A 1,035,494-nucleotide genomic window follows, 5' to 3' on the forward strand; every position below is an offset into this window, starting at 1 on the left:
CCTGTGTCTTTTGATTGGGGCATTTATCCCATTTCATTCAGGGTAACTATTGAAAGATATGAATTTAGTGCCATTGTATTGCCTGTAAGGTGACTGTTACTGTACATTGTCTGTGTTCCTTTCTGGTCTATGTTACTTTTAGGCTCTCTACTTGCTTAGAGGACCCCTTTCAATATTTCTTGTAGGGCTGGTTTTGTGCTTGCAAATTCTTTTAGTGTTTTTGTGTCCTGGAAGATTTTTTCTCTCCTTCTATTTTCAATGACAGCCTAGCTGGATATAGTATTCTTGGCTGCATATTTTTCTTGTTTAGTGATCTGAATATATCATACCTGTCCTTTCTGGCCTGCCAGGTCTCTGTGGATAGGTCTGTTGCCAATCTAATGTTTCTACCGTTGTAGGTTACAGACCTCTTGTCCCGAGCTGCTTTCAGGATTTTTCTCTTTGTCTCTGAGACTTGTAAGTTTTACTATTAGGTGTCGGGGTGTTGATCTATTTTTATTGATTTTGAGGGGGATTCTCTGTGCCTCCTGGATTTTGATGCCTGTTTCCTTCCCCAGATTGTAGAGTTCTCTGCTATAATTTGCTCCAATATACCTTCTGCCCCTCTCTCTCTTTCTTCTTCTTCTGGGATCCCAATTATTCTAATATTGTTTTGTCTTATGGTATCACTTATCTCTCAAATTCTGCCCTTGTGATCCAGTAGCTGTTTATCTCTTTTCCTCAGCTTCTTTATTCTCCATAATCTGGTCTTCTGTATCACCATCTCTCTTCTGCCTCATTTATCCTAGCAGTTAGAGTCTCCTTTTTTGATTGCCTCTCATTAATAGCCTTTGTGATTTCGACTTGTTTAGATTTTAGTTCTTTTATTTCTACAGAAAGGGTTTCTTTAGTATCTTCCATGCCTTTTTCAAGCCCAGCTAATATTTTTATAATTGTCATTCTGAACTCTAGTTCCGACATCTTACAAATGTCCATATTTATTAGGTCCCTGGCAGTCGGTACTGCCTCTTGTTCTTTTTTTTTTTGAGGTGAGTTTTTCCGTCTTGTCATTTTGTCCAGAGGAGAATAGATGAATGAGAGAACAAAATGCTAATCAGGTAACAACAACAACCCCAGAAAAATATACAGTAAACAAATCAGAAGAGACCTGAAATCGGGGGAAAAGAAAGGGAAAGAAAAAAAAAGAGAGAGAGAAAAAGAAAAAGGAAAAAAAAGAATATGATCAAATATGATCAGGCTGGTGAACAGATCAGTGCCACACACTAGATTTTGGGTATACTTTCGTCTATTAGAAGAAACAGCCTTCCAAAACTGTAAAGAAAGAACTTATATATGTACAAAAATAAGGGTAAATACGATGAAGGAATGGAATATGACTGTAAAGATGATAATTATAAAAGATTTTATAAAAGGAATTGATAAGAAGTTGGTTGAAAGAAGAAAGAATAGAAATTTAACAAAACAAAACAAAACAAAAAAAGAATGTGATCAGGCAGGAGACTAGAACAGAGCCATACACTAGAGATTAGGGTATATTTTGTTCTAAGAAACTGTATCCCAAAATTTTAAAGAGAGAACAACTTATATATATAGCAAAAATAAGGTTAACTACAATGAAGGGATAGAATATGACTCTAAAAATGAAAAATAAAAAAGATTTTTAAAAAAGGATTGATAAGATGTTGGTTGAAAAAGGGAAAAAAATTTCAAAGAAAATACGAAAAGAAAAAAAGAAAATTAAAAATTTAACTTTGAAAGACTAAAGGATCATGGGAAAAAAGTCATGAATTCTATGTGCAGTATTCCTCTCGCATTGGAGTTCTGCCATTCTCATTGATCAGTAAACTTGGTCTTGGCTGGCTGTTCTTGCTGATCTTCTGGGGGAGGGGCCTGTTGCCGTGGTTCCAAAATATCTTTGCCGGCGGCAGAATTGCCCTGCCCTTACGGGGGGTCAGGCTAAGTAATCTGCTCAGGTTTGCTCTCAGGAGCTTTTTTTCCCTGCAAGCTTTTGGTACAGCTTTGGAGGATGAGAATGAAAATGGTGGCCTCCCAATCTCTGCCCCAGAGGAGCCGAGAACTCGGGGCCCCACTCCTCAGTGAGCCCCCAGAGAAAAGCACTCAATCACTCCTGTCTCCCTGGTCTCTGGCCACACTCCGTGCTTACCTGGCCTGTGACCAAGCATTTCTATCTGCGGCACCCGACCCCGTGTGGAGTCTCCAAACCCAGCAGATCCCTGCTGTGCGCTCTCTTGCCTCTCCTCCTGGGTGAGGAATTGGAGTCTCCCCGGATCTGCCGCTGGTTGGGTCCCTGCTGGTGGAGCAGTGGCCTGACTGTGCTGCGGACCACGGTTTATGGCAACCCTGAGCTGAGAGCCCATGGCTCAGCTCCATCTCTGCAGCCGGCTTCCCTGCTCTGATACCTGGGAGCTGTGCTACACTCAGGCACCCCCAGTCTTTCTGTGACCCAGAGGGTCCTGAGACCACACTGTCCCAGCAAGTGTTCCACCCCCCGCTTAGCCACTGGAGCGACATCCCTCAGCGGAGCCAACTTCTAAAAGTTCCAATTTTGTGCTCCGCTGCTCTATCACTTGCCAGAAGCGGTCGATGGAGGCCCCCTCCCCCACCATCTATCTTCCCAAATATAGCCTTGGATTCACTTCTCTGCACATCCTACCTTCCAGAAAATGGTCGTGTTTCTGTTCAGAGAGTTGCTGCTATTGTTTTCTTCAAACTCCTGTTGAGTTCGTAGGTGTTCAGAATGGTTTGATCCCTATCTAGCTGAATTCCTGGGACCAGACGAAATTAGGTCTCCCACTCCTCTGCCATCTTGCTTTGCCTCGAGTTGAATTTCCTTTTGTGATCATTGTTCAAGTCGTTTACCTTCTCACATTTTATACTCCCAGAGCTTATTTTGCCTTAGTATTCCAAGTTTAGATATAAAGACCTAGTCTCTATGACCTTAAAAATAAATGTTATTCACTCTTTCACTTAAGTGGTCTCATATCTTGCAGCTCCTCTACACTTAGCTGATATTACTGTATTTAACCTTACATTGTTCTGACTGAGAAGTGACAGGACTTTGTAATATAATCTGTATGTTGGCGACAGGAGAGGAATGACTTGAATTTGAACTAATGCCAACACAAAGCCAAAATACCCAATTACAAAGTACAATTTATATCACCCCAAAGTATCCAAACAATATAGAGAATAGTTTACTAATACACAGATTTATTATTCAAAATGGGTCTATGGAACTTAACTCATTGGTCAAATTCTTAATTTTGTTTGTGTTTCACTTCACAGTTGACCAGATGATTCATATTTACAGACCTTTAGAACCATGTCTCTCTACTTGGTTTCTGTAAAACTATTTACATTCAGACTTCATGGGTCTTGATTCCTGTGAGTGTATTTTTGGCCACCAACCATATTGAATCTTGTCTGCCTAACTGAACCTAAGCACTTTAAAAGATTTTCCTCACTTTCAAATATTTTTTTTACAGTACTTCTAGCTTTTTTAGTCCTTTTTAAGATTAAACATCATCCTTTCCTCTCTTCCTTTTCTCTGTCTCCTTCCTGCCTACTTCTTTCCCTTCTACTCTCCCTCTTTCCTTTCCTCCTTTCTTTCATTAGTTCTTTATTCACTTAACCCAACCTAGGTAGAGGCTTTTTTGGTGCCAAGATGTTTTTGTCAAAATTGAATTCTCATTTGCGACAGTCTCAAACCTATATACATGGAGTATCTTTTCTGTGTTCCAGTAAATAGAGATAGCAACATAATTCACCCAAAATTACAGGCCATGTAATTTATCCCATGGTGGCTAAGTGATGCCAAACACTGATAGATCTCATTTGCTGAACATTCCTTCCTTGGGAAATGGTTGATTTGCTCAATTTTATAAAACAGTAGCTATGCTGAATTGTCCCATTCTGAAAGTCATGTCTATTTTAGTCATCTCAGATTTTTATAAGTAGAGGAGCTATTGCTCTATTGCCTATGTAAATATGGGTTTTATAAAGTTTATTTTTATAACATATAGTAATTAGCCAGTGGAGACTTTGTAAAAGGGTACACACTTCCAATATAACATGAATACATTCTGGGCATCTCATGTACAATATGGTGATTATAATTAATAATACTGTATTGTTCCCCTAAAATTTGCTAAGACAGTAGATCTCAAGTGTCCTCACTACATACACAAAGGTAACTGTGAGGTAATGAATATATTAATTAGCCTGATTGTGGTCACCATTTCACAATATAGAGGTATATCGAATTACTATGCTGTACATGGTAAGTCTATAAACTTTTTGTCAATTATACCTTAATAAGGCTGGAAAAAAATCTACCAGACATTAAAGTAGTGGATATTGTGGTTGTATATAGAGAAGTGTGCTCAGAGGAGTTACTGGGTGAAAAATGTTCTATAATAGAAAAGGATAGCTCTGAATTAAGAAGCCATTGTTGAGGGTGAGTATTCTTTATTCAACAGTGAGAGCTGGAGAAAGCATCTGAATAATTTGGCCTGGGGCACTCAGAGAACAACATAAAGCGTAGAGATAGCCATACACACAGACACGAGTGCACACACACCTTATAGTCATGTACACACATACCATGTGTCCATGTGTCCATCAAGACAGCGTAGAGAAGAAAGGTGGGCTATCAGTTGCTAAGGAAAATAGTTTCAGCCTCAGTCTGAACTAACCAGTCAGAATAGCCAGGGTTTCCTTAAGAATCAGAGATTTATACAATTAGAATTAGCTCAGGTGACCTACCTATGGTCAAGAGGATGAGAATTTAGACTTCTCTCTCTAACTTTCTTTTCCCTAGATTCCTTATCTGGAAAACTAGGTAAACTTCCATATCCCCAATACAAGCTGAATATGAGGTAAAATCACCATTTTACCCTAGAGACGAGAGAATTCAAACTTCAAACTTCAGACTTCTTTACTCTATCTTGCCTACCCCAAGATACCTACCTAGAAAATAAAGCAGATTTCTATATACTAAATACAAGCTGAATTTGCAGTGAAATCAGCAAATGCAAAGGAGAGGAAAAGGGGAAAACGCTGGGGTCCCAGAGCCTCAGGGATGATGGTGATCATATGTATCTGGGATGATGATATGAAGAAAGCTCACCAAGAGCTATGGTGGGCCTAGAAATAAGGCTTATGTTGACATGATTATAGATGGTTCATTAGAGAAATAGAATTGACAGATAACATAAAAACATTTCTGCACTATTTTGCCAAAGAGTACTTAGATTTTTTGGATTTGTAAAACAATCTCAGTTTCAATTTTGGACTCCCTTAAATTATTTCTTGATATAATTCAAGGTCAATCTACAGATAAAGAATAACAATTTATGAGTTTATTCAATTTAAGATCCAGAATTTTTACTTCTAAAATTTTTACTTCTAAAATTTTACAAATTTTATTTGAGGACAGCTAGCACAAGGAATAATTCTAAGTTGGCATGGGATGAGCAAAGTTTGATATTTTTTATTAGGACTTTTGAACTCTTACATTATTGTAAATAAAAAGATTTTATTTTTTTTTTTTGAAATTTGCAAATCCTTTTAAGAATAGCAAGAGTCGAAGGCCAGAAATACAGACTCAATTCCAGAGATCCTAGAAATACTAATATTTCCTATCCTTCTTTAGATCTTCTATTCATTGTTGAAATAATGCATACTATTTTTGTATATAAAAATGAGGCATGAAGAGAGTTTTTTGCTGGATGCTCCTTGACTGCTCAGTATTTGTACTGGAGTTGGAACTTCCCAGCCTAGCAACCCTGCCTGTCATAACATACCCATGATGACTTGATGACTTGTTACTATTTGTTCTTTCTGCTTTATGCAGACATCATTCTTTCAGACATTCATCATCACTCTAATGTAAATAAGCATCCTCTAAAAGCTAAAGCTCCAATGGTTTCATTTGATCAGAAACCCCTCAGTGATTAACATAACAATAAAAAATAAAAAAAGAAAAAAAAAGAAATCCCTCAGTAGCAACCTCACCTGGGTTGTAGAAGTTGATTCAGCATGAAAGCCTATTTCTGCTCTTCAGCCCCTGTGACCTGCCTGTGTTCTGAATGGAACATTCAATTACTATTACTCTTCCTGTTTTCTAACCTTTGCCCATTGTGAGCCCTTCAATATGAATAAAAACTTCAGTGTTCCAAAGAGAAAATAATGAGTCCTAAATGTATCCATCAAGTACAATGTAGTTGCCTGGCCAGCTCTAGGCATAGAAAAAGAAGAACTCCCTGCTGTGCCCTCCTGTCTGAGAAAAGAGTTCACTGACATCTTTTAGTCTTTTCTCCATGGGAGCTTATTTCCTTTTCTCCATCCATGGCATTTCTAAGATCCACATCCTCAGAAAAAGAAAGGGAGAAGAAAAAGACAAGCATGAAATGCAACTGTAAACTGCATCTTGAAATTTATAGTAATAATAGCATAATAAGGCAGAGGCTCCATGGCCTCCTATCAAGGTTTAGTTTCAAGGGATGACCTGTATATGCCTGAGACTTTTGCTGCAACCAGGAGGATCCTACCCATCAATTTTCAGGCATCAAACTGCAGCCCTTTCTTTGATCTCAGTAATAGATGACTAGGAGGCAGTTTAGGTGGAGGTTGAACACCGTACATACTTTGCAAAGCTATGTAACCTTGAAGTTTATGAGTGTTTGCCTGTGTTGGGGAGCAGGAAAATATGGGCTACAATTAAATGCCCTGATCAAAACAAGTGGGTATCATAATACCCTTTTCCAAATCTCATTCTTCTAGTATTATCCATCTCAATGAATGGAGACCCAAGAGTAACCTGTAAACAAATTGTAACCTTCCTCTCTCATATTCCCTGAATTCAAACTTCAAATCCTACCATAATTAACTCATCTATTCACATTTCTCCACCCCATTCTCTAACTCAGGCCATCACCAAATCTTGCCTGGATTCCTAAAAGTGTCCTGAGAATGATCTTCTTAGCTTCAATTTTGGTTCCCTCTCATGTATAGTCTACACCTCAGACAAAATGATCTTTCTGAAAGGTAGAAATCCTTACAGTACTCAATGGTATTATTGTCCTCAAAATCCCAGATTCCTTAGCATTGGTTTGCAATACTGGGCAGTATCTATTTCCTACTAATATCCCCATCTTTATCTCTCACCCTTTATCTGTACTGAACTAAATGATCCCCAGGTTCTTCCACCTCTAATCCTACATTTTGACACATGGTTTCTTTTTCCTATAACGCAGTCTTGCCTTATTGGCTTCCTCCCACTTATCTTTTAGTTCTCAGACTTCCCTGGTCCTTGGACATGGTTAGGATCCTCTACTACTATCCCTTTAGTTCCTCTCTCGTTACCCTTATTTACATTGTTGTAATCACTGCAGGTATATCTTCCCTGTTAGGAATGAAAACTCCATGATTGCTCTGAGGACAGGGAAGGCACCTCAACTTTTGTTTACTGCCATATGCCCATGACTCCATAATGTTTGTCAAATGAAAGTTTGCATTAACTTTTCTATACCCTCTGAGATCCATCCTTCCTTCCTCCTTTCCTCCTTCCTTCCTTCCTTCCTCCCTTCCTTCCTTCTTTGAGTTTATGGTGAAAACCCTGGGAAGCCATTGGAGGGTTTAAAGGAGAGAGTTTCTTGATCTGTAAGAGGACCTTTCAGGCTGCTGTATAAGAGGTTTGGGGGTAAAAGCAGGGAAAATGGTTAGGAGGCTGATACAATAATCTGGGCATAAATCCTGGAAAGGGTGGTAATAGTGGAGATAGGGAGGCTTCACATACAGGGAGATGTATATTCTTTACTGAAGAAATAGATAGGAGATAAAAGTAAAAGTAAAGGAGGCTCAAAATTTTTTGTCCTGAGTGATATTGGTGCTACCATGAGATGGCGAAGATTTGAAGGCTTGTAGGGGATATCAGATAAAGAGCTCAGTGTGGGTAAGCTAAATTTGAGGAGCTAAATAAGTATGTCACTTGGGAAGTTGTATATGTTACCATGTAGCTCAAGGGAGATGTCTGAGAGGGAAGGAGTTACTTGAGAGTCATTAGAGTGTAACTAGTACTTAGAGACAGGCCAAATTTCCTCCAGGGTATGAAGGTAAGAAGAAGAGGTGAACACTCATTTTTTAAATTTACCCCTAACTGATAAATCTCTATTCACTGACTCATCCTAATATATTTTTTAAATTTCTCTGGATTAATAGCTACTCACTTTTTCTTTGAGTAAGTCTTTCTTCAGATGCATCCAGGACTAAGCAAGTGCTGTAAGGCCAGAGCAAAGCAAATGTGTTAGTCTGTTCAGGCTGCTATAACCTGAACAGACTAACCAGTACCATAGACTGGGTGGCTTACAAAGCCACATTTATAGAAGTTTATATCTCACATTTCTGGAGGTTGGAAGTCTGAGATCAGAGTGCCAACATCGTCGCATTCTGGTCAGATCCCTCTTCGCAGATGCAGACTTCCAACTTCTCGTTGTATCTTTATATGGTGGGGAGTGGAGAGAAGACACAAGCCCTCTTGTGACTCTTGTAAGGGCACTGATCCCATTCATGAGGGCTCTACCCTCATAACTTCTACTAATAACCACCTGAAGATCCCACTTCCTGATACCATCACACTAGGTGGTAGGGTTTCAACAGAGAATTTGGGGAGAACACAAACATTCAGTCTATAACAGCAAGGGTACTGAATAGGTTTTAAAGAATGCATTTGATATTTCAAGAATTTATGTGAAATACAAGTAACTGGAGAAATTTCTCAACCTTATTTTACAATTTAGTATTTTTTAGAATATGTGTAAACATGAGGTAGAAGACACTATAATTTTCAGTCTTAATACTGCCTTGGGCTGACTCTGAACATGGTACTGGCCTCCCTAAGAAACAAATGTCAGTTCATCCTGTTCATTTTTCATCTGTATTTTTTATTTTTTTTAAGTTTTTATTTAAATTTCAATTTCAGTTTGACTCTCTGCTGATTTATTTTGTTTCTTAAATTCCACATTTGAGTGAACTCATATGTGGAATGATTTCTCTAACTGACCTATTTCATTTAGCATAATATACTTTAGCTCCATCCCTGTCTTCTCAAATGGCAAGATTTCATTCTTTTTTATGGCTGAGGAATATTCCATTCTATGTGGGAATATATATGCGGTATATACCATATACCGCATATATGTTTCATTGTAATATTCCTTTGTGTGTGTATACACACACACACACACACACACACACACACACACACACACACACACACACACACACACACACCTTCTTTATCCATTCATTAGTCAATGGACACTTGGGCTGTTTCCATAATTTGGCTTTTGTAGATAATGCTGCTGTTAACATCAGGATGCATGTATCCCTTTGAATTAGGATTTTTGTGTTCTTCGGGTAAATACCTAGTAGTGCTATTGCTAGATCATAGGGGAGTTTTATTTTTAACTTTTTGAGGAACCCGCCTACTATTTTTTAAATACTTTTTTAAATTTCAGCATTAAATAAAGTAAAAGTGACTATGCATAAATGTATAATGCTCTGCATTTAGTGGACATTTTGCTTGTTTATTAACCTTACTCAGTGGTGGATGAAACTCAAGGGACTTTAAAAATCATATAAATCCAGATGAGCTTCACAAAAGCAACTTTTTCACGAGGACTCTAATATTTTGTCCTCAGATATTTTATTTTTGTGAGTTTTTTCCTACATAGGTGTTGAGAAGTTGTCAAATACAAGGTCAGACAGGAATATTGAGAGTCTACTACATGCTTGGCCTGGTTCTAAATGCTGGGGTTATAATAGCTGTTTATGACATGGATAAAATTATTTGCTCTTAATGCAGCACATATTCAATAAACTAAATGAACAAATGAAACTTGTATGCTAAATAGTAATGGATGCTACAGATAAACACAAAACTGTGTTGAGGAAATAGGACTGGGTTGTGGGTAGGTTTGCAATTGTAAGTGGAATGATCAGAGGTGGCCTCAATGAAAATATTTGAGTAAAAGTGTGAAAGAAGTAAAGGAGTAAGCCATGTAGAAATCCCTAAAAAGAGCATTGTAGGTGGAGGGAATGGGGAAAACAGAATGATGAGGCTGAAACATGTCTGGCATGTTTGAGAAACAGCAGAAGAACAGCCTGTCTGGAGCCAAGTAAAGGAGAAGGGAGAGCAGTAGGAAAGGAGGTTGGAGAAATGGTGGGGGCCAGATCATGAAAAGCCTTTAAACCATTGTGGTGATTTGGCACTGAATTATTGGAAAACCATTAGAGGTTTTATTTCTTTTTTTAAGATTTTATTTATTTATTTGACAGAGAGAGACACAGCGAGAGAGGGAACACAAGCAGGGGAAGTGGGAGAGGCAGGCTTCCCGCGGAGCAGGAAGCCCAGTGTGGGACTCGATCCCAGCACCCTGGGATCATGACCTGAGCTGAAGGCAGACGTTAACAACTGAGCCACCCAGGCGCCCCCCATTAGAGGTTTTAATCAGAGGAGTAACATAAGCTCACAATTTGAAAGGATCCCTTTGGTTGCCTTGTGAGAATGGATATCAGGAACAGGGGACGGGAGAGAAAGCAAGGAGAACTCTAGAAGGTTATTGCAATAATACAGGTGAGGTAATGATTAGCAATGACAGCGCACCATAGGTGTTAACAGTGGAGGTAGTGAGTCTTGACCAGAAGCATTTTAGAAGCACAGCTACTAGGACTTGCTAAAGCAGTGTACGAGGATTGTAAGAGAAAGGAGTCAAGAATGACGCGAAGGTTTTTGGCCAATAAAATTGGAAGAAGAGTACTACCATTTACTGGGATAGTGAAGACTGTAGGAGGGACAGGTTTGAGGATGAAGATCCTCTTCCCTTGTTTTTAGAATTAAGATATGAAAAAGGAGGTGAAAACCTACCAGGAGCTTAGCTTCTTCAGCACTAAAATGAGAGTAACGAACTTAACATTTCAGGTCCCTAAAAGTATTAAAATCCTATCAATTTTTAATACACATTAATGATTTTATCTCCTATGAACTATCTACTGATTCAAATATGGCTAATCCTTTTTTTTTCAAGATTTTATTTATTTATTTGACAGAGAGAGAGAGTGTGAGAGCAGGAACACAAGCGGGGGCGTGGGAGAGGGGGAAGCAGGCTTCCCACCTAAGCAGGGAGCCCGATGTGGTGCTCGATCCAGCACCGTGGGATCATGACCTGAGCCAAAGGCAGATGCTTAACAACTGAGCCACCCAGCGCCCCAAATATGACTAATCTTTTTGTAAGTTTGACTCAAATAAATAAAATGTTTAATTGTATTTGTTTTCTTATGTAGAATCATTAATCATTTTCAAAATGTTGAGGATAAATACTTATGATATTCCATCATGGTGTGGCTTACATATAATTTTAAGAACATTTTATTAGGAATAGCTTTACATAAGATTTCAAACCTTTTTCTTATCAACCCATTAATTTTTCTAAATACAAGTAAACTCTACAAAATAGTGATAACAACAAAACTGAACTATGAATAAAGAATAACTACACACGGAACTTTAAAAAAAAAACCTTCAATGTTTTTATTACATTCTATTTTTTGACTCTCCCGGAAAATGAAGCTAATGCTTACATATGATTTTAAGAACATTTTATTAGGAATAGCTTTACATAAGATTTCAAACCTTTTTCTTATCAACCCATTAATTTTTCTAAATACAGTAAACTCTACAAAATGGTGATAACAACAAAACTGAACTATGAATAAAGAATAACTAACTACACACGGAACTTTGAAAAAAAACTCTTCAATGTTTTTATTACATTCTATTTTTTAACTCTCCAGGAAAATGAAGCTAATGTGCATTCATATTAGAATCCAAATTCCTTTGCAAACCAGAGTGAATGTATGAATTGTTCATTATATACTAAAATCTAAAATAGATGAATTTTTATCATCCTTAGCATTCTTCAACTGTTCTAAATGGTCCCTCTGGAGATCTATCTTTCTCTCTTTCTCTCTCCTCCCACTCGCCCTTTCACCTTTTTCTTTTCTTTTTTTTTTTTTTGTCCATAAAGAGCTGTGAATTCTATTGTCTCTTAAAAACAATTTCACTTGCTATCAATTTTCTTACCTGAAGACTTCCTTGATACTATAATCACTAGCAAAAACTTCAATCTCACATTTTATGTGTAACAATTCAACACTTTTTTTTACAGTTTTTCAAGCACAGTTTCTCAAACATACCTGCTGTATGTGTGACATTGATAGGTTCTCAGAAAAATGGCTGGACGGTCAGCAAATCTTTGACTCTGCTCAGTACTCACAACACCCAGTATGTCAAGGCTTATTGGCTCTTTCAAGCTTAAAGATTGAAGAATTTCAGTGTATTTTTTGGCAACCCAGCATATAAATGCCAAATAACTAGTGAGGTCATTCCCAGACTGGACTAGACATTGGGATTGGTTTTTAAAAATGTGTTCTGTGGCATTTAATTATACCCCCGTGATCTTCCATTACAAACCAAATCAAATTAAACCAAACAAAAATTCTCAAAATTTTCTTTCAGCCCAGCTGTCACTCTTTTTCCCTTTAAAGCCAACCTCCCTCCCCACAGAGTCTGCTGAAACTGTTTTCCTCACAGTTGATCTCTGAATTGCCAAATCCAGGGAGGCCTCTTCTATCCTTTTCTTTTTTTTTTTTTAATTATTTTTTAAATTTTATTTTAAGGAGGCTCCACACCCAATGTGGGGCTTGAACTCATGACCCTGAGACTGAATTGCATGCTCTACTGACTGAGCCAGTCAGACACCCCTATCCTTTCCTTTTCTGTGACCTGAGCATTTAATTCTTTTGGTCCAAACACATCTAACCAAACTCATCTTCCCTTCGCTCTCATGACATTATGCTGTCTTTGTTTTATTCCTCCATTTAGTTCTTTTATTTTTAGGGTTCCCTAATTCTGCCTTTCCTTAAATAGTGATATTTAATTCTTCTTCCTGACTCAGAATTCTTCTTGACTTTTCAAAAGAGTGACCTTAGAAGTGCTGACTGCAGGTCAAAGACGTGAGAGCTAAAACTTTAATCAACTGGCATTTTAATATATGTAGAATTTTGATTATAATAGGACAAATATGAAAATAATTGAGAAGAGAATAAAGCAATAAATAGATCAGAGGAAGCTAAGAATGTGGTGTGGTCACAGTACAGGCTTATATGCTAACATGTGAAATTAATAAAATGCTTGACAGTCAGTGACTTGGAGTATTGAATCCCTATCCTCTTAAATTTTGTAATTCATATGTAAGTTATAGGCTGGCCTTAAAATTGCTTTTTAAAATGGATATGGGTGCCTGGGGGGCTCAGTCGGTTAAGCGTCTGCCTTTGGCTCAGGTCATGATCCCAGGGTCCCGAGATCAAGCCCCGCATTGGGCTCCCTGCTCAGTGGAGAGCCTGCTTCTCACTCTCCCTCTGACCCTAACTGCACCCCCCATCCCATGTTCTCTCCCTCTCCCTTTCTTGCAAATAAAATCTTTCAAATGGATAAACAATTATTTTGACTTTTGATTTTAAGTTGAAATCCATGACAGAAATTGGGTTTGGGTCACTCACTACTCATTCTAAATCAAAGCAAGAAAGCCGAAGGCTACATTTTCCAGATTCCCTTGCAGGTATGGTTTTTGCACACAAATGAGATGCAATCTTGAGTAAGATTTGGGTTCATAACTGAATAACCTGAGGTTGAGGGGCTTCCATTGTGTGGGTAAAGATATTAGCAGAAGCAGCGTGGTCCTGGAGCCAATAGCCCCTAACGGTGGCTTCCTGATTCAGCAGATAGCAGCTTCATTGTTTGGCATCTTCCTAATGGTGCGGCTTCCTTCAAGGGTCAATACTGGGCAACACCTTCATGTTTCTACATCAGCCATCTACAGAAGCAAGAGCAGCAGCATCCTATTCTTTTTTCACTCTCCTGTGTCTTTAGCAAGCTATACTCTGCATCTGAAAGACCTTTCTTTTATCTGCCTGAATCACATAAACTTGGCTTTCTAGACTCAGTCAATGTATCAGTTTATCATAGAAGGTTTTCCTAGCATCCCCCATCCTTACACCCCATTGTCCTGGATATTAGGTCACCCTCCCTCATGTTCTCTTTTATACCTTGTTTATCCCCAACTTACTGAGCAGCACCCACCATTATATTCACTGGCTTATTTATAGTTCCTAACCATATAGTAAAAGACTTGTGAATAGAAACTCTTGTTTTTGCTTATGTTTTAACTATAAAACCTTAGCCCCAAGTATGATATTTGGTACATAGTAGGCATTCAATACAGGAATTAATGAAGTAATGAGTAAATGGATATCTGAGTGCCAGTGAAAGGCTTTAAATGGTACTTTGGCCTTTCCATTAAAATAATTATTTCTAAACACATATGTGAAAATATTCCCCAAAGGAGAAACCTAATCACTCTGTAATTCATATGAAGTAGCAATCTAATCCACTCTTGTACAGAGCTTTCATGAATATCAGATCCATGAAGCATCATTGAATTCCCTAATTCTTTCTTTCCTGATAAGAGCCCATTAATTTAACTGGAAAAAAGGGCTTGCTGCCAGGCTCTGTTTTGGTGTAAGGCAAACATTTTACTACCAAAAATTTTAAGAGGGCATAGCAAAATTGAAATAACAGGGCTGATTGGTTTCTTTAGTAGCTTTTACCCTCATAATTGTTCTATCTCGTTTGTTCAGTTACTACCAAAGGAGAGACAGAATATGGACTCAGGTGGTTGGAAGAATTTCTTTAAATGTTAGATTCACAATATAGACATTTTAGAATTGCAACACACTGATAAAAGACCTTTTCATTTATAGTTCTTTTACATGTGATTTTGGCAATGGTTGTAGGTTTTTTATATCAACAGTATTGTCACAAGGGAAACATAAAATAGTAATAGAGGGAAACTTCGTAGTTGTGTTTGCTGATGACAATACCTGGTAAATCAAGTATAACCATCTTTTAAAATCTGAGTTAATTGTGTTTATGTCTTCCAAACATCTAACTGCATAGGTAAAGATAACTGGTAAGCTTTTCTTTTTCTGATAAAGTAGGAAGAATGTTTGTATGTGCTGAATTATAGATCATAAATGAAAAAAGCATGAAACCATTAAGATATTATTATACTGCTATGCTGTCTACAGAATAGGAATGAGGAAATTTTTTTTCTTTTTTTAAGTAGGCTCCACACACTGGATGTGGAGCCCAGTGCAGAGCTTGAACTCAGGACCGAGATCAAGACAGGAGCTGAGATCAAGAGCCAGGTTTTAACCAACCGAGCCACCCAGGCACCACTTTTAACCTAATATAGTTACTGTGGTACAGTGAAAATCTTATTTTCGATTAAAAGAATTTTTTTATTTTCTATGTTTGTCAACTGGCTTTCACTGGATGTATGTTCTCCATCAACAAAATACAGTACATTGCTCTGAACACCATTCATTCATTCGATAAAGATGTATTTAGCACTATTGTAGACACTAAGGAGATAGTGGTAATAAAACCATGGACATGGTGCTGGTATTGGCCTCATTCAAATTTATAGGTGGTGGCTAGAAAAAGGGTATACAAGTAACGTTAAACAAAGAGAAGATAGTAATAAGTGCTGTGAGGGAGATTAACAGTAGACATGGCTACTTCATGAGCTCTCATGAGCTCTCAACTCACAGTGTCTTTGCACACTGCTGGGCATCTCCAGACTGCCCCCCAAGATTCCCATGTTGTTGTTGACAGTGTCCCCTACCCAGCTGTTAGCATGCTAAATAACCCTTAGGTCATGCTGGGCAGGCTTTTCTGAGAAGAGCATCTTGCTCCCAGCTTTCCAGCACTTAATGGTCCTCCAACTCCCTTCTCTCTTACAGAACTTTACACTTATTACAGAATACTTAATACCCTAGTCAGAAGTATTTGCATTTGACTGATTTCAGTGATCTGGGCTTTGCCGACAACACATGTGAATATTTGTTCAGCTGTTTATAAAACTAAGAATCGCTCGTGGTGGTGTCGCTTAGGTAGAGAAAGTAGTTCTGCACCAAAACAGTGAATATGTCACTAATTTTATGTGGACAAAAATTAGGAATTAGGTAAATGATTTAGATTTGGGAGGATTTGTAGAACCTCATTAGCAGCATTGTAGGGCCATTTAGCTAGGACTCTGAGGCGTGGCAGTGTTCTGGGTTTATCTCAGGAGAATAGGTTCCAGGTGCTGCTGGTCACCATCCTGTATGACATTGTGCAAATTATGTTTCCGACACCTGGGTTCATCCCTGATAATTCCAAATAGAAACAACTGCTTTACCTGATTTCCAGTAGACTAGGAGGTTTAAATGGAAGTGTGCCACAGGATTATATACTGATAGTTTTTCCCTAAATTTAGAATTAAAAAAAAGTGACTACAGTAATACTTATGAGAATAAAAAAAGAGAATGAAGTAATACTTATGAGGACCAGCTAGATGCCAGGATATAATCAATGTAAGCAAAGTTGTCCTTAAGTTACAGATGAGGAAACTAATAGAAGATAAGTGATTTACCCAAAGACACATTGGTAATAGGTATTACCGAAATGAGAAGCCATTTGATACAATGTCCTATTCTCTTTTTCTTAAGTAGAAACATTTACAATGTGACTTGTATTTCATGTCCTTAGAAGATGAGTATTCAAATGTGGTATTCAAACCCCATTCTTTAGAGTGGAGACCTTCAGAATGGTTTGGTTCTTGTTCTTATTCACCAAAATGGGCCTATTTTCACCGGATTTACAGACTGTCCTCTTTAAAAAACTTGAGTTCTTAGGTTAACATGAATGAGTGAATGGTGAATAAATGAATGCCCCTCATGTAGGCTATGGTAAATTGGCAAAATTTCTTGAGAACTAGCCAACGTTTTGCTCTCATAAGGAAGGCTGCATAGATTCCCAGGATAATTTTCTTAAACAATTGGGTAAAATACCCAAATGCTTAAGAATGTTGGTTGGTTTATTCAGTATTGTCTCCAAGGAAACTCTCTCTCTCTCTCTCTCTCTCTCTCTTTTTTTTTCTGTAGCCTGAGAATTAGTGTGTAGGAGGGATCCTGTGGAAGGACCTGTTAAATTATGTTAAATATTCATTTCCTCATTTTAGCATCTGGATAAAGACTTTTTTACACTTTGGAAAATGCATATCCAAAGGAAACTTAATTGACTTGGCAAACTATCTTTCTCCCAACAAGAAGGATAAATAAATTGGAACCATATATTTTCTCACATTGTAAAAACATAAAAATACCATAAAGGGAAATCAAAGTAATAATGGGTTGGTAGAACTGCCGAAATAGTTGTAATATTTTTTCAAACACTTTAGCATAGTAGTATTGATTTTTTTTCTACTTATGTATGCAGAAATATACAGGTGTTTACAATCTTGCTATAGTTTGTAATGAATTTTAAAGGTGTTACAAACAACAGCAGCAACCCATGAATGATTAGCATTTCAAATCTAAGGTGGATAGAAGGTATGATGAAACAGCAAATTATACTTTTTAATAAGTGCATTGTTCTACTGAAAGAGATTATTGTATTCACTGACAGCCAATTCTGTAGTGATGAATTATTGTTTAAAAGCCTTTCCTGGTGATATTTTTGGTAAGCAGTTAACAAATAACTGCTCAGCTAATTTTTATGTGTGCATTTATAAATCTTTGCTTCACTTAAATTGCACACCACGTTAGTGGATAAATGTTTTTGATAGTATATATAACTTCCCTACCTTCTCTTTCACTTAAATTTTCCCAAACAGAACAATTTTCCCAACCATGAAAATGGAACATAATATGAAAAAGTGGCATGGTGATGGTATAATTTTGGGTTTTATACCTGTTGCCCTTTCCAACAAAAGGCACTAATCACCACCTAGAATCCCACTGTTACCTTGTCTTCAAATAATGAAACATTTGTTACAGTCCCTCAAATTGTGATTAACCCAGGCCCAAATTTCTATCTTATTTAGAACTTCTCTCTTCAGGTCTTTAAAAATTAAGGAAATTCTTCAATCCCTACATATTTTTTGAATCCCAAGGTAGATTAAGCATAAGGGAAAGCTAGCTTGTTTATTTTTAAATCAGAACAAATTAAAAGTTTACATGGCATTGAAGTTTTATGTTTAAAAAGTTTTACTTTTATATACTCTTAGGGTTCTGGAGTATATAATCAATAATCATTATGGTTTTCTGAATGATCAATAGTTTCAGATTAGTCACTCATATAAGCTGTTTATTTCTGCATAAAACATCCAGTGACAAATAGGTGACATCAGAGATGATCTGGTTATTGAAATTTAAGGTGCACAGAAAGGATGCCCTCCAAACAAAATGGTCTCCTTCAAAGACCTGAAAGATAAACATTGGATATTTTATTTTTTGCTTTTGAGAGCCTTTTGGTCAATAAGACGCTCCAAATGAATTGCAGATATCCAGCTAGTGGGATCAGGCTGTGTCCTTCCCAGAAACAGCAGGAGAAAAGAAGACCAGTAGAAAGGGACGAAGGTTAGTTAGAAACTAAATTGATTTACCTTAAAATTTTGCCTCCAGTTGCACTGGAAATTCATGGCTGCATCATGTCATCTTCTCCTTCACATCAAGTTGTTTAAAAATTTTTTGGAATATTTTTCTTGTAATGAATTTCTTTTTTTTTTAAGATTTTATTTATTTCAGAGAGAGAGAGTGAATGAGAGAGGATGAGTGAAGGGAGAGGCAGACGGAGAGGGAAAAGCAAACTCCCCACTGAGCAGAGAGCCCAATGTGGGACTCAATCCCAGGACTCTGGGATCATGACCAGAGCTGAAGGCAGACATTTAACCGACTGAGCCACCCAGGTTCCCCTTCTTGTAATGAATGTCTATTATTCGCCTTTGGGTGATTTCATCTTGAGTTAACAGGACAATAGTAATTATGCATTTTATAAGTTTTTTTTATCATGTAGTTTTAACAATAATGACTAATGTAAGGCATGGATACTTAGAAAAGTTTACAACTTTCTGTCCTCATTTATCTCACCAATACCTTTATATTCATATATATTTAAAATTTTCCTCTACCTGCAGAGGGAGTCTGTAGAAAAAGGACTATTCTATAGCATTAGTAAATTAATAGTGTATTGAGGATTAAGAAAAAAAATAAAAGGCAGAATAGTCTTTTATTATCGACACTTTGCCCAGTTTTCTCAATATTCTTTTATCCATTTTATTCTTTAAATATCAGTAAATTATCATCCACCTAAAAAGGAAGGAGGAACTACAAAAAGAGTTTTGCTTACAAATGAAGTTCTGTATAAGTATACTTATCTTTGAAGGTACAGGTCTTTTATGAAGATTATTCCTTGGTTGATAAGGATTTCTTACTTTTGGTCCTACAGAAAGTAGTTTGGACTGATCATTGTGTGGATTGTTGTTCACCTGGAAATAGGTTAGACTAAAGTGTAAAATTATGATCTGTGGTTGACTGAGCTTCTCTTTTTTCTGGGCTGTCCATTCAGGAGAGCTGCTTCCCTTTCTCCCCTATAGAACCCTTACTGAAATCCAGAGCTGGCTTAGAGATTGCATATTCCTTCTTTCAATTTAGTCAAGCCTCTCACCTTTCAGAAGGCTGTATGAGGTGATTCTATTTAAATAAACTTTCACTGACAGAAGAGTCCCTGAGGCCAGCTGGTTAGCCTGGATAAGCTACAGCTGATCACTGTAGACAACAGAAACAGCAGTTCAGAAAATGATTTTGGTGGGGGGTTCTCTCTGGGAGCATATCTTTCATTGCATCAATGCAAAAACTGCAATGGACAAAGTTAAGCAAGGAAGACTTTTTCTGGTTATTGCAGTAGGGGAAAGAAACTGAACTCACTTCCCCTGAAACAAAGGATATGAAGATTGTATATATATACCACATCTTCTTTATCCATTCATCTGTCGATGGACATCTGGACTCCTTCCACAGTTTGGCTGTTGTGGACATTGCTGTTATAAACATTGGGGTGCAGGTACCCCTTTGGATCAATACATTTGTATCTTTGGGGTAAATACCTAGTAGTGCAGTTGCTGGGTCTTAGGGTGGTTCTATTTTTAAATTTTTGAGGAACCTCCATACTGTTTCCAGAGTGACTGTACCAGCTTGCATTCCTACCAGCTGGAGAGGAGGTGGGTAGGAGGATGGGGTAAATTGGGTGATGGGCATTAAGGAGGGCATGTGATGTGATGAGCCCTGGGTGTTAGATGCAACTGATGAATTACTGAACTCTACATCTGAAACTAAGGATGTATTATATGTTGGCTAATTGAATTTACTTTTTTTTTTTAAAGTGTATGAGTTTTTAAACACTGGAGTAAGTTTGAAGGCTGTAAGGGAAGGAGATCAATCCGTAAGATATGTCCAGCACATTGAGTTATTCTTGAATTAGGAAATGTTTTTTTCTGGGGCGCCGGGTGGCTCAGTGGGTTAAGCGTTGGCCTTCAGCTCAGGTCATGATCCCAGGGTCCTGGGATAGAGCCCCACGTTGGGCTTCCTGCTCAGCGGGGAACCTGCTTTTCCCTCTCCCTTTGCCTGCTGCTCTGCCTACTTGTGTTCTTTATCTCTCTGTCAAATAAATAAACAAAATCTTAAAAAAAAAAAGGAAATGTTTTTTCTTTATGATTAGATCATCTGTGTTGGCTAATCGGTGCCCATCTAAGTTAGGCTCCTTCCCTCCCACAGAAACTCAGGTATAGGGTAGTTATCTTCCTTGATTATATTTCAAAGAGTTGGCTCTTAGATCTTGGAGAGAGACATTCCTGGATTATAAAACTAGCAAGAGGATTTTTAAATGATTTATATCTCAAAAGGGCAGAGAAAGAATTTACAATTACAAGTTTTCTAAAGCAAATGCTCTAAGAAAAGGATTGCCAGAGGCATAAGGTTAAGAAAAAGCTGGTTTCAAGTTTTGTTAAGCTGAGGGGGATGTTAAGGCTTCTTGATCAATAGTAAACATGATTCTGTTCATGCTAAATGAGCCATAAAGTCTTGACTTTCAAGAATTTGAAATTTGATTCTGCTCATACTAAACTAGCCATAAAGTCTCCTTGACTTTCAAGAATTTATTTTATATTGGACTAATTTATATTATTTTGGACTAACCTTGAACTGATTTGCATTTCTATAATCGATCTATAAAATATTTTAAACAAATGAATAGTTGAAGTTAAATGATTGAAAGCACTTTAAAATTTCTTGAAAAACATTTTTAAGTATATTTTAAATTCTTAAATTGCACCCAATATTACATTGCCATTGGTTTAAAAATCATAAATCTTTCCTATCCATTAAAACAAATCACTTAACACCTCTACCAGTCATTTTCATTAAATTTATTTATCAAAGAACTGATGAATACTATATGTTGGCTAATTGAATTTAAATTTAAAAAAGAACTGATGATTTTTTGAGTAATCATATAATCTCTGATTTTAGCTATTCACTAATTCCTCTAAATTAGGAATATATTATGGGCTCTATTTGTGATCACAAGATAGCTATAATATATGTATTTGTAATATAACCCAGATAGTTCAAACTTGAAATATTAAGTATTTATGATTTAAGGGAGAGAACAAGTGAGCATCTAATCTATTAGAAAGTTTAGGTTTGTGAATAGAGGCCACAATGGAGTGTTATTTTAATTATTGTACTAATATTCTACTAGCTAACATGACATTGTTCATGAATATTTAATGATAAACACTACTGCGCAGCTGCTGAGTTTGATGTTCCTCCTTGAGTGAAATGAAGATCTTAGCACATTCTACCTTGCTCTCACACTCTTTTAGTCCTTGGAAGCGGCTCTTAGTATGATACTCTGCCTAACATTTAATACAGTGGCATTTTGAGTACATTGCCATAAAGAAAAGTGATTTGCATGTTTCATTTTATTACAGTGAAATTCAGGTCCCTATAGTTTTTTTCCCCTAGTTATTTAACCATATAATTATCTATGCTCTTGGGGTTACTTATATTTATTTTTTTCCAATTCCTTTTTATTGTGCTAGCATACACATTAACATAAAATTTATCATCTTCGCCACTTTTAAGTGTACAGTTCAGTTATATTAAATACATTAATAATGTCGTGTTTCTGTCACCAACATCCATCTTCAGACCCTTTTTCTTCTGTAAAACTGAAACTCTATACCTATTAAACAGTAACTCCTGATTTCCCTTTCTTCCCAGTCCCTGGATACCATCATTCATTCTACTTTGTGTCTCTATGATTTTGACCCTTCTTAAGTACCTCATGTAAATGGAATACAGTATTTGTCTTTTTGTGACTGGCTTATTTTACTTAGCATATGATGTCTTCAAGTCTCATTCATGTTGTAGGTTATGTCAGAATTTCTTTTTCAAGTTGAATAATATTCCATTTTGTGTGTGTGTGTGGGTGTGTGTGTAATTTTTCTTGCACACACACACCATATTTTACTTGACAGTTCATCCAGAGATGAATGCTTGGTTTGCTTCTACATTTTAGCTATTGTGAACAATGCTGCCATCAGCACAGGGTGTACAATGTCCATTATTTCTTTGAATTCTTTTATGCATATAGCCAGAAGTGGAATTGACAGATCATAATGATAATTCTAATTTTAATTTTTTTTAATTTTTTGAGGAACAACCATGTTTATTCCCCCCACAGTGGCTATATCCTGTTACATTCCCAGCAACAATGCACAAGGGTTCTAAGTTCTCCACATTTTTGCCATCATTTGTTATTTTCTGTTTGTTTTATAGTAGCCATCCTAATGAGTATGAAATGGTATCTCATTGTAGTTTTGACCTTGCATTTCCCTAATGATTAGTGATGTTGAGCATCTTTTCATGTGCTTACTGACCATTTATATATCCTCTTTGGAAAAATGTCTATTCAAGTCCTTTGTCCATTTTTGAATTATATTGTTTGTTTTTTGTTGTTGAGTTTTAAGAGTTTTTTTTTATATATTCTGGATATTAATCCCTTACCATATATATAATTTCCAAATATTTTCTCCCATTCTGTAGGTTGCCTTTTCACTCTGTTGAATAGTGTCTTTTGATGTACAGAATATTAAATTATCATTAAGACCAATTTATTTTTTCTTTTGTTGCCTATGTTTTTAGCATCCTATCCAATTAATCACTGTCAAATCCAATGTTGTGAAGATTGTGCCATAGGTTTTTTTCTAAAAGTTTTATCATTTTAATTCTTGCATTTAAGTCTTTGACCGATTTTGACTTAATTTTTCTATACAATGTTAGCTAAGGGTCTACCTTCATTCTTTTTGATGTGGATATCCACTTTTCCCAGCACCATTTGCTTCCAAGACCCTCCTTTCCCCACAGAAAGGTCTTAGCAGCTTAAATGATAATGTATATGAGGGTTTATTTCTGGACTATTTTATTCTATTGGTCTATACATCTGCTCCCCACTGTTCTGATTACTGTAACTTTGTAGTAAGTTTTGAAATCAGCAAGTGTGAGTCCTCCACCCTTGTTCTTCTTTTACAAGACTGTTTTTGGTTATTTGGCATCCCTTGAGATTACATATGAATTTTAGAATGAGTTTTTGTATTTCCTCCAAAACTTTCATTGCGATTTTGATAGGGATGGCATTGAATCTGTAGATCACTTAGGGTAGATTGACATCTTAACAATATTAAATCTTCCATGAACATGGGACTTCTTTTCATTTATTTATATCTTCTTTAGTTTTTTCAGCAGTATTTTATAGTTTTCATTATATAAGTCTTTCACCTCCTTGGTTAATTTATAAGTATTTTATTCTTTTTGAGTCCACTATAAGTGGAATTGTTTCCTTAATTTCTTTTTCAGTTGTTCATTGTTAGTATATAGAAATGTAACTGGTTTTTGTGTGTTGTATGTGTAACCTGATACTTTGCTGAAATCATTGATTAGTTTTAACTTTTTTTGTGGAATCTTTAGAGATTTCTATGTTCCTGATAGTATTATCTATGAACAGAGATAATTTTACTTCTTTCTTTCTGATGTGAATGATTTTTTTTTTCTTTTCTTACCTCTGGCTAGAACTTCCAGTACTTTGTTGAATGGAAGTAGTGAAAGTGGGCATTCTTGCTTTGTTCCTGATCTTAGAGGAAAAACTTTGTCTTATATCATTAAGTATGATGACCACTGCATATTTTTCATACATGACTTTTATGTTGAGGTAGTTTCTACTCCTAATTTGTTGAGTTTTCTTTTTTTATCATAAAAGGATGTTAAATTTTGTCAAATTCTTTGTTGCCATCAATTGAGATGATCATATGGTTTATTTTCCCTTCATTCTGTTAATGTGGTGTATTGCTTAGTTTTTGTAAGTTAAATAATATTTGCATAATAGGTATAAACCCCACTTGATCTTGATGTAAAATCTTTTTAATATGCTGCTGAATTTAGTTTGCTAGTATTTTGTTGAGGATTTTTGTATCAGTGCTAAAAAGGGATATTAGTTTATAGTTTACTTCTAGTGTCTTTGGTTTTGGTGATAGGGTAATCCTGGCCTCAAAGGATGAGTTAGGAACTATTCCTTGCTCTTCAATTTTTTGGAAAAGTTTGAGAAGTGTTGGTGTTTATTCTTCTTTAAATTTTTGGTAGAATTTACCAATGAAGCCATCAGACCCAGAGCTTTTCCTTATTGGGAGAAGTATAACTTAGTCAATCTCCTTACTAGTTGTACGTTCTGTGTTTCTAGGAATTTGTCCATTTCATCTTGGTTATCCAATTCATTGACATAAAATTGTTTATAATATTCTCATAATATTTTTCATTTCTGTAAAATTGGTAGTAATGTCCTCACTTTTATTTCTGATTTTAGTAATTTGAGTCTTCTTTCTTTTTTTTTTTCTATCAAAATCCTTGAGGAGAACACAGGCAGCAACCTCTTGGACCTCAGCTGTAGCAACTTCTTCCTAGAAACATTGCCAAAGACAAGGGAAGCAGGGGCAAAAATGAACTATTGGGACTTCATCAAGATAAAAAGCTTTTGCACAGCAAAGAAAAAGTCTTCATTCTTTTTTAGTCTATCTGGCTAAAAGTCTGTCAAGTTTGTCCATTCAGATCCCTGTAGTTCTTAGAAGCTATTTCCAGCTTGATCACATTCAAATTTTGAGTGCCTAATATATGCCAACCAATATATAAGACATGGGGCTTTGTTTGTAAAACCATGAAGACTGTCTATATCACTTTGTTTTATCTTCACAATGACCCAATGGGGAATAGTATTATTATTTCCCTTATATGGATTAGCAAACTGAGATACAGAGAAACTTTTCCAAGGTCACAAAACTTGTAAGTAGCAAAACCAGTATTTAAATCCAGTCAGTCTTCCTGCAGAGTGACATACTTAACCACTGTGCCAAACAAGTAAATATAAAAATAAATCAATAATTATTTCTTCTGTTTTTGATTTTAGCCATTTTTGATTTAGCCATTCTGACAGGTGTGAGTTGATATCTCACTGTGGTTTTTATTTGCATTTACCTGATGATTAATGAGCATCTTTATGTTGAGCGTCTTTTCATGTGTCTTTTCATCATGTGTATGTCTTCTTTGGAGAAATGTCTGTTCATGTTTTCTGCCCATTTTTAAATTGGATTATTCTTTTTTTTTTGGTGCTAAGTTGTATAAGTTCTGTGTGTGTGTGTGTGTGTGTGTGTGTGTGTATAATATTAACCCTTTATCATATATATAAGTTGCAAATATCTTCTCCCATTTGGTTGGTTGTCTTTTTATTTTGTTAGTGGTTTTCTTTGCTGTACAGAAGTTTTTATTTGGTATAGTCCTAATAGTTTATTTTTGCTTTTGATTCCCTTGCCTTAGGAGATATATCTAGAAAAATGCTTTTAAAGCTGATATCAAAGAGATTACTATGTTTTCTTCTAGGAATTTTATGGTTTCAGGTCTCACATTTAGGTCCTTAATCCATTTTGAGTTTGTTTTGTGTATGGTGTAAGGAACTGGTCCAGTTTCATTCTTTTGTCTGAAGCTGTCCAGATTTCCAAACACCATTTGTTGAAGAGACTGTCCTTTTCTCATTGCATATTCTCTCCTCCTTTATCATAGATTAATTGACCATATACTCATGGGTTTATTTCTGGGCTCTCTATTCTGTTCCATTGATATGTGGGTCCTTTTTTGTGTGTGTGTGCCAGTACCATACTGTTTTGATTACTACAGCTTTGTAGTATATCTTGAAACCTGGAATTATGATATCTCCAGTTTTGTTGTTCTTTTTCAATATTGCTCTGGCTATTTGGGATCTTTTGTGGTTCCTTACAAATCAGTATTTGATAAATTCTAGGGGAGAAAAATGCTGGCATGAAAGAAGACACAAATAGGATTCTCTTTTAGAATGGGTGGTCAGACAAGGCCACTCTGAGTGAGGATATCACATTTTAGTTGAGTTTTAAGCTTTAACAAGAGTGATCATCTAAAAGACTGAGATCTCAGTAATCTTTTATAGTAATTAAGCAACCCAGCCATACCCCTCCAACCACCCATGTTTGTTCTTCTCCTTCCTGCTTTCATGATTTGGCCTATGCCCTCCTGCTCTTTCCTCTGTTGTCATCTTTTCCACTTAAGGATCATTTTTTGGGGATCCCTGGATGGCTCAGCCAGTTAAGCATCTACCTTTGGCTCAGGTCCTGGCGTCCTCAGGTCATAATCCTGGAATTCTGGAGTCCTGCATCAGGCTCCTTGCTTAGCAGAGAGCCTGCTTCTCCCTCTGCCTGCCGCTTCCCCTGCTTGTGGTTTCTCTCTCTGACAAATAAATAAAATCTTTTAAAAAATATTTTTATATATAAAATTTACCTTCTTATTGCTCTGATATCTTATAACATATAATAATTCATGTGCAAGTTGCCTGATAGTCCCTTGTCTTCTATTATTGGTTATATGTTTATATTCAAAGAGCCATACAAACACTGGTCAGTTACATGACCCCTCCATTTACTCTGAGAGGTTCATTACCTCTGTAGGTCATGACATGTAATACCATGTGAACATTACCATGCTAGTTACAGGTGCTAAAATCAGGGCTCGACCTCTGTGCTGAGAGTGGTCAGTCTTGAGACTGTTACATGACATGGCAACATGAGGAATCTCTATCATCAATCTCTCATTAAGTCCTGATTATTCACTGTTTGAACCAACCTGACTCTTCCTTTTGCGGAATTTCAGCAGAAAGCATAAAGATAGAAGGTCATTAATTTTTGTTTTGTTTTGTTTGTTTTGCCTATAGACTTTAAGGAAAAGCAAAAGGAACCTTTCTGAAAACATTTCTGTCTCTCAGAGTAAAGAGATACAATGTTGGAAAAAAAAAAAACAGACCTGAGAGAGGAGAAAGAAGACTTTCCATTTGATATGAGCCATCAGTCAGTAAAGTCTGTAATTTATCCTAAAGAAGGAGCACTAGGGAAAGAGGAAGATTGAGGGAAGAGTCCTTGTGCTAAGAATAATCACATCAGTGCTAGGGACCTGAGAAAGGAGAGCCTAGGGAAAGACAAATGAAGTCTTTGCTAAATGTCAGTTGAGGACCTGAAGTTTTGGAACTAGAGAATGGAAGGAAAAATATCTGCATGTTGTATAGATCATTGCTTTGAACAAAATTGAGATCCAGTATCTGAGAAAGTATATGAAAAAATTTTAATCTTGCCTACATAAGTGACGGTAAATCTACTGAGATGAAAGAACTATAATCCACGAAGTTTGGGTACCCATCACCCAGCTAGACCAAGCTCTCTCCATCAGATTTGACATCTAACTTACCTGGCTAGAGACCAGTTTTACTCAAGCTGAAGCTCTAGAATTTAAACACTTTTTAGTCTCTCATTCACAGTGATTGTATATGAGAGAGATCTGGGTTCTTGGAGTACAGTCCTCACAGAACTTGAATGGTGCTTTTTTTAAAAATCCCACAAAAATTATTAATTTAAGAGAGCCATGAGAGTAGTAATTTTTCTTTCACTGAGTATTTTCAAACAGAAGCTGTTGCTTGAAGGAATGCTGTAGAGGTTATTAATCAAACATTAGCTAGATGTTGGATTACTTGACCTCTTAGAATCTTTCTAGTCTTTAACTCCGTTTCTTTGAAATAGGTAGAATTAAAACAGAAAAGGGGGCAAATTGTTTTCCTCTCCATCCTATACTAAAATTCTGGTATATCAAAATGAATAGATAAAGACCCAGCTTTTTTTCTGATACTTTATTGACAATGATTAGAGAAAATACAACTGCACATTTGGTTCAATTTTATTTCTGAAAATTAGTTAATTTTGCTCTTTTGGAAAAATTTCTAAGTTGAGTCCATTAAATAAATAATTCAGAAGCTTAATGAAAAATATTGGTCTTTTGGAAGTCAAACATTATTTACAGATCATTTGCTGAATTAAATTTGCTATAAAAATTGAAAAAAATTATTTATAAAGCTCATTTTTTGTATTTAATGTTTGCATTTTAATGTTTTATAGGAATATTTGCATAGGATATTAACCTAAAGCCTAACACCTGTAATTAAGGTCTACTTTGGAAAGTCTGTGAATCTATCTATCTGATCTCTTGCATCTCTGTATTCTTCTAAGTGAAAAAAAAAAACATTGGGAAAACTTAAAATATTCAAAAAGCATACATACAGGAAAAATTAAGCTAAAAATTATTGATGAAATAAAAAATACAAAGACTGACATGATCTATTCAAACTTCTGCTGAGTAAAAATGACTAGTGCACTTAAGGGTAACGTTTAAAGATAGTTAATTTTTTGTTTGATGGGGTAAAGAAAGAGATTGATAGTGAAATTAGATATTCATCTTGACCATTAAGGTTTTAAAATCATGCATAACTATAATGCAGTGCTATTGAACATTCTATGGGTTAGAGTTAAATAATATATTGAACCCAGATTTTAGAGGTTGGCTTCTCTTATACTCATTTCTTCTTAGTGTCACTCTCACTCTCTTTTCTCTCATTATATTATATACATGCCTATAACACATGCCAGAAACACACAAAGACAAAACCACATACTTTGAGCACACACACAGACGAAGAACACAAGTATGTGTGGCATGTGTGTGTGAGAGAGAGAGATGGTTAGCTGTATACTTTCTACGCTCCCCCAATTTTGGCAGAAGAGGTTGAAGACTAGAAAATCTATGATAAGTAGGAAGTATGTATGTAAGGGGCATCAGTAGCCCAGGTAATACAAGTGCTAGATTGCCTATGGGTTGATATGTGAACTCACTCTCAAGGAGAAACTGTTGTCTGATGTGAAATAGACATGATATATGGAGTAGAAGCTGATCATTGAATTTGGGCTTCTGGCAGGTATATGCACATCCTGTGTCCTGTCACTCCAGAATAGCTAAAATAATGTGTTATCCACTATTTCAGCTGAGTAACTAAGTTTACTTCCTTGAGGGAAAGCCTCCTGTTTACCCTTAAGGAAAAATTACCCTACCAGCAATAAATGTTATCAATTTAATACATACCTATGACAAACTCAAAATTAAAGTAGAAATAACTTTATATAGGTTGGTTTTAAAATACCTAACATGACTACCAAAAGGCCCAAACTGATTTTTGTTATTGTGGAACTGAATTTTTTAAATGGATCAAATTTGGGAGGCAAAGAGCTGGAACAACTTCCCACTACCTTAGAGGGAGGAATAGAATTAGAAACCAAAAGAGATTATGAAATTTGTCTACCTGGAAATCTTTTAGGAAGTCACATCCACTGCCAATCCCTTTAGGGGAAAGCTACCTGTAAGGCAGAGGGAGAGAAATACAAATCAGGGATTAATGTTCATCTTTATAAAGCCCCTGGCCAACAGGAATCACTTCCTTTCCATTCCCTACCCCTAGCTTCACTGAGGTATGACTGACAAATAAAAATTAAAATTGTATATTTAAGGTGTACAATGTGATGTTTTGATATACATTGTGAAATAATAACCACAATCAAGCTAATTAGCATACCTAGCACCTAACATAGTTACCATTTCCTCCCTTCCTTCCTTTTTCAGTGGTAAAAACACTTAAGACCTACCTTTCAGCAAATTCCCGGATACCACACTGTGTTGTTAACCATAGTCATGTTGCTATAACAGTATCTCCCAAACTGTTTCATCTTACATGACTGAAACTTTGTTGAAAGGCCAGAGGGAGTAGGGATTTCAGCTGACTCTAGTGAGCCATGAGCTAATACAGTCTCACTTGCAGTGTCCTTCAATCCACCTGGGCTTTGGCATGAGGTAGTCCAATTTGTAAGGATTAGGTCAGAGAATGCATGTGAGGCTCTTAAGTACAGTGAATGTCAGGCACATAGTAAACGCCTTACTAAATGATTGCTAGGGACTGGTGGTGCCAGTGGTGATAAAGATAATGGTGATGGCGCCACACACGTAAGGGGAGGTTCTGCCAGCCAAGCAACTCAGGTGCTGACGCATTGCATCACTGACATTTTGCCTGACCCAGGGCAGAATTCTCCTGTGGACCAAAACACTGTATAACTTGTGTGTGGCCTAAATGATGATTGCTCACCTTCAGGTGAGTTACTTATTAGCAGATGCCCTGGAAGGGTGAAGTAGAATGTACTTAGAAGTAGGATAAGATTTTCTTTTGGGTAATAATCCTCCGTCTAAGTTTGCTGGCTTTCCTCATTTCAAGCATTCTACTCCATTACAACATTTAATATCTCTCACTTTAGGATGGTCCTTTAAACACCTAATCAAATCCTCTTTTCTCACCTTTAAGTCACTTTCTTTATTCTCTCTGAAGGATCCCCGAGAATTGCTGGACAACCTTCTTGATCAAATAGCCTTTCCAATACTTGCAGTCACTCATGAGGTGACCCCTTGACAATCTATTCAGGATAAATAACTTGTTTCCTTCTAATGTTTCTGTATAGATTTTATTTTATAAAAAAAAAACTTTGATCAATTTTTGTGGCTCTTCCCTTGATCTCTAAATAGTTTTCTTAAAAATGGTCTTCCCATTGTAAGATACCTTTTATCTATAGCATCCAACACAATGCCATGCACATAGTGGATGCTCCATAAATAATAGTTGAAGGAAGGTAGGCAGAAAAGAATAAAGGAAGAAGGAAGAAAGGTGACAGCAGGGTGTAAGTATTTGCTTGTGTTGTGTAGTTTAAAGGATTCTGAGAGGGACCTCTTTTAAAATACTCCTCTAAAATATCTGAAATTCCATCACGAAATTTATTTCTGAATATTACTCATTTCTGTTTTCAGATACACCTAGAATGAGTCCTTAACACCTTAGTGAGAATTAGTTCATGAGACACTTTGTTTTTCCTCTTCTAGAAAAGGCTATAATAGTGTCAGAATATCTGTTCCTGTAACAACTGTGGTCTTGATGTCTTTTATAAATATGGGAATGATGTCAACATCAAGGTAAAGTCACATTGACTGATAAGTGACTAATTCTAGGCAAAGAGAGCTGCTGTAGCAATAATTAGAAACTTCTGTAGGAAAAGAAAAATGCATCCACTAGAATGCTACACCAATGGGAGTCCTTTTGGCTATATTTTAAGGCAATGGAGAATGAGCTCTTACACTTTGGAATGCATCTCCAGAAAGCTGAACCCCTCTTTTACCCAGCTTTCCACTTCTGGCAGTTCATTCATCCTCCTGTGTTCCATCCACAGTGACTCTGCACCTGTAAGCCAGCATTCCTACTTGATTGTTGTTTGTAAATTTTTCATGTCCTCAGAGCAGCGTCTCGTCATGCTGAGTGCCTGTGTAGCTGTCCAAATTATCTCTGGAAGTACCCGTTACGGTTTTGGTTAGAGCCTCTGCTTACCAAGTAGCCTAGAATGTGAGCGGTCCTCCCGATTCCATTTGTCCTCACCAACCCTGACCCTGTTACTTTAGTACAATTTTGAAGAACATGCATTTGGGGGAATACATATATAGGATTATAGTAGAAGTTTTCTTAAACGTTACCAAGGTGTTAATAGGGGAGCCTGGGATGCTGTTTGGAGGAGAGTACACATAAAGCAGGGCTTCTCAAAATTTAAAGGTGTTAGAATCAGCCTGGGATCTTGTTAAAATGCAGATTCTGATTCAGTAACTCTGGGTGGGATCCAAGATCTTGTCTTTCTAACAAGCTCAGGTGATGCTTGCCAGTGTTCCACGGATGACACTTGAAGAAGCCAGAGCCTGAGGACAGGTAGCAATTTGAAGAGACATCATCTGGGACTGGGCCAGTATGGAACATATTTTTTAGGGAACTGTGATGTGTTTTTCTGACTCACAAACCAGGATCATTACTAAAAACCTCAGTTAAAACTAAAAATAAATAAAAAAAAAAAGATTAGCCAGTGTTCATGTTCCTTTTATTTTCCTCACACATGAATGTAGAAAGCCAGGTTTATCAACTGGTTGTTAAAATATTAATACTCAGAAAGAAATCCGTTCTTTTATCTTGGTTAGAAACAGCTGAAGTTATAACCTCCAAATGTCTCCTGGGCTAATGAAAGAGGCAGGGAAGATAACCAGGTCCAATCACTTTTATTGACTAAACAAAGTGAGTTCCCTGCCTTACTTTCAGTACTTGACATTTTAGTTTTACTTGTCTGGTTTCACAATAACTGTGCTATGTTTTCAATGACCGTCAGCACTATGGAAGGATGCCACAATATAAGTTTAGGCTAGCATTTTAATAAAAAACAAAATAGGGCCTACAGAAGCTTGAAAATAATTCCTTCTGTAAACTACAAAGTTTGAAGCCATTTAGCACATAGATAGATGCTGCATGGATATATATATATATATATACATATATATATATGATTTCACTAAATGAGATCCACTTTCGATGACAGGCAAAATATTAATAATTTAAATAATTAAAATAATAATTGAAAAATAATTTTAAAATACTAATAATTTAAAAATATTTAGTTATCATTTGTCGTGTTGTTTTACATATGTTATCTTATCCAGCCCTCATGAAAACTGTGAGATATTATTAGCCTCATTTCACAGAGAAAGGAACCCTTGGAGAAGGGAATAACTCAGTATCACACAGCTAGTGAGTGACATGCCAAGATTCAAATCTAGATTTGTGTGAGTCCAAAATTTATGATCTTAATCACTAAGCTCTCAATCCATTTGGAGCCACTAAAATTTAGGTGGAAATTATGTCTGATTTATATGTTATGACAAACAAAAAGAGCATAAAATTCTCTTTGGCATATGGCCCTTCTTCTCTGGCAGTTACCTAAAGTCGTTTTTGGAAGTAAGTGGTGTGTAAATTTCAAATAAATAAAATTTTAAAATGCCTTCTGCTCACCCCCAAAGACATCTTAAGTACATTCTTTCTTTTTGGAAGAATAAGTGCCATTAGCCCACGACCCCCCCCCCCCCACATTCGATGATCAATATAGTATGTGTCCTTGAGGGTTTCTGTCCTGCGAATGTAGAAAAGCACCTGAAGAAATAAGATCCCCAAGCTCTGAAATATCTGGTACTATATAGTCTGTTCTACAATCTATTCTTTGAGTTGAACTGCCTTGTGTGCTATTGGTAAATTAGGTTAATGGCATGACTATAATGTTGGTTATATATAATTTATGTTGGTTCATGCACAATTATGCCCAGCCTGTTAGTCTTTTGAAGCAATCAGGGGCAAGCTTCTCAAAATTAAAAAGACCACCTTTGCAATATATGAATACATTCATTTAGAAGAAGAAGTAGCTGTTTACTTGCTTCAAGAACTGTTAGGCTTTCCACAGTGTTCAACTGTCTGGGGAAGTGCAGATGAAGCAGATATGGAGACATTTCACCTTAATTAAGAAAATGTAGCAAAGGAGAATTCTGATGAAAAGTCTCTATCATAAGTGAATGCCTTCCAAAATCTGAACATGGAAGCAGGAGGCACAGATAAAACATTGCGAAGGATTTTTGGGCAATGAAGCTAGTAGAGATTTAATTTTACTAGGATGCTTTCCTATATGTGTAATTAGGGGATTTGTGTCCCTCATATGCTTCAGCTCTCTTTTGTATCCTACACATCATAATTTTCTTAGCCATGATAATATTTTAACATGGTACAGATACATGACATTACCAATCTAATTCTATGACTACAACTAAATCTGTGATATAAACTATAGTCTAGAACTTAAATTAATAAACTTTTTAAGAAAAATAAATGCTACATTTACTCTACAATGTAACTCTACCTGTAAAATACATTAAATGTCAGCATGTTTTAAGTATCAAGGTGTAGGTATAGTAATTATCTCAACCTAGGAATGTAGAAGCTGAGATTTAGAAAAGTTGAGGAACTTCTGGTTTATGTAGTTCCATAAGTGGTGGAGCAGGATAAGCACCAAAGTCTGTCTACCTCTGAACTGAATGCTCTTAGCTGCTCTAGGCTCTCAACCAGTTACTTCAAGAACACATGTTCTAACACTTTGGTTTGCTTCACTTCTAAACCAGTACCATTAGTAGTGTTCATAATCTCTGAATCTTCTTCCAGCTCTGACTGTGTGGCTTTGATTCATTATTTACTGTGGTTAAGAGATAGTTATTGTTTGGGGACACTTGGGTAGTTCAGTCAGTTAAGCATCTGCCTTCAGTTCAGGTCATGATCCCAGGGTCCTGGGATCAAGTCCCACATTGGGCTCCTTGCTCAGCGGGAAGCCTGCTTTTCCCTCTGCCCGCCACTTCCCCTGCTTGTTCTCTCTCTCTGGCAAATAAATAAATAAAATCTTTAAAAAAGAAATAGTTATTGTTTAAATACTATTGTAGACTAAGCTTGATGCCCCTTGAAAAACACATCACCACTGTAGGATTTCTTTTTCCTGATGAAACACACATAGTCAAATTGTATCATATTTTTATAGGCTACATTTATTGTACTAATATAGCTACAAAGTAATTTTTCTTATTTCTACTTAACTGCCATTTATAAATTATTATTTTCTCCCCAAATGATCAGCAACAGATTATATATATTAAGCTGTATAAAGGGGACATGTTAAATGAATGATCAAGTTTTGGACATACAGCATAGTGGAACTTCTGGATATTTTCCAATTAAAAACAGTATCTCCCCATGATACGTTTTCCATATCATTGAAACTTCAATGTGTATTTCCATTTCAAGATATAAGGTTGAGTGAAATGAGAGTAATAATATATAAAATAAAGTTCTGGCAATAGAAGATGGGGACATGGCATTAGTGAATTGGGGACTTTGTCTGATTCCTGTAAGAATGACAGCAAATAAAATCCCACCAAATTGTTTTTCACCTTAAAAGTATATGTGAATCTTTTTTTCTCTGGCTGACTTACTTCACTTAGCATAATACACTCTAGCTCCATCCATGTCATCACCAATGGCAAGATTTCATTCTTTTTGGTGGCTGAGTAATATTCCATTTTATATATTCCATATCTTCTTTATCCATTCATTAGTCACTGGGCATGTGGGCTCATAATTTGGCTGTTCTTGATAATGCTGCTATAAACATTGGGGTGCATGTGCCTCTGAATCAGTATTTTTTATCCTTTGTGTAAATAGTAGTGCAATTGCTGAGTCATAAGGCAGTACTATTTTTAACTTTTTGAGGAACCTCCATACTGTTTTCTTGAGGGGCTGCAATATATCACTCATATGTGGTATTAAAGAAACAAAATAGATAAATGGGAAGGGGAAAAAAAGAGAGGGAAGCAAAACATAAGAGACCCTTAACTATAGAGAACAAACTGAGAGTTAATGGAAGGAGGTGGGTGGGGGATGGGCTAGATGGGTGCTAGGTATTAAGGAGAGCACTTGTGATGAACACTGGGTATTGTATGTAAGTGATGAATCACTGAATTCCACACCTGAAACCAATTTTACCGTATATGTTAACTAACTGGAATTTAAATAAAAACTTGAAACAAACATATGTCTATATCTATCTATATGGATGTGGATTTTGTGTTCTATTTGGTAATATAGCTATGGTTGTTTTAATATAAATATACTTTTTAAATTATTTACCATCAGTTAAAACTGACACTCCAAAAGTTTCTCATCCCACGACACCATAGGTGTGTTCCAGTTTGAGAAATAGAGAACTAAGGTAAAGAACAGTTATTTCACATACAATTAATGTTTAATATCAGTTTGCTAATCAATTCTTTTAAATAGTCCATTTCTTTGCTTCCTTCTTGGGACTACATAGCCTCGCTTTCCTTTTCCTTTCACATTCCTCAGGGATTCTTTGGCAATAGGCTACTCTTTCTCCATGTACTTTGTTAGTGCTGCTTTTATAACTTAATTGCCTGCCATCCCACTTTCAAGGATCTGTTTCCTTTACTGTATGGGGGGTGGGTGGATTTTGTCATACATCTGTTCCTTCTTTTGCCTTTGCTCTAGCTAGTTTTTCTGTTCTTGTCCAGTTCCTATCTGTAACTCTGAGCTTCACAGTGGTTGCTAATCAGTCCCTGAAACTCTAGGCTAGCCATCGGTCTTCCAGGAGTATCACTGATGACCTCGGTGAATGTGTTTTCCTTCATTGCAGTATCCCCACATTTCAGCTAACACAGAGGAATAAAGAGTTTAACAGAGGATGATGATGGTGTGGAAATTCATGAAAGAGATTACAATGTAATAAAAAGAACACTCTTTAAACTGGAAACTAAATACAACTTTTCATCAAGTCCAAAGGGAATAAATGAAATTCATCAAAGGGTTCCCTCACTGAAGCATTTGTGTTTCTCTCTGGTTCTACCTAGGGCTCTACCTACTTAGCTATCTGTGCCAAAACAAGAAAAAAATGTGAGAAGAGTGGTGTTATTTTACATTTTTTCCCCAAATCTTTTATTTTGTCTGGCCTAACGGAAGACAGCTAGATTCTCATATTTACTTCTACTTTCAACACATTGCAATATCATACATCATGTTGCCTCTGGAAAACTCAGCTGTACATTCATGAGACAATAAGGAGTGAAAATGTCAAATAATGTTTTACTATTATTACGGAAATAAATTGGAACTTGGAGATCCATCAGGGTTCCCTTGATCATACTTTGAGGACTGCAGGTAGAGAGTATTTAAAGCTACCTGACATAGAGTGAATCTAATTAAATTATTATTATTAACTTTATTTCTAAAACTAATAGGAATATCTTAGCTAATATCAGTTCACATTTTCAGTACCCCTTGCCCGTATCAATTATCATATTTCCTTTACCTCCCTGGCTTCTCTGTTTTACCTTCTCTCTCTAGGTCTCTTTTTTTAGTCTATCTTTTCAAAATTGCAGACTTTCTTTTGAACTATTCTTGGACTTTTGTTTTCCTTTGAAAACAAAGCTGCTAATTACTCTCACGAATATTTGTAGGGGCCCCTGGACTTTCTAATTCATTAGCCTATCCTGGGTACCCAGATAAACCTACCTTTCACCTGGTCTTCCAGCTTGGGAAGGAAACCCTATGAAGTTGGTCTGAACAGGCCACCAAAATGGAAGAACCAAAGCACAGATTAGGAGGTACAGTGAACCCATATTGAGATGTCTATGAATGGGACCCATATGAAGATGTACTTTGCCCAGGGTTCATACAGTGCGTCTGTGGTCTGATACAAAGGCTGAGGTAAGACCAGGTGATCATGAAAGGGAGGAGGGGAATGATAAAAAAAAGAAAGTAAGAATAAATGGAAATGCTAATATATGATGGGGTAAGAGGAAATAAATAACAAATAAGAATTATTTGTGACCTAGAAATAGGCAAAGATTTCTTAGACATAATACCAGATGCAGGATCCATAAAATTTTAAAAAATTGATTAGACTTCATAAAAATTAAAACAACAAAGCACTATTGCTCTGCAAAAGATCCTGTTAAGAGGGTGAAAAGAGAAAGAGGATATAAAGTTTATCAGCCACTAGAAAATATTTGCAAATCACATATCAGGCAAATTGCTTACATACAGAATGTATAATGAGCCCTATAAACTGAATAGTAAGAAACCAAAGAATCCAATTAGAAAATGGACATAATTAAACAGACACTTCACCAAAGATGAAATATGGATGGCAAATAAACACACAAAGATGCTTAACATTGCTTGCCTTTAGAGAAATGAAAATCATTGCAAGTTATTACTCTAAACCTATCAGAATGGCTAAACCAAAAGAATATTGATAGTAGCAAATGCTGGTAAAGATGCAGAAAAACTATCTTTCATACATTGCTAGTGTAAATGTAAACTACCACAGCCACTAAGGAAAAGACTTGTAGTTTCTTTAAAAGTTAAACATACACCTACTGTATGACCTGGCACTTCCCTCCCTTTCTCTTTCCCTCCCTCCCTCATTGCTTTCCCCAACCTCTCTTTCTTCCTTTCCTCTCTTCTCTTCTCCCTTCCATTCTAATCAATATTTATCCGTTAGTTTTGGTTCTATCTTAGGCAGGTAGTTATTAAGTAACTGTAAAGCATACTTATTTTATTTTTTTATTATGTTAATCACCATACATTACATCATTAGTTTTTGATGTAGTGTTCCATGATTTATTGTTTACATATAACACCCAGTGCTCCATTCAGTGCGTGCCCTCTTTAATACCCATCACCAGGCTCACCCGTCCCCCCACCCCCTCCCCTCTAGAACCCTCAGTTTGTTTCTCAGGGTCCATAGTCTCTCATGGTTTGTCTCCCCCTCCGATTTCCCCCCCTTAATTTTTCCCTTCCTGCTATCTTTTCCTTTTTTTTTTTTAACATATAATGTATTATTTGTTTCAGAGGTACAGGTCTGTGATTCGACAGTCTTACACAATTCACTGCACTCACCAAAGCACATATGCTCCCCAATGTCTATCAACCAGCCACCCCATCCCTCCCACCCCCAACCACTCCAGCAACCCTCAGTTTGTTTCCTGAGATTAAGAATTCCTCATATCAGCGAGGTCATGATACATGTCTTTCTCTGATTGACTTATTTCGCTCAGCGTAATACCCTCCAGTTCCATCCACATTGTTGCAAGTGGCAAGATTTCATTCCTCTTGATGGCTGCATAATATTCCATTGTGTGTGCGTGTGTGCGTGTGTGTGTGTGTTTGTGTGTGTGTGTGTGTATATATATATATATATACACACCACGTCTTCTTTATCCATTCATCTATTGATGGACATCTTGGCTCTTTCCATAGTTAGGCTATTGTGGACATTGCTGCTATAAACATCGGGGTGCACATGCCGCTTCGGATCCCTACATTTGTATCTTTGGGGTAAATACCCAGTAGTGCAATCGCTAGGTCGTAAGGTAGCTCTATTTTCAACTTTTTGAGGAAACTCCGTACTGTTTTCCAGAGTGACCGCACCAGCTTGCATTCCCACCAACAGTGTAGGAGGGTTCCCCTTTCTCCACATCCCCGCCAACATCTGTTGTTTCCTGACTTGTTAATTTTAGCCATTCTGACTGGTGTGAGGTGGTAGCTCATTGAGGTTTTGATTTGGATTTCCCTGATGCCGAGTGATGTTGAACACTTTTTCATGCGTCTGTTGGCCATTTGGATGTCTTCTTTGGAAAAATGTCTGTTCATATATTCTGCCCATTTCTTGATTGGATCATTTGTTCTTTGGGTGTTGAGTTAAGTTCCTTATAGATTTTGGATACTAGCCCTTTATCTGATATGTCATTTGCAAATATCTTCTCCCATTCTGTCAGTTGTCTTTTGGTTTTGTTGACTGTTTCTTTTGCTGTGCAAAAGCTTTTTATCTTGATGAAGTCCCAATAGTTCATACTTAAGTTATTTTAAATAAGCATCTATTCACCATGTATTTGAATAATGTTGGCTTCAAGTAACAATTATTTACTCACATAAATATAAGTCTAGGGGCACCGGGTGGCTCAGTGGGCTAAGCGTCTGCCTTCGGCTCAGGTCCTGATCTCAGGGTCCTGGGATCAAGCAGGTGGGGGTCCTGGCTCCCTGATCAGTGGGAGGGTCTGCTTCTCCTTCTGTCCCTCCCCCAGCTCATACTCTTTCTCTCTCTCTCAAATAAATAAATAAAATCTTTTAAAAAATAAATAAGTATAAATGGCAGACAAGGTTTAGGATCAGCAAAAATTCAATGACTTCAGCTTCATTTCTTTGTGGTCCGTTGGTTGTTCATTACCGGTTTCCTTTGCGGCTTTACAACCATACACCACGGTCCTGAGAGGAAGGGAGAGAGTTGTTTAAATAAATTCCAACAACAGTGAGAAAAATATTCTTTCTAGAAGAACCCAGGAAGTCTTTTCTTGGGTCTCAGTGTTTTGGGATGAGTCACATGTCAATTTCTCAAGCAATGCCTATGTAAAGGAAAATTCCAAGTCTAGGCATTCTTAAATAAAATACTTTAGCAAGACCCATGAGATTATCCTGACTACCTTAGGTTAATCAGAGCTTACCTCTGGAGGTGGGAGGTCAGTCCCCCAAGCTGCATATTACAAAGAGTGGGCAAACTTGAAATAGATGTACAGTTGTAAATCATAATGTCAGCTGCACAATATGTAAATCCTTTCTTGTGCACATTTTTGGAGGAAGCAAAGCATTTTATATCAATCATGTAAGCTACATTTTAGAAGATGACAAAAATGCTTAAGCTTGTCCTGCAAGCTGATATGACATTAGTTCTATTAAAATACTACATTTGCTTATATCAAGCCAAGGAACATCACATTAGAGAACAAATGTGAAACATTCATCTATTTGAGAATTCTGTAGTATCTATGCTATCCACCTAGGTAGCACTTAATGTTTTTGACAATTGAGATGTCATCTTTATGGTAATACACATAATATAATTTTCTGCAGTGAGAGCAATATTCTGGCTGAGATATCCATCTAGAGTCATTATTGAATGATAAGGAAGAAAAAAGATTGCTTTGTAATAATAAAACTCATTGCCAATTCATTGGTTTCTCTTTTCCTCAAGTCATAATAAATGTGCTTAGAGACATTTACACATGGGGCCAAATTTTGCCTAGATTTCAGTTCTGGCATAAAGTTTGACTAAAGGCTTTTTCTATTTCATTGACTAACCTTATTTAGTGACCCAGGCCTTCCTTGCTTTGTGATTCAATGTCAAGGCATAGATTTCCCACTGGGTAAGATAACAAATCAAACAAAAGTAGACTTGAGGCAGCGAGCTGGGTGAACAAACCTGTCTTCTCTTGCAGTACCTTCCAGAAGATTAACTACCTGCCTTATCTTTTCAGTGTGTCTACTCTCCTCTGGATTTTGGCCAGTTTGAGTCTTTTAATATTCTCTTTGTCATGGTGCTTTGGAACTGGTGACAAATGCCCAGCTCTCTAAAGATCCTTGCAGTAATTGTGCACACATACATACACAGTAAATTTAGAGTGAGACTTTCTATAAGAATACATTTAAAGCAGCAATCTTGGCGATCTTGGAGTTGCTCCAAGGGAATCATGGAAATGAAATGAGATCTTTCTCCTTGTGACCGTCAACATTTTCAGCATGGTCGCCTCACCTCCCTGTTACCATCTGTTCCTCACCTCATTGCCTGATTGTCTCATTTTCCACTTTGTCATTATTTCTTCCATCTCTCAAATCTGAAAAAAGAAAGACCATAAATCTAAGTGAATAACAGTATTTACTAATTTTGTTATTACCTTCTATGTTAGTGATTCATTCTGTCAATATTTACCGAGCACTTCTATATGCAAGGCTCTAGGAAGGTGTTTCAAAAGATACAGAAATGAGACCTAAAACTTCAGAAAGCTTTGCTAGGGAAGGCTTATTTCAGGCTTAAACATAAATGCCATGTGAAAGGAGTAGATAAAGCACTATGGCCACTCAAAGGAGAGAGAGTGAACATGTAAATGGGGAGATAATGGTATCAAAATTGATCCTATGTGTTCTAGGGTCGGTGTGGGGGAGACAGCCTGTTGCCCCAAATATTTTTTCCATCTACTTTTTGATGCTTAACATCTGCTGTGCCGCACAATGATTCTCTTTAATTATAGGTTTGATCTTTACTGAACTGCTCATTAATGCTTAAATCATTTCTACCTCAGGGCAAACAATTGGGAGTTATTTAAGCCCACCTGTTTTATTCCTTCTCTCTGGCTATCAGCAAATAGAGCAAGCCTTGAAACTGCACTACTCTTCTGTCACCCTCTCTGCCTTAGGAATATCTTCATGGATACAATGGAATAGTTGCTTCTTCCTCTAAGCTCTCCGTAGCATTCTACATGTTTCTCTGTTATAGATTGTAGGGCATTTTACCGTAATTACCTACTTCTACATTTATCTTCCTCATTAGATGGTGAGTCCTTAAGGACAGGGACTGGATCCTGAGCATGCCTGTTTTCTCAGCATTCCTACAGAGCCTGAAAAACAATAGGTACTCAGTAAATGTTGGTTAAATGAATGAATGAATAAGCAAATTAATAAAGTAGCCTAACCTGTAGTCTATACTTATTGGAATCCATGACCTGGAACTTCATGATACAGAGATAAAATGAATAATGCTTTTCAACGGCTCCTTGCCAGTTCTATGGAGCCGGCAGGGCGGGGCTTTCCATTGCTGTCACTCTGAGGGGAGCTGTAAGAGAAAAAAGGAGCATCATCGTCCCATCTCGGAAGAACTCCTTCCAGTTTGAGAGCACACACAGTTTTCATTTTCCTTGCAAAGACAGTGTGCCACCCACTCAACACTCCCCACTTCTGTTAACTTACTGATGCTCCTTTTTGTCCTGAGACTTGCCTACACATAAATTTATTATGACAGAATCTCAAACATGCACAAAAGTGAAGAGAATATTACAGTGAATCTCCATAAACCTATCACCTTGATTTAATAATGAGCAAGACTTTGCCAAAAAAAATGGCATAAATGATTCTCTTTCTGAAGCCCCATACCCCAAAAGTAGAGAGGTGTAAGAGGGACTTCACATCATTCCAACTTTCCACTTAGCACAATTTCCTTGTATTTTGGTGATAGTTTCAGGACCTTAATCTATTCAGAATTTTTAAAAATCCTATCTGGATACCTATAATTTGTACGGATTCACCCCAAAATCCTGAGATCCTCAGTGTAACTTAGATTGAAATAGGCTCAGAACCATTCAAAAGTTTTCAGCCTTCCCAAGGGCAGAAATAGTTCCCAAGTGCTAAAGTGCTGGGAAAGCACATGGTGACTCTGAACTTTCAATGCCATGATTCAATCAGGCAAGGTTTGTATAATCAGAATTTCAGTTGAAGACAAACTTGGGCAGAATTCCTAGCATTTCCTTATAGGGTATGGGTGTTTCGTTGTAGGATGTGACAGAGAAAATTTCTTAAGTAGATCCAGCATGCATTACCTAATAGTTACTGAGAGACCTCTTTAAAATAAACTAGTACCCGTAGAGTGGTTTCACCCAAGGACAGCAGGGAAGAGGATCAACTGTGGCCGGAGTGTCTCCACACTGTTTAGATGCAAAGTAGACCAGTTCTCTGCAACTCTCTGGGCTTGGCATCTTATTCTTATCTCACCAGTATGTTATAAAGCTAGGCTTCTTTTCTATTTATTATTCTAAATTCGAAATCAACCTCTTACTAGATGAAATAAAAGTACTAAATAAGATTTAAAAAAATAATAAAACAATCTCTCTTGGAACTATAAAACACAGTAGTGAGAGAGAAAAAAATGGTAAATAGCATATATACTTATTTACCTAATGTGAAGATTCTGTTTATAACCAAGTAAAAAGGAAAAAATGTCATACTTGGTACAGAATAGGAAACAGAGACACGAGTCATAGAAATACAATGTTATATTTAATGTACTAAAACTTAAATTATAATCAGGAATAAATGATTTTTTATTTTAATTTTAAAAGAATTATATGAACTAGAAGGTGAAATCCTTCTATCGCATACTGTAAAAACTTAGTCCCCCACAATTCTTGAAAAGGTGATCACTGGTAAAAATTTGATACGTATTCTTCCATACCTATCCTCTCTTCTTATGTGTGTGGGTGCACATGCGCATGTGCGCGCACGCACGCGCACGCACACACGCGCACACACACACACACACGCATACACACAGGTTTTGATTTGAAGTTTGTATATATTGGAGGGCTCTCTCTAAGAAAAAGAACACAACATTATAGACACAAAATTAGGTACAATGATAAAAACTTTTAGAATGAGAAAAGGAAATACAGCAAATTAAAAAAAATTAAATCTAACAAATACCACAAAATTATAAAATCCAGGAAAAAATGGTTTGATTAATGTCCTGACACACCTCTGTAATACTTATTCCTACATATTATTGGGAGATAAACAAGCAACTTTTATTGTGAAGTATAGTTGACACACAATGTTACATTAGTTTCTGGTGTAAAATATAGTGATTCCACAAGTCTATATGTTATGCTATGCTCATGACAAGTGTGGCTACCATCTGTCACCATGCAGTGCTGTTACAGTATCAATGACTATATTCCTTATCCTTTACCTTTCAACCCTGTGACTTATTCATTCCATAACTGGAAGTGTGTCTCTCCCACTCCCTCTCACTCATTTTTCCCATACCCCTACCCCCACCCCCATAGTTATAGCCTCTTCACATTATGTTTTCTCTCAGTAAGAAGTATACTCTTAATAGTCATGTATAATCCTGATGTTATTTAGAAGGAATTTTTAAATCCAGTGAGAAAACTTTCTTCATTTCTCTGAGGTGTTGCTAGGTTCTACCTGAGTACGGTTCAATAGTCAGAGATAGAAACCCTTCCAAATGAGATAAAAGATGAAAGTAACTTGCTGCTTAAAAACACAAAGGCAAATTTGTCATTAAACCAAATTGGATTAGAAGACTACATCTTTCCTCATTTTTTCCCCTCAGTATTGGGAGAGAAACTTGGGAAGCTACACAGAGAGAATAAAGGTTACATGAAAGCCTCTCCTTTAGGGAAGGCTTGAAAGAAAACTTTCTTGACATTTTTCTCCCCTCCTTCCCGTATGTTGAGTTACTTCAGCGCTCTGACCTGGGACCACTGCCTAGGGATTCAGTCGTGGCTATGATCATGTTTGTCAGAGGTCTGTCTTATGTCACTCTCTTCAAAGAACTAGTGTGTGAATTTATTCATCCATAGTATTGCTTTTAAATTTTTTTTGTACATTAATTTAAGCTTATGGTTCTTCTGGTTCTGAGTGAAACACTTAATAAATTTCCTCTATACATTTTCTTTTTAAATATTATAAAAAGAGTTATAAAAATTTTCCTCTCAGCACACTCTGGTTGCATTTTTTAATTTTTATGTATACTGTTTTATTTCAATTATATTCTAAATTATATTTATATATTTCTTCACCTCTAAGTTTAGGGATTTTTTTCTTTTTTATAAGGTTAGATTTTTTAGGTTCCCAATTTGCTCAATATGTGTATGTGTGTGAGCATGTGTATATGTAATTCTGACAACTAGAAGCTTTATTAAATTCTTATCAGAAAATGTGATTATCATAATTTCTTTTTGGGGAACTTGTCCATGTTTTCTTTATAATGTGTGGTGTGAGTAACTTTTAAAAATATTTCTTGGACATTTGAAAATAACATATTCTTCTCTGGTAGGGAATTAGCGTTTGGCCTATGAATTATATTTTTTAGAGGAAAAAAGTAATAGTTTTTATTTTCTATGTATTCAGTATTCCAGTTCTTGGCAAATAAAGATTTAGACTATGAGATGTGCATTAGGATGTGCCTTCTATTAATATAAAACAGCTGTGAGCCATTTAGTGTTTTGGGGTCTTGATTGGACCTTATATAAAGACAATGAGCTTGGAGATTTCAGTGCTAAGTTAATGGAGAAACTGCTCTACTCATAATACCCCTGCATGCTGGCAGAATAGGAAGGGCATGGGAAAGACCGTGGAGAATTCTGCAAAAATAATGCTTTGCTTTTCAGAAAGGTGTTAGATTCCAGAAGGGATCAGCCTCACAAGGAAGTGAGACGATTTAGGCCAACAGTCTGCTCTCAAGGTATCTTTTGATGGAATTTTAATAAAGAGTCTTAAAAAATTATTTTCTCAAAATTCTGTAGCAAGAAAGGAATTTAAACATTTTATCTCCTGAAATTCTCTGCTCAAAGTATCTCAAAATTTTCACTATTAGGATTATATATATTTTTAGAAACTCCCAATTCTCTTACCTATAATATCCTCATATATTTTTTCTACATCACGACTACCAAAATGCCTTTTCTTTCTAGATGGTCAGGACTTCTCTAGTTGTATAATATCCCTCTTCTATGTGTTGACTGCCAACTTCTCAAAAGAGCACCAGAAAAACTTGATTAAACAAAGCCACACCTGTAGAGGTATTGCAGTAAGGGAGAACAGAACTTGCCCAAAATTTTATTAGTGAGATTTCAAAATGGGGACATTACAAGAGGGTATTTAAAAGTATTTGGGGGTGCCTGGGTGGCTCAGTTTGTTAAGCGACTGCCTTTGGCTCAGGTCATGATCCCAAAATCCCGGGATGGAGTCCCATATCAGGCTCCCTGCCCAGCAGTGAGTCTGCTTCTCCTTCTGACTCTACCCCCTCTTGTGCTCTCTCTCTTTCTGTCTCTCTCTCTCTCTCTCTCTCTCTCAAATAAATAAATAAATAAACTCTTTAAAAAAATAAAAGGATTTGGGACGTGGGATGTATCACTTTAAGATGGATCTGACAAGAAGGGGGAACTTCTTGGGACTAGACAGGATGACATAATATGACATAATAGCGTTAGATTAGTGGACAAAGCAAAATGACAGTCTTGAATTAGTCTTGATGAGCAAGCTGTCTGGTCGGTTCACCATCTTAATTTCCAGAACAGTTACTGCAACTATGTTAACTTTTGCTCAGGCTCAGTATTGTTTAACCCAGGGATGGGGAATTAGGCTGGTTTCAGTTCACACCAGTCACTGTTTAAAATGCCCCCACCAACTTTCTTTCCATTACCATTATTGCCTTTTTCCCCCTGCCAACCTCAAATCTACCTCACTTTCAAGATGTTTCAATTCCTCTTTCTGATCACAACCATTTATACCCTTTCCCCTCAGAAACACAAAGACAATTTAGGACAGAAAGAACTCTTACGACTGAGGGGACTATATCTCATCTCAGAGAGGAAGACTTCTTAATAGTCCTACAGAATCTAAAAATCATTCACTTTCCCTCTGACTGCACTTGTTACTCTGTTAGTCTTTTCTCATCCTTTCCCCCTCCTTCCCTGCTTCTACTCACTGTTCAATTCTCTGTATCTGAATTCCACTGTTCTCCACTCCACCTGTCCCAAACCACGCACAGAACAAATGAATGGAAGCCAGGCAAGAGGGAAGAGTAAAACATAGATAGAAAATAGAATCATGAATAGTAAGCACTCCTGGAAGCTTTTCTAAAGAATGGTTTTTTTTCACAATGGATTCCCCTTTCCCAGTTTTCTATCTTGGTTTTTCTTGCAGATGATATATGGAAGTAATTAGGAAGACTTACTTGTTATAGAAGGAAAAGAAAAACCAAAATATAAACTAATCCCTGAAAGAGCAGCATGGAGACTGTACTGAAACAGATTGCAATATCATTGTCGTGGTGTTATTTATACTTTTTCCAGGAAGGTGTGGAGGGAGAGCAGTAAAGCAGAAAGATCTTGCTTTATCCTTATTTCTTATATCCTCCTCCCCACTCCCATTTTAAAAATATTGAAAACTTTCAAACCTATAGAAAAATTGAAAGAATGATGGGACGAGCACCTATATGCCCCTCCCTTACATTCAACAATTTAAACATTTTTATAGAATACCTAGACATAACCCCAATAGTATTTAGCCCTAAATACCTCCACATGTATTTCCTAAGAATAATCACATCTTCCTACGTAGCCACAATACACCTCTCACCATTGTCCTTACGCTGATGATTGGTGGGGGTTAGCACAGAATTAGACTCATTTCTCTATTGCGCATGTAAGATACCCTACTAAAAAAGGGCTTGGTTCTTTACATTTAATTTAAAAATATTACGGGAATTTCAAATTTCTTCACTCAGAGAGTGTTTTGGAATGATCTTGTCTCTGGAAATAAGGTTTGAGAATATTTTCCAGGTGATTTTAATACTCATATCTAGTTTTGAAAAGTGAAAGCCATTTTTTACTGTCCATTCTTTTATCTTTTTTTCCACTTTATTGAGGTATGATTGGCAAATAAAAGTATATATTTAAGGTGTACAGTGTGATGATTTGATATACATAGACATTGTGAAATAATTACCACCATCAAGCTAAAAAGTTTCTGCATAGCAAAGGAAAAAAATCAAAATTAAAAAGCAGCTAGTGGAATGGAAGAAAATATTTCATAATGAATTATTTTTCTAGTTGTAATTCTCAGATGGCTCCAGGGTCAAAGCATCCTGAGCAGAAACCCTCCTCTCCCCCAGGCTCAGAGATCACTAATGGGATGACTGTACATAAAAAAGAAGACGTTGAAAGATCCCTAGAGGATGCTAATAGTGAGAAGATGAGAAGGAACTTACCAAGGCTACTGGGTAGCCATTTTTAGTGAAGTATAGGGACACCAAGAAATACTTCCCAGGACGCAAGTGAATAAAATCTATAAGGGGAGAGAACAAAAAGCAGTATCAAATTGTTAAAAGGTCAAGTAAAATGAGAGCTGAGAATTGACTTTGGCATACTGGAGTTTTCAGTGACCTTGACATGCAAGATTATAGTTGAGTGGTGGAAGTCAAAACTGGAATGGCGTTGGTTTCAAAGGAAAGAGTAGGGAAGATACTAGAGACCAGGTGTGTGAGCAACTCTTTTGAGGAGATGTTTTATAAAGGGAGAAGAGATCTAAAACAGTGACTAGACTACAAGGGGCATGTGTCAAGGGAAAGAGCTGCTAGATGAGAGAAACTATAGCATATGTATATGCTGATGGGAATGATTAGGAGAAAAGGAAAATTGATGATATAAGGAAGAGAAGCCAGTTACTGGAGGAATTTCCTTGACTAGGTTAGAGGGCTTGGATCTAGTACACGTTGGACATAAGATAATCCTTATATATACATTTTTTTCAAGTAATTTGTACTGCAGTCTGGATGTATGTTCAAATTTATCTTCCCAGCCATGAATTTAATTTTCTAAAATGGAAAAGTGCATTCTAATTAGTTTATCCATAAGAACAGGAAGGAAGCAGAGTACATGGATTCTTCTTATTCTTTATATATTCTCATTAGATTGAAAGCAAAGTCATTGTTTAAGGGTGAGCCTTAAGAGAGGTGTAAAATGTTTGTGAAAGAAGGTATGAACTCATCTCTTAAGAAAGTGAATTGGATAAATATAGTGGGAAAGGAATAGAGATATGTTGTGGTTTGGAGTCTGGACAGCATTTTCATCTATGACATCTGTCCAGAAAGAGTAATGCTCTGGATAAGGAAGGCAGAAAGGGTAGCAATATGAGAAAATTGGTGAGAATAATTTTGTTTTTGCAGAAAGGAGGAGTGGGGTTGGGATGATCTGAAGGGAAAATAGGTATGCTTAGTACCCCATTTGCTTCTGCAATCTTGGAGAATTGTCAAAAAGTCAGGATATGTTTTGTGAGAAGAGTGAAAAGAGTGGAACTGGTGACTTGTGTTAGAGAATGTCGGAGGGACCTTACTTATTTTCACCCTTTGGATGCTGTGTTTGGAGATGAACTCTCTGGTTAGGGTCCTTAGGTTCTTTGCATGTACTTCCAGCTCTGTAATGGGTAAATCTGGAATCTTTGCATCTGGGGATTGGATGCTACCTTCTTATGCTCTTAATAGGACTGAATAAAGATTTGCTAATCTTGTGATTAAAGGTATATAAAGCAATAATAAAATTTCTATAACTTCAACATAAATATGAGGTCAAATTAATGTGGAAAACAAGCTAAATCTCTGTGATCATGTAAATTATTCAACATAGACACTATTTCTCCTGAATTTGTATATATTTCCCCAGTGAATTTGATACCCTTCCCATTTTGTCCTGCCAAGTGAAAGTTCACATTCTATTATCTGTCCAATTGTGTATATATCAAAATGGTTCAGAATGGTGACTTGCATATTTGAAGATCAAAAATTGAGAAGCTGATTTTCAGACTGAAAATGTATATAAGGTTTGTTATCAAATTTGGCAAATGGAAACCTTAACCTCTTAAGGATGGACATGATAGTCTTGGCCCAAAGCAGAGCTGACCCAAAGACAATTCTTTTTAAAGCTACGCTAAGAATTTTTTTTCTGCAGAAACCTTTGTTAATTAACCTACATTAATTAGGGTAGACTTGGTTGTGCGAACAGATTTCACCATTTCAGTGATTTTACACAATAGAAATTTGTTTCTTTCTCACTCACTGGTACTGGGAGGAAGTTCAAATTGGGTTTGTTCTATTTCAGATGATCATTCAGAGACCCATACATTTTTCCATAGTGTGTTTCTGTTACCATTAGGGTCCCACTGGAAGAAATGGGAAAAGCCTGGAGGAGCTCATGAGAAGTTTTACGTCCCAGGTACATTACAGTCACTTTTAATCATAATCTGAGTTAGCAAGAACTCAGAAACATGGTCATAACCTACAAAACGTAACTCTGATATTTAGGAAAAAGAGGAAGATGATTTTGGTGAACTGTTTAGTCTCTGCCATACCAATGAAGGAGAGAGTGAGGATTTTGTTTATCAAAAGCCACTTGTGAAAGTTTCTCAAGAGATTTCTGACTTTTAAAATACACATTTTTAACAGAGGTTTATTCTTAAAGCTTTAAGGAGAATAATGGGTAGTGTTGGAGGGTGGCTCTTGCTGGAAAATCTGTAGTTTGGTTCACTTCTACCTCTTGGATTTAGTGGGAGAGGAGAGAATTATAGGATACCAAGGAATGAAGACCCAAACTGGCGACCCTGATGTCTCCAAATTGTTTTTTTTATTATTTGAGGTATAACTGACATATAACAATGTATTAGTTTCAGATGGGCAACATAATTCAGTATTTATATACATTATGAAATGGTCACTATAATAATGTCCATTTCCACGTAAAAAATTTTTTTCTTGTGACAAGAACTTTTAAGATCTATTCTCTGAAGCAACTTTAAACATGCCATACAGTCACCATGCTATACATTACAACCCTATGAACTATTTATTGTTTAACTTGAAATTTGTACTTTGGACCTCCCTTTACCCGTTTTGCCCATCCCCATGCCCTGCCAACACACCAATCTTTTCTATCTGTGGGCTAATTTTGTTTTTGTTTTGTTTTCAGATTCCACATATAAGAGAGATAGTATTTGTTACTCTCTGACATATTTCACTTCATATAGTACAGTCAAGGCCCATCCATGTTGTCAAAAACAGTGATATTTCCTTCTTTTTATGGCTGAATAATATTCCATTGGATACATACAACATATTTTCTTTACCCATTCATCTATCATGGACATTTAGATTGTATCCATGTCTTGGCTACTGCAAACAATGCTTTAATGAACATGGTTGTGCTTATATCTTTTCAAATTAATGCTTTCATTTTCATCCAATAAATTCCCAGAAGGGGAATTTCTAGATCATGTGGTAGTTCTATTTTTAATTTTTGGAGGAACCTCCATACCGTTTTCCATAGTGGCTGCACCAGCTTATATTCCTACCAGTAGTGCACAGGGTTTCTTTTCTCCACATCTCCATCAACACTTGTTATTTCTTGTCTTTTTGATTCTAGGCATCCTAACAGCTATGAGGTGACATCTCATTGTGGCTTTGATTTGCATTTCCCTGATAATTAGTGATGTTGAGCATCTTTCCATGTGTCTGTTTGCCATCTCTATGTCTTTAGAAAAATGTCTGTTCAGATCCTCTGCCCATTTTTAGTTTTTTTAGATTTTGCTTTGTTTTGCTATTAAGGTATATGAATTCCTTATATATTTTGGATATTAACCCCTTATCATATGTATATGGTTTTCAAATGTATTCTCTCATTCAACAGATTGCCTTTTTACATTGTTCATGGTTTTTTCTTTGCTGTGGTCCCACTCGTCTATTTTTGCTTTTACTGCCTTTTCATTTGGTGCCAAATCCAAAATATCATCACCAGTACTGACATCAGGAGCTTATTGCCTATGTTTTCTTCTAGTTTTACAATTGTAGCTCTTATGTTCAAGTCTTTAATCTATTTTGAGTTAATTTTTGTGCATGGTATAAGATAGTGGTCCAGTTTACTTTTCTTGCACATGGCTATCCAGTTTTCCCAACAGCATTTCTTGAAGAGACCTTCCTTTCCATGTTTTATATTATTGGATCCTTTGTTAGAAAGTAATTGACTATCTACGTGTATGTTTAGTTCTGGGCTCTCTGTTCTGTTTCATTGATCTATGTGTCTGTTTTTGTGCCAATACTATAGTGGTTTGATTACTATAGCTCTGTAGTATAGTTTGAATCAGGGAGCATGATACCCCCAGCTTTGTTCTCCTTTCTAAAGATTGCTTTTGGCTGTGGGGGGGCAGAGGGGTATATTTTGTGGTTCCATACAAATTTTAGGATTATTTGTTCTATTTCTGTGAAAAGTGCCATTGGAATTTTGATAGGAACTGTATTGAGTCTACAGTTTGCTTTGGGTAGCATGAACATTTTAACAATATTAATACTTCAAATCTGTGAGCACGGAATATCTTTCCATTTATTTCTGTTTTCTTTTTCTCTCATCAGTGTCTTACAGTTTTTAATGTACAGAGCTTTCATCATTTTGGGTAAATTTATTCCTAAGTATTTTATCCTTTTTTGATACAATTGTAAATGGGATTAAACAAATTGATAGTTCATTATTAGTGTATGGAAACAATGGATTTTTGTATATTGATTTTTGTATCCTGCAACTTTACTGTATTTGTAGATTAATTCTAACAGTTTTTTGGTGCAGTCCTTAGGGCTTTCTATATATATAACAATCTATAAATAGTGACAATTTTATTTCTTCCATTCTGATTTAGATGCCTTGTATTTATTTTTCTTGACTAATTGCTCTGGCTAAAACTTCTAATACTATATTGAAAACAATGGAGCGAGGGTGGGCATCCTTGTCTTGTTCCTGATCTTAGATGTTTTCAGCTTTTCACCATTGAGTATGATGTTACCTGTGGGCTTATCATATATGGCCTTTATTATGCTGATACATGTTTCCTTTATGTCCACTTTGTTGAGAGTTTTTGTTATAAATGGATGTTGAATTTTATCCAGTATTTTTTCTGTATCTTTTAAATGATCATATGATTTTAATCCTTCATTTGGTTAATGTCATGTATTAGATTGGTTTGCAAATGTTAAACCAATTTTGCAACCCTACTTGTTTACAATGTATGATCCTGTTAATGTATTGTTGAATTCAGTTTGCTAATATTTTGTGAGGACTTTTACACCTATGTTTATCAGAGATAATGACCTGTAATTTTCTTGTCTTGTGGCATCCTTGTATGGTTTCAGTGTCAGGGTAATACTGGTATTTTAAAATGAGTTTGGAAGTGCTCCCTCCTCTTCTATTTTTTAGAAAAGTTTGAGAAGGACTGGCAGTAATTATTAAATGTTTAGTAGAATTCACTAGTGAAGGTTTCTGGTCCTGGACTTTTATTTGTTGAGAATTTTTGATTATTGATTCCATCTCCTTGCTAGTAATTGATGTGTTTAGATTTTCTATTCATAATTCAGTCTTGGTAGGCTGTATGTTGTTAGGAATTTATCAGTTTCTTTTAGGTTGTCCAATTATTGGCATATAATTGTTCCTAATAGTCTACTATGAGTAGGTCTGCTTTTTCATTTCTGATTTATTTTATTATGCAATGCCCTTCTTTGCCTCTTATTATGTGTGTGTGTGTGTGTGTGTGTGTGTGTATGTATAAAGTATGTATAGGAACCCTGGCTTTCTCTTGATTTCCATATGCATGAAATACATTTTTCCATCCCTTGACTTTGTGTGGGTGTGTGTCCTTAAATCTGAAGTGAGGGGCGCCTGGGTGGCTCAATCATTGGGTGTCTGCCTTCAGCTCAGGTCATGATCCCAGGGTCCTGGGATCGAGCCCCGCATCGGGCTCCCTGCTCGTCGGGAGGTGTGCTTCTCCCTCTCCCTCTCCCCTTGCTTGTGTTCGCTCTCTCACTGTCTCTCTCTCTCTCTGTGTCAAATAAATAAAATCTTAAAAAAAAAATCTGAAGTGAGTCTCTTCTAAGCAGCCTATAAATGGGTCTTTTAAAAAAAAAAAATCCAAGGGTGCCTGGGTGGCACAGTTGGTTGAACATTGGACTCTTGGTTTTGGCTCAGGTCATGATCTTGGGGTCATGAGATCAAGCCCCACATTGGCTCCATGCTCATTGCAGACTCTGCTTGGACTCTCTCCCCTCTCTTTTTGCCCCGCCCCCGACTTGCTCACTCTTCTCTTTCTCTAAAATATTTTTAAAAATCCATTAAGCTACTCTGTCTTTTGATGGAGAATTTAATCCATTTACATTTAAAGTAATTACTGGTAGGCAATGTCCTTACTGACATTTTATTTTCTGTATGTTTTGTAATTCCTTTGTTCCTTTCTTCTCTTGTTCTCTTCCTTTGTGATTTTATGATTTTCTTTAGTGGTACACTTTCTTTTTATCTTTGGTGTATCTACTATAGGTTTTTGCTTTGTGGTTACCATGAGGCTTATATATAACAACTTATATTTAAACACATTCTAATGCCCTACATTTTCACTTTTCCCTCCCCAGGTTTTACGGTTTTAATGTCATATTTTACATCATTTTACATTTTTATCTTTTGTATTCCTTAACTGATTAATAATAAAAGTAACTATAGCTAACATATTGTCTTTTAACCCTCATACTAGCCTTAGAAGTGATTAATCTACCACCTTTTCTAATATTATTCTGGATTTTATCTTTTTCTTTATTTAAGTAATCTCTACACTGAACATGGGGCTCAAATTCATGACTCCAAGATTGAGTTGCATATTCTTCCTACTGAGCCAGTCAGGCACTCCTGGATTTTACTGTATATTTACCTTTACCCATGGGATTTGTACTTTCACATTTTCCCATTACTAATGGGTGCCCTTTTATTTCAGCTTGAATAAGTCCCTTTAACATTTTTTGTAAGTCTGGTTTAGTCTTGATGAACTCCTTTAGCTGCTGCTTGACTGGAAAACTCTCTCCCCTTCAATTCTGTATGACAACTTTGCCAAGTAGAGGATTCTTGATTGAAGGATTTTTCTTTCAACACTTTGCAGGCCAGAGGGAATGAGATGATATATTCAAAGTTTCTGCTGAAAAATCTGATGATCTTATGGATTTCCTTGTTTGCAATAAGTTGCTTTTTCTTGCTTCCTGTAAGATTTTCATCTTTAACTTTGACATTTTAATTATATGTGTCTTGGTGAGGGTCTTTTTTGGATTCATCTTCTTTGGAACTCTGAGATTCCTGGATCTGGAATTCTGTTTTGTTCCATGGGTTAGGAAATTTTCAGGCACTGATTCTTCAAATAAGTTTTCTGCCCATCTCTCTCTTCTCCCTCTGGGAGCCCTATAACATGAATATCAGTCCATCGGATGTTGTCCCATAAATCCCTTAAACAAGCTTTTTTTTTAATTCTTTGTTCTTTTTCCTGTTCTGATTGGATGAGTTCCATGACCTTGGCTTTGATTTCATTATTTCTTCTGCTTTACCTAGTCAGCTGTTGAAACCCTCTAGTTTATTTTTTCAGTTCACTTATTGGATTCTTAAGCTCTGTGACTTCTGTCATTATATTTTATTTTCTCTTTGTTGAATCCTCAGTTGTTCATGCCTTCTCCTGAGTTCAGTGAGCATCTTTATGACTGTTATTTTGAACTTTTAACAAATCAATCTCTTTCATCCAGGACTTTTTATGAGGTTTTTATCTTTTTTCATGTGGAACATATTCCTGTTTCTTCATATTCATGACTCTGTTGGTTTCTATGCATTAGCTGCCATCCCTCCCAGTCTTGGAGAGGCCTGTTTAGGAGATGAACCTTACCATCCTACCCTTCTCTAGCTCTTGGTTGTCTCTCAAACCTTTGTGATTGTCCAAGCAACCTATTTTATTTCTGGTGGTTCCCCGTATTTGAAGGCCTGCCAAGACCTGTCATGGCTCCTGGGGTGGGGAAATCTTAGCACCTAGATTCAGGCTCTTTGGAAGCCAAACCCTTAGGGAGCAGCTTTTGAAGTATGCAAATGTGTACAGTTCTATGGGACCACAAGTATAATCTTGCTGGCCACAACAGCCAAACAATGTAGAAGTGTCCCCTGGGTGTCAGTCATAAAAAAATGGAGCAGCAGCCAAACATATAATTTCCTTTCTGGGAGCTGCTGGAACCCTGGAGTGAGGCAGAGGGAGAGTGCAAAGATGGTGTGCACTGACCTCTATCCCTGGCATTCCTACCTCTTTAGGACCCTAGCTCTGTACCAGACCATCTGTGTGCCCCTCTGGCCAAAGCTGCAGGACAAGCAAATAGGCCTCTTTTACAAAAGAATGTGGTGTGTTTCAGTCTGCTACCTGTGTTGCGTCCTAGGGGTGTAGCCAGACAAGAACTCTTTCAGATTGTTACCACAGCTAGGTGATCAAGAAGTGTCTCCTGGGCAGCAGCTACCAAAAAAAAAAAAAAAAAAAAAAGGCACCAGACATGTATATAGGCTTCTGTCTGGGAGGTACTGGCACTTTGGAACACGGCCAAAGGTACAAAGATAATGCCTGCCCTCTGAGGTCTCTGAAAAGGATCAGTCAGCCCTGAGATGTGTGTTTAATTTGAAGATAAGCTAAGAGGCCTTTTTCATAGGAAGATTGGGCTCTCGGGTCTGTTGCCTCTCGCTGTGTCCTGGGGGTGGTAGCTGGGGAAGAATTCTTTCTCCATTGGTTAATAATAGGTGATTGATACACTTAGGAAAGTATATACTGGACAACACAGTGATTAAGTTCGCCTAGAGTTGCATTTTTGAGGAGGTAACTTATAAGCTGAGTTATTCGACAATATTACCTCTGCTGGTGATGTGTTAGATGGCTAGAGAATATGAAATCAAAGAGCTTTTATCTTCTCTCTGAAGATTTACAATCTTGAATTAATAGGAATCACACAGGTAGTGAGTGAGGTGGCAAGGAGGATAACCAGTGTGCTGAACTGTTAAAATAGCAAATTCTTCACCAGGTAGGAAATAGCAGTTATTCCCAGAACTGCTCTATTTGCTCTACCCTGCCTGCCCTCAGTATCACCTCCAAACCCCACTTCTATGGGCCCCAGAATTTACTATTTTCTAGCAACTAAAGGGTCAATGCCCTTATGCACTCAGTATTTTACATATAATCTCAGAGGATGCAGTTTGCCTAGAGACAAAAGTTATAAACCTTGAAATAGTAATGAGTATTCAGTAAACTGGAGTTAAAGGCCAGAGCATGAAATACAAGTTGGGGAATAGAGAGAAATGGAATTGAAAAGGGTTCAACAAAAGATTTTAAGCCAATCCGCTTTTAAAAACAATACTTTTGATTGTACATAACCTTAGTACATAAGTACTCACTGATATTTGTTGAATGAGCTACTATAATGCTAATTATTAGTAACAGCTGCTGTTAATATGCATATGGCTTTTTACTCTTTTTGCATTCCTGACCACTAAGGAAGTTTGCATCCACATTTGCAAGAATAAATATAGACTTGACTTGTATGAAGGAATTTACCTCCTTTCCTCTGCAGTTACAGGATTATGTGATTATCCCACTTTATAATCGGTGATTTCAGTATTTACAGATGTAAACACTGAAAATCATTGGGGGGGAATCAAACTTGGTCAACAAGGACTGACTTTTTTTCATTTCACTCGGAACATTTTACCAAATAGTGACTGAATACTGATAAATAGTTTCATTCATCAATGTGAACAGGCAGGCAAGAGATAGCTCAGAAGTTTTGATTTAAAAGGGCTAATAAGAAAGGTTTAATTGTATGGAAGTATTAATGGAACTGGTTCTCCTTAGTTTAATTCCTTGCTTAAAAAAAAGATAAAATATTCCTTATTAATGGAGGTACAGGTTAAAGGATAAATACCCAAAACAGTACCTGAGCAAATCACTATTTTTACATCACAGTGTACTGTTCTTCCTAACCAGGAGTCACTGCATTGTATATACTGTCAATTGCAATATAATTCCCATCACTATGTTTCTTCATGTTCTCTCAAGAGTAAATGACATTACTGAATTATTTTCATTAAATGTTAATTTTCATACTCTTTCAGCCAAGCACTAAAAACCAACAATCGATGGAATAAGTATATGTAACAAATTCCCTGTAAGACATGGGAATAAAGTTTTCATATTCCCAAAGGTCTGCAATTTTTTTGGCATTAAACAATAGGGTATTACAATTAAACACAAAATCAGTTGCTATTTAATACTATGTAATATTTTAAAACTCTTTATTAATGTGGATCATTTTTTGCCCTTCTAAAGGCTCCTCCTCTCCACCCCTTCTGCAATGGGTGGTGGGGGCCTCCCAATGCCAGCAGCTGAGGGAGCTCCATGCCATCATTCCTCTTCTCTCTGAACTGGCAGGCGCTCTGGAGGAAGAGCAGATTCCAATTTCTGCCAGCGCTCTGGAGGCCACAGGATGTGTGTAGCATGGGCATGTAGAAGTCCTAGGGAAACCTAAACCCATGAGAGACACAAAGCAAGAAATTATTTTATCAGAATTATCTAATATCTTAAAGACAGAATTTGATCCAGGTCTGAAATTCCTTGGAAAGATGATGATTAAAAATAGTAAACATTTATATGGCACATTTCTAGGTGCTTTATATACCTAAATGCCTTTAAATCCTCACAACCATTTGAAGTAGGTATTACGCCCATTTTGCATATGAGAAAACTAAAGTCGGGTTGGTTAAAGAACTTGCCAAAAGTCCTACAGCAACCAGTTGGTGGAGGCTGGCTTCAGGGCTGAGCTGTCCAACCCCAGGATCTGCAACCCTAACCCCCATCTTCAGTTTGTATATACCCAAGGAGCATAAGTCTGGTTTTCATTCTTGGAATTTCCTATGGAGTTACTAGTATTTTAGAGAGACTTTACTTTGTAGATAAATCAGAGACATGAAAAAAGTATTGTCCCACCTACTGACTGAGCAGCAAGAGTTTGATGTAAGACTAAAGGCCTTCCTTGGAAACTACATGGAGCAACAGGGAACTGGTGATCACAGAGGGAGGTGGAAAACTAAGGGAAAGCCAGCAATGGGGGATAGGAAGCAAGGAAAAAGAATCAAGTATAAAGATGACAGATGGCGAAGAACTCCTCCTCAGCAGATATGTGCCCATTTAGGAGAAGGAAACTAGAGCGACACTACGGCTGAGCCCTGAAAAGGAGGGAGACCTTAAAGACATTTTAGGGCCATCAGCTGCAGTGAGCAGAAGAATGCCAGCAAACCTGTCTTTTGTTGTTGATGCTATTGTTGTTACTATTCGGTAACGTTAATAGTATTTAAAAACTTACTTACAAAGTACACTTAACCAGACACTATGGGTCCACTTTTTATTTTCAAGTGTTTTTCCTATAAATTGGAGCTCCATAGAGATTAACAGACAAGTGCTTTCATTGAAGTTCTATTTACTAGCATATGCATGCAAGAAATCACATTGCACAGAGAGTTAAAGAACTGGATGTCAAGTGAGGGACTCTAAAAAGATAACTAGAAACACATTTTTTTTTTTTTTTGAAAAACAAACACACTTCACAACAACGTGGAATACAAATAAGCCCAAAGGCTATCAAGAAGCCCAGGGGCCCAATAAAGAATATTACTTTGAAAATCAAATCTACAGAAAATTTGAAAATGTGGTAGGGAAAAAAAAGAGCAAGCTCTATTCATCCAAATTCACTATTTTTATTTTGTTACTTTCTCCTTGGATGCCTGTCTGTATACATATACTTTTCTAATGAACTATTGAAATTTGCTGACATTCCGAATTTACCCCTCTAAGACTCTTTCCTACATAAATACATTGTAAGTTATTAACAATACAATATTTATATATAGCCAATATTCAGAATTTTCCAATTGCCCCAATAATGTCTTTTATAGCTGTTTTTTAAATTCTTAATTAAGGATCAAAAATTGCATCATAATTGTCATTATTTTTGTTTAGGCCTGTTGCCTTGTAAGATGGCCCACATTTATAATTGCTTGATTTTTTCCCCTCCTGAAAAGATTCAAGTTAAATGTTCTTGGCAAGAACACAATGTACTTGATAATGCATTCTTCCTACTCTGTCATATCAGAAGGCACAAAATATCTGTGTCCCATTCTTGTGATGTGAAGTTTGATCACTTGATTAAAGTGATATTGAACAGATTTCTCCTCTGTAAACAAATTGTTTTCCTTTTATAATAACTAATCTGTGGGATGATATTTTGAAATATGTAACTATCCTGTGTCAACATTTCATCTAATTGTTTTACTGTCTCTCAAGGAAGCTGGTTTCTAAACCATCTAATGATTTTAACATCCATCCATGATCCTCCCTGAATCAGTTATTACATTGATGATTACAATAGTGAGTTTCCATTTTTATTATTCCTTTTATATTTACTAGCTGTCATTCTTCTCTAAAGTGATTCCCCTTCCAACCCCAAATGCCTCCTTTAATATCAAATATTTCTTCTTTATTTCACAATCTCTTATGAGTGCTTGGTTAAACTTGGACAGGTCTCCATCAGTCCCTGAGCACTTCCTTACTTTTTGGTACCAACTCGATGTTGCAGGCTTACTTATACTTTATACCTGTCCAGCCTGAAATCAGACATCTCATTAAGGAGGGTTTTCCCTCACCTTCCCTCATTCCATATTTTTCTCTCTCTTCTTCTAGAGTTAGCACTCTGGCTCCCAAACACAAATTTACTGAGTAAACATCAAAGTTTCTTTGCAACTATTTTAATCCTTAAAATACATCTCATTTAAGGTTATATTTATTGGAATTTGTCCTTTTCCTCCTCCACAGTGTAGCTGTATTAAGTACTGTTAGGTTTGTTTCTATTTGTAATGAGTTTTAGTGGTCTTTTGTTATCCTTTTTGATTAAATGTTATTTTTGAATATATAAAGATTTGCATGGTTAAAAAGTCAAAATTATTCTTAAAAGGTAAGGTAGGCAGAATGCCCCCTCTAACACACACTCCAAACATGTCCACATCCTAATCCCCAGAAGGTATTACTACACAATGCTACAGAGCAAAGAGGATTAAGGTTACAGATGGACTTAAGATTGCTGATTAATCAGTGGATAGTAAGATAACGGGACTATCCTGTAACATTCCATGAACTGAAATGTAATCATAAAAACCCATAAATGCAGATGGGCTAGGCAGAAGGGTTAGATTCAGACAGAGATGTTATACTGCTGGATTTTGAAGATGAGAGAAGGGCCATGAGCCAAGGGATGCAGGTGGCCTCTAGAAACTAGCCAGGAAACAGATTATCCCCTAGAGCTTTCAAGAATAAATGAAGGCTTGCTGACACCTTGATTTTAGCCCAGTGAGATCTATATTTGACTCATGACCTCCAGAACTCTAAAATAAAGATTGTTTTAAGGTTTTTTTTTTTCTTTTTATTTATTTATTTGACAGAGAGAGACGCAGTGAGAGAGGGAACACAAGCGGGGGGAGTGGGAGAGGGAGAAGCAGGCTTCCCGCCAAGCGGCGAGCCTGATGTGGGGCTCGATCCCAGGACCCTGGGATCATGACCCGAGCCGAAGGCAGACGCTTAACGACTGAGCCACCCAGGTGCCCCAAAAAATAAAGATTGTTTTAAGCCACTATATTTGTGGCACTTTATTATACTAACAGTGGGAAACTAATACAAAAAATATACACAAATTACATTCCTATCCACTACCACACCTCTAAATGATTAACTGCTTTCATCAGAATATTTTTCTTTTTTGGAAAAAGAAACCGAAATATACACTCCTATTTCCCTTTTTTCTCACATACCAAAGGTAGAATATTATGCATTCCCTTTTGCACCTTGCTTTTATTCTCACCAGTATCTCCTAGAAACCATTTCCTAACACTTCATAGAAAGGGAGTCTATGGTTTTTATAACTCCCCTCCCTTTAGTGATTCTGATTAACTTCAGTGAAAGTCCAGGATCTGAATTTGCCACTTAGCATCACACCCAGAAAAAGCAAACTTAACCAATTTTAAAGAATCCTTTAACTATATTCTGGAACATGCTATGTAACCATTCCAACCATGTTAACTGCCAGGAGCCTAGGTCAAATGGTCTGTCATAGTGAAGTTTTTATCTATATCTGTTTTTGTCTGGCCTCAGTGGAGCTATAGGACAGCTGGTATCCATCCTCTCAGTCACCCTTTTTAGATTTGATAGCTGCTACTTGGTTGTTCCTCAAGCCTTTATTTGCTGTTCCAAGTTGTTTAACTTTTCTCATATGGTTGATTTGCCAGGACTCCTGCCAATATATTTGCTTGTTTGCCTGGTGATTCAATTTTTTTTAATCAACCTTCATTTTACTAAAACCTAGGATTATTTTATTCCAAACATTTATTAGGTACACTACGCACTTCCTGAAAAAGACAAAAAATCTCCCAGATGTAGAGTATTAGTATTGTATGCAAAATTTAAGCATTTCTTTAAGAGAGACTAATAAACAGAGTGCCTATGTATTCTAGCAGTCTTGTCACAGATCTTTATTAGTATGTATACAGACATGTTAAGAGCATAGTGAATACAGGACAGAGAAAATCCAGAAATAATCCAGAAGTAAAATAACTTAAAAATTAAAAGCTATACTAGCTTTGGTTTCCACACATACTGTATTAAGCAGGGTCCTCCAGAGAAACAGAACCAATAGGATATGTGTTTATATATAGAAATAAATTTATTTAAAGGATTTAGGTCATGCAATTATGGAGGCTTGGGGAGTTCAAAATCTATCTAATGGGGAAGGACAGAAGGCGGAAGACTCAGGAAAGAGTTTCAGTTTAATTTCAAAGGCAGTCTGCTGGCAAATCGTTTATTGCTTGGGGTAGGGTAGCCTTTTGTTCTATGCAGGCCTGCAACTGATTGGATGAAGCCCACCCACCTATTGGAGAACAAAATGCTTTACTCAAAGTCTCCTAATCTAAATGTAAATCTCAGCCCAAAACACTCTTAAACCTTCAAAGGGCTGGGCACCAGAGCCATCTAAATTGATACATAAAATTAACCATCACACCTGACAAATACAATCCTCCTCCTTCTGCTTACTCAGGGTTACATTCCATGCTTACTACACCCAGGGCAGTGTTCTGAATGACTTAGGCATCCTAATGCAATTAATCCTCACAATAACTCTGTGATGCAGGTTCTATTATGATCTCCATGGTGGAGGAAACCTAGGCATAGCATGAGATTTTTTGAGCCAAGACTGAAGTGTATGCCCTCTGGCTCTTGAACCTCTTTTATCAGGATCCGTCTTATTATTTACTTTCCAAATGAGACACTTTGACCATGAAAGGGGGCACTTTTTAAATTAAGTAAGGATAATAGTAAAATGGAGCTGTCCTGGACAAATCAAGATCAGGTCAACTTAATCATATTGCTGTCCCACATACCTTCCTGAAACACCTAGATTGATCAGAAGGAAATGACTGTTATGAGCTGTATTGTTTCTGCAAAAGTCATATATTGAAGCCCTAATCCCAGTACCTCAGAATAGGACTGTACTTGGAAATTGTTACCTCTTTAAAAGTTGTAAATTAAAATGAGGCCATTAAGGTGGTCCTAATCCATTCAGGCTGGAATTTTGTTAGGACATTAAGAAACAACTTGCTGACATTTGACCTTGGACTTCTAGTCTTTGGTACGGTGAGGAATTTTCTGTTGCTCAAGCCATGCAGTCTATGATATTTGGTTATGGCAGCCTCAGCAAACTAAGACAGACATGAATAAAAAGGAATACTGTGCCAGAAGCTAGTTCCCTAAGCTGTGCCAATACTCATTCAAAATTGGGAAACAGAGAAACATGTTAAAGAAAAAAAAAGCATTTGTTATTAAAAAGAGAGATGCTTAAGCATGTATAGGCATACCTAGTTTTATTAAGCTTGGCAGCAACACTGTGCTGAGCAAGTCAATCAGCGCCATTTTCCAACATCATTTGCTCATACGTGTCCATGAAATAATGTAAGCATTATCAAAATGTGACAAACTTCTTTATTCTATTGGTTATGGTGATCGGTGATCTTTGATGTTACTACTGTAATTGTTTTGGAGCTCTACAAACTATGCCTGTATAAGATGGCAAACTTAATAAATAAACATTGTGTGTGTTGTGACTGCTCTAGGAGCTGGCTGTTCTCCCATGTCTTTCCCTCTCTGCAGACCTCCCTATTCCCTGAAACACAGCAATATCAAAAGTAGGCCAATTAATAATGCAAAAATGGCCTCGAAGTGTTCAGGTAAAATTAAGAGTCACAGGTCTCCAACCGGGAATCCAAACTATAGATCTTTAAACTTAGTGAGGAAGCATGTCAACAGCCAAGATAGGCCAAAAGCTAAGCCCCTTGCACCAAAAAGCCAAGTTGCGAATGAAAAAGAAAAGCTCAAAGAAATTTTAAAAAGCTACTCCATGAACACACAAATGATAAGAAAGTGGAACAGCCTTACTGCTGATGTGGAGAAAGTTCTAGTGGTCTGGATAGAAAGCTCAAACCAGCCACAGCATTCCGTTAAGCCACAGCCAGACCAAGGCCTTAACTTCCCTCAGTTCTATAAAGGCAGAAAGGTTCCTTGAGGAATCTGCAGAAGAAAAGTATGATTTAGTAGAGGTTGGTTCATGAGGTTTAAGGAAAGAAGCCATCTCCCTAAGGAAAAAGAACAAGGTAAAGCAGCAAGTTATCCAGAAAATCTGAGATCACTAATGAAGGTGGCTACCCTAATGAAAAGATTTTTAATATAGATGAAACAGTCTTCTGTTGGAAGATGATGCCAGCTAGGGTTTTCACAGCTAGAGAGGAGAAGTCAGTGTCTGGCTTCAAAGAACAGGCTCTCTTATTAGGGGCTAATGCAGCTAATGACTTTAAATGGAAGCCAATGTTCATTTACCATTTCAAAAATCCTAGGGACCTTAAAGATTATGCTAAATTTATTCTGCCTGAGTTCTATAAATGGAACAACAAATCCTGAATGACAGCATATCTATTTACAATGTGGTTTACTGAATATTGTCAGCCTTCTATTGAGACCTACTGATTAGAAAAAGAGAGTCCTTTCAAAATATTAGTGCTTATTGACAATGCACCTGGTCATCCAAGAGCTCTGATGGAGATGTACAATGAGATTAATGTTTTTCTGCATGCTAACACAACATCTATTCTGCAGCCTGTGCATCAAGGTCTCATTTTGACTTTCAAGGCTTCTTTAATAAATACATTTCTTAAGGCTATTGCTGCCACACATAGTGATATTACTGATGGATATGAGCAAAGTCAACTGAAAAGCTCCTGGAAAGGAGTCACCATTCTAGTTGCCATTAAATACACTTACAATTCATGGAAAAAGGGTCAAAATATTAACATTCACAGAAATTTGGAAAAGGTTGATTCTAACCCTCATGGATGACTTTGAGCAGTTCAAGACTTCAATGGAGAAAGTCACTACAGATGTGGTGGAAACATCAAGAAAACTTGAATTAGAAATGAAGCCTGTACAAGTGACTGCATTGCTTCCATCTCAAGATAAAACTTTAATGGATGAGGAGTTGCTTGTCATTTTATGAATGAGCACAGAACATAGTTTCTTGAAATAGACTCCACTCCTGGTGGAGATGTTGTGAAGATTGTTAAAATGACAACAACGGGTTTAGATTACATAAGCTTAGTTCATAAAGCAGCAGCAGGGTTGGAGAGGACTGACTCCAAGCTTTGAAAATTCTATCAAATACCATCACATACTACAGAGAAATTGTTCATGAAAGGAAGAGTATATTGTTGTGACAAACTTCACTGTTGTCTTATTTTAAGTAACTGCAACAGCCATCCCAACCTTCAACAACTACCACCCAGCCATCAACACTGAGGCAAGACCCTCTACCCACAAAAAAAAATGACTTTTTGAAAGCTCAGGTGAGGATTCAATAAAAAATATCCTCTAAAAAAGGCTGAAGTATGTACACTGCAATAATGTTATATCTAAAAAAACAAACTTAAATGAATCTTGTTTTTTCAGTGCATATATGTTATATTTACATTATACTGTATTCTATTAACATGCCTTATTGTAATATTCACTGTATTGAGAGGATCATATGGTTCTTGTTCTTTCCTTTATTAATGTATTGTATCATATTGATTGATTAGCGGATGTTCAACCAACCTTGCAGCCCAGGAATAAATCACATTTGGTGTGACGAATAATCCTTTTAATGTACTGTTGGATCCCACTGGCTAGTATTTTGGTGAGAATTTTTACATCCATGTTTCAGAGACATTGGTCTATAGTTCTCCTTTTTGATTGGGTCTTTGTCTGATTTGGGGATCAAGGTAATGCTGGCCTCAGAGAATTACTTTGGAAATTTTCCTTCCGTTTCTATTTTTTGGAACAGTTTCAGAAGAATAGGCATTAATTCTTCCTTAAATGTTTGATAGAATTCCCCTGGGAAGCCATCTGGCCCTGGGCTCTTGTTTGTTGGGAGATTTTTGATTACTGCTTCAATTTCCTAAGTGGTTATTATGATCCTCTCAATAGATGCAGAAAAAGCATTTGACCAAGTACAGCATCCTTTCTTGATCAAAACTCTTCAGAGGGTAGGGATAGAGGGTACATACCTCAATATCATAAAAGCCATCTATGAAAAACCCACAGCAAATATCATTCTCAATGGGGAAAAACTGAGAGCTTTCCCTCTAAAGTGAGGAACACAGCAGGGATGTCCACTCTCACCACTGCTATTCAACATAGTACTAGAAGTCCTAGCCTCACCAATCAGACAACAGAAAGAAATCAAAGGCATCCAAATCGGCAAAGAAGTCAAACTCTCACTCTTTGCAGATGATATGATACTCTATGTGGAAAACCCAAAAGACTCCACCCCCAAACTGTTAGAACTCATACAGGAATTCAGTAAAGTGGCAGGATATAAAATCAATGCACAGAAATCAGTGGCATTTCTCTACACCAACAACAAGACAGAAGAAAGAGAAATTAAGGAGTCGATCCCATTTACAATTGCACCCAAAACCATAAGATACCTAGGAATAAATGTAACCAAAGAGGCAAAGGATCTGTACTCAGAAAACTGTAAAATACTCATGAAAGAAACTGAGGAAGACACAAAGAAATGGAAAAATGTTCCATGCTCATGGACTGGAAGAACAAATATTGTGAAAATGTCTATGCTACCTAGAGCAATCTACACATTCAGTGCAATCCCTATCAAAATACCATCCAGTTTTTTCAAAGAAATGGAATAATCGTAAAATTTGTATGGAACCAGAAGAGACCCCGAATAGCCAGAGGAATGTTGAGAAAGCAAAAGCAAAGCTGGTGACATCACAATTCCAGACTTCAAGCTCTATTACAAAGCTGTCATCATTAAGACAGTATGGTACTGGCAAAAAAAAACAGACACATAGATCAATGGAACAGAATCGAGAGCCCAGAAATGGACCCTCAACTCTATGTTCAACTCATCTTTGACAAAGCAGGAAAGAATGTCCACTGGAAAAGACAATCTTTTCAACAAATGGTGTTGGGAAAATTGGACAGCCACATGCAGAAGAATGAAACTGGACCACTTCCTTACACGACACACAAAAATAGACACAAAATGGATGAAAGACCTAAATGTGAGACAGGAGTTCAACAAAATCCTAAAGGAGAACACAGGCAGCAACCTCTTCGACCTCAGCCACAGCGGCTTCTTCCTAGAAACATCGCCAAAGGCAAGGGAAGCAAGGGCAAAAATGAACTATTGGGACTTTACCAAGATAAAAAGCTCTTGCACAGAAAAGGAAACAGTCCACAAAACCAAAAGACAACTGACAGCATGGGAGAAGATATTTGCAAATGACATATCAGATAAAGGGCTAGTATCCAAATCTATAAGGAACTTACCAAACTCAACACCCAAAGAACAAATAATCCAATCCAGAAATGGGCAGAAGACATGAATAAATATTTTTTCCAGAGAAGACATCCAAATGGCCAACAGACACATGAAGAAGTGCTCAACATCGCTTGGCATCAGGGAGATCCAAATCAAAACCTCAATGAGCCACCACCTCACACCAGTCAGAATGGCTAAAATTAGTAAGTCAGGAAATGACAGATGTTGGCGAGGATGCAGAAAAAGGGGAACCCTCCTACACTGTTGGTGGGAGTGGAAGCTGGTGTAGCCACTCTGGAAAACAGTATGGAGGGTCCTCAAAAAGTTGAAAATAGAGCTACCATATGACCCAGCAATTGCACGCCTGGGTATTTACCCCAAAGATACAAATATAGTGATCCGAAGGGGTATGTGCACCCTGATGTTTATAGCAGCAATGTCCACAATAGCCAAACTATGGAAAGAGCCAAGATGTCCATCGACAGATGAATGGATAAAGAAGATGTGGTGTATATATATACATGGAATATTACGCAGCCATCAGAAAAACCCCAAATCTTGCCATTTGCAATGACGTGGATAGAACTAGAGGGTATGATGCTAAGCGAAGTCAATCAGAGAAAGACATGTATCATATGATCTCACTGATATTAGGAATTCTTAATCTCAGGAAACAAACTGAGAGTTGCTGGAGTGGTGGGGGTGTGGGAGGGATGGGGTGGCTGGGTGATAGACATTGGGGAGGGTATGTGCTATGGTGAGCACTGTGAATTGTGTAAGAATGATGAATCACAGACCTGTACCTCTGAAACAAATAATACATTATATGTTAAAAAAAAAAGGGGGGGAAGGGAAAATGAAGGCAGGGGAATCAGAGGGGGAGACGAACCATGAAAGACTATGGACTCTGAGAAACAAACAGAGGGTTCTAGAGGTGAGGGTGTGGGGGGATGGGTTAGCCTAGTGATGGGTATTAAAGAGGGCACATATTGAATGGAGCCCTGGGTGTTGTACGCAAACAATGAATCATGGAACACTACATCAAAAACTAATGATGTAATGTATGGTGACTGACATAACAATAAAATAAAATTTAAAAAAATATTCACTGTATTGCAGTGATCTAGAACGAACCTATAATATCTCTAAGGTGTGATTAAAATTTTTCTAATAGGTTAGATTACTTTCACCAACCAACCTAGTATTTTACTGGGACTTGACTCTTCCCTATGCTCTTTTGTGTCCCATTGTAACTGTGTCTCTTCTTCAATGCATTTGCAACATTTTTAGGCATAAGGAATCCACCTTTACAGTAAATTTTAGAACACAACAGAATCATATTAAATCATTATAATCCCTTAGCAGATCATTGTATTTTTAGTGTCTGCTGAATGAGAAAATAGTTCCACATATATTAATGGGCCTCTTACAATAACTCTGTTGCCCACAGATTGGGAATCAATGATCTAGAATAATCTATTTTGATTGTGCACCCTAACAGCAAAAATATTGGTGAATTGACCTCGATATTTATATATTTTAAAATTATATATATATGTATATATATGTATGTATGTAGTAGTATTAACATTCCATAAAACCAAATGTTAGTAAAGCTCAAACTCTTATTTTTTCAGTTCAAGAGTTCTATTTTTTTCTTTTTGCATCTGGGGGATCATTATACACACACCCTTTGCCTATTCCTGCTCCCCTCTGCTCTAGGAAACATCAAAATTACTAGCTGAAAATTGATCAGTGCTATTAGTCAACTAGTTTGTTTTATCCACACAATGCCAAGGGGCACATGGACTAAATTTACAGTGAATTGCCTGTCTTTGATTGAATTGGCTCCACTGAGAAGTTATGTTGGCATGTGGTAGACACAGCCTTCATGAGCCCAGACTTTTCTTCAGGTGCCAGAGGCACAGATCTGTGTTACCATGGTTCCCTCCACCCCCTATTCAATAGCCTATAGTTTACAGAACACCCTTCCAATTCTTGGCTTCAGGACACCTTCTCTTGAAGGAAGAGCTTGCAAAGGTAAGGACAAGCAAAGCGCAAGAGTTCAAAGGTAGGATAGAGGGAAAAACACAGGAAAGAAGAAAGATGATGATTGTAAATGGGAGCAAAGACTTTTTTAAAAAAGACATTCAGAACTAGAGTCAGGGTCAGAAGAGGATCAGGATTAGAAACGAGAAGAAGCACAAAAGTTCATTTGATTAAAATATTTTCCAAAAAGAAAATACGAACACTTTTTTAATGCACTATTAGGAAATAAAATCTGTCTTTAATGAATTTACTGAGCAGTGTAAGGAGAAAAATTTCCACATAAACAAGGCAGCAGATGACATTTATTCTATAATATTAAATTACCCACAATTACTTCTGAAAGTCAAATCAAACTGGAACAATATTGGAAATGGGAAGAACACTGTTTAAAAGAAGGGCTGATTTGCCAGAGCTTAAAGAAATCACTCAGCTTCCCACTCTGCCATACAAAGCCCTTTTCACCCACATCTTTCCAGCTTACCTGCATGATATCTCGGTATGCAAGTTCTACTCTAAGGGCTTCTCCAAGGTACACCCAACAGTACATGCCATGTCCACCTTCCTGCTTCTGATGATTGCTGTATTGCCAGTTTCAAATCCCCTTCCTCATACCTCTGGGATCCTCCTGTAAAACCCATTTAGTCCGAATTTTCCATAGAGTCTTTCCCAGCCACCCCAATTCTCATCCATTTGTTCCTCTTTGCCCAAGGAATCCAGATCTGGTCTTGGTCTACCCAACATCAGGTTCTTAAAAAGAAATTGGAAAAAAAAAAAAAAGGACCAAGGGCTTCTGGAGAATATGGCAGAATAGGAGGACCCTAGACTCACTGCCTCCCATTGATGCAACTAGATAACACCCATATCAGTGTAACTTACCTAGCAAACAACCTGAAACTGGCAGAACAGACTCTCCACAGCTAAATGCAAAGAAGAGGCTACATCTACGAGGATAGGAAGAGCAGAGACATGACTGGGAGCTAAGTGGACTTGCAGGGACTGTCCACAGGAGGGAGGGACACCTTAGGCATTCTCCCCTGGAGAAAGGAAAGAAAGAGACCCTCACAGCAGGCACCCCAGGCATGGGAACCCTCATGGGGAAGATAAATTCCTGTAACATTTAGCTTTCAAAACGAGAGGGGCCAAATTTCATGGGTTCTTACAGTAAGTGGGGCTTAACACCTGGAACTTTCAAAATCAGCAGGCTCTGCTCTGGGAGAGTAGGGAAGGCTAGAGGAAATGGAGTCCATGCCTTTCAAGAGATAGCACAACAAGGAGCCTGCAGAGAAGCAGCAGTTTGAAAAATGCCTGGGGTATAAAAGGAGAGTGATTTGTTCACTAATCTCAGAGCATGTGCTGGAGGGGGAGAGATCCTCGGGAGATTTCTCAAAAAAGAAAAGTGCCGGCAGGAGCCATTTCCCTCCCCCATCGCCCAGCCTAGACACACAGGTATCTGCAGGAACCAGTGCCAACACTTGCTACCTAGCTTGCTAACAGTGTGCTCACACCTCCATCCTCATGCTTTTGCTAATCCACCTCCTCCAATCCTGCCTGCCTCAATTTGGGGCAGCTGTAGGTCCCCTCGAGCAGAATGCAAACTGTGAGAGAAGAGAACAAGAGAAGAAAGGAACAGAACAACAGAAACAACCATAAAGCAAGTAACAAAATGGCCATAAGTACATAACTATCAATAATTATTTTGAATGTAAATGGACCAAACACTCAAATCAAAAGAGGATGATGGAATAGATTTAAAAAAGAAAAGCAAGATCCATCCATACATTGCCTACAGGAAACTCATTTCAGACCTAAAGACACATGGAAATGCAAAGTAAAGGGATGGAAAAGCATTTATCATGCAAATGGAATTAAAAAAACTGGAGTAGCAATACTTAGACAAAATAGACTTTAAAACAAAGACTCTAGGAGACAAAGAACACTATGTAGTCATAAAGGGAGCAATCCAATAACAACTGTAAATATAGGACCCAAATACATAAAGCAGCTAGTAACAAACATAAAGACCTAATCAATAGTAATACAATAGGAGGAGACTTTAACACCCACTGATATCAAAAGACACATCATCCAAACAGAAAACCAACAAGGAAAGAGTGGCTTTGAATAATACACTATACCAGATGGATCTAACAGATATATTCAGAGCATTCCATCCTGAAAGAGCAGAATACACATTCTTTTCTTGAAAATGTTCCCTGTGCACTTTAATAGATCACATATTAGGCCACAAAACAAGTTTCAACAAATTAAAAAAACTGAAGTCATACCAGTACATCTTTTCTGACTACAATGCTATGAAACCAGAAATCAACGACAAGAAAAGACCTGGAAAAAGTACAAATACATGGAGGTTAAATAACATGCTACTAAACAATGAAGGGGTCAACCAAGAAATCAAAGAGGAAATAAAAAAATACATGGAGATAAGTGAAAATGAAAACAGAATAGATGAAAGTCTTTGGATTGCAGCAAAAGCTGTTCTCAGAGGAAATTTTATACCGGTATAGGTCTGCCTACCTCATGAAGCAAGAAAAATCTCAAACAACCTAACCTTACACACGAAGGATCTAGAATAAAAAAAATCCCAAACCAGCAGAAGTAAGGAAATACTAAAGATTAAAACAGATATAAAACCAGGAGCTGGCTCTTTGAAAAGATCAGGAAAATTGACAGGCTTTACCCAGACTCATTAAAAGAAAAACAGAAAGGACTCAAACAAAATTACAAATGAAAGGGGAGAAATAATGATCTATACCATAGAAATACAAAGGATTGTAAGAGATATTATGAAAAATTATATGCCAACAAATTGGACAACCTAGAAAAAATGGGTATATTCCTAGAAACACATAAACTCCAAAAACTGAAGCAGGAAAAAACAGAAAATTTGAAGAGACTGATAGCCAGTAATGAAATTGAATCAGTAATCAAAAAACTCCCAAGAAACAAAAGTCCAGAATCAGACAGTTTCACAAGTGTATTCTAGCAACATTTAAAGAAGAGTCAATACCTATTCTTCTTAAAGTATTCCAAACAATAGAAGAGGAAGGAAAGCTTCCATATTCATTCTATGAGGCTAGCATTTTCCCTCATACCAAAACTAGTTAAGGACAATACAAAAAAGGACAACTATAGGCTACTATCTCTGATTAACATAAATGCAAATATCCTCAACAAAATACTAGCAAACCAAATCCAATATACATTAAAAAAAAAATCATTCACCACGAACAAGTGGAATTTATTTCTGAGATATAAGGATGGTTCAATATTTGCTAAATCAATATGATCACATCATGTCAACAAGGATAAAAACAATATGATCATTTCAGTAGATGAAGAAAAAGCATTTGACAAAGTACAAGATTGATTCATGATTAAAGCCCTCAATATAATAAAGGCCATATATGAAAAGCCCACAGTGAACATCATACTCAATGGTGAAAAACTCAAGAGCTTTTCCCCTAAGATCAGGAGTGAGATAAGGATGTCCATGCTCACCACTTTTATTCAACACAACACTGTTAAGTCCTAACCATAACAATCAGACAAGAGAAAGAAATTAAATTAGCATCCAAATTAGCAAGGAAGAAGTAAAACTCACTTTTTTGCAGATGACATAATACTATATAGAGAAAACACAAAAAACTCCACCAAAAAACTACGAGAACTGATAAATTCAGTAAAGTTGCAGGATACAAAAATCAATAACAGAAATGAGTTGCATTCCTATACACTAATAATGAAGCAGCAGAAAGAGAATGAAAAAAAATCCCATTTACAACTGCACCAAAAATAATAAAATGCCAAGGAATAAGCTTAACCAGAGAAGTGAAAGACCTGTACTTTTAAACTATGAAACATTGATGGATTTACAGAATATTGTTAAAATGCCCTTACTACCCAAAGCAATCTATAGATTTAATACAATCTCTATCAAAATACCAACAGCATTTTTCCAGAATTAGAAGAAGTAAGTCTAAAATTTGTAAGAACCACAAAAGACTTTGAATAGCCAAAGCAATCTTGAAAGAGAAAACCAAAACTGCAAGTATCACAATCCCAGATTTCAAGATAAACTACAAAGCTCTAGTAATCAAAACAGTATGGTATTGGCATAAAGGTAGACACAAAGATCAACAGAACAGAATAGAAAGCCCAGAAATAAACCCATTATTTAATCAATTAATCTTTTAATCTAATTTCGTCAATTTAATCTTTGGCAAAGGAGGCAAGAACATGCAATGGGAAAAAGACAATCTCTCCAGTAAATGGTGTTGAGAAAAGTGGCCAGCTACATGCAGAAGATTGAAACTCAACCCTTTTCTTATACCATGTACAAAAACAGACTCAAAATGGATTAAAGGCCTAGAGAAAGACATGTATCATATGATCTCACTGATAATGGGGAATTTTTAATCTCAGGAAACAAACTGAGGGTTGCTGGAGTGGTGGGGGGGTGGGAGGGAAGGGGTGGCTGGGTGATAGACATTGGGGAGGGTATGTGCTATGGTGAGCGCTGTGAATTGTGTAAGACTTTTGAATCACAGACCTGTACCTCTGAAACTAATACATTATATGTTAAAAAAAAAAAAAAAGAAAATAGTAGGAAGGGAAAAATGAAGGGGGGTGGAATCGGAAGGGGAGACGAACCATGAGAGACTATGGACTCTGAGAAACAAACTGAGTGTTCTAGAGGGGAGGGGGTGGGGGGATGGTTTAGCCTGGTGATGGGTATTAAAGAAGGCACATATTGAATGGAGCACTGGGTGTTATACGCAAACAATGAATCATGGAACACTACATCAAAAACTAATGATGTATGGTGATTAACATAATAAAATAAAAAAAATGGATTAAAGACCTAAATGTGAGACCTGAGACCATAGAAATCCTAAAGTGAGAATAGGCCCTAATTTCTTTGACATTGGCCATAGCAACATTTTTCTAGATGTATCTCCTGAGGCAAGGGAAACAAAAGCTAAAATAAATTTTTGGGACTACATGAAAATTAAAAGGCAACCTACTGAATGGGAGAAGATATTTACAAATGACATATCCCACAAAGGGTTAGTATCCAAAATATATAAAGAACTTATACAACTTAACACCCCAAAAACAAATAATCTAAGTTAAAAATGGGCAGAAGACATAGATATTTCTCCAAAGAACACATCCAGATGGCCAACAGACACATGAAAGGATGCTCATCATCACTTATCATCAGGGAAAGGCAAATCAAAACCACAATGAGCTAGCACTTCATACCTGTCGAAATGCCTAAAAGCAGTAATACAAGAAACAACAGATGTTGGGGAGGATGTGGAGAAAAAAGAACTCTCATGCACTGTTGGTGGTAATGTAAATTGGTACAGCCATTGTGGAAAGTATGGAGGTGCCTTAAAAAATTAAAAATAGAAATACCATATGATCCAAAAATTCCACTCCTGGGTATTTATCCCAAGAAAATGAAAACATTAATTTGCAAAGATATATGTACCTCTATATTATTGCAACTTCACAATAGCCTCTTTATGTTTTTGCTGCATAATTAATGTGCTTGATTATAGAAACTTCCCCAGACTATACTGGGAGTGTTATGTTACATATGATATAGACATTGTATACAGACACTGTTTATAGACACTGATATCACCTTTCCAAAATCTGCAACATCTGAATTCTGAAACACATTTGCCTTCCAAGGTTTGAGATAAAATATTAATATCTTTAAATATCTGCAAAGGTATTTATCAAAGAGGATAAATATAACCCGAGTTATGGATTTAGTCCTGGGCAAGATGGGCACTCTGCTAGATGCTGGAAATATACACAATAAAGATGACCCCTGTCCTCTAGGATCTCAAGATCTGGTGGGAAGGACAGATGTTTCAACAAACCATCAATATACAAACTGACAAGGTAGACATACAAACGAACCAAGTACCCTGAGCAGAGACTGTGGCCAACCCTTAGGAAGGCCCCATGAGTGGGTGCATTTAGGTGGGCTCTAAAGGATACTGAAGATTTCCCTCTCCTGAAGGCAGATCTTCATTCATGATAAACCCTTGCCAGATTTTTATCTAGAACAGTCTCCAAGTCCTCCTTGCCCTCCACTGATTTTTCAAATTAAGACAATGTGATAGCTTTATACAACCTAATATTTTGCAATGAAAAAGTAAAGCCATATGCTTTACAAAAGACTCAAAATGAGATACTCTCTTTTAAAGTCCTCATTCTAGGACAAGTGCTTCCTTCATTACCAACAATTTTAACTTTAATCATTTCAAAGCAATTTTCCTGTTCAAGACTTAGCTTTAATCAGAATGCATTTTCAGGTCACTTCATGGCCTCTTCATGATTCTCTCTAGATAACTACAGAATCATGCATAATCATTCTAGTTCCCCCAAGACACCTTCAGTAAGTAGTTAGTTCAACATTTTATGCAAAAATAGATACAAAACATGCCTCTAGGGGTATCTTCAGCTAATTTTCATGAATTAATTTCCCAGGATTAATGTTTATGCACCACTCTCTTTACCACATAATCAAATCACTGGAGTTGAAGTGGTCTAACTCCTTATTTTGCAGCTTGATTAAGCAGGTGATGAAATACTTGAATATCATTTGGATAGTTAGCAACTCAGTATCCACAATAATCCATAGTAGATGGATGACATTACTGATGTCTCATTGTTGACTTGTGTTCTTTTTAGTAGCTGATGTCCCACATGCTATTTTTATGTAGGAGATAAAACAGTTCATGTAAATACATGAGGGGAGAGGTGTGAAAGTCTTTGCTGTTGACACTGTTTTCAACCATATTTAGACCAAGTGGACAGGTGGCTGCAGAAATAGACTAGTTTGCCCTGGGTAAGAGAATTCAGGACTGGTTTTCATTGTCAGGCCTGTTGCTATGATGGATGCAGCCACTTCTCTGCCATGGTTACTTCTGTCCACTGGGTGGCTGGCATCCATCTCTCCCTATTTCCCATCCCTCTTTTATTCCTTCTTTCAAAAAGAATGTGAGGAGCTTTACAAAATCAACAACCAGGAACAAAAGAAGGTAAATAGAAATGATAACTACAAGGGCAAAGACAGTTGCTGTAGAGAGCCCCACACTTGATTCTTCGCTAAGAGCCAATGTGAAGAGCAGAACATGCTAACTTACACAGTTCTTATAGGACCAGATGAAAGTTTTCCTCTGATTAAATTTGTGCAAGCTATTTCTCACATCAGATCTATGACAGCATACTCTAAGTATCATAATGGACTATGTTATTGCAGTAGGTTCCCCCAGAAAGTCACAACAGAATTTACCTTGCAGGCAATTGGGTGAATGTTGTTCTGCAAGAGACTAAAGCAGTGTAGTCTTGTATGTAATCTAGGGATCTAACTTGTTCCAGTGATAGGAATTTACATTATCTAGAAGCCTGGATAGATAACATGCCCTTTAAATGATCTTTTCTAAATATTATGTCCTCAACTGTGTTTTTCTTCTACAGGATCTATTCTGGGCTCAGCCAATTGGATGCCCACATGTGGGACTCTGAACACAGAGGGAGTGATGCAGAGACACAGCAACCATCAGAGTTACTGGCAGAGAGATGAATGTCAGGAAGTATCCAGTGACACCAATTGCCAAACTCATCACCCTGTTCCCATGTGAACATAGGGGTACCCTATGTTGCTGTCAAATTCCTCTGCCTGGTGTTCATCCCATCCATTTAGTGGATTATTCAATATCCTTCCAATAACACCTTTTCTGTTTAAATGAGTCAAGATGGAAAAAAAAGAAAGTCAGGATGGCTTTGTGATTTTTGTTCCAAGATAACTGATTGATATGCTACCATGAAAATACTAGTAAAAGAATGTTGATAAGGACATTTGGAATTAATTCTAATTACTAATTCCAAAGGTGAGGAAATCAAGGCTTAGAAATGTTGCCTACAGGTACCCAGTTAGTTAGGGCTGGGACGCAAATCCTAGCTCTGGCTCCTAGTTCAAAGTCCTTTTCAACATACCTGTCAGTGAAATGAGGTGTAGAGCCCTGGAAATTGTAAAGGTTGGCAAGGGGCCCTGCATCAGTGCTTTCTAAACCTGCTTTTACCCCAGGGAAAAGTGAGGCCTTTAATTTTCTGCAGACAAAAACAAACATTGCACATTAAGGTTTGTACACATCCATGCCACTCTGTTTGGGAACTGTTGCTGATATGTAGCAGCAGGGCATGTTACAAGCCACTGGGCTGTAAGGAACACTTGCTGGCAGGGACAAGAAAGCCGGTGCTGATTACAGCAATGTGGTTATGTTGATGTGCATAAAAGCACTTGGAAAGTGAAGAAATGTGGAAAGACTCTAAACTGTATTCCTTTTGCTCAATGCAACAGATATATAAAAGCCTACTATGTACAAAGTATAGGGCATGGGATTCTAAATTTACTGAGATTGATGGGCCATAGACTCTGGCCTTACAGAGTTTATAACTTAGAGGGGAAGACAGTTGTCACAGTCTTGATCCATGGGATGTTTTTGGCACGGGGGTGGGGGGGGTGGGGGTGTTGCAGAAGATGAGTGTAATCTGGTAATACAGGCCAGTGAAGAATTAGGAAAGAGAAAGGTTCTAAACTCTAACAGGGGTGCCATCTCTGATTGCAATCTGAAGAAAGAAAAGGCAAGAGTAGAGAGCAATAGAACAGTCAGGAGATTTGTTGGCTTAGAGTGCTGATAAGAGAGATGTTCATGTACAGGGGAAGAAGAAAGAAAGGATACTTTGAGAATGAAATCCAAATTTCATATAACAGTGTACACAGCCCTTCATAAATGTGCTTTATTTCTTGGCACTCCTTAATATGTACCTGGATCACTCTTACACCTCTTTGAAAAGGCCTTGCTCTCTCACATCTCTGTACCTTTGCACATACGACTTTTTCTACCTTCTAAAGGCATTCTTCTGCTCTTTACATAGGTCACTCCTCTTCATCTTTCCAGATGTAGCTTACATATCACTTCCTCCTGGATGTGGAAGGCTTCCACCTTCTCCTCCCCATCTCAGCAACTGGTGCTTAGTTAATGACAACTAGTAATTATCATACTGTCCATTGATAGTCTATTTCATTATTTCTCTTACAAGGAGTGAGCTTCTTGAAGTGGACACTGTCTCATGTTCTAAATCCATGGCATGAGAGTACAAAGAAGCTCAAAAATGTTGATTAAAGGAGTGAAAGTAGACGCGATATGCATTTAGGTTGGATACAGTTTGGCAACTGATTAGACATGGGGGCTGAGAAAAGAAGGAATTATGAAGATGACTGATGGTATGAAGATGGTATGAAGATGATAATTCCTTTAACAGCAGAGGGTTCATGGCAGAAGGAGAAGATTTGGGAGACAACGAGTTCAGTTTTGAATTATTCAATCTGAGTTTGCTATTGAATGTCACAAACCATTCTCTGCAAGAGTTCCGGCAAGTGTGTGAAGTAGAACTTAGAGATCTAGAAATCATCTGATTGCATTCATGGGAGTTAAGGTCCTTTCCTAGAGAAGAAGAAAGTAAGAGTGCTAAGGACAGACACCTAGGGGAACACAGCATTTCAAAGATAATGCTAGAAAGCTATCAGCTATATGCAAGAATAAACTTCCTTGAGCTGTAACACATGCACCCCTAGACCGGAGCTCATGAGACTTCTGTGCAAGTAGAGCCATACTGCACAGGTGTAAAAAGGTGAGCATTGGCATTAGGCACAGCCGAACATAACAAAAATTAGGGGAGGAAATAGCTGCGGTTTTAAAGGTGATTTACAACTATTAGTTCTTCCTGAGCCCAGAGAACCTATAAAGATCCAGACAAAAACCTATTAAAATTTCTATATTCCAAATTGCTATTTGCTTGATTAAGTAATTCTACATCCTGTCTCTTTTCTTTACATTTATGTATCTATGCCTGGGAAAAGGTTGATAACTTCAATAGTCGCCTAAGGAAAATATAACAGAAACAAATTTATTTTTTCCAGTATAGTGTTACGAATTATCTAGAGGTTATCTACTGCTATGGATTATACATGACTTGATTCCACTGACTCAGATAATGGAATGCTGACGCTAATTTGCAATTTTTTAATAAAAGAAATTTGTTGTGTGATACATAGATTGATTTTGATAGTGGAATAGACTGAGATCTACAATTAAAACTCTTGATGCTTTATAAATCCATGGATAATATTAAATTGTCAGGACTTCATCCTGAAGAGTAAGGAGGGCTTAGCCCTTACGGCCACACTGCTGGGTAGAAACACTTACTGCCCTATGGAGAGGAAGAGAGGTTTGGCTGATGATGAAGTTTCCACAGATTTGGCACTCTTGTCTTCATGCATGCTATGTGCCACCCTCCCACTGTTAGGAAACTGTCATCAATCGTTTCCTCTAACAAACTGGAGAGGAATATGGTATGCACAAAGCACCAGGAGTAGACCCTGCCCTGCCCTTTGATGAAGTCTCGTCATGAAAATTCCTGGCCATATTTAGCCCACTGCATTGAGTACTGACATTTGAAACTACAGTTTCAATTAGCTTTCCTTTGCCTTTGCCTTTCTTTTCTCTGTTGGTTTTTTTTCATGTCTTCCATAACCTGAAAAGACAACTGCTTCATTACTTCAAAGAAATTTTAACTCAATGGGATGGAGGGGATTGATCAACCCAAATTTATTCTTCAGTCAGAAAGTCAAAAGAAATCCTAATTATCAGAAACCCTGATAACTCAGCATCAACAGCACACTGCCCCTATTCCTGGAATACCACGATGTACATATGGTCCAAGGAAGAGGGGTGAGGAACCATCAGTAAGCAGCACGCAGAGAGCATAAGCTTTGGGGTAAGAAAACCATATAGGTATCCAGACTTAGACAATTAATAGCTGTATCATCTTTGGTAAGTTATTTGGCTTCTTCTAGTCTTTACTCATTTTTGAAACGGGAGCAACAATATCAGCTCTGTGAAGTTGCCACAAGAATTAAAGAGTGTAAAGTTTGCATTGTTCTAGCACAGAGCCCTGCTACATGCTAACTGCTCTGATAGCCCCATAGTAAGTCAGGTACAGATGAAGCCTGAGTGTAATACATTAATAACAAGAGATAAAAAGATGAGGTATTGAAAATAGCTACAATATATTGTGTCCCATTGGTAACTGTTAATGGTATCCAATTAGGAGTTTTGTCTTTGAGAAAAATTCTATTCAGGTAACTTGTGATACTGGTTTATAACTATAAAAATGATTGCAAGAAATCTTGTCCCAATAAATTTCCTGCTTAGGAACTCTGTCTCCAACAGCAATAAGACATGGCTGTTGTTATGTTTCATTTTTTGATGCAGAGCTGAACTTTGAAGGAGTTTTTCTATGAACCAAGATGAGCTCAATAAAAACGAAATCCTTTGGGGATTAAGGTAACATCCCTAAGAGACCTCTGCCTCTGGTAAAGGCATTCGCAGTAGTGAACAACAACAATAAAAAAAGAGTGGAGGACTCCATGTTGCTCTAAATTACATATCTGACAGATCACAAAAAAAAATGGCTTTTAGTTAAATGAGCATTATTTTCTTGATTTTCTCCCAGCTCCACAATACCAGTTAAAAGGTCCACCAGAAATAGGAATTCTCTTAGCAAAATAAAGCATTATAAATGGTGCCAGCTCCTGACTACGGACTCATTCCTTAACCCCTGCTGGCATCTGTTTTCACTATTCAACGGAATTGTGTTTTTAAAGATCACCAACATGTCCAGGGAATGTCTTCAGTCTCCACCTTCCTCTGCAATATTCAACCCCGCTGACCACCCCAGCTAGAAGGTCATGCTAATGACTACCTTACTTCTCTTCTTAGTGCTCTGAACACACTGTGAAGTTCTGCTCACTCATCATTAGCCACCTGTTTCCTGAATGTAGATATTCCCCTAAGTTAGGTTTTCTTTGTTTTTCTCCTCTCTTTTATATTTTTTTCCCTTGGTGAACTTATCCTCTGCCATTTCTTTAACTCCCACTATGGCAAAAATCCCTTAAATCTCTATTTCCATCCATACCCTTTCTCTTAACCTCCAGATCTGATTCTCAGTGGCCTGCTGGACATACTCAACTGGGTATCCTCCTTTTTACACAAACATGATGTACACAATATACCAGCTCATCATCAATTCTCTCAAATGAGTATCTTAACCTAGCTTCTCAATTTGGGGGTCTCCCTCGGTGCCCAGCTTTAACTGCAACTTTAGATCCATAATTAGACTTCTGTCTTTGCTTTACCACCTTCTTATCAAATTAGTTGCCAGATTCCTCCTTGTTTGAATTCCTCTGCTCCTTTCCATTCACAATGCCATCATCAAGGGACAGGTTCAGATCTCCTTTTCCCTGGGTGAATTCAGTCATCTTTATACCAAATTCCCCAATTTCAACCTTGTTTTGCTCCATCTGCTATACTCGCTGATACCAGATTAATTTTCTAAAGCTTGGCTTCAATCAGGTCATTCTCATGATTAACCCCTTTCAGTGTTCCTCACTTCCTACTAACACAAAAGATGTGCAGCCTGGTATTCAAAAACCATCACAGTATTATGGCCACTATTGATCTTTCTATTCTTTTTGCTCATGATTCCTTTACCATGTACCCTATACAAGCTCCATACAAGTTCTCCAGGGTGACTTGAATGTCCACAAAGCCTGAGCACTACTGCTCTAAACTACAACCAAACTGAAATGGTCACAATTATTATTTGGTTACTTTGTATTTATGCCTTTACTCCTGCTGTTCTAAGTATTCATCATCATCCCCATATCCTCATTGTACCCATCCCTTGGCATACAGTGACAGTTTCCATAAAGCCTTTATAAAATGCCTCTCTTCCATTCCCAATTCTATGTTTCTCTCATTACCTTATTTATAATTACATATTATGCCCCATCTGCTCTAGATTTCTATAAGGTCCTATAAGGCAGAACTCATGTCTAATTTATCTTTTATTCCTTAATCTCAATCTAACATTTTTTCCTAGTAGAATGTCACAAATGACATTCCCTTAGACAAGACTAGGTTAGGAAGAAACTACCACATGTGCATGGCTGACAAAGGAACGTGTTATTAATTTTAACATAAAGTATATTTCATAATATTATTTAAAATTTAGATGTTTATTAATCATAGCAATTTATTTTTAAAAAACTAAGATTTTACACTTTTTGATGAAATAGCCAATGCATGTATAGACAATTCTACTTATATATGTAAACAATCTAACTTGTGGCATGTTGTATTTTTCAAAGATGACGACAAAAAATACCTCCCAACTCGTGGATGGAACTGGAGGGTATTATGCTGAGCAAAATAAGTCAGAGAAAGACATGTATCATATGATCTCACTGATATGAAGAATTCTTAATCTCAGGAAACAAACTGAGGTTTGCTGGAGTGGTGGGGGGTGGGAGGGTTGGGGTGGCTGGGTGATAGACATTGGGGAGGGTATGTGTTATGGTGAGCACTGTGAATTGTCTAAGACTGTTGAATCACAGATCTGTACCTCTGAAACAAATAATACATTATATGTTAAAAAAAAAAGATAGTAGGAAGGGAAAAATGAAGGGGGGGTAATCAGAGGGGGAGACGAACCATGAGAGACTATGGACTCTGAGAAACAAACTGAGGGTTCTAGAGGGGAGGGGGTGGGGGTATGGGCTAGCCTGGTGATGGGTATTAAAAAGGGCATGTACTTCATGGAGCACTGGGTGTTATACGCAATGAATCATGGAACACTACATCAAAAACTAATGATGTAATGTATGGTGATTAACATAATAATAAAAAAGAGACAGTTAATCATACAAAAAACCGCTATGTTTGCGATCTAAATGATGAATAAAACTGAATACTGACCAATTTACTAACTTTCCTTTAATTTTGTCCTTAGCAAAAAAAATCAATCAATAGGAAAGTATTAGAGATACTTAGTCGTATTTTTCAAAGTCAAGCCCCCATTACAGAAGTTACACTAAAGAGTAAATTACACAGTAAGCTTAAGACTATCCAAGAAACATAGGATATAAGTAAACAATAGGGAAAGTTTGCAAAAATGTATTCTAAGTCCATTATTAGTTTATATAAATTATGATGTATCCTAATACTGAAATTCTATGTAGCCATTAAAAATGATGATATTGCTATAACGATAATAAAAATGTGTACTATACATTAAATACAAAGAGCCAATTACAAAACTGGATGAACACTATGATGTCGTTTTGGGTTACTAAAGAAAAAATACATATTGGTCCCCTCCCCTCCACCTACACACACACACACACACACACACACACACACACACACACACACACACACACACACACACACACACACACACACAGAGTTTTTTTTTTTCTGCAGGAAAAAAAGTCCAGAAGGATGTACATCAATATGCCATTATCTTTAGGGGTGGCGTTATAGGTCATCTCTATTTTCTTTTACTTTATGGCAGTGGTTCTCAAAGTATGCTCCCCAACTAGCAGAATCAGCATCACTTGGGAACATGTTAGAAATGCAAATCTATAGGCCCTACTTTGGGCCTCCTGATTAGAAACTCTACATGTAGCGTTCAGCATTCTGTGCTTCCACACTACCAGACAACTAGGCTAAAAGCTAAAGCTTGAGAACTACAGTTTTACTGTATTTTCTGATTTTTAATAAGTCAATATGTTTCCAGCATTGCCTAATTTTTAAAAAAACATTTTAAAAAGTGAGGTTCATGGACTGCCGAAGAAGATAGAGTGGGAGGATCCTAGGCTCGCCACGTCCCACCGATACACCTATATAACACCTACATCAGTGAAATGACCCAGAAAACAACCCGAAGACTGACAGAACAGCTAAATGTAGATAAAAAGTCACATTGAAGAGGGTAGGGATGGCTAACATTTGGTTGGGGACCAAATGGACCCATGAAACAGTCCACAGGAGGATGCCACAGGCATGGAGACGGGCAAGGAGCAGACCCCACACCAGGCACCCCAAACATGGGAAACCTGCACTGGGAAGATGAATCCCCATAATATTTGGCTTTGAAAACCAGAAGGACTTAACCTTCTAAGTTCTTACAATTAGTGGGGCTTATGACCTAAAACTTTAAAAATCAGCGGCTTGGCTCTGGAATAACAGGAGGGTGATAGGAAAGTGAGTCCCTGCCCTTAAAGAGAGAGCATAACAAACAACCACCCTGAGATACAGCATAGAAATAGCAGTTTGAAAACTGCCTGGGGTGGGGCGCCTGGGTGGCTCAGTTGGTCAAGTGTCTAACTCTTGATTTCAGCTCAGGTCATGATTTCAGGGTTCTGACAAGCTCCGCACCCAGCATGGAGCCTGCTTGAGATTCTCTCTCTCTCTACCTCTGCGCACCACCTCCCCCCCACCCCCCCCGCCACGGCTTGCATGCTCGCTCTAAAAAAAATTAAAAAAAAGAAGAAGAAGAGAATGTCTGGGGTATATAGGAGGGAGATTTGTTTATTAACCTCAGAGCATGTGCTGGAGGTGCAGGTATCTTTGGGAGACTTCTCTAAGAGCAAGAGTTGGTGGGCAGCATTTCCCTCTCCCACCCCAGCCTCGATACACTAATACCTACAGGAACCACTGCAGCACAGTTGTCAGCTGGTGTGTTAACAGTTTGCCCTGCCCCTGCATTCTCCTGCAGACTTGCCCCCTCCAACACTCCCTGGGTAGGAATCCATCCAAATAAGCACCACAAGCCTGGCAGTGTGCAAGCAGTCTGGACAAGGTCAGCACTCCAAGGGCTCCTGCCCCAAGGAGAAGAAAAGAAAACCACACATAGCAGTTCAACTGCAGCATCAGCAGTGGACTTGGGGCAGACATCTGGTCTGATTTCAGGCCCCACCCACCAACAAAAGCTTCCAGGAACAATACAGGGAGAACATCCTGTAGTTTGGAGTTACTGCAACTCTGGCAAACTACTGTTCTGATTCAGCTTAAGACCAAGGCAACCCAAACTGGCCCACTAACAACACAGGGATCAAACCCTGCCCACAACAGGCAAAGAGAGCTATTGCAGATGACCCAACTGAAGGCAAACATAGATCAGCCACATTAGCAGGGTGCACACAACACACACAGGAGACATCCCTCAAGAGTCAGGTTCTGGTGAACAGGGAACACTGCATGGCATGGCACTACAGGACCTCTTCTTCACAATGCCATTACTTAGAATAGCAGGAGATGTAGCTGACTTTCCTAACACATAGGAACAGACACAGCATGTTAGACAAAATGAGGAGACAGAAATATATGTCCCAAATGAAAGAAGAGGACAAAATTTCAGCATTAGAGCTAAACAAAATGGAATAAATAATATACCCCATGGAAAATTTAAAGTAATAATCATAATGATACTCACTGGACTTGAGAAAAGAGTGGAGGATCTCAGTGAGACCCTTAACAAAGAGATAGAAAACAAAATAAAGAGTAAAGGATGGGCACAAGCTTAAGCAACCATCAACGTAATACAAACTGTTTGCAGAAGATGTTATATACAATACCTAATGGTAACCACAAATCAACAACCAGTAATAAATATAGAAAAAAAAAACGTGAAAGAAATCCAAGTATATTACTAAAGAAAGCCAACAAACCATGAAAGAGAGCTAAAGAAGAAAGGATCAGAGAAGAAATACAAAAACCACAGAACAAATAACAAAATGACAATAAATACATACTTATCAATAATTACTTTGAATGTATGGACTAAATGCTCCAATCAAAAGACATAGGGTGATGGAATGGATAAAAAAAAAATCTATACGCTGTCTAGAAGAAACTCATTTCAGACCTAAAGACACATGCACGCTGAAGGTGAGGGGATGGAGAAACATTTATCATGTAAATGGATGTGAAAAGAAAGCCAGGGTAGCAATACTCATATTGGACAAAATAGGCTTTAGAGCAAAGACTGTAGCAAAAGATAAAGGAAGACACTATATAATAATAAAGGGGAAAATCCCACAAGAAATAAGAATTGTAAATAATTATGCACCCAATATGAGAGTACCCGTATACATAAAACAGTTAATAACATATATAAAGGCACCGACAATAATAAAGTAATAGTAGGGGACTTTAACACCCCACCTACATCAATGGACAGATCATACAAACAAAAAATCAACGAGGAAAAATGACTTTGAATGACACACTGGACAAGATGGACTTAACAGGTAGATTCAGAATATTCCATCCTGAAAGAGCAGAATATACATTCTTTTCAAGTGCACATGGACCATTCTCCAGAATAGATCACATACTTGGCCACAAAACAAGTCTCAACAAATTCAGGAAGACTGAAGTCATACCATGTATCCTTCCTGACCACAGCACTATGAAACTAGAAATAAACCACAAGAAAAAACCTGGAAAGAGCACAAATACATGTAGGTTAAATAACGTGTTACTAAACAATGAATGGGTCAACCAAGAAATCAAAGAAGAAATCAAAAACTACATGGAAAAAAATGAAAATGAAATACAATGGTACAAAATCTCTGGGATGCAGCAAAAGAGGTTCTAAGAGGGAAGTTGAAAGCAATTCAGCTTTAGTTCAAGAAGCAAGAAAAATCTCATAACCTAACCTTATACCTAAAGGAGCTAGAAAAAGAACAAACAAAACCTCAAACGAGCAGAAGGAAAAAAATCATAAAGACGAGCATAGAAATAAATTATATAGAAACTAAAAAAATAATAGAGCAAATCAATGAAACCAGGAGTTGATTCTTTGTAAACATCAACAAAATTGAGAAACATTTAGCCAGACTTATTAAAAAGCGGGGGGTGGGGGGAGGGACTCAAACAAAATCACAAACGAAAGACGCCACAGAAATACAAACAATTGTAAGAGAGTATTATGAAAAATTATATGCCAACAAATTGAATAACCTAGAATAAAATGGATAAATTCCTAGAAACATATAACCTCCCAAAACAGGAGCAGGAAGAAATAAAAAACTTGAACAGGCCAATTATCAGCAGTGAAATTGAACCAGTAATCAAAAAACTCCCAACAAACAAAAGTCCAGAATCAGACAGCTTCACAGGTGAATTCTAGCAAACATTTAAAGAAGAGTTAACACCTATTCTTTTCAAAATTTTCCAGAAATTAGAAGATGAAGGAAACCTTCTAGATTCTATTCTATGAGGCCAGCATTACCCTGATACCAAAACCAGACAAAAAACCCACCAAAAAAAAAGAACTACAGACCAGTATCTCTGGTGAACATAGATGGAAAAATCCTCAACAAAATATTGGCAAACCAAATTCAACAATACATTAAAAAAGTCATTCATCATGGTCAAGTGAGATTTATTCCTGGGATGCAAGGATGGTTCAATATTCACAAATCAATCAATGTGATAGATCACATCAATAACAGAAAGGATAAGAATCATATGATCATCTCAATAGATGCAGAAAAAGCATTTGACAAAGTATAACATCCATTCATAATAAAAACCCTCAACAAAGTAGGTCTAGAGGGAACATACCTCAACATAATAAAGGCCATCTACAAAAAACCCACAGCTATCATCCTCAGTGGGGGAAAAAAAAACAAGAGCTTTCACCCAAGGTCAGGAACAAGTCAAGAGGCCCACTCTCACCACTTTTATTCAACGTAATATGGAAAATCCTAGTCATAGTAGGGGAAATGAAACCAAAAAAAAAAAAAAAAAAAGAAAGAAAAAAGGAAAAGGCATTCAAACTGGTAAGGAAGAGTAAAACTGTCACTATTTGCAGATATGATACTATATATAGTAAACTCTAAAAACTCCACCCAAAAACTATTAGTATTGATAAATGAATTCAGTAAAGTTGCAGGATACAAAATCAATCTACAGAAATCTGCTATACACTAATAATGAAGTAGCAGAAAGAGAAATTAAGAAAACGATCCCATTTACAACTGCATCAAAAAGAATAAAATACCTAGGAATAAACTGAACCAAAGAGGTGAAAGACCTGTACTTTGTAAACTGTGAAACATTGATGAAAGAAATTGAATATGATACCAAAAAATGGAAAAATACTTTTTATGTTGTTAATCACCATACATGACATCATTAGTTTTTGATGTAGTGTTTCATGATTCATTGTTTGCATATAACACCAGTGCTCCACGCAGAACGTGCCCTCTTTAATACCCATCACCAGGCAAACACATCCCCCCACCACCCCCCCTCCCCTCTAGAACCCTCAGTTTGTTTCTCAGAGTCTCTAGTCTCTCATGGTTCATCTCCCCCTCTGATTCCCCCCCTTCATTCTTCCCCTCCTGCTATCTTCTTCCTCTTTTTTTTTTTTTAACATATATTATTTGTCTCAGGGGTACAGGTCTGTGATTCAACAGTCCTACACATTTCTATGCTCATGGAAGAATACTGTTAAAATGTCTATACTACTCAAAGCAATCTACAGATTTAATGCAATTCCTATCAAAATGCCAACAGTACTGGGGCACCTGGGTGGCTCAGTAGGTTAAGCGTCTGCCTTTGGGCAGAGTCCTGGGATGGAGCCCCGCATCAGGCTCCCTGCTTGACAGGAAGCTTGCTTCTCCCTCTCTCACTCCCCCTGCTTCCGTTCCTGCTTTCGCTATCTCTGTCAAGTAAATAAATAAAATCTTTTTAAAAAAATGCCAACAGTATTTCTCACAGAACTAGAACAAGCAATCCTAAAATTTGTCTGGAACCACAAAAGATCTTGAATAGCCAAAGCAATCTTGAAAGAGAAAACCAAAACTGGAGGTATCACAATTCTGAATTTCAAGTTATATTACAAAACTGTGGTAATCAAAACAGTACAGTACTGGCACAAAAATAGACAAACAGATCAATGGAACAGAATAGAAAACCCATAATTAAACCCATGATTATACAGTCAATTAATCTTTGATAAAGGAGGTAAGAATATGCAATGGGAAAAAGCCAGTCTTTTCAACGATGGTGTTAGGAAGATGAAGCAGCTACATGCAAAAGAATGAAACTGGACTACTTTATCACACCATTCACAAAAATAAACTCAAAATGTATTAAGGACCTAAATATGAGATCGGAAACCATAAAAATTCTAGGTGAGAACACAGGAAGTAATTTCTCTGACACTGGCTATAACAACATCTCTCCAGGTATGTCTCCTAAGGCAAGGGCAAACAAAACAAAATTAAACTATAGGGACTACATCAAAATAAAAAGCTTCTGCACATTGAAAGAAACCATCAACTAAAATACAACCTACTGAATGGGAGGAGATATTTCCAAATGACATATCTAATAAATGGTTTGTGTCCAAAATATATAAAGAATCTATACAACTCAATACCAAAACAACAAATAATCCAATTAAAAATGGGCAGAAGACATGTACAGACATTTTTCCAAAGAAGACCTACAGATGGCCAACAGACACATGAAAATATGCTTAACATCAGAGAAACACAAATCAAAATCACAGTGAGGTATCACCTCACACCTGTCAGAATAGCTCAAATCAAAAACACAAGAAACAACAAATATTGGCAAGGATGTAGAGGGAAAAGGAACCCTCATGCACTGTTGGAGGGAATGCAAACTGGTGCAGCCACTGTGGAAAACAGTATGGAGATTCCTCAAAAAATTAAAAATAGAATTACCATATGATTCAGTAATTCCACAGAGTATTTACCCAAATAATACAAAAACACTACTTTGAAAAGATATGTGCACCCTTACAATTTATTGCTGCATTATTTATAATAACCAAATTATGGAAGCAACCCAAGGGTCCATCAATAGATGAATGGATAAAGAAGATGTGAGATACACACACACACGACCATTACTCAGCCATAAAAAGGATGGAATTTTGCTATTTGGAACAACATGGGTGGATTTAAGGGGTATACTGCTCGGTGAAATAAGTCAGTGAGAGAAAAACAAATACCATATGATTTCACTCATATGTGGAATTTGGGCACAGGGCTTGATTGCAGAACCCCAAGATCATGACCTGAGCCAAAGGCAGACAACTGAGCCACCCAGGCACCCCTAGAATTACTTTTTTTTAAAGCGAATATTTCCTTTATAAAAAGTTTAAATAGCTATTTAAAACAAAATCAAAGTAAAAGAAGGTTAAGGTGATATGCACATGAATTTTTTCCCTTTTATTCTATTGTTCATACACTTTAGCCTTGTTATTTCACAATCTTTCATCTCTCTGTATTTAGTTCCCAGTTCACTGATTTTTTTTTTAGCTCTAATTTGCCTGTTTAACCTGTCCATTAAGTTTTAATTTCAAGCTGTTTTATCTTTCACTTCTTAAAGGTTTTATTTTGTTTGAAGATCTGTCTACTTTTTTTTCATAACAGCCTCTTTTTCCCTTTGCGATGTATCCCTTTTTTCCATCTCTTTCATCATTGTAAGTACACATTATGCTAGTCTTTTTGAGATCATTCTTGTACGTTAAGGTCTTTTTTTTTTTTGTATGCTAATTGTCATGTTTGTTTTACCTGCTGAATCACCCTCCTTCATGGTGGATGTTTTCATCATATAGTTTGTAATTTTTTATTCTGAGGTGCTCTTTAGACTATAGAGTAAGAGCGAAGGCTCTTTTTCTCATGGGAGCCCTGTTTAATTATTATTGTTCAGTGTCCCAGGTCAAAAGAGCTGAGTTAGTTGTTGTTTCCTTCTGTCTCAGGGAAATTTCCTGCTTGGCCCTTCGGTGAGGAGCCAGGCCCTTCAGACCACAGGTCTGATGTGGAGGTTCCTGGCTCAGGTGTCACTTATCTTTATCCCTCAGTTCACACCATGCTACATGGCCCACCCTGTGATGCTAGGACCTGGTCATCTTCCAAACTGATAGCTTCACATCTTGAGTTCACCCCTGCTGGTTTCATGTCTTCTCTTTGTTTTCTCTGCACACATTTTTTTTTTTCCCTTCAAGGTCAAAAATTATTAAATGCTTATGGTGGGGGGAAATTTCATATGAGTTCAGTCCGTCATATTGATGGAACCTCCACATTTTCTTTACTGTTGTTATACTGCTCTTGCAATTACTTTTTTAAATTCAGTTATTAAAAATGGGCTGAATATAGTATCTCAGATTCAAATCTATGGATTGTTAATTAGAACAGCTGCATTTGATTCTAGGAGCTGAAGTCTTATTAAAGCAAATAAGGCTCAAACCTTGATGATAATTTAGGATTTTATTTCATTTTATTTTTTGGTATAGATTATTACTAGCGGGTGCAAATAGCTCTTTCTAGGAAGAGTTACAACAGAGCAATTTGAACCAGTGTGAAAACCGCTAGAAGCAGAACATTAAAATATCACTTATTCATATGAAAGGCAAGTGAGTCTATTAGCTATATTAAATGCCACTCATAATCACTTGGTAATCTCTTTGTTAGTTGCTAGCAATATGGTAATTTATTAGTTTAGCAATACGGCACAGAAGAACTAGCACTGTTTAAGAAGTAGGACAGAGTAGGCTTGAATACTAGATCTGCCTGTTACTAGCTGTGTGAACTTGTACAAAACTTAACCTGATATTAACAATACATTCTTGCAGAGTTATGACAATCAGAAGATAGACACTGCTTAATAACCATTAGTTATTTTTATTGGTTTTGTTATTAATAGCAGATTGGGACTTAGAGAATAGGGCTAAGAGCAGCATTTCTCAAAATGCAGTCCAAGACAGAAGCATATGACTCTCCCAGGATGCTTGTTTGAATCTTCATTTATTTTTTTAAAAGATTTATTTATTTATTTGAGAGAGAGCACACGCACAAGCTGGGGGGGGGGTGTTGGGGGGGCAGAGGGAGAGAGAAACTCGAAAAGACTCCACACTAAACACGGAGCCTGATGGGGGCTTGATCTTACCACCCTGAGATCATGACCATGAGCCAAAACCAAGAGTTGGATGCTTAACTGCCTGTGCCATCCAAGAGTTCTGAATCTCCATTTTAAACAATCCCTACTGATGACGCTTCTTCACATTCAAGCCTGAGATTAACTGGTTAAGTGTGTAAAAGTAACAATTTTTATGAGAAAACATAGGTCACATCAAGAAGAATATAAGTTCCATTTGTGACAAAGAAGAATGAAAACCAAAGACACCTTATATCAACTACAGGATATGTACTAAATTGTCAACTTCTCAAGAAGGGCAGGAGTTTTGTGCGCTGTAATGGTGAGTGATACCCGAGCTTTAAGGGAACACAGCAAAGAAAATCACATCTACCCAACCACTCTAGTCTGAGACACCATCATCTTTTACCAGGACTATTGCATTAGCCCCCTGATTGGTTTCAAATGTCACCTTCTTAGAAAAGCCTTCCATGGCCTTCATATTTAAAATAGCATCATCTTGTCTCTCACTCTGTTTTCCTTACCCTGTGCTGCTTTTCTCCATATTAAGTATCAATTATCATATGTACTCATATGTAAATATTACATGATAGATAATTATTAATTTTCCAGGGTCTATATCCACTTACTAGGCTGTAAAACTATGAAAACATGGACTTTGTTTTGTTAACTGCTGTATACCTAGTGCCTAGAAGACTGCCTGGCACATGTAGAGGCTTGACAAATATTAATTGAATAAATAAATGAAAGGACTTAAGGAAGGCCGCTCTTCTTTTTGGATTATTAGAAAGGATAGACGATTCCTAAAGAGAACAGGAAAATAATCCAGAGAGGAAGATGCCCTATGGATGTTGCACAAATCAAACCAATGTCATGAGTTTGATGTGGGGAAGAATTTCCTAGCAAAGGGGGAAAAAACAGAAGAACTTCTGAGCCTCTGGAACTATTTGACAGAAATCAGTTTCTTACGATAGAAGGTCAAACCAGGCCTTCAGTCATAACAGCAGTAGCAGTAATACAAGAAAAGCTATAGGGACTCCAGCAAGTAGGAGTTCATGTACTGGTGATGGATGCTTGAGGACCATTATCTCTACTAGGTGCTAGGTTTCCTACCTGGGACAAGTATCCCCAATATAGGAGACTACAGCTATCACAATTTCTGATGACTGACCCTGGGAGATAGACATATTTGTAAAAATATAAAACAATTTCCCTACAGACTTGTGAAACCCTGGCATACCCAAGGAGTAATTTTTTTTTTCTTCCCTTTTTTCCAGTTAAAGTACTAGAGTTTGAAAAAGGAAAGATCACATACAAATGAATAGCTGGCTAAAAAGAGGAATAGACTAGAATTTATTTTTCTGGATGATGACTAATTTTAGAATAATTGGCTCCTGGCAGGGACAGAACACAATCTCAAGGAGACAAAGAAGAAAGTGTTTGGCAGCCTTGTCCACTGGATGAAGATGTTGTAAACGCAGATAAAATCAGTTACGAAAGAGAACATCAGATGGGGTATAGAAAAAAAGAACTGCAGTGGAGGACAGGGTTCAGTAAGGGCCCAGGAAAATTAAGGGAAAGGGAAATTAAGTCTATTATTTAGATCCTTAACTGCCTGTGAATCAGAGCATACGTTCTGATACAGAAGAGTAAATGTGAGCTCTTGGATGTTATCAAGCCTTTGCAAGAAGGTACTCAGGACTGAACACATACTGATTAAAACAGACAGAGTGTTTGGTGGTTCCTCCAAAAGTTAAACATAGAATTACCTTGTGACCCAGCAATTATACACCTAGGTATGTATCCTAAAGAATGGAAAATAAGTATGTATTCAAACGAATACTTGTTCCTATTGTATATTACAATAGGACCTCTATTCATAATAGCCAAAAGTGGAAACAACCCCAAATCCATCAGTGGGTGAACAGATAACCAAAATGTGATATATACATATAATGGAATATTACTCACCTATAAAAAGGAATCAAGTAGTGATACATGAATATGGATGAACCTCAAAAGAGAAACCAAAAATCACTGTCCTAAGTGAAAGAAGCCAGACACAAAAGGTCATATACTGTTGGGTTTCATTTATATGAAATGTCCAGAATAGGTAAATTCATGGAGACAGAAAGCAGGTTCATCACTGCCAGGGGATAGAGAGAGGGAGAATGGGGAGTAAGTAAGTGGGTATATGGTTTCCTTTTGGGGTGATGAGAATGTTTTGGAACTAGATAGAGGTAGTGGCTGCACAGCATTATAAATGTACAAAATGTCACAAATTGTTCACTTTAAAGTCATGTGAATTTCATCTCAATAAAGAAAATAAATACAGTCTGAAAGGTTAGAAAAATTCTTAAATTTTTTAAAGGTCAGGGAGGGAAAGGGTACAGAGGGAACATCAATACATGATAGGAAAAAGTAATGTAGGGTACTTCAGGAGGCCAACAGCATAGAGACAAGACACACTGAAGCAATAAAATTATGAAAGGAAGACACAGACAACCTAGTCAGACAGACCACTAAGAACAATGCTTTCCAGTTAAAGAGGCAAAACATAAGGAAAAGATGAATGATGTCTTACCCAGAGGACATATACTGTGGGTACACCAAAGGGGAGGTCACTGTCTCCAAAAGCTAATGCTAATATAATTGTGACTTTCAGAAGGCCGTGTGCCTTGGTAAAGTAAATATAGATGTCAGGATCATTTGGAGAAAACAGAGCTTGCTTTTCAAAACTGGGAACAGCAAAAACTTCATCAACATTTGCAATGTCCCTTGCTGATTGATCAGAGGTGGGGGTGGGGGAAAGAAGGGTGAAGGAGCACATGGAGACACAGAGACTCTATAAGCAATGAGACTGGCAAGGAAGGCTGTGTCCAGACTAGTGTCTAAGTGCCAGGCTGAACAGTTTGGATCTTATTCATTAGTTAATGGGGAGCCATGCAGATTGCTAAGTAGTGAATGACATAAGCTGTGCTTCTGGAAAATTAATCTGGCAGGCATGTGTAGTGTTGATGAGAAGGTAAAAGAGCAGTGAGAAGTTGACTATAATCGTCAGGTAAGAGAATATTACACATGCATTGAGAGAATGACCATGGGTGGAGAGAAAATCACGCATTAGAAAGGTGATGAGAAGTAGGGGACAAAGACTATACTCCAAGATTTTGATTTGGGGAGACTGGGAGGGTGAATGGATCATTAGCACTTTAACTAGAAGGCAGACATGGCACTGACATGAGTTCCATTTTACATGTATTACATTTGAAACACTGGGAGAACATGCAAGGGAAGATGCCTAACAGACAGCAGTAAAGCCTGAGGGAGATCAGAAAACTAGTAGACATCCAAAAAGCCTTAAAGGTTGAAATTTGATTGAAGTTTGTTATGCAGATGGTCAGTGAGCTCTTGGGAAAATGAAAGCAACCAGAAGCAAGTACAAGTTTGCTGCCAACTAGTCATGCCAAATCAACTTCAATTTCTTTGTGACAAGGTTTCTAGACTATAAATCAGACAAGTGTTCTAGACATAGTATATCTTGATTTTAGCTAAATATTTCACAAGTATTTTGTGATTACAGCCAAAATGGAAACATGTCAGGGACAACAGCAGATAGGGATAGAATCATAGTGGATTGAGTAATCATACTCTGATTATGGCATTGGTACCAACATAACCACAAACATCAGAGAGCCTAAAAAAGTATTAATTTTATTTATTTATTTATTTTTTAAATTTTATTTATTTGAGAGAGAGAATGAGAGACAGAGAGAGAGCATGAGAGGGGGGAGGGTCAGAGGGAGAAGCAGACTCCCTGCTGAGCAGGGAGCCCGATGCGGGACTCGATCCCGGGACTCCAGGATCATGACCTGAGCCGAAGACAGTCGCTTAACCAACTGAGCCACCCAGGTGCCCAATGTTATTACTTAAATAAATGGCTTATTTATCTCATTGGATACTTGAAACGAAACTCCAATAGAACTATAACAAAATATTTTGTTGGTTTAAAGTGCTATTTGATGGTTTGGAATTTTCACTAAAACTGACCACATAGATAATTCTTATGAAATTATTTCAAAAGGATAGAGTTCCTTGTGAATATTACGTGGAAGGAAACTGATTTAAAAAAAAAAAGCATGCTGTTGTCTTTATACAGTGTACACACAAAAGTTTTCTATCTAATAATTTGGGAGGGCTAAATGTTTTGCTGTTAAAATAACATGGCTAATTGTACATGTCATTGTATGTTAATCTCTGTTAAAGTATGCATGCCTTTCAATATTGTCATCAGCCATCTCCATTTGAAGAATTCATTGTTCAAATTCCATGAGGAAGTGGCAGGACCTGGGAATTAAACACAAGGGAAGATACACAGAAGTTCCTATCCAAACTCTCCATAGTCAAGTGTCACTGACTCTGTGTACTGGCAGGAAGAGCCAATATATAATTGCAAGATACACTGAAAATAAGGTGTTAGGAAAATGCCTAACAAAGACGACATGTTCTCTGCAAAGAGAAATCCATAATCTCTAACTGCTGCCCAATAAAATAAATAGGTTCAATCATTATGTAGTCTTGAGATATTATGTCTTCATACAGGACATAAGCTAATTTTGTCTTACAAAGCTAATACTTAACTAACGTCGTTACCCCTAAATATATAAATTGTACTATTTCATTGTAACTCAACCTTTAAAATACAGAATTGTAAAACAACGGATGGCCGGAGGGACAGACAGATGAGCCTTTTCCCAGTTCAGACACTACTGCACAGATCATAGTTTGTACTATGTTGGAGAGATTGCCACTTGTATAACCAACATTTTTTTCTATTTCAATAACCCTGATTTTCTTCCTATGGCAACCAGTAAAGACTGCATTTCCCAGCCTCCCTTGTTACCAAGGTTGGCCAGAGATATAAAAATGGAAGTTAATGGGTGGAACTTCCACAAAGGACCTTTAAGAGGGGATTGAGAGGACACTCTTTGCCCTACCTCCCACTGCCTTCCCCTTTCATCCTTTCTAGAATTCAGGAGTGATGGCTGGCATCAGAAACTCAGCAGTCATAGAAACTGACATTGCAACTTCAGTTGTCTTTAAAAGTTGTGCTCTGAGGATGACAGGGCTGAAAGAAGATGTTCTGGAATTTTCAGGAATGGGAGAAAGCCAAATGGATGGTCTGTTATACATAGCTAAATTTAACCACAACTAATGCACACTGTATCCAGTATTCTGTGCTCACCTTTCCACTACACCCCTCTCATCTTAAGATGTTGCCTAATTCAAAGTTATAATGTTTGCAATTTATTCACAGGTTTTCACAGACATCAAAGCAGAGAAAGATACCATCACATGCCTGGATAGTCTATGGCCTTGTGTCCATCGGAGCTACTTTGAGACTATTTTGAATTTCCAATTTTTAAGCAAATTTTAATGACATGGTGATTGTTTTTATGAATTTCCAGTGAAGGGTGAGATGGTGTGACAGCTGTCAGCAAAGTGTCAAATAGACTGTGGCAGTGAAGGTGAGAAGATTTAAAAGCCTTTATTCGTGATAGCCTTTATTTGGTCTGATACCAAGCTGATAAAAATTGGTATCCACTGAAAAAAATCATGTTTACCCATCCCCATAATCCCTACACTTCCTATTGTTTTTTCTGGCCTCAGCTCTCCCAAGCTTCTTTCAGTTGTTTTGAGAGATGATATCAATTGTAGAAATGATTCTGCCCTAGACTTGTGGCAGTCCCAATTGAGTTTTGAAGTACTTATCATTTCTAACAACCCATTAAATGGGGCCCAAACTATTAAGTCACATATTAAGACCTAGGGCTGCTTACCCCTAGGAACATCACTGAGCTTACTCCATGTGGTAGGAGGAATTCTGAGATGGACCTTTATAATCTCTAGTCACTAAGCAGCCTCCCTCCCTTGAGTGCAGGTGGAACCTGCGACTTGATTCTAATCTAGGGAACGTGGGAACAGTGATGGGATGTGACTTCTATGACTACATGACACTATGTATATAAGAGTCTGTCTTAGCGTGCTGGAGTGTAAGGAATTTTTCTGGTGGTCCCAAAGTAGCAATCAGCCTTACTATAAACTGCCAGCAGAGAGGGCCACATATTAAGGAACTGAAAGTAACCTCTATGACCCAATGGGGGCCAATAGTTGATATCCAGTAAGAAGCCAAACAGCCACCAAGAAATGAATTCTGCCAACAACCTGAATGAGCTTGGAAACTCATTTGAGTTTGGAAAACTCAGTTGAGTTCCAGATAATACCACAGCCCAGAGAACACTTTAATTATTTGAGAGGCCTTGAACAGAGGCTCCAACTAAGTCAGTCATGATTCCTGACCCACAGAACTGTGAGATAATAAATATGACTTGTTTTAAAATATGAGCTTGTGGTAATTTGTTATCTATCACAGAAAATGAATACACTCCCAAGCCTCTTTTTCTTTCAGCTTGACCTGGACCAGGCACCCCAGGGTTGATTTTCTCACTGTTCCTAATTGAAGCCCTTTGAATCCAAGAGCTCTAATCCACAGAATTGAAGCTTCAGCTTTGGTCACTTTTCTAAGAACCACTCCTCCCTCCATGCCTACACAAACACACACACACACACACACACACACACACACACACACACACACACACACACACACACAGCTTTCCACATACTTGTCAACCTGTAGATTTGTTGAGCCTTGTAGATTCCACCTTACTTTGGTGAATCACATATTTCTAAATATACAGGTCTTAACTACTGCAATTCTCATATCCCTCACAAAGATTGGCACAAAGACTGTCTAGTATTCAGACATTACCCATGAATGGGTCTCCTGATCAATAACCACCTGCCAGCCTGGATTACTAGAAATATTGCCCTGAATCCTCCCATTTCCCATTCCTTGTATCACTACCTCTTAGGTTATCTTTTCCCTTATTGTAGACTCTCAGTGTTGATAGGTTTACTTAAACTCTAACTTGAGATTACAATACTTATTGGATACTAGACTTTCTTACTTGGTCATTTATTTCAACCTCTACTGCCTTCTACATCTAAAACAAAACAAAACCAACAAGATCAACAGCAACAAAGCAAAAACAAAGGCCCGCCCATTAATCCTAAGAATAAAGCAAATTCAGTATTAAATGTTTATTTAGTACAGTCAGCATATTAGTACTTCTATATACTGATATGGATGTATGATTTAATTTTGTGTATGTTTAATTTGGGGGCAATAGAAATGAATTGTAATGTCAAAAGAATATGTGCAAAATGTTTGCATCCATTTTATAGGCCTTGAAACAGTTTTTTTTAAAAAAGGAAATCTATTATTTTTAACAGATCTAAATTGTTATGAAGTATTATAATTAAAAAATCCGTTTTATGATGTATGTTATACTTCTGATAAACTTGAGGCCATCATGGGGCTATCTTGAACAGGTAAGAACATTCCTTACCAAATTCATGTGAGAACGTTATGTGCTTTAATCTATCATACTATAGTTTTTATAAATTAATTGCAGTGAACATTGGGTATTTTCTGTAGTATATAATGTAATGTATACTGCCTTTAATAGATCATTATCATTATCAATAATAAAAACTATCAACTATTTAGTGCTTACTAAAAGGAAGGCATTATTTAAAATGCTTTATGTACATTATCTCATTAAATCTGGGCAAAACATGATATCAAAGGAGTGATTAATCCCATTTCATAGATGAGAAACTAGAAGATTAAAGATACTAGATAAACTTCAAAAGATAACACAAATGTAAATAAGGATTTAAACTCAGGCTTTTCCGACATGTCCTATTATGGTGTGCTAGTCTAATTCATTTCCTTTATCTACACAGTCAAATAAACTGTGTTGCTCTAAGGTTTCTAAGTTTTAAAGTTGCACCGAAATACAGCGTATGTGATTAACCTAAAACAAAAATCTGCATTCTTTTCGGCTCACATCTTATTTGGATTTAATATATACAAGCGCATATGTGTGCATGTGTATTACACATTAGCACATTTTCGATTCAGCAATTACTTATAAATAAAAAGTGCTAAATATATCATAGATAACACTTTCAGGAAAACAGCCAATGCTAATCATAAATATTCAAACCAGACTGACTGGGATTTCATTGAGTCTGTAAATTAAATTATGGATAATTGACATCTTAACAACAGTGAGTTTCCAAGGACATTATATATTTTTCTATTTTCTTAGGTCTTAATTTATTTCAGCAGTGTTTTGTAGTTTCCAGAGTGTAAGTGTTGTGCATATTTTACTAAATTTATCCCTGAGTATTTCATGGTTTTGATGCTATTATAAATAATTTTAAAATTCTAAATTCCAATTGTTCATTCTCAGTGTACAGACACAACTGATTTTTTTGAATATCGGTCTTATATTCTTCCACCTTATTAAAAGTGCATATTAGTCCTAGTAGTGTTTTTGTACATACCTTAATATTTTATATACATATAATCATGTTGTTTAAAAACTTTTACTTTTTTACTTACTAATCTGTTTAACTCTTATTTTTCTTGTAGTATTGTACTATCTAGGACATCCAGTACAACACTGAAAAAGTGGTGAGGTCAATTATCCATGCTTTGTTTCCTATCTCAAAGAGGAAGCATTTTGATGCTTTATGGTTATGAAATTCTTTATGATTTAGGAAAGCATCATGGTTAACTATGTGGTTACTGTAGGATTTTATAGATAACTTTTCTCAGAATAATGAAGTTCCCTTATATTCCTAGTTTCCTCAGAATTTTTATTATGGATGTTCAATTTTGTCAAATGCTTTTTCTGCATCAATAAAGATAATTGGTTTTGCTCCTTCATTATGTTAGCATGATAATTTACATTGATTGACATTTGAAAGTTAAACAATGCTGCATTTCTGAAATAATCCCCACTTGGTCATGATATATTATCCTTTTAAAAATATACTGTTGGATTCAATCTGCTAATATTTTGGTAAGGATTTTGTTCGTAGGAATATTGGTCTGTCGTCTTTCCTTTTATGGTCTTTGTCTAGTTTTGATATCAAGTAATTACTGCCTTCTCAAATGAGTTAGGAAGTGTTTCTCCTCCTCCTCCTTTTTATATATGGTTATATTTAGAAATAAATGTCCAGAATTCAGTAGTTTTACCAGCATAATTTCTGCTTCACTTCCCCACACATCCATCCCCCAGAGATAATTCCTTTTACTTATGTTGTTTCAAAACCTCAGTGTGTAGCTCATTCATATTTTAAAATAGATCGATATAAAATCAGTTGGCCTTGTAGAAATAATTTTGTAGAAGTATGAACTATGAGAAGCAATGGGGTGCAAAGAAATTCTATGTATCGTCAGAATACTGTGTTCAGAAAATAACTTTGATGTTTTCAAATAAGTCTTTGTGTGATGAAGACTACTGCTTATAATGATTAGGTTTCAAAGTAAAACACATAATATAGTCAAGATCTTATTGAATTCTAATTATATACAAAAGGATAGTTTTCTAATCGCTCTCAAAAGGGCTTTTTTTTTTTTAAAGATTTTAAGAGTCACCTCCTCAAACTCCTAATATTCTTAATTGGTTTTATAAATTCTAAGGAAAAGAGTCAAAGTAACTGTATTTGTTAAATGTGTGTAATGGGAAAAGCACCAATTTAATGTGTTAATAACAACCTTTAGATTGCTGAATAAGAAAAACCAAGCTTAAGTTACTTCAAGTTGAATAATTTCCCTTAGGAATATCACTCCCTTCTAACATTTCTAAGTTTCTCTTACAGTATTATCACACCTATTAAATAGTGCAGCTTTTCAATGCAATGCAATGTAACTATCAATTATTCTCAGAAATAAAGCTCTCATCTTAATTGCTAAGAGACTTTATCCTAACCATTTGTTATGTGGTGAATTCAGCATCATGGAGAACCACTACTGTGGAAATGTTCTCTCACACTGTCCCTACCAGAACTCAGGTGACAACATGGAACATTAGACCACAGGGTAAGCTATTTATTAAGCAATTAACTTTGTCTGACTCAGTCTGTCAAATTTTTGTGTTCTAAATGTCCATTTCTATTCACTTGATTTCTTTCTACTTGGTTTTGCTAGGCTAAGAATAAATTGACTTTTTCAAGGAAAAGCAAAGGAAGTAAGACTATCAGGAAAAGTAAACTCAGAGGACTCTTGGGGAAAAAATTAAGTACTGATGAGAATCATCTTTAGGTTAATTAACCAGTTTGGGAGGTAATTGAGATTCTTCATCCTCTTGCCTAACACTGCCCCCTCCCCCCGCATTTTACACTTGGGTACTTACTACTGTTTACCCTGATTCCACAGCACATGCTAAATCTAAGAAAACTTTCAGTAAAGCATTTGCTGAGACCAGATTCAATTTCTTCAACCTAAAAAAAAAAGTCAACTTACTTTATAATCTAGTGATAGAAAGTAAGTAGTTATTATTATACATAATCAGTTCATTATTACTATTTCCATCGGAAATAATAGAGAACTAAAAGGGGATTCAACTAGACACAACTTTCTGCTCTTTATTAGCATGCATCATGAGGGATTTAGTGATCAAGGAATTTATATCTACTGGCTGAAAAGACAGTTTAAAATGATCTGTGAATGTCTTTCATCCATGCTGATCCATTACCAAGGATAATCAAAAGTTGGCTAAAAAACCTCCAACACCTCATCAAATACATTATTTTCAGCAGTTGGTTGACTTAAAGGAGACTGTTAAATGGTTTCTAGTAATCCTTCAGGTGAAAAGAAAGTAAATGATTATATCTCAGACTGGGGGGAAAAGTATAATTTTAAACTTCTTTCAAGGTACTTTTATTATTTACTAAGAGCACCATATCTGCTTGTTGTGAACTGATTTATCCAAGCCCTAAAAGATATTCTCTAAGGTAATTAATATTGCCAACCTAAATTAAAGGTTACAATATGTCAAAGCAAATGCAAAGGGCTGAGGAGGGTAAAAATATTTTGTTTTGTAAGTTTTCAGTGTTATGTCAGTGCAGTCATTTTTAAAAATCCCAGTATTTCTGGTGTTAATATTATCAAAGAAAGGAATGATCAATTCTGGGAAGAGAAAATGGCTGTCAGAAATGTTAAGGATAAAAGATTCATAATCTGTAGAGTACCTTGACACTGAGATGTGATTTAAAATAAGAGGAAGTGGGTAAAGAGTCAAAGATCATTCCCAAGTTTCTAATATACAACAGTGTGCCAGTCATTGAAAATGGAAACTCTGGATAAGTAGTAAGTATTTAGAAATAGGGAATTAAGGCTCATGATGATGTCTGGAATGAAGAAACATTTGAAAGTCATGAGAACATGAGAAACAGAAGTTGCTGAAGATTTGGGTAAGTTTTTTTAGGAGATGACCTGGAATGTGTAAGAAGACAGAGGAGGGAATCCTAACGGTCAACAACATCTAAGGGTTTATTTGAAAGGTGAGGAATCATCTAAATAGACTTGAAAGGCACAGTCTAAAAAATAAACAATACATGGGTAAGCTCTCAAAGGGCAGGCATGATGTCTATATTGCTTGCCATTGTATGTATTCAGGGCACCTATTACACTACCTGGAACACAATGGGTCAACATTCGTTAACTAAATGAGCAAACAACCGAGAAAGTGGTGTCCTGTCAAACCAAATGCATAGAACATGTCAAGGAGAAAATAATTTACAGTAGTGACTACTGGATTTGGCAATTAGAAAGTCATTAAAAATCTTAGCAAGAACAACTTCCATGGAGGGGTGCCTGGCTGGCTCAGTCGGTAGAGCACGTGACTCTTGATCTCAGGGTTTTGAGTTCAAACCCATGTTGGGTGTAGAGATTACTTAAAAACCTAAAAAAATAACTTCTGTGGAGTTTTGCTGGTAAACTGGAATGCCCTGAGGGGCAAATGCATGATGAAGCCATGGAGATGTTGAAGACTGATGTCTTTTTCAAAAAGAATGGCAGAGAAGAACAGGAATTATTAATAGTTAAATCTAAGAAGGAAATATTATTGAGAACTTTTTCATAAGTTGGGAGAGATCTGAGCAGGTTTATGTGCTGGGTAAAAAGCCAAAAGGCAGAAGAAATTGAAAAGGCAAAAAAAAAAAAAATGGGGGGGTGATTAATAAAGTATGGTCCCTGGGACAAGGGGAATGAGTTCTAGATCAGAGATGGGGGGAAATCAGTCTAAGACCAGCGCAAGATCCTCTCTATCTGCAGAAGGAGTAAATGTGGGGAGTGAGCAGAAAAGAAGAGTCAAGGATAACACTGAGGTTTCCGATATAAGATGGTGATCTGTACCTCTTACCTCTACACCTACATAAATAGGTGAGAAGAGTGAATGCAGGCATGCTCATTAGCATAGAAATAGGAAGTCTGGGGCTTTTATGCTTCCAGTTTTTCAGGGAAGTAGAGTGATGCCATCTTTTTAGAAGGGTTAGGAGTAAAGTAGGGATTGTGAAAAGAGCAGTGGATATTTGGGGCAAACTCTGGTCGTAGATAGCGAATTAAACGGGGCTACACGGACAGATATGGCTGGCACTGTCCAAATGGAGAGGAGATGATAGATTTTGGTTAGTTGTACCAATGTGATTCAGTGGTTTAATTTTCTAGAGCGGCACTCAGCAGTCCTGTAATAAGAACCAAAAAGTGAAATAAGTCAATCAGAGAAAGACATGTATCATATGATCTCACTGATATGAGGAATTCTTAATCTCAGGAAACAAACTGAGGGTTGCTGGAGTGGTTGGGGGTTGGAGGGATGGGGTGGCTGGGTGATAGACCTTGGCTGGGTGATAGACATATGTGCTATGGTGAGTGCTGTGAATTGTGTAAGACTGTTGAATCACAGACCTGTACCTCTGAAACAAATAATACATTATATGTTAAAAAAAAAAAAAAAGAAGATAGCAGGAAGGGAAAAATGAAGGGGGGGAAATTGGAGGGGGAGATGAATCATGAGAGACTATGGACTCTAAGAAAAAACTGAGGGTTCTAGAGGGGAGTGGGGTGGGGGGGATGAGTGAGCCTGGTGATGGGTATTAAGGAGGGCACGTCCTGAATGGAGCACTGGGTGTTATACGCATACAATGAATCATGGAACACTACATCAAAAATAAAAAAAATAAAAAAATTTAAAAAAAAAGAACCAAAAAGTGGATGGCAGGTTTAATTCAAGGCTAGAAGTTGACAGAAAAGTATGACAGAATGGATAGGAACCAGGGAGGTGACGGTGATAAAATCGATGTACTTGGAAGTTAGACTGTGTGGAAAGGGAGGAGAGTGGTAATATTTTAAGTTTACAAGAAAGGGTGGCAGTGATTGAAGTGCTTCAAGAGTGTGAAGGGGAATAGAGGGAGTAAAGGCGTGTGGGAGCCATAGAGCTAAGGGATTATGGTCCTGAATCCCTCCATCAGGCTGGGAGAGAAGGGACTCAAAATACAAGGCAGATTTATCTGGGTATGGTTCCATACCGAAATGGAATCATCCAGTGCTGACCTTAGTCAGCTCAGATGTTTACATGAAAAGGCCAGAAGCGGCAAGAACAAGAGCACAGGTGTAAGCACCCTAGGGCAGTCAGGGTACACATTGAAAAATGCCACTGTTTGTGTGGCACACTGCAATAAATGAGGCTTCCTGAAGCTGTCGATGACTGGATCAAGGGGTCACCTACTGCCTGACACACATCCCAGACACACCTATCACCCATTCTAATCCATTCACTGCCTGTACACCAGAACACACTCCTTTAGGAAAACTCTGCCTTAGGGAGCCCTGAAGGACAAAATCAAGAAAATCAAACGACTAATGACATAGGTCAGAAAGTTAAGGATGAGAGGTACAAAAAAAGATAATACGATCTGAATCCAGGCAAACACTGGACTGGACGTGGGGGAAAAGAGCAAGGATAGGAATGGAGGAGGAGTCTTCAACTCTTGTGTGCCATCTGACAAGAGCCTCTGATACATGGATGACTCAGCATAGAAGCTGGTGAACATGAAGGTGATATCTGGAGCCCCTAACTCCAGGAATAGGTATTTCAAGGCGATAAGCAGGAAGGTTTACTTCCACTAGTTTTAATTATTCATATAACATAAAACCAAGTATTAGAGGCAGTTAATCAGGAAATTTAAAAACCTAGGTAATTTAAAAGAGTTTTTATGAATGAAGTAATAGTGCTCTGGGGGAAGAAGCAATCCAACCCATTATTTAAATACAAAATTTTACTTCTAAAAATATATCCTAATATTTTTGTTTGGCAACTGCACAAACTAACAGGAAATTCATTTAAGTCTGGGATGCTTATAAGTATAGCCTTGCCTGTGTGTCAGTATGATACAAGATGCTTTATTCTGCTTGAACATCTTTGAAGGAATGATCAAACAAGCAGAATGTCATTTGCATTATCAAATGACCTTCATCTGTGATCTTCATAGAAAACAAACAGCTTTAAATGAGAAGAAGCTGTTAATCTGGCCATATTACAATAACAAGAGTTCATCACATGCTCTATCCTATAGTTCTGAATTATGGCCCTCTTTTATGTAGTTACACTGTAAATCACTATTTATGGCATTTCTGCACTTCTAGCCAAAATATCCAGTAAATCAAATTGGAGATGAAATATTTTTGGCTTAAACTGATTCAATATGTTCTCACTTCTGACAGCTGTAAAACTCAAGAGTTATTTTACATCTCAGTGTTTGAAGTCTAAAAATCACAATTTTGGATGACCAGATGCACTCCAACTAAAATCCTGGAAATCTCATGATGTCTGGGAAATTAGCTGAGGGTCATGAGTAGGTCACTGTTACTGGATGAAATTCACAGGGGAATCATAGCAAGGGACCATTAACTACGAAGTCAAAAGCAAGAGATTATAAACAACAAAATTTTAAGAGATACCCCAATTGGAATTAAGGTGTGCCTGTTAACAGGATGATGAAACAAACATATACTCTATTTTATTCTAGCTAGTCAGCTAATGGGGCTCCTGGGTGAGTCTGCCTTCGGCTCGGGTCATGATCCTGGAGTCCCAGATGGAGCCCCACATTGGGCTCCCTACTCAGCGGGGAGTCTGCTTCTCCCTCTCCTTCTGCCCCCCCCCCCCGCTCGGATTCTCTAATAAATAAATAAAATCTTTTAAAAAAAAAAAAAAGAAAGTCAGCTAAGGATAGAGTTAGAGCCCCAGTTGAGTCTGGTAATTATTCTAACAAAACATTTATGTAGAAGGTAATCATTCTTCTTCAAGGCTATTTTAACAGTAAGAGAAGTAAAAGAAGACTGAAGGGATGAGCTAAAGCAAGGAAATAAACAATAATGGAAGAGTTCACCACTATAGGGGAATGTTGTCGTGATTCTCTGAGGTTTTCCAAGTAAAAATGGCTATGCCAGTGTTATTTTAAAATAATTTAGTAAAGCCACAGAATTATTTATGCACATGTACTAGAACAATTTAAATTTTGAAACATAAGATTTCATGTAGTCTTTGCTCTATTATTACTGGTTGAGATGATGATACTGGCTGCAACCACAATGTGGAGCTGAGCCCGTGGCCCTTCTGTTCTTATGTGAGCTGTCTTATATTCACTGGAATATAACTCTTGGAAATGCAGCACTTATGCTGAGTATTTTTGAAATCTTTTAAATGCACTTCACTTAGTGGCTATGACTAGTACTTTAAAATAGCAAAGAAGTATTTTTGGTTTCTTGCCACTCTGTTTTTCCAGAATAGGTGGAATTCAAAAGTGAATTTTCATTCACAGATACGTTAGAACACAGACTTCTTTCCCTTTGTGGTTGTGGACTGTTAGCAACTGTAGAACCAAGTGATGCTTTGGGAGGGTTTAGCCCTCTCTCTTTCTCTTAGCAACCCCCTGCCCCTAGGCACCATTAAGATTGATGCATGACATGCAAAAGTAGTTTTGTTACACCAGATCAGCTTCAGGAAAAATTCTCTTGCTTCTCTTCCAAAGGAATCGCCACCCTATACCCATCCTATTTCTAGTGTCATCACTGAGTGGCAGCACAGTGTATTCATCAACTACATGGATTTGAGCATCAAACAGACTCTGACCCATGCCAGAGACAAGCTGAAAGGAACAGACAGTACCTCCTTCTATGTGTTTGACTTTGGGAAACTTAACACCTCCCTAGGTCTCAGATTTTTTAGAGTGGCTACACTGACTAAATGAAATTATGCATTGTGAAGTGCTTCGGTAGTATCTAGCAGATATGAAGTGTTCAATTAAGAACAGCCTTTCTTAATATTATTGTTACTGGTATTATTACTGTTTATTGCAAATAGTTTTATCCAATGAAAATATCCACAATAAAAACCATAAGAAGTAATAGGAAATGAAGAAGATAAGGGGGTTTTGCTCACTAATAAGCAATACAAAGTACTCCACAAGTATTCTCTTCTATTAATTGAAGATTTCATTTGTGGAGAATTATAGGACCATATGTTATATTTTGAGGGGGACTAATAATCAGGAAATGAGATTTTCTTGTTAATCAAAAATCCTGGTTAAAAATGAGCTGTCATTTGTTATGGAATAAACTATGTTCCCTCAAAATTCCTGTGAAGTCTTAACACCTTGTACCTCAGAATGTGACTGTATTTGGATATAGGGGCCTTAAAGAGATGATTAAAATAAAGCTCTTAGGATGGGCCCCAATCCAACCTGACCCATGTCCTTCTAAGAAGAGGAGACTAGGACAGACAGACACCCCCTGGTGTACACATGCACAGATGGACAACCATGTGATGAAGCAGCAAGAGGGCAGCCATCTGCAAGCCAACGAGAGATGCTTCAGAGGAAACCAACCCTGCCAGCACCTTTATCTTGTACTTTATCTTGTACTTCTAGCCTCCTGGAGCAGGAGAAAATAAATTTCTGTTTAAGCCACCCAGTCTGTGGTATTTTGTTAGGGCAGCCCTAGCAAACTAATGTACCATCTATGGTTGACCAACTAGTGAAAGAACAGAATATTACAAAAACAATTCTAAAACATGTTGAATGTGATTTGATTATTTAGAGAACATTTCAGTGTCTCATATTGCCTCAGAGTTATCTATATGACCATCAATTTTCATTTTATTAGCAAAGAAATGCTACTAGAGAATTCTGTATAACAATTTAATTCAACAAATATTGATTGAATTGTGACCATGTGGAAAAGACTTGTGCTCATTGGTGAGAATTGTATGTAGTATGAGAAGATAAAGATAAGCAAGAAAGTATTTCAAATACCTTACAATGCAAGGAGAAAGAGAGAATTGTAGACAGCAGTAAGATAAGAATGAATTAAAGTGTTATAATAAAGGTGAAAACCAAGGGATTTGAGAGCATAGCTGCGTGAAGGACTGATTTTAACTGAGTACACTGATAAAGATTTAGTGAGAAAACACATTTGGGCTGGCACTTCAAAGTAAGTAAGATTTTAATAGGTGAGAAGCAGGAGAAAATTCCAGGATGGACATAAATACAAACATATTTTGGATATTTGGGAAAACGTAGGTAAGGGCAATAGTCAAGTAAGGAGAATAGGGTGGGGTTGGAGCAATGGAAAGTCTGAAGGGTTCTGAATAGTGGAGTGGACTGATAACAAGTATTAATAGAAATATAGTAGTAGGAGCAACATCAGGAATTATATTAGTAATAGTAGGATTTAAGTAGCTAATACTTATTTAATACCCATTAAGTGCAGGGCCTCCTAATAAGCACTTCATGTTCATGATCTTGTTTAATTCTCAAAAACAAGTCATTAAGATGTGTATCACCTGTTTTGAAAAATGAGAAACTGGGTACAAGGAAGGTAAGGAACTTGCCAGAAGTCATATAGATAATAAGTGGTAAAGTCAGAATCCCAAAAGATCTTGCTGACTTCAAAACCAATTCACTTAATTCACATGAATATTTTCTAAGATAAAAACTAAGTGGGGCACCTGGGTGGCTCAGTCATTAAGCGTCTGCCTTTGGCTCAGGTCATGATCCCAGGATCCTGGGATCAAGCCCCATGTTGGGCTCCCTGCTCAGCAGGAAGCCTGCTTCTCCCTCTCCCGCTCCCCCTGCTTGTGTTCCCTCTCTCACTCTCTCTCTGTCAAATAAATAAATAAAATCTTTAAAAAAAAAAAAAAACTAAGGGGGCACCTAGGTGGCTCCATCAGTTAAACGTCAGACTCTTGACTTCGGCTCAGGTCATGATCTCAGGGTCATGAGATTGAGCCCCACGGCAGGCTTGGCTCTCAGCATGGAGTCTGCTTGAGAGTCTCTCTTACCCTCTCCCTCCCCCGGCTCATGCTCTCTCTCTAAAATAAATAAATAAAATCTTAAAAAAAAATGAACACTAAGAAATCATATAATCCATCTCCTCCACATAGTTGGATCTATTTTTGTTTGTTTGGAAAATAGATGTCATACTTTATGATCAACGTGAACATCTATTCAAACTTTTGTTTCTATGGAAAATGTTAAGAGTTTAAAAGGCAAACTTAAAACATTTATCATTCTTCCTGGCAGGAAATCAAGGCCTGTCTTCTAAGTCTTTCTTATAATAACAAGAGAGGAGCTCCTAACTCAGCCAGCTTTTCCTATGAATTACCAATTGGGATGGTTTGAAGATAAATGCTAGGAGTATAGGGTGGTGCTGTGAAGCAGAGAACTGTGTGAGCAAAGCAAGTTTCTGAAAACAGAAGTTCTTCATTCTTTACTATCATGCTTCTCTGGCCACAAAAACCTGGAGTTTGGTATAACCGGGGTGGGAAAAAATGGTATAGGGCGCAGGCAGCCATGGCAAACTCATCAAAGCTCTGTGTCTTAATCGTCTTCATTAAAAGAAAGATTTCCTTGTACCTAGGATATTGCATTGCATTTTCTAAAATAGATACACCAACTCTAAGCTAAAAATATTCTTTTATAAATAATAAAGAATAAAAAAATGGCCAATACACTATAATCTGAAACCTTGGTCACTGGACCATAAATGGGGACGTCAAACTATATTAGAGTAAGGACTTTGAGGTAATTCACCAATAGGGACAGAAATCATGTGTGTAAACATTTTCCTCCAAGCAAAAATGATGGCTGCAAGTCACTGTCACACCAGCTAATGGAATAAACTACCACCAGTCTGATACAAAGCCCTGACCTAAGCTTTTGTTCCTACAGTTGCGATGCTCCTGCCACAGGGCAATCCTACTCAAATTTAAATCCACATGTGTGTGAGTGTCTGGTTTTTAAGTTTTTGAGACCAATATCACTTTCATTGACCAAAAGGAATAAAAGGTAACAAAGTGATTCATTCTTGAGTGTTATTTTTTCATCCTGTTAATGAACCTTTGCTGATTAACAACTGAAGCAGTTCTAAAAAGACACTGATGGAGAAAGACACAGTCTATCTGTCTGGTGATGTGTTTTAATAAAATGCTTTTTGTAAAAAAAAAAAAATTACAACTCCCACAGTATTGGGAGATACTTACTGGAAACTTTATTCTATAGCTTATGGTTATGGTCATGAAGACAAACGAGTTAGAAAACAGAAGTAATTATAGAGATATCCTGTGTAACCCTCAGCTATGATCTCAAATATTCCCACCCCGAAGAACAGATATTTTGGATTACTAACAAGGAATTTAGGAGGGAAACACTACTTAGAAAATATTTAGCAGACACATTTGTGAATGCTGAAAAGGGCCTATAAATAATTTATATGAATAATAGTAGTTACTCAGGTGTTTATGCTAAATTTTGAGATCTTACTTTGACTAATATCTTTTCTAGTTATTTTCTGTGCCTTACCTAATTCTTATCAACAAATCCTCAAAACATTGTAGAACACTCAGGATATTTAAACTGATGTGTGATGGTATCAAAATATCACTTCATATTTTAAGCATGGATAATATTGTGAAATTTATTAATAGATTTCAACAGATCAGCATTTATTTGGTTTCAAATATAGGGAGTGTGCTTTGCCATATGAAAGAGAATTATGCTTCAGTAGAGTGAAGAACTCTTAGCGAGATCTTGCCCCATATCCAACTCTTGGCAAGCTAAGCTTAGATGGGGAAAACACTAGTGTCAGAATAAATGCTTTAACTGCCAAAGTGGATCCCTTCAATAACATCTTTTGTAAAGCATCTCTATGGAGAAATGTTACTGTGCTTCACTCAGGAACAATCTGGAACCAAAGTATCTATTTGTTTTAGTGTAGGAAAGCAATAGTCCGATACACTGCCATTCCTTTTTTTTTTTTTTTTTTAGATGCTGGTTTTAATCTGCTTTTTAAATTTTTCCCTATTTATTTATTGAGGTAGTGTTCCATGATTCATTGTTTGCATATAACACCCAGTGCTCCATTCAATACGTGCCCTCTTTAATACCCATCACCAGGCTAACCCATTCCCCTAGCCCCCTCCCCTCTCGAACCCCTCAGTTTGTTTCTCAGAGTCCATAGTCTCTCATGGTTTGTCTCCCCCTCTGATTTCCCCCCTTCATTTTTCCCTTCCTGCTATCTTTTTTTTTTAAACGTATAATGTATTATTTGTTTCAGAGGTACAGGTCTGTGATTCCTTTTTTGAGAGTAATGCTACCAGTTCTTGAGGAATGTTGGGTAGGTGTATCGTCAAGGTTGCTAAGTATTAGGGAAAATGTCCTACCCTCTTTTTGTGTCAGAGAAGAGGTGTTTTAAAAATTAGATTCAGAGAAGAAAAAAAAAGCCGTTCCAATCATTCCAATAGTTTTGTAAATGTTTTCATAAATATGGTTCTTAGCCTTTAGAGCTTTTGTTTGTTTTGAAACAACTATCCAAATTCACAAGAACTAAACTAAGCTTCTTACCATCAAGAATCACCTGACCTCTCCTCTTCATCCATGATTTGTTAACATTAAGGGCATCATATACCTGTGAGTGGCTTATCAAGACTTGGCTGTGAGATGTTAAAACCTTCACGACCTTCACTAAAGTGAAAGCATTTCCAAGTACAACTCATTTAACTACACCGTTATACTGGATGACAGGTCTGAGACTGAGGGAGTACGAGAATAGTAAAGCTCCAAGTCCCCTGGGGTAGACAGATAAAATGAGGCAGAACCTGTCTAAACAACACGTTTGTTGTAACTAGTTGTGTTTTCAAAGTCTTTGCTCTGGAAACTACACTGATTGTGCCAGAGTTCACCCTCTCACTTCCGCCACAAAAGCATTGCAGATACAGAACAGACTTGTCCATCTCTATTAAACCAGAAATGACAATAGGTATAAACTACTGAATCCAGATTCACATTTTTCACTAATATGTAACTTGGTTACTAAAGAAATTCTTGTTCTAAATATTTGCTGTTCTATTTCTTTTAAGAAGTCAGTGCTTTGTTAAATTTTGCCTTTTGTTACTCTAAGTACAAAACAGAATGTTTTCTTGATCCAATATCAATTGCAAATATATGGCAGACTTTATTAATAATTACAAAACTGTTTTAATTTACATGGTATTTGCCTTCTACATACTTTTTAAAAGAGTATTCTTACTTTATAATATTCTTTAAATATTATAAATTGACTTCGATCTTAAGAGTTAGATTTAACCACTCAATAAAAATGAGAAGGGAAAGAAACTGTTTGCTGACCATGTCTACTATGTTTAAGCACTGTGCCCAGGAAGAAATACCATGACCTTGAAAGGATCCCTGGCAAGTGGCAAAGGTGACCTGCTAACATTGACCTTGTTACCCTAGGACAAGGGTGGTAGTACAGCAAAGAAAGTGTTTTATGACAACAGATTAAAAGCAGGCTTAGTCTGATCAGGACAATCAGTGTAATTTCCAGTTCCAAAAGATTTCGTAAAGTAGGTGATATTACACTGAACCTTAAGGGACAAATAGTAGTAATAATAATAATAATGATAATCACAACTCCTGCTGCTGTTCACATAGCACTTGCTATATGGTATGCATTGTTCCAAGAGCCACGCATATGCTAGTTCATTTAATTTTCACAATAACTCTGCAAGGCAAGTACTATTATCCTCGTTCTACACATGAGAAAACTGAGGTTCATAATGATCAAATGACTTGCCCGATGACACACAACCAAAAAAGTGGTGGAGCTTAGATTTGATCCAGATGATCCAGCCCTAGAGTCTGCACTTAACTGCTATATCAAACTGTCTCCCATATAGAAATTCATGAAGGAGAAAGCTTAAAAGGCCCACCCAACAGGGAATAATAACACAGCATGAAGTTAGGAGGTAAATGATTATGCTGTCTTAATTCAGTGGGCTCCTTGAACATCTTTCTCACTATCTGAGTAGATATGTGAGATATACAGCACTCCCTTATTCCTCCCACCATAGGCCTCCATTTCAGTTTTTCTAATAGGAAAGACAGAAAGAGAAGAAAGTGATACAAAGCATACAAAGCATGGAAATCCATTTTATCTGGAATTATTATATACATAGAATATTAAAATGGAAATCCTAGCTGAAACACCAAGACAATAATTAACACATTTCAAAGGAGGTGTTGACCATATGCTGAATTTCCAAAGCAGGATTCTGAGAACCAGTTACACAATTCTTAAATGCTGCATCCACACCAACATTTTGAAGTCAGAAATTAGGGAGAAGAACTTATTTGGACTGAGAAGCTGTGAATTAAACTCTAAAGGATGGGAAATGCCTGCTGGGGGAGAAAGACTTTGCCAGGAACTTTTGGAGACTTTAATGTGTCCCCTGCTCTTTGATGGGCATGGGGACGAGTGTCTGATTTATGCATGAGAAACCTAGAGGCCAAGTGATTGGTTAGTTCCATTTGTGGTGGAACAAAGGGGAGATCACTATATTGGGAATCACCTAATTCTTAGAGTATATTGGGGTTACAATGTGTTTTTTGTGGATCAGATATGGGCATTTTGTAAGAGGGAATTAGAATGAGGTCACCTACAGTTATATCCAAGACCACCTGGATAAGGTCAACAGATCTCAAAAACTAAAGGGAACATTTGCTTTCTTAGCCAGAATAGGGATGTTTTGCTCCATTAAAATGACTGCAGAGGTGTGGGTGCCTGGGTGGCTCAGTCGATTAAGTGTCCAACTCTTGATTTTGGCTAATAATCTCAGGGTTGTGGGATCAAGCCTGGCATTGGGCTCCACGTCGGGCATGGAGCCTGCTTGGGATGCTCTCTCTCCTTCTACCTCTGCACCACACCCCCCCCCAACAGACACATACACACACTGCTCACACGCACGTGTGCTCTCTCTCTCTCAAAATTAAAAAAAAAAAAAGCTGCAGAGGGAAGAGTCTACAAATAACCAATAAAAGCATTTAAAATTTTATATAGTCAATCTATGACAAAGAAGGCAAGAATATACAAAGGGGAAAAGACAGTCTCTTCAATAAGTGGTGCTTTGAAAATGGGACAGCTACATGCCAAAGAATGAAACTGGACCACTTTCTAACACCATACACAAAAATAAACTCAAAATAGACTAAAAAACCTAAATGTGAGATCTGAAACCATAAAAATCCTAGGAGAACAAAGGTAGTAATTTCTCTGACATTGGTTGTAGCAATATTTGTCTATGTAGGTCTCCTAAGGCAAAGGAAAACAAAGCAAAAATAAACTATTGGAACTACATCAAAATAAAAAGCCTTTGCAAGGAGAGGCAAACCATCAACAAAATAAAAAGGCAACCTACTGAATAGAAGAAGATACCTGAAAATGACATATCCAATAAGGGGTAATATCCAAAATATATAAAGAACTTATACATACAACTCAACACCAAAGAAAGCAAAAAATCTGATTTAAAAGGGGGCAGAGGAACTGAGTAGACATTTTTCTAAAGATGGCCAACAGACACATGAAAAGATGCCTAACACTAGTCATCGGGGAAATGCAAATCAAAACCACAATGAAAAATCAACTTAGATCTGTCAGGATGGCTAACATTAAAAAAGACAAGAAACAAGTGTTGGCAAAGATGTGGAGAAAAGGGAACATTCAGGCACTGTTCAGGGGAATGTAAATTGGTATAGCCAATGTGGAAAAAAACAATATAGAGGTTCTTCAGAAAATTAAAAATAAAAGTACCATATGATCCAATAATTCCACTACTGGATATTTACTCAGAGAAAATGAAAACACTAACTTGAAAAGATACATATGCCCCTATGTTTATTGCAGTATTTCTTACAATAGCCAAAATATGTAAGTATCCTAAGTGTTCATAGATAGATGAATAAGGAGGATGTGGTGTGTATGTTTGGGTATGTAGATACACACCCATACACACACACACACACACACACACACACACTGAACTATTAAGCAGACATAAAAAAGGATGAGATCATGCCATTTGTGACAACATGGATGGATCTAGAGGGTACTATGCTAAGTGAAGTAAGTCAGGCTGAGAAGGACAATACCATATATCTCATTTATGTTTGGAATAAAAAAAAACCCAAACGAATAAACAAAAAGCAGAATCAGACCTATAAACACAGAGGACTGAAGTTTGCCAGAGGAGAGGGGGTGGAAGGATGAGAAAAATAGGTTGAATGGGAGTGGGAAATACAACCTTCCAGTTACGTAATGAATAAGTCATGGGACTAACAGGCACAGCGTAAGGGACTAGTCCATGATACTGTAATAGCGTCGTATAGTGAGGGACGGAAGCTACGTTTGTGGTGAGCAGAGTATAATGTGTAAACCGGTCAAATCACTATGTTGTACACCGGAAACTAATATAACATTGTGTGTCAACTATACTCAAAATCTTTTTTTAAAAATCAACTTATGTACGTATTTTTGTCACAGATGAATATGATCAATAAAAAATTTTCAAGCATCACAGTAAAAAAAAAAAATCTTTAACATCCCAAATACTAGACCAACACTCTAGTAGTTAAGGAAGAAAGTCCCTATCTCTTCCCCTCTCTTTCCATCCATTTAAACCCAGAGGAGTCAGAATCTGATGTGAGCAAACAGGATGGAGGAGCTGAAGGCCAGGTGGGGAAAGAGGAGAGCAAGTACCCTTTTCCCATGGCAGGCTTCCTGCCTCCAAGAGGCCTGAACTTAGAGCTCAAGGGGAGAGGCTTTAAATAAAGTTTAGAATATTAAATATTACACAGCCTGAATATTTAAATTATTAAATTGAATCTGTGTTTTTGCCCAATAAGCACTACAGGACATATATTATCCAGAGAAGTCATGGAGCCTGTCTGAACTTATATTAAGGGGCAAGGAAAGAACTTGCTTCACAGAGTGGATTTAAAGGGATTTAAAGTAAATTTAATCTATAATGACATTCGACAAACTGCTCTTAGTCAACCTAACAGCTACATACATGACAATCTCTACACTGGGCATCTGCACATGTGTAATTCTGCTCACTTCTGTTCAAAGTGTAAAGGGCAGCACAAGGAGCTTCAGGGGCTGATCTGTGGAGCCAGCATGCCTGAGTGAGTCTCAGCATCTTCATCTGTAAAACAGGAGTAATGACACTAGGTACTTCATGGTGTTGTCGGAAGGACTGAACAGAATAGGAGAAAGCTTTTAGTATAGTGCTTTACCCGTAGTAAACACTCTATAAATGGTATTTGCCACACTAGTTGTTGCTATTATTAGTAGCATTGAAAGGTTCTTTCTGATCCACCTTGACTACAAAGAACAACCAGGGCAGGAAGCTCACCACTGTTATGTTTTTATGTCTGATCTAATCACCTTCTCATTACTTTCAAATCAAAAGATCCTAATATTGCCACTGTAGCTCCTCCCATCCAACAGTGAGTCCAGCCTCAAAAACATAAACAGAAACCAAAGCAAAAATGACAACTAATGTTTACTGAGAGCCTCCTACAGCCATGCATTGTCCTCTGAGTTCTGAGCACAGTATCTCATTCATTCCTCACCACACTCCAGTGGAAGTGGTTATACTTGCTATCCCCACCTTATTGATGAGAAACGAGGACTCTGACAGATCAAGGACTTTGTCCATGCTAACACAACTGGTATGTAGTAGAACCAGGATAAATAGTTACTGTGGACATTTTGCCAACTAAGGATAATCAGTTTATTAGTAAAAACTTGTTTCATCTTGGGATCAAGTATTCAATATGCTACATGTCAAAGGGGTTTCACTAAAGACCACTAGTAACTCCAAAGCAATGCATTAGGAAGAAGCAATCCCTCTTTACTCATGTTCTGTAAGTCTTTTTCGAATCTATTCAACTTTGTATAGTTCATTTAAAGACTTCCTTTTAATTTCAAGTTAAAGATTTTCATGTTAGGACACATATAAAACCAAATAATTTAACATACTGCAACTGATGGGTTCACTATTTAATAGGTGTGAATAGAAAGAGGTAGGAATTTAAATGAGCTTCAAGCACAATATCCAATCAGATGAACTCTTCTGGACAGTCATGTTTTATTTCATGTCTTCTTTGACCTCTTAGCCTCAGATCCCTGATATCTAAAATGGGGCTATGTTGTAAGAATTCAAGGACATTATATATGCACGTGTAAAAACTACTTTTTTCACAGGAAAAAGCTTTAAAATGTTATCACTATGTTTATTATGGACATTACAAATATGCAAAATATCAACAAGAATTTAAAGATAAATATTTAGCTGCCCAAATGCATATGGTGCTTGACACACGGAGGGTGCTCAAAGATCGTTAAATAAATGTCTATGTTCTGAGTTCCTTATTAACAGCAAGATAGGCAAATACACAAATACAACCATGAAAAGTAACATTAAAAATAATACCTTCTAATAATTAGGTGAAGAATTCTTCACATGTTCAAATTTTATGGTCTCTGTGTCATGACTATGAGATCAAGAAATTTATTTTCTCTGCTGACATCAGAATGAGACAGGTAAGGGAACCACAACTAATTATATATCATGTAGTCATCATTCTGTTTTTATTGAGCACCTGCTCTGTTCCAGGTACTGAATGAGGTGCTGAATAAAATGTGGCCTCTTTAAGGAGTTTTTTAGACTAGTTAGGGACACATACAATTCACCAGCACTTGGGAAAGAGTAGATGAGCTTCTAGGAATGGGAAGTAGTGGAGACTATGAGAACACACAAGACAGGCATTTTTCAGAAGAGTGCCCTGTGCATAGCAATGTCAAAGCTGAACCTTAGGTGGGGGCTGTGAGGGGCATTGTCCCAGGGGGACAGGTATGATGGTGACATTCAGAGGACTGAAGAGCATGAAGAACTCAGTGGCCCCAGTTAGTCAACAGGGTGCTGAAGAGGTCACCTGCAGCAGATCATAAAAGGTCTTATGAGCTAGGACTCCTCAGGAGAAATATTAAGAGTAGTAATACTGCATAAAAAATATTTCCTTGTGTTGCAAGCATATTTATTTCTTTCCCTCTATTATTATTAATAGCTAGTTGTTTTCTAAGAAGCTTCAAAATTTAATAAAAGAGAGAGCACTAATATCTAAAACAATCTACTCTGAATCCTTCTTAAATTAACAATAAAGAGATCTTTGGAATGGCCTCTCTCCTTCTCCCCTCTCTCTGGCAGTGTGCATTAGGAGAGCTTGGAAAAGGCTACTGATTCACCTCTGAGAAAGAATGGACACAGAATGCAGGAAGATTTTTCCTTTGGCCTTATACCAGTTTGGTTTTTGTTTTTTATTTTATTTTATTTTATTATTTTATCTTATTTTATTTAATATTTTATTTTATTTAATATTTTATTTTATTTGACAGAGAAAGAGAGACAGAGAGAGCAGGAACACAAGCAGGGGGAGTGGGAGAGGGAGAAGCAGGCTTCCCGCCGAGCAGGGAGCCCGATGCGGGGCTCGATCCCAGGACCCTGGGATCATGACCTGAGCCGAAGGCAGACGCTTAACGACTGAGCCACCCAGGCGCCCCATACCAGTTTGTTTTCACAAGGGTTTAATACTCTGTCCATGAACACTAGAAACTCATGGGAAAATCAGTGTTCCTAAGCTAAATAACTGACTTTTAGAAACACGTCAACAGGTTGGGTTTGCTGATAGTGATATCCTAAGGGCAGGACAAGCACCTAGATACTCCTTACCTATTAAATGACCCAGGCATCTGGTCTAAGAGTTGCTAAATGCACAGGATGAACACTCAAGTACAATGGACTCCAACTTTGATACCTTATCAGTTAAGACTGTATTTGGCTGCAAGAAAGAGGGGTCCCCCAAACAGTGCTTAAACAAGATACGAGTTGTACTTATGCTGTCCAGTGCTAGTGTGACAGTTCCACATGGTTATTAGGGACTAGTCCACCTCTATCTCAACTTTCTATCATAGTAGCTGCTATTTATTCCTCTGATGACCTCAGAGTCCAAGCTAGCTGCTGAAGTGTCAGTCACCACACTAGGGGTTTAAGATGTAAGATGGAGGAAAAAGGTGAAGAATGTCATGTTTTCCCCCCTTTTAAACCATTATCTGAGAAGTGTACATAGTTCTGCTTAAATTTTATTGACCAAAATTTAGTCATGAGGCTCTGCCAAACTGCAAAGAAGGTCAGGGAATGTAATTTTCAAGATAGGTGGCAAAGTGCACAGCTGGGGCGCCTGGGTGGCTCAGATGGTTAAGCCTCTGCCTTCGGCTCAGGTCATGAGTCCAGGGTCATGGGATTGAGCCCCACATTAGGCTCCTGGCTCAGCGAGGAGCCTGCTTCTCCCTCTGCCTCTCTCCCTGCTCATGCTTTCTCTCTCTGTATCTCTGTGTCTCAAATGAATGAATAATAAAAAAAAAAAATCTTAAAAAAAAAGAATGTATATCAAAGTGCACAGCTGAAAAAGTGTGGTTTTTTGAGGGAAGAAGGAAGAAAGTAAGACGGGATGGATGGTTTTGAAAGGCAATTCTCAATCTCTGCCATAAGTATACACTCACAAATTAAAAAAAATGTGAATTTGTAACCACAACATACAATGGCTTATTTATAAATTTTATAATACTCTATTGCACTACTACTTTATTGAAATTATAAAATATGGACAAATAATTTAAAGTATAATGTAAAAAATATAAATAACATTTTCGGTGTTAATCTTTCAAACCTCAGGGTGGGCTGAAGATGCACTTTAAAAATCACTGCTCAAGCAAACAATTAGTAAAAACACTTAGGATGCTACTTCTATGGATTGGCAAGAAAACAGTCACAAAATCTACAGTCTATATGAGCTATTCCCTAGTTTATTAAGGAAAAAATCTATTTCCACTAGGCCTACCACTCAGACAGCTGGACTAATTCTGACTATTGGCAAGACTAGGAGCTTTAATATAGCCTCAAGAATTATAACTTTAACATATGCAGCAAATGTCAGTATTATAGAACAAAATGTAAAAAATGAAACAACATAAATTAATAGGTATTAGTATATGAAGACTTTGAGGTTATTTTTGTATACTTCCTTTAAACTGGGACTTTTTTTTTTCCTAAAAATGTAATTATACCAATGTTTTTGGAAAGTACAATGGCAATATGTATCCAAAGCATTAAGAATGTTTATATTTCATGAGTAAAACTGTAAGAATTAATCTTAGTGAAACGATCTGAGATGTAAGTTTGTAAATAAAAGGTGCTCATTGTAAAATAATTTATATCTAAAAACAGGCAAAAATGGTTAAGTGAATTATGACAGAGCCATACAATGAAACATTAAGTAACTACTAAAAACTGTATTTTCAAAGACAATTTTATGACATAGAAAAAATGTCCATGATATATGTAATAGTAAGTGAGGAAAGAAACGTAAGAAATTCATCCATACATACACCTCTTTCTCCCTCTTACCACCCACGTTCCTATATAGATCACACAGGTGATAGCCTAAAATGAAGCACATTCAAATTTTTATGTTGCCTAGGGAATTATATTAGTGATGATTATTACTACTCTTTAGAGTTATCTGTATTTTCCAAATTTCCTAGCACAAATACATGTTACATTTATAAAATCAGGATTCAATGTTACTGAAAATCAATCTTATTGAAAGTTATTTTGATAGGAAATACAAGTATGTAGATTTTCAAGATTAATCAGTATTAAAAAAAGCCCTATAGGTATATGTGCAAGCAATAGAGATACACACAGTCCTTGGATTTCAGAAAGGTAGTTTGAAGGACATTCAGGTAGTTAATTTCATTTCATGTGACAGGAAACATCTAAATTATAATTTAGACACCAATTCTTCATATTATAGAGATAATGCACTATCAAATAAAGCATTTGAATTTGAATATGCAGAATTCATAATTTGAGTGTTAAATAAAAGTCAATCAAAATAAAGTATGCTATTTATTTAAACCATTATGTTAAACAATTGTCATTACCTTAAACTTCAGATCAAAGCAAAGTTTGCAGCTAAGATTCAGCTCCCAGAAAGCAATGATTTTATTTAGAAAAGCTTCCAGGACCAAACTATAAGAGCAAAAATAAGTCACTAATATAAAAAATTTCCAAAAGATAAACACTACAAGGATTACCTGGTTTAAGTTTCCAAGTGCAAATTCAATCTGAAATGATATTGCCAAAAATCTCTGTGGTCTAAAGGATTTTTTTTTTTTAACATCTACAAAGAGAGTGTGCAGTTATAGCTTCTCCTCACTGATCTGGGCCTTCAGAAACACATCAATACATGCAGTACATAAGAACCAGCTGTAAGAGATTTTTCTGTCAATACAAAGCAAGGTCACTGCATTATAGGAAGACTCAGCCCTGTTCATTTCACTTCCATAAAGGGATTGTTCAAGGGCAAATTCTAAAAGAATGATTCTGAGGAGCAATGAAACCCCTGGAAAGACAGACAACTTTGGGAAATCTCTGAATATCTACTGGACTATTTTTGGGTTATGTTACAAAGAGAAACAAAGAGCGCATTTAAAATATATATATTTGATACATATATTTAAATATACATTATGTTGCCTTTATCTTTATATATTTCAACTAAATGTTCTTAGTCCTTATTTTATAGCAATAGAAAGGAACATAAATACCAAGAAAATAATAAATTGATGGCAATTATGGTGATTCATTCAGTAAAGTTTACAATAAAAAATAAGAAAAACTTGCAAAAACTAAATGCTGACCAAAATTTTAATCCAGTTTAATGAGGGATGCTGGTTGCTGATGTCCACTGTTAATTCTTCCTAAATACTGTACTTCCTCTCTACACAGCATATTAATAATAGGGAATAGGGCCAGTCTAAAGGGAGACCACTTAGGCATTTACTTCAGGCACCAAATTTAAGGAGGGACCAAAAAACCCTTCTTAATCAAGATAAACAACATTTTAATGAAATATTTTGAACTCTGAAAAACAAACTGAGGGTTCTAGAGGGGAGGGGGTGGGGGGATGGGTGAGCCTGGTGATGGGTATTAAAGAGGGCACGTTCTGCGTGGAGCACTGGGTGTTATGCTCAAACAATGAATCATGGAACACTACATCAAAAACTAATGATGTAATGTATGGTGATTAACATAACAATAAAAAAGAAAAAAAAAGGATGATAATCACACCCAAAAATTTTTGAAAATAGAATTAATGCAAAAACCCATGATGAAAACAGCAAAATTTTAACTTAGATGAGATCTGTCAGAAAGTATGCATCAAATATTACTTGGTTTGAGTGGAAATAATAAACAAATTCCATGTTAAAAAACAATTTTAGGTATAAACTTCCAAGTATAAAATAAGTAAGTCATGGGGATATAATGTACAGCATGGTGACTACAGTCAATAATACCATATTGCATATTTGAAAGTTGATGAGAATAGATCTTAAAAGTTCTCATCCCAATAAAAAAAATGTGGAGCCCATGTATGCTGACAGATGTTAACTACACTTACTGTGGTGATCATTTTGCAATGTATATAAATACCAAATCAGTATGTTGTACACCTGAAACAAATATAATGTTAATTTATGTTAATATATGTTAATTATAACTCACTTTTAAAAAGAGAGAATTTAACATTATAGGAAAAAATGTTTTAGAATGAAAAGAAGACAAATCTTTTTTGTAGACCATCTTTACTTTTAATACTTTAGGATCTCTACCTAGTTTCCTCTTGAGAACATCATGACAAAACACCAGCCAGAGTATTTCCTCTTTGTCCCTCACTAAGTGACTGAAAAAAACTTTTTGTGTGTGAGACACAGATCTTCAGAAGAAAGCCATTATAGAAAAATAATGCAATGGTATTTACAAAGCAAATCTCATTATATATGATGGACTGTTAGAACAGAGAAAAAAAACTTTTAAAAAATCATATGATCTTTAGAAACATGTATTAATATTTGGCTAACCTCCTTTTTTCATTGTCTAGACATTTCAACTTATTTCCCCAAGCCTTTTACAAACAATCTTTTCAAAAGCCAACATTCAAGCAACTCTAAGAGGCCTTCAGGAAATAAGATGAAACATTCACAAGAAACAAAAGCAAGAACACTACAGAGAAAAAAGAATAGCCCTGATAACCAGTCAGGGCTTCAGGAAATTTTCTTTGGAACATTGAAACACGATCTAGCTCTAACATAATAAATGGTAATAAGGTAAAGAAGGTAACCTTGTAACTGTGACACAGCAACTTAATAACCAGAAAACTCTGATATTTAATGAACTGAAGACTAGTTGTTTAATCCTGTGCTCCATTCTACAAATGAAATACTTTCCAAATTAATAATTCAGTGATCACATGTAACATTAAAATATTCTATATCCATTTATATTGCTATTGTTATAATATACATATTATGTTAAGTTATATAATTATGTCTTAAGAGTTTAAAAAGTAAATTAGTACTATTTTATTAATACTATTTTAAAAGAAATGAATATGCAGACATGACTTTAGAAGATTTAGAAAATTTGATTAACTTCTGAGTGGCTCTATTCCACCCTAGATTCTCATCTCATAAATCCTCATCCTCTTGGTAAAGGCAGATTATTGAAATTGATGATTCTTAAGTCCCACATTAAGTTTTCTAAAGCACTGTCCTTAGGCCTAGGGCCCCAGAAACTGCATTTTTCAGAAGCTCCTCTGGTCATGCGTATACGTCCAAGTTTGAAAACCACTGTTGAATGCAGAGGTTTAACTGGGGATTTTAAAAAAAGAGCTCATAGGATAGATTTAAGGTTCAGTATTACAGAAATGATCAGCCATAAAACACTTATAGGCCAAAAGATCTCTTCTTCTGATTCAGTCAAACTGAGGCTGACTCATGGAATTACAACAGCTTGCTTAGGGCTAATGATTGGCCATTACTGCAGGAGAATACAACCACCACCACCAAAAGCACATTTCAATGTCTGTCTTAGGATGTCTAAAAATTAGTTTATCTGACTTTTTAAAAAATTTTATTGTTATGTTAATCACCATACATTACATCATTAGTTTTTGATGTAGTGTTCCATGATTCATTGTTTGTGCATAACACCCAGTGCTCCACGCAGAACGTGCCCTCTTTAATACCCATCACCAGGCTAACCCATCCCCCCACACCCCTCCCCTCTAGAAACCTGTTTGTTTTTCAGAGTCCATCGTCTCTCATGGTTCGTCTCTGCCTCTGACTTACTCCCCTTCATTCTTCCCCTCCTGCTATCTTCTTCTTTTTTTTTCTTAACATATTTTGCATTGTTTCAGAAGTACAGATCTGTGATTCAACAGTCTTGCACAATTCACAGTGCTCACCATAGCACATACCCTACCCAATGTCTATCACCCAGCCACCCCATCCCTCCCACCCCCCACCACTCCAGCAACCCTCAGTTTGTTTCCTGAGATTAAAAATTCCTCATATCAGCGAGGTCATATGATACATGTCTTTCTCTAATTGACTTATTTCACTCAGCATAACACCCTCCAGTTCCATCCATGTCGTTGCAAATGGCAAGATCTCATTCCTTTTTATATCTGACTTTTTTTTAACATATCAGTGTCCTATATTATAAAAGCTTATGGTTATTAACTTCTTCCCTATTTATATTTATATATCTCATCATATATAAGTAAAACGTACTTTAAAACTTTGAATTCCATTAAACAACAGAATGACTGGGACACTCTCTATTGTTAATGCTGCCATTGTTTTCAAGTCTAGCAATCTAACATCTTTGGATTCTCCACCCTCCACTGCGATGCAGCATGGCTGTTCCGGCACCATGAAGATTCTCTGATACACCTTTCTCTACCACTTCAGGGAGGTAGCAGGCCTACCTTCAACCAGTGAAGGAGGAAACCTCCACACTGTGAAGGGAGGTGGTGGAGAAGAAGGAACAGCTTGCCTAAAGAAGAGGCTGGGTTGAGAATACATTTTAACCCATTGCTGGAAAACAAGGAGAACTGAATCTGCAGCAAACTAAATATCACAGATTATAGAAGATTAAAGCGAAAAAAATTTGACGGAAAAATAAGACCCTTCATTTTACCAGTGAGGTAGTAAAAAGCAAAGAAAAGTTAAATAAATTGTTAGGTCCTTTAAAAGAAAAGGTCTTGTGGATCATCACAGTAACACTACTATGTTTTCCATGAAGTTTCTTTAACCCCTACTGGAATATATAAGCTTTTTCTCCATAGTAGTTATGCTCTGTGGAAATGCTTGATTCATCTTGGGGAAGCTGAAGGTAAAGAAAATGGAAGAAAAGACTGCAAATATTCCTAAATCCATTATCTTATCATAAATCAACAGTTACTTTTTAAATCCCCTCAAATCTTTCTCCCTCCAATAGTCTGGTTAAAGAGTCTGGTAATCTTTCAAACTACCTATTCAAATAGAAGACTTGACTCAAAAAGATCTTAGGAAAGGGAGTAAAGTATGACTGTCCCATGGTGGTTTCCTTTGATCACAAAACTTCTTTTCATTTGCTAATTTATAACCAAGAAGCCAAGATCCAGTTTTTTTCATTACTGACCCCTGTTAAGAACTACCTTCTGACACTCTTAACTCTTATGACAAAAATCCCTCACAATATTATAACAGAATTATATATAAAGAATTTCATGTTTCAGTGAAATGTTAAATCCTAAACCAACAGGGTAATGTCGATACCTCCATTTTCTAACCACACACAGAAGTCACAACTTATTCATGACTAATGTCTCTTAAATGGACATTCATACTGGTACATACCAAGGACATGTGATAGTACATCATGTTTGATTTTTCAAAGGAAAACAGCCAAAGGCAAATGGCAACAGAAGTAAGAAGCTTTCATTTGCGTGTGTGTGTGTGTGTGTGTGTGTGTGTGTGTGTTTAGTTAATGGAAGAGGAAGAGCAATAAAATAGGAAGAGAATGTAGGCAATAGAAGGAAATTGCATTTAAACATCATTGTAATAAACTAATTGCCCATTTTGATCTTGAGTTACTTTGTAATGGATATGGATGGCCAAATGGAGGCCCAGCTACATTTACTTCTTGTCATAAAGGTTTTGGAGTACCACCCAGGCTTCCCAGTAGACTGGTCTTGAATTTCTTTCTACAGTATCTGGTACATAATATAAAACCACCATCAGGTGTATTCCAGTAGGAGGGAAGTTCTTCTGGGTCACATTTTTCCAATCCTCTCTCCAAGCTTACACATCCCCATCAAATAATGTATCTCTTTTTGAAGTCTGTCCTTAAAAATGGGGTCAAAGGGTAGAAGATATCAACATTCAATTCACAGTACCAGAGAAGAATAAAATGGGTTTCTACTTCTTTTTCTATATTTTACTGCTGTTTTTAAAATAATATTTCAGTTAATTAATCAGTAAATACTGATGCTACTACAAGATGAATAATACCTTACTTCACAGATGATGAGGGTTAGCTAGATTGTCTTTGTTCAGAAAGTCCAGATTTAATAGCCTGTAGATGTATAGTTTTTCTAATTATGAACTGTACTTTTTGTAGAAAACTGTCAGCTTTACTCAGCAGCTATCTCTACCCAAAGGCGTATCTATTCTAGATTAAATGTCAGTCCTCTCTTCTCTTCTTCCTGCTTTTCTATGCGCAAAGAAATAGTTTGTAGAAAGTGAAAAGTTATTTTTGGGTCTAGTGATATTAACTTGGATTTTGATTTTGGAAATTCAATTTAGGATTTTTTAAGTGTACACGTCTGCTTATTGCTTAGTATAAAGCTAATAATCAAGCTCATTAAATAACATGTAATAAAAACTAATATACAAAAGGAAATTTTCATGGTACTGTAACATATTTGCAATAAGAGCTTTTTGCTGGTAATTAGAAGATTCGGCTTCACTTCACTGTTTAATCACCCACAAAACTGTTTATTGCCCTATATATTCCTCCAACAAGAACATTATCCTTTTAATGTGCCCCTCAGAAAACGAGGGAAGACTGCACAGTCACAGCACATGCTACTCTTTTCAAACAATATAGCCAAATTTTAATCTGACCATCAGGCTCTGATAATACATTCTAAAATTAGTATATATTTGAACAGAATGCAGCTATTATTTGATGCAGAATGGCACAATTTTGGAGTTAAGACATATATAACAACTGCAACATAAACTGTGTGTATAAAATATTAACTTTTAATTAAAAATGGTTGATCCTCAGGGGAGTGGGAGAGGGAGAAGCAGGCTTCCCACGGAGCAGGGAGCCCAATGCGGGGCTCAATCCCAGGACCCTGGGATCATGACCTGAGCCAAAGGCAGACGCTTAACGACTGAGCCACCCAGGCGCCCCTGATCCTCAGTTTAGATCATAAAACTACATTTTTTTAAACTCCTGATATATTTTATTCAAAAGTGTGATTAAGTATTGAGTACTTGTGTATATACAGAGAAATATATTTATTCTCCTTCTGAAGCTTTTCAATAAACAATTACAAACTAGTAATTTTTTACTTATAAAGCTACTTCTCACAATCATTAGAAAAAAATAGAACTAGTTTCCTTTAATACTTCATAGACAAAAATAATTAGTTAATAGATTATTTAAAATATTGTTTAAAAGACTTTAAAACTTAAGTATTTAAAGGTAAGATTGTCTAGTTCTAGCCTGTGGTTTTTATTTCTGCACTAAGATGTATATTCTATAATAGCCAAAAATCTAAATATAGCATCTGTTTATCTCATATTTGTTGAGCACCTACCACATACCAGTCACTGTGCCAGGCACAGGGATACAAAGATAAAAAGATGTCTCTTTTACATAGGAGTTTAGAACCTGGTAAAGAGCAAGATATCTAAACAGATCATTACAATGTGCTGTGCAAGGCTATCATGGAGTTGTTACAAGGTGCAGTGGAAATAGAGGGGAGGGAGGTGAGTCTTCTTGGGGAAGCATAAGTTTGTTGGGCTGAGGAGGGAAAGCATCCTCCACAGGATGAACAACATTAGGTAGAATGGAAAAGATTTGGTTAAGTACAGTTGCCTGCTAAAGTAGCGTAAGTTGAAAAGACTTTGAGAGAATACCTTGGAGGATTTTATTTGCCATCTAAAGGATCTCAGGTTTCATGCTATAGGTGAGGAGGAGTTACCATACAAACTTTATAAATAAGAGACACGGTAAGATTTTCATGTGAGGTCACTTTAGCAGCACTGTGAATGTCAGAATTAACAACATGTTGTCGGCAAGAAGACCACTGAAGGAATCACTGTCAAAATGAATTGGGGCAAGAGATGCAAAGGTGAGAAGGAAGACAGAAATATGTGAGCTATTTAAGAGGTGAAGAGCAATAGTCTCTGGGGTTCATTTGATGGTGCCTGAGGAAGAGGGAGAAGCCACCAGTGAGTCCCAGGTTTCTGACACCATTCATGGGGGATAAAGATCCTATCCTCAGAGACAAAGCAGGAAGAGCAGGCTGTGGCTAAAGTGGGAGAGAGGATATGCAATTACATCCCTTCTGCATGAGTTTGAGATCTCTAGGAAATCTTCAAGTCATGATATGTGGTAGGCACTTACACTGTAGCACATACACATCAAAGCTTATGTGGAAGATAGAGGCTAGAGATCATGTTAGTGCCCCATTTGCTTAAAGCGCTGTTTTGATCCCACTGTTATAGGGGGCCTTGCTGCAGATAGAGCATAGTGAGAGAAGAAGTAGGCCAACCACTGACCCTGACAAACACTGATTGTGGAGTGAGTGCGAAAACCACAACAAATATTAGCTAAGTTCATTCAGAGAAATAATCCTTAGAAAACTTAAAAATCATATTCATGTGCACCTTTTTATTCTAAATATCAACCATTAATTTGTCGGAGACCTTGTTTTGATTACTGCCTTTATATAGGAAATTGTTAAGACAGAGGACTTTAAATACTGAGAGTTTAAAAAATTACCTTTTCAATGTGAGATACGGGCCTGCACTTAGCTTTGAGTTACAGTTAGTGAAGAGAAAGAGTAGGGCTATTTACCAATATAAATCATTAGATGATCCCTTCTAGTAGTCTTTCTTTCCCTTTTCAGGAGAATGGTTTATTCATGCAAATTGTATTTATTTACACATATTTATTGCATTTACTATGTATCAGGGAGTGTTTGAGGCATTATATGCACAATAATAAATAAACTAAGTAAATTAAATTATATAGCATTAAAAGGGAGACAGGTATAATGGAGAAAAATAAAGTAGGGAGGAAGAGTAGGAAATTCAGCCCTGGACTGAAGGACTGAAATCAAAGCTGGCTTCATGGATATGTGGCCTATACTGTCACAGAGGACCTCAGACTCAGAAGGGCTTTACATTGTCTGTATGCTCCACTGTCACCATCTTGAACTTCCTAATTTTTTAACAAGTGGCCCTTTAAATGATATAGTCAGACCTGGTTGTAAATTTATATATGGTGGATGAGGAAGCCCTTTGTGTGTGATATCTTTCATTTGGCTCACCAGATATACTCTCCACCTTTCTCTAAACTCTTCTGTTCAGGGGGCTGACCACATAGACTGTATCAATGAACTCCTTTGCCTTCTGGCTTCAAATTTGGTTTGAATAATAAGGAGCCTAAGCAGGAGTTCAAAAGTTTGTTGCTTCTCTCAAGGGGCCCTTGTCTACCCCTTCTGTTCTAGGTTCTACAAATGTTCCCACTCCTTGTCCACCTAAGGCCCATCTAAGGCTCTGCGATACCAGGTGTGGCATATACATAGCTCTCCTGGTCTCTCTACTCTCTGCCCACATCATTGTTAAACTTTTAATTTTTCCTCATTTGAGCATGCCATCTGTGTTTTGCCACTACTCTGACTGAAAAAAAAAATCTCATTAAGAAGGTGCCTTGAGTAGATCTACTTGAGTAGATTTCAGTAAGAGTTGAAGGAAAAGCCATGCAGCTATCTGGAGGAAAAGGATTCCACGCATTGGGAACAGCCAGGGTTCTTTTATTTTTAGTATGTTTATTTATTCATTTGAGACACAGAATACAGAGAGAAAGAGCATCAGCAGGGGGAGAGGGAGAAGCAGGCTTCCCGCCAAGCCAGGAGCCTGATGCGGAGCTCGGTCCCAGGACCCTTGGATCATGACCTGAGCCGAAGGCAGATGCTCAACCATCTGAGCCACCCAGGCACCCAGAGCCAGGGTTCTAAGGTAGGGGTTTTACCTCATGAATCGGAAAGGGTCTATAAACCATAATGAGACAACTCCTGGCTGTGTCTTCTATTGTAAATGAAGTTTAATTGGACACAGCCAATTACTATTATCTGTGGCAATTTTTGTGCTACATCAGAGTTCAGTGGTTGTGACTGAAACCATATGCCCCAAAACCTGAGTTATTTACTCTTTCCCTTTGCAGAAAAGACGTGCCAACCTCTGAATTAGGGGAATAGGAAGGAGACCATAGAGTCTAGAGTTTCATGGGTGAAAGGAGAGGAATAGAAGATAATGTTACAGAGATCACAGGAGGGTGGATGATTTAGAGCCTTATGAGCCACTGTAATGGGAAATTGGGAAGTTTCGAGGAGAAGACTTTTATTTCACCAGGATAACCCAGACTGTTGCCTTAAGAATAGTCTGAAGCAAGAACAGAAGCAGAGAGATCAGTAAGGGACTAGTGTGAAGGCCAGGACTGAAATGATTATAATTTAGACCAGGGTGGTAGCACTGAAGCTGGTGAGAAGTGGTCAGCGTTTAGATGGATTGTGATGGTAAAGTCAAAATGGTTTGCTGCTGGACTGAATGTGAGCTGTGAGAGAAAGACTAACAGTTGTTCCTATATGAGCACTGGAAGTATGGAGCTGTCATTAACTGAGTTGGGGAAGCTGGTGGGAGGGACTGGGGATGTAGGGGTGGGAGTGGCAGAACTCATCAGTTCTGCTTCAGACGTTATAAGCTTTAAATTTGGATTACACACCCAAATAGTTATGACAAGGGTGGAAAACATGTTGTCCTGGGAGCTAAGAAAATGTTTCAAGGAGGAAGGAAGGAGGGATCTACTGTGTCAAATCAGCTGGAGGTCAATTAAGATGAGATTGAGAAAAGATCCTGACATTAACTACCTGAAGTGCACTGATAATCTTCCCAACAGCAGTTTTGGTGGAGTGGTGTGGGTGAAAGCCTGACGAGATGGGGCTTGAGAGAGAATTAGAGGAGAGGAAATACACACTGGGTATAGCCAACAATGTGAAAAGAGTTTCACAGTGAAAAAAGAGAGAAGTAATAAGTTATTAGAGGTAGAAGCTGAGGAGACTTTTTTTTTTTTTTTTTTTAACAATGGACTAAGGAACAGCATGTTAGTATGCTGTTAGGAAAGATCTATAGACAGGAAAATATTGATGATGCAGGAGAGAGGTTAAGAATTGCTAGAGTGATGTCCTTGAGGTGAAAAGGGATGGGTTCTAGTAAGTACGTACCAGTCTTAGCTATAAGCAGAGAGAGTTCTCAGGGCATGTGACACTGAGCTATTTAGTAAATAATCAATCAATCAATACTGACTTTCAGTCTTCCCACAATAAAACCTCCTAATACTTTGTGAACAGTTAGGACATTAGTGTATAATTAAGATCTTGAAATTCAATTTACTGTTTTGTCACTGATGAGCTCCAAGACCCCAAACAAGACATCCAACCTTTCTATGACTTTGTTTGCCTTTGATTATGAAATATAGTATCTACTGGTCATTGCAGTGCCTGGAAAAATTAATAGGTTACATAAGTAAACCTTCCCAGGCTTCAAATCTCTGATGTTTGCTGCTATAGAACTGCATATAGAGAAAAAAATGAAAGGTACTTACAGACTCAGATGTCTACCTACTAGCAAGAGTCATGTGGAAGTCTTTTCACAGTGCATTATTCCTATTTTGTGGATCTTCTTAAATTTCCTCCAAATGAAAAATATTTACTCTCTATGACTTAGCACTCTCTAAGTTTCATTTCTGAGAAGACTTATCTTTTATATAAAAGCATACATTTAATCTAGTTGCCATTATTTCCACAATAATCTTGCACGCTATGCTTGACTATGGATTCTAAATACACGCTTTTCATCCTTAGAGAGACAGCTCAAAGGTCATTGCCACTCAGAGGCATTCCATTCTCCTTGGGGAGAGTGTCTCCTTCTGTGTCCCCATTTTGTTCTGTTCATCCCTGTGTTGCAACACAGATCAGGATGCCTTGGAGTGATCTGTTGACATTTCTGTCTCCTCCTCCAGACTATCAGCACCTTATCTTATTCTCCCAAGTTCTCAGAGACTTCCACAGAGTAGATATAAAATAAATATTTGCTGAATGAATGAATTTCAGTGTATACATTTCAAGATGGAGGCTAATCAAATAAATGGAATGATATGCAAGTCAAGAAATGGAGTAAGTGGGTACAAAGACAGAAGGTGTGTATAAGTGTTCATGAGAGAGACTCATAGTACATATACTTACCAATTCTGAGTATTTTATAAAAAGACTCTAGTTTTCAAAGATTGCTTTGGTAAACAGAGTCAGGGAACACTTTCTTGACTAGGCTTTTTAATATTAAGAATGTATTTCTGAGCTGTTCTGCTTCCTCTTTGTAACACATGTTATGTACACTGAGGGATTTACATGTTTCTTTAAGAAAGTACATAAATGCCCTTATCCAACTTTTATTTTAGGGAAATATTGATAGCAATTAACTATTGAAGCCATAGCTCTAATATCCTCAAATAAGAGAGCATATAAATGAACTGACTTTACATTAGTCAATTTTCAGCATTGCACTCCCTGGCAGAACTAAAGTTGTTTAGCACTATCAGATTTACTCTTTCTCAACCTAGTTACTCTCTTTCTTCTGCTGTGAGATCTCTGTCTTTGAATTCTCTATTAAGTTTTTAATAGACAATCTGCTTCAGCACTTTCTGAGGAAAAAACAAACAAACAAACACCTTCCTTTTTCCCCCAACAATGGCAGTTAAGCCTTCCATTTAATATGAAATCTAGCAGAGATATCTGTGCTTTGTCATCCACCCCCCCCAAAAAAAACAGTTTCATTTCTCTAATTATTATCTACTTATCAGCCTTGGGTTAAGAATTCACTTGCCTTTGCACCACCTTGAGAATTCAGTCTTAATTTTCCACATCCAGGCCTAAGATAGAATCATTCCTTTTCTGTGAGCTTTTATCTGCATCTGCCTCAGAGAAGTTGTTTATATCCAATGTTGGACCACCCTTCACATTAAGTTTAAATTGGAAACATTTTTCTCTAATAAAGATAATCTGTATCCCATTTGTCTTCAGGAAACTATAATAATTCAAAAATAGATGAAAATGTTTCAGAGCTGTGAAGGGCTTTGAAGCTGATGTTTTCCATTATCAGTTGCTTGTGTAGGTAAATACGTTAAAGGTCAGAAATGAAATGCCCACACCAACCACTATGAAGTCAAAGCTCTCATCTATTACGAATGGCTTTCAGCTTATAAAAAAAAAAGAGTTGTTGTTGTCCCCAGCTCCCGGGAGGGCAACTACTGGGAAGGAATAAAGTGCCTAGAAGGTACCAGATTACACTGAAGGAAAAAAAGAAAGTGGTTTTGTTTTCCTCCAAATACACCACAGAAATGGACTTTTTGTGTGTGCTCTATTTTTGTTTTATACTATGTTTATTTGAAAATTTCTCATAGCCCTCAATACCCAGAAAATCCCAAAAGCTTTGCTGACTATTATATTTCTGACTGAAGACTGATTTCTTACTACAAGTGTAGACCACCACCTATGGTCACTGCCACTGGCACCTTAGAAGCATCTTGCAGATCCCAGAGAAAATCAGGGCCCAGCTAACCACAGGAGCCAGACCATAAGTCAAACCAGATTTCTGAGTTACATAAATGGGCCTACTGCAGTGGAGGAAGAGAGAGAGCATATACTGCAATGCACTAATGGCAAGGAAAATTAGTGAATTAAAAGCATTTGCTGCCAAGCACGGGACTTGCTATTGAGTCAGGGAGGAGAAGAAGAGCTGTTGGTGGAGTCACAGTAGCTGTCTCTCTGGACAGCTGAGATCCCAAGGTAGTCCAACATTCAACCAATCACATCTTAAATGTTTGGTCTTTACAGACCTAACACGGTGGTGTTCCACATGGGACTGCTAGCGATTTCTCAGTCTTTGGGATATCCACCACTCCACCAGGAAAACAATCGACTGCTTTAGAAGAAATCATGACATCTTGAGGAAGGAAGTGGTAAAAAAGAGAAAAGTATAACAATTCCCTTTCATTCACCTTACATCAAGCCCGACTGATTAAATAGAGAATAAAGCTTTCCAATGATCAATGATGTCATTTCCATGACAGAAAAATCTTGACTTCTTCACCTAGATTGAGATATATTATTAAGGTAGACTTAGACCCAGCTACACTGGTTATAAGAAATCAAGAACAATATACTTGAGCCCTTCCTAATGATCTCCAAAACTCAACATATTCTATAGAAGAACCACAACACCATAAAATTGAAGTAGATATGCATTCATCAGGTAGATCTTGAATTTTTACAAGAATAATTATACTCTTCAGATACTTAGTCTAGGCTTGGAACTATGCATAAATGGCTAACTTTATTTACACGTATCATCTAATTTAATCATTACAACTACCTTATGAGGTAAATACTATTATGAATCCAATTTCACAGATGAGGAACTTGAGGCTTAAAGAGTTTAAACAAACACACCTAGCTGTTAATTGGAAGCCTGAGCTCTTAACCTCTATGCCATCCTGACTGTAAGTCAGAACCTGTTAATTTCTCTAGCTTTTGACCCCTGGTGTCGTAATGACAATTGTCAGGTCTATTTGACTTACTTCATGTTCAGTTTGTTCTAAATCTAAATATTGCCCATAGTCCATCTGGCCAATATTAGGTCCACACCTCAGCCCCCAGAACATTCATGGAGCTTTTGTCTAGAGCGATGACCTCTCAGTAGAGTCCTCTAAGCCTTGAATTCTTTCTCCAACAAAGACATCATCCCCTCACCTTCCAAAGAATCATGAAACATGAAAATATCTTAACAACTATATTAAAGCATTTTAAAAGATTTAATTGTGACTCATTTCATTTGCCTCTTAATGTATTTCTAAATTTTATTTCCCCTAAAAGTTGTAAAAATTAACTTTTCAGAGTTTCTATCTGAGGGGGAAAAAGGCTTTTGGTAAACATACCACTTTTTTCATCATTAATGTACTTCAAAGTGGTATAAAATGTACAAAATACTTGAGCTATAGTACAATGGAAAAAATCTAAATTGCTGTAATTGTGGGTGGGCCCAGAAGAACTATAAATCCCGATCTCTCAATCCATGGAAGTAAAACAGGTTACAGCCTTCACAGTAAGGTCATTACTGGCTGTAAAGTGGCAGGTTATGTGTATGATACAGACCTTCATTTGGAGAATTTATCACATTGCATCAACATGCCCTCCAGATTTGCATTCGTGTCAGGGTTACCTTCATTCTCCAAGTCACCTTTGCCTCAATATCTTGTATTTATCCTTCATTCCTTTGGGTGTATCTTAATCTACACACAAGCACCAAATCTTATTTTTTCTTTAAGTAGCTTTGTCTGAGAGGGCACAGGTCAGAGGCAGGTTGGTAGAAATGAATTAGTGAAGTCTTCTGGAGGTCTCTAAAGAAACCTTATTTGCTGAATTGAGTTAATGTCCACTTGTATTTTGGACATTTGCCCAGAAGCTAGTGGACAGCAGGGACTTTTAGAAGTAATACAATTCCCAAAAACATAAAGCAAAAAATAAAAGGCAATGTATGGAGATCAAGGGTGGCCATAAAAATGTTTTGTACTCCACATTATATTTGATTTGGAAAACATTCTTCCCATGTCTATTATTAATCAGCATTTTTTAAGGTTTAATTTTAATCATTCTCTTTTCCTGTAACACTGTATGTAATAAAACCATCCTGTGAGCTGGGAAATAGCTCCATGGTAACAGAGTCTCAAACATCAGTACAGGATGGAGCTTTCAGTGTGTGATCACAGTTCAGAAGAGGGGGAGGAGAAAATGATAAAATTCCATATTGAGTCTCCTTCCTTCTTTGAGATAATATCCTGAGAAAGAAGTCCACTGTCTTGTGAGGTAATTGGGAGTGAGGGAAAGGGATATGGAGTCCAGTGAAGGACCAAGCTTAACCGTTAATAGGCTAGTTATGGGATTTCAAGGTATAAAATAAATCCTTTATTTTAGTCCCCTAAAGAGATGAAAAATGCATTTGCTATTCAATAGAGCAGAAAAGAATTCTCTACCCTGATGCCACACTTTACAGCATATACTGAAATAGATCCATTCATTTATTCACTCATTCAAAATCCAATGGCTGCTTACTATTCACAAGCAAGGCCCTTTGGTAGGCAGTGTGCTAGGGTCCAAGGCCATGGACTTTTGTATGGCCAAATTTTTTGTGAAAAACTAATGTACAGCATATTCAGACAATGGATTATTACTCAATGCTAAAAAGAAATGAGCCATCAAGCCATGAAAAGACATGGAAAAAACTTAAATATATATGGTTAAGTGTAAGAAGCCACTCTGAAAAGGCTATACACTGTATGATTCCAACTCCATGACATTCTAGAAAAGGCAACACAATGGAGACAGTAAAAAGATCAGTGGTTGCTGGGTGAAGGGGAAGAGATGAATACATAAATCATGAAGTATTTTTAGGGCAGCAAAAATGTTCTGTATGATATTACAATGATGGATATAGGTCATTATACATTTGTCCAAACCCACAGAACACACAACACCAAGAATGAACCCTTAGGTAAACTACGGTCTTTGGGTGATGATGATGTGACAATGTAGGTTCATCCTTGGTAAAACATGTACCATTTTGGTGAGTAATATTGATAATGGGGAGGCTAGGCATGTGTGGGGACAGGAAGTACATGGGAAATCTCTGTACCTCCCTCCTAAATTATTGTAAACCTAAAAACTGCTCTGAAAAAAATAAGGTCTTTTAAAGAATTAAAACATCTAAAAATGAGTATTATACACAGAATGAACTGAACAGTCCCCTTTAAAACAGAGGGCTGTTCCAGAAGCTGGACCCCAAAGCCGGACCTGAACACTACTATCAGGAAGGATCTTCTCCATTTGTCTAGTCATCGTTATGTAAAACTGACAAGAAGCCTAATCTTTATAAAACTTCCTAATTTGCCTGCCCAGTTCAGCTAAGCCTCACTAATTTGGAATAACTGGGTTTAAAGCAGGGGAATGGTGAATTAAGGAAGTATCTCAAAAAAGGGCCATTTTAAACTCTCAGCATTGCTGCTGGACAGAAATCCTGCTTTAAACAAGTGGGAATATTTTATATTTTGAGTTCAGTCTTTAGGTATATGGGTGCTTCTAAAATGCTTCAGGGGGTTTAATACCATTTGCTCTTCTAATCTTGTTTGCACTATTAATTTGGTTAATAGGTTAGTAATCCTTTCTTTATAGATAGCAGGAAAGTAAACTTCGGCCCAGCACTTTTCTAAATTATTACATCCTCTGAACAAATGGGGTACAGATTAATGAGGTTTTACTCAAAGCTTTGAATTCCCTGGAGCCTTAAATGAAGCAATACGTCCTTGTTTCCATTTAATGAAAATAACAATAAAGAAATGTAAATCTGATTTGAATGCAGGGTAAAAGAACTGGGTAACTACCTGCCACCATTGAAATCACCTTCAGAGTGGATCTTCGGGCAAAATGAGAGGACTCTGACCACCCGCTGACAATGCTAACCACAATCATTTAAAGAAAGGAGAAAAGTCACACATCTTCCCTTCTTAGTTGCAGTGAGGCTCACAATATCACATAAAAATGTACAAGGTTACTGCATATTAACAATAACCAGAGTTGGGGCGCCTGGGTGGCTTAGTTGGTTAAGCGTCTGCCTTCGGCTCAGATCATGATCCCAGGGTTCTGGGATTGAGCCCCGCATCGGGCTCCCTGCTCCGCGGGAAGCCTGCTTCTCTCTCTCTCCTGCTCCCCCTGCTTGTGTTCCCTCTCTCGCTGTCTCTCTGTCAAATAAATAAAATCTTAAAAAAAAAACAACAATAACCAGAGTTTCTGATTTTTAGGTTTTTAGTTCAAAAACTTAAGAGCCTTTCCTTCTCCAAAATGCCAAACATTCCCATTTATTTCACCAAAAGGAAAATGAGTAGTGAGACAATACAGTTATATAAAATATTTTCTATCGTATCAGCATATCATGTTCAAGCTTTTAAATAACTCATCAGTATTGGGAATTCTCCATATAAAGCACAATTTCAACAAAACGTGTAAAAAAATTGTGAACTTGCCAAATCAACAAACATGTATTTTGAAACACTTGTCCATAAAGTAGCACTTCATTACAATAAAAAATTCAAATGTAGGAGAAATAAGTACGTTGATGAAAGAGTTATGACCCCAAAGAGGAAAACAAGCATCTAGCTTTTTTTGTGTTGCTAAATTACTTGAGAAGAAAATGTTAGTATTTAAATAGAGGAACACTATCCTTGAAACACAGTACTCATAAGTCTATCAAACTCAAAATAAATGCTGCTATCCCTTTACTTCTAATCTTCTAGCCAACCAAGATGTTATTAAAAATATTAAAAACTGCTTAATAACTTTGTGGTTTCTTGTATTGATCCAAGGTGACAAAGGGAAGAGCTACTGAAATCCACACCACTCTAGTAAAGGCTCAAACTCAAATCCCAAACCATAATCTTTTCATCTGTAAAATGAAAAAATATTACTACACTAGATATTACATTGGTTTATCCTTAGTCAGCAATCTGAAAAGATAAAGCTTAGGGTCTGTAATACAATGCAGTGTCAAGGTACAAGATAGTTGGTACACTTGAGGGTACATAATTCCAATACAAAACTAGGTAGAATAAGAGGAATGGTTTTCTTCTCCCTTCATAAAGCATTATATGCCTATAGTAAATCAGATTGCTAAGGTTAATGATGAATAGAAGTTTCTAACCATAAACATTATCATAGGAAATTAAATACTTACAGAGGAGAGTGATAGGCATATTTATACCCCTGAAGAGAAGGCAAGATTACTAATGAGATCCCAAGTTTGCAAAAATTATGGGTAGGCTGCAGCAGTTATGTATATGTCTATTGAAAGTGAGGTGGGGAGTCAGTATTGACAGAGGAGAATGCTCAGTATTTTTCAAATGATTTCCTCAACATGACATTACCATAATCACTTTATAGTTAAGATTTTAGTCAGTCCACAGTATTTTGCCTATAATTAGGGTATCTGCCAATAGATGTTTGTAACGGTTAGGTCATAACCACTGCAGATAGAATTCATTCAAGGTTATCTTTAAAGTACCTACTAACATTATAGTTGTTTATATACATGTCCTCACACTACAGAAATCTTACTTTAAAAAAAAGATTTTATTTATTTATTTGACAGAGAGAGACACAGCGAGAGAGGGAACACAAGCAGGGGGAGTGGGAGAGGGAGAAGCAGGCTTCCCGCAGAGCAGATAGCCTGATGCGGGGCTTCATCCCAGGGCCCTGGGATCATGACCCAGGCCGAAGGCAGACACTTAATGACTGAGCCACCCAGGCGCCCCCAGAAAGCTTACTTTTAAATAAATCTTCATATGACAGCTAAGCTTTAAGATAACAAATTACATAGTACTAGAGAACAGTTTAAAAAAAAATCCAAATACTGATTTTCACCTTTATTGTCACTGGTTTAATCCAGTTTCTAACAATTTTTATATATTAATCCAATCTAACCATTTTTATGCATTAATCAGAATATCAGGGACTTCAGGGTATTTTGGTATCAAAGCTATTTCTGCCAATAATATTCTATTTATTTGAAGCATTTTTTCATTTTGTCTACAGGATGCTTATGCTGATAAAATTGTTAGAATCACTTTAAAGGAAGGGCTTTAATTTACATTTTAAGGCTTCTTAGGAAGTTTAAATATATTTTTAAATTTTGTGATATATGATAGTCTATCACTTATTTGTATACCTAATATGGGGGATAATAAAAGGATACCCAAGGTCTCATCATTCTATATCAGAATTAGATGATGGCAAATATTGTTTATGATGCTTCATCCCAATTCCATTCTCTGTGGTCCTTGCAAGAGATCATTTCTATCCAGCCTTTTGTGTTTATCACTTTCTTGATTTCTCAAAAAAAAAAAAAATCTGGGTTTCCAACTGGCTCATTTTAGTCTAATTTATTTTAATTACTGAAACATTTAGATTTCTTTCCAGTATCTTTGTGTGTGTCTGTGTGTGCACACACACAGACATGAATGCATTTGAAATCTGTTCTATCTTTTCTATTTTTTTTTTCTTGGTTCTTTTGCCCTGATAGTTGACAATTTTGCTTTTTTTCCTTGACTAGTTTGACAGTTTCCCTCCTATATGTTCTCCTTTAGTCATTTCCCTAGAATTTCAATATGCTTATTTATTAGTTTTTCCTTTCCAGTTCTTTTATTACATTCTTTTTTTTTTTTTAAGTCTAAGATCTATATTACTGGGTGAACGGAAGTGATGGTAACAGATACTCTGATCTTCTGACTGTGAAAGGAAAGGTTTCTAACTTTTTACCTTAGATTGGTATTTTGTTGTTCACTTTTGGTTAGATACATTTTATTAGGACAGCAGAGTCCATTTCTATTATTCTTAGTTTGTTTGAAGAATTTTTAAGAAAATAACTGAAGGTAAAATATTATCAAACATTTTTTCATCTGAGATAAGCACATCGTTTTCTCCCTTAATCTGTTAATAACAATGAACTAGATTTTATGTTTTCTAGTGTTAAACCCTGCATATATGTAATAAACCCCTTTGGTCATATAATTATATTTTATATATTGTTGGACTTGGTTTACTGATATTTAAAGAGTCTCACAATATGGTTATGAATTTTTTAACTTGTGGAAATTTCTCATTTACCTCTAAGTCTAGAAGGCATTATAAATAATTTTTGGTGCACTTTTTCCACATCTAGTTATACTGCTATAGATGTCTTTCAGAACTTAAAGAGTTCCCTATGCTTCCAGAAGCAAAACTCAGGGAGGTTTTCATTCTTTGTTTTTTATTATTTTTAGGGAGGGTGTTGTTTAACTTCTGGCTTTTCTGGCCTTCCTGCAAAACTTATGGCAAAGCAATTATAGTCCTAAGATTGTAAAGCAAAATTCCATCATTATTAACTTGGTGAAAAGAGATATTCCACTCACTGTATCATCCTTTCAGAAGTGAAGACAAGAAAGATCTCAACGGTCATTTCCTAAGTTTCTCTTCCCCCACCGCCTTTGGGGGGTGGAGGAAGGACTATGTTATAAAGACCTCAAAATAGCTAAATTTACTACAAAAAAGCAAAGTTTGTTAAATCTAGACTCCCCCACCCCCGCTAATTTTTCTAACTCACTGTGAAGAAATGCCACAAGGGAATCCATCATTTTGAGGTGTTCAGAACTAGCACCCATCTGGATGTCTTCAGAGACCTAACCTGTTCCTTTGAGAAAAGCCTTTGGTGCTAAGTTGACCAGGATGACATCTGCTGACTGAAAAGATAGAACTTCTCTAAGGAAAGGCCTTCTTTAAGGTGAAAAAAGAATGTAGGCAGTTTAAAGGGCTGAATGTCACAAAGGGTTTTTATTTAACCATACCAATGTACTTTATGGAGCACTTCCTGTGTGTCAGCTACTTTGGCAAGCTCTTGTCCCACATTATCTTCTGTAACCTTCACAACAACATTGAAAGCAGGTGATGTCATTAGCCCCATTTTAAAGACAAGCAAGAGAGGGCTACAAGTCATGTAACTTGCCCCAGACAACCCAGATTGGAGGTAGAAGACCCTGGACTTGAAATCAAGTATTTTGTCTCTAAAGGTAATGTTCGTCTCCCTGAAGTCAGAAGTTATAACCCAGGGATCACTAGAAAAAGCTTTATAAGCTATATATTTAAAAATTATCAATTGGGCAGAAATTCTCATTATAGTGTTGTACCATTTACTTAGTTGCAGGTATAGTCTCTTCTGCTAAGGAATGAAGTCAGAAAAACATCAATGTAGCATAGTGTCATATGCAGTTTTCTAATATTTTTCCCAGAAGAAACAGTAGCTAAACACATCTGAATACGGTACTGTGCGCAATGCCCAATCATCTCATTCAATCCTTCCTGGCTCAGGTTGTCTACCCTAACTGTCTCGAGAAGAGCTTAATGCAGTTCTCCCGTGCACGTGTTCATTTCATCTTTGTCTTGTTTTATAACGCAACAGCTTCCAAATTCCTTTTGCATCTTCCATCAGGCTACCTTCAGTTTTCCTTCAACACTAAATCCTATATTTACTATAATATTCACCTACTTGTTAAATAGGAGTTTCACATGTCTTTTCAACCAGGCTAGTATTTTTTTTTTAAGTGGGCTCCACGCCTAGCATGGAGTCCAATGCAGGCCTTGAACTCACAACCTTGAGACTGAGACCTGACCTGAAATCAAAAGTTGGACCCTTAATTGAGCCACCCATGTGCCCCAACCAGGTTAGTACTTTTATTAGGTTTCTCTCAAATTTGTTTTTGCAAGTGCTGTGGTGGCAATGCTGTGTAAGTTTTCAGAGGTCTACCTCATTTCCCCGCAAAACCTGGTTACTTTCAGAGTGTGGTTTTGTCAGTTTTATTTCAGGACCACATGTACAAGGTTACAGCAAAAGTTCTGTATCACTTGGCCATAATTTATTTGCCATATAATTCTTGGTTCTTATGACTTTATTAAATACTAGAATTTGTTGTGACTATATTGACTATTGAGTTATCTGCAAATAGAATAAACATTGCCAAACAACACAGAGATCATTTAAATGAATTAGTAAAACACAAGCTAAATATAGGCTATTCCCAGTTATTTTCTGGCTCGTAATAAATTATATTTGACTCCAATTCTGAAGGGCTTTAACTTGTCAAGTATCAGTGAAACAATACAAATGTATGTGACCTAGAAAAACAGTTTTTCATTTCTTATTTGGGAATAAGAGATTTTCATGGTAGGGATGAGGAGAGGGAATGAAATCACATTTTCATTTTTTAATCCCTTTTGAACTCCGTTTCCCTTACGAAAACGGAGAATTTACATTTGCTCTAACTTTTTATTTCTTCGAGAGAACATGCTTACTATCTTGGCTTTCGAGTCTCCTACAAAGAAGACAGAATCATAACTAATTAGGAATTCTGATGCATTCAGAGAAACTGTAATCAGTAACTTCAGGCAATAAGTATTCAGAGGGTAGGACCTGGTGTTTGAATTCCCGGTGCTTCTGATAAAATTTCTGGCAGTTTTCATGCTTAATTGGGCCACTGGATCCTGTCTGTGTGAAGGGAGGAAAACAAGGTCCTGCTTGTTTGGCATTTTAAGATGACCTGATTAATGCTTACCTGGAAGCATTAACGTAGAGTCATTATAACGCTATCAGTATTTCCTGTTTTTCTTGTGCTAGTATTTATTTTGGCAAGATGCAAAACTGACCTTTCAGTCTGTCATATAATTTATTTATCCTATTAACCCATATTGTTGTTGCTTATGAGTCAGGTAGAATTACTGTCAATATAACCTTACCTACTACAGAACTAGTTTACCTGTTTAGCAAAGTTGAAAATATTGACCAGAGACATAAGCAGACAGAATCAGAAAGAGGCTTCACACAAGGGATGAATTACAGCCTCATGCCCAAATTTTCTAATTACTTTACATTTGATATGGGTTTAAAGAAAAAAATTTTGATTTTGAATTTATATGTGTACCTCAGAATTTCAGCTTGAACACTCTCCTGGTCTCATATTTTCTACCCTCTCCCTCCAGGGTGATCTCACCCAGGTTCATGGCTTCATTTACCATTCATTTGTTGAGGACTCTTATTTCCAGATCTCCCGTGCATACCTCCCTCTTTATTCAGTTATGCAAGAAAAATACCTGGATATCACCTTGACTCCTCTTTCTCCTTTCTAGGTTTATCAGATTCCAAAGCAAAGGAAACAGAAGCCAAAGTAAACAAGTGGGATTACATCAAACTAAAAAGCTTCCACACAACAAAGGACATCATCAAAGCAAAAAGGCAACCTATTGAATAGGAGAAGATATTTGCAAAGCATACCTCTGATAAGAGGTTAATATTCAAAATATATAAAGAACTTATTACAACTCAACAACAACAAAAAAACCTGATGAAAATGGGCAGAGGATCTGAATAGACACTTTTCTGAAGGCATACAGATGGCCAACAGGCACATGAAAAGATAGTTAACATTAATAATCATCAGGGAAATGCAAATCAAAAATCAAAACCACAATGAGATATCACATAACAGATATTAGATTATGATCAAATACATAAGAAGGGCTATTATCAAATACACAAGAAATAACAAGTATTGGAGAAGATGTGTTGAAAAAGGAACCCTCGTACACTGGTGGGAATATGAATTGGTGCAGCCACTACAGAAAACAGTATGGAGATTCCTCAAAAACTTAAGAATGGAACTACTATGTGATCCAGCAATTCCACTACTGAATATTTATCCAAAGAAAACAAAAATAGTAATTTGAAAAGATGAATACACCATGTTCACACCAGCATTTTTTATAACACCCAAGATATGGAAACAACCTAAGTTCCATGAATGAATGAATGAATAAGAAAGATGTGGTGTGTGTGTGTGTGTGTGTCTGTCTGTCTGTGTGTCTGTGTGTCTGTGTACAGAGAGAGACACAACAGAATACTACCCAGCCACTGAAAATGAAATCTTGCTATTTGCAACAACATGGATGGACCTTGAGGGTATTAGGCTAAGTGAAATAAGTCAGAAGGAGAAAGACAAGTACCGTATGATGGCAAGCATATATGGAGAACAGATCAGTGTTTACCAGAGGGAAAAAGGATGAGCAGGCAAAAGGGGTGAAGGAGGTCAACTGTAGGGTAATGGGAGGTAACTAGACTTTTGGGGCAATCACTTTGTAGTATATCTAGGTGTTGAATTAATAATGCTGTGCACCTGAAACTTATTTAAAAAAAAAAAGGCTGGAGGTATACTTCTTGATTTCAAACTATATTACAAAGCTATAATAATCAAAACAGTCTATTGGTGTAAAAACAGACACAGAGACAAATGGAACAGAATTGAGAATCCAGAAATAAATCCATGCATACATGATCAACTAATATTTGATAGGGGAGCCAAGAATACTCAATAGGGAAAGAATGATCTTTTCAATAAATAGTGTTGGAGAAACTGGATGCCCACGTGCAAAAGAATGAAATTGGACCCCCATCTTATACCACTCACAAAAACATATCAAAATGGATTAAAGACTTAAATATAAGCTGAAACTATAAAAGTCCTAGAAGATGACATATGGGGGAAAAAAATCTCCTTGACATTGGTCTTGGTATGATGTTTTAGGCATGAAATGACATCCAAAGCACAAACAACAGAAAAAAAATCAGTAAGTGGGAGCACAAACTAAGAAGTTTCTGCATAAACAGTCAACAAAATGAAAAGGCAATCAATGGAATAGGAGAACATATTTGCAAACCATAAATATGATAAAAGGTTAATATCCAAAATATATAAGGAATTCAGACAACTTAACAGCAAAAGAATAATGTGACTATAAAATGTGCAGAGAACTTCAACAGATATTTTTCCAATGAAGACACACTAATGGCCAAAAGGTACATGATAACGTGCTCAACATCACTAAACATCAGAGAAATGCAAATCAAGACCACAGTGAAGTATCACCTCACACCTGTTAGAATGGCTATTATTTAATAAAAACAAAACAAAAAAACAGAAAACAAGAGATATATGTTGGTAAGAATGTGGAGAAAAGAGGACTCTGTGCAGGTGATAGGAATGCAAAGTAGGACAGTCACAGTGGAGAACAGTATGGAGGCTCCTAGAAAAATTACAAGTAGAACTATCATATGATCCAGCAATCCTACTTCTGGGTGTACACCTGAAAAACATGAAATCACTATCTCAAAGAGGTATCTACACTCCCATGTTCACTGCAGCATTATTCTCAATAGCCAAAACATGGATACAACCTAAGTGTTCGTCAGTGGATGAATGAATAAAGAAAACGTGGTATTTACAGCCCATGGAATATTATTCAGTCATAAAAAGGAGGAAGCCTATCACTTGTGATAACATGGATGGAGCTTCAGGGCATTATGCTAAGTAAAATACGTCAGACAGAGAAAGAAAAATACTGTATGATATTACTCATATGTGGCATCTAAAAATATTGAACTTACAGAAATAATACCGTGAATGCCAAGGGGAAGGAGGACTGGGGAGATGTTGGTAAAAGGGTACAAAATTTCTGTTATAAAATGACTAAATTCTGAGAATCTAAGGCACATAGTCAACCATACTGTGTTGTGCACATGAAAGTAGCTATGAGAGTAGATTTTCAATATTCTCCATAGCAACAACAAAATGGTAGTATTGTGAGGTGAAGGATGCATTACACAACCTCATTGTGGTAAACATTTCACAATATACACATACATCAAATCATCACATTGTACAATTTAACCTTACACAATATTGTATGCCTGGTATATCTCAATAAACTTGGGGAAAATATATGTCAAAAAAAAGTTCCCTTGAGCCCTCTTCCCTTTCTTATCTCTCATGCTATGCCGTCGCCATACTGAACTACTTTTGGCCCCACAGATTTCCATGCCCTCTCTCCAGGCATGTACACATGCTCCTCCTGCTTGGAATATCCTCACTGATGTCTCCTTCCCTCCCTCCTTGCTTCCACTTACCCTTCAGACCTCTCAATCAGGTATCATTGTATTGAGGAAGGCTTTTCTCCCTCCCAGACTGAGGTAGGCATCCTTCCTTCCATTTTCAAGCTTTAGCATCATAGCACTTATTTTAACATGCTGAGTTGTCTATGTCCCTCACCAGATCATCACCTTCTTGAAAACATGCCTTGCTTAGTTGGTTACTGTTTATCTGGCACTAGCACAGAGCTCTAATGTAGAGCAGACATTTAAAATACATTTTTCTGGAAAAATGAAGGATTTTTTTTTTTTAGTGACTATTGAGTGCTTACAGTAGAGATAGATGGCTTTAAGGAAACAAACACCCAAGTATGTATGCTTAAAATTTTTCAAAGAAAATAAACAGAGTATGTTCCTAAAATCCTTATACATGTCCTGGTACCTCTTTGTCTGATATCATAATTTCATAAGTACCTTGATCCCTCTGACCTAATCTTTTGAATGCATTTTCATTTTTCAGCAAGCATTTCTAAGGTACAACTGTATTCTTCCACTCTTTTCTGCTATTTTTCTAATTATTTTTTGATTACAAGTGCTCTTTGTTCTTTTCTTTACCTTCTTAGACTATTATCCACTCTTTCCTAGTTATATCTCATATTTCATGCCCAGCTTCTTTGGCTTATCATCTTCCACATTCACTTCTGTGCCATTTTGTATTCATCCAGCATAAAAGAAATGACTTCTTGCACAGAAAAGATGCACACTGCTATATACCACAAACCATTTGCATATAGGTTTGTAATTTAGTAGTCAGCTAATTCCTAATTATTCTGAGATTGATTATTCAGTTGATAGATTACCTAGGTTTCCTCCTTCATTCCCTCTCACAATCCATCTTTTGGCCCTAGCACTTTTATTTTTTCACTAGATAATATGCAGAGATGTACGGCAGCAGTGAAATGCAAATGAATCAACTCTGGTCATTTTGAGCAGCTCTCATAAAAAGATTTGATGGAAGACAACGTTGAAATTATTGGCTCAATTGAGAATTATAAACTGTCCATGAATGTCACTTATCCATGCTATTTCTAGTTACCATTCAGTATGTATAATTGGAAAGAAAATGGGAAGAAGAAAAACAAAACAAAATAAAAGTTAGCGATAAATGAAAAGTAAGAAAAAAGAGAGCTAAAAGATAGAAGTTATACTACAAAATGGCTCATCCAAAGACTGCCCTGGATTTGAATTAGTTTCCACTGACTGTAGCTCATGATGGGGAAACAATTCAAATTTGCAGACAGATAAACAAGCATATGATTATTAAGCACACTATAGACTCAAAGACCAACAGGTTGACTATCTGAACTGTTCTGCTTTATCACGGTCTTCTTTGTTCAAGTAGATACTAGTCACTGCAGAGTCCCCAGCTCCCATACACTCACACAGACATAGACACACAACTGGATGGCATAAAGTTAGTTCTTTCCTAATCTCACAGGAATCTAGAGAGTCAAGTTATAAGAAACTCTACAAGAAAAAGCTACTAGTGCTATGAAATCTAAGGCACTTAAGTAAACAACAACTTTTCTGTCAAGAACTCAGCGGATGAAGGTTCTCATCCTTAATTCCCTGATAGTGAATGTGAAGCCATCTGCATTTATGAAGGGTCATTCTTGCATAAATGCAATCCTCTGTGTGCAATGTGCCCCTCAATATAATGGCACTCATTAGTGAATGTACAAACATTTCTGTGAATATATTAAAAGGTTTAAGAGAAATTAGCCTTTGTTTGTAATTAGAAAACATCAGTGAAAATGTATTTTATTTCAAAGACTTTTCTGAGTACATTAAAATTAACAACAAAATAACCTCTATCACACCTCCCAAACTTCTTCATAGAAGTACAAATCCTTACATTGTCATGCATTGTCTTGTTCCTGCCAAAATCCTTTTGATGTCTTGTGGTAGATTTTTCTAGAGTTATTTTTATACATATATGGCAAATGTTACTTTGGAGCTGTTCTGCAATTTCAAAGTAAGGTATTGAAAGTTGTACTGATGTTCTTATTTGTGTAATTATTACATTAGTGATGTACAGAAAAAGACAGTTGTCGGGTTAAAGACGTTTACCTGAAGAGACTGTGTTATCAGGTGGATATAGCATTATTGGAACAACCGATTCCCTATCAGACATTCCAGGAAGATTGGGAACTCCTGTGCAGAACATGTCACTTTACGGTAAAAAGAATATCCCTCCGGCAAATTCACCATGTAATTAACATTAATATGGTTCCCACAGAGCCAATTTCTCCCTGGTGGAACTTACATGACACTTGCTCCATGGGCCTGTGTTGTCCTCATAGGGTTCATACCCAGAACTGGCTTAACCATCAAGGCCTGAGCACGAGACTGAACGTGGACAGTAAGAAGGAAAAGAAAACATAGGACAATGGACAGTGATACTTAATCTTTGGAGGATCCTAATGGTAAATACCTAGAACTTCTTCAAAGAAGGAATAGTGATTTTGTGGCAAAATTACTACAAGTTGGGAGGTGAGATAGGTCAAGAAAGACACTTGGGATGGAGATACTGGATGAGAATCTCAACAAGTAGTATCCAGCAAAGCATTAGTTTGATATTAGTAAGGAAGATGAGGAGGGCTTCCTTGATAGGGGCCAGTGTCTCCGCTATACCTTTGAGAAGTACTGGGGAAAAAAACAAGAGTCATCTTCATAGGAGAAAATGAGGCTACTGAGTCATGGGAAGGCCTTGGAAATGAAGAGTTAGTACAGCAGAATGGTTAAGAGCAGTGACCACCAGACTGCCTGACACCCAGCTCTGCCACTTCCTAGCCATGTGCCCTCAGGCAAATTACTGACCCTAGCTGGATGTCAGTTTCCTCACCTGAAAACAAGGGTAATAGGGCACCTACTGCTTAGCTTCGTCATGATGTTTAAATGAGGTGAAATATAAACACCTTGAATGGTGCCTGATACATATTCAAAGTTACAGAACTGTATGAGAATAAGGTTCGCTAGAAGGATGAAAACAACAAAACCCAATTAAGACTAAGACTCCTATGGCACATACTATATGCCAGGTATTATTTGAATGGTTTAACATGTATTGTTCAACGTAATCCTTATAATGACCCTAGAGCTAAGTAGTCCTACAATGTTCCCTTTACAGATGAGGAACGTGAGACCTCTCTAAAGGTTAAGCAAGGTAGAGAACTAACATCTGGACCCAGGCACTTGATTCTAAAATCTGTGTTCTTAACCGATATGCTAGACTTCTTCCTCTTTATTGTTAAGGAGAGATTTTAGTCATGACCTTTTGGTAAGCAGGGGTTTCTATAGGGTCTAACTCTTACAGATCTAAGGATATTTGGCAGTATATTGACCCTTACAAAGCTTCCTGGTCCCTTGTGGATGATGATCAGTTTTTAATCATCAGAGTTAAGGGGAAGACAGTGGTTCTGGATCACTGAGATGGTAGAAAAATGAAAAATCCTGCCTAGTTCTCCTGAGATATTCGGCCTTGAGACTTGGCTCAGCCTACAAATTGAGAACGGTGATTCCTACATGCTGCATAAATCTGGGTAGTGTTTACAGGATACAAGGGCCCATGTCTAACCATGATGCTAGAGTACAGCCTTCTCTCTTCTCATCCAATAGGCTATACTCTGGGGTTTGGTCACAGGATTCGGTTCCTGCCTGCTGGATCCTTCAGGAGAGCTTCACTCAAACACAGGCAGTCACCCACCTCTCCTGACCCACAGCTGCTCCACAGCTCACATTTCCATAGTCTCACCTCCACACCATGACCAGCTTGGCTGGGAGTCCCCTCAATGAATGTGATGCTGAGGAATCAGCAAATTCTCTCTCAAAGAGAATGATGCTGCTCTAATATTTGTAGGTACCACTGGAGGGGGCATTTTTTCTTCAGCATTTTTAACTTTGGACAAAGTTCACCAAGGTCAGTTTCTATTCATTAGCCGGGGCCTCCTGACTGCTATGAGATGGGACCAAGTCAGTGTCGACTCCCTTTTATTTGTAAGCACATACAACTCCAGGGGTACAGAGCACCAGGAGGGAAAAACCCGGACTTCTGGGCATCACAGTGTTACTAGAACAAGGCCTTAGGCACTGCATTCCAGGGACTAACTGCAATAAATTACTTGCACTCTGATTTGTGTAGAGCAAAACCCCAGTTAGAGCCAGAAACACTATCTGCCATTCTCATTTCTTTTTCCCTTTGTCTTTTCAAATGTGTGCTACTCTTAAATTGCAAACATGGAATTTTAGAAAGTAATTAAACCTTTATGTACATACACACATATATACACGTATACATACATACACACACACACACACACACACAGAGGCATATGTGTGTATACATATTCCCAAGGCAATACATAAGCTCCAAATACCAAGACCTAAAAAGGTTTCTGATCATTTTGGAGCAAGATTTTATAAAAGTCTGTTGAAGCAGAAAGTGGTATTATTAGTTTAGTCAGGGTATGTTAGAAAACCAAGGATTTTCAACTGTATAAACAAATGAAATATCGGGCCTTTCAATATTTCAAGGTCTCTATACTGACAAAATGTTCACAACCTGCCTAGGGCCATAATCTTGCAACTCCTTTAGGCAAAGAGCACTAAAGCTACCTCCTAATTGGCTGAAACACACAGAAAAAATTCAGGTGTTTCAGGAAATAGTAAAAATGATTCATTCATTAGATCACTCTTATCAGAAGACATTCTGAACCAGCATCTCAACTTAATATGATGAAACATTTTACATCAGGGGTCCTGCTTATAAGGTTAGGAAAAGCAGTCATTAAGTGTCAGGTGCAGAAATAGATTAAATTTGGAATTTTGGCCAAATGCGGTCTTACAACATAGAGCTGTAAGAATAATTTTTCTTAGACTGTATTTCCCAAAGAACTACAAACATAAAAACACCAACCACAACAAAAAAACTATACTAATATTATACCACCTGACCAGTTTGTTCAGATACAGATCTAGCAACTTGGCCATGTGAACCAGAAGCTGTAGGTTAAAATGAACAGCTTAATTAAATCATCCACTTCACTTGAGGGGTTAGATGGTCCTGCAGGGTAAACAAGCTCAAAGGCAACTGAACAGGCTGCTTTTAAAAATATATATATTTTAAAAAGCTTCTGCATGAGTATTCTATAAACTATTTTCCACTAGTTCCAAGCCATAACACTGGGGAAAGAATTTGAAAAGTTATATGATTAGCCATTTCAAAAGGGTAGTATTGGAAATAAACACATTTACTTTATCTTTACAAGTGAAATCCTTCCTTTTTGTCTTTGCTGTCACTGTTTGAAAGGTTGATATTCACAATGCTTTGGGAATGGGACAGACTGAAGAACTGTATGTGTGCCACATAAAGATACGGTCTGCTGTCTTGTAGTTTCATCAAACTTGAAAATAACTAGTCCACATAACTGTGGAAAACATTTTACAAGGGAAGGAAAGTAAAATCAGTGATTTGTAAATCCTCAGGTACACAGAGTTTGATCATGCTCTGGTTGGCTAGTAGTTGAAATTGTTCTTCAGAACGGCTACCCTGACCCAGCAAAGATGAGAAGAGCAAAATTCATACATACACGTTACTAGGTGAGTATCACCAGCTACTTGGCCTGGTCCCAACGCAAATGGTCATCTATAATAATATTATTATATCTCTAAAGATGATTTTATTACTTTTATCTGGATGCAAACAAAAAAAAACTTTACTGTATCAAAATAATTTAAATCTTGTTTTAAAACGTTTATAATCAACTTAAATATATGTACACATATTTAGAAAAGAAATTTTAAATTGTAAACCAAAAACCCCAAAGTTTCAAAAAGAATAGCAAAATGGTTAAATAAATCATGGTAACGCCATAGGATAGAATATTATACACCCAAAAAATCATACCTACAATGATTATTTAGGGATAGATGAGCATAGCCAGTGAAATGGAAGATATCAAACTTTATATACTGTATTATAATTTTTAAATAACAAAGTATGCACATAGAAAATAGCAGGTAACATTAATACCTCAAACATTAACCATCTCTTGATACTGAGATTGTGCACAGTCTCTTATACTTTTCTTTATTTTCCAACGAGCATGTAATGCTTAAATCAACCGTGTGTGTGTGTGGTTCTTATCTAACATCAGCTAATACTTCTAGCTTAAAATGAAAACAGTTTCAAAAACTGAATTGACAGTAGGTTGAGTTCGTTACTACAAGTAATGTCTTCCGAGTAAACACCTGAGAGTAATTGGAAACCTAAAGAAGAGGACAGTTGTATGAAGTCTTTTCTCGACCTAAACTGGTAGAGAAAACTATTACTGAAGAAAAGGCCATGTGGATTTCATTCTGATATTCCAAGAAAAAACAATGTATGCTGAATGTTTTCAAGTTTCATACAAACAATACAAACATATTTATCTTTAGTTCAAAGCCATTTGTTGGGAAACCCTTAACCACTTTCATCTTGTACAAGTGCTATTCTTTCATAATTGAAAGCTATGATGAAGAAAAATTTATTTTGCTTTTGTTGAATCTAATGTTACTCTTCTGTACTTGGAAGACAAAATATTAAATGTAGAGGAAATATAGAGTAAAAGCAAAGCTGCCACCAGGGACAAAGGGATCTCAGTTTCTCCTACAGAAAAACAACAACAACAAAAAACCCCATGGGAGCTGTTCCTGAACAGGAAAACTGTTTCTCCTTGTTAGTATACCATGCCCACACATCACCCTAGTTCTGTGCAAGCCTGGAGGTAACAAAGTCAACTTGCTGTTAAGAAAACAAAAAAACAAAACACACACACACACACACACACACACACACAAACATCTGTGAAAAAATAACTTCTTAAGAACCTATAAACCTCAAAACAGAGTTAAAACAGCACACTCTGGCCAATAATAAATTGTTACTTATAAGAAAGATTTCATAATAAACAGGGACTGAGTATATATAAATTATCTCTAATCTACACCCTGTTAAGTTTAAACCTTTATTTTATTTTATTTAAGATTTTACACCCTGTTAAGTTTAATGAACACTTAAGTACTCCTAATCAGTAATTCACACTTCATGGTAGTTAGCATGTGAAGATCATTATCAAGAGTCCACACTCTAGAGAGGACTATGTCATACACTTAAAATACCACCAGTATATCTACACCACAGGGTGAGTTAAGTGGCTTAAGCAATGTTAAAAATATTCTTTAGTAAAATCAGTGATATTTATGAGAAGTGGTTTCCTAGAAAGACTGTACAGGTATCTCTGCCCTTCCGTGTGCAAAATATGAACACCCAATAGGTCCACTAGCCAAAGAGTACTCAAGGTCTAGAATTTCTTTTAGCTGTGTGCTCCTTTAATGGAGGACCCTATCACCTGAGAAAACTACCACACTATCCTTTGATCTTCTTTAGAAGGAAGCTTTCATTAAAGCTTCTTTTTGGGAGGTTTTTTTTTTTTTTTTTTTTGACGATTTTATTTATTTATTTGTCAGAGAGAGCACACAAGCAGGGGGAGCAGCAGACAGAGGGAGAAGCTGGCTCCCTGCTGAGCAAGGAGTCCCTAGTCGGGCTCGATCCCAGGACTCTGGGATCATGACCTAAGTCGAAGGCAGACACTTAACCGACTGAGCCACCCAGGTGTCCCTTTCTTGGGAGTTCTTTAATGGGTCAAGAGTAGACTGGTTTTGTGCCTGCATGCTAATAAAATATGCAAGATTCAGACTAAGACTTTCTTTTAATAAGGGGGAGGGAATCCTGTATCTCCCACTCACCCTCAATTTCTGGTAGTTACTGGTATTCAACAAAAGAGCCTGACAACTATAACCCAGTTCAAGGGTCTCCTTCTTTGCTAAGCTTTCTATCTTCTCCTTTATGCTTTCCACTGTATATGGTAGTGTGTTTATCATATTGAGAAGTATTGACTTTTTGAATTTGTGTCTTTCCCACTGATTATGTGTTTCTTTACACTTTAAAATTTAGAGTAGGGGCCATTTTAACTTCATTCCTCTTACTTCGCAGGATGGTGTTAATATTTGTAGCTCTAAATTTGACAGAGGCATCATGTTAAACTTGGGTTTAAAAAAAAAAAAAAAAGTAGTGAGGGCTTGGTTTCCCTGGAAGTTCCTGGGAATGTCTCAGACCTTCTTCCATGGGTCTTTTCTTCAGCAGACTCTTCTGGACTGTGGGCTTCTTGGATAGGACTCCCTGTGCAACTGTCAGAGGGACCCATGTCAGTGGGTGTGCCTGACAATCAGCCAGGCAGGCCACATTTGACAAACAGAGGGAAAAAATAAATATGAACGTGACTCTTCTGAGCTATGACAGCCCAGGAAGCCATTGTTTCCTGAGACAACAATGGCCTTGTAGCAATATTAATAAGTAAGATGCAATTATTTGGGACAATTTGGGAGCTATCAAATCTGCCACTCATACACATTTCTCATGCTACATTTTTCCCCAGGAAAAAAAATTGTTTAAACCTTCTGCTCCAATAAGACCCCATAAATTGAAGTTTCTTTAGCCCATTAATTTAATATGAATGTTCTATACCAAAAATAATTTTGAGGAACACTGCTGAGAAAGCTGCCGAGCTAGAGAATGAACACTGCTTCTAGAATAGGATGTCTTATGTTATATAAGCTTCATTCTATAAATACATTTGGCAGAAGTGTCATTCTGCATTATTTTTGCTACAATATGTGTTATTCTGAGGATCTGTTATAGTGGGGGCCTGCAGATCTACTATGCTAAAACTTCCATATTGACAGTTACAAGAGAGAAAATAATCCTAATACAAAATAAACTGTCAAAAATATATAGTTTGGTGGTTATATATGCAGTCTCATTTTAAAACTAACAAATTATTTTAAGAGGCTGGAAGTAAGTCTTTCCTGTTCTAAGACTTTGACTTGTTTTTCATTTATTGTTCTGGCAGTCTAAAAAAGGAAACCTAACATTTTCTAACTGATGGACAGCAGTGAATTTTTTTTTTTTTTTTTACTGAAACACCCACACTTAAAACTTCTTGGCTGTCTTTAAGGCAGTGCTTACTGGGTTAGGAAGAAGAAGAAGAGAATATGTCACCTTTACTAAGATGAACATCTGGCTTCTAAAGCCACCAAATGAGGGCAAAAATGTAGGATTTGAAAAATATTTTGTCATATAAAAGTTTTCCAGTGGAGAAATTTAATGGACACAGAGTCTAAAAGCATTTGTGAATAAAAAAGAAAAACACAACTGAAATTTGGTAGGTGTTTTCACATGTGTAAGTACGAATCTCAAAGGAAACAGTGTTTTACACACAATATAGCAAATAGAGGACATAAAACAATCCAGAATGTTGTGTTTAATTCAAGGAACATCTATCTAGCATCTATGCAAAAAATTGGAAGAAGCACTAGAGATATAATCTCTTAGGATACATATATTCATCATCATTTACTTCTCTTTAAGTTAGTGAATGATTTTATTCTTACTGCTTTTGCACTACTGTTATGTGAGTTAACCTTCTTTTTCAATGTAAAAATAACCTAAAATAGAGCAAAGCAAAATTATTATTACTTCAGCCATTATTTAGAAAGCTCTGAGAGAGCTCTCAAAGTTTACCATTTAAAATAATTTACTTGCACAAAAGAACTGAGACATTCAGGGGTGGAACTAAAGAAACTACAGTTTTAAATAAGCCCAGAAGGGGACAGTAACATAGGGACTGTGAGAACCACTAGAAATATGCCACCCTAAAAACTGTAACAGCACCTACCTATTCTTTTCCAACAAAACTCAGCTGTAAGGAGTGGTGTGTTGGAAAATATTCAACAATGGACTCTCAGTGGGATGGGCTGATATTAATTTGTAGTGTCTGCCTATTTCCATGGTGTAATTACCCCCAGTGTGGCCAGTTTCAAGCTACCAACATGAAATCACTAAACATGGAGGTGGGGAAGATATGCTCAGTAGCACTCCATTAGGTCCACCATATGTAATAGTCAAATGTACTCAAAAAAGATAGAAAGCGAGGTTTTAAGGACTTACTACTTTCCTTTTCAGTTCAGTTGATTTGTAAGTTTATAAAATATAACTATTTTTTTAAAGATTTTTATTTATTTATTTGACAGAGAGAAAGAGACAGCGAGAGAGGGAACACAAGCAGGGGGAGCGGGAGAGGGAGAAGCAGGCTTCACACTGAGCAGGGAGCCCGATGCGGGGCTCCATCCCAGGACCCTGGGACCATGACCTGAGCCGAAGGTAGACACTTAATGACTGAGCCACCCAGGCGCCCCTATAAAATATAACTTTTAAAGATGGGTGTTTTAACAACCATTCACAAAATTTCTGAAAATTTTAATAATTGGCTCCCACAAGCCAGTTCAAGACAGCTCTGGCACATATTGGCTGTAAGAGTCCTTATTTTGTCTACTTAGCATCAGTTTGATACATAAGTAATAAAGAGAAAGATTCCACTATTTGCCTTATAGCTGTTTCTTTATGCCAACACAAATGAATTGAAATTATTTTTATAATGACTGTAATAAATTTTCCTTTTAGTCAAACTTCAACATCTGAAAGATACAGTGTTACCACAAATACATCGTGGTGGAGGCAAAGCAAATTTGGGTGCCTAGGGTCTGTCTTTACTAAACTTGAACAGTGGAGGTTCAGATACTGAGAAGGGCATGACTTGGAATGAGGTATGGCAGGGGCAGTATGGTACTACTATCTCATGGGCATTTTTGGTCATGTGTTAATTAATGTATGCAACTAGTTCTTAAACTGTCAACAATATATGTAGTAAAATCGTCTACAATGTACACACAGTGGCATTTTGGGAATAGCCTGATGGCTTATTTAAGACTTCCCAACTTCTACTTCTAAGTAAGGAAACACTGTTTAAGAGGTATATTATCACTTCTCAAGGCCATAGAACACCATAAAATGTTACTGAATAAATGTTACTCAAGTGATCTACAAGAGTTGATGTTTCTTTCTTTTCCTGGCAGGATCCTATGCATTAGTTGTCCATGGGCTGTGGTAAAGGCAATAATTGCTACTGCTCTTTCTACAGTAAGAGAAACAGAAAAATAGAGTTCCTAGAGAACTTTCTACCCATGATGTTAGTAGTAGACCTGGACTTACGTCCATTTATTTTTTTCTTTAAACTGCAGGCTGGCTATAAAACAAATACATAAAATGGACATTTCCCACAAGCTTTTTAGCTTGGATACTACCAAGAATATATCCTCTAATTCCAATTAAATAAAACCAGTAGGTCATGTTTTTGTACTTTTTGTACTGTCTTGAAAGTCGTCTTTGACACACAAGCTATTTATCTGGCTGGCGTAATAAGAATTTCCTGAGCAAGTGCTGAGATCTGCTTGTTCCTTTCTCTGCTTTATTATAATAAAGTGTTTTGCACCAAAGCTTCAGAAACAAGGCTGATCCAAATCAGCATTCAGAAAATTAAGTGTACCATTCAATTCCTATAATTGAATTAGAAACTGACTCTCTGGGTTATCTTCCTATATATTAGGTAGAAAACGGTATTGTGTTAAAAAAAGTCAAATATTATGGTTTACACTAATGTTGAAAAGAGAATTGAGAAGTCGCCATTGACAAAGTTAAGGAAGTATTACTTAAGAAAATCATTTCCCAATATCTCTATCTATCTGCAAATGTTGTAGAACTAACTCCCATGTAGACATCAAGACTATATTCATGGGTGAACGTCTGGACTCCTATTGATCTGAACCTCTACCACCTCTCCTTTCACAACTCTTCAAGCACACAACCCTGCCTACCCTGACAGTGTCTCCCCATTGCCACTGCCCCTTTCCTGCTGCCAGTTCTACTCCATATCCATTTCCATTATGGTTTTTGTTCTTGATCAGGAGTTAATTACTTCTTGAGAAAGTGTCAGCTGATCTAAAAAAATCTACAAGTCTTACCTTAAAAGTTCTCTGCATTTAAACAGGAGACTTTTACTTACTTAAATTCAAAAGTGTATAGTACTGACCCACAACTATATGGTCAACTAATCTTTGGCAAAGCAGGAAAGAATATCCAATGGAAAAAAGACAGTTTCTTCAACAAATGGTGTTGGGAAAACTGGACAGCCACATGCAGAAGAATGAAACTGGACCACTTTCTTACACCATACATAAAAATAAATTCAAAATGGATGAAAGACCTAAATGTGAGGCAGGAAACCATCAAAATTCTAGAGGAGAACACACACAGAAATCTCTTTGACCTTAGCCATAGAAACTTCTTATTAGACACACCACCAGAGGCAAGGGAAACAAAAGCAAAAATGAACTATTGGGACTTCATCAAGATAAAAGGCTTCTGCACAGTGAAGCAAACAATCAACAGAACTAGAGGCAGCCTAGGGAATGGGAGCAGATACTTGCAAATGACATACCTGATAAAGGGTTAGTATCCAAAATCTATACAGAACTTATCAAACAACACCCACAAAACAAATAATCCAGTTAAGAAAAGGGCAAAAGAAATGAATAGACATTTCTCCAAAGAAGGCATCCAGATGGCTAACAGACACATGAAAAGATGCTCAACATCACTCATCATCAGGGAAATATAAATCAAAAGCACAATGATATACCACCCAACACCTGTCAAAATGGCTAAAATTAACAACAGGTAACAACAGATGTTGGTGAGGATGCGGACATAGGGGCACCCTCTTACACTGTTGGTGTGAATGCAAACTGGTGCGTCCACTCTGGAAAACAGTATGGATTTTCCTCAAAAAGTTAAAAATAGAACTACGCTATGATCCAACAATTGCACTACTAGGTATTTACCCACAGGATACAAATATACTGATTCAAAGGGGCACATGCACCCCAATGTTTATAGCAGCATTATCAACAATAACCAAATTATGAAAGGAGTCCAAATGTTCATCCGATGATGAATGGATAAAGAAGATGTGGCATGTATACACACCCACACACGTACACACATATATAGTGGACTATTACTCAGACATCAAAAAGAATGGTATCTTGCCATTTGCATGAATTGATAGAGTTCAAGTGTATTATGCTAAGTGAAATCAGTCACAGAAAGACAAATACCACATGATTTTACTCATGTGTAATTTAAGAAACAAAACAGGTGAACATAGGGGAAAGAAGAAAAGAGAGGGAAACAAACCATGAGAGACTACTAACCACAGAGAACACACTGAGGGTTGCTGGAGGGGAAGTGGGCAGGGGATGGGTTAAACAGGGGATGGACATTAAGGAGGGCACTTGTTGTGATGAACAGTGGATGTTTTATCTAAGTGATGAATTACTAAATTCTACTCCTGAAACAAATATTACACTATATGCTTGAATTTAGAAGATGCATGATACAGTAGTTTTACTAGTGTGGGCTTATTATCGGCTAATGCCTACTTTTCACTAGGAGACTAAGAAGTTTGGAGTTAAGGTTTTATATATATGTACCACTTGTTAACCTTGTAAAATAAAAGGATAATTATGGATTATAATTTTACAAGAACTCATGGATCAGTAAAGAGGCTTTTAGTTATTTATACCATGTTTGACATTAATAGGGGGCAAACGAAAAGTATGCACATTTTCCTGAGTAATGTATTTGATCTCGTGCTACATAAAATCATCCATTTATTAAATCAACAGTTGAAGAACTATGCCCCTTTCTCTTCTCAAATACTGTAGAACAGCTACAGTCACTATACCAAGTAAAAATTCTCAGCACAGTGCAACATGTCTTTTTCTATATGTTGTATATATTATTGGAATTTTAAAAATAATTTTAAAATGAATTAAATGCATTGATTTGCCCGTAAGTACATTAAAATGTATTTTCCAACTTCAAGATGTCATAAAATAAATTACTGAATTTTAATTTGCCATCCTAGAATTATCATTTGGTTATCAATAATACCAAATGTCTACTCAATTCATTATTTCTAAGATAAAGACAATTTATAATTTATCCCAAGAAAACCATGCATAGAATATGTTCTTAAAATGAACCAAAATATTCATTTTCCACATTCAAATATAATTTAGGCAAGATATAAATGGAACTTATCAGACATGTTATGAATTGTCAAAAATCTTCATCCAAAATAAAACAGACCCATATAAAATATTAACAATAGCCTACGCCTGAAATAAAACTTTAAAGAGATAATTATAAGGGAAGTCAGCCTATCTAATTATACTTATTTTAATAACAAAAAGTACATATAAAGTTTCATTATAATTATATACTAAGTTGATATGCTATATAACCCTTAAACTTCTTTGAAAAATAGGCAATAGAAATCAAATTCTTTCTTCCAATAAAGGAGAATAATCACTTTATTCAATTAATTTAAAGCCTTCTCCTTGAATATAAAGTAAGAAAAGATTAGCTTGTTATCCCAGTTTCTTCCTAACCTAGTTGGAAGGTAAAAGAAATGAGACTTGAAGATTAACTTAGCCACTGGCTGAGTCAGCCCTATTAGTGTGTGGAATGGGGTACGATCTATTGCAGGGCAGCTCCCTTCAGCCTTGCTTCAGTAGGACTCCCTAGCCATCTCTAGCCTTTAAATCCAGACATACACAAAAAAGAGATTCGGAGACATTCACTGGACTTATAATTTATGACTGCAAACATATTTTAAGCCTCAGGTGGACAAGGTACAATTTCAATCCTCAGGAAGATTATATTTTCAAAGACAGGCAATGCACATGACTACTTTAAATTAGAATTAACAGTAGGGGGAAAATCAAACAGGATAAGAGTATAACCTGCCATGTGATTCTGACAGTTTTAGGAGGTTTTACATTAGCATTTCCAATTTGACAGCTTCCTTTTCTGACAATATGTTGTTTGCTTAAATGTGTTAATGCAACCTAGCTGGGGAGGGAGAACAGATGGATAGACACCTGTATGAACCACGTAAGCGCTTTTCAAAACTTTTTTATACTGTGTTGATAGTCTTTAAGGAAATTGCACACAGTATTCCCTTTATGGCATGTTTATTTGCACATATTCAGTCCCTTCAATTAAAAAAATATACATAACCAAATTTTGTTAATACCCACAAGAACCTCAAACTTAAAGTAGGCAAATTATTATGTGCTAGGCACTGCACTAGCTATGTCCATATGAATTTGTTTCAGAGCACTAGATCCTCTAGCAACTCCTGGTTTAGAACTGCATTCAGTCTTCAGGTATGTATAAAACTATCACCTGCCGTGGATAGAGAGAATGGTTACGCGGTATTTGCAGTAGTGTGGGAAGTTATTGCCTCCTTGGACTAAGAGAAGAGGTTCAAAGAGGAGGGATATAGAAAAAACAGCAAACACCCTGAAAATAAAGCTTCAGAAAGGACCAGAAGCTCCAGTGAAGATAAATTTTAGCATGTAGTTTCTAGTCATGAAAGAGTAAGAAATAAGGGATAATGTAACTTTTCCTGGAGGATATAGGCTGGAGATGGGAGCTCTTGAGTACACTGCCATCGGAGCGGGGACAGGGACTATGACAGGGGTGTATGGCAACAAATTTCCTTGTTCTCTGTCTCAGCTCTAATGAGCTTAAACCCAGCTCCCAGGAACATGCAAAACAGGGAGAGCTGTGATATGCTATAACTCTGGGACAAATAAATATTTTCCTCCCAAGGATCTTAATGAGTCATGAGTACAACAATCAAGGAATTACTCTCCAATTTGCCTTTCCCTTGGATAACTTACCTTCTAGGTAATAGGACTAGAACAAGTATTATGTCTCTGTAATACAATTCTTAAAGGCCTTCAGTGTTATAGTTAATGAATTAAATATGTGGCAGCAAAACTTCTGGGCATCTTCAGCAATGGAAAGATCTTATTTCACCTTTGTAAGTGTCTGGACACATGGGCTCAAAACTCACGACATGCAAAAACTTGTGGGTTTGACCTTTTAAAATCGTGTAACTTTTCCATCTTCTTGAAGCATCCACCATCACACTGAATGAATAGCATCTCTCCCTACTGCTCCACACTTAATGTGTAGTCAAGACTTTTCATTTTTTAAATGATTCTTGATTCCACCTCTGTCTACCATGAGGCCATCATCTCTGAACTGGGCTACTGCCAAATCTACCTAAAGGATCCACTAGCATTTATATATACTTTATTCCCCTCTAATCTGTTCTGTGATTTCATCAGAGAGATCTTTTAAAAAATGTAAACCTACTTATGCCATATCCCTACTTAAGACTCTTGAAAGACTTGTCATTGTCCTAAAATAAAAGCAAAACCCCTTAACAAGGTCCTCAGTCCACACTGGTCCTCCTATTTGGCTGCAGATTGAAATCACTTGGCAAGTTTAAAAAAAAAAAAAACCTGATCCCTGGGCTCTACCCTCAGAGATGATGATGTAATTGGTCTGAGGTGGGGCTGGGCAGCCAGATTTTTTAAAGTTCCACCGACAGCCACCTGTGCCACTAGGGCTAGAATCGGTGGTTGAGAGCTACATCATCCAATATGGAAGCCGTTTGCCACGTGTGGCCATTATGCACTTGAAGTGTGGCTAGTCTGAATACAGACATGCTGTTACTGTAAAATGTACACTAGGTTTTAAAAGACTTAGTATGCAAAAGAGTAAAATAATCTCAAATCTTTTTACATATCAAAATGATAATATTTTGGAAATATGTGTTAATTAATATGAAAATAAATTTTGTTTCACTTCTTACTGTGGCTCATGGAAACTTTTTAAATTATGTATGTGGCTCCCAATACTTTTCTATCAGACAGCATTACTGTAGAGCCTTACCCAGCATCACATACCCACTTCTTCTGCTTTACCCTGGCCTTCTCTTAGCTTCTGACACTCATTTTGTTCCTTCCACCACAAGGTCTTTGCCCTCTGGCTGGGTTGCATTCTTTCCCTTCTTTTTTTTTGGTAACTCCAAGTTATCCTTCAGATCTCATGTGAAGAAGTAATAGTCCACATCCCTTTACAATGGGCAAACGCACACACACACACACACACACACACACACACACATTTCTGAGACCACATAGTGTCCATTTCTGCTGTAGTAAGCCCTGGGAAAACAGAGGTTAATATCTGCTTTGGCACAATGACTGGATTTATATATCTGCTAAAAAAAGTCCTAATACCAAAATAAGAAGCATAGAAATAGTCATATTAGATACACTGAATCTTATAAAACATTTGTCCACACACCACAAAGTCATTTGTGTGTATACATACACACACACACAAAATGTATAGTAAACTTTAGATAACTTTCTGGTCTGGGATACACACACACACACACACACTCGTGTATATATGTATATATTCTCTACCTCCTCCTATAGTGATACTCTGGGAGTGTAAGTTAATTTTGTATTATGTACATATTACATATGTACACACATTTATGTACATATAGACATATGTATATATGTGTTCTTAATGCTATTTTTTCCTATTTTAATACGTTATTGCTAAAATCTAACCATGGGGATAAAAATCTGCTTTTAGTGAGGCAAAAAGGAACTATATTATTTGTAAAGATGCTAAAGAAAAACACTATTTTCTATATGAAAAGAAGGAAATATCTCAAAGAATGCTGCTCAATTCTTCAGAATGTCTGTAACCATTTCTAAGTGAAAAACACATAGTTCTCCAACATTTTAGTAAATAATTCCTTTCTCTTTGCCTGAGCAAAATATGCTCATGAATAACCTCAGTCTACATTCTTTTTTAGTGCCAACCATTAGTTGGCTTTGTAGTTTACTACCAAATATATATATCTTATATATATGTCATTAATAATTAACATCAATGTTTTAACTGTTACAACATAAATATAAAGCAAAATAAATAAAGCATTATCCCTATGCTTTTATGAGACATGCTACATTGTGGAAGAGTTACTGTGGTCAATACTTTAGATGGCTAATTCAAATCATGTTGATATCCTCTACTGTTAGAGAAAGAGCATTTTAAAAAGAGTTTAATTTTATTACAATTTAAATACATAATAATGGTATTCAATGCAAAAAGAGGCTTAAAGAAAAGTTCATATGACCCTCATTCCCCAGCCTTACTCTACAAACCAAGCTGAGCCCCAGTCAACTCATTCTTGGATCCTTATCATTGCAAAGTGGGTTTCATGAGGGAGGCCAATGGGGTGGGAGGCCTTTTTCTTTCCGAACTGTCCACTCGATAAGATCCAAATTTTCCTATTTTAAGAGTACATGATGTTACTCCCAAGAGGGTGATCAAGCCAATTAAACTAAAGTACATAGTTCATTGACCTAGTTGGAGAAATACCTTGTCCTGTGTAATCTCAAATAACTGATTTTAAATTTTCTTTTGAAAATTAACCTTTCAACATTTTTCTTTAAACATGATTCAACTCAATATGATGATTTAAATTAGAGGTCAGCGAACTTTTTCTGTGAAGAGCCAGAGAGTAAATATTTTAGGTTTTGTGGGCCATATAGTCTCTGTTGCAAATATTCATCCCTGTCATTATGGCATGAAAGCAGTCATAGACAAGGCATGGCTGTGTTTCAATATAACTTTACGTCAAAGTAAGTGGCGGGCCAGATTTGACCTGTCAGCTGTTGGTGACCAACCGGAGTTAGAGGAAAAAAAGTAAATGGCTCTAAACAATTAACCATGGAGTCATCAGAAGTAAACTAGGCCAACAACTCCCCAACTGAAATTTTATTGTAATACTTTTGTTCTTTGAGGTCGATATTTTTTCTTCCTGTAACTGAGTGTTGCTTTGTAATTTACATAGTTGCCTATTTACCTGATGACTTCTTACAAGAACCATGCAAGGTAGCTCTTACTGTTTCCCACTTAATAATTGAAGAAACTGAGGTCAGCTATATGAAATTATTCTAAGATCATACAGGTATAAAAAGCAGAGCTGGAAGTCACATGGTTCTATATTCAAGCTAGTGTGTGTGTGCATGCACATGCATTTCCCTACTAGAGATCACGGATAGGTTTGAAAATTGTAATTATTTCCACGTTAAAGTCATAATGCCTTTTCAGTAGGATATTAAAAACATATTTGTAGTATATTTTCTGAACCATGACAGCAGAAGTTATATTTGTAGTATATTTTCTGAACCATGACATCAGAAGTTATATTTAATCAGAAATAAACCAACTATAATTTGCCACTAATTTCATAATCTATTCCTTTTTTTTTTAAGATTTTGGTTTTTTTATTTGAGAGAGAGAGAGAGAAAGAACAGGAGTGGGGGCGGGGAGAGGGACAGAGGGAGAGAGACAGGAAGATGCCCCATTGAGCAGGGAGCCCAACACAGGGCTTGATCCCAGGACCCTGGGATCAAGACCTGAGCTGAAGGGCAGGCACTTAACTGACTGAGCCACCCAGGCACCCCTCATAATATATTCCTTTTAGAGCAACAGATTCAGATATAAGTAAATTTTGGTGTTAAGGTTATAAGTTAAAACATATAATGGAAAATAATGCAACAAAACAACTTTACTCCGACCTGTAACACTTGTTTGTTCCACATAATTTGTCAGCTTCACATTGATGTCTTTTTTCTTATGTTTATATCTACTTTTTCAAAATACTTTCAGTTCCTTGAGAGAGAAGAGAGGTTATCTTAAGTGTCTCTCACATTTTCCACAAGGCAGCCCAAAACTTGGCATATAATAGATGTACCATAAGTCCATTTATAAATGAAATTAAGGAATTCAGCAAAATGATACTTATTAGATTGTAATATTTTTGTATATTGAGTACAAATATGTCCTTTTAAACTAACATAAGTTTCCATATTTGCTCCATATTTGCTATGATGGAACTAGGCACATAAAGAGAAAATAATTATTTTAGTATATTGTTCCTAGAATTATTGTTCTAATAAACTGCATAAAATATAATACATGGTTACTTGAATCTAAATATATATCTTGTCATAGAAAACAGATCAGATGGAATTTTCAGACATTTAAATGCTAGCAAACATTATAATTTGCAGGAGTATTATTCCTCTGGAGACTCATGAGAGTTCAAATACGATCTGTTCTATCTTTTTACAGAGTAAAGATGCTAAAAATAGCATGGGCTTAAGCTGGGCCAGTTTTGTGAAATTGCTATCACTTCACTGGAAAATGCCGGAAATGAAAGCAGTCTGTTCTGGCGGGCCTCCTGTAGATGATGGATTGGCACTCACACACCAGCCCTTCAGTGCTCTTACAACAAAGGCCTTTTACAGTTTATGGTTAAACTTAACACTAAGTATAATCTAAATATATGACACCTCATTGTACTTGCATTACAGTATGCAAATATAAATAAAGTTACCACAAATTGGTGAACAATTAATGAGATTCATTGCAGGGATATTTCATCACTGAATGCTATTTTCCTGCCAACTGAGACATAACGTATTTAATTCTAAATGACACCACCTGCTCCCACCTCTAAGTGAAATGAAAAAGCTGCCAAAGGGCATGTTGGGAATTAACTTGCAGGCTTCCTTTTAATCAGGCATTTCTCCGTAATACTGAAAGCCAAAAACATAATGTAATGAAAAATAACACAGCTTTTTAAGTTGATAGTTGAATTTGGAGTGCTTGTTAAATAAAAGAAACTCAGGATATACAGCATGATATTCCACGGCAACAGTATTCTCTTGCTGTGAAATTATTTTCTTATTCTAATGTAGAAAAAGAAAAAAGATGTGTAATAAAATACGGTATTATCTGACATGACACCAATATGAAGTGACTTACGTAAGCGAAGAAAGTGAAGTGAATGTTTTCTTTTGTCATAGTTACCATGACAATGACAACTGTGAACTCAGAGGGTCTTTTATCAGAGGATTTGAAAGTGCTTCCGTAACATTAATTGATAACATTTCAATACATAATCCCTCGTGAAGCATCAGTGGCTTATCAGGCACATTTTCCAAACAAGTAAAATGACTTAGAGTATGGACAGGTACTTTTCTAAGAACCTTGCAGTACCTTCCTTATAACTTTTGATTTTTAGTCCTCTCTTCTGAGCAACAGTACTGCTCAGCTTGAAGACTAAAGGGTGGCAGAAGACACACACACTTGCTTTACACCCATTTATTACCTAGGGAGCCTGTGAAATGAGGATTCATTTTCAGAACTCAAGTTGCTAAGGATGAACTTAGAACTAGGCAGTATAACATCTGCCAAATGATTTTCCCATTAAGTCCTGTTTTCATCCTCAGAAGTCTCAAAATGGTGCCCTAATTAAAAAGTGATGTCAAAATCACATTTGAACTGCTCATGTTTGTAAAATAATTTTGAAAAGTGCTAAACCGAAACAAAGTGATTCATATAGAAATATGCACTCTCCCATTCATTCAGCACTCACTCACTCAAAACATTTTCCTCAGTTCCCTCTATATGCCAGCATCTAGGTGCTAGGAATAGGTCAATGAATGATATGGCCAAAATCCTTGCCCTCATGGAGCTTACAATCTGATGAAAAGATAGAAGACAAATGTCTAATGGCAGAATGCCATGAAGAACAGTAAAGTAGGTAAAGAGAATGGGGTAGGAGATTTTAGAGAGTAATTAGAGCAGGTTTCTCTGAGGAGAGGACATTTGAACAGGAATCTGGATAAGGTGAGGAAAGAGATCAAGCAAATATTGATTACACTGCATGCCTTCCCTTCTTGCCTGCTCAAGGACTTTGCTCCTGCAGGTGTCCACCCCCGATCATTATTAAGTCCACTTTCTACTTTTTTCCTCACCAGCATACAAATATGTTCTAACATATTCCATCCTAAAAATAAAATGCATAAATACTTATTTTATATTTGACCTGATATCTTCCTCTAAAATCCATCCCACTCCATTAATCTATTTCCCTTTACAGCCAAAGCCCTCCAAATAGTTGTCTATACCCAAAGTCTTTTTTCCCTCCCATTTGTTCTCAAACCCACATGGAGCTGATTTTGAGCTTCACCACTCAAGGAAATAGCTTTTCAAAGTCATCAGTAACCTTCAAATTGCCAAAGTCAATTCTCAGTCTACATCTTCCACCAGCACTTGACACAGTGGATTCTTCTTGAAATACTTTATTCTCTTGGTTTTGAGCACACCACTCTCTTAGCAGCAGTGGCTACCCATCTCAGTCTTCTTTGCTGGTTCCTTCTGATCATCCTAAGGCAGATCATGGAAGTGTTTTGGGCCTCCATCCTTGCAACTTCCCTTCCCTGTCTACACTCACCCTGACTCATCCGGGCGATGCTTTTCAACTGATAGAGGACTTCTAAATGTACCAGGAGCACAGAACCTTTCCAGATTCACATATCCAACTGCTTACTTGACATTTCCACTTAGTTGTCTAATAGCTATCACAAATAAGATGTCTCAAATCTAATTCTTAATTTTGCATTCCCACACACACTTGGTCTTCCTCATTGTGGAAAATATGGCTGCCACATCATCATCCATCCCATGTGCTCTTCTTGCAATGTGACTTTGACATGTCCTCCATTGAGTGGTAATGTGTCTGTCTCTCCCCCTTCAATCTGGGTGTACCTTTGTGATTGCCTTGTCCAATAAAGTATGGAGGAAGTGATGTGATTTTTAAGACTAAATCATGAAAATTCCATGAACTTCCACTTGGTTCGCTGGGGTCCCTCACTCTCAGAACTTACCTGCTGTGCTATGTAAAAGCCTAAACTGGCCCACATGGAAAGAGTACCTGGAGAGGTCATGCTGTGCTATGTAAAAGCCTAAACTGGTCCACATGGAAAGAGTACCTGGAGAGGTCAAAGCTAAAGTCCTAACCCAAAGATAGTGTCAACTGCTAGACAAGTGAATGAAGATTGGTTCCAGAGAATTCCAGTTCTCCACTGTTGAGTCAACTCTAGGCTTTAAACCTTCCCAAATGAGGCTTCAGGTATTGTAGGAGACAGGGCTCCCCTAGACCCTGTTTGAACCTAACCCATTGAACCTGTGAGCAAAATAATGTGGATATTTTTATGCCACTAAGTTTAGTACAACAACAGTAACTGGAATGGATTCACCAGTTGCTCAGAACAAAACCGTGAGACTCACCTTTAATTTTTTCCTTTTTCTCATAAACACATTCAATCTATCAGCAAACCCTACAAAAATGAGCTCTTCCTTTGAAATATATCTAAGATCTATGACTTCACAGCACTCTCTCTTGTTTGGACTATTACAGTAGCCTTGTAACTAAGTCTTGCTTCTCCCTTCCCTCTCATGCTATCTATCTTCCACATGATATAAAGAATACTCTTCTAAAAATATATCATGTCACTTCAACATTCAAAACCCTCCAATGGCATTCTCTGTGATACAGCTTAAAAGTTAAAGTCCTTACAGCCTATGTGGCACTTCATGATCTGGGTCTCTAGCAATTTGCTAACCTTCTTCTTCTCCACTCTCCCTGCCTTGCTTGTTGCATTCTAGGTACAATGGCCTCCTCACTCTTCCTTAAAAACATCTGGCACACTCATGCCTCAGGACCTTTATACTTGCTGTTCCTTCTGCCTGGAATATGCTTCCCCCAAACAGCCATGTGACCACTTGCTCATTTCTCCCAGGTTCCGGGGTCAAAAGTCACCTTATCAAAGAGGTCTTCCTCAAGCAATTTGCATAAAATAGCATACCACATACCCATCATTCTCTATTCTTGTGCTGACTTACCATCACCTGAATGATTATACATTTGATTTTTTGCTTATGGTCTCTCTCCTAAAGGAGGAAAGCTTCCTGAGGACAAAAACTTTGTCTTATTGCAAGTTTTCGTCCCCAGAACTACAGTGGTCCCTAGTGACAACAGAACTTAATAAAAATTGCATGTTGTTAAGTACCATTCTAAGCAAAGGGAAGATCAAATATAAAGGCCCTGAAATAGGAACCAGTTTGACTTGCTTGAGAAACAGTGTGAGCAGGACAGAGTGTGCATGGGGCAGAGCAAATCAGGTGAGGCAGCAGCAGAAGTCAAAGACCAGAACACGTAGGTCCTTATAAGGCTGTGGCAAGAATGAAGGGGAAAAAACTGAAGGGCAGTGATGTGATCTCATTGACATTTTAAAAATCTAACTCTAGATGTCTGTGGAAGATACCCTGTATGAAGGCTAAGAGAAGAACTATTAGGGAGATCAGTTCAGATGGTTTTACAGTAATTCAGACAAGCAGGATATGATAGTGGCTTGGTCCATGACGGTAATGACAAAGGACCACTAGGTGGTCAGATACAGGATGTATTTTGAAAGCAGAGCTGAACAGACCTGTAGTTTAGATAGAAGATGATGAGAGCAATCAGAGAGTTTTGGCCTTAGCAAATGGCTAAACCATGGTACTGTTTTAGCAGAGGTTTTACTTTAAACAAGGGTCCTGGGGCACATGGGTGGCTCAGTCGTTAAGCGTCTGCCTTTGGCTCAGGTCATGGTCCCAGGGTCCTGGAATCGAGCCCTGCATAGGGCTGCCCGCTTAGCGGGAAGCCTGCCTCTCTCTCTCCCACTCCCCCTGCTTGTGTTCCCTCTCTCGCTGTGTCTCTCTCTGTCAAATAAATAAATAAAATCTTAAAAAAAAAAAATAAACAAGGGTCCTGTTTCCATAAGATGAATTCAGAGGTGGCAATCAAGTCTCAAAGCCATGTTCAATTGTATGATGGTTTAGATAAACAGAAGTTCTGAGAACCAGTGGGTAAATACTTTGATTCTCAGAAAGCCCCAGATACGGTACCTACACTGGAATAAAATACACCAAGAGGTTAACAGTGACACCCTCACATAATGGAGACCCATGTATGCCATTGCCTTGGAGAAGCACCCCCAAAACCTGCATGCATAGATGGCCTAAAATAACATAAAGACTGACAGACTTGGTATCTGACAGGCAAGTCATCCAGAAAATTCCACAAAGACTTTTCTGCCCATGGAGACATAGCCCTTCAGAACATTTACAGATGCTCCAGGAAAAAAAATTACACTAAAACCCCAATATGGAACTACTCATATAAAGAATTAAGTACTTACACATCTTTCTCCCAACATGCACATAAAACAAATTTGTAGGACAGCTGCTGACGAGGGCTAAAAAGGAATGTAAAATATTGAACCATGTATAAGAAGTATAGCTCTGTAGGGAGCAGCCATTAAATGGGCTCTAGTGACTTGGCACTATCTGAGTGGAAAAAGTAAGCTTGCCCAAATATCTCTTCTCTTCCATAAACTATTAAGACTTTTAACATATTTGTCATTCAGTTCCCTGAAAATATTTTGGCAGTCATTTTTCTTCCTCTCTTCTCCAAAAGTAGAAATGAAAACTATTATTGTACTATCTTTAGTAATAATTATTCTGATAAATATATATATATATACACACACATAACTTTTTTTTTTAATATTGATCCTCTGGACTTTCTTTGTCCTAGCTATTCATGAATTTTTCAGTGGCCAAAAAAAATAAAATGATTTTCTTCTCCTAGTCTGGAACCAACTGGGAGATAGACAAGAGAATCAAATGTTAGCTTTATTACCAATAAAGCTAATCAAAGAATGTGGCTTACAGGTGCAACGACAGTGAGCCCTCTAACACCTTCTAATACCCCTGAATTGGACAGTTGCCAGCAATACTGATAGCTGCCAGCCACTCAGGGGAGATCCTGTCCTGAAAGCTCACTCACAGAGAATGTCGGTCTCAGAGAGAGGAAGGAGCCTAAAGGAGCCCATCTGTGCATAATCATTTCCTTCTGCCAAACTCAACCCTGGAAGGAGGAAATAATGAGGTGGAGAGAAGCAGACATCTTCCTCCCATGCTTTTCTCTCCTGGAGAATGGAGTGGAAATTACTCTCCTCCCTGAAAACATGAAGAGTTAGGAATAAATGTTCCTCCATCTGACCCTCCTGAATTGGACAAGGGAACTAAATTTTATCTTTAATTTTGGAGCTGGATTTAAAACAAAAAACAAAAAATCTTCCACATTTATTTTCCGCTTTCATTATTTCTGACATACATGAATGAGGTGGCTGGTGGCTACTGGCTGTAGATGCAAAAGGAGAGGTTTGCAATCTACTCCCTCCATCTCTAGCTTATGGAATTAAGCAAAAACCTTTTTGTTTGTTTTACCTGAAAAGTGCTATACTATCCGCTAGGGTTTTAATAGAATCAAATGGAAACAAATTTGAAGGGCTTGGCATATGAGTGAATTATAATGCCATCTTCTTTTTTCTAAACCTGATTCAAGACTAGTATAGGAATTAACATTTGTTTTGAATAAAACTTCACAACTTTGCCACTTGGTTGATCATAACAGTTACTGGGACTAAATCTCAGGTTTATCAGGTCTTGTTTTTCAGTGCTGATTAAAGATTCCTTTCTAAAAACAACAACAAGAAACTTCCATTGTTCTCACCCGTTGCTTAAATTCTATGAAATACACACACACACACACACACACACACACACACACACACACACACATCATTTAAAACATCAGTCTTCAAAACATTACACACGCAACAAAACAAAAATGCCACCACAAAACAAATATCCCCAGATCCTGACAACTCTACCACAGTGCATGAACATGGCTAACATCACCTTGGGGCAAAGTGCTTTCCAGGTTTACTTAGTAGGGCATGTGGAAAGCATCAGATGTTTTGATCATGAGATGAAGATCCTTTAGAATCATATATATTAATAGCCAAAAAGAATTTTAGTATACTTCCAACCCTTTTATTTTAAAAACATCTCAAAACCAAGATAAAGAAAGGTTAAATTACTTGAAGTTGCACAATCAGTGTTCTAAATAATTGTGTGCAGATTCCTGGTTCTGTATTCCTTCCTCTCCTTCAGACATATGGAGGGAAACACAGAGGAGGGGATGTGGTGGGGATGCAGGATGACTAGAGACAACAGAAAGAATGAGATGAGATGAACACAAAAAGTGGCCAGAACATTCTGAACACAAACATTGCTAATTTTGTGATAAGGTCTCAAACAAAATGTGTATTATGACTACATCATGCTCTTGAGTTTACTGTTTGCACCCTAGCCCTATCCTGATCACAGAAACAAGCTTGTAGAGTTTCCCTGGCCATTCACTCAGTATTTATCACATCGATTCCATATTTCTACTTAGTGATGATTAAAAATCTAAAGCAATCACACCATTTGTAAAAATCAGTATCCTATCATGGTTTAAATATGAATATTGAGCAAATGGGCCAGAAATGGGCATGGGATTTTCCTGTGGCAGTAATAATGAACACAGTCATACAATTCTCTCGAGGGCAAGAGAGTGTGCTGACAATGCTTTTTACTTAACAACCAACTCAAGCATAAGCATAGCCCCCATAGAGAAACATCTGCTGAATCAGAAATATGGAGACACATGAAATCTGTGACCAAAAGAGAAGAGAGCACTGGAAATGTGACCGCTCTGCGATTTAAGTCTATATCCTCTTTTTTAGTCCTAGAGCTGGTGCCCTGTACATTGAATCAAGGAATCACTCTAACACTGATCATATATGTGGGAAATCAATAGGAATCAACCAATATTCAAGAGGCAGCTACTAAATCCCAGGTTCTGGGATACAGAGGATGAACCACCTTTCTTACCCTCAGGAAGAACGTACAAAGAGCCCTACAAAGCAGAGAGACAGAGATAGATAGACTTAGAACTCATCCAAGGCTTCCCCGGAAGCCAAGACACAGAAAGGTAATGAGTTCAAGGTAATGGCAAAAATAGACCACCTGGCATGGTGCGGTTTCCCACATAACAACTCAAAATGAAAATCCTCTATTTGACTCCATTTCCCCCCTCTCTTTAGGGTTTAAAAATCTTTGTTTCCAACTTTCAGAAGGTTTTCTAGCCAAAACTTTCTTTTTTTTTTTTTTTTTTTTAAAAGGATGTTGCAGTCTTTTTTTTTTAATGATTTTATTTATTTATTCATGAGCGACAGAGGTGGGGAGAGAGAGAGAGAGAGAGAGAGAGAAGCAGAGGGAGAAGCAGGCTCCCAAGGAGCAGGGAGCCCGATGCGGGACTCGATCCCAGGACCCTGGGATCATGACCTGAGCCGAAGGCAGACGCTTAACCATCTGAGCCACCCAGGCGCCCTAGCCAAAACTTTCTAATTAAATATCATTGAACCATGTTCCCATGTGATGATAGCTTAAAACACAATCTCAAATTGAGAGATTTCTCCCAAATACTAAAAATATACACTATGTTATATTTAGTTATAGCACAGTACGTATTTTATTTTAGTTATATGCAACTAATAGAATCATTGAACACTACATCAAAAACTAATCATGTACTATATGCTGGCTAACTGAACATCATAATAAAAAAATAAAAATAATCTCTATACCCAACATGAGGCTCGAATTCACAACCCCAAGATCAAGAGTCACACAATCCACCAACCGAGCCAGCCAGGCATCCCAGCACAGCATTTAAAGTGAAGAGAAAACCATTTGAACTAGAGAAGGAAGAACCTGAACAGATTCTGCAGACCAACTAGAATGATGGTGTCACAACCCACAGCTCCAGTTATCTCAGAAGCAAGCCCTGCAATGATAACAGGTGAAAAGACGGGCTTTCTTCTTTGAACATTTGATTGGCTAAGACTGCCTACTTATACGGTGTTATCTGAGACCTCCAGAAACCACTGCATTTACAGTGCATACATGTTAAAGGCCTTAACCCACATTAGCTACTCTCTTGTTGAGAATTAGGAGCTCACCAAATAATGAGTTAGCTCTCTACAAGCACCCCCCGCCCAAAAAAACCCACTGATGAGGTCTCATTTTTCTTACCACCTTTAAGTAAACAACTCCTTTGGAACTATTAAAATGCAGGCATCTAGAGAGCTTCAACTTTCCATGTAAAAGGCAGAGAGCGAGGTTATCGTTCACGATCCTTCTGCTCAGGGAATAAGTTGTCTTTGTTTCTGTCTCAGCATATACCAAAAAAAAAAAAAAAAAAAAAAAAAAAAAGAACACCTGCTATGAAACTTACATTTTTATCTAAGTTCAACAAATGGAAAAATCTGAGTGAAAAATAACAACAACAAAAAACCCCTCAACTTTAAATGGAACATCTCACTTAATCTGAAGCCTCACCAAAATCACATGATATGCCTTATATAAAATACCAGAGGCAGCTTGAGGGGATAAATAATGTTGGATTTTAAAAAAACTGCCTTTATGTAAGAATAAAAAAAGAAGACAGTTTGAATTTTTAGAGTGAATTAAAACATAATCTTCCTATCTTTCTCATCCTTTCTGTAATTAACTAATTCAGACAGGTAAAAGTTATCTTATTTTAAAACATTTAAATATATTAAGTTTGAAAAATAAAAGGCAATCAGTTAGACAACATAGTTCTGTTGAGCCAGAGCAAGCTCATGCTTGTAAGTCTGAACACAGTAGGTTCAAGCGTACCTGCCATTGCACACTCCTACATTGTGCACTGGACCTAATTTATTCATCTGTTATTTATTGGTTACCTACTATGGGGAAGAGACTCTCCTAGACCCTATGGGAGATTCAAGTTACAAAATAATCCCTGACCTCCTGGAAGTTGAAATCTAATGGAAGTAAAACACATATATCAATGATTACAGTACATGTCCACATAAATTAAGGGTCATGTCTGCATCAAGAAATGCCAAATCACCCAACATAGGTTATTCGCCTTTAAATAAATTCCTGCATTTGCCTATGAAAAATTAAATAACTAGGAAGACAAATTTAAAGAATAACTATGATGCCTGAGAATAATAGAAAGGCAAAACAAGGGCTACTTAAGACACAAGAAATATCAAGATATAGAATCAGGTATGCTTTGCAATTAATCACAAAGTCATAAAAACTCTTTGGATGTCAGAGTTTATGACTAATTTTTACTAAACAAAATATAAAATATTGTGTTCCTCATGTAACTAATTATACCTGGACACAATTACAGGTGGGAAAAAAATGCAGACATTTTAAAGTGTTATAATTAACTAATTCAGGCAGATGAAATTTATCTTATTTGAAAACACTCAAATAAATGAAGACTGAAAAATAATTAGGAGAAGAGGCAGTTAGATAACATATGCCTGCTGAACATTTACTCTGTGCTTGACATTATGGAAGGTCCAAAGAAGAATCAGAAGGGAAGCTCCCTGAAGGTAGGGAATATACCTCATTAACAGTTCTACCCACAGTGCCCAGTGCACTCCCTGGCCCAAAGGAGATAGTCAATTAATACTGTTAAGAAATAAACTTAGAGAAATAACTGAATAAATGAATGATAGACTCCCTAACATTTGACATTTATATCAGTTAATTTATTTCAACCTACTCCTAGAAAAAAAAGCACTAATTTGCAGTGGGGCAGCTAAGAATAAAGCTAAAAAAAAAAAAAAAAAAAAAAGAGAGAGAGAGGGAGAGAGAATAGAAACCAAATAGTGAAAAAATGGTAAAAGTGGAGGAAAGATGGTTAATGTCAACACAACGTCATACCTATTTTTGAGTTTCCTAGCAGTCAGGAGAAAAGGGAAGCAATTAATTTTGCAGTTCTTACTGTCTGACTAAAGGAAGCACCAGTCTGACTAAGGGAAAGCACCAGGCTTCATAGAAACAGATATTTTCTTGAAACTGTATTGTAAGAAAAATCTTTCTTATATAAGGTTATATAGAGAGAATTTATATATAAGGAACTCTAGATATCTTAATGGGCAACGATGGCAATAGCCTCTTGCAAAAGATGAACAAAAGCTCTTCCTGGGGGCCTTTGTTTTAACGGACTTGATAAAAACCTAAAGGATGGGAATAAACTGTAACTCAAATGAGGCATTTTTATTGGCAGTTACGCTTGCTGCTTTCTGATGACTTTAACATAAATAAAGTTTGGAAAAATGTTGAGGAATAAGTGTTGAATACTACCAATCTCAAGTGCCAGTCATCTCCCCTTGATGCTACTGGTAGGAACTGGATAGTAGTCAATTCAAGGTTAAGGTCTTTGCAAAGACCTATAGACTCCCATGTTTCTTAATTGGATACTTACCATATGTATTCTAAGGCTTAGAATTAGGAAATAAAGGTCTAAATTTGAGGAGGTTAAAACCAGTTTTAAAAAAGGGGACTCTCACTAAAATCAAGTCAAAAGGAAACTTGAAGATAATTCAATAAAAATTAAGTAGACAACTTGCTTTCAAATTTTTAAGACTACTTTATTGAGGATATCGTAAGACTAATTTAGATTTTAAGGTTTTTATTTTTTTTAAGGTTGAAAATTATTTTTATAGCTTTGAACTTGTTTGTGGAAGCAGTTCATGTAAAGTATGGATTATCATCCATTTTGAATTATCTACATAATTTCTAAAATATTTTAGTAAGGAAGAACATACTAGAGTCATGTTTACTTAAGGAACTAGAATATATGATTTCTAGAAGATCAGAGATTACAAATTTACCATTTTTCTTTACCAACAATCATTTTATTTCTCCAAACTAAAGACAGAAAAGGTTCAGTAGTAGCATCTACAAGCAAAGTCAAGACATCACAGGCTTGGCAAGTATTAATAGTTTTGTCTCAGTTATCAATTCCACTGGTTGAAGCTTTGTTTCAGTTCACGCAGGAGTCTCTAACAACTAGCTTAGCTGTATGCCAGTCCAAATCCATTGTAAATCATCCCATGACAATAGGGGTGAGACTTGAAATTCATTTTCATAGAAGTTCCTTGAAGATGTGCTATAAATTATTTTAATACAAAATTGACCTTAAAGGTCTGCTAAAATATTAAATGCATGTTTAAAATATTAACCATTTCTTTATTGTAAAATCGTATCTGTTCAAACAGAATTCATGCACAGAAAGAAAAATCTGACTGCTTTTTTTCCTAATCCCCATTTTCTTATCACTTCCGGTTTCTAATTTGTTATGGTTGTATATTCCACAAAGCACTTAACTAAAAGAGATCATTAGGAAATGTGAGGGAAGTATCAAGCAAGAAGTCTTGAGGAATGAGCTATAACTGGAGTTTTAGAAGCAGTTTGAAAACAAGTACGACATTACAAAAAGCAAATAGTCAAGCTTCCTCCCACCCACAGCTGAATAGCAAGTACATCTGATCTAATGATGTATCTCTTCTGTGTAAGCTGATTTTTAGTGTTTACCATGGATCTGTAGGGAATTTCTGAATGACCAACTAGGGAGATGGAGAACAAAACCAGAAAACGTGCAAATACACATTAAGCATCAAAAATATCAAATCAACAAAAATCTATAAAGTATCCCCTATATGTGCATACCTGACAACTCCGTGAGAGATTATGAAAAGAATGAATGAAAAGATGGGTTCTGCCCACAGAGTTTATACTCTTGTTTGGATGAAAATATATATAAATCACTTTTTCTCATAACAAGTTTTCCCTAATACTTTAAAAAAGTATTATACTATTTTTACTCATCGTTACAGAGGGCATCTGTACATTTTCTTAGAAACAATAACAGGTTAGAATCATTTGGCCCTAACTACATTACCATTTCAAGACTCCTATGCCTGGATTATTAGATGATAGCCAATCATAACTTTTTCTCATGGTGCCGTCGGTAAAGGGCAGAATGCCAATTATGTGGGGTGAAGAAGTGGCTCTAAAGATGAACCTGCTCTGTTTTACTGCCTTAGCCAACTAGCTAACTACCTCATAAATGAGAGCCACTAGTCATAAGAGGTACCTTAATAGGGAATGTGGATCAAGTATTTAAAAACTCTAATCAAATAAAATCAAAGCACATGGCGTACAGACTGTGATTTAGTAGATTCATTTTTATATGTGGATGACAGCATGCTATTATCTGCGATTCCTTTTAGCTCACTGACTCCACTGTACATAGTTGAAAATGATGCCAGTCTGTTTTCCTGTAGCTTTCTAGGTCTGCTAGAAAATCAAAACCATGCATAACCTCTGACACAGAGCTCGCACATGTTACCTCCCCCTTACAATGGATGAAGTTACCCCTTTGGGGATGTGTTGCTGTTTCAAAATACTGTTTTGCTTAGATGGAGCCTTTTCACATATTGCTTGTATGAACTTTATTTGTACTGTCCAAATTAGAAACGTATGCTCTGTAGACCTTGTTCCCAAAACTGGATTTTCCAACCACGTGCTTGACTAATATTTTTGTTATTGTTCTCATGAGAAGTTGGTTGACTGAGATTTTGAATAAGGATTTCCTAAACAAACAAAAAAACAAAAACAAAACCATAAAGAGTAATGCCCTTTAGTTAGATGCTACAAGATGGTTAAGAGAATGATACAATAGATGCTACTAGATGGTTTATTTATGCTACTTAAAATTCTAAGTAGAAGTAGAAATTGAATAGGGTGATAGAATGTGAAGACAACTTTTGCTCTTCAGTAAGTCCAGCTGAAACCCTCTGAAACTAGAGATGTAAATGGCTAGTGATGTCCAAACAATGTCCCATTATGGATATAAATGAAAAATACCTAGGCCCTGTACACATGCCTTGGTAAAGGACAACTTCCCAGTGCTGACACAGCAAGACTGTCAAGGCTTGGAACACTGGGTAACAGATACTGGGCTGAGTGACATGACTTGTTGACCAGCAGAATTACTGCTTTGTATGGCTCTGTCTGGTGCTGACAGGCTGGGTGGGAGAGAAGGCAGCAAGTCCATAGTTTTAGGATCCTCTGACTGGGCAAAGAGGTCTCTCATTCCATGTGGCAGCCAAGATCACCAAAACCTCAGGTATGTAGCTATGAAACACATGAAGTCCTGGGCATACACCTTGCAATATACTTTCTTTGCTGTGTTAGAAGTGAACCAGAGTATCAAACTGAGGGTTTCAGAGGGGAAGGGGGTGGGAGGATGGGTGAGCCAGCTGATGGGCATTAAGGAGGGCAGGTATTGCGTGGAGCACTGGGTGTTATATGCAAACAGTGAATCGTGGAACACTACATCAAAAACTAATGATGTACTGTATGGTGCCTAACATAACAAAGAAACAAACAAACAAATTCTTAAAAAAAACTGAACCAGAGTAAAAGCAAATTTGAACTAACTCCAAGTCAATGATCTTGCCCACCTTTGAATCTAAATAAGGCTCCTTGGTCTAGCCCAGCAGAAATACAAAGTAGGATTTAGAATTAAAGTTAAAAGCAGGTTGCTAAAAATTATTTTCTGAACTCTCATGAAACTGGAAGACTTGAGGTTAACTCAGTGGTGTGATTACACTTAAAAGGAATTTTTATTTTAAAGACAATTTGTGTGTGCGTGCGCTTGTGTGGCTTGGTAGGTGTAACACTGCTTTTTACATCTTTTCCACATTGTTAGGTAGAGTGCTGTGGTTTACTTCAAATTAATATCCTATAGCATTATTTTATAATTTTATCTATATATGCACTATAAAATACTTAGATTACAAAGAGCTCATTGTCTTTGGATACTATGAGCACTCAAATACTAAGAAATGTGTAATAAATTGTAAGACATGGTTTTCTATTCAGAATACATATTATTAGCATGTTCTTTGTTATGGGCCATAAAAACCACTAACTATACCAGCTTCCTTTATTCACTAAGTATTTATGGAACGTCTGCTGTATTCAAAGCACAGCACTCAGAACCATGAGAACATAAAGCCAAGAACCAAAGCCGGTCCCTGGGAACTTGTAAAGGGAATGGGGTGAAGACACATACGGAAGGCTAGTAGAGAAATTCCGAGGCACACAGGCACATTACTCAGCCCTGCACAACACCGCAGGGCCTATTTCTGGACCAGTTCGCTGTTGAAGGAGAACTACAGGTATGTTCCTTGCCCTCAGGGAGTTCACAGTCTAGAATGATAGATAGGAGTCTATTAAAAATCTTCATTTTTCATTACTACATGATGTTCTAGAAGGAGGCACAAAAATAGGTTATAAACATAATTACTAGGAGAATGTCAAGATCAGCTCTACAGTGGTTTTATAGGGAAGACCTCTTCAAATAAGGGAATCTGGATCTGAGCACTAAAGGGCACATGGGATTGGGACAGGAAAAAGGACAGCATTGCAGAGGCATTTGGGGGGATGGGAACAAGACGCACATAATCCCCGAGACAGGAATCCATCGGAGGAGCTGGGTAGGGCTGGTAAGGGTCAGACAGACAGGAGATGGGGGACAGGGAAGCAGCAGTGAGGCGTGAGTTGCAGAGTTCAAGGATGGTCAGTTGAGGTCAGACTTGAATATCAAACTGCAGAGCTGGGACTCCACTTGATGGCCACAGAAACATACGAGGGGTGGAATCATTACTGTTGAAGCGTGAGATCTCTACAAAACAGACTCTGAGACAAAGTCTAACGTTCAGCATATTTATTAGAGAGTTCTCTTGGGATCAACACCTGGGCAGGAAGCGGGGAGAAAGTAGAATGGGGCCCCGGGAGAAGCCCGCTGACTCCACAAGGAGCTCTGCAGCAGAAATGGCCATGACGCCAGGAAGAGTGTCCGGTGTTGGGTCTTTACACTTCTGCTGCAGTCTGTCATTGTATGTGGGCCATTCTGGGAACAGGTGTGACCTTGGACCAGGCAGCTCTCTGCCACCAGGGCAATCCCTGAAGGGACTGACAGGCTGTCCACTGGTAGCCCTCCCAGGAGCTGGGACAAATCATTCCTTGAAAGAGCATCTGGGGAATTACAGATACCAGTTTAATTTAACAGTGCAATGCAGTGGTTCTTGTACTGTGGACCTGTTGCCAGCAATATTCCATCACTTGAGGACTTGTTAGACATGCAAAATTTCCGACATCACACAAGACTTAGTGAAACCATCTCTGGGAATGGGACCATCCAGGAATTTACTTACCTAGACTTCCAGGTGCCTAGGATACACACCGAAAAATAAATCAGTGAGTAAATGAAGGAATAGTCTCATTTCCCTGCATCCCACTTCTTAGTTGTACTGCTTTGAATCTACACGTAAACCCTCTTAAAAAATAAAAACAATGAGTTACAAGATGTCCTATTTATATACTAATAAACTTAAACATCCAGGATTGGTAAACACTCACAGTATGATCATGCTATTGGATATTTCATATTTAAATACTATCCTTTCACTCCAGTTACTATTTTCAGATAAAAAAAAATTCTGCATAGTATTCCTAAAAGAACCTTCTGAACACTGACTATGTGCATGGCACAAGTCCATATCACCCTAAACTCTTCTGTTACAGGCTCTTCTGGGTTTCTGGAGCAAAGCCTAATTTCATGGAGTCTGATGTCTCGAAGAGGAATGGTTCACCTATCACTCATGGGATTGACCAAATCCAGTAAGAAGCCAGGGTACTTTGGAACTCTGGTTTTCAATGTACACTAAATCCTGTGGTACACTAAGCCCCAAATGCATTCTCCTATTCTTTCTGGGCACATGGTGACTCAGCTAGAGATGACACTTCCCAGTCTTCCTTGCAGCATGGAATGGCCATGTAAGTCTGGATCAGGAGAATGTGAGAAAAGTGAAGCATGCCATTTCTGGTTATCTTCAACGGAAAGGCAACCAGCTTTCCCTGAACTTCTTTCCCAACCCACTTCTACCAGGGGCTGGAATGCAGATATGGCAGGAATCTAGCTTTGACTATGCTGATGAGGGTAACTTAGAAGATATAAATACAGCATACAAGGAATCTGGGTCTCCAAATGGTGTAAACATGCAGAGCAACCCTGCCAGTCTAGGACTGAAATCTGAGAAACAAACCTCTCCCATTTTTGTTCAACTGCTTTACCTTTACCCTAACTTGTACATTGATAGCTAACTGTGTCACAAGACAGCATCTGTGATTAAATAAGGAAATGAGGTCACTGATGTCCTTCATGTTCCTGAATGGCTTGGAAATAATTTTTTTTTGTAAATATTATCATGGATGCCATATTTAAGTGTTTCCTATTCTTGAACAGAGTATAAATAGGTCCCACCAGTTTTTTCAAAGATACAAGAGTAATTCAGAAGTCCTAGAGAATAAGTAACACAGATACCCAGGAAGTGCTTCATCTACTACTGACATAATGTAGGTTACTTAAAGTTTAACAAAAAACTTAAATTTATAAGGCCAAGACTTACCAGAATGGTATCTGGTAAGTTTTTGTCAATAGTACAAAATCACTAGTAGAAGGTAAGCTCCGTGAGGGTAATGAATGGCATATTAGCTGAATCCACAGAACCCAGAAAAAATTCCTGGCACATAATAGGCACTACTTAAGACTGTAGAATGAATGAATGATTTCTTTTGTGCTCTGGTACCTGAATGATCAGAATAATTAAATACAGAGAGAATATTCAAAGATTTTCACATATCCTGAAATACATTAAACCTTCTCAAAATAAACTATAAACAAGTATTTATTACATAAAGAAAAATCCCATGATCCTCTAATTAACAAAACTTTTGCTATTAAACTTACTGATTAAATTCAAAATTTATGAACATTTGTGTCAAGGGAAAAATATAAACTCCTAGAGCTATTAAGAAAAATATAGAATATGAAACTGCTTTTTATCACAACCAAATAAATACAGTGAGTGACCTTATAACAATGGAATAACACCAGCCTTACAATGAGGCTTGTTATGTTTTAGAGACTGGATCTTGAAAATTAACTTAAATCTATAAATTAATGAAGAGGCATAATGCTAAACCCAGAGCACATATTTTATACCAGGTAAAAAGATCAAAAAGACTTTATGTTTGGCATTATCTAGTCTGTTTTCAAGCTCTCAGTAAACTACTCCAGCTGGATCAGTTGCTAAAGTAGGCCAACCATTAATCCAATAAATCAATTAGTGAACCAGTTATCTTTGTTCCATTTCAAGGAAAAAGACTGCACCCTTTACTAGGAAGGCTTATTATTGATCACTGAGAGAGTCATAAGATGGATAGGTTAACCCATAAAACTATGCCCTAGAAAAACAGTGCAAACATTGTATACATTCAAGGCAAGGAGTTCAAATGTCAGTGTTCAAGGGAGTTGGTTCATGTTCTGGCTCTGAAGTTCATTATTCTGGGTGACTCACTTTAGATATCACTATACCATAATTTTTCATTATATCTATTGCACATGTTATTTCCCATCCATTTACCTCACTGAAACATTCCCAGACTAACATGATAAAATATAATAAAATAGAACAGAGACTATGGAAAGAAGATGTCATATGGATCCAAGATAGCATTAAACCTATTTTATTACAAGATTTATCCATAGTGTCAAAAGTATTCCATGTCTCAGCCCTTATTATCTGTGTGCTTTAGAAGATAATCCTCTTCATTCTATGTTAAGCATGAAGAATTTTTAATCTTAGGAAAAAAAATGGTTGGCCTCAAAAAACATATCCAATTAAAGGGATACTACACACTAAAATAGCAATTAAGATAATAAGATATTTCTGTGCTCTGATCTGTGCCTGCCAAATTTCTGGTTAACTTCCCAATATAGAAATATGATCCAATTCAAATGCTTTTTACTAAAAAAAAAAAAACCTCACATTTTCTGGCATATTCAGAGAATGGTGATGTGAAAGATGAGAAAATCTCAATCTTGCCAGAATTTACAAGAGAATCTGAGAAAGTAAAAAGCATTAAAAAAAAAAGTTAAATATTTTCTTAGGATGAATTGCTCCCATAATCAAGTAGTTGGTATCCATCTCTGTATCACTTCTTGATCACTACTGATTGGCTTATTATGATTCTAGGTTTTAAAATTTTTCTGTGTGCACATTAAAGCCAATAATATGCTCTAATTTTATACATCCTTGAAGACACTTACCCTGGTTTTCCCTTTTCTGAGCAGCTTTATTCTTGGAGCAGATTCTTCTAGTCCTCGTGGAGTTCTGCTCCATTTAAAAACTGATAGAGTTAGTTCCATTTTTTTTTTTAAGATTTTTTATTTGACAGAGAGAGACACAGCAAGAGAGGGAACACAAGCAGGGGGAGTGGGAGAGGGGGAAGCACGCTTCCTGCCGAGCAGGGAGCCCGATGTGAGGCTTGATCCCAGGACGCTGAGCTCATGACCTGAGCCGAAGGCAGATGCTTACTTAACCAACTGAGCCACCCAAGTGCCCCAGAAGCCTCTTCCTTATTCTCAACCCAGAAAGACATTTCTGTTTAGCCATGAAAGAAAACTTAGAGGTGCATCTAAATTTTCCAACATGTATTCTAAAAAACTCTTTTACTCAATCTCCATCTTGGACAAAACAAAAAGAGGAAACAAACAGATCATTAGCCTGTGGTGGAGGCTCTGATTTCTGTATGATTTCTTAATGATTTCCCTTTGTTAGTGGTACCTTCTGCCTTGTAGTCACCCAGGCACCAAGTCTAAGTTCTGCGAAGGAAGTACTTGATAATTTGAAATCAATGACTTAGGACTCACATGAAAGCAACTGCCATTTCCCAAACAGTAATCTGAGAAAATCATTTAAATACACACACGCACGCACACACACACACATTTTTAAAACGATTAAAAGTTAATGTTTATAAATCTTTAAATTCATCCTTTTTTATGCCATCTCATTAATTTTATAGTTAAAGTGTCAGCCCATCTAGTAAACAACAAATTATCAATTCCATATGGACATTCTGTCATCTTCACAAAACTAACCCCCCCCCCCCCCCGCTAACCCACTGACTCATTCTAGACCTTCCTTCAAACCTGATATAAGTCAGAGGAAATCAGTGTAACTTCTGCCCCAGTTGATGATATGCATTGGCTTAATATCCATGTGTTAGGATTATAATGGTTTCTAGAGCTACACATGGCCTAGACGTTCTTGCTTAAGAAAAAGTTAACAAGCGAGTTAGCTGAAATATTTTCAAAGGGTTTTAATTTTACCTTAAAAAAAAAAAAAGGATTGCTAAGGTAAGGACAGGGAGTTGTAAAATAATGATTTTCTTACAATAATTACATTTCACTACATGTTCTTCACTCAATGTCCGCTTAAAATATATATTTGGATAGAGCTATAAGCTGTCTTAAGATAAGTGAAGGACTGTAAAATTCCATTTAAATGCCTTACGTTGAGAATAATTTCATTTTTATTTTGTGCCAGTATCCTAGCACACACTTAGGAATGTGGCATGGTGGTAGGCTACAGAAATCAGAGCCTCCACCACGGGCTAATGATCTCGTACATTTGCTATCATCCAACATTTCAAATCTTTAGTCTGCAATTACAATAGGGGCAGGGAATCAAGTTTCTTTATTTTAGGCCACACTTTATTAATGAACGCAGTCACTAAAGGGCTAATTGTATCTTCTGAGCTATTAATTGACTTAGCTCCAAAATGACTGTATAAAACATATGGTGCAAGATCCAAGCAACTGTCCAGGGCTGTGCACAGGGGGTATTTGGCCTCTTTTTGAAAAGAAGAACCAAAGGTAATCACTTTGCAGCTGCAGTGCAGATGGTTTTCTTTACACCATTTCACTGAATACTAAACAGAAACTGGGAAAAGTTTGAAAACATAATAAACAAACAGCTGAGTGTTAGCTTAAATGCTCTTTGCATCTATCAGAGAGAAGCATTCAGACTCTCTGGATGTTTACCAGAGAGTTGAAAAGAAAAACAGAGATGTGAAAACTGAATGAAATGATTTTGAATTTGTACCTAAATATGGTTCTGCGTGGTTTTCTTCAAAGTAACAATACAATTAAATCTCTCTGAAACTTCATTTATGGGTGTCATGATTCATAATCCTCGACATCATCAAAAGTTTAGGTTTTTCTGAAAATATGCTGAGATGAGTAAAGCTGAAATCACCTTTCCCTAAAGGAGTTACATGAAAATCATGGAGACATCTGTTAACCTTCCTTCTTTCTCCTTGGTGTGTCAACCTAACACAATGCCTTGCCTTGAAATAAAGATGTACAATGAAGCTCAGTTACCATTTCAACTTCACACTCCATTATTCTACTCTGGCAGAAAGAAAATATTAAATAGAACACTGGTTAGACAGGAAAAGAGCAAAATCCTATCAATGAATGGGTGTGGCCTCTTAAGAGCCTCACAGGTAATAATGGTATATTAAGTCTAATAAAGACCACTAAAATATTAATATTAAAAACAAATCTGGTTACACAAATACACATTTGACACTCCTCTAGACATTGGGGTTATAACAATAACAATAACAAAATACTGTCATGCACATAAGCATACATACCCAGGACTTCATATATAACTAGAAAGACCACCAAAATATCACCACTTTTAGTTTCTGATTATGGATTAAACTAAGAATAGGATTATGGCTACTATTTATGGATAATTTTTCTTTGGTTAGATGCTATCTGGATTTTCTAAAACTAACATACATTACTTTTATAAAAAAGAGTTTTTTAAAAGACTGGTATATTCATTATTAATAGCAAGCAGTTTCCAGTGAAATTAGGGTATTACTCTGTAAACTTACGGATTAGGTAAATACAGTCCTTTCTTTCTGTGTTCTCAAACCTCCTAGAAAATCAGATACTAAAATAAAGACCATCAAAAATTGAAATAAACCATTACTGCCTTTCTCTAACAGGGCAACTAGGTGCTTCATCACTGAGAGAGTTCTTGAGCTGCAAACAGCAAAACAATTCAGTCGAAATATGTTCTGAAGCCCTGCTGGCCAATGGCATCACACCCAGAAAAACCTCAAAGAAAAGAAAAACTCTACCTCTTCTCCACTGCTCTCTTCTTCCCCATACTTGAGCTCCATACGCTTTTCACACACTTTGCAAAACAGCAGTAGCCTCGCATTAGGGAAAAAAGCAAAGACAAACCACGCCAACGCCAGCTCTAAGTGGTTGGTCGCTGGTGTGACGTCTTTTCTCCTAAATGCCTGCCATCTGGAGCAGGCATCCTCGCCGCTCGGCCGTGCCAGCACCCCTCTCATTCCCGACACTCAGCTCAAAGTGTGTTTGCTTATCCCTTGTTTAGGCCTCTTAATTTCTTTCTTCTCACTTGCTTGCCTTTCACTTAACTTGGTAAAACACTACAACTGCTGCCTTTAAATCACTTATCAATGTTCAGCTAAAAAGGGACTACACAGAATTCCCATACAGCTGCAGCTATCCCTTCCAGCCCAACGAGGAAGAGGACCCCATTCAAATCCTTCAGGCAGAGAAGCTGGGCTGTGCTACACTGAGCAAATAATTGGTGAAAACTTTGACAGCATAGGTTTCCAAAGGAGCTCATTTTTTCCCCCTCCAAAAAAATCTTAATATACTGGGAAGCATAGGACCCCTTTCTGGATATCGTTAGTTATTAAACGGCCTACAAAGATACGTTGAATTTTTGACATGAGGATGAGGGTTGAAGTCTAAGATAGATACCCAGCTGCTTGTCAGGACCTGGGCTGTGACGAGAGCTTGATGGGCCTCCAATATCCCTAGGATGCTACTGTTCCTCAGCAGCAGAGCTTGAAGCTGAAAGAGAAAGAGCCTACAGCCTAATTTAGCTTGAGAGTGGATTAGTCATGATGAAAGATACTCGAATTTGTTATATACTACTCAGAAGTTATTTGGGTCTCAAATATGTGCTTTTCTTTAAAGTAATAATCCAATTAATCTTCTCTCAAACTTCAATTATGGGTGCCACAGCTCATTATTATAAGCTTAGGTTTCTCTGAAAATGTTCTGAGATGGGTAAAGCCAAAGCCAATTCCATTTCTGTCAGGCCTGCAACACAGAGCAGCATGTACATTCCCTGGGAGGACAAAGGGGCTGAGGTGGGTGACAGGGGACAGAGGCGGGGGTGAATGACAGACTCCCAGACCCATTTCTGAGGATGAGAGTTTCTCCCATAGGCTTGGATGTTTTTTACTTGTCAGGTAATGAGACCAGTAAAATTTATTAGTTCTTTACTGGACTCCTAGTCCTTTTTCTTAAGGAACATTATTACTTCTTGGCAATTTTCTCCATTCCTGCAATATTGCAAAATACTTTAATTTCTGCATGGAATCCAAAAGCACCGTAAGGTTTAAGGAAAAAACTTTTACTTTGCAATTCTAGAATAAGCTTAGTGACTATAAAAGATGAGGTCACAGAAAATCCTAAAATTCACATCCATGAAACCTTAAAGCCAAGCATTAGTCTAGTGAGAAATGTGGTAAAGGGTAATTTATTTGTAAATAAATGAGGGTGGCAATTTATTAGAAATAGCATATGGGGTTTATTCATCAATGTGTACAGGTGAGGGTTGGGTATACAAACAACTTTACATTTTCTTTACTGTTTGGTTTTATCCCTATGAATTCTGGCATAAAGAGTAGTTCAACTTCTATGACAATTTAATTAAAATTGAAAATATTCTGTGTTTTGTATTTATTTAAAAATTTACCATATGTAGCTTTGATTACTGAAGTAGTACACAAATCTTGTAAACAAATCAAGAAATATGGGACGTATTATCATGGACAGCTGCTGTATTTACTGTCCAGCATCCAGTGCCCTTCCTTTAGGAAAAGCCACCCTTCCCCAGCTGCGAACACGTGTGGTTTGGGTGGACCTGATGCCACCTAGGAGCTTTAGGGTGAGCCCACCCACTAACAGTAAGCTAACCATCTGACCACAGAGATTGGCTCAGATACGCCAATAACCCAAACCATTTACCGGGAGTCATGTTGAGAGTTTTGCTGCCACTTCTGCCTCTACTTCTCTTATGTAAGGATAACCATTAATACCAATTTGGTAGGTTTCCTTCCAGGCTTATTTTTGTCACATGTAAGCCTATATATACATATATGCACATATATATATTTATATGTACTGATACTTATATAAATACCAATATATAGGGGTGCCTGGGTGGCTCAGTCATTGGGCGTCTGCCTTCAGCTCGGGTCATGATCCCAGGGTCCTGGGATCGAGCCCCGCATGGGGCTCCCTGCTCAGCGGGGGGAGGGAGCCTGCTTCTCCCTTTCCCACTACCCCTGCTTGTGTTCCCTCTCTCCATCAAATAATAAATAAAAATCTTAAAAAAAAATACCCATATATAGTTTCTAATTAGAGTGACAGAGTATATGAAAATAATTTACTTCTTTCTTTCACACTTAGATTATTCATATCTTTCCATTTAAGGGCAACAGAGGTACCTTAATTTGCTTAATTACTACATAATATTCTACCATATACAGGAAACAATTTATCAAATAACCAGTAGTATATTCTATCCCACAGTGAGCTATTAAAGGAGAAAAAGACTGGCTAGAAGCAATAACCTCATTTCTGGAACACAGTCTGTATCATTATTTGCCACCGAAGGAGTGCCACAGACTTAGAAGGAGCCATTGCGGAAGGGGGAGTCCTGTGGAAGAAAATGGGGTTGAGGAAAACGAGAACAGAAACTCAGGACAACTGAGAAAAAAAGAATGCAATCAGAACCAAATTTCATTGCTCTCTTCACAGATTCTCATCTGGGAGGGTAGGATCTAGTATCAGGAGGTTTTCTTTATTATCAGGGAGGAAAATGATCATACACTGGTTGTAGTAAAACCAAGCTCAGGTTGGCCTTGGACCTGAGCTAGGACTTCTGGATCAGGAGTGGAAGATTGCAATGGTGATTTCTGTGGACTCACAGAAGATGGAAGTGGTGGGAGGGTGGGGAGGTGGGGGCAGAGGTGAATGAAGGCAGCAACCAGGGAAATTGTAAGTAAGTGAAGACAGAGACCTAAGACCACTGGCTCTTCATGGGCTCATATTTGAGCTTATGAAAGCCCAAAACTGCACAGGTTCATCCAACCGTCCAGTACACAGAAAATGTCCTTTTGTGAACCCTAGCAACTAGTACGTCTTCAAGTATCAATTCCTTAGGTCTGGAACCATATTTACTCAATACTCCACAGACACAAATTTTTATATACACTCATTCTATTGTATGCAGAGTAATTACTGAAAATTGATATCCCTTCACCCTTCCTAGTTTTGAAAATTTAATTAACTGTAATAATTAGCTAAAAGCCTTTTTTTTTATTATTAGAGTTTAAGTTCCTTAGGGACAGGGACCACATCTTTATTCTGCTGTGTATGCCTGGCACATGTGGCATAAGCTTCACCTAGCCAATACATTTCGTTCAATGTGTCTATGAGCAGTGAAGCCTGTGGGAAAGGAGGAGACAGGAAAAAAGAGAAGGAAATGAAGGAAGGAAGTGATGCAGATAAAAAAAAAAACTCATTTCAAAATCATGTACATTCATCGGTAAGAGTATTCCATGAAGAGATCTTTTTTTGCAAAGAATAGGACACAGTTTGAAAAGAAGGAGATTATAATGGCTCCATTTGGTTTTTCTTCCATTCTTACCTAAAATTCTATATATAGATTGTACTTCCTTACACATTTCTCCCTTCTTAAAAAGCCAAGTCAGGCAAATGCCAAATCTATTCTTATTGTATCAAGATATATGTGCACTCACATAACTGGCATTTTCAAATGCTATTGTTTTTCTTAAGCCAGCTAGTTTGCTTAATAAATCCCCCCTGGCAGACCAAAAGCAGCCTGAAACGGAGTAAGAGTTACAAGAAATCACTCTGCAGTTAAAGTGTTTTCCCCTTTATTTTAGGGCTATGCTTTCTTATCAGGATTAAGTACATTGTGAAAAAGTTGTCATAAAATCAAAGGACATTGAGTGCAAAGAAGTATCTGAAGAGTTTTTCTAACTCATCTTATTTTTGCACCTTATTCAATAACTAATTCCCATTCTAAATGAAACTTTTCTCATTTGAGCAAAACATGAGATCAAACTACTTTTCCTTTTTGATTGGGTCGTTTCAGCAGGAAAAAAAATTTGCAGAATTACTTCAGGTCTGGGCTGAATATGATAATTCTTAATTGTAGATTTTGGATTATTTAAAAACATCAAGGTAAAACATTTTTAAATCAAAGTGGAGCTACCAGGGGGAATGGGAGAAGGATGTTTGACTGTAGTTAAATTGCAGATCTGACATAAGTAAGCCAAGGTTTTAATTCTGTACAGAAAGATAAAAAATTCCAGGTAAATACTCAAGATTTCTTCATTTCCATATAGATACTGCCCTTGGCTAATTTAATATTTATTAAGTCTCTACTAAAAGACATTTTTAGTGCTTTATCTGAGTTTAAGATAAAAAAAAAAAGAGAACACTTTAAAATTACACCCAAAGGAAAGTCATTTTATTGTGCTGTTTCTGTAGGTAAAATATTTTCATCTAAACTAACTTCTTAGACAGAAAAATATTTTCTGCACTTAATTTAGAACATAATCTATACTCAAAAGCATAAAAAAATAGTTTAACTAAAGACCTTAATTCCCAATGAAGCAAAGAGCACTCTTGCTTTGATTGGCAGGACTAGGCTCTCTCTGCTTATGAAATTAGCCAGGAAATTGCTACATTTCAATTCCACTTTTTTTCTTTTCAGGACCAGCTCTAGACAAAGAGTCAAGCACCCTTCCAAATGCCATTCCTGCTTTTCCCCAATGGAGAACTTTTCCTATGTCCCAGAAATGGGGTATGATGTTTTTATCTGCAATTGCCATTTTGGGTTGGTAGCACAATCATTAGGTAGGACCCTCTTGAATTTTATATTTCCATCAGTTTTGCATATTTTGGCACAGAAGTCTCTTTATGATGACTGAACAAAGACTGAACAACAATATCCTACCTTACTTCCCTCTAAGATTGAAATATCTAGGACCAAAGTAAAAGAGTTTTATATAGAAAACAGCAACAATGCATTATCAGAGTATATGAATAGACAAAGAATTAAAACAGGTAGTGCTTAGGTCTAAAACTACCATCACAAACATATCAACTGTTTTGGTTGTTATCTGTTCTACATTTACCAAAACAATTTGATTTCTTTTTCACCAAAAACTGTGTCATGTATAGAGTTATATACAATTAACATGTAAGTTTATATAACTTGCTAATAATTGATAGCTCAGAAAAAGTTTAATCTCACTATAAACAAGTATTATAAATACAAAATGGACTTTTCAAAGCACAGTGCAATCACAGTACTTAACTTGTTAACAGGCATTTATTATGATGTTTAATCTATTTTCTCCTCACTGTGCTGGGTACTATGCAGGTTACAGAAATGAAACACACGGTCCTTTTCCTTTAGAAGCTTAAAATATAATTGAGACAATAGCAAGCCTCATAAAACCACACTGAACAATAATTGCTCAACTGTGAGGTGCCAAGAGAGAGTGCTCTAGTAGCAGATCATAAATCAATGTGGACCGGAGAAGTCCACAAAGGGCTCATGAAAGAACGGAGACTCGTGTGGGACCCTGATGGAAAACAGGGTAGAGAGGGAGGCATCAGAGAAGAGAAGCAGCTTCGTGTGTGTTTGGAGAGACTACAAGGGCTGCAGGAAATGAGGTTATGACAGGGCTGAGAAAGGCTTTCAAGCCAAGGCAGTCAGTGTGTGAGCTGGACATTACATGAAAATGTGAGGCACTTGTTCTGGCTGATATGCAGAAGTAGGCCCATGCAGGAACACAGGAGGACTGCTTGGGAGGCCAGGTAGAGATGTGGTAGAGGTAAGAACAGGGTAAGAACGTGAGTGTGTTGATGAAGGGTTGCTTTCACCCACTTTTTATCCACTTGCGCAAACCCAGGGTGCCAAAATCACAGAGCAATAAGACCAGTGACCACAGTAGCATGAGGTCACTAGATATTCACCAGGAACTTTTCTTCCCTCCCAAGTTTTTACTTAAATTCCAGTTAGTTAACATACAGTATAATATTAGTTTCAGGTGTAGAATTTAGTGATTCAACACTTACATACAACACTCAATGCTCATGACAAGTGCCCTCCTAATACCCATCACCCATTTAATCCATCCCCCCGCCCACCTCCCCTCCAGTACCCCTCAATTTGTTCTCTATAGTTGAGAATCTGTTTTCTGGTTTGCCTCCATTTCTTTCCTCACCCCCTAAGTTCATCTGTTTTCTCTCTTAAATTCCATATATGAGTTGAATCATACAGTATTTGTCTTTTTCTGACTTATTTCGCTTAACATAATACTCTCTAGCTCCAACCACATCATTTCAATTGCACTAGGTATTTACCCAAAGGAAACAAAAATACCGATCTGAAGGGATACATGTACCCTGAGGTTTATAGCAGCATTATCAACAATTGCCAAATTACAGAAAGAGCCCAAATGTCCATTGACTGTGCACCACCCACACAATGGAATATTACTCAGCCATCAAAAAGAATGACTCTTGCCATTCACTATGAACTTCTTAAACTAGACAGCATGATTTTTGTTTTAGAAGGTAAGCCTCAATGATTTTTACTAAATAAAATGTCCTACTGGAAAAAAAAGTGAATTTTAGAGCTAAAGGAACTCAGAATGGAAAAAAATGAATAACATAAAAGGAAAAAAGAGAAAACTCCAGTTATAAAACACACCTTGCAAGCAAAGCTATAACTATTCATTTTCATAATGTGCTTAGATTAAGGCTGTGTAAGCATGTGCTGAGATCAATTCCATGTTTTAATTTCTCTATACCATTTAATTAGTATTTACCTTATTGTTCATTTTGTTTTGTTTATTTGCCACTTTTATCTTAGTTTGTCATATTTAAGGTCTGACAATTCAGCTATTGTCTGGTAACACTCTCAAAGGTTTTATTTGGCACCACTTATTATGGGCAGATGATAAAAGTCTGTGCTCATTTTTATCACTTCTACCTAACTCCTGAAGTAGACTACACAAATTCAATAAGAATCCAAATCTACTTATCTTCAGGGTACAATACAAAATCCATCTATTTATTCAAGTCTTTGATTAACAGCATCTATATTTATGAAATGCTCTGGGCTCTGCAGGTGAAAATCTTTTATATGAAACTCAAGTATTATTAAATAATATTCTTTGATGCTATCAGTGTTTTATGGGCATATGTGCAAGTTCAATAACTTTAGCCTCAGGTCTAGTATTTTAAGTTTGTAAACTTAGAAAACAAGAAAATATCCTCTTTAAGTAGGAGTTAAACAATAAATCAGAAAAATTTATAAAATCAAAGTTATATCAAGAAAATGTCTCCAGTATCTTGGTCTTTTGTTTCCCACTGAAGGCTGGGAAGTCTGAAACTATTACTGAGTAACTATTAATTATTTGTATGTGTTTATTTTCTGAATATCCAATATTCACACGTATATGCCCCCATAATAGTTCACGTTCGGCTTGAAGTAACATCAATAAACAAGGAACTCTGACAACTGGCAAATTCACTAACAAAGCCTAACATTTCCAACTCTATTGTGCCTGAGACCTGCAAATTACCAACTACAATTATATTTTCTTTTGACCTACTGATGAAGGCACAAGGTCCTACTTTAACAAAGGGTGTCAAGAAATGCCTAAGCTGGGGCGCCTGAGTGGCTCAGTTGGTTAAGCGGCTGCCTTCGGCTCAGGTCATGATCCTGGAGTCCCGGGATCGAGTGCCGCATCGGACTCCCTCCTCAGCAGGGAGTCCGCTTCTCCCTCGGACCCTCCCCCCTCTCATGCTCTCTCTATCTCATTCTCTCTCTCAAATAAATAAATAAAATCTTAAAAAAAAAAAAAAGTGCCTAAGCTGAACAGTACTTGAGCTTCAGTCCTGGCGTTTGCTAGTTTGTACATGCTGGAATAGATCTTAAGTATTCTGGGCTTCCTTTTCCTCATCTCTACAACAGACATAATTATCTCCAACATCCCCCCTCTGTCCCCCATACTAACATCCTGCCAGTTGATGGTAATGAAGGATGAGGACACTATTATGGCCTCTGATGAGGATAGTAACAGTATCTCTTACACACGGAGGACTTAATTGCAGGTTGGTCCCTGTCCTGTATACTTTATATACACTCATTTAACTTTCACAACAACCCATAAGTAGATACTCCAATTATTTTCATTTTAGAACAGAGATTAAATAACTTGCCCAAAGTCCAAGAGGTAAGGGGCTGGTATCCAAAGCCACGCAGTTTGACTCCAAGCTCACACTCCTAACTGTCATGCTACTTTATGAAAAGTGGTGTTTTACAATATAACTATAAACTGAGATTTCAATCAATGAATTTACTAATAATTCCATTTCTCCTGACCTCAATCTAAATCTTTAATTGCTATTTTTGTCATTCTCTGGTTGTATGTGCAACACTTTAAAGGGATTTGGGGTATCAAAAACGTGATCCCTAAAACCACCTTGTGAAAAACATTGAATAGTTTTTAATTTGAATTTCCTTTATGAGAAAATTTAGAGTTAAGACCCCAACACTGAGGAGACTTCTTAATTACAAAGTTAAGTTGCTTTTAAGCTCTCACAGAGTAAGGTAGAACAAAGCCAATGGATAACATAGCCAGATTAGAAATCTTTTCAAATCTTTTCTCCAACCTAGGTCTCTCTCCAAAGGTCTTGACAAATCAGATTTAATAAAATGAAATAAAGTTTATTGTTTTCTCTCAAACCTACTTCTCCTAAATTCCTTCTTCTGATTAATGATACTAATAATTACTTGCCTAAGTCAAAAATCCGTAAATCTCTTTTCCCCCACAAACTCACATGGTCACTCAATTCCATAAAATCTACCTTCAAAATACTGCTGAAATCTATTCATGTCATTCCTATTGCAACAGATCACTTAATAGGATATAAAATGTCCTTTGTGATTAAGGACAATTAACCTACCCTTGTCATTTCAAGTCTTCTGTACCTTAGGCTACAACCTCCCAACAATTCACTGTTCCTTATACTTTAGCACAGGTTCCATGCCTGTGTGCATGAAAAGTTCTCTGCTTGGAATTCTTCCATTTCTTACCAACACCTCCTTATCCTGCATACTTCTTCCTCTAAGAAATTACTCCTTACCTATCCCCATCTTTGAATTCATAACTCTTTCTTTCTTGTATATGCCCATATTATAGTAGTTTACATATTGTAGGTGAAGGGTAACAAGTTCATTCCTTTTGTGAGATTTAGATCTAGGTTTTGTTCTTTGAATAGGTTTTAATTCCCCCCCCCAAAAAAAAACATGAAATGGAAGTATTATCCCCATTTTACAGTTGAAATCCTTGAAGCAAAGAGAGGTTAGAAGACTATAATCCAGATGGGGTGAAGCCAAAAAAAATAAAAAATAAAAAAATAATAAATTTGTTGATCTCAACCGCATACTCTTCCTATTTTACCATAGTACTTTCTTACGTGTTTATACGTCTGTCTGCTCCACTGGCCATTGAACTCTTAAAATGCAAGGAATTGATCTTATTCAACATTGAGGCCTTAGGATCTGGCACACGGTCTGGCATGCAGCAAATGTCTGGTGAGTAAATGAATAAACCCATGTATTGTTCGGTTCACTAAAATCCTATTGTTATTAACTACGATTTAAGAAATGCTCATTTCATCAACATAATAGGGAAAGAAGATTTGAACAATGTTTGAGTTTTTAATGTAATTTTTATTGAGTTTTTGTATCCTATTTCATTAATATAAGAAATAAAGAATAATACTGGTATGCTTTATCCCCGAACATTATTCAAATTGGCTTTTTCCTTTCAATAAGATGCTTGGGATAAATTATTAATTTCTGTTCTTCCAGAAAGGTCTATTCATTTTTTCACAGAATAACCTAAGCCTTAAATGTTTATAAAAATGTTTTTTTCATATAGTCTGTACACATTTGTGCAATCATATTTTGACCCTTCAAAAACCAGTATTGGTAATCACTAAGTGATTTTTAAGGAAAACAATAAAATCTGGAATGCTTTTTAAGAAGGCAAATGTATTCTTTTTAGCCTAAACTTATCTTAAAGATAAGCTTATCCTAAGAACAGGGGCATCCTACTAAACAAGTTCTACTTTACGGAATTAGCTATTATGAAACAAGTATACTAAAATGTCCTACATTACAAAGGACAGTGAGCTTCTTACCATGGCAGAGCACCCAACTAAGTGTGTATTAGTCTATTTGTCCCAGTAGCCCCTCCAAACTTTGAGTACAAAATTGAAGGGAAAAAGTCAATGCTATGAGAATTAATAGATGGAAAGGAAATTATGAAGATTTTTAAGGTAGCTCAGAGAGAACCTTTTGGTGGAAGATGTTTGGTATAGAACTTTCATCATCAAATTACTATGGCTAATCTTTCATCAATATGGAGATCAGGGAGTAACAATTCAACCCCAGAAGTCAGTTAGATATACTCAGACAAAATTCTTGTCTATGACCCTTCCGTCCAGCTATTATTTAGAAATTTCTTGGAGAATGCTCTACTGATGGCACCACACAAATACATGAAGCAGTCATTCACTTGTCCAGCCAATACTGAGCATATTTTATAAGCCAAGAGACTTAACATTATCTCAACTAGTTTTCATTATAAGTATTATCACCTCATTTTGTTTTAAAAGAAAGCGCATGTGATAAAGAATTAAATAATATGGAAAGGGATGAAGTGCAAAGTGAATGCCCCCTATTACCCCTTCCTCAATCCCTCATCACTGCTTCCCCAATACAACTCTGGTTCCTAGTTTCTGGTCATTTACCTCTATAGACAGAAATATGCAAATTATATACACAATGAAATCCTACTAAAAATAATTCTCTGCATCTTTAAAAAATACTTTGTCATACTTTAGTATCTTGAAAATATTTTCATAGTTCCACATAAATACCTATTTTTTAATGTCTGCGACATATAAGCTACTTCACTGTATAGGTGCACTTATTTAACCTGCCTCTATTATGTTTTTTTTTTTTTAAGAGCAGGAAGTGGGGGGCTGGAGGGCAGAAGGAGCGAAAGAATCTTAAGCAGGTTCCATGCCCAGTGCAGAGCTGGATGTGGGGCTCAATCTCATGACCTGAGGTGAAATCAAGAGTCAGATACTTAAACCACTGAGCCACCCAGGTGCTCCTCCCCCCCCCCCCCCCGCCCGCCCCATTTCCTTGTTTGGCTGTTACAAACAACATTGTATTACATTGCTGACTCAATGACCATGTGAATTTAAGTTCTGACAGACACTGCCAAATTGTTTCCAAAGAGTTAATACAAATTTACACTCACCACAAGTTTAAGAGAATGCCTGTTTCCCCCACATCTTCTTAGGACCCCTGCCTACTCTTAAAAATGCAGGAACTCAGTTTTTATTATGTGAGTTTTATCTACTGATATAAAACAAATTAGAAATTAAATGTGAAGTATTTACCTAAAATGAAAACGATAACCCCATTTTCATGACAACTATAATCTCAACTGAGGTTCATAGATTAAGTAACCTAGTCAAAGCCAACCAAAAAATTAGTGAAAACAGCCGTTTTAAAAAGATCTACAAAAAAAATGTAAATGTCAGCCTTAATAGAAAACCCCTGGATTTTCCTATCTGCTCCAGCATTCAGTCTGTTACAAGATGCTGTTTTGCTTGAAGTATATGAAGAAAAGTGATCTCAGATGCAAATGTGTAGTTAGAAAAGGGCGGTGCACTTTACTAGCCCTTTCACATATTTGCAGATACTCTTCTTTGATACCATACCAAAACCTGACAGTGGTATTTTCTAAAAGAACCATTGCAACGTAAAATTTGAAACCCTATCAAAACCCTTAGTATAATGACTCTTACATTAAAATCTATTAACTGAGCCACATCCATATTGTACTTTGAATGGATCTTTACCTGTGGAGGATTTTGTAACCTCATGCACTGGTCATTTGGAAAATACCAGTTCCTTAAATTAGGAAGATTTTCCAAATACTGTCTTATTATCCATTATTCTAAAATCCCATTTACATCACTACCAATCTCTTCAGAAAAGTCTAAGTATTGAGAAGTTCTCAAGCTTGTGGTGGAAGACACAAGTTTTCCAAAATTCAGAATATTGAAAAAAAGCTTCATTCCATCATTGTCAACAAGTATTATTAGGTGTCTTCCTTGAAGTGATAAGTTCACATCATTAACTTTTGAGAAGATACCTGCCAAATACCATACCCCCAAAAACTATAATTTGTTAGTGATTCTTCCAATAAAAATGGCATTCCACGTCAAAACAGTGGCTAGTTCAGCTGGCAACTCAATAGCACAAGAACTTTTCAGGACCACAACTGTACCTCAAAATGTAGCAAAACTGATTGATAAGACTTCCCATTTCATCACACAAAATAGATCACACTGTATCCAAAGGCTAAAACTTAATAAAATTAGTAATTTTACTCCTTCATCAAGGACATTCTTATATTACATTACATGCTTTTTTTCGGCCAGTGTGTAATGAAAAAGACAATAATTACTACAAATTCAACTTGGTTCTTTTATTTGTGCTAAGGCACCAGTAGGTTTCCTACCATTGCTTTTGCACTACCAATGAAACTCAGTGAAAAAGAGAAATAAGGTCTTAACATTCTTGTAAAAATAGTTTTGACTTCACAGACTTCTTAAAAGGATCTTGAGGATCCCCAGGATTCTACAGACCATAGTTAGAAAACTGCTGCCTCTTTCACCTCCACTTGGAAGGTGAGGAAACTGAGGTGCCGACAGTAGGTGATCCACCCAAAGACAAACAGTAAACAGCACAGCTAAAATTCAAACCCAGGCATTCAAACCTGAAGTTCTGGTCTCTGAGGACGGTGCAACTTAGGACATCGTTCTATCAGTTGCCAGTACTGTTGCAAAGTTCTTTATACTAAAATGTCACATTGGTCCTTGCTTTGCCCTCTCAGATTATAATATATATTCATTCATCAAGCATTTAGATCGACTATAAGCCAGAGACTCAGCCCCATGATGGGGATACCAAAATGAATAAGGTATTGTCTTCACTTTCAAGGATTTCACCATCGACTGGGGAGACAAATGTGTGAACCACTATCTGTAATTCAGTGTGATAAATGCCTTAATAGTACTCTGTACTGGTTTGGAAGTATTTTGGAAGTGCAGAAGAGTGATTAATTCTGCCCAAAGAAGGGAGAAGGGGGATCGGGGACTTCCCCAGCAGAAGTGCATTTTAGTTGGACTTGAGGGACAAAGACATGTGCAGGACAGTCCCGCACATACCTGAATACAGCTCTTGTGTTTCCTGCGTAAGTTTCCACTACTTCGAATTAAGTATCTCCTGGCTCTCAGGAATATGAGAGGAAACCAATCCCTGTATTATGGGAAAGGCCTTCTGAACATATGTATTGACCTTTCTTTCTCAAGTATATATTCACATTTGTTAACATTAACTTGTAATTAATTGTGAGCCAGTTTTATCTAATAGCCAAACAGCTTATTCTAAATTACAATTAGGACCAAATGTGCAAACTGAAGAAGCTGTTCACAAAGTGCCCCAACCAGAACTTTTAGTCACCTTTTTTTCTAAGACAGAGTGCAGCAAACTTTTTCTGCAATGGACCAAATAGTCAATATTTTACACTTTATGGATCAGATGGTTTCTGACCCAACTATTCAGCTCTGCCCTTAGAGTGTGAAAGCAGCCTTAGACAAAATGTAAATGAATGGGCAAGGCAGTGTTCCATTAAAACGTTATAAAATAGGCAGTGGGTCCCATATGACCCATAGGCCATCATCTGCTGGTTGCTGCTGTAAGCCATGTTTCTGTTTGTACCCTCCTTCCTACTACATACTGGAAAGCACATTAGACTCAGAGTTAGGAGAATTGGCTTTTAATTCTCCTTGCTAAAAACCAGCTGTGTGAGCTTAATCCAAATGCCTGACCACTCTGTTACCTATTTCTTGATCAAATCAACTCTTTAGATTTTATGATCAGTAATGACCCTTACTAAAATCTGAAGAATCGCTGCAAAGAAATTCTGTTCCCCCAAGTATTCCTAATTCATTACATCATGGAATCAAAAGAGTGACAGTGATTAAAAAAAATGAACGTGGCCCTTGGTGATTTTAATAGAAATGTTTATCTCAAATGAAGAGGGGGCAGCTCTGCTTCATGCTACAGAAGTCAAGTTCAAGTCTGAGGAAAATGCTAATAAAACTGTCCAGGGGAAAACAACCCACCACCTAAAAATTTTTGGAAGTTTTAGCAAAGCAACTACGCTTGAAAGAACTGGGCAACGAGTGGAAAGCAGAAATTCAGTGGGCATATTACTTCTTAAATGCTTGGAAGCAAAGATTAGAACCTAATTAAAATATTCTAGATTGGAATGATCTCTCTGGTTCCTGGATTCTGACCAATTATCAATTCTGTGCCTTCTGAATTGTAAGTCTATAGAATTATTGCTAATAACAATGTTTAAATAGCATCACTAATCCGTATATTTGTATCACTATGGAGTTTACATCCTTAAGTATTCTATCATTTGAGTTTCCTGACCCCATGAGACTGGCAAAGATAAATATTACCTTCTGGCAAATAAGAAAGCAGAAAATCGAAAGGCTGATTGTCCACCTAGAAGATTCTTGTCTTAATATCCTAAAAGGGGGAGGGGCTAGAGCTAAGCTCCCAAATCAGCTTAGAAAACGTAGATTGAACACTGAAAACAGCACCAAGTATTTTGTACAACATCGTCCCCTTTATATCCTAGGGGGAAGGAGAACTTTGGGGGAGTGAGATTTAACAACTTAACAGCTTCCAAGCACTTTAAATTTGGAAATAGTTGCCCAGCATTTCGCTTTAGCTTTTGGTGTTCAATTTACCTGGTTTTTCTGTTGTGCTTCAACCAAATGCTTTTTAAATACACCTCATAAAATGGACAACGTGGGGGGGTATTCTATACTAAAATTCCACTGGTAAGGACTCTAAAAGTCACTTCCTTCAATGTGATTGGACTCATAGATAAAAGCCATATTCTTGTAAAAATAAAATGTAAGTTGCTGTGAATAATTTAAATCGCTAAATGGCATGAATGGATTAATATTTTAATGTTATACTTGCCTTCTATCCAGACACAACTTTGAACATAATAAATTTGGTTTTAAAATGGAAATCCTCAAAATTCTGAATTTGGTTCCTTCTTTTAATATGTATAATTAAATTCACCCTTGAAGGCTCCTGAAGGTTGTTGAGGGCAGAAGAAATGCATTTTTATTAAAATGAGTCCATCTGTGGGAGACCTACAAAGAGATTTGAGAAAGCAGCAACACAGGAGCTAAATCATACAAAGACACAATCTATTCTGTCTGAGGAAACTCTTCCTCAGCTTGTTGTTCCCTGGTGAAAAAGATACTATGGGGGAAACTACACTGGGGCAAATCACAGGTATGCTCGCTCTTCCACCCTCTCCCTCATCCTCCATTCTGTCCATAGACTGAATCAGATTCCTTATTGCTAACACCTCACATTACCTTGTGTGAGAAAAAAGATTAAAAAGAAACAGTTAGCGGTGTGCTTAGAAAGGAGAAATGTACGGTAGGTCTCCCACAGATGGACTCATTTTAATAAAAATACATTTCTTCTGCCCTCAGCAACCTTCAGGAGCCTTCAAAGGTGAATTTAATTATACATATTAAAACTCCTACTTTTGTTTCGACAAAGTTGAGGGAATTCATGTGCTGACCCGGTACACAAACTTCAGAACTTTCTAGCAACAGAGGGTGAGGCTGCTTCACTTTCCTGCGGACAGCCTCCTTCTAGAACCTCAAATTCTCCAAAGGCTGTGGCTGGAAGAGACAGCATGTGGGACAATGTTCTTATATGCGAGTTTGTTTCTAAAATCAGCCTAGAAGGCAAAATGATCTAAAATCAAAAGATCTTTGAAGATCCCTTATATTTTTTTTAAAGCACAGCAAGTACGGTTTTGCAACTATAACCCCGTACACATAAACAGAATGCACTAAATGCACAGTTTATAATAAAGAAGGCCATCTTATAACAAAAAGCGACTGAAATATTTAAGTATTAAAATTACACTCAGTCCTGTGAGAGACGAATACCCTGAGGCATGCAAAAATCCTTAAGAACGGAGACTAACTTGCTTTCATTGTTCTTAACATTAGACCCCTTCTCTCCTCTTCCCTTTGTCCTCATTCTTTCTCTCTTCCTGACTACTTTTAGTTGAATTCAAGTAACCCTGGACACTGAGGTACCCCAAGGCATTCTGAGTTTTACACATATGAGGTTTTGTTTTTATTGCTACTGTAACTAATTACCACAAATTTGAAACAACACAGATCTATTATCTTACAGTTCTGTAGATCAGAAGGTGGGAGGAGCTGCCGTAGGTTTCTCAAGGCTGAAATCAAGGTGCTAGCAGAAAAGGCTCTGGAGGAAAATCCATCTGAAAGCTCATTCGGTTGACTGAATTCAGTTCCACAGAGCTGGAGGACTTGGTCTTTTATTTTTTTGCTGGCTGAGTGCCAGGGGTCTTCCTAAGCTTCTAGAGGCTCCTAACCCCACTTTCTCCATCTTTTAAAGCTAGTGACATTAGGTTGAGCCCTTCTCATGCTTCAAATCTCTGTCTGCCTTCCTCAGCAACCAACTCTATCTGTGCTGCATACCAGCCCCCCTCTGATTTGAAAGACCCATGTGATTATATTGGACCCACCTGGAAAATTCCAGGCTCCTTGCCGTATTTTAAAGTCAACTAATTACTAACCTTCATTCGGTGTTCAAAGTGCTTCCATAGCAATTGCTAGGTGAGTCTTTGATTAAATAGCAGGAGGATGGGAGTCTTGGGAGGACACCTTCAGTATTCTGCCCCCCACACTGTGAGAACAAACTCTTGGTCTCTCACACATACTTTCTTACAGCTCCTAAAATATATCACACATCCAGCCACAAGTTGCAGGCAGCCAAACTGGTAAATAAAAGTTTGTTTGCAAAATGAAGACAACATGATGAGACATTACAAACATTTCAATAAAACCATAAAGAGTTTCAATACCAAGTGTAAAAATAAACACACACTAAAGGAAGAATGCCCTGACCTGACAAAGATACCACAGAGAAAGAGCCTGCAGAAGCTTCATTGTTCTCTGGACATTTGGGGGTCACTGATTTATTGAGAGGTGCCCAGGTATTACTTCTTGCCAGGCGAAGTCTATCTAAAGTGCTTTGTGCTTTGAAACAAACAGCGTTCTGAGTCTTGTTGAAGGCCTCACTGAAAGTCCCTAATTGAATCTAAAGATCCCAGCTGGAGTTTGAGAAACTTGCTTCCGAAATGACTTAACTTCAAAATCAAACCTGTCATTCTTAGCCAGTATTTGCGCTGTGCCGTCTCTATCCCGGCATATTCCCACGTTTGGCTAAGTAACATCTGAGCAAAGGAAGCCATCCAAGAATGCAGGATGCCCAGTAGTTACTGTGTTCCTTGTCCTGTTGCCAGTGGTCAGAGGTTTGACCGCTCTCTTCAGCAGACAAGTCAGCCTCCATTGTTTCACCATCACTGGTGACGATTTGTAGCTTTCCTTGGTCTGGCTGCCATTGGTCAACTCAGAACACTGTGAAACCCAAGCCCTGTGCTGTGCAAACTGCTTCCTGGTCACCTGGAACTGAGTCTCTATCCTGTGGCCTGCAGTCAAGCCTGGAAAGGGATTTCACAGAAATTTGACACTGTTAATGGTGAAAAGTTTGCTTTTTCACAAGTACCACCAGGCAACTTAGAATTCTTCATAGGGATTCTAGAAAGCAGAAATTACTAAATAGTAAGAGAGTGCGGGGGCCGGGGGGAATTCAAATGACACAACCATATGTAACATGGAGAGAACCTTTTTTTTTTTTTTTTTTGACCTGAAACGCTAACTTTGGGTAACCAGGCCAGTAGGAGATAGGATTAGAGGAGCCTTTTCTGATCCTTCTAGTCCATTTCCTGATCTCTTTTCCTCTGTGAACTTTATAGATGATGTACAATGCTCCTCAAACACAAGATGTAATCAAGACACCTCGAATGGCATTGCTTCTTATTTAACCCAAGGGCTGCAGAAAGTTGTTGGTTTGTTTTTTGTTTTTTTTTTTTTTTTTGCGTTGCTAACTCGCGGTAATGAGAGATAGTCACTCCAGCGCAAGGAAAACAGGAGCTCTTAGAAGTGCTCTTGTCACTAAAGCGAAGTATCCTTAATTAAGTGTGTCCTGCCACCTAGGGGCATTCTTAGGCCACTTTGGGGCATATTAAAATTCTAGAGACTTCATAGGATATTCACTAAGGGAAAATAATAATATTAAATCTTAAGCTTTTTCAGAGGTTCAACTTTAGAAAGATCCTTTAAAGCAATGGCCATTTCTGTGCTTTTTCAATAAAATAACTTATGCATTATCCATTGTATTTTATTTTACAGAATGACAAACAGACCCACGTGATACATTTCTTCTAGATTTCAATTGTAGCTAAAGAGTTGCTAATTAAGGTCTAGCCCCATCCCCATCTCTGCTTTTATTCAGCCAGCAAGGATTTTGTTCCAGTTTGGTTTTAGTTTGAATTCCTTTGGATGGGACGAAAAGAAGCTGTACCATTCTCTCTGGTTCACACCCAGCCTCTTCACTTATTTACCTACCAGCCTGGGCCCTGAGGGCCCCTGAATAAATATGGGAACTCTCTTTAGTTAAACAATGAGATCTAGATAAAGTATAATATTTTCTTTTTTGCTTTAGCTGCCAATAACTTCAGAATTCAGCTTAGTGCTCATCTACATTAATAAATCCATTTGAAGTTGCTTCTAACTCCTTTCTCCTTATACTTTCCTTGTTCTGAATTTATTTCAAATTTTCTGTTTTATTTTACGGCAATTTAATTTTAAAGCTTTCTCAAATCTTCTTTATAAATAATAAATAAATCTTACTTGTATTTTTAAAATAGGGGCTTATACAGAAATAGACCAGATACAGGTTTCTTGCTTTACTAGAGGCCACTCCCTATCCAAGCACAACTGTCTATATATTTAAGAAATGGCTGCTAGACATCAATCAGACCTTATCCATCATATTAAATCAGAAATTTAAGTGGGGTTTAAGCCTACATTCACATTACATACTGAAGGAGATCAGAACATGTCACACCAAAATACATTGCTTAGGTATATTGATTATTTTGAGCTCAAGACACTTAAGAGGCAGCAGATGCAGGAAGGGCTCTCTGACCTCCCCCTTTCTACCTAAAGGCACATCAAGATTATCCCATCAGACACGTCCACTCTCTGTACCAGAGAACATTCTTAACATTAGAAACTGGGAATCTTTGCCAAAATAGATCTATACAAAAACAAACAAACAAAACCCTATTAAAACAACCCTTCTCTTTCATTACTTTTCCCCATACATTTCCTGGTAACATTCCCACAATTTACTGCCCCCAACCCAAATCCCTTTGTTTTGTCACTTCTCTGCAAATTTATCATCCTTTGATTGAAAAAAAAAGTATATAAGCTCTCAGTTCTAATTGCTTCTTTGAGTCTTCATTTTTCTTATAAGGACTCTCCTGTGTCCATCAAAGTATTGAATAAAATTTGATGGTTTTTTCTTGTTGATCTGTCTTAGGTTAGTTTAATTCTCAGGCCCAGTCACAGAACCTAAGAGGACAGAAGGAAGATTTTCCTCCCCTACAATAAACATATAAATTAGCCCAACTTAGTCCTGCAAGGAAGTGTCTAATCATTGTCCTTGCAACCAATCTGATTGACAACAGAATAGGAGACAAGTGCTGGAGAGAAGAAAGTTTTGTCTTCCTTCTAACTGTGTCACCAGTATAACATTTTGGGACAAAGAACTACAACTTTTGTCACTTAGTGTTTATTATATAATCAAAAACTTGTGAGTTCCAGCTAGGTTGAAGAAGAGAAAATTATAGCATATGACAGCACATGGCATGGGCATGAAAGTAGACTAGGGTTGGGGCTTCCATCTGCTACAAGAAGATACTGTAGAAATTAACAAAAACTTAACAGAAAGCACTGGAAGAATCGATTAGAGCCAGCTGTGGTGATCTTCTCAGAGATCCTGACGTTATGGAGCAAAGCAGACCTGGTTCCATGACATAAGTGCCTTTGCCACCTGCCATAAGGCCACATGCTTACCATATAACCAGTCAGCCTCAAAGAACAGACTAGAGATCAACACTCAGAGCCATCTGTAGGGTGGGCTTCAGAGGGAAGCACTCACTTGGAAATTTATTCCTGGATATGGACATGTCATCTGGGCTCATAACATTACCATAAGAGTAACTCAGGAAGGAATAAGTACGTAAGACAGGTAACAAATCACCTCCAGCACTCGGAGCAGGAAAAGCATTTGCTTCACCAAAGAAACAGAATAAAAACAACAAAATCTTGTGGCAAAAGGCTCAAAAAAGATAGGGCCCAGGGACGCATTTTAGGGAACATTGTGTAAGACTGTGCCTGGATAAGGGTAGTATAGTCATACTATACTATTGTTGTATGCTGAAGAATAAAGGTGGTTATTACCTTAGACCAAAGGTCTGGTCACCTACATTACCTGGGGTATGGCAGAGCTTTTTCTAGACTGTGAAAATTTTTGTCCTTAGAAGTCTCAGATTATCAAACAAAGACTCTTAGAAAAATGCCAAGAAGTTAAGTGTCTCTGGCTCATCAACCTGTTCTCCCCAAACACATAGAGAACCCTGGGGCCAAGAACAACCAGAAACTGAAGAAAATGACCAGGGGTAGCAAAGCTAGAAAAACTAAGCTATGCAGCTATAAATTTCTAATTATTTCTCCAATTGACATCCTTTCCTTTGTTCCTAAAGATAGTTTTGTGCTAAACTTAGTAGCTGTTTTTCTTTTCCTAAATCTTTTTTTCCCCTTTCTTTGTGAATTCAACTGGATAGGAATGAGATCTATGATTTTTGCATATATGAAAATGTATTTAATAAATGCTAAATAATAGATTAGAATTTTTTAATAACCCTGCTTGTTATTCTCATGGTCTATTTTCTCTTGTTCTTATCTTTAACAAATCTTTCTTTAAATGATCACATTGGGGGGTTGCTATCTACCCTGATGGGTTATTGACTTTGTAGAGCATGGCATATGCTGAATTGAACACTGTAATTACATTTAGATCCAAGGCAACACCCAATTGTTCATTCTCATGTGAATCTGGAAGCACCTACAAATGACATATATTAATGAATTACAGATCCTGTGGTGAGTTAATAGGATAACAAATCTCAGTCAGTATTGCATAAATTGGGGTGGGGAGAAGCTGAGCTCTTTGTAAACATATGACCTGGTGGGATGGAATTCCTCTAGAAGCAGCTAAGAAATGATAAGGCTGAGTTAATATCAGTCCCTGTAGTCTCATTGTTGTCAACCTACTCGATTCATATGTTCCAACTGGTTGTTTCCCTGAATTTCTCTGAGGGTAAGGCCTGAATTTACAAGTACTGTTGTAATTTGGGGAGAGGGGGCATACCCATGAACACACATGGCAAAATTCTCTCATGCATCATGAATTATTAAAGATCCCCTTAAAAACCTCTGTGACACTAGGTCTTCTGTTTACTGCCCTTGTGTTTCAGGTGGCTGATATGGTATAATGAAACATAAAGCATTAATGGAATCCTATTTTATTTTTATCCATCAAATTGGAAACAAATGGAAGAGACTGATAACATCCAGTACTAGCAAGGGTAACTAGGGAGGCAGGGAAACTCTCACTCACTGCTAATGGCCATGTTTACCACCACCACCTTTCCGGAAAGTGATATGGTAATATATACTACAATTTAAAGGTAGAAGTACCTTTTGAATCAGCCATCTCAGGTTGGGAGATTTTTTTGTACATATTTATAGGCACATACATAAGGATTCAGGTACAAAGTTGTTTACTCCAGTACTGTTAATAGTGGCACAAAACTGGAAACAACCTGAATGTTCACAGTAGAAGAATGATTAAATATGGAATGGAATATTATACAGCTAGTAAAAAGAATGAATTAGATCTACAGGTATGAGCATCAGGAGAATGTCTGTGATACATTGTATAAAGAGAAGCAAGTTACAGAATATGCGTATAGTATCCTTACAGTTTAGGATGGGGAGGGAGAAAGGGGGGAGGAGGAAAGGGTGGAGAGTAAGGGGGGATGTGAAGGAGAGAGGTTAAGTGTAGGGAAAATGCAAAAATCTATTTATGTGTGTGTCTGTTTTTATATGAGCTGAGAGAAGGAATGCTATGTTGCAGGTAACCATCTAACAGTGGGTATTCAGAGAAATAACACAGTAGGAGGGAAGGTGAAGTTATTTCTTAATACAGATCTGTAGGGTATGATTTGGTTACAAAGAACATGAATAACCTTTGTTGTCTTTGTTGAAAAATGGCAGTAATATAATCTGAAAAAGACAGAGTGATGTAGACCATGTAGGGACCCCCAACTACTTGGTGAGAAGGAACGAGTTTTTAGTTCAGCGAAGCTTTAAGATGGCTGGACTGGAGTTGAGGGTGAAGACTAAAAGGGGTTTTCTTTTCCAGCAGGAAGTCCAGCATGGTCTGGACATGAAAAGACCTGGAAGGACTGGCAAATAGGTCTTCAATTTCTACCTGTAAATTCCAATTTATAGGTTACAGAAGACTCTTTCTGAGAGGCCAGCAGACCATGTAAGACCATGCTGCTTCTGGGCCTAGACTAGGGACACCCAGATTGTTTTTGCCTAACGACACTGAGATCAAGGGTTGCGTGCTCCACTGACTGAGCCAGCCAGGTGCCCCTGTCAATCAGTAATTTGACTTAATATTTGATGAAGAGAAATAGTTGATATTTTATTATTTTTTCTTAATCCCTTCCTTGTGGGCTTCAGTTTTGCAGTAGCTGAGCTCCTCTAAAGGCCACAGCTCATACCAGCAGTTCCTTCCTTTAGCTACAGCCTCAGCTACAAGTCTTGCAGGTCTCTCCCCCAACTCTGACCTGTCCGACCAAGGTGCAGTAATAGCACCCTACTTTTGCTAGCCCAAGAATGCTTCGCTGTCCTTGTTGCTCCCCTCACCTCAGCTCCTACCTTTGTAAATAACCCCCTTATTAAACACTCCACAATTACACCAATTGAGCATGCCATCTATTTCCTTATGGGATCCTGACCATACATATATATGCAAAAAAATCTACGAAGGGCTCCAGAACAAATAAAAGTAAATTAGAAATTGATTCACTCTCAAACAGCTTATAATCTGGTATAGGTAAGTGTGGTTCTTCTGATATCACTGGTTAAGGTCTATATAGATACAACTGAGAAGGTGATAGTATTGTCATATTAATGTAGGTGATAAAAAAGGTAGAAAAGTCCATGGGATGGCTTGTTATCTATAGGCTGGATTACAATAATTCGTTTACATATGACAGAATGAACCTGTATATAGAAACACTTTAACAAGACTTTAAATGTCTTTAAAATGCAATGTGATATTTGAAGGGGCAATTAAAAATTATGTGCCTTGCCCCAAATAATAATTTAATATATACTTATATGAAAAAAAAATCTTGTTTTCCATATAATATTTGTTTTTTTAAACTTCTGCATACAAGCCCACAGACTAAAAGTTTCTTTCATGGGATTTTAAAAATTATCTGGAATTAACAAAATGATACATTTTAGCAATTTGGTGGGGATAGGCTCAATTTTGGTACTAATTTGATTGTAACAAACAATTGGCTGTGTTCTTGTAGTAGAAGACACTAAGCTTTCAAGCAAAAAGGACACTATTTAATGTGCTTGTTTAATTCAAGGGTCCAGTCAATAAACTGGAAAAAGTAGCACATTTACATTTATAGTTAGCTTCAGATTTTAAGGCCCCAGTGGTAAATTAGCTGGGTTAACAAGTATATAATACACACCTCTCAATAGAACATTTACTTCAAAAATTTTAACTGACATTTATATTTTGTCAATATGTAAACAATAGATGAGATGATTTTTTTTTAAAAGAGACAGCTCGTATCCTTAAAATTTATAACAGGAAATCTATATTTGAAAATTACTGATAGATTACAAAGTAGGATCATTTCTCTCTAGGTATTTTTTTTTAGACAACTAGTAAGGCTAATCTAGAATCATTTAGTTTAATTGGAATTTAGACAAATATTCCTACATGAAAATGTTACTGCATGCCTTCGAGCTTCCAGCTTTTCCTTTATCATAATAGATTTGTCATTCATGCTGCATTTCAAATCAAATTTTACATGACTTCAAATAGATACACTAGGGAATTAAAAATATTGACATACTATCACTTTTATCTTTTAAAAACTAGAGTTTAGGAAAAACTAATGTTTAGGTAAGAGCTACTGAGTACAAGTTAAATTATATCTGTAATGGCAAAGGAAAAGTATTTAAGTACTTGCATAAGTAACTGTAAAAAACAATGAGCACATAATCAAATAAGAACAGATGTAAGATTTTAAAACTTGCCTCTGTCCCAACAGCCTGGTTTTCAAAAGGGCACACACATAAATATGTCTTAGTTAAAATAAACACTGGGTCAATAAATCTCAAATTCATAAAATACACTCAAAACGTCAAACTGTTTAGCCTCAAGTGATACATTAGCAGTACAGACATACATTAGAGCACTTAGCATGAAAACCATCCGCTATAAAATAGGGCAGAGACACATTAAATATTCTTATCAATCTCAAATCCAAAAGGATTACAATTTAGAACATATGCAGGATCAGTTATGCAAAATGGACCCAATACCTTCTCCAATAATTTTCTCACTATTTGGGGATGGATTTTCCCCCCTATACTTTTGAATCAGCTGAACAGAACAAACAGAAAGGAAATATTTCAATAATTTATTTTTGTTGATTTGGCTAGAAGAGCAAATCATGAAACACTCACTGAACATAATGAGCTCCTCTACACTGTGATTCCAAATCTCTTTGAAGATGGGGCCAGCTGACCAGATGGTGCGCTGTAACATAATGCCTTTGAAATAGAGGCTTGAGTTCAGGTTCATAGGCCACAGGACAACAGAGGCAGATTGCGACGTGCAAGTGAAATATTCAACTAGGAAGACCGGGGGCTGCCCAGAGCTGCTGTATTCTGTTGCCCAAGGGCAAGTCAAATGCCAACTTCCTCATGCCCCTGCTCTATCTTAGTATGTGGCTGCTTACTGTGTTTTGAACCTTTTGGGGGTGGGGAGGGTGGGGCAATTTTGAAAGGTCAGAGAGACAAAAGAGGTGAGGAATCAAGTTTCCAAAAATCAGTTTCCAAAATACCCATAGCCTGCTATGCTGAGAAAAGAATATATGGGCATTTGAAAATGATAGGCCATTCCTCTAAATTACCTTGTATACAAAGGGATTTTCTTAGAAATCTTATATTGCTCTTAATTAATGAGACTGATTGGTTAGCAGTCTGCCTTATGACTAAGTCTGACAGAGCTTAATGGAAGAGAAGCTTAATTGCAGAAAAGCAATGGAAGAAATTCATTAGAGAAGTCTTGAAACCTGAAAATTATGGGCAAAGCAGGCTATCCAAATGGAAATTGAGCAATTTAAGATGTCTTAATTAGATTTAAAACCAGAGCTTAGAAAAACTAAATTAGCTCTATCGAATCAGATAAAAAAAATCTAAGATAAAATGCATGGTTATTATTGGATTACTCAAGATAATCTGTATAGCACTATACTGATGATTCTACAAGTTAGCCTTTATGAGGAGTAATAACAACAACAAAAGGCAAAGAAGATACTGAGCAAGAACTTTAAATAGTATTGTATTTGTTCCTAACCTCACAGTATAGATTTTAAGATGTTTTAATAACTGCCCCCTGCCAAAGTATCATTAAGGAAAAAAAAAAAAAAAAAAGCAAAGGAAAACTTAATTTCAACTCTGTTGGGCAAAAAAATAGAGGAAACAAACCAAATATTCCAATTTATTATTCATTTGAGTTAAAATTTATGTAAAACAGTCATGATTCAAAGGTGGTAACAATATGAGTATTGAGAGAGCCAGCCAAAGAGTCAAAAGAATATTATATTTACTCGAGAAGCATGGGACATCAGGATTAAAAATAAAGGGAGAGGAGAGGAAGAGAAAAATATCTGCAGTATAGACAATCCTAGAGCTTGTCATTTGGTCACTCGTATTCACTGGACAAATAAGTCTCAGGCACCATGCAGAGAATACATCTTAAAACAAAATACTGAAGGTCCCTGCTGTAATGGAGAATAAAGGCTAGTAAACAAGATAGGCATTAAACAAAAATAATGTAAATATAAATTATACACGGAATTGAGCACCATAAGATGTATAAAGTCACCAGTGTAAGGTGATACTAGGGAAACTTGATTTGGATGAGGGCCTAGATGAGGGAGTGATGTTCAAGCCAAGAGACCTGAAACTGGAGGAAGGAAGAGCTAATCATTCCAAAGGAAGAATACCCCTCAGAGGGAGCAGCCCTGGTTGGAGGCGCCATGTATTTGAGGCAGGAAGGGGGGTGGGGTGGCTAGGCATGCTGCATGAGATGCATGGAGGGAGGGGAAGAGAGATGAGCCTAAAGAAGGGTAAAGGGACCCCAGGCTAGTAAAGATTGTGGATTTTATACCAAGGTTTAGAATCTGCATGAAGCATGGAGACTTTGGATGGATTTAAGCAGAAAGGTGACATGATTAGACGTGCATTTTTAAAAGAGTGCTGTCATTGCTGAGCCAACAGTGTTGCAAAGCAGAGATCACTGGATTCCCAGAGCACACTGGTTAGTGTATTCATTTAACACTCATTTAAGAGGGCCGCCTGTGTGGTTCAGTCAGTAAGCCTCTGCCTTCGGCTCAAGTCATGATCCCAGGGTCCTGGGATTGAGTACCACAGGGAGCCTGATTCTCCCTCTCCTTCTCCCCTTGCTTATGCTACCTCTCTCTCTCTGTCAAATAAATAAATAAAATCTTAAAAAAACCCACTCACTTAAGAAACACTTTTCAATATCTATTGTTTGCTGGTTCCACTGAAAAAGAGAGAAATGCAAAGACTGATAAGGCTTGAGATTTTGTTTTCAAGAAATGTAACAAATCATTAAATAAACATGATTAGAGGTAAATGCATATTTAGAGGTATGTATAAAATGCTAAGGGAGACCAGGGAACAGTTCACAAAAGTGATAAACTTTGACCTGGGTCTTGTAAGACAGTAAGAGAGGAAAAATATTCCAGGTAATAGAAAAATGAAGAATATGGAATGGGGGCACCTGGGTGGCCCAGTCTGTTAGGTTAGGTCATTATCTCAGTGTTGTGAGATCAAGGCCCACATCAGGCTCCGTGCTCAGTGGGGAGTCTGCTTGAGATTCTCTCCCTCACCTTCTGCCCCTCCCCCTGCTTGTGTGCTCTCTCTCTCTCAAATAAATAAATCTTTAAAAAAAAAAGAAGAAAAATATGGAATGGAATGGAATGGAATGGAATGGAATGGAATGGAAACCAAAAAGTTTCAGCAGTGCTGGATCTAGAGAAAAGTATGGAAGAGGAAGCTGGGAAATGGGATGGGGGTATTTTTGATACTAAGGGATTTGAACTTTATTCCATGGTCAATTGAGGAAACCACTGAATGAATTCAAGCCAGATGAGATGTTGTATTTTAGAAGGATAATTCTAGGCCCTTGTGGAGGAGGCTGATGGAAGAGGAAGGCATGAGTGGCAAGGAGGATAGTTGAGAAATTTTTGTAGTAGTCCAGAGAAGAGATGCTGTTACCAACTGAGTGTGTCAGTAATGAATTCACATGTTGAAATCTAATGTCCAATGTGCTAGTATTATAATATATAATATATAATATAATAATCTCTACACCCAATGTACGGCTTGAACTCATGACCATGAGACCAAGAGTCATGCACTCCTCCAAATGAGCCCAGGCGCCTCCCCCTCCACTGTGATGGTATTAGAAGGTGGGGTCCTTGGGAAGTGATTAGGTCATGAGGTTGGAGCCCTCATGAATGGAATTAGTGCCCTTAAAAGAGGAGGTGGGAGAGATAGGTAGTTCTCTTTCTGCTATGTAAGGACGCATCAAGAAGTTGGCAGTCTGAACCCTGAACCCAACCATACCAGCACACTTCATCTCAGATTTTCAGGCTCTGGAACTGTGAGAAATAAATTTCTCTTATTTATAAGTAACCCAGTCTATGTTATCTTGTTATCACAGCCCCAGCTGACTAAGACAGGAAAGACATGACCTAAGGGAGAGTATGGAGATGACGAGGATGGGCAGAATTGCTCTCCCAATTCCTTCACATTCATCTTGGCTTCTCCCACAATGAACCTATAGCCAGGAATTTTACCGGAGAGCCACGAGGTTCACTAACCTGCACACAGCGAGGGCAATGTAAGAGCCCCTGGAGTCTGTATGTAATAAGGAGGAATGGAAGAGGGGTCCCAGAAAAGGAGACTGGGGAGCCAAAAGCACGAATTTCCTGACTTCCTCGTTTTATCTACAAAACTGGATGGCTTCAGCTTCTATCTGCAAACTCTCATCAGCTGAGATGTTAAAGTGGCATGTGCCATAGTGTCATCATTTCAACCTGACATCCAAGAAAGCAGCTGCTTCGGTGCCAGAATGTGCTCAGACTTCTCTCTCTTACCTTCCTTTCCCCTTTCTCCTTCATTCATTGTCTATTATTTATTTGCATATCTGTCTTCCTCAGCACCCAGCACAGTGCTTCGCAAGTAGTACACACTGAATTAATATTGCTTTAATGTCTATTTATGAAGACGGTAATTGGTGACTGAATGGATGAATGGAAATACATGTAAATTATTTATTTTTCTTTCAGTCCAAGAGCTTTTGAAAGTTCTGCTCCCCAATCCCCAGATTCTGATTTAATTATCTAGGGTGGGGTCTGATCATCAGTGTTTTTTAAAAACTCCCAGGTCATTCTCCTCTGCAGCTGGGTGAAGATCTCCTATCCTATAAAATGACTGTTAGATCACATTCTCAAATATTGCATTTTTATATCTCTCACAACATAGGCACAGAAAATGTTGCTTGTCATACATACTAAGGAAATACTTGTTGAATTGTACTGATCTTTAAAAATCAAACCACATGCATTCTAATAAATTAAAATTATAGGATTTTTCCAATGAGGTTTAGGAAAACCTAAGCCATTATACATTAGAAAGGTTTGTTGAGGGGCACCTGGGTGGCTCAGTTGGTTGAGTGTCTGCCTTCGGCTCAGGTCATGATCCCAGGGTTCTGGGATCAAGCCCCACATGGGGCTTCCTGCTCAGCAGAGAGTCAGCTTTTCCTTTCCTCTCCTTCTGCCTCCCCAACCCCCAGCTCTTGCTTTTTCACTTGCTCTCTCTCTCAAATAAATAAAATCTTAAAAAAAAGAAAGAAAGAAGAAAGGTTTGTTGAAAGGCTTTTAAAATGTACAGCATGGATGTGGGGACATGAAATGTAATATATGCAAAGCAACTGATTTCTGCTTGTATTTTTGCACTAGCATTTTAGATTTTATTTTAAATATATTTCTTTTAGCCTGATTATAATAAATGTAGTAAATGCTCATTTGAAAAGAAATTCAGATAATAAAGTATAAAGAGGAAAGTAAAACTCATTCCTTTCTCTAATCACTTTGGAATATTTTGGCATATATGTTTTACAATTTTGTTTCTTTGTAGTAGGGCAATGAATGAGTCATGGTCCAGAATTAATGACGAGGGCCGAAAGTTGAAATTAAGAGAGGCTAAGTTCTCAAGGGCATGTCTACCCTATAGCAAAGGAAAACCCAAAAGTCAAGGAAAGAAGTAAAATAACTATAAGACTCAAAGATCGGGGTGGAGGTAACGAAAAGGCATATTATTAAGCGAAAGAAGCCCATCTGAAAAAACTGAGAACTGCATGATTCTAGCAATATGACACTCTGGAAAAGGCAAAACTATAAAGACAGTGAAAAGATTAGGTTGCCAGGGGTTAGGAGGTAGAGAGGGCTGACTAGGTAGAGCGCCGAAGATGTTTAGGGCAGCGAAACTATTCTACATGGTACCACAATGGTGGATACATGTCTTGATACATTCATCAAAACCCATAGAATGTACAACACCAAGAACAAACCCTAACATAAACTACGGACTCTGGATGATAATGATATGTCAATGTAGGATTGCTGATTGTAACAAATGTGCCACTGTGGTGCAGGATGGCCATTTGGGGGGAGGTTGTGCATATATGGTGACAGAAGGTAGATGGGCACTCTTGGTACTTTCTCTCCCATTTTATGTAAATACATATTATGTATTCTAGAAAAGTTTTAACTTTTCTAGAATATAATTTTTTTAATTAAAAAAAGCAATTCAGTGTGTCTATCTATTTGACTTCTTGACGAACTTGCAAGAAGCAAAAGAAATCAGAAAGGTAAAATAATCAAGAGATTTGACCATATTAAAATAGGAAGTATACATGTATATGAAATGAAAAGGCCAACTATGAGGCAGAAAAAATACTTGCTCCCAAATTATAACTCACAATCTATTAATGTTATTATATAAATCAATATGAAAAAAACACATTCAGAATAAAAAATGAACTAAGTTCATGAAAGAAACATAATGGCTGACACACAAATTACTAATGAGCATATAAAAAATGTTCTGTACAAGCAATCAAAGTAAAATATAAATTAAAACAACAATATTTACCATTTATCAAAGTAATAAAAATTAAAATAAGTGATAGAACTCACTGCCCATAAGGTGCAGAGGTGAGAAGGGTGTTCCTATACACTGCCACTAAATTATGTAGCAGTTCGACAATATGATAGCATGCATGAAGAGGCTTAACCCACCAATTCTACCTCTAGAAATCTGTTCCATAGCAATCATCAGAAGTGTAGAAAAAATTCATTTATAAAGATGGTTATTATAGCATTACTTGTAAATGTTAAAAAAAATACAAATGACCTGTGGTGTCCAAATTAGATCAAGCTACACAGGTAGAAATAATTCAGTAATTTAAGGCAAATTTTTTTAGTGGTCTTAGAAAATGTTCATAATGTAATATTTCATTTTGGCAAAAAATTCAAAATATACGCATGAAATGTATTTAGAAAATAGTGGTATTTGAAGATGATATAATTATCTACTTAGAAATTCAAAGAGAATCAGTAGGAAAACCACTAGAACCACATAGTGTAATGCAGAATAAGGAAATAAATTCAGGAAAAGAAGATATATAAAGCAGCTAAAACAAATCAGAAAATACAATATAAAATAAAACATAAGACTGAATGCTCAAAAGTTAGAAACTATAAAGCAAAAGACAGGTTTTTCATCCTCTGACAAAGGAGATGATAAACAAAATTCAAAGATGAATGAAAACTGGGAAATATATTTGCAAACTTAGACAAACATTTCTTGTTCATAATCTGTATAGTAAGCAAAAACATCAAAAAGAAAATACCCTCTATGAGAAAAACACAAAAAGATATGAAAAACAATTTACAGAAGGGAAAATGAAGATGATCCATAAGCATGTGAAAAGATGTTCGTCCTGACAAAAAAAAAAAAATCAAACAGACACTAGGAAAACAAAAAGATTTTTTTTTTTTTTCATTTGCCTATTAGGTTGGCAGTAATTAGGACACTGGTTAAGCCTAGGGTATGAAATTAAGTTTTCTTTTTGATTCCTTGGTAGAGCTTAGATGTGTATAAATTTTACAGAGAGAAAATAAGTAACATTTGTCAATAAATAAAATTTAAAATATATTCAGTGATCTTGAGACTGCAATTCTATAGCTTATTGTAAGTATGTAATTTGGCAAGTACACATAGATTTATGTAGCTAGACAATCTTCCACCAGAATTCATGATGGTAAAAAAAGAAACGTTCAATGCTTCTCATAAGCCACTTCAGATTTACTAAGTTTGATGCAGAAGAGGCATCATCCAAGTAGTTCAAGATGCAGAGAAGAATGAATGTCCAATGAGGACACTTCGACCAATGGGGGATGAGAGTCAACAGTTGAATTACTCTCTCTTCCCTCCTTGTCCTGAGACAATGTTTATGTCCCCTCTTAGGATACATTCTTGCCAGACTGAGTAATCAACTGTGCCAGATACTGAGTGGTCAGCTCAATGCATCATCCTCATTTTGGTTCTTCTTGCCACCTTTGTCTCACTCCCTTTATTCTCTCTCCCACTTACCCTCAGGGACTGGACTAACCCATAAAGTTATGGCACAAAAGCCTTTGCCTTATACATTGCTGCCTAGGAATTTCCAGGCTAAAAGAACAGTGGATAGTCTAAATGTCCATCATTAGGAATTCAAATGATGTAGAAGTTAAAAAGGATGAGATACCTTCATTTATTTTCATATGTGTGGCAGACTGAATTTTCCAAAAATGACCTAGCAATATTTCAGTTTCACATTCTCTTCCAGAACCTTGCCCTTGTCCTATTGAGACTTAGAGTCTACTTCCACTACACTTAAACTTAGGCAGGCCTTTGTGAGTGAGCGACTGATGAAATCCAGTAAGACTGACATAGTGAGGCTTCAAGGCAATGAAAGGGGACACATCTTCTACCTCGTTCTGTCTCTCTCTCAAGAGATATCATTGCCTTTTGAAGACAGCCATCATTTTGTGAGGAAACTTATGTCAGAAACTGTGAAGGGTCTGAGATTTTACCTACCTGCAAGTAAACGATTTAGACTGCCACAGTATGTATGTATGTATGTCCGTATGTATGTATACAGATATATGCATATACACATATCTATAATATTATGATTATCTCACACACACACACACACACACACACACACACACACACACACACACACAGAAAATATGAGGCCTCTGGGTTAGAGATGAAAACTATTACAGCAAAAGCAGCAACCAGAGCAACATCTTGCATGAGTTTTCCAGCTCCGGTCCCATCCTGCTGGATGAAACAATAATGGCCAGATGGTCCCTGCATATGCAGTGGGGTGTATTATAGGATAGAAACCCCCAAACCAGGAAACTCTGATCTCGTATAGAGCTGCTGGTGATATGCCAGTCTTCCCTTCAGGAGAGAGAGACTGGCTTTATCTCTGTTCTGGAACATAAGCAAATCTTCTGGGGAGGAGAAAGACAAGTTTTTATATTTACTACCCTGATTATCTCCAGAGAGGGAGATGTCTCTAAGCTTTACCATCTCCTGGAATATCTGCTTATAAAAACACTTCTCGGGGCGCCTGGGTGGCTCAGTCATTAAGGGTCTGCCTTCAGCTCAGGTCATGATCCCAGGGTCCTGGGATCGAGCCCCGCATCGGGCTCCCTGCTCAGTGGGGAGCCTGCTTCTCCTTCTCCCACTCCCCCTGCTTATGTTCCCTCTCTAGCTGTCTCTCTCTCTGTCAAAAAACAAAACAAAACAAAAAAAACACTTCTCAATTGGCTGTTATTCTCTTTGTTCAGAGGACCAGGGCCATGTAGAGACATGAGATATTCATGGATAATTGTCCCCAGGCCATGGGAGACCCCAAGTGGAGACATTCCAGGGGCAGGCACAGCCAAGAGCCAGAATCGATTGCCAGACACATGAGTGAAGAAGTTTTTCACTTGTCATCCTTAGACTCAGCCCTTCCAGCTGATGCCAGGTGCAACAGACAGGGACTGTCCCTGGTGAGTCTTACCCAGGCCTGAGGACACTACTGTTGTTTTTAAGCCTTAACTGCATCTTGAGGTGGTTTGTTATGCAGCAATAGATTGCTGATACAAGGGCAAATGTCCCTGACAAATTAAACTACATAAGCAGTTGCAGAACGAAATGAGTAACTTGGTTTCAATTAAGACATGTATCTGAGTATGTATAGAAAGACACAGAAAGGGAAAACAAGCAAACACAAACACAAAAATATTATGATGATATACCAAATGGGTTCATTTTGGTGGGACTTGAAATTTCTGCTTTGTACATATATGTATTAATGTTTTCTTTAAAAAAAAACAAAGACATGTATGAGTTTTATCAGAAAAAAAAGATTTTTGCTTTTATAAAAGTGCATATACACCTTAATCTCTGGAGTGCGTGTTCATAAGTTTTTAGTCTTTATATTTTCTACCCCCCACCCCATCAAGTTTCTATAAAGAGTAGGCATTGAGTACATATACAGTGATGTGAGGTAATTAGGATAGCAGTGGGTATGCTTTTAGACAGTAAAAGCTGGTTTCTTTTAAAGTAGAAATGTCAGGCCATTTTTCTACAGCCTTGGGTACATGGAAGATGATAGGACCTTCAGAAGACTTTTAAAGAAGAGACTGCTTTCCCGTATATGAAGATAGATAGCACTTGTTCTATTATTATTTTAAAACTTGATCTTAACTATCATGTTCCTATTTTTCTCTCTAGAAGTACCTGTTGAGAACAGATTTAAGAAATTCTAAAAATTGAAATTATAATTGTTGAAGATAAAATGCTAGATACAATCATTTTACATAGCATTTTTCATGAAATAAAAATTCACCAGAGAGAGTTTAAAGCAAAATAGTCAATAATGACTATTTATGTAGGTTATCTAGCAAAACTGTAGTTCATTGGACAATGTACTTTATTATGAAATAGCCAAAGAAACTATAACTTCTATAGTAAATAATAACACAAAAATCTATGGACTTCAGTACATATTATAAATGCTGTTCTAACATTAGGCAGAACTGTTTTCCTCTTTAAAAGTATGACTCATTGGGGCATCTGGCTGGCTCAGTTGGTAGAGCATGTGACTCTGGATCTCCCAGTGATGAGTTCAAGAGCTTACTTAAAAAAAATAATAATAATAATAAAATGTATATTAAAAAGTCTAACTTATTTTTACTAAGAATATTATCAAATCAAAATGAAATGGATATATGTTGGATATAGAGCTTACTTAAAAAAATAATAATAGGGCGCCTGGGTGGCTCAGATGGTTAAGCGTCTGCCTTCGGCTCAGGTCATGATCCCAGGGTCCTGGGATCGAGTCCCACATCAGGCTCCCTGCTCCTTGGGAGCCTGCTTCTCCCTCTGCTTCTCTCTCTCTCTCCCTCTCTCTCTGTCTCTCATGAATAAATAAATAAAATCTTTAAAAAAAAATAAAATAAAATAATAAAAAAATAATAAAATGTATATTAAAAAGTCTAACTTATTTTTACTAAGAATATTATCAAATCAAAATGAAAACAAAAGAATATATTTCTTATAATCACCAGTAAATACTCCCAAATTCTTAAAACTAATTAGTGTTACTCAGGTAGGTGCATATGTATTTTAAACATATGCATTCTAATGTTCTACAAGTAGATAACATTACCATAAATTTAGAAAGAAATAATTAACTACCTACTTTTCCACTTAGCACACTTATACTTACCTTTTTTTAGAAAAATTGACAATCGTTATGTGTCAGCAAGAAACAAAGAATAAATGTAATACTTCATTTTACTATGCTTTACTAAATCCCTCTGGAATGAATCCTGTGGGACAGTAACAATGAACACATATTTACTCTGAATAATTTTGGAAAATCCACAGGAAAGAACTATGTAGTCTTTCTTACTATTAATATAAAATACTGCTCTGTAAAATTACTATACATTAAGGTTCATTTTATCCAAATAATACATATATGCTGTTTGCTCTTCCATCCTAATAATATTATAACTTGAAAAGTACACTTAAAACACTACTGAATTGGACACAGTATTACTAGACCTTGAATTCTATGACAATCTGGCCAAATGAAATAAAAAGAAAAGATAATTGATATGTGGACATGCTAAGATTCCAAGATTATCATTACTTTAAAAGATATGCCTAAATCACACAGACTCTGAAGACCAATACATAAGAATTGGCTAAAGGGATTTTTATCAAATGATCAGACCTCGAATTACATGACACAGTCTTGAAATAACAATGGTTTGCCTGAGTCTCTAGTATCTGTTAGCTTACTCAGACTGTTCCCTACACGACTGCAATGTTCTGGGATCAGTGACCACATACAGCTTTGTATTCTCCATGCTTAGACCATGCCTGATATGTAGCAAATGTAAAAAAAAAAAAAAAAAAAAAAATTGCTCTTGAATAAGACCAAAAAAATCAGGTTTCTAGAGCTGTGAGGTTTATTCTCTAAAAAAGTATCTGTCATGTTCCCAAACCCATGTTAATGACGAATCCCATGAAAGGATGGTTACATCTTTTTAAGGCCAGTTCCATCACAATTTAAGAAAACACACCAAGATGAGAACAGTCCGAAAATATTCAGCCAATTTAAGAACACACACTAAGAAGAAAACCGGGAAAATTTACCACTGTAATAGAGAATCAATCTTATCTTAAATGATTACTAAAGTTTCTGCCCAGGGAGAAATAGCTTGAAATGGGAACAGAAAAGATTAAATGGGTAATGAAAGTTATATAACCTAAAGTCTTGCACACTGGGCACTTCTATCTTCTCTGTAAGTCTACAATGTTTAGCGTAATCGACATCCGGTGCCTGTGGGGTGATCCAGAGGTGCGGTGTAGTGTAATGAACTCTGTATCAGAAATTGGGCATTCTTGGCTCAGTCGTTAAGTGTCTGCCTTCGGCTCAGGTCATGATCCCAGGGTCCTGGGATCGAGCCCTGCGTCGGGCTCCCTGTTCGGCAGGAAGCCTGCTTCTCCCTCTCCCACTCCCCTTGCTTGTGTTCCTTCTCTCGCTGTGTCTCTCTCTGTCAAATAAATAAATAAAATCTTAAAAAAAAAAAGAAATTGGGCATTCTGGCTCCACCCTCGACTGTTGCCAGTAGTCTGGCCCATAGGAAGTGAGCTCACTTGTCAGGGCTTCATTTCATAAGGGGCAATATACAGGATACCTTAGCCGATCTTCCAAGTACTTCTGATTCTATGCTAAGAACCAATCTGAGCAGAAGCAGACCCTGAAAAAGAAGGGAGGTCATTCTTCATGCTCCTAAAGAGAACACTTAGTATCCCTTGTACCCTCGCCACCTGTCCATTTATTCAACTTGGATGGTATTTCTATTTTCTCAGTCCAAATTTGCCCCTCCTCTTTCTTTCAAAATCTGTCAAAACTCATCTTCTTCAAGATTCCTTGCCAAACATCTCACCTTTATTTGATCACTATAATCAGTCCCACAATAGTTCAATTAGCTATGCCACTCCTTAAAGTTAAAATTAAACAGGCACTTGTCAATCTGTGTCTTAATTTATATAGGGGCACCTATCTGGGTAATCTCCTCAAAAATTATACTTAATATAGGAGCATTAACTAATCAATCAACTCAATGCTCAAAAAAATAATGTGATAGGCACAACAATGGAAAACTGTGTGCTTATAGTAAAATACGTTTTAGAAAAAGTTTTGAAAATACCTCGTCTCAAATTGCCTCTTTCACATACTTTTTATGAGGTTTGAGCTGCTCATTCACTATAGCAACCGTTTTTCTGACTTAATGTATTTTTTTCAAAACTATCACATTTATAAAACTTTCAGTACAAAACAGAGCTGTATCAAAACTACCACTTAAAAACACTCATAATCAGGTCTGTTAAAGTGAGATTATAGGAGAAAAGGCAGTTTAAGGAGTTTTATTGTTTTAAGGCAAGGGTCCTTTTTGTGTCAAAAATATTTTAACTCCTCAACTAAAACGCCTGTACAGATTCTGGAAGTTAATAAGTACACTTAGTTAAGGGCAGAGTACTGCCATTTGCCAAGATATGTAGAAAACCCATGTTAATTTCTAGAAGGGAAACCAATCACCTAGAGCATGAGGCAAGGCACCTAGAAATTAAAGCAAGACAAAAGCAGTCGTCCATAAGTCTAGTGATGTATAGTGGAAGTGACATTATTTCATCTGATACGAATTCATGAAAAGGGAAAATCAGGCTATTTTCTTATAGGAGATCAAAAATTATATGTGTCTTGAGCAGCTAGCAACACCTGACATGGCAACTCAATCTTCCACTTAAGGGAAATAGATTTGAAAAAGGGAGAATGTCCATCTCATCTTTTTTTCTGGTACAAAACACAATAGTGGTGTTTAATGAACACTCACATCTTGATATGCATAAGAATGTTACCATCATTCTAAAGTTAACCATCAGTGGCTGGGACCAGGGGGCTTTAATGAATAAGAAATAAAGACTCAGTATTTTAGGTCTCCTAAATGCTGATGAAATGGCTTGATGTTCATAAAACAGGAGTGGTTTGAAGAGACAAGGGGTTCTGGGACCCACCAGCTGTTTAGAAGAATCGTTAACCTTGATGAAACAAAAACCACTGCTCCTGGCAGACATTTCCACACAGTCCTCTGATTGATATTAAATAGCACCATATAAGAGGTCAATGTGTTCGACTGTCTGGGGAACATTTAGCAGCTTACTCATCCTGGCAGATGTATCTGGAGACTTGCACAGGGTCATCATTAAGCCTTTTTGGACGGCTGTAGTATCACACAGGTAACACTTTTTCCAAAGATTTCCAAACAAAAACTATCTCTGACTGGTTATAACCTGCCATTTTAATTCATTAGTGACCTAAGTGCTGGAGCAAACTCAAAATTATTTCTTGAGAAAAATCTGGCCTTGACCAGAAGAAACATATGGGTGGCTGGCCTCTTGTTTAGCCAAGGGTGCAGGTCTGGCTCTATAATTTTTATAATAGAATAAAAGTCCTATCATCAGCATGATCCTTTACAGATCTGCCCTTAATCAGCACTATACAATACCTGCCATCTAGCTGTCTACAGATAGTATCACACTGAATTATTTGTTATCTGATTCCTATAAAAAATGTTGACTAACATAAAAGAAATTTGAAAAAGAAAGTCCAAGATAATGGTTTTCAAGCACTAGTTCGACTTGTTGAATTACAGTTGTATCATGGACGTGTTAAAAATACAGACGGCTGGATCTTATCTCAAACTGACTAAATCAGACATTCCAGGAAAAGAGCCCAAGAATCTCTATTTTAAACAAGGACTTTATTAGATTTTCATGAACACTGAAATTGAAAACCACCAGTCTAAGGAATTCAGAATTCAGTCAGTCCTCAAGGTACCGGAGACTCTTCTGCCTTTGAGTTGCATAAACCTCTGCAGAGGTTAACTACAACTTCATCATATGAAGTTTTATAAATTTATAAATGTTCCAATGTTAAAACATCATCTTTTTTATTTTGGTCACCATCACAAACAACTATGTGATTTCTGCTTCTGTCTTTGCTATAAAGATGTTAAGAAGGGCATTGCTAATATAACACTTAGTGTTAACTCTATCTCATTCTAATAAATCATTTGAATTCATTTTCCTAATTATAAAAACTGTTACTCAGAACATCTCCCTTTTCTCCTGGGCTGCCAGGAAGCTCAGAACCAAACCAATGCCTAACTATAGCAATCACATTAAATGCTTTGGCCGAAATGACAATTTCATGATAAAACTGAGAATGCTCATCAAAATTCTGAGGATTCCAAGGTCTCTTTAAAGCCTTTTGACTGAGGAAACCATATTAAGAGAATTTAGAGCTTTTGAAAATCCTTTTTTTTTTTCAGTCTTTAACTATGGCAGTCTGATATCTGCTACACAGAAAACCCTAAATGCAAAATGTTAGAAATTCAGATAAGGTTCTTAGAAAACATTTCAGGGAAAGTATGATATTGAAATGTTTAGTCCACAAACTGATTTTTGCCAATAGAAATATGACATTACAATATATGGTGCTCAGACAACTGGCATTCACATGCAAAAAGGTAATTTAGACACATACCCTAACCCTTTATAAAAATTAACTAAAAATGGATCATAGACGTAAATGAAAAACTCAAAACTATGAAACTCCTAGAGGATAACACAGGAAAACATCTAGATGGCACTGGGTACAGTGAGGACTTTTAGATATAACACTAAAGCCACGTATGATCCATGAAAGAAATAATTAGTAAGCTTAACTTCATTAAAATTAAAACTTCTCTGTGAAAGACACTGTCAAGAGAATGAGAAGACAAGCCACAGACTGGGAGAAAACATTTGCAAAACACCTCTTTTATAAAGAACTACTATCCAAAATCTATAAAGAACAGTTAAAACTCAACAAGAAAACAAACAACCTGATTAAAAAATGGGCAAAAGAGCTCAATAGACACTTCCCAGTGAAGATATATAGATGGCATATAAGCATATGAGAAGATGTTCTGCATCAGAGTTATTAGGAAATTACAAATCTAACCAATAATGAGATACCACCATATCTATTAGAATGGACCAGATTTCAAGCACTGGCAGCGTTCAAATGCTGGAGAGGATGTGGAGCAAAAGGAACTCTCATACTATTGCTGGTGGAAATGAAAAATGGTAACAGCTGTTTTGGAAGATAATTTGGCAATTTTTTACAAAACTAAACATACTTTTACCATATGATCCAGCGATTACCCTCCTTGGTGTTTGAGTTGAAAAGTTGTGTCCACACAAAAACCTGCACATGGATGTTTATAACAGCTTTTTTCAGAATTGCCAAAACTCAAAAGCAACCAAGTTGCCCTGTATTATTAGGCAAATGGATAAATAAACCATGATACAACTAGAAAATGGAGTATTCTTCAGCACTAAAAGGAAATGACCTATCCAACCATGAAAAGACATGGAGGAACTTAAAGGAATATTACTAAGTAAAAGAAACCAATCTGAAAAGGCTGCATACTGTATGATTTCAACTATATGACATTCTGGAAAAGACAAAATTGTGCAGATAGTAAAAAAAAAAAAAAAATCTGTGGGTGCCAGGTGTTAGTGGGGAATGAGAGATAAATAGGTAGAACATAAAAGATTTTTAGGGCAGTGAAACTTCTGTATCATGGTGAATACGAGTTTTTATACATTTGTCAAAACCTGTAAAATGAATGTATACCACCAAGAGTGAACCCTGATGGAAACTGCGACCTTTGGGTGATAATGGTGTTAGGACAAGTTCATTGATTGTAATAAATGTGCCATGCTGGGGTGGGATATTAATAGTGGGGGAAGCTCGGAGTATGTAGGGACAGGGGCTATAAGGGAAATTTCTATAACTACTGCTCAAGTTTGCAGTGAACTCAAAACTGCTCTAAAAAACAAAGTCTATTAAAAATATGTCTTTGAGGAATAAAGTATCATACAATCTTCAAAACTGTCCCCTTTGCCAGTGGCATAGTTTTTCCGTTTTAAACTTAGAAAATGCAAAGTATCTAAGTTATTAGAGATCATTCTTCATAATCATACTTATATAGAATTCTGAACTATAAATTTATGACTTGATCTTATCTTCAATGGACTTAAATGGCTGTTACATCTTTGGTTTAAAATACTGATATTAGGAATTCAGGAACAAATCTGCAACACACATCATTGTTTATTTTTGCTATTGTTATATTCAATATTTAGTCTATTCTGAATTGATTAAGTAGAGATCAACATCAATGTTTCGTATGGTCAGAACAACCAAATCAACTGCTGGGCAGCATTGTGTTCCATTTTGTAGAGCAGGCAAAGTAAACAAGCCATATTGGGGGGAAAAGGAAACTATTAAAGGATTAAACTACCTAACTTTTAAATAACACATTTTCCACTTTCCCTCATATTTCTAAGCTATTTCAGTCATTTGAGTATGCTATGAATAGAGGAATAGTTGATAAAGAATATTGTTTCCTATAGAGAGGCGTTTCCATATATAGTGTGTTCTTGGATTTCTGAAGATTAGTTAAAAAGCAATGTCAAGTTGAGGGTAATATTTTTTATTGGCCAATTTAATGTTGATAGACACACCTACAGAAGTGAAAAATGTACTTCCTGGAAGCCAAAGAAAAAAATATCTTCTTCCCTGAAAGCATGTCTATCGCTACTGTATAGTTAATACAGTGAAGGTATTATCAGAAGCTTAGCTTTAAGATTCATGTAGCTGGATTAGTGCTAGCATCATTTTCTATACAAATGGGGAAAAATAATTTATCCTTTCATTGATGCTACAACTCTACTGACAGCCCACTAACACAGATTAAATTTACAGCAGCAGCCTTTACATCTGTCATCAGTACCTCCAAAATCACAATGTGCTCTCTTCCAAACATACTTTGTGAGTGAACTCATCTACTTCCCTTTGCATTTCTCAAAGAAATGCAAACAACAAACTAAGAAAACTAAAACAGAGGTTAACTTTCTTTGTTAGTTAAAAAAAAAATCAAAACAGTGCTTTCAATTTTGAAAGCTCAAATAGTTACACTTACATGAAATTAGTCATATTAGTAATATTAAGCAATTGAAGTGTATATAAAGGATCCAATCAAGTACGGAAAAATACTGACATCAATATTTTCTTTCTTTCTTTCTTTCTTTCTTTCTTTCTTTCTTTTTCTTTTTTTTCTTCTTTCTTTCTTTTTGAAAGGTGGCGGAAGGTACAGAGGGAGAGGGAGAAAGAGAATCTTTTTTTTTTTTAAAGATTTTATTTATTTGACAGAGAGAGAGAGCACAAGCAGGGAGAGTGGCAGGCAGAGGGAGAGGGAGAAGCAGGCTCCCCACTGAGCAGGGAGCCCACTGCAGGGCTTGATCCCAGGATCCTGGGATCATGACTCTGGCCCTAGCCGAAGACTTACGCTTAATCCACTGAGCCACCTAGGCACTCTGGAGTGAGAGAATCTGAAGCAGACTCCACACCCAGCCCAGAGCCCAACACGGGGCTCGATCTCATAACCCTATGATCATGACCTGTGCCAAAATCAAGAGTGGGATGCTTAACAGACTGAGCCACCCAGGCACTCCTGAAACCAATATTTTCTGATTACAAAAAATTTACAAATAATTTGAAGAGATTTGGTTTTTTTTTTTTTTTGCTGTGCCACTATTCTTTTTTTTATTAATATTATATGTTAATCACCATACATGACATCATTAGTTTTTGATGTAGTGTTCCATGATTCATTGTTTACATATAACACCCAGGCTCCATGCAGAACGTGCTCTCTTTAATACCCATCACCAGGCTCACCCATCTCCCCACCCCCTCCTCTCTAGAACCCTCAGTTTGTTTCTCAGGGTCCATAATCTCTCATGGTTCGTCTCCCCCTCCGATTTCCCCCCCTTCATTCTTCCCCTCCTGCTATCTTCTTCTTCTTTTTTTTTTAACATATAATGTATTATTTGTTTCAGAGGTATAGGTCTGTGATTCAACAGTCTTAGACAATTCACAGCACTCACCATGGCACATATCCTCCCCAATGTCTATTACCCAAGATTTGTTTTATCTCAAAGTCAGGAACAAAAAGAATGATGAACATGTTTGGGGCTTTCCCACTGATGGTTTTACTGTGTGTGAGGAAAGGCTCTACTGTAAGAGAAAAAGAAGACAAATGAGCTAAAATCAGTTTGGCTAATTTAGTTTCCATCAGGAGGAGGAAATCAACTATATTTCTACCAGTAAAATGCTTTTTGGTGGTTTTCATTAAGGAGAAAAATCATTTTTTAAAAAATAGGAAAGGCTTTACATACCAAAATATTGGCAAAACTTTGGAGAGGTAATTTTCTTACACTAATTATTATGAGCTTGAATTTTGATAATCTGAAAATATAATTCAAAAGTCCCCAAAAGCTTGTGACTTAACCATAGGCCAGAAAGAAAAAAAAAATCAGAAATACATATTTCTTATTTCTCAACTAATTCTAGAGTTTGACCAATTGTAAGCATATTTCTAATAAAAATTTTAATATAATGACCAATGTAATGTAAAAATGTAAGTATTTATTGTAATATCCAAATGTCTAGAGCAGATTCAGAGAACATGGAAAACAAAGTTATTGTTTTTATGTTAATTCAAATTAACATTATCATACTACAAAAATTATAAGTTATGTCCTCATGACCAGTATGATTTATTTCTAAAATATGTATATTTTATGTGGTACATGTATACATTAACTTATGTTGTAGAAATTGTTTCATCTCCAGTATACCATGTGTCTTCTTTTTTTTTTAATTTTTTATTGTTATGTTAATCACCATACATTACATCATTAGTTTCTGATGTAGTGTTCCATGATTCATTGTTTGTACATAATACCCAGTGCTCCACGCAGAACGTGCCCTCTTTAATACCCATCCCCAGGCTAACCCATCCCCCCACCCCCCTCCCCTCTAGAACCCTCAGTTTGTTTTTCAGAGGCCATCGTCTCTCATGGATCGTCTGACCCTCCGATTCCCCCCCTTCATTCTTCCCCTCCTGCTATCTTCTTCTTCTTTTTTTTTTAACATATATTGTATTATTTGTTTCAGAGGTACAGATCTGTGATTCAACAGTCTTGCACAATTCACAGTGCTCACCATAGCACATACCCTCCCCAGTGTCTATCAACCAGGCACCCCATCCCTCCCACCCCCACCACCCCAGCAACCCTCACTTTGTTTCCTGAGATTAAGAATTCCTCATATCAGTGAGGTCATATGATACATGTCTTTCTCTGATTGACTTATTTCGCTCAGCATAACACCCTCCAGTTCCACCCACGTCATTGCAAATGGCAAGATATCATTCCTTTTGATGGCTGCATAATATTCCATTGTATATATATACCACATCTTCTTTATCCATTCATCTGTCGATGGACATTTTGGCTCTTTCCACAGTTTGGCTCTTGTGGACATTGCTGCTATAAACATTGGGTGCATGTACCCCTTCGGATCCCTGCATTTGTATCTTTGGGGTAAATACCCAGTAGTGCAATTGCTGGATCATATGGTAGCTCTATTTTCAACTTTTTGAGGAACCTCCACGCTGTTTTTCAGAGTGGCTGCACCAGCTTGTGTCTTCTTAAACAAATTGTGTGTAGGTGTAAAAACAGCATACATTACACATTCATACATACATATATGTGGATTTTTACACAGCCACTGTTCCTCAGTGGGGAACAGGAATTTTTTTTTTTTTTTAGGATTTTATTTATTGATTTGACAGAGAGAGAGAGTTTGCATGAGCAGAGGGAGCAGCAGAGGGAGAAGGAGAAGCAGGCTCCCCACTGAGCAGGGAGCCCAATGCGGGGCTCAATCCCAGGACCCTGGGAACATGACCTGAGCTGAAGGCAGATGCTCAACCAACTGAGCCACCCAGGCACCCAGGAATTTCTTTAAGGTAGATTTTTAAAGTGAAATTCAAGAGAAAAAAAAACACCTTAATTTGGATTCTCAAAATGATTAAACCTTACCCATTATTCCAGGGCCTATAAAGACCTCTGTATTTTCTGAACACATTAATTTATTTTAAATAATTTTTTTCAGTGACGACCAACTATTACACTTTTTAAATATATTTAATAATAATGCAAAATAATGACAAAGACCTAAATTTTGTCATGAGAATGTGACAATTTTGAACATATTCTTCTTAATTGATTAATGTCATGGTTTGCTCTGCATCACTGCTGGAAAAAAATATAGAGGACAGAAAAGAAAAAATGATATTTGGTCTCAGTCTTTTAAAATTGTAAAAGGAAAGAAAACAGTCTTAATGCCTCTCCTTATAAGGGTCAGGAGACACTACCGTTTATCTACTTACTTTAGTTGTATATTCACATTTTCTCTATTCCTACTCATCTGTATCATCCCCCATCTTCCGATTAGAATGGAGGAGCTGGCGTAGTTCTCAGCACTCAGGCATTATTTGTTGACCCAACTATTCAAGAGACTATGACTCTCAACCTTCAGGTTTGCAGGTTCAAATTATTTCCACAACTTAAAGGTGCTAGAATAAATTCCCCTGCTACTCATTGCATAGAAATTGTGATGAGGCTTGTTTAAATGGGTGATTTCCTGGAATACAGATGTCTGTGGGGAAAAGGCCATTTATCTGTGGCATATTTGCTGTATCCAATCCTCTTTATCTATGGATAATAATTTTTAAAAATAGAATCTGATTACCTTCCCCACAGAGACTGGTTCACTTCTTTCTTTTATAAGATCTCTTGGCATGATGTGGGTTTTATTTTGTAGCATTTGTTTTGGCTATCATTTTATGTACTATTTATGAATGTCTCTTACCTTCGGTTGGCTATACGATCTATGGAGGCAGATCCCGTTTCTGTCTTGTCCTCCTCCAGCTTAGCATTATATAAAATATATATATAATTATATATAATACATGTGATTATAATATATACTAAATATATATACATACATACACACAAACAGAATTTCAATGAAATTTCTCCAAAGGCAACAAAAGCTAAATTACTAAATTAACTTGTTTGAATCAGGCCATTCAATATTCCATATACAAACTCTCAAAAGAATATACACCTGCATTCATTTAGAGGTTTATTTTGTTCTCAGAACAGATCATGAGATTGCTATAGGGCTGTGCTAAATACCTATTCCTTAGTTTCTTTTGTTATGTATCCTAAATCAGCAAGGGAACTGTTTCAAATGGTTTCTTAACTATAAGCAACTTTCAAAGATCCAAATTTGCTTAACAGAGTACATAACAATTCTGAAAAATGTAGGTCCCAGAAACCAAGGGCACATATACCACCACTTAGAAAGGAAAGCAATGGTTTGGGGCCCAACTTGGGTTTAATTAGAAAAATATAAGAAAAGACATGCCAATGTAACCTATATTCCCTTTTGTAATAGAGTTATTTGATGGCTACATTGAGTGGTTTGGCCAAAACCTCCTCACAGTATCCTAAGGCAAAATGGAAATGTGAGGGATGGATGACAATCCAACTGGGTGCATTCATTGCTGGTTAAAATACCCATACCCAAAAAAGTATTTACTGATAAGTAAGTTAGATCTCAGCTACAATGGGAATTGTTCCTTGGCTCATTTTTTGCTAATGATTTCATCAGAAAGGCTTGGTAGCATACTTACTTAATGCAAAATAATAGCTAGTGGGAAGGAGTGGCTTGAAGGACACACGCTTTGGGGTCCAAAACACCTGAGTCTGAACCTCAGCTCCTCAGATTAATTATAGTATCACCTTGGACAAACTGTTTAACTTCTTTGGAGTTTAGTTCTCTGATATGCAGAACAGAAATAAGAATACCCCCTGCAGACAGAAGCTATACATGTTTCAGTTCCTAGTACTGTGCAGTGCACAAATATAGTAAGCACTCAATAAACTGTCATTCTTATGATAACACAAAAAATGAAGAGTCCTTGATGGATGTGAAATGTTTTACTTCCAGTACAGTGTATTTGGTGGCTTTTGCTAGGTGACACTGAACTAAGAAATGCTAGGAGACCATTTTTTATAGGTCTCTTGCAATACAGTGCATCTGCTGGACAGGGCCCAGACTGTCTTTATTCCAGGCTATCTTTCAAGGACGTTTGTACAGTAAAGAGCCTTGGAAGATGAAGATGATATCTCTCCCACCAGCAAAGGCCAGGTTTGCTTATAGCCTTAGAAGACGGAGGTATCTCCCTCAGAAGCTTTGGGTGTTATTTACCTCTCCTCATAGAAGATTCAGATTGCCTAAGCTCAGGATTCCTCTCCTGTAACATAACACACTGTGTGTGTGGTTTTCACCTGGCCCACTTCACATCGCCATGTGGAAACTGGAGCTCAAGGGAACCAGCACAAATTCTGATCCTCTAGTTACTGGGTTTGATGTGAGTAGTAAACTCCCTTCTGTCTCTGGGCCAGAAGTCAGTAGTCCTTTGCCAGCATCCATGATCCTATTGCAGACTAACTGATTAGCTTGCAAGTAGGGTAAAATTTCAGACCCTCCACCATTCTTAACAAGTATCTCTTGTTAACTCTCCAACTCTCAGGAGCTTCTCACAGCAAAGGTTTCTTTCTCACTTTCCTTATATTTTGCTCCCTTTATGTATCAGCCATGGGTCACTGTAGGTCAGCTTGGCTCCACTCCCCCATAGCTTCTTCCAAGGCTGAAAAAGGACAGCCCCACTCTGGGACATGTCTGTTCTCATGGCACTGAGAAAAGAGCAATGGAGAAGCCACATTATGGCTTTTAAAGTGTTTATTTGGTCAGGGCATCCATCATTTTCTCTTGTACTCTGTTAGCCAAACCAAGTCACTTGACAAGCCTGATATCGATGGGGTGGGGAAGTACACTCTTCCCACAGAAGCACTAAAGTATTCCCATCCCATATAGAAAAAAAGCAATGATGCATAATCCCCTTACAAGGAAGGAGGGTGAACAGTGGAGACACATAACACACTCAGTAGATGATAGTTACATTAGGACTAGTTATATTAGCATATGGCATAATGTAATGACTAATTATATTAGGACAAAATAAACAATTTAAAAGATCGTCTCAATATTGCAAAATTATTACTAATTGTTCTGTATTATACTTATGATAGCAAAGAATATACCAAACTTCAATGATTATTTTTCTAAAACTTGACAGGATAGAAATGGGCTCAATAAGATGGTATATAAATTGGAATAAATATAGTATAATTCATATGCATGTGTTCAAATATGCACAGGGACTCACAAACATGAAATACATATTTCTAAAAGAATGAGGAGAAATAAGTTTGTTACTATTAACAGAATATGTACATAATGCAAAGTTTTGACCAAACTATAATTTAATAATTGTAACCAAAGCTCTGAGAATTCTTTAACAACTGTGCTTAGCCTCTCTCATGTTCCCTTTTAAAATTTTCTATTGTTTTTCTCAAATCACAAGCAAGAAACACAGGGTGTATAAGGGGTTATTTATCACTTTTCCTATGAATTATTTTAGACATAATCATCCTTTGAGCCATCTTTTCATCAAATAAGATCTTTGAACTCATTACCTGCGCATTCCCACGTATATATACTCTAACTTGACGTGGAATAAACATGTTTTACTTTGAAGCCAATGAACCTACTAAAAATTATTTATTTATTTTATATAATTTCAAATCAGAAGTCATAATTTTGGGATTCAAAGAACTGTCAATCAAACTGTCAAAACTCTCCATTCTACCATTTTTTTTTAACCTCTAAAGACCTTTTACCATTAACTATTTTCTCTTCAATTTAACAAGCCCATGTACCTTGATGTATTGATTACATCTATTTTTTTTTAAGTGGCTATGTTCCACTCAAGGGATATTTTCTAAATTATCTAAATGATTAAATATCTAAATATTTACCTATTATCATGCTATTTATCTAACTCTATCTGTGATATTCAATTATTTAACTATTCTTATCCACATGTATCATGTGTTTTTACTGCAGTATTTGAAATCTATATATTAAAAATAAATTTTAGCTATTTCTTTATTACTTATACGAGATTTTTGAGTGTCAAGAGGTGCATATATCTCTGTGTACACACACACATACAGGCTTCTTCACTCATTGTTGGGACCAATAAGTATTAATCGAATGAGTGAAAAGACAAATACAGACAAACACTAAACTTTAACAATCTTCTTAAAGAATTAAGACTGCAATTTTTCTGAAATTTTCCAAAAAGAAATAGAAACACACTTCCTGTCCTTTACATCTTGTCTCAGCTCTCCACTGTTATCCTTCATTTCATTCTTATCAACTACATTCAATCAGCGCTTACTCTGAGTTCTATTTCTTAATTACAAGCAATTGTTGGAAGCTCTAGCCATAGCTGATGTATTTTCACCTTACAAATGCTATTCTCTTGAACTTCCTGCTGTAAGAATGTTAGTAACAGATGGTGGAGCTTCTTGAGATATAAAATGAGACTTTGCATATCAATGCGAATCTGACAAGTTTCTTAATCACAAAAGACACTCTCCTTCAAAAAACAATCAGCTAGGCAGCACTGATGAACCCAAAGAAAAAAAGTCATCTTAGATATAGACTTTTCTGTATTTTTCTTTCATTAATTGAGCAGATTAACACTTGAGGCAGCTTTCCATTTATAGTGTTTAACCTGATTTCAGCTCCATTTTTTAATGAGGGATATTAAGAACCCTGCATTTATTTCTCAAATTAATTTTTTCAAGGAGTATGTGGGCATCACATACATGTACTTAAGTATAGATTAATAATTAATATAAAGCAGAATTACTTCAAAAATCATCTAGGTATGTCAAGGTGCATCTAAGCATTAGGAGCTGTGGGAGTAAAGTAGAGAGAAGGCAAAAGCAGAAAAAAAAGAGAAATCAATTCAAGGCTTTTGTGTAGTAAAGAGATTTCTATGATTTCTATCCTTTGGATAATATTTTAAGAACATAATTGACATGTTTTAAATTTTGTTTTGTTTTGTTTTGTTTTCAATAGCAAAACCTGATCACAAATCCTTACCCACGAGGATCTATTTGTTGTTTTGGTTTGAATTTCAGGCTTTTTGCTGTTACTGCACTTTGGGTAATTTCTCAATGGGTAAAGAGAAGAAAAGATGGAAACCATTAATTTCAGCAAGAAATCTAAGTGACAGAAAAGGAAATGGGGATAAACACAATGTAAGGGTCATATACATATCTGGTACTTAGTTGTAACAGATGGCAGCAAGGATTTAAAAAAAAACCCAAAGAGGTAGTGTTTTGAGAATATTCAGATTACAGGGTAATGGCGGACAGAGGGGCGACTGTCTGAGCCACAGAGCAGAGAGGACAGAGTATCTCCTCCTACTGGCGTATTTATTCCAGGTGTTTGGGGCCCATCAGCATTCCCTTTGCCACTTGAGCCCTTCCGTGGAGTGCTCCTCTCCCTATTCCCAGTCCCTGTGATGTGCCCCCGCTGTGCAACTTCCCTACTCTAATCTCCTCTCCCTCAGTAGCTTAACTCTTCTTTCTAAAATAACAATTTGCCAACCTTGACGATTACTCCATGCTGAGAAAAATAATAGCAAAGTTTCAATTTATTATGCTTTGAGGGATATTTACATTTTACCAGGGGTTTCCTGGAGGCATAAAGCCTTAAACCTAAAGGAATGACTCTCAAATCCTGGGCATTTCACATCTACGGAGCAGTTCTTAGGAGATTTCAATGTTCCCTAAATCAAACCTGCGGCTGCGTGCTCTGCTGTACACCAGCCATGGCAGGATTTTACAAGATGCTCAAAGAATCTGAAATGAATGAAAAGAACCTCAAACTGCAGTTACCAAACACTAACACAACGATAAATTTTCATACAGAAATTACACTTCTGTGTACACTCTTGGCTAAAAGAAATTTTATTTAGGTGAGATCTTTTTATTCACAGCCTCCTCAACCAGTAACCCATTTATATGGCAACTAATTACTATTACGTGAGTGTATTAGTCTACTCAGCACGGCTTAACAAAGTGCCATAGACCCGCATGGCTTCAACAACAGAAATTTATTTTCCCACAGACCTCGACGCTGGAAGTTAGAGACCAGGGGGCGATTGTGGTCAGCCTCTGATGAGAGCTCTCTTCCTGGCTTGCAAATGGCTGCCTTCTTAATGTGTCCTCACATGACAGAGAGAGCTCTAGCATCTCTTCTTCTTCTTATGAGGGCACTAGTCCATTCATGAAGGTCCTACTCTCATGACCTCATTTAAACCTAATTACCTCCTAGAAGCCCTAACTCCAAATGTAATCACATTGGGGGCTGAGGCTTCAACATATGAATTATCGGAAGACAATTCAGTCCATAGCAGCAACAGAGCACACCTTAAAACTCTTCTACAATAAAATGTATAAGTAATAAAATAAGGTATATGGCAGAGATGAAAGGTGAGAAATAAGAGCACAATTATTGCCAAAAAAAAAAGAAAAAGGTACTTTTTCTTTTTAAACAAGTTTCTGTGAGTTTAACTGTCCCTGTATATCTTTTCTTTGCCCCTCATCTCTAGATTTCACTTTGGATCAAGTAGAATGGCAATACTATTCCCTGACATGTGAAAGCAACCACCAATCCAGATTCCTTCAGGCTTTTGTTTGAAAGCTCCTTATTTTAGTAGGTGAGCCTCAAGCTCTTATATTTCAAAAAATAAGCATGACTACACTCGAGTGCCATTCTCTGAAGGTGGTTGGCTTCTTGAAATGCCTGAACTCATTATCCTCATGTTGAGGTTTCTGATGCTGACATGCCCCAGGCCCTCGCAGGGGGTGGTGCTCAGTCAAGGCATTGCCACCTTAGGAACGCCCCTCCCCGGATCTTTGGGCTCCAGATGAAAATAATCAACCCACCAAGCAACAAAAGAGAGCAATTAACTAAAGGCAGCTGACCTTCAACGACACACAAACTGAAAAGTTTCTATCTGAAGTTCCTTTTATTTTGAATATAAAGTTCCTGGGAGTTAAAAAAAAAAAGTGTAACCAACTTTAAAATTCAGTGATAGAGACAAGCATGAGATATCGGATGAGCAAGATTAACTAAATCAAGCTGAGAAAAAGAACACCTGGTGTATATTATTTTGGCTAAAGATTTGTTTGTTTTTCTTATTCCCCCAGCCCATTTTTTTTTTTTCTATTTGAAACAAGAGGCATGAAATTTGTAGATTCAGTAATTACAGCAATGCTGGATCAAGACAAATCTCTGAGCTAGTTTAGCCACAAGAACCAAAATCAATCACCCCAAGTACATCAGCAGCCTAGGAGGTTGTCTAGTTATAATTTTGATCATCAAATGTGGGCCCAGGGGCTAGGGGGGTTCAAATCACAGCACAATGATTGCATACTGGGTTCCAAACTGCCCTAGTCAAATCTACACATTCATTAAACCTTTGAGTGTGAGGCTTTGTTGTCGGCAAAGAGAAGAGACACAAAGATTACTAAGACATTTCCATTTTCAGAAAAATCTCTAACAGTAGAATATATGAAGTGGCATAGGGCAGGCACTGGTCTGTTTATATAAAGTCAGCCACTATCTTTAAATGAGTAATTGTAATGCACAGAATACCTCACTAAACACTGTATTTGGTGCTTTTTACACATGATATTTTCCTTGATTCAACTAGCCTATGCCCATTATTCTTTCTACAATCTAATCAATGTCTTGTTCTGGAAAATAGCCAAGTTTTAACAGATCTTGAACTGAATGCAAAGAGAAACTTCTGAAAAAGTAACAAAATTTCTGGGGAAAAAAGGAGCAGGGAAGACTCTAATTATTTTAACATTCTCTTGGAAAAGAAAGCTCTAAGTTTTTCTAAGGCAAGAATGTTTCTCTCTAGGGAATGTAATCATTTTTGCCATTTTTACAATTTAAATAGTTTCTTTAAACAGGGGTGCCTGGGTGGCTCAGTGGGTTAAGTGTCTGACTCTTGATTTCGGCTCAGGTCATGATCTCAGGGTCGTGAGATTGAGCCCCTTGTCAGGCTCTGCGCTGGATGTGGAGCCTGCTTAAGATTCTGTCTCCCTCTGCCCCTCCTGCTCATTCTCTCTCTTTCTCGCTCTCAAATAAATAAATAAATCTTTAAAAAAATAGTTTCTTCAGTTTTTATTTGGTTATACATGAACTGCCTAAGTAAATACTAAATAGTGGAAATTCCACTCCCAGAGTTCAGGAAAATTATGTTGGGTAGAAGCAATTATATGTGGGGCCATTAAAACTTCTAATAAGAGAAAATACGTATTTAATTAACATACTCTCCCATTTGTCCCTTCTAATTTAAAGTCTGATTCTGTAAATTCAAATAATTTGTAAATTATCTGAAACTACATTGTACAAAACTCAACCAAGAAAAAAGAAAGGCAGAGTATGCATAAGTGTAGTAAAAATAAGAACACTGAATCCTTAGAATGAGATGTGTCTGGAGTTCCACTGTATCTACATAACCAACAATTCCAAACATGCTCACACACAAACTTCAGCATTCCCAATAGCAGTGAACTCTGTTTAAATGCTATGTGAGAACAGATACACCTATGGGCTTCTATAAGCCAGTGTTTATCAAGGCATGGCCTGACCTTGCATTAGAACAGCCTTAGTTCGATTTGGCAAATACATGCTAAAATGCTCCTTCCCAAGACCCACGCAAGTCCTTCTAAATTAGGATCTTAAGGAGGCCAGGAAATCTCTATGTTTAACAAGCACCCCCAGGTATTTGTGATGCACCTTAAACTTTGAAAAACATTGATCTAAGATGTTAGCATGGATCACAGGATTCCACTGAGAAAGCTTCAGAATGGAGTCATGAGCTTTAGCTCCATCCTTTCTACCCTCCTAGGGAGATTTTATTTATCCCTGGATGTCAGGTCATCCTGTGCCTTCTTGCCAACCCAGTGATACCCCAATGGCACCAGGATCTTACAGTCCTACTACTGACCCTCCAGATGAGGAAGTTAGTTTTCTGGTGTCACCATAGATTCCTACCACCCCCATTCTACTCTGCCCCTCTTTCAGGCCTCAGCCAGCCTGGTCCACTGACCTATTACAAAAGCCCTGTGTGCCACCTAAAAAAACCCTGTTCCTTGGCCCTGTTTCTCCTTGTCCTATCTGCTTTTGACTGAATCATTATCATGTTTTTTTCTTTGATTAGTTTCTTTTATTATTTGTTTAGAGCATGAGTGTTCAAGAGCAAATACCTATTAAATTTAGCTTTACTTTATTTTCCCCATGGTCTTTCCTATTTTTTTTAATTTTTCCAGCTTTATTGAGTTACAATTGACATACAATTGTAAGATATTTAAAGTATACATTGTGATGATTTCATATATGTATGCACTGTGAAAGTATTCCTCCCGTCTAGTTAACACATCCATGACCTCACACATTATTTATATATATATTATATATGTATATATATATTATATATATATATAATATATATATATATATATTCAACCACAGTCACCATGTCATACCTTAGATCCTCAGGCCTTAATCATCTTATAGGTGATAGTTTGTACCCTTTACCTTTTACCAACATCTCCCTATTTCCCCAACCCCAGTGCCTGGCAACCACTTTTCTACCCTGTGTTTCTATGAAGTTTGACCTTTTTTTAGATTTCACGTGTAAGTGATACCATGCAGTATCTGTCTTTTTCTGTCTGGCTTATGTTACTAAGCATAACACCCTCAAGTTCCATCCATGTTGTCCTAAATGGAAGGATTATCTTCTTTCTCATGGCTGAATTATATACCACTGTGCGTGTGTGTGTGTGTGTGTGTGTGTGTGTGTGTGTGTGTGTAGAGCTAAGCTCATTTACAGAACAAAATTCACTTATCCATTTTAAAAATACATATTAAGTACCTACTATGAGCTAGGCACTGTTTTACAGTATGAACCCAAAAAGACAAAGTCTCTGACCTCATGAAGTTTAATTTCTATTGGATGAAATAAAATAAATAAAATAAAATAAAAAGTAAAGTAAATAAATAAATGAAATGTAAGATAGTGATAAGAATTATGAAGAAAAGGGGTGTCTGGGTGGCTCAGTCAGTTAAGCGTCTGCCTTCAGCTCAGGTCATGATCCCAGGGTCCTGGGATTAAGCCCCATGTGGGTCTCTCTGCTCAGTGGGGAGTCTGCTTCTCCCTCTCTCTCTGCCCTCCCCCCACTCATCCCCTCTCTCTTTCTCTCCTCTCAAATAAATAAGTAAAATCTTCAAAAAAGAACTGTGAAAAAAGTAACAGTAATGATAGTGACAGCAGAGGTGTATGTGTGTGTGTATGTGTCCTATTTTATACTGGGTACATAGACAAATCTTTGAAGTAGGGAAGGTAGGGAGCCAGCTATACAAAAACCTAAGAGAAGAGAATTCAAGAAAGAGGAATTATCTAGGGCAGAAGACCTTGGCTTGCTCAAGGAACTGAAAAAAGCCCAGAGTGGTGCCAGCATAGGGAAGAGAAATATGCAGGGGCCACATGGCGTGAGGCCCCCAAAAGCCATAGCCGAATGAGTCAGAGAAAACTCTGTGAGGTTTTTCATTCAAATAGCAACAGAAAGCCACCACCGAAGTGTTTCATGGGACCCGTGTGAGGGGACAATGACCTCAACCGTGATCTAGATACTGGAGTTGAGAAGATTGAGAAGAAAAGCCTGTAGGCCTGTCAGGAAGCTCTTACAGAGCGATCTGCCAACAACTTGAATTAGAGAAGCAGCAGAGCAGATGGAAGAAAGCAGATGAATTTGAAATCTAATTTGAAACCTCAGAGAGGCCTCCTCACTGCTTGGCTGGTGTAACCACGTGGATGGTGATGCCCTCCACTTTAGAGGGGGAAGTCCGAGGAAAGAAGATGGAGGCGGGAAGAAAACCAACAGAGAGTTTCATTGTAGACACATGCACTTTGAGATGCTCATCGAACATCCAAGCGTGATAAGACCTGAAGATATAAATCTGAGCAATGATGCATAAGAATATCACTGAAAGACACGGGGTCAATTTTCTTAGGGAGAGCTTTAAATAGAAGTGAAAGTTCAGGATAGAGCTCAGGGGCATGCCAAATTTACAGGCCCAGCAGAGAAGGGTGGAAATGCAAGAGAGGCCTAGAAACTGTGGCTGGTTGTACAGGTTCCAGGAAGCTAAGGAAAGAAAAAAAAAATCTCAAAATGTTTTAAAGAGGAAGTGGTCAACCATATCGAACACTGTTGAAAGGCTGAATAAGAGGAATACATGGAAACCATCACTGGTTTTAGCAACATGAAAGTAACCCTGACAAACCCTGAGCCAAGTGAATGAATTAGCTTTTCAAAGCCTAGGCATCTAAGCTGACTGCAAAAGAAAATTATGGAAGAAAGGTAGAATAGTGAAAAGGAAAAAGAAGAGGATATGAAGAAAATCTTCCCACAGCTTCAGAACTTTAGTAGCTTTCAATCTTAGATAAATTACGGTGAGACATACATAGCATACAAGAATGACTTACAATAAATTAAAAAAAAAATATTGTCTGGCACACACATGAAATCAATCTAAGTTTGGATCTTAGAATTTATCAGCACAGGATAACCATGTTATTGCTCCTAATTCAGAAGACATAAGGAGATTTTTTAAATGACTTATAATTACTTTACAAAGAACAGCCACACAAAATCCACTAATATGCCTTTCCTATGTAAGTACTCCTGGGAGTACCGACCACTCCTCCCTCTCTCCAGAGCAAAACTGCCAAAAACCAGATGATTAATACCAATCTCCCACGTGTTAAATAGCCCAAATCACCCTTTGTCATTTAAATTGCACTGAATTTGAATTTGCATAGGTTGCAAGTGGAGAACAGAATCTTGAAGTCACATAAAATAATCACACTTAGTCTTAAAACAGAATACATTAATCTTTTCTGGCACCGCTCCCCCACTGTAACCGCAGAACTCAATGTTATTCTTCGGGTGAGTCATGCTGTAAAATTTCTGGTTGACTTATCCACAGAGAGATGGCACCACATGAAACAGAGCCCACGTAAACTGTAGAGAGAAGTGAGCCTTCATGCCTTCAACCTTCTGCTTGGCTCTGTATATTACACCAAGACCAAGGCTGACTTCCAGAACTCAGAAAGCAAGGTGAACAAGGACTCTTTGAGACTCAAATAATTCTTAAACTGATTCTCCCGTTACTTCTCAAGATCAGCATTTCTCAAAGTGTGGTCCTTTGCCACATCCACCTAATCACTGGTATTTGAAGGAAAGAAAGAAAAAGAAAGAAAGGAAGGAAGGAAGAAAGGAAGGAAGGAAGGAAGGAAGGAAGGAAGGAAGGAAGGAAGGAAGGAAGGAAGGAAGGAAGGAAGGAAGGAAGAAAGAAAAAGAAAGAAAACTCCAAAGCCCTGTTTCACACTTATACACCCAAATCTTTTGAGTGGCAGGCCTGGACATTTGCATTTTTAATAAGCTACCCAAGTGTTTTCTAGGTAGACTGAAGTCTGATCATTTACTGTGGATTATACGGCAGGATTCTGTAGGTTAGGATTTTCACCTTGTGTTTCTTCATTCTCCAGCTCATTTTACAGAACACTGCCAGATGTCGCTCCTAACTTGCTGTTCTAATCATTTCTCTACCATGCTCAAAAAGCCTGCTGGGTGCTTCATGGCCCACAGGGTAATGTCCAGACTTCTTTGTGTAACATTCAAGGTCCTTAGTCACGAGTTCAGACTTTGCCCTTTCCATAGCTGAACTTCTCTACCCACATAAGATTGCTCAAATACCCACCACGTGTCCTAAGCACTTGCACCTCCCTGCTTCCTCTTATTTGCCTTCTGCCTCTAGAAAGTGACTTTCCACTTGCTCACAAGTGGAAAAGATCCTGTCTTTTCTTCAAAGTTGAACTCGTGGAAGCCTTTCCTGCTGGAAATCACCACTTCTATGAACTTCGTACTGTTGTATCTCTGTCTGTTACGGCATGTATGCTTTCTACTTTCTATTATATGGTAGCGTGGTGTATTCTTTTGTCTGCCCAGAATCCTGTAGAAGCTGGGAACAACCACCCCTTTTCCTGCGTCAGCATCAACAAAATAGATTTTTGGGAGCTGCCACATGTTTTATACACCCTTGCCCCCTGGCCATACTTGTTGGTCTAGAGGTGGATGTCTGATCCAAACTATAGTTACCAGAGTGCCCCATCCCTTGACAATAACTGTTTAGGATGTACACCTGACTCAAGGGAGGCCAATCATAGTCCTTTCTCATCTAGATTTTGCTCCACTGGTCAGTGTTAATTGGTTCAGGATTGGCACATAACCCGAACTGAGCGTACAGATTGAGAGCCAGAGGTCCGATTATCCCCTCTCCTCTGGCTCAAACTGGGAAGCTGTCCAGAGCCAGGGCCATGGGATTGGACTTCCCCACAGCTTCCAAAGGCTTTGAGATGGGGGAGACAGGCATCTGGTCAGCATGAGGCTTTAGCTCTCATGGTTCAAAACACTCTCAAAGCATATTCACCATTGCCTTCAGAGACCAGAGAGGAAACCCTGTGATACTTTGAGGGAGTATCACCACACAAATAATCCCTCTGCCCACTAGTTGATATCTACTGTTTTATTGTTGTTGTTTTTAATTTTTACGATGATGCTGAGTGGATGAGAGCTACATTCATGCTACATTTATAAAAAGTTAAAAGTAACTCGCTGTGTGAAAGTTATTAGAGTTCCTCCTTTGGGGGAGGGGCAGAGGAAGAGAATTTTGAAAGCAGGAGAGATCAGCCTCCTAAGGTAGAAGGAGGGGCTATATTGTGGGGTAAGAGAAATCAGGGGCTGGGAACATGAAATGTATGATGAGCTTTGAAGACATTATAATTTACTCTAGGCCCAGTTTACTTTCAATTAAGCATGAAGAATATACAGAGTATATTTTTCATGCATTTGAAAATGATTCTGCCTTGCATGATTCATGATGTTTTTGGCTGGTTTATTTTTAAACTGGACTGAGGTTATAGAAAAGCACATTTGAGCAGATATACTAATCAAAGGATCATGATAATAGTCTCCATGGCCACGTTGGGAGACTTTTAGGAATTAAAAACAGAGAATATAGAAAATAATTTTATAAAGAGAGCAATCTTCCTGAACCTAAAGGATAATAACATATCAGTTCAGGGTTAATATCCTCATACACAGGCATATCCTATTTAAACCCCTTTCATAAAGGCACATCTTATGCATAATCTTTCTTAAAACTAAATACCAAATTTCCTTTGGTGAGATTAAAAAAAAAAAGATATTGTAGATAATGAACTCCAAAAGAATGAGGAATGAAGCAGGGGTAATGATAGAGTATAGAAACAAGTAATACAAATTCACATTAACATTATTGTTATATGAAATATATAAAGGCTATAGAGGGAATTTCCTGCAATCAAATAGTAGTTTTCATCTAAAGGGAAAAATACTGCAGATAAAGCATGGTGATTTTTTTTTTTCAAATTCCAATATAGAGAAGTATTATGTGACTATAATAAAATCAAACAAGAACATACTCTTGAAAATTTATTTAAACTTCTTATAAAGTATACTTGTGTGACTCAACAGTGTCATACTATTTGAAAAGATATTGTCAGTTTAACCAGCAATGTCCATTGGGGCAAAAAAGGTTATTTAAATACCATGCACTTTGATGAATGACCTTTTAAATGGCCTTGCCCATTTTGTACTATTAGTTTGCAGTCAGTTCAGGGTAATGTATTAAATCTGGAAGCAGCAGTCCAGTGAAACCATGCCTCTAGATATAAAGAATTCATTCATTTAATGGCATCATTACTTAATTTTTCTTTGTTTGAAAGACTGAGCAAATACCTATGTTTTTATTTTGGGTTTTTTGTTTTCAATGTCAGAAGAAGCACACAATTAAGTTTGTTTCAAAAGCCTCTGGACAAAATATTTTAAGATTAGAATTCTTCCTTGACCAGAATCTACACAATTCCATAATGATTTGTAGAAATGACATAATATATAATCTCATTAGCCTGTTTTGTAAATGTAATAATTTATATGAATAACCTAAATATAATCATGGCTCATTTAAGAGGGATCTTTCATTTGCCGGCAGCTTCCCAAAAGATACAAGGCAGAGTTTAAAGCCTCTGTAGGGGGACACCTGGGTGGCTCAGTTGGTTAAGTGGCTGCCTTCTCCCTCTGCCTGCCTCTTCCCCTGCTTATGCTCTCTCTCTCCCTCTCTCCTTCTCTCTCTCTCTCTCTCTCTGGCAAATAAATAAATAAAATCTTAAAAAAAAAAAGAAGGCTTTGTAGGAATAGGCAAATATAGTTCACAACAAGAGATATTTAAATAGCTTTGAAAATGGTTTGGTTAAAGCTCTTCAATTATAAATAAAGTCACTGGAAGTCTATGTAAAACTTTAGCCTAATGTAGTTGTTAGTCTAAAGTAGATTCTAATCAATAATTACTATTGTTATGGAAATCAGGTTTAATATCAAAAAACTAAGCCTCAGATTCCATGACTTGATGAGGACTGATAATTTCCCCTTTCCCTTCACAGATCACAATACCAATATATTTATTTTAATACTACAATTTTATTTAAAGGACAGATTAGTTAATGTTAAGTGAAATTAGTGTCGATGTTCTATATCATTCCATCAGCAAAAGGAATAATTTCTTTTTTCTTTTTAAAAATACTTTAAATTTTGAAATATATACATTTATATTTTAAATAATAACTTTAAATAGTAATAATAATGGAAAGGAATTTTTTTTTTTAAAGAGAGTGAGACCTCATGGTGGGGAGGGGCAGAGGGAGAGAGAGAATCTTAAACAGGTTCCATGCCCAGTGCAGAGCCAAATGCGGGACTCCATCTCAGGACGCTGAGATCATGACCTGAACCGAAATTAAGAGTCAGATGTTTAACGGACTGAGCCACGCAGAAGCCCTGGAAGGAAATTTTTTTAAACTTGCTTTTCTGTCAGCCAGTTTAACAATAAAAGCATTTGCTTTTACAAAATATATTTCCTTCTCATTAGCCTCTACATTTCTAGGAATTGCCTTCACCCCTTGAAATACGTGAGAACTTTAGAAAAAGAATAGAGAAGGTCTGTGAAATGGGTGGATAGTTCCTCAGTTGGCATGGATGCTAAGTGTATGGAGACAGAATTTTGATGGAATAATACTTGCCTGTAAGTTTTAATGAGTCATGAGCATGACTCAATTATCCCTCCCACGACTGGGACAGCAAATGTAATCATGATGAGGCACTATAATTCTCATCAGGTAGCCAAGACTGCTCCCTGAAATATATCTGCAAGTGCTCTGCAAACGAAAGGAGCTTGGAGACATTGCTTTGTCACTTCCATCTTTTGGTCTTCCACATAAAAATGATCACAAACATATGGGAACGTTTTAAGCTCTTCATGCTTAATTTTAAGGTTTGGGGATCCATCAAAGGTGAACATGAAAGCAGTTCAGTATTTCAGCTGGTGAACTTCTCTAACAGATATGGTGTATTAATTCTAGGCCACAGAATCTAACATGCATCCAATCAATTCTTGGTTCCTAAGGACTCTCAAATCAATCCACTTCTTCATATTTTTATTACAGCCACCTTAGTCTAGGGACTAATCATCTCCCACTTGAACCAATGCTGTCATCAATAATTTCATTTCTCTACCAATAGCCTGCTTGCAATCTAATCTTTCATTCATAATTGTCCCAAATCAGTCTTCCTGACATGCCTCTTCTTTTTTATTACCCTCCTGTCCAAAAATTTAAATGACTTTTTAGTGCCTCTTAAATTTGTATGTTCGTAGTTCAGGATATAATATGCCTGAAGCAGAATACTGACTCTTTACATAGACAAATATAGAAACTAAACCCTTAACCTGTAAATACATTTATTTTTATAACAATATATAAGATTTAATTGCTTTTTAAAATATTTAAAAATTCAGTTTTATTCAAATAATTTTGATAGTTTTATGTTTGTTAGTAGTTATTTTACCTTGTCTTTTGTTTTTAAAAGGGATTTTTGACACTTTCCAAAAAAGTTTTTGGAAAAATTCAAAAAAAAGTTACTTTTTAATTGTTTGTATTTACTTTCATTTACATTTTGATAAACATATATTCAGATTTTCTACCCTGCAAATGCAGTTAAGTATTATTTTAATATTTTATATAACTGTTATAAATGCAATGCAAATTATGTGAAAATCCATATTATAACAGCATAGTGATTTTGCTGAAGTGGAGGCCAGAAAAATTTTATGGATAAACATATAATAACTTTTGAATTATATGTGTCTTTATTATATCACTCTTTCAAACATCATACACCTTTCTTTTTTTTTATAAAGATTTTTATTTATTGAGAGAGAGAGAGAGAGCATGAAAGGGAAGAAGGTCAGAGGGAGAAGCAGACTCCCTGCAGAGCAGGGAGCCCGATGCGGGACTCAATCCCGGGACTCCAGGAGCCGAAGGCAGTCGCTTAACCGACTGAGCCACCCAGGCGCCCCATCATACACCTTTCAACAGACTATGCAGACTAGCAATAATTAAATTCAGTCATCTTTGTTGTGTTTGCTGGTTTTAGCCATATTAAGGTACATTTATCAAGTTAAGAGAAAGGAACATATTTCATTTAACAGTTTTTTAGCTTGATTTATAGCTGTTAAGTATTTAGATATGTAGTATGTGAACTTCCGTGCCCTAGACCCCACAAATATTGGGGGAATCCTGCCATGTGATGTGTGGCCACTGATACAACTTTTAATATTTTTGTTTATGTAGTTACGAAAACTATTCTCACTCATCAACAGGGAAATCCAAATCAAAACCATGATGAGATACCATCTCACACCTGTCAGGATGGCTAAAATTAACAACACAAGAAACAACAGCTGTTGGCGAGGATGCGGAGAAAGGGAACCCTCTTGCACTGCTGGTGGGAATGCAAGCTGGTGCAGCCACTCTGGAGAACAGCATGGAGTTTCCCCAAAATGTTAAAATAGAAATGCCCCACCATCCAGCAATTGCACTAGTAAGTATTTACCCAAAGGATACAAAAATACTGACTTGAAGGGACACATGCACCCCAATGTTTATCAACAACAGCATTATCAACAATAGCCAAACTATGGAGAGAGCCCAAATGTCCATCAACTGATGAATGGATAAAGAAGATACATAGACACACACACACACACACACAATGGAATATTACTCAGGCATAAGAAAGAATGAAATCTTGCCATTTGCAACAACATGGATGGAGCTAGAGCGTTATTATGTTAAGTGAAATAAGTCAGTCAGAGAAAGACAATACTATATGACTTCACTCATACGTGGAATTTAAGAAAGAAAAAAGTTGAACATATGGGAAGGGGGAAAAGAAAAGGAGAAAGGGAAACAAGCCATAAGAGACTCTTAACAATAGAGAACAAACTGAGGGCTGATGGTGGGACGTGGGTGGGGGATGGGCTACATGGGTGATGGGTATTTAAGGAGGACACTTGTGATGAGCATTGGGTGTTGTATGTAAGTAATGAATTCTACTTCAGAAGCCAATATTCTACTCCAGAAGCCAATATTGCACTGTATGTTAACTACCTAAAATTTAAATTTAAAAAATAATAAAAAATATTCTATCATATTTCAGACATAAAAGGCATAAAGCATATCAGGAACACCTATATACCCACCCCCTATGTAAAATATAAGACAGTACCAGTAATTTGCAATCCCTGTTCACCCCTCCCCAATCATATTCATTCCCTCCTCTTCCAGAAGAAACTACTATCCTTAATTCTTTATTGCTATTTTAAGTGGCAAATTCTTTAAGGGTGTGTTTTTTATTTGTTGATGATGTCTACACATGGTTGATGATTGTATAGATAGCTCTTACACTAGTAAACTTGCAACACTGTCTTAATAATTCTGCAGATTCTTCTTCGGTTTTCTAAGTAGATAATAACATCCTTAAGGGGGGAAAACAGTTAAGAGTTTGGAATCCCCCTTTCCAAGCTCTACATCTTTTATTACTCTCTCTTGCCGTAACCTGCACTGGCAATGACCTTTAGCGCAACATTCAACAGAAGCGTTGAGGCTGGGCCTTCTTGCCTTGTTTCTGATTTAAAAGGGAAGACTTATAACATTTCTTCATAAATTATGATAGGTGCTGTAGGCTGATGATACTGCTTTAAGAAGTGGCACGATGTGATCAGAGTTCTTAGAAAAATTCTTAGTGACAGGATGGGTTGGAGCAGAATTATCCGGGAGTTGCTGGATCGGAAATCACTTACTGGGTGCAAATGACACGGGGTCTCCAAGGCCCCATCAATAGAACTCCCCTCCTGGCTCCGATTCTGGCCGCTGGATCAAAGAACTGTACTTTCACTCACTCGATCCACCAAGTTTGACAAATTTGAATATACCACAAACCCACATGGGTCTTCCTGTCAATAATATCTAAAACTGTGGTTACTGTGATTCATTATAGGCTCCATATATGGTTCTATTACACAGAAAAAAAATCACCCCAGTCACTGACAATCAAACTGATCTTTTAATTCTCTTTCAAGTCATTTCAATAAATATAACCAATAAGATGCTGACACAAAGCAGAGTCATTGTTTAAGATTATCTTACAAGCTTGAGGAAAATTTAAAACTTCCAAAGAAAGCTATCTCCCAGAAGCTCAGTCAAAAGACAAAGTCATTTACATAGTTTGTTGTTTGCGTATTTAGTAGAGAGCGAAAAATTATCTGATAAATATTTTATAAATAGATATCCATTGAAATGAGGGCATTCAATCTCAAACCTTGAATCACAGTATATTTAATATCAGGTTTTTTTCTCCTTTTATTGTCTAGACTAGGCAAGAGCAGGTTTTTCTTCTCTTCTGGACCCCTCTTATTTCCCATTTTATTTTTCTGTGAAAACACCAGTCATGTAGACAGACACCAATTATGTCTTACAAATAATAAGATAAAGGTTACAATTCCACTTTAAAAAAATTCTAAGGGCTTATAAAATTGCTAAATTAATAACATTGCATGGATTTCACCAAATCTTGGCTACTGACCCACTCTCAGTAAATATACATTTCTAATAAAATGAACATGCTTAATTCTGTAACTAAACAGCCCAAAGGAACAGTATCTGCCATAGCAATGAAGTCTAATGACAATTCTGCTGACATTTCTCTTATCTGAAAATGAAGTCATGTGGAAAATGATTTCTACACTAGCAGAATAATTAAGACAGAAAGCAAAATTTGATTTGGTAGAAATGGAAGCTCAGGTTGTTTCTGTTCTCAGTGGGGTGTATGGGGGGATGATATTATTTACTTCACCACTATCTTTAGTTGGCATCATCTTTCCATACTCTCTTTTTTAAATCATACTTTTTTGATGTCCTAACTGTACAGTTACAAATCCAACTAAAAGCAGTAATAATCCCAAGGGACTTTTGTTTCTTTTTGTTGTACTGGCCTTTCTCTGTTTTGACTATTGCTCCAGAGAACAGGCTCTTTACTGACTCTTAGCCATCTTTGGTTATACCGATATTTTTATTATACTGGCATTTCTTTTAATTGGCTTTGGACTTTTTATGAAATGTCTGCCTTTGTCGACATCAATCAAATGAAAATTATACCTAAATAAAATGTGAAGTTGTTCAGTTCCACCACTGTTTAAGGGGAACTGTGAGAAACAATTGAAGGAAAACACCAAGCTACAGACCTTAAGAATCATTATTTTTCTATAAAATATAGATTATTTCAGTTCCTAACAAAAATTTTAAATGAACAAAAGCATGTACTATAAGAAAACAAGAAAACATCACCAATTAAAGCCTAAGCAACATGTTTCAAAGAAAGTGTGACTAGAACACTTTATTTGGATCCTGTCAACACAGTCTAATGACTTTCTTCTTTATTTGAAAATGGCTGATTTTAAAGAAAAGTTACTCTAGCTGCTCAAGAGAACTTATACAAGGAAAGTGCTACACTTCAACAATAAATAAAATGAAATGTCAATTCATTTTCATACGTCCACAAGATTATTCCGTATTGTATAAGCAGAGTGTTTTCAATGCAGCTGAAACCAATTAACCACTCCAGGCATAAACCACTTCATTCACAAAACATGCAGCATCTAAAGTGTTTTATGCAATATGAGATTTTACCAGTTATTATTTCACAGATTTCAGAACACTCTGTTCTACCAAATCCTCCTAGGAAATTTTCCAGTTTTTTTCTTATGGGTTTTTAGTACACAAACGTCTACTCTTCTAAGAGGCCCCATCATGTCTCCATGTGGAGCACCTCTTATAAAGTGTTGTGTCTGCCTGGTTCTCTGCCTCCCCTCTAGGCTATCCTTCCTTGAAGTCGAGTTACTCTCATCCCTGCTCCCTCGAGGCATCAGCGCATCCCTGATGACAGAGACCAAAGGTTTGGCAAGACCCACAAGTTCAATGTGCTCCTTATTATGCAGGACTTGAATCTCAGTTCTTATAACCTCTGAATGTTTCAAATGTCTCCCCAGATTCCGTCCCGAATCCTCCCTTTGTCCTGTGGCCTCAAAAATATAAAAACTTCCCTACCTATTATCTTTCTTTCAGCCTTCTTGCATCTCCAAGAATCTTGTTTTGCTGCCCTAATCACATACTGTATTTCTCTTTTACCAAAAACGTGTTATGTAGGGAAAAAGTTCAAAACAGGCATGACTAGATAGTAAACCTCTTAAAATGTTCATATCCCATATGTATTACCTAATCTAGCAACCTGTCTCTAGTTAATACAATTCTCATCTCTCCTGACCCATTCTACCCATCAGAATCCAGGCCAAAATCAAATGTGGACAAATAATAGATGTTCAAAATGTGCCTTGATGATGTAACCAAAAGGCTCGTATGATATAAAAACATAAACTTTGCTCCTCCTCTTTACCTTTTCACTAGTTTTTTTAAAAAAGTAAAAGACTTTGAACTTCATTAGGCTCAAAAGGAATTCTATGGAATTTTAATCTTCCTTTCAATGATTGATTATATATCATCACTTGTAGACAATCGTTTCATTTAATTAATAAGTAATATTTCTACTATTCATTTATTCTAAAACTATAATTTCCTGTTAGGTATATTTCCTTCAAGAAAACATCCTAGGGGGCTCATATTTTATTTAATTAGGTATCCATGAAATAACTGATTAGATTAGCTATTTTCCAAATGACTTGGAACTAAAAAGAATTCATACTTAGTATAACTTGCAGTTTCCATTCTCAGATAAAGGCAGTATATCATGCATAGCTCTACACCCAAATTGTTCAGTTCTGCTTCATGGTGCCTGCACACAAACTGTTCATAAGGTGACACTATGATCACAAACCCAAAAATCAAAACACTTTTATTCATTCTTGGAAAGGTTATCTTTGCCTTGAAACGTTTAAGCCAAAAGTTCTTTTTCTAATGTTCTTTGGTCAATGGAGTAAAAATAAATTACTTGATTTAGATACTAAGTAACTAGAATTATAACACATATTCTTTACAACAAATCACTATACAGCAAACAGTGAGAGGATCTCAGTGGCTCGTGACTTAGAGCTAAATGGAATGAAAGAAAAACTTCAAAGAGAGAAAGTGTATGAACCCAGTGGAAGACATGGAAAGAGTCACATTTGTATTTTCACCACAAGGAATGAATATCTATGAGGTATTTCAAATATAAGTACTGAAATGAATATAGTAAATAGAAGAATGAAATGCTATATACATTTTTAACTGATGGAAAGTCTGCGAATCTGAAATAGTTAAAAATTACTATTGGAAAATTCACAACCACGCATGCACACACACAAGTACTTGCTTTTAATGTGCTTTTATTTAATTTTTTTTAAAGATTTTACTTACTTATTTTGAGAGAGAGAGAGCACGAGCAGGGGGAGGAGCAGAGGGAAAGAGAGAAGCAGACTCTCCCATGAACACGGAGCCCAACACAGGGATCCCAGGACTGTGATCATGACCCAAGCGGAAGGCAGACGCTTAACAGACTGAGCCAGCCAGGCTGCGCCAAATGCACTTCCATTGTAAAGCAAGCAGAAAATTCATCAATATTGATTATAATCAGTTACTTCTGAGTGCTTACAAAGAACAACAACATGGCTACAGGAGAAAGTGTCTTAATGTTATCTACATGGAAGTAGGGACGGTAAAGAGAAAGACACTAATTTCATAGAACAAAAGAATTGGTAAGAGAAGAGCTTATCCGATATTCTAAGCAATCATAAACCAATATATCAGAATCATCAGATATCTTTAATATATAATCCAATAAAATAAAGTAACTGAAAAACACTTCTAGATAATTATCATAGTTTTAAAGGAAGATTACAGAAGCTATTTCTCACAGTAGAAATCTAAGCTAGAGTCATACATTGGTGAATCCGTATTATAAGATAGGACATTTTCTGTATTGTGTTATGATGATATATTCAAGAGGTTTACCATGAAGATATTCCACAGGGATATTTTCCATAATTGAAACACTTCCTACCCAATGACATATGTGATATTTTTCCCTCTGGTCATAGGACCATAAAACATGTTTATAAAACTTAAGAGTCAGAATGAAACTTAGAAGCCATTTACTTTAAACAGCTTTATCCTACTTTTTAAAAGAACTCAGATTTTTTTCTAATTATAAAAATAATAAAACTTGTTGCAAGTCTTTTTTTAATAAAGATTTTACTTATTTATTTGAGAGAGAGAGAGAGAGAATGAGAGAGAGAGAGCACATGAGGGGGAGGGTCAGAGGGAGAAGCAGACTCCCCGCTGAGCAGGGAGCCCGATGTGGGACTCGATCCCCGGACTCCAGGATCATGACCTGAGCCGAAGGCAGTCACTTAACCAACTGAGCCACCAGGCGCCCCTTGTTGCAAATCTTTTAAAACACACACAAAAAAGTACAAAGGTACAAAAAAGAATCAACCACAGTCATAACATCTGGAAACAATTAACATAATACTGTTTATTCTGGTATTTATGCTTTTACTTAAAACAATATCATGAACATTATGTCACGTATGTCACAAATATAATTTTTAATGACTGATAATATTTCAAACTCTGAATGACCCACACTTTATTTAATTATGCTCTTATTTTAGGTTGCTGAGGATGTTTACTAAATTGTTCACAATTACTAAAATTGTGATGATATATCTTTTGGTTATATATATCATAGGAGTACAATTAAATAAATTTTACCACCTATTGAGATAAAATATATACTTTTTGTTATTTATTTAAGGTGGATTCAGAGAAGAAAAAACTCTTCCTTTTATACATGAGGAAATGTAGACCCATACAAGTTAATTGATTGATGATGTCCATAACCAAAATTATCTGATTTTCTGTTTCTTCCTAAAATGTCATTCTCTGTAATTTAAAAGTACAGCTGTTGGATCTTGTTCTTCTGTATGTATTCTATTGCTATATCAATATTGCTGTCTTTAAATTCATAATCCATTATTCATCTTTTACTCATAACTATTTCATTCCCTCCTGAAAGTCTCCACAGAGTGGCAATAAAACAAATCAGAAAAGCAAACTGAAATGTTAAAGAATAAATAAGAAAGAATAAAACAAACTAGAAAAACACCAGAATGAGACATTCTTTCTTATTCTTCTTTAGATTTCAAGCAATAGTCTACCTGAATATGGAAAAAGTTACCTCCATTATGACTGCTGGTAGGCCACAATAAACTAGGTAAATTCTATTATAGAGTATAATTACTATTCAAAAAGTTAAAGCATGTAAAACTATTTGAATACATTTCTGAAATTATTTGGTAGGCAAATGAAGGATAAAGACTTCAATCAAAATGTCAAGATAAGCATCTCAGAGACAATCCTGGCTGCCTTAGGATAGATTGTTTACATCAAGAAAATGAGCATTCCCTACTTCCAAGGGGAGAAATGAATCAACCATCCAGAAAGCCTAGAGCTTACTCACCTTCCACATATAACCTCCAAGTACACTGATTGATAAGTCAAAAAATGCAACTTAGAATTATTGGAAAAATATAATAATTTCCAAGTATATATGAATTTTAAAATTCAAAATTTTTAGTTTTTTAGAATTGCAAAATCTTGCCTTTTATTTTTTAGAATTATAAAAACTTTAAAATAATCACCAAAATATTCCAACAACCATTCATTAATCAAAAATGGAAGAGAGGAAGAGGGGCACCTGGTGCCTCAGTTGGTTAAGTGCCTGACTCTTGATTTCAGCTCAGGTCATGGGCTCCAGGTCCTGGGATCCAGCCCTATATGGGGCTCGATGATCAGTGTGGAAGCTGCTTGAGATTGTCTCTCTCTCTCTCCCCCTCTCCCCACTCATGCTCTCACTGTCTTTCTCAAATAAATAAATAAAATCTTTTAAAAACTGCAATAAGAAAACTCTAACCTCCAATATCACAGTTTAGCTTTAAGTAAGGATTGCAAGTTTTATTTCACTTGTTTCCCCTTTTGTCCTTTTAAGATGTGCTTGGGAGCATCAATATTAATAATTGTTCCTAGTCATAAATGCTATTGGTACACAAAACAGGAGAGTTCGTTGTAAAAGTAAAATAAAGATGTCCTGTAACTCATCAAATACAAATAGCTTTATACAGGACATGACAAATATTTTCTTTCATCCTAGAAAGGTTCTTCACCTAATTTTGAAAAATAAAAATAAAACTAGTTAAGTGAGTGGATATTGATAGCTTAGCCCACCCCATGAACCAAGGGACTTTATGCTTGTTTGTTTGTTTATAACAATTAAAAAGGGAAGAAAACAACCACTAAATTTCACAATGGTTTTGTGCCTCTGACTCTTATTACTGGTCATGTTTTATTAGACAAGTAGACTTCATTTAAAAACACAATTTAAACCAAACGTCATTAAAGTGCTGCACACAATATATTTGTCAATGTTTTGCATACTGTAGATTCTTATTGTAAAAAATACAGTGGGATCCTTCATACATGGTTCTTACTTTATTTTATTATTTATTTATTTATTTATTTATTTATTTATTTATCTATTTTTAGAGAGAGAGAGCATGCACTCAAGCAGGGGGAGGGGCAGACAGAGGGGGAGAGGGAGAATCTTAAGCAGCCTCTACGCTGGGAGCCTGCCACGGGGCTCAATCTCAGGACCCTGAGATCATGACCTGAGGAAAATCAGGAGTCCGACACTTAACCAATTGAGCCACCCAGGTGCTCCACTTTCTCCTTCTTTGAGAGATATAAATGACAGGATATTTCCATAGCTGATACACCTTCCTGGGTATATTCACAGTTCAATGGTACAAAATGCTGTTATTAAGTGCACAACAGAAAACAGAGCCCAGGAAAAGCTGCACAATAGATATGATACACTGAGGGTTACAGGCAATTCCCAGTATTCTATCAACTCTATCATCTTCTCTCCCAAATAAGAAAGCATATGGAATATGATAGATTGACAATAATAGTAATTATATAAGCAATATTGCATTGGCTTTATTTATTCATAAAGAAAAAGCAAAGCAACCTCAAACTCTAGTACTTTATTATGAATACCTAATTATTCACCACATACCCCACACCTGATAACAAAACACAATAATTTTAACACTTGATTTCAGAGTCACTACCCTAACGAATTAAAACCGAAACTAAAGTTAACCAAAATTTTAATGTGGATTTGGCCAACAACATGATACACTCAATAGATTAAATCTCATTGATGAGAGAGAAATAAAACAGCTTTTAGATGATTTATTTTCACTTTCAAGTTGCTACTAAATTTTTTCATAAGTCACTTCTACCACACTCTAAATGACCTATAACATTTCCAATCTGTTCATCCCATCTTTGATATACCCTAAAAAGATTAAATTGCATTTTTGTAATAATTACTATTCAAAAGCAAAAAAGACCTTAGAAGGTTTTATTATCATCACTGCAAACCCTCCCCCCCAAAAAGAAGTAGGAGTAATCTCATATAACGTTTTCTTCCACTTATCCATAAACACCCATCCAACCCCATCTCTCTTACTGTACTTTTAGCCAAAGGTAAGTCAAAGTGGCTGATCCTCTAGGGACAATAATAGTGGTCACTCATAATACGTGATAGAAATTGTTTTATAGACCATCAACATTTAGTTTTAGACAAAAGCATGCGGGTAATTGTTTTTGCAAACATATCTGAATGTGCTCAATATTAATTTACACATACATAATAAATATAGATAGGTCTAGCTATAGGAAAATCTAATGAGCTAAAGATACAAGTTTTTAAACAGACATAGGTAACTAGAAGTCAGGTTCAGTTTCTACTAACTAAAATATTCTTCACTTTACATAATGATTTATTTCAAGAGTTCATAGAGAATTTCCATATGCATTCAAAATGAAAAAAATTACAAAATATCAGTTTAATCACATATTTCATAGAATATAAACAAGGCATAAGGAATGTCCACATTTCTGTTATAAATTAAATGTGGATAAATGTGACTTACTAAATGATTTCCATCATACTTGCATTTTTGACAAACGATTTAGAAAACTGATGCTTATAGGTCTTTTACACATTATATCTATTAAACACTAACTGAAAACATACGGCACAAAGTGTTTCTGTGGAGAAAATAACTAAACCTTCCTACTGGGATTAGTCAGCCCACTGAAAACATCTTTGGTACTTTATTAAAGGATCTAAGTTCTTTTCTATGAAAGACACACACATACACACACCTTGACAGCTTATATTATCTATATAATATTTAAAAGGAACTTTTCAAATATAAACTGCTTCACTCTACAATTCACGATCATTCTTGGCTGGATTACCTGAGTAACCCACCTGACATAATTTTGTTCCTACATGTATCCAATTATTAGCATGCAACAAGATGACTTACCGGCCCAAAAGAATTACTGTCAAAACTGTGTCCATGATGATCACCTTCAACCCAGATGTGACCCCGGGGAACTTTGACATACCGGTTTTTGTGGCCGATGGTTCTAGAAATAAAGAGCATACACAACCACTGAGATAAGAACAGAAAGATCAAGTAGTTGAGCATACAAAGAAACAAAGGGCAAAAATGCTGTTATAAAGATGCAACAGATAATTACAGGCGAACCATGAAGCTACTCTGTAACTTCATTTTTAAGTAACATTGGGTTAGGACCTTGTAAAACCTATGCACAGTATTTTTTTTCACTTTTCTTTAGGTAAGAATTTTGTGCTAAAATATAACACAGTAGAACTAAATACAATGTTTTACTACCATATTTAATTCTCAATATCCTAAGTATATTTTTTATGAAATAAGCTCTAACAAAATACAGATCTATTTATTTTCTGACATTTGCTATTATGTCAATATTCAATTTGATCAACTGTAATCTTCATATTTTTAGTCAAACTTCTCAAACCAACAGACAGTATTATTCATAACCTCTTAATACTCTAAAAATCAGCACATATGAGAAACAACAACAACAAAACCCTGGATGATCCCTTGTCAGATTTAAACTATCAATATCAGCTGAAAATTTTTTATCAGTATTATATTATTTCATAAATTATTCTTGAAAATGAGAAACTTTGTAACAATTTGGAAGACTATTAAAGATTAATGATCAATGATACACATTTAGTGGAACATTCTATATTCCTTTCTTTAAAAGATTTATTTATTTATTTGAGAAGGCAGGAGGGCAGAGCGAAAGTGAGAGAGAGAATCCTCAAGCAGACTCCCCACTGAGGGTGAAGCCCAATGCAGGGCTCCATCCCAGGACCCAGAGACCATGACCTGAGCCGAAATCAAAAGTCAGACACTCAACTGACAAGCCACCCAGGTGCCCCAGGAACATTGATATTCTTAAGGTTGACAAGGAAACAGAATGAGAAAAGGCTCTCTCATACAGTGTTGGTGGCAATATAAAATGATACAAGCTTTTCTCCTATTTTGCAATTTGGGACTTATTTTCATCAAATTTGTTAAGAGACTAAAATGTACATGCCTTTGACCTAGTTATTAAACTGTTGTGTAGAAATCCATTCCAAAAAAATAATCAGAAATGTGAATAAATATTTATTATCAGGAGTATTCAACACAAACATTTTTTTTAAAGCAAGGCAGACTGCCACATGCAGCGCCCTATTTGGATGTGTCTAGAGTCTTGGAAGCTTGACTACCCTACGTTCTACAAATGGACTTGGGCAGCTCATTTGGAGGTTTTAGCAGGGGAATGCAGCTACTCCTATACCCTTGACAGAAGAACAGTCCTCCTCTATTGGGAAAGGGCCTCCTCTTTCACAGAGCGAGTAGCACGTGTCAGGAGGGATGCACAGGGAGCAGTGAAGGAGGAAGGGGCCCCCCCAGCCAGTCAGATCAGCTTAGTCAACCCTGGCGATCAATGGGGTGACAGATATCACAGCCAGATCTCCCTCACATCCTCAACACAGGCTTTTTTTTTTAATGCAGCCTTTTTATATCATATATATATTTCCTAAATATCCTACAACATGGGAATGGTTAATTAAATTATGATACAACCAATTAAATAAGAGGAACAAGATTAGAATAAAATATTATTCAATTCTATAAAATAAATTCTTTTGAGGGCAGAGACCGTTTTTTGTTTTGTTTTGTTTTGTTTTGTTTTACTCCCAAAGCATTTGGGAAAATGCTTAGCCTAAAAAAGCTTCTCAATAAATGTTGGTTGAATGAATGAATGAGTGAACGTCATCTCTAAGTCTATAGAATTAAGCACAGAAACTGAGCTTTGTGAGCTATTCTTTTGTGTAGAGTCCCTTTCAGACAATTTTTGTTAGTTAGCAGGTTGTACGTGTGCAGAAGAATACATTAAAAAGAAAAGACTACACATAAATTGGTGCTATAGAAATTGAAACTATTCATTATCTAGAATGGTTTTTAATTTTCAAGATAACTTCAGTGTTGAATTACTTTGCTTGAGATCAGTAAATCATTCATGCAAGGAAGCAATGTTGTGGTCATTAGAAGCCCACAGCAAGTTAATGACTGCCGTTTATTTTTAATTACTACTGGGAAGAAGAGTTTCAGCTTTTTAAAGAAAAGCAAAAACAAGTTTTTTTTGTACATCTCACTGTCATATACTCTGTAATATAAGTGTTCCTCAATTAAAATCTGTCGATTAGTTCTTGACATCACTACTGCTTTTATCATGAGATTGCCTGGAAGAACTAATATCCCACATCAAGTGTTAATGACGGGAGAAGACCATTTTCCTTAATTGTTGGCAAGGCACACTTTCCTATTAAGTCCAAACATTGGTTCACCTTATTGTGCTGATTATTTTTGATAGTTAGAAAGAAAACAATTATTCATTTTGTCTCTTCAAGCAGAATTACGAAATAAAACCAGCATAAAATCATCTCTGCAATGAAATGGTAGATGTTAAGTCACGCATATTCTTCTGGAAACCAGAAGAATGATACAAAACTCAGTTTCAGTTTCAATGTCATATGAACCAGGGAGTCAAGATACTTGTGATAGAAAATGACAGTATCATAAAATTACCAGTGACAGTTGCACATTTCCTTGCATTGACCATCTTATCTAAAAAATTTGAATACACCTATCTTCTCATCATTTTCTAGCCTCTTACATCACCTTATTTTTCTTCATTGCAGTTACTAACACTTGACATTCACTTAATGGTTTTTTTGTTTATTGCCTATCTCCCCCCACAACTAGAATGTAAACTTTGGAACTTTGACTTTCTTTTTCACTTTCTTTGTATTCCCAGAGCCCAGAAGAAAGCATTATACAAAGTGTTCAACAAATATTTGTTAAATAAATGACCAAATGACCGAATAACTGAAGAATAAAAAATACTGTAACAAAGGCAGAAATAATAGGGTGGAAAGTTCAGAGTCTGGAACCAGACTAAACCAGTTCTAATCTTGCTACTAGAACTCATAAGGAATCTTGTGCAAGTTACTTAGTGTCTACCTCCATCTGCCTATCTTTAAAATAGGATGAATAAGACACATCCCAACTGGGTTGAGATGAAGATCAGTAGTTAAATGAGAATATACTGGAGAGGTTACTAGAAAGCATAGTCTCTGCAATCAGCCTATTTTGGCTTTTCTATCTGACTGAACACTTTCAAGTTCATGTGACCTTGGGAAATTTGATGCAACTCTGTCAGTGTTCTCATTTGGAGAACAGAGCAAATAATGGTACCTAACTCAAATAGTTGTTCCATGAATAAAGTGGTATGTATTAAACACTTGATAAATGGATTCTCGTAGAGTTGAGACTGTTTTTAAGCATTCAGTATAGTTCTGATAAATGGTAAGAACCCAAATAAGTGGTAGTTATTATTGCTATTGTCTTCCTTTGTCCACTATTTTCTTTCTTTTCATAATTCAGAATGTATTCAGCCTCCACTATCTATTAGCATCAGTCTCTTAAAATTACCTGAGCTATGCTTCAATAATTTCTTTTCCCCATAGTTGCACTGTGACTATAGACAATTTTTTATGTTACAATAAATCTTTTTTTTTTCTTTTTATTCATATGCCCTTCTGGGATACTCTAAAACTTATATATGAAAACACAATCTATCTGTTTGTGCATATTTAAATATGCAGAGAGTAGTAGGTGAAAACACAAATAGATTGTGTTGCATTAATCACTTGCATTTACTAATCACTCGCATTTTTGAATGTCACAGTGCTAATAGGAATGGTTTACCTTGCTACCAGACAGGTGTGAAAGAACACTTTGAGCTGTAGAACTCTGATACAATTCATGCCATTTGCATAGTGCATATTTCTCAGGTTTCAATCTAACTTTTTAAAAAATAACCCAAAGTAGCTTTAAAAAATATGATGTTAAAATATCGAGCTGGTTCCTTTTAGGACTGCCAAAGAAATATAATACTCCTAATAGAATTCCTCTGGAGAAGGAATTTTAAATAGCTTTGTGCTTCTGAATTCACATAAAAGAAAGACAAGATAATCTTTCAGGTGATTTAACAGTTAAGTGAGGTGTCAGCATACAAGGTTGTATGTATCTATGGCTTGCAAATAATTTTGGTTTGACAGTCAAAAATGAGTTTTGTATGGTATTTTAACTACCTGTCTACAAAGAGGCATTTTTAGTACTAGCTTTACCAAGACAAGTTACTAGGTCTTATAAATGGAATTAAGAATGATTGTCTTCAACTTGATTTGACCTTAAGAACATTTTTTTTTAAATTTCAGTCTTTTGAGTGTCATCAGTTGAATACAAAATTATCAATATAAGCCCTGATACCACAAGAAGGAAACAAATTCATATTTAAAGTATCTCCTAAATATACACACAAATATATATACATTCTTAACTTGGGTGATTAGTATTAATAATTCATGATTTATTGAAGTATTTTTATTTCTTTATTTTTCCAAACAATTGTACTGATTGTCCAAAGTAGTGGCTTCCCTGAATGTTTACTACTCCCTGGATCCTAGAACCCTGGTTTTCATTATCCTGAAGGGACTAGATGTCAAGGGCTCAGGACTCAGCAAGATCAGAAATTGGAACTAGATCTCTTTCATCATCATCATCATCACTGATAGACTGGACTAGAAAAAAAATAATCTGCCATCAGGAGAGGAAAACAAGAAGGACACTTCTCTATCAAGGGTTGGCATCTAGAAGAGACAATAATTCTCCCTTGAGAATCCACATCCTGCTCACAGATGAGATTGGGGTTCAAACTCACACTGCTTGTGTAGTCTAGGAAAATTAAGAGTTAACTTCAATTGTCCCCAGGAATCTGGCAGAAGGAAATATGAATCTCTTCAAGAAAAATCATTCATTTCAGAGTTTTCAGGTTTTCTATAGGTAAGTCCCAGCCAGTAAGAGCTCATAATCCAAAATAACACAATTTACAAGGAAACAGCCAGTATTAATGAGTCAAGGCAAACAATAAACAGCAGAATTAGATCCTCAGGGACTTAAAATACTAGATTTATCAGACATAGAATATAAATTATACATATTCAAATATTTTTAAGAATTAAAAAGGGAACTTTTAAAATAAATGAGCAAAAAACACTACCCTATTTTTAAAGGACAGACATTTGAAAAAGAATCAAATAGAACTACTGAATTTTAAAATGCAGTGGACCCTTGGGCGCCTGGGTGGCTCAGTTGGTTAAGCGACTGCCTTCGGCTCAGGTCATGATCCTGGAGTCCCGGGATCGAGTCCCGCATCGGGCTCCCTGCTCAGTGGGGAGTCTGCTTCTCCCTCTGACCCTCTCCCCTCTCATGCTCTCTCTCTATCTCATTCTCTCTCTCAAATAAATAAATAAAATCTTTAAAAAAATAAAAAATAAAAAAAAAATAAAATAAAATAAAATGCAGTGGACCCTTGAACAATGTGGGGGTTGGGTGCTGACGCCCCCAGTGCAGTAGAAAATCCTCATTAAATTTTTGACTCCCCCAAAACTTAACTATTAATAGCTACTATTGACCAGAAACCTTTCTGATAACATAAGCAGTCAACTCACACCTATTTTTATGTTATATATATTCCATACTGTATTCCTACAACAGAGTAAGCTAGAGAAAAGGAAATGCTATTACGAAAATCATAATGAAGAAGAAATAATTTATAGTAGTGTACTATGTTTATCAAAAGAAATCCACATACAAGTGGACCCACCCAGGTCAAATCCATGTTATTCAGGGATCAACTGTATATAATTAAATAGGTGGACAAAAGCAGATTCCTAAAATCTAAAGAAAAAGTTATTTAGAACTTAGAACAGAGAGGTAAAGAAATTAAAGAAAATATAAAGATGTTAACAGATATAGAGGGCATTACTAGGAAATGTAACGTAAGTATAATCAAGCCCCAAAGGAAAAGAATAAAAGAAAACAAGGAAAGGCAATATTTGAAGAGATAGTGGTAGAGAACTTTTCAGAATTGCTGAAAGCATGAATTCAGAGTTTGCAAAGTGAACCAACCACAAGAAAGGTAAGTATGAAGAAATCACACCTTGATACAACGTAATGAATTTGTAGAACCCTAAAGACCCTCTTGCTTCCACAAATTTTTGAGACGCTGCCAGAGGAAAAAAAAGGTAGGTTATCTTTAAACTAACAGTAGAGTTTCTATACTAGGGTATAATTTACATGAAATATAACCCAGTCATTTTAAGTATACAATTCAATGAGATTTAACAATCTATACAATCACATAATCACTAGATCGAGATATAAAACACTTGTATTATCCAACAAAGTTTCCTCACACCCCTCAGCAGGCCCATCTGCCCTCACTCACATCCTTGGCTCCAGGTAACTGGGCTGAGCTGCTCCTATCACTACAGTTTTGCCTTTCTAGACCTTCCTACAGATGATATCATTCAATATGTATTCTTTTATTTCTGGCTTGTTTAAAGTAATCTAATGCTTTTGAGATCAGTTCATGATGTTGCATGTATTAGAAATTTGCTACCATTTTTTTCTTAATATATAGATATACAGTTGGTTTGTCAAGCAATAGTTCGTGGACACTTGGGTTGTTTCCAGTTTTTGTCTATCATCAACAAAGCAGCTATGAATATTTCAGTATATATATTTATGTGGACAAGTATCTATAAGTGAAATGGTTGGGTCATATGGTAACTGAAAGCTAACCTGTCTTTTCCCTAATGACTAATATTTCTGAGTATGCATTTGTCATTTGCTTTCTTCTTTGGTGAATTATTAAAGCTTTGAAAAATGAAACTCAGTGGTTTGCTTTTTATTATTGAGTTGTAAAACTTCTTTATATAATCTGGATATAACTCTTATCAGGTGTATGTTTTTGTAAATATTTTCTCCTAATCTGTGGCATGTTTTTTTCATTTTCCCAACAGTTTTCTTCAAAGAACAAGCATTTTTAATTTTCATGAAGTTTACTTAGCAATTTTTTTCTAATATATGCTTTTTATGCCATAAGAAATCTTTGCCTAATCCAAAGTCACAAAGCTTTTTTTCTATTTTTTTCTCTCTACCTTTCTAGTTTTAGGTCTTTTTAAAAAATATGGTACAAAAGAAAGTTCAAGTTTAGTTCTTCTTTTCTTTCTTTCTTTCTTTTCTTTTTACATATGGATATCCAAATTTTCTAACCCCATTTTTTAAAAAGATTATTCTTTCTTAATTGAATTACCTTGTGCTATGGACTGAGTTATGTCCCCTCAGAATTCATGTTGAAGCCCTATCTGCCACATGAAGATGGGGCCTTTGGGAGATAGGTTTAGATGAGGGCAGAAGGGGAGGGCCCTCATGAGAGGATTAGTACCCTTATAAGAAGAGACTAGAGAGAGCTAGAGTAACCTATCTCTCTTCTTCCCCCACTCTCCACACCTACTCTCTCACTCTATCTACCACGTGACAACTTATACAAATAACATGCAAAAAAGGGGGGAAGTGATTGAAAATAAATTTTTCTAAGGTTTTTGAATTTTTCTAGTGAAGAGTAGAGATATTTATTATCTTTGGACTTTGTTTGGTATGCATTTAAATAATTTTAGGAATCATAGTGGAAATGTAGTCTGTAACTCCCCAACCCAGTAGACCGAAAATAGAATTTAAAAATCTCAGTTAATGCAGGGGTGCCTGGATGGCTTAATAAGTTAGGCTTCAGACTCGTGGGTTCAGCTCAGGTTGTGCTCTCATGTGTCATGAGATCAAGCCCCATGCCGGGTTCCACACTCAGTGGGGAGTCTGCTTGAAGATTCTCTCCCTCTGCTTCTCCCCCTGACTTGTGTATTCTCTCTCTCTCTAAAATAAATAAATCTTCTTTAAAAATCTCAGTTAATGCAAAAGAATGCAGAAAATTAAAAAGCAAGTAGAAAAGGCAGGATCAATAGAAAGCACAAAATAAGATGGTATTTAAATATATCACTAATCATAATAAAAGTAGATGAACTAATATAGCTAATTGAAAAAAATTATTGTCCAACTGTGTAAAAATTATAGCTACATGCTGCTCATAAGAGAGACACATAAAACAAAAGGCTACAGAGAATTTGATAATCATAATAAAATGATAAATCAGGAAAATAATAGCTTCATTAGCACCCAGACAAAATGAGATCAGGTCTCTGAGACAAGATTAAAGTGTTTATGGGATCTGATCATGAAACCACTGATGCTTATTTTATCCTATAGAAGTATTTTAAGCAGGAAAGTGAGCTTAAAACTAATGAATAAAGTTAAATTTTGCTTATTAAAATCCATGGTCAGGGTCAATATTCTAAAACGTCCAAAGATCTCTGCTATAACAACATGGTAAACTTTTCTACTGTTCAATATACCCATTCTCTCTTCTAACTTTAAATGCTACCAATTGTTATATTTGCTTAGTATAAAAATGCTAAGGTATGGAGACTCAATACTCTTTTCCTTGGAGCTTGCATTGACTTAGAAATGGCATGTAATTAAAAATAATAAATGTATGTAATTAATAGAGGGTGAATTTAAGCAAATTAGGTGGTAATATTTCTCAGAAGTTGAATCACTGAGAGCTACCTGTAAATGAGGACATTTCTTAAGATCACAGCTGGAAAGACACCAGCAATGATCTAATAAAACTCCTCTTGGTATACATAAAGTAGAGGCAAAAAGCATTTAGGTGAAGTCGCCTAGTTAGTTAGTGGCAGGGCAAAGACTATATAAACCAGATTCTATAATTTCCTTTCCATTGCACCACAGATCATAACTATTTGAGATTCCAAAGAATAGGTCTTAACATCTTTTCAGTGGGAAAAAAATGAAATGTCATTCTCTAAATAGACTGCAGATTGTTGCTAGGTGATTAGAGCAAATCTATTTAGTTCATTTAAACAAGAAGTAAGGTTTATACATCTTCACAATAAAGTTGCAGAATTAATTTTATAAGTTTAATATGAATGCTCTTAGTACAGCTAAGAATTTTTTTAGTGAATATTCCTGATGTCCTTTTTTTTTTCTGAATTTGGATTATAGGATTTCCTTAATAGAATGTTTTCTCCTGTTAAACACACATCTTAAAAATACCTATGCCTGTCCATAAAAATCACTGTAGTTGTTAGTGAAAACTTGAGAAATATATCAACATTTATCAGACATTAGATTCCATCCATGCTAGGTCAGGCCACATATATAATACATACTTAGGCTATGCTAATCAATCCAGCAATGAGGTGGCAGTTTATGCTATGTTACCCTTGAGTTAGGATTAGTTTATGAGGATAACCTTATCAACTCTGTGAGAATGTGGACTCTGCTTTTTCTTTCTTGTTAGAAACAAACATTTGGGCGCCTGGGTGGCTCAGTTGGTTGGGCGACTGCCTTCGGCTCAGGTCATGATCCTGGAGTCCCGGGATCGAGTCTACATCGGGCTCCCTGCTCGGCGGGGAGTCTACTTCTCCCTCTCCTGCTCCCCCCTCTTGTGTTCTCTCTCTCTCTCTTTCTCAAATAAATAAATAAAATCTTAAAAAAAAGAAAAGAAACAAACATTTATTGAATGACTACTACTTGAAACACTATAACGGGTGTGCATGAGGGCACAGAAAGAATAAGATCTTGTCCCTACTACCAAAATTATAACTTCTACCATGATTCAAACATAAGCAACTAAAGTCTGTGAAATACATATGACAATCTAAACTACCATAGATGAAATTTAACAAGTTGGAAGCATCTGCAAGAGAATAATTTATGCAAGGAGGAATAAATAAATGAGCAAATGTCAAATGTTTCTAACCACATAGGAGTTCAAAGGATGGTATTATTTTAGTCTGAAATAGCCAGGAAAGGCATTATGAATATCTGAATCAAGATAAGAAGAAGGGATAGATAAAAGCTAACAGGTAAAGAAGGTAGTATGTAATTCAAACCCCATTCTCTTACAGAAAAAAATATTTCCGTTTCCTTAGTGCATTATTTCCCGGAAATACAGCATCATAAATTAAGGGGAATATTTTATAAGCCACTTAATAATGAAGACTTCCAGTCATTACAGTAGGATGGAAAGTTAAACATATTTAAATTATTTCATTCTAAAGATATTATTATTTTTTCTCTTATTCTCCTTAATTTCTTCTTATTCTTCTATTCCAAATGCTATTATAATACATCCAGTATTAACTTATCTTAGATCATATTAAGTCAAAATTTTTAAGTAGATAAATGTATTATTGAGTTACAGCATAATTATAAACATTATATAAGCTATTTGAATATAGAAAAGATAATTCCACATAGCAAAGATAAGAATATACCTAACTTGCATATATTTCAAATTAGTTTTTGCTAAAATGATAAAACCATGAAATGCCGAAGTTTAAACACCATAATCAGTTTACCTACTGTTAAACTGGATCTTATCAGGAGTAGCAATAGTGACTGACATCATTATTTCATGGAAAGCTTCCTAGCAAACCAATTTAAATAAAATAATGGGCTTGTAATGCATAATTTTATTTTTTCAAAAAAATCAATATTTATTATAAATGGTATTGTTGCACTTGTTTACAAAGTCCTCTCTCAAAATAATTTCCTGGGTATCTGTATCATTCATCATTTACTTTAGTAGGTTTTTCCCACATGCTATTTATACAGGGGGAAAAGCATATTTCAGTGCTTTTTAATGTAAGGTCCTTAGACATTGGAGGAAATATGAACAATTTTCCATCTGTTCACTCTGATCTCAGTCTTGCAACCTGAATGTTCCTTTTAACATTAAAAGGAATGTATGCTATTTTATTTACTTCCTACAAACAAAATTAATGAGCCTTTGGATTAATTACTAGTAATTAATTTTTAAATCACTAGTAATTGATTACTAGTAATTAATTTTTAAATCACCATTTTTTAAGTTTTAATTACACACCAATAACATTTCTAAATACGACTACATCACGAGAAGCAATTGGAATTTGGTTAAATTTGAATTGAGACCCTTCTTTTTACATGACCAATATTGTAAAATAGTAGAGCTACCTAATTAATGTCAGCAGGGATTCATTTAATCATCAATCATTTCTTCCAACTGAATATTCCTTAATATATCTTTATTTAACAGTTTTATTCAAACAAATAGTATTATAGAGAGAAAATATAATGACTTCAAAAGTCACCATACTAGATTACACATTTGACAGCTACAGATTACTCTTCATAAAATATAAACATGAATAATATAGGTTTTAGGAAGTATCAAATAGGAGATCTTGTTAATTCAAGCCCTACTTGTTTCAGCCTACATGAATCTGCATTATAAAGCCATATTATAATGTCTAGAATACCAGAATACCATGTAAACATGTAAGTGAATTGCTTGAAAGTCAGAAAAGATGTTTTTCTTTCCCCCTACATAGGACTATGACATGGTGGCACAGTCCTGACCAGTGAAGACTCCGGACTACAGAGCATGAATGAAATTATAGATCAGAATGCCTGCATGTCAAGTTGTTTTGTTGTAAACATAAAGATTATCTAAAGCTTCCTGGGATACTTTGTTTCATACTTATCCTTGAATATTTGCTATCAATGACCTAAGCCTCAAGTAAGTAGAGAGCAATCCTCTCAGCTTCCAAGAAATGTGCTCTTGAGCGTAAGCCTGACTTTCCCATTATGGAAGACAAAATTCAGGGACTGTTTTATTCAGATAGGAAGAACAGGAAGTCACTTTTAATGAGAACTTATTAAACTTCTAACATAACCCAGAATAATACTAAACAGCATAAAATAGACTTCTATATCCACTGAGTTTGTAATGGTGAATGTCTCGCTTGTAAGAAATCAGATTCATGTGGATAACATGAATCTTGAAAAGATGTGATTGCTCATATTGCTGTGTCATATAAATTGAGAAGTCAGTCCTCCATAGTCACATCTTCTAGATATTCTGCTATGTAGACAAACTGCTGTCTTCTTAACGTAAATTTTTAAATAATATAAATCACCACGTGAAACTTGAAACCAGAGAGAAAACCCATAGCTAATCTCCTTCCTGGACTCCTGCAGTCACTTTCTCACTGGTTTTTAGGTCTCTATTTTCCACTATTTTTAGTCATTCGCCACACAAGTCTAATCGTATCATACTCCTGCCCTGTTGAAAAGTTTCCAATGGCTTCCCGTCACACAGAATAGAATCCAAATTGCTTACTGTGAACCGACAAGCCCTTACATCCAAGATCCCCAGTCTTGGCACTCTAGATAGGTTGAGCCAGAAAATTCTTAGTCAAGAGGAGCTATCCTGTGTAATTTAGGATGTTAGCTAACAACCCTGGCTCCCGTTCACTAGATGTCAATAGCAATAGCATCCCCTTCACAGTTTTGACAACCAAAAATGTCACCAAGCATTGCCAAATATCTCCAGGATGGGTGTGGGGGCACAAAACTGACCTCTCTGGGAATCACTGCTTTACAGAATCTGTTCCTTCACTACACCTTCAGCCTCAACTCCTCTTGCTCATTTTACCTCATCCACATTAGCTTCTTCAATGTTCCGTCAACACACCATGAGACCTCTTGACTCTGGCCCTTTTCCACACTTGCTATCCTCTGCACGAAATGTTCTTTGCATTCTGTGTTCCTCTTTAAATCTTGTATCTAAATAGCTCCTCGTCACCCTCTACCCCTTAGCGTACTTTTATTCATAGCACTATCTGTTCCCTGGCTTTATAATCTGTCTCATGGTTTACTTGACTTTTGTCTATCTTCTGGACTTGACTGTAAATTCTAAGAAGGCAGAGACTTTAAATGTCTTGTTCAACACTGTCTTCTGTATTCTGTCTCTATTCTCGATAGGTGCTCAATAAGTATATATTGACTAAATGGATAAGTGTGAATACTGGTAGCAGTCTTCTTTATAATACTATAAAAAAATAAGGTTACTCTTTTCCTCATTTTTGACAATAGCATCATATAGTATCTTGAACTGAAAATGATTTTATACCTTCAGACAACACAGTCATTTTACAGATAAGAAATTTGAGACCTGGAGAGATGAGTTTCTCAACAGTAATTGACTTAGTTTGTGATAATTGATCTTTAAAAATCAAAACGATTAATACCAAATTTTAAAGCTTCTCATTATTGTCTTCTTTATGGGCATTTTACTCACATTGATGGAAGCTTCATTTACAAATTAATTTTTTTAGGGAATTTGAATCAAACATGTATAGGTATTGAATATAAGGTAATTAAGAAGGCTATCGGTTGCCATCTTGATAAGTGAAGATCACTTTGCCTTAGATTTTTAGATAGGAAACTGCCTCAGTAACATATCAGATAGTAAAAGGAATCATTGAAAAAAAATTAATGGCTTATAGTTTATAGAAATGTAATTAATTTATAATTTAAAATAACTCAAAATGTATGAAGTATAGAATTAGATAATTGGCATCCGCATCTGAATGGATTCATTTTATGGACTTTGCAAACTAATTTGATCAAAGTGTGTTCAGGAAGATTAAAAAGTTAAGTATGGCAAAGCCTCTGACCTCAAGAAACATAATATAGAGCAAAAGATGATGTACACAGAAATTACAACACAAAGCAGAACATGATAAATGCTGGATGTGAGATATAATGATCATGATGATAATAAAGTACTATTTAGGGACGCCTGGGTGGCTCAGTCGGTTAAGCGTCTGCCTTCAGCTTAGGTCATGATCCCAGTGCCCTGGGATCGAGTCCCGCATCAGGCTCCTTGCTCAGCAGGGAGCCTGCTTCTCCCTCTGCCTGCAGCTCCCCCTGCTTGTACCCTTGCTCACTCTCTCTCGCCCACACTCTCTCTAACAAATAAATAAAAACTTTAAATAAATAAATAAATAAATAAAGTACTATTTACTGAGTACTTATTATGGACCAGGTAGTATAGTAAATGATAGTAATGTAGGCTTTGTCGAATAAAGAAAATAGTAAAGGATTTGAACCCAGATACACAAAACCTGTGCACCTAATGACTACTGTACCCTCCTTTAAGGAAAAGATTAATTCTGACTGAGCTGATCCTGATCTGGGAAATTAGAAAAATATGAATATGGGCATGAGTGATATAAAATGTGACTAAACGCACGTAGATGATAAAGTGTATCAAGGATTCATGTTAGAAAAACGCTGAATTCTTTGATTAAGCTGGAATGCAGTTTAGTGGAAGCTAGCAAATGTACATGGTAAGATGGGGATAGACTGACTGTAGAGAAACTTAATTATCAATCTAAGAAGTACATACTCTATTTTGTAGGCAATGGGGGACACTTGAAGGGTGTTAATAAAAAGTGACAAGACCTTGTCACACATAATTATCTTCATAGGACTAGCAGCCCAGCGCAAAATGGACACAGTTGAATGTTCAGCTGCCAATGAAAACCATTCTTCCAGATACAGTCAAATCCACTAATCTCCTCCATAGTGGAGTCCTTGCTTTCTGCACATACCAGGCTCCTACTGATTATAGACACAATATTTCAGTGTACATGATGTGTGGCCACTTCACTTTGGGGTGATGGTTCTTATTGAGACCTAATCGCGTTCATCTCACCCCCTTGTTTGGGGGGCTTGCTATAGAGACAGATCGCCAGGGAAGCACAACATTTAAGTACTTCAGCTTCACAGCTCTAGCACATCATAGGTTAAATGGCTATTCGCCAGTGAAAGTGAGTCCAAGAGAAGCATATGTTCTCTCTTAAGCACCAGATCCACATAATTAACATAATCTTCATATCTTCTGACTGTATTTCTATCTCATTCTAATAAAAGCAATCCTGTTTCACCCTTATCAAAAATCATCCCACTTAGATAATAAATGCTTATAATTATATCCTCTTCGTGATTACGAAATATCACTTTGATTAGATGAAGTAGGTTTACCGTGGAAACTACTACATCCACCTAAACCCTACTTTGCTGTTTACCGATAGTTATGTATCATATTTTGTAACCTGCTTTGCAGTTGCACAACTATTACTAACAGCTTTCCCTTTTACAAATAATCAGAATGACCACAATACCTTAAAAAAAATGTTTTGGAGCTCATCATTCTCAAGTCAAAATTTTGCATGATTCCTTTGTCATATGGGTTCTATCCTCAGCACCATAATATTATTAATCTTTAAGTCATGGTCACATCTGTGATTGCCCTGTAGATGTGTTTTGGATAGAATACTAGGATTAGAAAAGTTTAATTATTACTTTTCTTTATATTTTTAAAAACTGTCCTGTCATGTCTTCCCCATAAGGGAAAAAAAAAGTAAAAAAAAGGCTGAATACATTCATTTTCTCCAAATTTTTAATTATAATATATTTTGTCTGGGTAGTTTTTCCTAATAGATATTTAGAGGAATATACATCTTGAAATGTCTGGAAAGATATCGCAGACTAGGTAATATCTAAAACCAACAGATGAATCAGTTAGCAAAAAGGTTAGGGAAAGTCATTTCAGGCAAAAGAGAAGCACGTTCAAAGGCAGAAAATGAGACATCAGAAAGTGCCTCATAGGTAAATACTGGAAGAACCCTGAGTTCTGTGGTTTGGCTAGGATGTCGGTATTTCAAAGACATTAGAAATCCTCTTATCCAACACAATCCAGATTGATATTTGTCAGATTGATATTTTTTTAAGTTGGCAAGGCATGGAATTATACTAAAAAAATCATACATTCATTTTTCTTTTTTTTTTTTTTTTTAGAGAGAGAGAGAGATCCCCTGCAAGTGCAGGATGGGCAGAGGGACAAGGAGAGAGAGAATATTAAGTAGGCTCCACACCCGGTGCAGAGCCCCACACGTGGCCCCATTGCACGACCCTGAGATCATAACCTGAGTCAAAATCAAGAGGTAGACACTTAACCAACTGAGCCATCCAAGCACCCCTCACACATTCATTTCTTAATTATATCATTGTATTATGAAACATATAATGCTCAATTAATTGAGATAAGAAGGCCTTCTCTTTGGGTTGAAGCTCGGAAGTTGAAGCTCTGATAAGCCTTTTCTAAACTGTATTCATACAACACTGTTTAGAATTCCCAGTTTTAGCTTCTTTACATTGGAATGAAAACTTAAAAAATGATATTTGTGATAAAATCTGAATAAAGAGTCCTTCTAGGCTTTTACAAATTTTCCCAGGTGTTCACAGTTGTCTGACCACACGTGATAGCTATTTAAAAAAGAAAACTCATTGTACATTTGACTTTTTTTCTTTTTCATATTTCATCAATTCATATAATAATTCAAGTAAATGTGTACCATAGTAGGTACAACTAGCATAAATATGTCTGGGAATCACTACAACAACTGATTTCTTTAGGCTGCACATTTTAGCAGGTAGGAACAAGAATCCATAGTATTACTAGGGTGTAACATTTCAGCTGTGAACATGCTAGGTCATAACCTCAGACAAATGTTTTATAGAGGCAACGAAGAGCTTGAGTGAATCAAGGTGGTCCAGGAGAAGGATTCATTTCCAAGAGCACCTGTTTGGTTCAGTGTGACAGAATAGAAGATAGGAGAATGCAACGCCAATGAGAACTGTGGTTGGAAAGAAAAGCCAGATGAGCACTGTGAGAGAGATGCTCAAATCAGGGAGCTTATTTGGAAAGGCGGTCTGTCTGATCAGGGCTTTGGAACATGGACTCTGCAGCTTGTCTGCCTGGGTTTGAATGCTGTCTCTCCACTTATTAGCCATGTCACCTTGAGCAAGTTACTTAACCCTTATTTAGTGAGTCAGTTTCCACAATTTAAAAAAAAAGTTGTTACTCATGAGGTGTTGTTAGGATTAGATGAGTTAATATTGTAAAATATGTGCTGGTCCAAACAGGTACTCAATCAACATCAACTTTATTATATACGAAAGTGATGACGAGTAACAATTTCTAGATTTACTGTCCCAGGACACGGTCATGACTTAATATATGTAAAGTGCTTTGAACAGTGCTGCCATGTAATACAATTTTTATATTAGTTTGTTGTTGTTGTTGTTGTTGTTGTTATGGGCCATTTAAAGGTTTTAAATGATAGAGCTATCGGAGTTGTATTTCAGAAGGAACAATGTCAACGGTGAGAGGAAGGGACTGAGGGGTGGGGGGGAGCAAACCCCAAAGTGGGAGAATGCTTAGGAGGTTATTGGTGTTGAACATGGACACCCCCAGGATGGAGAAGTAGTTAAGAGTCAAGAGGCACCAGTGGCAGAACTGACAGCAGCTGCTTCTTGATTGGATGTGGCTCACGAGGGAGAGGGAGGAGGTGACGACGTTGATCATGTGTGCTTTTTTCTATGCAGCTGCATTCAAACATTACCTCTGTTTTGGTTTATGGGTATCCTCAGGAAAGTAGTAAGAAAGTCAAAGCAGATATTTCTAAGAAATTCACAAAATCAAATACAAAAGGAGAAAAAGCCTTATCCTTATAAACAGTAGCTCTGTATCTAGCAACCGCAGTGTCCAGAGTGAACTGACTCCTTTCTTATTAAGCCATCAAACTTCTCTCTCCTCTTCAAAATTATTTATAGTTTAGTATCACTAAACCATGCAGTTCATTCTTTGAAGATCCAGGTATGAGAAGTCTTGTGGAATAATTCTTTGAACATCTTTCCTTTAATATGAACTTGCTGGATAACTGATTTAGTGTTCACTCTACTGAGAAAACTCTGTACAACAAAGTCGAGTAGTAAAAGCATTATGCTCCTTCTATTGAAATGTAGAAGGCTTTGAGGATGTTTCAGATATTTCTGTGTATAGTCTTCCCTGGAATCAGGCAAATATTGATACTTAAGATGTACTTAAGGTTTCCAGAATCACACAGAGTGAGAAAGGTACCCTCTCCTTCAAAAACTGTCAATATATCCTCTTTATTGTGTAAAAGACAAAAATTAATATTTGGCTAGATAGGTAATTATGTAACTACCAAAGTCCGGTTTTCAACTATTTACACTTAGAAGCTTTTTCACATGTATTTGGATTTTTTGTGTATTAGAGGGCTTAGAGAATGGGGATAACAATGTTACAGAAAGTTGTGTCAATGGAGTAGTAAAATAACTGGATTCACAAGCGAAATTTAAATTCTCACTTCACTTCATTTAATAAACATTTACTGAGTACCTTGTAGGTACCATGCACTGGGATACAAAACTGAGCCAAAAATAGGTATAGTCCATCTTTTCAAAGAATTTCAAATGTAGTGGGAAAGAGGGACATTAATCATGTACTCACCCAACAACGTGCTAAGACCTCAGCTGTGCTAAAACTCTGAAAGAAAGGTACGTGAAGTCACAAATACTTCTAACAGGGGAATCTGACCTAGTCTGCAAGAGTGAAGAGGACTGCAGAGAGAAGGGCATTTTGGGTAGATTGAGAGCATATGCAAAAGTCCTGTGTCTAGAGGAAATCCTGGGCATTTTAGTAACTCCAAGAAAGTCAGAGCGACAGGAAGGCCAAGAGAGTGAGAGAGTAGTACGAAATGAGGGAGACGTCGTGAGCAGTGACCAAACTGTGGTGCACTTTGCTGGGACAATTAAGAATATGAGTGCAGTGATTTTGTTTATTCACTTGGTTAGGTGCCTGAATAAATAGTTTAGTCAAGGTAGATGAGATAATTGCATACTCACTCAGAAGAGAAATGAGTTCATTTTATATAGAAATTCACTTACTGATGGCCCTAAAAGTAGTACCTTATAAGGCATGATAGGGTATAATGAGGTTATCTGACTTTCACCTAAAGGTTCTTGAGAAAACTTCCAATGCATTAGCAGTCAGACTACAATGCCATGAAATTACTCGACTTCTGCCCAGGAATGAGGAGGCTATATTAAAGCAAAATTTTGAAGAAGGAAACATTCATCTGTAGAGCCTTTTATTTTGGTGAACTTTCTTCTCTTTCAGAGGCTACTATCTGGACCTAACGTGAACTGTCCCAACCGCCAGGCTTTCTGGAGCTCCCCTCTACCCTGATGCAGCTCTACAACAGCAACCTTCCACTCCATTCATCCTTCTCCATCCCCTACCTGCAGACACCCAGGGATTATACCATTCCCTCTGTTCAACAAGCTGTATCTTCAATCCCCAGGGAGAGGGAAGAGTAGAGAGATTCTTACTCACAAGTTAGGAGAAGAAGCCTAATATTCAAGAAAAGTAACACTGTTAAGGAAGAGTGTGATACTTCCTTGGGAAGTGCCAAGGAAGGAGATGCTAGAGAACTTTTAAGCATGGGAGGTTAAGCCTTGGGCTTAGAGGAGAATGGACAGGTTAGGTCATTCTAGAGTGAGCAACCCTGGCGTGTGGCATGAAAACACAGAGCAAAAGAACAATGCATGCTAGACCTGGGATGAAGCATAAAACATTAGGGTCAATTTAAAAATTAGCATGACTGCAACAGAACATTCAGAGGAGAGTCGTGATAAAACTTTTAAAAAGACGGCAAGCTCTTAATGGCTCTAAACCCCAGAGTGAGGAGTTTGGTCTTTGCCCTGTTGCTATCTGAGATCGGAAAATCTGCAGGCAGCACAGTAACTTGATGAGAGTTGTACTTTACTAAACTATTACAGTGAATCTTGCAGTGTTTATCTATGCATTCAACATATATTTACTTAATTCCTATGATGCCCCCAAACACAGTGCTAAGTGCTGCAGAGGGTAGACAATACACCAGTAGGGTGAATTGTCCCAATTCATTATTGGGACATATGAATTGTCCCAATTCATTATTATAAATGCCGAAAAGTTTGATGGGAGACAATATTGTCAAAAGAAAGGAAGTATCCCTGAGACTTTGACATTTTTATCTAAGATTAATCACTGAGCTGAGGAAAGGGCATCAGAGCTGACTCCATAGTTTGAAGTCTATGAGATGAGGAGACTGTTACATCAAGTAGAAGACTCGGTCACATTTGGGGGAAAGGTGTTGAATATCATCTATCAAATTTGCTCCAGGTGATGAGTAACTTCATCAAGTGGAGACATCCCACTGACAAAAGAAGCTCATGATAATCTTCTCTTCTCACTCATTATTTTTGGTTGACAATACATAATTCTAGTAAATGGGACACATAATATTATACCTAGTCATTGAAGAAGATATTTTTTGATTCGGGAGAAGCTTTTATTTCAATACCCTGCCTGCAGGCTCATGTTAATGAGATTTAATTTAGAAGGTACCAAATGGGAGGACGGCAGGATGTGTGAAAATCAAAGATATTTAGGAAAAAAACACTATAATTTACTCTTAAGTATATGTGAAGTATGTTTATGTGTTCATGAATATACATAATCACTTACATGTATATACATAAATAAATGTGTCTGTATATGTATACATACACTTATATATATAAATGTGGGTCTGTGTGTGTGTGTATGTATATATTAAGCATTTCTTCAAGATACCACCCAAATAAACCATCAATAATTCCACATATGTCTTTAAAAGGTATTTTTGAATACTTTTTACTGGATAAGACAAGGCATAAATATGAGCAATTAGAAATTAAAATTAGAATATACATACAGCCACAGAATAGGAAATTACTCAACCACGAATTGCATGCTTTCTCACTACCATTTACCTAAGATATCATGTATGGTAAGAAGTTTAAATCTAAAAGACTGAAGTTATAAAAATGCATGAATTCAAATTCAGCTCTAAAAGTAAAATTAAAAATACATTACAATATGTAAATCAAAGGCATTAATTTATGCTAAAATAGCCTTTCCCCCAAGGGTTTTTAAGCAATCAGCAAACTTGATTTTAGCAGTCCTGGTCTAATTTCAATTATGTGGAAATTATTCTATCTTCATGGACGTGAAAACAGAAGAATAAAGATTCAATGACTTGTCCTTGTTTAAACAGTATATCAGAAAGGGTACAAATAGAGAGAAGTGTATGTGTAAATGCTAAGTGTCCCTAATATACCCAGTTGGCTAAAAGAGGCTGAAAGGGGAGTTTTGAAAAATTCTCTAGGGGTCAGGGTTAAAGGCATGCCACTGTACAGAACTGTATGTGCTTTTCTTTCTCCATCTTGACAATAATATCCCCAGTCTCTGTTCCCAGCAATGTACACAAAAATATTTTCTCTACCTTTACCCACATTTATCAAGAAAGGAAGAGACAATTATTACTGCTATCTACTTTAACCTGTCTAATTCTTCAATTTCTATTCAAGATTTCCTGGAAAATTCATGTATTTATTTCAGGGACTTGATGGGACAGTAAATATGTATCAAAATAATTTCCTCTACTGAAATCACAGTAAATGCACTGAGAAATTTCTCCTCTTGGGAGGTAGAAGGGGTTCCTAGAAGGCTTTCTATGGTACATGCAATGTTAAACATAGTAGTTAGGCATCCATACCCCAAAGCATAGGTCTAGTCTTTACAGATACACTCCTTTCCAGTAACCAGTTATAATGTAAGAAACAAAAATACAAGTAAACCAAAGAGAAAAACTCTCAAGTATACTGTATATGAAAGCAGGTGAAATCATTGATTCTTCCCCTTCTTTTTTTTAAATATGCAATTTGGCTGGACCTGTTAGATTCTAAAAAGTGTGAATCTCTGGGCCCAGCAAATATGAGACTCTATACAGCAGAAGCAATTGTAAAGCTTGTATAAGCATGAGCACTGAAACATTACTTGTAATAGCAGAAAAAAAAATGAACAATATGTGTCCAACAATAAATAAATGGCTTAAAAATTATAAGACATTTAAACTGTGGAATGCTGGGCACAGACGACCAATAATGAGTTAGACTTGTGAGGATATAGATAATTAGATACGCTCATGACAGATCTCAGACTGGAAATATCAAGTTAAAGAAAATCCAAATTTTGGATCAAAAAAAAAATCAAACACATTCAGGCATGGACATACATGCTTCTATAAGCATTAAAAATTGTAGAAAAAGACCTTTAAATGTTAAGATTGTTCACCTCATGAGAGTAGGATACATTTTTTAGGAAGAGAAACTCTTATCTTTATTTTATACAATTCAGTATTTGGGTTTGGTTTGGTTTTGTTTTAATGTCATCTGAAAACAAGAAAGCAAGCAAAAGGTTGACTAAATGCCAGAGTTTCTGGGAAGTAGCTGCTATTTGTGCCTACTTCACTAATCAAGGTTTACAAGCACTCTAAAATTGAGGTAGCCATCTCTTCTCTGCCCTGTTGTCCCAATCCATGCCATGAGAACCTGCTCCTTTGCATCTATCCAATGACCCCATGTCCTAGTGTGCAGCAATGGCAAGGAGGACAGACATGGCTAGAGAGGGAATAGATGGTGGCAAATGACATTTGGGAAGGTTGAGATTATCTCACGGTTAAAGTATGTAAGTGGAGAACAGTTAGTTTTGAAAAACCCTGGGAGCAGTACAGTTGGGTACTTGTGGTTTTTCACGTACTGTTGTCAAAGAAAATCCGAAATCCGACTAAGGACTGCTTGGATGTGTGCAGTCTTCCTTAGGGATGGATAAGAAGGAAATAGGGTGCAGATGTCTCACTTCTGCCCACAAAGGTCCTGGCAGATTAGTAACCACTGGGTATTGGACAATAGGTGAGACCCCATGCATAGAACTTGCCCTTCAGCTTTAGATGTGACAATGAGATTTCATGAACACTGAAGGGCCAAGAATAAACTGTATATCTTGCTGGGCAAATACCAAACAGAACCAAGTTTCACCGTCCTGAAAAATCCACAAAACAAATTTTCATCAGTGAAAATATTCTGTTAATTAAGAGAGGAAAGCGTATCTCTGAGTAGGATTTAGAAAAGCTTTAAGGGTGAAAAGTTTAATAATACCTTGGAAACTATTTACTAGTGAAAAATCATACATCTCCTAAAGCATTCCTAATACACAGGCTGAGTAGTGAATTAAAAAGACTAGTAAGGCGAGTGAGAGGTTCATTGTTTAACATGGCCAATACTTCTTACATTCTGCCAACTAAAACAAAATGTTTATTAAAAGGCTAACATCACAGACGATGTCTGTAGCACTCGATTACTTTATGGATGTATAGAGTTGCTATAAGTTAATCAACTACAAAAGAAATCAGATTTAGAAAGCAGTGTTTTGGCCATACGATTTGGTCATACACAAACTGTAGGACATTTCAGTGACCATGATGATACTGGCAGATGAAATGAAGATTTTTACAGCATAGGTTATTTCTGTTTGAAACTTTGTATAGCAATCAAGAGTTTTCTCTCTTAGAATGGTGGTTCTTTGAAGCAGTCATATGTATTTCAAACAAAAATTCTAATAGTCTCTCTACTCTTTTTGTCCCAAAAGATAGAAAGAAAATACCTGTGGTACCCCTGTACCTTCCACCTCTTTTTGTGCTAGCACAGAATGAATAAGCCATTCTACTAGTATACAAAGGAGGTGGGTCCCCATTGGATAGGAAATGTACAACAGAGAGTAAAAGTGAATCCTTGAAGATGTGACAAGACAATCCAAGTTTCTGTTCTCAAGCAGGTTTAAAACCCCTGCAGTGTATTCTTTTTTTTTAACCTCTGACTCTATTTCCTGCCCTCTTCCCCACACAAACAGATAGAGCCAAAGGGTGGCAGGAAAACCAAACAACTGTATTGGCAAAAATAATGCATTTTTCTAAGTTTATGCCTATTTTATTATCATCAATTTGATAATTTTATATTTCATAGGTTGCCAGTAAATTTTTACTGTGTGTGATACTGATATAAAACGAAATGTCAATTAATGCCTCCATATTTGCAATAGTACAGTTTGCAGTACATTCATGGTTTTCAAGAACACATTTTGTATCATTAACTTAATCATCAAATAAGTGTATTATTAATTTATTATAATAAATGTATCATTTAATTAATCATTAAATAAGTTACAAAAAGACATTTGTAGTTGAGTTGATTGGTGTCCCACCCAAAAGATAAATCCACATTATAATCCCGTTTACCTGTAATCCCGAAAGGGGCCTTATTTGGGAAAAGGGTCTTTGCAGATGTAATTAAGTTAAGGATCTTGAGATGAGATTATCCTCCATTATCTGAGCAGGCCCTAAATCCAATGACAAGTCCTTATAAGGGATGTACAGGGCAACAACACATAGAGAAGCCAGAAGACCAAGTGAGGAGCGAGGGAGAGATTAAATCAATACAGACAGGCTGGAGCCTAGGAACATTGTCAACCACCAGAAGAGGAAGAAGCAAAACACAGAGTATCTCTCGAGAGCCTCAGGAAAGAGCACCACCCTGTAAACAGACTTCCGGCTTCAGGAAATGAGAGAGAAGACATTTCTGTTGTTTTAAGCTACAGAGTTTGTGGTACTTTGTTCTGGCAGCCCTTGGAAATGAATACATTTTTTTCTTTTCTCGCTCCTCCATTCATTCAAAGGTTATGAATAATGATAATCACGCTCACTGAGCACTATCTGCATGTCAGAAATAGTGATAAGTTTCTTACATTCTTTTTTTCATTTAACCTAACAGTTCTGTGAAGATGACATTATTAGCTCATACTAGAGATGAAGAAACTGAGAACCCAAGTCAGTCTGATCCTAGGCCATGCTCCTCCATCAAAAATACTAGAGAAGAAGGATGAGTATAAAGTAAATGAATACTTCTTTGCTTGCATATGCATTTATATAGTCTCTGGAAGGAGGAGGAGGAAGTGGGAGATGAAAGACAAGGTAAGAGAGTATCTTGCATTCTATCACATTTTTAAAAAATAATATATGTTTAAAAAAAAGAGGATAGCAAGAAGGGAAAAATGAAGGGGGAGAAATCGGAGGGGGAGACGGACCATGAGAGACTGTGGACTCTGAGAAAGAAACTGAGGGTTCTAGAGGGGAGGGGGGTGGGGGGATGGGTTAGCCTGGTGATGGGTATTAAGGAGGGCACGTTCTGCGTGGAGCACTGGGTGTTATACGCAAACAATGAATCATGGAACACTACATCAAAAACTAATGATGTAATGGATGGTGATTAACATAACGTAATAAAAAAATACAGAAAAAAAACAATAAAAATGCCTGAAGCATGTTAATGTATTATATATTTAAAAAAATCAATAACAAGTGCAGTTGCCTAGCAAAAGAAAAAAAATTAAATCTCAAGAAATCAGTGAAAATAAAAATGTATAAGTAAAATGAACAATTTTCAGAACATAACTGAAATCATACCCAAACTTAGAAAACAGGGAAACATGTCAAGAAAGTATTCGGTAACTACTAGAATGCTGCTGTCCTTATTGTTGTTATTTATATAAAAGCTAAGCCTCTTCTACCTCTGTCCTACCTTTGCACGTTCTGCTCCTGTCCTAAGCATCCACCACATCACAAACAAGAGGCCACCAGTGAACAACAGGAGCTAAATATGCCAGTGTTAAATGTGCAAGGCTCTCCCTCAGGCATTTCTCTTCTATTCTATTTGCTGTAGTTCTTACGAGTTTGATAATGTAGCCTAAGAGACAGGAGAAATTAGGTGTCTCAAAACAGAGATTATGAAATTATCATCAAGAGCATTATAAATCGGTGTTCTCTGGATGTTATTTAAGAAAATGGAGACTTTCTCTCCTGAGTGATTTGCATTTAGACTTAAAATTCGGAGAAAGAAATCTTTATGGCCTCTGACAGTGATTCCTGAGCCTACGGCTCTAAAATTTAGTGCCTTTCACCATGATCCTCCAATCTAAGATGTGGAAGCTACAAAAATACCAAAGAAATAAGATCCTTATGTTATATCCCTCTTCCCGGGATTCTTTCTTACTAAGCCACTCCTCTTTTCATTAAAAAAGAAGTTCCCTAATAATTTTCAAAAGAACAAGAAAATAAATATTTATCAAAATAGTGACTCATCTTTTCATTATTATCAATTAGCATTTTATCAAATCTTTACAACTACTCAATATGCCAGTTGAAATCCGTGCTTCATCTTTCCCAGAGACGCAGACAAACCCCCAAAGATAACTGAGTAGATTAGAGCAAAAACCAAGAAAATCTAGGTCAAACTTCCTAACCTTCAAACAGGCGCGGTCACGCTGCACCAATCATGAACAGGATGCTTCGATGAAGCCGAAGCCAATTGGGGGCAGCCGAGGATGATCCACTTCCATAGGCTGACTTCTGCATGACTTTCTCTGCTCAGTATATTCACTTTCAAGTGGTATTTTTTTTTCCCTTTTACTTTCAATAGCATGTTTAAAATGAGCAACTGATAACTGGTAATTTTTGATTGACTTGCCTTATGACGACTCATTGAAACTGGCCGGGGTAGAATTTGTAAGATATATTCAACTGACCTACATCTTCAAGTAACCAGGATTTCAGTATTAAAAATCACAGATGGAACTTTAAAGGAACATATCGGCAAATATATTGAGCCTATGCTACCCAGGGCTTTTCTCATAAAGGCACCACTTGTTCTCAGGCTCATTTATATTTAATTCTATAGAGCAGGGAGGGCATATTTTCAAGCACCCTCAAGCTGGCAAGGGCTTCAGAGAAGTGTTGTTCTCATGGCTTGTTCCTCACTTGAACTCGGGGGAGGACACTGAACCAAAGGTGCTCCTACCAAAAAGGGTTTACCATGTACACAGTACCCCGCGCCCACCGCGTCCCCCCGCCCCGCCCCGCCAATCAAATTCACTGATTCCTTGAAAAAAACAATTCTACAAGTACCTACTGTGAACTAAGACGTGAGGAAAGATAAACAATAAGTAGGTATCTGCCTTGAGGGGTAGGCACCCTAGTTAGGGACACAGTGAGATGTGTTAAGTGCCAAAGGTGGTAGTGATGTGGGCAGCACAGAGAGGGGAGCCCATTTATTCTGGAGGGTTCAGAAACATTTCACAGATATCTTTGAGATAGAAAGGCGATCAAAGAGCTATTCTTTTAAAGGTTTTGGAAGTAATTTGGCTCTTTGCTTCTTTCAGATGGAGTACCTCATAATTTACCTCGCATTATTGAGGTGCTTGCCAGGTGTCAGGTAAATTGGAAGGTTTGAATGCTGGAAATTGATCATATGCGACCCTGTATTTTTGAAATGACATTTTCATATGTGATGTGCTTTCCTAAGCTTCTAGCTCTCATTATACTCGTGTTTTTTTTAAAAAAGAAGTTATCATTACAGGGTATACCCCACTAATTTAGTTCTTACTCATATCACACCGTTCCCCAGTAGTCTAAGGTTTTTGTCAAAAAAGTATTTTGAGATAATTACAGACTTACAGAGAGTTACAAAAATAGTAGGGAGAGTGCCCATATACCTTTCATCCAGAGTTCCCTAATGTTAACAACTTATATAACCAAAACTAAGAAATTAACATTGGTTCAACATGATTTACTAAACTACAAATCTTATTTAGATTTCAGCAGTTCTACTGACGTTTTTTTCCCTTCTTCAACACCTTGACTTTTCTTTTTGACTTTTTTTAAAATATATACTTTACTGAATGACCAGTTATTTGAGTGAGAAAAAGGAACAGGAATTAGGACTGCCAGCTTCTTCAATGAAACATTCACAGTTAAGAATGTTTTCTGTTTTATGCTTTGAAACATAAGCTTTGCTCAAAGAGATAAGCTTTGTTAATGTCATTTTATATCTACCCATCATAGAACCTTGGCTGTACTGTGACACATAAGAGATGCTCAAAAATACATTTTCACAATGCCATTCTCTACCAACCAGAGGTGGTTCTCTACAGTAGGGGTGGAAGTTTCAGTCCCATCTGGTGAGGTTTCACAAGAAAGTAGCATCTGTAAGTGCCATATTCTAGCAGGAGAGTGGCAGTTGCAGACACCGTCACTGAGATTCTCATCTGCTAGAAGCAAGAATTCCTCCACTGCCTAACATCAAAGCAAAAGGTGATTTGTCACCAGAACCTCTGCACATCCCTCAATATTCCTCTGCATTTATTTCTTATCCAATTGGCCAACAGAACCCAAGGTGCTTTACTTCATATTATTCTCTCTTTGAAGGGTTTCATTTTAAATGGCACAGAATAATGAAAGGAAACCAGGCCGGGGACAGAAATGCCCGAGATGACACCCCCATGTTTGTTTCTTCTTCCATTCTCCTTTTCAGACTGGTAGCATTTGCCGGGATCACATTACAATTTCATTTATTCAGTAATGTGAAACCTTGGATCTTGGAATAACAAATGTGCTCAACTACCCATGGCACACCACAAGGAACATTACTTTGACATATATATGAAAACTGGGAGTAAAAATTGCTCTAGCACAAGGAGGATACTCTATCTCTCCTAGAAGTTAACAGTAGATGACTTCGATATAACTGATCAGGGAGTTGCGATTTTATTATTCTCCGGAGTCCCTGGCATTAGTCAGAAACTATCTCTTCTTGCACTGTCACTTCCAAGTGCACTGCGAAGCACCTGTAGTTCTGCTGGAACTTGTAGCCTTACAGATTTGGTCCATTAGCTAGAAAAACACATTAATAGCAACAATGTTTCCTTTGGTTACATAAGAATAAATTTCAGGACATTAGTGTTTTCCACCACTCCCACCCAGATGCTATGAAAATAATAATCCTACTCTGCTTTGAAAAGAGAAACATTTATAAAATTATGGAAAAATTGTTACTTATTTAAGAAGTTGTTGGAAGCCTGAGGTTTCAGAAAGAATGTATGTGCTAACGTACGCAAACTGGAAAGAAGCACGTCAGCTTCAGGCTTCAGTGCAATTCTACGTCTTTATATCTTCCACAGACTCTCAAGTATAAAAATCCTAAGATGTTTGTCAACCATCTGAGGTTTTTGGGCCAAAGGAGCTTCACAGTAAAAAGAGATGGCAAAATCATTAATTATATTTAAATAAACATAATAGAAACATATATTGTATACAAGATATAAAACTCCTAATCACTATGGAGCTTGCTATAATTTGTTATCATATTTTAGAAAGGTGGGTTTTTTGTTTTTTGGGGGGGTTTTTTTGGTAATTTACTTGAACCATCTAAATCCATTTGACACATTTATATCACTAGGAGAAGACTTTAAAAATTAAATGAATCTTTGGAGGGGCTTGGCAAGATGGTGGAGGAGTAGGAGACCTAAATTTCATCTGGTTACAGGAATTCACCTAGATAGCTATCAAACCATTCTGAACACTATGAACTCAACAGGAGATTGAAGAAAAGAATAGCAGCAATCCTATGAACAGAAAAGCGACCACTTTCTGGAAGGTAGGACGTGCAGAGAAGTGAATCTGAGGCGATATTCGGGAAGATAGATGGCGGGGGAGGGGGCCTCCGTCAGCCGCTTCTGGCAAGTGATAGAGCCCCAGAGCACAAAATTGGAACTTTTAGAAGTCTGCTCCACTGAGGAACGTCACTCCAGTGACTAAGCGGGGGGGGGTGGAACCCTTGCTGGGACAGTGTGGTCTCAGGACCCTCGGGGTCACAGAAAGACTGGGGGTGCAAGTGCGGCAGAGTTCCCAGGTATCGGAGTGGGGAAGTCAGCTGCAGAGACGGAGCTGAGGCGCAGGCTCTCAGCTCAGGGTTGCCAAAAACTGTGATCTGGCACAGTCAGGCCCCTGCTCCTCCAGCAGGGACCCAACAAGCAGCAGATCCAGGGAGACTCCCCTTCCTCCCCGTGGAGGAGCGGTGCGGGAGCATACCGCAGGACTCTGCTGGGTTTGGAGACTCCACAGGGCATCGTGTGCCGGAGATAGAAATGCTCAGTCACAGGCCGGGTGAGCACGGAGTGCTGTCGGAGACCAGGGAGATGGGAGTGATTGACTGCTTTTCTCTGGGGGCAAACTGAGGAGTGGGGCCCCGAGGTCTCGGCTCCTCTGGGGCGGAGATTGGGAGGCAGCCACTTTTGCTCTTGTCCTCCAAAGCTGTACAGAAAGCTTGCAGGGAACAAAAGCTCCCGAGAGCAAACCTGAGCAGATTACTTAGCCCGGACCCACAAGGGCAGGGCAATTCTGCCTTCAGCAAAGACATTTGAGAACCACGGCAACAGGCCATTCCCCAGAAGATCAACGAGAACAGCCAGCCAAGAACAAGTTTACCAATCAATGAGAATGACAGAATTCCAGAGGTAGGGGAATACTGCACATAGAATCCATGGCTTTTTTCCCCATGATTCTTTAGCCTTTCAAAGTTAATTTTTAAAATTTTCTTTATTTTTTTCTTTTTCTATTTTTTTAGTTGAATTTTTCTTCTTTCCTTTTCAACCAACATCTTATCAATTCTTTTCTAAAAATATTTTTTTAATTTTCATTTTTACAGTCATATTCTATCTGTTCATTGTATTTAACCTTATTTTTTGTATATGTATATAAGTTTTTCTTTCTTTAAAATTTTGGGACACAGTTTCTTTTAACAGACCAAAATATACCCTAAATCTAGTGTATGGCCTTTGTTCTAGTCTCCCGCCTGAACACATTGTCTCCGTTTTTGTTTTTCTTCTTTCTTTTTCCAACCAACTTATCAATTAATTTTTTAAATTCTTTTTTATTTTTCATCTTTACAGTCATATTAGATCAGATCCCTTCATCATATTTACCCTTATTTTTGAAGTTTCTCTTTCCTTAAAATTTTGGGAAGCAGTTTCTTCTAACAGACAAAAATACACCCAAAATCTAGTGTGTGGCTTTGTTCTAGTCTCCTGCCTGAACACATTCTCTCTATTTTGTTTTTTAATTTTTCTTTCTTTTTTCAACCAACTTCTTATCTTATCAATTCCTTTATTAAATTCTTTTTTAATTTTCATCTTTACAATCATATCCAATCCCTTCATCATATTTACAGTTATTTGTGTGTGTGTGTGTGTGTGTATACATCTGTATACATACATACATATATATATATATATATATATATATATATATATATATATATATACACACACACACACAAGTTTTTCTTTAAAATTTTGGGAGGCAGGGGAGCCTGGGTGGCTCAGTTGGTTAAGTGACTGCCTTCAGCTCAGGTCATGATCCCAGAGTCCTGGGATCGAGTCCCACATCAGGCACCTAGCTCAGCGGGCAGCCTGCTTCTCCCTCTAACCCTCTCCCCTCTCATGCTGTTTCTCTCTCTCTCTCAAATAAATAAATAAAATCTTAACTAAATAAATAATAAATAAATAAAAATTTGGGAGGCAGTTTCTTCTAACAGACAAAAATGTACCCTAAATCAGGTGTATGGCTGTGTTCTAGTCTCCCATCTGAACACATTCTCTCCGTTGTTTTTTTTTTTTAATTTTTCTTCTTTCGTTTTTCAACCAACTTCTTATCAATTCCTTTTTTAAATTCTTTTTAATTTTCATCTTTAGAGTCATATTAGATCCCTTCATCATATTTACCCTTATTTTTGTATACATATATGTTTTTCTTTCTTTAAATTTTGGGAGGCAGTTTCTTCCAACAGACCAAAATACATCCAAAATCTAGTGTGTGGCACTTTTCTATTCACCAGCCTGATCATATTCATTTTTCCCCCCTTTCTTTGCCCCCAGTTTCAGGTCTCTTCTGATTTGTTTAGTGTATATTTTTCTGGGGTCATTGTTCCAGTGTTAGTATTTTGTTCTCTCATTCATCTAGTTTTCTCGGAACAAAATGACAAGACAGAAAAACCGACCTCAAAAAAAAAAAAAAAAGAACAAGAGGCAGTACCGACTGCCAGGAACCTAATCAATACGGACATTAATAAGATGTCGGAACTAGAGTTCAGAATGACGATAATAAAGATACTAGCTGGGCTTGAAAAAAGCAGAGAAGATGCTAGAGAATCCCTTTCTGGAGAAATAAAAGAACTAAAATCTAACCAAGTTGAAATCAAAAAGGCTATTAATGAGGTGCAATCAAAAATGGAGGCTCTAACTGCTAGGATAAATGAGGCAGAAGAGAGAATTAGTGATACAGAGACCAAATGATGGAGAATAAAGAAGCTACGAAAAAGAGAGATAAACAGCTACTGGATCATGAGGAGAGAATTCGAGAGATAAATGATCCCATAAAGTGAAACAACATTAGAATAATTGGGATCCCAGAAGAAGAAGAAAGAGAGAGAGGGGCAGAAGGTATATTGGAGCAAATTATAGCAGACAACGTCCCTAATTTGGGGAAGGAAACAAGGACCAAAATCCAGTAAGCACAGAGACCCCCTCGCAAATCAATAAAAATAGGTCAATACCCCTACATCTAATAGTAAAACTCACAAGTCTCAGAGACAAAGAGAAAATCCTGAAAGCAGCCCAGGAAAGAGGTTTGTAACCTACGATGGTAGAAACAGAATGGCAGCAGACATACCCACAGAGACCTGGCAGGCCAGAAAGGACTGGCATGATAAATTCAGAGCACTAAATGAAAAAAACTATACAGCCAAGAATACTATATCCAGCTAGGCTGTCATTGAAAATAGAAGGAGTGATAAAAAGCTTCCCAGAAAACAGAATCTAAAAGAATTTGAAAACAACAAACCAGCCCTACAAGAAATATTGAAAGGGGTCCCCTAAGCAAAGAGAGAGCCTAAATGTAACATAGACCAGAAAGAAACAGAGACAAAATACAGTAATAGTCACCTCACAGGCGATATACAATGGCACTAAATTCATATCTTTCAAGAGTTACCCTGAGTGTAAATGGGCTAAATGCTCCAATCCAAAGACACAGGGCATCAGATTGGATAAAAAAAACAAGACCCATCGATACTCTGTCTGCAAGAGACTCATTTTAGACCCAAAGCAACCTCCAGATGGAAAGTGAGGGGGTAGAAAACCATTTACCCTGCTAATGGACATCCAAAGAAAGCTGGTGTGGCAATCCTTATATCAGATAAATTAGATTGTAAACCAAAAACTATAATAAGAGATGAAGAAGGACACTATATCATACTTAATGGTCTATCCAACAAGAAGATCTAACAATTCTAAATATCTATGCCCCTAACATGGGAGCAGCCAATTATATAAGCCAATTAATAACAAAATCAAAGAAACACATCAACAATAATACAATAATAGTAGGGGACTTTAACACCCCCCTCACTGAAATGGACAGATCATCTAAGCGAAGATCAACAAGGAAATAAAGGTTTTAAATGACACATTGGACCAGATGAACTTCACAGATATATTCAGAACATTCCATCCCAAAGCAACAGAATACACATTCTTCTCTAGTGCCCATAGAACATTCTCCAGAATAGATCACATCCTGGGTCACAAATCAGGTCTCAACTGGTACCAAAAGATTAAAATCATTCTCTGCATATTCTCGGACCACAGTGCTTTGAAACTAGAACTCAATCACAAGAGGAAAGTCAGAAAGAACTCAAATACATGGAGGCTAAAGAGTATGAGGCTAATGAATGAATGGAGGCTAATGAATGAATGGATCAACCAGGAAATTAAAGAATAATTTTAAAAAATTCATGGAAACAAATGAAAATGAAAACACAACTGTTCAAAATCTTTGGGATGCAGCAAAGGCAGTCCTAAGAGGAAAGTATATAGCAATACAAGCCTTTCTCAAGAAACAAGGCTCAAATACACAACCTAACCCTACACCTAAAGGAGCTGGAGAAAGAACAGCAAATAAAGCCTAAATCCAGCAGCAGAAGAGAAATAATAAAGACTAGAGCAGAAATCAATGAAATACAGACCAAAAGAACAGCAGAACAGAAAAAAGAAACTAGGAGCTGCTTCTTTGAAAGAATGAACAAGATTGATAAACCCCTGGCCAGACTTATCAAAAAGAAAAGACAAAGGACCCAAATAAATAAAATCATGAATGAAAGAGGAGAGATCACAACCAACACCAAAGAAAAACAAACAATTATAAGAACATATTATGAGCAACTATTGACGAGCAAATTAGACAACCTGGAAGGAATGGATGCATTCCTAGAGACGTATAAACTACCAAAACTAAAACAGGAAGAAACAGAAAACCCGAACAGACCCATAACCAGTAAAGAAAATGAAGTGTAATAAAAAATCTCCCAACAAACAAGAACCCAGGGCCAGATGGCTTCTCAAGGGAATTCTACCAAACATTTAAAGAAGAATTAATACCTATTCTTCTGAAACTGTTCCAAAAAATAGAAATGGAAGGAAAACTTTCAAACTCATTTTATGAGACCAGCATTACCTTGTTCCCAAAACCAAAAAGGAGAACGACAGACCAAGTGGGATTTATTCCTGGGCTGCAAGGTTGGTTCAACATTTGCAAATCAATCAATGTGATACAATACATTCATAAAAGAAAGAACAAGAACTATATGATCCTCTCAATAGATGCAGAAAAGCATTTGACAAAGTACACCATCTTTTCTTGATTAAAACTCTTCAGAGGGTAGGGACAGAGGATACATACCTCAATATCATAAAAGCCATCTATGAAAAACCTAAGGCGAATATCATTCTCAATGGGAAAACCTGAAGCTTTTCCCCTAAGGTCAGGAACATGGCAGGGATGTCCACCATCACCACTGCTATTCAACATAGTATTAGAAGTCCTAGCCTCAGCAATCAGAGGCTAGAAAGAAATAAAAGGCATCTGAATCGGCAAAGAAGTCAAACTCTCACTCTTTGCAGATGATATGATACTTTATGTGGAAAACCCAAAAGACTCCACCCCAAAACTGCTAGAACTCCTACAGGAATTCAGTATAAAGTGGCAGGATATAAAATCAATGCACAGAAATCAGTTTCATTTATATACACCAACAACAAGACAGAAGAGAGACAAATAAAGGAGTCGATCCCAATTACAACTGCACCCAAAACCATAAGATACCTAGGAATAAATGTAACCAAAGAGGCAAAGGATCTGTACTCAGAAAACTATAAAATATTCATGAAAGAAATTGAGGAAGACACAAAGAAATGGAAAAAGGTTCCATGCTCATGGATTGGAAGAACAAACATTGTGAAGGTGTCAAAGCTACCTAGAGCAATCTACACATTCAATGCAATCCTCATCAAAATACCAACCACTTTTTTCAAAGAAATGGAACAAATAAAAAAAAAAAATGGAACAAATAATCCTAAAATTTGTATGGAACGAGAAGAGACCCTGAATAGCCAGAGGAATGTTGAAAAAGAGAAGCAAAGCTGGCAGCATCACAATTTCGGACTTCCAGCTCTCTTACAAAGCTATCATCATCAAGACAGTATGGTACTGGCACAAAAACAGACACATGGATCAATGGAACAGAATAGAGAGCCCAGAAATGGACCCTCAAATCTATGGTCAACTAATCTTTGACAAAGCAGGAAGGAATGTCCAGTGGAAAAAAGACAGTCTCTTCAACAAATGGTGTTGGGAAAATTGGAGAGCCACATGCAGAAGAATGAAACTGGACCATTTCCTTACACCACACACAAAAATAGACTCCAAATGGTTGAAAGACCTAAACGTGAGACAGGAGTCCATCAAAATCCTTGAGGAGAACACAGGCAGCAACCTCTTCGATCTCAGCCACAGAAACATCGCCAAAGGCAAGGGAAGCAAGGGCAAAAATGAACTATTGGGATTTCATCAAGATAAAAAGCTTTTGCACAGCAAAAGAAACAGTCCACAAAACCAAAAGACAACCGACAGAATGGGAGAAGATATGTGCAAATGACATATCAGATAAAGGGCTACTCTCCAAAATCTATAAAGAACTTATCAAACTCAACATGCAAAGAACAAATAATCCAATCAAGAAATGGGCAGAAGACTTGAATAGACATTTTTCCAAAGAAGACATCCAAATGGCCAACAGACACATGAAAAAGTGCTCCACATCGCTCGGCATCAGGGAAGTCCAAATCAAAACCTCAATGAGATACCACCTCACACCAGTCAGAATGGCTAAAATTAACAAGTCAGGAAATGACAGATGTTGGCAGGGATGCGGAGAAAGGGAAACCCTCCTACACTGTTGGTGGGAATGCATGCTGGTGCAGCCACTCTGGAAAACAGTATGGAGGTTCCTCAAAAAGTTCAAAATAGAGCTACCATATGATCCAGCAATTGCACTACTGGGTATTTACCAGAAAAATAGAAATGTAGGGATCTGAAGGGGTACATGCACCCCAATGTTTATAGCAGCAATGTCCACAATAGCCAAACTGTGGAAAGAGCCAAGATGTCCATCGACAGATGAATGGATAAAGAAGATGTGGTATATATACACAATGGAATATTATGCAGCCATCAAAAGGAATGAGATCTTGCCATTTGCAATGACGGGGATGGAACTGGAGGGTGTTATACTGAGTGAAATAAGTCAATCAGAGAAAGACATGTATCATATGACCTCACTGATATGAGGAATTCTTAATCTCAGGAAACAATCTGAGGGTTGCTGGAGTGGTGGGGCTGTGGCAGGGATGGGGTGGCTGGGTGATAGACATTGGGGAGGGTATGTGCTATGGTGAGTGCTGTGAATTGTGCAAGACTGTTGAATCACAGATCTGTACCTCTGAAACAAATAATGCAATATATGTTAAGAAAAAAAAAGAAGAAGATAGCAGGAGGGGAAGAATGAAGGGGTGGAAATCGGAGGGGGAGACAAACCATGAGAGATGATGGACTCTGAAAACAAACTGAGGGTTCTAGAGGGGAGAGGGGTGGGGGGATGGGTTAGCCTGGTGATGGGTATTAAAGAGGGCACATTCTGCGTGGAGCACTGGGTTTTATGCACAAACAATCATGGAACACTATATCAAAAACTAATGATGTAATGTATGGTGATTAAGATAACAATAAAAAAATTTTTTTAAATTTCTGTTTTATATAAAACTTCCTTACCCCCTCCCTTTGTAATTTTATATGATATACCTATTTTATTGAACAGCCAGCCTTTATCAGCATGAAGCCAGGCTTTGACCAATGAGGACATGGACAAACTTTCTTTTTCTCCCCAGAGTTTCTTTGATCCACTTTATTAAAGGAAAACTGAGAAAAGGTTTTTGGTGAAAACATCTGTATTTTTGTAGGCACAGAAAGTGCTATGGATAGGGATCAGAATTTACTTGTTTCTGTGTTTCCTTCAGTATCTTAGAATTAATATGCATCCCCAGGGAAAGGATCTCCAGATGTTAGAAGTCCTCTGAAGTTTCCAATCCAGTAGTACCTTTGCCAAAGAAGTCCTGCAAAAGTCTTAGAGGGGTCCCATCCTTCCTGTTAGTCACAGGGCCCTCTTGGCTGAAGGTACCAGATTTATCCTATGTTTCTGTCATAGTAGGGAGCTGCACAGGCAGGTTTGATTGTAAATATTGGATATTCTAATAACATATATAAACCGCAGGTAATAAGGTTCTCACCTAGAGAACAGGAATCTCAAGTGAGAGAAAAATATGTGGATAGTTGTTGGATGTTTCACTTTTTATCACGTTTGTGTTATAATTATTACTCCAAAACAGAGTTGGTACACAGATGGTTAACTAACGTGGAGGAATGCTTTTGTTTATGCCTCTGCTCTTACATTGCCCTAGAGCCTCTCATACCTATCAAAGGAGAAAAAGTGAAGGGTGTTTTCTCTAAGAGAAAGAAAACAAAAGGAACCATTGAAAAACTTTAACTACCTCCAACCCTTCATGGCCACTCATGATAACAGAGGAAAAAATAGGTAGCAGTGGGCAGGGGAAAGGTCCTCTCTTAAAAATTGTTTTGCTTGGGTGAACAATCAACTCAGGGCACAAGGGGCGGGGAATAAAGATGATAGGAAACATATTAGAGCTAAAAAGTAGGGGTAAAGGAAGACCAGCTTTTCTTTTCCACACATGCATATTCAAACATGTAAACTATGTTATTTTTTAGTAGGTTAGGTGAACCGAAAATAAGCAGCTGTGCATACTTCCGGATATTTGGTCTCGAGCTAAGTCTAATTTCAAGGGCATGGCCTCACACAAGGACATCAGTGTTTCTAGGCATAAAGAGTATCTAAGGAGCTATCTTTAAAAAGAAAAACAAGCCCTCGGAGGGCCACTCCCCTAAATACTGTCACAGCTCCACTCTGCCATACACTTTAGAGGCAAGGCTGCCTTCCATTTCCATGGAGATCTACTGTCATTAAGTCTCAGGTAAAATGATATGAGACTACTTGACAGCCATTCAGAAGATCTTTATAATTTCCTGTTTTATTGGGTAGGGGTAGGAAAAAAAAAACACAGCAATAATCAAGTATGGATATTTAAATGAAAGAACATTAAAAGCTGGCGAACTTGGCTTTCTCTTAAGTGCGCCATGTAATTAGTTTTTATTCATTCATTTCACAGTCTGCATCCTGTATCACTCATTGCAAAGAAAAGAGGAGACTGCTCTTGTGTGCACACTAACTGCTAAACGTGTAGGTGACTGAATGATCCTGATCTCAATCCATGAGAGAAAAAAATATTAGTGAAGACGATATAAAGAAGGCAAAATAGGAGGACAGAGTCAACAGAAGTTTATACTGCTCTCTTAGTAAAACCTGATTTCAGAACACATAGCAGAAGGATGAATTTAGTTAACTCCTGCACTTGATCTTATTCATTTTATTCATACTCCAAATTAAAACAAAAATATGTCACACAAGGTTTAAACATCTGCAAGGAAATACTGATGATGAAAATCGATTACTATAACCATTTTACACACAAGAATGGCAGCTCAAGAGCAGCAAATGTACATTTGCTAAAAAGGCTGTTCCAATGAAACTTGAAAACAACCATTTTTAAGTTGATATGTTTTCATCCTCCATGTATTAAAAAGTGGTCTGCATTTATTTCTGTCTGAAATTGGTGACTACATGAGAAAGAGCACAGTTTCTTCATTTCATCCAAAAACTGAACGTCAAACTAGTTTAAAAACCAAAACATCTGCCCTTAAGTAGCCACGAAGATTATTCTTACTCCTGGTTCTTGTCAAGGAATATAATCCTGACCTCTGTGATGCCTAAGTCTTTTAAAATATTTTATCATAAAATATTTTATGATATTTTACCAATCCATGAAGGATTGGTTGAAGGATGCATAGTCCATTAATTTCCCTTCTATCCTCTTTGAATTTTTGCCTGGATTCTCTTTAGTCCATTGGAGACCTGTATACTTTGGATAAAGTCTTCAGCAACTTGTCGAATTTTTTTTCCTGAAATGTACTTTGGTGCTAGCACCTAGAAATGCTATAATAAACATCTCTATGAATTTTATTAATGCATTTTGTTAGGTACAGATACTGGTGAGGCCATCACATTTTACATCACACCAGAGTCCATTTATGAGACCTAAGAAAAAATATTTATTTACTTGTTATCCCCCAAAAAAGATGTTTAGAGGACACTGTAAATCTTCTAAGTGACTGTGGTGGTTTTAAAACATGTCTGCAAATTCTTTGACATTCTTCAATCTAACTCCCCTCCACTGAATATGCCTTGCTATTATGACTTGGTGCTAGAGAATAGAAGGTGACAGAAGAGAGGCTGCATGATTTGGGAGGCTAGGGTATGAAAGGCAACACAGCTTTCACCCATTCCCTGCCCACCACCCCCACCACCATGCCTTGGAGACCTTAGCCAACATACGCAAGAAATTTAGCTTTCTGAGCCACTGTGCTAGAGAAACCACATGGAACAACCATACAGACAGACAGACATGCTCAAGGAATGCCAGTTGTCCCAGTTCAGCTTTTTGAGTCTTCCCATCATCAACTGCCAAATATTTGAGTGGGAAAAACTTCAAAAAATTCTGGCCCCAGGGTTCCAGCCAAGCTGGCTGAAGCCAGGTGGTACAGAAATGAGCTGTCCCCATTAAGCTCTGCCCAAATTACAGATTCATGAGCAGAATAAATGTTGTTACTCTTATGTGATACGCATAATAATGGCCCCCCAAAGATGTCCATATCCTGCTCCCTGAGGTCTATGAATATGTTAGTCTACATGGCAAAAAGGAATTAAAGTTGCAGATAGAATTAAACCTGTTAATTAGTTGACCTCAGGATAGGGAATTTATATCCTGGATTATCCAAGTGGGCCAAAGTGATCAAAGAGGCCCTTAAAAAGAGGAGGGAGACAGAAGAGAGCCAGAAGGAGAGAGGAGTGCAGAAGAAGGTTCAGAAAGATGCAACACCACTTGCTTTGAAGATGGAGGAAAGAGACCATAAGCCAAGTAATGTGGATAGGCCCTAGAAACTGGAAAAGGCAAAGAACCAGATTCTCTCCTAGAATCTCCAGAAAGAAATTCAGCTTGATTTTAGCCTAAGATATATGTAGGACAGCTGACCTCCACAATTTTAAGATAACAAATGTTGTTTAATTTACTAAGCTTCCGATACTTTATTGCAGCAGCAAGAGAAAACTCCATACTCTGATTGAAGTCTCTAAGTTTAGGGGACTTCCTTACAATGCCATCCTATAGTTGGGAAAGTCACCTTGCCTAATTCTCACATCTGCCCTAAAGGAAGCTGAATCAAATCAAAGAACCACCTATGGCAACATTGTAGGACCTCCTCTCTCCACCCTCACTTTCTCTTTCTCTTGATATGTTTCCTCTCTTTTGTTATGCCAATTTTTTTATACTACCTCGAATCCTTTTAGAACAGGACCATTAATAAATAAATAAGATTGATTAAAATGATATACTAACCATAACCTACTGGAAGTAATGAAGTAGACAGAATGAAAAGTATCTTTTCTTTGTCTCTGTTAAAAACAAAGCTGAGACTTAGAACTGAGGGGCGGAGCAAGATGGCGGAGGAGTAAGAGACCTGGATTTTGTCTGGTCTCAGGAATTCAGCTGTATAGGGATCAAATCATTCTGAACACCTACGAACTCAATGGGAGATCGAAGAAAAGAATAGCAGCAACTCTCTGAACAGAAAAGCGACCACTTTCTGGAAAGTAGGATGTGCAGAAAAGTGAATCCGAGGCAATATTTGGGAGGATAGATGGTGGGGTAGGGGGCCTCTGTCGGCCGCTTCTGGCAAGTGATAGAGCCGCGGAGCACAAAATCGGAACTTTTAAGAAGTTGGCTCAGCTGAGGGACGTCGCTCCAATGGCTAAGTAGGGGGTGGAACCCCCGCGGGACAGTGTGGTCTCAGGACCCTTGGGGTCATAGAAAGACCGGGGTTGCCTGAGTGCGGCAGAGCTCCCAGGTATCAGAGCAGGGAAGCCGGCTGCAAACACGGAGCTGAGGCGTGGGCTCTCAGCTCAGGGTTGCCATAAACTGTGATCTGCGGAACAGTCGGGCCACTACGCCTCCAGCAGGGACCCAACAAGTGGCAGATCCGGGGAGACTCCCCTTCCTCCCCCGGGAGGAGTGGCGCGGGAGTGCACCACAGGGAACTGCTGGGTTTGGAGACTCCACACGGAGTCATGTGCCGGAGATAAAAACGCTCGGTCACAGGCGGGGTGAGCACAGAGTGCTGCCGGAGACCAAGGAGATGGGAGTGATTGCTTTTGTCTGGGGGCACACTGAGGGGTGGGGCCCTGAGTTCTCGGCTTCTTCGGGATGGAGATTGGGAGGCTGCCATTTTCACTCTCGTCCTCCAAAGCTGTATGGAAAGCTTGCAGGGAACAAAAGCTCCTGAGACCAAACCCAAGCAGATCACTTAGCCCAGACCGGCAAGGGCGAGACAATTCCACCTCCGGCAAGGACATTTGGGAACCATGATGACAGGCCCTTCCCCCAGAAGATCAGCAAGACCAGCCAGCCAAGACCAAGTATACCAAACCAATGAGAATGGCAGAACTCCAGCGCTAGGGGAATACTGCACATAAAATTCACGGCTTTTTTACCATGATTCTTTAGTCTTTCAAAGTTAATTTTTTAAGTATCTTTTTTTTTTAATTTTTCTTCCATTTATCAATGAACATCTTATCAATCCCTTTTTAAAAAAAATTATTTTTCATTTCAGGAGTCATATTCTATCCCTTCATAGTAGTTACCCTTATATATGGCATATATATATATAAGTTGTTCTCTCTTTAAAATTTTGAGATACAGTTTCTTCTAACAGATCAAAATATACCCTAAATCTCTAGTGTATGGCTTTGTTCTAGTCTCCTGCCTGATCACATTCTCTCCCCGTTTTTTTTCTATTTTTTTTTAAATCCCCTTCTTTCCTTTTTCAAACAACTTATTATCTTATCAATTCCTTTTATAAAATTTTTTATAATTTTCATCTTTACAATCATTTTCCATCCCTTCATCGTATCAACCCTTATTTTTGTACATATATAAGTTTTTCGTTCTTTAAAATTTTGGGAGGCACTTTCTTCTAACAGACCAAAATAAACCCGAAATCTAGAATGTGGCACTGATCTAAGCACCAACCTGATCATATTTGATCATATTCTGTTTTTTTTGTTTTGTTCTTTTTTTTTGTTTTTATCTTTTTCTTTCTTTTTTTTTTTTCGCTTCCCTTTTTCTTTCTTTCCCTTTCTTTTCCCCTGGTTTCAGGTCTTTTCTGATTTGTTTAGAGTATATTTTCTGGGGACATTGTTATCCTGTTAGCATTTTGTTCCCTCATTCATCTATTCTCCTCTGGACAAAATCACAAGACGGAAAAAATCACATCAACAAAAAGAACAAGAGGTAGTACCGACTGCCAGGGACCTACTCAATACGGACATTACTACGATGTCTGACCTAGAGTTCAGAATCATAATTTTAAAGATACTAGCTGGGCTTGAAAAAAGCATGGAAGTTATTAGAGAAACCCTTTCTGGAGAAATAATAGAACTAAAATCTTACCAAGTCAAAATCAAAAAGGCTATTAATGAGGTGCAATAAAAAATGGAGCCACTAAGTGCTAGAAAAAATGAGGCAGAAGAGAGAATCAGTGATATAGAAGACCAAATGATGGAAAATAAAGAAGCTGAGAAAAAGAGAGATAAACAACTACTGGATCATGAGGGCAGAATTTGAGAGATAAGTGATACCATAAGACAAACCAACATTAGAATAATTGGGATCCCAGAAGAAGAAGAAAGAGAGAGAGGGGCAAAAGGTATATTGCAGCAAATTATAACAAAGAACTTCCCTAATTTGGGGAAGGAAACAGGGGGCACCAAAATCCAGGAGGCACAGAAAACTCCTCTCAAAATCAATAAAAATAGGTCAACACCCTGACATTTAATAGTAAAACTTACGAGTCTCAGAGACAAAGAGAAAATCCTGAAAGCAGCTCGGGAGAAGAGATATGTAACCTATACTGGTAGAAACATTAGATTGGAAACAGACCAGTCTACACAGACCTGGCCGGCCAGAAAGGACTGGCATGATAGATTCAGAGTACTAAATGAGAAAAATATGCAGCCAAGAACACTATATCCAGCTGGGCTGTCATTGAAAATAGAAGGAGAGATAAAAAGCTTCCAGGACGAACAAAAACTAAAGGAATATACAAACACAAAACGAGCCCTCCAAAAAATATTGAAAGGGGTCCTCTAAGCAAAGAGAGAGGCTAAAAGAAGCATAGATCAGAAAGGAACACAGACAATACACAGTAACAGTCACCTTACAGGCAATACAATGGCACTAAATTCATATCATTCAATAGTTACCCTGAATGTAAATGGGCTAAATGTCCCAATCAAAACACACAGGCTACCAGATTGGATTAAAAAACAAGACCCATCGATATGCTGTCTGCAAGAGACTCATTTTAGACCAAAAGACACCCCCAGATTGAAGTGAGGGAGTGGAAAATGATTTACCACAATATCTTACTTAAAGGGTCTATCCAACAAGAAGATCTAACAATTGTAAATATCTATGCCCTTAACATGGGAGCAGCCAATTATATAAGGCAATTAATAACAAAAACAAAGGAACACATGGACAACAATACAATAATAGTGGGGGACTTTAACACCCCCCTCACTAAAATGGACAGATCATCTAAGCAAAAGATCAACAAGGAAATAAAGACTTTAAAAGACACACTGGACCAAATGGACTTCACAGATATATTCAGAACGTTCCATCCCAAAGCAACAGAATACACATTCTTCTCTAGTGCCGATGGAACATTCTCCAGAATAGATCACATCCTAGGTCACAAATCAGGTCTCAACAGCTACCAAAAGACTGGGATTATTCCCTGCATATTTTCAGACCACAATGCTTTGAAACTAGAACTCAATCACAAGAGGAAAGTCAGAAAGAACTCCAATACATGGAGGCTAAAGAGCATCCTACTAAAGAATGAATGGGTCAACCAGGAAATTAAAGAAGAATTAAAACAATTCATGGAAACCAATGAAAATGAAAACACAACTGTTCAAAATCTTTGGGAAACAGCAAAGGCAGTCCTGAGAGGAAAGTATAGAGCAATACAAGCCTTTCTCAAGAAACAAGAAAGGTCTCAAATATGCAACCTAACCTTAAACCTAAAGGAGCTAGAGAAACAACAGCAAATAAAGCCTAAACCCAGCAGGAGAAGAGAAATAATAAAGATCAAGCAGAAATCAATGAAATAGAAACCAAAGGAACAGTAGAACAGATCAACAAAACTAGGAGCTGGTTCTATGAAAGAATTAACAAGATTGATAAACCCCGGGCCAGACTTATCAAAAAGAAAAGAGACATGACCCAAATCAACAAAATCATGAATGAAAGAGGAGAGATCACAACCAACACCAAAGAAATACAAACAATTATAAGAACATATTATGAACAATTCTATGCCAGCAAATTAGATAACCTGGAAGAAATGGGTGCATTCCTAGAGATGTATCAACTAACAAAATTGAACCAGGAAGAAATAGAAAACCTAAACAGACCTATAACTGCTAAGGAAATTGAAGCAGTCATCAAAAATCTCCCAACAAATAAAAGCCCAGGGCCAGACGGCTTCCCAGGGGAATTCTACCAAACATTTCAAAAAGAATTAATACCTATTCTTTCAAAACTGTTCCAAAAAATAGAAATGGAAGGAAAACTTCCAAACTCGTTTTCTGAGGCCACCATTACCTTGATTCCAAAACCAGACAAAGACCCCATCAAAAAGGAGAATTACAGACCAATATCCTTGATGAACATGGATGCAAAAATTCTCACCAAAATACTAGCCAATAGGATCCAACACTACATTCAACGGATTATTCACCACGACCAAGTGGGATTTATCCCTGGGCTGCAAGGTCGGTTCAACATCCGCAAATCAATCAGCATGATACATTAACAAAAGAAGGAACAGGAATCATATGATCCTCTCAATAGATGCAGAAAAAGCATTTGACCAAGTACAGCATCCTTTCTTGATCAAAACTCTTCAGAGTACAGGGATAGAGGGTACATACCTCAATATCATAAAAGCCATCTATGAAAAAGCTACAGCAAATATCATTCTCAATGGGGAAAAGCTGAGAGCTTTCCCCTTAAGGTCAGGAATATGGCAGGGATGTCCACTATCACCACTGCTATTCAACATAGTATTAGAAGTCTTAGCCCCACCAATCAGACAACAAAAAGAAATCAAAGGCATCCAAATCCGCAAAGAAGAACTCAAACTCTCACTGTTTGCAGATGATATGATACTTTATGTGGAAAACCCAAAGACTCCACCCCAAAACTGCTACCATTCATACAGGATTTCAGTAAAGAGGCAGGACATAAAATCAATTCAGAGAAATCAGTGGCATTCCTATACACCACCACCAAGACAGAAGAGAGAGAAATTAAGGAGTCATTCCCATTTACAATTGCACCCAAAACTATAAAATACCTAGGAATAAATCTATCCAAAGAGGCAAAGCATCTGTACTCAGAAAACTATAAAATATTCATGAAAGAAATTGAGGAAGACACAAAGAATGGAAAAACGTTCCATGCTCATGGATTGGAAGAACAAATATTGTGAAGATGTCAATGCTACCTAGAGCAATTTACACATTCAATGCAATCCCCATCAAAATACCAATCACTTTTTTCAAAGAAATGGAACAAATAATCCTAAAATTTGTATGGACCAGAAAAGACCCCGAATAGCCAGAGGAATGTTGAAAAAGAAAAGCAAAGCTAGAGGCATCACAATTCCAGACTACAAACTGTATTACAAAGCTATCATCATCAAGACAGTATGGTACTGTCACGAAAACAGAAACATAGATCAATAGAATCAAAAGAATAGAGAGCCCAGAAATGGACCCTCAACTCTATGTTCAACTCATCTTTGACAAAATAAGAAAGAATGACCAATGGAAAAAAGACAGTCTCTTCAACAAATGGTATTGGGAAAACTGGACAGCAACATTCAGAAGAATGAAACTGGACCATTTCCTTACACCACACACAAAAATAGACTCCAAATGGTTGAAAGGCCTAAATGTGAGACAGGAGTCCATCAAAATCCTTGAGGAGAACACAGGCAGCAACCTCTTCGACCTCAGCCACAGCTACTTCTTACTAGAAACATCACCAAAGGCAAGGGAAGCAAGGGCAAAAATTAACTATTGGGATTTCATCAAGATAAAAAGCTTTTGCACAGCAAAAGAAACAGTCCACACAAACAAAAGACAACCGACAGAATGGGAGAAGAAATTTGCAAATGACATATCAGATAAAGAGCTAGTATCCAAAATCTATAAAGAACTTATCAAACTCAACATGTGAAGAACAAATAATCCAATCAAGAAATGGGCAGAAGACTTGAATAGACATTTTTCCAAAGAAGACATCCAAATGGCCAACAGACACATGAAAAAGTGCTCCACATCACTTGGCATCAGGGAAATCCAAATCAAAACCTCAATGAGATACCTCACACCCGTCAGAATGGCTAAAATTAACAAGTCAGGAAACGACAGGTGTTGGCGGGGATGTGGAGAAAGGGGAATCCTCCTACACTGTTGGTGGGAAAGCAAGCTGGTGCAACCACTCTGGAAAACAGTATGGAGGTTCCTCAAACAGTTGAATATAAAGTTACCATACGATCCAGCGATTGCACTATTGGGTATCTAACCCAAGGATACAAATGTAGGGATCCGAAGGGGTACGTGCACCCCAATGTTTATAGCAGAAATGTCCACAATAGCCAAACTGTGGAAAGAGCCAAGATGTCCATCGACAGATGAATGGATAAAGAAGATGTGGTATACACACACACACACACACACACACACACACACACACACACACACACACACAATGGAATATTATGCAGCCATCAAAAGGAATGAGATCTTGCCATTTGCAACGACATGCATGGAACTGGAGGGTGTTATGCTGAGCGAAATAAGTCAATCAGAGAAAGATATGTATCATATGACCTCACTGATATGAGGAATTTTATTGTTATGCTAATGACCATACATTACATCATTAGTTTTTTTATTCATAAATCAAATTTTTTAATTAATTAGAAATACACTTTCTTTTCATAGTAATTTATAATGTATAATTTCCCCTTCTTTATTGATCTCAAGACTCTTTTTTAAATTTTTTTATTGTTATGTTAATCACCATACATTACATCATTAGTTCTTGATGTAGTGTTCCATGATTCATTGTTTGTGCATAATACCCAGTGCGCCACACAGAACGTGCCCTCTTTAATACCCATCACCAGGCTAACCCATCAAACCACGCCCCTCCCCTCAAGAAACTTCAGTTTGTTTTTGAGTCCATCGTCTCTCATGGTTCGTCTCCCCCTCCGACTTACTCCCCTTCATTCAGCCCCTCCTGCTATCTTCTTCTTTTTTTTTTTCTTACCATATATTGCATTATTTGTTTCAGAGGTACAGATCTGATTCAACAGTCTTGCACAATTCACAGCACTCACCATAGCACATACCCTCCCCAATGTCTATCACCCAGCCACCCCATCCCTCCCACCCCCCACCACTCCAGCAACCCTCAGTTTGTTAACTGAGGTTAAAAATTCCTCATATCAGCGAGGTCATATGATACATGTCTTTCTCTGATTGACTTATTTCGCTCAGCATAACACCCTCCAGTTCCATCCATGTCGTTGCAAATGGCAAGATCTCATTCTTTTTGATGGCTGCATAATATTCCATTGTGTATATATAACACATCTTCTTTATCCATTCATCTGTCAATGGACATCTTGGCTCTTTCAACAGTTTGGCTATTGTGGACATTGCTGCTATAATCATCGGGGTGCACATACCCTTTTGGATCCCTACATTTGTATCTTTGGGGTAAATACCCAGTAGTGCAATTGCTGGATGAAATGGTAGCTCTATTTTCAACTACTTGAAGAACCCCCATACTGTTTTCCAGAGTGGTTGCACCAGCTTGCATTCCCACCAACAGTGTAGGAGGGTTCCCCTTTCTCCACATCCCCGCCAACACCTGTCGTTTCCTGACTTGTTAATTTTAGCCATTCTGACTGGTGTGAGGTGGTATCTCATTGAGGTTTTGATTTGGATTTCCCTGATGCCAAGCGATGTTGAGCACTTTTTCATGTGTCTGTTAGCCATTTGGATGTCTTCTTTGGAAAAATGTCTGTTCAAGTCTTCTGCCCATTTCTTGATTGGATTATTTGTTCTTTGCATGTTGAGTTTGATAAGTTCTTTATAGATTTTGGATACTAGCCCTTTATCTGATATTTCATTTGCAAATATTTTCTCCCATTCTGTCGGTTGTCTTTTGGTTTTGTGGACTGTTTCTTTTGCTGTGCAAAAGCTTTTTATCTTGATGAAGTCCCAATAGTTCATTTTTGCCCTTGCTTCCCTTGCCTTTGGCGATGTTTCTAGGAAGAAGTTGCTGTGGCTGGGGTCGAAGAGGTTGCTGCCTGTGTTCTCCTCAAGGGTTTTGATGGACTCCTGTCTCACGTTTAGGTCTTTCAACCATTTGGAGTCTATTTTTGTGTGTGGTGTAAGGAAATGGTCCAGTTTCATTCTTCTGCATGTGGCTCTCCAATTTTCCCAACACCATTTGTTGAAGAGACTGTCTTTTTTCCACTGGACATTCCTTCCTGCTTTGTCAAAGATTAGTTGACCATAGATTTGAGGGTCCATTTCTGGGCTCTCTATTCTGTTCCATTGATCCATGTGTCTGTTTTTGTGCCAGTACCATACTGTCTTGATGATGATAGCTTTGTAAGAGAGCTGGAAGTCTGGAATTGTGATGCCGCCAGCTTTCCTTTTCTTTTTCAATATTCCTCTGGCTATTCGGGGTCTTTTCTTGTTCCATACAAATTTTAGGATTATTTGTTCCATTTCTTTGAAAAAAGTGGATGGTATTTTGATGCGGATTGCATTGAATGTGTAGATTGCTCTAGGTAGCACTGACATCTTCACAATGTTTGTTCTTCCAATCCATTAGCATGGAACGTTTTTCCCATTTCTTTGTGTCTTCCTCAATTTCTTTCATGAATATTTTATAGTTTTCTGAGTACAGATCCTTTGCCTCTTTGGTTACATTTATTCCTAGGTATCTTATGGTTTTGGGTGCAATTTTAAATGGGATCGACTCTTTGATTTCTCTCTCTTCTGTCTTGTTGTTGGTGTATAGGGATGCCACTGATTTCTGTGCATTGATTTTATATCCTGCTACTTTACTGAATTCCTGTATGAGTTCTAGCAGTTTTGGGGTGGAGTCTTTAGAGTTTTCCACATACAGTATCATATCATCTGCAGAGAGAGAGTTTGAGTTCTTCTTTGTGGATTTGAATGCCTTTGATTTCTTTTTGTTGTCTGATTGGTGGGGCTAGGACTTCTAATACTATGTTGAATAGCAGTGGTGATAGTGGACATCCCTGCCGCATTCCTGACCTTAGGGGAAAAGCTCTCAGCTTTTCCCCATTGAGAATGATATTTGCTGTAGGTTTTCCATAGATGGCTTTTATGATATTGAGGTATGTACCCTCTATCACTACACTCTGAAGAGTTTTGATTAAGAAAGCATGCTGTACTTGGTCAAATGCTTTTTCTGCATCTGTTGAGAGGATCATATGATTCTTGTTCTTTCTTTTGTTAATGTATTGTATCATGTTGATTGATTTGCGGATGTTGAACCAAACTTGCAGCCCAGGGATAAATCCCACTTGGTCTTGGTGAATAATCCTTTTAATGTACTGTTGAATCCTATTGGCTAATATATTGGTGAGAATTTTTGCATCCATGTTCATCAAGGACATTGGTCTGCAACTCCTTTTTGATGGGGTCTTTGGTTTTGGGATCAAGGTAATGGTGGCCTCAGAAAACGAGTTTGGAAGTTTTCCTTCCATTTCTATTTTTTGGAACAGTTTCAGGAGAATAGGTATTAATTCTTCTTAAATGTTTGATAGAATTCCCCTGGGAAGCCGTCTGGCCCTGGGCTTTTATTTGTTGGGAGATTTTGATGACTGCTTCAATTTCCTTAGCGGTTATAGGTCTGTTTAGGTTTTCTATTTCTTCCTGGTTCAATTTTGTTAGTTGATACATCTCTAGGAATGTACCCATTTCTTCCAGGTTATCTAATTTGCTGGCATAGAGTTGTTCATAATATGTTCTTATAATTGTTTGTATTTCTTTGGTGTTGGTTGTGCTCTCTCCCCTTCATTCATGATTTTGTTGATTTGGGTCATGTCTCTTTTCTTTTTGATAGGTCTGGCCCGGGGTTTATCAATCTTGTTCATTCTTTCAAAGAAGCAGCTCCTAGTTTCGTTGATCTGTTCTACTGTTCTTTTGGTTCGTATTTCATTGATTTCTGCTCTGATCCTTATTATTTCTCTTCTCCTGCTGGGTTTAGGCTTTATTTGCTGTTGTTTCTCTAGCTCCTTTAGGTGTAGGGTTAGGTTGTGTATTTGAGACCTTTCTTGTTTCTTGAGAAAGGCTTGTATTGCTATATACTTTCCTCTCAGGACTGCCTTTGCTGTATCCCAAAGATTTTGAACAGTTGTGTTTTCATTTTCATTGGTTTCCATGAATTGTTTTAATTCTTCTTTAATTTCCTGGTTGACCCATTCATTCTTTAGTAGGATGCTCTTTAGTCTCCATGTATTGGAGTTCTTTCTGACTTTCTTCTTGTGATTGAGTTCTAGTTTCAAGGCATTGTGGTCTGAAAATATGCAGGGAATCATCCCAGTCTTTTGGTAGCTGTTGAGACCTGATTTGTGACCTAGGATGTGATCTATTCTGGAGAATGTTCCATCGGCACTAGAGAAGAATGTGTATTCTGTTGCTTTGGGATGGAATGTTCTGAATATGTCTGTGAAGTCCATTTGGCCCAGTGTGTCATTTAAAGTGTTTATTTTCTTGTTGATCTTTTGCTTAGATGATCTGTCCATTTCAGTGAGGGGGGTGTTAAAGTCCCCCACTATTATTGTATTGTTGTCCCCATGTTCCTTTGTTTTTGTTATTAACTGCCTTATATAATTGGCTGCTCCCATGTTAGGGGCATAGATATTTACAATTGTTAGATCTTCTTGTTGGATAGACCCTTTAAGTAAGATATAGTGTCCTTCTTCATGTCTTATTACAGTCTTTGTTTTAACATCTAATTTGTCTGATATAAGGATTGCCACCCCAGCTTTCTTTTGGGGTCCATTAGCATGATAAATGGTTTTCCACCCCCTCACTTTCAATCTGGGGGTGTCTTTGGCTCTAAAATGAATCTCTTGCAGACAGCATATCGATGGGTCTTGTTTTTTAATCCAATCTGATAGCCTGTGTCTTTTGATTGGGGCATTTAGCCCATTTACATTCAGGGTAACTATTGAAAGATATGAATTTAGTGCCACTGTATTGCCTGTAAGGTGAGTGTGACTGTATATTGTCTGTGTTCCTTTCTGATCTATGCTGCTTTTAGGCTCTCTCTTTGCTTAGAGGACCCCTTTCAATATTTCTTGGAGGGCTGGTTTTGTGTTTGCAAATTCCTTTAGTTTTTGTTTGTTCTGGAAGCTTTTTACCTCTCCTTCTATTTTCAATGAGAGCCTAGCTGGATATAGTATTCTTGGCTGCATATTTTTCTCGTTTAGTTCTCTGAAGATATCATGCCAGTCCTTTCTGGACTGCCAGGTCTCTGTGGATAGGTCTGTTGCCAATCTAATGTTTCTACCATTGTAGGTTACATATCCCTTCTCCCGAGCTGCTTTCAGGATTTTCTCTTTGTCTCTGAGACTCGTAAGTTTTACTATTAGATGTCGGGGTGTTGACCTATTTTTATTGATTTTCAGAGGGGTTCTCTGTGCCTCCTGGAATTTGATGCCTGTTTCCTTCCCCACATTAGGGAAGTTCTCTGCTATAATTTGTTCCAATATACCTTCTGCCCCTCTCTCTCTTTCTTCTTCTTCTGGGATCCCAAGTATTCTAATGTTATTTCATCTTATCCTATCACTTATCTCTCGAATTCTGCCCTCGTGATCCAGTAGTTGTTTATCTCTCCTTTTCTCAGCCTCTTTATTTTCCATCATTTGGTCTTCTATATCGCTGATTCTCTCTTCTGCCTCATTTATCCTAGCAGTTAGTGCCCCCATTTTTGATTGCACCTCATTGATAGCCTTTTTGATTTTGACTTGGCTAGAAAATTTAGTTCTTTTATTTCTCCAGAAAGCGTTTCTCTAATAACTTCCACGCTTTTTTCAAGCCCAGCTAGTATCTTTAAAGTCATGATTCTGAACTCTAGGTCCGACATCGTACTAATGTCCGTATTGAGTAGGTCCCTGGCAGACGGTACTACCTCTTGTTCTTTCTGCTGAGGTGATTTTTTCGTCTTGTCATTTTGTCCAGAGGAGAATAGATGGATGAGAGAACAAAATGCTAACAGGTTAACAACGTCCCCAGGAAATATACTCTATACAAATCAGAAAAGACCTGAAACCAGGGCAAAAGAAAGGAAAGAAAGAAAAAAGAAGGAGAAAAAAAACAAAAAGAAAAAGAAAAAGATAAAAACAAACAAAAACAGAACAAAACAAAAAAAAAAACAGAATATGATCAAATATGATCAGGCTAGTGCATAGATCAGTTCCACACACTAGATTTTGGGCGTATTTTGGTCTGTTAGAAGAAAGTGCCTCCTAAAATTTTAAAGGAAGAAAGACTTATATATGTACAAAATAAGGGCTGATACAATGAAGAGATGGAAGATGACTGTAAAGATGAAAATTATAAAAGGTTTTATAAATGGCATTGATAAGAAGTTGTTTGAAAGAAGAAAGAAGAAGATTTAAAAAAAACAGAAAAGAAAAGAAAATGGGAGAGACTGTGATCAGGCAGAAGACTAGAACAAAGCCATACACTAGTGATTTAGGGTATATTTTGATCTGTTAGAAGAAACTGTATATCAAAATTTTAAAGAGAGAACTTATATATATATATGCCAAAAGTAAGGGTAGCTACTATGAAGGTATAAAATATGACTCTAAAAGTGAAAAATAAAATTTTTTTTAAAAAAAGGGATTGATACGATGTTGGTTGAAAAAGGGAAAAAGAAAAATTCAAAAAAAACAAACAGTTAAAAAATTAACTTTGAAAAAGTAATGAATCATGGTAAAAAAGCCATGAATTCTATGTGCAGTATTCCCCTAGCGCTGGAGTTCTCCCGTTCTCCTTGATCGGTAAACTTGGTCTTGGCTTGCTGGCTGTTCGTGCTGATCTTCTGGGGGAGGGGCCTGTTGCTGTGGTTCCCAAACGTCTTTGCCGGAGGCGGAATATCCCCGCCCTTGTCGGTCCGGGCTAAGCAAGCCGCTCGGGTTTGCTCTCAGGAGCTTTTGTTCTCTGCAAGTTCTGGTACAGCTTTGGAGGACCAGGGTGAAAATAGTGGCCTCCCACTCTCTGCCTGGAGGAGCTGCGAATTCGGGGCCCCGCTCCTCAGTGCACCCCCAGAGAAAAACAGTCACTCCCGTCTCCCCGGTCTCCGGCCGCACTCTGTGCTCACCTGGCCTGTGACCGAGGGTTTCTATCTCTGGCACCCGACCCCGTGTGGAGTCTCCAAACCCAGCAGATCCCTGCGGTGCGCTCCCGCGCCGCTCCTCCCGGGGGAGGGAGGGGAGTCTCCCCAGCTCTGCTGCTTGTTGGGTCCCTGCGGGAGATGCAGTGGCCCGACTGGGCCGCGGATCACGGTTTATGGCAACCCCGAGCTGAGAGCCCGCGCCTCGGCTCCGTCTCTGCAGCCGGCTTCCCCGCTCCGATACCTGGGAGCTCTGCCGCACTCAGGCACCCCCGGTCTTTCTGTGACCCTGAGGGTCCTGAGACCACACTGTCCCGTCAGGTTTTCACCTCCCGCTTAACCACTGGAGCGACGTCCCTCAGCGGAGCCGGCTTCTCAAAGTTCCGATTTTGTGCTCCGCGGCTCTATCACTTGCCAGAAGCGGCCGACGGAGGCCCCCTCCCCCTGCCGTCTATCCTCCGAATATCACCTCGGATTCACTTCTCCGCACATCCTACCTTCCAGAAAGTTGTCGCTTCTCTGTTCAGAGAGTTGTTGCTACTCTCTTCTTCAATCTCCTGTTGAGTTCGTAAGTGTTCAGAATGGATTGATCCCTATTCAGCTGAATTCCTGAGACCAGACGAAATCTAGGTCTCCTATTCCTCCGCCATCTTCGATATGAGGAATTCTTAATCTCAGGAAACAAATGGAGGGTTGCTGGAGTGGAGGGGGGTGGGAGGGATGGGGTGGCTGGGTGATAGACATTGGGAAGCATATGTGCTATGGTGAGCGCTGTGAATTGTGCAAGACTGTTGAATCACAGATCTGTACCTCTGAAACAAATAATGCAATATATGTTAAGAAAAAAAAAGAAGAAGAAGATAGCAGGAGGGGAAGAATGAAGGGGGGAAATCGGAGGGGGAGACGAACCATGACAGACGATGGACTCTGAGAAACAAACTGAGGGTTCTAGAGGGGAGGGGGTGGGGGGGATGGGTTAGCCTGGTGATGGGTATTAAAGAGGGCACGTTCTGTGTGGAGCACTGGGTGTTATGCACAAACAATGAATCATGGAACACTACATCAAAAACTATTGATGTAATATATGGTGATTGATAATAAGAAAACTAAAAAAAAAAACAAAAAACAAAAAACAAAGCCGAACCTCTAAAGCTGATCAATAGCTATGGACAGCATCAACTGAAGACAAAAGCAAGCCTTTAATTTAGTTTAGTGTTTTCTAAAAATATGGAAATAAAGTATGTAAAACTTTCATTTTTCAACTTAAAAGCAAGAAATAAAAACTCATAGAAAATGTAATAAAAAATCGTTGTATGTATATATGCATGTGTATCTATACACACATTTTATGCATATAAATATGTATAACAATAAATATATAATAAACATTATATACATAAAACATATGTAAGTGTATATATTTTTTTTAGCTTAGTACTGTGTCTGCTAAAGGAAGAGATAAATGAAAACCAGGAATTGACAGAGAAAGACACCGAAACAGAAGAAAAAAAGAGATGATATTAAAATGTTTGGTATACTGGTAAGGAAAGAGAGAAAGAGACACGTGGGTGCTCACAGAGACACACAGGAGATGAGGAATCAAACAGGAATGCACACAAAATGCGTAAGGAAAGAGGTACCATTAGAAAAAAAAGGGAAAGGCTTTCATGGCATCAGTAACACTCCTAGCATGTGCCTTTTGGAGATATTCTCACTGAGAATTTCTGATATCACACTGGATTTTAGCATTCTAAAATAACAATGGGGAGATTATCTGTCTCTCAGCAACTGCTCTATAAATGTGGGGACCCCCCCATGTCTTCTCAGCTGCAGAAACCAGGGGCCAAGAGTGCAGAGCAGAAGCATCACCTGACAACTGGGATCCTTCCTGTGACTTTAGGTGACTCTTCTGTCCCTGTTTGTCCCCCTACCCACCACCTGCCTGCCATCATCGCTGTATGGAGCACCTCTGTGTCACTAGGCCTCTGCCTCAGTTCCCCTTGCCTGCCCTGCCCTCCGTACATTGTGGGCTGCACAACCTATTAGATACACACACCCGTCTCTCCTACGTACTTTGTGCTACTGGCTGGGGTCTTGCTCCAAAACAGTTGAACCAAACAAAGCCACAATACATAGTGACCCAGCCATAGACTCCTGCGATTTTCCACCTGGCCACAATTTCCCCCTCCCTTTCAAAATCATAATTTGTACTTTGAGACACCTTACTGAGGTCACTAGCCCAGCTCTTGTCTGTATAATTTTGCTTATAAAAGAAATGGCAGAAGAGTCCCCTCACATGGGGGCAAAAGCAAAGTTACCCTGCATGTCAACTACAAGCCAGAAAAGAGAAACAAAAATGATGCTTAAGTGTATATACTCCCATCTCAGCAGAGTCCCTGGACTTAGCAGAGATTCGCTTATTGGGAATCAATGCGGAAGGAGAACAATATCCTGGGAATTCTTAAGGACCGTATCTTATACTTCCTTGCATCTCTACAAAGGTAAGCATTTGATGCCCATAGGATTTAATGACTACTGAAATAGCTCTCATCATCATAATCGATAAAACATGGAAACCTGTAAAGCAGTGTACAGGATTAAGTAATACTAAGGTATCTACCCCTATTTGAGAAAGTAAGGTCTCCTTTAATCTTGGGCATCAATAGGAACTCCTCATTATCTTGGGAAAGGTCCACCCACGTTCACATAAATGTTGCCTGTGAATTCCACCTTATATCAGCAGAGTGTGTCACAGTTTATAAAGCACTTGTGCATTAATCATATAGAATGAAGTCTCTTTCTGTTCAGGCTGTTTCTATACAAGTACAGAGTATTATTTGCAGATAATGTGCTTCACTGAGCCTGCACTGAATTGTTCACGCAACAGCTGTAAATCAAGATTGACTTTTTGAACCTGACTTTGCATAATTCAACAAGCTACGGAACATCTTCTGCCTAAGCAGGCTCATGACTTATAAGAATCTGCAAAGCTAAATAACTACCCAGTGCGGCCTCAAAACGATTAAATAACAAAAAGGTTTTGCATTAACAAATCAGGAATGAGTCACTTACTGTCTGATTCTTCTCTGATCAAGAAGTGACAGAGAAGGTGCCATTTACAAAAAGAAATGTCATAAAATGATTGAATTGTGAATTTCTTCTAGTCCCCAATAACAAGAAAATGACCATAAAAGGAGGTGGTAGATGGGGGAAGATAAGTGCTATTAAATACTAGTCTGTCAAGAGATAAAATTTATTGGAGTCTCGACGGTAGATTTAGTCTCCACTCAGAAGAAGTAATCAGCTCTGCAGCTAATACTGCTCTTAATAATGGCATTATATTTAGGACTGAGCAGTATAAAGCAGAAACCCCATTATGTCAATATATAGTTAACAGGTGCTTCAAGATGGCACAAAAATATAATTTCATTATTGTCCTGAAACCTTTACTTCTTTTTCTTCTGCAGTACAATTATTTAGAAAGATAGTGACCAGCTAACTCCTCCACCAACCAGATTCCTTCAGTAGCTCTTGTTTCTTTTTTACCTTCTTCCACCAATGTCATCCTCCTTCCCTTGTGCCATAGTCTTGGGCAGCATTAGACCTGCCCAAGTCTTTTTCCCCAGTTCCACCTGTCCCAAGAATTGACCTATCCTTAGGCAGCCTGTACCTGGAAACTCTCAGTGTTGACACCACTCATGCCAGCAAATGATAATGAAGATAGGAAGGAGGAGGAGAGCTGAGTTAGTTTTTACCATGTGTCAGACAATTTTTTCATATATTTGCCACAAAAACCATATAGGTAATAACACCGTTATTCCCATTTTACTAAGGAGGACAGTGAGATTTGGAAGACTTAAGAAACTTGCCCAGAATCATAGGACGTGGCATAGGAAGGGCTTAAACTGTGCTATAAAACCCAATGCACTTAATCATCACAGCAATGATTTGCATTAGTAGTAAAGTTTTTAGATCAGAATGACCAGATATCGCTATAACCATACTCAAGTAAGTAAGCAATCATCCGGGGCTGGATGGTAAACTCAGCCTTATGGTTTCCACAAAGCTTAATTATCTAGTATTATTATTTTATATGAATGTGTTTTATATCTTCAAATATGCTCTAAGCTCATAAATAACAACAGCTATGTTCATGTAAGTTAAAATTTCTTCTTTAGTGCCAAACACTGTGTTATCCATAAAAATGATCAATATATAATGATTGAATGAATTCCAAATTATGTCATCTCAAAATACCCTTTTAAGGCTTTAAAGGGTATAATTACCTAAAATCTAAAGAGCAGAAATGCAATTTTTCTGGGGGCAGGGGAGAAACAAAAAGAAAGTGATAATGGTCCAGGGAAGGATGGGGTGGGGGATAAGTGGTGGGGTGCTAGGCTTCGGGAGAGCTCGGAAGGACAAGCAGATGATGGAAAATAGGGCATCAGGACTAGAATGAGAGTCCTAGGTTGGGGATGCATAAAAGATACACTCTACTTCCTTATATGTTTTATAGGAACGTTCCAAATGTTTCCGTGGGGACAAAGAAGAGAGACCATCAGGAATTTCCCTAGCCTAAGACATACTGAAATGAAGGTATGTCACTAACCCCTAAAAAGGGACGCCACTGGCAGCAGCAAAAGTAACCCTTCTTAACTGAGTACAGTGTTCAGGTAATTTATACCTCATTCCCATTGACTCATAGTCCTGTCTAACTCGTTTTCCCCTCCAACTTGTCTATCCCATCTCAGTGAACATTCCTACCATGGAGCAAATTGTTCAGACCAAAATCCAAGTAAGGGACCACCTTCCATTCTTCTCTTTCCCTCAGCCCATATATGTAATCCTCAGCAAGTCTTTTGACTCGATCTTCAAAACATATCCCAACTCCATCTACTGCAGTTTCGTTCCATTTCCACTCTATCACCCTGGTTGAAATCACCATCATCTCTTGTCTGGATTATTAAAGCCCCCCACCTCCACTACCTAGCTTTCTGCTTCTATTCTTGTGTCTTCTTGTCATAGGTCTTATACCTACCAGCCTCATGATCATTTATGCATATTAATCAGATCACATCCTTCCCTTGCTTCAAACACTCTAGAGGCTTCTTGTCTCACTGAAATAAAGTCTAAGCTCTGCCGTGGCTCACTGGCTTTACATGGCCTTACCCTACCTCCTTCTCTAGGCTCATCTTCTACTATTGTCCACTTCATAGCCTACAAAAGGACCTTTCTTTCCACTGTCATATGTGCCCAGCTCGTTAACACCTTAAGGTCTTACCTTTCCCTCGACCTTAAATTAACTCCCTATCTCCACAGGAGTACTCCAATTACTCAGTCTGGGCCATCTTTGACTACCTAAACTGTCAAACAGGGTTATACTCCACTGAATCCAGTCAATGAATGCCACCATGTCTTCCATTTTCTTCATAGCTCCTACCATCGTCATTTATTTATTTACTTGTGTGTTGTCTTTGAGCCCTGTTTCTGGTCCCTACTTCCTTACACCACCGTTTGTACAGACTCTAATTTATCCACATTGTCTAGAACAACACCAGTTATATAGTAAGGCTTGATAACTATTTCCAGAATGAATGAATAGATGAATGAATCACATGAATAGTCTTATGTGCTTAGGCCTCTTGTGCAATTGCTATGTAAGAATTTACCTTTGGAGTATGTGGAATACAGTTTTACATTCTTAGATGATATGAGAAAATATTTGATATTTTTGCGTTAGCAAAGAAAAGAGGATATGTCACCTACATTTCCCTTATACACACACTTTTAATACTGTGGTTCTCCCTATGGGAATCTAACCTCAGAATTATAATGTGAGGATGAAAGAGATAATTGAAAGAATAGTGTAAAAAACTCCATGTCGCCTTTCTGGAGAATGTGATAGAATTTTCTAGCATGATACATTACTATACATGCCCTCAGTAATAAGGGGAACCTGCGAAAATGTTATTTCACAATATTACATCAGGGAAGAGCTCTCTCTTCAGTTATGCCACAGGGTTTTTAAGATTGCTGTTACTGTGCTTACTTGAAACATAATCACAAATAAGAAGTGTGTGGAAATGACAGCTATATTAACTTTATCATGTACAGTTAAGTATTCGGCACACTTGGAGGCAGTGCTCCTTTATTTTCATAGCATGCTACATAGAGAAAAAGACTTGGCAGAAGGGCCTGGTGAAGACATTGCTGCATTCAACTCGAACGGTATAGCCAGATGCCCACAAATTGGTGGGGCGGTAATAGGGCATTCATCAAACACTGGGGTCTCTGGCTCACACCACGCAGAACAGAGATGAAATATCTAGAAGTACTCAAGGCAGGTAACCCAAGGGAAGATGTGAAGACCATGACATTTGTCTTTGCATAATTTCTACCTCCTTTAAAGAAGCTCTCCACCTACTTCTCTCTATACTCCCAGATACTTTTCTGTGAATACAGTAGATACATAATAGAAAATCAATTAAATTAAGCCTTTTGTGATATGAAGAGAGAGAAATTATATGATTCTTTTGTAAAAAGTATGTAATTTTTAAAAAACAGGATACATGAAGATTTTTAACAGACTGAGCCACCCAGGTGCCCCAGGACGCATGAAAATTTTTAAAGTTGTCAGCCTTGCTCTACACTTTTCAACTCTGATGCTAAAATTCCAGGCTGTACAACTGTTGGTCAGGAGATGTTTTCAGTCTTTCTTCAAATCCCACTCCATGGATAAGGCCTTTGGGCTTCAACTATTTGGGCTTCAATTACTTATAGGGCTCTCCCTGGCCCCAGGCTCTTTTTCAATAAAGAGAAAGTACACATTCTCCCTCTTTAGATTTCTGTTCCTAATTAAAGATGAAAATAAGCACAAAAAAACAACAACAGTAAGAAATGGCATTTCGGATAAAGGTCTCCCCTCGGGCTGTGAATGGTGTTATTAAGGGGAGTAGACTGGGGTGCCTGGGTGGCTCAGTCAGTTAAGTGCTCAACTCTTGGTTTCGGCTCGGGTCGTGATCTCAGGATCCAGCATCTAGCTCTGTGCTGGGCAGGAGCTTGCTCCCCCTGCCCTTCCCTTTGCCCCTCCCCCCATATGAGTGCTATGGAGCGGGGCGCAGGGAAGAAAGAAAGAGAAAAAAAAGAGGAGCGGAGCGGACACTGGGCTCATGTCCACCCAGTCTACAGCATGGGTGTGAGGAGACTCACGCAGTTGGGGACTCCAGTTGCAAGACCTTACACATCTGAGGCCAGGTTCAGAGCTTGAAATTCTAGGAGTGACTTACAGCTCTGAGACTTAATGGCAAGAGTCTCTGTGGAATGATTCTAGTCATTCTAACCCAGATGTCATGCAACTGCTCAAATTGGACCATATTGGGCTGACAAAATGGCAGTTATCATTTGATCCAACCTCCTACAACCAGGGGTGAGAATGGGGAGGAGTTCACTTTTCAAAGCCAGTTCAGCTGGGCCCCTACCACCAATTTCTCATTGGTGGAAGTACAAAACCCCTTTTGTACTTTATTCTATGTCCTGGCAGAAGAGAGAAGGGACTTTTTTTTTTTTTTTCAAAGATTTTATTTATTTATTTATGAGAGACAGAGACAGAGAGAGAGGGAGGCAGAGGGAGAGGGAGAAGCAGGCTCCCCACAGAGCAGGGAGTCCGATGTGGATCATGACTTGAGCCCAAGGTAGACGCTTAACCAACTGAGCCACCCAGGTGCCCCAGGGACTCTTTATGCTCTCCTGTGACCTCAGCCTCTGGGCCCTCTTTTGGTGACCCTTGTCTAAGTTTCACTTGTGCTCACAAAAATGCATTCAGAGCCTCTGCTGGTTTCTACAAGAAATCCACAGACACCATATTGGAAAACTTGGGAGTCTACAAAGTGGCCTCTTGTCACCTGAGTAGCCCCCTTTTTCCCTGTCCCCTTCCTGCTCCTCACAACCCCTCCCACGCCTCACTCTCAGGTCTGTCTCCTTCGCTTGCACATATCAATTCAGCTCTTCCTGGCTCCTGACCCCCCGGTTTCCATGCTATCATCTATTAGGTAGATGGCAAAACAATTTAGCAGGATCTATCCTCTTTACAATGCAGTCCAGGTTATCAATACATTATTCAACTTATGGCCTATCAATGTAGTGATGTGTGGTCAGCATCACGCTAGGTGCTAGGAGAGAGGGAGGGGTATAAAGCAATGGCTCCAAAATGCCTCCTAGCTGAGGAATTTGCTCTAGTTGGTAGGCAGACATTTCATAATAAAAACAACACTATTACAGGATAGGGAATACATGCTATGTGACAGCACTTTCTGAGCCAAACTGACTTGGAAATGGTAATACAGGAAACACATATCTTTACTAAAAATATGCTTCTAATAAACACCTTTCTGTAAATGAAACAACAAAAAATCCAAACAGTCCCTCTAAAACTAATTCATGTATCTACGCCAAATGGCTTACATATTTGGATAAGGTAAACAGTGACAGAATTTTGATTGAAAAGAAAATGGATTTTTTTTTTCTAATGGGCACCTAAGAGGAAGAATATCCTTAAAAATACAATGTTCAGTTCCTACCAGAAGATGAGCTGGCAGAGGGTGAGATAAAAGGGAGGTCTGGATGCTAGATCATTTTGTATGCAAATCACTTTCCTTGAAACTCTCCATAAGTCTAGATATATCACTAAAGTTAAGCTTCCAATAATACAGATTCTGCAAGTGACAGCACAGAGATCACCACACCACTTCACTCATAAACATACAAATGACAGACAGAGATTCTTCTATTTGCTCCTGAAGAGCAAAGCTTAACTTACTAGATCCCCTGAACAAAAAAGACCGAAACCTAGGGGCGGGAGAAAGTTTAGAGAAGTGGTTTCCAATCCTGGTTCCATATGGGAGTCACTGGGGGAGGTTCTTGGATGCTGGATTCTGGGGCATCACCTCTATTAATTGGGATTTAATTGGCCTGGCAGGGAACCCAGCCATTGTTTTCTTAACAGGCAAGCTTTTAAGAGTGACAGATTCCTGGGTTCCATTCCTAGTTGTTTCCAAGTCAGTTGATTTGAAGTGACTTCTAGGAATGTGTGTTTTTTTAAAAAGTGTCCCAAGAGCTTCCCTGTTTGGCCAGGTTTAAAAAACCACTGATCTAATGCAAAATGCAGAAAGCATAGTCATTTGGTTCCAGAAATCATAAAGCTAGTGCGTAAGGGTCAGAAAATTATGTATGTATGTACTGAGACTCCTTGCGCTGTGGGACAAAGGGACCTGAAGACCTCATGATTTCTGGGTTACCTGGAAAGTAATGTTGACAACACTATAAAGCAGCAATCAAACCTCCACTTCTTGAACCCGTCCCCTTAAAAGGTAATAACTTCCACTCTGCCCCCATTTAAGGGAAGACAAATATATCTACCCCTAGAAAAGCATACCCACATGAAGTAGCCATATAATCAGGCTTTAGTGTACAGCTCAGTAAGTTAACTTTAAATATAATGCAGGCATCTCACTGCGCTCATTATATCAAAGACAGAAGGACCTTGTAGGCTATTAGAAAAAAAAGTTGCCATGTGACACACCATAGCACAAGTGTGGCAAAAGAGATCTTCCACAGAAAATACCACTGAGAGTTTCAACACAGACACACAGCAGAGTGTGTTAAAAGGGGTAACAGATCCTGACATTATAAACTCACATGGACAAAACGGTAGCACTACATTATAAGTCCACCATTAGCCCAAAGTCCCCGCATCTCGAAATAAAGGAAATCTAATTTCAGAAATACCACAGTCAGGTAACCATTAAAAAAGATAAAAAAAAATAATTAGGTAATAATATAGACAAGTAGAAATAAAATTTCAAATATGCATAGCTTGTGGTTGTTCATTAGAAATCACAAAATTGGGAGAAGTTCAGATCCAGTGATGCAAACGTATATCACTCTCTTTTAGTAAACCAGCAATTGAATGAAGACAACAGACATCTTTCGATGTACTGGCCCACTCAGCAGACTCCGTATAGAAGACTGACCTCCTGGAGCAACTTATCTGACTATCAGGAGATGCCTCAGGTGTCAGGAGAAAGAAAAACTACAAGATTATATTTAGATTACTAGATGGCTCGGGGGGGGGGGGGAGGGAATGAAAGCATTTAGAAAGTCTTTATGACTAATACACTTCTAAGTGGTGTTTTAATCATTACCACATCACATGCTGACAATGTGCAGCATGAAGGAGGCCGGCCTGATAAGACACTTCAGGGACCGATCATCACTGTTGACACTCGTCCAGCATGACAGAGGAAATCACCACTCTGCACAGTTACAGTCAGCATAATCAGGGATAATACTGTCTTGAAAATGGAAATCAGAACCTAAAGCAACACCACCCTTTTAGGTTGAATGCATCTCTCATAGGAGTGGCTTGTGCATTTTCCATCTCGAGCCTAAGTAAAACATTTCATTTTACCCAGCAACCTATTGGGAGAAACATCTCATTTTCAGGGATATTCTGTTGATGATAGTATTATGGCTACACGGTATATCAACTGAAGCACCACAAGACAACATGCCATACAATTTACCTTGCTTAGCATAATTCGTTTCTAAATCTTCATTTATTTGCAGCTGTTGTGACTGTCTGGAAAAACTTACTGATGGTCTCAAGCATCTTTCTTATTCTTTGGTGGTCTTTCAAGGAAACAGTGTCTATAAACCTTTTGCTTCACACAAGCAAAAGAGATCTGTTCAGTTAGGATGAAGTCATGGCTTGAAATTCTTATAATTACATTAATGCACTTAAGAATATAGTCAATGTTTAATTTACAGTTCGTACTTCTCTTTAGAGGATAAAGCAGGACACACTGCTGCATGGGAAACAAGAGGTTTAAACCTGTGAATAATTTAAATAAATCACAATTTGGTTTATTTACTACATTCATACCCAGCAGGCTTAATTTAAAGACCTTTATGCTTTTAAAGTTTTTCCTGTATGCCTTCCCTATTGAGAAGGTGAAATCTAAAAGTGTTTCTTCACAGATTCTATGCCTAATAAAACACAAAGGAAAATCATGAACTCAATTCAATAACTGAATGCATCTGCAAGTTTTTTAGGGTCTGACAGTATGGTAACAAATTCTAATTCATTAGGCTTTTTTGTTCCTTCTCCTTCACAGAATTATGGGTGTGCTGTTGAGCTAATTTTTTTGTTAAAATGGCATAGCTCTCCTTTAGTAATTTAAAAAAAAATTGTAACTTGGTTAAAAGACAAGGATAAGCTTAAAAACACCACAACTGAATATTAAATCCGTTTTATCAGTCTCGTTGTGATGTTCAGAATCTGCTGGTAATTAAATAAGTTTTTAAAAACCAGTGGGTTGCTCTGGATTATTTTCACGGCTTATATAACAAATTCTATTTCCAAAATATAAATTCACCATTTATTTTCATCGATGAAGATGAGTTAAGTTTCTTGCAATAAATATTAACACAATGTGGGAAGATCTTATAATTTTCCAACTGACTAGGAATCTTTGACATATAAATGCTGAACTTAAATTGTAGAATAACTCATTAGGAAATATGCAATAGCAGTGTCAAGATTTATAACAAATACACTGGAAGCATTTTAAAAATTAATATTAAGCTGCTATGCTTGGCTTAATTAACTTTCTTCTTCATTTACAAAGCATATCTGTCTGGTTTTATGAACTTGGTCTCTAGTCCCCTTTCCTACAAACCTGTTTAATTAAAGTTTAACAGCTGTATGTGCTTTAGAAACAGCAGAATGGTATTTCTCCCTTGAAATACTTAATCCTTTCTTAAAGTATGATCTTTCTGAGCATACATTTAAAAGGCAATGGACAAGGAATAACCTACCAAAAGAAAAATACTAGCAGCTTAGGGCATCAGCACTACGTATTCAGTGTGTAGACAGAATAGTAATTTCTAAGCTAGGAAATCCAAGTCCACATGGGGCACGAGTATATTTTTAATCTCAAAAAAAAAGATAGCTACATAAAACAACAAATAAGTAAATAGAAAAATAAGCAGAATGCTTAAAAATACAATATTTCGTGGGTTTGGGATACTACCATGCATATCCAATACCCAAGGAATATGACTAATGAGGTAATACCAGATATCTTGACAAGATCCGGGGCGTTCAGGATTGTATGGCTGGAGACGTCTACACCAGATATTTTCATCAGTGTTACCACTTTATCATCAATATGCAAATATTTATTAAATAAATATCTATAAGTACATATGTGTGTATATGTGTATATACATACACACACATACAACATACCATTTCTGAAATGAGTGAAAATAACTGAAGGGCAAATGGATGTGATTGAATCCTCAAACAGCACACCTTTTCTTGTGAGATTAAAAAATAGTAACAATATAAAATTAATTCCGGTATCGGTAGCTAACGCATATGATTTCATGCTATGCCAACTCCAGCTATCTCTCCTCTAGGTGCTCTCTCCACCACTACCTACCTGACCACTGTGTAGGGAGGTATTTTTACACCCTTCTGGTAGTTAGTTCCTTGAAAAGAGTCTCGGACTTAACCTCACTGTCCCTCCTAGCATTGCACTCTGTGGTACACGCTCAACTAATGTGTGTGAAATAGGCACGTTGATGCAAGGGCAAACCCAACTTATTTTCAAGAGAAGAACTCTAAAAGAGGCTTTGGTAGAGTGTACTATTGTTCAAAATGTTTGTTTCCCATCCCAGGGAGGGGGAGTTGTATATACCCACCATATTGACATCAGGTTGGGTCATGTGACAGGTTTTGCCCAATGACACATGAGTAGAAATGGTATGTCCCTCTTCCAAATAGAAGCCTCAAGATCCATCTCATGGTTCTACCAGGCTTCCCTTTCCATCTCCCCTGTGACTATTAATACCCTATCATCCTGAATCCCTGACAGAAGAAAACATGGAGAAGCATTCCATGCAACCTAAGGTAAACATATAACAGAGTGAGAATCAAGCATCTACTACAATAAACCATTGAGATTTGGGGGTTGTTTGTTATCACAGAATAAGTTAGCCTAAATTGAAATACACGGTGCCCATTTAATTCTTCTCAATAATAAACAAGCATATTCTCATCTCCTTTGCTGTGCAGGGACAGTTCCTGCAGCATTCATGCTGCTGGAGAGAGCAAAGAAAAACAGATGGCTGAGACTCGTGTTCTTTACCACTTGCTTTCCCTAACCTTCAGCAACATTGAAAATGTTCAGCAAATGAGAGTTTACATTTTTGAAGATAAGGAGTTGGGACTGATACTAACTGGACAAAGTTGAAATTTTTCCAGAATAAACAGAATCATTTCACAGAGTGACTGATAGTCAGGATTGATGTTTTATAAATACTGCACAGAGCTTCCTGCAGTCATTTAATTTGACAAATATTTATTGAGCACACCCTCAATATGCTAAATTTCATAAGACAGGACCATGCTAGATGCCAGGCTCCAGAAGTGAGTCGCTGCCCTTGATTCAAATTGCACACAGGCAGAAAGATGCATGTACAACTGGCTCTAATACAATTAGATGCATTTTATACCTGTAGGATCAATACAGTACGTTGGAAACAGAGAAGAGGACAGTCATTTCTGTTAGGGTGGAGATGCAGGCTTTTGTTAGGTGGGTGGGGGACGGTGAAGCGTCTGCCATGCACAGGATAAAACACGAGCATGGATAGACAAGGACGAAAGCACTTTTTAAACTGGAGCAATATAGCTGTAGCATTGCGTGTGTGCACGTGCGTGCGCGTGCGTGTGTGCGCGCCCCCACCCAGGAACATGGGTGTAGGAAGAGTGAGTAGGGGAAGAAGATGAAAGCAAAAAACCGCCCTCAGTGAGTGGTGAATGCTATGAAAGAGGAAGCTAGTAGTCAATAGGAGCACAAAAGGGATGTAATCCCAGTAGTAGAAGGTTTTAAAAAGAGATGCTGGAAATGAACCTGTGGCTTACACAATCTACACATATGTATACATATGTAGGCATATATCTGTACACATAATATGTGTATATGTGTGTGAGAGACAGAGAGACAGAGAAACAGAGAGACAAATGTTAAAGGTAAAATCCAACAATATTAAAGAGTATACTATAAAATTCCCCTCACATTCCTGCCCCTCAAGCCCTCCAGTTCTCATCTCTAAAAAGTGGAAGTTACACATTTACTAGTAATTACTGAGCAACTTAGAGTGCAGAGAAAGTGAGCACGAATTCCTAGAAAAACGACTGCAGTAAAGTGGTATTCAGGATCTAATATCTGGTCGCTTGCCCATATACGTGTGTGTGTACACACAGATCTAACCTTTTCTTCCTAATTGTTCCTGAGTCTCTATTTTCTGAATGCATCACAATGTCCTTAACTGTATGGATGAACATTTAGAAGGTTTCAATCTTTTGCTATTATAAACAACCCTGCATGTAACTCCATTGTACACACTCCTTTGCCCTCAGGTGCAGGTCTATCTACCAGATAAATTCCTAGAGACGCGATTGCTGAGTAGGAGTTAGCCAGGCAAAAACAAAACGAAGGGACAGGACGAAAGTGAGGGTGCTTTCTGTAAAGGCAAAGGTATATGAGAAGATGCATAACTGCCAAGAAACCACAAACTGTCAGTGTGGCTAGAACCTCGTGGGGAGAATGCAGCTGGAGAGACACTGGGCCAGTCGTGAGGGACCTTTATCACCAGGTTCGCGAGTATGGAAGCCATAATGAGATGAATATTTAAGAAAAAATCATTCTTGTGGGAGTGTGGAAGATGGGCTGGCAAGGGTATGAAAAGGGAATCAGTCAGGACACAGACATGGTAATGCGGGGAGGAAATCAAGGCGGCCTGCTAAGCTGTCTTCCAGGGCATGTTAGCACAGGTCCTCCCTTGCTCGCCTCTTGCTCGCCCCTCCTCTGGGGAGACTTCCAAGACCGATGTCTACGATGCCTCATGGTAAAGTAGCAGCCCGTGGGGGTGACACAGTGATGGGTCCACCTCTCTACCCTAGAGTGGGAAAGCATCCTTCCTGGTGCTAATCCTTCTCCAAAAATTTGTGTACTGTCTGCCTCCCTCTTTTCTATGGAATAAATATCATAGAATTTAAGAGCTGGAAAACATGTTCCAAATCGTTTAGTCCTAGGATCCTCAAATTGGTGAGATGCTTTCCATTTTCCTGAAAGCATGAGATCACAGGGAGGGCAGAGATTATGGAGGATGTGAGAGTGAACTCCTAAAGAAAAGATTGGGGTGGGCTGGTGGTTAGGAGCTGACATTTCATCAAACCTGCAAAGGGAACAGGGGATCATGACACTACAGTATTTTTTTCCCACTGAAAATTCCCACCCCAAATCCCAGCATTGGAAGTTTAAGCTTAGGCAGGGTGGCAATATAGTCAAATCGAAGAAAACATCATTTCATACCTAAGTAGACCAAAATCTAAATAGGTTAAACCACTCAAGTTAAGACAGATAACTGGTGAGAGACCTAATACTAGAACATTTTCTCAAATTTCAGCATACATTAGAATCACCTGCTGGGCTTATTAAAACATAGGTTGCTGGCTCCAGCCTCAGAGTTTCTGATTCAGTACGGGGAAGTGGGAATCAAGAATCTGCATTTCCTACCAAGTTCCTTGGTGATGTTGATGCTACAGTCTGGAGATCACACTTTGAGAAACATTCTACTAGAACAATACCACCCTCCATATGGTAGCTATGTTGCCTATAGAACATATGTAGATATATATGGTCTTCTACAATAAAGGATTACTAGATTTTTATAACTTTAAAATATTGAGAAAAGTGGGCGCCTGGGTGGCTCAGTTGGTTAAGCGACTGCCTTCGGCTCAGGTCATGATCCTGGAGTCCCGGGATCGAGTCCCGCATCGGGCTCCCTGCTCGGCAGGGAGTCTGCTTCTCCCTCTGACCCTCCCCCCTCTCATGCCCTCTCTATCTCTCATTCTCTCTCAAATAAACAAATAAAATCTTTTAAAAAATATTGAGAAAAGCATGTTACAAGCTTTATACTGAAGTCCCATTTCTCCTTATTTGTAAAACTCATAGATTAGCAGTAACACACACTAATAGTATTTACTCAGCAGATAAACACATAAAATTATGTCAAAGAATTCAATTTCTAAAGTTCTACTTCACAGACCTCTAACCATCAAAAATAAAATTAAATAGCTTTTAAAAAAACCTATTTCCTTAAGTAACCTATGAGAATGAATAAAACTAAAAGGCAAATCATGAACTGGAAATAAATTTGATCTAAATATGACAAGGGGTTAACATACGTAATATATTCAAACTGATAGGGGCGCCTGGGTGGCTCAGTCGGTTAAGGACCCACTCTTGATTTTGACTCAGGTCATGATCTCAGGGTTGTGAGACTGAGCCCCGTGTGGGGCACCACACTGGGTTTGAAGCCTGCTTAAGATTCTCTCTCTCCCTCTCCCTCTGACTCCCCTCCTTGGTACCCCCCACCCCGTGCACACATGCGCTCTCTCTCTCTCTCTCTCAAAAAAAAAAAAAAAAAAATATATATATATATATCCAAACTGATAAGAAAACATTGAATACGATTTTAAAACTATTTCAATTCTGAAATAATTCTTAGAAAAGGAAGCAAAAGATTAATAAGTGTATAAAATATTCATTTGTATCAGCAATGAAAATAATATAAATGAAAAGAGCAATGAGAAACATTTTTTCACCTTTTGTATTAACAAAGTCGAAAATGATGTTAATACTCTTCATTGGCTCAATACACAGTGCAATATTTATACACTGCCAGAAATGTGAAAAGGGAAACTTTCATATAAGTTTCATATGCATATCCTCTTTATTTCCTTCACTTTATTGGCAAGGAAGTTGCAAGTTTTAATTTCAACAAATCATTATTTTTTAAAAGTCATGTGAGAATACTAGAGCTCGGATACATCAAGTTAGGAGTCACCTCAATTTCCATCAGGCAGTAAGCATTCTCTTGATTTTAATGATAGTCGTGTGAGACTTAGAGTTCAGGTTTGATTTACATAATCCCCCAAAGACAGCCCCAGAAATCCATTAAAGGTCACCTTACTTTCCCATACACATACCAAATTCTAATCTGTTCATTCATCTCCTCTTCTATTATCATAGTCCTTGCTTTTGTAAAGCTTACGGCTTATTATACTTTCATCTCAAATAGAAAATCTTTCAGGTTGGCTTTCCATCCTACTGAACTCCATTCCAGTATGTATTACTTCATGTTATAGTCACAGATTAAATAGTCATTTACTTTTTGATGTATGTAAAATTGGAATCCAGACTGCAGAAACGTTCCTTGGAAGCATCAATACACCTTGAGGTGTAGCAGTGTGGTCGCTGCGTTTATCACTGCCACCTCCGGGCTGCATACTAAAACCAGGTATCACATAATGGTCAGGGAGAAGAATTTATTTTTCTAATAAGCAAAGTGGAAAATCTCCTTAGTTCCCAAGTGTCCAGTTGCAGGAGCCCAAAGTTAATGACTTGCTATTCATCATGCCCCAGGTATACAACTTTCATCACACAACTGACTCTTCTGAAAGATCAACAACTCTCAGCTCCCCTAATAATGAAAAAAAATTAATTATTTTCACTCAAATTCTCCTTTGAGTTGAGGATGATCAATTTCAAAATCTTATTAGTTCTGCTAGTGTGGACCATTCAGATTCTCGGGGGGGAAAAACTAGGGAGACACTCTTTTTTCTAAATCAACAATTTATGATTAATATTTCTGTCAACAAACTTTTTTCCAATTTTACAAAAACTGCAAACAAAGACTTTAGTTTCACAATCGACATTTTACATATGGGAATGATTACTGCTTGTGTCTAACTGAGATGCTATTATATATAAAGGCATCCCTCATAATAAATTAGAGAACATTTGAACATTTTTCATAACACAACGAATAAACTGAGGAACTAAAATAAATTACTTTAAAAAAAGGATCCTCTAGATTATTAGCTCTTTCTTCTCTGCACTATCAGTTTAGTCCAGCATAGGCAGATTGAGCTCAAATAACGGCCAGAAGATAATTGGAGTTCTAATGCTGGGCTTATAAGAAAAGCTTAAATAGCCTGGGGTAGTATTCTGATACAGAATTTTCCCATCTGCGGGGCTATTCCTTTTGTATTAGGAAGAAACTATTTGGGCAATGGCATTCATTCTACTCTTTTATGAGCATTGTGGCAGCTCGCCAGTGAAGATACTCTCTGCAGCGTTCTTAAAGTATAATAGCTCTTCCCCATCCAGCTCAAGACAAATATCTTCACTGTCCAGGTGTACCCCTGTGGCTTCTAGCAATGCAGCAAAAATCTCCCTTAGAGGAGCAGAGCTACTCTGCCTCAACCAGCATAGAACCAAAGAACCCATGGCTTGTAGGCTAATTCTTCCCTACTATTTAAACTGCTGGCCAGGATTAGAAAATAAATTTAGTATTTTCTACTTATTTCTAATGTTAAAGGAATGAAAGTAGATAATATAGACCAGGATTAGCCAACTGGGGCCCAGAGGCCAAATCTAGTCCAGTATCTGTTTCTGTAATTGAAGTTTTATTGGAGCATTCATTTTATGTATCATTTATAGTTGGTTTCATGCTACAGTATCAGAATTGAGTAGTTTTGTCAGAGATGGTATGGCCTGAAAAGCTATAAAAATATTTACTATCTCAGGGCGCCTGGGTGGCTCAGTTGGTTAAGTGACCGCCTTCGGCTCGGGTCATGATCCTGGAGTCCCAGGATCGAGCCTCGCATCGGGCTCCCTACTCAGCGGGGAGTCTGCTTCTCCCTCTGACCCTCCCCCCTCTCGTGTTCTCTCATTCTCTCTCTCTCTCAAATAAATAAATAAAATCTTTAAAAAAAATATTTACTATCTGGCTGTTTACAGAAAAAGCATATTGACCCCTGCTACGAACATCAGGTAACTGTGCATGAGGAACCAGTTTAAGATCCCAAAGATACAGGAGCCCGCATTTGAGTACTTGGATGCAACGTTGTAAAAGTGGTTTTCTTCCAACTTGAGAATTTATCAAATATGGACCTATATCTTGATTGAGTAGTACAATACATTTTTTTCAACAATGACAGGAAAAGTTGATCATCTAAAATGGGCAAGGCATTCTGTTAAGCTCTGGGGAAGCCAAATAGAAAATCAGTTAATAATACATTACATTTTAATAGTGTGTTAAAATTTACAAAGTATTGGAAGATATTTGGTCTTCAAAATAACTCTGAAAATAGAGAGTATTTTTTTCCTTTTAAAATCAGAGAGGTCAATAACTTTTCCAAGGTCACACAGCTTGTAAGGAACAGGGCTGGAATTGAATATATCATCTTACTCCAGTGTAACGCTCCTTCTACTATATCACGCTACTCTTCATTGCCCCTAGACACCTAAAAAAAGCTTTCATAAAACAAAAGTTACGAAAATTTAATAGCATCCATAACTAACTGAGTTAATACCTTAAACATACCTGCTCCACCGCATGAAATTTTTTCTCCAAACATTTTAAAAGAGAAACAGTGGTCAATGTTAAGTTGAAACAAGGTTAACTGAAACTGCACAAAAATAGAAGAACTAACTGTTCCTTAATTATTAAGTAATTATTCAGGCTGAAATATTCTTTAAATCTTTCTGGCATGCTTCTTAAGCTTAGTTAAAAAGGTATTTTAAGACAATCTTTTTAGCTTCCTACTAAGATAATTATACTTATATGACTTTTCCAAATATTTGACAGACTTACTGCAAGCAGAGAAAAAAATAAAAATCAATATTTAGTTCAAAGGAGTGTACAAAAGTCAGCATTTTTCTATATTTTTACTTGGAGGTCACAACTTCAAAAAGTTATACTACTAAGAAATATAATTAAGCCAGCAGCAAAGAAGGCATATAGACTAATGCACTAGCTGGCCCCCTGTGTATTGTGCTTTCCGCTAGGAAATATCAGACTCCACCAGAGCACTTCACATGATCTGTCTGCACTGGGGGAGGTGAGGGAGGCTCATGGCAGAATTAGGGAGAAAAGTCCCCAAAGCCAGCCCAAAAACAGAGGAAAGGAGCTTAGTTAGAGACTGACTACTATATTTTGGAGAGCAGCAAAGGGATGTTGACAAGGATGGAGCCAGATCAGAGCAACCTGCTAGGCCCTCAATCGCAGAAAATTTTTCCTAATTAAGCTAAGCCAATGGGTTTCTTACCTGAAGCCCCCCAGTCACTTCAGCCATTCACTGCCTGGAGAGAACACGATGGTTCTAATACTTCCTTTTAGATATGGTGACTTTAATAGGAAGAACATGAAATAATGAAGATATTATTTAATATTCACTTTCATGCTCTTGCCTGTAATTTTCTATAAATGGTTTTGTCTGCGTCACATATTGTTACCCAATAATTTGCACACAGAATCTTTGTGTACATTACTCCTAGGACTATTATTTATTATTTAGAACTTAATAAATAAGCAATTCTGGAGTTGCCATGTTTTCAAATACCTACCTACTAGAGGTAGACAAGTATATTACTATAACATAGGTGTATCTATCTGTGTGACACACACACACTGGGACACTTAAATTCTTACAGATATATGTGAAGTATGTATTTTTTTCTTTCTGGAATATTCAAGGAAAAATGCTATGATATAAATATTTTTCTAATTCTTTCAATCTCCCACTCTGAGACAGGGATCAGGATACACACCATATATACCTCTGGGAGTGTGATTAGAAGTGTGAGGAAAAAAGGACTTTTTCTTTTTACCCCATATGCTCCAGTATCATTTCAGTTTTCCTAAATTATACTAAGCCTGAATTGCTTTTGCAATTAAGGAGGGAGCTGTAGATCTCCTATTCATCTCAAACTTTAACCAGAAAGTTGAACACAACACAGCCCAGTTCCTCAGGTAGACCAGATGCTCTTCCTCCAGGGATGCTCCAGGGGCCTTTGTACATTTTCATGGTAGCAATTGTATTTCTTTGTTACTTTTGTTGCCTTTCCACCAGAGCATAAACTTCAGGAAGGCAAGAACTCTCTATGGCTGTCAATACAACCTTAGAATCTTGCACATAGTAAAAATTCCAGGCACCCAATACATAATGATTTCATCATGACTACTTCTAAGAATATCTGATAATTACTGAATACATTCTTATGTGCTGAGCACTGTGCTAACCAAATTACATCCACTATGTCATGTTATCCTGAAAAACACTCTATGGAGTACTATTATAATTTCCACTTACAGGTGAGGAAAATTAAGTTTAGAGAATTAAGTAATTTGGTAAAGTAACACAAGAAGTGGCAAAGCTGGGATACAAATCAAGGAAGTCCAAATTTATAGTTTGTGCTCTTGACCTCCACACCATACTGAATGAATAAATGACTATGCATGAGAGAATAAATAGTAAAAATGTTCGTATCTAAAGAAGAATCCTATTCAAGAGACAGGTAGACTAAGGTCAAAGATGAAACCAGAGAAACCACTGATGGGGGTGGGGAGAGTACCACAATACCCACTGTCACCATTATTAGAAAAAGCAATTCAATCTAAATAGTCTGGTGACTTCCAGCAACTGTTACATCGTCCTACATGAAAGTGTACACACTGTGTTTGCTGTAGTACCTCTAAAAACCTTCCTGCATTGCTAAATTGATCACAGAAATAATTTTGACCTTAAAAATCAAGATCAACATTTTTACATATAAACTTAAAGTGACTATCTCTCTGATGGTGAGGAAGAAATACCTACTGCTGATGCACATACTTTTTATCAGCAATTCCATTTTTATTCACAGATACAGCAGCAGAGTGATAAATAATCATCCACAACTACATAAAAGAAAGATTTCCAAAAAGTCATGGGTTACCTACCAATCTATAATTCTTTAGCAAAGAAGAATTACCATTCTTTCAAGAAGAAGGGAAGAATGTCCAGGAGAAATTAATGATTTCTCAGGTTGACATCAGAGCAAAACTGATGATTTTTCACAAATGTTTCTAATTTAGTGGTAACCAAACCTTATTGGACAGACCCTGGGATGCTTCATTTCATGCTCAAGACCTTATCTATTAAATAATAGTATTGGTCAGACGCTAAGTACTAAACAAGAATGTGCTGTGCCATTTTGATTTGGGAAAGTTCAGAATTCAAACTAAACCAGGCTTAAGTGGCTCAGAAATTTGTGGAAGTCTTCTGTTCAAATCACTAATAGCTAAGGCCCAATGTATAAATATCTTCCTGTCTTCAAAAGCAACCACCTACCTGGGTCCCATTTGAGAACTATAAAATAATACCATTAGCTTCCATGCTGTAAAACATTCTATTCAGCAATCTTTATCAGGGTCCTGGACACAAGTTTCTTTTCAAATTTCTTCTTCATTCTGTCCTTTCTTTTAGGAAAGAATGCATTCCTAATCTACCAAAAATGTCATAAATCAATACATGGTCTTCAAAGAGTGCCATAGAGACACATTAAGCTCCTATTATTCAGAGCTACTGCACCAAAAAAAAAAAAGTAAGAAAGAAAAGAAAAGAAGTTATTAAACAACTATCATTTTTAGTTTTACTGGGGAAAACTCAATTTAGTTCTGTTTTTCTTCCTATAAAGCTTCATCATTTCCTGGAACATGATATGATTCAACCATCTGTAATAGGCTAATATTGATTTCTGTATCTTCAATAGCACATTTAAAATCAACAAGCTTTAAAATGTTTAATTTCTAGTGATTCAATGGATTTATTTTTGCTAATATCAGAAAGTTATTTTTAATAAATTAGAGTGTTTTGACATTTTACAATATAGTCATTATACTTGAAGAGGAATTATCATTTAAATATTTTGCAGCAAAAGACGTCTCATGCTTCTCTACTGCAGAATACTTTGCAATATCAGTAATTGTTACAGAAAGTCTTACACTGTACTTTCTAGCATGGTAATGACTGTGTTGTGAGCAGGACATGCTTCTCCACATCATTGATCCTGCCCGACCTAAGGCCTCCCCGGGGCCAAGAAGTGATTGTTTTCTATGAACACTTCTTGGAATTCTCCTGAACAAGGAGAACCATAAACTAAAGAAAATCAAGTTACGTAAAGTGAATTATAAAGCAGATTACATTTCACTGGTAGGGCGACCATTTGTTGCAGTTTGTCTTGGCAGCTACCAGATGCTGATTATTCCAACATAATAATCATCCCCTTTCACTCTCAAAAGTGTCCTAGTTTCGGTGATGAATTATATGGTTACCCCCTTCACCGGTGACTTACTTCACTGAGGTTGCTATATACATGGGCTCCCAGATTCCAAGTATCTGTAAAGTGTATTTCGGTAGGTAAGAAGACAAATGATAACAGGCTTCATTTCTGACAGGGCTGAGAAAATCTGTGAAACAGAAATACAAGTGCCCAATAAAACAATGTTGGTGCCTTACAAATTTCAGTTGTGGTTGATTCATATTGACTTCCCGCAGTTTGGTGCTTTGTATTCATTTGATCATCTTCTAAAACAGTCCTTCTACATCAGTCACAACAAATTAATAAGAAAAAGCAAATAACTATGCAAAATATTTTGGTGGAACTAATGGTCTTGTCTAAATATGACTTTCATTAGCTTTTTACTGTTCGTGTTATAGATAAGCAGACTGACTGGGGCTAACTTTATGAAAATGACTATATTCCTAGTTAAGTTATCCACACAATCAAGCAACTGTCTTGTGATGTTAATCAATGTTGACATCATGACAGAGAGTTCAGACTTGCAAAAGTCACCTCTTCTATCATCTTAGGAATATTTGGCTGAATTCACTGAACAAACACTTCAACTCTACTTTTGCCTTGTCAATGTAATCATGATGACTGTGATTACAAGTAATGTGACTACTTTTATGAGTCACTCTGAAAATATCAAATCAAAGTAGTCATCATTCATGTCATAAATAAGGATACTTAACTACTTTTAGAAGAAGCTACATATTATTTCCTCAAGAGAAAAATACTTTGACCAGTTACTTGGGTCAGACTGCCTCCCTTTCATCTATTCTCCACACAGCAGACAGAAGGATCTTTTAAAAATGCCAATCACATCCTATCACTCATGGCTCAACACATTCCACGGGCTTGCCATTCCACTACAGTAAAATCCAAAGTCCTTATTATGACCCACAAAGCTCTGCAAACCTCTGATACCTAGTCTCCTACCTGAATTTTCCTAGTTTGGTGGAGTCCAATATGTCGACTTCTTGCAATTCTTTAAACTCACTCACTGTGTACCCATCTCAAGATTGCATCACTTATTTCTTTGGTGTGAATTGCCTTTGTCCCAGATCCTAGTATGGCTCTCTTCCTTCCTCCCTTAATTTAGGAGTCTGCTAACTATCTGCTCATTAGAGAGGTTTACAGTGAACATCCTGCCTAAATTAGCAGTCCCAGACCCCTACTTTATACATCCTTTTCGACTTTATTTTTCTTTAGCACTTCTAGCTCAGGGTCATGTGTTGCATTACGTGTTATGTATTTGCCTGCTATCTGCTTCTAACCACTAGGATGTAAGCTCCGTGAGAGCAGGGACTTTGTCTCTTCTATCCAATTATGTTTCTCTAGTGCCTAGACCAGTGCTCATTAAATGAATGTTTCTAAGGCCTACTAGGTCAGCAATCCAATTAAAGAGAACCTAATCATCTAAAGTAATTTCAGAATTTGTGTTGAAATGCTTTGACTTCTAAGTCTGAAGCCCACCAACCTCCCCATTGCATTTGATCTTGAAATCCATTTCCTCTGAAATGCGTATTTCATGCGGTGTTGGTAAGAGGGTAATATATTGGTGAGATGTACAACAAACCTCTTTGGAGGGAAATCTGGCTGTATACACTAGAACTAAAAATAACAACAACATGTGTTGACCCAGTATTTCTACGTCTAGCTATCTGTTCTACAACAATAAACACAAATGTCCAAAAGTATGTGTGCAAGGATGTTCATGATAGCATTTTGAATTTTTCCAGCTTGTGTTATTTCTGTAGTTTAAATAAGTAAGTAAATAAATAAACAAACAAACAAATAAATAAATCCTCCCCAGAGGGCAAGGTCAAAGCAATTACCAAGGAGAACAGATTATAATTTTATTGAACATGAGGCTTCAAAGGGTGATGCTAAGCGAAGTGAGTGCTGACTACAAAGCCCCAATTTGGGAGGCCTCACAGTATCTGCTAGATGTGCAAGCCCCTTCCAAGAGGTTCCTTAGAGCTGCAGGGTCTGTACTAGGTGGCTGGTCTACACAACCACAACCAGCCAGACCAAGGAAGGGCACCCACCCCAAAGGCGGCTGATGAGCGGATTGACCAGTGACCTGTCAGGTGGACGTATCCTAGTTCTGTACCTCAAAGCAACACACTCGGATTTCTCTCAGGTAGTTTAAACAAGAGGCACACCCAAGGAAGTCAGCAGTTGGCAACGGGGCAAAAGCCAATGGGAACACAAGCAAGACAGGCAAAAACAAGGATAGAGGATGCAGGTGCACAGAAACCAGAAGTCCAGCTGCAGTACCGTTTCTAGTCTTCGGTGAGGCGAGGCTGATCCTTGGCTTTCGCCACACTTCTTTCCCCAGGTAGAAACATAATATGAGTCAACCATCTGCTGAATTATCTTTAAAATAAGTGCTCTTTAAACTATATTTTACTACATATCTGTTTTTTTATAACTAACAGAACATTAGATTGAGAATTAGATTAAGCCTTGAAGGTGCTTAGCTCTGAAAAGATAATTGTTTCCTCTCTACCCTCTAATTATGTGTAATTCACAATAAAAATACTACAAAACCCACAAAAAGGGTAACTGAGTCCTAATAAGTCAGATTTTTTTCTTTGATCATTTTATGAAATATCAAGTTCTTTCCAAAAAAAAAAAAAAAGAAAAATTCTGGTGATGTGTATTTCAGTTTAGCTTGCCTACTAAGTAATCAAGTATCATCCAAGGTAAGACTGGGAATGGAAAGCCCACATCACAGACCAAAGCACGTTGTCTACTACAAATTAGGATACCAATAGACAAAATGACTTCTGGTGAAGAAAGACAGCATATTTTTAAATTTGTTTTTTATATGTTCTGGCATTAAAAAAAATGGGTCATAGACTAAAAGAGGTAAGCACATCAGTAAATAATACTGTACTACCTAATACCTCTTAATGTTTTTCAACACTGTTAGAAAATTATTATAGGAATATATCCAATTATAGGGCGCCTGGGTGGCTCAGTTGGTTAATCGTCTGCCTTCGGCTCGGGTCATGATCCCAGGGCCCTGTGATTGAGTCCTGCATCGGGCTCCCTGCTCAGCAGGGAGTCTGCTTCTCCCTCTACCCCTCACCCCTGCTTGTGATCTCTCTCTCTCTCTCATATATATAAATAAAATCTTAAAAATAAATAAATAAATAAAGGAATATATCCAATTATTAATTTAAAGCCCAGGAAGCCTAAAATTTTTAAGTACCTATTTTATTCAGAGGAACAAAATTTTAAATTTTCTTTTAAAACACTAAATACAAAAAAAAAGTTTTTTCTAATCAATTATCAAAAAGTTTTTAGAGGCTACATACTGAGAAAGTCTTGAGCCTTGATACTTTCATTCTTATGTTACTTATTGCTTCATGATAGAGGTGTAGTGAAGGTGGACACAAAGGGCCATATATCCAAAGTGTTAAGTTTCAGGGTTAGAACAAAGAAGCCAGCCCTTCCCCAAGTGGGTTGCAGCACTGGAGGGGAAAAAAAGGTATAAATCTCTTACATCTCCAACTCCCTTCCCCTCATCTCCCAACACTGCACCAATAACCCTCATTCTAGCTCAGGCCCTCTGTGAACCCAATACAGTATTTATACTTACTGACGAAAGCAACAACCCAGGTTTTTCCTCGGGGAGGTCTGTTGTAGGATTTCTAATTACACAAGAGTTTTTTTATGTCTGACCAAGTTTTATAATCTCACATTGTTGACTCTTCAGCTGGTGACCACTAATGATACATCTGAATTAAAGCTGTGTTCTCTTTGGATTATAATGTAAAATGAATCCCTTGACATTCCTAATCCTGTTAGATTATTTGACATAGATAAAATTTTTGCTCCCTTTGTTGACCAATTCTTTTTTTTTAATAGCTTTATGGAGATGTAATTTATATAACATATAATTGACCCATTTAAAATGTACAATTCATTGTTTTTAATATATTCATGGAGATGTGCGACTATCACAATTTATTTTAGAATGTTTTACGCCCCTTACCAAAAACAAACAAACAAACAAAAATTAAAAAAAACATTGTACCCATATCTCTCATTCCCCTTTTTTATGCCCCTGGGAACCCCTAATCTATTTTTTGCCTCTATGAATTTGCCTATTCTGGACATTTCATATACCATAAATAGAGTCAAATGCTATATGGTTTTTTGTGACTGGCTTCAATCATTTAATATAACGTATTCAAGGTTTGCTGACTCATTCCTTGAATGGGATTTGCATCATATCCACACAAACTGTTTTCCAAATATTAAAAACATATTTTGGATATTTATGGAAGAATATCAAATAGTTTTCCAAATCTATTGCTCTTCCCAGTTTCCTACTGAAATCAGAAGACTAGATAGCATCTTCAAAATAGAAAGCGGTTGCCAAATTCTGCAAATTGACTACACAAATCCTACAGGTAACAAAAAATAAACTTTTTGATACGAATACACTTACACCTGACTAAAATCACATTATTATACACATTCATCCTCTCCCAAATGCCCAATCTATTTAAGGAATCAAAATCAAAGGACCTCTTATAATTCAAAATATTAAATAGCCGGTACAAAATGAGCAAATGCATTGAAAAGACATTTCACCCGAGAAAATATACAAATGGCAAGTAAGCACATGGAAACATACTCAACATCAGTAGCCTTCAGGGAAATGCAAATCAAAACCACAACGACCTTCTACTTTACACCCATGAGGATGGCTATAATAAAAAAATCTTCATAATACCAAGTGTTGGCAAGGATACAAAGAAACTGAAAACCTTGTACATTGCTGGTAGAACATAAAATATTATAGCCATTTTTGAAAACAGTTTGGTAGTTACCAAAGTTAAACATCTACTTCACCATAATAGCCAGCATCTTAGGTATATGGGCATTTTAACAGTGATATGTGTGAATACATCTCAGTAGAAATAAAAACGTACTTTCACCCAAAGACACACACGTCCATAGCATTGATACAAATGCCCATATCTCTACTCATAATATCCCCAAACTGGAAAAATCCTAATGTTCATTAGCTTGCAAATGAACGTACAAAATGTGGTAGGTCCATACAATGGAATATACTCAACCATAAAAAGGAAACAAACTACAGATATACATACATGGGGAACTAAAAAAACATTCTCATATGTGAGGGAGAAAACACAGGTATAAAAGACTACATATCGTATAATACCATCTAAATACATTTTTTTAGGAAAGGCTAAACTATGAGGACAGAAAGCAGATTCCTGGTTGCCTGGGACTGGCCATTGGGACTGGTGGGAGCCTCAGTTAAGGGCAAATGGGAGGAGGGAACTTTTGAAGGTAATGGAAGTGTTCAAAAACTAGATTGTGGTGAGGCTTGCACAACTGTGTACACTTACAATGAAACTCGTTACACTGTATATTTAAAATGGGGTGAGTTGTGTAGTATATAAATTTTACCTCAATAAAGCTTTTTAAAACAAAGAAAGATTGCACAAATATTCATAAATATAAACCATTCAAACCATCCCGCAATAGCTCCATTCATACCACACAGACTACTCATGAACAGATAATCATGACATGAAAATTTTTGCCATTCATTCCCATATCAGCAAGTTCTCACACTGTTTGGTGTGAAGGCTCCTTTATACTCTTAAAAATAACTGAGGCTCTCAAAGAACTGTTTGTCAATATTTACCACATTAGAAAATATACTCTGTCAATATTTACCATATGGGAAATTAAAATGGTGAATTAAAAAATATTTATAGATTCAATCTAAAATAATAATAAACCTATATGTTAACACACACACACAAATATGTTTAATGAAAAGTATAATTATTTTCCAAAACAAAAGAAAAAATAGTGAGATGAGTGGGATTTTTTTTTGCCAATCCGTTTAGTGTTTGGCTGAATAGGAGACAGCCATATTCCAATATCTGCTCCTGCATTTAATCTGATGCCATAGTACACATCACATATCCTCTGGAAAACTCCACTGTACACTTGAGAGAAAATAAGAGTGAAAAAGGCAAACAGCATCTTAGTATTATTAGGAAAGTAGTTCTGATCTCACTGACCCCCTCAAAGGGTCTTGGGAATGTCCAGCGACCCTCTGGCCATCCTTTGAGAACTGCTGGCCTTGATTCTGCCCTAAAACCAACTGAGATTCATTTTAATGAGATTGTTTAATCTATAGGGTCACTAATACAGACATTTTAGGATTAAGTTTTTGGCAACAGGATCTGAAAATTTTCTGAATACTGGGGCGCCGGGATGGCACAGTTGGCTTAAGCACCCAACTCTTGGTTTCAGCTCAGATCATGATCTCAGGGTCGTGAGTACATGTGTATAAAAGCTGCCACTTAGTTTCTGTATTTGCTTCTAAAATAATAAGATGTTCATGAATTTATCTAAAATAAACCTTGATATCATAATGATACCATAATCTAAAACAATCATGCTAATTTTAATATTCAAAAAATAATTATTTAGTGGTCAGTTTAATTATTTAGTGGTTAACTTCAGTTAATATTTATTTCTCCTATGCCTCACAGATAAAAGATAATAATATAATCAAGAAGTTATGTATGCCTTACATCGTGAAATGGTTGATGATGCTCACTGAAGAAGTACCAGTTCATTTGGGATGTCTCCAAAGCTTTGGTCTTCTGAATTGAGTGGTACTTCCCAAGTGATATGATTTAAAACTCAACAAAATTCCAGAATTTATAACTTGAACTCAAAAACAACAGTTTCAGTACTCACTTTACAATATCTCCTTCAAGAGCAATCACTCTTTTAATGATCTTCTGTTCTGGGTTTTTAGGTGACCTAGAATAAAATAAGGTTATACAATCAGTTATGTCTCTACTGTTTTAAGACAATGAAAGGCAATTTTGCGACTAAATGGGCTATATATTAAAATCATGACAGAGTCCTTCCCACCCATAACAGTGACATCAATCCTACTTAGGTCTCAAGTGATAGAAAGTTACTATTGATATCATTCTCATTTTAAACTTCTGGTGGAGGAGAAGCCATGCTGAAAGTTTATTCAAACAAAAAATACACGAGGGATTAAGAACTTTAACATTAGAGCTAAGTACCTGCAAGAAAGAGGATTCATACATAAGAAAATGATTAGACTTTTTTTTTAAATCACATACTTAAGTTTCCTTATTTCATTTAAAATAAACAGTGGAATTTGATTTAAATGTTCAAGAAAACAATACAGATGAGAAGTGTTTTAAAAAGAAAATCAGAAGGTCCTTTTAAACTGCATTTAGGCTTAGCCATCTGAAAATTATGTAAATCAGAGTGCTAAAACAAGGGTACTGACATCCCACTCTATTCCTGGAATTTCACTCTGGAGAAGACCATGTCCGTCCTGAGCAGCCCTACTGAGAGACTCATTTGGTGAGGAAATAAGGTCTGCCAACCATGTGAGCGACCTTAGCAGCAGAACCTTCAGGCCCAGTCAAGTATTCAGAGACTATAGCTCTGGCCAAGTGTTACTACAGTCTCTTGAGAGACCACAAGCCAGACCAGCTATCCGTACTGCTCCTGGCTTCCTGATACTCAGAAAATGTGTGAGATAATAAACATTTGTTGTTTTGAGCTTCGAGATGTTGGAGTAATTTGTTACACAGCAATGACTAAATCTTAATAAGGCCAATTTCCTGCCAATAACACTTTAAGTCTTTTAACAGACACATTTCAAGGAACATCTTGTACATCATCACATAAATGATCATTTAATATGAATTTGGAAATCAAGGATAGATAAAAATATTCTCAATTCAAGTCACATTTTGAATGGAGTTGCTTTTAAAAAGGAAAGTAAATGCACAAAAACTGAAAAGATTAAATATATTCAAAATGCAACACTTCATCAAAGTAAATATGCAGTTTCAATAAGATTTATATTTCACATTATATCTTGCAGAGAAAATGAAATCATCTAAACCATTTGCATCTACTTGTGAAAATCAGTCTCACAATTTTTCACTAAATTATAAATATTCTTTATTTTAAAAGGAAATTTGATCAGAGTTTTACATTGCACTGTCCCCTTCACTGAACTGATTAACCATTATATTTCTATAATTTTACTGTCATTTATATACAGCCAGAGTGAGGGATCTCAGCACAGTGAAGCTAATGAAATTGTGCAGGACTACTCATAGACATTTAGAAAATTCCCCTCCCATGTCTCTCTCTTTTATTTTAGATAACCAAAAATGTGTAAGAAAATATTCAGCCTCAATGATCATCAAAGAATTGCATTTTAGAACAATGGAATATCAATTTCCTATTATACTGACAAACAATAATAATAATAATCATAGTAATACCAGTAATACAGTTTGTTGTTGAGGGTCTGGGGACATGGTGCTCTCTCTATATAAAGCATATGGTCATGTAATGAATGTGCCTTTCTGTAAAACAGTGTCGATTTTATATTCTCTTTAACAAGACAATTATTCTTTTAGGAATTTATCCTAATGAAGTGATTACGAATATACGCAAAATTTTAGCTATATGGATTTTATCTATTTTTTAAAAAAGAAAAAAATATTAGTAAGAGTAGATTGGTTAAGTAGTCCATCCACATAATAAAATATTTTTCAGTCATTAAAAATGATATTAGAGGGACGCCTGGGTGGCTCAGTCGGTTAAGCATCTGCTTTCGGCTCAGGTCATGGTCCCAGGGTCCTGGGATCTAGTCCCACATCGGGCTCCTTGCTCAGTGGGGAGCATGCTTCTCCCTCTGCCTGCCACTCCCCTGCTTGTGCTCTCTCTGACAAAAAAATAAATAAAATCTTTTTAAAAAAACAAAAATATTATAAAATAATTTTAATGATGTGAATTTATCAGTGTAATTTACAGATTAAAATGGAAATAGAAAATATTATGTGTACTGTGACCTCGCATCTGTAATTAGAGAAAGAAAATGCACATGCGATCGTACTAGAAAAAAATCAGGAAGGACATAAAACCAAAGTTAGGGGGTATGGAGTTCTGTATATGATAAAAAAAAAATGCCTAAATTTTTTTGGTTCAGATTTGTGGGAAGTCTATGAACAGATGACAACTGTTTGGGTCATATGACATTACCTGAGAAGAAATGCTCCAAGAAAGGGGTGAGACCTGAACTAACTGCCAAGGTCCCCCATCTAATATGGATGCAGTATTAATGTTAACGAAATAATATGAAAAGTAATCCTTATCACCGTAAAGCAATAATTTATGCCAACAACTTTTAAGCTTTTGAGGTACTTGAAAAGTATTTCATATTTTAAAATAATGTATATTTTAAGATCATGAGGCAAAATAGAATATGCAAAGTGAGCTATCTATATAATTAAAGTCTTATGAATTACCACTTCAAATAAATCTATAAATTTTAATGTAATATTAAACTCATGAATCTAATCAAATGATTCAAAATGGGGTAAAAAGCTATTACTAACATTAATCCCATTACTGCTCAAAATCTATATCTATATTTTAATCATTGGGCTGTTGAAGGCACTACTTTGATGCAAGTAAAAGTGGTATGAGAGTTATAGATTTACATTGTGAAAATCATTGAACCTCCCTTTGTCTAAATTTTCTTGGCCATTTGCCTATCTCCCGGGAAGTGTCAAGAATAACAAGTGAATCCCTTCCTTGGGGATACGATGTATGCTGTCCAATAATACTAAATTTTGCATTTAAATTTGTAATTTTAGTGTTTTCATAATAAGCATTGTTTTACAATATTTGTTTCTGGACCCTGAATCTTAAGCATTCTGTTTTATGCCACTGATTTAATTCGGCAAGATTTCTCCAGAGGCTTGGACAGGATGCCTTGAATTGTCTGCATAGGTCTCAGATCAGGTTGGTCTTGCAGAATGTGTGTCTAAATGGAATGCCTAGAGGGAGGGGAACAGAGTCTAGCACAGCTGTAAGATTTCTATGACAATGTTCTTCTCGAATTTCACTCCCTCTCTTGATAAAAATGCAGTTTTCACCCTGCTACTGGGCAAGCAGAGCCATGTCTTAGGTCTCATCATCTCTGTAACTGATTTCATGTTCTTGTATGTTCTTGCTGTACATTGTAATTTTGATCCTGTCTGTAGCACTAGGAAGGTACTTCATATACTCAGGAGATGCCCTCTTGTATTTTGTGGGAATGGAAAGACTAGCAAGTACGCCACACTCTCTGTTCCTGCCTCCATGTCCATCCTGACGTCACAGGTAAACCTTAAACCCGTGTCTAGGCTCTCACTCTTCTCCCATATATAGTAAAATCCTAAAACCTCCCTCTGGATTGTATAGATTTTTATGTTTGCACGGCTCAGGATTGGCCCAGATTATGACAGAATTAATCTCATTACTAGAAGTCATTTTAGCTACAGTCTAATGTAAGCATTAATCCCTCAAAAATACCACAGTATATCGGTCACTAGTAACATATATCACTGTGCAGTCTAAATTTTAACTCTTCATTAATGAGATAAAAGAACCCATATTCTGGGAATGCCTTATATTAGGCAGATTGTTTTTTATTGTCCTAAAGAATGGTCATGCATTAAAATACATAACTTTGTATCATCACAATACAAAATAGACATTGCTGTTCGAATCATCAAAATAAGATGTAGAATAAAAAGTCCACTCAACACAGTTATAAAAACTCATATAAAAAGAAAGTCATATCAAATGATAGCTTCCCTCTTCCTTTTATTTTGAGATATGAGCATATAACATTTTATTAGCTTTAGGGGTACAACATAATGATTTGATATTTGTATATATTGCAAAATGATCACCACAATAAGTTTCATTAACATCCATCACCACACAGAGCTACAATTTTTTTTTTTCTAGATTTCGGAAAACATTGCCTGGGTTTGGCATGGTTTCTCATAGAAGATTAGAGCTAGAAAGGCCCATGAGTGTATCTTCCCTGTTGTTTGTGATCTCACCCATTCTCCATGGCCTAAGTGCTCCTACTGGGTCACCTTGTGCCTTGCAAAGGCATGAAGTGGGGTACAATTTCCATGGGGTACAACCCCATTACTAGGGATTAACACTGTTCTGCTACAAGCGAGCCACTGAGTGTAGGCACCCTACATAACCCATCTGGGTCTCATATTCAGGGAGATAAGGCTAGATCAGAGGTCCTAACCAGAAGTCAGATAATCGAGGCAGGCTTGTAGAAATGTCTTGTTTGGTTCATGCATAATTTTTTTTTTTTTTTATCTTGAACCAGCCAAACAAGCAAGGAGACTTGACATAAAAATTCTAATTTCTTGTTCCTCTTGAAAAAATAAGAAGATCTGGCAATCCTAGGCCCACATTCTTGCATGAAAAAAGTCCACAGGAGCTGAGAAGCAGATACTGAGGATGTGCCAGAGTCCCAATAGCTTGTTTAACAAATCTCTAGAAACCTTGATGATTTCTTTCACCTCTATTATCTTAATAACTACTGAGTCAACAGGTATGAAATCTCTAGGGCGGGTCTCGTGCATAATAAGTAGGTAAATTCTAGAGCTATCTTTTCCTAAAATAAATTCATAAAGGAGATCAATTAAACTGGGCCCAAGCAGGGTGCCTGGGTGGCTCAGTCGTTAAGTGTCTGCCTTCGGCTCAGGTCATGATCCCAGGGTCCTGGGATCAAGTCCCATATCGGGCTCCCTGCTTGGCAGGAAGCCTGCTTCTTCCTCTTCCACTCTCCCTGCTTGTGTTCCTGCTCTTGTGCTCTCTCTCTCTCTGTCAAATAAATAAATAAAATCTTTTAAAAAACTAAATAAACTGGGCCCAAGCAAACTGTTACAATCCTTCTCCCAGACTCACAGAATATTTATTTCAAAAAAGCTCTAATAAAGGGATTTTCACAGTCTGTTGCATTAGAAGGAAAGAAAGGCATCTTAAAGGTTTGGTCAAGTTTTATTACACAATTAACTAAAGAAACATTAAAGCCAAATATAATACTATTTACATTGAAAAGCACAGATTAGTCTTAAATGGATATCATCTGTAAAATCAAGATAAAAATGAGTAATTTTCAATGTTGGATTGTGTATACGTGTTTCACTATCAGTAAAGTGAACTTTGTACATACAGCTGCATTTTTAATGATTTATTTTTTTAATTCAGTGCAGTTTTATTAATTAGTACTCTCCAAACTTTTTACTTGGGTCATTATTTCAGCTACATTATTGTCCCTTGCAGACTTTGCTTTGTGTCATGCGAATCTTTTAAATTTAAACAAAAGAAACTACACAGACTTTTGTTGCTCTTTGGGTTCATTCTTGATATATGGTCACAAATGTGGAGCTTATAACTTCAGCTATACTTTCAGAATTTTAATATTCTATATTCAATATAATGTGCAATATAATGTTCAATACTTTTATTTATTATTTTGCACTTCAATCCCAAATAATCATTTCTGGCCTGCTACCTCAGAAAGTGCTCCAATCCAACAGCCTCATTATTATTAAGGTGAATTACAGATGAGGTTGGAAAAACCAGGTTAATGTTTCAAATGTGTTTTCTATAACACCTTAGTTTCTTAGATAGGGACCAGGTCTTAGATGGAAGGGAGATCGTGGGAAAGGCACCATCAGGCAGGGGCATAGGGTGGTTATGTGCATAGAAAACCCTGAGAAGTAAGATTTCAATTTTTGATGGCTGCATAATATTCCACTGATATGAGGAATTCTTAATCTCAGGAAACAAACTGAGGGTTGCTGGAGTGGTGGGGGTGGGCAGGATGGGGTGGCTGGGTGATAGACATTGGGGAGGGTATGTGCTCTGGTGAGCACTGTGAATTGTGTAAGACTGATGAATCACAGACCTGTACCCCTGAAACAAATAATATATGTTAAAAAAAAAAAGAAGATAGTAGAAAGGGAAAAATGAAGTGGGGGGGAATTGGAGGGGGAGACGAACCATGAGAGACATGGACTCTGAGAAACAAACTGAGGGTTCTAGAGGGGAGGGGGTGGGGGATGGGTTAGCCTGGTGATGGGTATTAAAGAGGGCACGTTCTGCATGGAGCACTGGATGTTATACGCAAACAATGAATCATGGAACACTACATCAAAAACTAATGATGTAATGTATGGTGACTAACATAACATAATAAAATAAAATTTAAAAAAAGAAAAGAAAAGAAAAGAAAACACAACAACCCTGTAAAAAGAAAAAGAAAAAGGAAAAGAAAGCAAAGAAAGAAAGAAAAGAAAACCCTGAGAAGTAAAATGAGTTTCAGAGCAGCGGGGCCAGTGCTCTTCAGCAGGCTCCTATGTAGGGTAGGGACAGGCTAGGGAAGGGATGATTTATGTACTTTGGCTATTCTCACAGCATATCTTACCTGAATTGGGCCACTGAACAGCCGCAAGAGAGTCAGAGAACCCGAGAGATTCCAATCGGGGTTCTAAGTGATCTAAGAATGTGGCACCAGGAGCAACAAGCTGTTTCAGATTTATCTTCTATAATACCTTACACAAACATATTTTAACAGTACTGATGAAACAACAAGAGCATGGACTTCAGAGAAGTAAGATGTTGTTTACTGATAATTTTTCTTAGTTAAATTGAAGAGTTGTTTCATGGTCACTAACTAGGATTCTCAGAAATTTAATAAGCAAATGGTGACAACTGGCCTTCCTAGTACATCAGCCTTGATTAGGTACAATCAATCAAATGTGTATTATGACTTTTGACTTCCATACTTGAAAGGAGCTGAAATAGTTTTGTAACTGTGCATTTTGATTCTGAAATAAATGTTCTCACTTAACTATGAACATTTTCAGGAATTTAGTATAGTCATACCAATGAGTTAATTTCCACCAGTTTATTAACTCAAGCATGTCAAAACACAGAACATTGTAATCTTCAGGTACTAAACATAATTACAACTATACCGCATGGTCTAGGATAGGTTGTATGTAAATGACTATATTTATATAGCACATACATAAAATATATAGGACGTATGTAATACATATATATATGTGTGTGTATGTGTGTGTATTCTACCATGCAATATGGAATCTTGCTATTTAAAGAAACTCCTCTGATCTATAAAGAAACTCCTGGACCGAAAAACACATTCACTGATTTTATTTTGTAAATCTGGGTTTTCACACATTGAGTATGCTTAGAGTTGGCCATATCTGTGGAATTGGAGGAGATGAATACTTAACATAAATATGTATACTGACTACACTTTTAATCAGACTCCCAAAGTGCAAACCTTCATATAGAAGTACCACCTCTCAATTCCCAAAGTACAACATGCACTCAGGAGTGTCTGAGTTGTTTCTACTGTAGTCAAGATAGGTTTTGCCCCTCTATCCACACTATCTCAATGAGTATGTCTTTGTAATAGAGCACCAGTTAAGGCCATGGAATAAAAATTAACCGGTCTTCAAAGGAATCAAACCATCAAATTAGCCTTATAACCCTATTACTGCAATTAAGCTCATTGGCTTTATAATTTTAGCTTCAACCAGGTTAGCAAATAGTGCCACATTCTTTTGATAGGCTTCAAAAATATACAAACTATGAAAAAGCCTGAAAATACAAGGTATCGACGTTTTTTACAACAAGCCATATCTGTATCCATCAATGCAGCATGGAAATGGCAGACCAACTGAGATACAAAACAAATGCTAGTACAGAAGAGTGGAAGTGAGAACACTTATACCAATGCAAGATGTCCATTGTATGTGCAGTTACCTAGAGAATGCTACTGGAAGAAGGGCCCAGGGGCCAGTCTGTCTAACATCCTACTTGCAGTAGGCCTCCATGTGGCTTATGTTGTGGGGTGTGAGATAACAAGCTTCGGGCAGGATGTATCTTGGTAAAAGTGAGGAGAGGGAGGACGAAGGCAGTCTTGACCATTTTACCTGGAGCCACCATTTAACCCATACCCATAACTAATTTCTCACTGGACAAATATCCGGAAAAAAAAAAGAAACAGAATTATTTTCCTTACAAATATAAAATGAATATTTTATCTTTGGTGAAGTCAGCTTCTGTAATCTGCCTAATTGTGTTCAGCAGGTGTTTGTGATGGACAGAAGCTATGAAATTCACACACGCACATTAGAGCTGTGCACTCCAAGCAACATGGCTAGAGCGACTTTGGTGTAATGTTCTGGGGTCATACAAAGATGTGAGGTATACACCGATGTGCCAACCCACCACCTCTTTGTCTCATGACGACGGTTACCAGATGACACTTTCCAAAGTCAGGCAATAGACAATCAAGAGTCAGATGGGGATGGGGGCATTTCAGTGGCAGATCTTTACAACCAGACAGGTCAATATACTATTCAATGGATAAGAGCATGGAGAGATGTCAGCTGAGGTTCAGATGCGCCCCCCCTCCCCCGCCGCTGCTATCTCACTATACACTCCCAGAGCTCAGATGCTACTCTAACAACATGAAGAACCATTAAACAGACTTAATTTGACTTGAATTACCTTCAAAAGATCTGGCGCTTCCCCCTTTCCCCCTGAGTTAAAAAGAATAAGGTTTTGCCTGCAAGAAGAAACCTAAATTCCAGTAATGGCAAAATAAAATTATATATTTTTGCACACCTATTGTTATGACATGAGAATGTGCACCCATTCCATTTTCTTTACTCCACCACATATATCAGTGGACTAATATGCTCTCTAGCGACGGTGGTGACAAGCACTATTAATGTTTCAAACGACTGCTGGATTTAAATTTTTCTTGTAAAATTGAATTAGGTATATGTATGGGAGAAATGAAATGTCACATGATCATTGAAAGTCTCATAATTTCTCTAAAATGCTCAGTCTCCTGGAGAATGTTGACAGCGTGGAGGTCAGAATATGAGTAGAACATGAAGCATCCTGTCTTGTTTCTGTTCTAACACTGTCGAACTTATTAATTTTTAAAATACTGTATAGTACTATTGCTCAGTGGAAGAGTTTTCAGTTAGGCTCCAATAGCTACACACAATTTGCTCCCTCGAAAATGTCAACTTTATGCCCCCAGTAGTAAACTGAATAGCATTAGGAAATTGTCTCCAGGAAAAAAAAAAAATCCATGAGGTTTGGGATTTTACAAGATCAACTGCAACTGGTCACCTCTGAAAACAGCAACATCATTTACTTGCTCAGCTCGACAGCCACTTACATAGCTCCAGTTACTAAGCTATCAGAAATTTTTTCTCTGTATATTTTTTCTGCTATTTATACTGCAATCACCTGTTCCTATGACAGTTTATCAATGCTTTAAACTAAAAAACACTCATGTTAAATTAAGTGTCTGACTCCTTTGCTTAATGGTATGCATTTGTTTCTAGGCCTCCTAGCATGTCGACCTTCTTCCCCTCTGACTGGAGTCTAAGGAGCTACGGAGAATGGGAAGAATATAATGTCTGAGAAGCTAGAAGCGCTTCAATTTAGAAAGAGTTTTGAGTGGCTGAGAATAAATGTCTTTTGGGGAGAAGAGGAAAGTTGAGAATGGCAAAAAAATTGATGAGGAGTTAAGATTGCAAGCAACTGGAAGGGAACTATGGGGACAATGAAAGGAAAATGGAGAGAATATTTCCAAGGACTAACAGAAGTTCCCTCATTAGGGTAAACCAACCACAGAGGAGCGGAGCCTTGACTAGAGAAACACAGCCAGGTGAAGTGGAGTGAGGTGCCAGGGGACTCACCAAAGGGAGCACAGAAGTGCTGCCAGCTCACTTGGAGACCAAAGACCCTTGTGGTTGCTAAATTTGCTTTCTCGCAATTTAACAGAGCCTCAGAACCAGAGAAAGTTGTTTGTGTTGTTATTACAATCCCGTGATTGTCCTTTTTTTCTTGTTAGGTTATCCTGGGAAAGTTTTATTGTTTGTAAGAAAATTCAGAGATCAAAATATCGCTAGTTGCAAGTGTTCTTGATCTACAGCATCAAGGAAATCCCTTTCCAAAAATCACAACCGGGTCTCCACCTGTGATGCATCCTTTCACAAGGCTGAGGACTGTCCTGCTCTTTTTAGTTGACGGTACACAGTGAGCAAGAACTACAAACTGCGTTCAGGTATGCCTTCTTTGGCAAAACCTGAGTTATGCCAAGGTGACAATTTGCCAGATTATTTACGCCTTCCTACCATTCTCTAGTATACACGTACTGTGGTCACTTTTTTTTTTTAGTCCATAAAATTTTATTTCGAATAATGGGTCCCCACTTGAAATGGAACATATGATGTCTACCCACATGTGTTGTTCCTGACAGGAAGTCACTTTGATTTGAGGATGAAAGACAGTGATTAATGTGAGAAGGCTCGCCGGCTTTTCTGAGCATCAGTCTCCTAATTCTGTGCACACACAAAATGGACTCTAATCTCTACAGCTGTCATGTGGATGCTCTTCGTGAGCTGTACATTTCACAGGCTCTGAAGCCACGCTGCAGCTCCAACATGATCAACAGCTCTCCTCAAATCAGAACAGCAGCTCAAGATTATTAAATCAAAAAGGGAGCAAACCCTCATCTTCACGTGTGCAGGAAATTCAGAGGGGGGCCTGATTGCCATATGGTTCCCACAGCTGAAGCTTAATGAGTATCTTCCAGATACAGGTACAACCATTTATAATCCTCAAATACCTCTGCAATGGAGTAAAACAGTCCAAATAGAATTAAGGGAAATAATCTCCAACTGGTCTTAACATGCCTGTGGGTTAAATGTATGAAGGAGGCTTTGATTTAAATAAAAGCAGATTCTCAGAAACATATGCTCACCACCCACCATTCCTCATCTGAATGGTAGCAAGTAAGGAGTTTCAGTTCAACGTAGCTTTGGAGCTTTGCCAAGAGGCCAGAGCACAAACATGAGCGATTAAGAACGAGCTCCAGTATAAAATATGTCTTCACGGGTCTCATCTACTTCAGGATGGGTTTATGGGCAATGGCATCATGTTTTGGACTGACCACATGGAGAGATGTTCTCATTTATATCACATTATTAAACTCTATTTTGGACTTTTAAATAACCTAAACCTACTCCCTAAAATAAAATACCTTCCTTGAAAAGATATAACAAAATCATAAGAATACTTCACTCAAAAATCTTCTGATTCAGCTTTATTTAAAAACGTATAGCCCCAAAGCCTTGCTGATGTATACACCCTGACTCTCCCACCTTTTATCAGCTCTTTCTTGCCAGTGCCATCTGTTTGTCTGTTTTTTTTTTTTTCTAGCATGTTGCCCATCCCTCCAGGCTGTTCACTGGCACTTGGATGCCTCCCTCTAATTCTTTATAATACAATCCAAGAAGTGTGCCGGGTCTTTTCCAATTCTTCTTTCCAAAGATTTTCCTCAACACCACCCCCTGTATATTTTGGATACTTATCCTTCTCAGATACCATTTTTCAATTAGGTAATGTGCAAAGTTGCTTTCGGTCTTCTGTTTTAAACACAATGATTTCCTGTTATATTGCTTTGTGTTATACATAGGAGGAAAACTTTCTGGCTATCTCATCTTTTACAATTACAATTCAACAAAATCCTCGTAATTCCAGGCTTAAAGACTTAAACCCTATATTCAGAGGAGTCCTATGGTGAAGAAATAGCTAGTTCAAATGTTTCTGGAAAAGTCATGCTTCCCTTTCATTAACTTTTAATACATGAAAGTCTGTCTACTCGTAGGTACACTGACCTAATCACATAATCAATATGCAACTGCAGAATTATTACAGATTTAAAACAAATATGTAATGTGATTTAATAAAAGAAAAGGCAAGGAAATGGAACTCAAAGGTTGTAATTCTACAGAATCAATGAGAAGACAATAAATAAGGTAAATGACCATATTTGAATCTCTTATAGTATCTTTCAAACTATATCACTACCCTTCTAAATTAAAATCTCATTTTAATTAGTTCTCAGCAATCCAATCTAATCACATTCAAGTCAAAGACTCAGCTGTTTAGAATGCAGACTGTACCACTGCTGTGGTTATGTGTACTTGACCTCCTGCCTGTTAACAAAGAGACTCAATTAATTATTTGCTGTTTTGAATGGCTATTTCATTTCACCTCCGCCTTTCTTTAAGTGTTAAAAGGCTCAGTTGCTTTATCACCTTAACCTTAGCTTTGGAGAATGCACACAGAATTTCCTAACTGCCACCTAATAAACCATCTTGATCCAGAAAGCTAATTTTCAGGCCCATAGCTCCTACGTGTCCTATGCTAGCATCAGCTAAAGTTAACATATTGACCTGGTGGCACGTCATCTTCCAAGAGATCCTCTTCATTCTGACAGCAGCCTTGGTGCTAAAGGTGTTTTTTTTTCTTTTTTTTTTTTTTTTGATAGAGCCAAGAGCACAAGCAGGGGGAACAGCAGAGGGAGCAGGAGATGCAGTCTCCCCGCTGAACCGCCCCCGACGTAGGGCTCGATCCCAGGACCCTGGGATGATGACCTGAACCAAAGGCAGACGCTTAAGCGACTGAGCCACCCAGGTGCCCCAATAATGTACTGGTTTTTCCGACATACTTTTAACGGTTCCTATATACTTTTAGTTACATTAAATTCAGTAGTATAATCTCATATTGAAATCCTGAAACCCCAACCAGAACAAGAAAATACTTTCAAAGTAAATGTGAAAAGGTTTTTGCAATGTATATGCAAAGTATTACTGATACCAGTGAAGGTCTAAATGTGAAAAACTAGCCACAAAAAGAGATAGCAAAGAATCTCCCTACTTCCTCTGAATTCCTTTAATACCGATACCATGTAACATTTCAGAAGTTCCCATTTGCTACATATTTGTTTATTTAGAGATTATTCCTATCTCCACAAGTATTCCATAAGACCTGAAACCAATGATTGTCTTAACCCTCTTATTGTATCCAGTCCCAAGTCAGTTATTGGCCCTCAAAATAATAATAATAATAATAATAATAATTATAAATAAAAATAAAGTAAATAAATAACATTATTATTTGATGATGGTTAGGTCATAACAAATATACCAAGATATTGCTACCAGGCATCTTGTGCAAGTGGTATCATACAATAATTTCCTTTAGTGCCTAGCTTATTTCACTTAACATAAGGTTTTCAAGGTTTAGCTATGGTGTTGCATGTATCTGGATTTCAGTCTTTGTCATTTTTATGACTGATACTAGTTATTTCATGAATATCCAAAATGCTTTACCAATATCTTGGCACATTTCTTATAATCTAATTTTTTTAAATAGCAACTGAAATTTTGAAAAAACAAAAACAAAAACAAAAACATCGTAACTACTCAATTTTTTCCAAGGGAATTTATACTGACATGAAAATAAATGATTCTATCATCTGCCGATCTTGGTCTGTAGATAAATGGTTCTGAAACTTTAAAATCTAGGGTTGAGCCCTGGAAATTTAGAATCCACATTTTAAAAAGCACCTAGGTTAAAAAATAAGTAAGTAAATACTAATAAAAATAAATAAATGAAAAGCACTCAGGTGATTCTGATGCAGGTGGTCCTAGCCCACCTTTTATAAACACAGCTGGGAACCCTCAAATGAAAATCCTATGCAATTCAGCATACTCCACCCCCCTCCACCCCCCGCACCTTGCAATCACACACATTCAATAAAGATATAGGCCATAAAGAAATATTTTCAAAATAAACATAACAAATAATATGAATAATAAGACATGTACACAATTCTAAATCAGTGGGAAAGCAAAAATTTCCCAGTAGGGAAAAAAGTTCTAATAATTCCATATTTAACTTCAACCTCAAACTGGATCTATAACTACTATGAAACAGCATAACTCAAGTAAGAAAGAGCAAGACATTGCATTTCCAGGGTTTCTTAGAATATAAAAACCGCACTCAGAACAAACACAATAATGAGAAACTATAATGTAACAGAAAGACTATGGTATTAGATACAGAAGAACTTATATCTTAGAGTCATTAATCCATTCCACAAATATTTGCAAAATGACAGCCATGTACCAGGCACTCTGTCTGTGGTACTAGCTCATTAAACAGCCCTTATGACAATTTATGGCACTCATGGTACTTTTAGGATTCAGGCCCAAATGCTAACTGTATTATCTTGAGCAAGTCATGTACCTCTCTTAGCATCTATTTTTTCATGAGTAAAAAGAGGTGATGACAACCAGTACTGCTCACCGTCCCCCGCCAGATGTTGCTGTACGGATCAAATGAGCTATTAAACACAAGCTTCTGAGCATCTGATTTTTATAGAAGGAGCCTCAGAATGTGATAACAAATTATACTGGTAAGCTTCAAGGGTCCAATTCCTCCGTTAAGTAGGAGAGAAGTTATATTCTCTCAAACTAAGACCACGAAATGAACTTCTCACTACAAAGATCACCACGTAACTTTCTGCGAAGTGCATGTTGTGGTCCTATTATACCCAGACAGCAACTGTGCCACCAAAAGAAAGCTTGACTGTACTTCCCAATAAATGTCAATAGTTTTTTTTTCCCCCCTCTCTCTTCTTTCCTTCTTTCTACTCGTCCTCCGACCCTTTTACCTTTTCTTTCCACCTTCCTTCCTTCCTTCTTAGAACCTTCTTCATAGGACCTTGTTAACAAGCTGAAAACGGTGTACATAGACGAAGCCATTCTTAGGCCCAGTAATTTGTTGATTTCTTTTCATTAGTTTACGAGCTGTCAAATTTGCGTAGCTAAATGTATTTTTAGTGGGCAGTTTAATTGTTCTAGTGAAATGCAAAAGTTCAATCAACCAATTTTGTGTGGAAAGTGAAGGGAATCTAATTATTCTATCTGTTCTGTATTTTAATTAAATGTTCCTCACTCAAAAATGAGGTAACAAAATGAAGACAATGATATTGTATTAAAAATGCTCTGGAAATACAGCAAACAGTTCACAGAACATCCTTGAAAAAAGCACAAATGGAGAAACCCAAGGCCTAAGAGATATTCAGCATAAGCCACAAGAAAGTTGACAAATGACAGACATCTGTCCACTCTTCAGTCCCATAGTCACTGTTCCAGCATTTTCTTTCTAGGATAATGGACAATGCTATTTTTTAGTATATTTTTAAGCTTTTATTCTGAGTATTTTAAAAGTTCTGACTTAATCATGGTAATATTTTAAAAGAGTGAAATAATGGATATCTATATTTTACAATAAGGAAGGCACACCATAGACCAGTGAATATTTTCCAAAAGGCACAAATCAGATTAGAACTAAAACCAGGACAATGGGTATGAGACTCACGATCTATTACTCGGAACACTATATTATAATTTCCCATGGTTGCCACTATTATTTCCAATGGGCTTTCAGTGGACAACAACAACAACAACAACAAAAATCAATATAAGGAAATGCGTAAGTAACACCACCATAGAGAAATCAGTGGTGGCAGCCTAAAGTTATTTTCATTCTTCTAAAAAGTTGTATATTGGGGCACCTGGGTGGCTCAGTCATTAAGAATCTGGCTTCAGTTCAGGTCATGATCTCAGGGTCCTGGGATTGAGCCCTGCATTGGGCTTCCTGTTCAGCGGGGAGCCTGCTTCTCCCTCTCCTGCTTCCCCTGCTTGTGTTCCCTCTCTCAGGGTCTCTCTCTCTGTCAAATAAATAAAATCTTTAAAAAAAAAACAAAAATAAAAAAATAAAAAGTTGTATATCCACAATAAATTTGATATGAGATAAATGTATCAAACTATTGTCAAGTGATAAATCCTATTTAAAATAAGATTATCAACTACACTAAATATTCCATATTTTCATATGAGAAAGAAAAAAATTTCCTAATCTAGTTTGAGTAGATTAATGGTTGCTACAAAGACCATATAGAACCCTCCAGTTAATTTTCTGACTCTTTGATCTCTAAAATTCATTGATAAATCTATCTAAGGTGTACATCAAAACCATAAAGCCCTCTTTTTAAAAAGGAAAAATTTACAATTTTGCTAAATCCAATGCATTTTGTTTTAAAATGTGTGTGAGTTCAAAAAAACAATTAGAAATATATAAACACATTTAAAATAATTCTTACTAGAAATTTAAATTAATTAATGAAAAGATCTATAGAGGAAATTAAGAAGGTTTGGTGTTATTAACCATTTAAGGTCAACACTTGGTTTTACACCTAGAGAGGATCATGAGTTGGACCAACTGTTGGTCCAATAAGGTGTTCTTCAAGAGCTTCTATATATATGATTTATATACAACTTCCCAAGAATATATGTACAACATGAATATCCACATAAACTCATGTAGATTACGTTAATATTCTCTGGGGCAGAATGTACTGTATTATCTAGCTATCACTACAAATCGCTCCAACTTTCCTGGTACTTTTGGTTTCTTACTACTAATTTCTTATTTTTTTGCAAAGTCACCCTTGTTCCCATCATCCAGAAATAACTGCTAGTAACATTTTGGTATTCACCATTTCTCATTTTTTTTTCTGTCTCTATTTTTTCCCTGAGAAAGGTTTTTGTTTTTTGTTTAATTGAAGTATAGTTGACATACAATGTTCCATTAGTTTCCGGTGGACAACATAGTGATTCAACAAGTTTATAGGGTTATGCTATGTTCACAAGTGTGGCTACCATCTGTCCATATAACTACCATACATACTTATATTTTAAAAAGGGAATCGTATATGATGTTTTGCAATCTGCTTTTTTCAAAATTTACTAGTTTGTCATGCCAAGTTCTTCTACTTCTTAATTCCCAACAGAATGAGAAGTTTCAGATAGGCCTAACACAAATTAAGAGTGAAAGATTTGTGATTATCTGATTAATTCTATCAATACTGATGGTTGATGAGATACTAACCCAAATTAGGGCTTTGAGATAATTGACTTACTGGGTTTGGCAGCAGTCACATTGTTAAAATTATGTGGGTGATTAACAGTTCTTGCCCACAGTTAGGTCTGCATTCGACAATTCAGGTCAATTGGTCATGCTTCCTACAGCATTTAGGAAAACTTTGCTCTGCTTACAATTAAGACTGGGACTGACAAAATAAACAATTGTAACTATGCTCCTGGGGCATGACAAAACATTTAAATAAATGTGAGGGTTGTCTTACTAACTCCTAACTCACTCACTTCTCTTTGCCTGCATCTGGTCCTCTTCATTTCTGCCACCTTCCTTATTTTTGCTCCATGGAGACAAGCCCTACACAAAAGCAACACCTGCCACTTTCTCAGGAGAATTGAAACAACAGTACTCAATGTCTGGAATAATAAGTACCTTCCCTTAACCTTTGTTCTCAATTTCGTGGATAAAGCAATGGGAGGCTAAATATAGAGGGATTAATTAAAAAACTAATAGTAGGACATCTAGGGTGAAACATATATCACAAGGTCTTTTTCAAAGACTTTTTAAAATGTTAAATGTGAGGGCTGGTCATGTATTAACTGCAAATTCACTAATACCTGCATCTAATTTTAGGTTCAATGAGAAAACCTGAGACAACATAACGATTTGTCCTGTGTAACTCTCATGTCTTCAAAAATGATACAGATACAGTTCAGCCACCATTCTCCCAAAACTAGACCCTGCTGCGTCATTGAGGCAAAGGCATAAAACTGAATCGGGTCACATATCCAGGGACACGCCTCCATGAAGAAGCCATTGATTTGGAACTCCCGTTTATGGCAACATTTTGACCCTGGCTATATCACTAGTTACTCAAAGTCAAGTAGTTTTAGTTGAGTTCTTACTGCGTAAGTGCTCATATTAGGGGGGAAAAGATACACAGAACATCAAAATTTGCACCTCTGTTGGCAGTCTCAGTAGAGAATCCTGGGGCTGAATAGACATGAAGACCTAGCAACTCTCTGATCCCTGGAGGTGGTCCTACTGGGTCAAAAATGAAGCAAATTTGTGGGCATCATGAAGGAGCTAACACAACAGAGTCCATGAACTACCTAAAAAGACTCACTGTGACTGCACAAGCATGCTTTGTAAGAACTAATGTATATTTGAAAAGACATGAGCAGTATATACCAACCACATTTATTTTTTCTTACAAGTTAAGGTTTTCTTAATTATCATAAATTAAAGAATCCAGTTTCAACTTCATCAAGTAACTAAACGTATTTTTTTAGATAGGATTTTTGCAATTCGAGTCTCTTGTGGAAATGGTAGTTTGTCAGTTTCCTAAAGTCACATAATTTTTCTCATCTAATTTGAAAAGTCATGTGATAAACCATTAACTATGATCCCTTAACCCCCCAAAACAGAAAGCCATGGGTTAAAGATAACTATAACCTCTTAGCACCCACTCCCACCTTGATTTAGGAACATATCTTTAAAATAATGCTTATGGTCCTTAAACATCACACATACATAATTTTTATTCTATTTATATTCACACGACTATCAACCAATAAATTCTCCTTGAAATGAAAATATCTGATGAATTCCACATAAGTAACTTTTATAAAGAAATATAGATAAATTGGCCAGTTCTGCCATTAAATAGAAGTTATTGGAAATTATTCTACATGAAACAAAGAACAACTAAGTATCAAGAGAAAGTAAAGTAAGCAAATTATTTGACACCAGACTTCAAGGAAGCCGAGTAGCCTGTTTGTTCATGCTTAATTAATGCATATGTGAATATAACAAGAGATATGCCCTCCTTTCTCAAAATAGTCGATATAGTCTTCATGCCATAAATTTGGCAGATTGATAGTAAATATTGCTTCTTTACAATAACTTTTAGAAAACAGGATCTTCTCAATGTTCATTTCAGAAATCACTGTCTCCACATATTGCTGCCCTTCCCACCATCATTTAGAAATTTAATTACCAGAATCGAGGAATGCAACTCCAACAACAAAAGTCATGTCAGAAATGCTTTTAATACATTCTACCATTACATCTCTCTTAGTTCCTGTACACAGCTTAAATATTGGCCTCTACTTGTTTTGTTGAAATTGTACAAAGGACTAGAGATGAAATTCAAAGTCCTTATGAAGTGTCATGATGAAGCACACACCAATTACAAGAAAGGTAGGCTGTAAATGACCATCTAGGTATACCAGCGCATACTGGCTGAACTCAGCACTTCGAAGTACCTTACGTCTACACATTCAGGCAGTATCAAGGGAAGAAAATGGGGAAGAGAGCTACTCCTCCCTTATTATTTACTTAGTTACTAATATTTTAGTATTTAAACTCTGTATGTTGGGGCACCTGGCTGAAACAGTTGGAAGAGCATGCGACTCTTGATCTTGGGGCCATGAGTTCTAGCCCCATGCTGCGGGTAGCGATTACTTAAAAATAAACAAACTTAAAAAAAAAACAAAACTCTGTATGTTTTCGTCTTCCCAGTTCATGACCACTTAACCACTCCGCAACAAGTAAAACGTACAGGCTCCAGATGCCACGTTTATGCTCCATAATCTTATCCCTGCCAGTCATGCAGGACTCTTTAGTAAAGGATGAAAACCTGACAGAAAACAGAATGAGCAGATTCTCCTCCCCAGGAATTCAGATACGACTCAATCTCTTAAGACTTTAAACAGAGGGCATGTAAGTGCAGCTCTGTGAGGTAGTCATGTACTGTAGCAGATACTCTGACACAATGAAACCTAGTTTGTGAGCAAATAGGGAAATGGTATTTCAGATCTCAGATTCATTTTAAATATCCACTTTTTGCTTAAGCTAGTTTAGAGGTTTAGTGTTTCATTATACCACACACACCAAAAGCCTGATTCTTAAAGAAGGAGCATCAGTAAAAGCAAACTCCTATCTGTCTTTAAATCAAATTCAAGAAAACTTGGGATTATCAAACTAAATCAGTGCATGTTTTTAAATACAGTGTTTTAGATTCAATCTTAAAACACTAGAATTGAGAATATTCCCCAGGAGAGTTCATGATTTAAATTGCTTAAGAATGAAGACAATCACTTAAGCCTTGTTAAAACCAGTTATATAGAGACTAAACTTGAAAAGATTAGTAATAATTTTACTTAAGTGTTCATGTTTCTTTAAATTGTCTTTTAGTGGTATTTTATACTTTCCCAAATCAATAGGCAATGTTTATGCTCGGCTCTTTTAATAAAAATATTTTTGTTCACAAACAAAAACCATTACGATTTTCTTCAGTTATGATTACCTAATGATTAGGGGCTTAACCCCACTGCAGTAAAAACACCTAAGAAACAAAAATTAATAGTATCTTCAGGGCTGATCTTGCATTTCAAACTTTTATACAGCCAGTATGGTAGGCAGAATAATGGCCCCTCCAAGACGCCCACATTCAAATCCCCAGGACCCAAGAATATGTTAGTTTATAAGGCAGAAGGACATTAAGCTGCACATCAGCTGACCTGAAAGTCCTTATTTCAAAATAGACCATTCTGGATTATTCAGGTGGGCCCAATGTAATCAGTAGGATCATTAAAAGAGGGAGAGGGAGGCAGACAAAGAATTAAAGAAAGAGATGTGGTGACAGAAGTAGCATCCGAGAGCCTATGTCCCTGGTTTTGAAGACAGAGGGAAACCCAGAGCCACTAATACAGGCAGCTTCTCTCAAATTGTTTTCTGACACTCATTTGTTAAAAATCCAGATGCTGTGGCCCTTCACCAGGGCTCTAGGACTCAAGAATCTATATCCTAACACACCCGGATTATTGCTGTGAAACTGAACAACCACTGTTTGAAATGACTAGTAAATCTTAAAATTAAAAACAAAAGAACAGTTAATTGGCATCACACATCAAGTACAAAGACTTGTAGATTTTCTCTATCAATCTCTGTGTTTAGTACAAAGTTGATGATATTACTCTGACAGTATAAATAAAATATGTTACTCAAATTTAAAACTACTTTTAGAAGTGTGTGTATGCCTTATTTTTTGGAATGCAAACTTACTTGTTAGCAATGAAATTAAAAAAAATTAGTATCATGTAATACCATGGTTCTTTTTTTTTATTATTATGTTATGTTAATCACCATACATTACATCATTATACCATGGTTCTTAAAAGTGTTTTTTTTTCCCCTCTCAAGTGAGTTAGAACATCAAAATCAAAATGATGAATGCAGTGTCCCATGAAGTCAACAAAATCTATATTTTATTTGATATTCATAGGCAGAAAGTACATGTCACTAATAAAAGTGACAATTATATATCCCTAAAAGGAAAAAGGCTATTAAAATGCAATGTTTGTAAGTGAAAACCAAAAACAGCCAGTCACATTTACTAACTTAATGGTTGTTTAATAATGACACAACTTGCAAACTTGAGCAAGCACATGAAGTTCACTGGAAACACTTCCTTTAAAAATAAAACCAAAGTATCATAGGTATAGCCAGAGATCACACTAAGTGGAAGGCAGAACTTTTAAAACTTGAAAGACATACCAAAAAAAAAAGTTATTTGTTAATTCTTTGAGGGAAATTAAGCTTTCAGGATAGAATGAGCATTGACAAACCCAAGTTGCCATCTGGCTTGAATTTCTGCCTTGCAATATCAGTGATTCCATCTAGCCACACAGAATTTGTTAACTATCCATTTCATTTCAAATCTACTGGGCAAACAACAGCAATTTATACAGGGCTGGTTATCCTTATAAGGTAGGCAAAATTTTAGAACCCTGTTACCTACCTTGCCCCCCCACCCCCACACCAGCCCCCACTCTGGGCTGTAATGTCTCCTCTTCTCCCCAGGGTATTGCTCTCAGCCCTCTTGGTTAGAAACCAATTTCATCAACTAATCCTGAGACAAAATTTGAGCCTAGCATGACTTTAGGAGAGATTCCTCCAGGCATAGTTAATTTTAACAAGAGGCCTTTAAAGACTAAAAAACTTAAAGATATGGAGGAGTCTATCTCTATCATGTCAAACAGGACAAGTTGTGGGAAAAATAATCTGGATTTCAGGGCTTCCCAGGTCTCCTGCAAATCCTACCATGGAGATTGTCATCTACTATGCCTAAGGTGAAGCCTGTCCCAGCTAACAATTTTTAAAAGAGAAATGAGAAACAATATTCTCTTATAGAGGAGAGAACACAAACTTCAGATTTGAGAAACTTAGTTTGATTCCTGGTCAAATCTCAGAGCCTCGCAGGTCTCAAGGGCTTATTTGTAAAATGTGATCTCCACACCTCCTCCAGGGCAGTGGTGCTCTGACAAGGGCAGGTTAAAGCACATCTCCACAGTTGGTAAAAAAGAGAAAAAAAGAAAAAAAGAAAGAAAGAAAGAAAGAAAGAAAGAGAGAAAGAGAGAGAGAAAGAGAGAAAGAAAGAAAGAGAGAGAAAGAAAGAAAAGAGAGAGAGAAAGAAAGAAAGAAAGAAAAAGAAAGAAAGAAAGAATCAAACAATAATATTATTTCCCTCAAGAAAACACCCTAGGACTTGCTATAATGCTCCATGTATTTTGTTTTCTAAATATTTTTCCTCTTGGATTACCTATTTTCTTATGAGGAGATGAAGTGCTGTATAGTGTGATAGTTCAGACCTCCAGTTAATTCCCACTGAAAGAGTTAGAAATTCTTAACCCAAATGACAACAGCAAAATAAGAAAAATATACATCAAACCAGCAGACAGGGAGGATAAAAACTTAAAAGTATCAAAAATGTTCCTTTTCAAGATTACTCCATCACTTTTATATTCACCTATAGTGTAGGGGCAGGTAACAAGTTAAAATTCAAGAAAGAGGTTGAACAACTAACTTAACTGAATTAAATACTCTATAATATTTATAAAGATGTCAAGGAAGAAAATAAGAGTTGAATTCTCACAAAAACAAGTGTTCTTATTATTTTTAAACTCTTGACAGAGGAAAGGATAATCAGAGTTGACAGGTATTCACAATGCATCGTATTCCACTCAATAAACCTGTTTTTTGAAAACACAATTGACAATGCTATTTGAATCAGAATAGTTATCTCTTTAAAACTACCTGCAAAGTTTTCAATGGTCTTTCCATTTGATTTTTTTTGTCAGCCATTTCAAAGTTTCCTTTGACGCTAATATCCTGGGATAGCATGTCCCAAACTGTGCATCATGGAAATGCTAGTTTTCCATGATGATAACGGTAGAACCTTAAGGCAAGGGAACTATGGGCATTTGAGCTTTGGAAACCTGAGGTTTAGAGAAGGGAGAGAGGCTTTTTCCTTGCAAGGCTTCTTAGAGCCTTTCATCTGCTAATACGAACTATACGTTGCTAACAGATGGAGAGAGTATGCAGGTGTCCAAAATGCCTTTAAGAATAGAATCTCTTTTTTTGCCAAAAACGTGTTAACATCTCACAGATGGTATGGACAGCACTGCTCTATGATTTAGTTAAGAAGCAGTACATTCATTTAAAGATAATAATTAAAAACTGTAGTTGCCCTGTTAGCCAAAGGCCTTAATCTCCCAGAATATTCTACTAACATCAAAATACTCTCGAGAAAGATGGCATATTATCCCATTATCCATCTCTAATAGCTTGGTTCTAGATCAGTTTAACAGAGAAAGCCACAAGAATAAATGGGAGAAAGGAAAAAGAGATGTTTAAGAAGTACAGGAGGCTGACTATGGAGGACAAAGTAGACTCACTTCTCAAAACTCCAGAGGCTCAAGGAAGAAGCATTAGGGCCAGAACACTAAGGGTAAGCAAACTGCTCTGACAAAGGGACCCAAAAGTGTCTCAAACCTTACCACAATCTACTTTTGCCTCAAGTACCAGTCCAAAGTATACCAAGGAGACATGCAATTCAGTGCTGTCGCGAAGGAGCTGTGTTGTCATGGCTCTTTCCTCAACACACGGCCATCAAGATCATCCTAGGGGTGGTCTCCATCCCAGTCAGTGGGATAAAAATAGAAAACAGAAGTGCAGCATAGGAGATATTTTGGGGCCAGACCTATAGTTGGCGAGCCTCACTCCTGCTCACGTTTCTTTGGCTAGAATACAGTCATGTGACTACAGTAACCGCAGAGGAAGGAGTGAAATGTGGTCCGGCTGATGCACAGGAAGAAGAGAGAAGCGGAGATGTCTGTGAACAGAGAGCAGCCTGTGCTACATCTGTACAGGGAAAGGGGGGTAAAAATGAGGTTGTACCAGTAAGGAAAAGTCACAAAGCACAATAAGGACAACAAAAAATGTGGTCTAGGGATGCTTGGGTGGTTCAGTCGGCTAAGCGTCTGCCTTCAGCTCAGGTCATGATCCCGGGGTCCTGGGATCAAGTCCCGGCATCGGGCTCCCAGCTCTGGGGGAAGCCTGCTTCTCCTTCTCCCACTCCCCCTGCTTGTGCTCTCTCTCTCTCTCTTTCTGTGCGAAAATTAATAAATAAAATCTTTTTAAAAAGTGTGGTCTATACGATTATCAAGTGCTACAATTGTTTGTACCATAAAAAAAGAAGAAAAAGAACTACTTTTGAAAAGATTAAAATAAATCCAAACATCAAAACTAAGAGAGAAATTAAGTGAATTATAGTGTTACAGTGTTCCCAAAATAGACTAGTATGTATTCAATAAACATGATGTTGTAGAATAATATCAGAAAATCTGGAAGGATTTTCACAATATATTAAGATGTACAAATAGGGTATGTTCAATCTGATCTAACTTTTATAAAAAATCTATACAGTTATGTGCATATGGAAGAAACTACCTGGACAGATAGACATTAAGATATTATTTCTGGGTAGCTTTATTTGGGATTATATTTGTTTAATTTTAAAATTTTTATCTGTAATTTCTCATGTTTAAAAATATGTAATATATTTATAATAAATAATATTTTTAAATAAAAATATAAATATGTAATTAAATATATACCAATGATAAAACTGGGGGATGCTTTATAGTGAAAAGTAAAAACAAAACAAAAATGATATATTTTGTCTCTTTCCTCACACATATCCAAAGGGCAAATTCTTTTTTTTAAATTTTTTATTGTTATGTTAATCACCATACATTACATCATTAGTTTTGGATGTAGTGTTCCATGATTCATTGTTTGTGCATAACACCCAGTGCTCCACGCAGAACGTGCCCTCTTTAATACCCATCACCAGGCTAACCCATCCCCCCACCCCCCTCCCCTCTAGAACCCTCAGTTTGTTTTTCAGAGTCCATCATCTCTAATGGTTCGTCTCCCACTCCGACTTACTCCCCTTCATTTTTCCCCTCCTGCTATCTTCTTCTTCTTCTTTTTTTTTTCTTAAAATATATTGCATTATTTGTTTCAGAAGTACAGATCCGTGATTCATCAGTCTTGTACAATTCACAGTGCTCACCGTAGCACATACCTTCCCCCATGTCCATCACCCAGCCACCCCATCCCTCCCACTCCCCCACCACTCCAGCAACCCTCAGTTTGTTTCCTGAGATTAAGAATTCCTCATATCAGTGAGGTCATATGATACATGTCTTTCTCTGATTGGCTTATTTCACTCAGCATAACACCCTCCAGTTCCATCCACGTTGTTGCAAATGGCAAGATCTCATTCCTTTTGATGGCTGCATAATATTCCACTGTGTATATATACCACTTCTTCTTTATCCATTCATCTGTCAGTGGACATCTTGGCTCTTTCCACAGTTTGGCTATTGCGGACATTGCTGCTATAAACATTGGGGTGCACGTACCCCTTCGGATCCCTACATCTGTATCTTTGTGGTAAATACCCAATAGTGCAATCCAAAGGGCAAATTCTTTTAAGACACAAAAATAGAACTGAAAAAGTGATTGCTTGTAGTGAAAAAGTGAATAACTTCAACTTTTATTGGAATCTACTTTTTTTATTTTATAATTTCAACAAACAACAACAAATATTTCTGAGCATTCACCATGAATCTATGTAGACCAACGCCAATGCTATTTTGTGCCACCAATTATCTGTGTTGACTGATGTGCCACAGCAATTACTTTCTATCAAGAGCCTTACACAATAATAACCCCCAGTAAAAACCCATACATTATTTTCTGTTTACTAATCCTAATAAGAAGCATGTAAGAATAAATAACAAATAATGGTTTATAAGGCAATGATTCAAATATACATATATATCAAATCTATATATATATATAGTCATATCCATGTGACTCCAAAGACACAGGAATAAGGAATTTTAGTAAATATATTGTGACAATATCCTTAATGCTTTGCAACTCTAAAGTAATTTATAATTGTCTTCTATAATCAAGAAAATACTAAGCAACATTTAAGTAACTGTTTTTGTGAACTTCTTTAAAAATACCTTAAAATTCATGGCCATTGCCCTAAATAATCATAGCAAAAAAATTCAAATTTAAATATTCCAATGCAGCGGATTAATAGGAAATCTGAATAGGCCATATTTAAGACCACTGAAGAACATACATACATACATATTCTTATAGCTACATCTGTCAGCACTGCTCTCCTAATATCTAGCACCATTCCTCTAAATATAGAATCCCAATTATTTTAGTTATATCCTAATTAGATGGTAAGTATCAAGAGGGCAGGACTCATACACTTACACTTATTTTTCATGGGCAACCCGGAATAGCAGAAATACCATAGGCATTGGCGTCAGACTGGCTGGTTTTGATTTTTATCTTGTAGCTTCCTTACTGCATAAACCTCCTAACCAACCTCCCTAACCAGTGCAGATCTGCTGTTAGCTACCCTACTATCAAGATTGGCTTGTAAGCACATAGCCTAAGCACATCATTTACTACTTAAAAACCTTTGCTGGTTCTCCAGTTGAATGATATATAGGAAGTTAGGAATTTTAGCCCTGACCCTTCTACACTGAGCTGTGCACTCTTACTGGCAAATTCTAAAGTGTTACTGGACAAGAATAAACTCAAATTCATACGTGGCACCTTTTAATTAATAGCACATTTTAATGTTTTTTCTTTTTCCTCTCTCAAAAATTTTTCTAATTTTCATGCAATAAGATGCAAATGCATGTTTCATAATTAAAAGTAAATTTCATGAGTTACACTGGATTAGCACAAATCCTATCAACTGTTTACACAATACTGGTATTTCAAACCACATCATTTAGGATGATCAATGCAAAGTCTACAGAAGATTAATAAATGATAATTCTCTGTACATAAAAGAAAATGCTATGGCCCTGAGAAACCCTCTCAGAGGTCAAGGCAGGTCCATGCCACTTCCATTTTTTGAGCCTCTCAGCGTATTAAAAAGTGGAGAAGAGCCAAAACATGACTATATAGAGTGCAGCTTGTTCCAAATGTTTATATTTAATAAATTATCATGTTCAATATTTAAAAATACAATGCAATGTAATTGTACTACTCACAAAATAATTAAGATTCATTATCATCACAATGGTTATTTCACAATTTACTAAAGGTGATCCAATACCAGGAGCAAAGCTTAAAGTTTTTTGATGACCATCTTTTCTCAAGCTTGTCAGCGTGTCTTTGTCACTGTATGATGACATCAAAGTCTCTCATTCTAGGCCTTTTCTCAACAGGAAACCAGGTCCACAGGGCCATTTACCCCCCTCCCCCCATGGCTCAAGCTCCTGTCTTCAGACACAGACTAACGGACTAATCTCCTAATTTTTGGAAGACATAACTATGACTAGACTCTGCTAATTGCAGAGGAAACACACGGCTCTAATGACAATAGCAATCACCACCAAACAGCTTCCTATTATCTATGAGTCTAAGTATCCGTCTATACCTTCTGCTCGCTAACATGCTTTCCACAAAAACTCCCTCTCCATCACTCTTCTGGCTTGCCTCCTGCATCCCGTCTACCTCTTCAACTCCAAATTTAAATAATGCTCTCCTTCTCTTTGCTTTTGCTGATGCTGTTCACTTTACCTGGGAAACACTTCTTATTTCTGCCACCAAATACAACCATTGGCCAAACCTTTTTCTTTTATGAAACTGTCAGTGTTCCTGACTTTTTTAAACCTTGATCATATTTCATATATTTTTGTTACATAAATTATAATATAGGATACAATTATATGTGCATTTCTTTTATTTCCCCACAGTATTATAACTCTGTCAGGGACAAGGAAAATCTTGTATACATCTCTACATTACCTGTGTCCCCTGGCAAAATGTATTACACAAGGTAAACATTTGATAAATATATATTAATTAGAAATTACAATAGTTGCAGATTCTGGCAACACACTTACTAAAGTAAATATTTTTTGTGGTTTTGGTAACTTAAATACCCAACCATGTATTTAACAGCAGAGTTATTATATAATATGCATAATAATTTAGATCTGCTATACATTTCAAGCATACCAGGCATAAAATATATGGTTCATAAATATTAAGCAAAGAGAGAAGTGTAATAATAATGCATCAATAATGCTATCAGCCCTCAAAAGTAAGATAAATTATAGTCATGATCTAGTTTAATTTCCAAACAAAATCTAAGCCATATTTGAAATTCAAATAAAGATGTATTACTTTTTTTTTTAATTTTAACTTAACTGAGTTCTTAAATATCTTGGCAAGAGCTTTATAATATACAACAGATTCATTAGAAAGTTTAATCAGATCACTCAGGCATTTGTTCATATGGAAAGTTCATCCAAATGTATCAAAACTCTTAGCCAATATCAATATAACTATAATTAAGAATATATTCAGAAATAATGCCATAATTAATGCTTATTCAAAATGCCAACTTCTTGGCAAATAAATTAATGTTGTCCTGGTAGGCCACTTGTATTCAGTCCCTGGAGTTAAAATAACTTGGCTGGACTCCAACTACAAATCACTTAGGAGGGAAAAAGATCATTTTGTTAGTGAGAATTCACTGCATCAAAGGGGATACACAATGTAGAAAAATAATAACCTACTTACATGTACTTAGTGAGTTTTCAACCTAATCCTGTTACGTAAATAAGATTGTGTATCTATTTTAAAATCACAACACAAGTAATGCAACTAATTGAGAAAAAAAGTAGTATTACGGTATCCTATCAAAAATTTTAAAGAAAAGAAGGCCAGGTTTCCCTAAAACTTTCCTGCCTTTCAACCTTTCAACCTGTGCCAGCCCCTTACAGCTCAAAATAATAGACAGCTATATGCCATTTTAAACAGGAAATAGGAAAAAAAAGGAACGATGAAGCACCTGCCTCCCCTTCTGTTTGCTGCCCACTCTGCTCATTAGTTGATTGTGTCATTGTGGCTCATATCACGATCACTCTCCTAAAACTCCTCTCTTAAATGTTAAAATCATTTTTCAATGAGTAAATCTACTGAGCCGATTTCCTTCTCCTTATTTTCCCTAGAAATTCTACATTGGTGACGGCTTCTCTCCATGAACATTAATGAAGATTCTTGGGATTTTTGTTTGTTTCAGTTCCTTTTCTAGCTCTTCTTGCTATCCTCCAATGAACAGGTCTTCCCCAAAGTTGACCTTTTTTTCTCTTTACCTGGGAATCCTCATGTCTATATTATTATTAGATCCATAAAAACGACATGAAGATCTAAAATCTCTTTCCCTTACAGTTCTAAAGCTCTCCTCCGTTCCCATCCAACAGTCTGACTTTCTTGTGAACGTAACCATCTGCATATTGCATTGATACCTCCAACTCAAATGGTCAAAAATCAAATACACACCTTTCTCTTCTCTAGTACTGCTACAAACCACACACACACAACACAAGAAAACACACAACTAAAACATTTCTCCTGATTTCCCAATTTCTCTTACTGAAGACACTTTCCTCCTACAGGAACGTGCTTGACACTTTAGTGTCAGATTCGACTTCTTCTAGCCCTTCACTTCCCATTTCAGGGGAGTCTGCCTCTCCAGTGTCTCTCCTGTCTCTGGCTTTCTCATAACACGTACTCCAGAACCAGCTCTTATTGGCTCTTACCTAGAACAAAAAGAAAAAGTCCTCTGTCTACCCCTAGCCATCCCGTCCCTAATGCCAGTCTCATGTTAATGTCCTAGGGAATAGCTCTGATTGTTCACGCAGGTCTTAAATACTCACTATTTTCCTTTTTTCATTTTTTTTAATTTATTTCTTTTGATGTAGTGTTCCATGATTCATTAATTGAGTATAACACCCAGTGCTCGTCATTTTTTATAGAGAAACCGCATACCTGTCTTTCCACTGATCAAACCCGGTTAACCTTTGCTCAGGTGACGTTAGTTTCCTATGCTCTCTTCATGTGCTACAAGCCATAGGAACTTGGCCTACTGTTAACTGTGTGCTTGGGATTCTTTGTCCTCACTTGAGCCTAAACACACATGAGCTAAGTTGTTCCTGAATGACCACTCTCACCTTACTCTGTTTAAGGATAGAAAAAAAATTAGGCCCCAGCTAAAGATGCCATTTCCTAGTCTCCCTTACTGCTAAGTGTGACCATATGGCCGTATTTTCGCCAATGAGATAAAGCAGGCGGATAACATACCTAATGCTTCCTGATTGTGCCTTTAAAAGGAAGGAGCATGCCCTCCACTTTTTTCCCACTTACCATCTTTGACAATGCAGATGCCAGAAACACCCTAGGGGCTGGGGAACAACAAGGAGTTTAGTTCCTAAAGAACCTCCTAGAGCAGAGCCATGTTCTCCGATCCCCCTTTCCCAGACTACTTGCCATTTGGATCTTTGTGTGTGAGAGAAATAGACTTCTACCTTGTTTAAGCCTTTCTTATTTTGGTTTCTGCTAAATTAGCCAATATGACAGGCCATCTGATAGACACAATCTCCTCAACACCTCTGCTACTTGTGAAAAGCGATGCCCTGTGTGGCTCGCAAGATACCGCATCACAAGAAGGAGGTAAGCAGCAACACTCCTGAGCTTCTAACACCAGGAGAAAGGTTTAATTGGTATTACACAGACAGGAACATAGTGCAAGAAATGGAGAAACATATTTTCAGTTTGGGCCCTAATAAGAAAATAAATCTTCCCTAGAAAAGGCCCACAGCTACAGTGCAGTCAAGGTAGATAGAAAATTAGAGAGCTACAGCAAACACACCATTTCTATTAGAAAGAAAAGGAGACATTTTGAAGAGCGCAATAGAGAAGCAAAACCAACATGAACACCACTCATTTGCTCATACAAGGGCTTAGAAATGGGAAATAAGGAGCAGGAAGAACGAGGCTGTAATCCCAAAGCAGACCGGCATCAGAATACACACGTTACTGGGGTCAGTGAGGAAGAGAAGTAGAATTGGAAAAGCTCAGGAAGGAACTAACAAGGGATCAGAACAGATGTAGAACCTCAACTAAACGTTATGATAATCTCTGTAGTGGGGAAACATCCTGAGTTGATACCTGAACCCCACTGAAACATATTTATGGTTATCTGATTATTGATCATATGTTTATGTTAAACAGTAGTGGTGAGAAAACGGTTTTGCCCAGATGCTGATCAGCAAGAGGCCAACAAAGTGATCAGGGACACAGCAAAATCACGTCGTTTCTTCCCTGAGATAAGGAGGTACTCTGTTGCTACTGAGTTTGGTTCAATGACAAAGGGATTCCAACATCCAGAAATAGTCCTTGAAATAGACATGTTTGGTACACAAATTCTGTATTTCAATTCTTTCTGGTTCAACTTTCTAAGAAGCAGGTAGTTTCTCAGATCTGGCAAGACCCTAAATCTTCTTTCAGCATCACAAGCAACCGTAAGCCCCATTATGGATCCTGGATAAAGGAAAGACAGGCTAACATATGCTACAACTCCCTCCTGGTTTCTGCTAGTCTTGGTATCTTTAGCTAAATGAATCACAAGCTGTGTGTGTGTTCCCTACCTATCTAAAATCTACCAAAAAAACTACAATTGTAAAGAAATATAATTCTACGGGTTAGGTCATTTTCAACAAATCCTTTTGTAGCATTTATAAAATCCTGAAGTAAGAAATCCCTCCAGATATAATACACATAAGACGCCATAGAACCCAGTACTAGGAGCATGGGCTTCTGCATCAAACAGACCGAGAGTTAAATCTCAGCTTTACCAAAGTAGGAGGTAATTTGGGGGAACTTATAAAACATCTCTGAGGTTTGGTATATTATACTACAAAATTAAGATCAAGTAACAACACAGACAAGCATACGTTGCATCTGCAGTAAGTGCTATGACAAGTCAAAAAAACTGTAGGAGTCGGTTACAGGGCACCCGACTTAGTTTGAAAAATCAGGAAGGCTTCTCTAAGAAGTAATATTACAGCTAAGATCTGAAGGATAAAAAGTGCTAAGCAGGGACTGGCAAAGAGCTCTAGGTGAAGAGAGCGGCAAGGAAAACGGCCTAGGGTGGGAGAAAGTATAGCACACTTTTGGAACTGAAAGAAGGCAACTGTAGTTGGAGCACAGGTGGTGGGTGGAGCTCAGCATTCAATGAAATCAGAGAAGTATGCAAATGTCAGACATTCTAAGACAGCACAAGCCACCACCAATGAAGGCTCTGAGGCAGCAGGATGACATGCAGATGGTAAGTACTTAGTAAATATTAGTGCTTTCGTCAGTGGTGGGAAACAGCAGCTGAGCTCGGTAGATGTTGACTTAAGATCGTTGATTCTGGGACCAGAAGACAGGACCACTAAGCAGTCCCTCCTTATAGAACTGTATCTTTAAAATCCTCTTTCTGTCGGAGTGGGCTACAAGAACACACAGGCCTTTTTCTTATTTTTCTCCATTTTTAATTTTGAGACAATTGCAGATTCACATGCGGTTGTAAGAAATAATACAGACAGATACTGTATAACCTTCACTCAGTTTCCCCAATGGAATCCTTTTGCATAACTATTGTATATCTCAGCCAGAATACTGCCACTGATAGAACCCATTGACCTTATTCAGATTTCACCAGGTTTATATGTACCTTTGTCTGTGTGTGTGTGTGTGTGTGTGTGTGTGTGTGTGTGTGTGTGTGTTCTATGCAATTTTTCCACATATATAGATTTAGGTGACTATTGCCATCGTCAAGATACAGAACAGTTCCATCATAAGGAGCCCTCATGTTATCCTTGAATTGCCACACCCACCCACCTCTCTCCGTCCCTCCCTCCCTCGCATCTCCCTAAACCCAGGCAACCACTAATCTCTTCTCTTATCTCTGTAGTTTTGTAATCTCAAAAATGTGATATAAATGGAATCATACCAAATTTACCTTTTTTGGATTTTTTTTTCACTCAGCATAATCCTTAGAGATCCATCCAAGCTGTTACATGTGTCAAAAGCTCATTTCTCTCTACTCCATAGTATAGACGTACAGAGTTTTGTTTCAGCATTTGCCTGCTGAAGGCTCTATGAATTTTCTCTACTTCTGGTTATCACCAGTGAAACTGCTGTGGACATTCATGTTCAGGGTTTTGGCTGAACACATGTTTTCATTTCTCTGGGATAGTTGCCTAAATGTACCATTGCTGGATCATGGTGCAGTCACATGCTGAGTTTTACAAGAGACTGTTAAACTATTTTCCAAAGCTGCAGGATCATTTACATTCTACTTCACACATTACATCCCAATAATGTACGGATGAGCCAGGATGGCATTTGGTGCTGTCACCATTTTGGCCATTCTAATAGCTGTGTAGTAACATCTTATTGTGATTTTAATTTGTGTCTCCCTAATGACTAATGATGTTTAATATTTTTTCATGTGCTTAACTGCCATCTGTATATCCTCTTCAATTATTATTTTTTTTTTGTCTGTAGTTTTTCCCCATTTTCTAATTGGATTGTTTGGCTTTTTTTATTGTTGAATTTTTTGAGAGTTCTTATATATTTGGAGCATATGGTTTGCCCTGCAGCCACCACTTCATCCACTCCCATACCTACCTACTGTTTGTGTGGACACTTTCTTTCCATAATATATTATTATTCTTAGGAGTAATCAATACCAATGAGAGCATATCTCCTTGTCCAAAATTGATGTTTCTCACGATATCTGGCTAGATTGGTCCCAGATCACTCAGCTTTTGTCCTCTTCCCAGTATGTCCTGAAAGAAATCTTTCCTTCTACTTACCAACTCAAAAATCTTCAGTTACCCTCACTGCCTATAAAAAGTATGAATTTGTCAACCTAGCATTGAAGGGTTACCACAGTATGACCCAAAGTGCCTCCCTCTTCCTACCTCCTCTGCCCTAAAATTTCTACCACAGTCATTATATCCTAGAAATTGCCTCCAAAAAGACTTGGCAAAAGGCTCCCACACTGAGGACTATACTTGGTCTCCTAGGTTGGGGCTGTCATTGGAATGAAGAGCATGTAGAGTTCTACAGTACAAGGCTCATAATCCTCTTATTTGGAAATTAAATGCCTCCTCTACACCTCCTTTCTCCAGCAATTATCAGCTCATCACTGCAAAATAATAAATATTTTATCTAAGTAATCAAAGTTTGCTTATTTGGCAATATATATATATATATATACTCTGCTCTTTCAAATTTCATATGTTCAAGTAGTTTCTCATGAAAATTTTGTTAACTCAAATATGGTATCACTCACATGCCTTGGCAGGGATGACTAGAAAGCTGGGCTCAGCTGGGACTGTCAACTAGAAAGCCAAAACAGGGCCAATTCAAGAAGGCAGTTACAGGGTAGTTGGGCTCCTAGCATGGTGACTCAGGGATCCCATAAAGAGTTTTCCAAATGATAGGAAGTTAAAGTTGATATTTAGGCCTGGGCTGGGTAACTGACACTGTGTTACTTCCACTGTGTTTGACTCATCAAAGCTACCAGAAAACCCACTCAGAGTCAAGGAGGATTACATCTCTCAGTGCAGAGTAGGTTAAAGAGTTTCTGGCAATCTTTAACCCACCACAGGATTTGGTGGTAGATTAGGAGAGAAATGCTCTGAGTTCTTCAATATGTGAAAATGCCTTCAGTCCGCCACTACAGAATAAAAGACAGACACCATCTAAAGTTGAAAAAGACATTTTCCTTTGAAAACAATGCTCTGTTTGAGGTTTGAGGTTTTTACGACCTCATACTTGGTGTTTCAAGAATTCAGTATCTCACATGGATTATTGTGTGGGAGCAATCAAATGACAAATTTCCTTCTTCGGGTCTGGGTTATTGTCTTCTACTATTTTCTTGGTAAGTCTTTATTTTTTTTATTTTCCATATTTTTTTCTGAGATTTCTACATTATACCTCCTTTATTGGTATCTCTACCATACAGCTTTATTTTTCATGCATTTTCTCTATCTATCCCCTTGCTCCATTTTCTGTATGATTTCCTCAGAGTTATTTTCTAACTCTATTGATATAATTTTGACAATCATATTTTTCATTCTCTAAGAGTGTGCTCTGGTTCTCTAATGGATCTTTTCTCTTATATTCTTAATTCTTAGTTTAAGAATACAAAATGCTCTCAAATATTTCTGAATGTCAGATTAATAAATAAAAAATAACATACATATATTCCCTGAATTATTACATTTCATCTGGATCAGTTTTCTTCTTTTTTTACTTGATCTTTTACTTCCATGTTGTTGGGTAGGAGGAAGGAGTTGCTGGTGTGGGCTTCATCTGCAGTTGTTTAAGGATTTTTTCCTTGTTAGGTCTTTTCCATGAGTGGGAATTCTGACTGGGACATGTGTTTGGGGTAGGGCAGCATAGAAGGAAGGAATCAAAGTCAAAGGGTTAAATTTATCAGCTCGCAAATGAAGGTAAAAGAGTAGGAAGCCACCTGACAGATTTAATCAAGTTTCAACATTTCAACTGACAGAACAAGAGGAGGTTTACTCTCTTTGTTCTGGAACATCACTATCCATAAAGAAGCCTTACCTTTCCCAAGTCAATCCTTCAATTTCTCTATAGAAGAACCATCTGCTTTGTTGTTGGTGGTGGTGTTGTTTTAAGTGAACACCTGCCATACGAGTCTGTTCTAAGAACTGAAATTGGGGAGAGGGATGGAGGGACTCTCCATTAATCCCTGCTTATAGCTGCACTTTTGACCAAAACCCCTATGGACCTTGCTAACTCTCAGTCCAGAATCCATCGCCTCTGAAAGGTTTATCCATTTTTAAATATCTCATGAGAGATGGAAGGCAAGCACATATTCCTGGTCTACTGCCTCTAACTAAAAGTTCTTAATAATCTTTTATATATAGTCTCAACTTAGCGGTGGTAATAGCTCTTGCCTTTACATAGTTCAAAGGATCACCAAAAGATCATGTGAGAGGATAGAAAAGGAAGTTGGGTGATAATATATCCAGATAAAGGTGGGGCTTCATTTTGTAAATGCCTTTTATTAAATACCATTTATAATGTATTAACAGGTGCTCATTAAAAAACAGATGGGTGATTCCTCTGGGATAGGCTGAAAATATGGAATGTCTTACCAATATTTTGACATACTCTTGTCTGTTTTGCAAATGTTCAAAACAGATCATAAAAGAGCTAGAAAAGCCAAAGTTAGCAGAAAGAGCATTAACAAGAACCGCTTATCGATGTTCTATGTTGATAATGATATCAATTGGCCAGTTCATCAATGTGTCAAAAGTTGGTGGTAATGTGTAGACCGAGCATTATCAATGACTCACAGGTTATCCTCTGCATGTACAATCACAGTGTAGAGACTTCACTGTCACAGAGGACTCACCAAAACATCAGTTCTAAATCTCTAACACAGGCACCAAAACATCTGTCAGTTGTTATTATACAAAACATTATTTTGCTGCTATAAAATAAAATAATGTAGTATTTAATTATTTCCAACATCTTTTTAAGCAATCTTTCATGAGGGTCCCAACATAACTAAAAGCCAGTGAGGCATAACTTCAACTTACATATTTTTCACACCTTATATTATTGTATTCAATCACGTATGAAAGTATGATAAAAATATAAAACTATTAAAGAGATATAGTAAGTCCTTTAAAAATGCTTTGACAGATTCATTTTAAAGATTAAAAAAAAAACTTGCGAGGGCAGGTTAAAATCAGCTGCTTTTATATCAAAAAGGAGATCTTGTCTCATTATAACCAAGTATTTGAATAACTACTATTATGGAATTTGGAAGGTGATTATACCTTACATGACTCAATTAAAGGAACATTTATTAGAACCTCACAATTAATTATCTGTCAAAATCCTTCATGGTTAAAACACGATGAAAATGATATTTAAGTGTCAGGCCAATTTCCAGTATGAACCATTAACAGCGTTAGTGGCACACTAAGGTCAAGCTACAATTCCCAATTTGTAATGGACTCAGACTTTTCTACTCACCAAAAGAGTTCCACCTGACATCACCCCCAAGACCAGTCACTAAGAGAAACAGACCTACAATCCCCTTCAATGCTTGTAAGACAGAAGAAAACAATTAGGGGCAGAGAAATTTCAACAGTTATGGGTGACAAAACTGACCACACCCAAATTCTTCCAACAGACCAATGCCACCTAGATAGGGCCCCAAGGAGTTATAATGGAACTGAGCAAACTAAAATGCAACGTCAGGGCCCCCTGATGCATAAAACACCAATGTGTTATAACAGCTGTAGCTTTTTCTCCTTTACTTAACAAAACTAACTGAACTTCCGGATATCCTGAGAGCAAAGTGCTGGGGGTATAAATGCAGAGATCCTGTGGCAGACCAGCAGAATTCTGAAAAGAAGTTTAATAACATCAGCACCAGGAAAAGAAGTGAGATGCAGGCAAAGTTACCCTAAAGAATTCTCAGGTCCACAAAGAGAGGAGCAAGACTGGCTATTATCCAAATGCATAAACAATATAGGAGAAGAACGTGTTAATGGATGAGGTTGGTCGGGAAAAAAGAACAAGGAATGAAGTCAGGGAGCAACCAAACTAGCCAAAGTTTTATACAGCAAGGTCTTCAGGGAAAGAGGATGAATTTGGGGGAGTTGGGCTACCTGTCCCTTTCACTAAAGATGTGTGTCTGTTTTAAGACAAAGATGCTTCTTCAGAATTCTCTATGGCCCAGATGAGTGGTTTCCAATCCTCTAAGCCTTGAGTTTTTGCAGCCCTTTCAGAAGCTGCTGCGGGAAAAGGTGGAGGGTGCAGGGTATGGAGGGTCTAGAACACTTCTGTTTTCATTGGCTGTACACTTCATCCATGTCTCTAAAAACATGAGAAAACTATGGGCATAGTTGAAATTGTTTCTGCTGTTCTCATTGCAGATTCACCACATGGTCTTCCAGATAGCGTTTCAGTTTCCCTGCATCCTGGCTCTGGAAATTACCGTAGGCAGCAGTCTCAAGCAATTGAGGTCACTAGAAAGGAAGATTCTTTTTGGAAATAACACACTTGCACTCTGTTTGCTTTGTCTTGGTGTAAGTGACTCTTAAGAGTTCGGTGAGGATGAGCCAGTGCACAGGAGACCCAGCATCTTGGGGAACGTGGATAAAACCAAGTTTCCCAAGATGCACATCCCAGGACTGTAGCAATGATGCCATGCTTGTGATGCCTCCCTATATATCTCCTCTGAGAAACCAGAACATTCTCTTGCTTACAGACATTTCCACTGGGACCTTCAAACCATAAGTGCCCTTTGAGAGAATTTTTACACTACTATGTCATTACTGTTATTACTGTTATTAGTCTTAGTTTATGTTAGTATTTTATCGTACACTGAACCAGAACAATCTGGGTTTAGTCTGGTTTTAAAACATTTTTCTTTTAGATTTATTTATTTATTTGAGAGAGAGAGAGAGAGCACACAGGGGGGTGGGGGAAGGAGCAGAGAGAAACTCAAGCAGACTCTGTGCTGAGTGTGGAGCCTGACGCAGAGCTCGACCTCATGACCCGTGAGATCACAACCTGAGCCAAAACCAAGAGTTGGATGCTTAGCCGACTGCACCACCGAGGTGTCCCAAAGTTTTAAAATTTTATTACTGATAATTTGTTTGACCTAATTTTTCTTCACTCTAAGTGGAGAGAATATTAATCCATATCCTCTGTTCTCCATCTTAGAGGCTTGTATGATCCAAGACCAAATAATATATTCTTTTTGAAATAGTATGTGAGCTATTAAACTACTTACTTCTTACATATTCACTCACTCCCTTACTTAATCAAAATATCCCTTAGATAAAGCCAGAGGGCATAAAAAAATCTTTTGGTTTTGTAAACTATAAAGTACTACACAAATAAAAAATTATTACTGCCATTAAAATGTCAGTGTTCTTAATCATGTAAATCGCAGATAGATTATAGTTGAGCACAAAATTTCACAATAAACACTAAATTTAGTAAAATAAGAAAAAAATGTTTGAGTGATGCAGTGTCATAAATTTCAAATCAAGTATTCTTTCCCCCACTCCTCTGAATACATCTCTTATTTTGTGATTGGAAATTTCACTTACCAAATTCTCATTTAAAAAAAGTAACAATTCAAAAGATACCACTTTGTATATTCTCAATTAGTACATATTGACACATTTTAGAAAGAAAGCCCTGAATCATGGCCAAACGTCACAGATTCTCTGAAAAAGCAAGAGACAATGAGAATAGTGCACCCCAATACAGCTCCGTGAAGTCTGAAGTCTGGAGGCAGACCACCTCGGCGGGGACAGTTGGTTTCACCACATATTAGCTTAGTGACTTACGCAAATTGTCAAAAAAAGGAAATAATATCCCAACTTCATAGAGTTGCCATGAGGCTTAAATAATGCTCAGAAAGCACTTAGCCTAGCACTTGTCACTGAGTACACATCTGATGTTAGTTGACATGACTGCTATTACAGTTCCAAGTTTCCACTCCTACCTCCTTTCAAAAAGGATGTCCTAAGATCTTCTGAGAAACAAATCATTATCCCCAGAATGAAAGCAATACCATGGCACATAACATCTAACCAGAGCTGAATAAAATGAAAGGTGTTCTCGACCACCCATCCCTTTCCAAGAACGCAAAGCTTTACAGATTCTGCATGAAGTATGTATTTCTTGTGATGTACTCAGTGACTTATATATCTGGCCATGGTTATTCCTTCAGTGCATGCTGTAGGGGTGGTTTATTTCTTTACCCTACAGAAATAAATTCATTGATAAAAACAACTAGGCATTTGGAAATATATACAAGTTAGATTTTGAAATCACAGGGTGGATGTGCAAAGGAAAACAAAATATTGTCACTTACCACATCAAAGCTACTAAATAAGTGTAGCTAAATCTATTTCAATCTGTCCCAGGTTGCAATAGATCCAATATATGGCACAGCTACCAAGTCATGAGCAACTCAGGAGCCCATCCTAAGGGCAGCTACTTTTATCACCAGAAGGGTTGGAATATGTGAATTCACTATTTCCAGATTCAAAGGATTTGTGCCTATATTCCTACCTATGTGACCACCACTGCAGTATTTCACTCTGTCGCTTTCCAAGTTGGTGGTTACATTTAGAATCCCACCTGCTTTATTGGAGGTCTGCAAACTGGTCTACCCAGAATGCCTGGCATACCTCCAGTCAAGATTGTTCCAGCATTATGCTCTCTCTCTTATAGGCTAAAAAAGAAGGAAATCAGATACAGTGTTTCTTTTTATTATTATTATTTTTTAAAAAGATTCTATTTATTTATTTGAGAAAGAGAGCACGAGCAGGGGGAGGGGCAAAGGGAGAGGGAGAGGAAGAAGCATACTCCCCACTGAGCAGGGAAGCCTAATGCAGAGCTCAATCCTAGGACCCTGGGATCATGACCTGAGCTGAAGGTAAGCGCTTAACTGACTGAGCCAGGCACCCCCAGATACAGTGTTTCTTATTAGCAACAACACTTCTGTTTCATAAAGTAGCCTTTGGAAATCACCAAGCAGTTTTAACCTGTATGTAAAGCCAAATAAGACCTAAATCACACAGAGAAAAGAAGCATATGCATACCTTGCTATGATACAGTTTTAAGAAACCACTTAAATCTAGTATTTACATCACCAATCTACACAAAAACTACCCTAGCACCTGTTGATCACATATAGTCAGAGTCCTGAATTTGCAATTGCTTCAATTAAGCAAATAATTAGTCTACACAGTTCATGACTTAGTGAGAGTCACAACTGTGAATGGCCAGACTGCTTTTGGTAATTAAACAGTTACTAAAGGCCTTTAATCCCTTTCTTTGGGTGTGATTTTGAAGACAGTCATTCAGGAGAGGGTAAAGAATGCAAGTGTATTCTTTGAAAAGATCTTCCTTTCTAGTCACTAAACGATGACCACTGCCCTCCAGGATAAATCTTTCTAGCTACAGGATGCATGAAAACTGAACTAGTAGCTTAGTGAACATGGCTTAGTGAACAATAGAACACGATGTAGAATATAGAAACTAGTTTCAACTAGGTCAGCGGTTTTCCCAATTTTTTAAAACTACAGACTGCTTGGTATTGGATCATTGCTGATGAAAGCCAAACTGCTCTAGTCCCTTCACACACCCTGTCCCCTCTACCGACTCTCAAGGGAATCACCCAGGTCTGGGCCTGGAAGGCATTCTCATGTTTTAGAGTACTATACCTCATATGTGGTTTAAGAAAGACTCAACTGTTGCTGTCATCTTATAAATATATATTAGTGATGATACATAAATTTGATCTTGAATGCCAAAGCAGTCAAAAACTAGTAGCTGACCAACTTAAAAAATATTCTAAGGACAATTTAAGACTAACTGAGAAAGAAAAGAGTACAACGAATGATAGTACCACAACTGATAAGGATATAACAAAGGAAAAATGACAGCATTTGTATCATATTATTTGCCCTCTGCATTGTATAATGTGCTTTTTTTTAATAGGCTCATAGCCTTTTAACACAAAAAGTGATTTTATAAAACAACGAGTTTAATCCCCTCAAGCAAAAGCACATTTTCCCACAACGGCCATTTATTTTAATATTCATTCATTCACAAGACATTTATTAAGCGCAAATTGTTGACAGATGCTACACCGGGGGAAGCATATTTCCCTGTTTTTCTATTTCTTTCATGAGTAACAGTTTTATTCAGTGTCCCAGATGCCGAAGTCCTCACTGTCATCGGGTGACTGTCACCAGTCCCTTTTAGGATCTCAAAATCTGATTGTTCCAGCTGCCTCCATATCTGAACCACTACCACCAGGCTCTGACCTTTGGAGACCATGTTCTTCTCTTTCCCTTACTGAAACCCTGTCATAATCATGGAAGCTCTCTGAGAAGCCATCTCCTTTCACCCAGCCAAGGAAATCGCTCTAGGAACTCTCTCCTCTATCACTTCCTTCATCAATTTCTTTGTCTCCCCTGGATTGGTCCTCTCAACACACACATATGCTCCCTTGACCCCACATCTCTGCCATATTCCCAACTTCCCTACTTTCTTCCCTGTTTCTCTTCAATTTTTGGACTTTGGTTCCTACCATCCCATCCAAACAGCTCTTGCTAGGGCCTCCTCATGTGACATGGCTGATCACTCCCTGAAACAAGTACTTCACTGCGTTTCTGAAATACAGTCTTTTCTTCATTCTCCTTCTGCCTTATCAGCTGCACCTTCTCAGTCTGCCTTGTCAATTTTTCCTTTTCTCCCTGACCTCTAAATATTAGAATGCCGCAGGGCTGACATCATGCTTCCCTTCATCCCCACTCACTCACTAGTTAACCTCATCTGGTCTCATGTGTTTAAATACCATTGATAGCCATATGTGTGTGTGTGTGTATATATAAAATACATGTAAGTACACACACACACACACACACACACACACACACACACACACACTCATTCCAAATTTCTTCCTCTGGATTTCAAATTTGTGTATCCGACAATCTAGTTGTTATCCCCACTTGCACCTAAAACTTAACATATCCCTAACAAAAGGCCTAATTCTTCACTTTCCACCTGATTTCTGTCTTCCAAACTGCAGTTAATAGCAACTCCATATGTCCAGGCTAAAATCCCAAAGGCATTATTGACTCTTCTCTTTAGGTCTCACCTATATCCAATTTATCAGCAAATCTTGTTCACTTTCTCTTCAAAACATAACCAGAATCCAGCTACTTTTCACCACTTCTACGGCCATTGGTCCAAGCCACAATCACCTCTTTTCTGGACTACTGCAAGAGGCTCCTAACCTCTTTTTTTTTTCTTCTTGCCCCTCCCTATTCTCTGTTCTCAACACACCACCAGTGTGAATCTTTTGCCATGCCAGATTGGCACAGTGCTCTGCCCACACCCACCAATGGCCTCGAAGGCCCTAGAGAGCAGGCCTCCCCAGTTTTTCCCTGCAGTCATCTCCTTCCATCCACCCTCTCTGGCTCTACCCTCACTGGCAATGGCTGTCCTGTGCTTTGAGCATGGCGCAACTGTACTCAGGGACTTTGCAACTGATAGTCTCTCTGCCTAGATCACTTTTGCCCAGATATCTGCAGGGCTCCCTCCCTCGTCTCCTTCAAGTCACTGGCCCAAATGTCGTATTGGGAAAAGTCTTCCCCGACAATTATATAAAAGACACCCTCTTGCAAGCTCCTAGGCACTTCCTATGCATTTTAAACCTTATTTTTAACTCTAGCCCTTACATTTATGGCCACAAGCACACAAGGTTACCTTTGTTGTTTACTGTTCTGTCTCCTCCCCCATCCCTACATACACACAGAACAGTGTGCGTTGCATGTGGACAGGGACTTTGGTTAGCTGCATTTACTGTTACATCCTCAGCAACCACAATAATGCCTGGCACATAGTTAGCACTCAAAACTATTTGTTGTATGAGTATTGAGGAGGAAAATACATATAATATTGGCCTTTCTTGAGTTGTAAAGAATTGGAGATTCCCAGAAATTAAATAGGCTATTCTAAGCAAAAGTGGAAATATGCACTGATCCTGTGCCCCATTTAGTAATCCTGGAGGTCAGTTACTCATGAAGGATCCCTCCCCCAGACACACACTAGTCTCAGCGTACACTGATTGTTTTCACATCTAAATATTTTTGGCATGTGTGATCTATTACACATAATCTAGCATTTACTTCAATATTATTTTTTCTGGCTGTTCTTTTAATATAATCATAAGTATTTATTGTTTATCTACTATGTGCCCGCCATAACAATCTGTCAGGGTATCTTCTCCCTAAACACAAAAAAACCTTGGTATCTGGCCTTATCAGATTGTTCTAGACAAGAAAAATTTTGCCACTTGAGTACCTCTACTATTACAGACCGTTCTTTTGGTTTAGCCAAAATGGGTGTCCTAATTATTTGGTAAAAAGCTGTGTAATACAACGATATTAATAACACTATATTAGCAAGTCAAATCAATAGCAAATGTAATGCAGAACATACATATATTTCTCAGCCAATTTTTTCATATGAATTTCGATGGTAACAATTTTCCTAAGACTGTAAATTCCACCAGGGCAGAGACTATGTGGAGCTCAGTGCACCTAGCAGAGTACCTCACACGTAAGAGGCCCTAAAATCATGCCAATAATGGTGAACCATGGCATGAAGCAAACGTATATAAGAGTATCTTGCAGATGAAATCATTCCATTTAAATTGTTAATCTGTGCAAATTTAAAATTTTGACATACTGAAAATGTTATATATGGCCTTAACCACATTTATTTTTTGTGTTTGTTTTCAGTCTGTCTCCAAAGTGAATAAAAAAGAGAGAGTCAAGCTTTGGCAACTGTAGGCACAATGCAAAGGCTCACAAAGCCACCCCCATTCATATTCATATCCCACCATGGAGAAAGGATTTCGGGTTCTTGGAGCATCCTGAGTAGAAGCTGAAAAATAAATGCTATCATTCTGAGAGTACTGCAAAAGCACCGAAGAGAAATTAAACAAAGGCTCCAAACCTTATTTGTGTTCTGTAACACTGCTTCAAGGCAACATTTTTACTTTTAAATGTACGCCCTCATTTACTTAGGAAATTAAGAAATGAACTCCCTGTGTCAGTGTCCCTGCTACCAAAATAACATAGCCATCGGCTGATTTACAATTGAATCCTAATTGAACAGTTATGGTTTCAACTATATCAGCATATCTGCACGTTCCTTAGATAAATATTCCAAGCATTTCCCATAGATTTTATATGCAAAGAAAAGAGTAAAGAGAGTCTTAGAGTAGACAGTGTTCTGTGGAATATTTAGCATATCGTTCTGCTTATTTTTCTTAGTTCTATCTCATTTTTGACACACATTTTCAAAGACCTGCTATTTAAAATATAAATGTTTTCATTAACAACAAATAAGAGGGTTTAGAGAAATCAGAGAGTCTTCTGTCTTTAGTAACATAATAGATATTTTAGTTTAACAATTATTTATATGGAGACAGACCTTAACTTCCTTCCTGTTACCTTGCTTCTTTTTCCTCCCAGTGCCAATAATCATGTTTAATCATTTTTATGATTTCTTCCATTCACACAGCAGTATATTCACTTAGATGCCTTCAGAGGAGGAAAGAACGAATCATAAAGTAGCACACCCTCACACGTACATATAAGGGAGCAAAAATGGATACTTTACATTAGAGCTATAGAGGATTTATAATTCAATTCAGCATGCTTACCTCAACGACTCTTATTACTGACCATAATTTATAAAATTTTACAGCTGGAAGGGAACATCCAGCTCTAGGCCAGACAACCATTTTGCACAGAAGGAAATGGTGGTTTGTGGGCATCTAACGGATGTTTCAAGGTCATACAGCCAGCTAGGTCATCCACCCAGGTACACTGAGAGAAATCAGATAACTGAAGCACATGTTAGTGCACAGGGCAGGCTAGTGAGCATAAAGGAAGGAGAGAGTTGAAAGCATAGGCCACGTGTTGGCCTGAGAAAGAGCATTCTAGGCTCAAGACCACAAAGGTAGCCCAATTTCAACTGAAGCCAAGTTTGAGGGATGTCTTCAAAGATGTCTATTTAATGAGGCTATCAGAGCTAAAAAAAAAATAAATAAAAAAGTCAAGATGTAGACCCAGGTGTTGACAGTGTCCCCAGGATGTGTCAAGTGCCCCGTTACCACAGATGGCCAGAAAGCGCTGCACATATCAGCAGAGGAGGGTGACAATTAGTAAAGGGCTATAGAAGTGAGTAGTACAGAAGGGTAGAGGAAAGGGCAGTGACTGCAGAGAGTAAGAAAAATGACAGAGGATTTTCAAATATGTGGGCCCAGTCACCATGGGAAAGAGAGATAATGGTGTGCTGGTTTAATCAAGTGGTGTTATTGGGACTAGATTTTCAGGGGACTTCCATTTGCTGAGAGCAGTATTCATTAATATCCAACTCAGTGACGTTTAGAACTAGTGTTGTGAGATCGTTTACAGAGAGAGATCCCGCTCTTGCCCTTTTCCTAAAGCCAGGTGTACCCCAAACGGGCAGGTATATGTATTATCATTGAAGAATGAAAACACATGCTCAGGGGACATTTTCCTGCAGGGATGCAGCACATTTGAAAACAGTTTGTGGAAGAAAAGAGGCTCCTTACTATGTTATCCCTCTGAAATGGAACTTGTGGGGAAGGAGGTAATCAATGGAGAGCCTGTGGGATATTAAAGCCTCCTTCTGTGGCCCACGATCATTCACTAGAACTGAGTAATTATCCTCCTAGCCAAGACGTCTCTGACATGATCGGATAGTTTGTAACTTTGCACCAGGCAAGGAGTGAATCCTGGCACCTTGTTGAACTGATGACTTCAACGTCTGAGAGACAGTGTTCAGTGATTTGTTTCTCCATAAATAATGAATGAGGGAGTAAGCAAATGAAAAAAGGGGGAAACTATTCATCTGCTTGTGTGATTTTGGTAGGCGACGCATCCATCCTCACCAGGAAGAAACCGTGTCTTGCGTGGGTCAGGACAGGGCATCAGCTCGGAAATGGTACGTCTCTGGTAGGAGAAGAGAGCAGAATTCTCATGATGTGCCACTCCCTGTCATGCCACATTGCCCTCTGGGACCCTGAAGCCTGGGAAGTACATAACTGGGGCTCGCTTTTCCCAAACAGTTTCCGCTTGCATGCGGGAGAGCAATAGAGACAAGTTATGTTCAATTCTTAGCTCCTGCCCATGGTGGGCCACATAGGTATTTAGTGAGATTATGTATGAAAAGAGGTACAGGGAAGGAGAATTCCATTAGTAGAGAAGCTGAGATGTGATGTAGAGCAGAAGTACATGAATAAAAATAAATTTCTATGGCTTTTTCAGTTAATATTTGATCTAGCTAATTTTTGTATGTACCATTTCTAATGAGATGTCCAGGCATGAGCTTTCAGGTTATGCAATACAATTGTTTCCATTATTATTTTGAATCTATATTGTGTTATTTCTCCAAAGAGCTTCAGTACTTCATACAATAGAGCAATTGCCCTCAGAAATATCCTCACTAGATTGGCAATACTACTTCATAATAATGCAGCTAGTAAAATAAAAACAAATACTATTTCATATAGGCAAATAAACATGAATGCATTCATTTCCTCTACTTTTATAGCTTTTCAGTTCACAGTGAAGGTATTTACATATAGTAATCTTTTTTTAAGATTTTATTTATTTATTTGAAAGAGAGACAGATAGCGAGTGAGCACGAGCAGGGAGGAGAGGGAGAAGCAGGCTCCCTGCTGAGCACGGAGCCTGACGCGGGGCTTGATTCCAGGACCCTGGGATCATGACCTGAGCCGAAGGCAGACGCTTAACTGACTGAGCCACCCAGGCGCCCCTACATATAGTAATCTTTATATATGATCCTCATATAGAGGCAAATCAAATATAACTTGAAAAAGACACACACTTGACATTAAAAACATTTAAACAAACCTTAAGAGAGATTGGGCCTTAAAGGCAAATAAATATAGATTTAGAAGTAACATTTATATATTTGTATAAATTATTATATATTATCATATATTAGGCATAAATATATATATATATATATATATATATATATATATATATATATATGTAAAGAGAGAGTTTTAGGTGAGGTGACAGTTGTTACATTTATATAGGATCACGGATCTGAATTCCAGAAATGACCTGGTCTAACCCCTTTCGATTACAGATTTATCCACAAAGGCTTTAGCCTTATCTTTCAGATGAGGATATGGAAGCTTAGAGAATTCACTGTGTCTTATTTCTTCAGAACTTGTTCAAGTCTTCTCAGAAGGCAGAAAATAGTCAAAATACTAAGTTATTGTAAGAAAATGTGCAATTAGGAAGAGAACAGGGGTTCCATACAGCCTACACCCGCTGCAGCTCTCATTCTTCAACACACTCTTACTGCAGGACTCCTGTATTGTGTGTCGTGCTAGCCAGGCACTCGGGCGATAGCACTGGGCGACCCAGGAAGGATTCCTGACCTCACGCACGTCACAGTCCACCGAGGGATACAAACAGGTAAGGAGGCGGTTGGAAGACCCCAAAATAAAGGCTCAGAGAGGGGAACATAAATGATGGCAGATGAAGTTGCTGGGGTAAGCACGTGTCCGACTGCAGAAGGCCTTGTGAGCCATGCCAGGAAACGTAACATTATTCTTTTTTTTTTTTATTATGTTATGGTAATCCCCATACATTACATCATTAGTTTTGGATGTAGTGTTCCATGATTCGTTGATTGTGTATAACACCCAGTGCTCCATGCAGTACGTGCCCTCTTTAATACCCATCACCAGGCTAGTAACATTATTCTTAAGAACAACATGTTGGGAGTTTTAAGGAAGAGACAGATGTGAGCAAATTGTGTTTTAGAAAGACGACTTCTGTTTAAGGGGCAAGTCAAGGCAGCCAGACCAATGAGAAGGCTGCTGTAGTATCTGAGGCAGAACACAATGTCTTGCACAAGGAAATCAGGAGTCATGACAAAAAGAAGTGGCCTTATATTTTGGAGATAAAACTAAAAGAATTTTGTGACTGACCAGATGTGAAATGTGAGGTGGATAAAGACAGAGATGGTGCCTAGCTTCCTGTTTCAGTAAATAAAGTAAAGAGGAAGCCATCATGCATTAAAAGAAATAAAAAAAAAATAAAAACCATAAAACAGGGGTGCCCAAGTGGCTCAGTCAGTCAAGTGACCAACTCTTGATTTTGGCTCAGGTCATGATCTCAGGGTCCTGAGATCAAACCCCAAGTCAGGCTCTGTGCTGGGCGTGGAGCCTAAGATTCTCTCTCTCCCTCTCCCTCTGCCCCTCCCCCTGCTAACTCTCTCTCTTTCTCTCTAAAAAATAAAAATAAATAAAATAATAAAATAAAAACCAAAAAACAAACAAACAAGAAACACAGGAGAGAAAGAGAAAGCACTGAGTATAGGATATACATCGATCCAAACTAACCCCTCCCACATATAAACTCATATATACACCCCTGCTGGAAAGTGGGGAAAAGAATTTATTTTATAGCAAAGTAGCATAAGTCCCTGTAACTTGGGCATTATTATAGAGTTAAATCTTAGTTATGCAAATCTTACGTTCAAGTTTAGTTTATCTGTGGCATATTTCAACAGATTAAACATGAAGTAGCCTGATTTTATTTTTTTTCTTGAAAAAAAATTCTGGTTAGTTCCTTGTGTAGTCTACATCCTACCAAGAAAATTCTTTGAAAGACAGGCATGGAAAAAGCTCCCTCAGGGAGGTCTTGACTTGGGGTTCAAGCCAGGAAAAAACAAACATACTTTCAGCTTTTCTTGACTCATATGTTCATAGCAAAGCTTCATTACTTTGCTGGCAATTACTTCTTAGAACCATAGGTACACACATTATCAGATCTAAATACAAATTGCTCCTTAAATGTAAATATAAATGACTCCTGGATTAATTTTTGAGTTATTGACCTCTGTTAGCTTTTATAATCAGAAGTTGACCATGCATATGCATTTGTAAAAGACTTTTAGAATGATTTCTTGACTATGTGACAAAAAGCACAGGCAACAAAAGCAAACATAGACAAACGGGACTACATCAAACTTAAAAACCTGTGCATTAAAGGACACAAACAACAGAATGAAAGGCAACCTACAGAATGGAAGAAAATGTTTGCCAACCATGCATCTGACAAGCGGCTACATCTAGAATTTAAAAAAGAATTTCTACAATTCAAAAACAAAAATAATCCAATTTAAAAAGACAAAGGACTTGATTAAACATTTCTCCAAAGATTATATACAAATGGCCAATAAATGTGTAAAAAAAAAAAAACCCAACATTACTAATCATCAGAGAAATGCAAATCAAAAGGACAATGACATATCATTTCACACCCATTAGGATGACTACAATAAAAACCAGTAAGAAACAGAAAATAAGTGATGGCAAGGATGTGGAGAGACTGGAACCTTCATGTACTATGGGACAACTGTGAAATGATGCAATTAGTGAAACTGTATGGAGGTTCCCCAAAAAGTTAAAAATAGAACTACTATATGATCCAGCAATCCCACTTCCAGGTTTACATCCAAAATAATTGCAAACAGGGTCTCCAGGAGATATGTGTACATCCATGTTCATAGCAGCACTATTCCCAATAGCCAAGAGGTGGAAGCAACTCAAATGTCCACTGACAGATGAGTGGATAAAATGTGGTATGTGCATACAATGGAACATTATTCAGCCTTAAAAAGGAAATCCTGTCACACGCTACAACATGGATGAACCTTGAGGACATTATGCTAAGTGAAGTAAGCCGGTCACAGAAAAGATAAATATTGTATGATCCCACTTACATGAGGCAGTTAAAGTAGTCCAATTAATAGAAACAGAAGGTAGAATAGTGGTTAGCAGGAGCTGGGAAGAAGGGGGGAGTAGAGAGTTGCTTTTTCATGGGTATAGAGCTTCAGAATCGCAAGATGAAAAAGCTTTGGAGATGTGTGTCACCATGATGTGCATAAACTGCTGAACTGTACGCTTAAAAACGATTAAGACTTTTCTAAATGGTCAATTTTAAGTTCTCTGATTTTTATCACATTAAAAGAAAAAAAAAAACCACCCGTTGTATGATTCTATCACATGTAATGTGAAGAATAGGCAAATCTATAGAGACAGAAAGGAGACCAATAGCTGCCCGGGGCGGGCGAGATGAGAGGAAATGAGGAGTGACTGCTAATGGATACAGTTTCTTTGGGGGGTGATGAAAATGTTCTGGAATTAATATTGGTGATGGTTGCACAACTCTGTGAACATATTAAAAACCTTTGAATTGCACAATTAAAAGGCTTTTTGATGTCTAGTGATTGACATATTTGTGTTCCCTCCTATACAGCCTCTCTTAGCTGCCCAACAAAGACTGTTTTAAGCAATTCCCCACCACTCAGCACCCCCTTCAAGCACTAATATATAAAGTACTTCTTTCGGGTATCTTAATAATTATTTTCTTTGAGCCACTGCATTCAGCTCCGTAGGAATTCTAAGGCAACAAACTCGAACGCAGTATTAATAACGTTATGCTAAAAACAATGGCATAATGCCAGAGAATTTCAAGGATAAAAATATGAAATTCCCTTGCTTGAGATTTAGTGCGCATTGCAGAAACAACTATATGGATCACTCAGCTTGAATAAGATGTTTTGACATCTTATCTCAACATCTAAAATTAAAACTACATCTTCAATTTGCACTAAAAGCTTTGTGTTTCATCTAGGTTAAACTCCTATAAGAATTCAGTATGAAGAAGATTAGTTGTAAGAATGCTTGTTTGTCTTCTTTCCCCCTCAAATGTGAAAAAAGAAAAGTTCAGTAATTTGTAAACATCTTGCAATAACATGAAAACTATTTTGAAGATACATTATGTTTACACTTTAATAATATTTTGAGCTGAAAAATAAAGTAAAATTTCACCAAGATGACAGCAATCACTTCATCTCAACAGATAATTCATAATGATTATAATCAACAGAACTTCAAATTGTATTTTCTAAACATATCTGCTTATTTTTTACTCTATGGCTATTACTTATTTTCCAGTAATCGCGAAAGTCCAGGATAATACAATGCTTCTTACTTTTAACCGAAATTATCATGTGGGTCAGCAGGAAGGGGGAGTTATATGTATGCCAATCTTGTGCCTATAAATTCAAAGACCACAGATCAGTGAACAATAAACAGTAGACTTACATATCCCAGTCCCGGTTAAAGAAATTGTCTTTAAGCCTCTTCCTTTTATTATCCTTTCTTTTTATTCCCCATTTGGTTTACTTTCAACTTGCCCTTATGTGTGATACAATCCCTTCTCTACCAGTCATACAGATAGGTGGAGGTCTCTCAGGTTTTGATCTTTGGTGCTGTGTTTAGGTCCTCTCCCACAAGAGACCCAACTCAGGACCCAGCACGAGGCCTCCACCCACGGCTCAGATAAGTCCCCTAGAAAGTAGACAGAGCAGGAACCACTAGGAGAACAGATCCTACAGAAACCACAGCAGAGAAAACACCCATTGAGCAGAAAGAAAGGCTCTTGACTTTACAGAAAGATGTGAATCTGAATTTTGCAAAGGCTTATTTCTTTCCAAAGCAACAAATCCACTTACCAATATCTTTTGGACAAACTGTTAGTCATCTTGGCAAATGAAAGAGATGGGTATCTTTAGTTTAGACTTCAATATGGAGTATCCGTCACCTGCAAGTCACGGCTATTCTTAAACTGTCTTAGTTTGCTTTTCTATTTTTCAAATCTAAGGCAGCATGACTATGCTATTCCTTGAACTCAAGCTATTCAGCAGAAGTAGGAAAAAACCTAATAATTCCCTACAAGTTCATTGTTGTGAAAGGCAGCAAGACAATTTTCACTGCCGCAGAGCCAGCCTGGGTGTTCATTAAAAGCACTAGGCAGCACAGTGACCCAGAATTAATGGTATGAGCAGCTCTAAAGAACAACCATTGATACTGATTGCAAATTGTGCCTGATGACATACATGGGAATCTCTAGATCCTTCACGGATGTAGTGGGAAACGGGGTATAAAAGGTAGGGCACAGGAACACAGGTCAGTTTCTGGGAAAAGAAACATTTTCTCGTGTTCAAACAAGGAATTGAAGTCCAGCCTATTCCATGGTTAAGACCTAAAAAAGTAAAAACACTTCCAATCGTGACTAACAGTTACACAGCACTTTGTAGGCCAGCCACTGTTCTCAGTGCTTTGCATAACTCATTTCACCCTGAAAGACCCCAACCACCCCAGAACATAGATAGCATTATTGTTCCCATTTCCCACAAAGAAACTGAGGCTCAGGTAGTTGAATGACTTACCTGATACCACACAGCTAATTAACAGAGAAACCAAAATTTGAATCACATAGAATGGCTTCCAAGTCTATGCTCTTAACCAATAAAAAGTAGTGTGTACTTTTTTCCCCACGAATCAGTGTTTTTTATGACTTTTCATTTTACAGTGGCATTGATTTTTTTTTTTTTAATCACATAGGCTACACCTACATATACATGGTTTAATTTTTCCATTAAGCATGTTTGGTTAATTAAGACAAATTGTCAGCTACGTTAGTGAACACATTCAGAAGCCTAGCGTGGGGTATAGACAAGTCAAATGGTCGAGTCTACTGTGAAGATTAGTTATTCTATGCCCCGTTACTACACGGATAATTCTGCTTTTGAAGTCAGGGATCGCCATCTTTGTATGCTGAGCACCTCACCTAGTGTAAACATTCAAGAAATGTGTAGAATGAGGATAGAAGGTAAATAAATCAACACTAACTACCTAAAGGAAATGTCTGGTGGCAGGAGAGGCGAGCACACGGAAGCGGGAGGAGGAAGGGGGAAGGAGTGGGCGCCCCCCCAGCCGCTCCCTGCCGCTTTAACCACGCGGCTTCCTTATTCTTTGCAGAACTCCGTGGCCCAGGCCTCTCGCATCTTGCTGTGCTTGAAAGGAGTTCAGGCAGCAGGGCAAGGGGCCGGGAGAGCCAAGAGTGAAGTCAGAAATCAGAGGGCCCCTCGGCAGGGAAGCGGCAGTGGCTGAGTCTCACCCCCATCCAGGAGCGCTGGCAGGAAGGAGGTATCGCATAAGGAGGTGAGTGGGAGGCAGGCGGCAACACCCCCCCCCCAGCGCCCCCACCCCCGTTCTCAAACAAAGAACCAAGAAGTCAAACTGAAAGAGAAAAGGATTTTGCCTCCTCTTACTCAGGGTCTTCTGTCTCCCTTTGAAGATGATGTTAGAAAAGAAAAGGCAGGGTTGAAAGGGAACACAGAGGAAAGTCAGATTCATGCCTACAGTTAAAACACGTTTTAAGAGCCAGTGTAAATCAGCGGTTAATGCCTTTGGAAAGGGATACGCTACCACGGGGTTCTGGAGCCCGGCCTGCTGACACTGTTAATTATTCCCAGAGAAAAGCTATTGTAAGTAAGGGCATAAATTAAAAGGAAACTCAATGACCTTGTTTCTCCCGGCTTTCCTGAATCATACCTTCACCTTTTTCTGGAACATTGCCATACCTCTCCACATCACGGCCAAAATGCTATCTTTCCGGTGAAGCCTTTCCTAATCACCGGAAGGATGCTTTATCTAGATAGCTCTTAGCTGTCACTTGTGTATCCTATTCACTTATTCAACGCACATATATTTCATGCCTGCCATGTGCCAGGTTATCTTTCTAGACACTGGACATACGATGAACAGACACAAATTCCAGCATCAAGGGAGCTCCCATTCTACCATCGTATACTGTATATTAAATTATAGTTGTTTTACTACATATTACATATTTTTATAACCTTATTGAACAATGAACTTGTGATAGGCAGCCTTCATATTGCTTATATTTTTGAAATCTCATCTTGCCTAGTAGAGTGTCTTGCACAGACAAGGCAATGTTAAAAAAAAAAAAAACTGAGTTCAACCTTTTGAAATCAGTAGGAAATCTGGACTTCCATATCATACTGGAACATGCTACCTTTGATGAACTTGCAGGAGACAACATCATCTTTGTATTTGGCATAAATTCTCATATATTACCGCATATTCTAGACATGAAAAAGTGGAAACATATATACACTTGGTCAGAGGAAAGGAGAAAGTCCATTTCTATTTCCAGTGTACTAAAAATAATATAAGAAAAAAAAAAAACTAAAGACAGTATTGTGAAGCTTCTACTTCCCAAAGGGGCCTTTACTAAAACAAGTTAAGGGAGAGGGACAGAGGGAAGCAGTTTTAAAATCAGTGACTGACATAATTCAAATTATTCTCAAAGGAATCTAAATAAGTATGTCATTAAGTGTTTCTCAAATTCCTGCTCATTTTGAGAAAGTATGACAACTGTAATAACTAGATAGATTAAGTACTTCCTCATCTAACTTTAATCCCCAAAACAGTCAAATGCATTGATGGAAACCCCAGTGTAATTAATAAATCACCTAGTAGTGACCACACTATTGAGAATGATACTGCTCAACATAGATAGCGAGTCTATAATACAGTTATTTACACCAAAAAAAAAAAAAATTTAAGTTATAGGCTAGTGACTTCCTCAGGGGAGATGATTCAATGCATCTTACTTTTCTTCTCCCTCTTCTCATTTCCTTTTCTCGTTTATTTAGCAAATATTTATTTTTCACATAAGCCTCAGAAAATTCTATCTGAAAGCAAGCAGGGTATAAATAATAAATATTCTTCACAATTCAATCCCTCACTTATCCTGGTCAATCAACAGTGTTTCTTAAGTAGACTGGACTGTGCTGAGCATTACACTACCCTCCTTCCACCTGACCTAAAATAGGTCCGGTTATGTCAACTGAAGATAGAGCCATTTTCTAAATCTCATATTTCCCACCTGAGCATAGGTGAGACATGAACTTAGCTTTAAAAATTCCTAAGGAGACTATGGCAGAAATTCAGCTCTCTGGCATCATCATTTCAGGATTTAAGTAACATCCTTAGAATGAAGTCCCCATCAAGCCAACTAAGGAAACACCAGAGCTTAAAGTTTGGTCGACATTGCCATGATCCTCCAACAAATGCAATGTCATGCGTCAATCCATAAGTAGCTTTCAACCTGGGAGCGTGGAGATGAACAGGCTTCTCCAGAGGTGTTGAGAGAAGGTAGGACTTCTTAAACTCTATTCCTCTTCAGACATTCTGAGACACCCTGCTCCCTTAAAAATCTTAAGAGATTAGCTCATGTTGATGGGGATATGTAATGGCCCTTGCAAATGTTGGAGGGATGGGGAGAAGAGAAACACTGATCTGCACTCACTAAAACACTTGACTCTTCTCAAAGATGAACTATATCCAATAGCTCCAGTACTAAAAACAGAAGCAGAGGAGTCACCAATTCATGTCATGACACCCAACTGTTGGGTCACCAAATCGGCGGATCCTTTCCCCAACTCCTGTTTAACAGACCTAAGATGACCTGAAAAAACATCCTGAAACTCTAGTCAAAAATAAATTTCATTCATTTTTAATGCTGACCTTTTTTTCTGTTTCTTTTTCTTTTTTTTTTTTAATAATGGGAAAACGTTACAAAATGGAATGAGAAAGACAAAGTAGAAGCAACTCATTTCTGACCAGATACAAAATCACCCTTGCAGCCCTGTACCAAATGCTTATGCCCTCAATAAAAGAGTCATACATAATGTAGGAGTGAAACTGTTGACAGGGCCACATGGTCACAGAAGACCCTGCAAATCTGCTGCTGTGGACACGAGGATGTGACGTGTGAAGCTGGACCTGATGAGATTTTGCATCTGCTTTAACAGTGTTCTGAAGGTGAGCTCTCTTCTTTGCTTAGCATCTGCAATAATGTGAGCACTTATTCAAAGTAAACTTTTGATTTCATACATTTTCTGTATCAGCTAAACACATGTGCACACAAAATGACATCAATTCCTTGTTAAATTGATACCTAAATACCCGAGTGCTCATAGTCTTGGTAAAAAATACATAAAGAAATCATCCAGATTATTATAGCTCAAAATGCCCCCACTTCAAACACATAAATTTGTAACTTCCTTCAAATCATGGTTTCTCAAACTTCATGAATGTTGGCAGTGGGTGGTTAATGCATGGGCTTTCAGAGGGTTATGAAAACACTTGGAATCACCTGTGTATTTCTATGGGCCAAGAGTCCATGACTTTCATCAAATTTCCAAGAGGGTAAATGACTCCAGAAAGGTTAGGAATCACTAATTTAGAGAAATGAGTGAATAGTCAAGGGTATGGTCAGTTGTAATCCCATTCCACAAGTAAGAGAAAACAAAATATCAGTTATATATAGACGGCCACGTTAGCCTCATACTGAATAGATCCAAAATACTGGGCCATGATGAGCTCTACTATTAGATTATGAATCAGCAATGTATTACCTGGGGGAACTAAAAAAGAGAATACATGTGCTACCAAAGACAAAAGAAATCTAGGTTACAATTTCAGTAAGATAGTCCCTATGCTTGAAAAAAATACCTTTATTAAGCTATAAATGGTGTACAATAAACAGTACATATGTAAATTATACAATTAAATAAGTTTTGACACATGAATACACCTGTGAAACCATTACCACAATCAAGATAACGACCATGTCCATCATCTCCAAAAATTTCCTCACAATCCTTGAGTAATCCCTCCAGCCCTGGCCCTGCTGCTACACATTAGTTTGCATTTCCCACAATTTTATATAAATGAAAACATACAGTACAGTTGGTTTAATGGTGATCCCTCAAAAGATATGTCTATGCCCTACTCCCTGGAACCTGTGAACATTACCACATCTAGGAAAAGGATCTTTGCAGATATAATTGAGTTAAGCATTTTGAGATGAGGAGATCATCCTGGATTACCAAGATGGGCCCTGAATCTAATGGTAAGTGTGATATCACACGGAGAAGAAAACAAAGAGAGAAGACAATGTCCACACAGAGGCAGAGAAGAGGCAGAGGCTACCAGTTCCAAGCCACAAGACAAGGAATGCCCAAAGTCACCAGCAGCTAAAGGAAGAAAAGAACAAGATTCTCCCCCCGGAACTTCTGTGAAGCCTACACCTCTGTCAACACCCTGATTGTTTTACTTCTAGCCTTCAGACCTGTGAGGGAAGAAATTTCTGTTTAGAACCACCAAGGCTGTGGTAATTAGATATGGCAGCCACAGGAAATTGATTCGTATTCTTTGTTGTCTGGCTTCTTCCACTCAGCATAATGACTTTGAGATTCATCCCCATGGCAATATATATCAATTGCTCTATTATTTTTTATTGGTGAATAATATTTCATTCTGTGGATATACCAGAGTTTGTTTATCCATTCAATTCTTGATAAACATTTGAGTTGTTTTTAGTTTGGGACTATTACAAATACTTAAAAGAAATACATTCTTTGATTTACATTTGAATTTTTGGTACTACCATCTATTTGACATCATTTCCTGAGCTGTTAAAAGTATGGTTAAATTAGTGTTTCATTTATTAGGAATAGGGCCAGGAAGATAATCAAAGAAGACCTGTAAGCAGCAAAAATAAATTTAGCAAAGAAGATGCATTTATTCACAGAAGACATTCTCATGTTATAAAGGACCTCTTATTTTATTTATTTTTTTAAAGATTTTATTTTATTTATTTGATACAGAAAGAGAGCGCACAAGTAGGCAGAGCGGCAGGCAGGGGGAGAGGGAGAAGCAGGCTCCCCGCTGAGCAGGGAGCCCGATGCGGGGCTCGATCCCAGGACCCCGGGATCATGACCTGAGCCACAGGCAGACCCTCAACCACCTGAGCCACCCAGGTGCTAGGACCTCTTATTTTAAAAATAGTTATAATTATTTTAATAAGCTTAGTAGTCCTGTGTCCATACCCATTGGAGATTAAAAAGATTAATGAGAGGGGTGAGAGAAGAGGAAAGTTTCTGCTATGGAAGCAAACACAATGACCAGCAAGAATATAGTATCTGACAGTCTGGTAGTCAGAAAAGAAATACAAATCCAAACCAAAAAGAGTAGTTTGGCCACCTAGGTTATTTATGTATTGAGTTACAAGTCACCATAATATCTAAAACCATGATCCTGAAAACAGAATTATTATACCAAATACTTTCTACATAGGGGTCGTGTATTAGAAAGATTTCCATCTAAAACAGTTATGCTTAAACAGTTAACTCTTAACCAACCTTCTATCTGGAGAAAGAAAATATTCAGAACCATGTAGTTCCTGAAAATGAAAAGAGCTGAACTTTTTTTTTTTGCAGTCACTAAAGATTTCTCCTTTATTTAGGCTTCTTTATTTTTTATTTTTTATTGTTATGTTAATCACCATACATTAGTTTTGGATGTAGTGTTCCATGTTTCATTGTTTATGCATAACACCCAGTGCTCCATGCAGAATGTGCCCTCTTTAATACCCATCACCAGGCTAACCCATCCCCCCACCCCCCTCCCCTCTAGAACCCTCAGTTTGTTTTTCAGAGTCCATCATCTCTCATGGTTCGTCTCCCCCTCTGATTTCCCCCCCTTCATTCTTCCCTTCCTGCTATCTTCTTCTTTTTTTTTTCTTAACATATGTTGCATTATTTGTTTCAGAAGTACAGATCTGTGATTCAACAGTCTTGCACAATTCACAGCGCTCACCATAGCACATACCCTCCCCAATGTCTATCACCCAGCCACCCCATCCCTCCCACCCCCCACCACTCCAGCAACCCTCGGTTTGTTTCCTGAGATTAAGAATTCCTCATATCAGTGAGGTCATATGATACATGTCTTTCTCTGATTGACTTATTTCACTCAGCATAACACCCTCCAGTTCCATCCACGTCGTTGCAAATGGCAAGATCTCATTCCTTTTGATGGTTGCATAATATTCCATTGTGTATGTATACCACATCTTCTTTATCCATTAATTTGTCGATGGACATCTTGGCTCTTTCCACAGTTTGGCTATTGTGGACATTGCTGCTATAAACATTGGGGTGCATGTACCCCTTCGAATCCCTACATTTGTATCCTTGTGGTAAATACCCAGTAGTGCAATTGCTGGATCGTATGGTGAAAAGAGCTGAACTTTTAATGTAGTTTTCATTCAACTATGTATGTTGGCTTACAGATCTGATTATAGGACAGTCCTCCGCATGGGGGCAATGTCAGTTTCCTGATTATGACTGTATTCCCAGCATCTAGCCCAGTGCTCAAGCCCAGCTGGGCATGTTATTTCTCAAAGGAACAGAGGAATGAAGATTACCTGAATGGATAGCTAGAGGGCTGCATAAATAACAAATCTCTATTTTAATTAATTTAATACTAAGGCATCTGCTTACCATTGCTTGCTCTAGAATGGAATTTGGGATTCAGGTATCTTCTTCTCAGATGCCTTAAAAGTTTAAACATTCTCTGATTTAGGGGTGCTGGGTGGCGTTAAGCATGTGCCTTTGGCTCAAGTCATGATCCCTGGGTCCTGGGATCAAGCCCCATGTTGGGCTCCCTGCTCAGCAGGAGTTTGCTTCTCCCCCTCCCTCCCCACTCCCTCCCCAGAATCCCTGCTCATTTTCTTTCTCACTCTCTCTCTGTGTCTTAAATAAATAAATAAAATCCTTTTAAAAAGTAAAAAATAAACATTCCATGATTCAGAATAGGCAGGTAACAAGTTCCCTGGGTAATTAGCATAGTTAAATGTCTTTGTCTGATAGCTCTTTTTGCTAATATCTGCCCCCCCAAAAAAACAAATTAGGAAAAATGCAAAAACAGAAAACTCACTTTGGTACCATTGTTACCAAAGCCTCAAGCAGCACATATCTTAAAAAAATAAAATAAAATTCAATAAAACAGTCACAGCCTGAACAATTGTGCAATCTTCCTTTCATTCTACTACCTGAAGGAAATAATTTAAATTCCTATTCCAAGTAGTTAGAAGTTAACAATATCTTTTTGCTCCCTATAAGACCTGGCAGCTCCATCTAAGACGGTGTGTCACAGAAAAATTTTGCTGTTTAATCCTTAAAACAAAGTTTCCCTATTCTTCGCCTAATTTCGAAAGAGAGTGATGTTGACATAAGGATCAAACTGTTTGCCCTCAAATGCCATGATGAATGTATAACAGAGAAGAAAAAAATGTGCAACTTAGATTAGATTACTGGACTTCTAGCAAGCTCTCCCCATGCCAATTACAGAAGACTTTCCATTTACATATAAATAGCTCAGAAATTCCAACACAAATGTACTTGGAAACACTGAATCAAGTAGTTCAGAAAAACATGGATTAGGTGCATTTCAATTTAATTTTAAGGTGTTTACAACAAGCATGTGTTCAAGTAAATAAAATAAATGGAATCAATTTTTATTACAGAAAACTACATCTTTTTAAATTATTGAAATTATTCCCACACTGCTCTTAAATCCTTCAGTCAAGGTTTCCTTTAGCATGCTGTCAGGGTTTGGTTTTTTGTTGTTGTTGTTGTTGTTCAGTTTCTCTTGGTTTTTGTTTTGTTTTCATTTTGTTTTGTTTTTTGCTTAAAAAAAGGAATAAGTTGTATGGAGTGGTAGTGTGAAATGTCTGGGATATATAACGCAGTTTTTTGTTTTTGCTCAGGTTTTGTCTGTCTATATTAGAGATGGGTCTTGAACTAGCTAGCACCCTATAAAAGATATAAGTGAATCAAGGTGCCTTTTGCCAACAGAACTTGTTTTTATCGTTCTGTACAACCTGGTTTAAATTTCTAGTCCTTGTCATGTTCTCTCCCACTGGAAGGCATTCTGTAATGAGTATAAACTCATTAGCAGTCTCTAACCACTAACTCACCAGATTAACCACTCCATTTATTGATCTATTGGTTAAAAACAGCCACTTCAACTTCCACTGCCATTTCACAACTGGATTTGATAGGTGGCATAAACAAACAACTCTGTGACCAGTATGTGCTGAGTTCAGATTTCTCAATTCACTTGTGGGTCTAGATAGATACACAGAGAAAAGGAGGCTGCTTTTGCTAACTAGTCATGCACTGAAATAACATTGGTGTTTCTCTATATTTTACAAAATATATCACAATTATTTGTTCTGTGGAAATAACTGAAAATACTTAGTTCACTGAATTTTGCAGATAAAATGGCTAAAATTTATCCTCCTAATAATGATGGGGGAGCGAGGAGGGGAGAGAGAGAAAGGAGAGAGAGTAACAGAGACTGAAGCTGCAGACTGTTCTGTAAATGGGATGGTTAAGGGCATTTAGTGGGAGGTCTGGGGGAAGATTCTGGACAGTGCACATGGCAGAAACACAACTGATCTACATACATAGTTGAAGTGCTTGCAAAAATGACTACTATGTAAGTTTCATCTGTAATTGATAAACCACATACATCACTGAGTATCTACCATGTGTCCATGTGCAGGAAGTCTAATACTGTTTCTCTAAGTTACACAGTGTTCAGACACAAACCTTGATATATGTACAGAAAAACAAACAAACAAAAATGTTAACTTCATATTCCATGGGACAGATGATCTCAGAATAGAAAGAAATCTAAATTCATAGACTAAAGCAGTATTGTTATTGTTTTTAATCTCAAAAGTTTAACAACTTAGACTAGGAGAAATGATTTCTTAAAAGTAAAAGGCAGGGAGGGGCACCTGGGTGGCTCAGTTACTTAAGTGTCTGTCTTAGGCTTAGGTTATGACCTCAGGATCCTGGGATCAAGCCCTGCTTAGAGGGGAGTCTGCTTCTCCCTCTTCCTCTGCCCCTCCACCCTGCTCGTGCACTCTCTCTCAAATATATAATAAATAAAATCTTTAAAAAAAAAAAGTAAAGGGCAAAAGCAAAATGGAACAGATATTTAGCTAACAGATTTGAATATAGGGTAAAAATAAGTCTTGTGTATTATAGAGAATTAATTTCTTAAAGTCTCTATCTAGTTTAAATGTTCATATCCTTAAGAATTTTAGAAGCTCAAAAACAAATGGCAGATTAAATTTTAAGAAAATAATCAAAGTGCAATTGTCAATCAACTTCTGCTGTTTCTTTTTATAGACATATAAACAACCCTGAAGGGTAAAAGGACTCTTTATTAATGTTTGCAAATAAGTTACCAAATTCAGCACTGAACATGAGATTTTATGTATCCTTAGCCAAAGCTTGGTAGAATGAATCTGCATTATTAAGGCAAGTAATCATAAACTCGGCAGCTCTGCCATTAGCTTCCACATCAAACACGCTCATGCTGAACACACGGGTCAGTGATAAACTGCAAGTATATTGTTTGGCATATGCCTTTTTCCTTGTACTCTAACACATCCTCTCTCTTCCCCTCTTGCTCTACAAATTATACAAATTAGATTTTGCAATCAGCATTAGAAAAATCAGCACAGGGAAATCTCTATGCCTGCCATTATTGTTGAATATACTCAATAATCATCTTCCTTCCAAACAAAGATAACAGCAAAAGGCTATGATGAATTTTTTATGCAATGGAAAAACTGTGTAACTTATTTGTAATGAAGATGGTACTGTCTCTGAATCTGCTTATTAAAAATGCCAACAAAAGGGATTTTTCTGGAAAAAAATAATAAACTAAGTTGTAGTTCAATATAGGCCTCATTATTTGAGAACTTGTTTCTCTAAAAGGTACTACCTGCGGCTAACATGCTAAGCTTTTAGTTAGTATTCCATGGTTTTTCTTGCTCTTTCCCTTTAATTTTCTCTTAATATCATAATATGTTGCTAAGGAAAAGCCTATGTATTTAAAAAGAAAAAGAATGACATATAACAATCTCAAATGATTGGGTTTAGGATAGGGAAAAAAATTGTTTGAGTAGGACTGTGAAAGCTAAGTTAGAAAATAAGATTTTCTTCAAATGTCACTGGAATCTGAACCTCTCTCTTAAGAAAATCTGAGTTATACCCTAATAGATTAGGATATATAGTGCATATATAGTGCACCAATTAAATTTAAATAATCTTGACATAATCTCACATCTTTCTCTAATCTTTACTACTCTTTAGTGTCCAAATGGAATGTGTAAAGAGATCTTTAAAATGTTTCCACTTGTGGTGAACACAGCTCAAGGTACAGAGCAGTTGAAACACTATGTTGTACCTGAAACTAATGTAACATTGTGTATCAACTATACTCAAAATTTTTAAAGACCATTTCATGCAATAAGTTCTAGTAAACAGCTTTTATTAAAGTCTTCTGAAAAATCACTATTTGAAAGAGACAGAAGAAACCAGACAGACTTAATTTAAAGGGAACAAATATGATTCTTCTAAGTAGATACAGTTGATCAGATGTCACTATAGAAGAGTCAGTTATCACATGAGTTTTCAACAAATTTAAAACTTGTGGACAATGGGGCACCTGGGTGGCTCAGTTGTTAAGCATCTGCCTTCGGCTCAGGTCATGGTCCCAGGGTCCTGGGATCGAGCCCCGCATCGGGCTCCCTGCTCTGCGGGAAGCCTGCTTCTCCCTCTCCCACTCCCCCTGCTTGTGTTCTCTCTCTCGCTGTGTCTCTCTCTCTGTCAAATAAATAAAATCTTAAAAAAAAAAAAAACTTGTGAACATTGATCCAATTTCCATAAACCAGTGGCATCACCTAGGTGCAATAATGGAGAATTTAACAACTTCCACCGGGCACAGTTCAAGGAAGGTCAAGCAGAGAATTACATAAGGGAAAGAGGTGGTTTGAGCTCACGGCTTCCTGGGGCCAGCCAAGATGAGAACAGACAATGTCTCCACAGAAGTGGGGTCCTCTGGGGAGGCACTCTCTCCATTTTAGAGGTGAAAAAATTGAAATATGAAGAGGTCAAGTGACATATTCAGGTCAAACTACCAATAAGCAGTCAAAGAGATGGAGCTACTTGTCTTTCTCTATCAGGTGGCTCTGGACAAGCAGGAATAAACTCCTTTCCCAAAGACTTGTTTCGTCCCAAGAACCGAAGGTTATAATTAAGCTCACCCAGCCTCAGTAGAAAATAAATACACCAAATTACCCTATCAATACCTAGAGTCCACTAGTAATGGTGAAACTCCTTATGACCCTTTTGCATGAATCTAAAAGCATATATAAATGTAAGTCTGCCATGTTAGAGGAAAATGAAATGACTGTTACACTTAGAAAATAAGGTATTTGGGTATTTCGATTTATTGTTCATCACTTTCCACACCAGCTGCAATTTCAGCCACTTCAATCCAGCAACACATTTCTGAAATGACTGAAAGAATGAACCTGATATTCCTGATTGTTAAGAAAATCATTGTTAGTCAAAGAGAAGAACAGTTTAAAAAATACATATATTGACAGCATAAGAGAGGTTTCTGGCCAGATTCCAGATCATGTTTCATAGGCAGTGTAAAAAGAGAACAAAAAGGCAGTCACTGTAATGGGACAGTGACAGAATCACAGTGACAGAATTCTCAAAGCCAGTAGGCCAGAATTGCTCCTTCTCCCAAGTTCCCCATTCCTTCCAGAAAGCCATTATCCCACTCACTCCAGCTCCCTACTACATAAGGAAGCCTGCATCCTGCCTGGGAGATTCTCCCTCCAGAGCCAAAGGACAGTGAGAAGGATGTGCAGAGCTTGGGGTCAAAACCCCATCTAATCACTGAAAGGAAATTAGAGAGTTGAGTCAGTTACTTTTCAAAAAATCAGCCACTTTCTTCAATTTCCCCATCATCTAAAATGAAAAAAAAAAAAAGAACAAAAACTATAAATGTGCTGAAAATTGATGACACTTTAAAAGCTTTTCCCTTCCATTAGATAAATTCTTATTTCTCTCTTACGGTGAAAACGTGATCAGATAATAAATGTCAACAGATGGTGTGATTAGTTGTGTTATCATGAAATATTTTGGCTTCTTTTCCTCTTCTTTACATGGACATTGTAACTGCTGTTAGAAGGTTATACAGAACAAACATAGGGAAGTCAGAGAAGATGCCAATTTTGAGGTCATATTAAAGATTTAGCTTTGCAGCACCTGAAGAAATCTCACTGAGTGCCTTCAGTAATACTCAAGCCCAGAAAGGTCCTGTGAGTGGGGGCAGGCTACTGAAATTAGCAAGTATGTGTGGCTGAATAGAGTAATAGTAACACTGTTTACATTAGTAAAATACGATTTACATAGGTACCCATTGTATTTACCATACCATCAAGCAAAAATGTACATGATGTGAACAAAAGTTGAAAGTTAGAGTTTCATCAGTGATACTATTCTGAGTTTATAAAATCACTCTCATGCTGAATTCCTGACCTGATAAAATGGAAAAATAAAAATATTGATAGTATTAGTGGCAATTAGATAACCACTCTTACAGGTTTATAGTAGTTCCAGGGGGAAAAGCACTTTCTTGTACACTTTCTATATTTTCCTATATAAATGGCTACTCTTCATTTGTGTATTTTGAATGGCTGACCCTGGAGTAAACCTGATAAATGAAGTGCAAACACTTAAAAAAGGCTAAAGAACTTCGGAGAGAATGTGTCAAAACGAAGACAACAAAAACACTGTACATACTGAACAATTAAGTAAATGGGTAATGCATGGTGGCAGCCAGATCCCTAAGTGTTGCGGGGGAGGTCAGAGGTAAGCAATGGAGGGAATGTAGACTAGGATGATCCATATGCTAATAGATTAGAATAGGAGACGCCAGTGTGACTTCAGGTTTAGCTTAATGTACATACGTGTAAAAATGTTTATAATTGTGTGTATATACATAAGTAAGTAATAGATAAATATATTTCTTTGCTCTATGTGAGAGGGTCTAGAAGGAACCATCCCCCAGTAGCAAAAATACCTCCATCTCTTGGTTTCTATTTCTCTGGAGAATTCTGACCAATTCAAGCACACACAGAAAGGAGAGGGGGTGGGGAGGAAGGGAAATTAAAAAAAGAAAATAAATACTGAGGTATAAATCTAGCAAAACACACCAAAGATCTATATGAGGAAAACTGCAAAACTCAGAGGAAAGAAATCGAAGAAGATCCAAATGAACAGAGAGCTATTCCATGTACATGAATAGAAAGGCTGAATACTGTCAAGATATCAGTTTTCCCCAACTTGATACATAGATTCAATGAAATTCCAATCAAAACCACAGCGGGTTATTTCATGGATGTCAACAAACTGTTTCTAAAGTTTATATTGAAAGGCAAAAGACCTAAAATAGCCAACACAAATGTTGAAGAAGAACAAAGTCAGAAGATTGACACCACCTGACTTCAAAACTTATTATAAAGCTACCGTAATCAAGACAACATGGTATTGGCAAAAGAACACACAAATAGATCAGTGGAACAGAACAAAAAGCCCAGAGAGAGATTCATACAGATATAGTCAACTCATCTGTGACAAACGAGCAAAGGTGATTCAATGGAGAAAGGACAGTCTTTTCAGCAAATGGTGCTCAAACAACTGGACAACCACACACACAAAAAAATGAATCTAGACACAAATCTTTCATCTTTCATAACAATTAACTCAGAGCAGAGATCTAAGCATAAAACATAAAACTATACAAGTCCTGGAAGATAATTTAGGAGAAAAGCTAGGTTATCCTAGGTTTGGTGAGGACTTTTTAGGAGACTGACATGCTGCCTAATGTGCTAAGGAGGTAGGTGGGGGTACTTTTTAGATGTAACACCAAAAGTATAATCCATGAAAGGAAAAAATGGATGACTTGGATTTCATTAAAATTAAAAAAAAACACATTGTTAATAAAATGAAGCCAATCCAGACTGTGAGAAAATATTTGCAAAACATGTATCTGATAAATGACTTATATTCAGAATATATCCTGAAAAAAAACTCAATAATAAAAGCAAGAACAGATTAAAAAATGGGCAAGAGATCTGAACAGACATGTCACCAAAAGAAATATGGATTGCAAATGAGCATATGAAAAGAAGCTCAACATATGTCATTAGGGAACTGCAAGTTAAAACAATGGCATACCACTACACACCTATCAGAATGGCTAAAATCCCCCAAACTGAATACCAAATGCTAACAAGATGGGGAGCAACAGGAACCCTCATCCATTGCTGTGGAAATGAAAAAGGGTACAGCTGCACTGGAAGACAGCTTGGCAGTTTCTTACAAAACTACACATACTCTTACCATACAATCCAGCGATCATACTCCTTGGTATTTACCCAAAATAGCTGAAAACATGTCCATACAAAAACCTGTAAATGGATGTTTATAGCAGTTCTGCTCACACAGCAGTTTTGTTTGCCAAAACTTGGAAGAAACCAAGATGTACTTCAGTGGATAAATGGATAAATAAAATGCAGTATACCCAGACAATGGAATCTTAAGTGCTAAAAAGAGATGAGCTATCAATTCATGAAAAGACATGGAAGAATGTTAAATACATATTACTAGGCAAAACAAGGCAATCTGAAAAGGCTACGTACTATATGAGTCCAAATATATGATATCCTGAAAAAAAGCAAGCCATGGATGCAGTAAAAATATCAGCGGTTTCCAGGGGTTGGGATCAAGGGAGAAAAAGGGAGGGATGAATAGGCAGAGCAGAGGGCATTTTTTTAGGGCAGTGAAACGATTCTGTATAATACTGTCATTGTGGATACATGACATTATACATTTGGCACAACCCAAAGAATGTATAACACAAAGAATAAAATCAAATGTAAACTATGGACTTTAGTTAATAATAATATATCAATATTCACTTGTCAATTGTAACACATGTACCATGTTTAGAAGATGTTAATGATAGGGGAACTTTGTATTTTCTGTTCATTTTTGTGTAATCTAAAACTCCCCTAAAAAATAAAGTCTATTAAATTAAAATTATTACATATGTGACAATAAACTCTAAATGACAATACAATGTAAAATCTAACATGTTGACTGGTAGAGATTATAGCTCTGAAGGAAATTTAGAGGAGGCAGAAGTAATTTCCAATGAGGTTGATTAGGAAGGACCCCAAGGAGCAGAAATTTGAGCTGGTCTCTGATACATGGGTAGTATTTAGACAGGAAAAGAATGCACTAATTATTAATTATTAACGTGCAATCTGCCTGAAACAAAATTAAATTACATTTCTCTCCATATAGCTCCAGTGTGCTTTGATGACATCTGTAAGATGTTATTTTGATATAGGCAAATCATTTTATGTTGCCATACTACAACTATTTTTTTTATTAATTGGAAGTTGTTTAATCTTTTTTTTTTTAAAGATTTTATTTATTTATTTGAGAGAGAGAGAGATCATGAGCAGGGGTGAGGAGTAGAGGTAGAAGCAGATTCCCTGCTGAGCAGGGAGCCCAATGCGGGACTTGATCCCAGGACTCTGGGATCATGACCTGAGCTGAAGGCAGATGCTTAACTGACTGAGCCACCCAGGCACCCCAAAAGTTGTTCAATCTTGATACAGTAGTTTGTATTATATTACAAAAGTCATTTAAAAGGAATATTTTTTCATACTATACAAAAATGTATGTCTATAGTCATAAGACTCACCACATTTTTCCTCCATTGCAAAGAGCAACCATGTAGTCTACATAACTAGTCCATTATTTTATATATTAATTCTTATAATATATCCAATCCATTCCATTAGATTTCCCATAAATTATCTAGTGAGCACATGTACGAGTAAGAAATGTTGCAGTCAACAGCAAGGTTTATGCTCCCCAGGAGAATATAGGGGGAAATTAACAGTATATTCACCAGAGAGTGTAAGCTTAAAGCTTAGCAGAGTTCTCAATGAATACGTTTTTTTTTAAATCTCACACACACACACACACACACACACACACACACACACACACACACACACTAAAAGAATGAATTAAGATATGTTTACCCCAGAATTTATTTTTCATTTGGCCCTGGCGAGGGGCACCTAGGTGGCTCAGTTGGTTAAGTGCCTGGCTCTTGATTTTGGCGCAGGTCATGACCTCAGGGTCCTGGGATTGAGCCCCGCATAGGTCTCTGTACTTAGCGTGGAGTATGCTTGTCCCTCTCTTGCTGCTTCTCCCCCCTTCTTGCGCTCTCTCTCTCTCTCTCTCTCAAATAAATAAATAAGTAAAATGTTAAGAAAATAAAAAAAATAAAAAAATAAAAATAGATTTGGCCCTGGCTAGGACCTCCAGTGCAGTGTTGAACAGAACGATGTTGAACAGAAGAGCATGGACATCCTTTTCCTAATCTTAAAAGGAAAGTATTCCATCTTTTGCCACTAAGTATGACGTTCCTTGTAGATTTTTTTCATAGGTTCTTTTGGAAAGCCAGGCTGCAGGATTTCCCTTCCATTCAGTTTGCTGATAGTTTTTTTTTTTTTTAATCATGAATATGTGTTGAATTTTATCAAATGCTTTATCTGTATCTCTTGAGATGATCATGTTTCCTCTTTCTTAGTCTATTAATTTGGTAGATTACGTTTGTTGTTTTCATGTTAAACAAACCTTTCATTCCTGGAATAAACTTTACCCAGTCATACTATATTATCCTTTTTATATATTAATGGATTTGATTTGCTAAAATTTTGTTAAGCATTTTTGCACCTGTGTTTATGAACAACATTGGTCTTAATTTTTTTCTTGTAACTTCCTTTTCATCACCAGGCCTGCACTAGAAGAAGTGTTTAAAGAAATTCTTCAAGCAGAAGGAAAAATGACCCTAGATGCAAATGTAATCAATACAAAAGGATGAAAAATGCCAGAAATAAAAATCCTAGTAGAAATTAACAAGCTGATTTTAACAGATGTACAAAAAACTTGAAATAGACCAAATATTTTTTAAAAAGACAAAGTTGACCAACTTAACACTACCTGATTTTATGACTTACTATAAAGCTATTTTAATAAAGACACTGTGCTAGTGGCATGAAGATAAACATAAAGGTTAATAAAACAAAATTGTCTAAAAATAGACCCACATTTATATGGTCCATTTATTATGATTTTTTACAGAGCTGCCAAGGTAAATTAACTCAAAATGGATCATAGACCTAAATATAAAACCTAAAATTATAAAACTTTAAGAAGAAAATAAAAGAGAAATTCTTTGTCACATTATTTTAGGCGAATATTTCTTAGATAGAACACCACGTGTATGAACCATAAAAGAAAATTAGTTAATTGTACTTCCACAAAATTTAAATTTTGAAAGACCCTTTGAAAGACTCTCTTAAAATAAAAACTTAGACTGGTGGGAGATATTTATGAGACATATATCTGATAAAGACTTGAAAGCAGTAAATATAAAGAGCTCTTACATTTCAATGACAAAAAAGACAAAAAAAACCCCTGAATTTTAAAGATGGGCAAAATACTTGAACATACACATTAGCAAAGGAGCTATACAAACTATGAAAATAATTTGATCAAAAGATGGTCAACATTGCTCAGCAACAGGGAAATCCAAATCAAAACCTCAATGAGACATCACTTCACACAGTCAGAATGGCTAAAATTAACAAGTCAGGAAATGACCGATGTTGGCGGGGATGTGGAGAAAGGGAACCCCTCCTACACTGTTGGTGGGAATGCAAGCTGGTGCAGCCACTCTGGAAAACAGTATGGAGGTTCCTCAAACAGTTGAAAATAGAGCTACCCTACGACCCAGCAATTGCACTACTGGGTATTTACCCCAAAGATACAAATGTAGGGATCCAAAGGGGTACGTGCACCCCGATGTTTATAGCAGCAATGTCCACAATAGCCAAACTGTGGAAAGAGCCAAGATGTCCATCGACAGATGAATGGATAAAGAAGATGTGGTATATACACAATGGAATATTATGCAGCCATCAAAAGGAATGAGATCTTGCCATTTGCAACAATGTGGATGGAACTGGAGGGTGTTATGCTGAGTGAAATAAGTCAATCAGAGAAAGACATGTATCATATGACCTCACTGATATGAGGAATTCTTAATCTCAGGAAACAAACTGAGGGTTGCTGGGGTGGTGGGGGTGGGAGGCATGGGGTGGCTGGGTGATAGACATTGGGGAGGGTATGTGCTATGGTGAGCACTGTGAATTGTGCAAGACTGTTGAATCACAGATCTGTACCTCTGAAACCAATAATACAATATATGTTAAAAAAAAAAAAGAAGAAGAAGATAGCAGGAGGGGAAGAATGAAGGGGGGGAAATCGGAGGGGGAGACGAACCATGAGAGACGATGGACTCTGAGAAACAAACTGAGGGTTGTAGAGGGGAGGGGGGGTGGGGGGATGGGTTAGCCTGGGGATGGGTATTAAAGAGGGCACATTCTGCATGGAGCACTGGGTGTTATACACAAACAATGAATCATGGAACACTACGTCAAAAACTAATGATGTAATGCATGGTGATTAAAATAACAACAAAAAATTTTTTAAAAAAAGATGGTTAAATCATTAGTCATTAGGAAATGCAAAGTAAAACCACAGTAGGATACCACCACATCTATTAGAATAGCTAAAATTGCCAAGACTGACCAATACCAAGTGTTGGCAAGGATGTAGAACGAGCTGAGTTCTCATGCATTGCTGACAGGAATATGAAATGGTACACCCATTTTGCATAACATTTAATAATTTCTTATAAGTTAAAACATACACTTACCATAAGATCAACAATTGCACTTCTAGATACTCACCCATGAGAAATGCAAACATATGTGAATATAAAAATGTGTATGTCAGTATTCACAGCAGTGTAATTTATAATAGCCAAAAACTGGAAATAACTAAATGCCCATCAATGGGGTAATGGATAAATAAATTGTGGTATTGTCCACATAATAGAATTCTATTCAGCAATAAAATGAAACAAATTACTGACACATGCAAAAACATGAATAAATCTCAAAAAGTATTATGTTAAGGAAGCTAGATATATGAAATTCACATGCAATGCTAGAAAAGGCAACACTGTAGTGACATAAAGTATAGCAGAGGGTGAGAGGGGCCAGGGCGGCAGAGAGAAAGTAACTGCAAAGGGGCCCAAGGGGATTGAGGGGATTGAAATGTTCTTTATCTTGATTTTGTTACGATTTACTGAACTATACATTTAAAATTGGTGAATGTTATTGTAGATAAATTATATTTCAATAAAGATGGTCAAAAATAAAGTAGTTACCAAACTGGGGAAGGGGGATGAATGCTCCATTACATATTGAGTTCTTACATATTGAGTGGTACGCAAGAGTTGAAGTGAAGCAATGTCTTAAGGCTCTGCAAAGAATTCATAGTCTAGGGGCGCCTGGGTGGCTCAGTTGGTTAAGCATCTGCCTTCCGCTCAGTTCATGGTCCTGGGTCCTGGGATCAAGCCCCAAGTCCAGCTCCCTGCCCCGCAGAGCATTTGCTTCTCCCTCTGCCTCTTCCCCCTGCTCATGCTCTCTCTCACTCTCTTGCTCGTGTTCTCTCTTTCTTGAATAAATAAATAAATCTTTAAAAAAAGAATTCATAGTCTATTGGAGAAGACAGATAGGCATACGAGCAACTATAATATAACTATGGTAAGTCAATAATAGATGTATAAACAGAATTTTGTAGGCATAGGGGAGAGTGATGAATTCTGCAAGAGAAATCATGACAAAAACATGACAACTATGTTGGGACTTAAGAGGTAATTAGGATTTTAACAAGTGATCACGATGCCATAGTCATTTTCCTATATATTCATCTATCTATCCATCCATCCACCTATCTATTCCTTCATCTTTCTATCACTGGAAATAAACATGCATTTAATATATATTTATGCATTTAATATATAATTAAATATGCACCATTTAGCTAGATAGATTTTGTCCATTAATCACTTCACTCATGAAACTGAGAAAACTAAACCTTCAAACTTAGATACAATTAAGGGTGACCAACCATCCAGTTGCTCAGGATCAAGAGGTTTCTGTGCTAAAACTGGGAAAATTTGGGGCAGACAGGGAAGAGCTGATCATCCCAGATATGACATATCAAAAAAGCTGTTATAAAGATAGACACAAATTTTTATGAGTACATCAACCTCTATATAACTGATTATCGAGCTTTCATTTGTTTCAATATTAACTTATAAAATATTACTCTAAATTTTAAATATACTTTGCAGATTTTTAAGTTTACTCAACATGTTCTCTAGATATCACCAAATGTCCCAAATAATAGTCTGTTTTTCACTCACTAGAACAGAAAATATGTTTAATTTATACACCTAATTTTATATTTTTTCTATTGGTTCTATAAAGGAAGAAAAGAAGGGAGGTGGGAGGGAGGGAAGGAAAGGAAAGAGCTACAGACAAATTGTGTATTGTAGAATAGCAACACTCCAGACTTTGTACCACAGAATTTATTATCTTGTGTTTTACGTCTAATAATTTCTGAAGAACAGCTAGAATAAATTTAGGCTGTATGACGCTGCATATCTGCTGCGTACCTTAGCTGCAAAAATTTAAATCTGATCCTATGAGAAACTTATCTACCCCAATGTATATAACCTAGAGTAATAACAGGCTAATGACCATAGGAGCAGACACACGCTCCGGCACCTGCAACAGTACCTAATGCTCAGTGGGAAGTAAATATTGTTGAATGAAAACAAAACCGACAGATTGTTAATTAAACTTTATCAAACTACACAGAGGAAAACTCCACATATAACTAAACTGTATTTCCATTACAGATCCTGTATAGTTATACTATTTTTTTAAAGATCTATTTATTTATTTGAGAGAGTGAGAATGAGAGAGAGAGAGAGCACATGAGAGGGGGTAGGGTTAGGGGGAGAAACAGGCTCCTCGCTGAGCAGGGAGCCCGATGAGGGACTCGATCCCGAGACTCCAGGATCAGGACCCCAGCCGAAGGCAGTCGCTTAACCAACTGAGCCACCCAGGTGCTCCTAGTTATACTATTTTTTAACCATTTTATGAGTCAGTTCATTAATAAGATGTTAAATGAAACCAGAGAACATTAAGGAATCCAATGATCCTTTGAGAGGATCAAATAAAGTTCTGCATCAAAAAGGCATCAGCTTCCCCAAGCCTACAAAAATGAGTACTTTTACTTAAACTACTACCACTACCTCATTGTTTGACAAATAACACTGGTAGATGCCTACAGTGTAAAGACAAGGGCAGGAATAAGAAGGTATAATCAGTTAACCCTTTCCACATCTTCCCACATAAACAACTGGTGCTCAGTAAACTAAAGTAAAAAAGCTCAACAAAAGTTTCTGAGAGCACGCAAGAAATGGAATACAACACCACTCTGAACAAAAATATGGAGCAACAGGAAGTAGTTAGTTATAAACAATTTCAGATATAGGATTGCTTAGTTAGAATGTGACCTCGAACCAAAGAACACAGGAATAAACAGTGACTGCATCTGCAAGTGCAAAGGGCCAAACACATATGTGCTCACACATATGCAACCATATTTCCTGTCTCAGTCACATACATGCTGACATATTTTTTATAAGATTTTTATTTATTTATTTGAGAGAGAGAATGAGAGATAGAGAGCACGAGAGGGAAGAGGGTCAGAGGGCGAAGCAGACTCCCTGCTGAGCAGGGAGCCCGATGTGGGACTCGATCCCGGGACTCCAGGATCATGACCTGAGCCGAAGGCAGTCGCTTAACCAACTGAGCCACCCAGGCGCCCCATGCTGACATATTTAAATGCTAGCAATAATATCTTTAAGACTCAAGCTATGGCTGGACACTTTTTCAAATTACTGATTATTCCCTCTCTTAGTTAGGGGGAAGCTACAGAAATACTGGATGCAATCATGTTGCATAACAGTAAGACAGTACTAAGTGGTTCTTTCTTTTTTTTTTTCCCAAAAAAATTTCTCAATGAAGAAGCCCTTCTTAACTATCTCTAATCATTAATATAATAGCTTCTCTCCTAAAGAGAGTCACCTGACATTGACTAGGCTGGTCGTTCTGTATATACATTCTCTTATAACATTTCATGTTTAATATTTTTCATATTCCATGTTTGATACTGGACGAGTTACTTCTCTGGACCTCAGGGTCCCCATCTGTAAAATGGGAATGATAGCAGTAGTTACCTCATATGATTATTGTGAAGATGAGATGAACTAATGAATGTACAATGCTTAAAACAGAGCCCAGCTTAGGAAGTTCTATAGCTTTTAAGTCCTTATTGTTATTGCTATATCTCATTATTATTCACTCATATTATTCCCTCTTTCATATCAATCTAAATCAAGAAGTAGGGAATTTTAAAACTAGAAAAATCTTAGAGCTGACACAAGAAACCCAAATCGCTAGATCGAATTCACTACTGTTTATAATGCTATTTCCTTTAAGCTCAAGATTTGCATTTTCCCAGAATCCCTTTTCTGCATAAACAAAGCCCCTTCATGACAGTGAGAAAACACTGTAAATTAAACTCTTGTCCCAGCTCTACCAAGGACAGCTGGTGAGCCCCAGGTAAGTCACCTTCCTTTTGGTGGCCTCAGTTTCCTCATTTCTAAAACAAAGTGTTTGTACTTAAAGATTGCTAAGGTCCCTTTAGTTCTAATATTCTGATTCAATAAATCCCTTAGTGTTCTTTAATGTATTTATATGACATAAATTTGGCTTTTTGACACTTTAGAATTTATCTCTAGACACTTAACTAGATTATAAGCATCAGGATCCTCTAGGGCAGGATCTCTATTCTCCTTTTCCTTTCTCTCCATAGCACTTTGCTCATTCAGAAATTAGATGATTAGCCAAAAAATGTCCAGTCAGTGAAAAACAAAGGATTAATAAAGCCATCAGTACTTACAGAAGCAATCTGGAATTTTATCGATATTACACTTATATTTTATTAATACTACTAAATTAAAAAGCTGCTTACTTCTATCATGCAAAAGGGTATTTTTAAGGGTGATGTACCCATGTACAGGGTATTTTGCAAACCAGATAACTACACTTTTTGTAGTTTTGGGTAGACGAATAGGGGTCTTAACATGTTCAAAATCAGTGCCACTTGTATTCTTAATGCATCCGTTAATATTATAAACTTCTCCCTAATGCTATAAGAGATCACCATGTAGGAGTCTTCTGATTAAAAGGAAACATTTTTGTTTATTAATGTTTTCAAGTGATACAGTGTTTTACAACAGAATAAATATGCATAGGTACTAAATGTCAAGGACCAATAATAAACAGTCAGAACTGCTGAGTAGACCCCTCACTCTTAGCCAGCAACACTGCTGTATAAGCTCACTCAGACTGAAAATGAAATTTTTTACAAGGAAAAATTTAATTAACATTTTGTCGTCACCATGCTGTTCTGTTGTAAGCTGATTTTCCTCATCAAGCTGCTAGGTGCTTATATATTTAAGAGGCTAAGATGACCTTATCTACTATGGAGCATTAGTCTTAAGAATTATGTGTTCAAATTAGTAAAGGTCTAAAGGTTTTCAGGGCAGCTATAAACACATACTCTTTCTGACGTTGAGGTTTCTAGAAGATCTGGAATGCAACCAATAAGATATATTACAAAGTCAGAGGAGAAACAGAGGAAAAGTGAGAATAGTACAGGAGAATCACAATATGTAATTGAGGCCAAAAGCAGAAGTCATTAATTTCTCAAGAGTGCCTTAGATGGTTTTAAAGCCCACTTCAGATGCATTACTAGGATATCATTTTCTATTTCAGGAGGAGTAATATCAAACCGAGGCAAGCTTTGTAGTAAATGAATGCCATAGCCCTATTTTGTGAAAAGGGGTCATTTTAATTTCAGAGTCTTTATTACACAGGAAGGTAACAGACTAAACTGCGAAGAAACATTTACAATATAAATTCAGTTGTCTTCAAAGCATGTGATTATTATCAAGTATTTACTTTTGGGTTCTCCCATGTACTGAGATTTACATGATAGAATCTTGGCCTTTTCAACAACAGACAGAAAGTAAACTTCACTAAAACTTAAGGTAATTAACTATATATAATCTAAGGGAGCTAATAAAAAGAGACTAATGATTTGCAGAAAATACAGAAAATTGATACAGAGGTGTTCAAACTTACATATCTATTTCCAGATGATAGTTTAAAATGGTGGTGTATTTTATCAAGAAGTAAAAAAGTTGTGTTGATGTACCCTACCTAATATCTGTGCCTAAAACAGCTACCCATCACAGAAAACTCCCCCAAAGGTAAGTATGAGATTGCTAAAATACTGGTAAAGCACTGGGGTGCCTGGGTGGCTCAGTCGGTTAAATATCCGACTCTTAATTCCAGCTCAAGTCGTGATCTCAGGGTTGTGATCTCAGGGTCTTGGGATCTATTCCCGCTCTCATTGACTCCCACGCTCAGCAGCGAGTCTGCTTGAGATTCTCTCCCTCTCCCTCTGCCCCTCCCCCCACTCATGCATGTGCACTCTCTCTCTCTCTCTCTCTCTCCTATATAAATAAATCTTTATAAAATACTGGTAAACAGGTAAAGCATCAACCACACCACAGCTAGCAAATGCTGCAATGAAGAACTCTAATTTGAAGCTAAAATATTTTCTCAAAATCAGTGGTACGTACAGCATTATATCCTAAATCAAGAGAAGAGCTTGCGTCCATTCAAGAAAACTTACAGAATTTACAAGACAAAGAAAGAGAATGAGGGTCCAAAGATTCTTATTTTTATAAAACCTAAGTGTAATTATTTGGAATTCCTGGGTGGCAAAAATGAAAAGAGAAGCAATCGATTAAGGGAAAGAGCAGTAGAAAAAGAGATAATGCACAGCTCCACTTGATTTACTTCTTCTTGAGGATTCTATCCTCATCAGTCACTACCAATAAAAGGAAGGGAGACAGGAAAAGGAGTGAAAGTCATCCTCTTTCCAACCTGCTGAAACCATCCGCTGGTTGAAGTGGAAGGGTACATTTGAAGACCCTACAGTAGGTTAGCAAGCCCACTAAATTCAACTATAATCCTGAATAGGGTGCACTAAGCAGTCACAATGACTCAGGCGCCAGCATCTAACTAAAATGGGAAGAGGTGAAAGAGTTCTGGTTTGTTCAGTAACGTGAGAACCTTGGACACACAACTGCTTTTAGTTGCAGAAATATAATGGAAATATAATGAACAGTAATAGGGTATACTGGTTTTTAAGTTGAGTGTGTATGGAGAAGGGTACTATTTTTGATGTTTCTATAGAACCAATTTTTTATCCAAAATAAGTTGAAATGGAACACAGCTTAAAATCAAAGGAGATCATCCTCATAGATCATGCTATTAAAAGAGAACAAATTAAGAAATCTGGGGAACAAGATATTAGGAAGCTTCTCAAAGCATAAGTAATAGCTAAGGTCAAACTTGGGCTCATAAACTAAAATTCAGGTTTCTGCTTTGATCTAATATAAAAAAGAAGGTAACAGAAGTACATTTTAAGCCTTGAACTCAGGGAATTTTGTTTTTCTTTTTCATCTCTGACTTAAAATATTTGGGAAAGAGGCATCATTTCCTTTTGAATGTAACTTCTGTTCCAAACTCTGATAACCACAAGGCACAGAATAGGACAGTCTGTGTTAGTAACATGAAGATAACCTTGATCTCATATCTTGCATCATTATTTTTTTATATGTGAAGTCACTACATCTGTTCCAACCATTAATCCATAAATATGTACTTCATTTTAACTTCAGAGAACTTATAAAAGCTCAAATCTGAAAGTGGAAGTTTCAGAATTTATTTATTAAGAGTAAGTTATTGAAATTATAACTGGAATGAAAACATGTAATAGTGTTCCATTATTTTTATATTTATTTTTAATAAAACCAGAATATGCTTCTATAAACATAAGCAAATCTATTAACCTTTATGATTAACATAAATATTATACTTATGGAACTTTAAGGAAGACATGTTCAGATGCTATGTTTGCTAATGCTCATTAGTAGGTAGGTGTTACCCACACAGTACAACATTATATCTAGCATCAAGTGTGGATAGCCCAATTCAAAGAAATTCATGTAAATTTAGATCAGTGAGCTCTCCTCTTTGTATTCCCTATTTATTTATTGGCCTATATAATAAAGTATTAACACAGTAATGATAAAACAATGGCAACACAAAAATTAATAATTGCTACACTAATAATCAAAAGTTCACAAAAATTTGGAAGTCAGGAAGTAATTCCAACATCTCTGCTCACCCCTTAATCATGTGCAATTTTACCTAATGGGTATTTTTCCATTTCTCCATGTAGGTTATTGGCTACCATGTGACATATCAGCAGCACATTAGCCCAGTTCTTTATGTCCAGGCCCATTTAATTGAGGGTATGGTCACACTAGATGTTATTTCCATTAATGAGAATTTTAAACTAGATTTCCTAAAATGATTTATTTGTAAAGAATTTGACATTTCCATCAAGTAACTAATCACTTACATAGTTTTGGGAGTTACCACGGTGACCAACATTTTACAAGTTGGGAAACATCAGGATACACAAAGTGTTAAAAATAGTGACACTGAAAATAATTCAAACAACTTGAGTTTTCATTCTTACTAAAGGAATCAACCAGTTTTGGGGATTTTTCTCCCCCGAATTTAATAAAATATTGAACCAAACAATTACAGCAGTTTACCAAATTTATCTAATTCCTGATTATATATCCTGAAGTACCTTTATTTTATTATTTATTTATTTGTTTGTTTATTTATTTATTTATTTATTTCAGTGAGAGAGAGAGAGAGCGTGCTGGGGGGAGGAGCAGAGGAAGAGGGAGAAAGAAACTCAAGCAGGCTCTGCACTCAGCACAGAGCCTAAGCAGGGCTCAATCTCAGGATCCTGAGATCAGACCTGAGCCGAAACCAAGAGTCGGGCACATAACCAACTGCGCCACCTAGGTGTCCCCTGCAATACCTTTTAATCTAAAACTTTCTTTTCTTTATTTCAAGAATCTATGACTGCTTCCACATTTTAGGACATATTCTTCAAGAATGACACATAACAAAGATGTATAAGACTTCAACTATGGCAATAAAGCAGTGTATGATAAATCAAGTTTTAGTTACATCAGAAAATATCATAAATTAATACTGTTACCATTACTTGGCTCAAATATCACACTGAAGGGAAATATTCAAATCTCTCATTTTAGCATGCATTCAATTATAAATGCATAATGTCATCATATAATTATGGTTGTTCTGAATTCTGATTCACAGCTGGTATTTTTGGTATGACAAATCTTCCAGAAGATAATCCTGCTTGGGATTAGTGGCTAATTCTGATGATCATGTACCACCTAAGGAAATTTAAATTATTGTTTTCCTGGGGCTTATAAATTTTTGATATTCCTTTATTGAAGAAACATGTAAGGGCCTACAAGGTAAAATATATGAAACTAAGCCAAGTTGTGGTCAAAAGAATAAGCTTATAGGAATAAAAAAAAAAGGTTGAAATCTACTGAATTTGTTTCCAAAATGAGTAATAACTGTGTTTAAATAAAAAAGTCTAAGCATGCACTTGCCTTAAAATGTGTCACTCTAAACATTCAGCTATACCAAAGGGCAGCAAGGACCTCTTATTTGCCAGATACAGTGGTTTTTTTCCAGTTTGCATTCTTTTAACCTCTCAGGGGCATGTGACAAAGTTAAACTCTTGGTGAAACTCTGTCTTCCTTTGGTTTCCAAGATGCCATCTTTCTGAATCTCTTCACTCTGTCTATATTTCTGATTGTTCTTTTCAGGAGTCAAATGTTGTTAGATCCCAGGGTCCTAACCTTGAGAAGCTACTGTCATCATTCTATTTGCACTTCCTGAAGGGATTTTATCCACTCTCACAACTTCAACCACCATCTATATGAACATGAGTTCTGATCTGGTTTTGGCCCAGGCCTTCCCTTGGGATTTCTACTGGACCATTGACATCAGGACAGCCTGCAAAGGATCAGAAATCTGAGGCAATCTAATGTAGTTAATGTTAAGAGCTGAGATTCTGGAGCCAGAATGCCTGAGTCTGAATCCCAGGTCCACTAGTTGTACGAATGTGAGCAAATCTTTTAAGCCCCCCGTGCTTCAGTTTCTTAATTAATAAAATAGAGATAATAATGATCCACCTTGGAAGGCTGCTATAAGATGAAATGAGCTTAGAATGGAGGCTGGCACAGAATAAGTGCTGAATAAAGTCTTTGGTTAAATAAACAACAAAATAATTTAAGATTCTTAGAACAGCTCTTACGATCCCCTTATGTACACTTGTATTGGTAAAGCCAAATGTCTTGATTACTAATACAGCCATCATATATAACATTTAAAGATTTTATCTCCTGGAGGGCGCCTGGGTGGCTCAGTCGGTTAAGTGTCTGCCTTCGGCTCAGGTCATGATCCCAGGGTCCTGGGATGGAGCCCCACATTGGGCTCCCTGCCCAGTGGGGAGTCTGCTTCTCCCTCTCCCTCTGCCCCTCCCCCCTGCTCATGCTTTCTCCCTCTCTCTCTTGATCTCTCTAACAAATAAATTTTTAACAATCTTAAAAAAAAAAAAGATTTTATCTCCTGGAAAAGTTTCACTCACTGGCGATATTTGAGCTTAAAGTACTTGGGAGGAAACAATAATCTCAAGCAGAAAGCTAGATGGTGGCAGGGTCATTGGGTCTAGAGTAAGCAAGAATAAACAAGGAGGTAGGGCAGGCCAGGTAACAGCTTGATTTATTTAAGACTCTGCCTAGGATCTTAGTGATGACCACCAACACCCTGAACGGCATGGCCTGCCCAGCTACAAGAGATAGTTGATGTCTAAATTGGGATTTCAGGATTTTTAAAGAAGTTCATAAATCTCCACTTTTCTCCGTTGCTTCTAATTCATGATAACTTTGCCTCTTTCCATCCTCTAGTATTCCAAAGCTAGGAAAAACAATAAAGAGGTGAAAGATGGCTATACACTTTAAAAGGGCAGAGATGGGGTCCTGTTCACTATACTCTAGCACCTAGCAGAGTGCCTGCTACATAACTGGAGTTCAACAAATAATTCTTGAATAAAAAGATAAATGTCAAAAGTGAAACAGGAAAAAGAAGTCAAATTCCTATTTCTATAGCTAGTTCTGTTGACTCTGCTGGCTTCAGAAACAAGCATACAACCGCCCCCACCCCCCCACCTCACACCATCCACACACACTCCTGTAATCTTTAACGGTAGCAGCTGATTTCCCAACCTGTGGTAGGTTCCAAGGGCATTTTATTATATCCTCCTTTAATTTTCAATATATGAAAAGAAAAACCAATATTTACATAAGCTCCTTTCTTAAAGGTCTCTTTTGAATTAAACATATCCAAAAGTATGCTAAATGTATGTTAAAAAGTAACAAGAGAGTGACAAAAAGTATTAATATAATACAGTAATGTGGAATTATAATGAACTCAGCCAAGAAGCCTAGAATTTCGTGGCTACTTAATGTCCCACCTTCTTACCCCTCCTCCTCCCAACATTAACATCTAAACAGTTTATTTATACAGTACCCAAAAATGCCCGCAGGAAAATACATAATCATTAAAGAAGATGCAAATGTGACATCTGCCACTTCAGTCTTGCAGAATTTTATGTTCTCCATCTTAGCTGAATTTGAGGTTTTTCTTTAGGTATGAACTCATTCCCTCTAAATAAATACTATGGCTTAAAAATTAGATATAAAAAAAGAGAACAAACAGAACAGTAAAAAGCAGTGTTTCAATATTGAAAAATGCCAGTGCTATTGTGTGACTCTTGATAAAATAGTTTTTTGGCCTAAAGCAGAAATAATTATGTCTGTGGCCTTCTTGATGTGATCTCTGCAGAGGTATAACGAAGAAGTTTCAGTTAATATGTTCCAGCAAGAAAGTAACATAAAAGACAATACTTTTGGGGCACCTGGGTGGCTCAGTCATTAAGCATCTGCCTTCAGCTCAGGTCATGATCCCAGGGTCCTGGGATCGAGTCCCTCATCAGGCTCCCCGCTCAGCAGGGAGTCTGCTTCTCCCTCTCCCACTCCCCCTGCTTATGTTCCTGCTCTTGCTAGCTCTCTCTCTGTGTCAAATAAATAAATAAAATCTTAAAAAAAAAGAAGACAATACTTTTAATTACTAAATATGAGACAAAAACAGTTGTGGTCAAGAATATTCAGTAGAGATCATCACTCTGCCTTCAATTATAAGAGAATGATGAGTAATTTGTCAGCTTTTTTATCAGTGAAGGGATTTGATAGAGATGTGTAAGAAAGTTCATAATTCAAGGGGTACTAATCCTTTAACAAAAATAATAAAACACAGATACTCATCAAGCTGATTCTTGTCATTTCAGTATCAGTCAAAAGATATTATGTCAAGCAACTGGGTTCTCTGAAGCAGTTGCAGTGGAGTGAACCTATTGCTGTTTAGATGCCTTCCAAACTATGTGGAAGTTTCCTCAACATCGTCATTAAAAGCAACATTACCATCTCATCTTCACATAGCGTGGAATGAAGAGGATGGAAAAAATTGAGTCGGTACTGCTTTTGACTTCCAGAAACTTAGAATTTAATATTGCACACACTCTGCAATCTTGGATATCTTTGTGGCAAACCCAGATCAACCATTCATCAACCTATGAATGTCTCCCTATTAATGAATTTTCTTAACTACTCAAAATTGGTTAATGAATGACAGAACAACAACAAATCCAGACAAGACTGATGCAAAACCAAAATGACTGACACACAAAAACTAACAATTGATTAAATTTGTAACTTTTTTATACCATCAACAAGTGTGTGTATGTTAAGTGAAATAATAAATGATGATCATTTTGAATGTTATATATGTGGACAGTACATAATTGACAACTCAGGATGCTATCTGATGATAATTTTTTAAGTTTATTTATATTCTACCTTGATTTGAAGCAGCTTACAGAGATGTGAATAATATGAGAAAAATAATTTAAAATGAGAAAGAATATAAACAAAGAAAAGTATTAAGGAGATAATAGGGAGATTAATATATAAATTTCAGTAATGAAATCCTGCTGGAAGAAATTGCTGAAAACAACTCACAAGCTGCATTCTTAGCTCTCAGACACAAACATCACAATAGCTATGAGGTAAAGCAAAACCTGCTCTCTCCAGAAGCACAACGACTGGGTTTGCTAGTTAGCCTACTCAGCCAAAGCAATGAGTCGTCCTTGATTTTTCCTTTTCCCTCACAGTCCACATTTTCCATTAGTAAATTTTGTAGGTTTTATTGCCAAAATATTTCCTCAAAATATGCCCACTATTCTCCATTCCCAATGTTGCCACCCTGGTCCACTATACCACCTTCTTTTAGATTATTCAAAGGGTCTCCTATCTGGTCTCCCTACAATTTATTCTCCACATAGCAGACAACAGCATCATTTAAAAACACAAATCAAATCTTGCCTCTCCTCTATATACAATGATCCATGGCTTACTATTGTACTTTTAATTAATTGCAAGTCCTTCCCCATGAGTTTTGGTCATCTGGACATGGACTACCTCCTTGAACTCTTCCCCTATGACTCTCCCCTGGGTCCACTTTCTCCAGCATATTCATTCTCTTCTTCAACAGATGCCAAGCTCATTCCTGCTTCAAGGCCACTGCTTTTGCCCAGAACACTCAGTCTTTATCCTTTAGCATGATTCACACCTTTCTGTCAGGGCTCACTTCAAATATCACTTCCTTATTGAGAACTTTACTAAAAACTCCAAGTAAATATGCGTGCACACAACCACACACAGACACTCACACAGGTAGTCATATAACCCAGTTTTATTTTCTTCACAACATTTCTAAATAAAATTATCTTATTAAATAATTTTGGCCATTTGTTCATTGTCTGTCTCCCTGCTATCAACTAAAATGTATATTTCATGTGAGGAGAGAATCTGTCAACCCCATAACATGAAGTCAGAGCTCAATAGAATAAAAATTCCAGACACTGGGATCAAGAGAAACTTCTCCACAATAAATGACACTTTTTTCTCCTAAAATATAAGCCAACACTGACAGGACCGTCCATAATTCAATAACAGCAACTGTATAGGAGGAGTGAATGCCCATGCATGTACTTTCAGCATTCAGCTCCCTGTGGTCCTACATAATCAACGAGTAGATCTTAAGAGCGTCTAGCAAGGATCGCTGAACTCCATATTCTCCACAAACTTGTTTCTCTCAACCAAGATTTTGAAAGGAGAAAAAATGAGTTTGAAAATTTGCTTGCTTCCCAAACATGAAAAGTGGCTACTCTAGGCAGCCAGACTATGGCAAATATCGTTCATTCATTAGCCCACCCTACTGGAAAAGTAGGAAATAACCTAACTTCACTCCCGTTACTACCTGAACTGAGGGCTTGACAAATGTACTTTATAGAAGGCAACTTTGAACAGATTGTCAGCCAAGATCACACTGTGATTTCATGCTTTGAGGCCATGCCTCTGCAACAAACACAAAGCAACAAGAGATAAATATGAGAAGAGCAAATTAAAAAGAAATTCCTGCAGGGGCGCCTGGGTGGCTCAGATGGTTAAGCATCTGTCTTCAGCTCAGGTCATGATCCCAGGGTCCTGGGATCAAGCCCCACATCGGGCTCCTGGCTAAGCAAGGAGCCTGCTTCTCCCTCTCCCTGTGCCTCTCTCCCTGCTCATGCTTTCTCTTCTCTGTTTCTGTATCTCTGTGTCTCAAATGAATACCTAAAATCCTTTAAAAAAATTGAAAAAAAGAAATTCCTGCATTAAAAGAAATCAACATCTCAGCACAAGTCAACCATCCTAAACCTTCCATCTACACAAACATCTCTACCAAAAAATAATAAGCTGTACAGCTTATATGTAAGTGGCGCCCCTTCTGAGCTGTCCAACACAGCCTCCAGGAACAGAAACACTACTCAGTCGAGGAGCTGGAGGCTCCAAGCCACCAGCCTCCAGATCTAGAGGCATGTAAAGGCATCTGGGAGTTACAGACTGCAGGACCCAGAAGAAGGGCTGGAGGCAATGCAAACTACTGGCCAGACAGCAAAAATGGTGGGGGTTGTACAGTCGGCAGAATAAGGGTCCTCCAAAAGCATCCATGTCCTAATCCTTGGAACTGTGAACATGTTATATGACTTGGCAAAGGGGAATGAGGTTGCACACAGAATTAAGTTGCTAATCAGAAAACCTCAAAATAGAGAAAGTATCCTGGATTATCCAGTGGGCCCAGTATAATTACTAGAGTCCTTAAAAATAGAAGCAGGAGGCAGAAGAGTCAGCCATCCAAGTGATGCTATATAATAAAGTCTGATGAGGCCACTGTTGCCCTCGAAGACACAAGAAGGCCACGAGCCAAGGATGCGGGCAGGCTCTAGAGGCTAGAAAAGCAAGGAATCAAATTCTTCCACAGAGCCTCCAAAAGGAACCCAACCCTGCAGACACCTTGATTTTAGCCCATGAAACACATGTCAGACTTCTGACTATAGAACTGTAAGATAATAAATTTGTGTTGTTTTAAGCCACTAAATTTGTGGTAATTTGTTACAATAGCAATAGGAAACTAATACAAATTATAATTAAAACCTCCCACATAAGAATACAGGCAAAAACACCAAAATACAGGGGCGCCTGGGTGGCTCAGATGGTTAAGCGTCTGCCTTCGGCTCAGGTCATGATCCCAGAGTCCTGGGATCGAGTCCCGCATCAGGCTCCCTACTCTGCGGGGAGCCTGCTTCTCCCTCTGCCTCTCTCTCTCTTTCTCTCTGACTCTCATGAATAAATAAATAAAACATTAAAAAAAAACACCAAAATACATTCTAAAATATTAATGATAAGAAGGAAAGCAAATAAAATAAAATGGGGGGAAGTCTTCACCAGAAAAAAATTAATATAATCTAAAATGACTTGAAAATAAGAATAGTTTTTAAATCAAAAAGATAGAAGAGTAAGTCCATAAGATGAAGCATAAGAAATTTAAAATAGACAGAAATTAAACAACACCAAGTACACATTAAAAAAAAAAACACAGAAATTTGGAAATAAAAATTTGAATTAAAAAAAATAGATTGAATAACCGGTAAACTTGCCACAGTCCAAGAGAGGATAAGTAAATTTCAGAGGCTCAGAATGCATCCCAGAAAGGTAATGCAATAGGAATGTGACAGAGCATTTAAAGGACATGGAGGGGAGACTGAGAAGCTCCAACATACATCCATTAGGAAGTACACAAGGAGACAAAAGTGAGGAAGGTAAAGAAAAGACATCAGAAGAGATAATGGATAAGAAGTTTCCAGAACTGAAAAAGGTTACGTGGGAAATTATTCACTGAGGACCAAACACGAAACCAAAAAATAAATGAACCTGTAGAACCATCACAGGGAAATTATAATACATCAAGATAAAGACAGAAACTTAAATCCTACCAGAAAGAAACAATCATCTATAGAAGATGACAAATAGACTGAGAGCAGATTTCTCATTAGCAACAGATCACAGAAGACTATTAAATACTATCTTCAGAGTGTTGAAGGAAATAGAACTCTACAGCCCGTAATGTACTGATCAAGAATGAGTCAAATAAAGGATGCCTATCAGTTAGAGGGGGGATTTCACGTAAACTAATGAAATGTAAGCATCAGTTTCCTCCTGTGCATGGGCCCCTACCCAATAATGCTGGGAGCTGTTGGAAATGGCAGTGTTCCAGACAGAGAGGGCAAAACACATCAATGAGGCATTTCTGGAAAACTGCCGACAGAGATTTCAGAAGGAAAGGACCTGAATTTCCAAGGCTTAAGTGAGGTCTTCTTTTCCTATTCTAAAATAAAACACACAGTTCCATTCCTAATTTTGTATTTTATTAAAATAAGGTCCCCAAAGTGTATTAGTTGCAGGCTCCATAAAGCCAGACTTGCCTTTGACTCAGCAAAAAGAAAAGTGAATCCAGAGAAAGTAACAGATGTAATAGTAAACACAGAAAAAGGTAAGATGTTTTCAGAAGCTTAACTGATAATAGGGTATTAAAAATAAGTAAATTTTGTATTTAAAAAAGATGGACCAAACTATTCTAATTGATATTAACATGGGTGGTTTAGAGGTACTACATGGCTTTATAAAGAAGACAGTGTAAATGTGGAGAATCACTGGCCTCAAACCCATAGGCTAATAATTTATATAGCAAAAAAAAAAAAAATCTGTCACATTTTTAGATGGGGTGGCTATTAATTGAACCTTTTCATAATCTGGGGGTAATGAAGAATTGCTCCCTTTACAGATGAGTTTCTTGACTTTGCATTCAATCAAGCTAGGTCACACCCTTAGGGTTGGCACTGGGGAACTAGTTACCAAGGCTCAGCACCCACTATTAGGAGAAATCCTTAAACCCCTTATAGGGCAAGACATTTCCCCTTAGTGCTGGTTCTGCTTAAGATGATAGCAGCTGTTCAGTATGAGTAAGCATCACTAGGACCCACTCAGAGAACATCCTGGAAGCCCTTCACATATTATATGAAGGAAGCACTTCATAGAACAAAGTCCTATGGTAACAACTTTTCAAAGTTTATGTCATTGAATAAAAAAGACACTGGACTGTAAATAGGGAAACTTAGCTTTCCCTCACATTCTTTCACATCTACTACAATCTTTTTTTATGTAGGTTCTTGTTTTTCCTACCTAGAAAATGAAATGAATGCACCTACCTCAGAGGAAGTATTACAAAATAAACTAAATGAGAATCATAAACTAAAACAAGCCTAGCTCTTCAGAGAATATATTCCATTTGCCATTTAAGAGGTATACAGAAAATGTGTGTGAACAGACATACTAATAGATAACAATAAGTTATCAGTGTTGAGATTATATTTAAGGCTCTCTCCTCAGCGGACTGCTGTTCAGTTTAAGGAGGCAAAGGGATACAGGATGGTTATGTTTATCTCTGCCTGAGGACAGTGAAGAAACCTACAGAATCCAATTTCAAAAAAAAAAAAAAGAAAGAAAGAAAGAAAGAAAGAAAGAAAGAAAGCAAGCGAGCAAGTGTTCACTGCCTGGTGAGCTACTTTTTTAGTGGCCATATTTAAAAAAATATTTAGCATCCTGTATTTACCACTATCTTAGCATTTCATCATAATAAATTGGAACAGCCTGTGAGTTCCTTGAGACCAGGGGCTATGTCTCAGTCATTAATTGTATCTCCAGTACCACTACCATGACACATGGTACATAGAAAGTGCTAATAATACTTGTAGAATTTGGGAACAAAGGCAAGTGAACCTTTATAAAGTTAGGAAATCCTTGCTAAGGAAGGCTAATTGTTGACTACATTATATTTACCTACAGATGATTCTTGAGCTAATTCGAAGGGGTAAATCTGTAAGACCCTACCAACACCCACGGCCACAAGTCAGGGCTACTTGAAGAGATGACAGGGAGTTCAGTAGGAGAGACAGGCAGAATGACTCTGAAGCAGAGCAGTTCCCAGCCAGGCAACCAGATCTCCACACTTGTTGTCCAAAGTCTTTATGAGAAGGCAGTAGTGAGCCACACCATACTCATTTTCTACAGCTTCCTTAGAGACAGGATAGACAACACGCATTAATGATTAATTACATGTTGGGTTAGAATGCTTAGTAAATTAAATCACAAACCCAACTATTTAGAAACCACTCAATAACTGACTAAAGGAGTAATCACTGAAAGCCTCCATTTTTAAGAACAGTATCAACTGAGTTTCTCTGAAGGAGTGGTTGGTAATCACCAACCTGAGCCCCAAACTTGCCAATGTGACTGGTGTGAGCTAGGACTGAAGCAGATATTCTTCAAAGCTCCTACGTGATTGTAATGCAGTGATCCCCAGAACTATCTGCACACTGGAATTAATGGGGAATCCTTTTTAAAATTGCAAACTCAGGCCACATTTGCAGAAAATTACATCGCCCTCTGGAAGTGGGGCCCAGGTATCAATATTTCATGAAGCTTCCCAGGGGATTCCAACATACAGGCAATTGTGGGGACCACTCATCTAAAGGGCCTATGTCTTGGTGAAACTTTTTAACCATTTGATGACTAAACTGTAATCGACCAAAGACCCACTATGCCCGTAAATAGCGATGCTAAAGACAAGGTCTCAGAGCAACTAAAGGAGATAAGAAACATATTACGTCTTTAGAGAATTATTTTTATGAGGTTTCAGTCAAAGAGATGGAAAAGGGCCTTTACATACACAACTATTCTAAATGTTCCTAAGATTTGCTTAAGTTTAGGGTAACATAGGCATGCTCAGCATTTTATTGAAATATACTCTGTATAAGCAAATGTTCGTCATTCATGTCTGAAAAGTTGGGACACACATCTGATGAATATTTTGCCAGTTCCCACATGGGATTTCTTTAGTGATTTGCAAGTGGGATTCAAATGTTAATATCCAGCAAGGAAAAAGAGAGGAGCCAGAGAGAAGATAGCCAGTATCAGAGAGGATGACAAAAACAACAGGAAAATGAAATGCAGATATATTTTACCTTGCAAGTTATCTGGTTATTTCACTTGAGACAACAATGTATTAGTATTGACAATGATCTTGAAGTGGGAGTTAAGTGACTAGTCTCTTGTGAAAAGATCATCAGTGACTCTTTTCCTTATTTAAGGAAACCATAAGACACAAAATGAGTTGAGATAATGCTGGCCAGAACGCTCTCCCCAGCTTTTGAGAAGGGGTTCGCATATCAGCTTATTATATCCAACCCCTAAACTCTGCAATCTAGGATTGTTCTGACTTCTATCCAAACTGACAACTGCCCCACAGCATAGAACCCAAGTAACTACATCTTCTTGGCCTCACTCAGATTTAAAACTTCCATCTTTTCTATACCATGTATGAAAAGAGAACATAGATTCTTTTTTTTAATGACTACAGTAATCTCAAAAAATAGAGTCATTGATGTCAGCTTTTTATTAAAAATATCCTTTCTCAGGGCACCTGGTTAGCTCAGTCAGATAAAGCAACGAATTCTCAGTTTAGGTTTCAGCTCAGGTTGGGATCTCACGGGTGGTGAGGTCAAGCCCCACATCAGGCTCCGTGCTCAGTGCAGAGTCTGCTTGGGAGTCTCTCTCCCTCTCCCTCTGACCTCACCCCCTACCCCACTCTCTCTCTCTCAAATAAATAAATAAATTTAAATATATATATATATTTCTCTAGATCATTTATTTGATCAATTACAAGCATTCTTAGCTAAATATGCTGCTGCAACCAGGGTGGGATACAACAAACTGATTCAAGACCTGTTCTTCCGCAGTGATTCTATGAGCTATGACACAAGCCGGCAATACCACTGACGGGGTTCAGAACATACCCAAATACTAGACGCATTAGTCTGAAATCTAAGAAAAATCATCTACCAAGTGGACTCAAGAGTTGTTGCACTGGCCTTTTCCCAATCACTAGCAGAGACTAACTTAAATACATACCATTACATCTGATACCCAGGTACCTCCAGGGCCTCTTTTAAAATTACAAGGCTAAAGAAACTGCTCTGTTTAAAACTTAGGGCTTTGATTTTTATGATACTTCTAAAAAGTGTTAGGGGGTATTAAGACTTCAACCCATAATTAAGTGGCTTTTTATTTCCTTTAAAATTCCAATAACTGATTACTCTGAGTAAGAAGCCAGTTATTACCTTGGAACATCATTTCCCTTTGATTCGCCTAAATTCTACATTACACACTGAATTTTCTTTCTTTGTAAAATAGCGTATAACAACAGGATATTAAATTGGGTCTCTTTGTCCCAATTTACCTGAAGCACCAACAGGTTGAAAACAAAGGTTTTCAAAGTTAAAGTACTTCCCAAACACATTCCGAAACACAGGTAAAATGCTAACTCACTTCTGCAGGACTTGCAAAGGAAGGGGTAAAAAAAGTTTTATAGTTCAGCATCCACTTCAAGGGTGTGAAGGTTTCATCCCTTTGGAAAAACTAGATCCTCGGGGGAAGTTTTTAAAGGGCTGGGAATCAAAGAAGTCCCTGGAACATGCCATTTGGGAGCACAGTGGCCCAGTGGTCTGACCCCTACCTAGAAATCTAAGTAAACTAACTCCTCTCTCCCTGGGCAAAGGTTTTGAGTTTTGAGTTCCCCCTGGACCAGGTGTGAGGAACATTGATAAAAAGGGCCCGTGTACATTCTCAAATTTCAGATTTATTTCATTCTAATTATGATGGTATTCAAGTAAATGATTATGCTGCAAAAGTTTCATTTCTAGGAATGAAGTCTGTAATAAGCATTCAATAAGCCCTTGGATAATCATGGATCCATTCACAAAACCTGTCTCTAATTTTCCCCAAAGCTTTCACCATACAGAATTTGATGTTTTTGCTGGGACACTAGAGCAAAGAACCTGACATTTTTTGAAGCCAAATTCACCATATTTCAAATTGTTACTCTTGCACTTCTGCCTTCAAAACTTTGGGACAAATTCAATTAACCTCTATGAGCTCAGCTCTCCCATCTGTAACCTAAAGGGTTGTTGTGACCAACCAACCAACCAACAAGCAAACAAACCACAATGTAAAGGTCTGCATAATAGCAAAAGGTACTGAAACTTTTAGCCCACTCTCTGTCACCTTCTTCCTATTGACACAGTCTTTCTTTAGGTATGTTAACGTTACACAGTCTGGTTTAAAGTGAAAACCTCTTTTTCTGCTTTTTGTCTGGCAGATTGCCAGCCTCCTTAAAGTCATGTTGCCAGATTTGTGAATTATCTACTGTGTGTGGATTTTAGTAAAGTCTCAGCTTTATAGATGACTCAATGTTGGGCCTAATTACTGCCTAACTATGGATGCAAGCCTAAAAAAATACATCCTTTGGGTTCAACCACATCTGTGCTTAATGTGTAACATACCCTTTCAAAAGTATTTTTTGTATCCCTAAAACATGCCTCTGTGGTATCCATGGGATATCTCTCAAAGACATCGGAACTGGGTTAATTGAAACACACAGGATACACTCAAGTTGTTTTACTGATCAGGCCTCTTGTCTGAAAAACCTCCATGAAAACGAATGAGATGATTACAGGAAAAGAAATTAACAAATGAGAAAGCTGACTTAAGAGTTATTGGAAAGGAAGGATGAAAGAAACATTCAGCATCCTACAAAGAGAGAGTGTGGGATAGTTTCTGTGTTTGTTTGTTTGTTTGTTTGTTTTTAATGATCTAAGTATTTTTATACAAGTCCTCCACTTGAGAAACAAAGGCAAAGAGAGGCTATTTCTATTTTGTCAACATTTTTACTAAAACCATGCTTTGTTTTTCTCTCACTTCACTAAGTTATTTTGTTTCTGAGACCAGAGTATATTTCCCCTGAGGAGCCTGAGAAAGGCTCCAAGGAACTCTCCTGAGTAAATACATCTAGTGAATGGGACATAAGACAAAGAAACCTAGGCTCAGTCTTGGTTCTGTGCATTCTGAAGAGTCACATCTATTCTTATTATCATCAGGAAACATTTCTAAAGTGTTTCGAAGACCTTAAATAAAAATTTCTCTATAAATACAAGGCGCTTATGTCTGTATAAAAATTCTGAGATTCACTAAAGCTTGTGCTTTCATACTTAAAAATCTTCTGGGGGAAAAAACATCTGAGAAGTGTCTATCTTTTGAGATAAAGGTTGGCTATAACATGAAAAGTAGATTCACTTTAATTGTGACTCATCACACAAGGCACTATAAAAAAAAATCTTCAAAGGCTCTATGTATTGAAACACCTTTATTTTGAAACCTTAGATTGTACCATTTCAAGAAGAATCATGATTAATTATAAGTGGTCTCCTTTTTAGAATAAGTGATAAAGAATATTGGTAAAGTATTACCAGCCTGCAGAGAAAGGAGAAAGATTTTATAGTCTGATTCCCCCTTCTGAACAGATGCTTCTCCAGCTTTAGGGCCAAAATTAATAATCAGCTTCATTTTAGGTTTGGTCATTTCCCTCTTCTTTCCCTTTCCTCCTAATGGGTTTGTTTTCCCCCACCAAAATTCAGCACCACACAAGCTTAGCTCTGTAGCAGAGAGCAGACTATATATAGTCAAGAAAGAATCTTAAGAAATACATCTGGATAGGGGACTCAGTGTAAAATGTATCAAATGATCTTCTAATAAATAACTGCATCTCTGTTGAATCAATTCCACAAGACTTAACAAGAGGGAACTATATCAGATTACAGAATATTAAAATCCTTAATTGCTACACAAATTAATCATGTTGTATTTAGTATTTTAATTCAAATTAATCAAGGTCTTTGTGGTAGTAAGGTAAGGTAATCCAGGAAAAAAAAAACAAATCATTTTCAAAAAGAAATTAGATTTATATGAATCCTTAGTAAGAGAAGAATCAGTGAAGTGGTAATTTGCAATAAAAGGAAATGAAAAAATGGGTCACTAGGGAAAGAGCAAATCAGTGCACTAAAATCTTCAAAATCACCATCTTTTTTATGAAAACATATTTTTAAGACTGCCCATAAAAAGAATTCTATTTTATATATTTTAATCTACAGGCATTTAAAAATTCATCTATACATAGATATCTCAGTTGTTTTTTGTTTTTTAAATCTATGCCTTAGAGACAGAAGATTTTTAATCATTTGGTTGTTTTGGCTTTGTAAATGTCCTTTTCTCTCTTTCTGCTATTTTTTTACAATGATAAAAGCTTCCCTGTCTTGAAGACATTCCAAAATACTTCATATTGAAGAAACTATCAAAGGGGCATCAACTGGCACATATGCTTGGCATCAGGGCACACCAAATGGCCCAATTAAACCATTTGTAGTCTTTGCAATACGCAATTTAAATGTACCCAAGAAATGTCAAATGGTTCCTCAGGCAGAATTATCTTTACCACTGAGCTATGCCTCAGGAACTGAGCACATAAATCCCTGCAGAGGTTTGTCTCAGACACACACTGGAGGATGTTAGTTACTACAGAAGAGAAGAGACTTTTCAAGCTGAACACAGTGATGGTACAGGCTTTCTTCTGGCGAGGTGCTGTGGCCAGAGGAAAATGAAACCACCAGCGCCTCCTTCTGTTGGAAAGTGTACTTACTCCCCACATCAGACCCTAAAAACAACAGCTGGAGGAAAATGTTTCCTTTCTATCATGTTTCCCTTCTCCAATAGACAATAATTCTTCAGCAGTTCAGAAAAAGTCTTATTAATGTGATAAATATGAAGGAGAAAATAGTAAAGGAAGGAGAGAATTATTAGTAAAATGATAGGCTCAAATAGATAGCTTCTTCACTTGAAAAATGAAAAACACCACTAAATTACCAGGAAACTAAAGAGTCTGGCTCACAGGCGGCCACCAAGAGTAGTACTGACCCCACCCTTACTCTGTCCTCCAGTCACTGAGTCGATCTGTGCACATGCGTGTGGTTCTAGGCCTAGAAACTCCCACCTCAGAAGGCAAGAGCTCTGATAGCCTCTCTGCCCTTACTTCCTCTTGGGAAGCTTCTCTCTGTTGCTAAGATACCAACTGGATTCCTTACCTTAACTTGTTCAGAGCCCTTGCTGGGCTTCTGCTCTCCACTGCACTGTCTGCCTTTCTGTTGGGTGCTGGCTCCAATTCTGTTCTGACCCCGGCCTGCCTTAGGAAACCACTCAACTGCTTTCTTGACTTGGACGCTTGGAATGTCGCTCTCGGCCCCTCCACACTAGCTTCTTGTTGTCTATGGTAGAAGGTGTAACAATGTTTGAAAGAAAAACAATCCATCAGGCTTTGAAGGACAAAAGTGAGCAGAGGAAGTAGGGAATTCAGGGGAGAGAGAGTAATGACTTGTAAGTCTATACACACCAGCCGAACCAGTAGATACATATATTTATTTAAACATGCCTTCTTATAATCTTGGTATATGATGGGTGACTTCTAGCAGCTAGTACATGCTAATACCAGGAATTTATTAGACTGATGGATGCGTGGCAATAAGATATTGAAGCTAGTGCTTCTGAATTGGTATGTCTCATAAAAACTCGTGGCATTGTTTTTTGATATTTGGTTTGATTTACATTTTATCAATTAAAGCCTAAATTATCAATAAATTATGTTATTTAAAATGCATCTCTAATCTTATATTTAAAGATACACTTCAGGGTAAGCTATTTATTTATTTTTTAAAAAATAACATGTCTCTGGGGCACCTGGGTGGCTCAGTCAGTTAAGTGTCTGACTATCGGTTTCAGCTCAGATCATGATCTCAGGGTTGCGAATCAAGCCCCACGTCAGGCTCAGTGCTAAGCATGGAATTTGCTTGGGATTCTCTCTCCCTCCTCCTTTGCCCACCCCCCCTCGTGCGTGCATGTGGTCTCTCCTTCTCTCTCTCATAAATAAATAAATAAATCTTTTTAAAAAATAACATATCTCTGAGGAAAATTCATACCTATTTATTACAGCATACCATTTAACAGCATTAATGTTATTAATGAAAGTCTTCTAGTAAAAATAAAGTGAATAACACTAATGTAGGCTTTATCATCTATAGCATATTCAAATACATAAAACACTACACTAAAGGCATTCTGTCAGCCATATAAGTCTGGGCAATAACATCGATGATTTTGCTCCGAGATATCGTCTTCCTGCCTCTTCGGCCTGGAGCCAAAAGGAAGCCTGAGATGTGAAGGCAGAAGAGAAGGAAGCTCTTATATTTATACACCATGTTTACTGGAAAGATACTCACAGGGTTACATACCTCTAAATATGTTTATATCAACACTGTCCCAAATAGCTTTAAATTTTAGATACTGAAAATGTTTGATAGAAAGTCCTTTCATAATAATCATACCAGACCCCCAAATCTACATGATAGAGTTTATCATGTTCGGCGGGATTTCACTTCTAGATGTAATTACCTTGAATTCTTTCATTTTTGCTCAGAGACACAATTTTTCCAAATTGTAAATAACATTCTTTTTTTGAGTTCATAAAGGACATGACATTTGGCTTCCAGTGATAGTAACTAATTTAAGAATGCTCTCTCATGCATCACACCTCCCCTTCACTGCATTTCTCAGAGCCTGCTTCCTATATTTGAGTCATCGGCATAGTGCGTTCACCTATAGGAGGCTGATGTCTTCCATGCCACAGGCATTAGCCATCTGCCTCCTCCATCTCTCCAGAAGACTGGAGAGACTTATATTGCTTTGAGCTAATCATCCTCAGAGAATGAAAGGTGATAACAAGTTGGTTTTGAAATAATAATGTTTTTCAATTATAAATCTTATTTTAACAGCCTCACACCAAAACAAGCCTCACCAAAGAGAAATGCAAGGATTTGCAAAATAATATGACAGATAAAAGTGATCCCTTGGTTCATATCCTACAGACATCTATTTTAAAGAGGGCTTAACAGTATTTACTGTTCATAGGAGTCTGCATACATATTAAACAGGACTGAATAAATGACAACCTATAAGACAAGATTTTCAGTGAAATAACACCTGTCGGTGGCACTAGTACCCTTAAATCTAATCAATGTATCTTCTGGGATCATGAATATCAATTAGGCTTAACTCTTTGGTCAAAACTCTCATTGACTAGATGTTCATTAAGTTTCATTTGGTGCTTTCAAGTCAGATGAAATGCCACATTTGATAATTTAGCAATAGAAGGAAAACACTCAAATAATCACTGTAAGACATTTTTATTTATAAAAATTTCCTCAGTTACATATATATATATATATACAATTTAATTATATACAATTTTATATATGCACATAGGTACACTGTTATGTGCATATGTATATTATATGTATTCTCAATGAAAGATTATTCAAATTTTGTTACCTAGGCTCTTCAGCGGATTTCTCACCCTTACAACATACAGGCCCAAGGTAACCAACATTTCCATTTCTGCAAAAGGCAGAATTTGGTCATTTAAAAATTATAATGCCTTGAATTTTCATAAAGTCATAAACCCATCTCCTTTCTTCTTCTAAAAAGCCATATAAAACTAGATGCAGGCATCCGGAAGGGAAAATAAAGCCAAATCCTTTCTGAATTACGCTGTCACTGCAGTCAAAGATTATTTCCAGTTATGAGTCCAAATAAAAGACAATTAATAAAAACGTATCTGTAAAGATTTACACCATGACTATACCAAATTATAATGTATATTTTAGACTTATTTCTGAAATGCACTGGCAATCCTATTTGAAATAATTCAAATTTCATACATAAAAGAACTAACAAGCGTTCTTGGTGCTTGTAGGACACAGTATATTTCCATTAAATATGAACTCAGAACTGAATTGCATATAATCTTACAATTAAAGAGAACATGATTCTTTATGTTAGGTATTTAAAAAAAAATTAAGTTCTTAGTAATGAAGCTTTAAGAAACTCCAAAAGATACCAGCATATGGAAACCCAAGAACGGTCATCCAAAAATTATTGCCATCTTCCTTGTCCTTCAGAAAAATTAACAAAAGTCTTAGGGAACCACTCACCTTTGACAAATGACCCAGAATATACTGACTAAAGCCTTAGTACCAAATTTCTTCTTTAAATAACCGAACCTTTGACAATTGCACTGAATAACTGAAATAATTTGATTTTTCTTTAAAAAATTCATTATATTTTCTCACCTTGCTGCTTTCTCACCATGCTTCTTCCTTCCTTATCCCCCTTTCTCACATCTTATCAGTGATAGTTGAATAGGCAGTACCTTAGCCATAGAAAATAGGACCATAAACTGAAATGAAATTAAAGTTGTTTAAAGTATTTTAACTTACCTACTCATATATGGGATTATGAAGAACGTAAGCCTTCTCTAATTGTTCCAGGGCAATTAAGCATTTTCCCCTCTACAGTTCACTATAAGAGCCCATAGTTCCTCGCTTTAGTTGCCACAAATACTTATTTATAGACCTATCTTCCCTGCTAGATTAGACACTTCATGAGAAGAAGACTCTATCTTATCATCACCTCTGTTCTCCCAGGGCATAGAAAAGTGACTAGAGCCTACAGGGCACTCACTAAATGTTCAAGGAATTGATTTCATATATTTTGACACAGATATTTGTCACATCTTCCGCTGACCAAGCGGGACAGGCATTAAGCTAATGCTCAAATTTTCAGCAGGAGACCACAGAGTGAATTCTCCCCAAGGGTAACCTTAATATCCTCACCTTTCCATGTTGGTGACTTCAAGTGTCTAAAATTATAGCCATCTGTTGCCGTAAGAAGGTAGAACCTTTTCATTCCGGGTATGTACATAGAAATATACTTCTGGCTCTACAGCATATGGTAATAACTGTAAGATTAATAACTAATTGTAGAAAAAAAGAGCTGCTCTTGCCAGAATCCAAGGCCTGTGAAAGTAGCCAATGCTGTCTCATTAGTTAGTAAGCTAATAGAAACTTTGCCAGCTTTTCTTTCAGTGTCTAGAAAACAGAGTCTACAATGTGCCAAGTCTTCACTGATTTATTTTTGTAAATAGTGGTGTAATAAACCCAAGGAAGCCAAAAAAGCAAATTTTTAAAAAATAAATATTCATTTGCTATCAAGATGGATAGGACCTTTTTACCTAAACCTATTACTGACAATTCAGAAAGACTATATGAACTAGACATTCATTTATCTTTACTACATTTGCAGGTACTACTACAACTCAAGTTTTAAAATGCCCTCAATTTTGCATTCCTGTAGCTTTTATATGAAGAATCACATTATTTTACCCATGTACCTTATTATTTTCTGACCTTTCAGGAAAATCCAATAATATAAATTTGCAAAATGAAATAATGCTCAAGAATCCCACTTTTCTTCCTCAGCATGCCTGCATATAACCTTAAGCTTTGCACTGATTGTATTACATGGAGATTCTATGAAGAGACACCATAGTGGGGTGTGAAGCTGGGCACGCTTGGGAGTCCAAGCTGTTCAAGTCCTGGCTTGAGCACTTACTGGTTGTAAGACTTTGGGGCAAGTTATTTTAATATTCTAAAGCCTCAGTCTTAAATCTATAAATTTATTATCCTTCTCACTGTTTTCTTCAAATGATTAAATGAATTAATTAATGTAAAGTGCTAGGGCAATCCCTGTGACACATTAAGAACTCAATAAAAGTTCATTATTATTATGCATCAATATGGATCACTGATTTAAAATTAAGCTGCTTGGGAAAATGGATACTGTATATATTTTCAGAGCTTGCTTTATCTCTGTTTTGATTCAGACACTGTCTTAAAAGTTTAGGTATTTCACTGACCTAGATGAATTTCACTCCCACAAACTATAAGAAACCATAGCCTTAGGTTTCTGGGTTTTAGACCAAGTTAGGATCCACTGCCCTTTTTTAAAAAATTCTGGAATTGAGGGGCACCTGGGTGGCTCAGTTGGTTGGGCATCCAATTCTTGGTTTTGGCTGAGGTCATGATCTCGAGGTCAAGGGACTGAGTTCTTCATCTGCTCTGCGCTCAGCAGGGAGTCTGCTGGGAATTCTCTCTCTTCCTCTCCCTCTGCCCCTCCCCCCACTTGTACTCACACTCTCTCAAATAAATAAATAAATCTTTTAAAAAAATCTGAAATTTCTCTTATGCATTATAAAAGATAAAATAAACTTGGAATAAAATGGTGTTTGTTTTCATGCATCTGATTGTGTTCCTAAAATGCATGTCTCCTAGTGTTTATATAAACATTTTTAGTCTAGTTCTTTACACAGGGTAGGGATGGGGGTCGGAGAGGAGGTTTATTCAGAAGATTGCCTATCAGTTTTCAAAAACAAGTAAGATTTCTGTGCTATGGTGAGCGCTGTGAATTGTGTAAGACTGATGAATCACAGACCTGTACCCCTGAAATAAATAATAAATTATATGTTAATTAAAAAAATAAAAAATTAAATTAAAAAAGATTTCAGTGGTAAACATGGCAGATGGTCTGGGCTAAGTCAGGTGTAAAGTCAGGGATAAAGTAGGCACTTGATAAATACTTAGTGAATAAGTCAATGAACAAAGAATAGACAAATGAAAAGAGATTTTAAAATACGAGAATCATTACATAAAAAAACTAAAGAAGTCATAGGAACAAATGCTATTTTTGAAGTAAAGGAAGAGAGGTATCAAAGAAACTGCTTAGAAAGATAACATTCTAAATACACAGGGACCATGTTCCAGGTACCACAGGAGGTACTTGACATTGTTATTTCCTTTACTCTTTCAAGTAATACTTAAAGGCAGTGGGCCTAATTGCTAACTTTTGCCCCTTCAGATCCACTCATCATTCTTCTTCATTCTGTGGCAAATAATCGTTAGATTATTTGGTTAAAAGGAGGTCTGGCCTTTGCCCTTGGCCCCTGAAACATAATCTCTCTTCCCCTGAGATGTTATAAGTCTCTCTGACACTTGGGTCATGCTGGATAGTCTATCTATATGATTTAGGGTAGAGCTGGCCACACCAGAAAAAGCAACAATGTGATTTAGGGTAGGGGCTTTGGGTCACATAGTCTCAGTCAACCTCCAGACTGAGATCAACCACATAGATAATCAATCAATCAATCCTGCCTATGTAATAGAGCCCCAATGCGAACTCCAAATGCCAAAGTTTAGGTGAGCTTCCCTGGCTGACAATAATACATGTGTATGAGGCCATGCACTGCTGCCAGGAAAATAACGTGTCCTGACTCCACAAGAACAGGATAATAGAAGCTTTGCGTTTGGTACGTTCCCAGACTCTGCCCTATGTGCTTCTTTCGTGGGCTGATTTTAACCTGCACACTTTCTCTATAATAAACCATATTCGTGAGTGTAACAGCTTTCATTAAGTTATGTGAGTCCTTCTGGAAAATTATCAAACCTGCAGGCTGCTTTTGAGAATCTCCTCCCCAAGTGCAAGAGGTGTTAGAAGTGAGGGCAGTCTTAGGGCCTGTTCCCTCTAACTTTGTGAGTGGCTTAAACTCTTGCACACACCATGATATCTGCCTTAGAAAATGGACCTGTATGGATTATATAAACGGGCTCAATCTTTGGCTTAAGGTTGAGTGCAGCCAATGGGAAGCCCAGACGAAGGGTAGAGAGAAGGTAGAGAGAGAAACTGGCATTTATTCATGTGTTCCTCTCCCAGTAGGACTCAGACTGGCTCTGTCCCTCTTTGATAGAAGGTCACCACTCCTCTTAAGGCAGAATGCTCTACATGATTCTTACACACTTTTTTCCTTCTAGAATCTGGTTAACTCTCTCCCCCCCTAATCCCCCGTTCTCCCTTTGGATGGAAAAGGAAGGTGTGGAAGTGAGGAAGGGTGACAGCAGTTCTGACAATGCTGGCTTTGGATTTCTGCACTGCTTTCCCTGCGTATCCTCCTAGAACCCACCCACACTTTTGCAATCAGTCCTTCTGTAAATAAATTCTTCTGAATTTTTTCTAAACAAGCGGGCCTCCCACCCCCCTTCGTTGGGAGCTTTACTGATACAGAAAAGCACTATATTATTTTACACACAAGAAAACAGAGGCTCAAAAAGGTAAAAATAACTTAAGGTCACATAAGTAGGGTAAAAGTGAGATTTGAACCCAGGTTTGTCTAATGGCGGAACATACACTCTTTCCATTACAACAAGCAGAAGGATATTTGACAAAGGAAATAAAGAAAGAAAAGCAAGAAAAATAGGCAGAAAACCAGGAAAATGCATGGTTACAGTCTGTAATAGGTAGGGATATTTCAGCAAGAGATTGAGGATGTGAGGAGCAGTGTGAAAGATATAAAATCCTTGAAAGAATAACTGAGGGCTTAGTAATCCCTGTAGTAAACCAGTGTGACACCAGGACATTTGAAGTTTGAAGCAATAAATTTATAAAATAAAAATAAACAAAGTCATGTAAACATTATCCAGGTCAATTAATTATGGAGAAGAATAGAGTGTGTATCTGTGCATACATACTTACTTACATTCATGAACATGCACTTATATAAAGAGAGCAGAGACAATAGAGAATAAGAGAAGGAAAATGTGAGAAGACATATAGCTAAATTTATTTCATGTATTACTACTAATTTTGCCATTGGGGCACCTGGGTGCCTCAGTCAGTGGAGCATCCGACTCTAGATCTCAGCTCAGGTCTTGATCTCAGGGTTGTGAATGCAAGCCCCACACTGGGCTCCATGCGTGGTGTGGAGCCTACTTAAAAAAAATTTTTCATGACTGCTGGGCAGCATTTTTCATTGTAGAAAAGGAACATTTCACAATACATTTTGGCAGAGAAAAACATATTCTCGGTGAAACAATTTCTCACATTTCCAAGCTGATATAAATTAATATGCAAAAATCACCAAGGAAAAAATTGATTGATCTTCATATTTTCATGAAATTAACATGCAGCTTAAATTTGTCATTTTAGGGCGCTTGGGTGGCTCAGTTGGTTAAGCGACTGCCTTCGGCTCAGGTCATGATCCTGGAGTTCCAGGATTGAGTCCTGCATCGGGCTCCCTGCTCAGCAGGGAGTCTGCTTCTCCCTCTGACCCTCCCTCCTCTCATGTGCTCTCTCTCTCTCTCTCATTCTCTCTCTCAAATAAATAAATAAAATCTTAAAAAAAATTTGTCATTTTATGTGTATTTTGTGAAACAGTACTGCTTTCCACTTCCAGGGGATAAAATGGCAGAAAGCACAAAGTGTGAGATTAAAATGTAGCAAAGATTTTTAGTTCAAACAAAAAATGTTTTTGAGGAAGAACATCAACCAATAAATTATGACCTTTCCAAGTTATTGTTGTTTTTATATTTATAATAGCATGTGTGTCAACTTCAGGCATTAGAAAGAAAAGCCTCTTAGTGCTATCAAAAGCAATTAAAAGATTCCTTTAATATCCAACTAAAATTTAATATAGAAAATAGTAATGTTGAAAGACACCCTGATTGTCTATTTTCCGAACTTTAAACTTCCGAGAACAAATCATGAGGTCATTCTAATTTTAGAAAAGACATCTCAGAAGTCTAACTCAAATCCCTTTGTTCTTTTGTTCACTGGATTAATGGGCTAATCAGAGGGTGAAGCCAGCTATCTCTCTGCCAATAGCAATAAAAAAGGAATTCCTTGAGAGAGTTGCTTTTTCCTTAGCCCTCAGTCTGGTACTCAGCTATGTAGGAAGGCTGGGTGTGTGGATATGCTTTGGCAAAGTAGAGCTGATGCTATACCAAGAGTCAAGAGGTCTGCTCAGCAAATGATTCCTTTTGCAATCTAAGCACACAACTTCACTATTGTTTTTCTTTAATCTCCTCATCCTTAAATTGAAGGTACTGGACTAGATGTGGTAAAGCAAATAGATTCCTTCCCTTATACCAACTCCTTTTTACTGGTAATGACTGCTGGGCATGCAAGGAGTCAGGAGGAGGAGGCTTGGAGCTCAGTAGGAAAAAACACTTTGACCAATTAGAAATGTCGGCCACAGGCAGGCTGCAGTGGAAATGCTGTTTATTTGCTAGGTGATTGTTAGATATCCCTTGAATTCACACATTTGGTATAACGAGGAATAATATGAACCAATCTATAACGATAGACCATAAAGAGCACTGGACTCGAGTTTTTTCATCTATAAAACTGGAAAGTTATAGTGGATATAATATCTGGAGTCTCTTAAAACTAGAAGATTCTACGTTTCTAGGTATGAAAGGTTTTAAATGTTTCTTAATTGCTATTTGGAGATTAATAATTGTAATGACCCCTATGATTATACTGACCAAAGTTAAGTAGCATTTGGATTCCCAACATATAGATATACAAACAATGATTCTCCTGGCACCCTTGGCTCTACTTCTCACTAATCCTCACCAAATTATCATTTAGGGCACAGAGGCCCAGGGGACATGGGCCATCTGGAACTGGTCTCCTTCCTGGGGAGACAGCTAAAGTGGAAAGACAACTGCACCAATTTCAAAGAATTGATATCCAGGCTCTCTTCAGATCTGCCCAGAACATGATACTGAATCAGTTTCCAGGGACAAAGACAGGGCAATGTCCCCCAAAATTTCTTTCAGGATTTGCAAATATATCACGAAACAGAACAGTCCAGTCTCCAGCACAGCCATCCATCAGGTTTCTTATTCACGATATCTGCCACCCTTGCCCTTCTCAAAGGTGGTCCATATATAACAGAACAGAAGTGATAAATATTATCCAGAAACTCGCAACATAGATTTATAGGTTGAAAGGAAAACAGCTTTAGCAAAAGTAGTTCACTTTTCTGTCAGAAATATAGGACCAGATGTAAAACCATAGTGAGAAGAACACCTGCCAATGTGTAATGTCCAAAGAAGCTTTGAATACTGAAAAGAAAGCTATAAATTCTATTGGGGAAAAAAAATAGTGAGTGCCACCAAACTGTAAAGGGTTGCAGTCTCTACATCAAAAGGAAATCTTTGCATCTAAAAATGTCAGCAACCCAAAACGCTGCAAAACATTCCACCAAAGCATTAAGGAGCACACCCCAGGGCTCACCGCCACTATCTGTCATGGCAAAGCGAGATGAGTAGTCAGCTGATGGATTATAGTGGAGAGGAGTAATCATGTGTGGAGATAATGACTAGTGAAAGCTTGTTTTTTCCTTAAATTTTCTTTGGGGGTTAAATGAAAATCTTATTTGTCTAGAAAGGAACTAGTGATTGGAGAAATTTTTTTTATTAAGAAAATAAGAAAAATTGGTAAAAAAACAAAGACTTAACCAGGCTAGGTTGTTTTTGCAAACTAGACTTTCCAAGTCTGCCAAATTGAGACTGAACAGGGAACTACTAATTGAGTGTAAAATGATTTTCCCTGGTAAGTTTGAACTCCTGATTCACGGAAGCACCCCCAAAAGTCTCTTCTGTGTCCTGACGGCCCACTCAAAGTGCCTTGGGCCACAGATACATTACATAATATTTTCATGGAACCCTAGACACTTAAAGACAGAACAAGCACACATTTCTTAATCTTTTATATAAATATATATTCAAATTTCAGTTAAGTAATTAAAAAGGAGTATGTATTTGATATTTTTCTTGACACTTACTAATTCAAGCCTCTGGACTTAAATTTCAGATCAGAAAAAAAATGACTTTAAAAATACTTCTACTTTTTAGGTTTTTAACTATTGCACTTTTTAGTTTTTAACTATATGATATGTATTACCACAAGTTTATATATAAAGAACTCCTATAACTCAACAAGAAAAACACAAATAACCCACTTCAAAACTGTCCACTTAAATGGACATTTTTCCAAAGAATATATACAAATGACCAATAAGTATATAAAAAGATCCTCAGGCATTAAAGAAATGCAAATCAAAACTACAAGATATCACTTTATACCCACTAGAATGAAGATACTTTTTTTAAAAAAGGAAAATAACAGGTGTTGGCAAGAATGCAGAGAAATTATAACCCTGACATACAGCTGGTGGTATGTAAACTACTACAGCCACTGTAGAAAACAGTTTGGGGGATCCTCAAAAAGTTCAACATAGAATTACTATATAACCCAGCAATTCCATTCCTACATATATACCCCTGAAACTGAAAACAGGTACTCAAACAAATTCTTGTACATAAATGCTCACAACAGCACTATTTACAATAGCCAAGTGGTAGAAACAACCCAAACATCCATAAGTGAGGGACCAGACAGTGCACTATATCCATTCAATGGAATATTATTCAGTCATAAAAGGGAATGAAGCACTGATACATGCTACAATGTGAATGAACCTATAAAACAATATGCTCAATGAAGGAACCCAGACATAAAAGGTCACATATTGTATGATTCCATTTATATGGAATATCTGGACTAGATAAATCCACAGATTCAGAGAGCAGATTGGTGGTTGCCAAGAGCTAAAGGGAAGGGAGAACAAGGAGTGACTACTTAATGGGTACAGGTTTTGGGGGGGGTGGTAAAAACGGTTTGGAATTAGATGTAAGTGGTGGGTGCACAACACTATGAATATACTAAATGCTACTGAATTGTACACAGTGTGCCTTAAAATGGTTAATTTTATGTTATACGATTTTCACTTCTCTCTCTCTCTTTTTTTTAAGTTTATAGCAAGCTTCCCAAGACTCTGCTGCTGATAAGTGTCCATAAAAAGTGATGGGGTCATGACAAATGAGTGAAAGAGAATTTTAAAAGGAAAGATTGTCCACTGCCAAATCTGGGACAATGTAAGAATCACAATGAACAATGATGGTAATAGCTTATAACTCATTGTGGGGAAAAAGAATCCATTAGCCCTTAATGGTACTAAACAAAAAGGGAGAAGAGAAAGCTATACTTTACAAAAGGATGCCAGCTAATAAATATAAAAGAAATGACAGAGTTAGAAATAACCATTTGCAATAAGTATCATAATAGTACTTGACTCAGGCAAAAATCATCCCTAGATGCTAAAACCACTAGGTACAAGTTGATAAGGAATAGAATATATACAGAAAAGATGTTATTTTTTTTTAAGATTTCATTAATTTATTTGAGAGAGAGTGTATGAGCATCAGGGGGAGGGGAATGGGGCAGAGGGAGTGGCAAAGGGAGAGAGAAGCAAACTCCGCAAGGAGCAGGGAATCTGATGTGGGGCTCAATCTCAGAACCCTGAGATCATGACGTGAGCCAAAGGCAGATGCTTAACTGACTGAGCCACCGAGGTGCCCGGAAAGGTGTTACTTAATACAGACCCACACACGTGTTAATGCTACAGCACAGAAACCTGGCAGATGCTACCTTTACTAAGGGATCAAGGGTAATGTCACTAAAACTGGGCAAACTGACATCCTGTGCCTCCTGATATGACATACTTAAGTTGTACTACTCCCAAAAGGCAAACCCTCAATCCAATCACGAGGAAGTATTAGGAAAACCCAAAATAAGGAAGATTTTATAAAATTCAAAAAACATCACTTTCCTAAAAAACAAAGTCTAAACAACTAAAGGTAATGTATTATCCTTAGATGGGTTCTTACGACAGAAGTGGCTATAAAGGACATTAGTGACAATAAGTGAATTTGGAATATGGACAATATATTAGATAATAACATTGAAAAATCCTAAATTTGTTAAAGGTACCATGATTATATAAAAGAAAAACTTCTTAGAAAGGATCTAGGGCTAAAGGGTCATCATATCTGCAAATTCAAGTAGGTCAGCAATAGTAATGGTAATAGAAATGACAACAATATGTGCATATACCTATATACATGCACATATATATGTAGATACACACACACACACACACACACACACACACACACACACACACACACACACAGGGTGGGAGAGGGGGGCGGGAAACAACAAATAAGCAAATGTGCCGAGATTGTTGAGGGTATCTGGAAATTCATTGTACTATCTTTGCAACTTTATTACAAGTCTGCACATTTTTTTTTCAAAATTAAAAACTATTTTTTTTAAATTGTGTTTCTGAGATCAGTTTCTTTTCACTCAAGCCTGTAAGCTTGTTCAAATCAGAGACTGTGTTCTCAGCCATATTCTCTCCTAATTGCTATTTTCCTCTTAGAAACATGGCAAACAGAAATGAGAAATTTCACTTGCTTATCGAGTCTATCTCCTTTGCCAGTGCAAGATTATTTCCCATGGCATCACTTTTACTGCTATTTGGGGCCCATTTTTAGGAATCTCAAGTGTGTGGGACTCCACCGCTTCCCTTGAGAGGTATCTTCTGTTAACTGTTGTTTGCTGAAATAGAGGTCTCCCTCAAATGTTTTCTTAGATGTGTTACCAATTACCAAGCAGAACTTGACACTCAGAAAGACAGTACTTACTTCTAATGGTCTGTGCTCCAACTTCCTTTAATTATTAATCCGTGGCTTCTTTGTAGGGAAATTTGGGAAATATTCTATTTGGGATAAAATTGTTATATGTAAGAACATATGTGTTTATTGACTTGGCCAGAAGCTTCTTCCTCTCTATCCCTTGGCCTATCCTGAGGACCTAGAACATTGAACGTCTAATCTCTGATAGCCAATCAGATGGACAACACTTATACAGAAGACACTTCCTGGATTCTACCTAGTGATTCTGACTATTGAACTATGGTCTCATAAAACATCAGAGCTGAAAGGGACCTCAGAGACAACCAGGTTTAATCCTCTCATTTTATAGATAAAGAAACAAGGTCCAGAAAGGTTAAACGACCTGCCCAAACTAATACATTAAATCGAGGTCAGAGCTAGAGTAAGAAACCTGTTCTATTCATTTCCTGACCTGTAATCTTTCCACCTTCCATGATCCCTCATCAAATGGTTCAGGGTCTTTCTTTTAGCTGATTATCACTTTAAATATCCACGAGAATTTATAGAATACTAATTTGCTTTTCATAAACACTACACTCACAATCATCTTTGAAAGCAAAGTTTATTTCTAACAAAGTTGAAAGAGCTTTGTTTATTAAGGTTTACGTCAAAACCCAGTTAATCTTGGTCCCATGCAAAATACATGGGCCCGTGAAGCATATTGTTAGCCCTCTCATTTTTGGACATAGTTCTGCCTAAGTGCTTATTCTTCTGCCAACTACCTAGAAATCTCTGAATGATATTTAGCTTACTTTGGAAAAGGGAAGTTGGCTCACAGAGATCTCATCCATACAGACACTGCTGGGAATCAACATTCTAATGTTCTTGCTAATGGGGCTTGATTACAAAAGAAGAGGGTGAGAGTCCCAGTTTTTCTTAAAATACAATGTCTTTTACTTCCAAAAACATGTCAATGCCTATTTTTCCTTCCACTTCTGGTTCCAGCCAAGATTGTAATCACATATCAGATTTCAGCAATACGGGTAGTTTTGGAGTACTTTTTGCTATAATCAAAAAAGAGAATTGCTAAAAATCTTGAGAAAATCTATTTGTATAGAATCTGTAAGAAAAAAGGCAATCTGGGGGAATTCATCAACATGGAGGTGGCTGCTAGGAACCATTCCATGGAATGACAGAGCTCAAAGGCCAGTCAGAGTGGCATGAGGAAGACATGCCGGGAAGCTGGAAAGTATGGCTCCGTTCTCATGAAGTCTGATTGTCACAGGAGCAGAAAAGTCTAGCAGTGATAGTCTTGTTAGTTTGTTTTCAAACTTTTAAAAGTTTCCTTAGTATAGGTGATAAATCTATATTAGTAGCTGCCAAATCTGATGGTCAATATTCTGTTTTCATAAAATGCAAAATCACAGGAGCATTTACAACAGCCACTCTTTTCTTCTCTGAGCTCCCATAACCCTGAGCTCTTCTGGCGTCCTCCTGGCTAGCTGCTCCTTTCCTCCTTCTTCTAGAAGGCAGCTTTTCCACTTTGGGCTCAAATTAAATGATAGAGGGCCTCAGGTCAAATCCCCAGGCCTCTCTGTTGGCTCTCTGTACACTATTTCCCCTCTGGGCGGGGGGGGTCATCTAAAGACATGTGGCTGACTTCGATAGTTATATCTACAACTCAGATCTCTCCATTGGGCTCCATGCTCCTACTTGTGATGCGGCCATTATTTGGCTAAAAAGCAACCCAAGATTAACTCACTGTTCTGAAATGCATAGAAGAAAAAGGTTATGTTTCACTTTTATTTACAACCAGTCTTCCCCAGCCTTCTACTTGCTAGCTATCAGAAAATCAAAAGAACAAAAGATATCTCATCTAGTTTAAATTGGTCAAGTCTGATAGTTTGAGAGATCCTTCAGATAATATTTAATTTTTCTCTAGGGAAACAAACAAAAAACACTTCAAATAGTCTCCCTCATGACATTGGTGGGAGGCATCCACTGGCTTTCGTGATGATCCTGTTAATGTACAAGCTCCTCGCTACTCAAAATGTGGTCTGTGGATCAGGAGCATGGACATCACCTGGGAGCTTGTCCAAGATACAGAATCCCAGGCTACACTCCAACCCTACTGAATCAGAATCTGCATTTTAACAAGATCCTGGGGCGATTCACAAGTACGAGAAGCACTGCAAAGCTGACATCCATGCCTCTTGCTCTGCTGATGTTCAGAGCTGTGATCTGTGGTTGCTACAGTTTTTGTGAGATTTTGATCAGTCGGTTTGCTTTGTTTGCTTTGCTTAGAGCCTGTCCAGTCAGCCTCAGGGCAGCTTTCCCTGGTGGCAAACTCTTGACTGGGTGACTTGTCCTCCGTCAGTATGTAGCTCAGGGACCAGCCCAGCCTCTGCTCTAGGGACCCTAGCCACTGGTCCTCTGTCTCTCAACTCAGCTTCTGTGGCTCTGGAGGTTAACCTTGAGGAATCCTTTGGCTGACTATATGGTGTGGTCAAACTGCTATGGCATGGGGTAAGAGTGACAGGAGAGACCTAAGCAGTGATATTACCATTTACCTAATGCATCCACCATCTGTAAGCCAAAGGCTCAAGGGCTCTTTGGGAGACACTGCTCCAGCCCCCTTACTGTTATCCCTCTCCCCTCTCTTCTTTCTACAGGTCCTTAAACTAGAGCAAATAAAAGGCTTTCACTACATCTTATTTTTCTTCTCTCCAATTCCAGAGAGGCCTTAATAGTGGATACAGTCTCTTCCCAACTAGGGAGATATTACATAAACTGAGTCACTTGAGCTCAGACAGAATCAGGAAAATCTTATCTCCATATGAAAGTCTAGCTTGCCATATTTGGTTTAGAAATCCACACCTTACAGCCTATGTATAATGTTTCTTTTGCTCATCGCATAGTTATACTTTTTAGAAACAGAGGTAAATATTATAGTGACTTTCTGGAATTCCTTTTTTTAGACAGTTTATATTTATTTTAGTACAGTTTAAGATTACAGTAAGATACAATTCCCAAAGAAAGAAATACAATTTTTCACAAAGTACAGATCTGTGGTAGTCTATAGAACAATGTCTCTATATACCTCCTACACAAAGCATAATTAGGAAAGGTCTATATTTGGAGGCACAATGTGATCTTAAGGCAAACTAAAAACCCATACTGAGTATGGACATTGAATTCCTTCTATTAAAAATTTTAATCTCCCTTCTGGGAAATGAACTGGCTAGAACTGAAGAGGGCAGAGCTGGTTTGTGTTTTGTTTTTTGTTTTTTCTGGTTTTTGCTTTCCAAGGCAGAGCAAAATGTGAAAGCATTTTAAGCTTTTTAAAATATTGCCCCTCCATTATATAGGCAAAACAGAATTCTGTGGGGGGATGGGGACAACGTGCTGTTCTCTCAGAATCCCACATCTCACTTAATAGTGAAACCAGTCATCCATCTAGGTGGTCACAATGTAGGAGTCTTGCTTAAATAATCATCTCCTATACCTTTTACACATCACCCACTAGCAGTCCTTTTAGGTCTAAATTTAAAATACCTCTGGAACCCCACCATCCCTCACCATCTATTCATCTACCATGGAAATGCAGCCACTATCTGTTTTCCTCTTAACTCCTACCTTCCTCTAACCAATTCTCAATAGAGTAGCCTAGTAATTTCTGAAATAGTGAATAAAAAATGATATATCCAGTAATATCTCTCCCCTACTTAAAACCACTTAATGGCTGCCCATCTAATTAAAATCCAATTCCCTCTCATTGGTTTGCAAGACCAAAGATGAAATCAGTCCTGGTCCCATTTGAACTTCATGTCCTACCACTTCCTCTCTATTCATCACATTTAGGCACACTGGCCTTTTTCTGTCCCTAGGACATGCTAAATGCATTCTTGCCTTCAGACTTTTATATGCACTGCTATTCTGTCTGGAACACTCTGCTCTGGTGTCAAGGCCTGACTCTCCTTTTTAACATTCATGGCTGGGCTCAAATGTCACCTTCTCCAGAGGAACCTCTTTAATACTATATGTTAATCATCCCTCTTTGTTAGTCACCATGCTATTAGCTTGTTCTAATTTTTTTAAGCAACATAAACCAATCTCTGGAATCATCTCATTAAATACTTGCAAGTTTATCATTGCCTATTTATCACCTATCTCCTACATATCCCCAACAACAACAAAAAATTTGACATCAGTGTGTTTTTCACTTTTATATTCCCAGCACCTACTACAACACCTTGGTGTTCATATATATTTCTTAAGTAAATGAATGAATGAATGCTGGCAAAGGCAAGGTAGGAAGAAGATTCATAAACTACTGTGTGAATTTGGTATTAGGTTTCAGGAAAGCTAGCTGTAATGCATGTCAGGATTCTAAAATGCCCAAATCCTTCAGTCTAGAAAGTGGATGGCAATCCTATTCCATGCCATCTATCACCCATTATCTACAATATGAAACATTAAAAAAAAAAACTATAAAAAGCAAATGTCCAATATTTGGGGAATGAGTCATCCATGTGGTATTAATATATGTGCTAAACATAATTAAGATTTATTTTATGATGTAATTGTTTAAATATGGGATATTTTCTATTATTTAAGGATAAAAAAAATGTACCACAACAAATTATACTGAGGTATACGCCATGCCTCCTTTGGTGGGCAAATGCTTTTTCCTCTCCTGATCCTTTCTGAATTTTCCAAATTTTCTACAATAAACCTGAGCTATTTTGTTAATAAACATTTCTGAACTGACCTTTATTTAGTTAAATAATGTAAAAGAAATAAAGACTCAATACATGTTTCACTGAGTCAAATATGACAATTTTTTTTAAAAACTCACTCTTTCTAAATATAATACTGCATGAATGGGTCTTTACTTATTTTTAAATTCACTATATTTTGATCATCCTTACAAGTTTATCTGTCCTAGGAAGATAAGTTTTGACTTGGGCCTTAACACAATGTCCTAAATTATATATGAGATGCAAGCTTCATAACAAAATGTATGAATGTTTGAATATACATATTAAAGACTAAAACTTTCCAAAAAATTACTTTAAATAAGCTTCTAACTTTATCAAATCATAGCTATGTACTAGTAATTTACGCTATAACTGTGAATTCTTATTTGGATTATAATCTCTTTGGTCTACTAACAAATTTAAGCCTTCTAAACAGGACTTACTTCTCCAAAGAGAATGATGTTTGGTGTTAATCAAAGATATGATTGTTACAACAGACTGCAGCTATCCTTGCTGCAGGCAGAAACAGAATTATAATGAATGTCTGATGATTCCTGGTCCCTGGAGACATTTGGAGAATTCTCCCATTAAGAGAATGAAGTACAAATATAACCCCCCATAGGCTTGAAAAAGAGCAAAGGCTGCTTGACAGAGTTGACTCAATCCTTTCAGGGCAATGGTGTCACTTTTAGAAACATACAAAGAATATTTCAAAAAGGGATAATAGGTGACTGAAGGGACGTGGCAAAAATCAGACCTTATTAGCTGAATGTTCAATCAAGTCAAACATTGGATGTTTCCATCATTTAACACTCAATTGAACCAGGCTAATAATAAAGATAAATTTAGTAATAAATGCTGAGTCTGCTCCTATCACACAATTTCCTTCAATCTTCCCTGTGATTGCTCACTGGATGCCTGGCATCGTGCTGAGTACCGAGAATACGAAGACGCATGCACCCTGATCTCTGCCAAACTGTGACAGGGTAACCTAGAAGGGACCTAATGTATATTCATCTTGAAAACAGAAACTTGGTAGTAAGTCTCGGTATTAGAATTCTCCTGTCAACGGCCGCGATAGCTAAAGTGCTAAACATACACTCTAAGTAAATACTCCATTGGCCCATCAGATCAGAAAAAGCTGGTAGCTTCAGGCTGTTCATTTCAAATTAGAACTCATAATTAGAACTAGTGAGGGTATTATCGACAGGATAAGTACTTGTGTACTTTCACAAGAATAAACTTTTTTTCAAATCTAGGGCCTTTTAAGTGGTGTTGGGATGCAACTAAATTCTAGAAAACAACCTAGTTTATGGTATTTATTACACCTGGTCAGGCAGGAAGCCTGAGAAGGACATCTACTTGAAATAATACGTTCGTTAAAAGTGCACAACCGTCAATATATGTAAGGGTACTGCAGAAAAAAGAAAAAGACTTAAACACACACAAGTCTTTCTGACAGTGCTGATGGCTTTGTACATTAATTAATTATACACTACTGATCTTTAAGAATTTAGGAAGGAAATGAACTGTACTTGCTTACCCTGTTCATGTCTAGGTTTTAGACTTTGTAACACCGGTGCCCTAGGACACACTTGAGCAGCCTCTTTACATAGGGATTGTCCAGAGTGCAGAGCTCAAGTGCTGGGCCATGGGTCCAAAGGTCTCATTCAGTCCCTGGCTCTCATGCAGACAAGTCATCTAACTGCTATGAGCGTCAGCATTCTAACAAAATGGCAAGGAATCTATAAATACGTATTAATTTCTGCATTTGTGGATTAACTGATGCATTGATACATCTCTTCTTTGCTGAAAGTATTAAAGTAGCTCAGAATGGAAATAATAATGCAATGGAAGCTCCTCCTAACTTTTATTATGGGTTTAGAGGTGGCAACCTCTGACTGGGGTGTCTGCACAGCACTTACCAAACATTTAAGAAAATGTCAATTGCCTATACTGCAGAATGGGGGAGGGGGGTGAAAGCAATTATATTGTAACCAAAGTCCCATAAACCCTACTTTCCAGAATGAGGAAGAAATAAAGATCTGATTTTTCAGCAAGAGCTACATTCTCCACTGCAGATTGGCAGGAGCTAGAGAACGGAGCAGGAGCCTTCCAGAAGCAGTGTTTTCTCACTCCTTATCTGAATTGGATGCTCATTAAAGAACACCAAGCACCAGTTTGCAGTAGCCATTCTGAATTTAACATTGACAATTTGGAGGCTGCAAATTCCAAGGTCTGACTCTGAACGTGTGTTTGTTTGTTGGCACAGAGATAGCACTATACCATTTAGTTACAAAGCACCACGGAGCAAATCTAGATTAATATGAGAATCCATATTTCGTCCTGCCTGGGCTGTATGTCACACTTCTGAGTGAGACCCTAACAAGAGCAGGAATTAAGAATAGGTCAGAAGAACATCTGCTTTGCTTATTTTGATTACGTGGGCAGGCAAAGGAATTTGCTTTTATAACACCAAAATAACTTGGAATGAGGCAAAAATAAATGCACCTTCTGTCTCATGGAATGTTATTACAGTAAGACGCTTTGTGAATGCTTGGTGGCATTTTCAGGCATTTTTTGTTCCCCTCATTTCTTTCTAGGCTCCATAATGCAATCCTCACAGTTTGAGCACTAGACTTCAAATGAGACATCTATTCAGAGCATGTTCAGACAAAACGAGTGGTTTCCTTAGTAATGGGAACTATGTGAAAGCACAGCCCCTCCAGCCAGCCAGGCTTCTCCCTGCCTTGCAGTTTACACATAGGCTCCCAGTGAGCATTATACAGCTGGGGAGCACCTCCAAAGTCTGAAATGGCTAAAACACCGAATATTCATTGCATTTCTAATAAAACATACCCTTTATAAAAGGTTAAGGATGTAAGAAGTACTCTTATTGGTGAGGGTTCATTTACTCATTTTCTGCATCATGTCATGGAATGGAAAGAAAAATAAGAGATCTCACCAAAGAGACAGACACATGTTTTCCTTTGAGTACATTTTAAAACATTTCCTTGTCTTAAAAACCTAAGCTTGTCTTATTATTTTTTTTGTCTAAAAAAGCCTAAAGACTGCTTCTTCTGATTTTCCAATTTTCTGCATAGCAATCATCTTTGATAAAGCTCTGAAATTCTGTTGCTTGGAAAGGGTATATATTTTGCCTTTTTACAGTCTCAAATAAAGTTAAAAAATAAAACAGTAGTTTATGTATAGCATTGTTGAAGTTTTATGTATGCGTACATATTTATCCATTTACTTATTTATTTTCAGGACAACACACACACACACACACACACACAAAGAAAAGAAAAAAAAAAAACCTGCTTCTTTAACAGAGTAATACAATCATCATTCATCTTAAATATTGACACAAAAGGGCAGTCAGGTATAGGCTATCCTAGACTAAAAACCAACATGAAAATGCAAAAAAAAAAAATTATCAGAGTTGAAATGTTGCCTGTGTTGAGGATAGTGGTTTACAGATATCTTCACACTATGTTGAAATCATCCAGTTAGGAAGAGAGGAATACAGTCAAAGATTCTGAAGTGAGCAAAGTGAGGTACAGCTAAATTATGGTTGGCATTCTTCTATGCATCTGGTTACAAACAATCAAACACAAAGCAAAAGTTATGCTACAAAACATGCAAAGAAGAGGAGCATGGGCCTCAAAAGATATTTGGAGGGAAGAAAAGACAGTTTTTAGAGTGTTAGCTTTGGAATTCAACCTATATTCCAGCCTTAGCTCCTGACTATCTCTGTGATTGCCGACATTAACCAAACTGAAGGTCGGTTTCCTCTTCTGTGAAAGGGGAAAGTTCCTGAATGTCACAGTTTTATAAGGGATAAAACCATATGTACATAGTTCTGTATACACTTCAGTGTCTGACATGAGGTTAATACTCAACAAATGCTATTTATTATTATACTAGGTACTCTTGTGATTTCAGTATACATAATTTCTGCATTTGCAAAGCAGTATATATTTCAAATTCTGATCTATTCCACTGTGTTTTGTGGATAGCTCAAGGACAATCATTTGTATTTCCCTGAGCAACAGCAATAATAAATGTAACAACAGAATAACAACATGAAATTTGCTCTCAGAGAGAATACTGCATCCCCATCATTGATAGTAGTGAGCTGTCTCTCTCCAGAAACTGTGATGGACTCCTTCTCGTGATTCCTATTTACACAATGGTTCTCTATGCAATCAAGAACAAATATCTCTGACCCAGTTGGCCATGAATTATGGCTAATTGTCTTGCACAAGAACCAAAGCATAGCCTTGCTCTCATTTAAAGTCTACGCATCCACTCTTACAGATTTAAAGACTCAATGCTGCTCTGCTTAAACACTTCGCAATTTTACTTTCTTACCCATTAAACCTCTACTCAAAATTCATTCGTTCATTGATTCAATAATGCATTCTGATCAATTATTCTATATTATGAGCCCAGAAGCAGAGCACTAAACCCAGCCTCTTTGAGCAGGGACAGATCTCCCACAAGAGGGGCTATTTAACCCGAGGATTAAAGGGGAATGGCCTTGCTAATGAAAGCTGTGTGCCTAATGTGTGTCATGGGGGGCCAAGCACTCCAAGCGCCCTGCATGGAATCAGGACAGACACAAAGCAGAGAAAAACCAGCATGGCACTTGAGGAACAACAGTTTATGTGGCTGCAGCAAAAGGTGACCAGTAATGAGTACCTGGGTCCAAGAGCCAGGTTACAGGAAGAACTGAACGCTAAGGAGCTTGGGATATTTTCCCATTTGTAAAGAGACACAAAATAGGGTTTTGTTTACAGAAGATGGACTGGAGAGGGCGACACTGGAAGCAGGAAGTTAAGAGCACTTGCAGCAGACAGACCACGGGATGATGGAGGCCTAGCTGATCGAGAACAAGACTCAAGGAAATGTCGGAGTAAAATCAGAGCGTTTAGACCAGTTGAATGCAGGATATAAGACCCAAGGAGGATCAAAGTTGCTGAACCTCCCTGAGTAAATGGGTAGTGCTACTCTAACTGAAATAAATAAAAAATAAAGGAAGAAAAGCCAGTAGTCAGGCGAGCTTAAGAGATCAGTTTTAGACATGGAGGGCATGAGATGCCTGGGCTCATGAAAGTAAGTACATTTATCAGACAGTTTGAGGACTACATACAATACGTATAGAAGAAGAATGTTATTTGCAGGAGCAGTGATACACATTTGAGAGTAGTGATTACATAAGAAGAGATTATATTATCTAAGAGAGCATAGGAAGAGCAATTGGAAAAAGAAGAAACCTAGTATAAATATTTAAGAGACAGATGAGCCCACAAGGACAGCAGGCAAAAGACGCAGGCAAGTACGAGTGGGACCAGGAGGCTTCAATGAGCAGGAACCAAATCAGGAGAGCACTGAGGAGATTCGGTGGCATGCGTGCAGTAGAAGCTGGATAAAAAGGAGCTGGAAAAGGAAAAAGCGATCAATGCCACAGCAGCAATGTTGACAGGTCCCTTGCGAAATTTATGAGGATAGAAATGGAATGGCAGAGAAGGATTAAGGGTTAAAAGGAGGACTGTTGTTAATAGTCTAGTATCAGTAAGAAGCATGCCTATGGATTTTGTGTAAATAAGTCAATTGCAGAGTGGAATGGGGGAAAAGGCTTTTAGAGACAAATTCCTAAGAACACAGACGTAGATGAATTTGGTGGGACATAGAGACTGGTAATAAGAAAAAGTCTCATCCTTTAAGACTACAAATGAGAGATAATGATGCATGTGAATAAAGAGACATTAGTAAGCTAGGAAGGTGTGAAATAAAGGGAGCTCACAACTAAAGGAGCAAGTTCAATGAAGTCAAAAGCAATGGCATTTTCCTAAATTTATTTAGATTGAAAAGGGATGTTGAAGAGAGTGTGAAAGTTTGGAATCATCCCTGTAGATGACGGGACAAAGAGTGGCCTTAGGATGGATACCAGAATGGAAGGGGACTGCCGAAGAGCCAGCTGAACCACAATGCCTTGCATTTGTTGGGGGTATAATGTGTGCGCCACCACATGATTTCCTCCAGGAACACTTTACCTCCTGGAGCTAGGAGCACAGAAGAACCATCATGGCATTGTTCAGGGGTTCTGCGCATGATAGAGGACCAGAGCAAGAGAATCCGGGTGATTGATCAGTTTACACGACCAACCCTGGCAGGTAGGAAAGGGAGAGAAAGAAAGATGACCAGGAGAGAACTGGTCTCAAGGATTTGAGGTCTTCAGAGTGTCAAGAAGCAGACGTAGGAGGAGCATAGTTTTAAAACAGCCAAATAGATGAGTTATGGTAGAAAGCAGGATACTTCAGTACAAGATTTCCAAGGCAGGACACTTCGACTTAACCAATAAGATCAAGGGAGCATCTCTGGGAATGGGTTTCTGAAATGAAATAAAAGTGACACTTATTTTCATTTAAGGAACTTAGTAATTTGGGGCTGGTTTTATACGTAAACGTTGAAATCTCCCGAGACTTTAGCAGTATTTGGGCAGAACAGAATATTTTTCACCAGGTATCAAGTCTGGAATCTCCTGACAAGTAGATAAGAACAAAGTGGGGAGGTAAAGAGTGGTATGTGCCTTATAGAAAAGTGTAATCATTCACGGCCTGAAGCTGGTATTGGGAAGCCAGAGGATGTGTAAGAACATGATCCCCCAGGGCACCTGGGCGGTTCAGTCGTTAAGCATCTGCCTTCGGCTCAGGTCATGATCCCAGGGTCCTGGGATCGAGCCCCGCATCGGGCTCCCTGCTCAGCGGGAAGCCTGCTTCTCCCTCTCCCACTCCCCCTGCTTGTGTTCCCTCTCTCGCTGTGTCTCTCTCTGTCAAATAAATAAATAAAATCTTAAAAAAAAAAAAAAGAACATGATCCCCCAACAACATGCACACACATGCAGGTGCAGACGCGGGCACACTCCAGCCCTGAGAGGTGGAACAATGAGTGGTCTCCAAGCGAGAGGTCACAGAAATAATCAGGTCCTGAAAGAAGATTGGATTTCAGCTAAAGGAGGAAATGGAAGGGGAGGTTTGGGAAGTAGTTGAAGGGATGGCAAATCTGCTGACAAGTGAACAATCAGAAAAGTGAAAAGAATAGGGAGGATTCACGGGTTCGAGTAGATGAAGCCGAGGGCATCAGCTCTGTGACAGTATGTATGCGAGAGGATGCTGGAGGCCCTGTTATCCCAGACAGAGAAAACCATGCAACATGAGCAGCATGGTGGAGAGGCCTGCCTCAAAATCCGCCAACATCCACAAAGACCACAGAAGGCCAAGTCTCAGAGAGTGACTTGACTGAGAGTCAGACAGATGGTGAGGGTTACAGGACTTGGATCTCAGCTAAAGGTTACCCACAGTTCTGAGGACAGCAGAGAGGATATGGTTCGGTGCCCACCCTGCCTGACTCACCATCCTCTGAGGCAGGGCACGAGGTGGCCAGCAGCCGCAGACCCCGGCGCCAACACTCCGATGCCTGGAAGCGCAGGTCCGACGGGCCACACAACGCTGCTGTGCCATGTGCTCAGCGAACGCAGCTCCAAGTCTCATTTGATGACAACACTACACTTAGCACAGCGAGTGGTTCAGAACTCAAGCTTGGGAGCCAGACAGATGTGGCTCCCAAGCCTGGCTAAGCCACTCACGAGCCACATACCACAGGAGGTAAAGTAAGCTGCTTCCTCCATCTGCAAAACGAGAAACCAGCATCTGCTCACAAGCTAACTATAAGAAACAGAGATGCTGCCAGGAAAGTGTTTATTTAGCTCAGTGCTTGGCATACAGCTCTCAAAAAATGGTACCTAGTGTTACCAGGTCCTTCCTGCTCACTGTATTGGACGCCTTCCTTTTCCCGGGGAAGTACTCCTTGTCCCCTGCCCTCTAATTTGGGGGAAGGGGAGTAGAAATGACAGAAGAGTACTTGATCCAGGGGTAAGCATGGGACCCAAGTAGGCTAGCATAAGATCTCCCCGCCAAAGCTTCCAAATTCAAACTAAGGGAAAGGGACGGTGTCTCTCGGGTGGCAAAATTGTGAAATCAAGGACTTGAGAGCTGGTGGGGGCCAGGTTGCTGTACATGGAAAGAAAGCTGGTCTATAGTAAGAGAGAATAAAGCCAACGCTCCGAGAAAAGCAGACAGGGGAGAACAGAGACAGGAAGGATCTCCCGGGAGCATCTGAATCCATGGCCCATTTGTCTCGGAGGCCCAATTTTCCCTCTGCTCCTGTTATAACATGTGAGACTACATTACCCTTGCTACAACCTCACCTTTTAACTTGAGCTAGTTTAAATCTAAACTAGTTTAAATAGGGTTTGTCTTGCTGGCAGCCAAAAGTATCCATAGTGTGGACAGCTACTAATAAATTTAAAATAGTGGAGAATGGCAGAGACCACAGCTGTTATCCCCTTCTCATGATGCCTTGGAGAATACCCTACACACACCCAGAGGTCAATAAATGCCATCGATAGACAAACCTTGAATTCTATCAGCAAAGTCTGCACATTGACCCATATGCATTTGACCTGATTTGAGCATTCCTTGTGCTACCCAGAACTCTTCCAGCTCCCTGAATTAAAAACCAGCTGATGAATAGGATGGATCCAAAGAGGGTTCAGGCCTGAATAACATATACAGAGGGTAATAAATGAAGCAGGAGCTCTCAAAAATAAATACACACTGAATGCCAAGTACATGCCCAGAACTGCCTCTACTTGCTCATCTAATCAACTTGGGTTTGTGTTTTTTTTAAGATTTATTGATTTATTTCAGAGAGAGAGAGTGCTTGTGTGAGCACGCATGTGCACAAGGGCAGGGCGGGAGGGGTAGAGGGAGAGGGAGACAAGCAGACTCCCTGCTGAGTGGGGAGTCCCGACCTGGGGCTCCATCCCAGGACCCCGAGATCATGACCTGAGCTGAAATCCAGAGTCAGAGGCTTAACCGACTGAGCCACCCAGGCGCCCCAGTCAACTCATTTTTAAAGACAGTCTAAAGACCAAAGACTGTAGCAACCCCACCCCCATTCCCAAATAGTCTTAGTAGAATATAGAAGGATTATGAGATAGAATTTAAAGTTGAAAATTCAGCAGTGGTCCTGGTGTAAGCAATAACTACAAGAATCTCCCATCTAAAAAAAAAAAAAAAAGAATCTCCCATCTATTCTGCCATCCTTGAGAGTTGTAGTAAGTGCCTTTCATTCTTAAAAGTACCTTCCCTATACTAAAAGGAATAACTCTATGAACAATCACTAAAAGATTAGACAGAGAACTTTAGCTCTGGGCCTCCTGCATTCTCCATCAATGAAGAAGAGAAACAGATGAGAATACTAACAGTCACCTTTGTTCTCCCGCCTAGCAGAAGTCAAGAAGCAAAAGTGACATAAAATATTCATGAAAATTCAAATGACCCTTTCACTTCCAGATGGTGCAATGTAACTGGATGCCTAAATATTTTAGTGACAAAAAATGTTTGCTTTCTCCTACAAAGAAATCACTGCTTTGATGTCTTGTTTAGATATAAATGGATCACTTTCATTAGCCCACCTTTACAAAAGAGCCCCATGTGAAAGCAGGAAAACTCAGAACAGACCTTGCATACACATATCACACCAGGGGCAAACTGTTACCTCATGCCATTCTGGTTCTTAATTTTTGCCTAGAATTTACATGGATGTATGTGCCTTCTTGATTCTTAAGAGTTTTATGCCTAGAACTTACACGTATCTGTAGTTTTATGAATCCAAATGCATTTAATGTGTCCTAATCACAGAAGATGAAAAGAGAAAGTGGCCAGCCAAGTCAAGAGACACACTCTATTCTCCCATAAGTAATAGCTCTCTTATGAATAGCCTCATGTGTAACTAAAGTCACTGATCTGACAAAGTCTATCCCCCTGGGTGGTAGGTTTTTCATTAAATAATTCTCTGATTTTACTCAAACGTTTGGAACAAAACCAGCACACAGAAGAGAGTAGTAAATTACTCTTTCGGTCACTCAGTGGGGTTTAATTAATCAAATATTGACCTTTTAATATGTAAGTGCACTACAGAATATACAAAGCAAATAGGACATTACTTCTGCCTTCAAGTTGCTTACTATCTAGGCACAAATAAACCATACATGATAATGCATGTTAGCACAAGAGAAACAAAATAAAAAGTAAATATAAAATGTGATAAAATAAGGAAAATACTTTCACTGAAATGGGGGAGCTTCTTAAAGGATGAGGAATTCTTAATCTCAGGAAACAAACTGAGGGTTGCTGGCCTGGTGGGGGGTGGGAGGGATGGGGTGGCTGGGTGATAGACATTGGGGAGGGTATGTGCTATGGTGAGCGCTGTGAATTGTGCAAGACTGTTGAATCACAGATCTGTACCTCTGAAACAAATAATATATTATATGTTAAAAAAAGAAGAAGAAGAAGATAGCAGGAAGGGAAAAATGAAGGGGGGGAATCGGAGGGGGAGACAAACCATGACAGACTGTGGTCTCTGAGAAACAAACTGAAGGTTCTAGAGGGGAGGGGGGTGGGCGGATGGGTGAGCCCAGTGATGGGTATTAAAGAGGGCACGTACTGCATAGAGCACTGGGTGTTATACGCAAACAATGAATCATGGAATGCTACATCAAAAACTAATGCTGTAATGTATGGTGATTAACATAACACAATAAAATAAAATTTAAAAAAGAAAAAAAAACTAATGTATGGTGATTAACATAACATAATAAAATTTTTTAAAAAAGGGATGAGATCTTGGAGCAGAAGCCTTACAGAACTGGCCCGTTCACAGAAAAAACAGAGAGCTAAGAATGCAACATACAGGATACATCCCGGAAATGATCAGCCCTGTGCTGTGCTGAGGAAGGGGATGCACTGGAGTTAGGGAGAGAGAGAATGGCCAGTGATACATATGGAAACATATCAGCTGATGGAGCAGAGGAGCTGCGAGTTTGCTTTGGAGTCATAAATGCTTTGATTTGATTGCTGACTCTACCAATGAGCAACTCCATGAGTTTTTGCACACTCAGCCCTCAGTTTTCTGATTTGCAAAATGAAACTAAGAGCTAGTACTTTAATAGGGAGCACTGAACGAGACAATTCATGAAAAACTCCTAACAAACCACCTGGCACAAAGGGAGTGCTCAGTAAATGTCTACTGTTACTGCCACTATCTTAATTATTATGTTGTGGAAGAACTGAATGCTAAGAAGGTCCGAGATTTTACCAAACAAGTCAGCTTCAGTTGAAGAGTAAAGTTCTACCTCAAAAAAAACTTCATATCTTATGTTTTAAGTAATAGCTATTATTTCTGATTATAAAAATACTGTGTACTTACTGTGGAACATTTGAGAAATATAAAAAAAAATAAAACCAACTATTATCAAAGATAACTACTGCTAGGGGTTTATTTCCATTTTTGATGTATTTCTTTTCAGTCATTTCTGTTCTTTTCAGTTATTTCCGTGTGACTTACAAAACTGTCTACCTATTTACCTACCTGCTATATTCGAAAAAAAAATGATTTTCACTGTTTTATTTCACTAATTGTTTACATGGCTAAAGAAGAAGTAATATTCAATCCTCTGAAAGAAAAGATTAAAGAGATGCACAGAGAGAAGCCAAGATAAGACACAGTTTGGATCTACAGAGCAAAGAAGGAAAGAGAGGGAGAAAGAACTCTGAAGAAGATACAGAGATTTATCTCCTTGATTTCTGACATCTTTCTCATTCCTGGTGGTGAATTTCCTTGAGTGATAAAATTACTTTTGTTCTTCAAGTGGAGTTCTATCCCTCATTAAAAAATAAGACCTACATGCTGGGTTACAGCAAGATATAAATCTTAACTCCCTAATCATCCTAGGCATGGAGAGATGCCATCCTGGGAGAGGCGGAAGGGAAGAGGGTTCCTGCGGGAGCAGCACATTTCTACTTACCACACTTGTCACAGAGGGAGGACATGCCTGCTTTGTTTATTTTTCTCTCTTACAACCCCGCCCCCATCAATCTTTGTTTCTTCTTACGTTTGCTAAATTCTGAGAGTCGAATTTGCATATTTTGGCCGTAAAGACCTCCTTCTTCTCCAGTTCTGATATTCTGTGGATCTCTGATTCTAGATGTTTACAAAAAACCATACTGTGGTTGTACAACCATGTGAATGTACTTGTGCCCCTGAACTACGAGCTGAAAAACTGTTAAAATGGTTAATGTTACATTATATATTTTACCATAAGAAGAAAGTCATAATAAAAAATAAGAGCCATAGTTGAATGGGGATCATTTTTGTTTCCAATTCTACTTTCTAAAACCCTTTTGAAAAAAAGAAAATGAGAACTCTCTGATCCAACATGCTTTTGTTCAACATTCTAACAAACAGCCAATGCCACTCCCCTTACATCATGGTTCTAACTTAATTAAGAGCTAATGTGCTATCAGAATTAGACTACAAAGGACCGTGTCACTGAAGATCTCAGTACAATGTCAGCCCCTCCTCATCAGGGGCCCATGCATAGTTATTTAGCTTTCTGAGCATACCAACTCCCTTTCCAACCAGACACTGCCTTTCTTCAGAGCTCTGTTTCTCAAATAGAGCCAGCAAATTCTTTCACTAACACTGAACAACCATAACTTTATAAAAGCATCCACTGCCTACTGTAAAAATTCATTCCTTTCAATTCTATAATAATTATATATTATTATATATATTATATTATATATCATATAAATATATTATATATTGATTATATTATATATAATTATATATAATTCAATACTAAAAATAGTATTTTATTTTTAGCATCCCTTGTTGCTAACTATATTGAATTGGTTGGCTCAGTCATCAATCAAGCATTCATTTATTTTACAAATGAATATTGAGTGGCTTGTAGTGTAAAAGAGCCTTGGCTCTGCGGGCAGACAGAACTGAGTTCAAATTTTTACCCCATTATTTCACAGTTTTGGTACACTGGGCAAGAAACCTAACTTCTCTGAGCCAATGTTTCTACACTGTCAAATGGGGATAAAATATCTATTTTATGTTGTGGAAATTCAATAACTTTTAAAACATACACAGTATTCAACAAACATTGTTTTCTCAATGTTTATGTAAGCTATGGAGCTTAAAGATGAATAAAATATAGACCTCTTCCAGGAGATTCTATAAACTAAAAAGGGAAATGGGCCAAATTATAGAAACAATTGTAACACATTTTAAAAGTGATAAATGGTGGGGGGGGGAAGATTGTGATTGTGGGTCTAATGAGAGATGATATCTTGTTAGGGGGCCAGAAAAGACATCACAAGGCAAGTAGCATTTGCACTGAGCTCACTTATTTAGGACCAGGTAGAGGTAGGGGCCTGAGTGGAAGGTAGAAGGGGCATTCCAAACAAAGCAGAGAACTGGAACAGATGATGATGGTAATTACAACAATAACAGTGACAATGACAATAATGGCAATAATGACAATGCAAACATCCATTCAAGCTTACTATATCCCAAGTACTTTCCTAAGCTTTTGTACAATTAACTACATTAATCCTCGTAACATTCCTAGGAAGAAACAGATACAGAGATGTTAAGTTCTTGTTCAGGGTCACAAAGTGAGGAAGTGGCAAGGTAAGCACTCAAACCGGGGTAGTCTGTTCCCAGAAAAGGCACTCTGACCCTCTACCCAGACCACTCCTCCAACAAAAGTGAACAGGAAAGCAATGCCCAGGATTCCATGAAACAAGAAACCTTCACAAATTAATAGGAACTTCAACCATTAAATCAACGAATAAATACTTATTGCGCCCCTATCGTTTATTTGATGATGAAGGCAGAACGTTTTCAACATAAGGGCTGTAGTTATTCATTTATATTTTAAAATCATTGCAATACATTTTCATTAGAACTGAATACTCCTTCAGGAAACCCTGTAGATATTTACTGCGAGGCAGCTGACATCCACATCCACATGATACAGTATATTTGGAATGTGAAACTGCTCTGAAGTTTTAGTGGGTTGTAAAGGTAAAAACTTGAGAAAGAAAAGAAAAAAAGGAAAAAAATGGAGATGGGAAAAGAAGAAAAAGTGGAGATTTATCAATTATCCGGTAGATGAGAGGGTGACACGGTAGGAAAACCTTGGAAGATGGCGGGGTCCATTCTTGCTCTCTCCGACCAGCTGTGTGCACTTAGACAAGTTGCTTGACCTCTTGGGACTCAGTCCATGGTTCTCATCTGATGACTATTCACAATTGTACTAATTCAAAATCGCTGAAATCCTTACTCAGTCATGGTTTAATGTTTTTATATAGCACTTCATTATATAGATATGATAACTAAGTAAGTTTTTAACATGTCTTTTGGAGAGCTACCTTTCATATTTCCAGTAAATGGCTGATAACTGACCATCACCTGAACATATACTGATTCTAGGGGAAGCTGCTCATGCTCTTGCAGTAAGAAAACTACAGCCAAAGAACAAACTCTTCACCCTTTTCATACAAAGCCAGAGTTATTTTTTGCTCTCACATTACAATCTCACTTCTAATGTTCCATGATATGAAACTGATAAAAATGAAATCTTTTGAATTTATCATGTGCCTACAGCAAAAGGACAATTGCAAAAAAAGCAATCTCATCCCCATATGCCAAAGAAAAGCTAAACAATGAGTGAAAACAATTTCCTATGATATAGCATAAGGTAGCATTTAAAAATATTCAACTTTCACTAAATTAAAACTTGGATTTTTCTTTCATTTCTTAAAGAGACTGAAATTTAAAATATTAGGTATGATTGCTGGTTTCATTTATAAACCAAGAAAGTGGTTTAATCATGTATCTGATTATCACCACTTATTTTCATTATGGAAGTGCATTATAATTGGTTTGATTACTGAATTTGTCAATTATACAGTCAATACTCATCAACAAAAATGAAATTCTCAAGGAACCAAGAGTATAAAACGAAAGTTCCTTTCTCAAATAATATCACAATTTTATCATAATTCTTCCAATATGTGGAAATGGAATCCTGCAGATGTTGAAATGATATGGAATACATAAGGAATTAAAGCTGGAGAGAGTAAAATCGAGGGAAGCGTACTGAGGATGATTATTACTATTACTACAAGTACACTAAACTATATGTAGACACACTCCATCTCAGCATCCCCAACACTTGACCATAATCCCTACCATTCACAGAGCAACATTTACAGAGTAAATGCCACAGTACCAAGTAAAGAATAAAGCCTTACAATACACTTTCTGAAATGAGTGTTAGTAGGTTAAGCAAGAAACTACCTTTGTCTTGAATTCATTTTTATTCAAAAGACTAGCAACCATTTGAATAAATTTTTAGAGAAGGAAAAAATAAAGCACTTGAGAACTTTAAAAAAAACAAACAAACCTACAGAGCGGGAATATTTAGTGGTTAGAAACAAAGCTAATGTCTTTATAAATTTCCTGGTATTATGATTATAATAACTTCAAACTATTGGTCTATGTCATTTCAATAAACACTTAAGGAACAATCAGGTGTGAAGCTTCCCCGCCCCCACCGCCCCCACCCACCTCCCAACTAAATCTATTAACATGAAAATGTCATTTTTTTTTTACTCCACTAGAGGGCAGTATCTCAAAACCAGGGCTTGGAGCCATGAATTTAGCCTGTTTTTGACCTGTTGATAAATTAATCCTCATGTTCCAGTCTTCTCAACAAGATGTTCCTCTAGTATACTAATTAAGGTTGTAAAACATGCATTTTTAAAATTGCTGTCTATTTACTCCTAGGTGTTCTTTCAGAAATATACACTGCTATACTTTTCTGCATTTCTTTTCTCAATGTCTGATAACTGGATACGTGTTTTACATATGTGGTATGTATAGCACATTTTTCTGGTAAATGTACATTCAGAATTAGTAAGTCTAAGAATAAAGGGAAATAATTTTTTCGAGGATTTAATTTATCAGAGTTGAAATACTTCCCCCAAAGCAGTAAAACATACCTCCTAAATACACATACAGAGAAATACCCACACAAACACCTTGACACATGTATCCATTCATCTGTGGCTGTCAGATTAACTGCATCAGATATAAAGAAATGGATATAACTGGAAATACTTATTTTTTTGAAACACTCCCTCATATGCCAATGTTGTGAATTATAGAGAAAAAAATATATGCTTTATTTTAAAAATGTGGTCAATCCAGATAAGAAATGTCATGGCTTAAAAAAAAAAGTGCTATTGAACAGTAAGCACATACACTAAATTAAGTAGAATCTACAGAAACCTAAATGCCACTCCAAACAGTTTCAAGCTACTCTTCTTAAATAAGATAGCCACTGACGAACTTTACAGAGAGAGTCAGAGGCGCTGTGTCTCCCCCAGGTGTTTTTAATATTTGGGAAATCCTTATTTATAGCACGTCCTGCTATTTTCAGAGAGAAAACACAATTTCTCTGGATGAATGATAACCTAAAAATGGGAAAACTTGTGAAAAATTTCTTCCTCTCAAAAAAAAAGGTGGGGGAGAAAGAAAGGATGGAGGAAGGGGGGAGGAAAAGAGGAAGGAAGGAAGGAAGGAAGGAAGGAAGGATGGAGAGGAGAAAGGGAGGAAGGAAGGAAGGATGAAAGGCAGGCAGGAAGGCAGGAAGGAAGGGAATGATACCTAGGAAAATATGCAAGCCTGTTTCATTTATTTGTATCCTAAGCAGCAGTGTCATAGAACAGACAGGTTGTTTCAGCCAACCAGACGGGAGCAGCTGCGAGTGCTACATCTTGGCAGTCCGAAGCGATTGGCTCCTCTCTGGGGAGTGGAGGGTGTTCAGTTATTAATGACCGCTGAGCAGGCAGCACCATGTCAGTGTGACAACTGATCGGGTGAACGATGCACCACTAACCACCATGGAAACAAGGAGAAAGAAAGCCAGCTCCCAGGATCTCTCTTCACTGGATTGAGAGCCTCAGCCTGCCAGCTGAGAGAAAGAGTTCCGGAGAAAAGAAGGAACCCTAGCTGCAGCCTCCTGCCTTCCTTTATATCTTAGAATACAGACATAAGCTCGCTCGCATGTGTGCCCACCTATAGTACATGTTTGTGTATACTTTATTACACACACACATGCACCTATTTACACCCGGGCAAGAGCACAACCATGTGATTATCGAAACTGAAGAACTGAGGAAGCCAGCACGGAGGGACACGGAAGGTGGTGTATCACAGAAACTGCTTTGGCAAGGTAAGTTTAAAATATACATTTCTATTTAAATATGCTCTATTTCTTCTTTAGTTGATGCTTGGTTTGTTTTCTTTTTTTTATCCAAACCTAAATTCTCCGTTGATGTTTTCGTCTTGTCTGAATTCTAAAGCATTCTTCTTTCCATTTTACTTTTGAGGAGAAATTCAAATGCAAAAGCCCTCTGGCTTTGGGTATGCTTAGCTGTGTTTGTGGGATTCTCCAACATGCATTTTACTAGCTTGAACGCCCATCAGAGGCTGTGAGTGGGAGAGAAAAAGCAGTGCTGGGGAGAGGAGGGGGAGAGGGGAGAAGGGGACAGTGGGAGTGGAGAGGAGAGGAAGGAGAAGGGGGGAATTTTCTTTTCTCTTCTTCACATTATTTATAATGAAAAGCGGATCACACATCATTCTGTATTTTGAAACCAGCCCCCTAAATGGGGCATTTTTCTCCCTTTCACCCAGCGGATGGAGATTAAGGCAAATGGTGTTGTATGTCAAGAGCTAAAACCATTGAGCAGAGTGGCGGAATGAGCATATCACAAACAGTTATTGAATTTCTGCCAGGCTACATCTTACGGATTGGGGTAAATGACTTCCCTTTAATAACATCCCCCCCGCTGGTCTGAAGGGACAGTGCAAATGCCTGATTGCTAATGCAGCTGCAACCGACACACGCGAGGCAAAAGGATCCCATGAACCAGGAGAGTTCTCATCTTCTTTGGTAATTAACAGAATCACAGCAGGGTGGCTTTAAAGTACATTTGCTATTTCAGAAGATTTTTGTTCAAACCGACTACTATATTCCCTTTGCTGTTATTGAGCTATGTGGCTTAATTTGCCCTTAATTTTTATTTTTAACAATATGTCCTTGTTTCCATGCCTCTAATTTTAGTGAGAGCAGGCTATGAATATCAGTAGAACCTTCCTTAAAATTTAGTGAAAAGGGGATAGTGTGAAGAATAGAAAGGCAAGAAGTAAGGATTCAAAATATCTACCTAGGAAAATTGTGTGCCTGCCCTGGTACTATAAATATTACTCATATCCTACATTTCTCTTTAGTTTCAGAAGCAATACGTTTGAGACAGAATTACTCTCAGTAAACTATGAGCATCCATGTACCGATGATTCATGGAACACAGTGTGGGTTAATTTATACTTCCAGTCTTGTAAAAGGAAGCCAGCTACTTAGAATATGCTTTCAAACAGACAACATCAATTGAGGATGTTCGTGGAAACATTCACTACCTCCTTTAATGGGTCCTGTAAAGACATTAAAACAAACCTGGTATTTGCATTTCGTCTTCTGGAAATCTCTCTTCCCTTCCTTTAGTTTAACTGACCAAATAGTTAATGGAGTCTGTTTCTTTCCAACTGCATGGTATTTTTTTCCCCCTACAACTGTGATTTCAGAGTTATTATTGGTTCCCTAGTTTTTAATATGGGCCAAAATCAAAAGACAATAACCAGTCACTTAGATCCTGACACTTTCCCATAAATGTGTCAAAATATGAGTCACTTTAAATATGTAAGAAGTCAATTAATTCCAGTGACCTTTGTAAATGATGACAATAAAGCAACTCTGACAATATGCCACTGGCTTCGATTTTCCCTCTGTAAAATGAACAAGTTTAAGAAGAGGTTTCCTGCTCAGAGAGGAAAACCAAAGGTGCTGAAGCATTAGCTCACAGTATTGGCAGCCCGGCTCACTCTGCCTCAAACGCCACATGCAATCTATAGAAAAAACAAAATGATTTATTACAAAGAGGAAAAGGTGTTTTCTTTGCTTTCCTGCTATTCATTAGAAGTGCTGTTTTTGCCACAGAACAGATCTGAGATTTTTGATGTACCTCCTAAGTCCCCAACCAAGAGGAAAAGCTTGAAGTAGACATTCAGCCTCCCGAATGCAAACTCCTAGATAATGTAGCACTGCAGTATTGATTTCAGTTTTTCTTAGACCTTTTCCAGGGAAACTTTCCATACCAAACTCACACATACTTAAATCCCACAGAGCCTATTTTTAAATTGCAATCAATGATACCTAAGAACAGTGGATTCACTCTTTAACCTTGGTAAAGCTCACATACATATTTTGTGGATTACACAGATCAACACTGTGCCCACTTGAGTCTGAGAAATACAATCATTCCCGTCCCCAGTGTTGTCACCCCGTGTGTGCCAGTGAGTTTGGTGATCTGATCAGCATCTACCAATGCCAGATGATGGACATAGGAACATGCCTGGAAGACTTAGCCGTAGTCTCCCCCAGTCATGTAGTTATACCAGAAATAGCTTTCTGGCAAGACAAGCGTCGAAGGACCATCTTTTCAAGAGTGTCGCTTGTCACAGGCAACACACTGAGTTAGAATGCTGATGAGTAGGTGGAATTTTTTTTTTTTGGTGGTGGTGGTTGCTGTTAATGGTTTCGTAAACAGTGTTATCTGCCTTCTAGGCCAGAAATTTAGGGACCTATGAAAAAAGGTAATCAACTTAGGATTCATTAACTGTATTTTATTATTTCTTTGTTCTTTTTTACACCTATCGCTTCCTTTTTTCTCTTTTGCCATAAAATGGGCTTGGTGTTTTACTCCCCCACCCCCCACTCTGAATTTTCTCTAGTGCAAAATTTCTGTGTGCTGTGGCATGGTGATATTCATTGCAAACTAATTAAGTTGATCAGAAATGTCTGTAACCTGAGTTTAAAAAAAAAAAAAACACTTATGTAAGTTAAATGCTATTACTTAGAGCCCCTGAAGGTGATCACAGATGAGGTATCTGTTGGGGAATTTGAAGGAGATCATTAAGAGGAAGCTACTAGCATACTAAAAAAAATGAGTCCCTCCTTCTAGCCTCAGGAAGGATGCCCCCAAAGAATAATTCAAAATAATGTAGCTCTAGCCAATCTGAAGAAACAATGGATCCATCTGCAGCCCACTAAAATGTTCCACATCCACCTGGTTCCGAGGGTTTAATCACTTACATATCTATCACTCTTTAGTCCCATGGAACTAAATAAAGCAGGTAAACACTGGGCAATACATCAGCACAGCTTGTCCGTGCTGTCAAAGATAAAGCTCTCTGATACTGGCCAGGCAGTGAGTACTTCAGAAAGCTTCAGTGTGTTGCAGCTGAACACAGGTCCCGCACAGAGCTCCGTGAATTCCTCTCTGCCTCTCCTCTGATAAAGTGATGTCTGCCTCGACACCTGGGAAGTAGGACATGGTTACAATTCTTCCTCTGACCACAATGTAAAAGCAAATCAAATTCTAATACAAAGAAAGTAGGTGGTGCCAGAGGATAGAAATGTTTTCTTTAATAGGATGGGAGGGGTGGAAGAAGATCTCAGTATTTAGACTATTTAGAGGTCATTAAATACAGGGTTAGAAAAAAAGATAAAATGCTCATCTCAAATCTTTGTGAAGAAATATGGTACCCAGCCAGCCATCTACTATATTTCCATAACTGGGAAGTTTGTACATAACTGCTTGCTATCATGTTAATTTATCTTAGGCCACGATAAGGGAGGGCTTTTTTTTTTTTTCTTAAGGTGCTACTGATAAGAGCACATACACGGTTTCAGCATAAGAGAATGAGGAGGAAAACATATTTTCATGTAATAATTTAATTTTAGGATTAAAAAGGACATTTAGAAGATGGTCTCGTATGCTCATTTCACAGGTGAGGAAACTAAGGCACAAAGGGTCTAACATCTTTAGTCCAAATCATACAGTTCTTTATCAAGGCCTAGAATAGACCCCTTTAGAGTGCTCCCTCCAGCACTCCATTAAAACTCCACTACTCAGTCTTTCAAATGTTTTTTTTTTTTTTTAAGAAAAAAGGCTTATAGATATATGCCCCCAAAAGCCCCACAAAATTTAAGGAAATGTTTATCAGATAATCAAGTAGTTGAAAAGCAAAAGCAGGCATTCAACACTAGAAGCAATAATCATTTGTTAAGTATATATACCCAAATATTTCAAACTGATCATCTCTTGGATATAGTCCACTATGTTTTGTAAGGAGTCATAAAAATAAGAACTTTGCCTTGTTTTTAAAACATCTTGATAACATTATTGCTACCCTTCAGCTGTAGAGATTCAACTATGGGTCATCCATTAGAAGTTTTTCGAGGAATTTTGAAGAGAATCTCCACCCCCTTTTTTACTGGGTTTCACTGTAATATTTTAAGGCACTTACATGTGGCCTCATTAAGCCCAGCATCCATTCTCAGGGTCCATGTTTGGCTTACATACCTTACTGGAAAACAGTGAGGACATTCTCAGGATAGCAATCCCTACCTCCCTCTCTCCATCTCCCCATCCGGCCTTACCTTTTCATTTCCAAAGTTTGAGTGAGACTCTGTAGGCAATGACATCTCCCCTTAATTTCACAGCCCTATTTTTTTTCTTTCTGGCAAATTTTTCTTGGTTTCTAAATGTGCTCTCCAAATTTTGCTTAGGATAATAGTAATGAACTGGCTCAAAAACTTTGGGGAAGTAAAAAAGGATATAAAAAAGTAACATAATAATAGACTTACCCTTCCAAGTTCTATGTCCTTTGTACCATACCACTCTATGTGGGCAGATTTTTACAAATAAAAATCTGCACTTCTTAATTTAAATCAGGGCTAATGATATAACTGAGTTAAATATGAAAAACACAACATCTATTCTTGGAGAAAAAGATTGCATGTTGTTCTACGCACTCATCTGTATGTTTATCTAACAACATTAACACTTTGATAAACAGTTGGCAAAGGTCTCAAAACTGGATAAAATGTAATGAGTAAGTTATGAGTAATGAGTAAGTTATTCAGGCAAGTCCCATATTGCTGGAAAATTATGAACAAAGTCCTCAAAAATCACTTGATGTACCACTAATGGATAAAGTGTCAACATAAAAGCAACAACTTTGGCATCTCCTTCCTGGTTAGTCTGTCTTGGGCAGATAACGACATACAAAGACCTCAATATGCCAGTAAGTATATTCACCTTATTCTGAGAGCCCTCTAGGGGAAGTCTTGTCTTTCAAAAGTAATATTGTCCTTGGAATAGGTGAAAATCCCTAAAACTCATGTACAAAAGGTTGTCATACAAAGTTTTATTTCCAGAAAGTGAAGCATTCCACAAATAATCGGCTACTTTATGTAAACCTTTTTTTCTACCATATTTTTCCATGTCTGAATTGAAAAGGCCCACAGACTCCCCAAAGACCCACTGAATCAATTAAGGGCCTAGCATCAACAGGAAGCCCTTTCCATTTCTGGAGGCCTGAAACCTCTGGGATTTAATTCCCTGAAGAGTAAGAGAGGAGGCATTGTTTCCTGACTTGTTCAATGCAGGGAGTCCAGGAATGGGCGAATGCATTCACTCCCATGGGACCAAGCCCGCTAATGTGCCATGGACTAAGCAATGGCCATCGGTAAGGCTGAGGACTCCCAACACTTATAATGACTTAAATAATGCTATATTTTTTTAATTTTTTTATTATGTTATGTTAATCACCATACATCATTAGTTTTTGATGTAGTGTTCCATGATTCACTGTTTGCGTATAACACCCAGTGCTCCATTCAATACGTGCCCTCTTTAATACCCATCACCAGGCTGACCCCTCCCCCCACACCCCTCCCTCTAGAACCCTCAGTTTGTTTCTCAAATGTTATATATTTTGACTGCTGAAAATATTTAAAGAGGCTTCCTTTTCATTGTGGTAGAGAAGATTGATTTGTGCTTATTACAAATTTTCTCTAAAATTACAAAACTGAATTAATAAAATGACTGCAAAGAAACAAAGGCAAATATTTTGGTAGATTCATTCCACAGGAGTAAAATTTATCCATAATATCTTACAGTCTCATAATACTGAAAGGTCAAGGCATTTAAATTACATTGTCAGCTAATTTACGCTTCGTTTTTAAGAAAAAAATAAAAACTCAAAAAAATTTTAAAACAGACATGTATTTTTAGAGATACAATTCATATTGGCCTTTGTATCTCCCTAGAATATTTTTCTCATCACTATATTCATATGCCCAAGACATAGTGGTCTTATCATTGTTTGCTAACAGTGTCTCTGGGCTCTACATTGAATTTTATTTTCATTAAAAATTGGTCATTCAGAATCACCAATTACTTAATCTGTTCCATAAAGAGTATATGGAACCACAGTGGCCTTTATTGATATTTCAATAGTTGTAGGGGGTAATTTGAAAATACATCTAGACAGATCATATTTTGATTTCTACAAAGGCCAAGGGGATAATGGCCTTCCACCGCGTCTGCCTAAGGACTGAGAACAAAACAATAAAGTAGGCAAAATGGGGCTCAGTCTAGGTTACAGTGCTGTATCATTTAAGAGAAAATGCAATAGGATGGAAAGAGAAAAACAATGCTACCACCGTTTGCGGGGGGAAAAAAGACATTCTAAGCACATATAAACCTTGGAAGCTCTAGTCCTAGTAATTTTTGAATGAAAAACATAGGCCATTATAAGATAGGAGCTTAGACTGTATTCATCCAACAAGTCAATTTCTTGTGTGACTAGCTGAACTGATTCACTTACCAAACACATAATTTATATTTTTTCCTCTTTTGTAGTTTATCACCCACTTATTTTTTTACACAAACACTATAGCTGCTCAAGGAGTGTCATAAGGTGATGTTCAGCTAACTTTTTAAAATCAGTGAGGCATTTGCCAAACTACCATTTCCATAATCAGTTACTTTATTTTTAATGAGCAAGCAAATTTCATGTAAACATTGGAGGCTCATCTTTCATTTACACTATAAATTGTATCACAGTGTGCTGCTGTTGGACAAAACAATCAAGGAAGTGAAGAATTATATGTCTTATGACATAAAATACTTTCAGTAGAGACCTTAAGAGTTCAGATCACATTATCTCTTCAACAATCCTTTACTGGCTAAGGGACTGGTCATAATATTAGCAGATCTCATTTATTATATACAGGCGTTTTCTGTGCCAAACATTGTGCTAAGCACTTCGCATGTGTTTTCCCTTGTAATTCTCATAACCATATGGAGCAAGTACTGTTACTAACCCCACTTTACAGATGAGGAAGTTAAGTCTTAAAGAAGAAAGGCAACTTGCCTCAACTAATGAAAGGCAGACCAGGAAAAGGAACCTAGGTCAGTTTGGCTCTAACGAACATGGCTTTTGTGCATGAGGCCAACACTGCCTCTTGTTGGTACGGCCTAAACACAGCTCGTCCATACTGCCTTCTAGGCATCAGATTCTCTATCAAAACATAATCATTCCATTTATCATCTCCTGCCATGCATTCTGCTCTCACGAGGATATTATCTCTGCAAGATTCATTCCTGTTTTCTTTTTGTTGTTGTTGTTTCTGGAGGAAGAGTGATTATTGACTCATTTATATGTGGGTATCACTATTTGATAAACTAAGATGATTTCTGCAGTTCGGTTCACAGCCAGACTTGAGACCCAGCAGCTTATAGTTCTCTCCCACTATTTTTCCATCAGTAGAGTCCAACATGCTTCTTTACCTGTGGCCATGCACCGAAGTAACTGGCACAAAGGAAAAATGCAAAGCTTAGCTTGTAAGTCTTAATTTTCATTATTTATACCAGTCTGTCCACAGCCCTAATTCTAATCTGTGGATCCTTCCTTACTCATTCATTCTCTTTTAAACAAGAAGCATCAAAACAGTGAATACCATTTCACTGCTAGTATGATCATCAATTTTCAGTGAAGTTCATCAATCCTCCTCAGTATTAATAAGCTTATAGCTCGGTAAAGTTAATAGACAAAACCTGTTTTTCAAACTGAATGTGCTGAGCCAAACCTAAAACTTCAGCAGAAGTATTCTATTCCAGCTGTTTGCAAAACTTCAGCATTTCTCACTGAGTGACCTCCTCAAAGAGCTATCTGGGGAGTCCTTCAGTTTGACGGTCCTACATAAAAAAAGCTGAATGTGAAATTAAGTCCAAAATGTTCCTAAGGATTCTTCTCATGATTAGGAATGGGGTTTCGGGGCGCCTGGGTGGCTCAGTCGTTAAGCGTCTGCCTTCAGCTCAGGTCATGATCCCAGGGTCCTGGGATCGAGCCCCGCATCGGGCTCCCTGCTCGGCAGGAAGCCTGCTTCTCCCTCTCCCACTCCCCCTGCTTGTGTTCCCTCTCTCGCTGTGTCTCTCTCTGTCAAATAAATAAATAAAATCTTTAAAAAATAAAAATAAATAAAAATAAATAAAAATAAAAAAAAAGGAATGGGGTTTCGAGAGCTCATGTTCATGTATATTTTCTTTTCAGAAGGAAGATTTAAAAAAAAATGTAAGTAATTGGACAAATGAAAAATGAACTTCAAGTCTGAGGTGATAGACAGCTAAGATATCCATGCCTCATGAAAAACCTAATTCAACACATGTAGGAAATAAAGGACGTGTATAATTTTAGATTAAAGTTTTGGATGTTTTTTTTTTTTTTTCCCCTACTACCTCTTACACTCACACACGACAATGAGGAGCAGAGGAGAGAGGGGATGCTGGCCAACAGCTTTTCAACATGTACCACAGCCTGGATCCCGGTTAAGTTCTTTCACACCTCATGTCACCGAAGCGAACAGCCCCACAAAGGAACAGAATGAAGAAGCAAATGTCTGACTCCAAAACCTATTCTATTAAAACCATGTTATTGTGCCTCCCACATCACATATTTCTTAGAATAAGCATAATACATTTCTCCTTTGAGAAGCATTTTACTTTTTATGCAGAAGCATCCAACAATAGGTCCCTTCTATAGTTTTAAGCTTCTCAGCAAAGATCAGAAAGCTTATATAAAAATTAAGCAAACTTGACAGTTTTACCACCTGGTGCAACCTGATAGTATTTCAAGAATGACATAATGAACACTTAACATAACTCAACTAACCTAAAATAAAAGTATTACTTGTGGATTTTTTTTTTTACTCAAACATTCTCATTAATCTGTGTAACTTCAGAAGTGTAGTGTGTTTAAAAAAAAAAAAAATCATGGTTGAAGTCCAGAAGGACTTATGAACAGCTGAGATCTTTATAATTTCTTAGGGAATGCAAATCCCTCACAAAAGAAGGAAATTTTTCTTTACCATGAATATCTTGCAAATCAAACACACAGAACAAAATTTCAACCCCATCTTTCATCCCTGAATGTTGCTTATCAGATCTGGGAAATATCTGAAAACTTCTTTCTATTTTTAAATATCGTGTACACCTAGGAAAGATGATGAACACCTACAAGTTTAAATCTGCCCATAAAGAAGTTTTCCTGTCTAGAGTAGTAACTTCTTGACTGCCACGTCCTGCCTCCACTCCTTTCCACACCACACTGAAGGTAATAGTATATTGAGTTCTTAACTTCACTTAAGCAAGGAGCTTCCTGTTTGACATAATCATGTTAAATCATAAATCAGTGTGCTACTCTACTTTACTTGAGATGTCTATGAATCTTTGAAAGGAGAGATATTCTAAGGTAATATACCACTTAGGCATTCATTTAGACATGTCATATCATGGTCATTTACTCAATCACCACGGATACAGGACAGTCAATAAATGGAATCTCAAGAATTGACAGGGAATGATGTATGTATGGCAAAGAGAACCAAATCTGTCTGTCTATCTATCCATCTAAATTCTCCCATCTTAAGAGGTACCATTCTGTCAAAATTTTGGAAGGCACCATATTCCAAAAGTATTGCTAATGCATTCATTGTTTAAATGTTATATATATGTTTGTATATTTTGCTTCATTTTTAACATGAAAGCAAAATTTATTAGGCTGTCTCTGATGAGCTACATCAAATTCACTTGGGTGCTTATTTTTAGCACAGAATATTAGAATCTCTGGAAGAATATAAGAATCCCTAGTGGTTTTTTTTTTCTTTTTTTTTTTGCACCGTTTCAGAACTGATGGTTAAAGATTCAGAAGATCCTTTTCCTTTGTCCATTGTCTGCCACTCTTGTTTCAGGTTTGTAAAGTTTGTTTATTTGAGACAAACAATTAATTGCCTGAATCGACACAAAATATTCATAAACAGGTACACTGTGTTGTGCTTTTTCCCAGAGAAGACTGGGTCTAGGATATGGCTCAGTGAGTTAGGGATTTGATAAGGGACCTGACAGACATTCAAGCGGATGCTTTTAGTAATATGCTTGTAAGTCTGTGTTATCGATGGTTCCTATCTCTACTGCCATTCAGAGTCATTTCTTAGCTCTCAGATAATGCCTGTAGCGTGGTAGGGGGGAGTATCTACCAGAAGTGGGCAATACCCTTTATTTCCCACATGTTCATGAACTCCTATTTTCATATACTATACTACATTTCACGTGCAACTCAGCTGAGTGTCACCCAGAGGCTGCCCTTTGACACCATTAACGAATTAATTCTATACTGTCCATTGATTTGCTTTCAAAGGTCATTGGCTAATATAAGGAGTCAGAACTGGTATAACAGAATTGTCAAACTGAGAGAGATTTTACAAATATTAGGTCACTTGCTCAAAGGGACTCATTACTTAAATACATAACTGGAACCAGACACCAGGTGATTCAGTCCCTGCCTAGTGGTTATTTCACAGCCCACATTGACTGTGGTGGTCGGGTTTCAAAAAGATTGGGCCATATGCTCCTATCAAATCATTCATTTTCTTAAGCACTGTTATGACCAAAAGTTCCCAAAGTCAACCCTGTAGGGAAATTCAGCAGTGCCTTCTCTGTGAAGGGCCCATATATGTACAACCTCTTAGCTGCTGGGTCCAATTCATTCTCCAGCCACGTTTCAAGATGCCTCTTTAGAGTAGCATTTTATTGACAGTAATATGTTGCTGCTCTGCATCAAGCATATGAAGTATTTGGGACTGGGGTTTTGAATATATGCCCTAAAGCAATTTTAGCTGAAGAGTTGTTTTGTTTCCCTTTCAAGTCACGGAAAAAGAGACAGAGACAGAGAGAGAGAGAGAGAGAGAGAGAGAGATTCTTAAAAGGAAAACACACACAAAATGGCAACTATACAAAAGTTTCATATTTATCCAAAACACAAATAGAATGATCCCAGTTCTTTGTGCTACTCCATTGGAAATTTCTTCTCTTCTTGGACATTCCACCTCAAATTTAAAAGGCTCCGAGACTATTCCACAATAATCCTCTTTGCTGGCACCCTAAGAAACTTTATAACACACACAAAATAACTACAATCTCTGAAATTATAAATCTCATTGCCAAGTTATTTTTGTGAGCTTTTATTAAGACCCTGATGTAAGTTTCATCCCCAAAGAATGCATAGTCTAGAATAATGGGCACTCAAGCCCCTGAGTTGTTGCATTAAAATTTTTACATTGTTGACAATCACATGATCTTCTTCAATACCACTGTGTCCATTTATTATAGTGATTTCATAGAGACAGTTCTCATTTTTCTCTCATGTGAAAAATCCTCCTTGTGAATACAAATGAATGACATTTAAGTTAAATTTTAACAATCTATGTAGGACTTTGTTTCCCCCAAAATGTAACCACATCTTAAGAAATGACAATTGTCCTATTCTATCATCTCAGAAAAGCTGTATTCGCATTTTTGTAGATTTAGTTAACAATTGTATTTCTCTATCTATTCGATTGCCATCTTAACATAAGCATGCATGTACCCACCCAAATATTGGACTTAAAACAATTTGCCAACTGTTAATAGTTTCTTACCAGTTTACAAACATTTCAATTAAGTAACTAGCCACATTTACTTGTACCTGGTCTCAATAATATTTCTCCTTCTAAGACACGCCATATAACTGAGATGACGAGTATTGTGGTGCTTTTTAAGAGTTATTTTCATAGAAAACTCTGGGAAAAAATCCACTGGCCAATAAAATTCTGCAATCTTTAATGGAAATTAAAGTCAAATACCATTCAAGTAACTCTATTTTGCTCTGCCATTTCTCCTGTTCTCACATCTCCACCTCCAAAATTAGTATAAGTTACAAAAAATTCTAATAAGCAATAACAACCATTACTATGACTATTATTAATTTGGTAGTGATGAACATTCAGTGATTACTTTCTATGTTTCTGATGCAGTAATAAGAACATTTTTATACTAAGAATTTTTAATGCATTATTTGTTTTAACTTTCATGACATCTCTCTGCGTAGATACCATTTAACATCCATCTTTTAATAGATTAGGAATCAACGTCAGAGGAAGAGAAAGAATTAGAGTCCATGTCTGATCCTTTCATTACTAGGCTGCATCTATAGACTGCCATTTTAAGAGCCAGAGAGCAGGAGAACCAGATCAAGCATTTGCATTAGCTACTTAAGAAATCTTAAGGTTAACGGGATGCCTGGGTGGCTCAGTCGGTTAAGAAATCTTAAGGTTAAGTGTGGGGCAAAGTGAGAATAGTGAAAAGTGATATTCCTATGATACCACTTTGGAGAAAAGGCTGTATTTTCATTTTCAGTTTTCAAGCATAACACCACTCAAATCTCTGGGTTTGGGGCAACATTTCTGAAAGTCAACCTTGCTAGAAAAATGACTCCTACTGTTGAAGAATTTTTTTTCTTTCCTTCTTTCATGCATGCCTTCATTTTTCACAGCTCTGGCTGGTGTTACAGAGTCAGAAAGGATGGAACCCCAGGTAGAGAGGAGACAGAAGTCGTACAATTCTCTTTCTCCCACTCCCTCTGTGTCCTGCTGCCCCATAAATGTATAGTTCTGTAAGCCACAGTTCAGTATTATTCTAGGGAATGAAAGTGTCTTTTGTCATCTGCTTTAGATTTACCAAATACAAACTTTCGTTCTAGAAATGTTCTCACATCTGCTGCTAGTGCTCCCAGTTTATATATTTTGAGTATCATTATGCTGTCAGTTGAGTAACTAACACCATCACTTCAATTGTTGCTGCTCTCAGTTTAAAAAGGGAAGAGGGGAGATACATGAAAGTATTAAGTATGGTTGCCGGCAATAGTTTAAAATGGTGCTAAGTAAGAGAAAAGCCGCAGCATTAATCCCTCTACCTAGTCTTTTTGGGGCTTGGCTTTTTGGAACACCTGCTAAAGAAAGATTTTCAGATGTGGGGAAAAGGAGGGTTGTTAGAAGGAAGGGATGGAAAATGTGGAGGACTTGCCGAGGGGAAGCAGGTGATATTAATGTATTCTCATAAGCTGTAAGCTGCACTATTCATTAATTAAAAATATGCACACAAATACCCAGGCTCTCATTCCACTGGAAGCAGAAGCAAAATCTGGAACAAGAGAGTCATGACTTCTGGAACAATGGGGAAAAAGGAAAAGCAAGCAGAGGGAAGGGGATAGTCTTATACACATGAGAGAAGGAAAAATGAGGGGAAGGGAAAAGGAGTTGCAGGTACAATGGCAGTTAGAAGTGAGTTGGGTGCAACGTATGGATCCACTTGCCAAAACCCAGAGACAAAAGCTTGACCATAGACTTCCAAGAGCTCCCGGTGCAGAACAATTTCTATCACCATATCAAAGGAATCATGAAAACAGAAATGTACTCATTTCTGTAGACTGAAAATTGACAAATAAATTTGTAAATAAATTTGTATTTCCAAACAAAATAATCACAAAAACCTTTTAAAGTGCCCTTTAAGAGTAATTTGATTCCTCTCCCTGAGATAAACCGAAGAACCAAGTGTCAATATGTTGAAAAATGACAAAACAGATGTCAAATAACCCTCATTTTGCAACAACAACCTTCTGTGAATCTGGCATCTAGTTATTCCACTTAACATCATGTATGAAACTCAGAAATGATACAGCCGAAGAATGGAATACTAATTCATGACAGCATGTGGAAAGGAGCAGATGAGAACAAAACACCACAAAAGTATATAAATTGACCAAATGAGATTGCATATGTTACCATCTTCTATGACAACAAACACTTATTGACTGACAATTGACATCTGGTTTGCTCCCCTATTCTGCAAATCACAAAAATGGGTTGCTGTGGCAACTGTCATGTGCTATTTAGCTTGCTAGAAGGAAAAACAAAACAAAACAAAACAAAAACCTCAAAGTACCTTTCAAGACACAAATACAGAATGCCTTTTCATTGTTCTTCCCGCCCCAAGAGAACAAATCTCCTGACAGTAGATTTATTTTTTCATAGCTTAAAAAATGGGCTGGCTTTCTGTCATTTGCATTTTTTATCATATATACTACCAATTTATGCAAGTAGGGAAGAAAAAAATCCATAGAAATATAAAGGAGATGGATACAGATTGCTTGAGTCACATGAATGTGATAGGGCCATAGTCATATATAGCATCCCCACTTTTACCATCGGCAGCTCTTTTAGCCAATTTAACTCCACTGAAATGTATGTATCAAATTCATGCATGATAAGCCAAGGAATACACTAAGAGCTCGACTCTTAAAGCATCAGCAAGGCAAGATTATTTTTCTGAACCAAAAACAAGAGCAAGGTGCAAAGAAAAGATTAGTTTTCATGGAAGCACATTCTTAATCTCCCAGTAACGCATAACATAGTCTGTTCACAAAGATGCTACGCGGGACCTTAGAATACATCAGGTTACCAACATCTGTGCACCACAGAGCTCGCAAATTTACAGCTCCACGCTGAAGAAAATGGGAAGAAGAATACTCATACCTTACCTATTTACTTCTCCCCTGGGACCTAAGAGAGTGAAGGCAGATATGTAGAACGTTTTAGGCCCTGAAAATGGAACAATAAAAGCTCCGGTCATTGTTCTCCATATCGAATGGCAAGTTAGATAACTTTGCAAACTCCCCAGACAGTGGTCTGATGTGGGAAGGTCAACTCTTTGAAAGAGCTCAGTTTTCAGCTCTTGAAACAATAGGAGTCTCTTCTCTCTGGAAGTTCAGGGAGTTTGAGCAAGCTAAGAAAAATGGTCCACTTAAAAAATGAACAGGTATGTCCTCCATCATCACCACAAATGCAATGTGAAAACCCTCTTGAGTTTCTCACCACCCTAGGCTTGACTGAAGGACTCACTATTTTGAGGCAGGAACTCAAATAGGGCAAGATTGGCGAGGTATGGCTGCTAAAAGATACTAGGTATTTATAATAAAAAGAACAATAAAGTAGGAGGAACTGAAGCCTCAGTGTGTGAAAATACTCCATATGCAGTATGCAGATAAAGGGCCCTTTACAGATCTTGGAGGGAAAAGTACCTGACTGTATGCCGCGTTAGTCTGCTGCTCCATTTAATCATACCGAAGAAATGGAATGAACATACAAATAGATTTTTTTCACTTTTCCTTGGGCAACAATAGAGAACAATCAATTTAAAAAATAATTGGAGAAATTTGTGTTTTGTTCAGAAGATAAAAGGAAAACATTCATTCAATGGTACCACATAGAATCATTTGTTTAATAGCATTTCTAATATGTTATGCATTTATGCAATCTACTTCTACTATATTAAGATGCAAAAACAATCACTTTGAATGTAAATCCTAGAAAACAATCAAGTTTCTATTAAATCAGGGAAGAGACAGTTAAGCTGCAATGTGATTTGCAGATGCTCATGAATAGACAATACTTAGAGTTTCTCTCACTGGAAAGTGAAAGAGAGGCTGGTGGAGATTCAGAGATTCCCTCCCTCCGACTCTCCCTCCTGTTTTCCTTCCTCCTCCCTCTGTTCTTTCCTACTCTCCCTCCATCTCTTCCCTCCTTTCTTCTTGGACTCGGACTAAGGAGAGTTTTTATTTAAAGTCTAATACTTGAAATCATGTAGGCATGTCAAATCGCCTCCAGTCACAGTCCCAGTCCTCCAGCAGGGAGAAACTTCCTAACAACATTCAGTTATGAATAGTTTACACTCAGCTGATCAGTCACAGGGGAGTAGGGGCAGTTTCAGCCCTCTGGGCCCTTTGTCACACACAAAAAGTCTTGGTTTGTTCTTCGTACACTTACATTAAACCCATTTCTAGTCATTAAAAATTCAAAATAAGCATGTTCAAGAAGAGGCGACTGAACACGAAGCAATGAATAAAAAGATTCTGCACATGCACAATAAGCATTTGTATCTCACTATGTCTGAAAGGAATTTTTTTAATCCACATGCTTTAATCGTGGTGCTCCTGAGGTTCTCATCTCAAATAGGAGATTAAATAAATGTTTTTCACGCTCATATTAAATGTCAAGGCCATAGACTTGTTATTTCAGATCTAGTGAGCAATATTGTTGGATCATAATGAACCCCCAAAGATTTCTTTGCCATGCCCAGCTGTCCATTTCAAAGCTCTGGGTCACCCTATATACTTCCAACTCTGCTAATACTATTATAGAATCTAGTATACAGAGCTTAAATTTTCAAGTAAATTTTATTCATTTCATATGTGCTTCATGAATTCTGGGTGCTTCTGCTGAAACTTGGTGCCAACAATATTTGTCCAACCTTGACTAATACCAACTCTTGTTTTGGTTTGCATTAACTTTTGTCTTTAACAGAGTATATATGATTTTTATTGCAACAAGGGTGTTTTCTTATGCCCTAAAGTATTTAGGGGAGCAGCATCTTCTGTAAGGTTCATTTTCCAGCAGATTCTTTATTCCAACTAGGCTTCATTAAAAAGACACAAACTTGAGGCTACTGAGATAATGACAACTTTTCCACTTGATCACTATCAGCTGGCAACCAACAAGGTCTGGCCTCCACCCACACCAAACCAAAATGTCTGTCAGTGTTGAGAAAAGTCATCTAGAAAATTGGTTTGGTGTGGTGGGAGGCAGGCAATAAACCAAAGGTAAATAAATCATTTCTGGTAGTCTTTAGAGGCTATGCAAGGAAAATGAAACGGGGATAATGACTGGAAGCTGTACTTTTTGGTAAGGTGGTATATGATCAGGTATCACTTGTAAAGAGGGTCCAGCAACACATGCCAACAGGATTAGTGTGGGAATCAAATAAGGACATATATAAAAACCGAACTAAATGTTTTGCAATGTAGCACATTATGATTGCTATTACTTTTGTTGCTTTTGTTGTTTGCTGATATTGTTATATGACAGAAATAGGAAATTAATGGAAATGACAAGGACCTTAAGGAATTTTTAGGATCAGGACTGTAGTGAAATATGCAAGGATAAATAAATCATCAATGACCCTATCTGCCTATGGATATTGGAATTAAATCTACATTAGAGAAAATTATATGCTTCTTCTAATCAATGTTTCTCCAGACAATTAGTGGGAATTAGTCATTAAACTAAAATTTTTCAATCCCGTATTCTTCATTATCCTCACACAGTTTAATTCTCCTACATTAAGGACAGCTTTCATTCACTGAACAAACCTATACCTTCCAAGAACATCTATACAACACCAGAAATAATCACAAAGATATATTGTATCTTAGTAGCCAGCAACATGAATTCCAATGAGCAGAAATCAGAAAAAAAATTTCATTATATTTGCAATTTATATCTTGAACTCCGATCCACAGTGGTTTGATCTAAACTTTATTACATGGTTGTACTTGAAGAAAATGTGTAAAATATGAATATAGTATTTTAAAAGTAAGTATAAAGTACACACAACTCTAGCTTCAGAGAAAGTTTCCCATAATATAAATCAATGTTGACTAATTCTTTATTGAGCAATATGAAATATTCCTGCAATAGAAAATTAATGGTAAATTAACTTTATTTCACAAAGTAATTTTGGTTGGACACATGAGAATAGTAAATCTAGGTGAATGTCCCAGATCAAACTTAAAGGATTCTAGATTTTGAATCATGTAATAGTGTGAAGGGAAAATGTCTTCTCGTAACTGAAATCCAGTAATCAAAAATAAAATGTATTATATCTTACTCTGTGAAGCTACTATAACATACTGTAAAACCATTTGCTTTTCTTAGCTAAAATGATAGTTTGAAACACATTCTTAAATTATCTATTGAGAGTCTATCATGAAGAAATTCTTCCAAACAGGTGTTTTCCACCTAGTTTTCATCTAATCTGTATATGAGATGAATACCAGGCTTTTAAGTGTAAAGTGGGTACAAATTTACATTATTTTGAAAGCACCCTCTCTCCTCATTAAGATCTAGAACTTTTTCCATGACTGGTTCTCTAGCCTTGTGCAACCCCCAAAAAGATGCTTAAGTTGGCATATTGCCCAAGCTCTTCCTGAGGTAGCTGTTGTAAAAGAAGTAATGTTAGCAAGGGCCTATATTGCCCATTAACACAAAATTAAAATTTGGTAGGCACCACAAATTGTACTACTTTCCATTTCAAAGAAATGACCATTTTGCCTTTTTTACTTCCTCATTTAACTTTAGTCCTTTCTATTCACTACCTAAAGACAATACAGATTTCTTTTTTTTTTTTTAATGTCACTGTTTTTAGGGATCTCATATTCCTTCAAAGGTTCACTACCAGATGTAGCCTAATCCTTAAAGAGGATAGTAGTCAAATATCACCGGAAACTTATAAAGCCCATTATGAGCAGGTATAATGGGGATTAATTTGATCCCCTGTGTCAGTAATAATTTCTAATGAATTCAAGGGGAGTCTCTAACAACCAAATCTCACAGGGTTGTCTGCATGAGGCGGTCCTATATAATGAACCCCGTGTAAGAGCTGTTGTGATATTCCTGCAAAGTTAAGTGGCTGTAAGGTAGGTGACAGGAAGAAGGAAACTCCAAGCTTTAACTTGCATATAGTACCTTTTATTTCCACACATAAAACATATCATAAGACTTCGCTGACCTATTGTATGTCAAGAACTAACTCTGTCTGCCCCTTCAGACTTCTTCAAAGTACCACCAGGTCATCTCCTATTCATCATTTGTCAACACAGGGGTTAGGAAGACAGTCCGGGACTGGTCTACTAATGAGTGTCTTCTCACTGAAAGATGCACACACGTGCCCAAAGACATGTAAATTCCCTCTTTACCTCTGCTGAGATGATTACTTTCAAGACTCAAAACCATAACCCAGCAAGATTTTTGTCATGCTTTCAGTGGAGTTATTATTGTCGTTCTGTTTGAAAATCTTACAGCCCTGGACACAAATATGGCCCCGTTGTTTGAAGCAGTTTGTCAGGAGCGTTAGGGGGTAATCATACGGCATGAAGGAAATCTGGCACTTTTCAAATGAAAATACACAAACAATGCCATGCTTGTTATAAGGAACTAATGATACAGACCGTATCGGTATTGTCAGCTCTAAGTTACAGTAACAGAAAAGCAGCATCCATCACTGGAGTCATGGCTGACCCCATGACACACTTGAAATGTGGTGCTATAGTTTATTCTCTTGTTCACTGCATTTGAAGAAATATTTCAATCACAGGAGCTCAATTTATTTTCACAATGCTTAGTAAAAATATAAAACACACTGATATTTATGCTGTTATGTTCAACAGAAAAAACAAAACAAAACAAAACAAGATTCTATCATAGGCAGAACAGAAACTGAACTGTCCGGAGACTCTCTGCTCTGAGTTCTTGTCAGAAGAACATTCTTCTCTGGAATGTAATTTTTTGAGTTTTCTCTAATAATATTACAACTAAAATACTCTTCATTCTCTACCTGGAGTACATCATAGGATTTTTGTCCAGAGGCTTTCTTATCTTCTTTACAAACCAATGACTTTCTGTTCTGCCAAACTGAGCTAATCAAGGAGTACAGATGTGATGAAAACGTTTTTGCTACCATCCTTTTGTAACGTATCTCTGCTTAAAAAGCCATCCTTCCTGAGATTGGTATAAAAGCATTTACTTTCAGCAACAATATAGAACAAACTATTTTTCTTGTTTTTTTGGAGAGGTGGGAGGGGCACATATATGCCCATCATGTGCTCTCACATGTAAGACCTAGGGAGAGCAATGCTTGTAAGATCAGAAACACAAGGCAGCATGCTTGTACCTGGGTCCATAGAATCAGCTCGAGCTGGAATCATTGTTTATTTATTTTCTTTTAACTACACCAGGGAGATGGACAGTCTTCAGGTGACTTTAGGTGACAGTCTTCAGGTGACCCTAAAGACTTAGGGTTAGGGTATTTGGCTGTCTTCCAGTGAAGAAGAAAATGATTTAAAAATTGCTTGAATTATCTGCATAATTACCCCAAACGCTTTCATCTGAAATGTAGGATAACTGATAGCAGGTCTCCATGAGACATGCATTTCCAAACCATTGCACTATAAGGGAATACTGTGAGTATTTCTTGTCATTCAATCAGGAGATTGCTAGGGAAACTGTCTTCAAATGTAGCTGGAAATGCCTCTGAAGATAAAAGGATGGCATCATATACAAATCATCCCACTGCACTACCTTACCAAATAAACTGCAACTGACTAATAAGAATGAGCTTTTTGAAATCAAAAGTATCAAGGAAAAAAGGAAAGCTTATGTAGGAAGAGTTTTCCTCTTCACCCATGTGAAATTTTTAAATACAAATTCATGCCTAACGAAATTAATTACCCTAAATATCTACCAATAGGTATAAAAATTGGAACAAAATGGGAAGCTTTAGTACAGAGTTTAATCAATCACATTGAAGATTTTCTGAACAGAACTAAAGGGATCTTCATATAGACATGTACAGGCATGCACACATTTTGCCAAGAGAATAATTATCTTTCCCATATAAATACATAAATTGTTTCTGAGATACAAATAAAAAAAATCTCCAAATTCTCTATGGATTTGTAAATTTCCTAAGAATCCTTTCATAGACTACTTCTGATCCTAGTAAAATTTGCACCCTTTGTGTACACCATAGTTGGACACATGTAAAATGTAAACAAACACGATGAAAACCTGAAAATATCATGAAATCTCTATGTAAATTTATCTGTCAATAAGATTATTTTTGCACCAGGCAAAATACTGGAAGAGCTTTGAGCCTATTTATTTAAGAGTAATACAAAAATTATGTAATTATAGCACTTAAGGGGCATCTTACTTTAGAAATGAAGTCACTACAGGTCACAAGGTCTTCTCTCAATTCTTGGGTCTGCATGCTTTCAGTACGCTGCTGCCAAAGTACTGTCAATCACCCAAATAGAGATCTATATAGTTCAATTATAACCTGAAGCAAGCTTTCCATTACTCTGTTTCCCAAATTGGAAAATAAGATGATTATACTACAGTCTAAGATGAGTGAATGTTAAGAATAATGCATAAGTGAGTGCTTTTCCCCAAAATGCCTACACTCTGGGCCAAACAAATGCTAAAAAACGAGGGCATAATAAAAAAGAAGATAAAAAAGCAAATCAGGCAACCCAAATCCACTGGCTCTCACACAATATTGAATGAAGTACTGTTATGCTTTACCACAGTGTTCAATACGTGAAGTGATTCTCACAGACTACAAGCATAAAGAGATGAGTCCTGGCTTAGAAATATCCTTTGTTTTGCTAATCATGTACAAAAATCAACTTCACATATAATGCTATTAGTGAAGCGCTCGGTTGAGCAAAAACTATAATTAAAAATAAATACAAATCAGAATTCTTTTCATAATGAGAAATGACAGGATCATGACAAGCTGGTAATTTGTGAGTATACAGAAATCACTACACCAATATGAACACTTCTGGGACTCAGACTTCATTCCCCACTTTCTAAAAGAAAATTATAAAGGAGGAATTTCTGCACTGAAAATTATCCTTCTCGGTTGTTGCTATGCTATAACTAGCTTCCACAAATCTCATGTTTTGGGGGTGCCACATTTGGAATTATTTTTTTAAAGAAAACTATCCTGACCCTGTTTTACTTTATTCCTATGGATTTCCCCACATAGCACAAGCCTCAAATCTGAAAACAGCAGAAGAAAAAAAGATAAATCCAAGACTCCCTCAAAATCTGCCTAACAGCATATTTTAAGATTTGGGAGAAAAAAAGAATTGTGCTATTTAAGTTACTCTTGGTTTCTCTAAGAGAAATTCATCCTGAGCTTAATTTCATAAGGGATGGAAATAGTACATGACTTAAGACCTGCAGGAAGGTTCTCTGTGTTCAAACACAAGGTCTTGGACATGACAGGGACACAAAATAGTATCAGATCTACCCTTTCTTTTTCTCGATGTCCCTATAGCTATTCCTATCATGAGAACAGGAGAGAATCTAAGCCAGTTTGAGAACCTCAAAATATCTGATGTGAGAATCTGAAAATGCCAGAATCTAAGGAAATCAGTCTCAATGATAGTATCCATTAACTGTATGGGTATCCATTACATTTCAGTAGATAAATTCTGTACAATAACAAAACTAATTTTGCTCTAATTAAAAGACTTCTGTATAATGGCAACTATATAGGAAATCTCTATGGGATTTCACAGAACATTAACAATCAATTTGGAAACAATAGTGAAAATTTCGTTCGAACCCCACGTTTTACACAGAACTAAGAGAACAATGTGGTTTATCTGACTGGCACAGCAAAACTAGACCCAGAAAATGGGTTTCCTTTCTCTAGTTCCCACTGGGCTGCCTTTGAAATTTCATTTGCATAAAACTTTTTTTTTTTTTTTTTTTTAATCAGGGGAGAAACAGATGACAAAAACCAGTGTACCCACCCAGTGGGAGGAAACACCTTTCTGAAAAGACAGTAAGATGACGGATGCTATGTTAAGAAACATTTGAGAGAAAGTAGAGTTTGCTAATATTAAGAGATAAACTGAAAAATATTACTGGAAGTGCCTCCACTGATAGGCACTTGGAGAGAGACTTTGATAGAGAAAGTGTGGGAGCAAAGACAGAATCATTGATTGACTCTAGTTTAAAGCCGACTTGGCTGTTTCTGGTTGGTTTCAATTTTGTAACCCTGAGGCATTGGCAGGCTTAGATTTTGGTTTGTTTACATGGACCTCTGGCCTTCGGGCCACTTCAGTCTAACTGCCTCCTTGTTTAATTAATTTAATAAGGTTAAAGGTTAAGACTGGGCTTCAGAGGCAAAACGAAAGGATCTGAATGTACACCTGAGGGAGAGTGAACTGGCAAGTCATTTAACCTTTTTGGCCTTATATATAAAGTAAGGATAATAATGGTGTCTACAAAAAGAGTGGACCTGATGATTACCTGTGAGAATGCATGTAAGAGGTGAGACCAGTGGCACATGGGACATGTGTGGCATTGATGTATTATTATTAACTGCTACTACTATACCCACCCTCTTCCTGAGCATTTCCTTTTTCCCTGCACTGTCCCTTAGGCAGCTAATCTTGACCACGAAGGCTAAGTGCTATCCCACCACACCTGGGGATTCTTCCCACCTTGCAAGGAAAGTAGCCAACTTGGATTCGGTCAGAACCAAGGGAAATAGACCCACCTGTGGCATGCCTATAGACTGAGATGATGGTGGAGGAATTTGCACTAGAAAGAATGCCTAAAGTTTCTCCAAATTTTCAACAGTTCTTTAAAATAAACCACCTTTGCATGAGTCATTTCACCTCTGAGGGCCTCTGCTACTTTATTTCTAAGAGAGGATGGATGGTTCAGAAAGTGAGGTCTTTGGAGCCCTTTCAGGATCAGATGCTATGGGCAGGAAAGCCAACCTGGGTACCATCTAGATCTTTCCAGATGTCTGCCTTCCAACACTCTCCAACCCCACCCTACCTCCTGTGCTAACCAGAATAGATCTTCTTTCCAAAGTTTGACTTAATGTAAATACAAGTAAGACTTTATGTGAACAAAGGGTTTCACAATCGAAATGAGGTTGAGAACCAATGGATCTCTATACCCATTTCCACCTAGGAATTTACAACACCAAAAATACGCTGATTTTATAGGATACCAAATATATCCAGGCGGCTGAAACTTCAATAGTGTCAAAAAGCCCTATCTTTCTGGGCGCCTGGATGGCTCAGTCGCTTAAGCATCTGCCTCTGGCTCAGATCATGATCCCGGAGTCCTGGGATCGAGCTCTGCATCAAGCCCCGCATGCAGCTCCCTGCTCAGCGGGGAGTCTGCTTCTCCCTCTCCCACTTCCCCTCCCCTGGCTTGTGCTTGCTCTCTTTCTCACTCTCTCTCTTTCTCACTCTCAAATAAATAATCTTTAAAAAAAAATCCCTAGCTTTCAATTTAGCAAATAATCATAATGGTTATATTGTATATATGTCAATATTAATAGTTACTGACAACTCATTTTTCAATCAAGGGACCTAATCCAGGCGATTTACTTACCCAGTGGTTAGCATGCCTTAATTTGATGACTAAAGTAACTCTCTTCTTCATTTATTACTGTGTAGATATAAACATGAAATGAAATACGAATAACTCCAGGTAATTAATCAGACAGTGTTTAAAAAACCTCATGACTAAAGTTCACTGACCCTAACGTGTTAATGACATAGGCCTACAGTACTGAATGTAAACTTGCAATCAGTTATACACAAAGGTTTAAATTGAATTAAGTCAGTTTACCCACAACTACTTTTTTAGACATCTTTTTAAAAACCTTTCATGTTCACAGAGAAGTATACACCTTTTAGAATGGGAAGGAACCTTAACTATCATATAACCAATTTCTAAATTTTAATGATCCATAACTTGAGGTACAGGAAAGTAAGATGTCCTGTCCACAATTATAAAATCATCTAGTAAACCTGACCCATGTTTCATATCACAAAGCAAATTTTCTTCCTATTTTTTAACAGATAAATACTGTAAGATAATATTCATTAAACTATTCTAGTTAGCATAATCTACTTTCTGGAAGTTGGCCTACAAATTCAAACAATTAATTAGTTTTGAAAAACTGGAAAATAAATATTTCTCAAGGAAAAATGAATACCCTTTTACAGGAATGCATTTAGTATAATTCAATAACACTTTTGGGATATGGAACCTTCAATTAGACTTGAAGAAAGATTGAGTCTTACAACAAAGGAATAAAGTCAGATAATGGGAAAATAGAATTTAAGTTCCTTACACAAATGAACTTAGCTAGCAATTTGCTATAGAAGAAAAGGAAAAACTGGGCTTTAATGTAGCCATGGCAACTTCCTATCTTCACCAATTTTTGAACTTAAATATCCAAATGTTTCTCTTCTTCAGACTCTGTAGTCTTTATAACACACATAATGAGGTACGGGAAGAAGGCACACTTTGTTCTTAAGCTTTAGCATTGTAAAAATTCATCTGAAAGATAGTGGATTTTAAATCTTCCCCCCATGTTTCCAAAGCATACGTCAGTTGATTTTTTCAATCAGCATCATGACAGAACACAGAACATTCAGGCTGCTTCTGTGAGATGGCCAGAACTAAGCATCTCCTCCTTGGTACATTCACAGAGAAGTGCATATACTTATTTTGTGTCAAATCTGTTGTACGGCATCCTTTGCTAGCCACCCCTTCGATAACTGCGAACTTGGTGAGTAGATACTGCATCTGATTTATTGCTGACTCTCCAGCATCGACAACAGTGCCTGCCAAAACGTAGTTGTTCAATAATGTTTCTTAAGTGATGAAAAACAGACGAAGCTAAGGAAAAAAGAAGCTTCTGACCAAGGAAAAGGAAGCTTTTGCCCTAGAAGTTTCCACATACAATCATGTCTAGAAACAATTTCTATTTTTAGATTCAAGAAATATCAAGTTATAATGAGTATCCACAGGCATTAAAAATATTATAAGATTTGAGAAGTCTTAAAATTTCTTTCTCTCAATATCCTAAACTGTCAAGTTTCATGCGGCTGGCCAGAGTATAATTTATTGTACATACATTGTTATGTATGCATATATTGTATGTATAATTTGAAACATAAAATGTTTTAGGACTTTGACTCTCCATCAGGCAAAATCTACCTGGGGAAGCCAATAAGAAAAGTGGAAGATACTGTGAAAAAAATTCAAAAAGAACAAAGGACTGGGTTGAATGAAAATTCCACATCTTAAAATGCTTTTAAAACTTTTTAAAAAAGATCTTCTGAACCACCCCCCCACACACAAAAGCCTTAACTGTCAAATTATATTCTGTCGATGAAAAATAATCTTTTTTAAAGTTTTCACAAATCTTATGAGATTACAAATGAAAGCACAGTGACTGATGCAATAGGCCCTCAGCAAATATTTAGGGAAAGACAAATGAAAGAATAAATGAAAGAGTAGATAAATGATAAGCTCTAATGAGGGCTGACGTTGAACTTGTAGGACTCATTCATTCAAGTCATTTCAAAGAAGCTTTATATAATACATTTCTCTGAGGTGTCAGTTTTCATTCCTGGTGATGTGTCATTAACATTATCTTCTGAGCTTTTATAATATTCAATTTTTTTGCTTTAATATATAATAAAGGTTCCGTTGCATTTAAAACTAAAAGAAGGTACAAAAAAGGCCTTCTAAAATATTTTACATTAAAAAACATTGAAGAATAAATTGTTAATTATGAGTTGTTTCTTAGCTCCTAAGAATAGGACCATATATATGAATGTTCAGCCAAAAAAAGGGGAATCAGTTAATGATAATGTATACTATGTTAGTAACAATATACACTGTTAGTAACAATAGTTTATATGGCTTATTTACTGTATATTTTTTAAAAGATTTTTTATTTATTTGAGAGAGAGAAAGCATGTGCAGTGGGGAGGAGCAGAAGGAGAGGGAGAAGCAGACTCCCCCCTGAGCAGGGAGACCGATGCAGGACTCGATCCCAGGACCCCGGGATCATGACCTGAGCTGGAGGCAGACACTTAACCAACTGAGCCACCCAGGTGCCCCAATTATTTACTATATTTTAAGGAAGAAAAGTAAGATATTTTGCCTACATGTTATCTACTTTACATCCACCCATTCGTAATATATTTATTGAAGACTTATATTCCAGTCCCTATGCTAGGCTCCAGAGCAAGCAATGGTCCCAAAACTTTCAAAACTCAAATTGAAATACTGATTTTTTTGAAATGCAATTTTCCTACTCTTATTTTAGGAGAAAAAAATTTCCCAGCATATTGATGGAGCATGGGGAATTATGGACGTATACCAATAATTATGAGATGCAAGTTTTCTAAGCTTGAAAATATTTTTTTAAAAGTTTATTATTTTTTTCAATGCATTCAAAAAGGGAAAGTGGGAGAGGGAAAGATGGGGGAGAGGTAGGATAAAAGTGAGAGGGTCCATGGTATTAAAATTCACAAAAAATGAAAATAGAATTAAATTGGCCAATTTACTTTTAAGGGATATAATTAGCTTAATGTTTTTAAAAATGTTTATACAGATACATATAAAAAACAATTGAAAATCTCTTCTAAAATCAATACCACCATTATAATTATTTGGCTCAAATCCCAAAATGGACAACAGCAGAAACCCTTTTCTCAGCAGTAAAGCTAAAATGTGGCTTTAAAGAACAGCCATGTTTTTAAATCGTTGCCTATAAAGCAAACCGTTTTCTGTTTTGCTAGTGGATGCTTTGTAGTACAACTGTGATATTTCTACTTTTTAGCCATCAGACAATAAGAAAAAAACTCTGTAAGAATCTGGGGGTGTATCTGTGTCTCTTTATTCTGTTCCGGCTGTGTTGCTTATTGGTAGTTACTTAGGAAGAAAAAAAAATCATTTTCATCACTACTCCATATTCTATCATCCAATACAAATTATAGAAAGACACATTGGTGAGTTATTATTTTGCACATATTTGTTTAATGACCCCTATGCTGGAGGTACTGGGCTACGTACTAAACAACCAATCAAATGTGCTAACATAATCAAATCAAAAGTAAATTGAATGCAGACGCTAATAATATAATCTCATAATCTAGGGAGGGAATAATAATCGAATAATCTCATGTCTGATAAGAGGATAATCTAATAATCTAATGTCTAGTAATAATCTAATGTCCGATAATTTTATATTCAGTAAGGGGAAAAAAAATATAAAGAAATGATTAAGACACAGATGAGAAAAAAAAAAAAAAAGACACAGATGAGATGTGACCAAGAATGAATCCAGGAAAAGTCTCCAGGCACAGGGGCTTGGGGGCTAAGATTGTGCCTAGGGCCATGAGACTCAAGAGGTCTGGTTCCTGTGATAATACAATTTTTACTAAAACAGTTATGTCAAATTATCATTTCTGATGACTATGGTAATTAAGAACGCTAATCTGATTTACCTTCTGATTCTACGTTCGCAAGCAAATTGCAGATACATAATTTGTATTTCAAATTACATTTTTTTTCAAAATACATTTTTTTTTTTTTTTACTGAAGCAACGGCATTGATTGACCAGCAGATTCAGGGATTTGTATTCTCCTGACAGTCATATTTCTCATTGTAATGTACTGGCATTTTGGTTTCGTCCCTTGTGAGTTTGGTTAGTGTGAAGCACACACTAGTCACTTATTAGTAGATTGATAAAATTAATTTTCCAAACTTGAAAAGCCGAAGACCAAGGTAATGACAGCTCTGCTGAGAAATACCTTTTTGTTAAAATTATTTCATCTCATCTCTACATATGCATTCAGTGTGGATTATTAGAAAGAGATGCTAAGCCTAAAGACAAAACCTGGGTTCTATTGTCACCCCTCATTTATTAGCTGTGTGACCCCTCATTTATTAGCTGATGGGTCTCAAATACCCTTACATAAAAAAGGGGGGGATTAAAGTTACCTCCCAGCCAACCCCACAAGGTCATTATTAACATAAAATAAACAATGAATAAGAAAAGGCTTTGAAAACCATAAAGCACTAAGATATAAGATATTATTACTGCCTTACTATATTGCAAACAATCTATGCCAAAGGGTCCATTAGTGAAAGCATCACAATCATTTCCAAAGACATGAGGGAAAAAAATCAATACTACAATGAAAAAAGGCAAAATTTCCACATCTTCCCTTGTGCTTCTCATACTGACAATTTCTTCCTACAGATCTGGAGAAATAAAATTTGAACTTGCTCACTACTATCACAACTCTCCTTATTTTCAAAAACTTCCAGAATAAATCTAGTTCAAATGTGGTTGTTACTGGCATATGGCTATATAAATAATGAAATGAGGTCAGAAAAGAGTTTCTAATTAAACAAAGATATAAATTTAAGAAAAGAGAAGAATAATTTCAAACTAAAAAGTGGTATTATTAGGTTAATGTCTCCCAAAAGAAGGTTCATCTTAAATATTTCTAATCCTCTGGTTAACATAAGGATATAGGCCTCTCTTTGCTTGACTGGAGGAAGTTGATTTAACTGATTAATTGGCAGAAGTTATGCTTTCTTAGTTCTCAACTAACTGATTTATGGGAACATGCAGAAATGTATTTTGTACCTTGTACCTTAGGCTGTTTGTTCATTTTGGGAAGAAAGAGGAAGTAGATTTCTATTTTAGTTGTATTCAGGTATCCTTCCTATGAGCTCCCATATCAGCTGTTCAGTGAATTGTAACCATCTGTTTACTTGTGCTTTCCCCTCCAAACTAAAAACTTAAGGAGGGAAGAGAACATGTCCAGGTCATTTTTTATCCTCTAGCTATTAACCCAGTAACTGGAACACAGAAGGTACTCATTAAATGTTGACTGAATAAATTAAGAAACAAACTGCAGACATAATATTAGATTGACTCTTCTTTAAAGTCTAATGTTCCTTTGGATTATACTGAAATTTAGTCTTTGGATTTTAGTAATATAGGCAACATGCATTCTGCGTAATAGATTTATGCAAGTTAAAGCAGCTGAATATTGAAATTGGTAAATTAAACAGATTGACTTGCTTATATAGAGAAGATGAACATATACATTTATTAATATAATTCATTTATCCTTTCATTCAAAACATTTCTGCAGAATCTACTACATTCTAATTACCATGCCCAGGAGCTGGGAATGGAAAGGCAGGCAGGCCTCAGGATCTCAAGGAGATGAATACCTGGTGAGGCAAAGAATCAAGTAAATATTCTGACAGAGGTGTGTGCTAGGGCCATGAGATCACTGTGGAGGGCAGTCAGGTAGAGCGGGAGGGGAGGGCTTATACAGAAGGCTTCACGGAGAGGTGATGCTTGAACTGAAGTTTGACAAAACAGTAAGAGTTAACTCCCAACAAAGAACCAGGAATTCCAGTCAGAGAGAAGATGAGGTACCCAGAGCTCTGCTGACAGAGGGAAGGCTGCAGGCAGAGTGGCAGAAGATGAGAACAAACATACAGAAAGAGAAGAGAGACTGCAGATTGTGGAGGGTCCTATGGGCCAGGGATTTATCAGGGATCTTCAGCGAAGAAGGAGCTGTATTAGATTCTCTCCTCAAGGGACTCAGAGTCCACTTAAAAGAGATTAGGAATGATAGCCAGAAGGTCCAGTTTAAAACAAAACAACAACAAAAAGGACTCAGCCATAAAAAAATAGTGGAATCTTGCCATTTGCAAACAACACGGATAGACCTAGAAGGTGTTGTGCTAAGTGAAGTAAGTCACACAGAGAAAGACAGATACCATATGATTTCACTTATATGTGGAATCCTAAATGCAGAACAAATGAACAACAAAAAAACACAAATATACTCATAGGTACAGAGAATACACTGATGGTTGCCGGAGGGGAGGGAGTGGGGAGATGGGTGAAATAAGTGAAAGGAATTAAGAGGTATGAACTTCCAGTTATAAAATCAATAAGTCACAGAGATGAAAAGTACAGCATAAGGAATATAGTCAATAATACTGTAATAACCAAGTATGGCAACAGATGATAACTACACTTATTGTAGTGAGCTTTTTGTTATGTATCTATATCATGGTGAGCTTTTTGTTAAATCACTATTGTTGCATGCCTAAAATGAATATAATATTGTATGTCAACTATACATCAACTAAAAATAAAAAAAATTTCATTAAAAGTGGAATTTTAGATCAGCAAACAGATGAAGTAATGAAAAAAGAAAACACTCTTAATTCAAGATAATTAGTAGTTATCTGAACTTCATGATCCAGATTTTAGATAAAAATCACAGTCTCGGGGCACCTGGCTGGCTCAGTCAGTAGAGCATGTGACTCCTGATCTTGGGTTTATGAGTTTGAGCCCCATGTTGAGTGTAGAGATTACTTCAAAATAAAACCTTAAAAAAAAAAAATCACATTTCTTATGGGGCACCTGGGTGGCTCAGTTGGTTGGGCGACTGCCTTCGGCTCAGGTCATGATCCTGGAGTCCTGGGATCGAGTCCCACATCGGGCTCCCTGCTCAGCGAGGAACCTGCTTCTCCCTCTGGCCCTCCTCTCTCCCTCTCTCTCATTCTCACTCTCTCAAAATAAATAAATAAATCTTAAAAAAAAATATCACATCTCTTAAAGGATGTGAGGAAAATTAGGTGTGACTTTGAGCTGTAAATTTTTTATGAATTTGAAAAACAACTTTTTTGCTTAAAAAAAAATGTTTCTCTCTCTCTGTAGAGACTCTTCTCCAAATATATTCATCCCTGTCCTTGAAACACCCATCTTATCTTAGAACGAGTCAACAGTATTTACAAAATGATCATTCAGCAGACCACTATTGCTGGGAGGCAAAAAGCCCCAGAATGAAGAGTCCAGGCTGGCTCCAGCTGTCCTGGACATTTGCAGGAAGAGCTCACCAGCAGTCCAACCGACGGAGTATATATCTAAAAGTAGTGTGGTATTTTAAAATACAGCACATATCAAAACTGCAACTTGATTTTGGATTGCTTATTTTTATGTGATAAAGACATCAGTATCCATTTAAAAGAAGGAATACTTAAGTGCCTGTTTTACTGATGTAATAAAGTTACTTTTTCACTGTTAGTGACTAATGGAATCTAAGTTATTTTCGGGGAAAAATAAAACAGTCAAACATTAATCTGAATTTCAGTAAAGAATGACAATATACAGGCACATCTATGGCAAGTTAGACAATCTCTTCCAAATACTGGAAAATTCAAGTCACTTCATATAAAGGAGACTATGGAAAGAAACATGAATGAAAATGGGAAATCCAGCTAAATACCACTACTTCTAGTTCATTTCATGAACATGAATTTGTTTCAAAATGTTGTCTCCTGGGAACCTGAGGAACCACAGGCTAAATCATTTGATTGTAACTGAACAGTATTATTTACTTAAGCATTTAATTTTTCTCCTCTAAGTGAAAAAAGCAAGCCATCATCATTGAAAGGTTTTTCTTCTTTTTCCCTATGACTAATTGTCAAAGAGAATGACAAATATAATAAACAAAATGACCAGGTAAAAACAAGTAAAGATTGGAAATAACAGAAAAATTCTGGAAGCATATTCATTATGTTTAATATAACATCAGTCTTCTAAAGATTCAATTTCTCAGCCTGTCCAATGTGTGGGCCAAGGAGAGTCACAACAAGGACAGAGTCATCAAAACATATTGAATTAATTGTAAACTCTAAACAATATTATATGTAAGATAATCATAGTTAGTTAATGGATATTTAATTATGGTATTTTTTTCCTTGGACTAATTCTTCTTCTCTTTTTTCTTTTATGTTCCATTGTATTATAGTCAGCATCATGCTGCTATTCCTGCAAGTACTGAACAAGCATGGGATTTGAATATTACACCCTTATATAAATGAATTGCTCAATTTCCTGTGACCATCTATACGTACTCCATCTTCAAAAAGTGTATCAGTATTCTATCATAAAGGAGATAGTGATCTTTTTTCCAATATGCATGACATTTCTGGACAAGACAATTGTGGCACCAGCACTTATATCCATGAAGAAAAACTCTGCAGTTTTATGGCATTCATCATTTGACAAATGCAACTATTTTCCTTATCAACCAACTCTTACTGAACTTCCTAGCAGTGACTGTGGAATCCTTAAGGGCCCATTAAATTTCTGAAGAAGAAAGCTAAGATGAAGGACATGCCACTCCGAATTCATGTGCTACTTGGCCTCGCTATCACTACACTAGTACAAGCTGTAGATAAAAAAACGGATTGCCCACAATTATGTACATGTGAAATCAGGCCTTGGTTTACACCCAGATCCATTTATATGGAAGCATCTACAGTGGATTGTAATGATTTAGGTCTTTTAAATTTCCCAGCCAGATTGCCTGCTGACACACAGATTCTGCTCCTACAGACTAACAATATTGCAAAAATTGAATACTCCATAGACTTTCCAGTAAACCTCACCGGCCTGGACTTATCTCAAAACAATTTATCTTCAGTCACCAATATTAATGTAAAAAAGATGCCTCAGCTTCTTTCTGTGTATTTAGAGGAAAACAAACTAACTGAGCTGCCTGAAAAATGTCTGTCTGGACTGAGCAACTTACAAGAACTCTATATTAATCACAACTTGCTTTCTACAATTTCACCCGGAGCCTTTATTGGCCTACATAATCTTCTTCGACTTCATCTCAATTCAAATAGATTGCAGATGATCAACAGTAAGTGGTTTGATGCTCTTCCCAATCTGGAGATTCTGATGATTGGGGAAAATCCAATCATCAGAATCAAAGACATGAACTTTAAGCCGCTTATCAATCTCCGCAGCCTGGTTATAGCTGGTATAAACCTCACGGAAATACCAGATAATGCCTTGGTTGGACTTGAAAACTTAGAAAGCATCTCTTTTTATGACAACAGGCTTATTAAAGTGCCCCATGTTGCTCTCCAAAAAGCTATAAACCTCAAATTTTTGGATCTAAATAAAAATCCCATTAATAGAATACGGAGGGGTGATTTCAGCAATATGCTACACTTAAAAGAGTTGGGAATAAATAATATGCCTGAGCTGATTTCCATCGACAGTCTTGCTGTGGATAACCTGCCAGATTTAAGAAAAATAGAAGCTACAAACAACCCACGGTTGTCTTACATTCACCCAAATGCATTTTTCAGACTACCCAAGCTGGAATCACTCATGCTCAACAGCAATGCCCTTAGTGCCCTGTACCATGGTACAATTGAGTCTCTGCCAAATCTCAAGGAGATCAGCATACACAGTAATCCCATCAGGTGTGATTGTGTCATCCGTTGGATTAATATGAACAAAACCAACATTCGATTTATGGAACCAGACTCACTATTTTGCGTGGACCCACCTGAATTCCAAGGCCAAAATGTTCGACAGGTACATTTCAGGGAAATGATGGAAATCTGTCTCCCTCTTATAGCTCCTGAGAGCTTCCCTTCTAATCTGGATTTGGAAGCTGGGAGCTATGTTTCCTTGCATTGTAGAGCTACTGCAGAGCCACAGCCTGAAATCTACTGGGTAACACCTTCTGGCCAAAAACTCTTACCTAATACTCTGAGAGACAAGTTCTACGTCCATTCTGAAGGCACACTAGATATAAGTGACATAACCCCAACAGAAGGGGGTCTATATACTTGTATAGCAACGAACCTGGTTGGTGCAGACTTGAAGTCTGTTATGATCAAAGTGGATGGTTCTTTTCCCCAGGATAACAATGAATCCTTAAATATTAAAATAAAAGATGTTCAGGCCAATTCAGTTCTGGTGTCTTGGAAAGCAAGTTCTAAAATTCTCAAATCCAGTGTTAAGTGGACAGCCTTTGTCAAGACTGAAAATTCCCATGCTGCCCAAAGTGCTCGAATACCATCTGATGTCAAGGTATATAATCTTACTCATCTGAACCCATCAACTGAGTACAAAATTTGTATTGATATCCCCACCATCTATCAAAAAACCAGAAAACAATGTGTAAATGTCACCACAAAAGGTTTGGACCCTAATCGAAAAGAATATGAAAAGAGTAACACCACAACCTTTATGGCCTGCCTTGGAGGCTTTCTGGGGATTATTGGTATGGTATATCTTTTCAGTTGCCTCTCTCAAGAAATGAACTGTGATGGTGGACATGGTTATATGAGGAATTACTTACAGAAACCAACCTTCACGTTCAGTGAGCTTTATCCTCCTCTAATCAACCTCTGGGAAACAGGCAAAGAAAAAAGTACAGCATTGGAAGTGAAAGCAACTGTTATAGGTGTGCCAACAAATATGTCCTAAAAACAACTAACTAAACCTACTTCAAAGAAAAGCTTAAGACTGCAGCTGTGCTTGAAAAATTTTAAAAAAGCAGAGAAATGTTGCTTTCTAGAAAGAAGTTTAAGCTTCCCCAATGCTGCTCCTGACCAAGGGAAATATATACAAGTTCAGCATTTTAATTAACTGGCTTCAAAGGGTACTGTGGCAACCAAATAAAATAATTCCATTTTCTAGAACTTTCATGTAACTTTTATGTCTGGACTACAGTTAAAGTGGACAAAAACATTTCTGTATTTTTTTTAAGTATATAAGAGTAGTTGAACTGAGCAATACCTCCTCCTGTGTTGTATTACACATATTAGCCACGAGTTTTTGCAGTGACTAGGTAACTTGAATTGACACGTGGTGTAATAAAATGGACAAATTCTGTAGAGTAGACACAGTGAGTATGTGGGCCTCTTTTATAAGAAAAAAATACATTTTGGATTAAAATCAATTGCTTTTGTCTTGTTTTTGTTTCTAAATAAAGAATAATTTCTGGGAAATGTCATCTGACCAGGTATCATTTAAATGACAATTTTTAAGAGTGTTTTTCTATAATGAAATTTGGAATGCTAAGGCACTTTTATTGGGTTCTGTAATTACATTTTTATAATGCACAAAAATGAATTTGGAGCACTTTATCAGTATTGAAAGGCAATAAAAACAACACTCTGTTTAACCCTTTATTGACAGAAACAAATCCTCAAGGACATCATGTATTCACTTAAATATTTTCTTAACAAGAAGGTTTTAGAGTTGATTTAATTGGTAAGTACATGTAAATCCAGTATCTGAGGAACTGAAGGCTTTATTTTAATTAGTAGTAGCTCAAATGTAAGCTGCTTGCTTTGCAGAAAACATTGCCAATTTTTGGTAGGATTTATGATTTAGGTCTAATTTTCAAATCTCTGTGATTCTGAACACTTAATGCGGTTCACTGCAGTAATAAGCCAATAATCTAATAATTTTCTGTGTTGCAAATCTAACAACCAAACATGTTTCACATGAACCCAAAAGAGGGAGGTTTATATACTTGTATAGCAACTAACCTAGTTGGTGCTGATTTGAAGTCTGCTCTGATCAGATTGAATTGTTCTTTTCCTCAGGATAACAATGAATTTTAGAATTTTAGAAGACTAGGATTTTCCAAGATTAGGATTTTAAAATTTTACTTTAAACATATTGGATTATTAGTAGAATAAGTTTATCAGGTTCCATTTTATAAAATTATCACTTTTATTTGGTTCACTCCCATATAAAAATGACATAAATTAGATAATCCCAAAATTTAATAAAAATTTGAGAAGAAAGTTTTGGTAATACAAGAAAAAGCTTCTAAGACTAATTTAGAGTAAAAGAGGGGCATCTGGGTGGCACAATCGATTGAGCATCTGATTCTTGGTTTTGGCTCAGCTCATGATCTCAGGGTCATGAGATCAAGCCCCGCATTGGCTCCGAACTCAGTGCAGAGTCTGCTTAAGTTTCTCTTTCCCTCTGCCCCTCCCCACCACACATGCATTCTCCCTCCCTCTTTCTCTCTCTATCCCTCTCTATTTTTCTCTCAAATAAATAAATAAATCTTTAAAATAAATAGAGTAAAAGAAAAAGATTAAGTGTAGTTATCTATGACTATATTTAGGACACCTAAAAAACAATCAATGAAGTGCCAAAAAACATTACTCATTATTTAAAGAATCTAAAATAGGAAATATAAAGATTTCACTTGGAGAAAATAACCAAAATCTTTTAGGGTTTTAAGTCAGATTTCCAAACAAAAACTTACAGTCCTGCAAAATAAATGTACTTGTGTACAAAAAAAAAAAAAACCATGAAACAATAAAAAAAAATCTAAGATAATAAGCCATACTTTCTATAGGCAAATCACTTATCTCTACAAAGCTACAAGGCTTCCATGTTAATTGCTGCTATGCCTGTTCATAATCAAGTGTTTCACTTTTCTTACAATAGCTTGCTGCATGTTTATCAACATGTCACTGGCCTGTAAACATTTCCAGCACTGTAGTCATATCAATTTATTTGTTAATATAGATGTTTGCTTTTATGGTAGCCTTGACAGTTTCTAATTAAATCCTGCTGTTTTTGACAATCTGGAAGGTAACTGTTATGAACTCTTTAAAACAAAAGAACAAACTGTGTTAATTTCAACACATCCAAAATATGAAACTTGCTAATTCAGTGTGTTTCCCAAACACAAATTTTACAACCTGATGAATCACTATCACACAGAGGCTGACATTAGAATTTATCAGTAAGACATGCTCATACATCATGAGACGTTTCAGCACCACGGACAGAGCTTTGTGGAGCCAAGCCATTTATCAAAAATATAGCCGCTGAAATACGACCTATTAGGAGGCAGGTATTGCATATGTCAGCAAAAACTTGCTCAGGTATCTCGTATGTTTCTTTTAAACCTATCTGCTTGAAGAACTATAACAAACATAGCATAGAGCTTAAAATGCATTTCAAGCTACATTTTTCTTAGAGAAATTGTAGCAAATAAGCACTTTGAATAGTCACCTAACAGTGAACACTGAAATGAAGTATTTTTGTTACAGACGAATAAATACAGATGCTCAAAGCAAATCATGATCCTATTTAATTGCTTAAAATTTAATCTAAATTGCCAGTGAGAGCAAAAAGACACTTGCTTCAATAACAAGAATGCATTTCATACTCCCTATGTTACCTTCTAAGCCTCACATAAAATTAAACACCAGTCCAAGTACTCAAAGCATATAACTTACAATTTGGTGATACTATACAGATGCAATGGCAAACTTTACCTACAAAAAATAAAACTCTAAAGTATATACCACTGTGAATGTCAACTGATCTTACCTTGTATGGAGAAAAACATTTTTTCACAAAAATGATTTTAAAAGAATTATATATTTTCTAATTTATACTATATAATAAAATTCAAATTTTCTGAAAATAAGCACGTCTAGTTGAATACAAATAATGTATAAAAACAATGTGAAGCAAAATGTGTCATTGTCAGCAAAGCCAATCAACAATATGCTGCCAGTCATATGCTATTTTGCCTAGGAAAGAAATGAAATTCATTTATGGCACATATATCTATCTTTTGATACTTGTTTCCTTTCTTAAAATTATTTTCTAATTAGATAAAAAGTTTTTAAGCAAAATTACATATTAGAAAGCATAAGTTTAAAATTATAATTCCTTAGTCTATTTAACTATATTTTCTTTGGTTACTTTCAATAAATATTTACCACATGGCTATTACTCACTGGAAAAACAGAAGTGAACAGGACACATTTTCCACCATTAAGGGGTTTATATTCTACTGGATTACATGCTGGTTATGTATCACTGCTTTCACAAGTATCTGTTAACTATGCTATCTAGAGGATTCTTCCCAGCGTCAATCCATACTTTCACAGAAAACAATACTCAAAAAATCAGAGTTTTTTCTTGCTCTAAAAAAGTCTTACTTATTATATATTGATATAAGAACTTAATTCAAATTTATACACACACACACACACACACACACACACACACACACACACACACACACACTAATACCAGCCAAATACTATCCTTAAACTGTAAATCAAGAGGCATGTCTACTTACAATGAAGGAAAATCTTAAAATTTCATAGATTAGTCTTTTATGTGAAAAATCAGAAGTGATATGTAAGTAACAAAGCCAATAATAAAAACAACTAAAAGTTTAAAAATATGGTTTGCTAAAGAAGGGAGAATTCCAATGAAATATCCTCACAGCTATCGTTAAGTATCAGAAAACAAATTCTCATTGTATAGTCACTCTTAAATAACAACTTCAGCTTCATCCCAGTGTTGACAGTCTAGGAGATAGGGAATATGAACAGTGATTAAATTGTGGCTACATTTTCTTTGATCCATCTCAATCTTTCCCTCTCTCCCTCTCTCCCTCTCTCTGCCTCCCTCTCCCCCTTCTTCCCATAACAAATTATAACAAATAAGTAAAAGTTTTTTTTAAAGTGTATACTTGCCAGATATGTTTACTATATTGAACATCCCAAATGGCCATAAACTACAATGATCTTCTCCTTCTACCACCTTCTCAGATGGTAATATTCTCACCCTTAGTTCTACAACCCCATACTTTATATCATTTTACCCTGACTAATGCATTGCAAACTAGGTTGTTTGCTTGGGATCATGGCAATATTGTAGTGAATGAAAGAACCATGCCTAGAATCAAAATGCTATAATCAGCACCATGGAGCTCAGGAAAAAGAAAGAAACTAATTGGGGTTTCAATACAATAGGGGCTGCTTTTGTGTGTTCTTTTGTAAAGTGAGGACCTCTATCTATTATTAAGGGTGACCACTACTTTGATTTATCTTATTCCTCTGAGCAAGTGAAAAATAAAAACACTATTTGTACACAGGAATTAAAATGACAAAATCGGAGTTCATTCTGAAAGTCATAATACATATATCTAATCCTAAGAAAAATAATTAAAAGATCAATGTTTTAAAAAGAATATTCCAGTGAAACATAGATTATTTCCAAAATCTGGCTTAAACATTTTATTAATGACATCACAGAGCTCCTCTTGAATTGACTAGTAAGCATTCAGTATGCTCAGGTAAGAAGATCATATGAAATAGTACACAATTCCTTTTTGTTCCTAGTGAAAATAGACAAGCCCAGAGATTTGAATTTACTATTCTGGTTCACTTTACATGCACATCAGAGGGCTCTTAAAGCTGTGTTTGAAATAAGCCATATAGTTAATACCAACTAAGGGGTTAAATACATCAGAGATATATCAATACAACTTTCTCTTAAGAGAACTGAGGTATTCAAATAAGTAATAAATTCAAATATCATATATGATTACAAAATTATTGTAGAGTGGCCCAAAGTAACAAAGCATAGCACAGAGAGTTACGGTTGACCTTGGCAAGCCTCTCAGGAGAATGAACTATAATGGAATTTGAAGACCTCATGGTACTTTCTGTGCTTATATTTGTCTTTTTTGACTCTAATATATCATCAAAAAACTAATAGTACTATGTGACCAATGTAAGGAAAATCCAGTTTCTCATTAAAACATATGGTTCAGTGTCTGAAGTTATTGATTCAAAATCAATCGCAATATCCATTTATAATGTTTACTAGCCACTGCGACAAATAATAGAGTAAGCTTGGGACATAAATTGACCACTCCTATCCTAGCACTGAGAGAATGAAAGTATTGAAAAAAACAAACAACAACAACAACAAAAAAAACCTCCCTGTCATTTGTGGTACCAGACTCAGGGCTGGTAAAGAGAAACAGTTCTTAAACATGAGAGTTACTAATATTAAAGCAATATGGTCAAACACACCACAGGAGTTCTTCAAAAAGATACTTTATAAAGATGAAACTTATTATTAGAATTCAGATCAAAGTCTGACACCTCTGGTAAACATTCTTTTCATAACAGTGGCAGACACAAGTCACATACTCAATAAAGAACATAAAAACATGTCTCCAAAAGAACTTTAAGCCCTTCTCAGATTCCCTTCCCTGTTTATGAGTCAGTTAATCAATAAACCAACATTCAAGTATATAATTTTCATATTAAATTATTTATTTTATCAGAGCATAAAAGACATTAACAAACAATGCATCAATTTATATAATATGTGATTTTAACTACCCAATTCAAATGATTGAGCTTAAAAATAAAATCCTTCAAATGATGGATATGATACAGAAAAGGTATAATATAGAAGGAAAGACAACATTCATTTCTTTCTACTAATGAAATCTTTATCTATAAAAATATATAAGAATTAACAGATTGCACTGAAAAGAGGAACTATACCAAAACAATTGTGTGAGGGTAAGGGTAGTTAGGGTTTCTGTCCAATGGATTATGTGTGTCTCAGTTCAGGCTCAGTCCTGAAGTGACAATATGATGCTTGCGATATTTTCCTGGCACACAAAATGCATAGCAATTAATAAATACATTGTGAGCATATTATTATATTTGAATAAATATGCATTAATATATACTCGAGTACCAAGATAAAAATTAGGAAGAAGAGAAACATTTACTAAATCCTGAGCATGTGCCCAACTAACAATTTGCTATGGTCTTAAGAAATACACTCCAGATCTAAAGGAGAAGGGGTGTGGGAAATTGAACATTTACCATCTTAGTATGTCAGGCATACTGATGAATGTGCTTACTCCCTCCCTCTCTCTTTCTATGTATATCTATATATAAATATGTATGTGTATATGTATTTATACACACACATTTTTAATTAATTCAATTTTCTTGAAATTGCCAGGAGTATAGTATTCACAATTCCCCATTTAATTGATCCAGTCTCAGAGAAGTTATAGTAATTTTTCTGTCCCAAGAAAACAATAATAATAAAAGAAGAGCAAAGACCAAAAGATACAACATCATGAGAAATAATAACAATCAGGTACTTTTTTAAGCATGCATAACCCACAAAAAATAACTAAGGGGTAATATTTTGGGGGAGGGAACAATTCACCAACAATATGCCAGATTTATTAATTGTGCCTATTATTTTCTATCTCCATCAACATGTTTCTTTATAATATCCTTATCTCAGTTTGCATGAGGAATTGGAGATAAAGCACCAGTATTTGTCAACTTCCAGTTATTACTTGCTAAAGACCGAAACAGTGAGCACTAGTTTATCAACAACAACAAAAACCTGCACATATTCTTTACAAATAAAACTTTTAAATAAGTATATTCACTAAGTACTCACTGGGTACAAAGCACTTCTAGAGACTTTTAAAAGACTTTTCTGTGATTATTTCCATGCATCCATTTCACAGTCCCAATGTATAAAGCTCTTGTTTTTCAATCCCATCACAGAAAAATACAAAATGGTCAATGACCTGTTTAACCTGCTTTCTGACTCCCAGATTATAATATCATACACAGTAACTCTGACCCTAGAAGGAGAATTCTGCTTAAAAAGTAAGAATTGAGGGCGCCTGAGTGGTTCAGTTGGTTGAGTGTCTGCCTGGGATCAGAGTCCTGCATCAGGCTCCTTGCTCAGCGGGGAGTCTGCTTCTCCCTCTCCTGCTCCCCCCGCCCCACCCCACTCATGATCTCTCTCTCTCTCTCTCAAATAAAGAAATACAATCTTAAAAAAAAAAAAAAGGTAAGGATTGAGGGGGAAAGATTTTCCTTTCAATCTTTTGTCATCATCCCATCCTTGCCAGTACTAGAGCACCACCATCACCATCTTAGAGAGTCAGCAGTCAGTGTGCTCTGACAGAGTTCATCTTTGTTGGATCACTTGTCTTGTGTTATAAACCTTGGCTTCTGAGGAGTTCCAATTTTTGAAATGGAATTTGTGATTGGTTTTGAGGGTTTCTAACAAATGAATTTTGTTCTAGGAGAACGAAATTATTTAATAGAGGTTAGATGACACGGATAATGGTTGATAAATGGGGTAACAAAAATATTAAATAAAAACTTAACACCGTCAAACTTATCCATGATTAAAACCTACAGGTGCCCATCTAGGAAGTTCATCATCTATACTTCCCAGCAGAAGAAGCAAGGTGGTTCAGTAAAACAAACAAAAACAAACACTTCCACAGGTTAATGAACTTGTATGAAATTAAACTGGCATGCAAAAATAATTTTATGTGTAAAGAAGTTTCTCAGTATTCAGTGAATACTAAATTTTGCCTGCAAATATTTGAAAGTCACTCTGCTAAACCATGTTCTAATTCCAAATGATATGCCCCCACTTTGGCTGTTTTGTAATGAATCATTGGTTTGGTAGAACTCCTTCTGAGGAATGAGATTTGGAAAATAATAGCAGCAAAATTTCTAAGCAGAAAAGCAAGAAGTGGCCCCATGTTTTCATTCATATGTGAATCTTATCCATGCATTCTTCATTTAGTGAGGATCTACTAAGTGCTAGCCACAATATTAACTACTAGAGAATCTATGACTGTGATAGACAAATCCCTTGACATGATAATATTTATCATCTACAGGCAGGTAACAACAAATGAATCTAGTAATTGTAATACAGGTTAATAAAAATATGGTAGGCATGGGGATAGCTTACACATATTTGGGGATACATGTTATTATAAGGGGGCCCAGAAAGGGTTCTAACAACTCAGACTATCTTTACACAAACTCTCAATTAACGAGCAGAGAAATGCAGAGAGCAGGCTAGGGGCAGTGTGAAAGTGACAATATGCAGAAGAATTTGAATTGCATCAGGGTACTGAAAATTTGAATAGCATCAGGGTACTTCAGAACTGAAAGTTCTATAGAAGGAAATAGCTGGAGCTGGTCCTCAGAATGAAAAATGGAAAGATGGGTAAAAAAATCAAACTTAGGTTGTTGCTAACAAATAGTTTGGTGGACACTGATATCCAAGGGAAAATGACAAGGTCAAATTTAAAACACTAGGACTAATTGATAAGGCTACAAATACTAGTTCTCCATCTTTCAATCCTGTCTCCCTCTGTAGCCATGCCCTAGTCTCCCAGGCTATCACTAGTCCTCCATAGCTGAAAATATGAGAACTGGGAAATGAAAAAGGAGATAGATATAAGCACACTTTATACACTACCCTCTCAGGGTAGTGTATAAATCTGAAACACACAAACACTCAACACCCTCACAAGCATACACTCAGGTGCATACTCTTCATTACAGGATTAGCAGAGTCCATTATTTCCAAGTTATCCTCATTTCAGATATTTTTAAAATACATCTCCCATGAAACCAACAGAGGATCAAAAATGTTACTGCAGCTCTCCACTCTCTCCCCAAAAGGCAGATAAATGAAAGAGACTGTAGGTGTTTTGAGAAGTTTTATACATAAAAACCCAAATATGATATAAAATTAAAGTTTATGTCTTTGAATTTAAGACTGATCTAGTTCCATTTTCATTGCCAATTGTAATTCTCTTTCAGAAATTTCACGAATATGTGACACAGACTTTAATAAGTATGAGTATAAAAATAGACATAGGAAAACCAGGTGGGGGAAACAGTATATCTCATTTATTCGGACTATGTTTTCTGCAAGACCAGACACAGTTCTAATGAGATCTCACAGGTATCACTTTCCTCAGATAATAGAAAAAAATTGTCCTGTCTTATATGTTTCTAAGTGAGACCTTGAACTCCAAATAACTTAAGATAGGAAAGAGTATTTGTAGAAATACTGACTCACACAAATCGGACACTCATTCTAGATTTTCTCTACTTACCACTGTACTCTCTCAAGAAGAAAGGTTTTATCAAGATTGTCTAATATAAGTATATTATAGGTTTTCAGAGTAAAGAAGTACATTGAAGCACAATAATTTAAGGTTCAATTTTGAAGATGTACTTAAAAATTAACACAGGAGATATGCATTAAAAGACAATAAACATAACAGAACAAAATATAGGAGATAAACATTAGCATAAACATTTGTAGATACTCCTGCTATTAAATTTTCTCAAAAGTGTTTTTGAGAGAATTGTGATATATAAACTATTAAATTAGTTATTTTTCAATTCTTCAACATCTTGTTTGAAAATGTTGGAGATTTTCACCTGAAACCATGGGGGCAATTCCAAACAGGAAATAAATTGGGTAAAAGCATATCTACTTTCCCAAGATATTTAAAATGCCAGTGTCTGAGTATGCCCAGAGAGATTTCTACAGGATCCTGCTGCTAGCTGCTAATTTGTAGAGAGGAAGCCAACTCACATGGCAGATGTATCTGTTTCTAGTATCTGTTTCAGATACTAGAGAAGGGCCAGGGAGCTTTTAGATGAAATGACTACTAAATAAGTGTAATGACAGAGTGGTCTTTATTTTATTCATAAAAGTAACTCCCTCAGGACTAGCCTTGGTGGTCAGGTCTACTGTTTTTCAGAGTGAATACTTAAAACACCAGGGGTGGCTCAGTCATTAAGCATCTGCCTTCGGCTCGGGTCATGATCCCAGAGTCCTGGATCAAGCCCGCATTGGGCTCCTGCTCAGCGGGAGGCCTGCTTCTCCCTCTCCCACTCCCCCTGCTTGTGTTCCCTCTCTCGCTGTGTCTCTCTCTGTCAACTAAATAAATAAAAAATCTAAAAAAAAATATGTATGTCATATTCAACCTGTCATGCCATTCTTGAAACCACAATTTAAGTCTGAACTTCACGGAAGCCAGAAGATATAAAATACTAGAAAGTCTGAGATCAGTAGCCCTAGGCTTTGGAACCAAAGTGAACATCTTAAACTTATGAGGATGTTATAAAGTTTTACTGATTACACATCTGTAAAGTACGTCTGAAGGTATAAGACATTTTCATACACGTTATACCTGGCATTTGAATATATTACCCAAAACTACTCTGTGATGTCGGAAAAATTATGCTAACCTACGTTGATGAATTATTGGTCATGAGGAAGGAGGTATCAAATAAAATTATCATCAAATTTTCAAACCCGCTGAATCTTTCCACTGCTCCAAAGTGAGCACTATCAAATATCTATGGATGCCTTTCCCAGTGGCAACAGGTTTATCAATAAAGATAAGCTGTATTGAGAAAAGATAACCCTATGATCTTTAAATAATCTGGCTTCAGAAAGGAGCTTCTATATTAAAGCTCCTAAAGTTCTCCTTGACTTAAAATCCCAAGCTTATCACCAGGATGTCACAATATTCTTTTAAAATATAGTATTTTTAAAACATAATTGCATATTATCTTAACATATTTTATAATACATAATTATATAATATCAAGAAACTACAGAAAAGAGAGCCTCACATTCTCCATGTCTGCCATATACTTGTAAGAGCCTGCCATTTTGCCTTCCACAAAGTCTGTATTAAGTGACCCTACAACCTTCACTCTTAGTCCAGGCTAGAGCTGCCCAGACTTTAAAAGTGGCAAAGACGTCCAATCTCAGAATGAAAGAAGACTTCAGTGCTCACCCCATTACTTCACCAAGCCCCCAGATCCCCCAGCAACACGGTTAACAGATGTTACCATCCTCTACTAGATCAGTCCCTTATAGGTCAGCCTATTAACATTTTTCAAAACTATGAGAGTAAACAGATTGTTCCTCTCATGTTAAACTGAGCATTTCCTTCTTTCTAACCCATACCAGTTTTATTTTAGGAAACAAAAAGAGAATAGAATGCATGTAATGTATGTACCACAGGACAACCCTACAATTCCATTATGCCATCATGCCTTTGCTCCACACTGAAGAAATCCATGTCCTTAACGTAATTCAGGTCACTCGTCTCTGGAAATGATTCAAGTCATTAAAGTCTCAAAATATAGGCCTAGAAAGAGAATGCAACCCTCCAGGTGTGTGCTAAACTCTTAATCTCTTTATTTGGTTGGGGAGCAATGTTAATCAAATTCTTTCACTATTTTCTTTTCTTTTCTTTTAAAGATGTTATTTATTTATTTGACAGAGAGAGACACAGCAAGAGAGGGAACACAAGCAGGGGGAGTGGGAGAGGGAGAAGCAGGCTTCCCGCAGAGCAGGAAGCCCGACATGGAGATTGACCCCAGAACCCTGGGATCATGACCTGAGCCAAAGGCAGACGCTTACTGACTGAGCCACCAGGTGCCCCTCTTTCACTATTTTCAAGTGAAAAGCCAACTCTAGGCAGACGAGGTTCATTATACTCGATGCCAAATCTTGTGGTTAGTGACATAACCAATATGAGAGATAGAGAGCAGGACTTAATAAATGCTAAGTCCTAGAATACATATAAATTCCTTTAACCTCTATGAGGAAGATTCTAACAATAGTATATTTTATATTACAGGTGAGAAATTTTAGGTTTAGAAAGTTTAAGTAACTTACCAAAACTTCACAAGTTATTTTTTATGGGCCGTGATGAAAGGGATTTGGACTTTATATGAAAGTAAATTGATTGGTTGTTAGCTTACTGAAACCTACAATATACCATGGGATTTATCATATGAACTAATATGACCTCTTAGGTAAAGGTCATTCAGCAGGCAGTAGAAATGGGTCTTAGGGCAACTCAATTAGCCTCAGAAGTTATCATTACAGCAGAAAATTAAGAATCTCTACAGTTAGCAATCATATCTCCTTGATTGTATGCTTTCAAAAGTAAAGCCTAACTCAAACTAAGAACAAGAAAAGATAAGCAGAGCAATCTTTGACACCACAATCATTAGAGAAATCCATACAGCTACAAGGCTTTCAGTCACAACCAGAAAGACAACCCCAGCTACTCAAAAAGAAAACGAATAAAAGGTATTCCCATATATCCTGGTTATTTTATAATTTAACTTAATGACAGTAGTCAATCCTCCCCATGAGTTAATAGGATGCCAAGGAGAGAGTATAGATTAGAATAACTAAAGCTTGTTTCCATTTAGCTACTTGACTTCTGAACTTGTTTTAAAGTGTACACCACATTCAAATAAATATGATTGCAACACACACAACTTAAGTTTCATGAAAAAGAATTTTATCCTACTCTGGGCAATATAAACTGAAAGTATCTATTCTATTCTAGTTCTTTTTTTTTTAATGTTGGATGATCTATTAATTGATTTCATTAATACTAGTAAGTCAGAATCTACAATTTGGAAAACACTGAGCACCTACTAGAACAGCCATGGTCAGAAAGAAAGTGCGAGTCAAGAAACGACTATGGAAGTGCCGTTTCGCTCCTCTCTTTTGTCTGCATCAGTTCAAAGCTTAATACTGTTTCTCTTCACTCCAGGAGAATAAGGGATAGTAAAAGAGAAGAAAAGATGACAAGCAAGTGCTGAAATGGTCCTACGTGAAGGAATAAAAGAAGGTGAGCATGTCACGTATACACTGAGGCTTGGGAGAGTTGCATAACGTGCCCAAAAGGAAGGGTTGGGACTAAAACCCTAATCTGTATGACTCCAAAGTTCTTAATTTTTTCAGAGGTTAGAGAATGGACTATAGGAATACAATTAATAGGGCGCCTGGGTGGCTCGGTTGGTTAAGCGACTGCCTTCGGCTCAGGTCATGATCCTGGAGTCCGGGGATCGAGTCCCACATCGGGCTCCCTGCTCAGCAGTGAGTTTGCTTCTCCCTCTGACCCTCTTCCCTCTCATGCTTTCTATCTCTCATTCTCTCTCTCTCAAATAAATAAATAAAAATCTTTTGAAAAAAAGGAATACAATTAATATCTCTAAAATGCATCTATCTAAATAGGGGCGCCTGGGTGGCTCAGTCGTTAAGCGTCTGCCTTCGGCTCTGGTCATGATCCCACGGTCCTGGGATCGAGCCCCACATCAGGCTCCCTGCTCGGAGGGAGGCCTGCTTCTCCCTCTCCCACTCCCCCTGCTTGTGTTCCCTCTCTCACTGTGTCTCTCTCTGTCAAATAAATAAAATCTTTAAAAAATAAATAAATAAATAAACAGATAGATAGATACCATACTAAAAACCTCTCAAAGGAGAGGGAAAAAAATCTTAAAATAATTAAATCAGTAAATTTTCAGATAAACTCCTTATAGATCTCTAAGCAAGAACATCCACTAGTAGATTCCATGGCTTTCAACTAGGAATGTTTTCCTGAGTTTCATTTAAAGAAAGGAGCAGTGAATAAGCTGCCATAAGAAAGTAACTCACAGCCTTCTTCCCTGTCTCTGTGCCTCTATCCCCAAATCTCCCGCTGCTCTCTCTTACAAAGGCACCTGTCATTGGACTAATTCTAGTATGACCTCAAAAAAAAAAACAAAAACAAAAACAAAAACCAACCCTGCAAAGACACTACTTCAAAATAAGGTCACATTCACAGGTACTGGGGTCAGGACTTGACTATGTCTTTTCTGGGGACACAATTCAACCCACTACCAGCAGAAAGAAATGCATAAATCTAGGATGTCAACTATAGTGTTCTAGTCAACTTGGAATTGTGAAGATACGGTGGCTCAGTTCAAGTTCTAGTAGCCGCAGAGTATGGGTGGAACAGTGTCAAACTCCCTCCAACTCAGTTATTTGGTAACATTTACAATGGTATAACAGAAATGCAAACAAACATACAGTAAAATTAATTTTTTCAAGAAGAATTCATTCTACATTCAATTTATACTAATTATCATGCTGGAAGAGCCATTTAGATGCCTTAGGAAAAAAAATTTTTTCTGTTTGAAGTTAAGAATTTCTTAATCAGTGTTTATTTAGTTGCTTTTGATTCATTTCACCATTTCCTAATCATTGCAAAAAAAGATGTTAAGCCAAAATTACAATTTTCCATTATGCAAAACAAAACTTCCACAGAACATTGGCATATTGCTTTATATACTTAGGAAGATCAATTTTTTCTATTTCACACTTTCAGACCACATTGCTTAAAGTAAGAAAAGGCAAATGTAATCAAGCTTGATAAGCCAAGAAGCCAAGCAAATGACAGGAAAAAAATAATTTGATTTGAAGGGTAAAGACATTAAATTACCACCTCAATGCTATGAATGATAAAAAGCACAGAGTCAAAAGCAGTTCAGTTTTCTTAAAACCAAGTCCTATTTCAACAGTTTTACCAAAGAACAGAAATCAGTGTTGAATTTTTTTGTGAGCTTTAATACGAATAAGTTAAGAAATTATATTTAAAATAAAATCTCACTTCGGAATACAGTTGGAATACAGATGGATTCACTACACTTTCGTATAAAGCTACTTTAAAATACAAAAAGTTATCTCATTCATTCTTTTCAGTATTTTTGGTGGATGTGGATAATGTCATATTGCCTAGAATAAGTAATCTCAATGTCTTTGTTCTACTGGAGGAAACAAGATCCCTCCAGCTAAAGGTTTTCCTCTGCTTTTGTCTGTTCAGCAGTAGCACAACTAGGGTGACAGTCTCATAAAGAAAAAAAGTGAAGGCACTCAGTCTGTCCAATGAGTTGGCATCTTTCCAGCACAGGTACTTTTTTGCCTTACATTAACTCCTGGGGCCACAGGACCAAAGTAAGAAGGAAACACTGTACCTTTCTGTTTAGTTGTGTTAGCTACTTTTTATGACACAGGCAATGTAATTCATTGTTTCTTATTTAACTGCTCAACTCATCTTAAATTTTAATAGCCATCCACAAACAAACAAAGAGCATAACTTGTTCCAAGTTAGGTGTAATTTATAGATACAACCCTGCAAAATGACTTATGATAAATTAAAACAGTCCTTTGAGAAAAGTGGAACACAGCTAAAAAAGATTAGAGATACGGTTCTACCAACATATACTCCTGTTTTCTAATTCATCTCAAGTCATATTCCATTCTTACAAATGGAAAAGTATAGTTAGTTGCTTTGCCAATGAAGAATGCCAAAAATTCTGTGGTCACTTGCCTGAAATAGCCTAGCATTTGTGCATCTTCAAATAATATAACTTACTTGTAAAACCCTTTAAGGCAAAAGAGAACTGTCTGCATCTATATTCTAGGGGAAAAAATATTGAACATAATGATGCATTCAAATACCACAAATACAGCAGAAAAAAAACACTGCTAAATATTTTTTAGTTAACATGATTTTTAAAAAATTGTCACTACTGATCCCTTTATTTAAAATTCTTTATAGCTATTGTGACAATAAATAAGCAAACGAATGAATACTATGTCCATTTGATGTCAAGTATTTGAGCAACAGATAAGCCAAGGATAAACCTGAAATTTTTATCTTTGCCCTATTTACATTGTACATTGAAGAAGTTGTTGGAACTGAGCTAATAAAAGACTAAATGAAAACACAATTTTACTGCTTAGGATTCTCAGTTGCACCATTACCCAGAGGCAAAAATCTTAAATGATTTTATGAACAGGTAATAAACTAGAACAATGGCCAGAGACTAAGAAATTAAAATGTTAGAAGCTTCAGGATATACAAAGATGGACCAGATATGCACCTTCCCTGCAAGGGTTTAGAGAATTCTGTATGGGGGGGAAAGCTATGCAGAAGGAAAGAGAGATAAGGAATACTGGAGCAATTAAGTAGCTTCCAGATATATTTTGTGAAAATTCCAGATAATAGTAATTAACCTGATCCTGATATGCAAGTTAATTATCTCCCCTATCTAGAAAGTAGTTCTTTTTATAACAGAAGACACATAAAATCGTCTTTCGTTAGAACAAAAATAGCAATAACTCTCCATTTTCTAAAATAGAAAAAAATACATTTTGCTTTGAATTAAAAACCTATTTTGAGCTAGGAAAAGAAAATACCTATTAAGATGTATTTCACCGGCTGAAAATATGGTTCACCTCACAATTCCCTGGGCAGGCGGAATGGGGGAATTAGGATAATTCTTTCCCTGATAAGATCACCTTATGCTATTGGCATCCCCACTTCTTCAAAAACTGAGACTCTAATTTTACTTCTACAGTGTCTCACCTATGAAACCCCAGTTACAATTACATTTCAATTTCCTAATTATGTTGTTTTCTTAGAGTACAATCAACAGGAGTTGGGGGGCAAAGGGGATGGGGAGCAGAAAAGAAAGAGAGACACAAACAGAGCAAATCGATCCCAAAAAATTCAGGTACAAGAGACTAAAAGGCAAGATAAGAAAAAAGATACAAATAGAATTGGAGCAAGAGAAAGAGGGGAAGAGAGAGACAGACTGAGATTCAGGGGAATTTAAGAGAATGAAGCTCCATGTCCACTTGAATGAAATAATAGCTTATTTGCTCTCCCCTAATGTTAGTTTGTGTCTATTATCACCTGTTCTCTACTGCCCTTTAAAAATTGGTTGGCAAAGACAGATATGACATTAAGTGGCAAAGACCTGGCTAATATGAACATTTTGGACAGGATCATATATTCCTGAACCCAGGTGAGTCAATACTAGATATTTTCTGCTCGCACATTCAACCTGTAGCGTTTAGAAAGATGATAAATTCAAAGTGATAGGTATGTGCCCTTCAAAAACACAATACTTCACTTAATATGTTTGCTGTTGAACAAACTTAATAAAAGTTTGCAATGCAAATAATGGGAAAGCTAAAAAACTATAACTGAGGGGCACCTGGGTGGCTCAGATGGTTAAGCGTCTGCCTTCGGCTCAGGTCATGATCCCGGGGTCCTGGGATCGAGCCCCACATCAGGCTCCCTGCTAGGCAGGGAGCCTGCTTCTCCCTCTGCCTCTGCCTCTCTCTCTCTCTGACTCTCATGAATAAATAAATAAAATAAAAAAATAAAAAAATAAAAAAATAAACTATAACTGGTAGGGGTTAAATAAGTTAACAGGGCCAAGGCATTTTGGCCAGATGGCTTTTTGTAATTTTGGAAATACCTGAACTTCTCACAAACGTCACAGGGTGTAAGAATTGAAAACATTTCCATCTGCCTCAACTATAAGAACTATTACTCCTCACTCATGCTTAAGGCAATTCCATGCTGTTCTCCAAGTTATTAAGACTGTTTGGCTGCTTGAGAAGAAAAATTACCTATTCTTCACCTACAAGTGTGAAGCCACTTAGGTAAACAGCTGAGTGACAAAGCAAAGCAAAAATTAATACCATTGACAGACCTGCTAGAAATAGTCTCTTCTTGTCCACCATGCTTACAATAGAGGATAACATCTGTGACATATCATATAGAACTTGAATAATGAAATGGTGTAAGAATCATGGAATATTATACCTCTTTTAACTGAAAAATACATGCCTTTGGTGGCAGAGTATGACTAGCACTCAGATCTCTACTGTTAATCCAGTGGTCTCTACACTGTGCATCCATATTCATAAATTCTGGCATGGTTAGAACTGGGAGAAAGCAAAGAGAGACAACTAACATTAACTCACCTATTATTTCTGGTTGTTGTCACCACATTCCATACCTATACTACTGATATTAATGCTAAAGTCTTAGATATAATTTGCTAACTAGAAATAATGCTATGAAGAATGAGAATTTCATTCTCTTATACCTCTCCACCTTTTCCCTCCCAGGCTTTCCTCAAAATATAATTTTATCAACTTTAAAACAATTTTTAAAAGATGCATTTATTTGAGAGAGAGAGAGAAAGAGAAAGAGCGGCAGGGGGAGGGGTAAAGGCAGAGGGAGAGAAAGAATCTCAAGCAGCCTCCCCTTGAGCTCAGAGCCCAACGCAGGGCTCAGTCCCACAACCCTGAGATCATGACCTGAGCCAAAACCAAGAGTCAGTCACTTAACCATCTGAGCCACCCAGGTGCCCCTAAAACAAATTTTTGAGTATAGTTGACATACAATGTTACATTAGTTTCAAATATACAACATAGTGATTTAACTTTTCTATACATTATGTTATGCTCACCACAAGTGTAGCTACCATCTGTCGCCATGCCATACATTATATTCCTTCTGCTGTGCCTTTTATTCCTGTGACTTACTCATTCCATAACTGGAAGCCTCTATCTCCTACTACCCCTTCACCCATTTGTCCACCCCTCCCTCCTCCCTCTGGCAACCATTAGTTTGTTCTCTGTATTTATAGGTCTGATTCAGCTTTTTTTTTTTGTTTATTCTTTTGTTTGTTTTTTTTTAGATTCCACATATAAGTGAAATGAGAGGGTATTTGTCTTTCTCAATCTGACTTATTTTACTTAACATAATACCCTCTAGGTCCACTCCTGTTGTTGCAAATGCCAAGGTATCATTTTTTATCACTGTGTAATATTCCATGGTGTGTGTATGCGTTTGTGTGTGCATGTGTATATCACCTTTTCCCTATCTATTCATCTCTGGATGGACACTAAGATTGCTTCCATTTCTTGGCTATTGTAAATACTGCAATAAACAGAGGGGTGCATATATCTTTTTGAGTTACTGTTTTCATTTCCTTTCTGTAAATACCCACTAGTGGAATTATTGGCTCAGACAGCATTTCTATTTTTAATTTTATGAGAAACCAGCATATTGTTTTCCACAGCACCTGCACCAATATACACTCCAACCAAGAGTGCATGAGGGTTCCTTTTCTCCACATACTCATCAGCTCTTGCTATTTCTTGTGTTTTTTCTTTTAGCCATTCTGACCAGTGTAAAGCAATATCACATTGTGGTTTTGATTTGCATTTCCCTGGTGATTAGTAATACCGAGGAATACATTAAAAAGGTCATTGACCACAACCAACTAGGACTCATTCCAGGGATGCAAGAATGGTTTAATATTTGCAAATCAATAAACATGATACATCAAATCAACAAAACAAAGGATAAAAATCATACAATGCAGAAAAAGCATTTGACAAAATTCAGTACCCATTCATAATAATAAACCTCAACAAAGTTGGTTTAGAGAGAAGATAACTCAGCATAATAAAGGCTACATATAAAAACTCCACAGCAAACTTCATGCTCAATGGTGAAAAACAGAGCTTTTCCTCTAAGACCAGTAACAAGACAAGGATGTCCATTATCACAACTTTTAAAATCAACATTCATATAGATTGTGAATTATTAGAGCTGAACCACATAGTAGTATGACTATGATTACATTTTGTTTCTTACACAATTTTGTATTCCCCACAGATAATCCCTGCCTTCTTTTCTTCACTTGCTTAATTTTCTATGTATCTAGAATAATAATTTTCTATGTATCTAGAATAATAGATAATCCCTGCCTTCTTTTCTTCACTTGCTTAATTTTCTATGTATCTAGAATAATTTTCTATGTATCTAGAATAATTAAATTATCTTCAGAACCATAAATCTGCTAACATCTCTTTTTTAATATAGTTATCTTTCCCATTCTCTTTAACATTGTGGGTTAATGTTTTCTTTTTATTCTTATTTTTCATTTTTAAAAGAGCACTTTTATATTTTTAAATCAAGTATACTTAACATACAGTGTTATATTAGTTTCAGGTGTATAATGTAGTAATTCAACAATTCTATACACTTCTCAGCGCTCATCAAGGTAAGGATACTACTTAATCCCCTTTATTTCATCCATCCCTACCTTAAAAACACCAGTTTGTTCTCTGTATTTAAGAGTTCATTTGTCTTTTTTTGTTGTTGTTCATTTGTTTTATTTCTTAAATTCTACATATGTGTGAAATCATATGGCATTTGTCTTTCTCTGATTTATTTCACTTACATTATGCCCTCTAGGCCCATCCATGTTGTTGCAAATGGCAAGATTTCCATTCTTTTTTATGTTTGAGTAATATTCCATTATAAATTTATATAGCATACCTTCTTTCTCTATTCATCTACTCATGGACACTTGGGTTGTTTCCATTTCTTGGCTATTGAAAATAGTGTTGCAATAAACACAGGGGTGCATTTATCTTTTTTAAGTTAGTGTTTTTACTTTCTTTGAGTTAATACCCAGTAGTAGAATTACTGAATCATATGATAATTCTATTTTTTAATTTTTGAGGAAACTCCATATGGTTTTCCACAGGGGCTGCACCAATTTATATTCTTACCAACAGTGCACAAGGGTTCCTTTTTCTCCACATCCCCTCCAAACACTTGTTATTTCTTACTTTTTTTTTTTTTTAGTCATTCTGACAGTATAAAGTGATATCTCAATGTGGTTTTGATTTGCATGTCCCTGGTGATTATTGATGTTGAGCATTTCATGTGTCTATTGACCATCTGTATGTCTTCTTTGAAAAAATTTTTATTCAGGTCCTCTGCCAATTTTTAAACTGGATTATTATTTTTTTTTTCTTTTGGTGTGTAGTTGTATGAGTTCTTTATATATTTTGGATATTAACCCCTTATCAGATGTATCATTTACAAATAACTTCTTTGATTCAGTAGATTTACTTTCCATTTTGTTGATGGTTTCCTTTGCTGTGCAGAAGCTTTTTATCTTGGTATAGTCCCAATAGTTTATTTTGCTTTTGTTTACATTGCCAGAGAAGACATATCTAGGAAAATGTTTCTAAAGTCAATCCAAAGAAATTACTGCCTCTGTTTTCTTCTAGGAATTTTATGGTTTAAGATCTCACATTAGGTCTTTAATCCATTTTGAGTTTATTTTTGTGTATGGTGTAATAAAATGGTCCAGTTTCATTCTTTTGCATGTAGCTGTCCAGTTTTCCCAGGACCATTTGTTGAAGAGACTTTTTTCCACTGTATATTCTTGCCTGTTTCATTGCAGATTAATTGGCCATAAAAGTGTGGGTTTATTTCTGGACTCTTTGTTCTGTTCCATTGACCTACATCTATTTTTGTGCCAGTATCATACTGTTTTGATTACTACTGCTTTGTAATATATCTTGAAATCTGGGATTATGATACCTCTAGCTCTGTTCTTTCTTAAGACTGCTCTGGTTTTGGGGTCTTTTGTGTTTCCATACAAATCTGAAGATTATTTGTTCTAGTTCTGTGAAAAATGTTCTAATTTGATAGGGACTACATTAAATCTGTAGATTGCTTTGAGTAGTATGAACATTTTAACAATATTTGTTCTTCCAATCTATGAACATGGAATATCTTTCCATTTGTTTGTGTTATGTTTAATTTCTTTCACCAACATTTTATAGTTTTCAGAGTAGAGATCTTTCACCTCCTTGGTTAACTTTATTTTTGGTGCAATTGTAAGTGGCTTATTCTCTTCACAACTCTTTCTGCTTTTTATTCTTTATTGGTTTATTAGTGACATTTTAAGGAAAGCAGATAAATGCATGTGTTCTATCAATCATATTTAACAAAGAGCTAGAGACTGATTTTTAATACCTGTATGCAATATTGAAACATTAACAGATGTTAATAAATGCCAAAAGTCATGAAACACAGAGTATCAACACACAAAGAGTAGGTGTTGAAGAATTTATCAATTACAAATGGGTTTTGATTTTCGATGAAAATAACATCTAAAAATAAACCAGAATTTTCACTTTTATTTTTTTCAAGTAAAGCATTTAGATTTAGTTTAATACAAATCTCTCTCATTATCTCAAAATATTAAAGTGTCTCAAGCTTTAATGTGCATATGACTCAGCTGGGGAGTTTGTTAAACTACCAATTATGATGAAGTCTTCATTTCTAACAAGTTCCTAAATGACACCAATGATGATGGTCTAAGAACTACACTCTAAGTAAATATCATTACTACACATCTAAGCAAACATTTTAGAAAACATCATTTAACCTTTGTATAGAAGTGCAGAAACTAGAGAAGGCCTACTTAAACATGAAAAATATCCTCAGCATGTATCTTAAGTTTTCTAGTCCATGTTTTTGAGCACAAGTTCCTTACTAGAGAAAGCAAAGTGCCACCCAAAGGAAGAGGAACAGGCATTCCAAGTTAGTACTCTACAAATAATCCATAGTCAACCTGACTCACACTTGACCAGCTTCTCTGTACCCATCAGCTGTCAACAAAAAGGTCACATGGAGTACTGGGGAGTTGCACTGCATATATGTTCTGGTGCTTCTATTTTGACACCAACTCCAACTGGCATTTTGCAATACATTTCAATAGTGATGGTAAGCACCTGAAGTTAGCACAGAACCCCTAAGTTAAGGGTTTCAGTCTTCACAAGACTGCCCTACTTCAGAATCCAGCCATAAGTAGGCTCTCAAGTCATCTGCATATCTGATCAAATAGCTACAAATATGGGGACTTCGAATGACCATGCTTAGGTTTGAGAACTCTCTAGAATGACTCACAGAACTCTGGAAAGTGCTATCCTTACAATTATAGTTATATTATAATTTTGTTTTAAGATTTATTTTTTATTTTAGAGAGGTGAAGAAGAAGGGGCAGAGGAAGAGGGAGAATCTTAAGCAGACTGCACACTGATTGTGGGGCCTGACATGGAGCCTGATCCCACGACCCTGAGATTATGACCTGAGCTGAAAACCAAGAGTCGGAAGGTCAACCAACTGCACCACCCAGGCGCCTCACAGTTGTATTATAAAGAATACAAAAAGAACACCCAAATGAAGAGCAACACAGGGCAAGGTCTTGAAGGGTTCCAAATCCCCAAGCTTCTGTGCCCTCTCCCTCTGAAATTAGGGCATGTCATCCTCCCAATACAACATGTTCACCAACCAAGAAGCTCCATTGAGCTTCAGTGTCCAGGGTTTCTATTGGGATTTTGGTCACATGACTTAACTCAATCTCCAACCTACCATACCTCCTTGGAGGTTGGGAGGTTGGGATATCATGTGGCTCAAAGCCCCAACATTCTAATCAAATGGTTGGTCTTTCCAGCATGACCAGCCCCCATCCTGACGCTATCTAGAAGCCCACCATCAGTCACTTTATTAACATAACTTCAGATGTTATGCAAGAAGCTCATGAATAACCAAGTCACTCATCTGTACCAGAAACCTAAGACAAAGACTATTTGAATTCTTTATTAGATAACATCTTCCCTCTATTGTATTTGGCAAATTTCACTACTTTCTCCTTTACCTTAATTAAGAAATAAATACATGCTTATTAGGAATGAATTAAGAGAAAGATTGAGGTGATCAAAAACAAAAACAAAAAAAATTAAAAACTGATTTCTAGTCTGGCTTCTAACTAAATTGGCAATATACCCGTGACAAATCACTGTATCTCACTGGGTCTTAGTTCCCTCTGGAACTAAGGAATTGAATTGGATGATCAACTTAGCAACATTATGACTTCAATGTTCTGTAATTCTGTGAGTGTGAAAAAAATCTGCTTTATTCATTTGCCCAATTATGAGTGATTTTACCAGTTGCCAAAATTATCACCTCCTAGATTGGTCAAAATGAGGGCTATCACAAACATCCTTATGTTAATGATAGTAAAATGATAATCCAATAGTCAAATGATGGGGGGGAAAAAAGGCTATAGTATTAGCTTGCCTTCAGCTGCATGTTTTGCTAAAACTCTGTTCTCTAAATTATCTTTTTCACTAACTTTAACAAACTAAAAATTAACTCAATCTGTTAATTAATTATGCAGATTTAGGAATGCATTTATTATCATTTTCTAGGACTTTACTGTGGACATTATGGATTTGGAATCAAATCCAAATTCCATAGCCATCTGTGTCAAAGAAGGCAAGACAATATAAGAATACTTAATTCACCATAAATTAAGAACATAAAATAGGACAGAGCCCTCTAAACTTAATTATCAGTTATCCTTCATCTGTCTTTCTCATTCCAGCTCTACTAATTGTTATTTGAACAGCAAATAGCTTATTATTTGAAATAAGAAACTCATGTATTATCTCTAGTATCAGAAGCATGACAAAGCTGCCTGTACAATTCTTATAAATGGAATCATTTTAGACACATGTTGAAGAAATCAGAAAAGCACAGCAAGCTGAGTTTATTCTGATATTTTTCTTCTGTGAACAGGACAAGCAGATCACTACAGTGAATATCTTTTGTGAATTTACAGGCGTTCGGTTAGAAAATAATCCACAAACAGAGATTCTCAACATCTATTAACAGAGACTGGGAAACTGGGCCAGTATGCATGAGAGCATAAATCATAGAGGTCATGTGTGTTAATGAGAAAAAAGAGCATTTATTAGCTTGCAATTTGAAATATAAAGCCCTTCTACCTCAATGGCTTAAAATGGAACAATATTCTGTACCTGAGGACAGGAGAAAGCAGTGCCCTCAATTAGATGAACAACTCTCCTGGCCCCAAAACCTTCATTGTTGCCACTGAAATTCATTATACTGATTTTATTTTTAGATCGTGACATCTTTGTTGTTACGAACAAAAAGCAGAACATAACCTGCCCTACACTACTGCCTACACTGCAGAGTTGTGTGGGGTTTTTTTTTGTTTTTTTTAGGTTTAAGAGAAGTATATATTTCCAAAGTTTACAATTACTCAGCAGCTGTAGTACCATAATTCTTAACTTCGGTGTAAGCTCCAATTATTTGATGTTTATGTTTGTTTTGAGGTCAAAAAAGACAGAACAATGTTTATGAATAAAAAAACCACACAAAGTCATAAAAAAATCCATCATCAGGAACAACTATTTTATTCTACAAATGAGAAATAATCAAAAGCGCTGATGTTACAAAGAGGTGACACAGTGTATAATCATGATAATATATAACTATCAGAAAGTAACTTACTGTTCTGATACATGTTTGATGAATCCCATCTCCCCAACCCCCTTCCCAGGCTAAATAAGTGGAGTAAATACCCATAACTACCGACCGTGCAGCACTGACCCTTTCAAAACATCCAGAAATAGATTCACAACACTGTGGCTACCCTAAAAGTACTGACAAGATAGTCCCAGTAAAAGGCCAACAACTGTTGGATCATATTTTTTTTTTAAAGAAAAATAGAAATGTTCTATCCCATCCACATTTTAAAAACTCACCTTAGATCATTTTACAAATATTTATTTTTTAGAAATTTACTTTCCTTTGCTTCCAAATCTCCTGTTCCACTGGTGTCAAATGAAAGCATTCTTTTTTTTTTTTTCACATCAAACACATTGAGATCTATTTTTTAAAAAAACACAATGATTCTGAATCTTACTCATAGGTAAAGTTCTAAAGTCAGAGCCCAAATCATTCTTTGTGAGGGGTCACCAGGAGGGATAGACACAGTGTCAGTGAGCAATTGCTACTCAGTATTCTTCCTCTGGTGTGAGAGTAGATCATTTTTCTTTGGTTTGAACACCAGATAAAATCCGTAGTTGGTTGGGTTTAGAGTTCATACTATATAACAAATACCTATCATTAAACACTACATTTACATGCAGCACAGGGTGCCTACATACCTAAAATCCTTTTGAAGTGCGAACTTCACCTTGAATTAGGTTCAGGGTATACACAGAGTGACATCCACCCTCTTTAAATTACTTCTTACTCACGCTCTTTTCCCACTTTTTGCTAAGTGTATATTTCTGCTCCTCAGTTTAAATATGTCAACTCACATGAATAATAAGAAAGGAACTTAATCTTTAGGTAAGGAGATGTTATGTCCCATCTTTGTACTAATTCTTAAGTTTAGACAAATTTTTTATGTATGATTAATTTGGAACTAATGTTGTAAAGAAAAATCCCTCAAACCTTTCATACGACTTTTCTGCATACATTTATATTCCAGAAAACTGCAGAGCTGGGGAGGTGGCTCGCAGACAACACAGCATCTCTACATAAGGAGCAGATACAGAGCAGCACTAACTCAGGTTGAGATTTATTACTTACTTCCATGCATCTGTGATCAAAGAAAAGAAACCATGGGGACCTACAATGTTATGATACAAAGAAAATCGTAACCATCAAATTTCAAAGTGAAGATTAACAGACTAAAGAACAAGAAAACCTTTAGAGTTTTAGGGATGCAATATTTTGCTAACACATTCAAATAAGATTATCAGGAGAGAAGCATCTGGACTTGCCGTGGCAATCAGCGTAGGATGCTCTCTGGATCTCTGTATTCATTGACTGGATTCATCACAACAGCATATACTTCACTGTAGGCTCTGCAGACTAATTCTGTAGACTGTTTTATGATCTGCTCTTTCACTGTGGTACTTAGAAGAAAGTTCAGCTGTGGCATCAGCAAGCTGTCTGGGGCTGAGAGGTAACGATCAAACTGAACCATTGCAGCCTTCAGTGCCACAGAATCTAGGCTGGGCAAATTAGCTAAAGAGCCCAGTTCAGGCTTATTGTTGCTGTACGGTGTTACAGATAGAACTCAAGCCTGCTCTAGTTAAAACATAAGAAGCTTGCTCATTTATAAGTGTGTCCAAATGTGCTTCAATCTGACGTCTGTCAGATTCTAGACGTCTGTCAGTGAACTCAAACAGAGCTAGTGTTAGTCTTCATCATACATAGTGAATTGACCATGAAAGTGGCCCTGTCAGCTGTGCCTAAATTGCTGGCAGATACAGTACACATTTGGAGCAGAGGATCCAAGACAAATGATAAAACTTGCACAAAGTCAGCTTGACGGGCATCTAATGGTACAACTGAAGAATCGTGAGATGCCAAAACTTCATGCAACAACATGAGTGTCTGATTTAATGCAGAACTTGGTCCAAGATCAGGTGGTGGAAGTTCAACCTTGTCCATTAATTTACTTGTCTGAAGACTCAAGCAACTGAAGAATATTTTTTTGCTTAGCAAATGCATTTCTTCAATGGTAGTCAATAATGTAGTTGCACTATTTCCAACAATGCCACTGATTGTTTGATGGTAAAATTTGAGGTTAGAAATTTTATATAACAAAACTGCACCAGGTTCAGCAACTATTACTTGTTCAATTCGAACCCTTACAGGCCTACGAAAGCATTCTTTATAGACACTCCTTACTGAAGTCAAGAGAAGGAATAATAGCTTTAATGAAAATGGCTCTCACAATTCAAGGACACGAAAGTAAATTGAAACCACACCCAGAAACTGATCCTTTATCAGGGCCATTATGAGACTCGGGATATCTATGGAGCTATCTACTGGTGGAAAATGCATTCTCATTTTAAATAACAGTAGTAATCATTTTGTGCCTTAGAGAGAAACCAACTCAGATACTATATATTCAAAGTGCCTAACTCTTATGCACAAACTAGTGATATAACTTAAGCTTTAAAATAGTTTTATTTTATTCTTTCTTTACCCTGATCCATTTTGGAAAGTGTTTTTTTAAAAATTATTATTTCAGTGTTAGTGTCATAGTTTATACATTGCAACCCTGTCAAATGACAAGATTTACTTGCTGGACTAACGAAATCTCTGTATTGTTATAAGGCAGTTTTACTTGCAAGGCAAACCACCCTGTTATGACAAAATCTACTACATTTACTAGACAAAAGCAGAGCCCAAACTGTGAGCACAAATAACACTTCTTTATGCGTCCCCATGTGCTAGATTCTCCTGAATAACTATTCCTTTTCCTACAATTCTAAGTCAAACACAATGCAGCCGCATTCAATTTAAATTCCAAGCTAGCAAATATTTATTTAGTGCCTATTTGCCAGTCATGACAGTAAGTAGTGGGAATATAGCAGTGAGCAAGACAGATCACCATCTCTGCCCTCGTGGATCTTAGAGTTGAGAAGCCATACAAGCCGGAAGTGGATATATTTGGAGTATTTGCTAAGGGGAAAATCATACCTTCCACAGAGAAGCTGATGATAATGCTGACTGGCAGACTAGCTCAAATACAACTTGTATAACCCGAGAATCACCCCTTCCCTTGTCCTCACATAGTTTTCACTTCTTTTCCCCCTTTCTTACTATCCAAAATACTGCTATTTATTTGAAGCTTGCTGAGGGGGCGCCTGGGTGGCTCAGTTGGTTAAGCGACTGCCTTCGGCTCAGGTCATGATCCTGGAGTCCCGGGATCGAGTCCCACATCGGGCTTCCTGCTCAGCAGGGAGTCTGCTTCTCCCTCTGACCCTCTTCCCTCTCGTGCTTTCTCTCATTCTCTCTCTCTCTCAAATAAATAAATAAAATCTTAAAAAAAAAAATACTATGAAGGTTGCTGAGGTAAAATGCCTGAAACCCACAGAGGGTGGGAGTTCTGGAGGACTGGCTGCATAAAGAAATAGCAGATAAGAAAGAAACAATTGACCTGGGTGACTTTGAGAGAAGAGCTTTCCAAAGGCGAGCTAGCCCTGTCAGGTTTTTTTTGGTATGGTTGTTTTCGTTTTGTTTGTTTGTTTTGAGGTGGGGGGGGAATTTTTCTTTTTTTTATTTAAATTCAATTAGCCAATTCATTATTTTCAGATGTAGTGTTCAATAATTTATCAGTTGCATATAACACCCAGTGCTCATCACATCACGTGCCCTCCTTAATGCCCATCAGCCAGTTACCCCATCCCCCCACCCACCTCCCCTCCAGCAACCCTCAGTTTGTTTCCTATAGTTAAGAGTCTCTCATGGTTTGTCTCCCTCTCTGATGACTTCCCATTCAGTTTTCCCTCCCCTCCCTTACGGTCATCTGCCTTGTTTCTTATATTCCACATATGCGAGAAACATATGGTAATTGTCTTTCTCCAGTTAACTGCACTCAGCATAATACCCTCCAGTTCCATCCATGTTGATGTAAATGGTAAGTACTCATCCTTTCTGATGGGTGAGTAATATTCCATCGTATTTATGGACCATTCATGTGCTAATACTGAGCAACACAGTTCAACAAAAGACAGTCTTGTAACAGAGAAAGAAATTAACCAAAGAATCACTAAATATAAAAAAAAAAAAACATGGTGCTAAGTGCTATGAAGGCTAAATGTGAGATCCTGTTTCAGAGGGGTTTGATCTGGATTGTGGGTTTGGAGAGGATTCTCCTGGGAAAGTATTGTTTAACTTGGAATATTAAAGATGAGTAGGTAGAATATTGCTAAATGAAGAGAAAGAAGAATCTTCTGGGCAGAAATGTGGATAGCATATGTAAAGAGTTTAGAAAAAGCAAGGTGGGGCCACAACTAAAAAGCATGGGTGATGGTGCAGTGTGGCTGGAGGAGAGAGAACTAAAGAAAGTGCTGAGCACTTACACACTCACGCAAGCATGTTAAGTAAGGCTTTGGGTCTAATCTGGTAAGAAGGTGTTTTACTAATAATGCACATCATGTGTCTGCAAGAAATACACAGAGTTCTTCTAAAGACAGAAACTAGATGGCAGAAGGAGGAAGGAGGCTTACTGTTCACTGAACTGCCTGTTCTACCTTGTGAATTTCGTATCTTTGTGCTTTTTAAATTATCTATTTAAAAGAAAATAATGTTAAATATGTTTCAATCACTGGCTCTACTAGGAAGAATTGACTGGAGGGACAGTGAATGCTAAGGAAATAAACCGGAGGCTGCTGCTGTGGTTTGGGTAGGCCTAGGGAGCGATGGAGATAGTAAAAAATCAGAATGATGACAGTTTTAGAAGATAAAATCAACAGTTCTTGCTAATGGATCACATAATGGAGGTCAGAAAGAGAATCTGTCAAAAATGAATCCTAGATCTCTGACTCGTACCTGTATGGATGATGGTATCATTCAGTACAAGAAAACACTAAAAGACAATCAAGTATGGTGCTGAACATCTGCTTTTCACAAGCGTGCATCTGAGGTGCCTTTAATACATCCAAATGGAGATGTCAAGTATAGATAGTGGGAGCTCAAAGGAGAGAGCTCGGTTCAAGCTATATCTTTGAGAGCTATTAACATATAAGTTGTAATTAAGTCATGGGTATAAATGATACCACCTAGAGTGATCCCCTGTTGCAATTTTTTTTAATGTATTAGCATTAAATGGGGAATATCTTTTTCTTCTTTCAAATAATTAAATTTTAATAATATATACTGATCTTGGTGAAGTCTCATCAAAAGTGAAGGGAAGAAAAAACAGATCTAGGATACCTTTTGAGTATCGGAAAATGGCACACTGAGTTGAGCCAGCATGGGACTGACATTTTGGAAGGCTGACTCCAATTACAAACAAGTCACAGATGGCAAATATCCATTGTAAGTGGTAACAATAAAGAAATCTCCCAGGATGGATCACCAAAACCAGGAATTACCAAATAAGATGACGTTACAGGAATGGTATGTCTCCTAAATGAGTCATTAGATGAACTTTTTACTCACTCTCAGGGTGTCACCTGAGCATCAGTGTGATTGCAGAGTCTGATAATCACAGGCATTAAAACCCAATTAAGGGATTGTTAGAGCCCTGAGCCACTTCTTGTTAAGGAGCATAATTCTGTGAAGCAAAAGCTGGGGGAGTGGGAGAAACAATGTGTAAAACAGGCAATTAAAAGTAAATTAATAAATAAAAACATTCTTCCAAAGGATGGCTTTGGAAAGTGCTAGTAAAGGGTATGCTAATGGGTAGCTGCTCTCTGGACAGCCTGGCCCTATTCCTCATTTGAAGTCAACTCAGTTGTAGTTACTGGAAAGTATGGAAGCCAGACCACGGACATCCTGACTTGCTAAGACAGACTAAAGGAATATGAACCAAAAATATTTTTTTTCTACAGAATTAAAAAAAAAAAATCAAAGGAATAGAAAAACTGAATGAAGAGAGGGTGCAACGTGATACACCCACAGATGAGTATAGTAGCTAAGGGAATAAACCGGGGCTGCTGCTGTGGTTTGGGTAGGCCTAGGGAGCGATGGAGATAGTAAAAAATCAGAATGATGACGGTTTTAGAAGATAAAATCAACAGGTCTTGCTAATGGATCACATAATGGAGGTCAGAAGGAGGATCTGTCAAAAATGAATCCTAGGTCTCTGACTCGTACCTGTATGGATGGTGGTATCATTCAGTACAAGATAAAAACATAAAGACTTGTCATTCATTAACTAAAAACATAACTAAAAAACATAAAAACTTGTCATTCAAAATTAGGGGATCTGTACCATTTTTGTTACTAGTTACTGTAATATGCCATTTTATGAAAACTAAGAAAGCATGAGAACTGGACTTACCATGTCAACATGTGTAGGGAAAATCAGAAACCGTATTGGCAATACCTAGGAATCCACATCAAAAGGGATTCACCCCTGGGGGTCGCCTCAGCACATGCTTCCCCTGGGCTGTTCTTGTTCCCTCTCTTTTCTACTGTGTAGGTTGAGAGAGACCTCAGTCACCTCAGTCTTAGTCCTGCTCTTAGACCTGGAATCACTTCAGAGGGAGGCCTTAGCCCTGCCTAGGCCAACTGTTTCAGTTTCAGTAGATAAGAGAAACATGCCTGGAATGGTGAAGTAAGGACCTCCATAAAGGCAACCAAAACACAAACAATTGTCAGTATGAACTCTTTCAGAATTCTAGAAATTAACCAAAGACTCATAACAATCTGAGAAGCATTTATTGAACAATAATGGGTGGATCTTCCTAAAATCAGAGAGTTTCGTGGTATTTTAATTGCCACTCCAGAAAACAAGCTGGCATTTCCTGAAAAGGTTAAACACAGAGTTATCATATGATCCAGTAATCCCCTGAGACCTGGAAACAGAATGTCCCCACGAAAACTTCTACACCAGTGTGCCCAGCACCATTATTCATAATGGGCAAAAAGTAGAAATAACCCAGGTCTCTATCAAGTGAGGAAAAGACAAAATTTAGTGGGTCTATGCAATGTAATTCTATTCGGCAATAAAAAGGAATGAAGTTCTGACACACGCTACAACATCAGAAACCTTAAAAAGATGCTAAGTGAAAGAAGCCAGTCACCACAGACTACATATTGTGTGATTCCACTTATATAAAGTGGTCAGAACGGGGCAATCCTTCATATAAACCCAGAAGACGTAGACTAGTGCTTGCCAAGGCAGCGGGGAGAACAGAACGGGGAACAAATGCTAAAGAGAATGGGTGTCCCCTTGGGGTCATTAAAATGCTCTGAAATTACACAGTGGTGGTAACTACCCAAACGTGTGAGTATACAAAAACTGATTATACTTTAAAAGTGTGAAATGTATATGAATTATATCTCAATAAAGTTATTTTTAAAACATTTCCGTAGGTGACAGTTATCTGGAACAAAAATATCATATAAAAAACATATTAACATAAAAAAACTTAATTTCTGTAGCTTGAGCTTAACAAAGGCCACATGACAGATTTGTTTACTTCCATCTCTATTTATTCTAGAAATTACTTCTGGGGATAAGATCTCACAAATGCAAATCGTAGAGGGGTGCATGTGTGTAGAGTAGTATTACTACCAAGTGCTATATTAGTTTATTTATTATCAAATGCTTATTCTTAGTTATCAAACACATACAGTTGTTCTAAGTATTTTGTGTGGAATGACTCACTGAATTCTCAAAGCTACTTCAGGAGGTTGGCATTATCATTAACTGCAAAGAAAAACTAAACAGATTAATGAAGCCAAGGTCACAGATATAAGTGATGGAGGTGAAATCTGAACCTTGGCTGACTGGGTCTAGAGTCTGTGTTTTTAACCACATGTCATGCCGCTTCTGTAATAAAAACCTTTGAATAGCACATTAAAAGCAACACAATAAGTAGTTATGTTGAAGGTATCACAAACATATACCACAGGGAGAATGGGAAAAACAACAACACCAACAAAAACAATTTCTTCATGTTTTGTAAATAGGTTCTTAGAGGTTGGAATATAATTTCCAGTTAGAATATCATGTTGGAACTCAGCTTAGAAAAGAAGCTGATGCACTTGGAAACACTACTGAATCACTCAGCATGGCTCTAGCATGGAAAACACTGGTGTTGAAGATGCACATAGAAAAGTGAAACGTTCTTTATGAAGTATAACAGGATAAAAACCATTTAAATTAATAAATTATATATATGTGATTTTAAATAACGACTGTAACAAAATTAATAAAGTGTTAAATAGGAGCACCTGGGGGGCTCAGCTGGCTAAGTGTCCAACTCTTGATTTCGGCTCAAGGCACAATCTCAGGGTCGTAGGATCAGTGGAGCCCCGCATCGGGCTCTGTGCTGGGCATGGAGTCTGCTTGAGATTCTCTCTCTCTCATCCTCTCCCTCTGCACTCCCTCCTCTCTCCCTTTCTTATAATAAATAAAATATTACATAGATATTTGAGTCCTCTGCAATCATGCATATGAAAAAAGAGGGGATCACTTTATGCTCAACATTACTTTTCTTTGGGGGACCAGGTGGCACTAACAACTAGTCTGCTTTTCTATTGAAACCATCCAAACAACTTCTAGTGATTCTCATAGTCCATGAGGTAATACTTTGTCAGTTTGCCGATAAATTTAGATGTCAGAAAGCCAAACCTCAGCAGAATTTTATTTTACTTTTCATTTTTATTTTTATTTTTATTTTTATTTTCAGGACTACTTTGTTTTATTTAACTTTGTCACACCTGCCCTTACCATGTGGGAACTTTCAAGGAAACTTAAAATCTCACCCATGACATGAAAACCAAACAGAATACAATGATCTCTTTCCAGGGTTAAATACCGCATTAAAGTTTGATGAAGGCATTGATAATAAGCCACCACAGATACATAGATTTTGAATTTTCAAATACGGCTTCTCATCATCTCTTCAAACAATTCCTTAATCTCCCAATCATCTCCAAGATACACAGGTGGGTCCAGGGGCCCTTGTTCTGAAACACGGACAAACCTCCCTCCACAGCTGTACCCTTTCCACAACAGTCAAATGAACTTCCTGGCATTAAAGAGTACATTATCTGCTGTTACCTTTAAGATCATGTAACAAACCACTCATCTCGACAGTACAAACTTGGACCATATTTCCAACTGAGTCCTTGGGACTGAGTTTGACAGACCTTTGCTTTAATTGGCTCTGCCACTGAGCTGGCTTTTCATTCCAAACATGAAACAAAGCCAACTAAGGAGAAGCAAGGTTTGGATATTTTCTGCACTTTGTTAATCCTCTAAGCACTCAAGATATTCATTGCTATGTAATATTGCACCCTTGAAGTAAAAACACTACCTATATAAATATGTATGTGTGTCTACAGACATACGTATGTATATATTCATTTTATGGCAGGAACATAAGCCTTACTGCTATCCTTTCTCAGAGAAATAATCAGATTTGTTTAAATCCCTGTAGTATTCTTGCTTGAGCTCAGTTTTCTCCCTGGTCTCCTAACAGATTACTTGGGGTCACCTGCTCTTCTGCATGGCTTCCACATGACCAACTGTGCCACTTCATTAGCCACAGTTCATTTTGGATGTCTGGCAAGGTTATAAGCAATGATGGCCTTTACTGCATAGGAAAAGCTGTTTCCTACCAGAGAGCTTCTCTGTCTGCCTGTGATAGGGTCAGGATGTTATAGAGAAAATTGTCCCAGGGAATCCTGAGCAAGCTGGCCAGTGTTGCTCCTGTATCCTGGGAAGCTATTATAAGTATAATAGCACTTAAAAAGAGAACTGGAATTTTATTGATCTCTGTAATGCCAAGGCCACCTGTCAGCGTACCTTGGCATACTGAAGATTCAACCAACATTTGGTAGCTTTAAATAATTGAGAGAGGGGCAGCCTCAGTTCTACTGATACCCACCAGGGATAATCCACTTGATTTTCCATTCTTTTTTCCAAATCTTTAAAATACCTAGAAAGATCTAACTAGTGGCTTACATAAAATATATGGCATGGAGAAATAGGTTCAATGACCATATAGGGATTGAATCAGCAAAATCCAACATGTGAGAAACTTTCTACAAGGCAACTAACTTGGTTTCTTCAAAAAGTAAATTGTAGTGAGAGGAAAAAAAAAAGACTGTTATGGATTTTAAAATATACTTAAAGGACAAATAAAAATGCAAAATATGGATCTTGTTTAGGATCCTGACTGGAACAAAGCAAATGTAAAAAACAAAACAACCATTTATTAGGTCATCATGGAAATTTGAACACTGAATATTTGATATTAAGGAATGATCATCAAAGTTTTAGGAGTGACAATGATATGATGGCTATGTTTTAGAGACCTTTTACAGATACAGATAGAAATACTTACAGATGAAATGATATCATGTGTCTGGATTTGCTTTAAAAAAATCTTGAAGGAGAGGAATCAAGGGGAATGACTGAAGCTGGGGGTTAGGTACTCATGAGTACTTAAAATGACCACCATATTGGCTTTATTTACACTCCCTTGCCTCGTAGGTGTAACTTCATAGGCTCCTCCTCAGCACATGTGTGGTGCTCATTCCTCCCACTGCATCCTACGCACACCTCTATTACTGTATACATCCCATGTTAGCACTGTTTGTTTCTCACGCTGGCACTTTCACCAGTAGAAAATATTTTAGGAAAGTAAATCTTAACTTCCTGGGCCTGGTATAGTAAAAATTAATAGCTACGCATACAAAAAACCATTCCTTCATCACTGTCCCTAATGAACAGGATTACTTACTTAGTTTCAGCTCTGCCTATAAAACTTTCTACCAGAACAAAGCAGATGCTAGCAGGATGTTCTGTGTCCCTTTTCCACAACTCAGCTCTTCCTAATGGACAAAAAGGCCATTATTTCATCTTCTTCAAGGTTTACTACAAAAATATCTATGTCTATTTTACTTTCTTCTGATCCCACCTCTTCATTTTCTCTTTTTAAATTACTGTCTATACTGGACTGTAAGCTAACACATTAGGAATCATTTATTATTAGTATCCTAGGGATTATTAGCACAGTGCCGGGTAAAAAAATGAATTAAAAAAATAAACAAAAAAAACATATTTTTTTAATTTGGACAGATGGATATCAAACTCCAAAGTAATATTTTGTGTGTGTAGTATTTCTGAATTAAATGTAAATGCAGAACCCTCTGGCTTTACTGTAAATCATTCTAAAGGCATTTAAGAAAATATATATTACAAGGAGAGGAAAATAATCACATCTCCTAAAAAGAGCATTTTCTATGTTTGGGAGTACTGCCTGATGGCAAACAGCTAGTTATTCCTCTTTTAAAAGAAAGCGCTCATCAAAGCAATATCTAAAAGTCATCACAACTTTGCAAATTTTAAGCAGAAGAATTTATAGGTACTCAAACTTCTCTTATTAAAATGTCAACACAAGGCATTATACCCACACTAAAGATGAATTCTTTGTTTTACAGATTATAACGTGCTCTAAAAATAAACACTAGGCTACTATGTAGAATTAGTGCTGTATTTTGATTTACGACATACTCAATAATCAATCTAACTTTCTGATGAGTAATCTTGACTTTGTAACCTTTCGAAATGCTAAAGGATGTCTTGATTCACAATGTAAAACTAAACCTCTCTTGCTAAGGATGAAAATGAGTTAGTTTATGCATAAATCCACTCTTGACTAAGAGAAATCAGGGAACTCTGGAGCCACATTATTTCTTTACCTACATTGTTCTTGACTATAGAACATCTAAAACTGCAAATGAAAAATGGTTAAACTTTTAACAAATACATATGAAGTCCAGGAAAAAAAATGTGTTCACCTTTTAATGAAACTATATATTTTCTTTATGGTACCTATACAATAAGCACACAAATCTCCAAAAGTTACCAAGTCTAGGACACTATAAAAATCAATTTTTCATTGAATGACTGCTCATATCTATTCAGCATGAATTATTGCCTTATTAAGTACCAGGGAATTTTTCCCCCTAACTGCACACCCCATTGTACCAAATCTAGTTAGATGAAGCAGAAACAAATTCATATTTCCTAACACTTACTCAAATTCTTTGGACTAGAAACTGCACTGCAGACTTCACATTTCATCACATTATTCTCCCAGTCAGATTCATACTAACAAGACTCTCACGTATCATTGCTTTTTGCTTTTCATGAAAAGAAAAGGATCCCCACTAATTTCACAGTACAATAATTCATTCATTACTGAATCTTGTTTCTTAGTCTATGAAAATTAAAGATGCATATGCCCTGTTGTTCCACATTATTATATGCAATAGTTGGCTTAAAAAAGAAGTTAAAAATGAAATTAAAACTACTCTAAAATACCTTTAATGGAAATTTCTAACTACTGGCTTATCTTTTCTGATTTATCATGTACTGATTGGCTAGCTACTTATTTCTCACTTAGATTTTTAAAGTTCTTTCAGAAACATAAATAACGGTAGATAGATGGGCATTAGCATTATTATCCACCATGGATATATTGCTTAGGTTTTGCCTAATAAGAATTATAAGCATCACATCAGCAAACAGAATTTTATTTTTACAGAACAGTAAGAAAAATAACACCAAGAAAGCCCATACTTCAACATGAAAATAAAATCCCCTTTTATCACTAAAGTTGCTAAATCTGACTTTCAAATTAATTTCAGAAAAGAGAAAATGGTAATGATGGACCAAGACAAGCAACACTATCTACAGAAAGGAATTTCATTGGAATACAGAGACTCGGTGTTCTGAATCTTAATTGCTGTGAACTGGGGATAATCAGTAAACTCCTGAGTAGCAGTTTCCATTTACATTTCACAAAGGAGACTCTTATAATATAAAAATCACGGTAAATTAATTCTTATTAAAACTATGCTGGGGGAAGAGATATATTCAGAGATGTAGGTGTAATAAATCTGCCTTCTTCCCCAGGATTAGGATGAATACGGGCTTCCTGTTTGTGAGTTTAAGAAATACAAGAGTCAAAACTTTGTAATATTTCCCTATGCAGAAGCTCAGAGAACATGTCCTTTCTTTGGGGGTGGAAGGGTGGGGGTGACACATGTCCCTGAAATACCAGAGCGGTAGCAAAGCTGGAGCATAACATTCAACTCTGGTTGGCTCTGCCTGTGGGGAGAATATGACTGGCAGCTGTTTATCCACTAGGAAACCAAAGGGCTAAGAAATATCCTCTCTAAAAGAAACAGTATTTAGACCCTTTCTAAGTATGCATTATCCTTTTGTGAAATTCTGAAACTTTGGCTAACTAAATTGGGACTTCATAGTGAGTAAGCTATGGTCCCTTCTGACCAATCCCTAGCCCACCCAAAATGCCGAAGTGTCAGTAAGAATTGTTTCACTAGCACGCCTTTCACTTAAATTCGGTCTTTCTATATGTACATAATTGGCCACAGTTTTCCATCGCAATGCATATTTTCAACTGAACTCAAATAATACATATTTACTTTTAAAAAACGTTTCACTGTTGCAGAACGTAAATACTGAAAAAATGCACACATTTTAAGCACAGCTTGGATGTCTTTTCCTGACGTGAACAAATTTGAATACATCATTGCAGCAAACCTCCCTCAGGCCCAATCCCAGTCATTATCCCTCTCCTACGGCAACAAAAATTTCCACTTCTAACACCCCAGATTAACCTCGCCTGTCTTTGAACTCATGTAAACAGAAATACATGAGATGTACTCTATGTGCCTGATGTCTTTTGCTCCAGATCATACCTGTGAAATTTATACATGCTCTCTGTGTTGTAATATTTTATTTCTTTTTACTGATCTATAAAATTTAAATTTATAGCCCACCTTACTTATTAATCCTATTCCAGACAGATCTTTCATTTGTTTTCAGTTTGGAGCTATTTAAAATAACATTGTCATTTCCACACAAGAACATTCTCATAATTTAAAAAAAAAATCAATCACCACTTTCTTTCTGGAAGTTATGTTGTTTCCAACTTCTTGCCATTTAGAAGTAAATGCAATATAAACATTATTGTATAGTAATCTTTATATACATCTTTGACTATTTCCATAAAATAAATTTCTAAAAGTCAATATTAATCTTAATGATATTGCTAAATTCCTGTCTAGAAAAATGCACCATTGTAGTCTCCCCAGCTGGAGACCATTTCATGTTAAAAAGGGAAGCAGATTTGTAATCAACTGTTATGGTTTTAAGTTTATAAGATAAAATCATAATATTAAATATCTTGCACATACAGGATATTCTAAACACAAAAGTGTTTTCTTGTTCTTGAAAAAATTTGATCTCATGGGTCCCCGACATATTATGGAACAAAATATCAAACTCGTTTTACTCTACTAATTCAGCACCATAGCACTAAAAATATAAAAAGACTCACATGCACAACTACTTTATTATTTTATAGCTACTTATATAATAGCATAACACAAAAGGATGTAAAACTGTTTACTTTTCATTATAAATAATGAAACAGGTATTTTCTCCTCCTCATGCATCAGCAAAGAGCATCCACATGATAAGACATTTGTCCTCTGACAGATTTACCCTTCTAATGTTCAAAATGATCCTGTAGTATGCTGTAATGCCAAATTTTGTATGACAAATTCTGTATGCCAAAACGTTTTACTGATGAAAACTATGAAATTGCTCTCCTTAGAAATCATTACGAATGGTCAGAACACAATTTGCTTACATGTGAATTCTCTGCTCTGGCTAGAGGAGTGGTCTTTGGTTGAATGCTGTGATTCTGAACAATTACTCGGAAGCACCTGTATTACTGAAATCGGTCCAATGAATCTATCATTTTCTAGAACTATCTCCTGGTAAAATTTTCTTTAAATTTCTCTCTGCTGTGAATTATCTTAAGCATCCATTAATAAAAATTGATATTTCCTGCATGACAGAACACACTTTGCAAAGAGGGGGAAAGGTAAAAGTTTATCAAGTGATAGAACTTTTATCCTCCATTTTGAAAACAGCATTATATTATACAATTGTAGGGTCCAATAAAGAAGAAAAACATAATCTAATAGTCAAGCACATCTTCTGGAGAATATTATTGGTTATTAAATACTTATATGAACTTATTCAGCTACATGGTAGCACAAGCAGGGAAAAATCTAACCTCAAAGATGACACCACTCCAAGACACTGCTGTCAGCACTGCTTGTCCGAATTCTTATTAGTGTTCTAGCATGTGAGTGCTCTCTGGACCCACGTTCTATTCACAAAATGAACATTTTATTTTAGGAACAGAATTAGAAAACTATAAAATAAGATTATTGCATTTTTTTCATGTCAAAGAAAACTGATTCCAGTATTTCCAACTCTTCAAAGTAGTCTAATGGATAGATAGATAAATGGATAGATAAATGATGATAGATAGATAGATAGATAGATAGATAGATAGATAGATAGATAGATAGATGATAGATAGATAGATGATAGATACAGGAACATAGATGCGCGCGCACACACACACACACACACACACATACACACACACACACACGGATAATCCCCAAACAGTGCTGAATATGAAATAAACCCAACACCAATGACAGTCAACACACAATTCATAGGGTGAGATTTTTTAATTGTGTAATATACTCCATTATAGCACTTAGGCTAAACACTTTTCGCTTCATACAGAAAGTAGTGGTAATTAAGCTTCGAGGTAATTATGTGCTTTTACAATTGCTAAGTGTAATTTTGGAATGAAAAATTGTTATGAAATGCAAATTTAACTTCTATCCAAAATGCTAATTTTTCAAATCACACTGTTTTCAGTTATTTTAGAACATTGCCATATTCATGGATGCTATATAACACTCTGTGATACTGTTTCTAAACAGGTAAGAAGCTATACTGTGTACACATTTTCTCTAAGATCCACAATATGTATCCTGTTGAATAATGTAGATAATAAATAGGATTGTTTACTCCAGTTTTTTCTTTTAATTATCAAACTGAAAAACAAAGAAGCTGCTCAATAAAGGAGAACCTAAGCCTCCATTTCAAACTATTCAGCCCAGGGATAACACAAAATGTAATTTGAAATTAGAGGTGGGTCTAATCTTTCTCCAACAGATGCTTTGTGGATTCCCCTAAATTTATACCATCAATGAAATAAGTGTGACCAAAATTAAATTGAGGCTCTTATTTTCTCCTATAAGCATAAGCTTACTATCTAGATACTTATTTCACTGAGTGTCATAATGTACCTTCAGAAATTATAAACTTGGTCACTTAAAATTATAACTGTTTTGAAATTTAAAATGTTTTGGGACGCATTCTACTAACAAAGAGTATTTTCTGTTCTAAATGTTGCTCATATTGTTTATAATTTAACACTTTATCTGGTTCATATGTTTTACTCGAGGAAACAATAGCCCTTCCTGTTACATTTTCTAACTTCAAATTAAAAAAACACTCAGCTAGCAAAAATAAACTCACTAAGCAAAAAGGAAGAGAAGAAAATAAATTATTTTTTTGTGCCTTAGATAGGGAATCGACAGGCCTGGGTTTCGTTTCTGTTTCTCACCAATTCGCCATGAAAGCTTACATGAAGACCAGCACTGCCCAATAGATATATAAGGTAAGCCATACATGTAGTTTGAAGTTTCTAATAGCCACATTAAAAAAGTAAAAATAAAAGGTGAAATTAAATTTGATGATGTACACTTTTTAATCCAATGTAACCAAAATATTATAACTCCAACATGTGATCCATATAAAATTTATTAATGAGATGTTTTGTATTCTTTTGTTTTTCCACTGATTTTTCAAAATCCAACGTGTATGTTACACTTTAGGACACATCTCCGTGCAGAATGGCTGTATTTCACGCGCCCCATAGCTAGTAGGATCAGATTGCACAGTGTGGCTTTAGGTGTCTGGTTCCTCACTTACTGAATGATGTGACTTGTAAAGGATATTTTAGCACTCAGTTTGTAAAATTCTGTTTGAAGTTGACCAATGAGGATATGATGTGAGGTTTCCTCCTCATCTCATAAATATGCACAAACAGAATATATTATTACTAAATATCTCAAAACAAATACAATGGCAAATTAACTGGAGGCAAATTTCACTTACATTCATAAAACTATATAATAGTTATGTTTATATTATTATAAAGCTATTCAAAAAATTTTAAAAGTTAGAAACAAAATGCTCAGTATACTTGCCATATGTAGGAAAAATGATAAATCCCACTAGCAAATCTTTAATCAGTGTTTTCGTTAGGATTTAGACATAACAGAGTAATCCACTGAAATCTCCATATTTTTCAGTTGGAGTTTACAAGAAGTTTCTGCTAATACTCAAATTTAAATCATACATGTTTTAAGGTTGTATGGTGAGCAAGTCACTTTGCTTATAAATAAGCCAAGGAAACTAGTGAACATCCATCTGTAATCCAATTGACTCTTTACTCATTATCACATATACCAAGAGAACTCTCTGCAAAAAGTTCAAAGACATTTAACATTTTATTAAGACAGAATAAAGGCTATAAATTCATGAGTTAAGTATAGCACTTAGGAAGTTAGAAAGTGAAAAATAAAATTAAAGTTAGTTGAAGAAAGGCCATAACAAAGAACAAAAAATAAATAGAAAATAAAGATTAAATAGGGAATCACTAAGATCAAAGTTAAATCTTTAAAAAACACAATTAATTCAGATAAACTTCTGACGAGTTTGAAAAATTAAAGAGAGAGGCCAAATAAATATTAAGAATGAAAAACAGAACATAATCTGAGACATAATAATTTAAAGACATTAAGATAATTCCATGAATAATTGTATTCCAGCAATTTGGGAAACTTTCATGAAATGGATATATCTTTATGAAAATATAATCAATCTCAAGAAAAAAATTAAAATCCAAATATATCTACAGCTATTAAAGAAATGGAATTACTAGCTTAAAAAGATCTTTCCACAGCAAGTATACCAGAATCAGAGATTTCAGATGCAAGTTTTATCAGACTTTCAATAAACAAAACATTTCAGTAATAAACTTTTCCAGAGAATGGAAAACAAGGGGGTGAGGGAGAAAGGATGGAGTGATTTATTTCCCGAATCTACAAAGCCAATATAATCTTAACAACAAACCAGAAAATGCCCAGATAGCAGAAAATAACATGCCCATCTCATTTGTGCATGTAGATACAGGTGTATTGCACAAAATATTAAAAAAAAAAAAAATCCAGTGACACATAAAAAACACTTTTGTTTAACTCAGATCAACTTTTAGGAATGCAAAGGGGATTACCACTAAAAGATCTATAAATGTCACTCAGGACATTAACAGGTTAAAAGAGAAATCATTATAATCTCAACAGATGCAGAAAAAGCATTTCATAAAATCCAACACCTAGTCATAGTAAAAACTGTTAGAAAAACAGAAAAAGGAAAAAAGCATTTATCAAAAAACCTTCAGGAGTAATTGCTAATGCTGCATCATTAGATATCCTATCATGGCATATTTGAATTTTACCAACCCTTCAGCACACATTCTTTAAGAATTCAAGAATCTGAGTAATTAGTATTCTAAGCGGACAGTATGGATAACATTAATAAATACCAATTCAGTTAAAATAGTCACAGATTCAGGATACTCATTAGCTACAAAGTTTGTAGTTTTTAAAAATTCTATCCAATAAAATATTGTCTTTTGGTAGCCAAGAAGCAATTCAGGCATTTTAGTACTAAATAGTTCCATTGACAGGTCTATACATAAGACAATTTGACAAAATAAAATGTTTCTACTTCATGTAAAAGACCTAACTTTTTTTAACAGTTTTATATTAGTATTTGCCTCAAGTAGAATTCTGAGGCTATATCTCCATCATATATGAGTCTGCATCCAATAACTGTTATATATCTAACTATAGTCCAAAGGATGGTCTACTGCTCTGAATCAGCACCTTAAAACTTATCAAAATCATATAATCAATTATTGTAAACCAAAAGTAAGATCAGACCAGTATTTCTACACTTACCAGTAAACAAATTGTTTATTACTTTTTGTTATATGTCTTCTACATCTCCCTTAATGCACATATGTACATGGTTCCAAGGGGTTTTACAAGTGACCAATACCTGAAGAGATAAAATTTGAAGAATAAACTTTGATTTGATCACATTTATATTGGAATTTGTCCCTAAAATCATCTCAAGAGGCAATGACCTCAAGTAACTACATACTCTTTGTAGAGTCACATGGGATAAAAAAGTTTTGCATGATTAAAAAGGAAAATTGTGGCATCTGAACTATAGGAAACAAACTGAGAATTGCCAGAGGGTAAGTGGATGAGGAGATGGGGTAACTGGGTGATGGGCATTAAGGAGGGCACTTCAAGTATGAGCACTTGCTGTTGTATGCAATTGATGAATCACTAAATTCTACCTCTGAAACTAATAATACAGTATATGTTAATTAAATTGAATTTAAATCATTTTTTGAAATGTGAGTACAATACACATATACTAAACTTTGTAAAAATACATTTAGAATCACCCAATGCCATGCTCAGCTAAGGGCGGTCACAATCTCCATGGGGATGCATCTATTATCTGTTTATAAATTGATTTTTTCTTTACAGTAGTCATGTTTGTGAAATAAAGAAGATTCTGTATCTTGAGTTCTCTTTCTTACACTTTGTGGGTAGTCTCCAAGCCCCAGTACTAGACATATTCTTGACAAAGATCCTTTGCTTGACCAAACTCTAATCAGGTTTCTCCAAGCCTTCTTCTCAACGAGCCCTCAACTGTAGGCTACAAAAACTGTAGACTTTGAGCACAAATGATTTTGTCTACCCCATGCCTCCTCCACACACACGCTAAAAGACTTGAACTAACACTAGTATCATTTCTAACACTCAGGGTCACACCCCTGGGAAGACCCCAGCCCCCATTAAAGTGCCAATCTGCAAAAGCTCAACACTGACAAAATAATATACTATTTTATTTTATTATTATTATTATTATTATTATTATTATTATTATTATTATTAGAGATGGTGGCTTTATTTTTTGTTTTTTTAAACTAGGTTCTAGGGCACATGGGCTGCTCAGTCCATTAAGCATCTGACTCTTGATTTCAGCTTGATTTCAGCGTTGTGAGATCAAGCCCACATCAGGCTCCACGCTGGCAGGAAGCCTGCTTGAGATTCTCTCTTTCCCACTCCCTCTCCCCCTCTCCCCACTGCACAGGCTCTCTCTTTCTCTCTCTCTCTCTCAAATAAATAAACAAATCTTAAAAAAAAAAAAAAGTAGGTTCTATGACCAACGTGGAACTTGAACTCATGACCTCAAGACCAAGAGTCCCATGCTCCACTCACTGAGCCAGCCAGGAACCCCATAATTTATTATTTTTAAATTAAGAAATAACTATTTGTAAAAAAATAAGGTTTTCTTCTTTGTAAATTCATTTGGGTATATTTAAAGAGTGTGTTGAATGTTTAAACCTTTCTGGGGCAACCTGGTAACTATTTTTCTACTGGATATGTTTTCTGTAAAAAATGGATTTAATTTTGAGTAGTAAAATTATTTATAAATACACATTCACAAAAAACTATTTGCACATGATCTAATTATACATGATTGGTTTTTACTGGTGAGCTTTCTTAAGTTTTTTCTTTTCTTTTTTTTTTTTATTCTGAACCTTTCCTTTATTTGAGCATTCTACACTTATTTAGCTGGAAAAGCAAATTCCCTGTGGTCCCATTAAGTATGTTGCTAAGCAAACCACCTAGCAGCATCTATAAACAGGAGGTTTGGATGTGAGCCAGTCTTACAGGTTGAGAGTAGGTCAGTGCATTTTAAACCAGCACATCATTAAAGAAGAAAGGAGCCCTGCTGCTTAGCCAGCTTACACTTCTTTCTGGGCAAATGTATACACTTATTGACCTAGGCTAAATTTATTTTGCTTTTTTACCCCGGCATATTCCATACTGTTATATAGATTTGACTCAACAAGGACTTCCTTAATTTGAAAAACAGATCTAGAGATAATCTTAAAGATCTACTTGTAGACCTTTCAAGCAAAGTTGTAAATGATGGTCTAGCCTTTCCTTGCATTCACTCTACAGGAAATAATTTGTCATGAGGAAATAGTCTACTCTACAACTGATACTAAGACTAAAGTTGCTATAGCTTCTTAAATGGATATTATATTTTGTGTTATTGAATTAAATCTGTGTTAGTCTACTAAGGCTACCGTAACAAAGCACTTGGTGGCAAATTAAATAGAAATTTCCCATCTCATAGTCTGGAGACTAGAAGTCCAAAATCAGGGTGTCTTCAGGTTTGCTTTCTTCTGAGGGCTGTGAGCAAGAATTTGTTCCATGCTCTTTCCTAGCTTCCAGGGGTTTGCCGGCAATGGCAATCTTTGGCTTTCCTTAGTTTATAGCAGCATAATTCCAATCTTCAGATGGCATGTTCCCTGTGTCTCTGAGTCAAAACTTCTGCTTTTTATAGGGACAGTCATATTGGATTTTGGCCCACCCTAATGACCTTATCTTAACTTGGTCATCTATAGAGACTATTTTCCCAAATAAGGTCATAGTCACAGGTAGTGAGGATTAGGACTTCAACATCTTTTGGGGGGACACAATTCAACCCATAACAAAATTAATTCATGAAGAAGTATCAGAGACTACCCTGGCACACTAGTATTTCCATATTCCTATGAGATCCTGTCGTTTTACTCTTTTGCTATGTCTTTATTTATTGGTGTTATTGATTTAGCTTTCTGTATTAGATTTTAAAAGCACCTTAATTAATTCAGGTACAGAAAAAAGATGTATATAGATTTTTTAAAGTATCTGTAATAACGCATATATACTCCTGATGAAATATATTCATAACTTTTTCTTTATATATGTCTGCATTCAAGATTTGTTTTAAAAAGCAACCTAGAGTTTCACAAGTAAAACTGCTGAAACAATTGTATTTTGACATATATTAAAGATTAGCACTCAGAAGAAAAAAAAAACTAATTCTGAGAATCCTTTCCTAAAAAAGAAAGAAAGTTCTCTTTGTTGGTTAATTTGTTAGTTTCTCTTCCACCAGGAGACCCAACTACTAAGCTGAGAAATCAAGGCAACTTCCAAACCAGGGAATTTGGATGTGCAGCCAACAGGTGGATTGGCAAGGATATAAAGGCCAATTTAAGAAGAGAGACATTTGCTTCTTCAGTTACCCCAGATGATCATGGCAGGAACATAAAAGCCAGAAACATAGTTGTTTGAAAGCAGAAGAGACCACAATACAAAACTTGAGGCAAATCCTTTAAGAACTAAAGCTTGAGACAGTTATTTCCAGAAGAAATTGAGGGCTTCGGAAGTAGACATGAAAAGGCAGAGAATGTGATCTAATAGGCAGAAGAGCTCTACCAATGACAACCCTACAAAGCCACCCATTTCCTGGCACGTCTAAGTAACAAGGTCTGATGTTTCCTGTCATTACCTTCCGAGCTCCTGCTTCACCAATGGGATCACTTTGCCTCCAAGTGTGTTCTTGTACATGGAAAGATTCTTACAACAGAAACATGGAAGCTTGAGATACATGATCACAGCATTTAAAAGGCAGTGATTTTTATCTTACAATTGGCTATTCTAAGTAGTTCCAGTTGCTCACAAAGCAAGAAAAAACTTCTGAGTGTGTGATTGTATTTCATTGGTCCATTTTTGCCTCTAGTAATCCATGTAAGAGTCCAAAATTTTTCTAAGTGTAAAGCAATGAAATGCAATCAACTTCTGTCACAAGCACTTTGACCACCCTTTTCTGAAAAGAAAACTGTGCACACAAGATACACACACAAACACAGCCAGACAGTACATATTTATATTTAAAATTACCACATATTAAACTTTCCCCTAGGGTATTTTCAACATTGTACCACCTTGAAATTATTAGGAACTTGTTGGGGTAGCATAAAACTAATGTTGGGAATCACTGATCTCAAGGGAAATGATTTTTAGGTCTTCTAATTTAACATATCACACAACAAAACTCTAAATGTTTGCTTTTAAAGCCCAGAAAGGCAAATAGAACTATTAAGGGACAACCTGTAGAGCATAAATAACGTAAGGCTTTCCTTTCTCCAATCCCAAGGCTTAAGATTTTTCTACCTCAAAAGAGAACATGGTCAATCCAACACTTATGAAAAACACATTACATGACAGATGTTTAAAAACTACAGTTATAATGTTTATAACAGAAGAATTTAAGGATGGATACCTAAAATACTGAAGGAAAGTTAATATCCTGATCAGGCCAGGATTTTCTTAAGGTATGTCTTAAAATGCTTGTTAGACAAGAAACAACATGAACAATTTTCTTCTCAATTACAACCCTGCTGCTTCAAAAAACCAAAAACAAAAAACAAAAAAATCAGGGAGCTTACACTAAAAGCAGGCAGAAATATAACTAAAAAGTATTAAATCAAGAAGTTAAAAGATAAGGCCAGGTAATAAAGTAAGGTTAAAGTTGGGAAATGGAACAAGGAATCAGTAATTTGAAGAAAAGAATGAGTGGAACATGGGTTTGGTGAAAAATGGGCACAGGCCGTTGGTAATTTTTTCTCTGACTTAACAGAAAACACTATTAATCTCAACCAAGAAAGTAATATAGGCCCTGAAGAATTTCTTCATTATTGTGAACATGAGTATTGCTGAGACTATATTGCAAAAATAAAGAAATCATATATGTCACTTGTTAAATCTGTTTGCTCAACAGTACGAAATGTAAGAGACTTTTATAATACAAATATGCACCAGAGTGCTGGGTCCTAAGCAGAATCCACTCAACTTCAAGTTCTTTGAAAAAAAAGAAAAGAAAAAAAGAAAAAGAAACTCAGCAGCTTTATTTATTACTGATGTTGGATTCAATACTGAATTTAATCTACAAATTGAAACACTCGATGATGCAATTTCTTATCTCTGTCAACACTTTTTCAATCTGGTGTTATATATAGTATATAATAAAAACATTTTTAAAAGGCAACATACCATCAAATTAATTAAAATCAACTTGAAATTAATAAAATGGCAGAAAATACATGGTAAAGTGTTGGAAAAACCACTGTGCTGACAATAGATGTAATATAGTACTATTGTTTTCTATATGGCAAAGAAGGAAGCATAACCTGCTGAGGGTCTGTTATTGCACCATATGCTATAGACACATGAACAATACATGAAGTCAATAAGAATTCCAGCAAAGAATAACAGAGTTTAGGTCATAAAAGCCCCAGGAGATTCTAATCTCCTAGAAGTAGAGCTTTCTCTCAAAGCATTAACATCACTACCAAAGTGCTCTAGTCACAGAAAGATTTTTAATAACTTGAATTTCCTTTTTCAGAATTTAATATAATTAGGCAATGGCATCTAACAACTCAGTCTCTCTTTAGATAAAATACAAGCCTATTTGTTAAATACTGCACTTCCCAGTAATTTTTTTTTACCAAATGATTTTTGAAAGACATTTCTAAAACAACTTTCTACATGAATAAAAATTTAAGAATTAACAACACACAAAATTATTAGCTGATGCAAAAAGGAAAAACAAAAAAAAAGGATTCAATATCTAATTAAGAAGCACTAAGTTGGCATCAAGTAGGAGTATGCCCACCTAATTTTTATTTTATTATACTTAATTGTATTATATGTAATTCATAATTAAGAACTCATTGCACAGTGTAATGTGAACAAAATAATCCCTTCATTTTATAGACCAAGAGTCTTATATACTCACATAAGAAATTAATTTGCCAAAGGCCACACTGCTTACCACAAGGCTCTAAGTAGCTTGTCAACAATGACATTACATTAATCTCCAATGTGTGTTCTGTGTTCATGATAGTGCATGTCATCCAATAGAATCAATGCACAATTCAGCCAAAATGCCTCACTCTTCAAGTTACCTAATTATAGAAAGAATGGAAGGATTACCACTTTCACCCACCACAAGCAACATTCTAAACCTAAGGTAAACTGAAAAAAACTGCAGATGTGTATGATTACTTCTCTCTCCCACATGATCGGACTGTACTGACTGCAAACGCTCCCAAGCATTAACTAGTATGCCCCATGGTATACTTTCCTCACTGGTAACATGAAGCATGTACCTCCTATATTTTCTAAGCGAAATAACATTTAATATAACCAATAATTTGATTAAATGACTAGAGAGTAGCGTAGCATAGTGGTTAAGAGCTTGGACTCTTGAGAGTTTAACATGTGGCTTTGCTAGTACCTATGTGAAAAGTGATACAACTTCTCTCTGTCTTACTTTCCTCAACTGTACAATGATGGCAAACACATCACATAGTTATTATGGCTGCCATTTAGGTACGATGGATGTATTGGTTAATCAAGTCCCGTACATACATGCTATCAGGGGCACAATGGCAGGGCTACTGTTAACAATTTCTACAGAAGTGTTTAAGTAATCTCCTATAACAATTTACAAAGGACTGAGTACAAGTGCTTGCAAGGGAATAAACACTGCTGTGCCAAGAAGTTGAGATAACCTAAATCACTGAGTTACTTGTCCACACTGTAGCCTCTCACAGCCATTCTGTCACAGATCGCTTGTGAGCTACTTCTCATATTTTTTCAAGGTATTGAGAATGTTAAGGCTGTGCCTGCACAATAGAAGAAAAATGCTGCCAAGAAAGTCTGTGCTTTTTATATATTACTTGAACAACTTGTGACCACCACAATGGTTTGGGGCCTATGCACTCATTTCTTCCTCATGGTTGGGTGAACAATAAACTATAACCTGTATGTCCCCTATCAGAAAGCAAGAGTGAGGGGCACCTGGGTAGCTCAGTCATTAAGGGTCTGCCTTCGGCTCAGGTCATGATCCCAGGGTCCTGGGATTGAGCCCCGCCTCGGGCTCCCTACTTCTCCCTCTCCCACTCCCCCTGCTTGTGTTCCTGCTCTCATTGTCTCTTTGTCTGTTAAGTAAATAAAATCTTTAAAAAAAAAAGAAGAAAGAAAGAAAGATAGATAGAAAGAAAGAAAGCAACAGTGAATGCATTTCTGGAGTAACAGCATCACTTCCAATCTCTAGCAGAAGAGCAGATACAGTGTGCATCCTAGGATGTTTATGCTATTATCAGAAGAAAACCAGGAGTGAAATGTAATCCATATACTAAATGAAAATAAGAAGAGTTGAAGGTTTATCAGTTATGGACCATATCTATAAAGAAAATGTAGTTCAGATATGAAGCTTATAAGATTATTATAACATTTTAGAGAACCACAAGCAATAATCAGCCTTTCTCTGTTATTTCATGATCTTCTCATCTCCAAAAAGGGAAAGAAATCTAAAGTCAAATTATTCTAAAAATATCTACCTTTAGTGAGGCTAAATATATTAATGTAACAATGCTTACTTATCACTTTAAACATCTCTTAAAATGAATTCTAAATATCAACACTTCTCATGGGCATTCATCTGCCTGGAACACCATCCTTCAATTTCATTACATGCCTAATATCATAAAGGAAAATTACACATACACATACACACACACTCATGTAAGAATATTTTTTTTAAGATTTTATTTATTTATTTGAGAGAGAGAGCACACACACAAGCGGTGGGGAGGGGCAGAAAGAGAGGGGGAAACAGACTCCCCGCTGAACGCAGAGCCCCACATGGGCTCAATCCCAGGACCTCAAGATCATGACCTGAGCTGAAGTCAGACGCTTAACTGACTGAGATATCTAGGTGTCCCAAGAATATTTTTTAAAATCTTGGGAACCTGGCCTCAGTCTCATTAAAATGATCCTAAAATCAATGGTGAATTGGTTATAAACACAGACTTATAACAACATTTCACAATTCAACGACTCTATGATTTTCAGTCCTTTCACATAGTTAATTTCATCACATACTTAGAAATGAGATGGGCAAGGTAAGTATTATTAAAACTGAGGCAGACAGGGGTTTAATGACTACTTAGAGCTGGTGAGTGACAAAACCTATGACTGAACACATATTACCATGTACACACAGAGGCATCTTTATATGCATACCGCCTACAGCTATAATCTATATTTTTATTGTATGTTTTATTTTTGAAGCTACTACCTCCCCCAATGCAAAAACATATTGCTGGTTTCAAAGTTCACAGTACTTACAGGAAATATACTGCTTAAATCTTCTGGCCCTTGTTTGCTTATTTTTAAATTTCACAATTACATTTTCTCTGCTTCAGAAAATTCTATTACCATATGAAAAACTATTAACCAGCCTCCTATTGACTCTAGTAAAACAATTATTGAAAAAAAGAACACAGCCCCAGAAAGCATGTGCACGGCAACAAATATAATCCCTTCTTGGCAAAGATGCACAAATTAAAACTGCCAAGAAAGAAATCTGAAAGATATTTTCAAATCAATACCTGTGCAGTAAATGGTCACCAAGAAATATGAAAGGCAAGGGAGGTGTACATATATAAAACTTAGCATTTAAAGAATTCCTCTAAGTGGGCTGGACTTTCCAATAAAGAATAAAAAGCCAACAAATCAAAGATAGATAAGACCCCTGGTGGAATACTAGGCATACAACAGGCACTGAATTATTTCTTATTGCCTTAAGGAGCCTTTACATTTTATGATAACAACTATTGAGCTCTATTAAACTGAAAATGATTAAAAAATATATATATATATACATATATAAAATTAAGTGAAAGTCAGAAAAAACTACTGCCTTCATTTCAGAGTCTTCATGACACTATATATCCCAACTATATGTAGACAGATTAGGATTAACAACACAGCCCCTTGCAACCTTTTGCCTCCATGTCTGACTTATTCAGTATGAGGGCCAGCAGAAGGTCAAGGAAAACATTTTACTAAAGTAGCCAACACTTCCCCCATCCTGGCTTAGCCACATTCAACAAAAAAAGCCAAAGTACCATCTCACTGTCTCCCACCGTAACTACAAACTTTCCTCACCCACTCAAAGAGAAGAGGCAGAATAGCTCCAGTATTGTTAGGTCAGTTCAGGGGAAGCTGAGTTAACACCGATAGGTAGGTCTGACTTCTGGAACAAAAACTATGTTTGAAGCCACTATCCATATTTAAGAGACTGAAAAAATTTACCTTAACAACCAATAGGAATAAAAGCTTTCTGACTTTTGAATTTTAAAAGTTAGACTTAAAATCCCATTTTCATCCAGAAGAGAGAAAGACAAAACCAAATCTGAATGAAAAAGATCCTACCTTTTCCCCTGGCATCAAGGTAAGCCCTCATGTTTTTCCATGTTTAGATTTCTTCTTCTTCTCTAAAATGAAGATTATCTATCCTCGAGGAGTTGATATGAAGACTGTGTTATTGTGACCTAATAAGAAATATATATTTTGTCTTTGTCCCCATAGTCAGAGCTCCTAAAGCCTCTGTAATTTCCTACATGACAAATTGCTAGGAGCACCTTTATTCTAATATTTGGTCTATGATCCCAGTTCCCGACAAAGAGCTCCTAAATCCCTTGGAATTTTCTAGGTGATAGGAGAATCTTCGTTCAAATAAGTGACTCTTAGTGGGTTCTGGGATATCTTCAGGATGGAGGCTGGTCACCAGAAAAACCAAGCGATGGTTAGAAGTTTGGAACTTAACAGTTCCCCCATCCCATCCTCTGGGGCAGGGAAGAAGGTGGAGACTGAGTTAATAATCAATCATGCCTACATAATGAAGCCTCCTTAAAAATACGAGTTAAAATTAAAAGATTCAGAGACCCCTGGGTTTGTGAACACACCCACATGCCAAAGGCTCCTGCACTCAGGACCCTTTTGGACCTCAAGCTATCTACCTCTTCCATCTGGCTGTTTATCAGATTCTTTACTATATAATAAACTAGTAAACATAAGTCTGTGTCTCCCTGAGTTCTGTCAGCTATTCTAGCAAACTGTTAAACCTGATGAGAGAGTAGTGGGAACCCTGATTTATATCTGGCTGGTCAGAAGTACAGGTGAAAACGGGGGACTTGTGAGTGGTATCTGAAGTGGGGGCAGTCTATAGGACTGAGCTCTTAACTTGTAAGATCTGACGCTAACCTCCAGGTAGATGGTGTCAGAATGGAGCTGAACTGGATGACATCCGGATGGTATTGGAGAATTGGTCAGTATGGGGAAAACCTACACATCTAGCATCAGAAGTGTTGTAAGTGTGGTAATACTAGAGAGTAGAGGAGGAAATAGAGTTTTTCTTTATAAAACTAAATAAAAAAATAGGTAAGACAATAATTTTGTTTTTATTTTTTTATTAAGGCATAATTTACATAAAGTAGAACTTACCCTGAAAAAGGAGAAATTACTACTGACCCTACAAAAATAAAGAAGATTATAAAGGAAAACTATGAATAATATGAATGGCACCTTATAAGATAATTTAGATAAAACAATTTCCTAGAAAGACACAAATGATACTGAAGTTGTCTCAAAAAATAGATAATATGAAAAGACCCATAACAAATGAAACATTAGGGGCACCTGGGTGGCTCAGTGAGTTAGGCATCTGCCTTCAGCTTAGGTCATGATCCCACGGTCCTGGGATCGAATCCTGCTTTGGGCTCCCTGATCATCAGAGAGTATGCTTCTCCCTCTGCCCGTCCCCCTGCTTATTTGCTTTCTCTCGCATATGCACTCACTCATTCTCTCTCTCAAATAAATAAATAAAATTTTTTAAAAATGAAAGATTAAAGTAGCAATAAAAAAAATGCTCACAAAGAAAAGCCCAGATCCAGATGGTTTCTCCATCAAATTACACCAAACATTTTTTTTCTTATTTCAGGAAAATTTTACTTAAATTCTAGTTAGTTAACATACTGTGAAATATTGGTTTCAGGAGTAGAATTCAGTGGTTCAACACCTACACACAACACCCAGTGCTCATCATAACAAGTTCCCTCCTTAATCCCCATCACCCATCTAGCCCATCCCTCACCTACCTCCTCCATCAACCCTTAGATTGTTCTCTATCAATAAGAGCCTCTTATGGTTTGCTTCCCCCTCTCTCTTGTTTTCTCCCCTCCTATATATTCTGTTTTGTTTCTTAAATTCCACATGAGTGAAATCATATGGTATTTGTCTTTCTCTAACTTATTTTTCTTAGCATAATACTCTCTAGCCCCATCCATGTCATTGCAAATGGCAAGATTTCATTCTTTTTGATGGCTGAGTAATATTCCATTGTAGATATATATACCACATCTTCTTTATCCATTCATCAGTTGACAGACTTTGGGCTCTCTCCATAGTTTGGCTATTATTGGTAATGCTGCTATAAACATCGGGGTTCGGGGTGCATTTACCCCTTCGAATCTGTATTTTTGTATCCTTTGGGTAAATACCTAGTAGTGCAATTGCTGGATCATAGGGTAGTTCTATTTTTAACTTTTTGAGGAACCTCCGTACTGTTTCCCAGAGTGGCTAAACCAGTTTGCATTCCCACCAACAGTGCAAGAGGGTTCCCCTTTCTCCACATCCTTGCCAACACCAGTTGTTTCTCGTGTTGTTAATTTTAGCCATTCTGACAGTACACCAAACATATTAATATAATGTCTTCACTAACTCTCACAAAATAGAAGAGGAGAGAACAGATTCTAACTCATTTTATGAGGCCAGTATTTCCCTGATACCATAACCAAACAAAAAACATCACAAGAAAAACGCAAACAAATATGTCTTACGAATATAGATGCAAAAAAAATCAATAAAATAATAGCAAACTAAATGCAGTAATATATAAACAGATTTATTATACCATGATCAAACGGGATTTATCCCAGGGATACAAGGTTGGTTTAACATCTGAAAAATCAATTAATGTAGTACTTAAAACCAAAATAATAAAAAAATAGAAACCACATGATCATCTCAATAGATGCAGAAAAAGCCTTTGACAGAACTCAACACCCTTTCACAGGGGCCAGGGGGATGCAGGGGGACCGTGGGGCGGGTAAAGGCCAACAATATCAAAAAACATTCAACAGACTAGGAATAGAAGTGAACATCTTCAACTTGAAAAAGGGCATCTATGACAAACCCACAACTAACATCATACTTAATGGTGAAAAACTGGATCCTTCCCCATAAGATCAGAGGCAAAGCAAGGATATCTGCTCTTGCCAATTCTAGTTAACACTGTACTAGAGGTACTAGCCAGAAAAAATAGGCAAGTAAAAGAAATAAAAGGCATCCATATCAGAAAGGAAGAATTAAAACCAACTCTATCACACTCTTGTATATTGAAAATCTTAAAGAACCCACTAAAAAGCTATTAGAACTAATAACAAGTTCTATGAGGTTGCAGGATGCAAAATCAACATACAATAATCAGTTGTATCTCTACAATTCTTAAGCAGGAGGGATGTGAGGAAGTGAAGTTAAAGCTAACAGCACTGGATTTCTTTTACAGACGATGAAAATGTTCTAGTATAGACTGCAGTGATGGTTGCATATATCTGTGAATACGGTAAAAACCACTGAATTGTATATATTAAATGGGTGAATTGTATAATTTGTGAAATGCAACTCAATAAGTATGTTTAAAAATCACTAACAACTTAGAAATGGAAATGTTTGCCTTAAAAATCATGGGCCATAAAAAGCTTTCTTGAATTTGGAAAAAAAAGAAGTGTAACACTGTATACTGAAGGAAAACTTACATGATAAATAAGCCAAAAAAAAAAAAGTATGGATTACTCCAAAGGGGGACAAAAGGCAAAATAAAATATTTTCTGGTAACCCTTCCATTATATCAGCGCATTATTCTTCTCAGAATTAATGCATTTGAGTTTTAATTTTTGAGGTATCTGAACTATATTACCTAAGACTTCATATCATTTATCATTTATTATTATCATCAAAGTCATTTCCTAGGGGTTTCCTTCTCTGATGCATAGATTGTAAACTCACTAAAGTTTAAGTAGATTCTTTATTCTTTTAATTCCTAAGTTATACAATATATACATTTTTAAGCAATAATCATTCTAGGTTTGTTGTCAAAAAGAATCTATAATTTATTTATGAAAAAGTACATATGGCATTGGGAATCAAATAGTTCACAACATCATATATTACCTGAAGAAAAGCAAAATAGATCTGTGACGTGGAACTTTAAAAACAAAAGTACATAGAGCAAAGGAGAAACTTAAGTTTAAGAAATACATGTATTCTTTCATGAAAAGCAGAATATGTGACTTTATATTGGGAAATATACTTCTAAACAAGTCAATAGGAGAAATGTAGTTGCCTTATTATGATCTACAAGTATCTACATTTTTAAAGTATCATATACGTGTCCAACATGAAATGAAGTGTCAAAAAATTTAGTTTTGGCATATGAATGTCATTTGTTAAGCATATTGTACATAGAGCATATTGTAAATCTACTAGCAAATGCAGACTGACAAAAAGGCATCAAACTTTCACCTTGTGCTAACTCATGAAAATCACAATATGCTACCTAAAAATCATGTAAAATAACTTAAACTCATTTAAACCTTAAAGAAAAATGAATGGTCCATGGTGTGGACTCTTTCATTACCATGGCTTTTCAAAGATTCTCTTCCAGTTAGAGAACACTGTTTACTTAATCTCATTTATTTTATAAACATAATGAAAATCAGAAAGAAAAGGACAATCTGTGTCACCTTAGTATCTTTTCCTTTACTCAATTATTTTTTAAAAGATTTTATTTATTTATTTAAGAGAGAGAGAGAGATGGAGCACGAGCAGGGGGAGTTGCAGAGGGAGAAGCAGACTCCCTGCTGAGCAGGGAGCCCAACATGGGGCCTGATCCCAGGACCCTGAGACCATGACCTGAGCCAAAAGCAAATGCTTAACAGACTGAGCCACCCAGGTGCCCTACTCAATTATTTTCATACCAAATACGCACCTCATTTGATGACCAACAATTCTCAATTTCATTGGTGAATATGGATGAAAAAAATAGGAAAAATGTTGAATCCTGAAAGTTCTGCATAAAAAATTCATTAAAAAAATGGTCAAGGATAATTTTTCACGACAACAAAAACCTGACTTAATAATCGAGTATCAAACTGCCCTACTTTTTGAAAATCAGTCCTCTTTTCTTTGTCCTTCTCTCCATTTATTATTATTTTCTATCTTTTACACATATCCAAATTTCAAAGCTGTAGGTGTCAAATCGAGTAACAGAATATAAAACTAAAGATCCATGTTGTTATGGACTAATTGTAGATCCGTTAGTTCATGAAGTAACTAAAACTATTGTTATAATGACCTTTGGATATGACCCACAAATTTAATTTACCTAGATTAGCCTTTGCCCTAAAATGTTCCCTAACAGTTAAGTATCTGTGCGATTACTTTTACTTACATACAGAAACATCAAATATGACAGGAAGATGAGGTCGGAGGTTTTGTGCTGCAGAATGTAAGGGCCTGTGAGGGACTCAGGAGTCAAAGGGCAGGAAATGGAATCCTAGCTTTCACATTGCCTGTGTGCATTTGCTTGAATCTTCACTTTCTTTTACTGTAAAAATGGGGTCATATTGACAACCAGTGAAATAAGAAAGCACCTGATACCCGGAATGGAACATAGTATGGGCCTGAATATGCTAACTGCTTTTCACATTGCCATTTCCAACTAGCTAGCGGACATCTACATTCTCTAAATAACCAGCAAGTATCTTTCCCATGAATCACAGAACCAAAAAATAAAGTTGTGCTGAAACAAATGTACTAATTATTTTTGATTTGATTATGCAATACATATTGACAAAGCCTCCAATTTTTTTTTTCATTTTGGCTGTTCTATACAGGATATGTACTGTATTGCATAAATTAAGAAACAATTTTTTGACATACTGTTTATTAGCTTCCTATGATGTTTCCAGGGTAGAAAATGTTATTCTTTGAAGCTAAATCCAGCAAACTAAAGTAACATATAGTATGGTGCTTAGTTGACGCTATTAAAAAAAGAAAGGGATATTTAGTTTTTACAGCCACCAAATATACCATTATCTCTACACTATCTATTATACCATTATGACTATCTCATTTTACCATTATTATCACTATATGTACACCTATTCAATATAATTAGGAGTATACATTAACTGACGTCCTTAATACCATTCTATTTTTGTTGTAAGTAGACAATTTGCACATACATCTAAGATCCACATTAAAAAAAAAATCTAATGATCACTGAGCCCAATTTTCTCTTGTGTTTGGCTGGAGAATAAATAAAGCAAGATCTTCATGTGGTTTTCCAAAGTAGAAATAGATAATATTTCCCCTAACTAACTAAGAAACATGCTTCTGGTTAAGTAGCCCTATACTTTCTTGCCAGTATTCTGATATTTTCTCATTTATGTTTATAGAATGTTAACTGAATATAAGCTCTGAACAGGGATCTTGTCTGCCTTGTTTTTCATTATATATTCAACCCTCTAAATATCACCTAACACATCATAAGTGCTCAATAAATAGATATGGTAAACGAGTGAATCGTGTATTTGAGTACCCCAAAATGCTGAGAGAGGTAATGGTTTGCAAAGGCAATGTGGAGTAGCTAATACATGTATTCTTATGCGTGCCCCCAAACTCATTCGCAGGCATTGGCCCCACATACACAGACACTCTTAGGCAGCACAATAATGAGTCCAAATCCAGATGATCAATAAGAGGCAAGAAGGAAGGCTCCGATGCCCAAAAATACATAGTTGAACTTTCCAATTTTGAAAGTGGATACTGGAACAAATGCAAAGGTTTTATACAATCCTAAACAAATGACCAATATTATTTAATCTAGTTGTATGCCACAAACCGTAACAAAAAATGACTTGTAACTCCTTTTACTAACATGATAAAAGCTAACACAAGAATAAAGTACACTAAGGCCTTCTTATCATTGCTTCCACATTTCTGATTACTTCTTACAGTTAAAACCAATAGCTATAAATTTTGTAGCCAGCTAATCTGTCACTTTAGATATGCTCAAACCTTGCTTACAAATAGAATGAATATTGAATAAAATTCTTTGGATTCAAAGCTTTAAAAATAAACATTTCAATACACACAGCTATTTCTCACTTCAACAAAAGAAATAAGCATAAAAATAAATAAAAGACACTTAAAGAAGTTTTATTTTGTGTGGACATATTTTTTTACTTTTAGTAAATAATTAGAAATGGAATATATGGGTCATATGGTTGTTGTAGGTTTAAGGTTTTTTTGCTTTGTTTTTTAAATTCCAGTATAATTAACATGCAGCATTATATTAGTTTCAGGTGTACAATATAGTGATTCAACAGTTCTATACATTACTCATTGCTCATCACAATGAGTGCCTCTTAATTCCCTTCATCTGTTTCACCGATGCCCCACCCACCTCCCCTCTGGTAATCACCAGTTTGTTCCCTATATTTAGGAGATTGGTTTTTTTTGTCTCTTTTTTTGAAAAGAGATTTTTCAACTTCTTTCCCTCAAGTGGCAAAAGCAGGAACGAGTGTGTAACTGATACATAAAATGTAGAATCTTTTTTTTTTCTTTCCCAAGTCCCATCCTCAGTAAAGTCAATTCTTTAAGTGCCCATCACTGTCATGTGTTCAGGACTCAATTATCTTAGCATGCTCAATGGAACTCTGGGGCAGAACTCCCGGCTACCAAGTCAAGAGGATTAATGGAACTAAATCCATTGTTTGCTTTCTAGTCTCTACTACCACCAGGTGTTTACCACTTCTTTGATCCTATTAGATCTAAGGAAGTTAGAGGCTCTACCAAAGTCTCAACAGGAGTCAGTTGCTGAGGAGGCAGGGTGCTACTGAGCCCAGTGCCCTCCAACCTCTATGAGGCCTTCCATTCAAAGGAATCCTCAGAGTCTTTCAAAACTTCAGCTTGGATCCAAGATAGAGTTTGTCAGTTTATTTACCAACTGAAAAGGAAAAAAGAAAGGCAATAAGTTTGAAAAATGATTAAGGGTCAAGAAAATAAAGAAAATCAATCATGTTCCTCAAGGAAAAAAGCTCTCAGGTGGAGAGTGAAGGTGATAGTGTGGTATGAATCTAGGCCAGTCATGGTTTCAAGAATGGATTTAGTTGCAAATAAGAAAGAAAAGAAATGATCTTCATTATATATCCAACGGACCTCGAAGCAGAGACATGCATAAGAAAGTCAGAGAACTCAGGCTAGTTTCTAAGTAGTTTGGATTCTGTCAAGTGCTTATGTAAATTGAAATTTGGAAGTCAGCAATTCACTAATCAAATCAACCTTAATTTGTACTACGATTTGAATGCTAAATCTTACAGACATAGGTTGAGAGTTTTCTCTTAAATTGGTTCCTTGGAAGATTACATAAACTTTTATATTAACAATTATTTTACACCAAAAATTTAAAGTATCATTTATACTAAATGCTAAGACATATTAAGTATTTGTAAATGCATCTTAAATGTTTACTTTTTGCCTGCATCTAAACCAAAAAATGAAGAAAAGCCATTATGTTCTGCTTAACCCCATGCTGCCTGCAGATGGGTGTCGTGGTATTTCAAATAAGTAATAATGTATAAACACTGTGCTTTTATGAAATGCATGTTAAAATTAATCAATAAAATATCTCTCTCCTGGAAGGGAAGTAAACCATTTTGATGCATGTTAACGTCAGCCTTTATAAGGGATATTAGTCATATACTCAAATTTAGTTCTGATTATAAAACAAAAATATGCTGGAAATTCCATAAAGATCAAACTAATTAAAGTACTTAATTGCCTCTGACTAATTATGGAAATTGGCAAGCTCAGTAAGGAAACAAGTTTTTAAAAAAGAGTTTATATTTTAGGCCACAGCTTCCTTGGCTTCGTTTTCCTGGGAGTCACTTCCATCATCTCACATCTGATATTGCAAACTCTGTCCACAGAGAGTTATAAAGAGAAATGACTGCATATGCATTCACAGCTTAACTGGGACAAGCAGAAGCTATATTCTCAGACTTACAGCCAGAAGTTGTGTTGGCACTTTCCTAGACAGCGACGCTGTACATTAGCATGACCTCTCCTTTGTAAGATTTTGTTGTTGTTAAAAGAGCAGTTCCTTCCATAGGACTTCTATAGAGATCCCATGGCCCTTTTCGTTTGAAGGGGCAAAGTGCCCAAATCAAGAAATCACAAATCCCTAGGAAATATTTGCCATGCAACAAGAGACAGAACTTAGGCAGACAGAAAGAACATGGAGTTCTGGAGAGAACTGGAGTTCTCTGACTCTGGAGTTTGACTGATAATGGCTTTTTAAACCCAGTTCTGCCACTTAGGAACTTGAGGAAGTTACTTAATTTCTCTTTGCCTCATTTTCGGCATTTATAAAATGGAAATGGTAGCACCTACTTTGCACTGTTGTCACAATAATAAAGAAAATACAAGGTGTGTAGCTCATTTATGAAAACAGAAAGTGCCCATAAATGATAGTTATTATATTTTATATTCAATGGAAGATAATTTTGTTCATATTATGGTTCACTACTTATTACAGGTGTGTGAGCAGCCATCAAGAATCAAAGAATACTCTGGGGTCTTCCTGAGAGAAATTAAGATTCTGCAGTAGGAATCAAAGAGAAATAGGGGGAAACAAAAGTGAAAATTCAGTCAACAAGTAAAGGTTCTTCTACATTCTTTAATCTTTATTTTAAATTATCTGCAGTGCCAATTTTCATATAAAATGACAGCCTCCTTCTTTACAAAAATTATATTGCATAGAACAAATTATGGAGTATTCTAGTACATACACACTTATAATTTGAAGTGAATGACATAATTACAAATATTCAATTTCTCCATATTCTATTCTATACTCCATTTGGTCTCTCAAACATTGAAAAAGTTCCCCTGATTTCTCCTTCTCGAGCTTCTGGTCTCACCATTGCTGCAGAGACCATGAGGAGCACTGTAGCAAGCGGTACGGGAAGGCAGTTCCTTCCACCCTGCCTCAAGGTTGGCATAAAAACCCCACGGTAAGTAAGGTTGTTGTGCTAACGGTAAACCTCAAACAGCAGTGTGACTTCTGGTGCTACCTCCGGCAGGCCCCAGACACTGCCACTGACAGGTTATACCAGCATTCAGAACTCTCCATAGATGTGAAAATGTGTGTGTGTGAGAAAGAGACAGGAAGACATAACATCTGAATTTTGGAGTATTTGGTTAGGATACAGAAAACCACTTCATCTATAGCCCCCACCCCCATCCCCAAATTACCCCACCATAGTATTGTATGAAATCTGGACAAGTCAATAGATGTACAAAAGTTTTGAGCCCAATAAAGACACTGTTAACAAAGATGCTCTCTTCCAGGGCCTATCAATAAGCATACATTAAAACAAGAAGTCTCTTTCTAAACAGTTGCTGTTGTGTTTTGTTTTTAAGTAGTTTATTGCCGATCTGTACATGAATGTCATCACTGAATGGAAGCAGTCCAAGGATTCATATCACTCCCACTAGAAGGAGAAGCTTTGATAAATCTCTAAAGCTATGGCGGTGGTCCAGTCCCTGTGCCATATGGCATTCCACCTGCCCCAAGAAGTTTTTTTAACGTCCTCCGAAGCTCCAAATAAAAATACTGAGACATAAACAATCAAGTCTGCTTTGCAGTGGGTTTTTGAGCTCTGTGTGGTAGCTGCGAAAAGTCCCCATGCTGTGCGTGTTAATGAGACCCTCCACAGTCACCCTTAATACATAAAAGCAATCACCCATAACTCACAGGCCTTTTTGTCTTGACTATGTCTGACTGTGTTCATTGCATTTAGCAACTGGAAATAAAATACAGTGGGGAAAATAAGTCTGGATGTCAGGAGGCATGAGGACTTAAGATCTAAAAATGACAACAAAATAAGAAAATCTATAGGTTCTAGGCATATTACCTCCAAGGATTTATTTCTAAATGAACTAAGCAATTAAACATAAAACTTTATTTAGATCAAAATATGTGAGTAAACAGCAATTACCAAAACTGAGAACTCAAACTTTGAGCATAGTCTTGTAGGTTAGAACCAGAATAGGAAACTATAACGTCCATAACCTAGTGCAAAGAATAGCAAGAACACCAGAGCAAACTGTACACCATATCCCTTTGCATTATTACCCAACTACTTGGCTCATTCAAATGTTTATTTTAATGGTCCTAAGCATTTTAGATTAACTAAGAGAAGTACAATCAGAAACAAGTGATTGGTTTGCTTAACTTTGTGAAAGGTAGGGAAATACATTTTATTTTAAGTCCTATATTGAGGGATAAACATATATGTCAGAATAGAAAAATATAATCCTAAATTGTCTCTTATTATGTTATCAAGTTTTCAAAGGTTAAATCAAAAAGATCATATGGTTCTATGATTTTTTAGAAAAATCAAGGCACTATTATGGAAAATGAAAAGGTCCTAGAAGTTTGAAGAATATCTTACTACAAAATCATATACCTTTGAATTAAAAAAAAATTCCAAAATGGAAGGTAAGTTTCCATCATCAAAGAGCGTGTCAACAATATGGAATTTTCCACTCTTTTCACTGTATTGATCCTAATACTCCCACTCTGGTGCTGCAGCCTTCAGGGCTGCTTCAATACAGGGTTCGGGGACCCAAGGGCCTGGGGTTCAGGGACCCGAGGGCCCACACACACAATTCAGGAATATATGTAAACCGGAAGGAAAAAAATACATCTTTATTTTTGCTACCCTCTGCCTGAGCATCTCTTTCTATTATGATGAAAAGGAAAACAAACAAACAAAAAACCACAATCATACTAGCAATTCCTGTGACTTGGTCACCCATGTATCTTAAAATACTTTTTATTTTCAACACTACTTTGAAATCATGGCTGTTTTTAGACCCAACGTCAAATCACATCATTTAATATATTTAAATACAACATGAAAAAGCACATATATAGAGCATCATAAATTTTTAAATATTTTGATAATTGTATTCAATATGACTGGTTTCTCTTGTAATTCTATATATGTTATTTTATGCATTTAAAAATTTATTCTGAGAAGAGGTGTATAGGCTACAGCCTACATATAAGTTATATGTACACCAAAGGAGTGCACAATGAAAAAAAGGAGTGCCAATTATCGTTTTTAAAGGAAACACCACACAGACAGTGATGCCAATGTATATGCTTCTGACACATGCCTATCACAACACTTGGAATTACAGCCATGGGACTACTCATGCCCTCATGCATAATTAGGGCTTCTTTGTTCTTCTTTTCTGTCTAGTACATACCTGAATATCATTCTGCTTCCTTGTTTTATGAGAAGATAGATGAGGAAATCAATTCCAATGCATAACCTAAGGGTGGTTCTTACTACCCCATCCTTCAAGAATCTCTGGGATTCATGTAGTAAGGACAGGGTGAGACTGACGCAGCCCTGGGATGAGGCAACAATTGTTTTTTGAAAAACTCCCCCTACATTTTCTATAACTTCCCTCCCCTTTTTTAAAGTTTTAATACCTTCCCATCTCCCCAGTACGCTATCCATTTAGTCCACTTCGTTGTGGGAGTAGAATTAGTAGTAGGCTCTTCTCTTCCCCAAATGAGTACACCTTTACACAGACAAAAAAAAAAGACTCAAAAAGTGTGGGTAAAATATAAGTAAACGTTAATGCTGTCCAGGACCACTGAACACTCGTGGTGTGTGGCACAAGATGATGTGGAAAGGGAGTAAGATGGAGTTACTGCACTAGCCTGTGCACCCCAGGGAAATTAGTTCTTCCTCTTCTGGTCAAAGGGGTCTTAATCCTTCCAGCAGTAAGTCTCAGGAGCAGAGTCACCGCACGGGCACAGGTGACCACGAGCTCCCTTTTAGCATCAAAGGAATCTAATCCTGCCACTTAGCAAGAGGACCCAGACTTCCAGGGCAACACGACCCAAGCTAAAGTTATGCACTAATCTTTTTAAAAGAGTGTGACTAAAAGCCATTTACACTCTCATATTTCAAACAAAGTGTTGGGGCAGGCATTCAGACTGCTAGATTATAATAATCAGTTTTGGTTTTACTCACAGTATGGAGCCTATTGGGAATGAGACAAGATAGAATACTATGCCTAGCACATACTATACTCTTAACAAGTATTTGTTGAGTGAGTGATTGGATGCTGTATTCAATAGGACAAGATAGAAGAGAGTGGTTTACACATCAGTCAGGATTATATTTTAAGTCATTATCATCATCATCATCATCATCATTACGGTCATAGCAAACACTTAAAAAGAGCTTATCACATGGCAGGTATTGTTTTAAGTGCTTTATAAATACTAATTCACTTAAATCTCTTCACAAGGTCCCCAAGGTTTATTTACACAAGCAGCAACTGAAGCACAAAGATCTGGAATCCTCTGCCCAAAATTACTGTTGCAGTAACTACAGATCTGAGAATCAAATCCAGGCAGGCTGGCTCCAGAGTCTGATGCCTTAACCACTTCACCATACTGCCAAGTCAGAATAAGGTTTACATCTATAGTGATGATATTGCTTTGAAAAGGAAAACTTATTTTTTTTCAAAGGGGGTTAGAGATGGTGGAGACCAGGTTTAGACCAGTCAGAGAAGGCAAGGCGTTAGCTAAAAGGGTTGGGACCTACCAGACAGGGTCTAGAGAACACAGTTAAGGTTAGGGCTTGTTCTCCCTTGCTAGCTTCTACTCCTCTTGCCCCCTTTATTGCCCGACAGCCTCAGTTGCAGTATGACTTAAATTCCCTGTTGCTCTTTTAGGAAGGGCTTCATAAAGATTGTATTCCCTGTTTCAGGTCTATGCACAGTGCTCAGTAGAGGGCGCTGCCTGTAGTAGCTAGATCTTTTGGTTCAAGGGAAGAACTGTTTTGTCCTGGGAGGAACCAGGGGTCAATCTTCCAGTGAAACAGTAAGGCACGAGTGCACAACGGGAAGAGACCCAGAGCACGGCCACTTGACAAACTTGGTATTACTGATCACCCCAAAAGAGGGAGATTTGTATCATTACACACACTAGCTTGTTATTCAGTTATTAATCCTCAAGAAAAACCAGTCCTTGTTCAATAGAAAGATTTCCTACCTAATAAAGACATTTTTAAGCCAAGGGCCTTATCCCAAGTGGCTAATTTCATGTCAGATCAGACGTACAAAAATTGCCTGTTAAAAAAAGTTTCTCTTGTTCAAGCACCATTCCAGCTTGATATTTACACAGTAGCAGGCTACTGACAAAGCACGATGGGCAGATAGGCACAAGATGGAGGAGAGAGATGAAGAGTTGCACAGATGGAAATCCAGTAGAAACCGGTTAGAAGTCCTTTACCAGTAAACTTAAGAGATGAGTACTTTTACTAACATCAGCCAGCTATGCTAATCACACCGACTAGGAGAACAGTGGAGAGAAAATTGCCCTCAAGGAGCAAATGGAAGTGAGCTCTAGAGAGTGGTCTATGTGTACCACGAATTCAAGTGTGCTACTTAGAAAAACATGAGAAAATTGACATTTTACTGTGGCCATTCTCTAATCAAGGCTCTATAGGATTCCATTCCTTGAAATCAGAGGTTTCAATCACAAAAATGAAAACAATTAGGGAAGGATGAAAAAAAGCAGAGAAAGTGGTCTAGAAAGCAGAAGCTTTGCCTCTGTGGTCCCAGAGGTCTGACAGTCCTCTGTATCAATTAGAACCATTGAGAGATATCAATGTTTCAGGGAACCTACCTTTTTATAATTTAAAAAAAAAAGAAAAAGAAGAAAGAAATACTCCTAAGGGCCTGCCAGAAAGGAAATTAACTCAACATTAATGACTGTACTAACGCCTAATAAATATGGCAGAGTTAACTTCTCAAGAGCTTTCCTTTAATGTTTTTGTACATTACTCGTGGATGTCCCTTTAACTTTCCTGTCACTGATAACCCAAGTACAGAAAGTAAGAGAAAAAAGAAAGATGCACTGGTCCACATTCTCCTAAACTACAAATACTAAAGAAACTATGGCATCCTTCAGCAAAGAACTAGGACAAAGATGAAGGTAAGGGAATAAGGATGCTATTTTTAATACAGTGAAGTTTCAGAGAACTGCAATTCCTCATAGCGTTTATGATCTTGAACTCACTTGGCTTGAGGTTATTTCTCCACCCCCAATCCACCCCAGTGATGGAGAGTAGAAGGGCTGGGCGGGGGGAGTGGGTGCGGGCGGGAAGACTTACTACACCTTTTAAGAGATCCTTTCCTCTTCTAAATGCTTGTTCAAGCAAACTGCTATCATAGATTAGCCTTAATATATCAGTTCCAGTATAATAAAGTTTTGTTTATAAGACAATCTTACATGTGGGGGGGGCAGCACGGTATATATGTGTATGCTCATGAGATAATTTCAAGTTGTATTACCAGTACAAATTAAAGTGGCCAGTTGACAGCATATCAAAATAAATAATGATGAGAAAACTGTCTGCAGATATACATTTTAAAGCATCATCACACACCATTTTTTACACTAAATTAAATGTCTAGCCAATAGCTAAAATCACTGATCATGGAGCTGGTAGGTGTATGCTTTATCATTTCCCTTTATTTCCAGGGCATCAAGATGGTTATTATTTTTTATTCCTCTGAGCTTTCTAGCTACACACTCTATTTTTCATGTTCAAGGTAAACAATGACATCCAAGCAAAAACAAGGTTTTCTCTGATTCTACTAGTCCTTCAGGCTTCAGTTTAAAATTAAATCTAGCATTACCATATCAGCAAATTCAAATTATAGAGCTTCTTCATTTATCATCAAATACACTTTAGACTCAACAAAAGTGAAAATTATTTGCTTTGCATAAAATATGTGATATATACAACACAAAATACAGGATTGCAGAAAATATTTCACTCTTTTATACAGTAATAGAACAAATAGAGAAACAGGGTAGAGAGGAGAGGCTAAAAGTGGTTCAAAGGATGGGCATGGGAGTCAGTCACACTCAGGAGCATATCCTTTTATAGATATGTCACCAATAATATGTGACCTTGGGCAGGTGGCAATCTCTGGAGCCTTGCTTTCCTCAACAGTCTGGCTTCAAAAGCCACACTCTTTACCACTACGGGCATACTGTTTCTCTATATAAAGCAGGATTGTTCATCTCTGTAGGTAGGTAGGTACATAGGTATTTGCGTATATCATTATGTTATGTAAATCAATCTCATAACAATCATGACTAGGCAGTTTGACTAACTGGAGTTTGAAGCTGGGGAAAAGGAGCTTCCCAAGTTTGACAGTCATCTTAGTGACCCAAATGAGAATACATGTATAACATCTAATATAAAGTCTGACACAGCAAACATCAATCATGCTTTCTTTCCCTTAGAGCAAGCTTTGAAGAATAGCTGCATATCTGAAATAGGAGGTAATAGAATGTTACAGGGATGGCAACGGTAAGAAGCAACAAAGGCATACTGTCTTGCTCACAACTTCTTCCAAGGCCAGCCTGGCTTACAAGTTTTCAGCTTAATGAAGTTAAATGACTTAATCCAGTTCATAGTACATTACTTTGTATTTTGAATGATTTCTTTTTTTTTTTTTTAATATTCTTTGCAGTATTCCTCCCTCAAACTGCAGGTTGGAAAAATAAAGCAAAAACAGATTAACTATTTTACTCAGCCTCATAGAGCAATTTAAATTCCATTACTGCATGTAAAATGCATTCATTACATCTACAGTTACATTCACTAACAGAACACTTCCAGAAATATAGTTAAAATCTGCAGCTAGGTAAGATGTTGCTGTTTAAATACATATACATGCCACCTGCATGCTTTTACTTCTAAACAAACTGCCTTGACTGAACCTGACTTCTAATGTACTCCTAAAAGCAATCTCTGTGAAAGCAAATAACTTTATATTCCTCCTCCTGACTTGAAAGTATTTTAGGTTAGTAGCACAATCGAGTTTCTTAAAGTAAGACAATTCTAGCATCTCTTACTCTTAAACATGTCTTGAGACTAGTGAGCGCCTTTAGAAAATGAAGCCAGGCCAAACAAAAATTGAACTTCTATGAGCTGAGCAAGAAAACCTTTTTGAAAAGGGCATTTCACATTTTACATCCTTTGTATACACATTCCTCCACCCACCACCCTGCTCTCCTTCTCCATTTCTGTTTAAGGATGAAAGCATTCATTCTGCCAAAGAAGGCTATTTGGCTCTATTTCTACAACTAGGAACAATGTGGCAGAAGCAGTTGAAGGGGATTGTTCACAGAGGCAGGGAAGAGAGGTGGCCACTCGGAAATCTATGAAATCTATGTGTATCAAGATCTGGCAGAAGGTAACTGGAGCAAATAGAAGCTGCATTTACACAGAGCAACCTCCTGTGGGATATCACCTAGAGTTTGGCTGGTCAATTATGTATCCAAGTAGAAGTAGTAATTTTCTCCCATACTTACCCAGAAACCAACAATGAATTTTTAGAACGCTCATCAACCATGATCAGATGACCTTATGCCTTGAAAATATTATGAGGTCCCATTCCCCCCACATATTAATATCAAAGGCAAATTATTTTTCTTATTTAAGTAGGCTCGACACCCAGCATGGAACCCAATGCAGGACACCTAAACTCATGACTCTGAGATCAAGACCTGAGCTGAGATCAAGTTGGAGGTTTAACTAACTGAGCCGCTCAGGTGCCACAAAGGCAAATATTTTTAAAATAAAAATACTACACTATGACATAAGTATAAGGAACTGCAACAAAGTTCTTTGTTTCCTGTGATAACTTTTAAAAATATTCTATGCAAATTTCTTTCGAAAAATTGTATTTTTGTTTCCTCTTTCCCTAAGTTTGTATTGAGTCTGCAAACTGAAAAATCTAAAACTGCCACCCTCCCTAATTCCTTTTCTTCTTACTTCTTTCGACAAAATATTAAATAGTTCAATATGTAAAGTATTTAGTCTAAATAAAAGTGCTTGAATTGTTTGTTTTGAAAGAGAGAAGTCTTGATTCTAGCTGACACCAGATATAAATCAGTAAAGGGTTGGGAACATACCAAGTTTGGAGTGCCTGGTCCATCCAGATGGAGCTGCGAGTCTAGAGCTCAGGAGAAATTTGGACGAGAACTCTGGATTTGGGAATCATATGCACAGTTTAATCAAGGAAAGTGGATGACTGCCCAAAAGGGTGCGAAGAGTAAAAAGAGAAGATCAAATACAGAGCTCAAGTGAATAGCCACTTTTTTGAGCATGATAAAGACAGAAGAAACACCTAAGACCGAAAACAAATCACAGAGGTTTAAAAAAAAAAAAAAAAAAAAAAGAGTCGCAGCTGATGAGGCAAAGGAGGAGTTTGGAGAGGGGATGGCTGACCATGTAGAGTGGGCAGCGATCAAACACCAGAGCAGAGGCTGAGTTTGGCAATCTGAAGTCCATGGCAACCTCAGTGAGCAGTAGAATGGAAGGTTTGGCCAGAAGCCAGGCTTCAGTGCATAGAGTGTTAATAGGAAAAGCATAAATAGACACATTGAGTAAAAACAACCATTTAAAGATGGAAGAGAAAAGAAAATGGAAAAATTTGAGGAGAAATTGGTGTGAATGAGTTCCTCCCCCGCCTTTCTTTCCACCCCCCACCCCGAATGATTTAGCCTATTTGAGGGCTATGGGGGAAAAAAATAAAATACGGAAGAAAGTTGATAGGAAGCAGAAAGAGATAGAAGGGCACAGGTGGAAGCTTTGCTCTTCCAAGTGAATTCAAATGCCCTTCTCCCATCCCACGGGTGAGTAAGGTAAGAATGACTGAGTGGATAAACAAATCCAAAGGTACAGTCAAAATAAAACTGGGAGAATTTATATCCAGTGTGAAAAAGGGGTGGTAAAGATTTGTAACGAAAAACCTAGCAATGCTCTTAAAAACAGTAAAACATTGAGCACCCATCCCCAGCTTTTTAAAAGGAAAAGGTAGTTCTTACTTCACCCAGGTTTTATAATTCCAGGAATGATTATTTCAGATTAAGAAGTGCAGGGGTGCTAATATGGTCCTGTGCATGGAGAATCCTCAATACCCAGAGATCTTGACTAGAGAGTGTTGGGGCTAGGTTGGTAAAAGCCTCCTCATCTAAGTGAGCAATGACTTAGAGATCAATAGGGAATCTCCTAGTAAATAGATGGATCGGCAAACCTAGTTAAGAGATTCCAGATGGGTTAGCCAGTGGCATTTTTAGAAGAGTGTAATTTAGATCCCTTTTGACGTAACTTGTTTGTACCTATTATTTTACTTGATAGCACTTACTTTGACCACACTACTGGTCTGCTTGCCATTATTTAAACTGTATCTTACCCATTCATTGTCTGAATTTCAAGGCCATGTCACATATGTGATTTTAAACTATTATTGATTTCTTAAAATTTCTCTCTTCTTTCATGTCAATCCATTTGTAACTCAGTACTCAAGAAGCTAACTTACTTACAAAGTCCCACCTGTCTCTTTGGGATTTAGCAGTCACACTGTGGTCTTGGATGGATGGCATTAAGTTCCCACAGTACCTTTCCTAGACACCTGCCTTGCACACAGCTCTCCACACGCATGCAGGCAGGACTGTGAGTGCTTCCAGAGCAGGCACCCAACCTTTCCAGCTTTGTAGCCCCTCGGGGGCTAACACAGGGACTTGTTCCTTGTAGCTGTTCAGTAAACATTTAATGAGCTCAGTTCCCCTTCCACATTTAGTATTCTTTCAATATTGGAATAAACATTTACCTAATTCCAGTCTACCTGTGATAACCATTACTGTTCTGCTCTGTTAACGCTCTTATTTATCCTGCTTCAAGCACAGCCTCTGGGAAGGATTCCTGAGATCCCCAGCAGAATCAATCTCCCCTTTATACCCCCCATCTGTTCATAATATTTGTTACTATGTATCGTAATTGTTTGTTTTTAATGCTCTCTCCCTTTTAATAGCTATGAGCTCCACCATCTTTTTATCAGCATACCCACTACCCAGCACAACGTCTGGTACACAGCAAGTCTCAATAAATGTTTGCAAATGAATAGTACTTATTTCTTCACTATTCAATAAATCCATTTGCAGCTAATAAAAATATTAACCAGTATTTGTTTCTAAATAAAAGGTAATACCTGAAACATTTGGTATTTCCTTTATAAAATTTCTTTTATAAATTATTCTCACCAACTCTGTGAGGTAGGCACATTTGGCACTATTTCAAACTTTATATTACAAATTACAAAACCACTTACACAAAACATATCTCCCTAGCTCCAGTCAGTATCAGCTTCTGTAATTACATTTAGCATGCAGACACCAAACAGTTCACTTTGCTATACACTTAGGTTATCCAAAAAATTGCAATAAAACATTTTTCACTTATTTTCAGAGGGTCTATTCCCTCAGCAGAAATATTTATATCTTTTATAGGTATAACAATCTTTGAATAATGCATTTTAGTGAATTATTGAAAAAGAATAAATTATTTTAAAATAACACAAAACTGCCAAGGTTTGGTATGCTATTTAATATGTTAGTTTCTAAAGGTGTAATAGACATTACTTAAAACTTACATTGCAAAGTATAGGAAAGATACACCCAAGTAATAGATTTTTGGCTTCCATTTACACTTACATAGAATTACAAAGATTTTATTAAATATTTGGATTAACACCATTTACTCTAATTTAAAGTAATAAGGTCAGTGGAAACCTAAATCCCATTAGTATCTTTGGAAGATGGAATGAGAGGCTAGAAACAATTTTTTTTTTAAACTTATCAGTTCTGCTTCAAGTGATGCCAGTTTCTATGATCTCATTACACACTGGACTGACACTATCAGTTGCTTCTGAAGACTAATTTCACAAAAGCATCCAGTTGCAAGGACTAAAAATGAGACAGGCTGGGAGAATGAGAGACAACACTAGTGCCTCCTACATCCAGAGTAAAGAATCAATATATTCAAAGTCAGGAGTCAAAATTCAGTGTAAAATTGCAATTGCATCACTTCACCAATTACTATACTACTTTTTTTTTAATTGCATAAGAATTTTAGTATGAAGGTATTTTTATTTTTAAAAATAGACACATAAAAATAGTTTTCTGAAAGTCTATCATGTGACCAAGTCCTTCTTCAGGATGCTTTACACGTTATCTCACTTATTTTCATTTAATTATTCAATGAGCACTTTTTCACAAGTATATATGATTTTAAAATCCATATTCCTTCCAGAACATTATGGATTTAATGTTTAGAAATTATCGGAAAAACATAAAATAAAGGCAACATACTCAGAGCAGTTTATCTGAGTTCTCTCCAAATCTATAAATTTACTTTGGCAATATGAATAAAATGCTGCACTGTGCAGTCAAATTTAATTTTTTAAACCATGTTTAATTATGTCAGTACAAACTCTAAACAATCAAGATAATTATCTTCTAGAATGAAGTAAATGTTTACATTGTTCACTCAAAAGAGCAAAATGCATTGCAGTAGTAACCTTTTACATAGCACCAACAAGAGCACTCTGCTCTTCTTTTTCAGAATTAACCATAAAATCAAACTAGGGGGGAAAAGTTCAATAAAATGACCCACTGGGCACTAGAAGTTTTAAACTGAAACAATGTGGCACTTTTCCCTATAGCTTTCCTACAATCATTGTACATATTAGAAGACAATGAATTTTCATTCAAGAAAGGTTATGGAGGATACCAAAAGAAGTCTCATATTCTTGTTTTTTAAGTAAATGGGTACTTTAAAAAAAAAAGCTTTTTGGTTTTAAAAGCAATACCTGCTCATTGAAAAATAAAGAGAGAGAGGGAGAGAGAAAGAAAAAAGAAAAAAAAGAAAAATCAAAGCAGTATACAGAAATAGAAGATGAATATATGAAAATACAAATCCTTCTCATTTTCCCTAGTTTCTTTCCCAGAATTAACTATTGTTAATGGTTCCTTGGAAATTAAAAAAAAAAAAAAATTCTCCGTGTATATGTTTGTTACTCACGTGTCCATATAGCTCTCTCTATACATATATACACTCATACTATTTGCATTTTAAATTTTACTTTTTTTGACTCAATCATGTATCTTAGATATCTCTGGTGGTACATAAAAAACTCGCTTACTGGTTTTCATAGCTGCGTAGTATTTCACTGAAGTGATATTTCATAATTTATTTTATTCTTATGGGGTTAGTTCCAGATTTTCACTATTACAAAGCTGTCCTAAACTTCCTTAAGTTTCCAGATTTCACACAGACTTCCTGAAATAGTGATATATTATTTTACATGACCTAAGGCCTAAAAATACTGAAAATGTTGAGGAAATAAATACAGCAACTGTCAAGAAGATCCAATAAGCCAATCAGTTACTTTGTAAATAAACCAAGTATTATAAGAAAATAATTCTCAGAGCAATATAGCTAATTATCTGACAAAGAAATCTTCATACATCTTTAAAAAGGTAAACAAAAACAAACATAATGTAGAATTGGGCTTCAACAGACCGAGGTGGAATACATCGTCGGTTAAAAATGAAATATGAGAACCAATTCCAACAAACCTTAAAGGAGGGATCAGATGGAAGGATGGGGGAAATAATCATGTTTAAAAACCCACCAGAACTAGAGCTTTACTCAGTACCATTACATTCTGTCAAATGATAAATTGGCCCAATTCTAAAGCTGAAATTGCAGTCTCAAAAGTCTAAAGTAGTTTTCTTCCCTGAAAATTTCCTGGACACAAAGCCATTGCTTTTCAAATTAAAAGGTTCTTCATACTTTGGAATTGTCACACATTAGTAGGGATTTAGAGGCAAATATCTGCCTCACAGTAACAAAAGTAACCAACAAAAAGGGAAAAATGCTAATTGAATATAATTTTGAAATTGGGAGACAGATGACATCGCAGAGAATAATGGAGATTACGTGGAAAAGTCAACAATAGGGATACTTACGTTATAATTAAAATTTTCTCCAATAATTCCAAAGCATTTTGAGGCAAGTATTCTTTTCCTGTCCTCCGGGACACAAGAATGCAATTACTAACAGGAGGATAAACAAAGCCTTCTTTTTACTCATTTTGAAAAAAGAAGAGGAGGAGGAGGAAAGGGAGAAGGGGAAGAAGGAGAAGGAGAAAATAATGTTCTCTCTACTCTTCATAAACTGGCTGAAGGTTTGGCCTGACATGATGATTCCTCTAAATACAGTTCCAGACCTACCCACAGACTCCTGTAATACAGTGAGGGAGGACATGGGTCAGAAAAGTCTGGGTTCATATCCCTGGCTCAACCGCTCAATGGCAGAGTAACTTCAGGCAAGTTGTCTCTGAGTCTTGTTTTCCTAACTGTACAAGTAGTTATTATCTCCTAGGGTTACTGTGTGGCTTAACTGAGTTAACAAACTCGAAGTGACAGTGCTGGGACACTCTGGTTAACCATAGCTCATTAGGAAACAGTGATGCTTCCACTTAAGCCTGTGGCTCGTGCAGGAACCAGACTGGAATCGACAAGCATTCCCTAAATATGCCTTGTAGATTTCTGCCTTTATTCTTACTACTTCCTCTATAATCAATGTATTTTTCCTCCATGATTAACTCCTGTAAACTTATCTTTCTTTTGACACTTTTGCAAATGCTACATCATAATAGCCTCCTCTCCCCCTCACCGTACAGTCTTCATCTGTTACTGGAACCCATTCACAGTAGGACCTTATGTTCCTGGTCTTATACCTTTTCCAAAGGTATGTACAAACTGGCAGAGATCTGGAAAAGTATATTTTAGCTCTCCGTGTCTTCCTTCAGTGTGGTCCAAATTCCACTGAATGTGACAAATATGTTAGTCACTGTGTCTTGAAATTATAATTGTTCCCCAGTTTTGTTGGTGATATAATTTTTGCCCATTTTTTCCATTATTTGCATTTACCTATATGTGGGGTGTGTTTCAAGAAATGAATTAGAATAAATACATTTTTGCACTGCCACCATTTCCAGAAATCTTGCCTCATTTTTTAAATAAATCAATATGACAAATGTATATTAATTCAAATACTTCAACTGTCTCATTTTTTAAAGATTTTGTTTATTTGTCTTTTTTAGACAGAGAGAGAGAGGACACAGTGGGGAGGGATGGAGGGAGAGGGAGAGAGAATCTCAAGCAGACTCTGTGCTGAGCACGGAGCCCAACGTGAGGCTCGATCCCAGGACCCTGAGATCACAATCTGAGCCAAAATCAAGAGTCAGACACTTAACCAAGTGAGCCACCCCCCAATTCTCTCATTTGAACATCAAAGAACCTCTATTTAAAGCTGTTTGATTCTAAAACTAAAAGTAAATGGCCAACCTACCTATCATTTTATCATATTACCTTTTGTACTTTAAAACCACTATCATCAATACAACCACAATCAATTAAAATAATATGAAAATAGGTGCACAGAATATGTAAAATAGAATCAAATATGAAATGTGTGGAAGTTAAAAGCGCTGAAAAGCAGTCAGAGACTAAAAGGGAATGATTCTCCTTTAACACACTAAAAATATTACTGTATCTGAAAGGGGAAAAAAGGCGAATGGTAATCACTAGAAAGTTATTATCCTGGAACAATGTTAATCTATATAATTTTACTTCAGTAAGAAGTTTACAGAATGATAGAATGATGTAACACACCAATTAGTAGAAGCATAAGCTTTATCTTTCATGATTGTTCTGTTTCTTGAAGGAACTTAGAGAAGTAATTAATTTACTATTGTTATTAACCTGATGGGGGTGCATTATCATCAGAAGCTGCAACCTCTGCTAAAATAGAAATTCCAATCTTATAACATGAATGGATATCCATTAGGGATCATGTTAAAACCACCAACTTCATTTCAGTAGATATCTTATCTCACATAAAGTATGTTGGTAGACATAAAGTGTCACTGGTTTACCTCTAAATGATCCAGTCCCTTCAGGAAACAGGGTGTAGTTTTAATAAAATGGGACTCATAAGTTTTTATTACATTTATAATGAATGCTTTTCAGTTTTATAGGCTCTTCGAAGGAGCAATTTAGTTTCTCTATTAAAACATGACTTTATATCTTTCACAACTCTCAGGTTTCAATTTTATGTTGCTACCACTCTAAATATAAATGAAGATATTGAAGTTTTAATAAAGGTATAGAGATATTTTTACTGGCGTGTATGGGATGCAAGTTTACAAAATCACAGGGAAAAATACAGAAGATTAAAATCTCTTTCTAATCTGATTCCTCCTATATCCTTTCCATCATACAAAACCTCTCAAAACCAATCAATGGTTATATCAAGGTACATAACATATTTAGATATTAATAAAACAGGACTCGTGATATTGCCTTTTCATTATAAAGTATAATAAAATCCTTTTACATTGACTTATTGGTATAGTAGAGAGTGTAACACTGTTTAATTTAACTTGGTGGATCTTTAATCATTCCTTTTATTATACCTACCACATCCATATAAAATTGTCAGATATACTGGCTTTATTTACACCATCAAAGTAGAATCCAAGCCCAACAGCAGGGATTATTACAAATGAACTAAAGGCAGATACAGGGAATTAGGTTTGTTTGCTTTCCCAACTCAAGAACCCATTATAAACTCAGTCCTATCTAAGGAGCTGATATTAAAGAAGTAAAGCAGGCATTATTTCTGCCCATGAAAAACACACTATCTGCTAGAAAAAAGAAAGAAACAGATATATAAACATGTATCATCTGTGTGATATGGCTATGACAGATATCTGTATCTGGAATAGATAATGCAGAGCAGTAATGGGACCAGTGAGGAAGAGCAACCAACCCTGCCTCGCAGAGTTGGAAGCACTGCTTCACGTGGAACATGAAAGATCACTAGGAGTTCACCAAACAGATTAAAGATACAAAGGCTATTAAACAATAAGAAGAACCCACACATGATGGCTAATCAAATTTAGTGCCACTGCACCAATTAATATTTTAATTCCTACTTTATTCAACAACAATCTCAACAAAAATATAGTATTATGGTAAAAAAAAAAACAAGGAAAATTTTACCAATATATTTTTATTTTGATTTTTTTAAAGTTTTTGTTGTTATGTTAATCACCATACATTACACCGTTAGTTTTTGATAGTTCCATGATTCATTGTTTGTGTGTAACACCCAGTGCTCCATGCAGAATGTGCCCTCTTTAATACCCATCACCAGGCTAACCCATCCCCCCACCCCTCCCCTCTAGAACCCTCAGCTTGTTTTTCAGAGTCCATTGTCTCTCATCGTTCATCTTCCCCTCTGATTCCCCCCCCTTCATTCTTCCCCTCCTGCTATCTTCTTTTTTTTCTTTAAATTTTTTTATTGTTATGTTAATCACCATACATTACATCATTAGTTTTGGATGTAGTGTTCCATGATTCATTGTTTGTGCATAACACCCAGTGCTCCACGCAGAACGTGCCCTCTAATACCCATCACCAGGCTCACCCATCCCCACACGCCCTCCCCTCTAGAACCCTCAGTTTGTTTTTCAGAGTCCATCATCTCTCATGGTTCGTCTCCCCTTCTGATTTACCCCCCTTCATTCTTCCCCTCCTGCTATCTTCTTTTTTTTTAACAGATATTGTATTATTTGTTTCAAAGGTACAATATATTTTTAGATTAAGTCTTCCACAAAGGCAAATTCAGATCTTATTCATACAATAGTGATTCTCAGCGTGTTCAGGTATTTGGGGACAATTCTTATCTATTCTTCTAAGAAAGTCATATGAGGGGTGCCTGGGTGACTCAGTCAGTTAAGTGTCTGTCTTCAGTTTAGGTCATGATCCCAGCGTCCTGGGATGGAGTCTTGCATCGGGCTCCCTGCTCAGCAGGGAGTCTGATTCTCCCTCTCCCCCTCCCCCTGCCCCTGCTCCTGTGCTCTTGCTCATTCTCTCTCAAATAAATAAAATCTTAAAAAAAAAGAAAGTCATATGAAAAATCTTGCATCACACACATACGTTTGGAGGGCCCAAAGACATCTTTTAAACACAACTCTTCTTTAAATGGATATGCAGAGCATGCCTACGTCCTACAGCTCTATAATGAAAATCAATGTGTTGTCCCCAACCAACATTTATCATATCAAATCCACAGGCAATTGCCTCAATTTCAGGAATGCAATCTTTATGCATTTTTTGGAGAATTACACTCTACCCAAACCATGTGAAAAACTAGATACCAATCTCAAAGCACATCTTTCAAGAAGTAGCTTCTTTACTTGACTAGACATATTTCAAATGTTGTAATAAATACATCACTCCTAAGATAAGAAGAATTGAGAAACAATCAGAAGTCCAATGAAGGCTTTATTTTTCCTTTAATATCAGGTTATTAATTTCCACAGTCCCCACTCTTGGCAGAAAACATCACAGTGCAATTAAAATCCACTAATGGAACTTAAATTTGTCTAGAAAAGGAAACTATTAACTGGAGTGCTGGCCCCTAAGTCTACCTTACTAACAATTCTCTGACAACAAGTTTCAAGAATCAAAAATAACTGCACTTGTCATACACTCATAGCTTCCTGTCATGTAGAATTCATTGTCAGAGAAGTGTCTTCCTTTCTCCCATGGAAGCCTATCATTTAAACTGATTCTACTCCAAATATACCCAGAGGGGCAAAGATGAGTGTCCTCACAGTTAGTTTCACTCATGAACCCAGGCAGCGATTCAAGTGCTTCTACTTTGTTCTAGGTTGCTGTGCCCTAATGATCGACAGTAAAAAGGATATGTAGAATTGACTCTTCACAGAGACTGGTTGAAACAGTGCTAAAAAATAGCATCAAAAGAAAACATTACCTGAGCAGGAAGGGAGTTTGGGGAGATGGACTACTTCTCTTTAGGAATGGAATAAAGAGATAATAAGTGATTTTACTCAATGAACTCTAGTTGACCCAATACTGATTGATTAGTAGAGTAGAAACAGAGATGAGTGTGCATGGGATGCTGGGGATTTGTAGACAACTGGCCACCTAAAATTCTCGCAAAATGGTGGATAGAAACAAGCAAGCAAGTAAGAGACAAAGAAATCCATAGGTGTCCACCATATTGGGAGACCAAGTAAAGATAACCTGAGAGGTAGTCTCCTGCCCCAAACTACAAACACTGATAATCATGGGAAAGTAATCTAGACCCTTGCAAAAAGGCCATTTGCTATCTAGAAAATCAGAAGTAAAAATTAAAAGTTCCCAAACTAGAAATATATATTCAAATAGAGATATCAGGAAAAGGAAATGGCTAATTTTAAAGGGATACTTCATTTAAGATGAACTGATCCATGAAACAAATGTTTCTGTAAAAAGAACTCAATCATTAATAAGCAAGCCATCAGTTTTGTGTTGTTCTGACTTTTTTTTTTTTTTTTTTTTTTACTGAAGGTATCCTATATGTCAGGCATTATTCTTGGAAATGGGATACAGCAGTAAGCAAAACAGATATACATTAGTGCTTTTGCTGAGTTGTTACTCTAATAGAGGAGACAGACAATAAACAAACAAGAAAAATATATAGTAAGTCAGATGATAGTAGCACTATAAAAGCAAAATAAAGAAGGCCAGTAAGACAGGGAATGTTGGGGACGATGTTACTTTAAATAAGATGGTCAATGAAGAGCAAAATATATGTTTTTAAAGAAAATAAGCAATAATGTTTGGGAAAGAATAGGATACGATTACATTACATTTTCAAAAGTCAGTGTTTCGTTTTGTTTTGTTTGTAATTAAAACTGAAGGAGCAAAGAAACCAAGAAATCGGATTCCAGTGTTATTTGTTCTGCCTCTGTCACTGTCAAACATGTAAAACAATGTATCTCTGGCTTCCTGTTTTCCATTTTCTGGAGGGAGGGGCGTGGATCTGATACAAAGAACCATAAAAACTAAAAGGACCTTCCAGATATCATGCAGTATGTTCAGTAGCAGAGTAATGTAATCCCCCCAAAATACCTCCCAATTGGTTGAAAAATCACTGAAATTTAAGACTTCTCTTGGAAATAATTTTTTTTTTGTCTTGGAATTACATTACACTGGTTACCCTTGTAAGAGCTTTGTTAGGAATAAGTTTAAAATAGTTACTTTATTAATACAAAGAATCTACATACTATGGAACTGCGGAATAGACCAGACTCACTGATCAGTCATGCTCTTAAAGTCTGTCCATCCTAATCTATACAAGAAAGGAAATAAATCTCACTTTAAAATAATCATCTATCACCTTTTACAAGATCTGCATTTTAGAATATTATTCTAAAATAATATCCTTTCTCTAGTGGATGAGAAATTATTATGTCTTGTCCAAGAATTTTTCAATGACTGAGACAAATCCTGCTGCTTGTAGCTCTGAAAATACTTTCCAGAGTCCACAGTGTGCAATGATGCAAATGTCTCATGAGAGGCATCTACTTTTAAAATGCAATTTACAATCCCCTTCTGTTTAAATAAATTACAATATGAACTTCAAGGCACAAAACAAAAATCTCATTTTAGTTTATAATAAACTCCAGAGCATATAGTCACCTCTGGAATTAAAACACACATGAAAAAAAGTCTAATTAAAATGTTCTGTACAGGGGGGGCGGAGCAAGATGGCGGAGGAGTAGGAAACCTAGATTTCGTCTGGTCTCAGGAATTCAGCTGAATAGGGATCAAACCATTCTGAACACCTACGAACTCAACAGTAGATCGAAGAGGAGAGTAGCAACAACTCTCTGAACAGAGAAGCGACCACTTACTGGAAGGTAGGACGTGCGGAGAAGTGAATCCAAGGCGATATTCGGGAGGATAGATGGCGGGGGAGGGGCCTCCGCCGGCCACTTCTGGCAAGTGATAGAGCCGCGGAGCACAAAATCGGACCTTTTAGAAGTCGGCTCTGCTGAGGGACGTCGCTGCAGTGGCTAAGCAGGGGGTGGAATCCTCCCGGGACAGTGTGGTCTCAGGACCCTTGGGGTCACAGAAAGACTGGGGGTGCCTGAGTGCAGCAGAGCTCCCAGGTATTGGAGCAGGGAAGCCGGCTGCAGAGACGAAGCCGAGTCGCGGGCTCTCAGCTCGGGGTTGCCATAAACTGTGATCCGCGGCCCAGTCGGGCCACTACTCCTCCAGCAGGGACCCAACAAGCGGCAGAGCTGGGGAGACTCCCCTTCCTTCCCGGGGAGGAGCGGCGCAGAAACGCACCGCAGGGATCTGCTGGGTTTGGAGACTCCACACGGGGTCGGGTGCCAGAGATAGCAACGCTCGGTCACAGGCTGGGTGAGCACGGAGTGCGGCCGGAGACCAGGGAGAAGGGAGTGACTGCTTTTCTCTGGGGGCACACTGAGGAGCGGGGCGCCGAGTTCTCAGCTCCTCCGGGTGGAGATTGGGAGGCCACCATTTTTGCCCTGGTCCTCCAAAGCTGTACCGAGAGCTTGCAGGGAACAAAAGCTCCTGAGAGCAAACCAGAGCAGCTTCCTTAGCCCAGACCAACAAGGGCGGGGCAATTCAGCCTCCGGCAAAGACATTTGGAAACCACAGCAACAGGCCCCTCCCCCAGAAGATCAGCACGAACAGCCAGCAAGCCAAGACCAAGTTTAGCGATCAAGGAGAACGGGAGAACTCCAGCGCTAGGGGAATACTGCACATAGAATTCATGGCTTTTTTTTACCATGATTCATTAGTTCATCAAAGTTAATTTTTGTTAACTGTTTTTTTTTTATTTTTCTTTTTCCCTTTTTCAACCAACATCTTATCAATCCCTTTTTTAAAAAAAAAAAAACATTTTTTATTTTTCATTTTTAGAGTCATATTTTATCCCTTCATAGTAGTTACCCTTATTTTTGGCATATATATATAAGTTGTTCTCTCTTTAAAATTTTGAGATACAGTTTCTTCTAACAGATCAAAATATACCCCAAATCACTAGTGTATGGCTTTGTTCTAGTCTCCTGCCTGATCACATTCTCTTCCTTTTTCCTGTTTTTTCTTCTTAAATCTTCTTCTTTCTTTTTTCAAACAACTTCTTATCTTATCAAGTCCTTTTATAAAATCTTTTATAATTTTCATCTTTACAGTCATCTTCCATCCCTTCATTGTATCAACCCTTATGTTGTACATATATGTCTTTCTTCCTTTAAAATTTTAGGAGGCACTTTTTTCTAACAGACCAAAATACGCCCAAAATCTAGTGTGTGGCACTGATCTATGCACTAGCCTGATCATATTTGATCATATTCTGCTTTTTTTGTATTGTTATGTTTTTATCTTTTTTTCTTTTTTTTTTCCTCTTTCTTTTTTCTTTCTTTCCCTTTCTTTTCCCCTGGTTTCAGGTCTTTTCTGATTTCTATACAGTATATTTGCTGGGGACGTTGTAAACCTGTTTGCATTTGGTTCTCTCATTCATCTATTCTCCTCTGGACAAAATGACAAGACGAAAAAAATCACCTCAGCAAAAAGAACAAGAGGTAGTACCATCAGCCAGGGACCTACTCAATACGGACATTAGTACGATGTCGGACCTAGAGTTCAGAATCATGATTTTAAAGATACTAGCTGGGCTTGAAAAAAGCGTGGAAGTTATTAGAGAAACGCTTTCTGGAGAAATAAAAGAACTAAAATCTAACCAGGTCGAAATCGAAAAGGCTATTGATGAGGTGCAATCAAAAATGGGGGCACTAACTGCTAGGATGAATGAGGCAGAAGAGAGAATCAGCGATATAGAAGACCAAATGATGGAAAATAAAGAGGCTGAGAAAAAGAGAGAGAAAAAACTACAGGATCACGAGGGCAGAATTCGAGAGATAAGTGATACGATAAGATGAAACAACATTAGAATAATTGGGATCCCAGAAGAGGAAGAGAGAGAGAGAGGGGCAGAAGGTATATTGGAGCAAATAATAGCAGAGAACTTCCCTAATGCGAAGAAGGAAACAGGCATCAAAATCCAGGAGGCACAGAGAACTCCTCTCAAAATCAATAATAATAGGTCAACACCCCGACATCTAATAGTAAAACTTACGAGTCTCAGAGACAAAGAGAAAATCCTGAAAGCAGCTCGGGAGAAGAGATATGTAACCTACAATGGTAGAAACATTAGATTGGCAACAAACCTATCCACAGAGACCTGGCAGGCCAGAAAGGATTGGCAAGATATCTTCAGAGCACTAAACGAGAAAAATATGCAGCCAAGATTACTATATCCAGCTAGGCTGTCATTGAAAATAGAAGGAGAGATAAAAAGCTTCCAGAACAAACAAAAACTAAAGGAATTTGCAAACACGAAACCAGCCCTCCAAGAAATATTGAAAGGGGTCCTCTAAGCAAAGAGAGAGCCTAAAAGCAGCAAAGATCAGAAAGGAACACAGACAACATACAGTAACAGTCACCTTACAGGCAATACAATGGCACTAAATTCATACCTTTCAATAGTTACCCTGAATGTAAATGGGCTAAATGCCCCAATCAAAAGACACAGGCTATCAGACTGGATTAAAAAACAAGACCCATCAATATGCTGTCTGCAAGAGACTCATTTTAGACCCAAAGACACCCCCAGATTGAAAGTGAGGGGGTGGAAAACCATTTACCATGCTAATGGACACCAAAAGAAAGCTGGGGTGGCAATCCTTATATCAGACAAACTAGATTTTAAAACAAAGACTGTAATAAGAGATGAAGAAGGACACTATATCCTACTTAAAGGGTCTATCCAACAAGAAGATCTAACAATTGTAAATATCTATGCCCCTAACGTGGGAGCAGCCAATTATATAAGCCAATTAATAACAAAAGCAAAGAAACACATTGACAACAATACAATAATAGTGGGGGACTTTAACACCCCCCTCACTGAAATGGACAGATCATCTAAGCAAAAGATCAACAAGGAAATAAAGACTTTAAATGACACACTGGACCAAATGGACTTCACAGACATATTCAGAACATTCCATCCCAAAGCAACAGAATACACATTCTTCTCTAGTGCCCATAGAACATTCTCCAGAATTGATCACATCCTAGCTCACAAATCAGGTCTCAACCGGTATCAAAAGATTGGGATCATTCCCTGCATATTTTCAGACCACAATGCTTTGAAACTCGAACTCAATCACAAGAGGAAAGTCGGAAAGAACTCAAATACATGGAGGCTAAAGAGCATCCTACTAAAGAATGAATGGGTCAACCAGGAAATTAAAGAAGAATTAAAACAATTCATGGAAACCAATGAAAATGAAAACACAACTGTTCAAAATCTTTGGGATACAGCAAAGGCAGTCCTGAGAGGAAAGTATATAGCAATACAAGCCTTTCCCAAGAAACAAGAAAGGTCTCAAATACACAACCTAACTCTACACCTAAAAGAGCTGGAGAAAGAACAGCAAATAAAGCCTAAACCCAGGAGGAGAAGAGAAATAATAAAGATCAGAGCAGAAATCAATGAACTAGAAACCAAAAAACAGTAGAACAGATCAACGAAACTAGGAGCTGGTTCTTTGAAAGAATGAACAAGATTGATAAACCCCTGGCCAGACTTATCAAAAAGAAAAGAGAAATGACCCAAATCAACAAAACCATGAATGAAAGAGGAGAGATCACAACCAACACCAAAGAAATACAAACAATTATAAGAACATATTATGAGCAACTCTATGCCAGCAAATTAGATAACCTGGAAGAAATGGGTGCATTCCTAGAGATGTATCAACTACCAAAATTGAACCAGGAAGAAATAGAAAACCTGAACAGACCTATAACCACTAAGGAAATTGAAGCAGTCATCAAAAATCTCCCAAGAAACAAAAGCCCAGGGCCAGACGGCTTCCCAGGGGAATTCTATCAGACATTTAAAAAAGAATTAATACCTATTCTCCTGAAACTGTTCCAAAAAATAGAAATGGAAGGAAAACTTCCGAACTCATTTTATGAGGCCAGCATTACCTTGATTCCAAAACCAGACAAAGACCCCATCAAAAAGGAGAATTACAGACCAATATCCTTGATGAACATGGATGCAAAAATTCTCACCAAAATACTAGCCAATAGGATCCAACAGTACATTAAAAGGATTATTCACCACGACCAAGTGGGATTTATCCCTGGGCTGCAAGGCTGGTTCAACATCCGCAAATCAATCAACGTGATACAATACATTAACAAAAGAAAGAACAAGAATCATATGATCCTCTCAATAGATGCAGAAAAGCATCTGACAAAGTACAGCATCCTTTCTTGATCAAAACTCTTCAGAGTATAGGGATAGAGGGTACATACCTCAATATCATAAAAGCCATCTATGAAAAACCTACAGCGAATATCATTCTCAATGGGGAAAGGCTGAGAACTTTTCCCCTAAGGTCAGGAATGCGGCAGGGATGTCCACTCTCACCACTGCTATTCAACATAGTATTAGAAGTCCTAGCCACAGCAATCAGACAACAAAAAGAAATCAAAGGCATCCAAATCGGCAAAGAGGAAGTCAAACTCTCACTCTTTGCAGATGATATGATACTGTATGTGGAAAACCCAAAAGACTCCAACCCAAAACTGCTAGAACTCATACAGGAATTCAGTAAAGTAGCAGGATATAAAATCAATGCACAGAAATCAGTGGCATTCCTATACACCAACAACAAGACAGAAGAGAGACAAATCAAGGAGTCGATCCCATTTACAATTGCACCCAAAACCATAAGATACCTAGGAATAAATTTAACCAAAGAGGCACAGGATCTGTACTCAGAAAACTATAAAATACTCATGAAAGAAATTGAGGAAGACACAAAGAAATGGAAAAATGTTCCATGCTCATGGATTGGGAGAACCAACATTGTGAAGATGTCAATGCTACCTAGAGCAATCTACACATTCAATGCAATCCCCATCAAAATACCATCCACTTTTTTCAAAGAAATGGAACAAATAATCCTAACATTTGTATGGAACCAGAAGAGACCCCGAATAGCCAGAGGAATATTAAAAAAGAAAAGCAAAGCTGGTGGCATCACAATTCCGGACTTCCAGCTCTATTACAAAGCTGTCATCATCAAGACAGTATGGTACTGGCACAAAAACAGACACATAGATCAATGGAACAGAATCGAGAGCCCAGAAATGGACCCTCAACTCTATGGTCAACTTATCTTTGATAAAGCAGGAAAGAATGTCCAATGGAAAAAAGACAGTCTCTTCAACAAATGGTGTTGGGAAAATTGGACAGCCACATGCAGAAGAATGAAACTGGACCATTTCCTTACACCACACACAAAAATAGACTCCAAATGGTTGAAAGACCTAAACGTGAGACAGGAGTCCATCCAAATCCTAAAGGAGAACACAGGTAGCAACCTCTTCGACCTCAGCCGCAGCAACTTCTTCCTCGAAACATCGCCAAAGGCACGGGAAGCCAGGGCAAAAATGAACTATTGGGATTTCATCAAGATAAAAAGCTTTTGCACAGCAAAAGAAACAGTCCACAAAACCAAAAGACAGCCGACAGAATGGGAGAAAATATTTGCAAATGACCTATCAGATAAAGGGCTAGTATCCAAAATCTATAAAGAACTTATCAAACTCAACACCCAAAGAACAAATAATCCAATCAAGAAATGGGCAGAAGACATGAACAGACATTTTTCCAAAGAAGACATCCAAATGGCCAACAGGCACATGAAAAAGTGCTCAACATCGTTCGGCATCAGGGAAATCCAAATCAAAACCTCAATGAGATACCACCTCACACCCGTCAGAATGGCTAAAATTAACAAGTCAGGGAACGACAGATGTTGGCGGGGATGTGGAGAAAGGGGAACCCTCCTACACTGTTGGTGGGAATGCAAGCTGGTGCAACCACTATGGAAAACAGTATGGAGGTTCCTCAAACAGTTGAAATTAGAGCTACCATTCGATCCAGCAATTGCACTACTGGGTATTTACCCCAAAGATACAAATGTAGGGACCCGAAGGGGTACATGCACCCCAATGTTTATAGCAGCAATGTCCACAATAGCCAAACTGTGGAAAGAGCCAAGATGTCCATCGACAGATGAATGGATAAAGAAGAGGTGGTATATATACACAATGGAATATTATGCAGCCATCAAAAGGAATGAGATCTTGCCATTTGCAACGACGTGGATGGAACTGGAGGGTGTTATGCTGAGTGAAATAAGTCAATCAGAGAAAGACATGTATCATATGACCTCACTGATATGAGGAATTCTTAATCTCAGGAAACAAACTGAGTGTTACTGGAGTGGTTGGGGGTGGGAGGGATGGGGTGGCTGGGTGATAGACATTGGGGAGGGTATGTGCTATGGTGAGCGCTGTGAATTGTGCAAGACTATTGAATCACAGATCTGTACTTCTGAAACAATGCAACATATTTTAAGAAAAAAGAAAAAGAAGAAGATAGCAGGAGGGGAAGAATGAAGGGGAGTAAGTCAGAGGGGGAGACGAACCATGAGAGATGATGGACTCTGAAAAACAAACTGAGGGTTCTAGAAGGGAGGAGGGCAGGGGGATGGGTTAGCCTGGTGATGGGTATTGAGGAGGGCACGTTCTGCATGGAGCACTGGGTGTTATGAACAAACAATGAATCGTGGAACACTACATCAAAAACTAATCATGTAATATATGGTGATTAACATAACAATAAAAAATAAAAATAAATGTTCTGTACAATTTGCCATGCATACTATGTACTCAGTAATGCTATTTATTATGTGTATTAGCACATAAACATAAAGTAGCTATATCTGATAATATTTCAATGATCTAAAAGCTCTCTTCCAATGAAAATTGTTTAATACTATACTTTGCTATTTAGATAACAAATAACAAATTATTTTTAAAAACCCACAGTTTCTTGACCACCACCTACATGTAGGTATCACACCAAACACTTTCATATAATAAGTCGCTTAGTCTTTACAACAGCCTGTGGGGTACATTTTGCTACTCCCATTTTAAAGATAAACTGAGGCTCAGAGAAGTTAATGGTCCTACCCAATATCATAGGGTAAGAACTTGGGATTCAAACCCCAGTCTTACACAGTCAACTGCCAGAATCCCTCCAGGAAAAAAACAAAATCATTTAATCAGAATGATATAAACTGATGAAATTTTCTCAAAGAAATGAAATTATGAGATTATAATCCCTACCAAAGGCCTAAAGCTAAAAGAATCTGAAGAAATAAAACAGCATGTTTAATGAACTATTTTATAGACTATCAATCACACAGTTCTGAGATCTCTATAAATCATATAGTTCTGAGATGTCTAAAAGCAATAATAATCTCTATGTTACATGCCCTTTACCAAGTACACCTTACTTATTTTTATAGAAACAAAAAGAAGGAAAAGGTAAATAAAACAGGAAAAAACCTCAAGTACAGATTTAGGGTTCTTTCAGGGAGATTCTGAGAGTGGGACATTTACTAGACAGAAGTATTCTGTATAGCTCTCTGTGGCAGGCACAGTGCAAGGCAGGAAAAGCAAAGAAAGATGAAAGCAAGGGTCTTATCTTTAAAGAAGTCCTATTTGACAGGGAAAAAGACAATAAAAACAATCATGATATAAAATATTAAGTGATATGTGTATAACATGAGTATGCAAGGACAGAAGGCTTCAGAGGAGATTCTGGGTCTAACAGTAATCCCTGATGGCTTTTCCAGACAATGGCTGTAATTTTTGAAAGAGTTTATTGTACCACTCTCATTTTCCCTAAGCAAATTTCCCTGGATAAACAGTATGGGTCCTCCAGTGTCTGTGTTGCCATGTACAGCCTGCTCTTTGGTGACATGTAAAAGCTTCATGGGTGAACCAACCCTCAGTCGCACCAAATTTTCCTTGCTTTGATCTCTCTTATTATAGGATTTCTTCTAAATGTCAAAAAAACAAAACAAAACAAAAACACTTTAAAGCTTGGACCCGAAAATGACTAATACCAAAGGTACAAAACTGACATAATCAAGTGTTTCTTTCCTATCTAAAAATGGTATTATTGGTAGAGTCACTACTTGAACATTTTTGCTAGAAGGTGTGTTTTTATTTTTTTCTTAAGGGTATACCGGGATGTAAGGCATGACTATACAGTACTAAGACAGTTCTTTTTCATAAATACATCAAGCATCAGACATCAAATGAGTGCAGCCCTTCAAAGTATTTTTGCTGGACAGGCTATATAATTATTTCAAAGGCATTGTTATTATCACTTTTAGAACTTCTCTATGGGGACTCACAGAGGCAACTGACCAGCTCTTCAAGAAAACAAGTCCACCTGAATGTCATAGGACATTATAGCTAACCAAATACATATTTTTCTCCCTCCTTCCATCTTTACCACTTTGATTTCATAAGTGAAATTTACAAACTAACCATTTCAGTACACAAACAATGAATAACATTAAATTACAACAAATAACAACAACAACTAAATACCAGGAGCTTTATATACTTTAAAAAAAAAAGAAAGTCAAGCCAAGAACTGTGGCCCAGGTCATTTTGCTCCCACTCTGTTCTCTCTTAGCTGCCACTGCTCTGGAGCTGAATCTAATTCTATACAGAGTTCCACAGAGCGGCCCATGGGAACAAGCCGAGGTTGTTGACAAGGGGGCCTTATTTGATTCACATCAGGAATCAGACTAGCTGGGGTGAGTTCATTTGTGCCCTGCTTGCATTAAGTGCCATTACATAATAATGGGTAAAACTGGCTGGCAGCCTTTCTGCATTGTCTAGAAGTGTGGTCACTCTAAGTAGAGAACTGCCCATACAGCTCCAAACACAAACGCACACAATTAAAACACGCTACAATACACAGTCTTAATCTACAAAGACAGCCCAATGACACCAAATCTGTTTTCCTAATGATAGACTAGACTGCTTTCAGACTACCTCATGTACTGTCTTATTCTTGAACAATTGAGTTAAAAATATATATATATAAACTCCTTCAGATCTCACTATTAGTAAAGCCCAGAGGTTTTTCATTACATCTGTCTTAGTACACTAGATCCTGCTTGCTTTAACTTAAGCCTTTTTCCTCTCTATCCACCCAGAGGAAACAAACAAAAACATGACTCTTTTAATATCCCTTCATTCAAGTTAAGTCCCCCTTAGCGTTCCACTCTCAGCTATGTACGCCCAGACTTGCTGGGCAATTTTCTGGTAAAGGAGCCACAGTAAAGGCAGGATCTACGCTTATGCTCTTTCTGGACGACAGTAGCCTAATCAGTGACTCTGATCTTCGGATTTTTTAAGTGGGAGCACAGCCTTAGAAGTTTATTCTCATCTTTCTAGCAAAAGCACAATGACAAAGAACAGAACAGAACAAACAATAAGCCTCATCAGGGGAAACTTAACTTTTCCTGAGGGGTTGCTCTTAGGCTCTGGATGGGCACATCAAGTAAAAATTGCCAGTAGACAGATAAAAGACCAGCAACTGCCATTTATCACTCTTCCAATGTTTCTGAATAAAAGTAATTTTAACAAAAAATATTTTTAAGATATTCAAGGAAATCTATTTGATGATCTAACTCTCTCTCTCAAATAAATAAATAAAATCTTTAAAAAAAAAGGAATTAGGTTGCCTGGGTTAATTACTGTTGCTCATTATTATGCTGAGTTCTACGTCACTGCTCACCCTTGTCATTCCCAGACTTCAAAGAGATCTTTAAAAATACACAATCAACTAATTTCTAACAAAAGATCCTTCCTATTTCAAAAGATTGACTCTATCAGCCTTTTGGTTTGATACAAAATTAACTTCCTATTTCAAAAGATTGACTCTATCAGCCTTTTGGTTTGATACAAAATTAACTTTTCATTCTTTGCTATTCCAAGAGCCACCCTTACTTGTTACCTCACCCCAACAGTACCCAACACTTCACACATCTTTCCTCCTCCTACTCTCTCAGCTCAGAGGGTCCCCCACCAAACAAATTATTATTAGCCTCTAACATTCCCAACATTCAATTCTTGCTCTTTTTTCAGTCTTCAATCAGGAAGTAATGGCCTCAAACGGAGTCCATTACAAAGTTTGATATATTCCTTGACTTACTCAGCTCAGTTTTAAAGGCTCACAGCAAAACATTCCTTTAGATCATACCCAATTTTTTGATATTTTAACAACATTCTCTTAGGTGGTTAATCAGTCAGGAAAAGAACAATAAAGTAAAATTTTCACCGATGTGGTTTTATTTAATATTTTTAACAGTCCAGGATTCGAGTGGTGAAAGCAAGAAAGATTTTGTCCATGGCAAAGCTCACTATTGATTAGAATTCCAAAATCAAAGCAGGTCCCTAATTAATAACCCCTTTAAATTATTTTATTCTGTGGCTGAATTACCACATTGATACTTATTCATTTAATTATGCCCTGGCCCAGAGAACTGACACTTTTACTGGCAGGTTATGAAATGTTTGTTAAAGCTATGAAGTCTAATTATAAAAGCCTTCTTTCAAGGCTTACAAAGGGTAGAGGAGAGTGAGAAAATTATCTCCCTGGTGCCAAAAAAAGTGTTATAAAATAAATGAAAACAAATAGAGTGAAATCAGATGAATGATACTTGTGGAGGTGGTTTAGAGCACCCACACGTATAGGAGGCTGGGTATAGAATACAGAGTAGAAAATGCAAAGACTGGTCTGGTGCCATCCTTTGGGTCTTTGTAGAAAATGTTAGCATATTTATTTTTCTTTTCTTCAATGGGGTTGGCTGTAACTGAAGTTTCATGGCTGCTAATATGTTATCATTACTCAAATAATTAGACTTGGGAGCAATAGATTTTTTTAATTAGCTATCTCAAAGCAAGTACCATTATAATCATCTAATTATCCTTTGAGGCAGCTTATGCACAAATGGTTTTAAACATTCACTACCTTACTATCATGGGTGCTGGTTCCATGTGTATCATTTAAAACTAATATTGTTTATGAAAATACAGTGATGAGAACCTAAAGAGCATGATTTATTTCTTCAAAAATTTTAATTTTCAGAAAGAAATCACTAATTATATTTAAACTCAAAAATTAACATGTAGCTTCAGCCAACAAAAGTGGTAAAACTAATGTTCATCTTCAATTTATTCACATACCAATAAAGCCTAAAGGTATTTCTTAGCCTAAATGCCAAACATTTAGCTATAGTCAATCAACAAGATTGCTTAGCTAGATAAATAATTACCACTTTTATCAGGAAAAGATGCCTTCCCATTATAACACAAAGTATGGTTCAATCAGCCTTTAAGAGCAAATGACTTTTTAGAAGACATAATTGTATTAAATGAGTCTCTAAAGAACATATCTACCTGATTACCCTAGCAACAATATAGAAGGGTATTTGGACTACAAAATAATTTTTCTTCATTGATCTTTATAGCACGCACAAATATGACATCAAGAACCTGCCCACAAATAGGTGGGTAGGACACTTAGAGACAGACCTGAAGGTTTGGATCAGGTAAAGAAAAACAACTCAGGTGTTCTTGGTCTCTCGGCCCCATCCTACATGCCTATCAGCCCTTTTCCAATCTGTGAAGGGAGGCCAAGTGTTCATTCTGTCCTTTCAGATTCCAAGCAAGGTCTTTCTTGCTACGAGTGAATGATCAATGCCTCATCCTTTCCTCTCTTCTAAGTAACTCCTTTGAGTTGAGACTTGGTTTTTTATATTCTTGACTCCCTGACTCATCTTAACTAAAATTATCTCAGCCTTGGCATTTCCATAAGAAGAGACCCCTGATGCAAAGATTACTAGAAATTCAGTTGGCACATTTTTCTTAAAAATTATCAAGTTCTTTTTTAAAGAAAAGAATAGTCTTTCAACATGATTATATGACTGTCTCTACTTTATTCATCAGTTTGGAATTTCCAAGCTGGGTTTGTTTCACATCTAAACTGAAAACCAGAACATCTTACAAAACTCATCTAATTTTCTCTGATGTTTCTAGGTAGAAGTCTCTTCAACCAGGAAGACAGGTGCCTCATTATTCTTAGAAAACTCTAACTACTATCTGCAAACTTATTTTATAAATCCATTAAGGTGTCTTCTCACTGCCATGAGCAGGAAGCATTTCTCTTTCTCTGTGCCTGATACATTTATAAGTAGCACACGTTTTTTAAGTTTCTTTCCTTCTCTAGTTTCACCAACTGGTTAAAACATAAGACATATTGCATACACCTATACTTCTATCTTCAATCACAGTACTGCCCTTTAAGGGAAGGTCTCAAAGAAAACATGTCCTTCTACCATGATAGCAGCATAAGTACTGAAGTGAGAATCCCAATAAAGAAATCTTCAAAATACCAAAAAGCAATCTTCTTCTGAGAGAACTGAAGCATTAGTCAAAATGGGAAATAAAACTAGAACTTGGGAATTTTGTAATATGTTCCCCCAACAACATAGATATGGATAGGGCCTCCAGCTTCACCTGGATAAAAAGAGAAAGGGAAGCAGAGGAAGAATTTTAAGGTAAGCAGAAGTTACTTGCCTCCTCATAAATATATATATATCATATCATAAATATATGTATCATAAATATATGTATCAAAATATATACAAAAAATATATATCAGTTCAGTTGTTCCATCCACCAATTCACTTAAGAAATATTAAATTCATTCTATATATAAGACTTTATGCCATCAGAGAAGGATATGAAGGAATACAAGAAAACTCTAAGTACTTCAAGGCAGTAACAGAGAGGGTGCTAAACAAAGAGTTTAGAGGAAAGAAACCACACACGATTGCTCTGCATGGATATGAAAGCATTCCAGATAGGCCCCTAAAGCATGAGTTGGATTTTAACCAAAGAAGATAAGGTAGAGAACATCCCAGGGAATGTTTCAATGTGCAGCTACAGGAATAAAAGTGTGGAAAGAAGAAAGCAATGGCTTATTCAGGAAAAGAAATGAAAGAAGGAAGGAAAGAAGGCAGGAAGACACTTTGAGTTCAAAGTGTGAATGATTCAGTGGGAATAGTAGAAATACACCTGGAATCATAGGTTGGACCAGATCAAAAAGGTATGACTATTAGGCTCAGTCTATTTTATTCGGAAAGTAATGGGGAACCTGAGAAGTGTTTTGATCAAGGGCATATGATCAGAACCTTGGCCGAGAAATGTAGTATAGTCTTAAAGCATAATATGAAACAAGGAGAGAAATGATTATTGAAACACAAAGCTTAAACTACAGATAGAATACAAAGGAAGAAATAAATTTGGAAAACACAATGGTCATGTTCTTGGACTGGATAACGGGTTCATGGATTTTCATTTTGTTATGATACATACACACACACACAAACACACGATTTACATGGTGTGCTGCATGTGTCATTTTCTGTGTTTAAATAGTAATATTTATTGTCATATTTTAAATGTAAATTAATTTAGGACACATTTCAGAACTGATATAACTGGGAAAATAAATGAATATAAAAGGAGAGAGAAGGATGAAGACTCTATGGTATTGTCCTGTGTCTAGGAGATCATACACATTAATTGAAATAAAGTTGATGAGGTCTGATGAGGTATCAATGAGATGGGGAGCTAACAGACAGCTAAAAATAAGAAAATACTAGATAAAGGCAGCTAAAAATAAGGAAGAACTCAAAATAAACATTAAGGATGAAAAACATAGATTTAGCAATATTTGGCAGACTATTACTATAGGATCACACTTTTTAAAAAAGGGGGATGAGATCAAAAAGGAGAAAACAGGGGCGCCTGGGTGGCTCAGTTGTTGAGCATCTGCCTTTGGCCCAGGTCATGATCCCAGGGTCCTGGGATCGAGCCCCGCATCAGGCTCCCTGCTCTGTGGGAAGCCTGCTTCTCCCTCTCCCACTCCCCTTGCTTGTGTTCCCTCTCTCGCTGTGGCTCTCTCTGTCAAATAAATAAATAAAATCTTTAAACAAACAAACAAATAAAAAGAAAACAGAGACCAAAAAAAGTCTGGAAGAGAACCTAGGAGTTCAAATGTACAGGGAGTCCAAAAAGGAGTCCAAGTAGAAAGATGAGCAACCAAAGCAACAAAGGCGAGGAAAGAAATAGACCCAGGGAGCATGAAGCCAAAGAAAAAGAATTTAAGAAGAAAATGCTGGTCAATAATGCAAACATCACAGAGAGTTTATGGAAGAAGAACAGTAAGAAAAAGCCACTGAACCCGACAATCTGTGCCCCTTCAAAAGCAGCCATTTCAGGGAAGCGACAAGTGTAGAAGCCGGGTGACAAGGGAGGAAGAGGCGAATGGTCGTGGGCAAGAGAGAACACCTTCCACAGCAGCTTTCCTCCCCCTTGAAACATCTGAGAGGGAATGGTAAGGTTGAGATATGGGGCCTGAGGAGGGTTTATGAAAAAGGTGGGGAACTCTGCACAATGCCTTAGTCAGGGAAAAGGAAGCAATGGAAGATACAGGAGTGAGGGGAAAACCATTTCTTAAGCAAGATCATAGAAGAAGGCTAAAGGAATAGGCTAAAAGACCCCCAGAAATGTTTGAGGCAGAAAAAGGATGGTGAAGGATTTTATATCAAAACACTTGGTTGGTTTTAGACAATTAAAGAGACAGTCTGCCAAGAAAGGGTTGGAACTTAGCGAAAGTGGACAGAGGGGAAGCAGACTTTGTGAGATACTGAGAATGACTTATCAAGAGGACACATCCCAAATAGCGAGCATTAACTACATCATAGCATCCCCGGACCAAGTTTTCTGTGGTCCAGTTTTTCTCTAAAGGGGCTATAACTGTCATGCGGGAGTAGTCATGAGCCAATACAGTGATGGTGAGAAAACCAACCTGCTATGGAACACAGCAGTCTACATTTTACAAACTCATGCCCTTTAAGGAAGGTTTGTTTGTTTTTGGTTTTGGTTTTGGTTTTGGGTTTTTTTGGTCCTGGAATGTTTTGGCAGAACTTGCCTCAAGCAGGTTGTTGAGAGGGATGAGAACACCAGACAGGTAAGTTGTGAAGCAGGAAAGAAAAGCCCAGAGTACAAACATGTCGGCAGTCTCACACTAAGACAGCAGTGGAAAGGCCCTGTCACCTGTGGGGACACATAACAATGGAGAAGATTGTGCAAAGGGAGATTATAAGTTTCAAAAATCCACATTAGAAGACTGAAACCAGACTTAATATTGCTCTTATCTTTTTATAAGAGTGAAGAGAATGAAACTGGCTAATCATTAAATCACCCGAAGCGTCCAGACTCCCAGCCTTTTCCTTGATGTCCTGAACCACATCCCTCTCTCCTTCCTGCTCTCTCACTCTAACTGTATGTCTCCATCTCTCTCTTTCTCTCTCTCTCTCTCTCACGTCCCACAAATTATAATGAGGCAACTCACATTGTTCCCTGGGATTTTATAAATGTTCACTGAGAGAAAAAGTCTTCTGTAGGGGGAACCGAGGTAGGACTATGTATATTTGAAGATATTGGCTACCATGTGCCCCTCCTAAAATTGACCTCATGTAGGAAAAAACAAATACAGAGAAGCACAGCTGAAAAGGATGGGAGGGAAATATGACAACAGCATCTGAATCCACGGAGTTCCTGAGGTCGGTTTCACCCCTGCAGTTCCTGATTGGTGAGTCAATAACCCACCCTCCAAATTTCTTAATCCATCCCTTGAAATGTTAAGCTAACTGGATTTAGATTTCTGTCATTTGGAATCAAAACGTCTAGATACACAGATGTGTTATGACGCCCAACACGGAATAAAGCTGTCTGTGCAGTACAAATGCCCCCCAGCTGCTGATCACCGTGGTTGTAGAGGTTGGGGGCTGTGCAAAAGGGAGGTGAGGAGAGGCGAGGGGGCGGCCTGACATTAGCTTCACTGGAGAATAAAAAAGAAATCTGCTATCTGCTATGATACCGTTGCCTCTGCTTCAGGGCACTCTCACGATTCCAAATTCATTTACAAATTAGATATAATTGGAGACAGTCTGTGCCTCACCATATGCACACCTTTAATACAACTAAGACTGACCTGTGCTTTTGTCTAGGCAAATACATTCCACACAGCACTTTTCTCAAGGGTCAACGGGAAGTCGCATTTTGAAACTGAAATGATTTCTTCAACTTGTTCTCATCTTCCTTTTTAATCTAGTCATTTAGTCAATTATTATGAAACAGCCTGTTATTCCTGGAAAACACAATTAACTAGACTGGCTAAACCATGATTTGAAAGGCATTCTCATTAATGGAAGTGATATAAGAGAAGAAAGACATCAAAGGCTTGAATGAGGAAAAATAAGTACAGAAATTCAGTTAAGAAAAAGCAGCCATCCTTACATCGAGATTTAATGTAAGATTTAATGACACTCTTAAAGTCCCAGAAGAAACTATTCAAAATTAGATTAAAATGGTTTTATGTTTATTATCTTAATACCCAAGCCCAAAATGAAGCAAAGAATGCCTTGATTTACCAAATCACTAAATCTTTACTCAATTAAATTGTGTTGTCAGTGTTAGGTCTCTTTTTTTCTTTTTCTTTTTTTGTTTATTACCAATGAAATATTCATCACTTTGATCATCTATAACAATAACAATACTCATTAAGCACTTACTATGTGCCAGACAGTGTCCTATGGATCATGTATCATGTATGCATACATTTAATCTAGTCAACATCCCTACAAGATAGGCACTAATTATTTCCTTTTTACAGAAGAGAACACTAAGGCAAAGAGTGATTATGGGAGATCTCTGAGGCCAGAGAGTAGGAAGTAGAGACAGAACTGTTGGACCTCAAGCAGTTTGGTCCTAGGAACAATACTCTTAATCACTGTGCTCTATTTCCTTTTGTACATGAGACTGTATGTGTGATTTAAAACAAAACAAAACAAAACAAAATCCACACACAAAAGATAAACACATAATGGCAGAATGGAAGAAGTGGGACTCTAAATGACAGCTAAGAAAAAAAATTTGGGGGGTGGGGGTCATGGAAAGGAGGAAATCCAGATGATGGGAATGGAGTAAATAGGGGTACTGAGGAGAAGAACAGAACAGCAAGCAGCATAATTTGGTACCCTCAGAAAATCCTCACAGGTGAGTAGTGGTCAAAAAATTGGACAGGAAACTAGAATCTCTTTTTGGAATGTCTGCAATAAATAGACTTAATTAATTTAAACCTAATTATGTATGAATTAGAGATTTCATGATAAGTTTTTGAGGAGAGTGATAGGATTCTTCCCTTCACTTTATGAAAAAGTATCTGGAATTCCTGAAAGGAAAAAGGACAGAAAAGTCACTTGGGGGCTAAACATAATCCAAGTGAGATAATAAGGACTCTGTGTCAACTGAGAGAGAAAAACGCAAGATTTAGAGGCTGTAAACACATAAGAATGGCAGGGGCAAAAAAACTGTGGTGTAACCTATTCTAAGAAGGAATCCACGGTTTAAGAAAAAAAGCAAAGGCTTCTTGGAGGAAAAGCGATCTTGAGTGAGACCTGCTGAATGACTAGAGCCGGCCACAATGGAAGTGGGAGGGAGCAAAGAGGGGAGGGAAAGGGGAAAACTGCAGTCATCGGAGAAGGAAGACTAGTGTGTACAAAGACTAGTGCCAGAGGAACATCCTGTGAGGGAGGATGCAAGAAAGAGCCTTGACAGAAGCTGAAGCACGGACTGGGAGTTGAAAGGGGGCTTAGTGGACTCAGCCTTGGGTGTTCATGGATCTTCATTCCCGTGCTCTGCCATTAATATGACTCAGATGTTCTTGGTGTGCCTTCTCAGAGTAGAAACTTTATTTTGCCTTGGCTTCCTCGTGAACACTCCCGCCCCTCTCCCTGCATGTTTTCATCTCTGTCTTGTAATATCTTCTTCCTCATCTATCCCTGGTTTCTGTTTCATGGCCATCTGCTACTTTGTGGCATTCTTTCAGCTTTGTTTCAATTATTAACTCTTTCTCTTGATCTGAATAAAACCCCTCCTGTGTTTCAGTCAGGCTGAGTCACAGGGCCAGTGACCTAGAGCTCGACTATCTTTGGAACAGGTGCCCATTCCCAAATCAATCATCTGTAAGGGTAATTTGATTCAAATAATGGCTGCTTCCTCCATTTCTAGAGTTTTCCCTAAAACCAAAACGTAATCAAATGGCCACAATTAAATTATTCTTCATTTGCAATTCTATGGGCAAAGAATAGCAAGAAAAGTATAAAGAAGGACTTGAATCACACAAATAATGAAGTGTTATAAGTAACCATATTTTTCTAACATAAAGCAGATCAATAGTTAGCTTTAGTGATCCTCAGAATAGATATATATATATATATATGTTTTAATATATAAGTCAATTAAATAGAAATAATGAGGGGTGCCTGGGTGGTTCAGTCTGTGAAACATCTGCCTTTGACTCCCAGGGTCCTGGGATCAAGCCCCCCTTTGGGCTCCCTGCTCAGTGGAGAGTCGGCTTTCTCCCTCTCACTTGCTCACTCTCTCTCTTAAATAAATAAATAAAATCTTAAAAGAAATAGAAATAATATTGTTTTGAAGAGACTTTTTTAAATAGAAATTCTCCATCTTTCACCCTTTAGTGTCCACAGTAGTTTCCAAAGGTGTCTTTTCTTGCTTATTTAGAAAATTCTGTAAGAAACACTGAAAACAAAGTTTGTGGTAAAAAGTCAATAAAAGTAACGAAATCAATCATCCCCTCTTTACAATCCTTCCTGTGCTTCAAGAGCATGTTTATTTTCAACCCAATAAAGTATTTTTTTTACAAATTTAAGTAAAAGTTTAAACCTTACCTAAACAAAATACAGGACATTAGAAATTTCCTGGAATATTGTTCAACATTTAAAAAGTGTCTAGTACAATGCTGTTTAGCCTATCAGGATCTCAATACATATCTAAGAAAAAGAGATTAAAGTAGAAGACCCAAAGTGCAGCACAGGACACCTCTGGCTCAGAGATTTGTTTTGCTCAGCTCACAACAGTGTGGCAATATTGTTAATATTGTTTTTTGATGAACTGCATCTCTCTCACTCTCTCTCTCTCTCTCTCTCTCTATATATATATATATATCTACATATAGACATAGATATATAAAACTTTCCTAAAAAATCCAAATTTCAGCCTTCTCCTAAAAAACAAAACAAAACAAAACAAAAAACTGCAAGTTCTTGCAAAACTAGGCCTGCAATTCCACATGTCAATAACCACAATTTGCTGAGAAAACAACTATACTCCCTAGTTCTGGCATACAGACATGGGTTTGCCGCAGTCTCCATCACTCTTCAGTGTTTACCAAAGTGCTATGGTTGCCTCCACACAGAGACATTATAAGTGTATCAGAAAAAAACGGAAGTACTGTTTCCTCAGCATTGTAGGTACTTTCCAGATCATCTACAAGAGCCATTCCAATTCCTGGAGAGCCTCCCATGCATACATCTGACCATATCCCGCCTAAAGTAATTAAGTGTCTTGCTCAGAGTCAAAGAAACTGCTAAATGAAAGACCCAGACTTAAATCTGAATCTTCAGACCCAAAATCCAGTGCTTTTCCAGCTTTGGGTACAGCTAATATGGCTAGCAAATGAGTAACAGTCGTTTCTCCAAACAGGAATTATGAATTAGGAGTTACTCTAGTTTCAGAATATAGCCATTTTTACATCACGAGATCAAATTTACTCCATACACATGCAAAATAAGGAAGGCATCCATTCAGTCTAACTTCTAAAATGATACACAACTCTCCTCTCTGAATGCCCCTTTTATTCACCGCAACAGTCAAAGAAAGGTAAGATACACAAAGCATCAGCCCACCCACCAATGGACACCTGCGAAAGAAAAGTATGTCAATCTTCAAGGAAACCTCACAAGAGAACTTTGGCCAAACATTACTTTTCTCCTTTTTTCAGAAACTTCTCTACTGAAATTCAACTTTCATTCTTTCTAACACAAACCTAACATTGGCTCTTACACAAAATGGTTGAAGTCATCCTTTTGTTCCTTCTACATTTCTCATCTGTAAATGTGCTCATCAACTTGTCAACCAGACTGCTAGAATTTATACTTAATCTTCACATTCCCTCTCAGCTGAAAATTTCTCCTATCCCTTAATAATTTCCTATCTTGATTACTATAATTTCTTTTATATTGTCCTCTTGAAATTCATACTCTTTAAGTCATAGTAGGGCCAGAATATGTGGCTAAAATAACATTCCCCCCACACTGTCCCTCTTTTTCGCAGATGCATCTTCACTCTCTCTTGTAAAATTCCAATTCACCTCTAAATCACTCTGGATACCTCGCTGTAATTATCTTTTCTGTCATTAGAGCCTGGAGTCACACATCGCCAATTTTTTCATCTCACATCCCTTTCATGAGGCCCCAAGCAGATACCCTTTGAGGTATTCTCTTTTCAAGAGCATTGTTTTAAAATGGTGCCTATCAAGGCAGAAGAACAGGAAATCACATGAAGGGCTAACTATATCTCATTTTCTTTCTTCCCTAGGAAAAGAGAGAGTGGTTCAAAGTGTATTCCTCATTTGTTATTTGCTTTGAAATTTAATTTGGGGGATACAATTTCTAATAAATTGGAATTTTCAAGGAAATAGTTTCTCAGATTCTAACATCTTTTGGGCAAAAGATAAGAAGTCCAATTCTATATGAGGCACTAAAAAAATGCAAACATTAGAAAAATATATCATCAAAATAACATCATTTTAGGCAATAAGCCTTTCAACTTCAGAAGGCTTGGCTTTATGATTTTATAGCCAGTCAACCACATAAGCATTTTGAAATTTTTCAGTGAGAAAAACAAGCATTTTTGAAGGGAAGCAGAACAGAAGAAAAGATATTTTATTAAATGCATGCAGATGATTTTAGTTCATACAGACATTTAAAGTAAAAACCCAGTGGCACATTTTAATTTTCCCTTTGTGAATTTTGGAAAAAATAAATAAATGCAGATGTACGTTCTTATTATCCAGGATGTTCCCCATTAACTGATTCTCTCTCTATCTCTTTCATTCTCTCTCTCTCTTACACACACACACACACACACACACACACACACACACACACACACAGGAGTTACAGTGTTCCTGGTTGGGCATTTTTTTTTTTTCTGTTCTATGATCCACAGTGAATCTTTGTCCTAAAGCTAGTTTTCCTTTTGGTATTAAGATGCAGCCAGTAGCCCAGCAGGAAGGAAAGAGGATTCAGTTCTGGAAGCTTTCCCTTAGTCAGAATAAGGAAGACCTTTCCAAAAAAACACCAGCAGCATTACTCCTAACATCAGTGGGTTTGAGCCATCACCTGAGCCTCTTCATATGAAACTGTGAGAGGTATCAAAGATATACATTCACCTTAGACAAATCAAACCTGCTGAAGCTGGGACTGGGCTCACCTCCTTGGGGAGCACTGGGCCTGCAGAAGAGCAGAGTGGCTGCATCAGGAAAAAAGGGGTGCCATGAGGAAAGAGGCAAAGAGAAATGGATATTGGGTAGACAGCTAACCAATGACCATTGATCAAAGTGAAAGTTGTAACTCAAGTGTTTTACTTTTGTTAACTTTTACTTTCTCTGTTTGTAAACAACAACAAAGCTAGCTATATTCTGATCAGAAGGAAATTACAGTAATTATAGGAAACCTTTCACCACAAAATCATGAAGCTGCAAAATATTCACTATGAATAAAATTCTAATACAAGGCAGAAAAACTATTAGAAAGGAAATAACTATCAACCTTCCCTACATATTCTAGAAATCACATATTTGATATAAAATTAAATTGAGTGGTTTTGGAATGCTTAGATCTCTACTATTAATTGAAGGTCTTCAAATCTCTTTTGGGGTGGTTGAGGAGCGTTGGGTGCTCAGAGTGCTCAGAAGCCACAGTATTTCTGCTTTTCTTCAGTTCTCTTTCCAAAATAGTGAGCTAAAGAAAATGCTAACTCCTTGTTGTACTTTAATAAGCAGTAAAACTCAAAGGACTGTATGGAAGACAGAAAATTTGAATCATAAACACAATAATAAAAATTTTCTCCCTTAGCCAAACTTTGTGCATGTGAAACTGGTTTAGCCTGACATCTATGGTCTTATAAATAAATACCCAAACATAAATGAATGTTCCAAGCTGGGAACTAAGTCTCTGCTCCTGTCCTAAAGTTTTCTTGCACAAGGCATCAACCAGGCCCGGTAAACCAACGTTTTACAAGTCCTACCAATTTCTGTGCACATCCTTTTAAGCTGTTCAATCCTTATAAATGTCACATTTCTTATGAAAATAAAGAGCTGAAAGAGCTGCAAATCAAGAACACATGTACCTGTGCTATTATATGTTATTTTTGTTACATTTAACAAGACAAGGGGGTAAACTGCCAGCATATTTTCAGAAGTTTTATCAGTTGTTTCCATTATAATGTCAGAGGGAACATAAATAAAATGTCCCCTATACAGTCTTAAAAGAAATCACAGAAATGTCTAAGGCTTATACATTCTGCTAGATCTCAAATATTTTCATTAACCCAAGAGGAGTTTGTTAAAGTCTCCACTGTTGAAAGATATCCAATTAACCTAGTTTATAAACTATAAGGTTGGAATTCAATCAGTTACTAAAATAGTTGTTGTTTCTGATTATGTTAGGCTGACCAGTTGTAGGCCAGAGCTATGTGTGTCAAAGTCACTCACTTAGTTAGCAATGACAGCAATGGAAATTACTTTTCTATGATCAGTTCTGAAATTTGGGCCTCTGGTTAAAGCCAGTTATTGCAAAAGAGTAATAAATCTTGGAATTCAGTGACCTGTCTTTTCAAATACAAAATAATGAATATTAAAAAAAAAAAGTAGAATTGTGATTAAAAGTTGACATAACAAATATTTCCATAACTTAGAATATTCTACATATGTTAAAAATTCATCTATGTTGAGCCACTAAAACTAAAGAAGGGGTTAAGGAAGTTATGAAAATACTTAAGGAAATATGGGGATTAGGTAGAGTGGAAAACACTACGTTGCTGACTTACTAAGTCAACTGTTGATGTATGTTCTAATGGTTCAGTTTAGCTTTTTAGCTATTTATTATACTAAATTATTTTTATATCAAAATTTCTAAGTTACTGTACTTTAAATACCAGACTACAGAAAGAATTTTAAATGCCTCTTTATAAAGTCTGGAATACTGACCCAATTACAAAAAATCACAACTGGTCTTTTTGTTTGTTTGTTTTGTTGTTTTGTTTTGTTTTGTTTGAGGCCCTGTTTCTCAAAGTGTGATGCCAGGAGCACCTGTGATGTTCAATATGCTGATTTGCAGGCCCCTCCCAGGACCTATTGAACCAGAGTATCTGGAATTTGGAACCTGGGATCCTAAACCTTAAACAAAAATTCTAAATTTAGCCTGCACTGGTTTGAACTGTTGTTTTTGCCACTGCATAAATTTTAAATAGAGTTAGCTCAATGCAAAAATTAGCCCTCCTGATGAGATTTTTATTAAGCTCTTATAGGATGCCTTGTCTTATGAAACAGTGAAATCACACCTAATTAAATATGGTTGTCTTTTTGCCTTAGCTGCCAGTTTTCTATGATCTGAAATCAATGTTCAACTGTAATAAGTAAACAGCACTACATTTTCTGTTCTGTATCACAGAAACCTAATTGCGTTTTTTACCTTCTTTGTCCTGTTTTTATTGTGTTTAGTTTGAAAAAAGCTTCCTCAAATTCTTAATGGAAGTAAATGAGGTATAAATTTTAAACAAGTAAGTGATCTTAGAATAGTTTTAGATTGATTCAGGCAAAGGGAATATCATTTTAACTTTGCTTCTCAGAAGCCAATAAAAGGCTAATAGGGAAAGAATTTTCACAAAATAAATTGTGAATCTAATTTTTAGACTATGAATTCACACTCACAGTATTTCTTCAGGTTCTACTAAAGAATGATATCACTTATTGTAGAACGAACAAAGGAAAGATGAAGTTAGAAAATCACATTTTTGCAACTATAATAGTATAAAAAGTGATTCAGGTAATGATCATCAACAGATGCTAAATCTAAGGGGGAAAGTTTGATTTACAACATATCAAAGTATTTCCCTACAAATTACCTGTTAATTTCAAAAGGAATAAAAGTAAATGCAGTAGAGAAACTCAATGACTCTTTAACCAAATAATCAAAATAATGTCAACAATATGGAACAATTCCTTGAGAAGGGCACATCATCACTAACGTGCATTTCAGCCAAATGTATAATCTGAATCTAATCATGAGAAAACACTAGAAACACAAATTGAGAAACAGTTAATAAAATAATATCCTTGATTTATTAGAAATGTCAATGTCGTAAAAGACAAAGAAAGACTGAAGAATCTTCCAGATTAAAAAAGTCTAAAGAGACATGACAGCTAAATATGACATGTCATCCCACTTCTGGCAAAAAAACAAAACAAAACCTGCTATAAGGACATTATTGGGACAGTTAACAACACTGCAATATGGACTATAGATTACAGTATTATATCTATGTTAAATGTCCTGAAGTTGATAACTGTACTGTTGTTATTAGGCAGAATGTTCCTGGTCCTAGGAAAGACATGGTGAAGAATTTAAAAAAGTGAAGAGGCATCATCAATACAACCTACTTTCAAATGGTTCTGATGGGGAAAATATAGTTCATACACACACACAATAAAAGACAAAAATGTTAAAATTTGGACAAAATGTTACATTTTTAAAATCTGCATAAGTGGTTTATGAGTGTTGTTTGTACTATTGTTACAAGTTTTATTTAAGTTAAAAATTGTTTCAAAATAAAAAATAAAAGCAGATTTTTTTCAAATTAAAAAAAATTGGCACTAATGAATAGAGTTGAACAAGCATATACTTCAGACCTATACTTGTAGTTACAAACATTAAAAAAGATATACTTATAGGTATATACCCTCCATGTGCCAAAGAAGTATATCTAAAAAAGTCTGTTATCACATTTCTTCCAGGTCTCACTATAAGAAACAATCTCTATTACCATCAATAGAATGTATGCATGATCTGTGGCACTGTCATTAATGAACACTATGCGCTGGATACCTAGGTCAGAGCTATTGCCCAAAAGCAATGCTGAGGAAAAAAACTGTTGCAAAATGTTACCAAATCTCATAAGGTATTAAAACATGAAAAAGTACCATGTATTTATCAACATATGTACCAAATAGAAAAACAAGCATTCTGAACACTGAACAGTAAATTCAGAATAATAAACAACTCTGGGGAGTGAGCAGCACAGCCTTAGGAGAGGTACACAGGGAGCCCCAATTGTCACAAAATATTTTTAAGAAAAGCAGCAAACATAGCAAAATGTTAAAATATGATAAAACTGGATGGTGACCACATGCATTTTTACTATTATTCTCTATCATTTGCAGTGTTTCAAAAATATTACCTAATAAATAAAAGAAATTTTTTTATTTCTAACTAAACAAAATAAGCTCTAGGAAGCTCAGTTCAACCTTCTTACCAAAAAGGAGCACCACAAAGAGATGTAATAAACTGTTTAATTAATTTTTACAATATGCAAACACTCCTTCCTATTATAAACTCTTCAAAACCCCTTTTCATTAATTCTCACCATGTACTTCAGCCTTTTGTATTATTAACCCCAGCATATGATTATAGATTAGTCAACTTTACTTTGTAACATGCTTAATTACCCAACACATCTCCATTCTCTGTATTGTTTTGCCTCATATTGGCTGTAGGGTTTATTTAAATTGTTTCCTGCAGTTCTCCTTGCAGCTGAAAATTTTGTACCTGGGCTGGCTGGTATTTATTAAGGTTAAAAAGGTATTAACCTTCATTGTTATAGCAGAATTCTGAGTAGTATCAGGCCTTCACTGAGCCCACAGCTCCTATGGGCTGCTGCCGTCCCTTCAGTTGCATGGTATTTTTATCTAAGTCAACAGCCTATGCGGGCATCATGTGATAGGAAATGATAACAGAACTGTGCTGCCTAGACTTAGGGGAACAGTATGAAATGTTTTCTAAATTGTTACAAGAAAAGCAATAGTGCTCTACAGTGGAGGAAGCAAGAGAGAAAACAGAGCATCTCAGTCCTGTTCTACCACTCACTCCTCGTGGCCTTAGGCAACCCTCATCCCCTCTCTCGACCTGGGATTATTCCTGTGGAGAAAATGACAAATGTTCTGCCAACCTCACAGGATTGGCAGGAGCCAGAAAGAAATGATGCATGTGGAAGTGCTCTGTGAATGATAAACCATTCAAAAACCACAAAGTACGATTGCCACTATTCTGATCCTTTTGGAACTAAAAAACACACTTGTAAAATGAATACCATAAAATTCTCAGAAACGAAGAGATAAGAGTTGTTAAGGTGGTAACCTCAACAAGCTGGGGTTTGTACATGACAAAGTATATCCATTGAAGGAAAACTTCCATGAGAACATAAGCAACTGCTAATGACAGTTTAGGAAGGAACTCTGTTCAAAGTTGGATTATTCAAGGAAGTTGAAGAAAGGTGTCTGAAGTACTTTATTCCAAAATTGCTCAAGGACTAAATTAAATAGCAATTGCAATTTGTGTACAAAAATTACAGTAGACACTAGGTAAAGGAGGTTACAAGATGAAGAATGCCAAGAGTTGTTGCTTTCCTTAAAGCAGTGGTTCTTCAAGTGAGCTCATGGACTCCTAGGGTCCCTGAGAAACTTTCAGGAATCTGTGAGGGCAAAGTTATTTTCATAATAACACTAAGATGTTCATCGCCTTTTTTGCTGTATGGATATTTGCACAGATGATATGAAATCAATGATGGGAGAATTGTTATTGCTTTAGCATAAATCAGGGCCACTGCACCAAACTGTATTAGTCATCATTGTACTCTTCACTGCCATGCACATGCATTAAAACAAAGCAGCAAACACAACCAGTTCAACTCAAGAATGTCATTGATGAAGCAGTTGAAAAAAAAATCTTAATTCTGTCACATCTCAACTCTTGAGTTCAATTCATTGTTTTATTCTCTGTAGTGAAAGGACAAGAAAGCACTTGCCCCATATAAACTACAAGGGTTGTTTTAAGGAGCAGCACCTAGTTTTAGTTGCAAGCTGAACTAACCACTTTTTTCATGGAACACCCTTTTTACTTGGAGGGACGATTGACAATTATTCAAAGTTGGGCTTTTGGCAGACATTTTTGCTAAAATGAAGTGTATCTGTATTCACTGACGGTATTCCTCGCCAATGACAACATTAAAGCTTTCAAGCAAAAATCAGAAGTCTCAAAACCTTATAATGGCCTATGTGAGCAAAACAGGTTCCCACTGTAATTTTCTCTGATGAGATCAGTGGTGATATCAAGAAACAGTATTTGTTTATGCTGCATAATGAAATGCATCAACATCAACATTTGGAGGATCTGCAAAACTCAGTGAATCAATATTTTCCAAATGACCAACGCATGATGTTAAAATATTACACATGGGTTAAATATTCATTCAAAGTGCAAGACAGATCAATGGGTTTTAAAGCAACAAAACAAAAAGTTCATCAACATGGTTTCAGATTCCACATTGTAATTAATCTTTACGAACATGCCTTGATGATTTTTAATGTAGTACAGAAAAGAATGTCCACAACTATCCAAGAGTGCTATTAAAATGTTCCTCCCAGGCGCCTGAGTGGCTCATTTGGTTAAGCGTCTGCCTTCGGGTCAGGTCATGATCCCAGAGTCCTGGAATCAAGTCCATATCAGTCTCCTTCCTCAGCAGGGAGCCTGCTTCCCCCTCTCCCTCTGCCTGCCACTTCCCCTGCTTGTGCTCTCGCTCTCTCGCTCTCTGTCAAATAAGCAAATAAAATCTTTTAAAAAAAATAAAAATAAAATGTTCCTCCCTTCTCTAATCAGCAAAGTTGGCTATAACCAAAAATAAATAAATAAACAAATTTTTAAAAAATTTTAAGAATGGAATGGAGAATAATTGAGTAAAGTGGTGGGGTGGAAAGGAAAGGAAATTACCCACTTCCATCACACAGTTCTTCACAATTTTTCAACAAGACCTGTGCACATTACAATACATATTTGCCTTACGTGCTTCAGTGTGATTTTGCTTCCAAAAAATAGCACCTGTAAGTGTCTTCCCTCACCTCCCTTACTCTCCAGCTCTGTGGTTCTTAGTCAATGGTTGACAAGCACGTAAGTATGAACATCCAGCTCATTTAACTTGGGTTGCAACAGTGGCATAATTCATACTAAAGAGCTCCCATGAAAGTTAAAACTGAGACACTTTGCTGAAAACCACACCTCTTTTTCCCCTTCCCTGCCCTATCCTTTCCCGTTCATCACCCCTTAACTGATTTCTCTCTTTAATAAATTCTTTTTAAGTAAATCCTTACATTAGTGTCTGCTTCTGGGGAATCCAACATTAGATAGCCAGTAAAGAGTCATCCAATTGTTTGATCAATGCTGCTCTTTAAATTTCTGGTAAGTGATGATCCATTTGACTCTCATGTAATGGGAAGGTTAATGTACAATTTCATTTTATATCAACCTAATTACAGCTGAATGTAAAGTGAATGAAATGTGAAAGAAGAAATTTTAACTCTGCCAACAAAAACAAATAAATAAACAAATTTCAGTTATGATGTTTCGTTCATTTTTCCGAAAAGATACTATCAGCTATAAAATTTTGAGTCTCCAACATTGTAACATTCTTCTAGAAAACTGGCTGTAAGGAAATGGAAATAATATAGCAATACTGTGATGGGAAAAAAGAGATAGAAATAATATAGCAATACTGTGGGCAAGTTTATAGGTCAAGTTAATAATCAGTGGAAAGGAAAAGATTGGAAATGCCATTAGAAAGAGGAAAATGACTGCTGGATTGAGATCTCTAATGAAATGGGAGGGGATAGAATAAAGAAAGGTCATGGATGAGAGGGAGAATGAACACACAGAAAATAATGAGGTAGTTAAAAAAGGAGGTGGGGGGAGGAGAGGTGAAGTAAACAAGCAGCATTTGATGGTTCCAGACGTCTTTCCTGGGCGAGGGTGGCACAGAGAGCAGCACTTGCCACACATTGCCACCTGGTTTTACCTCACAGATGGCCGTACTGCCCTTTCCTACTCACCAATGTTCCATTGTATTTCTTGTACTATTTTATTTTCTTTTTTATTTATTTTATTATGTTATGTTAATCACCATACATTACATCATTAGTTTGTGATGTAGTGTTCCATGATTCATTGTTTGTGCATAACACCCAGTGCTCCATGCAGTACGTGCCCTCTTTAATACCCATCACCAGGCTCACCCATCCCCCCACCCCCCTCCCCTCTAGAACCCTCAGTTTGTTTTTCAGAGTCCATCATCTCTCATGGTTCACCTCCCCCTCCAATTACATTATTCCATTACCATTGCTTCTTTAGCCTCTGTCCTTTTATCTATATTTCAATTGCTCTCCAAATCATTACTTTAGGAGACCACAAACTTCTGCCTCCAGTCAACACATGTTCCCAAAAATCAATAAGCAAAGAAGGAAGAAAGATCATATTATAGAATTTCTACCTGTTTTCTTTCGGGCTTAGACTGTAAGAGTCCGTTATTTTTATAGCACCCAAGAGGGAATGCTAGCCATAGAAGCCTGTTCTGTACAAAACCATATCTACCTAAAACTTCATTTGCCAGTCTCACAGGACAATAGTAAAAAGGAATCCCCAAGGCATATATGTGTCTACAAAAAGTCAGTGCCTATAAAGACAAAAACTGAATAAAAACAATCAATAAAGCTACTCTCACAATTCCATATAAGCCAGGATCAAACCACTTCTAGTACTATAGGCATACAAAAGACATCTGAGGCTCAGTATAAATAATTGTCAATATGCATCTTTTCACATTCAAAATGTTATCACTAAGGCATTCTTATAAACAAAATTCTAGCATCTACAAGGAAGAAATATACTGCACAGTAGTCCATTTTAGTGTTAATCCAGATTAGGACTTCTAACATTCCAAGTGAATTAATACTTTAGAATATTTGAAAAATTTTCTCTATTATTAATCCGTTTTTCATTAGTTGTATTTGTTAGGGTCTAACATGACAAGTCTTGGTTTCAATAGCATGTTCTATAGCTCTCTCCAGTGTGTGCTGGAGGTACAAGACTGGGGAACAAGTTGAAGTTCCCATTTGCATCCATCCCAAGAAACTGACTGTACATTGGGCAAGTCTGGTGAATTTTGTGTGACATTTCCTAACTTGAGAAGGGGCAACATTTCTGCCCCTGAAACAGTGTCTAAAATGCATAAATATTCTATAGTTATTTACACAAGGAAGACTATAATTAAATATACCCCAGATATTATATCTATCTATCTATCTATTCATTCATTCATCTATTTTAAGTGGGCTCCCCGATGGGCCCATTGTGGATCCCAGTCTGGGCCTAGAGCTCACAACCCTGAGATCAAGGCTTAAGCTGAAATCAAAAGTTGGACGTTCAATGACTGAGCCACCCAGGTGCCCCACAAATAGCCGTTTGTTTTTTTTTTTTTTTTAAGATTTTATTTATTTATTTGACAGACAGTGAGAGAGAGCGCACACAGTAGGAGGAGTGGCAGGCAGAGGCAGAGGGAGAAGCAGGCTTCCTGTAGAGCAGGGGGAGCCTGATGCGGGACTCGATCCCAGGACCCTGGGATCATGACCTGAGCCGAAGGCAGTCGCTTAACCAACTGAGCCACCCAGGCACCCCAGATAGCCATTTTTAAGAAGATTTAACTAAATGCCATTTCAGGTAAAAGACATTTAATTATATTGTAAGAAATATTAATAGGTATATATAAAAACAAAGGTAAAACAATTTATACCTTTCAAAAACGACCAAGACATATCAGTAAGCATTGAAATACAAAAAAGAAGTAAATCAACAAGCACAAGCATTGCTAGTTTCTCTCTTAACCACCTACTGTTAATGTCATACTAAGCCTGATTTGTCATGTATCTGAAATACTAACAATTTATAAACACACTAATTGTTTATGAATCTTGAGGTCTTCTATTTAGTCACCTTTATTGCAAAGTAATTTCTCTCCACATTGATGACAGATATACTCCAATGGCAACACTAATTAATTCTCAATAATTACATTTTGTAATTATTTTATAAAAGAGTTGCTTTACATAATTCTTAATTTCTGTTTAAAAAGAAATACTAAGATTATTAAAAGCATCTAAACTATGGTTTAGAATGGTGATACATATCTACCAGTTATGATTTTATCAGCTCTGGATATGAAAATTACAATCAAGTGATCAAGGAAACTCCTTTTTCATAGGGTCAAAATTCATGCCTGGTTTCTGATAGGAAGGGTACTGATCAATTCCAAATGTTCGCACACACCTTACCCCATACCTCTCGCCCACCATCTTCCTCTGTTTTCTAGGTTGATATGTGTCACTTAAGCACTTAATTTATCAAGAGTGACCTCAACCGTGGATAAAATTGGGTTGACTGAAGAAGTTACAGGGTGTTTGACTAAAAGACAAAAGGAATTACTGTATATATCAAAAGAGTCTAGGGGCGCCTGGGTGACTCAGTCACTTAAGTAACTCTTGGTTTCAGCTCAGGTCATGATCTCATAGTGCTGGGATGGAGCCCCACCTCTGGCTTGGCGCTCAGCGTAGAGTCTGCTTCAGGTTCTCTCTCCCTCTCCCTCCCACTCACTCTTTCTCTCTCTCTCTCTCTCTCTCTCTCGCTCTCGCTCTCGCTCTCAAATAAATAAATAAATAAATAAAATAGTCCACACCATTAGTGTACACTCGGCTTTTCCATTTCAAAGGCAAATGTTTGATAAGGTTTAATTAGAAGCATTTTCTTTAAATTCACTATGTCTAAATATGTGGGAAATGTCATATTTGAGAAATGCTCAGAAAAAGCCCAAGTGTAAAGAACTGAAAATTATGTAAGCTTTGGTAAAATTCTCTGTTACATTTTTTCAGCTCTTAGATATACTTCCAAAAAGGACTCTGGACAGTGTGGGATAGGCTAGCATATGGTTTATTTTGAGCTTTATGGAACAACGGGGCTTTGCAAGTTTCCATAAATTTCTAACCACAACCACAGAACATCTCTTTGAACTTCACCAAATAGAAAAGAAACAGTAATGAGTTGTGAGATGACAGGGTCTTTGTTCTGATGGCACAGAAAAAGAAATGTGTACCTAAGGCATTTGTTATAATCATGAAAATGGGTTAGCTAGTGCTCAGTATTCTTCCTCACTAGATCATTTCTACAACCAACTTAATAAATGTGAAGGACAGCCTCTTGTCCTGTAAGTAATTCATTTCCTTACTTCACAAGTACCTCTGGCAGTCTGGTATCAACTCAAAATTAGTAAGATCCTTCATACTCTAAACCACATAGGGATATGAGAAATAAAGAGATTTAAAAGAGAAGAAATGGAGAAAGAAGATCAACAAGGTGAAATATTTTATTCTTATCTTTAAGATAATTTTGATGATAAGTGTTTATATATTCATAAACATGTCATTTCAAGAACTTTAAATAAACTTCATAGTTTATCTTGAAAGAAAATAAATGCTCTGTTTTATAGGATACTTGAGGCTGAGGTAGTATTACATTTACTCATTCATACACTCACTCTTTTTTCCCCCACCAAATATTTATCACCCACCCCTCAGGTGTCAGGCTCTGTGCCCATCCCTAAAGATATCATAATGCTACATACCTCTCAGTTTAGTGAGTGGGTGTGATAGAAAAAGACAGTAATCAAACACTTAACACTACCAACTATGCAATTACAAAATGAAATACCATCTAAAGAAAGGAAACACAGAGCTAGGAATATTTGTGACATAGGAAACTGTCTTGGACTTGGGGTTACCAGAGGAAGAGGGATAAAGAAAGCCTTCTTTGAAAAAGAAATGCTTGAGGTGAGAGCTAAACAATGAGGAAAAGTTAACAGGGATGGAGTAAGATCTGAAAAAAACAATGACATACACAGAATCCCTATGATGGGAGGGTGTTGGGAGGAAGAAAAAAAGCAAGAGATAATCAAAGTGCAAAAATGAATAGTGAAGCTGGAATGTAGACAGTGAAGTAGGCAGATGAATCTGAAAAAGACTTTTCCCTCAGACTACATAGCGGACCAAGACTCTTGGGGAGAGCTCAATGGTCTACAAGCAGATCCAGTCATAACAAAGTTTCAGTGGCAGTGCTGGTAAGGGAAATCTATGCATAAGTAAGGAAAACCAATCTCCCCCTCTCCTTCTCTGATAATACTGTTTTGTTGTTTTGTTTTATTTTTTAAGCAAAGATTTGTAAAAATGCACCTTTAGGATAGTGGTTACTTCTCATCAAGGAGACAGGAGAAGGACAGTAAAGAAGCACACACATGGAGATACAGTGATTCTTAAAATGGGGTACAGATTCACGGTTGTTCGGTTTTTTACTGTTCTTTACAACTTAGGTTTTTTTGCATGTATTATTTTATTTTGAACGTTATATGAAAATGGGGGGGATGACTGGCCAGGTAGGCAGGGAACAGACTTTGCAAGGACATTTAGAACACATTAATAATTTTGGTCTTCATCTTCAAATCAGTGAAGACAGTGAAGGCTTTTCACATGACAGTAAACATGATTTTCAAAAGATCTCTTTGAATGCAGTGGGGCAAAAGGTTACGTGAAGTTGAATGGATGAGACAAGGAGAAACAGGCTAATCGATGACTGCAGCAGTCTTGGACACAGATGTCGTCCCTAGACATGGACAGGAGTGGATGAAAATCTGATGAAAGAGCTTTGTGGTAGAAGAAATATGAGGAATGGGGTAGCAAGAGGTTTGAAGGATAAATTTAAGACAAGGTGCTTATTCCACTGGATGTATGGTGGTATCATTCACTTGAGACAGAAAACACTGGAAGAGAACCTGGTTTATTCTGGAGCATGTTTGAATTTGAGGTGGTTCTGAGATATCCAAGTGAAGATGGCAGGCAGATAATTGGAGGTATAATTGGAGCTCAGATAAGAAATCTGGCAGAGCAATCAGAGAGTATAGCAGGAAAGCAAAAATACCATTTTTAAAGATAATATCTCTAACCTAAAATGGTGCTTGAGATATGTAAACTGAGAAAAAGGTATGAAATATTTATATATTTTAGATCTAATTTCAACTCAGAATATTTAATGCCTTGTTTATTCCTTTGGTTTTAAAGCAATGAAATAATTAATTAAGGTGTGAAGATTAGCATTAACCAATAACCTATCCTTTTTAACCAGTTACACAAAAGTAACACTAATGTCTCCATCTTCCGAATAATGCAAGTAAATTATTCTGATATGTACACCATCATTTAACTACCGTGACTAAAAATCAGTGCATGAATGCCTAGGCAACTCCACTTCATACTTGGAAATGGAAATCATTAAATTGTAAACCCTATCTGGCACAACTTTAGCCTTCACTCTTAAGGGCTACACAGGTCTTCTTTGATCCTTCAGAAAAGCCTAGCTCTGGGCACCTGGGTGGCTCAGTCGGTTTTAAGCATCTGCCTTGGGCTCAGGTCATGATCCCAGAATCCCAGGATAGAGTCCCAAATCAGGCTCCCCACTCAGTGGGGAGTCTGCTTCTCCCTCTGACCTTCCCCCCTCTCATGCTCTCTCTCTCTCTCACTCTCCCTCTCTCTCAAATAAATAAAATCTTAAAAAAAAGAAAGAAAGAAAGAGAGAGAGAGAGGGAGGAAAGAAAGAAAGAAGAAAGAAAGAGAGAAAGAGAGAAAGAGAGAAAGAAAGAGAGAAAGAAAGAGAGAAAGAAAGAGAGAAAGAAAGAGAGAAAGAAAGAAAGAAAGAAAGAAAGAAAGAAAGAAAGAAAGAAAGAAAGAAAGAAAGAAAGAAAGAAAGAAAGAAAGAAAGAAAGAAAGAAAGAAAGAAAAAGAAAACCAAAGCCTAGCTCTTTCCCTCCTCAGGTTACTTATACAGGTGTACTCCCAAGTTTCTACCAAGCTACACAAACCCCCCCAATCAGATACCCACTGAATGGTACTCACCAGGTGAAGCCTGCCCTCCTTCCTCATTCTAAAAAGGGTTGCTGCCTCTCTCCTAACACTCTGTTCTTTTCCACACACCAGTTGTCAACTTAGTTACTAAGTTGTTTTGATGTTTATTTATTTAATCTGTCTTCCCCAACACAGAAAACAGTGTAAACCCCATGAGAGAAAATACTCATGTCTGGTTTATCTACAAAGAACAACACATACGTTAGGGGCTTGGTAAATATTAACTGAAAATGAATGATGACTGAGTAAATGAGTAAAATAAAGTTAGAGAACCATAAATAAATATGTATTATAATGTTCACACAGAAAGTTCTATAAGTGAAGACACTTTGAAAACAACTGAAATACTCCTCTGAGAAATTCTCAAGTAATATCATATGATCCGCCTAGCAAGTATAATAATTTTTTCTATGAGGAATATTGCTCAATTTCAGAGTGCTATCCAGGAAGTCAATTTGAATCTTAAGACCATTCAAACTGGAAAATAGGAAAAGAAAAAAAACTTCTCACAAATAAAAACTCCTACTAAACACAATCACTTTCACAAACACAAAGATTCAATATCATACATGAGGGACGCCTGGGTGGCTCAGTCATTAAGTGTCTGCCTTCGGCTCAGGTCATGAACCCAGGGTCCTGGGTTCGAGCCCCGCATCAGGCCCCTTGCTCAGCAGGAAGCCTGCTTCTCCCTCTCCCTCTGCCTGCTGCTCCCCCTGCTGTGCGCTCTTTCTCTATCTGACAAATAAATAAAATCTTTAAAAAATGTATCATACATGATACAAAAGAAATGTTCAATAAATTTGAAGGAATGAATGACCATCTAGTATTTCTACAACTGTTTTCTTCTCAATTGTAAATGCAGACAAGTAACACTAATTTACATGTGACACTTCAACATAATTATCCTTCTTATAAACTTTAGGGAAAACTGAGCATACAGAATTGTTGCCAGTATATTTATATCTATAATCCTAGAAGTAGTTTAAAATGTGAGGAAAAATCTTCAACTTTAAGAATTCACAAACAAAACACCAACAACAATAGCTAACAAATTCCACAGAAGTGCATATATATATTTTTTTAAAGATTTGATTTATTTATTTGACAGAGAGAGACACAGCGAGAGAGGGAACACAAGCAGGGGGAATGGAAGAGGGAGAAGCAGGCTTCCCGCGGAGCAGGGAGCCCAATGTCGGGCTCCATCCCAGGACCCTGGGATCATGACCTGAGCCAAAGGCAGACACTTAATGACTGAGCCAGCCAGGCGCCCCTGAAGTGCATATATTTTCATAAGTAATTCACCATATTAACTCATGGTGGGGGGGGGGGGAGACACGTGAAGAGATTTTTTTTTTTCTTAAAGAAAAAATCACTTAGTTTTATGTGAACTCCAAAGCCATCATCTGGAGAGAACTCAGCTCAGTGTGCAAACAATACACACACCAGAGTTGGACCGGAAAGGCAGGTCTTAAATCAGCCAAATCTGCCTCTGATATGTTCAAGTTTCCAAACCAGTAAATTTCTTTCTTCTTTCTCCCTTCTTCCCTCTTCTTCCTTCTTTCTTCTTCCTTCTATGCTTTGTTGACTTAATACTATAAATGTATCAGAGCCTTACATATAGTGAACACTCAATAAATGTCCATATTATAAACACCAGGAAGACTGGAAGGGGGTAAAAGCATCAAATGAATGCTTATAGAGATAAAACAGGACAGGGGTAGATTCCAGGGTCAGTCTAGGAAAAGAATTCCAGCAGCTGCCTCTCTTTTAAGCCCTCACCCCAAATCATCTAGAAGGGTTTTAGAGTGATAAAATATTTCTTCAAAGGTAAAATATCCATGTGCAAAAATTAGCTTTTTTGACATAAGCTGAACTTAAAGCTGACCCAAGATAGACAACATTGCATAGAGGAATTATTCTAATTTGGGGGCAGTAATTTGTAATAGTGTGTGGTGAACGGAAAATTCAAGACTTTGCAGTCAGAAAGACCTAGTTTGAGTCCAAATTCACTTATTAACTGAATAACCCTGACTAAATTCCTTAAAGTCTCTGAAACTTAATGTTCACATCTGTAAAATCAGCACAGTAAGAACTACCTTTCAGAATTATTCTTTGGGGAGGGTATGTGCTATGGTGAGCACTGTGAATTGTATAAGACTGATGAATCACAGACCTGTACCTCTGAAACAAATAATACATTATATGTTAAAGAAGAAGAAGGAGGAGGAGGAGGAGGAGGAGGAGGAGGAGGAAGTAGGAAGGGAATAATGAAGGTGGGGAATTGGAGGGGGAGACGAACCATGAGAGACTATGGACTCTGAAAAACAAACTGAGGGTTCTAGAGGGGAGGGGGGTGGGGGGATGGGTTAGCCTGGTGATGGGTATTAAAGAGGGCACATATTGAATGGAGCACTGGGTGTTATACGCAAACAATGAATCATGGAACACTACATCAAAAACTAATGATGTAATGTATAGTGATTACCATAACATAATAAAATAAAATGAAAAAAAACAAATACTTTGTCAGTAACATGGCAAAAAAAAAAAAAAAACTAAATGGGAATACATGTAATATACTTGCCGTAATTGTAATAATTGTAGCTTCCATGACTGGAGTAGAGGAGCAGAGATCAAGATGTCCCCCACTCAGCTGAAGAAGGCGAATCAGGCTTCTAGTCACTATGCCCAAAGAGCAACAGTGGCTCCACCTCAGAACATCTTCCTCATTTGCAAATTTGGACTCATTCCAGGTCCCTGCCAATTGGAACTTGAATGGCTGGTTCAAATTCACATTAAATTCAACATTATCCAGTAGCCAATTTGCTATCCAAGCTACAGGTTTGAGCAAACACTACCGAGTTTCCCTGAAATTACCTCCTTCATTTCTTTCCCTTACACAAATAAACTTTATTAGGTATAGCACTCAATATGATCACACCTCAAAGCTAGCATTCAACCTTCTAGGTTCTAATTTCAATTATTTTATGCCAATTAAACATGGTAACTTTTTCCACTGTGAATTTTCACACACTTTTAATACAATTTGAATATAATGTTCTCACACTTAATGACAAGACAAAGACAAATTGTGCAAGAATTATAAACACCTCCTTGGTTGAACCCAAATTTATGAAAATCTGGAAAACAAAAACAATGTTCTTTCTAGGCAAGGAATCTTAAATTAGGTCTAGTTGATTAAGACTGAAAACAGACAAACTCATGATGCAGCATGCCAACCTGATAAAACTAACTTTTTGTAATCTTTATCTCTGATGATCATCTATGAAATCCAGAAAACTTAATCTTCCACATTTTCAACTGCTTATTTTTTACTGCCAAGTCCCATCAGTTTGGCAAGCAGATGAGAGCAGTAATCACTGGAGAAAATATAGGAGAAAAAAATGAGCCAAATCAACTGATTTTGTTTCGATAGACTATCTGCACAATGAGTAAGCCTAAGTGTTCTTACTAAATGTAATTAAGTGTTATTTTGTAATTTTTGCTGGAAAAAAAAAAAAGAGGTCTTGTCTAAAATAAAACATCTTGTGTCCTTAAGGAAGAATGGTAGAAATGGTTGCTCAGATAATAGCTTGGGATTAGCATCTTATTTTCACACCCCATGTTTTGACTTTGACAATGAATAGATTTCTTCATTAGTATGGTCAAAATTCAATTTGAATAAAGTTTTGGGAGTGCCTCTTAAAGCAACCAAGTATGTCAATACTATAGAATGTTTCCTTAAGGATACACAGTTACTGCTATGTTTCCATTTCTTCTAGTCAAAAATCAGTGTCACACTAGGGCCATACGGAATGGCTGCTTGCCAACTCTACTTAAACTGACTGAAACTCATCATTTCTCTAAAATCTATTCTTCCAGAAAGTGTAATTTAATAACTTGACTTATTTAAGTTTGTGATTTGATTCCAACATACAATCTAACAATGGTTCGAAAAGCATTTTATACTTAAGGGAAAAAAAGGCTGTCTTTATTATTGTTACAAATGTTTACAACCTAGCTAATTTTTACAGGAAGGACAGAAGCTGCAGTCACTTATTAGGTACAGATTCACACCTGTTGTATGTCATGTTTTAAACCCCTAGGCGTGAGATTTTAGTCAAGGCAAATAAACATGAAGAAGGACCAGCTGCAAAAAATGATTTTGTTCTCTCACGGTAATTAAAAGGAAAAACTGTACAATGTGTTGTATCTATGACAATCCCATTATTTCATATCAGGGAGAGTTCTACTTCTTTTAACAGATTTGTATTGCTGTCCAATCTGTTATAAAGGCTAGTACTCACAGGTCGAGGGTATGGACCTAATTTATATTGGTACTCAGTCTGATTATCTTTGCTTAATTTCTCTGTGAGGCATGCAAGTTTGATGTCGGAAAAATTAAACATTATCTTTCTCATTGCAACTCCCACTCTTAAGTCTACTATGGTGAAGTGCTTATCAACATCACATTAGATATTACACCTACTCGGACCCTCTGTCTTAGAGACACTGAAGTGCTAATGAACACTAAATGCTTTTAAAATGCAAACCAATGAGCACCTAAAATACACATGGTACAGTAATAACTGAGCACATCCAGCAGAGGCAAATCCTAGTGTTATGAGCATACTCTTCTGTAAAACACTTTAAGAGCAAAATACCTTATTTTTTATGCTTGAGTTAGGCAAAAATTTCCATTTCCATTTTGTTTTCTAAGCACTATTAATTGAATATCCTTTCGAATATTACCAACAAGAGTACGTCCATATAAAACATCTGTTAATACACTCCAAGTTACTGTGGGTGTACCTCACTCTAGAAAAATGAACAATAATTCAAAGTTACAAACAGATCTTTTAAAAAAGTTACTTTAAAAACACATTCAAGGCTGTTTTCTATCATGTATCAAATTGTTCTTTGCTTTGTAAGAACTTCATCCTTAGACAAGACAAAGAGTAGTAGGCAAAGATGAAGTATATAAGCTTCAGACTAAATTTACGTGCAAATTCTGGTTTTACAACTTGCTAGCTGTGTGATATGAGGGTAAATCATTTAACCCTCGTAGGTGTTAGATTTCCTCTCTGTAAAAATGGAGATAATATTTACCTCAAGTTAAATAACATGCGTTATTTATAGAGGAAAAGAATACCAGCCACTGAGGAATAATAAGTGTCGAGCAAAAAAAAAAAAAAAAGTTTAAAAAATTAATGCCAACCCAGCCTATTCACATGAATGGATTCTTACAGATACAGTATAACTGACCACAGCAGCATTTATGAATCAAGAAAGCAAAGTGCTACTTGTCGTAGCATTTAAACTTAAGTACCAAGGGTCTAGCCAAATGTAACCAGGTTAAGTTATATCTTTGTACATAGGTATAGGGTACATGCCTTATATATACACACGTATGTTCCACCAAGGAGGAAAACTATTAGATTTTCTGTCTCCAAATGATTTATGGAACTGAATAACTTGAAACAAAATGAAATAAATATACTTTTAATGGGGACAAAAAATAACATTTTTACAGTCAACGGAAGGAGGCATTTGCAGGTATTACTAAGGTATTTGAAGCCTCTAGCAAAAACATGTTGTTAAATTTTAAAATGTCCTAACATTATATGTGAAAAATGTGATTCACCTGACCCAACCATGAAAAATGCCCTTAACCAATCTATGAAATAGGTTTTCTTTCCAGATCATGAAAAATTATTCACCGAAAGAGTTGTGCATCTTAGAAATGATTTTTTTTAAATGGAGGCTAAAATGAAAAAGAATAATTCAGAAAATAGAATATTTGCTTCCCTTATCATAAACTTTTGCTGAATGTGCTTTAGGGAAATAGAGATGACTACAACAGAGCGGGGTGGAGGACAAGTGTATGATGCTCAGTGATCACTCAGTTCACCAGTAAATCAGTCCTCTGAGACACTGATTTTTAATGTACAGTTGAAGTATATCATCTAGGAGAGAATCCAATCTCTTCCAAGATTATTTATGACAAAGCACTCCTAACTGAAGTCCAATTTGTTTGTGGAATTGCAGCCGTTCTGATGGAACTAAACAATAAATGAATCTGCCTTCCATAGCTCCAACTCCAGAGGATAAAAGGGAAACAAAAGGGAGCTGCATCTCACAATCCAGGGGACCAGTTAAAGGAACAATGGGAAAAGCGGTTACTGGAGTGCTGAAAAATCGAACAGGCTACCAAGCACAGTTCATTACCCTGAATCGCCTGGGTACTTTGCATCAGCTGTATGTCACCTAGTGAGCCATTCCTATCACACGTAAGAGCTTACTGGGGGCATTTTTGCCATCCCTCTTAGTTCTGAAGGCTTCATGCATCACCGAATTGCCAGACATGTTAGATGACCACGCTAAATGTTCCTCCAACTCAACCAAAGACCACAGAACAACTAAATCATGACTGAGGCATGAGGGAGAGCAAATCTGAGAGGCTAAAACCAGGAACATGTTAGAATTTTTCCAAAAACGAAAGAGAAGTAAATTTATAAATATTCCTCAATTAATTAAGTATGGACACTGGCATACTATTACCTTTTGTAATAACTCAGTTATTTAGAAACTATCTACTATCTGGTCTTCTCTAACTTTTTCTTGATTTCCTATATTTACTATGTTGTATTTTACTAGGAAAGAAAAAGGATACCTTAAGATTTTTTTTTTCCTGTCCTATAACAAATCTCTTTCTGTGTACTTTTCTTGGGACTCAAATGTCTGAAGGTGAAAATACTGTTACCAAAAGAACTGCCTTACTCATTTTACTTACATTTTACCCCATGTAAGTAGCAGTTGTCTCTAGAAGAAACAGTATTAATTAAAAATATATATATGTGTGTGTGTGTGTGTGTGTGTGTGTGTGTGTGTGTGTGTGTGTATATATATATACACATATGGTATGATGCTGCCTTGTTCACTGATAATTCAACCATTCCAGAAATATTTAATATGCCAAATATTAAATATTTATTTGTTAATGTGTTGAACTATGAAACACTATGTTTATAGTGTTCACTATCACTGGTAATTCTCCATCGAAGTCTCTTACAGAATTATAAGCTGCAATGTAACTGAAGCACACTGACAGGAATGTTCACTGCACTAGTAAACTCCCAAGTTGTTAGAGTTGGTATTGCAAGAATTAGTAATTCCCACAATGACAGATTTTAAAGCCCTTCATGTATTGGGCTGCCATCCTATATGACAAAAAAGTTACATGCTTTAGATAAGTAAAATTTTCAACTTTAGAGAAGTAAAAGACAAATCCATACATCCTGCTTTTTATTACCAAATGTTTACAAACTGCTTCTAAGGGTATAAAACTATTCATTTGGGTGGTGGGTACCTTTTCTACTGAACTTCCATCTTTTACCTAGAAATGTAATGTCCTTGTCACCCCTTTCTTCATGAGTTGTACTCCTTAATATAAGAAACTCTGAAGGCCTACCTAGTATACCGTCTTCTAACAAAACATTCTCCCATCTGTGAAAACTGTGGCATCTGCAGAAAAGAGGAACAGAATTTACTTTAACTATGGAGAAGAGAGCATTTCTCAGAATCTCACCAATCATCACTTCCTACAGTGAAGTGGTGTTCCTCTTTATTCTAAAGTGAAGAATGATGTTCTTCTCTATTCTAAGCCCACACACAGAATTCTTTCCTTTAGGAATGAGTTTGATCAAATGAAGTAATTTATTCAGATGATGGGACACAAAAAAGGAAGGCACCATCAACCAACAAGAACAACAAAATCAAAGTGTGTGTGTGTGTGTGTGTGTGTGTGTATGCGTGTGTTTATAAATATTTTATATTACATATATATTTATATATAATTTATATATATGTTTATATTTAGAAATATGTCAATGGAATAAATTCTGAATTGTACAGTATAAACTCAGAACTGGCCAACAGATTCCAGAGATACAAGTTATTATAGCAGATGAACAAGTACTCTAAGTAATACATAAGAATATTTTAAATAGCTGTCATAAGATTAGAGAAGAATAAGGTTAGTGGACACCACTAGTGGAAAAGGGAAAGGGGACAGGGAATAATTTGGGATGGGAGGTAACAGAGGAAAAGAATACCAGCCACTGAGGAATAATATGTGGCTCCAATGTTGCATTAGGCTCAAAGCCAACACTAAACTGTGCTTTTTGAGCATTTGAATTAAAATTCTATTTTTGAGAACCTGTGAAGAATCTATTTAAGATTAGTAACGTTGGCACAATATGCAGATAATTATTCAGAGATATCTTTTGATATTGTTTCAGATGCATGAATTTGGTTTTTTAGTCCCAAGCATTGGAAAATGGCATTTTCTACTGCATGTTATTCTAAAATACGAGAGTCTTGCTAGGAGACTACGTTTTAAAAGTTACTAAGTTCCAAGATTGGCAATGTCATTATTTATAAGAATAAAGATTTAGTTTGTGTCCATATAAAGTGCTTCCTTTAAAAGTAAAAATGATATGATTAGAGTTATAAAACTTTCACAGATTTTACTAATACTTCCTATACTTCCTTTAATTTCTACAAATGTTTCCAATTCTATCTTAAGTAGAAAATATAGTTAAAAAGAGAGACGCAGAATTTTTAAGAGACTTATTGGAATCCAAAACAATTTTATGTGATAAAGGTCTTGCCTAGAATATCTACTGTGGGACAGGGGAGGGGAATCTGTCACTTCTCCCCTAAAATTAAACATTTCTCAAAATGTAAACTATCTAAATTTCAATGCTATGAGAGAATTATAACAGGCAAATGACACCAAAAAACAAACAAACAAAAACAAAAACCTTAGGAACCATTTACTAAATGAATACTCACAGGTGCAGTGAGTAGGTGTAGAATGCAGCAAAAGATGACCTTGCCAGATCTCAAGGAGCTCCCAGCCAGCAGGATGGGGCACTCTGCTCCAGAAGGAAGAGTGAGCATGAGGGCAGGCTGCCCAGGGAAGAGGAGGAGCTCTAAGCCAGATGAACAAGGGTGGGAACAAACTCTAGGTAACAGAACATGTAAGGTTCAGAGGTAGGAGGACGTTAGAGGGGATTCTGTTTGCTTGTAGGGACTTCCAGATAATAAAGCCCTTGAGAGAAAGTCAAGGCCAAGGTCATGAAAAGCTACATCAAAGATATGAAGAGAGCCACTTAAACCTCAAAGAGCTTTAATCAGGGCAATCTCAAATTTGGGTTTCAAAAAGATCATTCAGACTAGGTGGGATCAAAGTATGTTAGGAAAGAATCACAAAATATGTATCAATGTGTATTGAGGCTCTCAACACCTGCTACAGACAACTTTTAAGTCAGAGAAGTATTTAGGCCAAGGCTGACAAAGTCAAATGTTTACAAAAGCTGGGCAAGTAAAAGAAGTAAGTGAACAGGCCCAGTGGGACCCTTAGTGAACAAAGGAGGAGAATGTTCATTCCAGCCCCAGAAAACCACTGCCAGACAGAGGTGTGGGTACAGAAGAGCTTGATGAAACACAAACAAACCAACCAAAAAAAAACAAAACAGAAATTGAGATTCTTAGGTGAAATATATTGATTTTTAAATAAGAGCAACTACATCAATGCTGTGCAAAACACTCAAGTACTAAACAAAATATTTGCAGAAATTATCTAACTGCACAGATTTTAAGGCCATTTAGAACCAATTCACTAAGACATAGAAGACATGCATCAAATTACCTCTGATTTCAGCTAAGCATTTTTTCCCCAAAATAGCCTCATTCGAAGAGATTTCTGAGTGATAAAGGCTTTAAAAAGTTTGCTTTGGTGGCTATGAATGGTAGAAAAAAACAAGTTAACTAGTTTTCATTTGAGCAGAAATCTGTTTGCCTTTGTTTGGTTTCGTTTTGCTCATCCCAAAGTCAAGTGGATGGCCCTAAGCATTCTACAGTGATCCTAAAAGTCTTTGAATATATGCAAATCTACCCAAGGGACGGCATACAAATATGGACCATAACAAATACAGAATACTTTTGTTTTCACCTATCAGGTATCTGATCTGGTAAACAGAAACGAAAGCAAGCATGCTATGCTTGATGAAAAACTCATCTGAAACGGGACATTTCATTATCTAATACCATACTCAAAGTGCTAATGTAATCCTCAGGTACATTGTCAGTATACTTAATACTAGTTTATTGGATAAACAATGAGCCCAATGTATTAATATAGGCAAAAAGAAAAAAATCAAGTTACAGACAAAGGCTTATCTATAGTTTGTATGTTTTGTTTCTGGAAAAAAATCTTTAGCTCTTTATCAATGTCAATTTTTCATAGGAAACATATATGCAACTCTTAGATGTAACTCAATTAACATGATTTATAAATTTTTTAATTGCCCATGATCTCATACCCAGATATAACCAGTTTACATTTTTAATCTATTATTCCAAATTAATACATCAGCAGTTTTGGACTGATCAAATTGCGAATTCTATGACAATTCCACCTCCACTCAACAACACCTACTTTTATAACCACTACCACCACCAACACATTTTTTTCCATGTCCAGAGATTTTTGACAAATATATATATATATATATGATAATAATTGAATAGAGAGCTCTTTGGTAATATAAGTCTACTAATGAGAACAGTGGGATTCTTTATGAGGAATATTTTGCTAAACTGGGATTCAAAGTTAATTTTATTTTTTTTAAGATTTTATTTATTCATTTGAGACAGAACGAGCGAGAGAGCAGGACAGGGGAGGAGAGGGAGAAGGAGGCTGCCCACTGAGCAGGGAGCCTGACGTGGGGCTCGATCCCAGGACCCTGGGATCATGACCTGAGCTGAAGGCAGATGCTTAACCAACTGAGCCACCCAGGCACCCATTATGCTGGGTTTTTTTTCCAATACAAAAACATTTATTTCCAAAGTTACAGAGTTACAAAATGGCATATGTAAATGTAACCCTTTGTTTTGCCTTTAAATCAAACAGATCTAAGGTTCCACACCTGCAACTTATGTACATGTGAACTATAATAATTTTTGGATTTGAAAAATATTTGAATCTAATATTCAATATTTTTTAAAAATACCACTTTATAACTGTGCAGAGTTCAGATGTGAAAAAGAAACACAATCATATCCCTAACACTAAATGCTTACAAGAGTGACTCTAAGGACACATTTTCATTCACCGCATTAACATGGCACATGTTTTTTTCTTTTAATTTAGTTTGGAAACCAACTCCAAATGAATAAGATATATCAAGAAATCATCCCATTGAAGGGGGATTAAGACAATAAACAGTACTCCACATTTACAAAGAAGTTTAAAGCATACTTGCAGCTTCTCATTCTTGCCACAGATGTTCACTACATGTCCACTGTTCATAGAGGACCATGCCGCCTAGAGTGAAAAGTCTTTAATATTGAATGTAAGTGTGTGTTTCCCCATCACAGGATAACCATAGCCTGAGTATCCCTAAAGTGATGCAAGGTGGCTCTTAAATAATTCAACTTCCTGCCCTTAATTGCCACATTTAATTATCATAAACTGTGAATTCATACCCCCTGAGAGAGAAGTTTCCAAAATACTCAAACTTTGAGGAGAGTGCACTAAGTCTAAAAGATGGAAAATAATGCCAAGAAGCATTTCAGATACTTAACTAAAGAATACTTGGGTTGATCATCGACTCCAGAGATCTTTCTAAATATGAGATCAGTCCATCTTGTTTTTATTTAATCATCTTAAACCACCTACAATTTATAAAAGCAGACCAGACTTACACAATTATATTCCAGACAAATACTAAAATAAGATTTCCTTCAAGGTGTTTATTAGATTATGATCTTAATGTAATCCAACCAGAAAGAAACAAAAAGCATTCTCAGATTCTCCAAGGGGAAAAAAACTAACAAAGACTTAATTTGGTTGGCTGTGTTTCACATAAAAACCATAATAACCCACTGAAAGCTGCCATTTCTCTAACTAAAAACTGGATAATATGAAATAGTCCACATTATATATTAATAGGAGTGGTTATTCAGTTATATTTTGTTTTAACTGGAAATTAATCCAAAGCCTATCATTCTGTAGGACAGAGTGATTCAGGTCACCCGTTACTAAATTAAACATTTTCTGCTCTCACTGCATCTCATTAAACAAGGCACTGCAAGTTTAAATAACTCCGAGCTTCCATCTGCACAGTCACCCATTTTGTTATTGTTTACAGCAACCTAATTTGGCACATAATAATTCAGGCAGCACTGGTTTCATATTACAGTGAAGTATTAATTTTTAATGTAATTGCATTCTTTCATCCAACAAAAGCTAGATCCGTGGGGATTTTACCCAAGCGATTCTTCAATTATTACACAAGGCAAATTCTTCTAAGACTTCGCACCTCCCTTTGCCCTACTGATTCATTTCTTTAGAAATTAAAAACTCATCATGAGCTTATTTAGCTTATTTACTTAAACAACACAGTGAATGATTACTTTGGTAAAAAATATATGGCCTATACATCTTCAAAATCCCTTTTTCCAAAGGATATTTGATTCAGTAATTAAGCAAGGCATGTTGCCCTCACACAAAAATGTATTATTGTACCGAACACCACAACTTTGTGCAATAAAGAACAATTTAAAAATTCTTGGAATATCAATAAAATAATAACTAAAGATTGTTCTTTCCTTCTATCACAAATTTGAATGAAGCAGACATTTGGAGGAATAAATTAAAGATCAGCTAACATGTCATCCTTAAACGTGGGGTGATCCAAAGATATGCAATGTACATACTTAAAAAGAAAAAAGGTGATTGAAAACAAGAAGACCAAGAGTAAAATATAAAATATGTTCACAGAACAGTAGGAAGGATTTCAATTAATCACTAAGAACCTTCTGTTTTGTTCATTCATGTTTGCATATCTTCTATATAATAGCTCACATATATAGCAGTCCCCTTTAAAATATCGGCTTTCTGAAGAAGAGTATATTTTAAAAATAGCATGTTAAAACTCCAACTTTCAAACGTTTATATTTATGGTCACTAGCACATAATTGAGGAAACAATTACCTAAACTGTAATCTAAATTCTACAATAATATAAATAAATAAACAAATAAAAAAAAAAACTCTACAATACTGAGATGGAGCTATACTGTCCATCGGCCAGTTCACTACAGAACAGAATTTAGTATAAGGTAAGTCATTTTTGGACTTAATCTAAGGAGACTATGTTAATTTTAAAAAGCAAAAAAAAGACAATATTTTGGGATAACACCTACAAGGCAATGTGCTGGTCTAAATCTCTAAAGGATCTTCTCATATCAGTTCTCTTCTACACCTTGTAAATCTATTTCCCAAAACATTTTAATTATAACACAGTGCATTACTTTTAAAAAGGTGTAAGAGTTAGTCATTTTTATATGAAATATATGAGCAGGATATTGTTTTCTCAAAAAAGACAATGCAATAATTGAAACAGATATTACAAATTACAGGAACATGAATTATATTTAAAAATACCTGAAAATATAGAATTTTTCAATTTACCCTATCAGGTTTCCTATGTGTAGGCATTTCATAAAGACATACCAGCCTAAATTAATAAATCAGTAGGTTAATGACATTTTATAAATGATTATTTTTATTCATCTTGATTTCAGTGTAAACATCCATGGCGATAACAAACTGTGGTGTTGTAAATTATAAATTTGGACATTTAGAATCAAAAATAACAATTCTAGCAAGCCAAGAGTTGTGAATCTCAGCGGAAAATGTGCCCTTCTCTAGTTAACACTTGACTCACAGCATAATGTAACAAGATCATGGGTCAAAAAATTTCCATTAACTTCTTTAAGTTGACCTATTTAACAACATGACAAGGATTTAATTCCTCCAGAGCTTTTAAGTATGGGATAAAGATGAACAAGGCTCCTCCTCAAAGTTCCCTGTTCACAATTCAATACTTTGAAGGAAATGCACCGTGCAATATTCTCTGAGCATTCACCAACATCACCAACATCATCATTTCCTCCCAGACTTGATCCTAGCAGGGATACCTACTTAGTTGCTATTCTTTGTGTATCCTTCTGTGAGACCTGATCCGTGAGATCAAGGAGACAATCTCCTGTGTCTTGTATAGCCAAGTCAGAACTATTTTTAAAAGCTATAGCTATCTAAATGCCCTTTACTCCTTGGTGTAGGGCTTCACTCATTCAACACATTTTGAGAACCTACTGTGAACCAAATTACCAAATGTCTGGGACATGCAAAATGAATAGAACTCAAGAAGCTTGGAGTCTAGGAAATAAGACATATACATTCAAGGACAATTACTAAATCACATGTAAATCCTATAGCAGAGACAGGCACTGTTGTTACAGAAGAAGAACCCTTAACCCAGACAAAAGGGAATAAGATAAGACATTACATGAAAGAGCTTTAGGCTAAATCACTACGGAGCTATTCAAACGATTGAAACAGATCATTTCAGGCACAAAAATTCAAGAACAAAATGAAAGGAAAAGGCACATAAGTATGAGTGAGAGAGAGAAACTGCACTGGGGTTGGAGAGGTAGAGAGGGCCTTGAGTGTCATGCTAAGAAATATGGAGTTTATCCTGAAGGCTATGGGAGCCACTGAAGAATTTTAAGCAGGACTGAGATATGACCAGAGAGCAGATTTGAGTTTGAGAGAAATCATGTTGGAAACAATGTACCAGCAGTCTGTTAGGAGATGACAATAGTAATCAATGTGGGGAATGATCAGGTCCTCAACCGTGGTGGTGGCACTGGGGACACACAAACAGTCATTTAGTCAACAAATATAAAGTGAGAACCCACCATGGTCACATGCTATTTCAGGCACTAGGGACAGAGCTATGAACAAAAATCTCTACCTTAATGGAAGTGATATTCTAATCTCATAAACAATCTACAAACAAGATGGATAAGTAAAATAATAGGATTGCAGATAGGGAGAAGTACAAAAGGGGAAAAGCTAGGAAAAGGAAGAGAATGTATTAGGGAGTAGGCTTAAAATCTCACCAAGAACGTTGGTAAAGATCTAAAGGAAGTTAAGGAGCAGGCTGGAGAGTATCTGGGTCCAGAGCATTTCAAGGATCACCCTGCAAGCGGGACTGTGCTTGCATGAGTGGGAGGAAAGGGGATTGGGGGAAGAAGGGTTGCAACTACCTAAACACCTGTCATCTGGACTTCTGGATAATTAAACCCAGGAAGAAGAAACAAACTCTGAAATGCCTGTAGCAAGATGTCCCTAGTTAAGGATGACCTAAGTAAATAGAAGCTAAAATTTATGAGGTATGTCTCCCTGTATGATATTAGATATGTATCATATCTGTATCACACAAATACAACACTCTAGAGTACAAAATGGAGATGTTTCAGAATTTAAATATTCCTTCTGTCTGAGGTAATCTCATGAACCTCATTTGGATACCTCATCTATTCCAAGATCATGTCCAATATAGGGACCTTAGGAGGTGTCCTTGATATCAGGGACCATTCTCTAGTTTGTACAAGCTTCTTGATTGCCTGTGTCCTTGACATCATCTAATAGAGTAAATACAGGTTAAGAGCACTGATTCATGTTGGTCTCATTTGACAGTCTGGTCCTATATGTTTGCTCAGGGAGGGATAACAAGGAGCCCAGTGAGGCTGCCATATTGTAACTGAAAGAAAAGTCACAGAAAGATGAGTTCAAAGTACTAAATAAAGGGTTGGATAGTATAGTGCCATTTAGTGGTTATAACACTTTTGACTCTTACTCCGAGAGAGACAGGAAACCACTGAAGGGTTTGGAGTAGAAAATGACATGGTAATTGTGACTCATGTGAGAAAATGCTGTACAGTGTCATGGACAGAAACAGGGAGACCAGTTAGGAGGTCATTACAAAAAAGTAGGTAAAAGATGATGGCAGCTTGGAGAGGTAGAGGTAATGAGAATTTACCTATATTCTGGATATATTTTGAAGACAGAACCAAACACATATGCTGACAGATTAAATGTCAGAAAAGGAGAAGAGTCGAGAAGAGTCAAGCATAACCCCAAGTTGTCTTGGCCTGAGAACCTGGAAGGATGAAATGGCCATTTACTGAGATGAGAAGAACTATGAGAGGAACAGGTTTCATAGAAATGATCAGGAGTTCAGCTTTATATATTAGACTTCAAAGCTAATTAGACATCTAAATGTAAATGAGAAGTGGACCATTGCATAAATGAGTCTGCAGTTCAGGAGAGAAGTCTGGGCTAGATATACAAATTTGGGAGAGATCTTCATACAGATGGTGTTTAAAACCATGAGCCTGGATGAAATCAGTGCTGTTAGAGAGAAGGTCCAAGAACTGAGCACTGAGGGACTCTAGTTACGGAGATCAGAAAGAGGAAGAACAGGGGCGCCTAGGTGTCTCAGCCGGTTAAGCAGCTGCCTTCGGCCGGGGTCATGATCCCAGGGTCCTGGGATCAAGTCCCACATCGGGCTCCCTGCTCCGCGGGAAGCCTGCTTCTCCCTCTCTCTCCCCCTGCTTGTGCTCTCTCTGTCAAATAAATAAAATCTTTAAAAAAAAAAAAGAAGAAAAACAAGCAAAGAAAACTGAGGAGTGACTAGGGAAACAGGAGGAACACCGGGAGAACACGGCTCCACCGGACACCAAGTGAACAAACTTATTTCAAGAAAAAGGGAATGGTCATCTATGTCATCTTAACCAAGAGGCAAGAAAAATGAGGATTAAGACTTTTTTACTGAATTTATCAAAATGGAGGCCACAGGTGACCTTAATAAGAAAACGTATGTAAAAGGTAGAATACATGGATTTTAGATATTTTAAAAAAATGGTTCCTAAGGTTCTGACTAGGGTGAGTGGGTGAGCCCTAGTATATTCACAGACAGACATAGGGAGTACAGTCATGATTCTCCATGCTTAGCCTCAGAGTGTAAGAAAAACTCCCAATTAAATTTCTAACTAATAAAGTATTAACACCTAACGTGAAACACCTACATATTAATACAGAAAAATTAAAAAATAAGTCTCAAAGCATAAAAATTCACTGTTTTTCACCTGTCTCTTCTTAAAATGAGATGATGACTATCATTTGAATACGGGTACTAGATTCATCTATGTTATGTAGGATTAAAATTATGTAGGATTAAAAGGCCTCATCACTCCAAGAGAAGAGAGCCAGATTTGAGTCTATGAGCTTGCCCAACAGAGTCTAATCCTTTGGGTAGGAAAGATGCTTCCAAATCCTTTCTGCTAGAAAGAGCAGATGGAGATTTTGTTTATTTTGTTTTGTTTTATATGTGTACCCTCTTGGCAAATTCGCTTCTAGAAAACGTACCCAGAAGAAACTAGTCCTCTGAGCAGGAATTTTTTTTAGATTTCTGCCCAAAAGGAATCCAACCTATGGATGTGAAATTCAGGGCTAAACACCAGCACTAGCCATGAATTGATTATAAGCCAGAAAGTGAGACAAACAGACCAGAAGTTGACTGAGTAATTAAGACAGGAAAGATTAGATAGCAAGGTCAGCATCCAGGGAAAATTCACATGGCCAGCTGGGAGGCTGCCCCTCCACCCTGATGCCAGGGACAGGCTATTGCTTATAGAAGCAGCCGTCCATTCCCAGACTCTTTTCACTTCTGAAAAAGCAGCTCCTGCGTTGTGGTAAATGTGGATTCAAGTGGAGAAAAGGTTAAATCTTCCAGGGGCAAGTCTTTGGTACACAGCTGTGCAGCATGGTCATCAGGGAAGGAACCAATGGGCAAGGACCCAGCTATCCTGAATTGACCCTGTCAACTTCCAATCCTTTGTCACTGGAGTCTTTTATATTAACAAAGCAAATGGGTTAATTGCTTAAAGTAAGCCTGTTTACAGATCATTGGAAACAATTATTAATTTGATGGGCTTCAGAAAGCTGTGGGATAATTTAGTACTAACCTAAAGAGATAGACAACATTTCTAAATGTTGCTTATTTTAGCAGAAAACAGTTTAAGGCAGATTCATTTCCACATGGCTCAGCTGACAGCCAGCTTCCCACATAAACTCACATGAGTACATTCTCCCTCCAACTGTCCCTGAGCATAGAAGAGGCTATATTACTGAAAGCCTCTTCCTGTTTGAAACATATTCTATTAAATACTCTTTCTCCTATACTTTGGCTACATTTTCATGAGCAGTATATTGAACCCACATTGAAATCTCAACTCTTTGTTGAGATACCTGATTGTCAGTGGAATCTGGTAAGTATCATTCAATTTGATTCAACAAACCCTTATGGAGCAGTTACAGTGGCCAGAAGCCATGCTAATGAAAGATGAGTAGAAGACCAATTCTTACCTTTGAGTCGCAAACTGATTTTTTTTCAGGGGAGTAGCGGGGATGGAGTAGGAAAGGATCAGAAAAAAACTTCATGGAAAGGGACATCATTTGAGATGAACTGTGAAGACGGCCAAAGTTGCAACTGGTAGAAGAGCATTCCTAAAAGGGGAAAGAGTGGAGCAAGATGGACAGGGAGACAAAGAGTGGCCTGCCCAGCAGGAGAGGATGTCAGAGGGAAGAGGAGATATGGCCACATGGAAAGACTTGAACGTCCTGGTCAAGACGCTGTGTGGAATGAGGAATCACTGAAGCTTTCAGAGGCGGAGAGTGATATGATTCAGGTTTGATTTCCTTGAAAATTAGGCTGGAAGCAGGAAAATGGATGCCTCACAATAAGACAGAGAAGACAGAGAGAAAGAGAGAGACTCTGTGGTCGGGAAGAGATACAGTGGGAGCTTTCTGTTTCTATTCAGGGAAATGGATAGGGAAAGACAGAAGTTGTAGGCACTACATGAGTAGACCCTATATGACTATATGACTAGGAAAATGACTGATTAGCCACTGAGCTCTTCCCTGACCACTCTATGGAAAATCACCACAGCTGCTCACACACACAACCCCATGCCTCTTTTCCAACTCATCTTTTTCATAGCACATACTGCAATCGGACACACTTCAAACATATTGAAACATACTTTAAACCATATCGTACTTAACTAGTCTGTCTGTCTTCCTGGACTATAATACAAGAGTCATGAGGGCAGGAACTTGAATGTTTACAAACAGCAGCTCCTCTAGTTGTTGAATCAAACTCAGCATGAGCAAGGTCACAGCCTCCATCCAGATGGAGAAAGCAGAGTCAGGGTGTCATTGGTCAATTTCTCTGCCCTAGCTTTCCAATGTTCCAGAAAGCTTGCTTCTCCAAAGACTAATATTAACTGATTTAAAACCCTGTTATCTATGTGGTTTTGATAATGAGTTTGCTCTGAAGATCCCAATTACAAATTCATTTCCTCCCAACCTCCAAGATTCCTTTTAGTGCTAATATACTATATTCCTATAAACTTTTGTAGGACCTCACCCAGTTATGAGGCCAATAACCTTTCTTCCTTCTAAATACAAATTCACCATCAGAGTATGTATGGTCCTACCAGATAGCTATTTCTTTAAGCACTGAAAAGAAGCATAGTGATTTTGAATTAGAGGAATTTTAAGTAGTTTGAATGGGTTATAAATATAACTTAAAGTCCTTTGGAAACAGAAAGTTACTGAGATATATTCAAAGCCATGATTTCAACACAGCCTAATTTGTTATTATTTAACATTCGCATCCCGCTTGGGTAGCATTATGGCTCATGAGCTGTAGGGTGATGGGGGAAGCATGCTATCTGCTTCATTGCTCGGAGCCGTGGTCTCCTGAGGTCACTTACCGTGATTATTAACACAGCCTCAGAGGAAACAGTGACTCTGTGCCCAAAGAGGCCAGAAGCTCAGATGCTCTTATTCCAATTCTCTTACTGATTAACTGGGCAACTTCTTAGCAGGAGACCCTTAACCTTTGAGCTATCTCTTTAACCCAATCTTTAACAGATTTGATAAGAGCAGTATTTTTTTTCCTTTCATGCTTTTAGATTAGATCACATTTTTTTCTCTATACTATACTACAGGGATAATATCACTTATCGCACACAAAAGTGTTGGCTGGGTTAATTAAAATATGATTCCAAGATAGACCACAAATTGAAATGCTAAACAATGACTGTTCCCTCATGTCTGTGGGAGGGAAGATACAGAGTATCTTTTCCACAGAAGAATAAGGAAAAGTTGGCCCATTCATGCCTATACAATATCATATTTCAGTATGATAATTCAAGGGATTTTTAATTGGCACTAATTATTAATACTAACCCCAATTTTTCAAAAAGAGCAGAGGAAGCAGTCATTTATACATTTGTTTTAGAATTAGAAGATTTTTGCCCCTAATTTTCTCACTCATCAACGCCCCCAACAATGAAACTTATATTCTGCCTTTAGAGATGTTACTCCCCCCAGATAATTTCTTAAAAAGTTTATGTCCCTGGAAGATGTAGGATATTAGGATGCAATCAATCACTAACACTGGGTGAAGCCCCACAGGCAGGAGGAACTCAGGAGTATTAGGTGTTTGGAGGGGGTGGCAGAGTTAGAAAAAAGACAATCTTCACCTATTTCATGGTTTGGCCCATGGCAGCCTTCTAGTAATAGGCTTTAGCTCTGTGGTGGGAGCAATGGGAAACCACAATGGCAAAAAGGTAAACTTGCTGGCTTCAAAAATTCAACCTCAACAACAACAACAACAACAAAAAACAACAGAAAATGAAAACTGTACCCCTAGGGTAGAGATATGAGTAAAAATTCACAATTCTATACAAACTACAATCTTTGCTGGTCCTTGGCAACTTGAAGGTATCTGCAAATCTTGCCCATTCTTTATTGCTTCTAAATTAAGTAGAGCCAGGCCCTGTGACCATATAAGACACAAAAGCCAAGCCCACCCAGAGAGAGAGGACCCCAGGCTCAGAACACTGGCATTAGGACTGTGGCCAGCATCTGAGATCACATACCCAGGCAGGACTGATCACGTGACAGGGCAGAGTCTGTGGAGATGAGAGATGCTTCCATGAAAATTTGTGTCAAAAGCAGTATCTGCCCACTTAAGAAACACCTTTATTTGATTCATTTCCTTGTCACAACAAACATCAATCTTCTTCAAGTTTTTGTATTATTATATTGTCTCCTCATGCTCAAAAAACATTTAAGCATTAAGAAATGCAATATGTATAAGAAAAAAAATCATTCATGGGGAAGAATGAGCAAATGACAAGATTTTTAGGCCCATATTATCTTGGAAAACATTTAAGTGTGCAAATAATTATAAAAATAAGTAGCAAATACAAAAACTATGTGTTTGATATACCCTATGGCCTATCTCTTCAGAGAGAGTGTCATTTACTTCATTTTATAGTTTAAGAATAAAAAGGTATAATTGTTGTAATTTAAGCATCATACAATGAATTGTCCTCTCTATGTATATGGTGTTAAAAATGAATTTTAATTGCTGATAGTATGTATTACAGTTAAAAAAACAAGTTATTAATGTTCACATTGTGAGAGAAAAGGTAACAAATTATAGAATTATATTATCAAAATATGGAATCATGTATTTAATTCCAACTAAGCCCCACTAACTCATCCACAAGAAGACTAAGAACAAAGACATCACATGGAAATGCTTTCCTAAGCATTTCCTAATCAAAGTCCCCTTAGAAATGTACCTGGAGCTACACCGTTCTTGGCCAACACCTTGGTGTTGGATCCCATTCATTCTACTTCCCTCAGGGACTACCATCCATCAGTGTTGCCTTCCCTCTTCTGCATCTTTAATCGCTTTCTCTCTCTCTCTCTCCTGCACTTTACCTAAGCAAATAAATAAGCTCAAACCTCCTGCAATTTAGAACTACTCCTCTCACATATCACCATGTCCTATCACCCTATGTCCCTTTTTCCTTTCTTGCTCAGCTAACTGAAGAAACGACTATATACCCCAACTACAATGTATAATTAGTCTTCAGCTCTCAACAATCCCACATCTGCCTACCCTCAATAACTCTGTCAAAACTGTTCTCTTCATACTGACCACTGACACCCCCTTTGGTGAAACTCAGTGGAGAATTTTTAGTCCTTATTCAATCTGTCTCTAACATATGACACCATTGGCTACTAGTTTCTATTTGAAACCTCTCCCTTTTCCATATATACAATGGAATATTACTCAGCCATCAGAAAGGATGAATACCCAACTTTTACATCAACATGGATGGGACTGGAGGAGATTATGCTAAGGGAAATAAGTCAAGCAGAGAAAGTCAATTATCATATGGTTTCACTTATTTGTGAGACATAAGGAATAGCATGGAGGACATTAGGAGAAGGAAGGGAAAAATGAAGCGGGGGGTAATTCGGAGGGAGAGATGGACCATGAGAGGCTATGGACTCTGAGAAACAGAGTTTTAGAGGGGAGAGGGGAGAGTGGATTGGTTAGCCCAGTGATGCGTATTAAGGAGGGCACGTACTGCATGGAGCACTGGGTGTTATACGAAAGCAATGGATCGTGGATCACCACATCAAAAACTAATGATGTATTGTATGGTGACTAACATAATAAAATTTTTAAAAAATTAAAAAAAATTGAAGGCTCTCCCTTTACTTCTGAGGCATGTACACATCTAGAAACCATGTTCTTATCCTTTACCTGTCTGATCAATACTTCTCTGGGACCTTTCCTGAGCCTTTTTTGCCAATTCTATAACCTTCATAAGCATCAAACTGTGTTTGATAAATAAAGATACGAGCAAAAAGACAATCAGACTTCTCACTCGAAGCCAAAACCTGGGAGCCATCCATGTCTACCCAGGCTTGTCCCTTCTGCTACACCAACAAAAAATTGTGCAATGATCTTTCTAAAATGAAAATCTGCAAGTATATGACTTCCCTATTTAAAATCCTTATATAGCAACCAAAAGTCTTCAAGATAAAGGTCAGACTTGTTAGCTTTGCACAGGAAGGTGTTTGCAGTCAGGTTTCTACCTATTTCTCTAGCATCACTGCTGCATCTCCTTCTCTTTTTTTTGTTTTAAAGATTTCATTTATTTATTTGACAGAGAGAGATATAGCGAGAGCAGGAACACAAGCAGGGGTAGTGGGAGAGGGAGTAGCAGGCTTCCCGCAGAGCAGGGAGCCCGACGTGGGACTCGATCCCAGGACCCTGGGATCATGACCTGAGCCGAAGGCAGACGCTTAACGACTGAGCCACCCAGGCGCCCCTGCATCTCCTTCTTAAGCACCCAACATTCTGGTCATACTATCTTGGACAACCTGAACTTCCCAGAATGTGTCATGGTTTTTAACACCTCTGTCCATCTGCCATTTCCACATACTAAGGTGTGATTCTAGAATACCTCTCTCCATACTGGCTAACTATTCTTGCCATTCAAGATTCGATTTAGGCATTACTCATTAGTATTTGCATATTATTAACCTTTGCAATTCCTACCCATTGCACCATCCAGGTGTGTGTGCATGTGTTTGTATGTGTGTGTGTGTCTCTGTGTGTGTGCATGTGTGTGTGTATCTTCCCCACTGATCTGAAAACCACCAATTTGCTTTTTGTAGTGCCTACAATGTAGGTGCCCATTAAGTGGGGCAAGAGGAAGCTCTACCTCACCTTTTATTTTTAAAAAAACTACTATATTCAGAGAAAATGTATCAAGTGAATGTACTATAGCATAGATTCTATTACTTGAAAGTTATCATTACCTGCCTCCCATTATGATAAATAAACTTCAGCGTTACCTTAAAGAAACCTCTTCTCCTGATCTGCTTTTCATTTGTTCAAAATGTCAGTATTATTCTTGAGCACAGTGCCAGAATGCAATCTCAGGACTGAAAATCTAAATGCATTCCATTTATCGTGAGTATTGTATTTAGCAACTTGAAGTCTTTTTATGCAGATATAATCCATCAATTATCTCATATTTATCAGAGTTCATTATAAAGGAAAAAAATTTTTTCCTCTTTTAAAAAATATGAAGCACAAGAGAAGAAACCTGGTGCTATTATGTGAGCAAATTAGCTGTCAAAAACAACTTTTAAAAGGCTTACCGAGTAACAGCCTACCCTTTGGAAAGTAGTTTCCAAGGTAAAGAGTTTAATCAAAGTAACTTCTACATGATACCTATATTTCAATAATTTACAGACTGCAAGTCTGACCTGAAAAGACTTCCATCTAATGAAAATACAAGTATTTATCTGCTTATTTTCTTACTCACAGCATTTTTCCTCAGTCCCCTGGAAAGACAGAATTGTATTTTCCTGATGTTATGCATACAAAAGAGGCATCTCTAAAAAAAGCACTTACTCCTCCCCCATGAAAATCCCCTACACAAATTTCTATGCAAAACCTACCTCAAAAAAAAAAAAAAAAAGAAGAAAGAAAGAAAGAAAGAAAAGAAAAGAAAAAGACCCCACCGTGTAGCAAGTTGCTCAAAGTTTACAAGTCACTCTTAACCATTCTCTCTCTCTGGCCACATCTAATCTGTTGGCCAAAGCTGTCTATTCTCTTCCTGCACATCCTCCGCATCTCCCCAATGACTTCTTCCCCACTTCTACCCTGATGTAGCCAGCATCATGTCATGCTTGGATCACAACAATAGCATCTTAACCAGATACTCCTTTTCTACCTTTGCCCCACTTCAGTCTATTTTCCATAGTGCAGATAGAGCAATCATTCCAAAACAAACATGATGAGGTTAAAATTCTCCAAAGACTTCTATAGCTTTTAGAACAGGTCTAAAAGCCTTAACGTGGTTTCCCATTGCCTCCAAGAAAAAGCCGCTACTATAGCTCCTCAGGCTCATATAAACCATGCTGGCCTTCTGCCACACCCCTCTATCCTACTTCAGGACTTCTGCTTACACTGAGGACTCTATACATTCTCCACCTTACTTTTTCTAGCAAACTCTTCATTCCTTGGATCTCCACTCAAATGTCACGTCCACTACAAACCTTCCCTGATTCCCCAGAATAAATTAAATTGAAACTATATTCTCCCAAGTCATTGTGCACTGCCCCTTTAGTGTGATTAATCACATTTGAAATTATTTGTTCATTGTACATTTACTTCACTACTTAGGCTCCATAAGGAACCATATGTCTTGTTCACCACTATAATCCCAAAGCCTTGACCGGTGCTTAATGTGTAGTAAGAGTCCCAAAGTAATCACTGACTGGCTGATGCAAATGCAGCTGCAAAAATGTTGATATGTTAATAGAAATGGGAAGTGAATAAAAGTAGAAAGAGCCTAGCCAAGCTCACTGTTATGTCCAGCCTGAGCTTGCTTCTACAGCAGAATTCCGACCTTCTCAACAATGCTCACTTAGCCCTCCTCTTTATGCCCACACACCCCAGAATCCAAGACCAATCCAGGCCACTGGCAGAAAGAAGAAAAAGATCTGCAAGACATTTTCTCATTTGCTCAGCAATCCTTTTGCACTTTCTAAATATTCTAGCCCAGTTTTGCAGTAGTCAAGCTTCTATACAGTTAGCCTGTGGTCATTTATCTTATTCTCCAGTTCTCTTCCAAGATTTCAGCCTGTGTTTCAGCCTAATTCCCCAATAAGTGCTTTCCTGCCTCAAAATCCAGGCTACCTCTGAATCCCAAATAAATAAATCCAGGCTATCCCTTTAAGACCATTCCCAACCACAGCCACCTATCTGAATCTTGAAAGGTAGCCTTCTCTCCACTAAGCAGCTACCTGCCCCAAAGGGACATTTATGCAGAATCAATATAGGCCTTCCACAAGAGTTACACTCCTAGCCCTTATCCCCACAGACTCATCTCTTAAGTTTGAAGCTACCAACAGAATCTTTGCTATAAAACTCATATCTTGATTTTTCCCCAAGATTTGTATTCCTGGCCTTTCTTCTTATGGCCTGTGGGATATTTTTAATCTCTGTTCTTCCATCCATTTATTCAAACACTTACTGGGAATCCACTGTGGGCCAAATACAATGCTAGACCTTAAGGAAACAATCATAAATAAGAAATTGCCTTTTCCTTATAAACATATCACTAAGATTATAATACATCTAAGAATATAATACACCATAATATACTAAGAATATAATATGAGTATGTATTGAGATGCTCTAAGAGTCCAGAGAGCAGCCCACTGATCTAGCGGCCTTTCTGGAGGAAGTAATAATGGACCTTTGATGGATGATCAGAAATAAACTATGTTTTAAAGAAAAACATTACAACCAGAAGGAACACCTTGAGCGAAGTCCATAATCAAACATATCAGAAGCCTCAGAGTGAAATAAGATTAGCTCAGCACTGCTGGAATGTAAGGTATAAAGCCCCAAGTAGTGAGAATTTGGGCTCCAAGAGAAGGACAGGGGTCAGATCACAGACAGCCTTTTTTAATTTGGCACACTAAGGAGATTACACTTTATTCTCATGGCACATGGCATCTATGGAGAAGACCAGCATGGTCAGATTTGAACTTCGACAGATACTTCTAGAGGATAGTGTGGAGAAGGGATTCAAGGGCAGAAGACTGGGGACAGGCACAAAGGAGGTCGCTGCAGCCATCTCAGAGGGAAAATGAGGACTTCAACCAGTGCAGAGGCAATAGGAATGGAGGAGAAGAAATGCATGTGAGAAGTTAAAACTCCTAGCCTAACAGGGAAGATAGAGAAAACTAAATGTAATAAAGAGTGATATACTCTAAGTTAAAGGAAATGCTAGGGGACAAAAGAACAGTGATCTGACCATGGGAGTGGGGTCATGATGAACAGGGCATAAAAGCTTCTTTTCTGAGGTTACATGGAGATTCACCTACACTGTTGTGTAGGTGGGACTGCAGAGGTAGGGCGCATTCATTCCACCCAATTAGGGAGAACTTCCTGAGGGAGTGGGATTTGAAGGGGTCTTAAGTTTTGGGCATACAGATATTGGGATTAGAAACATTCAAGACTGAGGGTAAATCATTCCCCAAACCTTGAAGGTGCACTGAATATTCTAAGAAGTAATAATTATGCTTGGGTGGAGCACAGGTGGCATAAAGGGACACAGTGAAAAGAGTGGAACCAAAAGTTGGTTTGACTTAGAAGGGTGCATATACCTGAGTCATCAGCTTGACATACAACAAGCTGTTTTGCTTTGAGTAATAGATATAGATAGATCTATAGATAGATAGATATCTTGAAATTTTTGAAAATTAATAATTTACCTAGAGTTTCCTCAGCCAACACATCATTTTGAAAGTCTTTCCACGGAAAGAAAATGTGCTTCTCTAACTTTTCCTTTATTTACTCTAATAATACCACCCAAAATTATTACTCATACCTGACTTTAATCTACACCTGTTTTTTCCCCAGAAAACAAAAAAAAATTAGCGTAAGTGAAAAATACAATAGAGCAGGCAGCTCTAACATGTCAAGTTAGTGAGAATAACCTAGCAATTCCTACAAGAAAAATTTACAAGTCTCTGATCTGGTATGGTAGCCTTTTAAAAAGCAAAAAGTCATCATTACATAATATAAAACATTAAAACTTCCATTAAAAGGAAGGTGAAAATGAGTCTAAGTAAGATGCACTCATACTAAGAATTTTTTACAGTAACTGAAAAGAACCTTAATTATTTTACTTACTTTATTCGAACCTCTCTAAAAACTTTATTGCCAGTAATTTGGGCTGATGAATGTAGTCAATAAAGAAGAGCCTTGATTTTAACACTCCTCCCTCAAAGCTTGTCCCTCTTGTGGTTTTCAAATGGGCTATTGTTAGATTCATTTACAGTAAAATAATTACGAGCTCCCTAAGCAAGACACATAGCATGTTATCTATTGTCCCTTAGAGGACTGTTGGACTATTCTTAACAAGCATTCTAAATTACAATAGCAGCTTTATTGCAATTAACAAACAGACACGAATCACCAATCCAGTTATATCTCAAAAGAGAGAAGGGTTTTCTGAAGCAGACTGCTGTGGTTCTTTTCTTTTGCAACCCTAAATTCAAAGACCAGTCTTTAAGCAAATAGGCACATGTCCCAGGAGCAGGGAATACAGAGAGAATAGCTTTTCTTGCCATTCCCAACAGAAAGAATAATACTTTAGTGATTTCGAGAATTGAGAGAGTGATGACATGGAAAGATGCCAACATTCCCCATCAGTATGTATAGCACTCACGTACTGGCGTTTACAGCTCCGTCTGATGGACATCCCACAGTCCTGAGTCCCAAAGTGGTAGCCCCAAGGCACAACTCTGACCTTCCATTTACACAGACACTCTAATCTTGAGATGTGTCAAAATTAAACTTGGCAAGTTTCCAGTCTATTTGAATTTCTTCATGTTTAAAAAAAAAAATTGCCCTGTGCATATTCAGAGGAATTCCAGAGAAGATCTGCTCAGAGGGACTTAGGGACTGCAGGTCTCTGCCTGTAAGTCAATAAGCTCACAATGCCCACTAATGTGGGTGATCCCTCTAACCAGACATGGATGTAGCCCAAATGACTCTTTCTAGGCAAATAACAGTAAAACACTCTTGCACAAACAGTTCTAACAACAAACTCAAATATTTCCAAGGGAAATCAGCTTGTTAAAAAGGTAGTTTATGGTCTAGAATGAATTCCTAATGGCTTTGGGCCAGAATTATAGTTCCCCACTAGCACTTCTCCACTTGAGCTACTTTCGGTTACTGCCCCACACTCCACAAACATTTGTGGGGGGTTGGCAAGAAAAGCAAGTAATTATATTAAAGTTTTAATAATAAAAATTCCACTTTTAACAAATCAGATGGACTTTACTTGGACTGCTGTGTGTGTGTGTGTGTGTGTGTGTGTGTGTGGTTGTACCCATTAGTTACTCACAAGGCAACACTAAGTTTGAACATATATATTTTGCAGTGCTTCCCAACCTTTTCTTCCCTGGGACATAGAAAATTGTGGCCTTTGTATGGAACATGGGTAAATATACAAACCTGCTTGTGCAGCTAGAGGTAACTGACCTGGGGGTCCCACCCCTCTCTAACTCTCCGTTTCCCTCACTACAACCACTGTCTTTATAAATGACACTTTTATATTGTTAAAAATTCAATCAGAACTGATGATTGAAAATCAAAAATCACCTGAAATCCCACAATTCAGACATAACCACTGTGAATGCTTCAGTAAACATTATTCCACTTATGTCTTCAGGCATATACACAGACACATGAGTTACAAACATCAAGCATGAAGCTCTGTAATCATTTATAATTTACACATATTTGTATGAAATCTCCAACCAAATACTTTTTAATCCTTAAGTTACAAATTCAAAGATGAGGAAGGAAAACCTAATGAAGTATGATCTTTTATTTATAACATATTTTATGATTTTTTTAGTTCATACGCATTGTATTAGTCCACCTTTCTCACATACACTGAGAATCTAGTTTTTTTATGACCAAAAACGCTTCCCTAAAATCTATGCCTAACTTGCATCCAGAAGTTAGACTTAAAACTCTGTCTCCAGTCCAACTTTCAAGATATCTTATTCTTTGTAACAGAATTCAAAATAATCATTTTTAACACTTTCTGGGTCACTGAGATAAATTTTGATGAGAATGAAATATTTTTCCTACTCATTAAGGAGTGAAACATGGAGGGAGCACCTGGCTGACTCGGTCGGTAGAGCATGCAACTATTCATCTGGCGGTTGTGGGGTCAGGCCCCACAGTGGGCATGAAGCCTACTTTTAAAAAGTAATTAATTAATTAATTTTTTAAAAAATGAAACATGGAGAAGGGAACTTGAAGTACCTGAACAATCAATAAAAGGCAAGGAATAGAAGTAGTCTATGTGAAGCAAGTCTCCTGTGCTGTTTTGATAATCATAGGCATTCAAAAAAATCTGTGTATTTGACTTTACTTGAGGAAGAGAACAAATCTTATAGAGTAGGAGCTATTTTATGGAAGTGGTAAGACTGAAACCAGACTTTTAAAATTTGCTGAGATTTACAAGATGTCAGAATAGGAGCAAAACTGGTCCTAAGAGTGGTCTTGGGCAACTGTAGTGAGTTGAATGGTGACCCCTGCACACACTAAAATTATATGCCCATGTCCCAACATTAAGAAACTGTAAATGTGATCTTACTGAGAAAAAAAGATCTTTGTAATTAAGGACCTTGAGATGAAAGCATCTTTAATTAAAATGGACCCTAAATTCAAAGACAGGTCCTTAGAAGAAAAGAGGATACAAGCAGAAACACAAGACAGAGGTCATGTGAGGAAGGAGGCAGACATTGGAGGGCTCCTTCTATAAGCCAAAGAATGCCATGCACTGCCAAAGCCACCGGAAACTAGGAGAGAGGCACAGACCATATTCTCCTTCATGGCCTCTGGACAGAACTAATCCTGCTGATACCTTGAATTCAGACTTCCAGTCTCCAGCATTGCAAGAGAATAAGTGTCTATTGTTTTAAGCCACCTGTTTGTCATAGTTTGTTAAAACAGCCCTAGAAAATGAATATACTAATTATCTATTAGGCACTTACTACGGCAGAGTGTTTTCCAAACACTTCCCATGGATTAATTTATTTAATCCTAAAAGCAACCTTATGAAATAGAAATACTACTGTCTCCAGACTAAAGTACAAAAAGTGTATGGTCTGAGATCAAGAGAAAGGGACATATCCAAGATTTGAACCCTGAAAGTCTGGTACCACAGCATGTGCTTTTAACCACGATATAATCCCCTTTTACATGAAGAATAAAGTGTACCTTGGGGTATAAAGGAAAATAAACAGACATATAAAAAGGTCAGGTTACAGAGACCTTGACAAAACTGATAAAAGATTTTGCCCACGACACAGAAGATAAACAACAAACAGGTTAGGCTTCTAATGTATTGCCAAGTCCACTGGTTCCACCTTCAACATATATCTTGAATCTACCTGCTTTTATGCCCCTTTAAATGACACTATTCTAGAATAAGCTACCAGCATCACTCATCTAGAACAAATATCAACTTCCAAAGTAATCTCCCGGTTCTACTCTTGCCCATTCAAACCATTCTCCACACAAAGCCACATTTCCCTTTTACAAACAAGTCATCTCACTGATACTAAAAATCATCAATGGCTCCCCAGTGCTCTTAGAATAAAATCCAAAGCAAGGTCCTCCATGATCTGGCTTCCTCTTCAACATCATCTCATATCATCACTCTCATCCTTCATTATGCTCCAGCGTAAGGAAGAAGAGCCTCCTTTCTGTTTCACAAAGATGCCAAGGGGTCTTTGCACGTAGTGCCCCACCCCCCAAAATAAAGTCCTTTTTTCCCAGTTCCTCGTGGCTAGCTCATTCTCATCCTTCAGGTCCCAGCTCATGTGACATCTCCTAAGAGAGGTCTTCACTCAGCACCTACCCCGACTGCTGTCCCAAAGTTAAACTCCATCATTGTGTTTATTCCTGCCACAGCACTTACCACAATGTGAGCATTTCATTTCCTTGTTTACTATCTATTGAAAGAGCAGAATGTCCAAGAGGGCAGGGACCTTGTCTAACTTGTTTACCAACTAAAACACAGCAGCCAGAACAGTGACTGGCACATAACAAATATCAGGAAGCATGTCTGATGATATTTAAGGAAATGGCATGATGGACTAGAATTCTAAGAAACTTGGTCTCGGTAGCAGAGTACAGCATGTCTTCCAAAAAGGCACAGACTAAGGAAAGACAAATTAGGAGGCTATTAGTACAAACTAGTGATGAGTGTTTTAAGGCCTGGATAAAACTGAATAGGCAAAAATAGCAAAGAAAGATTGAAATACAGAGACCTCTAGAAGATAAAGGCAATAAAATTTGGTGACCCATTAAATACACAGGATACAGGAATAGAAATGTTGAAAGTCAAGAAATTTTCCCGAGCCTTAGAGCTTCGGTTCCATGGAATGCTGCCATAACACTTAGTCTACACTTCAAAGTTTAGTTTTTGGCTTATCCAATGGTAACCAAACATAAACTAAGAACCCAGCAGAGATACTCAGGAGGCTTACTAAACTTCACAGAAGTTTCACCCAGTATGAGTAATGTCAGAAAGATCATTTTTGCCAAAACTATTAAATACCAACCAAAAATATATTATCATATCCATGTTTACAAGAACGAATGCTGGATTGAACAGGTGTAAAACTACACTGTATATCAGAATCAAATACATCAGGGTAGTACGCAGCAAGTCACAGATAGAAGTTGATGTCAAATGGCACCAAAAACAAAAGCCAAACAGACTTGATTTTCTAAGGTTATCAGGCAGGTAAGTCAGGGCAGTAAACACCACTCCTCAGAACGTGACAGGGCCCTGAAAGGAGGACACAGGAATGGTGACAACTGTGGTTGTTTTTATAGGCACCTTAATGCTGTTTAACTGTAACAATAAATGTGCCATAATTGTTACATTATTTATTGTTATTTTGATCATTTTAATGCCTTCAAGTGTTCCACCAAAAATTTCAGTATTCAAAACTGTCTCTAAAATAAAAAATGTTTGAGAATCACTGATCTTCAGTATCTCAAGCATCATACTAAGTACTAGACTAACAAAAATGAGTAAGTTGCAGTCTCAAAAGGCTTATAAAAAAACTCATCAGCTCTTTAGGAAAAGGAACCCATCCACATGCAAACAAATTATAGAAAGAGGCATATAGATCAACTTCTGGCATGATAGCATGAGAGGCTCCACTAATCGGTTTAAAACTGGAAGAAAAATTATTTAAAAGTTCGTGAAATTACTAAAAAATGTAGACTCTGCAAATGGTCCTAATGGCAAACAGCAAATGAAAAAAACACCTATTCAAGAAAATCTATGGAAATTCTGTAAGAAAAGCCAAACTCTGTGGTATTTGAACCAGCGCTGGTCCTTCTCCCTCCTGCTCCTAGTTCAGAGACAAAGAGGGAAATCTGACAATGATAAAAAGGTCAGTTCATCAGGGGGATATAACAATTACAAGCATATATGTGGCCAATATCATTGCACTGAAGTACATGAAGCATAAACTTCCAGAAATGAAAAGAGAAAGACAATTCTACAGTAATAGAGATTTTAATACTCTACTTTTATTAATGGATATAACAACTAGATAGATGATCAACAAGGAAACAGAAGACTTGAATGACGCTATAAACCAACTAACCTAACAGGTGTCTATAGAACACTCCATCAAACAACAGCATATATACTATTTTTAAGCACAAATGGAACATTCTCCAGGACCGACTATATGGTAGGGATAGAAATAATAGAAAAGATAGAAATAATATAATTTATTTTCTGCAACAACAATGGAATGGAATTAAAAATTAGTAACAGGTACATTTTGGGAAACCTATGAATGTGTGGAAATTTAACAACTCACTCCTTGCTTCGGACTGAATGCTTGTGCCCCCCAGAAAAATTCATACTTTGAACTCCTAACTCCTAAAGTGATGGTGTTAGGAGGTGGGGCTTTGGGCAGGAAATTAAGTCATGAAGGTGGAGCCCTCATGAATGGGATTAGTCCCCTTTTAAGAACATGAGCTGCTCCCCTCTCTTTGCTCTCTGACATGTGAAAATACAAGAAGATGGTCATCTGCCTATCAGGAAGAGAACTCTCACCAGAACCCTGACCTTGGATTTCCAGACTCCAGAACCAGGAGAACTAACTTTGTGTTGTTGATAAGCCACCCAATTTATGGTATTTTGTTATCGCAGCTCAAAATGACTAAGACACTCCTAAATAGCCAATGGGCCAAAGAAAAAATTGAAAGGAAAATCAGAAAAAAGCAATGTGGTAAATGACAGAAAGCTAGCAAGGAGATAAGAGGGCATATAGAGAGTAGATACTAATTCAATCTAGGAAAATGAAAGAAAGTTCTGCAGAGGAAGCAACATTTGAAGTAGGTCTTAAAAAGACATGAATTTCTGTGACAAAGGAGGAAGAAAGAGAATAAAAATAATAAAAATTTAATAATAATAATAAAGCAGTTTACCAAAGAGGGTATTAAAGTGGATGATACATTCTGGAATAATAAGCACATCACGGTGACTAGAGTGTCAGGCACGTGACAGGTGCAGGCAATGGAGGAAGATTATGCTGGAAAGGGTGGTTAGGACCTGGTGGTTAACGGGCAAGTACACCATTCCATGGAATATGGACTCTATTTTGGGTAACAGGACACCACTAACCTTTGTAAAAAGGGAAGTGACATAATCAGCTTGTGTTTTATATCACATTCTATCTCACAACATTCATGTGTACTATCATTTTCTCTTCAAGGTATAATATAAGCTTTTCAAGTCAGATAAAACACCCTGAACTTCCTCTAGCTCCACTGGTATAATGCTGTGGACACTGAAGCACTTTAATAAAACAATTACTTCTTTACTGCACAAACAGTGTAAAATTCCTAGAGATATTTTGCCCATAAGCTAACAAGCATTTCTTTCATTTTTTAATTTATTCAGTCTTGTTGGCTATTCACTATAACTGAACAAATTGTAACTGAATTATGCTTCCTTATTCTTTAATGCCACGAGGAAAGAAATCTTAATAACCTCTTCTCTTACTTCTATGTAGCAATTTTTAAAGTGACAATGCTCAATAGGAAATGAGACCAATTAAGCACCAGATCTTTGTTACTGTGGTTTATACCCACAAGAAGGTAAAAGCCATCTGCATCTAAAGACCATAATAAAATCTGCAACACAGCAATGTGCCAAATATATTGTTTATTGTAACTGTTCTAGAAAAAAACTGTAATGAAACAAAAGCACTGTGATTTAGAAACCTACCAGCAAATTTAATCTGAAAGCAAAGATCCTTACCACCATTCGCTCTGAGAACACTATCTCCCACCTCTCCTAAGAAATTACAAAGATGCACATGGGACTGGGTACTACAGCAAATGTGTAAAAGGGACTATCCAGCTGAGGTGATAAAGCCAAAAATGTTATTTGACTCAATCATCTCTGTTTTATGATTTTCACAAGCAAAGCTTAATCACCTGAAAACAAAAGCAGAGGCAGTTCAAGGTTAAGAGAGGAGTTTAGGAAAAGTCAAAGAGAACCTTCAGAGATGCTAGTAAAGGCACTGTTACAACCGCTCATGGTGGTGGCAGAAGCCAAGGTTTGGGAGGAGAGAACCAGAGTAAGAAATTGAGAGGGAAGGCTGTCGTGCACCAAAAGGAAACTTGAAGGGAAATTCAAGGTTCTTGGAAGAAGAAGCTTAGAGAGGGGCAAAGTAAAATGATGAAAAGGACTTTACTCCAGGGTAGGAAGAGTGAAGGGGAAATAACGCTGATACCAGTGAGAATGGCTGTGCCCGCTTTGAAACATTGGGTATACCACAGACGAGAAAGGCAGCAGGCCTTGAGAGGAAGTAGAAGGCTGAATGAGGGACTGCCATCCAGGACAGAGGGAAAATGCCCAGAAGGACAGCAAACAGTGGGGACGAGGCTGGGAGAATGGGAATAGAGAAATAAATGCAAATGGAGACATGGTAGCTTAAGAGAAATTGTTAAATAATTTTGCAGAACAATGTTCTGGAAATCATAATGAAAAATATGACATACTCCTTCTCTATTTTCATAAGAATAAGTGAGAGTAGAATTATCCAGGAAAGAGTTTGGAGAGGAGTCAAGGGCAAATGTCAGAGGTGTACATCAATTATTAAGGAAGTACAATAGATTCTTCCTTCATTTATGTATTTATAGACTATGGTCATCTTTACTAAATTGGCCATGTTCTAGCTAAGACTACTAAAAAGGCATTTGGAAAAAAAGAATAACATTTATCCTAAAACTAGAATTCAAGTTAAGCTAGCTTCAAGAAGATGGTGTAATCTAGATCAATATTTCTCATATTTTAATGTTCATAGAAACCACAGGGGGATCTTGTTAAAATTTAAATTCTGCCTCAAGAGGTCAGGGATTGGACCTGAAAGTCTGGATTTCTAACTAGCTCCCAGATGACACTTACATAATGGTATGCACACCACTAACAGTAACAAGGACCTAGATTTCAGTACCTTCAAAATATGTCTGATGGGTGCGTGCCTTTAAGGAATGTTTCTCAAACTCTAGTGTACTTATAAATGACTTTGGAATTTTGCTAACATGAAAATATGGTTCAGGAGATCTCAAGTAGGACCAAATAGTCCACATTTCTGAATATCCCAGGTGTACAGATGCTGCTGGTTCATAGACTATACTTTGATCAGCAAGGAACTATAGAACATACAATTAAATCCCAGTTTTTCCTAACATAATTCACACTGTCAGGATATAATTTCTATTATCCAAAATCAACTGGATAAAGCAATCCAGACAAGAGGTTTCTCCTGACATTTTCAAGAAATCAAAATGATTGCAAGAAAATAATAATAACCACAAAATAAAATTGTCTGGCTATATATTATATATTGCCTGGGAAAGACATCATCCTAAAATAATCTCACCCATAGGGCTCCCAGACATTGCCTACCTTTGTAAAAATATCAAGAGAGCACTAGGTGTCCAACTATCAGTGAGGATTAAAGCCAAAGGAACCATTTGTGGGAACCAAGTGCAGGAATTACCTTAAGAATTTGTAAACAGTCCCTGCTTTCTAGCTTGCTGTCAATTCCCACAACTATACTAAGAATTTCTTCTGATTTGCAAAGTAAGTGAAGGCCAAAGACAGAACCAGAATAGTAAGTAAATTTGCACCCAGTTTTATGATGAGTATATAAGCAAAATTAAAAAATAATTGGTAATACATTTTTCCTATTAGTAAATGTGATGCACAACCATAGCCACCTAAGTACACATAACCTCAGGAAGGGAAGACCTGACTTCTATTAGGAAACATGACATCTGACCAACCTATATGAACTTCCCAAAGGGGTGCCCATAGGCAGAGAAACATCTGGTCAAGTTTCACTCTAAAAAGATTTTAAAAATCAAGTTAATATGGGATTGGAAGTCTTTAGAAGCATACAACCATTATTTAGGGTAGTCAGGATATAGTTCCAAAGACCTAAAATTGGTATGATAAAACAAAATATGTTCTGAGTTTTTTAATTAAAAACTTCAAATTCTCTGCAAAAAAAAAAAAAAAACAGCATTTGCCTAATTTTATATTGGTCATAAATAATTTATTTAGGGAGAAGAAAAAAAAAGACAGTAATGAACATGAACTTCTCTGATAAAAATAGTTTAAACAAGTGCTCCTTAGAGAATCTTTCTAACACAGTGCTTATTTAACATGTTTATAAAGAAGTGTAGAGTGAAATCTCCGGCTCAACCATAACAAAAAGCTCTGTGATGCAATGAAAGTTCAAGAGGTTTGTGATATATGGAAGATTATGCATCTTCATGGTTAGACAGAAAATTACAAATACAGAGAAACATGCTCCCTCTACCAGGCATTGGAGAAAGTCAAATAAAATGCAGCCGTGGCCTTCTAGGAGCTCAAATCTCACAGAGAGGGAGAAATGCAAATTATTACTTGCAACCAATGAAATGAGGACTAATGGAGCCATGTGCCTAGAATCATGAGATGCAGGGATAGGGTTGGGGGGGGTCACAAAAGGCTTCACAGGTGAAAAACAGCATCATGGAGGATGGGAAGGAATTTGCATAGAGAGCATCATGCAACAAGGCCTTCCAGGGAGAGACAGCAGCTGCCCCTATGACACGAAACAGTGTGGCTTATGGGGAAGAAGTGAAAGGACACAAGGTTGAAAAGGTCATTAGGATGGAGACCACAAATGGCCTTTAATATAGTGCCACAGCCCAACGAACAACCTCAAAGGCATCTTCTAAATAAGATGCACTGTGCAGAAAATAAAAACAAAAATTACAAAAAAAATCAGAGATCATCATTTATAAAACCACAGCTTAAATAAGGTTTCCTTGAAAAGATCTAATGTGACTTGAGAAGGTCCAGATAAAAGCTTTTACAATATTCAGAAAATGAAGGGAAGAGGTTAATATGTCAAGACAAATTGCAAACATTAAGGTTCTAAAGTTTGGACTGGAGAAGACTGAAATCTATAAAATCATGATATCAATAAGGTCTTTTCTCTAAATTTTAGAACACCAACTTCAAGGAAAATCTGGAGCATACAAAATTTGTATAAATGTTCACCCAAATCAACTTGCAATGCTAAGAATGGATGTCCCCAAGGTAGTCTTCCCATGGTAAAATCTTACTCATCCTTCCAGACCCACCTAATGTCACTGCTACACTTTCACCAATCAGAATTAATTTTTCCGTACCCAAGACTTCCATGGTATAGGACAGCTCTTAACACAGCCTTCCTTCTGTCTCTCCAAACTGTAACTAAATTTCCTAAGGCTAGGCACCATACGTTATTGATATGGGTATACCCAACAGTATTTAGATTCAATAAATGCATATTTATTTAATGTAAAAATATTCACGGAGAGCCTATTAAATGCAAAACACTGTGTTTAATACTTCTACACAATAAAGAAATGAGAAACACAATCTCTCCCCAGAAGACCTCACATCTGGTGGGGAGGTTCAGTAAAGAAAGGTTACTTTAATATAAAATCAAGGAAGAAGGTGCAATCAAAGGATTAATTTGTGTAATTTTTTTCATTCATTCCCTACCTCGTTCCAAAAGGATTTTTTTTTGAAAGGATTCTTAACCACTTATGGAAACACAGCATTACACTAAAAAGGCTAGCTATTGAAGTGAAATAAAAGTAACAAAAAAACCCAAGATGGAGTCAAGGTAGTTCACAAAAGCTAACAGAAGTTAGAGATGGGCAGGAAAATCTTGAGTTAATGGATTCTCAGCAATAGTTGCTCCAAAGCTCAGCTTTTCCTGAAATGAGGCCTTTAAGCAAACACTGTGTGTTGTGTGGACCACTTCTTACCAACTCTACTGTGATGAATACAATAATTACTTTCCTGAGGCTGCTTATTCATGATGACCCTCTATCTGGCAAATGACCTAATGCCACAATACAACAAAGTAAAAGAAATTCTCAAGGGGGGCCAAACACAGCTCTAAGATGGTCTGATTTGAATTAAGTAAAAAAGATTGAATTTCTAGCACAATGGATGTATTATATATTCCTCAGGAATATTCCACAAATATTACTTACCATGACTGAGTTTCGATAAGGATAAAGGAGCACAGAGTTAGAAACTGGTCTCTGAGAAGAAATAAGACTCAATTAAGGGGCACAATGAACTTTGCTAATCAGCTGACCAACAACCAGGATTGTATCATCTCATGAAAACCCAAAAAGCTACATGTGGATATTATCCCACTCTTAAGCAGAGGAAGCTAATTTCTTTCAGAAAAAATCATGGGTCTTCTTCAGCATCCTCCTCAATGGGTGCTTGAGATCCTAGAGACTTGGGGCCTGGTCACAGTGATTTTAGGATACACAATTTTCAAGGTCAGCATTCCCAATCACCATACTCTAAAGGAAAAGACTTGATAAGACATCTTTAGAATAACTAAGATTAGGCAACGTTTCAAGATATCTTTCAAGATTAACTGGCTGCAAAATGTACTCTCCCTAGATAAGTGAGATAATTTGCTCAATGCAGATGTTAGCTACAAACTAATAAAATGCTATAGGATGTCTGCAACTGATTTTAGAACAAGTTCTATGAAATCATTCTTAAAGGAGATAATTAGAGGTAAGAAACAGGGGTGTTTGTTTTTTTTTTTTTTTTTTTTTTACAGACCACCCCTAGTCTGTGGTAACAAATTCCAAAAGAACATATAGAGAACTTTTTTTTCTCTTTTCTAAGTGGGAAGAAAAGTGAGAAGGGGCATATACCCTGCTCGCTTAGTAGTGAATCAAGCTATTAAGACACAAAGTAGAATCCCAAACGTATTTCTCCTTTACTTGCTCAAAAGTATTTACTAAGCTATCAGGAAAACATTAATAGATTCTGATTTTGACGGTCTTGTTAGGCACCATAACAGGGTGGAGGAGAGAGGAGGGCACCTATAGCATAAAAGATGTAACTTAGTCTGTTCCCCAAATTAAAGAATCCCCCACCAAAATAATAATAACAATAACAACAACAATAACAATAATAATAATAAAACAAAGTCTTCATTGTTAAGATACTGCCTTCAAGGTATCATGAAAACAGCAAAAGCTGCTTGCTAGTTTTGTTCAGAGTTGCCATGAACTTAAAAGCTGCCAGACATTCTGATTTGGGTCCAGTGTTGGGGGAAAGATGATCATTCTTTACAAAAAAAAAAAAAAAAATACAAGGTATAGATTCTGTGTCCAATCACAGAGAACCAGAAATGTGGAGCCAACCAGGATGAGGAATGGAAGCCAGGACCTTTGAAATGGTCCTCAAACAATTTCAAAGAGAAGGGAAATTCACCGGGCTGCCTCCTACACAAGGTATAATTACAAGAAGGCCGAAGAAGGAAGTCTTGAAGTCTATAAAATCTACAATATTTTATCTTGCCCCATGAAGCTGAGAAATGTAAACTATCCAAATGCCAACCCAACAGGATCTAAGTTTCCATAAGCGCAATAATCAAATTCACTCCATAGGTAAACATCAAAAATTGCCCACCTTATACTTCTTAAGAGTCACATGAAGATGGTCTTGCAATTTAATTTGTTGGGTTTTTTTTTCCTTGTTGTTTCTGTTGTTACTGTGGTTTCTGAAGCACTGAGATATGTATATTAAACAAAGTGCTTACAGGAGTTCCAAAGAAAGGAAACTGCATCCAATTGTAGATAAGCGACCCTAAGTAGGAATGACAATGGTCATTGTAGGGTAGACCAAACTTTGTCCAAAAAAACTACATATTCTAAAAGAGGCAATTCCTGTATGTCTCAGGACATTTTTAAAAAAATTAGGACTTAGGGAATTTTTTAAGAAGTAGGAAAGGGATACCTGTGTGGCTCAGTCGGTTAAGCATCTGCCTTAGGCTCAGGTCATGATCCCAGGGTCCTGGGATTGAGTCAGGCATCAAGCTCCTTGCTCAGCAGGGAGTCTGCTTCTCCCTCAGCCTGCCACTCCCCCTGCTTATGCTCTCTATCTCTTGGACAAATAAATAAATAAAATCTTTTTAAAAAAAGAAGAAGAAGAAGAAGAAATAGGGAAAAGCTAGAATGACAACGTGGTGGCAAAGTCTGAATGGCCTTAAGTACAGAGGCAAGATTTAAGTAATAGTGATGGTGTTGAACTGAACTTGGACATGAAATTACAACACTGGGCAAGTTTCCCAGGTTATTCCTTCAGTGATTTCAAAGGGATATACAAATCGGAAAAGCAATTCTGGGAATTTTAGGGAAGAGATCCAAACTATTTTGGATTCCAGAGAGAAACTTGAAGCATCCTCCAATGGCTTTATTCAAAAATTGCAAATATAACTACCTCCCTTATCCTTGACTGTTTTGTCTTTGCATTTAAGTGTTCTGCACCCACAGAAGAATTTTGATGTTGACATAGCCCCAGATTTTACTTTTTTTTTTTTCATTTTGGAAGGGGGGTGCATAGGGAGAGAAGAATCTTAAGCAGGCTCCATGCTCCGCATACAGGCCAATGCAGGGCTGGATCTCACAACACTGAGATCACGACCTGAGTCAAAATCAAAAGAGTCTGACGCTTAACCGACCGAGCCATTCAGGCACACCCAGATTTTACATTTTAAAGGCCATTTGAATTGGAATTTTATTAATGAATATAATAACTATTACCACAGTTAAATCTCTCTTAATTTCCATCACCTCAAAGGGATAGCCTTGAACTGGGTCACATCCGATTCAAACACACCTACTGCAAATTACTAACTTCTACTAGGTTAGACATTACTTCAAATCTCTAACCTATACCCTATCTCTTAATGTGTTCCCCACCCCAACGTGCGACTACACAAAGAAAAAAAGAATGTAATTCAATTGCTCCCCATGCTTACTGTAGTAATTTCATATCAGTTTTAATTTTGTTTTAAAAGGGCTTTCTTCAAGTATAAAGGTTATGCTATTGACCCGCCATCCCTGGATCACATGCATTCAGTGGGCTTTCTGGGAGTGGGGCTCTTGAATCCTTTCACACTCCACAGCCAGGTGCCCTCTGCAAAAAATCACTCACATCTGCAACATGCAGCATGAGATAAAATACAAAGTGGGGAGAAATATTTCTCTAAATATACTGAAGGAGGTAAACAGACTGCTGCTCCGTGTACTTGTTAAATTCTGACCCTATTTGTATCATTACTGGGATGTTTTAAATGCCTTCAGAAATAATTTTAAAATACAATTAGTGTTTATTAAAACCTGATAGATGGACTTCTTTTTAAAAAAATGAAGTCAGAGGCACCTGGGTGGCTCAGTTGTTAAGCGTCTGCCTTCGGCTCAGGTCATGATCTCAGGGTCCTGGGATCGAGCCCCGCATCAGGCTCCCCCTGCTCTGCAGGAAGCCTACTTCTCCCTCTCCCACTCACCCTGCTTGTGTTCCCTCTCTCGCTGTCTCTCTCTCTCTCTCTCTCTCTGTCAAAAATTAAATAAAATCTTAAAAAAAAATGAAGTCAATGATGTAAATCTTGCTAGCTCTATTTGTATCAGAGGTCAGCACCGCTATAGAAGTGATGTGCCAAGCTACTGAATCCTGTTTCTGGCAAGCAAGGGCGGGGGGGAAAGCAGCAGAACCCCAGAATGGGCAACTCAAACCTATCTTTGATGCCTAGATATGTGAGGCCTTCCTGACAAATATATTTCAAATTGACCTTTTGATCTTGTATAATCCCTTTTTTATGCTTCGTTTTTCCCAATGGCATTTATCACTATTTATCACATGTTATTTTTTTTAATCCACCTCTCCAGGGCAGAGATTTTTGTCTGTTTTATATCCCCAGTGTTAGAACTTAGCAGAATTTCAGAAGCTGTTCGTGGGAGAAAGGAAGGAAGGAAGGAAGGGAGGGAGGGAGGAAGTTAATCCAAACAAAGATCCTATAGGAGGTATTTGTCTGCATTCCATACCTTCCCGTGTCACTTTAATTAGAAACCAACCCTCCCTTAAAACTTAGATGAAACTAACTAGTAAGGAAATGAATGTTTTTCTAGACATAAAGAGGCAAGGAAGAGGCACAAATAATATTTTGCAATCTGGGGAGTTATCAGTCAGAAGAGAGCTTTTAAGGAACAACAACAACTAAAAAGAAGGTTGAGAAAGAAAATAGAAAGGTCTTTGCAGATGACCAGTGGTCATAGCCACTCACATCATCTGTATTTCCTTTCTCAAAAATCAGGACCTTCCTGGGCCTTGGCCCACAAGTACCGCAGAAAGTGCCTAAGTGGTTCCACCAAACTGAACTAGGCTTGAAATTATAACATGAAAATGCCTATCATCCAGCCTTATTTTTGACAGGTGCTCTCATACTTTTATAGAGCTTAGAGAGAAGAATCTCCACCAGCTGAAAAGTTCTCTTTAAATCACTCCTGTGGTGATTTAAGCTCTTTCTTGCTTGTCCCCCTGCAGCGAAGAAAGAACAGCTGCTCATCATCACTCATATAATATCCTTTCACACGCAGTGAAAACCAAGAAAACAACCATATTTGAGAATGCCTGTCAAAAGACAATTCTCCTGGGAACCACTCATGGCCTCTGTGTCTGTGATTTCACTGAACCTGAAGACTGTAATTAAGTCCCTATTCAGGGCGCCTGGGTGGCTCAGTTGGTTAAGTCCCTATTCAGACTTCGCTTCTCTAGGCTAAATAAACCCAGTCCTTCAGACTTTCATCACAGAGCAAATTTCTCAACCCTTTTAATATTTTCTGTTGGATTCCTCTGGATTCTCTCCAAATTCTACATAATTAAGTCATGACCAGGGTTGCAGGAGAAAAAAAGAATTGCCTGATAGCCTCTTAATGTTATACTCTGGCATTTGTACACCTTGTTTTTTCTCCTTATGTGAATTACCCGGCGTAGATCTCTACGAACTATGCTGTTTACATTTTCTACTTCTTGCAATTTGCCAGGATTATCTTGGAATTGTAAACCTACTTTTCTTTTTCAGAGTACTAGAACCCTAGCCTGGTTTGGTCATACTGACATATCATATGTTAATGAAAATGAATAATGCCAGGGTCAGAACTGTGATCTGCAAAGTATTACTCAGAATGCACTTCCACAAACTTCCCGGGATGTGCCTAAAACCATGTGAGTGAGACACTCTACGGTTTAAATTTCAACTCTGCCATCTACTATTTCAGGATTGTTTGACAAATATTGTAATTTTCTGAGGATAATAAACCCACTTCGCAGGGCTATCATGAGAAAGGAATTGAGTTAATAATGGAAAGAATATGGCAGAGTGACATGTACTCTACCATACTACTGATATGTACCTACTGTTTTACCTTCTCTTTTTTTATTAAATTTTTTTTAATTTATTTTTGAGAGAGAGAGAATGACAGAGAGAGAGAATGAGAGGAATGACAGAGAATGAGAATGAGCGTCAGAGGGAGAAGCAGACTCCCTGCTAAGCAGGGAGCCCAATGTGGGACTCGATCTTTGGACTCCAGGATCATCACCTGAGCCGAAGGCAGTCATTTAACCAACTGAGCCACCCAGGCGCCCCTACTGTTTTACCTTCTTTATGGAACAACCATCCTTGCCATTTTGAACTACTTTCACAGCACAATGGCAAAGGTCAAGAAGGCTCATTTTTCTTCAGAAATGAAACTCAACGTGGAGGATGCAAAGCTGGACAAAGTAATAACAGTAAGTCAAAGGACTTAACTCTCAACCTAAACCCCACAATCCTGTTTTTCAGGAAGGACAGCAGAAATGACATGGAGAAGGGGATATAAGCACTGGTGCACAGGTAGGAAGTACAGGGAAACTCAGAAGACAGTAAGCTGATAGAAGCAAAATAAACTCAGAAACCACACATCTGAATTTGACTACTTATCCCAGTTATTACTGAATATTAGAATACAAGACTATTTAGATGTAAATTTAACATTTCATTTTAGAAAAGATAATGGCTTACTGGTTCAACAATAGTGAAAATATTAATGCTTTTCACTTTCTGTGAAAACAATTTTTGATTCTAATATTTCAAAAAGGCATGTATTTTTCAATGTCAAGAGGCTATATATTATTTGGGATGAAAAACAAGATTAAAATTTTTCTATTTTTTAAAAGATTTAAATTCATCCCAACTAAAACAGGGCAGGAAATTCTGTATTTTCTGAACTACTGTATTTTCCCTAATGCCTTCCCTGACATTTCACCTCTTGATGAGGAACTCAATTGGACAACCAAAGAGTTCCCTCCTTCACAGGAGTACTACAAAAACATAACTACTGTTTGACTGACAAAGCACCTATGGATAGCTTCAAAATTGCTGGTTTACAAGAATATAACTTGATCTGTAATTTTAAATGATTTCTCGATAATGTGGTAAAAACTTTTAATCAATTGTACGCTATGTAACATAGTGTTTCCAGAGGAAAATCATTTTTACGGCATTAATAGAGGATGACTGACAAGCCATGAGCTCTTCCACACACCAGGTACTACGTGAAGCGCTTTATGCGGCTTATCTCATTCAACCCTCACAACATCCTTAACACGGGTGGATGAGGAAATTGAAATTTACAGAAGGTAAGTCACTGTCCAGGGTGTCACAGCTGAGACAGATACTTCAGAATATCCAAATCAAGACAGGAAGTGCAACCTAACCCAGTTCTGGTCATGAAATCAAGTTAGCGGGTCAGGATCAGCATTGTTTTTAATAGGATATAATAGGATAGAACAGAATAGGACCATAAAGAGTAAAAGAGAAAATAATAAACGTTTTGTTGAAAGCTACTTCTCTACACCACTGTTATACCAGGAGTAACTAAGCATCTGGAAATAAAACTTTAAAGTTTTCCAGAATATTCAGAATATTCCAGAACATTCATTTAGTCCTACTGTTCTAGTCCACTTTATAGATGAAGAAACTCAAAGGAAGTTTGGATGGCTTTCTATACCCGTAGTCATATGGTAGGTGGTGGGAGGGTCAGAACAAGAGCCCAGGGATGTTGAGAATAAACTGATTTGAGAAATATAAAGCATATTTCACTTTGGGAGTGAAAGGGGATACTATCAATAACTACACTAGGGAGACAGACATAAATCTGAACTGTCCTGGGCAAACCAGAAGGTATAGTATATGGCTTTAGAAACAAACAAAACTCGTCTATTAAGCAAACATGGCTGGAAAAAATTTGTGTGTTAATAGAAGTCTCACTCTCTCCCTCTCTTTTTTTTTTTTTAAACAAGACAGAGCAGTTTGAACTTACACATAAATCTGTAAGCAAGTAATAGCCTTATTTCTGTTTTTTTCTTTTTGTTTTGATATTTGTATAATTTAAACACTAAGCTACCAGAGAAACAGGAGGGGAAAAAATACACTTTATGCAATATAGCAAAGAAACTATCAAGACCTTATCAAAGATGAACAAAGATTTCTCTGTATTTTCCAATTTTGATACCAAAACTAGCAAGTGTAGATTTAAACTAAATTGCTGACACTGTAAAATAATGCTCACCAGATGCAAGCCACATTTAATGCAAGTAACAGTTTCTATAAATATAATTCATAACTAATATTAATATTCAAAGAACTTAGCAAAGAAAACTAAAAAAAGGAACATTTTATTTTCACATGTCATTTTCTCAGTCAGAACTTCAGAGTGAAGATTGGTACAGGTATTCCCTACCCCAGCTAAGTGTTATGTAGCAATGAATGGACTTTTCAGTGAGAAGATAACTAATATTTTAGCCTACAAAATCATTATGTAAATTTAACTGGTTTATACTGCAGCCCTTATGACTTGAAATATCTGTTCAACACAAGTTTTTCTTATAATACATGAAGTTTCAAACTGCATATTACAGCAGTTCGCAGCATATTTATAACATGATGGTTTTGTCCTTTACTAGATAAGAGACTTTTAAGGTGTGACCTGTATTGAAGTACTTTAGTTATTGCTCACATCACCATTTGCTCATATATATTTTCACCTAAAATTATATGGCATTCATAACTATATTAGAACATTATCTTCACACAATTTGGGGCTTAATTATATGTATTAATATCTCACTTACCTGAGGTCACCAATTCAACATCATGAAAAATAAGGACCAAAGATGAGAACGAAAAAAGAGATAAAAGAGTGGTCAAGTTGGCAAAATACATATCCTAATGCCTATACACTGAATCAATGATGTAGCCCCAAGGCCCTCACACTCAGCCTCTTTACTCATAATTTAGACACAGTTCAAAGTTAGAGTACTGATTTTCCCTTCCACAAAATATTATAATAACTAAACTGGAAAAGAGTCACTAGACTGTCACAGAGAAGCATGCTGAGAACAACATAATATAAAATCAGAGTTTGTAAGCAGGTGAAGGAAAAATCTTAGTATATAATTATTTATAAGAAGTCAAAATAAAGCAAACAGGAACTCTCCTGCCATGCTAGCAGGAATATGAATGTGCACAACCATTGTGGATAACAGTTTGCATGCACTGAGTGAGATACTTTCCTATATAGCCCCATGGAACCATGTGTGATAATGTGTCATCACTGTTACTTATGCTAGTAAACCTAGTAACTATTCAGTTCACTAGGAAATTAGACTGAAATGTGGCACATGAACAAAAATTAACTCCAAATGGATCTTAGACCTAAATATAAAATCTACAACTATAAAATTTCTAGGAGAAATGTTCATGACTTCTAAGTAGACAAGGATTTGTTAGAAGGATGTAAGAAAAGCACTAACAATAAAAGAAAAAATGGACAGATTTAAATTCATCAAAATTAAAAACTACTCCTCTAACAAAATTATGTAAAAAATGAGAAAGGCCAGCCATACAACAGAAGAAGATATTTACGAAACATGTATCTGACAAAGGACTGGTACCCAGAAAGAACTCATAACTCTCTAAGACAAATAAACCAACTTCAAAATGAGAAAAAAAATCTGAACACACACTTCACAAATAAGTAAGGATGACCAATAGGGACTTGAAAAGATCCTATTGGTCATCCTTACTTATTTGTCAGATGAAAACAAAGATTAAAACCACAGTGAGCTACCAATGCACTCCAATAGAATGGCTGATTCAACATTGGCAGAACACATGAACAGACATTTCATCAGAGAGGATATACAGTTGGCACATAAGCACATGCAAAGATGTTCAACACCATTAGCCATTAAGGAAATGCAAATTAAAACCAAAATGGGATATTATTACACAACTATTATGGTGGCTAAAATAAAAAATAATGGCAACACCAAATGCTGGCAAGGATGCAGAGAAGCAGGATAAATCATACATTGCTGGTGGAAATGCAAAAAGACACAACCATTCTGGAAAATAATTTGGCAGTTTCTTAACAGAAAAGAAGAGAAGAAAAGAGAAAAGAGAAAAGAAAAGAAAAGAAAAGAAAAAGAAAACATACCCTACTGGGCATTTATCCCAGAGAAAGTAAAATTTATGTCTGCAAAAAAGCATGTACACTCTAGTTCACAGCAGCCATGTTGTAACAGTGAAAAATGGAAACAATCCCAATGTCTTTCAATGGGTCAGTGGTTAAATAAACTGGGCCACATCCATGTTACTCGGTAATTAAAAGGAAAGAACTAGTAACACATGTAAGACAATGAATATTAAGAGTATTGCATGAATATTAAGGGCATTATGTTGGGTAAAAAAAAAAAAAAGCCAATCTCAAGAGATTATATTCTGTATGATTCCATCTATATAACATTCTTGAAATGAAAAATTGTAGAGATGGGGAAGAGACTGTTTCCAGGGCTTCACAAAGGGAACAGCAAGAGGTGAGGGAAGGGAGCCAACCAGGATGAGTGTGACTACAATGGGCTAACATGAGGAAGCTTTGTGGTGATGGGACAGTTCTATATCTTGATTGTGGTGGTGGTTGCATGAATCTAAACACGATAAAATTTCATAGAACTACTATACATGTGCAAAGAAATTGGTGTGTGTCAAACTAATGAAATCTGAACAAGCTCTATGAATTGTACCCATGTCGGTTCCCCAGTTTGGATGCTGTACTAAGGTTACACCAGATGTTACCACCGTGGGAAAGCAAGGTCAAGAGTACACAGGACCTTCCTGTATTATTTTTGCAACTATGACTCTATAATTATTCCAAAAGAAAAAGGTATTAAAAAAAGAGAGAGATGAACAATCCCAAGTGTTGCCAAGAATGTGGAGGAACTCAAATTCTTACTCATTACTAGTGAAAGTGTAAAATGATACAAGCATATTGTAAAACATTTTCTAAGTTTTTCATAGCATTAAACATATATTTATCATAAGACCCAGGAAGTCAATTCCTAGGTATTTACCCAAGTAAAATGAAAACATATGTCAATACAAAGCCTTGTGCACAAATATTCTTTCCAGCTTTATTCATCTTAGCCAAAAACTGGAAACAATCCAAATGTTCATCAACAGATGGATGTATGAACAAATTGTGGCACATCCATTCAATGGAAAATTCAACGGAGAATTCAACAGTAGTGAAGAGAAATAAACTACTGATTCAAGCAACATCATGAATGAATCTCAAAATCACAAAAGAAGCCAGATTAAAGAACACATACTATTTGATCCCACTTATGCAAAATCTAGTATAGGAAAAACTAATCCATTGTGACAGAAAGATCAATGGTGTCTTGTTCCAGGGGTGGGACTGAGGAGACAAGGGGCACCAGGGTGTATCTCAAGGGGAAGGAAATGTTCTATATGTTGATTTTGATGCTAGTTACAAGGATGTATACCTTTCTCAAAACCCAGCAAATTACATACTTAAAATAAGTTTATTTTATTGTATGTATATTATACCTCAATAAAGTTGATGTTTGTAAAATGTGGTATTACAACAGAGTTATCAGGTAGCAATTAGAAGTCATGAATTTGATGTACCCATGACAACATGCACAAAGGGAAAGAACCAAGTATGATTTACAGCACAATACCCTGGATTTACAGCACAATACCACAGGGAGGCTGCTAATCATAGTAGTTCAAGGTGTAGACTCTAGAGGTAAAGGGCCTAAATTGAAATCCTGGCTCCATACCTGTGAGTTATGTACTCTTAGGCAAGTTACTCAACCTTTTTGTGCCAAGAGGGTAAGAGTATCTACCTCACAGAATTGCTGTGAGGATTAAATGAATTAATGTTGGCAAAAGCTTAAAATAGTATCTGGGATGTGGAAAATGCTATATAAGTATTTGTTTAAAAAATAAATACAAAAAAATAAAACACAATAACCCTCAAGGATACACATATAAGTGTAAATAAGCTGATGGAGAGCAAATTGTAGGGACAACCATTAAATACTTGACATTAATACCTAATGAAGACAAAGCAACGCAGACAGGAGAGAAATAAGTACTCAACTAAACTAAAAGAGGGGCTATAAACTGATCAATGATCAGAGTCTGCCACGAGCAAGCAAATTCTGTGCACTTGAAGTCACAAAGGGGAAAAAGTACAGTCAAAAGGCAAAACTATCTGGCCATACTTGATTCAAGGAACGACCTGTAGACTTCACTCTTTGTCCTGAACTATCAGAACCATAAATAACAGGTGTATAAATGATAAGACTGAAGTATAAAAAGAAGAAGACAAAGGCAAAGTCAGGGCAACAGGCTAGCATACTGTTACATACACATACACATGCACACACACATGCAAACACAAGGACTCAGTAAGTTTTAGAGTTCTAGATATTATGATAACAAGTCTTGAATGATTCTCATTATTTATGTATCTCACCACAAAACTGAAAGCTACATGAAGATGGGATTGTCCACAGTTCTGGTACACAGCAGTGATCCCTAAATAACTATTAATCCTATTCATTAACAATCACTGAATGCCTACTATGTGCTAGATGTTCCGCAGAGCTCTACATCAAGTAAGTTCCAAATGCAACACTAATTAAGTGGTCACTAAAAATTAAACAAGAGTTTGACATTTACAGGAGCAAATACAATCTATTATCAGTGGGATTTTGCCAGAATATTCTTTAAAAGTGTAGTTGAGTCAGAGGAAAAGCAAATGTATGCTTCTCTACTTTAAAAGATGAAAAGGAAGCCGGTCTCATGGAAAATAATGTATTAAACTTATTCATAAGGTAATAATTTATGTAGTTTCTAATCATAAACAGCATGCACTCAAAAGAGAAATTTCATATGTGAATTCAGTTTTGTTTTGTTTTGTTTTGTTTTGTTTTGTTTTCAAAGACTCCTGCAGCTACCATGCAAGAAGACTTGCATGTGGTCTGTTTTCCACATAGGATTTTATTGCCCAGCCAGGGACCGTATTAAAGAGAAAGAGAAACAAAAGGACGAACAGCAATCTGCAAACATGAGTAAGCAGTGCCTGCACCCTTACCAACAAAACTCCAGTAACTACAAGTAATGAAAGTAATTATTTCAACAAGCATCTGAAATAAAAGCTGAATGGACTTTGGAAAAAAACATTAGAGTAAAATTTGTTTTCAAGAGGAAAATACTAAGATATTCATAGATACATAGATACATGGACTTTGGAAAAAAACATTAGAGTTAAATTTGTTTTCAAGAGGAAAATACTAAGATATTCATAGATACATAGATACATGGACTTTGGAAAAAAACATTAGAGTTAAATTTGTTTTCAAGAGGAAAATACTAAGATATTCATAGATACACAGGTCTCAGCTGAGGAAGTGACACTGGTCCTCTGGGATAACATCACAGACTTGCAAAGTCAAAAGTCTGTAACAAGTATCACAACCTAAAGGAAGCATGGGTAACACCCAGCACTTAAAGCCCAGAGGGATTTGCCTCCAGCTTTGCAGAGCTCCTCAATCCTGTCTGCACAGTAGAATCACCTGAAGTTCTTTATAAAAGTACAAGACACAGAGTCCACTCCTGACCAGTTAAATCAGAATAACGAGGGCTGGAGGCTCTACACTCTCTACTGATCAATCAAAATAATGTGTTCTTTTCTTTAATTAAACTTGTTATTTTGAGATAATTATAGATTCATATATAGTTTTAAGAAATAATACAGACATAAGCCATGTACCCTCTATCCAGGTTTTCCAAGAGGCAAAACTATAGTACGAAACCACAACCAACAAAACCACAACCAGAATGTTGACACTGAAGCAGTCAAGAAACAGAACGATTCCACGATTCCCTCCTCCATCGCCACAAGGATCCCTCCTGCCATCCTTTCATAGATAAAACTACCTCCTCCTTCCCCCTATCCACCTTCTCAGATCCTATTTCATAGTGCTCACAGCCAGGCTAACCCTAACCCTAACCCTAACCCTAACCCATCATCAGTCTTTGTTCTCTGAGCACAACTTAGAAACCCTTCACTGGAATGGTCTTGCCCCAGATCTTCCTAAGATTTGTTCTTTGTCATCAGCTCTCAATTTAAATGTCACCTCCCTCAAAAAGCCTTCCTTGACTACCCAATCTATCCCATCACTTCTCTTTAATCCTGTTTAATCCTCTATATAGCAGTAAGCACCCCAGGATATTTTTATCACTTATGTACTTGTTGAATTGTCTCTCTTGACTTCCCAAAGTAAAATATAAGTTCCATGAGAACACGGTCCTTAACTACCTTGTTCATTATGGTATGCCTAGTACCTAGAGTAGTACTTGGCACATACAGGAGCTTAATTAATATCTGTTGAATAAATTGAAAGTATTTATGAAGTCTAGCATAGATAATAATAACTATAGTAATAAAAATGGTAACAAATAATAACTATATATAGGACCCTTTTAGGATCTCTCTGTACACATACACACGTGCGTGCACACACACACACATGTTCATAGACATATGTGTTCATTAAGTCCTAAAATAACCATAAACGGTATTATTATTGTCCTCATTTTACAAATGAGGAAACTGAGATTAAATACCTAAGCAAGGTTACCCATGCAGCAGTGCAAGAAGTCAGGCCCAGGCTGCTCATGTGCTTAGTCATCACACTAAAAAAGCACTAAAATAAAGAATGTTCTCTTTTTTTCTCTTTGGCTTCTCTGATGGAGATTTTGACAGTTACCACCATCTATTACTTTGCACCTTTTATTTGATTACTTCTAGTTCCAGTCCCTTACAAATATATTGCTGTATCAGGAAAGGCTATGACATTGAATAGATTTTAAGGAGAGTTTTCTCAACATGACTCACTTGTGAGATAATTACTAGGGCTACAACACCCATAGCTTTCCACTCTACCCCAGCGACTTAAATTCCAAATACAGTATTCACTAAATTTCTTCTCAAACTTAATTATATCCTACTAGCCTTAAAATAGCTCATTATACTGCTTCCTTTGCCCCCCATCCTTAAAGCTTTAGAAAGTAAAAGATGGATTTATATAAATATCATTTGGAATTCTGAAATTGCAAAAATATCCAAAATGCAAACTTCTAAAAACCCAAATGCATTTTTTAAAAATATTTTATTTATTTATTTGACAGAGACACAGCGAGAGAGGGAACACAAGCAGGGGGAGTGGGAGACGGGGAAGCAGGCTCCCGGCTGAGCAAGGGGCCCAATGTGGGGCCCGATCCCAGGACCCTGGGATCATGACCTGAGCCGAAGGCAGACACTTAATGACTGAGCCACCCAGGCACCCCCCAAATGCATTTATAAGTATAAAATTTCCACCTTTGATTGCTTGTTCTGTTCTACTAAGAGTCTTTAAGGTACTTTTTTTTTCTCTTTATAATGGGACTATAGAGATCTAAAAAAGTAAGACATTAATTATTTATAAATTCTTTCACCATTGGAGCACTGGATGTTATATGCAAACAATGAATCATGGAACACTACATCAAAAACTAATGATATAATGTATGGTGATTAACATAATAAAAAAATAAAAATTAAAAAAAATTATTTCACCATTATATCACCTAGTAAGTATTAGCAACTCCTGAAGTATGAATATGTTCTTAGTCCTTCCTTCAAGACAAAAATCACATTTAAAAAATCAGAGTAATGAATCTTTGGCTGAATAAATGAACAAGCTCAGCCTCATAAAGACATTTTTTTAATGACTTACATACACTTGTTGTTTGGAAGCAGCCAATCCTGATTATTTATTTGTGTAATGCTTTTCTTGCATCTAGAAAGTGCTTTGAGAATTCAATTCTGTAATCAGGACTATGCAAAGCTGGAATATCCTATATTTCATTCTGTGAGACTCTCTTCTAATTCTGAGAAGAAATAAATTAAGGTTAATTCTCTTGTTCTATGGAAATATACCTGATCCATTTGTCAGAAATAATAATGGCATAACAAGACAATTTTTCAGAACTGGGTAGACAGTTTTTTTAATATTAACCTTCCCAAAGATATGGGTTTCTCAAATTTCTTTGAGTATTTTTTTAAAAGAAAACACAAAAATCAATCTCAGGGTTCTTTAGGGATTTCATAAATGCTTTTTGGAGAGACCTCATCATTTCCTGTGCAATAAAAGAAAAAGGTGTGATGGAAGGAACAGAGTTGACGGAACACCAATTAAAACCACAAACCCCCCAAAAGAGCTTTAGTCAGAATACTAAAAAATACTCTATTGGATATTCTAACAGCTCTATAGGAAAAGAAAAAAAAAAAAAACAAAAACATAAAAGTTAATCTCATACATTAATGGAAAGTTTATAGCATCAGAAGAAAATAAATTCCCATATACTATTAGCTTCATACACTAAAATGAATTGAAAAAACTAATTATTCAAAAATGAAGGGCCTTGGGGAAACTGCTGCCTAAAAGGATTTAATGGTCAAAGCTTGTCTGGATTATTATCATGAATTAAACTAATGAGAGGATGAAGATATTGTTAACAGAAGAGAAGCTCTCCTGAAACGCTAACCTTGCCATTTCTGTCACATGACGAGAAATCAATGTCCAAGTAAAATATGCGCTCAAGCTTTTACAGAAAATAAATGCCACAGTATTTACGGAGATAGCTTTTTCCAAAGCAAAAATATACTAGTGGTGGTAGGGTGGAGAAAAAGGAAGACAGTAAACATTGCAACCCAAATGGAAGTAAAGTTAATACCTTGAGAATGAAATGAGAAGGGTCAAAATGTAATGTTCAGCCATTTGTAGCAACATCATGAGCTCAAATACATATACATTTATATATACATATATATATATATACACACACATTTACACACATATATATATTTATATGTGTGCATATATATATATATATACACTTATATATTAAATATTACATATTAAATTTTGTCCTGAGAAAAAGCCTGGAAACAGGAGATTAAACTATCTGGGCATCAATATCCAAATCAAGATGACCTATAAGCTACTTTAAGAAGCATGATAGAAGGTAAATATAAATAAGAAAGTTTAATTATGATCCTTGCAATTCTCCTTAAAAGAAAAAACAATGTGCGCAAAGAAGAATGATCTACATGACATCTGTAAAAGGAAAGCCCCAGAAATAAGAATTTTAAAGTTTGACTGTCTAAGAGAGAGAAAGTCTTCTATTGAAGAAAGTGGCTCCAGATTTCAGATTTCAGTTGTGACAGGAAGTGGAATAAGAGAACTTCTTGACAAGTCTAAGAATATGGGGGAGGGAGGAACTGTTTTGTTTTGGGATGTTGTTTTCTTTTGTTTTTCTATGAAGTGGGGTCCCCAGGGAGTTGCAAGGGTTGGGAAGAGTGGAAAATGGGTAAGGAAAAAGGAATCAGAGTCTGAACTGAGCAAGAGAGGGGGGCCAGATTGTTGGAAAAGGATTGGCATTCCGGCAGGAACTCAGATGGGCAGCAGCGAAAAGCTCAATGGGATCAGCTGGCTTCAGGGCTTCCAAAAGAAATCCATATCCTTAGGGCTAAACTAGAATGGCAATGAATAAATTAGCACACTGATTCATGTATCAGTCATATCATATATGTTCATGAATTTGTTCTGGGTCTCTCCCAGAAAGACTGATAAACTTTTCGATACTAGAAGAATCAACGTTCAGGACCTGCAAAGCTGAGAACCAAATCCTAGAAACTGGTCCTTGAAAAAGCAGCCTTCCTGTGAGACAGCCACCACTCGGATGAGGGCTCCCTTCCGTTGGTGTCTATCTGCAGTGTTTGACACAAAATGTAACCGAGAATTATGTGAGGGTGCTTCTGAGGAAAAGTGGTGAAAGAAAACGTAGATAGCCTCGGGAAAGTACCACAAATTTCAGGCATATAGTACAGATCTCTAAATATCATGAAATGTAAAATAAAATACCCAAATTTTCAGGGGTTATTTTGATATCTTTATTTAAATAAAACTGACTTAGGGGCATGTGGGTGGCTCAGCCAGCTAAGCTGCTGACTCCATTTGGGCTCAGGTCATGATCTCAGAGTCCTGGGACAGAGCCCCGCCACAGCTCCGAGCTCAGCGGGGAGTCTGCTTAAGATTCTCTCTCTCTCCCTCTCCCTTTGCCCCTTCCTTTGCATGTGTGCTCTCTCTCTCTCTCAAGAAATAGATCTTTAAAGTTTAAAAAAAAAACTAAAATAAATAAATCTGACTTAGATCAAAGTGTGTGCAATGACTCTTCATTATATTCTTCATTCTATTTTGTATTTCTATTTATTTTTAAAGATTTTATTTATTTATTTGAGAGAGAATGAGAGACAGAAAGCATGAGAGGGAAGAGGGTCAGAGGGAGAAGCAGACCCCCCGCTGAGCAGGGAGCCCAGTGCGGGACTCGATCCCGGGACTCCAGGATCATGACCTGAGCCAAAGGCAGTCGCCCAACCAACTGAGCCACCCAGGTGTATCTCTAAGTTTTCCAAAAAATACATGTATAATTTCATAAATAAGAAAAAGCATTATGAAAAAGTCTAGCATAGATCTGGCTTTATCTGGTATGAACATGATATTTTCAGAAACAACTTAAAGCCTTTTTGTTTTTGCATAAGGAATCACACTGATGATCAATGGGACGGATATACATATATATATATATATATATTTTTTTTTTGTAATTCAGAAAGGAGGTTGTGGATTGAGATGCTTTCATGATGGCATCTCCTGATAAAATAATATGGTCTAACCAATCTTTAGGGTATAACGCAGTGACTGAGATCTCATACATCCAGAGGCATATAACGAATACATAATGCATTTCATCTTTAGCCTAACTGATTAATGGCAAAAACCTAGAAGTGTTTATTATTGTTGATTCCTTTGATACTCTTAGAACTAATGTCTTTTCAGAATTTATATATCTTTTTAAAATACCTTTTTTTTTTTTACTCTGTATTTTAAAACCAGCATGGAAGATAAAGCTTTCTTTTTTTTTTTTTTTTGGTCCCTTTCAGTCAAAACTACAGCAATTGCTATTCTTTCCATGAAATACACCTCAATTTGATGCCTCCATATTACCTTCTCAGCATAAGACCTGTTTCTGAAATATAGGTGTACTTTCAATGTTACAAAAATCTAAATACAGGAAGTCAAATTTGGGCCTTGACAAATTCGCATCTTTTTCTTATAAAGAATAGGATTACAGTCTCATTCTTCACCAGGAAAAATGTTCCTACATATTTTTCACCTCTTTTTAAAAAGGGTGCATCTGGGTGGCTCAGTTGGTTAAGCGTCTGCCTTTGGCTCAGGTCATGATCCCAGAGGCCTGGGATCGAGTCCGACTTTGGACTCCCTGCTGAGTGGGGGGTCTGCTGCTTCTTCTCCCTCTACACCTTCCCTGCTCATGCTCTCTTTCTCCGGCTCACTCTCTCTCAAAAAAATAAAATCTTTAAAGAAAAAAAAAGGTGTATTGTATTTTATATAATCTACCTCAATGGAGTTGATTTTCAAAAAGAAAAAAGAAAAAAGACATTAAAAATAACCCGTGAGAGAAGCAAATTTACAAAATCAAAAAGTTAATCACCTCTAATTTTCCCATAGCACTTTGTAACATTATTATAGCACTTAGCACTTTGAATTGTAGTTTGTTTTGTATTATCTATATCCCCCAATTCAGTAGTGAGCTGGGAGATGGCAAGAAATGCACCTCATTATCTTTGTACCATGCTAGTTCAGGGACTGGAACACAGTCTTGACAATTTATCTAGAATTTCCAGAGGTAATTTCAGTTTCAAGTATCTGCCTCCATCTTTACAGAACATATCAATTCACAAATTGCTATCACTCTTCTACTTAAATTTTTTAATGCTTCTTCCCACTGTTCATATGATGACATACAGGGCCCCTTTCCTTCTCTTCTACATATAGAACTCCTACACAACCTTCAAAACCCAGAGCTATACCCTGTACACAGTACTTATGTGCATATGTGTGTGTGTGCATGTATGCGTGTGTGTGCATGTATGCGTGTGTGTGTGTGTGTGTGTGTGTGTGTGTGTGTTCCCTACTGTCTGTTTATTCCTTGAGGGTAACATCCAAAGGTTATTCGTCTTTGTATTGCTACCAGAATGTCTAGCACATAATAGCTACCAAGAAATGTTTATTGAATGAAATGACAGCTGAAATCTAGCAGTTCTGTTTTTTGTGGAGCTTGATAAAAATAGAGCCAATTATTCTCAGTTTTATAGAGGGATTTTGATGTGAACTTTCGGGAACTGGACTAAGCACAATCAACTGCCAAACTTTGTTACTAGTTTCAAGGTGGCTCGGAAAGATCAGGATCTATAATCTCACGACAGCACCTAGAAAGAAAAAGCAAAACCAGATATAGCCTGTCACCCTGTTTCTACCTGTCTTTAACTATTAAGTGGAATCTAAAAACACTGGCTATTTCTGTGAACTATGCTCTAAACAAGAAGCACATGTGGATGCTGAGTGCTACCTGTTTTTTTGTTTCAGGGCACAGTAATCAAGCTCTTGACCAAATTATTCTATCAATCTGGTGATGTCTCCTAACTTTAATCCCTTGAGGTGAACCAGTGAAAATGAATAAGTTAATAGGATTAGGAGCCTGCTACCCTCAGCAAAATGAAGGAGAAAACTATAGTAAATATCAATATATATTAGCATTGCAGTTTTAAATTTTATGCTTATGGAATTGATCACTCATTATTTAAAGATCCTCTCTGATGTTTAAAGAAATGATTAATTCTAAGAAGCATTTTCTTAGTAATTTTTCTTCAGTTCTTAGTTTATCATTTCAGTCTGTTTTTCACATAGAAATAAAATGGAAAACTCAAAGTCAAAACTGAAAAAGTCAAAAGGAAAAGCATATATCCAAGATCTTCAATTATGCTACAAAACTTTAATACCTTATTGTAATTTTTTAACCCCAAAAAGGTTTTCTATTGAGGTATCTCACAACTGAAAGATTTTATTTAAGCATTTCCTTATTTGGCTGAGAACTGTATCATAAATGTTACAATTTAATTGTTATTTTTATTTTAATAGGCTCTACCATTACTTTTAAGTCACTGAGTTTTGATTTTTGGTTCCGTTCTTTCGAATTTCATGCAAGAATGCTAACCATGTACTTTGTGCAAAGCATGTTCATATATGTTCTATTCTATTATAAAATTCAACTAGGAAAAGCTATGATTATCTACCTCACAGCAGGTCAAAATATAAAAGGCTCCAGAGTAATGCTTCCCAAAATTATACATGCTATATATAACATACAAACTTTGCTTGAAAACTTAATGTACTACAATAAAATATAATTATACATACACTATTGTTTAATTCAACAAAAGAATTTTCAAGTCCCTAAGTTTCTCTTAAATTTTAACCATACTCATAATTTACACAGTTTATCTTTATTCTTTGACAGGCTGTTTTTCCCTTACTTATAGCTGTTTCCTACATGTCCTCACTGCATTTCTAATTTCCTTAAAAGGCCCACAGCAGTACAACTTTCACTGTGTAATAGTTCCTGGGACAGTGCTTTTAGCTGTTAGATTTAAGCCCAGTATTAAGACAACAACATAATTGTTCTACCTAATAAAAAATGATCAACTAAAGTCAGGCCAGTGGGGACCTGGGTGACTCAGATGGTTAAGCATCTGCCTTCAGCTCAGATCTTGATCTCTGGGTCCTGGGATGGAGCCCTGCATCAGTCTCCCTGCTCAGTGGGGAATCTGCTTCTTCCTCTCCCTCTGCCTCTCCACCCACCCCCACCCTCTTGTACTCCCTCATACTCTCTCAAATGAATAAATAAGATCTTTAAAAATAAAATAAAACAAAATCAGGGGTGCCTGGGTAGCTAAGTCAGTTAAGCATCCGACTCTTGATTTCAGCTCAGGTCATGATCTCACAGCCCTGAGATCGAGCCCCATGTACGGGTCTGCACTCAGCATGGAGTCTGCTTGTCCCTTTCTCTCTGCTCCTCCCCTGTCCTTCTCTCTTTCTCTCAAATAAATAATTTTTAAAAATTAAAATAAATAAAATCAGGCCTGATATTCATGATATTCAGAATCCATAATAAACATATAGAACGTAACTGAACATTTTAGTGATACTCCACATTTTAGGAAATAGAGATGCAGACTGAACTGTTTTACAAAGTAGAACCATTACACTGGTGTACTTCAACTTAGTCTTTAAAGTAACAACTATGTTCCTGCAACTCTATTCCTTATCTTTCCCATCTCAGTTGTGTTCATTTTCTAGCAGATCATATATGTTTAGGTCAGCAAATATATAGGAAAGAGTTCCACATGTGAAGCAGATGTAGGATCCAGACATAGCACAATGTCCCACTTCACAGAGGTACTGTGACAAAATGATACTATCTGAAAATATTACAGTACATTTCATGAAAATGTGGAAGTTAAAGAAGTGTATAAGGGCAAATAAAACAATGGAATCTTCAGAGAAAGTTTTTTTGTGGTGCATTAGACACAAATGCAAAAGGAAAGGAAACTGCATCTTATTTGGTGGTGTAGGAGTGTAGGGTCAAGGAGACAGGCAGTGAGGATGAGTCAGGAGGGGAAAAAATATTTATGGAAAATTATTTAAACTTTCAATCTCCATGGTCATCATTTACATCTGTATATAAAGAGCCAATCTTTTCTAGGAGGAAAAGTATTATAAAATTGATAACATTAAAGTGTGAACTACTACAATTTCTAAAGATCTGACTTTTTGGGGTCAATCTGACTTTAATGGTATGTTCAGACAAAAGAAAGAAAATTACACAGAACAAATGGAAAAAGGTACCACTGTCATAAACTTTGAAACATAGCATTATCATGAAAAAAAATCCTAAAAAAAATTGGGGGAGAAAAAGATATATTCTTCAATAATAATTTAACTTGGCCTGAATTCATAAGAATATCCTTTAGTTTTGCAAATTGCCTCCAATTTGCTGAGAGCCATTCTTTTATGCCAGCTTAAAATAAGCAAAGATTACACAAGTACCATGTGCCATCCTAAATAAGGAAAGAGGAAAAAAAACAAGTACAATATGGTATTTAAACAGCTGTGTGAAGATACTGGTTAAAGCAAGAATCATTTTTTCAGCTGAGCTTGTTATGCTTCATTTTGCTAAATATAAACTAGTGCATCATTAAATTAACCACTGATTTGTAGACTAAAGCACAGAGCCCCACCTGCAAATAATCCAATAAACATAATAATTTTTCAAATGCTGGTGAAATTGTCATAATTCAGGGTTGACATTGAGAAGGAAGAAAAAATGCAGAAATTATTTTGTAGCTGTAATGGATAAAATGCAATTGTTTTCATTATTTGCAGTATTTATTTAATACACAACAAATAATACATTTGTAAATACTCGAGTAAGAATCTTACACCAGGCAATCAGTGAAGATTATTGCAGAAACTCAATCGTTTGGAAATAAAAATTTTCCATGTAACGTAGCCAGTTTAGTCAAGCATTACAAGTAAATGAGCTTGAACCAGTTGACAAAATGGAAAACAGCAATATATTTTCACAATTTCACCACAAAAGGTCCTTGAGGCCCTATTTAGTATACTAGAGGAATTAATTTACTATGTGGTATCTCAGTGACCAAAGAATTAATACTTAGTCACATAGATTCACTTAGTCTCCTCTTTCCATTATTTTAAAGAATTTTGTATCCCCATAAAGTATATACAGCATTATGGTAAAATATGTGATTAAGCAGATATGTTCCAAAGACAGTAAATACTCAGGGCCTTTTTGTTAAACAAATCTATTTAGAGCAGAGGTTCTCTACCTCTACATGAGATTCACGTACCCTTCATACACCAAAGGGTTCAATAGAGAGAATTCAGGAGAGAGGGGGAGTGGTTCCTGTATTGGGATGGAAAAAAAGATCCTATGTTTATTTTCTCTAATATCTAAGTAAATATTTAAATTTCCCTCCATTAAGAATGCAGACAATAAATGACAGTAGTATTTAGCAGTACCTGTGCCCAACAGAAAGCACTGGTATTTTGAAGCATTGTTAGACTGATCGCTAACTCTGAAATTATCATCCTTATGAGAAATAATGCTAATTTTTATTTATTATCACTATACATATGTTACAAACTGGAGATTTCCCAATCCTTCACCATTGCCTTCTTTTGGCCGCACATAAGAGAAAATTTGCTAGCAACGGTGTCAGGTATGCACGTTTCCCAGGTGTTTTATCGCCGCCACAGAGTGTAAATGGGCAGGTTTGGAGCTGAGAGATGATAGCACGAACCAGCGCAAAACTAACCACTACTGGTAAAATAAACTATGACCATTTTTATCCTTTCTTAGCCATTTATAAAGTAATTTCAATGGCATGATGATAACTGGAAAGAAAACCAAATATCACGGAAGCACTCAAAATAACACTTTCAATCTAATCTCAGTGTTCTTAACATTCAACAAGTATTTACTGTTACCTATTGTACCTGATATTGTTTCAAATGCTGGCGGTACATACGCAAAATCAACTACAAGACTTTGTACTCCATTTGGAAAACAGATTCAGAGGAAAGAAACAAAATACAATATAATCATTAAGAACCAGGCTATTTGTGGCAGGTATAGATGGGGAGAGAACCATGACTGACAGTAAGAGTCCAGAAGGCTGCAGCAAAGAAGTGACTCTTAGAAGGAAATTAGAGCTGGGCCAGAATACAGAAAGAAAAGCGTATTCCACGTCAGAGAACAGCATGAGCAGCAGCGTAGAGCCATGACGAAGCAGGCTGTCCCAGAGAGTGGCCCAACTGTAGACGGTGTAGAGCCATGACGAAGCGGCTGTCCCTGAGAGTGGTCCAATTGTAGACGGCTGGAATGGCAAGTGAGAAGAGAAGTCGGGACTGGACAAGTTAAGATTAGGAAACTATGATCCTCTCTCTCTCTCCTGCAACTGATCAGATGGGGTTTCAGGGCTTGATCCAGTAGTGCGGTAAGATCAGATTTGCATTCTAGAAAGGTAACTGCCAGAGGAGTGGAGGATTGATTAGACTGGGTAAGACTGGGGAAATGTCAGATCAGTAAGAAAACTATTCTAACGAGAGAAAATGGAATCAAAGGTGCAGTGAAGTGAACATATCCTCATGTACCCTATAACCATAGTCTAGGAAAAGTCTGGCTCTCCTCCTTCCATAGGTAAGTTCCCTAGTTTCTGATCTGTCAGTTAAGCCTAGTTTGAAAACTACTAATATCTTTTTTTTAAGATTTTATTTATTTATTTGGGAGAGAGAGAGAGAGAGAGAGACAGAGCACAAGCTGGGGAACAGCAGAGGGAGAGGGAGAAGCAGGCCCCCCACTTGAGCAGGGAGCCCAATGCAGGACTTGATCCCAGGACTCTGGGATCATGACCTGAGCCAAAGGCAGACACTTAACCAACTGAGCTACCCAGGTGCCCCGAAAACTATTAATACCTTTTCAATGTCCATTTTAATAACTATATTTCTCTACTGAGATTAAGTAAATAAAATTATCCTACAGATCCCCCCCCTCAGAAAAAGATGAAGACTTATGGACTATAACTAGAAAGAGTAGCCAAGAAAAAGTAACGTAAATTAAACTGTGGAATGTATTCCATTTTTTATTTGCCTATTTTGTTATTATTGTTTTACAGCAAATCTAACTCTTAATAATACTCTGTTTGGGTTATCATTTAAATTCTGTCATATTCCCTCATACATATTAACTCGAAGAACTAAAGCAGCCCAAAGGAAACCAAGAGGATAGTATTTTTAAAGCATAGTGAAAAATACCACCCACTGAAAAATTAAGAATAGATCCTTATTGCTTTTAAGGTCGCCCTCCCCTAGAACAGCATGGACATCTTTTATCTTGTAAAAAAGGCAAGTCATTTGTAATGCTATCACAGTCCATTTTCTATAGCTGGTCAGGAAAGAGCTGGCCCTATTCAATTACAATCAATAGTTTTGCAAAAAACATATTTTATTAAATTCCTGCTATGGAAAATTTGGGCAGTTGAGCAGAGTGAGATCCAAAGAGGGCAAAAACTAGGGAACTAGCTTTGACAGGCAAGAGGATGAGGGAGAACACTGGTGTTTCCTTAGCATCTTGCTTATACTAGTATTACAGTACTTACCATACTTTGCTGAAAATTTATCTAACTCCTCCAGTAGTGTAAGAGACCCTTGACGGTGGGAACAATTATTATTCACTCTTGTCCTCATTGTGCATAGCCCAGGACAGGCAGACAATAAATGCAGAATAAATGCTTAACAGAAGGGAAGAGAAATAGATGATGAAAAGAAGGGACAAATACTGAAAGATGAAGTAGGAAAAAGTTCAAAGACAAAATATTATCCTCCACTTTTTCCATGGAATCTAATCTCTAATAATTCCTCTTTTTAAAATAAACTAACACTTTCACAGTTAACATCACTCATAAATAAACATTGCTTCTCATTTCAAATATCAAAAAGTAATTTTGAAAATTTTTCAGTGGGATTCTGGAAATACTGCTTTTCTTTAGAAAAGGACCTACATTTTTACAACCATTTCTAAGGATTCTGGGTTTCTTAAACATTTGCATGGTTATTTTTGAGGTGGGGTGGTGGAGGGAAATGTTATCAGAGTATCACTCTATACAATGCATTTTAATCCCCCAAATTCATTCCATCCCAGCCTCAGAGTTGAGCACTGTTTAAAGCAATCATGGTGATCCCTTCCTTCACCACCTACTAGAGCTTTAATAATGAATGACCTAGGTCAACTTGGGCAATAGACACACCAGAAAAGGTTTCTTAGAGTCTTTAAGAAACAAAACAAAACAAAACAAAAAAGCCTTCTTCAGTAGTCAACTAATAAAAAGACGAGTGTTAGAGTTCACCATGACATAGAAAAGTAAGAAACAATAACCATTCTGGCTACAGTAATCAGGATAGCCTCATGGAGGAGAGAAGACTCACCATGCCTACAAGCTAGGAGAGAATCCCAAGCGTGGGAAGGAACTGCAAAGGGGTAGATGGCATAAGCAGAGGCATAGGAGACAAAGAGCAGAAGGTAGCAGATATCTTCAAAGCACACGTTAGCAACGCCAAGTGAAAGATTCATAGGCAAAAAGAATATGTGGCAAACAATAAGTAGAAGCAAAGGATTTGAGAACCAGTATATATCTCATCGTATTAAGAGTCAAGAGAGTAAAATTCTTTGATGTAATTTAAATGTATCATTTAGGGATGAACACATAGATAGGGGAAAAAGAAAATCTTTTCAAACTCTTTAGCAACACATAATATTATAACACTATAATTCTTATAATTATAATGCTATCACAGTTCTTATAATTCCTTAGCACTCCCTTCTGAAGGGCTACTGCTTACAAGACTCAAGCTACCAGGGACTTCAATTTCACACATAAATTCTTTTATAAAGGAATAAAGAAAATAAGCACATTTTTAAAAAAGTACACAGAAGACAGGGGAAATTAAAAAATGAATGAGTGTATCTGATAGTCAATATGTATTGTCTCAGATATTTATATACCCGAGTAAGAAAAATTATATTGTCATATTTATAAGCAATGATAAAGGAGCATTTGTAAAGGACCTCACATATATTAGTTCTTTCAATTCTCACAAAACCTCTGTGAAAGAGGTTTGTCTAACTCTTTTAAACAGGCATGAAAATGGCTCAGAGAGGTTAAGTGGTCATGGAAGAGCCAGATTCTCATCCAGACCCTACAGCTTGTTCCCCCTCCAGCCTACCTCATGTCAGCTAAGAGATATCTATACCATAAAGTTCAACAACTTCTATAGCCATTATGATCTACAGATAAATGAAGACTTTGTCAACGCATCATTATTCAGACATAATGCAGAAATGAAGATTTAGCCAAGCTCAACGTGATCTGGTCAAATGCAAGACTTATATGTTAACATACAGTATTATAAAAGCAAAGAAATATTATATGACTCCCTAGAAAGTGAGGTTTATCACTCCAAGAGCCCCTATATGCTCAATATTTTGAAGACATAATAGTAATAAATCAGAGACAGAAACAAACTAGTAACAAAATATTTAAAGGTCTAAAAAGTAAAGGCAATGTTTCTTAGCAAAGGGAATATGGGATTTTAAAAAACATTATAAAAATCAACAATTCATCTTCATTCTCTCAAGTCTAATTATCATGGCCCAAAAGAGACCATTATAAGTCTGTTGGGGACAGCCTGTCAGTCGCTGATTTCATTAGGTTAGTAAAGGATGTTTATTTTGTTGTTGAATTGCTTAAGGGAAATATAAGACTCTTAAAGCAGGTTCTTTAAACCTACTAATGATCAGATTTTTTAAGTTTGTGACTTTAATATTTCATCACTTCCTAAATCTGTCAGAATTAGGGGCGCCTGGGTGGTTCAGTTGCTTAAGCATCTGCCTTGGGCTCAGGTCATGATCCTGTAGTCCCAGATCGAGTCCTGCATTGGGCTCCCTGCTCAGTGAGGAGTCTGCTTCTCCCTCTGCCCCTCACCCTTCTTGTGCTCTCTCTCTTTCACTCTCTTGCTCTGTCTCTCTCAAATAAATAAAATGTTTAAAAAAGAAAAAAATCTGTCAGAATTAAATCGAACTTACAAAATGTCAAGGAAGGTTGAATAAAATTTATTAGAGGTTCTATGTGTTCTCATTTTTTTTACTTTTAAGAAAAATATTAAATAGGCAGTTATATTTTTAAAATCTACATTTTTCCAACCTCCCCTCTGATGAGCACCAAGTATGTTAAATAAATATCCAGAATATAAACATTTACTTATGATGTAATCCTTCTAATGCAATATTTATCCAGGCTATGGAGGATTAGAGAAGCAGAGAATATGTTGGCTTACAAATTTGCAGTTACATTTTCCAATATAGGTCAAAATCTAAAAAGTGTAAGTGTGAAGGAGGGTCACAGGTGCCAGGCAAGGATCTTTAAGAGGCCCTAATATCAGTGTAATTAAAATGCAGATAGATTTTGTCCGCTAAGCAGATGGCAGCCTTTCCCCAAGATGCTATTAGTACAGATGTGAAAGCTAACAGGGTACTAGCATGGGGTGTGAGTACACAAACAATTCAGGGTTGAGTACAAGGGTAGGGGGTGAAGTCTGGTGGTAACAAATAGCATGTACATAAGGTGTCTGAAGAAACCAGTAAAAGGGAGTTCTGGAAACCCACTTCCCATAAAAAGATTTTACCACAGAAGTGACACAATCATTCATAAGCCTCAGATCAGATGCAGCCTACAGCAGGCCTCAACGTGACTCAATGTAGACCAAAGTAATTCACCGTAAGACACTGACATGGCTCAGATCAAATGAGAAATGGGTTTTCTAGCTCTAATACGTGGCAAACTTGGAAGGCAGCAATTTTTTTTAAAGATAATACCTTACCAAACCACTTCAAGACCCAATAACTAACCATAACATAATTAAGAAAGACTGCTCTTAGTTAATAATAGATTCTTTTAAAAATATTTTAGTTACTAAATTAGGGCCATTAAATAGCTGGTGTTATTTACATTTCAAATGTGGAAAGAACAGTTCTTTCAAACCAATTAATGAGCAAATATATTGTCTCTTCTTCACAAGATTCAGTGTTAGCCAAACTTCACTGAATAACTCTTAGATTAGCATGCTAATTAGCCAGAGGCTAGCCATCTATATCAACTCTATCTTTGTTAACATTACCTAAATTTTGTCCACACGCTCTAGTAACAAAAGGAAGAAAATACCCCTCTCATGCCATCATGGTAATCAGAAAATTACCATGTGGCTTAACATAAGACATTGATAGTCTGAGTAGAAGCTACTAGGTACGTCTGTGGGAGGGCAAGGCTGAGGGCATGCTTACACTTACAGGACGTTGTGAGGAATCATTTGTAATCATGTCACACTCCACAAAGTGCTGAGAGCATCCTTTTTTCACCCTCACAGCATCCAGAGAACTGTTCAGCAATATCAAGTCATAACCCTGATGTTTCATGGCTTAAAGATCATAATTACAGTCCTCATAAGCACTAAAAGCCATTTCTGCACAAGAAGTAGAAGATTCTCCTACACTAATATGCTACATACTATATACATATTATAGACTTCTTCAGTATCTTCCAAATGTGATACAATATTATTTCCAGAACAGTAATAGATTCACCATATAGCATATCAAAGTAGGACTCATTCTGCCTGGTGAGGTAGTTGGAATGAATTAGGATAGGATATAGGAGGAAGCAGAGTCCAAAGAGAATGTTATCAGTGAACTAACAAAACCCTCATATCAATTTTATACATTTGACTGTTCCAAAGACCAGCCCTGAAGAACAATTCCATAATGTGTTTCAATCTACATTCTAAAGGGATAGGTAATATTTTAGGAAAGAGATAGGTTTTTTGTTTTTGTTTCTTTTAAAGATTTTATTTCTTTATTTGACAGAGAGAGAGAGCACAAGCAGGGGGAGAGGCAGAGGGAGAAGCAGACTCCCCACTGAGCAGGGAGCCCGACATGGGGCTTGATTCCAGGACCCCATGACCTGAGCCGAAGGCAGCCGCTTAACCGACCGAGCCACCCAGTTGCCCCGTGGAAAGAGAAAGGTTTTAACTGTAACTGAAACTAAGTTTCCTGAAATGCTAAAACAGCAGTTATTATAAAAAAGGAAGCAAACAGATTAAAGGAAGGCAAGAACATTGGTTGAAAATATACCTTCACGGTGTACTTCAAGGCAAACCAAGGTCTATTAGGGAATAACTAATGGTTAATATTTCAGGTGCAACATTCTGTCAGCTGTAGTAACAATGACTTGACATGAAAATTGCTTTCATTTTTCTCTCTTACCTAGATTTTTAACTTTAGTACTATTAAACGGAATCCTTTCCTCCCTTCTTGGCTAGTTATTACTGTATCCTACGCATAATGGCCTCTTTAAAAAAAAAAAATACCCTCATCACCATATCATCCCCCATCTTGAAGGGAAGACATCTACTCAGAAAGAGAGAACAAATTACTCATCCCCAACTTTAAATCATGTGAGGCTTCAACACCAGCAGATCACACCTGGACACTGCATATGGCTGGAAAATGGAGAGAGGAAATCTGGTTGGAACGTCATTCCAGGACAGAAGCTAATTCTATGGTTCACATATGAAAAAGACCAGGACCCCAAATGGCACTTTCATGTTGTTCCATTCACTCATTCAATGGCATCATTATCTACCCACCTTCTCACCCAAATCAAAAACTTGAGAGTCATGCCTGCCTCTTCCTTTTTATCCCACAATCAGTCCAAATTCTTGTTAGCTCTTGAATCTATTCACTTCTCCCCAACTAAATGCCTTGGCATTTGCTTAAGCATCTCTTTTCTTTTTTTTTTTAATTTTTATTGTTATGTTAATCACCATACATTACATCATTAGTTTTTGATGTAGTGTTCCATGATTCATTGTTTGTGCATAACACCCAGTGCTCCATGCAGAACATGTCCTCTTTAATATCCATCACGAGGCAACCCACTCCCCCACCCCCCTCCCCTCTAGAACCCTCAGTTTGTTTTTCAGAGTCCATCGTCTCTCATGGTTTGTCTCCCCGTCTGATTTCCCTCCCTTCATTCTTCCCCTCCTGCTATCTTCTTCTTCTTCTTTTTTTCTTAACATATATTGCATTATTTGTTTCAGAGGTACAGAGCTGTGATTCAACAACCAATCAAGAAATGGGCAGAAGACATGAACAGACATTTTTCCCAAGAAGACATCCAAATGACCAACAGACACATGAAAAAGTACTCAACATCGCTCGGCATCAGGGAAATCCAAATCAAAACCTCAATGAGATACCACCTCACACCAGTCAGAATGGCTAAGATTAACAAGTCAGGAAATGACAGATGCTGGTGGGGATGTGGAGAAAGGGGAACCCTCCTACACTCTTGGTGGGAATGCAAGCTGGTGCAGCCACTCTGGAAAACAGTAGGGAGGTTCCTCAAAAAGTTGAAAATAGAGCTACCATACGATCCAGCAGTATTGGGTATTTATCCCAAAGATACAAATGTAGGGATCCAAAGGAGTACATGCACCCTGATGTTTATAGCAGCAATGCCCACAATAGCCAAACTGTGGAAAGAGCCAAGATGTCCATCGACAGATGAATGGATAAAGAAGATGTGAGATACACACACACACACACACACACACACACACACACACACACACACAGTGGAATATTATGCAGCCATCAAAAGGAATGAAATCTTGCCATTTGCAACGACGTGGATGGAACTGCAGGGTGTTATGCTGAGCGAAATAAGTCAATCAGAGAAAGGCATGTATCATATGACCTCACTGATATGAGGAATTCTTAATCTCAGGAAACAAACTGAGGGTTGCTGGAGTGGGGGGGTAGGGATGGGGTGGCTGGGTGATAGACATTGGGGAGGGTATGTGCTATGGTGAGCACTGTGAATTTTTTTTTTTTAAAGAGATGGAGGGGACAGGCAGAAGGAGAGGGAGATAGACAATCTTAAGCAGTCTCCATGCCCAGCACAGAGCCCAATGCAGGGCTCAATCTCACAACCTTAAGATCATGACTGAGCCATGCAGGTGCCCTGCTTAAGCATTTCTAATCCAGGTTATTTAACCAAATTTCCTAACTGGTTTCTCTGTCTCTGGTTCTGTGACACACAAAATCATACTCCAAAACACAGACAGAGTAATTCTCCTTTAAGTGGTTCCTCACTGCCCTTGGGTCAAGTTCTAACTCCATAACATAACGTAAAAGGCTCTTTATGATCAGATTCTGTTTACTCCTCAAGCTTGATCTCTTATCAGTTCATAATCAACAGTGCCAAAGCACTAGGAGTAATTCAATTGGCCATACTATCTTAACACCAAGTTCCACAATTTCTCACTCCTCAGAGTGTAATTCAGTTGTAATCCTCCAGAAAGCATTCTTAGACCTCTCCTGTTTGGCCAGGTAATCCATCCATGTGCTCCAAAATTACCCTGTGCTTATAATTATCATACTATATTGCCCTATTTACTTTTTTCTCTCCCGCCCTCCATCCCTGACTATAATATCCTTAGAAGTAGAAGCAACTTTATTCATATTCATATCATGGTGCCTAGCACAGTATCTGGAACATGTGAAACTCTCAATATTTGCTGAATAAAAGAATACATAAATAAATGTGGAGATGGGATGATAAGCAAATGTGTTTCCTTCAAGAAAAAAAATGTCCACCAAAATATCTCTGAACTATGCTGGGCAACTCTCCAGGTCTGCCAAATAAAAAAATAAAATGAAATGAAATAAAAAATAACAGCTAAGAGTTTGTCAGAAATTCTAAGACACTCCTCGTGAATCCAGGGAAGTTCACTGATCAAGAAGTTATAGATTCATGCTGCCCTTTAGATCCAACTTGCCCCTGATTGTCTCCCCACCATAACAAATAAGCACCTGTCCATACGGGGAATTTAAGTCAACACCCAATTGGCTCAGTGTCAGCAGATTAGAACCTCTATTGAAAGAAAAGGATTTTAATCAAAATCCTGTTTCCTTACATGATTTAATCATTGCACACTGATTAAATAAATGACAGTAATCATAAAGAATGTTTCCATCCATTCTGAGTTCTCCTTAGAAGCTCACAACTGCTCAGATCTCTGATGTGAGATAACATATGCAATGTCCTAAATTAAATGCAAATATTCTCAACTGGGAAAAAAACTGCAAATAACTTTTTTTTCCCCTAAATTTTCATCTTTAAGGTTGAGCTATTCACATGTTAGCAATGCATCCTGGGAGTGACAAAAAGAAGGTCTTTTAAAAAGCTGCAAATGAAAATTGTAGTCCTGAATCTAAAGTTTGGAATTACTAGGTAACTATGCCCCAAATGTCTAAATTCATAAGTCCTTGGACATAAACACTTGAACGTGAGTTCAATTTAAGCAACCTCTTAACAGACTCACTCTTCCAAGTCCAAGAATGAGAGAAACAATATGAATAGCAGTTTATTTAATTAAAAAGTATAGTATACAGAGATTACTATAAAAAACTTCAGGGGCACCTGGGTGGCTCAGTTGGTTGAGCAACTGCCTTCGGCTCAGGTCATGATCCTGGAGTCCCGGGATCGAGTCCAGCTTTGGGCTCCCTGCTCAGCAGGGAGTCTGCTTCTCCCTCTGACCCCCCCCCCATTCTCTCTCTCTCTCTCTCAAATAAATAAATAAAATCTTAAAAAAAAAAACTTCAGTGTGCCTTTTCAAAGATTCTCTAAAATATTTTAAGACTACTTTCATCTTTGCCTTGATGACTAAGTAACTTACCTCAAAATACCTTGAGTTATGATGATATAAATCCTTAAGCCTAAAATGCCTTATATTAAAACCCAATGCATTTTAAAACCTAAAGCATAATAAGCAGTATACCTCATTCATAGGAACGTACTTTCCTTCATGTTTGAACTTTTAGGATTTCTGCAAAAGAAAACAATGCCAAGAGATATCCCTGTAGGAATGTTAAGATAATGGCTTCCAGTTTGAAGTACTGCCTGCATAATTAGTCCTAAACATGGACACTGTGACTTTAGGACTTGACATCCACTGAACAATCACTAATAAATAAGAGCTTGTCTCAGTAATTTCTTTATGCCTGACCCACTGGAATAGTACATAACAGATAATAGTTTCCCAATAAATATTTATTGAGGTCAAAATAACCCCATGACTGGTGATCTAGAATTTTAGTTCACATCATAAAAGCACCCTGAAACTGAAGGATACACAAGTATAACTTCAGCATAATATTATAATGGATTGTGCAGACAAATCAACTGTCAGTTTCTGCCTCAAATCAGTGAAATACTGAGGTAGAAGGGAGTAACAAAAGAATTTTGGGTTACATAGCCAAATTTGAAGGGAGAGAAATATCCAGATGCCAAAAATTAAGAAGGAACTCAAAGTCTGATTGGTAGCAGGAAATGGATACAAAAAAAATTAGAAATATACTAATACGAATATTAGTATGTTAATACTAATGCAATAGTATATACAAATACTAAGTAGTGTTCTATTATCACAATGCAACAAACAAACAAACAAAAAAACTTAACTAATAAATGTAAAAGTAAAAAAGAACTTTTCACCTGGAAATTAAAAAGCAAGCATTTAAACAACTAATATTTACAGGTCATGACAAAAGCATTTCTTTGAAGAGAATCCATAGCATTATTTACATAAATACATATTTTTAAAAAAGAAAAGAAGTGATTTAAACCTTCACCTCAAAAAGCTAGAAAGAGATCAACAAACTAAAACAAAAGCAGAAGGAGGAAATTAATAATAATAATAATAAAACAGAAAAGCAATAGAATAATAAAAAATCTGGTTCCTGGGGTACCTGGGTAGCTCAGTTGGGTAAACATCTGCCTTTGGCTCAGGTCATGATCTCAGGGTCCTGGGATCCAGGGAGCCTGCTCAGTGGGGAGTCTGATTCTCCCCCTCCCTTTGCCCCTCGCCCCCTTGCTCATGCACTCTCTCTCAAATAAGTAAAATCTTTAAAAAAAAATCTGTTTTTTTTAATTTTAGTTAACATACAGAGCAATATTGGAGTAAAATTCAGTGATTCATTACTTACATATGATACCCATCACAACAAGTGCCCTCTTTAATACCCATCTAGCCCATCCTTGACCCACCTCCCTCCACCAACCCTCAGTTTGTTCTCTATCATTAGGAGTCTCTTATGGTTTGTTTCCCCTCTCCCCTTTTTTCTTTTTCCTTCTTCCCATATGCTCATCTGCATCTTTCTTAAATTCCACATTTGAGTGAAATCATATGGCATTTGTCTTTTTCTGACTGACTTATTTCACTTAGCATAATACACTCTAGCTACATCCAGGTCATTGCAAATGGCAAGATCTCATTAGTTTTGATGGCTGGGTAATATTCCATTGTATATATACATACCATATATTTTATTATTATTATTATTATTTACAGAAAGAGGAGAGGAGCAGAAGGAGAGGGGGAGGGAGAGAGAGAGAGAGAGAGAGAGAATCTTAAGTAGGCTACACACCCAGTGTGAGCCTGACAGGGGGCTCGATCTCATAACCCTAAGATCATGACCTGAGCTGAAATCAAGAATCAGATACTTAAATGAATGAGATACCCAAGTGCCCCCCACATCTTCTTTATCCATTCATCAGTCGATGGACATTTGGGCTCACTCCATAGGTTGGCCATTACTGATAATGCTGCTATAAACATCGGGGTGCACGTACCCTTTCAAATCTTTATTTTTGTATCCTTTGGGTAAATACCTAGCAGTGCAATTGTCGGATTGTAGGGTAGTTCTTTTTTTTTTTTTTTTAAGATTTTATTTATTTATTTGACAGAGAGAGACACAGTGAGAGAGGGAACACAAGCAGGGGGAGTGGAAGAGGGAGAAGCAGGCTCCCCGCAGAGCAGAGAGCCCGATGCGGGGGGCTCGATCCCAGGACTCTGGGATCATGACCTGAGCCGAAGGCAGACGCTTAATGACTGAGCCACTCAGGTGCCCATGTAGGGCAGTTCTATTTTTAACTTTTTGAGGAACGTCCAAGCTGTTCTCCAGAGTGGCTGTACCAGTTTGCATTCCCACCAACAGTGCAGGAGGGTTCCCCTTTCTCTGCTTCCTCACCAACACCTGTCATTTCCTGTATTGTTAATTTTAGCCATTCTGACAGGTGTGAGGTGGTATCTCATCATGGTTTTGATTTGTATTTCCCTGATGATGAGTGATACTGAGCATCTTTTCATGGGTCTGTTAGCCATCTGTATGTCTTCTTTGGAAAAGTGTCTATTCACGTCTTCTGCCTATTTTTTAACTGGATTATTTATTTTTTTGGGTGTTGAGTTTGGTAAGTTCTTTATAAATTTTGGATACTAAACCTTTATCAGAAGATATGTCATTTGCAAATATCTTCTCCTATTCCCCAGGCTGCCTTTTAGTTTTGTTGATTGTTTCTCCTTCGCTGTGCAGAAACTTTTTATCTTGATGAAATCCCAATAGTTCATTTCTGCTTTTGTTTCCCTTGCCTGTGGAGATGTGTCTAGTAAGTAGTTGTTACAGCCTGTGTTCTCCTCTAGGATTCTGATGGTTTCCTGTCTCACATTTAGGTCTTTCATCCATTTTGAATTGTAAAAAATCTGGTTCTTTTTAATATTTTTTAAGATTTTATTTTATTTATTTGTCAGAGAGAATACAAGCAGGGAAAGCTGCAGCAGAGGGAGGAGGCTCCCTGCTCAGCCAGGACCCCAATGCGGGACTCCACCCCAGGACTCTGGGATTATGACCTGAGCCAAAGGCAGACGCTTAACGACTGAGCCACCCAGGCGCCCCATCAGCAAACTTCTTGACACTGGTCTTGGCAATGATTTTTTGAATCTGACTCCAAAAGCAAAAGGAACAAAAGCAAAAATAAACAAGTGAGACTATATTAAACTAAAAAGTTTCTGCACAGCAAAGGAAATCATCAACAAAATGAAAAGGCAAACTATTGAAGAGGAGAAAATATTTGCAAACCATGTACCCAGCAAGGGTTAAAATTCAAAATATATAAAGAACTCATATACCTCAATAGCAAGGAAACAAGTAATCCAATTAAAAAATAGGTAGAGGATCTGAAGAGACATTTTTTCCAAAGAAGATGTATACATAGATGGCCAACAGGCACATGAAAAGATGTTCAACATCACTAATCATCAGGGAAATGCAAATGCAAACCACTATAAGCTATCACCTCATACCTGTTAGAATAGCTATTATCAAAGGGACAAGAATTAGCAAGTGTTGGCTAGGATGTGGAAAAAAGGGAACCCCTGTACACTGTTGGTGGAATGCAAATTGGTGCAGCCACTGTGGAAAACGAAGGTTCCTCAGAAAATTAAAAAAAAGAAAAATAACAAACTACCATATGATCCAGCAATTCCACTTCTGGATATTTATTCAAAGAAAATGAAAACATTAATTTGCAAAGATACATACACTCCCATGTTCACTGAAGCATTATTTATAATAGCTAAGATATGGAAATCACTTAAGTGTCCTTTGATAGATGTATGAAAAAAGAAGATGTGTGTGTATATATACACACACACACACACACACACATACACACCATAGTATTGTTTAGACATAAAAAAGAAGGAAATCTTGCCTTTTGTGACAAACCTTGACCTTGAAAGCATTATGCTAAATGAAGTAAGTCAGGCAGAGAAAGATAAATACCATATGATCTTATGTTTATGTTGAATCTAGAAAACAAAACAAAGAATCCAAGAAATAAAACTAACCAAAAAAACCAAGCTTATAGATATAGAGAACAGATCAATGGTTGCCAGAGGAGAGGGGATGAAAAATTGAAAAGGGTCAAAGGGACAAATTTACAGCTATAAAATAAATAAGCCATGGGGATATAATGTACAGCATGGTTACTATAGTTAACATATTGCATATTTGAGAATTGCTCAGTAGATCTTAAAAGCCCTCATCAGAAGAAGAAAAACATTTCTGTAACTATGTATAGTGACAGGTATTAACTAGGCTTATTGTGATGATCATTCCACAGTGTATACAAATATCACATCATTATGTTGTATACCTGAAACTAATATAATGTTATATGTCAATAGTACCTCAATAAAAGAAAAAAAAAATTTAAACTGCTTCTTTGAAACACTCAAAAAAAACAAAAAACAGACAAACTAATAAAAAAGGTGGAGGGAAGAGAAGGGGCACAGGATGAGTAGAAAACCCAAAAACAAAATGATAAGAAATGACAAGGAAGAAATAATCATCAAAAGAGATGAAGTAAAAAGAGAAAGGGAGAGATGAACTGAACAATAAGATGAAAGAAAAGTCTACTGTGTATCCAAATTTGAAAACAATGATGAAATAAAATTTCTTTTGGCAAAACTGAGCTTAACAGAGAGAGAATGCCACTGAGAAAATGCACAGAAAAGAGATAAAACCAATTTATCATCTACAGACCATACTTCCTAAGACGTTCCTTAAGTTAAGTTGAGGGATGTCAACTCAAAAGAAAGCCATTGAATAATTTTAACAACAGTAGCAGGATTCAAATAACAAAATCTATTTAAAGTCATATATAACATAATTTTTAATTTAAATGTAATTTCCTTAAATGATAAATTCCAATTCAAAAGAGAAATCCTCTTAGCTGTCTTCATTCCACATTAATAAGATTCCTGCTTCACGAATCTGGAAGAGCAGAAGTCCAAGGGTAAAGCGCCAAAGGGGAGGAGAGCAAAAGTGAAAAGGGGAGAAAAAGAAAGGAGTTGGACAATATTGTTTCCTCCACTGCTAATCCCACTTAGATCAACAATGGAGGCAAAGAAGGGCTTCAGCACTTTGTGCCACTATGATTTTGTGGGAAATGCTTCCAACCTATCTTTTTTTTTTTTTTTAACAAAGAGAGACTATTCCCTGAGAGAGAGCCACTGCTTTTTATCACAATCACAGCTATCAAACAGAAGACACTAGATTTTATTCAAGAAGATGTACAAGATACTGTAACTCTGTGAACTTTGGTTTTAGTACCAGAAAAACACTATATGTATGATATTTTGGGGATAATTGTGAACTGGATATTAGATGATATTACAAACTTAACTTTCTTAGGAGTGAAGACATAGTCACAATTCTGTAGAAGAGAATGTTTTTCTTCTCTTTTATAAGTATGAACATTTTAAGTATTTGTCTTCAAATGTGTGATTCCAAATCGCTCTCTTGAAAACTAAAATTAGGTATGGTAACAATAGACATCTCTTAAACTCAAATCAGAAAACATAAGTAACATACAGAAAGGTTTAATTCAAAATACTAATTCTTAAAATTTATGTAAGTGAAAATATGATCTGAACATAATGACACATTTAACCTGCTTTATCTGAGTTTTCACTGAACTTATAGTAAATCACGATGTAGCTTACATAAACATGTCACTGTAAAGAAATAATTTCTATGACTGTGTAAGCATGCTCTCCCCTTGCTAGAGATATCGATCACAACTCTTTCTGTGAGGTATAGTAATTGTTCATTTATCCATCTACCTCATTACACCCCGAAGCCTGAACTAAATCTTTCATGGCATCTGGTACAGAATATACAAATATATGAATATATGAAGAAACAACAGCTAAATAAAAGTGGGAGAATTAGCTCACCAATTGATTCTGAATCAAAAGGTATTTTTAACTATTTTCAGAGGTAAATTAGAAGGTAGAAAGTAATCTTACGATATCTTGATGACTTAAATGCTATCATCAAAATCCTCTGGTTTATCCAAGATAAATGCAAAGGTAAAAATAAGAAAGCTACAAATTGTTTGAGGTCAGAAATGGAAGCAGAAAAACATGGAGCATACCAGATGAGAAATTTTGAACTCTCCGGATATCTACAAATGAAAAAGCTTCTAATTTCAATATGGAAATGGGGGTTAAACAATATACATGATCACCTGTTTGGGGAGAGGAGGTAAATATAGTAATATACATAGAAATAAGTATGGGAATAGGAGCATTATGAAGCACAAGATCCGCTCAAATTTTTTCCATCTTTTCACTGCCAAGCTGGAGAATATAAAAGCTAACTGCAGTAGCCACTTCATGACCTCTCAGTCATAACAGAACTAATGAAAGTACAATGATCCAATCTTACTCAGAGAAACTTATATGATTTTTAAAAACAGCACCATTGGAACAGCTCTTTCAGAGTACTCTCCCATAAGCTCTTCAAAGTTATTCTGAAAATTGTCAATACAGATGGGGTTCTTTCTTTTCAATTCTGCTGCAGGTTACAAAGAAATATTAAAGAAGCTCCAAGAATTGATATAATTTAGGAAAAATACTTTAAACAATATGAGCGCAATTATGACATGTTATAATGAAATCTATGGCAGCTAGAAATGGATAGGAGCTCACAGAATTGGTAACTAGGAATGCATTTTCAGATTACTCAGTTTTCTCCAGTAGGAAAGTTACTATCCCTTCTTGCTCCTTAGTGGTACAAAAACTATTTCAGGGGCCACAGATTCTAAAAGTATTACAAAGTTTGAAGAACACAAAACATCAGTTAATACGATTTTACAAGCCCCCAAAGCAAGGCTTAGATTTAGTTATATAAATTAGAGGTGTGTTATGTCTTAGAGTAGGTAACAGCTGGACACTGTGCAGAATAAATGTGCATGCCAATGGGTGGGATGTTTGTAATGCTGAAGGGCAAGAGAGAGATGTATAGCTTGGGAAGTGATGTGGATAATTGCTTGTCATTAAACAGCAGAGTAATTGCTTCAGCAAATTCCCATGTAACTATTCCATATGAAACTTCAACGTGCCCTTGGACTACTAAACATACATAGTTGTCTCAAATAATCTTGGCAAAAAGACAGTAGTCAATGATACATCACACTGAAAAAGAAGATCATTGTTTTATTATTTAGCCTCTCAAAACACATTAGGGTCTCTAAACATTAATAACAGAAAGACAAAAACCCATTGGTTTTTACAATAATAAGACCTTAGTAAGACCTCAGAATCCACTTTTTTTCTAACCTGCTCAGCCTATGTGTCTGATAAACTCTATGATGTATAAATTCAATTAGTTAAAATATCTTCTCATCATTTGGAAAGCATTCATGTATATTCAAGATTTGAATTTCATAATAAGCAAAACTAAGAAACATTTAAATTGCTACAGGATTTAGGTGTCATCAGTGGATAGAGAAGATTCTGGGTCATCAAAGCAGTAGCAATGGTTTAAATCTCAAAGTCCCAACAGATTCTGGGGCAAAAAAAAGAACAAAAAGAAGAAATAAAACTATACAAACTCATGACTTCAACATAACTAGAAGACATAAACCTCTCAAGTTCAAATTACTCTTAAGTACAAGAGTAAACATTAAACATTAAACATTAAACAACAGTAAACATTAAATCACAGCAAGCTCTCAGTGGTGCTCCTGCCACCAAGCTTCATGGGGACTAAGAGCAATTCAGGAGAAATTATACTGCAAGTAAGAAAAGGGGAGCTAATGACAGGCCTAAATGTGTCTTAAAACCACTGCTAGAAATTGACCCCCCACATGAAAATACTGAAAAGTCAACAGTTAGATAAGAGCACTGACAAGAACAAGGACTTGCAACGGTGTTGGGGCCATGACAAGGCAACCCTAGAAAAGTTTCATGTTGGAGCAAGAAGAGAGTTAAAACAGAAGGAAAGGTTTCCTTGGCAACTTTACATAGAGAGATAGAGAAGCAGGGGGACATTTGGAATCCCAGAAGACGTAAGAAAATTTAAAAATCAAGAGCCATGCCATCCAGGAAAGAAACAATACTTCGCCTACAGTGACAGAAAAGGGTGGCTCTTGAACTAGGAATGTCATAACCATCCCAACCCACTGAAAAGAAGTCAACAAAAAGCTACTATCAAAAGAAAATTGAAAGTGAGAATGCAAACAATTCAGTTGATGAAAATTCCACCCCCTCCCTACTAATTGCCAAAACAGATGGAAACTTTAACATAACATTCACAGCTTAATTAAATACCCACAGACCCAGCTTTAGGTAGATGAGACAGAAATTAAAAACTGAGGGAAAAAATGCATGACAAGAATAAAGGAAGAAATAAAACAAGAGTTAACTGAACTCAGAAAAAAATAGGTGAAAAATACAAAATCATACCACAAATGGAAACTAAATTGCAAGATGCTAACAGAAAAATAGATTTAAATGAAAATACAAAAAGGGAGATTGGAAAAACAACAAAAACAACCAAGTGAATAATATGAAATAGAGAATAAAGTAAGAAGGATCAGAGAGAAAGTGACTAAAATGAAAGACAGGCAAAAGAAAATCCAACATAGGTATAAATGGAATTCCTAAAGAAGAGTTTTGTAAAATGGAATTGCATTAATATTTGAAACTCCAATTCAATAAGATTTTCAAAAGGAAAGATCTGAATCTACAGACTGAATGGGCACCAGGGGCAAAGGACCTGTGATGATCAACTCAAGAGATATATCCTAGTAAAATTAGCAGACGTTAAAGATAAAGGAAAAATTCTCAGGGTCTCCAAGCCAAAATTTCAAATAGGGTACAAAAGAAAAAGAATTAGACTGGCAACAGATTTATCAAAAACAAGATATAAAGTAACAAACCACTGGAGCAGCATTTTCATAAAACGCCAGGAAACAAGTACAATCTCAGGACTGACATCCAGCCAAGCCGCCTTTGAGTATCAAAGCTATTGGAAAACATTTTTAAACATGTAATGGCTCAAAAGATTGTGTCCATGAGTCCTTGAAGAATATACTAGAAGACGAACTTAATCCAACTAAGCAGTTATTGGGAAAGTTAAGCAAAAAACTAATAGTGTACATTTATATCTTCACTTGTAGATAAAGACACAAAGACAATTAAGCATGGGAAAATAATATTATGCTAATATGTGATATATTATGATCTGAATGTTCTCACAAAGTATAAGTAATGCTGATAAAACAGTGAAATAAGAAATGAGAGGAAAACAGTAGAACACACTTGTTGTACAGGCAATAGTAAGTACACTAGTAAACATTACCAAACCAGACATTCAACACGTAAAGGCATTAACAAAGGCACAACTTCAATGCGGCCACTAAAACAAAAATAAAACCTTGCTAGAAAACTCAAAAAAAAATGAAAAAAAGAAAGCTCACATAAAAAAAGAAACGCAGAATATATACCATAGCATGTATAACATTTATAATATGAAATAACATGACAGAATTAAGACCAAACACAGCAGTCTTTTCAATAACTGTGAATGCACTTAACCCATTTTAAGGAAAAGAATTTTTAGTCTGGCTCATAAAGCAGAACCTAACTATGCACTGTATACCAGGTAGATCCTTAAAAGACAATGAGTCAATAAGCCCAAATATAAAGGGATAAGCAAAAATATATCAGGAAAATTGAAACAATAGGTGAATGAATAGTAACACAGATACTAAACAAAATAAAATGCAAAACAAAAACCATTAAAAGTAAAAAAGAGGGGCTCTTTTTAATGTTAAAAGCCAAAAATACAATAAAGATATAATAAATATAAATATCTATGTAGTAAATAACACAGCATTCCTCTCTGTAAAGCAAAAACTCAGGGGCATGGCTAAGCATCTGACTCTTGATCTCAGCTCAGGTCTTGATCTAAGGGTTGTGAGTTCAAGCCTTGCTGCACTGAGCTCCAAACTGGGCATGGAGCCTACTAAAAAAAACTAAACCAAAACAAACAAACAAAAACAAAAACCTCAGAGACACCAGGAGACAAAGACAAAGCAAAACTATTAATAGGAGTCTTTCACAGATGTACAAGTGATGTACAAGACAGATGAAGTGGACTAAAACTGCAAAGATTCTTTCAACCCTAAACATGTAATTAATAATGTTGATTTCAGCGATGTATATTAAACTTCACATGCTGAGAACAGAAAATAAAGCTTCCTCTCAAATACATTTGGAGCAGCACAGAAATTAATCCTATTTTAGGTCACAAGGAAAATATCAGTAAGTTCTACAAAAGAGCAATATTAGAAAGCAACACTTTCTGATCTCAATGAAATAAAACTATAAATTATTTAAGCAATTTTGTAAGAGGCCCTGCTACGTGGAATTTAAAAAACAAAAACAAAAAACTTTTTTTTAAAGCAACTCTTGGATAAGAAGGTGAATACAAACTGAAATAATAGTATCTTTTAAAAATATTAATGAAATTACAACACATGGAATGTTTTGAAGACACGAATCAGAGAAAAAGTCATAGCCTTCAACATTTCTATCAATGAAATTGAAAGAATAAAAATATATGAATCATCATCGAAGGCAAGTAGTGACAGCTCCAGGCCCTCACACACTTCTCATGCCTTTCCTCTTCTGTCCCAGCTCTCAATCAGTCAGAAAGGTGCTCCACTTTTCAGGACCCATGTACACCCCGACAGTCCAGGCTAATCTCCCCAGCCAGAGGTTGGTAACCAAATCATGTCTGCCGAGTTCCTCTGCTGTGCAAAATAACATATTCAAAGGTGCTGAAGTTTAGGGTACGGACATCTTTGAGGGGGTTGGGGAGCATTATTCTGCCAACTTCAGTAAAATATACATTCCCTTTTATCCAGCAATTACACACATAAACACAACTCGCACAACATAAACCTGAGATGAGAGAGAAAAATTCACAGATATATACATATATATATATAAATAAATTAAAATCCCAGCTCACAAGGGTGTTCAAAATAAAAACTAACTTGTATAACATGGTGCTTCAGACCTGCATGACTCAAGAAAGACAGCACCCAGGTACGCCACAAGTTCTCTCTGCTTCTTTTCGACTTGGTCCTGACACTGCACAAGAGCTCCCGGGAATGGAGCTCCCTGCAGATACACAGCACCCACTGCCCCAGCGTCTGAGATCCCAAGACGACAAAATGTACCTTCTTTATTCATCTTTCATTTTTACTGTCTTTATGCCATGTCATGTCACTTTTATTTATTCCATTTCCCTCCCTTTTTGTATCATGTCTTACAACACAGGACAGAAAGAAAAGGTAGGTCAATTTTAGGTAAGATTGGTCAGGTAAAAACAAAAACCAAAATTTTGAGACAACCCTCTTCCTTCTCCAGTCACATCACTCTTGCATTATTAATCAACCTGTTGAGAGCTCTGACAAGCAGCTTTCCTTGGCCTTTGACCCTGAGACAAGAACAAGTTACAAGCCAGGTTCCATGAGCTCAGAAGAGATTCACACTTCCTGATGCTCTTCCAGAATCTAAGCTTAACACGGGCACAGGTAGCCGGGAGACAGGAATAAGAGCTCTGACAGAAGAGATACAAACCAGAGCTTTATCTTAGCCTCCTTCACCCTTTCCTCTTAATGGATAACTAAGATATTTAAAACTATATTTGATGAAATGATGCCTATCTTTATGTAAGATCAATCAGGATAATATCAAGTATCTACACTATAAGCCTAAAGAGTTCTAAAAACTCAACTATAGAACATGAAAGGTAGAATATCTACAAAGTGGAAATATAACAAAGCCAAATGGCAAATGGATGAGAAGAAAACATTTATAGCACATGTAACAGATGAAAGATTAGTATTTATTACATAGAAAAAAATAAGGATAAGTAGAAGCTATCAACATTCAATTAAAAGAAGAACTAAAAATAAACATAAGAAGTTGGAGAGATGTCCAGCATCACTAATAAATTAAGAAATGCAAATAAAATTTTTAAAAATTCCCATAGGAAGAAATTACAAATTTAATAGCTTCATAACATCCAGTGTTAGTGAGAGTATGGAGAAACTGTCTTATAATATTGGTGGGAATTTAAAATGGTACAACTTTATTGGAGAACAACATTGCCAGCACCTACCAAAATTTAAAATTTGCATACCATATTATTTCCATCTCTAATCATCTATTCTGGAGATACATAATTACAAAGAGACACAATTTTAACTGTGATTTTTTTTAAAAAAGGTGTGTAATGATATGAAAAATTTACACAGGAATAAAGGTCTGGAATGATACTGTGGATGGCTACAAAGAGTAAAGAGGTACTTACACTTTTTAACTCCCTATGGTCTTACCTAATTTTGAATTTTTCTGTCAAGAGTGCTTTCATGTATACTTATATAATCTCATCTTAATAAGTTCTTTTTAAACCAAATAGGAGATTTAAAAAATTGAAGATAGTATGGGTTTAAGATGTTGTAGATACTTTTAGTCATGATGGCACTTCTCAATCTATCCTTTAGTCTCAACAATATTTTTATGCTTTTCTATTATCTATTTTTGATTTTGGTATAGATTCCTCAAACATATCTTCCAGTGCAAAAATTCTACCAGTTTATTTTCTAGAGTTTATCCTATCTATAGTTATGTTTTACTGTCAGTGATAATGTTTTTCAATTCTATGATTTGTTTTTTTTTTTAAGATTTTATTTATTTATTTGAGAAAGAGAGAGAGAAAGAGAGAGAGTGACCCAAGCCAAAGGCAGACACTTAACTGACTGAGCCATCTGGGTGCCCCTCAATTCTACAGTTTCTGATTAGCTCTTTTTTACATTCATACATTCATATTTGGTTCTGTCTGTTTTGTTGTTACAAAAATCTTTTCTTGCTCTAATTCAGTGAAAGTAATTTCTTCACTTATCTCCATGAAAAAAATCAAACACACTTATTTCGAAGTTTTTATCAGACCCTTCCATTAAACTAATTTTATGTAAAAAGCAAATCTGTGTTCACATTATTAATTAATCAGGTTGTCTTTCTCAAAAGCAGATTTTATGTTGTTTATGTCATTTACAGTGGGTGAGGTAAAGTGGCCCAACAGAAACTAGCCCCGATGAGGTAGACCAAATAAATGAGAATGGTAACAAAAAGAGATTAGCATTGCATCAGACATATTTAATCTTAGTTATTCAAATCTTGTTTCAACTCCATCTTTAAATTTAAAGTTATTTAAAAGCAAGCCTGCATTGTTATTAATTAAATTTGAATATTCAGCCTTCAGAAATTCTGCAGTACTTTCTTGGCTCAGTATCATTTTTATTTTAGGATTAAAATTCTAACTAATGCAACAAGTATCAACAGCTATCAGTTAAATGGAAATGTCATAGGTTTTTTTAAAGCAAGGAATATAAAAAGTACTACATTATATTAAAAAGTTTACTTTAACTTAGAAATATAAATAAACCCTGAATTGCCAGTCTTTTGAAGTTATTTGAAGATACAAAACAATTATTTAGGAATAGCCAACACCAGTAATTAGTGTAATCATCCCTTACCAATTGATTTTTTTCTATCTCCCATGGCTCCTAGCACATGCTTTGTAATCAAAGTATTAAATAAATTTTTTGGATGGATAGGCAGATCAACAAACAGATAAATGGGAATGAATCAACCATTCAGCTCGAAGAACCAGGTCTGACCTCAAATGAGTCAAACCTAGAGTGTCTTAGTTACCCCAAGTGCCATACATCTAGGGGCGGATTTTCATTCTTTTTTAACAACATCAGCAAGAGTAGAAGCAGCAACAACACCAACAAACTTTCACTACAAACCTGCTGTGTGAAGGACTCTTTAAGTTTCATCAGACACACAAAAAAATTAAAAAGACTGCCTCTACACATAATCCAGTTGTAGTCTTAAAACACACACAACAGGACATATTACAATTTGAGGCAATTATGCTAGGTGGCAAGAAGGTGAGACAAAGAAAGAAGACAGGAAGCACAGCCCAAGCATTCGTGAAGGAGGCGAGGCCTCAGCTACGGTGGAGAAGAGAAGGTTATGCAGTCCACTGCACCGTGGCAGAGATGCTGGCCCATGGGCAACAATGAGGTCCTTGTAGAAGAGAGAGTGTGGAGGAAAGGTTGGCAGAAGTTGTGCATGATCAGAGAAAATACACAAACTGTGGAGGGAAACAAATGTTATTTCTTTCTTCTTAGCACACCCTTGTTTTACTACGACTGTAAATATTTTAGATAAAAATCAAAGACTATAGGTCAACCATCCACCCCATCCTTGTCATTCTAGCTACAGCAAACAGCCATGAAAAGGGACTAGGTGTTCTGAGCAATCAACAATTTTGGTAAAAACAGTTAACAGAACAGGAATCAAACAATCAGAATATAATAACTAAACTTCATGGTAAAACTTGACTAACATAACATCAAATGTCTTTGATAACTTAGAAGCCATTTAAGACCTTATAGCACCCGTGAAGGAAAGAAAAATTGCTGATATTTATTGAGCACCACTGTATGCCAAGTACTGTAGTGTATGCTTCTGGTTATCACTTCACTTAGTATTTACTACATAAGCTTGTGAAGTATTATTACTCTTTTTTTATGGATAAAAAAATCCAGGTGTCTAATATTCCTTATTCATGAGAGAACTAGCAATAGGTCTGATTCCACAGTCTTGTCCCTTCATCATAATATTGTTATGTGTGTGTGTTTTAAAAAATATTTATAGTTGGCAACAAGGTTTCCTAAAAACAAATCAGTCAATACGATTATTTACCTTGAATCTCAAAAATATTATTCCAGAAGTCACTGACTACCTCTCTTTTTTTTTTGTAATCACAGTACACTACAGGTGAGTTCCTCTGGATTTTATTTGTATAAACGATTCTTCCTTCAAACTAAATTACTTTAAAAACACTTACCACAAAGGAAATTGCCAACAAAATCATTATCTACCTCAGTACAAACTAATGTTATTATCTCCAGGAAACAGAAGCAACTGAATTATATAATAGAAATATTAGTTTAAAAGGTCACTGGATGTCAGAATGTATCATTTTACAGAAGTCTCAGGAGACACCATTCATCAGAAATTATAATGCCTAGAACACCAAGTTCAATGCCATGATTTAGCAAATCTTTCTCTTCCTTGGTTCATTTAGCACCAGTTATGAAGCTCTGGAAAGGAGAGGATAGTTATTTTCTCCCGAAATATTTCCTTCCGCTTTCAAGGAAGAAGAAAGGAAACCAGAGAGGCCTATCTAAGCAATGCTTTATTAACAATACATCTAATACCCTACATTAATATCATCTAAAAATTAGCTTAGGCCCACACCCCATTAACAAATAAGGAAACTAAGAATCACTGAAGTAAAAGGTTTACCCAAAGGTACAGAAATACTGATTAAAAGAACCAAAAGTCAATCAAGAGTGATAATCAAATTATACACTGCTCTCAGCTAGATTAAAGTAAAACTGACCATGAAATAAACAAAGAAATGAATTGATGTTTTCATCCCCCAATCTCATTTACAAACTTCAATTCAAGTTTTTCTTCTGGACCTGCTCTTGCATTAGTAAACGAATTTGGTGAAAATTCAGCAATTAACCTCTGCAATACATCAAAACACTTTCCAAACACTGTACTCAAGGTAGTACCTGAGGCTGAAATAGCCTTCTGAAACCATATTAAATAAGATGCCTATGATTTAAAACACATGGTGAAACCTGCATATACCCCCTAAATACTAATTTGGGATTATAAGGCAATTACTGTTGCCAAAGAGATATCTAAATTCTGTAGACACAGTCCATTGTCTATAACATGTTACACATAACCAAGAAACCTTAGTATAGGAGAGGAAAAGAAAGAAAAAATTTTGGGATGTCAAATGAACTAAACTCTCCAAATTTTTTCATGATTTTGAGTCTATGAGCCACTCACTTTTTATAGTGTACACAGAACAAGAAAAATCATCACTACTGGACATCAAGCACATCTTTAGTAATTTAATATGTTCCCTGAACATTCAGTTTTTAAAGTTCTGTTACAGAGATAGCTTTGTACTTCAAGATGACTGCTGCAGGACAATATACTTACCCACTCCACTTTTTCCCACATGAAACGGAAAAGTTAGGACAAAAAGAGAAGTACAAAATACATCACTCTAGTTGTTTTTAAAAATAAATTAATTATAGGGCGCCTGGGTGGCTCAGTCAGTTAAGCATCTGCCTTCAGCTCAGGTCATAATCCTGGAGTCCCGGTATCGAGTCTTGCATCAGACTCCCTGCTCATTGGGGAGTCTGCTTCTCTCTCTACCCTTCACCCCACTCTCACTCTCTCTCTCACAAATAAATAAATAAAATCTTTTAAATAATTAATTAATTATATACATTTAGATTTCTCAAAATTTAAAACTGTGCATGGTTTCAGCCATATGACCCCTTTTATCATCAAAACACATCCCTGGTGTTTACCATATTCTAAAATATAAATATAATACAAACACTTTAGTAAAACCTTTAGCTTCATCTCCTAGAGCTGAACATATACATACCCTATCTCCCTGCAATTCCACTCTTAGGTCGATATCCAAGAGAAATTCATACACGTACAGAAAAATTTAAAGAGTATCTGTAGCAGCAAAACAAAGACAAAAACAAAACAAAAAAACTAACAACTTAAATGTCTCTTGACAGCAGAATGAACTATAAATTGTGGAATCATCTTACTTCAGAGCAATAAAACCGAACTTCTGCTACACACACACAGATGAACCTCGTCTACAGAATGTTGAGTGAAAGAAATCAGACAGCAAGAGTATATGCTATATAATTCAAGTTACATACACTTCAGGAAACAAGCAGAACAAATCCATGGAAATAAAAATCATCCAGGTGAGGCAGCGACACAGAGGGAGCATGAGGGAGATAGAGTCCCTAAATATGTATTACATCTGTTCTCAGATTACATCCTGGGGTAATGATTTCATCCCAGCAATAGTAACCAGAATTATCAGAATCTAGGAAGGACTTTTCCACTAACTAGCCATGTGATCTTTAACATAATTTAACGTTTCAGTGGCAAGTCTAATAGCCAATAAATCTCACTGAGATCGTGAAGATTTTTTAAGAAGACTTTAAATCATTTTTATTCATTTAACAAATATCCATTCTGAGCCTACTATGTATAAAACACTGTTCTAGGGGTGCCTGGGTGGCTCAGTCGTTAGGCATCTGCCTTCAGCTTAGGTTATGATCTCAGGGTCCTGGGATCGACCCCCATATCGGGCTCCCTGCTCGGCAGGAAGCCTGCTTCTCCTTCTCCCACTTCCCCTGCTATGTTCCCTCTCTCGCTGTGTCTCTCTCTGTCAAATAAATAAAAAAATCTTAAAAAAAAAAATGTTCTAGGCACCTGTCACTTATATTCTGATGGAGAGAAATATGCACCAAACACAATAAATGAATGAATCATAATATAAACTGCAATCAGAGTTTGGGAAAAAATATGTAAGTACACACCAAATGAGACTTTCAATCCAGTTTGAACACTTCTGAGCACATATAAACACAGAAGGGAAACTAGCTTTAAATAACTATTTCATTATACTCTGAAGTAAATCCTTTCCCAGGGTTAACACTCCAGCATAAATCTTCATGAATAAGTCTTGATAACACATGAAATATTAAAACATATCCTTGAAACCACAGAGGATAGAGCTGGAACCAAAAAGGCAGATTTTTCAAAGAAAGAGATTAGTTCAGTATTTCAGAAAGAAATTCAAATAATCAAAACATTTAAAAAGACAGGGTGAAAGAGAAACTTGATACTGGATTGTAGAGAAGTAAACTGTGTTCAGGAAGGAGGTTAGATTTGACCTACAAGACCCTTCTGGGATTTAATTTTAAGAACAGGAATTAGCAATTAGGAGTTTTGAAAATATGTTCAAATATTGTTTGCTTTTAAAATATTTACTGCACATATACACTAATAAAATGAACAAATGTCATATACAATCTTACATTCATGATAAGTTGATATTAAAATTACTCAGTATTATCTTGTAGAGCTCAAAAATGCTGTCATAATTACACATAAGTGTAATTACAACAGCAATAAAATTTTATAGCCTTCTTCTACTTTTTCCTTTTGAGCATGATGTCTAAAAGCATTTTAAATATGTTAATTTTTACTGTAATTCTAGATAGGTTAATAAGACCGTATCAGCAGACATACCTTTTTTAATAGAAAAAGACATACAAATCTCTAAAAAGTTACAGGGTTTGTTTTCAATTTGTTTTAATATCCTTCTAGCATAAAAGATGCGCAAAAAATGAGCCAACTTTCAAAAAAACTTTTGTATATACTAAAATCAGATTGCTTAAACATTCAAGTAACAGAATCAATCAGCAGTGAGGCCCTGCTTATACCATACCATAATGGTGTTAAATCATCTTTCATAGTTTGAACACAACCAAACTGAAAATCCTTGTAACTGCCTGTTATATATACGAGACATTTGTAGAACACTATCAAGTATTTATTGAGTGGTTGTAGCCCCCTTCTAACCCATTTTCCATACTACAGTTACAATGGCCTTTCTAAAATGATGACTGTATCAAGCCATGCCCCTTCTTAAGATGGCTTCCCTTCTATCACAGGATCACACCAAAGTTCCTTAAAATAACTTTTCAGGTAGCATGCCCTGCTTACCTATGCAGCCTTATTTCTCCCCACTCCATCTGAATTTAATTTTTCAAACACATGGCTCCAATTTCAGGTTCTCTGAGCTTCGTGGATTCCTGGCTTGAAATATGAGCTGTCGCTTCGGTCCAGAATATGATTTTCTGATCTTTCTTCCTAACTTCTCCTCAACTTTCAATGTTCAGCTAAGACAAGACATGACTGTCACTGAAAAGATTTTACTGGCTTTCTTCATACCCAGTACTTCTTCTCTACCGCAGTCTCCTACTGGGCTATATTGCTTAATGGTCTACTTTCCCCACTGTCAGCAAGACAGGGACCATTTCCCTTTGTTGCTACTCTGTACCCAGTAATACTTAAAGAATTCACTATCTCTTGGATAAATGAGTGAATGATATGAATGTCAGCCCTCAATATAAGTGATGTAAATGCTGGGTCCTTGGGACGCAACACAAAATAAGAATGTATTTCCCACACAAATAATTTCATAGTATAGGTGTTTGCCTAAAATGAAAACATAGAATAGAGAAAGAAGTGACCTTGGGGAAATTGCTTAACCTCTTCAAGTTTTATCTTCCTCTTCTATTAATTGGGGTACTTCACCATCTCATTACATAGGGCAAACATCCACTCATTGATCAAACCAGAAAACCAGTCACCATTCTTGTTTCCTCTTTCTCCCTCTACTACTATATCCAGTCCAACCATAATGTCTGTATATGTACCTCCAAAGCCATATTTCAATCCATCCACTTCTCTCCATTTTTTTTATCCCCACAGTAATCCAGTGTCTCTCCTGGACTTGTAAGTATATTGTTTCTATTCTTACCTCATCCAATTTATTTATCATAGTCAGAGAATCTTTATCAAACTATAAATTGAACATCACTCTTCTTAAGATCTCCCTCAAAGACTTCCTCTGCGCTATTAAATGATATGGCCCTTAACAGCCTCTACAAATTCATCTCATCCAACTTTGCCTGAACAAAGCTCCAGCCACACCGGCCTCCTTCCAGATCTTGCAACATGCCAAAGTTTTTCCTGCCTCAGAGTCTTGGCACATGCTTTTCACTCTGCCTCGCACACTCTTTGCCTCATTTTTTTTTGTAGGGCTGATTCCTTCCTTCAGTTTCAGTGTTATATTTCTTTTTTGAAAAAAGATTTTATTTATTTATTTGACAGAGAGAGAGTGAGAGAGCACACAAGCAGGGGGAGCAGCAGGCAGAGTGCAAGAGAGAAGCAGGCTCCCCACTGAGCAGGGAGGCCAATGTGGGCTCCCAGGATGCTGGGATCATGACCTGAGCCAAAGGCAGCCACTTAACCAACTGAGCCACCCAGGTGCCCCCTCAGTGTTATATTTCTTAAGGACTTTCCCTCCTGTCCACCATATCTAAACTGTTGCCTCAGCTCACATTCCTATTATTCTCTATCACCACACACAGATCTTTCCTTCCTTCTCTACCTTCAGGCGTATTCCCAATGTGTAGAGCCATGCCTGGTTACACAGCAAACAGACTAAATTTCTTTCTGGAAGGCAGAAGAAAAAAAGGGAAACTGTACATAGGCAGAACATGTGCAGTCTATTTTGATGTGAACACAGGTTTCCTATTTTCTCTAAATTTCACCTTCAACAGTCTAACATCCACCAGTAGACTTGGATAAATGCCTCCTATTTCAAAGTCTACTGTTACTACACACATTATCTAAAATAAGGCATAGGATGATATAATTGAGTTAATAAAGGTAGATAGCTGTTACCTTAGGAAAAATGAGTAGGATCATGGAGAAACAGAAAATAAAATGTTCCAGAGAGTAAGTCCAGGAAGTTCTAAAAATGAAGTGCCACCTAAGAGTGGCAGCATCAGAAAGAAGCCACATGATAAGGTTTTGGGTGACAAAATGAAGCAAAACAACATATGAGTCCCAGAAACCCAGGACTATGAATATGAATAAAACTGATGGAGACAGAAGTGGTAGCAAAGATAAATCCTGATTATTCCACAGTTCATGTTTTCTCCTAGAATCTTCCTTGCACAGAAATACTTAGTATGAAAATTAGAAATTTCATATAGGATCTCATAGAATGTAATCCAAATTTTATGAGTCAATCAATTCCTTTATAACTCCTAGACAAGTCTAATATCGCTGAATGTATAATATTACTAATTTGAGGTCAGGTGAAAATGTCAAGTAGATGTAGCTTAGAGCAAACTGCCTTAGTTGTGCTTCATGAGAGCTCATTGCACTCAGATTCATTTTATGTTGGTCACTTGAAGCACAATTTTCTACCCACCACTCTGCCATGAGCAGCTGTTTGCAATAATCCCCCCGTTGCAGACAACATTAGACTGTCTCCTGGGGTTTATAGGACGTTGATTCCTAAAGGCCAGATTTAACACTTTGGGGAAATATAAAAGACATCAAACAACTACAGAAGGAGAAATAAGGCATGGTTTTTGATTATTTGAGGACTGCAACTTATTATAGGGATTGGTTACCACAGAAACTATGATCTGTAAATGGCCTAGGTAGAATAGGCTAGAAAATATGTTGTACATAAACAGAGTCGACTCATCGAACATCAGGGATGGGTGGCACTAGGAAACGAACTGGAAGGAGTTCTGAATCTCTAGTCAAAGCACAGATGTACCATTTGATAACCGTGGCCTCCATTGGAACGCCTGCTACACTGGGCAGGTCATTTTAAGGCAATTCAGTTATAGAATTTTTTATACTGAGTAAAAAATCTACCTCAACTCTTCAATTTCTGCCCATTAGGTTATGGCCCCTGGAACCAACAGAATAAATCAAATTAATCCTCCATATCCCCACAAATATTTGGAAACGACTATTACAATACCCTCATGCCTCATTTTCTTTGTCTTTGGACTATACCACGGTAGGTCATTCAATTGTAATGTTTATTGTAAAACACAGTGTTGAGTCACTTCAATTACCAAACCACTGTCTTCTAAATTTGTTGCAATTGCTCTAGTTCAAGAATCAAAACCAAATGTAAGAACCTACCAATAAGAACCGATAATTGTACTAAGTGCTTTGCATGTCTCAGGTCACTAAATCCTAATAAGGATGGAATTACAATCACCATCAGATAATGAAGACTCTGAGGATTACAGAAATAGAGGAAGGTCAGGAGCTGAACCCAGGTCTGACTCCAAAGCCTAACCCCTGTCCTGGACTACTTCAGGGCAGAATAGGAAATGGGGAAGAGAAGCTTCTGAACATCTGTTAAACCCTGATTCTGTTATTTAATATATAAACTGACCCACATGTTCGAGCCAGCAACGTGATCAACGTACCAACTACATTTTTCTCCAAGTAACTGAAAAAAAGGGCTAAACAAGGCAAGGCTGCAGATGGAGCTTTCCAAATGCTCCAGAACGGAGTCTGAACTTACCACAGAGTTACGAAGGCCGTTAGTATTTTAAGTGTTAGAATTATACGTTTCCTAAAGTCATTTTAAAAGATTGCTCTGAAAGTAGATAGGGATAGATAAAACGAAAGCCACAGGAGGGGCTGAGAGCAGTAAGAAAGCTCTCACAATAGTTCAAGTGAACTCTGGACAAGAGTCTGAACTCCATTAGTGGTGTGGCGATGGAACAAAGTACGTGGATTCAAGAGATTTAAAAGCAGTGGTGACAGTACTCGGTGACGGCTTCGATTATAAACTGCGGTACTGCTGTTGCCAACTGTGGGCTCCTGTCTGACGCCGGCCGGGGTTTGAATTACAGCTCCACCACTTCAGTTTGTCCGACTGATGCTGTACTTCAGTGTCGGCCATGGTAAAATGGGCTCAAGAGTACCGAACTCGAGGAGATGCTGGTGACTCGAACTGATGACAGATGCGGAGCATTCAGAAAAGTCCCCATCACATCAGAAATGCTCACTGACTATTTAATGGTGACGATGATGAAGAAGGAAGAAGGGGAAAGGAAGGAGAGAAGGGAATGGAGGGTGGCTCCAAGGTCTCCACTCAGTGACTAGGTGAATTCAGAGAGGGAACACCGGCAGAAGGGCAGGCTCGAGAAGGTAGACCATGAGTTCAGATGGAAGAGGAGATGTCTGAGGTTATCCAGGCAGCAATGAGTTGAAGAGTAGAAAGTAAAGGACAGCGTGAAGTAATCCTCCTAGTAGAAGTAGAAAGCACGCAAGAGCCAGGGGAGGAAAGTGGCTTATTTTGATGGATGACACAAGCATTTAGGGTTTGAAAGAGAAGTGCCTGGCAACAGGGAAGGATTGAAGGTATCAGTGAATAAGGGGTTAAGTGGGTGGGATGGTTTCAGAGCAGTTGGAGGGAAATGGGCCCAGAGCACCTGGACAAGCCTCAACTAGGAGCAAAAGATCCTCCTTCTATAAAAGCAGGAAAGAGGTAAAAGCAAAAGCATGGATAGGTTTATGGCAGGAAAGTGAGGGAGTTTCTCTACACTGTTCATATTTCCTAATAACCTGAGATCCCAAGGAGTTGAGGGAGGCTGGGGAGCAAAAAGGTGCGCTGGAGTATGGAGTCCAAGTTCGGGGTACTAAGATGAGGGTGAGCACGACAAAGGAAAGGCATCCCTGCCTTTCAGGGCCCAGCTGTCGCCTGTGGCATTTCCCCTGACTCTTCTCTCATAAATTCAACTTTTATCTCTCCCATGACATTTGGTTAAAAGTTCTATTAAAGCATTTATTATGATAAAATATCTGTATGTTTATCTTCCCCACTAGATCAGGTTCAGTTCAATGACAAATTTTTCTAAAACACGGGAGATGGTTCGTGCTTTCTCAGAAGCAGCAAACCAGTTACCAAGTCATCTGACTGGACTCCACTCCCACCCACGTCCTCATTTTAGTGTGTTGGAAACTAAACGATGTCATTTTAAACCTAAGTAAAAGAGGGAAAATATACAAAAGTTTTCCTAATAGCAAACAGTGATTAGGGATCTGCCCTATGAATAAGGTCTTTGTGTCCATAGTTTTTTCTTTTATTACTATTATGTCCAAATGGCATTATTAGTCTCATTAATAGAACCAGAATTGTGAATTTCTTTAGAAACTCTTAAGATAGCCTAAAACTATGCAACATAGGCCCTCAGTGTTCTTGGAGAAAATGAACCTTTGCCATTACTTACAAGCTGACTCTGCCACCCAAAAGCTTGGATATCTGAAAGCAAGGAATATTTCTTCTTCTGTCCTTATGTGTACATATCATATACTCCTAATGATCTTCCTAGAATAATTTTAAACTAGCAAAGAAATCTTTTCTTCATCAAATATCCTTTCATTTTCTTCCCAAGGAGACTCAGTTCTGTGTGTACTAGTTAATACTTTATAAGCTTCGGCTTGCATGCAGAAGAACACAGAGGCTCTTTTATTTCTAGATATAGTTTTCCTGCAATTTTAGTAGTGTGCCATAAGGAAAAGAATGATTTTTGAGCTACAATCACATATCAAAACAGAGGAGCCTCCCAGAGTCCTAATTACCAGGATCAGAACATAGAATTATTATCTCAATTCTATTTTTCTCTAAAATTTGAGGGGGAAAGTCTAAGATTAATCATTAATATTAATAGCAATAAATTATTTGAAAAATACAAATGAGCACCTATGTTGGGTAGCTGCTACATTAGGTATAGAAATGGTAAGGAAACTGCAGGAAACATTATTCCTTCTCTCCAGGAATTATATAGGCAAGTGAGATAGAACATACCTGAAAAAACAAAATAGCTTAAAGAGTTCTGAGCAAGAATTCAACAAATGCAGCTACTTAATTTACAACAGGTATATTTTTAAATTTCAAATGTTAAAAATCAGCTTTTCTCTCGAAACTTTAGTAAAGCAAATGATTTGTCTTGGCTTTCAGAGAGCCCTCAGAGCCCTAACTGTGGAGGTGTTAAAACACTAACAGATAAACCTCTACAGCAGGCTTTAACTAAGAATGTCGGCAGAAGGGTGGCAGTGTGGTACCAGGGTGAGAAGAAGTAGAGCGGGATCCCTGGCTTAGGGGAAGAACAGGAATAGCCACTAAGGGCAAGAGAAGGAGTGTCAGGCCAGGAAAAGACAGGGTCTTTTCCAGGCAGGATCAGACACTCCACTCTCCCAATCCAGCCCTCTGGTCACATCCCACAGAGGCCCTCTCCCGGTCCAAATCAAAATAAATGCCCCTTGTTCTCTGATGCAAAAGTCTCTGCACTCTCCCCCTTCCAATAGGATGGATTCACATCTATTCCATGTGAACCCATTAGGTTCTTTATTCAAAGATGTTCCCTTCATAAGAGGAATCCTGATGCCAATTATTAAAATAATAAAATATATTTCATATCATTAAATTTGCATATTTAGTTACATTGCAGGACTTATCACTATTTTGTAATTATTAATGCAATACAGTATTATAAATTATTAGGCAATGAACACCTTGAGGGCAGAGTCTTCTTCTTATCCCCAGAGCCTAGAGCGGTAAGTGGTAGGTGCTCAATACATTACAATGGGACAATATTACTCCCACCAACAGGAGGATCTAGGTGTTACTAATTATCTGAATCTTATTCTCTGTAAGTACTCATACCCACAATGACAGATTTTATCCGAAGCGGCTGATTAGGCGAATTTTAGCTTTAGCTCACCACAGAACAACTTTTTTACCCCCTTTCTATGGAATATTTAATAGTAAATGAAAAGAGAATTTCACACCTTTCCAAAAATAATCCAAAACATGTAATAGTTTAGTTTATTCACAGTCACCATGAGGATTTTCACCTCTTATAACTTCAATCTATTTTTAATTTTATTAAATTAATTTCTTCAGAGTTTCTGTTTACTTAGAGCAGAATGATAAACACTGTAATTGTTGGGGACAAAGAGTTAGGTGAAAACCTAACTGTGCATTTTCAATCATTATATTTAATATTATTAAGTTAGACAGCCAGCTGATATGTAGTAAGAGATTAACATACCACACAAATTGATAAGGAAATCATAATGTTAAAATTTGTAATAACAGTCTGGTATTGATTTTGATGAAAAACTAAAAAGCTTACTTAAAACATTTTTTGCTCAATTCACTGTTGAATGTACACTGGCAGAAAAGATGGTATGTTGTATTCTACACCAACCCATTAAATCAAAATGAATGGGGGAGACATCTTTTTTTTCTTATACTGCACTGTAGATAATTCCCAATTCAAGATTACCAGCAACAGGAGCAATTCATCACCAAGATCGTTTTGTCATTAAGTTCTGCTTCCATTCCTGGCCATAAATAAGTAAGTAAGTAAGTAAGTAAGTTAAGTAAGTAAGTAAATAAATAAATAAATAAATAAAGTAAAATAAAAGTATTCCTTCTGACATATGCAAATTCCAAATGGTTGCTAAAGATAAAAATTGCTAAATGAGTGGCTATCGTAACATGAGACTGCAAAAAGGAAGTCATCTACTCACTGTTCTTTCGCATTATCTAATTATTTCATTGTTAGGTTAAATTTCAAACCATGCTTTTGAAATGAGTAAATGCAGGCAGGTTGTCCACCTCAATTTCATCCATGTTGTACCACACAGCCAATGAATATCACTTTCGATTTTTTTTGACCTGTGTGTTTCAAGACAGCTGCTACAAGTATCTCAATATATTTTATTTGATTTATTAATATAAAAATGAATCCGATTAGGCTGCAATTCCTCAGAGAAATGATGTTCACTTACTTAAACATGTCACCTACCTGGGAATATTGCCTTTTCCTGGTGTCTTTGTTTTAAAGTAGAATTTTATATCAGTCTGTTTCTCATTAAGACAACAAATGTATTCATAATACCAAGACTTATGAGTAAAATGTATAAATGCAGTCACTCAGCTACATGTTTGGAATCAAGCGCACATACACCTGGGGCATAAAAGAGCCTATGTGAAGGGTGATGTTTGGTAGGCTATGGGAGAAGTGAAAAAAAAAAAAACATATACATAGTACAGAGGTGACAAAATTCTAGACATGCCAGTTAGTGGAAATGCACAGTGAAGAATTAAGAATATATGACATAGGGAAACATAATACCTGATGATCGATCACCGGCTCAAAAAACGCTAGGCAAACACAGCCTCATACATCTGTGTCTATAAATCTGTATCTATAAATGTATTCATTTTCTCAAAGGAAAGAAAATTAATAATCTCAACTTTTTTCTAATTTTGAATGGGTTTCAAAAGCTGGAGTAAGTAGAAAAGAAAACTATGGGCTATTTCCATATAGATGTCCCTGATGATATCTGAAACATAAATATCTAACATTCATCTATCCAACAAGTGTAAGCGCTTAGTAGGAACAGCATATTAGAGTGGTCAATGTACATATATCTCTAATCTTCACAAGTTCTTGAGAATTAAACATTATTGTCCCAATTTTATAAATGAGCAAAGTGAGGTTTAGAAAATTTGAGAAACATACCCAATGTATACCAGTCAGATTTCAATTTCTATACTCTTTACTTTCCAATCTCCAATCCAGGGGCTGGCCCTAGTGAATCTGAGCCAATGGTTCTCAAACATTTTGGATATAGGACTCCCTGACATTCCTAAAATTCACTGAAGATCCCAAAAACCTTTCCGTTGTACAATGTGGATTGTATCTATTAATTTGTGCCACATTAAAAATTAAAATTGATAACTTAAAGTATTTGTTAATTCACTTAAAAATAACAATGCAACCATTACATTTTAACAAAAATAAAATTTTGTTTAAAACAACTATATTTTTCCCCAAAATAGTTAAGAGTGGCATTGTTTTACTTTTTTGCAAATCCCTTTCACATCCGGCATGGAAACAACTGGATTCTCAATTCTGCTTTTGATTTTATCTGTCATTATTTCACATGTCCTGTAGTCTCTTTAAAAGTACACTATACATCCATGAGAGAATAAGAGTAAAAAAGGCAAATAAACCCTTGGTATTATTGTACAAATAGTGTGGCCCTCATAGACACCCTAGAAGGATTTCAGGGATCCATCAGCATCCCTCAACCACATTTTGAGAACCCTAGGTTCCACAGCATATTATTGATATTGCATATGTATTATTTCATAAAATAAAAATTCAGATATATAACATAAAATTTGTTTTCTACTATAGAGTTTATAACATATCTTTCAAGCTCCTGTTCCACCTAACGTCAGAAAACATAATTTAGTCATTTCTAGATAAACTTACTCACTTCTGGGTTTTCTCAGTAATTTGTTTAACTTAAATTCACAATTGCATGACTCTTCATCTTTCTTCTCCCTGAGGTGAGGGTTACATGTTAAGGGGCAGTTCACACAGCAGCCATGGGACATCAGTGGGAGGCATCAGATCTGCAGTGCCCTACTTCTGGCATCTTCCAAGTCTCTGGTAAATAACATTTGTGCAATCTGGTTTGCAGAGAAGTAATTATCTACAATCTTGTTGGCCTCCAGTCATGTACTCCATGCTGCCATTTTGGGCTGTGTCCCCTCATCATAACAAAGAGGTGTTTTCAAGGACTGGTCTTTCAACCAACCTCCCTGCCCTGGAATGCAAGAAGTTCCAACTGCCTCCCTGGATCGACAGTAAATTGAGGGTTATTATTACATCTTCTTTGTCTCTGGACACTTCTCATAAACATCTCTACCCTACTGACCCCATGTCACTTTAGTGTAGGATACATCCATGAGATTGTTACTTCTCAAAGTTCCAGAAGAAGTCGGAGGTTCAGTATTCCAATGCTGCTACTATCACACCACAGTCATATAGGATCATGTACGCTTTTCTGTAAGTCTTGCCATCTTCCTGGCTTTCACCTAGACAGTGAAGCTCAAATCTTCACCTAAAGGGGATTCCTATCATCATCCCTCCCATGTCTCAGCCTGAAGAGGAAAGGAAGGTAGGGTAGGGACTACCAGTCTACTGATTCTTGCTCCTAATGCAACTCCCTTCTGGCCAAGCAACACTTAGTTAACATTTTGATGAGATCATCTCACTTTTTAGCTAATTTCATTCCAATCTATTGTTTAAGTTTTAAAAAATAAATAAATTTATGTACTGGTATTTTCAGAGCTTTTACTTTAAAAACTCAAGACCTTTCCTATCTCATAGAGCACCAGCTTCTTCAACTCAAACATCTTGGATTTCAAGACTTTTGCATCAACGGTAAATTTCAGCAGCCCACCTCAAACTCACAAAATAAGAATTTGATTCTTCTTTAAAAGCTTAACTCTATTCTCAGACATAAGACTGAAAATGTCATAAGCTTCAATCTACTTTAATGGGAAAAAGGGATTTGAGTATTAAAACCATATGCATACACACAAGTACATATATGTTAACAAAAAAGGATTTACTAGAAAAATTATACAGCTTAATATATTAAAAAAATCTGTTCACATTTGTATAATAATAGATTCTATATACACAAATGTAGTCAGTCACATATGCTACATTAATTATGAAAAGGAAACACTGGTTTTATTGAGAAATTTTAATATTCCTTTTCCTCCTCCTCCCTCCCCCTCACCCTTCATCTGAAAACATTTGAAGCGTCAAATAATGCCGCCTACAGAGTGTCCTCTGGAAGGATCCTAGGTGGTGAGACAGTACAGGTAGACATGAATTAGAGTGATGAGAACAACTACTATTTAGGAAGAATGTAAAATTAAGAAGAGAGCATAGAGTTTTATATTTATAAGCAATGGAGATATGAGCTTAGAATATCTCTAATACCAAAAATGAATAAACATACCCGAAACCTTATAGATTATCATTTATAAATACCCAACTAAAATCTTGACAAAGCCAGTTGCATAGTTACAAATATCCCCCCATGACCAAACAGGATTATTCACAAGAATGCAAGACACATAAATTTAAAGATATCTATTTGCGTAATATATTCACCATATAACAGATAAACACAAAACATAACTATTGCTACCTTGATTGATGTCTAGTACAAAGGCTCAACTACTTAAAATCTAACCTCCACTTTAAGACAAACATTTAACAACCAAATACCAGAAAAGCCTCTTAACCTACTGAGAATAAAGAACACTTCTTTAATTCCATATGAGGAACCAAGGGAAATATTACATTTAATGGTAAATAGTATAAAGGTTCCCATGAAGGTTAAGAAGGAGGGGAATGGAGGTTTTAGTCAAAGAAGAAGGAAAGAAAAAAGTGAGAAGTATAAGGTTTTGCTTGTGCCTACCTAGAAAGACAGACACAATCAACTGAAAAGGAATTAGAATGAATCAGAACATTCAGAAATGTGGCCAGAATCAAGATCAACATGAATGATTTTCCCATCCACAGAAATAATCAATTGCAAATTTTACTGGGAAAAAAATATCTTTTGAAACACAGCCATACAAATCTAAAGAACAGGGGTGCCTGGGTGGCTCAGTCATTGGGCGTCTGCCTTCGGCTCACGTCATGATCCCAGAGTCCTGGGATCGAGCCCCGCATCAGGCTCCCTGCTCGGCAGGAAGCCTGCTTCTCCCTCTCCCACTCCCCCTGCTTGTGTTCCCTCTCTCACTGTGTCTCTGTCAAATAAATAAATAAAATCTTAAAAACCAAAATCTATGGAAAAAGTAGGAATAAATCTAATGTGCAAGAAATATGCAAGTGTAAATAAAGAATACTATAAAATTTTACCAAAGGACATAAAAGTTCTGAAAAAAGAAGACATACCATTCATTTGACCAAAAATTAAATACCTACTGTGTATCAAACCCCAAAACAAATTCCAGATGTCTTAAAGATCTCAGTAGAATCAACAAAACTGTATAGGTACTAGAACAAACAGAGAATAAAGAGAAAGCGAAAAGCCAGGAAGGAGACCACTTGGGAAACACGCTAATGAATTCCATTTTCCCTGAGTTAATCTTTAGCACCATCATCAATAGAAAATATTTTATGAATGTTTCATGAATGTATTCTATTACACTAAACATGATATTTTCTATTAAATATAAGTGACAATGGTTGCCTCTGAAAGGTGAAATTAAATATTGTCATTTTAACAATTGTCATATTTTCTACAATAAACATGAAATTTTTAAAAAATCACAGTGAAACAGGGATGCCTGGGTGGCTCAGTCAGTAAAGCGTCTGCCTTTGGCTCAGGTCATGATCCCAGGGTCCTGGGATCGAGTCCCACATCGGGCTCCCTGCTCAGCCAGGGAGCCTGCTTCTCCCTCTACCTGCCACTCCCCCCTTGCTTGTGCTCTTTCCCTCTGTATCTCTCTGTCTTTGACAAATAAATAAATAAAATCTTAAAAAAATATATTAAAAAAAATCAGTGAAACAAATACTAAAATTTAAACATACATAATGTAGGTGATGATACTAAGGCATAAGATAAGTTTGGTGAAATGGTTTCTTTTCATTAATTAGTTATGAAAATAAGTAATTTATACAGTTTGAGTCTTTTGCCAGTGGTACTGTACATGGGCAAAGCGCTATTTCTTTTCAAAACTCTATGTAAACTGTTATCATTGAGCAGCATTACTTAGTTTATAGAATGCATGTACATTCTCTTAATTAGTAATTCAATATTTTTCCAAATTTTCTTGCTTTTCTTCACTTCCCTTCATAAATATCCCCCAGTGTACTTAAAACCATTTTTTTAAAAACTTCAACTCAAAAGAGAAAAGTAGTTAAAAAATAGGAAAACAAAGAAACAAAAAAAAAACCCTTAAAACCTCTACTCACTCATAAGATGTACAGAAATGTTACTGATAGTAAGGTTTCAATTTTTCACCTATACAACAAATGTAATCTGTACTCAGTAATACAACAAATCATTCTCCTTTGGAGGAAGATCCAAGCATAACTAGAGCAATAGAACAGTGTAATCCATTTCAATTTTGCTTCATATTTCTAAAATTCACATTTAAGCTTTAGTAATAGTATTTTTTAAGTTATTTTTACATCAACAGGTCTTCAATTATATTTATCTGAAAATATCTATTTCTGTTAGAAAATCCTACATTTCTTAAAATATTTGCTTTCATGATTATGTAATGATTATGTGAAAAACAAACTCCAAAGGACAACAATTAAGCCACATGGGGTACCACATGGGCAGAATTTAGATTTCGATATACACACTATATATACTTACACACACACACACACACACACACACACACTCTTAAAGCTATATATTAAATAAAATATAATCTACTATAAATTAAACATATCCAAATTCCTTTTTAGACTAACAAATTCAACTCATTCAACTCATTTACATAATTCCTTATTTGATACCAAATACAGAATGTTCACTTTTTGACTCCAAACTGAAAGTTTGTAGGAGAAGTCCCATATACACAATATTGTTTTTGAGAAAATTAGTTACCTTTCTATAACAGCTGGGATAAAAATACTTTTTTAAAAAAATAAAAACAAAAAAATTGACACTTTTACAGATTTTTTTTGCAGGATTTTAAATATATGTATGTACAAACCAGGAGATTATCATCAACTGGTACAGTACTGCATAAACTGCAAACTTATCTTTGCCATGGGATTAATTACTAACCACTTCAAGAAGGAGATGTGAACACAGACTGAGCCAACATGGTGTTTAAAGTTTTTGTTGTTGTTAAATACACACATCTGTGTCTTTCTACTTAAAAACTGACAAGATCCAAAACACATTTAAAATCTTTTTTTTTTAAATACCATGCAGCAATGATCCCTTCAAGGCAGCAACTTTAGATGGTGTTTAAACAATGAATTTTTTTCCAACAATAACAATTTTCTTTAAATTCATTTACAAAAGCTCACCACACAGCATGAGGCATAATTTCCTGGTAAGCAACTATAAAGTAGAATTAACTATCCTCAAGTGACTATGAAATTAAGTCAGCCATATCAGATTAAGATGACCATAAATGCAGTTAAAAACATGCTAATTTACATAGCCCCCTAACCATGTTTAATTGCCACATTAAAAATCCTAAATGCATTCCCTTCAGAAGCTGGTCTGTGCTTTTACAAAGCAGAATAGTGTCAACTAAACTAACTTGTTTTGCCTAAATGTTGCGCTTGGTTTTTTAATTTATATTACTGGTAACATTCACCAGCTCTAACTATTAGGTCTAAATATTTTTATTAAATGATTAATGCAATGACATCCATCAAACTGATTTTCATGAGGTTAACAATGTGTTAAAAAAAATAAACCCTTTTAGCTTTCGGCAACATGAGCCATCATAAAGAATTTATAGAAAAACTATATATACTATTGTCCATTTCTATCTGGTACTTTTAATCATCTGGGACATTCTCATCTCCCCATAAAGAAGGGAAGTGAAAGCAAAGCAAAGAAGTAGCCAGCACTGAAATTATTTCTGTACCACCCCTACACCATGACCGCCCTAGTCCCTCCCCTTATACTCACCAATCTCTACAAGGCATGAAGACCCTAGTTTTCCACCCTAGGTCTATCCAAACCTTTTAGACACCCTAACTCAGCTGTGGAAACCCATTCTCCACTGGGCTGTCAACAACACATCTTTTAGATTCAGAATACAAAACCATTTGACTTGTTTTTGCCACACCCTCTGGGTGTCTCACTCTCCAAAATAAACCATTTGAATTGCAAACCCCAGTATGTTTACATTTGCCTTCCTTTCTAAACTACCCTTTCATGTTTCTTCACCTGCACCATAGTTACAGAGGCATTACCTTAATATCCTCTATTCCCTGTCTCTTAAAGACTAACATACCACCCAGAGATGAGGATAAATTATTTATTCCACCAGTTACTTAGGCAACCCCAAGACATTAATCAAAGTATCTTCTCCCATTATGTATGATACAGAATCTTCAACAGGCAACAGTGCAAAAGAGAGATAAGTGATTGATTCTGACATGCCCAGGGGAAAATCACAAAGCATAAAATTATCTCAGTTTCCTCCACAACATAGTACCCTTTGGTTACCATAATGTCCTAGCTCAGGAGTTAGCAACCCCAAAGCATCCACACCTGGCAGCAGAGTGGTAAAGATCTAGACTGACATATTTCAACATACACATAGTTTCACTGAAAGACTCACATAGCCAATTCACTAGACGACCCCCATCCCCATAAGAAGAGGCAAGGGTAAAATTTCTATAGTTCTCACAGGAGAGGTAAAGTCTGGAAAATGACCAGTTCTAACCGTTGGCCTTGTGCTCTTCTAACAACCAGATACTTGGAATTGGGGGGAGGTGAAATCTCTTTCAAAATAATGAAGATTAACCCAGATGAGGACAGAAATCAAGAAAGTAAAGGAAAGAGAACATGCTGTAGATTTAATTACCCAGGGATAATTGCTATCAACATTTTAATATACTTCATTTCAGTCATTTGTTCCATGTGTAGATTGGTTGCCTCAACTCCACTTCAGTTGTGTTCTTTAATGCAAGCCAGCCAGACAGCTAGATAGCTAAGCTAGAAAGCTGAAGTTCACTTACTGAACTCGCTGACAGCTAGACTGGGACACATGACCCAGCCCTTGCCTAGAAGACGCAATGGCATGACTGAATCAGAGTTAACACAGTGAGGCAGAGGCCAGGCTGGCTACTGCCACCTCTGCTGTTTTTATTTTAAAAACTCAGAGAGAAATTTGATTTCTCTGCAACATAGATCCTAATGTCCACCCCTGTTTTCATGAGTGTCAAGAACCAGGGCCAGTCATCTGTTTTACTAACGTGAATGATGATGTGGTCCTTGAGCCAGCAGTTAGGAGGTGGCCTCCTAATTCTCCAGATTCCTAAACGCGGCAGAAACTACAGTTTCTTTGTCTGGCCACCTTTGCAATGCACAGTCCCTCCCCCAACAGAAACATGCTCATTGGATGTAGCAAGAAATAGAGTTTTATTGTATTTGAACCAATGGACGCTTTCATCTCTTTGTTCTACAAGTTATGGCTTCCTAGTTATTGAAAGAGAAAAGTGAGAGTGAGGCTAGAAAACACTGAAAAAGATGGTCGGATCTAGATTATTTTAAAGGATTTATGGAAAAAAGATCTTCCTGAAGTTTGGAATTCTTTTTATCATTACAACTACTTTAATATAATTATAATATATTTGAACTTCTTTTCTATTGATTTTTCTGGAAAGAGAAATGTCTGTTCACAATTTCTATCCTATTGAAACTTATATTCTTATATACCCTGTAATTTCACTTAAATGTTTTCAGGTTAAGATTACAATTTTGTCATAAACCTCATTACACATCCAAGAGTTAAGGAAAAAGTCTTCCATAATACATGAAGCTAAAATCAAAGGCAGACAACATCAAAATAACACATACTATAAAAACTCTACTCCCATTTTACTATGTGCATGCGAATTATGATGTAGCACTTGGGACAATATTTTAAAGCAGCAAGTCTCACAGTATGGGTCCAAACATCTCTCATGATCCCCAAGAACCATTCATGGGTTCCACAAGGTCTCCCTTTTCTAAGTATATTCAGTGTGAGGGCAGATTTTCCTGCATGTACTTCAACCAAAAAAAAAAAAAAAAAAAATATCACGGCAGACTGAATGCAAAAGCAGATATGGGACCCAGCTGTTTCTATTAAGTCAGACATTAAAGAGATTTATAAAAACAGTGCTACTCTTCTCCCTAAATATTTTTGTTTCAGAAAATATAGTTATTTCTCACAAGAATACCTTATTTACATTAACATAATGATAGGTCTATTGTTTTTTAGTGAATTCAATACATACTTTTAATTTTCTCAGTTTTAATCTGTAATATGCTAAATATTGATAAAACAAACCCCCGTAAAGTTCTTTGGGGTCCTCAATTTTTAAGAGTTTTTAAGAAGTATAAACAAATTAGCAAAATCCTGTAAGACTGCCAGAATTCCTTTTAGTAAACAATAAAGTATATTTAAATGTAACCAGCTTTCTGAATGTATGAAATACTAGCCAGCCTTTCTAACTGCTGTAGGAGAAAGAACATGGTACTGAATACATGGATATAAATACCAGCTTCACAACTTATTAGCTAGGTTGGCATCTGGTCCCTATTATTCTCACTTATACCAGTATGACAAACTCAACAGTAAGCATATCAAAACTAAAATCACTGCATTTCTCAGGCATTCTTGAACATTTAATTAACTAGGATTATATAGAGTAATTTTTACATAATTATAGACATTAGTTAATTTGATTATCTGGGAGTCTATTTCCCAGCTACTCACTATTCAGACTTACAGATTCTATAGTAACAGTTGCAGCATAGCTGAGTATGGCTGAGGCCATCACAAAATCTTTTCCTGTCCCAAATCACATCTGCCTTGCTCCATGGAGTCTCAGCAAAATACTCATTTGTTCAAATGCCCGCATGGATCCAAAGATTTCTTTCTCAGGACAATGTGGCTGGTATCTAGGGTTAAAATCTAGGGATATTCCTACTTTTCAGGGAGGAAGAGTCCCTCAAGAGAGCTATCTAGAACACTCATCCTTGACAGCAGAAGATTCAGTTTATTGTCACTTGTTTATCAGGCATTCAAACCCTAGGAATATCCTCTCCATTACTAACAATATAATGAGCTCTCAAAGAGCATGGTCTCCTTTTGTTATCTAAATTTACAAAAAGTCTTCTTGAGGAAAGTGAGAAAGGTGCTCTCAAGCAATAGTCTCCATTTGATTTTTCTCCCATACTCTGGAAAGAATTTTCTAAAACTTTGCAATAAACTTTTTCAGTTGACATCAAAAATTTTTCATCACAAGTTTAAGTGGTTACAAAGGCTGTAATCTCCAGTATGTTGTAAATACTGCCGTTTTTAAACAAAAGAGTTACATCACTCTTTTAGGGGTACCAAAGGAATCTAAATTCCACAACAATTTGGTATACACCACCATCCATTTTTAAAATGCATTCTTTAAGAGTAGGAAATTTTACATTGTTCACTTCTATGCTTGAGCTCATTTTTTTCTCACCTCCGCAGAGAATTTCACCCTCATGTGGGTTTGCTATCTCTACTGTCCATCATACTGTCCCTTCCTAGAATACTCTCGCCCCACTTACTGCCTGGGTAATTCTTAACTGTCCTTCAAAGCCCAACTCAAGCATCTTCTCTTCCAGGAAGCTTTTCTGGATGCCACCACCCCTACACACACACACACAGACACAGACACACACACACACACACACACACACACAGACACAGACACACACACACACACACACACACACACACACACACACACACACACACACACACACACACACACACACACACAATGGGGAAAGTTTATTTTCTTTGTACTCCCACAACACTTATTTTATATCCAAATCAATTCTTTAAATGTCTTTCTCCCTAAATAAATACTAAGCTCCATGGACTGACAAAATAAGTGGCACAAAGCAGGTAATGAGTATTGAGTCCAACTGAACAAAATACAATTAAATTCTTAATCACAAGAACTGTAATAGCCCTTGCAGTTAGCATATTTGCTTCTTCCCTGATCTTGTGCTTTTGGTGTTTTCATGTTATCTGACAGTTTTTATGTTTTGGTTTTATTTTGTTGTGTCGTTTTGTGTTGTTGTTTTTTTTAAATTTTCTACCTCAATTCTTTTTGCAATTATGCAGGGTACAGATACATATAGAGAGCATGGCTATGTGATTTTGATGAAATTACATAATCTGTCTCAGTCACAGTTTCTTTATATTAATTAAATAGTAATTATAAGATCATGTTAGGTAGGTAGTAGCAAATTAGGGATGCATGTGAAAAATTTTATATAAACTATAAACATTATGTACATAGTAATTATTTTTATTAAAATCATATCCAATCTGCAAAAATTCTAGTGATTAGAACTTTAAACCAACAGGGAATGCCTTGAGAAATAAGACAGACTTTAAATGATTAGGGCATAACCTTTCTCCTGCTGCACTCTGAAATTTTAATTCAGTATAATATTAATATCCTGGAGTGGCCTTTGCATAATTCTGTATTTCCTTCATTTCCTGTACTTCAAAAAAAGATGTAGAAAATAAGTGATTGTGTGAAATTGGTCACTTCTGAAACACAAGCTGCTGTCATGAATATTTCATTTATTGAAAATATTTTCAAGCTTATCCTTTTCAACAATCCCACATCATGATGCTTTATTTCCCCTGCCTGTGACAGGTATCATTACTAATCTCATACAGCTGCTCATTTCCTCCACACCAGAGCAGTTATTGGATGTCCTACAACACGGCAGCCAATCCTGACACTCATGAGAAATACTATCACAAATACATAAACGACTATAAATAAAGCAAAGAGTATTAAAACATCACAGGTTATAAAGGATGCATCTTAAGTCTGAGAAATGCAATAAATAACCAGGTTGCTTGAGAATGAAAAGAAGAAACAATCACCACCTGGTTCAAAACCACAATTTAATCAACTTACAGAGCCAGTAAATCCAGTACCCAGATTTTGGGTTTTAATGCCATTCCTCACTAAAACGAACCAGGACTCCTTTGGGAAAAAAAAAAAAAAAAAGGCTGACTCCAGGGCTAAGCAGAGAAGGCACACAATGACTCTGGAGCACCTGATTATGCCAGAAAGTATAGAAATGCTAAGAAAAGTCTCAAGGACTCAGAATTATAAACCACTGGGGGGAGAGAGGAACAGAAAAATAATAAATACAGAAGGAAATGGTGAGCGAAGGAAAGGTTTCTAGAGTAGAATGCGGAGAGCTGACTGGTAAAAGTGGAGAAGCCGCTGGTATTAAAATATCCTCATTCTGCAACTGCTGCAATAAAGCCTGGGTCAGGCAAGAATTATCAACAGATGCTAAATCAGGAGGAGAAATTTCCTTTAGGAGCAGAATATATGTATGGTTCAAAATGTCTCAGATGGCTCACCAGTAACAAGGGGAAAATTAGTAACTATAAAATGGAGAAACTGGACAACACCTTGACCAGGTGGACAGTGAGTGCTTCCAGATATGATCTCTGAAAAGGAAACATCATTGACAAAGTATTCTGCCTGGGAAGGTATAATCTGAATGTAAATCATGAGGAAATAGCATATTTATCTCAAATGACAGGCATACTATTCAAAAAAAAAAGAGGTAAATGTTGTATTCTTCAAATATACCAATGTTATAAAAGACAAATAGGTTGAAGGATTTTTACAGAATAAAGAGACTAAGGAAACACAACAACCAAATGCAATACTTGGTCCTACACTGGATACTGTGCAGGAGAGAAAAAATAAATGCTTCCAAAATACATTATTGGCTGTACTGCCAAAATTTAAATACGGATGTTAGTGAGATAATAGATTACAATGATGCTAGATTTACTGAGGTTAAAAACTATACTATGGTGATATAAGAAAATACCATATTCTTAGGAAATCGCACTTAAATATTTAATGGTAAAGGAGGGCAATGACAGCAAATTACTCCCAAAAGAATGAATATATATTCTGCGTGTGTGTGTGTGCATGCACATTTGTGTGTAAGTGTACACAAAAGCAAACACAAAATTCAGCAAATGTGAGGGAGGCAGAGGAATCAGATGGGGAGGTACATGGATGGGCATGAGGTACCCTTGGTCCTGGTGAGAGGCGCATGACTTCAGCTTCTTAGTATGCTTTATAACTATATGTATGCGACAGATACTCTTATGTGTGCAAAATAACACATTAGAAAGGAGAACAAAGGAAAAAATAATGCTCTGTAAATCGCTTTATTAATTCCTTCAAAACTACTGTAAGATATGAAAAGTCCTCACAATGCAAGAATAGGACATAGACTAATTAGTATTCCTAATGCAATAATCATCAATCTGTTTTTATAACACTGGGTTAAAAATGTAATACTGGTTTTTAAGCCCAGTTCTTTAGTTTTCTTTCTTCCTCCTCAATTTAATAGTACCTTTCCCCCCCAACTGGTTTTTGTCTTCTTTAAATGTAACACATACAGTTAACAAGTTTAATACAAATAGTTATTGTAGTTAACATATTGCTAAGTGCCAGGAACCATGCTAATAAGCATTTGATCTCTCTCTTTAAATTTTATAATCACTTTTAGGAAATATTGTGTTATTTCCCCTCTTTTCAGTTGGAGAAAAACCAGGAACAGAAAGGTTAAGTAACTTGCCCAAGGTCAAACAGCTAGCAAGGGTTAGACTTAGAATGTGAATGCAGAGAATGTCACACCAAACTCCATACTTGAAAACACCATGCTTCATTGTGTCTTTATTACCTTCCTGAACTTAAGATTCTGACCTCAAATCGTTCTTGCACTGAAAACATAGGTAAAATGCCCACATAGTACTTTAAATCCAGTATTTTAAGTCAGTTGGTAAAAAATAAATTATGGCTATTATTTCTATTCAGTGTGGGCAGAAAATGCTGTATTTAAAATTTAGAAAGTAACACTGCCTTAGATTTGAATTCCCTGCTTCTTCCTCTGACCACTCATGGAGGAAAAAAAAAGGTGTTGCTGAGTAATTGAAATGCTACCAGAGACAAAGCCATGAATAGAAACCATATTAAAATATTCTCAATCTATATAGACTAGATAATCCACATTTTTAAAATACTTAGTATGCTATTCAGAAAAGGCTGATTTTGCTAGATACAGAAAAAGAGGCTTCTAGCATGGTATGATCATTGATAAACAGTGGCCATAAGTCATTTTGTGGTTGCCCAGCATCCAGCCCCCTTCCTGACAGCACCTCAAGCCCCTTTTGGGGAATTTTCTATCCTACCATGTACTCTTGGTGGGAGCATACATCCAAGTACATGCTCTCCAACTATGGAAACCAAAGGCATCCTTTGGAGGCTGCTTCCAGAGAACTTCTGCTCACTCCCTGGTGTAGGCTGGTGGGCACATAACCCAAGCTTAGCCAGTCAGACACAATCTCTTAGGACTTTGGTATATTAAGTAGAGTCCATGCATATACTAAAGATGTAGTTAGAATTGATTCAGGTCAGCAACTGAGCCTGTGTTTTTTTGCTGAGTATTCCTGCTATGAAGATCTTCAGAACTCCCTGTCTTCCCTCTGTTCCAAGACTAACTATGCAGCCTCCCTTCAATCCAGAGAGCTTCTCCCATCCCAGATACTTCTAATAAATTCCTTTTTTGCTTTTAAGTCAGAGTCTGTTTCCTGTGTGGGCAATGATAATAACAAATGTGATAAATATATAAAATAAAATATAAGGACATAAGGGTATAAAATTATCTAATTTTATTTATCATTTCTTTGAATGACTTTTATACTTTTTTTTTTCTTTTTTCAGTAGGCTCCATGCCCAGTGTGGAGCCCAACGTGGGGCTTGAACTCACAACCCTGAGATCAAGACCTAAGCTTAGATCAAGAGTCAGATGCTCAATGGACTGAGACACCCAGGTTCCCCTTGAATGACTTTTATTCTTATCCATTGGTTTGGTAGAGTGTAAAATATGTTGGCCAAAAAATCTGAAGATCTGGAATCTAGTCCAGGGTTTCCACCAACTGGCTTTAACATCTAAAGTTGAATTCACTCTTGTTTTTTGATATCTTTTTTCTCATCTATACATTAAGGTGGTTTGAACTGCAAGTTTTCTTGCACTCATAAAACATTATGTTTTATAGAAAAGATCAGATTCTTAATAACAATACCAATAGCATAGATCTTCTTTCAAGAAATTAGCACGTGGATGTTATTGAATTTAGTATTTCCCATTCTTTTTAAATAATATTGTTTTGTACACAAATAAAATGTTAGAGTTGTTTCTGACACGACAAACAGAAATCACATAGTTTCAGACTGTTTCCCTAAGGGAATAACATCCCATGCCTCAGAAGATTTAGCTGTAAGAAATACACAGATTTGAAATAGCATTGCTCAGTAAATTGCTCTTGTATATTTACAAGATCACAGGCAAAGCAATGCATCTTCTATAAATTTTTACATTTTCATTTACATTTCATTTACATTTTACATCACAATATTCTCCTGAAATGTGCTTTCCTTCTTGTTTTCCAATGTATAATGCCATCCTTACACAAAAGTTTCAAGTTTAAGAGAATAAATAATTCCTTTTAAAATTCATTAATGGTTTGATAGACATGTTTGCTAACTCTGTATAAAATTGTTTGGTTCACTTACTAGGTAATATATCCTTAACAGTACCAGGGGTTCAATTTTTCTTTTTTTTTTTAAGATTTTATTCATTTATTTGAGAGAGAGAGAATGAGAGATAGAGAGTACGAGAGGGAAGAGGGTCAGAGGGAGAAGCAGACTCCCTGCCGAGCAGGGAGCCCAATGTGAGACTCGATCCCAGGACTCCAGGATCATGACCTGAGCCGAAGGCAGTCGCTTAACCAACTGAGCCACCCAGGCGCCCAGGGTTCAATTTTTCTAAAAGACCTAAAATTACTTATGTCAAAGGCAGCCAAAATTTTTAGAACTGGCATGGTTAACATGGATTGGTGAGGATCTAAAATACCAGGGGAGGGCATATCATTAAGTCAAAAAACCAAGACAAGGTTATGCCTGGATGGCTCAGTTGGGTAAGCATCTGACTCTTGGTTTCAGCTCAGGTCATGATCTTAGGGTCTTGAGATCAAGCCCTGCATCAGGCTCCAGGCTCGGCATGGAGTCTGCTTGAGATTGTCTCCCTTTCCTCTCCCTCCCTCTTTGCCCCTGTCCCCACTCATTCTCTCTCTCTCTCTTAAATAAATAAAATCTTAAAAAAAAAAATCCACAGAAAAGTACTAGTATGAATTCTTTAAAAGTTAAAAAGTGGAGAACCATCCTCAAAAAGCCATTCAAACCAAGAAGACTGACAATCATTAAGTCAAGTCTACAAAATAATGGTCATTTAATATTAACATTTATCAAGCATCAACCATATTTTTGTTTTTTTTAAGATTTTATTTATTTATTTGAGGGAGAGAGAATGAGAGACAGAGAGCACGAGAGGGAGGAGGGTCAGAGGGAGAAGCGGACTCCCTGCAGGGAGCCCGATGCGGGACTCGATCCCAGAACTCCAGGATCATGACCTGAGCCGAAGGCAGTCGCTTATCCAACTGAGCCACCCAGGCGCCCCGAGCATCAGCTGCATTTGAAAGCCTATGAGATTTTGTGTCTGTCATGAGTTTTATGTTCCTAAACCTAAGTTTGAGTATACTATTTGTTACTAACTGTCAACACAATTCAAAACACAGGGAACTCCATCTATCTTGTGAGTCACTATGCTAAATTCCAGGATAGCAAAGAGGAACAAGAATTGGTCCCTGGCCTTAAGGCACATATGGCCATGAAAACAGACTCAATATAATATGATAAATTCTAGAAAAGAGATGGTATCTAGTGCTATTGTCAAGGAAGCAATTAATTCTGTTTGGGCGCAGAGAAAAAGCTACAAAGAAAAAGTGATATATTAAACCTTTATTTAAAATATTAAAAATATGAATACTAAAATTCTCATCCAGATAATGAACTTCATAGCCCGTCATAGCTGAAATTAAACCCCATTTCTTTCCCTTGTTGGCGATGTGACACTGAGCAGGTTGTCTGGAAATCCAGAATGTAGCCCCCATTCTGGCACTCACTAGTTGTGATCTTAGGCAATTCACTTCACCTCTTTAGACCTCAATTTCCTAATCTGTGATAGAAGTCATGGAGTCTTGCCTTAATTGCTTTAATTTCCCTCTAATTCTAACATGAATCTGTATTTTACATCAAATTATAGAAACTTCTATCTCTTTTGGAGGTCTCCACTTAGCAAATATTTACAGAGTATCTACTATGTGCCAGGCACTGTTCCAGGCACCTGGTGTGTATCAGTGAACAAAATAAACCAAAATCTCAGGGAAATGATACAGAAAATAGCTTTGAAACACTTTTAAAATGCTTTGCTGTCTCCTGCAGACATCATTTTGCTCGGAGTTTTACATGTGTATTTAAGATATTTAACACTGGGAAATTTGAAATAAGTATGAACATTAAAACAGAAAGAGAAATTTATAGATGAAGTATAGTTGGCAACCTCACCATCAAGATAGGTTTCTCTAAATCCACACTGAATCAGTGCATCTTAGCGACTTGACAAAAAAGGCAGTATGTTAATGAGCTCTTTTAAATCAATTTAGTATACAGACATCTTTTCTTCTTCATTTAAACTACTAGATAGTTTCTTGAGAGCTACAACCAGGTTAAGTTTTATTTCAAGATACATAAAAATTTGTACGTGGTAAGAAAAATAAATACAAAAAGCTATAATCTCTTTCTTTTTCAGAGATTCCACTTCCCTGTTATTTTTCAGGCTTGTTCTAGACAATCTATTCTATTATACAAGGTCTTTATTTGAGAGTTATAGATTATCACTTCTCAAAAACTGATTTATTATTCAATAACAATTGTGAGATATCAGCAATTTCAAGCAGCTCCAGGAAAGAAACTCACTCTGAGTATGTCAGGAAACTCAGAGTGTTGAAAGGACACAAGATGAGGTGAGGTAGAACAGAATCTACCTGTTCTCAGAACACACAGTGACTGGAGGAGGCACATGGCATCTCAGTCTTCCATGCTTGGACTCCTCTTCTCCATGGCCTCTCTCCTTTGCTAAGCCACTCATTTCTTGGCATGCCCTTTCCCATTCTCTCATGGCAATGTCTTTTTCACAGCTGCAGCAGCCTCCTGGATTCTGCTGCCTGCCTTCTCTCAGAAATTCTGTACACTTCTGCATCATTCTGTGCACTGCATCCTTCTCCTAGGAGACAAGGCCGTCCTGGGGTTGTGGTCACTCTCCTGTATAGAGCAACCCCGTGGAACAGAGTTTTCAAGCCCAGCCCCTTCAATGACTGTGTACCTTTGCTTGCCTTTCTATAATCAGTGATAAAGATAATGGAGTCATATGATTTACTTAAAAAAAAAAACCTGGGGCGCCTGGGTGGCTCAGTCGTTAAGAATCTGCCTTCGGCTCAGGTCATGATCCCAGCGTCGTGGGATCAAGCACCACATCGGGCTCCCTGCTCCACGGGAAGCCTGTTTCTCCCTCTCCCACTCGCCCTGCTTGTGTTCCCTCTCTCGCTGTGTCTGTCTCTGTCAAATAAATAAATAGAATCTTTTTTAAAAATTTAAGAAAAAACTGATATGCCTAAGTCAGTCTTTAAAAGAGGACTATGGCGGGGACACTTGGGTGGCTCAGTTATTTAAGCGTCTGCCTTTGGCTCAGGTCATGATCCCAAGATCCTGGGATCAAGTCCTGCATCAGGCTCCCTCTGACCCTCCCCCTGCTCGTGCTCTCTCTCTCTCTCAAATAAATAAAATCTCAAAAAAAAAAAAAAAAGAGGACTATGACATAGTACATACCACATGGTTTCTAAGACACACCATAACTGTTAGACACCTTCCACAGGCTGTTCAGAACTTAAGATACTGTCTCACCATAGAGACTGTATAGACAGAAACTTAAGTCACTAGTCACACCACAAAGTTAGGCCATTTCTTTAAAGACAAAGGGGCAAGTATATATGGCATATACTGGAAATTTAAAATTCAAAATATTGTGAAGAGGTGGCTACATGCGTATGTGTTTTAGAACAAGCAAGCTCAGCTTGGGAGACTACTCTTTAAAGCAAAACAAAATAAACATCTATACAAACAAAACACACTGTGAAATATCTACTTTGAAAGTTGAACCAGTCAGCATCAAATGTGCACTGCAAAACATCTTAGATTACAGCTAGTCAACCGTAAGCGATCATCTTCATGCTGTGAAGCTCCCACTGCATTAAAAAATGGCCACAGCTCTGGATGAGAGAGCCATCACCCTGGCAAGTACTGTTCAAAGCTTCAGCATCCCAATTTTACCAGGGAGGGGCAGGAGTGCCCCACAACTGCTAGCCTGACAGTTCTCTTCTGGCTTCATGCGTAGAAGTGGCAAGCAAACTACAAAACACAACACAGCAAAGAAAACTTTGGAATAAACTTGTTTTATGGTGAATACTTCTGTAAGACACTGGAGGCACATGAAAGAAAGGACACCCATCTCTTCTTGTTCTTTCTGCAGGTGGGTGGGCAGAAGGCGTATCTGTGAGGTGACAGGAGTCACCTTAGAATGAAGCAGATGACAAGGCAGGCAGAGAAGGGACACACAAGTGGGACTTCAGTGACACAGTCAAGGCACTGATCAAGCCTCACCTACACATGACCCAGCTTATACCCGCACAGAAGACCCCTGGGGCTTTCATACTTTGTATAAGACATCACCTCCTTGGGGCACCCAGGTGGCTCAGTTGGTTAGGCATCTGCCTTTGGCTCAGGTCACGATCTCAGGGTCCTGGGATCAGGCCCCATGTCAGGCTCCCTGCTCAGTCGCTTCTCCATCTCCCTCTCGCTTGTGCTTGCTCTCTCTCTCTCTCTGTCTCTCTCTCAAATAAATAAAATCTTAAAAAAAAAAAAAAAATACATTGCCTCCTCTGACTCCTGGGTCTCCATCAGCATAAATCAAAGGGAGAGGCCAAAGAGGTCCAGATAGGACCACCCCTCCTTAGCATGTACACAGACACGGGTAGGAGGGAAAACTGACAGCCATCCCTGCCTCTTCCTCAGCAGCGCTCACAACCTTAACATGTTTATAGTCCCAGAGATTAGCAGAACTCATCTTATTATGCCTTTATTTCCCTTTTTCATCACCTCTCAGAAGCCCCAGACCCAGGTCATGTCTAATTCCCACACAGCTCTGTGGGCAGTGAGACAAACCCAAAGTCACCAGCGACCCTCCCTCATACCTGCTTTACACTTTCCATGACTGCTTATAAATATGTGATGCACAATGAATTCTATTTATCGGTGTCTTTCATTAAAAGTAAGCCCCTTTGAGGACAGAGATTTTTGTCCTTTTTATTAACTGCTGTATCCCCTACACACTGAGAGTACTTTCACATTGTTCAGTGAAGGACTATCCAAAAGATTTAAAAACAAAAATGCTGGGATGAGAACAAGTTTTTTTGTTTGTTTATTTGTTTTTTCTACAATTCCCAGATTTTAATCTTTTGGGAGTAAGGGAGGGATTGGACTCATAATATATAGAATTAACATATTCAACACACATAAACACTACCAAAAATTATGAATGTCGATCTAGAACACTGCTCTGAAAAGAGCTATTTTAGCCTCCTTTTACTTCTATAATAACTCTTCATATAAAATATAAACACTCTCAGTTTCAAAAATTCAAAAATTAACTGCTTTCCTAATTATCTCTAAAAGGTTTCCAATGTTCACAATGTATGTTTCAGAACCAAACACATATAATCATTTTAATGAGCATGTCTTCTATCTTTGATATGGAATATTTTAAGGCTCTAATATATTCATAAGCATTCTAATTTTCTGAAATGTTAAAAAGGTATAAACAATCCTTGTATTTGCCTACATGTGTTCAAACCATATATCTATACAAAACCCTGCACAAAAATGTTCATAGCAGTTTTATTCATAATTACCAAAACTTGGAAGCAACCAGATATTCTTCAATAGGGGAATGGATAAAAAAATTGTGGTATATCAATATAATGGAATATTAGTCAGTGATAAACAGAAATGAGCTCTAAAAAAACATAAAGAAATCTTAAATGCCTATTAATAAGTGAAAGAAGCCAGTCTGAAAAGGCTACATACTGTATGATCCCAACTAAGGGACATTCTAGAAAAGGCAAAACTATGGAGGCAACAAAAAGATTGGTGGTTATAGGGGTTCACAAGGTGGGGAAGTGGGGTGGGAAGGAATAAGGGAGAAATAGGTAGAGTACAGGTAATTTTTAGGGCAGTGAGGTATGATACTATAACGGTGGATATATGACATTATGCACTTGCCAAAATCCATAAAACTATACAACACAGAGTGAACCCTAATGTAAACTATGGACTTGAGTTAATAATAATGTATCAATATTTGCTCACCAATTATAACAAATGTCCCATACTAATGCAAGCTATTGATGGGAGAAACTCTATTTGTGGTTGGGGCAGAGGTATATGGGAATTATCTAAGGAAATTTAAGCTCTAATAGCCATCCCCTTTCCTCCTGGTCTACCCAAGTGGTCATGAACACTATGCATGAGCAAGGATATTAAGAGACACTAGTTCTACACTAGGGAAACAAAATAGCAAAAGAAAAGCCTGAGCAGTCAGAATTTCTGATCAGTTTCATTTTCCTGTTTCAAGTGCTGTGAGATCATAGATCATATTCTCACAAATACCCATAAATCTACACACAGAAAGGAAATGACTAGTCAGGGTAACAGTGAAAATCAAGTGTTGATTTCCTCTGTTTTGTTACTTGTTGGGGGAAGGGACCTACAGAATTATCTAGTTTTCTCATTACAGAGAATTAAGTGATTCACGCCAAATACAGAAAAGTGGCATAAATGATGGAAAAAAAAAATATATGGGAAAAGAGTGATGGCATGCCTTCCACAGGGTGGTTATTAACTGAGTATTTCTTAAATTTCTCTGAAACTATATGCCAGGGAAAGGAAAAAAACACATTTTCTGTGAAAAAGAAAAAATATTAGAGATGGTTAGAAAAGTTAGTATACTAGAGGTCCAGGGGTACGGCATGCTGGTATAAAAGCTGATACCTCCAACCCAGGAGCGCTGTTTTGAAAACTGGATGAGAGAATGTTTGTAAATGTACCTGGCAAATACCAGTAGTAAAAATGTAAAATTGAGAAAACCACTGAGTAAAGGAGAGAAAATGGTCTTTCAATGCTGTAAGGTAAGACAAAGTGGAACAGAGGCAATACAGTCAGGATCCCCTTCCTTTCCTGGTTCCTTGCTGCTCTAGGTTCTGCCACGTGCAAAACTGCTCTGGGATAGATTTTAATTCATCTATTTTTCTTGACAACTTCAGTTATAACCTTTGCTAATGCTTTTAAGTTCCTACAGGATATAAATAGGTTAGTGAAGATTATGAACTAAAGGAAAATGCCTTCAAGGATGGGATGATGAGGATAGAATGAATTCTTATACCAAAAAGAAGAAGAAAAGAAAAAAGATATGACTCTACATATTTTGTGCCAAATTAATTTCTCCTCTGCTGAGTACAGTAGTTCATAAATCATCTGCCTCCTAAGAATGAATGAAGAACACAGGTAAATACATCAGTGACTTAAATGAGCCTATATTTAAGTTAAAGACAAGAATGGCTTATGTTTAGAAAACACTGTTTTGAATCAAATCAAAGCTTCAAAATGCTTTCCTGTTCCTGCTTTGTTAATCATGGAAGAAAAAAATGCCAAGCACCTCTTTCTGATTCTAGGTTTGCTCTGACCCTTTCTACCTTCGTCTTCAGTAAAGACCCCATTCAGTTCCTGAAAAAAAAACAAACCCTCATCATAGTCACTTCAAATTATTTAATGGAAACTGCTTTGAACTATCCAAGCACAAGCCAGTCTTTAAATTGCTCACATGCTTGAGTTTGACAGTGTCATAAGTGCCTGTAAATGAATATTGAATAATGCAAATTGGTAACCTGTTGACAATGCAAATTGGTAACCTGTTGACAATGCATTTGCATAAATCAAGAGCATACTTGTGTAATAAATTTACATCTGACCTTTTTAACCTTTCCTACTATTGATCATTCTGCAGCTGCTAAGGTCCTGGACTAGGCTGATGACAGTAAAGAAACAGAAAGGAAAGAATGGCATTCTAGGAGAATGCCTGAGAAAAAGCTATAGAATGAGGTGATAAGCTAGCTCTCAGGGAGAAAAAAATCCAACATTGGAAAAAAAGGACAAGACTTAGCAATTCTACAAAATTAGCTTTTCCAAGTCTATGCTATCTGTACATTATTGTCTTTTTATCTAACAATCACAGCTCATTTGAGGTACAAGTTATCATAAGGCTCCTTGCATTTTTCACAGTATTAAGGCAAGAAAGCAATCCATACAGTTCTCATGAAGTTAAAACCAAAGGACAGTCGAATCCTGAGAGTCAGACAAGTAAAGACGTAAGTGAAATGGCTTGGGTCATAAATCAAAAGCTAATAGAGCCTGAACACATGAGTCTAACCCTAGTATTCTCTCCTAGCTTGGTAACCCAAATGAGAAAACAAACTGTAGGGGTTGTCGCCTCTGCAGACACTGGACACCGCATCTGATATTAGTTGTAGCTATCACATTGTGCAGAAAACTTCTTACATGAAATCAGGTAAAACTATTATCACTAAGACTACACTTCTGTCTTCAGGAAAAGAAAATATGAAATTTTCACATCAGGTACATTCAAAGATGCTATCATGCTCAAACAGACTTGAATATTTCTGCTTAATGCTTAAAATTCCTGCCAGAGTTTTGCCTCTTTCATAGCAGAGTTCACGCATAGCAGTGCTGTCTCCCACCTATTCAGGAGGTGCTGAGCAAGAGATTCTTAACTGAATGATTAACTCAGCAAACTGCCAGGATGGAAACAACAGACGGAAAGTCCTCTCTATCAGCATGCTAGAGCCATATTTGCCAAGTATCAAAGAGAATAGGCCTATTGAGTGTTGCTATAGAGCAGAGAGGCAGATCAAATGATAAAAGCTACCGGGAAACACGAAAAGCATCAAACAAAATAATGGTCTTGTGACATGGTGAGATACCTGCCACCAAAGAAGTGGTTCTCAATCCGCTCACTTAAGCTTTTGTTTCCTAGGCCTGGTATTCAACTGGCATATTTATGAAGTCAGGGGTGAAGCCTGGAAATATGCAATTTTAACCAACAACTGAGTTGATTCTGATGCAGGTGGAAAACAACATACAATCCTGGCTAAACAACCAGGCCTTAGCAAACCTGTAGAAAGATTACCTACACTGGGTAGAGGTGACACTTGATGAACTGTGAGATCCCTCAGAAATTTAAGAGTCTTTGTTTCTATACGATTATAAAGGCAAGCAAAACAAACTAACAACAACAATACAGTAAACTTGAGAACACATATGATTTAATACACATTACAGTCTTGTGTTTAAGAAACCAGGCACTGGATTTAAAATGGCCTAGGTTCAAATCCTGTGAGACTTACTAGCTCTGTGATCTTGAGCAAATTACTTACCTTCTCTAAGCTCCTTTTATTTTTAATGCCATAATACTCAGCTCACAGAAAAATTATGAGTAACTAACTTTGTGTTAAACACTCACCTAAAATTATAAAGAATGAAAAGTAATGGTAAGAAAAAAAATGAAAAAAAATCTGACGTTTTTATTTCAAAAATCATGAAAGTAAAAAAACTATATAAACAAACATATGTATATGTATACATATATATACAGCCAAACAGCACATAGAAAACATTCAACATCATTAGCCACCAGATAAATGCAAATCAAAGTCACAATGAGATACTACTTCACACCCACTACTAGGATGGCTACAATCAAAGACATTTAACATGTTAATAAAGATGTGGAAAAACAGAAACCTCCCTACACTACTGGTGAGATTGTAAAATGGTGCAGGACTTCTGAAAAACAGTTTAGCAATTCCTCAAATGCTTAAACATAGAGTTACCATACGATCCAGCAATACCACGCCTAACTATATACCCAAGAGAATTGAAAACAAGTAGTCAAACAAAAATTTGTAGCTGAAGATTCATAGCAGCATTATTCATAATAGCTAAAAGATGGAAACAATCCAAATGTCCATTAACTGATGAGGGGATAAATAAGATGTGGTTTATCCCTATAACAGTATATTATTATTCAGCCATAAAAAGGAATAAATTACTGATATATGCTACAACCTCATGAACCTTGAAAATACTGTGCTAAGTGAAGGAAGTCAGTCACAAATAACCACATACTGCATAATTCCATTAATATGTAATATTCAAAATGGGGAAATCTATAGAGACAGACAGCAGATTAGTGGCTACTAGAGACTGAGAGTAGAGAGATGGTTTGGAGGTGATGGCTAAGAGATATGGGGTTCCTTCTTAGGGTAGTGAAAGTATTCTAAAATTGAATTTACTGATGAATGTACATTTTTGTGACTAATACTATGCCATTTAATTATATACCTCAAAATGGTTGAATCATACGGTGTATGGATTAAATCACAACAAAGCTAATTTTTTTTTTAAAGACACATAAAATACGAAGGAAAACATCCTTCTGTAGTAGAAATCTCTGATGCTCTTCAGGAATAGTACCATTTCCTTTGGTGAACTGCCATCCACCAGCCCGCCCCCCCACCCTCATTTTTTGTCACTCTAGTAGGGCTATCAGTCTTCAAATGGAAGTCTTCAAATTCCACTCCTGCCATAGAAACTGCTCACAAATTACTGCCACTTAACTCTCTGAGCTGTTTCTACTTCTATGCTTCCTGAGAACTACTTATTCAACTCAATTTTCAATTGTGTGGTATAGCCAAACTTTATCCAATAAATTCCTCTTTTTTGTTTAGATCATCTCTCAGTTTAGGTTGCTTGCAATCATGAAACTCTATTTGATATACAGTCAAGAATTGCACTGCTCCAAACCCTACTGTAGAAATAATTCTATCAACAATTTGCTATGAATCCTAATAGTTTTTTCAATGCATAGTTTCATTTGCACATATATAAACATCATAATATTATATAAAGTATGACTGTATCATATTTGATTTTATTACTACTTCATGAATAATTGTTTTATTTATTCATTATTCTTTTAAAATCAAGGGGAATAGAAAGCACCCATCAATAGTATATCAAGTTATTATTTGTCTAGGAAACTCTTTATCTCTCCTTCTATTCTGAATAACAACCTTGTCAGATAAAGAAATTTTTTTAAATACCAGGCATAAATTGCTAACCTCAGAGTACAAACTTCAGCTCCCTTCATAAAAAGTAACAGAATGTGTTTCTCTAAAGTATTAGAGTTGATTTTAAGTGAAAAACATCAAATTGTTCTCACTGCTATCCATTTTCTTTAAGATTTTATATATTTACTTGAGAGACAGAGAGAGAGCACACTCGTGTGCTCACACGGGGGTGGTGGGGCAGGGGGTGTGGCAGAGGGAGAGGGAGAAGCAGAGCCCAACAAGGGAGAAGTGGGGAGCCCAACAAGGGGGTTCAATCTCACCCTGAGATAGTGACCTGAGCTGAAGGCAGCCGCTTAACCAGCTGAGCCACCCAGGCACCCCAAATCTGTTGCATTTCTATGCACCCATAACGAAGCAGCAGAAAATGAAATCAAGGGATTAATCCCATTTATAATTGCACCAAAAACAGTAAGATTCCTAGGAATCAACCTAACTGAAGAGGTAAAGGATTTGTACTCTGAAAACTACAAAACACTTATGAAAGAAATTGAAGAGAACACAAAGAAATGGAAAAGCATTCCATGCTCAAGGATTACGAGAACAAACATTGTTAAAATGTCTATATTACCCAAAGCAATCTACACATTTAATGCAACCCCTATCAAAATACCACCAGCATTTTTCACAGAGCTAGAACATACAATCCTAAAATTGTATGGAACCATAAAAGATCCCAAATGGCCAAAGCAATTTTGAAAAAGAAAAACAAAACTGAAGGCAACATGATTCTAAATTTCAAGCTATATTACAAAGCTGTAGTCATCAAGACAGTATGGGACTGGCACAAAAACAGACACATAGATCAATGGAACAGAATAGAGAACCCAGAAATTGACCCTCAACTATATGGTGAACTAATATTTGACAAAGCAGGAAAGAATATTCAATGGAAAAAAGACAGTCTCTTCAACAAATGGTGCTGGGAAAACTGGACAGCTACATGCAGAAGAATGAAACTGGACCACTTTCTTACACCATACACAAAAATAAATTCAAAATGGATGAAAGACCTGAATGTGAGACAGGAAACCAACAAAATCCAAGAGGAGAACACAGGCAGCAGTCTCTTTGACCTTGGCCATAGCAACTTCTTACTAGACACGTCGTCGGGGGCAGGGGAAAAAAAGGAAAAATAAACTACTGGGACTTCATCGAGATAAAAATCTTCCACACAGCAAAGGAAACAATCAACAAAACTAAAAGGCAGCCTAGGGAATGGGAGAAGATATTTGCAAATGACATATCTGATAAAGGGTTAGTATCCAAAATCTATTAAGAACTTACCAAACTCAACACGCAAAAAACAAATAACCCAGTTAAGAAATGGGCAGAAGACATAACAAATACTTTTCCATAGAAGACTTCCAGATGGCTAACAGACACACGAAAAGATGCTCAGTGGGGCGCCTGGGTGGCTCAGTCGTTAAGCGTCTGCCTTCGGCTCAGGTCATGATCCCAGGGTCCTGGGATCAAGCCCCACATCTGGCTCCCCGCTCAGCGGGAAGCCGGCTTCTCCCTCTCCCACTCCCCCTTCTTGTGTTCCCTCTCTCGCTATCTCTCCCTCTGTCAAATAAGTAAATAAAATCTTAAAAAAAAAAAGAAAAGATGCTCAGTATCACTCATCATCAGGGAAATACAAATCAAAACCACAATGAAATACCATCTAACACCTGTCAGAATGGTTAAAATTAAAAACACAAGAAACAATAGGTGTTGGTGAGGAAGCAGAGAAGGGGGAAACCTCTTGTTGGTGGGAATGTGAACTGCTGCAGCCACTGTGGAAAACAGTATGGAGGTTCCACAAAAAGTTAAAAATGGAACTACCCTATGATCCAGCAATTGCACTCCTAGGTATTTACCCAAAGGATACAAAAATACAGATTTGAAGGGGTACATGCACCCCAATGTTTATAGCAGCATTATTAACAACAGCCAAACTACAGAGAGAGTCCAAATGTCCATCATCTGATGAATGAATAAAGAAGATGTGGTATATATATTCAATGGAGTATTACTCAGCCACCAAAAAGGATGAAATCTTGCCATTTGCAATGATAAGGATGGAGCTTCAGTGTATTATAAGTGAAATAAGTCAGTCAGAGAAAGACAAATGTTATATAATCTCACTTATATGTGGAATTAAGAAAGAAAACAGAGGCACATATGGGAAGGGGGAAAATAAAAAAAGGAGAGAGGGAAACAAGCCATAAGTGACTGTTAATGATGGAGAACAAACTGAGGGTTGACAGAGGGGGTGGGTGGGGGATGTGACAGATGGGTGATGGGGATTAAGGAGGGCACTTGTGATGAGCACTGGGTGTTGTGTGTAAGTGATGAATCACTGAATCCTGCTCCAGAAACCAATACTGTACTGTATGTTAATTAACAAAATTTAAATTAAAAATTTAATTAAATAAATAAACAATAAATTTTAAAAAGCATATCAGGTTAAAAAAAAAAAGTATAGCAGGTTAAAATCCAGCAGACATTTACTAAATAGACTTGGTGGTTGAAAAAAATATTTTTTACATACTTTTAGATAGGTAAGAGAAAGCTGAAAGTAATTTCTAATCAACTTTTGTTTACAATTTACTTTGGCAGATAATAAAAAATTATAAAATAATTACATAACAGGAAACAAGCAATTTACATGACAGTCATCTTATACCAGTTGAAACCATGCAAATTCAATTCAATTTTATTAAATGTGAACTGTATAATGTTTTTCAATGTGCTGATTACACTGGCCTTCAAGAGGTCCAAAAACAAAAGTTTACAGTGGTATACTTACCATTTAGTCAACATTCTGTAATTGTCACAATGCAAATATTGATCAACAAAACTTCCAGCAAAATGAAATATATTTAGGGAAAAAAGTTCATGACTTTTATTATTATGATAATAAAATTACTAGTACTTAGTAAATTTAGCACTTAGTAAATCTTATCTCAATTATTTCTCAAAAAAATGATCCTTTGAGGCAGATATTGTTATTATAATCACCCAAGAGCCCTGTGATAGCAAATGGCAAATCTAAGATCCAAGTTAGGTCTTTCTATCTCTCAAGCTCCTTTCTTAACCAATACCTCTGGAATATCATAAAAATGAGTTTAATGTAAGGTAAAAGAGTTTTTATAACATCCAATTGTATTAAAGCATCTATATTTAAGAAAATCCTGAAAGAAACAAATCAATTTTCTGAATCAGCACAGTTATTAAACCTGAGCTCTTTACTTCTTGGCACAGGCGAACTTACACTATCAATTCCATTAGCACTGTGATAAAGGTGAAATCAAATTAATTCAAGCCACCTACTTGATAAACCTGTGATCTTTATAAACACAAAAAACAGGTTAGTATAGACTCCTAATGTAATTATTCTGCATCAGAAATAAGTACACAATTCCATAATAATGCAAAATAATATAAAATACATTGTAATTACTACAGACATTGTTACACAGATCTTTCCATATTTATGCATATTTAATTAAAATGATATTTGTCAAAAGGCTAATGAGACCATTTTGAATCCCATTTACTGAAAGGCTAATGAGACAGTAGAATATGAGCTGTTTATTAACTGAAGAACAAGATATGTGGCATCAATACACAGTAAGAGAAGACCAGAATGAAAAAATATCACTGAAAGCCTCTCATAAACCTCACAGTAAAAAGAAAAGTCATATTAGAGATAAGAAAGACCATGTACAATGTCAGCTTCCCACTTAACCGATAGGTAAGTGAAAATTTATAGTCTAGTCAAAGAACTTACTAATGAGAGTATATGAATTATTATTCCATTTTCCAGGATTATAGTTGTTATAGGTATTTAAATACAAGTCATTTTACAATGGCAAGATAGGCCACGATGCTTACAAGGTGAAATAAAATTTCATAACATTGCGCCTAAAACAATCCCACATTACATGGCTGCACATCAGAAAAACACCGTTGATATTTCACTGAGCCAAAAAACAAAGTTCCCCTACCATGTGAATATACTGGAAGGTAACCATGCTAAAAGGCAAGTGGAAATGCCAGTCATTTTCTCAAATAATAATAGCAACAATATATATCTGAAGGCTTTCAGCTTCAAGACAGAAAATTCCAGAGATATCAATATGGCACATATTATCAACTCTAAATAACAAAATTGTTTAACATGTAAATGCAAACTATTTGCTCATCAAATAAATAGAAACTCATTTTAAAAAGTAAGAAAAAGTAGGAAGTCCAAGTTTGGAATTTTTAGATGAAAGGCAACTTTCTAAGTCAGGACCCTGGTTAAATATTTCCTGATATTCATAACAGCATGCATACATATACAGTAAGTTTAGGTAAAAAACAAAATCCATATACATATTGCAAGTGGCAACTCTTCTCTGCAGATAATTTAGTATTATGAATTATTTGAAGAAAATTCCTAAGTAAATTACTAGGAGAGGGCAAAAATAGCTCTATCAAAAACTTTCCCATGTGTGGGCGCCTGGGTGGCTCAATTGGTTAAGCGACTGCCTTCGGCTCAGGTCATGATCCTGGAGTCCCAGGATCGAGTCCCACATCGGGCTCTCTGCTCGGCAGGGAGTCTGCTTCTCCCTCTGACCCTCCTCCCGCTTGTGCTCTCTATCTCTCATTCTCTCTCTCTCAAATAAATAAAATCTTTAAAAAAAAAAACTCTCCCGTGTATATTCCTCAACATAAATTAACATGAAAGAATTAAATCATCGCTAATTTATTTGTTAGGAAAAGGTGATACTTTATTATTTCACCTAAATAATTTGAAGGCACTTCACAGTAATATGTCTTTTTGTTAACACTTATTCAATGGTATGTTTATTAGCTGTCACATTAAGACCCTGCCAATAGAGTTTTTAAATATTTATTAAGCAACGCCTCCTACATCCAAAATGAGATTATACTCAGTATCTTCAAAGAATCTGAAATAGCATATTATATATTTATTGACTCCTAGGATATGCTCTAGCCAGATAATGATCTTTTGTCAGAGAAAGAGCAATCTTGTCATGTGGGCCTCTTCACACAGACTGACAGCAACGCTTAGAATGTAATAAAAGCAAAACTATTCACCTAAGTGGAAGTGAAAGGACTAGTTCTAACTGTTGAGACTTTTATTTTTCTTTAAAATTTTAGTCCCTTGAAATCAAACTTCTTGAGTTAATACACAGCTATTAAAAAGCAGCAGACTTGTAATCAATACCTTTACTAACAGCTATTCCCCAGGGTCTCTTAAATATAAGCACCAGAGTTTTTCAAGATGGAAAACACCCAATTAGGTTTTCCTGAACCAATTTAGCTTGTCCAACTATTGAGTATTTTGACAATAAATATATTCACACTCTTGAGTTTGTGAGAGAAAAATTAGCCCTTTAATTAGCAGTAAAACTAGTCTAGAAATGAGCCATCTGGCTTATCTCTGATATAGTCTGAGACTGTATCATGTCATCAGAAATTTTTTTAAATACCAGGCATAAATTGCTAACCTCAGAGTACAGACTTCAGCTCTCTTCATAAAAAGTAACAGAATGGGTTTCTCTACAGTATTTGAGTTGATTCTAAGTGAAAAATATCAAGCTCTCCCTGCTATCCATTTTCCATGTTACCAGAATAAGAGAACAAATCTGAGCTCCTTATTCAGATATAAGTAGATCTGGGAATAAAGAAAACCTTTTATCACCCAGGTGCTCGTATTTCAGTCAGCCAGGGCTGAGACAACACCGCACAAACTGTGGTAGTTAATTAATATTGATGGTTAAAATGATGTCTTTGAACCCATGTGAACAGCTCTTCTGGACTTGAGTCAGTCAATAAATATATATTGAGTACACACAATGACCAGGCACTGGACTTGTCACAATCAATCAATCAATCTTTTTTTAAAAAGATATAGAGTCTAGGGAGGAGATATATGCAAATGCAGTAATACACTTACCTAATGAAACAAAACAAATTTGAACTTCTGTTCCTGTTTTTCATAGGTAAAAATTTAGATATACACACAGAGATTTCAGTATAGCTATAGGCAAAAATATGGGAAGACACACACACATATGCATACATCTTGGTCACGATGTAAAATATGCTTCTTACTTGATACAGCCAAAAAACCTTGAAAGCCACAAGTATATGAAATTTGCCTAAATAACTTAAGGCAGGATTCATGAAGGAAACAGCATTCAGGTTGATACTGTATGAACAAGTTTGTTCAGTAGAAGGATCAGAGGCTTCCAGACAAAGGGAATAGGGTATATATAGGTTGAGGATGTTGAAATGTGATTAGGGCCACATGCTGAAATAATATTTTGGATAGACTGGATCAAATAAAATGCATTATTAAAATCACAATCACTTTTTTTAGTTTTTTTTTTTGATGTGGCTAATCAAATATGTAAAGCTACATAGATGGCTTCAACTGGACAGTAACAGTGAAGATGATGAAGTGGAGGGAGGAAATTACACTAGCAGTGATGAGGTCAAAGTTAGGCTCCTGAAACAGCCAAGGTGAGAGAAGATGACAGCCTGGTCCAGAACAGTGAGAATGGAGCATGAATAACTAGGCAGGGTCTGAAACTCCAGGCAGAGAGGTCATGATCATTTTGTGCGATTAAAAAAAAAAAAAAAAAAAATCAGACCTGGAGCTCCTCATCCCCTCTCTGCTCCAATTTCTCCTCTTAAAACTGAAGAGTAAGTGAGATTGAAACTCACTGGAGTAGGAAATACAGGTAAGCCTCCAAACCCAAGCCTCATGGTTCAACAACACACTGGAAAAGCCAGACATTGAGGGTTACCAAAAATTCATCCAACTTTGAAGCAGCACTTTATTTCCCTGCTGGCTCCTACACCTTTTTATAAATCCATTCTTCAGGCCAGAACTGCAGAAGGCAGAAAGGGTAAAAGTGGATAATTAAAATATCAAAATCTTACCCTGAAACTCCCTTACTCAAAAGTCTTTAGCAACAGGCAAACTAAAATTTACATTCAGTTTTTCTGCCTCTTTATTTTTTATCTTTCTTTTCCTCAGTCTGACTCTCCTGAAATCCTCTCTCCTTTTGCTTTCAACATGTTCCAAGTCCATGAACATATATCTCATATGCCACCTTCCCAAGGGAGTCTTCCCTGAACCATCCAGTTAGATTTAAGTATCACTGCCTCATCTATGCTCTCATAGGCCTTGCTTATGTCTCTATTAAGTCCTTAATCAGTTATTCAATTATATCTCCCCTTGTAAATCAGATGGAGATTGAAACATTCGGCCACATATCCCTGACCTTGAGCACTCCATCCAAGCTGATCCCTGCTCTAAGCCACAATTCATCTCTCCTTCCCCTGAATTCCCACAGCACTTTGTGGGGAGCAACTGGGCCCAGGAGTCCTTGATCAGCACTCTCCCTCTTTTTTTGAAAGAAGAAAGAAAACAAAGAAAAAGAAAGGAGACCTAGACGGACATTGTATCATGGATAACCAATCTGAACAAATCTTACTGACCAGACCAGAAGAACCTAAGGAGCAATCTTTTGACGCCTCTGCCAATCACTGTTTTGTTTGGCCTGGAGCTATAGGAACTCTTAAATCACGGGCTAAAATTTGGAAGATCCACAGGCAATGAAAATGAGTCATGAAGCAGTCAGTGAGACTAAGGCCCCAAAGACAGCCAGCAGTTGGGGTTGTACCCCAGAATTTCAGGGAGAACACTTCATACACATATGTTTTAACCAGCTAAACCATGCTAGGAAGTATATAGATTATGCTTAATAAATAATGAATTTCTAACTTGATTATTAATAATAGGAAAGCCCCTTATAAAGTACATGACAGCACACAAAGTGCTTCTAAGTACTTCCATTTTACACTTGAGGAAATGAAGTCTCAGATAATGTGGTTGAATTCTATTAAGGCCTTATTCATCAGCAAATATTAAATAAATACTTTCCTTTTTTAGGGGGAGAGGGGCAGAGGGAGAGGGAGGGAGAGAGAGAATCTTAAGCAGGCTCCATGCCCTACGTGCAGCCTGACATGGCTCTCGATCTTACAATCCTGAGATCATGACCTGAGACAAAATCAAGAGGAGGATTCTTAACCAACTGAGCCACCAAATACTTTCCATACACAATGCACTGGGATGGAAGCAGTCCTGCTCTCAATAAACTTTTTTTTAATGGGAAAGAGAGATAATAAAATAAGTAAAATGTAGAGTATGTCAAATGGTGCTACTGGGAAAATACAGCAAGGTAGGTAGGAAATAGGGGTTTTAAATAAGATGGCCAAAGACCTCAAAGGCAAAATGACATTTGAGCAGAGAGCCAAATGGAGAGGAAGAGAACCAAGTGATCGGTGTTCCAATCTAAACTGTTACCCAAATCTTAATTTCTACTGCTTATGTTCTTTCAAATACAGCACTTTGCCTTTAAAGAAGACGCTGGATCTGGCATGAGGGGCAGCACCAAGATGAGTGAAGAGGAGAATGCACTGGCAAGTCCATGCCGGTGTAGGATATGCAGGGCGAAGGATGCTAGATGTCCCTGCACCATTGGTTCATAGCCGACAGCAAGGACAAGGAACAGGAAGTCATCTTCATCGGTGATTCCTGGGTCCAGCTAATGCACCAGTGCAAGATCTGGCAGGGGCTCTTTTCTGCTCTGCATGCACTTAACTTTGGTATTGGCAGTGACAGCACATAACAGGTGCTTTGGCAGCTGGAGAATGGGGAGCTGGAACAAATCTGGCCCAAGATTGTAGGGGGGTCAGATTTGTGCCAGGGGCCAGCACCCCAACCTACTTCATGAGAAAAACTGATGTGTGAATGAGCTGGTCTGGGCAGCATTGGCCGGCCATCTACGGGCCCACTTCCTGGATGTCACCCCCAGCTTTGTGCACTTGGATGGTACTGTAAGTCAGCGTGGCTTGTACGAGTACCTGCATCTGAGCCGCCTGGGCTACACACCTGTCTGTCGGGCCCTGCACACCCTGCTTCGGCATCTGCTGGCCCAAGACCAGGGCCAGGGTGTCCCCTTGCCAGAGGCTACAACCTAAGCATCCTCCTTCCCCAACGTTAAATTCTCATTCCTCAAAAAAAAGAAGGAGGAGGAGGAGGAGGAGAAGAAGAAGTAGAAGAAGTAGTAGTAGTAGTAGTAGTAGAAGAAGTAGTAGGAGGAGGAGGAGGAGTGGAAGAAGTAGTAGGAGTAGTGGTAGTAGAAGTAGTGGTAGTAGTAGAAGAAGCAATAGGAGTAGGAGTAGGAGTAGTAGAAGTAGTAGTAGTAGTAGAAGAAGTAGGAGTAGTAGAAGTAGTAGTAGTAGAAGAAGTAGTAGGAGTAGTAGTAGAAGTAGTAGTGGTGGTAGTAGAAGAAGCAATAGGAGTAGGAGTAGGAGTAGTAGAAGTAGTAGGAGTAGGAGTAGTAGAAGTAGTAGTAGTAGTAGAAGAAGTAGGAGTAGTAGAAGTAGTAGTAGTAGAAGAAGTAGTAGGAGTAGTAGTAGAAGTAGTAGTGGTGGTAGTAGTGGTGGTAGTTGAGCCATGGGCTACAGAACCCCTGGAAAAGCCAGGCTGTCCATGGAATCTCGATTTCACTTTAGGCCTTTTCCATCTATAGACCCTGGAGGCCAGCAGAAAGGATACTGTGGCCTATAAGCATGTGTGAGTGCTTTGTAAGCAGAAAGTGCCTTAGAAATGGCTGCTGTATAACTGCACAGTCAGTGTCATAGTGCAATGTGTCAGTGCTAATCACATGTGGTCCTTGGGGACCTTATTAAGATTGTTCTCCTGATTTGCTAGCAGTCCCTGGTAGAGCTAGAACACCTGACCACTATCATAAACAGCTGTTATCTGATTCACCAAACCATACAACTAGATGGGCCCAACAGCAGTCCACGCCCTCCGAGACTGGGAACATGGCTACAGCTAAGCTGAATGAGCAGATGACTCAGACTACTATGGTAACTGCCCCTAATCCTTCAGCACTTCTCCCTCAATCCATATAAATTGGCATCATAAGAAGTTCCCTCTGGTCAGTTAAGGAAAGAGGGAAAAAGGGTGGGTCTTTTCATTCATAAAAGGACCTGTACTGAGCTGGCAAAAGCTAGGTGTAAGTGGTCACTATACAACACCACCCCTCTTTAGTGGCCCTGAAACACAATGGTAAAGAGAAAATCTTCCACTGGGAAGAACTTTAGGAGGCATGGCCTGAGGTAAGGGTATACACTGGTTAATCGTTAGTGGCTTAGGAGTTGACAGGCTAGACAGAACTTAGAACGAATTGGAAAACTGGTTCAGTTTATGGGGCCAGTTGGGTGGCAGTAACCTGCAAACTTGAGATGCTGACCTATAAAATGAAGTAAATGCTTAACAACTAGTAATGCATATATGGTGCCATCTTTTCCTTCTGAAGGTATGCAAAGTGGAGGTGAGAGTAGTCCCTCTATTTTCTTTATGTCTAAGTAAAAAAAAATATTGGCAGCATGTTTTCTAAATTTGGTGAATAGCATGAAATTACAGATTCACAAAGCTCAGTGAAACCACAGTAGGAAAATTACCATGCAAATCACACCTATGAATGCTATAGTCGAACATAAAACTAAGACAAAGAAAAACACCCTAAAAGCATCCAGAAAAAGTAGACATTACACACATGAGGGCAATTATATCAATTTTTAAAAAATAAGTTTTTTAATGAAACATAACACATACAGAAAGGGGCACAAATGTAATTATTTGGCACAACTTATCACAACGTGTGAAGATAACTATGTAACCACCACCCACATCAATAACTACAACACTAGTCTGCCTCTTCTTAGTCTTTACTCTTATTCCTTCCCAAAGGTAATCATTACCCTGGTTTCTAAAACCAAAAATGAGGTTTGCCAGTGGTTAACCTTTGTATAAATTGAATACGTGATGTATTCTTTTTTGTCTAGCTTCCTTTAACATCATTGAGATTCATCTATGTTGTTACCTGGACCAGTTGTTCATTTGTTTCCATTGCTATACAATGAATGACTAGACCACATTTAATGAATATACCACAATGTATTCATTGTACTGTTGATGGACATTAGAGGTGTTTCCATGTGGGGCTACTAGGAGGAGTGCTGCTATGAACATTCCTGTGTATGTCTTTTGGTATACACATGTATGCATCTTTGTTGGGCTCTCTGTTACACGTAATAACCCAACTGAAGAATTTTTTGGTCCCTGAAACTTTGGACTTAGTGGTTTTGAAGGTCTTAGTACTGAACGGAGGAAAATGGTTTCAGTGAATTAGAAGTGGACTTGCTGCTATACAGTGGAATAAATGTAACTATACAGGTAAAAAAAGAGGAAAATACTGACATTTGAAAGCAGCAGGGGAAGCAGTGCCCTGCTCTCAGCATTTCAGGCACATTAGGAAGTAGTTCAGAAAATCGTGAACAGGGCTCATAGCACGACCCTGTGCCCAAGTGGGTCCCTGACCACACATTTAGATACTCCAAAAAGATGCCAAGTGGTAATTTTCATTGACAGGACTAGCAGTACCACTCCAAACTGTAAAATGTTAAAGTGGTAACTAGAGAATGTTTGATCTTTTTATTGTTGTTTTTAAAGGCAAATGTCCTGCATGGTTTGCTATGGTTTCTGTCATACAAAAATCATTTCACTCTACCCTGCATTACTTGGCTGTCACAAGACATAAAATGAGCGGCAATAAGAAAAGCTTTATTGAGAGGAGGGAAAAGTACACATTCCTGGTCCCGTACCCAGATCACTACCCTCACCTAAGGCATGATTTACCCTTTCCAGTAAAGTATCTGTACAGTTCAATTAATTACCCTCTGCCAATCAGAAATAAATTTTGGTTCAGAGAGGTGGGGTAAAGCAGCAGACTCAACCTAACAACTGTTCCATATGAATACTAGATCACTCTGGAGTAGCCATCTCAACAACAAACAAATCTTCATAGCAGAAATGATATCTCCATGAGACTCTGCCCATTTCTTCACCCTGTTAGCTTCAGTCCTTAATATTGTCTTTTTGGGCTCATAGATTCATTCACTCAACAAACGTGAGCTGCATACCTAAAATAAGCCAAGCACTTTCACTGGCCAACTATTTTAAGATGGTGTGTGTGTGTGTGTACACACACACGTATACACAAACACACAATTATAGACATTGGCCCTGTGTGGCCTCCAGTTGGGAATATTTCTAAGCACACAAACTATTTAAATTCCAGTGTGAATGTACGTGTATTTGTGTGTGAGTGAGTTTGTATTATAGAGAGAGACAAAGTAAAGGAGATGAAGAATGGGATAAGAAGCAACCAAAGTTGTATTAGACAAGGACAGCAGAAATCATAAAAGACTCATGAGGAAATGTGACCATATTTAAAGTACAATAATGAAATGAGCCTTCACTCACTTCTCTCCTCTGTACAATCACATTCACTACTCATCAACTGCTTTACCCATATCTTGTGTGCTCCTTACAGGTTATATAATCAAGATCTACCTTTAAAAGCTATTTGCAAAAGTGTCTATGCCATAAACTTTTGGCTGACAAGTAATTATATATATCTTCCAAAAGAAAATCAAGCATAAAACCCCACAAGAAAAGATGAGAACTGATACCCCTGATTCACAAAGGAGGCAAAAGAGATTTAACCAATACCTTAAGTTTCTGTCTCACCATCCATTAATTTTAAATTTGATTTTGCTTTTTATATCAAAAAGCACTTATTCAAAAATAGCAGAAAACCCCTATATCCATATGTTGTCCTGCAAAAAGAGAAGAAAATACTATTATTTGTATTTCTTGTTCAAATACTCTAAGAATAAAAGAACTGTTTTCAGAAATGATGAGGTTCCTGCAGATAACATTTACCCACTGGATTTGAGGCTTTTTTGTGACATAAAGTGCAGAGTACTTTGAGGATGGTTACAGATTCAATGGCACAGAAAAGGCTTTTAACTTTGGCTCATTTCCTCTGACCACCATGCCTCCCTTCTAAATTATAACCTCTCAAAGCTACAGATCCTTTAAAACTAGCTTTTAAACTGCCTTTCCTTAGTATCATCACAAAATAAGAACACTTTACTTGAAAATAAAAATACAAAATTATCGGACTCAATAACTGTTCTCATTATTGCAAACCAATAAACAAAACTCAACAAAAATTGTTTTTGCTAATAGCTATCACTTATTGAATGGCCAAGAAATAAATCCAAAAGAAACCAAAGAAAGATCTGCCTTAACAATATAAATGGTTTCTATTCAGAAACTATATTTAATATCAGAAATGGCCAGCACATATCCCAGTGCTATTATTATCATCCTTAACAGAATCTTAAGCTAAGCACTAAAATCCTGTCATTTGCATCTTAGAATAGTAAAAATTTTGAGAAAACAAAACAAAAAAAGAAACCACTAAACCACTAGAGAATCCCATTTTTAATTAGGAATGTCTTTCACGATATAACCCATAACAAATACTACCTCCTCTGCTGAATTTTTTTTAATCACTGCAGCACTTTATATCCATAGAAAAATAATAATAGGAATAGGAAACATAAGAAGCATCAGGGCCCCTTCCCCTTGGTTGAGACTGAGCAAGTAGTTGGCATGGCCAGCGAAGCCAAAACCAAATATTCAACCAGCTGGTTGGGGATAGCAGGGCCAAGTCAAGTTGGTGACCCACACAGCTGAGAGACTAGTTTTATACAGGGGGAAATGAGCAAACAGGTAACATTTAAGGTTAATAGGATCCAGGCACAGATAGATAGATAGATAGATAGATAGATAGATAGATAGATAGATAGATAGATAGATAGATAGATAGACAGATACAGATAAATACATATATAGAGAGAGAGTTTATAAAAACTGTATTTCCTAATTTCATTCCCTGAGAAGACCTAGCAGGAATGATACTCCAGTAGCAATGAGCATTTTTAGAACCCGACCTTGGTTTCTAAATGTCTAAATGTCATTCTCCATTAAAAGGAACGAGAATTTCTTAGTAATTCCAAGGTTGGAACAAGAAATGTATAAGACAAGCCTGACCACCTTTTAACATGAGGAACTAAGAACACAACATCACTTCTATAGTAATCTTGCCCAAAATAATCTGAACCCATTCATGAGGAAACACCAGATAAAACCAAATAGAGAAGCATGATTTGGTTGAACTCTTCCAAAATATCAAGATCATGAGATGAGAGAAGAATAAGGAACAGTTCCAGATTGAAGGAGACCAGAAAGCCAGGCAACTAAACACAAGGTATGATCCTGGTTTCTGGACTCATAAAGAACATCACTGGGGCAACTGGTGAGTTGTGAATGAGATCTGTGGATTAGATGGTAATATTATATTAATCTTTATTTTCTATTTTGATTATTATATTGGGGTTAAGTGGAACAACATCCTTATTTTGAGGAAATACTCACTGAAGTACCAAAGGAATACTAGGGCATCATGTCTAAAAAAAAAAAAAAAAAAAATCTTCAAAACAAGAATGTATCAGAGTAAAGGGTGACGGAGAAAGAGAGAGAAGAAAGAGAATATGATAAGGCAACTGTAGTTTAATACTAGTAACAGGGGAATGTGAATGAAGAAGTTATTTGTCCTGTTCTTGAAACATTTTGCTGAGTTTGAAATCACTATAAAATAAAAAGTTTAAAAAAAAATGTCTATTTACAAATGTTCATTTACTATTAAGAAAAGTCTTAACTTTCTATGAAGGGCCAGAATCTGCTATGAATTAAAAAAAAAAAAAAGGATATGCTGTGGCTAGAGGCAGAACACAACCTACATAATTCCAAAAGCACTTAAACCAAATAAGGACGTTAAAAGGTCTTTTATCATCAATATGTCTAAAAAATGCGAACACTTGCCTGATTAAAGGTGATGTATACTGGGAATTATAAATACCATAAGGATAAAACTGCAGGAAATCCCTAAGAGTCATAGGAGGAAAAGATTGGCGTAGACAGATGCGTCTCCCACATGAGCCTCACCGCCGTGGGCAGGGAGTGTGGTCAGAAGACAGGCTCCAGGTCCAGAGAATTCAATCTCCCGCAGCTGCAGACAGCAGTCCCCCACATGGGGGCTGCCCACATCCCCCGCAACAAAGCGGGGCAACAGGAAGCAACCGTAAGGGCAATACTACCTGAGTTTCCTGGGGCCGGCTGGGCAGTTCGGCTTCTTTTTCTGCCCAATCCTGCAGCTCCCCCTTCCAGGCACAGCACACAACCCCTGATGCATATCTTGCACCCCAAACTCCATCTCACTGTTCACCTCTGGGGAGCCCAGCCCACAGACAAGGACTTCCTTTGTTACTTGATGAAACATAGCTTGGTATGGACACCTTTTACAGTTCAGCCTTGTGAGTGGGTCATGTAATTTCTGACTCACAAGATAGCCATGAATTTTTTTTTTCAGCCATGAATTTTCTTAAGGTGAATTCTACCCCTAACTCTCATCCATTTACCTTCTCATGCTGTGTGACAAAAGAATCGTACTTTCCCTTTTTCATGTTAGCCAAATACAAAAGATAATCATTATTTAAACAACAAATTTCCCTCTTACGGTCCATTAGCTCCTGCTGCTTGTTCCTGTAGTGAAATTGAAATATAACAAAACGATTTCCATGGCAATAGATAATAATCTAGTAAATGTGAATTTCTGGCTTAGCAACAGAACAAAATAGGAGGAGATTATGGGACTGCAGTGGGACTAAATTTCAATTTCTGTGTATTTTTAGCATCACATTTTAAAACAAAGCAAACACAGACAAATTCATATACACAGAAATATGAAGAGTCAAACTCTAATTACAGGATAAGTTTAAAAGACAGATCTCAATGATCAATTCGTAATATTACTCCCTACCATTACTGCCAAAATACATTGAATTATCATAAAAAAATTTACTTGTAAATTTGAGAATTCTTAGGGGTTTTATTTGAAAGTCTATTATCTACTTTAATACCAGCTCCAACTACTAATATATTCCATTATGTTCATTTTTAGTAGTAATTACAAATATGGATTATGATTAATATATAAATGAAAGATTCTCAAAAGACCTCCAAATCTCTACAAAGCCTAGGAACAAAGGAGCCAGAGAATTTGTGAACATCACAAATACAGCAACAGATCTCTCCTGATACCTAGGGAGCCAAAGCTCTCCATTCCCCCCGTGAAACATGCACACCGATACGCTGGGGCAGCACACTCTGTTGCCAGCCTACTATGCACGTGTTCTCCCTACATCCCGAGTTATACACTCACCGAGAGTCAATGTTGTGTTCCCACACTTACTGCCAGTTGTTATTGCTATAATGGCATAATTAAACTGTTCACAATCTGATGAAATATAAGTGCAAAAAGGGAAGAATTATTGTATCTAAGAAAAATAACTACCATGTTTTGCAAAGATCTGATAAAGATGAATCACAAAAAAAAATACGAACAAATTGAGTATGAACAAAGCTAGACTTTGGACAATTAAGGAAACAATTATTCGTATCTAAAAAGTATTCTACGCTCAGATTGCTTTGTGTCTTAAATTTTTGTTCTTAATAACCCAAACTGCAAATTGTAGATAATGCACTGTCTGTGCTTTATTCAATAATGACTATGCAAAACACCAAGCTGTTGAAAGGAAAAACTCCAGCCTTACAACAAAAAATGACAAATAAAAAGTGAGAAACATATGAGTTCAAGGAAGCCTAGACAGAATTCTTTAATATTAGTAATAAAAACACACCTCTCTCTGATTTGCCCCCACTCTCCAGGTGGGATTCTAGCCTTCGTAGGGCTGGCACTGAGCACAGCCCCCTTGTCCTTGACCTGCAATTAAGCAGTGCTTCAATCACAGGCTAATTCTTCCTGGCTGGCAGTGAAGGCTTAAAAGGTGTTCTTCCCCTGTTTGCTTCACTGTACTCTCCTTGCTTTACACATATGGATTCCACATTACCCACTTGATTTCACTTGTATCCAGCAGATCACATCAACAAACTGCACTTTGTCTTTGGTCATCTGCTACCCAAGGTGGGTCTCAGACAGGAAGGTATTCCTTAGCCCCAGAGTCACATGGGCAATTGCTTAATTGAACACACTTCCAATCCTTTAAGCACCTCTGTCAATGGATATATTGGCTACCAGGAAAATGTTTACCTAGGCGACCCCAGCCTTTTTTTCCTAGGCTAGCTACATTTTAATGGTTGATGTTCCCTGCCCACTGAAAATGTACAAGAGCGACCAAAAACACATGTTCTGCCATGGGCCCAGCATTTGCAGATTTAGATCCTAAAGCACCTTATTGGACTACTTTTTACTCTAGTCTATCAATTTAACTTCCTTAGCTTCTATTGAACTCACTTCCCATCAACTTATTATACCCTTACTTCCCTCCTCCAATTTTCTGGCCTTTAACTCCGTGTTTCTCCAAATTATGGTTGAGCTGCTTTTACTCACATCACTTCTGACACCAATGAATTCTGACTACAACCAGGTGTCCTACAATTCAATTTAATTCTGATACTAATTCCCTAGAGTTAGCATCAGACTCCACAGGTTCAAGGGCTCAGTCTCCCAAGACTGACCACTTCAGACATCAGTCATAAGACACTCCATCCAACTTGCCTACACAGCCAAGGAGGGATTCCCCAACCCCACCCTTTCAGATTCAATAATCTGTCAGAATGGCTCAGAAAACTCTGAAAAATATTTTCATAACTATTACTGATTAACTACAAGGAATACAAATGAACAGTCAAGTGAAGGAGGTACATAGGGCAAGGTCTGGAAAGGTCCCAAGCACACGGGTTTCTGTCCTCAGAGCTGGGGTGTGCCACCCTCCTAGCATGTGGATGTAACTCTCAAGCTCTCTGAGCCCTGTCATTTAGGGATTTTTGTGGAGGTTTCACTACCTAGGCATGGCTGGTTACATCATTGGCTATTGGTGATTTATTCCATCTCTAGTCCCTCTCCTTTCCCCAGAGGTTGTGTGATGGCTGAAAATTACAAGCTTCTGGTCAAGGTTTGCTATTCTGGTGGACCAGCCCCCATCTGAAGCTATCTAGGGGCCCACCAAGAGTTGCCTCATTAAAACAAAAGATGCTCATATTACCTTTATCACTTAGAAAATTCCAAGGGATTTAGGAGCTCTGTGCCAGGAACTGGGAACAAAGACCAACTATCTCTATATAATAAAAGAAAGCATTAACTTTTTCCTTTTTTTCCAAGGATCACCTTCCAAGTCATAGCTCTCTGCAACTGTTACTAGATACACTAATAACTATACTAGATATTGCAGTATCCAGCCCCTGCAACTGCTCCCCTTGTATTACCTTTTGAAAAAAACCTTCCATTCCTCCTTCTCTCCCCTCCTCTTCCCTCCTCAAGTTTGTACCAGCTAATAGGAAGGATTTAAATCACAACATATTTTCAATTAGACTTATACTTTGTTGTCTACTATGCTCAGGGAATACGAAATCTGTAAACTCTGTATGCTAGTAAGGGTTATTTTATTTTGCTCCTCAAGTCTCATGTATAAGAATTGCTTACGGTTCAGTATCTCTAGAAAGAACATTCCCCTAGTAACAACTTATCTATTTCTCAATATCCATTTACTGTTTTACTTTAAAAATCCTCCCCATCACCAATCCTCACTGCCAGGAATACAACTTTGCAATCTAATGTCTAATTAAAGCTTAGCATCTGCTGACAGAAAAAGCTATCCCCCAAGACTGACAGACCCTTTGGAATCCTATTTTTTTATTCTCTGTTCACATAAATGGGTGTTGTACACTTTTCCCAAAAAGGACAGGCCTAAAGATAGCCAAGAGATGCAGGGAAGACACCCACCTTCATTCTGAATTGAAGCACTCATTGTTTTTTTATTTCCATGTTCACACATTTGTAAAATTTTCTCCTCTCAGTGATAATAACCTTTTTAAAAACCAACCTTCAAGATAGGAACCAGCTACTGATCATCTGCTAGTCAAGTCTCACATCTACCACCCAATGCATTTCATTTATTACAATTCTTTAAATATTTTGTCATTTCTGGCATCAGGATATATGTTGCAGTCAATCATAGTATAGTCTAAGTGACAGTATTTTTTCTTTCTTTGTGGCACATAAAATAAGGATGCACCTGAGATTTGATAAAATAACTTCCTCTCCCAAAAGGCTCTGGTTGACCGCTAGAGAAAATCCATATGAAGCAGCAAGCACCGGAGATGGCATATAGTAAGTGCTCAACAGATCTTATTTGCTAGCATCATCATGTTTCTAAACCAATAACTGAAGTTTCAGAAATAAAGGTAAATTAAGTTAGAGTTCAGATACATTCCCCTTATTCTACTTTTTTCTCTGGGTGCCTTTTGTTTATTGGTTTCTGTCCTAATTTTCTAAACTTTCTATCTGTCTCCATGTGAAAGAACAGTAAAAGAGTTTGATGGAATCGCTAAAGGTTGTGCTAAAAGACAGCTCATAGTATTCAAGCCCAATGGGTTGGGATATTTTCATATCAAATAAATTTAAACATCAGATCCTTTAGCTACCAAATCAAAAAGGTAGGAATTTCATTGGAAAATAGACTATAAGACAATTCCATAGTAAGGAATCTTTGAAAATGGCTCTAATCAATCACCTTTTTCCCCAACTAAATATACCAAGACCTATTTTTAAATGATGTGAACTATTTTCTTTCACATCACTCTTCTACCCTCAGCCATTTTTTTCTATTTCCATAAACAGTAACTTGAAATAGATTTCTACTTCAATTAGAAAGCAGTCAATTGATTTTAAAAATTGTAGCCCAATTTTATTTGCCTATATATTACTACATATACTGTTTTACTTTATATTGATTCATACAGTCATTTTGGAATTATTTTACCTGTCAATGAATATGGAAGTATAAGATTTATCCAGATTTTAATGAAAAATGTAATACAGCTACAGGATTTCTAAAAGTGAGCAAATAAGGCAAAGAGTATAACTTTTTGGTATTTTTATATATGAAATTGTTTCTTTATTCTGCTCTTCACGGCTTTTGCCTTTCTCATATTTAAAATTACTTAATTGAAAGCATAGTATAATTTCATCTCTAGTCAGGTAAAAAAATATACAGCCAACTGTAGTAATATTATTCTGTAACATTCTCAAGCAAAAACTATTAGATATTGGGTGCCTGGGTGGCTCAGTTGGTTAAGCAACTCAGGTCATGATCCTGGAGTCCCTGGATCGAGTCCCACATCGGGCTCCCTGCTCCCTCCTCATCATGTGCTCTCTCTCTCTCAAATAAATAAATAAAATCTTAAAAAAAAACTATTAGATATTGATTCAACTTGGACCCTCACCTGAACAAACTTTAATTCTAATTATTGAATTTTGATGTATCATATTGCCTTAAGAACAGAGAAATAGAGTTGACAAATCATTTGTATAAATACAATATGATTATAATTCAATATAGACTGCTAGTCCACAATTTTAATTTTTCTCACTAAAATGTATGAGGCAACAGGAAACATGAAAAGCATTTTTAAATTCTAAGAAAAATCACATTTAAGACACATATTCACAATACACAGTCTATGTTCCTCTAGTCTTGTCTACATATACATACTTTATTTTTCAAATATCGGCAGGGGCACCTGGATGGCTCAGTCGGTTAAGTGTCTGCCTTCAGCTCAGGTCATGATCCCAGGATCCTGGGATGGAGTCCCACACTCCACTGCCGCTCCCCCTGCTTGTGCTCTCTCTCTCTCTCACTCTCTCTCTTGCTCTCTCTCTCTGACAAATAAATAAATAAAATCTTTCCTTCAAAGTCAATGCTTTTTCTCCCCCAACACCCCTGCTTTTCTTTGTGTATGTGTGTGTAGCTGTTCTTCATACATGAGTGATAGGTTCGATACTGCAAATACTTTTCAAGGTTCTCATTTGTTTTTAAATATCATTTCAAGTTTTTTGACAAATAAGAGATTTATTTTACATAATCAAATCTATCAAACTTTCCGTCATCATAACTTCTTTTGGTTTTATATCAAAGAAAGCTTTCCTCACCCTACTATCAAATGATTCAGCCATACCTTCTTCAAAGTATTTTACAGTTTCCATTTTGGGTATTTATTTTTTAACTCATCTAAAATGTATTTTGCATATAGGATCATGTTCTTTTCAGACAAAATTGTTCTAACACACCAAGTTTAAACCATCAACAATTTTTACATTAAATGTATTATTAATGGTCTTTTCACACTTTATAAAACCTCTTTTTTTGTGTTTTTTTAAATCTAGGGTATAAATACGTAGTAGTATATCCTATGTTTTTAGCTTCTTTCCAGAGCACAGAATCAAGACTCTCCTTCATTCCTATTCTCTTATGCTATCAGCACTATGAAGTAAAAGAATCAACAGAATATCCTATATTATAAAGAAAAATTTTATGTTTTGGCTCAATATAGAGATATGCCAAGTACGTCTGTAATGTCCTATTTTATTTTTTTTCTTTTCTTTGTATTGTTTTTTTAACATATTTTTTATTATGTTATGTTAATGACCATACATCATTAGTGTCCTATTTTAAAAAGTGGACTCAATTCCTCTAGCTATTGAACAAGATTCAAAAGTAAAAGCAGAGGATAAAGTTACCTAAATTCTATCTTAAACTACCATGAAAAATGCCTGCACTATCTCCAGGACACCAACACGGTACAGAGTGAGCTCTGATGAAATGTCAGCTTGCCCCAGAAACATTTCCTGGCCCCAGTCCCACAATCCAGCTGGTTGAGGTACCTCTCCTGGGGCTTTCCAAGCTACCTGAACATGTCTGATCCAACACTTACAATCCTGTATTCCACTTTCTGACTTACCAGCAAGTTTCCCCACTAACTCATTAGAGCCTCAGAAGTAAAAACTTCATCTCAAATATCATTTTATCCTTATCACCGAGCTAATAGTAAGCAGTTTGTAAATACTTGTTAAGTGAATGCATGGGTGCAGGATTTCAAGACTTCTAGGCTCTTTCAGGTCTGTCAATGATTAATGATTAAAATAACAAACAAGTCATTTAACCTTTATAAGTCATGGTGTCAAATTCAGAAATGAGTTTTTTCTTAATAAGATTATCTATTGAATCTCTTCAAGATCAAAATTCTGTAACGACATGACCTCTATTTCCAGAACCCAATCTTAGACTCCCTGCTGCTTCATCTCCTCCTTGATGGTATTCCCTAGCTCTGACCAGTTTGGTCCTTCTAAACCTTCTCCACCCTACCCCATTGTCCACTTCAAATGTTCCTACCTTGTTCTTCTTAGGGTTTTTCTATGTGATCAGCCCCCTCTGTAATCTGAATAACAATACATTTCACTGTGCCTTCTTTGTGCTAAGCTTACATGCTGGTGTACTGCGTGGCTTAATGGGAAGGTATTAGTGATGTGAGATGTTCAGGCACTAAGTCTGTGGAGCAGCTCTCAGCCTATCCTGCCTACATCTTTGGAAAAGCATACAGCATGAGGCATAACTGCATTTCTACTCTGAAATAAATTGTCTCTGTAGTAAAGGCTATTTTATAATTTTACTACTCACATTTCCATAATGATCACCAACAGAAAGGACACTTATGATTTTTTAGAATCACACCAAAGAAAAAAAGGACTAGACTGATGAGCCCTTCTCAGATCTATTCTAATAAAGAAAGGTTTTGTTTTGTGTTTGTGTTTTCCACTTTTTCTGCTCATCTCTATTTTTTAAAATACTTCCATAAATTTTCAGAGTAACGTCACTTTGGACTGAACAGACTTGCTTTTATTTTTTAAGAATTTGATGACATGTGGTGAGATTATGTATCTTTTTGAGATGCCTTAAAATTTCAGCTTGTTGTTCTAAATGTAACCCAAGTTATAACACAAGTTAAAATGAAGTCTATAAAAAAGAAAGAAAGAAATCTGTAAAAATATAATTCTAATTTGCTAGGGAATGTTTATATACCAATATTAAGAACAGCATTTTAATTCAACAAACATTTTCTATTGCCAACCTTGGCTAAGTGTTATAGGCTCAACTAACAACAATACAAGGTAGAATAAAAGAGTCTTTAAAAAAAAAATAAACACATTCTCTAGTGGCAAAAAAGAGTTTTACCATTAAAAGTATATATAGGTAAGTAGAGAGAATTAAAACTGTAGCCCTTCTGAATTTCAAGTACTTCTTTGAGCAATAAGGAAGGGGGAAATTACCCAACCATGTCCTTTCCAAAGATACACTGCAGATTATGCTTCCAGTGGTGATTCTGTAAAAATGGATTCTGACTGGGAGTGGACCCCTGCTTGCGGTTCAGGCGATCCCTCTACTATCCATGATGAGTAAGTAAGAAAAATGTTAGGCAAGGTATGGTCATACACAGCAATTCAACTGGTAAACCAACTATATGACTACACACAAGATCAGGTGGAAGGAATTAACCTGAGATGCTATTAAGCAACAGAATTGGGAACGAATTCATAATTAAGCTAACATTTATTTAGAGTTTTCAATCTTCCAAACATAGTATGAAATGCTAGGTTAGTAAATAAAATCAAGGAAAAATGTTCTCTGGGAGATTGTCTCCCATGTTATACATTCATGGTTTAAAAAATGATAATAATAAAATCAGAGACCAATCCTTCATATATTTACCCTGTAAATATCCTATATATTCAAAACAAAGCAAAGCAAAAGGCTTCTGTTCTGAAACTACCTTTTTATAAAACACCTCAGCTGGTATTCCTGGTGTCTGGCATCAAGTTCTCTTATTCATATCTATACATGATCCACATAATGAAATGGAATCTCTCTTTTCCTTAAAATACTGCTTTTATGACTATCTGCTGAAGAAACATAAAAGCTTCCATGTACCACAAAATCAGATTGAAACTCCTCAAGGTAGCATTCAGAATCCTCCATCTCTATATATCCAACCTGTTTCCTATTACCTTCCCCATAGGAATTTTCTATACCATCCACAATACCCTACCAGTTCCACACACACATAAAGTTTACTTGTATCTATTTACACTTGTTTTCTTTAAGGCCATCCTCACATGGCAAGTCCTCTATCTCCTATCTAAACTTATTCCAGCTCAACTCCGGAACAATTTCCTCCAAAAAATCCTCTCAGATCCTTCAAATCCACACTACTTTCTTCCTTATTATATATAAAGTTCATTCTGCCAGTTTATCTTAACACTGTTTTAAATTACGATGAACTGGGGGTACCTGGGTGGCTCAGTCATTAAGCATCTGCCCTCGGCTCAGGTAATGATCCCAAGATCCTGGGATCGAGCCCCGCATGGAACCCCACATTGAGCCTCACATTGAGCCCCGCATCGGGCTCCCTGCTCAGTGGGGAGCCTGCTCCTCCCTCTCCCACTCCCCCTGCTTGTGTTCCCTCTATCCCTGTCTCTTTCTCTGTCAAATAAATAAATAAAAATCTTTAAAAAAAATAAAAATAACAGTGGTGATAGTACTACTGGGTATTTACCCCAAAGATAAAAATGTAGTGATCCAAAAAGGTACATGTGCCCCGATGTTTATAGCAGCAATGTCCACAATAGCCAAACTATGGAAAGAGCCAAGATGTCCATCAACAGATGAATGGATAAAGAAGATGTGGTATATATACACAATGGAATATTATGCAGCCATCAAAAGGAATGAGATCTTGCCATTTGCAACGACATGGATGGAACTGGAGGGTATTATGCTGAGCGAAATAAGTCAATCAGAGAAAGACATGTATCATATGACCTCACTGATATGAGGAATTCTTAATCTCAGGAAACAAACAGGGTTGCTGGAGTGGTGGGGGGTGGGACGTATGGGGTGGTGGGTGAAAGACACTGGGGAGGGTATGTGCTATGTTGGGCGCTGTGAATTGTGTAAGACTGTTGAATCACAGACCTGTACCTCTGAAACAAATAATACATTATATGTTAAAAAAAAAAAGAATATAGTAGGAAGGGAAAAATGAAGGGGGGAAAATTGGAGGGGAGATGAACCATGAGAGACTATTGACTATGAGAAACAAACTGAGGGTTCTAGAGGGGAGGAGGGTGGGGGGATGGGTTAGCCTGGTGATGGGTATTAAAGAGGGCACGTTCTGCATGGAGCACTGGGTGTTATACGCAAACAATGAATCATGGAACACTACATCAAAAACTAATGATGTAGTATATGGTGATTAACATAATAAAATTAAAAAATGCAAAATGCAAAATGCAAAAATAAAAATAATAAAAATAAAATAAATTACAACCAGCTGTTTTCATAGCAGTTATATGTTAAAATTCTCAAAGTCAGAGGGTTTATCTTTTATTTTATACTTCCTAAGATATTTAGTATATCACATGGTGAACAGTAATTGTTCAAAATATATGTGCTGGTTAAAAATAGTCAATAAAATAATCAAGTCTAAAAGCTTTGTTTTTACACAAGAAACAGAGAACAAAAAGTAACTATTCCAAAATCACGTGCAATTTGAGAGACGAATCCAAAACCCAAAACTCTATATTCTTCAGATGGTTAGGAATCTGGCAGGGGATCCTGGAAGGGTAGAAGCAAGGATTCCTTCCCACATAATACTGTAAAAGTTAGGATCCTTTGATTTAAAAAAGCAGCTTGAATTCTGAATCTGAATTACATCATACCTAAATGTAATATTTGGGCTAAATTAGCCATGCTATTTTGAAGTCTTTGTATAGTTTATGTTTATTTTTTTAATTGACATATTGTTTTAAGGGCCATACCTAGAACAGCCCCACACACATATAGTAATTAACTAATAGCAAGTGACCGTATAACACCAAGGAGTTTTACTGTGAAGGTATAACCTATCCACTGCCCTAGCTCATAGAACTTTATATACTTGGCTAGAAAATAAATGGCCACATAAATTCATACTAGTCAATCTATTCTCTAAAATATTTTGGAGTACAAAGGACATAAATTCATCTGGGAAGATAATTAGGCTCAATGTAATACAATTAAAACTGGTTACCACAAAGAGCTGAAATAATAAGAGTGCTAGGAATTAACTGAGAGCCTTTTAGCAAGAAAGGGTTTGCCCAATTGCTATTGTAATGACAATGAAAAATGTTCTTTCTTGATGATCTCATCTAGAACACATTATATTTGACAGAATACAAAAGCATTCAAATAGGCACATAAGGGACACCAATTATGACCACCCTCTCCCACAAATAAAAAAACAATTTTTGAGCAAAACCATAAAGCGTTTTCAATGCTTCCTGGAACTCTCTTTTCCATTTAAGAATAATCAACTACATACAACAGTCCGTGGAACACTCAAGCACTTAACTATCTTAGTGAAAAGAGGCAGAAACAAAGTCTATATACTCCACTTCTTGTCCATTTGAAAAAAAAAAAATTTAAATTTGGAAAGGACATCACCTCATTCTTAAAGTCCCTACACACTAAAACTAAAATTCATTTTAAACTTTCATATTTGACAAAGACAATAATATCAAACAGCAGCCCACAATTCCCTAAAGGAGTGATGTCAATTGGTATTTCTTAAATTAATTCAGTGACCTACAATAATGTGAGTTCTTTATACATAATGTCTGTCAGTTGGCAATACAAAAATTTCAGAATCACTTCTGGTGTCTGAGCTCCAAAAAACTACTGAAAAAAAAATGTATCTTAAGTAGTTCCTTAATTCCTACTTCACCTGGAATCTGTTGCTTTTAACAATATCAGAAAAATAAAAATCACACCAGGAATAGCTTGCTATAAATTCTACAAATTAAATACAAGTTTAACCAAGATTTCTGCTAAAATCTCATCACTCATCTTTCTGAGCTAAGATCCCAAAAGTCCGGGAAATCCCTTCTACCCATTTGGGTTAGTGAGCTCACATGTGCTTACACAGCTCATTTTTTAGTTACTTCATAGAAAAGTGTGCAACTACATTCTTCAACTAAGATTTCAAAAGTCTTGGGGCACCTGGGTGGCTCAGTTGTTAAGTGTCTGCCTTCGGCTTAGGTCATGATTCCAGGGTCCTGGGATTCAGCCCAGGAGTCACTCCCTGCTCTGCAGGGAGCCCGCTTCCCCCTCTCCTCTCACTGTCTCCCCTTCTCTCTCAAATAAATAAATCTTAAAAAAAAAAAAAAGATTTCAAAAGTCTTGAGAAATGGAAATACTCAAATTTAAGGGTTTTTTTCTTTAATTTTTTTATTATGTTACGTTAATCACGATACATTTCATCATTATTTTTGATGTAGTGTTCCATGATTCATTGTTTGTGTATAACACCCAGTGCTCCACGTAGAACGTGTCCTCTTTAATACCCATCACCAGGCTAACCCATCCCCCGACCCCCCTCCCCTCTAAAACCCTCAGTTTGTTTCTCAGAGTCCATAATCTCTCATGGTTCATCTCCCCCTCCAATTTCCCCCCCTTCAAATTTAAGTTTTATCTGTTATCCCTGAACTCTACTTTGACTATTCCTGAGAACGTAGGTGCCCCCAACACAGTGACCACCTGAAAATTCAGGAACAAAAAACTTCAACTATATCAATTCAACAAATAACCCCACACATTAGATTACACAAACAAAAAAAATGTTTTTGGAACAATGCACTAAAAATTTTGATTAGAACTCCATGCAGAAAATATCTGAAGAGTTCCGAGCATTTTACAGGATACTATACAGAAATTCTAGAAAATGATTAATGAAGAATAATTATCAGAGAAAGAGTATGTCTAAGACCAAAGGCAGTCAGAATATTACATATTTAGATTTATGTAAATTATTTGTCCAACTACAAATAAAAGTGAGAAGAGGATAAACATAAATTATAACATGAACACATTTTCTGAGTTTCCGTCTGACATCACTGGTTATTCCTTCTCATCTCCCTGGTTCTAAGTTAGACTACTGGGGCTCACTAAGAGTTCAGGACTAAAATCTCTTCTTTCTCTACTCACTTCTAGCTCAGAGATCAGCAATCTACTTCCTGCAGGCCAAGTCCAGACTACCACTTATTTTTATAAATAAAGATTTATTAGAATATAACCATACCCATTTAATCACTGTCATCATATTTCACAGTACAAGGGCAGAGCTGAATAGTTGCAACAAAGACTTCGTAGTGTACCTGCCTGACCTTTTACAGAAAAGGTTTGCCAACTCTTGTCTAAGGGATCTCACTCAGATCCATAACTTTAAATCTATGTCTTGGACAACTCACAGAATTCTATCTTCAGTTCTGACCCAGATTTGCATTTCAACTTTTCAGGCCACATCTACTCTTGAATTTCTAATAGGCATGCAAATATCACACGTCTAAAACTGGAAATTTGATTTCCACCTACCCCCACCTGCTCCTACACCTTTCCTTTCTCAGTACATACATTTCCATTCATCCAAATGCCTGCGCCAAAAGCTTTAGAATCATTGTTCATTTCTCTGTTTCTATCACATTCTATCCCAACCATCAAAAACTTTTATCCTCAACATATATCCAGAATCTTGCCATTTCTTACCTACTACAATGCGACTCAAGCCACAACCATTTCTCACCTGGACTACGGCAGTAGCCTCCTGATTGGCTCTCTAGTTGTGCTCTCAGCCCCTTACATTCCATTTTCACAGAGCATCCAGAATGATCATGGAATCCCACTGCCAAAAATACTTCAAAGGCCAGGCAGGGTATGGCTATCAAAGCCCTGCATGATCTGGCCCCTGGTTACAACCATCTCTTCTCCCTCTTCGGTTTCTCCACATGGGGCTCCTTGCTGTCAAGCATGCCCTGCCCAGAATCTTTGTACTCACTGCTCTGTCAGGAAAATTATTTCTCCCCGAAATCTGGCTGGCTCAGTTCCTCTTTTTATTCAGGTCTCTGCTCAAACATTAATTCAGACTAGAGGCCGTCTCTAATTTAGTGACTCCTGTCAACTCTATTTCTGCTGTTTTTGGATTCCCTGGGAAACAGACTCTAAGACTGAGATTTGCATACATTTGGGGGGGTGCTCTCAGGAATAACATGTGGAAAGAAGTGAAGGAAGCAGGACAGGCAGAAGGAAACTGGACTACAAAGCAGATGTAACACAGGTTTTAGCCAATGATACAAAAACCTCAAGTTGGGAACAGCCTCTCAGAATTGCTCCAATTGAGGCAAGGGACTGGGTCTTTGAGCCCACAGATTGATGCATTATGAAATGCAGGGTTGGGGCACCTGGGTGGCTCAGTCGTTAAGCGTCTGCCTTTGGCTCAGGTCATGATCCCAGCATCCTGGGATCAAGCCCCGCATTGGGCTCCATGCTCAGCAGGAAGCCTGCTTCTCCCTCTCCCACTCCCCCTGCTTGTGTTCCCTCTCTATGTCTCTCTCTGTCAAATAAATAAAATCTTAAAAAAAAAAAAAGAAAGAAATGCAGGGTACCCCAGAAAGGGGGTGTAAACTAGGGGTAAGAAACATGAAAATGTGCTTCAGGGAAGTTAGGGAAATGCAAATTCAAACCACAACAACATACTATTTTATGCACACTAGAATAGCTATAATCAAAAACACAGAAAATATCAAACATTGGCAAGGATATGGAGAAACTGGAGCCATCACACATTGCTGATGAAAATGTGAACTGTTACACGCAGCTGCTTTAGAAAACAGTTTGGTAGTTTCTTGAAAAATTAACATAAATTTACCACACAATCCAGCAATTCCACATCTAGGAATCTACTCAAGAGAAACAAAAATATAGGTCTATAGAAAGACTTATAAAGAATATTTGTAGCAGCATTATTCGTAATACCTAAAAACTGCAAACAACCCTATGGTCCATCAAATGGCAAATAGGTTTTAAAAACGGAGTACATACATACACAGAATACTATTCAGTTATAAAAAGGAATAAAACACTGATACTTGCTACAACATAAAAGGAGCCAGACTCAAAAGTCCATTTATTGTATGATTCTATGCAAATAAAATGCCCAGAAAGGACAAACCTATAGCAACAGAAAATAAATTATTGGTGGCCTAGAACAAGAGGAGTGACTACAAATAGGCATAAGAATACTTTTAGAATGGTGGAAAATGTTGGAGTCCCTAGGTGGCTCAGTCAGTTAAGCATCTGACTCTTGGTTTCGGCTCAGGTCATGATCTCAGGGTCGTGAGATCAAGCCCCACATCAGGCTTGTATCTGCTTCTCTCCCACTCTCTCCCTCTGCCTCTGCCCCTCCCACTGCTGGCATGCTCGCTCTCTCTCTTTCTCTTTCTCTCCCTCCCTCTCATAAATAAATCTTTTAAAAAATGGTGGGAAATGCTCTAAAATTGGACTGTGGTGATGGCTACACAACTCTGTAAGTTCACTATGTATCACTGATTTCTACACTTAGCATGGGTGACTTTTAGGAGATGTAAATTATACATTAATAAGTATGTACAAAGGAAAATAGCAAAAAAAAAAGATTGTTGGTAGATTCTTGAATTATCTGAAGTGGTAATAAAGATAATAACAAATACTCACTGCGTTTGCTAGGAATCAAGAATTGTTCTAAAAGCTTTACATGTGTTAACTCATTTAATTTTCACCATAATCCCATGAAACGGGAACTATTTCATCCCTATCTCAGAGATGAGATAAGTGAGGCACAAGGAAGTAAGCAACCCAAAATCAGAGAAGTAATATACCAAGAATATATTAATTTACGCTCATAAAAATAACTAATTCTACCTTGAAATGCAAGTAACAGCATTTACCTATCTACAACAAAACCAAGACAGCATCTTATGTGTGTGAACATGGTAACTTTACCATAAGTAGCATATTTAAGATGGTCTAACAAGTGACCAGTTTGCAATACTTCTTTCTACTAGCCCATAAAACCAGCCATTAATATATGCTCATTATAAGACAGTTTGGTCATAACTGGAACATATTTGTTGAGGGACTTTACTGTAAACAAATACAAAGAATATCCATGATCTACATAGATCAATGGAACAGAATAGAGAGCCCAGAAATGGACCCTCAACTCTATGGTCAACTCGTCTTTCACAAAGCAGGAAAGAATGTCCAATGGAAAAAAGACAGTCTCTTCAACAAATGGTGTTGGGACAATTGGACAGCCACATGCAGAAGAATGAAACTGGAGCATTTCCTTACACCACACACAAAAATAGACTCCAAATGGTTGAAAGACCTAAATGTGAGACAGGAGTCCATCAAAATCCTAAAGGAGAACACAGGCAGCAACCTCTTCGACCTCAGCTGCAGCAACTTCTTCCTAGAAACATCGCCAAAGGCAAGGGAAGCAAGGGCAAAAATGAACTACTGGGATTTCATCAAGATAAAAAGTTTTTGCACAGCAAAAGAAACAGTCCACAAAACCAAAAGACAACCAACAGAATGGGAGAAAATATTGGCAAATGGCATATCAGATAAAGGGCTAGTATATAAAATCTATAAAGAATTATCAAACTCAACACCCAAAGAACAAATAATCCAATCAAGAAATGGGCAGAAGACATGAACAGGCATTTTTCCAAAGAAGACAGCCAAATGGCCAACAGACACATGAAAAAGTGCCCAACATCGCTCGGCATCAGGGAAATCCAAATCAAAACCTCAATGAGATACCACCTCACACCAGTCAGAATGGCTAAAATTAACAAGTCAGGAAACGACAGATGTTGGCGGGGATGTGGAGAAAGGGGAACCCTCCTACACTGTTGGTGGGAATGCAAGTTGGTGCAATCACTCTGGAAAACAGTATGGAGGTTCCTCAAACAGTTGCAAATAGAGCTACCATACGATCCAGCAATTGCACTACTGGGTATTTACCCCAAAGATACAAATGTAGGGATCCGAAGGGGTACGTGCACCCCAATGTTTATAGCAGCAATGTCCACAATAGCCAAACTGTGGAAAGAGCCAAGATGTCCATCGACAGATGAATGGATAAAGAAGATGTGGTGTATATACACAATGGAATATTATGCAGCCATCAAAAGGAATGAGATCTTGCCATTTGCAATGACATGGATGGAACTGGAGGGTGTTATGCTGAATGAAATAAGTCAATCAGAGAAAGACATGTATCATATGACCTCACTGATATGAGGAATTCTTAATCTCAGGAAACAAACTGAGGGTTGCTGGAGTGGTGGGGGGGGGTGGGAGGGATGGGGTGGCTGGGTGATAGACATTGGGGAGGGTATGTGCTATGGTGAGTGCTGTGAATTGTGCAAGACTGTTGAATCACAGATGTGTACTTCTGAAACAAATAATGCAATATATGTTAAGAAAAAAAAAGAAGAAGATAGCAGAAGGGGAAGAATGAAGGGGGGGAAATTGGAGGGGGAGACCAACCATGAGAGACGATGGACTCTGAAAAACAAACTGAGGGTTCTAGAGGGGGTGGGGTGGGGGGATGGGTTAGCCTGGTGATGGGTATTAAAGAGGGCACGTTCTGCATGGAGCACTGGGTGTTATGCACAAACAGTGAATCATGGAACACTACATCCAAAACTAATGATGTAATGTATGGTGATTAACATAATAATAAAAATTTTTTTAAAAAAAAGGATATCCATGATCTAATCTACTGAATCTGTGTGTTTATAAAGCTACAAAAGTATCATCATGGCATATATAAATATGACTTTATTCTGCAAGGGCTAGAGGCTGTCTATTCATGTATAAACATACTTACAAACACACACACTGACTGACATACACTGAATAATAAAGATTTTCTAGTTCACCATGTCACCCAACTGAAGGCATACCATTGTTCCTAAAACTGAAAAGTACAATGGGACAAGATGAGATGACAGTGTGTTTTATCTTCTTCATTTGAAAGTTTAGTTATAAATTTCACATGGCAGTAAACCAATATAAATGGAAGACCTGGTGACAATAACTTCTCATGTATCTTTCAATAATACACTTCCAAATTTGGAAATAGCTCTAGATAAGAGAGCTGATAAATGAACCATCTTGTATGTAGTTAATTTTTTTTTAAACTAAGGCACTTCATATAAATGATTAGCAAGCCTATATATTTGACAACAAAGCCTTATGAACAGTTTAATAAAACCCAATACCCAGACTATGTAGGAAACAGGCTATTTAACTAAAACCACATTCACCTTCAATACATTTGCAGGTTAAGAATGAAAAACCAACATCAGCACTTTCTGTCTAAATGATATATCGATGGAAAGCTAGAATAAAAATGGTGCTGAAAAATGCACCATTTATAACTGAGAATAAATGTTCCTAAGTGCTGACAAGCTTCTGTCAGTTAAATTGCTTTAATGTAGAAATATTTTTCCCTAAATGTTTCTCTAGTATTTTTATTAGGAAAGTTTATAATTAATTTATGCTCCAAACTAATAAACAACTTTTTTGTGTGTTAGTTCTAGGAGTTAGTAATGTGTATGTTTAATGCATTCATTTACAGTTGCAGAAAACATTCCATAACAGAAAATTAATTCCTACCCTTAATTCTCTTAGAGCATAACATGACTGCCTAGAAAGCAATACATCAATAATAAATTTATGATTCAATATGGACATCAGAACATAGCTAAAACTTGCAGATCTATACAACCAAGTACATTAAATAGTCCTCCCGGGTAACATACAGCCACGAGTACGAGTACTTCTCATAATTCAATACATACTATGGTAAGAACGATTATTCACTTTACCATTACTCATACTATGGTAAGAACCAAGACTCATTTTGAGTCTCAGTCCATTTTAAAATAACTTGTAGGTGTTGTGAATGTAATGAATGAAATCACCAACTTGCACCCCTCCCAAAAAAAACAAAAGGAAAACAACAAAAAAAGAAATGACCTAAAAGGTATCTTAACCTCTGTGAAAATATTCTGCTTAATTTTTTTTTAAGATGTTGATATAACTTTGATACTTTGATTACATAACCTTCTGGTCTCTATATAGAAAAATTCTTTGAAATTCCTGAAAATAAGAATAGACAATAACATAAAGCTTGCTTCTAACAGTGACCAGATTCAATATTCAAGTTTAAACAAACTACATTCACTACAATAAATTTAAGCAGAAAAAAAAACAACTATGCTGGATTGCTGCAGGACTGCTCTCCCAGTCATGTATGTAACTGGAAAAGTAAGCAAATTTTATGATTTCAGATATTGGGGGAAAAAGGCCACACAGGTCTGTGATTTTTAGGAGAAAAGAAACAAAGCAGGTCCTCTCCAAAACTGCCTATATTTCATACTGGAAGCAAAGTCCAGATTGTGGTATAGAAAAGGGGAACACAAAAAGAGTCTCATAGACTGAATAAGGAGAGATACTGAAACCACTGTTTGAAAAGGGAGCTGTGCAGAGAAAAAAGCTGTAGTAACTGGCATAGCAATCCCCTTAAGGTTTTAAATACCAAGCCATACTTCTTAGGGTGAAACTTGAAGAGGTCAACTGAAGAACAACTAGAAAGGAAAATCAATTTCAGGGAAGCTGTTAACCGAACAATTTCCTAAATGTAGAGACCTTGTTGAATAAGCAGGGCATTCTGTAGACTCCAAAAAGTTCATGCCTTAGTAGTGAGGATAAACTAGTTCTAGAGTAAATACCACCCTAGATAATCCTATAAAAGCATGAAGAGGAGCCTTGAGATCATCAGACTGACCTGCAAATAACTGAATGCAAAAAAAAAAAAAAAAAGTCAAACACTACCTAAACAAAGCTATAACTTTCAGCTTAATAATATGAATCCTAATATTCATTATCTAATAAAAAAAATATTAGGAACAGGCAAAAAGGCAGAAAATAGTACCCATAAGTTGGGGGGGGTCAGTCAATAAAAAGGGACACAGAAATAAAAAAGATAACATTAACATAAAAGGACTTTAAAATAGCTATTAAAATGGGCTACACAGGATTAAAGACTTAAAGGAAAACACGAATATAATGAGAAAGGAAAAACATTTAAGAGAACCAAATTTAAAAATAAGATATATGACATGAAAATTTCACTGGATGGGATTATCAGCAGATTAGACACCACAGAAAAAACTTGTCAGTGAAACTGAAGACAGAGTCCTATAAATTATCTTAACAAAAGTACAGAGGAATAAAAAGTCAAAACATGAATATACTCTCAATAACATTAGGATAAAATCAAATAATCTAACATTTGCATAATTAAGAGTCCTACAGGAGAAAGAAGAAAGTCAAAAAAATATTTAAAGAGACCATGCTCCCAAATTTTCTAAATTTATTACAAACTACATACCTATGAATCCAAGAAGTTCAAGGATGCTTAGGCAGATTAATCATAAAGAAAAAACACAACAAGACATGTTATAATCAAATTGCTAAAAACCAGTAATAAAAAGAAAACCTTGGGCTGCCTGGGTGGCTCAGTTGGTTAAGCATCTGCCTTTGGCACAGGTCATGATCCCAGGGTCCTGGGATCGAGTTCCCCATCGGGCACCCTGCTCAGCGGGGAGCCTGCTTCTCCCTCTGCCTGCTCTGCCTGCCCCTTCCCCTGTTTGTGCGCTCTCTCTCTTCAACAAATAAATAAATAAAATCTTTTAAAAAAAAAAAGAAAATCTTAAAAGCATGCTGGGAAAAAAAAAAAGGTACATATATACACAGAAACAAATACACAAATAACACAAATATCTCGTCAGGAACTATGCAAGCCAGAAATAAAATAGAACAATGTTTGTTGTTGTTGTTGTTGTTGTTGTTTTAACTTCTAGAAGAAAAAATTGTGAAACTAAAATTCTATATCCAGCCCAAATAGCTTTCAAAAATGAATACAAAAGTAGAGGGAACTTGAGAAGATGGTGGGGTAGGAGGACCCTGAGCTCACCCTGTCCCATGTTTACAACTTGATAACATCCATATCCTAGTCAATAAACCAGAAAGCAATCTGAAGACTGGCAGAAAAAACTCCACAGCTAAATATAGAGAAGAAACTGCATCTGAAAGGTCAGCAAGGTCAGAAAGGTGGAGGGAGACTGCCCAAGGAGGGAGGGAGTGCACACAGGGTGAGGGCAGAGAAAGGAGCCCTGTAGGGAACTCACACAGGGGAGACTAATCCCCATAAGTTTGGCTCTCAAAACCAGAGAGGCTGAATTCCCTGAGATTTTACAACCAATGGGACTTGGAGCCTAGAGCCTAAAAGTCAGATGATTCATCAAAATTTTACTATAAAGAGACAACTGTGTTTGGGGGAAAAGTGAAACAGAGTTTTAGTTATTTTTAAGTGCCCAAAATGTTCAATTCTATTTCATAAAACTCTAATAAATTTAAAATTGGTGAAAACATAAAAAATAAAAGTCAGCTGGCCCCACACGGGGTGAGCTGGGAGGGGGAGTGATGTCTTAGAGAGACAGCAGCCTACACAAAGAGGCAACATAAAAACAGCAGTACAGGGGCGTCTGGGTGGCTCAGTCGTTAAGTGTCTGCCTTCGGCTCAGGTCATGATCCCAGGGTCCTGGGTTCAAGCCCCACATCGGGCTCCCTGCTCAGCAGGAAGCCTGCTTCTCCCTCTCTCACTCTCCCAGCTTGTGTTCCCTCTCTCGCAGTGTCTCTCTCTGTCAAATAAATAAAATCTTAAAAAAAAAAAACAAAAAACAGCAGTACATACAATGCTGGGGGCAAACGGGAGACAGATTTGTTCATACTGATTTCGGAGCATGTTGGAGGACTTCTCCAAAAATGAGGGAACTGGCAGGAGACATTTTACTCCCCTACCCACCAGCATAAACGGGGAACAAGCCGCCGGAGGTGGCCCCTACCCGGACATTTGTGCCTAACCTGCTAGCAATGTGTCACACCTACAAGTTCTCGGGAAGACTCACCCACTCCAAACCTGCTAGGCTGGCCCCTGGTTGCAGGGCAAATTCTGTTAAAGCTGCACTCATGCCCCACCCAGCTTCCAAATGCACTGCCGTTAGAGACTCAAAGCAGTCTCCAGACAACAGCTAACAAGAAAATGGGGACCTCAATCATACAACCCCAAGAAACTGAATTATGCCAACCACCACACAGACATGGGATACAACTTCATGAGACTGCAGCCCCACCAAGCCCGTGATTTTTACCCTGTGAGATCCTGCCCACAGAGTCCAGCTATGCCCAGACCACACTCTTGACCCACGAAAACTATGGGATAATTCACGTTCTCTTCAGCCACTAAGTTTGTGGTATTTGTTATGTAGTCATAGAAAACTAATACTGTTACCCTCCAGCTGACAAACCACCAAAGTCAACAAATTAGGCCAAAAGAAGTCATTTGGGGTTTTTGTTTATTCTGAAATAAGTACTGAATTTCATTGTTATAAAAATGTAAATTACTTTATTTTGCATATAGCTGGCATTTGACATTTTGAAAAGCCAAATTACAACAAGCATATATGACACAACCAAGGCCTATTTTTAAAAATGCACAATCAAGAATAAAATACAAGAACAATTCTATCGGGAAGCAACTTTTTAAAATTCTACTTAGGTAGAATTAGAATTCTAAAAAATTAGAATATTTTGTAAAATGTCGCCAAGTGATAATTAAAACAAACAAACAAAAAACAAAAGACAAAAAACAGGGTCAAAAGACCCCCAAAAGAAGTACAAAGAGAAATCAAAAGTGTAAAGAACTGCAAATAAAACGTTATGAATCTAGAATTTCTGAATAGAGATTTTACATAATTGCAAATAGAGTCAATATTTATGCTTTTCTATGTGCCAAACTCTAGAATAAAGTAAAGCCCACGCTAGTGAAACAAGACATTACAAACAAAAAATCCCTTACACTATGATGTAACACATCTTATATCACAGAATTTAAAATTCTGGTGGGACTTGCCATATTTTAAAACACGTAGATTCACTGATACTGAAAAGAATATTTAAAATTTGAGATCTAAATATTTTTATGACTTTTCTTCTCCAGGTGGATAAAGAGTACTTGATTTTTGTCTTTTTTATCAAATTATAGTGAAAAAATGATACCAGTCTCTGAGATAACAAATTTTCTTTTTCTTCCAGCCTTATCATTCTATGATTCTTCATTAAATTTGTAGCAATTATATTAGACTATCTTATTAACATTTAAATTAATACTTCAAAGGGAAGGTCATATGGTCAACCAAGGCTTAGAACCAGTTAAGTCAAATTACTGAAAAACATAGTTTCAACTGTACTTAAAAGTTATTTTAATGGATGAAGTGATAAACAAAATGTGGTATATCCATACAATGAATTACTCTTCAGCCTTAAAAAAGAATGAAGTACTAATACATGCTATAGGGTAGGGCGCCTGGGTGGCTCAGTTGGTTAAGCGACTGCCTTCGGCTCAGGTCATGATCCTGGAGTCCCGGGATCGAGTCCCACATCGGGCTCCCTGCTCAGCAGGGAGTCTGCTTCTCCCTCTGACCCTCTTCCGTCTCGTGCTCTCTATCTCTCATTCTCTCTCTCAAATAAATAAATAAAATCTTTAAAAAAACAAAACAAAACAATACATGCTATAGGGTAGATGAGCCCTGAAAACATCATACTAAGTGAAGAAGCCAGAAACAAAAGGCCACATGTCTTATTATTTATATAAAATATTCAGATAGGTAAATCCATTCTGGGTATGGGATACTCCTTTGGGGATGATGGCTTTTTGGAACTAAGAGGTGACACAGCATTGTGAATACCAATGTATTATATACTTTAAAATAATTTTATATTATGTGAATTTTACCTCAACTTTAAAAAGTTGATCTAGTCAGTCTAAGTATTAAATTATTACATATAGGTGATAGAAATTGGGAATAGATATTCTCTGTACAACACTCAACTGTGCAAATAAAAATCACTAGCACATGAACAGAAAATCATTAACTATCCTATTTAAGTACAAATTGAACTTTTATACATGATGCTTGAAAGGTCATCTGTTCACTGCATGAACAATAATTAAAATGTTCTCTCCTGTGCTCAACATTACAATATTTGCAACATTTTTCAAAAATTGTATAAAATGTTATGCCACAGAGGCAGTTCACGTAACTGTACTAAACAGTGTCCCTGCCTTCTCCTTTTTCTACCAATTAAATATTTATAAATTATTGCCAAATGCCATGTTGTAGCAAGACAAGATTTAACCCAAATACTAGGATTAGCAAACTAAGCAGTCAAATAAAATATTAAGCATGTCAACCAAATAATCCACTTTCCTTTTGTCTTTGGAAATACTTTATTAAATTTCCAAAGAGAAAAATAGTAATTTATATAAAAGATCTTAACCACTACTTTGAAAACACACATTTTAACACATAATTTAAGATTCTTCAATATGATCGGTTCAAGATTATTTTCTAGCAAGACAATCAAAATCTTCTAATCAGAAGAAACACTTTAAAGGTATTTTTTCAGTTTGATTTAATTTACAAGCATAAATCTTGTCCATAATTATGAGAATTGCCTACTTTACTCAGTCGGCAAAAAATGTATCATATGTAATACAGAATGTAGGTTACAACTGGGAGTTTATACCTAAATGGCATCGTAAGTTAAGCAAAATGTAATACGTACTACCTTTAACAGAATTAAATGAGTGCTGATATTATACAAAAATAGTAATAAAGTAGGTGCTAGACCTGCACTGTCCAATACAGTAGCCATTAACCACATATATCTATTTAAATTTAAAATAATTATAACTGCATGTTAAGATACATTTCTTCAGTTACACAAATTATATTTCAAGTCTTCAAGAGCCACAGAAGGTCTAGCAGCTACCATACTGAACAGCAGATTCCCATCAATGCAGAAATAGCACTTGTTTGACTTGTTTACCATAAAATTGCCTCATAAAGCTTCAAGGCTCCTTACCTGAAAAGGTCCTTTCAGGGACCTGGGAGGAGCCTTTGCAATGGTTCTCATAATATGCATTTTCATACAGGGTACAAAATTAAGATTTTTTTTTTTGTTTTTTTTTTCTTTGAAGATTTTATTTATTTGACAGACAGAGACAGTGAGAGAGGGAACACAAGCAGAGGGGAATGGGAGAGGGAGAAGCAGCCTTCCCGAGGAGCAGGGAGCCCGATGCGGGGCTCGATTCCAGGACCCTGGGACCATGACCTGAGCCGAAGGCAGACGCTTAACAGCTAAGTCACACAGGCGTCCCAAAATTAAGATGTTTTAACCATAAAAAAATTATTTCTCTTGCCACTCCAACTTACACTTCACCACCCTTCACCTGTGTCGAATGGTGGGAGAGTGGGTAACCTGGGGTTCCAGCCAAGAGAAAGGTGAATTAGAGATCTATTCAGTTTGGGTTTAGCGGGACATATGCCTATGGTTCTCAGTCATTTCCATGTGTAATAAGTTATTGCTGTATGTTTCACTGCAGGAATGGCTTCTGGGAAGATACCTTTTTCCTACTGCTTCAACTCACCAGGAGGCATGAAATGAAGATGCAAAATCAGATGTCAGAGGTGACACGAATGTGTCTCATGGCAGCTAGAACCACAGGAACCAGAGGTACATAAGTAGAGGAGAAACAGTCCGAAACATATGCAGCCAGAAACAAGTCATTGGGAAATTTTTCCAATCATGAGATATGAAATAGTTTAAGCAGATAAGTGGATTTTTAATCAATGTCTGGTCAAATCAGAAATTTTCTCTTATCAGGGATATAGTTGATAATATATTTAATTATAATTGTACCATATTTTTTTTTCTTTTTTGGTGGGACTCACGAAATGGAACGTCTCTGAAACTCTCTACAGCACAAACGTAGAACACTTCTACAAATACTAGGTATGTCTGTCAGTGAAACTGCATGTTTTTTATACTTCAACTATCAAAAAAAACACAAAATTTTATTAGCTGGGCTACAGCAAAGACATCTTTCTAGTTTCTTTGTAGGAAATATTATAAAAGCATTGTGGTAGAGAGAAGCAATCAAACGCGAAACATCCTATAGTTATAGAAAAAATAATTTAAAAGTACAATCAACAGTTTTAAATGTCATTTTTCTAAATATTGTGATTATGTCAGGGGCCACCTTTTTTGCAATCTATAAACTGTTCTTTTTTCATTCTGAATAAATGCTAACTTTCAAACATAAACTCGTATTTGTAGCTTTGTATTTCTTTCTTAAAGAGGAGCCCCCCTTCAAAAGGTCTACTTTTTAGATCCCCAACAAAACCTTGATCTGCTCCTGGTGCTAGGAAATTATGTCTTGATTAAAATATATACTTACCAATTAGCAATCTCCTCATTTTTGTTTCTTCATTCCACATGTGTTACAACATTTAATAACCCCGTCACATCACTATCATTGAATCCCAGAATTTGAAAGGGTTAATTTGAAATATATGCCTTCCACTCTCTCTAAAGCTTATCTGATAGCTCTTTAACCTTCAGTACAAAAAAAGTTCACACCTCACTAGCACAGATACAAATGTCAGTTCTGGTAATTCAGTTACACTGGGTGCCTTTTGAGCTTTATACTGCTAATGGCTGTTAAGTTCTTAATACAATTACAGTTAGTTATTCAAATGACCAAGGCTTTTTTTTAAGTAAACAATATATTGAAACCAAATGCTAGCCTGACAATACCAATTCATTTAAGTAAATAAAAGACAAACAAAAATTTCAGTCTTCTAATTATATAGAACATGTTGTAAATGATACCAAAACTGTAAAACCACCTTTATGTATTATGAAAAAGTACTTACAATAGGAGTATAAAAATGCCCAGTAAAAATGCCATTCATGCAAATATTCCCTAAGTTACATTTTATTTTTCATTTCATACCCTTTACACTTCATTAAGCCATACTTCAGATAACCTAATTTCTCATTATTGTATTGCAAAGATATTCTCAGCCTGAAATCACATCAAATAAATTGTAAATCAAATTTCTGAAAGCCATAGCCATAGGTGGAAATCAAATGAAATGCCTAATTTCACATAAATGGCTAAAGCTTTAAATGGATTTCATTTATTTAATTGCCTAGGCACAGTTACTCAGAAGTGTTTTTGTTGCTGCCTCCCATAGCTGTAGGGTAATGTTATTCTAATATACAAACAATACACTGGCAGTTAACACAAAAAGATTTTGATCAAATAAAAAAAATTAGAGGCTATCTTTAAAAATTAACTGAAATTAGACTTGGAATACACATACTCTAGTATGTTCCTTTTCTCTGATTAACACTGCTTGATAAAAAAAAAAAAGAATTGAAATAAGAGGATTGGAAGTAAAGAGATAACTTGTCACCCTTACTCAAAAAAAAAAAAAAAAAGTTTTATTCATAGAGACAGAAGGTGGAATGGTGGTTGCCAGAGGCTGGGGGAGGGAGGAATAAGGAGTTAAGAGTTACTCTTTAATAGGTACATACTTTCAGTTTGGGGAGATGAATGGTGATGGGTGCCCAATGAGAATATACTCAATGCCACAGATGTGTACTCTTAGAAACGGTTGAAGTGATATATTTTATGTTATGTGCATTTTATCACTAAAAATGTTAATTGTTCTAAAGCAAATATACTTACATTTTTATATGTATTTTTTTCTTTTCTAGGATTTAGCCTGAATTGAAAAGTACTTTATTTTAAATAATGGAAACTAAGTACTTAAGTGAATCATTAAAAGTCATAGCTAATAAAATGGAGAAAACGAATTCAGTTTCTTGACTTCAGGGTCTGAACATTTTTCTCTACTACTATACAAATTGAGAGATCACCTAAGAAATTCCAAACTTCTCTAAGAATACTTATTTCAAAACAAATAAAAAGCTATGTATAGAACAGAGTTCAAGTGAAACTTTAAAAAAAAAAAGCCAATTATACCTATCATCACCTTGAGCATGAACTGTTGATGGGTTGGGCAGGTATCAACAGGAAAGCAAGTCCAGTTATTTCAGTTGTGGAGAGGAAGGAATTAAGTCAACAGTATGAACATGCAATCAACTTCCAAGAGTCTATCCTATCACAGATAGCAACATGGCCTGTCTCCCAGAAAACCTGTTCACACATTCTAGGATGCATTATATTTTTTTTAAATGAGTTCTAATTTATCAGAAGTTTATGTTTAATAATCTGAGTAGCATCTGTAGAACCTGTTTTACAGTGAGATATATGTTCTAGTAACTCCACCATGTAGCATAGTGGTATACAGGAGGTAGACAATAAATACCTGTTTAATTAGCAGGAAAGGAAGGAGAGAGGGAAGGAGGAAACTGAAGGAAAAGAAAGGGAAGGTGGGCAAATTGGTTCTATGTGCTTTAACAACCCATCAGCTGGTACTCAGCATCTGGCTGTGCTGTACAAAAAAAGAGAGGCTGGAAGTCACTGATGGGCAGTCAGGGCCAGTGCCCAGACTAAGCTGTGCGATTTTGTAAATTTTATTGCTGGCTACTTTCTTTACTGAATTTAAATATATTAGCGATATACACAAAGTACCTGAGTAATGCCTGGGATTCATTACAACCACACATGATGTACAACTACACCATTAAAACTGTATTTTAAATACAGACAGTCTTAACACAGAGCAGTTTTATATACCCCAAAGCAGGTTTCTTCTTTACGCAATAATTAAAACTCCATATTTTCATCAACATTTTATAATAGACCATTTTGAAGCCAAATAGTAAGCAATTCTATCACAAAAGCAAAACATTTGAAACAATCACCATATTTCAACTTTATAACCTTTATAAAATATAAGCTTGTTGTGGTCATAGAATTGTGTCACATTTTGCTGACCACCAGGCCAAAACCTCTGTCAAGTGACTTTCAGGTTGATACAGTCTATGCCACTAAAAGCAATTACAGGCTGAACGGAATGCTAGCTGTAGGTACTTCTGGCACTTCCCTCAATCCATGTCATTAGTCATTTCATGAATCATTTCAGCTTTCCTTCATCAAATACCCTCTCAGGTTTTTCAGCCATCATTCTTAAGATCAATTCACAAAGCAATTCTTCACCTTTCCATATTTTTATCACTCCAACATTTACCTATTTTGATTCCTTAAAGATGTCAGTTTTTGGCAAAACTAACTGGGACAGGGTATGGGGGCAATGATAAAAAAAATGGTTGCCTGTGGGGCGTAAGGGCAGAGTTTGACTGGTAATGGACATGAGGGAACTTTCTGGGCTGATAATAATATTCTGTACCTTGATAAAAGTTTGGGTTACACAGGCCTACACATATGTCAAAACTCAGCAAATGTTTCCTTAAGATTTATACATGTCTGTTGTGCTTAAATTTTACCTCAAGAGGAAAAAAACTATTACTGAATTCTAGTTAATGATACGCATGCTGAAGTATTGAGGTATAAGTGCCTGCCATTTATTTTGAAATGCATCATAAATAAGATGGATTGACAGATGAATAGAGGGATGAATAGATGGATCAATATATAATGGGAAAATGTTTGCTAAAATATGAGTGGTGGTATTCTGATGTTCACTAAAAATCTTTGTTTGAAAACTTCCATAATAAAATGTCTTAAAGTTTGTAATTTCTTCATAATCCTTTCCACTTTAATATTCACCCAGTAAAGAAAAAGGCATCAGCAAGCATTACCAAAGACTTTGACCATGACCTTAGTTACCACCTTGCTTGATAATTTCAGATATTTATGAAAATTGACCCAAATAGTGAGCACTGGATAAAAACATTGTTTAATTAAATATATAATTTATTCATCCATTCCTTCATTCATTCCACAAATACCTGTCACTCACTTTCTATGTACCAGATGCCTGTAATGCTAAAGGAAGAAAGCCAACTAAATTGTAATACAATGTGAGATATATCAAGTATTAGAAGAATATGGCTGGCAGGGCATTTTCTGGACTGTAAAGAATGAGTATGATTTTTCCAGATGGAGTACGAGGAGGGGAAAGTTAATTCTAGACTGTGGAAAATTGAATAAGTAAGCATGTAATACAGAAACTTTATTTCACAGCTAAAATTAAGTTTATGATAGTTGCTTCTTAAACTTATTGAAGTATCTAAAATAAATCTACATACATTAGATTCCTCCTTCTACTATCTGATATACTACTTTTGGAAGGTTCTGCAGTCTTTTCAGTGACCAATATAAATCTACGTGTATCTTTTTTTTACCATTGACCTCAAGCTGCGTGGATTGCATTTAAATATTTAAAGGTTTGTCCACATTTGATTTTATTACTCATTAGGGATTTTTTTTTTAATATAAGAAGCTTTTTAGCTGGAACTCACTTTGGGAAGTACTGTGCTAATGTTTTGAAATTCCAAAGGTGAATACTCAGGGATTAAAAAGTTTCCCAGACCAGGCAACAAATAAAAATGCAAATTTCTAACATAGCAACTCAGTTCAATATAAAATGCACAAAGGACAAATATCAAAGTACTGTCTAAATTGTAGACAATCTATTTAGATATTTTTAATATTTTATATCTTTCCTTTTAAAGCATATAGATGGTCCCATTTCCTTTAATGACTACTTCATCTCTCTAAACAACAAAATTCTAATACCTGTGGGTTTACTTCAACAGATTTTATCTGCACAATGTGTGTATCACTATAGATCTCACATGCTTAGTGAAAAGTAAATGAGATTTTTTTAAAAAGGAAAAGGAGTTAGTGCTTACAGTTCAAAAAATAGTAGTAACTAACACTAAAAAATAGTTATCCACATACATATTCATGCAATTGCACAGACATGCTTTTTGATCTGGGCCACAAGCTAAAGTGAGCCAGAATTCATCTTATCTTTTCAGTTTAGTTACAAAGTCCTAACTCTTCGTCTCATTGCATTACTGACCACTTCAATGTCATGATAGCTTTTCATTCGCTCCCTTTCAGAACCAAACTCCTTACTTCACTGCTCACCCAAGACTGGCACTCTTTACAGAGTTCACCAGCAAAGACCTTAGAATTCTTTTATCATTTATCCGTTAGTGGCTGAGAATAGAAATATCACTGGACCTTGACCTCAAATAATCCTCTAAAAAAATTCCCAGTGACTGAGTTAGGCTAGAGGTTGAGACTCAAGATGCTTTGTAATTTGTTTCAAATCATTTTCTATAGGTACCTTCAAATGATCCCTAGGCTGAATGAGATGTTTTGTTCTGAGGGGCTTTGAAAAAGTCAGTTAGGAAAGGTAATATTAGGGGAGTTCTTAGGACTGAACACTGCATTATAAAAAGAATATTCAGAGACCCTAGGGAAAAGATATTTCTAGGATGAAAAAAATTTAAATAGAAAGTCTGATTTCATTTGTTAGTACATATAATGGCTGCTACTATTTAATAATAGTAAGGTACATTATCACTCTGAGCTAGAAAGAAGTGAGGATTTGAGGTTATACTTTGAGATGCAATTAAGTGATCTAAGTCAATGAATCTTCAATAGAGGGGGACAGTTGTGTGCAGAGTGTCAGAACAGTCTGTAAATTTGGGAACAATCTTGCAAAATGATCTTTACTATTGATCAGTTTATTAATCTCCATGTTATGTTTCCACTAAGTGAAAAATAAAATACTCTAGACATTTACTGTTAAATTATAAATCTAGTCCAACATATCACAAAGATTTAAAAACAGTTAAATCTTTAATAATGCCATAAGAGCAAATAGTGTCCATAACACTGACATTGTCTCCTCTTAAAACAGGTTGAATTTAAGATATAGCTATGAATCTTATTTTGTTGGAATGCTAATTATGCTCATTTAAAAACCCAAAAGCCATTAGTCCTGATTTTCAATTTTTCATCTTTATGATATGCTCCTCATATGAGTGGGCTGTGAGCATGCTCCTCAGCTGAGTCCTGCCAGCCGACTATGCACCTGAAGCTTCCTGTTGCTCTTATTTGCAATATTCTAACAGACTGATTGTCTTTATTGTTCCCTGGTCTTGTATTTCAATCTTAAAGAAAATGATAAGGCAATTAGGGCCTTATTTAGCAAATAAGTCACTCGGCCTCCCTTGTCGAATGAATGGGTGGATGGATGGACGGATGGATGGATGGATGGATAAAAATAAACAGATGCTTGGGTTCTTAACTAAATGAGCAAGACATAAGGTAGCAGAAAAATGAATACTAAAAAGGTCAGAAAAAATAGAGATTTCAATAATAATTAAGGACCAAGAAAAAAACATTTTGATACAAAAAATCTGAATGTCTAAAAATACTTGCTAAATCCATATAATCCTAAAAAGCCTTTACAAAATGATCCCTATGTGAAATAAATAAATCTGTTATTTCAAAAAGAAAAGAGAAACTTTTTTTTGGTAAAAGGAATAAAATCTGATTTCATTTAAAACTTTTTAAAAAGTACTTTGATAGAGTACATTTCTAAAGAAATGGCCAGATGCCTAATAATTTTTTACCCAAGAAAACACTATTCTGCTTTACTGACTGACAATATGCTTCATTTTAAAACTAGAGAAGCACAAAAAGTTCAAAGGAAGACTTTCCAAAGTACAAAACAAAAGAGTCTAGTATACACCAAGCCACAGCAGAAATGACTAGCTATACCACCTTCCCAAATCTGTCAAAGCTTAAAAGTATATTATTATACAACACAACTATTTATATATTTCCTACTTGAACACCATCACAGTTGCCATGACTTATTCTTTCATTTTCCACAAGTATTTAAAAAGCAGTATAGTTCCTGATTTTAAAGGAAAGAAAAAAATAAGTAGAAAAATAAAATGCAGCACATTTTCACAAATAGAAAGCATGTGATAAAAGATGGGTAGATGCAAAGGTAGATTTTGGGTACATGCACAGGTAGATTATGAGTGGATACACGGTGGATGGGTGGATACACAGGTGGATGGGTGGATACACAAGTAGATGAATCAACAGATGCTCAGAAGGGCAGGTAAATGGATAAATAAGCTGCTTTCTATCAAAGCAAAAAAATAAATGCAATCTTTCTTTCCTCCTTTCACTAATACCTGTAGAAGTCCTTACTCCACAGGTTGTCATGGTCAGGAGAGGGTTTATGAGTTCCCATGAACTATAAAGGAGGGAGAGAGGCAGAGAGATGCATGTTGATATGGGTAGACACATGAATGTGTGTGTGAAAGAGAGAGGGTGAGTGTGAGTTTGTGTGTGTTTAGACATTCACTGATAAATTTACTGGAAATAAGATTTCTTAAAGGTATCATGACCTAAAAGAAGGTTAAGGTCCACATTTGTAAGGTGTTTTACATGATTCATAAAATGATAGGGCAATGCTAGGTAGTCTTCTCAAAGCTGGGAAGCCATGCTAATAATTTCAAGAAAACCTAAGGACACACTCAAACTCAGGGTACTCATTTAACAACAGGACTCTTAGCTGCCTTAAAAAGGTTGGAAATTATACTGTTTAAGACTATTTTTTAATGAAATTAAAAGCCTAAGTGGGCGATGACTGTTCTCAAAATTTACTTTTAATAAGACTGAAGTTAGGACACAAAAGTTCTGTTATCAGCATTCAATACTCTACGCAAGGAAAATTCTTAGCACCGCCTGAGTTCCCACAATGTGCCTTAAGATAACATGCAGATGCACAGAATCATATCTCTTTTTATTAGAGTACATTAACAAAAGGGGCCCCTTCTTTTGATCTCCAGAAACAATTAACCTACTCTTTTTTAAAAGTGTACTCTTCCAGAGTCTTTCACCTACCATCCAAAGAAGCAAGGCCTGAGGAAAAAGAAGCTGGCAAAGCAGCTTGAACAAGCACTTTCCATACATGTAGGGAAGCTCTGGCACTCACAGATGGTGCTAGGCATGGTTCCTGAATTCAGAACAGCGGGATAATATCCACTCAGTACGTAACAAAAGTGCTGAAAGTCAGCTAAAAAAAAAAAAAAATTAATTAATTCAACATAGCCTCCCTGATTTCTTATTTATTAAATAGCCTAGGAGAATTAAATAAAGGATTTAAAGATTCACATCTAATTGAACTCCAACCCAGATGAAACACTTATGGTTCTTGAGATTCCAATGCTAAATTTTGCCTTTCAAAGGCAGCAGAACTTTGGAGAAATGATATCTTCCTAGAGATCCCCTGTGAGCTTTTCAAGAACATTTATCATGGTGCCAAATAATTTCCTAAGTTTCTTAATTGGACATATCAGCTCACACTTGGAGAAATGCAGACCCAAGAAGCAAATTCACTGCAGGAAAAGGGCAACACAATATTGTGGAAAGTATGTTGGACCAGAATCAAATCAGAAGACATAGGGTTTTAGCTCTAGCAAATGAATGTGAGCTCCTGGGCAAGCATGATCATAATGTAATTTGCCTTTCAGTCACTGCTGCCACATGTATACAAAGCAAACATAGGGGAACACATTATAGCCTTGAGCCATTCTACTTTTTGTCTCTCTGGCTTTATCTCATAAATAACAAAGTCCTGCTTGAGATCCTGATTAGAACACTATAATTAAAAATTGGAGAATACATGAGGATATTGGAAATTATTTTTTTTAAGATTTTATTTATTTGACAGAGAGAGAATGAGAGGGCACAAGCAGGGGGGACAGCAGAAGGAGAGGGAGAAGCAGGCTCCCCGCTAAGCAGGGAGCCCAATGCGGGGCTTGAGCCCAAGACCCTGGGATCATGACCTGAGCTGAAGGCAGGCACTTAACTGACTGAGCCACCCAGGCACCCCAAGATATTGGAAATCATTAACAGGTAGGGAAAATGTATTTGATATTTTCACAATTTCTGCAATGTGCATCCTAAGTATGCTAAATGACATATGCCTGAAAACGACTGCTATTTTATCTAAAAATAACACACACTAAAATACCATTCTTCCTTTCTTTCCCGGTATAAAAAAATATTTTAAAAAGAAAGTCAACATAAATTCTTAGGGAAAGCTAAGGTTATCAAGTATGCCTTTTAGCCTAGTCCAATATATTTCTTTTTTCATCTGAGTTTTTAAAAGACTCTCAGAGTATCTGTTGATGCTAGTCTATGGGAGAGATAAGGACAGATAAAATTCTTATTAATTATTCCTTAATTTGCCAGATATTCCAATCTCAAGCCAAAATCCTTACTTGAGCAAGCAAAGTAAAATTAATCACTTTGAAAAAATGGGATAATTATTTTAAACTATCTATTTACAAAAATAAGCTTTAAGAGATTTAAGTAGGGTAACCAGGCATTTTCCTGGATGCTATGTGTACAAAATAAGAACCTGTACAAGTGTATGATTATTTTTACCGTTTTCCCTTACTACAGGAAATAGACAATAGACACTATTAAATTTAAATATGCTATGTCCTTTTTTATCTTGAGGACAAATAATGCTCCATCTCAGTAGTAGTTAGTAGACATGCAAAACTTCCATGGGATACAGACAGGATTTATAGAGCTTTTGTTAGATAACAAAACCCAGATAAACCAGAAAGGAAATGCAACCTTTAGCAGGATAATATTTATCATTAGTGCACTTTGGACTTTCTTTTGATCAATGGAAAAGAAAATTGTGCACTCATGAGCAAGTCATTTTGCTCAGTGGGTCTCAGTCTTCTCATATGTAATAAAGTATTTATTATAAATTTTAATTATCTATAAACCTTTGTCAGAAGAGATCATGGTACCCTGACATCTACCCATAATAGGTAGCCAAAAAAATGTGCAGAACACAATATTACAAATGTTCTTTCCAGCCTATTTATTCTTCATTTCTATAATTTCTTAAGTATGATCTTTGTAGGGGTAAGTCCATAAAATGTGAATATATAAGAGGGTGGGAGGTCCACAAAAATGTGGTAAAAACTGAAGACTAAAAGAGAAAGAAACAATTTGCCACAGTTGAAAATTAGTTGAAGAACCATCTGCTTTTATCTTTTATGTTATAGACCAAAGTTTTCAGAGGATTCCAGAGACAGAAATTAAGATATGAGAAGATAAATTAGATCAGTTAAATCTCAAAATTGTTTTTTGATAAATACAAGAAATTTCAAGCTTTGATTATCCAATTTACTAAAGAGTTGCCTGCATCAGACTTTACCAAAACTCTACCAAAACCTCTAGTTTTAAACTTTATAGAAAAGTCAAAGAATTATAGTTTCTCTTCAGATTTCTCTTTGCTTGTTTTTTCCAGTTAAAACCTTCATAGAATGCCTAATCATAATTTGAAATTACCATAAAACCAAAACGTCCCTAATTTCTTTTTTTTAGAGAGGGGGAGGAGCAGAAGAGAAGGAAGGAGAGAATTTTAAGCAGACTCCATGCCCAGTGGGGAGCCTGACAAAGGGCTCCATCTCACAACCCTGAGATCATGACCTGAGCTGAAACCAAGAGTGGGACATTCAACGTACTGAGCCAGCCAGGTGCCTCTTCAGGAATTTCTTTTTAAAAATATTTATGCTCTTTGGGCAACAATGGAATTGGTACTTAGAAATTCACATGTATTAAAAGGGTATTAAAGAGGGCACGCATTGAATGGAGCACTGGGTGTTATGCGCAAACAATGAATCATGGAACACTACATCAAAAACTAATGATGTGATGGATGGTGATTAACATAACATAATAAAATTTAAAAAAAAGAAATTCACATGTGCACAATCTAACTTAATATAATATTCCAATATACAGAAAAAAGCTGTAAGCCACAAAATATCTAACACAAAATTATTGATAACAGCAAAACTCCCAAATTAACTAAAAATTACTAAAACAGAATGATCACAGAAATTGTGGCATACCCACTTGATCCTCCATTTTGAAGCCATTCAAAATGATGGACATAAAATCCACGTAGTGATAAGGAAATGCTTTGTTAAAAAAAAAAAAAAAAAGACAACAGATTGAAAGGAACTACATTATCCCCTAAAAAGGAAACAGTTTTAACCAAATGTTGTAATAACACAAAAACAAAATCACTCCTCATGGTATTTCTTAAAGAAACTAGAAAAGTTAAATTAAATAAACAAGCATTTTTAACTCAGATAGGTCTGAGTTATCTCCCAAATCTTTTCTCCTTATGCTTAGATATACATAATCACTGAATACTTAAAGAATTTTTCTCATTATGTAAAAATCCAAATAAAGTCACTCAAATATTTTTAAAACTATTTTATTATGTGGAATCCTGCCACTGAGTTAAACTCAAAGAATTTAACATTAAATCATACAAAACTACACTTACTTGTTTTTTTAATGAAAATCAGCCAAAACAGGTCTTTAAAAAAAAATCTCACTGCTATAACAGCTTGAAAAAAATCCAGAGAACAAACAGAGAACTGTGTCAGACTCTGTATCCTCAGTAAAAAAAAAGTATAAAAATGATGGTCTCAAAGATATGCATATAGAATAAATTTAATGGTGCCACTTCGCAAAGATTTTACTTTTAAATTACCATTTCTTCTCTTCCATGGATTCCATTAAATTTAACCCTAAATATTTTATCATTTATATGATATCGGAAGTGGTATTTTGGTTTTTATTTTTCTAAATGTTTATTACCAGTACATAGGAGCTCAGTTACTTTTTCCTGTATTGGTTTGTATCTATGGTATTGATAAATGCACTTTTTAGTTCATCGGGAATTTTTTTTTGTAGATTTCTTTGGATTTTATATGTACACAATCATGTCATTTGTAAATTAAGATGGCTTTATTTCTTCCTTTGTAATCCGTGTGCTATTTACTTATTTTATCGCACCATCTAGGATCTTCAGTAAAGTATTTAAATAAAAGTACTGCTAATAGACTTTTTTTTAAATCTTAGGGAGTGTTTAATAATTTATAATTAAGTGTGGTATTAGCTATAAGTTTTTCAGCGATGCGTTTTACTAGGTTGAAGACATATCCTTCTATTCATAGTTTGCTGAGAATTTTTCAATGAGAGTATTGAATTTTATTTAAAAAATTTTTTGTGGCAATTGAAATGATCATATGCATTTTCTATTATAATCTTTTAATGTGGCAGTTATATTAATTGAATTTTGTGTGTTTAACCAACCTTGAATTCCTGGAGTAAGCATCACGTACTCATTATATATAATCTTTAAAAAAATATGACTGGGTTTTGGGGCACCTGGGTGGCTTAGTTGTTTAAGTGTCTGCCTTTGGCTCAGGTCATGATTCCAGGGTCCTGGGATCGAGCCCCACATCAGGCTCCCTGCTCAATGGGAAGTCTCCTTCTCCCTCTCCCCTTCCCCTGCTTGTACTCTCTCTGTGTCAAATAAATAAATTTTTTAAAAATTAATTAATTAATTAACCATTTCATTTTAGTATTTCTTCCTGACCACCTAATCTAATCTAGCCATCAAGCCACTATCATATCACAGTTTTAATTATTTTTATAGCACTGATTTAACTGATATATCTCTTTTATTTATGTATTATCTATCTGGCCCTCTAACAAGTAGGCTCCTGGAGTAAAGGTGTGTTTTCTGTCTCATTAATAACGCCAGGAGGTGCCACACATAGACATGTAGGTTTTACGTATGTGAATAGTACCTCACTACAGTTATGTGATGTACAACCTATACAACTGAATATGACAAGCCTGTCTATGAATAATTATCATATATGTCATAAAAGGCCAGTGATCTTAATAGTTCCACGTCTTCCATGTTGATGGCAATTTCATTCTCAACATGCATGTCAGAAAAACCTGCTCCTCTAAGTTTTCAATTCCTAAATTTTCTTTAATGTAACTTCACATAAGCATGTATGAATCTGTCCCTTGTGATTCTATGAAATTTATAAAAGCAAACTATTTCTGAGGCAGACACCAATCCAACAAAGTTGCTTACTAAAGGCCAATCAGTATGAGTTATGATCACAGTAAATTTTTTAAAGTATTCTTCAACCCAAAGTTACTCAATTATTTAGCACTAGGTACATATTACTTATTTTAAAATAACTTTCTAATGGTTTCAAAGAATACTATTACATAGATGTCATAATCTAATCCATTAGAATTTTAAGCACAGAAAGAGATCCTAAACATTAAAAATTATAGAACTCTTTTTTATAGAATGCCATTTCTGATTCATACTAGGGGGTTCGGAGTTTTTTATATTCAGGTGTCCCATACTGTTTCCAAAGACAGTTTTTTATTTATTTATTTATTTTTAAGATTTCACTTATTTTTTGACAGACAGAGAGGGAACACAAGCATGGGAAGTCGTAGAGGGAGAAGCAGGCTTCCCGCCAGGCAAGGAGCCCAATGCAGGGCTCGATCCCAGGACCCTGGGATCATGACCTGAGCCAAAGGCAGATGCTTAACGACTGAGCCACCCAGGTGCCCCCAGTTCTTTTTATAATAATGTCTAACAATCCTACAGGAAACAGAAGCTCTACTTTTAATCAGAGTTAAGGCTAAGAACTATTTCCTGGGAAATCCAATTCAAAATAAGCAATCTCTACTTGAGATTGTCCTATTCACACAAAACTGTGTGCCTACAAGAAATGATAATGGAATATAAAACCTTTCTCTTCTAGGTTATTGTTTACAGTCTGGATGAAGCTGATACCCAAAAGAAAGCATACAAAGGTCAATGTGAAAAGAATGCATAGGATTGGTCATTCCTCTTCCTACAACACAAATGCTAACCAGTATGACTATCAGCTACTTAACAATAACCTTCTCATTCCCTCATCCAAACCCCACACACCCACATAAAATAGAAGTTATAACCCCTATTCCCCACTTGGCAAATATGAATTAAACAAATTTCTATTTGTCTACTATGTGCTAGGCACCAAGACAATGAAATAAAACTAGGAAAACACTCTTTGCCCCCCCCCCAGAGGAATTTCACACTCATAGGAGGACATTATTTGACAATGAAGAATCACAGACACAAGGTCAAATCAAGGTGGGGCCCAGCAGTCAGAATTGGCCCTTCCATTCCTAGATCCAGGGCAGACAAATCTCAAACCATGCTGTTCTACATCCCAGTATCCAGTCCTCTTCTGGAACAGCTTCCTTTGGAGGTAAGTCTCCTTACCTAGCTATTCTAGCCCTTCATTCCACAGCTAATATCCTCATCTCTGCTTTTCAGAAATGGTGCTTCCCAGTGGCCCCTTCCACTTCCTGCTCTAGAACTCCCAGGTCCCCATCTCAGGCACTCTCTCTGCCTCAAGTATTCTCACACCTCCTCAAAACTGCACTCCCAGACTTGATGACCTGGGAGGGAAAATCTGTGTCTGCACATGATGTAAGAGAAAGACAAATTCACATCTAATTAGAAAATAAGGCAGGGTGAAAACACATGACAGCTCTGCAGGTAATGTGGTCTGAGCTTTTTATTATAAAAATGTCCAAAGATATACAGATGTTTACTACAGAGTAGGGATTCCTTTTGGGGAGCCACCAACCATGTACCACAAATTGGTCCAGAGGTAGCTTTAGTGCATTTATCTACAAGAACTTACAGTCAAAAGTATTTCAGACTTTTGCCTTCTCAAAACAAGCTTCAATCACTGGAAGCAGCTTTAGGGACATATGTTCGAGAACTTCATCATTTGCAGTTGACTGATTTTCTAGACCTTCCCAATACTGAATTTTACCCTTTTAATGACCCTCTGCTCCCAATATAAACTTTCATCAATGCCAGGATATTAGATGAAATAACCCTGAAACGGGCCTTCAGATTAAGGATGGCAACAAAGTACATCTCTAACCTTCAGTAATGGCCTGTGCTAATGAGGAAGCCCAGGTGTTCGCTGCACTATGTATGTGTAGTTACCTCAAATGATTGCCAGGTACCAACAAAAAAGTCTGGCGCAAATAAACTAGGACTCAATGCAGCTAATAAAGCATACAACACTACAAGGCTGAATACAAATACTAACAGAATTTTCTAAAATTGTATGCCAGGAGGTCCTTTGTAAATCATAGGAGGATAAATGTTTTTAACATTCAATTTCCCCATATAGTTAACTGCTGTGCCCAAGCAGGTCCTGTGAATTGAAAAGTCAAACGGAGCTGGCTTGGACCTAGTTATAATTACCACTTAAGTACAAAAGAACGAAAGTCTCTATGTTGACAGAAACAATATCAAAGCAGAACAAGACCTCACACTATCAGCTACAATGTCTCAATTTCACATTTGCTTTGGAAATACAGAGGATTTTTCACTTCACTTTCTCCTTTCCAGAACATCCAACAAAACATTTAAATCAGTTAGTAAAAATATACACACATAATAGCATCGATTTTTTTTTAAGAAGGAGGCTTAAAGATTATCTCATTCAAACCCCTTCATTTTAAAGATGAGAAAATAAAAGCAAGAAAGGGTGATTCACCCACAACCACACAAATTAGACAAGAATCCTCTATTATTTATACCATGCACCATAAAATAGCCCATTTTTCAAATACAATAGAATAAATTATTTTACAAATCTACCGAAGTACCATGCTACCTTCAAGACAATCAGAATATTACGACCCATTGGCAGAGGAGAAAATTTCAGTGGGCTGGTCAAGGACACAGAGGACACAATCATGGTCTCTGATTTAAAATGAATTCCCAAAAAACATGGTAAACTTGAAGTGACTTGGTACAGCTAAGCATACAGAGCTCCTAAATTTATCAATTCTCCTCTGTACACTTCTGAACATGATGACATATACGTGTACTGTTTTACATTCCTCCTCAGTCCGGGCTGCCACAGATCAAAACTTGACTCAAAATATCTAAGAAGAATTTCAGAATCTCTTTTTTCAAATGTTCTAACTTAACACTGAAAAGGCTGAAATTATTAAAATCTCAAAAAAATCAAAATGTCAAAATATTTAATTCAAATATGTACAGCTGCTACCCATTTCCTTCTTAATTTTAAATGTAGAGATTACTGTAAATATTCTAACAGTGCATTGTCACTTCTTTCTATACAGCCATGATGGAAAGAAGTGGTGAATTAAAGGGGGGATAATTTGATTTTCTATCCCTTATAAAGGGAGGAAAATTGTAAATGGCATTATATGTGTGAAAATTGAACTGTAAAAAAATATAGCGTGTGCATCTTGACAGCATCAAATTTAAAAAGGTAAAAAGTATTTAGACTTCTAAATTACTTCTCTAAAAATATCACACATTAAATGTACAGCCTTAATTTCTGTAAGAGTCATTGTTAAATGCAGCATTTTTATAAAAACTCAGTTTCTTTATCACTTGGGAGAAATAAGTTTGTTACTATTTTCTATATTCCCCTGTTATCAAACTCTTGAATTTGTTTGTTTTTCTCCATTAATAATAATGCCCTTTCTCATGCTTTAAAATAATCTCCATATTTATTTATCTGTTGATACACCCCATATTTATATTCTGGCTCAGCTAATGCATTGGCAAATATGTACATGTATACATGCACATGTATGTACATGTATGATACATATAAACATACAACAGGAAGACGGTACAGTGCTTAAGTCTCTAGAGCAAGACTAATTGGTTCAAATTATGGCTCCAGCACTCACAAGCTTAGACAAGTTACTTAACCTCTCTGCACCATAGTTTCATTACCAGTAAAATGAGAATAATAATAGTACCTGCTTCTTAGAGTCTAAATATGACTAAATAAAGACAGATTATTTGTAAAGTGATTAGAATAGTGTATGGCACTTTTAAGTATCTGTGAAGTGTTGAATTTTTGAAAATTATTTTTACCTTCCTTTTTCTTCCATCTCTCCCTCTTCTTCATCATCATTTCCACACAAGATTTTTATCAAGTGCTTAATATCAAAACCAGCATTACAGATATTTATGCACTTTTGACCCTCAGAAAACAACAGGTCATGCTTAACCCTGATGATAATGTACATTCCTAACACAAATAAGTAAGAGAGCACAAATAATAATCAGGGACAGAAACTGCATAGCACAATGTAGTTGATCTTCTAACTGGGATACATCTACTCCTATAATGACATGAAGATCTAAGAGGTAGTTAGACACACAGCATTTATAAGGGAATCAATTTCCAGACCCTCAACTTCCATATAAACTCTTTCCTAAAATCAATCTATGTGAGAAAGCTCCTCCCAAGTAGGATCTCCTTTCCCATTTCCCTTCTCTCTACTGCCCTTCTCTCCTACTTTATAGGAAAACAGTTGTGCTCTCACAGATCCCTAAGCATACTACAGTATATTGTTCTGAGACGGAAAAGCCTTGGGGCATCAAAAACAAAAGTACAATTCATGTGTTTTGTCACTACTGACACTCTCTGCTGAAGAGAGGAGTATCTCCCCAAGTGAGGAAACATCCTCTCCCCCTTCCTAACAATTTACCCACCTCTTTCCTGGAAGAAGGGTGAAAAAAAAAAAAAGGATAGATACATGCATACATACATTAGTTTAAGCCGCTTTAGCCTTCAAAGCAGCAAAACCATACAAGGTCCTGGTGAATAACAACCACAAATTTGAAAACTGAGAATAATGAAATGAAAGTACAAACAGAATGGGAATTCAAGCACGTTCTCCAAGACATTCTGAGCATTTTCAGATACATTTCAGGGCTCAAATTAGAGGATCCTTTTTGTGGAGTGCTGAAAGGGTAGAGGTTGGAAAATAGGATTAACTGAAGAAAAGGGAGGAACAAGAACCAGCAAAGTAGGAAAGAAAGGAGAAAGGAAACAAGGCAAACCGCTTTAGAATTAAAGGAAGAAATCCTATCAAATAAACCAATCACATAAAGGCCACAAATTAATACAGCATAATCAGTGATTGAAATGCCATATTAGCAAAACAAGATGCCTAAGTTCTACTTTGTCAATAAAGAAATCCTGCATTTTCTCTGGATATATCACTAGTAGCATAAGAAAGAAATTAATAAATACTTTCTTAAAAGGAAGGCTTAAGCAGAAGATAAAAGAAAATATATAGGTCACAGAGAATATAAAACTAATGGTGTCTTTACATACAGACAAAACAATTCTGGCCACTAATGGGCAGTAGGGCTGAGAGAGAGAGATACCTTTAGGACATACTACATTACCCAGTGATACGTGGAATAGTTTAGACTTATCTTTTCCTGGTAACATTTCAATATTAATCAAGATGCAGGTTTATAGTTTAATTTTGAGACATACTGTAAAGGTTCTTATCAGCAACAGTTTTGTATAATCTACCATGACTATACATATGCACCACATTTAGTAAGGCTGTAACATAGAGAAACTTAGCATGTCTGACTCCACATTGCCTCTATTTCCCTTGCTGCTGTGACCTATAGCTTAGAAACTTCTGCTTACGCCTGCATATAGACATGTTACAGTTAAGGTTTGCAAAAACTGCTTTTTATCTGAATTCCACTTCATCTGAGGAGATAAGGAAGTGCGTACATAAATGACTCTGCTATCTTTGAGATTTACAATCTCATTACAAGAATGACATGACCAGATTGCTATACGCAAAGATCAACTGACCAAAGACAAAGAAGTCACACGACCTTCTCAGATGTCTATAGATGTCAGTCACCTTTTGACTCCAACCCCCTCCTGTTCCCCGCTCTTTCTAACATAAAAGGAGCTCAGATCTCATGCTTGACTTATAGGTCTATTGTGTGGCAAGCAGAATGAGCTTGGACTCAGTTATAAGGCAATTTATGATTTACTGTACGCATGTGAAATTAAAAGCAAGAAGCAAACAATTATTTTAACAAGCTGTCAAGATATGCAGAGTTTTGCCAAACAAACATCGTTTATACTGATCTTTTGAAAAGGAGATAAAACTTAGAATTCCCTCAACAAAACTGTTATGCAAAATTGTCATAAAATTCCTATAAAGCATATGACTCAACTGCTATCAAAATCTTCCCCAAATGAGACTGATTTCCAACAGAGTCCCAGTTTTTAAACTCTGACAATTTCCTGTCCCTTTTTCTTTTACATTTTATTTTCTCTTGCTCAAAAGACAAAGAAGCATCAAAGGTTTATTTTTTATTATTGTCATTAGTGAATTTTATCACCATCCTGAAATATACCCAACAGTGATTTCCTGTTCCCCTGCCACTAATCTCTCTCGGGCAGGCCCAACTCTCATTCTCTGGAGTTGGGAAGGGAAAGGGAAAGGAATCGAAGTAACAGGTTGCTACCACCCTCCAACTCAAAGCCAACTTATTACTCCTTTTATGTACTGCCATCATTTCCCCCAACATTCCAGGATCCACTTGACACCAATCTATTCTATAACTTATCTCCTAACATGCCATATAATTTACACATTTATTATATATATAAAAAATATATTTTTTCTTTTTTATTATGTTATGTTAATCACCATACATTACATCATTAGTTCTTTTTATAATTTTTTATTATATTATGTTAATCACCATACATTACATTATTAGTTTTTGATGCAGTGTTCCATGATTCATTGTTTGCATATAACACCTATTCAGTCATATTCTTTTTTTTTATGTTATGTTAATCACCACACATTACATCATTAGTTTTTGATGTACTGTTCCATGATTCATTGGGTTTGCATATAACACCCAGTGCTCCATGCAGAACGTGCCCTCTTTAATACCCATCACCAGGCTAACCCATCCCCCCACCCCCTCCCCTCTAGAACCCTCAGTTTGTTTCTCAGAGTCCACAGTCTCTCATGGTTCGTCTCTCTCTCTGATTTCCCCCCCTTCATTCTTTCTCTCCTGCTATCTTTTTTTTTTTTTCAACATCACTCGGCAGCAGGGAAATCCAAATCAAAACCTCCATGAGATACCACCTCACACCAGTCAGAATGGCTAAAATTAACAAGTCAGGAAACAACAGATGTTGGCGGGGATGTGGAGAAAGGGGAACCCTCCTACACTGTTGGTGGGAATGCAAGCTGGTGCAGCCACTCTGGAAACAGCATGGAGGTTCCTCAAAAAGTTGAAAATAGAGCTACCATACGATCCAGCAATTGCACTACTGGGTATTTACCCCAAAGATCCAAATGTAGGGATCCGAAGGGATATGTGCACCCCAATGTTTATAGCAGCAATGTCCACAATAGCCAAACTATGGAAAGAGCCAAGATGTCCATCGACAGACGAATGGATAAAGAAGATGTGGTGTATGTATACAAACACACACACACACACACACACACACACACACACACACACACACACACAGAGGAATATTATGCAGCCATCAAAAGGAATGAGATCTTGCCATTTGCAACGACGTGGATGGAACTGGAGGGTATTATGCTGAGCGAAATGAGTCAATCAGAGAAAGACATGTATCATATGACCTCACTGATATGAGGAATTCTTAATCTCAGGAAACAAACTGAAGGTTGCTGGAGTGGTGGGGGGTGGGAGGGATGGAGTGGCTGAGTGATAGACACTGGGGAGGGTATGTGCTATGGCGAATGCTGTGAATTGTGTAAGACTGTTGAATCACAGACCTGTACCTCTGAAACAAATAATACATTATATGTAAAAAAAAAAAATCATTAGTTTTTGATGTAGTGTTCCATGATTCATTGTTTGTGTATAACACCCAGTGATCCATGCAGAACATGCCCTCTTTAAGACCCATCCCCTCACCCCCTTCCCCTCTAGAACCCCCAGTTTGTTTCTCAGAGTCCATAGTCTCTCATGGTTCGTCTCCCCCTCCAATTTCCCCCTCTTCGTTTTTCCCTTCCTACTATCTTCTTCTTTTTTTTTTTTTTTTTGACAGATGTTGGCAGGGACGCAGAGAAATATATATTAAATATATTAAATGGTCTCTTCTTACTAGAAAGAAAATAATCTTCACATGGGCAGGGATCTACATCATTTTGTTCACTGACCTATCCCAACTACCTAGAACAGTGCCTGACACATAGTAACTATTCAAAAACACACTGAATCAATGAATTCTTAACTTTGCCTAGGATTCTATCTGTACCAAACTCCCCATGTGAGGTGCCACAAACAAAACCACGTGCTGCTCCAATCTTATTACTTAATTTGCATGTGATTTTTCTCACCCTAATGTCACTATCATAGGTAAGAGTTTGTTGCCACAAGAACTGGAAGTGATATCTGCACAGTTTAGCTGTCATGAAAACCCTAACAAATACTTCTGTTCTCGGCTGACTTCATTTTATGGCCACAAGAAACCCAAACATCTAATAATCTAATAGTTTAGTTTGTCTCTTTTCCCTCCTTGGGCAATGTCTTCAGAGTCTCTTGTCCTGAATACCTCTCCTATAAATTTACTACCTCCATTCATTTCTACGTACCTTATCCATTATGCCTTCTCCCTACCCTACAGTAGACTTACTCCTCTGATTCTCCCTTTACCAACAAGGGAGAATGTCCTCAAAAGCCTCCATAAAAGCCCATTAGCAGAAGAAGAGGTTAAGATTAGATGAGGCCATTATGGTGGGCCCTAATATCAAATAACTGGTGTCCTTTTAAGAGGAAAGTTGGAAGGAGCCATGAGCATAGACAGAGGAGAGATCATGTGAAGACACAAGGAGAAGTCAGTCATCCACAAGGCAAGGAACAAAGCCTCCGAAGAAATCAACACTGCCAATACTTTGATCTCAGATGTTGTTTAAAACCAAAAAAGTCTATTAGTAACAGAGTTATATACACATTTGTGAATCTACTTAACATATATAAGTAGATGCTATAATATGTTATTACTGTAAAAGTATTCATAGCAAGTTGTAGCTTTACTTTAAACTGATACATGTAAAAGTAAATGCTACCTACAGAACAGGATGAAGTGAATAGCTCACTTTATTGTTAATATGGAACAACTCCAGGGCTGGACTATCTGCCCTTGAATCAGTGAGGGAAAAGGAAAAAAAGATTGGGGCAGTGGGGGGAGGGGGCTGTCACCAGGGTGATCTTGAACAGTGCAGGTATTAGGTGATTGGCTACCTCCTACCAATCAGTGGCTCAAGCTAACCCAAAAATGACTATTTCATACAGCAAAACCCAATCAGTCCTGTTCTTTTAGTTGCGAAAAGGAAAAGCTCCCTAAAATAACATGCATTCATAAGTGATTAATATATAGTAAGTACTCAATAAATATTTGCTAAATAAATTAATGAATCAATGAGTACTTCCCTATGCTTTGGGAAGTTCAGCCCAAATTAAATGCCAGAATTTTATATGTAAAGGGTTAGGTCTTAAAATGTGTATTACCAACTGATAAATATAATAACAGTTAAATAAATATATCTGGATGCTCAATAAGAACTTCATGCATTAATATATCAACACATCATCGAACCACTGTAAGCCAATTTTACAATAAATTGAAATACTTTTTATTTGAATCAAAAAATTCTCAAGTAACAATTCATGTCAGTCATACAGCTACCAGAAAATGAGAATATTTGTTTCCAAAATTAATGACTCAAAAACAGTAAGAAAATTAATTTTAATTTACTCTCAATTTTGAAGTAATATGTATTTTGTTATAAAAATTTTGATTCTGCCCTCCAAATACATTTAATTTTCCATTTTTCCATATTTAAGATTAATCACAAAAAGCAATGAAAAACATTTCATTTTCAACTCACTAAAATATAAAAGGTATTAAACACAAAGATACTTTTTCAAATATAGGTAAGTTCATTGCAAATGTTGTTCATAACATTTCAAAAGAACATTGCTAAAAAGTGTTGCTAGGATTCTTTTTTAATTTGCACAGTTTTATTACTAAGCATTCATTCTTGAGACAAATGTAATTTTTTAATTAACTGGCCCTTTACAAGGTATGTGATCAATAAGTATTAGCGGATTCCTGATTTTAAAAGGTTTTTAAAAACTTTTTTTCTCCACCCAAAAATAAAATCTGGGCTAAATTTGATCTACTGATACAAAGATATAAATGAGAAATTCCAAATTAGTATCACCTTAATACAGCTAGATAGAAAAATGAATGGTGAAGGAAAAGGCCATTAGGAAAGATAATGATCTTTCTAGCATGGTCTGAATGCAATCCTCCCTATGAGGTTCAAATTCAGTAAACGGTCTGTTGGGGAAACCTGTTAATCTCTAAGATTTATCAGGAAAAAATGTGAAAGATTTTGAAATTTTCTTTTTTCTTTAAAGATTTTATTTATTTGACAGAGAGACAGCAAGAGAGTGGGAGAGGGGAAATGGGAGCAAGTGGGAGAGGGAGCCCCAGTGCAGGGCTCGATCCCAGGACCCTGGGATCATGAACTGAGCCGAAGGCAGATGCTTAATGACTGAGCCACCCAGGCGCCCCAGATTTTGAAAATTTCTAAAAAATATGTATGTGACATTTTTGTTATAATAATATTAATATATAATATAAATATATAATATAAATATATATTTATTGAAAATGCTACATATTATATTAATGATTATTAGTAGGTATCCTGACTAGTATGCCCTTCTAGGTTATCTGATTCTATAAGGGTTTAAGTCTTTAATTGTCTTTCAGCCACTTTACAACTCTGCAAGTTGTAAAACACCTAATAATGTAAATGATTCTTTTCCACAGAAATACAAACAAATTCTCTCCAGTGGAGGAAAAAAAATCCTTGGTTGGTGATCATAATCCACAGAATCATTATCCTATGCATACTGACCAATTCTGTATCTGTTGCACTTTCATTTCAATATCCCTAATTGCCTGTATGTATGTGCTCTTTTACTTCCCCTGTGAATAAGTTGTAATGTCATACTGGTTCCCTCAATTGAGCTAAATAAAATATCTGACACTTGTCCATTTTATATTTGAATAAGAGTCACAATTTTTTAAATAACCTTTAGAAATGTCTATAACTAAAAGTATGAGTTTTGAAATGACACTTTCCATGAACACACCTTCTTAAAATTTCCACTAGGTCATAAGTCATCCCACATAAGTTACTCAAGCTAAAATAAGATAGTATGCTTCAGTGAATCCAAAACACCATTATATGATGTTCCTTTATTGTTTATATACCAGTAAGAAGCAAAAAAGCTGGAAACTAAACCATAATACAATGCTTTCTTATCATTTAAGATTTCTTGTATTTTTTTTCTGTTTATCATTTTTTTCCATTGCTCTAGTTCCATGTCTCTGTATCTATATAATTTATCTTTTGAAGACCAAATCATAGGATTTGGGAATTATGGTAGTACCTAAAATACACTTATCTCAACTAAAGCATTGACACTAGGACTATATTCATACATATGCAAACAATGACAATGACATCAAGAGCACCACCAGGCCAACAGAGAATTTAAGAAGATATCAATTTAAAGATGCATCCCAATTTAAAGATGCACCCTAGGATGCCTGGGTGGCTCAGCTGGTTAAGCATCTGCCTTCGGCTCAGGTCATGATGCCAGGGTCCTGGGATCAAGTCCCACATCAAGTTCCTTGCTCAGCAGGGAGCCTGCTTCTCCCTCTGCCTGTCACTCACCCTGCTTGTGCTCTCTCTCTCTCTCTCTCTGACAAATAAATAAATAAATAAATAATAATAAAGATGCATCCTAATTTCAGGTACATTGAAATATGAACAAAAATGTCCATCCTAGAAACCACAAAACACCATTGTGATAAATGTATAAACCTATAACATGATTATAAAAGGTAAATGGGTTACAATCAGAAACCCGATCACGAGATGGTCATCATTTGCCTCAATATTGGAACTGATAAAGTCCATGTAGATTGCTGGAAATATACACATCTTAAAAGTAAGACCCAAAGGGGCGCCTGGGTGGCTCAGTCGTTAAGCGTCTGCCTTCGGCTCAGGTCATGATCTCAGGATCCTGGGATCGAGCCCCGCATCGGGCTCCCTGCTCAGCAGGAAGCCTGCTTCTCCCTCTCCCACTCTCCCTGCTTGTGTTCCCTCTCTCGCTGTGTCTCTCTCTGTCAAATAAATAAAATCTTAAAAAAAAAAAAAGTAAGACCCAAAATCTCAATGAAGGCAAACAGCCCTTTAGAGGTAAAAACGAAATGTGGGGTCCTTGAATGAACCAAGGTTATTCAATCTCTTACTGACTGAAAGAGTAGTAATGGGTGTTTGTCTCTAGTAGAAGGGCAAGAAAGATACAGCATGAAAGGACTGACTTAAAATAAAACAGTGACAAAAAATCACCACCATCCTTCTTAAGCAAATAATCTTCCTTCTCCTTTTTGATGTACTAGCGACATATCTTTCCCATTTTCAATCTAGTATAGATTAACAACTTGCAAAATTGTTATTTTAATAACCACCTCAATTAATATAACATAAAGCTTTTTTCTTAAAGGATTATAGCTCCAACTAGTTGTAATCTCCTTGAAGATAAAGGAGACAAAAGTCTTGAAGACTCAGGTACTTTTTCCAAGTTAAAAACCCAAAATCCTAAGTACTTATCAATGACATAAGTTAGATTTCCTGCTAAATTTTATTTCTTAATTTTTGGCCCTCCGTAATTTCATAAAACTTGTAAAAGTTTTAATTGTCTGTTGCTGGGGTTTGCAACATTGCCTACAATACCATAGTAGTCATAACCATTAGTAAATTTGACCTTGACTCCTCACAATAACCTAGATTCTCACCATCAACCTGTGAAGTAAGTATGGCAACAATCATTATTCCCCTTCAATACATGAAAAAACTTAAGTTTAGGACTTTGCCCAAAGTCACACAGTTAATAAGTAGAGTTGTCAGAACTGAATCCCAGGCATTTTGACTCTGGGTCCATATTTTTCTTATAATCACAGACTTAATGCCAATGGCTAGGAGCTTTCCTTCCCTCTCTCTTCCCTCACATAACAAATGATATTTCTTCTGAGATCTGGCTTGCTCAGCTACAGAAACCCCTTCAACAGGGAGTTAGTCATTATTAATGTGGTAATTCTCTACACTTGCATTTAGCACAGATATGGTAATATTAGGCACAGTAGAGACTAGGGGAAATATACAATATTGATGGTCAGGTGATCAGGTTCCGGTGGGACTTGAACGCTTAAATTTCCTATGCCTCAAATTCTTCCTTTGCAAAAAAGCACAGTGAAATGAAGATGATCTCTAAGGCCTTTTCCTAATTAAAAACCTGATATTCGAAATCCTTATCAATAACAATCAGATCTCCTGCTAAATTTTCTACTTCTTGATATTTAGTCTTGCATAATGTGGTGAAAGAAAAAGAGGAAACCAAAGAAACTTAGCAGTTAAATTCTACAGTGAGAGAAGAACAGAGAATACATAAACAGAAATTTTAATAAATTCCAACCATTGCCTGACTAAGGACACTGACTGTACTCATTTCAAACTAGAAGGTTTTAGGATAAAAGAGATCTATACAGACACAATTGCCACAGAAGCCCTTCTAGGTATACAGGATGCTGTTACATTTTACTAGCTTATAACATCCTTTTTTTGTACATGGCAAAACTACACTTTTCTCATTACAAATGCCCTAGTTCTTCCCACAAAGTTATTGTCAAGTTTCCAAATGTCACTAATTTGTCGCTTAAAGCAAACATATAAAATACTCCGACATATGAAAAATGTTCACCATGTCTTTTAGTTGCTTCAAGATACAGCATATAAATCACTGAGTTTCTAAACAGAAGGAAAGTACCTAGATATTTTTGCCTAAAAGATTTAAAACAAATTTCCCACCTTTTTCCCCCCTCACTTGCAGCTTTCAGGCCACTTAACGTGCTTCAATCTCCACGATATCAATTATTTTTTCAATTGGTGAATAAATAAAATTGGTATTTTGGACTTCCTGGTTAGCATGAAAAGGGTTATATGAGCTAATTTTCCTTGTATGAGTACATCTTTGTAAGAGTAAATTTCTATTAAAATGGAAATTATGTCTATCAATTGAGCCTGTCACTACAAGTAGTTTTTAAAGGGTCAAAAAACTGATCAACTTTTATAGAATGTTATTGTTACCACCATCTAATTTCTATGATAATGCTTTGTTTTAACAAATGCACTACCACTGCACTACCCTAACTTACCAAAAAAAATGCCCTAACTTACCAGTTAAATGATTCCTCCAATTCCTTTCTCCTTTGCTTCTCTGACCTTTGTTCCTCTGACCTTTGTTTCTCAAAAAATTCTCTCTGGGGCGCCTGAGCTGGCTCAGTCAGAAGAGTGCAAGACTCTTGATCTCGGGGTTGTGAGTCTGAGCCCCATGTTGGGTGTAGAAATTACTTAAAAAAATAAAATCTTAAAAAAAAATTTCTTTTAATTCTCTCCTGAAAAATTTCCCCAACCAATTTTTTTTCTCTCCAATCCTTTCATCCCTTTCTTTGGGTCTTTTTCTTTCTTTCTCCCCTTTGATTCTCTGCCTATATTTGCCTTCCTCTTACTTCACTCCTTCATAGCTCATTTGCTTCCACAAGTTCAACAAGCATTTCCACACTGATGAATCCCCAAGAACATTTCAGCCCTCACTCTGACCAATCTCTGATCCTGGATTTCCAGCTGCCTTTAGGATAGATCTACTTGAATGACTTAATACCCTATTAGAATTCAAAATTTCTAGTTTCTTTACATCCTCCCAATCTCGCGATTCATAATCTCGTACTTAGGGACATCTAATTCTCCTAAGTAATCCTAACAATTTCAAATCCTTACTATATTGCCAAACACAAACCCAGAATGAATTAGGTTACTTGCTTTATTTCATTGCAGGATGCTAAAATGTCACTGAAAATAGCCACACACAAAAAATGTAATGATTGTTTTCAATACAAACTGACAAGTTCATAGTATTCTTTTTTTTTTTTTTAGATTTATTTATTTGACAGAGGCGGGAAGGGGCAGAGGGAGAGGGAGAGGGAATCCTCAAGCAGACTCCCTGCTGAGTGTGGAGCCCGATGTCGGGCTCTGAGATCATGACCTGAGTCGAAATCGAGTGGGTGGCTTAACCGACTGAGCCACTCAGGCGCCCCATGGGTTCATAGTATTCTATGAGTAAATGTACTATGGTTCACTCTTTCACTACTGGACATTTGTTTCTAATTTTTCAATATTGCAAATAAAGTTATAATGTTCACTATTACAATTCTTTTCATGTTCAAAAATATCTCCTTAGCCTAGCAATACAGAAGCAGAATTACTGGATGATAAGGTATAAGGATTAAGATTCTTGATTAACACTGACAAGCTGATTTCCAAAACAGTGCTATCACAAAAATGTTAGCTCCAGGAGAACAGGGATCTTGTCTGTTTTGTGTGTATTACAAGCACTGGTAATACAACAATAAACAGCAAACAGTACATGATCAATAAATTTTAGTTAAATATATGAATCAATCAGCCAATAAGCCCTATGAAATGTTCTCACATACCAAGTAAACAATCCTTCCAGGCAAAAGCTAAGAGCCATTTGCCATGTCCTTTTTCCCTGTGACAGCAACCAAGATGATAGGTAAATGTTTCTCTTCATGTAATTATTATTTATCATTATTTTCAGGTAGTAAAATGTGAAGGTTTTTTTTTTTTCCTTGAAATGCACCCTTTTAATAAGCACAAAGTTGCAGGTAATGCCCTTAAAAAGAACTCCATGCAGGGAGGCCCTTTGATAGGAGCATTACAAGTGTGGAGTCCCACTCCTAAGAAAGAATATGGAGCAATAAAGGAAGCTGCTAGAGTCAGAAGGCATCCTTGACTCTGCTTTGAGATCAAGTCGACTTTGAAAATCAGAGAATATTTTAATTCAGAGAATTCCAATAAAGTTTTGCTAGATTTCAGTGAAATAAAAACGCTTCATAGTGCAGCTCAAAGGTAGTTTTACTGCAGCTCTAGAAGTCCCAGAAAAGCATTGAGAAACCAGGCAACATGCTTCATTTTAAAGTGCCTATGTGAGCTAAAATGCACCCAAGCATAAGGGTAGAGAAAATAAAGAAGAGAAGGTAAACAGAGCCTCAGATATAAAATATAATTCAATTTGATATATTTTAACTGCAATAAATAAACCAAAGAAAACAAATGTATAAAGATCTGGGCGCGTAATCTGAGTTTCTAAAGAAATTTTAACTGTTATGATCTAAATTCCATTAGATAAAGAATATTTCTTCTACAGCTAAACACATTGATGTTTAAGAGTTTTAGTGCAAATTCCAAGACCTAAAAGAATCTAGAGGAAGTCCAAATGGAAATGAGAAGCAAGATTAATGCCAATCAATTGGCATTTCACAAAGGTAGAAGAGTAGGATATTTTCTTATTATTTTGTTTGTATTTCATAAGTAAAGGTGTTTGTGGGAGACTTTTAAATAAATGTTTGCTTTTTCTATTTTTTTAGGTAGTAAAAGAGAAGAGGTTAACTAGGAAAAGGAGAGAATGAGAGCAGTCACCTGCAAATTTTGCAATCCAGAGGAATCCTCAGAATATCCTGCTTTAATGTTATTTGTTCTTATACTTAATTACCACAATTACCATAAATGATTACAGTCAAGTAGTATGATTAACTAAAACCAAATATAGTGTTGTCATGCTTTTATCACAATTCAAGTTCATTATATTTTTCCCATCATAATACTAATTCATGGTCAATACAGAAGATATGGAGTAAAATAAAGAGCAGACAAAAGGGGGGAAAAAATCACTTCCAAAACTGTGATCTAAGTAAATCATTACTTCATATTTTGGTATATTCCCCTGTCAAAGTTTTCCCATCCAAGTTTTTCCTTGCTCATTTGTTTCTATATACTTTAATTCTTCTTTTTTATTATGAAACATAACAACATAAGCTTTTACTCATGTTACCTCAATCTCTTCACAGGCTTCACTTTAATATAACATTCCATCAAGTGAGCATTTCACAATTTATATTTTGCCTTAGTGCTGGGGAGTTGCTGTCAATTTCTTTTACCATTGTTAATAATTCTGTAAAAAACATATTGGGTTTTTCCAGTATTTCAAATTCTTTTCTTAGAATATATTCCTCAAAATTGAACTACTACATATCAAAAATGATAATCTGGTGATGGGTATTGAGGAGGGCACATTCTGCATGGAGCACTGGGTGTTATGAACAAACAATGAATCATGGAACACTACACCAAAACAAATTATGTAATATATGGTGATTAACATAACAATAAAAAATTTTAAAAAATGATAATCAAAATTAAAACATAATATGATTTCTGGGTTTGTAACAAACTAATACAGGGTAGGGAAGTAGATGAGAGTTACAGATGAAACAAGATTGTGCATGTTAAAAATTTTCCAGAATAAGATGTCCAAACAAAAATAAAAAGCAGACCACATTTAGAATATGTAATTTTTTTTTCATTCTAACAAAGATGAAAGTTTAAGGCTCTTGATGCACATTGCCAGACTGCTTCCCTAAGGACTGTAATCATTTTTAATCCAACATAACCTTAAGGTTTATTGTGAAGGCTTCTTTAAATCCTCTTTTCTTTCAAGTCTTTATTTTTTAAGATTTTATTTATTTATTCATGAAAGACAGAGAGAGAGAGAGAGAGAGAGAGAGGGGCAGAGGGAGAAGCAGGCTCCCAAGGAGCAGGGAGCCCGACGCGGGACTCAGGTCATGATCCCAGGGTCCTGGGATCGAGTCCCGCGTCGGGCTCATTGTTTATACATTGATGTTGGCATGTCTCTCTAACCTCCTACAAATTTTTTGAGATAGGTTTCTGAGTTTTCACTTGATTCTAGACACTGACAATTGCTCTTATATGCTCTGTTGTTCATCATGGAAACATGATTCCACTCAGAACAACAACTGGATAACACAATGATTTACCTACAGGGGTGTTTATCATATTGTTGTCTACAAGACAAAACTGTATCATAGTATTTTTAGCAAAAGTTAGAAGCAATCATTACTGTATTACTTTCAGGGGCTGCACAGTATTTCAAAATGTAGGCTACAAAAATGTTTGTGTGACATAATTCTGCCTTGCATATATTATATACATACTCACATGTACACACACACACAGAAAAAAAAAAACCCTAGAAGTGCATATACTAATAAAAATAGTATTTTCTTAGGGGGTTGATATTACTAGTGACTTTTATAAACTCTTTATTTATATGCTTTAATTTTAACAATAAACATTCTAAAAGTATATTTTTTTTAAATTAACAACTAAAGTAATCTCAACATATAACCAATCATTAACCAAGTCAATCTAGCCTCAGTTATTTTATGTGGGCCCTACCTCCCCTATCAAATGTATGCTAGGAATATACAAACACAGAGCCAAAGGGTTTAACTTTTACTATCCAAACTACCTATAATTCAAAAGGTCAGTAAGACCTATCACTCCTGCTATACCTGGCTCTCTGACCCCTATTTGGCAGTACATCTTTTTTTTTAAATTTTTTTTATTATGTTATGTTAATCACCATACATTACATCATTAGTTTTGGATGTAGTGTTCCATGATTCATTGTTTGTGTATAACACCCAGTGCTCCATGCAGAACGTGCCCTCCTTAATACCCATCACCAGGCTAACCCATCCCCCCACCCCCTCCCCTCTAGAACCCTCAGTTTGTTTCTCAGAGTCCACAGTCTGTCATGGTTCGTATCCCCCTCTGATTCCCCCCCTTCATTCTTCCCCTCTTGCTATCTTCTTCTTTTTCTTTTAACATATAATGTATTGTTTGTTTCAGAGGTACAGGTGTGTGATTCAGTCTTACACAATTCACAGCACTCACCATAGCACATACCCACCCCAATGTCTATCACCCAGCCACCCCATCCCTCCCAACCCCCACTACTCTAGCAACCCTCAGTTTGTTTCCTGAGATTAAGAATTCCTCATATCAATGAGGTCATATGATACATATCTTTCTCTGATTGACTTATTTCGCTCAGCATAATATTCCATTGTATATATATATACCATGCACCCTGATGTTTATAGCAGCAATGTCCACAATAGCCAAACTGTGAAAAGAGCCAAGATGTCCATCAACAGACGAATGAATAAAGAAGATGTGGTATACATATACAATGGAATATTGGCAGTACATCTTAAATCCTCAGGAGTTTTATGTCCTTACAATTCATTTTTGATGACTTCACTGTCAGACAAGATTTTGATATTCATCAATCCCCCCCCCCCCCCAGCCAGGCTACTTCTGGGTAGATGTAAGACACTACCCTCAACCCACTACCCCAAGCTTTATTTAGGCTTTTAAAAAGACAGTTACCAAATCCCTCCTTCAGCCAGAGAAATGGCACTTTATAGTGATTTTCATCCCAAAATGTGTATGCTTAATTTTGTTTTGTTTTGTTTTGTTTGAGGGGGTTTTTTTTTTATTTAAATTCAATTAGCCAACATATAGTATATTAGTTTCAGACGTAGTGTTCAATAATTCATCAACTGCGTACCTCACTCAGTGCTCATCACATCACCTGCCGTCCTCAATGCCCACCACCCAGTTACCCAGTGACCCCATGGGGGGGAGAGGGGGAGGTGTTTTTTGTTTTAGGTAGGCTCCACACCCAGGGTGGAGCCCAGTGTGGGGCTTGAACTCACGACCCTGAGATCAAAACCTGAGCTAAGATCAAGAGTCGGATGCTTAACTGACTAAGCCACCCAGGCGCCCCTATGCTTGATTTTGTTTAATTGTGGGGGAAAGAGATGATGTTTGAGCCCAGAAATCACTCAAAAAAGACATGAGAAAAGACAAAATTTAATTGCTTGTTAGGAATGGGTAAGGAACTGTGGAGAGAACCTGTGAAAAGAAACTCTTAAGAGATATTTGGAAACTGTAAGCCTTCTTTTTAACTTAAAAATAAACAGAAGCCTTAATTAAAAAAAAAAAAAATTCCCTTACTTGGCTTAGCAGAAGATACCTCAGCTGCAACAACTATAATGAGCAAAAAGTGAATATTGTGACTGTATAAAACACTTGAGATACATTTAAATGTACTGTATGTGCCTAATAGAGAGTGGTAGCTGTAGAGTTCATTGTTATAAAACCAGACTGACTGCCGGGCTAAATGACTAATGGGCAGAAGAGCCGAATGACCAAGAGCACAGCTCTGAGGGGAAAAAGGCCCTGGTCTGAATCCTCATTCCAGCATTTACTGGGTGACCTTGGACAAGTTAACTCATCTCTCCGTGCATAGTTTCCTCACTGTACAGTAACACTTCTTACCTCACATGGTTATTGGGACAATTAAATAAGGTAATATATATAAATCATTTAGAACAATTCCCACCAGGTAGTACGTTCTCAGAAACTTGTAGCTCTAAAATTACCAACTGCATATATTGTCCAGAACTACATACAGTTCTACCAAAGATGGAATTGGTTGTAACAAGAGTATTTTGTTGCAGCTACAGTTTTTGGCTCATTTCCTACTACTTACATGAGTCACACTGCTTATACTCACTTAAACACACACAGTACAGGTGATTTTAGAGAATAAATTTTCAATGAAGATTGATGTTTACCTTGGAGACAATATGCCAGATCCCAAGTTCATGACAGGACTTGCTTGGAATTACAAAAATGAGAAGGTTAATTACCATTTTAAACATGATGATTGGCCATTGCCTTGTTTTCCTTTTTTTTTTTTAAGATTTTATTTATTTATTTGAGAGAGAAAGAGAGCAGGAGCAGGGGAGCAGAGGGAGAGGGAAAAGCAGGCCCCCCGCCAAGCAGGGAGCCCAATGCGGGGCTCAATCCCAGGACCCCAGGACCATGACCCAAGCCGAAGGCAGACGCTTAACTGACTGAGCCACCCAGGCGCCCCCTTGTTTTCCTTTTGAAAAAAGAGCAAAACATTCTTACTAAATGCAAAAATATTCCTGTTGACAATTTATTCATTGCTGTTTATGACCTCTAGTTTTCTTTCAAATCAAGCAATTAGATTTTAAACAAACACTCATGAAATAGAACCAAAAACCACTTCCTCAGCAAATTGAGTACTTCTTAAAGGTCTCCCACAAGTAACACCCTCCAGTTAGTATTTATTCTCTTCCTCGAAGCATTGATGACTAGGCTGCCTAAGGGAAGCCAGTTGCCAGCTACGGCATAGGAGGGTGATAATAATGGGATTTAGCTGGGTGAAACAATATGTTGCATTATAAAGAAGGAGTATCTCATCCAATTGAAATATGCTAGGAGAATAAAGAAGCCAGGAGACAACCAATTGTAAAAATATTAAGAATTAGGTAACAAAGTCATTCTTTCTCAGCCCAACTAGATCTCCTAACTGCCAGGGTTACTTTCTACTTACATTAGTATTACCTCAGGGAATCTATTGTTTTCCTATAAAAGCCAGCCAAGCTGCACAGCTTAACCAAGGTATTTCTCTATATTAGTTTTCAAGTATAGAAAGCTTATCTGTAAATACAGCATACATCATTTATTGTTACCAGGATGTCATTAACTCTTGCTGCTCAGGAACTAAAATTATCTCTACAGGGATTCTTCTACAGAGAAACAAAAGAAATCAACTTGTAACCTAGCTCACATAAATATCACATAAGTAAACCATGTATCCGACCATTAGTTATTGGTATAGGAGTGCTGTCAGGCCATGCTATCCATGCTTCATGACTAGTATCTTCCACACACCATCAAGAAGCCTAGTTTCATCACTAAAATAAATTTAGGTCTTAAAAGATTTCAGAGGAGAGGGAAATACAGAAGAGAATGTCTAGAGTTAGAGATGGAAGAGTCATTTAGGGCTTACATGCCACATAAGAAGAGAACAAATGGAATCAGCATAAGTTTTAAACAGACTAATTATCTCAATTGTGTTGAAAAGAACTCTGGAAGCAACATGGAAAATGTATTAGAGAAAACAGAGTCAAAGAGAGACCACACAGGATCTTAGTGAGGGGACCTGAACTGAAACACTGCAAGAAAGAGAAGAAAGAACTACTGAATACATATTTCACAGGTAGACCCAAAAAGACTCTGTATCTCACTCTATGTAGATGGTAAGAAAATGGAAATAAAGATGATTATAAAGTCTCTAACTGTAACTTGTGCCTAAATACAGTAATGTCAAAAACCAAAATTATACACAGAGGGAGAGAACACGTTTGGTTTAGGAAAGAAGGCTGCGTTGTGTTGGGAAAATGCACAGAATATCATCATACAGATATATCCAGTAGACAGCTAAAAATTAAGGCATGATGCTTAGAAGTCAGGTAGGCAAGAAGTTAAGGACAGTGGGCAAAGAGCAAAGAAAAGAAAACTGAGAAAGTAACCAACAAAACAGAGAGCTCAAAGGAGAACCAAGAAAAAATGACTGTAGTATATGACAAGGGAGAAGAAAGTTTCGAGGAGGAAGTATTGACAGTGTCTGATTCTGCTAAGATATCAGGAAGCATTCGTATTGTGACCATTGTATTTAAACATTGAGAAGGTATGGGAATTGTTCCCAAGGAGTTTCTATAGAGTAAGATCTAGATCTGATTTCAATGGACTGAAGGAATAACTGAATTAAAGAATTGAAGAGAATTCACAGACTACTCTTTCTAGAAGTTTGAAAATAAAGAAAATGTGCCAATTTGACTCAAAATCGTGACTAACTCCAGGGAGTGCAAGTCTCTGTTACTATTGGGTAGAAGAGAGAATTAAACAGAAGGACAGAAGGAATTACAGATAATTCTGAAGTCCCAAATTTGATTTAGGGATCTAATGACCTCAGCTACACTGTCCAATACATTAGCCATGAGCCTCAGTTTGGCTACTGAGCACTTGAAATATGGCTCCTCCAATTTGAAATAGATTCTGTTAAACTCACACCAGATTTTCAAGACTTAGTATTTTAAGATTTAGTATTTTATATTTTAGTATTTGTTACATGTGAAAATAATATTTGGATAAATTGAGTTAAATAAAATTTACACCTAAAATTAACTTCTCCAGTTTCTTTTTACTTTGTTAATGTGCCAACTAGATGCTTTAAAAGTACATATATAGCTCACATTATATTTCTATTGGACAGCCCTGATTTAGAAAATGAATACTAGATTGGAAGAAGAACAGGATCAGAAAGGCTCTGTAAGAATTGACCCTTGTGTGTATCACATTAAGGCTGAAGTTTCTAAAGAGGTCACCCAGGAAAACTTCATGACTGTGTAGTTTAAGAAGCTAAGGTCCTAACTGATTAGATGGCTTACTCAGGTCACCTGTCTCATTAGAAGGAAAACCCAGAGGAGAACTCATCCAAAGGTTTACCTCCATTATTTCACTTCTTGAGATGTCAGTAAAAATTTAACAATTTGAATTTTAAAAAATTATAATAGCTTAACTGTTATATACATCTCATTCTATGCCACCACGTCCAATAAAATGCCTACTTATAGTAAAAGACATAACCTCCAAACATATTAAAATCATGACCTCAATAAACATTCAGTGTCCTTTGTGCACCAGCCAACCTATGATATTAAGGTATGTCAACCCAGGATTTGTTTTGCTTTTGTTTTACTTTGGACATATATACACTCTGAATTTATTTCAACCTAATCCCACACTAATTTTAAAGATAGTATCACCCTTTCAAGTATACACCTCTTAAAAAACAGTTGTCAGAAAACACATTTGAACAATTCCAAAGAATTTGCTTCCTAACTATTGTGTCATTACCTGCCACTCACGAGTGGTAACTGACGAAGACACCATCGTGCTCCTAAGTACAATACTCACAGCAAGTTAAAAATTAGAAAGTTCAAAGTATTGCTGCAGTATATGATCATTATACCATATTTCAATTTCTGGCATCATTTCAAGTCCTAGTTTGCCCAATGAAACCTTCAAAATTCCTTCAATGACTATGTTAAAGGTCAGCCTCAGTTTCAGGATCACCGACCAAATTATAACCAACCGAAATCTCTGGCTGTAATTTCTTAAATACTCCAAGCTACTATGAATCTACTTATACTTCCTATGTAAGAAAGTGCACATTAAGAAGGGGGGAGGGGAGGAATGACATTTATGACATCTTCTTTTAATGCTAATTTTCCATGTGAAAATTGAAAAACAAACATCACTTTAAACTAGACACAGTACTTAATTTTGTGAGGTAGCTTAATAAGCTAATAACTGACAAAATCATGATAGTTATTTTCTTCATACAGTTATTGCTCCAAAATACAAAGCTGAAAAATGAAAAATGGATTATTTGATTAGACAGCATGTTTATTCCATTCTATATAGCCACCCTGTATTTATTTTAACAAATAAAGCTACTATTGATATTCCAAAACATTATGGAGAGTGAGAGAAATAAAGAATTCCAGCTCCCATGTCTTGAATATCTGCTGCTATCTCAATGTATCTGACACAGATAAAAGGCTGATGTGAACCTAGCATGGATTTAGGCATGCACGGGGTGATGGAGCATTTCAAAGCAAGTTTTCAATTTTGATCTCCATGTTTTCAATTCTTTGCCTTGTTGGTTGTGGACCCTCTTCAAATAACTGGAGTTTGTGTATTCATCCATTTCAAAGGTATTCCAGTCTGCACTCCTATAGGGCAGCCTGCCCACTGGCTGCAGTAATCTTCTAAAAGTACAGATCCAGGTGTCATTTAAAGCCGAGCTGCAATGCATCCTTAAAAGAGTTTTCCAGTTTTCCCTCATTGTATGTGCCATTTAGCTTACTGCACAGTAGGTACTAAATGTCCCACCGTCATCCATTCTTCACAAAGCATAATCCAGCATGGTGCTACAGAGGATCACTCTCCTTCAATGCTGGAAGGCTGCATCACAGTATGTCAACCTACTTTATATTAAGAGTAACTGACTTTGATAAGTTCTTCATAGATTTTGGATACTAGCCCTTTATATGATATGTTATTTGCAAATATCTTCTCTCATTCTGTCGGTTGTCTTTTGGTTGTGTTGACTGTTTCCTTTGCTGTGCAAAAGCTTTTTATCTTGATGAAGTCCCAATAGTTCATTTTTGCCCTTGCTTCCCTTGCCTTTGGCGATGTTTCTAGGAAGAAGTTGCTGCGGCTGAGGTCGAAGAGGTTGCTGCCTATGTTCTCCTCTAGGATGTTGATGGACTTCTGTCTCACACTTAGGTCTTTCATCCATTTTGAGTCTATTTTTGTATGTGGTGTAAGGAAATGGTCCAGTTTCATTCTTCTGCATGTGGCTGTCCAATTTTCCCAAAGAACAAATAATCTAATCAAGAAATGGGCAGAAGACATGAACAGACATTTTCCAAAGAAGACATCCAAATGGCCAACAGACACATGAAAAAGTGCTCAACATCGCTCAGCATCAGGGAAATCCGAACCAAAACCTCAATGAGATACCACCTCACACCAGTCAGAATGGCTAAAATTAACAAGTCAGGAAATGACAGATGTTGGCAAGGATGCAGAGAAAGGGGAACCCTCCTACAATGCAAGCTGGTGCAGCCACTCTGAAAAACAGTATGGAATTTCCTCAAAAAGTTGAAAATAGAGCTACCGTATGATCCAGCAATTGCACTACTGGATATTTACCCCAAAAATACAAATGTAGTGATCTGAAGGGGTATTGCACCCCGATGTTCATAGCAGCAATGTCCACAATAGCCAAACTATGGAAAGAGCCAAGATGTCCTTCAACAGATGAATGGATAAAGAAGATGTGGTATATATATATATATAATGGAATATTATGCAGCCATCAAAAAAACAACAAAATCTTGCCATTTGCAATGATGTGGATGGAACTAGAGGGTATTATGTTAAGCTAAATAAGTCAATCAGAGAAAGACATGTATCATATGATCTCACTGATATGAGGAATTCTTAATCTCAGGAAACAAACTGAGAGTTGCTGGAGTGGTGGGGGGTGGGAGGGATGGAGTGGCTGGGTGATAGACATTGGGGAGGGTACGTGCTATGGTGAGTGCCGTGAATTGTGTAAGACTGATGAATCACAGACCTGTACCTCTGAAACAAATAATACATTATATGTTTAAAAAAAAAAAAAGAAGATAGTAGGAAGGGAGAAATGAAGGAGGGGAAATCGGAGGGGGAGACGAACCATGAGAGACTGTGGACTCTGAGAAACAAACTGTGGCTTCTAGAGAGGAGGTAGGTGGGGGGATGGGTTAGCCTGCTGATGGGTATTAAAGAGGATATGTATTGAATGGAGCACTGGGTGTTATATGCAAACAATGAATCATGGAACACTATATCAAAAAAAACAAATTAATTTTAAAAAAAAGTTAGAACTTAAAAAAAACAGAGTAACTGACTTAACAGGGAGGGTGGGGAGGTTGCATAAGGATCAACGGTAGACTAGATATCAGTGTTCTACGCATAACTTCTGAGAGGCCTTCAATTTGATATTAAGCCTATAATTTGGTAGAAAGGATTTTTATTTCCTTAACTCTCAAGGTATCACTGAGAGCAGGTCACTAAATTCAAGGACAGTCTTCCATTTTTCACTGCTACTGAAAACCCGGCCGTGTTTAGGACTTCACTAGTACAGGCTAATATGGGATCTAGACACTGTCATGCTCACAGGAGGCTAAGCTTTAACACCTTGTTCTAGATCAACAAACCTATTCACCACTTTCTCTATACAACTTTTCACACTTGCCTCAAAATTTTCACACATGCCATCTCTAAAACTCTCTTGCTGCTTCTCTGGTCAAGTACGTACCACCCCAACTTCAAAATCTAGTTTCAAATTCACATCTATTTTTCTTTCAACTCCTCTTCCTACAGGAATTCATTTGTCTCAGTATCCTATCAATGGTTGTTTGTATGGTTCTATAAACTCATCACACACCACGTGTCTTTGCCTCATCTCTATGTTGACCAATGACACACAAGGGTAGAAACTGTGCCTCCATTTCTGCTGTGCCATCTCACAACACTTACCACCAATGGTATGCTGTTAAACCACATTACTGAATTAAAAAAAAAAAAACAAAAACAAAAACAAAAAAAAACCCTTATTTAAAGCCCTGATGTGTAGTGTTCACCAATTTTCATGATATAAATACTCACACCGTAGCTGATTTCAGCCTGTCAACATGAAATCACTGAATGCAGTGTTGTGAAGAAATGCACACATTGACTTGGGAGCCAGTTCAAAACAATGTATGATGCTGGGCACAACTGCTGATTTAGTGAATATGCAGTTTCCTTCCTAATATGCCCACCTGCCACAATTTTGACAAGCTTCAAAAATACCTATTTTCAATTCTGTCTTATTCAAGACACTTTTATTCAGTAGAATGAGTAAGTCCCACAAAGGAGGTGCTTTGACTCTCTGTTGTATCAGAGTGGCTAGTTCTATGCCCAGAGTAATCCCTTAGAAAATATTTGCCAAATTAATAAGCTGTCAATATTTTTAAATAGAATAAAATACCATGTAAGTATCCAGTAAGAGCTGTGATATGCCTCATATCATAAAATAATTAACCTACCCATGTGGAAAATAAAATAATCACAGAAAAAACAGCTGTCAAATTAAAGGGTATGTTAGAAATTATTGAGTACAATTCTTTCATTTTATTTAAAAAAAAAATCCACAGAGGTTGATTGACACACAGTCCCTTAGTGCCAGAGTGAGCCTAGAACTCAGGTCTGTTGTATCTGGTCCAAATCTTTTCTGAGTAGATAATCATGACTGTCCCTTGGGTTATTGTCTACTTGAGCTAATAACCTGCTGAGGAGCTGCCATTATTTTGAAAAGCAGACTTTTTCATTGGTTTTCCACACTAATATATATTGCAGAACTACATTTAATATAATATCTAATAAAAGAAAAATCAAGGTAATTATAAGACTATCAGTGACCAGAAAAAAAAAAGACTATAATTATAAAAGATATTTCTGTATATATCTGATGACCTTTTTCTCAACACAGCATCATGGAAGCAGAGATTAGCCCAAATTCTATATTCATAGCATCTTTAAATTTGGAATTATCTATGAACTTAATTATCTTGATTACTATTCTCTCTATCTGATCATAGTACAAAGGTCATGTAAAATTAGACCTTATACTGATTCCAGAAATGATTACCCAGATCTTCCCACAGTTCAGAGGCCTAAAATAAAAACTGTAAAAATGGCCAAGAATTTATCAACATCTTTATAAAATTTTAATAATTTACATATAAATAAATTATTGGGTTAATTTGAGAGAAAAAAGTCTTTAGACAATATTTGGGATTTCTTTAGACAATATTTTGGATTTCTACCCATTTATGTTTTTAATAAGACCTGAACTGAGAAACCCTTACAGAAATCCTAATTTCCTATACTGCATTTCTCTGAATGGTTCAATTAGGCTAGCAGCCTAAACATATTTCTGTTGTCAAACACATAAGCAGAATCCAAATTTAAAGAACTGATCAATAACAAAAAAAATACATTATAGCTAAAATTATAGTATTTTAATGGATTATAGATGATATCCTTCTCATGAGAAATTATTTTTCTCTATTTAATTATTTGTTACCATTTAAAAATCTACATAGAATAAATGTGTTTAAAAAATCATACCACTCTGAAATTAACTAAAAACATCACTCCCCTCCATTTCTAGAGTAAAAGTGAGTATTCAAAGATAATTGCAGGAGGTTAAGTTCATTAGCCAATATTCCCCTAACACCTAAGGCAGTTTTCTGATTTTTTTTTTTCAGTATGATCTTATTACTGCCTAATTATCCATATCGCTTTTCTTCCTTTTTGTTCAACTGAAATTCACTGGAGCAGTTTAACCTTTCATTTAGAATCATTAAATATAACCCCTCCTTCACTGATAATTGGCCTTTTTCTTTATTAACTGATTTCCCCTCTTGATTTATTATACATCTTTTTTGCCAAATTTGGATCCATTCTGTTGATACATTTTTTACCTTCCTTCAACTCAATTAACACACTGTCACGGTTACCAAAACTTTCCTATTATTTCTTCAAGTTCTTATTGCACTTTAAAGATCCTCTAGTAGAATAATGAATTTTTAATAAACCTGGAATATTTTAATGATTCTTCTTTAATTCTATAATGAAATTTACGTAAGACATACTACTCACACTGAAATGTTTCCTACTGTTCTGTCATAACACTCTACAGTAACTTTTCAGCAATCCAAACACACAAATCTTTGCAATGTAACGTATGACCTCTAAAAGCACAAAAAGTCACATTATAATTATCATATCCATAGCCAAATCCAACTGAGCCAGCTTCTCTGTCAGCAATTTCAACATCCATACAATTTTTAATAAAGTGAAACTTATATTTGTGGTTCCTTCAGTAAATATTAACATGACCTCAGAATGTGAGTAAACCTGTCACTAGATTATGCAAGGAGTAATCTTTCATAATACAGGGCATTGAGGCTTCTTATTAATGGAAATACACAGCAAGAAACAACAACAGCAAAAAAAAGGATTCCTGTTCCCTTCCTGGACAGAAATGTTCTCCTGAGCTCCAAAGCACAGATAAAGTTTGGCGGCTATTGTTTAAGCCCCTTCCCTTTCTTATCAGCCACGGCCACATTTCCCAGCCACTGCCACCTCCACTCCCCAAACACAGTGCCTTTCTTTATAAAAGGTAAAGAAAAATGGGAGGGTAACTACTGACCTTGGATCGAATAAGATGATGTTTAAGTTTTGAGATTCCTTCCACATCTCCAGGACCTGAACTATGAAACAGAAAATGGGCTCTAGCATTTCTTTTAAGAGCAGGTGAACAGAGTGTTTACTGGTAGGAAGTGCATCGTAAGTTGACAAAACACAGACAACCAAGACAAGATTAACTATTAGAGTCTTAATAACTCAACTCCCAGAGTAAATTATAAGCAGTGAAGAAATGTAAGATTTCTATAGCTTTCTTACTTTAAACAATTTTAAGCAAGCAAGAAAGGATTTTGCTCTCATCCTCCTGTAAAACACCTGCCTGCCAACTTAATTTCTCCAATCATTTCCACTGAAGACATAATCTTAATAAGCACAGATTCATTTGATGCCATTGACCAAAAGAACCTTGGTGTTCAAAGTCTCCTTATCCATTCTAAAACTTCTGTGTAAGGTGCCAACTTGGCTTCTTTTCTTTCAAAAATTTCAAATTGGTTTTGACTCTAGCTTCAAAAGTATGCAAAAATCTGCATTTTTCTGATATTCTGAGTGATTGATTCTTATGTCCAGCTCCTCAAAACTCTTGTCAGGCAATCTTAAAATGGAAGAGACCTTAGAGATCGACTAGTCTATACTTCATATTTTGCAGATGCTAAAACTGACACAAAGAATAAATTAAGATAACCAGTCTGAGGTCACACAGCCAGTTAACAAGTGATGCAGTTGGAAGGAGAAGCAAGATCTCCTCAAGCTTTGTCCTATACTTTGTACCAGGAAACTGGCAGATAGAGGCTGACAGAGTTTTTTTATGTAAAAGAAAATAATACCTAAATAAAATCAGTATTTGCAAATCCTTCTAAGAATGGTTATAAGAATCTTTTGTAAAAGTTCATTTTCCTTTTCCATACATTTTAGGGGTACTGTTAGAACTGCTTATAATGTTTAATTGCTTAACACAATTTTTTACTGCCACTATAACAAATTAAAGCAAACTTAGGGGTTTGAAACATCATCCATTCATTAACTGTCCATTCTCTAGGACAGAAATCTGGCAGGTTTGGCTGTGTACTCTGCTTTGGGTCCCAGAAAGCCAAAATCAAGGTGTCAACTACTCTGGGCCCTTATCGAGAGAATGGGGGAGAATCTACTCCCAGGCTTATAAGGTTGTTGGCAAAATTCAATTCCATATAGTTATAGGACTGAGGTCCTGATTCCTTTGCTGGCCTTTGGCCAGAGGTTATGCTCAGCTTCTAGAGGTAGTACACTTTTCTCTGCTCAGGGCCCCTGAATCTACAAAGCCAGCAATAATGCTCCAAATCCTTTCTGCATTTGGCTCTCTCTGATGTTTTCTTCTACATCTCCCTCATTTCAGCCTCCGCTTTTAAAGACTCATGTGATTAAACTGGACCTGGATAATGGAGGATAACCTCATCATTTTAAGGTCAACTGAAGGTCAACCTTAATTACATCTGCAAAGTCCTTTTGGCAGTGCAAGGTCACATATTCATGGGCATGATATCTCATCATATTCACTGTCCTGGTGATTAGGTTATAGAATCTTCTCGGAGACCAAAATTCTGCCTACTATACTTAGCATCTATTTTTCTTTTTTTAAGATTTTATTTATTTATTTGACAGAGAGACAAAGCAAGAGAAGGAACACAAGCAGAGGAGTGGGAGAGGGAGAAGCAGGCTTCCCGCGGAGCAGGGAGCCCGATGCGGGGCTCAATTCCAGGACCCCGGGATCACGACCCGAGCCGAAGGCAGATGCTTAATGACTGACCCACCCAGGCATCCCACACCTATTTTATTAATAAAATAAATCACTTAAGGAAATGTGACTGGTTTTAGTTTTTTTAAGATTTATTTATTTTGAGAGAAAGAGCATGCGTGTGTGCAGCAAAGGGGCAGAGGGAGAAGGAGAGGGAGAGAATCTCAAGCGGACTCCCTGCAGAGAGCAGAGTCCAGCACGGAGCTTCATCCCACAACCCTGAGACCATGACCTGAGCTGAAATCAAGAGTCAGACACTTAACAGACAGACCACCCAGACACCCCAAGGAAATGTGACTTTTTCTTTTTAACAGATCCATATTGTTCACACTTAACTCTAACAAAAACACTACTTTTCACCCCTAATATTTATATATCTGTTTCCAGTAATGGCTCAGATCAGCCCTGTTGATGTCCAGTGCCAAGCCCTGCACCAATCACAGGGCCAGCTTCGTAAGGATGTGACCAGTGCAGTCACACATGGGTCTGAGGCTCAGAGAGACCACAATCTTGGGATTTATTGCTCTGCAGCTGCATCTTAAAATTCCTACCACTTTGAATGTGTTTTAGAAGTGAAGTCCAATAGGACAATACAGCAAATGCCAGGGAGTTGTTTTCTGAAAAGGAGTTTATTTCTCTTTCATTTTTGAAGAACAGTTCCAACAGGTACAAAATTCTAGGCTGGAATTTTTTTTTCCTTTAGCACTTTACAGATATCATTCAGTTATCTCCTGTCTCCCATTGATTAAGAAGTCAGCTATCTTTTTGCTTCTTTGAAGATAATATGACCTTTTTTTCTTCTCAAGATTTTTCTATTTTTCTTTGGCTTTCAGTGGTTCAACTACCATGTGCCCTAAATGTGTTTTTTCATTGTATTTATCCTATCAGGTTTATAGTGCTTCCTGATTCTGTATGTCGATGTCTTTCATAAGTTATGGAAAATGCGGGGTACCTGGGTGGCTCAGTCAGTTAAGAGTCTGTCTGCCTTCAGCTCAGGTCATGATCCCAGGGTCCTGGGATTGAGTCCCACATCGGGTTCCCTGCTCAGCGGGGAGTCTGCTTCTCCCTCTGCTGCTCCCCCTGCTCGTGCTCTCTCTCTCTCTGTCAAATAAAGAAATAAAATCTTTAAAAAAAAAGTTATGGAAAATGCTTGGCCTTTATTCAAATATTGCTTCCTCTGCCCCACTCTCTCTTTCCTCCTCCTCTTCTGCTACTCCAATTAGATGGACAACAGCCTTTTTCACTATGTGCTAAACAGACCTCTTGCACTATTCATTGTATGTCACAATCTTGTATCCCTCCACACTCCAGGGTAGAGATTTTCTCACTGACCTTTCACCCTGTTCACAAATCCTCTCCACAGCTGTATCTAATTTGCTGTCAACCTCATCAACTGAGTTCTTGTCTTCAGGTATACTAGTTTTCATTTCTAGAATTCCTTTTGATTTTTTTTATAGATTGTAATTCTCTGATGAAGTTATCCATCTTTTCATCAATTTTTGAATATACTGATAATTATTTTATAGCCCATATCTGATCATTCCAACAGCTAAATCACTAGGAGGTTATTTCTATTATTTATTGTTTTATTTTGTTTTGTCTTGGTCCTGGCTTCTGACATGCATGATGATTTTTTTATTGAATGCCAAGTGTTGGGTACAAAACATGATGTCTCTTGCTTCAGCACGATGACTCTGCATGATGTCTCTTGCTTCTGGCAAAGACAGTTTAAGTAAAGGCAGATCACATTAAAATCAGGATTGAGTTTATCAGAGGCTGCATCTCAATTTTTGTAAGTTATGGTCTATTTCTAGTTCTCCTTAACCCCTAGGATATACCCTTCAAGGGTCCCAATTAAAAGTATGGAGTATTTTACCAGGGTCCTGCCTCGTCCTCCTTGAATTCTAGTTTGACTCACTAGCAGTATAAAACTGTCAAAGATTCTACTCAGCATCTCACTATCTTAGCTGCCACTCTTTGGCTTCTCAGTCTCACAGCCTGTGGTGCTTACAAAGTGACAAATAACCCAAGATAAAAGTGGCACCGAATACAGGGTGCATCTCAATGTGGTTCCCTTCACTCTGGGATCTTTGCCCTTTGACAGAGCTACAATGCATGTAGATTTTTTTTTTTTTTAAATGCAGCTTTCTCATGTTTCTCAGTATGGGCCTTAGTTTGAAATAAACTAGTCTATCACAGATGAAAGTGGAAATCAGATATTGCTTGATCATAGTAGCCTATCTTTATATATGTATCTATATCTTAATAGTTCCAGGAGAATTTAAAACAGGTTGGCCTACCTACGTAACAGTTTCTTTTTCTGGGTTATATTTACTGTTTTTAAAACTTAAAAAAAAAAAAAAAAACTTAAATTGTCTGCTTCTCCAAAATACTTATTTCTCTGTTACAATTATTATTTACGCTTATATTCAAAATGCTTCTCCTTAAGAGTTCAATCTGACTCAATACATATATAATATGTATTTGGGAGCTCCTTTATAAATGCTTCCCTGAAATTTCTTTTTTTTTCCTTTTTTTTTTTAATAAAAGTCACAGTGTTCTCAGATACTGGATTTTTTCACAGTAAAAATAAAACAGTTACAACAAAGTAACTGTTTACAATAAAACAGTTACAAACATAAGTATCTACTATTTCATAGAATGTTGCCTGTATAACTTTGTTCTTTGACAATTTCCAGTTATGGCTCAAAGGATATAAGATTTAGGAAATGGGTTGAGCAAAAGCCATGAATATATCCTATAGCTATATTACCATAAAATCTCGATAATTCAAAATTGAAATTTATGATCACTGAAACATTTCTTAGCTCAAAACTAAGAAAATGTTTTGTTGCATAATTAAATGTATAATACTTGTGGAAGCAGTTTACCCTACTCAGGAAAGCAAATTGATATTAAGGACTACCTGAAAGGCACCAACTTTTTGTATGCCTATGAAGAGCAGTTACAAAATCAGTTTAATCTCTATCAAATAAAAGCAATAAATACACTATCTCATTTTTTTTTAAGTATCATTTGTAAACATACTGAGTAATGACTGTAAACTACAGTGGGCAATTGAAAGTGCTGAAAACTAAATCCCTCATCAAAATAAACTGCAAACTAGATTCCACTGTCCACCATTTTTACAGTCAATTAATTTTAAAAGAAGAAGGAGGAGGAGGGGGAGAAGAAGAAGAAAAAGAAAAAGAAAAAAATAAGATAAAAAAGTTTGCTTTTAGAACCTTTCAAAGTCATGGTCTTTGTAATTTTGTGTTCCTGAAATATACAATATTACCTACAAACTCAGAAAAATATTTGGCTATAAACAAAAAAAAATAAGAAATGAGTACAGATTAAACAGATAAGCATCCACAATTATATTCTTCCAGCTCAACAGATAACTGGCTTTTAATACGATTAAAGGTCATCATTCAGTATTATCATTGCTCTGAGCATTTGTTCAAAACCTGAATTTGGTTTTTTAGCAGATTAATTTACCTTGGTGGATTAAGGGATCTTTAAAGATTTACAAGCACTCAAGACACAAAGGAACTAGCACCTTTCTTTTTTTTTTTTCAAAGGCTCAATTCTGTTTCATCTATTTCCCTGGCTGAAATCTTCATAACTCTTTGCTCACATTCACTGCTGAAAATGTAGCCATCATAGTGGCCATCTGTCAGAAAATAGCAATTAGTTTAGCATGTCACAAACCAGCTGCAGAAATTATATGCACACTATATGTTCATAATAGTGTCTTATTGCTATTAATGAAGAGACTACATTTCATGAACCACTGTATCAAAATTCATTACAGAAATGGGGATAATATGATAGATGCTGAGATAAGAGGGCCTGCTTGACTTCTTCGCTAAGAATGAGTAAGTGTCCTCAACCAAACCACCACCACAATATATGGAGGCATTATAGTTTGAAGGTTAAGAACACAGGATTTGATGAGAGGCACTTCAAAACTTTGCTTTTCCATTTACTAGCTGATATGTCCTTAAGCAAGTTACTTAACCTCTCTATACCTCACTGTTCTCATCTATAAAATAGGAATAACAGTACCTACTTATGGGGGGCGGTTAAAATAAGGATTAAATAAAAATGAATATGAAACTCTTAGCCTAGTGACTGGAAAATAAAAAACAGTCAATATATATTTAAAAAACTGTTGTGGGGGTGCCTGGCTGGCTCAGTTGGTTTAGTATGTGCCTCTTGATCTCAGGGTCATGAGTTCAAGCCCCATACTGGATGTGGAGTCTACTTAAAAAAAAACAAAAAAAAAACTGTTTTTTTCTCTCTCTCATAGACTGCATGTCTTTTTTCTGCATGTCTTTTTCTTTGTCTTTGGACCTGATCACCCCAATACTCTTACCAAAACAAAGTGTTTAGCTCTCCTGGGGAGTCTGCCTTTGCCTCATAGCAACTACCTTAGTATTTTTCCACCCCAGACTTTAGGATCTCACATTAGCTCACCTTAGATACACTCCAGGAAAGCAGCAGGGGCTGATGGGAAAAGGTTTAGACACAGTGATGTCTGTCCAATAGAAACAGAGTGCGTGTCACATGTTTAATTTGGAATTTTCTACTAGCCACGTTAAAAAAAGAAAAAGAGAGGGGCGCCTGGGTGGCTCAGATGCTCAGGTCATGATCCCAGGAGCCTGGGATCAAGTCCCGCATCGGGCTCCCTGCTCCTTGGGAGCCTGCTTCTCCCTCTGCCTCTCTCTCTCTCTGTCTCTCATGAATAAATAAATAAAATCTTTAAAAAAAAAATTAAAAAAAAAAGAAAGAAAAAGAGGGGCGCCTGGGTGGCTCAGTCGTTAAGCATCTGCCTTTGGCTCAGGTCATGATCCTGGGGTTCTGGGATTGAGCCTTGCATCGGGGTCCCTGCTCTGCGGGAAGCCTGCTTCTCCCTCTCCCACTCCCCCTGCTTGTGTTCCCTCTCTTGCTGTGTCTCTCTCTGTCAAATAAATTAAAAAAATCTTAAAAAAAAAGAAATCTTTAAGTTAATTTTAAATAATGTATTTTATCTGACTGAATATACCTAAAATATTCTTTTAACAAGGGGCAGTAACCACTTTAGCTGCTCAACAGCCACATTTGCCTGCTACGTCGGACAGGACAAGTTAAGTGGACCTGGATTCACATTCTGGCTCTGCTATTCACTTGCTATTTACTTGCTAAATCTCATTTTCACTGTGTTAAAAATAACCATTTCCAGATATTGTTATGAGAATTAAGTAAAAATGGCATACACACAGTGCATGGCACAATGCCTGATATACAGGCGTGTTCGTGAAATGAGAATTTCCCCACCCCCACCTTCTACTCTAGAACTGAAAATGGGCTCGGTATCGTATCATCTGTGACCCAGCCTTAGTTCCTTCTCTTCTATCTGTACTATAAACTTTAGCCTTTTCCCCAACTGCATGCCTCTCCCGCCTTGCTTCCTAGCAGCAGTAAATGTGACTGTGTGGACTTCTGGAAGCCATGGGGTCTCTTAGTCATGACCCAAGTATGTGGTCCTTAGAAACTGAAATGATCTAGGTGAGAGAGTTTCCTTCTCTGGCCCTGTCTCATCCGGCTGGAGCTTACCACAACTATGGCTTCCCCAGCAAGTGCCATCAATAGCAATGCTTCTCCACTGGAACATACACTGACCTGAAAACTTCTAAAGGTAAGGATTTTTCTACAAAATAACTGGCAGAACCCTTCAAAAGTGTCAAGATCAAAAAAGACAAAGAACAAATGAGGAACTATCACAGATTGGAGGAAACTAGAGAGATTAAAAAATCAAAATGAAATATGGGATCCTGTGTAAGATCTTGGTGCAGAAAAAAGACCTTGGTGGAAAAACTGGTGAAACTCACATAAGGTCTGTGAGTTAGTTAACAGTGTCAACTTCATCTCAGTAATTGTAGCATGGTAATGTACAACGTTAATTTAGGGGGGTATAAGATGAATAGTCTGCTGCTCTAATGGATAACATGGTGACTACAGTTGATAACATTGTATTCTTTCACTGAAATTTGCTAAGAAAGTAGAACTTAAATGTTCTCACACACAAAAGGTAAATATGTAAGGTGACAGATGTGTTAATTAACTCAGTGGGGTGAATCCTATCACTACATACAACACACACACACACACACACACACACACATTTACACATCAATACAGCTGAAAAAAAAACATTGAAGGTTATATGGGAATTCTCTATACTATTTTTATGACCTTTCTTGAGGTCTAATAACATTTCAAAATAAAAAGCTAAAAAATTTTTAAGTGTGATTATTTGAAACTATTATGAAGGCACCTCTGTCCCAATGGATTTACCAACTGATATACCACTGTAAATATGCTACTTATGTTAAGCCTATTGCAGTAAGGCCATCACACAAGTTAATGAAAAGTCAATTCCAAGGTATCGAAAATCCACCTTAATCAACACTATTAGTTCGCAAATCCACTAAGAGAGTATGATGTCACCTACATACACTCGGTAATACCAAGGACTTGATGACAGCAAATAATGTTTTATGTGACGAGTAATGTTATTAAATAAATATATCTTTTGATTTAACATTACCGAATAACGTGCTTAAACATTAGCTCCACTGAGACCAACTTTTCACAGAAAGAAAGTGACACGAAAAGATAAGGAAGAGATGCAAAGAAGCATATACTAATATGTACCCCCTCAGACCTTCCACGCTTTAGGAAACAGCTTGGGTCAATAAGCTCCGAACAAAACCCAGTGCAATAGAAAAGAAAGTCTGTTCTACTACAGCATGTGTTTCTGTAACATGAATCAGCTCACAGGGACTATGAAGAACGGGTTTCAGTATAAAGCAGAAGCTGCATTAGTTCATATAGAATTTTTTCCCAGATCATTAATGCGTTGCCTCTTTAATAATAGCAACTGAAGGCTAAGTACACTAACGGCAATAAGCCAGGAAGGAATCAGTACTGTATATTCAATCCTTCTCTTACAAGTGCTTACTGAAAGGTTAACTCTGATCTTTGTTTTAAATATATATACATGTAAATAAATAAATAAAGTAAGTAAGGTAACCCTGAAAAATGAGCAGAGGATACACCTCTGGTATCAGTACATTTTGTACAAAGCTTGCAATCTTCTATTTGTAACTTCTGATGAAAATGTCCCTCTGCCCTTGTATACATAGACGAGCTCAACCCTTCCTTATATTGCCTTCAAGTTGCCTTCAGCTTTGTCATTTTAAATAAATCCTATACTTACTGCAGTGCTTATTTATAAAAAATTTCATGTTTAAACTGTGCTAGTAGTTTTATTGAATTGTTATTGTTTTCATTAGTGCTCTAGTTACAAAGTTGCATTAGCCCTACTACTTTATGAATTTGCAAACTGCAACTTTCCAGAAATGTATATATAATATTATAATTAAAATGCTGTATTTCCACATACATTGAATGTATGTGGAATATGAATATAAAACACTGTCCCAGGACTTTTTTTAAATATAAATTGTCTTACTACCTTATTCCCAAAGATTTAATGTATCAGTGAAATGTGCCATATCATTTTGTAAACAGAATGACAAACTACAGTTTCTATTTAGCCTTAAATTCAAATTTAGTCACACATTTCTTGAGTCACACATTTCTTAAATAGAATGTTCTGATATAATAATGATAATTATCATCTAAGTTAAAACCAGACTGATATATTTTGTAAGAAAAGCAAATATGCAGTGTTGACATGAATTAAATATATACTCATGAACATTGATCAAACCAACATCAATCTTTTCAAATGAAGCAGTTATAAAATGTATAAAAATAATAAGGACATTTAGAAAGCATTTTTGCTCATAAAACTACAAAGATACTTTAACATCTTTTATACAGTATTACATCATGCTAAAAAAGAATTTAGCAAAAGACTTCTTGTTCCTTTCTCAAAAAAAAAAAAATCATTGCTTAATGATTATTTGTTGTTAAATAACATAGTACCAATCACTAAGCATTCTTTTATGTAAATGGCTCCTTCTAGCAACAAGCATTATGAAAGAAAATTTGCATTATTTGTACATGACAGAGATATAGCACATAATTAACTCATTAAAAATACAGCTTGACCCAAGGAGCTATAATTTATTATATCAACCCCAATTTAGATATACTATTTTTAAATTAATTTATATAGTAAATATTAATTAGTGTAATATTTACATAAGAGAATAGTGTTCTCTTTTTCACATAGTCCATGATATGCTAGCATACTTTTATGGACTCATGCAACCCTGAATTTCAAGGAACCTTTTTTTTTTCCAATTCCCTATTCAAATTTACTTGCTCAGAGATAGCATGTTTCTCTTGGGAAAAAAAAAACTGCACAATTGTCTGCTTATAGTGTGACCTCTTTCACTTGGGTGGGTATCCTCTCCATCACCGACTAAATGAGAATGTAACCTTGTCAAACCAAAGGCAAAAGAATAATGAGCACACAACAGGCTAACCCAGCATGGAAAAGGTTGTTAAGGAGGTTGCAAAAAAAGTACTCTGAATGACAAAATAAAAGTAGAGTCCAAAGAGTAGGTTAATATTAAAGAAAGCACTCAAGAACATGAGAAGCATTTAATCCCCATCCTTGGATGTCTGCCATACAAAACTCCACTCAGATGTATTTATTTTATTAGTTACTAACCAGATTTAGTTGATATGTTTTCAAATGAATCCTGGTAAAACAAGGCTTGAAGGAGATACATTTATGAAATGTCTATTTCCACAAAGGGCTAGCCAAAGGTTAAGTATGGACAAGTAGATCATGTTTTATGTTTACCAAACAATCATATTCTCATCCAACAAAAAAACAATCATTCCAATTAAAGAAAGAGAAATATAAATTGGAAGTCTTCACCAAACACCAGGATTTTACTAACGTTAAAACAAATGACAGTAACTTCTATATGAAATGCTACCCTGATGCACTAACTGCCATCACAGGGAAGCATAGGAAAACATTTTTATAAGTACGTGAAACCAGAAGAAATCAGGCAAGTTCTGTTACAGGCTTCTCAGTGTGAATTTACTTTTAAAACAAACAAATCTCAAATCTAAACCATTCGAGCACGTGCTGGGATCATTGCATCAGTTATGCACACTTTGACATTCTTCTTCTACATTAAGACTGGAATGAAATTCTTGTTCCTGACCAGTCATAATACTTTAACAGAGAAACAGTGCCACCTTTTGGTCCCAAACAAAAGCCTCCAGTCTACTAATCTTCCAAACTGCCTTATTTCAGTTCAATCACTGAGACTTACATAGAAATGTCACTGAATTTCATGTCGCAATTATCATTTTCTAGAAATATTGTGTACCTACACAAACTAATAAAAATGAAGTAACATTAAGGTTGCTTCCAAGATGCAAAACTTCAAAATAATCCAAACTGATACCAAATACATGTACTTTAGATCATCAATATAATTTCTAATCAACATATCATTAAAGACATTTTACCAAATTCAAGTATGTCAACCAACTGATATATTTTAGACATAAAAGAAAAATCCTTTCTTCTAGCATTATTACATTTCAAAATTGGTTTTTAAAAATATATTACATTTAAAAAGTACCTATTAATTTAATAATTGGCAAATGATATTAACAGCAAACTACCAGTTAAATCAGACAATTATAAATAATTTCATATACAAATATAATATGTTTCTGATTTACTTACACCAATGACACAATGTCACCACGTTGTACTTCAAAATTCCTCACTTTCCAGTGGTTCAAAAGCACCACATCAGATGATTGACTCCCCCCAGGATTCAAAGAAGGCTAAAAAATAAGGAGAAAGAGACACATCTATCATTTGTATTTTTCAATCTTCATGGTTCCTTGCACTTCATAGCTCTAGTGCAGTGCAATAAAACATTTCTAATATAGTAGCTTTCAATAAATTGCTGTTCTAAAGTAACTGCCAATGATGAGTTTTCAAAAAGACTCATCGGTATTCTTCACAGGTGAACAGGGGGAAAAAAATACATTACCAATACCTACTTGAAAGGAAAATGTGCTAGATACTCAAATCTTTACTAAGCTCCAGTAAAGAGGTATGAAAAGCTTTAAGAAGGGTTATTTAAAAAAAAAAAAAAAGGAGAAAGAAATGAATCAAACCTCCCAAATGAATATTCAGATGGGATCTAATTCCACAGGAGTGCACATCACTGTTCCATTTGGGGAAAAGAAGAAATAATCTCCAATCAACCAGGGAAACAGCCATATGAAGAAGAAAAGGCAAGGGATGGGACAATTATGGAAGATGTGGGCATCTCCCACACTGACCTCTCTCTTCTAGAGAGAGCAGGGAGTGAGGGTCCTGGTCCCAGTTTCAAACTAGTAAGTGACCTTCACCCTAGGATTCAGATGAGTCTAGATGTGCCTAAGGACTGATGGGGCAAAAACTGAGACACGTTTTGTGTAAGAATTCATCTGAAGGTCGGAAACCATCTAGGCATAAAAATTTGATTGAGGAACCAAGAAGCCCACACACCTGTCACTTGGACAGGGGTGCCGAAAAAACCAGTGAATAACAAGTCTGAAACCTGAGGTGGGAACAGAGAAAATAAGAAGAGAATAAGAAAAACTGGGAGCGCTTTCTCGCCATTGACCCTCCAGGGTCAATGAGGGGAAACTGCAGTTTCTGTGGTAGTGGAAAAAGTGCCAAACCACAGCGGAGGCTCTCTGCCCTCACTGACAGGGGCAGCACGAGGAGACAGCCATAGCCCAGGGCAGGAGCCAGGAAAACAGTGCATGCCACACAACAGCCAGCCCCCGGAGCAGTAGTGACATGCTCTCTTTCAAAGATTCCTGGAACTATTCATAGATTTCCACAAAGCCGATGTGGGCAAAGCTGTAGAAATTTTGTGTGAGGGCAATTATCATGATCTTATTTTTTACTCCCCAGGTTTTCTTGTGGCCAATGTATACTGGACATTTCCGAAGATCTCAAATACTCCCACAGCTTCTACCAACTCCTTTATGTGATAATGCCTAAGTATCTCTATCTTTTTAAATTCTGGGCTATTCATTTTACTTGACTATCTCATGTAAAATTCAACATAATTAAATGGAATTTGTCATTATTTCTTACCAAGAAAGGTTTTCTTTCTTATTTTCTTACATCTTATTTATCATTTTCCCAGTTGACTAGCTTAAAATGTTGGTTAGCTTTTTACTTCATATCTAACCAATCACCAAGCCAAGGAGTATTGTTCTTTTCACAAAGTCTTTCACTTATGGCCCATCTTTCCTCTTCCCTCTCCCATTAATGTACTTCAAGCACCAATTGTCATATAACTCACCAGGTATCTACACTAATCACTTTCACCTCCAACTGAGAAAGGAATGATTCCATTTCTTTCCAGCTATACGATTGTGAGCAAGTTACTTAATTTTATTATGCTTCCATTTCCTTACTAGTAAAGTGGTGATAATTAGTAACTTAGCTAATTAGTAATAATACACAATAATAGCCAATACTGACCAAGTGCTTACCATGTGCACTGTTCTATTAATGATAACAAGACAACTTAGTGCTTACCATGTGCAAGGCACTGTTCTAAGAGCTTTACAAATAATAACTTACTTGGTAAGATCATTCACTTCAAGTGCATAGAACAGTTCTTGACCCATGGACAAGCTCTCAGTAATCTCTATTATTGGTAATACTACATCACAATTTTAATGACAGGTAGTTTTGTGTCCTTCCTCAGGTTCCTCCTCTGGCTCCATAATAAAGAACAGAGCTGAAATAGTAGGATAAATCCAAGGGGCTTTTTTGGGCTATGTGCTAGGGAATGGAGCTTTTGCTATCACACGGTAGGGTTAGATTAAAAATTCAGCTTCCATGTGGGTTCATTCTCTCTCATTCATATTCTCTATCTCCCTCTCTGTCTTCGAGTTTAGAATCTTGTGAGTCCTTTTCCCTTATTTCTTTCTATTTTTCCTCCCATACAACTGATGTAATAAAGGTGGCCTAGGGGGAGACCTTCTGAACCACAAAGAGAAAATCTCCTTCTCATTGCACTTTCACTGGGTTTGTTTCTTTCCCTTGCCTTCAGATTAGTGAAGAACAAAAGTGATTTAGCAATATCTGACTGCTCTTCCTTAGTCTCCTTTATTGGTGTTTTTCAAAAGTTTGTGACCACCACTCATAATAAGTTGCTGGAGAGGTCGGGGGTGGGAGGGATGGGGTGGCTGGGTGATAGACATTGGGGAAGATATGTGCTACGGTGAGCGCTGTGAATTGTGTAAGACTGTTGAATCACAGATCTGTACTTCTGAAACAACGCAACATATTTTAAGAAAAAAGAAAAAGAAGAAGATAGCAGGAGAGGAAGAATGAAGGGGAGTAAGTCAGAGGGGGAGACGAACCAGGAGAGATGATGGACTCTGAAAAACAAACTGAGGGTTCTAGAGGGGAGGAGGGTAGGGGGATGGGTTAGCCTGGTGATGGGTATTAAAGAGGGCACATTCTGCATGGAGCACTGGGTGTTATGAACAAACAATGAATCATGGAACACTACACCAAAACAAATTATGTAATATATGGTGATTAACATAACAATAAAAAATTTTTTAAAAAATAAGATATGCATTTTACACACATGCGCAAAAACACAATTCTGAACAAAATTTCACAAGACAGTGATTACTGATATTTTCTATTCTCTTCTAATCTGTTTTGAAAATTCTGTCTATAACCAACCATATTAAGTTCACATCCACTGTCCTGATTTTGAAACCTACTAGTAAGTTGCAATCCACAGTGCTAAAATCATAGCTTTAGACAATTCTTCTTCAACCATTACCCTTATGAAGGCTGCATTTTTCCAGAATTCTACCTTTTTTCATTCATTCCTGTCTTTAAATTCTTTCCCTGAAAAATCTCATCAGCATTCTCAATTGCAAATACCACCTATACCAATAACTTCTAAATGCATAGTCCCCAAATCACTTCCTCCTCAATCCACAGCACTTCACACTATAGTATGTGCATAGTGTAATGTAATTTTTGCTTACCTGTCTGTCTCCACAACTAAGCAAGAAGCACTTTTTATCCATCATGGTAACCCATAGTTAGATTTATACTCCCAACATCAACTACTTCTCTGAGATACAGCTCATAGCTCTAAGTGGGTTGCTGGGCATCTCATCTGATCAAGTCATTCCCCTACCTTAAAGCCTTCACTAATTCCCTAACACTACCAACATGACTGGCTTTAAGATCAAAATCAAGACACACATGATCTGCAGGACCCTATCAATCCCCACTTACATAGTTCCTACCAGTTAAATTAAACCCTAAGTAGGTTATTCACTCACACTTCCAAGACTTTATATAAGCAAATATTTCTGCCTGAAATGTTGTCCCCTCTTTCCACCTTCTGCCATCTTGTTAAATCATACAGCAAAACAACATTTGCGTCTTATGAGGCAATTTCACAGGAATTCTTTCCTAACCCTCATCTCTCCTTCTCCCCATTCCCAGCTTCAGTGTCCATTAGGTGATCAAAACTCTCAAGTTCCCTGTCACCAACCTGTGATCATTCTATCACAGCATATTTAAATGTGCATTGTAATTATTGCCTTATCTCTCTTTCCAAGAGTCTGTAAGCCTTTTGAGAATATGTTGTTTCTATGTCTCTGTTCTTGACACCTAGGCACATAGGGTGATTAATAATTTTCAGGGGAAAGAATGAAAAATATCAATTATTGAAATTCCCAAAAACTTGCCAAATTAACATGCCCAGAAGAGAGATCATATTCCACTCCAGCTCCCAATTCTATTTCTGTATTCCCCTCCTTAGTTAACAGTATCACCATTCACCCTGCTCCGCAGACTAAAATACGCTTGCGTCAGCCCGTTTCTTACTCTCCCTTACTCTCATCATCCGACTGTTCCTCTGCCCATAATACCTTTCCCCTACTTGGATTTCTACTTATCTCTCAAAGCACAGCTTGGATGGTGACTTCTGTGTGAAGCCTTAAACAGACAAACAAACACCTACAGTTTCCTTGTAGAAATTAGGAAATTACATCCAGGTGCTCCAAGTCCAAAGACAAAAGAATCCCCATGGACTCAAATCTTGACACTTGGATTCATCCTTCCCTTCGAGGATTACTCATCAACCAGCTTTTCTAACTCCAACTTTTAGAACCAAAAGGTAATGAGTTGTAAACAAAAGATTTATGTAGGGAAAAAAATCCCAGAAGGAAGCATGTCTAATTTCTAACAGTAAAATATTAGGATCATCAGTCAACACCTAGAAGACCTCATTTGATTTTATAAAGGAAACAACAGAGTTTTCTTTTACCTTTCCTCTCCTCTACAAGGTTACATTTAATCATTCCCCCATCTGTGCTCCCTTAGCTATTTAGGTTAACTTCAATGATATTTCTTAAAACCTTGTTATAGGTACCTGCCTACACATATAACTTTTTCACTAAAATGTAAGCTTTTCAGTTACAGAAATCATGTCTTACCCATGTTTGTATGCCCAGAAGAAGACCTGGAAAATAGTATTTTTATACTTTAAATTTAAAATATGAAAGGTTTTTAAGAGCATTTTTAAGTAAGATGGTTCCTAGGCAATGTACATTATCTAAACAGTGTATACATTTCTTTCAGTAAAAACATATTCTAGGTAATCTAGTAAGAAATCTTTTGTGCTGCATCAAGTTAGGCAATTTAAACACTAGGAATAAAGTTGAACAGTGCTTTATTATTATGCATAATGAAATAATGCTAACGTAGTATTCATTATGTGAAATAGAATAAAACAGAATAAAATTTTCACAACAGAATTTTTTCTTTACTGTTCATTTATGAATATGAATAAGAAAATTTTCCTTAAATTGGGAAACTGTTTTACAGGACTATAACAACCATAGTTCTTTGTATTTCAATTTAAAAACTTATTAAAAAGAAAAAAGCACTTTAGTTCCTGACTTTCCTAAAACAACTTTGAGAAGAAAATTAATGCACTAACTTCAAAATGAAAAATTTATATGAAAATGAAGAAAATCTCATTCGTATAATGTTATTTCAGAAAAATTAGTAAGTCATGTTGTTACTCAGAAATTTTACATCTCACTTTCCCTTGTGGGAATGGCAGTTTATGCTTCAGACAGAGCAAGTAATCTTTTCAAATCAAAGAAGTTATACACATGAAATCTAAATTAAAAGTCATAAACTTTCAGAGACTCATGTAACCAGAGTCTATATTTTCTTGTCATATTGTTACTACCTTAAATCTAGATTCACCAAGACAACAACAAAATTATAACCAACTTAAGATAATCAACTTTGGAAGTAAGAAACCTCAGAGAATATTTAATGTAGAAGTTTCCACCTCCATTTCAAAATGTGTGACTGTGTTACATGTTCCTCCTAGTAGTCAAGGAGATTTCCAATAGTAAGGGGAAAAACACTGATTATCATTGGGATTACAAACCCCACAGCTGTTCTGCTCACCTTTTCTTCAGTGACTTTCATCAAACTCAATCTATTTGTGGGTTCCTACCATCGAGCATCAAGGTTAAAAATCAACAACTTACCCAAAACCAGACAAACACCCCACCAAAAAGAAGAATCACAGACCAATATCCCTGATGAACGTGGATGTAAAAATTCTCACCAAAATACTAGCCAAAAGATCCAACAGTACATTAAAAGTATTATTCACCATGACCAAGTGGGATTTATTCCTGGGCTGCAAGGGTGGTTCAATATCTGCTAATCAATCAGTGTGCTACACTACATTAATAAAAGAAAGGACAAGAACCATGTGATCCTCTCAAAAGATGCAGAAAAGGCATGTGACAAAGTGTAGCATCCTTTCTTGATTAAAACTCTTCACGGTGTAGGGATAGAGGGCACATACCTCAATATCATAAAAGCCATATATGAAAAGCCCACAGCAAATATTATTCTCAATGGGGAAAAACTAAGAGCTTTCCCCCTAAGGTCAGGAACATGGCAGGGATGTCCACTATCACCACTGCTGTTCAACATAATACTAGAATTCCTAGCCTCAGCAATCAGACAACAAAAAGAAATAAAAAGCATCTGAATCGGCAGAGAAGTCAAACTCTCACTCTTTGCAAATGACCCAATACTCTACGTGGAAAATCCAAAAGACTCCACCTCAAAATTATTAGAACTCATACAGGAATTCAGCAAAGTGGCAGGATATAAAATCAATGCACAGAAATCCATTGCATTTCTACACACTAACAATGAGACAGAAGAAAGAGAAATTAAGGAGTCAATAGCATTTACAATTGCACCAAAAACCATAAGGTACCTAGGAATAAACCTATCCAAAGAGGCAAAGCATCTGTACTCAGAAAACTATAGAACACTCCTAAAAGAAATTGAGGAAGACACAGAGAAATGGCAAAATGTTCCATGCTCATGGATTAGAAGAAGAGATATTGTTAAAATGTCTATGCTACCTAGAACAATCTACATATTCAATGCAAGCCCTATCAAAATACCATCAACTTTTTTCACTGACCTGGAACAAATAATCCTAAAATTTGCATGAAACCAGAAAAGACCCCAACTAGCCAAAGGAACGTTGAAAAAGAAAACCAAAGCTGGTGGCATCACAATTCTGGATTTCAAGCTCTATTACAAAGCTGTCATCATCAAGACAGTATGGTACTATCACAAAAACAGACACATAGATCAATGGAACACAATAGAGACCCCAGAAATGGACCCTCAACTCTATGGTCAACTAATCTTCAACAAAGCAGGAAAGAATATCCAATGGAAAAAAGACAGTCTCTTCAGCAAATGGTGTTGGGAAAATTGGACAGCCACATGCAGAAGAATGAAACTGGACCACTTTCTTATACCATACACAAAAAAAGACTCAAAATGGATGAAAGACCTAAATGTGAGGCAGGAATCCATCAAAATCTGAGAGGAAAACACAGGCAGCAACCTATGTGACCTCAGTCACAGCAATTTCTTGCTAGACACATCTCCAAAGGCAAGGGAAACAAAGGCAAAAATGAACTATTGGGATTTCATCAAGATAAAAGGCTTTTGCACAGCAAAGGAAACAGTCAATAAAATGAAAAGGCAACCTACAGAATGGGAGAAGATATTTGCAAATGTTTTATCAGATAAAGGGCCAGTATCCAAAATCTATAAAGAACTTATCAATCTCAACACCCAAAGAACAAATAATCCAATCAAGAAATGGGCAGAAGACATGAACAGACATTTCTGCAAAGAAGACATCCAAATGGCCAACAGACACATGAAAAAATGCTCAACATCACTCGGCATCAGGGAAATACAAATCAAAACCACAATGAGATACCACCTCACACCAGTCAGAATGGCTAAAATTAACAAGTCAGGAAACAACAGATGTTGGCAAGGATGCAGAGAAAGGGGAACCCTCCTACACTGTTGGTGGGAATGCAAGCTGGTACGGCCACTCTGGAAAACAGCATGGAGGTTCCTCAAAAGTTGAAAATAGAGCTACCCTATGACCCAGCAATTGCACAACTGCGTAGTTAACCCCAAAGATACAAATGTAGTGATCCAAAGGGGCACCTGCACCCCAATATTTATAGCAGCAATGTCCATAATAGCCAAATTATGGAAAGAGCCCAGATGTCCATCTACAGATGAATGGATAAAAAAGAGGTGGTGTATATATATAAATATATGAATATATATATGAATACTACTCTATATAGTATAGTGTGTGTGTGTGTGTGTGTGTGTATATATATATATATACACACATACTACTCAGCCATCAAAAAAATGAAATCTTGCCATTTGCAATTACGTGGATGGAACTAGAGGGTACTATGCTAAGCGAAATAAGTCAATCAGAGAAAGAAAATTATCATATGATCTCACTAGTATGTGGAATTTAAGAAACAAAACAGGATCATAGGGGAAGGGAGGGAAAAATAATACAAGATGAAATCAGAGAGGGAGACAAACCATAAGAGACTCTTAATCAGATTGAGGGTTGCTGGATGAGAAAGGGGTGGGGGATAGGGTAACCGGGTGATGGACATTAAGGACGGCATGTGATGTGATGAGCACTGGGTATTATATAAGACTGATGAATCACTGAACTCCATCCACCTCTGAAACTAATAATATACTACATGTTAATTAATTGAATTTAAATTTTAAAAAATCAACAACTTAGAGAAGTCTTTTGGATAGCCCTTGCTCCAAAGACAGAGAACTGTGGTCACATCTCGGCACCACTTCCTTACTAGCCAGATTACCTTAAACAAATCATTTAACTTCTCTAAGCCTCATTTCCACCTCTATAAAATGGGGATTGCAGTACCACCTACATCACAGGGTTGTTATGAGAAATAGAGAGAGGGTCCACAAAGTGTTAACACAGTACATGATACTGAGTAAATAGTCAACAATTAAGATGATAAAGAGGATGCTAGCAACAACAGAACAAAAGGAAGCAAAATCAAGTACAGTATTCTTTCTGTAAGATTCAAGATAAAAATAAGCTTTTACATATTGCTCTGAATGTTTTTCCTTTTATATACTAAACTGGAAGTCTTTAGGCTGAAAATTCTACCTATTTCTAAATGCTTGGTAGATTGTTTCTTAATTTCTTTTAAGAAGGTAAAGTTAACATACTTTTTTTTTTTTTTTTTAGAGAGAAAGAGAGATGGGGAAGGGCAGAGGGAGAGAGAGAGAATCTTACGCAGGGTCCATGCCCAGTGTGCAGCCTGACCCGGACCTCAATCTCACAACCCTGAGATCACAACCTGAGCTGAAATCAAGAATCAGAAGCCTAACGAACTGAGTAACCCAGGTGCTTCAAGTCAATATACTTTTATTTTGGATCTCAATTGTTCTGCTTTTAGGAATTAATCTTCCCAAAATTTAATGTGCACAACTATTTAGTTAAAAATATTTTCTATAAAAACATTATGTCTATTATGTTTCAAATTACCATTTTTAACATACACACACATACATACATATATAAAAAGACAGTCATCAAAAATCCAAGTCATTAGCTCTGATTGATGAGATTATGGTTTCCTTTTCTTTCCTTTTTTTTTGGGGGGGTGGGGATTCTTGTAACATTAAAAAAGGTTATGGTATGATTTCCTCTGACCTGGGTATCATATCATTCACTCTAAGAAAGACAACAAAAGTCAGCAGATTTCAGCAGATGTTAATAAATTATGCTAAGCCTAGAAACAGCAGATTTCAAACCTGCTTTTGGAACAAGTACAACACAGCAGTTGGGCTTTAATGCTATATCTGATCAAAGACTATGCTGAAGGATTTTTATTCCTCCTACAAATATTATTATCAAGTTATCCTAAATCCTCAGCTTGTGTCTAAGTTCAAACCAAATGACAGTTTTGGGGGAATTTATGTCTTGGTTTAGAAAATTAAAACTCCCTTAGAGAACTAAACAGAGACATGATGGATTTTCTTACCTTGTAAAATTTAGCCACAGCCATCAATGAGTAAATGATATTATTCTGATTTTGATTTTTTTCCTATAAATTTCTTATTCATGTTTTTGTACATTCATTTTTTAATTAAAAAAAAAGTTCCCAACCTATAATTCACTACCTATCAGTTACCAACAAAGTCTGGTTTTAACCTCACTTCTCTGGCACAGTGCTTTCAACCCCTTCAGGCCTAAAAAGAGCACCACCCACCCTGGCAATATACAATCTAAAAATGTTTGAATATTAAATATTGTGTTTTTCCAGGAAAGAATGTCCAATGGAAAAAAGATAGTCTCTTCAACAAATGGTGTTGGGAAAACTGGACAGCCACATGCATAAGAATGAAACTGGACCATTTCCTTACACCACACACAAAAGGAGACTCAAAATGGATGAAAGACCTAAATGTGAGACAGGAGTCCATCAAAATCCTTGAGGAGAACACAGGCAGCAACTTCTTCCTAGAAACATCGCCAAAGGCAAGGGAAGCAAGGGCAAAAATGAACTATTGGGACTTCATCAAAATAAAAAGCTTTTGCATAGCAAAGGAAAGAGTTAACAAAACCAAAAGACAACCGACAGAATGGGAGAAGATATTTACTAATGACATATCAGATAAAGGGCTAGTATCCAAAATCTATAAAGATTTGGGGCACATGCACCCCAATGTTTATAGTAGCAATGTCCACAATAGCCAAACTAGGGAAAGAGCCTAGATGTCCATCGGCAGATGAATGGATAAAGAAGATGTGGTATATATACACAATGGAATATTATGCAGCCATCAAAAAATGAAATCTTGCCATTTGCAACAATGGGATGGAACTAGAGGGTATTATGCTAAGTGACATAAGTCAATCAGAGAAAGACAAGTATCATATGATCTCACTGATATGAAGAATTTGAGAAACAAGACAGAGGATCATAGGGGAAGGGAGGGAAAAGTGAAACAAGATGAAATCAGAGAGGGAGACAAACCATAAGAGACTCTTAATCTCAGGAAACAAACTGAGGGTTGCTGGAGTGGTGGGGGGTGGGAGGGATGGGGTGGCTGGGTGATGGACATTGGGGAGGGTATGTGCTATGGTGAGTGCTGTGAATTGTGTAAGAGTGATGAATCACAGACCTGTACCCCTGAAACAAATAATACATTATATATTAATTTAAAAAAAAGAAGAAAAATAATAATTTGTAGTCTGACCTGGTATCATTCAGGCAACTACAACCATAGAGATACTAGTGGTCCCAGAAGCCTCTGTTTGTATGTTGTTTGCTATAATTCCACTGGCCAAAGGGATTAATGTGGCCAAGCCAAGAGTCAGGGTAGGGGACTACACAAGAGCTTGGGAACCAAGAGGCATGACTCATAGGAGTTGGTGGTGGAAAAGGGGACATTAATGTAACAATATACCACAGTCCTTTTGCAAAAGGATTGAAGTCCATGGTTGAGGATCCTAGAGTAGAATTCAAGTGCAATTCTTCTTGAATCAGAGGTTTATGAAGTAAAAAAGACAAGTTATCTGTCCCCCAAACACCCAACATGCAAAAGAAAGACAGAAACAGGATAACCACAATAGATTTTTTGAAAAAGAATAGGAGAAACACAGAAGTCATTTGTCCATCATAAGTCTAATATCCACCAGCAGATGTCAGGGCCTCCTACTCCAGGGACAGGAATGTTCTTTCATTCAGACCCACTTCATTCTCTGGGATGGTTCCCTAATCTATTGTTGTCCATGGCTCTTTGCTCTGCCCTATGGACTTTTGACTCCAAAAAGAAATGCTTCTGGGGGTGCCTGGATGGTTCAGTCGGTTAATCATCTGCCTTCTGCTCAGGTCATGATCTCAAGGTCCTGTGACTGAGCCCCGTGTCAGGCTCCCTGCTCAGCAGGGAGTCTGCTTTTCCCTCTCCCTCCAAGCCTCCCCCTGCTAGTGCTCTCTCTCTTGAATAAATAAATAAAATCTTAAAAAAAAAAATGCTTCTGTTCACAGTAAGCTGGGGCCCAGAGGCCTCTTTTTAAACTGACCATCCCTTTTATTTTTCTTTCTCATTATTTCTTTAAATTTTAATTACAGTACAGTTAACACACAGTGTTATATTAGTTTCAGGTGTACGATACAGTGATTTAACAATTCTATACATTACTCTGTGCTCATGATGAGTGTACTTTTAATCCCCTTCACCTATTTTACCCATCCCCCCACCCATCTCCCCTCTGGTAACCATCATTTTGTTCTATACAGTTAAAAATCTGTTCTTTGGTTTGTCTCTTTTTTTCCTTTATTCATTTGTTTTATTTCTTAAATTTCACATGAGTGAATTAATGTGGTATTTGTGTTTCTCTGACTGACTTATTTTGCTTAGTATACTCTCTAGCTCCATCCATGTCATTGAAAATGTCAAGATTTCATTCTTTTTTATGGCTGAATAATATTCCAGGGTGTGTGTGTGTGTGTGTGTGTGTGTGTGTGTGTGTGTGTGTGTGTGTGTGTACCAGTTCTTTATCCATTCATTTATTGATAGACACTTGGGTTGCTTCCATAATTTAGCTATTGTAAATAATGCTGCAATAAACTTCGGGGTTCCTATATTTTTTTGAGTTAGTGTTTTTGTATTCTTTGGGTAAATACCCAAGAGTGCAATTGCTGAACCATATGATAATTCTATTTTTAAATTTTTGAGGAACCTCCATACTGTCTTCCAGAGTGGCTGCACCAGTTTGCATTCCTACCAACAATGCATAACGGTTCCTTTTTTTCCACAACACTCACATTGTCTCTTGTGCTTTTGATTTAAGCCACTCTGACAGGTCTGAGGTAATATCTCATTGTGGTTTTGTTTTGCATTTCCCTGATGATGAGTGATGCTGAGTATGTTTTCATGCGTCTGTTGACCATCTGTATGTCTTCTTTGGAGAAATGTCTGTTCATGTCTTCTGCCCATTTTTTAATTGCATTGTAGGTTTTTTTGGTGTTGAGTTGTGTAAATTCTTCAAATACTTTGGATACTAACCCTTTACTGGATATGTCCTTTGAAAATATCTTCTCCCATTCAGTAGGTTGTCTTTTAGTTTTGATTGTTTCCTTAACTGTGCAGAAGCTTTTTATTTTGATGTACTCCCAATAGTTTATTTTTGCTTTTGTTTCATTGCCTAAGGAGATATATCTAGAAAAATGTTGCAGGGGCCAGTGTCAGAGAAATTACTGCCTGTGCTCTCTTCTAGGATTTTTATGATTTCAGGTCTCACATTTAGATCTTTAATCTATTTTGAGTTTATCTTTGTGTGTGGTGTAAGAAATTGGTCCAGTTTCATTCTCTTGCATGTAGCTTTCCAGTTTTCCCAACACCATTCGCTGAAGAGAATATCTTTTTCCCATTGCATATTCTTGCCTCCTTTGTTGAAGATTAACTGACCATATAATTGTGAGTTTGCTTCTGGGCTTTCTATTCTGTTCCATTGATCTATGTGTCTATTTTTGGGCCAGTACCATGCTTTTTTGATTACTACAGCTTTGTAATATAACTTGAAATCTGGAATTGTGATTAACTTCAGCTTTTTTTTTTCCTTTTCAAGATTACCGTGGCTATTCAGGGTCTTCTGTGGTGTATACTTAAAAGGATCGTCAAAATTTGTCAATTGGCTTCACCAATTGACAAATATACACCAATTCAAGTCCCTTAAAACTCTTTTGACTTCCTATTCATCTAATTAATATGCACTCCATTCCCCATAAAACTATATTAATAACTCTTTGCAAACTAGAGCTCTTTCCACTTTGTGTCAGGCTGCTGTGACACAAAGACCTGAAGATTCCTACACAATTATAATCTCTTCTGTCTGGCTAAAAGGATCTACTAAGTCACACCTTAAATCTTTTTGAGGTCTTACCAAAGAGTCTTCCAGTCAAGATTTGATATCTACCCGGGCGCCTGGATGTCTCAGTTGGTTAAGTGACTGCCTTCAGCTCAGGTCATGATCCTGGAGTCCCGGGATCAAGTCCCACATCAGGATCCCTGCTTGGCGGGGAGTCTGCTTCTCCCTCTGACCCTCGCCCATCTCATGCTCTCTCTCTCTGTCTGTCTCTCATTCTCTCTCTCAAATAAATAAAATCTTTTAAAAAAAGAAAGATTTGGTATCTACCCTAGGCTACTTCTTACTTTGAGAATCTTTTGCCTGCCAGAGACTGCTGAAGAAACATTTTTATTTTTTAAAACAGAAATTACTGGACACCTTGTATTTCCTCTAAGTTCTGCTTTAAGTTCATTTCCCTCTTCCTACACCCTATACAAAGCTGTAAGAAGCCAATTGACAATGTCAATATTCTGCCTGGAAATCTCCTTAGCCAAATCCATAAATGTTAGGTACACCTTCTATATTCCAAGTTCCTGCAGGTGACAGCTTCTCAAACTGTTCTAGTACCATGAAACATGGTCACCACTATTCCAGTCTCCAATAACAGTTTCCTCACCACCTTTGCAGCTTCTAGTAATAGTTGTCTATCATTTGTCCAACTTTTGCCAACAATGTCTTACCATTTTTCCAGCCCTCCACTGCCATCCAGTCCCAAAACTAATGCCATCTATTTTAGAATTTTGTTTTGGCAGCACCTCACTAATAATTTGGGTTACCTATTGTTTCATAACAAACCACTCCAAAACTATGAGTCTTAAAAGAACAACCATTTATTTGCTCATAATTTGGCAACATAGGTTTCACTCAGAGGGGTAGATCCTCTGCTGATCTCTCTCTCCTGAGGCCATTCATGTGGCTGCAATCATCTGTGATTCAAAAAGTGATGGAAAAGCCAAGATGGCTCTACTCACACATCAAGCACTTAACCAGGGCTCTTTGGCCAGGATGCGTCACTTGTCCTCCAATGTCCCCTCTAGCAGGACAGCGTGAGTTTCTTGCATGTTCCCAGTTCACAAGCACTAACCAAGTTCCTACTTGAGTAACATTTGTTGATTCCCAATTAGCTAAAGCAAGTCATATGGCCAGATTCAATGTGGGAGGAAATGTGATTGAGGAGACATCACGGTAAAAATCTATACATTTCCCATGCTATGTGAATGAGCCATTCTCTCAGCTGTCACTCTATGCTTCTTGTTTGTCATTTTAAAAACTACAGATGGGGTACCCAGGTGGCTCAGTCAGTTAAGCGTCTGTCTTCGGCTCAGGTCATGATCTCAGGGTCTTGGGATCGAGCCCCGCATCGGGCTCCCTGCTCCATGGTGTGTCCTCTTCTCCCTCTTCTTCTGACCACCCCTCCAGCCCTGCTCATACACTCTCTCTCTCTCTGTCTCAAATAAATAATATTTTTTAAATAAAAATTACAAAAGTGAAAAGTCATTTATATTGTAAAAAAAGAAAGATTAGCAGGCAAAAAAAAAAAACCTAAACAAAACATTAAAAGATAAACACTCTATAAAGTGTTTATATAAAGCTATAAAGTATAGAATACACACTTAAAAGTTAAAAATATAGTAACAAGATAATATAAAATTAAAACCAGAAAGAAATAACAATAAAGTTTACAACTAGTAAGAAAAATCAAAAATGAAAATTACAAATTGATATAACCATCGATACAAGGGATTAGAAGCAATAAAATAAGCTAAAACTAGCATAAATATATGATGAATAATTTAATAGACAAATGGAAAATGAAAAATCTATTTTCTTAATCTTTTATTTACTTATTTGAGAGAGAGAGAGTGTGCACAAGAGAAAGAGCATGAGTGGTGGAGAGGGACAGAGAGAGAGGGAGAAGGAGACTCCCCACTGAGCAGGGAGCCTGATGCAGGGCTTCAATCCCAGGCCCTTGGGACCATGACCTGAGCCAAAGGCAGACATCTAACTGACTGAGCCACCCAGGCGCCACACAAAAATACATTTTTAAAAGGTGCTAAAAGTTAGAATTCAAGTGATGCCTGAATGACTCGGTCAGTTAAGGGTCTGTCTGCCTTCGGCTCAGGTCATGATCCCAGCGTCCTGGAATCGAGTCCCGCATCAGGCTCCTTACTCAGTGGGGAGCCTGACTCTCCCTCTGCCTGCTGATCCCCCTGCTTATACACTCTCTCTCTATATCTCTCTGGCAAATAAATAAATAAAATCTTTTTTAAAAAAGCATTAAAAAAATAAAATTAAATTTAAAAAAAGTTAGAATTCAAAAGCTTAGCAAACCAAGACAATCAGGAGTTCTGAAGCAAAAACAGTTCCCATGTCTGGCAAATGCCCCAATAACTTGCCCTACCCAAAAGTTGGGGCTCTCTACAACAAAAGGTTTCTCAAACATATTTTTTTATTAAAGCATCATTGAGACGTAACATTATATTAGTTTCAGATGTGTAACACAGCGATTTAACACTTGTATACATTGCAAAATGATCACCCCAGTAAGTCTAGTTACCATCCATCACCATACATAGTCATGAAATTTTTTTTCAAACTTGAGTATTTACAGAGCTTGTCAAAATGCAGATTCCAAGGTCCTAGTAATAATTCCATTTTCATATAACTGGGTTAGGGCTCAGGAACCTCCATGAATAAGGCACCCCCGGTGGTATTAATAAAAGCCTAAGGATGACACTGTCAAAGGGCTTTCTCAGACCACAGGCCTCCTTATCCTTCGCATTGCACTTACTGGTTGAAGCCCTTAGGACAAGCCCACATTTAAAGTTTCGGACTCAAAAGCTAACATCCTCCATTCCCTTAGCTATAGCTCAATTTGAGCAGCTTCACCCCTTCAAGCCTCCCTCCAGCAATAAAGCAGCATTTTTCAAATTACAGGTCATGACCAATGAGTGAGTCATACAATCAATTTAATGGGATGCAACCAGAATAGAAAATATCAGAGGGCACTGCACATAATGATGGTAATTGCAATTTTAGTATTGTTACACGAAAATTCTGTTTCAGTTGTGTGTATATATGTACAATAAAAAACTATATTACTTAATGAGTCATAAGCAAAAAGGTTTGAAAACCTCTGCCATAAAGAATATAATGGATTCATCACGAAGCTAAAAAGTTTTCAGTTGAAGAGTGCAGAAACACCCTCAAAGTCAAAGAAAAAAAAAATTTTAATGATAATTTCATTTCATCATATTTCTGTAGGGTTTAATTATTCAGGCACTTCAGTGCTTCAAAGAACAAATTTAATATGCATTTATTCAGCAACCCTCTGAATGGGTAGGTGAGAGGAATATGGTCCTTTTCTTTTAGAAGCTTACAAAGTAGAGTTAGCATTAACCCATGAAATAAATAGACTAGAGGACAATACAAAACATTTATAATTATGAGTTAAATTTACAGTGCTGTAGGATTTCAAATAAGTGAATGATGGAATGAGGGAAAGTTTCATGAAGAAGGTAGGACTTGAGTTTAGCCTTAAAGGGAGCATAAGATAAGAAAAAGCAGAAAGGAAAAGGTAGAGTAATAAGTATTGTTACATAGCCAAACGAGGCTAACTGCCTATAAAAAGAATCTCAAGCACTTGGTATACACAGTCATTCAGAAACCCAGGTTCTTTTCTATTTTATAGATCTACCACCTCCTGTGGCCTCAGAGTCAGACCAAGCCTGGAAATGGCAACTTACTTTTCATCCTCTTTCCATTGGCCAGAACTCAGTCCCACTTTACTACTAGGAAAGGCAAATCATATGCCTAGGACCAAATGGAGTACCTCCATTCATTGCTAGTCCTTTCTCTTACAACTAAAATATCCCAAACATAAGACAAAGAACAAATGGGGTATGACTCTATAAGGTGGAAAGAAGATGGACTGGAGGCTAGGGACATTAGGACTTGAGGAACTACACGGTGGCAAGTTCCCTGGGTTTTCTTTTTGCTTCTCATATATTCTAGATAACACAATGGAGAAGCCTGCAACCAGGAGCCACCATCAGGCAGAACAAAAAAGCTTGAAGAAAAACCTACTTTCCAGCCATAGGGCCAGGAAAAGTGCCCAAGTGGAACAGAAAACATTTCTTATAATACCCATCCTAATCCAGCCAAACATCAAAGGAAACTCTGCCCCAACACCAGAGTGTTAGTGGGCACAACAGGGAACCGAGGTTCCAGCCACACACAGCATCAGTGAACTGGGTACTTTCCCTTCACTTCCCCCAGTCCTGTAACAAGAGGAAGAATGAGAACATATACTATCAGCTACCCCAGGGTTAGTTTGGCAATTTCTTAAAAATGAAACATAAATGTACCATATGACTTAGCAATTCCACACCTAGCAGCATTATTCATGATAATGAAAGTGTGGAAACAACCTAAATGTTCATCAACTGGTAAGCAGGAACAAAATGGGGGAAAAAATCCATACAATGGAATTCTTTTTGGTAATAAAAAAAAAAAACTACTGATATATGGTACAACATGGATAAACCTCAAAACACATTATGGTAAGTAAAAGAAGTAAGACATAAAAGACCACATATTGAATGGTTCTAGTTGCAGAGAATGCCCAAAAAAAGCATAAGTTAAAGTAAGAATTTACTTCAAATAGACACAAGGGATCATTTTGGGGGGTTGGAAATATTCTGAAAGATGATTATACGACTCCATAAATTTATTTAAAATTACTAAATCATTCACCACGGATAAATTCAATGGTATATAAGTTATCCCTCAATAAAGCTGTTTTTTAAAAAGTAGACAGAATAGTATAATAAACTACCACGTTACCCATCATCTAGGGTCTACAATTATGAACTCATGGCCAATCTTGTTTCATCTATAACACAACTCCACTCTTCCTCCTCCCATATTACTATAAAGTAAATCTCAATTATTATACATTTCAATGCAAATTTTATGTGATGAATACTAAAGATTTTTCAAACTAACCACAATATAATTTTTATACCTTAAAAAATACATTAAAGCACAAGTGATAAAAATGGTACTTTTACCATTTTAAATAATCTTTCATTGTTTTCTCATATTTTAAGTTTTGTCTTTTATTTCTTTAAACATACCACACTTAACAGCTGATAGTACCTAGTCTTTATGGTCTGATTTTGTCAAAGGATGTTACAGACTCTCACTTATAATAGTGCTCATTTCCTTGTGTGATATTTTTACTGCGAGATCCTGTTCACCAAACTTTGTATGTGCCCAGGAGGATCGGTGATAGCTCCCACCAGGTGCCTGAGGCGGCCCTAAACCTGAGTCCAAAGTGAATGAAAATCTCATCTTAGGCTGTTTCAATTGCAGTGAAGGTAAATTCAAACTTCAGTCCACATTAGGGCTCTTCTCCTCTACTCAGAGCCTGGAAAATTTTTCTTGCAGAACAGATTTGGTTTTAGTGTATGCGTTCCCTAAAGATGTGTCTCCTCCACGGTCCTGAATTTATTCAGAATTTCTGTTCTATCTCCCTACCCTGTATGAGCCCAGGGCCTTGTCTTCTGATCCCCATGTGGCTATTAAAACCAAAAACTCTGAGTTACCAGGAATTGACAAATGTCCATAGGACAGCTGCAGGCTTTAAAGCATACTTACTACTCTGGAAATGTATTCCCCCTTATTTGTGGTCTCAGATCATTTCCCTCACCTCCCTGCAAGGTCACTATGCATTTTTAAAGATTTTTCATGTTTTATTTATACTTCTTTACGGGTTTTGCTTTGGGAATATTTTCTAGATATCTACTCTGCTGTATTTCCAGAAAGTGAAATCTAATTCCTTCTTTTAAGAAGTCTAATAAAGTTTATAATCTTCAGTTTAGAATAGGGCATTTTCCATCACTTCCATTTCCGAGTTTCAAAGTTTGAAATCTTTCATCTCCTACCATAACATTAGTTTCTATCTTTGTTTAAAATCCAAATGTACTACAGAACCACCCCAAAATTAAATAACTTATCAATTACACCACTGCATAAACAAAAATAAAATGGAACAAAATATCTCTGTGAGCAGTATTTTAGGGAGGCACTACACAATAGTGATAAAGCATGACTTTTATGAGTTATCATTTAGTCAAATGGAAAGTATTACCAGAGTTAGTTGGAGTCAGTTGCGAAACTTGATGGCTGTGTGAGCTTAGGTAAATTATCTCAAATGTTTGGCCTCAGTTATTTTAAATGTCCAGTTTAGAACTCGAGTCAATACACCTTAATGTATCAAAAGTTCTAGCCATGGGAATCTGAATAAAATATTAAATTTAAAATTATGTAAAAGAAAATATGCTGATCATCAATGATCATGACTCAGAAGAGTATACAAAAGTCTTATTAAAGGGGCATGATGTATGCAACTTAAATGGTTCAATAATGTTTTTGTGTGTGTATATACACGTACATATGTGTGTGTGTGTATACAGAGAAACATAAATACCTATGTTTGAGAGAGAGGAAAAAAAAGAGAAGGAGAGAGAGAAGGAGAAGAAGGGAAAAAGAAAAGGGAAGAAAATAAAGGTAGCAAAATATTGAAAACTGATGAATCTGAATAGAAAACCCAATGGGAGTTCTCTGTACTACTCTTACAACTTTTCTGTGAGTCTAAAATTACTTCAACATCTTTTTTAAAAGTGTTATGAAGTCAGCATTTAAATAACAGATATAATCCTGGCTACATAAAACAGAAGCATACTGTTCTTCTATCATGGGAAGTAAAGGAAATCCATGAAGGGACATTATAAAGTTATCACTCACCAACTGTTTCAGTTTCACATATGTTTGTTGCTATAAATACAAACTGATCTATTTGAATTCTCTATTAATGACAGGTTGCAGAACTACATAAAAATGTATAACATCCTGAGGGGTAAACACCTTAGGTGAGATTTTTGAGCCAAAGGTAATTTGGGAAGAAAGCTCACACATAAGCTGAGAAAGCATTCCAACATTAACTCCTGGCTTCCTCCAAAGTCAGCCCCAGACGACCAAGGGGAGAAAGAACACAGCATTCAGCATCGCAGGAAATGTGTGCCCGGTGGTTCCCAGCATCTTGGAAGTGCAAATTCAGCAGGTAACATAAAACTCCCTAACTCTACAATAAATTCTGGTGCATAAATCATAATATATCTCTTTCCTTAAGAGTCTATATTTGTATCTAGCTTCTCAGAGTGTCAAAATAATAGTTATAACCAAGGATAACTGTTGAATATTAAGCCCTCTATAGGTTTAAAAATTTTTTAATAAAATAAAATAAATAAATGTAACAAGGAGAGAGTGTAAGCCTCTTTGCTTGCTTTTTTGACTTTTAATTTTAAACTCAGCAGGAAACTAAGATAATGACTGCAAAGAGCCAAGAAGGAGTCTAAGATGTTTATTACAAACCAGTTTCTTCAGGATCATTTGCAGGTAGCTGAAAGTCAAGATAATTTTGAACCGATGAAAGTCTGTTATTGATTAGTAAATACCTCTATGCTGATTGAATTCTATTTTCCCTCCCATTCTCTACCTTTCTAATTTATTCTGCATAAATCTTTCTCTGAAGTCTAAGCTAGAGAGATAGAATTGTAGAGTAATGTTTTCAAGTATTTTCCCCTCTGGCTATGCCAACTGGAAAAAAGAAGATGGTAGACTATACAAAAATTCTGTAGCAATTGCAACAAAAACAGGACAATGATACCTACAATTATTTCTTTCACTTACTTCTTAAAGTCTTAAATCTTAATTTGAAATGTAGGAGGCATACACCCTTTATTTTTTTTAAAGATTTTATTTATTTATTTGACAGAGAGAGACAGCAAGAGAGGGAACACAAGCAGGGGGAGTGGGAGAGGGAGAAGCAGGCTTCCCACAAAGCAGGGAGCCTGATGTGGGGCTCTATCCAGGACCCTGGGATCAGGACCTGAGCCGAAGGCAGACACTTAACAACTGAGCCACCCAGGTACCCTGGCATACACCTTTTATAAGAACCAGTGACCCTGCTACAGGCATTCTCACTCAAATAAAATATAAAACTTTGGTGTGAGGTCATTAAACTATTCCTAGGGCACCTTTTTTACTCTAAAAGCCTCGGTAAGCGATTGAACTTCTAATTTGAATAATTGCATTCCACCAACATAAATTCCCTCTGAAATTTCAACTGTATGCAGTATCAGTCTTCATTTCCTGAGTTAAATTAATGTTGAGTAATGCGGTGCTTCTTTAAAAAAAAAAAAGTGCATCTACTTTCATAGTAACCTTTCAGCAACTAGTAGAAGTGATTCATGTGCACTAGAGGGTAATAGGTCAGTATGAATAATCTTTAACCAACAATTTCTGCCAGCATTCTCTGTATGCAGAGCATTGCAAAAGGTACATATCATCCAATAAAATGGATATATCTATACTTTATTTTAAAAATCAAATGTTTGATAAACTGAATCCTATTTCCCACTGAATTAGGTCATTATATCATTAATAACTTTATTTTCATTTATGACTTACCTTCAACTAGCTGTAAGTCTTCCTGTTTGACCACCTCTGTCCTTCTAGTCAGATACCTAATAAATTATAAATTAATACTGGAAAAACCTAACCTACTCCATAGTGTTTAAAAAGTAAAGATTTCTGGAGAGCAGGAGGAAGATGTCGGAGGAATAGGAGAACTAAATTTCATCTGGTCCCAGGAATTCAGCTGGATAGGGGGGATCAAAGCATTCTGAACACCTGCAAACTCAACAGGAGATCAAAGAAAAGAATAGCAGCAACTCTCTGAACAGAAAAGTGACCACTTTCTGGAAGGTAGGACATGCGCAGAAGTGAATCCAAGGCGATATTCAGGAGGATAGACGGCAAGAGGAGCGGGCCTCCGTCCGCTGCTTCTGGCAAGTGATAGAGCAAGAGAGACAAAATCGCAACTTTTAGAAGTCGGCTCCGCTGAGGGACGTCGCTCCAGTGGCTAAGTGGGGGGTGGAACCCTCACTGGGACAGTGTGGTCTCAGGACCCTCGGGGTCACAGAAAGACCGGGGGTGCGGAGTTCCCAGGTATCGGAGCCGGGAAGCCGGCTGCACAGACGGAGCCGAGGAGCGGGCTCTCAGCTCGGGGTGGCCATAAACCGTGATCCGCAGCACAGTCGAGCCACTGCTCCTCCAACAGGGACCCAACAAGCGGCAGATCCGGGGAGACTCCCCTTCCTCCCCTGGGAGGAGCAGCACGGGAGCACACCGCAGGGATCTGCTGGGTTTAGAGACTCCACACGGGGGTCGTGCGCCAGAGATAGAAACGATCCGTCACAGGCCAGGTGAGCGCAGAGTGCAGCCGGAGATCGGGGAGATGGGAGTGACTGCTTTTCTCTGGGGGCTCACTGAGGAGTGGGGCCCCGAGTTCTCGCTCTGTCGGGGTGGAGATTGGGAGGCCACCATTTTCACTCTCCTCCTCCAAAGCTATGCAGAAAGCTTGCAGGGAACAAGCTCCCGACAGCAAACCAGAGCTGATTACTTAGCGGGACCGGCAAGGGAGGGGCAATTCCGCCTCCGACAAAGACATTTGGGAACCAGGGCAACAGGCCCCTCCCCCAGAAGATCAGCAAGAATGGCCAGCCAGGACCAAGTTTACCGATCAATGAGAACGGCAGAACTCCAGCGCTAGGAGAATACTGCGCATAGAATTCATGGCCTTTTCCCCTCTGATTCTTTAGTCTTTCAAAGTTAATTTTTTAAATTTTCTTTATTTTTTTCTTTTTCTATTTTTTTTATTTTTCTTTTTCCCTTTTTCAACCGACATCTTATCAATCCCTTTTTTAAAAATCTTTTTTATTTTTTGAGTCATATTCTATCCCTTCATTGTAGTTAACCTTATTTTTGGTATATATATAAGTTGTTCTCTTTCTAAAATTTTGGGATACAGTTTCTTCTAACAGACCAAAATATACCCCAAATCTCTAGTGTATGGCTTTGTTCTAGTCTCCTGCCTGATCACATTCTCTCTCTTTTTTTTAATTTCTCTTCTTTCTTTTTTCAACCGACTTCTTATCAATTCCTTTTATAAAATCTTTTATACTATTCATCTTTACAGTCATATTCTATCCCTTCATCATATTTACCCTTATTTTTGCACATATATAAGTTTTTCATTCTTTAAAATTTTAGGAGGCAGTTTCTTCTAACAGACCAAAATACACCCAAAATCTAGTGTGTGGCACTGATCTATTCACCAGCCTGATCGTATTCGATCATATTCTTTTTTGTTTTCTTTCTTTTTTCTTCCTTTCCCTTTCTTTTCCGCTGGTTTCAGGTCTCTTCTGATTTATTTAGTGTATATTTTTCTGGGGTTGTTGTTACCCTGTTAGCATTTTGATCTCTCATTCATCTGTTCTCCTCTGGACAAAATGACAAGATGGAAAAACTCACCTCAAAAAAAAAAAGAACAAGAGGCAGTACCGACTGCCAGGGACCTAATCAATACAAACATTAGTAAGATGTAAGAACTAGAGTTCAGAATGATGATTATAAAGATACTAGCTGGGCTTGAAAAAAGCATGGAAGATACTAGAGAAACGCTTTCTGGAGAAATAAAAGAACTAAAATCCAATGAGGTACAATCAAAAATGGAGCCTCTAACTGCTAGGATAAATGAGGGAAAAGACAGAATTAGTGATATAGAAGACCAAATGATGGGGAATAAAAAAGCTGAGAAAAAGAGAGATAAACAACTACTGGATCACAAGGGCAGAAATCGAGAGATAAGTGATACCATAAGATGAAACAATATTAGAATAATTGGGATCCCAGAAGAAGAAGAAAGAGAGAGAGGGGCAGAAGGTATATTGGAGCAAATTATACCAGACAAATTCCCTAATTTGGGGAAGGAAACAGGCATCAAAATCCAGGAGGCACAGAGAACCCCCATCAAAATCAATAAAAATAGGTCAACACCTCGACATCTAATAGTAAAACTTACAAGTCTCAGAGACAAAGAGAAAATCCTGAAAGCAGCTCTGGAGAAGAGATCTGTAACCTACAATGGTAGAAGCATTAGCTTGGCAACAGACCTATCCACAGAGACCTAGCAGGCCAGTCAGGTCTCAACCAGTACCAAAAGACTGGGATCATTCCCTGCATATTTGTGGACCACAATGCTTTGAAACTAGAACTCAATCACAAGAGGAAAGTCAGAAAGAACTCAAATATATGGAGGCTAAAGAGCATCCTGCTAAAGAATAAATGGGTCAACCAGGAAATTAAAGAAGAATTATAAAAATTCATGGGAACAAATGAAAATGAAAACACAACTGTTCTGGGGCACCTGGGTGGCTCAGTCATTAAGCATCTGCCTTCAGCTCAGGTCATGATCCCAGGGTCCTGGGATCGAGCCCCTCATCAGGCTCCCTGCTCAGCAGGAAGCCTGCTTCTCCCTCTCCCACTCCCCCTGCTTGTGTTCCCTCTCTTGCTGTGTCTTTCTCTGTCAAATAAATAAATAAAATCTTAAAAAAAAAAAGAAAATACAACTGTTCAAAATCTTTGGGATGCAGCAAAGGCGGTCCTAAGAGGAAAGTATATAGCAATACAAGCCTTTCTCAAGAAACAAGAAAGGTCTCAAATACACAACCTAACCCTACACCTAAAGGAGCTGGAGAAAGAACAGCAAATAAAGCACAAACCCAGCAGGAGAAGAGAAATAATAAATATCAGAGGAGAAATCAATGAAACAGAAACCAAAAGAACAGCAGAACAGATCAACGAAACTAGGAGCTGGTTCTTTGAAAGAATAAAATTGATAAACCCCTGGCCATACTTATCAAAAAGAAAAGAGATGAATTCCAAAGAAAAAAAAATGACCCAAATAAATAAAATCATGAATGAGAGAGGAGAGATCACAACCAACACCAAAGAAATACAAACAATTATAAGAACATATTATGAGCAACTCTATGCCAGCAAATTAGATAATCTGGAAGAAATGGATGCATTCCTAGAGATGTATCAACTATCCAGCTGAACCAGGAAGAAATAGAAAACCTGAACAGACCTATAACCACTAAGGAAATTGAAGCAGTCATCAAAAATCTCCCAACAAACAAGAGCCCAGGGCCAGATGGCTTCCCAGGGGAATTCTACCAAACATTTAAAGAAGAATTAATACCTATTCTTCTGAAACTGTTCCAAAGAACAGAAATGGAAGGAAAACTTCCAAACTCATTTTATGAGGCCAGCATCACCTTGATCCCAAAATCAGACAAAGATCCCATCAAAAAGGAGAATTAACAGATCAATATCCCTCATGAACATGGATGCAAAAATTCTCACCAAAATACTAGCCAGGATCCAACAGCACATTAAAAGGATTATTCACCACGACCAAGTGGGATTTATTCCTGGGCTGCAAGGTTGGTTCAACATCCGCAAACCAATCAATGTGCTACAATACATTAACAAAAGAAAGAACAAGAACCATATGATCCTCTCAGTAGATGCAGAAAAAGCATTTGAGAAACTATAGCATCCTTTCTTGATTAAAACTCTTCAGAGTGTAGGGATAAAGCGTACATACCTCAATATCATAAAAGCCCTCTATGAAAAACCCACAGTGAACATCATTCTCAATGGGGAAAAACTGAAAGCTTTCCCCCTAAGGTGAGGAACATGGCAAGGATGTCCACTATCACCACTGCTATTCAACATAGTACTAGAAGTCCTAGCCACAGCAATCAGACAACAAAAAGAAATCAAAGGCCTCCAAATGGGCAAAGAAGTCAAACTCTCATTCTTTGCAGATGATATGATACTTTATGTGGAAAACCCAAAAGATTCCACCCCAAAACTGCTAGAACTCATACAGGAATTCAATAAAGTGGCAGGATATAAAATCAATGCACAGAAATCAGTTGCATTTCTATATACCAACAACAAGACAGAAGAAAGAGAAATTAAGGAGTCGATCCCATTTACAACTGCACCCAAAACCATAAGATACCTAGGAATAAATCTAACCAAAGAGGCAAAGAATCTGTACTCATAAAACTATAAAATACTCATGAAAGAAATTGAAGACGACACAAAGAAATGGAAAAACGTTCCATGCTCATGTATTGGAAGAACAAATATTATGAAGATACCAATGCTACCTAGAGCAATCTACACATTTAATGCAACCCCTATCAAAATACCATCAACTTTTTTCAAAGAAATGGAACAAATAATCCTAAAATTTGTATGGAACCAGAAAAGACCCCCAATAGCCAGAGGAATGTTGAAAAAGAAAAGCAAAGCTGGCGGCGTCACAATTCCAGACATCAAGCTCTATTACAAAGCTGTCATCAAGACAGTATGGTACTGGCACAAAAACAGACATATAGATCAATGGAACAGAATAGAGAGCCCAGAAATGGACCCTCAACTCTATGGTCAACTAATCTTCAACAAAGCAGGAAAGAATGTCCAGTGGAAAAAAGACAGTCTCTTCAACAAATGGTATTGGGAAAATTGGACAGCCACATGCAGAAGAATGAAACTGGACCATTTCCTTACACCACACACAAAAATAAACTCCAGATGGATGAAAGACCTAAATGTGAGACAGAAGTCCATCAAAATCCTAGAGAACACAGGCAGCAACCTCTTCGACCTCAGCCATAGCAACTTTTTCCTAGAAACACTGCCAAAGGCAAGGGAAGCAAGGGCAAAAATTAACTATTGGGATTTCATCAAGATAAAATCTTTTGCACAGCTAAGGAAACAGTCCACAAAACCAAAAGCCAACTGACAGAATGGGAGAAGATATTTTCAAATGACATATCAGATAAAGAGCTAGTATCCAAAATCTATAAAGAACTTATCAAACTCAACACCCAAAGAACAAATAATCCAATCAAGAAATGGGCAGAAGACATGAACAGGCATTTTTCCAAAGAAGACAGCCAAATGGCCAACAGACACATGAAACAGTGCTCAACATCGCTCGGCATCAGGGAAATCCAAATCAAAACCTCAATGAGATACCACCTCACACCAGTCAGAATGGCTAAAATTAACAAGTCAGGAAACAACAGATGTTGGCGGGGATGAGGAGAAAGGGGAACCCTCCTACACTGTTCGTGGGAATGCAAGCTGGTAAAGCCACTCTGGAAAACAGTAGGGAGTTCCTCAAAAGTTGGAAATAGAGCTACCATACGATCCAGCAATGGCACTACTGGGTATTTACCCCAAAGATACAAATGTAGGGATCGGAAGGGGTACATGCACCCCAATGTTTATAGCAGCAATCCACAATAGCCAAACTGTGGAAAGAGCCAAGATGTCCACCAACAGATGAATGGATAAAGAAGATGTGGTGTGTGTGTGTATGTGTATGTGTGTGTGTGTGTGTGTGTGTGTGTGTGTGTGTATATATATATATATATATATATAAAATGGAAAATTATGCAGCCATCAAAAAAACAAAAAAAACAAAATCTTACCATTTGCAATGACGTGTACGGAACTAGAGGGTATTATGCTAAGCAAAATAAGTCAATCAGAGAAAGACATGTATCATATGATCTCACTGATATGAGGAATTCTTAATCTCAGGAAACAAACTGAGGGTTGCTGGAGTGGTGGGGGGTGGGAGGGATGGGGTGGCTGGATGAGGGACATTGGGGAGGGTATGTGCTATGATGAGCACTGTGAATTGTGTAAAACTGATGAATCACAGACCTGTACCTCTGAAACAAATAATACATTATATGTTAAAAAAAAGAAAAAAAAAGATAGTAGAATGGGAAAAATGAAGGAAGGGAAATCGGAGGGGGAGATGAACCATGAGAAACAAACTGAGGGTTCTAGAGGGGAGGGGTTGGGGGATGGGTTAGCCTGGTGATGGGTATTAAAGAGGGCACATACTGAATGGAGCACTGGGTGTTATACGCAAACAATGAATCATGGAACACTACATCAAAAATTAATGATGTAATGTGTGGTGATTAACATAATAAAATAAAATTTAAAAAAAAAAGTAAAGATTTCTTGTAAGAAGGTATCCTGGAAACAAGCCTTTCCTATTAAATCCCAAGCCAGCAGAATTCTAAAAAGACATAAGAAACAGTTCTCATGCAAAATTTGCTACCAAAGTGAATTTCCAGTGTTGCTATAACAGCATTTATTCAATATACTCCAAAAGACTGGTATTATATTTCTCTTTAATGAGATGTGATCTTTCAGTCCTTGGATTTTCTTAAATAACATGTCTACAAGTTGCAGAGTGACCTTTAAGAAAAGCCACTCTAAAGTGATGATCCAAGTGGCCCTGGATGACTCCAACTTAAAGACATCTAAAATGGATCAACCCATTCCAGAATTCAGTGACTCAAAATTTCAATCTATTCCAATTTTGTCAGTCTTTGACTCCAAAGACTAGGGTCATTGGAGGTAGACTCAAAGGTGAAAAACAACTTTTAGATTACCTCTGAAGTCAACCAGGTATCGTTGGAGTCATAGTGGCTGTGGTCTGTGTACTCACCTACTCACTATTCTTCCTTCCCTCCTCACTTTGCCATGACTCCCCGATCTCACGGACTTTGGGTTTTGACACGTGAATTACTTTGACCAATGGAATGTGAACAAAAGAGTAGAAGTTCTGAACTGAGGCTTTAAGAGGTTCTGAGTGTTTCTACTCACCCTCTGATATCCTGCTATCACCCGTGAGAACATACCCCAAGCAGCCATGGCTCCTTCAGTGTAGGTCCCACAATGAAAGATACATGAAGTGGAGGGAACCAAACCCAGAGTCCAGAGTGACTACAGTTAACCTACTGACCCATGAGCAAGAAATAATGATCTGAATGCAAGCAACTGAAATCTTAGGGTAGTTTATTGCTATAGTAAAAGTTAATACTGTGACCAACAATAAAAGGGCTCAAGGTATTATTCTCTGGTACCACTCTATTCCAAATTAAAACTTCCAGGTCCATGCTCCAAAATAGTATGCTAAAGCAAACCGGTTTTCATTTCAGTACCAGGCACTGGCCAAATATGTCTGACAGCTTGGTATCTTCTCATCTGAAAATGTATCCATCATTGAGTTAATTACTTTGAACCACTTCTACTAAAGTAAAAGTACATTGAAGACAGAATCCGTACCTGATTTGCCATCCCCCTACAGCACCTAAAAGAGTGTTTCACACTTCATAGCCATTTGATAAATGATTCCCTATTCCAACTCAGAGTTACCACTGCTTTTCATTATTGTCCATATCTCAAAATGACCTCCTGAGTCACAAAATGATTCATATATTTGAAATGACAGAAATGACTAGATATGATCTTTCCACCTGAATACACAGGAATTCTAAAGCACTACACAATGAATGATTCTCAAGACTGGTAATCTACACCAACATGAATTCCTTCTAAATGGCACAGATTCCTTCAATGAATACTGAGATGTAGAATGACATATCTCACGGTGCTACACACAAACATGCCACAGAGATGTATCAGCACTCAAGGGTACAGCTCCAAGGGAGGTCTCACAAAGGGGCCTAGCAATGCCTTCCGGGGAGCACATTTCTGTCTTGAGTCTCTTTCACACTGGTCCTCTGTGCCACTCTGCCTCCGGCTCATTGTACCAGTTGTCTCATTTTCTCCATCGTCCTCTACTACCCAACCAGTCTAGGTTACTTTCTTTCCTCTTCTTCTCCACACTTCATTTTATTTCTTGCCAATTGCTTCTTCTACCTTTCTCTCATACTTCTAAACCTGGCACAAGAAGGCATCACCACACATCCAGAGAACTCCCTTCCTTCAGAACAAATCAACCAACTGCCAAATACCAGATATAATTCTCACGCCTCAGAGTCAATAAAAGCAGGTATGTTCCTTGCAAGATGCTCGGGGACTTCCAGAGATGTCCACATACCCTGCAAGCTATTTAGTACTTGTGTCACTACAGAAAATTGAAGGCAAGATTTTTTGTCAAATTTTTGGTCAAAAATTCTGCTGAACCCCATAGTCTAAACATGTTCAGTTCATCAAAGCTGTACAGTAGCAAAGATGTCTTCAAAAATGCTTCATTAATTAATCACTATATCCCATGATTGCAATTTCTGCTCCTAATTAAGTATGTTTTAGTAATATCTCATGAAATTATAAATAAATTCTCTATTATACTTAGAAGGAGTCAAAAAATCCTAAAATACAGACCCAACTGTAATAAACACACATCTCTATTTTCTTCCCAGGATATCATTTCCTCTTTCATTCTGAAAATACCATACACTTTCTTTGGGAAATGTCACCCCTAACTTACCCTGAAAGCTGAAGGCCCATGGAACAATGTGATTCAAATATATACCATCATTTTCTTACTGAGCCTAGCCACAGGCTAGGGGTATGTGTACCTGTCTGAAGCTGGGCATGGCACTCTAACCCACTGGTCAAAGTTGATCTATATTTGTATAGATAAGGGCACGTGACTGAAACAATAAATCACAGTCTTTTCCCAAGATCTTTCAAAGTGAAATTAAGGCAAGAGGAGAAATCTCTCTCAATTGGTGATGAAATGGGGCATCTTAAAGCAGCAGTGTGCCTGCATGGTGGGGAAAGCCAGTTTGAGAGAGTGAAGCCAAGATGCAGACAGAAACAGATGGCAGAAACACAGAAGATGGAGCACCCTGCAGTGTCCAAATCCCCGGACCAGTTGTCCCTGATGATGGCCACACTTCTGCCTTCCTCCTGGGTACATAATAAGCCTTCCAATAAACTCTCCTGTATATCTAACTCAATTCAAGCTGTTTTCCTGTAATCAGTAGCCAAGGAAATTCTACATAATATACCAAACTACAAGGTAAAAAATTTGACTTCTTTGGGGAGTAGGGTCCAGGAACACTGTAAGAAATGTATCTGCAGCAAATGTACCTGCAGCAAAAAATCTGAGTTAACAGACTGGCATTTAAGAATGACACTATTTAACACTTTCTTCACTGCCTTCTTAACTAGGGATAAGCCTTGTCTTTTCATAAGACAATCAATTTCTTATATTTTTTTAATGAATTCCCTCTTAGCACAAACCATGAACACAGATGTTCAGTGGGTATATACTGGGCTAAAACATGAAGATTAGGATACTATGACTGCCGTATGATCCTCTGGAATATCATCAATTCCAAGGTAAGAAGGCTTTGTGTTCTGGAAAAATCTATGTCGGAATAGTAATGGTTGTATAGCAAAACAGCACTCATTACCAGAACTCAGGAAGAGATCTGATTTTCAATACAAAAATTACATTTAAAAAAGCAAACTCATTCTAACTCCTCAAAGCTGATACCTATGACCTTAACTAGTTCTGACTAAAAAAAAAGGAAAAACAAAATGGTTTTTCTTTATACAACTTTAAGCTCTTACAAGCTTATATATTCATTTTACTTGTTTTATACAGCTATTTAGCACAATGTGAACTTAATACATGCTCATAATGGAAGAAAACAAATCATATCACAAAATGCAAATTCTTCTTAATTACATAAACTTACTCACACGGTTAGGTTCTAGACATCAATTTTAGAACAACAAAGTCTTCTCTAAGTTATTCCAGAAGACTATTTGCATACAAGTTTTGGAAATCTCCACTGTGAAATTCTTCCAATATAAACTGCATTTAATATTTTCAATCAGCAACATGCTTAGAGAACACACCCAGAATATCTGGAACCAGTGCTCTAGACTTTTCTACCTTCTACAAGTGTATATGCATACACACATATGTATACATACATATATATACCTGAATACGTATGTGTATTTATGTATATATACACACTTGAGTATGTGTATACATATAGTATGTATATATTTTATGCATACATACATATTTTGGGTGTGTGTATGTACATATATATATACATACGGACAATGAGATAGAGATAGTAAATATATATATATATATATACACACACACACAGTAACTGAATTTGACCCAAACCCATCCTGCAACTAATAATTTGGCCTTAAAAGGATATTTAAGTATGGATTCAAATATAGATAATTAAAATATCTTAAAATCCCAGGCCATATCCACAGAAAATGGTGTCATTTAGGAAAATTTCCTTAGACTCTCTATTTACAATACTAAAATAAATAAAATAAAATAAAAACTAAAAAAAACCTATAGATATAGAGAACTATTTGATAATTACGTTTATTCACCTCTACCCTGTTTATAATATGACCACATTAAAAGACCTTTTAAAAAAATTTAGTAAAGTTAAATTTCAGGTCAAGGCCTTTTTTAAAACTTTTCTGGTCCCATCATAGAAATAATATACAGAAATCCCACTGCTAGTACATGAGAAACCATGAAGCATGTGCTATAAAGAACGAAACCACATTTGTTTTTACCTGCATTGATGCTCCCTCCACTCTTGCCACACAGGCCACCCGGTCCAAGAAAGTCACGGCCACGGGCACCGCCACAAAAAAACCCTTACAGAAGGCTTTGGCATACCTTCTCACCCAGCCTTGTGACTGTGCCATACCTGAAAACAAGTACAAAATTAGCCTCAAAAAAGGTAAAAAAGAAAAAACAAAAACAGCACAGGAAAAGTAAGAGTTAAGGAAAAACAACCTCATCTCTTAATATCTTTCACACTCATCCCTATAAGCAGTGGAATAAATCTGACTTAAATCCCAAAGGCAAATACAGTAACTCAGGTTAACTCTTTTCAGTAACTGAAGTCCACTTGATAACTTCAGTGGAAACTTTCTCTTCACTAAACAGTAAATTCCTTCAGGTTGTTGACTATTAGGGTGGAACTGCTTCTTCCTCTCCTGACATGTTCTCGTCCACAGTCACACAAGTTTCAGTGGTACACAGGGCTGCCTGGCCTCCCTTGCAGCTAAGTGTGACCATGTAACTAGGTCAGATGAATGGCATATGAGTAAAAATGATAAATTTCCACATTGTGCCCTGAAAAGGAGAATGCCCTCCTCTTCGTGTTTCCCTTTTTACGATACCATGATAACAAGGTGGTGGTAGAGACAGGAGAAGCCATCTCAAGTTAAAGATGGCAAAGCAACAAAATAGAAGGGTCCCGGGTCCCCAGCACCATGGAGGCACTATAATTGTGCTGTACTCACTTACCCTATAACCACCTGACTAATTTTCAGATTTTTCTAGGGATAAGCAATCCCTTAATTGTCTCATGCAATGAAAAACAAAATAGTGAGAGATCAAGATATGCTACACTACCAGACCAAAGAGAGTCGAACACAGTCCAAGAGATGAAGAAACTTCATGGTTGGGAAAGATATAAATGATCGTTTTGTTCACAGTCTTACTTAGACAAGCTCCATGTGCTACCCAAGATTGAAGGGGATGATGAGGTTAGAGGTCTCTTGACCTCTCCTTCTTTGCAGTATACAACTAGATCAGAGTAACTGAAAAGTTCCCTAACACAACCACAAGGTTTGTTTAGCCCTAAACAGGTCAGTTTGCTTCCAAGGGATGACCTAAAATTTCTTGTCCTTTTGAGAGCAGGTTCAAAAGGGTCCAGAAATGCAATTTACACCAAGCATATACCAGAAAGGCATATGCTGGGACAGTGTTTACGCTTTTCATGTTTAAGTTCCCAAAAGTCACACTTCCAATGAGAGCAATGTTATGGTAATATTAATATTATAGACATGAAAAGAAGCCAAAAATAGATAAGAATATAAGAAGGAAAAGAAAAAGACTAAAAACTATATTCATGAACAATAGAGTGAGAGGGAGGGAGAAAATGAGTAAATATAAATACAGAAATAAGTATAATTATTTACTCATTTGCATGTGTATATTAAAAAAGCAGAAAAATTACAGTTAAATTCTGTCCAACTACTCATACCTGAAGATTTTACCCACTGACCTATATAACTTAAACTTGAAAGGAGACACAGAGGAACATATAAAGAAAGGGTGGGACCACTTCCAAATAGCTTCATCCAAAAGACTTCACTTCTCACTTTATTTTAAAGGAATTTTTCCTTTAAAGACACATACAAAAGAGGGTCACATGGTAATGAAGAATAGTCTTCTGATCCTGACAGAGCAAAAGAATTCTCCAGAGTTATCAGTATAGGACAATGGCTTTCAAACTGTTTTGACCATGTCCCACATTAAGAAATACATTCTATAGAGCAACCAAGTACTCAAGTACTAACTCATATACACACAACTTACACATATACCCTCACAATGCAGCAAATAAGAACTGAAAACAGTTTCACAAAACTACTTATTCTTATTACATAATAGGCTATCATTTTAGTTTGTTCTATTTCATTGGATATGACAAGATGAATGTGGGGAGACCAAATTATTCTAGTGGTCCTGAGCAAGAGATGATGGTAGGCTGGACCACAGTGGTGGTGACAGAGATGGAATAAAATGAGCAGACGTGGGGCGTCTGGCTGGCTCAGTCAGTGGAGCAGGCGACTCTTGATCTCGGGGTTGTGAGTTCCAGCCCCACGTTGGGTGTAGAGCTTACTTAAAAAAAAAAAAAAAATGAGCAGACTTACGATACATATTTTGGAGGTTAAAATGACGTGATTGGACATGAATGGGCAATGGCAAGGGAGGGGAGAGGAGCTAAGAGAAGGAGGTGTCAAGAGGCAGTAGTGACCTATGAAAGCACTGTTATTTTGTCATCCCCTTGAATTGCATTCCAAAGTAGTAAAAACATGCTCACAATTCAATTTATCAAATATTCAGTCCTACTAAGCACAAGGCCATAAGTTAGGCGCTAGAAATTTAGGAGTGGAAAAGCAGATGTGGTCCTTGCTCTCAAGGGGTTACACTATACCAGGAAAGATGCCCCTAAAGAAATATTTTAAATGGAAATGAGTATTGAAAAGGGCCAAGCCCTGGAGCATGGGAATATGGAGAAAGGAATTCCTTCCATCAGAAAATGATCAGCAAAGGTCTCCCAAGGAAACAGCAATCGAGGTGGGACCCGAGCATTTCAGGCACAAGGAGCAGCAAGTGTGAAGGCCTAGAAGCAAAGTAAAATGTAGCTACTTAAGAAACTAACAGAAGTTCAATTTGGATAAAGTATATACACAATTTATTTGCTAATTTGCAATTTTTACTTTAGTAAACATTTAGTTATTGACTGCTAAACACCAATGTTAAGGGAAGAGAATATAAAGATGGCTGGGCACACAATATAATATCATTTAAAAACTCTCACAAACAATACTTTATATTTTCTATGTAAATTTGTATAAGCATATAAAAGTATTTAAAATAGAATATTATTTGTATTATTGTGCTCATTGTTTACTAACCACTCATGTCACTTGTATAATTAGTAAAGTTTAGAAAGAGATAGAAAAAGCAGGCTTATCAGAATGCTGAGTGGTTCATCCTAGATGCTGGAAATGTAGATCATGACTATTTTCTTCTTTGAACTTCCATTGGTTTCTAACATTTAAAAAAGAAAGATGTGCTATGAAGTCACTTTAGTATATGGATACTACAGGATGATGCCAGTCCTGATCTATTTACTATTATGATAAACTACCCTTTCTCAGTCCAGTCTCTACGCTGTTCTAAGAACAAAAAAACACCGAGTAAGATTCTTCCCTATTTATGCAGCAATCAACATATCTGACTGCAATTCTTTTATGTAGCCAAAATAGGCCATGTCGGAATATTATATGCTTTAGAAAACTTCTTGAGAGTTTGAAAAGCCTTAAAAAGTCTTACCTTTCTATTCACCCATAGTAGCATTTGGGTTCAAACAGGAAAATCTTGCTGACAATCTATATTACAACCAACCTGACAACTTGACTACTTTAAGTAATAAACTGGCTTGAAACACATAAACATATGCTTGCCTAAATATTAAGCAAATGTATACTTTATCAGGTCAAACAGGCTTAGACAACCAGAGGATTTAGACTCCAAAAAAAAATGATAGGACAAATGAAAATAGAAAAACATGCTCTTAGGGCGCCTGGGTGGCTCAGTCGTTAAGCGTCTGCCTTCGGCTCAGGTCATGATCCCAGAGTCCTGGGATCGAGTCCCACATCGGGCTCCCTGCTCAGCGGGAAGCCTGCTTCTCCCTCTCCCACTCCCCCTGCTTGTGTTCCCTCTCTCACTGGTTCTCTGTCAAATAGATAAATAAAATCTAAAAAAAAAGAAAAAAAAACATGCTCTTATACATCTATGGCTCTTAGAATTAAAAAAAGCAAACACAAGACAGAATGAGAATATAAGTGTTATCTTTGCTGTTCCTTATTTCCTGCATGCATGGACCTTCACTAAATGACTAGGGATATATGCAGAATAGAAACTAGGAAAGCTTTCAAATATGATGATGCTGCAGCTATCCCGGTTATAAGGTAACATGCATGCTTACAATGTAAATTAAGGGGGAAAGAAAACATAAGTTGTATTAGAATTGGAGTCCCAGAATTTTGAGCCTCCCCTCCTTTCCCAATATCCACTCTCTCATATACTGCTACTCCATTTGGTCACTGTGGCCCCCAGGAAGGATCATAGTAATGAGAGTCTGGGGCCCCGAGGTGGCCTATAACTTGCTGCATGTCTCACCAACTCACTTTCAGGCCTCAGTTTCCTTGTCTGTAAAAAGAATGAGGTTAGACTCAATTTCTAAGGCCCTTTCTGTGTCCAACATTCTTATTTCCATAAATTTTTCAATTGTTTCTCCAGGACTTCAGCAGATACTAAAGTTTTAAAAAGTCACTCAGATTACCACTAAGAAGAGACAGGAAGTTGCGTTTAGGTTTGAGACTCTAAGTGTTAAAAAGAAAAAAAAGACTTTGCTTTGATTAAACAGCTAGTTAAAAAAAGAAAGAAAGAAACAGCGAAGAAGCTGGAACAAGTGCAAATCATGTCAAAGAACATTTAATTATAGTGAAAGCCACTGCTCTTTCACTTCCTGTCTTCACAACTCCACTGCTGACCATCTCCCGCACAACAAAGTCAAGACAAGTATTTTTCTATTGAGAGACTCTCAAAGACCATGTGGGAGGAGTGCCAATCTGAAGGTGCACTGATTCTGCCCAAGCCAAGGGAAAAAATAAAGCTACCTTGCAAACAAGTTGTCACTATTTTCAGAGGCTCAAAACAAAAGCCTCGGTATAGTCCTGTCTTACCCGAATTGCAAAGGACACCTATACCACATAAAAGTCAAACATTTTTAAAAGCTTCTAACTATCACTAAAATAAACCATACGTAAATGAAACAAACATTATATTTCCATGTCAAGTCGTACAAATAAATTGTTTAAAGTTGTATGGCATTCACATTCTGTTAAAGTTTATGTATTTTTTTCTATAGAAATTGCCAAAAAATCATTGGAATGATATGGTCTTTTGTTCACACCCTCAATGTTTAAAACCGCCATACTAATAAGCACCTAGCATCTGTTTCCTCTGAGAAAATTTCCTTTAAGCAATGACAATATGCTACTAAAACCATCACCAGCAAAAAGGGAATAATTTTTATCAGTAACCTCATTCTCTAGTAACCATGCAAGTCATTTAGGTTCAAAACATTGTTCCTGAAAAAACTGATGCTTAAGTAGTAGGCACACCTGGTTCATTGCTGAACTGAGAATATTTTAAAATAAGCTTTCAGATTCAGTTGAAATCATATTTGCCACCTGTTATACAGCACCTGCAAGGGAAAGTTTCTTGGTGATGCTGACCTCAACCACATAATGACCTATACCATAAATGCCTCTTTTTCCTCTCATGACTTGTAATGGCTTGATCATGCATGAATTCATCTAAAATGATTCTTAAACTTGCTTATATTTTAGCCTCTACAAAGTCACCAGTCACTCATCCATAGAAACCAGGTGGATAAATACACCTCAAGTCATCCTAATTACAAATACTATTTAAAAATTCTGTGGGAGGTTTGAAGGTAAGAGAAAATAATAAATTACAAGGCAGTACCTTATATAAAATGTAATCTTTCAATCACAATAATAAGCCTGCACATTTGGATAACCAAATCAAGATTTTACTTCTAAACTCAAACTATATATCAAACTATGAACATCAGAGAATCCAAGCAAATCAGACACCCAATTCCCTGCTCACTCAATATATATTCATTGCTCACCTACTATGTATCTGGGAACTGTGCTAAGGGATGAGTACACAATGCACAAGGTAGGTGTGGTCCTGGGCCATACAGAGCTTACATTTTCATTCTTGCTACATTGTCTACTTTGCTAGACACTCTACTAAGACACCAAAGGTAAAAAGACAGACCAAAGTCAAGTTCCTTCTAAGGGGGACTTGTCACAAGATCACAGGAAATAAGTAGATGACCATGCATGATCAGACTACCCTTCTCCATGGATCTCTCCAGGAGCTCCTGCTACCAATAACCTCAATCTGCAAACAACCTACGCATGTGCGAAACCAGGAGGAATTTGGATACATTTGGACTAACTAATGCAAGAGAAAAGTAATAATTAATGAACTAGAACAACTTTTTAAAAGATTTTATCTAAAAGAGAAAGGGAGAGAGAGAGAAAGCCCAGGAGGGAGCGCGTTGTAAGAGGGAGGGGGGGAGGGGCAGAGGGAGAGGGAGAAGCAGACTTCCCGCTGAGCAGGGAGCCCCAGGCAGGGCTTGACCCCAGGACCCTGGGATCATGACCTGAGCCAAAGGCAGATGCTTAACCGACTGAGCCAACCAGGCACCCCTGAACGAGAACAATTTTGATTCTACTGGAAGCAGATCTGGGAAAGTAATCTATGGAAACCAATTTAAAATAAAATTCAGGGCCACCTTGCTCCTTTCACTTTACAAATAAACAATACCTTATAAAATAGACAATTGGTAATCTTCAGAATGTGAACTCCAGCATCAATTCCTTTATCTTTTAACTCATGTGACTTAGCAGTTCTCACTCAAAAATTCTCAGGACAAAATGGTAAGAAAAAACAAAGAATAAAGAAAAACTAGCCAAGGGGCACCTGGGTGGCTCAGTCCTTAAGAGTCTGCCTCTGGCTCAGGTCATGATCCCAGGGTCCTGGGATTGAGCCCCGCCTCAGGCTCCCTGCTTGGCGGGAGGCCTGCTTCTCCCTCTCCCACTCCTGCTTGTGTTCCCTCTCTCCCTGTCTCTCTCTCACTGTCAAATAAATAAAATCTTAAAAAAAAGAAAGAAAAACTAGCCAAAAATAATAAAGGGGATAAATGTAATGGAGTTAGACATAAATTGAACCATGTTCTGGCAAAGATACCCAATAAAAGTCAAAACTAGTAGCCTAGCGAAGATAATAATGGTCCTCTGTCTTGACCTAAAACTGCTCCTTTGATAGAGATAATTGTAATTCCCTATTGCTAAACTGATGAGCAACTGGATACCAAGAGAGTAGAGATTAAAATTGACATACTTAATTTTAAGTCAGGAATGTTTAAACACAAATGAATTCTAGGGTTATGTTCTACTATACCTGGTGTTGAGAGAAAACACAACCAGAAAACAACTAAGATATGCAACTTCATGAGTTTTTGGTAAGGACTCCAATTTGCAAATGTGCAGCATTTATGCCCACTCTTCCCTCTGCCTCAGAAAAGGAGTCCCAGAAAAGGAGTCCCCCCTCTATCCAAGGAGAGGCCAGCAGTGCTCTGCAGAGGGAGCATCAGCAAAGAGGGAAAGTCAGTATAAAGTTGGTGGCCTCTGAATCTAACTGACCTCAGTTCAAATCATGATTCAATCACGTGACTTTGGACAAAGTGTTGTTTGTCTTGCTGAGCCACAATTCTTTCACCTGAGAAAACCTGCACGGTGTTTTGGAGGTATAAAATGTTCACACATGTTCTGCTTAAGCAAGCATTTGTATGAAGAAAAAAAAATAAAGTCCCATAAAGCTAGTATCTGAATACAGTATATGTACATTAGAGAACAATGACTGGATCATCAAATAAAAGGTATTTCTGCAGGTAAAAGCATTAGCCATGTCTAAAAAAAGGGACTAGCAATAACAAATCAAAAAAGAACAATAGACTTAAGGATGTTTGTTACATGCAATAAAACCAGTAAAGCCAATCTTCTAGGTAATGGATATCTATTAAACAGAGTGATACTTTTGTTCTGCTCTGAACTTAATCTTGTTCTAGCATTTAACTGGTTAGGGACTATCATATTTAGTGATATTGGCTAATTAACAAGAATTATGGATTGCCAACATCTCAGCACTATCTTAGGTGATTTGAGGTTTTTTTAAAAGCAGAATAAAGGAAAAATATGACTCAGTGCCAGAACTGGACCACAGGAAGAAGTTATATAATAGCCATTGGAAGAAGGAGGAGGAGGAGGAGGAGGAAGAGGAGGAGGAGGAGGAGGAAGACAGGTGCTGAAATTGCAAGGAAAACATTCACGAGAAAAAGTGGAAAGAAAAAAATGAATTTAAATGTAAAAGGTGGGTTTAAGAATGTCTGCTAAAAAATAACTTTTCTATACCTTTAAAAATTGCCATTAAAATGTTGGAAATAAAAGAAGGATAAATTATATTTGGTAAATTTCTGAGACAAGAGGAAAATATGATTCTGAAAGTAAAGGTTTATCTCTGGCCTGAGATAGATGCTGGCCAGACCAAGAAACAGGATATATGTTAAGAGAATTGAGGAATAAGACTGTATTTAATACTTATTTTTTTATTTTGCTATGTTTTGTCCCTTAGCAAAATAGAAACCCTCATGACTCCAGTATTTTTGAAAACCATATAAAACTAAATCCATAATACTGTGGTATTATGAGCCTCCCCAAAAGCTGGCTCAGTCCACCCTAATCCCATAAATTATCTTTATCCTTTAACTCCAAATGGACACCATTTGACCACATTTACAACTAAGGCCCAATCTCAAATTTCAGTTATTAAAATGCCATAAATTCTGCAAAAATAGTTTACCATAAAAATTAACAGGCAAGTGAATAGCTTTCTGTAGAGTGAGTAAAATCCTACTAAATGATAGCCATTAGCAAGAAGAAGCTTGGTAAGCTTTAACTCTAATAATCACAAAATTTGGGTATCAACACTGCACTCTACTTTTTTTTAGTTTAATAGAAAAGCATAACTGCTGTCATTAAGTGAAGGCTAAAGGCAATGTGGATTTTAAGCTAACAATGTGGCAACTTAAATGTATGTGTAAATGAAACACACGAGGTACTCATCTACAACCCAAACAAAGTAATTAGGGAATTTTGGACTATTCACCATAAGCTATTTATTCCTGAAACAATAATGTTTTGAATTAACAAAAGAACATACTTCCAGTATCAGAATACTTACTGAGTAGCTTTAAAAAAAATTATTTAGCATTTCACTGCATGTGAAATTGGCTTTTAAAAAAATTAAGATAGCCTATAAAAGAAAAAAGTATCCTCCTCAAAAACAAATCTCAAAACCCTTCAAAAATCAAAATTAAGAAATAGGAGTGAAAGGAAATAATGAGAAGAATATAACATTGAGAACCTAAAAAAAAAGAAGGGCACAAAGTAAATAAGAATATTGGAAAGTAAGCATCAGGCAATAACATGAGTAATGGGAAAATGTCACTGAAAACACCAGGTGACATGCAGTTCCTGGAGCAGCACAATTACCTGAGGTATGAGCTTTGCTGTTCCTTACCTATCTCACAATCTCAGATTCTGGCCCACTCTCTAATAACTGCTTCATATTCATTTCTCTTAGCCACTATTTACACTAACCCTATTTCTGCCCTATTTTTAAATGGTACAGGGTCTCTAATGGGTTCAACAGTAAGTGCAATAAGCAATTTTTTAAAAGAGCATGATTTCAGGGTCTCATGGAAATCCTATTCCGACCTCTACCCTTCATGCCTCAAATAAACTGCTTTCTTTACTGGGCCACAAATGCCTTTAAGTGAATATAAAACATCAGCTCAAATTCACATTAAGAGATAAGGAGAAAAACACGGCTTTTCCTTTGATCAGGGTTGGGAACGGGAAGTAGGAAGGTTTCTCAAAATAACCAAGGCCAACCAGACCCTAAAGGGGCAAAGATGAAAAACCAAGGTCATAAAAAAAAAAAAAAAAAAAAGTGGGACTGGAAAATACAATGGAACCAGCAAACTTAGGGCCAGCGCAGGGACTATTATTACTCTTTACAGAATGATAAAGATAAAAATTAGAAACACAGGCTCCCCCAGCAGGGAAGCATATTAAAGCTCTGATTAGTCTGTCAAAAATAAAATCTGTCCAAATGGTCGGAAGCTTTGGAAAGTTGCCCACAGCCCATCTACGGCAGCTGCATGCCCACGGGGAGTTCAAACAAGAGCCGTGCAGGCTCAGTGCTGGATAAATAAGGATGCAAGCCAGATGAGAAGATTTACGCGATGTAAGGTAAAAGCCACAGTAACTGATGCCTTTGGAAGAAGTAGCTAGGGTCCTTTAAATTTACAGGTGCAAGCGTAGTGGGCAGGGTGCACACACTTGTTGAAATGGCAACAAAGACCAGGCTGGCAACATAAGTTTAAAAAAAGAAAATAGCAGCCAAGAGGTCAGAGTACCAAGAGGCTCATCCTGTGCAGCCTGGAGACTAAGGCAGATGGAGCACAGCACTTTCTGGACTCAAGTGTCTGCTGAACAGAAAGTCTAGGGATCATAATGAGTCCCTGGTGAGCATACAGCATATGGAGCTGAGATGTTACTTAGATTGCTCCCCACACATAAATGCCTTATTTTGATTTTACCCACTTGTCAGTATGAGTTACTGTTTAAGATACCTGTGAAGCTGCATCAACATGCAAGGTCCTCTGAAGCTAGGACGTATCTGCCAATCACAACATTCAAAATCACAGCAGTATGAAATAACGTAAAACAAATTTTTAAAAAAATACTGTAAGCAGGGTACCTTCAATGAAATACAATGATCCCTACTACATAATTCTAAAGAAGCATGAGAAGTTGGGAAGATAAGGCAACTTAAAATGTCACCAGATTATTATTAATACTATTTTGTATATCTGTTGTTAGATACTTGATCAGTAAGAGCCTATGGCTGTCAAACGCAGTGGAGCAAGCATTCCGTGCCATTCCATCAGTTTGATACAAGTCTCTTAAAAGGTATATATTAATGCAGAGATAATCAAATATATGAATGGAACAAAAGGGAGCCACGGTGGCTTCAAAATATTTCTGCAAATTCCTTGACAGGCCTCTTTCAAAATGATGAGCCTAATTCCTATCTTCTTAAGGGTGGACGGGACTTAGTGACTGGCTTCTCGCAAAGAGGTGGCATAAATGATGTTACGTAATTTGTGAGGCCAGTCACAAAAAGGAATGCTACCTCCTAGCTCTCTCTCATCACTACTTTGAGGCAAGCCAACACCATGTCCCGAGAACAGCCAGCCATGGGAGAGGCCCTGTTGGAAAGGAACTGAGGCCTCCCTCTCCCCAGTAGCCAGCACTACTGTGGACAGCCATGTGGGTGAGCCAACTGCAAGCCTGATTCTCCTGCCTCACTTAGGCCTTCACATGACTGTGGCTTGGGCTGAAATCTTAACTTCAACCGTAAGAGAGACCCTGAGTCAGAACTGCAGAGGTGAACTGCTCCTAAATCATAGACCCATGGAAACGGTGAGAGATGATACATGCTTTAAGCCATGGCGTTTTGGGGTAAATTGTTTCGCATACATATTTAATAAAATAGTAAACCCAGAAATAGATCCAAAGACACAAAAGAAACATGTTATATGATGAAAATATTAACACTGAAGGACTTGAGTTAACAAATCATGTTGAAATAACCACCCACAACTTGAAGAGGGAAAAAAAAAATCAAAGGTGGATATTTATTTAACTCATTATAGAAAAAAAAATTCCACATAAAGATTAATATAAAAAATAAAAACAAACATAAAATTAATAAAGGAAAATAAAGGCAAACAATCTTTTAGGGGTGGAAAGAGGCATTTCTGAACATTTTACAAAATGCAGAAAACATTAAAGAAAAATACTGATGGGTCTGACTACATAAAAATCAAAACATACCATAAATAAGGTTAAAAGATAATCAGCATGATATTAAAAGCTGCAATATATATTAATCCTCAAAGTTTAATATATCTAAAATTATACAGTTCTTACACATTATAAGAAAAAAGACAAATGTTCTGAATGAAAAGTGAGCAAAATACATGAAAAGCAGTTCACTGAAAGCAAAAGATGGATAGTTTATAGAGATATAAAAAGATGTTCAGCCACACTAATAATAAAACAAATACAAATAAAAATCACCTTTTTAACCTATCAAGCTGACAAAGATGTAGAGAACTAAAAGCACCCAGGGTGCGAAAATACAACCTCTCATATTCTCCTGGTAGTGCAAACGGGTAAAACCTTTCTTGAATGTAACATGACGATGTGCACCAATGTGTCACATGAACACACCCTCTGTTCAGGGCACCACTTCTAGGGTACAAAGATATGATCACGGATTTTCAGTACTCCATTACTACTAACAGTGAACCTGAAAACAATCTAAGTGCCCATGAATACATAAATAGACTATGACATGCATGAAGTAGAATCATTTGTAATCACTAAAAAGAATACCTATATTGCTTGACATTCACTTTTGGAAAAAAGTTGTAAAGCTCTAAGTATAATAAGAACTCATTTATTTGAAATTCTATACACACACATACAGCAGCATCATCATAATCATGGAAAGAAGTCAGGTGAGAAAGAATATGAACCAAAATGATGACAGTAGTGATTACTGGTAGTCAAAGGATTTTCACTTTCTTTGTATTTTTCTGTATTATTTAAACTTTCAACAATGGGTACATATTATCTTTACAAACTAAAGCAAATTAACATTAGTCTTTTCTGCTACAACAGATATTTCTTTAGTGTAAATCAGTGCATATGCAGGAAAATGGCATCAGTTGTGTTGGCTCATAGGTAATTTCACATCAGGAGCAAGTTTTCTCACACTTAATGGGAAAGTTCCATTTAGTGGTTTCAAGGCTTCCACTATGTTAAGATACCTGAGGAAGCTGAGAGTGCAGATGAAGAAATGCACAATATATTCCCCTGTCTTTAGAATACAATACCCTGGATCAGACTTTTAACTTTGATGAAATTAGTCTCTGGTAGAAGTGGATGGTTTTAAGGATTTATAACTATCAGGAGGAAAACTAGGGTTTAAGGCTGCCTAAGATTGACTGTGATGCTGGGTGTAAATGCCAGTTGAGATTTAGCCATTTTTATTACAATTGTCATTTTTTTGTTTGTTAGTTATGTTTACAACATTCCACTGGTTTCAAATCATCTGTTCTCATCTGTTCCTAACCCTGTTTTCTCTCTAAGCCCTATCGCTTCTAGCACATGACTTCGCAGAATTAAAGATTTTTCAGGAATGCAAACGTGGCATTAATAGAGAAATGCATATGCTATTCTGAGTAAAATGCAAAAACATAGAGAAACATTCCATAAGTAAAAAAAGAAAGGGAAATGAAACTTTTAAACTTTATTTTGCTTCAGCCATAGTATCTAGTGAAAGATGTGAAACACAGGGCAAAACAATTTCAATATTCATGACTTACACCATACATTTTTATTGCATGTTACACATATAAAGAAAAAGAAATGGTCTTTGCTCCACTATCCACTTAAAATCTAAACAAGACAGAGAATTAAACAGGCATCAACTATGGAAAAGGCAACGATCCAATCAACCTTTTTTTTCCCCCAGTGGCACAAAGAGGAGGGAGATTTCTTCCTCATATAAAAGAATTCCAGAGGCAGGCAGTTCATTCTGACCCTGCACTGTCCATCAAGGCAGTTCACCCATCATCATTCCTTTTCTTTAAAAACACTTTATTGCAGTTTAACTGACATACAAAAACTGCACATATTTAATGGATACATCTTAACAAGTTTGGAGATAAGTATACATCAGTGAAACCATCACCACAATATATTCCATAAACATATGGGACACCTGCAAAAGTTTCCTCCCACCCTCTTTTAATCCCATTAACTTCTGAATACAGTATTCAATTACATACCCTCAATTGGGAGGGAAGGAAGGAGAAATGCAAACAAGGAGGGAAGCAGCTCTGAAACTATTTTAGATACATTGTAGCATTAACCAAAGGAATAAAGGAGTTAGTTGGTGCTGTGGAAAAGGGGAAGTCAAGAAAAAAAAACCCTCTAGAGACCTAAAAGCAAAGATACCCCAGTAGAGATAAGTATTTCTAGTACCTGGATCTTAGCTTCTAATATGATTCCTCACTATAAAGAACTCAAGCTCTTCAGAGAAAAGGGTTGATTCCAGGGCTGGGCCTGGGAAGGTACAAAATGAGCCTGGAACATTTTGTTACACCACTAAGTAAAAAGGTGCTCAGAAAAATGATGGAAGAACAGCAGGACACAGAGGCCTGCTTAAAGGATGGGAAAATCTGATCACTAAATAAGTAACATCAATAATAATTATAAACTATCAAAAAGTACCTTTGGATTTGCTTATTTTCAGAAATTGGCAGTATCACAGAACTAGGTATTTAGCCTAAAAAGGTAAATTATGTAATGCAAATTTAACTTAGTATAAGTAATACCATAAAAGTATTTTATAAACTAAGTTTAATAAAATGCAAAATATTATTTTAAAATAAGTTTCCTTTGCAATCACCCTCACATATAGGTTAGAAATGAAGTTAGTTCCCTTGCAGGTACAAAAAAATAAATTTTCAATTCATCAATAATCCATCTATATAATTTCCAAAGTATAATTATTGAGTTGAGTAAATAAGGCTTTCCACTATTCTTTGATTTTATATCTGCATGTCCAGCTGTTATGTGACTTTGAGATCCAGTGGTAAAATACAAAGGTGTGAATCCGAACTATTTTAAATGTACATTTTACTATCAGTAGTCCTAGTCTAAAACAGTCAGACCCCTGTGGTTTGTTAAAAAACAGCTAATGTTGAAATTACCTAAGCCTACAGAGCACTGGGAAGAGCCAAGAAATGATCATCAAAAAGAGAGAGAGAATGAAGTTGGCGTTTCTTCCTTCAGTATTTACTCCTTTTACGTCAATAAACATTTGAGTACCTGCTACATGTGGGGCATCATACCAGTTTCTATACTGAAAGAATGAAGATATATCTGTGTATCTATATAGATATTGAACATTAAACATTGTTCTTTTGAATTAATCTAGCCTTGTGATAAGGTTACCAGGGCCATAAAACTAATATGAAGAAAGATAGGTTTTATAAAAGAGATAGGCAATTGGGGATGTTATGGAAAGACAAACTACACAGTATTCTATAATCTCTGGTCCTTCTGCTCTCAGAAAAATGACTCTATCATCCAAATGGCTGCCCCAAGGTCAACATGGTAGTTAGCCAAAGTGCCCTCTACTAAAAAAAAAACAAATCACAACTTCCTCTTGCTTGAAATCCTTCGATAACTCTCCATGTCCTATAGCAAAATATCAAACTCCTTAGATTTAACATACACTTATCTTTCATTAGCACATCATGCTCCAGCCAAACCCAGCTACATGCAATTCCTACAATATGTCATGCTTTTACTTGTCTCTGGGCCCTTATATATGTTCTCCTTTGTCTTTATCTCTCTTCCCAACTTCTTTTGTCTTGACCAACTCTTTCCTTTTCTTTTCTTTTTTTTTTTTTTTTTAAGTAAGCCCTATGCCCAACGTGGGGCTTGAACTCATAACCCTGAGATCAAGAATTGCAGGCTCCACCAACTAAGCCAGCCAGACACTCCTGTCTTGGCCAACTCTTATTCACCCTTCAGGTCCGCTTAGATGTCACCCATCAGGAAGTCCACCCTGACTCTCCATGTCTGAATTAGATGCCCCTCCTATGTGTTGCCATCAAATCCTATGTTTCCTCTACCACAGCATTTATCACTCCTGATATTCTCATCCTTACCTCCAATCGGCTATGAGTTCTGTGATGGCTTCTTGTTCACTGCCAGACCTCAGCACCTTGCACTGAAGTGTTCGATGTTCAATACAGTTTTAGGGAAGAAATCAATAAATGAGTTCCACTAATTACTAAAAATAATTTTAACCTACTTTCCTGTCCATGTAGACTATCTGCACTGTATTCAGAATATGATGGATGTGGAGGAGGCAAAGACTGAGAGAAAGGCATTGCCTAACCACATGCAACAAACTGTGTGTGTGTGTTCATGTGCTGTGTGTGTGCACATGGGTGAGTATGTTCATGTGTCTGACTATCCTATCTCACATCTGATAGTTTTACTTGGCAGTTGAAGATACTTATTGAGAAAGTGTTCCTTTTTATATTATGTATATTTATATATGTGTATGTTTATGTATACTGAACTTCAAGAGATTGATTTGGGTTTTTTTTTCTTCAATAAATCATAGCACATCACTCATGTCTAAAGGCAATAAAGATGGGTAAAAAAGAGCAAGTAATTTTTCATAACCTATTCAACTGTAAGACATCAAGAATTCCTTTTTTCAATTGAAAGCTTACTTTTAGGAAGTGTTTAACTTGTTTTTCCTTAAAAGCAATGTATTTCAGTCCAGACGCCATGGTGGCCCTAAGGATTCCCTAGAGGCACAAGGGCCGAAGGGAGCAGGCACAAAGTAACCAAACTCTGAGCCCCAATTCCCTTCTTCAGTCAAAGTCACTTGCTTCTATCTTTTGGGTTTTTTAATAATAGAATTGCAAAAAAGATTTTCTTTGAAGGGTTCACTACATAAAAAAATAAGAAGAAAAAGAGGTTAAAAACCACCACCTTAAAAAATCAGACATGGATTGAGGCTCAGACTATATAGTTCAAGCCCTAATGTTTTTCATATTTCTGGTTTAAATTCATCCATCAGGTTTATAAGCCCTTATTTGTGCTAAAAGGAGAAATAGCATTTGAATGCAGAGATATTCAGGTAGAGTGAAAACAATGGGTTTTGAGAAGTATATTTATTCTCTGATGCACCATAAGATTATTTATCTTATAATGTTTAATGGCATTATTTATGTACCAATCTTCAAGTTAATGATTCATAACACAGAATACCAAAATAATACAATGAACAACAGAAAAGCCCACTGTAAATGCTAGCTGCAGCTATGTTTTATGTATGATAGACGAATATCCCAACCCACTTTAGTAATTTCTTAGTAAAAAGATCACCTTAAATAGGAGAATTCACCAAACTCACACTTAAGTAGCAATTTTAACTACTTTGCCAATAAAGAAAAAAAGGGGGAGCAAGGTAATTGAAACCAGGGGTTGCTCTATATTGCAACATTCAAAAGACCATTCAGAACACCAGGAGGGAGAATTCGATCTGCTGGTAAACACACTCGGGAGTGATAAGCAGAAATGGGAGTCTCTAAACAGAAACCTTCAAACATCCTCTGCACAACGGCTTTGGAATTGTGGAATGGTATTCAACTGCAAGTCAGGTAAATACCTGAAAACTCTCAGCTCTGAACTTCATAAGTTAGGTGAATCCAAAATCTTTAGAGCTGAACATACATATAATTATGCCTAAGATCTACTGAGCTGAGAAGCAACCAACCTAATTTTTATCTCTCCTGGGAAGTCTTACATGAGTATTATAAACCCCAGCACTGTCGTCCACCCCCAAACTCCTCTGGCATACACTAGCCACACCCTCATTTGGCACCCAGTATTATTAGTTATCTTTTTATAGTTATGTCCATTTTCCACAACTACACTGTAAGCCCCTAAAGGGTAAGTAACATGTCTCACTCCTCTATAAACCCTAAAGGTCTTAGAATTTTGCTAAGCATTTGCAGGTGCTAAGTAAATTTTTCTTGACTGTTTGCTTAATTTTAGATATGGTTTATATTACCACCCAGTTATAATGTTGATGGAGAGACACTTTGATATGATTGTGTCAGATACTCCAACCCTTTAAATACCTGTCAAGAGCATAAGAGAGAAACTGGGTGACCAGAGCTGGCTATTTGGGAGCCACCCAACCCATCTGATACAGTACCTCCCTGCATGTGTTACTCCCAAAGAACCAAGTGCCCATCTTACTCTAGAGCTAAATTGTTACTTCTCTTCCCATGCTCAGTACCAAATTAGGATTCAGAAAACTTGGATTCAGGTCCTAGCCATGCCAATGACACAGCAATTCATTTCATCTATTTTAGTAGACTACCTATAACGTTCTTTGCTTCAACTATCTGTGATTCTGAGTCTAACTTCAGGCCTTTACCTTCCATATCAGAAATCCATGGAATGGCCCCTTCTCCCCACTACTAAAGTTACCTGTCTTCCATGATATACCCCATCATCATCGTCTTCATTGCACCCTGCTCCAAGACCATTTCTGACTTCTGCTGCAAGGTTAACATTGGTCATGAAATCATGTTCACTTCTAATGACGATGGGTTAAATTTCTTGCCTGATCTTTACTTTATACCTGTGCTCATTTAATAAACATATGTCACATGGCTGATTGGGTAAAACAAGATAACATACACACTTGGGGAAAATTCTAATACATTCCTGCTTTCAGAAGCAAAGATAAGTATAATCCCATTTGCAAATAAGTACCAGTAATAATAAATAAAATTATTTTCATATGGGTCACCAATAGGTTGTTGTCAACTTAATCAATAGTTCAGTGGCCCTGAGAATAATTCCCTGATCTTTCCAATTTTGTAAGAAATTTATATTTATTGTTTCATCAACATCATATGATATTAGGGAACATCACAATGGTTGTTAAAGTAAATGGCTGAGAAAGAAAATTTAGTAACGATTTTGATAGATTTTAGGAAGTATATGAGCTAAATAAAAATATATGAGCCATATAGAAATTCAAAGCAATTAAATTAAATTAATATCTATCAGTTTTGAATAATGAAGTTTTTCAGAATCTAATATACCTTTGTTCTGCAAAAAGACTAAGCATATCATCCAAAGACCTTCCCCTTCCCCAAGCCAAGTAATTTGTTATCCAATTAATTACAAAGAAAGGTGGCAATTTTATCTCTTCAAATCTGTCTAGCAAAAAGAGCCATAATAAAATCACAGATGAAAGGTCAGTTTTAGAAGTGAGAGAGATGTTAACAGAACCCCCCAGGCAATATTTAAAATACTATTTTTCCTTGGCCAAAATTATACCAACATTTTGCTATACTTTGGGTGTTAACTTCAGTACAAACATTAAACAGTGACATAAAAATTTTTGGCCAACAGTAGTGTGAAGTTTTGTTTCATATTTAATAAGGATGGAGTGATTGGCAGCCACTCTCAAAATCAGTCAGAAATACTCTTTCACAAATTATTATCAGGTCTGTAAACTCTGAAAAAAGCATTAATTGGAAACAGAAAGAAAAACTGTAAGAAACAATTTGACTTTGAAACCAATGAAATAAAAATTTCATTCTAGTAAAGAATATTCATTTGTGTTGTCTAAAATACCGTATCGCTGTAGTAATACTAAAATTAAAATTTTTGTTATTCTATTTTGTTACCTCAATTAATCTCTTACATTAACCTATTTTTATCCCATTTTGAAAGATATAAGCTAATGCTCACAGTATTTGAGTAATCTTCCTCAAATCACACAGATAGTAAGTAGCAGAGCTAAATCCAGATTATCTGACCCCATGGACTGTGCAATTAAGCACTATGCTCCCACTTAGTTGCCACTCCCAGTAAATATTCACCACTCCCAATAAACATAACAAGAGTTACTGATTTCATAACTGCTACTACGGCACTCAGATGGAACAAATATAAGAGTGTCCTGAATACACAATTAGTTCAACCCACTATATAAAAGGTAAGTGCTCAAGTCTCATTAATTTCTAATAAATTTTCAAATGGGAAAGGGGTACAAAAAGGAGAAAAGTACAAATCTATATATACAACATCAATTAATAGAAAAATATCACTGGAGTTGTCTTTGGACTTAACAAGTACTAAAAACTCTTATTATATTGCTATCCTTGCAGCCCTCTGAATTGGCTCTCAGAATCTGAAATTTCACTGTTGAAAGAAAAGAAAGCTGGAAGATACATGCATTCCAAAACACTGTGCCCTTTTGCGATTTCCCTTCTACATTTATTACCCAGATCTTTAAACACTCAACTAGGAGCTAAACCAATTTAACTGTATGTATAAAATGTAAAATTGGAAATGCCACAAAATCAACATGACCTTTAAGGTGTAACATTTTCCACAATCATTTACTTAATAGCAGAAAAACATTTTATAGTGTTTAAAGCATAGCCTTCATGTGTAATATTTTCAGCAAACATAAAAGCAAATACAGAACAAAGTACTTAAAAATCAACCACATTTTTTAAACAAAAACTGCAATTAATTTTAAACCACCACTTTTTCTGCAGTACATTATCAAACATTCATAACTATATTGGTATGCTTCACTTTTCAAATACAGACCTGATGTAATCATCACCCAAGCCCAGTCACCTCCTGCAACTGGTAAGGCCTACCAGTATGACTGATTTTCCCCCAATTTAGCCATATCAGTTTGCTTGAGAACTAAAATATACGTCGGAAAAAGGGCCAAGATGAGCCCTCTCTGTAAACCAACAGGACCACCTTGATTAATTCCAAGGCACTGATCTCAACATAATGTCTTCTTACCAACCAGACTCCTCAGTCAAAGATACTGAAAGCAAAGATAATAATTAGGTAGTCGATATTACCATAAAATTAAATTTTGTATAAGAGCAAATGTAGTCTTCTATCTTCAGATCCAATCATATATTTCTTAAAAGTAAAAGACATGCAAATAGATGCTAATGGGATGGCAGAATTTCCCCAAGAGAGAATCACACTTGAGATAAATCACCACTCTCACAATTTTAATTCCATAATCAAGTAGCAATTCTTGAGAATATATCTTTCCCCTTTGACTACTTTGATTAAGTAGTTTCAGTAGAAGCTGATCAGAAAATACTTTTTCTCAGATTTTTTTTTCCTGCACTGCTACCAGCAGATTAAAATTAGCAAGACAAATAAAGTCAGAATCCATATCATCCCCATTTATTGCCTTTAACACCTGGAAGTTAGGAAGAAAAAGAGATCAAGGAAACAAACAGAGCAATCTAATGCCTGGCTCAAGGACAAATTCTATCTTTAAAGTTGAGTATGCTTCTATCAACTCTATGAATTCAGTTCTTTAATGAAAAGGTTATAGCATGCCGACAAAACAGTGCCATTATCAGCCAAGCAACTAAATTAGATACCTCACCTGTCACAGAGAAAACCAATAAGGCCCAATGAATTTATATTGTACAGTGATTTATTTAGGGAAAAACTTTGAAATACAATGTCTTTAGCTTTTTGTGTACTAAACATATTCTGCTCCATTGGCTGGAAGAAATCTAAGATGGCCTCTGTGGCAGAGGGCAAATAGGAGTTAGACTTAGTACAAGAGAGAAGCAGAACAAGATGAAAGAAAAGGAGTTGGGAAGGGGGAGTTTTCCATTCAACATACATAAAAATAATGGCTTTTTACAGGGAAAGGAAGGTAAGGGGCTACCCTAAGAAGGAAATAGACACAATCAGCTTTGGTAGAAACTAAACAGCAGAAGGTCTAAAGGAGCCCTGAAAAGTGGTTTACACCCCAAACAAAACAAGAGTGAGACAAACTTAAGTAGGAAAAGTGTGGGCCAACATTCAAAGACAAGAATCTGACCTGATTCTTTTCCAGCACCATCTTGTTCTCTTCTGTGATGGCACCTATCACCTTCCTTCTCTATACCTTTACTTGTGCTACTCCTTCAGCCTATAATTTCTTTCCAACCTCTCCACTCATTTAATGCTGCAGTCTCCTAATACAAGCTCAAAATCTCACTCCATTTTGTGAAGTCACAGGCAATCTCCAACCTCTTAGTTTCACTCCATCCTATAGCACACCAAAGCTTTGTTTATACCTCATTGTGGACACTTATTATATTCTGAATCACAATCATTTATGTACATATTTATCTTCCCCACCACCATACCTAGGGGTTCTTATTTTGGGAGGGGGGAGATATGTTATCTTTTTTTAATTATGGTAAAATACACGACCTAAAATTTACCATATTAACCATTCTTAAGTGTACGGTTCAATAGTGATAAGTATATTCACTTTGTTGTGCAACCAATCTCCAGAACTTTTCATCTTACAAAACTAAAACTCTGTACCCATTAAACTCCCTGTTCCTCCCTATACCCCACTCTTGGTAACCATCATTCTACTTTCTATGAATTTGACTACTCTATGTACCCTGTATAAATGGAATCATACAGTATTTATTTTCCTGTGACTAGTTTATTTCACTTAGCAAATGTCCTCAAGGATCATCCATGTTGTAGCATGTCAGAATTTCCTTCCTTTTTAAGGCTGAATAATATTCCACTGTATGTATGTACCACCGTTTGTTTATCCATTCATCCATCCGTGGACACTTGGGTTGCTTCCACCTTTTGGCTATTGTGATTAATGCTGCTATGAACATGGGTCTTAGAGACTCTGCTTTCAATTCTTTTTTTTTTTTTAAAGATTTATTTATTTATTTATTTATTTGAGAGCGAGAGCACAAGCGGGAGAGACAGAGGGAGAGGGAGAAAGACTCCGCTGAGAGTGGAGCCCAACCCGGGGCCCGATCCCAGGACCCTGAGATCATGACCTGAGCCAAAACCAAGCGGCAGTTGCTTGACTGACTGTGCTCCCAGGCACCCCTGCTTTCAATCCTTTTGGTGTATTTGCAAAAGTGGAACTGCTGGATCATATGAGAGGTCTATTTTCAATTTTTTGAGGAATTGCCATACTGTTTTCCATAGTGGCTCTACCATTTTACATTCTCATGAAGAGTGCACAAGGGTTACAATTTCTCCACATCCTCACCATACTTGTTACTTTCTATTTTTTTAATAGTAGCTAGCCTAATGAGTGTGAATTCATAGTATCTCATTGTGGTTCTCATTTGCATTTTCCTCATGATTAGTGACACTGGGCACCTTGTCATGTTCTTATCAGCCACTTACATATCTTCTTTGGAGAAATGTCTACTTAAGTGCTTTGCTCATTTTTAAATTGGGTTTTGTTGTTGTTGTTGAGTTATAGGAGTTTTTATATACTCTGAATATTAACCCCTTATCAAATATATGAATCATTGAGGTTTTTAATTTACCTTTCTATTCCCTAATTTCCCAGAGTAGATTATATGTAATATAGAAATACATTTTGAGTTGAATGTGTTTCTTTCTTTTGAAAAAAATTTTTGTATAATATAAAATTCAAAACATCCAAAAAGAGTTATATAATAGAAAATAAGACACCCTCCCATCCCTGTTCTCCTGCCACCTTCCTCTTTCTAATTATTCCCTCCAGAGATATTCTGTGCATACACAAGAAAATATGTATCTTAATTTAGTCTCCTTCAAAATATTAACCTACTATTATCCACTGTTCTGCACCTTACCTTTTTGACTTAATAATTATTTCATTTCAGCATATATAAACTGCCTTATTCTTTTTAACAACTACTGCATATTCTACTGTATGTCCCATAATTTATTTATCCAATCTCCCAAGAATGAGCACTTAAGTTGTTTTTGATTCCTGCAAAGAATATCTCTAAATATATTTCATCCAAGTACAAGATCTATAGAATAAATTCTAATAAGAAATCAAGTGATATGTATATTTTAAGTTTTGATAACTATTTCCAAATTGGTCTCAATGAAAACTACAAAAATCCATACTCCCATTAGCAATGATGACTCTGCCTATTTCTCTATACCCTCAATAATACACTGTGTTTGCAAAATTTTTTGTTTCATTGGCAGTCTGACAGACTACTAAGTCTAATATTTGGGTCATTCACAATCCAACCTCAATCTACATGAGGCATACCTCATTTCACTGCACTACTCTTTATTGTGCTTCAAAGATACTGCATTTTATTTATTTATTTATTTTTTACAGACTGAGGGTTTGTAGCAACCTTGCATCAGGCAAGTGTATCAGCACCATTTTTTCAACAGCATTTGCTCACTTCACATCTCTGCGTCACATTTTGGTAATTCTCACACTATTTTAAACTTTTTCATTATCATTATATTTGTTATGGTGATCTGTGATCAGTGATCCTTGATGTTACTATTGTAATTGTTTTGGAGCATGACAAACCATGCCCAGAAAAAGACAGTGAACTTAATCAATAAATGTGTGTCTTCTGACTGCAGATGTGGTGGAGATAGCACTTTGTCACGTCTTTGGCCACATAATATATTTTGAAGATAAAAAAAAGAACTTTAAATTAGTAGAGATACAAAAAATGAGATTGCTATATAATAAAAATGTTAATAAAAAAGGACATGACTATTAGAGTTTTATCTTGAACTAAACAACATTGAGCATTCTCAAACTCAGAAGTGTAGAGTTTTTGGTAACTATAATGCATTAGTATGTCACTGACCATTCCTCTCTCCAAGTATTTTAAACTAGAAGAACACTTTGAAACTAGAATTGTATTTAATATATCACTTGCCTCAAGATTTCATCTTCACAAGACTATTTGTAGCTTCTTCCCCCAAAATCTCTCTACCTAACTCTGCCTTGCCCTCGTGGCTTCAGTCACATAGACATTGGTCACAAGAACTTTAGAATCTATGCTTTTCTTACCATAAACAGCAAATAATGTGTCTTTGACTCTATACAGAAGGTGGCAATGTAATTTGTGCTTTTGGAGGGGGACTAACATCTCAAGCTAACAACTAGGTAATAAATATGATTAGGAGCCACACACACAAGCTGAATATCCCAAAGTATATACCTTTCATAATAAGATACAAGCAGGCTTAATCAATAAGACGTTTTTGGAGAAAAAAAATGCATTTTTTCTTAGACACACCCAAATAACCATCTTTTCAGCAGTATTGCCTTTTTTTTTTTAAGATTTTATTTCTTTATTTGACAGAGAGACAGAGATTACAAGCAGGGGGAGCAGCAGAGGGACAGGGAGAAGCAGGCTCCCCGCTGAGCAAGGAGCCCGATGAGGGACTCCCTGAGCCGAAGGCAGACGCTTAACCAACTGAGCCACCTAGGTGCCCCAGCAGTATTGCCTTCTTAAACCCAAATCATTATTTCCCTTTATTACTTGTCTGCAAAACCAAACAAATAAAAAAAAAGAATTGAAATGTAATAACTAAGTATAACTCATTAAGCGATTAATTCCTCACATTTCTTTGTAACAAGTTAAAATTTACATATGATTTTGGGTTGCTTGGGTGGCTTAATCGGTTAAGCATCTGACTCTTGGATTTCAGCTCAGGTCATGATCTCAGGGTTGTGAGACTGAGCCTGGTGTCAGGCTCCACATTAGACATGGAGCCTATATAAGATTCTCTCTCTCTCTCTCCCCCTCTTCCTTTGCCCCTCCCCCCACTCTCTCTCTCTCTCACTCTCTCTAAAAAAAATTTACATACGATTTTAACAAATAGCTCATATAATGCTCAAAAATAACCTATAAAGTATATGTTTTCTCCACTTTTCAAAAAAAAATGAAGTTCGGGGGTGCCTGGATGCTCAGTCAATTAAATGTCCACCTTCAGCTCAGGTCATGATCCCAGAATCCTGGGATTGAGTCCCACATCAGGCTCTCTGCCCAGCGGGGAATCTGCTCCCTCTCCCTCTGCCACTCCCCCTGCTTGTGCTTGCTCACTCTCTCTCTCTGCCATATAACTAAATAAAATCTTTTAAAGAAAATGAAATTCAGAGACAAAAAATTCACTTTCACATTGCTCATAGAGCTAGCACTCAAATAAAACCACATTCTTTTCCCCATACATCACCACTTCAACATCTAGAAATTTATATTTAATGTCTATTTTTTTAAGTTTTAAAACAAAGGTTTTGTTTTGTTTTAAGATTTTATTTATTTATTTGACAGAGAGATAGCAAGAGCAGGAACCCAAGCAGGGGGAGAGGGAGAAGCAGGCTTCCCGCCAAGCCGGGAGCCCGACATGGGACTCAATCCCAGGACCCTGGGATCATGACCTGAGCCACAGGCAGACACTGAACGACTGAGCCACCCAGGCGCCCTAAAACAAAGGTTTTAATGAAATATTTAGAATATTAACATCATGCAGTCATACACACCACATGTTTCAAACTATTAATCTCAAACTATTACTGTCGTAACTCAAGTGTTCAGACTACAGAACTTCTCTTACACATGAGAAATAGACTCAATAAAAAGCTAGTTTATGAAGTGCCTCAAACTATCCTTATATAATGATACTAGTTATTATCAAACAAAACTAAATAATAATTACTTAGTGTTTGAATCTGACACTAATAAAACTCTTACTAAACAAATAAACTCTTGGAAAAAACCAAAATGCTTTATAAATAATCTGCTACACCAGGCAAACTAAAATTTAAGGAAATAAGGCTACATACTGTATGATTCCAACTACATGACATTATGGAAAAGGCAAAACTATGGAGACAGTAAAAAGATCTATGGTTGTCAGGGGTTAGCGAGAAGAAGATAGATGAATAGGCAGAACATGGTGGACTTTGGGGCAGTGAAACTAATGTACGATACTATAATGGTGGACACATGCTATTACACATTTGTTCAAATGTACAAAAGAATGTACAATACAAAGAGTGAACTCTCATGTAAACTATGGACTTTAGGTGATAATGCTGTGTCAATGTAGGCTCATCAGTTGCAATAAATGTATCATTCTGGTAAGTACTGTTGACAATGGGAGAAGCTATGCATGTCCAGGGGTGGGGGTATAGAGGAAATAACTGTACCTTTCATTCAATCTTGCTGTAAACCTAAAACTGGGCTAAAAAAAATAAAATCTATTTTTATTTTATTATTTTTTTAAAGATTTTATTTATTTATTTGACAGAGATACAGCGAGAGAAGGAACATAAGCAGAGGGAGCGGGAGAGGGAGAAGCAGTCTTCCCACCAAGCAGGGAGCCCGACGTGGGGCTCGATCCCAGGACCCTGGGACCATAACCTGCGCCAAAGGCAGACGCTTAATGACTAAGCCACCCAGACGCCCCTAAAATCTATTTTTAAAAATTAAGACAAATTATCTGTGGCAATTCTAATCTTTTCCTACCACATGTTGCTCTCTAGGTCCACTATTATCTACTTAGCAAAGAACACCTTTGACCATCAACCCTAACCTTCAGTTGAACTCCTCTTTATATACTCAGTGCTCCTCACAATGCCTGCTCTGCCCCTTGTAGCCCACTCATCCTCGAACGTGACATTGGTAGAGTAAGTCCAAAGACGGAGAAAATTTGGTACAGACAACCAACGGAGAAGGCAGGTAATGGAGAAGGAAGTAAAGAATTCCTAAAGAGGACAGTTAGCAGGGAAATCCACATGAGAGAGCAGAAAGGAGAAAAGAAACCTGAAATGCTATGAATTTACTGGTCTATATAATGTGAAAACCATATGAAATTAAATTATTCTAAAATGTAAAAGATGATATTACAAACATCTCCCTTCTTTAAAAAAAAAATCTTTGCTGTACATGATTCTAAAAGTAGAACACTAGAACTTGATAATGTGTTTACAATGTGTCCCCCAGCTACAAGCAAGATGATTTTTCAAAAGCTGACCATAAATGCTACAAACATTTTTCAAAAGAAAGAAATATAAAAGGGTATGTGTCAAAGTGCCATTACAAAGACCTGGCTCTCAAAATAAACTTTTGGATAAAACTGCAAAGATTAAATTTTTATGATCTATTACATGGAAGAAAGATGTACACTTTTATCTTCTGGGCATTCTTAACCTAAGAAGTCAAAAACTTGGTATGAGTTACCAAGCTGGGCAGGAGTACAATGAAATTCTGAAACAGCCATACAGGAATGAAAATGGAGTATGTGTGCTTACTGCTTTGGTCATCAATGAGAACAGGCTAAGCCCCTGGCAGATCCAAACATCTGAGTCATTTAGGAGAGGCTAAAGGTTATAGTGGCAAATCAGGGACCCATTGGACACGCTTAAAAATGGTTCTGGCAGGAGCCACTACCACCATCAATACCACCTGAGCAAATAATGACCCTCTGCATCTGAAATTTCAGGGGAGGAATAAAGCCTGGAGTTGTGCTAGTGATCCAATTCAGTTCAACTAATAGCAATTAAACAACAATGAAGTACTAGGCATTAAGTTAAAGGTGCCATAAGACAATGAAGAGTAAGATGTAGCCCCTACTTTAAAAGTTTCCAGTCCAACATAGGGTGAGACACGTCCACAAATGACTATAATCCAGGCAAAGTAGAACGAACGCCAAGAAAGAGATACAAAAACAGACATTCAGAGATTTCATCAAGGAGATAGTCTAGGATAAAACCTATGGTCACTCAGTTGACCAACAGGATCTTGTTATGGTTACTGTCCTTGCTTATAATTTTCTCCCACTATATGTACTAGTTCTATACTAGAAGATGTGAAAAACTTGACAAATTTATCTGCTGCTTTAATGTTTCACAAATGATTTTCCATAAATTCTTCACTGAAACGCAAAGCTATGCCATGCCCAGAAGAGATTATCATCCTCTCTGGCAGCCAACCCCCCACGATGGTCCCCAATGATACATGCCTCATATCCTGTATAGTCTCATTCTGAATCGGGGCTGGCCCGTGAGACCAATAAGACATCAAAAATGGTGGTGTGTGACTTCCAAGGATAGGTCAGAAAAGGCACTAGAGTCTCCACCCTGGTATCCTGTATGTCACTCTGGGGGAGCCAGCTCCCATGATGAGGGCAGCCCCTTGGAAAGCCCCTTGTGGAGAAGAACCAAAATGCCAACACCAACTTGCCAGCCATGTGAGTAGGCACTTTGGAAGGAAACCTTTTAGACCCAGGCATGTCCCCCAATAACTGCACCTCCTGCTGGCATCTGACAGTAACCACATGAGATCCTGAACCAGATCCACCCAAACTGCTGACCCACAGCAAACATGATAAAATAAATGATTATTGTTGCTTTCAGCCACTGAGTTTTTTATTATGTTACAAAGCAACAGAGAACAATGCATGTGAGGCTCAGAAAAACTAACTTATCTACTACCATTTAGGAGTGGGCAGGGAAACCAGGTCTGGAATCCAATCTCTAGGCTTTAGGTTCAGTTTTCTTGCCATTAAACAATACTACTTTTCAAGTAAAATAAATTATAATACCATAAGGATGATCATTTCTATGTGATTATACGACCAGCAGTAATATACCAAGTATCCCACAGTAAAAAAAAAAAAAAAAAAAGACACAGCACATGTCCCTATATACTTGACAGACATGATGAGACCTGCAATATAATTGAATTCATGGTATTCCATGGTACTTTTTACTGTCTTCTGGAAGATTTCTGGTTTTTTTTAATGTACAGATTTTAAAAATAAAAACCTATTTAGAACATTTAATGCTCAACAATCACATTACTGACATTGAAAATATTTATATACTTTACAATCTTAATCACAACAAACATCTGTATAATTTTAAACAGAATTGATATGTCAGACAAGAAATGCTCAACAGCTGATTGTTTAAGGACTTGCATTTTTTCTTTAGGTCTTCAACATGTTAGCATTACACAAATGTAGTAAATAGAGCAGCAAAATGTTCATGATGGTGAAATCTTAAATTCCAATCCATAAAATTGTTACTACCTTACAGGACAAGGTAGCCAGCTCTTAGCCTATCTACTCCTGGAGAAAGTCAACAGAATATTTCATTGTCACAACCACATTTGCATGTAATGTCCCTTCACATAATCACCTCTTTTGACCCACACGATCCTACAAGGTGGGGCAGATTTACTACCACTCCCACTTTCCAAAGGATGATGGGACTTAGAGACGTCTAAGTAACTTAACTGAGGACACAGGCTATTAAAAAGAATCACAAAAATCCAACCTATAACTTTTTAGCTCCAAGTCCCAGACTTTTCTTCTGCATTATAATTTAGCCCAGAGGTTCTCTACCCAGGTTGCCATTAGAACACCTGGGGGCACTTTGAAAAATATCAGTACCTGAATATCATCTCCAGAGATTCTGATTTAATTCCTCTGGTCTGTTTAGCCATCTAGCATATAATAAACCAGTGGTGGTAATTCACAGAAAGCTTAGACTACAAAAGGAGAAACTACCGATATCCCTATATGTAAGCGGAAACATCTTTATCCCCCAAAGCTCCCTGAAAGACACAGATATCTTGCAATAAACCAAGAAGAACAAGGAGGAAGAGGAGAGGAAAAACTCAAACCCGTTCTGCCACTACCATGGGGCCACCAAAGAGTATTTTATTCCCTCGATCCCACTCCTTGAACATCATCCCATACCTTAACTCTACTGCAAGTTCTAGCTCAAGTGTTGCCTCCTCTGTGAAGTCTTCAGGATCACACAGAAGAAAGAAGGCCATTTTTTGTATCCATCTTACTTTGAACTTCTGTAATAGCACGTATTGCTTAAGTCATTTACTTACACATCCATTTCTCTCACTGACCTGAGGAGTCCTTAAGAGCAGGATTGCTCTCTCAGTCATCCTTCCCATCTTATGTATCTCTCCATCCTCTACAGCCTTGAAGATAGCAAATACTAGTAAGTGTTTGCTAAATCAGATCGTTTTTTATGTTTGGCATGGTTAATTCCCCCTTAGCCTCCTGTACGCACTACTTTGAAATTTTTCGGTTTTTAATAGAAGAGTGGGGACTTTTTTCCCCCACAGGTGGATTAGGTCAGAGAATAATGTATGCAAAAAGGCCAGATGTGGGAAGAGCAAGTTTAGCAGTGGAATTCTGGGCCAGGAAGAAAAGGGTAAATAGGACAGTTAGTATGCATTTTTTGTTTGTTTGTTTTAAAGGGAAGATTAGGCAAAGACAGTGACAATCTGATTTTTATCCACAAGAAACATGACGAAGAACCACCTTTTCAACACCTCCCTGTCTATGGGGCTCTTTCCTCTCAGCATACATACATGCTCTCTCTCCCCTCAAAGAAAGAAGTCTGGCACAGTGGTTCTCATCCTCAGACATGTATTAGAATCCCTTGGAGAGCTCTGAAAATTCTGGACTGGAGATCAGTGAAGTCAGAATCTCTGAGGAGGGGCCCAGGCACACCTACTCTCTCCTCACTTCCTCCCCTCCTACTCACTCCTCTACCCATGCAGTGTAATCTCTGCCCCTACCAGTCCAGTGGAACCACTGACTTCTAACAGGCACTTTATAATCTTCATTGTACTTGATGATTCCTAGCATTCCATTTTTAATTGGGTTCTACTTCTTGAAACTCTGCAAGTCGGCCTGAAAAGTTTTGCTTTCTCTTTCCTCCCAGCCTCTCTGGCCACTCCCCTTCAGCATCCTTATATCTGTCTTTGTCTTGGTTTGTCCTTAAAATTTCAATATTCTTCAGGACTTATTTTGAGCCCTTTTCTCTTCTCTTTCTATGCAGTTCCTCTGAGCACTTCTGTCCTTACCCACACCTTCAACTACTCTCCATATAGTAGGCACTCAGAATTCTGCCTCTCCAGCCTCCACATCCCTTGTGATCCTCCGAGACCTCATATCCAACCGCCTCCTAGACAGCCCCAACTCACCCAGGATATGCCCTACAAGCAATGTAATCACACATCCCAACCTGAATCCATCAGCTGCCCCTCAGACCTGCTTCACTCTTCCCTCTCACTACGCAAAAACCTGGTAGCCTCTCCAGCATCCTCACTCTCCCATTCCTGTTACACTCAAACAGTCGCAAAGACCACCCAATTTTCCCTCCTCCTAAATATCCTTCCTAAACATTCTCATTTCTAAGTGTCCCCACTACTTCCAGCCTCGTCTTGCTCTCAGGTTCCCATTATCCATACTAATGCACTGTCTGTTTGGGCCTCCAGTCTTGCCTCCCCACCTGGCACCTCGCTCCACCCCCAATCTACCCAGCACACTGCTTTCACAGTGACCTTTCATGTCGCTCACAATGCTGCACGTGGCAGGAGGTGTGCCCTGACTCAGCTATCTGGTTTCATCTCCTTTCACTCCTGACTTTGCCCTTCACACTCTAATATAACTGACCTATATCTAGCTCCCTGAACACACCAGGCCCTCATAATGCCATACAACTATTCATGCTATTAGCCCTGTGCGGAAATGCTTTTGCTGCTTGTCAATCTGCTCACTTCTACTCAGTTTTCAAGATTCAGCTCAAACATAACCACTGCTAAAATCCTCCCCTGGCATTTCCATCAGGGATCAAGAGCTCCTGCTAGCTTTCCTTTGCACTTATAACTTCATTAGGGCAAATAGCACACAATATTTGAACTGTTGGTCAAGATGTCTATTGTCCTACTAGACTATAAGATCCTTGATCAAGGACAGTGACTTCATCTTTATATCCTCAAGTTCAATGCATATAGCATATAGTTCAAAAGAAAAAAGGAATTAATGAACTACAGGCCAATGAAAGGACAAGAAGATCAACTGGACTTCAAGTACAGAAGAAGTCCAGATCTTAAGGAAGTACGGACATCTATTAGTAAGTCCCACCTATTAAAAAAATAGAAATAAATGATTATTCAGGTATTATCAAGGTTAAAAAAAAGAGAACTTATCAATAGACTAAGCAGGCAATAAGGAGGTAAGAATCTCCAATAGAGCAGCCAACAAAAGATCAACTGAAAGGTCTGAGATAAAGGTGGTTCTTTCTACCAGTCAAGTAATTAATTCACAGGTCTAAGTCCATGGACTAATCTAAAGATTGGCAACTTCCTCTGTCAGTTCACCACTCCTCCCCTTTGTCATTATTCTCCATAGCCTTTTCCCAGCCCCCACTACTAAATCCCAGATTCCAGGGGTAATTTCCCTCTGTTGGAGCCACAGGTCCTACCAGTGGATTAGTCTGAGATATAAGGCAGAGGCTAGGGAATTGGCAATCTTTATTCTTGTGGCCAGGACCTAAAGGAAAGAAATGAAACTACTATTTACTGAGAGTCAGTTTTATACTAGATATTGTGCTACTTTACAAACACTCACTAAATCTCAGAGTAATCATGAGTAATTATCCTATTTTACAGATGAAGAATTTGTATCCAAGCTCACAGCTAAGTAATCAGAGCCTACCTGAAAACCCAGAGATAACAGCCTCTAGAGTATTTCCATACTCCTGACTACCTCAAAATGAAGAGAGATGTGGTCTAGCTATTCTAGGCCAACCTCAGAATATATCACTCTCCAAAACACTATTATAAATGTTGGCTAAAGTCTATAGTGTACCACTAATACATAATGGGCATACAGTGAGTTAAAATAACTTTGGTGGGGCACCTGGGTGGCTCAGTCGGTTAAGCATCCGACTCTCAATCTCAGCTAAGGTCTTGATCTCAGGGTAGTTTTTTAAAAAAACAAATAAGTAAAGAAAATAAAATAAAATAGGTTTGGGGCCCTGATCTGGAAATCTAAATGCTATTTGTTATTTTATTCCTATAAGTACACTGTTAACATTACAAACAAAAATGGACTTGAAAATGAACTTCTGGAATACAATGGGCTCTTTAGCAAGGCTTTTCTTTAAGAATATTTTTCTTAGACAAAAAGTCACCAAGGAGAGAAACTATTTTACCTTGTTAACTTGTAAGAACAATGACACTAGAAGACACCTGTGAGAGCGTGCTTATCTGACCAGGTGCTCATTTACAGTGTGCTGTCATTTGAATAAAACATTACACTAAACCCTACAGACCAGAGCTTATGACAGAATGCCACAAACTACAGCAGTACAGCTGATATGCCTCTAATCTACTGACAAAATGTACTCCTTAGCAAAGTGAAACCAGATGTCTGGGGTAAAAATCTGATGTCTGTGGACTTGTCTTTCTTGGCTTCCAGAGCTGTATTAGATACACTAAATACACAGCTTAACTGTATATTAAACCCACAACTTGGCAAAATCATGACAGTCTGGACATGAAGCATCAGCATTTTTATTGTAATTCTTATAAACCAAAGACATTTCTGAAATAGAAATCCTAAATTTAAGCCCTCAGCTAAATGCGGTACTATGTCTTTCCCATGTTAAGAACAGTGTCAGAGCTTTTTAAACACATTTATAGAAACTCTTTCCCTTCATTTTTCAAGCTGACACTTTTTAGACATGGCTGTGGAATGATTTCATGGTGGGCGGACAGGATTCAAACCACATCAGGTGTCAGTCTTTGTCTCAGAAATTCTAGGATCAGATTTAACAGGTGATCACTGTGAAAATGCTGCAAACACCCACCTCAGGAACTAAGTATGAGATACCCTGCTTCAGTTGCAAAGAAGATCATTAAGAATGGATTGGTGACCAGATAAAAAGGGAGGGAAATTAACAGTACCTATATGCCAGATGCTGTTTTTTGCACACTTTTTAATACACTCATTGTTCTGTTTTGACAGGTGAGAAATTAGGGAGCAAAATTTTAAGTGGCACAAAGTGGCAGAGTTAATGAGGTAAGAGCCAGGACTCGAGCCCATGTCGAAAAGACTCTAAAAGACGTGCCACTGCTACATGAGGACTGGGCGTGGAACAAGGAGTGGTGTTACATAGCCAAGAACAGGGAGGTAAAAGACAGAAATTTACAATTTTGCCAAATAGTAACATATAATCATGAAATAAAAAGTTGAAGAAAGAAACACAAATAGTTGAGAGGGTTCCTCTGAGAGTCAGTTCATAAGAGACTCACTTTCTACCTTTTATATCCCTGCAAGACTCATTTTTAAATAACTTTTTTTAATCTTATATATCCTTTGTAACAAGAAAAAGTCATCTTAAATAAAAAATGAGGTTAAATGTACAGAAACTCATACAAGTGAACAGTCTAGTATTTATTTTAAGTGCATTATCCTTAACACTCCATGTTTTCTCATCTTATGTCTTCTTTATGGAATAATTCAAAATACTATCCTCATCTAATTTTTATACTGATACATTTCAATACACTGCAAAATGACTATAGCACTATAACAGCGCTCCAACTGGTCCTAAGGGTTAACTTGCCTCAAGCTTATGCACTCCTTGCTTGCTGACCTAAGTCCCTTGGTCTGTAGCCAAACTAACCTACTTTCCTTGAGATTTGCAAACTACTGGCCCTTTGAGGAGTGAAGGACCAAACTTTCCCAGAAGATAATACCTAATCGCATTTGAAAACAGCTGCTGCTGATGCCAGCAAGTCTATTCAGGATGATGTCGACATACGAATAACCACCTGGGCCCCAGCTTCTCCTGCATGGAGCGCCCCCTGCCCCATTTTTCACGCCTTCCCCTTCAAAACTCTCCAGCTTCACCTGGCCTGGGAAGACGGTCTTTGGGACATTAGTCCACCATCCTCCCAGGTTGCCGGCTTCCTGAATAAAACAATCTTTCCTTTCCCACTTGTCTCTCACCTGTCTCTCAAGCATTGATTTTCAAGCTGACAGCAGCCAAACTTGAGTTTGGAACTGATTCTCTATCCAGTAACAACACTAAAACAGGACACAAATCACCATGGTCAGTAATCCTTGAAAGTTTATCACTGAAAGTACTAGAAGGCAGAAAAATAGCACTGTCCTCCCACAACACTGTATAGACCTGCACATGACTAAGATCAATAGCACAGGGAAGGTCTTGTACCGTAACACTTAAGTATTCCAAAAATCTACAGAAAACGGGTGAAAGGCCTGCTCCAAATGGCCATCTCCAAACCCAGTCTCATCATTTTTACCATCCTACTTATGTATCAGTGTTCCACACTTTGGTGGCAAAAAATAAATATCTACTGAATCAAAGAGTGAACCCATCATCAATAAACAACTATTTTCCAGTTTTTCATAAATTATATGTTTATCTATCACTTGAGTCCAATTAAGACAGGTTCAGGGCACAGGCAGCCACTGTCAAGTTGCCACAGAGTGCAATTCTAGCTTTCCTTCCTAAGTATCCAAGAATGGTTTGTTACATTCTTGCTTGCGGCTAACCTGAATTTTAGCTAACTTAAAATCTTTTATATGGGACACATAGGATGCATAAGGTATTCCCAACTTTCTGAGAGGGGCTGCGTTTCATTTCACCAGTAAGAAGGTAGGAGTGGTATATTGGAGACGTAATGGAAAATTTGCACTAAAGAACCGTTGAAAGAGATCATGTTGAAAATCACAGCAAACCCCCAAAGGCTTCTGCGCGCTGTTTGGCTACTTTTCAGAAGTGAGTAGAGTATTTGTGGGGGGGTGTCAAAGTGAAAGTCAAGAGTAAAAGACCCAGCCTGGTAATGTCACCCCCCACACCAAAGAACAAAAACAAACAAAAAAAACCTTCCTCCATGAGCTTGTGAGAAGATCCCAAAAGAATTTCAACAGTTACCATATTGCTAATTAACTTTACCCTTTGGCGTCCTAAAGAATTTTTACAGGAGTCTCTTTTTTTAAAAGGTAAAGATCTGTGGGTGGGGTTCCTGTCAATAATCAAGCAGGACCATGATTCTTCAATACAGTCTCCGGGATTAATCACAGCTTAGAGGAAGACATAGACGAGGCAGACAACTGCAAGACCCACGTTCCAAAAACGGGAAAGGTAATGACAGTTTTCTGTCAGGTCAAGTGGCTATAAGGGATCTTTGCCAAGCTGCCAAACTCCCAGCCATCTCTACAGACTCTAGGCCTGAAAAAACTCTTGGGTTTGGAGTCTGTGACCCTTGAAGGTGGGCCTCAGGTTCCTGAGGAAATGCAAGAATCTGGCCCCTAAATCCCCCAGGGGCAGTTCTGGATCTAGATTTTTCTCTCCCTTGCTCTCTCTTCTATAGCCCTAGCTCCTTCCACCCCTGATCATTCCTTACTTACCCTTTCTCCCGTTCTTCCTCGGTGAGAAGGGGTAAGTGGTTATTTTGTGCCCTCGCCCAATTTGGCCAAAACCCTAAAAGTAAAAATGACAGAGACAGGTGCTTTAAAATCCTGATGTTCCAGCCTCAGGAACTCCCACCACATGCCCAACAGTTCAAAGCAGAGGACAGCGCGTCCCCACAGCGCTCCCTCACGGCCAGGGCTTGGAGCCGGAGTTGTCCCCTAGGAGGGGGACGAGGAGAGGGCGAAAACTAGGGGTGCCCACTTGGCGGGGAAGAGCGAACCGCCTCCCGACTAGGTGTCGCCGCGGTTAGGCGCCGGTTTGCAACCACAGTTAGCCGGAGAGGTAGGCGGCAGGGCTGGCCGCCGCGCGGGGCCTCAGATAAACACGCGCACGCACACATGCTCGCGACACCGCAGGACTCGCGGCCGAGCAGCCCTCAACCTCCCAGCAATTCCCGCCCCGCCGGGAGCCGACTCCCCCGGAAGGGTCCCAAGCCCAGAGTACCGCCAGGTGTCGGCAGCTGCGCACCCACCCACCCCCTGCAGCCTCTCAGAGCCCCCCGAACCGCCGCCGGGCTCCCGCCCTCCGCACCCGCTGCGCAGCTCAGCCCAGGGGAAGTCCCCACGCTAGCCCCGCCCTCCGCCAGTGGAAAGCTCCGCCTCCACTCCCGGGCGCGCGGCAGCCGCGCGAAGCTCCGCCCACGGCGGAAAGCCGGCACCGCCCTCCTCCCCCCCCCCCCCCCCCCGGCGACCGCCTGGGTTAGGCCTAAAACCCGTCGTGGATTTGCAACGGATCAAAAGTAACACTCATTCAGCAAGCAATACCTGAGCCCTTACTCTAAGGTCTGCCCCGTACTAATGACTGAGAGGACAAGAGAGAGCTGAAACTGTGAAAATGTGTCTTCAGCTCCTCCCCTTGTTATAGAGGTCAGGAAACGGAGACCCCAGCAGTTGCTTGGAGTGCACAATTATAGTGGCAAAGAGCCTTTCCAGTACTCCCCGCTCTGGACTCCGTTATTGCGTTTTTTCTACTAAAGTGTACACAGGAAAATGATTTCAATTTTGCTTTCTCTAGGCAAGCCAAAAGGAATAATCCAGAACACGGAGTTTACTTTGGAAAAGCTGGGATTTCATACCTAAGCTTTTGTCTTCAAATGGTACAAGCTACCTAAAAGTTAACTAACATACAAAAAGTGTTGCTAAATCTGACTGAATTTAGTCACTAAGATTCATCAAATGTGCTTAAGAAGCTGAAGTCACCTGGAAAGGCTATAGTATAGTGTCTGATGCCAACTATGTGCCGTTCTGGAAAAGGTAAAACTGTGGAGACAGTAAAAAGATTTGTGTTTGCCAGTGGTTGAGGGGCTGAGGGGAGGGAAGAATAGGTGGAGCACAGATTTTTGTGGCAGTGAAAATATTCTCTATGATACTATCAGGGTGATACATAGCATTATACATTTATCAGACCCCACAGAATGTACAATACCAAGAGGGAACAGTAACTATACACTATAGACTCTGGGTAACGATGTGTCAATGTAGGTTCATCGATTGTAACAAATATACCACTTTGGTGCTGGGATATTGATAGTTGAGGAAGCTGTGCAAATGTGGGGTCAGGGAATATATTGGAACTCTATATTCTCTGCTCCATTTTTCTGTAAAACTGCTCTAAAACATAGTCGTTTAAAGAATGAAGCTGGGGTAAATCCTCAGAACATCCCATTTTCTTCAAATCCATCAATTAAATTCTAAACTGAATATTTGACTTTATCTGTGGAGTTGAGATATAATGATTTGTCTTCTTATATTCGAACATCCCTCCATGTGGCATTAATGTCATCAGAGAGAAAATGAATCATATATGTATTCCTCACTAAGGAACAAAATTAAAATATGGCTAGACATGTCTAATATTCAAGGAGATATCTAAGCAAGTCTAACCTGAAATAATTAAATTTACAAATTCTATGATATATTTGTATTTCAAATCTATTTCTATTCATACATACTTACAATTAGCAAATAGTCCAAGATATCATAGAGGTTTTTAAACATTTTGGTCTCAAGATCTCTTTACATTTTTAAAAATGAGAACTTTAAAGAGCTTTTGTTGGGCACCTGGGTGGCTCAGTTGGTTAAGCGTCTGCCTTCTGCTCAGGTCATGATCCCAGAGTCCTGGGATCGAGTCCCACATCGGGCTCCCTGCTCCTTGGGAGCCTGCTTCTCCCTCTGCCTCTCTCTCTCTCTCTGTCTCTCATGAATAAATAAATAAAATCTTTTAAAAAAATAAAATAAAGAGCTTTTGTTTATATGGGTTATATATGTCTATATTTACTGTATTAAAAATTAAGATAGAAAAATTTTAGATATGTGTTTAATTCATTTTTAGAATAATAGACCCATTACATGTTACTATAATGAACATTTTTTGGATAATGACTATATTTTTTAAAAAACTCAGAAAAAAATAGACTTTTCTACATTTTTTGCAAATCTCTTTACTATCAGGCTTAAGAGAAACAGGTGAATTCCCATATTCTGCTTCTGCATTCAATCTGTTACGATATGTTGTTACAGCTAGGATATTATGAAGAAAAGCAGCCCTCAGTCAAATTTGTAGTTGAAAAAGGGAAGACCTTGCAAACCCCCTAAAAAGAGTCTCAGTACCCCTAGGGTCCTCCAACCTTACTTTGAGAATTGCTGCCAAATAGCATTTTGGATTCATTTAATTCAATATTATGCATTCCCACACCAGAGTCCTCTAACACTTGAAATTATAGCCCTTCACTTATTCCAAGCTAAAACTGAAATTTGACAGCTCTTATCAAACCATCACCTTTCTGAAAGTCTTTTCAAAGCTTTTACTATAGCAACTCTGATGAAACTGATATTCTTACTTGAATACATATGAAAACATTTGAGATTTCATTTATATCCTTCATTTCAAACTTTCTGGAAAATTTTGAATATAAATTGTGCCACCTGGAAAAATGAAACATTGCTATACAGTTATTATTCCAATTTTACATATACTTATAATGAAATGTGTGCATTTCCTTTTATATAAATAATTTGAAAGTGAGCTAAAAAATATATAAAGCAAGCAATTATAGTTTTATTTATTATCTAAACAAATACTAGGTTCTAAAGTTACCTCCTTGAAGTAAAATTTTAGATATATAAGCTTTCATTTTTACTACAAATAAAATAATGTAAGCAACTCATTCTGGGTTTTTAAATATAATTTCCAACTAAAAGAAACTGGAGAATAAGAAACCACCTGCCCAGGTCTGGGGCAGGATATATAGATGATAAGTATGAGATATCTTGTGCCACAAAGAAGAAATTCATTTATAACAAATAAGAGTGTCAAAAGGTCACAAACACCAAAACTACAGAATCCCTTTGGCCAAAGATGGGACAATTTGAACACCAACAAAAATAATGAATGCAATCGTTTGAAACATATTGAATATATAAAATCCAAGAGACCTTAATGATACTCCAAAGGTGAGAAACCAAAACCAAAACAAACAAACAAAAACAATTGGACACTTTTGCAAGCAACTAGGGCACTAACTCCATATTCTATAGAAATGAAAACAAAGGAAAAGAATGAGAACGCCTATTGTCTTTCCTGTTTGAACTGTATTACAGAAAATCAAATGGCTTTTGAGGGGAAGGTGTTTCTTATAATAAATGTGAAAGAAAGAAGAGAATTGGAAAATTGCAATTCAGCAATCCTTTGTGAAGTAAATGATTCAGGCAACAATCGTCAGTGGATGAAACCATTACATGAAAAGGTCAGTGATATACTTTACAATGGAAATCAAGGTGTTCACTACTTCTGTCTGATAGTCTAAGTAGTGCTACTGATGAGACTCCAGACACTGTGTGCCTTTTTATCTGACGCCATCTGAAGCCCTCAGCACCCCCTTTCTTGCAAACAAAACAAAACAAAATAAAAAATGGAATCTAGGGGCGCCTGGGTGGCTCAGTTGGTTAAGCGACTGCCTTCGGCTCAGGTCATGATCCTGGAGTCCCGGGATCGAGTCCCGCATCGGGCTCCCTGCTCAGCAGTGAGTCTGCTTCTCCCTCGGACCCTCCCCCCTCTCGTGCTCTCTCTCTCTATCTCATTCTCTCTCTCAAATAAATAAATAAAATCTTTAAAAAAATGGAATCTAAGCAAGCCTTAAAACTGACTTCCTACTCACAGGCTTACAGGAAACATGAGGGTTAGAGGAACAAGTTAAATGACACCACAAAGAAAGTAACAGATAAATCTAGAGTGTAAGACAGTCTGTAAAATAAATGACATTGTCTTCACAGCAAGTTAATAATGGGGTCAAAAAGGAGAGGGAAAGGATGAGGAGAAGCTCTAGATTAAAGTTAGGTAGCAACCAAATGTACAGTATGAAACTTGTCTGGGTCCTGATTCAAACATCACTGCAGTAAAAAGGCTTGTAAGACAGTCAGGGACATTTGACCATAGACTGTGGTTAGACAATGTCAAAGAAATACTGTTTTTGTTTTTGTTTTTTTAGGTATGATAATGGCATTGTGTTTATGTAAGAAAATGTCCATCATCTTTGCAGAAACATTCTGAAGTATGGTGAAGTGAAATGACATACTCTCTGGGACTTGCTTTAAAATACTTTTAACAAGAAAAAGAAAGGAGGGAGGAAAGAAAGAGAGGAAGGGAGGGAGGAAGGAAAGAAAAGAAGGAAGAAGAAGGGATAGATGACATAAATGTGACAAAACTGGGTAATTGAATCTGGTGATGAATATATAGGAGTTCATTGGACTTTTCCTCAGCTTTCATATATGTTTCAAATGTTTCATAATACAAATTTAAAACTAAATGTTACTGCCTTAGCCCAGATTTCCTAGAAAACAGTGCCTGAGAGAAAGTGTACATACTGAAATTTTGTTGGGTGTGGAGGGGCTGGTCCTAGAAAAGCAAGAGTTCCCGCCTCCTGAGTGAGGCAGGAACAGGAAGAAGGAAAACCTATGTGGTATATTACAAACTGGTTATAGCTTCACAGTACAGTTGACTATTGACAACTAGTGGGTTGGAGTCACCAACCCCCACTCAGTCAAAACTCCACGTAATTTTTGACTCTGAAAACGTAACTACTAATAGCCTATTGTTGACCAAAAGCCTTACCAATAAACAGCAGATGAACACAAATTTTGTATATGTATTATATACTGTATTCTTATAATAAAGTAAGCTAGAGAAAAGAAAATGTTAAGAAAATAATAAGGAAGAGAAAATATATTTACAGCACTGTATTTCTCAAAAAAAAAAAATCTGCTTATAAGTAGATCTGCAAAGTTCAAACCCTTGTTGCTCAAGGATCAACTCAGTATAAAGTTGACTGTTTGATCACAAGGGGCATCTCAAGAAGACTGGATGAAACCACCAAGCACTGTAACCGTCCTTCAGAAGGAGAAAAAACAAGCAATTTTTTCTATTGGATTCTTCCTGCCTTCTGTCTCTCATTCATCAATGTCTGTTCCATAAAGCAGGGCAAACATGTGGAGAAGAAGGTTGGGGGGGTGGGGGGTGGGCAGGAGAATGGAAACGGAGAGGCAAATAACTGGGTCTCATAAAGTGACTGAGATTGATTTCTTATAACAATTTAGAATTAAACCAATCACTGACTTTCAGGTTTAGTGAAGACTCGCCTATTAATGTAACTTCTTTTTACTGGAATAATCACTCTGCTTGATCTTTTACCTCAGAGATTGTATTCAGGCCAAAGTCATTATTTTTGATTAACAAAATCACAATCACACAAAAGGCTGCCGAAACTAAATGTAGAGGAACGGCTCTACCATGGTGCCCTGGAAACCTTACACATCTCCACACAGTCCCGGTGAGCAAGGCCTAACCACAGCAGATCGCAGTCTTGGTGGAACGCCTTTTGATCCTCCCGTAACACAAGAACACGAGAGGCTTGTAAGGAGCTGCCACCAGCCACGCCCTTCTCATCTCCTCCCTATCTGTCAGGAAGGCTGTTAGGAGACACTTTCTCCTTGCCTCCTGGGTCCTGATGAGGTAGGAAACTTTCTCCCTCATCCTCTGAGAGCAGGACTGCAGGCTCTAAAACTGCTTACCTCCAGCGTGGCATGGCATTGGCTCTCAAATGAAGACTGACCAGTCATCCATGTTACAGTCATCTGGGAAGTTTCTTCAGTGTCACCTCATGTAAAATGGCATGGGGGCTGATACCTTCGGGACACTTGCTTTTGCTATCTAAGTAAGTCATAACCTGTTTGAATCTAAAAAACGGTTTATTGCTTCCTTACTGTCTGAATCTGTCTGCCTTGCCTTGCCTTGCCAAATTCTAAGCAGAAAAGTTTTACTTTCTTTAACCCCAAAGAGAGTCTTTACTCTTTGCTGTTTGCTCCTTCATCAGCCTGCAAGGTGGACGGTCAGCACCCAGTCCACAAACTGATCAGAAGATATGAATGACTTAGATTCACATTTTCAGAAACAGTATTTTTTTTCTCTAAGTGTTGTAGGATAATTTTTGATCAATGGTCAAAGAAGACTTCCTTCCCTTTGCCTTTCCTCCAAATTAATTAATGGGATATTTGTACAAGTCAGGTAAAGATTCAGACCTCCTAAAACACAAAAATCTATCAGAAGCATTTTCAACAAAGTCCCTACATTTTCTGCTCATGGTTTGACATTATCCATGTTGGATTTTAAAGGTCTGGTAACCACTAGAATAAGAGAGAAGCATCAAAAATCAAGCTCCATGGACAGGCCCTACTTGCTCTTCCACAGATAGATGACCTACCTCCCTTTTCCATAGACAAGATGATTGATAATGATGCCATCCAGCTAACACTTGGCCATTCTTACTTGGTACACTGAGGCAGCGTTCTTCTATTCTCTTATAGAGACATAACAAAGCAGCAAACAGGATAAACAGCATAAAACTTAAAGGCTAAAGAATAGCTCATTCCTTTCGTTCTTTTTTCATTCCTTTCCCTTATCATGACTTGTGTAAATTATCTCTTGGGAATGGAAAGGTCTAAGCCTTACTAAATGATCCTATCCTATCAACAGTTTACCAAACCCTTAGATCCACAAAGGAAGGAAATAGTGACACAGAGGATCCTGACCTGCCTCATATTTTGTCCACGGGTTTCATGGAACTCTACAGCGGTAACACTTGCATTCTTTTAATTGGCTTTTAATTGACAATCCTGACATATCTGAAGGAATGGCTTACATTCGCTCATGAATTAGCCACATAATAATTACAAACCAGAAATCCATAATAACTACTTGTAGGAGAAATGATTCAAAAGAAAACTGCACATAATAAAAATTTGTTAAAGTGGAAAAAAAACAAAACTAAGATTCATTCTTGTTGATAACTCTGAAAACTGAAAATACTGAGTTAGTAGATTTAGTAGAAATAATATAAAATAATTTATTAACAGCTAAACTGCTCGTGGATAAAATATATAATTAACAAATTCTCTGTTTTCTTTCATTTGAGAATGTCTTTATATCCCCCTCATTCCTGAAGGCTATTTTCACCAGATAGAGAATTGCCAATCCTTGTCTTTCAACATTTGAAGAACGTTGGGAAGGAAGAGACCACTTCTTTCTGGCCTTCATTGTTGCCAGATGAGAAACCTGCTCTCATTCAAATTGCTATACCTCTGTAAACACTGTAATACCTCTCCCTGACTGCTTTCAATATTCTTTTTTTTTTTAATTTGTCTTTAGTTGACAGAAGCATTGGAATGTCTTGCCATGGATTTCTTTGTTTTATTTGTTTTTTGTTTTGTTTTCTATTTAGGGTTTGCTCAACCTCTTAAATCTGCAGGGTTATATCTTTCACCAAGTTTAGGAAGTTATCAGCTATTATTTCTTCAAATACTGTAAGTCTCACATTCTTTTGCCTCTCCTTCTGGAACTTCAAGGATACAAATGTTTGCTCTTTTGTTATTGTCCACAGGTTCCTGAGACTCTGTTCATTTTTTGTTGTTGTTGTTTTTCCAATCTATTTTCTCTTTGTTGTTCAGGTTGAGTAAATTCTATTGATCTGTCCTCAAGTTCACCAATTCATTTCCACTCTACAATTGAACCCATCTAGCAGGGTTTTTATTTTGTTATTGTGTTTTTTAGTTCTTCAATTCCCATGTGGCTCTTTTTTTATACATAAAATTTTTATTTCTTTGCTGAGATTTTCCATTTTTTCATTTGTATCAAGAGAATTCACAATTGTTAATTGAACCATTTTTATGATGACTGCTTTAAAATCTATGTCAGTTCATTCCAACATCTCATTCATTTTGGTTTTGGCGTCTGCTGATTTTTTTTCTCATTCAAGTTGTGATTTCCTTGTTCTTGTGTGATGGGTCATGTTCCATTATATCCTGGATATTGTGTCTATTATAAGACTCTGGATTCCATTTAGTCTCTTTTAAACAAGCAGAGCCCTGTTAAGGTATAGCAGGAAGGCCAGGGGATTTTGTTTGTTCAGCCTCCCACTGGGTCCCACCGATACCACCTAGGCAGAAGTGAGCACTCACTCCCACTACCCCAATGTTGGCAAGTGAGGTGCCTTCCCAAAGGAAGTAAAACACTCACTCACACTTCTAGACACCTCTGAGAGGAGGTGCGCCTCACTGACAGCGAGGGGAGTAAGCAGAGTTACAACTAACCCTGCCTCTGGGAGTAGAGGCTCAGCAACCCACTGGGCCCTTAAACAGTGGGTATGGTGGCTCAGGTAGAAAATGGAGCCCTGACTAGACTTGATTCCTACCAACTTGTTTAGTCTTGTTGGTGCTACGTGGGGATGGAGGCTTAGCTCCCTCCTAGGCCCCACTGGCCTGGGGTTGGGTAGGTGGTAAGGTGGCAACCAAGGCATGGTTATGACAAACTTACATCCTACTGCCTCACCTCATTAAGTCTGGCTGCTGCCAAGTATAGATGTAAGCTCAGCTCAGTGCTGGGCCCTGTTGATACCATACTGGTGGGGAATTAGGGAAGACCAGCTTCTGCCAGATGGGGGTTAGAGGTCAGCTCCTACTCAACCAATCAACACCACCCTGTGTGGGAATCAGAGCATTGCTGCCTGCTTCCAGTGAGTGGGATGGAAAGTCAGCTTCCTCCTTGGCCTTAATAAAACCTCCAGGAGGGGAAGATGCCGTTTTTCCATTGGTGTTTAACTGGAGTGGGGCAGGTATTACCAAAAAGTTGTGGATAAACAGGCTTTCATTGGAGGCTTTTTTTTTTTTTTTTTTTTTTTTTGGTATGTGTCTGTTGGTGCTTCCAGGTTAGAAGTTCCTGCAGGGCTTTGTCCAGGACATGTGAGAGGCAATAAGGAAACCCAGGAGACCCATTGCCATGTCAACCCTCAAGTCCCAAGGTGTGCAAATAGTCCACTTCCTTTTGAACCTAGAGAGTCTTCCTATGCTTATTTGTTGAACTATGCCTAGGGTTTTTAGTTGTAAGAATTAGGACCTAGAAGGAATGAGGATATTTCAATTTGGCCAGAACCAAAAGTCCTTTTTGTATATACTTTAAGAGAGGAAATGCAAAGAAAATATGAATTGTTGTAGACTATTACAACATGAAATCAGAAACTAATCTAAAATCCAAATTATCAAAAGCAATACCAATTTTCAAAATCAAGGCTAGCAGACAAAATACATGACCTTATATGAAATTATGTGTGCTATAATACTAACTTCAAGATGCTTTTGGACCCACTTTTAACAATTCCACAAATGTTAACACAAAATGAAAGAAAATTTTCTATGTATAGGTCATTTGTTACAAAACAGAGATCAGGTTTACCAGATAGGGCAATTTATGCTTGTGCATTCTAAAATTTTTATTTTAAAAATGATAACTTTTAAATATTTGTTACTCTCTTTTTTGGTAAGTAGGCTCCACACCCAGCATGGAGCCCATCACAGGGCTCACACTCATGACCCTGAGACCAAGACCTGAGCTGAATCAAGAGTCAGACACCTAACCAACCGAGCCACCCAGACACCCCAAATATTTGTTACTTTTAAATATTTTTGTTAACATTTTGTCAATTTTTAAATCAATTCTATTTTATATTTTTAGTGTTAATTTTCTTTTAATTTTTTTCTATTATCAGATAAAGATCAATTTTTGACATGTTGAAATATATACTGTAACATGCATTTATTATTTTGTCCTTATTTTTACAGAAAACCTCTAAAACTTTTAGTACAACCCTCCCATTGAAACATGATACACTGCTTATTATTATGGTCACCTATCATTATTAAAAACACTTAAGTACAATAAAAAATACATAATAATTTATGATTTGAAAATTCCTGGGAATTCTTATTTTTTTCCTGAATCATGAAGATATCTATTAGGAATTTGGAAGCACTATAAAAATGTGATGCTCTTGACTGATTGCCTTATTAACAAAGACTTTTTTTTTCTTGTTCAATGATAAAGACTTAATCAAAATATTTTCTATTTCCAACTCATGTGTCCAAACCTACTTGGTCATTCTAGGCATTCTGATGCAGGGAAATGATGATATATGCTTAAACAACCTGAAAATGCTCAGCCTATAGCAGAAAAGGCTTAGGCGAGAATTTCTTAGCTATCTTCATATACTTCAAGGGCTGTCCTGAACAAGAGAGACTGCATTTATTCTCTGTGACCCAAGAGGATGGAATTAGGATAAATGAGATGGGAAGAAAATTTTTATTCCATAATGTATCCATTTTCTAGCAACTAGAGAACTCTGAAAAGAGAACAGATTGCCTCAAGAAATAATGATTTCCTGTCAAGGAAAAAGGCTGGACAACCACTTATTGGGGATATTATCAAAGGGCCTCTTAAGAGTTTATGATTCTGGGGCGCCTGGGTGGCTCAGTCGTTGAGCGTCTGCCTTCGGCTCAGGTCATGGTCCCGGGGTCCTGGGATCGAGCCCCGCATCGGGCTCCCTGCTCGGCGGGAAGCCTGCTTCTCCCTCTCCCACTCCCCCTGCTGTGTTCCCTCGCTCTCTCTCTGTCAAATAAATGAATAAAATCTTTAAAAAAAAGAGTTTATGATTCTATCTGTCTCTATTATCTCATTTTATTCTCCTAGTGAGATACATAGGGCAAGTATTAAAATTGCCATTTATGGATGAGAATAATGAAATTCAGAGAGTATATTGGTTAGGATTCTTGGTAAATTATAAAAGCAACTTGAGCTAGCCTAAGCAAAAATGAAAGACAAGATAAGATTGAGTACTATTTCACAGAACTTAAGGCCGATATAATGCAGCAGGGCTCTGGAATGGGATGGAAGGCATCCGAACCCCGAGTCTTGACTCTGCTTCTTTCTATAATTTGCTCTGTTCTCTTTCTCTACAGATGTATTTTCTGTGCTTCCCAGCCACATGATAGGTGGAAGATATTTACTCCAAGCTCCCTAGTTTACATCTATTATTTAAGAAACAAGCCCAGAATGACTGGCCATCTCAATTATTTTGGACTTTATGGTGCCAATTCATCACATAATTCTCCCTTCTGATTCCTAAGCCAATTGACCAATAACCACAGTAAGACTGGTTTGGAGGATGTGACTTGAACTTGGGGCAGAAATGGAGTTCTCTACAACTTTCCCTTGAATTGAACATACTCAGTCACAGGCAGATTACCAAGCAACTGCATTTCTTCCATCTCAGAAGCAGGCCTGACCTGGTGAGCTTATCTCATGGGGAAGGCATGCAGGAAGTGAGCACACTCCACTTACATACATACAAGAAGAGAGAAAAGAGCTAGGTCAGAACATGCACGATGACCCTTTTCCCAAATTCACCAATTAAGCGAAACACTCCACCAACTTCCACAGGGATGAGAGACTGAAAGATGGAGAGAAGGGAAGAAACTTTCTCCATATTTTCAAGAGATTGAGAATTTTATATGATGGACTAAGGCACGGAGATGGAAAGAGAATACCCTTCCCACAATTGCCAATTCCTATCTCTGGAAATAGGAAGACCAATTGGCCCACTCTGAAACAGGTATTCATCTAGGTCCAATTATAGCTCTAGCACAGTCACTGAAGGAAAACACATGGCTGGCAGTGGATCACCATTATGGATAGGACAGGCAATTCCTGGAAAAAGATGGCTAGGCAGATATCCCAATAAGTAACACTCAGGTCATTGCATGGGGAAGGCATCAAGATATAAGCACTCTCTCCTTGCACACAGAAAAGAAGTGCACACACTTCTATCTCTACATTACAAAGCTGATATTAAGATCCAACTACTCCATGTTCAAGTACAAGCACACACAACAACTTACATATGCTTCCCAGCAGAAGCCTACTCAAAGTAACAGATAATCCATTACACCCTAAAATGATGTCTGAGGGCTGTTTCTCTTCTTCTACATGATTTACTTGTGATGTCCATTTACTCCTCTAGACCAGATCTATTTCTGTTATCTTCTTATAATGAGTGGATTGAATTACAAATGTAACCACCCCGACACAGCTAAGATATTATACTGGAGGGAAATGCCCATGTAGAGAAGTAGAAAACACATAGTGGTTACTGGTTCAGAACATGTGATTTATTCTGCTAGCCAGTGGTAGTATGAAAAGCAAAGGAACCAATGACTTATAAGGGCGTAGTTTTGACTCAAATCCTTTGGCAAATTCTTAGTGATGCAATGGTGAACTTCCAGTTGGTGTTACTATTCCTTTGGACTGGCTTGGAAGATTTCCTGAGAGTTGAGTCTCCACTTTCCTCTGGTTTGAGTCAACTATGGGCCCTTTTTAGCACACTTAGTTTTCTTACTGGCACTGTAACTCCTATAAAGTTTTGTTGGCTGGCTGTCACATTCATCTTGGACTCCACTTGCTAAAATCAAACCTCACAAGTCTTGCTAGTTTATGCACTGAAAATTTTCCACCCTCTGAATTGGATAAGCAGGGCTTGGCTCCTCCGCTCAGGCCTCTATGTTTTGTTTGCTTGTTTGTTTTTGAAGCAGCTCTAAAGGTTCTGTCATCCACACTGTGCTCCAGGGCATGAGTTAGAACCCGGTCAGAGGTGTGGCAGTCAGAGTGCCAGAATTTCTTCTTTCTGATCAACAATGGTATATTGTCCCTGTTCTATTTCATCTAGCGAGAAGTACGTTGGAAAGATGAGGGTGAGGAGGTAGGGATAAGATCAGTGTTTCCCAACTTTTCTGATTCCTCCAGCATATCCCCATTTTTTCCAGAATCCCAGTTAGGACATTTTTCTTATCCACAAAAAGGAGAGTCAAATCAGGACTTGATTAGTGCAGTTCACACCACCTTGGGCGCTTGGGTGGCTCAGTTGGTTGAGCGACTGCCTTCAGCTCAGGTCATGATCCTGGAGTCCCGGGATCGAGTCCCGCATCGGGCTCCCTGCTCGGCAGGGAGTCTGCTTCTCCCTCTGACCCTCTCCCCTCTCGTGCTCTCTATCTCATTCTCTCTCTCAAATAAATAAGTAAAATCTTAAAAAAAAAAAAAAAAGGAGAGTCAAATCAGGACTTGATTACTGCAGTTCACACCTCCTTGATTTATTTCTTCATCTGAACCTCAGCAATCTGTTTGGAAGCTCAGATTTTCTCTTTATACTTCTTGTCATGCAAAATCAACTTGATGTTTCTTTCTTCTACTGCATCTTTTACTGACAGCTAAAAAAATTTGTGTAATTTTTCTACTAAGGCCCTTGATAGTTTGATGGACAAAGGTCTCAGTTCTGTGACACAATAAATAAATTTAGCTAGTTACTTTAATGCTGCATAGGACTGATAAATTTCTACACCAAGACGGGGGGCGGGGGGGCGGCGGGAGTGAGGCTCCTCCCTGCCTCCCTGCTCCTCCTACCCCATACCCTGCCTTGACTTCACCATTTTTTTCTGATTAAGAATGTCTTATTCAAAACTCTGCCCCTGGTACCAATTTAAACAGAAGTCCCTGTTGCCCCCAACCATATGTCACAGGAACTATCTTGAGCCTGCCTAAGCAGGAAAATAATTTAACAATATAGAAGAGCCGTCAAGCCTAAGGAAGGAGCTGAAAATTTACCAGGTCTTTCTTCATCTCTCATCTCTTCTTCTGCATGTTTGCTTTATTTTTCTCCCTCTGGAGATAGGCTTTCTCTGCTTTCTCATATACCAGCTAGATTGCGGCCACTCCACAGCTCCCAAGTTTATATCTCTTTTACCTGACAGATGAAGTATGGTATGCTAAAATCAGAACTTTCCATTCAGCAGTGTCCAAGGAGAAAATCTGATTGGCCTAATTTATCCTTGATCAGTGGTATCTGTCCAACATCCAAACATCTTTCTAATTATAGAGACTCTCAAGTGAGGTGAGCAAAAATTCCAGCTCCGAGCTCTCTGGTTCCTAGAACAAAGACAGATGACTTAAGCTCGGCCAATCTGATGTTCTTCCCTGGAACGTTGAATCTGGACCAAGTGATACAAACAATTTGTTTGTTTATTTATTTTTCTATAGCTGTGATACCAATGGCCTTGGCCTCTAGTTCTCATGGCAGTAATGTCAGTAGCAGCTTTTGGTTTCTGGTGATGCAGTGCTAACTGCTTAGCTATGACAGTGGTCATGTCCTAGCTGGGGTCTTTCTGCAGCATGACTCTGGCTGTCTTGTCGTATGGCCTCCCTCAGTTTTTGCTCATTGTTTTCCAAGCCCATTTCTTCAGGTCTTCTCATGGATTGCATGAGCATTCCTAAGTTCTTGCAATAAGTATTTTCTCTTTTTAAAAATGAAAGAGTCATTTTGTGTTATTTACCACTAAGAACTTGCCTATCTTGCAATCAGCTGTTACAGTTGGTCAGGCTCTTGTAGAGGAAACCTGATTGTCATTTCCTATCCACCCCTGTGAATAGGAAAAGCAATTCCCATGGAAAAGAGGATGGGTAAATACTCCAAAATTGGTGTCTTTTTGCATAGATATCGAGTGAGTTACACCAGACCATAGAGATTAGTATCAGGATTTCAAGAAGAATCTGTATGTCTTAGCAATCAACATCGTGTTTATTCTTTTGTCCTTAGGGTTTTAACTTGTGAATTAATAGTTAATGGGGAAACATAAGGTCAGGAATAGAAAGGCCAACATAAGCATTTCATAATATCAATAATTTGCTATTCCACCAAACTTAGAAAACAATTTAGAAGAAGAAAACTCTAAATTCAATTTCACAACTTGGTTCTTTCAAAATAACTGGCTACTTAATTAAACTGTACTATTTCTCTATACTTTATAAGCCTAAATACTGTTGTGCTCACATGAGTCAGAGGAATGAATTACTGAAAAAATTCATAGATACTTGAATATTCTGTTAAAAATATTTTAGTACTTTCCACCATGTAATATAAAATAAAACTATGTGATTTGAGTTTATCTCCTTGTATTGATCTATTTAATTTCTGTTAGGGGAGATAATTTTTGAAATTAAGCAAAGGAAAAAAGAAAGGGAAATAATGATTGGAATAATCAGTCCCAATAAAAGTTGCTATTTGTATTTGTACAAAAAAAAGATTAGATTAAATTTTTTTATAGCTTTTTTTTTTAAGATTTTATTTATTTATTTATTTGAGAGAGAGAGAGAGAGAATGGGAGATAGAGAGCACAAGAGGGAAGAGGGTCAGAGGGAGAAGCAGACTCCCTGCCGAGCAGGGAGCCCGATGCGGGACTCGATCCCGGGACTCCAGGACCATGACCTGAGCCGAAGGCAGTCGCTTAACCAACTGAGCCACCCAGGCACCCCTAGATTAAATTTTTTTAAGTAAATCCAATCTGATGCAGAGATATTATCCTTGAGCTTGAGTAACTAAAATTAACTTGAGTTTTAAATAAACTGAGGAGTTGCAGACTCCTGAAGACATGAATGAAGCTGTTAGAAGTCCATAAAGTTATCTCCTACTCTTCCATTAGCAATGGTAAGAACAGATCATAAGGGATTAATATTTAAATGCTTAAGGATATATGTTTCAATATTTTTTTGAAACACCAAGAAGTTATTTTTGTATTAATTGACAAGTTATTGTGTATTTACAATACAAACTTTGGCTTTTTTGTAGTAATAAGCCAGACAATATCTATTCTTCTGAGAGATAGGCTGTGAGAAGCTTATAGAAGAAATGGGAAATAGGACTGGTAATCAAGTATGGATTCTTGAGACAGCAATTCTATAGCAAATGGAAACTTAGATTAAGTGTCAGTGATGAGAACAGATGCATTTTACTCTTCACCCCATGGTTGGTAAATGTCTATAATTCAGCTTCCAAATAACAGAGGTAAACAGGTACAATACACTCCCATGGAATTACAGAATATTAGAACTGAAAGGGATCTTGATGTATTGGTCAGCTATTGTTGTGTAACAAACCATCTCAAAACTCACTGGCTTAAAACAATAAGCATTTACTTTTGCTCATATCTATGGATTATCTGGGGGTTGCTGATCGAGTCTGGGCTCAGCTGAGCTGATTCTGTTACATGTGTTTCTTATTCTCCTTGGACCACAAACAAAAAAATATATTACTAGTACTTTTTTTAAAAGCTGACACTTGCCAAAGGCTTACTGTGTGTCAGACTCTTTACTAAAAACACTAAAACTATTATCTCGTTTACTCCTCATAGAAACACTATGAATTAAGTACTGTTGTTATTGTAATTTTATAGATTAGGAAGCTAAGAAGAAGCTTTCTCAAGTTAGTATATGATGGACCTAGAACACATAAACACGGGTCTCCCTGACATCAAGCTTAATGTTCTTAACCACCCTGCTGTATTCCGCCTCGTAAAATATACTGTTCCATTTTCAGAGAGCTCTAACTACTAAAAAGTTGCTCTTTTATATTCTGTGAAATTATTTTTCCTATAACTTTCAGTCACTGATCTTAATTTGACCTTGAAACACATAAGATAAATATAATATTTCATAAATTAGATGATACAGTAAAAGTGCCCCCAAAATAGCATGTATTCAACAAAGATACTAAGTTCATCCCCACAATGGGCATAACAGTCATTGGTATAATTTCAATAAGACTGGGCCAGCACAAATTATATCTCATCCAGTTTGTACTTCTCCATTTTATACAGAAAACTATCAGAGAAGGATAAATTCAATGTTTAAGTCCAGATATGCAGATAAACCATTTCTTTCTTTATTTTTTAAAACATTTTATTTATTTATTTGACAGAGAGAGATCACAAGTAGGCAGAGAGGCAGGCAGAGAGAGGGGGGGAAGCAGGATCCCTGCTGAGCAGAGAGCCCAATGCAGGGTTCAATCCCAGGACCCTGAGATCATGACCTGAGCCGAAGGCAGACGCTTGACTGACTGAATCACCCAGGTGCCCCAGAAAAACAATTTCTGTAATCTACAAGCTGTGTTTCCTTGTCAAAACAGGAAATGACTCCTAGATTGGTAAGCAACAATGAGAACCTGGGGAGAGGTAGGGACAGATGAGAGAACGTTAATATTTTTTAAAATTAATAAGCACATATTTTATTAACAGGTAAGTAGGCGAAACCTAATAAATGTTGACTTTATAAACAGAAAAAAAATTTTTAAATAAATGGAAAAAAATGAATTTGTTCAAAGGTAAAGTGTTGCTTATGCTGAAGATTCAATTACAGTGACAAAAGAACTAAGTAAATAATCACTATTGAGGATAATAAGGTTGTTAAAAGATGATTTTCAAAATGGTAAAATACAATCATTATACGAACATATGTAAAAGATTTTATTTAGTTCATTCATTAATGAAGGAACCAGTACGATATTACAACCTATTCAAAAAAGAATCAGAACAGGGGCACCTGGCTGGCTCAGTCAGAAGAGCTAGATCTTGGGGTTGTGAGTTTGAGCCCAAGTTGGGTGTAGAGATTACTAAAAAAAAAAAAACTTAAAAAAAAGAATCAGAACAGAGATATGTAAGGCAGTCAGGAGTCTTGAAGTAAATTTGCTAATAAATGCAAAAAGTAGATCCTATAAGCATCAAATTATAACATTAATTATAATGTTTGTACAAATTACAATGTTTGGAATCTTTTCTATAGAGAGGAAATCAACTGTATCTCTACAATGAAGTTCATGTATATGTCTATGGACAAGAATAATTTATATTTTACTATTAGTCAGTTTTCTACAATTTCCTGAGTTATAAAATAGCTCAGTCAAGGACAGTTCAAAGAACAAGCCCCAAGAGAATTAGCTAACCCAAAGATTAAGCCAGACAATGTCAGAAATTCCACTGAAAGGACACCCAGCAATTGTGCCCATTTCAAAATCTTTCCCAATTCTTCCCAATGCAGTTTCCTGATAGGACACCCAAGGAAAAAACTAGGAAGGCCTTGTTGGTTAAATGGAAATTATGACACTTGAAATATCTTATAATTTTTTTAAAAAGGCATTTTATGGGAATCTTTAAGAAATGGAATAATCCAAAAAAGTCATGAAATTATTTTCTTAGGTTCTTCTTTGTCACATTCTTCAAGTAAGCTCGTTACACGCTATATACAAAATCAGATGGGAACTAGAAAAAAGAGAAAGATGGGAAAAATTAATAAATTCTGTTCATTCATCTGCCAAAAATTGTATTTAAAAGTAGTTTTATATAATTTATGACATTTTCTACATCCAGATAATCACTGACAAGCTGAAGATATTCCTGATCTTGTATTAAAAAAAAAATCACTGGTTGGAATTCAAAAATGGACCAAGAAAATATTAAAAAGGCCAAGAAGCATATGAAAAGATGTTCAACATGCCTAGTTATTAGGGAAATGCAGTTCAAAATCATAATGAGATACCATTTCACTTCCCTTAGGATGGCTATTATCAAAAAACAAAATAACAAGGGTTGGTGAGGATTTAGAGAAATCGGACCCCTGTGCTTTGCTGATAAGAATGGCAAGCCACTGCAGATAATGGAATAGTGATTCTTTATAAAGTTAAACATCTGATCTAGCCATTCTACTCCTAAGTATGTGCCCAAAATAACTGGAATCAGGAACTCAAACAAATACTTGTACACCAATGTCCATAGTAACATTATTCACAATAGCCAAAAGGTAGAAACAACCCAAGTGTCCATCAATAGATGAAGGGATAAACAGAACGTGGTATTAAAAGGGGGCAGAAAACTTCCTTCTAACTTCTTAGGCTTTGTGGCTCAGCCTAAGAATTAAACTAACATAAGACAGATCAACAGGAGAAAACCAAAATTTATTTAATATTTTTTTACATACACAAGAATCTTCAAAAAGAAAATGAAGACCCAAAGAACTTTTGGGCCCAAAAGCTCTAGTACCTTTTTAAACAAAGAATGATAGAAATGGAGATGTGACAAGTCAAAAGGCTTTAAGTTAGAGGCAGTAAATTGTGAGACAGTGACTAGGAAATATATGGAGGAAACTGATGGTAGTTATTTTAATAGGTTTGTACTAAAATAACTAAAGGGTTAATGATGTTAGTAAGTTCGTTTGCACAGATCCATTTCAATGTAGGCTCCCAGTCTCCAGTGATAAAAATGCTCTTCTCTTCCTGTTGCAGAGAGGGAACGTCTCTCATGAGAAATTTTATGATCTGCTTTTAAGTAGAAAGAAGGAGGTCAGAGATCCCTTTTTGTATCTGTTGTTTCTCAAGTGCCTTTACCTCAAAATAATCAATACACCAAAGTGGCATATTTGGGGGTGACATGTTCTGAACCCTTCCAGCATATAGATTCAATAGAATATTATTCAGCCTTAAAAAGGAATGAAATTCTGATACACGCTACAACATGGATGAACCTTGAAAACATTATGCTAAGTAAATAAGTCAGACACAAAAAAACAAATGTATGATTCGTGATTCCTTATAAAGTTAAACGTCTAATGGATAAATCTAATCTAGATCATAATCTATCCATTCTACTTTTAAGTATGTGTCCAAAAGAATTGGAATCAGGAGCTCAAACAGATACTTGTACACCAACGTTCATAGTGACAAAATCGAACACAGAGCAAATATTGTATGAGGTACCTAGAATTGGCAAATGCGTAGAGATAGAAAGAATAGAGGTTTTTAGTGGCTGAGGGAGTGGAGAATGGGGTTATTGTTTAACAGTGATGGGGTTGAGGAAACACTACTCTGAAATATGGCAGCTTGGCAGATTGAATGTTTCAAACTGAAGGAATTGAGAAATGGCATGTGCAGGGAGGACCTTCTGACCTTCCCTTGAAGCAGGTCATAAAACTTCCCTATACCTGGAGAAAAAGAGCATCCTTATCTCTAAGAAGGAGAGACACCACAGAGAATCTGATGAACAAGCCTTGCTAGGTTTTCTCCAGTTTACTACACTTAGGTCATCTTTGTTCTATCACATCTTCCCAGGACTGTCCACTCTTCATCAAACCTAGCATAAAAACACTCAGGTTGGGGTGCCTGGGTGGCTCAGTTGCTTAAGCGTCTGCCTTTGGCTTAGGTCATGATCCTGGAGTCCCAGGATTGAGCCCCGTGTCTGGCTCCCTGCTCAGCGGAGAGCCTACTTTTCCCTCTGCCCCTCACCCTGCTCATGCTCTCTGTCTCTCTCTGTCTCAGTCTCTCTCTCTCTCAAATAAATAAATAAAATCTTTAAAAAAAGAAACCACTCAGGTTTAACCATTTCTTTGGGTCTTCATTTCCTTATGAAGGCCCCCACGTCAAGTAAAACTTACATTAAATAGACTTGTATACTTTTCTGTTAATTTGTCTTTGTCATTTTTTTTTAAGATTTTATTTATTTATTTGACAGAGAGAGAGAGACAACGAGATCAGGAACACAAGCAGGGGAGAGGGTCAGAGGGAGAAGCAGGCTTCCTGCCGAGCAGGGAGCCCGATGTGGGACTCGATCCCAGGACCCCAGGATCATGACCTGAGCCGAAGGCAGACGCTTAATTTTCAGACCCAGCCAGTTACCCTAAGAAAGTCAAGGAAAACATTTTTCCTCCCCTACAATAGGTACAGAGTTTCTGTTTGGGATGATAAAAAAGTTCTGGAAATAGATAGCGGTGGTGGTTGCACTACAATGAATGTTCTTAATGCCGCTAAAATTGTACACTTAAAAAAAGGTTAAAATGGTAAAATTTATGTTACGTGTAGTTACCACACATGCATGTGCGTGCACAAAGATTATTACTTGGAAGTCAAGTAGGTTTCAAAACTCTTTCAGAACACCAAACACTCCAAATTGTCTTTCATTTTTTTTCTCTGATGAAGTTAATTAATTAATAAGCATTTGAGAGCTTTTATACTAAACACTGTGCTAGGCACAGTAGAAAATTCAAAATAAGACTTATTTCTTTTCCTGAAATCCATGGTTTAGTTCTTCTCAAACTGATATTAAAAGAAAGCTGCTTAGCTTTTGTTTCTTTTGCTGGGAAAGTGTTGTTAATAGGTGTGCTAAGGGAAAAAAAATCTTCCTCTTTACAAATAAATCATTAAACAAACTTAAATGGATTTTTTTAAAAACTGTGGGACTTCTTTAAAATGCTGATATATATTTTGAATCTCCAAAACAGGATTTAGGAACCAGCATGCCTAAATTTATCGGATCAGGAATTCTTTATTCTCTTGGGCGCAATTAATTGATATCTGCCCCTTTTCCTGTGACTGCAAAAGTGGAGGATTCTCTTTACACAGAGCTCAGTGTACTATGCAATCTGCAATTACGGTATAAATGTGTGGTTTCTCTTACCCCTAAGTGTTCTAGAATGTATCTGTGATTATTTTTAACATTTTAAAACATTAAAAATATAGATCCAACACTAAAAAAGACAATAAAAGTAATTTTCTAAAGTAATTTCTTACCTCAGTGTACAGTTCTTTATCTCTCTTAGATGGCATTTAATATTCTTTTTTAAAAAGTTATTTCCATTTTGGGCACCTGGGTGGCTCAGCTGGTTAAGCGACTGCCTTCGGCTCAGGTCATGATCCTGGAGTCCCGGGATCGAGTCCCACATCGGACTTCCTGCTCAGCCGGGAGTCAGCTTCTCCCTCTGACCCTCTTCCCTCTCGTGCTTTCTACCTCTCATTCTCTCTCTCTCTCAAGTAAATAAATAAAATCTTAAAAAAAAAAGTTATTTCCATTTTGAGAAGGACTTACTAATGGGGATTTTGCAAAACAATTGTGATGATATACTTGTGGTATGTAATGTCTAAACATTTTTAATTAAAATAATAGAGCATTAATCCTCATTTTTTTCTTGATAAAAGAATTCCTACTAAGCTGTATTCCAATCAACAGCTTTCAGGACCTGTTATTTTCTCTCTGCTTTTGGATAATTGCAATGTATTTTGCAGCTGATTGCAATAACTGCAACGTATTTTCCACCATTTAAAATATGTCTCCATTTCTCCCATTACTAGACCTGGACTTCAAGTCACAACCTTCAACAATGTACTGCTGTATTTTCTACATATACTCCAATTTTGTACCATTTCTTCACAATTAAACATGGTGGACCAATTTAAGTACAATTAAGTTGTACTTAATAGTATTTGATTAGATCTAAAGATACAGCAAATTTGAGCCCACTCATGATTTTAATGTTCGTCTCAATTATATTTTCATTAGTAGTATCACTTTCATATTTATAAAACATTGAGTAAAATGCATTAGGATAATTAAATAATTGTACAAGCGTTACAAAGGGAGATAATGAAGTTGTCAAGATGAAACATTTGGCAGTCAGAAGCACCTTGTGGAAATGGGAAATGTTTATCAGTGAAGGATAAAAGTCTACATGCAGCATAGGAAAAGGAGTTAGATGTGTAGATGTGTACACTGGATTGAGGTGCAAGTTATCTGAAAGTCAAACATTCTAAAGCCTAGGACCACCTGAAATAGAATGTAGGGGCCAAAGGCAGGCTACCTCGAGATGGGTCACTCCCCTCGGGCTCCACACTCAGTTGGGAGTCTGCTTGGGGATTCTTTCCCTCTCCTTCTGCTCCTCTCCCTGCTCACATGTGTGTGCACACATGGGTGCTCCCCCTCTTCTAAACTAAATGAATAAATCTTAAAGAACAAAAAAGACTGTATGGCCTCAAGAGAAATGTTTTCCCCTTCCTTAACTACATAGAAGACTCTAAATTGGGGGTCTTTCCCAGAATAAGGGTTATTAGCAGAGAGAAATCTCATCTTAGTGACCCACCTGTATGACAGAGCAAACATCTAATTACCAAATATCTGCTCTTACCCCTGTTGCCCTGTAAATTGCATTCCTTTCCTCTGAAGCGCTGGACCCCAACGCCTTTCTCCCTGGTTCAGGATGACATATATATTTCGCTGTGCCTGACTGTTTTTGGAATTTCTGTGTCTGTGTGGATTCTCCATACATATGTTATTAAATTTGATTTTCTCCTGTCAACTCTCTCATGTCAATTTGATTCTTAGTCCCACTAGAAGGACCCTTGAAGGGGACAGGAATTATTGTTCCCCAACAAAAAGAACAAACAACACGTTACGTGAGCTCAAGGATGAATTCCATTGGATGACTATGGAGGCCTTCATGAAAGAGGAAACATTTGGCTAGATTCTGAGGGATAAATAAGATACCCACAATTATTCCCAACCGAGGAGAGAGGCTGAGATATGAATATACTTAGTGTGTCTAAGAAAGTAATTTGGTATGCAAACTGTAGAGGGCGCGAAGGATGTGGATATAAATGAGACTAGAAAACAATAGATTGAGGCCAGATCATTAGTGCTAACAAGTTTAGAGGTAATTCTCTTAGTAACTGGAGGCTGAGAAAAGTTTTTGAGCAGAGGGCATAATCTGTGTTTCAGAGCAATTACTCTTGGGCCCATAGGGAATAGAGGAGTCTGGAATGAGGCAGGGAGGCTAGGAGGCTAATTAGGATGTTATGATTGTCTAGTGAGAAATGAAGAAGACCTGACTGAATGGAAAGGAAGTGTCAGAGAGGGGAAATTTTCCTCTTACCCCTCTCAGTCCTTCTGGCCGGTCTAATAATTAAATTGACACAAGACAGATTAACAGGAGAGAAAAAAATTAATTTCATATATATAAGGAGGTCTCATAGATATAGGACCTAAAAAGGAACCAAAGTAGGCTTCTTATATACCTTTTAGACAAAACACAAAAAACAAAAACAATAAATTTGTGAACAGCTGACGAGACAATGAAACAGACTAAGCAGAATTTATTTACATAGTCTTCTCTATCTCTTCTCTCTTCTGACTTTTCTATCTCCTTGATAAGGATGTCTCTGTATCTCCTGGCTCACATGGGAGATTCATTTCCTGCTTTCGGGGGACAGAAAAGAGGGTCAGAGTATCTTTCTTGCCCCAGCTGTTTCTCAAATAATCTTAATTCAACATAGGGGTGGCCTGCCCTGAGCCCCATCAGAAGCAATAAATAGGACAGACATTTCAAAAAGAAAATTAACTGAACTTGGTGAGTAAATCAATTAAGAATGCATTTGGATGCAAGATACAGAATTTCTGCTGAACAGAGCTTCACACGTAGGGGCTCATTTTACTTAAGTAGGTGCAGGTAGGCGGGTGCTGGTGTTGGTGCAGAAGTTTGAAAATATTAGGGACATTTCTCAGCTCTCTTGTTTTTGCATCATGCTGTTGAACAACCCTTTCCTTCACAGCCGACTTGAGGTGTCATTAGCCAGAGCAGGGTCACACGGCAGCCTCTAGCTGCAGTGGAGGCTCGGAAAGTGGGGAACAGGACTGTCTTGATTTGCCTGAGACTGACCATGGTCCGTAACTAGGGACTGATGACATTATCTTTTTTGAAAAAATTATTAGCATGGAATAAATAGACATTGGCTATCAGGCAGACAATAGTTTGCCACACTGACTATAATTGGGTATATGGGGGGGTGGGTTGAATAGTGTCCCTCTAAAATTTCTGTCCACCCAGAACCTCAAAATAAGACTTCATTTAGAAATAAGATCTTTGCAGATGTAAATAAGGTAAAGATCATGATGTAAATCACACCAGATTAGGATGGGGACCCTACATCCAATTTGTCCTTATAAGTGTCAAAGACAAAGACAGACACTAGTTAAAATGGTAAGGACAGGTGTTAATCAATGATAAACTATCACATTGGGGCACCTGGGTGGCTCAGTCAGTTAAGCGTCTGCCTTCGGCTCAGGTCATGGTCCCAGGGCCCTGGGATCGAGCCCCACATCAGGCTCCCTGCTCGGCGGGGAGCCTGCTTCTCCCTCTCCCACTCCCCCTGCTTGTGTTCCTGCTCTCTCTGTGTCTCTCTCTGTCAAATAAATAAATAAATAAAATTAAAAAAAAAAAACCACAATAAACAATCACATAGGGAAGAGGATCCATCGTGATCTGATTTCAACCTCAATTTGTGCAGAGGTGACTGGGCATTTTAAAGGAAGAATGAATGAGTAGGGAGGGAGAAAGGTGGGCGTTTGAGCACTCCGGGAAGTGACCATTTACAAACAGTGGAAAGAGGAGGGAGGCTTGGTCCACTGTGAAACCCCTCTGGATTTGCTAACTGGCACTTCTTCAAGTTAGGCTCCTACTCTCACACAGAGACTGGAAGACAAGGACCCTGTCTTCAGGTGTTGGCTGGAACAAACAGTAAATCCTTTGGCTGCCTTGAGCTCTCCCAGGCAGACACTTAAGAGGGGTAGCTAGACTCATCATCCAAGGGATTTGGCCTTGAGCTATTAGAAATGACACTAGTGTTTGTTCAAATCTTTTATTTTGATTTTTAAGATTTTATTTATTTATTTGAGAGAGAGCAAGAGAGCACAAGCAGAGGGAGTGGCAGAGAGAGAGAGGGAGAAGCAGACTCCCCACTGAGCAGGGAGCCCAACATGGGATGTGGGGCTCAACCCCAAGACCCTGGGATCATGACCTGAGCTAAAGATAGACGCTTAACTGACTGAGCCACCCAGGTACCCCTGTTCAAATCCTTTAATGTGTTTATGGAGGGGGTGCAGAAGAGGGTAGAATGGACAAAATCATTTGTACTGAGACTCTACAGTTTTTATAGACCAAGTTAGAGGCCTAGTAGAGAAGACAGCTTAGAGGAGCCTGACTAGGGTTTGGTCAAGAAGAGAATCTTTGTCATAAGAGATAGATGCAAAGTGAAAAGGCCACAAGAAGGCAGAGGCAGAGATTGGACTCATGCTGCCCAAACCCAAGGAGAACCAGGACACATCAAAAGCCGAAAGAGGCAAGGTAGGACCCTCCCCTAGAAACTTTGGAAGGAACATTGCTCTGCCAGTGCTTTGATTTCAAATTTCTGGCCTCTTGAACTGTGAGAAAATTAATTTCCACTGTTCTAAGCCACTCAGTTTGTCACAGTTTGCTCCAGCAGCCCTAGGAAAATAGTACACTGGGTGAAGGAGCATAGGAGCTTGGAAAGTTACCATTGCCACGGGTTAAACGTGCTCACCATGAGACATTTGAGAAATGTCCATATGGCAGGAATGGGATGATGGATTTAGGCTAATAGAGTGACATAGAGAGGGTGCCTGGGTGGCTCAGTCAGTTAAGCATCTGCCTCTTCTCAAGTCATGATCTCAGGGTCCTGGGATGGAGTCCCGCATCAGGCTCCCTGCTCTGTGGGGAGCCTGCTTCTCCCTCTGCCTCTGCCTCTCTCTCTCTCTGTCACTCATGAATAAATAAATAATTTTTTTTTTTAAAGAGTGATGTAAAGAATAAAGAGACTGCTGGGGTAAGAAAATCAAACACCATCAGACAATAGTTTACAACTTAGAATATAATTGTGGTGCCCACTTCAACACAAGAGTTTCCCTCCTGCCCATTTCCAAATTATATCTCTGTGTGGGAGGGGAAGATGAGAAAACTAGCATCATTGAGGGTTAACGAATTTGGTTTACAAGGACCAATGAATTTCCACAAAGTCTGGAAAAAGTCCTTAGCAGCGCTTTGATTTTCTGTTTGCCTTAGTATCAAATTTAGCAGCACTTTCTAAACTTCACTGTGGGTCACTATCTCTATTTTTATTAAAAAAATGCTGTCTGTATTTTTTTAATAAAAAAACCCCAATAAATTATATTCTCAGTGCTCCTAATGCACTTTGTTCAGATTTCTAGAATTGCAATTATACCATTATTTTAACTATCATTCCTTCTCCCCCTCTAGATTGTGATTTTCTTGATGGCAAGGCACCGGTTTTTTTTAATTAATTAATTTATTTTAGAGAGAGGGAAGGAGGAAGCTCGCATGTGGGGAGGGGCAGTGGGAGGGAAGAGAGAAACTTTAGCAGACTCCTCACCGAACTCAGAGCCCCAACACGGCTCCTAGCACGCCCTAGCCACCACCCCGCCGGGCTCAGTCTCAAGACCCTGAGATCATGACCCCAGTGAAACCAAAAGTAGGATGCTTAACCTTCTCTGCTACCAAGGGGCCCCCAATGCACCCTTTTTATTTGCATTTGTATCTCAATTATCTAGCACAGTATTCAGCATTTTAAATAATTTATGTAATAACTGTTGGATACATTATAATAATAATTGTAGTTAATCGCACAGTCTCCGGAGCTGGACCATCTGGGATAAATCCTGGCTCTATTACATACTAGCTTTGTGACCTTGAACAAATTATCAAAAAAAAAAAAAAATCACTCTGTGCCTCAGTTTCCTCATTATAATATGGAATAATAATAAGATCCTCCTCATGAAACCACTGTGGTGATTAAATAAATTAATACATTTAAAGTACTTAGTACTGAGCATATAGTAAGTGTTCAATACATGATCAATAAGCACCAATATGCTATCAAATTATTAAATAAAATAAAACCTTCTGACATTCTGTACTACAAAGTAGGCCTTCTTTGTGCTTTTATTTTATGTCTTCCTGTTTATTTCCTTCATAATCTGTAGATTAATTTACTTGTCTACTAACAAGTCCCTTGCAGGCAAGAACCTTGTCTGTTTAGTTTTCCATCCGTTCTATGCTTAACACCTAATCTTCATCCAGTAGAAATTAATAACAGTTTGTCCAAGGAATAAATTGTTGAATGATCCATTTTATTCAATGACCATTGAATAATTATTGAATAATTTGTAAAGTCTAATTGAAATCTTTCTCATATAGCTAACATCGAAACTCCTAGTTCAAAGTCAAAAGTGAGGTAAGGTGTAGTAATAGTCGACTTTCAGGCAGATCCGGGAAAGAAGGACTTGCTATTATTTCTAGGACAAACTGTAAGCAGAAAGAGTTAGGGGTCCCCAGGAAAAGAACGAGAAGTCATTTCAGTCCCCCAGCTATTTCTGTGATCTTTGCCTGGCAGACTCCACTTGTCCTAGCACACTTCTTGCAGAACTTCCTCGAGATGTCAAAATCACAGAAATGCAAAACATTCAGTAATTAAGAATTTTAAGGGAACAAAGGGAATGCAAAAATGAATGGTCTCTAGCCTAACCACATCAGACACAATCAATCAGTGGTAAAAACTCCCAATCCTGTTTCAAAAGTAAGCAAGGCCCAGTGTTCCTTACCCAGCTGGGGAGCCAAAGACCCCATCCAGTTTATAAGGCTCTTGGAGCACATCCAGAGCCCCTTCCCCTCACCCCCGGTTACCTCTGCTTCATTATAATGTTAAAGTCTCCGCCCTAGGAGGAGCATAAGCTTCATTAACATAACATAGGATGCTCCTATAGGCTTGTTTTCAACCTCAAGCCTGCCTTTACTGCGATGAGGAAGCTCCCCTTCCTGAATAATCATCCTAACCCTAAATAAAAGGAACCCAATCATCCCTGCTTGGGAAGTAAAGGCTTTGGAAGTTATCCCCAGCCATCTCCTATTTGTTGCAAATCAAGTCTCCTTTGTGTGACACCTCCACCTGATGGAGTCTCTGTAACTCACCAGAGCAAACTCACGTTAGTTCCCTTACATAACTACCTGAAAATAAGATAATACTTTGTATCACTACATTAACATACTCGAATTTATCCCATTTCTGCTCTTCAGGGCAGCTTTGACCACGGAATAACATAACAATGTTATCATGCACATAGAAAAAGACTGATCTACTCACTGGTGACAGGGTTCAGGACAGGTAACCCCAAAACAGGACAACTTGACATCTTAAATATTTTGAGCTGAAGGAATCTGAGAAAAGGCATGTACAGGAGAGACTTTCCAAACTTCCCCTGGAGCAAGCTATACACTCCTCCTGTGAGAGGTGACCTCCCTCTCGCGCAGGCGGGCCATGTCTGAGGACCCAGTGGGGTCCCGCAGGGCCAGTCAAGAGGGGCCTTGGCCATGCATAGGATAGGAATCAAACACGAGCCAGGGGTGAGAGCAGAGTTTACTGAAGATATAGAGAGAGTGCAGGTACAGACCGAGTGTCTGGGAGACTCAGAAAGGAAAGGAAAGAGAGTCTCATCTCTGCTCAAGGTTGAGGTTTTTATTGAGGATTGTGGTCTGGTGTATGTGTCCTCTTGGGCATCCAGGAACTGGATGGTGAAACAAGAACAAGGATCCAGGTGTCCTCCATAGGTCACTTATTTCTTGGAGCCATTGGATCTTGGTACCGGGATGTCTAGCATTAGTTGTCTGGAATAAAGCAAGCACATGACAGCTTTATCCGGTCATTCTTGCCTGGTCCCTCCTTAGATGTTATCTACTGTGCTGAAAGACTCTATAAAGAAATCATTAACTCCTTGCCCTTTACAAGAGGACATAACATTACAAGGCAAGTGTAAGGTGGGGGTGCAGGTCCTAGCAAGAAGAGAAGCAGGAAAAGGAGCAAAAAGCAGATTTTTATGGAGTCCCTTCAGCTTCCTTATCTCACCTATACCTGGGAGGAAAGGAGCATCCTTATCTCCAAAGATGAAGGGACACAGAAAGAAATCTGAATGAATAGGCCTTGCTAGGTACCCCCCTTCTTCCCCAAGGTACTACACTTAGCTCATCTTCTTTATCCTGTTTTATCTTTCCATGACTTCCCATTCTTCATCACACATAGCATAAAAACTCAGATCTAACCATTTCTTTGAGTCTTAATTTCTTTGTGAAGACTCCATGTTACATAAAACTTACATTAAAAAAAATGAGTATGCTTTTCTTTTCTTAGTATGTCTTTTGTTAAAGGGTTCCCAACAGAGAACTTAGAAAGGTAGAAGAAAAAGATATTTTTCCTCCCTACACTGCAGTAAAGTTGAAGTTTATTTCATGTAAGTTTTCATTTTCTAATATGATCTATATAGAGAATGTCAATGTGAGAAATCAGCTATTTTTCAAATTGATCCCTCTATCAGGATACTAAAAGGATTTGAGAAATGAAAACCTAAGAGAACTTTTGTGGTATTAAAAGTTTCCCAATCAAAATACAAAAGAGCCTTATTTAACATAAAGCCTTTCACGTGGCTTTCTTCTGCCATCCTTCCAGATATACATAGGCTCAGAGCGGACAGCAACAAAGGAGGAATATGTAAACATTTAAATCATCTCTCACTTACCATCTGTGACAATTCACAGTGCTGGAATCAGAAAGGATGGGATCACTTTTCCATTTCTCTAAGGTCACCAAGGACAGACAAGCTCAGGACATACTGTATTTGTCAGAAGCAAAAGAGATGACTGGAGACCTGGCAGTGACAAATCTGTTCCAGGCTGAGCTCATTTTACTGAAGAATGTGTGTCCCCTTCTGACATTTATCAAAAGAAATTCAATTTTATAAAAAGAAGGATGTCAAATAATAGTACATAGCTAACACTCATTCTGCTGCTGTCAGAAGGCCAGATGGGGGCAAAAGCAAAATGGTAGATGGAAGAGAAAGTCATGCCTGCAAGAAACAAAAAAACAAAGGGGGTGGAAGCTCAGGGCTAATGTACTTAGAGGCTTGAATACATTTCTCATTAAATCACCTCTTCTTGAGATCCACATTAGTGCCTGGTTCACACTTTGGAACACCGTTTTTTCATCTTCTCTAGGTATAAGGAACGACACATAATGGGTGGTTGTTGGGATTTTGTTTGTTTGTATTTTGGATTTTGTTATGCTTGTTTGTTTTGTTTGGGGTTTTGTTTTGTTTTTTTCTGCTGCATCACAGAAGAAAGCCAATGAAACCTGGTAAAAATCCCACCATATCGGGTACAATGAAGTGCCCCCTGAGGGCAAGCAATCAATATTTCTCATGGTGATGTTGATGATTTGCCTCTGGCAGAAAAGGGTCAAAAGAAAAACAAAAAAAAAAAAAACAGAAGTTGTGACAGAGGTGGCAGAAAAATAAAAGTCAGATTAAGATCAAAGGAAGGAATTCTACTAGGAACGAATGATGAAGCTGACAAAATACTGTAGCAAGTAATAGTGTTTTACCATACTGCGTAAAAATATTGGATTAAGGTACAAATTAAATCTCTTTCTCGGTAAGGGGTTTCTGCAGGACATAAGCAATTAGACTGCTGTCTAGAGAAGGCAGAAAACTTGATTAACAGATCCAAAAAGGCAGTGTAGGGAAGATGCGTTTAACACCAGGAGGTGAAACACCAACTGTTATGCAAATTGACTTTTCCCAAAATGTTGGATAATTTCAATCAAGGACCGAAATATACTTCTTTTTTTTTAACATCACTGTCTTCTGGACTTCAACTCTACTCAAAGGAGTTTCTTATTAAATAAATGCTACTCATGCATGTGTCCCAGTCAGTCTCCTAAGGATACTACAGAAGATTTAACCATAACAGGTTTTTGCTCCTTTTTTTAAAATTTCCAAATATTCAAGGTGTACAAGCTGAGGATGGCTGAGCAGGCAGGTTGTGGGGCCTGGTGAAGGGTGCTGCAGGCCCTTGCTGTGAACTGCATGACCTCTCCCAGTCCCGTAGCCTCTGTAAGGTACCTATTTGATGCAATCCAAGGCAGTCTTATTTAGAATAGGGACTTGAAGAAGATGCTAAAATTAGACATGACAAAACACTTCTGTGTATTTCTCCCAGGAATAAGGTGTTAGATGCTAAGCCCAGAGATATTAAACCAGGAATCCAGGAAAAATCATAACTATTAATACTCAGAGCCCAAACTTGTACTTACTGTCTTTGAGATTGTCAAATTCAAAGTCCCAAAAGTTTTGCAGAATATTTTAAAAATGTATCTGTTATCAAGCATCTCTCCTTGAACGAAAATAAATCAAGCCCCAGTAGCATAGAAACCAGATCTTTCTGCTCCTTCTTAGAAGATTTCAGAAGAATTAACATCCTATAGATGATCTCCTACATGGCATTAATATTGTCATTTTGAGAAGTTTTATGACCAGCGCAGCTTTCAAGGTTTGAAAATTTGCACTGGGCTGGCCACAAACATTTGCATGAATCCTTTGGAATATAGGGAATAAATAATAGATGATCAAATAAACGAAATAAGTTAACATACACATTTCAACTCTTCCTACCAGGGGTTGGCAAACTGGTGCTCTGTACAGCCTCTCAAAACTACTCAGGTCTGCTGTGGGACCCCAAAACAGCCTCACACAGTGCTGAAATGGGTGTGGCTATGCTCCGATAGTGTTCTTTACAATAACAGGCAGTGGACTTTGACCTGCAAGCCATAGTTGGCTGACCCCCGCTTCATTTCATCATTTTTCCCTTCATCTCTTTTCATTCATCCTCAGTCACAAAGTCACAGTCTTATCCTCAAAATGCAGCAGAGCTGGGGCCATGGACCAAACATTGTAAGCAAAGACTGCGGGGAAGAACATGAGAATCTGTTAAAAGTCTGTGCTAAATCATTAATGAAATAGACACTGGGAAACATTAGAGTTAACAATCCATTTTCCACCCTGCCGCACGATTTATTTTTTTTAAATGCAAATTTGATCATGGAAATCCCTAACTTAAAATGCTTCACCTGCCAGGCAACAGCCCTGGATCTTTGGCTCTTCCCAGGTTGACCCTACTTTCCTCCCCTACCTCATAGGTTGCTGTCCTTCCTTCCCTCTCACATTCCTCTTCCTGCTTTGGCTACACAGGAGGAATTGTCATTTCCAGAATGCAGTCTGCTCTCTTGCTTTCCAACCCATGGCCTTGTTACTCACTCTCCCTGAAACATTCTTCTATCAACATCCTTGACCTTGCTTGCTCCTTGAGGATTGACCTTAGGTGTCCTAGGTGACTTTGACTCCCAGACTGTGCTCCTAAGACATCCTTTGCATACCTGTATTATAATAAATATTCCAGCGAGGCCCTAGCTCAGGGGTTAGAGCACTGGTCTTGTATAATAAATATTCTCATCACTCTCCATAGATGCTTATTTCCTTGTCTACTGCCCCAGATAAATGTAAAATTATTGAATGCTGAAACTGCATTTTCTTTAAGCATGGTGCCTAGCACATGGAGAACAATCCATGAGTGATTATGGAATCAATCAATCCATTAATTAAATGGTCTTTGGGCCCCTTCAGCCTGTAACTTCAATTGTTCCCAACTACAAGCAATTTATTTTCTTTCACATATTGTCTATAATGATGCCCAAACAACTAATAGAGAAATGGAAAAAAAATCGGTTAAATGGGTAGCTCAATATCACATAAAGGGGAAAAGTATTAATAAAACCACTTTGCATTTACCATATAAGTAGAAATCTTTTCTCAACTGCTAGTTACATGAGAGCCAGGTTTTTTCTGAAGAGCAGTTAAACATTTATGGGGTCTACAGGAGACATGAACAGATGCTATATAAAGACGTCCAGAGGAACAGACTGTAGAAAAAAATAAATTTGTGTTTCAGTGGAAAACTGTGCATTATCTACGTACAGCATATATCCTTCTGGGTTATTAGAGTCTAGCCTTTCAAAATCTTTGAACTACTTTACAACTCTTTGTAAAAGTTGATAGACATGCACATTCTGTCTGCTCTGGTAGAGCTTCAATTGACTTACCATCCTCTTGTGTCAACAACAGTTTTGCTGCCATTGGCAATTCCATTTCTTTACTCCATAGAAATTTCTGCCTTCTGACTTCTCCTATAAGCCTATTATAATTTCTACCTGGTTCCTTCAGTGAATGAGTAACATAAAATCTTTAACACATGCTCATTTTTATATCCATAGGAGAGTCATGATTTTACCTTTCCCGGGAAATTATCTTTTAACAGTTTCTGAGGTTCCACTGAGGTGCCCAATGGATTTACCTACCAGAGCCAGGAAAACTTTATAAGCACACTTGTGGGCAGTGTGTGCCCAAGCTGATTTTTTTCTTGGTTCCCAAAAGTGAATCCAAAATGGCAATAGGATTTTGCTTACTGCTTTTCTAATTTTAAGTTTCCTCTCTGCCTATTTTATAGTTTGGGTTTGTGTTTTGGATTGTCTGTGGTGTAAAAAAGAAATCCAGAGGCCCAAAATGCTGTCACTTAGGTTAAGGCCCCGAGTCAGTTAACCTAAACTTAATACCTAACTTGACTGCAGTTTCAACCCCCCAGAAATGTAACCGTTAACCAGGTTATTTCCTGATCAGCACTAAGAAATTTACTGATAAACCCTTTTTGTTCACCGTGGTAGGGTGACCTGGCCTTTGCTAATAATTTCCTTTTTTCCACACCCTCTGTACCTTTAAAAACCTTTCCTGTAGCCCTTTGGAACTCCCCTCTACTTGCTATGCAGGATGTTGCCTGATTCATGAATTGATTAATAAAGCCAATTAGATCTTTAAAATTTACTCGGTTGAACTTTTGTTATTCAATGGTGGCCAATACGTTATTTCCCAGTAATTAATGGGAATTTGGTTTTATGATCTGATTATTTGAAGATCTCTGTAAATGGATTAATAATTTATAGAGATCTCTACTGGAAGAGAGGTGGCAGAGAATCTGGTGTTTCAGTCTTTTCTGTTTGTCTATTTTGAGATCAAATTAATTAAGAATTTTGTGTCCACTGGGAAGGTGATATCTAAACTGATGAGTTTTATATTTATTTTTTTAAAGATTTTATTTATTTATTTGATAGAGGGAGAGAGAGCACAAGCAGGGGGAGGGGCAGAGGGAGAAGAAGGCTCCTCACTGAGCAGGGAGCCCGATGCGGGGCTCAATCCCAGGACCTTGGGGAACATAACCTGAGCCGAAGCCAGACACTTGACCGACTGAGCCACCCAGGCACCCTGAGTTTTATATTTCTGTGTTTACACTTGACCCATGGCTAAAGTTTCAGATTGGAAATTATAAGTTTTCTCCCTCCATCTATGTGTGTATATATGTGACTATAATTCAGAAAAGCCTTTATCTCTCACTGTGTGAGTATGTAATATTTTCTTACTTTCAATAGTGTTGATAAATTAGATTATAAAATCTCTGAAATTAAAGACATTTTATGTTGATTGGCTTACAAAGTTAAATAAACACATATAGTTAAAATAATCCCAAAACTCTCAGAAAATAAGGAAATTGAATTCCTTATATTTAATGTGTTAGATTTAAAAAGTATTCAGCCCAGGGTGCCTAGGTGGCTCAGTCGGTTAAGCATCTGCCTTTGGCTCACGTCATGATTCCAGGGTCCTGGGATCAAGTCCCGCATTGGGCTCCCTGCTCAGCGGGGAGCCTGCTTCTCCCTCTCCCTCTCTCTCTGCCTGCTCCTCTACCTACTTGTGCCTTCTCTCTCTGTCAAATAAATAAATAAAATCTTTTAAAAAAAAAGTATTCAGCCCAGAAATGTCTTAAGAATTTACTTTCACAAAATTTAGTAAATGAGACAAATTTAATATTACTGGTTTTATTTAAAAAAAAATAGCTATGTCTTCTCCACTTTGTTAGTGCTACATACATATACATTATATACATATACAAACATATACATATATATGTATATAGAAGAGTAGATTTTTACTTTACTTGGATATATTCTTTCTAATCTTAAAAGGATTTACTGATTGAAGTTTATTATGTTACTTCTATTTAATGTTTAAGATTATGAAATATGTAAATTTGTATTTACCCAAATTAAATCATTATTCTGATCAACTCCATTTCAACAGTAATTACATTTTGTCCTATGTCAGTTTGAAGACAATTTATAAGATCTATAGTTAACTTAAAACCTTAGGCTAATACTAACTTGAGTTAATTAAGGGACATTCATTTGATAATTAGTATGATAGCAAATATCTGAAGATAGTATGGTAGAATGCTGAAATACTGATTAGTAATCATAATTTTGAGTTTATATCCATTTGCTTCTCATTTTTATGAGGCTATCTCTTGGGTCTGTAATGAGTATGCTCATTTCTGCCACTTTGAGAAATATATATAAATGAAGGCAAGTGGCTGTAGAGAGAGCCGTGTTATGTGTATTCATGAGCTCTTCTAGTGTGCTGCAAAATGCCAATGTGTGACAGGCAATTATCCACTCCCCAGTTTTCTCTGTGAATTAGAAGTTGTTACTTTTATTAAAAGTTAGAATTAACGTGGTTTAGATCATACTTGGGAGCCATAGTTTTAGAGAAATATGGTTACGTATGTACTTCTGTTTTTTTAAGGAAAAGAGTAGTGTTTTCCTGAGGGAGTAGGTTATCTTTGGTCTCCAAACTCTTTTGTGTTCTTCAAGCTAACTGAGGACCCCAAAGAACACAAACCATCTTTGAAATTTCTCAGAGGGCTCCTTTGAAATCAGAAAGATTTGTTCTTTCACGTCATAGAAAGGGAGGTGCTAGAAAAAAAAAAAGCTTTATTTGATATGTTATTATTGCTCAGTTGTGTAGGAAGAGTTGTCAAGTCAGAAGAGACTTCAGAAGCAGCCTACCCTAGGTGAAACTTATATGAGTAAAATCTTGTGAATACAAACATTTCAGAAATTGAAGTCAGAATGTGAATTTGCTAGAGATTTGTTAATGCCCCTCACTGCCCAAAATGTGTTTCCATTTATCACAGTCCTGGCACTGCTTTGCCTGATATCAGACAACAACAGTATAATATTATCAGTCATACTTTCAATTACTATTTTTTACATAATAGCTTCATTGAGATATAATTCATGTACTGTCAAGTTCAACCATTTAAAGTGTACAACTCAATGATTCTTCATGTATTCTGCAACCATCACCACAGTCCATTTTAGAACATTTTTACCACCTCAACAAGAAATCCTGTACCCATCAGCAGTCACTCCCCATTGTTGCAAAAACTCACCAACTTGGCTTTGCCTATTTGGGATGTTTCATACAAATGGAATCATACAATATGTGATTTTTTTTGTGATTAGCTTCCTTCTCTTAGCATAATGTTTGAAGATTCATCCATGTTGTAGTATTACTAGTACTTTATTTCTTGCTAGTGTCAAATATTATTCCACCGTATGAATATAACACATTTTATTTATCCACTTCTCAGTTGATGAGACTTGGAGTTGTCCACTTTTTGAAATGCTGCTATAATCACTCATGTACAGGTATTTGTGTGGACATATGTTTTCATTTCTGTTTGGTATGTATCTAGAAGTAGATTTGCTGAGTCATATGGCAATTCTATGTTAACTATTTTTATGGTAACTCTATGTTTAACTGCCAAGCTGTTTTCCAAATGGCTGCACCATGTTACATTCCCACCAGCAGTGTATGAAGGTTCCAATTTCCCCACCTCTTTGCCAACAATTGTTTTTTTTTAATATTTTATTTATTTATTCATGAGAGACAGAGAGAGAGAGAGGCAGAAGCAGACAAAGAAGCAGGCTCCCCACTGAGCAGGGAGCCCGATATGGGACTCGATCCCAGGACCCTGGGATCATGACCCTACCAAAGGCAGACGCTTAACCATCTGAGCCAGCCAGGCGCCCCCAACACTTGTTATTATCTGTCCTTTGATTATTGCCATCCTAAAAGGTATAAAGTGGTATCACCTTATGATTTTGGTTGACATTTCCCTGATAGGTAATGATGTTGAGCATCTTTTCATGGGTTTACTGGCTATTCATATGTCTTTTTTGGAGAAATATTAACTCAAATCTTTTGCTCATTTTTAAATTGTATTGTTACTTTTTATTATTGAATTGTAAGATTCATTATATATTCTAGCTACAAGTCCTTCATAAGATACGTGATTTGCAAATATCTTCTCCCATTCTGTGTGTTGTCTTTTCGTTTTCTTAATGGTGCCCTTTGAAGTACAAATTATGATAAAGTCTGATCAGATTCTTCTTTTGCCATTTGTGTTTTTATTGTCATACCTAAGATGGCTTTGCTTAACCCAAGGTCACAAAGATTTACCTCCAAAGAGTTTTATTATTTCAGCTCTTATATTTAGGTCTATAATCTATTTTGAGTTAATTTTGTGTATAATGTGAGAAAAGGGTCTAACTTTATTCTTTTGTATATGGACATCCAGTCATTATATCTGAGAATAATGCCCACTTAATCAAATATGACTGTGTACTTTTTTTTTTAAGATTTATTTATTTATTTATTGGGGCGGAGGGGCAGAGGGAGAGAGAGAGAATCCTGAAGCAGACTCTTCGCTGAGCATGGAGTCCGACCCAAGGCTCGATCCCAGGACCTTGAGATCATGACCTGAGCCAAAATCACGGGTTGATGGCTTAACCAACTGAGCCACCCAGGCGCCCCATGACCATGTACTTTTAACAAAGAAAGGTTTTAGACTTTATGAACAAGTGCTTACAAAGCCCTATTGAGTAAACCGTCCTGGTACCTGGCTCACAGGGTTCCCAGCCTTCCAAGTGAGTATGTAAGGTCACTCCCTGGAAGGTCCAATCTTAGGGTATTTTGAGAAACTGGAAAAGAGAGGAATTTGCCCAGATTTATAGGTAGTGCAGGTGAAATCTAGTGGTGAGTTTTTTCCTCAGTCTCCTAACCTCAGAATAGCAAATAACAAGAGGCTTTTAAAGGTCCATTCTGAGATTCCTCATAAAAGCTTCCAGCAAAGCAAACTTAAGAATACCTCTGTGGCCAAGCAGTGTTTTTGCTGCACCTATTTAAATAACCAGGCCAAATTTACTAGCACCAATCTTATTTTGTAATCAAGAATAATCTTTTGAGATTATTTTTGATCAAAAGGGAGAAACTGTAGAAAAAAATTATGTTTCAGTGTAAAATTACGCAGTATCTACATGTAGCATATCCTTCTGTGTTATCAGACTCTAGCTTTTCATAGTCTTTGAACTATTTTACAACTCTTTAAAAATTGATAGACAGTCACATTCTGTCTTGTCTGATAGAGTTTCAACTGACTTCCTTCCTTCCTTAGGAAAAGATCACTATGTCTTCCATTTGCAATTCCATTGCTTTACTCCACAGAGATATGTGCCTTTGACTTTTCCTTTGAACTGGTATAACATCTGCTTGCTTCCCTGGTCAAATAAGTAAGTAAAATATTTAAAACATGTTCATTTTTACATTGGCATAAGAGCCATGATTTTCTTTCTTTTTTTTTTTTGAAATTATCTTTTTACAAGGCATTTCAAAATGAGATGGAGATGAAAATCAGGTAGGTGAGAAAGGGACAAAGGAAAAGCAAAGGTTTTGGATGTATCTCATTTGGACAATGTATAGATAATGAACAAAACCTCAGAGAGATTGACTTGTCCAAAGTGATGGAACCAGAAAATAGGGGTGAGATGAAGGTGAAGGGTAAATATTAATTAATGGAAAAATAAATGAAAATGACCAAAAGCATGTGAATGAGTGGTCAATCCCATAATGGTCTTAAGTCCCCAGATAAAAAACAAGAACTATCTTTTCTTATCTAAGAGAGTAGCAAACACATGAAAGAGTGATGCTATCCAGTACAAGCAAGCAAGTGGCAGGAATAGGTCCTGCTTTATGAGTGAGCGTACATTATAAACTCTTTAGGAGACTAATCAGTAATATTTATTAAGATTTAAATGTGGGTACTCTTTAACAAGCAACTCTACTCTTGGGTATTTAACCAGTGAAAGACTTGCACAAGTACGTGATGATATATGTCCAAGGATGTTTTTTTCCAGTATTGTTATAATAGAAAAGCTTGGGAACAACCTAAATTCCCATAAGTAAGGAGTTGCTTCAGAACAGAGTATATAATGTATTTTTTGTTTAAAAGCCATATATATAAAGTATTTATCTTGGAGGGATGGAACTATGAAAGTCTTTCACTACACATTTTTTTTGCTTTATATGTTTGCATTATTTTTATGACATGCAAAAATAATATAGTGAAGATATAATTATAAGAGAATCAAAACTTGATGCAGCATCTTTTCCACTACTCCATGATGGACCATATCATACAAATTATCACATTTTTTTCAATATACCAACGGAAGCTTATCAGTGGGATTAGGGAGAGTTATAGAACAGCATTCTGGATTTGACCTACATGGGGTGGAGAGAGGTCATTCTTCTCTGAGAAGATTTTCTATGGATATGCTCAATATCTAGACAAAGATTTAATAAAGATCCATGCATCCTGTTCAAACCATTCATAGCCTTTACCTAACCAACTAACAAATGTCTCTGGGCAAATAATCAGGAGAATTTTACCCAAATGAACAACTTACAGACTGTGGAATATGTGTGAGTGTGTGTGTGTGTGTGTGTGTGTGTGTACATAAGTTTGTATATACACATACATTTTTTTAATTTATTTTTTATATTTTTAAAAAGATTGTATTTATTGGGGCGCCTGGGTGGCTCAGTCGTGTAAGCGTCTGCCTTTGGCTCAGGTCATGATCCCAGAGTTCTGGGATCGAGCCCCACATCGGGCTCCCTGCTCAGTGGGAAGCCTGCTTCTCCCTCTCCCCCACCCCCCGCCCCCACTTGTGTGCCCTCTCTCGCTGTGTCTCTCTCTGTCAAATAAATAAAATCTTAAAAAAAGATTTTATTTATTTACTTGAGAAAGAGAGAGACAGAAATAACGACAGAGAGCATGAGTGGGGGGGAGAGGGAGAAGCAGGCTCCTCAATGAGCAGGGAGCCTGACATGGGGCTTGATCCCAGGACCCTGGGATCATGGCCAGAGCCGAAGGCAGCCACTTAATGACTGAGCCACCCAGGTGACCCAACATACATATTTTTTAATTGGAAATGTCTAGATGTCTTCTGACTATAGTGCCCATTGGAGAATTAAGTTGCTAGATGATGAATTAATGCTAAATGATCTGGATACACATCATGTAAATAATCACTTATGAATGAAAATAATTCAAATGGAATTAATATAAAGTATATTCATTTGTGGAGTTAACTGATTTCAAACTGTTTATACTTCCAATTTCAAAATAGGCTAATTTAAAGTAGAGCCTTTAGTAGGTGCATAGCATATTACCATTTTAAAAATTTAGATCATAAGTTACAATAAGAGCTATAGGAAATAGATTTGGTCAGGCAACCAAACCAATCTCATGGTTCACTCTCCATAAATACCATGGAAAATAATAGTAATTAACCTTTACCACAGACTTAGTGCATTGGAATTATTTCCATCAGTTGTACCTCCAAGCAATTCAGTCAGGTAGATTATGATTATCCTGGTTTAATAAGGGTAACTTAGGGCACAGAGTAAGAAAAGGATTGACTCCAGATAAGCCAGGGAGTCAAAGCCAGTATGCAGACCAAAATCCTGGAGGACAGCTTCATCATATTATTAGAACTTACAAAGCCATATTTTGGGGTCTTTCACTTATTGAAAATAATTTTGAAAAAATAAATCACACGTATGCACATGTGAGTCCCTGAACAAGGCTGTGTGTATAGACAAGGTAACATAATAGTGCTGGACAACTTCCATCCCAAATTCATTCATTGTCCAGTATACATAGTTTCCAACTGCTTTCTATTCAACCTACAGTAAAGCAAGAGGAAATAGGTATATTGTGGAATGGGAAGCACAGAGCAAGACTATTCAAACCTCTTGGCAGTGGTGTTTAGCTTGGTCATCTGCAGTCTAATTCTTCTCTCATTGCTCAGGATTGGGCTCCGAACATAGTAAATAACCAGTGGAGGCTGCTGATGGACTGAGAAGATTAGAATAGGTCACAAAGCGATATCGGAAACTGTATTTCCCAGGAGGTCCTCTACAAGTATTTACCTGTCTAGAGTGAATAATTGGTGTGGAGGCCATTGGGGCTAGATTACTAAGAGTTGACACTTTCAGGACTTTAATTCTTGAGAAAAAAAAAATTTTCCCCTTTATGCTTGGTTATCGAAATAGTTAAATAGAACGTCTTCTGAGATGGTACTTGTCTGCCACCCTCCCCTTTAGAGAAACTGATTTCTGAATAATTTCTCTTGTACATGCATTTTAAAGGTGTGTAATTAACTGGTAACAGGTTGTTAGGTAGCTGCTGAGGTGTGAACCAGCCACTAATTTGTTTTCTTTATTTACAACTTTCCTTGCACTTGAAGATGACAGCATGGTGTTTTTCATTCCCTGCTTGCTTCACCAGATTAAAAAGTGATTTGTGAAGCCATTTTTAATTCCTCAAATTCCATTAAAAAGGAATATCCAGGGGAGTCCTAATCAAGACATAATAGGCACTAAAATGTGATCACACAACACTACTAATATGGCCCTATTTCAGCTGTTAATGTCAAAGAATTGCCTCTAGTTAACTGAACTCAGCCCTAACACTGACCTACAACTTCTGAAATAACCTCCATGCAGTTGGCACTGGCTTTATTGCAAATGTTTGCAGCTAACATACTTTACAGCTTTAGAATTTATCATATAACCCCCAGGGACAATTCGTTACAAAATTGTTATTATTGTATTATCACCAAAATAGCTTGCTTTCCCCTTCAAATTGCCTTGCCTCCTATTTAATAATGCATTTTTAAAAAGTTTGAGAAGAAATTAAAATAGAAACATAATGAAATGAGAATTGCTAAAAACACAAGACTGGAATATTGAAAATGTAGCTGAAACAGAAATGGTTAAGGGTAGATACAGTGTGTAACCAAAGGGGGTCACTTGGAACCTGGGAGAATATTGAGTGATCAGGTGAGTTTGAAAAGACAAATAAGAATAAAAATTCTGTCCTTGCCTTAAAAAAAAAAATAACCAAAGGTTAAGCTATAGAATACCTGAAAAAGTATGTCCAGAACTTCCCATAAGCCTTGGATAGACGGGAAACTAACATGCAACAAAGTACAGACACGAGGCAAGCAGCAACATTTTCCTTTCTACCTGTGAAAGCTTACATCAGTACTTCCTTCTAAAACACAGTGGACTCTGGGATACTGTTTTTAAATGCAGATATGTCTCGGAGCATCAACTCCAGAAGCTGCTATGGTGATCAATTTTGTATGTGTTTATTGATTTCTTGATTTAGCGGATACATTGGTTTTTTTTTTCTTTTTAAAAATTTTATTTATTTATTTTTTAAAAGATTTTATTTATTTATTTGACAGAGAGAGATAGCAAGAGGGGGAACACAAGCAGGGGGAGTGGGAGAGGGAGAAGCAGGCTTCCCACAGAGCAGGGAGCCCCATGTGGGGCTCCATCCCAGGACCCTGGGATCATGAGCTGAGCCGAAGGTAGACGCTTAACAACTGAGCCACCCAGGTGCCCCAAACAAAGCAAAAAAAAAGAACTGAAGGCAGACGCTTAACGACTGAGCCACCCAGGTGCCCCTAAAGATTTTATTTTTCAGTAATCTCTACCCACAAAGTGGGGCTTGAACTCACAACCCTGAGATCAAGAGTTGCATGTTCCACTGACTGAGCCTGCCAGGTGCTTCAAGGAGGCATTGTTTGTCTTGAAATTATAGTAACATTTTATTTAACTAAGTATGTCCAAAATATTATCAGTTTAGCCTATGGTAAATATAAAAATTGTTGAGATATTTTAAGTTCCTTTTTTTTAATCCGAAATCTCCAAAATCCAGTGTGTGCATTTCACTTCAAAATCTGGTGTGAGTAACATATCACAACTCAATTCGGAGTGGCCACATTGCAAGTGTATAACAGCCAGTGGCTCCCCACTTAGGGACTGTCCCCTAGCCAGCTACCTAAAGTGGCCCAGCCACTACCTTCTACCACATTACTATTTTGTCTTCTTTGCAGCCCTTACCAGTACCTCAAATTATCTTACTTGCTTGCATGCTTTTTTTGATTCTTTAAGGCAAGGGCTCTCTTTGAACAGTGACTAGCACAGAGGAGACACTCAATGTATACTGTCTCTGCTTGAATCTGTGTCCAGGGGTGGATGATAGGCCCCTGGGCCTCCTCCAAGCCTGGAGCCACTCCCCTGCCACCCCTCAGCTTCCTTTCCCAGGAACCATCCTGGGATGTTAGTTGGAAATGGTGGATATGAGCGGGAGGATTCTGTTTTGCTTCCAAGTTCCTTGGGAGACCCCACACTGCACTCCTTTCTCACCAAAGTGCTGCTCTAGGACCTGGCCCGCAACTGGAGATCACTGTGGCTGAGCAGGGGACTTGTTGCAGAAGGCAGGCCAAGTACTTTGCAGCAGGATTGGTTTCAAGTTCTCTTTAGTATTGTAGGAGCCAAGTACAGGCTACCCTAAGATGGGTCACTTTGGCACAAACATTATTTGGAGTTAAAAGTAATCAAAGCCCAGCAGATTCAGGAAAGATCTTTATCTCCCTCTTAACTGCCCACTTTACCAGGAAGAGAGGCATTAACAGAGATTCCTCTTTACCTAAGAAATGGATCTATATAACAGGGCAATCTTTGTTTTCCAAACATCTCCTTTCACCTTCCTCTAATGGTCTTTCTCTCCTTTGTATCCTTGACCCCCATTCCTCTTCTTAGCTCATATAAGCATCAAGTCGCTTCATTATTTGGAATTTCCACATCTGTGTGATTTCCCATACCTACACTATTAAATTTTATATTCTCCTATTAATCTGTCTCAGGTCAATTTGATTTTTGGTCCAGCTAGAAGGATCCTGAAGGGCTGAGGAAATTTTCCTCCCCAACAGTATTCTTTCACTGAATCTCCACAGTAACCCCATGAATAGTACCATTAGGATTCTTATTTAATAGACAAGGGAACTGAGGCACTGTTTTAGAGTTGAAAATAATTTGCATGAGGTTACAGTGTTGGGGAAAGATAATGAAAAACAAAACCTGTCAACCCAGAAAAGTCTCTTCACAAAGGTTAGAAGAGAAAGTAAACAGTTTTAATATTGAATAAGCATCAAACCAGAATGTGATGTGCATCATAGGCAATCCACTAAGAGACTACAAAGACAAAAGAAGTCTCACTTTTCTGTGTAGCCAAGCAGATACAACCCATTACATACATGTTCTTTACATAAATAATAACTTAGTCCTCAAGTAAGGAATGGATAGCACCTTTAATCATAAAGAATTCATCCTAACTTTACCTGGCAAATGGGATGGCCATCTGTGTTAGCTAATTGGTTTTATTCAGAGGAAACAGAAACTTCTCATTTTTTTATGACGAGAGAGTTTTGCAACTGAGAGCAAAGTTCTTACCTCAGTGAGGCTCCTAGTCTTCCCTGGAAACTGGGAGACAGGGGCACTCTTTCCCTTAATGTTTGCACTTCAAAGAGATGGCTCTCAGGTCTTTCAGAAGGGCATTCTTGGGTTGTAAAGCTGACAAAAGGCTTATCTAGTTTTCAAAAGGGTTATATGCATTTCAAAAAGAGGAGAAAGTACTTATGATTAAAAGTTTTCTAAAGTACAGGCTTTAAGGAAAAGGATGGGAGGCAAATCTCTACCCTTATTTTTAACTGGAAGAATTAAGCCTCTTATGTTTAATTTGCATCTGTCCTTACTGTAGCTAACAAATGGTGGAGTTAGAATTCTAGCCCAGGCAGCATGACATTAAAATCCTCTTTAAAAAAATCTATGTTATTCTACCTCTGTCAGTTTCCTACTTGGAAGCCAATGGAGGGAGGAGATGCTCTGAGGAAATAATACATTCACTCATTGGATACTTACTGAGCATCTACTATGTACTAGGCATTTTGCTAGGGATTAAAGGTACACTTATGAATAAAGCAGACAAGTATTTTGCCCTCATGAAACCTAGGGGCAGGTGGAGAAAGCTAACGACACAAGTAGCTTTTCAAATCAAACAAAATTATGGAAATTGGGAAGAATAAAAAGTACAGGGTGTTCTGAGAGCTCATTACAGAAAGAACTTGAGCGAGTCTACTTGATCTGAAAAGTTGTTTAAGTTGAAAATGGAGTTTGTTGGAGAGGAAAGAAGATAATAGATTATTTGAAGTTTTGGAGTATTAAGTCCTTTGGGAAGAATAACATGGAAAAGTAAGTGTGCCACAACCTTTGAATGCTTATTGGGCCAGAGTAAAATAGTAACTTTTTGAAAAATTTTTTATTGTTATGTTAATCACCATACATAACATCATTAGTTTTTCTTGTAGTGTTCCATGATTCATTGTTTGTGCATAACACCCAGTGCTCCACGCGTAACGTGCCCTCTTTAATACCCATCACCAGGCTAATCCATCCCCCCACGCCCCTCCCCTCTAGAACCCTCAGTTTGTTTTTCAGAGTCCATCCTCTCTTATGGTTCGTCTCCCCCTCCGATTTACTCCCCTTCATTCTTCCCCTCCTGCTATCTTCTTCTTTTTCTTTTTTCTTAACATATATTGCATTATTTTTTCAGAGGTACAGATCTGTGATTCAACAGTCTTGCACAATTCACAGTGCTCACCATAGTACATACCCTCCCCAATGTCTATCACCCAGCCACCCCATCCCTCCCACACCCCCACCACTCCAGCAACCCTCAGTTTGTTTCCTGAGATTAAGAATTCCTCATATCAGTGAGGTCATATGATACATGTCTTTCTCTGATTGACTTATTTCATTCAGCATAACACCCTCCAGTTCCATCCATGTCGTTGCAAATGGCAAGATCTCATTCCTTTTGATGGCTGCATAATATTCCATTGTGTATATATACCACCTCTTCTTTATCCATTCATCTATCGATGGACATCCTGGCTCTTTCCAGTTTGGCTATTGTGGACATTGCTGCTATAAACATTGGGGTGCACGTACCCCTTCGGATCCCTACATTTGTATCTTTGGGGTAAATACCCAGTAGTGCAATTGCTGGATCGTATGGTAGCTCTATTTTCAACTGTTTGAGGACCTCCATACTGTTTTCCAGAGTGGTTGCACCAGCTTGCATTCCCACCAAAAGTGTAGGAGGGTTCCCACTTCTCCGCATCCCCGCCAACATCTGTCGTTTCCTGACTTGTTAATTTTAGCCATTCTGACTGGTGTGAGGTGGTATCTCATTGAGGTTTTGATTTGGATTTCCCTGATGCCGAGCGATGTTGAGCACATTTTCATGTGTCTGTTGGCCATTTGGATGTCTTCTTTGGAAAAATGTCTGTTCATGTCTTCTGCCCATTTCTTCATTGGATTATTTGTTCTTTAGGTGTTGAGTATGATAACTTCTTTATAGATTTTGGATACTAGCCCTTTATCTGATATGTCATTTGCAAATATTTTCTCCCATTCTGTCAGTTGTCTTTTGGTTTTGTGGACTGTTTCTTTTGCTGTGCAAAAGCTTTTTATCTTGATGAAATCCCAATAGTTCATTTTTGCCCTTGCTTCCCTTGCCTTTGGCAATGTTCCTAGGAATAAGTTGCTATGGCTGAGGTGGAAGAGGTTGCTGCCTGTGTTCTCCTTTAGGATTTTGATGGACTTCTGTCTCACGTTTAGGTCTTTCAACCATTTGGAGTCTATTTTTGTGTGTGGTGTAAGGAAATGGTCCAGTTTCTATCTTCTGCATATGGCTGTCCAATTGTCCCAACACCATTTGTTGAAGAGACTGTCTTTTTTCCATTGGACATTCTTTCCTGCTTTGTCAAAGATGAGTTGACCATAGAGTTGAGGGTCCATTTCTGGGCTCTCTATTCTGTTCCATTGATCTATGTGTCTGTTTTTGTGCCAGTACCATACCGTCTTGATGATGACAGCTTTGTAATAGAGCTTGATGTCCAGAATTGTGATGCCACCAGCTTTGCTTTACTTTTTCAACATTCCTCTGGCTATTCGGGGTCTCTTCTGTTTCCATACAAATTTTAGGATTATTTGTTCCATTTCTTTGAAAAAAGTAGTTGGTATTTTGATGGGGATTACATTGAATGTGTAGATTGCTCTAGGTAGCATTGACATCTTCACAATGTTTGTTCTTCCAATCCATGAGCATGGAAAGTTTTTCCATTTCTTTGTGTCTTCCTCAATTTCTCTCATGAGTATTTTAGAGTTTTCTGAGTACAGATCCTTTGCCTCTTTGGATAAATTTATTCCTAGGTATCTTATGGTTTTGGGTGCAATTGTAAATGGAATTGACTCCTTAATTTGTCTCTCTTCTGTCTTGTTGTTGGTGTATAGGAATGCCACTGATTTCTGTGCATTGATTTTATATCCTGCCACTTTACTGAATTCCTGTATGAGTTCTAGCAGTTTTGAGGTGGAGTCTTTTGGGTTTTCCACATAAAGTATCATATCATCTGCAAAGAGTGAGAGTTTGACTTCCTCTTTGCCGATTTGGATGCCTTTGATTTCTTTTTGTTGTCTGATTGCTGTGGCTAGGACTTCTAATACTATGTTCAATAGCAGTGGTGATAGTGGACATCCCTGCCGCGTTCCTGACCTTAGGGGGAAAGCTCTCAGCTTTTCCCCATTGAGAATGATATTTGCTATAGGTTTTTCATAGATGGCTTTTATGATATTGAGGTATGTACCCTCTATCCCTATACTCTGAAGAGTTTTGATCAAGAAAGGCTGCTGTACTTTGTCAAATGCGTTTTCTGCATCTATTGAGAGGACTATATGATTCTTGTTCTTTCTTTTGTTAATGTATTGTATCACGTTGATTGATTTGCGGATGTTGAACCAACCTTGCAGCCCAGGGATAAATCCCACTTGGTCGTGGTGAATAATCCTTTGAATGTACTGTTGGATCCTATTGACTAGTATTTTGGTGAGAATTTTTGCATCCATGTTCATCAAGGATATTGGTCTGTAATTCTCCTTTTTGCTGGGGTCTTTGTCTGGTTTTGGGATCAAGGTAATGCTGACCTCATAAAATGAGTTTGGAAGTTTTCCTTCCATTTCTATTTTTTGGAACAGTTTCAGGAGAATAGGTATTAATTCTTCTTGAAATGTTTGGTAGAATTCCCCTGGGAAGCCATCTGGCCCTGGGCTTTTGTTTGTTGGGAGATTTTTGATGACTGCTTCAATTTCCTTAGTGGTTATAGGTCTGTTCAGGTTTTCTATTTCTTCCTGGTGCAATTTTGGTAGTTGATACGTCTCTAGGAATGCATCCATTTCTTCCAGGTTATCTAATTTGCTGGCATAGAGTTCCTCATAATATGTTCTTATAATTGTTTGTATTTCTTTGGTGTTGGTTGTGATCTTTCCTCTTTCATTCATGATTTTGTTGATTTGGGTCATTTCTCTTTTCTTTTTGATAAGTCTGGCCAGGGGTTTATCAATCTTGTTACTTCATTCAAAGAACCAGCTCCTAGTTTCATTGATCTGTTCTACTGTTCTTTTGGTTTCTATTTCATTGGTTTCTGCTCTGATCTTTATTATTTCTCTTCTCCTACTGGGTTTAGGCTTTTTTTGCTGTCTTTTCTCTAGTTCCTTTAGGTGTAGGGTTAGGATGTGTATTTGAGACCTCTCTTGTTTCTTGGGAAAGGCTTGTATTGCTATATACTTTCCTCTCAGGACTGCCTTTGCTGTATCCCAAAGATTTTTAGTGGTTGTGTTTTCATTTTCATTGGTTTCCATGAATTGTTTTAATTCTTCATTAATTTCCTGGTTGACCCATTCATTCTTTAGTAGGATGCTCTTTATCCTCCATGTATTTGGTTTCTTTCCGACTTTCCTCTTGTGATTGAGTTCAGTTTCAAAGCATTGTGGTCTGAAAATATGCAGGGAATAATCCCAATCTTTTGGTACCGGTTGAGACCTGATTTGTGACCTAGGATGTGATCTATTCTGGAGAATGTTCCATGGGCACTAGAGAAGAATGTGTATTCCATTGCTTTGGGATGGAATGTTCTGAATATGTCTGTGAAGTCCATTTGGTCCAGTGTGTCATTTAAAGTCTTTATTTCCTTGTTGATCTTTTCCTTAGATGATCTGTCCATTTCAGTCAGGGTTGTGTTAAAGTCCCCCACTATTATTGTATTGTTGTCCATGTGTTTCTTTGCTTTTGTTATTAATTGCCTTATATAATTGGTTGCTCCCATGTTAGGGGCATAGATATTTACAATTGTTAGATCTTCTTGGTGGATAGACCCTTTAAGTAGGATATAGTGTCCTTCCTCATCTCTTATTACAGTCTTTGTTTTAAAATCTAATTTGTCTGATATAAGGATTGCCACCCCAGCTTTCTTTTGGTGCCCATTAGCATGGTAAATGGTTTTCCACCCCCTCACTTTCAATGTGGGGGTGTCTTTCGCTCTAAAATGAATATCTTGCAGTCAGCATATCGATGGGTCTTGTTTTTTAATCCAATCTGATAGCCTGTGTCTTTTGATTGGGGCATTTGGCCCATTTACATTCAGGGTAACTATTGAAAATATGAATTTAGTGCCATTGTATTGCCTGTAAGGTGGCTGTTACTGTATATTGTCTGTGTTCCTTTCTGGTCTATGCTGCTCTTAGGCTCTCCCTTTGCTTAGAGGACTCCTTTCAATATTTCTTGTAGGGCTGGTTTCGTGTTTGCAAATTCCTTTAGTTTTTGTTTGTCCTGGAAGCTTTTTATCTCTCCTTCTATTTTCAATGACAGCCTAACTGGATATAGTATTCTTATATCTGCATATTTTTCTCGTTTTGTGCTCTGAAGATATCATGCCCGTCCTTTCTGGCCTGCCAGGTCTCTGTGGATAGGTCTGTTGCCAATCTAATGTTTCTACCTTTATAGGTTACATATCTCTTCTCCCGAGCTGCTTTCAAGATTTTCTCTTTGTCTCTGAGACTTGTAAGTTTTACTATTAGATGTCGGGGTGTTGACCTATTTTTATTGATTTTGAGAGGGGTTCTCTGTGCCTCCTGGATTTTGATGCCTGTTTCCTTCCCCACATTAGGGAAGTTCTCTGCTATAATTTGCTCCAATATACCTTCTGCCCCTCTCTCTCTCTCTTCCTCTTCTGGGATCCCAATTATTCTAATGTTGTTTCATCTTATCGTATCACTTATCTCTCGAATTCTGCCCTCGTGATCCTGTAGTTTTTTCTCTCTCTTTTTCTCAGCCTCTTTATTTTCCATCATTTGGTCTTCTATATCGCTGATTCTCTCTTCTGCCTCATTCATCCTAGCAGTTAGTGCCCCCATTTTTGATTGCACCTTATTAATAGCCTTTTTGATTTCGATTTGGTTAGATTTTAGTCTTTTATTTCTCCAGGAAGGGTGTCTCTAATAACTTCCATGCTTTTTTCAAGCCCTAGTATCTTTAAAATCATGATTCTGAACTCTAGGTCTGACATCATACTAATGTCCGTATTGAGTAGGTCCCTGGCAGACGGTACTACCTCTTGTTCTTTTTGCTGAGGTGATTTCTTTTGTCTTGTCATTTTGTCCAGAGGAGAATAGATGAATGAGAGAACAAAATGCTAACAGGTTAACAACATCCCCAGAAAATATACTCTAAACAAATCAGAAAAGGCCTGAAACCAGGGGAAAAGAAAGGGAAAGAAAGAAAAAAGAAAGAGAGAAAAAAGAAAAAGAAAAAGATAAAAACAAACAAAAACAGAACAAAACAAAAAAAAACAGAATATGATCAAATATGATCAGGCTAGTGCATAGATCAGTGCCACACACTAGATTTTGGGTGTATTTTGGTCTATTAGAAGATAGTGCCTCCTAAAATTGTAAAGAAAGAAAGACTTATATATGTACAAAATAGGGGTTGATACAATGAAGGGATGGAAGATGACTGTAAAGATGAAAATTATAAAAGATTTTATAAAAGGAATTGATACATTGTTTGAAAAAAGAAAGAAGAAGATTTTTTAAAAAAAAGGGAGAGAATGTGATCAGGCAGGAGACTAGAACAAAGCCATACACTAGAGATTTAGGGTATATTTTGATCTGTTAGAAGAAACTGTATCTCAAAATTTTAAAGAGTGAACAACATATATATATATGCCAAAAATAACGGTAACTACTATGAAGGGATAGAATATGACTCTAAAAATGAAAAATAAAAAAATTTTTTTTAAAAAGGGATTGATAAGATGTTGGTTGAAAAAGGGAAAAAGAAAAATTCAAAAAAAAAAGTTAAAAAATTAACTTTGAAAAACTAATGAATCATGGTAAAAAAGCCATGAATTCTATGTGCACTAGCACTGGAGTTCTCCCGTTCTCCTTGATCGGTAAACTTGGTCTTGGCTTGCTGTTCATGCTGATCTTCTGGGGAGGGGCCTGTTGCCATGGTTCCCAAATGTCTTTGCTGGAGGCTGAATTGCCCCGCCCTTGTGAGTCCGGGCTAAGCAAGCTGCTCAGGTTTGCTCTCGGGAGCTTTTGTTCCCTGCAAGGTCTCGGTACAGCTTTGGAGGATGAGAGTGAAAATGGTGGCCTCCCAACCTCCGCCCGGAGGAGCTGAGAACTCGGGCCCCGCTCCTCAGTGCACCCCCAGAGAAAAGCAGTCAATCACTCCCGTCTCCCCAGTCTCCGGCCGCACTCCGTGCTCACCCGACCTGTGACCGAGCGTTTCTATCTCTGGCACCCGACCCCATGTGGAGTCTCCAAACCCAGCAGGTCCCTGCGGTGCACTCCTGCACCACTCCTCCCGGGGGATGAAGGGGATTCTCCCCGGATCTGCTGCTTGTTGGGTCCCTGCTGGAGGAGCAGTGGCCTGACTCGGCCGCGGATCACAGTTTATGGCCACCCCGAGCTGAGAGCCCGCGCCTCGGCTCCGTCTCTGCAGCCGGCTTCCCTGCTCCAATACTTGGGAGCTCTGCCACACTCAGGCACCCCTGGTCTTTCTGTGACCCCGAGGGTCCTAAGACCACTGTCCCGCGAGGTTTCCACCCCCCGCTTAGCCACTGGAGCGACGTCCCTCAGCGGAGCCGACTTCTAAAAGTTCCGATTTTGTGCTCTGCGGCTCTATCACTTGCCAGAAGCGGCGGAGGCCCCCTCCCCCGCCATCTATCCTCCTGAATATCGCCTCGGATTCACTTCTCTGTGCGTCCTACCTTCCAGTAAGTCGTCGCTTCTCTGTTCAGAGAGTTGTTGCTACTCTCTTCTTCCATCTCCTGTTGAGTTCATAGGTGTTCAGAATGGTTTGATCCCCATTCAGCTGAATTCCTGAGACCAGACAAATCCAGGTCTCCTGCTCCTCCGCCATCTTGCTCCGCCTCTGCTAGTTAAAATAGTAACTTCTGATATAAAATATTGTATCTTTGTCCTTCATTGGTTAGACCATCTTACAACCTATAGAGAAAGCAGTTACGTTATAGGAACTGGGTAACAATGCAAATGTTTCTTATCCATAAGAATGCAAATGTTTCTTATCTGTAATAATGCAAATGTTCATTTTTTATAAAAATCCAAACAAATGTTGTCTGCCAGAGTTACAGTTGATTTCCACCTTTTAGAAAAGACGATCCCCAAATATTACATCTTATTGCTCTATAGAATATTAGCCAATTTCCATCTATTAATAAGCTCATGAAATCGTTCTGGTAGCCTATATAGGTGTTTGTTCTACATATTTTTTTGAACTAGTTTTAACATCTTACCAGTTCCCTTATTCATAAATGAGTTAAAAAATATTTGACATGTGTTCATTTTATATTTGTGTAAGAGTCATAATTATACATTTTGAAAATTATAATTTAGCAAGTGTGGTGTAAGGTCTGACATCATATATTCAGGCAAGGGTTCTTCCTGGTTCGATAATAAAAACAGACCTGTGGCTGTATTTCCACGTAGAGAAGTGTAAATGTCACATGAAATGCTCATCTATCCTTTAAACTCTTCAAAAATTCTACACCAAGAACTTTTATTAGGCTTATTTTAATCCTTAAGGAACTCTAAAGTTAACATACTTCAAAACATACACAAAAAGAAAAAAAAAACTGTACAAAAAACAGGGAGCAGCCATAGAGAACTCTCGAAGTCCATAAATTGCAAATTTTAGCCAGCTCTGAGAAAAATTCCTGTTTGGCTCACATCCCTTTATTTCTTCTTACTCTCCAGGCAACCTCTCTTTTAAAACTGTAACACAAATCAGGGCGTGCCTGCCCTCCCCAGGTCCACTTAGCTAATTCTTCCACCCTTACCCCTGACCCGTTGCTTTTCTCTGGTGCCGCTGAATTCCTGAGTTGCCACCACCCCCCCTAGCATTTAAACAAAACAAAACAAAACGGAGCACTGAGGCTCCAGCCCCACCTCTTCCAGTTTGAATTCACTGCTTATTGGGGGAGAAACCATCTCAGTTTGCTGGTTTGTACTGCTCCGGGAGCAGTGCACGTTTTCTGAATAACATTTGTATTTAAGATATAAACAAAGACATATGAATATTTTGAACATGTGGAATCACAGTGATGTTTCTGAAGAGTGTAGACAAAAAGTAAGAAAGAATATATCACTAGGAATTACTTGTGTAAATAAGAAATGAAATGAAGTATTCAAGAATAAAATAGAAAAATAATACGAATGAGTAAGAATTTAAGAATTTAAGATTTTCATCAGCAGTGCCCAACTATAACAGGATTTTATGTGTGGTTAGTACTGGAATGTTAAATATCTTACTTTAAAGTGATTTTTCTCTAAAATTTGAATTTGATACCATCCCCATAGTTCGAAATCCTTCAAATAGCTTCCCATTGTATTTTAGAAAAATTATAAAAAAAAATTTTAATGGAGTCAGCCTATTTTTCTAGTTTCATCTTGCACCCATGATCTTTGTTCAGGATTTGAAGAGTGAAAGCAGGGGTCGGCAAGTAGGGTCAAGACACATCAGTAGCAAAAGGCATCACTTCATTGTCCCATCCCATCTAAAACAGGTGAATATCAATGTAATGGCTAGCATTCTCCAAATTCAACTTCTAGTTCCTTCTGAGAAGGGAGAACCTCAGCCCTATAATCCGGAGCTTACTGTGTGGGTTGTGGCAGGGTTTGTGTGTGTGTGTGTGTGTGTGTGTGTGTGTGTGTGTGTGTGTGTGTGTGTCTTTAGGGAAGCCTCACACCATTGTGTGAATCCATATTCAATGGCTAGCTCCACACACCAGGTTTATCCAAGGGAGGAGGCATTTGCCTCTTATGAAATAGAAAGGGTGCCTCAAAATTTTGCCCTGTCCAACCTATTCTAATGTTCAATGTTGAAATCAGTTCTATTTTTAAAGGGTTACACTGTTTTAGATAAAATGGATTTCACTTTGGACATAGTTTAGTATAAATTCATTGATTAATTAACAAGCCCTAGTTGCTTTGTTAATGCCACAGGCTATGTTTCTGCCTCCACACCATTCCCACTCACAAGACAATTTTCTTAACTATTACTCCACATTATTTTCAGTGGGGACCAGCAGTGGAAGCCAAGAATACCTTTCCCCCACCATTCCCACAGTGATATATCTTGTGTGTGTGTGTGTGTGTGTGTGATAGAGAGGGAGAGAAAGAGGTAAGAGATTCAAAAACCTGCTGGCCCGCATCTGATATGCTTTGCTAGAAAATGAATCACACTCTTACGAACCTTTTTTTTAAAGATTTATTTATTTATTTATTTATTTATTTATTTATTTATTTGGGAGAGCCAGTGCAAGTGCGGAGAGGGGCAGAGGGAGAGGGAGAGGATCTCAAGCAGACTCCCCACTGAGCACAGAGCCTGATATGGGGCTCATTGCAGGGCTTGATCACATGGCCCTTGAGATCATGACCTGAGCTGAAATCAAGAGTCAAAATCTTAACCAACTGAGCCACCCAGGTGCCTCTTTAGAATTTCTCATCTATGAGAATAAAACCTGAGAGAGGGGCACATTGAATTGGGGGGGGGTAGGGTTGGTGAGAACAGAGGAAAGGGTTTAAGTATGGATGGAGTGTTGCTCAGAGACAGGACACCAGCACTGGGGGCCTCCATGGGCACTTGACCTTGGGGCAGGGAGGCAGTTAGAGAAGGAGGTGCATGCAGGAGAGTTACCCCAAACAAGCTTGGCCCACTTCGTCCTTCCAACCAGAGCTAGTGAGAACCTCTCTCAGGGGATTCTCAGCTTGGGGAGAGCAGTTCTGTGAACTTAGATGGAAGAGAAAGCTATATCGGACCAGTGGCTCAAAAAATAGTTTAAGAACCCAAGTCTTAGCCATTTTCTCATTACTATGTTCTTCCAATGCCATTTAAAAAAAAATTCAACTTCCATCCTAAAAGCTTTTCCAATTTACCCTTTTGAGAAAACTTTATATCCGTATGGATCTCTGATACTGTCCTTAGATGCACTTCTTAGAAAATCTGCCCTGGTTTGTAAGGACTTTGAAACAACGAGAAATAACGCACTACCTGGAGAAAAATATCCACAGGCTAAGGTACGACTAAGGACAAGAGCTTGACTTTGGAACACTGTGGTGGACTTGTTGAGAATATTTATGGTGCATCTAAAATCTGCAATAGTTTACCAACACACCCACTGGCTTTTTGCTCAAGGAAGAAAGGGAAAGAACAGACGACGGCATGATAAACATGATGGTGTGCGGCCCTGTTGCATTTGTCTGAGGCTGCTCAACACCAACCTCCATTCGCCATCTTCCAGGAAGGAGTGTTTGTAAATTGTATCAAAATGATTCTGGACTCTCAGGCAGGCTGGTTGGTCTGGACTCCTGGAAGCAGTTAGAGAAGCTCTCATTTGTAATGTCATGTTGGTTCCTTATTATTTAATATGTCAGCCAAGGGCAAAAATGCCCAGATATTTGTGCTCACAGCAGTGCATGATCTCTTCTTGTGTGAAGGATTTTAAGAGGGAGATGATTACTTTGAAGTGCTTGCTTAGAAAAAGAGGTGTATATCTGTTATCGGTGGTTCATAACTATGTTTTTGGTTAACTTTCTGCTGATATTTTTAAGCATTCTAGTCCATATTATTCTAACTGTGTAGCTTCAGATTTTAATAGAAACAACACATTCGAAATATATTAGTGATTAGAGAGCAACTTTAAATTCTGCTTACCCATGCATTTTAGAAATGCTAGAAAAAAATACCATTTATTCTCAGTAATCCTTTTTCACACTGTCAAGACTGTGCAAGAAGAAAGAGTACAGTTTCTTTCCATTAGTTTCTAAATGATCAAATAATGACCATTCATTTATTTTGTTGTTTAATATAAAATATATATACTAAGCTAAAGAATGCCAGTGCTTTTAGGTCTACCTACCATTTTTCACATTTCCCTAAACATTTTCATATTTAGTTAACAATACATATCTTAAGACATAAATCTTACTTGAGAATGTACCAAATCTCCATTACACGGGTTCATTAATTTTCTGCTATCCTTGTCTTATATATTGGCAGGTTACTAAAATTGGAAGAATGTTTAAGAATTTAAAACACCTATAGATGAGAGGCAATTACACTTCTCCTCTGTAGTATGGTATTCACTCTTTCAGACTAAGAGAACCCTATTTTCTAGATTATTTTTTCTAATAGGCTTCCCAGCACCCCAGAACCAAGGTTAGTGACATTTCAGTGAATGGGAACTCTGAAGAGCATTGTTAGAAGTCTAAAAATCAATCAAGAACTCACTCACTAACAAGTTGCCAGGTTCAAAACACATTTGAGTTCAGCTCAAGTTTTCTGGTAAGAAGCCAGTAGATTGCTCTCTTTTGAGAGGGTATGATTATTTTCCAGGACAATTTAGTAGGATATATTAAATTACCTTATTAAAAAGAGTAGAACTCCTCAGCAAAATTTCCTTTGAGTAACTTTTTTTTGTTTATTATGTTATGTTAATCACCATACATTACATCATTAGTTTTTGATGAGTAACATTTTAACAGAATGCTTTGTATCAGATAGTATTCTTAGTAAAAAGAGTATATAAATATCATATCCCAAAGTTTCAAGGTTATTGGGATTGGGGTGAAGGGTAAGCCCAGGACATGCCAATAGTTGCCATTTACACTAACTAGGCTGGGCCTGGTGAGTCAGTTGAAGAACTGCCTTTTATATATTTTCAGGGGCCAGAGATTAGAAAGAGGAGAAGACAGAGAAATATCAGAGGACACATCCAGCCACCTAGCTCAACACACAGACTAATTAGAGTAGTGAAATGTTGCTAACCTCTTCAATTCATGTGCTCTTTGAAAATCATTAAAGACTTCCACCCACCCTGATGAAAATGATTTGTCATCAGAGGAGGCTTCCACCTCCCTCAATGAGAATCTCTTAAATGAAGAACATAAAGTTTTTTCTTTGAATACTTTCTGAGATTCCCTCTCAGAAAAAAAATCTATAAATCTATAAATATAAATCTATAGTTTACATTTTTTAAAAATGATGGACCATAGGACTTACAAACAAACACCCTTTTGGCCAGGATAGAGGAGGAAACATTTTTCCTCTACCTTTCTAGATTTTTCTGGCTGGTCTATTAACTAAATGGACCTCAGATAGATTTACAGGAGAAAAACAAATTTAATTACATATGTTCAGGAGCCCCATAAAAAATATGAGACCCAAGGATGAGTCAGGCATTTGAGGCTTATATGCCATCTTGAGCTAAGGAATAGGTTAGGACCTGGGACTTCAAAGGGGAGGAGGGTGATTCACAAGATGATAAGAAGAGCAGATGTTTGATAATTAGATGTTTGTCATGCCATGCAGAGACAACTGGATACTGAGAGGAATCTGAACAAACCTGCCCCAACAAACTCCACCCTCACCACCACCACCCCTAGCCCATATTCTTTTTAGTATCCCTGGTGATAGCTCTCTTCCTAGACCGGGCTCTCTATCTAAATTCTTTTAGCTAGTTAAGGAGGATATAAAAAGCTCTTCCTGAGTCTTTTGGGGCATGATTGTCTTCAGCTCAAAATAATTCATACGCCAATGGGGGGGGGGGGCTCGTTCTGAACCTCTTCACCAGAGAAATGGCAAATAGAGGATGAATCATAATGCATAGAATCAATTGCAGGTCTCCCTATATTTTTGTGTCTCTCAGCTTATAATAATAATACATTTTGAAAAGTTTGAAGACCACACTCTTGTAAATCAAATAATATTCTGCCACTGACCTTTTTTTGACGTTTTGTTTTTTAAGATATATATCTCCACACAAGATAAATCTTGACTCTGAAGCATCATGAAAATTCATATATGTGATGGAAAAATAAAACTTTACAATAAAATAATAGCATCAAATAGTTAAATATGATTTTGTATGTAACTGTCGTTCCAAATGAAAAAAGTGCCTATTTTCAGTGAAGAATAGGAAGAACACTAAACATTTTTTAAAGATTCTCAAAGAACAATTTTCCTCAATGTAAAATTTCTTCTCTCAGTTTATTTAAATAATTGGTATCCTTTCAGGAACCTTTAAACTAAAAGTAGAAATGGCCAACATCAACAACAAAAACACCAAACCAAACCAAACAACAGAGAGCCCCCACTCTCCCAGTAGTATTTGCTCCACACAAAGCACTATGCTAAGTGATCTACATGGGTTATCTAATTTTATTCTCACAACTTACTATTATTATTATTGCTGGTGAAGGTGTCCTAAACATACAGAGGTATGAATAGAAGTATCAGTTAGTTGCTCTGCAGTGTTTCTCAAGGCATATTGCTCATATCACCTGTGACAGAATGACCTGAGATCCTTGTTAAATTCATCTTCTTAGGCCCCTAACACAGAGATTCTAATACAGAGGTTTGAGGTAGGAATCTGGAATTTGCTTTTTAAAAAGCACTTCAGGTACTTCTGGCACACAATAAAGTTTGAGAATCACTTGTGAATATTCATTTTTAATATAAATTTTATATATATTTTTAAAACAGGAAAGTATAGGAAAGTTAAATGGTCTGTAACTCTACTCTTGTCATAAAAATAAAAATGTGTACTCAAGTAAAACAGAAAGTTAGAGGTAAAACCTCCCTCACCATACTCATCACCAACACATACACACACATGCACACAAACTTCCTCTCCCCTAAATAACCACTATAAATTTCTTGTTATCCCCCAGAAAAATGCTAGCATGTATAAGCATATACTTTGTATTATGCACAGAAAGTGAATTATACTATGTTTACTGTTCTTCATCTTTTTAACTTAATTTAACCCAACATCTCTATAGAACTTATAGAGCTCTACCTCTTCTTTTAAACTGCTGCAGAGTACTTCATTAAGTATATTTAATTAATTCATTTCTTCTCTATCCAGTTGTTTACTATGATAAACAATATTGCCATGAATGTTATATATGCACTATATATATTATATATTGACTGTGCTGTCTTTTTCAAATTGTAAATCTGGTATTAAAATTACCCAGGTAGAGATTTCTATTTTCTAATAGCCTAAGACCCTCTTTTAAACTTATTTCTGCTAAAATGGAAGGAAAGATTTGTAGCATGGGTGGTTCATATAAAAGCAGGTTTTAGTGTTTTACATGAGTTAAACTTTTTTTTATTAACATATAATGTATTATTTGTTTCAGGGGTACAGGTCTGTGATTCATCAGTCTTACACAATTCACAGCGCTCACCAGAGCACATACCCTCCCCAATGTCCATCAACTTAACTGTAGAAACATAAAACCCAGTCATTTATTAACTTAACAAGACCACACATGCAAAAGGAAAAATAACATAAATGGGAAGATGGCAAAATGGAAGAAAACAGGACAAACTTAGTGAAACTGTAAGAAGAGCAGGATTAGAAAAAACCCAGAAAGTAAGATCTAACTGGGAAGCAGGGTTACTAGAATAAAGATTATTCAGATAACAGTGATTATTTCAAACATACATAATAAGATATTCCAGTGAAAGTAAAAATGTGTTCATTTGCTCATTTGTTCAATAAACATTTATGGTTAGGCACTGTGCTAAGTTTGAGGTCACATGGAGGGCAAGATACTCCTACCCTTAATGAGCTTCCTGTCTATGGAAATACAGGTACAAAAAAGTCTATTGTATTTTTAAAAACCCAAAGATATAAAGAAGAGTGTTCCTTAAGAAGTCAGGGATGTTTTTAGAGGAGAGTTTTCCAGGTGACATCTAAAATAGAGGAAGTAGCATGTGCAAAGCCATTGAGGGTTATAAGAGCAAGGTAGGTTAGAAATTAAAGTATAGTTTATGTTGCTGGAGTGGAAAGTGCAAGGTGAGAACTGTTAAGAGTGAGAGGACGTTAGACTAGACAGGAGGTGATGCTAGATAGGGATGTGGGGCCAGATCATAAAAGGTCTTATTTGTCATGTTAAGAGGCTATTTATTCTGAATGCAACAGGGAGTAGACAACAATTTTGAATGCAAATAATAGCATAACCAGATTTACATGTTTTCTACCCAGAAAACTGGGTAGAGTTGAAGTAATCTGGGTCATAGATTATAAGACTCTGATGAGCCATAGCAGTTGTGGTTGTAGGCCTGGAAATGACAGGACTCTTCGTAGGTAGAACCAACAAGTCTTAGTAATTATTAGATGAGGGAGGAGGTGGAAGGAAGAATTTATGATGTTGCTAAAATTTCTGGCTTTGGCAAATGGTTCTTTGGTAGGATCCTTCTCTGAAATAGAAATTAATGAAAGGGGAACAGATCTTTCCATAATCTCTTTCAGATATTCTCAACCCTATCAAATATAACATGTTCTTTTTACATAAAAAATTTGTAACATCCTCTGACTATACTGAAAATTCATGGACAATTTAACCTACATATATACATATTTTTTAAACTTTAACACAATGGCCCAACAGTAAGATAAAGAATAAAGAAAAGAAAAGTAACTGAAGAGAAAATATCTACATCAATTTGTCATTGTTCAGACATGATTACATAAAAGCATAATGAAGTAGTCAGATTTTTGGATCTATATGTGAAGTCCCTGTCAGTGACTCAGCCACACAAGTAGTCCAACGTACAAATGTACCACATACTGTCATGTCCCAGAATGTCGGAAGAGAGTTCATCTCGGTTGCAGTATTGGAGAAGTCTTCACAGTGCTGGTGGTGTTTCAGTTTGGCTTTTAAAGGAGGAATCGGGTTTTGAGAGCTAGAACTAGAGGAAGAAGACAAGGGCATTCCCAAGAGAGGACAGTGCATGTAGGGCATAAAAAAGGGAAAACACAGGGTGATCTTCACCTTTGGCTATGGCAGTAGCTACAGGGAGTTGGGGCATGAAGCTGGAGAATTATGTTCTGGCTAGTTCAGAGAGGGCCTTAAGAGCCTACTGATGAGTATAGACTTTAATAATCTCAGTTGAACTTCTGGCTTGCTTTGGTAGGTTATTTGCTTTAATCATCAGCATGAATAATTTTATTTTCCCATAAATATTGAACAGATCATCTTCAGGCTAGCCCTGCCCAAATTATCTCAAATTCCAAAGTGATGGAGTACAAATTAATGAGATTTTATTGTCCAAATTGATAAAGCTGCATTAAAAGAGAGTTTTGAGGGTAATGAGTGGATATCAAAATAGATTTCTTGTCTTTTCACATAATGGCGGGCTTGAAAGGATCAAATGAAGTATTTTGTGCTTTTTCTTCTGGATAATAATCTGAGAAGAGGACATTTATGATCTCTGCTGGAAGCAGTGGCAGGAGAAGAATAAAATGCATATAGATGAGAGAAGAGAATGAGTTCCATTAAACAACTCACTAAGAGAGGGCCCATGTTAACATCCTATCATTTAAATCATAGAAGTTTTCTTTTTAAAATATAAAGGTATATTATGTAATAATATTTGACAGGTCTAAGAGGTTTGTTAACTATCCTTGTTAAAAGACAAAAAGAGACATTTCATTCAAACAATACTCTTCTGAGAAAAATTAGTCTCTCTCATTTTATTTTTACCTTTATTTATTTATTTATTTTTTAAAGACCTTATTTATTTGACAGAAAGAGAGTAGCAGAGGAAGAGGGAGAAGCAGACTCCCTGCTGAGCAGGGAGCCCAATGAGGAACTCAATCCCAGGACCCCGGGATTATGACCTGAGCTGAAGGCAGATGTTTAACCAACTGAGCTACCCAGGCACCCATATTTTATTTTATTTTTTTGCCTAAAATGCCCCTTTAGGTTTTCAAAGCTCTACCTATCTACCTTCACTTCAGTGGTCCATTTGGCTAAAGAGCCCACAAGAATCAGGAATAGGATAGTTTAATCTACTCCTGCGCATTTTAAATCTCATAAATAATTGAGATACAATTTGTGGTCACTAGGCTGCTGTTGAATTCCATTTCACCCTATCCCATTAAAATGGAATTTAGATTTGTTTGGTTGTTGTTTTGCTTCTTTTTAATCCAATGGGGTAGGGGGGGACTTTTGGTGATCAAAGTGCTATACATAATAGTACCTATTCTAAGGCAATAATGGAGGTATTTCATGTCACTTTTTTTTGCATGTTTTGAAAATGAATGTATAGAATTTCCATGCTAGCCCAACCACTGACAAAGTCAAAGAGAATGAAAATGGGTGTGGTTGAAACTTGTTTTCCTTGGTCCCAGAGTGACTTTTCCCTTCAAGACACCCAGAGCAGAGGGTCCAAAACTCGGTTACATCAGTTCCTTGGGTGGAACTCACCAGGTTAATAGAGTTAACACTGAAGCCTTGTAGCATCTTGTGTTTCAGCCCAAGAAGGTTCCAACTTCGGATGGCAACTTTGGTTGGTGGTAGAGCAAAGACCTGCAAACTATAGCTGGCAAACTGTAGACAACAGTCCATGGGCTAAAGCAAGCCAGCCCCCTCTTTTGGTAAATAACATTTTGTTGAAACATAGCCATGCTCATTCGTTCTGAAGCAGGAGAGCTAGGTTCTTATCTCACGGAATCAAAGAATCAATCTCATGGACAAAGGAGAGTGAGTAAAGCCATAGAAGTTTATTAAGCAAGGATAAAGAAAAAGCTCTCAGGAGTGAAAGGGGTCCCAACAGGGTTGCCACTGAGGACTTTGAAGGTTGGTCTTTTATAGAAAGCTAACCAGGGAACTTAATCTTTTTTTACTTTTCTACTGGCAGCACCATTGATAACATCTTTAATCGCTTACTTCTTTTTAGGGTCTGGTTATTTTCTGTTGACCACAGGAGACTGTCATAGATAAGACTCTCTCCTCAGACACCTAGTGCAGGGTGGTCTGGAGTGTTCCCTTATCTCTAGTTTCCTTACACCTCCACATTTTTTGGGATTTCTGGGAGCCTGATCACAGAGCCCCCTATCTCTCTCTCCCTACCTAGCCCCGCCTATCCCTTTCTCAATTCCATATTATCTGTGTCTGTTTTCACCCTACAATGGCAGAGTTGAGTAGCTGCAACAAAGACTGTATGGCCCACAAAACCTAAACTATTTATTGTCTGGTCTTTTTCAGAAATGTTTGCTGATCCCTGGTCTAGGGTATTATGTTGGGAAGACTCCTGAGCTAGTCTCAGGAAGAAAGAATGACGTGACTGATTTTTTTTTTTAATGTCTGCTATATTCATGGAGGAGGAGCACAATATATTTATCAGCCATGCTCTATCCCCTTCCCAGAAGTAAGAACGTCATGATGAGAAATATGAGCTATGAAAGGATAGGTTCAGTATCAAACCCAGAGCCTAATCATCTCCACCAGGAATGGGAGAACATTGATTAGTACACGTCTGATTAGTACATCAAAAGAGTTGGTGGCAAGGACGTGGAAAGTGATGTCAGGGAAAAGAGGTGACTTGTCACTGGGAATGACAGGAAACTATAAAACCAAATCTATCATTCAAAATTTAAGTGCATTAAGTTTAGTTTTCTATTCTATGAATTGAATTGCACTCATTAGCAATGTAGAAAATTTGGAGGAAAATTCTCTATGAGTTTATTTAAGGGAAGGAAAGAAGGCAGAGTAGTAGGAAAGAATTCACTTTTCCTTGAAAGAGCCTGGCTCCTTCTCCCTCTGCATCATCCTTCACACACATTCACATACACTTGCACCGCCCTCCTCCCCATCTCACAGAGTTGGCTGATTGTCAACAAAAAATAACACCTCTTTATTGCAGTCAGAACTGGAATATAAAGACAAGCCTATCCAGTGGCTAGTAGTTATTTGTTTGAAGTGGGCTTAAATAGAGCACCTGTGAATGGACAAAGGGAATATTTTCACCACTCCCTGGATCCTAAAAAGCTTATTCCTATGCCTTACAGAGTCAGAATAGAATCTAAGGAAAGACAGTCTAAAAGTATCTGAAGGTTTTTAGAATGTGGTGTTAAGAATGCTTGTTGGTTGAAATGCAAAAACCTCAACTTGGGCAAGACATAAAGAAACCATTGATAGGCAAATTTGCAAAATAAGAGTGGTCAGGTAGTCACCAACATATCTTTAGAAAGAAACCAGCAAGTAAATTTAATTTCTTTGACACACCGACAAAGGAGAAGCGATAGATGATATACATCTAGACTTCAGTCAGGCTTGTGATACCATTTCACATGACATTTTTTTTCAACAATTTGGTAATATATAGCTTGGATCACAGTGCTGTCAAGTGGCTGAAGAGTCGCAATCAAAGAATAGCTATCAATGCCTTCTTCTCATCCTGAGGACATTTGTCAAGTGGTGTCCATCCGTAAGGGCTAGTTTGTGAGCCAGAGTTATCCACAGAGTGATGGAAGTGAGCCTAAGTTCAATAAGTTTGCTGATAACATCAATCTGGAGCAGCTTCTTCACTGGCAAGACAGGAACAGTTTTCAATGACCTTGATTAAGTCGGGCTAGTAAGAGGGGGACTGTCTCAAAGCCAGGATGCCAGGCCAAGACACAGTGGGCAGATTTTCTATGCAAGAGAGCTTATGGTGTATTGCAGCAAAATTCAGCAGTATTTGTATTTGTATTTCCAAAATTTTCTGAGGCACTGTAATTAAGTAACAACTCTCTACGATGCCAAGTGGTTTAGAGTTACTTTTATTATACTCGTTTCCTAATTTGCAAAATGGAGACTCAGAGATCTGCTTTGTGATATTCTTTTAAAATTTAAATAACCCCTGGAAAGTACAGGGCAGATAGTGAATGCTAAGTGTTAGTTTTCTTCTTCCTCTCTCTTTTCTCACTCTTGTTGTAGTAGGGCTAGCACTGGGAAGGAAAAGCCCTGAATTCAATACAGAAATTCAAAAGGAAAAAAGAATCTTCTAAGAAACAAAAATAGTAGCCTTGAACCTTAAAGCACCCTCTGTCAGATCAAAACATTATCCCTTAATAATATTTTAATCATTGGGGCGCCTGGGTGGCTCAGTTGGTTGAGCGACTGCGTTCGGCTCGGGTCATGAACCTGGAGTCCCGGGATCGAGTTCCACATCGGGCTCCCTGCTCGGCAGGGAGTCTGCTTCTCCCTCTGACCCTCTTCCCGCTCGTGCTCTCTATCTCTCATTCTCTCTCTCTCAAATAAATAAATAAAATCTTTAAAAATAATAATAATAATATTTTAATCAAGTGGAATATTTTTGCAAGGATGTTTTAAAATTAATTAGCTAATGGAAGGTTATAAAAATTTTAAGAAAATGACCTTCAGCCATTGTGAGAGTCAGAGAATTACTGCTTCTTTTACTTCATGAATCTTAGAAAAGATTAGTCCCATGCTGAACCCTCAAGCACTGTTGGTGGGAATGTAAATTGGTACAAGCACTGTATGTTGGAAAACAGTATGGAAGATACCTCAAAATATTAAAAATAGAAATACCATATGATCCATTAAATCCACTACTGGGAATTTATCCAAAGAAAACAAAAGCCCTAATTCAAAAAGATATTTGATGCACCCCCATGTTTATCACAGCATTGTGTACATCAGCCAAGATATGGAAACAACACAAGAGTCCACCCAGAGATAAGTGGATAAAAATGTGGTATATATACATAATGGAATATTACTCCATCATAAAAAAGAATGAGATCTTGCCATTTTCGACAGCATGGATGGACCCCGAAGGTATTATGCCAAGCAAAATAAGTGAGAAAGACAAATACCATATGATTTCACTTATGTGTGGAATCTAAAAAACAAAACAAATGAATAAACAAAGAAACAGAAGGAGACTCAAATACAAAGAACAAACTGGCGGTTGCCAGAGGACAGGGAGTGGGAGGGGGATGGACGAAATACGTGAAAGGGATTAAGATATACAAAGTTGCAGTTATAAAATAAATAAATCACAGAGATGACAAGTACAGTATATTGTCAATATTATTGTCAATAATACTGTAATAACATTGTATGGTGACAGATGGTGACTATACTTATTGTGGTGAGCACTGCATAATGTATACAATAGCTGAATCACTATGTTGTACATCTGAAAATAATGTAATGTTGTACATCAACTATAATTTAAAAAAAAAGGATTAGTCCCAGGCACATGGTGGGTACTTAGTAGAAGCTTGTTGTATTTGCCTTGTAAGTTGTCAGAAGAAATGAATTTTTTATTGTAGTGTAATTGATATCCAATGTTCTATTATTTTCATATGTACAACATAGTGATTCGACATTTGTATCCATTGCAAACTGATCACCATAGTAAGTCCAGTTACCATCTGCCACAATACAAAATTAATACAATCTGATTGACTGCATTTCCCCTTCTGTACATTACAGCCCCCATGACTTAATTTATTTTATAACTGGAAGTTTGTATCTCTTCCTCCCCTTTCCGCATTTCGCCCACCCCTATTCCCAGGAATGAGTGTTTTTTTTTTTTTTTAAGATTTTATTTATTTATCTGACAGAGAAAGACACAGCGAGAGAGGGAACACAAGCAGGGGGAATGGGAGAGGGAGAAGCAGGCCTCCCGCTGAGCAGGGAGCCCAATGTGGGGCTCAATCCCAGGACCCTGGGATCATGACCTGAGCGGAAGGCAGTCGCCTAATGACTGAGTCACCCAGGCACCCCCCAGGAATGAGTTTTTAATAATGATTCTGAAGCAGGTGTTCTTAACTCCCTTGGGATTAGATCCTCCTCTGAGAACAAGGAAGGAGTAATAAGAGCCAGTACAATATCTAAAATGCAGTTTCATTTATAAGTTCTTATCTAAGCCTATGTAGAAGAAGTCAAGATGAGTCTTAAGTGTTATTCCCGTTAGTAGCATCACTGAACGGTCCCTGGCACCTGGAGCAGTGGAGTTGCAGGTTGAGCAATGAGGTACCTGGCAGGTGTTCTTGGTCAATCGCTTTCAAAAACGCAAAGATGTCCTCAGTTGTAAATATCTTCTGCTTGCAGAGGATAAGATCGAAAGTCTCCCACTTGTAATTCCTTAAACTCAGCTGAGGAAAACAGAGAACCAGTGTCAGGAAAGAAAGTTTCTGGCATTTAACATCTCTTTCCCTATCTTCACTCCTGGCTTTTATTTCATTGTAACAAATTGGCCAGTCAGAAGAGAGCTTCTCCACATTCCCATCACTAAATCTACAAACCTATTTGCATCTATATCCCAAACTTTGCCCTTTTTCCTATGGCATCTAACTCTGTGCACTGATTCTGTTCCCTTCCACCCTGCCTTATCAATTGACACCTCTCCTCCCCCTTCCTTGGGTCATTCCTATTAGGGTACGTGCATGTCAGGAAATCTCTAACCTAATGCAAATTAAAAACCCCCAAAATATTTTTAAAACCCCTCCCTATGTCCCTTTCTAGCTAACACTGCCAGAACTTCATTCTTTGTCCCCTTTTGCCTCAAACTGTGAAAAGAATTGCCAATATTTTTGTCTACACTTCCTCTCCTATAAGTCATTCTTGAACAGACTCTAATTAGGCTTTCATTTCCTCTATTGTACTCAAATTCCTATTAGCAAGATCATAATAAACCTCCACATTGGATAGATCCAATGATTAATGCCCAGTCATTTTACTTGACCTGTCTTGACCGCTCCTCCTTATCTAAAACATTTCCTTTAAGACCCCACTTTCTCTGGGTTTTTCTTCTACCTTTCTGGCTCCTCCTCCTCAGTTTCCTCGACTCCATGCAACTCCTTTCCTGACCTCTAAATACTGGAGTGTCCCAAGACGATGTCTTCAGACTTCTTTTCAATTTTTGTTGGGGGTCTATACAGTCAAGTCTTGGAAACTTCTCTTGCTCCATCTCCTACTCTTCTCTAGACATGCTGCCCTCCCGTGTTTCTCTAGTACCCTGAACTCATTTCTGCCCCACAGCTTTTGCCCTTGCTGTTCTCAGTGCTTGGAACCCTTCCTACTCAAAAATCTGCATGACTCTCTCTTTCATTACATTTCGGTCTTTGCTGAAATGTCACTTACTCCAAACACCCTATATGAAATCACAGTAACACAATGACCTCATCACTCTCCACCCTAAAGCAGGGTGACTATTTTAGTTTCTTTGCACTCATCGCCATCTGACTAATATAAATTTATTTGTTTTCTATCCCCTTCCACTAGGATACAAACTCTATGAAAACAGGGATGTTTGTCTCTATAATTCACTGCTTTATCTTCAGCACTTAGAATAGCGTTTTGCATAAAATAGCTACTCCCCCCCACCCAATACTTGTTGCATAAGTACTGCCTGGTGCAATTGCTCAAAGCTGTAACCTTTGCTTCAGAAGATTGAGTTGAAACTAGGATTACCAGGAATACTGCAAAAATCAATCTACAACATCCACATTTTTCTCTAGGTTAATCCTGAAAGTGTGAATACTTGGCCAAGACTTTTTGTTATGGATGTTACTTCTACTAAATTATAAAAAATGGCTTTGGTCATATATTAGTTAGGGTTCTCTGAAGAAACAGAACCAACAGGATATATATATAGAGAGAGAGAGAGACAGACAGAGAGAGAGACAGAGAGAGAATTTATTTTAAAGAATTGGCTCATGTGATTGTAAGGGCTTGGCAAGACCAAAATCTGCTCGGTAAAGTACGTAGGCTGAAGACTCAGGGAAAAGTTGTAGTTTGAGTCCAAAGGCAGAATTCCTTCTTGCTAGGGTGAGAGGTCAGTCTTTGCTCTATTAAGGTTTTCATCTGATTGCATGAGGCTCTCCCACAGCATGAAGGGTAATGTGCTTTACTCAAAGTCTACCAGTTTAAATATTAGTCTCATCCAAAAGACACCTTCACAGAAACGTGCAGAATAATGTTTAACCAAAATGTAGGCACTGTGGCCTAGTAAAGCTGACACATAAAATTAGACATCACTAGTAGATTATTCCAAATATATATTTTTTGAATTGGCTTGCTTTTTCTCTGTACTTGTCTATAGACTCCCTGGGCATGCTGGTTTCCAGGAAAGTAGGTGATTGATGAATATTTTGTTGTTGTTGTTCTGTTGTTATTTGTTTGTTTGTTTGTTTTTAAGTAGGCTCCATGCCCAGTGTGGAGCCCAATGCAGGGCCTGAGCTCACAACCCTGAGATCAAGACCCGAGCCAAGATCGAGAGTCAGATGCTTAACCGACTGAGCCATCTAGGTGCCATGTGACCAATCAATATGAGGTGACTTTCATATAATGAAGCAAAGGGAACATAGTGAATGAAAATCAAGAATTTACTCTCACCATTAAAGGTTTCCATTATTTGGAGGATTGTCCTATTAAATTGCTCAGTCCCTTACTTTTCTGAAAAAGGTCATATTTGTTTTTTTATGTCCTTTACACAAGCTAAGAGATAAGTATGGAAAGTCTTCCAAACAGTCACTTCCACTGGAGGTGGCCCAACAGAATCTGGGTTCTTTGATGGACAATGACCTAGAATATCAATGTTACATAATGCTTTTCTTGGCTTGGAGAAACGTGTGAAGCCACAAGCCCTGGGCATAAGTCTTAAGCCCCACGAGAAGTCTACAAAGAGGTTATAATCATTACAAATTGTAAAAGTTTAGCAACCGTTGTGGTCAGTGCGAACTACGTGGGTTTAGAGATCATTATAAAACCTGTAGATTCCCAAAATAAGAAGGTATGTGTGGGTCTGTGCGTGTGTATGGTGGGCACACACCTTTCTATTTTTTTGAAAACAGTGCTCTTGAGTAGTGATATCGTCTAGTATTTTGTAGTTAACCCCTAAATGGTGAGATAGCACTGGATAAGAATGGTCTGTAGTCATTTAATGTGCCAACATAGATTTGGAACTCAATAAATGCTTGACCATAAATGACTAACCAAATAAGACATTTTAAAGTCTTTGTGTGGTTAAGTCCAAGGCCATGAACCGCATTTTCTCAGCAGCTGATACAGTGTTTTACCAATGACTGTCTTTTATCAAGGAAAAAAATTTGACTAACCTTTTAATGGACTTGAAGCTCTTATTCTGTTTTTTGTACAGATTCAGCAAGAACTATTGAAATATGGGGTCAAGAAAATACTAGCAGTAAAAATATAGCTATCCTAACAGATTGACACCAGTAGCTGTAATTTCATATTTCTATTTTTTTCACTTGGATCCCTGACAAATTGTAATTCAGATATCGGCTGAGGTCATCCTGCCCTTTCAGATTTAAATAAAGTGGGTTTAAATTCTTCATTCTCTGTCCTATGGTAAGTCTAATGCTCTTCCTGGTACTTTCACAAAGGTCTTAGTGCTCACGTTTCTACAGATAATACATGCTGTGAGTTCCCACTTCTGCTCACATTGAAGTGTCCTTTGTCTGACCTCCCCACCCCCATTCCTATTTTCTCTGACATGTACTGACCCAGATATGGACTAGAGCCCCATTTCCGTCTTGAGAAAATCACAAAGATGAAGCATTTGTGTGTGTAGCGGGCTTCACCAAAGACATTGGGAAACAGAGTAGTTAAATCACAGCAAGGCAAACAACTTAAATTTTATATAGCTCTAGCCCCCCATTGTGGATTTTCCTCTTGTATCTCCCACCCACACTTTTGCTCCCTTCTATTTTCTTGCCTTCTCTCACCACCAAATTTCTGTTACTTTCTATTCAGAGCAGTTCATATAGATCATAGCCTCAGGGCCTCATTTTTCCTCTGCAAGTGATCTTTCTGAAGATCTAGTCTGAAACCAACAACAGCAACATTGCCTAAAGAGTCCAATGCCAGGGGCGCCTGGGGGGCTCAGTCAGTGAAGCATCCGCCTTCAGCTCAGGTCATGATCCTGGAGTCTGCTTCTCCCTCTCGTGCTCTCTTTCTCTCACTGTCTCTCAAATAAATAAATAAAATCTTGAAAAGAAAAAAAGAGTCTGATGCTAGCTGTTAAAAGTTTTTTCATCCTTACCTGGAAAGGTGACATGGGAAGTTCCAATTCTAGATCTGTCTCTGTCTCTTTCAACTTGGATCTGCATGTACCAAAATACCGAAGGGCTTCTTGTAGTTTTTTGCTGTTTCATCCTTTTCCTGATTCCATGCTAAGCATCACCTTTTAAAAGTTGAAAGTCCTCTTAAAAATTCTATATTTATATTCTTATAACTCTAAGTAGATTGTGGTGTAAACTTTTTGTAAGCCAAGAAGCAGTTAGTGAGTCTGAACTGATTTATAGACAGACTTCTATTTCCTAAATATTATCTATTCTACAGTTCTCTGCTTACATTATTTAAATTGTTCCATATCCAGAAAACTAGAAAGCAGAGACTTGGTGTCTGGAAAATTCCAGAAACATCAAATTATAAAATAAATATACTTGAATTTGTACATCCCTCAGTACGTGAGGACTGTTTGAGTGATACCTTGAGCAGCATCGTTAACAGTTAGTTATTGGTAAATCCAAAGACCTTAGTTTAATAGTTGCTCAAAATAATACTTTTTCATTGGAACCAAAAGTACATTTTAAGAAATGATGTGGTGGAACATTTGGATCCAGATGGAGCTTTCAGTTCCTCAGAGAATTCATTTCCTTTATTTTGACAAAAATACACTTAAATGTTCACTGTGTGCCAAACACTGTGTTAAGTTAAGCTGCACATGAATTAAATAATTTAGTTGTCGCCACCATCACAGGGGTAGCTATTTTTATCTCCATCTTACATAGGAGAATACTGAGGTTAGAGAAGGTTGAGTAACTTGGCCAAGATCACAAGATGCTGACACATCCAGGTGTATCAGACAGGGCACTGGCAAGAGATGGTTGGCACATAAACAAGATAATTGAGGAGAGTTTAATAAAGGGAGTGTTTGTCACGGTGTGGGGAAGAATAAGTAGGATCAGCAAGGAATGGTGAAGCATACACAGGCTAGCGACAGTGGGTCCATTACAACCTCTGGACCTTCAGGACCAAGGGGAAGGAGTGCTCCCAGAAACCCAGAAAGACCTGTAGCCAAGGGAGAGGTGAGAGCCAATAGAAGCTCTGATCTCAGGTACAGGAAAACAGGTACTGCCAAACTGGGGTCCAAAGGGTTGGGGATTGACAACAAATTCCACAAGTTCTCACCATACCCCTCTGATCAGCTGGGGCAGAACTTGACCAAAGTCAACTTTTAGGCAGAGGGCAAAGGCACCTGTGTAATACCGTTCATAAAGATGCGTCTTCTTGAAGAGTAGAAACTTAATAAATGTCAGCTCTTGTTCCCCTCAGATGGTACGTCATGAGCTTCTCATCACATGATCTAAAAATTCCCAGGTTGTAATGAGAGAACGGCCACAGCCTTGTCATCAAAGCAACAGGGCTGTGCTTGATTTGAAATGTAAATCTCTGGAGTAACAGCTGATGAGAGTCAACTTCAGTAACCTCCTAAGCTCTCCATTATCTGTGTTTTGGTAAAACAGGAGCACCAGGAGATGGTACTATGGTGATATGGACTGGATGTTTGTGTCCCCCAAAATTCATACATTGAAATCTTAACCCCCAGTGTGATGGTGTTAAGAGGTGGGCCTTTGGGAGGTAATTAGGTCATGAGAGTGGAGGCTTCAGGAACGGGTTTGGTGCCCTTATTAAAAAAACACGAGAGCACTTGCTTCCTTTCATTCTGCTCTTCATCAGGTGAGGATTCAGTAAGAAATTGACAGTTTGAACAAAAAAAAGAAAGAAAAAGAAAGAAATTGACAGCCTACAACTTGGAAGAAGGCCTTCACTAGAACCGATCAGGCTGCCAACATTCTCTTAGACTTCCAGCTTCCAGAACTGTGAGAAATCAATTTCTGCTATTTGTAAGCCACTCAGTCTCTGGTACTTCGTTACAGTAGCCCAAACTGACAGAGACATACGGTGTACACCATGAGCCTGGCATACTTCTGTGTAGAGGCCTGTGGTGGCAAAATAACAGCCCATATTCTAATCCCCAGAACTTGTGAATGTATATTGCATGGCAATAGGGACTTTGCAGATGTGATTAAAAGTCACCTTGAGATGGGGAGATTGGTCTGTATCATCTAGGTGAATCCAATCTATTCACAGGAGTGCTTAAAAGCAGAAAAGCATCCTCAGCTGCAGAAAAGCAGTGACATGGCAGCATTAAAGGAACTAGAATTCCTCTCGCTGGCTTTGAAAATGGAGGAAGGAGGCCATGAGCTGGGGGACGTGAACAATCTCTAAGAGCCAGAAAAGGTAAGGAAACAGATTCTACCCTGGAGCCTCTAAAAAGAAATGCAGCCCTGCCAACACCTTGACTCTAGCCCAGTAACTCTATCGGATTTCTGACCAGCAGAACTCTAAGAAAGTAAGTTTGGATTGTTTTAAGTTGCTGACATTACTTGTTAGATCAGAAAGGCCATGATCTTTTTAGATCAGGATAGAAAGAGTGCCTCTCAGTATATGCATTTTTGGATGTTTGATGACTGATATCAAGTGTTCAAAGGCTGCAAACATCCCTCTGTAAGTACCACATCTCTTCCAGTTCTGGGCTCAAAGCCGTTTTCAGTTGCATGGTAGTGTTACTTGAGAAGAGGCTGATGCTTCACACTGTTGTTGTTTTCTCACACTGTTATTTTATTTTTTAGGGGGGGAAGGGGTAAAGGGAGAAGGGGAGAGAGAATCTTAAGCAGGCTCTGGGCATGGGGCTCGATCCCACAACTCCGAGATCATGACCTGAGCTGAAATCGAGTCAGACACTTAACCGACTGAACTACACGGGCGCCCCTTCACACTGTTGTTTTAAAGGCTCTCTCTGCCTCATCATTAGAAAAAGCTTTGTTTTGGATAGTTGTGAAACAGGGCAGTGTAGCCTTTGAAAAATGGTCCTAGAGCCAGTAGCCTAACTCTCGGCCATGTGTACGTGGAAGAAGGAAAACTTTTTAAAAATCCACCAAGTCCACCCCAGGGCCTTCAGTACACCATACACCATTTCTGCACCGAAGTCCTTTCTTTTGTTGCATGCACACATGTTTGTGAAGTTCGTGATTTGTATTCACCAGGGAAGTAATAAACCTCTCATGCTCCTCGAGTACCAGATGACTCGAATGACTTTATGTAGCCTTCCCTGAGCGCAAACTGAGTTGTGTGAATCCAAGCCACGTGTCCCTGACGGGTCACAATAACACGGATGAGAGGCGGTTTAGGGAAGACCTGAGCTGTCCAGGTATGCCCCTGATTCTCCTCTGTGAATGTAGCCCTCGGGCCCTCAAGTGTGCTGAGAGGTAACAGCCACAAGAAAGACATTCTGGTGCTTTGGCAACTGCAGAACCTTCAAAGCCTGATTCACTTCACAGAACAAAGCTGCTTTTCCAGATCCTTCCACGGTTTTGTAAGTGGCACCACCTAAGGAGCATGAGAATCTGCCTTTATATGAAGTTTCCTTTGTTATTTTTGCTTCAGACATGATTTCTGAGTTTGAAGTCCCAGGATTTTTAGATGAAAAGAATTTTAGAGTTAGTTAAGAGAGGTCACTATGTGAGAACGTCTGTTTGGAATCTCACCGAGGGCCCACATGCCTAGTGGTTGATTAAGGCCACGGAAAGAAAACAAGAAAATGAGCTGCACTGGGATGGGGGGATTTGAGTTTCACCGCCATTGACACCTATTTATTTTTTATTTGTGACGAGTTTCCCGAGAGAGAGGCAATGTGTCTCTCCCATCGCCCCCAGCACTGTAGCACAGCCACTAGGCCAAAGTGGGGGAGTGGCCCACTAGAGGAGCCTAGCAGGGAAACCTAGCAGCTACTGCTGATTTTCTCTGTGAACGAGGCTATGTTGAGATTTCATCTCTTCATCCTTTCAAAAAGTTTTGGCCCTAAGTATCGTGTTTACAACTTGGGCAGGTAAACTGGAGACCAGCTAGTGCTTATGGCAAATATTTCTGTTCTAGCTCTAAAGAATGGATTTTGTTAACATCTCTGAGAAAGTTTGTTTACACAGGTTCACACCTGTGTAAATCACATATGTCATGTCTCTGGTCTTAAAAATAATCAGTGTTTCTGGAAGTGTGCTTTAAAAAAAAACAAACTACTTACTTTGAAATGGTTTCAGAAGACTCGAAGTTATAAAAGTGGTAGAATCTTGTATATCCTTTCACCAGTGATGACTTCTCAGCTGTACTGTAATAGCAAAACTGGGAAGGGACATCGGTGGCATACTGTTAAGTAGACTATAGATGGTACTCAGTTTCGTCCTGTGAACTAAGAAAAAAATGTGTTGGTCTCTGTCCCCAGGGCCTGACCCAGATCTCCTAAAACCCTTGTCATTTCCTGACAACAAGAAGGTAAAAGAGGTGCTAGCAACATCCTTTGTTCCAATATTTGGTGTTTGATCCTATTTCCTGGCACAGAGCTCCTAAATCCTTGGCATAGCCTGGGTAATAGGAGCATCTTTTGTTTTAATGAAGTGACTCCCAGTGGGCTCCTGGATGAGGGCTGGCCAACAGAAAGACCAAGCCATGATTTGAAGCTTGGAACTTTGAACCCCACTCCTCATCCTCTGGGGAAAGGAGGGGAACCAGAGATTGAGATGATAAACAGGACTACATTATGAAGTCTCCATATACTTGGGAGTAGGAGAGTTTCTGGGTTGGTGAACATAACCACGAGCTGGAAAGGTAACACAGAATACCCTGGGCATGGAAGCTTCTGAGCCCCAGACCCTTCCTTGTTCTACTCTGTGTACCTCTTCATCTGGCTCTTCAGCTGGGTCTGTTGTCATATCTTTTGGAATAAACCAGTGAATGTGTTTCCTGGAGTTCTGTGAGTCATTACACCAAATTATTGAACCCGAGGAGGGGGTCATGGGAACCACCAATGTGTAGCCAAGTTGGACAGACGTATAGGAATCTGGGGACTGACTACTGGCTTTTGGCACCTGAAGTGGGAGGCAGTTTTGGGGAACTGAGCCTTTAATCTGCGGGTTCTGTGCTAACTCCGGGTAGTTAGTGTCAGAATTGAATTGTAGGACACCTACTTGGTATCCAGAGAGTTGGAATCGGTTGGGATGGGGAAAACCCCCATATATGTTGTTGCAAATGACAGAATTTCCCTCTTTTTACAGCTGAATAATAGATATCATTAATACATGTATATCAGAATATATATGCCACACTCTCTTTAACCATTTGTTCATGGACACCTAGATGGTTTTCATACCTTGGCGATAGTGGCTGATAATGCTGCTATGTACATGGGGCTACAGATAGCTTTCCAAGATAATGATTTCATTTCCTTCGGATATATAACCAGAAGTGGAACTGCTGGATCATATGGTAGTTCTATATATAAGTTCTTGAGGAAACGCCATACTGGTTTCCAGAGTGGCTGTACCAGTTTACATTCCCACCCACAGTGAACAGGTTCCCTTTTCTCCACATCTTTGCCTTATTACTTCTTGTCATTTTTGATAATTGACAACCTAACAGTGTGAGGCAATATCTTGTGGTTTTAATGTGCATTTCCCTGATGATGAGTGATGTTAAGCACCTTCTCATGTACCTGTTGGCCATTTGTATGTCTTTTTTGGACAAACGTCTATTTAGATTTTCTGCCCATTTTAAAATTGAGTTGGCTTTTATTTTGCTACTGAGTTACATAAATTCTTTATTTTGAATGTTAATCCCTTATCAGATACATGGTTTGCAAATATTTTCTCCCATTCCTTGGTTGCCTTTTCATTTTGTTGATGGTTTCCTTTGCTGTATAGAAGCTTTTTAGTTTGATGTGGTCCCACTTCGTTATTTTACTTTTGTTTCCTTTGCTTTTGATGTCAGTTCCCCAAAAAATCATTGCCAAGGCCAATGTCAAGGAGTTTACTCTTTTTTTTTTTTTCTAGGAGTTTTAGGGTTTCAAGCCTTATCTTCAAGTCTTTAATCCATTTGAGTTGATTTTTTTTTTTAAGATTTTAGTTATTTGAGAGAGAAAGAGAGCACAAGAGGAGGGAGGGTCAGAGGGAGAAGCCGACTCCCTGCTGAGCAGGGAGACCGATGCAGGACTTGATCCCGGGACTCCAGGATCATGACCTGAGCTGAAGGCAGTCGCTTAACCAACGGAGCCACCCAGGTGCCCTGAGTTGATTTTTTTTTTTTTTGTATTGTCCGTTTTTATTCTTTGGCATGTGGCTGTCCAGTTTTCCCAACTCAATTTATATGTATATTGTATGTATACTTTTGCCTCCTTTATTGTAAATTAATTGACCATATATGTGTGGGTTTATCTCTGGGCTTTCTATTCTGTTCCACTTGTTTATGTGTCTGTTTTTATGGCAGTACCATACTGTTTTGATTACTATAACTTTGTAATGTAGTTTGAAATCAGGAAGTGTGTTTCCTCAGCTTTGTTTTCCTTCTCAGTATTGCTTTGGCTATTCAGGGTCTTTTGTGGTTCCATAGAAATTTTAGGATTGTTTTATTTCTGTGACAAATAACAAATGACATTGGAATTTTGATAGGGGTTATATCGACTCTGTAGATGGCTTTGAGTAGTATGGATATTTTAGCAATATTCTTCTAATCCATCAACACAAAATATCTTTATTTGTGTCTTTAATTTCTTTCATCAATATTTTAGTTTTCAGTGCACAGATAATTTACCTCGTTGGTTAAATTTATTCCTATGTTTTTTCTTGTTATTGATGCTATTGTAAATGGTATTATTTTAATTTCTCTTTCTGCTGGTTGTTGGCAAATAGAAATGCGAATGATTGTTTATATTAATTTTGTATCCTGCATCTTTACTGAATTCATTAATTCTAGCAGTTTTTTGTTCTTGTCTCCAGGGTTTCCTGTATTAAATATCATGTCATCTACATTAAGAGACAACTTTACTTCTTCCTTTCTGATTTGGGTAACTTTCATTTCCTTGCCTAATTGCTCTGGCTAGGCTGTCCAGTAAGGACTATGCTGAATAAAAGTAGTGAGAGTGGTCACCCTTGTCTTGTTACTGATCTTAGAGGAAAAGCTTTCAGTGTTTCACAGTTGAGTATATTAGCTGGGGGTTTGTCATATAGAGCCTTTACTGTGTTGTGGTATATTTCCTCTATACCCAGTGTGTTGAGTTTTTTATCATGAGCATGAATGGGTGTTGAATTTTGTCAAAGGTTTTCTGCATCTATTGAGAAGATCAAAAAACTTTTATCCTTAATTTTGTTAATGAGGTACATCTCATTTATTTGTGGATGTTGAATCATTCTTGTATTGCTGGAATAAATACTTCTTGATCATGGTGTATGAACCTTTTAATATATTGTTGAATTTGGTTTGCCAACATTCTGGTGAGGATTTTTACATCTGTGTTCATCATTGTACTGAATAGCTGTTTACCTTTAGAAAACATATTTTGAGGCTTTCAAAAGCAGTTCCAGTGTGGGTACTAAAAACAAGTTGAAATTATGGATAATAACCCAAGTGGTTAAATATGACACTATTAAGTGCTTCCCCTTGAAAACTAAGTTAGGGATAGTTGTGCATGATCTATCCGAGGTGCATTTAAATTTAAAGTATTAATTACTTCATTTAAAAAAAAAATGAGGCATTGCTTTGTCTTAAGATCAAGCTGGCAATGAGATTGGTTTTAAAAACACGTTCACCTCCAAAAAGGGGTGGTAGAATAATTTTCAAGTAAACTAATGGATCCCCTTCACAATTTTTGCTATATATGTGTACCACCTGGTTATTATCTCTTTAAATCAACTCCTATTTCTTTAACTGTGATTTATAAAGAAGCCCTAAATCACTATCCCAAACTGAAAAACATTATTGCTTGTCATGAATAAAAGATAACCCATAAATACAAATGTAAACAGTTCTAAATTCCAGCTGGTTACCATTTTTCCCTAAATTCTTTGTGGAAAAGATATTATCAGTACCAGAAAGGTGTTAAAAATTTACTAAGGCCAAACTGAGACTACTACCTTGGTATAATCAGAAGGTAGAATTTAAAAATAATTTTAAATGTTTGTTAAAACTTGAATAGAACAAAAATCATTTTCTCACTGTGATGCAACATATACATACCTGATGAAGTTTCTGAGGTGTCACCTGAAACCATGAGAAGTATCAAACACTGCTGTGATGCATAACTTCCCCCTCTTTCCCAAATAATTAATACTGCAGAACTTCCTCCATTAAGATCCACGTAGAAAATGTCTTACCACAGATTTAACTAGATGATAATGTCTGACTTAACTAAATGATAACCTAGGTAACGTCTTTGGTATCATTCCAGTTGATCTGTTTTGCAATACTTCCTCTGCAAACTTTCTAGCATGTATTCCTTGATGCTTTGGCCTATATGTTGCCATGGTACCTGCCGTCTGTTCTTTAAAGCTATCCCCCTCTGTAATACTTTGGCACCCAAGCCTAGAATTGTCATCATGGGAGTAGCCAGGAAAGCCCGAGATGGACAGTAAGCAATATACCAAGGATAACACCCCAGCAGACACCCACTGACCTTGTTAACCTTAAGCATAAAACTGTCAGTTATTGGGGTACCTGGGTGGCTCAGATGGTTAAGCATCTGCCTTTGGCTTGGGTCGTGATTCCCGGGTTCTAGGATCAAGCCCCATATCCGGCTCCTGTCTCAATGGGGTGCCTGCTTCTCCCTCTGTCTCTCCCCCTACTTATGCTCTCTCTCTCTCTCTGTATCTCTGTCTTGAATGAATAAATAAAATCTTTAAAAAAAAAAAGTTATTTAAAAAAAAAAAGGTGCCTGGGTGGCTCAGATGATTAAGTGTCTGCCTTCGGCTCAGGTCATGATCCCAGGGTCATGGGATCAAGCCCCACATTGGGTTCCTGGCTCAGCGAGGAGCCTGCTTCTCCCTCTGCCTCTCTCCCTGCTCATGCTTTCTCTCTCTGTATCTCTAATGAATAAATAAAATCTTTAAAAATAAATAAAATAAAAATAAAAGTTATTTTACCAGCAAAAATGGGTTTATTTGGGAATAGCAGAGAATTGCAATTCGGTACACACAAGCTATTGCAAAACCACAGGCAAGTGCAGAGAACAAAGTGGAGGAATGCTCTTTTACAGAGGAAGGGGCAGGGGAAGGGTAATTGGGAGGGGTTCTTACAAAGAAAAAGTCCATTGGAATAAACTGGGAGTTCAAAGGGCAGTGGTTTTGCATTGGTGGAATTGTGAAGCTCTCTCGTTGGCTGGGCTTTTTCCAGGCAAAGAGAAAAGCTTTCTTCCTCCTGTTGGGGTAAAAGTAGTACCAATTTACAAAGTACCACTCCTCTCGTTGGTTTTACAATTGACTAAAGTGATAGGGAATGAGAGCTTCCATTTGTGACCTCTGGACTATATTAGTAAGGTTTCCCTTTATTAATTTTCATAGCCTCACCGGTGAGAACAGATTCAGCACAGGCAGTCCCTCTCTATTGCTGGACGATGTTTCAAGCCAGCAACCAGGTACTTAGGAGAAAACTGGAAATCATAAAAAGCCATGTGACAAGTTCAAAAAACTTAGAACGTTTTTGTAAAGGACATTTCTTAGAACTGGAGGTCACACAGCCTGCAGGAAAGGCTTAGGCGCTTCACCTGACTCCCCAAAGCTCTGCAGCTGCTCGTCAAGAGGTATTAACCAGGGCTGCTGGTGTAGCAATAACCCAGGGAAATGCCTGGGTTATTGCTACACCAGAAATGCCTAGAAAATGCCTCACAAGCCTCTTCCCCAGAGACTGTTTTAATTGCTGTGAGGTAGCTTCAGAAGTATTTTTAAATAGCTCCCCATGTGGTTAGGAGGTGCAGTCAGGACTGAGAGCCAAGGAGGCATCAGACCCTGCAGACCGTGTCTCCCACCACAGCACTAAGGGCAGTCGAGGAGCTGGGGTCCCATATGCATGTTTAGCAGGTGGGATGAGATCCATGTGTGTCTAGAAATGGACACTTCTCCAGCTAGGTTCTGTATGCTCGTTTCCCACCTTCCAGTGGTTTGCTACATCAAGTTTAAAGCTGTGCTAGTAAATCGAGGGTTATAAATAGAACAGGATAGCTAGAACATTGACTTTAAGCCGATTTCAAAACATTAAAAAATTGGATCAGTTATTCAGAAGGATGGATAAAAATAAGTATCTTTACATACTGGATGAGTGCAGTTACTTGATAGGAGAAGTCACCCCATCTTCCTTTGTTAGAGCAAACAGAGCATCATGGTGTCACTTGTGATTCTGGCAGAATCAGCACATCTCCTCCCACGGGTTAGAACTCCACATGCTGATTGTGAGTGATAGGAACAAATGTCATTCCGACCACTGTCTCAGCATGGGGAGGACTCCCGGGTAGAACGCTGGTCTTGGCCCTTGCTGGGGTATCACAAAGCTTAATTAATGTTGGTAAAAACACTTGGAGGACCTTAAATAGAATTTGGTGTGCACCTGCAGAAGGTGACTGCGAGGGGAAATGCTAGTAGCATTTACTGGGAGAGAAGGATTTAATTGGTAAACCTTATGCTTTACTTTGAAAATTGTATCAGAAGCAAATGGACTTGATAAGTACACAAGAATAAAGGGAGCTATCTTAAGAATAATGATCTATAGGGGCGCCTGGGTGGCTTAGTTGGTTAAGCATCTGCCTTTGGCTAAGGTCATGATCCCAGGGTCCTGGGATCGAGCCCTGCACTGGGCTCCCTGCTCAGTGGGGAACCTGCTTCTCCTGCTCCCCCTGCTTATGCGCTCTCTCTCTCAAATAAACAAAACCTTTAAAAAAATTAAAAAGAACAGTGATCTATATATCAAAGGTATTAAGTTCCATGGCTCAATTTAATTTTGCTTAAATTCATAATAGCACAAACTTAACCACTTATATTAAAACCATTTGTTAGAGAAATAAAAATCTGTTTATATGATAGCTGTCTTCAAAAAAAAAAAAAGAAGAAACCTTAAGCATTAAGCATAAACATTCTTTTCTCTGAAGTTCAACCAGGAAATATATTCCAGCCACCAAGATGGTAATTGGGTTTACTTAGAGGTCTTTACATCTCTAGAAAACTTTTGGGATGCCTGTCAAAGCTGTGTATTATATTTGTTCGATTACATCTTGTGAGACTTGAGTAAACATCAATAATGTCTTGCAGTTTATTGTCTTTTTTTGTTTTTCCTGAAGCAGAACATGGGAGCTGGACTTATGACACAATGTTACAACCATGTGACTTGTAGTGTTCTTCCCCAACTCCCCACCCCTGCACTTTTCCCCAGTCCATCTTGTGATACATTGTTAATCTTACCTGTGGCGTTCACTTATGGGCTAACAGATTAAGTAGAATCATTATTCTAGGTAATTCATAGGAGCCCAGGTTTGCAAACCAATTATTGCTTGGCTCAGGGCTTGAATGGCTGGGAGTTGAGCAGCTCACCTCAGGACTGAGCTTTCTCATGCATCCAAAGCCGCAGCTGCCTACACCCCCAAGCTGTAGGAAATGGAGTCTAGATTACCAGGGCCAGCCCTTGTCCAGCTTGTGGGACAATAGCCTGACTGTAGGGAGAATAGCTAGGTTGGTGCAGCAATCCAGGATTTGCCAATAATTTTCTTTACCCAGGAAGTGCTATTTAACCAAGATATTCCCAGGATGGTTTGGGAATTGTGGGCTGGTGTAATCAAAGGAGTCAGTTGGAGGGGAGGAAAGAGATAATGTTCTCTAAGAAAATGGGTTAAAATCTGGTGTAAGCCTTGTGAGGAATTGTGATCTTGGGTATGTGCAAGCCTCAGGGCAAGAGGTAGGAACTAGAGACCCCTGGTCATCAAACTAAAACATGATGTTTGAACTGAGATCCGGGGGGCGGGGGGGCTGGGGTTGGTGTCAAAGACAAAAGTAAGGAACAGGACAGGGGCATATGAGAAGCAGGCCAGAGGCATGTGAAAGGAGAAATGAAAATGGGGTTACTTAGGTCAAGGAGTTTTTAAATGGAGCTGGGAGGCCATTAAGGAGATGGGTCTTACGCATGTCCTCACTGGTAGAACCATGAAATTTTGAACTGGACCAAACCAAAAATAATCCAAGGACTCAGCCCAAAAACCTACAACTTGCTACATACAACAACAGACTTTTCTAGACACAGCCTTAGCAGCCAATTATATTCAGTCTAGATTAGATTTCCTACTGCCAACACCAGTAAAAAAAATTCTTTGTAAATAACATGTACAAGCCTTCCCTTTTTGCTTAAAAAAAAAAAAAAAAAAAAACCCTGACTTTTGCTCCTTCATGGGGCACTATTTGGGTTGCTACCAAGTCTTGTACCCTGAATTGCAATTTTTGGATTCCCAATTTTAGATTGGCAGGCAAGTTCTTCCAAGGGGGAGGAGAGGCAAGTGGTGGCTGCTGGGGGTGGGGGTGGGGTGCTGTTGCTCTACAGCACTCATCGGATCAGGTGTCACTCCTGCTTCCAAACCTTGAGTGCCTTGACTATCCTCTTTGGGATGACCAGGACAAAGTCTGATAACTTTGAACTGAATCTGGGTCTTGTACTATAGGAGGCAGAAGTGGTGGAGAAACCACCCCACCCTCCTTGTGATCCCTCTGTGTTCTGAGAAAATGAGCGCAGAGAAGGATGGGCCTGCCCTTGCATGTTCCAGATAAAACCCACAGATACCTTTTCTCAGTGACTTGCTTGTTTTATAAAATCTCCAATTTCCTCCCTCTCTGCAACTCTCCTCACTGACAAATCTCTCCCTATTACAATAGCCCGAATAAAATTATCTCCTTAATTGTCTGATGCATTTTGTCTTTCACAAATCCAGACTCATTAGCATTTCACAGAAGGCCCTTCATGGTCTGACTCCTTCATGGTCTAACTCCAGACTCCCTCCCCTCTTGCCACTCAAACAAATCTCGCACTCCAGCCTCACAGGCTACTTGAATTTTGCCATTAGCACCACATTTCCCTGGGTCTCTCTGTCTCTGCACATGCTGACTGAACAGAACTTCTTGCCCACTTTCTCTTCCCAGCTAGTCCAGACTCATCCTTTAAGATGAAACTGAGCTTTTCCCTTTCTGTGGAAGCCGTTCTCGACCCCCTCCACAACGCATGGTATTTTATTGACCTGTGTCAGAGTGTTCACCATGCTAGTTTGAGCATACTGTATCCTAAGTGTCCCATTTACTTACCCTAAACAGGTAAAACACTATTAGACTCTGAGCTACGCAGGGCCTGGGGAGAAGTCACTTAAATGCTGGAAAAAAATTTGTTTGATGAATGCTCATTGGTTCAGAGTGGACCGTCTATGATGATAACCACCTCTGTGCTGTTAATGTGCAAACAAGCGTTACTGCTCTTCTGATTTGATTGATAGCACTCATCCTTGCAGATTGGAAACCCTAATTAAATGTCAAAAGGGACTAAATTGCCAAGCATGAATTGTTTCTTAATTAAAGAGAGAGAGCAATTGAATTAAATGATCTGGTAATTTTTTTAAATGACCATGCTAAATCCTTAGAATTATCCTCAGTTTCTTATCTAGGTTACAAATGAGAGCTGAGGGGTGGGCATTATACTGTCAAAAGCAGAGCCTGGAGAAGGAAACATTGGCACTGCCTAAATGAGCGAATCCCTCCCTGCATTTCTGGCCCTTACGACTTTTCTCTTTCACACTTCAGTTTACTCTTTCCAACTTTGAGTTATTACTACACAAGATATTCTTTTTAATAATTCCTGCCATATCGATGTCCCATAATATCTTCATGTGGTTCATGTTTTGTTAATGCACACTAATGACAAAGCGGATAGGACTTCCTTAACCAGTAATCAGTCTAAATTGTCATGAGCCAAGGATCAGCTTGAAAATATATAACAAATTCTAGGCACACCTGGCAGGACACCTGAGTTGGAGGGGCATGATATTCTTGATTGTGGGGTCATGAGCCCGAGCCCCACATTGGGTGTAGAGATTACTTAAACAGAAACTTAAAATATTCTGGCCTGCCGAGAAACCAGGTCCACACTGAAGGAGAAGTCAGAAAGGGCCCTTCTCTTGGATGCTATAAATGGTCTTCCCCCTTGATTATCTGCTTTGTCTGAGCTGAAAAGCTTTATTTAAAATGACAGTTCAGGTCCTATCTAAAGCCAAGAAACTAGTCAGTTGCCAGTGGTGAACAGCGGGCCCCACCGCGGTACTGGTACCAGACTTCGGTGACACTGCAGGAGTTTCCAGTCTCAAGAGATGAAGAGCTTGTGACTATCCTGATCATTTCTGTGTTGAGTAGGAATTCCTGATTTTTTCCCCCATATGTGCCTTAAACACTTCTGATTACTTGAACATCTTCCCTATTTTACTTTCCAACCATGTTACCCACTTCAGATGCACTGCTCTTGGGTCCTCCTTACGTCCCTTTACAAATAATGCAGCTAGAATTTGGAACTGACATTTAGCAAGCACCTATTTTAAGGTAATTTATATGGCCTATCTCCATTAATCTTCATATCAACCTTGAGAGATAGGTATCATGATCTCTATTTCACAAACGTGAAAACTTTGCTGAATGTTATAGAGCTAGAGATTTCAACAGCCTGTTTGTTCACCCCTGCCCCTGGGGTCTCCTTGAATGTGCTGGAGTTTTTTTTAGCAGTCCCATCATGGCTGAGTATCATGACAGCTTTGTCTCGAGATTCCTATTGCTATATTCCTAGGGATAAAATCAGCTCAGCTATGCCCATGACTTCTTTTCAGTTTGGAGTCACTATGACCATTGCATCCAGAGATGGCAAATAGGGTTCATCTGAATGTCAATGCCAGACACAAGGCAGAAGCTGCCTGGAGCTCTGCATTGGGAGACAGTTGGAGGGCTTGGCAGGAAAGGATGATTAATTAGAAATGTCTCCCATGGGCTCTGGAGCAGGGAGTAGCCTGATGAGTGCCATGAGTTTGCCATGCTTGTTGTAATCTTTTCTGGAAGTACTTAGGTGCTCATCATTTCCCGCTGAGCATTTACATGCTCTATATTTTTTCCTTTTATTCATAACATAGCAGCATTGGGTTTCATATTACTACTTTGGTGACCCAAGTTTTAAATTTAAGTCCAATGTTGTGAAGGTGCTGGGGAAACTTTGTTATTTCTCTTCTTTACATAACCCAATCTTATCTACCTACTTAAGGTGATAGCAGATAAACCGATACAGGTACTTCACAGAAACAGCCCCTGGAACTAGTGCCTCCCTGACATTTTATAATCTGTTAAAAAAAAATAAAATTCACAAAATATACAATAAGGCCTTGCCAATTTTTATACTTGTGATTGCTAAATCCAAAATTGTCTCTATCTCAACAAGTCTGATGTTAAATGGATCACATAATCCATTTGCAGTTTTAGAGATAAAATTTTTCTGAGTTTGAAGACCAGCTTAAGGGTTTAAAACAACCTGGTTTGTCTTAAGAATTTCACTGTTTAAACTTGTTGTCTAGATCTCAATAAAAGTGATTTAAAAAATTTACCTATGTTTTTTAAAGCACCAAATAATCCTTTTTCTTCCTTCTCAAACTTATGTAGGTCCCAGATACCAGTTTGCAGATAGACTTCTAACCAATATTTGGGGTCATATTTTCTAATATCCATAAAAAGAAAATGAAATCCTTTGCCCTGAAACGATTGTGTGTGTGTGTGTGAGTATAGAATATGTTTGGCAAGAAGGAAGTGAAAACATGTATAAAGGTACAATTAAAATTCTTGTGTTTCTAGAGTATGAAAAGCAAAGTAATTTCTTTCCTACAAAAACTCTTACACTTAGAGGATGAACTTCTATTTCATTTTCAGTGGTCATTCATAATTGCAGTATGCTCTGCTTAGTATTTGCATAGCTGATTCTTGGTTAAAAAAAAAAAAAGTTGGGTGCCTGGGTGGCTCAGTTGGTTAAGCGACTTGCCTTCGGCTCAGGTCATGATCCCAGGGTCCTGGGATTGAGTCCCACATCGGGCTCCCTGCCCAGTGGGGAGTCTGCTTCTGCCTCTGGCCCTCTCCCCTCTCATGCTCTTTCTCTCTCTCTCTCTCTCTCTCTCTCAAATAAATAAATAAATCTTTAAAAAAAAAGTTCTAAGAACTAAAATTATCTGCTCCAAATTATGGTCTTTTCTTTGAAAGTTTTGTCTTTTCTCAAGTACCCCAAGCAAAGGCAAATGAAATGAGAGCACAAGTCCTATGGCAGCCTCAAGAGAAAATTCATTTTAATTGCACTGATCTTCCTTCATAAGGTTAAATACAATTGTTCCCCAAGTTATATATCATTTTTATTGAGGTTAATGTTGAGTCAAGATCTAATTTCAGCTTCTTAAAAGTTATTTGAACTGTTTCTGCCAGCTACATGATGATACTTATTGTTCATTTGAAATTTCAATTCACAATGTCTTATTCTACTCATAAATAGCTCAATGTGCTTTTAATAAATTATGGTTCAAAATAGGAGTATGTGCTAGTTATGTAAAGAAACATCAAAAGACTTCCATTTCTGAACTTGGCAAAATTGGTAGCATTACAACAAAACAAAACAGAAACTTGTAGCTCTGTAAGTTTTGAAAACATGGCTTCACATTCTTTAACCCATTGAGAGGTGAAGTCAGTACCCCACCCATTGGATTTGGGCAGGTTTGGAAAGCTGCAACCAGAGAGCTCAGCAGAAGTGACATGAGATGATCTATGATGTTGGAACACAAAAGACCATGAAGATTTTTTCCAGGAAAACTTGACCTGGGTGCCCTAAGCCACACGTAAGGAGCTCAGCTACCTGGAGGGCACCATGCTGGAGAGGCCCCACGTAAGTTTTCTAGCTGATAGCTCCAGTTGAGTCCAGCCTTGCTGCCCTCCTCATAGAGGTGTCAGATCTGAGTAAAGAAGCCTCCAGATGATTTTGGCTCCCAGTCCTTTAAGTTACCTCCAGCTATTCAAGCCTCCTCAACTGAGGCCCCTGACCTCCTGGAACAGAGACAATCCATCCTCCCCATGTCCTGACTTCCTCACTAACAGAATCCATCAGCACAATAAAACTGTGGCTGTTTTATGGCCCTAAGTTTTGGAGTGGTTATTCAGCAATAGGTAAGTGAAGCATAACTTGGTACCTGAAAAAGGGATGCGATCATAATAAAATAAAAAACGTTGTATTTCTGGGGCCAGGTAGCGGATGGAAGCCTCATGAACTTGGAGGACATGAGGTGAAATATGGAGGGAGATTGAGATGCTTTAGGGGAAGTTGGAGGAAAAGAGAGTCCTTGTTAGTGGGAAGTTTGGTAACATTGTCACCTGTGATAACAGGGAAAATGGAAGATACACCTAATGAACTCAGTGATCTAGCTGAAGGGGTTTCTGTGCAGAATATCAAAGGTCTCTCCTGGCTTCATTTCTGCCCATAATGAAATGTGAGAGAAGAAACATGCATTAAAGAGTTTGGAAAAAGTGAAAAAGGCACAAGTGAGTTTTCCCAGCTAGTAAGGTGTTCTCAAACTAAGAAAAAAAATCTCAGAGAAAGGACCACATGCTAGTTGGTGTCAGGATAATGTCTCAGGGAAAAGCTGAAGCTTGGGGGTAAGACTTTTAAACTTGTGTTTAGGCCTCACAGACCTTTTTCAAACAAACAATCTTCTAGGGTTCTTAAGTGTGTGCCTGACAGATGCTCCCGTTAAATGGAGACTTTGTGAGAGAGACAGATGAACGTAACTTGATGTAACAGACAAAGAACTTCAAGGTCATTGTTCCTTAGCAGCCTCAGAGTAGGCCCATGATAGAGAAGGCAAGAAGCAAACTGAGAATACTTATCAGATGCAGAAATGAGTTACTTATTTTAGGAAAGGAAGGATGACGCATAGGGTAAATCCAAGAACCCAGAGCGCAGAGTCTAGAGTCATGGTTCCTTCCTTTCCAGGAAGTCTCTGATCCAGAACTCAAAACCTCGGGCTGACTCATTTCAGAATTCCTAAGGACTGGTGACTGCTGTGTGCCTTCATGTTACCCCATCCCCTTTTAAAAAGATTTTTATTTATTTAGAGTGCACATGTGTGCTTGGGGGGAAAGAGGGGTAGGGATGGGGGAGGGACAAGCCGGCTCCAGGTTGAGCGCAGAGCCTGACACAGGGCAGCTCATCTCACGACCCTGAGATCATGACCTGAGCAGAAATCAAGAGTTGGCCGACTGAGCCACCCAGGCACCCTATTCTCTTTTTGATCTTGAGTATCTGTTACAGTAATTCTATGCCTGTCCTGGCCCTGAATGTTGATATAGAGGGGTAGATTACTGGTCTCTTTTAGTTCACTGGTCTTTCAATCCATTGAAATCCTATCTGAGCAAATTTACCCTGGAGTCTCATCTACTTCTGGACCTGATTTGGTTAACAAGATCCTGGTCCTCAAACCTGAACTTGATATTGTAGAAGGATGGGACTTTTGTGATTTTTTTTTTTTTTTCACAAAGTGAGTATATTTTGTGTGTGGGAGAAATGTAAATACTTGGGACCATTGAACCAATTGTGGTAGTTTTAAAACTTGACCATAAATTCTTTGACACTCCTAATCAAGAGATGAGGTTCTATAGATTTCCATTCCATGAACATAGATACTAACCACTTATTTGTGTCTTCTTCAGTTTCTTTCATCTATGTTCTCTAGTTTCCAGTGCACAGATCTTTACCTTATTGGTTAAAAAATTTATTCTAAGTATTTTATTGTTTTTGATGCTATTATAAATGAGATGGTTTTCTTTTTTCTTTTTCTGTTAATCTGTCAAGGTATAAGAAAACTGATTTTTGTATATTGATTTTGTATCATGTAACTTTTAAAAACATTTATTTTAATTTAAATTCTATTAACATAATGTATTATTAGTTTCAGAAGTAGAGTTCAATGATTCATCAGTCTTATATAATACCCAGTGCTTATTACAACACATACCCTCCCCAGTGTCCATCACCCAGTTACCCCATCCCCCTACCCCACCCCCTCCAGCAACCTTCAGTCTATTTCCTATGATTAAGAGTCTCTTATGGTTTGTCTCCCTCTCTGGTTTCATCTTGTTTGATTTTTTTCCTCTCTTCCCCTGTGATCCTCTGCCTTGTTTCTTAAGTTCCACATATCAGTGAGATCAAATGATAATTGTCTTTCTCTGACTGACATTTCACTTAGCATAATACCCTCTAGTTCCAACCACATCACTGCAAATGGCAAGATTGCATTTTTTGATGGTTGTCTAATATTCCATTGTGTATTTATACCATGTCGTCTTTGTCCATATTTATTGTGAGAGCGTGTGCATGCAAGCATAAGCATGTGCACAGGAAGGAGGGGCAGAGGGAGAGGGAGATAGAGAATCTTAAGAAGACCCCATGCTGAGCAAGCACACCCTGTGCTGAGTGAGAAGCCCAAAATGGGGCTTGATCTCACAACCCTGAGATCAAAACGGAGCCAAAATCAAGAATTGGATGCTTTAACTGACTGGGCAACCAGGTGCTCCATGGATCATGTAACTCTACTGAATTTGTTTATTCTAAGAGTTTTTTTGGTGGTCTTTAGGATTTTTTATTTATAAAATTATGTCGTATGCAAATACAGATATTTTTAGTTCTTCCTTTCTGATTTGGATGTCTGTTATTTTTTCTTGCTTGATTGGTCTAGCTAGGGCTTCCACTACTATGTTGAATGGGAGTGGTAGGAGCGAGCATCCTTTGTCTTTTTCTGATCTTAGAGAAAAAGCTTTTAACCTTTCACTGTTGCTATGTATGCTAGTATGATGCTAGCTGTGAACTGGTCATGTAGATCCTTTATAATGTTGAGGTTCATTCCTTGCATACCCAATTTGTTGAGAATTTTTATCATGAGTAGATATTCAATATTGTCAAATGACTTTTCTGTATCTCTTGAAATGATTATGTGATTTCTATCTTTAATTTTATTAATGTGATGTATCACATTTATTGATTTGTGCATGTTGAACCATCTTTGTATCCCAGGGATTAATCCCATCTGATCATGGTGTATGATCCTTTTAATGTGCTATTAAATTTCATTTGCTAGTCTTCAGTTGAGGCTTTTTACAGCTATATTTATCAGACATACCTGTAATGTTTTCTTCTTGTAGTGTCCTTATCTGGTTTTGGCAGGAAAATGCAGGCCTCATATGAGTGGTCCCTTTCTTTGATTTATTGGGAAGACTTTGGGAAATATTGGAGTTAATTCTATAAATATTCGGTAGAATTCACCAGTGAAACAATCTGCTCCTGGGTATCCTTCAATGATTGGCTTATTTCACTTAACGTCCTCAAGGACATCTATATCATATGACAGGATTTCCTTCTTTCTTATAGCTGAGTAATATCCCATTGTGTGTATATACCACACGATTCCACTTAGGAGTTTTCTAAGATAGTCAAACTCAGAGAAACAAAGTAGAGTGGTGGTTGCAAGGGGCCAGGAGGAGGAAGAAATGGGGATTTGCTATTCAATGGGTATGGAGTTGGAGCCATATAAGATTAAAAGTTCTAGAGCTCTGCTATACAACATTAGGTTTATATATTGTCCTGTACACTTAAAAATTTGTTGAGGGTAGATCTCCTGTTATGTATATTTTACCACAATAAAAATAAACATGTAACTAAATAAAATCACTACCTTAAAAAAAAAAAAATACAGGGCACCTGGGTGGCGCAGTCAGTTAAGCGTCTGACTCTTGGTTTCGGCTCAGGTCCTGATCTCAGGGTCGGTGATCTCAGGGTCTTGAGATTGATCCCCACGTTGGGCTCTGTGCTCAGTGCCCAGTCTGCTTAAGATGGTCTCTCCCTCTGCCCCTCCACACTGTGTGTGCTCTCTCACTAATAAATAAATCTTTAAAACAAAGTATGGTTAAGGCACTCTAAGCTGCATATACTTCTGGAATTGAGATCATTGTAAGTAGTAGTATCTCCTTTAAAATGTGCTCAATTGTCGAGGATACTCTGATCCGCTCAGAGCGCCCTGGAATCTCGCTTAGGTTCTGAGCACACCGCAGAGGAGAATGCTATGGCTAGCCTCGGAGTAGTAAGGGATCCTGAAGGCATGAGTCCCAGAAGATTGGGAGGAATGTGTAGTCTGGTACAGATCAGATTAAGCTGTATTCAAACACATGAAACATTGTCCTTGAGCAGGGAGACTTGTTTTCCAAAGACTTAGGCTTCGGAGGGCTAATGTTGCAGTAAGAAAGTATTTGGCTTTGCCAAGGGGCCCCACAGCTCCTCAGCAAGACCATACAGTGTCTCCTAAGGGGTGAGGCAAGTCAGGTAGCTGCTGGGCGGCCATCTGCTTGGGGAAGTCAGAGGATAGCCCCTTCCAGCTCTGAAACTCATTGACTCCATGACAATACTTATCAGTTAAATTAACAAATGCTTCTGTTAGGCACTGAAGTTTCAACAAGGACTCCATTTATTTTCTGCTACATGATAAATATTAGCTATGACTCAGAACTTGGGAAAAATGTTTAAACCTTCTTCAGAGACCTCTGTGTGAGCACTGACGTGGTGTCCTAACACTCTGGCTTTCTGGCCTCGGCGGCAGGGTCCATGTCACCTCCTGCTTGGAGAACCAGGTCCTTGCGTCTGTGCATCACAGAAATCCTCTTCAAACCAGCATAAGAAAAATGTGCAATTTATCTTAAGTTTTAACAGAGCTATTCCATAACATCCAAGGGCAAGAAGTATAGTCGAGTGTGAAGGAATTCATCCTGGGAAAGCCATCAGGCAGCCACTGTCTCTCCCTATGTCTTTGTCTCTCTCAATCTCCGTGGCCACGTGGTCTTTTTACACTCTTAGTCCATTAGCTTCATTTTCCTCTCTGTAGATGAGCGTTCTCAGCTTTTCCCCATGCAAAGCTGTCTCACAGGTCTACCTGCAGGCTTAGAGACCTTTTCAAATTCCTGGCACAGTCTTGGTCTTGATTGGCTGGTTTGGATCAGGTGTCCACACCTGCCCTGGGTGGTTGTTGGTCAGTGACAGGTGCTAGAAATGGGAGGTTTCTCTCTCTTTATAGAGGGCAAATCTCAGAGAGAGGGAGCAGTTACCTCAAGGCATTACTGAGGTGACCAAGTGATAGAAAGTTTTATCACAGTACTTGGTACAGAGGAATTTATAAATAAATATTGGATTTAGCTGAACTACAAATACAGAGAACAAAAAAGTTGAGATAGAATTTTGCATGGGAGTGAATTATAGGATCATATACTTGCTCACAGAGTTCACATTTGTGTCTCAACAGAGTTGCAGTTCATATCACAAACCTCCAAGATCACTATTAATAAGCCAAGACAGTTATTTCCAAACTCAGTAGTGTCAGAGATCTATTATAATTATGTCTCTTTGAAACATCCGACTACTAAAAATTACAAAGAAAAACAAAAAGGCCAAGAGTTCAGTATTTAATTCCTAAGATATAATATTGATTGTGGCCAAATAAGACAGACTTATGCCACTTGGACATTTCAGGTTTGTTTCCACATAATGACCAAACTAATAATTTAAAAGTGGTAGGAAGAATTGTTGAATACATTACATCTTTGAAGTGCTTTTTGGAAAGTATTAGGTAAACTTTGATATTTTACTTAAAATCATCCATCACTTCTAGTGAAACTTTCATTGGGAATATTAGAACTATCCCGATGGGGTTAATATAGGCTCAAAGACTGAGAAAATTGCTTTACGAGAAAATATAATCTATGGAGCTATAAGCTCTGAGTTGGTGTGATTTTCTATGACAAAGCCAATTATAGGCATATCCACTCTCTACTTACTGAGAGCTAGCTACTTTAAGCTAACATTATTTCATATAATATTCCTTGGGAATTAAATCCTTTGCTTCTTAGATACATAAAACTCTTTCTGACTTCAAAGGTAGTTTTGCCTACCTTAGAAACTAGATCATGTTTCTAGACATATTACCCTTATATGATCTCCCTTTTGTCTTGACTTCTTTTTAGTTCTTTGATGCCTGGAAATTTTGATGGACTATATCTTCATGGATGGGTGCAGCTCCCATGTTAGTCTGCATTAATGTCTCTCCCATTTGCCTCAATGGCCTAAATAGCGTTTAAGAAAAGTTCTGTTGGCACACTCCTGAGAAATGGCACATTTTTAATAGACATAATTTAAAAAATATATCCACATGTATTTAAAACATTAAAGGATGTGCTGTAGGAGAAAATAAATAGTCCACAGCAGTGGCAGGATGAACAGAGACATGTGTTCTGTTTTCGCTCTATTGTGCCAGTAAAGCGCTTTGAAATGCATGTGTGGGTCGGGTGAGAGGGCAGAGATACTACAGCAAGGGGTTGAATCTCACCAATTATTTGATACTTTAAAAAAATGAATGAAATACAGCCCATTGGCTCTTGAAATTCTTTTCAAATGGAAATGTATCATTAGTCTTCTTTACTTCTGTGAAGTAAAAAAAAAAAAAAATGGCTTTGGCAAGTCAAGGCTAATTTTATTCAACAGATATATGCAAATTGATATTTTAGATGAAGATGTCTCAACTAAAGGTCAAGAGAATGCCCCAAACTAAATTTGGTTTCAAAGGGCAAAGAGGAACTCCAGACTCATTTGTTTTTATCAATATTTTGCTGCCCCCGCAGTGCACACGAACTAATCGGATTCAGTCCAAGCAGAGAAGCCTGACAACAGCTCCCTGATGTGTAATGGTCCCCAGCTCTAGAGTTGAGATAGATTCATGTGACAAACATGGTCTGTTTCCCTCCTCGCTGTCAGTCATCATTTTATTCCAGTTTGGGAAAGTAATGCCAAGCTAAGTTACTTGAGTTGTTTCCTTAATTGAGATTATGTGATCATAACTAAGATTTTGGCAGCAGTGGCTAGAACAGACTTATTAATGATGATCAATTATGACCAGGTGGACTTTTTGACAGCTGATTTTTACCTGACAATATGTGTAAAGCCTTTAATTAGATAAATATAGCTAACAAGCTGACCTCACCATCTGCTGTCATTTCTCTTCCTGGGTGGAACATTTCATTCATTGCATATGAAATATTCACCCTGTTTTGTGCAGGCTCCCACAGCCTGCCCTGCACAGAACCTACAGTCCATCCATCAGTATAGCCCGTGGCTGAGTGCCTCTCAACCTATTTGTAGCCTCATGACCAGGAAACAATTTTCCAAAGCTGGTTGGTGAGGATGTAAACGATTCTATTCTTGCTCCAAACCAAAGTGGGTAAGTTAGGCCCCTTTCCCTTTTGTGCAGTTAATAGACAGCTTCACATCCAAGCGTTCTCACGCTGGAAGGCTGGCTTTGCTGCGACGGCTGGTGGCCGGCAGCAGTGGTGACATGGTCCAATAATGGCAGAAGTACGAGGGCACACGGTGCAGCTGCCATGCCCGACTCTGGTCCTCTTCTGGCCTGAGGTGTTCCTTTCTCCAGCAGCTGGGCGTATGCATGGGAATGGCTCACAGGTGAGCTCTTCTCCCCTCTGCCTGGGAGTCGCCTACTCTCCCGTATGCGAGCTTGCTCAGAGCTCCTGCAGGATCAGCGGAGGCTCTTTGGCAAGACATGGAAGTTCCCCTTCTCCCTCTGCCTCCTCTTGCTTCCTTCCCTCCTCAGGGTGTTTTTCCTGTGCGCCCCAAGAAAAGTCCTGCACCCAGATCTCTTTCCCACAGTGTGCTCCCGGACACCAGGCTATACCACCCAGTTATGTCACAAGAGCTTGCTTGCAGACAAATACCGGACTTGGTCCAGGCTGAAGTTTTGCCTTAAAACTTCACAGATCGTTGTGTCTTGCCCAGGGGTAAGAGAGATGGTGGCTTTATCATGCGCTTTACTATGGAAGACCGTATACTGCTGGCTGGACCTTATCTGGGTTATTCACCTATATTCGCTCGATGCATATGGTTATATCAGATACAATTAAAACACTCATGCATTCAGTCAAGGATTTTATAAGCCTAAATTGACCTTGGAATGCCTTCTGTCCACATCTCGTCCATTCCTATGGAGTATCCCTCTGTTTTCCCTCTCCTATGATCACCTACTCTAACTCCTAGAAATGCCCCCAAGCTACAGTTTTGTTCCTAATATAGTTTGTACAAATAGTGCGCTTTAAGAGTTTGGTTTTGGACAAGCTAAATCTGAGATATTTAATAAATAATCAGAGATAATAAGTAGTCTATTTGACAAAGCAATCTTGGGATGCCTGGGTGGCTCAGTTGGTTAAGTGTCCTACTCTCGATTTCAGCTCAAGTCATGATCTCAGGGTTGTGAGATTGAGCCCTGCGTCGGGCTCCGTACTGGGTGTGGAGCTAGCTGCCTTAAGATTTTCTCTCTCCTCCTCTCTCTGTCCCTTGCTCCCCCAACCCCCACCACTGCTCATGCTCGCTCGCTCTCTCTCTCCCCCCCTTAAAAAAAATGATAGAACAGTCTTGAACTCAGAAGAAATGTGGGGGTTAGAGTAAAACTCCCATATAAAACCATGGGAACGGAGTGAGGTTATGAGGAGTGAGGGAGAATGGGAAGAGAAGAGGGTTTCGGATGAGCTTGGAAACTCATTCTAGAGGCCTGGCCTCTAGAGGATGCAAGGTCTGCAAAGGAGACTAAGAAAGAGCAGCCAGCATGAGAACAAACACGGAGAGTGTTATGTTCTGGGTGCCAAAGTGCATCAAGAGGGACAGAGTGGTCATTTATGGCTTTTTTAAAAATAATAGCTTTTTTGAGATATAATTTACATACCATAAACTTTGCCCTTTTAAAATAAACAGTTCAGAGACTTGAGCATCCATTACTACTATCTCATTCCAGAATATTTTTATCTTCCCAAAATAGAAACCCCATGTCCACTATCAGTCACTCTTTATTTTTCCTTCCCCCAGCCTCTGACAACCACTGATTTCATTTTATCTCTATGAATTTGTGTATTCTGGATATTTCACATAAATAAAATCCTATAATATGTGATCCTTTGTGAATGACTTCTTTCATTTATGCTTTCAAAATTCATCATATTGTAGCATTATAATTACTTTATTCCTGTTTATTGCTAAATATCACATAGGTATACTACATTGTTTCTGTTATTCATCAGTTGATGAACACTTGGGCTGCTTTGCTTTTTGGATATTATGAATAATGCTGCTATGAACGTTGATATATAAGTTTCTGTGTGGATGTATGCTTTCATTTCTCTTGGGTATATACCTGGGAGTAGAATTGTTGGGTCATCATGTAATTGTATTTAACTGAGGAGCTATCAGACTATTTTCAAGGTGGTTTCACTATTTCACATTCCCACTAGCAGCAATGAGTGAGGGTTCCGTTTTCCCCACATCTTCACCAACATTTGATATTATCCATCTTTTTTGATTATGGTTACCCTAGGTGGTATCCAGTGGTATTCCATTGTGGTTTGATTTGCATTTTTCTGAAAACTAATGATATTGGGTATCTTTTCCTGTGCTTATTGGCCATTTTTAAATTTTCTTTGGAGAACTGTCTGTTGAAATCCTTTGCCAGTTCAACTGGATTATTTGTCTTTTATTATTGAGTCATAGGAGTTCTTTATATGTTCTGGTTATAAGTCTCTTACCAGATGACTTGCAAATATTTTCTTTCATTCTGTGTCTTTCTGCTTTCTTAGTTGTGCCCTTGGAAGCACAAAAGTGTTAAATTTTAGTGAAGGCCATGTTACCTATGTTTAGTTTTGTTGCTTGTTCTTTTGTTAACACGGTCAACTGTGCTTTGAGTGCTGGGAGAGATGGGGTAAAGTGAAGACAGAGAAATACCCACAGACTTGGCAGCAAGGAAGTCATTTGTGACCTTGGAAGAAGGTTTATAAAACGTTGGGGTTGGACTCCTGCTGCTGGAGTAAATTGTGAGGGACTAAGGAGACCACCTAAGCCACCTCCTGGTCCTGAGGCACATGGGGTATATAAGAAAAAAACACCACCTCTAGTTGAGAGGGCAGCAACTTGTAGGGGAGGGGTCCTCAGAGGTGTCAGATTTTAGTTAAGGGAGTCAAAGGGCTGTTCAGGAAAGGGGTTAAAGTCATAGAATTGTTGTTGATCAGTATTTGAAAATTAGAGAAGGCACAGAGGAGGGTTAGGAGGCTGACGTATGATTCGTATATTGGGCCACTCTGTGGGGAATTCCGGAGTGAATTCTAATTGATCCTTTGTCTTCACACCACTAGAACAAGACTCAAAATCCTGAGGTGGTATATCCAGCTAGAGACCTCTGGCTGCCAGGCAGCAGAGAAAGATGCCAGCGCTCTTGGCCTCTACAGTAGGAGACTGAGTCCTGCCTCCCACCAAAACTACCCACAGTGGAGGCTTCCCCTAACTGAAAATGGGGATTAAATTCTGGGTTTTTATTCCTCTCAAAAAAACAAAAGTCTGCTACATAGACTATTTGTTAAATTTTTGTGTCTTTTTTAAAAGAATGTTTTAGATAAAATCCTCTGGGCTAGGTGACAGAGATTCAATATCAAGTCAAATTCACATATAAATATCTGATTTGCTGTCACTTTTAACTGTATGTTTGGTCTAGATGGTTTGAGGTATGAATTCTATCAGCCTAGATTTTTTTTTTTTAAAGTATAATCTTCAGAACTATTTTTAAGGCATCCTATATTCCTAGAGCTAAAGTATTCTCAACACATGCACATCCACACACACAAAGAAGACTCATTGAAAATAATCTTTCCTGTATATGTAAAAATATGCTAAGTGTCTGCTTTGATTTATCCTATTCACTTATGGCTGCTTACTGCAGTACAAATATCCAACAAGAAGCCCCTGGCAAACATGGCTTAATTTTACTTGCATCAATCTCTAAATTCCACATGTGTTGGTTGGGGTTCAGTTTAAGTTGCTTAAGTGCCATGGATGAAATTTGATAGAAGTTTTATTTTTTCTCCCCACATAATAAATCCACGTTCCAGGAATGGGTCAATTGTTCGGATCCATGACCAGTAATCTTTGCTCTGAATGTGTGGATTCCACTCCTAGACCCAAGGCCACTGCTACGGTGCTTCCCATTTCCAACTGGCAGTGAAGGGAAAAGGCTGTGGTCCAGGGTAAGCAGCTTGTCTTTTTATTAGAGCTGCCCCAGATTTTGCATACGTCACTTAGGATCACATCCCATTGGCCTGACTATAGTCACATGGCCACTCTTAGCTACAAGGGAGGTCGAGGAAATGTCTTCGCTATGAGCCCAGCTAAAATAAATGAGTTCTAGTACTAAAGGAAGGAGATAATGGACCCTAGGGGTGAAGCACTGTCCACCAAATCAGGGAATAGCTAATGTGTAAAAGTCTTAAGAGTTTTTCCACGATGACTTCTGTTCTTGTTGCAATGCAGTTTGAAGAGGGATGTCCTATTTAACAAGGGCTCCCTTGCTGTTACACAGCACATGGGAGGAAGAGTGTGGAACTATGTGAACTGCTAACTCAAGCCTTGCCATGCCCTGGTCTGTGACTTTGAGTAAATGACTTGACTTTTCTGCGCTTTCGTTTCTCCATAAAGATGGGAGGGATGAAAAGTGTCTGTGTTACAGCAAGTGCTCACTTATGTTAGTTTGTATTCTAGCAGCCATGGAGGGTCATTAACGGCTTTTGGCCAGTATTTTTTTTCTAAGATTTTATTTATTCACCTGTCAGATGGAATGCACAAGCAGGGGGAGCGGCAGGCAGAGGGAGAAGCGGGCTCCCTGCTGAGCAAGGAGCCTGATGTGGGACTCGATCCCAGGACCCTGGGATCATGACACGAGCCGAAGGCAGAAGCTCAATTGACTGAGCCACCCAGGTGTCCCTTGACCAATATTTTTAATAATGAAAATATCCTGAAATTATTTGTATTGTTTTAATATGGATTATACTTCTGTTTTTCAAAGAGCAACCATGGCCCAGCTTGAGTGGCTTCATCTTCTGTCATGTTTCCAACGTCCCCTTACCCCTCCCCAAACTTCTCTTCCATTCCCAACTCTTTGCTGTTTCCTGTTTTGGCTCATTCTGCTTCTTCCTTCCAAAGCCCTTCCACACAATTCATGTTCAGAATTTCCTTAAACATTTATCCCAAATCTGCAACCCCCCCAACCACAGGCAACTCTTGTCCACTGCTTCTGCTCCCATGCTTTGAGCCTCCTGTATTTCTGGATGCTCGTTCTGTCAGCCAGTGGAGGGGACACTCTAGTCTCTCTGGCAGACACTTAACTGCCTCTTGACCAACCATTGCCCTTTTTTGTTTGCTGTTAGAAATCCAGTTGTATTCAAGGCAGCAACCTGCTCAGCCCCAGGTAAATATGTTTCCTTTTCTTGCCTACATTGCAGCTAGGAAGAGCTATGCGATATGGCTCTGGCCAGTAGAGATGTACTGGTGTCTCTGTAGGACTTCAGGAAAGCTTTTACTTGTACTAATAAAAGAGGAAGAAATGTTAGTGCCCCTTTTTCTTCCTTTTTTTTTTTGTTCCTTTTTTACCATCTGTGTATGTGATGTCTGAAGCTATAGCGGTCATCTTGTGCCCATGAGACAACACTCAGGAAGAAGAAACCAATTCTAAGGAAGATGGTGTAATAGAAATATAGAAAGAGCCCAAGTCCCTATTAGTATCATCAGAAAGCTGAACCCTTATCCCCAACCACCTTACTCTACTTTTCTTATTTTTGCCTTCTCCCTACATTTGATAAATCCATCAACGCTACATATATTTCCCACGCTCCCTTCCTATCTCAGGTAAAATTGTGTCCTCTTCACTTCCACAGTTAATAATATTGGAAGCAGGAAATAATTATTAAAATTTCCATCTGCTCTACCTCTCCCCTCCAGACATCAGACTTTACCAATTAACCTTGCCTGGTCTGGGGCAGCCCGGAGCTCTGCATGGGGCTCTGGAATTGGGTCCTCAATATACCAGCTTCTCACTCACCTGAGATGTGATATCCCATAGATGGCATGGCCTTCGGAATTGCTCTCCAATACAGATCACTTCCCCTTCTACCTGTTCTATTCTATTAAAGGGCTCCTGAGTCGTTGGTTAAGCCCAAGTCCTCCATGTAAATGTCAGTTGACAGAATTAAGCTTCTCTCTGCTCTCTACCTTGACTCAAGGGTAGGATTCTTGTGGGCATTTGCTGCCCCTGACCTTAGTCTAGAGGCTGGCATTCTGCTCTTCTTGAGAAGACTTTGGAGACACCAGCAGAACTGCCTGCTAGGCTCCTGAGCCTTCCTTACCCTCTGGTTGCCCCTTAGACTTCCCTTGCCTTCCTGTGATGACCCTTTTCTGCTCACCCTGAGCTTGCTGCATGGATATATCATGCCTAAGCCATGATTGGAGATGCCTAGAAGATAGTGTTCTTCTTGGTCCAGATTATGCTCAGCTGTTAGCCCCTACTGGCAATCAGCAACTCCAGCGGCAGATCTGACCTGGTAGGTGGGTCCAGCGCCATGCCAGTCCCGCTTGCCTGGTCTCCTTACCAGAAAGCTGTCACATCTCAGCCATAAACCCTTCGGTAACTTGATAACAGTTCTAGTTTCTTGGGGTTTGGGATTTGTCCTTTTCACAATACAATTGAAGGCCTGAGGGTTAGTGAGTTCTCCTTTTAAAATTAAAAAAAAAAAGAACTCTGAAAGGGTATTTATGAACATATAATAGGTGCATAATAATGGTGAATGAATGGATAATGAGTCACTGAGGCCAGGGAAACCCATATGTCAGAATAACAATAGTGGTTTCTTTTCATAGTCTGTCTTCTGAGCAGTTTCAGGGAGTTTGGCCTGGTTGTAATTGATAAGGAAAATAGGAGTCTTTAATTCTTTCCAGTGCTGTCTTGTCTAATTAACACTACAATTTATAGCCAGTGGTTACATGGGAAAAAAAAATGTTATCTTGGCATTTATGCTAGTAATTCGAAATGTGACACAAATGACCCAGACACTGCTCATGGTAGAAAGTACGAAAAAGGCTTAATGTAAAACCCAACCTTTCAGGCCTTTGGTGACTACCTCTGCCACTCAGAATCCACTCACACCTGACCAGCACCACAACCTACTTTTAATCCATGGGTCTGGTTCACCAGCTGTTGCTTGGATCATTATAGTTGATGGGGTTCCCAAGGCCACAGAACTAAGCTTCTCTGGACTTTTTTTTTTTTTTTAAACTAGGGAGAGGCAACAAACATTTTCATCTTCTCATTGATGTTTTTAATGGGATGCCAACATTTTGGGGGGTCATATTTGAAGTGATGACTAGTCAATGAAAAAAAGCTAGAGCATGAAGAAAAGCATGAGAAAAGGTACAAAAAGTGACAAACGGCCATCTTTATAGTGCAGGTCAGTGAGTGAGCCATAGTAATTACATATATGTTAGTCTACAAATAATGTAACAGCTTAAATAATAAAATGTATATATGTGTGTGTATATGTACATGTGTATCTTTCTCTCTCTCTCTCTCTCACACACACACACACACACACACACACACACACACACACACACACACATTCCAGTGAAGACTGCATCAAGGGCCAGTATAGCTATTTACATTACAGTGAACATATGATTATATACAGCCCTCTGTTTTGATTTCTGACTCTCGACACAAACCACCCACTTCCACTGCACCCTCTAAACTGCTCATCCCTTAAAACTGCTCAGAAATGATGATCACTAATACCCAACTCTTGGCCCACCTTCCTCTCTTTCCAGTTCTCATGCTTCCCATATCCCCTGCTTGGCCTTGTCCAAACCTCCAGTCACCTTCCAAGTCTATCAGAAACCCACAGATTTTGACTTGCCTTCCTGCCTGACCTAGCTCAGTGGCCTGTCACTCTCCCTGTGTCTTTGGGCCCTGGGCCTTCATGCCCTGCTAGTCCTCAACTCGAACAAACCAGGATGAAGGCAACTTTCCCCTACCTTCCTGGGAGCTCACCCTTGGCCACTGAGTGCTCTTGGAGAAAGTCATAAAGCTGCACCAATTGATGTCATCACAAATTTGTGATCTCCAGTCACAGCTGGCCCTCCACACTGCCCACTAATACTTAAATGTGTTGAGACCTCACCAACTCCAACAAATTTGGCCAAAACTTGAGAACTATCCTCAGGCCTACTTTACCAGCTCACCGTCCTTACTCTCAGAAAATAATGCTTCTTCCACTGCATGAGTAAAACAGGGCGCTGGGAGTGAACTCCTTAAAATCCCACTACATCCCTAAAAATGCTGGTTTATATTCAACACCAGGAGCCCTGGAGGCATAGGCATCCTTCTTCCTGTTCAAGGAAAAATCCCTTTTCTGTCCACTGGATCCCGTTCCCATGCTCAGGAACATCTTCCCCTGCCCCATAGACCAACTCTTTTTCTCACAGATGCATTCTATTATTTCTAGTGCAGATAGATCTCTCATATTTGTCCTTCCTGTTTCTCTGCATCTCTGCCATTCTTCAGGTTGCCTTTAGTGCAAACCCATAGGAGCCCCCAGCTGATTCTTCTAGTCCATCCTCCTCACCACTGTCAGTAATCTTATAGCAATCTTTCTAAAATGTAAGTCTTGAGCATGACTTCCTTCCACTTTAAATCCTTTAGAGGCTTTTTACCACCACTAGGAAGAAAGTCCCAACTCCCTGGCGTGGTAAACTGTGCACTTCATAACCTGCCTGCCTCCTTAGCAACATGTCTCTACTCTCTGCCACCTAATGCTCCTGCAGTCAGAGCCCTCTTCCCATCCCCTAAACATCACTGGCTCCTGGGTCCTGCTTGTGCAGGTCTCTCTGCCTGGAATGTCTTGTCCTTGTCATTCTTGGTTCTTCCTCAAGTCTTTGATCAAGGGCTACCACTTCTGTGGACCTTCTCTACCCACTTCACCCCATTACCCCCCATCCGAGGTTAAATGCCTTAGCACCACCATAGTATGCTCCTCATGATTCTTTTATGCTCCTTATCATGCATTATTTATTTATCTATTTGGTTATTTATCTCTATTTGTAGAAATAAATTAATCATAAGAAAAATGGAAAATACACATAAACAACCCCCCCAAACCAAACCTATAATCCCCCAGATTTAATCAATACTAACCTTCTGGCATATATTCTAGAATATCTTTCTAAGTATATATATATATATATATATATATATATATATATTGAGTATATAATTATTTGATAATGAGTTTATACTATACATGCTATTTTATATCATAAAGTTTTTTAGCAGTGTTGTGAATATCTTTCCATGTCAATAAATAGGCATACACATCAAACCTTGTAAAAGCCATTGAGAGTTACAATGTATGGATATTTTATTCCATTCCCTGCTCGTGGCCACTCAGAATATTTTAAACTTTGCATTATTAGAAACAGTATTGAAATGATTATGCATAAATGTGCACATTTCTATTAGGGATAGTTTTTGGAATAAGTTTTTATTTTTCTTAAGACTTTATTATTTGAGAGTGCATGAGTTGGGGAAGGGGCAGAGGGAGAAGCAGACTCCCTGCTGAGCAGGGAGCCCAACGAAGGGCTTGATCCCAGGACCCTGAGATCTTGACCTGAGCCATAGACAGACACTTAACCAACTGAGCCACCCACGTGCCCCTTTATTTTTATTTTTTAAAGATTTATTTATTTGAGAGAGTGAGCTGGGGAAGTGGCACAGGGAGAGAACCTTTCAAGCAGACTCCCCACTGAGCAAGGAGCCCAACACAGGGCTTGATCCCACAACCCATGAGATCATGACCTGAGTGGAAATCAAGTCAGACGCTTAACTGACAAAACCACCCAGGTACCCCTGAAATAAGTTTTTAGAAGTACAACTTCTGGGTCAAGAGGAGTGTTGACACATACTTTGCCCAATAGCAGAATCACCTGTGTTTAAATGCTTGTCTATTTCTCTTCCTTCCCATATTAGTCTGGAGCCTCTTTCAAGGTGGAAACATTGTCCTGTTAGTTTCTATGTCCCCAGGACCACATTTGGAGAATTACCTCTTCATATAATAGTCAAGCATGTCATAGATTTCATGCCATTTAGCTGATTGCCCTTTTCTAAAAATAAGGAAACCCAAAACAGGGCTTCAGGATCATCAGTCCCAGACAAACTTCGTTCCAGTGTTTTCAAGAAAATCAGCCTAACAGCATGATAAGCACAGTGTTTGAACCTATGTGTTGAGGGGGATATATACCATAGGAAGTCAGCATTTATGGGCTATGCCACTAATTTCGTGATGAATCACTTATTCATGTCCATAATGGCATTTCTTGTGATGTTATTCACCAGCTAATATACATGTCTTCAATTTTCTCAATTAAGAACAGATTTCTGGAACATAGGGACAATTACAATTCTTTGCGTATAAATTTGTGTTCTAAGTAGGCCCTAAATAAATGTTTTTTAATGACCCAAATCTAGTCTTGATAAACTACTAAGGGGAGGGACAGGGACTTGTTCTCCTAATGTTATCAGCCCCTGAAAAAGGGCCAGATAAGAGAATTAGCCACCTCCGCACACTGCTTACAGACAGTTGAAGGTGATGGCTGCATGTCACGTTTCACTCACAGGTGACAGACAGGGGATAGTCTTGGCTGAGGCAGCCAGTGGGCGTAGCTAACTGGTAAGAGGCCAAAGACCATTTCAGCACCTCAACTAAATGCACTTTTGCTGTTCCCACCCAGCCCCCACTCTTCACCCGTCTGTTCCTTTCTTCACTGTGTTTCTAATATTTTATGTATCTAACTTGAACAAATTGTCTGAATAACATGCAGCCTTCTACCCGGTTAAAGGATGTAGGAATATTCTTTAAAAGCCAGTAACAGGAATACGGGAGAAAAGAAAAGCCATTACCCACTCCTCAGCTTGCTCAGGTACTGTCAACTTGAATTCTACAGCAATCAAACACTCAAGGCTCAAAATGAACTCCAGGGCTTTAGCCTTAAAAAGTTTGTGAAATCACAGCTAAGCATGGTGGAGATAGAGAAGGAGGAGTAAAACAGGTTGAAATGTACTAAATTACAAAATATGATTACTAAGTAATTGCATCCTACTAAATACTGGAGGCCAGGGTGGTAACTGCTCCACTCATTCCTCTAAAATGGTTTGACTCTTGCATCGAAGAGTATCACTCTAGTTTCTGTAATTGTCCCATCTCATTTCCTCGAGTACTGGACCACCCTGGGCCCCAGTCCCCCACCCACACCATGCACCAGCCAGAGGTGGGGCTGCGGCCTCTACTTTGCTTCCCAGACCTGGGGGTTTCATGAAACAGGACAAGGGTTGGGGGGAAGGGGAGGCGGGAGAGAGGTGTAAGGTTGTTTTACTTGTGCAAGTAAAGATCCTAGAGATGGGGGCGCCTGGGTGGCTCAGCTGTTAAGCGTCTGCCTTCGGCTCAGGTCATGATCGCAGGGTCCTGGGATCGAGTTTCGCTTCAGGCTCCCTGCTCTGTGGGGAGTCTGTTTCTCCCTCTCCCTGCTCATGCTCTCTCTCTCTTAATAAATAAATAAAATATTTTTTAAAAAATTAAAAAAAAAGATACTTGGGATGACTTTGGCATTCGCTATCCCTAACTGTACAAAAACACAGAACATGGCAACACCCTCAAAGAGAGACTAAGTGGGAAATCTAAGCCAATGTAGATAACTATACCTTCTTGTTCTTGTCTCTCTTTTCATGAAAAATGTGCAAGAAAACTTTCTAACAGAGCAATGTTGGCATTCAGGAAAACCCCTCAGTCTATGCCTGCATGTTTTCCACTTTTCCCAAGCACACGCCTCGAAGCACTGTCCTTCTGTTTCTAGTCTGTTGTTCTGGGTCCCTGGCTCCTCTTCCCAAGCACTTGGCCTCCCTCTGCTTACACTCATCCTTTTCTCTCTGATTCTTCCGGCTGTTATCCTTTTTCTTTGACCCTATGGAGCTGTATCATTCCATTGTGAGCCAACCCCCTTTCTTACCTCTCAGCTCTATTTCTCCCCACTCCATCATACCCCATCCCCACCAGTCCTAGTGATAGTCCATTCCCAGGGACCCCAGAGCTACTAAGGGGAGGAAGCCTCTACTCCTTGGGGTGGGAGGAGCAGTCTACCCCATTCAGTTCTGAGAAGATTAGCAAAGCTTACCAGGTCCATGCCTTCTTGCCCAGGATTTTCCCACTTTTAGAAAATACTCAGAGTTGGCTGTTCCTTGGCTTTCTTATCTCTCTCTCTCTCTTTTTTTTTTTAAATTACGAATAATAATGTTAAAAATTGAAAAAATAAAAATAAAGACAAATTGTCATCCATAACTTCACTACCTAAAACAACTTTTATCAGTTTGGTATATTGCTAAAAAGTACGCACTTAAAAAAATGTTCCGTTGGTGGGAATGTGAATTGGTGCAGCCACTGTGGAAGACAGTACGGAGGTTCCTCAAAAAACTTAAAAATAGGAATGCCATACAATCTGATAACTCCGCTACTGGGTCTTTACCCAAAGAAAACAAAAACACTAATTTGAAAAGATACACGCACCCCTATGTTCATTGCAGCATTATTTATAATAGCCAAGATATGGACGCAGCCTAGGTGTCAATCCAAATATGAATGGTTAAAGCTGATGTGTTATCTATACACAATGTAGTAGTACTCAGCCATAAAAAAAAAAAAAAATCTTACCATTTGCGACAACATGGATGGACCCAGAGGGTGTATTGCTAAGTGAAATAAGTCAGACAGAGATAAATACCATCTGATTTCACTTGTATGTGGAAACTAAAAAAGCAAAAAAAGAAACAGACCCATAAATACATAGAACAAACTGATGGTTGCCAGAGGAGAGGGGCATGGGGCGGATGGGCAAAAAGGAGTGAAGAGAAGAGGGAGATATAGGCATCCAGTTATGGAATGAATCAGTTATGGGAATAAAAGGTACAGCACAGGGGTATAGTCCACCGTATTGTAACAGGTGGTGGCTCTACCTGCGGTGAACATAGCGTAACAGAGAGGGAGAGTGAATCACTGTGCTGCACACGTGAAACCAATGTAACATTGTCAACTATATTTCAATTTATAACTATTTCAATTTAAAAAAATTAAATAAGTTCCTGTAATCAGAGTGTGCATATATTTTAAACCTTTTTTTTTTTCATTTCATGCACTATTATGGTTTTCTCTTTGTCACCAGTCTTCAAAAATATTTTAAAAAGTAGTGTGTACCATTCCATTGATTGGATGTGTTCTATTTTATGTAACTGTCTCTGTACTAATATTTCTATGACTTGGTATTTTTGCCTGCTGTTTCTCCATATATGCGTGTCCCATTTTGAAATATTTTTTTAGCATAGATTTCCAGTAATGAAGTTATGGCTCAAAGGACATGACCATTTTTTAGACTCTGGATCCATATTAACAAATTGTATTTGAAAAGGTTATCCTAATTTAGTGCCACCAGCTGTACCAATGGATACAACTTTTACTATATCCTTCCCAGAATTGAGTGCTATCATTTTATACACGTAGCTAATCCCATAAGGAACAAATGTTACTTTATTGTTTTATTTTTCTTTGATTAGTTGTTTTGTTAATTTCCCATGTTTGTTTACCTCTCATCTTTTATAAATTACCTATTTATTTGCCTGTTAATGTATTTTCTCCTTTCCTTTCTGATACTTGTGCCTCTTAACAGTGTCTTCGTTATTTTTTTAAATCAGTATGTATGAATTCTTTATAACATTGTCAGACTTAGTGCAAATTTTTTTTTTTTTAAGATTTTATCTTTATTTATTTGACAGAGAGAGACACAGCGAGAGAGGGAACACAGGGGGAGTGGGAGAGGGAGAAGCAGGCTTCCCGCGGAGCAGGGAGCCCGATGCGGGGCTCGATCCCAGGACCTGGGATCATGACCTGAGCTGAAGGCAGATGCTCAATGACTGAGCCACCCAGGTGCCCCCGCAAATGTTTTTTTGTCTGTTCTTTTGTCTTGACTATATTTTTCTTTGACTTAAGTTTTGAAATTTACTACTGTGAAGTCGGCCAACTTTTTGTATATTCTTGGGCTTAGAAAGTTGCCTTACCAAAAGGAATAAAAAGGTGAGAAAGACAGAAAAGGAAAGTTCTCCGGCTGTCCGGGGTATAGTGTTTAGTTGTGTTTGTTTCTGCTTTCAGGCCCAGGCATCAGATCACTGTGATAAATGGGGTCAAAGGTCACTACCAGATTCCCTCTCACTTCCTCACGGGTAAGGAAGGGTTTGGAGGTGAGACAGGATCAGCTCCTGGGTGGGGAGCTTGATCCTGATGAGAACTTCTCTTCCCCTGGGTTGGGAATAAGGATTCAGGTAGGCTGTGGGTGGTCAGGCAAGAGTTTGAACTACCGTGAGGGCAAGGACAATGGGTGTAACAGGGGACCAGCCCCCTGACCAAACTTCTTCGCTATCCACCTGAAGCCCACTTAACACTCACTGTGTATTTACTGGTTTTTTTCCCCTCTTGGAGGGAAATAACCTGGGACTGTTGACTGTTGTTCTCAAGTAACTTACACCCAGACCTATGTGTGCTTTTAACAGAATGAACAAACCCACATAACGGACACAACAGGAACCTGTAAAGTGGTAAAAGTTGTAGAGTCCTTTCAGGATCCTGTCTAAAAATTGTTGCCGTTGGCTGCTTGGTGCTGCCCTGGAAGAAAAATAAAGAGGAGCCGGGGCTCGAAACCTATTGCAAATGACTTAATGAACGTGCTTAAAATGTGTTTGTGTTCCTGCCAGTCACTTCTGCTCCAGGAAGAGTTTCAGATGGGTCCAGAAACTCTTCCCCTTCACTTCCTGCTACCTGCCGCCATATTCCTTTAAGTAGACACCTGGTTGCAAACTCCGTATGGGCTTCTCAAAGAGTTCTAGATCCTCATCAGCAATGTCCTAGAAAGGAGGGGAAAAAAAATCAGCCAGGGAATATGAAACCAGTGTGGTGGTATCTGAATGTTTTAGAATATATTTTTTTCAGTCTCTTAAAAATGTATGAGTCATATATGTATATAATTCTACAAAGCCACTGGTGAAAGGAGATGGTATTTCTGTTCCCAGCCATAGTCACTCCTCAAAGACAATTGTTTCAATTTTAAAAGTTATTTCTTGGGTGCCTGGGTGGCTCAGTTGGTTAAGCGACTGCCTTCGGCTCAGGTCATGATCCTGGAGTCCCTGGATCGAGTCCCGCATCGGGCTCCCTGCTCAGCAGGGAGTCTGCTTCGCCCTCTGACCCTACCCCCTCTCATGTGCTCTCTCTCTCTCAAATAAATAAATAAAATCTTTAAAAAAAAATAAGTTATTTCTTACTATTTGCCCTGACATCTCTAAATAAGAAAGTATCTTAAATTGCTATCTTTTGACTGTGTTTTTTTATTTTTTTGCCTTTCTTCAAAATTTATTTTTATATATATATATTTTTTATTATGTTAATCACCATACATTACATCATTGGTTTTTGATGTAGTGTTTCCATGATTCATTGTTTGCGTATAACACCCAGTGCTCCATTCAGTACATGCCCTCTTTAATACGCATCACCAGGCTAACCCATCCCCCCAACCCCCTCCCCTCTTAAACCCTCAGTTTGTTTCTGAGAGTCCACAGTCTCTCATGGTTCATCTCCCCCTCCGATTTCCCCCCCTTCATTCTTCCCCTCCTGCTTTTTTTTTTTTTAAACATATAACGTATTATTTATTTCAGAGGTACAGGTCTGTGATTCAATAGTCCTACACAATTCACAGTGCTCACCATAGCACATACCCTCCCCAATGTCTATCGCCCAGCCACCCCATCCCTCCTATTTTTTTGACTGTCTTTAAATTTTGAGCATATATCTATTACAGGGATCAAGGGCAGGCTGCCCAAAATGTGCTACTTTGGCATATTGAGTTCCTTAAATAAAACTTATTTAAGAGACAGTGAGAAGGACATTCAGACCCTCCTCTGTTCCCCTGAAAGCCGCAAATAAATCTCCCATGTGAAAGGTACCCTTCCTGTACCAGGAGTTAAAGAGACATCCTTATCACCAAAGATAGGAAATTTAGAGCCAAGAAGGCTGTATAAACAACGCTTGTTCCTTTTTACTAATTTACTACCCAGCCCAAATTCCATTTAGAATTCCTTACCAATTGAAGGTCCCAAAGTTAAGTTTTCTTTGTCCTGTCAATTCCTCATGGATTTATTGTCTCTGTCTAAAATGTATAAAGGCTGCCTGCATTGGACATTCTTTAGGTCTCAATTGCATAATTGGCTTCCATGCTCATGTAATAAAACTGGTTTATTTTCTCCTGTTTATCTATCTCATGTAAATTTAATTCTTAGCCCAGCTAGAAGAACTCTGGAGCAAGAAAAATTTCTTCCTCCCCTTCACTTGACACAGCAGAATAAACTTCCACTGGACATTGGCTCTGAAGATTCTGCTGCTCTGAGATCTTGGAACCTATGATATAAAACCAGAAGGTAAGACT

General features: G+C 37.3%; 2 protein-coding genes, 1 long non-coding RNA gene and 1 pseudogene across 8 annotated transcripts; 2 read left to right on the forward strand and 2 right to left on the reverse strand.

The window, feature by feature from the left end:
- Window positions 1-40,098: 40,098 nt before the first annotated feature.
- Window positions 40,099-42,687, reverse strand: LOC113910943. The gene is made up of 4 exons (XR_003516329.1): window positions 42,553-42,687; window positions 42,387-42,477; window positions 41,641-41,697; window positions 40,099-40,294 (listed from the first exon to the last, which is right to left on the reverse strand). It is a non-coding gene; the product is annotated as an uncharacterized LOC113910943 (long non-coding RNA).
- Window positions 42,688-56,426: 13,739 nt separating this feature from the next.
- On the reverse strand, window positions 56,427-923,437 carry IMMP2L (inner mitochondrial membrane peptidase subunit 2). Of its 6 annotated transcripts, none has more exons than XM_027574869.2 (8): window positions 923,392-923,437; window positions 922,797-922,869; window positions 886,296-886,432; window positions 853,220-853,323; window positions 444,861-445,040; window positions 348,522-348,587; window positions 264,591-264,693; window positions 56,429-58,813 (listed from the first exon to the last, which is right to left on the reverse strand). In XM_027574869.2, the coding sequence occupies exons 3-8, from the start codon at window positions 886,428-886,430 to the stop codon at window positions 58,694-58,696; spliced, it is 708 nt and encodes a 235-aa protein (XP_027430670.1). In that variant the 5' UTR covers window positions 886,431-886,432; window positions 922,797-922,869; window positions 923,392-923,437; the 3' UTR covers window positions 56,429-58,693. The 6 variants fall into 6 exon arrangements, with proteins under 6 accessions (XP_027430674.1, XP_027430670.1, XP_027430673.1 ...); XM_027574872.2 differs by lacking the exon at window positions 923,392-923,437 and adding an exon at window positions 923,337-923,359; XM_027574870.2 differs by lacking the exon at window positions 923,392-923,437 and adding an exon at window positions 923,062-923,178.
- On the forward strand, window positions 479,666-515,505 carry LRRN3 (leucine rich repeat neuronal 3). The gene is made up of 2 exons (XM_027574867.2): window positions 479,666-480,068; window positions 512,496-515,505. Exon 2 carries the CDS (start codon window positions 512,855-512,857, stop codon window positions 514,979-514,981), a length of 2,127 nt encoding a protein of 708 aa, XP_027430668.1. The 5' UTR covers window positions 479,666-480,068; window positions 512,496-512,854; the 3' UTR covers window positions 514,982-515,505.
- LOC113911924 lies at window positions 766,718-767,302 on the forward strand (annotated as a pseudogene).
- Window positions 923,438-1,035,494: the final 112,057 nt, after the last annotated feature.

This window comes from Zalophus californianus, chromosome 12, assembly GCF_009762305.2.
Source record: "Zalophus californianus isolate mZalCal1 chromosome 12, mZalCal1.pri.v2, whole genome shotgun sequence".
Classification (NCBI taxonomy): Eukaryota; Metazoa; Chordata; class Mammalia; order Carnivora; family Otariidae; genus Zalophus; species Zalophus californianus.

Coding starts and splice junctions, on each gene's coding strand:
- IMMP2L (XM_027574873.2), bottom strand. CDS start 886,430: ATGGCACAGTCACAAGGCTGGGTGAGAAGGTATGCCAAAGCCTTCTGT. Junction 445,041..853,219: donor GGTGACATTGTGTCATTGGT/GTAAGTAAATCA, acceptor CTTCTACCATAG/ACAACAAGAAGCTAGTGTGG. Junction 58,814..264,590: donor ACAGTAATTCTTTTGGGCCG/GTAAGTCATCTT, acceptor TCATGGGTTTAG/GTTTCCCTAGGACTTCTACA.
- LRRN3 (XM_027574867.2), top strand. CDS start 512,855: ATGAAGGACATGCCACTCCGAATTCATGTGCTACTTGGCCTCGCTATC.